The sequence below is a fragment of the Thermobia domestica genome, chromosome 10 (assembly GCF_964235325.1).
Source record: "Thermobia domestica chromosome 10, izTheDome1.hap1.1, whole genome shotgun sequence".
Classification (NCBI taxonomy): Eukaryota; Metazoa; Arthropoda; class Insecta; order Zygentoma; family Lepismatidae; genus Thermobia; species Thermobia domestica.
Genome location: NC_137463.1, coordinates 95088110 through 96241542, shown reverse-complemented (window position 1 = coordinate 96241542; position 1153433 = coordinate 95088110). Strand labels below are relative to the sequence as shown.

Sequence of the window (1153433 nt, the reverse complement as noted above, 5' to 3'; positions counted from 1 at the left end):
AGTAAGTGAAACGATTAACGCAGAAGAAGAACAAAAAAAGTAAAATCTACACGCTAATTGGAAAAATCTGACGAAAGAAACAAATACCGGAAATATGGGAATGAGAAGTTATCTTCCCTATTCATAAGAAAGGCAAAAAGCTTAACTGCCATAATTACAAAGGGATCACCTTACTCAAGACACCATATAAAATATTCCCTAATGTACTGTTCAATAAAATAAAGAGAGTAGCTGAACAATAAACTGGGGAGTATGAATCCGGATTCAGACCTGCAAGAGGTACAACAGACCACACATTTGCAGTGACACAGATCTTCGAAAAAATTCCACAAGTACAATATTGACTTACATCTACTCTTCATAGATTACAGAAAGGCATTCAATAGTCTTACGCCAAATAAAATTTGCGAAGCTCTGAGTGGGATTGGCATATCAAGAAAGATAGTAAGACTAATAAAACTCACACTGAATAGAACAGCAGCAAGGGTATTAATCCAAGGAGAAATGTCGACAAGATTTGGACTTAAAACAGGATAAGACAAAGAAATGCGTTGTCTGCATTAATTTTCAACCTAGTACTACAGGACGTTGTTGGAGAAATAACAGGACAGGATAATATTTTACATAAATCATTGCAACTACTAGCATATGCTGATGACATATTGATAATAGCTCGAACGTACGAAGTTTAAGAGAAACATTTGAGAAATTCGATCAACTATCCCGATTCAAGGGGCTCCAAATTAATGAAGGAGAAACGAAGTATATGAGAATTTCTCGTACAGAAAAATGCACCAATGAACAATAACTAAAAGATAAATCATTATAGTTTTAAGAGTGTCAAATAATTCAACAGTACTTTGCAGCTACTCGTATCTCAAAAACAAAACACTACAGAACAAAAAGTTTGAAAAAGGTGGAGATTAGCTGAAAGTCAGCAATTTTTAACTAATTTCCCACTTTTTTCAAATGCTTTTCCTTCTCCTGTAACGTTATGCTTTTCTAAGATACGAGATGGCTGCATAATATCGTCGAATTCAACTATTTAGGATATTTAATAATGAGTGACCATGATGTAATGACTATAAGACACAGGATACAGGCTGGCACAAATGTTATTACAAATACGAAAAGCTATTTACATCCAAGACTCTATCTAGGAAAACAATGGTGAGAATATATAAAACTCATATTTTAATAAGGCCGGTGGTGACTTATGGGTGCGAAGCGTGGAAATTCACATGCAATCTGCAGAACAATTGTTAATATTTAAAAGAAAGATTTTAAGGAGAATTTTCGGGCCAATTAAGAGCGATGATGTCACACATAGACAAAGATACAATCATGATATAGACCAGCTAATAAACAATGAAAACATAGTACGCATAGCAAAGTCTCACAGAATCAAGTGGATAGGACATGTCATACGAATGAACAATATGAGACTCCCAAGCCAGATGATCAGCCAAAATATAACCGGAAGGGAGCGAGAGAACGACCCAGAAGATGGGTAGATGTCGAAGACGGCCTGCGTGTAATGGGCATTCCGGGAAGGGAAGATAGAGCTAGGACAGAATCCAATGGCGAGGCGTTGTTATGGATGCCCTAGCCCACAATGGGCTGTAGCGCAAAAGATGGTGATGATTTCAAGTTATCTGCACTTAGTAATGAAATAATGAAAAAAAAAAAAAAAAAAACAGCTGGACCCAAATCTTCAAAAATTAATTTCAAATGGTGCAGCCATTATTGTTCACAAAAAATTTATCGTACTCATTTTAACCGAAGTATAAAATAATGAAAAAACACTCAGGTCGATCAAAGTGTTATGTCTAATCCATTTTAAACGGACCAATTACTTTTGGTGCTTGATTTATTTTCAATAAACAAAACGGACCAATTGTTTTGGTGCTCGATTTATTTTCAATAAAGAAGATATGCCGAGTTCCATCTCCCTAACATGATAGCAGTATTTTCGGCGTACCTGTTTAACTACGCTTTTCCCTTAGGATACACATTTTAATCAACAGGACATGAAAACACCTGACTCGACTCAGGTGATGTTTTCAAATATTTATTTAAACAGGTCAACTGTTTTCCCGTGATTACGAGAGAGAATGGCGATGTAATTTTAATGTATTAAGAAAAACATTATAGAAATTGCCTCCTTCCATTACTTAAGAAAAGCGGAATTTTCTGAAATATTAGGAGACGTGTCCACTTGCTTCTCATGAAGAAGTTTATAAGCGAAGTTTCAGCTTTCGAATGTGAAGAGCTCGTGAGATACTCTTATTTTTTTGCATACATTTTTAACATCTCTTATCACTTAGGATACACATTTATGAAAGTAGAATGACAAAATTCCGGCTCGAGCCAAGTGTTATGTCTAAAAATTCGGTTTAATGGTTCAGCCGTTTCCTCGTGACAACGAGACACAATGTCGATTTAAATGTGGATGGGAAAATATAGAGATTTCCCCCCTTCTCTCCTTAAAGGTGGCATTTTTAAAAGCGCTAGGACGTGTCAAATTACCTTTTATGTTGAATTTACATATCGAGTTTTCTTCTTTCCTAACTTGAGAGGCTCCTGAAAACAATATTTTTGGCATAAATTTAAAATTCCCTTTCCCTTTGGAATACTCATTTTTTGACACAAACCTAGCTTAAGGTATGTACTAATTATGTTCAAAAATTTATTTAAGCTTTCTGCTCAAGTCTCCTGTACAATATTTGTTTAAACGTACGGATTAAAAGGTTAGTTTTAGATACACATTCGATTAGAATGAACATAAATATTATGTTTAATTTAAGAAAGAAACAAAAGATATAATTTAAATCACTGACCGACTATTTTTAAAAAATCATCAGATTTAAATCAATCACCTCTGGTTTCCGCCCTTGATAGACATAAATTGTGACGGGTCGAGAATGTGGATTCTATTTTGACAAAATCAAGAGTTCACATTAGAAAGAATATTGTCACAGTGGGGAAGCCCGAAGGACGCACTCATCGACGTCAACATTCCAACAGGCATATCAGCACACAGACCAGGAAGACAAAGATCTTGTGTGCTATTCCAAGTCGTATAGCCATATCACGAACACACAAAAAATTCGGAACTGCTTCACAAGAACCAATATTCGCACGCAAGGTTCGACCTAGTCTGAAAAATCGGGGAAATTTTTCCAGCACCATTACAAAGGTTAGGGTTGGCTGATTTGATCTGATTTAATTTTGAGTTTAGCGTCCCTTTCAACAGTGAGACTATATGAGACATGGACTCACGACTTAACGTGGGATCCGAAACACATGAGCTCCCGCTGGGAATCGAATCTGTGTTTTCTACGCCAAAAGCACAACGTCAGCTACTAGAGAGCTCTAGCTGAGGGCTTAAATTTGTTGCGTCTCCACTTTTGTAATTCTTGTATGGGCCATTTTCCAGTAGAGTAACAGGCGACCGCCAGGAACGTAAATCTATACATTTAATTTTCTGCCTAGAATTCGTATCTTAAATTTCTGTTCTTCTTCAGTAATTATGACAGTCAAGGTATCAATGATATTATTCTAACTTTACTATCATTACCAACTACGGAAAAAGAACAACAAATTTAAGTTACGTTATTATGAAGAAGAAAATATTTTTATTTATGAGTGTAAACATTTAATTTCTATACATCCTATCTCTACTAAACCCTTTTACTTATGTAAATCTTGACGATGCTGATAGCTCTCAGCGAAAATTCGACATTAAATATGATATTTTACATAATTATAACAATTTGGAGGAATGTAATAATAATTTGAGTTTACTGACAATTTTGCTCTTCAAGTGGTTTACTTTTAACATTTTGCACGTATTTCGCAACTGATACACGTTTTAACACTATACACCATAATGAACAAGTAAAAGTTTTATACAAACCCATACTCCAATTGAAAGAACTACACCTAAAACCTGACCAGGACAATTATTTCAAAATTGCACAAAAGCGAGATAACTTTAATAAAATTTCCGTACCATAAGGGACGATTTTATTCTTTAAAGTAATAATGATAATAATTTATAACAATATATCTACAGAATTTAAGAACGCTACTTTTTTTTTTTTTTCTAATCTACTTAGGGAAAGGAACGAAGAAATTACATCTTCATTTGAAAGAAACTTTACAGTTCTTTATTTTCATATCTATTTACGATCAATATTCTTTGAAGTTACCATTACCTGGCAAAGACAGCCAGCTTTCCCATGAATGCATAAGCAGTTGCCCTTTCCTGCAGAAGGAGTTTACGAAATGATTGTAAGCGGAGGGAAAAATAGGGAGCCACTCACTCCGATATTAAAAAATTACAAAACTCACGGCTCTAATGCAGTCTACCACAATATAATTTGGCATGGACCCTGAATCAAACATATGGTCATACATACTAGAAATGAGAGTTCTATCGTAGAATTACTTTCTTCAGCGCACGAATTTATCCCGAACTATCGAACTTTTGAACTCATACTTTTTCATTTAGCACTGTACAATTTTTATACATTACCTCATTATGCAGGATGCAACATGTAACAAACGTCAGAAGCTGATTTCTGACACTGAGATAAACAAAATACGTTCTATGAACATACCGTCGCATGCGAGCCAGAGGAACGTAACTCCATTTACGTAGGTTTACAGTCGAGAGGATAAAAATACTTTTTCTTAGAAAGATGTGTTTTTAATAAGACGGTAACTGAGCTACATTACAACAGATGATCGACAAGGAGAACAGATGGCGTTACGTTCCTTTACACCAATCAGGGCTTTCAAAATCATGTCCAAACATGAAGAAACCGAAAACCCCATTTTTGGAGTTACGTTCCTCTGGTTCTCATGCGACGATATAGCATATTAGCCATATTGGCAGAGTTAGCAAGGGCAGAAAGCGTGGAAATAATAAGTTTGAAACGGTTGATATTGCCATGCACAGGCACACTAAGGTACATTCGTCGAGCACATCACAGGAGATGTTCCAAGTGTATGCTACCATGGGCAGCAATGCATGCAGGACAACGCTAGAGCATGGATTGACGAACCCGTTTGAAGATACCTGGGTCATGGCGAACAGTTGCATAGGCGTTCCAAGTCGCTGACAGGAGGATACACCACACTTTTAATATGACGCAACAGATAAAAAATCCAGTGGAATTAGGTCTGGAGACCGGGCAGGCCAATGCACTGGACTGCCACGCCCGATTCAACGTCTTGGAAAGTTGTCCAATCACCAGCGGACATTCACTTAAAGTGCGCGGGAGCACCATTATGTATGTACCACATGTTGCTCCGAACAACTAGGGAAACATTTTCCAGTAATTCGAGCAATGTATCCTAAAGGAAGATCAAATACCGTCCCTCCATTCCAATTTTTTTTAGTTTCACATCCCACAGTTATACCCGCTAGAGTGGCGATGATGAGAAATGAGTGCAATAGTAGAACGAGTAAAGTGGGAGGAAACGGGAGAGCCCCGAGAAAATCCACGCACACGGTGTTTGCCCACAACAACGTTCACTTGGCGCGAGATGGGATCGAACCAGGTGCCCCAAGCACCAGAGGTAAACGCTCTACCAATGAGCTACAGCGGCCTCTCTTCTCCATTCTGCCTTTGGGGTAGCATGTATGGGCCAATCAATTGATCATGGACAATACCACACCATACAAATTAATGTTGATGTTGTTGGTGTTAAGTCCAAATTGATGTTGATGATGAGTGACAATCGTAACATGGGGATGTGCACCTGCCCACGTGTGTGTGTGTTATACAAGTTGAAGATTTCATCCTTTCCAAACGAGCCTCGTCAATGAACAGTACCGACACCTGAAACAACATGACGGTAGTGGTTTATTGAATGAACCACTGGTAAAATGCTTCATGTAGTCGGAAATCCACTTCTGTTAGTCCTTGTACCCTTTGAAGGTGCTATGGATACAAGACATTTTCATGTAACGCATGCCACACAGTCATGTGACTAACATTCAATTCATGGCTAAGTATCCTCGTTCTCGTACCTAGCTCATTGTCCACAGCTTCTAACACACGTTTGTCCGTAACAGGTTTTCGTACACGACGAAGTCGACTAGCATCCACATGGGCAGGTAGCACAGTCTCTTTTTCACACAAAAGCCGACGCTCCTATGCGTGTCGTGCTGCTTCACGCCCATTGCCATCTGCACGACCGTACCTGATTTTATTCAACACTTCCAACACAATAACCGAACTCCTGTACTGTAGTGTATTGAACTCAAGTGCCACCTGTGTGAGAACCGAGCAACTACATATTGAATACCACCTTTAGACTTTCTAGACTGCTATATCTAAGCTTATTGGTTTTCGATATCTAGCGCTTGGAACTTACTGTTACCACGTTTTCGGCCCTCACTAACTTTGCCAATATGTCCAATATGTAATATGTTCATAGGATATTTTTTGATTATCTCGGTGTTAAGAATCACTTCCAGACGTTTGTTACATTAAGTTTCATCCTGTATACACCATACGTAATGTGTATGAGGGAAATAAACCTTCTGGAAGACATATGAATACAATTAAGCAAAGAGAAATAAAAACTGAAAATTAATTTCACGATCAATCACACCTGAGAATTCTTTTTATCCTAATATAGATTATAATATAACGATTACTAAAAAAAATACTTACGTATTACCAAATAGTAGTTCGGTCCTAGAATTAGTAAAATAAACAATGATGAAAGATACAACTAAAACAATCAGTCCTACAGAAAACGTCACAATCTCATGACTTCTGGATGGTTTAAGGAAAATTCGGACAGACATGGCACTCCATACTGATTCGCTCCATGATGAGTAATTTCCTGATTTCCAATCGTAACCTGCAATTGAAAGTAATTATATATAGGAAGGGAGAAAACAATCATGTTGACACCAAATTAAAATGTTACGAGCTGTTAATGAAGAAAAACCTAAGAAGCTAATTGCTCTTTTCCATTCAAATGGCTGGAACCATACCAGTCGAAAAGGTCTTCTCCTTATATTCCCTTTTCATAATCTCATTGCAAATGTATATCGACCCTTTCAATAATTCCTTTTGAGATATTTTAGAACTTCTAAAGACGCTAATAATACTAATAATTTCCATCAGTCTTACCTTCTTTCTTTTTGTTGTACACAATATATTTGCGGTGAAGAACATTATGACAGTTGAATTAAGTAACTGGAATAACCATTTTTTATTCTTCCACCATAAAAAAGGCAAATACACTACTAGTGTGAGTGGGCCGGGAATGGAAAACAAGTCGTCTCCGGCTTACCGTGCTGGTCTAATTATCAACACACTACCCCAAAACATTATCTTTTTAACCTTTATATCCCGGGCAGGAATTTGAACGAAATCTTACGACTCTTATCTTGGGGGCATTGGTGAACCCCCTAATTATCACAGGGTAATGATTGAAGCAGGTACCACTTGCGTAATTCCCACCCTACTCATAGAAGAAGAAACAAAAAAAAAAAAAAATCCTTTAAAAAATATGAAAAAATAGAATTTCGGGGGGCGTGGCAACCCTTACAGTCACCTACGCTGACAAAATGAAGCTAACGTGTAGCAATACATATGTGACAATAATATATTTTTAAAAAATGATAGACCCCAAAACCGCTACGGAACAGAAAAAAGAAATTTCGCTCTCTTTCAAGTACCTTATACTCTCATCACTAGACAAAAGATGGACAAAAGAATACAAGATGGACATCAGAATTAAAGAGGACAAAAGAATACCATCTTTGCCTCTTAGAATTTTTCATCACTGTAACCTTACATATCAATATATCATTCTTAGAGGGTAAGAGTTTGAATCTTTTTCAAACAATGGACAAGTTTCCTTAACATAATTGTGCATCAAAATATAAATCAATTTTAATACTCTCTTGCGACGATAGGAGAGAAGGAAGTATGGCGATCGCGAATATATGGATTTGATTTGAGTTTAGCGTCCTGTTTAGCAGCAAGGCTACATGAGACGTGGACCTACCAGCTTAACGTGGGACTCAAACCACATCAGCTTTCGCTGGAAATCGAACCCGGATCTCCCATGTTTCTTGACCTTTGTACACCTAAAAAATGACTTCTAAATGCCTGTACATTTGCCCCTACGTCCATACATTAGCCTACAGGCCATACCGTTCAACTTATCCGCACCAACTTTAATTTTTTTTTTTCAATAAGACACTCTAGGGGATTGTCGAATTTTCTTCCTTCGCTTAAAATAAGGATTAGAAGTTATATTTCTGGGCATTCAGCACCTGTGGTCTTAAGCCCGTCACATATGAGAAATGACATCCGTCGACGATCACACTACTCAAGAAAGTGCGCAAGGAAGGAAGCGATCTGGGAACAATGTGTTAGCTACCATCTCGGCATTTACCTGCTGTGAATAAGGCTGGTCTAAAAGGCCAGGGTGTCTACTAAAATTCCAAAATGAAATTTCATGACTTTTAAGTGACCTTTTCTTTACCATATCACACAATTTCCTAACATTCTCAAGAGCGAATTTGGGTGCAAATTAGGCCGAATTTTTATCCATGCGATAGAAACGTACTTTGCTAGCGATTTGGTAGCGTCTAAAGCCGACCATAGACATTTTTGGTGGTGAATTTTGACGTTTTATAAAACAAAATTTTCCAATCGGCACTTACATTAAAAAAATCGTGACTCAAAAGCTAAATTTCGTGACTATTTCGTGACTTTCGTGACCGATAGACGCCCTGAAGGCTTTTACATATTTCTGACTGAATATCCTGACCGGGAATCGAGCCAATATATATACAGTATATGAAATGGTATTTTTTAAGTTTCGAGACTAGTTCTGTTTACAAAAAAGGTACTTTATTTATCTACGTTTGCATAGTGTCGCCTTCAAATTAATCACCTTGTACAGCAATAGAGCGCACGTAGCGTTTCTACCACTGCTGGAATGTGCTCTGGAAGTCTTCTTTTCGAAGCGTATATCAAGCATCTTCAGCTTCGGAAAAATGGTGAAATACACAGGAGCCAAATTTGGCCAGAAGGTGGGTGCGGAAAGCGATCACCTTGTTTCTAGTGAGAAACTCACGAGTGAGGAGGGCACGGCGACAGGGTATATTGTCGTCGTGAAGCGTACAGATTTCGCGCGCCACAGATCCGTCGCTTTCGCCGTATGTCCTCCCTCAGATGCTTTAAACTTGGCAGTAAAACTCGCTATTGACGGTCTGGTCCCTGGGGACGAATTCGTGAAGCACAATGCTGCGAATCTCAAAAAAAGATGAGCATTAACTTGATCGAGCTGCGGACCTGCTTCGCCTTTTTCGGTCGTGGAGATGACGGGCTTTTCCACTGTGACAACTGTTGCTTTGATTAGGGTCGTACTTGTACACCAAAGTTTCGTCACCAGTAATGATTCTTGATATGAAGGACAAATAGTCCATGGCACGCTAACGAAGTTCTTGGCAGACCAGCCTAGGGATAAACTTGGCAGCAACACGTCGCATGTTCAAATCACGCGTGAGGACTACTAGCACTGCTCCGTATGACACACCGACAATGTTCTATATTGTTCGCCGATGATCCTCATGCACAATTTGCCGAATGGTTTCGATATTTTCGGGTGTTGTGCTCGTTGAACGTCATCCTGATTTCTCGTCATCTTCCAGTGATGTTCCGCTCTTAAAAGTGCGCGTCCCACTCAAAATACCTCGAACGACTCACTGCAGCATCGCCATACACTTGCCGAATCATGTCAAGCGTCTGTGTGGAGGATTTGTTCATTTTAACAGAGAATTCCACTTTTGTTCGTTGTTCTAACTTGCTATTTATGATGAAATTGCAGATAAGGCACGTGGTCAGAATAGCACCATCTGCACAGCACAGTTCCTGATGTACACAGGATGATGTCTCTTGGCACACTGACAAGTCGCTGCTTCCTGTGCCTGTGCGTACAGTCTAGTGTTGCCATCTCACACGTGTTGCGAAACTAGTCTCGGAAGTTTTTGATATCACCTAGTGTATATTATATATATATATATATATATATATATATATATATATATATATGGACAGTTTACTAAAAGGTGAAAATATTAAAAAAAAAAAAAAAAAAAAAAAAGATTTTTTCGAAAACGGTTCTAACATTTTTGTTTATATTTCATACATCAATATTTTATAAACAACTCTATACTGTGGTATAGGTTATTTCTCTTAAGTAAAATCTACAATGGGTAGTTTACTCATGGGGATGAGTTTTTTTCGGACTATCTTTTCAAAAACGACTCAAGCGATTTTTACCAGATTCTATAAATAAACGTTTCATTAATAACCTGAGAATGCCACAGCTTACTTGTCCTGAAAAAAGTTTACTTTTGGTAGCAAATTTCTTTTCGGACGATTTTCTCGAAGACGATTCACGCGATTTTGTTCAGACTTCATAATAAATACATATTTTATTAATAATCCTTTAATGTTTGTAAATCACTTCTCAATGAGAATATCCATTTTAGTAAAAAAATCCTCAAATACGATTCGTGGGATTCTTTTGATATTTCATAGATAAATATTTTATTAGTGACTTTAATACATGGAATTAACTCATTAATATATGGGATTAAGTCATTTCTTATGAAAAAATTCACAAGGAATGGTTTACTTTTCAGGGTGAGTCTTCTTCGGACGAAGTTTTCCAGAAACGCCTTGTAATTTTGTTCATATTTTACAAAATAATGTTTCAGTAATAACTGCAGGATAACATGATTTAGCTAAGAAACTGGAGCCAAAAAGTTTAATGTGGTGGCCAATACATTATATTTTTAGGCATTTATGTTCTGTCTGGATTTTTCAATTAGTTGTTTTCATCTATCATAAGAATATACATATCTAGGTTACGTCAAAATAATTCTTTAACATTACATGAGTACCACTAATGATGAAATACTTGAGGAAATATAGTTACATTAATAATTACCTTCAATGTCAAACGCTGGACTCACTGCAGTTGTATAGTTCATAGTAGTTTCAACACACACTCCAGTTGCATTCTCGGCACGTTCACAATCTTTTCTCCACAACTCATTAACATCGCTTGGTTCACAACCTTTCATCCATAAATAATGAGTCTCCTGCAAAATATTGCTTATCAGAAATAAAGGTAGAAACAAAAACCTTCTCTGCACAGGATTCTGTGAACTAGGCTAATAATAATGACAAATGTAAATGAAATACGGTAATATCATGATTAGGGTGAGAATACGCGGGTTTAAGGTTACAAACACACAAAGTGACAACTGCCGCGCTCGTCTACGCATTCTATCATAACATAATAGAAAATACACACGAAACCGAGGAGCAGAGCAGCACAAGATTTATTCGCGACATTTTAGAAACAAAAAGCCACATCGACATTCATTCCATAGTTTTTAATTTGGAACCAATGTTCGGGAAAGAAAACTTCGATCGAACACACAGCACAAGAGATAATTACGAAGATGGATCGTAAGTCTTGCAATATTCTGCTATACAACGTATCTGTAAATTTATTACCGTACAATGAAAGTAGATTAACATTCAAAGTATAGCCCCTTGTGTGGAACTCTCTGCAGTCATCTTCCTACCAGTTCTTACATTCTACGTCGATACTAAGTAGGCGCGTCTTAGTCTTAGAAGCAAAAAAGACAGTCACTGTTGTTTCCATCTTCTGCTGGTTGGTGAAGCATCACGATTTCAGGAAGTATACATGGACCGAAATGGGTAGTAATCCGAGGGTGAAAGGTCAGGACTATATGTAGGGTGTGGCATCAGTTGGATGCCATCGATTTCCTGCGGTTTTTGTTGCGTTTCTCGACCCAAGTGTAGTTTTGCGTTATTCAGTTGCAGCAGGGCACGCTTTCAGTGCACCAATGCAGGATATTTCTGGCGTAGTGTATAGCACGACGATACGACCGTTAGGAACGAACTCGAAGTGAATTATGCTCTCGTAGTTCTACCACATACACAGCATGACTTTATGCTTGAAATTGCCTTGTTTGACGACCGGATGACCCTTGTTCTATCACTACTTTTTAACATACTTTTCGTCGTATGTGACAATGTTTCAGGAAACAGAACAAGCGGATTTTGCAACAGCTGTCGGCATACATCCGCTTTCCTCATGGCCTGAGCTAGAGCCAACTCATGTCGCACAATGCCGCAGCTCCTGATCGTTTTCCCGAGTTCCTGAAGATGACGCATTACAGTGAACCGTGACATGCAGAGTTGGTTTGACAACCGTGTACTGGTGGATGGACTTTCCTCAATAGCATGTTGTATGATTTCAGAATCTTCGAAATCTGTTACCCTGGGGTGACTAGACCCTGGTTGATATCGGCATTTTTACAAAATGTACGAAATTTCTAGAACCAACGAGCTGCTATACTGTGGCTCACTGCACCTCCCTTTCTCGTATAATAAATGTTTTGGGTTGCTGCCACAGTGTTCAAACTCACACAGTAACAGTTCATGAATCAGATATTGTTGAGCAATCATCGTCAATATCACTAAAAACTGACTTGAAGATATTGACGGAGTGGCGCCCTCTACGATGAATAGTCCGCTTGCCAAACTATCTCTTAGGTCAATTTGACCTTGTACTTACAGTCGATCACAGTGTATCCACGCGCCTGCTGTTCGGATTGTGGAAATATTGCAAGACTTATGACTTACCCTTTTACTATCCAATGTCTTATTCATCTGTGATTATAATACCTCTAAGACGGAAATTCAAATAAATTAATAAATAACACTCCAAATATGTTAACTACAGTTGCTTTACTTCAGATGCCACAAGAAAAAATAAATAAATAATATATAAAATGAGTAAAATTAGTAACAAAATTGTTCTTTAAAATTTCAACTTTAGTTTTGCACGGATAGGTGGATCAAATATGAACGAGTCTTGATCGGTTAAGCTTCGGAAGGATAGCTGGATGTGATTGAGCAGGTGCGGTCGGTAGGTGGGCCTGCCGAGTCAGGAACCAGAACAGCCAGATTGTCGCATGCTTCGTTTAGTAACCTCCACGATGAATGAGAAGAGTGTGCCAATGTCAGTTGCGCAACGCATAATTATCGAGTTCCTCGCCCAGGAAAACTTTAAACAGACCGAAATTTACCGCAGACTGCAGGCCTGGCTCGGGAATGATACCCTTTCGTGGGCAAGAGTAAAGGTGTGGTGCAACAGAATTCAAGTAAGGCCGTGAACGTGTTGCAAATGAAGTTCACTCCCGTCGTCCTCGCACCAGTGCGACTAATGACAACATGGCACGTGTTCGTGAGCTTATAGAACGGGATCGATGTGTCACTATACGTCAAATTGCATCACAAAGGCGTTGGGCTTCTTCAAAATCACAGCTCGGTGAGATCCCAAGCTGCTGAATGATGATCAAAAAGCTGGACGAGTTCGCATTGTTCCATTGGACTTGAACAAATGAATAAATAAAGTTATTCAGGGCCGCAGGGTTGGCAAAAACCATGTTTTTTATTGAAAAAACAAACAAAAAACGGTTTTTTGGTTTAAACCCGGTTTTTATGATTTAAACCAGGTTTTTTCGGTTTAAATAATTTGCTCTATGTATTTATATCACATATGGACAGAAATAAGTTTGATTTGCCTTCGTGTTATTATGCAACAATCAGGTTATACTGGAAGGGGTCGCATAAGCTTAAATCGGAATCCAAACTGCTTTTCGGCTTACATCTTAGAGAAATTGTCCTCCATTTGAATTCGAAACCGGGACAAATTGGCCACAAATGCGATACGTTTGCCCACTCACTCACGAAGGACTCCTGATAAAAATACATTGTATTGATTTTTATATACTTGTTAACCCTTAACGAGTTTTCGTAACCATTTGGTTACACATTTTTTGATCTTGCATATTGCGTTTGAAGAGTATTATTTTCAGGAATTGTTTGTTGTGGTTATTTGTGTACATACTTTCCGCGATGGTAGGGCATCTATTGCCCTCTGGTGACAATTCTCATGAATTTTACGCCGGAAGTAGTCTGTGGATATGTTGTTTTGCAAGCAGTGCCGAAAGCAGACTGAAAAGTAGTGAACCGTTAAGGGTTAATATAATTGTCAAGAGTAATTTCAGAAGGACAAAAAGATAAAGTTTCACAAGTGAAACCATTATACAGAATTACATATGGACAATTTCAAAATACTGCAGAGTACAGAAGAACTAATTTAATCCAAGTTAGTTCACTACGACTTTTATTAGTCCAAGTTAAAGAAATACAACGACTTAATTTGCATATCAGTAAGAAAAGTGAATAAAGATACAAATTATTTGAGTCTACTTTGGGTCTGACACATTTATACATATATAGATACCAAAGATACTTCTGATTTCAATAAATGTCTATCGATTGGTTTGTATGACCCCTCCCCCAAAAAAGGGAGGACGGCATTTCGATGTATTTTATCAATAGTAAACATTATTAAAATGAAACAATATTTAGAATTTATCTTTGATTATAATTGCATAACAAGAATAACAAATTATTTAAAAAATCACAAAAGACACATTCATAAACTTATTTTTAAAAAAAGTTGCTTTTGTAGTATAATCTCTTTGAGTAATGAATGGGGAATTTAGATCTGAATATAATACGAACAATATAGGGAGTGAAACGTGATAACTCACAAACGTGTGTTCATCAAGATTTTACTAACACTTACACTTTTATGAAAATATTTCGTTTTTTGGTTTAAACCAGCCAAACCTGCAGGGCTGCCTAAAGTTCTTTGTTCAAGAACATAATACTGATTGGGAGAAATGGCTACCACATGTTATCTTTACGATCAACACTTCTATAAAGTGAAACTAATATTCCTCTAGTTTTCTATTATCCAGATGCAAAGCCCGTACACCATCAGAATGCACGTTTGGACGCAAGGATACTAAACAAGTAGACAAAAATAAGTTAATTGCATTCAGGAATAAAGTAATCAGCAGCGAACTAACTTGGAAAAGGCTTACATGAATCAGAGAAAAAAAAAATTATGATAAAAGACAAACATTTTTTCACCCAGCGGAGATCTTACATTGGTCTATTACCCTACAAGAAAACAAGGTCATCCAGAGACCTTCACTACTTCCTACCAGCGATCTCCAAAGATAATAGAAAAATTGAATCCAAATTTGTATCGCGTATAATTACCTCCTACATTCAAGAAAAGGATACAAAAAATATCCATAGATACAATTAAGCCATTTTACGCCGAGTGAACAACACCATTTTTGTCAACACAGACTTTACAAGGGCACAAATAAAGAAAACAACAAAACTAGAAGTACTCACTAGCTGCAGAAGTAAAGCGGAAGCAGAACAATAACAACAATAGAAGAATTGCACTACCACGGTTAAATCGTCTTTCTTTATTCACTTATACAATTCTTCTCATCCTATTATTTAACTTGGCTGAATCATTCTTTTTCCATTCAATTTATGAACTGCACGCTTTGCACTCTTCCTTCTCATATCCGTTTTTAAAGAGTCAATAATCAAGGTAAGGACGAAATACAATACTTTCTTGTTTCCAACATTACTCCTACACTGCGAATTACATGTTTGTCTATTACGTCATTTTTCTTTTTCCTTATAAAGAATTTTCATAAAATCAGGCTTTTGTTACTTTATACAGAGTGGCCAAAAATTCACCTTTTTTATTTCCTTCTTTTTAAGATGATGCTCCCGAATCTGGTTCGGATTCTCTTTTTTTCTTCATTTTAAAATCATAATTAAATATGTGCGCCTCGTATTTTGTAAGTCTCGATATAAAAGTAAAGATTCATCATTGCGTCCGGACATTTCGCTACCATTAAGAAAGGATAACGACATCGGCGCATACTATTAAGACTGATATTTCTCCGATATAAATAGATCCTCCCGGACATGATACTAAAATACACGCCGAACCTGTTCATCAGGAACCTCGGATTATACTCACAATCAGTGACTTAGTGTACTTATACTAAATACAGTGATAGCATTTTCTGACCACTTTAAGGGAGATGATAACAGCGTTTTCATCCTGCTTAGTTGGAACAGAACTAAAATATTATTACCATTTTCTTATTTTTAATATTTCAATACAAGTGTTTTTATGTAATTCATGTTGTTTTAGTGTCTTCACACTACAACAGTATTTTCTGTTACAACACGATAATGTGTCATATGTGTATGTTTTTTTTAAAAAATAATCTTATAGATTATTTTTTTTTTACAGTATGGGGGTGTAAGGATCCCACCTTTCAGTGAGTGCTATTTCATTGAGTACATGTTACATCTATAAAACACGTGCAATTGTTTATAATCACCAATTCAAGCAGACAATACACAGAATAAACAGGAAGACACGAAGCCTGCACGATGAAACCCAAGGAGGGACGAATTACCCACGAGTCACTTATAAAAGAAGACCAGAAGACGTCTAAATTATCAGTTGACCCTGATCGCATAACCCACAACACATGCTCCTGTGGTCGCCCTGGACGCAGGAGTATCACCTTACCTAAAATCCCTGGAGGCTGCCATTAGTTAAGGCGGTTACCAATAATACCATATCTTATAGTCACTAGACACCCTGGAGGCTGCCATGAGCTAAGGAGTTCCATTGCAGAAGTATTTCTTTCCTTCACCTTCACTTGTGATAGACACTGAATTCTATTTCCCGGACTATTATTGGCTCTAGCAACTAGACAATACAATATATAAACGGAAATCGGTGATTTTTTTTTTTTTTTTTTTAATCTTCACTGTGCTACAAATAAATATAATATTTAGATCTCATAACTTTATTTAAAGAAAACAGTTGCTTCAGTGTATGAGAGAATATTTTGTGATTTCAACAAACGTTTGTATATAGATCGGCGGAAGATTGCAGAAGGCATCCGAAATACAGTTTCAATAAGTAAACTGAGTGCATTTAGGTAAGAAATTTATGATTGCTAATTGAACGTAAGCAAAATATACTAGTATATGTCACACTACTAACCTTAAAGTACTGTGACTTTACAAGAAATTTATAGTTTTCATCACTAAAGTATGACTTATCAAAGTTTTTATTGCCTAACTTATGCTTATCCAATATAAACATAACTAAAATAAGCTAAATTTGGCTTACCAGAACTAATTACAGCTGCTTAAGCTAAACCTGCACATGCATTTAAATATAATCTCTTTCTATTTGCTGAAAAGATATTTTAACACAAGAAAATTGGCCACTTTTGAGTGATAAACGACTGTTGTTATATCTATAATAATTAATCTAAATAATACGCGGAGCATCACATTCTAAGTTTAAAAACAGCTGGTTCTTTAAAATAAGAACTCCTTTAAAGGTGTGTATTTTCTTTCACAACTGTAAGTGTTTACCGGTTTATTAAAAGTTCGGGGCCATATGCCAACTCCGTTGTAAGAATAATTGGAGAAGAACGAAGTTGTTGGGAATAGGTGGTTTTTAATCTAAAATTATCGATTTTTCCCAATCACACTAGCTGTTTGAGCTCCACATTGGTAAGATGCCTTATGCTAAATGAAAAACCACTGTTTCCAGTTCAACAGGTTGTTCCCTTGGGCCCTCACCATACGAACAATACAACATTGCTGAGAAATATATCTGAGGTGTGCTAAGTTTCCTCATAATAATTTGCACGTTCAACTTGTCATTCTTGTGTGTCCTGTTTCGTTCGAACAGCTTGATGAGCTAGAAAACATTACTTTTTCATTTACCATTTACTTTCTCATTTAGCTGTGGACCCCAAACTGCTGGTGTAATTGGTGCAATTGGAACTTTAGATCGAAATTTATAACTTCCTTTTTTTTTCATTTTTTCGCATCTTTACTCATAACGGAAATTGGCTTATGGCCCCCTGACTCTTGATACACCTGATATATACACTATGCTTACCTTCCAGGGTTCATTGCGACATTCCTCTTCTGTTTTATTTGCTTTCATAGTTCCAGTAAGTAATGCCAAAAGTTGTCCTGTTAAGTTAGTGATCCGATTACTTGCCTTATACACACCAACATAAAAATTAGGAGCTTCCGATGGTAGCTTAAGATTAAAACTGGCCGCTTGGAAAAGGCTACAATTTGTAGTTACCAAATAACAATACATGAGTTCATCAACCTGCAAGTAAACAAAGATATGAGTGACACATACATATACCAAACTGTAAAATAACAATAACTGAATGTGCTATTGCTATTGTCTGATCTGAAGCTCTGAAAATCAGTCAAATTACAAAAACTTCAAAGTACCTGGATAATTCTACTGAAACCAACATGAATTTCTATTGTGCACAAACTTTTGAGAACCTCTTACCATCATCGGGGTGGGGGGTAAAAATACTAACCAAAGATTATATTATCGGAGAAGGGAGAGGATAAAATGAATTCAAATACAGATAAAGACATAATAAACATTATAATAACACATAGAAAGAAACTAAGAATAATTTTTGAAACACCACACCACTGATCTGCTCAAGTAATTTCATTTCTTTTTCGAGAAATTTCTAGTGCATGAATCTAATGCTCATCTAACTTTTATCTGAAGTCCGAATATCTATATATATTAAAAAAAAAAAAAAAAAAAAAAAAAAAAAAAAAAAAAAAAAATGCAGATTTGTGAAGCAGTTGTTTGGAAAATTTGCTTCTCTGCATGTGAAGCAGATTTTTTTTTTTAAAAGCATGATTTTTCATTTCTTTTATGTTCTTTTAGTAAGGATTGATTGGGGAAGATCATTTAACCCTTTCTTACGTTCTTTAATTCTGATGCATACATACATCTGCAAGAAGAAAATTTATATCCTTATATATTCGTATTCAATTTACTCTTCCTGATTTAACTTTTGGGCCATTCCAAGTTCCAAGAGTTCCGGTTTTTACCAGAAGTACATTATGAACTGAAGACCATTTAGCGCAAGTTTCAGAATTTTTGCACTTCCTCTACCAGAAATATTCAAGTGCAAACATTGGCAAAATTCCATTTGTAGCCATGTTTGATACCTTATAAAATCACCATTGTTCATTTCTACGATCTCCTATTTTGTCCAGCTGTACATTGCGTAGAGACAAATACGAAGTCCATATAGGACATTTTTGGCTCAACTCCTTCCCAGAATTTTCAGAGCTTAAAAATGAACCTGACTGATGCTCACTTATGACTTTGTGGTATTATTTATTAAGGCATCTGAAACTGAAGTGATAAAAAGTTTCTAACAATGTATTAAAGGTCACTCCTTAACTTTTTCACCGGTGTCTATCTCATATGTGTACCCATTTTCATTTCTGAGATGTATTTTGCGTGCATCCTGATTTTCTCATGATTTGCCACACGTCACATTGGTAATATGGCCGCCGCACAGTGCTTCCGATCACAAATCTAGCGGTACAAAATTAAGAACAGCAACGCAGTGCAAGATATTGTCAGAAAACATCATTCATAAGCGACAACCAGCATTTCTCGTGAGACATAAATCCGGATATTGTTAGAATATCAGAAGCATGCTCTGGAGTGAACCAAAAATACAAACCCTGTTACCTGTAGAATATATTGACAAATAATTGTACATCGACTACACAACTTGCACAGTGGGTACTGATGTTTGCAGTCCGTGAACAACAGAGAGGAACCATAGTGTGTTGATAGTTGCATAGTGTGTTGAAATCGGTTACAAACAAGTGAAAGTCTATGATTGAACTGACTCTACGTCGATAACAACAGACATACAAATAACGGGAAAACCACACGAAAGACACAAACAAAGATACCAAATGGAAACAGACTAGTTGTTCCCTGTCCATTATCTTCATCAACAACAGTGTCAGCAGAAGTATTGGTGTCATCAATATCACATCATGTGTCTTGAAGTCGTTGCAGTACCGCAGAAGGTATATTGGTACGTCTCTTCACACGTTTCATTCACAACTGCTGACAATCGGGTCCGAAGAAATTAAGAGTGTGTGTATCACATCTGTTATTGTATCATACCTAGAAAATTTACGCGTATGATGCTCCCTGAAGTATTTATAGTCCTTATTCCGGGCTTCTTGCGCTCCCTCCGACATCATTCCAATAGGAAGTACGGCTTCTGTTATCAACTGTACACCATGAATAGATATCTTATGCACGCTTTGTGGCATATAATACCACGGATACTTCTGGACGTATAAGTCTGCTGTGTCGAAACAGTAACTTGCAAACGCATCAATGTTAATGCTATAGCTACAGGCAATTGCTTTCAGAATGGTTCCAAAGCGCCGAATCAGCTCTTTCTCTACGCCAGTAATAGCAGACGCTAAAGCTGGATCCGCGAAGATCCTCCGTGCACAATTTCCATCATTGGTCGTACCAAAATCTGGTTTTGGTACATCGACAACAAGTCCCATTTCGTTGCGGAAGCGCTATTGAATGCATCATTTTGTCGTCAACTTTCGATTTGTTTTCCTTCCGTATTTGCTACGATTGAATATCTAAGCGATATCCAATATGAAGGATGCACTCGAAGCACTTAATACACGTGTGAAGGCTGGATATCCCCAGAGTCAATCCTGTCGCATCTGGATATTTTGTCCGAATAAGGCCAGATTGTTCATCTGAGAAGGGGTTGCTCCACACATACAGTACATGATAATTTTGGGTTGCTTTATTGGAGAGCACGCTATATGTCTTTCCGTCTACCATTGTCAGAACGAGTTTGTGATTCACGAGAATTGCATGCCCGTCTATATATACCACCGTGGGAGAGAGGGCAATGATTTGTGCTTTGATGTTGTCGATTTCTCTTGTTATTAACTTTGGACTCTCCTTCTGCAGAGTCACTTTGATGGGCCGACAGAATTTTGTCGACAAAGGCAAAGGATTCTGCTATAATATTAATTTCATCTCTGGACTGGAACTACTCCCAACAGCAGAAGCTGTAGTCATCTGCGGTGGTAAAAGGGATACAACAAATACATTCGAGTCATCAATATCCTGATGCGCAGCCACACTGAATTGCTTATACTGACTTTGCCCAGAAGCACCATCACAGACCCATTTTACTACCAGAGTAACACCTGAAAGTATATCTAAACCTACACGTACTTGCTGAAACATCTGTTACACTGGCACTAAACGATGTACAGTATGCTCAAGCAGCTACCGTGACCTCTGCTAGCAGGTGTACCTCTGCAGAGTAGTCGGTGATCCTGATATTCTCTGGATAGCAACGCCTTTTTACTTTGAGAAGCAAATGATAATTGGGGAAGATATCAGCATTATGAGCGATACTTATTTGACGCATAGAGATATAATGGTCTTTTGTAAATTTTTTATCCACATAAAACGCTAATGTGTCGTCACATGTAATTTTACTTTGTTTGGTGGAGGCCAATACGCCTTTTTCATTTTCGTGGCTCTCTCTGGGGAACAACTTGATACTTGCTTCACAATTTGTGCAGCATCACGCCCACCTGTTGAGCGTAGACTCATTTCCGCGGCAAGAACAATCTCACCAACTGTATGTGTTTCCACCAAATGCTTTACTTTTCGTTTTCTATATTACTCTATATTCTCCTCGAACAATTTTCGTGGCCGACCTCGTATGCTTTTTGTTCTTCCATACTTTCACGTTCCACAAACGTCATCTGCACATTCAGCCACTTATTGTTTTGTCGCAGAAATGCTTTTCATACATAATGACACTTTACCCACTTTCCTTTCAGTTTCTAATAAAACTCAGTGCTTTTCTTCTGCACTTAAACACGAATGTGGCCCTCACAAGTTTGCATACCATACTTCGTATATACTCACACACACGGGCTAATCTCTTTGATGGGCCATCTTCATTCCGCCACACATCGAACAACTCTCATCTTGGAATTTCATCCGCCATCACTAACTTATTAATATAAACCGAAGCAGGTTATAAGTGGTTACAAAACTCTTTTACTTCTGTACCCAAAGGGTTCATGTCCACACTGAATATCATTTCACCGTAGTCTTTTACAGCCTTTGCTTTTGCCGGTCTGCAACTTTACTGCAATCGTCACCAATTTGCACTCACTACATCTCTTGCGACGAATGCACACGTTCATAAACGTTCACGGTACGACGAAGATGTGTGTAGTTTCCCTTTGGCAAAGACACAATTCGACTGGTGAGTGCCTTGCATGTTCACGGATCATGTTTAGTGAGCACCTGCTCAGCAATTATCACGTGCTCCAACTGACTGTGATCTACACATGACTTCTCAATGCTCTTACAAGCAGCCACGTGTTTGTTTCGGGAACTATATTGTGGATCGCAGCTACACAACTCTTAGGATTATACCAAGACAGTATTTCTGTGGTTTGGTTAATTATGTATTTCCACTTTTTGTCTTGCTAGATTTGTGATCGGAACCACTGTGCGCTGTGGCCATACAGAATGGAATCCGATATTTGTAATTATACCATTGTATTTACGAAATATGTACCAATCTATGTGCAAATTACCACAACTTTTAAAAATTGTCAGGGGTGGAATGACTCATTTTCTTAATGCCATCATATAGTAGAGTAAGCCCACGTGGTGCCAGCGTTTTGATGAATATAAGAGGTTGCCTTAGTTAAGAGACAGCGGACCACGGTTAAATCCAAAAATAATGGTGCTGAGTCCATCAGTTGATCACGTTATCATTCAGTTGAATCTGTATCATTTGACCAACCATAATCTTAATGAATGTTGCGCCAGGGAGTTTGATTTAGTTTTGGTACGTTTATCTCCCGATGATGATACTTCACTTTAGCTTACAGACAACAAAATTAATCGATCCAGTTAAAAAAAATCGGGTAAAACAAATACATTGCTTCAAGCTCCACACATAAATGATTTTAATGACTGGAGTATAATCCAATTCCGTGTGAAAAAAAAAGCAAAAATTTCATAGAACTTGGTGTTGTATTAGAAAAATGAAATCTAGTTTTACGTTCCATATTAAAACCCTTTACGGCTAAAGGAGTTAATGATCAATGAAAATTAGTGAATATGAAATAATTGACAGAATGACAATATATGAGGAAACGGGACAAACCCGAAAAAACACCCAGGGACACAATGCTATTACCACAAACTCTTATAATAGCCTAGAATCGAAAAAGAGAACCCTCGCAACACAGGTGGGCGTTCTAGCACTAATCCACTGTGCCCCCCTGTGCATTTTAGGTAAGTTCGTACCAGGAGCAAATTTCCAAATTTACCCAATTTTGTAGTTCCAATACATTTTGTAGTTTATATATCCCGATTACCTAGTACTGTAGACAACTTCTGATGACCTTACGCAAGAGGTTACAGCAACTTAACAGCGAAATGATCACCTCTAATGAGAGGCTGGAGGTGTGAGGTTGTGAGAAGTCTTTAGTATAAAGACATAACCATGGGAAGTTAAACTCAAAATTTCAAATTTGCTCAATCTCAATTACGCAATGTAATAATTAAAGAAACTATGAACACTTTAAGAAAATACGAACTCAACAACTCTTTTGCAGATTGATTTCAAGATTAAATAAAACATTCTACAGATATTTTTGGCAAAACAAATTCAAGTTTCAATAACAGGAACTTAATTTGCAATTTATATCGGTTTAGATTTGTATATTGAGTAAAATTACAACCATCACAAAATTTTGAATTTAATTTAATTTTCGTTTTGCTTACCAGAGAAACATTAACAGCCATATTCCTCGTGCTATTTGTATTAGTTATAAGGAAATACAATGTCCTAGCTAATGCTGTTGACAAATTGGCAATGAAAGCTTGAATAGAGTTCTTTTCCATGTTATCAATACTTCCATTCAGGTACGTGTAGTTTAACTGATCATGGTTATCATATACGCTGTGATAATACCTGCAAAAGAGAAAAATATATATTTTACACTATACACTTACGATCATTATTAGAAACCCTTTTTTTTTTTTTTTTTTTTTTTTTTTTTTTTTTTTTTTTTTTAAATCGAGCAATTCTGACCACCTTACTTAACTCTCATACTTAGCACAGATGGCCATTAATTTGCAAATTTATGCTAATCATGACGTCTAAGATAGCGGGACACATTGCTCATATGAAGAAGTGTAGAAAATCCTTAGCCAAAATCTTTGGGTCGCCTAAGATAGTGTAGGAACCACAGAAAGAAAGATTAGACGTCAACAAAAGGTTATACCCAAGTAAAAGGAAAAATCATACTGGATTTGCTAGGAACAAGAAAGAATCTATCCAGATTTTGTTTCGGTAATAAATATTCGAGTTTACTAAGACATTAGTCACGTACTTGAAGGGATAATACCTAAATATCACCTTTGCTACCGTACTGGCCCGAGAATGTCAAGAGTTCCTTCGTGTCTATGTGGATAGTGTACACGACTTTAACGTGGGAGATCCGAGTTCATTTCCGCGGGAGCTCACATCTGTAGGTTCATGTTTCATATAGTCTAGATGCTAAATGGGACGCTAAACTCTAATGCAATCCAATCCAATGCAAAAATCAGCCACACTAGAAAAACTAACTGTGAAAAGTTGAGATGCGGCTTAAACTCAGAATCAAACAATTAGCTTTTACGACATTTCGTCCTACTGTACGCTGCTGAAAATAATTTCTCATTTCGAATCTTCGCAACTCACACTTATCACATACCATACAGAATGAACCATTAATCTTAAAACGCCCTTGAAACGTTTCAACTAATAGATAAAAGACGCTGAAATTTTGTTCGATGCAAATATGGAAGGGGAAAATTGTTTGACATACTCTGCAACACCACAGATTTAAAGTATGTTCCCAACCCAACATGAAGTTATTTTTCTTTCAAACAGCAGTACGTCAGATTATTACATATTTCAAATCTAAATATTGAAGGGAAACTTACAATATTATATTCATTATTCGGCGTTACAAACTAAAGATGATACATTATCGCAAACATTCAAATTCTGGAGACTTCTACCTAGTCATCTCACAAGTTTTGCCGTAACATTACTTTGGTATAAACGGAAGAAAAACAGGAATATATGAAAAATTAACTCCCTACTTATTACCTAGGATGCTAAGAATACACTACACTGATTGTTATTCAAAGTGATCTCTGGTTTTCACACATGTTCTGAAATGGCATTGCCAGTTGCCATTCGCAGCACGTATGACACTCAAGTTACGAATCTTAGGCAAAGACACAAGTAAAATTGTTCACTGCACATCTTAGGCTTTTCGTATCTTGAAGAGCAGACTCACTCCATTCCATAGTTTATAATCTAGTGGATTGAAATTGGGACTTAATGGGTTTACACTTTAACATTTGTTTTGACACTTTTACAAGAAAAATGCATCTCTGTTGCACCACAATATGACACACCCAACCATGACAGACGAGAGAACGCGTACACCCTGATATTTTGTTTGTTTTGTTTCTCTTTAACTAACTTCGTTACCAATTTCTCTATTATTGGTATATCTATAAAAGAAAATATTCTTGGGAAGCTGCTTAGGTTTCCACCACACTAACTTACTGACAGACTACTCGCTATGACTACACACCCATTCTTGATATATGAACAAGAGCCCATTTGGCCCAACACTCCGTCGCGAACATTAACACCACAAAATATCAGTTAACTTTCTGATCTACTATTTTAGTTAATTTCATTTCACCATCTACCTACAATAATAAACAACTGAATAACGGAATTCCTCTTTTACAATACTATGCCCGATTATTTTCCCATCACTTTCTCATTTGTAAAGAGAATGTTCTTAGGTCCATAGTGCGCATCCTAACGTAGAAAATTATTCGCTCTTTCTAGTCTAATTGTCTTCAGACAGCTAATTGTGTAATAGTGTGAGCAGCTAACCAGTGCTCCGGCGCTAGACCCGCAGTCCCAGGTCTTCACTAAGAACCCGACACGCATTCCTTTTAGAGATTTTCATGTCATACGAAAACGTTCGTTGTTTCGGTATAGCAGTCCTGCGAATTCGTTCTCCCAGTCTTTTGACCACTACCGAGGTATGAATCATGAGTTGAGTTGAGTTTAACGTCCCTTTTCAGCAGCGAGGCTATAGGTGGAACAGATCTTTCTCTGTCAACAGTATCAAGTTCGTCATACCGCTCAATGGTTCGATAAATAAACCTCACGTTGATATCAAGCGGTTTCAGCAGCTTGAATATTGTGCTCGTTGAGTGAATGCATTTATGTAACGAATTAACTGGTACTCTATTCTCTTGTGAACCATTTCGTGACACTATCTCACAGTATACTAACACTTTTTTTTTATTATTTCACTTCGATATTCTCCCTTATCAGCAGCATTGGTTAGCCTCCGCGGTATTTTTTTGGTCAAGAGTCTGTTCTATACCGGCAAATGTGTGACACAACTTATGAGATGTAACATTAATAACGCAGATGAGACGGATGGGGAAGCAAATCCGAAGTACTTTAACGTGAAATATATTATTATAATATAAGCATTTCGAGTAAATACGAACAAAGACACAAGGGATTGAATTTTTTTTTTTTTTAAAGGCTTTATTTCGAAAGAGAGTTCAGATTTGTATCACATTGAATCACGTATACTATTTTTAATAGATGCATAGATCATAATTCCGTTTACAGTAGCTTGGTATCTCAAACTACTCTGGAGTCATGATAAACACTGGTAAGGTTTGTAACACTGCCTAAAGTTAAGTGAGTATGAAAATTAGTTGTTACACAACTACCACAATTAATTGTTCTAATGTTATAGAAGCAAATAAAATAACTAGTTACTTTTTAAACTGTAAATGACCACATTACTTGAAGCAGTACAGCCATCTCATCCATGTTAATGAGAAGAGTCTGCTATACTAGTGAATGTTGAAAAAATAAACGCTACTGGCCTTCTTTCCTTATGTATTATCATTCAAATAATTACAAGAATCAGCCGTAAGTCTTGCAATATTCTGGTACACAACATATCTGTATTTATTACAGTACAGTTAAAGTAGGAAAACATTCAAAGTATATCCCCTCATGCTGGACTGTCCTACCTGTTCCTACCTTCCTACCTGTTCCTCGATTTCATGTCGATACCACGTCTTATCCTTAGAGGCAAAGAAGTCAGCCGTTGTTTCCACAGCCTGCGGTTGGTGAAGTATCGTGATTTCAGGAATTGAACCATAGCCCGAAACAGGTAAATAATTCGAAGGGACAAGGTCAGAATTATATTCAGGATGTGGCATCAGTTGGATGCCATCAACTTCCTGAATTCTTGTTGCGTTTTTCGAGCCGAGTATGCCTTTGCATTATCTTGTTGCAGCAGGGCGCAACTTTAGTTCACCAATACTAGATATTTTTGGCGTAATACAGCATGCATCCACTCCAACTACTTGGAATAAAGGTCGGCATGGAGAGTACATCCGTTAGGAAAGAACTCAGAAGAGAATTATCCCCTCGCAGTTCCACCACTTATATAGCCTGACTTTATGCTCGAAACGGCCCTGTTTGACGGCCGGTTCTATGTGGAAGTTGGCCCTTATTCAACCACTGTTTTTGCATATTCAAAGTTCGGAAAAACACCCACTTTTCGTCGTATGTGACAACTGTTTCAGGAAATCCACATCACGTGTATTTATGTAGCAACTGTCAGCATACAACTACTTTCCCGTGCGCCTGAACTAGGATGAGCTCATATGGCACAACGCAGCAGCTTTTGATGGTTTTCCCGAGTTCATGAGGGTGATGCACAACAGTGGACTGAGATATGCCGAGTTGATTTAACAACCGTCGTGTTCTGGAAGACGGATTTCCCTCAATGGCGTGTCGTATGACCTCAGAATCTGTTGCCCTTAGGCGACCAGAGCTTGGCTGGCTTGGCATTTTTTACAATTTCTGGAACCAACGAGTTGCTTTCTGCGGTTCACTGCACTTTCCCCTTTCGTATTACAAATGTTTTGGATATCTGCTGCAGCGTTATGCCCGAGTTCAAATTCATATATTAACAGTTTACGTATCAGAAATTATTGAGCACTCGTCGTCATTGATACTAAAAATTAAAGATATTGACGGAGTGAAGATTTCCGTATTAAATAATTCGCCTGCTACCTCTTGGGCGAGGATCTTGTACTTACGGTCTATCACGGCGTATAAATGCGTTTGCTTTTTGAGTTGTGAAAATACTGCAAGACATGATATTCTTGTAAACCGCTTGATATTATAAATAATGCATACCTGTTACTATATCCTCTTTCATGGTCCGTTATAACTACACCAGGTATATTCTCATTAGTTTTCAGAAAGCTATGGAGGGAAGAAGGAGGTAGATGATATTGTCCATCACGAGCTTCAGTCATATTTATGCCAACGTTTTCCGCTTCCGCCTTCATTTGCTGTATGAAGTCAGTTAACTGAAATATATACGAGAAAAGAAGTATTATTTATAATAAAATATTTCTTGTGAAACACTTAATATTGTTCTCTCTCTCACATAAATATTATTTTCCCCAACGCCGACAAGAATAAACTAAAATCTTCACGCAGGTCTAGTGACTAGCCCGCGCGTCTTTGGTTTACTAGGTCCCGATGGGAGAGCACTGAATGCATTACGTGCTTTGGATTCCACTTTAAACTGTAAGTCCACGTCCCATAAAGCTTCAGTGCTGAAAGGAGACTCTAAACGTCAATAATAATAATAATAATAATAATAATAATAATAATAATAATAATAATAATAATAATAATAATAATAATAATAATAATAATAAAAGCAAAATTGAGAGAACATACAAACAATTCTTCTTACCCTATTTCGTATCAGAGCTTTTTCCCGGGTTCTCTCGTTTCCTTCCACATTCTTACAACTTTGTAGGTTTATTTATGTCAAGCCACGCGGACTTATACTTTTTTCTATGAATCTACTAATGCAGTTTGCTTGAACTATGTTATATTTGTAATGTTCATTACAGTGCTAAACATACTTCGAATGCAGTTTCGTATTACTCTTGGGAGTAAGAACGAAGTATGACGATGCAACTTTTGCTGTTTACCAATGATGAAAAGGTTCACTGACATAAAAACATTGTATTCATCTTGAACATGGGCGTCCAAAGAAAATTTTCTAGGTGGGAGATGGGCATCTCCCAGGTTGCTATATTGCGTTTGGTATTTTTTTTTTTATTTGTATTAAGAAAATCTTAAGAAATTTAATACATATTCATGAGCCAGGGGATGGCGGGTCCCTCCTGTCCCCCTTCGGGCGCCCATGATCTTGAAGTAAACGGAACGCAGAAAAGCAATGTCAAAAACGTATACGGATGTATGTCCTGCTTGATGCTTTCAAATTCGATAAAAAATGAAATATTTCCATTTTATGTCCCAGGATTATGCCCTTTAAGCTAAGAGAGACGGATTACTAAGGCAAGCGAATAATGATGAAAGAATATGGGAGGAAACAGGAGTACTCCGAGAAAACCCACGGATGAAAGTTTTGAAATTCATAACAAGTACACTAATAATGAACTTACTCTCAGGCATTATATTTAAAGCCCTATTCCTACTTAAAATAAAATGAACCAGTGAAGACCTATCCGTGTTTCGTGGGACACATTTTAATAATAATAATAATAATAATAATAATAATAAAAAGGTGGGTAATTCCATATAATATAAAACAGGAATAAACTCCCCTATTACACTCATGGCTCAAGAGTCAGCCGTCCTGACTGAAGATTTCTTTAACTTTCCTCAAAATATGCCACGTAAATACTACGATAGTACCTCACGTCAGGAGCCAGATATCAAAGAAAGCGCCTTTATTAGCCATTTTGGCACAAACGTTGTCACACACACATATAATCAATTATCATCTCCTACAACCTATATGCTTTTTTTTTCTTTCTTTTCTTCTTTCTCTTCTAATATCCAGAGGGTATAACATTACAACAAAATGCATTTTCCGCGGTTTGCGTTTGATAATATAGGGCGACGATGTCCCTTCAAGTTCGAGCTTGAAACGACGTCACATGTTTTGGGGTAGCGTACAAATATTTCTGCCTTTGCTTCGCAAAAATGGAAGAAGAAGAAAGTTTATTAGTACTATTTGTCGATACTTTAGGTTTACAGTTTATGCGCACATATAAAGAAATAAACATTTAGTATTGCCCATTTCCTCTCTCCCCATTCTCCTCCTTACATCCCCAAAATTTTATATGATTTACTCTGAGCCAAATAAGGGAAATGAATGTTGTTTTAGCTGCTATTTATGTAAGTTTGTTGCATTTTTATTCGTGAATGGTAATTAGGTGGTGTTACTTGAGTGAAGTGCTTGTATATTAGAAGGATAAGAGTGTTGTTACTGAATATGATTCTCCGAAAGTATCTCTTTGTGTTGTCATACAAGGTTGAAAAATATTTTTCCCTCCTAACTACTCCAGATATTGCAACAGAACTTAGCATACGCATTACATATAAGTCATAGTATTTTTCAAGGTAGATTATACTCGGATATCAGTATTCGGGACTGCTATAATGCCAAATTTCCTCAATAAATAAAGAAAATAAAATAAATTAAGAGGAAAATTTCGCTATTTTCCCCAATTCCCACATTATGAACAGACGAGCATGATGCCACTTGAAAGCTCGTTTCATTTTGAAGAGAATGACGTATTAACGATGGTACTTGGATAAACAATACTGCTGTTGGAAGCTTATTTTGTATATCTTACGTTTTATGCATTTATATATGAAAAAATGAAATATTTGAGTTTTACGTCCCACGATTATGACGGTTAGGCTAAAGGAGACGGTGATTATGAGTAATGAATGAAATGGTGGAATGAAGGAAGTGGGAGGAAACGGGAGAACCCCGAGAAAACCCACGCACACGGTGTTTGTCCACCACAAAGTTCACTTGGCGGGGACTGGGATCGAACCCGGGACCCCAAGCACCAGAGGTGAACGCTCTGCCACTGAGCCACTGCGGCCCCCTATTTATATATGAAATTTGGTAATATTTTTCAAAGCAGATTATGTTAGGGTACCTGTAGTCGAGGCCGCTTCAGAAGACCACCAAATTTCAAAGGGATTATTTGGAGGAAAGTTTCTGTTTTATCCCAAATTTCCCTTCTTATATGTCATCCACACATATGGATGATATTTGAAAGCCTGTTTCATTCTGAAAAGAATGATCTATCAGCCATGATACTCCGATAAATAGTATTGAAGCTAGCTACTTAACTGAAAGTCAACACTTTCCTCAAAAAATGCACGAATCCAGAAGGATTACTAGATCATAAAATAAATAAGTCTATTTTTTGGAAGAACTGAAATGTTGGATTTTTTTTTTCTGTATCTCATTTTCAGTTGCCAATTTGCTTTCTTACAGTATGTTTTAGGATCAATGGATCTTTGTAACCTGCGATAATTGTACTATACGTCACATATTCCATCAAATACTCAAAATGAATTCAGGAGTTTCCCGATCTCCTTTTCAATGCAAATATTCTCGTTTTTGTGTGCGTAATTATCCAGGCATAGTTTGAGAAAATAGAGGTAGATCTTTAGTAATTTCCTTTTTAAGTGAAGCATTTGTAGGTTTGATTCCAACTGTGGTATTAAAAATTTAGAGTCTGATTTGCGTATTTGTAATTATCATAAGAGAAGATTTAGTTTCATTTTTAGTGCAGTTCTTTTTCCATTCGTATGTGTGTAATTATCCAAACATAGTGTTGAAAAATCCTTATTATTTATTTGCACTAATGCGCGGGTATGTACTATAAAAACAAAGGATGGTAGTTGCATTGCTTTTTGCCCCAGATTACAGTTGAACATCGTTACAAAGAGTTTGATCGAATTCGAACTAAATGCCTTGTGCATCATTTCCAAACATATTTTTTCCCACATATTCTGTTCTAGCTGAAGATCTCCTTTTGATAAATTCATATTTAAAACAAATTCTGAAACTAGGCGTACACTCTGAAACACGATTGAAGAAACTAATTATGATCACATTAAGATTATCATTTCAATCCAAATTTTGAAGTATATTTTTGGAGGCGCTTTTCTTGGGGAAAGGGGTATTGTGGGTTTTAGGGAGAGGGAGGGGATCGGGAAAATTCCAACAACCTTATTTATCAGTGTAACAGTTCGTTGTGTTCCACATAGATATTTAGATTTTTATACGACTCATTTAAATTCTGACCAATTTCTTTAGATGACATCGATTTCTTGAATATTTTGCTGAACGAATGAACTTTCAGATTCTTTAAGAGATACTTACTCACATAAATATTATTACGAAAATAATGTGTACAGTATAACTCAAATACTTTACCTTATGACGAGATAGAACTTCGTTTTTGTGAGACTTCGGTACATGAAACACAAGTTGTTGATTATTCAAAAATGACACCTGATTCAACTCGATCATTAACTTTATATGGCTTAAGTTCAATGGAGGAATGTATTGTGATGCATTACTGTCACTTCTCACTGGAAACTCTCCTCTCTGCATATCATAAACAACACGACTTGATCCAATGTAATCATAAGATTCCCCATTTAAGATCAAGAATAACACATTTCGTCCATGTTTTTCCTCAGGGGAAATCATTTTAGATAGAAGATTCGCTGCCGCTAATAAGGTAATCACTCCTGTGACAGGGGAGTCAGCTCCGGGAAATATTACATCAAACATCGTAGTAGTATCCAATCTAGTTGTAACGACGATCACGGAACTGAAAGGAGATAAAGAATTCTTTATTATTATTTTTAAAGTACATTCAAAATTAAAATAATTTTCTTGTGTAAAATGTTGTAGGTCACATATTTCTAGTGTATATTTATTCTATTTCACTGCATTATTACGCTATAATGCTATCAACTAAAAATAATAATTTAAATTATTTCATACAACAGAAAGAAACTACAACCTTAGAGTTGAGTAGAGCTTTTGCGTACGAGAAAATTTGCTTGTGTCTTCCCCAGTACCATTTAGAAGTGTTTCTGAACTATCAAAGCCGGATTAACCTGTTAGATAATAAGCAACAAATTCAGTGCCTTTCATATATAACAAACTAATCTTGATAGCAATGTACAATGGAACAAACGGAATCATAAGCAAGCAGCAAATGTAGAAAGCTTACAAACTTGTTTTTTTCATCTAGTTCGAAAGACTTCTTGTCACTCACCCATAATAGATTTCTCTGAGAATGGGATGAATAAAACTTTAGCTCAGTACAACGTCTCATGTCTCTACACTATATCTTCATGGGAACAAGATGAAAATCATGCCATGAAGTAAATAATGAACCAAGGAAGCCAGGTACGAAATAACTCACATACAATGAATTCGTCTGTAAAAACTGAACTGGGATATCAGCTATGATCCTTACTTTAGGATTCAGAAAAACATAATGCCCTATAATTGTGTGACTACAATGTATCATCTTATGACACTACACAGTAACATCGAAATATTTACACCGCGTTTCTCTTTAGCACTAAATGACTGTAGCTTACAAAGTTTTTGAGATTATAGTTTTGAAACGAAGATCTGTTCAATAAAATGTAAGAATATTTTCAATATTATCAAGTAAACATGTTTTCTGTTAAGTCTATTGAATACCTGCGGGATACAACACCTTGTGTATCACATACTCAATGTACAGGCAAACTGTTCACGTTTGTGAACGAAATTCATCCCCATCAAGAAACTATCTTTTCGGATTTATCGGAACAAATGAATAATGACATTTTTTTAAAGTTCTTAATGCCACAGTAATTTAAACAATATAGCCATTGCCAGTTCAGAAACATTATTATTATTTATTTTAATCAGAAAACCACTGTTTAAGGCAAGGAGGCTAAAAATCTTAAACTACAAGAGAACTCCTCAATCAATGGTCTTTTTCAGAACCGCTGAATGATACTGCAAAAATCATCTGCACACGTACAAAAATCCAAAACTCACTTTTTTTCTACATATTACAAATCATGGAAGAAATAAAAATTCTGAAATATGTGTTAAATTCTTTTCGCCATACATGACTTTCCTTTGCGCTTACGAACCGCTACAAAATGAATAAACACCATGTTAACAAAATATTTCTTGTTTAGTTCTCCAACTTGACATACTGAAGTTGACATGTTATTAACTTCTCATGATTATAATATTTTACATAAATAATATATTTAGACATCGAATTACTGGCTATAAGCCTTAACAGAAGAAGCAATATTCGTCAAAAAGGATTCATTTCAACAAAGTGCGACGTTGGAATGAGACTCACGAAAAATATAAATGTAGTTCGTGTTCGTGCTTCGCAGTCGGAACGTTTCGGGCTCGAAATCATAACACCCACCGTCCTGATCGGGACCTTCTGTCTCACAAGGCGAACACTGGGTGGTTTCAATATATATATATATATATATATATATATATATATATATATATATATATATAGGCTAGTCGTGTACCTTCCAAATATTTTTCCCACTGTTGTGGACTTAATATTTCTAATAAAAATATGTCTTTCAACTCTATCTGGACTTTGCTATTATGTAAATAAATAATTTTTAAAAAATTATCTGATACAAATGTATTTTGTCACCAAAATACTTATTTAAACCATCTTGTTGTTTTGAGAAGAACATTATTTACTATCGTCATAACTAAATATGTAATTAACTCTAAATTTTATACAAACATACTCATTCTGTTCCTGTTGTGCTCCAGTCGTGTTTTCCTTGCTTCTTGGGAACGAAGTCATCCATATATTGTTATCGCCCAAAGGATCACACCATCTCGCTATTAAAATAAATATATTTGAAAAAGCTGCAATTAACAGTAAGAGTGATAAAAACATAGAACACATTAAATTTAATATATACAGTTAATAGCACAAACAGGGTGTCTACTATTTCAGGCAAATAAAATTATCTGATTTTTCCAGGTTTTCCAGACCAAAACAGAAAATTTTCCAGATTATATTTTAGTTCAGTTGAGTTTAATGTCCCGTTTAGCAGCGAGGCTATATGAGACGTGGACCTACTGATTAACGTAGATCCGAACCACATGAGCTCCCGCCGGAATTATATTTTAGTGAAGTTAAGTAACCGCTATTCTCTAAACACTTGTAATTTTATAATATCTGTTCTCTTAGTTGCGATAGCTGCTATAAAAATATGAACAACGGTCAAATAAGTACCTATTTATTCCTGCCAAGAACAATATTGTTAAATACAATTCTCTCCTTATAGCTATTCCTCTCCGCTCCTTGTTTCAATACAACAAATATATATATATATATATATATATATATATATATATATATATATATATATATATATATATATATATATATATATATATATATATATTCAAAAACAAAAAGTGTGAATAACAAAACATATATATATATAATACAAAAAAATACGTATAGATTTTACATTTCATACCATGTACTTGTGAGGTACACTCAGTTACACAAACTGGGCTATTAAAGTGATGTACTTCTGTTAATTTTTTATTATTCCAGGACATGAAGTAGGGCTAATACATACACACAGATATATGGATACTAAGAAGAATGTCGTTGTGAGATACAAATACTGACAAACATTGTGGATTTTAGTATTCTAGATTATAAAAGTATTCTATATTTAGTATTTCTATGTGGAATACTAAATGCAGAATATTTTTATAATCTAGAACACTAAAATCTACATGAGATTTCCAATTATGATCAAGATTTATCATGTGCTCATCAACTTCGTTTTTTTTTTTTCTGCCTTCAAGGACTTTTTTTTCCTTCTTTTTCTTCAATTCTTCCAACTCTGGAGCTGTTTTTTCTTTCTTTCTTTCGAACTATTTTCCTCCGCCTCATGTCAGTTGTCTGTTTCCTTCTGAGAGTCTCTTTCCAACTGGCATTTGCATTTCCTGCTGCATGAATTACTTGTTTTGAGATTGGCATTGCCTGAACAATTCCGTGGAACGTGACAGCGTCATGTACTATTCCACTATTCTCTACGAAACTAAAGATTCTTCGTGTAGATCATTAACAAGAAATTCCTTCTTCAACGAAAAACTGCGTTCAACGGAAGCGTTTCTGTTTGGTGACACTAGAATTTTCTTAACGAACGCTGAAAAGTTGTTGCTGGTGTTAGTGTTGTCAAGAATGAAGAACTACAAGTGGTCTAAGCTATCATTGGCCACGTCGAAATTCTTCACTCTTGTGATAACTGAATCTTGAGTACAAATTTCACTGTAGAGTCGTTTTACTTCATCAGCAGCAGGGCCAGACAAATTATGATTCTCTACAAGCACTTTTAATGCTACAGTTACTTATTCCTCCCCAAGCCTCTTGTTTAAAACTGAATGTGGAGAGAGGCATGAAGCACGTAAGTATTTCAATGGCAATTTACACAGGATCTTCTTACAAAAACCTGTTAAAATATGCAAACAATCCCTCCGACAACGAAGGATATCCAATTTAGATAACTTCTCTGATTTTAACGCTATATGTGTTGCAAATCCGACATCAACTTCCTAAACCGAACACTTACTACCATCTTCTAGGCAAACTTTTATCAGGTCTTCAGAACTTGCTGCTTTAATCACAAGGGACTTCAGAAGTTTAAGTATTTCACCATTTAAAAAAAAAAAAAAAAAAAAAAAGCGTTGGTGAGTGACTGAAATTTTGCAAGAAAAGGTTGAATGTCTGCAGCAACGGTTTGGAAGAAAGCTAATCTAGCTCCAAGCAAAGAATATTTCAGACATCATCAAACAATTTTAAAGCTGTTACAAGATGGTTCTCGATTACTACCTGAAACTGAATCGACAAACTTCTTCAAGTGTGCTAATAATCGCTGAGCTCTGTCTACTCTATTCACGTTTTCTATAAAAATATGAGCACTTGCTAGAAAAAATGACCTTATTAAAAAGTTTCAAGCATACCAAAAATATTCACAGAAACTATCTGTAAAATAATAATAATAATAATAATAATAATAATAATAATAACAATCACAAAGACACGAGGAACGCCAAACTGCACTGAAAATTGCATACGAGTTTTAAATCTAACTAATGTAGGTACGCATTATATTATGGATTAGAGTTAACCATACATAATTAGGCTCTCATTTGTCGCTACATTAAAATCAACAAGATTAGAACAAGTGTTATTTAGAACTTTATTGGAGGTCACCGGTTGCAATAGCCTAGCTACATCCTGGGCATGAGGATCACTTTTAAACATGGAGATCAAAAACTACAAGCTCTAGACGCAAGGGTTGCCAACAGCTTTCAGAAGTCCTTCACTGTATGATGACTTCTGCTATAGCGAAAAGTTGTTTTCCAAACACTGTGCAGGTAATGTAATGAAATAAACCTAACTTTACAAAAAAATTCAGAATATACAGAAAATTCCATGACCTTTCCAGAAATTATAAAATTCCCTGACTTTTCCGGGTTTTCCATGTTTTCCAGACTAGTAGACACTCTGACAAACCTGATTTTTGCTGACCTTCATTCTGAATTACGAATTCTTCAGTCAAATATAGTTATGAAGCTGGGTCAGTCATAGGTTTACTCCCGCCCAGAGTATGAGTCTCAACAACTATCACAACTATTACTGGTAGCTGAGGTGATGATTCGTGTCGTTCCAGGTAGTAAGGACGAACTCAACAGAACGTTCCTCTATATCTATTAGTTTTATTAATATTGTATTTCATTCTGAAGCTACTGATGAAAGAACATACAGGAAAGACAGCCGGGACCATACGAGTAGCACGATTAGTTTCAGAAATGAAACCTTTCAGTTTAACGTCCTACGATTATGTTCTTTAGGCTAAGGGACTCGATGATTAAAGCAAGTGAATGATAATGAAAAAACTGTTGGAATGATAAGGTGGGAGGAAACGGGAGTACCTCGAAAAAACCCACGGATACGATGTTGTTCACCACAAACTTACTTGCCTGGGGATTGAACCAGACACCCCACGCAACAAGACGTAATCGCTCTACCACTGACAATTCGTTTTAGAGTACAAAAATTTTGCTGCGGAGGTTACTGAACATACTGCATAACGAATTTTTATTTCTATTTCCCCAATCAATTTACTAAAAAGCACTTATGCAGTAGTTATAAATAGCTCTGGCTCCTTCCTCGCAAGAAATCAGAGATATTTAAGAATTGGACCGATATTTAATATAAGAATTGGAAGAGAAAAACAGAAAAATATAAATGACGAATTTACGTAATGACTAACATTTAACTATAACAAAAATAAACATAATATTGACAAAAATCAAGATACAAATTCTTACTTGGATTATTATCTATAGTTTACTATATCAGTGCTTCTTAAAAGACGGTCCGTCATGTTATTTTTCCGCACACCTTGTTAAAGCTGAAGTATTATCGGTACGTAACATCTTATTCTAATATGAACTAGTTTACGTTCTAGATAATTTAAGTAAATGCTAAAATAACTCTTAGAAACAGTTCTATTTTTTATTCTTTCTAAAAAAATACTTCTCCTTATACGAAGAGGGACTTCAAATTCAAAAACTGGGAACTGTTGCATTACATTATAAAACGGCACTTCAATATGAATGAGCGTTAACTTCATGAACAAAAATAATATACATTGCAGCTTCATATATTTTAAAGATTGTAAAGGGTGATGCAATATATTTCAATAAATAGCTCAGTGAGTTATTCACATTATGCTCATTAAAGTACTAACGTTGGCCAATCTTAATTCCCTGCATATTACTGTTCTATTTTGAGATAGATGACCAACAAAACTTATGACAAATACTTCTAAACCCTTATGTAAAAGTTCATTAAGAAACTCAACTACAAAGAAGAACAGAAGTACGTATAAACAACATACAACACATTCATATCTAACATATTTAGATTTTTACAAACATCATTTGGTAAATCCAGCTTACTTTGACCGAGGTTTGTCATCATCTGGTTCCTTCGCCAACAGGTTTCTGTGTTCACAGATGCATACATACTGGCCACTAATTCCACCGCACACAATGATCTTGTCAACTGTTTATCTTTATCTTCAGAATTATGTTGCTTGAAGCACTAGAATGAAAAAGAAAATGACATATTCTAATTCAGCTTGTCATGTTCAAACCGCTGCTTATATTAACCTATGTTACAAAAGACTAGGACTGTTAATATCTTTCTCACAGTTACAATGAAGTAGTTCTGGCTATTCGAACACAGGACACGTTTTCTACACACATTGTACTTGGAAATGGCTTCGCGATATCCTGCACTGGGAAATGGCACATAGTAGCATACTGTGTGTCTTAATGACGCTTACTGTTTGTTGACAATGGACACGGTTCCACGTGAAATTGAAACAGATATATGTAATATAGTAAATTACCACAAAATTTTGTATTACAACGCTCAAGGTGGTCGTGAAAAAGGAACAAGAGAACATGTTAAGAACTTTAAGAACTATAACAGGCGTCAAAACATAACTTGCCACTAGGTCCATTTTACATATCTGATTACACTTAAATAACAAAATTATTTTGAAAATACTATTAGATAGATATAAATTCAGACTTTTTTTTTTAACACAAAAGATATTTAGACAGAAATTGAACTACTTTTTGTGTAACTTCTCGAACAGCTTGAAATATGTCCCATTCTATTTACACTAGGGCACTCCAAAAACAGATTTTTGGAAATTTCGGCAGCAAATAATTAGGAAAGAAGGCATATTTTATGTAATGTTTATTGAAACTGACTCCTATCATTTAGTATGAGAAATCGCCTTCGGAACTTCGACGGTGGTGTTCTTCCACATCTTCATATTATTTACCTGCAGCAACACAAAACATGATCCCACCACACAAATAAGAAAGAACTTTTCGTAAAATTAATGAAATTCGAAGTTAAAAAGAAAGATTGGGCGGCAGGCAATGGAATCTAAGTAACCGACGCACTATTTTGGTACGGCAATCACTATTCTACCCAGTCTTTCATCATACCAGCTGTACACTTATTCTATATGTTCGTGTGCTCGTGTTCATCAGTAAATGTATGTGGCTGCTCTGTGGAACAATTATTTATTTATATATATTTATGAGCATCATCCGTATCTACGCCCTTAAACACGTCACGTGTGAGGAATGCCATCCCACGGCGAACACACTATTATGGGACGTGGAGAAGGAAGGAAGCGGCCACGGCCTGTATGTTAGGTATTATGCAGGGCTTGCTAACTTAACATAATGTGCGTTATTTTTAATTCGTTATTTGTTACCATACCTATATGATAACAAAAACTAAGACTAAATGAATAACGTTACTGCGTTAAATACCGTTTTAGCTGTTACCGACACAATTACGGTACTTATTAAAAATAACGTTATTGCCAGGCGAAGAGAGCATTTCGTTATTAAGATTGGGTTAGTACTGTAACAAAGTTAATATATGGTACCGTAATAGGTCTCATAAAAATGATAACGTTAAAGACATAACTGTTTAACTTAATATCATTGCATTTAATTGCAGTAAATGTATTCGTTATTTGTTACCGTTCCTATATCCTAACAAATAACGAAACCAATTCAGTAACGTTATTGCCACGAGTATTATTTCAAATGTTACTCTCACAATTACGGTACTTATTAAAAATAACGTTATTGGCAGGAGGAGAGAGCATTTCGTTATTAAGGTTGGGTTACTGCTGTAATCAAATTAATGTATGGTAACGTAATAGGTTTCATTAAAATGATAACGTTAAAGACATAACTGTTTAACTTAATATCATTGCATTTAATTGCAGTAAATATATTCGTTATTTGTTACCGTTCGTATATCGTAACAAATAACGAAACCAATTCAGTAACGTTATTGCTATGGGTATCATTTCAAATGTTACTCTCACAATCACGGTACTTATTACAACTAACGTTATTGGCAGGCGAAGAGAGCATTTCGTTACTAACGTTGAGTTATGCTGCAGTAACGTTAAAGTATGATAACGTAATAAGTTGCAACAAAATTATAATGTTAAAGACATAACTGTTTAACTTAATATCATTGTATTTAATTGCATCAAATATATTCGTTATTTGTTACACTTCCTGTATCGTAACGAAAAACGAAACCAATTTAGTAACGTTATTGTCATAGGCATAATTTCAAACGTTACTCTCACATTTACGGTACTTATTAAAAATAACGTTATTAGCAGGCGAAGAAAGCATTTCGTTGTTGAGGTTATCGTACCAACGGTGCCGACTTTCCAAAACTTATGTGGGTGCATATCAATGGCAGGACTTGTTATGCGTTTTCAGGGGAGTCTCGATATTTTTTCATTGATTTCCTTTTAGTTAAAAGATTTTCTGAACACTGTCATAAAGGGCTGTGGTGTGATAAAATAAAACATATCGGTACTATAAGGACAAGTTGGGGCTGCCTTAAAACGTCTGATTTAAACGCAAGAGAAACGGGTTCAAACCCGGGTCCAAGGTTAAGGATAAGTTACTGTAATGAATATCCTCAACATATGTAATCGTACCATTAAGTGTATACTTTAAAATAACTTATATGATGCACAATGATCGCAAGAGGCAATGATATTATCACCACCAGGGACGTACGGAAGGGGGGGGACACGGGGGTCCGGACCCCCCCCGAAATTTCGACTTTTTAAAAATTTAGCCTAATTTTAGGGGCAATTTTAGCAATTTTAATATAAAATAGCTTCATATTTAGTTTGAACCCCCCCCCGAAATAAATTCCTGGGTACGCTACTGATCACCACGTTACTAAAAGAAAACACCACATTCATACATATTAAAGTGAAAAAATCTTCATAAAAACAAATAATTTTAATGGTATTGCAGAAAGAACTGTATAAGGGTTTTGTTGTGAACATAAACTACAAAATAACTGACTTACAGTAAATGCATGCCGAAGATACCTTGCGATCGAAATCGAGGTCGCGATGATGAAGGGCGCACATAGCGAGGAGGTCGCACCTTTGCTGTTAAGTTCTCAGTTTAAGGGAAAATATTGCTGTGACGCATGTGAAATTATTCCGTCAGTGCACAAAAATCACTGCAAAACCAGAGTTTGAAATTGGAAACACCAAACAGTTTATAAATAGGGATGGACGCGAGACGGGATATGAGAAATACCAAAGTCTCGTCTCTTGTTTCGCAAAAATATTTGAGTCTCACCTCTTGTTCATCTCTATCAATATTCTAAATCAAAGACTTTTACATTTTATTCAATTTTCTGTGAAGAAAATGTCCTCTTTCAGCACTCAGGCGAGAAGTCGTTTCCCAGTAAAATTAAATAAATAAATAAATCAGGTATGTCTTCAGATTTTGGGGTGGAGGTGGTATTAACTGCAGCAAATGAAATTTCAGCACTGCAATTCCATTATTCGACATTTCCTCCCAATGGATACGTGCCCGTCTTTACAGGTATTTCTTTGCCTTACGTCAATAACGAATTTAGAAGAAACCCTTTTTATTCATCTCGGAATTGGGGGAGGGCGTGGAGTTTTTAAGCATAGATATTATTTACAATAGCTTCTTAGCAACTGAAATGGGAATGTCAGATAAGTTATTTATTTGAGAATTATACTGTAGGTTATTATTATATAAGGCACTATATACGTTTAATCCCTTCGGGATCCTATGGTACAATTTGTACCATATGCACTTTTCATGGTACATTGCGTTATTTCTCTTCTATTTGAGCTTTTTCGTCCGGGTTCTTTTTTTTCCAAGTTCAGAGGTCTTGCAGAAGACATTACGTATGGTTTCAGACCGTCTTGCGTCCAGACATAGGAGGTGATGACGTCATAAGTCAAAAATTTATTTTCTCATTTTCTAAGTGTATGTTCAATATTTTTTGGCGGGCTTATTTTTCTACGTAGAAGATTGAAATTTTGCACAAATATTCAGTCCACGGAGTAGTATGTACCAGATTTTTTGTTCCGATGTCAGTGCTAAAACAGGGGGGGAACCAGAGGGGCGAAGGGGTAAAAATAGGGATTTTTACCCCAAAAATCCCGTTTTTCGTCATTTTCCCGCCTTACATACATGATAGGACCACGTGAGTCATACCGTCTGAAAGGCAGTTCCATTCTGAAGAGAACGACGGTTGAATTATTATCCTAGGGTAATTAGGGATGTCTCAGGGAATTTTTAAAAAATATACTTCTATATAGGGTAATATGGGGCATTGTCGGTGTATATATTTTTTGGCGGACTTATTTTTGAACGTAGAAGACTGAAATTTTGCACAAGCATTCAGTCCACGGAGTAGTATTTACCAGATTTTTTGTTCCGATGTCCAGTGCTAAAACAGGGGGAAACCAGAGGGACAAAAAGGTAAAAATAGGGATTTTTTACCCAAAAAATCCCGTTTTTCATCATTTTCCCGCCTTACATACATGATAGGACCACGTGAGTCATACCGTCTGAAAGGCAGTTCCATTCTGAAGAGAACGACGGTCGAATTATTATTCTAGGGTAATTAGGGCCGTCTCAGTGAATTTTTATCCAAATATACGAGGGTCGTTCAGAAAGTAAGGAACGATTGCGTATTGGGCGCGGCTCCGACCCCCTACCACTGCGATCGCATGCGTGGCAGTAGCTCCTTCCTTTATCTCAGTGTGAGCCGAGTCTCAATGCTGTGCGGTCACGCTACTTGTTTTTACAGCGATTCAAAATGGCGGCGCCAATCGAAAATCCCGCCAAATGTGAAGTACGGAGTGTCATTCGTTTTCTGAAGGCGCAAAAAAGTTAAGCCTGTTGAAATTTATAGGCAAATAAAGAATGTTTATGGCGATAGTGCAATGAACGAGTCATCACTGAGGAAATGGTGCATTATGTTTAATCAAGAAAGAATCAGCGTGCATGATGAAAATTGGAGTGGCAGGCCATCGCTTGTTACAGAAGAACTGAAGGGAAAATCTTTTGTCATCCTTCTTATAGTCCTGACTTGGTACCAAGTGATTCTCACTTATTCCCGACAATTTTGGGTAGAAAACAGTTCGCAAACGATGAAGAACTCAAGCAAGCACTGACAGCCTGGTTGAAATCTTTGGCGGCAGATGAGTATAATATCGGCATTAAAAAACTGGTCCCACATTATAACAAGTATCTCTACAACTATGGCGATTATATAGAAAAGCAAAGTAGAGTCCTGTGGCTTTGTAAATGAAGTTTTGTGTTGATATCTTTTGTTTTTATTTAATAATGCTAAAACGTTCTTTACTTTCTGAACGACCCTCGTACTTCTGTATAGGGTAAAAGTGGGGCATGGTAGGGATCTTTTTTTTCTGGCGGGCCTATTTTTTCACATAGAAGATTGAAATTTTGCACAAACATTCAGTCCACCGAGTAGTATTTACCAGAAGTTTTTCCGATTTCTGCGTAAAAACAGGGGGGTCCAGAGGGGCAAAAGTTGAAAAAAGGGAAAATTTGCCCCCAAAAATCCCTTTTTTCAGGAATTTCCCGCCTTAGATACATGATGGAGACATATGAATGGTACCGCCTGAAAGACAGTTCTATTCTGAAGAGAATGATTGGCGGATTATAGTCCTAGGGTAATTAGGGATGTCTCAGGAATTTTTTCCCTGAGATCATAGTGTTTTATGGTACTTAGGGGCATTGTGGGAATTTTTGATAAAAATTCTCCCGCCCTTACTATTCAAGATAGAAACTTGAAATTTGGCACACACATTCAGTATACCAAGTACTATTTATCAGATTTTTTTGATGGCTACGATCACACAGGGGTCCAGGGGGGCCAAAGTTCAAGAAACAATTTTTCCCTCCGAAATTTTCACTTTGACATTTTCCCCCGTTTCTGGTATATGGTATGAGCATGCAAGTGGTACCATTCGAAAGCCAGCTCTATTCTGAAGAGAATGAGGTATGAACCATGATCCTAGGATAAATAGTGAGGATACAGTAGCTGCTTGACTGAAAGTCTAAAAAATAGCCCAAAAAGCCAGGATCCGGAAAGGGTTAATACTCGAAATGGGGGCGGCGTGGAGTTTTTAAGCATAGATATGATTAACAGTAGCTTCTTTTTTTCTTTAAAAATTCTACAATTTATGGACTTCAGTCCGAAAACCCCCTTCCTGTGACCGCCACTGCCTTATATAATAATAAGCTACAATATAATTCTCAAATAAATAACTTATCTGACATTCCCATTTCAGTTGCTATTTTCTTCCATTCTGTATTTAAAACGTGCCTATTATGAAGTTGTTTGTATTTCTTATTCCATATTGCTGGAACATTATTAGTTCTATTAATATATCTTTCATAGGGCCAATCCTACCATCTTCTGATATCTGTCTGATATAAATATCCTCCTGACATTTTTCCGATAAGTGTTCTACAATGTCCTGATAACAATCAGGTGGTTGATAAACCCTTTCGGCTGGTTGGTACTTTGACAGGAAGTTCAATTGCCTGTTAACAGCTATCAGCTACTTGTTAGTTGTCGTGTAGTGAATCATGGACGAAATCGAAGAATTGTTGATGTTGTCCGAGGACGATGAGGAGATTGTTCGATATATAGCGAGGCCTAGAAGACCATTTTAGCTCGAATATATGCCAATTTATAACGATAAGTAGTACCCGTTGGCTACAAGTGCCCGCACATAAGCGCCATGTAATTTGTATAGTTAGAAGATGAAGAAATATATTCTATATAAAATATAGAATTTAATTATTGAAATTGAATGATCTATAAAATAATATCTAATTTATAATTATATTAATTTATAATTAATAAAATAATAATACATTAATTTATAATTAATAAAATAATAATATAAAATGAATGATCTAATTTACATATTTTTAGAGGTGGAATATCAAATAAATGAATTAATTAAAAGCTCAGATTATGTTATTACGTGTAGTCAGTGGCGGCGATTGGATGTTAAAAGTGGGGGGGCAAGACATGATCTGAATATTTATATATCAATGTTAGTTTTCCTGGTTGATGCTAACCTTTTTTGACGAAAGGTTGCATAACTAATAGGATACTATCTTTTTCAGTTAAAATACCGTATATCGTACTTCACATTTTATTAAGGAAATTGACAAAAGCAACGCAAGTAGATACTAGTCTTTGTACAGTCACGAAAGACAGTATTCTTCAGGTGACTAAATTTCTTTTCCTAATAACTCACAATAAATTAACTTATTAGAGTACTGACTTTGGCAAGCTGTCAAGTTATAACTATTCTAAGGATAACAACAAAAAGATCCAAATTAATTCATTTGTTCCCGAGTTATTGGCAAAAGAAAATTTGTTAACTGTCAAATATTTTCTTTTCCGTGTGTACTCTTAAACAACGAAGGTGTAAGAAGAGATTTGATTTCTTGCTTATGAACACCTTAAAATTCTGTCTGGAAAATTGTGTGATCGGATTATTTAGTAACAAATTTGCAAAACAAATAAATAGAAAGGATAATATTAATCATAGTAATGAATAACGAGGTTTGTTTTGCAAAAGTTATATTGAACTTGGGATTAATGAACAGTTTATAATTTTAATTAAACACATGCTATTAAATGTATGTTATTACTCTTTGAAAGACAGTAAATATTACAAGCATATGACACGACATTTAAAGAAGTACTTTTGCAGCTTCCCGAAACATGTTAAAATGAAAATGAAATCTTTCAGTTTTACGTCCCACAGTTATACCGGCCAGGCTAAAGGAGACGGTGATGAAAAGAAATGAATGAAATGGTCGATTGAATAAAGTGGGAGGAAACGGAAGAGAAAACTCACGCAGGCGGTGTTTGTCCATCACAAAGTTCACTTGGCTTGAACGGAGATCGAAATAAGGATCCCACACACCGAAGATGAACGCTCTACTACTGAGCCACCGCGGCCCTTCCGAAACATATTCGTTGCTATTAGGTGCAGTTTTCACTTTCTTGGGATACATCAAAACTCAACAATACTTAAAATCACTCCATACTGCAGTTATACAAAATAATCCTAAAACCTAGAATTATGTTAAATTCACTTAATTTAATTGTATATGCACTCGTACACCCCTAAACACACCACTTCACTCGTATTTACACTGCAAAACAATGGAAAAGGTAGAAGTTGCTTCTTATGACTCTGTTTTTAATCCTTAGTATTAGAAAGAAGAAAAGACATTTTAGGTATTGTCAATTTTTGTTCATTTAAAGAATAAATTTATAAGAGATGTTTTTCTGTGTGTGCGCGTGTGTGTGTGAAATGTTATCTCAATTAGTTTCAAAGCGGCTGACTAACATATCGAGCCCTTGTAAGAAGAAACTAAAGTACACTGGAATTGCGCTCCAATACATTAATTTTTGTGCCATTATCCGTGGCAATCACAATGCAGTTCTTGTAGCTTCCTTAATTCCACGGGGAGACAATCAATACGTACTCACACAACAGCAGATATTATATGGCATCATTTTTTCCTATGAACCAGTAATACATACAATAACTTTACATTTCCAAATGAAACTAGATATATACATTAATGGGTCACTTCAAAAAAGTGGGGGGACAACTGCCCCCCTTTGCCCCCCTAATCGCCGCCCATGCGTGTAGTATTATAAAATGGAGTGTAATATATAACGAAAATGGAGTGTAATATATAACGAGTGTAATATATAACGTTATATATTTTAGTAATGCTTCTTAGGTTGTAAGGACGAACAGCAAAATTTCTATGTATATAATACCAATGCATATGTAAGTGTAGCCTAAAAAGTGTTTATTACTTAAGTCTGTGTTTGTCTTTACGATAGTGTACCCCTGGACAATAACGTGCATAAGAAAAAATACCGGTACTCATTTCTGTTTCCCATGTTTTCAATAGGATAATTTAAACAAGCATACTGAAAACGCACTTGACGTTTCAATTGTTTTCTGTATGAGCAACAGAAAACCAACCAATCAAATGGTCCGTTAAAACCTTGATTCGGGTTAACTATCTGACAGAGTATATATCAGGCACAGTATATTGTAGAACGAACCACGGGTTAAAGTAACTGACAACTTCCTGATATCTAATTCTGACTGATAGTAATCAGAAAGAATATCAGGATATTGTAGGACTGGCCCTAATCAAATATAATAGTGCAGCAAAACCTTGAGCATAGACACACTCAATCCGCTACAGACGAACTTCTAAACAAATGAAGACTTTATTCCGTGCAGCGCTTCAGGGAGAACCAATGAAAATACGAGCCACAGTAATGCTTCCGCTGAACATCGATGTCAAAACAAACTCAGTTGTTCATCATCGCGACCACTAATTCCCCCTCGCGGTCGACCTCTAGGTCGTCATGTAGCGTACGTCATCGGCATGCGCTTACCCATTTGAATCCATGTTTATGTGCTAGTATCGAGGGTGCGACCGCGACTTAAACCTCGACGTCGATCGCAAGGTTTCTTCGGCATGTCCTGCCCTTAAGTGTGCTGTTTGGTTGCCTTTGCACAAACACATTTGAAACAAACAATTATGTTTTAGAGGTTAGAAATTTAACTTCCATCTCAATGTTTTAATTGCTTATTATTTTTTGGTAATGGCAATCAAGTGAGAAATGTTTATTTTATTTTATTTCTATCAAATTAAAAATCTCGTGGCTGCGGCTCGCCCATAAGATTATTTGTGTGGGTGCTAGAGCCTCGGAGCACCCACGTAGTCGGCGCACATGTATCGTACAGTTGCAATAACTTATTGAATGCTAACTTAATAGATTGGATTATAATTTAAAAGACAGAACTTTTAAACGTAATATAATTTCATTAAAATATACGGTACGTTATTACCATTTCCATTTGTATAAAAAAATAATGTTATTGACAGAAAAAAAAAACAGCATTTCGTTACTACGATTAAGAATCAGTTGCGTACAGTTGCATTAATGTTATTGAATATTAGTGTGGTAAGTCGTAACGAAGAAGACTTGCTAAAAAGAAAATGAAAATAAAATATTTGAATTTTACGTCCCATACTTATGCCGGATAGGATAAAGTGCATGACGATGATAAGAATAAATGAAGTGATTGAAGAAAGTGGGAAGAGACGTGATAACCCTAAGAAAAACCACACACATTGTGTTTGTCCTCCATAAAGCCACTTGGCGCAAGCTGGCATCGAACCGGAAACCCCACGTTGCATTGGTGAACGCTCTACGACTGAACTACCGCGGCCTCATTCCTTTTTCATGCACGACTAATATCCTTTATGTAATTAAAGAAAAGTATATTAAAACTTAACCAATATCCAGTATTTGTTAAATTTACGAATACGTTCTCCCAAAGGGACAGAGTATTGGAATTCCATCCATAGACGCTTCAGAAAATGTTAAGCACGGAAATTGAAGAAATTTTGATGAATTATTATCCTAACTCGTAAATGTTACAGGAAAGTGAACTATTTCAATTTTGAATCCAAACGATTAAATTATAAACAGCGTTTTACTTCTTCTGGGCACTTACTTGTCTTTTGTGCGGGACGCCTGGGGTTGATTTCCGCCATGAGCTCATGTGATTTGGATCCTACGTAGGACACATCACACAAAGTTTTGACAGTAAAAATTACATTAAACTCCAGACATGTAAGCTTGTTTTAATCACTCTTCAATGTCATATTTTCCATTGTTTATGATTGGTTAATTGATTGGTCTGGAGTTTACCCGTATTAAGCACTGAAGCTTTGTGAGACGTGGTTCTATAGTTTACGTAGAATTATGAGGACTTGATTTTCTGCCAGGAATCAAATCCTGCTCTCCCACACCAAAGGTTTGTACAGTAATCATATAGCCACGAAAATATGAAGTGTAGTACTTTAAAATTTGTGCCTGCTTACGATGGAGGGCGTTTATTTTTAAACAATAGCATAAAAAATAATAGAAAAAAACAAAGCACTCGGACTTCAGATCCATCAATTGCAACAGCACTATGAAACCTTTCAAGTAAAGTTATCTTCCAGTGTAGTTTACCAACAACAGTTCATCCAATGAATTTACGTTTATGTGAAAAAATATGAAACATTTTGGTTCACTGCTATTTCAATTCTATAAATATAGATGTGAAGGTCTTTCAGGCAGGTGAAGTTTACGTAAGGATTACTCCAGTAACGCCTCATTTTCTTCTTCATAACTAACTGACTTGACGAATTCTGTGGCCTATGGAACCCGGAGATTCGAAGCCGTATTCAAAAAAGCTCTTCATTGAGTTCTGTCTTTAGCCAATTGTCCTTTGTAGTCCTATTTCTGTGAGATCCATCTTAATTTTGTCCTTCCACATACACCTAGGTCTTCCTAATGGTCTTTTCCTGATTTGCTTTCCAATTAATATCTTTAAAGTGATTCTACTTTCTTCCATTCTCGCTACATGACCTGCCCACCTGAACTTCCTAGCCTTAATGACTCTAACAATGTTAGGTAAATGGTATAAATTATGTTAATCGTTATGAAGTTTCCGCCATTCACCATTTTCATCCCTCTTGGTCCGAATATTCGCCACAGGATTTTATTTTGGAATATTTCAGTCTGCGTTCTTTCCTCACAGTAATTGAGCAAGTTTTGCAACCATACAGTCCAAGAGGCATAATAACTGTTTTATATATTTTAAGCTTCAACTTGTTTTTCTTTTTAGAGAATTCACGAAGACAAAAGAGTTTGGACTGAATTCAATGCTTTCAATCGACATTTAACTTCTTCACGGATATGATTCTGGTCTGATAATGTGGATCCTAGATATTTGAAAAGGTCTACTATGTCGAAAGTTTTGTTTGATATTTTAACGTATCCATTACTTGAGTATTGTGATCACGGTGCATTTTCATGTATTTAGTTTTATTCTGTATTTACTTCTAAGTCCATATCCCTGCAGGCATTTAATAAAACCTCTGCATGTCTTTCAATTGTCCTCACATTATCTCCTATCAGTTTGACATGATCAGCATAAGCCATAACCTGCTGAATGCCATTAAGCTCTAGCCCCCGCCAAGTGAACTTTGTGGTGGACAAACACCGTGTGTGTGGGTTTTCTCGGGGTTCTCCCGTTTCCTCCCACTTTCTTCATTCCACCATTTCATTCATTATTCATCATCACCGTCTCCTTTAGCCTAACTGGCATAACCGTGGGACGTAAAACTCAAAGATTTCATTTCATTTTTTCATTAAGCTCTAAGGCCTTGTTGCTATATTTAATTTTCCTTATAGCATATTCCAGAACAAATTTGAATAATAATTGTTTTAGTCCCTCTCTCATTATTTCCTCCCTCTCTCAGTGCATCTCATTGTTTTAGTCCCTTCTGTATGTGAAAGATCATGGCAAAATATTTCCTACCCGGACTTTTCTTTGAGTTTTATTTAAACATATCTATACTAATCTAATTAGCTATTTTGGTATATGCCGAGTTCGGTAAGAATATTGTACAGTATTTCCCAAGTAGTAGGCCTATCTAAAATCAATAAGCTGATGTACCCGAGTGTTGTATTCCCATTGCTTTTCGAACATAAAGAAATGGGAATTAATTCCTTTTCTTCTTTACAAAGTTATAAACTAACTATACGAAAGCAAATAGTTTCCTGTGAAATTCGATCTTGAATGCGTATCCATTAGGGATGGCCAGATCCGGATCCGAGATTTCGGATCTTGGATCCGGATCCGAAAATCCGAATCTTGGATCCGGATCCGAAAATCAGGATCTTGGATCCGGATCCGAAAAAACGGATCTTAGATCCGGATTCGAAAATCAGGATCTTAGATCCGGATCCGAAATTTCGGATCTTGGATCCGGATTCGGGAAACCGAATCTTGGTTCCGGATCCGAAAATCCGGATCCGAAATTTTGGATCTTGGATCCGGACCTGAAAAACCGGATCTTGGATTCGGATTCGAAACTCCGTGTCAGAAAATTCGGGTGTTCCGAATCAGCAAAATTTTCGAAATTATTGACAAAGTGATTTTCATTCCTATGCTTAAAATAAGATTTTAAGACACTTTTGGTATCTGATCGTGTGACAGCCTTGCGTTCTCTTCATTCTGTTGATATTTGGTTTTCGTGCCTTAATATGTCACAATTACTCCAAATTTGATTGAGTAAAACTGTCGAGTTAGGTGAGAGCAATCTCACTGTCAGATTCGATTCGAGTGGAAATACTTGACCGAAAAGGTAGTAAATCTTTTTTAAAGCGGTCGTCCTCATGGAAATTTGTCCTTTGTTTTCTGTAACACTAGTCAAATGCTGGGATGAAACCTTAGTCTCAAGTCCAAGCTTCTTCATTAGACTCAGGCTGCTTACTTTTCTAATTCTTTCTGAGTTATTGTGGTCACTGAATGAGGCCATTTCCTAGTCGTGATGGGCTAGGCCATTGCTAATAGAACAGCCCATAAAATATAGATCAAATCAAATTAAGGAGCAACTACCTTTTCTTGCTCTTGATGAGCTTTTTTTTCTTTCTTTAAAAATGCGTTTCTCTGTGACCGTACCACTCCAGTTAGAATTAAGAATTGTACTAGAGATGAAGTTCTAAATGGCAACTAATGTATCAAAATCAATGTATTAATGTACTGTATGTGTATACAAAATACCATATGGAGCCTCGAGCAGTAACATGTATCTTTGTAATTAGTAATCCACTACTATTAACTCTGCATAGGTTGTATAAGGAGCTATATCATTCATGTAAACACACAGGCGGATGCAGGGGGAGGGCGAAAAGTCGGAGGGTGGTGGCTCAGTGGTAGAGCGTTCACCTCCGGTGCTTGGGGTCCCTGGTTCTATCCCAGCTCGCGCCGTGTGGACTTTGTGGTGGACAAACACCGTGCTCGTGGGTTTTCTCGGGGTTTTCCGTTTCCTCCCACTTTCTTCATTTCATTTATTCCTCATAATCACCGTCTCCTTTAGCCTAACCGGCATAAGCGTAGGACATAGAACTCAAGGATTTCATTTCATATTGAATTTTTGTTCAAATAAGAAGTTTCATTTCTCTAACATTCCAGAATTCCGAGATATAAAAGTCTTTTCTCCCCGCCCCTTTTCTTCCCCTCTAAGACATACATAAAAAAACGCTTAAGTACATACCTAATTATTTCAAATGTAAAGTCCAAATACCAAATTCTATGCTCCTAACCTTCAGAGGTTCCCAGATATCGACATGTTATTATAAAAATTACAATCCCCACCCTCTTTCCTTTCCATCTCTTTTCTTTTCCTTTTTACTAAAATGTCAAAAAACACTGAAGCATATGTCAAATTATTTTCAATGAGAAATGCAAATACCAAATTTCAAGTCTCTAACCTTAAAAGATTGAACATATTAATACAATAATTGTAATCCATACTTAATTTTCTTCTTGCCCTTTTTCTTCCCTTCTGGGCCACATATATAAAAAAACGTTGAAACACGTATCTAATTATTTTAAGTGAGAAGTCCAAATACCAAATTCCATGTTTCTAATCCTTTAAGTTTCCGAGATATAGGCATATTATTATACTAATTGCAATAATTGCAATTACCACCCCTTCTTTTACTTTCTACATCTTCCCTGCCCCTTCTAATTTAAATATCAAAAAACACTTAAACAAGTATCAAATTATTTTCACAGAGAAACCCAAATACCAAATTTGAAGTATCTAACGTCAAGAATCATCAATATTTTCCACCCCATTTCCCCCCTTCCTCGTCGAATTTCCCAAAGTTTTTCCTTAGTGGTATCCTACGTCACAAAGCCTATAAACTGTCCAAATTTCAAGTTTGTAGCTTAAGCGATTTGGCCTGTACGGTGATCTATCACTCACTCACTCAGTCACTCAGGACTTTGCCCTTTATATAGAGAGAGATTTAAGATTTTATGGGAAAGCCATGGATTTTGTCCTAAGGCCGCCAGTGTCTTAGAAATGTAATAGCTTTGCTATAAACTTTAAGCAATCAACTGACTGATCCGCGTCTATATGTATTATGTAAAATACCGCTTATGATATTTATTTTGCTCGTAATAAAAAAAAAATAGAAATGATGGCGAATATTCAGACATCCATGATTTTAGCGTAATGCTGCAGGAGTTCAGATCATTGAATTAATCATAAGAGCCGACTGTATAAGATAGACTACATTAAATTCCAATGTGGCACAAAGAAAATATGCAACATTACTATGCAGTTTTTCAACGTTATAACTCAGTCTGAAAATATTATCATAGGTCTCACAAACAATCGAATTTTAATCCTAACTCGATTAATATAAGGCAGATCTATACAACTACTGACTTGAGATGAAAGTGGCATACTTGTAGTACGTTTAAAGATATAGGCCTACTAAAGGCTAAATGATGGGGTGTGCGCAACAGTGGTCTAATCCCGAAAAATGTGAAAATGAGATTTTGATGTAATCTTTTGTCATTTAAATTGAATTGTCTTCCCACAGAGTTAGATAAAATTCACCTAGTAAATTTTATACATATGGATATTTTAGTTCTGGTTCTCAATCTAAGGCCTAAAATATTCAAAACAGGAGTCGAAATCTGAACTTCGAAATTTCGGGTGTGGATCCAGGAACCGGATATCCGGATCCAAGATCCAAAACTTCGGATCCGGATCCAAGTTCCGAAATTCCTAATCCGGATCCAAGATCCGGATATCCTGATCCGGATCCAAGATCCGAAATTCTGGATCCTTATCCAAGATCCGGATATTCTGATCCGGATCCAAGATCCGAAATTCCGGATCCGGATCCAAGATCCGAAATTTCGGATCCGTATCCGAGATCCGGATCTTATAGAATCCGGATATTCGAGATCCGGATTCGTCTGGCCATCACTAGCTATCCATAGATTTGTTTCTGCTGCCAATAATGCCAACTGTCACTGCAATGCCTACACGACCTCGCATCAACAACACAGGACATAGTCGCGGATTGATCGTGCGACACTTATTGCCCGTGTTCATCGGGGCTACAGGTACGCGGTCAGTTCCGCATTTAAAACCTCGGCGACCCCTTCCCCCAACAAATATGCTGGCACCCACCCCCTTCCTTTGATTCCAAATTATTTGAAGGGGCGTGGAGACCATTCCTGGTATAGGAAAAGAAGCGTGTTGTATCGTTACTGAGGAGATGCGGGGTGCTTCTTTGTTAATGTAGATGACTGTTTTTGTATTTATTACAACATAGATTTGAAGGGCACTGGCTTCTATCTAACGTAAAAGATCCTTAATTTGCTCTTTTTAAGTTTGTAACTCAAAGTGTTTTGGAAAAGGTTATAACTACTAAATTTCACGCCCTTAAAAGAGTTTGCGCTCTAGGCACGAACTTATTTGGCCTAATGGGAATTGCGGCCCTGTATATAATGCTATATTTATTGATAAATTTTATTGCAGAACAATATCACGAAGTAAAACAAGGGAAAACGAAATACTGTAGACCTTAAAGTCATGAAGAATGCTATTCAAACAGTTTCATATCACCTGATACAAAACATACATATCTAAAAGATAGTCATGCAAAAAGTAATGCAAAATTTACAATAAGGTGTGTAATGTAAAATGTTTACAAAAAGCCGAATTTATTGTTTCTTTTCTTATAATTCCGCCTACATGAAGTGAGTGATCCAAGGTACATTATGTTGTGATCACTGGTACAGCCACTTCCTTAAGACCCTGGACCTAAGAAAGAAACATTTCTCCATTCTAACGGTAAGATGAATCTCTATTATTTTGAGCGTGTTGTTTAATATCATATATTAATGGCATTGGAACTCTTTGCGTCTTTAATGTATTATCTAAACACTTACTGGATGTGAGATTGGTTGGTTGGACTAGTGTCTTGCGTCCATTTCGTATCAGAAGCTACACTATGTGATCAAAAGTATCCGGACACCCCGAAAAACATACGTTTTTATATTAGGTGCATTGTGCTGCTACCTACTGCCATGTAGTCATTATCAGCGACCTCAGTAGTCATTAGACATCGTGAGAAAGCAGAATGGGCGCTCCGCGGAACTCACGGACTTCGAACGTGGTCAGGTGATTGGGTGTCACTTGTGTCAGAAGTCTGCATGCGAGATTTCCACACTCCTAAACATCCCTAGGTCCACTGTGTCTGATGTGATAGTGAAGCGGAAACGTGAAGGGACACGTACAGCACAAAAGCGTACAGGCGGACCTCGTCTGTTGACTGACACAGACCGCCGACAGTTGAAGAGGGTCGTAAAGTGTAATAGGCAGACATCTATCCAGACCATCACACAGGAATTCCAAACTGCATCAGGATCCACTCCAAGTACTATGACAGTTAGGCGTGAGGTGAAAAAACTTGTATTTCATGGTCGAGGGCTGCTCATAAGCCACACACATCACGCAGGTAAATGTCAAACGACGCCTTGTTTGGTGTAAGGGGCGTAAACATTGGACAATTGAACAGTGGAAAAACGTTGTGTGGAGTGACGAATCACGGTACACAATGTGGCGATCTGATGGCAGTATGTGGGTATGGTGAATGCCCGGTGAACGTCATCTGTCAGCGTGTGTAGTGCCAACAGTAAAATTCTGAGGTGGTGGTGTTATGGTGTGGTCGTGTTTTTCTTGGAGGAGGCTTGCACTCCTCGTTGTTTTGCGTGGCACTTTCACAGTGCAAGCCTACATTGATGTTTTAAGCACCTTCTTGCTTCCCACTGTTGAAGAGAAATTCTGGGATGGCGATTGCATCTTTCAACACTATCGAGCACCTGTTCATACTGCACGGCCTGTGGTGGAGTGGTTACACGGCCGTAACATTCTTGTAATGGACTGGCCTGCACAGAGTCCTGTCTTAAATCCTATAGAACACCTTTGGAATGTTTTGGAAGCCGACTTCGTGCCAGGCCTCACCGACCTACATCGATACCTCTCCTCAATTCAGCACTCCGTAAAGAATGGGCTGCCATTCCCCAAGAAATCTTCCAGCACCTGATTGAAAGTATGCCTGCGAGAGTGGAAGCCGTAATCAAGGCTAAGGGTGGGTCAACACCATATTGAATTCCAGCAGTACCGATGCAGAGCGCCACGAACTTTAAGTCATTTTCAGACAGGTGTTCGGGTACTTTTGATCACGGTGTATATTAAACGTGAATTCAACCTTGTAAGATATTATGACTAAAACGGAGCATTTGATTTCTTCGAAAAATATATTCAAACATTGCAAGAGATTTAGCTTCCAATCATTCGCCGTGACCTGAGTTGAATCTCGTTTGTGAAGCAAAGAATTAACACAAAAGTGAAAAAAAGAGTGAGCATGATGTTTGTGGGAAAAAAAAAATTATAATAAATGATTCAAGTTACTTATTATATGTAACGCTGAAATCCGTCAGACTGTGAGCTATAGCTATTCGTGTCTCTATCACAAAATTTTCGACAAACATTAAAAAATAAAATAGAATATAATAAATTATATTCAGACTCGTATCTTAAAACAAAATAAGCAATTTCTAGGGTAATTAACTTAATAAACAGGTTTATAACTCAGGATCTTATCTACATATGAAATCATAACACATGAGTTACCTCTATTAAAAGTTCATTTAGAAAAAGTTGATAATTCTATGAAATATCTATCTTTGAAAGCGCATGAGAAATACCTGTTGGGTATCCTCTTCTCTAATTCCTCTAGTTTTAGTACACTTTATAAAGCTAAGGTTTCTCTAATTATGTGCATGTGGCAGACAGAAGGGTTAGCCCTCACTAAAAGCGTCCTCTGTCAACCTTAACTTATAAAGGGCATTGACTCACTACATCAAAAGCCCTGGCCTACGACCCTATTTCGTGTACTCCCTTAAATAGGAGATGCACTAGAAGGATATCTATCTAAAAACTTATTATAGGGATAGGTAAGTAAGGAGAATGAGTTCGCCTTATAGTAGCGAAAGATCCTTAAATAGATCTGGCAGGTAAAGGTTAGATAAGAACCATACTCCCTGAATTAGGAGATGTGATTCAAAAAAAATCTAAAATCTCTATCAGTAGCCTCTTACGAGTCCACTTCGAGGGATCGAACCCAGGAATCTGTGTTCAGAGTATTCATAAAAACCTATTGTGTCCTGCAAGAGGAACAAATTACCCTACAACCGACCAAAACCGTATACAGCTTCAGTTTTGAACACGTACTCAAAAATTCTAGTATCAGGGAATTGTTAATCTAAATGCCATATCCACCTAAATATGGAATGTAGCATTTCAAGGATCAAATCCTGTCCCTATTTTACGGGGCCTAATTCCCTAGCAACATTCTGTTTCTTGAATTAGTATAAGAATTATTTTTCTATATCCCTTCTTCTCACAGAACCTCATTTTAGTCCAAGAAAGAAGTCCCTTAAAAATGAAAACCTACTAGAAGTTAGAACCTAATATAGCTCATGCCTTCTGCCCTATTTAAGACTCGGAGAACCTAACGAGTCTAAGCAAGACCTCCGTAATACTCCCCCTTCATTTACTTGAAGTATGATATTCTCTTACGGGTAGAAAAAAGCTCCCACTCGGCTCACCGAACCGAGTCCTTCCTATAGACTACATTTTTGAAAACTGTTCGAAGTCTCCCCCAAGACTGACGGTCAACTGACACCCTTCCCTGTAAAAATCTTCCGTTTATATAGGAATGCTATCATATCATAAGCTATGTAGAAAAAACGAGTGGTAGGGAGGAGGGTGTTCTACCAAAAAGAAGCTTTCTCTGAACACTTTAAATATGTTATTCTCTGAAACAGAGTTGCTATCTAACTATTCTTTTTACTAGAGGTATTCTTTGTAATAGCAGAAAATAGAAATAATATAAATATACATAGTAAATACAACAATTACATTTACATACAATTAATAATAACAATAATTAATCACCAATGACCAGATCTGGATTTCTTAACCTAATAATAATAATAACTTAAAATATATAAATCAATACCAATATACTGATATAAAACAATATATAAATTAAAAGCATTATTTAAACATAAAAACCAGCAAGTGACCCAAAAGTGTCACTTGCAATGAGGAAAAGTCAAGTGGTTTCGAGTAATACGCTAACACTAATTTATTTCTGAGCTGTGATTTGTGTCATGTTCTTTTAACTTCACCCCGAGACTGAGAACACTTTAATGTAACTATTTTTCATCTCATTTCCTTTCAAATTGTGTTTTACAAGTTGCAAATATAAAATACACTAGCTGAAAACAGATATAACTATTAGTTCAAAAGCTACAAGGAAAGCAAGGTTTTGGGCGAAATAACTTGTGAGCGTTTGCCAAAAGATGAAATAAAGGTAACAGAATGAAATGAAATATTTGAGTTTTAAATTCTATGGTTATGCCGGGTAGGCTAAAAGAAACGGTGATGATGAGAGAATGAATAAAATAGTGGAATGAAATTGTGGTATTATCCTTTGTTCAGTTCTCAAAACAGAAATTACTGGAAGTCCGAGTGGGTTTTTCGGAGCTCTTATGGTCAATGTCCTATTACTATCTATTTACAACACTGTCTCAAGTAAAATCAGATTCTTTGGAAAACCTGCCATGTTGTTCACATCACTTCAAAACAAATAAATTCACAACTTTACTACACGCACAAATTACTCAAATGAGTAATAGTTCAATTTAATATTTAGTAGACACTGAGTTCAATGCAATGGCGAAGCCAGCGGGAGGGTCATTGAGTCTGTTTACCACCTCCCGGAAATTGTAAAAAGCTGTTAAAATAAAGCCTTAAATTCCGTTTCCAGTGTAAATATTGCTGAAAGTTTCTAGGGGAGAACCCCCGGACCCCCGAAAGATTTAAGTCATTACAATAAAGCCGAAAATTGCGTTTCGAATCCACACACTGCCAAAAAAAAATTCCTGGAGGACTCCCGAACCCCCTCCGAAACCTGGCAACGCTGCTGGGTTCAATGACAATTTATGCATTAGGTTTCACGTCAGTTAAACTGTTGTCCTAGGATTTGAGTTATTCCTTTCACTGGGCATGAGTACAATCAAATGTGTTTACAACACGAAAACGCACACGAGTGACACTTTTTTTTTTTAATTTTGTGACACAAACAAATGTAAATCTGTCGACGCGACGGGTGTACTTCAGTATCGTTCTGCACATAACTTACATTAGCTCCCTCTTTCAATTATTTTTGTTGATTAGTAAGGTTAGCGAGGAAGCAAGAAATGTAGGGCGAAACCTAAATTTAAAACTCTCTATAACGTAAGTAATAGCAGCCCCGGATTCAATTTATTTATTTATATATTTATTTACTTATATATTTTTACATATAGTTTCAGTAATAAGCTTTAAAGCACTGACAACACATAGACTACAGTATCTACAAATTTCAAGTTTCAAAAATATGCAGAGATAAAACAACACAATCGTTACTAACTCACATATCCCGAAAACGAAAATGCAATCCGTTTTTTCGCACCGATATCACCCTCAGATTTTCTGCTATGATAATTATGATGATTAACTGCTGCCAGCAAGGACGCCCATGTTGTAGTTTCCAAGGGGGGGCACGTATATGGACATTTCAGATATAGTTTCAAATTTTGTTGTAACTATTTTAAAAATTCAATTAAGTTTTCGATATTCTGAAGTACGATTTCTTCTAGCGGGCGGGCGCCCCACGTTGCCCCCCTAATGTGCGCCCTTGGCTGACAGGAGTAAATGTAATTTGAGATTTAAAGTAAAAAGTTGTTAATAAGATAAATTCTAAGTTTTAATTAAAGAAATACATGTGTGTGATACTAAACATTCAAACACATAATTTACAAATGTATGTGTAAACGTATTCATATATGCAATAACGTATTCATATACAGGATGTTCCAGGAAAAACCTCAAAACTTCGCTTATGTTGAGTGAGTTGATTTTGAGTTTAACGTCCTGTTAAGCAGCGAGGCTATATGAGACATGGACCTACTGAGTAACGTGGAATCCGAACCACGTGAGCTCCCAACGGGAATGGAATCCGGGTCTCCCACGCCAAAGGTGCATACGCTAACCGCTTAGCCACGAAGGAGCTCTAACTTCGCATGTGTGTTAAGAACTTCAATGCTAGAAAAAATCAGCAACTTTGATCGAAAACGCTTAATTACGGAGATAGGGATAATAAAAGGGCAAGGAGGATGACTGATTCCAGTAATTACTTTTTAATTAGCTCTCTCCGTAATTAAGGGTTTACAACCAAAGTGGCAGAGAAACATTTTTTCTTGTAGAAACACTGCAGAATACTCCCTGGACGTAATATCTATTTTTACAACAAAAGTTGTAAGCGTAAAAAAATAAAGAAACTACTATAGCATTTAATTCAGAAAATTTTTGCTTATGCCCGGTAACTTAATACAAACTATTCATTTACTTGTTAGGGAGAGGCCATACCCTCCCTTGTGGAGTCCACGGATGTACATGTATTGCAATACGTATGTTGTGTACTTGAAAACCGAGAGTAGCAGTGCCGTCTTAACGGTACCATGACCACTTGGCCGGGGCCCCGCGAGCAAAATGCCATGTATTAAGTACATGTACTAGGAACAAAATTTAGTCATAGGGACCACAACACACTTGTTTACTCTGCGGCCCAATACGTTGTTAAAACGTTACTAGAGAGTAGGTTAGACTGGAGGGTAGAGTAGACGGCAATAGCACGGGGCACCCTTAGGCGCAGGGCCCGGTTAGGAGCAATCGGTCCAATCGGCTTAAAGCCGGCCCTGACTATTGTTAATAATAGATTTTTCTATTTTGCTTCGATTCACAGAAAATACTGTCTAGAAGTGAAACGTAAAATATTATTGTGCTATCATATGATTTTATACCCCGGTAATTGCACCGGAATAATTGCACCTGTCTCGCTACTGTTACTCAACTTTGCATGTTGCTGATAAGACGTAGCTTGAAACTTGGCAGCACCCAATCGTTCTAAGAGAGGTAGCCCTTGCTTGCTTGCTGCTCTGTGTTGTCTTGCCTTCAGGCGATCGAGCAGAATGTTTCGAGTGTTGTTTACCACTACCGAGAAAAAGGAAACGTTACACGAAGGGAACAAAAAAAAAACTATCTATCCTTTGGAGTTAGTATTGGACAGGGAGCTAGCACATGAAAAAATCACGTCATGAGGTACAAATTGTTTCACCCCTATATCTGGTGCAGGTCGGCGGGAACTTAAGAAAAAGTCTTGCGCGTCAAACCGGGTGCTTTTGGTTACAGTAAGACCCCGAAGGTTTGAAAAAGGGCCAAACTTTATGTCATGTAAGGTACAAGAAAATTTCTCTCGCCGTCTTGTTCCTTTCCATGTGTCAATCACCAAAAGACTTCGTAAGACGAAAAAATTATAGGCCAAATCCCCTTCAGACAAGAGTTTTGAGAAAAGGGCTAAAAATTACGTCATAAGATAAAAGAAAAAAACTTAACGGGGTTTGGTGTGGAAGGATATCGTAATGTAAATAAAAACTGATGACAAGTTGCGAAGTCATATTCATCATTTCTATTCGCGCCTTCCGTATTTCGCGTCATGTCTCATGGGCATGTATGCTTTCGCCCTATGTTAAAAAATGTCAGTTTACTCTTGCCCTTATCAACAATGTCCTTATAATAGTGCCACCTTATCAGTAAGTCACCCTTGATATCTTACAAAGAGAGTGTGTAGACAGAAGTTTGCTATGATTATATTTACTGAATGTTTGTAAGGACAAAACATATTATACTTTAAAATGATATGACTACTTAAAAATATTACATGTAAAAAACATGTATGTGTTCAGAAACACTCACAGAAGCCTTGGACCGGAACTGATAACTTTGCACGTCCCTAGCAAAAGAAAATGGACATGAGATTTCGAACATGGAATATTAGAAGTCTTTATAGGGCAGGCGCATTAAAATACGTAACGAATGAGCTAGAGGAATACAGGATGGACCTAGTAGGAGTTCATTAAGTTAGGTTGGAAGGAAATGGATCTGTGAATTCCGGAAATTTTATGTTCTTTTACGGGGAAGGAAATAAAATTCACCAATTAGGAACAGGGTTTTTCGTTCACAAACGAAGAGTATCAGCAACTAAGCGCGTTGAATTTATTACTAATAGACTTTCTTTTATTACTCTTAAGGGTCGCTGGTGTGATATTATTCTTTTAAATGTACAATCACCAGCAAAAGTATCTCCCTCCTAAGTGTTCTAATTCCATTCCTTGGGGTCCAGATAATTTGCACTTTGTAAAACGCCTGGACAGATGCAACCCAACTTACACGAAACTTTTCTGTACACTAACAGCAATTACTAGCGCTGATCCAGGTGTCTATGCAGGTATCCCCTGAAATGGACAACTAGGCCGTACCTTGGGTCTGGGAGAGAAGGCTGTGTGGTACCCTAACACGCTAAAAAAGAGTGGGTAGCTGATGTGTCCAAGAGTGTCGGCGGATCCAGCGCCCTACCGGGAGGATGATGTAGGTACTGCCCTCAAGGAGAGTGTAATGCGTTCTCTTGGGTCCGAGATGGGATACTTAGTATCCTAACTCATACTCGTACCTCAGGAGCGCTGAGGAAGTGAGCAATACACGGCCCTACTAGAGGATCCGCCGCTCTTAAATGGCCATTGTCTTTAAAGGTAGACAGTCTACATCAGACATTGGGTCTGGTAATATACGGTGTACCTCTACCGTAATTAGAGGTGGTTCCGTATTGTTCGAACGGCCCTAAGGAAGGAAGGGTGTGGGTGTCCCTTCTAATGGTGAGTTATACGTACCATTGGGATTCGGACAAGTAGCTTAGCTAAAACGTGTACGTGGTACCTAAACACGTAAAAGATAGGTAGCCCCGTATTGTTTGAGCGGGCCTACCAGGGGAGACACGGCTCCCAAATGACAATGTCTGCCTTTCAGCAAACGGTCTACATCAGTCATTGGTTCTGGTAATGTACGGTGTACCTCTATCGTAATTAGAGGAAGTCCAGTATTGCTTGCACGACCCTACCGGGGGGGGTTCGGATTCTTGCCTGCGGGGAGACCAAACGGAGGTGGGGAGGGCCCAATCCCAGGAATCTGGGTAACGGTTTTGATCCTGCTACAGGGAGGAAATTCTGTGGGTATGGGCTGGCACCAAACTCAAATGGTGACTTAACACGTACCATTTGGTCCGGGATGAGATACGGGAGTATCTCGACGTGTGCGTGATACCTCTACACGACAAGGCGGTTGCCAGTTGAACGAGGCAGGCAGGGCCGGCATTGAACAAGCCCCCTCGGGCATTGCCTGGGGCCCCGGATTTGGTTGGACTCTGTCGGGCTGTGGTCATACCGTGGGATTCGGTAGCTTGTGGGATCCAATCCCAGGAATCTGGGTAACGGTGAACACGGGCGGGAGGTGAGCTTGCCTTATAACGCTCGGGCGCCATGCCTGCAGAGCATACACGCTGTAAAGAAAAAATAGCGACACCTCAATTCTCAAGCTAACTTACACAGAAAACCATAGTTGCAGCCCGTTAGAAGAGGAATAGAAGGAAATGAAGAGTGGGATAGTTCATTTGCGTTATCTGTGACACCTGTGGTGTACGACATCGCTTGCCAATTGTTTGCGTATCAGTAATATTTTCGCTAGATGACACTGAGTGAGTCTCGTAAATTATTATAGTGAGAATTTTGCATTGCATTTGTGATGTATAGGCTGAGGTAAATAGCATTTTATGATTGTTCTTTGCTTTCTCATTGTTTGAACAGTGTCAAGTGGCAAATTTGTTGTGCAGCGTCGTTTGTGTGTGATATTGTTGCTACATGTGGACTGTAAACAAATAAGGTGAGAGAGAAATGTGACTTGTTGCCATGGGAACAAGACATAATTATTGCTTTGCGCAGCTAAGGCAAATTTCTAAGGGAATAGATGGAATACTGAAAATCCATTATTCTACGGCAGGAAGAGTAATCCACAAGTGGAAACAGCATAACAAATAGTCCCTTCGTCAACAGTGTGCAAGAAGAAAGAAAGCATCACCCAGAGCAGATTGCTAAATGAAATCAATAGCACTGCCGATTTCAGGAGTGATTTCCTCCAAAAATCGATTCTGTAGTTTGATATGACCTTGGAACTGCAGTTGCTCGTACAACTGTATTGTCTTGACTGTATGAAGAGGATATTACAAAGAAGAAACCGCGTAGAAAGTCCAAACTGACAAAACACAGAGGACTTCAACATGTAGTTTTGTGAGTTGATATGCAACTTGGACTTATGACAACTGGAAGCACGTCGTTTTCTTCGTTGAAAAGAAGTTTAGAATAGAGGAAACGATGGTGGTGTGAAGTTGTGGATACCAACAAGCAAGGAACTTGACAAGGATTTTGTTTAAGAGATGCAAATATTCAGTTACTGAGTGATGGTATGGGCTTGGTTCACCGTTAAAGACATCAGACCAACGGATATATGTAAAGGATCGTTTGATGCACTAAAATATCTTCAAATTCTGGTATGTAAAGTTCTTACAACAGCTAAAGACGACTTTTCTGAAGAAAATTTGGACTACTTCTTTTCCAGGACGATAATACTTCATGTTACCGAGCGAAAATCGTTAATACGTGGTTCAAGAATATGACTCATGTGGCCTACAAACTCACCTGACATGAACCCAGTTGAAAATTTGTGGATCAATATGAGTAGAAGATTCAATAGACAACTATCTCAAACAGAATGGAATTCAAGGAACAGATAATCCGGGTGTTATTCCGTGAAATCAAGGTTGCATTTTGCAATAACCTTGTTACCAAAGGGCTCCGATGATTCGCTGCACTGCAGAAAGCCCATGGTGCACATACAAAATACTAGTTTGGTGTATGGTACTTCCCGATGTTTGCAGATAATATGTCTTACCCTAAAGAAATTCAATTTCTTGTTTTCTGCTATTGTTGCTGATCTTTTTCAGTTTTATGTATAACTCTTCCTATAAACGATTTTGCTCAAAACACACATAGCTACTTATATATGTATGTAAATTCATTAAATTCGTGTCAAAAGCCTGAACCTCTGGCGCAAGTATTAAGAATGAACTGCTCATTAAAATATGCATTGTAATATTATCAAGAATTCATGTAAAAAATCATATTGATTAAAGTATGTTGCGAAAACCATATCCGAGCAAGTGTCGCTATTTTTTCTTTACAGAGTGTAGTAGAACTGATTCGCTAGCAGTCTGCCTCAACCAGTAGGTCAACTGGTAGGCACTCAGGACTTCGGTTTGGCCGCGCAGTGGGCGTATCCCACTCCCTCAGGGAATGGGGGTTACATCGTTTAGGCGAGTCAGAATTAGGGGACAAATTCTGACGGTGCAGCATGTGCACGAGCATTCAATAGCGTATTGAGGAACTACGGGCGGGGTGCGATACATTTGAGCGGTACCCGTCCATCAATTAGACCGAACGGTCGCGGGTATGCTCTCCATGCATGCAACTAAGCGTAGACCAGTAGACCGCTAGCATCAAAGTGTACTTTTCACCTTACATTTCATTGTAATCTTTCTCTTTCATAGTGATTCGGATCCCAGTTTACACTCCTATATAGATTCGAAGCTGACATAGAACATAAAAATGGTATCACTCAATTTCGTTTTTCAAATGCATCAATATTTTGTGACACTGCTGACATTTTGTTATGTTATACTATCTGTCTTATGCATTTAAACTAAATTCATACTACTTTATTACCATCTGTTGCCACATATCAAACTTCTCCATTGTACATTTTCAGCAGACGTAGGTGCAATAACGTGCAACACTGCACCACTACACTTCACTGTTATGTTTAGTGTTAAAAGCGCATTTTAAATCTGTGCACATTTGTATATGGTGCTATTTCAAATAAAATATTTTATGCTGAGTTGGCAACACTGCTTCACCTATGGCAACATTGCTTATGGTTTTCGATAGGGTATTTTGTTCTCATTATATTGTGCAATTTTTGTTTTGAATGCTTTAACGGTTTTCAAGATATTTACTTTAAACGTACGAAATTCTATAATACAATATTTTGGATATTCAAATTTTGAAGCCCCTAGCGCCTATCCTTCTGGTCCATAGCACCTTAAATTTTGCTAATGTTCATTTCTGATGATTCTCTATCAGATGTACTATGGGGCAATCAGATTTTAGTGACAACTTGTGGGACCCTCCCGTCTGAGTATGTATTGAAATTGAAATTGAAACATTTGAAAAAAAATGGACCTATCGGGGACTTGAGCGAGGGTTCACAGAATAGAAGTTCAATATGCTAACCACATACCTACCGCTTCACTTTCGCCATCCATCCACACTATTAGCCAGTTATAATCGTTGCATGTAAGACTATACACACGATCCTAATGCTCGTATAAAGAGACGTTCTTTATGTGAACGTCACAATCACTTACTCGAGATTTTCTTTAACTCAAAAACAAGTTATATAGATCTCCGTCAATGAGAAAAATATCACAAAACGTTCTTCAAGTTGACGCTACGTCATCGTTTTCAACGATGGTCTCGATTTATATTACATTTCATCACCTTAACTTCTGATTTCCAAAGAAGGAAACACGGCAGACATTAGTTTAGCACTCTTTTAATTGTATCAACTCGTGTGGAAATAGAAAGTTATATTTTTGTCTTCCGTAACTACTAGTTTATTTTATATTCGTATGATGAATTTGGTGAAGTGTAGCCGCTGGCAATAGCCGAGTAGCCCACAAAAATAATAAAAATTAAAAAAAAAAGCCTCGGGATTTCGGCTTCGGATCATGAGCCGCAATCCACTAGGTGTTCGAATCCCTCTGAAAAGCAAGGTCGGAATTTTAACTGTCCTCGATATTTCTGTGTTCGTGTCCCTGTCGTGTTTGGAATACATCGAAAGGACATGAGGTGCCCCTGGCGAACAATCATATTTAATGTAGAAATCGCCCTTCTCTTACCAATAACAATCACCATCAATAACACTAATACATTGGAACGAATTTTAAAAAAATAAAAGGTGTGAAAGCAGGGTACTATATGCAGCGATCTGGGTTCGAAATCCCGTCATGGCAACTATTTTTCTTTATTGGAAGGAATTGTTTTCGTAATTGGGATTGTATTTCTGTTATTCCTTTATTATTATTATTATTATTATTATTATTATTATTATTATTATTATTATTATTATTATGTAAATGAATGAATCCCAAAGTAAAGTCCGGATAGGATTTTTTTCCATGAGCTTTTATGTGGAGAATGGCCTGAAACAAGGAGATGCATTGTCTCCATTATTATTCAACTTTGTCCTGGAATACGCTATAAGAAAAATCAAAGAGAGCAACCAGGGCCCAGAGTTGAATGATATTCACTAGGTTACCAGGGTGCGCGGTCGGTGACTCTGAAGATATTTCAACAGTCCAAAGGCGCAACAATCTATTGGGCTGGCATCTGAGCTTTCCACAGGAATGTATTCAAAAAGAATAACACAAAATCTCAATTACTTTGCCATCACCTGATAAAACCGTAGCAATGTTCTGATGGTATTAGTCGAAGTCTTGTCTATATGGAACATCACCTGATTCGCGCTCATTCCATACAATTATGGGATCTATTTCCAATAGATAGGTGTTGAAATAGACCCTCGGAAGTATCTAGCATTCACATTCACGTTTTTGTCTATCTTGTGTATCATCAACTTATCCTCACATCTGAATCCCGCAACAACCATGATGCCACGAGAAAAACTGTCCCTACACTCACCAATAAAGTTGTTGTGTCTTTTACAGTCAATGTCACGGTATATGATTCCCGGAATGAGAGCACCAGCAGTGAGATGGACATATGGATAATCCACTGTGACAACTTTCTTCCATTTGGAATTTGCCAGGTACTTGGAACTTGCGTACGTACGAAAACTTAGCATGGAAAAGGACCATTACCTAATCTGCCCATACTGGTTGTTTTTCGACGACATTTGATAACACTCACGCACTTAGAAGGTCACACACAACACCGCTTCTGCCAACAGACCCATAGTTCCAGTATGATACACCAGGTAACAGCACCGAATCGAATATGGTCGGATATAAGCAAACGACCTAGTGTATAGTTTTTTCTTTTTTCATGGACGATGAGCTACTTTCCCAGCAAGTTTAGTACAGATCCGGCCAGTAGTTACCGAGAAATAAAACATCATACCTGGTAGTAACCTATACCCCATGCCGTAAACGTTGCCAACACCTAGTGGCCCACTTGCCAGTAAATGTCGATCATCGATATAGCGACGCGTCGAAGGATTGCCGCTAGTGTGCCACTGGCGGCAGGGTTTCGTCGGGTCGAAAGATATATCTATAGTCGGGGTATTGAAATTATCACCCGGTGAGGCTGAAGGAGACGGTAATAATGAGAGATGGGTGATATGGCGGAATGAAGAAAGTGGGAGGAAACGGGAGAACCCCGAGAAAACCCACGAACACAGTGCTTGTCCACCACAAAGACCACACGGCGTGAGCAATCTTGAGATGAGTGCGTATAATTATATGAATTTAAATGGCAACTGTCACCGATCATTTGAAAGTGAATATGGGAGAATCATGAGATAAAGTAAATAGACGCGCGTTATTTTGTTATAAAATTGGATGGCGAGCGAATTTTATCTGATCGCAAACGGTTATCGTCGAATATGCACGGTTACAGTAGCACACTGATTAGCAAAATTAAAAAGATCTCAAGTATTTATCCCTTTACACGCAACGTTTTCTTCATCGCCTCAGTGGCCAAGTCGGAAGCGCACGTGCCTAATAATAGAAAATTCGGTAGTTCGCGCCCATCTTGGGGTGATTTTTTAAAACTTTTAAAATTGATTTTTAGACTCACCTTAATGTAAATAAATTACGCATATAGACGATTTAACATATTTTTTTTGGGGGGGGAGTTGTTTTGTTGTTCATTGGCGTTTCGTCGCGTCTCTGGCACTAGTGGGTCGCTGGTGGTATAATTTTCAAAATGGAAGTGGAGTCACCGCGCATTGAAGCTGCGGGGCCGCCAATCTTTGGCGAGATGTCGCTAGTTCCCATCGGTGGTCCACCGACGCTTACGACATGTAGCAAGCTCATGCATACTTACACCTGCATTTGATAATACACACAAACGTACAGCGGGGGACACTTCTAAATGGTACAGCCATATGGAGATTTACGGCTAAGGTGTACCATTTAGAAGTGTCCCCCGCTGTACAATCATTATTGTATACATTTTATGCCCTTGCAGGGGTAAAAGTGTGGGGGAACGCGGGAGGACGACGTCCCTCCGCTTCCAGGAATTATCCGTGGCGTCCCCCCATTTTCTAATAATATTACAATGGGCAAAGATAGGCACAGGGGACGGCGTGACGTCATGTGTCCCCCTACCTTTTCAGATCCGCTTTTACCCCTGTGGCCTTGTATATACATGAAAAGCTACTTTTCTCTCTTTAGTTTATTGTTCTTGTTCGCAATATTTTACCATATGCCATAGTATCGATGTTTTTTTTACAGAAACAATATTCTAGGGGGGCATACTTAGTATTCCGGGGGGCACTGTTGGTAGTATTCTATTTATTATTGTATTATAGATGTATTATTTTGGTCTCCTCCAGGGGGGGCGGTGCTCCCCAAAAACATGTCTGGAACAAACACTGATAACGATATTACAAAATATTTAGCCAGTATTTTAATGATGCCTTTTTAGTAGTAACAACAATTTTATACAGTCGTCTCGTTTTTTTTTTTTTTTGGAGGGGGGGGATAATTTTAAGTTCTAGAGGAGAACTAATTAAAAATGTGGAAAGTATCCATGTACCTTATGCAACCCATACCTTCGTATACTGTGTGTAAAGAAACCGTCAGTATACTTTAAGAGAATTGTATCTTTCTTCTTTACTGCTATACATTAATTTTGAAGTATTGAAATATAAAGCTTCTCCATATACAAGAATTATTACTAATAATATTTTGATTAGATAAATATTCATATTTATTCAATTATTAAAATATTAGGATTAATCTAGAGGTTCTTACCTTTCCATGAACTAAATATTTAAAGACACACTTTTATTAAGCCAACGTAGTTTACATTTGAAGTTTTAGAAAAGGCAGTGCAATTCTTTGTGGGGATGGATTATATCAAATTTTGATACAATTTCTTACATGGAAAAGTTCCAGTTCACGAGAATTTTTCATGAATATTAACACAAGTGAACTTAATGAGCTGATTTTGAGTTTAACGTCCTGTTCAGCAGCGATGCTATATGAGACGTGGACCTACTGATCAACGTTGAATCCAACCCACATGAGCTCCCGCTGGAATCGAACCCGGGTCTCCCACGCCAAAAGCGCGTAAGCACAAGTGAACTTAAGCGACATGGTCTAAGCTGTCCTAATTTAGTACAAATTCGTTCCATACTTGAGAATTATCTTTCAAGTTTGCAATTACCTATAGGACACACACTTAATATGGCAGCTAGATGTCTTAGTGTAGGAAACCGTCCCCAATATTATCCGCTTGAAGTTTGCGTAACATTTCACTCAACTTCATATTCTTCTCTGCACACTTCTTTAAAATTTAATGAAAACACTTATATTCAGGTACACACTCCTCAAAATTCAAAGAAAGAAAATCACACAAAGATTTGAGTTCTTGTATTGCGTTATCCATAGGCATAATAGAAATGGATTTTAGGATTTAGATTTCTGTGCTTTCGGCATCAATGCATTTAGCTCGTCACGTTTGAGGGATTTCGTCCCTCGTCGAGCACACTATCCAACTAAAGGGAAGGAAGGAAGTGGCCTGAGTCATATAAGTTAGGTACCACCCTGGCATTTGCCTCATGTGAATGAGGAAAACCTCATTTTCGACCGAGTGTCCCCACCAGGAATCGAACCCGAGACCGCTCGCACCGAAGGCGAGAGTTAGCGACTACGCTACACGGGGCCACTCCATAAGCATAATGTCACCACAGTTGAACACTTGGGACGATAAAGAAACTTTTCGAACGGTATCCCCAAATCTATCAAAATTTTCTAACAATGTTATCACATATGGTCGCACAACTTCATTATGGAGCTTATCATAGTCTTCAAAATCTACCTTCAGGAATGCTTACAGACTTTCTTTCATCACTTTCTTGTGATACCTATGAAATGCTTCCAAATAACTCGATTAGTCACTCATATTTATCCTTCAAGCGAGAGGTTGCTACTGACACTTTCATCAGTAAACCACTAACAGTAAGTTTTTCGGATTATAATATTGAACACATAAAAATGGTACCATGAAAACATATGTGACTTTTTGGGGAATATGGAAAAGGACATTGACTGAAACCTCGCAAATTGGAAAAACATAAACTGAACGTTAAATTTGAAACTAGCTATATATACAAGGTGTTTCTAAAAAACACTGACAACTTTTGGGAGGTGATTCCTGACACCAAGATAAGACAAAAAGTATAGACCAACCTGAGTTCACAAATACATACTTTCGGAGCTAGAGGCTGTCAAAGGCATGAAAAATGAACTTTAAAGGTCCATAGCTCCAAAACTAGGGGCTTACCCTAGTCGGGTCAAGACTTCACTTAGGAAATGAAAAATGAAATCTTTGAGTTTTACGTCCCACGGTTATGCCGGTTAGGCTAAAGGAGACGGTAATGATGAGTAATGAGTGAAATGGTGGAATGAAGAAAGTGGGAGGAAACGAGAGAACCCCGAGATAACCCACGCACACGGTGTTTGTCCACCACAAAGTTCACTTGGCGGGGGCTGGGATCGAACCCGGAACCCCTAGCACCAGAGGTGAACGCTCTACCACTGAGCTACCGCGGCCCCAGACTTCACTTAGGAACTAATATGTGTCATATCCAAACATCAATGTTTCAAAATCCTAAAATACTCACGCAACATTTTTTATAGAGGGTGTTTGGCTATGGGCATATAATTTGAAGTACTTACCAACTATCTCTCTAAAAATTGTTGAGGTAGTACCGCAAATTATGAAACATCGATATTTGGATAGGGCAGATACTAGTTCATAAGTGAAGTCCTGACCCGACTAGGGTACTTCCCATTGTTTTGGAGGATTATTTTTTCATGTTTTCGGCAGCCTATAACTTCGAAAGGAATCATTTTTGGACACATTTTCGTCTATATTTTTTGTCTTATCTTGGTGTTAGGAATCACCTCCCAAACCTTGAAAGTGTTGTTTTAAAATACGCGGGGGGGGGGGAATTCTACAACTTTGGAGAGGACATTTTCCCCTTCTCACATGCCTCGATAAAACACTCATAACAAAAAACATTTTGTTCCGGTAATTATTAGTTATGATACCGTTAAGTTAGAAAGTCCTGGGAATAAGCTATACAATAATAACGTTATTGAAATGTACTATATTTCAGTTGATCTTTTCTTAACGTTATTTAGTGATAGCAAAAAGTATTTCATTTTTTCTAATTCGTCGCTATATAGTTATCTGAAAAGTATAGTAACATTATTGTTTCATAACAAATATAAAAGTTATAAATGGTACATAACGAAAAATTTAATAAATATATTGTTATATTTGGCTGGATTTATATCTTTTTCGTCATTTTAACGTTAAGTTAAATGAGCAAGCCTTGTGAATAACCTATAAAATAATAACGTTATTACAATATACTATATTCCTATCAAGCTTTTCATAAGGTTATTTAGTGGTAACAAAAAGCACAATGATCCTGCAATCCGTTACTCTATAGTTATCTGATAAGTATAGTAACACAATTGTTCCGAAGCAAATATATAAAGTTACAATTGGTACATAACAAAACATTTAACAAATATATTGCTATACTTGGCTGGATTTCCATCTTTTTCGTTATTTTAACGTTAAGTTAAATCAGCAAGCCTTGGGAATAACGTATAAAGTAATAACGTTATTACAATATACTATATTCCTATCAATCTTTTCATAAAGTTATTTAGTGGTAACAGAAAGTAGATTGATCATGTAATTCGTTACTCTATAGTTATCTGATAAGTATAGTAACATAATTGTTTCGAAGCAAATATATAAAGTTACAATTGGTACATAACAAAATATTTAACAAATATATTGCTATACTTGGCTGTACTTCCATCTTTTTCGTTACTTTAAAGTTAAGTTAAATCAGCAAGCCTTGGGATTAACGTATAAAGTAATAACGTTATTACAATATACTATATACCTATCAATCTCTTCATAAAGTTATTTAGTGATAAACAGAAAGTAGTTTGCTCCTTTAAGACGGTACCATTATAGTTATTTGATAAGTATAGTAACATTAGTGTTTCGTAACAAATATATGAATTTACAATTGGTACATAATATAATGTGTTAACAAATATATTACGTTACTTCCGTCTATTTCGTTATGTTATAGTTATGTTAAGTTAGCAAGCCCTGGTATTATGCCGCCATTTGCTTGGTGTGAATGAGGAAAACCCATGAAAAACCTCACTCAGGATAGCTGGCTGTGAAAGTGAGACATCTTTTCGGCCTAATGCTCTTACCGCGAATCGATGCTCTGTGGAAACCATAGGAAACAAAGCCCATACTCAAGGTTCAGTCACCCTTCTCCACTCGGAGTTCAATGGAATTGACACACTTCCAGAGTATTTGATATTAATATACTGTATATTCGCAAAATTGCGTTACCTAACATGGAAAAAAAATAGAAAAAATTACTGGTGTAGTAAAGACCAGACGAAATGCCCTTTCTTCGCACGGGAAGGATAAGTTTATGGAAAATATTTAAACTCTCTCCTTTCCTTAGATATATATATTTCAATCAAGTAAAACGATGAAAAGTCGAAGTAGACTGAAGTGTTCACTGTGTCCATTTAAACAGTTCAACCGCTTCCTCTTTGGCCATTTTATGAATACAAAATGAGGACCCTCCACCCTAAAACGACTAATTTTCCAAAACGCTGGGACATATGTTACTAATGAATTTATACACTGAATTTCATCAGCATTGAAGACCTCGTGAGATACTCTATTTTTGGCGTACCCCATATTAGGATACGTATTTTTGTAACATAATAAAACCCAGTTCGAGGCTGGTACTATGCTCAAAACTTAATTTCAAACGGTTCAGCCGCTGTGCTGATGATGAGACACAGAACATCGATTTCAATTTTTACTATGTATGTACATACAAACAGATAAAGAGGAGTTTTATAAGATTCCGTTAAACTCTTCATAAGACAGGTAGGAAAAGTAGGATAAAGTGAAACGTAAAACATACGAGTAGTAACTATTCACTGTGAGGAAATACTTATCAAAACAACGTTTTTTTTATAGTGTTCCACACACTGTGAGGAAATACTTATCAAAACAACGTTTTTTTTTATAGTGTTCCACAACTCTTTCGAAATTTGTTATATAAGGTGCGTATCAAACATTCGTTCCATTTTAATGTAGTTTAGTGAAATTGCAGAAGATTGAACTTTAGACTTTAAGGTGTGACTGTGCCAAATTGAAAATTTCTGTTCCCAGATTTACTTATTTATTTTTATTTATTTATTTATTTCAGGTGTGCTGTTGAAGAAAAGCACTTTTGGTTATTGGTGTGATACCATGGATTTCACTGTGGAGGAGCAACGAATAGTCAAAATTTTAGTCTGCACGAGATGACCAAGACTATGAATATTTATTAGCAGCTGAAGGATTGTCCGTGTAATGTGGGTTTCTGCCACCACGGCGCGTCCTCAGATTGCTGATTGAGGAGAAGGCCTCTGGATATAGAGGTTAGTTACGAATATACTGAATAAGTAGTCGCGGACAGATGACAAGGAATGATCCTTCAGCTTGGGGGTCTGGCGTAAGGCTAACAACCTCATATTGCAAAAAAAGTTAAGAAACATTCACAGAAGCCTCAGACCCAAGACTGATAACTTGGCACGATCTCAGCAAAAGAAAATGGACATGAGATATGGAAAATGGAATATTAGAAATCTTTATAGGGCAGGTGAAATACTTGATGGATCTAGTAGGAATTTAGGAAGTTAGGTGGAAAAGAAATGGAACCGTGAAGTCCGAAATTTTAAGTTCTTTTACGGGAAAGGAAATAAAAATCATCAACTAGGAACAGGGTTTTTCGTCCAGAAACTAATAATATCAGCAATTACGCGGGTTTAATGATAGACTTTCCTTTATTACTTTTAAGGGTCGGTGGTGTGATATTATTAATTTATATGGACATGCCCCAACAGAAGATATAAAAGGGTATAAGGATGACGATATAAAAGACAGTTTCTACAAAGAGGTAGAACGGGTATCTGACCACCTTCTGAGATACCAATCGAAATTCTACTAGGGGATTTCAATGCGAAGGTAGGACGAGAGGATATTTTCAAACCTATTATAGGGAATGCAAATATGCATAAGAAAAGTAGTGAAAACGGTGTTAGACTCGTGAACTCTGTAACTTCCAAAAACCTTATCGTGAAGAGTACCAAATTTCCACATCGTGACGTTCACAAATATACTTGAATCTCACCAGACGGAAAAACATAATCAAATTGATCACGTTTTAGTAGATAGAAGACAATCTAGCATAACTAATGTTCGCTCGTTTAGAGGAGCTGATTGTGACACCGATCACTAGCTAGTAGCAATGATAATAAGAGAGATTATTGTTGAATAAAGGAAATACTCAATGTTGATAAAAAATATGTTTTTTCTCGAAAAAAAAATCACAAATCTTGGATGTAGTCGCCAAATTGATAAAAATATTATTTTGCACAGTTACTTAAATTCAATGTTTCTCGCTTCTATGGAAATGGATCGTGGCTTGGATCGTCAAATTGATAGAAACACTATCGAGATGAACAAATCTTAGCTGCATTAAGCCAAATTTGGTAAAAACATACCGTTTTTCAAAAATTAAATAAACTCATCATCTCCATGGTAACGAATTTTGATTGGAGACGCCAAATTGATAAAAGGCTAGACTTTCAAAATTTATTTAAAATTAAAACAGTATCGGGATAAATAATATCTTAATGTCAACAAAATATAGTTGTTTTGCCCAGCCAATTATTCCAGAATTCAATATTTATTCTCATTTTTCCATTTTTTATTTTCAAGTTTGTATTCAACGCATTCTAACTCTTTTCCCAGAATTCTTACTAAAATAGTAACCGATTGTGAAGAATTTATAAGGCACCATTCCATTATATATACTAAACTTTTATAATATTGTAACTTCATTGATTCATAACACTGAATTAGACTGTTCTATTTTTATATTATTGATCTTATTTATTGTTTTTCAGGTAACAGCATATAAAAGAGTATTTAACATTATGAATAAGATAGATGACAGTAATATCATTTGAATGAAGAAAAAATATATAATATTTGACAATATTATTTATACGATCTGTTTATATATATATATATATATATATATATATATATATATATATAATTTTCATAACGAGAGTTCTGATGTACTTTTTCGTAGTGAAATAAAACATTGAACATTTTTACTTTGCTTGTTTGCATTGAAAAGAACAGAAGAAAGCGGAAAAAATCTTACTTCTCTGTTTAAAGTACCTCATTGCAGTAACACATGCAACACATCAACTATATTCCAGACTGATCTAGGGTTTATCTAGAATCTAAACATAAACAAAAATGGCACATTACAATCCTCCTCCTTTAACACAAAATTGCATTTCATGACTCCTCATGGCTCCAATTAACATTTAAGCTGTCTTGTTAACTACATTGGTTCAAATGAGCGATAATATCCTCTTTACTACATTCCACAAACACACACGCCTTCAAAATTTTCAGAATTAGAAGGAAATAGTGGCAGATATAAGGCATCGCTCTGTAGGGCCATAACATTGAATTGCTCAATTCAGCCACAAAACCAAATATGATGAAGTAATGAAATACGAAATATGTATAAATGGACATGCATCGGGTGTTGCAAAATAAGTGTTAAACTCTTGGGAGGTGACTCGTGTCACTGAGACCAGAAAGAAAGTTTTCTTAAACTTTCGGTTATCGGGCATTGTTTCAGATCTGCAAGGTGCTGAAAGCGTGGGAAAATGACTTTCAGACGCCAATAGTTCGGAAACTATCCAACGTAAACAGGCCGGGCAAAAAAAATTTACTGAAGAAGTCATACCTGCTGTATTGAATTTTGCATGTTTCACAATCCTACCATGTGTACCATAAGTGAATAAATTTAATATTAAAGAAATAAAAATCAAAATAAACTTTATTATATCGTAAATTGTGTTATATCAATTGCAAAAGGAACAGTAAATTCGTAACTAAAATTAAAAGAGTGAAATTAAACGAATGGTTGCAATCTCTTATTGTCATAAAATGACAATATTTTATTAATGAAACAACTGACTTACAATGGTAGTATAGTGGATATTTTTGTAAGAATATAAATTATTTAACAGTGAGCATCCAAGAGTACTGAATTTACAACCAGACATAGTATGTCAGATTAATTGTATAACATATTATTATAATTTTACTCAATGCTTAACCAAATGAAAATAAGCTAAATATTTAAACATTCAAATCTGCCTGTCACTTTCAAAGACCTCCCAATTTCATGTCACATGCAAAATAAACAGTTAAAGTTTTCTGTAGTCATACATTACCTTATTGCATATTTCGCTTGGTCTTAACCGGACAATGGTCTTTCTGGCGGCATTTGTAATTTCGTATAAACCATTCCATTGCGATTCTGGATACAGGACCCAGAATGCAAAATGCAAAATCCAAAATCCCAAATGCAAAATAATTTTTTAGTTGCAAACTTGGTCATTTTATATGGACTATTGTCCTTGTTTGCCTTAATTATTTTTTCTTTTAACTTTGCCAAAAACCAACATAAAAATTTACAAAATCTTAGGAAAGTCCTAATTACATTTCCTAACAAAATATTGTTGCTATCTAATAATGTAAAAATAAGTATTTTTGACCTAAAGTTTGCTTTCATCTTTTTCGTAATTTTATCCAAATTGTTAATTACTACTAACAAGCAATGTTATTTGACTACAGGTAATTCTTAACTATTTTGCTTCTGCTTCCAACGATTTCTTAATTACAAGTACTGTCCTTGTAAGTTTTAAAAATAATGTGATGCATGTGTCCAAAAGTTAAAATATTACAAAAAACTTAGTTTCATCTTCACCTACCAAATTGCCATTATAAGTTTTATGAAAAAATGATTTTTTAAATTCTCAGTTCATAATTTCATTACACATGCACGCGCAAGAGATTCCCCAAACGAACGTAGGGAATCCCGGATAATTTGCCAAATGAAAATTGGTCTAAATGGATATGAATTGATACGGTTTCTGCTACGTAACAATAATTCGTTTGTATTAAGTCGATATCTGGTACAAATACAAAATGGCGGACACCTTCATGCCCGTTGTGTGTGGTTGCATAATTGCCAGGTACGGATGCTGGCCAACAGTGAAGTATTCTATTCCTGTTACTTCCGCGACCGATAGATAGCCTGGAACGGTAGGTTGCCCACATTTTTATAGCCGAGAAACATGGGAAACACATGACAACAAATATTCTTTCTTACCTCTTCGATTAAAGAAGCATTTCTTCTGTCAGTCACATAAAATATCGGGAAGTTCCAATCTTCAAACATTAGACTTGTGCCATCTGGATTCCAAGGATATTCATCAGAACACGACTCTCCTGGAGCACCTAATGTAAAATAGTGATAAACTCTCGTTAAGTTACATCAATAGGAATAAAATTACTTTTTAATGTCCAGAGCTAAACTTTACTGCAACGTAAATTCTTGTGACTTTCAGATCAAGGTAACTTTACATTTCTGGCTATATTTTAAGTTTCTGTATAACAGCGAAGCCATGATTTATTGACTGATTAAGACTTGAGTTCCCTTTCAAGCACTAAGGCTATGTGAGATAGGATCTACTATTTCAAACGGATTCTGAACATCTAGTATAGTTTTATCCAAGCAAGTATCCTAATTAGGGATCAAACCTAAGACCATGCACAGAGAAAACACAAGCGAAATTAGGAAAAAGAATAACAGCTATAAAGATAAGTGTAAAACCTTGCCTGTCAATAACAGATGACAGCATATTTCCCCTACGTATTCATTGTACTTGTAGGGAGTGACAATATTCAAAATAACTGGATAAAATTCAGGAGATGACTCTTCAGGTTTCTCCCAAGATAAGATGAATATATACTCAGACGATAATTCGTGCATTTTTTAAAATTACTTTGGTCTGTTCATTATTGAAAGCATTTAATTTTACTCTTCAGAAACATGCTTCAAATAGTAAAATTCACTCAACAATGAAACAAACAAGAGATAACACTGTACGGATTATTCTCTCATTATTGATTGATTTTGTCTTGGGATGAAACTTCGAAATGTCTCTTGATTTTGACTTAACTGTTGTGAATATTCTCAACCCCTACAAAAATCGATAAATAAAATGGGGAAAACCTGGTGCCATCTACTGGTAATCAGAGCTCCTTTAAACGCACCTTAAAATAGACCCGAACCACCATTCTAGTTCTAAACATTAACAAAGGTAACACACCAATTTTGATTATTTACAATTTCAGAAATGTAATAATAGTAATCTTCATACAAATCGAAGTTTCTATATCTAGTTCTGCAACATCTGGCAACTTGTTTCTTAAAGTACTTTGAATTTTGTACGCTATTATTTGTGTTTGTTTTATAACAGCAAGGACTGTATACAGGTAAATATGGACGGTTCCGTTCTCTACTCCGTAAAACGCTGTTTCGGGGACATCCAATCAGAAAACCAAATTCTTACTGCAAACATTTATATTTTTAATTTCACCACTCACTCAGTCTAAAATCGCCTACAGTATACACACACACACACACATATATATATATATATATATATATATATATATATATATATATATATATATTAAAATTCTATAATTATACTCCGAGGCTACGTGATAATGTACGAAATGGTTGAATGAAGAAAGAGGGAAAAACTAGAGAACCCTCAGAAACCTATGCACATGGTTTATTATTATTTGGTGCGACTGAAATATTGAAGGATTGATGTCTGTCAGTCTGAAACCTCTCCAAAGTCCAATTTTTGATAAGTCACAGTTTCTGGTTACAGAGTTTCGTCATCGCTCAGCCGAAGATTAGATTCTATGATGAAAGCTGTCTGTAACGCGAAGGACTCTTTAACAGCACGCTGCACTGACAGGTTATCAAGGAAATTCTTTCCTGCCAAGAAATAAACGGAAGTAGAGGTAGTCGGTGGGAGAGAGAAATCAGAACATAATGGGTGAAGAAGGACTTCATACTACCTAGTAAAACTTTAAAAGTCTACACAATCTTTTAATCATCATGTAGACATGCATCATGAAACCATCACGTCTGTTGATACTTACGGATAAGTCTGTGGTGCTTTTCATGAGTTCAGCACTGTAACGTTCCGCAGTGATGGTTTCGCCTCGTAAAGTAAGACATGATGAATTACTCCCACCACACACCATTATACGAGCAGTAACACCTGCGAATGGTTTTGGAAACTTTCCTGGATGTTGATACGACCCACTCACTGTCCTAACCGTTTACGATTGAAGTAGAAGATACATATTTTTCATCGTGAGTAACCATCCGACGTAGTAAACCTTTCCAGGTATTTCATACATTTAGAGGACTTCATAACTGTAGACGAGGATCCTTGTTAGTGTTAACTTTTGTGTCATCCTTAAGTTTAACTTTTTAACCTTACCGACTGCAAGTAGCCGCCGAAATGCAGTAGTATTGTGTATTTCTAACTCGTCGGAATGTTTTCGGAGGGTCAGCTACCATGCTGTTCCTTGGGAGCTCTTTAAGAACATGCTGTTAGTCGCGAAAGGGCTTAATTTTCATCGTTCCATTCCGGCACGAAATTTCCGGCGATTGAGTATTCTCCTTGGCGTACTTTTGCACGACCCTGTTAATCAACAATACCACCTGACAGTCGGAACCTCAGTCTGTTTTCCGAACATGTACGGAGTTTGTAACATCGTATACATTACATCGGTCCGTCCATTGGTTGCGTTACAGATGGAGGTTCCCAGCAGACGAAAAACGGGCATTTCAGTAACACCAACCCAATAATAATACAACTTTAGTAAGAAAACCAAATCAGCAAGTAATCCAAGATGGTTTTCCACCACCTAAACCTGAGATAACACCTAACTACACTACTAAATGTTAAAACCTGCTACAACTTCAACATATAACGTTACTATTTATACACGACTTACGACGTACTAGTTACAATGTTTCACACAATTATCATAGATTGTTTTTATATTGTTAGGTTATGTTTGTGTGTGTAGTGGTATCGATATTTTAATACCTTAAGCTATTCTTTCTTTTTCTTTCTTTCTTCTATAAAAAAGGACTAAATGAACTAAAATATAAAAAATATTTGTGAAGTCAAAGCTTCTGACTGGTGAATAGCGCTCGACAGCAATAGGATTAATTCCCGCTATCATACAAGGAACATAATACTTCGATTAGAATTCCCAAGGCACATAATAGGCGAGTGTTAGTTAACCTTAACAAAATATGCCAGATTGTATCTTGGTTAAAATAAAAACAAAATTGTCTTTTTACCAACTGTTCCGGTTTAATACATTACTATTTTATTTTATATAAGTTCTTACCTGAATACCTATTAGGGCATGTATCATCATGAGTGAAACTCTCTGGCTGTGATTCATTGCAGGTTCCTAACAAAAGTACACCATTCACTTTTCCTGAGTCTCTCAGTTGGATCATAACGTCCCTGCAAGGAATGGAAGGAAAAAGCTCTGAATGTTGCAAACATTCAATCACCACTGAAATTCTCCGACTAGTATAATTCAACTACCAATGAAACTGTACCACGTTGGAAAGTGTATTTAATTTTCCTGACAAGAACTTTTGGTAACTATTGCCCAGTGTTTCGAGTAGCTTTGCTGAATCACTCTTGTGTAAGTTTAGCCAAAATAAACATGGTTGGTCTTTCTCATGATCAGTGTCTAAAATCATCAGCATCACTGGTTGGCCTCTTTCACACGTTATGCATTAACAATCTACCAAAACAAATCTTCAAGCATGAAAGGGAAGGTGAAACCTGACTTCTACGTATTTAACAATGATATAGAATGAACCTTCTGTAAGTATAATAACTTTCTCAATAGTAGTACTATATGATGCTAAACAAACGGTATACGATAATCACTACCATATTAAGAAACCTGAAATTATTGTGGGTCACCATAATTTACTGTTATTTATTCATAGTTAAAGGAAAACAAGAAGTCGCATTACTGACCTTGTAAAATTCTGTGGACACACAACAGCAGCATAGGGTACAGCCTCTCCTTGCTCTAGTAGCCATTCCAAATCTTCACGCTCGCGCAGAAGATGCAACACTCCAACATTGCCTAACCTATGGGCTGTAAATACAGTGCACAACAGATATCAACATTTCTTTCAATATATATAAGAAATAACATTTCTAATCTATAAAGCCTCAGTGAGGAATCGCTTATTAAACGAAATAGTACTCAAACTATTCTTTTATCGGTAATTTACTCTCAGTGCTATTTATGCAACGTAAAGTGTGACAATCTTCTTTATTTAGGAAAGTGAAAATAATACATGTAAATGAAAAACTGCTAATAAATTAGTGGAATGGGACACAAGAGCATTACATGAAAATTCATGATGGGTAGGACAAGATGTCGATCTACAACTAACCGCACGTAAACACAATGCAACATTCTCCTAAGTGGTATGTAGAAGAAAGATCGAAAAATAAGCTATAATGTTTTCCTCCTTCCAAAAGTCCTATACATAACAATAGAATTGAAAATAAGAATAGAGACATTTCTCCGAGTGTTACACCAATTTCGGTACACTTAATTCATGAAAATCTGTTTTTTGGGCATAAAACCAACCATCCACGGACGATGGATTAAACTTTATGCAGAATCGAACTGCTGACCACCTACGAATTATTTCAAATAACCAAGTTTTCTGCGAAGGGCAAAACCCAACTTCGGTAACGTGTTTGCGTGTATGGTGATTCTAGGTAGATGAAATTATACCAAATTAACACCTTCCATGTCCCAGAACTTTAGTATGACTTCTTGAGGAGAGTGGATTAATCTCAATTTCTTGAAAAGCGGGAATAAGAGCGTTTTCACGTTGAATTCCTTCTTTATGGAGTGTAGGGAAACTCTAGTACTCATTACTCGCCACTATCCAGATGATCATGTAAGTTATGTGCATACTTTTTTTTTTTTTTTCAAGTTCCGAGGATAAGGGGGATGATTATAATAATAAACAGTGAAATGAAGAATGTGGGAAACAAAAAAACGCGACAAGCCCAAGAAAAAACACGCACAAGTTGTTTGTTCACCATACACGCTACGTGGTTTAAGGATGATACTAGCATTCCTTCCTGCTTCCTTCAGATTCCCGCGCCTCCCATCACGGACTGACTTTGCAAAAGCCCAAGCTGACATGTACCATATCCAGGGTTAGAAAAAAACCGAGTATTTTTGAAAAAACCCAACCCATCTTGGCCCATGTGGGTTTTTTCGGGTTTAATTGTTTTTTTTTTTTTCGAAATATTTCAATCTCTTTGGGGTAAAAATGTTAAAATATGATTTACATTTCATGAGTGTCATTGTCACAACTTTCTATTCACTGCTGTTTTGAAAAAATTGCCGCCATTTTGAAATTTTATATTGAATCATCGCCGAAAAAATCTATACAGCAAATTTAGAATGTCTTGTGCTTCTACCCTCAAAATACCAACTTAAAATGTCCGAAAATTGCACCTTGTAGCATGGATACCCGCTATTTAGAAAAATGGCCGCCATTTTGAAATTTTATGCCGCCAAAATATATACAGCTAATTTAGTCTCTCGTACTTCTACTTTGAAAATTTCAACTTGAAAGGCCTAAAATTGCGCTTTGTAGTGTGGATATCAGCGGCGCAAATTTGTCTTCAACATTGGGGGGACGGGTAAGACGGTGTATATATATATATATATATATATATATATATAGATAGATATAGATATAGATATATATATATATGCGATGTACAAAATATTTATGAAGGCGAAAAACAATGCTGAGGAGGATTACCCTATTATTGCTTTATAACTTTAAAATCCTACTGGCAACATTGAAAACTGTTTACAAGGGATGATCCAAATATGATCATTCCCTGTGAACAGTTTTCAATGTTGCCAGTCTGATTTAAAGTTGTAAAGCAATAATAATACCGTCATATTTTATGTGCTCTGTGTGGGACTCCGGGACAACATGGGTAGGGGAGCAGAGTTGTCTTCAACATTGGGAGGCGGTCAGATTCAGGCTTATTCTGGGAGGTATCAATTTCATCTCACTTTCCTTTGTGACAGTTGGACACAAATCATCACATTTCTTCCTAAAAGACACATTTCCAATCGGATTATTGAAGGGGACAGTTCCAAGATTGTAGGGGATATGTCCCCATCATCCCCCCGGGATTTTCGCCAGTGGATATCAGCTATTTTTTTTAAAAAAAAGCGCGCCATTTTGTAATTTTACGTTGGTATGCGGCCAAAATCTAAACATAAAATTTAGAGTCTCTGGTTTGTATCTTGAAAATTTAAAAGACCGAAAGTTGAACACTGTGTGGTAAAGGCAAACAAACGAACAAATGTAGATCGAGTTATCCTAGGAGACTCAGTCACGTTCGCCAAATATGAATACCAAATAGCTATATTAATTTAAAACAAAGACATAATTCATCAAAATGTCTTATTATATCGCATATTGCTTCATACGACATGTTGAATTCCTCTGCCAGTATTCGCAGATGGATCCGCTGGTCATTTCAAATTCCCCCCTCAATGCCTGACACTCGCTGAACTTGTAGTGGTTACAGGTTGGGGAACAAGACGAATCGGTAAGGTCTCTTCCGTAATGTGACCTCTTGTCAGTAGAATCATGCAAAGAACATAACGGCTATATAAAACTTCAGCAACCCGAAACCAGGACTAGCAAAGCAGAGCTTAGAGCTGGAACACTGAATCGATTTTACAAATATCACCATAATAGTCAAGTGCAGCATTTTCTAGGAGAAACTAATACAGAAAGCTATAGCCACCTCACGTGAAAGGAACAATCTCAATAGTGACAATGGGTTTCTACTCAGTCCTGTTTGATCGGCCTTTTTCAGAAAGAAAGAAAGAAAAAAAAAATCATAGCCCCACCCCTAACTAGTCACCATATATATATATATATATGCCCATACATTTCCCTAACAATATACTCCCCCAATACAAACAACACAGATTTGCATTAACATATTCAGATAGGTTTTATAAATTAAAGATAATTTATTAACTTACTACAGACATGTTTACATGGGTTTTTTACCACCGTTCAAGTGTGGTTTTGCCCTGTAAATCGCCTATTGCATGCAGCATAACCGATTTAGGTTTACTTTTTTCCTGGTTCCCAGGTTTTTTATCCCTCTCTCAAATCAAGATAACTCTTCTCTCGCGCTTTCTTATCATCTACTTTACCCTTCTTTCTTCTACCTTACACATTAACAGATCCGCGTGTAAATGTTTCCATACAGATAGAAACTGCGACACACGCACCTCACAGACAAATGCTTTAGTGTACTAACTGCATGTGAGGAGAAGCATGTACATGGTTGATGCCTTACTCTCTGTCGGGACGCAGGATTTCCTGAGGGGGCGCCCTATTTTAATAACCTTTCTGTTTCTGTTCAGTCTCTTCATCACAATCCCTCAAGATGAATGCAATCTCTGCATTCGAAACGCCAGATGTCAATATCTTCACCTGGCTGAAAGCCCGAGAACACTTACTAGTAAAGCACTGTATAACTGGATTATAGAAATTATTAGAATGCATAGTTGGTTCTTTTTTATTCTCATTCGATTTCAGATAAACAGAATAGAAATTTTGTAGTAAGTCAAATAACTTTAAAACAAATTAAGTTTTGGGGTATTGAAAAAAAGTTTTTGTACAATGATTTCTGATCTGAAAAATCTTTCGTAATACAATCTCTATACTTACATGCACATCCAAACTGATGGGTACCATTTAATCGTCTGAAACATGCTACGGAGCCATCAATAACTTCATAAATTCTATCTTTTATTCTTCCTGAATGCACTGTGAAGGAAGAAAATACAGAATTACTTTAACATACGAAAGTATAATCAATACATAAATTCCAACCTGCTTATATCAAGTAATGAACAATTTGATACTGCTATATCATTGCTTTAGAAGTAATTCTGAAATCTCCATAATTTACCGAGATTGAATCCTGCAAACAGGTAACTCACAGGGGATTTTAACATTTTGGAAAGAAAATAAGATTGTAATGTAAACTCCGCTTGACGGCTACCTGCATGTAGATCAAAAACAAAAGGATGGAAGATTTATTTATACATAGTTCTGAGCATTACTGCCATCTATGCTCTTAAGTCCGGCATCATGTATGAGGGATGACGTCCTTCGGCGGGCACATATCCGGGGACGGAAAAAAGAGACCTGGGCCTGTATGTTAGTTACCATCTCGGTATGTCTAGTGTGAATGAGGAAAAATCACGAAAAACGTAACTCAGAATGGTAGACCTCAACGACTATTATGTCCTCAGCGGGAAGCAAACGCGGGACCGCTTGCACCAGAGGCAACCCTTAGAGGCAATGTGTTTATAAAGAATTTCCAGAACCTTATCTCTCATGGCTGAAGCAGGCAATCCAATCATTAAAATTACTACTTATAACTGGTAACATTTTATAAATATTTTAATGGTCAAAGAATAGGTTAATTTGTGTTACATCAATGATGACATTATTAAACGACATACACAAAAATGGGGCCTTTGTTTTTGTAGTACATTGAGTATTAGTACATTCAAAAATTATTAAAATGTCTTTCCCCATGTGTCAATTGATTAAAAACCGAAAATGCTTAATAAAATAAATAAATAAAAATCTCCACTACATTTGGATAACTATACATCACTTTAAAATGAAATTAGTAAAGATCTACCCTATATTTTCTCAAAAATAGTTGCATTAAAAGGGAGATCGGGGAACTCCCAATTTTTTCTTGCACATCTGATGGAATATGTGATAAGATTATCGCGTGTTACAAAGATCCTCTAATCGTAAAATATATTATAAGAAAGTGAACTGGAAAAGAGATCTAAAAACAAGAAAAAAGTAGGATATATACAATAGAAGTTTCCAAACACAGAACCATTAAGCTGAATATAATGGTTAATACGACATCATCTTCAGAATGGAATAAGCTTTAAAATGGTACCATGGACATGTTTCATAATGTGCAAAAGGACAAAAACAAATTGAAATTTGGAATAAACAGGGAAATTTTCCTCCGTTTTCTTCTAGTTTGGAAACACTGCGCCACTGGAGCAGTCCCGGTTACATGTACCCGAATATAATCTACCTTGAAAAATACTGTGGCTTATACGCAATTCACATGCCAAATTTCGTTGCAATATCTTGAATAGTTACAAGAGAAAATATATTCTCAATTCTGTTTGACAATGAAAATGAGACACTATCGGAGAATCGAGCTCAGTAACTACACATTTATTCTTCTAATATATCATGCATTACATTCACATTACACCATCAATTATCCTTTGCTAATAAATTAAAAAAAGAAAAAAAATCAAACCTACATCAATAGCAGCTAAAAGAGCATTCAACTCCCTTCCTTGAGTCAAAACTAAATCATATAAAATTTTCCGCATGTAAGGAGGGAATGGGGAAAATGCTATAATGGCCATTTTTTTAAAATATATGTGCATTAACTATGGGCCTAAAGTACATATGGTAAGTGATAAATTTTCTTTTCCTTCATATTTCTACGCTAGACCCCAAAAGACGTGGCTTCGTTTTAAGCCTAAATTTGAACAGACGTTATCACCCTACACTGTCAAATGCAGAGAACGAAGAATTAACATTGTTATAACATTATACACTATGGAGATCTCTCTCACACACAAACAAACAAATAAAATAAAATAAAATAAAACAAAACACACACACACACACACACACACACACACATATATATATATATATATATATATATATATATATATATATATATATATATATATGAATGAAATCTTTAAGTTTTATGCCGGTTAGGCTAAAGGAGACTGTGATTATGAGAAATGAATGAAATGGTGGAATGAAGAAAGTGGGAGAACCCCGAGAAAACCTACGAGCACGGTGTTTGTCCACCACAAAGTCCACACGACGTGAGCTGGGATCGAACCAGAGACCCAAAGCACCGGAGGTGAACGCTCTACCACTGATATACATATATATGTTTCAAGTAAGCATGCATATAGGTTCTAGAAGATGATAGGCTAATTGATTATATGTGTGGGTGCCACATGTTTGTCAAAGGCTTAGTAAAGCCACTTATGGATTCCCTATCTGCAACATTGGAATACCCTAGTTTCATTCCAAATATGTACAACGAAACATGCATGCTTAAGTAGTATTTTAAGTAGGAATATGACTATAAAAGTAAGTGTAATTTTTAAAATGCCCATTAAAATCAACTGAGCTGGGTTTTTCACCGCGGAGGTTAATGAGAAAACAACGAAGCGAAATGAATTGGGTTACTTTCTGATGCTCCGCAATGTCATGCCTAATGAAAATATTTTTACTTACAACATACTGAGTTTACTGATGGTTTTGAAATATCATTGTCTGAATATACGTTTGTTACTGTGGTTGTAGTAAGTTCTCCAGAACTATACTCAAACTGAGAAATTTCGTCGAGTGCTCCCTCTGATACGGCTGACAGCATGTTTAAATCATTGGGGCAAGTCTTTCCTTTACGCAATTGATTCATTATTTCGATTCATTCGGTTGTGATTTGGTCAGTTTGTTCTGGTCGTTTGAATGAATCTGTTTCAGTCGTTAGACTGACTCGCGTATAGCAAGGAATTGAGATGTCACGTGGTTTCTCTGTAAGCGTGTACCCTGTAGCAATCGTAGGTAGGACGGTTTGTAATGAGAGTGAAATGTGGCGCGCAGTTAAATGAGTGCTTGAGATTTAAAGAATACTTTCAGTGACGAATATTAGATTCGATAAGTTATTTTCTGAGAAATTCCACCACTCGGCGTGTGGCTACCTTGAAAAATACTGTGGCCTATACGCAATCCATATGCCAAATTTCGTTGCAATGTCTAGAATAATTAGAATAAATAGAATAGTCTGTAATTTAAACTTATTTAAATTGTCAATTGAAGTTTGCGACATAGAATTGTTGCAAATTTTGTATCAGCGTGGGGATAGTGAAATTAAGTAGGACTTGTATTTCGTTTAGGAAAGAGTGTACGTGTTGTGTGTGTGTATATTTTAGTTTTTACATACAGTAGTAGTTGTGTTGGAGAGGATCTTGCCTTCCCTCATGTATCTAAATAATAATTCATGCATTATTTCACTTGCTCCTGCTACAAGAATTCCGATATGAGTGATTCCATTTCAAATCGTCCAGGGTGGTCCACACGACTGTCTCAGATTTAGCTTATATTTTAAAATAAGAAATTACATACAAAATTATTAGATCCATATTTTTTCTTTTTGCTGAAAAAAATTTTTTCTTCGATATACAGCCTTCCAAAATGGCCGTCCTCATCTCGGATTGCCCGAAAAACTGAAAAACATGTCAAATTAAAAGTTTTGTTGTAGAGAAACGAGTGTACTTAGTAACATAATCGCAATACCAGGAAGAGTATAAAGTTTTATGTTTCAGTGGAGGGCCAAAATTCCTCTATTGGTCCAATACGAATCGCGCAATTCACTCGCAATGTTGCCAACTTTGATGAAATTTTTGCTAACTTCAAACATCTTTTTTCTGTCCTCACGAGCAATATCAACCATGTGCTTCTAGCATCAAAATTTACTCCATAAGGTCTCTTGAAAATGTAAAGGACTTACGTTTCTGATTATTACAACGTTATAGCATGATGAAAAGCTAAAAATTTCATTAAGACGCCATTTTTTCAAAAACCCCACCTTTTACAAATCTGAATTTTTTATATGTATTGGATAAGTACCTAAGTATTTAATATCCGTTAACCGTTCATGCGGCTGCAGCCCCTAACATTCGCAATTAATTATTGAAATTTCGATTTTTGTACTTGCAATGTAAATATTTCCTATGGGCACTTAGGTCCTATACACAAGGCGATTTGAAAGGGAGTATGAAAATTTTGAGAGATGAATCCTGACATCAAATCCAGTAGAAAAGTTCCTATAAACATTAGTCGAATTCCGCTTCGTTTTCGAGTTACAGCGTTTCCAACTCGGGAACGAAATCGGCTCGCGACAATGGAAAATAAGCTATAAATTTCGTGTTAAATCAGAAACTATGTGCTAAAGTTATGATGAAGTTCAGAAAGTTGATTTGTATGAATATGATAATTTTTACGTGCGTTGCAATTCGGTTGTCAGTGTTGCCAACTTGCTAGAACTTTCATTTGTTTCCAAATGACACTACGTGGTTTTTATTTGATATTTGGTATTTATTAATGATTGTAAACATCACATGAAGCACAATTTTCCCTCACATCATCACAGTTTTCGAAAACTTATATGTATTTCATTAAAAGGTTTTATCTCGTGCGTTATTGATAGTTTGTGTGATTCGGTGTCGTGAACATCGTCCTAGCGTTCTCTGGAACCATGAAAACTGTTTACACTGATAGCATGACATTGTAGTGCACTAGTTAAGCGTTTGTGTGAATAAGAATGGGGAAGTCCTATTACAGTAAGGACCGTATTAAATGTGTTGATTATGCTAAAAGCCGTAAGATGATTGTGCACAGAAAGAATTCTAGACAAAAAAAAAATTATCTTGCTATAAAATATATGGATTGCGTACAGCGTGTCTGCCCAAAACGTACTATTAGGGGAGGATGATTATTTGTGTCCTGTACACAAGGCGATTTGAAAGGCAGTATGAAAAATTTTGAGATGTGAATCCTTCACCGTAGTCTAGGTTTCACCGATAACGGCCGTTTTAATGGGAGCACATTCATGTTTAGCATGTTAAATGTCTGGTTAATTGTTTCCAAATCTACATTCAGAGGAACACATTCTTTAATCTTGCTGGTGCATAATTTCATATTTACATCTTCTTTCGTGATCACCAATATCACACACATTCACGTTATTCACAGTAAATATTCAAACCACCCTTTACACGAATAATCATCTTCTTTTAATACTATGTTTTGGCAGACGCGCTGTACGCAATACATATATTTTACCGCAAGATAAAATGTTTGTGAAGAATTCTTTCTGTACACAATTATCTTATGCCTTTTAGAGTCATCAACACATTTAATACGGTCCTTACTGTAATACACTGAGGAAAAATTGTAGGTGGCGCACTTAAAAAGATAGGTTATATGCGTAATTCCTGTAATTTTTGGACAACGTACAGCAGACTTATAACTGAAAATGCATGTTTTATAATACTTTCTGTATAAGTGTTCCATCTATACGTACTTTCTGTATGAAACAATAGAGGCGGTCAGGATCTCACATACAAATGGACGTACATAACATATAGCTGACGAAGGTAACATAAGTATATGCATGTGATATACGGAAAACTGTTAGATGTCAGACATCCTGCAACGGCATGATGTAACACGTAAGGGCAGTGCCTATGTAACATCCGGATAACGTATGTTCCGTACTGATTTCTATAGTAAGCAAGAGGATACCGTATATTTCTACAATATACCGCTGTACGGAGAACGGGATTTTCTCTGTGTAGGACTTCCCCATTGTTATTCACACAAACACTGTAACTAGTGCACTACAATGTCATGTTATCAGTGAAAACAATTTCCATGGTTCCAGAGAACACTAGGACGATGTTTACGACACCGAATCTCGTAATAAACTGCTTCGTGGTTGCAGCAGAACTTCTTGATTAAGTTCGAACTTGATGCGTGGAGTTTCAAGAGGTTTTGCAATAATAAAAAAATATTTCTTCTTCATATTATTATTATTATTACAACTTACACAGACGTAGTTTTTATTCGTCATTTTGGTTTTACTAATGATGGCAAGCATCAAATGAAATTCACTCGTAATGTTGCAAACTATCAATAACGCACGAGATAAAACCTTTTAATGAAATACATATAAGTTTTCGAAAACTGTGATGATGTGAGGGAAAATTGTGCTTCATGTGATGTTTACAATCATTAATAAATACCAAATATCAAATAAAAACCACGTCGTGTCATTTGGAAACAAATGAAAGTTCTAGCAAGTTGGCAACACTGACAACCGAATTGCAACGCACGTAAAAATTATCATATTCATACAAATCAACTTTCTGAACTTCATCATAACTTTAGCACATAGTTTCTGATTTAACACGAAATTTATAGCTTATTTTCCATTTTCGCGAGCCGATTTCGTTCTCGAGTTGGAAACCCTGTAACTCGAAAACGAAGCGGAATTCGACTAATGTTTATAGGAACTTTTCTACTGGATTTGATGTCAGGATTCATCACTCAAAATTTTCATACTCCCTTTCAAATCGCCTTGTGTATAGGACCTAAGTGCCCATAGGAAATATTTACATTGCAAGTACAAAAGTCGAAATTTCAATAATTAATTGCGAATGTTAGGGGCTGCAGCCGCATGAACGGTTAACGGATATTAAATACTTAGGTACTTATCCAATACATATAAAAAATTCAGATTTTTAAAAGGTGGGGTTTTTGAAAAAATGGCGTCCAAACATGGCGTCTTAATGAAATTTTTAGCTTTTCATCATGCTATAACGTTGTAATAATCAGAAACGTAAGTCCTTTACATTTTCAAGAGACCTTATGGAGTAAATTTTGATGCTAGAAGCACATGGTTGATATTGCTCGTGAGGACAGAAAAAAGATGTTTGAAGTTAGCAAAAATTTCATCAAAGTTGGCAACATTGCGAGTGAATTGCGCGATTCGTATTGGACCAATAGAGGAATTTTGGCCCTCCACTGAAACATACAGCTTTATACTCTTCGTGCTATTGCGATTACGTTACTAAGTACACTCGTTTCTCTACAACAAAACTTTTAATTTGACATGTTTTTCAGTTTTTCGAGCAATCCGAGAGGAGGGCAGCCATTTTGGAAGGCTGTATATCGAAGGAAAAATGTTTTTCAGCAAAAAGAAAAAATATGGGTCTAATAATATTGCATGTAGATCCCATATAAAAAAATAAATGAAATTTGAGACTATGATGGGGACCAATTGTGATTTGCCTGGACGATTTGAAATGGAATTGGTCATATAATGGTTAGTTTTAGAATTCTATGAACTGGTGGAGTTAGGAAATACGGTCCTTCCTGGTGATGTATATTCGTTAATTATTTTAAATACTGAATGTTTGAAATATCGATTAATTTAGGACTATTCCAAGAGTGGAAATTAAAATAGTAATAAAGTTTTCGTTACTTCAAAAAGCAATGTTTAAAATAATTAGTGAAAGAATGACAGCAGTGCGAGGAATCATTCATTTCGAATCGGAATCCTTGAACGAACCAAAAATGAATGAATTGTCGGATGGCATATCTCCTCCAACTCGTTTCATGGTTCCAGAACCAAGTACCTTGTTTTTTGTCTAAATTGTGATAAAGGTAGAAGGGCTAGAGTGAAGTTTATGCCGAACAAGTGATTTTGTCACTGAAAGTGGCATTGGAGGAACAGAACCACTGTCACCGTAACAGGTACGGAATCGGTGTTTTTGTTTCTCTTGATGAGAATGTTGTTTTGGTGTTTTAGCGGTTGATGACACTGAGGTCTTCTGTGCTGTGCTTGGTTGGTTGTGTTGAAGTGCTGATTGGTTGTTATGTATTCCTGACTGAACATGTTCTATGTTAAAATGTACGTTGAACATGTGTGTTGGATCGGTCAAGTGAGTTTTGGTGTTCGGATATTAATTAATTACTTTTTTTTTTTTTTTTTTTTTTTTGTTTAAATGTTTGTGATAATGAAGTGAATTCCTAACATTTCGCGATATTCTGTGGACTGATTAATATTGAGAACTGTAGTAATAGTTTAGGTGGACGAGAGTTTGTTCGGCACACGCAAATTTAATGTCGGTCCAATGTGCCGCAGTCAGAAGTGAATAGTCGGCTGTACGCAGTCTATCGAAAATACATGGTTGAATTTAAATTTAATTTATCGTTCTGATAATTTGATGCTTCATTTCGCTTATTTAAGAAAGAGAAGGTTTGCTGCTAGTTGTTCCACTGTCTCGGTGAGATGTAATTTATTTTTCTTCGTCATGCTGCACTGATTTATGTTTTTTTTTTTTTCCTTCTTACGTTAGCTTTATAGTAGTGGTTTGATTATTTATTTTTGTTTTGGATGTTTTTATAGTACTCGAGCGGGGGGTGGGGGGCGGTAGCCTCAAAATTTAAGTCTCCGTTACACCTGAATTGATTTCTCGGAAGACTTTAGCGTCAGTTCTCAAGGATATTGCCCTTGTACGTAGCAATTAAAGAGTAAATTCTTGGTGAGTGTGGTAGATCATTTGGTTAGCAATCGTAATCTTATTATCATTGTTATGACATATCTTAGTTTGCTGGTGCGAAGTTAGATTACGATTACTTCTTAGGTGGTCTGCAAAACTTGTCCAGAATTTACTTTTCGTTTGCTTCGATTCATGAGATTATTTTTGGGAACTGATCTCTGAACTGTTCCGAGGTATCAGTTCAGTTGAATCGGTTCCAATGAATGTTCGGCATAAAGCGCACTCTTACCGGTAGAAGTACAAGGGCCCTGGGGCTTCTAACTCCCTTCCATAGCTGTTCCTATCTCAGCTATATTTTGTAAAGTAACACACTGTAAATCTTATATGTGCAAGATTGGGGGAGATAATAAATATCAGCCGAATTGTCTAAAAGAAAAATTAGCCCTTATTGGTAGTACAAGGCCTTTGATAAAAGCTCCGTGCATTACAATTACGGCTAATCAAAATTGAATTTTTGTTTACATGCTACGATTAAGCCCTTCAGGTTAAAGAAAACAGTAATTAATAAACAGAATGATTAGGGAATAATTAGTGGTATAAGAATTTGTAGGAGACGAGAGAATCTCAAGTAAAGTCAATAGACACTATTACAACATCCACCACAGGTACTTGTTTACAACGCTGTTTAGATTAACTTCAAAATTGTAGATCTGCTTCTTTATCTCAGTGTTAGCTAAAGACAAAACGCAGAAATTCCTTCAAAAAAACTTCAGAGCACAATCACATTTGACAATAATAATGACAATAACTACAGTCCCCTTATGAGGTGTCAATTTGATAACATTACTCAGAGTTGATTGAATCAAATAATGCAATGAATCAACCTCGAAACAAGAAATAGAACTCTGAATATTTCACTCCATCTGGCCTAAACACACAACATACTTCTTCATACTTTATATAAAACTGTAATGCTTATAATATATACGAGATAAACAGAACTCACCTGCACTTATTATTACAAACAATACGCTTATCAGATATGTCACTCTCCCGCATAACGCCATATTCTCCAATTCCCTTCCCACACAACAGTGTTGCCAGGAGCAAAAATTACTTATGGCTAGAATAATTTGAAAAACACACATCCACTGAAACTCAAAAACACACTACATGTATTAGGAGCCCCATTCTATAATGATTTGCGTAAATGCAAAGCAAACCTGCTCTTCAGTTAGCAATTATAAAGTAGATTTCCACTATTTTTATTTGTTTTAATTTAAAGGCACACATACGGAAAAAAATAAATATATATATTTGTTATATTGCATTTTGAAAAGTTTTTAAGATTATAACCGTCCCCAAGTTATGTAAGTATTTTTTGTGCACGTTCTGTATATTTTGGAAAGACAGAAATCATTCTTCAATTTATACTTTATTTTTGCGACGCAAATAATGTCTTTACTTCGGTGGGAACTGCTAATAATTCAATTTCTTTCCCACGAATTAGAACAAAAGAGTCATTGATCGTTCACCCATACATATATGCGCAGCATTTTTTCACGGTGAGAAAATTTAAAATTTTAGTGAGTAACAAAGACAACATTCATTATCTGAACTTAAGGCTACCAGACGTCCCGATTTAGCCGGGACAGTCCTTTCTTTTCAACTCTTGTCCCGACTTTTTTGAGACTGCACTCGGGGCGCAAGAATGTCCCGATTTGTAAACATTCACTGAGACACGTTAAGTGCCCTTCGTATTGAAAAATTGTAAATAATTAGAAAATAATCCTTCAAAGGCTTTCTTTTTAAAAACTTCTTCGTTTATAGCTTACCAGAACAAAGAAATCGTACAACAATAACACAACCGCTTTTCAAAGTCAAACATATTGTTTGCATTTAAACAATCAAAAAACTGTGCCGTTGTGAAGTCTCCTTTGTTGATAAGCTGCTGTGTTGTTGATTGTTGTCGAGAAAAATATCAATAGAATAACTACGAACTACCACTGAAATTTATTGCTTAGTTTCATTGGGAGCTTTGTGCTGTGAACGCGCTACTTTTCGTTCGCTGTGTTTCTTCATCTCCAGCACTGTGATGGGCTTGTTGACAATATTATCTGGATCTTATAAGTGCCGAATTATTTGACGTGTCAGTGATGGCACTAAAACGTAAGTGTGTTTTTAACGATATACTTCAAAAAGAATATCCATTTCTGAAGAGAACCATTTCTGATTCTGACGTACGCTGTAACACATGTTCCTCTACATTTAATATTAGTCACGGAGGACGGTCAGACATTAAACATCAGGTGAATAGTATGAAACACAAAAGTGTTGTGAGTTCTAAAGCGTCCAGCTCTTCCGTTTTTTAGAAGTGAAAGTTTCGGTGAAAATGAGCTCAAATTAGCTGCCACAGAAGGGACGTTCGCGTATCACACTGTACAACATAACCATAGTTTCAAATCTATGGACTGCACTTCCAAAGTAATCCAGTGTATGTTTGAGCCAAAATTTAGTTGTGCTCGCACTAAAACCGAGGCAATTGTGTTGAACGTATTAACACCATATGCTACATCCGAACTTGAATCAGACATACGAAAGTCAAACTTCATCTCGGTCATGACCGATGAATCAAACCACAAAAACATTAAAATCTTCCCGGTGCTACTAAAATATTTTGACAGTGAAAAAGGTATACAGGTAAAAATATTAGAAGTGAAATCATTACCTGGGGAAACAGCTGAAATTGTGAGTACATATTTAATGAAGTGTTTGTAAAATGTCCACGCCGGTGAGAACTGTTGCTCTGTGTGCTGATAACACCAATTGTAATTTTGGAGGCGTCTATAGGAAAGGAGTTAACAACGTGTACAAGAAACTGCAAGAGAACTTGGGCCATAATATACTCGGGGTGGATGTTCAGCTCATATTATTCATAACACTATTCGAACTGCTGCTGACATGCTTCCAGTTGATATTGAGGGCATCGTTTCCAAAATATATTCTTATTTCTATTTATACACTGTGCGTGTAGAAAACTTAAAGGAATTCTGCCAATTTGTCGAACAGGAATACCAAAATATCCTAGGATACAGCGAAACAAGATGGCTCGCACTTCTTCCTGCTGTGGAGCGACTACTGAAAATGTTTGAGCCATTGAAGTCGTATTTTTAGTCTCAAGATAAATGTCCATTTATCTTGAAGTTATTTTTCGAAAACTCTTTGTCCGAGGCATGGCTATTTTTTGTTCACAACCAGGCATCTACTTTTCAGGCTGCAATTGAAAGAGTGGAAGGGCAGTGTGTCACTGTTTTTGAAGTTATTGAAGCAATACAAAATTTGAAAGTAAACTTCCTTTCTAAGTCTGAAGATTGTTTTCTCTCCTCGTCAGTAAGAAGAATACTTGATAAGTTAGAGAAGGAGGGACTTCATTCCGAAGTTCATAAATTTCGCCAATACGTCCATGTATTTTATCAAACTGCAGTAGATTATTTAAACAAGTGGACTGAACATTTAGAAAATTTGGAAAATTTTAAGTGGGTAACCCTCAGATCTGTTCTTACGTGGGAAGAAATAGAAAAGACTGTGAACTTCCTTCAAACTCTTCTGCACTCACACAAGATTGATGAATGTGCACTGTATGATGAATTTGTGCACATAAAAAAAATTGTCACACATGAGAAGTTAGACGAGTGGAAGTCAGGGAACACATCATCAGATGGGCGCTGGGTGGAAATTTTCTCTCTCTTTAAAAGTAACGAAATACCCTATTCAAATTTCATGAAGCTCGTCGAGTTTCTCCTGTGTTTGCCAGGAACCAACGCGCCGACAGGACGAGTGAACTCCATCATGAATAACATGTGGACAAGTGAGAAGTCTAATCTATCAGTCGAAACTTTAAGATCTGTCTTAATCTCAAGAATAAACTTCGATTACACTTGTGTGGACTTTTATAAAATGTTACGTACGAAGAAAGACCTGTTAAAGAGAATCCATGGCGCGCAGAAATATATGTAAACTGATTGTGTATTCTGGTTTTGTGTGTACCCATCTTGATGGTGCGAACTTCTCAGAAAGGATTATTGAATTGACTTCATCATTATGTAAGTAAATTTTCCATTATTAATTGCTATTTCAAATTACTTCCTAGTTTTATTTTAAATTAGTTACTTCAAACACAGAGAAAAAAGCCGAACGTAATTTGCAGTTTTATTAAAAATTTCAATGATTTTCTCTTTGTTTCTTTTATTAAATTCTTTAGAAATTCGCCAAAAATTCCGCACTGTTTTTTTTCTCTGTTTTCCGGAGACGGTTATGCTTATTCACTATCTACTGTAGTGATCTTATAGTTGAAAATTAAAAATGTTTTTCATGTTGCTTTGTACCTTCTTTCCGAAAGGACGGAGTGGCTCAAGCCTTGACGTAATAGTATTCGAGGGGTAGCAGGTTCGATCTCAGCTGCTGGCCATCCAGGATTTTCCAGGGTTTATCCAGTTTACTTGTTTACTAATGCATTGAGAGAAGGTAAATAAAAATATATACAAAATTTCGGTGCTGGGCTCACCAATGTGATTTTTAAAAATGTCCCGATTTCGTGCTGTGAAAATATGGTAGCCTTATCTGAACTATATGTATGAAAATCGTACTTCTATTACTTGGATCTTCAGTGTTTCTTCCTTACTCATTAATATGCAAAGACTACATTATATAGTTATTTGGAACTAAATTAAGTGCTTTATTTAATTATTTAGGGAAATACTGGTAGGCCAGAGCAGACCAGATGTTTGAGCGACTGACCTACACCAATCAAATCGCTCAGTTCGTTCTTATCTCCACGTTCTTACGTTCGAACTACTCCCCTCTCCTTATACATTGTGACTAGTGAACTGTGAATTAACGAAAATCCTTTCAACATCAAATTTGCATATCCATACAGGTGGCTTAACCTGATTACATTATAAAATGAACTGCAAACATTGACCAGTCGATCAAACTAGTTCGAACTTAGAACCCCTAAACTCTAGGGGCCTTATGCAGAGTCGTTTTGACAATGATTACCGACATACTAAAAGCCTGACTACTGCAGGAAACATATGTAAGTCGAATTTTTTTAGTATGGCACTAGTCACGTGTCTTGAAGGACTCTCCGCCTGTCGATGTACCCAACACTTTTGTTGAATTCGCTATAGAATTAAGTAAAGGGGGATACGTCTCATAGCCGACTAAGGATTTGTACAGTTGCTAGCCCCATTTAGTGAAGTCCCGGGTCCGCTGACTTAGTGCGTATAGGTAGTCAACGGGACTACCCATGTCCTAATTACACATTGTGGCTATCTGTGTTTGTTCTGCTGGCTACTACCGTCAACTTTTTACTGACTCTCCTCGCAGCAGCCAGGAACTGACGTCGTTGGATTATCTTTAGTGTTACGCCACAGTGTTAATCCCGCATGTGCACTAGTTAGTAATGCCAGAGAAACAATCTCCCGAAAATCTAAGTTAAGGCAGCGAGTACAGGAACAAACTCAACTGCATTTGGTTACGTATCATATTGTTTTGGTTTCCTGTGAACTACTTTTTAAATAATAGTTGTATTTAGTTTGTAATAAACAAAATAGTTTTAACATACAGTTATTAAAACTAAAAAATAATGTTAATTAAAAAGTAGTTCACAAGAAACCAAAACAAGATGATACGTAATCAAATGCAGTTGAGTTCATTCCTCTACTCGCTGTCTTAACTTAGATTTTAGGGAAATTGCTTTTCTGGCAACACTGTAATTTCTATGGATTGTAACACTGAATATTCTTCAAATTCATATTTTCTGTTGTAGAATAGCATTATCTATCATTGTGGTAACTTGCATTTCATTATCTCCTTTACTGATGAATAATCAGGCAAAAAAAAAAGGTGAATTTCGTATTATTTTTAGTAAGGCAGGCTCTTCAGTAAGTACATAAGTAGAGATATGCGTATATAATGACTCGATGTTTGCACCTGACTGAAGTGGGTGTATGGGACGTAAACAAAAGAGAACAATAGAGAATGGTGATGGTAGGGGGTTGTGTGGATGGTATGTAAACAAAAGGATAATAGAGGATAAAAGAGAAATCAAGCATACAATGCTATACAGTTGTATGTGTTTAAAAAGATTTTGGAGGGTGGTGTGGGAAAAGGTTTGTTGTTAATGTAGTACGTTGAATAGTAAACAAAAGGATAATAGAGGATAAAAGAGAAATCAAGCATACAATGCTATACAGTTGTATGTGTATTTTGGAGGGTGGTGTGGGAAAAGGTTTGTTGTTAATGTACGTATGTTGAATAGTAAACAAAAGGATAACAGAGGATAAAAGAGGAATCAAGGATACAACGCTATACAGCTGTATGTTTTAAAAAGAATAATTGGTGGGTGTGGGAAAAGGCTTGTTGCGAAAGATGAATTGTAAACAACAAGTAAGAAAGAATAGTACCAGATGTTGATAGCGTGGGAAGATAATATGTATACGATGGTTTTCCAGCTGGGATGTTTATGAAAAATAATTTTAAGAAAAATGTTAGAATCCTGCAGCCGATGGCGGAAACGCGGCGCGGGGCGGGCGCGGGAAGGTGTGCGGAGGCGTGTGCGACCGGAAAACACCCGAGTGTGCGGACGCGACAGCGACCAAAGATGAAATGAGAGTATATATGGTATATTGAAAAGAGAAAAATATTAGCCTTGAGTTTATTCATGTGAACATGTGAATAAAAGAAAATAAATGATGTTTACGAATGTTTAGCCAGACATTGAATTTTCCAAGAAAAGAAAACGTAATGGACATATGAAAAGAATTTTGGGGGGATAATTTCTTTTTGTAAAGATTTGTTTTGTTTCTTGTATATGGGTAGTATGATTTGTGGATAATTGATCTTAAGGTTAAAAGGATTACTGTGCTAACCATAATTCAGAATATAATTTGATTAATAGGATAGAACTGTAAGCCTCGTATTTTTCTAGTATGAAAAAATGGCATAATTATTAAAATGAGGATTGATATTACTAAGGCGATCACTCCTCCGAGCTTATTAGGAATGGAACGAAGAATGGCGTAAGCAAATAGGAAATATCATTCTGGTTGAATGTGTACTGGTGTAACTAAGGGGTTAGCAGGAGTGAAATTTTCGGGATCCCCTAGTATGTAAGGGTTTCAGAGGCTAAGTAATATTAGTCCTATTATTATTGTTAGGAAACCAATAGTGTCCTTAGTTGAAAAATAAGGATGAAAAGGAATTTTATCTTGATTACTGTTAAGACCAAGAGGATTGTTGGAACCTGTTTGGTGAAGGAATAGGAGGTGTACTATTGACATGGCAGCCACAATAAAAGGTAAGAGGAAATGGAAGGCAAAGAATCGATTTAAGGTAGCATTATCTACGGCGAATCCTCCCCAAATTCATTGTACTAATATTGTTCCTAAGTAGGGGATAGCTGATAATAAATTTGTAATGACTGTAGCACCTCAGAAAGATATTTGACCTCAAGGTAGAACATAACCTACAAAAGCGGTTGCCATTACTAGAAGTAGAATAGCGACTCCCACTCTTCAGGTGTGAAGGTAAAGATAAGAACCATAATATATTCCTCGGCCGACATGTAAATAAAGGCAAATGAAGAAAAATGATGCTCCGTTAGCATGTAGAGTGCGCAAAAGTCAGCCAAAATTTACATCTCGGCAAATGTGAATTACACTGTTGAAGGCTAATTCAATACTTGATACGTAATGTATTGCTAGAAATAAGCCTGTAGCAATTTGAATAACTAGACATAAGCCGAGAAGGGAGCCAAAATTTCATCAATATGAGATGTTAATAGGAGCTGGGAGGTCTACTAAGGCGTTATTAGCAATTTTAAAAAGAGGGTGATGTAAGCGAATTGGTGTTGACATATGATTTAGATGGTCGTAAAGGACCTTGATATAATGAAGTAATTTTCACTACTGCGATTAATGTAATGAATAAATATGTAGCTAATATAATAGTGTTCATTAAGATTGATGTTATGTAAAATTTTATACCAGGAATTTCTTGGTAATTAGTTGTACAGAGGTGTGGGTCTGGTAGTGAAGTCATGTTTGGCAGTAAGAGGGGATCAATAATTGTAATAAGAATTAATAGTAATGGCACTAGAAAAATTAATAGGAAAAGGCTGGGGGTTAAGTTAAATATTTCATTTGATGCTAGTCTTGTAACATAAATAAATAGAACTAATATACCCCCTAGAAAAACTAGGAAGAGAATATAAGAAAATCAAGGAGATTCTCTTATAGTTGAGATAGTTAAGCAGGTGGTAATAGTGTTGATGATAAGCATTAGTCCTATTGATAAGGGGTGAGATATTTGAATTAGAATAAATCTTAGAATTACTAAAATTATAAGTAATATTCAGGTTATTTTAATTTCAAGAGGTAGTTTATTAAAATATTAGTTTTGGGGACTAAAGATAAGTTTATACTTTCTCTTGATGCTTTTAGAATTTTGTTCATTAATGGTTTACAAGACCAACGTTTTAATTAAACTATAAAAGCTTATGAAAATATTATTTATTTTGTTTTCTTGTTTTCTAGTTATTTTAGGAATAGCTTGTTTTGTTATTCAGCGTAAACATTTATTGATGGTTCTATTAAGACTTGAATTTATTGTATTGATAAGTTTTTTACTTCTATCTTATTCTTTAGGTAGTTTGTATGTTGAGAACTATTTTTGTTTGTTATTTCTAACTTTTAGAGTTTGTGAAGGTAGCCTAGGCCTGTCAATTTTGGTGTCCATTGTTCGAACCCATGGTGGAGATTATTTGAATTCTTTAGTTGTATTACGATGCTAAAATATTTAATATTTATGTTGTTTTTAATACCTTTGGGTTTTAATTTTAAATTATGATGAGTTGTTCAGTTTTGTCTTATTAGAGTTTGTTTTTTATTTATAATAAGAAATAGTATAGGACTAGTTCCTTGACAAGTAGGTTATTATTTGTGAGGAGATTCTTTGAGATATTCGTTGATTTTATTAAGTATTTGAATTATTATTCTTATAATTATGGCTAGAGAAGGTGTATTGAGAAGTTCATTTTACAGTACGAGTTTTATGAGTTTAGTTTTAGTATTACTTGTGTTACTTTTTTTGAGATTTTCTTCTTCTAGATTATTTATGTTTTATTTTTTTTTTTTTTTTGAGGGTTCATTAATTCCTACATTGTTTTTAATTTTAGGATGAGGTTATCAACCTGAGCGAGTGCAGGCAGGGATATATTTGTTATTTTATACCTTGTTTGCTTCATTACCACTTTTGATTGGCATTTTTTATTTAGAATATGTTAGGGGTAGTTTATTAATAATTAATATGAGAAGTGTAATAGATTTAGGAATTATATATTATGTATGATACTTTGCTTTAGTTGTTGCTTTTTTAATTAAAATGCCTATATTTCTAGTTCATCTTTGATTACCTAGGGCACATGTTGAAGCACCCGTGAGTGGTTCGATAATTTTGGCAGGAGTTTTATTGAAGCTAGGAGGGTATGGACTATTACGTATTTTATATTTTATGGAAAATGTAGCAGTAAATATAAATTTAATTTGATTTGGTATTAGAGTTGTAGGTATTTGATCAGTTAGATTAGTATGTTTACGACAAGTTGATGTAAAGTCTTTAATTGCTTATTCTTCTGTTGCCCATATAGGCTTAGTGTTAATAGGCTTATTAACAATAGGATTATGAGGGTTTAGAGGTGCTCTTACACTGATGATTGCTCATGGTTTATGTTCTTCGGGATTATTTTGTCTTGCAAATATTTCTTATGAACGCCTAGGAAGTCGAAGACTGTTAATTAATCGGGGAATGTTATCTTTTATACCTAGTTTAGCATTATGATGATTTTTATTAAGAATTGCTAATATGGCTGCACCACCAACATTAAATTTATTAGGAGAAATTAGCCTATTAAATAGAATTGTTGGTTGATCTTGGCTGAGAATGTTAGGTCTAGCTTTACTTTCTTTTTTTAGAGCTGGTTATAGATTATATTTATATTCGTATACTCAACATGGGATGCCTTATTCTAATTTATATTCTTGCTGAGGAGGAAGTGTACGGGAGTATTTGTTATTAATATTACACTGATTGCCTTTAAATTTATTAATCTTTTTTGCGGGACCGAGATTCTTATGATTGTAGTTGCTTGAGTAGTTTAATATAAAATTTTAGTTTGTGGTACTAGAGAAGGTTTAAATTTACCCTTAAGCCATGGTTTGACCTTTTTCAATTTGTGTGATTAGATTTGTCTTTTTAAATAGAATAAGTATTTTTTTATTTATAATGGGCTTGAGTTTTTTAATTAATGGGTACAGTGTATTTATTGAGTGAGAGGTTATTTCTTTTAATAGAAATAAAATTATTATAACTCTTTTATTTGATTGAATATCGTTTATATTTATAAGATTTGTACTTTATATTTCTAGAATGGTAATTTATTATAGTGGACAATATATAGGATCTGAGCGATATCTCAATCGATTTATTATACTTGTATTAATATTTGTTCTTTCCATAGTTTTATTAATTGTTTCTCCTAACTTAATTAGAATTCTGCTCGGGTGAGACGGTCTAGGATTAGTATCATATTGTTTAGTAATTTATTATGAAAATGTACGGTCTTATAATGCTGGTATGTTAACTGCCCTTTCTAATCGCATTGGAGATGTAGCAATTTTATTAGCTATTGCTTGAATATTGAATTACGGGAGTTGAAATTATGTATTTTATTTACATAGAGTTTTGAATAATAATGAGATAGTAATTATTTCTAGTTTGATTATTTTGGCAGCAATAACAAAAAGTGCACAAATTCCTTTTTCTGCATGATTGCCAGCAGCGATAGCTGCTCCTACTCCAGTATCAGCATTGGTTCATTCTTCTACCCTTGTGACTGCTGGAGTTTATTTACTAATTCGTTTCAGAGATGTTTTATTAAGTGTTTATGCTGGAGATGTGTTACTCTTATTGTCAGGATTGACAATATTTATGGCGGGTATTGGTGCTAATTATGAATATGATTTGAAGAAGATTATTGCTTTATCTACTTTAAGTCAGCTTGGTCTTATAATAATAATTTTGTCTATAGGATTTCCTGTGTTAGCTTTTTTCATCTATTGACACATGCTTTATTTAAGGCGTTACTTTTTTATGTGCAGGAGCAATTATTCATGGTGTGGGGGATACTCAAGATATTCGTAGAATAGGAGCACTTGTAGGTCAGATACCCCTTACTTTGTCTTGTTTAAATGTAGCTAACTTGGCCTTATGTAGAATACCATTTTTAGCAGGGTTTTATTCTAAGGATTTGATTTTGGAAATTTCCTCTTTATCTTTAATTAATGTAATCAGCTTTTTCTTATTGTTTTTTTCTACAGGTTTAACTGTATGTTATTCAGTACGTTTAAGATTTTATTTAACAGGTAGGGGCTTTGGGGGTACTAATATTCATTCTATTAGTGATAATGAAGGTTGGACTATGTGTAAGGGGATATTAGGATTAGTGGTGATGGCAATTTTAGGAGGTGCAATATTAAGTTGGTTGATTTTTCCTACCGTTAATTGTGTTGTTTTACCTTTACACTTAAAAATAGGCGCATTACTTGTAAGTGTAGTAGGGTTGTGAGTTGGTATTTTATTATCAAGCTATTCTATTGGTCAATCTTTAATGTGTGTGAAGTTCTATTTTAGTTCTACAATAATAGGAAGTATATGATTTTTACCTTATTTATCAACAAATTATATTATTAAATTACCTTTACATATAGGAGGTGCATATTATAATAATATTGATCAAGGGTGGAGAGAATGTCTTGGTGCTCAAGGCATATACAGTAGTTTTAAGGATGGTTCAATATTAATTCAACAATCGCAAGACAATTTATTTAAAATGTATTTATTAATTTTTTTAATCTTCACAATTTTCCTTTGTTTATTTATATATGTATATTTAGGTAGCTTATACTTAAAGCATAGTATTGAAGATACTAAGAAGAAGTTTTATTCCTTAAATATACTCCCTGAGAAGTACTCTCTTTTTTACCTCGAAAAGGTAATGTAATGTTTATACTAAGGGGGTTATAATCATTTTTATTTAAGAGATGTTAACGGTCTAATCCGCTAAAGATAAAAGTTAGCAGCTTCTTCTTGATTATTCACATCTCCTTAGTTGGGGTCAGGATAACCCAATGGTATCATTAACAGTGAAATGCCTCTTTTTGGCTTCAACTAACAAGTAGAGGTCAAAGGGGACCAAAGGTTCAGGTCGAAACTGAGTGCAATTATTTGCTTTCTACTTTGAGATAAGTTGATAGCAACACCTTTTGGATGCAAACCAAATATTATACTTAACTATTATCCCGTTTTATTAGTCAGCTCATGTTAGGGATCCTTGATTTCATTCATGGTAAAGGCCTATTAGGAGAATTACTAAGAATGTTACTCTAATTAGGGATCAGGATAGTGTATTGGTGTTGTTAATAGTGATTGTTATTGGGAGTAGAAGGGCAATTTCTACGTCGAAAATAAGGAAAATTACGGCAATGAGGAAAAATCGTAGAGAGAAGGGGATTCGGGCTGATGATTTAGGGTCGAAGCCACATTCAAAGGGGGAGTTTTTTTCTCGATCATTAATAACTTTCTTGGAAAGAAGAGTTGAGATGGCTATAACAATTAAGCAAATAACAATAGTTAATAGACTGGCTGTTAGAATTGTGTTAATTACCTATTTCATTTAAATGATCTTTTTGATTGGAAGTCAAATATACTGTATATATTAAATAGGTTAGCCTCCCCATCAATAAATAGAAATATAAAGGAATAATCATACTACATCTACAAAGTGTCAGTATCAAGCAGCGGCTTCAAATCCGAAGTGGTGAGTAGGAGAAAAATGTGATAGAAGATGGCGCAGTAAACAGGTGGCTAGGAATGTGGAGCCAATAATAACGTGAAGACCATGGAAGCCTGTTGCTATGAAGAATGTTGAGCCATAGACAGCATCTGCAATGGTGAATGGGGCTTCATAATATTCGTATGCTTGTAAGGCAGTGAAGTATAAACCTAGGAGGATTGTTAATAGTAGACCTTGCGTAGCTTGAGTGTGATTACCTTCTATTAGTCTATGATGAGCTCATGTTACAGTAACTCCTGAAGCTAGTAGAATTGCTGTGTTAAGAAGGGGAATGTGCATAGGATTAAATGGCATGATGCCTGTTGGAGGTCAGAAAGATCCAATTTCTACTGTTGGTGCTAGTCTACTGTGAAAGAAGGCTCAAAAGAATGAAACAAAAAAGAATACTTCGGAAATAATGAATAAAATTATACCTCACCGAAGACCTAATGTAACTTGTATTGTGTGTAATCCTTGGTATGTTCCTTCTCGAGTTACATCTCGTCATCATTGAATTATAGTGAGTAATGTGATTAATATACCTAGGAAGAATAGGGAAGGATCATATTGGTGGAATCATTTAGTGAGTCCTGTGGTTGTAATTAAAGCTCCTAAGGCCCCAGTAAGTGGTCAAGGACTTTGGTCAACAAGGTGGTAAGGGTGGTTTTGTGGTGCTGACATAAGTAACTTCTCTTGAGTAAAGTGTAACTAGAACTGCAAATACATATGATTGAATTACTGCAACAGCGGATTCTAATATTAGAAGGGTAATTTGTCCAATTATTAGTAATGAGAGTATAGAGAGAGATAAGGAAGGACCTGTATTGCCTAATAAGGTTAAAAGGAGGTGGCCTGCAATTATGTTTGCTATTAATCGAACAGCTAAGGTTCCAGGTCGAATGATGTTGCTGATTATTTCAGTACATACTATGAATGGTATAAGAGGAGCTGGAGTCCCAGAAGGAACAAGATGAGCAAATATATGTTGGGTGTGATTGATTCAGCCATAAATTATAAAGCTTATTCAAAGGGGAAGAGCTAAAGTCAATGTAAAGGTTAGGTGACTAGATCTGGTAAATACGTAAGGAAATAGGCCTATAAAGTTATTAACTAGGATGAAAGAGAATAGGGAAATAAATAGGAAAGTTCTTTCTTGATGACTAGTAGGGCCGAGAATAGTTTTAAATTCTTTATGAAGAGTTAGAGTGATTTTATTTCATAAAATGTTTGGTCGTCCTGGTAAGAATCAGAATGGAATTGGAATAATTAGAAGACCAATTACTGTTCTGAGTCAATTAAATGATATATTTATAATTGAAGTAGAGGGGTCGAAGGTTGAGAAAAGGTTTGTTATCACTTTCAATTTATAGTTGTTTTCTTAATATTAGTACTACCTGAGGAAGGATCAGGTGTGTTTGAGTTAAAATATATAATAGATGCAAATAAGAGGTAGCATAAGGAGAATATAATGAATAATATAAGTCATTTTAGAGGAGATATTTGTGGAATAGAAAAATACTATTGAGTAGTAATTTAAGCTTGACATGCTTATGTTATAATTTAACTAATTTTTCCATTGGAAGTAATTGTTATTTTACTATCTTTTGGTTTAAGAGACCATTGCTTACTTTCAGCCATCCAATGAAAGTTCTTGTATTATCTTTGTTATTCATTTGATAAATACTGAATGAGGGCAAGCTTCAACAACAATTGGTATAAAACTGTGATTTGCACCACAGATTTCTGAACATTGACCAAAGAATAGTCCTGTACGTGTAATATTAGCTGCCACTTGATTTAAACGTCCTGGGGTAGCATCTGCTTTAATACCAAAAGCGGGTATGGCCCAAGAGTGGAGAACGTCAGCGGCGGTAATTAGGATACGGATGTCAATATTAATGGGCAGTAGAATACGATTATCTACATCTAGTAGACGAAATGAATTAGGGTTTATTTCATTGATAGGAATTATATAAGAGTCAAATTCTGTTAAGGAGAAGTCGGAGTATTCATAGCTTCAGTACCACTGATGTCCAATTGTTTTTAGAGTGATTGCTGGTTGATGAATTTCGTCTAGTAAATATAGGAGTCGTAAGGATGGTAGGGCAATGAAGATTAATGTGATAGCGGGTAGAATTGTTCAAATAGTTTCTAGAGCTTGCCCTTCTAACAAGTTGCGATTAATATATGTGTTTGGTAGAAGAGAGGCTAGTAAATAACCAACAAGAACTGTAATTATGGTTACAATTAGTATTGTATGATCATGAAAGAATACTATTTGTTCTATTACGGGAGATGCAGCATCTTGAAGACCTAGCTGATTTCAAATGGCCATTTCTAAGGAAGAATAATTATTCTTATATTTGGGGCTTAGGCCCAATGCACTTATCTGCCACCTTAGAAATTTGTTAATAAGGGAAGTTCCGCATAGCTGTGTTCTGCTGGAGGTAGATTTTGGAATCATTCTAAAGATGTTGTTTGTTGGTCTGAAAAGACTACTGGTCGAGCTCTTGCAAAGGCTTCTCATATAATAATTACAAGCACTAAAACTGCGATGAAGGAGAGGAATGAGCCAATACTTGATACTATATTTCATGTGGTGTAGGCATCAGGGTAATCTGAATATCGACGAGGTATTCCTCTTAAACCTAAGAAATGTTGAGGGAAGAATGTGATATTTACTCCTATAAATATTACTAAGAATTGAATTTTTAGTCATGTAGGATTTATCGTTGTTCCTCTAAATAAAGGGAATCAATGAATAAGTCCTGCTATGATAGCGAATACAGCACCCATAGATAATACGTAATGAAAGTGTGCTACTACATAATATGTGTCGTGGAGAACAATATCTAAGGATGAATTTGCTAATACGACTCCTGTGAGACCTCCTACAGTAAATAGGAAAATGAAACCTAAAGTTCATAAGATTGAGGGCGAATAAGTTATTTGTGCTCCGTGCAGCGTGGCAATTCATCTGAATACCTTAATCCCTGTAGGGACAGCAATGATTATTGTGGCTGCAGTGAAATAAGCGCGAGTATCAACATCCATACCAACGGTGAATATATGGTGGGCTCAGACAATAAATCCTAGGAATCCAATTGCTAGTATTGCGTAAATTATTCCTAAAACACCGAAAGTTTCCTTTTTACCACTTTCTTGGGTTACAATATGTGAAATTATACCGAATCCTGGAAGAATTAAAATGTAAACTTCAGGGTGGCCGAAGAATCAGAATAGATGTTGATATAAAATTGGATCTCCTCCTCCTGAAGGGTCAAAGAAGGAAGTATTAAGATTTCGATCAGTTAAAAGTATTGTAATAGCTCCTGCTAGAACGGGCAGAGATAGGAGAAGTAATACAGCAGTAATTACTACAGATCAAACAAATAATGGTATTCGTTCTAAGGTTATTCCAGGAGTTCGTATATTAATTACAGTTGTAATAAAATTTACTGCTCCAAGAATTGATGATACACCAGCTAAGTGGATGGAGAAGATAGAAAGATCGACTGAGGCCCCAGCGTAAGCAATGGCTCTGGATAAAGGGGGATATACAGTTCATCCAGTTCCCGCACCACTTTCTACAATTCTTCCCGTTAATAGTAGGGTTAATGAGGGTGGTAATAACCAGAATCTTATGTTGTTTAGGCGGGGGAATGCCATGTCAGGTGCTCCTAATATTAGAGGTACTAATCAATTGCCAAAGCCCCCAATTATAATTGGCATAACTATGAAGAAAATCATAATGAAAGCATGAGCAGTAACGATTACATTATAAATTTGGTCATCACCAATTAAGCTACCTGGCCGGCCAAGTTCTGCTCGAATGAGAAGACTTAGTGATGTTCCCACTATCCCTGCTCAAGCTCCAAAGATTAAGTATATTGTACCAATGTCTTTATGGTTTGTAGAAAATAGTCATCGTTGCAAGTGAAATAAATAGGGTGGCCGAAGAATTAGGTGATAGATTGTAAATCTATTTATGGTTAATAAACCTCCTATTAGGTTTTATAGTCAATATTCATGATATCGGACTGCAATTCCGAAGTAGTAGTTAATATACTAAGACCTAAAAGATTGCCTTTTATTTATAGCTTTGAAGGCCATTAGTTTTTTTTAACTTAAAGTCTTTATTTAAAGGATGTTGACAGTTAAAGGTAAAATAATTATGCCTCTTAATGAAATAATAATGAATATTGATCTAATTGAGGTTTCTTGATTTTTTTTATTAAGCATGTTCATGTTTGATTATGATGATTAATAATGAAGGCAGCATAAGCAATTCGTATATAATAGAAAAGGGTAATTAGTGCTGTTATTACTATCAAGGTGAGAATAATAAATGATATTTGTTCGGCAGTTTTTATAATGATGATCCATTTAGGCAGGAATTCTAAAAATGGCGGGAGGCCTCCTAAAGATAAGAGTCTAGTAAAGATAGCTAATTTTGTTGTTGCTACAATTTTGTTAGAAAAAGTTTGATTGATATGAAATATTTTGTTTATTGCGAAGAGAGTAACTGCTATTGCTGAGAGTAAGGCGTAAAATAGAAAGTAGAGAGATCATGCTATATCACTTAATAGTAGAGCTATGAGCATTCAGCCGGTGTGGTTAATGGATGAAAATGCTATAATTTTACGTAGTGATGTTTGGTTTAAACCCCCAATTGAGCCTACTATTAAAGATAAAATTAAAGTTAGGTGAATTAGGTTTGTGGGTTTTAAGGTATAGGAAAGTAGACCAAGGAGTGCTAGTTTTTGTCATGTTATTAAAATAATACAGTCTGTCCAAAGTATAGCTTCTATTACTTCGGGTATTCAGAAGTGGAGAGGAGCTGCACCTATTTTAAAGAGTAAGGAAATGGTGATTAAATAATGTACAGTTTGTAGTCCTATATAGAGTAGAATAATTGCTATTAGAAGTAAGGATCTTGCAATCGCTTGTACTAAAAAGTATTTTAAAGCAGATTCGGTATGACGTTGATTGTTGGTCTTTGAAATCAGGGGGATGAACGATAGGAGGTTAATTTCAAGACCAATTCAAGTACCAAATCGTGTTTCCTTAGTTTGTTCTACTTGTGACAGTGATTCATATAATTCATATTACGCATTATATGATATAGGGAAGTGCTAATCATGGCTGAACAATCGGGAGGAGACCCTACTCCTGCACATTCCATGGTCACGGACCCTCCCACAGACACTACATTTGCTGAATCTGCAATCCCTATAGCGTCAGAGGTCACCGTTGAAACTATACCACCGGTGAATCTGTACCAAAACCATCACTTTCCTCATTTCGTAGTGCACGTGACATCTGATCCTTCTTCTAATACCAATCCAAATATTGGGCGCAAACACCCCTTAAGTCTTGGTAGATTACTATTTCACAATAAGGTTCCAGGAATAAAATCTTTTCAACCTACGGGACGAAATCTAATTAAAGTGCTTTTTTATACCGGACAGCAAGCTAATGACTTTCTGACTAACCCGATTCTACGAGAAAACGGATGGAAAGCATACATACCAACCTACGCCACAAATTCCGTTGGCGTGATCACAGGGGTGGACACTGACATAACGGAAGCCGAACTCAAAACAGATATAAAAAGTAGGGCAGAAATAACGCATATTCGCCGCATTCATCGCCGGCGCGATAATGAGTTCGTCCCCACCACCACAGTGGTACTTACTTATGCTTCTCAAAATCTGCCAGAGGAATGCTCGCTCTACTATTCGAAATTCCGAGTAGCAACGTATATCCCCACAGTCAAACAGTGCTGGGGGGGGGTTCCGCCTGGGACACCGAAAAGTTGGGTGCCGCTCCAAACAAACAATATGCGCTAAATGTGGAGACTCACATGATACTAACACTTGCATCAAGCCACTTTGCTGCATCAATTGTCACGGACCGCATGCAGCCACTAAACGCACCTGCCCGGCCCAGAAACGACATGAGCGAATTAATCAACTCATGGTATTGGAAAAATTATCTTATAACGAAGCGCAAAAACGAGTGCCTCCTTTGCAGCGCTCATCTCCTAACCCTTCCTCGGGTGTAACTACCTCTAATTTCTACTCCCCACTCCTTGCACTACCTCAGCAGCTCACGCCCGAGCGCCAGCCAATTCCTTCCGCTTCCACGAAAGTTAACACCCTCTCTTACCACTATTCTCCCAAACCCCGACGACCTCCCTCTCGTAAAGAAATAGAACTCCACGATGAACATCGCCACGTTCTTTCTCCAAAACGACGATCTACTGGACATGATTCTATCCAATCGGCTTCACAGAAACAATCGTTTATTCCAACTTCGACCAATTACTCTTCCTCAGAAGAACGTGCCTTAATAGGTTCTCCAGGATCCTCTCCGGTTAGACGGACTCGCACGTTCAGAGGAGATACCTTGTACACCGGCTCTTCGAAGCCAGTTTGGAACCAAGAAAGTGATACTAGTCATGCCAAGAAACAGGAACTATTACAGGAATTGCATCAGTTAACTCCCAAACTTCAGTCCGACACCCAGCCACTTACCGCATTAGATTTGCAGGCGCTACTACTACGAATTATTCGCTTTCTGGAACATATCCAAGAATGACTCAGTTGCAGCAGTTAAGAATACTACAATGGAATCTCCAACAATTTCGTGGCAAGGAGGTGTTTTTTATCGCAAATATGCCGCTTTTTTACTCCGGCTATCATACTGTTACAAGAAACCTGGACCCGACTTGAAGACAACTTAAGAATTCCTGGATACCGAGTTTTTATCACCGTCCTCGGGATGACCACTACGGAGGGATCGTCTTGGGTATCCACACCTCCTTACCGGCTCGTGTTATATCAACACTTCCACCAACCGGCTCAACAAAAATACAAGTGCTCGGAGTGCTATGTGCTGGACTCACTTTTATCAACATCTACGCCCCACCAGACAGCCCTCCTACAACTCATTACTGGCAACAATTATTTACTTCAATCCAAGGTCCCTGTGTTATTGGGGGTGATCCGAACTGTAAGAGTGTAAAATGGGGCAATCGTTACACCAACGTAGCTGCTCGGAACCTTCTCGCTGCAATGGACCATACAACTCACCTCATTGCAAATGATGGGACTGCTACTCGCCTCCCGAACCTCAATGGTTATCCCAGTGCGCCTGACATCACCATCCTCAGTTCTGCTCTGTATGCAAACCATAATTGGAGCGTATATGGATATACAGGTGGCAGCGATCATTTTCCTATTATAACTACACTTGAAGGAGTTACTTTTCCGAGAACGCCCAAGGCTCACCTTTCGCCATATGCTCCAGCCGTTTCTCGCATTCCTCAATCATACAATCGTACAACATACCAGAATGCGACCGACGAACTTTTCCGGTATTTTTCAGTACAAGTCACTCCTATCAACACCTCTTCTTTCATACATATTATAGAAGCAGCAGCATCAGAAGCCTCCACATCTACTTCTCAAATTCCTGGCCAGACTCGAACCCAAACATCCCGTTCCCATTTTCCTTGGTGGAACAGACGTTCCCAACAACTCCTAAATGATAGTAAACAGAAGCAAAAGGCATTTTTTAAAGAAAAGAGTCAACAAACATATGTACTCTATCGCCAGTCCCAAGCGATGTATAAACGATACATCCAGCAATGTCGCAAACTACACTGGCAACAATTTTGTGCCACGCTCCACCCACAGGCTACTTCGTCTTCTATCTGGACGTTCATACGGAACCAAATTACAGGATCTCCTCCACGCGCAGTTCCTACTGACAGTCTACCGCCTTGGATTGATGAATTTCATCGCCTTCTCACGCCTCCAGAACCACTGAATGACAGACGAACTATACAACCTCTTCTTGCTCCGGAGTGTGATTCACCAATCTACAAGAATATCACCATCCAAGAATTGAATCTGGTGTTAACTGCTCGGCGATCCACAGCTCCTGGGAGAGATCAGATTAGATATCGACACTTGTACGACCTGAGTTGAGTTGATTTTGAGTTTAACGTCCCGTTCAGCAGCGAGGCTATATGAGACATGGACCTACTGATTAACGTGGAATCCGAACCACATGAGCTCCCGCCGGGAATCGAACCTGGGTCTCCCGCACCAAAGACGCGTACGCTAACCGCTTAGCCAGGGAGGAGCTCACTTGTACGACCTATCTCCATATGGTCGATCCTTACTTCTTCAAATCTACTCTCAGATATGGAGGACAGGACACATTCCATCTTTATGGAAAGATTTAGCGGTAGTCCCTATACTTAAACCACACAAACCTATCGGGTTGGCTCAGAGTTATCGTCCGATTACTCTTATTTCATGCGTCGTGAAAGTTTTTGAGAAGATCATCCTCTCTAAATTGAACTGGCTCTTGGAATATTTTTCAGTCTTCCCACCCACATTAACTGGTTACCGGAAAGGCATGTCATCTTTGGACTCGGTTGCTGCTCTTCTTCTCGATATCTGGAACACATTCCAGCATCGACAGTATTTGATTGCTGTTAAACTGGATCTGGAACATGCATATGACTCCATCATTCTCGATCGCCTCATCACTCACATGGCACAACTCCAGCTTCCTACACCTTTTCTCCGATATACTCATAATTGGTTGGTACAACGTCGCATCTGCATCAAATACCATAACAGATATTCTTCTTATCGTTCAACATCATTGGGTATTCCTCAAGGCTCTAGTCTCTGTCCCACTTTATCTAATATATACACAGCTCTCTCTCCATCAACGGCTTCGAAAACTGGTTCGTATTCAACAATACTGTGATGACATGTTGTTATATGTCAAAACTTCCAACATAGTGGACGGGATACGCATTTTGCACGACGCTGTCCTAGAACTTCACTCCTGGACCTCTGAAAACGGCATGTCAGTCAACTGGGCGAAATCTTCTTGCACTCTCTTCACCCGGAAACGTTTTCAACCCCCCACCCATCTCACGGTAAATAACACTTCTTTACCAGTTACACCTACTTTACAATATCTTGGTTTTCATCTCGATTCTAAACTAAATTGGAAGCATCATCTCAAAACAATAGCACTTAAAGCCCAACCTTATTTTAAGTTGCTGTCTTGCATCAGCCACAAGGGGTGGGGAACAGATATATCCTCCCTGCAACAAGTCAGTACTCAAAAAAATGTGTGGATGCAAAACTTCAATATGGCGGAATATTACTCTCTCCACTACCCAAACGGATCAGCGAACATCACATCCGTCTTGAAGCCACAACACAGCGAATTATATTCCGACAACCAAAGAGGCACCTTCCTCAGCACTTTTAGAAGAAGCTGGAATAATTCCTTTCCCAAAAACGTATTTTGTGGCTAAAAAATTCCTCCTTCAACGCATATGCTGCACCTCATCCCTACTATTACCGAAATTACAATTCCTATACAATAGCAACTTTCATACCCGACTTCCATATTATAAACAGCTACCTTGGATTTATCGAGCATTCGTTAGTATTCATAACTGGCTCAATCAATTGCATCGAGGACCGAAACTACCATGTTATACTGCACAATATAATACTCTTCTACATTCTCCCACACTTAAGCAACCGGTGGTCTCTTTCAAACGTCTTCGCTCCACTCAGCCTCAGATAGTGCGCCATCTCTGGGAACACCACATTCAATCTCATCACTCCAATACCATTTTAATTTACACGGATGCCTCTAAACAGCATACCGAACATGGATCTGTGGTTGGAGCAGGAATTTATATACCAGCGCTTAATTACGCAGAGACTCACAGACTTCCACCGAATACATCCATCTATTTAGCAGAAAGCTGGGCAATTCGCACGGCATTGAAAGTCGCCCTACAACGACAACTACCTATCGTGGGTATTTGTAGTGATAGCCTTAGTGCGTTACAAGGAATATGTAGAACACCATGGACATCTGCCAATACATGGTTACAAATCAATATTCGCCAACAGCTTCGAATATTACATAACAATCATCAAGTGGTTACGTTTATTCATACACCCTCACACTGCGACATCCCCGGGAACGAAGTTAGCGATATCCTGAGCAGATATGCAACACAACATGGCACACCGATTGATCTCCGGCTTCCAGCATCTTCTTTCGCCGAGATGCTGCTCCAGAAACGACAAACCGAATGGTGAACCTACCAACAACAACAACGATCAGGACCAGGGATTTATTATTGGCAACTAGAACCGATTCCCACCACGAGAAAATGGGAGGCCCCTCACAATTGGACAAGAAAACATCATTGTTTATATTCTCGCCTGCGTCTTAATACTGCTCAGACTCCCATCCAGCAATATAAACAGCAACAGCGCCCCTCACGGTTGTGTTATTGTAGCAAAAATGAAGGTTCTATTGACCACCTGACATTTCAGTGCTCTCTAACGCCTGGTTACCGTCCGATACTCAACACAGTCATTCATTCTGTTTATTTCACTAGCCCCGTAACAGTGTCTTTCTTATTAGCCAACAAAAACCACCTTGATCTTTATCATCTGCTTCAATATTACATAGTGAACAACTACGACTTGTAATGGTGTCAAAGTGATCAACTGTGCAGTGCTCTTGTTATTCATAGCAGCTTGTAATATATAGTATCTTCGACATATTTAGTGTTCCACATGAAGTGATTGTTTCGATTGTGTTTACTTATTTGTTCCCAAATTGATTCTGGACCAATCATCTCTACAAGTATAGATCCCCATCTAACCGTTAGTATTGCTCTACAGGGCTGTCAACCGTACCATAATTATGGTATACATACCATAATTTCAGGTCCTGTACCATGTACCATAGTACTTTCATTATGGTACGCAAAAGTACCGTAATCCAGGAGACGCGACAGTCCTTTTGCTTCACTTAAATATTGCAAAATCGGAAGAATATGGAGTTTTTTGTATTTTTTCCACTTAGAATATAATGTTATAAATATGACACTGGTTTCACTTTCTTTGTATTCTCTGTCTTCACCTCCTGAAGTAGGGTACCATAAACATATGCTATCCCTGAATGGTTTTATTGCCCTGTTTACCAAAAGGACAACTTTGTTCCACTTTAGAACGAAGTGACGGGTGGTTTTCTTTTCGGAAAACAGTTATTGGCAGATGAGGATTCTGTCTGTTCTTTAATATTTGCTTCTGCGCCGCATCAGAAACTGAGAAGGGAAAAAATGCAATTGCAAGGGGACCAATGTATTGTATCGATTAAAAAATATTGACTTTCTCATGTATTACAGACCTCAATAGTGATACGGAGGAGTTTTTAGGAAACTTCTTTAGAATGTAATTGTTGTAGTGCATATTTATCGATGTAAATATAGATTTATTTATACATACGAGTTCTGAGCATTACTGGCATCTAAGGCCTTAAGCCCATCGTGTATTAGAGATAACGAATCTCGGCGATCACACTATTCGGGTATGGGGAAGGAAGGAAGCGACCTGAGACCTATATGTTAGGTGCCATCCCGTCATTCGTGAGTTTGAATTAGGAGAAACCAGCAAAAGGACAATTGTTACGCATCTTTTCGACCGAGTGTCCCAACCAGAAATCGAACGCGGGCTGCTATCACCAAAGGCGAAGACTTTAGCAATTACGGTACACGGGGCCACGTAGTGAATAGAGCCATTCCATTTTGTGAGTGTCAGGGGCGGATCCAGGACGGACTTCTGGGTAGGCGGTGGGTTGTAATACAGCTACTTAGATCTTCTTTTAAGAGCGCCAAACTCTGGGATGGGTTTTATTTATATATAAAATAAGAAAGTTTCCTCTTCTGGGGTGGGGTGGGGCAATCGCCCCCCTCTGTACTCGCCCCTGGTGCGTGTTAATGTTATCCATTTAAAAAAAAAGTATAGTACATGCTTGTTTCATTGGAGTTTCATTCCTTACAGCACAGAGAGATGTAATGTTGAATCTGAGCAAGGTTTGGGGCTATCCTGTCTCTAAAAGGTGTAGTGAAAGAGTTGTCTCGTCTAGAAAAAAAGAATGCTGTTTTTACTGGAAGAGTTCTGTCCATCTCGTAATTCATCATGAAAATTCTGTCTTCCCTTGTCTCGTGGGCAATATTAGGTGCATAAATTTAATCGGGCCCGGATCACACGAAATCCCAACGGAAATCAGACTGAGGTTTCAAGCATCTAAGGTAGTAACAGAGATCCTCTGCATATATATCCCCGAACGAGCGTAGGTAAATGATAAGTGTGGGCTTTGCAATTGGGCGATCCTGGATTCAAATCTCGAGGCCGATCATGCTGACTGAGGTTTCCCATGGTTTCCTCACTCTCACCATGTGAATGCTGTAATGGTACCTTTAAATAGGGCTATATAGGCCCTGGCTGACTTGCTTTCAAATTTTCTTCCCCTAGTTATTCATAGTATTTGAGTGTAAAATATCCCTTCAGTTGCTTCCTCTGAAACCTTGGTTATAAATAAATATTAAATGGAAGAACAATCCTAAATGAGAGAGGTTAGTTTGCTCAAAACTACATATTATGTTATTCTGTACATGAAAAAAAAAATTGACGTGCTGAAATGCATTACAAATAAAGTTGTACAACTTTTAAATTTTATGAGGAGTTAACGTTTCTGTGAAGCCACAAAAATTCTGTGAGCATTTTAGCGTTTTCCTCTTAGGTTTCTCATAACGTAGCATGATAAAACTCATAGTCTTGTATGTAATGAATCTAGTGCTTCTTCCGTACAAGACGGTGTAACACTATATGTGAAACATTAGCTACTAATTTTCTTCCTTGCATTTGAACCTTCAATAAAGTGATTTGAACTATATCTCGAGTTCTGTCAGTGAGTATTTTAGTTATCCTAATTTTACTGCACAATGTAGTACATCATAGGCTTGAGACAATTCATTTCGTTCAGATCTTATTGTACCAATACGTAAGAGAAGCGATGTTCATGCATTGTCACATATTATTATTATTATTATTATTATTATTATTATTATTATTATTATTATTATTATTATTATTGTAATCATAATTTTATCACTAGTACTATATATTCATTGCTAAAATAATGTAGAATAAGACAAAGTGCAGTATTTTTGCTGTATTTTAGCTGTTCTCAGCACATAAAATAAAGTTTATTATTATTATTATTATTATTATTATTATTATTATTATTATTATTATTATTATTATTATTATTATTATTAGAGCTCGAAATAAGTAGCTCTCCAATTTACAAATAAACAAATGGGGGGCGCGATAATAATTACGATATATCACGCTTAATTTTTGGAGCGTACCATAATACCCTAGAAAATACCATAATTTTGACCATCATGCACAATAATTACCAGCTACCTAGTTGGCAGCCCTGATTGCTCAGCGGACGAGTTCCTGGAGCATCAAAACATTGAGAGAGAGAGAGAGAGAGAGAGAGAGAGATCTTAGTTTACTAAAATTGAACTAATTTGGAGTTTGGTAAAGAATGTTTAATGTTAGCTATGATTAATTGCTACTTCATTTCAAAACGATACATAATTTCAATTTTAATCACTGTATAGTTCGAATGTCTCTAAACTGTTAACGTTTGGTTGTTTTATATTCGGATTTGGGCATCACTCGAGCAGACAGTTCTACCAAATTTTCACACATTTATTGCAGTTTCTTTTGGCAGAACATACACTAAATGAGGAGGTAGTGCATAAACCACGAAATAACGTGTGCTAGGTGGCCACTAAAAGCACAAATGCTATAACCGAGCCAGGGCTGGAGCGCTGTCGGGGCCCGAGCGAATTGAAGTACGTCGGAATGCAGCAGGCGCGTCAGTGACGGGGGCATACGCATAAACGAGAATAGTGGAAAAATACATGAAAAAATTCCCCACTAATTTTTACATTGTAATTTTACTTGATTATGCACACCACCTCAGTTCCAAAATTATCCCCTTTTATCTAATAAAATCTAGTTCGTATGTATAAAATAGCTTCCAGCTAGAAAATTGTGATAATAAAATATGGCTTTACTCGAGTAGATGGTTCTACCAAATTTTCACACGTTTATTGCATTTAAAGATTTCATTTTGCAGAACATACACTAAATGAGGAGCTGGTGCATAATCCACGAACTGACTTGTGCTAGGTGGCCACTAAAAAGCACGAATGCTATCTAACCGAGTCAGGGCAGGAGCGCTGGAGGGAGAAAGCGGAGTGACGGGGTGCGTTTGTAGGGAGCAGGCGCGTTAGCGACGAGGGCATACGCATAAACTAGGATAGTGGAAAATACATAAACTATCCGGAATAATTTTAATCAAAAATAATTAAATAATCGTAATAACTCTTACCTTCAAGATGGTTTCACTGGTTTCCCGGGTACAAATGGCCCGCTGCGAGGAGAAATTCGTCTGGTCTGAATTTTTATTATTTTCCACACTTCGCACAGTTGATTTTAGGTTTCAACAGCGTGACACTGCAAAAACTTTATAATATGACGCTCTTTATCACGCAATTCTTTGTAATAAAATCGCATGTTTGCATTATATCCATCACAAACGTCCATTGCTAACATGAACAGAACATTCCCTCCGTTTATTTCCACCTTCTTCGCATTCTTGTATTCTTCCGCTTCAGTAAATAGTTACACTTGTAATACGTTCACCACCATTCAAAATGTATTTCAATATGATATCTAATGACAAAAATTACTTATAACTCTACTTCTTTTACTAAAAGTGTTTCACATCCTATTTTACCTACAAATTTTGTTTTCGGTAGAACCGTCTGCTTGAGTGAATTCCTTTAATTTTAATCACTGTATAGTTCGAATGTCTTTAAACTGTTAACGTTTGGTTGCTTTATATTCGGATTTGCAATTAAATTTGGTACAGGACAACTTAAGAGGAACAACAAAATTATGCCTTTATATACAGAGCAGAGAAAAGAAAGAAAAAGGAAAAAGTGATAAAGTTTACAATGCCTTGTCCAGTTGGAACTTTACGCAGATATTATAAATTATAGGGTCTTTCCGCTGTGGAGTATATCAAGCTTGTTAATTCTTAGGTAAAATAAGGGCTCAGCTTATATATACTATGCAGAAACACTGGGCCGTCATATCTAATACAGTTCTTTATATATATATATATATATATATATATATATATATATATATATATATTATATATGAAACTGGCGAAGGGAGGGAGGGGCAAAGAGGTCCGACAATGTACTTTGGTCCTTCATGGTTGTAATTTTTTATATATTTTTTGTTTGTAATTTTTCTATATGTACTCCCATGCGCAAAAAAAAATTGCGCGTATACTGTAACTCAAGATTTTTCGCATTTATTCCATTTTCTTTACGTTTATGGGTAAAATTCAGTTATTAGTATGTGGAGATAATAGAAAGCAATTCATCTAAGGAGATATTTCCAAAAAATATAATAAAATAATAAAAATATAAGCAAAAAACAAAATTATGCTCGGTTTTGTGTATACTGGCAACCATGATTTCTAGGGATTTTTCCAGTAGCAGATCACAATTGCGGAGGGAATTCAGTAGGGGAATCGAGAAATTGGATCAAGGAACTGGATAGTGGACTAAAATGTTGCATTTATTGGTTAAAACCTAGTGTGTAGATTGCCTGCCAAATATAAATTACCTTCTGTAACTAAGATGTCGTACGAAAATATAGAATTAAACAGAAAAACTCTTATCTTAAGGTTCGAGGCGATACGCACCATGGTTATGAAGATTATGTCTTTTAAAAAAGAGCCAACACAACGTAGCCTTCGTGGTTAGGTGGATAGAGTGGCGGAGTCGTAGTTATTTTATTATTTTGACACCACATCGAATCCCATCCCATCCCATCCTTTTTTTTTTTTTTTTTTCAAAACATTATAGGAAGTATATAATTTTCATGTTAATAAGAACCGAAACAATATAATAAGGAAATAATTTATTGGTAGTATCCTTTAATCGACGTATTTATTCAGTATTAGAATACGTGTACTATTGGAAACAGTTCTTTTCAGTTTATAGTCTTGCATGTTACTTCCCGTTCTTGAACAGCAGACAACTCACTTCGGGTTTGTGTGTCAGGAAGAACATACGCAATCTTGACAGTCTGTCCAGTCTTACCCCTTGTTACATCTACCTGATGTTAAATAATCGTTTATGTGTGTGTGTGTGTGTGTGTGCTTGTTTTTTGCTTTTTAGAGTATTGACTTTCTGTCTCTTTTTTTTTTTTTTTTTTTCATATCCACAAGTGCAAGAATGCTTTCGTTGAACGTAACTAAATTATACAGATCTATGTATACGGAACACGAATATTTCCAAATATAGAATGAATATGAACGATAATCATACCATATTTCTACATTATATAGTAGCGTGAAAAACTGATATTAAAATGATAGAACAAACAGGCATAAGCTTTTTTTTCTACCATGGCAACACATTAAACGTAACTCATTAAATTTTGGGAATTACAAATTATCACCTTACGTGTCGTTGTATTCCTATTCTTTTTCACGTTCAAGCGACTAAAGAAGAAATTGTAGTAATAGTGATAAAAATCGAATTCGAGATTTCAATGAATTCAAGTTTCACGCCCCCACATATCGAAAAAGTGATTTTGATGTCTGTCCATCTGTTCGTTTGTTGGTTCGTCACGCTTTTACATGCATTCAAATAGAGGCCATACTGTTCGACGTATCTGGACCTAAGTCTAGACATGAAGTTTTTATAACACTTTATCGTTTCGAATTCTATATTCTCCGACACATAAAAATAAGGGTAGTTTACTGAAGGATGAAAATTTAAAATAATTAAATTGTTTCAAAAATAGCTGTAAAGATTTTGCTTATTTTTTTTTTTTACAAATATAGTTTGAATCATTGCTCTGAAAAAATACGTAAGGTGTAATTTACTGTATGGGATGCGTTTTGTCGAACAATTTTCTCAATCACATTTTATAAATAAATGTATCATTAATAACCTAACAATATGACACAATTCGTTCGTCCTGTAAACATTCAGAAGGGTAGTTTAGCCTACTCTTCGACGATTTTCCCATTAGCGCCTGACCCAATTTTGTTCATATTTCATAAATAAATGTCACATAAATAACCTAACGATACGGCATAATTCCATCATCCTAAAAAGCTAGAAGTGGTATAATACTTTTCGGAGTAAGATTTACCCTACGATTTTGTGGAGAACGACTCAGGCAATTTTGTTCGTATTTTATAAACAGCATAACTCGTTTGTCCTGAAAAGATACACACGGGATATTTTATTCTTGGGGATGACTTTTTTTGACGATTTCTCAGAAAGTACTCAGACGCTTTTGCTCATAGTTCACATACAATTATTTCCTTAATAATTCTAATATATGGCATAAGTTATTTCTAACAGAAATATGACCAATGGGTACTTTACTTTTGGACATAAGTTGCTTCGAACAAAGGTTTCCAAAAACACATTATTTTATTCGCATTTCCCAAATAAATGTTTCAGTAATAGCTGCAGCCTAACACGAGTCAGTTTAAGAAATTCGAGCGAGAAAATTCAGTGCGTTTCATCCGTACCCATTCTTAAATATATTTTTAAATGTTACACCTAATCACAATTTTCCTAACAAAATCGATACTTCTATTTAAATGTGCCTTGTTGTTGCCAAATGGTTCAAGTCCATTGGTTCTGGATTTGATTCCCGGTGAGAGCTAGTGTATTTTTATCCAACGTTAAGGTATAGGTAATAAGTAGGTGCAAAGAGAAAAGTGTTGAAACAAGCCTAACCAACCTAATAAATAATACAAAGAAATAATACAATATTACGAAATTATAGAAGAAACGTTGTTAATATTAGATATTTGCGTGTGAAATTGTCCAACCGATGACTGTCAACTCCAAAGGCAAGAAAGTGAAACATCCAATACCAGGTTAATCAGTGGTCTCTAGGTAAACCTATCCTACTAGGAAGTGATTGAGATACCAAAAAATGTTGTAATCGCTGGGAGACATGTTAGGAGAATACATTGGGTGAGAGACTTTAATTCATGAATAGTCTGCACCTTTGTTGGTGTATTGAAGTGCGTAGGTGGTGTGTGTTTAGCACATCGGGTTCCTTTGTTGTTAGTCCCAGCTTTCTAGACCGGATGCAGTTATTCCCGGTAGAAAATACAAATATATATATACATTTCTATTACTATTAAAGTAAATAATTACACTCATTCCCTCAATGTGATACTTGTTTGTTTAATTGTATACAGAGAGCTGATCCGTGGAAAAATCGTTCATAATAATAAATAAAATAAACTCGACAAATATTCTTGTAAATAATAGGTAAAAGTTTGCGTCACACTGTTCATTTTGCTGGGCACGCCAGTGTGCCACGTTATCCGGTTGTGGCACACTGGAATATAGGGTATGGCTTTCTAATTTTTCCCAACTATTTTAACTGCTTCAATTGAAATGAATTTATAATAATAAGAGAGTGAATTTAGTCTTCTTACCCTTCGATTTAGAAATAAGGTCCGCTAGAACTGTATATATAAAAAATAATAATACTCAGAATTTTATAGAGTGGTTTGTTTTATTCGAAATGACATACTTCCTGCAACTGTTTGGGTTGGAATTATTTGAAATCAAATCTTTAAGTTTTACGACCCACGGTTATACTGGCTAGGCTAAAGGACACGGTGATGATGAGAAATGAATGCAATGGTGGGATGAAAAAAGTGGGAGAAAACGGAAGAACCCCGAGAAAACCCATGGACATGGTGTTTCTCCACCCCAAAATTCACTTGGTGCGAGCTGGGGTCGAACCAAGGATCCCATGCACCAAAGGTGAACGCTTTATCACTGAACCACCGCGGCCCCTCTGAAATTATTTATAGGAGAGAATGACTACTTTTATGAAAACTTGATATCGAACACATTTGTTTAAAAATACCAGCTTTTTGTGAAATATTGCTTAATATTCAGGAAAACCTAAGTCAATAAAATAATAATAATAATAATAATAATAACTATTATTATTATTATTATCTTAAATTAAAAACTCTCTGGACCTAGTGCATTGGCACAATTCCACGAATCAAAAAGAATGTGTTTACTTATCATATGATTGTAGAAGGACTTAATCCCTGTTGTTTTCAATATAAAAAGAAAGTGTCCAACTGTCAAATGATATGCTACATAAAATGCCCTATGCAACATAATGTAGTATAGAGTCATCATTCCAGGTTGTCTAAAGAACACTTTCGTTTTAGTAAGAAACGAAGAAAATAGAAAATACTGAGTTTTAACCTAGTAGAAAGTTTGCAGATTTAAGGGAAAATGCACAGAGTTGTTGGATATAAAATGTAGTTCAGATTAATGGAGTAAGACACCGTAAACATTTTATTGTGTGAAATATACTGGGAGTGACCAAGCCATTACATATGGAAATATCGAAAGAGATACGTTAATGGTGTTAGTTGCAAACTTTTTTAGAAATGAAAAAAATTAAGGAAATCTCTAAAACTCTGATATCACAGATCCAAATTGACTGACTGTTAAGTAAAACTGCTAAATCTGAGTAAAGCAAAAAAAAAAAAAAAAAGTATTAATGACCTGTGTTAGTTTCAGACATATCATTCTCATATCAAAACTACGATAGAAGTAAATTATGAATAAAGTTGAATTCACAGTTCTGGAATACCAACAAATGATTTTGCTAGATGTAACTTTTCAGAAAACTTTTTTATAAGGCTTTAGATTTTTTTTTTTTTTATTAGCTTCCCCATGCCGTAAACGTCGCCAACTCCTAGTGGCTCACTTGCCGGTAAATGGCGATCGTCGATATAGCGACGCGTCGAAGGATTGCCGCTAGCGTGCCACTAGTGGCAGGGATTCGTCGAGTCGAAGCAGATATCTAGAATCGGAGGTATTGAAGTTACCACAACGTAAGAACGAGGACTTCATTTTGGTCCGCGCTCGTTTGATTTGCCACGGAGAATCGTAAAGGGACCAACATGAACTATCGCCAGTCATGTGCATGCGGTTATTATTATATATTATTTTTCCCTGACGAATTGTTATTATAAGGACAATATTTGAGCTCCGGGGGTCAAGAGTAACTCCTGCCTTTACATCATGAAGTGAAAAATCTTGAGGTGGGTGCGTATAATTGTATGAATTTAGTTGGCAACTGTCGCCGATCACTAGCAAGTGAATATGGGAGAACTATGAAAAAAGTAAATAGACGCTTGCCATTTTGTTATAAAATTACATGACAAGTGCATTTGATTTGATTCCGAACAGTTGTCTTCAAATATACACGGTTAAAGAAGCACTTTGATTAGAAATATTAAAAAGACTTCAACGATTTATCACTCTACAAGCTGTGTCTTCATAATCGCCTCCGTGACGAATTCGGAAGAACACGCAATTAGTAACCCTAAGGTTGATGGTTCACGCCCAGCTCAGGGCACTTTCGTTTTATTTTTTTAAAAATGTTTTTTAGACTCATCTTGATGCAAAGAAATTACGCATATAGGCGATTTAACGTATTTTAGGGGAATAATTTTGTGGTTCGTTGGTGTTCCGTCGCTTCTCTGCCGGTGGTGGTATAATTTTCAAAACGGAAGTGGGACCAATTTTTGGCTGCGGGACCGCCAATTTTTGGGGACATGTCACTAGTTGCCTATCGGTGGCCACCGACGCTTACGGCATGGGATTGTCCCCTCACGAGTGAGGCAGATTGTAATCGACCAAGAGTGTTTTGGAAAAATGGGAAACATCTTCCGACTTCGACTTCTGAATAATCCGTTTAGGATCAAGTCGAATCAAGGCTGCGCCACGGGAAGGTAGAACAAGTGAGGCAATCGTTCCAAGCACTACGCTCGACAGCTTCCGTCTCATTCACGACTTAGACTCTTCAGGAAAAGTAACAAGTTTATTACTTGTAATTTATTCTTTGAGTCAAAGTATTTTGCAATAAACCATCGTTTTGTAAGATATTTTTACGATTGTATACTATTAATTTCGAAAATTCATAATATAATATAATTTCCCATCATGGATTTGAAAAAATCAAAGTTGGAACAAAGAAAGATTTCCGATCCACATGTTTGATATGGAAGTCTCATCTTCATTATTGACCCTTAATTTATTTTAGTCCTAGGCAACGCGAATCGACGGATGGCTCTAAGTGAAAACATTCATTTAGATGGTTAAGTAATCAGGAAATTCCTGCTGTTATTTCACGAAACAGAACAGATCTTGAGGAAAAAAAAAAAAAAAAAAAAAAAAACAATTTTGCTTACCAGGGGGAGGGAGTAAATCATCTGCTTACGTTTGCTTAACTAGGAAGAAGGCAAGGGCGCCGATCCTGGGGGGCCGGGCCCGCTCAAAGCTCATGTAGGCCTCCTTTGTATTTATGAATATACAATATTTGGCATTATTTGAGTGTAATTTGTCTTAAAATCCTCATATATATATCTTCTGCATTTGAATGCCCCCCCCCCCAAATTTAAAGAGAAATTGGCGTCCTTGGAAGATCTAGTGAAATGAATAAAAATGTGATAGCGTAATACTTGAACAACTCTATCTAATGGAGGAAAGTAAATTAGTATTTAACACTTCTTTCAGTTTTAAGCATTTCAAAGATTCTCGTAATTTAGTAGCGTCTCGGATTTGCATTTTTGAAGTACGGGAACTTTATCTATACCTTAACGTGGGAATCGGTTTCGGACCATGCACTTAAGCCGTTTTGCCATAAGAGGCACAAGGAGTTTTTCTTTCGATTTCCTCAGGAATATTGCGAATGGTATAACTTTTAAAACTATGTTTAAAAAAGAATACACATCGACATAATAAGATGATAATCTGATACCTAGGAAATATATTGAATTGTTTTTAATTTGTTCTCACGCTTCCAAATCAGTCTTATGCTTTTTTTTATTCCAGCCTTTTAATATAAGCATTTCAGACTATTGTCTGTTCTAGGACGATACAATTCTAGTTCATGTATATGCTAGCTTTGGAAATACAGTAGAGTTTCGCTTATCCGACATAAACAGGCAGTCAGAACGCTGGATAATATGGATGTGTTAAGAAAAGACCTAATAAAAGTAAAACTTATGATATAATTTTACATATTACGCATCTAATAATAATGTTTTATAACAAATAACTGCACTGCACTGAATCTGGGACGTATCCAGCGTGAGGGCCTGAGAGCTGTCTCTCTCCGAAACTCAAGCACTTTTTAATAAACTTGCCTTTACCTTTTTGAGGTTCTTTTATATCAGTTTACTAGTAGTCAGTGTCCAAACTTTGGGCAATGTGCTGTTGTCTTGTTATAATTCTAAGAACATACCATAATGCCATTATACCAGGTGCAGTGGCGTATTTAGGGGGTGGCTTCCGGGCTTAAGCCCCCCACGAAATCTTACTTAGTATAGTAAAGTAAATGAAATATCTTGCAGAATTTTCACATTTCCAGGCAAAGCCCCCCCCCCGAAAGTTAGCAAAGCCCCTCCCGAAACAAAATCGTAAATACGCCACTGACCAGGTGGAATTAAAGAACAGTTTTAAATAGGATTAACATTTCGTTTCCGTTCTGTTTTTAACTTTAATACATTAGAACGATACACTCCATGTCTTCTTGCTATTTTTGTTATGTGATATACGTAGCAGACAGTTTTCTTTAGTTACATTTCTCTCGAAAATATGTTTCATTTTGTTTGTGCTATAATGCAGTTTCCAAAATAAACCGGTTTATAAATGAAAAGTGGGAAAAAGTTTAAGAGAGGTACAGAACTGTTGCATTATTATTATTATTATTATTATTATTATTATTATTATTATTATTATTATTATTATTATTATTATTATTATTATTATTATTATTATTATTATTATTATTGATATTTAAAAACATTAGAATTACGTGCTTACAAGGATTCGTGTTGGGCCCCCTCCGAATAGAAAACCTAGATACGTGTCTACACTGAATGATAGACGTATGAGTCAAGGTGTAGACGGGCGCGCTAGGCGATAGACTCCACAGCATGAAAAATAGATTAAGACCACAACTTGCAGATCTTCTTGCCGATTGGTGCTATTTGCAATGATATATCGGATCATATGGTATGTGAAACAAAGGATGGTCGGATAAGCAAAACCATGGTGTATTGGTGTTTCACGCACCTAAATCTGTAAAATGTTTGTATAAACAATTATCTTTCACTTCCTAGCTAAATTTGTGGGTATGATCACACACCTTGCCTCATAAAGTATAGTCTTATAAAGAAAAACATATTTTTTTTAACTAAAACCTAAAGAAAAGCCAACTTCATTTTTTTTTTTTTTTTTTTTTTTTTTTAATAATGGCAAACTAGTCCACTACATCACGATAAATCACGTTTGGTGCTAAGATGTCTTTTTCTGTCCGTATATATCCTTAACACTTCGTTGGAGACAAAATTGTTTTTTCCCCAAGAAAACAGGATGAGAGAAACTATACAACAGCATAAACAGAAAACAATAGCTATTAACAATAGTTCTCTAATCCTGGATAAATACGTCATTACAGCAAAATATCAGTAAGTTGTCCTTATTATATTGCTTCGGTTCTTATAAACATGAAAATTATAATGTTTTGTAAAAAAAAAAAAAAAGGAAAAAAGAAAAGAAAAAGAAAAAGAAATGAGTTGGGATGGGATGGGATTCGATGTGGTGTCAAAATAATAAAAGAAACTATAAGTCCGCCACTCTATCCACCTAACCACTGAGGTTACGTTGTATTGGCTTTTTTTTTTTTTTTTTTTTTAAAGAAATAATCTTCATAGCCATGGTGCGTATTGCTTCGAACCTTAAGATAAGAGTTTTTCTGTTTAATTCTATATTTTCGTACGACATCTTAGTTACAGAAGGTAATTTATATTTGGCAGGCAATCTACACACTAGATTTTAACCAATAAATGCAACATTTTAGTCCACTATCCAGTTCCTTGATCCAACTTCTCGATTCCCCTACTGAATTCCCTCCGCAATTGTGATCTGCTACTGAAAAAATCCCTAGAAATCATCGTTGCCAGTACACACAAAACCGAGCATAATTTTGTTTTTTGCTTATATTTTTATTATTTTATTATATTTTTTGGAAATATCTCCTTAGATGAATTGCTTTCTATTATCTCCACATACTAATAACTGAATTTTACCCATAAACGTAAGGAAAATGGAATAAATGCGAAAAATCTTGAGTTACAGTATACGCGCAATTTTTTTTTTTTTTTTTTGCGCATGGGAGTACCTATAACATCATCCCCCCCACCCAAACAATCCTGGCTACGCTACTGATATGAAAGTACTTATTTTAGCCGTCGTATAGCACTTGAAATGAATTTGCACTACTATCCCCACATTTATATAAAATACAACTGTAATATTTGTTTTCCAATTCAGTCGCCTGTGGAAATTTGTTCCTTATAAAAATTTCTTTCCATGCAATGTTGATATTTAAATCTACCTGTAGATTTTGCAGAATGTGATTATGTGGTGTACTTATGCCGGTTAGAGTCGATATCGAAAACCTACTCTGCAGCACTTATCTTATCTACTATACTATACCGTTTTAAAGCTGGATCCATAGCTCGATCCATAGCTGGAACTTATAAAGTGGACCCTCACCCCCCCCCAAATAAAATACATTACAAACCATATCAACTTAAATTTTTATGAGATGTAGAGAGTAAGTCGGCACGCTGAGTTGGTATCTTTACCGAGACACGGAGAGTAGGACTAGTGTAGAAGTGTTTTGAGACAGATTGCGTTGTTGTATGTTTACGAATGAGGCGCACACGATGCATTTATGTGAAAAATACCCACTAACTTGTACTACGCGGTCTCTACAAGCTATAGTCCGCACCAGCGGAATTAACGTGTGGCATCAGTCAATAAGCTCACAGTGCGCTGTTACTAAACCGTAAGGGAGAAATCTAATCATTCATAATTGTCTACAAATACGAACAAAATCAATTATAAATGATTAGATTCCTCCCTGAAGGTTTAGTAACAGCACACTGCGAGCTTATTGGCTCTAATTCCATTATTTGTTTTCCCCATTCGTAGTCCCAATCATGTAAGTCATGTATGAATATAAATACAAGTTGTAAATTGCACTTCATAACCATGTAATGGTACTGATACTGAATTTAAAAATTAGCCACTGGAAAAATTGCTTTCGTTGCATATACCTAAGTTCCTGAAGTCTGCAGTACCATTGCCAGGTGGTATCTTTGTGTACGATAACACCAACATTACAAACAGATGCCCGTTTACGCTCCTACCCACCGTCGATACAACACATGCTTCCTTAGGACTTGTCTCTGCGTAATCCCACCAGTTTCACCCTGCTTGAATTGACCAAATGCAATTTTTTTTTCTTTTGCTTTTAGTATCTACCTATTTTTAGTACAGATTGGTACATGTTTTTGGCACGAATAATTATTTTAATTGTATATAGTTTGCAGGCATATTATAAATCTGTATAGGCAGGCATTCAGTTAGTACAGTACGGTAGTTTAGCAATATACTATGCATCGTATAATTCCATAAATAATAATAATAATAATCTTGCGTAATGCAGGGGTTGCCAAGATTCAAACTGCTGTTTATAAATTGGTTTCTTCTTTATCATGTTTATTATTTTTTGAAAGTTTCGGAGAATTTTTATGATTTCAATTGCCAAGTACTTAAGTGACTTCTCCCTCCACCTCAAAAGGCTGTTAGTTGATATTGGGGGGAAGGGGACAGTGAACTAATTGTTTGGAAATAGCATTGGTAATTATAGCAAATTTGTTTAGCCTGACTTTTTTTTTTTTTTTTTTAATCTTAACCCAGATACTGTTTCTGGAAAAACCTATTCTTATTTATTAGATGTTTCAGATCATAGGAAAAGTGTTTTCTTATTTTCAGTTGCAAATGAAGATGATCAATTAAATATTTTGATTTATTGTTAATTATTCAGACATTGATCATCACTTAAAAAAAAGGAAGGTTGAATGCTTGCCTCAACCCTGATATTAGGAGGGTAAAAATTGCGCGCTGCACTCCTCGAAGTAAACGTACGTGTGTGAAGTTTCATTAAAATTAACATGTAACCTTAAAAAAAAAAAAAGTGGTTAATTTTTTTTAAACTTTACAATTATCTAACATTAGAGTCAAAAGCAAATAATTTAAAGTGTATGTTAAGTCAAAAAATAAGATTTATATGAATTTTATTTTAAACCAGATATGTCGTTGAGAAGTGTATGTCTCATTGCTAGTTTACCACATATGTTACTGGGGATTATCACCTGTGTACTAACTAGTAAACGTGCTTTTGAATGCGATTTGTCTTGCTGCATCATTTAATTACATGAGAAAATGTTGATAGACTAGTATTTACAAGTTTACTCAAATACTCTTTGTTTTGGTAGATAACAGAGTAACAATATACAAAGACTTGGAGATTACTTAAAGATAAAACTACCTATTAAAAAATATGTTTCGTTTCACAGTGTGAAACTACAGTAGACTTCCATCTATGGAAATTCAATGCTCAAACTTCAAATAGTACATCTGTAACTACTGGTTGCAATAGAAATCTTTAAGTTTTACGTCCCACGCTTATGCCGGTTAGGCTAAAGGAGACGGTGATGATGAGAGATGAATGAAATGGTGGAATGAAGAAAGTGGGAGGAAACGGGAGAACCCGAGAAAACCCACTAGCACGGTGTTTGTCCACCACAAAGTCCACACGGCGCGAGCTGGGATCGAACCAGGGATCCCAAGCACCGGAGGTGAACGCTCTACCACTGAGCCACCGCGCCCCCTGGTTGCAATAGATTTATAAGATCAAAGATATAGGTGAGTCCATCTCAAAAAGCCATTGCTTGCTATACCTTACTGTTGTACTTCCATAGCAATAAAGGTTGATACCGGAAATCGTTAATTTGAATCACTTTCGAATTGAATAGATGGCTAAAGGAGGAGATTAAACCTACTCTTGGGAAGCTAAATTGATTGCAGAGAATTGCATCTCGATATCTTTTACCGTTCTTGCTCTACGAGAAATCAGTACCGATATCGAAATATGAAGTTACAGTAAATTCTAGTTTTGGTAGAATTGGAGATTGTGATGGTGTGTTCTCTCGAGAGACTGAATCGTTTGCAGAAAACCGCTTGTCTCTACCTAATACCATTTTTGTTCTATAGCGATAAATGTTGAAACCAGAAATATCTAATTTGAACCACTTCCGGTCTGAATAAAGGGTTAACGAGAAGATGGAACTTATTCTTGGAACGCTGAATCGCAAAAAATTGCATTTCGATATCTCGTACCGTTTTTGTTCTATGAAAATCAGTATTGAAATCGAAAGTAGTAATAAATCGAAATTTCAGCCTCTTCCAGTTTCTGTAGTGTGTTGCGAGTTCTGACAATATACACTCTTGAAACATTGAATTGATTATAGAAAACCGCTTGTCGCTATCTAATACCATTTTTGCTCTATGGCGATAAACGTCGAAACCGAAAATGACTAATTTGAACCACTTTCGGTTTGAATAGAGGGTTAATGGAGGAGAAGGAACCTATTCTTAGGTCGCTATTTTGATTGCAGAAAACCACATTTCGATATCTTACCGTTTGTGCGGACGGACGGACGAACAAAGCTGTTTGGAAGTCTAAAAAGGAACAGAAAAATTGCAGAAAATGTGACATAGTGAAATTAGTTTAGGTTTAATCTGTCATTTGGCTGATACCTCTTTTGCTGGGTAAGATACAGCTACTACTGTTTCAATAGCCATTGAGCATTATACTTGGTATATAAACTACATAACTCAAATTCTCTTTACAGCTCCGAAGCTTTCAACAAATGTCAGTTTTGTGTGCTACTCCTGAAGGATGGATTTTATCTCACCAGGAATACATGAAAAGTATTTATAGTGCAGTCTTTTGTGGGGAAACAACTAAAAGTTTGCAGTTAGTAGATACCTTGTTCCAGATACGCACGCCATATATGATGAATTTAGAAGCGCAGAAGATATATGAAAATGTTGTAGGAGCTGCCACCATGTGTGGAACGAACCGTAAGAAAAGAAAGAAGAAACTAGGTGAAACAAATTACGAGGTAATAGTTATTAATGTATTAACGGCAGGGTTTCTATATATATATATATCTCAGTTAATGCGCTTATCTTCAGTGTATTTGTTCATGGGTTCGATTCCTCCTAGACGCTTAACCTACTTAGCCACAAGATTCAAAGCTTAATAAACTAACAGTTTTGAACTACGATGTCATAGTGGAATGGAATTGGACCTCACTTTAAAAACTACGTTTCTTTTTATATAGCGTCGGTGCCAGGGCCGCATTAAATCATCTGGATGCCCGGGTGTAGAAAAAAATATGTGGCCTCTGCTGACTTCACCTAATACATTTCTGTGACAGTACAGTAAGGGAATATGTTTCATATTTTTGGTCTTATTTTATTTTATGATGATGATTGTATCTTCATGATTCTCTTTAGATAGCCACTTGACATTTTGATCAGAGTGTAGGCCCCTGTTCACCTGGAGACCCGGCACCATAGCCCCCCTAAGCTCCTCCCTTAATCCGTCCCTGGTCGGTGCTGAAAACGATTTTAAACTTCAATCTATCATGTTAAATGTATAATGATACTGTAAATTTTAGGTGAGTAATGGTGTTTAATAAAGAGATCCATATTGTGGAATACATTTGGAATTGTTGGAAGAATCAGTGTAGTTTATGTAAAGATGCAATCTTGTGGCATTCATTATCCAAGATATGGAATGACTAATGTTGAACTATAACTTAGCTGTTGGGAGTTGGTGTTGAAAACCAGTAGCATTATGAATCAGTGCAATAACCGACGTGTGTATGTGGCGCCGAATTTATTGTTAATTTGTGCGAATCATTTTGGTTTGCACTAGTTTTTTGTCAATACGTGCTGCGGTTGTAAAATGTTTTCTTTACTTTGTTGAAGTTCTTACTCCTGTTTGGAATCAGTTTCACTGAGATCAGCCACCATTTCTGAAAGCTCGTGTCAAAGTTACACATAGGAAACCAAAAGAAATATCAGATACTGTAAAAAGAAGTGAGCTTTTGGCACACGGTGTTATTCGTGTTCCAAATCTTAGATTTTATGTGTCTCAGCCGGTCAGGCGTAATGTCCTTCGACAGCTGACAGTCGAAACTAGTGGATGAGCAAAAACTATTGTAATTCTTGTAACCAGACGTAAGGTATTGCGCCTTGAAGATGAAGGCGCAGATACTGTGCAGGCCTGTGAAGAAATTTGTGCTGTTTATGGACAAGATAACTTATCAAGAGCAATAACCAAAAGATGATACAGTCACTTCGTTCTGGAAATTTCGGTATCCAAGGTGCTTCTCTCAATAGACAACCAATCACAGCAAAAGTGGATGATATTCTGGAAGAACTGGCAGTCATGACGTCACCAATGACCTGAACATGCATCGTCCAACAGTGTTAAACCATTTGGAAAAAGCTAGCTAGCTTAAGAAAAAACAGTTTGGTTGCCCACATGATCTAATCTAACTTAATCGAATTTCTATATGCGAATCTGTACTAAAACGCAACGAACTCAAGTCATTTCTGAAGTAGTTGATCACGAGTGATAAAAGAAGTGGGTAACTTGCGACAACAGTGTGCGAATCGAGGAGAAGCTCCATAATCTGTGGCAAAACCCACACTGACGGCCAGGAAGATTGTGCTGTGCGTTCGGTGGGGTTGAAAAGACAGATGATATTAAAGATTTAACAAATTGAAATAACAACACTTTATTTTATGTGCACAAGCAAGTAATTCCATTTCAAGTTTTATATCTAAAAAAGTGATATCTGCCATGTAAAACAAATATGTTTTGTGTGTTTTAAAGTGGAAAACTCTCAGTAATTTTCAATACGAAAAACATCAATTTTAAAAGCCCTTATAAAAGACTACCACGTTTTCCTAGCGGTTATGTAGGAGATAATGCTGACAACATTCATGAAAAATCCTTTAGGTGAAGGTGCAGGGGATTTACAAACAATAAGTACGCGAACCGAAATTATTCACACGAATTAATGATAAATGTGACTTGATAATAAAAGTTAGGTTATTTAATTTATTTAATATATTTCGTATAGCATTCATTAGCAAATAAGCATTATAAATAGTTTTGCGTTTCTTTTCTTTGTTTAGTGATTGTTTTGAGCATGATTCATAAAAGTTTTGAAATACAAGCATTTCATACTTAATTTTCCTACACTATAAATTATATTAGGCATATATGTCAGTTCCACTAAGCTACAAATTACGTTATTGTAATCCTGAAGTTGAACTGAGAACAAGGAAGTTAATGCTACATCCTTTACCGAGTGTACACACACACACACACACAAAAAAAAAGTAGTTATGTAAACAGGCGGACACCTTTCTAGCCTTCATGTGATGAAAGGGCTGATATGGAAGTTTTCACTTAGAAGTGTTTCCTTTTAATAGCGCCAGTGTTCAAGATGGCAACGTAGGAGCAGAAATTTTTTTGTTAATTGCAGTTTGTGAAAACGTCATTAAAGTTTAGCTATTGGTGTTTGAATTTCGAAGTCAGGGGCGTAAATAAGGGCCCCGCAGACCCCGCACTACGGGGGCCCCTAAATCGTGAAGTGGAATATAGAGAAGGGGTCCCACTGCACGCTGTCTGCGGGGGGGGGGGGGGAGGCAAGCCTTTAGTTACGCCACTGTTAAAAGTGATCTTCCTTCGAGAATATCATTAGAAAGTAATATAAATAGTTCCATACGATGAGATGCTTCACTAAAGCGAAAGTACAGAATGACCTCATGTGTTAGTCGACAGTCAAAAGAGTCAGAGCTCCTTTGCTCATAATCCCATTAAGACAGTTAGTACAAAAGCCAGTAATGAAGCAGCAATGCTGTCCATGATAATATAGATTGTACTAAAAAAGCTCCATCCAGCTCGTTCCATCTGCAGATGTTGCAGGCCCTGAAGCATCATATTGTGTTTATTACCAACTTTGCTAGCGAAATACAGAAACGAACAACATTTATAAATATTTCTTTAGTCATGTTAATTTTAATGATAAATCATATTTTCTTCTTATTGTTAAAGTAAACACTGTGACGTCTGTATTTGGAAGATAGAAAATCCACACGAAAGGAACACTGTAAAGTTAACCTTTTTTACTTCTCGATCGCGAAATTTATTATTATTTTATCACAATAGAAGGGGAAATTGTTACTGGATTCGTTTACGAAATTTTACTCTGCTTTACCGTACAAAATATCAAAATAGAACTCTCCTCGTAATAATAGTATAATTCTTTTCTCTAATATTTGTAGCATATTCTCATTTAGTTTGGTCATGGCATATATTTCACAGGCCTTATTGTTTTTTTCATATATATATATCGTAATTTTTGTAGACTCACTAATTAGTTTGCTCTTCTGAAGCTTCAGTTTACAATAGTATGCCTTATTTTTTACTTATATTCTTCCCTGCAGTGTATCACTCATTCTGTGTTGACTAAATTCAATGCCATGCCAAGATATCTTAAGCTATTCACAACCTTGAAGGTCGTATTTTTATCATTAATTCTATCACATTGTTTCTTCTCATTTGTAGATATTATCATATATTTAATTTTCCTTGTATTGACGTTTAATATCATTGTTTCTGCTTCTTACACCTGTTTTAGTGTTCTTTTAGTTTTGGCTATAATTGTAACGTCATCTGCATAGCCTAATAATGGCCGGTTCAGTTTTGTAAAGATACTACCTCGTTTGTCTACTTTATTTATGGAAAAGAACTTAATTTAAAAGCGTTGTCGAGAGCCTATCGCTTTTCTCAACTCCACTATTATATTCAAATTAATCAGTTATATTATCTTCTATTTTCATCCTATTTTCTATCTTCTATCTTCTATTTCCTATTTTCCTTTGTTCAATTGTCACTTCTATTAGTTTCACTGATTTCCGAGGTATACCAAATTCTTTCAGTGTCTCAATCAGTGACATTCTATCAACACTTTTGAAAACACCCATGAAATCTATTAATAGCTATGCAAGGTAACATTATGCTCATAGTGTTTCTCTATTATTTGTTTTGTTGTAAATAACTGATCTGCTGTGCTTCTGTTAGGTGTAAATTCGGCTTGGCATTATTGTTCCTCCCTCCACATTGTCTTGCGGTTCGTACAGTTAATGATCTCCATATTGTTGGGTGATATTTAGCTATTTTATGTTCAGCTCCTCCAGGAAATGTTCGACCCATCTTTGCATCACCTTATCCTCCTCCAACACTTTCCCGTTGTTATTTGTACAGCCCGTAGATCTAGGCGATATCCTTTCAGAATTTCATTAATTGCTACATAGAACTTTCTTGTCTCATTCTGTCCATTAAGTTACTCAGTCTAAGTCTGCTTTATCGTCCTTCTTTTTCCTCCTACAGATTTCATTAGCTTTATCTCGTAATTCCTTGTATTTTTTCAGTTTCCTTTTTGAATTGTTTTTACCTTGTTATTCTTTTGTCCTATTATCTATCTACATTCATTGTCAAGCCGTTTCTTATTCTGTTCGTTGTTTTGCCTTCTAATAACTCCTTTGCAGTCTCTTTTAATACCATTTCAATAGCATTCTATATTTGTTTCACGTCCGACTCTTGCATCCATGCCATTGCCGCATCTCTTATTCTCTCTCTTGTCAATGTTTTATATTTCTCCTTAATTTATTCCTCTTTTAGAGTATGTGTCCCATCTTTTCCCTTGAGCTCCCACGTGGCTAAGCGGTTAACGTACGCGCCTTTGGCGTGGAAACCCTCGTTCTTTTCCCGGCAGGAGCACATGTAGTTCGGTTCCCACTTTAAGCTGTAGGTCCACGTCTCATATAGCCTCGCTGGTGAGAGGGATTCTAAACTTAAAAAAAAAAAAAAAAAAAATAGAAAAAAAAAGTCCTTCCCCTTGTTCTCATTATTCCATGTCATTTGATTATTCTTTCAACGATGGTACAACCAGGTAAAATGTAAGAGATAGCTAATGAAATAGGAAGATTAAAGTAGTGAAAATACAAGACACTCGGTGAAGTGGTAGTCGAAGTGACGTGGTAACGCAAGTCAGATTGCGTTATGATATATTGCGGAACTGAGAAACGAACTGGACAGTATGTAGTGGAAATCGTGGTGAAGTAGAGACGACTAGTGAGAAGTATTTTACAATTTGAACTAGTAAGTGAACGAATATGAAAATTAATAATGAAAGGTAAATTTATAAATACAACACTTATTTCGGCTTATACTCCCATAGAGGAAGAATTTTATGATAAATTAGAGGAAGTTTGCGATGAAATACCTAAATATGATACATTAATCATTCTAAAAGACTTTAGTGCTGAGGTTGGGAAAGATGAATTCCAGGATAAAGTAGCTGGGATAGTCACTCTATACGAGGAAAGTACTGAAAATGGAATCAAACTAGGACAATTTGTTGTAAAAAAAAAAAAAAAAAAAAAAAAAAAAAAAAAAAAGCAAGCAAGCTTGTAATAGAAAATACTTGTTTCCCACATAAAGATTTCATATCGGAACATGGAAATCGCCGGATAGTAACACTACCAACCAAATAGATCAAGTTTTGGTAAATAGAAGATGTGCTTCCCCAATTATACATGTGAAAAGCTGCAGAGGCCCAAATTGTGAATTCTATATCGCTATAGAAATATCCCGTTCCGTCTTTCGTTTTAAATCTTTTCACACTATCTTTCTGGGGTTCATGTTGAGGTTTCTGAACTGCTCTCGTTTTCAAAAGGTGTTGTTAGCCCAACTCCCACCAATAATTTTCTGTCAAGGTCCTCTTCCCGTAGCTTTTGTAGACCTCTCTACTAACTGTAAGGCAGCAGTGCCTATTTTGGTCCACCTTTTCAGGCTCCTGCTCGGAATCCAGCAACTCCTTTAGAATAAATTAGTCTTAGAGCATTCATAATCTATATAAATGTAAATTTAACTAAATAGATTTTCAGTTAGGTAGACGGAATTATTACTCAATAAACTCATATTAGTATTTAAAATTTAGCAATAAATTATCATTATTGGAACTATTTAATCAAGTCATTGCTGAATATTAGGCGAAATTACTTTAACAAGTGATTCTGTAAGATCAAGCGAATAGTGAAGAACGTTTTTCCATCTATGTTAATTTCTGTGATGGAATTTTCACGTTTGAAGAATAAAGACATTTGATCTTTCTTCCAGGTAAAATTTGTGCAGGAGAATTTGAAGAAAATAATTCTGGAAGCAAAGCGTCAGGGACTGTTTTCATTTTCTCCCAAACTGCACGAGCTAAAGGAAAATAATAGAGAAGCAAAAGAGTTTGCTGAACATTTGTTCGAATCATTTCCAAAAACCCTATTGCGCTTAGATGGTCGCAATGATAACAGTGTTGCTTATATGATCAAAATAGAAAATGAGAATTATGTTTTTCCTCCTGAATGTTCTTTCTATGCATATGACATGCAAAAGCTTGAGCAACATTTGTTGCCAAAGGGCATAAAATTTGATCTGATACTTCTGGATCCTCCTTGGTGGAATAAATATATAAGAAGAAAAAAGGCAAAACGACAGACAGACGGGTATGTATATTGATTCTCGTTGTTATTGTTAAAACATCGATTTTAAGATATTTTTGATTGATTGTGGTACTTAATAGGGACGTCAGGGGCCAGACCACAACACGATTTAAAATATTTTAACTTTGGACTCAGTCCGAGTAGGTGTGGTGAACTTGTTACAAAAGTCTAGTTATGAATTATTGAAAATCTAACATCTTCTTTCAATCCCGACAGCTATTTACTTACAGTTAAATGTGGCTTACGCCTCCTCCAGCAGCAACAATAATGCTCAGTACTTTATAGAGCCCCAATATAGAAACATAAGTTTACATTAGTGGGATATGCAGAATTTCATCAAGGGGTTCAAGCATTCAGTCTCTATCCTTTCGTCACAGGCGTGATTTTTCTGTAAATATCTTAATATAGTAAATTTTTATTTTTCATATTGCTTAGGGGGAGTTGATTAATCCTCGATCCACCTCTTTCGTATGCCACTGGCTTACACTATTATATTAATATTAATAAAAATCAAACAACTGTGTCACGATGTTGTGGGGGTTTAATAAACTGTGTAATAAGTCAAAAATTGTTGGGAAGTTACTGATCTATAGTTATTTTTATTTGTTTAAAAACGTGTTGATATCGTCGAGTTTGTAATTCAAAGAAAGGTACGTTATATGGTTAAGTACAATATACATGATGCATGAAAAATGCAAGAAAAAGAAAAGAAAAGTGTATCTCCGTATCAAATATAATATTCATTCAATCTGTTACCATACTTTTTAATTCTCATTTTATAGTTTCTGTGAAAATCAATCGGAAATTCTAATTCACTCGCCATATTTTATATACGTTACCACGCTACCTTGCATAGCTTGAGGAAAGCCTGTGAAAAGAAACAGCAAAAAGGTCTCGTTACTGTTCTAAAGAGGAGTCTGCTACAGTGAAAATTCATGTACAGCGCAATAGTTCGTAGTAATGGTGGACGCATAGAATGCAACATATAATGTTATGTAACTCTACGTGAATACCTCGGGCTATTCGCTTCTGATTCAGTCTTCTGTAGAACAGTGTAATTTATTTGAAAGTATGATCTTTTTTTTATGTTGCTGATGACTTTGGAAGAAAACTGAACATTGTCTCTCATGGCTATATTATAGAAACCATGTCTTCCCAAAGACAGTCATAATGGCAGCTTTCCTCAGTCACACATGTGCTACGAGTGCAAACTTGGCTGTTTTTAACTCCTATTCATATTTCTTAATTTCGGATAGGAACTTAAAAATTAGAAAGACCGTTTGCTAGCGTGATCGCATCATATTGATTTTGCGTACAAGTACATTTTGAAATGTTAATGTTGAAATCTAAATATTGATGAGAGAAATGAAGTTCTAAAGTTATAATGTTATATTAGTTCATATTCTATAATAAGACGTACAGTTAAAACAAGCAGTGCATTCCTTTCCCAGAAATCTCATCACGGTCTGTAAAATATAGTAAGTAATTTTTTTTTATTACAATAAACATTACATGAACGATCTAATATCGCTAATACCTCATTCAAGAACCCGCGTTGGTATATTGAGACGATGAGATTTGCTCCTTAAATATACGTTTCTCTTTCTGCCTTTTCAAATTATAAGACAGCGAAAAGTCTATAAATTTTGCCAATAAACAGATACACGATATAAAGTTAATGGATTTGAGAATTCGAAAATCCACAAAATTAAAATAAAAATGGCATCCAGTGTATTAAAGAAAGAAAGCAGAAAGGATGGTATTGTATATTATAACATGAAATAAAGCTATATTTGAGCCATTATTCGTAAGTTTACTCTCCTAACAGAATTTGAACCTAGAAACTCATCATAGTAGTGCAAAGGGGAAGATAAGTTTCCAGCTCGGAATGAAAACATGACGCTAGCAAGATAGGCAGTTATAGCAATTTGTCCAACGTAATTCTCTTTCAGGTTGACACACTTGGTACCGGGATCCTGCAGCAATTCTATTCCAGATAAAACATTTATCTTGTGCTGCAAACCATGCCTCTACAGTTGGTACGATGTCATTTGTCTCTCTAAATTCAGTACCTTTCAGATACAAATTAAGTTTTAGGAATAGATAATAGTCTAAGGGAGGCAGATCTGGAGAATAACTGGGATAGTAAATGACATCAAACTTTGGTTTACATGGTTCCTGTATTGTGATGGCTCCTCTATATAACAAAGACCAATGTCTTGCAAGAAGACGATGCGTTTGGACAGTTTTCTCTCTCTCTCTCTCTCTCTCTCTCTCTCTCTCTCTCTCTCTCTCTGTTTCCCTTCAACACAGTATGCTTTGGTTCACATTTCATTCAGCATTCAGTGTTGTGCTTTTTTTTTTTTTCATATATTCGCCCAGTGTGAGGAGTTTGGCCGAACATAGCCGATAGTTTTTCATACCTAGTTCTTTACACGCGATGTATTAAATGAGAGATAAATTCACTTGCCTGGGAGGATCATGTCGTGCACACAACCCACAGTTTTTAGGGTCACCACTGGTTTGGGTCTTCCACACCTCTCATCATCTTTAATGCTCCTCCTCCTCCTCTTGAACTCTGCTACCCATAATTTCACTGTGCTATATGAAGGACAGTCATTAGCTATTGTTCGTGTCATTTCATCAAAAATTTACTTCGTTCTCATATTCTTTGCGAAGAGGTACTTGATGACTACTCTCTTCTCACATTTGGTAAAAGTCACACTGGGCTTCGCTGTGGTCACTTCAAATCTGAAACAAAGAGAGGTATTTGTAACCAACGCAACACAAACATTTATAATATTTTGCAGAACATCCTCTAAAACATGACTACATAACATGCTAAAAGGATTTTGAAATATGAGTTCACTTACTGTGTTAGACCAGAAACCTCCGTGATAGGTCCAGTCCTTAATGTTTGTGTTGCGTAAGAATATAGAGTTAAGTCAGAATAGCAATCAAATGGAGTATTCTGCATAATTTTCGTGATATATATATTTCCTTTACTTTCTTCTGTAATGTTAATTGACACAATTCTTTTACTCAAGTATCTCATTTTCTTAGTTCAAATGTAATCCGTTAATACTCTTTTAAGACTTAGATAAAGTATTCGTGATTATATCAGGAATCTCAGCGTGGTCATAATAAAACTAATAAAATAATAATAAAATGAGAGAGAGATTCGCACTGAACGAAGACATACCTATTGGAAACATTAAACTGAATCCCTGAGCTTTCGAGCCACAACCACTTATCATCGAAACATAAAGAAAAAAGAATTTTCAAAGTTTTTTCCCTACTCTTTTCCTTTTTATTCTACGCTCCGACTACCAGCCATTGTGGTTCGAAAATTCAGTATTGCCGTTTAATGCTCTAGCATCTCATAACGCTGTCAAAGTTATTCAAATAATTATTCATTTGTCCGATACTTTAATAATTACTTGAGGGATATTCAGTATTGGTACTATTGTTCGTTTGAAATAAAGTGTTCGAATATATGTATTTGAGGCATTTCGAATTTCAACAGCACTTGTTCTGTCCGGCTAAGTAATGTAATGTAGAGAAGTCACAACCGAGAAAAATTAACATCATATATTTATTTTTAGGTATCAAATGATGTATGATAAAGACTTAGAACAGATGCCGATTTCGTCGTTGATGAAACCAAATTGTCTTGTAGCTGTATGGTGTACTAATTCAGAATCTCATATGCACAGCTTAAAGACTGAGATATTTCCAGCGTGGAATGTGGAATTCGTAAGCACATGGTTTTGGGTTAAGGTGATTAATCAATTGAGTCTACGTTAATTTGAAAGGTATTAGTGCATGAAAAAGTATTTATGACATTTGTTTATTTTGATTATTGTTGATATTTTTTACAAATATGTTAAGATGTAAACTGAAGTCTATAAGTTCTGTATATAAAGTAGATATTACGAAGTCTGCTATAACAATGAAGGAATTTCAGGAGAGATTTCGTCAGGCGTTATGTCGTTTATATTTTAGTGAGGAACATTTATTTTACTTCCTTGTGATTTCCTTACAGTACATTGTTTATTAAAAACATGTAATTATTGAATTATTTTATATAGGACAGGTATACACGTACTATAACCTATGTATCGAAAGCACCTTGTCAAAATTTGAATTAGCAACTACAATAAAATCGCGACATAGTTGCTATTATGTATCAGATTATTTTACTATAAAACAATCTATTTATATGGTATAATGTCTTATCTCTCTAATCACATTAGTCTTACCCTGGAAAAATACTATATATATATATATATATATATATATAATATATGGGTGTGGGTGGGTGAGTAAGTTATTCATTATTCCTACTACAGCGTTTGATGGATGAATGTGTGCAAGAAAACAAACAAAAAAGTCTATGTGCACAAACTCCGAAAGCGGTGTTGTTTCAGAGTTATGAGCACCAGAAGTGCTGAAAAACTAAACTTGAAGCTCTATAACGGAAATATAGTAATGAGGGAAAAGTCGGTTTGAAATTTACACAGGAAGTCATACCAGTAGTTTTCATGCGCATGGGATTTAAAAAAACAAATTCCAGAAATTTTGTGAAAGGCAGGTAGGTTCAAATGAGCATGAATAGAGGGATTGGCAACAAAAGATATATGAGAAATGTAATTTGTGTAATGCATGTCCATATTTCGCACAGAGGAAAGGTGGAAGGGGATTGCTTTATATAGCACGCGCGTTGCATATCACCAATAGTACCTGTTGCAAGTAGAAGGCTTCAAGAAATATACCACATGGTTGTTAGAAATTGAAAGTAATGTGATATACAGTAGAACAGTAGTTAATTTTAGTGTAAACACTTGTAGTATTGGTGTAGTCACAGAAGGCTCAAAAGGTTCGAAATGCCTCCGAGCCAAATTATTGAAACTAAATATTGGTAAATGTAAAGGACGTTTTCTAGATTCTGTTTCAAATACATGCAAATCTTGTAGAAAGAAAAAGAGAAACTTACAGTTTCGCTTAAGTTCTTGTCCGATCTCATATTTTAATATGGATTTGTAAGAAAATTCTTGTTGACTTTTCCCTTAAATAACATGTTGTAACAAAAAGTACTATTAACGAATATTGAAATGTGACCCCGGATTCACGCTCTGAGTAATGCATCGGATATTACTCAGGAAATGATCATAAATACTGTGGTAAAATATTCGATGGAGGTTGATTTGGAGCTTAGTGGCTAGTGTCGTTGATTATCGAGATTACATAGATATTGGTCTACAGCTTAATGGGATTCGTGCCACATAAGCTTTCACCGGAGTCAAACGTCGTCCCGTCAAGTTAGCTACGCAACCATATGCCCAAGAGGATGTTCAGCAAAATATTCGAATACTGTATTTAAGAGAGAATAAGTGCGTAACTAACACACAGAATTTACTCATCTACGCTATTTTAAAAGTAACGTTAGATTTGATGGACAAATTTTTAGATTTCTTAATGTTTATGTGTTCATTCTTGGTCAAGTCTTTCTGGCGCGTAGTCCGGGTTACCAGGCAATTAAACTTGCCTCGAATACAAAACTAATTGACATCCACTTCAGAGAGAGAGTAAGCTCCACCTTAAATTTCTACATTTTCTGTAATACAATATTTATTTTACTACTTTACTTCTGTTTTTTCTTTATCTTGCAAGAATTTGAACACAAAAATTATTACATATATATATAGTTTCGACATTACTTACGACATTGTCTATTTAGATTGCGTGTTATTTAGTGTTATTTGAATTTAAAAGGCATAATAGTCAGTAGGTGTGGCATAAGGATGTAAATAAAGTAAGCATACAAAATGTAAGAACTTAGGTTCGTAAATTCTACCATGAATTATTGTTAATAACGCCGTCATGGATATAATAATGACAGTTCATTAGCTTTTTAAACTGTTATTAGCTTTCTAAATAGAGATTACTGTGTGAATGCCAAAATATCTTTATCGGTTGATGATAACGTTCCTATTCACCACAAAGGTTTCATGTGACAAAGCCTTCTGTTTAAAGTGAGATTCAAATAGCTTTGTATTCAAGACTCGGTCCACTTTCGGAATGAAATTCGAAATCACACACGAGAAAGAACGCGGATCAGCTACCTGACCACGAAGGGAAATTGAGCGTCCAAAAGTAATCTCAAATTTCTTCACCACTCTAAATTTGACTGTAAAATATATATATGTATATATATATTTGGAATAGGATGTGTAGAAAATGTCCTTTACATTTACCAATATTTAGTTTGAGGAACTAGGCTTCGAGGGGTTTGAAACTATGCACTTGGACTAACTAATACTTTAGTGAAGTAACCATTATTTTGGAGTTGTAACAACCATGTAATAGTATTTTTTTAAATAGGTTAATAGGTACTATTGGAAAAACGCAACACGCTTATTGCATAAAGTAATTCCTTACCATCTTTCGTCTGTGCAAAATGTCCACTTGCGTTACAATTCGCCTTTCCTATCGTTACTAGTTTCTTTTCTTTTCTTTTCTTTCTTCAGAGCTTCTAATTTTTCAAGATTTCTGGTGTTTATAACTCTTAAAGGTTGCAGCTTTCAGAGTTGTATACCGATACATAAACTCTTTTTCTTTCTTTCTTGTGTAAAGTCTCCCACCAAACGCTGTAAAATGAATAATGAGTCATTGTCTATATATTTAAGAAATTGAATTTTTTCAAAAATCATTTTTCCCATTTCATTTGTAGGTAACTCAGTACGGTGAACCAGTGTGTGAGTTCTCAACACCACCAAAAAAGCAGCCATTCGAGAAAATTATCTTTGGCCGAAACAAAGTGACAGATAATGCCTTGTCTTCTCCAGAAGATGGAAAATTGTTAGTAAGTGTGCCTAGCGCAATACATTCTCACAAACCACCATTAGCAGGTAAGATTTTATTCCCAATTGACAAATTAACAGTTCTCTGTCATTCTCTTACAATGGTCTTAATAGTAATAATTTCACCTTAAATCTTAATTTTCTAGAATTATTGTAGTAAAGAGTTAATTCTGGTATTGTTGTTAGTCCTTGTAAAGTATATTATATTATCCTCTGTTCTCACTTTTTACGTGTAAATTTGCCAGATATTCAACTTAGAATAAATAAATAAAATAACGTTGCTATCGTCAATGCTATTTAATCACGAACAAGGGATATTAAATTTTGTAAAAGTAGGGTGGCAACAAACTTAGAAAAGTCAGGAAATTTGAAAAGACGGAGAGAAGCCAGTGAATTCTGTTAAGAGTCAGATATGGTTGAGTGCTTGTTTTATCAATTGCTAACTTCAAACTTTGAAAGTTATCTGTGTTTTCCTCTAATGATGTGTAACAAATTTATGTTCTGTAGTTTTCTGTAATTATGCGCATTATCCTTTGCTTTAGCATATGCAGTCGAATGTCATATTGGCGAATCATCCACAAAATGCAGTTTGATCGACACTCTAATGGTAAATTCATTTGCGACATAATTCCAAACATTGTCAGTTTTTATTCCCACTAGTTTCGGGTTTATCGAAGTTTCTTGTCCTACTTTAAGAGAAGATAGCTAATTTCACAAATGACAGGATTTTGGAATACTGTTACTCGTATTTTAGCTTTTGTGTTTTCACTGTAATATATTTTAGTGTGCAAAGACATAAATTTTGGAAGTTCTTTTGAGTTTACGGAAACTGATGACTAAGTTACACATTAGCATATGCATTGGGTCAATACTTAAAGGTTTTTCCGTACTAATTTAATCGGTTTCTTGGTCTTTAAATATGGGATACGTCTATAGATACCAAAGTGTACTTTTTGATTTGTGCTTATAATGCAGTATTTATTAATTGTTATAGATATTTAATCATATTTGCCATCAACAGGTATACATTTGTAATGATACATTAAGGACATGTTTCATAAGTGTTTTAAAAAATATGATTTTAGTCTCATTTTAAAATTATTCTAACATTAAAAACAATGGTGCAATTTGCGAACAATAATTGTGATACATAAGTTCAAATAATATTTCAATGGACGACTTTTTTCGGAATTCCAAAGTCTCCACGACCGGTCCCGCGAGTGTGTGGCTCGGTGACTCGGGAAGAGATGTACCTATAAAATTAATGTGGTAATAAATTCTTTTGGCATCGTAGAGTATTTTATTTCGAGATAGTCTTGGAGCTTATGGAATATACTTAGTTTACAGAAACCCACTTACAAACTCATTTTTTCTATGTCTTCAACTTTAGTTAATATTCTTTGTATGAGTGCCCTTAAAGACTGTGTGTTTATTCATTTTTAGTGTTATGTGCACTAATGACAAATTTTGTTTCCTTGATTTAAAGTTTAAGAAGTTTAAACGTTTTGTACAAGTTAGAAAATTCAGAAAGAGAAAAAGTTGTTTGTTTCGTTTACACATTAATCTTTGACAAATAGTGAAGATGATGACAGAAAGTCATTGAAATCGTATGCAACTACTTTCTTAAACAGAACAGGTGCTACCAAATATGCATCCTATTGTGTCATTAAGCAATGTAACATACATCTTCGCTACGACGCGTCCACTAGTAACTGATAATGTAAAGGGGTGGGACATGCTGTCTTATAGTAGAGCATTTACCTGTATCAAGTTTCCCTGGTTCGATCTCAGGTCATACGAGATTGTAATAGGCAACGTTGTTTGACGTTCCGCGCCTTATTCCCGTTGTACTACTTTTCTTCTCTTTTTTTCTCTTTCATAATTCCATACTTGTGTCACCTCAAGTCACAACCGTGGCAATTAAATTAAATTAACTAAAAATTTAATTTAATTTAATTTGTAATAGAGTGTAATGTGAAGTATGTGAAACAGGTGGCTCAGTAAGTTATACAGAAAAGACAATTGTGGAAAAAATATCGTCAAAAATTGTAATTTGGAATAAGATTATAGTGCTTCAACTTCAGTATGTAAATAAATGAAATCCTTCCATTAATAGGTAGAGCAGATCGTGTAGTTTTACAAGTAAACTAAATCCTAACATCCTTTGTAAATTCTTATTATTAAATACAGTGGCGGCTCGTACTGTCATTAACAAAGCGTGCTACAATATATATATATATATATATATATATATATATATATATGTGTGTGTGTGTGTGTGTGTGTGTGTGTGTGTGTGTGTATTTACCTACTGAAGGCGGAAGTTGATATCCATCCTTCGATTCTTAATTTGGCAAACTTTTCCATCACCCTGGAGTTGAAATCTAGCATGTTGTTGATCAAACTTTTTTCTATCGAGAGCATGGTAAGGGCAGTTAACCTTCCTGACCTACGGAAATTTCTTACGAATGTTTTAATTCACTTTAGAGACGAAAAGCACCTCTTAGGCTCTGCTGTGGACATTGGTATGGTCACTGTTATTTGCAAAAGGGTTGTTATTTCGCTAAAATTGTTCTGTAAATTGTTTTTAAAGATAAGCTGACAGAACCAAAAGCTCAGTGCGAAGTCACTGCTTACTTAACATTGGGTAGCTTTCAAGCGCAGTGTCCAGAAATGTTCCGGAAAAATCACTAAAATTTGCAGAATCCAGAAGTTTGGCGGCATCCAAATGGCTTGTTTTCGCACATCTATTTCGCACATCCGCAGAAATGTGATCACATACTTCTTTGGCACTGGGTACTCTGCAAGACATAATCCGCCCATATTTGTTTTACCAATTGTTGGAAGAAAAATATCACGTGTCCTAATATTGTCTGTGTCATTCCGAATTTTCTCAATGGCTTCAATGAAATATTTAAGTACTGTTTGTACTTTAATGGTAGGCCTGCACTGAATTTGATTATAGAAAATATTCACATGCGGCATTATTTTGTGAAAGAATTCTAACCAAAACATGAATTCCCTGTGTTAGATTTCTCTAGTTCTGAAAAACACTCTTTCGAAACATTTTAATTTTCATAGATAGAATTGACGGTTCGTGACTTGAAATTCCATCGAGTAGCTGACCCACTCGGAATACGTCCTACAACCACTTTTTTCAAAACAGATACACGCTGTGGGGAGCAGGAGGAAAAATGTGGAAAATCCTGAAAGACTACAGGAAAAAAGCCCTTGTCGATTGATTTTGATATGCAGTTCTTCCCATTATCAAATTTAATTGGTTAACAATGGACGTAGTGTGCCAAAGGAAAGTGTTCTTTAATTTTAGATTGCACGCCATTAATTGATCCCTTATTACCAATGCCCCATTAAATGTGTGCGCTATAATTCTGCTACGATCTGAATCTGTGTAAAAAATGTTCAATTAATTTAATATACACTCCCGACAATTCTGGGCTCCCGGACCTTTAGGATTAAAGAAAATAAAAAAGAGGAGAAAAGACAGAACCGAGCGGCGAGCGCCGCCAGTAAGCAAAAGAAAACGAGAAAGAGGAATACTTGGCGCTTGCGCAGAATGTCTTCGGGCTCAACCTAACACAGCACGGTGGAAGCTATTCTGGGTGTAAAAAAAAGGAAAGTGGACAATGCATATTGAGATCTTTGCTCCATGCTAGAGATATAGGCTTGTATAGTTCAAGCGGGCTCCATTCAGTACAGCCCGCTCGGTTCGTTAGTACAACTTCCACACTGCTGAAGGCGCTGATAATCGCGCTCCACGCTCGAAAAAGATCGTCATGGGAAATTTCTGTATTTTGTTAATTGATGAACAGTTTAAACAAATGAATAGATGAAAATTTTTTGAACTAAAATAAGTCTAACACAAATACACAAACATAGGAAGCGTGCTGTAGCCCGGTAGCCCTACGTCAGAAACCGCTACTGATTAAATAACAATGTATAATAAGTAATCTTTAATTTCTTGTATTCTTTTCAGATGTATTAAAATCATATCTACCTCCGAATCCTCAGTGTTTAGAGATTTTCGCCCGTTATCTTTTGCCTTGTTGGACAAGTTGGGGCAATGAAGTATTAAAACTTCAGCATGAATCATTATTCGAGGAAGCTGACTCACAGCAAATTAAAGATAAATAATTCTATTGTATTTAGATTGTAAATAAATAAATATGTATATATATTTACAAATGTCAATAACAATATTTCTTTTGACTTTTAATTTTCCTTCCTGTCCTTTATTTTTTAAAATCGTTAAAAAAAAAAAAAAAAAAAGAGAGAGAGAGAGAACTGCCAATATTGTTGTGGAATCATTTTATTGTATAATGGCGTTCGTACAGAACAGAGTTAGCAGTTTGTGATTGTTGCGTACGCCTGGGCAAAGTCCCTTTGGGGTACGTAATTGCTAACAAAAAAAAAAAGAAAAGAAAAAAGAAAGAAAAGAAAAAGAAAAAAGAAAATCAGTAGATCAAAGTCAGTTTTTGGGAAACGCACAATCTTGGCCCAAGGTGCATAGATGTTGTTTGACCCCTCTAAATTTTGTTTGACCGCTTGAGAAATAAGAAAATAATTTACTAGGGTTTCTGATTTACATCGGAATACTCCCCACAAACTCTAGTGTACTTGAATGTAGAGAATGAGCTAAGCAGCACGATGTTTAGCAAAAGAAACAATAAAGCAACAAGCAATATTAAATTGTTAAACAATTCCACGCCAATCAATAATTCTAACTTCCAACAATGTTTTAAAGTGAATAATAGTTTTAGATTCGCAATAATGCCATTTAAACACACATTCATTTTCATTCTTTTCTGTAAAGCTTAATTACTTATAATTAGGAATTAATTTCTGTGAGTATTAGTGGGAACTTTTAAAGAAGATAATGATTTATTTATATATTTTCAATAAACATTTAATACTGTTTGCGTTTCAACCATTGTGTAAGATAACCTCATGTCTTGTGAACATTTTGAATAATGAAAATAATCAATGTTGGATCATTACTACCTCAATGTTTGTTTTCATTTATTAAATGTATGACTTGTGTAGCCTACTTAAATTTTTCTTTCTTCGGTTAAGATTATAGACTTTCAATGAGATTTAAATCAAATCTCTAAGACAGAATTTCGAATAATTTTGACCGGGGTGGATTGATTTAAATCAGTCTGATTTAAATCACTTGATTTTTTAAATAAAAATCGTTGATTTAAATCAAATTCCGAAATAAATTAACTTAAAGTGAAAATAAGTAAAATCCCGTTTCTGTTCTTTTATTTCAATTATGGAAGTTAATAATCATAATACATTGAGAATCAAATGTACAGTCTAGTATGAAAACAAGTGACATACAGAGGATGATTAGGGAAAATCCCGTTTTGAACAGGTAACGGAGCAATCCTGCTTTCTTCTCTTCGTAACACAGGGTTTCTAAATCGTTAACTATTGCAACGGGGAAATCACCATTGACATTTAAGATGAAATTGTTTCGCGTGCGCGTCTGCTTGTTTGTTCCCAGATAATAGGGCGTATTTAGAGGGGTCCTATCCCCTCTCCGATTTTTTTTAAGATTTATAACTTTAGGCGAAATTTGTGTATTTCGTGCCTCAAGCTAGTTCCATTTTTTAAAAACAATATGCCCCTACCAAATATCAGTAACTTTTGTGAAAAAAAAAGTGACATTTTGATAAACGTTGCTATACTTTTTCCTTAATGCTTATCCTTTTAAATTATATTACCTATTTTTATTCTATTAAAAATCGAATCTTCATTATTCGATTAAAAAAGTACCAATAAACCTTTTTACTTCGTTTTTTTTTCAAGACTGAAGGCATTGTAGAACATGTTACATATGCTTTCACGCCTTTCTGCGTCGAATCATAGTTTGTGATGACATTATAATTTAAAGATTTTTTTTGTTATGCCTATTATTCTTATTTTTTGGCAGGCTTACATTTTGCATTCAAAAGACTGAAATTTTGCACACTCGTTCACTGCACCCCTTAGTAGTTTTCAGATGTTTTCAGATCTCTGCGTGAAAACAGGGGGGTCCAGAGGGAAAAATGTAAAAAATATATATATATATTTTTAACAAAATAGTTTTCAGATGGAGACATATGAATGGTACCGTTTGAAAGGCTGTTCTATTCTGAAGAGAATGATGTACGTACTATGCTCCTAGAATACATAGGGATGTCTCAGGAAACTTTTACGTGAGATCCTGTTTTATACGGGAATCTGGGGTATTTGTGGAATATTATTTTTCACGGGCTTACTTTCCACCTAGAAGATTGAAATTTTGCACATTTATTCAATGCACCCTTAGTATTTTTCAGTGTTTCAGAGGGATAAAAAGTAAAAACGTATATTTTTAACAGAAAATCCCTTTTTTCGTGATTTTTCTGCCCCAGATACATGATGGAGATATTTGAATGGTACGATTGAAAATCTTTTTATTCTGAAGAGAATAATGTACAAATCACGACCCTAGGATAAATAGAGATACCTGAGGAAATTTTTATATTACAAGCGGGTTATCTAGGGCATTGTGAGCATGTTTTTAGCTCACTGTTAAATATTTTCCCCGCCCTTACTATTCAAGATAGCTTGACATTTTATACACATATTTAGTACACCCCTTAGTATTTCCCAGTTGATTTTGAGATATGTGCGTTAACACAAGGGAGTACAGAGGGGATCAAAATTATTTTAAAAAAATCAAAAAATCCCATTTTCTCTCGAAATTTCCCGCTTCAGGGACATGATAGGGAAATGTGAATGTTACCGTTTCAAAGGCGGTTCTATTTTGAAGAGAATGATGTATGAACCATGATCCTAGGATAAATAGGGATGATGATGTAGCTGCTTGACTGAAAGTCTATAATTTTCCTTTTAAAAAAGCCCATAATTTACATTGTTTGGGATTGATATAGGTTAACAATTGGGGATTAATTCAAAATTCAACCCTAATACTTTCACTTGAATGACATAATTAGCATTTAATACTAATTCCTAATGCTTTTTCTTCAGTTTGCGACTTGTAATTTACGAGGAGAAAGATTTGATGTAAATCAAAAAAATCGATTTAAATCAAAAAAATCAAAAATGATTTTTAAAAAATCATGATTTTTTCCACCCTGATTTTGACAGCTATTAACAAAGTATGTTGTATGAATTATTCTTAAGAATAATTATCTTCATGTTACTAAGGGTTTCTCCAATGATCAGAATTTTCCGCACGTGGGCTTAAATAACTGAGAATTTAGGTAGATGTATTGTTTTATATTTAAAAAAAAAAAAATAAGCTACTGGTATGGAAACTTTACATACCACGTCACATTACGGTAGACCCTCCGCCAAATTTCACAGCAGGTCACAAAATTTAGTTCTTATCCTGACATAGAAATAAGTTCTTTTATTTCTCAAGCTTTTTCCTTATATTCTTTTTTTGCAAACTAATATCAGTTTCCTTTAATTCTTACATAAGCCTATATAAATGGATTGTTTCTAGTTCAGTTACATTTCATTTTATTAGGGAATTAAAAAGAATTTTGGAGCTTTTAATATAGAGTTGGGTTTCAGCTTTCGTAATATTCAACTTTTCTTTCTCTCATGGATTATTTATTCTATGATATGCAATGTTTTCTCTCTGATAGCGTTTAAGAATCTCTTGCAGTAAGTTAATTTTATTTATTGCTTTCGTAATATCACTTGATGTGCTTTTTGTCTGTAACTGAACGTATTATTTCAGAAAGCTTGTGATAAATTAAAAGTGCTAAGTAAAACAATGAGTTCAAAAAGATTTCTTTTCAAATGGGTAACATTTTAAGTCATTTTAAGGATATTAAACGTTGAGGGTTTTCCTCAAATGAAATGATCTTTGCTTTATATTGTGAAACTTCGATGGACTTCTAAATTATAACGGTTCAATACTCTAACTAGAAGTATAATTTTTATCAGTTCTGATTTCAACAGGTGGATGGATGATAGGGGAGATGGAACCTACGCTGGGATGTTGAATCTATATGAAGAAATTATTTCTCTGATTCCACATATAATATCGCTGTCTATTACCCATGTTTGCTCTATGAAAATCTAATGGTAAAACTGGAAGTGAAAGATTTTTACAACTTATGATTTTAAAAGAGGAAGTGAAGGCGAGATTTAACCTGTTCTTGGGAGTAAATTAATTGATTGATTAAGGTTTAATGGGGACGTCGGCATCGGGGCTACTTGTTATCGTCCCAGTAAACTCGACGACTCAAAACACGGACTGTCGTAAATACACGTTAAATGAACTAAGCTAAAGATATATATTTAAAAAAAATGCTGCAGAATACCAAAAGATACAATAATAATTATAAGAGAATAACAATAACAATAAATAGGAAAACATAACAATAAATAGTACAAGTGGAACAAGAACAAGTAATAGTGAACAAGAACAACAAATAGTAAACATTGAACTATTACAATAAAGAAAAATGAGAACTAACAAGAAGTACTACTACTATTGACAATAGAGAACATAGATAATAATAAATAATGAAAAAAAAAAAAAAAAACAGAATGAAAGATAATGAGAATAATTATTTACTGTTGTTTAGTTTTGCTTCACATTTATTAGGTTTTAATGGGGATGCCAGCAGCGACGTCACTTGTCGTCGTCACGATAAACACAACGGCACAAGTACAGATTACCATTAAAAAAACGTACCCAAGAAACATCATTCACAACTAGAGATGCAAGGGCTCGGAAAAAAACCGGCTTTTTTGGAAAAAACTCGGTTTTTTCTGCTTCGCTTTTTTGCTTGGGAAATTTTGGGCTTTTTTCAAAATACTGCTTTAAATTGATAAAACAGACTTTGTATCGCTTCTCTATAACACAAAAAATCATTTAATTAGTGGTTGATGCTGATAATAATATAAAACATCGAAAATAAACTATGAATTTCGAAAAATATTTCAAACAATTTTTCTTCAACATATTTACATTATGAATTCCACAGGATTAACCAATGTATATAATAAGAATTTTTTAACCTCCTATATACAAAAGTAAGCAGAGTTGGCAAGAACCGTGGTTGTTTTTGAAAATGCCAAAAACCCGTTTTCTGGGGGATGTTTAAACCAGGCTTTTTTGGTTTAAACCAGGCTTTTTTGTGATGTTATTATGCAACAGCGGGATTATGCCGGAAGAACTCCCATAAGCTTAAAGAAGTGCGGTCAATAAATTTCTTAAGTTGAGAATCTCCCGCCCTAGCCATTGGGAAAATCCCGTCATTACTTGAAATATAAGACAATAACGAGAAAATCCTGTTATTGCTTTGCATGTAAAATTTAAAGGTCAACGTACCATAATCAGTACGCTAAAACTGAGGTATTAAATTACAAATTTAGTTCGTAGATATCATTGAAAGTCCAATCCAAGCTAATGTTGGAAGCTACGTAGGCAATCGATAAATTTTGCCAATTTCTATCAATATATTTAAGCAATATTGGCTTCTTTATAAAACAACACGCATTTAGGCATGCAGAAATATACAATTTGGTTTGTTTCGTATATTTAGGCTTAACATCCTTACGAAATACCGAGGTTATCAAGAAGAAGACTTTCGCTTAAACTGACATCCGAACCACTACTTGGGTTACGCATGAAAGAAGGTTTGTGGTTCGACCGAGAATTGAACATGGGACACCTTGATTAAAAGGTGAAAGGGAAATAAAACTATTGCAGGTGGTTTGATATCTGGAAACGTCACCATGAAGTTCACACGATTCGCATTTTTCATTCTTTTTATTTTTGTGGTTTAAACCAGTTATTAAAAAAAAAGTTGGTGTAAACCAGCCAACCCTAAAAGTAAACACTTCTTTTTAAAGAATATACAAATAACTAGCAAAATAGTATGTAGTATTTTTACTTCAAAATATTCCATACCCTCTTTTTGAAACAAAATAAAATTAAAATAAAACATAAGAGAAATACTTAGATTTATATGATACACTTAAAGGCTGCACATCTAGAGCTTTTGGTTCTGTATATTCTTGAAATTCTACAGTTTAGTTTTATAGAACCACCATCACAGTTTACCCAATTCTCAAGTTTTCTGATTTTTTAACAAGAGGGATTCAACATATCATTATGGAACTTTCCCCCCCCCCAAAAAAAGGCTACGGAATATATTTAAGTTAAGCTAAATACAACTGCACAACAAACATGACTGTGTGATTAGCTTTTGCGCTTCTATCGGGAAGTCCGGGATTCAACCAGCATTCGACCATTCTGACAAAGCTTTTCTTCATTTCATCTGTGAATGTAGAAATAATGCGTGTACTGTGAGTTGGGCGACTTCCTTTTTTATTGTTTTTAAATCGTTATTATTACTAATTACCAGCAGTGACGGTTTTGCGAAGGTTAGGGGGGCGGTCTTTCGGACTGAAGCCCGTTTCCCAAAGTTACGGAATGTCTGCAACAAACGAAATATCTATTATTTATGCCTTTACTCATAAACTTTAAGCCAGGGGCGGATCCAGGACGTACTTCTGGGGGGGGCGGTCGGCGGTAATACTGCTACTTTTAAGAGCTCCAAACTTGTTATGGATGGGTTTATTTATATATAAAATAAGAAAGTTTCCTCTTTGGGGGGGGGCGATCGCCCCGATCGCCCCCCTCTGGATCCGCCCCTGCTTTAAGCTCTCGTCAAATAAAAATTACGAATGTTTAAAAAAACTAAACATTAGTAAGAAACCCTTCCCAAAATACTTTTCTAAATCCGCCACTGATTCTCAGTATAAAATGATTTTTAAAGTTGTATCCGGAAGATTATTGCTAAACATATAAACGAAACGAAATATTAGTTATGCCTGTACTCATAAACTTCAAGCACTTCCCAAATAAAATTAGGACTTTTTAGGAAACGAAACAATCAGAAAAACCCCTCCTAAAGTACTTTTCTAAATCCGCTACTGATTACACAGGCCTACAGAAAAAAAATTTTTTCTTGGTGCCTAAAAGTTTAGAGCTGATTTTAACTATGTGTGGGGCGCTGAATCCAATAATGTAAGCAGTTTTTTTCTATCAGCTCTACTTTGGTAGATACAGGCTACTGTACCAGTAGTGTTATTTACGTTACAATGTATGTGGAAGAAATATTACAATCCAAAATAAATATGTAAATTATAAATGATGTAACCACTATTTCTGCATGCTTCTTGCAATAGTATACAAAATAAGCAAAAGAAATACAAATATTCTCGTAATAACAAGTTTGAATATGATCTTATAAACTCTGCAACTCAAATAAATCCTACTGTGCTCTATAGAGATTTCTATTTGGAAGAACGGCGCTCTTTTCTCATTAGTGCTGCTATCTGTCGGTACTAAACGGAAATTAGTCATATAGTAGTTCCAGGAACGTCCACTAGATTGCATTGGTATTCTACTTGGCTAGTGGATCGTAGTTGTTGTCTTGCAGGTGGAGTGACATGTTGGAACATGTGAGTTTTGTTCTGAAATCATAACTTGTATCGCGTATACTAAGGCTTTATATTTAACATCCGTGTTAGTGGCCTGAACATAAAATGAGTTCAAGTCGAAGAAGTTGTGTTAACCATCCTGATGTGTTTTGCTACATATGTGGTGAGTACACATTTAAAGACAATAGAAAACATATCAGTGACTTTGTAAAAAAAGCATATCATGCATATTTTGGTGTACGCCTAGGGGACCAAGATAAAACGTGGGCTCCACATATTGTGTGTAAAATGTGTACTGAATACTTGCGACAGTGGACAACTGGAAAAAGAAAAAGTCTTAAGTTTGGTGTTCCAATGGTTTGGAGGGAACCCACAAACCATGTTGATGACTGTTATTTCTGCCTGGTAAATGTTACGGGTATGAATAGAAATAACCGGAACAAGTGGACATATCCTGATCTGCCTTCAGCAAGACGTCCAGGTGTTCATTCCGATGAAATACCAATCCCAACGTTTCACCACTTGCCAGAGCTTTGTGAGACTGAAAACGAACGTAGTGAACATTCTTGTGACATGGATGATGGAAGTGACAGTGATTATGAGGGAATGTCAACAATTCCTCAACAGTTTAATCAAGATGAGCTAAATGATCTAGTTAGGGACCTTAATCTTTCAAAAGAATCGTCTGAATTACTTGCTTCCAGATTGAAGGAGAAAAACGTACTAGAACAAGGAACTAAAATCACATTCTACCGAACAAGGGAAAAGGAGTTTTTACCATTTTTCACTGAAGACACAAATCTCGTATTCTGTCACGATGTTAGAGGTCTCCTAGAACACATGGGTCTTCCAGAATACAATCCAGATGATTGGCGCCTGTTTATTGAAAGCTCCAAGCGAAGTTTAAAATGCGTCCTTCTACACAATGGCAATAAATATGGCTCAATTCCAATCGCTCATTCAACACGACTGAAAGAAGAATATGAAGCAATTGCTTTGGTTATGGAAAAAATTAAATATCAGGACCATCAGTGGGTGATTTGTGTGGATTTAAAGATGGTGAACTTTCTTCTTGGACAGCAAAGTGGCTACACAAAATATCCTTGTTTTCTATGTCTGTGGGATAGCAGAGACAAAGCAAACCATTGGTCAAAAAAAGAGTGGCCGCAGAGAGACGACATGGTTGTTGGTAAGAAAAATATTATTAACATGCCTATTGTTGAGTGTGACAAAATCATTTTGCCACCTCTACATCTCAAGCTCGGTTTGATGAAGCAGTTTGTAAAGGCGCTAAATAAGGACGGGCTGTGCTTTGCTTACATGGGAAACAAGCTACCTCAGATCAGCACAGAAAAATTAAAAGCTGGAATATTTGATGGTCCCCAAATAAGACAACTCATGAAAGATCCGGCTTTCGTGGAGTCCATGAATGAGACTGAACGTAGAGCTTGGACCTCATTTGTAGAAGTTATCAAGAATTTCCTTGGTAATAATAAAGCTGATAACTATGTTGAGCTAGTGAACCAGATGCTTAATGCATTCCAAAAACTTGGATGTAATATGAGTATCAAAATTCATTACCTGCACAGCCATTTGGACCGTCTCCCAGACAACGTAGGCAGTCTGAGTGAAGAACAAGGTGAAAGATTTCACCAAGATATTAAAACAATGGAGGACCGCTATCAAGGAAGATGGGATGCCCATATGATGGCAGATTACTGCTGGAACCTAAAAAGAGACTGTGCAAAGAAACATTCAAGGATGTCACGAAAACGAAGCTTCCGAAGTGTTGAATAGATCGTTTTGAACAAATTATTTGATTTTTTATTCATAAAAACTATTATAAAATGTAGTTACAGAGTTATTATGTACTTGATGTTTGTGTTTATATGGTTTTCATTATTTTCAAAGTGTTCCAAATAACAGATTTAAATGTCATAGTTTTCTTTTCACTTACAGTAAAACAGCACCTATGCAATTTTCAACGTTGTAGCAGGTCAGTCTTGCAATTCCTATATCTCAAAAACTAAAGCTGTTAGGGGAAAACTAACGCCATATTTGGATTCAGCGTCCCAATTCTACTTCAAATCAGCTAAGAAACACCCGGCACCAAAACCACTGTAAGCCAGTGTTATTTGTATAAATTGGTATTCAAGGTTGTGTCCTGAAAATTATTGCTAAATCACTTCACAGCTACAGTATAACAGAAATGTGGAAGTACGGTTTGACGGATATATTGAAGAACGTACGCTTTGACGGATAAATAGAAAAACGGGCAAGTTTAACTTTTGCGCTAGAAGCTAGAGTACTAAAAGCTCTTAGAAATGAAACACGGATGACAAACTAGAGAAGAAAAAAGATGTCGATAACTCAAAAGTTAAAATAAAGTTAAATAGCCTCTAAAATTACCCTCAAATACTACATTCTTCATGTTAGCTTTAATTCGTAAAACATGTGCTCCATCCATCTTGATGGTGAATTTCAGAGCAAAATATCAGATTCAGGTCATGGAATTCTTATCCAACTATAGAATATACTATAAGAAAGCTATTTAGATAGAAAAATCATGAAGTTGAAAAAAACCAAAATTTCCAAAATTCTCGTTTTTTCCCCAAAAAAGCCGGCTTTTTATGTGAAAAAAACCATCGATTCAAAAAAGCCGGCTTTTTTGCATCTCTATTCACAACCCATCTCATTATAACATATTCATCCTTGTGTCACCAGTCGCCAGAGCCTCGTTAGCCTGCATTACAATGAATTCAGTTTCCAGGGTGCACTACGAGGAAGTGAGGTTGGCATTTGGGCATTCACAATAGAACGTCCTTTACACCCCGGGGAGTAAATTAAAAAAAAAAAAAAAACACTATTCCAAGCTATCTATGACCGTTTGTGGTCTATGAGAATCAACATTGAAACCGGAAGTTGCAGTGACTTTTAATCCTTTTCGGTTTTATTAGAGTGATATACAGTATTTCCTGTGTGTTTTCACGTTTAATAGCAGAGCGATTCAAGAAGTTGTAATATATATATACGCTGTCTTTTACCGTTTTGGATCTATTTTGATTAAAACTAAAACTGATATTCGTAGATTTCGGAACGCTGAATCCTTATTAGAAAATCGTTTTTCACTACCATTTTCGCTCTGACATCTGTCGACAGACAGATGGACGGAGGAAATGATATAGCCATTCTATAAGACTTACCCTATTTATGCATAGCGTAGTTTGGAAGTCTGATGTGACGTATTTTATCAATCAGAACTGGATACTGAGAAAAATAGTGAACATTAGAGTCGTGATAGCGCAGTAGCTAAACCCCTACCTACCCACCGGATGGCTCACTTCCGATTTATTCGATGAGGATAAGTTTATTCTCATCAAATGTGGCTCAGAGGTGTCAAATTGGTGCAGTCTGGGGAAACTTGTTAGGTAAAGATGGCTGGGGCGTGGAGTTGATCATCTCCGCATATGATAACTGGGCTTACTTATATTTTGGAAATATATATAAGTTGTTAGTAGGTTGACCAAAAAGTATTTTCGCTTCCTACGTTTCATTTAACGTTTATAAACTCAAAACCAGCCCGCATTACTAACTTCCTAGAATATCAAGGTGCTTGTCAGCGGCGGCTTTAAGATTTAAATTTTTGGTAGGCCCGCTTCCTCGCTTATGGATACATATACATATTTGATTTATTGATGACAGTAGGAAATTACTTTTACAGTAGTGGTTGATGCTATTTGTTAAATAATTATATTTAACAAGCGCAAAATATATTAAATCTTTGTTGTATCTTTTAGCGTTGATATATTTTTCAAAATTTTTGGGCAGGCCCGTGCCTACCCGACCTTTCCGCTAAAACCGCCACTGGTGCTTGTTTGGTTAAAGTTAAATCACAGAAGATAGTGCCAACACCGCGATAACCTCAGATTACCCTACCCAAACGTACATGGGCCTTCAAAAATTATTATTATCAACAAAGTTTCGTAAACGCACGAATTATTTTGTCTATTATTCCATAAAAATGATTTAAATATTTCATGGATATTTATTCATTTTATTTTTGTTAAAAAAAATACTTTTGGCAGAAGGCCCAGCGGGAATCTGACCTGTTACACGAGAGCAGTCTACCCCTGGCTCTGATACCCTATCTTTTTCGTCATACGTTAGAATTCCCGGCACGATAGAGCTCGAAAACATGTTCTTGTCCATCTTTTGAGCAACTTATTTATTAGAGCAGGACTAGAAGTACAGGAACTAACTACCATTTTGAATTAACACTGCACATGTTTTTACAATCAGGTGCTAAACAAATCAACAGTTAGGAAGAAAATATACAAATTTTTCCATGAGAAATATTTATTTAGAATCATAGCAAACCCCTGAATAGGATAGTTATAATTGGAGCTATTAAGAACACAATTGTCTCCTAATATCAAGGTAGATTATCACAATAAGGCCCACCTAATAATTTTTATATATATCTTGAACAAAAAAAAAAATAGGTAATTCAATATTAACTTCTTCCGAAACTTTGGTAGATATATAATGCAAATTTGGAGAGTCTGACCCAATTTCACGTTGATCAGATTATCTATCTATTAAAATGCTACAATAGCAATTAAAAACTTTTTTAATACCAGTTAGCCTACGCTAGCTACTACCCGAAGAGGGTTACGCCCTCTGTAGGGGAAGAGATGTTTAGTATATTGTGCTGTTCAAGAAGCAGTGGTTGGGCTATAGATAGGTACAGAAAACTTTATTATTCAAACTATAACAGTCATTATGACCTTTAACCATCATGAGGAAAGGTAAATACATAAACTTCAGTGAGGGAAAACCATAACTGTAAGTGATATGATGTGAAATGATGAGACGAAGTGCGAAACTCACTAAAACACATAGGTTCTGTTAGTTGAACGAATGCTGGTTATCTTCTCGCCTAGGTGCGGCACTATGCATCAATGAAGACACAGGAGCCCTATTAGTACAGAAAGTGTTACTGGGCGTATGATGGCCATATGTGAGGTAGATGAGCGGTTGTAGTGTAGGGCTCATAGTAGATGGCGTCAGGGTGGTCTGGAGGTAGGGTGTAACGGTACAAAGTGAATAGTAATGAGAGCGGAGGGAACAGAGCAACAGCGGTGGAGGTACTTCGGGCGTGGTCGGCAAAAGTTTGCTGAAGAAGTGGATGATTGTTGTGCAGGCTCTGGGTGATATATTTAGTGCGTAGTGTTTCTAAATGATATAAGATGTGCGGAAATGTAAATCTATGATAAAGATCTTGAGTGGGACTTGGTAATTTGATACGAAAAGCAATTCGCAAGGCATGATGTTCCAGGATGCGTAATTTCTCATAGTATGAGATCGGAGCAGATATCCAAGCTGTAAATTTGTACGTGAGAATAGGGCGGAGGTGAACTTTGTGTGCGTTAAGAATTGTATGAGTATGGAGTCCCCACGTGGTTCCATCAAAACTTTTCAGAAGATTGAGGCGGAGGGCGAGAGGCTTCTTGGAGATATCTTTCAGATGTGTTGTCCAGGTTAGATGATGATCGAAGGTTACTCCTAGATATTTGACACTGCGAGTAGGTTTTAAAGGTACATCTTGTACAGATAGGTTTAAGAGTGTTGGGTTGCGGTGTACACGGGAACGATGCTTCGGGGCAAGAAATACAATACATTGAGTTTTTGCTGGGTTTATTATCAGTCTCCGGTGGGAGCACCAATCAACAAAGGCATTGATAGCATCCTGGAGAGCCAGATTAAGCTAATGAATTGCTTTTCCCATGGCAAAAAGTGCAGTATCATCGGCATACTGAAAGAGCTTAACAGTATCTGGGACTGCTGGGAAGTCGGAAACGAATAGAATATATAGTAAGGGCGACAAAACCGATCCTGGGGGAACTCCAGAATGAAGAAAAATAGGAAATGAAAAACGTGTTGATACAGACGTAAGCCAGTCGACAGCTAAGAAAATTAAAGATGAATCTAAGGCAAGCAATAGACAAGCGGAGCTGTTTGAGTTTATAGATGAGAGCGAGATGCCAGACCTTATCGAATGCCTTCTCGAGATCAAACAGGACCAAGCAAGACCAGGACCAGGCCTGTGTTAAAGTGATTATAGCTGGAATTTGAGTGGCGAAGCAATTGGTCATTAATGCTGAAAGAAAGTCTGAAACCAGCTTGCTCGAATGGAATAACGTCGTGATGTGCCAGGTATGAATGAAGACGTTTGACAATGATGCGTTCCAGTATTTTTCTTTGTTGAATAGAACGGTATGAGCTAGCAGAAGCAACAAGTTTATGTGGTTTGAGAAACATAAGAGTTTACGAAGTTTTCCAGTCAGCAGGTACAAAGCCAGTGCGAAGAATAAAGGTAAAGATGTGACAAAGCAGATATAATACTACGTACGGACTTTCTTTAATGTGTCTATATGTAATAGAATCCATGTCAGGGGCTGTGTTACCTCTGTGAGCTACAACTGAATTGATGTCAGATATAGAGATCGGTGCAGTAAGAGGATTGTTTTCGGGCAGAGTGTGATTAACATTAGGCTGGAGATGAGGAGAATCCAGACTGAGTTTGTCGACTGGATGAGAACGACGTGCATATTCAGGTGCGAGAGGCGTAAAGATGTCCTGGAGATACCTTGCAAATGCGTTGGCCTTGTCTGTATCAGTGTGCAGCGGAGTATTGTGGATAAGAGGATATATTGTGCGAGTATTTTGACCTGTAAGTTGTCGGAACCTTTTCCAATACTGAATAGGATGTGAAAGTGAGCCAAGATTGTTGCAAACTTTGACCCAACATCGCAATTTGTAAGCCTTAAGGTAGTTGTGCACCGTTCGTTGCAACTGCCTGTAATGATGATGAGAGTCAAGGTTGCCAGTGGCAGCAAAATCTCTATAAAACTGTCGGCATCGTTTGATCACTGGTAGAGAGGGTCGAAAAGTCGAAACGGTTGACTTGGATAGATTTGTCTGTGGCGTTATGCATAGCATTGACTAGAGAATCCAGAGTTTCAAAAAGTTCTGATTCTGTAGTGGTGGATGTAAATGATAAAGATGATCCTGAAGATACGATCTGTAGGCTGCCCAATTTGCTTTATCGTAACGATAGATAGTGTGGGGAGCAGGTTGAGAAGTGGTAGTTACACGAGTCTGAATGTCTCGTTTGATTGAAGCATGATCGTTACCAATGAGATCAAGAACGTTAACACAACTACGATGTGATATGTTGTTCGAAACAATAACTATATCTGGAGTAGTCTGACTCCTGGGACGAGTCGGTTTTGGAAGTGGCAGAGTCACTCCGGTAGTATGACTGGTGATGTGATTGAGGAAATGGACCCGTTGCGTGTGTGTCCGGCTATGTAAATTCACATCTGCCATAATTATGTAGGTGCGGAAGGTATTGGAGATATACTGAAAGAAGCTGAACGGAATATCATGCCCAGGACGGATGAATATGGCTGCTACAGTCACATACAATTCCTGATAATATAATGATGTGATAAGGTATACAGGAAGATTGTGCAGAGTCGGAGAATGACTACGAAATGGGATAAAAGGTAAAAACCCAATCGCTACTCCTCCGTTGGCTCGCCTAGCAGGTAAAGTACTATCTTGACATAACAGTTGGAAGCGAGGTATGCGGCATGACAATCTGGGTGTGAGATGTGTCTCATTAAGGAATAAAGGCATGGATTTTTTCTTCGAGTAAAAATGCTTCGAAAAGCGGATACTTAAGAAAAAGAAAGAGAACGCCATAATGAAGTGAATAGTAATATGGATGGCTAGAGGATAGCGGTTAAACCTCGGTTTCGAGTGCATTTGAGTGATAATAGACATGATTGCCGGAATATGTTCGATAGATGTTGGCGTGGAATATTGACTTAGCCGCGGTTTGAATTTGTTGGGCGGTGTGATCTTGAATGAATGGATGAATATTTTGTAGCGAGAAGGTAAGAAATATGAGAAGCTGATGGACAGTTACAGGTTGTTGTAAAGCTGGATTGGCGGGTGGTTGGATTTGTTTCGGTATTGCTTTCCGTGTCAAATTACCAAGTCCCACTCAAGATCTTTATCATTGATTTACATTTCCGCACATCTTATATCATTTAGAAACACTACGCACTAAATATATCACCCAGCGTCTGCACAATAATCATCCACTTCATCAGCAAACTTTTGCCGACCACGCCTGAAGTACCTCCACCGCTGTTGCTCTGTTCCCTCCGCTCTCATTACTATTCTTTTTGTAGCGTTACACTCTACCTCCAGACCACCCTGATGCCGTCTATTACGAGCCCTACACTACAACCGCTCATCTACCTCACATATGGCCATCATACGCCCAGTAACACTTTCTGTACTAATAGGGCTCCTGTGTCTTCATTGATGCATAGTGCCGCACCTAGGCGAGAAGATAACCAGCATTCGTTCAACTAACAGAACCTATGTGTTTTAGTGAGTTTCGCACTTCGTCTCATCATTTCACATCATATCACTTACAGTTATGGTTTTCCCTCACTGAAGTTTATGTATTTACCTTTCCTCATGATGGTTAAAGGCCATAATGACTGTTAAAGTTTGAATAATAAAGTTTTCTGTACCTATCTATAGCCCAACCACTGCTTCTTGAACAGCACAATATACTAAACATCTCTTCCCCTACAGAGGGCGTAACCCTCTTCGGGTAGTAGCTAGCGTAGGCTAACTGGTATTAAAAAAGTTTTTAATTGCTATTGTAGCATTTTAATAGATAGATAATCTGATCAACGTGAAATTGGGTCAGACTCTCCAAATTTGCATTATATATCTACCAAAGTTTCGGAAGAAGTTAATATTGAATTACCTATTTTTTTTTGTTCAAGATATATATAAAAATTATTAGGTGGGCCTTATTGTGATAATCTACCTTGATATTAGGAGACAATTGTGTTCTTAATAGCTCCAATTATAACTATCCTATTCAGGGGTTTGCTATGATTCTAAATAAATATTTCTCATTGAAAAATTTGTATATTTTCTTCCTAACTGTTGATTTGTTTAGCACCTGATTGTAAAAACATGTGCAGTGTTAATTCAAAATGGTAGTTAGTTCCTGTACTTCTAGTCCTGCTCTAATAAATAAGTTGCTCAAAAGATGGACAAGAACATGTTTTCGAGCTCTATCGTGCCGGGAATTCTAACGTATGACGAAAAAGATAGGGTATCAGAGCCAGGGGTAGACTGCTCTCGTGTAACAGGTCAGATTCCCGCTGGGCCTTCTGCCAAAAGTATTTTTTTAACAAAAATAAAATGAATAAATATCCATGAAATATTTAAATCATTTTTATGGAATAATAGACAAAATAATTCGTACATTTACGAAACTTTGTTGATAATAATAATTTTTGAAGGCGCATTTTGAGGAATAACAAGGAGATTCATGCTCATATGTGAATGATGTGCTGGGTAGAGAGCGCAGGTTCAGCTTGTCTACATATTAAAGTGATAGGTTTATATGTTTGTCTCCAATCCTTTCAGGAATGAGATCTCGAAAACCACAAGTGCTAGAAACGTGCCGTTTTCACTGGTCTATTCCGAATATTTTTGTAGATTGTCCAGTTCTTGTTGAAATTTTTAAAAAAGTGAAGCATAATATCCTACGTGTTATACCTTCCAACACAGCATACTTGTATACAGGGATTGTATATCTCAGGCGTTTGATTCATGGTCAAATAATAATGAAAAAGAAAGGATAACCATTTCTGCAGTCTAAGATGAGTCTTTATTATCTGAAGAGTTTTGCATAATGAACACCCTATATCACTAACTATAATTTTGTGTGTATTCGTAATATATTTGTTTATTATATACTGCATGCAAGAAGAAAGAAAGCACTGGTCATACATTAATTAGAAACTTCAACTGGAAGTAGGCTCAAAACCTTGCAAACGGTACGAGATATTGAAAAGATAATCGAAAAAATCTCCCTTTTATGTTACTTTTGCCGATTTTTATCAAGACGTCTTTCACTTGTATTTGTAAAGGGACATGTACAGATGTTGTGAGGAATGACAAGATTCATGCTCATATGTGACTGATGTGCTGTGTAAAGAGCACAGGTTCAACTAGTCTATATATTAAAATGCTAGAAAAGTTTTAATGTTTGTGCAAACCCTTTCGACAATGACAGTAGTAGAAAATGGATCGATCTGGGTCATATTAGAACATATGAGGACAACTCACAAGCCCCTGAGAAATTGAGCACCTTACACCGTGAGCCCACGGTCTTTTACGACCTTCATTTTAGGGGTGAATTTATTCCCTTTTATGAGCACTTTTTAGGGGGTGTTCTCGTTCTCTTTTATGAGCACATTTTTAGGGGGTGAACTCGTTCCCTTTTATGAGCATATTTTCCAACCCCTATTAACACATAGCATAACAAGGGTATACTCGTTCTCTTTTATGAGCATTTTTTCAACATAGCAAAGGGGTACGAACACACAACTATTTAGGGGTGTATTCATTCTCTTCCAACCCCTATTAATTACGAACACACAGCAGAGCAGATAATACATAAGAATACGGGGGTGTACTCGTTTTTCAACCCCTATTTTAACATAGCAGAAATTACACTGAGACTATGAACACACAGCAGAACATAAGACTACGTAACACACAAGGGTGTATTCATTCTCTTTTATGAGCATATTTTTAAGGGTGAACTCGTTTCCTTTTACGAGCATATTTTTCAACCCCTATTCGAACATAGCAGATAATACATGGAGACTATGAACACACAGCAGAACAGATATACATAGCACAGCTAATAAAAGAGCATGGCTTATTTTACAACCCCTATTTTAACATAGCAGAAATTACACTGAGACTATGAACACATAGAAGAGCATAAGACTACGTAACACACAACAACCTCCATTTTAGGGGTGTATTCATTCCCTTTTATGAGCATATTTTCCAACCTCCTATTATAACATAGCACAGATTACATAGCAGATCTAATACGGCTTATTTTCCAACCCTTATTTTACCATAACAGAGACTACGAAACATAGCGGACATAGCACAGGGGGTGTATTCATTTTCTCCACCCTTAATTGAACATAGCAGAAATTACACTGAGACTACGAACACACAGCAGACCAGAGAATACATAAGATTCATTCCCTTTTATGAGTACATTTTAAGGTGTGTACTCGTTCTCTTTTATGATTACTTTTTCAACCCCTATTTTACCATAGCAGAAATTACGGAATCACATATTGAGATGTTGTTTCCATATTTAGTAATTGGTTAGCAACTACTACAAGTTCCAAAAATAATGACTATCGAGGTCAAAGGTCAAAATACTTAAAACCTAATAACTCGAAAACGGAGCCACATATTGAGATGGTGTTTCCAAATTTAGTAATTGGTCATCAACCACTGCAAGTTCCAAAAATAATGACCATCGAGGTCAAAAATTTAAAAACGCGAATAACTCTTAAACAGAGCAACGTATTGAGGTGCTGTTTCCAAATCTAGTAATACGTCATCAACTATTACATGTTCCGAAAGTACTGACTATCGAGGTCAATGGTCAAATATTTAAGCCTTAATAACTTTAAACAAAACCTGTGTGACCTATTCAATTTTGTATCAAGCAGAGAAAAGTGAAGAATGAATAAATATGACTGGCTTACTTCGAGAAAGAAAGCAAAGATATTTCATTTTAACTAGCTGAGAATTTTAAATCATCTTGTATTATTTAAACAAACGAAAGGATAAATTTTATACCAACGAGAAATGCCATTTTATACCATTTTGTATTACTCCAATAAACGAAGGAATACCAGAAAAAATAAGCGAAGAATGAATAAAATTTAGGTGGATTATTTTCTTTTGTACCAACTGAAAAAGAGAATAAGAGCTACTTTAACTAGCTCATTATGTACTGTTTAAACAAACGAAAATTGACCATTATGTAACTTTGAACTACTGAAATGTTCTATTTTTGTATCAATCAGAAAAACCCGAAGAAGGATCATTTTAACAAGTTCATAATTTCGATGTTCTACTTTTATACCAACGAGAAAAAAAATGAACTAGCTGAATATACGAAATAATAAATTTAAGTGACCTATTCAATTTTGTACCAATGAGAAATAGCATTTTAACTGGCTCAGAATTTTACTACTGAAATAAACAATGAAGTATTTACTTTTGTACCACCGAGAAAAAAAAGAAATTGCACCATTTTGGAGTATTCAAATAAACAAAGGAATTATAACTTGTGTCAACTCTAAAATCAATTAAACGAAGTAATGCATTTGAGTGAGCTATTTAATTTGAAAAACCGAAGTTGAGTATTTTATACCATTTTGTATTATTTCAACAAACAAAGGAATAAGCAAAAAAAGTATCATTTTATATCATTTTAAACTAGTCTAATAAACGAAGGCATAAATATGGGTGAACTATTTAATTTTGTAGCAACCAAAGGATCATTTTAACTAGCTGAGTATTTTCATGAAAGAACAAAATTGTACTAATCAGAAAAAGCGAAGAAGACCCATTTTAACTAACTGAGAATTTCCATACCTTTTTGTACTATTTAAACAAACGATGAGATAAATTTGAGTGGCCTGTTTTTTGTACTAACCAGAAAAATCGAAGAATGTACCTTTGTACTAGCCCAATCAACGAAAGAGCAAATTTGAGTGTTGTACTTTTTATACCAAACAAAGAAGAACCATTTTGTACTACTCAAATAAACGAAAGAAAAAACGAAAAAAGACCAATTTAACTAGCTCAGAATTTATATACGTTTTGTTTAGGTGTCCTACTTTTAGTACCAGCGTGAAATGCCATTTTAACCAGCTCAGTAGTATTCAAATAAACAAAAAACCGAAGAAGGATCATTTTAACTAGCTCAGAATTTTTTGTACTTTTGTGCCATTCAAACAAATGAAAAAACTAAATTTGGATGGAGTATTATTTTTTTGTTCCAAGCAGAAAAAGGAAAGAATTTGTAGAAAAGGCGAAGAAGGATCATTTTATACCTTTATGTGCTATTGAAATAAACGAAGGAATAAATTTGAGTGATCTATTCAATTTTATACCAATCAGAAGAAAAGCAAAGAAGGGCCATTTTAACTAGCTGAGTATTTTTGTGCTACACAAATCAACAAAGGAATAAATTTAGATGGCCTATTTAGTTTTGTATCAACCACGAAAAAAAGCGAAGAAGTTCCATTTTAACTAACTCAAAGAAACGATAGAATAAATTTTGAGTGGCTTAAGCAAAGAAGGTCAATTTGTACCTTTTGTGCTATTAAAACTGAGTGACCTATTCAATTTTATACCAAGTAGAAAAAATTTTGTCTGCAATTAAAAAAACGGAGAAGGTCTATTTTATGTACATTTTGTACTACTCAAATTCTACTTTCTGTACCAACCAGAGAAAAGCAAAGAAATACCATATTCTGCTACTCAAACAAACGACGGAATAAGCTCAGAATTTCTATACCTTTTTGTGTTATTCAAATAAAGGAAGGAATAAATTTGTGTGACCTATTCACTTTTATAGCAAGCCCCTTTTAGTTTTATACCAACCATGAAGGTCCATTATAACAAGCTCGGTATTTTTATACCATTTTGTATTACTCTATTTCATTTTTGTAACAAGCAGAAGAAAAGAGCTCAGAATTTTATACCTTTGTGATGTTACACTGAAGTCTCAATTTTTCCGGTCATTAACTACATATTTGAACGTAAGATTTAACCAACCAGAGTTGCGTTATACATTGAATTTTAACTTAATTCTGTAGAACAGACTACATAGCAATTAGCGTTCTAAAGAAAACTGATGAATGACGACAAATCATAACAGCATACTTGTCCATTTTGAATCATAGCAGAAGAAGAGATTATATCAAAGTAAGAGAAGTTTTCAAAGTTCCATGTTCCATACCATCTATAAAGAGTGCTGCAGATATTTAAACAACGTTATGAGTGCGTTACCTAACAGTTGTATTGCTAGTATAGTGTGGGTCCTACGGTACTGCCTATTGCTCAACGATTCAATTTTTTTAGACTTTCCTTCCTCGTCTAAGTTCAAAAAGACAAATATATATTTTTGCATTTATCTATTTTATTTTAATGGTATATAAGTTTATGGAGTATATTTGGAAAATAATAGAAAATACATCATGATGTTATATTGCCTTGAAAACATTAAACACGGAGAACGCATAGAATGTTTTTATTGTAGATATATAAAATTATTTATTTGATTGGTTTTTGCTGAAGAGCAGAAAAATGACTAGCATAGAAATTGTTTATGCTTCACCTAGAGAAAAAGAAATTCAGCGTGAAAACGAAAAACCTATACTGTTAATTCACCCGTCTGACCCCGATTTGCCAGATGAATTACGTGATAAAGTGAGAATCATATATCCAACACAGGAAATAGAAGATGTGTATTATTTTAGACGCTATAATAGATATAATGATGAAATACTCCCGGAAAGTGGTGATGACAGTGTTTCAAATATTACCTGTTTTGAACTGGAAGCTAATGAGTGCGAGTGTACTAGTGAAAGTATTAGTGATGCATGTGTTATACAATTATTTAATGAGTATACACCAAATTCAGTATTATTATGTGAAGCATGTTCTAAACATAATGAAAATGAAAAAGATCACAACTGTTTGCTGCAGTATGATTACGAATTATTGCAAAAGGTGTGGACGATTTTAATTAAACGTGAAATGAGAGAGAAAATCTATAAACTTTATATAAAGAAGCATTTTAAAGGTTGTAATATTAAGAACACTTATACTTTGGAGAAAAAATTTAATCTGGTATATGAATACATTACAGAGTGTGATTATTATATCAACAAAATAGTAGAATTGTTTTTAGAGAAAGATAAACAATTATTTAATTCTGTAAATGAACACTGAGCCCACTGTAGCATATGCATTTGATTGTGTAAGAATAGAAGAACTTGAACTGTTAACTGGATCAATTTGTAGTACTGTAATATTAAGAATTTAATAGATAACTAACATTGGACTCTGGCAACTGAATTGTCAGGGAGAGTCAATTTAAATTGTTCTCTGGATGAAACAAAAATATACAAAATGTAACACCACAAAGGTATAAAATTCTGAGCTGTTTTCTTCTGCTTGTTACAAAAATGAAATAGAGTAATACAAAATGGTATAAAAATACCGAGCTTGTTATAATGGACCTTCATGGTTGGTATAAAACTAAAAGGGGCTTGCTATAAAAGTGAATAGGTCACACAAATTTATTCCTTCCTTTATTTGAATAACACAAAAAGGTATAGAAAATCTGAGCTTATTCCGTCGTTTGTTTGAGTAGCAGAATATGGTATTTCTTTGCTTTTCTCTGGTTGGTACAGAAAGTAGAATTTGAGTAGTACAAAATGTACATAAAATAGACCTTCTCCGTTTTTTTAATTGCAGACAAAATTTTTTCTACTTGGTATAAAATTGAATAGGTCACTCAGTTTTAATAGCACAAAAGGTACAAATTGACCTTCTTTGCTTAAGCCACTCAAAATTTATTCTATCGTTTCTTTGAGTTAGTTAAAATGGAACTTCTTCGCTTTTTTTCGTGGTTGATACAAAACTAAATAGGCCATCTAAATTTATTCCTTTGTTGATTTGTGTAGCACAAAAATACTCAGCTAGTTAAAATGGCCCTTCTTTGCTTTTCTTCTGATTGGTATAAAATTGAATAGATCACTCAAATTTATTCCTTCGTTTATTTCAATAGCACATAAAGGTATAAAATGATCCTTCTTCGCCTTTTCTACAAATTCTTTCCTTTTTCTGCTTGGAACAAAAAAATAATACTCCATCCAAATTTAGTTTTTTCATTTGTTTGAATGGCACAAAAGTACAAAAAATTCTGAGCTAGTTAAAATGATCCTTCTTCGGTTTTTTGTTTATTTGAATACTACTGAGCTGGTTAAAATGGCATTTCACGCTGGTACTAAAAGTAGGACGCCTAAACAAAACGTATATAAATTCTGAGCTAGTTAAATTGGTCTTTTTTCGTTTTTTCTTTCGTTTATTTGAGTAGTACAAAATGGTTCTTCTTTGTTTGGTATAAAAATTACAACACTCAAATTTGCTCTTTCGTTGATTGGGCTAGTACAAAGGTACCTTCTTCGATTTTTCTGATTAGCACAAAAAACAGGCCACTCAAATTTATCTCATCGTTTGTTTAAATAGTACAAAAAGGTATGGAAATTCTCAGTTAGTTAAAATGGGTCTTCTTCGCTTTTTCTGATTAGTACAATTTTGTTATTTCATGAAAATACTCAGCTAGTTAAAATGATCCTTTGGTTGCTACAAAATTAAATAGTTCACTCATATTTATGCCTTCGTTTATTAGACTAGTTTAAACTGATATAAAATGATCCTTTTTTAGCTTATTCTTCCTTTGTTTGTTGAAATAATACAAAATGGTATAAAATACTCAACTTCGGTTTTTCAAATTAAATAGCTCACTCAAATGCATTACTTCGTTTAATTGATTTTAGAGTTGACACAAGTTATAATTCCTTTGTTTATTTGAATACTCCAAAATGGTGCAATTTCTTTTTTTTTCTCGGTGGTACAAAAGTAAATACTTCATTGTTTATCTGAGTAGTAAAATCCTGAGCCAGTTAAAATGCTATTTCTCATTGGTACAAAATTGAATAGGTCACTTAAATTTATTATTTCGTATATTCAGCTAGTTCATTTTTTTTCTCGTTGGTATAAAAGTAGAACATCGAAATTATGAACTTGTTAAAATGATCCTTCTTCGGGTTTTTCTGATTGATACAAAAATAGAACATTTCAGTAGTTCAAAGTTACATAATGGTCAATTTTCGTTTGTTTAAACAGTACATAATGAGCTAGTTAAAGTAGCTCTTATTCTCTTTTTCAGTTGGTACAAAAGAAAATAATCCACCTAAATTTTATTCATTCTTCACTTATTTTTTCTGGTATTCCTTCGTTTATTGGAGTAATACAAAATGGTATAAAATGGCATTTCTCGTTGGTATAAAATTTATCCTTTCGTTTGTTTAAATAATACAAGATGATTTAAAATTCTCAGCTAGTTAAAATGAAATATCTTTGCTTTCTTTCTCGAAGTAAGCCAGTCATATTTATTCATTCTTCACTTTTCTCTGCTTGATACAAAATTGAATAGGTCACACAGGTTTTGTTTAAAGTTATTAAGGCTTAAATATTTGACCATTGACCTCGATAGTCAGTACTTTCGGAACATGTAATAGTTGATGACGTATTACTAGATTTGGAAACAGCACCTCAATACGTTGCTCTGTTTAAGAGTTATTCGCGTTTTTAAATTTTTGACCTCGATGGTCATTATTTTTGGAACTTGCAGTGGTTGATGACCAATTACTAAATTTGGAAACACCATCTCAATATGTGGCTCCGTTTTCGAGTTATTAGGTTTTAAGTATTTTGACCTTTGACCTCGATGGTCATTATTTTTGGAACTTGTAGTAGTTGCTAACCAATTACTAAATATGGAAACAACATCTCAATATGTGATTCCGTTTTCGAGTTATTAGGTTTTAAGTATTTTGACCTTTGACCCCGATGGTCATTATTTTGGAACTTGTAGTAGTTGCTAACCAATTACTAAATGTGGAAACAACACCTCAATATGTGGATCCATTTTCGAGTTATTAGGTTTTAAGTACTTTGACCTTTGACCTCGATGATCATTATTTTGAAACTTGTGGTATTTGATGACCAATTACTAAATGTGGAAACAGCACCTCAATATTTTGCTCAGTTTTCGAGTTATTAGGTTTTAAGTATGTTGACCTTTGACCTCGATGATCAGTATTTTGAAACTTGTAGTAGTTGGTGGCCGATTACTAAATGTGGAAACAGCACCTCAATATGTGGCTCAGTTTTCGTGTTATTAGGTTTTAAGTATGTTGACCTTTGACCTCGATGATCATTCTTTTGGAACTTGTAGTAGTTGATGACCAGTTACTAGATTTGGAAACACCACCTCAATATGTTGCTTCGTTTACGAGTTATTAGGTTTTAAGTATGTTGACCTTTGACCTCGATGATCATTATTTTGGAACTTGTAGTAGTTGATGACCAATTACTAGATTTGGAAACACGACCTCAATATGTGGCTCCGTTTACGAGTTATTAGGTTTTAAGTATGTTGACCTTTGACCTCGATGATTATTATTTTTGGAACTTGTAGTAGTTGATGACCTATTGCTAAATGTGGAAACACCATCTCAATATGTTGCTTCGTTTACGAGTGATTAGGTTTTAAGTGTCATACAAAGGGCGTATCCCACATAAACTATAAGACCCAGGTAAAAATAGGTATGATATTCGTAATCAGCATGTCCGAAAACCCCTATATACTGAGTTTCATCCAAATCGGTTAAAATTGTCATACAAAGGGCGTATCCCACATAAACTATAAGACCCAGGTAAAAATAAATATGATATTCGTAATCAGCATGTCCGAAAACCCCCATATGCCGAGTTTCATCCAAATCGGTTCAAAGAGCGTATCGAATCGCTATGTTACATAGGTATTCATTGTCTTAAAATAGGGGTTGAAAAAAATCTTATGTAATTTCTGCTATGGTAAAATAGGGGTTGAAAAAGTAATCATAAAAGAGAACGAGTACACACCTTAAAATGTACTCATAAAAGGGAATGAATCTTATGTATTCTCTGGTCTGCTGTGTGTTCGTAGTCTCAGTGTAATTTCTGCTATGTTCAATTAAGGGTGGAGAAAATGAATACACCCCCTGTGCTATGTCCGCTATGTTTCGTAGTCTCTGTTATGGTAAAATAAGGGTTGGAAAATAAGCCGTATTAGATCTGCTATGTAATCTGTGCTATGTTATAATAGGAGGTTGGAAAATATGCTCATAAAAGGGAATGAATACACCCCTAAAATGGAGGTTGTTGTGTGTTACGTAGTCTTATGCTCTTCTATGTGTTCATAGTCTCAGTGTAATTTCTGCTATGTTAAAATAGGGGTTGTAAAATAAGCCATGCTCTTTTATTAGCTGTGCTATGTATATCTGTTCTGCTGTGTGTTCATAGTCTCCATGTATTATCTGCTATGTTCGAATAGGGGTTGAAAAATATGCTCGTAAAAGGAAACGAGTTCACCCTTAAAAATATGCTCATAAAAGAGAATGAATACACCCTTGTGTGTTACGTAGTCTTATGTTCTGCTGTGTGTTCATAGTCTCAGTGTAATTTCTGCTATGTTAAAATAGGGGTTGAAAAACGAGTACACCCCCGTATTCTTATGTATTATCTGCTCTGCTGTGTGTTCGTAATTAATAGGGGTTGGAAGAGAATGAATACACCCCTAAATAGTTGTGTGTTCGTACCCCTTTGCTATGTTGAAAAAATGCTCATAAAAGAGAACGAGTATACCCTTGTTATGCTATGTGTTAATAGGGGTTGGAAAATATGCTCATAAAAGGGAACGAGTTCACCCCCTAAAAATGTGCTCATAAAAGAGAACGAGAACACCCCCTAAAAAGTGCTCATAAAAGGGAATAAATTCACCCCTAAAATGGAGGTCGTAAAAGACCGTGGGCTCACGGTGTAAGGTGCTCAATTTCTCAGGGGCTTGTGAATTGTCCTCATATGTTCTAATATGGCCCAGATCGATCCATTTTCTACTACTAATGACATCTCGGAAACCATAAGTGGTAGAGACGTGGCATTTTCGTTGATCGATTCCAAAAATTGTGTAGATTTGTCAGTTCTCATTCAAATTTTCAAAAAGGATTTATTCTTCTATTCCATATTTTAGGCGTCGTTTTAGCCCTATAATAAAGGTAACCAAGAAAGTTATGTCGCTTTTTCACCCATCACTTACGAACTTCAATATGTCGCCTAAGACGTACCTGCAAGATCAAAAATAGTCCCCATCAGCATCGACAGCGTAATTTCCACTGTAATAGGCTTCTCTGGAGAACTGAGAGGGGAATCTTGTCCCATTCCCTTTGCACTGCTTTCCAAAGTCCTTCCACAGTTGTCAAAAGCCGTTTTCCCAAAGCCCGCTTCAGCAATCCAAATCCACAATAGTTCATAGGACTTGCATCTGGAGATTTAACAGGTATCTCATTGAAAGGTATCACCTGTATACCACTTCCCTCCTCGATCTCCCTGTAGAAAGCGATGGACGATCGTGAGGTATGTGATGAGGCCTTGTCCATGTGAATGCGCACCAGATTGGCGTCATTTCCGTACATTGTTGGTTTCTCATGCTCGTAGATCGGCCGCGTGGTCTGCTCCTGAAAATACTGCGAATTTACTTTGCAGTTCTTCGCCACCCTACGAATCTTCAGTTTACCTCGGTAACAGTAGCCAGTAACGACCATGAACCCTTTTGGGAAGGATTCTTTACAGACACGGACTCACCTTCTGAAGTTCTTGGCGCCTTTCTCTCGGTACATGATGGCTCTCGGTTTGCCGCAGTAGGAAAGGTAAATCCATGCTTCATCGAGCGTTACGACGTACATCCACCTTTGTTTTGCCAGATGCCATTCGTACAGCTTCCGGGCGTTACACTTTCGTTCCTTTTGGTGGGCATCCGTCAGAAGATGGCCGCGAGCTTTCATGACTTTTTCCAGCTTGAGTTGATGGTGTAACGTCCAGCTCATAGTCCCCAAAGACACGTCAAGACGATTAGTCATACACCTTTGCGTTGGCGGATTTTCTTGCATTGCCATTTTGCGAAGTTTCCTCTGCATGATGGAGGTGGACTTTGTGGATTCCCGCTTCCTAGGCAACTTCGTTGGTGATCCAAATGGTGGAGCTTCGTTGCCCTTGTACTTTTTAGTAACATTATTTATTCCACTTAAACTGATGTTGCAACCATTCTTCTTGCACTGTTTTCCAATGACAGAAACACTAAAGTAGGCGTCATAAAGAGGCGCAACATAGCCTTCCCAAAACCGGCTTAGTTTGGGCGGCATTTTGCTCACAGAGCGGAAACCCACACACTTGGAAACAAATTTAACACAACACTCACAACAATGGTCCTGTTTTGTACGTTATTGTCGTCCGCGCGGAAAAACAACTCCGTTCCCAGGAAGCAAATGCACAACACTGCAGGACGCCACGATCCAGGTCGGGTGAGTCCATTCTGCCCGGGAGGGGGAAGGAACGAAATCGGCCAAACGTATGCTGAACAACCTCTGTATAGTGCTGATGATGGGTGGATTCCACCTGCTGATGATACTGTTAGGCATAATTGGTCGTAGGTTTGGAGCTGTTGGTTTAAAAGATCTAATTGTCAACAGTGGAATTGTAGTGGAAGGGTCAATTGACAATGCACTAAGTGGGAAAAGCTACAATCGAGCTATTCGAATGCATAAAGCAGTTTATGAGGCATTAGGTTCCTTGCTGATACAGGAATTTCAGGACTCAAAACTCCTCTCACAACAGCTCTTATTACAGGAACAATTTATGACACTTCTTGAATAATTTCAAACGAACATTTGCCAGACTACATACAAATCGCTGCAGCGTAACAGAATCACAGTAAATTGGATGAAAACCCTACTAGAGTTCATTAGGAAGTTAGAAATAGGCGATAGCGATTTAGCCAAGTTTTGGATGAGTTACCTCGGTCTTGTGGAGTTGGCATTTAACCTTATATTTATAAGTAGAACTGGAGATTGGGATTTATATTTGTCTTCTGTCCAGGAAGTCATTCCTTGGGTATCTGCCTATGACCGGCTGAATTATGCTAAGTACTTACTTCCTTACTGCAATGATATGCTTCAGCTCCCACACTCTCACCTTGCAGTATATGATGCCTTTAAGAGAAGGGAATTCAGCATTCAAATGAGTGAATCAAACACCTTTGGAAGTAATGAAGCCGACAAATGTATTGAATACACTATTAACAAAGATTGTAAGACTTCAAGAGGTGTTATCGGATTCAGTACAAATTTCTCAACAACTCAGAAATGGGTTTTAAATTCGTCACGTCGTGCAGCCTACAGAAAACCATTGTTCCAGCATGTAAAACAGCAACCTGTAGCACAGAAGTACAAGCACAAACAGCTTTCACTAGCATCTATACTGAAAGATATAGAAGCAGTAAATTCTGTAATCAACTCGGTGAATGACTGCGTTGCAAACCCTTGGTGTGGCACTGAGTTTGTTAACACTGCGACAGGAATGGCTCCGACTCCTCTTGTAAAAGATCATCTTATGAATGCTAAAACATATGGTATGGAAAAGTGAAACGCATTTACTAAAGAACGATGTACAACACCAGGAACAACTGGCTTCTATGATGAACAATTAAAGTTAAATGAAAACTTTTAGTGACCTCAAGGCAGTAGTGAAGGTGACATTAAAGGATAAAGAGATTCCTCTGAGAGTAGATCGTACTCTTTTTGCGAAATCGGCAATACTTATTCAATTTCGAAACATAGGCATGAAAATGGTTCTGTCATACCCTTTGGGTCCATTACCCTGGTCACTATGGAAAACCACGGAATACATCAAAACCATCTTTGTTAAAATTGTTAACAAAAGATGCGGCAGGAGAAAATGTGTACCCAAAAAACAATGTTCCCATATACGATGGCATGGCTTTACTTCAGAAGTGTAATGTGGTGAAGGGAATAACATTTACTGCATTGGCTCAGGCTGTTTTAAACACCATTATGTCCACAAGTAGCGAAAGAGTTGATGTTGTTTTTGGTGTATCTTGATACATCCATTAAGTTTGCAGAACGAGAAAAAAGATCTAGCTCTACATCTGGTCCAACATATAAAAACCTCATTGGATCTTATGCAGTACCTCAGTATCACTCCTTTTAACAAAGTTCTGAAAACAAAACAGAGGTAATTCAGTTTCTTGTTTCAGAGTGGAAGAAGGAAGTTTTCAGAGTTCAGTTAGGTAGTAGAAAGTTTTTCGTTACATGTGAAAGTGACTGTTGGAAAATTGAAAAAGACAATGTTTCATTAGTAGAAGAACTGCGCAGTACATAAGAAGAAGGTGACACCAGGATGTTTCTGCATGCCAGCTCCCTTCAAAAACCATTTGTTATTCATGCCAATGTCACAGATGTGCTTGTTCTGTTGTTCTACCACTCTATGTGTATTAAGAATTCTGGATATATCTGTATGGGGAAAAGTGGAAACAAACAAAAATTATTGTGTCAGAACATTGCCACTGCTATAACCAACTGACTACCTACTGATATCACACTTGCAGACTCTCTTCTGGCATTACCAGGATCTCATGCCATATCTGGTTGTGATACAGTGTCCTTCTTTTGTGGGAAAGGAAAGTTGTCTATATTAAAGATTGTCATTAAATCAAGTACATATTTAATAGCTCTACAACGGTTGGGTTCACTCGTTCACAGTGGGACGTAGATGAAGAAACTTTTTTTGTTGTTAGAACTTGTTTGCAAACTGAGGACAACAGCGCAAAAGATATAAACTTGTTACGGTATAATCTTCACTGTGTGAAAGAGTGGACTGTTCAACCAGAATGATTACCACCATGTCGTTCTTCACTTAGACTGCATATTAGGAGAGCAAATTTCCAGACTGCTCTATGAAAAAGAGCATTTCAACGAGAACCTGACACACCATCTCCAGATGGCCATGGGAGGGGGGCGGTGGCTCAGTGTTAGAGCGTTCACCTCCGGTGCTTGGGGTCCCTAGTTCGATCCCAGCTCGCGCCGTGTGGACTTTGTAGTGGACAAACACGGTGCTCGTGGGTTTTCTCGGGGTTCTCCCGTCTCCACTTTCTTCATTCCATCATTTGACCCATCTCTCATCATCACCGTCTCCTTTAGGCTAACCGGCATAACCGTGGGACGTAAAACTTAAATATTTCATTTCATTTTTTCAGATGGCTATGGGTGGAACATTAATGGCTCAACTATTACCATACAATGGATTGATGGCAAACCAGCTCCAGAAGAAATACTGCAGTTCGTGTCATGCAGCTGTAAGAGGAAATGCGAGGACAGCTGCTCTTGTGTCGACGCTGGTATTTCTTGCACTGATTTCTGCAAGATTCACTGTGAGAATATGATAAATGATGTAGATTCTAGCTGTGATGAATATACTGTTAGTGACAGTGAAGAAGATTAAGAGACATTTACATCAGATATAGCTTACCTCGTTAAAACTACCTTTAATATGTTATTTTGCATTGCTGATTATATTAAAATAAAGGTGCTACTAATGTGGTACACATATTTGTAAAATACTATATTCAGAGATTTCAGACAATATATACGTTAGGCACATTAGCTATGTTAATAAAGTTATCTAATTTACACACAGTCCCGCAATATGTAGGAGAATTAAATAAACGCAGAGTTTTGGAGTAAATTTATTGTTTTATCCATCGTGTTTTGGTAAATTTATGCACGTTACATACAATAAAGCCAGCTAATGCATTTTTAAATCAAAATTCGTATATCTTAAACCCGAAAACCATGTAATTTAAGCTCAAAACTTTTAAAACACATGTTATTTGAGAGAATTATGATGATTTTAACAATTGATACCACCATTTTGCTTTTGGCCGCCATATTGTGAAAGCTACTAATTCAGGGCGGGCAACATGCATTTTTTCACTGCTGGGACTATGTTGAACAATTTTATACTGGTTGCAGTTCCTCTCTCTTTGTGAAGTTATTTTCTCATTTTTGGTGGTCTAACTGACGAACTAATTGTAGCTCTATTAAAAATACAAAACCAGAGGACAAACTTTGCCCTCTCCTGCGAGAAAGCCCGGATTTTTTTTTAATCAAGTCAGGAAAACCGAATGTATCTGAATAGGTGGCTGCTTGTGAAGGTTTGTCTTCTAACTCGAATAGTACAGTACAATGGAAAATATCTCATCCATCTTCCGTCAGTTCCTTAAGGTTTATGATTGTCTCATCACCATTTCATTTTGTCTGCTGTGATAACGATTTCAAGCTGATTGTACCTTTCATAAGTAGCTACCTACGATGTTCTCATTAGCGTACTTTAGGTTTCCCTGACTTGAATTCTTTTCAAAAAGATACAGCTGTTAAGAAATCTTTGAACCAACTAATTCATATCAATGTGCATTTCATTATGTCTTACAAACATAAAGTTATGCAACCAGAGACTTCACCATTGTATTTCTTGTAAAATTCTAGCCCAATTTGATATATTACATGACCCCCTTCCTATTTAAAAAAAATCGAGCGAGATACAAGATTGCCGACTTCAAGATAGCGGCGATGATAATCATACCCTCAAATAGATGTCTACTTAGTCCCGGCGTTGGTTAATGTGTTTTTGTTTTTCATGTTTTTACCCGTTTTACAAATACAATGGAAATGTCAAACTTGAAACAATTATTATGACTTATTCTGATCAATCAGGTTTTTGGCCACTGCGGCCGTCTTTATGGACGAAAGCACTTTAAATTTTGCTTACGCTCGTTTCTTGATATACCACACTTCTCTGCCAAGTTTGGTCAGGAAACTAGATTTTGACATAGATAGATTTACTTGTATAAAAAAAAAAAAAAAAAAAACTATTAAATACTGGTACAGAACCTTCTTGAAAAATTGCGAGACGCAAGGGTGAAATATATATTTTAAAATTCATCTACTGTCTGCATTTCCATTTGAGTTATTTCTCTGAAAAATTAGCTGCTATAAGCAATGAACAAGGTAAGCGTTTCCACAAGAACAACATTTTGCAGATGGAAAAACCTTACAAAAGGAAATGGAACTCGTCCATGATGAGAAATTACTGTTAGTTTCTCCTGAAAGAGGATTCCACAACATAGAAATGGGAAAATGATTCGAAACTGTCTTTGTCGTTAATCATTTTAATTACTCAAGCTTATAAGTAAACATACAGGGTGTTCCGGGGATAAACTGACGCGGTGGCTCAATGGTAGAGAGTTCACCTCTGGTGTATTGGATCCCTGGTTCAATCCTAGCTCGCGCCAAGTGAACTTTGTGGTGGACAAACACCGCGTGCATAGGTTTTCTCGGGTTCACCCGTTTCCTCCCACTTTCTTCATTATACCATTTCATTCATTTCTCATCATCACCGTCTCCTTTAGCCTAGCCGGCATAGCCGTTTGAAGATTTCATTTCATTTTCTTATATTTTCCAAAATGTAAGGATTGTTGGTAGCTTTTGCTAATTTTTAAAAACAAGTCTTAAAGTATAATTATTATTGTATGCATGGCCGCCTGCAGGTTGAGACAAAGGGGTCAGTTACATCACCTTTATTTTCGAAAAATGTTCAATTCTTCGAAATACATGTCAAAACTTGTTAGATTGGCTTGCTGATACACTGTTGTATTTAATAGATTAGTATGAAATTCTATAGTACTATAGACATTTATTATAATTAATATAGGCACAGTGACGAAACCAGGATTTCATTTCGGGGTGGGTCCGGGGGTCCTCCCTCGGAAAATTTTCAGAAATGGGGAAACTAAATCGCAATCTTAGGGTTTCTTTTAACAACTTTAAAATTTTCGGGGGTCCGGTTCCCTCAGTGTTTGGTAATGTTGGGACTGAAAACGTAATTTTAGGTTTTATTTTAACAGCTTTTCAAAATTTCGGGGGTCACCAAAACAAGTAGCATTATGACTATGTTCTTTTCAGATATGATGTACCAATATTGCTAGTTGTAGATTTACATATATAATTTTATATTGAAATGTACCTTATAGACTATTGACCTTATGCAGAGTCGTTTTGAAGTATGATTAGAGTCATATTAAAGGCCTGACTACTGCAGGAAACATATGTTAATCAAAATCTTTAGTATGGCAGTAATCATGCGTCAGAACTACTCTGCATAAGGCCCTATATCTTTATTAACTTTCACACACTATTTAAGCGCACATTTTTATTGCCATGCATTCTTACTGCAAAATCTCTATTAAACTTTTGAAATTAAATCAAAATATTTTTTTATTTGACGTCCCAGAATTTGTTCCTAGAAGATGGATGATTAATGAAAGGGAACGATTATGAAATTAAATTTGGTAAATGTTTAGCAGACGGGATCCAAAAGTATGTAGAAAATGCCAAATTTACGGGAGAAATGGAAGCTGCAAGTACTTAGACCAAATATAACCTAACCAAATCTAAGCTAACCTAACCTAAACTAACTTAAACTAACCTAATATTAATAGAAATAAGCTAAATTCTATCATTTTTTCGAAAGTTATGCCGGACTCCTACGCTAATATAATCTAACATAAAGTAACCTAACCTAACCTAAACTAACCTGAACTAACCTAATGTGAACAAAAACTACCGAAAATTGTAACATTTTTAGAAAAAAATAGCAGGACCTCTTCTGCTAAATATTGTCCTTAGATTTTGAGTGCTCTTCCACCGGGAATCAGGTTCGAGACTATGTATACCACAGGCGCACGCCATGACCATATTGGTTCTACAGACCTTGATGCAAGTTAGTTGTAAACCTGGGGCTCCGCAAGATGTTCCCAATCGGGCCCCATACCACCTAAGGCCGGCCCTGCAACCATTAGTACAATTTATGTACTCTTATTCAAATAAGTGCTAGAGTAGAATAGAGGCTGGATAGACGGCCGAGTCAGCGAAATTTGATCTTGTTTTCCTAGAAATCGATATCATTTCCTGGAATTGTGAGGCAAGTTTCGACAAGCCTTTAGTTGCTATGTTCATAGCCTTTTACGGCTACCACAGAAGCCCGTGGGAAAATTTTGGTTTATTTGAACCCCCGTCACCCCCTACTCCTCTTTAGTTGCTATGTTCATAGCCTTTTACGGCTAGCACAGAACCCCGTGGGAAAATGTTGGTTTGCTGTTGCTATGCTCATAGTCTTGGACGCCTACCAGATGTAAAAAACAAGATAAAACATGCCTTTTTCGTGTTCTTGTCGTTTATTGGCTAATAATTTGAATCCCCAAACCCCCCACCCCTCCTGCGAAGAGCGTAAGCGGAACGTATGTGCTTTTATAGATCATTCTGTTAGCAGCTGTTGCAAAGGAAGAAACGTCAAAAATTTTAAAGATGTCATCGTCAATGAGTTTATTAGATAAGCTTAATAAGCCACCAATGGTACCCTTTACAAAAATGCGAGATTTGGAGATTGGAGTACCATTTCGTATTGTAAACTGTGAGATAATTACAACGGTATATGGCAGGAAGGCATGTGTGACATTTGAAGGAGGCGAAAAAGTGATTTTACCTGGACGTTGTACTGAAAAATTGGAAGCAGATAATGGTGCATTATTAACGTATTTAGAAAGTGGGAATGTCTGTTTAATATATAAAGGAATGAAGATTAATGTATCTGGACGTAACATGCACGATCTTGAATTTACTGAACTGGTTTACTCATCGTAAGTGTATGGTAGCATGTACAAACAAGATGAAACATGAATTTTCCTCTTCGCCCCTCCTCTTCATGCATGCGCAGTCATCTGTATGCATAGTGTCGTTATTCTGTACTGACCAGCGACTGGAGTAACATGTCTTTGAGTGCTTGTGCGTCAACTATGGATACCAAGAAAGAGTACTTGTTAAATGTTGAATATGGACTTAATTCAATGAAAACCAAATTAATTTGTATTGGACTGGATAGTGATACATTTGAACCAGTGATTCGTGTTGGCAAAGGACTTGTGTTTGGAGTGGAGTTAAATTTGGCAGAGTGGGAGAAACTTGTACATTTGACCCCATTTGTTACGGACTATTTAAATTCTCAAGTGGAAATTACATTTATAAAATCTCTTGGTCGAAAAAACGAACTGGTGGTGCGAAAACTAATGGGTGAAAAATTAGTGATGTTAGAGAAGAAAGGAACACTTCACGCTCCTCGAAACACTGTGTACTTAACTTCAAGTGATTGGCTTTATTTCTTGGAAATATTACCGTGTATTGAACATGCTGTGTAAAACAGTAAAGTTTGTAGTGTTGTGCTACGTGAATATTTTGACTTGTGTACAGATACTATTTGTAATCATGTACAATCGCAGTGTCTTACATGCAGAGGACTTGCTGGAATCCATACCTGTGTAGATGAACAGAGTATTATTAATGGTATGAACATCAGTTTTCCAAGTGTCTCTCTTGATAAGAACAGTGATGTGAACATTGATGGTGAACGATTAAAATTGGAAATGAAAGTATTTTGCAAACAAAAACTCATAGTTTCAATTATGGCTGATTTATTTGATAGTGTATCGACACAGCCATGGTGGGGGGAAACCGATACTCAACCTTCGGAGGGTATCAATGAAGTGAACGACTCTTCATAAAGAAGAAGAAGAAAATTGATTTGTTTTTTCATGTATGCTAAACATCGTAATATCAAATGTAATAAACATATATATAGTGAAAAGTGAAATGTTTTATTTGTGTGTGTTTTGTGTTCGTTTCATACACCTCAATATGATAGGATTTTTAAGTTTTTATAAGAAAAAAATCCTAACATATTTTTTTCCTCGTATATTATAAGTGATACGTATAATAATAATAATAATCATAATGAATTCAAATTCTTGAAATGAATGTTAAAATAAAAATTAGTATTTGAAATTATTATTATTATACAACTTTGTCTTAAGTATGATAGGACTTTTTTTATTTTTTAAAAAAGGAACTAAAATAATTAATATTAAAATTTTAAAACAAAAGTCCTATCATAATAATAATAATATTGAATTCACATACTTGATTTAATTTACGAAAGAATAACTGATTAAGTATTTGAATTCATTATTATTATGTAGTTATGTGATTACATCATTGAATTAAAAATCAGTTTTAGAATCTTTTTTTTAAAAAATCACTATGAAATTCTTTAATTCAATGATTTAAAAATATGTTTTATGATATGTGTATTTAATTACATAACTGATCATAAAACATATTTATTTATTAGGAAACGGAGAAAATAAGAAATAAAACATTTGTTTTCAAAGAGAAAAAAGAATACAAAGTGTTTATTGCTGATGAAACTATTTACACAATTAAAACGACAGTAAGTATAGTACATTTTAAAAGAACGTTAGATTTTTTTCATTGTTCATGTGATGATAACTTCACAACTGCCATATAGTGTTCACTGATGATGGCTATACACAGTTCAATTAATGATATTACTGCTGTTGATGATGGTGATGAAACGTAGACAGAAGTCAATCTGTACAATGATGATGATGTCCATACACACGGTGACGATCTTTTACTCTCTGAAATGAAAAAAATTGAAAAACAAACTTAAAATTTATTTTATCTATAATCATGAACAAATAAAACAACAAATAATAATACATACAAACACATTATAATAAAGAAGAAGAAATGACTATCTGCAATAATATGAAAAGAAAGTAATCAAAACAAACGAAGAAGAATGAAGACATGATTACCTGTAAAAGTAAATACAGCAAGCGACGATCATTTTTTCTGGAGTTGATGAGAAAGCGTAATGAAATTCATTTAAGGACTTTCCTTTAGCTTTGAAGCATAGGAAAAGATATGAATAATGCCCACATAGGGACGATTTCACACTTTGAATTTGTTTATTATTAAATGTATAAGAAGTGGAATTTCTACGTAGAAATTGAATATGTTACATTACATATGGAGGAAATCCAAATGTATCGAAGTAGTGGGCACGTCCGTCACTATGAATATATACGGAAATCCAGTGTGTGCCAAGTTTGTTCGAGGGGTCTGTATTTATGATGATAGCTGCAGGTAGTGGAACATGTGCTGGTAATTCATTGGCTGCATATACGCCAATGAAATGATTGTGAAATAAAGAATTTGTTTGCAAAGCATTCAATAAATCTAGTGTAGAGGACATCATGTATAAAAATGCAGACATGTACATATATGATATGATATTTAAATAACATACCTTTAAAAATCCATGATGATGTTCCTCTGATGATCCACTTCTAAGAGAGATTGGAATTCTCCATACACAATGCAGGAGATAGGTGCTGGTAGAGGCTTCGTAAAATCAACTTCCAGACGAACACAGCCATGACGTATACGGTTCCAATGCTGCACAGCGCTGGCTTCTCCATCTTGAGTAATGTCGAAAACAAAGATAGTGTATCCTTGAGGAAAGTCAAGGCGAGGAATATTGTTGCCATGATTGGAAAAGTGAATGCCTGATCCACAGAATAAGGTATGATATGAGGAAACATAGAGGTTGTTTTCGAAAATTGGTTGTAATGGTTTTGAAGGTACAGGTTTCCATCAATGTATAGAGAGAAGAAATTGATGTCAAAATGTTTGAAATGAAATGGATTTGAAGTTATTGTTCCTGTATAGGCATCATTTTGTGTAAACGCTACAATCACTCGAGTTGGTAATACTCCCATAAATAAATTATCAATTGTTTTTGATTGAAGATCCTTTGGAATGACGAATGACTTCATTTGCACTCTTGTGAGAGGATATTTGGCTGTTGTTGATTGTAGAAGCTTGTTATGTGCTAGTTTTATTGTAGGACTAACATTAATCTTTTTAATATGTAAAGCAGCGTCTAAAATATTCACTTTAGCCTCAACAGACGCATCACTAGCGATGAGACAAAAGTTTGGCTTTGCAGGAATTAACTTGAGACGTAATTCTACTCCTTGGATTAAAAATTTATCTTGATTAAAAATATCACAATGAAGATGTTCAAGCATGTCGAATTTTGCACTTTTTTTGTTAATTCATAACGTTGAAATCCTCTATTACCATTAGATGTTGCATCCATATGTCCAGCAGTATCTTGAAACCAGAATGCACATTGAAGATGAGTATTTTTAGCAGAATCATCATAATTTAACAGTTTTTCAATGTATGATCGATATGGATGATTATGAGATGGAAATGAAATCAGTTTGTTATTTAAATACACTTCCACTTCACTGAACATAGAATTTAAAAAGTCATTAATAGGAGCCACAGCTTTATCACTTTCATCAAATGCTGATCCATCAGGCTTAACGATTTGAGCTTCGATGTAAAGAAGAGTATGTGGTAGATCTATGTATTCATCACTTGTTCCTGGGATGACAAACTCTATAGGAGCATTATCAGCTAGTGAACTGATCGGTTTGTATGTAACAACATGATTATCCAATATACTGGTTTGCGTTGGTTTTGTAGAAAAAATATCTAGTTCACTTTTTACACACTCGCAGGATTGATGATGTAAGAAAGCCATAATGGTGATGATTTAATCAAAGATATCGTGTGATAACTTCCTCTTCTTATAAGACTGATTTTTCTTTGTTTTCTGTGTACCTTTCCTCTTGCCCTTCTTGCGCTTGATGATGTGTAATGATGAAGGGTTAAAGATGGAATGATGTGTAATTCTTTTTCTTCGTTGATATCCAGATCCTAGCATAGATTTCAGTTTATTTTTTGCTTTATCTTGCAAGACGGATCTCGCTTCACCCATTCGTTGATGAAAGGATTCGTTAATAGGTTGATTATCGATGATGACATCAGTAATAACGTTTGCTCCAGATTTTAATAATTCCTTTCCTACTGTTTTAGCTCCTTGTTTTACTAGTGGCATGACAGAACGAAATAATCCTCCAAGGAAACTTCCAATACCATGTCCAACTTGATAAGGGGAACCAACATAAACGTTTCCAGTTCCAGAAAGAGCTTGTTTTTGATAATATTGTAAATATGGATTATTCATATTTGTCGATGTTGACGCACTGTGTTGTCAGGAAAATATTCCATAGAACTATTACTGGGAAGCGTAACGTAAAAATCTCCATCAGGTTCCATTGTACTTCTCGATCTTCTTTACGGATGATGCAGGTATCCAGGAATCGAAAGAAGGATATCCTTTCCAATGAACAAGATATTCTTTTCTGCTGCCTTTTCTTCTTGTACGTATGATTTTATCTATGTAAAATGTCTTTGATAACGTCACAGGTTGTAATTCCTCTCTGTAAAACAATCCATCTAGTGGTTCCTTGTTTAAATCTTCAATTTCATAAACAGGTGGATCTCTTGGTATTATCTTCTTCACTTTAAATATTTCCCAAGTCCAATTTTGCATATATCCTTTATCAAATGTACGTTTAGTTTTACTAATTCGTACTGTATCACCAATCTTAAGATGATTTGAGAAATTTGGATTCTTCTTCTTCTTTATTTTATTATCATATTGATTATGCCATACTTGTAATAGGTTATTTTGAGAAACATTTGCAGGTGACATCTTTATGCTTGAATGATAACCTTCATTGTATGATTTCACAAGAAGAGGTAATACATTTAAATAATTATACGTTTGATACTTTGTAAAATACTTCCACATTTTTTTCTTTTAGAGTTCTGTTAAAACGTTCTACAATACTAGCTTTTATATCAGGATTTTTAGTTGTAATATGTTTTATTTTGTTGTCCTCTAAGTACTTCTGTATTGTTTTATTAGTAAACTCACTAACTTTATCTGTTCGGAATGTAATTGGTTTTCTGTCTTTGAACACAAGTTTCAATGCTTTTAAGACATCATTTGTACTTTTAGATTTTAATGGCACAGCCCATGCATATCGACTGAACACATCTATCACTGTAAGAATATAACGATATCCATCATTAAATTTATGAAGAGATTGAAGATCATTAATATCACTTTCCCATTCATCATCAATGTTATTCACTACATAGAAATCTCTTTTAAAACGACGACGTACAGGTTTGTGTAACGTATATGTTGTTTGTTGCAGTAACCATCTTCTTATACAATGTATAGGAATTTTCTTCTTTGTAGCTATCCACAATTTTTTAACAGTTGAAAACGAGGCAGGATGTGAAGGGTTGTAGTAAATCTTGCTTAACTGTTTGTTTACGGTTTCCACCTTGACCATACTGGACGTTTACAGGCACGTTTCCTTTTCCTTATAGGAGATACTACTTTTTCCTTTTCTTCTTCTTCTTCTTCTTCTTCTTCTTCTTCTGCTTCTTCGTCGTCTTCTGGAAACGATTTCAGAGGTATTTTTTCCCTTGACGATGATGCTGTTGCTAATGCTTTAGTTCGTCGTAAAATATATGACAAACGTTTTGGATTTCCAATAAGTTCTTGAGGTGTGTTATTAGAAGATAAATAATTACAAAATTTCTCCCATCCCGGTGGATTTGTGTGTTTCCGGGGTCGCGACACATCTGAAATTAAATCTACAATGTGAGATCCTTCTAGTTTATCACCTCTGATGTAAACAGTTCCTTCATTATCACACGTGATATTATCATCATGTTTCATTCTATGTAGTAGTAATTCAGCTCTTTTACGAAACATTTTGGGTATAGATAATAATATTTCTTCTTCTACTTCAGGCTTCTCTGATTTAGTTGACGTAATTGAAAGTGTCACAGGTTCTTCTTGTTTTCGTATTAAATGTAAATATTTTTGAAGAATATTATTATACTGATTCCACTTTTCTTCATCACTAAGCGATGATAACTGTAAAATCTCTTGCATTTCTTGATCCAAATTAGATTCACGTTTCTCCAGGGCTGATGATGATGATGATGATGGTGTTTGTATACGATTCAGAACTACAGGTGGAACTAAAATCATCTTCTTTGCGTGTTCCATTGTACTAACGGAATAGTAAACTTGATAATGCACCAGTTAAAACAGGAGCTAATAATGCCGATAGGAATCCACCCTGCTGCTGCACTAAAAAATGCTTCTTCTTCTTTTGGATGGAATTTCCTTTCTTCACAAGATATCGAAGCGTCCTCTTGTATCGCTTTAATCTTGCTTTCTGTGTCTTTGTAAGAGGTACATTCCCTTTTAATACATTATAACAACATTCGCAAATACTTCGAATCACTGAAGAGTCTGCATTGGCCAGTATAGCTTTACGTAATTTAGGATTTGCTTTGCTCAGCGTACAAAGAAGATCTCCGTGTTTTACTCTTGGAGACATATTGTCAGAATGAAGAAACACAGTTTAAAACAAACATTATAAACACATCTTCTTCTTCTATTTCGATGGAACATAAACGTAATGATAAATATCATCAGGAAAGATATTTGTTTGAAAACGAAGTTCATCTGGCGTGTCCTGTTTTAAATCAATAAAGAAATATCTATATGGTAACTTTGTTGCGTCGTTGAAACTTTCTTGAAGAAATTTTGGATTCTCAGGAGTAAGTTGATAACTCAAATGTTTAATTTGTGATTTATCTCTTGAATTTTTAAATAATACGAGATAAGAACAATTCAAGCTCATATCTCTGCTTCCTTTTCCCTGATGAAATATGTTTTGTGTAATAAATAGTACACTAAGATTTCTATGATGAGAACCCTTTGTAAAGAAATCAACTATATTGCGGTTCACTTCACACATTTGATCATCAATAATAATAAGATGTGGTCCAGTTTCAGGAAAAAAGTCTTTTGTTCGAGGTAGTCCTTCAATAAATTGTACTTTTGTCGAAATTTCTCTGTATGCATTTTGCCATTCTGCATAGTACCAGTAAATATGACGAAACGATGTATTAACCATACGTGATAAATTGGACAGGAATCGTATTACAAAGGAAGTTTTTCCACATCCACTTGGTCCGGCAACAATACATGAAAAGGGATGTTTCCACGTCGTGTCCATGTTAAAGAGTATGATCATTCTTTCTTCATACGTATATTTATAAAGGGCCTTATTACATTTCTCTTCTTCTTTTGTTGGAAGTAGTGTAGCCATATGGAAGAGTATCATATGAATTTGGTATTCTACGTCGTTTAATATAATTTATCTTATAAATTTTTGTTTCGGGCATGCTGACGATAGTATGGTCTTTCCTGCGGCAATTTTTTTCTCATTGGTAATTTTGACTTCAGTGGGACGAGATTCTTCTTCTTCTTCTTCCGCATCCTCTTCACTATCTACTATCATTTTCTTCATTACATCAAAATTTAGGTGTTTTGAAGATTCATAGTTTAATAAAAAGCCCCGTATCTTGCATACTTGAAACTCCTTCTTCGTGCTGGGATCAAAAATACGTAATCCATAGTTCTTGGGTCCAGCCGAGACGTATTCTGAAATATAGGCCTCTTTACCATACTCGAGTACTTCATTTGTTAAATCGCCTAAAAAGTCACCAGTTGGAATTGTAGTTTCACCAGGTTTTTGCGTATAAATGACTGAATCTGTATCAAAATACAATACTCTTTCTTGCAGTTGATCTAAATACTTGTACAATTCTAATCTTGCTTGTGCTGTTGTGTATGCGGCTATGACGACGTTTACTGTTGGTAGTGAAACAGGAACTTCACCTGTGTATTGCCAATATACATATATCATATCATCATTTACTGGAAATATTTGATGAACGTCTATATCATGAGATGTTAATTTCTCATATAATTCCTTTGGATCATTAATAATGCTTACATGACCCATGTTCTCACGTTGTCCAAATTTTCCCCAAAATGAATTTAACATTAATTTAGCTAAACTTCTAAGTGCTGGATTATGCTGAATTTTATTTTCATCGAGACGTATTCCTTCCTTTTCATAATATTGCCGAATGTACTTCTGCTTTAGATCATCTGTTTCACACCATGATGGCCATCCACTAGCTTCCGTTTTTGCTTTCAGGAAGGTGTTTATGTACTCTGCAAATAATCCGCCACTTTTTGTTTCTTCATCATATTGAACATCATATGCCCAAATTTCATGAATATCTATTATTTTGTATCCTTTTTCTAATGCTTTTCTTACTTCATCTGCTACCCATGTACCATGTAGAACTCGGTCTTCATCATTGTGATTACAAGATGACTGGTTTAAATCATCACAACATGTACGACAAAGTGGAAACATCAATCTATCATTTGACTTGTAAGGAAGAACTGGGTGTAAGAGATTTTTTGGAGGTAGAATACTTAGTTTAACTAATCCTTCAACTTCTTCAATGGTGGGAATATTTGAATCTCCAGGCAGATAGATAGTAGGATGACGAATTGGAAACTTCTTAGTCTTACAAATATGTGGGTACAAGGAAATAACATCTTTGTATTGTACGGTTTGTCCTTCAGATTCTTGTGCTTTATGATACAAACGTATGGCATTCACACGTCCTCCATAAAAAGCGTCACGAGGATTTAATGGTGTTTTCTTTGTATAAAGGATGACTAACATACTTCTTCATCTCTTCATTTCCTGCCAATTGTTTTTTAAATTCACAACCCCATACTTCACAGCCAAAATCTTTTAATTTTTGGATTTTCTTCTTTGTTGCTTCATATCGAAATTCCATGGTATCGGTATCATTGTTATAGATGGGTTTATCTCTGTCGTTAGGGTAGCAGTAGATACAGCTCTCATATTCCCACACGTGTATTCTTCCTGTATTGGGATCTGTCCATACACCATCTACTTTCATTGATGCAATTCGTTTTTCCTTACTACGAGCAGCATTGGTAATTTGGATGTTTCTTGTTTTTTCTTCCCAAGCTATCCATTGTACTGCTTCAATTGACTGGACATCTCTCCATCGATACCCGTTCTTTGGTATGATACCAATCGTATTTTCCTTTAAGAAATTTCTACGATATACCAAATTACATGCACTGGCGATTGTAATGCATTCCAGTAAGGGATTTACATTTGTTTCAGATTCAAATGTAATCATAAAGGAAATACATGCTTGACGTAATACTTCAACATCCTGTACACAATATTTGATGAGTTCTTTCATTTTAAAGATATCGTTTCGATGGTCAGTATACCATTGGAGAAACTTACGTCTTTCGTCTACTTTCATGCTATCTGCTCCATAGTATCTAATGTCTGGAAGTGTACCTTCATATGTTTGGTTCTCACGTCGATTGAAAAAGTGTGGGAAATATCCTTTGCACGATTGAAGACCAAATGCACCACTTAATTTACTTAAGGGCATAGGAAGAAAGCTTAGTGAATCAATGAATGTTACGTTCCCTATTTTAAGAGATAGAATTTTTGCCCCATTCATAATTACTTCTGGAGTCCAATTCATCTTCTCAACCATGGTCTTAATGATGAAATGTGCATCATAGCCCTTAGAATTATGGGCTACACATGTTATTGATTTAATGTTTGGACGTCGCTGTTGAAGATGTTTTAGAAAGTCTTCTATTACATTTTCTCCGTCAAATATATTTTCTCGTTTTCCACAAACGATACAATTATTTTTGATGTTTTTATCTTCATAACATCTGTAACATGTATGTTGACTAACCAAAACATTAGGTATATGCTCATATATGTTTGCGTCCTCCTCTTCTATTCAATATCATAAAAGACAATCATAGCTTTCTTCTCCACGATAATTTTTTCATTTGCTTTTTTGATTTTCTTCTTTCATTCACTTTCATGTAACATTCATGATTGGGTGGTACTATATCATAGCAAATGTTGCAATAAGTTTCTTCACATACGTGAGAACATTTTTCTTTCACTACATAAATTTTCAAACACTGGGCACAACATTTCACAATGGAACATAAAGGGTTTCCATTTTGATACGGCGCTGACTTGTGATAGTCATAGCGTGACTGGCTATAAAATTCTCGATTACAATCATTGCATGTAATATGGGTTTCTTTAAAGTCACATGGTGGTTTCTGATGACAACGAAAACATACAGCTGTACAATGTTTCAAATGTGCAAGCTTGTTTTCATATTTCTTATGACAGCTTTCGCAATAATAACTACAGCTAAAACATGCTGTCAAGCTTTCAATGACGTTGTAATGGTTATCTACGAAGAGTAAGTTTAAAGGTGTTCTTTCATTATCACTTGGTGGTACTTCAAACATAACATCACTTCCTGAAAAGCCCCTATACACTGTGATTTTATAATCCTTTAAATATTCCTGAAATTTACGAATTTCAGGAATTCCACCACCACGGCTGAGATCTACATCGGCAGCTTCACACAGATCTTCTGCTTCTTTTTCTATGATATATTTACTTTGATGTTTTACATATCTATTGTATTCAGTTTGATTTCTTCCCTTGTATTTTTTCAGTCCTATGGCAACGACGATTGCATGTGCTAAACATCTTGTGCCTTTATTCTTAATTGTGATAATACCACGTTTTGCCTTTACATATTCTTCAGTATTCATAACATGTTTTAATCCACCTTGTCCTCTTGGCATACGTACATGATGAAAATTCACGATGCAATCTTCATTTATAAGAAAAGCCGCATTACTTTGCAGTACTTTCTCATAACTTGTCCATAGAACTTCTGCTGAGAGATTTTTTGCTTCTCTGAACGATAACCAAAACGGGCGGTGTCCTTCTCTTTCATTTGTGATTGTTATTCCTACGAAATCATGCTGGTCTACATCACGTAGCAAATAATCTATTAAAGCACGTAGACTTGTTTCAATTGCAGTAAAAGGATTTTCACCTGCACGCACGGGGGCTAGACGGAATCTTAGCATTGTACCAGCCATATTGTATCTTCTGTATTGTCTTCTACGTTCTTCTATTATATGAAATCTATTGTTTTCATCATCATTACGGCTGTTATTTCCAAATTCTACTTGTACATTTGAGTTTCGTTCTGCTGCAAATACGGATAGCAACTCGTCCATTCTTTTTTCTATTTCGTCTAAATCGATCTGTATTTCTGTATGTTCTGTATTAGCCTCAGCTAATATTTCCATAATTGATGGATATATTACTTCTTGCTGATGTTCTTCTTCTTTTTCAGTATTGGGAAATAAATTGGTAATCCATTTTTCTAGTTCAGTTTCGTAGAACTCATCTTCTTCTGTCTTCTCTTCCTCATTGTAAGTTTCTCCTATTATTTGGGAGAACGTTAAATTTAGCAATTCTTCTTTTTCTTCTTCTTCTTTTGTTCTTTCTTCGACGTCTTCTTCTTCTTTTGTTCCTTCTTCTAACCATTTTTTAATTTGGGCAATACGTTCGGATGCTTCCTCTTCTTCTTCTGTTATCATTCTATTACCTGCACTTTCCAATATTTCTAATAGTTGTTCTTCTTCTTCTTCTCTTTCTTCTGCAAATTGAATTTCACTAGCTGAATCTCTTTCTTCTTTTTCTTCGGTATTAATGATAATCTCTTCTTCTTTTTCTTCTTCTTCTTCTTCTATGAGTTCTTCCTCCTTTTATGTACCTTTCTTCATTTCATCATCTTCTTCCTTCCTCCCCTGATGGTCTACTTCTTCTATTCCGATTACGGCATCTATTTCTTTTAGAAGAACTTGCGTCTCTTTATTTATTGCGATTTCCTCTTCTTCTTCTTCTATGTCATTAATAAATGCAGTAATCTCTTTTAATAACTTTTGCGTACACTTGTTTTCCATTTTACCCCCAGATGTATATACGTAATGCAAAAAAAATTCCAATATGTATATATAAATAATGAATAGAGAATATAAGTATTATTTAAAATGGAATATAAATAAAAGTGTTTAAGAGAATATACGAATAAATAAATAAAAAGGGTTATATATAAGTATTTAACGAAGGAATAATAATAATATCGGTAAGGATAAGGAAAGTCTGATACACTAATCTTTATTTATATTCAACCTAAAATAAAAAAAGAAATGAACTGGTTTCTTATAACCATATTCCAAATAAATATAAATAGTATATATACACATAAATTTCAATTCGTTATACGGAAAAAGCAGAAGTTTCAAGGGAAAAATAGCATACCTTTTAAGTAGTTAAAATGAATTGTAGCTTTTTTTCGTATTCTCTAGGAGTGAAACAAATGTATGTTCACAGTTTGCTTCAAGTGTATTATCTAATGTATAAACGATCTGTAATTGAATGTTATACTTATTTCCCTGGAGACCCCCAACTTTAACCCCTTCGATGATGTGTTATTGAGTTCAGAGTATCATCATTGAACACAGCGACCCCGAAAACTATGTATTTGACACTACTATCGTTCATTTTAAATTATTTTTACGTGTCTCGATATTAACCCTGGAGACGCTCCCAAACATCAACCCCTTAGATGATGTGTTATTAAGTTCAGAGTATCATCATTGAACACAGCGACCCCGAAAACTATGTATTTGACACTAGTATCGTACATTTTAAATTATTTTTACGTGTCTCGATATCACCCCTGAAGACCCCTAACATCAACCCCCTTAGATGATGTGTTATTGAGTTCAGAGTATCATTATTGAACACAGCGACCCCGAAAACTATGTATTTGACACTAGTATCGTTCATTTTAAATTATTTTTACGTGTCTCGATATCACCCCTGAAAACCCCAAACATCAACCCCTTAGATGATGTGTTATTCATTTCAGAGTATCATCATTGAACACAGCGACCCCGAAAACTATGTATTTGACACTAGTATCGTTCATTTTAAATTATTTTTACGTGTCTCGATATCACCCCTGAAGACCCCCAACATCAACCCCCTTAGATGATGTGTTATTGAGTTCAGAGTATCATCATTGAACACAGCGACCCCGAAAACTATGTATTTGACACTAGTATCGTTCATTTTAAATTATTTTTACGTGTCTCGATATCACCCCTGAAGACCCCCAACATCAACCCCCTTAGATGATGTGTTATTGAGTTCAGAGTATCATCATTGAACACAGCGACCCCGAAAACTATGTATTTGACACTAGTATCGTTCATTTTAAATTATTTTTACGTGTCTCGATATCACCCCTGAAGACCCCCAACATCAACCCCCTTAGATGATGTGTTATTGAGTTCAGAGTATCATCATTGAACACAGCGACCCCGAAAACTATGTATTTGACACTAGTATTGTTCATTTTAAATTATTTTTACGTGTCTCGATATCACCCCTGAAGACCCCCAACATCAACCCCCTTAGATGTTGTGCTATTGAGTTCAGAGTATCATCACTGAACACAGCGACCCCGAAAACTATGTATTTGATACTAGTATCGTTCATTTTAAATTATTTTTGCGTGTCTCGATATCAACCCTGGAGACGCCCCCAAACATCAACCCCCTTAGATGATGTGTTATTGAGTTCAGAGTATTATTATTATTCCTAATCGTCATAAGAGTGGGACGTAAAATTCAGATTTCATTTCATTGTTTCTCTCGTTAGATCTTAGCTCGGGGGGGATTTGGGGGTGACGGTGGTTCACTGGTAGATCGTTCACCTCTGGTGTATGGGGTCACAGGTTCAATATCCTGTTCCCATCAAGTGAACTTTGTGGTGGACAAACACCGTATACATGAAAGATCGTAGGTTCAAAATCCTGTTCCAATCAGAATGAACTTGTGGTGGACAAACACCGTGTACGTGAATTTAATCCAATTCTTTCCTTTCCAACATTTCATTCATTTCTCATCACCACCGTCCCGGCGGGAGCTCATGTGATTCGGATTCCACGTTAATCAGTAGGTCCACTTCTCATATAGCCTCGCTGCTGAAAGGAACGCTAAACTAAATTCAACTCAACTCTACACCACCGTCTGCATTAGCATAGCCGACATAACTGTAAGACGTAAAACTTAAAGATTTCCCATTAGCCTATTCATCATAAGAGTGGGACGTAAAACTCAGATTTCATTTCATTGTTTCTCTCGTTAGATCTTAGCTCGGGGGGGGATTTGGGGGTGACGGTGGTTCACTGGTAGAGCGTTCACCTCTGGTGTATGGGGTCACAGGTTCAATATCCTGTTCCCATCAAGTGAACTTTGTGGTGGACAAACACCGTATACATGAAAGATCATAGGTTCAAAATTCTGTTCCAATCAGAATGAACTTTGTGGTGGACAAACACCGTGTACGTGATTTTAATCCAGCATTTCATTCATTTCTCATCACCACCGTTCCGGCGGGGAGCTCATGTGGTTCGGATTCCACGTTAATCAGTAGGTCCACGTCTCATATAGCCTCGTTGCTGAAAGGAACGCTAAACTAAAATCAACTCAACTCATCACCACCGTTTCCATTAGCATAGCCGACATAGAAAGACAGACAGACCTTGTTGGCTTTATTGTTGGACGTAAAACTCTTCATTGTTCAAAAGATTTCATTTACAGACAGAAAGACAGACAGGTATACATCATATTATCAAAATTAAAACACCAAGTCTACAGACACTTCTTGCGTCAATTGCAATGCGAGCCAGGAAACATTCAAGAATTCCATCTTATCATTTTCTTAGAAATCAACGTACAGAATTTTCTTAGAAGCATCATACAAGCTCACTTATAGATATGTGTTTTTAACTAGGTCAGTCTTATCTCGTTGGAATACGAATCATCAAAACATTTGACAATGGCATCTTATCTGTTGCTCTTGAAACTAAACCATTTTAAGATGGAGTTCAATGTGCTAACAAACAGAGAAAGAAAGAGACTAGCAAACAGACATTCACATATGTGTCTGTGTTTGTTTTTTAATGTTAGAACATGAACGGAACTATGAATAAATACACTTGTTCTTTCAATTGCCTTTATAACTAAATGAAGAAAGAACATATATATATTTTACTTACCTATTTTAATAAGAACGACCGCTTTCACAAAACACATACCACAGTTTTTAGGTTGTAAACACAATCGTAATAACTGAAAGCACAAAACACACACTACATACAGTTTAAGCTGAAAACACAAACAATCAATTGGCAGGTTTCAATCGTGATAACTGAAAGGACTCTGATGAAGATTCGGTAGCCGTTCAAGAGTCTTTGCGGGAGGAGGGCGGGGCTTGGGAATTCAAATTAGCTAACCAATACAAAACGACTAGAAAAGGCATGTTTTTTCATGAACCTATAGCTGATGGTAACCCTAAAAGGCATGTTTTATCTTGTTTCTAGCAACAGGATGTTCTCACAAATCATCATTTTGGTATAGCCGTAAAAGGCTATGAACATATCAACTAAACAGGAAGTGATATCGATTTACTTGTCATAGCAGACATCATCATGTGAATATTCATATAACACATTTCACACCTACGTTTTAAACAATATTATATGCTATGAGAAGTTTCCGTTATTAAAATATGCTCAATCATTGGAATCCAATCGCAGGAGGTCTGGGGGAGGAGTGTATAGGTATGTGTTTCGTTATGGGACTCATATATGGTTTCTTGTCTCACGTCTTTAAAAAAATTTGTGAAATACAATATTTACCTTAGCAACTAAGTCAATTTCGTGAGAAGCTTTGATCATTTGAATATCACATCTTCTACAGACACTTTGTGAGAATAGGGCCAAGGGGCTAATCAACACGATTTTGCATGGGTATGTGTTTCGTTCTGAGACTCATATACTGTGTCTAATCACACGCTTTAAAAAAAAATCATGACATATAATATTTACCTTAGCAACTAATACCAATTTCATACAATCTGCTGAGAAGCTTCGATCATTTGAATCTCATCCTTTCAGTTCATAATCTACAGTCATCTCGTGGGAATAGGACCAATGGTTAAATCGCTTATGCTCTTTGGCTTTCCAGGAGGAGTAGGGGGTGACGTGGGTTCAAATAAACCAAAATTTTCCCACGGGCTTCTGTGGTAGCCGTAAAAGGCTATGACCATAGCAACTAAAGGCTTGTCGAAACTTGCCTCACAATTCCAGGAAATGATATCGATTTCTAGGAAAACAAGATCAAATTTCGCTGACTCGGCCGTCTATCCAACCTCTATTCTACTGCTAGGCATTTTTTACGATTCATATTCACAACCACTTTGCAATTAATTTTACAATTTACTACTGTATATTATCTTTGCACTTTTAATATAATTAAAATTTGTAAAAGCTATTCTTTCATGAGTCATGTCCTTACGACAATGACTAAGAACAAGCTTCAAACAAGTAAGGCTGTGTGTTGGTTAATAAAAATTTATTAAAATTATTTAAGTAATTAAAACTTTTAAAGTTTCATTTTAAAGCAGGGATGCAAATAAGCACTCGCTCGGGGCGAGTGCTTGATCGGTGCTGGCGAGTATTTAATATCATACCGAATGTAAGGAAATGAGGAGCGTCTTTTCAAAACTCAATAGAGCACAAGACATCATTTTTATAGGAATTCCTTTTTTGTTATTATTGTATATAGTCCTTCATTAAAGAAACGCGGTCTGTATTTGAATACTAAAAAACTAGTTGATTGCCAACCTCGGTAGTCGTGAATTCTAGGAGTCAAAGATATTGTTCACGAGCTTATGAATTTGGGTTGAGGGTTTAGGTTGAGTATTCGGGCTCAAGCCAAACATTGTTAAAAATTATAGGGCACTGGCCAAATATCTTCAAAACTGTTCGGCCCGAGTTTACAATTGTCAACAACTTGAGCAGCTCGGATCACAGGTCACTCACTATCGACCCGAACCGAGAAGTGAGCCGAGCCAACAGCTCACCGAATCGAGTAAGCTAGAGCCTTCGGCCCAGATGAGCCGAACCGAGCAAATGGCTCATCCCAACCAAGCCAGCTCGAGCCGATGGTTCACCCCAAGCGAGCCGGCTCGAGCTGCTCAGTTATTACTTCTCAACTGAGCTTCTTATTAAAAAATCTCTTGTGGTCTCGATATCGAGACGAGAAGACATGCGAGCTGTGTTTCCTCTCGTGAGCAACATTAAAAGTATTCCATAATCTTATTACTACTTAGCTTACATTTCTCATGGCTTTCGCTTTCCAGTGTAATCAGGCCATGATTTCAAAACGAGTTAAAACGTAATAATAATAATAATAATAATAATAATAATAATAATAATAATAAATATAAGTATTCCATACATATAGAAATGCTTTTGACCAAGCACACAAGAAATTACATTTTGTCCATTTAGCACTATCATTCTTATGTCACACAATTATTAATATTCATATAGTAAATATCTTAAAATTCTTATATTTTAAAATCAATTGACAGGGCTCTGATTGCTTTTATGAGAAATAAATCTTTGGTTTTATAGATCCTACGCAGTTCCGATGATCGTGCGTCGTTTCGGTCCTGCGTGTGTCGATCCTGTGACGTTTCGGTCCTATGCCGTGTCGATCCTGTGCCGTTTCGGCCCTATGCCGTTTCGATCGTACGTATTCTATGCATATAACTTGCACAGGCATAGAATCGACAGGAGTTTATAATTTGTAAGAGCAAAGATTAAACAGATAATAAAAATATTATTTTTTTAGGCACATGATTAAAAGTTAAATTATTTCAGAGCAGCGGCGTGAGAGCAAAACGGCACAGGACCGAAACGGCATAGGATCGACACGGCACAGGAGCGAAACAGGTTTCTGAGCTGAATTATATAGAGGTTAGCTGCGAACATACTTGAATAAGCAGTAGCGGACAGACGGCAAGGGATGATCCTCCAGCTTGGGGATTTGGTGTGGGGCTAACAACCTCATCCTGTAAAAAGAGGCTTGTTGAGATATATTCGCAGAACCCTCGGATCAGAACTGATAACTTGGCACGAACTCAGCAAAGTAAAATCGACATGAGATTTGGAACATGAAATATTTGAAGTCTCTATAGGAAAGGCGCGTTAAAATTGTAACGAATGTATTTAAAAATAGAGGATGGACCTAGTGGGATATCAGGAAGTTAGATGAAAAGGAAATGGAGAAATCAAATCGGGAAATTTTACGGGGTACGAATTAAAAATTACCAACTAGGAACAGGGCTTTTCGTTCACAAACGAATAATATCAGCAATTACATGGATTGAATTTGTTAATGATAGATTTTCTTTTACTTCTCTTAAGGGTCGGTGGTGTAATATTATTGTTTTAAATGAACATGTTCCAACAGAAAATATGGATGACGATATAACAGACAGTTTTTACGAAAGAATAGAACGGGTATTTCATCATTTCCCGCAATATCATATGAAAATTCTGTTAGAAGGTTTCAATGCGAAGGTAGGACGAGAGCATATTTTCAAATCGATTATAGGGAATAAATGTCTGCATAAGGAAGGTTGCGACAATGACGTTAGACCTGTGAACTTTCCAGCCTTCAGAAACCCTATCGTGAAGATTAAAAAATTTCCATATCGCGACATTCACAAATATACTTGGACTTCATCAGATGGAAAAACACACACTCAAACTGATCACGTTTTAGTAGACAAAGAAAACAGTCTAGCACAACTTATGTTCGGTCGTTTAGAGGAGCTGATTGTGATAATGATTACCACCTGGTAGCAGCGATAATAAGAGAGAGACTCGTTGAATAAAGGAAATATTCAACATCTGAAAATGATGCTGTTTAAAGAAATTAGAGGAGAGTCAAGTGACAGGGGAGCCAGATTGAAGTGTCGAATACATTCTCGGTTTTAGAAGGTTCGGAATGCACTAGTGTTCAGGATACTTGGTTGAAATTACAGTTATCATTAAAATTTCAGCAAAAGAAATATTGGGGCACGCAGAAATACGTAGGAACAAACCATAGTTCAACCAGCAATACACTAAAGTAGCAGAGAAGAGAAAACAGAAGAAACAGCGTTGGTTACAAAATCCGAACGAAATAACCACATAAAATTTCATTTCATCTGGCGGAAAACTTCCAAACTTCTAGAACAAAGAAACGCGAGTTTTGAAAGACTAAAACATTCGGGATATGTATAAATGCATCAACGAACTTAAGAAAGGCTATCAGCGTCGTGCTTATACATTAAAGAAAGCCAACGGAACAGTTCCCACTGATCAGGATAGCATCTTAAATAGATGGAAAAAAATCTTTGACGATTTAATTAACCCCTTACCGCATGCCGTACCATATATAGCACATACCCTTTTTCACTTTAGCTTTTTTTGTGATTTATCAAAGGCATTAAATGACTGTTTTGTCTGCTGTGTGAGATATTGACATGTATGAATAAGAGATTTTGGTGTCATCTTCCATATTCTTTGTGAGTTGTAAGTGTGTCATATATGGCACTTACTTATTTCTCGTCGGAATTAAGTGAAAAATCTAAAATTCAAGTTTTAATTCATTTTTCAAGTTCCCATATGAAGATTTCCAATACTGATTTTTTTTCGCTAAAAGAAACAAATCATGCAGAAAGGGGTTAACACATAACCAGAAACTAATGTTCGTGGAAGAAAGTGAAATGCATACTGCATAACCGTATATTCCAGAACCTAACCAGACAGAAACAGAAATCTCTATTTAAAAATTAAAGAAACATACATCTCCGGGTGTACACGAAATTCTGGCTGAGTTAATTTTAGCTGGAGGGGAGAAATTATAGAGCAAGATACACAATGAAATTGTAGAGCAAGACATGCGAGCAGTGTTTCCTCTCGTGAGCAACATTAAAAGTATTCCATATTACTACTTAGCTTACATTTCTCATGGCTTTCGCTTTCCAGTGTAATCAGGCCATGATTTCAAAACGAGTTAAAACGTAATAATAATAATAATAATAATAATAATAATAATAATAATAATAATAATAATAATAATAATAATAATAATAATAATAATAAATATAAGTATTCCATACATATAGAAATGCTTTTGACCAAGCACACAAGAAATTACATTTTGTCCATTTAGCACTATCATTCTTTTGGCACACAATTATTAATATTCATATAGTAAATATCTTATAATTCTTATATTTTAAAATCAATTGACAGGGCTCTGATTGCTTTTATGAGAAATAAATCTTTGGTTTTATAGATCCTACGCAGTGCCGATGATCGTGCGTCGTTTCGGTCCTGCGCGTGTCGATCCTGTGCCGTTTCGGTCCTATGCCGTGTCGATCCTGTGCCGTTTCGGTCCTATACTGTTCCGAAACTCATTCTCCTTATCTGCAACAAGGAGGAATTACCACAAGAGTAAAAAGAATCAATCATGTCCCAGTTCAGAAGAAAAGCAACAAAACTGATTGTACAGGGTGCGGCACGTAAAACCGGCCCGTAAAGTGAACACATAAAATGAAATGTAATGTATTGAATATGATTAACTACAACACATAAATGAAATGTAATGTATTGAATATGACTACTCACCTTCACAGCAGGTGCTGAAAGTGTCCTCCGCCCACTTCAACACACATGTGAGCACGATTGAGGAGATTCATATATACCCTTGTCAGTTCTTGTGTTGTAATGCTATTGGTGACATCCTGGATCCTGGTCTTGAGTTCTTCAATTGTGTGTGGATTTGTTTCGTATACTCTTCCCTTTAACAGTCCCCATAAGTAAAAGTCACACATGGACAAGTCTGGTGACCGAGGAGGCCACAAGCCTTTGCTGATTGTCCTCTCTGGTGTAAACATCTCATGCACAAGGGACAATGATGCAGCTGATGTGTGGCGTGTTGCACCATCCTGCTGAAAGTAACATAACTGACGCTCCTCTTCGGTCAAGTGTGTATAAAACTCCTCCAGGATTCCCATATACACGTCACTGTTCACTGTCGTCTCAAAGAATATGGGCCCAATAACGCGTGTGGCGGAAATGGCACACCAAACACCAATCTTCTCATCATGCAAGGGTACCTGGTGGATAGCGTGTGGATTTTCTGTCGACCAATACCAGTTGTTTTGGGAATTTACGTACCCAGAGAGGTGGAACCACGCCTCGTCACTCATGATGAGCATTAGTGGATCCAAGAAACCACTGGCAACATTGCTCAACAGCCATGAACAGAAATGCACCCTCTTCTGCAGGTCAGGCTCCTTCAGTTCTTGCACAACACTTATCCAGTACGGTTTTAACTTCACTCCCCTTAAAACATGTCTGCAACTTCTCTCACTCTCATGAACCTGTTGACTCAATCTCCTGGTTGACTTTCGAGGACTTCTTGTCATTATCTCCTCCACCTGCATCTTTAATTCAGGTGTGCAACAGATGGTCGTCTGTTCCTGGGAGCATTTTGAACCGATCCTGTACGCCGCCATTTTTCAATCAATTCCTGAATGGTGCTTTTTGCTGGCACAGAACGTCCTGGAAATTTCTCCCGAAACAAATTCTCTGTTTTCACAAAATATCCAGTGAGAATGAACCCTTCAACAATGGCAACACGCTCGGGTATCGAATACGGCATTATCACACACTGACACTCACCCGGCTTAACACAACGAGGCCTTTTTCTCAACTGGTTTCGACAAGTTTCACTGGCTGCGGCTGCACGTGACTGCTGCAGGTCACGTAAGTCGACCCGACCTCGACACGCCATCTCTTGGTAGGAAGGTAGATTATTTAAGTGTTGCCAAAAACACAATGTACCAGAATATTACGACGGGCCGGTTTTACGTGCCGCACCCTGTATAATTATTGAGACATTTCTCTTCTGTCAACATGCAATAAATCCTTTCAAACATTCTATTAGCAAGATTGACTCCATACACAGATGAAATTATTGGAGATTATCAGAGCGGATTTAGGTAAAATTAATCAACTATCGACCAGATATTTACCATTCGACTAATACTTGAAAATAAACGGGAATACAATATCCTGGCATAGACTATGGTAGGAGGGAAACATTGTACATGCTTACAGAATTTGGAATACCGATAAAGGTAGATTAATTAAGGTATGTTTAAATGAATCCCAAAGTAAAGTCCGGGTAGGAAAATTTTTGTCTACGAGCTTTCACGTCGAGAATGGCCTGAAACAGGGAGATGCGTTGTCGCCATTATTATTTAACTTTGTTCTGGAGAACACTATAAGGAAAATCAAAAACAGCAATCAGGTCCTAGAACTGAATTCAGGGCGTCATTTCAGACTTCGCTTGAGGATGGCAAGAGCACCACCGACATAGACTTTCACGTTTGTACTAGTATATTAGTAGATAATATATTAAAGTATATGTAATCCGCAAACTCTTGGGGGGGGGGGAATTGCCCTCTCCTGCCCTTCCTAAGTGACGCCCCTGGCTGAATTGTATTTACCAGGTTATAGCGTATGCTGATTATGTAAATTTAATAGGGGATGATAGAATAATAGAAAGGAATGCAGAAATCTTAATTAAAGCTTGCAGGGATATAGGGTTAGAAGTAAATGCAGAGAAGACTAAATACATGGAAATTTGTTGGGATCTTACAACTGTATTTTATGGATGCGTCAAAGTACCAAATAATATTTACTTTCGACAAAGTGGATACCATTACATATCTAGGATCATTATTAACAGACCAAAACTATAATCACTAAGAAATTTGATGTCAACTGAAAGCAGGGATTTCGTGTTATTATTCAGTTAAAAATCTTTTGTTGTCGCGAATTCTGTTGAGGAATTTGTAGCTTAAAATATAAAACGATAATCATGCCTGTTGTGCTGTATGGTTGCGAAAAATGATCACTGACTCTGAGGGAAAATCGTAGACTGAAAATATTTGAAAACAAGATTCTTAGACTAATATTCGGACTTCAAGAGGAACGGGAATGGGGAATGGGAGAAACTTCATAACGAGGAAGTGCATAATTTATATGTTTACCAAACATTGTTAGGGTCATTGAACATTGAAATTAGAAACGCTTTCGAAGTTCTAACTGGAAATCTAAATAGGAAAACAACAATTAGGAAGACCGAGGCGCAGATGGGATGACAATATTAAAATGGTTCTCGCAGAGATTGGTATATAAAGTAGAAACTGGGTACAATTGGCTAAGGACAGAAATCAATGGAGAACTTTTGTAAACGCGGCACTGAACCTCCTGTGCCCATAGGCCATAGAGCTATATGAAGTTGTTGGTATATTTAGCTTCTTTTTATTTGACAGAAATGTTATTACAGGAACTAAAAAGTTTTTCTCTAGTAAACAGGATTTCGATTCGAGGTTTCCACAAATTAGTTATTTACGTTAACACTAAAACAAATTTGGTGATGATTTTGATATAAAATGGCACCCATACTTTCTTTCAGTATCTCTCTCTCTTCATATTGTTTATATCACAAAAATTGGATTCACTAGTATTACAACTTAGAGATCTTTGAGTGATTGGTGAGCTCACTCGTGGCTAAGTGGTTAGCGCGCATGCCTTTGGCGTAGGAGACTCGGGGTCGATTTCCTGTTAGAACTCAACTGGATCGGATTCCACGTTAAGCTGTAGGTCAATGTCTCATAATATAGTCTCGCTGCTGAAAAGGACGCGAAACTCAATAATTAAGTGATTTGACTAACAAGTTTCAGATGATCTTACCTCTTTTGTTTTCAAGATATAAAATTTAATGCATTGATAAATTAACTTGCCTGTTTTTGTAATCAGTGTCGGGAGGAAGGTCAAAATGGCTAACAGTGAGGGTGGGTCAGAATGGTTCAGAGTGGATCACAGTCGGTGGTGGGTCAAAGTGAGTCACACTGTGCCGTGGGTCGAGGTGGGTGGTAGGCCATGGGTCCAGTTTTTGTCGACCCACGCCATCTCACTGTACATATCTAACCCAAGAGTCTCAAAATTGAATTTAACTTATTACAAGCTTCATGGTAATATACATAATTTTTCATATACAACCTAGACTTATCGGCCTCCTCTACGGGATAAAATTTATTTTTAGATTCTAAAATTTCGCGACACATACTTGTATGGAGTCACTGCCAAAGAGAAACCTCTTTTCTGTGATAAAAGAAGACAACATGCAAATAAGTAATTCTCATGATATCGATTCCGATCTGCATGATGTTTGTTTGTGTAGATATGATGGTAATTTTCACATCACAATATGTTGAAAGGTGTATTTTGTGACTGCAGAAAGCAAAGAATACGTTATATTTATGACTCATAAACTGTAAGCCACGCAGAAACTTGGATGTTAACTGAATATGCATGAGCTCGGAAAGGTAATGATCTAAACACGGAGAAAGCGTACCGTTTAAGACACCTATGGACTGAATAGGCGTTTCGTGAAATTGCGAATGGCACATACAGCTACAACATTTTCGCCAGTATATCTCTCTTCTTTTATGCGATCTAGGTGTTAATTGATGATGTAGCTGTTTGTTCTACACGAAATGATTTGAAAACAAACAAGAAAAAAAGCCAAAAGCAGACCACACAGAGAGAAAAGACGGCTATTTACGTAGCAAATCACCCATGAGTTTTACACACCTCACCCCCTATACATGTTGTTACTCAAGGTCACATGCTAGGAAACAAAGTAGAATGATTTTGTCATTACGTCCAACTGCATTTTCCGTTCAGTTGTTTTCGCTGCTGTAACTGAGAATGGTTCTCGTAATATTTTTTATGCTAAGTTTGTTCCTGGCGCTGACGGGCGCAGACTACAGGGATGAACAGTGTCCTCAGATAAAACTGCAGTTTCCTTTTGATGTCAACCAGGTGAGTTTATCGTAGTTAATAATATTTACTTAGCGACTTTAATAACCTCTGTCGGCCTTTCGCCAATCTTTTTCCGACACCCATGAGTACTAGCGTACGCATAATTTTATCAAAAGAAAATATATTCTTACTTTAATATCCCACGAATATGCCTTTTATGCTAAAGAAGACGGATGATTAACGAATGGTTCTCAAATTAAGATGTTGTGCTTTTCCACCGGGAATCGAATCTGGCACCATTGTGCACCAAGGGCACACGCGCTAACCACGAGTCCAGCAGGAAGGGCTAGAAGTACAAGGCGTCAAGCCCCAGATTCACATCATCATCACATCACTTTCTATACATGTATTAATATGGTAAAGGTAATATAACATCTTGTTGAAGGAGGGTTAAAATCCGGACCCCCTGTGTACGGCACTGTTGTTAAGTATCCATGAAATATCCATCCCAGCTTTGGCGATTTTGGCAAGATTAACCAGAAAACTACATCTTATCCCTTAGGAGTCGTCTTTGTTCAGTGGGACGGTTATAGTCCCAGAACTTTTCTTGAATATAAGGTACTTAAGCTTGCACTTAGACTCGGTTCAGACGTGCAGAAAAGTCTGTTGCGGGCCCGCAACAGACTCGCAGCAGACTCGTGCGGGCGTCATAGAGCAACCAGTTCAGACGTGCAGAAAAGTCTGCTGCGGGCCCGCAGCAGACTCGTGCGGGCGTCTCAGCCCAACCACTTCACATAGACATAGAAAACAGCTCATTTTATTTTCAGCTGCAGTTAAATGAAGATAAAAATTGAAAGAAGAAAACGTGCTGTTTCTGTACACTTAGCCAGTAAAATCCTAAGGAAGAAACAGAGACGATACTGGGTTCATCCGTACGTAAGCTCACGACTGCTTAAAGGTGAATTTTCTTCCATGTTTATTGACTTGCGCAATGACGAAGAAAAGTTCTTTAATTATTTTCGCATGAGCATCACTTCATTTGATGAACTCTTATCGAAAATAAGTGATAAAATTAAAGCATAAGATACTTTCATGAGTTGATTTTGAATTTAACGTTCCGTTCAGCAGCGAGGCTATATTAGACGTGGTCCTACTGATTAACGTGGATCCGAACCATATGAGGTCCCGACGGGAATTGAACCCGCGCCTCCCACGCCAAAGGCCTGTACGCTAACCGCTTAGCCACGGAGGAGCTCTGGCTGTTACATTAAGGTAAGTTGATTATGTTAACTAATTATCATTTGTAAGAGCACAGAAAGTTAAACATTCAGAGACCTATTCATAGACATTTTCAAATGTTATTAGCGGCCACTGGCATAGTTTAACAATTGCGTGACTAATTTCGATTGTTTGACATAGTTGGTGGCTTTAAATTAAAAATTAGACTTTTTTTAGACTTCCCGAATATCCCGCTCAAGAGGGGGCGTTTCAATAATAGTAAAATTTCCCTTTATTTATTAAAAAATTACCGAATGTGAGGATTCGCTTCAATTAGAGATATAAAATTCGCCATGTAAACTCATAATAAAAATAATGAAGCACAGGTTTCAGCGTCTTTGAAAATTTTCTCTTGAAGGGGAGATGGGGGATTTCTATAGTAGTGGGGTCCGGTGGCTCAGTGATAGAGTGTCCACCTCTGGTTCGATCCCAGCTTGCGTCATATTGGGCTTTGTGGTGCGAGAAGCGCCGTGTGCGTGAGTTTTCTCGAGGTTCTCCCATTTCCTTCCACTTTATTCATTGCACCATTTCATTCATTTATCATCATCATTTCCTTTAACCTACGCGGTATAAACGTGCGAGTAAAACTCAAGGATTTCATTTCATTCCTATAGTAGTGACATTTCCCGTTATATATTGAGAAAGCGTTGAATATGACGACTCGCTTAGATTGGAGATGTGAAATCCTTAATGTAAACTCTTAAATAAAAATAATGGATTTAGTGTTACCGAATAATCCATTTCTAAGGTGAGAAAAAGGAAACATTTTTATAATTTTGACATTTAACGATAGAAGGTTTTGAGAAAATCCCCAATACGTGTAGCACACCACAAGGAGGCAATGCAGCAAACGGAAGCAGAAACAGATGGGCTGATTATTTTGCAATCGACATAGGTAGAGTTCTATGGCAAGATAACTTTGTTTAAGTTGTTCTTTATGTAAGAAAACAGTCAGTTGTTATCTCTAGAATAGCAACGACGTGCACAATATTACGAATTGTACGAGAAACAAAAATATTTCTGTTACATATCGAGCATGCTTTTTATTTTTTAACCACATGAGTGCCCTGATGTTGAACAACTTTCGTGTTAACTCTATTTTTTTTTAATTAGTACATTAGCAAATAAAGACAACAATTGTCAGCCGAAAAACGATGTTTTTTCTTTCTTTTCTGTTCTGCTATTATGTTGATGGTTGTTTTGGCGTCCTTTTTCAGCACAGAGGCTATATAATACGTGACCTTGACCTAAAGTATAATGCAACGTACGTTATAAACAGTCGGTTCATTCCGGAGTGAGTGACAAGAAATCTTATCAAAGAAACTGTATTAACAATAAAGGCTTGTTCTCCAAGCGTATTTGTTTATTGTTATCACAAAAAAGTATTCATAGCCTCGCTGCTGGAAAGGGACACTCGACGAAAATTAAGTGTAAATACCACATGAATATTAGATTTTTACATTGAAAAGTAATAATCATACATACCAATGCTGTTTTTTTCTTCTTCTGTTTTTACATTAAATTTCTCACAAGGTTTCACACACCTTATTCCATGCATCTCTTTATTATTATTATTATTATTATTATTATTATTATTATTATTATTATTATTATTATTATTATTATTATTATTATTATTTCTATCTCTATACATTTCGCACCTTAAATTCCATATTTCGTGATATTTTTGTATTTCGTTAATGAATAGTTCTTCATTCAGTTCTTCGCTTTCCATTTCTGCGGGCGCGGGAAAGTCTGCACGTGTGGCTTGACTCATTGCCAGCAATGGTTTTCCGACCCGCTACAGCTGTGCGGACTCGCTGCGAGCCAGCAGTCCCCGCAACTCAATTTGCGCCCGCTGCGGGCCCGCAGCAGAGTCGTGCGGGCAAGTCTGCACGTGTGGCATGAATGATAAGAACCAATGTATTTTCGGCTCGCGCGGGTCCGCAACAGAGTTTTCTGTTGCGGGCCCGCAACAGACTTTTCTGCACGTCTGAACCGAGACTTACCGCTGGCTGGGCTGATTTATTACGGTCTTATCTATGGTAGACACCTGGCCGCCTGCTTTTCTCTTTCAAATGCTTCTTTACTTCTTCTCTCTCTCTCTCTCTTTTCTTTGGCTAGTTATATCAGATTGAGGCGAGGCACTTTTTTTTGAGCATGGTGTCTAAAAATTTATACCACACCGTTTCTTTCCTTTTTTAAATCTGTATTTATTTACTTATTTTGAATTTTACTTTTTAAAAAAGTGTTAAATAGAATTATATAGTAAGGTGAACAAAATTTAAGACAAGGACATAGAACTGATAATCAACAGGAGTGTTCATGTTAGAGCAAGAGCGCCGGTTTTCAAGATCAATAACGGTTATCTCACACTTCACGATCGGGAGATCTCGAGGTATCAAATAGCACTGAGAGTTGGCGAGAGGTACGGGGTTCCTGCCCCGGGAAAGTTTGAAATTGGCTCTCCTGGATATGCAGTTTTAGGTGTTTTTCAATGAGAATGAAATTTTCGTCATGTTTGTTTTCATTTCTTCTTATTTTATTACAATGGGAAATATGTATTCTTAAATAGGAGTAGACCTATGAAGAGTTCTAGGGAGGTTCCTAGGCCTCTAAAGTTCTAACCCCCTATATAAGTTCTCGACACGCCGTTCTGTAAGACCATTTATGATATAAGAAGTGTGGAAAAATTAGCTGAAAATGACAGAGAAACGTTCGTCAATTTGTTACTTTACCAAAAAATTCTTAGTGCCACAATTCCTGAACTTACGTGTTTACATCCCTGATAAGGTCTACTCAACCTTTATATTCCCCTTCTCACTTTTCCTCTTTATAAGAATATCGGGCCCTATTATTTAAGAAATGCGGTGAAATTATAATTTCTTTCTTTTTCTTGTTTCTTCCGCACTCACTCAAAAATTCTGGAGTTAGAACTTGTTCTGGGCTCTTGCTTTCTTTCTTCTGAGCGTAATTATCGAACTTAAAAAGTTCGTCACTGAATTATCTCTCTCTCTCTCTCTCTCTCTCTCTCTCTCTCTCTCTCTGTGTGTGTGTGTGTGTGTGTGTGTGTGTGTGAGAGAGAGAGAGAGAGAGAGAGAGAGGTCTGCATGGGCTCGGGCCGGGCTCGGACCTATAAAGCATATATCACTTCGGGCCGGGTCAGGCTTGGGCTAAAAATTCAGGCCCGTGCAGACCTCTAGTGTGTGTGTTTGTGTGTTATTTGCGATTTTTTTTCAATTTTGAGCCCTCCATTTCATAGAGCATTAAAAATTATTTGAAAGAAGTGATGGAATTTTTCCCGTCACGTCACTCTTACCGTTCCTGAAATATAGGCCAAAAGAGATCCGATTTCGAGAGATTTAAGGAGCCATATCTTGGAAACCGTAAGTCATAGAAAGATCATATTTGGTGTTGATCAATACCTAAGAGAATGACAAACATTTTGGTACCAAATAGTAACGGTGGCCACTGCCCAACTGACCACCGTTTCCAGGGCCGGATTTCCATGTTTTGCGCCCATGGGGCCTAGCGAAATTGCTGCACCACACCAATCACATTACTCTCCAAAAATTTCCATTATACTAGACCCACTTCTTAAAATATTATTTTTACGTTTGCTATTAAATTATAATTATTACTGTTACTAGATATTACTGTTCTTTTTTCTTATTACTCATTTTAAGTAGTATATTTTAATTTCTATATCTAGCCAGCATTTGAAGTAGTTTCATTAAAACTTACCTGGTTTCTGTCTATCGTATTCAACATTACAAGATGTAAAAGACGGCAAAATATAAAACAATCTTAAATGATATAAAGAGTTATATTATTGTACCTAAAAATTTACAAAATGACGTTTCTGAAATTTTCGTGTATCCAAACTGTTTACGTCTTGCTTTCACATCGGCAAAATCATTAATAACATCATCAAAATCAAGTTTAACAGTCAAGTCATTTTCGATTGCTTAAACAGTTACAGAAACAGTCTCATCTGAGAAAGAGTAGATCTCAAATAGTTTTTGATTCTTGAGTGTGGAAAATGATCTTTTCACCACACAGTTAGTTGCTGGTATACATAGTAACACTTTAAGGCAAATACTTAGTATGGTTAGGATATAAGTCCTGAAGATTTTTCGATATGAGAAATCGGTTAACTTGCGATAGTGACATTTCTTCAGCACTTCCCAACTTCTCTTGAGCTAGAAGTCCTTTTAAATGAAAGAACTCAACAACAAACGAAGATTCTTTGATGTCTGCTATAACTGACTTTTCTTTCCGAAGCAAAAATGGTGCTAATGTAGGCCATTCTGCTTCAAACCGAGCAAAATAGCTCTGTTGGTAGAGCGTTAGGTTCACATTCGGGAGGTCGTGGGTTCGATCGTCACCGCTGACCATCCTAACTGGGATTTTCCCTATTTCTTTCCCTTGTTGTTATAGGCCTATATCCAGTGTAAAAATGGCCTCTGGGCTATATCTATTATTTATTGAATAAATAAATACAGGCCAATTTGTGAAAGTACGAGTGTCGAGTTGCCTACTGCCACCCTTTCCAGCAGATCCACCGACAATTGATCAAACCACCATAACTACCAACCGACTTATGGCAATATTTGCTACGACTAATCTCCTACAATATTATCATAGTTACAGATATTTAAAAAAAATTGCTTTCACTTCTATTGTGTCGTTGGTGAAATATGTATTTTCAATAATTTTATCGTTTTTAAATATTTTTAAATAATTGCCGTCTCTCAGAATTTGCCGCCCTGGTCCCGAGCCCACGCCTAAATCTGGTCCTGACCGTTTCCCAGGTAGGCCTATTAGCCAAAAAAAAAAAAAAAAGTTAGGATTTTGGGAGATTTAAGGAGTCGTATCTCGGGAATCGTAAATCATAGAGAGATTGTATTTTGCGAATTTTTCAATTTTGAGCCCTCAATTTTAAGCTTCGTAAAACAACATATCGTAGAATGTTTCAACAGAATTCTTAAACAAAACATGTGGAATAAATTTAGTACTCAAGGAAATTATAAATGGATAGATATATTACAAGAATATATGAATATAATAATAAAGTACGTAGAACAATTAGTATAAAGCTTGAAGAAGTTAATAGGAAAAATTAATTCTTTTTAAGTTCGTTCTGGTAATGCTTTTGGAGCATTCTCTATTGGTTTTTGTTGTGTTTTGTTCAATTTTCCATTTTAGTTGCCGAATTACTTCTACAATCACACACACGTGAAAGAACACTAAAGTTTGGAACTATCACAAAATGAAATAAAATCTTTAAGTTTTACGTCCCACGATTATGCCGGATAGGCTAAAGGAGATGATGATAGATGAGTGAAATGGTGGAATGAAGAAAATGGGAGGAAACGGGAGAACCCCGAGAAAACCCACGAGCACGGTGTTTCTCCACCACAAAGTCCACACGGCGCGAATTGGGATCGAACCAGTGACCCCAAGCACCGGAGGTGAACGCTCTACCACTGAGCCACCGCTTCCAAAAGCACTGTGCCGTTGTGTAACACCGTAGACATTTTTTAGTATAATTTTCGTCATCGCATCCTTCCAGTATCAAATATGTTATTTCAAAAACAACTTTCTACTGCTCCTTTAACCTATCATTTGGAAGAGACAGTAGTTGATGGAATAATAAAAACAAAAATTTATGTGGAAAGAAAGTTCTGTTAACATTTGATTCAAGAGAGAAAGGAACGGAGATATTGTAAAATATTTTTCATGACATTATTGAGTACGTACTTTTTATAATAGTGAATATGTATTTTTTATAATAGTTGAGATCATAATGAAAGGAAAATTTATATTTGAATGAACAGATGAAGGACGTACACCCGCCGCAAAAACTCTTCGGACCTCATAGCAAAAGTACATTAAATACATAAAATTTATGCGAAAAGCTATTATTAATGTATCACATAGAACAGAAAATGCATGCATTAGTACGGAGTCATGTTGCCTTTACTTTTGAGAACAATTTGAATGCACTCGAGCATGGAGTCACTAAGATTTTGGAAATAATTTAAGTCCATGTCAGTACACCACATTTCCTTCAATTCTGTTTGAGGGTCTGTAAGTTCTGAAGCTTCTTCTGTCCCAAGAATTTTTTCATACGATGCAAACAATTTTCTATTAGAATTAGATCGGGGCTATTCCCAGGCCATTCTAAGATCTTGATATGTTGCTTCTCAAGAAAATTCGCTACCTTTTTAGCCTTGTGACAAGGAGTTTTATCATGTATGAAAATTCACAGTTGTTGTTATGGACCATATCCACTAAATGGTCCTGAAGAACTTTAATATACTAATCTGCGTTCATCGTCTCATTTTGTGGTAAGAAATATAAACCTCCTCTACCATTTTCACCTGAAAAACTTCCCAAACCATTACAGACTAGGAGTCCCTAACGGTCGAAGCCGTATACGGAGGGTCGTATCGACCTGAAGATGATGGACGTCGAACCTTAACAGCCCCCATTCGGAACAGTTGGAATATGCTTTCGTCGGAAAACATGACTTTCCCACTGTGCTGGTGTCCAGTGTGCATATTTCTTTGCGAAAGCAAAACGTTGTTTCTTCTTGCGGTCTACGGTGAGTAGAGGCTTCTTAGCAACAGTACGACACGGCAAATACGGATGTTCTTGCAAATGGTGCTGAACAGTGTTGCTAAATTGGGCTACAAGTAGCGGATTGGGCGATTTTTAAAGTGCTCCCGCTACTAAAATTTCAAATTGGGCGACACACTACTTTTTGGGCTACTTTTAATTTTCTGTGGGTTACAAATCTTCAAAATATGCTATTTTTTTAAAATTTTCATATATAAAATTACAAAACATTATATTTTGCATAGTTTTGTTTGTTGAATATTTCTATTCACCATAAAGGAAATATTACTAAAACGCAACATGTACGATATTCATTCAATTCTTGTCCTAGTACTTTTTAATCTTAAGATCTGGAAGCACCGAAGACTTGTTGAGTCTTGAGTTGGCACCACACATTCGGGAATTTCCCTGCAGAAAGATAGAGAGTTTGTCTGAACAGTCAAGTGTCGGGAGTGTTTATGTCGTGTGAATGATTTTTGAGTATTTATAAATTCTGTAAGTTCTTTTAGTATTTGAAATATCATAATTCAACGTTGAAATTAAGTAACATAACGTTTACAGTATAGGATCACTGTGTTCCGTGGTTACGTGTTACTGTCTGAGGTAGTTTATATGAGTAGTAGTTGAACGGTGTTGTGTGAGTGAACATCACGAATTTAAGTGTATTAGTGTAAATGTTTGTGAAAAGGGCTGTGTTTCAATATTAATTTACATAATGAGTAAGTGGAGTAAATACAATAAAAGCTTCCAGACTGCATGGCTTTCAGATAGGGAATTTAGTAAATGGATTGAAGAAGTGAAGAATGATAATGAAAAAGCGTACTGTAAAGTTTGTAAAGTATATCTCAGAGCTCACAAAACGGATTTAAGCAACCACGCATCAGCTACAAAGCATATTAAAAATGCTGCTTGCATCACTTCGCCATCTCAACAAAGGCTGACAACCGTATTTTCCCAAAAGTGTATGATTACCACTCTTGAACTCAAGTTAGCTGCGTTTGTTGCTTGCCATACAAGCATTCGAAATGTTGATCATTTAACTGAGTTGATGAAAAGGGAATTTCCTTCGTCCAGTTCATCATTGATAGCAATAAACACGGGCAACTTAAAAATGCATCGAACTAACGTAAGTGCTCTGCTATTATTTAAAATGTCATAGCTCCTGCACTACTGCAGGAACAAATTGAGGGTGTTAGGGATTATGTTTTTTCTCTTATTATTGATGAATCACACGATATTTCTTGTGTGAAACATTTATGCTTGTGTATTAGATACTATAACGCAAAGGATGATCAATTAGTATTAATTCATGTCAGTTACTACTGCAGAGGTACTGCATGATGCTGTTAATTTTTTTTTTTTTTTTTTTGTCGGTATAGGTATAAATATTCAGCAATGCTTTGTTATTGCAACTGATGGTGCATCTAATCTGTGCGGTAATAACAATTCTCTTTACACAAACATGAAAAAGAAAACCCAAATATAATATTAATAAAGTGCATCTGCCATTCTCTTCATTTATCCTGTTCACACGCATCAGAGGAATTGCCTGGAAATATTGATTATTTGCTAAGAGAAACATATAACTAGTTTCACAGATTTGCTTTGCGTAATGATTCCTATATGGAACTATATAAATTTTTAAACGATGGCGAGGAACTCTTGAAAATTATTCCTCTTTCTCTTACACGGTGGCTAGCAAGAAGCAACTGTGTAAATAGAGTCCTACATCAGTGGGATGCTTTGCAGTTGCATTTTAATATGATTTCTTCCAACTGTGATAGATATTATGCGAGGGAGTTATCTGCAATGTATTCTGATGCCGCGAATAAATTATATTTAACATTCATGATGCCGGTACTAAGTGAGTTTGAAAAAATAAATTTACTTTTCCAAAAGAATATGGGCGATATCTGTTTGTCTCACACGCGACCGCAATTTTCCGCTCTACCATTAGATTTATTATCTAAGGGAACTCAGGTTGGTGAGATAGAAAATCAGTGGCGTTCCCTGCTGATAATGGACTGGGAAAATATTTTCCCTGATGATATACTAACAAATGGAGCAGATTTCGGTCCAAAGCAATAACGATTAAAAATTCTGCTGGTGATCTCGTTTTGAAAGAATTGTCTCAATTTGCACTATGTACAGCTTACCAATTACAATGTAACAGTTGAAACTGTTTTCGAGAGTAACTGCAACAAAAACAAAACTCCGAAACAGAATGGGGCTAGAACTTCTTTCTTCGATTCTCCAAGTTAAAATGATCACAAAGAACCGGCCGAAAACGAATATCAGAAGACTACCAACATTTTTCTGCCATACAATTTTAAATAGACGGTGAGTAATAAAGGATTTTGTATTTGTTATATTATTAATTAATTTTACGATATATAAAATACTTAAAATATCACTGAGTTAGACAGAAAAAGAATTGAGTTGAGTTGATTTTAGTTTAGCGTCCCTTTCAGCAGCCAGGCTATATGAGACGTGGACCTACTGATTAACGTCCACGTCTCATATAGCATTACTAAGCAGTCATCAGCATGTGATATTTTTGCGAGTGAACTGATCGTTCATTAAATTTAATTATGCCTATTGATTGGAATTGTGCGATAGAAATAAGAGTGTGACGTAGTAAAAAAAATAAACAAAATATTTCTTTCGCTGATAATTAGTACTATTAAATTTTATGCTTACCCTACCTTTCCTATTCCAACCTAACTTGACAATAAAGCCAAATTACCTCACCTAGTGTAACAAGATCCAACCATACAAAATGTAATCTAACCTAGCCTAAATAAAAGTAAAATGATAAATATAAACTTACGTAAAAAAAACCTGTATAATTAAAAACCAAAGCTCAAGTCGCTACATCCCTAAGTTCAAAAATAATGAGTCGCCCCGCGCTGAAAAATGACTCATTTTGTCAAGAGAGAAAAAACTGCGTGTCGCCCCAATATATATATATATATATATATATATATATATATATATATATATATATATATATATATATATATATATATATATATAACATTAGTGCAAGCACATAGTTGCAATACAATTTATTTTTATGTTTGGGCTACAAGTAGTTCAAGTCTGCTACTTTTGAAGCATAGCTACGCTACTTTTTAATCTTCATATCTGGCTACACTGGTGCTGAGTTATATGAACACTGACGTTTTCCAACAGACTCGGGAGCATTTCTTTAAGTTCGGCCGCTGTAAGTCGAGAGTTCTTCTTTATTTCTCTCATTAGGAGAGTGTCTGAAGATTTCGTTGTTTTTCTTGGCCTCCCACTACCGAATTTGTTCTTTGGAACCCAGTCGGAGGCATTTCTTTGGCGGCAGCCAGAAACTTCATTATGGTTGATTTTGCACGACCTGTACGTTTGCGTATCTTCTTTATGGGGACGTTTTCATTTCAACATGCAATGATACTGGCTTTTTACGCACTGTTACATTACTTTCCTGGCATATCACATATGCTCAACACAAATACAGCGTGAGCACAGGTGAAAGTTACTTAGCATTGCTACGTAACTGGATGATTCCGCAACTTAGTAATGCAGAGATAGACGACTTCCTTCTACAAGATGGAGCGCTGCCACACTGGCATCGTGCTGTACGCAGGTTTCTAAACGAGAACCTCCCAAACCGATGGATAGGGCGCTCTGGAGTCAATGATCAAGTTCTTTGCAAGTGGCCTCCAAGATCACCTGACCTCACTGTTTGTGACTTCTTTCTGTGGATTTGTGAAGGACCTCCACTACCCGCAACTCTGAACGATCTCCAAAAAGGCATCAGTGATGCTGTCAACTCCATCACACCGGATACGCTTCACAACGTGTGGTTGGAGCTAGATTACAGCCTTGATATTTCCCGCGTTACGGGTGGCGCGCACATCAAGTGTTTGTGATTTCAATTATTGCTACAAAAACTTTTTGAGTTTATGTATCACTGTTCAAAATTTCAGCAAAATATTCCTTCGCATATTAAATTTACACTAATTTGAAACCTGGGACTGTTTCTGTGCTCACCCTGTACAGTATAATACTACATTATAAAACACAAAGTGTACAGCCCGCGGCTTAGAAATTGTTACAAAAATTCTAAATCCAAATTAATAACAAACTCTTGCCCCGTTTTCTTATACAATCCAGAAATACATGTCTCGATCGATTAGGTATTTCTTGTATTCAATCTAACTTCCTTCCTCCTCCACCTTTCCTTGTCTAAAGCAGTGTATGAGACGTAGTACACTTTTTCCATTCAGATGAAAAAAAACAACAACAGGAATCAAGTTTACAATGTTATAGCTCTAAAACAGTCTTTTTCATTCGTTTGTTCTGAAATATCTTTTAGGAGATTAAAAAAATAATCACACAATGTCCCATAGGTTCATAAACATCTTTATTTTCATTCTTTTTCTTCTTCAAAGACTGCAAGCTAGTAAGATGCTCCCTAAGAAATTCATGGAAATTGCCAATAACGGCAGTAGGTTTTCTGCTTCCTAAAATCTGTCATGCACACACAGTGCTCTAAGATATCTACTGACAGAAACGAGTGTTATTCAATGATTAACTTCAAATCTTTTCAGTAATTCCAAGCAAATGTTCCAGGGGCGTCATTTAGGCAGGACAGGAGGGTGTAATTCCCCCTCCCTTGACCTTCATAAATACATATTGTTTCATCAAATGTATAGTAATACAGTAATAAAAAAGCGAAAATCTTATGTCGGCGGAGAATCCCCCCCCTCCGCCGAATAAAATCTACAATGAAACTGCTTTCAACAACAGAGTTACAATAGCACATTGCTAGAGAGCTTACATTTGGTTTCAAGAGTCGAAAGTTTGATCTCAAGTCATATGAGCTCATACCGAACGACATTGAGAGAGAGAGATTGAAATATGGAGACAGAGAGGGATGAATTGCATGGAACGTTTAGAATTAGAGAAAAAAATTTCGGACAGCATCCATATTATGACGAAAATTGTGATTTTGTAAAACAGATTAAGGAAAGGTTCCGAAATGAGAGGATCACATTAGGCAGTTGTCGAATTAAGTTGGAGAACTCTTTGAGCATCAGATGATTGTGAAGGGAGAGAAAGATCTTAAGATTTGTAGAATTAAGAATTTTAAAAATCTTGAGCTTCCGAGATGGGTTTCGAACCACGAACCTTTTAACTATCAAACTATGACTTTATCCATTCCGCCACGGAGATCTCTACTCAGTATTTCATATAGCTTAGTTACAGGTTGCATAACGAACTTCGTCTTGTTCAGGAACACGTTTTAAGGCAATACAAGCTTGTTACTACTATGTTAATTTGTGTTGATGAAGTAATGCCAAATATTCGGACATAATTTACTTTGTGCGAAGCTCTGGTAGAAAATGAAAAAAAAAAATCTTCGCAAACATGTTAAAGTTTTGAAAAGTAAAAGTTGAAAAAAAAAACAATGGAAATGCGCATGAGTATGCCACTTGGGTGCAAACATATAATTTTAAAACGTAGAGGTGCTTGTTAGGTGAACGGTTAGTGTAAAGGACTCCTACGTGGATGGTCCTAGGTTCGAATCCCGCCTGTTGTTATTTTTTCTTTTAGCTATGCCCATACTGTGCATTCCAGAAGTTCAATTTTGATCGTAATGTAGTTGCAGCTAGTTTATGCCGGAATTTCAAATATGTGGTTTGTTATTACACGCTTTTCTTTAACTTGCTATGTTTCAATTTGATATGAAATCTCGCAACCTTACTTTAATGCATTCCTCTAAGTTATTTCATGATGACTTTTAGCACAACGACAATCGGGCGGTAATATAATATTCCATTGTTACTGTAATATATATATATATATATATATATATATATATATATATATATATATATATATATATATATATATATATATATATATATATATATAAGAAGGAAGTTTGACTCGCAAAAAAACGTACAGTGGACCGTATGATGCAACACGGACCCATGAAGAAATTTCAGATGAATTTAGTATACGAATAAATTTCCATCTGAGCATTATACCAGTGGTAGAGGGTAAGTAACCGAAACCTATCCTCTAATGCAGCGTTTCCCAACCTTTTTCAACTTGCGGCACACTACGAGCATAACTTGAGTTCTCGCGGCACACTCATATTATTATTATTATTATTATTATTATTATTATTATTATTATTATTATTATTATTTTATTCGTAAATATAAAATACCGTGGTATTTTTTTCTGTGATTGCTGATCTCCCTCCCAGTCGTAAATCATTATGCCTATTTTTCATTCTAATTTAAAAATAGAGAACAATTGCACTGAAATATAAGACTCAGATTTTTAAAAATACACTTTTTTTTTTTCGAAAACTGTATCCAATCTTTCACTAAGAAGGAAGATCCTAAATAACGAACGAACAAACTAATCTCTTGTACTTTAATGACATGAATGTAGGTAATTTGTATACATGTATGCTTTACCGAAAGAAATGAATGATATTTTAATATTTCAAGTTACAAAATAATCTGCAACTATAAAGGAGCAATAACGGTCATAACAATGGTAACAAATACTTTTTTCAACGTTAAAAATGTACAGAAAAGTAACACAGTATGAAACTTACAATTTATTAACATCGTTGATCTACGTTACAATTTTTAAATATTTTATGAAGGTTAGAATTGTTCAATAATATTAGTAATGTAACATTATTTCAATAATATCTATTGAAAGTTGCAATTGTTTAATAATAGTATAAAAATGTTATAGTTTTTCAAAAATAAGTTAAACAAGTTGGTGCACGAAGCAAAATTAATGTGCAACTTAAGCTTGATGTTCTTTCATAATCTTCAATTGTGGACTGATAGTTGTTCAACACACCCTCATGTCGTGTTCCGGAGTTAACAGTTGTGACCTGTTCTTACACTTGATTCTGTTCATTGCAGAAAATCCTGCTTTACTTAAGTAGAATGTAGAAAAGTGAATATGAAGAATGATGTCTTGTCTTCTTGTGAGTGCTGGAGCTTCAAACCTTGGTCATTCCTCACATCGATCAATTCACTTTTTTTTCCTGTACATTTAATTCTGCTGACTGTAGGACAGAAGGCGCAAAGGAAAAAGAAATTAAATTTTTGAGTTTTACGTCCCACGGTTATGCCGGTAAAGCTAAAGGAGACGGCGATGATGATAGATGAATCAAATGGTGGAATGATGAAAGTGGGAGGAAACGGGAGAACCCGGAGAAAACCCACGCACACGGTGTTTGTCCACCACAAAGTTCACTTGGCGGGAGCAGGGACCCCAAGCACCCGGGATGAACGCTCTACCACTGAGCTACCGCGGCCCCACAGAAGGCGCAAAGGAGTCCCTCACTCACTGAAGCGTAGGAAATTATTTCTCAACATTGGTACACAACAAAGATAATGTGTGTGAAGTTAGTAGAGGTCTGCGCGGATACGGATATCCGCATCAAAACGAATATCTGCGGATATATATTTCGTTTCTGTGCGGATAGCGGATAAGTTTGCGGATATGGTTTCCTACTTTTTTGCCCAACCTAAAAAAAAAAAGCTACGAAATTTGTGATGATGGTGGAAAGAGCACTAAGAAACGTTTGTTTGGATTAGAAGTTTTAAAACCGGTTGAAAAATAACTAAAATCAAAATAAGCATGTTTGAAGCTTGTGCCTCAGTAACGGCAAAAGGAGAAGAAGTGACAGGAGAGAGTTGTCCTTTTATTGTTCTTTTCAATAGCAATTTAAAATGTGTTTTAAAAGTTTCGAAATCATGACTATTATAGAATATGTAAGTTGTATATATTTGCTACCTCATTATCTGCGGATGCGGGTGCGAATAGAAGATTGCGGATAGAGATGCTGCGGATGTGGTACGAATGCGATAGTTTATCTTCGCGCAGACCTCTAGAAATGAGTGTTGAGAGGTTTGTGTCAATTTTACACCACTTTGTAATCTCAAATGTCACATTTGTTTTGTTTTCTAATTCTGACCTCCCAAAATTAGAGTTTCTCCCTAAATGAGAAAAATTTGTCACTTAAAGTTAGGATGTTTTCCTTTTTTCCTCTGCATATATTTGTTCAACGTATTCAATGTTTGAAATATGTCGGTAAGAATAGTAACTTTATTCCACCAAGATTCATCGCTAAGGAAATCTACATTTTCACTTTCTTCTGACAGAGAATAGAAGTTGTTCTTTAAGTGTATAAAATCTTGACAATACACGACTACGAAACAACCACCTCAATTTCGTCGCGGCACACCAGCGGCCCATTCGCGGCACACCAGTGTGCCGCGGCACACCGGTTGGGAAACGCTGCTCTAATGGGACGGGTGACATGTAAAAGTAATTGAATGCGAAAGATATTGATGTCAAATTCATAGTTTTCGGGTTCGAAGAGATGAAAAGTAGCACTCTAGATTAGCATTCCTCACTTCTTTTTAGCCAGGTATAAATGGAAAATGGTTTTAAAAGTATTTTTCCTTTCAAATATGATTATTTAAAAACATTTGTCTCTCAACTTTGTTTTAATTGTTTTCTACTTCTTAGTTATAAATACATATATTTTTTCTTTATATTATATTGTATGTTATAATTTAGTATTTACATTTTAAATCATACATTTAAAGAGAAAGTTAAGACAATTCAGAGCAGCAGAGACATACACATGATGTAGGCCTTGGCAATCCAGATCCCCCCGTTCTCCCTGAAATCATTTCTTTCCTGTACATTTTACCTAATTCTGGAGATGATTTTCGACATTTTAGTACAGTATATCCTTATATTGACCTTGAATGCTCCATTAGGTATTGCTCTTGAAACAGGAAAAGTGAAATATAGTTATAACAGAGTAGGAATGTAAACAAATACGCAGCACTACTAGCAATGACAGTTATCTAAGATTGAAACTTAAGTTAATTCATTCTAAGTTGAAATTTCATGCAATCTTTTCCTTCATTATTGTTCCGAAATTTAAGGTTATTGCAGAAAAGAGGTGATAAATAATTTGAGTAGACTTCACAGTCTATAGCGCGTTCCACTCTTTTTCATTTAAGGTTAAAGTAGTGTGTATTTTATAAATTGAGGAAAAAGTGTGAAATTATATGAAAATCCGCAAAGCGGAATTATGAAACTTAAATGGGCCCCTTTTGCCGTGAGCCTCCTGCACCGCGTGCCCATTAGTTACGCCACTGTTCAGGGTGCATGATTCAGTTTCCCCTTTTTATGAACATTTTCTATCAGTAAGGTTATATAGTGTTGTGCGAATTGAGTTGTATTTCGTAGAACTGTCTGATAAAGTAGACAATATACCCAGACACAAATCATCTTTTTAGAAAATGATTTGTGGAAAATGAAACGCATCGTCGTAAATATTGCATTTTGGAAGAAAAAAAGAGGAAAACAGTTATTACGCAAATCGTTCTTTCAGACAAAAATTGTTCCGGGGGCCGCGGCACTGCTGGTATGTTTCTATTTATTATTATATTATAGACGTGTTATTTTGGTCTCCTCCAGAGGGCACTCTCAGAGCTCCGATGGAAGATAGTGTCTTCCCAAAAACATGTCTGGAAGAAACACTGATTGCACATACACATAATGGTGTCACTTCGATGCAAATTAATAAATTACAAAAAGTTATGGTTACTTTATAGTTTCTTAGATGAAGAGTTAGTTAACAGAATTCCTACGTTTGTTGTCATGCGTTCGAATCTCGGCGTTCTTGTTATTTTTTTCTTTAAGCTACACTTAATTTGTGCATTCCAGACCTTCAACTTTGAATTAAATATAAAAGTAGCTAGTGAATTAAATGTAGCCGAAATTAGTTTCAAATATGAGACATTATTATTACATGTTTTTCTTTAATTTACAACGTTTCAAATTTGATATCAACTTTTGCAATCTTAATTGAACTCATCATAATCACTCCCTAAAATTGTCACTGCTTTGCAGGGGCATAGACAAGAATTAATTTCAGGGATCAAAAGCTTTTTGAGCGGTTCAAAAATCAATATGAGGACATACTGTACTAAACTGACTGACGCCATCTATAAAATTATGTAAAACTTACAAAAAAGTAGTGATTTCGGGGAAGGGATCGGGTGGCTCTGGATCGCCAAGGCCAACATCACATGTATGTGATGTCCCTGTTGCTCTAAATTGTTATATGCTTCTTTTCAAATGTGTAAGACTCAAAATGTAAATAATAAATGTATAGCATAGAATACAATATAAATAGCAAATATATATAACTAAGAAGTAGAAAGTAATTAAAATAGGGTTGAAAGACAAGTTCTTAAACAATCATACTTGAAAGAAAAAATACAATTTTAAAACCATTTTCCATTTGCGCGTGGCTAAAAAGAAGTGAGAAGTGCTTATCTGGAGTGCCACTTTTCATCTCTTCGAACCCGAAAACTGTCAATTCAATATCAATATCTTTTGCATTCAATTAGAAAATTACTTTCACACCCTGTCCCCTCCCCTCCGAAGAATGGTTTCAGTGTCTTACCAGGGCTGGATTATTTCATCTGGAGGCCCGGGGCTTGGAATAATATGTGGCCTCTGCTGACTTCACCTAATACATTTCTGTGAAAGTACAGTAGGAAAGTTAAGGAAATATGCTTCATATTCTTGATCATATTTTATTTTATGATGATGATTGTCTCTTCATGATTCCTTTTAGATAACAAGTTGAGATTTTGGTCAGAGTAGAGGCATCTGTCCACCTGGGGGCCAGGGGCTATAGCCCCCGTAAACCCTCTTCATCCCGCCCTGATTTATATATATATATATATATATATATATATATATATATATATATATATATATATATATATATATATATGTGTGTGTGTGTGTGTGTGTGTATGTGTGTATGTGGGTGTGTGGGTGTGTGTGGGGGTGTGTGGGTGTGTGTGGGTGTGTATATTACAGTAACAATGGAATATTGCTGTCCGAGTGTCGCCGTTGTGCAAAAAGTCATCATGACATAGCGTAGAGAAATGCATTAAAGTAAGGTTGTGAGATTTCATATCAAAGTTGAAACATGGCAAGTTAAAGAAAAGCGTGTAGTAACAAATCACATATTTGAAAATAATTCCGGCTCAAACTAGCAGCAACTACATTAAGGTCAAAATTGAACTTCTGGAATGCACAGTATGAGCATACCTAAAGGAAAAAACAACGGGCGGGATTCGAACATAGGACCATCAGCGTAGGAGTCCTTTACACTAACCGTTCACCTAACAAGCACCCCTACGTTTTAAAGTTATATGTTTGCACCCAAGTGGCATACTCATGCTCATTTCTATTGGTTTTTTTTTCAACTTTCACTTTTCAAAACTCTAACATGTTTGCGAAGATTTTTTTTTCATTTTCCACTAGAGCTTCTCACAGGGTGAATTATGTCCGAATATTTGACATTATTTCATCAACTCAATTAACATAGTAGTGACCAACTTTTATTGTCTTAAAACGTGTTCCTGAACAAGACGAAGTTCGTTGTGCAACCTGTAACTAAGCTATATGAAATACTGAGTAGAGATCTCCGTGGCGGAATGGATAAAGTCATGGTTTGATAGTTAAAAGGTTCGTGGTGCGAAACCCGTCTCGGATTTTAAAATTCTTTATTCTACAGATCTTAAGATCTTTCTCTCCCTTCACAATCATCTGATGCTCATAGAGTTCTCCAACTTAATTTGACAACTGCTTAATGTGATCCTCTCAGTTCGGAACCTTTCTTTAATCTGTTTAACAAAATCACAATTTTCGTCATAATATGGATGCTGTTCGATATTTTTTTCTCCAATTCTAAACTTTTATATGTAATTCATCCCCCTCTGTCTTCATATTTCAATCTCTCTCTCTCTCAATGTCGTCCGCTATGAACTTATATAACTTGGGATAATTTCGACTCTTGAAACCAAATATAAATGCTCCAGCAATGTGCTATTGTAGCTCTATAGGTTTGTTGTTAAGAGCAGTATCACTTTAGATTTTGCCCGGGGGGAGGTGCAAATTTTCCGCCGAGATGAGAGTTTCACTTTTTTAAAATTATTGCATTACTATACATTTGATTAACAATATGTATTTGTCAAGCTCAAGGGAGGGAGAATTATACTCTCCTGTCCTGCCCAAATGACGCCTCTGAAACATTTGCTTGAAATTGCTAACAAGAAATGAAATTAATCATAGAATAACATTAATTTCTGTTGGTAGTTTTTAGAGCTTTGCGCCCGCATTACAGACTTTGGAAAGCACAAAACCTACGACCGTGATTCACAATTTTCATAAATTTCACAAAGAACTTCTTCCTAACTTGCAGTGTTTGAAGAAAGGAACGAATGGAAATAAAGACGTTCATGCAGTTATTGGAACATTTTATGACTTTTTTTCAGGCTCTAGAAAGGCATTTCATGTCAAACGAATGGAAGAGAATAGTTTAGAGCTATAAACCTTGTAAACCTCGTTTCTCTTTTTCCGTGTGAATGGAAAGAGTGTATTACGTCACACACGCTGATTTAGACAAGGAGAGGTGGAGGAGGGAGGGAGTTGGATTGAATACAAGAAATAACTAATCGATCGAGACATCCCAGACAACACGTACGTGTACGACACATGCCCTATCCATGCATAAGCCGTACATGTGCATTTGTGTGGATGATGAACACATACATAACCCGTGAATAAGCCGTACACGTGAATTTGCGTGGATGAAGCACACATACCTGACTCGTGTATGTGCACATGTGCATTTGCGTGGGTTATGCACGCATACATAACCAGTGACTAAGTCGTGGATGTGCACATGCGCATTTTCACGGATAAAGCACACATATATATAACCCGTTACGTGCACAAGCCGTTACGTGCACATGTACATTTGCATGGATGAAGTACACGTACAAAACCCGTGCTTAAGCCGTTATGTGCACATGTGCATTGGCATGGATGAAGCACATATTTATATAACCCGTGATTAAGCCGTTATGTACATATGTGCATTTGCATGGATGCAGCGCACGTACGTAACCCGTGCTTAAGCCGTTATGTGCACATGTGCATTGGCATGGATGAAGCACACATTTATATAACCCGTGATTAAGCCGTTATGTACACATGTGCATTTGCATGGATGCAGCGCACGTGCGTAACCCATGCTTAAGTCGTTATGTGAACATGTGCATTTGCATGGATGCAGCGCACGTATGTAACCGGTGCTTAAGCCGTTATGTGCACATGTGCATTGGCATGGATGAAGCACACATTTATATAACCCGTGATTAAGCCGTTATGTACACATGTGCATTTGCATGGATGCAGCGCACGTGCGTAACCCGTGCTTAAGCCGTTATGTGAACATGTGCATTTGCATGGATGCAGCCCACGTATGTAACCCGTGCTTAAGCCGTTATGTGCACATGTGCATTGGCATGGATGAAGCACACATTTATATAACCCGTGATTAAGCCGTTATGTACGCATGTGCATTTGCATGGATGCAGCGCACGTGCGTAACCCGTGCTTAAGCCGTTATGTGAACATGTGCATTTGCATGGATGAAGCACACATTTATATAACCCGTGCCTAAGCCGTTATGTACACATGTGCATTTGAGTGGATGCAGCGCACGTACATAACCCATGCTTGAGCCGTGCATGCACATATGTGCATTTGCGTAGATGAAGCACATTTAAATTACCGGTGCTAAAGCCGTTGTGTGCACATGTGCATTTGCATGGCTACTGCACGTGTGTATGAGACGTCCACAATGCCGTGCAAGTGTATATTTTTACTTTCATTCATTTACTCTCATTCTAATCAATAATATAAATTAACCTCCATATCTATTAGGTGTCGTTTTTCCTTCAGGCGGTGTTATAGAGACTTTTCGAAGAATGACAGCTGAATGATTGTAGAAACTCCATAACGTCCTCTGGGCTAGGATACAAGACCAACAGGTGGCAGCACTGTACCGTTGTAACTACTGTCAGACAGTTCATACGTTTACAAAATTATTTTCGTGACCTATTACAGCAGAATATGTTACGTTATTTGTTACTTGGCAAACATGTGAAAGATACTACTTAAATTTTTTGCTCGTTGCAAATAATAAACTTCAAAAGTAAAATTCTCACTGACAATTATTAGTTAGTTGTGAAATACTTTGAAGGTGATGTCTTTGTTTTAGACGATCTTTCAAGTCGATAGTAATATCGACATCATCAGCTGTGACGTACCAAACGTCAGAACGGCTGTTTTTTGTATTCCTGTCCTCGATCCTGGGACTTGCTCGACAGATATTCGCTGAGCAACAGCTATCAGACTTATCTCAGCCAAGGGTAGCTCGTTGCGACACGTTTAGACTGGGGCATTTCCTCACCTAGACCACTATCCAAATGGGTGGTCTTTAACCTGATACCTGTAATTGTAGTATCATCTTTGTGTTCACTTGCTATGCCTTCTCCAGGACACTCTCACATCGATTCCGGCTCTTCCGTTAGACGGAAAGAACGCCGTAGTAAACATCAACCTAGTCCTGAACGGTCACGTTCGCCTCGTTCTACGGAGGATCCTCAGTCAAAATCACCACGAGCTAAACGTCCACATACTCTTAGTGAATCATCATCATCTTCTACTACTTCAGGTCATTTCGACATGGACAAAGACTTTCCATCTTTACCTCGTTCACAGGATCCGCCTATCGTCAGCAATCATCAGTCTCCAGTAATATCTTCGTTTCTACTTACCAACTACGACCCAAAATATCAGGATCTCAAACAACTCTACCTTCGACTCACCAAATACGTTCCACGTGCAAACATCAGTCAAATAGTCTCAACCCGTAAAGGCATCATCATCAAAAGTCCCGACTCCAACCTGGCTGCTACACTGTTAAATACATATTCCTATGAAATCTTTGGCAAGAACGCCCATCTTTCTAAACTACCTGCTTCTACTACGAAACAACCTCCACCACCTCGTCGATCACCAGCACTTTCAGTTATTCGAGGAGTACCACCTGACAATACTGATGAAGAGATTGCCGAGGAACTCAAACTTGACGGCCACACTATTCTTAAATGTATTCGAATCAAAAACGCCTCTGGAAACACGTACATGGTCCGTGTGCTTACAAATTCATCATCAACAATCGACAATCTTCTTTCACATGGCGCTTACATCTATCGTAAAAAGCACAGAGTAGAATCTTCTAAATCACCGGCACCCCTCCCCGTCCGTTGCGAGATCTGCCAAGTCTATAACTCTCATCACACTTCTCAATGCCCGAATACACCCAAATGTGGATTCTGCTGCGGACCTCACGCTACCAAAACATGCACAAATCTTACGCAACCTCCACTTTGCAGTACCTGTGGTTCTAATCACCCCACCTATAGCTACAAATGCAAAGCCCGACCAACCGCCGAACCTTTCAAACCAGAACTTGTTGTTCCTCTCCGTCCTCACGGGACCCAAGATACTACTGTTCCTCCGCCATCATCCGTATATCAGCCAATCACCATCAATCAATTCTTGTCTTTCATCACCGTAACTCTTCAGAATATCCATCCTTTCCTTCGTCATCACATCTTACAACAGGTTCAACAGACAGCAAAAGTCATCCTTCACGTCGACTTTCAAGCCACATATTCTGGTCCTACTGTTTATTTTCACTCCGATGTACTCCAAACTACAGTGTGTGTCTCTCTTCAATATCTCTCACATAAACTAACTTTCGCTGTCATTTTCATCATGGAACTGAACTTTCTGTTTTTGAACATTCGCTCCCTATCACAACATCAACCTCTTTTTGAGCAACTACTACGGGAAGAACATGTTATTACGTTTCTTTTAAACGAAACGTATCTGACCCCGCGCCTCCATCCACGTCTCTCTGGTTATCAGTTAGTTCGACATGATAATGCTCTTCCAGCACGTCGTGCTAATGGTGGAGTCGCCATCGGATTTCCACCCAGTATTCCTTATCGCCAGCATCTCTCTACTGTTCCTAATCTTCCTGAACATCTCATTCTTACGCTTTATTTTAAACATATTTCCGTCACTGTTGCTACTCTTTATGTTCGTCCCGGTCATCCCATCCCGCAAGATTTCTTTCACTACATCTCTTCTCATTTCCGCTCTTTCATTATTATGGCCGATCTGAACTTCCATAGCCGCTCCGCCCACCAGAAACTAGACTTTCAAACGTACATCACTACTCACACTACTGGGTTCATTCATACTCTTCCCAAACCAACTCGTCCCGAAAGTAACTCCACCCCGGACGTGGTAATAACATCCGCCAATCTCTCCGCACAATATGCGATCACGGTCTTGTACCCCCTTGGGAGCGACCATGTCCCGGTAAAACTTACCATTCCTCTCCGGCAATCCCGTTCTAATACCCAGTCTTTTCCAGTTCGAACCACTCCTCGTTTCGATAAAGCTGACTGGGTTCATTACCGCTCCTACATCTCTGAAAACCTGTCTGATGTTTCGCCTCCAACTACAGAAATAGAACTCTATACGACTCTTGACACTGTCACCAACACCATTCACTCAGCGTCGCAGAAATACATCCCACAATCTGTAATCAAACCACACCAACCGCCACTCCCACCCCACTATCTCTCGCTCATCACACGCTCCCGCCAACTATATCGAGACTTTACCCGTACAGGAAATCCTGAATCCCTTCGTCTCCACCGCCAGTACCAACGTACAGTACATAATTATCTCGTGGCTTACAAGCGCCGCAGCTGGATTAAAACGTGCAACACTCTTGCTGACACCTCTCATCCCACCAAGTTCTGGAAGCGTTTTCATCAACTCACTGGCAAAAGTACCCGTATCCCCTACCCACTTCTCGATGGCGATCATCCTCTTTCAGACGATACCACCAAAGCCAACGCCTTTGCAACACATCTTCAAGGTATTTTCACTCCAACTGCGCCTGATCCAACTATTCGCCACCATCCTACTGATAATCTAAACCTTTCCTCACCGAACTTACAACCTCACCCCGATCATGAGCTTTCTCTAAACAACCCACTTACTGTCCCCATCACTGTCCCGGAAATCTGTCAAACCGTCTCTCGAAAAAAGAACACTGCCCCCGGCATGGATAAAATCACATATCGTCATATCAAGGAAGGTCCTTATATCTTACATTACCTCCTTTCCGTTATTTTTACCTTCATCCTTCGCACTGGCTTTTATCCCATACCCTGGAAAACCTCTACCACATTAATGTTTCTGAAACCCAACAAACCAGCGCACTCAGTTTCCTCTTATCGCCCCATCCAACTCACAATAGTCTTTAGCAAAATTCTTGAACGTATCCTTGTCACCCGTCTCCACACCCATCTCACTGCTTATAATTTACTCCCTCTCCATCAAGCTGGTTTCCGCCCTTCCTTTAGTATCTCAGATCAACTTCTCCGCCTCACTACTTTCATCACCAACCAGTTCAACACTTCCAAACCATCCTGTCTTCTGTTATTTGATCTCGAAAAAGCTTTCGACAAGGTATGGCATCTGGGCCTTCTCTATAAACTCTTTCACTTCAAACTACCTTACTGTTACATTCGTCTTATTTATCACTTTCTAACCTGTCGCCTTACCTACGTATCCATTAACAATCATCTATCTCATCCCATTTTCCTTCACTCCGGTGTTCCACAAGGCTCGGCTCTCTCACCCCTTCTCTATCTTCTTTATGTTGCAGATTTTCCTACTCTACCCGCCAATGTCACCCTTTTTCAATATGCCGACGATACTGCCTTTCTTGCTACAGGAAATACGATGTCTCGCCTTAATCTCTTACTCCAACCCGCCATCGATTCCTTTCTTTCTTGGTGCAACACTTGGCGACTTACCATCAATGCCACAAAAACTCAGGCGATCATCTTCTTACCACCTGGTCAACGGTCCCTAGTCTATCGTAACCCCGCCAACCTCCATCTTCACATTTCACACACTCCTATTACTCTCAGTAAAACAGTCACCTATTTAGGCGTTATTTTTGATCAACACCTCAAATGGACTCCCTACCTCAAGTATATCTGTAAAAAGGCCTATTCTCGTCTTAATCATCTTCGTCGCCTGACCGGTACCACGTGGGGTCTTTCTGCTACCACACTTCTGAATACCTATAAAGCCTTCCTCCGACCAGTCCTCACTTATGGCTTTACAGCTTGGGTTGATGCTCCTCCCCCCTTCTACAAACGTCTTCAAATTCTGGAACGCCATGCACTCCGGCTTGCTTTCCGAATACGTCTTCCTAGCCCTACCCGTGATTTATACGCCCGTACACCATTTCCCCATATTCTCTATCATATTGAAACTCTCCGTTTACGATACATCTCTCAGCGCTTCCAGAACCACCACCCACTTCTCTTCGATACTATGCACTTCGACGCCACCTTCCGCAAAACAACCTTACTTCGCCATACTCCCTTATCTTTACTCTTTACTCTCTACTACTACTCCCTACCGCCAGATAGTTTTCACCTTCCTCTCGTAGCCGATTTCATCACGCATCTTGATTCATCTTTCATTTTTCCATCTACGGCACAGTAGTCCTACTGTTTCACTAGGCCTCCCACTGTCTACATCATGATCCAGAGTAGCCCTGGATCAGAAGATAACATGCATGTGTCTACTCTAACCATCTCCCTGTTGTTGTGATGTCTATTGCACCTCATTCTCATCTCATCCCATCCTAACTGAATGATTATGGTCAAAGTCCATAATGTCCTTGCAGCTCAAAGAAAGTCCCGCTGCTGCGAATTGATGCTTCCCTTCACATTGTTTTTGATTTTTTTATTCTATATGGAAATAAAGAAATAAATAAAAACTGGCTTCTAACCATCCACCTTTTACCAATCTCCATTGAGTTTTCCTTTTCTCCCTCATCCTGAATAAAGGGTGTGACCCTTTGGGTGGGTGCTAGCCGCAAGCGGCTAGCAAAAAAAAAAAAAAATCTTTGTTTTATAGATGGTGTTACTGCGTAAGGCACCAAGTATATAAACTCTTTTTTTCCGTTGCATCTCGAATATGCTTTTACATCACCTCTGCACTACATGTAAATCATATGGGTACTGCGTGTAAATCACCTCTGTCTACATGTAAATCAAGTGGGTACTGCGTGTAAATCACCTGTATGTTACGTGTAAATCATCTCTGTTTTACATGTAAATCACCTGTGTGCTACGTGTAAATCGAATATGTGCTACTTATAAATCACCTGCGCAGTAGATGTAAATCACTTGTGCAGGACGTGTACGTGTGCATTGCACATGTCCTGTGCACGTGAAGATGTTGAATAGGACTTGTGACGTATATGTGCATCACATGTACAGGCGTGCATTTATACAGATGATACACATGTTGCATCCGTGCAATTGTACATGTACTATGCAGGTACTGTACGTGCATTGTGCTGTCTGGGATGTATTTCTGGATTGCATAAGAAAACGGGGCAAAAGTTTGTTAATTATTTGGATTTAGAATTTTTGTGACAATTTCTAAGCCGTGGACTGTACCATACAAAAACAAATCAATTTATAAGACACACTCTAGCAGAAAACCATCCTTCATATATTAACCAACAATACAAAAGAACTGAACTCGCTTATCAGCAGTAATAGGTTGTTGCCAGATACATTCATGCAGATACAATTTGTGTTCGAAACAAAACAACACTAGATACAAGATTACCAAGTGATTGATCTCCTACTACGACAGCTTTCATATGAGGTCCGAAGAGTTTTTGCGGCTGGTGTAAATGTTGTAAAACCTTTTTCAATACATTTTTAAATTATTTTACTCGAGATTTCTTCATAGTTTATTAAAATACTTACCAACATATCCTCATTTTATTGTCCTAACAAACCAATATATGTTGATAGCAAAATAGTTTAGATTGATAGAGCTCCTGGTCCTCCAGAATTTCATGTCACGCCCCCCCCCCCCCCCCCGTTACGAAATCCTGGTTAAACGAACCAATATATGTTCCAGTAAAATAGTTTAGAATGATCGAGTCCCTTGTGTGATGACCACAGTATTTCATGTCTCGAATCCTACCCCCCCCCCCTTCACCAAATCCTGGCTACGTGCCTGATTAGTGTTAATGGCTTTTCCGTGTATGATCATGGAGTGTGTTCTTTTCTTCTTTGCACTGAAAATCCTTTAAAAACAAGACATTCTGAAAATAATAATAATTAACTTCATTTAGTATTTTTAGGAGTGCTAATTTTTTTTCTATCTAGTAAAAATTACCCTGGACATTTTTGAATGGAATATATCATTGCTAAAAGTATTCTCTCTCTCATTCTCTTTCTTTCTTTCTTTCTTTCTTTCTTTCTCTCTCTCTCTCTCTCTCTCTCTCTCTCTCTCTCTCTGTGTGTGTGTATGCGTGTATGTGTGTGTGATGATTATGATGATTATCTTGCGATATTATTAAAATATGTCTCTCATGCAGTTATGCGGTAAAAACGGAAATCACGCTCATATGAATATCAATAGCAATTACGTAAAGTTTAGAAACTTAGCTTTATAATTTAAGTTGTAAGTTATTTATTTAGTTATTACAAATTTGTCTGGTAATAAGTATTGTTAAGTCCCTTCAGATAAACGAGAATACATAAACCTATTGTCAAATACTTGTCCTGAAATGGGTCGACTCATATTTGGGTACTCTATCGTTAACTGAATGCGTAACTAGAAGTTTATAAAAGAAAAGCATTTGAATAGATTAAAACCGAACTAAGAAAAAATAATAGATTATCTGCTGTTCAAACGTTGCATATGAATGTATCTTCGAACAATGGTTTTGAAGTTCGAGGGAAATCTAAAGGTAAGAGTGCAAATTCAGACTTCGCTTGACTGCACATCGTTGTAAATGCAGCTATCAGTAAAATATTGCATTGAGTTATATAAGAGTGATTTGAAATACATACAAGCTCCGAAATTCTATAACAACAGGTCTCTAGTATTCCATCGAGTCTCCAAATAATAATAATAATAATAATAATAATAATAATAATAATAATAATAATAATAATAATAATAATAATAATAATAATAATAATAATAATAATAATAATAATAAAAACAATTTCAATAGTTGATCAAGAATGCTCTACTTAGGCGTGTGTTACGAAAGGCTTCGGTTTGATAATGTTTTCAAGATGTAAACGGGTCATATGAAGTGAGCCAATAGGACAGTGGCGTATTTAGGGAGTGGCTATCGGGCTCAAGTCCTCTTCCCCGAAATCAGTTTATTATATCAACAACTTCATTAAAAAGTATAGACACACAAAAGGAAAAATATGTGCTTATTCACGTCTTATGCATAGCCCTCTCCGAAACAAAATTCTAAATACGCCACTGCAATAGGAGTTGGTTAACTATTTTATAATCACATGATTTTTGTTTGTTTGTGAATTTCTACATTTTTACAGTGTCCAAAAATAATGATTTTCTATCGTTTCCCCATCTCCGATAGCAATAATTTTTATCTAACAATACGCGATAATTCTTCTATTTGTAGGGGACTATTTTACTCAGACCTGGCTAACCCTTGGTCGATGAAACAAAAGTCAGTTTATTCATTCAATTAAATTAGTTTGCAAAATACGGCAAATCCATGGTTGACATCGAAATTGACAAATTTGCAATGTTTGATGACATATCAGATAAAGAAGGAATGTAATCTCGAGTTTAATTGTTTAAAGGAGTGTAGCTATCTAAATGTACTATATGAAAAAGAAAAATGAGCGCTGAGCGTTCCTTCCTTTATAAGTTACAATGTTACAAAAATGAAAATTTTAAAAAATCAAAGTTTGGACACCTTGTGTCTTTGTTGGGACAAAATTTTAAAATCTGAAATTTTTACAGATAAACCATCTATCGTTCATTATACTGGTGTGTAAATATCATATTTGAGCTTTGTCCACAAGTCAAGCTACAAGACATTACAAATCACACACACACAAATTACGCTTATTAATAATGCATAGTAATAGATCTCAACTGGCATGCTGTACTACAGTTAAACGTACCTGTGTTACATGAAGTGGCTGATGTCAATGTTAAACGAACGCGAATAATTTGAAACTGTGGATATTTTTTTAAGTCGTGTTTCCTTTAGGTTTGAATTTAAAAAAGTTCTACAGTATAAACTACTCAGGCAGGTAAGATGACAGTATCTCGAAATGTCTTACGATTAGAGACATGAGAGATGCGGTCTGGGGCAGGCATGGGTTGGTCCACAGGGACACCGGGACATATCCCGGTGCTCACCCAGAAACATCACATTATAAATAAAAATACAGGCTTTTAATAATAAATTCCTAGAATTGTTATTGGTAAAGAACCAGCGTAAGGTACAGTGCACCGTTTACATAAGGCGCCCTTGTGAAACCACATCAAAGATGAACAATTTTATTTATTCTTCTGTATAGCAGAGCTATGTACAATAAATTACTTTGATATAGAGCACGTGAAAGATACAGTGCGTCATCTACATAAAACGCCCTGCTAAATATTACATTATAGATAAATGGTTTTAGTTGTTCTTCTGTATACCAGTTGTAAATTTATATAGTGGCTGTAAGTAAAGAAGCTGTGGAAGATGCAGTACGCCCATTATACAAGGCGTCCTGCGAAACATCACATAATAGATAAATTTATTATTATTATTATTATTATTATTATTAGTAGTAGTAGTAGTAGTAGTAGTAGTAGTAGTAGTACAAGGTGTCCAATAGACAATGAACCCGGAATTTGGGATAGTAGAACTTTTGAACCTGAAGCGATACACAATAATGGTTATACCAAAATGAAGCTTTATTCATGCATACATTTTTAAACTAGGAAGCGACTATTGAAGTACACTAGGAACCACACAGTTTTGCCAGATGTAACCGAAGGTGTAAATCAATTTTTGTACAAAACATGTAAATTGACTTATAACTTGTATATATGGATATACTGTCGTTAATTTTCAGTTTGTTTAGTTGGAGTAGCTTGGAAACTATGGAGCAGAGAAAATATTTTTCATTTCCACCGATAACTAATTGGATTAGGCCTCTGGAAAGGGGAATTAAGGAAATCGTAGTTTTCATAAATTAACCCTCTGAATTGGCAACCTTGTTGATGTTTCAGTGCATCAAAAGGTGTGTTAAGGATCTGTCTACATTATGCAGCTCCTGAAAACAACGAAAAAGAAACTTTGAAATTATCAGGTTAAAACTTGTACTTACATGCACCCGGACACTGCCTTTCATTTCTACGGGGCTACTTTAAGCAAAAGATATACAAGAACAATTCTGGAACTATACAAAAGCTGGAAGCGAACATTCGCTGTGCACTTAAGAACATTAACATTCTACTCTACTCTTCGTAAAATTGCTGCCAACCTAGTGAAATGTGTGAACCAGTGTTTGAATCAAAACAGGGGTCACTTCTAGCATCTACTGTAGAGCTGATAACTCATTGCATGGTAGTAGCGGTGTTGCCGGGTGCATGTGAGTACAAGTCTTATCATGATAATTTCAAAGTTTCTGTTTCTTTGTTTTCAGGAGCTGCATAATGTAGACAGACCCTTAACACGCCTTTTGATGCACTGAAACATCAGCAATGTTGCCAATTCAGAGTGTTAATTTATGAAAACTACGATTTCCCTAGTTCCCCTTACATTGGCCTCATCCAATTAGTTATTGGTGGAAATAAAAAATTCTTTTTCCTGCTCCATAGTTTCCAAGCTACTCTAACTAAACAAACTGAAAATTAATGACAGAATATCCATACGTATGAGTTATAAGTCAATTTACGTGTTTTGCACAAAAATTGATTTACACCTTCGGCTACATCTGGCAACACTGTGTGGTTCCTAGTGTATTTCAATAGTTGTTTCCTAGTTAAAAAAAATATATGCATGAATAAAGCTTGATTTTGGTATAACCATTATTTATGTATCGCTTCAAGTTCAAAAGTTCTACTATACCAAAATCCGGGTTGCATTGTATATTGGACACCCTGTAGTAGTAGTAGTATGTATGTATGTATGTATGTATGTATGCATGTATGTATGTATGTATACCAGTTTTGTATTAAATTCATACAGTTGCTATTAGCAGAGAAAGGTTACGTATGTATAAAACAAAACATTTATAGTACAGCCAGTAAAGCACTTAATGTGTAGGTTTATTTGGTAAGATAAAACAAGAATTATTTCCCTGCTACTTATTTATCGCCAAGAAACTTTCAGAAGCTAAGCGCAATTGATTATAACAATGTAAACAATTCAAGTTTTCTTTATTTTTTTTAAAAAAAAAGTTCTTTATTTAGAAATTTAATTGTCCCTGGTGTTTTAAGAACCGCGGCGATTTTAGCAGACTTTTGAATTCCTAAACTTTAAAAATGCAGGATTGTCAGTGCATAATATTTTATATGATGTAAAATAATCCAGGTACTTCTAATGCTAAGTCGAAACTTGAGAAACTTATTATTGCATATTGTTCCATGAAATTCCCTTCTTAATTTAAGGTACATACAAAAAGTAGGCTGTCTATTCCTTAAATATCATATGCAAGAGGATAACAGAGTAAGTTTTCCCAGAAATAGCAACACATTTTCCTGTATATAAAACTATATATCTCTGGTGTCATGTCAAAACATAAGAAAATATCATTTTATATTCTTCTATCGGGTTCCCTCTGTTATTTAAGATACATATAAACGTGGGCTGAATATTCTCTAAGTACGATATGTACGAGGATAGGACAGTAATTTTCCGAAAACTTATCAACCATTTTCCTTCAATAAAGCTATATCTCTGATGCCAAGTCAAAAACTTTTAAAAAATATCATTTTATATTCTTCTAGCTGGTCCCCTTTTTTAATTTAAGATACATATAAAAGTAGGCTGTCTATTCTCCAAGTATGCTATTTTAAATATTTATAGAATATTCTGCCAGGTTATAGAAATATTTTTTGTAGACGCTCTGTATATTTCGTAAAGACAGTGATTATTTTTCGATTTATATTTTATTCTGCGACGCAAATAAGTTCTTTCTTCGATGGGAACTGTTTTTTTTTATGCAACAGGACAAAGAAGTCTTTCATCGTTTATTCATATATATATATATATATATATATATATATATATATATATATATATATATATATATATATATATATATATATATATATATATATATATATATATCGAAAACGTTACTTTGTGGTGAGAACATTTTAGTGGGCGACGAAGTTTCTTCCTAACTTATTAATATGCAAAGAGTATGTTCTACGGTTATTTGGAACTGAATTAAGTGTATTCTTCACTCATTTATGGAAATACTAGCTGACCAGATGTTCGAACGCCAGAAAGACGGCAGCCACCTCGCTTTACCAGTTCGTTATCTAAACGTTCCCAGACCCAAGTTATCGCTATGTCTCGTGCGTCGTGGCCAGTGGACCAAAATTAACGTCAATTCTTTTTTATATTCTATTTGCATGTACACTCATGTCCAAAATTATTGTCGCATGTCTATAAATATGTTGTTGGAATATAATTTGATAATGAATTCGCCCGGTATTTCTTATAATGTTAGTATGTGCATAATCAGCAAAGACATGTATGTGGCAAAAGAGCTGTAAATAAGAGCAATAAAACGAAAATAAAACTTTCTTGTCCATTTAGCAACATTTTGTTTTATTCATTCTAATTTTCGTATTTATTTTTATAATTATTTCCTTATGAAATTTACCATAAATATACATTTCCCGATTATATACATAATATCAGTATTTAAAGTACCCTGCAAAATTCTTTCTATCAGTCTTGTCCAGTGATTATTTCATGAAGTGACCCAGGGGGAAAAAATCACCCTGCAGGTACGAAATTTCCTCATGGGGACACATCTCCGATCGTGCTCAATGTAGATTGTCAGACTTACGTCCCATGCATTGAATTCCCCCTCCCCCCGAGAGAAATATGACAAACACCGCAGGAGAAAACACTAAAATTAATTTGTGTAAATCGGTATTAAAGTTAGTGGTACCAAACAAATACCAATGCTTAAAGAACCAAATCAAATCAAACGTTTAATATATTTGCGTTCGAGATATTGTAGTATGAATTCGTTCGTTCACTCTTTCATAGGGTCAGCTACGTTTATTTATCTCTTATACTGATAGCTACCGGAAGATCGAAATTTTCTTGTTAAAACTAATTCAAGCTTAAACAAAGGGAACCGAAACAAACTCTTCGACAGGTAACGAACGCATAGTGAAAATAATAGTCAGTGAAGCGAAGAAAGCCATTTCATTCAAGCATAGCCATCGGATTTAAACAGGAAGTTTTGTTCCTGTAATTTACCAAAGGGGATATTGATGCTTTCGAGGCAGGTGTACTTTTTCTAAGCTTTTAACGAAGCCTATCAGTTCGCTAATTCACGCACAGGGGAATCAAATCAACAAATATATTTTAAATCGAACTTACTTCACTATGTTTCTCTGTTCAGAAATATTTGGAGGGAAACATTTGCACTTTGTTCAGAAATATTTGCACTTATTAACGAGAGACTTTTGTTTCAATATCATAAGTATTTTGCTACTATTGGAAGCAAAAACATATTGATTCATGCTTTTCAGATTTTAGGAGAGGTACATTGTCTCACCCCTCAAATTTGGGAATTGTCAAAAAACAAATTTTGATAAATGTTATGTAGGGGACACACACACACACACACACACACACACACACACACACATATATATATATATATATATATATATATATATATATATATATATATATATATATATATATCATTGTACATTTGGTTGGTCCATTTATCCCCTTCTATGGGCAAAAAGTTGTGGTCGGTTATTGACCTAATTTGTCCTCTTTGTTGAAGCTTCAACATATTATATGATAATATGGTTGAGTAGAGAGGTTTGTTGTCTTTCATAGAACATAGGTACATTGATACACTCCTTAAATTTTGGAAAGGGTAGGTTGATCCTTTTTTTTAATTTAGGAATTGTGAAAGAAAAAATGTAAATGTTTTCTAGAATTCCAGTATATATTTCAGTAAATTTGAATGGTCTAGCTTATCCCCTTGTATAGGTAAAAAATTGTCAAAAATTCGAAATTTGGAGTTTTTTCACTATTATATCATCTTTGGTAATTTTTTAGTGTATTATATGCTTATATAGAGAGTACAGGGATCAATTCTCTTTCATAAAACATGAGTACATTGATACTTTCTTTCAAAATTTGGAAGTGGTACATAGGACCACGCCTTACATTCGGGAACTGTCAAACAATAAAATTTGATAAATATTCTCTAAGTTCTATAAATTTGGGTAGTCCTCCTTATCCCGTTCTATGGGTTAAAAAATGTTAAAATTTTCATATTGCCACGTCGTCGGCTATTAATCTAATTTATTTTCTTAGATGACTTGAAACAAAGATTTAAACGTGATTATCCACTCACGCAATAATTTTTATAGAGTTTGGCTACGGGCATATAATTTGAAGTACTCACGAACTACCTCTAGGCCTATAAAAGTTGTTGCAGAATTCTGAAACATGGATATTTGAATAGGGCACATACTGGTTCCTAAGTGAAGTCTTGACGCGACTACGGTAGGTCTCATACTAAGGGAGCTATGGGCCTTTAAAGTTCATTTTTTCAAGTTTTCGGCAGCCTATAACTCCGAAAGGAAGTATTTGTGCACCCAGGTTGGTCTATACTTTTTGTCTTATCTTGGTGTCAGGAATCGCCTCCCAAACGTTGTCGGTGTTGTTTTGAAACACCCTGTATATTTTTGTCCTAGAGAATATTTAGCAATTTTTGTTTTTGACTGTTTTTTATATTTAAGAGATGGGCCAATGCACACTTCCCAACAATTTAAAGAGGAACCTATACCAATGTCTTATAAAAGGGAATGGACTCCTGTCCTCAATTATATAATCATATAACATAATAAACCATAATCAAAAAGGATAAATTAGGACAAAACCTACAAATTTTGAACTTTTGGCAATGTTATACCCATAGTAAATAAGATGGACACCTAAATTTACATTTTTATATATTAGAGCCCTAGGGAACATTTATTTCATGTTTCATTTTTAACAATTTCCAAAAATTACAGGTGGTTCTATGTACTCCTCCCAAAGTTTAATAGGGTGGCATCAATGTATTCATATTTTATGAAAGCGATTGTACCCCTATACTCACCCACATAACCATATAAGGTAATAAAACCTCATCAAAGGAAATAGGTCAAAAACGTCCGAAATTTACATTTTGGCAATTATTTATACATGAAAGGGAACGAGATGAAATACCATAACTTACAAAGTGCATACCCTGGTCCTATACTACTATACCAAATTTTTAAGTTTGGCAATTTCCAGATTTTAAGGGGATGGTCATATGTACACCTCCCGAATTATAGAGAGTGAGTCAAAATACCCCTGCCAAAATTAGGTGTGATCTTACGTCATTGACCCTGGTCATGGAGTCTGGGTTCTGAGCCAGGGGCTATTGAGGATATCGCTCCAATGTCTGTCCATACTACTAGTACTCTAAACTTCATTCGTTAGTCAGCAGCAAAGAAAAACAAGCCCGAGAGCACTGATACTATCCTCGTCTTCAGATAAAGCTCTTATTTGAACGAGAATTTCCCATTGCTATCGAGGCACAATTATGTCAAAAGGACGATAGACCTTAACCAAACCTCAGCTTCTGGGGCAGATACTCAACGGAAGGAAGACAAGTGGTGTTCCAAAAGAGGATAGGGATGCTCCTATTTGGTGTGCGAATGTCTTTGTGTAGTCTTTTGACTGAAGAATATGCTCAATGCCTTGAATATAGCAGTTAAGAGTCATGTGTCGTGTTCAGGTGCAGCTGAAGATAAGTAATTTTGTGCTCAGTGTGATTATTCGGAATAGGTAGAATATACGTACATCTTTGGACATGTCTTGTACAGTCCGCAGCAAAAAAAAAAAAAAAAAAAAACCTGCAACATTAGCATGTAAGTTTTTTGTGAAACTACGCCTAACAGCGCATGGAATCAACATAACGTCTAAGTGGCACGAATCACTCCAGAGAAACCTCGGCGTCCTCCCCTGCACATTTATTTTGAAGCAAAAGACTTCGTCGTTTCATAATAAACTTACATGCTCATGTTGCAGAGTTTTTGCTGCGGACCGTACCAACTTTAACAATCTACTTTCTAAGATAGAACAATGGTAAAGCTACTAAATATTAACATATTTTTGGTTATTATCGTGAGTAACTGCAATTTTATATTAGTGGGGAAGAATGTCCAAAGATTTCAGTGTATGCATTTTTTATTAACATCTTGTATTTCGTAAATAAATTTGCATTTGAAAAGTATCCCGACTTTGGCAACTCTCCCTCTACAATTATTTTTCTGCAGCCCGAGATGTATAAGGAGCGTTCAAAAAGAAACGAGCCAAAGGCTGTAATGTGAACACCGGTGATAGAATTGTAATATTGTTGCACGTGTAAACAAATAGGCGTTCCGACAAGAGTGCGGAAGTTCACAGCCCGCTGCTATAGGGTCACGTGTGCAAGCTACGTGACTTATAAACCCAGCAGAAGCAGACGCCAATCGTCCAGCGCGGTCAGTCGTATTGTGAGCACTGCAACAGTGAAATGGAGGCGTCAAATGAAGAGCAAACAGGTGTTGTTCGTTTTCTGACAGCGGAAGGAGTAGAGGGGACGAATATTCATCGAAGAATGTCACAAGTATACGGTGAACACTGTGTGTCCCTTGCAAGGGTCAAGGAGTGGCACAAACGCTTCAGGGAAGGACAGGTGTCGTTAGCCGAAAATGCAAGGTCTGGAACACCACACCGCATTACCGATGACATCGTCCAGCTGATTGATGCACCTGTTACCCAGGACCGCAGTATTACAGTAAAAGCCGTAGCCACCGAGGTCAACTTGAGCGTCGGAAGTGTGCACGCCATCATGATGGAAAGACTGGACTGCCCAAAGTATGTGCGCAGTGGGTGCCCCACAGTTTTTAACCACAACAGGAAGCATGTCGAATGGCTCACTGTCTTGATCATCTGCAGTGCTATGCCAGGGAAGGGAGTGAGTTCCTGGCACGAGTGATGGCTGGAGATGAGTCTTAGTATCATCATTTCGAACCAGAATAGAAACGACAAAGTCTCCAGTGGAGGCATCCACGGTCATCACCACTCACACACACACAAAAAATAATCCAAGGTCATCCACACAAGTGCAGGAAATGTTATGCTCACGTTCTTCTTTGAGCAAGACGGCCTGCTTCAAATAGACTTCCTGCAGCACGGGACAACAGTGAATGCCCAGCGTTACACGCAAACGTTGACCAACATTCGCCAAGCGATCAAATCAAAACGACCAGGCAAGCTCATCCGTGGGGTCATTTTGTTCCATAACAATGCCGGACCTCATACTTCCAACACAGTCAGGATAGTCATGAAGAAATTCAAGTGGGAGATTCTCGGTCACACTCCATACAGTCCAGACCTCTTTCCCTACGATTACGCTATTTTTGGTCCGCTTAAAAAGGCTCTGAGGGGCAAACGATTCACCTCAGACGACGATGTCCAGCAATACGTTCGGAACTGGTCTGGAACGCAGACCGGGGAATTCTACGAGACAGCCATTCACCGCCTTGTGTCGCAGTGGAGTAAATGCCTCAACAGCCAGGGCCAATAATTCTAACATACAGGTAAGAGTTTCTGTTCCCAGCTTTCTAGACGAGAGAACAATAATGTGGGGAAAATAGCTGTATAGAAAAAGGCAAATCCACAGTAATTAAGGTAGGAACATGAAATGGAGGTACAATGTTACAGTGAAGAATTTTCAAAATTGCTCTAACACTGTTCGTTTATTTTAAATGAAGAGTTTATATACTAATTTTCACGTCTACAACTTAAGCAAACTTTTACATTCGCCATTTTATGAATATAAAATCGGAAATATAAATCTAAAACGAATTGTTCCCTTTCCTGCAGAATTTTCGAAAACACTAAAAGACGTGTTCTCCTATTATTTTTAATAGAGAGTTTATATAGCGTACGGAATTTCACACCTACCAACTTAAACAAATAAATGTATTGAGCATTTGAGGACCTAATATCGGAAATTAGAATATTATAAAAAAATTCCATCTTTCCTGTTTTACGTCTAGAAGTACACTTTTCGAAAATGCCGAAACTCGTGTTCAGTCATGTTTAACCAAAGGATTATATACTAAATTTCACACCTATAACCTTCTCATATATCTCTCCTGTAAATCTTACATTCGGCATTTTTATGAATATAAAGTTGGAAATTAGAACATTATAGAATTGTTCGCTTTCACTTTTTAGGAGAGACGTTTCCGGAAAGGTTGAAATACATTCGTTCTTGTTTTTTTTCCCCCCTAATAAGAAGCTTTTTGCTTTGGTGTTAAAACTATACACACTGCGTTTCTAGCTATAGTTGTCATATATTTCTAGTTTGATCTGGGCGTTGATGAGTGAATCACTTTACTCTTTTCTATAAGGTGGCCAGAAAGTCCCTTTACACTCGAACTAAATGCGTGTAACGATGTAAGATTTTATGATATTTAAGATTTCATCCTCCCATCCTGATCATTAATATGACAATAGTGCTCCTTACGTTAATTTCCACGTGACTGCCCGGAGAGGGAGGAGAATAGCGTCTTTGCATCGACCAGTCCATAGTCTTGCCTTTCTGTTTTTGCTGACAAATATTGACAGATGCTAGTGACTTGGTGTCCCGTGAATTCACTTTAGTGACAAGTGATGGATCCATGAACGGAAGCATAACAACGAAAACATGCTACAGGACGCGGGTAGATTTCCTGAACGTTTTGGTAAAGAACCACTAAATCTTCAGACTTTGATCACATGGGAGAAGAAAGCTTTTCGACTGGGAAATGGTTAGGATGCCCCTCGTTCTAGTCGTCCCTCAATCCCAAAGGAAACGTGTACAAAAGTTAGTGCGTCAGTGATACATCCAGCCAGTAAGTCGACCAGAAAGCGTTCTGCAGAACTTGGAATTGAAGAGAGTACAATGCAACTCCATAATGAACTAACTGACGATGACTTAAACCGCCGGCAGGAAGCATGCAGTATCTTGTTGGAGGTCTTCCCCACCATTCCTGTTCGGAAATGCGTTTTTTTCTCTGATAAATGTGCAATGTATAGGAGTTCACGGGATAGGAACGTCTTCATATGAGCAAAGGAGAATCCATATTTTTATGAAGAAGTTGAGAACAATACTCTCGCATGGCATGCTTTGGATGGGAATGACTGAACAAAACATCTTTAGTCCATAATTCTTTGAGAGTTCCGTAACCCAGGATACTTAACTGCATATGTTGAAAGACTGGCTTCTTCCACAGCTGCAGAATCTGGGCGTCAACAACATGGTTGTCTACCAATACGATGAAGCTCCTGCCCACTTCGCACTTGCTGTTCGTGAACGCCTAAGCGCACTGTTTCCTGGCTGGTGGATAGGACTTGGGTTCTCAAATTCACTAACCTCATATCCTTGGCCACCTCGAAGTTCGGACCTCACAGCACCAGACAATGCCTTGTGGGGTATCATCAAATCACACGTCTAGAAGAAGCGGTACGTAGACAGTGATGCTCTTCGAACAAGTGTGACTGAAGTCTTCCAACACGTTGCAGCTGCTAAAGTGGATGAGTAGAAGGACATGGATCATATTAAGGTGTAAAGGAATAATAGAGGCGCACATACGGATGTTTTGGACACTTAACTGTAAATATTATTAAGTATTATTAATGTAGGGTTGAAATAAGTGCAAGTGACCACCCTATATTATATATAGAAGGGTTTTTCAACCTTGGGGTTGCGAAGATAAGAGGAAGAGATAAATATAATTGGAATCTAATACCGGAAAATATTTTTAAATATTATTTTGAATTTTGTTCTGATATGCATATTTTTATTTTTATACATACTGTTAAGAACAACAAAAATAACTCTACTAAACATTTTCATCAGGTGCAGAGTAGTTTAAAAATCAGTTCAAAGGAAAGGGGTACGATATGAAACTAATGAGAACTACATATTGAAATACCAGAAAATACAGATACCAGAAAATACAATTAAAATTGAAAGCTAATGAGATGCCTGAGCATGGTGTTACTTCACTAGTGCGGCAATGTCCGGTTCAATCTTCGTGATGCACATTATCAAGTCATTTTCAACTGTTAAGCGACTTCTTGTCTTTGTTTTAATGCTTACCATTGAAGAAAAATCACCTTCAAACAGGTACAATGTAGCAAATGGACTTATTCCACCTTATGCAAAGTCGTTTTGACGTATTATTAGCGTCATACTAAAGGCCTGACTACTGCAGGAAACAGATGTTAGTCGAACTCTTTAGTATGGCACTAATCACGCGTCAGAAGATTCTGCGTAAGGCCCATTATTTCTAAAGCAGCGGATATCAGGCCAAGATATTCTTGTTTCCTCTTCATCCAGAACTTGACCAAGTCTTCGTTACAGAAAACCAGTTGCAAGGACTTGTCGGTTTTAATCCATTCGCTTTTAAGGAAATTACTATATCCACTATATACAAGAAATGAATTCTACTATTATAAAAATAGATGGATATGGAGAGATCTCTACAATAGGTATTTTAAAAAATCCCACACAATATTATTACAAACCAGAAATTATAAGGCGGTCGCTGGCAAGGGGATGTGATAACATGGGGATCGTGATGGGAATTAGGTTGAGAACCACTGATACCTGTATATAGTACAGGTTTCAGTTATTGTCGTCACCGGTAGACGGGGCACCTTCTCAGTGTTTAGAACTAGTTTTTATTTACAAATAATTTCAATACATATAACTCAATATTTATATGTACATATTTACAAATTTATTTACATTCAAGTATATTACATATATTTACAATTAGTTCACATATTTGCAATGCTACTTATATACACTATTTACATGTTGCATATATACACTATTTACATATGTTACATATATACACTATTTATATATGCTACATATATACACTATCTACAAATGTTACAGGTCTGGTACTTTCTCCTCTTCTCTTCGGAATCAACTTCCCCCCTGTTTATATTCGGATGTTCTAAGGACTTCATTGTTGCTGAACTTCAAAATTATTTCTTGGGAAATATAAAGTTCGTTCATTGTTAGTTGTCTGGAGCATCTTCCTCCCTTCCCATGGTATCACTCCTCACCTGGGTATGTCCGGTGCCTAGCATCTTCCAGAAGCTTTTGAAGCCTTTAGTGCTTATAATGACGTGGTTACTTAACTTTGGAATTATTTATCTAGAAATGTAGTTTATTTGTTGGTGGTAGTCGGGGACATCCGACTCTCTTCCCCAGTACCACTCCTCACCTGGGTATGTCCGGTGTCCAGCATGTTCCAGAAGCTTCTGAAGTCTTTAATGCTTATGTGATGTGGTTACTTAACTTCAGAATTATCTCTCTAGAAATTTAAAGTTTGTTCGTTGGTGGTGGTCCGGGGCATTCTTCTCCCCTGCCCCGGTACCACCCCGCACCTGGGTGTGCCCAGTGTCTATAATGTTCCAGAAGCTTTTGAAGTCTTTTGTGCTTACAAATCTTGATTGCTTAACTTCAGAATTATCTCTCTAGAAATGAAAAGTTTGCTCGTTGTTGATTCGGTACTTCCTCCAGCTTTTCCGGTACCACACCTCATCTGGATGTGTCCAGCGTCCCGCATTATCCAGAGGCTTTTGAAGTTTTGAGGACTTACAATCTTGGTTGTTTACCTTTGGAAGCCTTTCTTTGGAAATGTGAAATAGTCTTTGACTTTAGTTATGTGTCATTGCTAATTGGAGTGAATCAACTGAAAAGAAATATTGTTTATTACAGTTACTTGTTATTTCCAATTAAGAGCACGAAATGCAATCATAAATATTATTTTTATTATTTATTTATTTATTTTGCAATCTTACAAGCAATATAAAGAACAAGGCAAGAACAGATCCGACTCAAACTTCGCTCAGAGAACACATAATAGAAAAGAAGAAAAAATACCAAATTGGAACTGCCCCCATCCAGAACCACCGGAGATATGCTCCGCAACATAACGCACCACGCAACAATATGATATAACGTAAACGTCGCAAGATACCATTTTATGTTGAAAACGGAAAGGATGGGCAGCACCAGGATATCAAGATATTTGATATGCTATAACATTGACTTGGTGGCCATCTTGAAAGCCGCGATCTTGGATATAGCGTAAGGTATTGAAATGAGAAGCGGGGTGTATGATGTATCAATGTAAGGTAAAATGCAAAAGAAAAACCAATGATGTAACCGCGAAAAACTTATGTGTAATGGTATGGATGGGATGAAGTGTGGAAGACGCGGCCAAAACAAACGTGTATTCGAAGGACAGAATAATAAGGCAATACCCCCGATAAATGGTACGCGACAAGTAACTGCAACAGTGTCTGTGCATGGAAGTGCATCCGCCTTGACAGATTATGCCTTTCGAGGATATTGGGATTCCGTTTGGAACAGTGAAAACCACAATTGCAACCCGCGATACGAGCACTCGTTTGGAGACTACATAAACTACAAAGGACTATCTCTTATGGAACAGCAATTCGGCAACTCGCTCCGGAGTGTAGGAGATATCATCTTGGATTGGTGATCAAAAGCACGATCTACCTGTGATTGAAGCCCACTTCTGGATACCATTTCCTACGTTTCTTGTTCAATTTTCTTGCTATTTCGTGTAAACAAAGGACATTTCGGCACACGTTTGTTTAAACAACAGTATCTGAAACAAAGTATGTACATATGAGAAAGACCAGCAATCTCTAGCTTACATTTCTTTACGAATGTTTCTTTTCCTTTGCGCGGTTTGCCTCACTGTTTCGCGACGGTCTCAAATATTCACAATATCAAGGAAAGGCAGCATTCTGCATTGACTCGATGAATTCCATGAGTTGTTGCAGTCTTTCACATTTCGTCCCATCCATACCATTACACATAAGTTTTTCGCGGTTACATCATTGGTTTTCCTTTCGCATTTTACCTTACATTGATACATCATACACCCCGCTTCTCATTTCAATACCTTACGCTATATCCAAGATCGCGGCTTTCAAGATGGCCATCAAGTCAGTGTTATAGCATATTAAATATCTTGATATCCTGGTGTTGCCCATCCTTTCCGTTTTCGACATAAAATGGTATCTTGCGACGTTTACCTTATATCATATTGTCGCTTGGTGCGTTATGTTGCGGAGCTTATCTCCGGTGTTTCTGGCTGGGGGCAGCTCCAATTTGGCATTTTTTTTCTTTTCTATTATGTGTTCCCTGGGCGAAGTTTGAGTCGGATCTGATCGTGCCTTGTTCTGTACATTGCTTGTTAAAGGACAATTTATCTTGATAGTCACGTTAGCAATACGCAATTGGAACTTGAGTGTTTTATTGTGTTCTCATATTCCATCAGCTTTGGTAGACAGTCGAGAATTCTTGTATCTAAAATATAATATAGTTTCAAGGATAAAATACATAAAATAGACTGTCCTAAGCAATTTTGAGAGAGCCAAGTGCATCTTTTAATAAAGTAGTTAATAGAAAAATATTTCTTTTTACTTTATTCCCATTGAAGTGTACTTCCTAAAAACGAAAGATAAGAAGTGCTCCTCGTCACATTATTACTTAAAAATGAAATTTTCCAATGTTTTTTTTTTTTTTTTTAATTATGTACAAATACAAGCGTCTTCGTGTCTGAAGCAGTAAACTGAAACTTGTAGTATATAGTGTAACAGATGAGAACATGAAGTTAATAATTAGCAGTTAAATATTTAAAAATAATATCACAGTGAATATTATTAGTAAATATCTATCACTAATAATAATTATTATAAGTGAATTATAAGTGAATATTATAATATTCACTAACATTATAATTATTAGTGAATATTTATCAAATCATATGATTAGCAGGTTACATCAAGTAGATAATGAAACATTTTTGATATGTCAATTGTTCATGCTATACATTTTCATAATAATATGCCTACTAAACTTAAATTCAGGCTTACAGTTTCACAGCTTCCTAGTGGTGAACTTCTCTATATTTTACTTTAGAATTTTAAATGGCAATATACTGTAGGTCATGTGACACACTGTTCAAAATGTCTTGCTTTCATCTTTACAAAGCCACTAATTTATTTTAAATGCTTTAAGAGCTGCAATTCATTTTATGTAGATCAAAGTGATTAACATTAACATTCTAGGAAATTAATATCCAGGGAATTAACGTATTTGTAGATACTGAAAATAAATTTCGGCATATTTCCACAAACTAAAACTATTTCTTAAATAAGTGGGCTGGAAACTTTGAGCTCTTATATGCAGTCAATTTTCAACCTGAAATCTTTAAATAACAATTTCTTGAGATAGCAGTTTTTTCATTTGAAGAAAGTATGTTTCAGAAAGACAATATTTTAAGATGCTGGAAATAGGCTTAGTTAGGACCTTTCATATGGTATGCACAAAGATATGTCCCACCCACCCTCTCATTGTAATATTCTTACACTACTGATTTTTGTAGATTTTTTTTAGATGTTTTACGTTTATCTTTTCAAATTGTGTTACAGTGCTTCTAGGGCAATTGCTGTAGTTGAAATAATGATTGGTCTTACTGTAACTTTCTGACATTTCCATAACTTTACGATTTCGTCAACCAGGTCTTTATATTTACTTATTTTCGTACTGAATGTTGTACCTATGTTATGAGTCAATTGTACTGCTACATCTATGAGGATTACTTCTTGGGCAGTTTTATGGATAAAGTGGTGTCGGGTCTGTTTGAAAATGCTGTTACATCTGTTCAGATTTCTCCATCCTAGTAGAGTTTATATTTATCATTTTGAAGTACTGAACTTGGCTGGTATTTGTAGTATACCGTGGTGTCGGTGATTAGTTCCATATTATGTGCCAAAAACTGGTGAATGCTTTTTGCGACATTGTTGTGACTTTTTAGTTGGTCTATGGGAACCATTATACGACATCAGCCTGTCAACTACCTGTCATGGTCTTTATGTATTGAAATACACCGAGAATAAGTGTAAAAACGTCGAAAATGGATGGCAACACTTCTAATAATGTAAATTTGTCAAAAAATTCATACTCTCACAAGATTAGTTACGTAATAGATTACAGCAAATATAATATTTTTTCACTACTTATGTCAGATATAGCCCTAAAGCTTTGCTCATAGCTAAAACTAAAAGCTAATACAAATCCTCAATGTCAGTTATTTAGATATTATAGTGGCGAATTTAGGCATCTACCGATCATAGGCAGTTTATGGCCGAAGGCCCCTCTCCAACATACATACGATATATACATAGGCGGTCCGTCATAAAGGACCCGATGGGAACGGCCCTCCCAACGTTTTTGTATTAACATAGAAAAATGTATATATCTTAAGTTATCGTGCTAATATTATTTATATAATTTCCCTCTGAACCAAAAAAAAAAAAAAAAAACAGTAGTTCTGACTCCTTCAAATCAGTTTTTCATTGTACTACTTACACTTATGGGCACGCTTTTCACGCGGTAAGTACAAAATAAATGAGAAAAGGGCCTAAGCTGTTTCAGTGTAAACTTAGTATCGTCTTGCACTGACTGGTGTGGCGAACAACGTGAAAACCCAGCTTGAATGTAGGTGCCATGGGCCAAGAATCGTAGGCCCTCATCACACGATTGCACCCGACCCCTTTCGAACGAAAAGGTTTGAAACTTGCTTGTTGCCAAAATTCGCTTTGTCTGTGGAGGTTGTTGATTCCGCACTTCACTTGTTTTGTCCCTTGACCTTGCTCTCTTACTTCAACCGCGTGTCCATCCCTGAGTTTAAATGTGCACATAGTGTCGTTTGTGCTATTTCCCCCCTCTGTTTTTGTGTAGTTGTTCAAAAATTAATATAGTAAGTGTGTTGTTAGAAGAGCCATTTTCAACGTTTTGTTTAAATGATAAACTCCAGCTGAAAGAACTAGGTCCACATCGATCCAAAATTTCAGTTACGCAGCAAGATGGAACAAAAGTTAGAAACTTTTCGTGCAATTGATATGATAAGTGCAATCGGTTGACCGCTTGTGAACCGATTATTTTGTTTTTACTGTTTGTTGTTTGGTAATGAAACGGTGTGGACAAAAGCGAGATATTTTGATTTGAAACACCTATCTGAAAAAAAAAAAAAGAAACACGAGTGTAGCGTTGTTCATATTAACAATTCTTCAGCCTTAAGCATAGAAGAGCAGAGCATATGTACAGATAATTAGGTGAGTACCATTTATTACAGAAAATATTTTATGTTACGTTGTCGCCCTATGATTATACTTAATGTCTTAGTATGATAAATTTTTCTGACTGCAATTTCGATTTTTAAGCAATTCACTTAATAATCAAATAATAATAATAATAATAATAATAATAATAATAATAATAATAATAATAATAATAATAATAATAATAATAATAACAACAACAACAACAATAATAATAATAATAATAATAATAATAATAATAATAATAATAATAATAATAATAATAATAATAATAATAATAATAACTATAAAGTATTTATCTTGAGGCTTGGCTCACATTTCCTTTTATTCCACGAGCCGCCACTGCATACATGAGAGGCTCCGCCGAACATAATGGTATTTATAACTCCCATAACTTACTGCAATTAATTCATTGGTCAAACAATATTTTTTAAAGGAAATTAATAAAAATATAAGAATAAAATAGGACACTGTTTTGTTATGGTACTTTGATTTAAGTGCGTATCCTAAGGGGATAGAGATGGTTCAAAATTTATCCCAAAAGTATACTGTCTCACGCGTTCGTTAGTTGGAACGTTTAATCCCGTTACTTTGTTTTCGCCCATCCTGGCTTTTGCACTAATGATTTTATATTTGTGCCTATTCCCTGAAATTTATTAATCCGAGTTTAAGGTTTAAGAACTCCTTGTCTTTATCTCAATCACGAACTGAACAAAAGCACATGCACAAACGACAAAATTTTTTAAATTGTTTTTTTTTTCTCCATAAACAACTGAAACAAAACGACATACCATACTTGAAATAAATGTGTGTCTGTATTATAAGGTAAAAAAAAAAGTTTTAAGGCTGCTGCTGATTACTCGTAGACCTATATGTAGTTAATTTCCTGTTGTTTGGATTGTATGGCTTCCTTATCTGTTTTGTTCATTTCTTTGAAAGATGAACCTTTTTCAAAAGTAAAGTGATGGACAAACACCGTGTGTGTGTGTGTTTCCTCGGGGTTCTCCCGTTTCCTCCCACTTTCTTCATTCCACCATTTCATTCATTTCTCATCATCACCGTCTCCTTTAGTCTAGCAGGCATAACCGTGGGACGTAAAACTTAAAACTTCTTAATTACAAGTATCTCAATTGCATACTAGCAAGGAAGAAAGAATGTTATGTTTCAACTTTGAGTAAATACAGGCATTAGTCATTGGAAAACTGTTAAGAAAACCAAATTTAAAGGGGAAAAGTTTTTACAAGTTCCCTTTAAATACCACAGACAGGCATTTGACCAATGAGAGATTAGGTGATAGTTGCCTCATATTCATTTATATTTAATTTTAAATAAATTCTTTTAATTCAATTATGCATATGATTAAAACAACTTTAGCGAATATCATTTTAAATTTTGTGTGTTTAAAAAGCAAAGGAAACTGAAATAGCATTCTTTATTTTCTTTCCCTATCCAAGAGTAAGATGTTTTCTGCTTATTCTGTATACCTATCATTGCGGAAGGACATTTAAACTACTCTTCTTTTGTCCCAGTAACAATACGCGCTGAACGTCTGAAGCTACACGAGATCACACATACCAGAGGGTCGTTCATGAACCCAAGGAAAGAAACATGAGATCTTTTAACATCTTTCTGTGAAAGACGAGTAAAATAGCAAAGCCTGCTTAAACTGAATAGAATCGTAGTACAAATTAATCTCTATGAATTTGTGAAACTCACATCTCCGTCAGGATGCCTCTATGTAGAACCTTGATAAAAATTTTGCACAGGTTTGTAAGTTGGTCCAAGAGCACGAACCAGACAAGAAGTCTCCAAATGAACTTCCATAAAAATTTTAGACACAACTTGCGAAATTTAAAGAACTCACGTACTTTGGAGAGACGACGCTAGAGTACCGTAAATGGGCGGATACGAATAAAATAGAATGAGGACGCAAAATAATCTGACGAATGAGAGAAAAAGAAGGAAATCAAAAACGCAGTTAGAGGCGTGTCCTAAAAGATCGGCGAGTTGAGAATTCAAATTCCAAGTTAGTAGTAGTTAGTTGGATACCGGGAACAAGTGCGTTACAAAAATTCGGTCATACACGAAAATTTCATATACTACACTAAAAAAATATACAAAACACAGCAACTACAACGATGAATAGCTAACTTAGAAAACAACCCAGTGCATGATTTTTTGGCAACACTAAGGCATAGACATTTATACGTAAATTTTCTTAATCCGGAACGCAAAAGTTCAAAATACCTTGAAGGATTCACATACATTTTGTGTGGGTGAGACATTTTCACGCATAAACATATATCTGCAAACACTCCAGACAACGGACAGGCTTAACGAAGATTAGTAGTCAGAAAAACAAACTTAAAAGTAAATTGCATCCTTCCGGAAAGCACTTAAACTAATCTTAATCATACACCATTAGTTAGCAATTATAATGAACAGTCCTTTAAAACACTTCAAAACAAAATAAAATCAATCCGCGTAACACTACACCCGAACTTGCAGCAGTGATGTTGGTGCAGTGTGATAATTGAAAGTGCTAGTGCAGAAAAGTGCATTGTTGAAGAGATGGATCGACGGAAGCCCTGTTTCGATGGGGATGAACAGACCAAAGCGCGTCACCCATGGCAGTTTAGGAGGAAGGCGCAGGAGAAGTCCGAGGAGAGAACTCAGGACCCAGGACATTCGTCGCCCAGGCACGAAACAAGGAAACGTAAGGACCTCTGTGTATGTGTGGTCAGCGCAGTGGCAACAACGAAAGGTAGGACCCACCTAAATTATTTTTTGACGTTTAGAGGCCGATTCTCAGCATTAAATAAAGAAGCAAGACGTTCTCTACAAAAATTAAAGCTGGAAATAGTTCATATTTCAAAACGTAATTTTATCGCACTGAGAATAGGTGGTGTAGTTCTAACTTTAGCTAACAAATATTCGAATGTTTACCTTAAAATAGGCTTACAGTGAACTATAGAGACACTTTAGTAATTTTATTTCTATATATTATGTGATATTAGTGACCACATCCTTCTCATTAAAGACAGATTAATTCCCATAATTTTTCCTCTTGTCAATTATGATTCATAATTGTGGATAAGTGGATAAAGAGAAACTAAATGTAAACAAAATGACATGTAGATTTTTAGTAGTTCGAATTGCAAATTTTTGATAAGAGAAGGCAATCTAAGTATTTAATTTACAATATTTAAACTTGCATGAAGTGAAATTGCGTCATCTACGCTATTGACAAGCACTCTTTGGATGTAAGATAATTAGAAACAAAGCTGGATATATACTAGAAGTGCGATTAGTGTTGTTTAAAAATTGTATAAAGTAACTATGTTTGTAAAGTTATTCACCTAGGAGTTGGTAACTTAATCAATTTGTTTCAATATGCTAATAGGAGTTTAATGAACGATCAGCTGTCATGTCTCAATAAAAGTATTTTACGTAGAGAACTCAAAGGTTAATTAGTGATTATCTCATAAATGATCTCATGATCAATCATTTTGTGTTAGAGATACGGAATCCGTCAATGAAACGGAACAGATATATTCTGTCATGAAGAATACGTATGGGCTAATAACTATAAAGTAGGCTAAGCAAAGCCGCATTTAATGTATCATTCGGAACCTCTAAACAAAAGAGCGATCGGAAGTCCATGCGCATAGATCCCACTAATGACGACACCCTACGGCTAGATGCATATGCTCCTGTTGCAACATAAGAAAAACCATGAAGAATAGACACATTTGTCTGAGAATCTCTTAAAAGACGTCTTTGCATTTAATATGAATATTTGAGTATTAATTGTATTCTGTGTATGTATGCATGCCTATATTTATGATTTATCTATATAAATTTGTGTCTTGATATTTTTCTATATTCGCCAATATGTGTGTGTATATGTTATGCATGGTTAAATAACAATACTACTCGCATTGATAATATGTATATATGGTGTATTCTTGTTATTTATGTAGATATCAATATCTTGTGTAGTTATCTCCTAATCTCAGTTATGATTAGAAATGATTAGAATCCAGGCATAGGCTTACTTAGTTTTCTTAGGTCATTCAATTTTTCTTTCAAAAATTTCTCACTAAATCTTAAATCGAAGTCATGACTTATTTCGACTTATTTTCCACTTATTTCGTCTTATTTCGACTTATTTCAACTTATTTCACCTTATCCACGGATTCTAGATTATTCCACTTATTTTTTTTACGCAACCTAAATCGTAAGTATTTAAATTCAGATCCCATCAAACTATATAAATCTTAAATTCATAATCTTGGGAACATCATTAGTCATAAAGTATCAGCTGATCAACGTTAATCGTATGTTTATTATCCAATGTCAAGTAACTAAGTATTTTCAAATGTAAGGTTGTAAATTAACCAGTTTTGTATTGTATATAATTATAAGAGCTCACCTCTCTCTCTCTCTCTCTCTTTCTTTCTTTCTTTCTTTCTTTCTTCTCATTATGTAAGGATAAACAATCATAAATTTCATGTAGGACTGGTTATGGATATCGGTTTCATTAGTTTGTTTATGTGTCAGGTTACTTATAATAATTCATTCAAGCTATAGGTCAATAAAGAAAACAGGAATGTAATTTACTTAAATTGATTTTGGTGCTAAGGCCTTATGCCTTATCCTTAGGATTTCTATTACCGTCTTCATTCTTAGGTCTTATTAGGGATCAGTCTTCATCGAGTCATAAACCATCTTATTTCGAAGAACGGAGACTTCAACGGTGGGGCACATGACAAATTGAGGCACCCGGAACACGAACCCAACACCCTACTCATTTTTCTTAAATTCTACTTAGTGGCCCGAACAGAAAAACCTCTCTTTATATATTTTTAAATTTTCACAAGATTGCTCACGTTTTTCAGTTTTGGCCAATCACAACCAAGCATTTGTTTACATCTTTCATGTGTGTCGGCTCACCTGATCAAGCTAAGTATATAAACTGCTTATTAAAAGTAAGGAAACGCTTTTCCACAGCGTTTTTCAGAGTTTATGTTTCAGAAAGTAGGAAGAAAAATACTTTTTGACACATTGAAATCGATGTAGTCCTTTTCTATGTATAACATCACAGAAAAATGGCTGAACCGTTTGAAATGAATCTTGGAAGATAGTTAATACCTATCTTAGACTGGGTTCATATGATTTCACTTTGATTCAAGGGTGCATCCTAAGGGAACACAAGAGTTCAAAATTTCTCCCTAAAATAGATATTTTGTTTTTTGTTATTAAACTTTCATTGAATACTGTCTAAAGGGGAAAGGGGATTCAAATATATTCCAAAACCTATTTTCCCCATGTGAAGAACTTGCATTTTATAGGAATATTTTATGGCTGCGTTTTTGGAGAAACATGAGAGGGATATATTGTTAATACAAAACTATGAGGATAATTTTAACCTAAGGCCAAAAAGCGGAGGCAACTATTCATAAACAAGGAAACTTTACAAGCCGGCTTTTCAAATAAAAACCAGGTTCCAAGATTCGAATAACACCTATTGTGCAATGTAGAGACGTTTGGTACGACTAATAGCCATGGGAACTCGGAAAATACCGTCTTAGCCTCCGTTGATCAAATCCACGTGATACCACAAGTGGCTCGCAAGAGATTTTTTTTTTTTTTTAATTTCCTTAGCACAAGGCTCTGAATTTTGATAGTGGATTTCGCCCAATGGTACGAAGACTTTACATTAACAAATTGTTGTCTACTATATTGATTTGACAATATCAAAATTAACCGGGTCGGGTCTGATGGGAAACAAAAGGAAAATGTTCTATTAAAGAGTAAAAATTACTAGAAATAAATTGTACTTTACTAGCAGTTCACAGTTTACACAAGCTGAAATTTGAATATGTTAGTTCATATCTACCTCATATTAAAGTAATCTACTTCTAATTTATATACTATACCTGCATTATACGTATGCAAAAACTAAAGTAATGTGTTACTATATCAACCATTGCCTTTTAAAACAAATGGAGTAATCTGTACAATGCATTTTCGAACAACAATAGACAAATCCCATTTCCTGAAGTGCATGTGAAGGAAATGTTAGATTTTTTCAGATAATTTAAAAGATTAAAAAAGAATTTTTAAAATACGTTGCTACGGAATGTTAAACTCAATTGAAGTACGTGATTATATTAATGTTCTTACGTTGCAGACATAAAGAAATATGAGAATGCTTGTAAATAAAGAAATACAGCCTCTAACAACGTAACTTGGTATTTTCTATAAATACAAGACATACAAAGAGCAAATGTTTAATAATGATTTTATTTTAGTAAAATTAAATTTTAGACCCATACTCGCTGAATAAGATTACTTTTTCTTTTACGTTTTTCTGTTTGAAAATGTATTATATGAAATTTACAAGTGGCAAATATAATTTAAGTAAATCCGAGGTGTGAATTATCGTGAGGACAGGGAGATATTCCCCCTCAATCACATGTTTATCCTTCCAAAGAAACTAACCAAAGCATCCCTACCGGGAATATTTGTTTTCCCCCACAAACCATGTTTAGTGGAAAGTTGGAGTATTTTGTTAATTTCCACTCCTTTTGTACTTTTATGTAATGTATCTGTATTTGGAGATAAAAGTTGTAAAGTGTTTAATTTTGGCTTATTTTAATTTTATACCCATAGCTACCACAATATACATATTCTTTTCCCCTCTTGTCCCTGTCAGTAACTATTTTATTGTACCAATAGTTGTCAGTTGCAAATTGTATTCTCATATCCTTCAGTTTGTCTTCTAAGGCGAATTAGAATGATAATGTTATACAAACTACGTATAACGATGTTATGAATGGATTTGCAAATGTCTTACGATGAACACCTACAATGTAAGATACTTTCAATCCATATTACAAATCTTTCGGAAAAGTTAGATGTGAATATTTCAGGCAATATGTGGATATCTCGTTGTTGTTGCTAAATTGATTGATTTCATAAATTTCTTGTGTGTTACTGTTGTCAGATAATTATATTTGTTTGTGTTTTGGGAGAGAGTATCATTGTCTCATTTTGAATTATTGCACCTTCAAACTTCTATGTCCTGTTGGGTTTTATTTTATCCCCTCCTCCCTCATATCAATAACCTAATTCACACACTGACTAAAACCATGTTCTGTAGACATGATTACAAATGAAAAAAGATTTTAAAAGGCTTGAGATAAAATTAAGTAATTTAAATGAAGATTTTAAATTATTACACATATTCATAAATTTTATGTTCGTCTTATAAACGAAAGCATACATGTTTAGCCTAAATGTCATATAGCAGGCACACTGGTGTCACTACAGCTATATAAAATAAAGAAACCTTAAGAAATTACATAGTTCTTACAAATAATACAATGAAACCTCCCTTAACGAATAGCCTGCCTCTCAATAGAATCTATAAGTATTCACATGAAGTCAGAGATGCAGAAAAGTGTTTTTTTTTTTTTTTTTTTTTTTGGGAAGGAAGATTTTTGCTATTTTTATTTATTTATTTATTTATTTATTGTTTTTGTGACTTTTCTCCCCGATAAACACCACATTTACGAAGACATTTATGTGTGTCGGGTGGGGAGGTTTGCGTGCTGCAGTGAAATTTGGACCTATGGCGGTGGTACTTCACTACCACAAGGGCCACCGCTGCCGAATTAGTCTACATGGAGTAGCCAGATAAGAATGTTCTGGGAGAAGGCAGCAGTTCTCCAGTAGCCTAGTTGGCGGAAATCATAGTGATTGGTACGGCAATTTGGACATTGGTCCCAGGCATAGTCAGAGTGACTATAACAGCTGAGATACTGCAGAGTGGAAGGTAACTGGAAACCACCACTCTATTTTGCCTAGTTTTTTGATAGCAGAAAGAGAGCATATGTACAATGGTCTTTCGCAGGTCAAAATATAGCTCCGGAGGTAAATGTCCCCCTGGATCTCCGGGAGGGGATGGCTTGGGAAGGACTATTGGACGAGAAAGTAACAATGTGGGGAAGATAGAGAAAGAAAAAAAAAAAACATGCAAGAGCAAAAGATTTAGGATAGGGACATGGAACGTACGTACCATGTTACAGGGAGGGAAATTAGAAAATCTTAAAGAAGAATTGAGATGAAACAATCTAGATTTGGTAGGAGTGTGTGAAGTTAGATGGGAAGGTAATGGGGTTGAACAGCGAAAGATATAGAATGTTTTACTCAGGTAATGAAAAAGGTGGTCATAAAAGATGTACGAATAATTCTTGGTAAGCGTTAAAAGAGAAGGTAGTGAAAGTAGAGTAGAATGTGTTGATGATAGAGTTATGATGTTAAGACTTAAAGGAGAAAAAGAGATCTAGTAGTAGTGATACAGACATATGCACCGACAACTTTGCATATAATTGAAGAAGTAGAGAAGAATTATGAGAAAATAGAAGAAATTATAGATAAGGAGAAGAGGGTTGCAAGTGTGATTGTAATGGGAGATTTCAATGCAGTTGTGGGAGAAAAACAGGAAGGCGGTGTCGTAGGAAAATATAGTTTAGGCGAAAGAAATGAAAGAGGAGAGGGACTAGTCAATATCTGTACACAGAATCTAACATTGTTTTTCTTACTCCTTCGAGGTAACATATTGCTCTAAAAATTTTGCAACACATTGAAATTTATAAACTCTCTTACCGAATTTATTTATTCATAGTCATATAGCAGAAAAGGGCAGACTAACATTCGATGCTACTTTATATCAATTTATCTTATAAACATTAACAAAACAAAATCTGATAGTTATATTGTATATACTAACTAATTACTGAATCGAGCATTTCTGTCTTAACAGTTTCTTGGTACATGGTACGAAATACAACGCTTGTGTCCTGACGAAGAAACTGACAAACTCGAATGTATTAACATTACTTATGGTCTGCAAGATGACGGGAATTTACGTATTGAAAAAACAGGTCTCACAAAGGATGGTGAAGAACAAACTGTAGTTGGTGAGGGAATAAAAAATGACATGGATAGAGCGTCCTTTGTGTATCAGTTTCCGAGTAAGTAGGAAGTTTATTTTATTTTGTTTTATTTAATTTATTTTTTATCTAGAGGTATAAGAAATGTATAATCATCTGTCAAGCAAAAGTTTAGTGTGTAGATTGCATAATCCTACGGTAAAATAAAGAGATATTAATTAAAACGAGAAAGTAACTATTAGTACAGATAATAAACCATGTTACTAATATGAGAAGAATTAAATAGATTCTACTTAACAAATATCCAGAATACAGTCCGATTACCAAATTTCCCGGTTATATTCTCCGTTCCAGCGGCTGTCTACTTATTGGTTAAGTTAATGCATTGCAAAATTGAAATTTTTAATTCTTTATTTTAGTACGTTTCGGCCAGAGCCGTAGCTAGGGAAGGGGTCGCCCAGGCGCTGATTGCAAGAGGGCGCCGAACGAGCAAGAAGAAAGAAAATGTGTTGGAAATAAGTAAATGACGTATCGTCCCGAAAACGTATTGGCGCCCTATTAAATCAATGTTGTTGCCAGTTTGCAAAGAAATAGATTTGTTAAAAATTTTCTTGCTCGTTTCGCTCACAACCCAAACGTTTCAATAACAGTCACAACAAGTTTTCACTTTAAAAGTTATTATATATCATTTGTTAAAGACGGTATGATACAAATAGTGCCGAGTAATGACTTACAGTCTACGCAGGAGCGTTTTCAAAATTAGAAACGGTCAGTCTGAAATACGTATTCGGCGTTTTGATGATCAATTTGCTTAGATAATCAAGCTTTTCTACTCAATTAGATTAATCACGACGGGGAAATGAAGGCTTTGAGAAATTCGCAAAGAAAACTCCTTCTGAATTTCCGTTACATTTCACAAAATATTTTTACCGTATGCTAATTTTGTGGTCACATAACAGAATAAAATTACAGAAATTTACAATTTTTACAGGAAATTAATGCTGTTACATAGTTTGAACATTTTAAAAGCGCACAGTTTCTAATGTTTTAAAATTTCATTTCTTATCGATAGTAGGCCCTAAGAAATGTAAATAGTTGCAAATTTCCATAACTATTCTTTAAGTGGATTTGTGTACAACCAAAGGTAGTCTTGTTAAGTTTAACAAAATTCCAAAATAAGCCTCTTGAAAACAGCTCTTATTTGTAGAAGAATACACAATTATCGCTTTTGGCTGTTGCAATGGTCTTTACAGCAGTTGGATAAAAATTCTGCGTAGCATAACAACAAAAACTGCTTCTCTTATATGCAAAAAAAAAAAAAAAAAAAAAAAAAAAAAAAAAAAAAAGCTTAAGGTGAGTGTAGGGAGTGCCGAATTCTACTTCGTCCCGGCCGCCGAAATCTCTAGCTACGGCTCAGGTCTCGACCATAGAATTACTATATTGACACTAGATATTGTATAAGCAGTACTTAGCCGACCTCAAATTAAACGAGATTTTGCCATCTTGTGAAGGTCGCACTAAAAGTTGTATGCTCTGTGTTACAAGGATTGGTTTATAATACATTTGCAAAATTTCTTATCACCCGAGGAGCGTTTTATGCAGCCATATTAATTTTGTTATGATGAAAATACTATTTTATAGAATCCAAAAACGTTTATCTGCATATCATGGATTTTGAAGATATTTCCTTAAACAGCAGGGAATGAAAAGGAGGAATTCTGGGAAGATGACCAACCACAAAGTTTTTTTACTCACATTTAATACACATGTTCTAGTAAAACATTTTTATTTTAGATCTTTTGCATTTTGATATAAATTTTAATACTATACCTTTTAAGTAAAACCATATGCCATCAGTCTCAAGTTCCTTTTATGTAACGATTCAAGTGTTGAATATTCCAATTTGATATTGCAATTTTGAATTTATGTTCGTGTCATCTTGGTTGCAGTTTGTACTGTAACTATAGATACTTTTTCTACAATTTGATATAATTGACTTTGATACAATTGATACTATTGACATGAATTTATATCCGCAGCATAAATACACTTTTATAGGTGTTTATAGATAAAATAGAGGATGAAAAATTAAATAGACGTTGATAACATATGAATTAAAAATAACTTTATCAGAATAAGAATGAAGAAACTATATATATATATATATATATATATATAACAACTATTAAGACAACACGACATATGTATATTGTTAAATACAAATCACTTATTAACATTCAAGAAGCTATATGACCCAGGAAGTTACAAACAACCATAAAATATATATTTAAAAAACAGACAAAGCTAACTTTGAAATATTCAGATTACTACAAAATAGTAAAAAATAGTTCACTGTATATAGCTTCAGAAAAACTTAACCAATAAAATAGATAGTGTAATACAGTAAATTACGAAATATTTAATAATAAACATTAGAAGCATAAATGAGTGAAAAAACCTGATGCACAAATCAACACTGATCATAGTGAAAAAGACAAGACAAGACAACTTTATCAGTAGGGTATGTAAGTTCTGCAGTCAACTTTACCCTCAAGTGATTTTCATATATAAAAACCTGCTTTTATCTTTGATTACTTACATGAAACGTCATTAATATTATTAGCATTTGTAAACGTAATTCTAAATTCTTTCCACATAATCTCTTTATAATCAATTTAAAATCCAATTATTGTTGAAGTTATTCCTGGTAGTTCAATCTTATCTATAACAACACTATACTTTCGAATTTCTATTTGTGAGGAAATGAATGGAAAGACATTATCTGTAAGGTTTATTGTGTCATTTGTGCCAAATGTTCCTCGTTTGAGTTCCTACAACTTCAAATTTCATATAATAATCTGCTCTGTGAAGGCGCATAAAACCATCTCCCACATCAAAATCAAACTCAATATCTTGGTTAGGTTTATTCAAATTAAAAGAGAATTTAATAGGGATTCTTATATAATAAATACATTTCGTAAAAGAGTATATACCACCTGTTAAAATAAGACTGTTTTATATTTTTTATTAACATATTGATTTACGGAACTGCCTTGAAAATGGATTACGATAAGAAAGTTGTGTTAGAAGAGTCAAATAGAATAATATTAACATTACCGTATGGTTAATAATCTGTCTCTCTTTCTACGTGTGTATGTGTGTAGTAAAATTTTAGATATAAATTCTTAATGATTTTAAATGTCAGAAAGTTCTATGTGATGTGTAGTAGGCTGTTTTCAAAGTGAGAATTTTATATATAGGATAAAGCCATTCATAATTAATAATACGAATTTAGTGTTGTTTTTATATATAAAATCACTTGATGACAGATAACTGCAGAACCTACATAACACATTCCACTTGTACAGGATGTTTCAGAACAACAACGACAACGTTTGAGAGGTGATTCCTGACACCAAGATAAGACAAAAAGTTTACACCATCCTGGGTGCACAAATGCTTCCTTTCGGAGTTATAGGCTACCGAAAACATGAAAAAAATGAATTTTAAGGGTCTATAGCTCCAAACTTACGAACTAACATGTGCCCTATCCAAATATCCAAGTTTCAGTATCCTGCGGTACTTCCGCAACAATTTTTATAGAGGCAGTTGAAGAGTACTTTAAATTGCATGCCCGTAGCCAAACTCTCTCTATAAAAATTATTTCGTGAGTACCTTAGGTTTCTAAACACGTATTTCTGGATAGCGCACATATTAGTTCGTAAGTGGTCTTGACCCGACTTCGGTAGTAAGTCCGATAGTTTTTGAGCTATGGCCCTTTAAAGTTCATTTTTTCATGTTTTCGGCAGCCTATAACTCCGAAAGGAAGCATTTGTACACCCAGGTTGGTCTATACTTTTTCTTATCTTGGTGTCAGGAATCACCTCCCAAACGTTGTCGGTGTTGTTTTGAAACACTCTTATATTATGCTTGACCTGCCACTTGACGGACTAAGTTGTCATTTCACAATTCATTTACTCTGCCGAAACCATACTCTTCCTTTATTTGTTTTCGATGTTGTTTTCGAACAATGAATTGCAATGCACCGATTCACGTTGCTGGATCTGTGAGACGTGGTTCCATGAATATCGGGATGAAATAATCTCCTCTGCCTCCCCCCCAACCCTCAAACCTCAACATCTGTGTTCAGTTTTCTAGAGTTCAGATTCGGAGGTATCTTCTTCCATCATTGTTGACGGGACTAAATGAGGAATGGTAGAATATTCCTCTGGAAATATTTCATGACTTATTTGCTTCCATTCCATATCGAATCAGAGCCGTTCTGCAAGCTAATGGTGGTCCCACGTCTTTTTAGTGAGGTAGTTTATATTTTCATAAGGTGTTTCCATTTCGCTAACCAAATATTATTGTATTTTCCTTTGAGTAAACTAAATTTTTTAATTATGTATTTTAACTTCATTTTTTAATAGACAAAACGGATATCCCGTTCGGTGTGGTAGAAACAGACTATTCTGAATATGCTCTTCTTTACTCTTGTGAGCTGATAGAGGATTCTGAAGAAGATGGTGAAACGGAGAAAAAAGAAGTAGCCTGGATTTTAAGGTACGCTGTGTATATTAATTAAGTTTCATGTTTTGGAATAAAGTTTAACCATTGAGAATCCAATTCTATGAAGATCTTTCTCAAAGTAAAGGATAAACTTGACAGATCAGCTTTAATGTTGCATTACATTAGAATTAGATGGATAATCTGAATTCTTTGATGGTGCAAGAGGGTTATTATTATTGTGTGTTTGCTTTGAACAGAGAAGTGCGTTCTTTATTCACCGCTGAATTTAGAGATTAATGCCTACCTAACCCTGATAGAAATGAATAAAAAAACACAGAATACTCTTGTTTGTGGTAAACCCGTAAAAATGACCGAAACCGCGAATTTATTACGAAATCTGACTGTAGGATCCGTTTCTCCATTTTTTCTGCTGTTTTATTGTGCATTAAATCAATTCACTGACTAAATTATATGTACTTTCATACTCAAAATAGTGTATTTATGATGGAAGCATGAGCAATTTTTGCTGACATAAAATAAGTGAGAATAACCTACAGAAATTTATCGGTTCATTCAGTCGGACGTTATTCATAATTGGAGAAAACTCATTTTGGTTGCAAACTCGAGCCACATTTTTACGAACACTCCGTATCAATTGACTGATCCGAATAAAATTCGTGACACAGAAAATAAATGAAATCTTTAAGTTTTACGTCCCACGGTTATGCCGGTTAGGCTAAAGGAGACAGTGATTATGAGAAATGAATGACATCGTGGAATGAAGAAAGTGGGAGGAAACGGCAGAGCCCCGAGAAAACCCACTAGCACGGTGTTTGTCCACCACAAAGTCCACACGGCGCGAGTTGGGATAAAACCAGGGATCCCAAGCACCGGAGGTGTCGTGCCACGAAGTGTGTGTAGAAGGTTGCTAGTAGTTTGAAGGTCGTCGGACAACGCGACGAATGTAGTTGTGAGTGTAAATCCGTCGCACACAGATCACCGTCTGTGTTTGCAATGCAGGAACATCACTTGTATTCTGCTGTTAAGTCACTTGGCCTTATAGGGTGGCTGTGTGAGGTGAGATACTGAATTGCCAATTGTGTGGCTAGGACATGTCTATGATCAATGAGAGGCAGAGGAGAGTTTCCACAGCGGTATAGCTCCAGTTTCCTCGGTGTCTGCAACTCATCAGGGAGCACTTGTTAGGAGGATGGTTCGGACCACCCTAACCGACAGGATGGCGACCGGAGGTGCAGAGCCACAATGGTCTCCCACGTGAATGCACGAACACTATTCGTTTCTTGGAGGCAGATCTACGCACTTAATTTCCTCTCGCATGATTACCCCTGACCTTGTTCATCACCGAGAACGTCTTTTTGTTGCAATAATTCCATGCCAGTTACAAGACGAAAAAGGGCGAGGTATTTAGCAATAGGGCTGGGAGTCGTTTCTGTCTTAAATGCAGTGAATGCGGTGTGCATGTCTGTAGACACACAGATAAATTCGAAAATCCAGCATCTATTCATATTCACCACACAGAATCCACACCTGACATTCTGGTATGGGTGCAATAGGTCCTATTTATTTAAAGGAGTATGAATCGTACGTCGTCAAACCTATTCTTCAACTTATTTAAACATTTTGCGGGACCCCATCTTCCAGCAGGATATTGAGCGAACCCATGACTAAGCCAACCCAGTGTGCTCTAATCCGTATAGGCCTTCTACTCAGGGTTCTAGATTTCAAGAGCTATCAAGTACGTGTGGAAAATGAGCCGGTGCTTAACAATTAGCCGGGCTACTGCAACGCCTATCGCCAAGCTACTAGAAAATCTACAGCGAGCGTGAGATACAGTTGATAGGTAGTTCCGCATTGTTTGGAAATGTTTTATACATGGAATTTACAAAGGTTATGTTTTCCGATGAACTATAAATATTAAACTTAAGAAAAAATATTTCCGAAGAACTAACCTTAAAAAGTAAGGCTGGAAACGTAAGTAGTACATGAAAATAAATATGAAACGTACACTGGCCTATGTTTTATTTACCTAATAGTCGTGGTGGTCGGAACCGAAAATTTAACTTTTGAAAATTTTCACTTTTGTTGACATTGAAAGTGACGAAATTACAGTATTTGATTTATCTACGCCTCGGACAAACATTTATATGTTGCCTGAACAAGTACGGAGGCCGATCTGTTTCCATCCGAACAATTTGCAGACAGCGACATCTGTCAAGCTAGGTTTCACACAGCAACAAAATTGTAAACTCATATGTATCAGTCTCTCAGCTGTTGGGTAACAAAATGGAGGTGTGGTAGTGGGCAAAATGGAGATGGAAAATTTTGCTTTTGGGAAAGGTCCGTCGTTATAGGACGAGTCACTGTTAGTGTTGTAAATAAAGGCTATGCACAATAGCCTCCACAACCCACATCACCAATGAAATCGCATTCAAAGAGGCCATCAAAGAAACTCTCAAGACCATAGTGGCAGCCTGTGACAATCCATTATCATAGCATGTTATAGTCGAAAATAATCATGTGTCCCAATCAACAGTGAATAGCGTAATTGATCACAAATTGAGCTCACAAACTGCCCGCAAGACCAGCATTCATATGTTAACACCACTGCATATCGCAGAGCAGAAGGCTGTACGAGCGCACCGACCACTAAAAATTTGTTCGAACAATGGATTCTTCGATGCAAAGAAAGTTTCTCGAAATTTTTTGTGATTGTTACTAGCTTTTACCACAGAGGAAAGCTAAAGATTCGTAAGGTCAAACTCAATACTGCTTATTGACTGCGAAGATCATGTCATATCCCTAGTTTACACTGATGACATACCTGTATTGAATGGCAATGACATCAATTATGTGGAACTACACCAGGATAAATCTGTAAGTTACACTGGCAAAACATCGCTGGTCCTCTACCAAGGGTGGGTTTGGTTAGATAATTAGAGTTATCATTCCGTTCAGCCGAAACTATATGAAACGTGGGCCTACAGCTTAACGTGGGATCCAAACTACATGAGTCCTACCGAGAATTGAACTTGGATCTCCCACGAGGAAGACACGTACTGTAACCGTATAGCCACGAAGGAGTTCTCTGTTCGAGGATATTCCCGTTAAGAGTCCAGATGCAGGTCCTTTAAACTTCTCAACCGTTGATTTTCACCATGTCGGGATCGAACAGTAGATGGCGTCTTGAAAGCTTGCAAATAGGAGTGAGACACTATACCCCTGGTACAGTTGCAGTGGAAATTGCGATGTCATGCAATGGTCCACATAGTAGCCACATCACATGTGGAATCGATGGTGTCGGACTGGAATATCTTCTGTAAGTAACAATTTTAATTTGTTCGAATGTAAACAAATCAGCCTATGTACGTATAGCCGCTCGGGTGATTACACGTTTGTTAAGGTAAGTACTGTATATCTTTGAATACTCTGTATAAAATGTTTGGAATATATCAGGGGCACCATGTTAGTATCACAATACCTTCTTGTTTACCAACCTTGGTCCAGATCCATGAATTCCTACTGTATGTTCTTAAATACGTTTCCACCGTGTATTTCGAAAGAAACATTACTTTGAATATTTGCTTTCTCTTTTCAGTCGCAACCACCAACTTGATAAAACAACAACAGAGATTCTGAAAGGTATGCTTTTAAGTCGTAGAGTTGATACCAGTCGATTCCAAAAAGTTAAACAAGACTGTTAATATTATTATTTTAAAAAAATAAAACAATGAGAAAACAAGGAACTCTCAGAGAGAAAATAACTAGATAAGTGGAAAATTATGTGAGTTATTGTAATTATACATTTTCTGCGTTATATATTTGCTGTCTTATAGAATATAGCAAATGCGTTTTAAATATTTAAAAATAATAAATAATAATTGCATAAATTCTTAATGTTTGTTTTTACTTACTGTATTTGTTAATTGGATTAGACATAATCTTCAAACTTTCAGACATTTTAACATATGTACGACACTTACTAGAAATTATTTCGACATGTGACACGAAAGTTTTGAAAAAACGTTCAATCAATTTCTATTCCAGAACTATGAATCTCACTTGCTAATAATAAATTACGGGGATCATTGAGAGCGCTGCGTGGCAAATGCTTAAATATTTGTACATGCCGCAATTATATGCAGAAGAAGATTTATAGTGGGATTCTACGTCCGGGGTATGAATTTCAAAGGTAACAAGATGTATTAAACACAGTTTGTAGAAAAAATACGATTCCTCATCATACGAAGTGATTTTGTGTGTTTTGATATTCATATTTATTTGTGCTATTGCATTTGTTACAGTACGAAAGATCAAAATTTATGCTCATCTAAAAACTGATGAACGAACTTAGATATACGCATAAATGCTCATATTTTCTAATATTATCAGATTCGAACATATTACAAATATTTTATTGCACTTCAATTTTCTTAATGTTCAATTTGTAAACATACCGGTACATAATAAATACTTTTAAGTTTTATGATACATAATTTGTTTCTGAAATTATAAACCTCATATTTCTGAATCCAAGGCGAGGCTTTTTGTCGCAGTTTCGTGCCCAAAAGTATTGAGTCGTCTCGCTTTCGCAACATATGACGTGGAATTTTTCTTTGCTGAATAGAATCACGAGCTTCCATTAACCTGTAACTTTACCCTCTTCCTCACCTATTGTTTTAGCCTTGAACATTCGCAGATTCAGTGGTCACTTTCAATGAAGAATCTGTATATGATCTGATTTTTAGTGTAGTAAGTTCTGAAAATACATCCAATATATGATTTGCATGTATTGTCTATAATCCATTGCTTAAAATGTGGGGAATCGTCTTGGATTCAGAAATATACGATAATAAGTTGAAGTATACTTATTATTGTGTATTTTATACAAAGATTAATGTATTGAATATTGTACATTTTTTACAGTAATAAATACTATATTACTAAATTTAATTATTGTTCCCGCATGAATAAATTTGTCCGTACCCTGTATGCTATTGAAGTTTTGAAACTTTACAGTTAAGGTCAGATTATTTTTAACTATAAAGTTTTACAAATTGTTACTAAGATAATGATCTTGGATACTTTTATCAAACTAAAGCATAATAAGGGTTTTTAATGTTCAATAACTAATAATTGATAAAGGCCCATACTTATTGGCATACAATCATCTTACTGTACAGGTTTTAATTAATTTATTTTAAGAGCTACGTTTCTACTCATAGCTGAATAGATAATGTATTCTGAACTATGACTTACGAAATAACAGCTTTTCATTTGTAACTTTATATATAATCTTCTATATATTATATCAACGAAGTACTGGGAATTGTATTAAACACAGTTTGTAGAAAAAATACGATTCCTCCACATACGAAGTTATTTTAGTTTGTGTGTTTTGATATTCATATTTATTTGTGCTATTGTATTTGTTACAGTGCGAAAGATCAAAACTTATACTTACACAATATGCATTATTCATCCAAATTTATTGTATCGCCTTCAAAGTAGGCCTCTTCCGAAATAATACACTTATGCCAACGAATAATCCAATCATCAAAACATTTTTGAAACGCATTTTCCGGAATCGACTTCAATACTCACTGCAAATTCTCTTTGATGTCTTCTATCGACTGAAAACGGGTGCCTCAAAGTGATAATTTGAGTTTTGGAAAAAGAAGAAAGTATGCCGGAGCCAGATAAGGGGAATACGATGGTTGTTCGATAAGATTTCGTGAGTTTTTGACCAGAAATTCGTTCACAATGATAGCTTTGTGAGATGGTGCGTGATCGTGGTGCAAAATCCATGAGTTTCTCTTCACAAATCTGGTTGTTTTTGACGAATTTGTGCTCTCAAACGCCGCATAACGCTTAGATAATATTCTTTATTTACTGTCCCACCTTCTGACAAGAATTCCGAGTGCACAACACCGCGATAATTAAAAAAAGTCAACATCACCTTCACTTTTGATCGACTTTGATGTGCTTTTTACGGTTTTGGCTCAGTTGGAAGGCGCCATTCCGAAGCTTGTTGACTGGTTTCATGTCAAAGTCGTACACCCATGTCTCATCACCAGTTACAATGCGTTTTATGAATGTGGAGTCGGAATTGACTCGTTCTAGCATGTCTTCAGCAACCCTTACGCGATTGAGTTTCTGCACAAAATTCATATCTTTCGACACTAGTCGAACGGCAACAAATTTCATGACCAAAAAATCGTTTAAAATGGTATGAATTGATTGGTGAGACACACAAATTTCAGCAGCTATTTCTCTCAGACTTAAACGACGATTTTCAGTCACCATTTCCTTTACTTTAGCGATGTTAAGTTCAATCGAAGACGTTGATGGTCGACCAGATCGAGGCAAATCTTCCACCACCTCTCGACTGCTTTTAAATGCACTGTACCACATATACGCACGTGTTTGTGATAAAGTCAATTCGCCGTAAGTCTTATGTAACATTTTCAGCGCTTCGAAATGAATTTGCAATGCAAAAGTTCAGACAGATTTTTTGTTCGATATTTTTGTCCATTGTAAAAATCGCCCACACACACTTGCAATGAACTGACAAATGGAGCACTGTAAACAAACTAACTGACAGATAGCGCTCAAACTCCGCGTGAGCATAGAGGGCAGTTGTGCTAACGTAGCGACAGGAATAATTTCGACGCTCCCTTTCATTGGGATTTGTAAATGTACAATTTCCGGTACTTTCTTGACATAATGTTCTTTACATGATGACATAATGTAAAAACGAATGTGAGTCTCTGTCTGATCGCATCGTGCTATGACTACTGGCGTGATTAAAATGAAACTTGGCATGATTATCAACCTTAGGCCTCCCAAATATCATAACTTAAGCTCTAATTTTACCTTCATTCTCACCTACCGCTTTAGTCTTAAACATTCGCAGATTAAATGAATTAAAATGTATATACTAAAGGGGCAGCGGAGAGATTATAATTTATACGGAAGATCGAATCACGCAATAACTACTGAATCAATTAAAATAATAGTTGGTATGTTTATCAATGTTAGCTCTCCCAAGGATCTTAAGATATTAAATTGATTAAAATTCGTCTTAAGAGGGAGCGGGGAGTCTCAATTTATATGATAAAATGAAATGGAGACGTAAAAATGACCGATGTTAGTGTCTATTGCTTTCGGGGTTGCTGAGATGAATAGTGATACATTCCAGATGTAGTTTAGGCCCGGATTCATCCCACATCGACCTAATCGATTTTTGTAATTACACTTTGATTGTAATGCTATCCTAAGGTAGGGAAAAGGTTCAAATAATTTCTATAAACATATTTCCAACGTTCGAAGAGGGGCGTTTCAGCTAGTTTAAGTATAATATTCACTTTTATCCATCAATCTGGGTTAAATTACCTTTCAGCTTCTACCTCCATCTTATCAAAATGTGCTCTACACTCCAGTTTTCTTTTTTCTTTGTTATTCTTTATTATTATTATTATTATTATTTATTATTGTTTAACTTTTATTTAAAATTTTATTTCTGAATTAATCAAATAGTTCTCCTCTCTACATCATTATTTTGCGAGGAAACGCTTTTTATTCAGTGTACTTTCTTTTTAAACCTAATCTACATGGATACCTTTTCTCTGTCATTCAGAATATCATGATTAATGACCAACGGCTTTTCTCCAAAACGGCCGCTCAGTGGTAGGACGCTGACCTCTGACGGGCAGAGTTCTAAGTTAGATCACTTATATCGTGAGTGATGCATTATCATCTCCAACTATACTATGCGTTGATCATGTCTATTAGCTAGTACAGCAAATTCGCAGGACGTAAGATTAAATATTTTTTCATCCTCCCTCCCTCTGATGATTGAGAAACTACTAACAGTTGAAAAAAATTGCACGTCCAACTTAGCATACTGAAAATTTATTACTTTTCCTGTGCTAAAAACGTTATTGTTTAAACAATTGTTATTGGCACTTTCCTAAAATATTCAATAATTATACTTTACTAATAAGTTAACGAAGTTTGAATTACCCGCAAGCAAAACCTCATGGCAACTGTAAAAACTCAAAAGCATGGGAGATAGTCACAGCTGTATAGCAATGTAATTCTTACGTAGCGAAGTAATCAGTGTTTGAAGCTCTTTATACCAATCACGGAGGAAATTGATTTATCAAATATTTGAATATCGATATATTAAAATGCTAGGTTTATATGTTTGTGGTCAAGAAAAGTTTATATGTTTGTCTCCAACTTTTTCGAACAATGAGATTTCGAAAACCACAAGTGCTAGAAACGTGCCGTTTTCACTGGTCGATTCCAACTTTTGTGCATATTGTCCAGTTCTAATTGAATATTTAAAAATCATGGCCGTTATTTCTTTATTACTTTTTTTAGGGGTACACTGGAAGTGTTGAAATTTTAATATATATATATATATATATATATATATATATATATATATATATATATATATATATATCCTACGAGTTATACATTCCAACACCACATATTTGTATACAGGGGTTGTATATTTCTCAGACGTTTGTTTCATGGCCAATGATAATGAAAAACGAAGAGTAATTATTTCTTCAGTCTAAGGTGAATCTTTATGGTACATCTTGACGATTTTTATCAAGACGACTTTCACTTGTGTCTGTAAAGAGACATGCATAAATGTGAGGAATGACAAGGAGATTCATGCTCATATGTGAATGATGCACTGTGTAAAGAGCACAGGTTCAGCTAGTCGGTGACTTAAAAATTCTGATCACCTATTGTATATTTAAAACACTGGATCGAGATCCAATCAAATATGAAGGTAAGTACCAGCGAGGTAACTAATACCTGCAAACTTTAGTAGGAACAATACAACTAGTAGGGGAAAATAAAAGAACAATGTTTAATTGGGAGAAATCTTTATTTTGGCTATAAACAGGAATTGAAGGAGATTACAACAATCTTTACTTTTTTCTTTCTTCTCAGTTCTGCATTCTTTATTTGTTTCGAATAAAAATGTTTTCTTGATTACAGTTATTCAATATACATTTTTTTTTTTAACTGTACGGTGAAATTTACATTCGAACTTCTAACTGGAAGAGATAAAAACAGCTCTTAGAAATAGTTGGAATTGGAAGATAAAATCATGTTTTTTACTGAGAACTACAAAATAAAGAAAATTTATACTCTCTTGGAAAACTGTAATATATATAATATATTTTTTCTTCAAAATTATTTAAATATATAATCTTCTCGTATATCTCTATTAGTATACTGATAATTGTTGTTTGGTAGGAAAAACAAATGAAGTAACTTTGATAACATTTCTTAGCTAATTACTGCTCCTAAAATAAATCTAATAAATGTACGCGGTACAAAAGGTAAAAGATACTCCAAGACATTTAAAATATCAAACACTTTTTCCTACAATATCTACAAGCTTATATACTTAATTATTGCAAACGAACTAGCGATTGTTCTCCCTAAACTGAATTAAACTCCATACACTTATCACAGACAGGTATGCATGAAAAATCGCTTTTTATTTATTTATAATATATATAATTATTTATATTTATATATATATATATATATTTAGAGTGTATGGCTTAGATATATCAGACATTAATACGTATACTGAAAGCACTGTTATGCATTTTTTATATATGGTGTTTGCCCACCACAGCAGTTGCAGCACATAGTCAAATATGCTATTTTAAGACGTTATGTATGGCATCGAAGATCTAGTTATAATATAGAATACTGACATTTCAGAAACAATTCGTATAACATGTATTCAGTACGTTTATACCGGTATAGCTCAGTATTACACTACTTCTGCATTACATTTTGTTCATTTTAAAAGAATTTTGAATTTCATACATGGCACACAATGGAAAATTTCAACACTATTCTTCCTATGCACAATTTAAAAAGAAAAAATAGTCGAGTTCGTGCGCACTTATTTTGAGATTTTAGCTAAGAAAATAAAAAATTGCAATTATTCAACTGATAATAAATCTCATTTAAGGAATTAAATATTGGTGCTGATCTACAACTAAACAACACAATCAGGTTGGATGATTAGTTCTAGTACGTAGCTACTTCATAGTGAGTAGGTTATACTTAAGTTCGATCACTGAATTATCCGAAACTATCCAGATAATGCTTTAGATCTCATTGTAGTAGTAGTCTTATCCCTTATGGGTGTTACATAAACGCAAAGCAAAGTCAATTATATTCAACTTACTTCATTAACTTGCATCCTTATATTATCAATTTACAGCACATTGAAGGAGAGTAGAAGATTAATCAGGAAACAGACATATTGCAAAACAAGCTTTTAGTTCTGGACTTGTTTCGCTTGGCAACACAATTGCTTAACAAGTCTCTCTCTCTCTCTCTCTCTCTCTTTTTTTTTTTTAACTGTTTCTTTGCTTCATTTTTATAGAAATTAAGAAACTTGCGAAAATGGCAGACAAGATTTGAAAAATACGTCTGTTTAGTAGCCGGGATGAGAAAGAATATACGTATTAAGAGTAAAATAGAAGAAAAGTATGTAGTATGAGGAGTTGAACATAAGGAGAAAGGTAGGAATTAATAGAAAGCGTATTGAAAGTAAATATTCTGCAAAGTGGAACGGAAAAAGAAATGAAATATATTAGAATAACACATAGGAAACAAGATAGGTATTAATGAACAACATAACAAAGTGAGAAACTGATATTCTGGAAATTATAATGGAAAGAAAGGCAATGTACTACAATAAGTGAAGTGGAAATGAGGATCGCAATTAAAAGGTAATGGTAAATGGGAAAATAGTTAAGCATGGAAGAAGTACATACCTTGGAGAGTGCAACTGAAAGAAAAGGAGTTATCAATTAAGAATGTAACGGAAGGAAAGAAAGAAAGAAAATGGAGAAAGCAACTGAAGAAGCAGATATCTTGCAAACGCAATTGAAAACAGAAAGAGGATATATTCAAACGTTCAACTGCAGTAAGGTACGTATCAGTGAAAACTGCAACCAAAGAAGAAAGATACCTGGAAAAGTGTGATTAAAAAGAAAGAAAAAAGCTACAACATGTACCTCTATTTGATGGGGATTGGTGAGTTTTGCATTGTCATTGTGAACATTCCCCTCCCTCATTTCGTATTTGCTTTATCTTAACACTTTAAACGTCAAATCTGACCCTCCATCCTCTCATAATCAGATGTTTTACTTTGGGGTCAGCAGAGTGTACAGAAGTACTGAATAATACGTGAAGTGTGCATAACATACGGGCACATGAACCCTAGTAATAGACCGAGTGCGCATAAAATATATGCATATGGCTTTTAACGTGTGAATTTCAATGCGTAATCTGAAAAAACTAAAGTAATTTGCCATACTTTCACTATAAGTTGCTGTATTTTAAAATACATCGTGAGAATTATTTTTTATGTATAGTTTTTCTTTTTCCTTTTATTTATTTATTTATTTATTTTATTTTATTTCTATTTTAGCTACTATCACGAATTATCCTTAGAGCGAATCAATGTAATAATATTTTCCATTAATTTTTCAGACACTTTTCTTGAACAGAAATTCCGATTTCAGTATTTATTTATACAGTAGCCATTAGTACAACGTGTGTTTGAAAGTACATTAGACGTTCCTTCTCAGGAACTTGCAGATTAGTGTAGTCGAAAATTTATTTATCGGTTGCTCTTACCGAAAAGACTTTCGAATAGTTTATGTAAGTTACATAAATAAAACACGTAGTAGAGATCTAATTTCCACCTATCGATATTTCCCTATCAAAAGAACTATTTACAATAGAGTTTACTACATGAAACTCAAGTGGTTTGTAAAAGCAATATAAAGACTAGACTTAAAAATACTTTAAACTTTTCCATTTTGTATAATGATATCAACACATCGTAACACACACAATATTTTATTTAAGTAATAAAAGTTTCAAAGAATACTAACCTTAATACTGTGTGTTTCAAAGTCGATTTTTAATTGGACAACTTGGCTATTATCTTGCTCTGAAGAATCGCTCTTTTTTGGTTGATTACTAAACCAACCAAACTTAATGATCAAGAAATAATAATAGTTTACAACGAAGAGAATTCTGTTTAATCAAATACTGATAAGAAGCAGGTATAGTAATCAACCGATATTCTTCACCATTTTCTCTAGAGGAAGACAATAGATTTGTTGTTGAAATAATAGTCAAAAATCAACTTTGAATCACATTATTATTAAAGATAGTATTAAATTTTATTTACAGACGTGCTTCTTACGTTTGCTTACAAATTTAAACGAAAACATTTGTACGTATACTAGGTAGTTACTTGTATTCAATCTAATTAATTATATTTGACTGTGTGCTGCATACTACTATACATATGACAATGCCCTATGGACATGTAAACGAGGCATTGTTTGTTCTTTGGGCTGGCATGAGTTAACACTGGTTCAACAGTGCTCCAAAATAACCAGTGTTCTCACATCTGGACGACATGCGCTTCTGTTTTATTAAACTAGTACAATTGTTCCGTTTAAAAAAATGAGCAAGTGTATGCATATTTTAAAAAAATAAAATAAAATAAAACGAAGTAGTCCAAGAGTAAGATTAAAAGAAATGGAGATACTTTTGCAAATACCTGAGAGCAAAACATAGTCCATATGTTGCAACAGTATGTATAGATTCATTTTAGAGGATTAGTTTCTTTAGCAAAGAAACGGTACAACATAATATACAGTACTATGTACATATGAACAGTTTGTATAAACAATAACACAAAACAGTTCATGGTATGTGTAATCAAGTTAATACATACAGCACTAAAATATGAACAAGTTAATACTTACATCACGAAAATTAAAAATCATTTACAGGGTATACTGATACACAATTTCTGGCAGTTTCCATAATACTGATGTTTTTCAAATACGTATTTATTTATTTTTAAAGCCTCGTTAGGTAAATGGCGTGAATTCAGTTTGTCCTACTGGGGCATTTACCATTGAAAATAAATTACCTGCTTAGCATTTTCTGAAAAGAAACGCTCGCACAATATTACATTACAAGCATTGAAATTTGGTAATAGTATGCACAAAGTAGATTATTCATAATGAGAGTTAACAGTTCTTTTCAAAATTTTAGTTACGGCTGACGATTTTGACAACTTATGTCGCTGTTTCCTACAGCGCTGTTGATAAAAAAACGGATTAGGAAATTTTAGATACCACAAATGATCTAATAAATAATTATCGACAGCTCTTACCTAAAAACATGTAACCTTCAACAACAAATCTTGTTATAATTTGATAGTTGTTATGTTTTTCTCTGTGGTAGTGTGTCAAACGTCCAGAAGATACGTTCATGTGATTTTTTCTTTTAAATAAAGATTTACGTCAAGGTAAAAACTGTTCATATTTTAGATCATGTAGAGTATTAATGCATTAAAGTTTGATATTAATTTTATTGAGTTCCATCACGAGCTACGTCATTTCAAAAACAAAAACTCGGTCGAATTTCACCCAAAAACCTTTAAGTACTGGGCTCAAACTCAGGCTTTTGTACTATATTTTCAAATAATTTGTTTTACTAGTAAATCTAGTTATTTGGAATTTTCAGACGTTTACTTCTGATTGTGTGCAGTGCATTTAGTGAGGGGGAAAAGATGAAGATAGCACTGCGAGTTTATAATGTTGGTTGGGCTTGAGTCCATCCCCAAAATTTGCTGCACATTACTATTATTATATTTACTATCGCGGTGAAATAAAAGAAATAAATACTTCAAATCAATAAATAAGAGAAAGAATAATAATATTTATGATATGAATGACGGACGAACAAGTAAAATTGAGTCAGCGAGTGGAAAAAGAAAAGTAGTCCAAAAATAAATGGAAAAAGTTGAGATAGTCAATTTCTTTATAAGAAATATCTAATCTCATTATATTTTTGGTATTTGGGGAAATGGTGTTAACGTACTCTATAAATGTCAAATACAAATATTTTAGTATACGCCACGGTATTTCCGGTAAGAATTTTTGTTTTTTGCTCTCCAAAAGTAAGGAACTGTGGAATGTTCTCCATTTTCCACTTACTCCAGCAAGTGAAGAACATATGGAATATGTATATATATTGATAAAAAAAACATTAAACAAATTTTAAGTTCAACTAATGATTTTTAAATCTGGCCAAAATACGATTTTGAAAGTTGACCGCTGGGTAGAAATACTGAAACAATGGCAAATGGTAGAAATCTGTCTCTCGAATGCGACTTTTTACCATTCTAACGAAGAGTTCTCGTGATTACCAATGATTTGATTACCGTAGTCAATATCATAAACTCAGCTAAGAATGATCCTACTTCTTTGTTTATTAAAGACAAAATTTTTCCTAAGCTGACCGTTGCTACACAGATAACAATCAATATATTGCAACAGTGAACACGATTTAATTCCGAGCTAGTCTCTTAGTAATACCCGTATTGTTTACGTAATTTCAGATCTTTCCCTTACATGTTTTGGACAGTCATTCAGATAACGAAGTAATTCTGGTGGAACTCCGCATAGGAAAACCCAAGACAGAAACGTAAATCCAACATCTAAACCTACACAACATTACAAGAAATATTTCAAATGCCTAATGTATTTTTTTTTTTTTTTTTTTTACTTAAGTTCTATAGAAAACAATAAAACAATACTTGAACTTATTGCTTAATGAATTCATTACAGAAATATGAAAAATAGCTATTTAAGAAAACAAATTTACATTCATCTATTAGTAACTATGCAACATATGAAGATTTTTTTGCTCTCAGTAATTAAGTGAAAGGTGACACTAAAATACTGTACAGCCAATATTAAACATACGGGGCTAAAAATTGTACGTAAAGACTAACATTTTTCCCTGGTTTCACAATTAACTATTATGGCACATGTAACAACATGCAATGTTTAATACAGTAAGTCACACGAATATTGTTTTCATTTAAAAAAAAGTTTTCCTCGAAAGGCAAGTTGATATCGTATCATTGAAATGCGTTTTTTACAAAGCCCCAAGATGACTTTTATCTAGAGGTAGAATTATAGATAACTCTTAATTAATGATGTTTCACCTCCGTCAACGAATAAATAAATAAATACAAAATGAAAATTATAATTATCTTACGTATGAAAATTGTTTGTGGTATTTACTAATTACACTTGCATATATAATTTTTCTCCAGGTTTCTTTGTGGCATATTTCCCGATAAACTCTCAAGGAATAGTTCAATGTATTCATTATTCAACCTATCTTCGTTCAAATAAAAGAGCTATAATTCACCCTATCCTCTGTATAATAAAGATTTTTTTTAAACTAAACTCTACGAAGTGTCTAATCCATCCCGATGAATGACATTCTATGAAACTGACAGTTATATTTTAAGTGTTTCCAACTACTGTGTTTGATGTAAGTTGTACTATCCAATTGATAAATCCATAAAAATTATTATTCTTTTGAACTGAAAATTTCCTTTTGTATGTTATTATCTGAAGAATATAGAATCCTAACTTGTGAAATAGTATGATTTATCATCCTTAACTGTTGTAGAAAGGTCCGACATATTGTCTGTTGTTTGGCGTAAGTAGTATGTTCATTGATCCAGAAAGCTCATTCGTCTTTGTGTCAAACTATTTCGTATCCTCCTCGTCAAGAAGATTCATCAGTGTAAAGGCAAATTATGGATTTTTAGTCGAAATAGTAAGAAACTACATTTACTCACATACAGAGGATAAAATGAAATAAGACCTCTTTTATTTTACTGATTATTATTTAGGAAACACTTCCTGCATATTTAAGAGAGTTTCTTACGTACATTTATACTCACTCGAAGAAATAGATGCACTCCAAAGAAACACTAGATTTGTCAACAGTCATCCTGCTAATAATATATACCTTGTGATGCATTAATTCAAAAAGTATAATTTAAAGAAACAATACAACACATGAAACAAAAGTACCTTAGTAGAGTCTTCTCAGATCGATTTCGTTGAATTAACAAGAAATAGCATATTAAAAATCTGGTAAAATGTTAGAATGCTACTAGGTACTAAGTTCGTAAGAAAATTACACACATATTAAGTCAATACTCAGGGAAAGAAAGAAAAAAAACAAAATCTGCTTGAAATCTCTGACTGCAATCTTTCAACACTTCAACATCTGACTAATTGATTCTGATTTATTTATTTTATTTTTTTATACGGTACACACTCATAATTACAATAATTTTATCAGAAAAAGAGTCTTATTTTATTCCTTTCCTAAGTTTTAAAATTAAAATTTATGAATGTTTTTTTCATGATATTACGATTTACTACAATACAATACGTTGTACACTAGAAACTCAAAACTAGATACATAAGAAATTACCATCCTTTGGCAAGAAATAGAAGCAAATAGTTGAATGTTAGCCACTATGTTATGGTTGCAAAACTAGAAGAAGCATAGTTTTCACGAAATTGTATTATTGGATAATTTTGGACTTTGTTACTTTACTAGTTAGAAGATAACTATTCGAATGAAATTTTAGGAATATTTTCATGGTTCAGCCTTAGAAACACAATGTTAAATATTTCGTCATATTTCCTTTTTTTTATGTCCCACAATGTGCTTTCATCGAAAGATTTATTTTCTATATATATATTTAACGTTCTTACTTATTTATAATTCGAGGTGTTAGATTTCTTGTTGATGTACATTATCAATTAACACTAAAAAAAAAAAAAAAAAAAAAACTTCAACATTTGAAAAAGACATCAATTAAATATACCAAAGAAAAATGGACTTACAAGGCAAATAAAAAATTTATATTTGAGAAACGCACACAACACCTGATTTTTTCAAACACGCAACTTCTATAAGGTGAAATTAATTTGTACTTTTGAAAATTCGCAATTTGTTGGGTCGGAGATTCAACTCAACGGTAATTTTCATACAACCCACGTGATCTAAGACACAGAGCACTACTTTGAAGTATAAAAATTTGTGGCTGGTCTGAAAGAAGGATTAGGTAGTGTAGTAGTTATCATAAAATTGTCACGGTAAATGACTGACCGAGATCGATGTCCTACTCAGGTGCACTGTGAATAAAGTGCACTTACACTAATTCAGAACTACTCTGAAAAGAAAAAAAAAAAAGAAAGAAAGAAAGAAAGAAAGAAGGAAAGAAACATTTAGCTGTCGAGCATCAAATGGTTTGTGATAGGAGTGACGAGAAAAGCGATAAAGAATATGAAAGAAAATTAACATGCTGAGTTTCGCTGTCAGGTTATTTTTAATGTTTTGACTGGAGAACCAGTAACTAGTTCAAAATTCCAGCAGAGAGAATCAAGACGCAGATATAGACTCCACAGAGGTAAAACGCTACAAAGAGGGGAATACGGCCTGCAGAAAGCCATTATAAAGTAATTTGTAGAAATAATGAATGCAGAGATAGTAAAAATAAAGATTAGTGAAAATAAATGTATATAAAAGTGTATAATGTAAAATATAAAATAACTACTGTATAATAAAACATAATAATAAATAGTGGGTCGCACGCTTCTACACTCCTTTAGTAGCTTCACTTTTTGCTGAACTGAATTGTGGCTTCTACGTAATTATTTATTTTGATATTTGTACGTTCTCGCTGCAATATCTATAAACATATCAAGAGAACACGACATGAACAGAATATTTGCTCTAAAAGCTTCAGAGTTAACGTTTGTACAACATAAAAGGAGACATACTAGGCAATATTTCTATGTTACGTATATGTAAAAATCAGTGTAGTGTCCAAATGTCAAATTAGCTCCATAGGGATATCGATGAGTGTACACTTGCGAGGAATCTTATCTATTATGAAATACTCAGTAAGAGACAGCAAATTTCGCCACAATTACAAGTGGTTTCCTAACGATAATAGATCAACAGCAAACCATATGCACCGCAGACAAGGCGAACGATTTGATTATTTAAGGTTATTACATGTAATTACTTTTTGATTGACTGATAGATTTCTGCGCAATTATTATTATTATTATTATTATTATTATTATAGTGCATATACTACACAGAAGAAAAATAAACTTAAAAGAGGCAACCAAGAGTATAGAAACTATATTATAACTTTTGCTGGTGAGAAACAAGTTTTGTTATTGACGATTTAAGATCCAATGTAAATCATTACTACGGAGAAGTAAGTTTTATTACTGATAGTTATGATCAGTTGTTAGTTCTGGCCTGCTGATATAAGTCAAATTCATTCACATCTGAAGTACCTGCTCAATAATCTGAATGTAAAACATTATTGAGCTATAAACAAAATAAAATCTTAATATGAGCCAAAGTTTTTTTTTTTTTTTTTTTTTAATAGTTCCAGATTTTACTTTGAACAACAGAAAAAACACTTTGAGCTATAATTGTACAATGTAAATCATAATAATTATGTTCTGAATGAATAGGCCGATAAGAGAACGGTGTTAGTTCCATGTCACATTGAGTTTCAGAACATTATTTACATTAGATAGTCCGTTTCAAAATTGTTAAGAAAGTATACTTATTAGAGCAGTTCTTCTGAACGTGACTTACAATACACTTTTTCTGTTCGTAGGTATATATATAAATATTTTATCTACTATGTTAAATTAAAATATTATATATATATACATTTTGAAACTAACAACTTAAAATAAGGAAAGCCTTAGACGAAGAGAAATCTTGCAAACAAAATTTATTCTTTGGTTCAATACAAGTTTTGTTATTAATAGCATTAAATTCAATTGTGTTCATATCAAATTTAAGGAAATACGAAGAGTTAGAAACAGATATGTTTCAGTAATTTCAGTAAGAGCCTACCCACTACACCTTCATCAGAAAAATTATCAAAGACAAAAAAGAAAAGAATTTGGGACTTGTCTTTGCAGTTTCGGTGATTTTGTCAGCATTCAGTTATGAAAGTTGAAAAACTGCAGTATTCGAGAAAATTATTTAAGACACATTTAAGTACCCAAATTCATGTAACCACGTCGACAAATTTCTATATAGTTGCTTTTATTTTATTTTTGTTCACTTTGTACAAGCTGTACTTCCTATACAACCACATCAATAATGAGCAAACACACACAGTAAAATTGAAAGCTTTTACTGTGAATACAAAAACACAGTCACACTCGCGCACTTACACCATAGTTACAAAAAAGGAATTGTTAAAAGTATGTTTCAGGTTTTTTTGGTAGAATTTTAACATTACTTTTCTCTGAGCATATTAGCGTATTTTATACTTATTAATAACACATAGCCAATATTCACATAGAATTTTTCAGAAACATGTACAAGGATTTTGAGCCACAATTACATAGCTTAAATGATTTACTAGCGTATGGGAGTACAACAGGCTAGGATGATAATGTATCTTTTATTGACTCAAAATACGCATGGCACATAGTTTGACAATATCTTATGACACTTTAATCTGATGAGCGGTAAGTATGCGATTCTTGACTGATAGAAGCTTATTTTTGTTCATGACTAATGAAATAGTTTTTATCCTAAGCAGTAAAGAACTGAATGTAAACAAAAGACTACTAACTTAACGAAAGAATTATAGAGATGAGCACGTCGTGAATTTTTCTCAGATAGTTTCTTCAGTTTTATTCGCCATTATCTGATCTACTTTCCTCTTCTTGAAACTGAATCACTGAGAGTCCCAGTTGATTATTTTATTCAGGAAATATAGCTTTCATCTAACATTACTATATTTAAGACCTTGCTAATGTTATTCTTTGGTAATAACATATACGATTACTGCATTTATTGTACATACATTTTTGTAACATTGTAGAATTTAAACGAACTTTAGTTTCCGTAATACAAATTTGAATATATACATATTCAAATTTTCGTATTATAATTACGTTAGACGTGAGTACATATTTGAATTATAATATTTGTGTTTGCTGACATAAGCTCTAGGGTGCATATTAAAAAAAAAGAAAAGAAAAAAAAAATACCTTGCACCTCTTACTCCAATTCTACTTAAGGTTCTATTTTAATGATATTTCAGTCTACTTTGAGGTCTTGGTCACGTGCCGTATGAGATGTAAAGAGAAACTATCACTTCTATTCTATTATATAGGCTAATCCTTAAAATAATAATAATAACAAAAAAAAAAAAACTCCTTGATCCTCATAGACAGTATGAGATCTTTTTTTGGAAGGTGTTTTAGAAACTGAACAGAAAAAAATCATACGAATTAGTGTAGTGTAAATAACGTACAATAGCATTAATTTGAGATAAATTTCCACAAAAGCGACAGTGTTAGCAATAATGATTGTAATTTTTATAGGAAGGGAAAGTGCATAAGTGGACATAAATGTTGTAGGAGAATTATTATCAGGAGGTAATAACCGCCATTAAATCTGCGCTATTTGTTCATAGTAAATTTTTAAGGTAATTGATATTGACATTGAAATATTTATTGAGGAACTCTCATTGAAAGGAATTTTAAGTTCCAGAAAATGATTTTTTTTTTCTGGAAGCGTTGTAATTTATTTACTAGTATGGTGTCTGCAATACTTAAGGTTGTTTTCTAATTTTCAGGACAAGGAACAATCTATATAATGCAACAAAAATGATAGTTTCTTCTTACATTGTATATTGCACATGACCACCTGGTTTCAGAGTAAACTGAAATATCGTGAAAATAGCGTCGGAGTAAGAGGTGCAAAGCAGTGGCGTAGGGAAGGGGGGGGCAGAGGGCCCCCCAAAGAGGTCCGACAATGTACTTCGGTACTTTGACGTTTGTAATTTTTTATATATTTTTATGTTTATATATTTCTTTGTTTGTAATGTTTTTATATGTACCTATAACAGCACTCCCCTCCCCCTCAAACACATCCTGGCTACGCTACTGGTGCAAGGTAAGATATTGTTGTTACGAGACTTGTAGGTTTTCATTCATTGAAGGATTAAATTCTTTAGAGAATAGGGGTTTACTGGTGATGAAACAATTGGTACAATAACAAAATTGGACAAAAAGTAAGCACCCCAAGAAAGCTAATACACACAGCAATGATGTACTACAAAGAGCAGATGATGGAACACGAAACTGAACTCATAGTCCAGAGCTCCAGGACTCAATATTCTATCACTGATTCACAGTGTTTCAAAATGTTTAATTTATCATATTACTTTCCAAATAAATTAGATACGTCATTGCATCTAACATTTAGCTATGATGCTACACACTGATTGTTCATCCAATAATTCTGACTAATTTTTGTTCATAGTTAAAAGCCACTTATAACTTTATTTGTAACTTGACTATCTATCATTTAAGATGAAAAAAAAAAAAAAAAAAAAAAAAAAAAAAAAAAAAACGATTAATTAATGATGAAACTATTATTTAAATGACATGCTCACTTCTATAATTCCAACACTAATACCACACATTTCATCATGAACATTAAATTAATTAAGCGACATTCCCTGACACAATTCAAGTTACTAGTCAAATATAGCTCACAACAGCTAGAGACCTAGGCCATTTGAAACTCCAATCACATTTTATTTTTTTTTCCCTAGTAAATTACAACAACACTACCTGTAACGATAACGGTCTTAAACTTCTTTACTTTCGTTTGAACTTACACGCTTCTCAGGAAACGAAGCCTACAAGACGGAGAGAAAGACGAGGAGGGTAAAATACTCATAAAGACAGCCACTTTACTGGATACTGGAAGGAATGTATGTATACATTTTTTTTTATTTATTTGAAAATTTTTAGCAATTTGGAATCAACATTCCGAATTGACTGAATTTTTACATAAATAAATAAAATAAGAGAATTGTAACTGGAAAATTGCACGAAATTCCATATTACAAAATATCAGAATAAACATTCAAATAAAAAAATATTAAGCAGGTTCGCCGAAACACGACAGCGTGCCAAGTACTACAAATAATATGGTAAAAACAATATCTTTAAGAACTTACTAATATAGATAAGTTTTCTTTCCTTTCCTTTCCTTTTTAATTTATTTCATTTTTTAAAAATTCTTTGTACGTTCTTAATTGGCGATTAAAAAAACATAAATTTCTGCAATTTACAAACTACCCGACGATTACTTCCAATAAAAATAAGTTCTTTTTTTTTCTTGCCTTCAAAATATCAAAGCACTTTGCTAGTAAAAGCAGCACCTTTAACTCGTATATTATGTCAACTGTTCCGTGCATATTTCATAAAGAAATAAAATTTTACATCGTCAATATTCTTCGGTGTGATATTTTTCAAAATTGATACAAAAATTAATCGGAAACTCAAAGTCGGAATTACGTTGATCCCAAATAACAAATAACTTCTGACAAACGATAAATCTGTAATCAACGGAGGAATAAGTTTTTACTCACACAAAATAAAAGAAAAAATAGTAATGCCATTTACTTATACATAACACTGCTCATTAGTATTTTTTCTTTAGTACGGTAAGATGGATCTGACACTTTTTGAAACCAAAAACATTGAAGTTTGAAACAATACTGATAATTACCCTATCAAATCACTCACAAAATAAAATTTTTATTCTGTTACAAACCATAATAAAAAAATCTATGACTCACACTAACAACATCTTTATATATACTGTATATAAAAAAAAAAACATAAATATTTTACTCGTAGATTAAAAAAAAGAAATTTATCTTCTATTTCTTCTTTGCTAACCTCAATAATAACACAAAAAAAGGTCACAAAAAATGGTATACATTTATTATCACTCATTCATCAGCGAGAACATGTACTTGAGAATATGAGACAGCCACTGATGACGTAGCCACGTATACTTGTTACAAGGAACTTGGTGCGTTGCCTGCTCCACCAAACACAGTTGCACTTCATTTATTTTCCAATTTTCTTGCGGATTTTGTGCAACAGAAGGCCATTGGTGGAGCTGGACATTCCGAGGAGAAAGCTTGAGGTAATGACGAGAGCAATCAATTACGTTTTCGGTTTTTCTTTCTTTTTTTTAAAAAAAAAAATCATATTCTTATCTACTCAAAAGAAGTTTTTTTCATTCATAGCTAAGACTCGCCTTTTTAAAATTCCTTCTATGTTCTTTTGTTTGTACAATATGAAGACACATGAAACAACGATCATAATAAATTATACAGTCTGCATGCTTTTTATTTTTTTTAAAAAAAGTCTTTACGACGTCAAATAGTACGTATACTGTGAAGACTAACATTAGTGTTATTATTATTAGTAGTAGTAATAGTACATTTCGTTTTGTTTAAAGGACAGATTAATGTCAGCAACAATGGAAGTTTTCCTTGTTAACAGGAGGCCATATTACCAGATGCGACCGTCGTATCTCTTATTCGTGTTTCTTCTTATCCATAATTTACGGAACACAAACGTAATGGGAATTTTCTTTTTTAAAGAAAAGCGCGAAGAGGGGCATCGTTTCAACCCACCATGGGGGGTAAACAAGTTAGATTCATTTCTGAATTGATTAGGAAGAACTTGAGACACTTTTCAGCTTTGACGGAAACACAAACAGCATGAAAATATCCCCTTCTTCATCACCATAATGAATACAGTGTCACTTGTACGTTGCACTTTCTATTTATATATATACACACACATACGAAACTGTTGCTTGACTATCAACCGCATGAAACATTGGCAGATTTGTTATACTGCCTATCAATAATAACAGTAATTAATGAATAATAATAGCAGCAGTAGTAGTAGTAGAAGTAAGAGTAATAATAAAGATGATATTTATCAGCCTTTTCGCCTCCTGCCTCCGGAAATCTGAAGAAAACAAGTCTCTTCTTTCTCGTAGTCACATATAACAAGGGAACTGTAACAATCCTGGATAGGTGTGTCATTGCTGTGAAGAGTCACTGCCTTCGAGTTTCAAGCTTTCCGTGTCACCTTGACTGCTATCGTCACTTTCGTCACTACTTAAAACCGTGGAACTGATGAGCGACGAATCTGAAAAGAAACAAATAAAGGCTAATAAAATCCAAACATGAAAGAGAATATTACCAAATGAAAAAGAAATATTTCAGATTAATGGCCGACGATTGTGTCCTTTAAGCTAAGGGAGACGATGATTCAGGCAAATGAATGATGATGAAAAAATGGTGTAATGAGAAAATGGAAGGAAATTGGAGTACCCCGAGAAAACTCACAGACAGATATTGTTCACCACACACTTACTTGGCCGGAGATCCAAATTAAAAAAAAAAAAAAAAAAAAAAAAAAAAAAAAAAAAAAAAAAAAAAAAAAACCTTGTTGATATGCAAATACACTGCACGTTAAAAAAATGAAAATTGTACATAGTGATTAGAGATAATTAAAAAAAAGTTAACGCATATTTTTTAAAATTATTTTAACGCATATTATATAACTCATATATAAATATAATGTTCCGGTATAACGCTGGAACGCCTGGAGCTATTTTAACCAAACTTGGTACACATATTACAAGCTACAAACGAGTACCACCGGGGTAAGACTCCAGAAACAGGAAGCGGGAGACATATAAAAATGATGGAAAATGACCGATATTAGTCTCAAATCTATAATTTTCGGGATCGTTTAGATAAAGAATGACTACAGATGTCATTTACGTTCAAGTTCAGCCCATTAACACTCTGTGACATGTAAAAATAATTGAAAATGGTCGATATTAGTGTCGAATCCATAGTTCTAGGGGTTGCTGAGATGAATAGTGACGTTCCCAACGCCGTTTAAGCCGAAGTTCATCTTCATTTGCAGAGGATTGGGTGGAGGTGGTGAAAAATAAAATGATAAAAAATTACTGAGATTTGTATCGAATTCACATTTTCCGGGTCGGGAAAACATCTGATCCGTTTGAAATGAGTTTTGGAAGATAATTAGTACTTACTTCAAGCTGTTTTTTTTAATCATATCAATTTGATTGGAGAATATTTTGTGGGATTAGCGTGTTTTTACATCAATGACAAAAGTACAGTGTCTTCCGTATTTTTATCATTACGTTTGAATTGAAATAAATGTTCTAAGGAGGAAGGAGATTCAAATATTTCCCATAAACTTATTCTCTCCGCTCGAAGAACGGGCATCTCAGCCAATGCCCCAGCCCAAGTTTTTATCACGTTAGTTTTTCCGAGAAAGAGAAAATACTCCTAAAAACAGCTTTCCAATGCTAACATATGGGTTAAAATTTAACGATAATGGGTTCATTTTATTTATTTGAATTACATAGCAAACCAGTTTTCTTCTTTATTTTAAACACATTTAAGGTTTATTCCTAAGACTTGAATGCCACTGATTATAATTCTCAATACTGCAGTTATAATTCTCCTTTAAATACGGAACTAAACTAAGGAATAATGGTTGGGGGTTTGTGCAGGGGAGCGGAAAATGTAAAAAGAATTACGTACGCATGTCTTAAGGGGGGCAGAGGGGGTTCAAAATTTGTGCCAAAATAGAATATCTTCTAGGGTTATATCAGTTGCTGCTTGAAGAAAGATATCAGTTCATACTTCTCTGGGGTCAAAATCTCTGCGAGAGCTTTGTCCTAGATTCCGGTGTCGAACTTCGGCTTGTCAATTGAGTTTCATGCCTCAGAGAAACTTGAAAGTTTTATGTTGGACCCATTGAAGACCCGAAAACCATTTCGAACACTCTCGCCACAATTAGTTCCATTATGCGATAGCTGCAAGGGACTCTGATCTAATCCTTCTGCATTTTCTGTTCCAGCAGGATACAAGCTCCATTTTATGACCCTGTACTAGATGCTGTTGTGTCAAAGCAAATGAAATGCATAAGTGATTCTCACATAGTCTTGTGTACGCAATACGCAGCACATTTAAGCATTTCTTTCACTTGATTTTTGTTGCAAAAATAATTGATGTGCCAATTGCAAATATAATTTAAAAAACACTGAAACATGGTTTTTGCATACTTACGAAGAAAACAGCGACCGGGGTCTGAATAGAATTACCTTCCCAGAGTATATTCATGATACCTAAAGTGTATTTCACATTTTATCTTGTTTGCTAGGTTTGAGAAGAAAATATCAGGTAAAAATGAGAAAGTCAAATGACGTCACAAGCGCCCAATGTAATATACTCGTCACGCACCCTACATATGAGACCTCTGAACATATCATCACCAAACTTTACAGTACGTCCTGAATACAACTGGAGGTCATATACTCTTAAGTGTAAAGCTGTACCTCAAAGAGAAAAAGTTAGGTTGATCCAAGTTAAGACACGCTAAGTTTCTTAATGCTTTATTATCGTAAACGTATCTATAAGTTTGAGTGCGTTGAGCGACCTTTAAATATTAAAATACTTTCATGATATTTTGCACGCATGCTTAAGTAACAAAAAGGAATAAATTTAGGGGGTGAGACTCTGTTAAAATAAATTTCTAAATTTTCCCATATAACTGATTGCCACCCTAATATTATATATATAATCTGTCAAGTATATATCCACTAATTGTGGACATATATTTCATTTCATAAATACAAGAATTTTAAAAACTGGCTAGAGAAATTGTATTTAAAAAATATCTTCAGGAAAGGTGTATATGAATTAAGTTTTGGTAAAAGAGCAGCAGTCCACAGAATAAAACCTTTAGAAAATTATGATCAAACGCCTCTTTAACAAGAGTAAATATTTTGCTTAATATAACCATTTTCATAACGTGTTTCAGTGGCCTACGAAAGTAGTTTTGAAAAGGTTAATAAATTGAATTGATGCGCTTTTAACCAAACTCCATTCATATATGGTAATCTCGAAGAGAAGCAAATCACACTAAATATTGGATCAAATATTGTAACACAGACACAATAAAAATAAACAGTAAGTGGTTTTGCTTGCGCATCTTCAGGCAGATAGGGGAAGAAGGAGAAAGAAAATTACAGTAACAGATAAAAAACAGATTCGGCACTATATTGCATCCAACAACCATCATGTAGGATACTGTAGAAGAAAAAAAAAAATCACAAAATTCGTTTTGAAAAGTTAAAGGTAACGAAGATGACGGAAATTTAAGTTTAAAGCTACACAGCTCAAAAACTGTGAGACCTATCACAAGCGATCTAAGGAATTATTTAGGAACCAGTATGGGCTGCATCTAATTATTTACCTTGAGAATGCTGCAGTTCTTGCGCAATAAATATAATGGGAAAATCAGGAATTAGAAAATACTTTGAAAGTGTAAAGCATAAATGACAGTTTTATTGAGAACATACTATTTAATCATAATTTCATTTCTCTGTTATTGCTCGCAAATAAACATTATAACTTTACACTTTCGTTTAACAGCTAATATATATTATTTTCGCATGTTATGTAACTACAAATAACATGCATACATAGCCAAACTTAGAGTGACAATGAAAAACCTAAGATGCTAATAGACGTTAAGTACGCAATGAAATTCCACACATGTCTGGGAGTGTACAATACGTAGAAGCAGAAACAGAACCGAATGTATGAAAGAGACACAAAGAAAAGCACGATATGGACCAAAGGGACAGATAAGATTCAGATATTCCTAGGGATCCTGTACAGCCACTAATAGGGAAGTGGTATTTCAAACTGCAATACATGTCGCACAACTGTTTCCTATGCTATTTATGAGGTTGTTGAGACGTTCTTGGAGTAAAGCATTCCATCAGCTCAGCAAAAGATTTCTGAAGTCTGGAAGGGTTTGGGGCAGATGGATAATGAGTTACAATCCTCTTTTCCAAGGCGTTTCATACTTGATCAATGGGTTGAGGTACAGAGAGTGTTTAGGCCACGGAATCTGTCAAGTATATTTCCCAACAAGAAATTATCCACTAATTGTGGATGATGGGGGCGGAAGTTATAGTTCATTTAGCCGAACTGTGGTCTGAGGGCTTTCCCCGGATTTTTCTTCTTCTCTTTGATGGGAGTCAATTTGTTATGGAATTGCAAATAAAATCAGAATACTGTTTTTATAATAATAAGAAAAATTATTTTCCTTTCCATGACTCACTGTGTTGATTTCCTCAAATTAAAGCATTTCCTTCCTAACTTTTCTTCTGACAATTAAAATTTCATACCAAGTTTTCAGGTGTAATCATCATCATTATCCCAGTTTTTGCAATTAAGAAGTTAACACATACACTATGGTCCCCAGTTAACTTCTTCGAAAAAATTATTCATTATAATAGTATTTTTTTTATTTCGCTCCTTTTTTCCTTCCATCATCTCTTAAATAATGTGCGTTACAGTACAATTTAAACAATTTTCCAGCCAGTTCTTTTTCTCTTTTTACTTATTTCCAATTTTCTTTTTTTCTTCCCTATAATATCTAACACTTCCCCATTGATTTTCCACTCGATCCAATTAAATGTTCTATAGTATTCTCTACAAAGATAGTGCAAATTGGAACAGGAGATGGGTCAATCACAGAGAACTTATTGGCGTCGAGGATCGTACGGGACAATGTGTAACACTTCCACAAGAATTAAATAACCATATTCAATGAAGAAACTCATTCATTGTATACTAACATCACAAAGCACAAAAACTGTTATCACAGTAACCAAAATTCATCTCTAAAAGCCATATCATCTGCTACACCGTGAACTGTATACACCTAATATTATCTCTGGCGAAATATGGATTTTTCTCTGTACACTTTTCTTCACAATTTCTTCACAGTAAGTAGATAATAAAGTTCCAGAGAGGCAATATTCCTAGCGAATTCATCTTCCAATTACATTTTCCTCTGCTTTTTTTTTTTTTTTTTTTTTTTTTTAAATTTTTACTTCTTACCTGCTGGCAAGGAGTAAGGCAAGAATGTGGACTATCACCTCTCCTGTTCAACTCTATATAGAAGAGGCTATGAAAGAATTCTGTGATGAAAACGAGAAAGAAGTAAAAGTAAATGTCCACGTTTGAGCACAATAAGGTTAGCACTGATAGCAGAGAATGAAAAGGACTTGCAGGAAGCACTTTCAAACTTGAACGACCAACTGGATAAAACATGCAAAATGATAATAAAAATAAGAAGAAAACCAAAGTGATAAAGTGCACAAGAGCAGGACAGAAAGGGGCAAGCGTATGGGTAGATGGAGAGAAAATCGAAGACGTTAAGACGTTCCCCTAGTTAGGAAGTGTAATATCCTCGGACAGAAAAAGTGAAAAAGACTTAAGTTCCAGAAATAGCGCAGGCTAAACAAGCATTCAATAGGAAAAGAGGACTGCTAACATCAAGAAATGTGCCATTGGACGTTTTATTAAGACTCTAGTATGGAGCTTGGCACCTTATGAATCAGAGACGAGGACATTGAGAAAAGCTAAAATATCCAACCTGGAAGCATTTGAAATGTGGTGTTGGCGCAAAATGCTACGCATATCATGGACCGAAAGGAAAAGGAATGAAGACATACTACAGGAAGCTAATTGAAGTTGGAGTATGCAAGTGGGCATGCCATAAGTACTGTGAAGAATATTATTTAGAGCATGGAGATAATAATTAGTAAAGTATATTTGAAGTTTGTGTGCATGTACCCGTATTCGTAAATAAAGAATAGCTTAGTTTGGAAGTAGTTATTTTTAATAGTAAGAGTTATAGCTGTATAGCACTAATGAAGGGCGACAGATCAAGAAAATAATAGGAAAGATTGAAACACCATGCTTGGCCATCTTATTCGGCACTCCGATTGGATCACCGTGCTGATAGAGGGAAGGACAGAAGAAAAACTAGGAAGAGGTAGACCAAGGATCGAATATCAGTTGGCACAGAATGCACTTACAAAGAAGAGACCTTATCAAAGTATAAAACAGCTCTTCCAACGAAGAGAAAAGCTTTAAAATTTCCATGTTGCCTACCAACCCATGGTTGAGGTTAACAAGAAGAGATCTGTTGGTTTACGTGTATGTGGGAAACTACTTGTGAATTAGCAAAGAAAAGCAATGTACTCACCTGTATTTGGTGCACCGTTGTGGTCGTCACTCCCAGAGAGCTGAGGTTGAAGGTTGGCTATATTGTCTGGCCAGAATCGTTGCGCTGCTTGCTTTGTACTTTGGGTTTTGGCTTTCTTCGCTTTATGGCTAGAGTCTGGATTCGAGGCATCTAACATTGGTTGAAGAATTCGTCGTCTGGCATTGATAAACCAGTTGTTGACTTGGAGAAGAGTTAGGTTTGTCTGAGCAGCTATTTGGCGCTTTTCGTCTTCTGTTGGATACGGATGCTACGAGGGAAAGAAAAATAATTTCTACTGAAGCTTTTTTAATTTTATTTATTTATTTTAGTTTGTTTCAGTATGTAACGAACTAATACTTTCGATAAAGTGGATACTTTCAAACATCTAGGATCAATATTAACAGACTAAAACCATATCCACAAAGAAATTAAATATCGTCTGAACGCGAGGAATTCGTGTTATTATTCAGTTCAAAATCTTTTGTCGTCGCGAATTCTGTCGAGGAATCTGAAGCTTAAAATATAAAAAGAGATAATCATGCCTGTTGTGCTATATGGTTGCGAAATATGGTAGCTTACTCTGAGGGAATAACGCAGACTGAAAGTATTTGAGAATAAAATCCTGAGACGAATATTCGGACCCAAGAAGAACGGAAATGAGGAAACTTCATAACAAGAAACTGCATAATTTACACCGTTTACCGAACATCGTTGGGATCATCAAATCTAGGAAGCTCAGGTGGGCACGACATATAGCAAGAATGGAAGAAAGTAGGAACGAGTTCAAAATTTAATTGGAAATCCAATCGGAAAACGACCATTGGAAAGACCTAGGCACCAATGGAAGGAAAATATTAAGGTAGATCTCGCACGAATAGGAATACAAAGTAGAAACTGGATCGAGTTAGTTAAGGATGGAAGTAATGAAGAGCTTTTGAGAACGCGGCATTGAACCTCAGGGTTCCATAGACCACAGCGGTAGTTAGTAAGTTTTTATGTAACGAACTAAACTCTGTGTCTGTTTTAATAGACACTAGGTTAGAAGTACGGAAAAAATATCATAACAACGTAGCCGGTAGCAAACAATGGTCAAAAAAGATGAGGAGTTATTTACCACTTTTGTATATGCATATAACACAGCATTTCTATAAAATGTGATTGTTAGCTATATTTGCAGAACAAGTGGAAGATGAATGGCACAAGTTACTTTGTGTAGTTATTTATAAACATATAGTATACCTTTACAAATAATAATTTGTATCTGCAATTTGTGTTGCATAATTCTGACTAGTCTTTAAGTTTCTCTTTGTATCTATCCTATCTTCTTAATTTATTTTTCAACTTCAACATTCTGAAGACTTGGGCAGCAATCCAATTAAAAATATTAAATATCATGTTAGATAATGCAACTACAAGAAGGTAAGTAAAGAAAGAAAAAAAAATCAGTCAGTCAGTCGGTGGGCAAACTCACTAACGATAGAAGTATGGGTCATTAACTCTCAACATAAAATCCAGAATAATCACTACAGTTCTACTTTCATCTGAAAGATAACTGTACGTCACTTTCAGCTCCATAACATTCAGTATAACTATTCTATCCAGCCTTGTTTTCATATTATCAAACTAAACATAACAACACACTGAGCAAGGCTAGGTGATAATATATATAAAACAGACAATCACGTAATAGTTTCAACTCAATAACTGTGTCTTCATCAGACTTCCACATGACGACACAGTTAGTGTGTTGAAACTGTTACGTGATTGTGTGTTTTATATATATTATCACATAGCCTTGCTCAATGGGTTATATTGTTTAACATTCAGTATCTGAATAATTCAATTAAGATACAACATGAAGAAAATAAATATGAGGAAACTGCATATTTAGGTACCTTAGTAAAATAAAAATTTTATAATAATTTTTGTTATTCATAAACAATATTATATGAGAGAAATGAAGGTTATAAATTAGCGGGAAGAAACACAATACAAATTATCGAAGAATTCGATGAAGCACGAATGTATTCTACGGTCGGAAAAATAATTAATATTTTCCAGATGGAAACCAGCTAAATTATGCATTACCATCTGAAATTCTTTATAAAAATGAAGGGAAAAATTAGGAAAATGAACTAATTTTTTTAGAAATAGCTACATACGTACCAACAACTATAAGAAAAGACGTGATTAAATTATTATCCTGTATAGATTATTAAGAAACTTACTTTCAAAAATAAACTATTTATTAAAACTAACTAACTAACTCTATGGCCTATGGAACCCGGAGGTTCAATGCCGCGTTCACAAAAACTCTCCACTGACTTCTATCCTTAGCTAACTGCATCCAGTTTCTACTTTGTATTCCAATCTCTGCGAGATCCATCTTAATATTGTTCTCCCATCTGCGCCTAGGTCTTCCTAATGGTCGTTTTCCGATTGGTCTTCCAGTAAAGACTTTGAAAGCGTTTCTACTTTCTTCCATTCTAGCTACATGACCTGCCCATCTAAGCCTCCTAGACTTGATGACCCTAACAATGTTGGGTAAACAGTATAAATTATGTAGTTCCTCGTCATGAAGTTTCCGCCATTCCCCATTCCCGTTCCTCTTGGGTCCGAATATTCGTCTCAGGACCTTGTTCTCAAATACTTTCAGTCTATGTTCTTCCCTCAGAGTAAGCGACCATGTTTCGCAACCATACAGAACAACAGGCATGATTATCGTTTTGTATATTTTAAGCTTCAAATTCCTCGAACAAGAGATTTTGAACCGAATACTAACACGAATTCCTGCTTTCAGTCGACATTTAATTTCTTCGTGAATATGATTTTCGTATGTTAACATTGATCCTAGATATCTGAAACTATTCACTTTATCAAAAGTATTATTTAATATTTTAACGCATCCATAATTTGCCGTATTACGGTCCCGACGCACTTCCATGTATTTAGTTTTCTCTGCATTTATTTCTAAACCCATGTCCCTGCATGCGTTTAATAAGATCTCTGCATTTCTTTCTATTGTTCTCCTATCATCCCCTATTAAATATACATCATCAGCATATGCCATAACCTGGTGAATACCGTTTGAACTATTTATAATAAATGCAAATACTAGAAAAAGAGGTATATCTTTTACATTGTCAAGCAGGTATTCATTCAGATATTAATGAAAACACCAGCATAAAAATGTTCAACGTATAACTCACTATAAAATAAACTCATACTTACATTGCATTTCTGGAGTTCAGTGAGATTACAAAACAATGGGGTGGTAAAAAGGTCTTCGCTTTGCTCCCTCTCATCCACATAAAACCTTATGTGTTGGTTTATATGAAAGCTTAATATGTAATGGTGCAAATATACATTTTTTCGATCCCTCCCCAAATTTGATGCATAAGGGTGGAGGCTTAGGCAAGTTTCATAGCTTTGAAATGTCAGATTATCATTATGTTTTTTTGTTTCTTTAGGGAAAGTATACAAAAGAACATTCACACCGATTTATGCCAAACATTGGGGGAGCAGTGTACTTCCCACAGTATCATCAAAACTTGTAAAAGTCGTTTAAAGACTGGCAATTTCACTGTTAAAGATCAGCCCTGCAGTGGGTGCCCTCCAACATTAACTTACTCGGCAACATGTAATGCTATTCATGAACTAATTCTTGAGAACAGGAAAATACTACCCAAAAACAGGGCAGATACTGAATATGCGCAAGCTTTCAGCAAAGGGGTACCGAAATGTCTGAAAAGCATTCGAAGAAGAAACGAGTTGTATCTAAGGCAGTTTTGGCCCATTTTGAGGCCAGTGCTCCTGGCTCTTTATATCTATGGTTCTGAGACCAAGGATCAGTCAACGGAGTGGCGCTACTTCGGGTCTTCGGAGCCAAAGAAGCTCAGCACCCAGAAATCGGCAAAGAAGGCATGACTTCAATTTTCTGGGACAAAGACGGTACTCCAATGATTACTGCAAAGATGGTCCAAATTGATGGACTACCTACCTCGAAACTCTACTATCACCGGCGCATATTAAGACAAAACGCCGAGGAAAGATGTCCAAAGGGATTCTCATTTTATACGACATTGCCTAGCTCACACCCTAACGGTAGCTGCCAAATGACGACCTTGGGATTTCAATTAGTTTGCCATCCCCTCTATACGCATGACCTAGCTTCCTCTCATTATCACTTGTGCCCAAATTCGAAGAAACACCTCATGAGGCATCATTCGGAGACTTGGTTTCAGGCCCAACAAGAGTTAGAAAAAGTGCAACTGCTTCCGTGTAGTTCTATTCTTTCTGGGCAAAACCAAGAACTTTCCAGCATCTCCTCTACTATACTTAAGAACAAAGTATGAATTAATAAATAGAATCGTATTTTAAAACGGATTTCACTGATGAAATTTTAATTTTCACCAGCATATGACTAGATGGATCGATATATCCAATTCTCTCTAATTTAATATCGATTTGATTTAATACATAAAAGAGTGAACTATGATTGGTCACCTCATAACTCTTAACAAGTCTTAATGATGAACTAATCTTTTTTTTCTTTCTTCTGATACAACAATCAATATAATCAAATATATTTAGCCTGGGAGTTTTGTACTGGTACACTTGGAAGTACTTTCATGTATTTGCTCAATATCTGAATTGAGGAACTCACCACCAAATGTTGAAACAGCCATGACCTCATAATACTAGTAGCGTGTTTTGGCAATACACCTCGTTTCTGCTTTTTTTTACTTAGATATTCGTCCTCATCTTCCACTGAGCCTGGAGTAGTTGGCGCCGGAGACAGGGAGCCTACAAACACAAAAGTGTCGACAATAAAAAAATTACACTGATAGATTAAATATTTAAGACAAAAAAAGAAAAAGAAAAAGAAAAGAAAAGAAAAAAGAAAAAGAAAAAAACCTATTCAAACTGTATTATGTCCATCATGAATATTCTTAAAATTAACACTAAATACATAAACTCCCCAACCTCTCGCGCGCAACGATATATAAAACTAGATTATCAGAATTCATGATTGATAGAACGAGCAAGTAATCCAAAATTCATTACGAACATTCTTTCTCTCCCTACTTAAACTAAGTTCAATTATATATTTAGGATTTCACCTGAGCAGTGGGAGTCTTTGGTAAGGAAAAGTGACGTTTCGACATAATTGCCTACTGATCTTGCCCTTATATCGTAACCCAACCAGAGTAATGTCATTCAAAAGAGATTTTACTGCCTTTTTCGTAATATATATACATAAAGATATAAACAGTAGCTTTTAAATGAAAGTATACATTTTTATCACAAAATCAAGAAATTTAAAAGGTACGCAAACTTTCAAGCTGAGTTTTACTTTACTTTACAGTATTTTCTTTTTTACTTGGATTTGATATGGTTGATCTGCAAATCAGATATCCAGGCGCGGATAATCGAGTTTTAGGTTTGATGCACTTCGATTTTGGAAAATGTGTCAAGCTGACACGCTACAGACAACATCTAAGATATGACATAGCAAGGATAGTATTCTTCACTATGACTAGTCCGGATACATTCAAATGATAAAGCAGAAATCAAATAAACATAACACGAAGATTAATTTCTGTAAAACAAACCGAATTTTAAGGATAACTGCTCTTAAATCAAATTATATTGTTTCGGTTTCATAAAGAATTATTACATATTTTTTCCCTTTCTAGAAATTCTAAATCATGACTGTCAACATGCTAAAAAAATTGATAAAAATCAGAGTTTACAATACGAACGTATCTGTCATTGCTCTCTGAATCAAGATCTTGACTCTTACAGATAGCAACATAAATCTTGCCCTTTGTTATTTTTCCTATTTGTCCAAAAGTTCCAGTATTTATTAATTATCTATTAAACTAAATAATATTCCTTTCAATTGTATTGTTTTGTTTTTTCCTCTGATGTTTCGAACAATGTGAAGACTCTACAGAAATAAACACTTAAGTCATGTGACCTTGAGAAAGAATGCCTGAACAGAGCTTTCGAAATATCGGAGAAAAGCAATACAATTGGGAGGAATATTATTCAGGTTAGTACATAATTAATATTACAATGTATTCCATACGCTCTATTGAAATTCCAATATTTATTTTATACTGTTCTCTTAGACATTGTTGTGTTGCAAATTCAGCAAAATTTTGTTGAACTGTGTCACAAGCTCAATACAGTGCTTTTAACAACGGAACAGAAATTTTGATGCCGATTGTAGCTACTGTCAGCTTGATCTGAATATGTTTTAATAGATATATAATTACTTCGTTAATTTTTGCACTGAATAATTTCGTATCGTTTCATTTACTCTCTTTCTCCTAATATATACAGTGTGGCGCAAAGCGTACCTATCAACTTTAAAAGTGATTTTCTCGGGAACTAAGATATAAAATTTGACGGACACATTGTATGTACCTGGCTGTTTGTCAATCAGTTTATCAGAAGAAACCTAAATCTTCGGAAGATCTAAAATCACCCATAGAATGTGAAACTTGTGCCATTTCAGCAGATATTCTTCACAAATACGAATCAAATTTTGAAATGAGATTCATAAAATCGTTGATGTTGAGGAAAAATATTTATTGAAAATGCTGTACAGTAAATGGTAGGGTATGTAGTCGTAACTAAAATTTAAATGAGAACTTCATACCTTTTCATTCAGTAGTTTTTACAATTTAAATTAATAGGTATATTTGCGCCACATTGTATATATACAAATGTTGTTCCTTTGAAACCGTTATTCAACGTCTGTACTTTTTCAAGCGACTCAGAAGTTTCTCCGCTCTAAAATAGCTCTTTACAAGCAGTAAAGAAACAAAAACACGATTTATTCTATTTAAAAATATACGAATACAGCAAAGTTCCTTTCTATGCAAATTATTGGGAATGCTGAAAGAGGGAACAAAAATTATTACAATTATTGAATTGCAAACATAGATTATTAAACAATTTTCGCTAAAAGAACTACACTTTTTGAGCCAACCAACTATGAAAGTTATCAAATTAGTATTAATCATAAAATCTTATTCCAAAAGAGAAATATTAATTGTATAAAGCTAGAAAGTGTCATTTCTCCATAATATTACTCTTGAAGTCTAACCGGAATTTGGAAGTAACAGAATCTTTTAACTGGAACAGCAAATTTCAGGCGAGGAAAGAATTAAATGTCCCTTGCTTTCATTAACGATCATATCAATGAAAAATTACTGTCAATAACTGATTTATCTAAATAATAAATTGAGTCTTATTAAACATTTAAATTCAGTATGAAAAAGCTTAGTGCTAGATTATTATTATTTTGATTTTTTTTCTTTGTTTTTCCGTTGCGAATTTCAAAGACTTCTGATTCTTAAACATTGTTACATATAATTACAGAACTTTAAAACCAAATAGAACAAATAAGGTAGTTAAATAGAACTTCACTGAGGAGCTCTTTAGATTTACTCAATTCCATTATATGTACAATGCCTTAGAAATCTGCATTCTTTCGTACACACATTTTCAAATTAGAATTAATTCTGTCTTTAAATTACTTACTATCAATGAATAATTACTTTTATATATAGTACTGAAAAATGATGCAAGCTTTATAATGTTGAAATATGTACTATATATATATATATGTTTAAACTGTTTCGCTAGAAATATTACGCTATAAGTAGATGTATAATTTTGTGGTATTGTGTGTAGTAAAAGCATTTTATTACTTTTAGCCGCAGTGAATAGAAATGATCACATAACAAAGAATTTCACAAATAATTAAACAACTGGAATGTCTTAAAATCAATAAAGTTGCTATTTTGTATAATGATAGTTATATGAAGGACTAAAGTATTGGCGACAAAAGAAAAAAAAAAGATAGTTATTGCAAAAATAATACTTACGTTTTCAACATAGAGCTTATTTACGTTGAAATTTTTATTAACACTCAATAATTTCTCAACTTAATTTGATCTAAGTAATTCCGAGAAATGTATCTGGACAATATAAAAATAAAAAATGCTCAATAACTGAAAAACATTTACTCATGTTTGATTCGGTTCAATAGACCATCAGTAATAGGAAAATATCACTCCCCATACTAATATGTTATATACAGTAAAATCAATTGGAATAAAATTAATTGCCATGTTATTAGCAGAAAAGAGGATTTAAAATAATACTTTGTTGAACTATTATTTTAATACAGAACTCAAGAGCCCCTTAAGTGTATGTATCTCGTAGTTGTTTTGTGTTGGCTACTACAGAGTTGAAACTCTTTAGCGCAACGAACAGTCATTAGCGTAATAGCTCTGATGAAAATATCAACAATTAATTCTGAAATCTTACCATAAATAATAATAATAAAAAAAAAAAAAAACAGAAAATATTTGTAAAAACATAATCACTTGTACAGTTTTGTTATTTTATTGTTTCGGCTTTTTTGTGACCGTTTTATGTAGATTCTTTTTATATTCTGTCTTACAAATTAATAAAACGCGAAATGATTTAGTATTATAATATTAATGGAACATCAACCTGCAAAGATTGCTGAATCTGTCACAGAATGACTCTATACATGGATACGAATATCAAAATTTAATAGCAAAAAGACATATTATGGAGAAACGACAACTAGGGAACCAACATTACTGAACCGCAACAGCCCCGACACTCACTCTGTAGCAAGGAGTTGTCCTGGGGGGGCGGGCAGGGGTTGGCCCCAATCTGAGAGAGGGGAGTACTACCGTGGATGATGCCAGGTGACGGGGGAACACTTGGAGGTCCTGACGGGACGGTCACATTAGGAGGACCCTGAATCTGGATAGGCTGTGCCATCAATCCCTGCGGTGTCTGCACCATCTGGTAGGCAATCTGCGTTGGTTGCTGGACTAGCACCTGTGCGCCTGTGGTGACCACCTAGAATCAGTCCACACATTCACTGCTCCACGTAACCCATCATCTAGTATTACAGTCAACTGAAACTACTTCTTGTTTCATTATTGTATGTAAAAACAGTAAACAAAAAATAAACAAAAAAGTAACTGATACGAACAAAAATAAGAATAGGATAATATTTATATCTTTGCTACTTGAAATTAGTCTGAGACGATAATTCACTCTTGCAGTGTGTGTCTCAAGATAAAACTGACACAAAACTATTAAGGAATATTTACTAATGAAGACATTTTTCTGCATTACAAGACAACTAATTTGAACTAAAGTTCTTAGTTAACAAATTTTAAATTTTACCAAGCTTGTTCAACTTCAAATTAATAAGTTCAACAGTATGTCTCTGAAACATTATCTTGTGAGTTCTAAATGTCAAAATCGCAAACAGCTAAACGCTTGTTATCGAGTAGGACATTTTCACATACAACTGATTTCAACTGTTAATACTACCCTAACATGCGTATTCTCTATTAAATTTTCAATTAATTTTTTGACGAATAAGCCAGAACAATATTTTACCTACTTTAAGACATATTTATGGAACATTTCTGTGAGATTTGGCTAGAAAATGCGATCGTACAATTTTTTAACTAGAAAACAAAAGACATTAGAAGTAATATTTCAAATAAACAGAAGAAACTCAACTACGTATTCAAATTATATTATTAGAACTGTAAGATGTAGGCGGAGGTGGATGGAGGAAGGTAGAGAGAAAAGATTCCAGCAAAATTATTTCACTGCATATGTACATTAAGCTATGAGAGTATGATAGGTCTCTTGTATATTCTAGATAATTAATCAATGTTTTCCAATATTTTGCAACTTGAAATTATCACATCTTATAGAATATGGAAAAGAATATTAATTTGTTTTACTCTCCATTACTACGATTTCATAAATTATGCATTTTATTTAAAATAATATTAATTACCTTGATTCAATTCTTGTATCTTGTTGAATGACCTAATATAATTCATTACTGCCCACATAACCGTAAACGAAATCAACACTGTTGCAAGCAAATGAATCCTGCTTTTGTTTTCTAATTAACTTTCAATGATGTAATGTATGATAATTTCTGATAGTGTAGAATACTATTAATGAATATTGTTACACTTACGATTCTTCAAAGCTAATTGTGCAACCCGATAATTTATGTTCACTTTGCAACAAGTGACAATATAATTGTATAGTCCTCAACCGTTATCTGCTTGAAAGAATTTGAGAATATTAAAACTTAATTTAAAGAAATGTATTTGTATTTTAGCTCATTATTCACTTAAAGTTTTGGCGCAGCGGACAATAGTTTGCTTTACACATTAACTATTATTTGAATCTAATGCAAATCTGTAGACATATTCTTCATAGCTTCCTTTAATACATAAAAAAATAACTGATAAAAGAAACAAATGATAGGTCTGCATGCGTGGGTATTTTGTGATCTATTAAGCTACACCTATCCACTTGAACAACACTTCAATCAGATTCTATGTCTTCCTACAAATATACTTCCATATAAAAACATAGCAGTTTTAACGAGAATATCGTCCGTTGATTTCAAACTCTCTCTTTCTAAATTAAATAACTAACTTACGAATTGTGCTTTATGAAATACTGTATTATATGCTTCATAATTTTAATATACATTATAATGACGTATACAAGCATATTGAAAAAAAAAAGAATAAATAGAAAATAAAGATCCTCAGTCTCATTTAGAACTAACATTTGCCCATTTCTATTGATATAAAGGTATTATACTGGTAACGCATGACTAAATGATTCGTCACCGCATAATTCTTGTATTGGTTATATAGAAACTACTCGTCAAGAGAGGTTGAAACAAAGATGTCACAGAATAGCAAATCGGGGTCATTACGTTTGTGTGCACCCATGGACACACAGTAAACGTAGTTGCTCGATTTGCTGATATATCAAGGTAGAATATCAAAGTTTTCACAAGGAATGATCCAACACTGGTCTAACAAGCGTCTAAACACAAAACAGCATCAGAAACCGTTTATACATACCGTATATATAGTTTGAGAAATTCAGTTGCCATGCTGCACCTGATCTTGCCCGCAAAGTCCTCATATTTAAATCCAATAGATCTGTGGGACTTTTTGGAGCAACTGGTAAAACACGGAAATAGGTATTCCTGCCGGTACTTTGCTGGAATCACGGGATCTACTGTTGGACTAGTAGATTCAAATCAATGTGGCATTCCTGCGACACCTCGTATACAGAATTCAGGCGTTTTTGGTCGATGTATTTATTTGCTATAAAAATAACGTTTGTGTGTTCGTTAGAGGTAAACTGCAGAATTTCACAACCGATTTGGATAATTCTTGTTTCATTTAACAGAAGGTTGTCTTCTCGATGTTATACGCTTGCACTTACTACTTTATATTTTTTTAATGGAGCGGTAAAGGTGACACAAATTGTGCGAAAAACACTATTACATGGGAAATTTTACTAATATTAAACATCGATTTTCAACCGTTGGGCGCGCAGAGCCCAAATTTTTCTTTATTGAGACTACGTGGGAAGTGTGATGAATTTAAAAAGGCGTTCACTTGAGGCAGGTGAGCCTTCTTTTTAAAGCACTGGATGAACATGCACAAAATTTGGTACACGAAGAGATTTAGTACACATCATATGAACATGCCATTCATCTGTATGAATTTTAGAATTTCCACTTTAGAGGTCAGAAAGAGAAGGATTTTTAAAATTTATTATTATTATTATTATTATTATTATTATTATTATTATTATTATTATTATTATTATTATTATTATTATTATTATTATTATTATTATTATTATTGTTGTTGTTAATATTATTATTATTTAAAGCTACACAAAGAAGCAGAATTTGAAATGTGGAAACTCTCTGTTCTTTGACAAACACAATCAGCTACGACCCAAATCAGCTACACGAATACCGGTAGTTCTACACCAAGGTGGGTGAAGGGGAAGAACCAAATACGATATTTGCACAGGGAATTGCAAGTTTTTAACTACAGAATGTACGCAAATGAAACTTCGTATATGAGTACTTTTAGATACACATAATTTCCACGAATTTTCAAAATTTCACCCGAAGGAAGGAGGAAAGAGGAACATCATCTATTATCACGCGTTGCTTTCAACGATTGAATGAAAACGCGAGAAATTTGATATATGAGGACTTCTTGATTCAAAAAATATGAATTAACATCTACGAACTAAACACAAAGGAACGCAAAATGAGATGGGTGAAAATATTGTATGCGGTAATATGAGGCGGAAAGAGAGGGGTGGTAATTGTTACTGTTTAAACATATAAATGAATTATTGTTGTTAAATTGGAAATAACAGCAATAATTCATTTATTAAGATCATGCTAGCAGGCATTTTACAATTGTAATGTTACTATGTTCATACGTTACTCCGCACAATAACTCTTGACCAAAAGCGAATTTTTTAAAGTTTTTATTTAAATTTTATGTATTTGTTTATTAGAGCGACGATCTCGGTCGAGTTCGTTAATATCTTCACGGTTAACGGCGACTTGGCTATCCATATCCCAATTTCTACTATTGAAACAAAGGCGTATATATGTAGAAATGCTAGAAGATACACATTGCGCCGTTAGATGACAACGAACATCCTCATCTTGCAGCGATTGATATTTACAAAAAGAAAAGAAACTTCTAGGCGTGATCCTTTTTACTAACTTTAGTAGAGTATATATATATATATATATATATATATATATATATATATATATATATATATATATATTATTTATTTATTTACACATTAATTTTGCTGCATGCAATTCATGCGTGAAGGATTAGTTTTTTTTAAAAACAAAATCATATATATATATATATATATATATATATATATATATATATATATATATATATATTGGCATATAATCACATATTGCCATACATACAATTATCAAAATAATGGAAATACTCGTGTACTACAAGACGTAACTTCGTGAGTTAGTAATACTGAATATTTTTGCAATGCGAATATCTTGTCTTAGTGATATGTTGGTTAATAGAAAGAAGTTCACGAAGTAGTGTAATATATATATTCGTATTTGCAATAGACCAGATTTGATAGTAGGGCTACAAAATTAGAGACACCGTCGCCAATACGATAGTGCGAAAATTATTGTGTCAAAAATATAAAACACAAACCGCCAATAATTTGAGAAAGTAATATGATTCAATAAGTCATTTATCTCCTGAAACAATAAAAAAGAGTTTATGTATGGCAGATGCCCAAATACTTCGAGCTACCTGCTTCCTACCGTTAAACCTGGCGGCGGATCTTTGCTGGTATATGTACCAATTTCATGATACGCCGTTTGTTCTATTCATATTCTCGAAGTATGAAGTACTGTCAGTGATAATGTGGACATTTTAGGTGACCAGGTATGCTATGGTACATACGTATGTTCCCTATAGCCGACAATAACGCCATGATCTTTCAAGACAATAATGTGCCAATACAACATTCATACCTGTTCCAGCTTAGTTTGAGGGACATACGGATGAATTTCAGCATATTCCCAGAAGTTTCAACCCCCATCTTAAACGTTATTGATCACACACATTATATATACACCCTCCATTCCAAAAGAAACCGAACGTTTTAAAAAAAAAACAAAAAAGTAATGTACATTTTGGAACAAATCATTTTTATTAATCAATGTATTCCCCTTCTGCATCGATACACATATTTGCACGCTCCAACAAGTTGTCAAACGACTTCTCCATGTCCTTTATTGGAATGGTCTTTAGGACGGCGGTCGTCGCCTTCTCAATGGCATCAATCGATGCGTGCCACTTTCCTGTCATCGCCAAATGCAGTTTCGGGAACAGATAGAAATCGCACGGAGCGAGATCTGGTGAATAGGGCGGATGATGCAACCGAATAATGTGATTTTTGACCAAAAATTCAGTTACAAGTCGCGAACGATGGTGTATTATCGTCCAAGAGTCCAACTGCCGATTTCGCGATATTCGGGCTGAATACGACGAATTCTTGCCAGCAAACGCTTCATGACGCCCAAGTAAAACTCTCCAGTGACTGTCTGGCCGGGCTGAACAAATTCTTTGTGGATAATTCCTTTTGAATCGTAAAAACAAATCAGCATCACTTTAACTTTTGACTTCACCAAGCGACTTTTTTTGGGTGTTCCTTCATCCGGCGCTCTCCATGCAGCACTTTGCCGATTTGTTTCGGGCTCATATCCAAACACCACGTCTCGTCACCAGTTACAATCGATTTCAAGAAGTTTCGATCCTGCCGAGCACTTTTAACGATGTCTTTGCAATGCGCAATTCGATCAACTTTTTGGTCTTCGGTGAGTTTGTGTGGTACAAACCGCGAATTAACCTTCTTAAGGCCCAAAACTTCGGTCAAAATGCGGTATGCGGTTGTTTGAGGAATGCCTAATTTCATTTCAATAACTTTCACCGACGATTTTTTGTTATGTTTGATGAATTCACGCACTTTTTCGATGTTTTCTTCCGATAATCCGGTTCTGGGACGGCCTGATCTTTCGTCATCATCCAGCGTCTCTCTACCCGATTTGAATCGCCTGAACCACTCGTAAACTTGCGTACGGGATAGACACTCATCACCATATGCATTTTGTAGCATTTGGTGCGTTTCACTAAAAGTTTTACCCAGTTTAACACAAAACTCAATTGCAGCTCGTTGTTTGAAACTCATTTTCCGACCGATGTACACAACACACTGACAGTTGAAACGCAATAACTTTGTTGCCGTGCATACAAATGTCATGACATTTATACCAGTTGTCAATGAGGGACTACGCCATCTACCGGTAAAATATTACAACAGATGGCACTAGTGGTACTATTTGTTTTCAAAAGTTCGGTTTCTTTTGGAATGGAGGGTGTATATATATATATATATATATATATATATATATATATATATATATATATATATATATATATATATATATATATATATATATAGTGAATATTTTCCTGGCAAGGAAGAAATTTTTCTTTGATGAATGGAGAAAATTCCCCCTAAGCCTAATTTGAACTAAGGATGGGCAAAATCGGTTTCTAGAAAACCGAAAAACCAATATTTCTGTTTTCTCCAAAACCAATTCGGTTTTTCACCGAAATTGATTAATTTTTCTCGAAACCGATTTCATTTATTCTTCAATTGTTTTGGGTTTCTGCTGTAGTCAGTATAATTTTTGCCGAAGCCGGTATTCTTTCTTGTTCTAATAATACTTCGAAACAAGTTAATGAAGAGGCAAGACGACTTGTGTTAGAAACCGAACTAGATTTAGAACTTAAACTAGTTTTTGATTTTTAAAGAAGAAATAGTTTTGTTTAAGTCTAAAAAAAAAGAAAAAAGAAAGAAAACTAATGTTTGTTCCTACCACTAATTCGAACCCTGCTGCTCAATACACAATACAAGCTGTACTATAGGACAAAATAATTGATCCAACGCTATATTAATCAAATAGGTTTCATTTCGTTAAGATATTTCCATTATCTTGATAAATCTATATGTATTTGAATTTTCGTTAAGACATTTCCAATATTTTGATACCTATCTACAAGTATATGTATTTGAATAACACACATTATGAAAGGAATAGTACTGTGTCCAACTCTTACTTCTCACCTGCAGATTCTGCGCCTGGTGCTGAGAATTGTAATTGTTATGATTACTTCCCGGACTATTGTTATTATTATTTTCGTACGCGTAATCGGACCGCAACAGATTCTCACTTTGCATTTTTCCTTTAAGACACGTAATATAACGATTACAAAAGTCTTTACACAGTTCTTGCACTTTTTCCAACTCCAGAAGATGAATTCGTAGCACCTGTATTGCTTTGATCATCTGAAAATTTAAATTTAAAAAAAAAGAGAGAATTATTACTGATTTAATTAATGCAACGTAATGAACATTGTGGTAATAATAACAAATGTAATACACTAGTCGTCATGACAAATAAGTGAAGATCAGATAGTACAATAAATAAATCAACAACTGTTGGGGCACATGTTACTTATACCTGAATAAATATCTACTATATGCTATACCAGGGCTGCCAACTGTACGGATTTCATCCGTATTGTACGGGTTTAGCAACTCAGATACGGCAGGCACGTAGCCAGGATTTCGTAACGGGGGGTGGGGGTGATATGAAATTCTGAAGACTCAGGAGCTTGATCAATGTAAGCTACTTTACTATCACATATATTGGCTTGTTAGGACAATAAAATGAGGATATGTTGGCAGTATTTTAATAACAAACTATGAAGAAATCTCGAGTAATAAAAGAAGTATTGAAAAAAGATTTAACAATATTTACGTTCCTTTCTTTGTTCATTCGAATATAACAATTTTCCTTTCATTATGATCTCAACTATTATGAAAAGTACATATTCACTATTATAAAAAGTACATACTCAATGTCGTCTTGTAAAATATTTTACAATATCTGCGTTTTTCTTTCCGTTGAATCAAATGCTAATAGAACTCCTTTTCCATATAATTTTTTTGTTTTTATTATTCCATTGGAGCAGTAGAAGGAGCAGTAGAAGGAGCAGTAGAAAATTGTTTTTGAAATAACATGTTTGATTCTGCAAGGATGCGATGACGAAAAATTATGTTAAAAAATGTCCACACTGTTAATCGACGGTACCATGCTTTCGGAAGCTTGAAATCTTCCTGTCTAGTAGCAGAAATTCTGAGAATTCTGTAACTTTTGTAGAAATTTCAAAATCCCTGACTCTTCCAGGATATCTCGCTCATCTCGCCACCATGTATTGCAAGTAATACAAATCTCCTCATAAGAAAGAGTAACCAAAAGCTTCCTGTAGTTTTTTTATTATTATTTTTAACGCTGATCCTTCTTTTCCTCATTTCATTTTATTTCATCCTTCCTTAATTTTTTTCGTTTCTGGTCTCGAAGGGGGTGGGATCCGGACCCTCCCTTGGCTACGTGCCTAGATACGGGAGTCCGAATTGCTATTCAAAATGTACGGGTGAACTAACAATTTTGACACTGGTTTGCGCTTTCTCCGTTAAGGCATTTTCGTACTTAAAGGAATGGTATGATTACGAAAATTCCATATACAAATACGGAACCATTGAATTTGGAAAAACTTTTCAATTGGTCTGATGTTACTGACGTTTTGGATCATGTTAAAGTTAACGTAAACATTGACAGGTTGTGTTCAGAATTCGCTACTTTAAAGAAAACGTGCAATGAGAAATTTATCAGCCTTCTTCTGCTAGGTGTAAATGGTTAAAAGTTTTTCAAGCTATACGTGACTCAACAGCAGTGGCGTAGCAGCTGCCCCCGCAACCCCCGCAGTGCGGGGGGCCCCGACGTATAGGGGGCCCCGAAGTCTTGCGATGAATAAAAATTTAAAGAAGTAGAACTTCAAACTTACTTCTGTCGGCTTTACAACTAGGGTCCCTTCTCTATACTTTGCGGGGGGGGGGCCCGCAAAAGTGTGCTATGCCACTGCTCAACAGAGTTGTTTAATTTAGCTCTTTTGTATTATCAATACTTGCAAGCAATACATTTTGTGAAAGGGTATTTAGTATGATGGGAAATGCTTAGACTGATGCAAGAGACTGTGTCTGAAAATTTACGAAATATGAACTAATGGTAAAAATTAACTTTCATATGATCTCTACAGAATTTTACTCTTATATATTTAAAAAAAAATCCTGCTGCTAAAAATGAAAACAAGTGTAAGTTTAAGTCTGTTCAGAAATAAATGTTAATTACAGTTTCAAATCAACCTTATTTTGTTCCTCTAACAAATATTGGTATACATAGATTTTTTTTAAAAAAATAAACATACATGGATGTGTTTAACTGAAATAAGGTTCTAATTTACCGAAATTGAATATGGAGGACTCAAGCAGTACATATACGGGTGAGCAGATTTGGAATGTTGGCAGCCCTGTGCTATACACTGAGAAAAGCTAACAATTCTAGTGACACTTGGAGTACTTTTGCAGAGGAAATAATGTTTCATTGACTTGAACCGTAAAGTGATTACTATCAGTCGTAAACATTCACCAAAAAAAAAAAAAAAAAAAAAAATCCATTATGCATCAGATAGGAAATACAATCAAAAAGCAATACATGTCTAAGAACGACGCTGATTACTGCTAATCAAGATATGAATCTGATCCAATGGTACTTGCTTGCATTGTTGTCAAGATTTTGCAGGTTTCATGGAGAGAAACAAGGGCAACTATGGATATGCCACGATCATCTGACATATGCTAATAGGATTAAGACTTGGGGACCACGCCAGCCACTCTATTCTTTGGATATGATGTTCTTCATGTACCGGTCAACTGTGAAGATGGGCGCATTATTATCTGGCGTATGCAAATCCTCATCTCTCTCGTGTGTACAAGTTCTAATATAACAGTCAAAGATATTATCCCTATATCAGCGAGCTATAATATTTCACGCAATAGAACAGGTTCCGCGCGTCCTCCAAAATAGATTTCATCTTCCATAACCTCACATGCATCTCTTTCAATTATGTTAGATGGATGGAAATGTGTTCCTGCTCATCACCAGATGAATCTTCATCGAAAATCTAAATCCAGAGAAAATTAGGACTCATTGGTGAAGAGCAGAGACTGTCACACCTAATAGGTCCAAATCACTTCTATGGTATTTTACCCTACCATAAATGCTTCTTTCCGTGATGGGTAAGTAGTGCACACACACACTAATGGTCTCCTATTATTGTGTAGTCATCTGCCAATGTACTTCTTGATATTGGTCGTCTGCTGGCAGCAATGACATCTACACGTAGCTGGGTTAATGTAGCAGACCTGTTTATCCGATCAAACAAGCTGATAAATGTCAGCACTGGGCGATGTGACAAATAGTTGGTTTCCTACTAATATATAAAGGCATAAGACTGTATGCAGATTTGGCCGAGCTGATTTATTAACACCAGGCTACTCATACGATCATGGAGATTCTAGCTAAACAGGGGGCGACCATATAAGTTTACGGTTTCTAGCTAAACAGAAAATAGTAATTTTCTCAAAAGCAATTTTTCAGTAGATACGGTCTTTTGCTTCTGCACGGAATCCAAAGCACAGTATCATATTCTAACTACCTACGGCGATTTGCCGACACTGAATATCAAAAGACAAGAAGGAACTAGGAAACGTTCTCATACAATGTGGTGCGACGAAATAGAAGCACTGAAGTGTAACTTAGAATATACTTTCCAAGATCTTTAGTTGTGGAAGAAAGTTTACGCCTTTCATCTAGTAGCGAATTGTCAACGGTTGATATATCTGAACAAGTATGGGTCAATAACATGTTCTTCTTTTCATGCGATTATAATGGATCTTTGAAAATATATTTATTGATACCTTTTCTTCAGAGAGATAAACTGATTTCTTTTCTCACTGATTTAAATCAGTAATTCTCAAACCATATGCTGCGAAATATTTTAGATCTATGGGTTATATTCGGATCGCCCCGAAAAACCTATTGACACAAAGTCTAAGAATCACTTATATAAACGATCAAGTATTTCATGTGCATTTAGTTTTTATAGGTAAAGTAGACTATATAATTTCTTTGAGAAATCCATGCTAATTACTTATATTTCAATTAAATCATTCAAAATATACTTCATACAGAATATATAAGTTGATAACATTATATTTCACACTTTCAAATGACATGTAGACAACATAACAAACAAATAAATTAATATTGGTTTTATATAGCTATTTCTGAATTCCACATATTTAAATAACTTTGGCTTTAGGGTCCCGTTTAGCATCGAGGTTATATGAGATATTTAAATGAAAATACATACCAAACCATCTACTTCCGGGTCGTTTACGAGGAAAGGCTTCCTATCCCGTTCTTGGTGTTGAACAAACGCTTGGATATCCATATTGAAGCTTTCTGAATTCGGACACTCCGCTGACTGCGTCGCTTGTTCACAACGTTCGAATAACAAAGCAAGTAACGGAAATAACGGATGCCTGTTCAAAAGAAATTTTACAACTATTAGTACTAGAATATTTCAGTTGACATATAACATTCTTAATTGCTTCTATGCATTACATTCAATTGCATCTTCCTAAGTAAGTAGCCTACATAGGTCCCGTAGCTATCTGTACATATCAGATTGTCTGGAGTTCAAACTTGAGAATATATCTATTGTTATATGTTATTAATTTATTGTTATTATTGTATCTCGACTCTGTATAGCGACTATGGCTTAACCCAATCCCGGTTATAATCTGCGACTCTAGTTACTACTCCACAGGGCTGGGTACTGCTTACTGTCTTATTACCAAATAGGGGCGATATTGACATTTGAATTCCAAAGATTTAATACTTTCTACATTTTATTTTCCTTCTTAAAAAAAAAAAAAAAAAAAAAAAAAACTCATAATGAATTGAAATAAACCCACTGGAGAAAGCAATTAAGTCACCACTGTGCAAACGCAAGGTTGTTTCCTGATGCTCCAAGATGTTGTTGCACTCACACATGCACAAGTTTGTGGACTTCCTTCCTCGGCGAATGGCGGCTATCGGGTTAGAAGTGGCGTTACTCGGTATTAGCGTGATCTCTCCAGGAGGTGACTAATTTTTTGTCCGGTGAGCTTAATTAACAGCCTTTGTTCCATTGACATCTGACATATTAACTAAGCATTCTGCAATTGAGACATTTGTCTGTTGAAAGTGGTGTAACTCAAACTAACTATAGATTATTTTCAGAGTTGTAACCGTTGTAGCAGCCTAGAGTTTTGTAATTTTATGCAGGTGACTGCAAGTGCAAAATTCCAGTTAGAGCTGCAATGCAAACTAAATCAGCGCTGCAAGTGAAGAATGCTCAAAGAATGAAATCATCGACAGTATCAAGCCAAACGCTATTGACTGATTTAATACCTCAATATTTGAAAAATTTATACAGGGTGTTTCAAAACAACACCGACAACGTTTGGGAGGTGATTCCTGACACCAAGATAAGACAAAAAGTATAGACCAACCTGGGTGCACAAATGCTTCCTTTCGGAGTTCTAGGTTGCCAAAATATTTTTAAAAATGAACTTTAAATGTCCATAGCTTCAAAACTACAAGGCCAACCGTGGTCGGGTCAAGACTTCACTTAGGAACTAGTATGTACTCTATCCAAATAGCCATGTTTCAGAATCCTGAGGTTCTTCCGCAACAGTTTTTATAGAGGTAGTTGGTGAGTACTTCAAATTAAATGCCCGTAGCCAAACTCCCTCTTTAAAAATTGTTTCATGAGTACCTTAGGATTCTGAAACATATTATTGGATAGCGCACATATTAGTTCCTAACTGAAGTCTTGATCCGACTACGGTAGGCCACATAGTTTTGAAGCTATGGGCCTTTAAATTTCATTTTTTCATGTTTATGGTAGCCTATAACTTCGAAAGGAAGCATTTGTGTACCCTACTATACTTTTTGTCTTATCTTGGTGTCGAATTACCTCCCAAACGTTGTCCGTGTTGTTTTGAAACATCCTGTATAAGATATGTGAAGCACTCACATCAGCAACATTCTATTAATGAAGTTGGCAAATCCAAAATTGAAGCGGTTTCTTAAGAAATACTAGAGGTCTGTATCGTTCAACTCAATTCTAAGGAAAACCTATGTGCAGAAGATTTATGACAAGGTGGAAATTATTTATTCTTACTTTGTTTCCCTGTTAAACGCGATTAAATTGTTTCCGTTGTAAATGCAATTTGATCAAATTATTATCACTAAGATCAATTTATAATCACTGAGACGCTAAAACGTTAATTTAACGTGTATCTATTCCTTATTTTTCACATTAAATTAATATTTAACGTATTAATTCTTAATAAAACATATATATATATATATATATATATATATATATATATATATATATATATATATAATTATCAAACTGCATTTACAACATTAAGATCTCTGTTTTACATTGCAGGTTAATTGACAGCTTTGACCGAGACTCAACCAAGTGTCTTGCAGGTACTAAAACTTTTTGCAGAGGTAAATTTTAGTAGTGAATTTGCTTACGTCCATGCCCATTTTAAGAAAAATGTTTCACAAACTCTGGAGAAACTGGAAGAAAGTCATCTACTCTTGCACATTTCTTTGCAGTATGTGGAGGAATTGAAACATTATCTCATTATAGTTCCTCGAAATGTGGGAAGCAGGGTTTTGCTAAAATGGAAAATGTTCCTCAAAGAACAGATCATATTCGATCTTACTTCAAGTGAGGGAGGAGGTACGTGCACACCTTTCGGCAACGGAAGTACCCGAGAAAACCCACGGACACGATGTTGTCCACCACAAACTTACTTGGCCGGAGATCGAATTAGGGACCCCGCGCACAAGAGGTATGCGCTCTATCAATAAATTGGATCCACTTTTTTTAAATTAAAAAAATAGTATAACAGCATTGCACGGAAAATGCTGAATTATGAGGTGTGGTTTAATCTCAGAAAGTTTGAGTTTAGGGTACTTGCTACATTTGGTGTAGACGATCTAACAAACAAAATGTGTTGTATTCAGTTTCAACAGTCGTTTACTGCAAATGATACAGTAAATAATTATGGTTATACATATAAACAAACATAAGTTTATGGTACGTCCATTAGAAGAGCAAGAGATCGTAAACAACTTCCCAGAATTATACTTTTCTATTCTTCTCTAGTCGTTGTATAGACTACTAAAAATACTTGATAACAATATTCTTTTGTAGTGGTAAAAGAGGAAAACATGGAAAAAGAACAAATTTCTGTAGAAACGACATCAAACTCTTTAGTATTGAGGTATTCCTCTTCCGGCGCAAGATAATGTTAAGAGTGCTTCTTTTTCGTTTCCATCCCCATCAAAGTTTCCGGTGATATTGAAAAGTTGTTTTTCGTTTGACAACAACAATCAGAGAGCGAGAGAGACAGGGGAAGGATATACTTTTGAAAGACAAGGAGCATCTCGAACTCGAAAAGCTTTTGCCAACATCAGCAGGAAAAGTTTATCTACAGCAATAATGCCTCTTTCATCGTCAGCTCGTTCCGTCGTGTCCGGAACGCGCTTTCCGTGCTTCTTTTGTTTCTTGGCCGCTCTAAAAAAGAAGAAAGGAGTACGGCACGAGTAGGTGGCAGCACTGCCAACTCGTACAATAATTATCGAATTGCTGTGATAATATTGATTCATATGATCAGAAAATACGTAATTTAATAATAATAATAATAATAATAATAATAATAATAATAATAATAATAATAATAATAATAATAATAATAATAATAATAATAATAATAATAATAAAACATGTCATAAATTATCAACGTACGCATAGTTCAGGGTTCGATGTCTAGAGAGAGTACATAAGTTTCGTCGTTGAACAGCAATTACAGAACGAAATCTTTAAGCGATTGAAATGCCAAATAAGGCAAATGCCATGTTCATACGCTGAACAGATGAAAATAGCAAGAAGGACCCATTTAACGCTTTCAATCCTAACTCCAAGTAGGACTCAGGGTAGGCCCTACCTTTTAAAACCTCAATATAGTTTGGGCGATAGTGGTCAGTTCTCTGTAGAAAACTTATTCGGGTCCGTGCCTTAAAATATACGTACATTCATGTCCAAAATTATTGTCGCATGTCTATAAATATGTTGTTGTAGAAATATAATTTGATAACGAATTCGCCCGGTATTTCTTATAATGTTAGTATGTATATAATCGGAAAACACATGTATGTGGCAAATTTCATGTCAAAAGAACAGTAAATAAGAACAATAAAACGAAAATAAAACTTTCTTGTCTATTTAGCAACGTTTTGTTTTACTCATTCTAATTTTCGTATTTATAATTCTTTTCCTATGAAATTTACCACAATTATACATTTCACGATTATGCACATAGTATCAGTATTAAAAGTATCCTGCAAAATCATTATCAAATTATATTCTTACAAGAAGACAGTTATAGATATGCGACAATCATTTTGGACATGAGTGTATATACAGTTGCTTGATATCTACCGATGACATTCTGAAGATCTTGTATGCTGAAAGCTGTTGCCAGTTTCCTTGTTTTGTGGTACATCGTTGAAGAACTTCGATGAATGTTTTGTGTTAAGGTCATTTTACTTGTTTTCTGTAGTAATGTGTAAAGAAACATTAACTGATGAAGAAAAAATAACAAACATGGTAGCAGTTTCATCCAATGATAATAATAAACAAGTGTTGAACCTTTGTCGCATTATATTTCTGTTGTAAAAATAAATAGGCTAAGTAAATATTTAAAAAAAAAAAAAAACGTAAGTAAAAGATAATTTGTTTGAAGTAATATTGCAGGAATAACCCAACAATACTAATAAATGTAGCATTCCCTTAAAATAGAACGTTTAAATATTTATTAACATGTATTTCACATGCCTATCTTTTTCTACTTGATATTTAAAAATGCACTAAACTGATATGAAGCTGAAATTTTCATCGGCAGTGTTTCCTTCAGAAAATATGTTCCAGGGGACCGGGCAAACTTAGTATTCGCAGGTGCACATATTATTTTTACACGGTACTATTCTATTTATTATTATATTATAGATGTGTTATTTTGGTCTCCTCCGGGGCTATAGTTTCCTGCTTCAAAAAAGAACACGTCTGGAAGAAACACTGTTCATAGTTATGTAAGTCCAGGAGCGAAAGTGTAAAAGCCATCTTTCTCGAAATCTATATATACTCGTGATTTTGCCATAGTTCTGGATCCCACAGCGAAAGGAGGTCGGACTGCTGTACTGCGATGAATATATCAACAGCATAATGAATTTGTAATTTTCTTTGCACAAAGAAAAGATTTAGAAAAAGTGGCAACAAGACAGAAATAATTCAGAGAACTATAAAAAAAATGCAGAAAAGATTCGTATTACAATCTGTAGCGTCATTTCAGATTTTGCAGAGGGAGGCCCAAAGATAGTCCATCAACTAAGACTTTCACGTTTTTTATTAGTATATTATTATTGTAAAGCATGTGTCTCAAACACAAGGGAATAATTGCCTCCTGCTCTTCCCAAATGACGCCCCTGACGATAATTCGTTGAGAATCTATAGCAATTACTTTCAACTCGCCGATGTATGTCGTGCGAGCAGGCTTTTACAATGAGAGCCAGGAAGGAGAGAACAGGTTGAGAAAAAAAAACATTAAGGGAAGGCAACAAGGTAGGTGGAATCGAATAAAACAAATATTGGCAGTGGACAATTAATCATGGATCAACGAGTAGTGTATCTGCAAAACCATCGACTATGCCTCATCTGTGTGTCAGTACTGTTTTCTATCAACGCTGAGTTTGTTGTCTTCCCTTTACTTTTTCTGTGGTTTACTGAGAACAAGAGCGTTAAACTGTGACGTCACAGATCATGGAGTTCGAATTGACTGATGTATATTCTTGTATATGATGTGAATTATGAATGTTGTATCTGTTGATCAGTGTCAGATGTTTGAGTGTAAACAAACAATTTACTTCCCGCACTCCAGCATTTATATATATATATATATATATATATATATATATATATATATATATATATATATATATAGATAGATAGATAGATAGATATAGATATATATGGTCTGGCCAATATTGGGCATAAGTGATAAGTACGAGAGTGATTCAGAAAGTAATGCCTCTAAGCCCACTACCTGGCCAATAGTACTGCAAACACTCTGAACTGTTTATCATTAATGCATTTGTGTTTAAGGTATAGAATGTCACTTGTGTCACCTTCCTATTTCTTCTCGTTCCAGAGTAATGGAGCAATCCATGGTATCCAGTGGAGACGTCTGGTTGAAACAGCGAGCTGTCATTAAATTTCTCACTGCGGGCATTCAGGCGACTGCCGGCCAGATTAAGAATCTCAACTTAAGGATCACCTTAAGGGTTAACAGTACAGTTGTAACGCGAAGGTGGAAGATTCAGTTTGGCAATTATGTCGTCACCAGCCACCACAATTCTTCGGCGATGGCATGAAAATCCTTGTTTCGCGTTGGCGCAAGTGTGTTGCCTGTAATGAGGACTATGTTGAAACATGATGCCGCCACTTGTAGCTGACATTGCAAACTTTCCACTGATACCTGTATCTGTGCTATCTTCGAACACAAAGGTATCATCTTGGAGGCATTACTTTCTGAATCATTCTCATAACTCCAGCTGTAGTCACCACACAAGCATCAAAATAATGTTTAATTTTCTTTTTCAGCGGTGTAGTCTTAGAAAAAGCCAGGACAACCGGCATTTCCTGCTCATATGAAAATAACATGATATGCGGTAGAGGAGTATATCATATAGTTCTGCATGTAAATTGTGTCTATTTTCACTTAACTGTCGCACTGCTCTGTGAAAAGTAAGGCCCTCTCATCTGCGAGGCAAGAAATAATACGCACATATATTGGTAAGATGCGTGTGGTCTCTCTTCGCTTGCTTTTTTCTCCTACGTCAGATTCTGCCAGCATCAAAAACGACAGCGAGCGTTGGGGCTCTTGCAAAAGTTTTCTGCTAAACGAGAATGAGCATATCTGCAACATGCTTGTTTCCCTTCCCTTTTAACAAACAAAATCATCTTATTCAACATAGGTCTCGTGGAGACCTTGATAATGGATGATATGATGACGACGACGACGACGACGACGACATCATACTACTACTACTACTACTTCTACTACTACTACGGCCTTCCACTTCAGAATTCAACTAGCATATAATCTTGTTAACTGTAGTGTATTGTAATTTTAAATAATATATACAATTATTTCAACGTTACGCTTTATTGCACAAACAAATGATCAGCCAGTTAATCTTTAGAATTTCTTCTGAGAAGAGACAACGTGTCTTGAAGTAGTGTTGTGGTGAATAAAGAGCACACATCAAAGCTTACTAACAAACTCCATTATTAATCGTCACAATATCAAACATCGTATCACAAATTACGTAAAAAATTCACAATGTTTTGTCTCCCTACTAATGGACTCAACAACTTCGTTAGCATACACGACTAGTTTATATCACTGGCAATTGGTCGGAGTAGAACTCACAAGTACAATTTATTAATTTTTGGTAGTCGTAAAATTGAGGAAGCACACTCTATTTCAATGATTCTTTTTCATATTCAGGGAAACGACTTAATTTTATAGCAGATACCATTCGAAGCTGAGTAACTTCGTGAGATCCTTAGTAAGACTATCTTCTCTGGTGCTTAGCAATCAATCTACTTTCTTCAAAAAATCGTAATAGAAATTTGTTGCAGTGCGTCATTCCTTCATTCCATAGTGATTAACGATGATCTTTTAATGTTGAGAACAAGCGTCTTTAAGAGGTAGTTTTTATTCGCCGAAGTACCTCTTAAAGACACACTATTTGCTCAGAGGAAGTTTTAAATGGGATGATATAAATCTGTTTGAATTGGTTCTTACGATTATATACCCTGTTTCAAAAAGAATATACGTATTACGAAGAATTATTTTGTCCAAACTATCGATCGCTGCGCCTCGGCTCGGCTATTGGAGAAACGAATATATAGTCTAGTTTATATTAATAGCCGCTAGATGTCAGTTGTCTTCTTTTTTGCTTGGTAACCGTCATATGTTTAAAATGGCTACTCCGCAGCAGAAATCATTTTGTGTTCTCGAGTTTGCGAAGTGCAATTCCGTGATTACAGTGCAAAGACTTAAAAGGTTGAGGAACCAAATTGATCCTCAGAACGGGTGGAACATTCTCAGGTGGTATCGACAATTTGTAGATACAGGATGTATATATAAAGGAAAGAGTCCTGGCCGCCCTCGTGTTCCTGAAGAAAATGTTGCACGAATTCAAACTGCTTTCCAACGTAGTCCTTCAAAATCAACTCGTCGTGCCAGTCATGAGTTACAAGTGCCGACAACAACAATTTGGCGTGTTTTGAGACGTTGGTTGGTTATGAAGCCGTACAAGTTACAGCTGTTACAAGCTCTGCGTACTGATGACAAACGCAAACGTGTGGCATTTTGTAACGAGATTCAGAATGCTATTGACAATGATAACACTTTTGCACAACGCATCGTGCTCAGTGATGAAGCGACTTTCCGTGTTAGTGGTCAGGTAAACAAACGAAAGTTCGAATTTGGGGCTTACAGGACCCACATGCAGTCATTGAACATGTACGAGATTCGACCGAAGTCAATGTGTTTTGTGCGATATCCCGATCATCTGTTTACGGCCCATTCTTCTTTAATGGAAACACGGTTAAAAGTCAGCAGTATCTCGCTATGTTACAAAACTGGTTGCTTCCGAGGCTGCACGAAGACAACTTCATTTTTTAACAAGACGGGGCACCCCCTCACTGAAGTCGCCAAGTGCGTGAATATCTGAATGAAACTCTACCGAACCGTTGGATTGGTCGTCAAGGAGCTGGCGACTTAGCATGTCTCAGCTGGCCTCCACGGTCACCGGATTTGCATCCTGTGACTTCTTCCTGTGAGGTTTCGTTAAAGACAACATTTATATACCACCACTTCCACAGAACCTGGAAGAGTTGAAGAACCGGATCCGTACTGCCATAACATCAGTGACGCAGGACATGTTTGCCCGAGTATGGGAGGAATTTGATTATCAATGTGATATGCTTCGTGTCGCTGATGGAGGACATATTGAACATCTGTAATTTGAACTTTTAACTGTAATTTGAACTTGAGAGGTTCGTAAATATGTGTGGAAAATTTCATATTCGTATGTCTTAAAGTTTAATAAATATATACATTCGAAATATATATATTCTTTTTGAAACAGGGTGTATATTTTTAAATATAGACATTATTATATCGCCATTGATATCAGCTATTGAAATTTCTATATGAAGTTTTGAGAAGATAAATCTTGAAAAGAACTAAACTTCCAATTTGTGGGTGACGCATTTGTTGTTTGCCCACACAGAAGAGATGCATTAGCTGCATGTCAACATATTAACAGTATATAGGGAATAACAATGGCGATTGAAAATGAAAGGAAAACACTTTTTGGATACCAATAAATCCAAGGGTAATGTTTGTCATACCAACTAAGAAAAATTATACACCTTATTACAGAGAAAAATCCATTCTCCGGACAGCGGTATATTGTACAAATATACGGAATCTTATTGCTTACTACAGAAATCAGTACGGAGCATGCGTTATTCGTATGCTACATAGGCACTGCCCTTAGATGTTACATCATGCCGTTGCCGTTGCCGATGTCTGATATCTACTACATATATATATATATGTATGCTACCTTCGTCAGCTATATGTTATATACGTCCATTTGTATGTAAGATCCTGACCGCCTATATTGTTTCATATGAAAAGTACGTACACATGGAACACCTATGCAGAAAGTATTATAAAACATGCGTTTTCACTTATACGTTTGTTGTACGTTCTCCAAAAAGTACAGGATTTACAAATGTGTACATTAAGGACGGGAAGACATTAAATAATGATGATCTCCAGCAATAAATGCGTCATTTAAAAAAATACAGTTTTCTGGAAGTCAAAAAGGAAAAACAGAAATAATGACCGAAATTCAAAAATAGTCTTAGCAAGAAAACAAAAACACTTCTAGCAAAGTAAGTTACATATTGAATAAATATGAAATAAGAATGATCCATGTGGCACCTAAAAATGTCAGATACGTGTTATGCTGCGTAAAAGATTAAGGACTTCTAGACACTCCAGGTGTTTATTCGATCCCATGTAAATATTGTGGTAGACATATTGGGCATTAAAAATGTACAGTTCGGACGAAATGTAGAGAACATAAGCCATATTCACTTAAATTAACGAAAAAGTCTGGATTAGTACAACATTCATTCGAACAAACCCATAGAATTCTACTGGAAAATACATAAGTTATCAGCAGATTTACTCATGTTGGTTAGTTGGGCGATTTTGAGTTTAGCACCCCTTTTTAGCACCGAGGCTCTATATGACGTGGAACTATACCAGTAACGTGGATTTATAACGATATTGTGTATTTTAATATCATTACTTGTATTTTAACCTCTTTATTTGTATTTACGGGCAATATGTGTTATTAAAATATGCCCAAGATAGCTAAAAGAAGAAGAAGAAATATAAAAAAGAAATAGAATTAATTTCTTTCTGATATTACAATTGATGTTCTGTTAATATAGTAATTTGACGATATGTGTTATTGGTCGTCATAGCAACGAGAGAGATAAGATATAAGAAGAGGATTCATCTTGTATAATCTACATGTACGTTATTTAAAGGGTGTAAATGTTTCCTTCATTACGTATTATAATAAAAGGTAATATCAAGATGGTGTGTTTATGTGGATTTTGGTAAAATAGTAGACTAAATGTTAGACATATTCGAGCTATGGGCTATAGTGTAACGCTAAAAATAGACAAAAATAAGTCATGTTATAAATTGGTTTTTCGCCACGAATTGTGTTACAGATTCTGAACTAGATGAGCTCCCATCGGGAACCAAATCTAGGTCCGCATGTCACGAGGGAGTTCAGATTCACTCATATATATAAAATACCATTACGCGAGGCAATAGAAATTTGAATGCAAACAACATTAATAAGGAGAGTTTAAAACACTGATATTTGAAATGTTGCTTATGTTACAACATATTTTAAATTAATGGAACTGTAAAGTTGAAGGGAATGGCTGTGAAACATCAACGTTTAAAATTTAAAAATAAATAAATAAATAATGGATGAAAAATTAGAAAACTTTCTTGCATTATAAATTACTCTACTTGAACTTGAAGAGTTAAGTACAAAATTCTTGGGTCCATAGTGAAAATTCTAGCGCAACATATTTTTAAATCCATGGCAAAATCTTACATTCTTCGCCTTTGATGTGTATAATAAATGTTGATTTTTTTTCATACGTGGTAAGACGTTACGCGCAACAATTTTGCCAAGAAGTATTACATTCTGCCAAGTACTTCAGATATCGTTCGGAGGGATGAGATAGATCTTTTCGTTTAGGATTGTTTTACAGACTCAGCAAATTAAATAAAATTAAAAGGTTGAAATGAACTTGAATATCAGAAAAAATCTTTAAAAAATTACATTAAGAGATTTTTTTTTTAAAAAAATATCTATGTATCAAAGTACATCTACTGAAATAATTTCTACAACAAATTTTGTTCAAACAACCCCCTCGTGATTCTATGGTTAGCATACTCGTCTTCGGTGCCTGAGACCCAGATTCAATTCCCAGTGAAGGCTCATGCGGTTCGCATCCCATACTGACCTGTAGGTCCACGTCTTCTATAGTCTCGCCATATACAGAGACTATGAACTCTAAATCAACAAAACAAATTATGTTCTACTGAAGTTAACGTTTGAAATACTGTTGCTTCAGTAAAAAGACGACTGCCATGCACAGTTTAGTTCTTCGTTTCCTGAAAATTGAAGATTTTGGACTTGTTTGATTTATGGTATCAATCTTTCAATTAAATTAGTGATTAATGTCACTGCTGGAATAAAAGCTCTTCATGAAGGATAGTTTGAGGAAAAAATCGATAAGTTTCTGTTAACTGCTAAAATAATTTCGGCTAAAGATGCTGGTAACACTGATGGAGTAGCAGAAGCAAGCGAAGAAGTTCTGAAGGAACGGGGGTAGTTCTTTTCTCCTTCCCCGAAAAGAAGGAGAAGAGTCAAGCTAAAGCCTTCCAAGCGAGTGTTTTTGCTTGTAATTGGAGAACTGGCAACTTCCCAAAAGAGCTACACCAAGAGGCTTCCGAAAGGCAGCGGTTGTTGAGAAATTGAGGGGACATTACGATGAAGAAGCCTGGATCAAGCTGCCGGTAGTTCTTGGAGAATATCAATAGAGAGGGAGGCAGTGGTTACATCAAAATGAAACTCCGAAAAGCAACGGGGGATTGGCAAAAAGAAAGATAAGGACACATAAAAAAAGGAACCAAAACACAAGGCTACAAAAAGCGCTTTCCAAAGTCGTGACTTTGCATAAAAACATAGCCATAGCATCCCAGCCAGCATGGTTAGAAATTTTGTATTAAAAACAGTTACATGTCTTTGTAATTAATTCGTCATTATGTTAAAAAATACTTTTTCGGGAACAAAATTTGCTTTTCAGTTTATCTAATCCAATTTTAAACATCGTTCGCTTAAGACTAACTCGTGATAAACATGAAATTTAGAGAGCTTTTGATAATCTAAATTCATGAAATTAAGAGGACTTTTGATAATCTAAACTCGTTAATCATCTTGGTCCTCCTTTTCTATGAAATCCGAATTTTGCGTCTCTTTCTTTTTTAAAAAACTTTTTATATCAAAGTATATGCATAATGCAGAAACATCTTAATTCACTCAAAATTAGCTTTTGCTTGTAATTACAGCGACAAGACAATATGTTCATTAAGTTATCACTGAATACTATTTTATTAATAAAAAAAGTGTTTCCGAACTGGAATAATGAAAATCCTTGGAAACTAATCATAGTTTGCATAACATACAGTAATTTGCGCTCTTGAATTAAACTTTTACATGGAATTTTATTACAACGTTACTAAAAAATAAAATAAAAAATCTTTTACATATCCAGAACTTATAGGCTATCAGGAATCACTTTACATTCATTTATAAAGTAAATGAGTTTTGAAAATTTGGAAATCTTTAATATGTGCTCTGCTTGTCATACAGCGTATTTGAAGCCGATATTCTAATTAACCAAAGCCCAATTTTATACATATATATCCTATCAATACTTGCCACATCTCTTGTATCATATCATCTAACAATCAGGAGTGGAGAAGCAAAAAAAAAATAATAATAATAATAATAATAATAATAATAATAATAATAATAATAATAATAATAATATTTTTTTTTGTGAATGTCCATAAACGGAAATCGCCCAATAACTATGACAATTGTTTTCACTAGCTTGAGTAAAGTATACAATCAGAATTTCTTCGCAGCATTGGCAACCATCTTTGCTATTACGCTTGCATGGCAATCAGCTTATCAAACTTCTATAGTTCTTCAACAGGAAAAAATGCACCGACATCACAGATAGTTCCTATTTTGTATATGTTTCGTGTTTTGCGTGCAAATGAATCAAATTACACTTCCTGAACTACAGAAATGTGTATATTTAAGTTTATAAGTTTCGTTAGGTTAGGAATGCATTATAAATAGTTTGCGAACTAATTTTCTTAGTGATAAGTGACGTCAGCAATATTGTCAAAATAAAGACAATGTAACAAGAATTATCAGAAAATATTGCTTTTACGTAAGATTAGTTTTATATACACAACTAGGTTTTAATACTGAGAGTACAGATGAAAGTATTCATTGTGAGTACCTTAAAATCCGAGATTTCACAAACGTTTCATGATGCTTACAATGATACTCTGTAGCGAGCAGAATAAAAGTAGTTACGGAAAATGATCCAAGTTAACAACGGTTAATAACAATGTGTAACAGAGTATTGCAAGTAATGTGTTCGTTTTGAAATTAAAAATCACTTGTCAAGCATGAGAAGTGGCTCTACAGATTATCGTGATATCCGAACCACTTGTTCCCGCTGGCAACTGAACCCGGGTCTTTCGCAACAATTTTACTGAATAACTTAAAAGGCACTGAAGAATAACAAAAATGTAAAAAGTGACTCAAGTACTACTTGCAAAATGTTATTAAGCAAACCATTAGTATTTCGTAATCTTTCCTTATAGACCAGAAATTTGGTTACTCCAGTTTATAACATGGGGGCGAGGTGGCTCAGTAGTAGAGCGTTCACAATCCGGTGCTTGCGGTTTCTGGTTCGATCCCAGCTCGCGCCGTGTAAACAGGGTGGACAAACACCGTGCTCGTGGGTTTTCTCGGGGTTCTCCCGTTTCCTCCCACTTTCTTCATTCTACCATTTCACTTATCTCTCATTGTCAGCGTCTCCTTTAGCCTAACCGGTATTACCGTGGGACGTAAAACTTAAAGATTTCATTTCATTTCATTTCTAGTTTATAACATAAAATGTATTGGATATCCAAATTAATACATAGGGCCGGCCCTAGGCAATTTGCTGCCCCGTGCGACGGCATCTTTGCGCCCCTGTTCTTTTTCCAGAAAGAACAAATCTTAAAAGCTACGATTCTAAGTATGATACCCCATCATGAATAACGAAGAGGAAGGAAAAGGCACTTGCACTAAGAAAGACTTAAACACTACAAATGCAATATTGTGTTTTTTCTTTAAATAATAACTTATTATATTAGTGACAGATAAAGCAAACACACCTGCAGAGGAAATATAGTAATCCTTTTTATAGAATTCAATATCGAGCTTCAACTTCAATATATCTGTTTGCAATTCCAGTGGAACTAGCTCTTTTATCTTTATTTCTTGAATTTCCTTCTACATCTCTCTCAAAATAAATAAATAAATAAATAAATAAATAAATAAATAAAAAAATAAAAATAAAAATAAAAATGTCTCCACCTTCAATGATATGGAACTTGTTTTGACAAAGACAAAGCTAGTTTTCATTTCAAAACTGTGATAACTAACTAAATGGAAAGGTATTCGCTACACTGTTTGAAAACTGAATTCTTGTATTTGACAACAATCAAGCAATCCATGCTGGGATTTGTTTGACCATTTGCTTTAGCACTGTCCATGTGGCTTAATCATGATTTATGAATGTAGTATTCAAATAGAATGTCAGCTTAGTAAATTTAACTACCATGATTATGAAATCTGTTTACAGTCTACTATACATGTAATTGACACTTCTTGAATTTAGTTATTTAGTTAATCTTAGATATGATTATCTACAAAGAAGTATTTGCAAGATAAAAATCATAAAATACACTAAGTAAAATTTGTAGCAGAGGCATAGACAACTTCGCGAGACGTATTTTGGTCAAACTTGTTAATGGGGCAGACTACCAAATATTTTTCAAAAGCTAACAATTTTTCTTTTGCCCGTGTTTCGTAAGTGAAAAGAGATAATTAAATGTAACTTACCACAATAATAGAATGTTATTCTACACCCGAAAATACGAATCGGAAGAATAATTAGTATTGCCATCCATAGAAATTACAGTGTGGCCAGAATTTGAATTACCCAAAAATCTAGGTTAAGGCAGCGACTAGAAAAATGAACTCAACGGTAACTGATGACTTATTACATTGTCTTTGTTCCTTGTTAACTACTTTTTAAATAATATTTGCATTTATTTTGTAATAACTTACATAAGTTAATACAAAATAATTAGTACAAAATAGCTTAGAGAATAGTTTAAATTAAATTTAAGTCATTAAGGAATCTTACTTTGTACATCTATACGTTCCTACAAGTAGCTACTCTGGAGTAATTTAAGTTGATGTGATCTCAGCAAACACATGGAAACCATTACTTACTTGTAGACGGCTCTTTTATCCGCTTCGAATTGCGCCTGATCCTGGCCGTACTGATTGTCATGGGCTGGCAGTTGCTGGGTTGTGGTCATGGCTAGCCCTGCGTCTTGTTGTTGTTGCGTCTGTTCGTAGCCCGGTGTCACCATTGTCACCTGCCCACTATCCTCTTGCATACTTCACGCTCCTCCTGCCAGCCGCTCCATCTGGTCACAGAAAGAAAAAGAAATCAATCCGTTACCTTACATCATCTTAAGATTGTAGTCTAATAAGTAGGATCAGTTATATTGAATATATATGGATCATCCAGAAAGAAAGTTTCAATCTGAATAAAAAATACACACACAAAGTGTAATAGAACAGAACGTTTTATAGATTACTCACGTACAGGCCTTGGACTATGATTAAGGATAATTGAAGACTCACTGTAGAAAACAATGTTAAGTACCACCATGAAATTGATTTACTTATTTTATTTTTTAAATACGTTTATGCCTTAGTTAGATTTTTCATACTTCGTTATATGGTAGGTTGTACTTCTAAACAATAGTATTTTCTATTTTGTGAGGCTTGGGCACAATATACTATCTTTTGTCTCTACTGTTACAGTAACTATTGTTTATGGCACTTACATTGTTTTCTACAGCAAGTCTTCAATTGTCCCTGTTAAAACACTTATCACAAAGAGACACTATATTTTGTATCCCCACATCGAAGAACGACGCTGCCTGCGATGATAATCAAGTGGTAATAGCTTGCTTAACAGCATCGTCAACACCGAAGCTCTAGCCAGAAAAGAAAGCTTTAAGATGAATTTTTTTTTTTTTTAAAAATGGATGGTAATCAAATAAGGCGCAGTTGAGATTATTCGGGGAAGAGGACATGTTTTCTAGTCAGAATTTTTAAGGAGTCGTTGCGTAGCAGTACGAGAACGAGAATTACCATGAATGAAAACATCATGCCTTAACATACCCTGTTGCTTGTTTGGATTGAGCAGCATAATTTTCGCAGAGTTTTTGCAATAAGTGTAGAAGTACATGTTTTTTTCTCGCGCTTCATACTCAGCGAATGTCTTGATTTTCTTCAACATAATCGGAACCGGCTACGAACCGTCTGCTCTTCTAACTTTTTTTTAAAAAAAAAAAAAAAAAAAAAAAACTACTCTGTCATTCTAAGAACAATTTGCAGATACACCGGAAGTTCTATAATTTCCTTTTCTACACGTTATGGTCGAACTACAATCAAGTAAACTGAAAGTGGAAAGTATGCTGATGTCCTTGTGAATGGTGCTGCCCAAGGGACAAGATCTGGGGTGCAAGTACAGTCTGTCTCGAAAGGTATATTTATTTCTATTGTTACTTTTTAATTTGGAAGCAAAGCGGCAGAATTCGACTACGGTGGACACGAGAAAGTATGAGAAACGATACTTGCCTATGCGTTATATCATTTACCGGGATGGGACAAAGTAAAAAAAAAAAAAAAAAAAAAAAAAAAGTAAATTAACAGTGTTGAAATCTGTTCCATTTTTGTTTTGATTTATATGAAGAATTATTTTCCTGTTTCCTTTGAAATAACTGCAATTCTAATGGTTACATTTTAATAGATTCTCCTTCAAATCTATTTTTTAAAAAAACCCTCACTTTGTGGAAATTAAATTTTGTTATATATAAATATCATATCTAATAATCACACATAATTTGAGCAATATTAAACCTATACACTGTATAGCGTAAATTGGTTTTCAAAAAGTAAGAGTCATTCAACCAGATTTAAAGAATCAGTAAAATCAGATCATTAAAATTCCAGTTCACTGCAAAGAAAACAAAAAATATGCTCCATGTAAATCAATGGGATAAAAAGGCGGTATAGACACTCAACACCATTAATTCTGATCTCCATTTTCGCATCCGGACTAAAATGAAGGGGGATTAGGGATTAGATTTCTGCGCTTTCGGCACCTATGGCCATATTAGCCCGTTACAATGAGGAGTGGCGTTCCTCGGCGATCACACTGCCTGGTAAACTAGAAAGGAAAAAAAGGAAGGAAGGAAACGGTCTGGGACTATTATGTTAGGTACCATCCCGGTATTTGCCTGGTATGAATGAGGAAAACCTCATTCAGGATGGCTGGCCTGAAAAAGGCATTACACATTTTCGACCGAGTGTCCCCACCGGGGATCGGACTCGGGACTGCTCGCAGGCTAAAATGAAAATGCAATTATAAATGAAACTACTTTTACAAAACGAATAGCAAAAGATAATAAATAATATTCAGAACTATTCTACCAAACTATTTATTTTTTCCGTAAGTAGAAGCTTTGCTTTCTATATAATTCAACACAAACAAACTATTTTCTGAGCAAAACAATATATTCACATTTAAAAACTATATACGTGAGACAGTTTCGCCAACTAACACTTTGGCTTCATCAGACACTATCTCTGATGAGATAGTGTCTGAGTGTCTGTGTCTAATGATGGTGTCTGATAGTGTCTGATGAAGCCAAAATGTTAGTTGGCGAAACTGTCTCACGTATATAGTTTTTAAATGTGAATATATTGTTTTGCTCAGAAAATAGTTTGTATTTATTTTTTTCTTCATGTTTTTGATTTTGAAATGCAATTCAAAGTAATACTTACTAATTTTTTTTTCAATTTTACAGATCTAATCAAGTGTAAAAAAATTAAATCCGAAATAACATATTTTAACAAAACTCTTCGAAATCTTTTTTTTCCCTCAAAATAAGATATTATTAATGCTGAGCAGCCACAATTTGTACGCGTGATCTCATGTTTTAGAATTCTCTGAGAAATGAGAAAATTACTTGAAATAAGATTTAGAACTTCGAAAACATAAATGTAGAAACAGGTCATAAGATAATAACAAACCAACAGCCATTCTGCGAGACACGACCGTGAATTAACACCGAATCAAATACAAAAACTAGTCAATAAATTGAAAATTTGTATTCCAATTTCTTGTTTCCTCGATCAAACATATATGCAACCCACCAATCAATGCTGTACATCACGGATGCATAACATCTAGGCGTTATTCGAATGCACGATGGAGAGAAACAAATGGACATTCCAATGGTCTGACACGTTTATATTTTCTACATATCGGAAAAAATGAGGTTTGAATGTCCGTCCTTCTCTTCATTTATATGTATGAGCATTAGGGTTACCGAAGAAACTTTGTTTTTCGGGATCATGTTACCCTTAGTGACAATTTCTGGCCGAATAGAGTTAATATATAGAAAAAAATCAAACCGATACATTAGTTTGTTGATGAGCCGATACTGTCTTGAAACTCGAAAAAAATACTACAATCGTATTTCTTGAAGAAAAAATAATGCATTCTAATATATACCGTGTTACCCTAAGTAACACAATTGTTCTCGAAATAGTCCAAATATAATGCAGAAAAAAATTCAGAATAATACCTTAAGTTTTGCTACCGCCATCCAATTGAAGTGAGGAAAAAACCGATAAGTTTATTTATTAGTAAAGATTCTGAGAAAATGTTTAAATGTGTTGAATATTTTCTTGTTAGGTATCATACACAATTGAATAAAATGTAAATAAAATGTACGCAAGTACGCAAGTAAAAACATATGAAAGTTTTTTTTATACATTTGAAAAGCGTAAAAAACTTAACATTTGCAGAAGATGACAGATATAGCATTGTAGTTTCTGCATCTCTTCGCTTATTTCCTAGGAAATTTATTACATTGGAAATAACCTAGAACTCACCACGAGGAGGCGACTCCAATTCCAGTTACACTCCTTTCCACTCCTATATTCATATCTATTTTAAACTGACAGATTACTAATTGATTTGGTACTGTACAATTAATCCAATGATAATGAGAAATCCATGGTTTAATTATCTCGATAATTTACTTTTGGCAATTATATCGAACGCAAATGCGGCCATAATAATACTTGGAAGAAGAATTTTAAAAGTAAGAACATCGTCTTCACCTGTTAATGTAAGCTAATTCAAAGTATTCCAAGTTCCTGAGGTCTAATTGGACACGAAAACATACATTTATATGAGAAAATTGTTTGACTGTCTTAACAGATACTACTGACGCAACAGCTAAGAAATGATACACTGCGCCATAATATAACCAATGCTGCAGTTGCAAACAAAGATATACAGTTTTCCTTGTCATATTCAAGCAGTAGAGTAAATGGTAATGTTGATGACAGAAGTGGTATTTTCTGTGTTGTGTTCACACGCTCATCATGGCTTTATCTTGGCAACTTTAAAATCACGGAAGCAGATACCTCAGTTCACAAAGTAATAAGACTGAAATTGAAAAGTTAGTAACTAAACGTAAACACTAAATAATACTTTAGAAATCAGTAATCTGCCAACACAAAGTTACATATGAGTGTAGGAGTGGTAGTGAAGTCGTAACTCAAACTGCAGCCACCTCCTCGTGGTGAGTTCAAAATCTACATTGTTGTATCTCAGTCAATTTTCTGCAACTGTTAAAATGTTACGCTTTTCAAGTGGATAGAAACTTGTATACGTTTCATTTTATTTACATTTTACTCCACTGCGTATGATACCTAACAATAAAATATCCGTTAATACATTTAAACATTTTTTCTGAAATCTTCAGAAATATACCGTTTATCGATTTTTCTCCACAATGCAAAGGGATAGAGGTACCTGAAAAACCTGAAGCATCATTCCGATTTTTTCAAGGTTATATTTGGACTATTTCGAGAACTGTTATTACTAAATGTAACATGGTTTAAAGTTATAAATTTTCAGAATTTCAAGCTAATTGTGGCACCTCAAAAAACTGAGGTATAAATTTTTTTTCGATATCTAATGAGAATTGTTAGTGTATAGGTCTTTAAAGCAGGAGGCACAAGTTCGATCCCAAGAAAGATCATGTGGTTCGGATTTCACACAAGCTGTAGATTCATGTCTAATATAGATTAGATGCTGAAAGGGACGTTAAACTCCGAGGCAACTAACTAATTAAAACTACACCTTTTACTACATATTAAAACTAATTTTGAAACTTGAGAATTTTATAGGAACACAAGGGAAATTCTCCATATACCATAAAATAAGTGTAATTTACTGAGAGGATATATATATATATATATATATATATATACAGTGGCGGATCCAGGATATAATCAAGGGAGGGGCTAAACCATAGTTTGCCGTTTTAACCAGTGTAAAGCAGGATTGAAGCCCATTTTATCCAGTGTAAACCTGAGCGTCAAGGGGGGGCTATAGCCCCTATAGCCCTCCCCTTGGATCCGCCACTGTATATATAATATTCTTTTCTTGAAAATGTGGTTCTAACGATTTTGTTACCATTTTATTAGCAAATATGTTATTGAAAACCACACAGTATGAACTATTCCTTTCTATTGGAAGAATCACTGCAATCTATAAGGAGGGAGATTTTCCGCGGTCGAATTTCTAGAAAGCAGATCCAAGATTCTGTTCATACTTAGTAAATAATTAGTTAATAAAGAATCCGACCATATAACAATCTACTTCTCTCGGAAAAATACAAAAAGGATAATTTGCTAACATTATATTAAGTTGTATATGATTCGAGATTAAAAAAAAAAAAAAAAAAAAAACGAAAAAATTAAGTTAGTACTTTTGCCTTTATCTTTTGTTTATTTATCTATAAATATTTATTTGTTACTTCTTACTTGCAATATTGCGAGAACAAATACAGAACAAACATTTTTACATTAAAAAAAGCCAAGAAAGTTATTTCCTCTACTTTTCTTTTTCAAAAACTATTAAATTTAACACATTATAAACCAAAATATTTTCCACTGTGAATAGTTCGTCGGATTCCAAGTTGGTAGTTTCCAAAAGTTTGTGTAAATCTAATAGTGTGTTCGGAGTTGTGTATACTGCAAAGTCAATCACAGACATTTTTGTTTTTGTATCTAGTAATGGTACACGACGTTTTGCTTAACTAATTTTAGTTTATATCTGAATAGGCTTCCAGATAGACAGAAACAGAGGGAAAATAATCCTATATTTTTCTTAGCTTGATTTACGGCCTTATTCTATTTTCATATCTTATATCTGTTGGTTGATGGTCTAGCTCTACTAAATATAAATATCTAGTTTAATACTGAGGAATATTTTTGTAAATGATTAGCCACGGAGATCGTACGTGGGGAGCTTATGAAGGGCTGTTGCGCCGCCCCATATTCAACAAAGAAGAAAAAGGAATAATAATATTTAAAAAAGAGTTTTATGTTTTAAGAGTGTATTTTTAAAACGAAATAACTGCAATTTTCCTCTTTTCATAACTTAGTAAAAATTTTGAAAATTAAGATTCTTCGGATACTATACAGGGTGATTCAAGAGGAATATCACATAATTTGTGAGGTGATTCTACTTGAGAAAATAAACCGAAAAAGTCCTATGAACATGTTTCCGATTTTCGATCGTTACGGAACTGGAGCAGGTTGAAAACCACACATTCATGAATGAATATAAAGACAAGTGTGAATATTACTTACCGAAATGCTGTGTAGGTGTTGTGGTGGACAGAATAATGTGGGACAGATGACTGATCCATCCTACAAGATGTGTTCAAAAAGTCCCCCACTCATCTCAATGCACATGTCAACGTGTTGGAGGGTGCGTTGTGTTGCCCATCGAACATAATCTCGGCGGGCTTTAATGTGGACAACAGCGTTGATGATGCGAGCGACAAATTGTTCATGTGTATCCACCTTCGTATCGTACACATCACCCTCTAATCAGCCCCATAAACAGAGGTCTAATGGAGTAGGAGGGTAATCTGGGAGGCCAGTTAATAGGTCCGCCACGGTCAATCCAGCGTTGAGGAAATGTGTTATTCAGATACTGGAATACTTGTCTGGTACAGCTAACCGGGAAACGTCTATGGTATTCTGTCACAGCCGCACAGGCCTCCCATTACAGTACCCGCACACAAACATGTCTGCGTATTCTTCATGGGTGAACGTATGCGGCATGTTGGCACTTACGGACACAATGGACTTGCTCAATTAGATAATACTCAAGCACGACACGCACACGGCCTCACGACTGCTCATTGATCAAACCCACGATTGCACACTGGGTACACTTGCAGCTGTTGCCTCGGTGCGACGTCACAGTGCTGCCATCTGTTGGAAAAAACCCACATCTCTTGTAGGATGGTTCAGTCATCTGTCTCACCATTATTCTGTCCACCACAGCACCTTTACAGCATTTGGTAAGTAATAATTATACTTGTCTTTATAATCATTTATGGATGTGTGTAGTCTTCTACCCGTTCCAGTTCCGTAACGGTCGAAAATCGGACACATGCTCATAGGAATTTTTCGGTTTACTTTCACATGTAGAATCACCTCACAAATTATGACATCCCTCCTGAATCACCCTGTATAAATAACAATAGTGCATATGCCTGTAATCACGTACAAAACTGAACGACAGTATCAAAAGTCTGTTTTACAATGCTTTCGGACAATGACAAACAACAGTTACGTGTTTGACTCAATAAGTAACACAACATGTAAGACGAACATTGGAGTTTTGTTTCAACAATTTAAGACTCCCTTGAGAATACCTGGACACGTGGACAAGCTCAGACTTACAGGTTCTGTATACTAACTATAGGGACAGCTCAATGTTTTCACGAGCCTTCATTATTATTCCCTTATGTTTTCCCAAAGTACCATTTGACAAAGGCAGCGGGAACTCCTGATAAAATGAAAAAAAAAAAAAAAATCCTACCCTTACCAGGAATAAGACATGGATCTTCTGGCGATGGACATGGATCTTACCGATTACGTCCCACCTTTCGGGGCAATTCGTCGTGTCTTATTCAATAAGGAGAGCTGCTGCACACATGGATAGGAACACTTTGGATATAGCAGAATGTTTTTTTTTTAAAAAAAAAAGAAGAAGAAATACACTCCTGACAAGAAATGAGTGATTAAATTGCTAGTGAAAATGGTTTGAAATTAGGTGTATGAAACGAACAGATAAAATAAACCAAATATTAAAATTGGCAACACCAATTAATTATTCCGAATATAGCTTGTAAAACTGAAATCAACAAATCTGGAAACTATATATTTTTTTTCTTTTCTTTTTAACTTACGAACATCTACATCTTCAATGTTTCAAGGCAAGTATACGTATACGTTTAGCCTTGCAAAAGTAATAAATCATAACACGCGGGCAATCGTGATGAATCAACATTAAAAAAGAAAACGAACACTTAAAAAAAAATCTGGGGCGGAAAGTGCTAAAAGAAACATGAAAAATATTTCATGTTCCTTGACAAGAACCGGAAGTACGGTAATGCAACTGAAGCCTGCATTGCTCTTCAAGTATAACACATAGTGTTCGTTTGCGCTTGTGTTTTTTTTTTTTTTTTTCCTCTACCTTCGAAATACTTAACACCAATGAATAATTTGAATAAATCCTTAGCACTTAAAACCAATTTCCTGGTTTCTTATATACGAATATGCAAAGTAACTGCAATTTTCTTTAGTTCCTATAAGAAACAAAAAGCACGCGAAATTTTAAAACAATATTTTGCATAAGTGGAATTCATACTTACACTGAATATTTAATATCAATTTATGATCGAAATAAAAATCAGTTGGAACATGACCGCAGTGTATTTAAAATCATACAACACATGAACTATGTCTGTGAGCCTCTAAGCTTAAAATAGAAAACTTTGGACTGAAAAAATGCCAAGATGAATACAAAATAAGGGTGGATGAAAGTACAAGGATGTTATGGATGGAAGTGCCTCCAACACCTTGGCAATATCACACTTTTCATTAGTATCTCACATAAAGAATACTTTCGTTTTTCTTTCTTAACAGCTACCTCCACCTGCACTGTAGGTTTCTAAAAGATAGACTGATTTATTGCTTAGGCCTGTGACTAAGAGAAATTCTATTCACATAGCTCCCGTCCGCTATTACGTAAACAGTGCTTGCCAGAAGAGTCCAAATTTATAGTCTGTAATATTTTCACAAAATGTTACTTATTTAAGAATGTTTTGTCATGGAACCATGCGAAAACGGCTGAATCGATTGAAATGAATTTTTGGATATAGTTATCACCTACCTCGAACTGGGTTTTTATCATGTTAGTTCATTAAAATGTATAAGGGGGGAGCGGGCTCATAATTCTTCAGAAAATAAAAAATGAGCATATCTCGAAGCCCTCAAACTACGAACATAAAAATCGGTATACAAACTCATTAAAATCAAACTGTGTGCCAGCGTTTTCGAAAATGTTCGTTTTAAGGGGGATTTGTATCATAGTATTATGTTCCAGCATAACTCTGGAACCTCTGCAACAATTTCCCGAACTTGTTACATATACACGTATGACTTGAAATATGGAAACAAATCTTGTAGGGGCAATACACCTCTGGCATCCCTATGACAGTGGGAAGGGGTGACATGTAAAATTAATTAAAAACGACCAATATTGGTGTCGAATCCATAGTTTTTTTGAGGGGGATCACTGAGATGAATAGTGACTTTCCTGATGCCGTTTAAGTCCAACTTCACCCCACATCGAATAGAGAATGGGTTAGGTGTAGAAAGTGCTTGATATGTAAAAACAATCGAAAACGACCAATGTTAGTATCCGATCCATAGTTTTCGGAATCGCTGAGATGAATAGTTTCACTCCAGATGCCATTTAAGTTCAAGTTCAGCCCATTTCGATATGGGATGAGAAGGGTGAGAGTTGAAGCTGTGAACCAAGACATTGCAGATTTTTATCGTAACGATTTCATTCAAATGAGTATCCTAACGGTAGAAGAGGGTGTAACTTCCCAAAAACATATTCTCCCCGTGTGAAGAACTGACATTTCAGCTAATGAACTGGAATTTTACTGTTTCTTTTTCAAATATATTTAAATGTCTCTTTGTTTTGTGAGGATTACATTTTTGTGATGTATAATTTTAATATTCATAAATCAAAGGAGATTTTTAAAAATGGCTTTTCCCACCTATGATAGTCATAAAAAGTAAGTCAGTATATCATATGAAAAATATTCTAGCTATTACATATATATATATATATATATATATATATATATATACGCAAACAAATATGGTCGTTGATATTCTGCCAGTTTAAACTTTTTTTTTTCGAAATTGCAACAATTTTAATATGAGGTCTTTCATGAACCATTATAAAAGACTAGTTATACAAAGGTAAGTTCATAAGTATTAATAATTCCACAATCCAAACAACAGTCGATGTATACGCCATGATCGACTGTAAGTACAAAGTCAAAATGTCCCAAGATGTAATACGGTAAGCCAACTATTTAACACGAAGGCCACCATTCCGTCCGTATTTTCAGTTATTTTTAGTGGTAGTGATGACGAGTGCTCAACAACATCTGATACGTAAACTGTTGCTGTACGAGTTCAAACTTAGGCATAACGCTGCAACAGCAACGCAAGCATTCATCATGCGAAAGAGGAAGATGCAGTGAATCAACGCAGTAACTCGTTGGTTCTAGAAATTTCATGTCGAAGAATAGCCAAGGTCCGGCTGCTCCAGGGTAAGAGATTTTGAGGTTATGATGATATGATACGCCATTCAGGAAAATTCATCTGGCAGCACACGATGGTTGTCAAATCAAATCGGCATGTCCTAGTCCTCTGTAGTGCGTCACCTTTACGAGAGAACTCCATACGAGCTGCCGCGTTCTGACACACGAGCTGACGACAGCTTAGGCTTAGGAGAGTGGATATGTGCCGACAACTGCTGCAAAATTCACGTGATGTCCGTTTGCTGAAATGGAATGTCACATGCGACGAGAAATGGGACATATTCTCAAATCCGAATATGTAAACACAGTGAATGAGCAAGGGCCAACTTCCAGAACCTGTCTGTTTCTTGCATCAAGTAATGCTCTCTGTGTGGTGAAATTATGAGGGGGTAATTCACTTCGAGTAATTCCTAACAGTCAGATGTATGGGACACTACGGCTAAACTATCCTGTTGGTGAAACAAAAGCGAGCCCTGCTGCAACAGAATAACGCAAACCCAAAACTGGTTCGAAAAACGCAACAAGAATTCAGGAACTTGATGGCATCGAACTGATGACCATCCCACCATATAGTCTTGACCTTGCTCCTTGAATTTCTACCCGTTTCGGTACTGGCGTACTTCCTGAAGTCACTATGCTTCATCAACCAGCAGGAAGTGTAAACAACAGTGATTAACGTCTTTGTCTACACGGACAAGATGTGGTATCTTGACGTGGAATCGAGGAACTGGCAGGAAGACGGCTGCCGACATTTCAATACAAGAGGTTAATCTGCTTTGACTGTACTGTAATAAGTTCAGATATGTTGTGTACCATAATATTGTAAGATTTATGACTCAACCTTGTAATAAGCTTATCAAGAAGCATTCATGTAGCGTGGTTTATAAAGTACGTCAGATTAAAATTATTGTTGCAAGTTCGAAAAAAAAAATCCGTCTAAACTGGGAGAATAATATTGAGGGACATACTATTAAATATTTTACAAAAGCTAACAATTTTTCTTTTGCCCGTTTTTCGTAAGTGAAAAGAGATAATGAAATGTAACTTACCACAATAATTGAATGTTATTCTACACCCGAAAATACGAATCGGAAGAATAATTAGTATTGCCATCTATAGAAATTACAGTGTGGCCAGAATATAAATTACCTAAAAATCTAGGTTAAGCAGCGACTAGAAAAATGATCTCAACAGTAATTAATGACTTATCATGCTGTCTTGGTTCCTTATTAACTACTTTTTAAATAATATTTGTATTTATTCTCTAATAACTTACATAAGCTACTACAAAATAAATAAGTTATTACTTGCATGAGAATAAATTTAGCAATGTTAAAATTGTACATAAAATTTTTCAGGAAGTATATGGGATATTTAAAGAAAATTTGAAGATGAAATCAATAAAATTACATAATTAAAATTCTAGTTCCATTAAAAGAAAACAGGAAAATGATTCCATATAAATTAATTGGCTAAAAAAAAAAAAGAAAAGAAAAGAAACAAAGATTAAACAGGTATTCAACGTCTGGTTGTGGGACAAGTAATGCTGATGTCTGTTGTAGCCACGGGAACCGTTTTTTATAGTATTTTCTTATTTCCCTTCCAAAATAGTGTGTTTTCTTGGCCCAAAGATGGCATTGGATTTTTTTTTTTTTTTTTTGTAAACAGTCCCAGTTTCCAACTTTCACCCCAAAGACAACCGTTAAGAAAGTGAGAAGGGGGAAGAAGTGTCCTCGCCGAGCGAAGAGGGTTCGTCGCGCGAGGAACAGAAGGGAGCAGAGATGGACAGTGCGCGGGTGGTTTTGTGTAGTGCATAAAATTAACATTCAATATTGACATAAACAATCAAATTTCTCATCATGCACATTGCAATACAACAATTGTGTATCAAGAACAATCAGCGTAAATGCTTATTTGGCAATCAAGAGCAGTAGTGCAAGACAATGCGTTTTTATCACGTCAATTTCGTGTTTCAATTGTAAGGAAAGAAACAAACAACGAGCAAGTGAAATAATAGATTCAAGTTATATATTTAGCTAACTTTATTAATTTACAATTAATATTCATATATTTCTTTAATTGACTTATATCTGTTATTCAACTTATTATATATGTGATAAATTAAATTACTATTGAATGCAAATGAGATTATTATTCAACTCGCGTATCCGTGGATGAACCTCCTAGGAAATACAGTTCTGTTTATAATTTAACACTGGTCCTCGAACTATTGCTCATCAATCACACATACCAATCATAACGAACAGGAACAAAGAACAATTTTAATCAAGATGGCTTGACTGCAATATTCTAATTACAGAATAAGAAAAAAAGCGAGTCAGCAGAATGCGTTCAGTACAATTGTTCCATATTCTTGTGTATTTTATGGATTTTAAATTCTTAACAAATAGAAATACAACGTTCCGAAGCACACATTAGGAAGTTATATATTCTCATGTAAGTTATACAAATTATGAAGATTACACGGGGAAAATGGAGGTAAGTCAGTTGTTTATGATTTTACACAATTGACCTGTTTTCCTGTAGGTGAAATCTTTAGCATTAAATTTCTTAGTGACTAACTTTCTTCTTACTATGGGATTTAGTCCATGCAAACTACATCTTTCAGGCTACATTATTCTGGTGTTAGCTCATTTTTGACAATTTTTTGACTTACCTCCTTTTCCTCCTGTATTCTTCATATTAATAATGTTAACAATATCTTTAATGAACAATGCTATATAAAAATATCAAAATTATAACATTATTTATTTCAAAGCAATTTAATTACGTGTCATGCATCATAAACTATTATTAACAATACATTTTTCAAATCCTCGTTTATTTTACTCGATATTAAAAATCTGATAATATCCCAGAAAGAACATAATAATTTAAGATATCAACACAAACTAACGTTAATTTGACTTCTAATAATACAAATCAAATGTACAGAATAACATTCTCAAACAACCATATTAAATAAATAAAGTATTATTTATGTTCACGCATAATATGATTTCTAAAAAACATATTAGCACGCGTTTCTAATCCCATTTACCTGTCGAACAATGTTACTGACAGCAACGTTGTGTTTTATTGTATATGGAAAAATCAATAAAAATACGCAGAAAGAGCGATTTATTTAAATAAATAACAATAAAAATTTTATTATTGTTATAATATTGAAAATTCTTATTTTTTATGATTAATTAAAGTCGCTCAGGCTTCTGCTTGCTTTACATTAACTCTTATTGCTGCTTACTGATAATATTTTGAATATAAATCAACAACGTAAGTGTTTCATGTTTCATTAATTTATTTTCCCAACAATTTCAATTCTCTATACGTCTTTTTCAAATACTGTATTTTTTACATGATTAATAGGAATTAACTTTTTAAAAAGAGAAAACTAGTTTAAGATTCAAAGTTTGCGTATAACAGTACAAAGAAGGAGAAAATTAAGAACAATGCTGTTTAGCACAAATTTACACAGCCTAGGTAGGATTCAACTAGTGCTAAGCCACTTAGAGCATAAAAATCACCATACAGGGTCCAGCACAATGCTTCTTGCGGGCCCTTTTTCAAATTGGTCACCGTGCGCACTGTATGTACAGGCGGCGCTCGAGTCGTTTATCCTAAACTAGAAAAAGTTAACGCCATTTTAGTTGCGAACATGACGTAGAGTAGGGAGCATTGAGCGTTTGTGTTAGTCCGAACGGGAAAGTTCCGAGGAAACCAAGGAAACCATATTGTTATGGGTATACAATTTCCAACAGCCTGATTCTGCAATGAAACAGAAATCTCCGAACAGAACACGTCTAGCAGTGAAACGATGTGACGGCCTGGTAAAAACTTGGTCCTACGTCAGAAGGGAAATCTCTAGGTAGACGTCGTAGCCCTTGGGCAGCCAAGAATATCGCATCAGAAAGACAGGTTATTATCGGATATTTATGGGGTTAACCAACCTTCGTCTAGCTCTGAATTTTGGCTCTGTGACCGGCCTAAGCTTGGTGTGACTAAAAGACAATCACCTCTGCTGCTTCACGGCGCTGTCGTGCTAATTAACTGTTTATCCTTTCATACTGTACATATTCTGCAAATTTGGACTCCCTACGATTCTCCTCGGAGTTACATTTTAAATGATATTTTTATATATACGAGGTGGTGGAATCATGGCGATTACAGAGATAGCCATCTTGTAGGAGACCTCGGAAGAAGAAAAAAATGTATATTAAACATAGGGCGGAAAATTCGTCCCTCCAAAAGTATAAGTTGCCGAAAACGACGGGAAATAAACCCTAAAGCTCCATAGTTCGGGAACTATGGCACCAGTCGTAATCGTATGTAGGAATTACCCAGAAACTAGTATACGCTCTATTTAAATATCTAGGTTTCAGAATTCTCAGTAAAGGTGCACCCAATTATAGGTGTTTCCAAACAACACCGATAACGTTTGGGAGGTGATTCCTGACACCAAGATAAGACAAAAAGTATAGAACAATCTGGGTGTAGAAGTTCTTCCTTTCGGCGCTATGACCAGTCAAAAATTTATCGGAAAAATGCAAAAACAGACATAACTCAAGAACAAAATATCGGATTAAAGACAGGTAAAAGGGAATGTCCATTGTTTTTAGTTGTAGATTCCATTAACGTACAACTGGACGTGGTGCAGGGGGTGGCTCAAGGATGACCCCTAAAGAAAATGGAGAATTCCTGAAGTATTTTATCGAAAGTTGAAACAGAATAATCAACAATAATGTGCGATATTTCAACGAATAAAAATCACTCTACATTGTTCAAGTTAGAACAGCACTGCTAAAATTCAAAAGAAGAAGAGATACATATATTTGACGCATCCACTTTATATCAGTACATACTAAATTCTCGAAGAAAGAACTGAAGTGAAACGAAGTCTTTAACGTCTTATGTTATGTCTTTCAGGCTAATGAAGACGGATGAAAAATGAAAACTAATTATTACAAAAGAATTCGTGGAATAGAAGAAAACAGGAAATGCCCGAAAAATCTTATGGGCATAGTGATGTTCACTACAAACTCTCATAGTCTGAGATTGAACAAGAAATCGCTCACACTAGAAATGAGTATTCTATTACTGAGCTACCGTGCCTTTCGCTTCGGAGGAAGAAATACAGGGTGTCCGAGAAGTCCTTCCCTGATTACAGAAATTGATAACTCAGGCTAGAAGTAAGATAGAAATATGAAACTGGTGTTGAATTGTTTACAAACTATAAAAGTTTTGGTCACATCAGTACACTTCCACATGAGCACCCTTGGTAGCACGTAGCACATCTAGGCGATATTCAATTTCCATCCACACATTAGCCAATATCACTGGAGGGATCGATGCAACGACCGTACTACAAACCTAAAACAAACAAAATTGAGACTTGGTAAAACAGAACAAATCTAATACAGACAAAAACTTTTATAGTTTGTAAACAATTCAACACCAGTTTCATATTTCTATCTTATTTCTAGCCTGAGTTATCAATTTCTGTAATCAGGGAAGGACTTCTCGGACACCCTGTATTATTCCGATAGATGTATCGGTCAAGTTTGATAAACCAATGTATAAAAAAGTAATGATGCTCAAAATGTCGAATTTGTAGCTTTATCGTTCGGAAATGGCAACTGCATTTTTTTAATCTTCTATTCTCAATTGGTGGGCCGCGTCCCTCCAGGGATCGTGAACAGATTGTCGATGGGTCGCCCATAAGTTCGTTTTCAGTACATTCCATTATTGTTATTATTTGCACAGAAGAAGTGGTCGTATGGGGCTAGCGAAAAGGCTGTTCTTGTGTTCAAAAGGCTCAGAATTCCTGTTCTAAGTTAATTCTAAGAAAATGCAAATTGAATGAATAGCGCATACAGACATTTAGGAGATTGAATTTATGAGTCTTAAGCATTACTAGTCATATAATGGATAACGAACTAATTCACACAGTTTGTTAATGGTGAAGGGATGGGGAAATAGTATTCTACAATGCCGAAATAAAGTAGTTCATAGCAAAAATGCAATAGTTTGTTTCACGCTTGTAGGAGTAAAAACGTGAAACGTACCGTGACGAAATACATCGCAGCACGCGTTATTTCGTGGAGTTGATGATTCCTAACACTTCTAGTTTACTGCCGAACCACTGTAGTCAAGGCTTACCTTCTGCGTCTACTTTGAACCCCTCTTGAAGCCAGAGCACATCTGAAAATTCTACTGAGAGCATGTCTGGGAATATATACTGTAGGCAATTCCTTGCACACCTACTGCACCATAAAATACGAATTTTTGGATTGCGTACGTATGACTTCCTTTACGCTGATATCGACCAGCACCCCAAAGTTTTTCGAATTTGAGACAGTGCGTGTTGAAATTTAGCTTTTCTACGATTTTGGACAGGCCTAGCTTTCAAACTAAGCAATTTCCCCCACTGGTCCATATGATATTTTTCTCTTATTTTGATGTGAGGAATCACCTCTTAGAATAGTGTATATATATAGTAATCGTACACTAATTAAAAAAGTTAAACTTTACTTTATCGGAGAAGAGATTTCTCCTCTCTTTCCCCAGCAAAAACTGAAGCGACCTACTGGTTCGATTTCCGGTGGGAAAGCATTAAACGAATTACGTGGTTCGGATTCGGATTCCACCTGAAACTGAGGTTCACGTCTTATAGTTTCGGTTCTGAAGAGGGACGGTAAACTTCAACACGCAAAATAATAATAATAATAATAATAATAATAATAATAATAATAATAATAATAATAATAATAATAATAATAATAATAAATGTACGTAAATGGTGATACTGAAACAAAGAGAGAAAGAAAAAGGAAAACATCGAGAAATCTCTCACACAAAATATTGTCGTCCTAAACTCACGTAGGCTAGGATCAAGCTCAGAAGCGTTCACACCTAAACGACTCGAATTCTATCATATCCCGGAAGTAGCGTGGTTTTGCCTTCTGCGCGTCGACTCGTTTAGTTATAAAGTAACAACTTGTGTGTACGTGTTCGACCGGGGAAATCGAAAAGGATAATTCTTATCTTACCCTGGTGTTTGCCGAGCGATCTGAGGCGTTAGGCTAACGATCGCGAGGCGAAACCCATCGGGGGTTCGAGCCCATCTGAAAAGCGTAAGCTTATTTTTAACTGTCGTCGAAGTTTCTGTGTTCGTAACCCTGTTGTATTGAATTAAGTAGTAAATTAAAGTACTTAGATGAACATGGAGACAAATATCTTTAAAGTTGGAGCGATTTTTTAAAAAGAAAAAAGTGGTTAGGGCGCGCCTTTTGTGCATACGGTCTCGAACTCGACTTCCGGTAAGAGAGCATTAACATTTTAACGCAATGTGTTGGGTCAAATTCCATCTTAAACTGTAGGTCCATGTCTCCTATAGCGTCGGTTCTGAAAGTGGATAAGAAAATGCAAAATTCCAATCTAACCAACTACAATCTTGGTCCTTCAAGAGCCGCTTCTATTTATAATAATGGCAGACACTGGCTATTGAATTCGAGACAAGCATACTAAAAGGATGAAGCTTCGATCTCTTTCTTTTATTCTGTTCCGGTGTTGATCACACTTCTTCTATGCGCTGCTAATTGAGTGAGGACCACGACTTGACGTCAGAGAGCGAGAGAGAGAGAGAGACATAAACAAAAAAGAAAGCAAAAGAAATACAGGAAGATATCACACTTTATTACTAATTCTGTTTTTGACTTCTAATTTGTTGTTTCCAGTTCAATTTATTCATAGCGGTCGAGAGAAATTAGCAGTTATTTCCGTTTATTTGCTGTTTATCTATCTTTTACACACATCGCGTCCACAACGATGTTTGCAGCTACTTTCTAAACAGCTATAAATCTCATTGTACAAACTCCAACATCACGTGTTTCTAGTAAACACTTAACTGACAGTTTCTCTCTCTCCTTTTTAAACAGCATCATATTCAATATGAGTCCTTAAGAAACAAATAAACATTGCTCACATCTGCTAGTACAAAATCATAATACAAGTAGCCAATAAACAAATAAATTAATAATATCAGTTACTAACTAATGCCAAAAGGTTCATTAATAATATAACCTTCCGACCGAAAATAAATCATACTAGGCTAAAGGGAATTAAAAAAAATATATATTATAAAGCAATTTGAGTTTATAACACCAATTAAGCTAAGTAATTAATCTAAACACAGATCTCGATTACCCAACTGGTTATTATGTGTCTGTGCTGTGTTGTTAAGGGCTCGATTTCCGGTAACATTATTTAAGATTCATCGTTAGACTTCTACGTCTAATGTAATCTAAAATGGTTCAGTGGTACAGTTCTCAACGATGATGCGAAAGCTCCCTGGTTCGATCCCAGACCATGTGAGAGTTTTCTCGAAGTTTTCCCTGTTCCTTCCACTTTCACTTTTCCTTTTTTCCATGCCCGTCTTGCCTTCTTTACCTTGAAATGCAAAATTTCGGATAAATACAGGTTTTCATTTTTTCCAGTACATACTTTCATCTAGTTTTACTACAGAAAAAAAAAACAGATTTCCTCTCGCCTAGCCTTTTCTTGCACTAGTTCAGCGTTTCCCAACCTTTTTCAACTTGTGGCACACAGTACAGGTGTAACTTGATTTCTTGCGGCACTCATATATTATTATTATTATTATTATTATTATTATTATTATTATTATTGGTAAATATAAAATACAGTGGTATTTTTTCTCTGTAATTATTGATCTCCTCACAGAGAAGAAAGCTCGATCGCTGGTTTTCCCCCGTGATAAATCATTATGCAAATTTTACATTCTAATTTAAAACTTGACAACAATTGCAATGAAATACAGGACTCAGGTTTCTAAAAATACAATTCCTTTTTCTAAAACTGTATCCAACCTTACACAAAGAAGATAAATCACTAGGCTAAATAATGAACGAACAAACAAATAAATCTCTTACTTTTAAAACACAAATGTAGGTAATTTGTGTGCACGTTTGCTTTGTCGAAAGGATTGAATAATATTTTAAAATTTCAAGTTACGAAATTGTCTGCAACAATAAACAAGCAATAATGGTCATAACAATGATAACAAATACTTTTTTCAACGTTAAAAATGTACAGAAAAGTAAGTCAGTATGAAACTTGACATTTTTTCCTATGTCTTGCAATTTGATTACTATAAAATTAATAATTTTGTTTCAATTTCTTCGCGGCACACCAGCGGCCCACTCGCCGCACACCGGTTGGGAAACGCTGCACTAGTTCTATTTCGTCTTCTACTTATCTCCTACGCTTAACGGGGCCGAAAGTTTTTCTGGTTCCGATCTCAGTACCTAAATAATTGTTTTAATTGGGTGTGCTTCGGGAAGAGAACTGAAATACATTGTTCATACCGGTTTTCTTCACAAAACCGAAAACTACAATTCCGTCCGAAATACATTTTGACATAATCTTTACAATCATGGTTACTTCAAGATCATTTCAAGCTGCAAACGATGTTGAACACCTGTGAAATGACAACTCGTGTGAACCACTTACAGCGGTTGTTTACAAATATATTTCTCTCTTCTCTCTAATTTCACTTCCAATTCAATATTGTTTCCGAACCGAAAACCAGAACTAATTTTCTGCTCAGAAAACTAATTTCGATACCGAGTTCAAAAATGTCATCATAAAATTTCATGGTTCCGCGCCCGAAATCATTTTATGAACAATCAGTTCCGGTTCCGGGACCGAAACCCAATAGAATCAATTTACGTCTATGGTTCCAGTCTATTCAATGCTAGTGCCATGTTGCTATTTCCATTCCCCCCCTCCTCAATTGTGAATTGTAAAGCGAAAGTTAAAAGTGACGGAAATATATTTATATCCCTTTGCTTCAGAACGTAATAATTTCCGAAAGAATCAGACAGCTCTTTTCCTATTCAGACCGTAATGTTCCCTTCATTAAGACGCATGTTCATGGTCTCAATTTTATTTTGAATCCTGCGTTCTTCCCAAATATAACGAGTCTTACATCTATAGGCATTTGTTACGGGTCGTCACTACGCTCCACATCACTTTTTTTTTTTTAATTATAGTAAATAACGTAAAGACAATTTTAATAAAATAAAAAATTCGTAAAATGAGCCAGATTGTGTTTACATACTTTTCAAAAAAATAATAATTGATTCCAGGTTTCTTCTTGCCGGCTAAAAATTTGGATGTGAATTTTATTGCGTCATAACTGTCAGTAAATTTCTACACTTTATAAGGTCTTCAAAGCAACAATCAATTCAACATGCTGATCACTTGCGTCTGTACGGGTTCAGGCTTATTATTTTCAATGTGGCTCGCGCTCACTCATCTCAATCAGGTTCACGCAATCTCAAGCTTGCAGTCGCTCAAGCTCGGGCTCGCTATTCGCAATGAACTCGCACTCGTGTTCACTAGCTTCGCAGCGGCTCAAGCTCGCTGGAACATGGACTCTGGCTCTCTCTATCCGCTTATGGGAATCGTGCTCACACGGACTGGAACTTATTTCTTGAGTCCGAGGGCATGAGATACAAGCTCGCTAACTTAACACCACTCAAGGAGTTCTGCCGAGACCCAAATAAATGATAGTCGGATATTGCCAGGTCCCGTTTATATAATAGATGCATTAGAACTTCCAGCCAAACTATCTCAATTTTTGACGGGTCATTAAAAATGTATGCGGTGTGATGTCAGCATAGTATACAAAACTCTGCCCTTTATGTTGATCAGTTCAAGCCATTTCTTTTTGACTTACTACGTGCACTCGCACTAATTGCCGATAATACCAAGTGTATCGTTCAGTCCGGGGCCAACAGCGCATGATGAACGATGCCCTTCCAATCGCACCAAACCCGCGTTATAATTTCCCTCTGCGTTAGTGTGGGTTTTGTCATATACTGTGGAATTTCTCCTCGTTTCGACCATGATCTTTCTCGCACATTGTTGTCGTCAGTACTTGTCCACTGCTTCACAAATGGCCCGAGTTCATTATGTTTCAGTACAGATTCGCTGATAGAAATTCGATCGAGAAATATTTTTTAGTCAGATTACGTAACATCCAAACATCGTGCTTATTTTTGAAGCCAGCTTTTTCTAAATAGTTTAACATTGCTTGCTGATTAATGTTTAGGTTATTGGCGACGTCATAACTGCTCACATGCTGGGAGTATGCTCGACTTTTGTCAGAATATCATCCAACTTTGCTGTGATTTGTCGCTTACTGCAAGAAGCATCTTGGATATCGAAATCTCCAGAACGAAAGTGACTGAATCATCTTTTAACTGTTGCTTTTGATAACGTATCTTGCTCATACCCAGCAAAAGTTTCTTCACAGGCTTGTGTAGCCTTGCGCTTTGATCGAGATAAAATTGTCAGATGCAGCGCAGGTTTGCGGAAAGTTCACTGATTTTCCCGTCGTAATACCTTACGTTTAATTATTGCAATTCCAAAACATTTTGTACATCTACTAGCTTCAACTGCCAGCTGTCAAATGACGTTAGGCCTGAGCCGCTGCTACTCATACCGTGATATTTGGGATACTAAGGCTATCTCGTGCGCAAAAGACTCAATACTTTTAGATTACCTGATTTAAGAGTAAACAACAGAAGATATAGGGGGAAAAGATTACAAAGCGATGAAAACTCTGGCTCAGGTTATGGAAGAATAGACAGTTATATCAAACCAATCATAATTACTGACCCAATAAAAGCAGAGAATAAAAACACACTGAGGAACACCCGTTATCCAGACAAAAGTATATTGTACAAATATACGGAATCCATATATTTACTACGGAAATCTCTATGGAACATACGTTATCCATTTGCTACATACTACTGTCTTTTTCCCGCTTAGATGTTATATTATACAGTTGCAGGATGTCTGATAACTAACAGTCTTGCGTACATTATACACGTATACGAATGTTACATACGTCAGCTGTATGTCCCATCTGAATATGAGATCTTTACCGCCTATATACAGCCATACGAAAAGTACGCACACATGGAACACTTATACCGATAATATTATAAAACATGCGTTTTCAGTTATACGTTTGCTGCAGGATGTTGTATATAGTCGTACTTTAAGTCTAAAAACTACAGGATTTACGCATGTAACCTACGTTTTTACGTACGCCACATACGTTTTTTTCTGTGCAAATTGTATTTTGTATTTTGGTATTCTATGCAAATTGTATTTTTTCTGTGCAAACGACATAGTTTTCAAAATTATCGTATTATTTATTGCTATTGAGTTATTTACAAAAGATAGGAAAGGAATAAGTGGGAACTGTAGTGATGTCTATGGACAATTGGTAAACCGTACTATTATATTCTTTCTTTTCAACATTTTAATTTATAATAATATTTGGGCGTTTTCAAATCGACAAGATAAATATTAATTTTACTTCCTTACATGAAAATAAAAATTATGTTCAAAAATGGAAACACTAATTACCGTACATCCTCTATACATTCAACTACCGAATTCTAAAAAAAAATAAACAAGTATTAATCTTCATGGAGAATGCATAGTGTTCCCTTTATTCATCTGCATACTGGTACAGGTTAAAGCAAGGAAGGCACTCCACGCTGGCTGTACCTCCGTCGGGAATCAAAACTGGGACCTGGCCCGCAGTCCGTGGGCAGGAAGATTGAATAATGGATCACTTCATAACTAGCACATTGATTTAGTGAGTTCTCCACGGATGGGAAAATCTCTGAATTGCATTGAACAATTCATCCCCGAAGTGCAATACGCATACCGTTTTGAATACTGAAAGAGGAAAATGAATGGAATACCAAACAGGGAATAAAGAATTATATAATTTTAGTCAAAATAATATTGAAGAGGAAGATCATAACCTAAACCATGTAGGTATGTTGAAACTTTTCCTATATTATATGTAATTCAAAATTATTTTTTCCATAATCATACTCACACACACACACACATATATTTTATATATATAATCTAGACATCAAGACACGTAAATCTAGACATCAAGAAATATTCAGAATCCTGTATGAACGTCATCTTCACTTCTCACACGACATTGTATATAGTACAATACCGATTATACGTTCCAGAAAAAACACTATATACACACAATGCATTTAAATCCTCATTTAAGGAAAGCCATATTAGTAAATTTCCCGTATTTACGAAAACAAGTATGGAAGAGATCATTCGCAGGAAAAATTCTTGCATATAATTTTTAAAAACAATAATTAACTAATTATAATAAGCACACAAACAATTCTTGCAATGCTTGATAATAAAAAAAAATCCTAAAATATCTAGCAAACAGAATCAGAAGATGGGTTGCATATAACTAAGGAGTTCAAAGCTTTTTGTAGCCAGCTTTCTCCAAATGGTTTATTGGTAACGGATGTTTAGGTCATTGGTCATCTCCTGCCTGCTTACATGCAGGTATTGAACAACTTTTGCAAGAATATCATCCACTTTTTTTGTGATTGGTCAAATATTGCAAGGAGCGTCTTGGACATCCAAATTTCCCAAATGAAAGCCAATGAACCATATTCTTTCTTTGGCTGTTGCTCTTGATGACGTATTTGGCTCATAAACAACACAAATTAATTACAGTACATTTTAAAAGAAAAATAATATCCTTCAAAACGCATTAAACAGAAAATAATAGTAAAGCAATTAAAAACAGAAATTTAGTATTATTATTATTATTATCCATAATCTGTTTTAAGTTGTACCAAGCCAGACATATTAATACCTCATAAAATTACTACCGAAATAATTATTAATTTGTTCGACTTAGCATGGCTTAAAAAAATTACACAATAGTAAAAAATTATTTTCTGGTGCTAACTGATTTGTTATTGTTCTTTTCTGCTTATAAATACTTCTATTACTTTCTGCCTTTTACTGCTTTTTTTTTTTTTTAAAGTCAGTTCATTTAAGAAGAAACAAGTATTTATTTTTGCTTTTAATTTCAGTACAGTATTTTTTTCAATCTTGGGAAGGCAAAAACCTTAATAGTGTAGATATTTTTAAAAACAATAGGTTAGATTCAGGGGTCTTCCAGGTGGCTCGGTGGCTCAGTGCTAGAGTGCTTACCTCTGGTGCATGGGGTCCTTGGTTCGATCGCCGGTCAAATAAGTTTGTGCTGAACGACATGTTCGTGAGTTTTCTCGATGTATTCCCGTTTCCTCCCACATTCTTATTCCACGAATTCTTCCATCATTATTCACTTGCCTTAATTATCGTCTCTCTTAGCTTCAACGGCGTCTCTCTTAGCCTCAATTGTGGAACGTTAAACTCAAAGATTTCATTTAATTTTTTTCAGTGGATTTCTATTTAACAACGTCTTTGAAGCAAGAAGTTTTCTACGTTTATTTAACTCTTTTAAATTAATAGTCCATAAAAGTGTAAATCACAACCATCCAAATATAATGTTTTAAAAACACACAATATGTTAAAACACTAAAACTAACATTATTTATTTTAGTGAACTTATTTCTTATAATGTGCACTTCTTTCATATTAGAACCTTATTTAGGGAAAATCATTTAAGAGGGGGGGAAATCCCCAAACAATTCGTTATATACTGATTATACAGTATACGACTGGTAACATTTGGCTGTGTTGTGTGCAGTGTGTCGTGTTCATATTACTTCAAAGAATATATTAATATTTTGGCTTTCCTTTTCCGTGAGTGTCCACCAGTAGGCTAGTTATCGTGACTTTCGTATATTTGCATACAACTGCACGTGTGGGAGTTGTGACATGTAAGATATTAGCGGAGATTTGTTCAAAGTGATCCGTGACTTTTCTCTTGAAGTCTTGATTCAGCATGCACGGGGAGTACAGACAGTGCAAAGTCCTGATGAAGACACAGAAGCTTCTCAACGCCATTTCAAACAGATATAAATGGTAATGAAAAAATCTACAATATGCTCAGCGTTGAACAGAAAAAAAAAAAAAAAAAAAAAAGAATTCGATAGAACTGCTGATGCCTGAAATTGAGCTGAAAAGAATTATATGGATTAGTGAAAATCCTCGTCAATAGGTTTCGAGAAAAAAGATGCTTTTGTAAACATGTAAAATGACCACGCCACCTATTAACATGGAACTGCCTAACAACCAAGCCTTTCACCGCATGACAATAGCAAAATGAAGGAGCATGTTAAGCTTAATGAAATATAGCCTATAATTATGATTGTATCCTTCTTAAACTTCAATTTTCGTTTGATTACATAGCTGTCCAAATATTACATTACTTTTTCACCTTAGTTACACTATTACATGCAATGTGTGTGCCACTATTAACATTATCGTTAACATTATACATCACCGTCCTTTCCTGCTACTATCATTCACATAATTGCATAACTAAAGAAAGTATAATCTATTCTAGCAAAATAAAAACATGAACAAACAAACTGTAATTTATTCTAGGAAAATAAAAAACAATCAACGACAAACAATCATCAAAGAACGACATGCTTTTTGAGGGCATAAAAATGAGTTTTTCTCGATTATTCGAAAACTGTGCATCAGAGTTTGCCCTCACGTACATTATTTTCATCAGCTTGATAAGATCTATTGATTGATATACGTCTTATCTTTAAAGAATATTACAGTTACACAAAAATTAAAATGCAGGTTTTGCGCTAAAAAAAAAAAAAAGTCTGGCCGACTGTTTAAGGTTGGTTTAAAGGGACAAGTTTTGCCAATAGATGTCACTACAGCCTTCGTATCTCTCTCATGTATGTTTTACCTTTCACGAAAATTCACGATTTCTCTTACAAATTTCAACATCGTGACTTCAAATTTTTAGAGAAGGAATTCCATACCCTATCGAAGGCAACAATCCGTGTCGATTTTTTTTTATTTAGACTTTTCTTCATTGTTGAAACAGTTATATTGTTAAAGGTTTGGAAATCCATTTCAACAATGGAAAAAATTCGAAGTAAAAAATTGGCACTGATTATGATAGGTTATGAAGTTCCTTCTCTAAAAATTTGAAGTCACTAGGCTGCAATTTGTAAGAGAAATCGTGAATTTTCGTGAAAGGTAAAAAATACATAAGAGACATACGAAGACTGTAGTGACATCTGCCGGCAAAGATTGTTACTTTACACTAAGTGCTGAATTCTTTGGAAATTGCTGGATAGACGCTCTCAGACGCGCCACATTTTCCGGCGTTGTTATGGTTCAGAAACACGTAACCCAAACTTGAATAGTTTTTCTATCCGGAACAGTATCATGTTGGCGAAGTCCGAACCGAATACGAATTCCCTTCTAAGCCATAACAGAACAACCATTACGACTATACTGTTCCACAACAAACGCACGATGCTCACCCTGTCACGCCACTGCGACTACTGAAAATGGCACGTATACCGCTATCGATTGATATCTCCTCCGCAGCCGTATCCCCACCACAACTCACACAGCGCCCTCTAAAAATACGGCAGGACTTTTTGCAGGACCCTGTATAATTGTAACATGGTTCAAGTTATACACCGTGCTGTTAGATGGCAGCAAAAATTCTTCGGCGGTTGACATCTTCCGAATGGATTTAAACTCAGCACCTACGCTAAATGAAACGGGGCCTTTTGTTTAAAGTAGGACACGAACCACTACCCGGTACTAGGACTTTCATTCGAGGCAAGTACCCTCATCAGGACCACGTGTCCAAAAAGTATGCGCGTTAACCACTCAGCCATGAAGAGGCATTTGTTCATTTTAGATTTGGTAGGTCGCAGCACTGATAATTCAGATAAATAATGACTACTTGTTAAGCAAACAAGCTTAAAATATTTTATAGAATAGATAGCATTACTGTAAAAGAAAAGCAGCCACGAACTGCAAAATATGTTTATTCTACAAAATTTAATTGTTCTGATGTTTTAAAAACACCCTTGCAAAACCTAAATTTATAGGGTATGGGCAAAAATATAGAAACACCTGAAAAACTGCACATTACCTGTATTAATAGTGTGTAGGACCATCTTTGGCACGCAGAGCGGGCTGCAGTTAACGGAGAATTGCGGAATACAGGTCGCGTATGGTTGTCAAACTCAAAATAGTTACCTACTCCTTGACAGTGACATGTCCATCCAGGGCGATGATGAGTCCGATAGAATACTAGCATAGAAATATGGCTGCTCAAATCATCACTGAACCACCGCCATGATTCACTCCTGGTAACAGTCAGTCTGCATCGTACGCTTGTGCTGGCGTTTTCCACATGTACTCTCGGCCAGCAGTTGGAGAACACGAACCATATAGATAGGGCCTTGGTCGTTTCGAATTCGTAGTACTTTCGTAATAGTATGGCCTTCTAGCTTGAGCTCCTCTTGGACCTCTTCATCTGTATAAGAGGGGTCAACCCCCCGAATAACAACAGATAACAATGGTGATCGTTCCGGAGGTGGAGGCTGCTTACGTGTGGAAGAGTTCAGTGAATGAATCTTCGCGTTGGGACCAAAAGTGTCAATAGGCACTTTGTTTTTTATTGTAGTGAGAAGAGTTGGATCCGGCGTTTTTAAAATGATACCATTCCTCGTATGGACGATTTGTGATATAGCTACCCGAGGGAGGTACTTGCGTAGTTGTATGGCGACAAACTTCGCATTGCTGAATTTTAAGTCGAAATCGTGAGCAACATTGAATGAACTGAAGGTAAAGTAGACCCGTCAGAATGATTCGAAGATGTAGCTATGTCCATTGGAACTTGGCTTACATCCGGATTTGAAGCGAGATGTTGCTTTTTTGTGGGCAGAGATTGTTGAAGGTGTTCGGCATAACTGTCTGTCTGTTCTGATGCATGTGATGCAGAGCCAGAAGAGATAACTGAAGTGGCAGAGGCAACTGAGGCTTGAGAACCTCGCCGCTGCTGCTGAGATTTACTAATAGTGGAAGAGGCGTGGCTTGGATCCCTGCGGGTCCTGACCTTCGTGTTGCTCTCGGTTGGTCCAGCTAAAACTTGCGGTAATCCTGTATGCTTGACTTTCATCGTTTTGCCTGATCCTAGCCGTGGGTCCGACATCGAAAAATTCGCCCCTGGGCTGACACCCAAATGAAAAGATGTGTTACGCCTGTACATGTGTATGAATGATTTGATGATAATACAGGGTGTAATAATGACGATAGGTTCACCCTCCAGCAATGAAAAGCGCTGTCAATCCCAGTGAGAGCGTATGCGTGCTGGTCTCGATTGTACGTGTGCTACACAATGTCCTCGAAGGCACGTTAACGTTTCCCAGCTAGGCTAGATTTTATACAAAAGACAGCTTATGACGTTTGGTACGTCTAGCTGATGAGAGAGTGTTAATGAAAATGCTTTTTTTTTTTTTTTTTTAGGGTATAGGAATAGGGTTAACGTTATAAATCTTTATTCATCATTTTATTTTATAGGAGCAAAGAGTCCTCTATTCCCAGCCATTAGAGGGTTACGCCCTCTCTTTGGCAATGAAAATGCATGAGATCCAACCTTTAACTTTTGATTTCAACCCTTTGATTTACGGTTATTTGTGATTTCACGTTTAACAAAGACGTGAATAAATTCAGTTTCACGTACTTTAAATAAATTATTTAAATACATCTTTTTCATACAGTTTATGTTTTAAAATTATTGTTCAAAGCCTTGGTATTTTAATAAGTTTTCTCCAAAGTCAATGCAAATAAATTGTGCTGCCATCTTTGGAGCTTTTTAAATTATATGTTTGTGGATGTTTATATGTTTGTGGCCAATCCTTTCGACAATGAGATCTCGGAAACCACAGGCTCTAGAAAGATGATGTTTTCACTGATCGATTGGAAATTTTGCGTAGATTCTTCAGTTCTAATTGAATATTTAAAAAGCATGGCCAGTATTTCTTTATTATATTTTTACGGGTACGCTGAAAGTGTTGAAATTAAAAAAAAAACTAAAGCATCATATCCTACGCATGGCCAAATGAGAAACGAAGGATAACCATTTCTCCAGTATAAGATGAATCTTTTATTGTTTTTAGTGTTTTGCCCAATGAACACAATATATCATTGACATTATAATTAATTATGTGTGCAATGTATTTGCTTATTACATACTGCATGCAAGAAGAAAGAAAACACTGATCATACATGAATTAGAAGCTCCAACCGAAAGTAGGATCAATCTTGCAAACGGTGCGAGATATTGAAAAAATAAACTAACTAACTAACTCTATGGCCTATGGAACCCGGAGGTTCAATGCCGCGTTCACAAAAGCTCTCCACTGACTTCTATCCTTAGCTAGTTGGATCCAGTTCCTACTTTGTATTCCTATCTCTGCGAGATCCATCTTAACATTGTCCTTCCATCTGCGCCTAGGTCTTCCTAATGGTCGTTTTCCGATTGGTCTTCCAGTCAAGACTTTGAAAGCGTTTTTACTTTCTTCCATTCTAGCTACATGACCCGCCCACCTTAGCCTCCTAGACTTGACGACCCTAACAATGTTGGGTAAACCATATAAATTATGTAGTTCCTCGTTATGAAGTTTCCGCCATTCCCCATTCCCGTTCCTCTTGGGTCCGAATATTCGTCTCAGGATCTTGTTCTCAAATATTGAAAAAATAATAGAAAAAAATCTCCCCGTTATGATACCTCCTTGCTGATTTTTTAAAATCAAGATGTCTTTCACTTGTCTCTGTAAAGGGACATGTACAGATGTTGTGAGGAATAACAAGGAGATTCATGCTCATATGTGAATGTGCGCTGTATAGAAAAGCGCAGGTCTATATATTAAAATGTTATAGACGATGAGATGCTTCCGATTGAGATCTCGAAAACCACACGTGCTAGAAACGTGCCGTTTTCACTGGTCGATTCCAAATATTGTGTATTGTCCAGTTCTCACTAATTTTTTTTTTTTAAAATAAAGTGTCGTCATTGTTCTATTCAGTATTCTAGGGGCCATTTTGAGCCCGTAAGATTTACATTATTGCAGGTCGAAACTACGGTGTTAGACAACCAGTAGAGGAGTTACGTATGGCGGGTTGCGGACATTGCAGGTGCTTTGCTTAAAACGGAATAATGACAAAACCTATTGCATGCTGCAACTTCAAAGGCCTCAAGAGACGCAATGAAGAGTACCCGGACGGATGGAGATTTATTAGAAAAAATATTTCCACTTGATATTGTGTTACTTCTACAAATTTGCTACAAACTCACTCCAACATCTATATATAGCAATTCACTTCCTTTGTGAGCCTCTTATCCTTTACTTGTGTGAGAAAGAAGATATGCACAGTGGGAAGGAAATTAATTCATAGTCGTAACAGAGCGATGCGCTGAATAGACAGCGCAGGTTCAGGTAGTGATAAATTATACATCTAACTAAATCAGTGGCGTACACAAAAGGGCTTACCGGGTTTCTGACCCACTTTTCCTGCAAGATATTATCGTAAAATTTACTATTTACAATACATATCAATAAATATACGTATACATATCATATAATTAGGGCAACCCAAAAGCATTAAAAGCATAACAACAAATTACACATATGGTTGGTACCTTGAACATGGTTGTGGTTGTCTAAGGGTCCAGAAGAAACTAATTTTAAAAGCATAATTTTAGAAAATAAAGCATAAAGTATAATTTAAAATATATAACACAATTCTTGGAAAATTCTATTAGAATAATTCTTGGAAAATTCTGTTTAACTGCAAGTTTAACATACTGTATTAATATTTTTTTAAAACCAATATTTATAATGCGAAATCTTTGAGAACATAACGATGCAACAATGAAAAGCTTATTTTTATTTCTGTGAAATTTTCGGTGTAATCTTTTGAAGTGGAGAAAGGAAAAAAAAAAAAAGAAAACTTTGTGCACAAGAACTCCACACTATTGTTATGTGTACCTCTTGAACTTGAGCGCTTTCCGTACTTTTTGGTGTCATCTTTTACTTTCCCTTTCTGTATATATGCACCTCTAAGGCGCACACAAGTGATAATAAAATTGACTCGAGCAAATCATATCTCTTTACAGTGCAATAAGTCGAAAGTTCATTAAATATGAAAGAAACTGGTTGCATAAAATATTAATAAATAGATCAAGATATTTAGACATTTTAATGTATAGTAAATATTATACATTATACACGACTAATGTAAAACAATGATTGAAATTAACAATAAAGCATAATGTGGGTTGCTCTACATATAATACATATAATATAATTCATAATAAATATACATATCAATAAATACAAAATACTGAAATAGTATCAATTTGAGTGCTTGAAACTTGCATCTCCCCTTTCCTGATGACACACTATGCATGCTACTAAATGAAGTAATATTTCAATTATTATTCTAGAGGTTACACATGGTACGTAAAGGCAGTTGAATCATATTTTTTAAAAATCACTGATAGCAATAAAACAATTATTTTTTAAAATTGTCAACATCTGTCACGTTCTTTACAAATGTTTCTTCTGGATAGTAAATCACTGCCGAACACAGCACCTACATTACAATCTCAAATCACCAGCTGTATCAGCCCAATAAATAAACAAGTAATTGTGTCACGTGTACAGCATGTGAAGGAATTTGGTTTGTACAGGTGTATGGTGTGATATTTTCTCAATTAATATTGGAATCGGAATCGGTAGTAGACATCTACCACTTTCAGTTCTAATAAAGACATTACACTGGAGATCGAACATATTCATGGGACATTTAATTGGAGAAAACAGCTTCTCGCTATCTATTACCGTTTTTACTCTATAACGATCAACGTTAAAACCGGAAATGGTTGATTTCTGCCACCTCCGGATCGAATAAAGGGTTAAGAGAGAAGACGGTACTTATTCTTAGAACGACAAATCGATTTTTTTAAAAAAAAAGCTATCTCTTACCCTTCTTGCTTCTTGTGGATTAATATTAAAACCGGAAATTGTTGTGAATTTCTATCACTTTCGGTTTTAGTAGATAGTTAAGGATGGAGATGACATGTTTTGTTGTGATGCTTAATCGATTGCAGAGAACTGTTCCTCTCTTTCCTTTAGGAATATCGATTTTGTTCTTTAGTGACGAACATAAAGCTAGAAATGGTTTATTTTGAAGATTTTCGGTTTGAACATCACATTGATCAAAGAACTCGATTCCTCTAACTTTTTTGCCTCTACATCCTGGCCAAAATTAATGGTAATCCAATAAGTAGTTCTTGAAATTTTCTCTCCCAGACAGATGAACAGACAGACAGAGTAAATAAATAAAGAAGCTTTGGTAAACAAACTTCTTTTAAACAACAACAACAAAAAAAATCAAATCTTATCGAAATTAATGAATTAAGCTTTAAGTTGTTAATGTTGCACGTTTCAGAAGCATGTAATATAGGTTTATAGAAATTCCTGTTGATGTCAGTGATAAATTTGATCATTATGATATATAGAAGCAATTTCTGCTTCAATGTGTAACTTTGCAACCCACTTTGTACTATGTTTAACTTTCTCGGCTTAATTCAGTTTTGTTGACCTTAACGTGGCAAGGTGTTCTTCAGTTCTTGAATTCACTTTTCATTTTTACTTATCGCTAATTTATCTCTTCTATTGTCGCCCTTCCATTTCTGACTGTTTCAAGTAAAGTTCTACTCGCGCGGAAAACCTGAAATTATTCTTGGAATGGTTCATATATGTAAGTGCTAATTCGAAATAACTTACATCATAAAAGCATGCATCTTTCGGATATTATTTTAGCATGAATTAAAAATACAGTAGGTATTTGTTTTATTGTATATTGAACAAAAGGGGTATACACCTATCGACAGTCTCCAGTAATATACATATAGGTTACAATTCTTCAATATGCTAAATTAGATACTCAAAATATTGCTTTACACTTGGATCAAATACACAGTATATACTTATTGTAGACTTTTATTTGGGCAGTATTATATACAGTCTACTTTCTTCTAATAGGTGATATACACAACGCATTCGTCGCTGTGATGGTCCATGAACAGTTAATAATGCGAACGCATACCTCTGCCCGGAAAATGATACAGATTTCCAAAAGTAATATTGGCGAATACAGGTTTTATATCGAGGATAGACTCTTGTATCCTTATAGATAAAGTAAATAACACGCACAATTTGGATTGAATTGTCTTTAATTGGTGTACGTATTTTCGTGCACTAGTGTTCCAACTTATCAACACGTGTTCCAATTTCGGATGCACCTAGCATAGTTACAATATTAGTGTATGGGAAACTTCGAACATCGAGTGGTAATTAAATACTTGAAGCAAAGGAATGAAGGTGACAGGAAATCATACGCCATATAAGAAATACTCTTGATGGTTCAACTCCGTCATTTTCAATTGTTTCCACGTAAACCTCAAGAGTTTCGCGAAAGTCAAATTCTCGAAGATGACCCGCAACAAGACAGTATTAGACAAGTGCATGACATGACATTGCTGAGAAAGAGTATTTTATATTTTGACAGAGAAACATGTATGAAGTAATTGTTCGCATGATGGGTACCACGACGTTGACCAATCAAAAATGAATCAGAATGAAATATCTGAGAAAAATGTACACCATTTCCAGAGACATGACTTTCTGCGTTGACTGGTAATCATTGATGAACCTATTACTGCTACTACATACCTATAAAAGAAACAATCAGAATAATGAGAATCCTATCTTCCTCCGCCAAAGAAAGCAAGAGGGAAAAAAACATGGTAACACATTTTCTGCTAAGCTATAAAAAAGTTTCTTATTGTCTATCTTCCAATTGCTATAGCCATTACAGAAAGACATTATGTTAACATTTTGAAACCAACTAAACAGTGGGGGGGGGGGAGGTTCTTGTTATTGGATTGGAGTTTAGCGTTCCTTTCCTACAGACCTACAGTTTTAAGAAGAATCCGTTCGAATTTTCCAAGACTCCCATCCGAGTCGAACCCAGAATACGCGCACCAAAGACGCGCGCGCTAGCAACTAAACGAGCAGAGAGAGCAATGTGTGCTTGTGTGTCAGAGAACTAACTGGGTTTATCAGAGAAGAAAGTTATCATCCATCAGGACAATGATTGACTCCATATATGTGTCATTGTAAGAGTAAAAAAATCACTAAATTGGGATATGTTTTTGCTACCACAGCCGCCTTATTGCTCTGACTTGGTTCCTAATCCCTTTTTATCTTTCTGATGCTGCAATAATTTCGTTGTTCACGTTCGATCCTACTATTTCATCAGATAAGTAGCGTAAAGCACTGGTACTTATTGTTGAATATCGTATGCCTGAGTGAATCAGACCTCCGCGATGGTATAAATATTTCAGAACTTCGTATGCAAATATGCACACAATTATTTCCTTTTTCCGTCACTTTCAAGCCATGAAAGAAAATAGCGAATCCACATTGTGATAAATGTACTCGTATCTTCTTTCAATGATATTTTCGGTGCCGAAACTAGCTTTTCGGTACTACTGTACAAAGATTTGGATTAAAAGATAATGATGAATAAATCATCATCAACAAGAAATTTTCATAGCCATAACACGATTTTTATTACAATATGATTGTGATCCTTGAAAAGAATTATAGTGTTCTTTACTATACGCATCTGAATAAAATGGCAATTATGTATAATTACCGGCAATTATAAATAATTACAGCGAAATTATCGTAGTTATTATAGCATGAAGAGAATCACAATTACCACGAACTATGAATAACTTAGTTAGCCTTCATAAATATAGTATATTCACTTGGTTTCTTATATAAATCGTTATAAATATATACAAAGTTAAGTTAAACCATATGTACTTAGTGTGTGTATATATATATATATATACACAGGATTTCGAAAGCAACAGCAAAACACTTTGGGAAATTAATCCTCATACGAAAACATGAAAAATTAGAGTTTAATATGGTTGCACAAATGCGTTATTTCGGAGCTATAGCGCGTCAGAAATAGGTCAGAACGATGAAATAGTCATGGCTCGAGAACGATCTGTCGGATCAAGATCGGGTAAAAGAACATACTGATCATTTCGAGCCTAGATTCCACTCATATCTGTAGATATGGAACAGGGGCGGCGCCAGTGTTAGTCTGGAAGTGAAGAAGAAAATTCATGATGTCTTCTTTTATGGTTAATGGATCAGAAACTTGAAATTGGTACACGTTTCATATCCACTGGTAAATTAAAGAAATCTAGGTTTGAAATAAACTTTAAGTTCTTTTATTGACCCTGATTTGACATGTCATTCTTAAGTTATGACCCCTTTTATATCGTTCCGACCAATTTTCAACGGCCTATAACAAGGGAATGACGCATTTTTTGCACTCGTGTTGGTCTATTTTTCATGTTTTCATGTAAGGATACATTTCTAGGTGCTTTTCCGAACACCCTGTATGGAACACAAAACATACAAAAATCTGAGCTATTACGAAATGCGCCATATGATGTTATGTTGCAGCGTAAAATGAACCATTTTTAAAAAAGGACAAGTATACTCTACATAAAAATTACCAAAGTGAAATAGGTCTAAATGAAATATCTTAATACAATCAAATAAAGCAATTCTAATTGACAAAACAAAATATTACTTTATCTCCACACAAAAAACATACGACGAATTTGTTAATGTTTTGGTCGTTATAACATCTTGTGTCCTGTTCCATTATGAAACGTTTTCAATATATAATTTCTGGACTTGACTCAGATTAACGTGTCACCAGAGCCAAAAATATATTTTGTGAGTTTACTGACCAGCGTCAATCACACTTAATATTGGCGCTGCTGAACTAACAGTTGGTTAGCAAAATTTAGAGGAAATGGAACTCTAAATGTACATCACAAAACACAATAAAATTATATACGTGATGAGTGAACTTGAAATATTATAATTTGTCATATTTTTCAACAATTTGTAATATTTGCATTTTGTAATATAAATATCCTACAAATATAAGTATACCTTTTCATATTCACTGTGAAGAAATTTGTGTTTTTTAAAAAATAACTACATTTTTCTCTTTTTCATTTGGTGAGAGGGGTCGACGTTTTAACATGTGCAGGTAAGTTTAGATTTAACTGAAAGGAATAAATTTGGAATTTGCTATATTTATAAAAACATACTTTAAGAATACAAGGTATTTAAAAAATAATTACGAGTGGCTCTAAAATTCCAAAATCTAAGAAAATGGTTTTATACTAATCACAGATGCGAACAGTTCCGAGTTTCAGCACCTTCTTGGGCATATAATCCCCTAGGATCAATATTAACAGACGAAAACCATATTCACGAGGAAATTAAATGTCAACTAAAAGCAGGGTATTCGTGTTATTATTCAGTTCAAAATCTTTTGTCGTCGCGAATTCTGTCGAGGAATTTGAAGCTTAAAATATATAAAAACGATAATCATACTTATTGTTCTGTATGACTGCAAGATATGGTCGCTTACTTTGAGGGAAGAACGTAGACTGAAAGTATTTGAGAACAAGATCTTAAGACGAATATTCGGACTCTAAGAGGAACGGGAATGGGGAATGGCGGAGACATCATAACGAGGAACTGTGCAATTTATACCGTTTACCAAACATTGTTAGGTCATCAAATCTAGGAGGCTCAGGTGGACAGGTCAGGATGGAAGAAAATAGGAATGCTTTCAAAGTCTTAACTGGAAGACCAATCGGAAAACCATTAGGAAGACCTAAGGATAGATGAGGAGACAATATTAAGAGGGATCTCGCAAAAATAGGAATACGAAGTAGAAACTGGATCCAGTTGGTTAAAGATATGTCAGCGGAGAGCTTTTGTGAACGCGGCATTGAACCTTCGGGTTCCATACGCCATAGAATTAGTTAGTTAGTTAGTTAGTTGGGTATATAATTTTCAGTTTTTATCCAGCATAAGAAGGGAATCAGAGAGCTACTTACGAAATAACAGATTGAGGATTCAAATAAGTAAATAAAATAAAATGAAGTAAAATAAATAAAAGAAAATGCCATTTGAAATGAGGTTTTATTTTGCGTCCTTATACAACATCGATGTTATGAAACAGGGGAACTATTATTAACGTGGGCTCCGAACCACGACCGGGACTTGAATTCGACAGGTGCATATACCATAATGTAATATCAAAGGCCGTTCCCAACCACACTATTTTGCCTCCAAGAGCGTTGAATTAAGAACCACGCCACCAGTCTCGGCAGTAGTGTTGGAAGTCTATGTGCTTAACATATACATAACCGATCTGAATGTGCGAATTCTTCCCAACCAAAGCACTTCCTAGGTTTAAAAAGATATTAGTGGGAATATTCATCCTTATGAGAATTTTGCCAAGCTTGGAAGGTCACTTGCAATAAATCGAGAAGCTTCCGTGCAATAACATTGCTTTGAGGCAGTAGTTATCCGTGATACTGGCCATTAATTAGTTTTCTATTGCCTTTTCCTGCTAGTCCTCTTCCCTCTACCATTTCTTTTATCAGTTACTCAGAATACAATCTTCTTAAACGATTTCGTAATGAGTTTCTTTTGAATTACCTTCAAGTATTTTTTCAACATTCTAATAGTATTATTTCTATTCTTCCTTACTGGTTTCCAGTTCAATCTCGTTAATTTTCTTCGTTATTCTCCATACAGACATTTCGAGCAAATCACATAGTCTTTTTTTAAAATTAATTTTGTTCTTCCAATATATTATTTTCATCGTATTTATTTGTCTTCCTCATTGGCTATCAGTTCGACCTAATTAATTTTCTTCATTTTTCTCTATGCACACCTTTCCAACAAAGCCTCTAGTTAATTTTCATCGTAGGGGCGTTGGCTTAGTGGTAGAGCGTTCACCTCCGGTGCTTGGGGTCCCTGGTTCGATCCCAGCTCGCGCCGTGTGGACTTTGTGGTGGGCAAAAACCGTGCTCGTGAGTTTTCTCGTTTCCTCCCACTTTCTTCATTCCACCATTTCATTCATTTCTTATAATCACAGTCACCTTTAGCCTAACAGGCATAACTGTGGGACGTAAAACTAGATTTCATTTAAATTCTCATAGTTTTGCACAGTGTATATATTTTCGTTCTGTAAGATATAGTATTCTTATGATGATTATTTTGAAGACGAAAAAAATACTCGTTTCTTTTTCCTAAAGGCTTCTTTCACGATTTCTGTTTTTGTTATACTTCTCGTAGCCGCTTTTTGTCTTCAGTAATAAAACCTTCTAACCACCTAAACAAATAATTAAATGCTTCACTTTACCCCTTCCTATTTTTGTAGTTTGACACAGACTGCTTTCCTCCAAGTGTGAAAGACATACCTAACGCTCTTCTTTACGACCCTTGCTTCTCCTCTCTCTTTCTTTCTTTTCAAATAGCGCAGCGACATAGGAAATGTAGAAAGTAAGCAGCTTATTGTTTACAAAATGATATTAAATAAACTAATAGATACTATGAGGTCTTCTCTCAATGTTAGAAATCTCTGATCGCAGTTTATGACATCATAATTGTAGTGTCCAAAAATTTTTGCTTTTTCCCCCAATATTTGAAATATTACAATAACAATACCAACAACACAATAACAAATCCTGTCTTCATTAGAGATACGAATTACTGTACCTCTGTGGTCGAGCGTTCATCTCTGGTACGCAAGGAGTTTCTGGGATCGATCCCGAGTTCTGTAACTTTGTGGGACAACATTGGCTTTGGGTTTTCTTCTGATTCTCCCGTTTCCTCCCAATTCTTTTCCACAATAATCCACTCTTATTAATCATCCGCCTTATTTAGCCCAAAGCAAATAACCACGAGACGTTAAACAAAGTTTCATTTATTTTCACTTCCGATGGAACACCAATATTTGTAAAAGCCAAAAGAGGAAGGTTACAACTAAGAACACGAAATCAATCATGGAAGTTGAAAGAAAGAAAAGATGAACAATGATTAACTTTCGGTAGCTAGGTAGTAATATACCTTTTGCATTCTATAAAAGAATTAAAGCAGTACCGGTACTTGTGCAAGACTCTTGATCTTGTATCGAGACTTTTGGTCTTGGTCTTGATGCAAGACTAAGATTCTTGCGCTCATCACTACTTACGAACCCTAATTCTTTCAAAACCACTTTTTTTAAAGGTTTTTAGACAGTTTTGACAGGAGATCAATGCAGAAACAAAAAAATACCTCAAAGAATTAACCCTTTGGAGTATGGGGATTTCAAGCAATTTTCGAGACCCTTATTTGAATAGCTCCCACTTGAACAGTATACATCCAAATTTCATGGTTAGTATGTCATTCTTTAAAGGTTACTTTCCAATTCCATCATACATATGCCGCCATGACATACGAGGAAATGGAAATTTTGCGAAAATCGGGAAATTTACCTGAAAAATCCCTCTTTGCAAATTTGGCGCTCCCTATAGTGGCCCTGGTTAGTGAGTATACGACGCAGTGGTAGTGACGGTACAGTGGTAATGAGAGTACGGAACACTAATGTTCCTTGAAAAGTACGTTCGGGTATTAGTAATGTTTGCCCCAAATACCATGCCAATTTCCCGATCAGTGACGTGGGAGAAATATTTCCCAATCCTGTTTGACTATACAAAATATCGTATACAAATTGAAAAAGAATATGATGTAAAGTAAAAATTTCTGGACAGCCATTCGAATTTCATTGTTAGAATATAATTCTTCTCATAATAAAGGATACTCTGCAATACCTCATGCCACCATGACGTACAACGAAGGAGAAATTCCGCGAAATTCGGGAAATTTCTCTTTTAAAAAAAACTCTTTGCAAGCTTTCGCCGCTAGAGCGTCCCCGGGTGAGAGTACGCAACTCTAATATACCCTGACAAACATGTTCGGATATTGGTAATGGTATAGCATAAACCCTCACAAATATTAATACGCATCCTGTTTATAACGTTTGGGTTATAATGTTAAAAAAAAAAAAAAAAACTGCATCACGTAAAAGTCACATAGAAGCAACATGTTTGTTTGCCCTTTACCTGTGAAGTCATAGCCCCCAGTCTTCATATTTGGGCTACGCAAAGGCTTGTGATATATTTCATTACGCCTTCCAAAAAGAAGTATATAAAAAAAAAGTGAATGAAATAGTTTCTATTGTCAATCAATATACTTTAAGACAAATGAAAGTAGGAGGGGAGGAGGTAGGAAACGGTTGGGGGAAGCCATATATTCATTTCCATATCGGACAATCCATCATGCAACCTTACAAACACGCATAAAGACACTTACGCTTCACTATAGAGAGTATGATATCACAAAGCAACAATAAAAATAGTGAGACAGTAGAAATGTCCCCTTCAATCTTATGTCATCGCCCTACCAGTGATTGTACCACGAAGAACCCATTACATTATATTCACTGGTCCTTTCAAGTACAGGTGGAACCAAAAAAAAAAAAAAAAAGTTTTGGCACTGGTGGATCTAGAAGGTAAAAACTGCGGGGGGAGGGGGGAGCAGCCAGTACCCAGACTATGATAGATATATATAAACTGTGAAAAATATATAAATAATAGCTTAAATTATTTTCATTCTAGGACAGCAACTGTCCCATCTTGCTCTGTCGTAGCGCACTATCAGATGGACAATCTGGAATTCGATGGATAGGGCAGTCTGTCATATATACAGAATAATTTATCAAATTAATATATTTTTCAAATGTCTTTATTAGTCTATTGCAATGTTACCAGTCAATTATCAAGACAGAAAGCAACATCATAATTCTTCCTTGGGGCAACAGTAAATCATCTCACTGTTAAGAGAGAAAGAATCACAGACTATTACATAACAAGGACACGTGAAGGAATATACAGTGTAAGAGGGAAGAAAATGGGCGTTACAGAAGTTGCCACCTTAATTAGCTGTTCGCGTGTTATTCCATTGCGTAAGTTTTGAACAATTAATATCGTTAACTTCACATATATTATTACTAGTGAAAACATAATATTTTACAGTCTAAGGGAAACAAAAAGTGTAAAACGAAATTTATGTTATATATGGAGAGTCCTTTTAAAAAAACACAGACACACACAAGAGATCTTTTTCTGAAAATACATTAATCAAACATTTCTTAAATGTTTTAATAGTGGAGACCATTTTTATTGATCAAACTATTCTACGGAACCACGTTATTCTTTCCCCTTCGAAAGCAAATTTATCAATTTTACTTTCGAGTGAGGGAAGGAGAGAAGAAAGTATGGTGGTCGTGAAAAAAATTCGAAATTTCAACCGATTTGTGCGTTTCATGGCTCATAGATGCCAAAAGTGATTTTTTGACATCTGGCCATTTGTTTGTCCTGATGTATACTCGCCTAGAGGCCATATCGTTCACTATGTCTTAACCAAATTTTAAACTTAAGGTTTTAATGTGATTCTGCAGTGGAGAAGGGTTGAATTTTCTTCCTACCCCTAACAATACAGACACTTTATTTAAAATTGCTATTTCCTCTAAAGGATCTAAGATTCTGTTTATACGGTATTTCATAGATCAGTTTTCCAAAAACAATCTTATCATGTAGTATGTCATTTCTCTGCGAAAAATCGAGAACGGATAGTTTATTTTTTAGGGTCTTTTTGGGGGGAAATTTTCTCAAAAACGACTCAAGCGATTGTGTTGATATTTCACAAATAGATATTTCATTAATAATCTGACATTACGGCATAACTCATTTGTCCTTAAAAAAAATCTACGAGAAGCAATTTATTCTTGGGGGATGAGTTTTTTGGACTATTTTCTCACAAACGAATCTGGTAATTTTGTTTATTGTTCACAAATTAATATTTAATCAATAACCTGACAATATGGCATAACTAATTTGACCTGAAAAGGTCTACGACGGGTACTTTACTCTTGGAGATAAGTTGTTTTTTTTTCCAGACGAGTTTCTCAAAAACGACTCATGCCATTTTTCTCATACATCATAAATAAATATTTCATCTATAACTCTATAATATTGTGTAAATTAATCCTTACAAAAAAAAAAAAAAAATCGTAAGAGATAGTGCGCTCTTCACGATTAGTTTCTTTTCAGACTACCTTCTCAAACACGACTAAGGAGATTTTAATCATATTTCCTAAACATATACTATTTAATTATTATTCTTACAATATTGTATAAATCATTTTCACGACAATATCCGTAAGAGATAGTTTACCCATGAGGTGTTTTTTTTTTTGACAATTTTGTAAAATACTACTCATGCAATCTTGCCAGTATTTTATAAGCAAATATTTTGTTAATAACCCTAACATATTTATAATAATAATAATAATAATAATAATAATAATAATAATAATAATAATAATAATAATAATAATAATAATAATAATAATTTATAACGAGTAGTTTACTTTTCAGGGTAAGTTTTCTTTCGCTGAAGTTTTTCGAAAATGACTTACAATATTGTTCGCATTTCACAAGAAAATGTTTTATCAATAATTGCAGCACAACATGATTTATTTAGTTTAAGGAATTGAAGCGAGAAAGTTTAGTGTGGTGGCCCGTTAAATGTATTCAGTATATACGCACGTATTAACACCAGTATACTTACATAATAAAAACACTATTTATTGAAATTTCCTTGGTTTAATGTTAGTATTAATAGGAAAAATATATATTCTTTTTTTAAATAAATGAAAGCTTTCAAGAAAATTGTATAATGCTATCTCTATAACTCTATGGACAACTGATCTTATGCAGTCGTTTTACTCGGACGTATTTGACCACCCACCGTACAGTTCGGATCTTGATCCGAGCGATTTTCACGTTTTCTTAGACCTCAATAACTTCCTGTCCGGTAATAATTTTGATAGTGATGAACAACTGCAGACAGCTCTAATAAACTAGTCTCACTCCCAGGCAGCTGACGTTTATCACATCGGCATACAAAAAGCTGATCCCACTATATGACACGTGTCTGAATTCTGGTGGTGGATATGTTGAAAAGCCAATGCCAGTTTACTGTATCTGTGGCAATAAATGTTTCAAGGTCGTGTCTTCACTGTGTTATCATCTTACGGAAACTTACTTTCTGGACGCACATTATACGTACAAGTGCTTTACCTGTCTTCTAAACATATATGCAAGTAACACATAATCATGCAATACCTTGTTGAAAGGATTATACATGAGCTCCCTCGTGGCTATCTGGTTACCGTTCGAGTCTCTAACACGAAAGACCTGGGTTCAATTACCGGTGGGAGCTCAACTGGTTCAGATTACACGTTAAGCTGTAGACTGATGTATCATAGAGCATTTGTGCTGAAAGGGGCGTTAAACTTGGAACCGAATAACCAACAGGATGATATGTGACGTGACCTATTTCAACCTACATCCACTCACATCGGGAGTCGAGCTGAAGTCTCCTACATACTTACATCACTCTGGAATGTTTTGTATTTAATTTGAATAGGCCATTTTTGTAGACCAGATTCAGGGTAACTGCAGGCAAAATCGGTAAATATATTTTGTTAACAGTTCAATAACACTAAAATAACATAGAAAGCAAGAACACCAGTAAAATCATAAGAAGGGTTTACTTTCACAGAACAAACAAAACGATTACACACATTCACGTGCGAAGAATCTAGTGTCAGGTGTGAATATTGTTCGGAAATTAATAGACAGTGAAGTATACTATTTACGTTCGCGCCACAGATTAAGATATTAAAGTGGCGTAACGGTACATCGAAGTTCGAGCGTGCAAATGGTCCTTGATTTGACTCCGGCCCGTGAGAATCCCTGGAAAACAACATTATGTCTACGAGTTACATTAAGGTTCTCTTGTCTCCTCGTACTTACATTCAGTTCAACTCTGTTATAATTTACTATGGAATAATTGCTGGGTGTTAGAGATTTCGTTTTATTACAACACAGACACAAGCCAACTAAAAAATACATATGTCAAAAAACTCATGTGTCCAGACATTTACTAGAGTTTCATTACTTTCATCTTTTGTACTATTGCATTACAGTAATTAACGTTACCAATGAGACGAAAAATTAGTTTTTTTGTCTCGTCTCGTAAATTTTGTAGAAATCTCGTCATATCTCGAAGATTTTTTTTCTTGACCGTCTCGATTTTCGAAAAGCTTTTCTCGGCTTGTTTTATAAATTTACGTATAAAATTTATGCCCCGATCTTCTAAATATAATTTCATCTAGAAGTTATCAGAATCCTCGTGCGTCACGAGAGGTCCATTAAACATATACATCATATTTATTATTGTGCAATGACTTGCGAATCTTTTAAATGTTGATGAAAACACTAACAATTACTTAATCAATTTATAGTTTTTATACTATCATGTAACACTAAAACATAGTTTGAAATCTAAGACTTGTCTTCAAATATACTGTATTATCAATTTGTCTTGTATATTATTTATAGGTCCTATATATTTAAAATAATGCAAATATCTAAAAAGATATTTAAATTTCACAACACTCAATTCCGTCGTTCAAAACTTTTCCACTTAGAAAATATTCCTTGACTGGGTTCTTTAAAATGACACCTGCACTATTCTCTTTCACTCCCAAAATTCACGTTGTTTTTTTCCTCACAGTTGGTGTCACGTACAATAGTGATCATAATTCTCAGTAATTTTTCAGGTTTCTCAAACTGTGAGTTGGCCAGTGTTTCAGAAAAAATCTTCCAGGGGGCACATATTTCCATATAATACTATTCTATTTATTATTATATTATAGACGAATTATTTTGGTTTCCTCCGGGGAGCACTCTCAGAGCCTGGGGGGGCAGTGCCCCCTCCCAAAAAATATTCTGGAAGAAACACTACTGTCTGCTCGCCGCAAACCATAAGTATAGAGACAATTGTTTGGATTTCGACCTTACAGGAACAGCTGATATGAAGACTTGTTCATAAATTTAAAACAAATTTTTATGTTATGTACAGTCTTGTTCAAAAACAATCTTGGCTATCCACTTTGCTTTAAAAGATAATATTCTGACAGCTGTATGTAGGAAATTATATTGCTTTGTGTTTACATAAAGATTTCAATTGGTTAAACAAAACCCATATTTGTTTAATTTAATTCAGACTGTGTGTAAAGACAGGAGTTTCAAAGAGAGATGGGTGACCAGGTTTTCTGAACAAGACTATAAGTAGTCCCGACTACATGAGTGTTCTGGTGTTGAAACCCTCATTGGAGGTTTTTAATGGAAGGTCAGCATCCACTGAATTATTTTTATTTCAAAACACATTTGAAGAACTAAAGAATCTCAATGTTTAGTTGAGTTCTGTCCAATACAAAGTTCAGGTAATTTTTGTAAATTAAAAAAAAAAAAAAAAAAAAACTGACGTCTTTATACATTTCACAATATTATTAGCGTTTAAATGGGAAAGAAAAATGTCCAAAGATAAGACATATGAGAGAACTTATTGAGCTAAAGAGCAAAATATATCTAAGTGTAAAATAAAAGCTCATGCGTAGTTTTCGAGAAAATGGAGACAAACTAATCAATCTGTGAACATAAAAATTGAAAGACTGGCGAGAACCATGACACTTATTAAGGTGAAACTAATATTGAAGAACATTCTCATTAAGATCTTTATTATGACACTAGCAACGTGATAGTACTTAGTTTGGTTCATGAGATATAAGCTAAAATCTCCACTAATTCTTACATTTAAATTTATGTTTACGTAAAATAATGTTATAGTCCAAATAAAAGATTTTATGTTAGTCGATAGATCACAGATCTGAAAAAAGATAATATGCTTGAGGATAAACTGTCGTGTAGCTTTCAGGAAAATCGAGAAAAAATGTCAATGGTGATAGAATATATCTCATTTGTCGCCAATAATACCTGACAATTTTTAATTTGCTGGAAGACATTTATTTATTTATGGAATTACTATGTAGCAAAATGTATTGTTAAGCAGTAAATTGTTTTTTTTTTTTTATCTCCTAGCGGTAACACACACACACATTCTTTATGAGCATACTACTTGTAATGTGTATTTTTTTTTTTTTATTTCAGTAGCCTGTCCTCCCCGCTAATGACCTTTCATGTCTCTTAGGGAGAGTGCCCCAGTTTGGGAAGCACTGGCCTATTTAGACCTGTTAAAAGACATTGTGATTTATAAGTACCGAAGCTCAAGCATCCGTTTAAAACATTAAAAGTCCATGCCTATTTCTATGTAGAGCATTTATGAAATGAAATGAAAAAAATCAGTTTTACGTCCTACGTTTATACCGGTTAGGCTTTAAAAAATTGTGATGATTAGAAATGAAGACAACGGTGGATTAAATAAAGTAGGAGGAAATGGAAGAACCTCGAGATAATCCATGCACACGGTGTTTGTCCACAACATAATCCATTTGACACGAACTGGAATAGAACCAGGAACCCTAGGCACCAGAGGTGAACGCTCTACCACTGAGTCACCGTGGCCCTATACTATTTATGTATTGATGTAGGCCTGTAAGTCTTCATTTTGCCTATGTTGTCACTTGGGGCGCCGTCGAAAGATTGTGACACACTAAGGGCACCGTGAAACAGAAAAAAAGTGTTGGAGCCACTACTGTTTAACTATTTATCAAATTTCGCCACTGCAAACATGAGCATTGCTACTGTAACTTTTTAGTACTTATTGTTTTAGTACTTTAGTACCACTTCCTTATTGTTAACCTTGGCTGAAATTTGCACAAGATGAGATGTAACTTTCGTAACGATCTTCGAAGCGATAGAAAGCTCTTTCCAAATAAAACACGCATTTCTTTTTTTCAGACATCACTTTTAGGATACGTTTTCGAAACCTAAACTCTTGTGTCGTGTGTCTCCCTAACTTTAGCATTCATACGCACGGGCATGATAGTGTCCAGCAACGAGAAATTTCTTAATAGTGACATTAAAGTCTGCTGTAAGTACTAAAATTATGCTGTTTTCTTCAGAAACTTTTTTAAAAATTATTTTTACAGAATAGAGTATAATAATAATACTAATAATAAATAATGAAAACTGTAAAACTGGACGAAAACCCTTAATGAAAGTCCACTGATTCTTTCGGATATTTTGTGCAGAAGAATATTTTTGCACAAATGATGGAGAAAGATAATTATTTTGCACTGCGCTGTGCTTGAGAAACAAAAGGATTCTGGAAGCAACACTTACCTCTTGGCATTACACAGGGGGCATCCCGACCGTCCACTTGACAACCTTGACAGGAGCAATCACTACGTCCTCCATCACGTGGAATGGAAGCCAACGGCCACAAAAAAATAATTAAACTTCAGAAAAAATGTAAAGGAGACAATAAGAAGGCCGACTCTGCTTGCGGCGATGCCAACTCTTTCTCTCTCTTTTTGTATTCTTTCGTTTCCCGCAGTCTGATCAGTAATCAATCCGTCATTCCACAGCGAGCACAAGAGAACGCGTGCCTCTACCTTAGAAACCGAAAAGCAACCGCCCTTTCAAGAACTACACTGGACGGACTATGAACGGGAGAAGCAGAACACCACGAGGAGCTAGCGCGGATTTCCCTCGATTTGCCCCCGTCCTCCCACCCAATCCAATAACACGAACTGACGTCACTGCAGCAGTGTTGCCAAGTAAGTCCAGTTTATAAAAGAAATTCAACAATGCTGTTGCCCTCCGTCTCCGTTCCTAGATTTGATATAAAAAGGAGGGGAATCATGAAAAATCGCGTTGCGCGGAACAAAATTATATGCCGTCGACAAAGAACTCAGGAAATTGACAACCTTGACTTAAAAAAAAAAAAAAAAAAAAAAAAAAAAACTGAGCGACAAGAACTTATAACGCAAAACAAAAAGAAAAAAAGTAATGGGTAATTTAAATATATCTTGCCACTCAATTGACAACATTTCGGAATTAATTTTCATTCAGTAGGCACCACCCACAGAGAAGTAAGGTACTCGTGATACTGAAGACAAACGCTCGTTCTTTGTAAGATTCAATCTAATTAAATTTCGACAATCACTGGGTGAACTTGGCGATTCTGCATGGGCGGGCGCTAATCCTGCGGAGACCGAAGAGGCTCATACCCACATAGTTTGCTCAGCATTCCCACGGATTTAACAACGAAACACACACAAAACGCACACATACACATATAGCCTACTTGAAACTGACTTTCCCAAAGTTACACATAGAAATCGGCGGCGTTACGGTTGCATATCTCAAGTTCGAAAGATTGCTTATTCAATTCCCGATTTCAGCAATCCTCACTTGTGTTCTTCTCGGATCTTTGATGTTAACAAGTATTGTTTTAAATTTGTGCTACTAAAATTATCAAATACTTTATCAAAATTCGTACGAAACATTCTGTTCCAATACATGAATAAAATATATAAATTTCAAATATTACAGTTATAATTGAATAGATAAAAATTGCGTTCGTGTCTGGTATTGCATTAGTCTTACAAACTGTTTTATCGACATTAGTAACAATAATAAAGGCACTGTAAATGTGGTTTCTTATTTAGAGAGGTCGGACATACGGCTATATTATACGAGATATACTCAAAAATTATCGAGCCTGTTTTTTTTTTTTTTTTTTTTTTCTCCTGTGTAAAGCAATGAAGCGCGAAAAACTTTCTTCAGTGTAGATGTGGAGGGAACACCCATGCGCAGTCGTGAATTGTTCGCGCCCGCTGAAAGTGTCAGTCGCTGGCAGTCGGCCAACGAATGAAGACGTGTAGTGTGTGACTGTCGGATTTCAGTTTTTTGTAAAATGACAGAAAAACTTGAGCAGCGATATTGCATCAAATTTTACAAAAAGCTGGCGATACCGAAGCGGAAACAATTCAATCGGATCGGTACATTCAATTTTCAACGAGAATTTGGGCATGACGAGAGTGTCCGCGAAATTTGATTCAGGTTTTCATCGCGAAACACAACATTCCTGCGTATCGTTAGGCTCCTACTCATCCGACATGGCTCCATATCACTTTTGGTTATTTTCCAAGCTGAAAATGCCGCTAAAAAGAACCCTATTTGAGTCAAGAAAAGATATCATGCAGAATGGGACAGCACGGTTGCTGACCATTCCAAAAACCGCGTTCCAGAAGTGTTATCAACAATGTAGGCAGCGCTTAGAGAGGCATATGCATTATCAAGGAGACTATTTTGAAGGGGATTAGTGTTTCAGATTTCGAAATCAATAAATAATATTTTTGCAACCAAAAAGGCTCGATACTTTTTGGACACACCTCGTATGTTCAAGAGAAAGATTTCGTGAAGTGAGTATGGATGTAAAAGAATGGAGCATCTGCACAATTTTAATTTTCTGTTCTCACTTTTCCTGAATAAGATGTTTCCAGCGATTGGTATCATGAATGCAAATCGGCAATCACAAAGCAAATAAAACAACAACAAATTATGTGGATTGCCTATTATTGCAAATTGAAAACTGTGTTCGCACAAACCATATTTTATAAAGGCCCTATCAAGTTGCCGAATTGGCTGGAGTACTCCGACATTACCTGCCCCGTTATCTTGGCCGCCCAGAAATCCCTATCTTCTTTACGATAAAGTGTCAAAGGACAAGGATACACTAGAAATGACTTCGCTTTTCTCTCTTACTTCTAAACTGCTATAAACAAAAGAACTATTTCTATCATTCCGCTATACAAAACGCTTATTGTGTAGTGATGCTTCACTTCCATGCTAACAGAGGGACAAATCGTATAGGAGCTTTTCGACGAATTTGGGTTATGTAGAGAAATGTAGTAGGATACTAGCATTGCTTTGCACGATTATGGTTTTATTTCTTAAAATGTCCTGAACAGCAAAGGATTACAGTAATGAATATCTTTAGCATAAGTGATTTTCATTAGTATGTAAATTTCTCTCTTCTTTTCGTTTCACCACAGCACTCGCGGAACCAGGAGTTAGTCATTGTCCCAACTTACAAAGGGAAAACGGATCTCCCAAAGTTGGAATGGCGCCACGAAACGCATGCTTATACAAAATACTCTTACTACTTCATTAAGTGTACTCGATTGCAATTTTATTACGTAATGTATATCTTATTATTATCTTTTATTATAGTGTCTTAGTTTTGTATGACTGCTTTATAGTAAAATTATACTTCTAGTGGTTAACTATTTTCCGTAAGAATAAACACGTCAATAGCTCAGCAGAAATTCAGTGTTTCAGCTACACGTAAATTTTTCTCAGAAGTTTAGAAGTAACATATGTAATAGTGCATGATGCTGCGAAAATATCCTTTTACACTGTTACACCAGAGATACTCCGTTTCCTGAGACGAAGGACGTGCAGGCTCCGTGCTTACTGTGAAGAATACAAGAACTCACTGGCAGCCAGGGATACAGTTACTTTTGACTTAACATATATGTACGTATTTCACAATCATTTTTAGAATAGTTGGATCGATTATGATGGAACCTTTACAGAAGTGTGCTGAATAATCTACTGTAGACTATGTATTGGGCATAATAGTTGGTATGTAGCTTGTCTTACACTGATCTACGATTGAAATTTTGTACCTTATGTTAATGAAGTTGTTTAACGAATAGCTTCCTGAAATATATGCAACTTATAATGCATCTCTCTGTTGTATAACTTCAAGTATGAAAACATTTATTTATTGATTTATGAGACCTGTTGGAAAAGTTTCCGACCATCACCTCGAGAAACCAATACACTCAGCTGGTGTTTTCGTCGACCTAATCTTCTTCAAACTAGTTCCCTCCTGCTTCCACACCCTAAGATTAGTGGACCTTGAACTCCTCATCGGGAAGTCTGTAAAAGTAGCGGTCGCGTTGCTCTAGATGTCATCTCGAGGGCGAAATATAATTTCTTACTGGACCTTTTCATTTTTCGGAGCAGCCAAAAGTCTCACGAGGTTATACCCGGAAAAGACGAAACTTGACGAATCACTGAAATGTTGTGTGTCGAAAAAGACAATTACATGAGCCACATGAATGGAATCATTATCCAGGTGCAGTCTTCCGAGCTTTGAGTTCCACAGATCTGGTAATTTCGGACAAAATGCGTCACGCAGACAATGACAAATGTCTAAAGGGTAGTCTTATGTACTTGTACGTCCTTCCTCTACGTAATATTGCCATGGCAATTACAGAATGCACTCAATATTGCTTTCATTTTGTTACGCACATGACGAACATTTCTGGGTTTTTGTGAGTCTTCTTAGGCCTTGACCTGAGGCCCGATATATCCACTGACAGTGAGTCAATTCTGACTTCGTTTTCGGAACTTATCCGTACACCCACGTTTTCAGCATTTTAGACCCGTGCCGAAACCACACAAAACCACCCAACATAATAATTCCTATACAACGCAAGTGACAGTAATCCCACCTGCAGGCGAAGGGCACCATGGCACCCTCTTTCTCGATGAAAGCGAAGTGTGGCCAAGCTGCGCCATGTAATTTTCCGAAAAACCATAGGTCGGAGAATACTTTTCCGACAGGCCTCGTATAGATATTTCTGAGCCTTACCGACATCTATGGCCTTAAGCCCATCACGTATGAGGGATGACGTTCCTCCGGGCGAGCACACTATCCGAGGAAGGGAGGCAGTGGCCTGGGATCGGGAGTCGAACCAGTACATGAAACGTCCTTAATGAATATTTTCGGAGTATCTAAAAGTTTAGCCTTTCATGTGTGTGAGGGTGGAACGTGATGTTATATATATATATTATGCATAATATTTTTAAATAGGAATTGGAGTCACAACTACAGTTTCCAACTTTGAAGTTAGTGGAGCTACATTGAAATGAAATGATTTTTTTTAGTTTTACGTCCCACGTTTATGCCGGTTAGGTTATGATGAGTAATGAATGAAATGGTGGAATGAAGAAAGTGGGAGGAAACGGGAGAACCCCGAGAAAACCCACCCACACGGTGCCTGTCCACCACAAAGTTCACTTGGTGGGAGCAGGGTTTGAACCCGGGACCCCAAGCACCAGAGGTGAACGCTCTACTACTGAGCCACCGCGGCTCCTGGAGCTACATTGAGTAAGCAACAGGGTGTATTGATTTAAATCAGTCGGATTTAAACCACGATTTATATCAAGATTTAAATCACTTGATTTTTAAAATAAAAATCGTTGAATTAAATAAAATTTCGTTTTTGTTCTGTTATTTCGATTGTGGAAGATATAATACAATGAGACGCAAATGTACAGTATGTATAGCGTAGTATGAAAACGAGTGTTGGACGGGTATCGAAGCAATCCTGCTTTCTTGTCTTCGTAACATAGGGTTTGTAAATCGTAAACTATTCCACCGGGGACATCACAATCGACATTTGGGACGAAAATTATTTTGTGTGCAAGGCTGTTTATTCCCAGATAATAGAAGCGTGTTTAGGGAGATCCAATCCCTTCTCCGAAACTTTTCTTTTTATTTTATAACTTTAGGCAAAATTTATGTATTCTATATATATTTCGTGCCGCAAGCTGGTTCCATTTTTTTTTTAAATATGACCCTGCCACACATCAGTAACTTTTGTGAAAAAAAGTGTCATGTCGATAAACCTTGCTGTATTTTTTTCTTTAATGTTTAATAAACATTGGGATTGAAATAGGTTAATGACTGCGGATTAATTCAAACTTCAACCCCAATACTTTCACTTAAATGGCATAACTAAAATTTAATACTAATTCCTAATGTTTTTTCTTCAGTTTGCGACTTGTATTATTAGAAGAGAAAGATGTGATTTAAATAAAAAAAATCGATTTAAATTTTAAAAAAACAATTTTTTTTTAAAGATTTTTTTCCACCCTGGTAAGCAACGAGATGAACTCAAAGTCGAATTAATACTGGATTCATTTTCAACCGAATTCAAAGTTTAAAGCGTAAGTGGTTGACCCATACATACATTCACCACAGCCATGAGCAGAACTATCATTTTCTTTTTTTGTAAAGTTATTACTAATGACGATTACTAAACAAAAGGGACACAATAAAATCTTTTTAGCAAACCAAAAGTACAAGATTTTTATTTCAGGAGAAACAACAATGCTTCTTTTCGACTCCACATCTTATACGCAGCAGGGGAAGTTCGTTTGTTCACTTAAGTTTAGCCCCCTTATCAGCAACGAAACTAGATGAGACGTAGCCTAAATAGTTTAAGATGGAATCCGAATAACCATAATGCGTTCAGTAGTGATGAGCGCAAGAGTCTTGGTCTTGCAGTTTTTGCAAGAGTCTTGCGCGCAAGACCAAGACCAAGACCAAGACCAAGACCAGGAATAGCAGTGCAAGACCAAGACCAAGACCAAGGGGTGCAAGACGAAGACCAAGACCATACCTGCAAGACCAAGACCAAGACCAAGACTCTTGCGCAAGAGTCTTGCACAAGTACTGGTAGTACTTGAATTTTTTTATACAATGTAAAAAAAAAGAAAATTCATTACATCTTTTACTTGAATTTTTTTACTTCAGTAAAAATGACACTGGAGTGAATGTGTTCCCAGTAGTGTTATGCAATCCGTGTGAGTCAATCTGCCCCTGTAGCATATAGCTACATTATATCGTTTCCTGAATTGGTTGTTCGCGTTTTCTGTAGATATTGCTCGTTTTGAAGCCACACAGGTGTCATCTTGCCCCATATAAGCTATTTTGGTGGACAAATATAGTGTGCGTGGGTTTTCTTAGTTTTTCCCGTTTCCTCCTACTTTCTTCATTCCACCATTTCAGTCGTTTTTCATCATCACCGTCTCCCTTAGTGTTGGTGCATTACTGTGGGACGTTAAACTAGATACTTCATTTCATTTCAAAGCATACTAGTGGTGTTCTTCTTCCAAAACTGAAGAGAAATGTAGTATTGAACATAGGTAATTCCGTACACCATAGGTGCTGACTACATGAGTATGGCATTGGTTATGAGACTCAAGCATCCGTTGTAAATTTTTAGTGTGCGCTCATAAAATTAATATCGAAATAGCATTTTCATGACATTGATAAAAACTAGTGCATGTGACCGCAAGTTTGATTTCATGGGCGGATGCTTATACGTTGAATAATTGTTTATCCATATAACTTTTGGCCTCCTTAGGCATACGGCACATCGGGGATTGAGCGATATAATATTATACTACAACAGTAAATCTATATTATAAAATTGAAAGTGACTATGTTTGTGACTCCTAATCTCTTGAACCACCCGCTCGAAATCCATCAAATTTTTAGTATAGATCAGGTTTGGGCCTAGAATGTTATTTGTCAGTTCACTTTGAAGGAGCAACGTATGGGAGGAGGAGGAGGGGGAGGTATACAAAAATCAAAAATAAATAAAAATAAAAGTGACTAAGTTTGTGACTTAATAATTCTTGAACCACCAGACCGACCTTAATCAAATTTTTAACATGTATGAGGTGCGGAACTGGGAAGTTCATTTATAGTTTCATTTTGATGGTAGAACCTAGGAGAGAAGGAGGGGAGGGGGATGTATATATAAAAATAAATAAAACTTAATAACTCTTGAAACACCCGGCCGATCTCGATCAAATTTTCAACATAGATGAAGCTCAGACCTTTCACGATTTTTATCATTTTACTTTGACGGTGCAATATAGAGGATGGTGAGGAGGGAGATATAGGTAAAAAAATAAAAGTATAAGTGACTGTCTTTGTGACTTCATCACTCTTGAACCAGCCAATCGATCTTAATGAAACTTTCAACATAGATGAAGTTCGGACTTAGGGTGTTTTATATTATATCACTTTGATCGTAGAACTAAGGGTAGGAGGAGGGGAGAGGAAGTGTACAAAAATAAATAAAACTTAATAACTCTTGAACCACCCAACCGAACTCGATCGTATTTTCAAGATAGATGAAGTTCGGACCTGAGATGGTTTCTGTCATGGTTTCTGTCACATCACTTTGACGATGGAGCTTAGGGGCCGGGGAGAGGAGAGATATTTAAAAATGATCGAAAATGACGGATATTAGAGTAGAGTCTATAGTTTTGAGGGTCGCTGAGATAAACAATGACACTTCCGATGCTGTTTAAATCCAAATTTAGACCCGTAGCTTGGCGGTGGGAGGGGAGATATCTAAAAATGATCGAAAATTAATACTAGTGTCGAATTCATAGTTTTTATGGTCACGAAAGTGAATAGTGATACTTCCGATTCCATTTAAATGCAAATTCAGCACAGCAACTTGGGAAGGGGGAAGAAGGAGATATAAAAAATTATTGAAAATGACCATTATTATCAATGTCAAATTCATGGTTTTCGATGTCATAGAGATGATCAGTGGCACTTCCAATCCCGTGCCTTGCAACATGGGGGAGGAAGAGATATATAAATTTATTGAAAATGACCGATATTAGCGCCGAATCCATAGTTCTCGGTGTCTCTAAGATGAACAGTGACGTTTCTGATGTCGTTTAAACCCAAATTCAGCCCCGCAACTTGGGGAGAAGAAGGAGAGAGAAATATAAAAATAATCGAAAATGACCGATATCAGTAAGCGCTTTAGTAATAATGAAAAGTGACTGATTAATGAAACATATTATTATTTTTGTTTTAAAATTTAATCCAACGAAGTGGGTAATTGATGCTAGTAATTCATATGCACAAGGGAGACTGATTTTATACAGTTATTTTAAATAACTTTAGTTTGATATCGTTATTTTGTATTTCTAATATAGGTCAAAAGTATTTATAGAAATTGAGTTTATAGAAAAGACATAGACAGACAGATGAGTCGTTTTTAGTTTTCCCTCAAATTATTCTAAAATATTAAGTTTCGATGATAATAATTATTTTAATTTTTTCTCTCTTTTTTGTCGATATGCTAAACATATCATCATAATCATCATCAAAGCTATTTTGCCATTATTGGCTGGTTGCTTGCAGCAATTGAGGAACCTCGATGTACGGTGGTCCTCAGCTAGTCTCTTCGTCTTAATGTAGCATTTTTCTTAATATCTTCCTTCAACTACAATTTCCTTTGCTTCCTCTCTCTCTTTCCTTTCACCATACCCTCTAGCACGTCCTCCACAGCCAATATCCCAACCAGTTCTTCTTTCTCCTCTTATCAATATCTAATATTCTTTTTTCTCCTACTGCTAATATTTCTAACACCTTCTCATTCGTTTTCCGTTCAACACAGCTAATTCGCTCCATTTTTCTCCATGCCCAGGTTTCGAAAGTCTGTATTTTTTCCATTGCTTTTGCGTAATGTCCATGTTTATGCCCCATTGGAATCAGTAAAACAAAATCTCAATATTTAATTATAAGTTTGTTTAATACAATGATTAGCTAATGTGGTTGAAAGGAAAAATCTGACGCCTTTAGAGTGTAAAAATAATTTTGCATTTCATGTTATTTCAATTATCTGTACCGTTTTGATTTTCTTTCATTCGTCTCCGGGGTAGCGTCCCCAGTTTCGGAACCTGTGGAGTGTTGGATCTGTTAAAAAATATAAAAAGATTACGAAGCGTCGTGATTTATCTTATAAGTAGCGGAGCGTGGGCAGCCAATAAAAAAATAAAGGTCACCACTTATGGTGTACACTATTATCATACTTACACGAAGATAAACTATGTTACATTTAAAAACATATATTGTGTTTCCGTTACTATTGGAGCATTGTAGAATTTATTATCCCTTATATCCAGAGTAAAATTTACGTATGAAAAACATAAGATTTCTTAAAAGTAAAACTTGCAAGACTCTTGCAAGCAAGACCAAGACTGGGTATGCAAGACCAAGACCAAGACCAAGACTGGGTGTGCAAGACCAAGACCAAGACCGAAGGTTCCAGTGCAAGACCAAGACCAAGACTCGGTGTGCAAGACCAAGACCAAGACCAAGACCAAGACCACCCCGGTCTTGGTCTTGGTCTTGCATTTGCTCATCACTAGCGTTCAGTGGTCTCCCATCATAAATAGAACCGGGGACCTCGTGTACCAACGACGCGCGCTAGCCACTAGACTAGCGAGGAATCCTAGCAAGGGAGATATGACAAAAATAAAGGAAACTACAGTTTGAAATTTTTTCGTACGTAGAAAAGCTGGAAGCTCGAGTAGGACATTCAAGAGAACTTGGACATTAAAAAGAGAAAGAAAAAGAGGCAGATGATGTAATTGCTTGGTTTTTCGTCCCTTATTTCAAGTTCTATTTTATAGGTTACTTACTTAAATGTAATGAATATAATGTTATGTTCATTTGGTGGACATGTTCTTTACTTCATTAGGATTACCTAAATAGTAATTATAAGATTATAATGTTAGTTCATATGCACCTACGTACGCCCGTTACTTCACACGATAACTCGAACGTAAGTTATTTTTTTTAAAGTAGATAGATATAGAGATTATCTTGTCTGAATTCACTGATGGAGACAACCATGTAACAATTTCACGGACAGTGCTATCTATCCATATCTAATTTGTTATTACTGAAAACAAAAGTGTATAATTAGGATTACTATATTCTGAAATGCCAAAATGCGGACATCAACATTAACTTTCAACATAGCAATGCTATCTCTACTTCCAAGTTTGATTTTAAAATATTATGAAAAATATACTGAAATATATGAAAAATGATTAAACAAGCGTACTTATACTGCATATCTTTACATGTGAAATGTTTGAAATTAATCGACAATTCACTTGAGCTAAGAAAATGCGGACACATGAGGGATTTTCGGAAAATCCGCATAAATGCTAACATATGGTAATCCTGTGTATAATTTTAGAATGCTAGAAGTTATATACAAGAGTATTAAAATAACACAGTCAAATGGTAACCTCAGGAAATCGTTTTAACACCACCACTTTCTATTATTTTTATTGTATAATAAGAAGAGTATAATTGGCCATCAAGATTGTAGGTCTATCTGAATTAAGGCTTGGCTCTTAACTGTGAAAGTATTTCTTTAACCTTTTGGTTACCAAACTCATTCTGCAACGTAAGGTAGTTGGTAACATGGTCGATTTTAAGAAAAATGTGAATTTCATAGTTACTTTCCAATGTTCGTAGCTCTGGCCCTAGTACACCTAGACACGTGAAACAAGAAGTAGGATATGCAGAATAGAACTAAAATTTAGAAAACGTATTATTTATTATGGACATTCCGCGAACCGGGTGGGGCCATGGCCTCCAACTATGGTTCCTAGTTTGTTCTGGATCGCACTACGTTATAAATTGGGAATAATTGATTTAACAGTTTAAGTTATAAAACCTTATAAATGAATTACTGATCCTTACCAAAACATTTTGTATAACAGAAATTTGTGCTTTAAGAAAAAACCTGGATTTTCTTCTTCTTCTAAATAGCTAGGGCTGGCTCAGATCTGGAACTACCTGTTCGTTAATTTAACCTGTAAAGGTTAGCATTTCTGACGCCAGTACTACATGGTTCCTTTCTAGATTTGTGATATTTTAAAAGTCTTTCTGTTATCCTCTAAATGGGATCATCGCGAAAACTCGTTCAGTTTATTCCTTACGCTTTCAATCGAACACTAAAAGCAAATAAAACATTTGATTTCCTATAAAAAAAAAAAAAAAAAAAAAAAAAAAAGTATTAATGGTTCAACAGGTTTTGGAATTTGAATGATTACCACATGGATTAGAACATCAAATGCAACACAAGTATAAACAAGGACACTTGCGGGGTATCAGGCATAATCCAAAGGAGATTATCCCGAAATTTTCCGCGCTGGCTGCTGAAATGGTGTAAATATCGCACCCGGTATTGATGTCAGATTAAGTAGGTTCTTTTGTGAGGAGGGCTTCGAGCGTTAAAGCAGTGCTTATCTTTTTTCTATTTTTTTTTATTTTGTTTCTTTATAAAAGAGAAGAAAACGAAAGGTTCCTCCAAGAGGCTTTCTGCACTTGTCTGAACGGAGATGAGATGAGGGCCCGCGTGTGAGGGGTTATTCTATCGATCCTCTTAAACCAGCGGAGGAGGAAAGAGGTGTAGTTGTAGTCGTATGGTAAGGGAGCAAATAAGAGCGAAAAGACAGGGGAGGGGGAGGAAATTATGGAACCGAGGGTGAGACGGAAAACTTCTTCATTGATCAAGCGGAGGAAGGCTTGGAAAACCGCTGAACTGGCGGGACGTGACTTTGGTCTGATTCTTGATATTACACCAACACGTGTTTCACGAAAGCAGGATTCAACAGAGGAAAATCTCCTCGTTGTCATCTGGAGTCAGTCGCCAACCACGATGCTCTTCTCTCTCATCTCTCGCCCAACACATACTCTAAATATGGGCTGTGCAACCACTGCTGCTGTTCTTTCCTTTTCGGCAAGAAGGCTTCACAAGTTCTTTTGCTATCTCAGCATCCTTAACAATTCGTCCTCGCATTGATGTATATCTTGAGTGTGTCTTTTATCCTTTCTCTCCATACATAATATATTACAAAAAATGTTAAAAAAGTTTTCGGTAGTAAACTAAATCCCTTCACTAAACGTGCACACACAAAACATGTCTTAATTCTACAATATCATGAGAATTTAACACACACATACACACAGAGTCCAAAATTGGTGCATATACCAATCGATAAACATGATTCAGATAAAGAAAATGATATAGATAAAGGGTATTTCCTCATCCGTAGTTTTCAAGAAATCAAGAAAACCATTTTTAGCTGTAATTTTATTATATTAATAATCAATTTCCATATGAAGTTTTCTACTGTATATACGTATTAAAATGCTTCCTTTATATGTTTGTGGCTAATTCCTACTGACTATGAGATCTCGGAAGCAACAAGCTCTTGAAACATTCCGTTTTCGTTAACAGATTCCGTATTTTGTGTAGATTTTACAGTTCTCATTGAAAGTAAAAAAGATTGTATTTTTCTATTCAATGTTTTAAGTGTCGTTTTGAGCCCATAAGGTTAATATTGTGGCTAGGATATTGCTAAAGTTGATATCCTTGTTTAGCAGCCAATAAAAGAGCTTATTGCAGGCGCTTTGCTTTAAGTTGAATGGCAAAATCTATTGCATGCTGGTAACTTCAAAGGTCTGTAAAGCCGCAATGAGGCGTGCTCGGATATGGATATATCTTCTCGAAGTTTCCCACAAACAAACTCAATATCTAGCCTATATATCAAAATGCTATGTTTATATCTATATGTTTGTCTATATCAATTCACTCTTTTTGTGAGTCCTCCCGTCTTTCACTTGTGTCTGTAAAATGACGCATACAGATATACTGATGAAGTGGAAACTAGATTCGTGCTCATAATCAGAGGTGGACTGGGCCGCCCGGATACCCGGAAATTTCCAGGTGGGCCCTGTTCTCTGCAAAATCACTTAAGATATTGCTCGATTAGTTATAACTATTTCAAAATTCCGTTCTCGTTCACAGTAACCAGTGGTGTAACTAACGGTTCCGCAGTGCTAGCGAAGGGAGGACACTAGTAAAAGGGAGCTCCTGCCCAACCCGTAACCTCGTTTGTTGAAAAATTAACAAGACAGTAAAAAGTCTCAAAAATACATGTAAGCATGCTTGAGGCCATTGAAAAGGAAGTTCTGCAAAAAAAAAAAAAAAAAAAATAAATAAAATAAAAAATAAAAAAATAAAAAAAATAAAAAAAATCTCTAATTATGAAATTATCAGATGAAATTGGGAAATCTTCTTCTGTCTTTAGAAAAGTGTTGCTGTTAAAGTTGGTTTGATAAATGAACTTCATTAGTCACGCATTTTATAAGAAACGCATCGAAGTCATGACTGACAAATGCGTTATCACCTCTATGTAGTCAATAAGTATGCGAATTTTTACACCAAAAGTTCGTGCTGTTCGTTCCGTATTTCTTTCTAAAGTTTGAGAGGGCGAGTCCTAACTGCCGTTAGTAGAAAAAAATTGGCTGTAATGTTAATATATGGTAGTAATGTTCCAATTTAATTAGGGTTTAAGAAGTCAACAAGAAGTTATTTACCAAACTCAGCGTACTTTATCAAAAATGTTTTAAAACCTTTTTCTAAACTTTCTGTTTTTTCAAAATGTTACTTACTTGTTTCTCACGTCCATAATTGAGTTGAGTTGATTTTAGTTTTTCGTCCCTTTCAGCAGCGAGGCTATATGAGACGTGGACCTACTGATTAACGTGGAATCCGAACCACATGAGCTCCCGCCGGGAATCGAACCCGGGTCTCCCACGCCAAAGGCGCGTACGCTAACTGCTTAGCCACGGAGGAGCTCCGTCCATAATTAGATAGTTACTCAATGTTCTTCATTATACGGTGTATATTATGTAAACAAATCTACAAAGATAGACTATTATTTTACGCCTAAAATTAAGTTTATTATAATTTATTTACTCATTTGCATGTACTGTACCATTCATGAAAATTAAATTCCTCATAATTTTGAAGATGGAGTCGTATCATATTCAGACTTCTTTCAATATGAACAGTCGCTGCTTTGAAGGGACATGCACGATTCATTGCAAAGATTTTCAGACTGTAGAAAATAAAGAAAGCGAAATAATACTTGGCTATAGATAGGCATACACAACTTTACATTTCGTGGGGCCGGGGTTTAGCCATCCAAATCTCCAGCTAAGGGTTCATTTCTAAAAGGGCAGTCCTGACTTCAGATCAACTCGGTATTCATTAAGGCCCTTAAGCATCATTCTCCGGGTGGGGCCTTTTACTCCCAGTCCGCCTCTGCTCATAACAAAATTATGTGCTGCGTAGACAGCGCAGGTCCAGTAAACTTTAATTTGCTTCCATTGGTGCAGCTTTATTAGCATATCTCTCGTTTACATTGAACGATTATGCCAGTTTTACCACGAAAAATTTAAGAGCCGAGGAATATAATGAAAAATGTTTCTGTTCCATGTTGAACTGAAGCTCCTGCTCCCTCTTGAGAGCTTTGTGTGGAGCGTAGTTTTGTATGGATCAGAAACATGGCCATTTTGAAAGTGAAAAAGGATGGAACTCGGGAGTAATTCAAAGTGTGATGTATAAGAAACAGTGGCGCACTCATAGGGAGGGAGTCCACCGGGTTCGCCCCCCACCCAAAACTTCGTAACTCAACATACATTTGTACAGCGGGCGACACTTCTAAATGGTACAACCATATGGAGATTTACGGCTAAGGTGTACCATTTAGAAGTGTCCCCCGCTGTACATTTTCTCAATAAAGCTATACTTTTTTTTATGTGCCGAGTAATACCCGTTCAATACTACATAGATATAGTCACTTGTGGCATTGGAGCCTCCTTCCATAAAGCTTGGACCCTTCCAACAAAAATTTCTGGGTGTGCGCCTGGTAAGAAGGTTGCATCATAGACAATAAGTAATAACAAAAACATACTAAAAACAAACGACAAGCAATGTATTGTGATCACGTACAGAAAAGAACCATTGGGTATCTAATACGCCATTGAGAAAGATTTAACTCTACTGAATGAAAACTCTGAAGAAAGGCATAAAAAGACATGCATCGAGAATATCAAGTCGGGATGCCTACGAGATAAGTTGAGGTTGTCTCGTCTGGAAAAGGTGATGCCTCATCTCGTCTCATGGGCATCGCCTATTCCAAGAGAAGATGAGCGAGAAAATCAACATGACAAACAACCAGATATAAAGAGAGTATTTGACCCTTACATATTCTCTATCAACTTGTGGCTAATACCCCCCCCCCATTTTTTAGCTTATTGATTTACACGAGAAACTATTTTTTCTATCTTCTTTGAAATTAACTGGCATTTAATGATTTGATTTTACTAGTTTCTTCTTCAAAGCTACTTAAATGTCCTTCACTTCGTGAAAATTAAATATTGTGTAATGCAGTTTTAATATTTAATAATAAAATCTAATTTAACTAATATTAAATTTCTATATGTATAATCCAATTTCACTTTCAAAAATGAAATCTTCCAGTTTAACGTTTCACAATTATCCCTTTAGGCTAAGGGAGATAGATGATTAAGGCAAGTGAACGATGATGGAAGAATTAGTGGAATGAGAATGTACAAGGAAACGGGAGTACACGAGGAAACCCACGAAATGGACCGGCTGAGGATGAAACGAGACCCCACACACAAGATAAGCTCTCTACCACTGAGCCACTAGCCCCCCCCCAATTTCACATTGAAAAAACAAGTCAACTAATTTGAATTGAATAAGAAATTAGTAAAATCACATTAATAAACTTTCAGTTAATTAAAAAGATATCAGCAAAATAATTCCCTATACAAATCAAAGATGCCGCTGATAATTAACATCGTTACGCGGAAAACGATAAGAAGCCATCAGTGTAAGAGAAAATTTTCCTCACATTTTCTTTCTATATTGTTAACTCGCATATTTACCAAACACTAGATATATTATTCGCGCCACAATAGTACAACTGAATATCCTAAACTATGCTCTTAAGAGGTACGCGATAAATTTCTTTTTTCAAGACAAGTTTTCAACGAAAATTTATTGTTTAAAGTAGGATCCGAACTAATACTGTATTTAGGCATGTACCCCTACCGGGAAACCAACTCAAGACCACGTACACAGAAAGCATGGATGTTAACCACTCAGTCATGTGGAAGCACCAGGAATTAAAACAATAAAAAATAGTCGTATACGACAATCTAGTTTCTCCAACTTGCAGAAATCAGTGAACACGTTGAGAACAATATTTAAAACAAAGGTAATACTTCACGGGTGATAATGTAAATTCTTGACTTCTTGGAACATCTAATCAGGATCGGGTGACGTTGTTACTTCATGCAAAATAGTGCCCGAATTACCTTGTTCCCCTTCTACCTTCTCTCCTGTTTTCTTTTATCATTCTGCATTGCACTTGCTACTAATTTCGTTTACGTTTCACTCAGTTGACACACGTTATCCTTAACTAACTGGAAGAACCTCTAACTTTTGCAATGTATCCTGATGAAATATATAAGAGCCAAAGCGAAATATGTATCTCAGCTATTACTAACAATACTATTGAAAGCAAGTTCAATTCTAGATGCATAATTTATGTAAATATAAAATATAATCCTAGCGTTATAGTTTACAAAAGGTTACGACATGGCCAGATAGTACTCTTTCCACCAGAAGAAGGGAGATAAGGGAGTCGATTGCCACTTATTAATTCAAAATTCTCCCCAATTGTCGCATGACGCTGAAGCAATGACGAAAAATCGGTGCCCTATTGGGATGGAATATGGGAGCACATATATACCTTTTGTGTACGTGGAAGCGCCCATGGAAATCAAAACGAATTAAAATTGTGCATTTCGTACTACGCTTCAAACTTTATGAATTTGATTTAGTATGGGCACAGTGGTTTTAGCCGCTGCCACAAATTGAGAACTTAAGTCCAAAGATATATAGTCAAATGGAAAAGAGTTACCTTGAAGCAGATATCAGCAAACATTACGGACGAGGAGAGGTTAAGGTAAAGGAACGCAGGTTATATATGTAATATTGTGTAAACGTATGAAAAACTTACTATATTACGCGGCAGCCGGAATTGACTTTTTACCTGAACAAATAAGCTTATGACATACTCCTGCCAAACCTCACAAATAACTACAACGTGTGAATCGAATCGGATACCCGCTAGAATACCGTTCACAATGTTACTGTAAGCGGATGGATTGGTTGGCATGAGAGCAGCCCTCAAGATTAAATTTGTTACTGCACGGTAACTTTAAACAATTTATTCTAAATTATTATCAATAAATCTCGATCCAATGATGTAGTTTATAATATGCAAATGTTTTGTAGCGAATTTTCCTGGTAGAATTTCTATGCTCAATTTGTCTTCTTACATTAAAAAAAAAAAAAAAAAGCGTCAGAATTCTATATAAATTATTATACTAGGCAACATGTGTTCTAATTCTTGAACGTGAAAAACGTATATCTAATTTGGTCCCTCCTCAGACAATGCTGACTTAAAATATTCAATGTTATGGAACAAAAAAGGCCCAGCCAAGGATAGTCTTTGTTTTATTCGGTATTTGTAGTTTGTATATCTACTTAATTTACAATAATCAAAGGAGACAACGAAAAGCCTGCATCTAAATTCAGCCAAACACACACATGCTTGAAAGTAATTTCTTACTGTTGTTCAAATACTCGTATGTTAAGTTATATAGCTTTGAACTTTTCAGAACTTGGTGATTACATAAAGTAAATCGTAATCTCAGTTTCTTTTTTATTATTTGTAGTATTATTTCAAGTTTACTCCTTTCTGAAATTTAGGAACACATACAAACGTATAATTTATTTTCTTTCTCTCTCCCTTTCTCGGACTCCTTGTGTCTGTGGTCAATTTTTGTCGGAAAACCGGAAACTTGTTCGTTGCGTTCCCTTCTGTTTGCAAAAGGAGTCGAGGTTTCAGAGTGAAAATTAGTAAGTCTTATATAACGAGAAGAACCTCGCGTGTATATATACGAATATATATGAAACGAAGCATAGTCTTGCTCTGAAACTCTCAAACAGAAGCAAAGTTAAGTCGGTGGGTGCCATTGATTACAGGCGAACTGTGTGCGACCATTTGCTGAAGAAGAGGTGTCTCTCCGCTCTCTCCGGATTAGAGGGAATCTGTACTTCCAACTTCTCGCTTGCTCTAGACACTAATTTACATACGCACGGTCATTTGATTTCAAGAGGAGAAACGTAGAAGTATACCTACGACGAAGTAGGTAGGGTGCTTTTTTTTTCCTTCCTTGCTTTTTCTATTTCGTTTCGAGCGAAAGGAAACGAAGCGTGGAGTAATCGGAGCGAAATAGAACTAAGACTAACTCTGGGTGGGTAACAGTTAGTTTTATTTTCTGACTTTATTTTTCATTCCAATCTCTCAAGGGAAGGATCTTCTTTAGAAAAAGAAAAAGAAAAAAACTGAACCGTCCCGCTGTGTCTGCAGGGAAGCTACTACACAGAGAATCCGAAAGAGGTGGAGAATACCGTTTCCGTGGCTCTCTCAGGTACATCAAGGAACATCTCTCTGAGAAAAGGGCGCACTGATTACGAGTAAAATTACACTGTTCTCAAATTAAAAGTGATAACCCACACAAGTAGCGTCTTCCGTTCTCTCCCCACTTTTTTCTCTCTCTCTACCTGGCGCTGTGTGTGCAAAGAATGAGTCATTCCCTTCATTTAATGATACTTTTAACTGAACATTTAACTAAGATATAATGGAGTAATTTTCTTTCCTTTTTTACTTATTTTTTATTTCTATTTTCTTAATATGCTCTTTAACACTGGAGTAAATTTTCTTCTTTCTTCTCTATTCAAAGTAAACGATTCAAATATGAATGAAAGACCATGAAAATTCTACAATTTCAAGCTTTATTTAATTTCTTATCTTAAATAAACTGGACAGTTAATAGCTTGTTTAGAGTTTAATGTTCCATTTCTAGATAAGCGACTCTATGACATGTGAAATGCAGCTTAACGTGGATTAGAATATCATTACTTATAACGGAAAATTGAAGATAAGATGTCGATTTCTTGAGAATATTACTATGTTAGTAGCTTTTGCAGTTGCTGTCACCACATGACTTGGCGGGACAGCCACCAACAGCTACTTCTTCTGTTTGGTATTTGTTATGAGTGTGAGGTTGCCCCTAGTTCGTTCATACATAAAGGCTTATATACATACATAAAGGCTATATGCAGTCAATAGTTCAAAGTAATAAATCCTAACAATTGAATTTACTATTCTTAAGTACACAAGGTGTTTTATCCCACCGAACTTGAAAGCATCAGGAATTACAAACGGAAATTGTACGAAACTTGAGATAAGTGGTAAAACCTTTCTACAAACTGTAAATGTTGACAATGATGTATATCTGTACAACACTAAATCTCAATCTGTACTCGAACAACGTTGCAAATACTCTTGTAGGTGTGCTCTTTCCAAGTATTCTGTTATCAACTCGTTTTACAAGTTATTTCACGTTAAATTTTCCACCCGAAATCTAGTATACTTGAAAATCCTGCGGATTTTTTAAATATCCTATATATATAATGTATATAGAACCACTGCCTTACTCTGGACAAAATTTACTCGAAGAGTTGCCTGACTGACATGGAGAAACACATGATTTTGCTTACTGGTACGCCCAATTGCCTACATGCCAAGATTAATAACTGAAGTAATGTCACTATTTATCGTTTTCTTTCGTTTCCATTCTTCGCGTTTGTTATGTTGAAATCATACGGGAAAAAGAAAGTCGCTATGTACTTGTATAGTTTCGTGACAGTAGTTTCACATAGAATATTGTTTATTTCTGATACTACAGAGATTATTATTTTTGATACCAAGACAATTACTTTCGATGCTAAGACAAGAGTCAAAAGGGAAGCCTACATTAAATTACTCTGGTGATGAGCGAAAGGCAATACATGATTACTATAAATGATTCATCGAGTTTGAAAAGGTTGTATTAAAAATGTATAACATACACAATAACGAATAATACATGAAAATATACAGAAGCTGTCCACGTTTCAGATATATTGTTACAAATGTTTGATGTGGCTTCTTTTTGTCACACAACACACATCTATGTTGTAGTCTAGTTAGCCTCACACATGCTTTAGCACATCCTTACTAATGGTCATGAATGTAACTGTAATGCAATCCTGGAGCTCACCAAAAGTTGTTGGTAGTGGAGGCCCATACAATGTGTCTTTCACAAGGCCTCAAAGGAAAACAAATCATACAATTTTTCAAATCGGGAGATCTAGGAGGCCATGGGAAAAGTGCTAAGTTATTTTCAGCACATCGCCCAATCTAATGGCGTGGGAGTTCTTCGCTCAGATAGCATATAGATATGCGTCATGTGACGAATGGAAGCTACATCGAAATTTTGTAATAGTATGTCCGAAACTCGGATAACTTCTATATATTTTCATGTATCATTCACTCGTCACTGCATGTTATTTGTACATTTTTAATGCAACCCATTCAAACCCGATGTGTAATTTACAATTACCCTGTAGATTAACTCATGTTTATGAATTTTCTGCTGAGGATGAATGCAAACTATGTACACCAACTTGCAGCGATATTTTCATTAGACTACTGCTTACTGTTGTAGCTTTAACAACTTAAGCATTTAAGAACGAAAAAAAAAAAACTATTTTTTGGGTCTTTGAATAAAGATCCCAAGAAAGAGACTCATAAAGTGTTTCACGTGGAATATTATCCTATGGCAAAGAAACATGAACATTACGCAAAAGCAATGTGGAGAAGGATGGAGAAAAGTCGAGTCGAACGGAAAACGAAAGAAAAGAACAATTTTAGATGTATTAAAAATAAGAAGAAAAACAGTGGGATATTCCCCCACTATGAAGAAACTATCATAAGAGACGTGTTAGAAGATAGAGAAAGAGGTTGCAGTTGATGGATGGTATTAAATAAAATTACTACGTAAAGACAAAAGTTAGCTGAAGACCATCTTGTATGGAAACTTCTCACTTGGCGGCAAGTGGCCTGCCAATAATGTCAGAATACTTAGAATGTGATCTAGCACTAAAATTCCAGATATACTGACTACATAAGTCAAAATTCATTTTTATATTATTTAGGGTTACGAATTTCTCTAAAAACGTTCTGAACACTTACAGAATATTGGATTATACATGAGCCGCTATACGTGAAATAAACTTGGTTGCATGCCTAGCATTTGTTTAGAGAAATCCGAAATAATACGCATTAAGGAGATATGTGAGGGAAAGAAACTCTGTAGCCACTGCAAAACTTAGATAAAAAATGTTAACACTAAAGCAATTAAAAGTGTGTAATGAAATTAACCAGAATTCTCTTCAGAATACAATTTGCTTACAGCTATTAAACCGGCGTGACAATAGCAGTATATAATTTGCACCCGTCTTTGTAGGCAATATTTCGTCGTTTGTTTCCCCGTATTTCTTCACCGAACGCATCATTCGTTCGCGTTTCGTCTGCTTGATCGCTCGAAATTTCCAATTCCCAGAGTCTCCTAGTTAAGTAGCAGCATCTCACCGACCGTCTGCTGTACCGTGTGAATAAAAGAGAGGGGGAAGACACAGAATGAAGATCGCTGGACAACCGCGAGGTGGCCGAAGGAAACAAACAACTTTAAGGGGGGGGGGAACTCAACTCATAACTAGCTTCCGCCAAACACCTCTAGGTGTCAGTTCAGTCGCGGTTGCCATGGTTACAAGCAGACAGTCATATGGTAGCAATAGCCACTACACTCTAGCTCTTTTGCTAATAAAACTGCATCTCTTTCGCTACTAAATCTCTCTCTCTCTCTCTCTCTCTCTCTCTCACACACACACACACACAGAAATGCCTAGCTACTCTTCGTCTAATAGAATGAAGGGGAAGTATTTATAAAAAAAATCCCCCTGATTCTCTTTCCTTCTTTCTTTCTGCGTCCTGCATAGTAATTTGTGATTACGGGATCATAACGTATACTGACAAAAACAACATAATTCAGAATGTCAAATTTGAGCATAAACTTGAATAGCTTATTGTCTATTGCTTTCATTAAAGCATACTATATATAACACATTGTATACGTAAGATAAAAAGACACAAAAATACAGTATGCATTGAATATTTTGCTTAGAGACGGATTTCAATTGAGTTATTTCTTGATCCTTACCAAATCAGCAGTATCACTAGAATTCGATGTATATAATGAATATCAGGTAGATTCGCACCGCAATTAGGGTTATGATTGGATCCTTTTCTTGTGACGTCACTTGGAGGAATTGCAACCACAGATATTAGAATATTGAAGATAAATTTAGTTACAAAATATTCTAGCCTGACACTTTTATCTTATCTACGAGGGTTAGTCATCACCTAAGCTTAATTATCACCTAAGAAAAAGTAATTACTGAACTCAGGCTTTGTTCCTTTGCAAGTATATGTGTGTAGTCCTGGCACACATTGAAATCCCCGCATCACGGTACCATCTTACGCTCCTAGAGGAGCTAAACCAAATTGGCGCAGCCCATTGATAAAGTGGAGTATCGTGCGGTAATTCGTTTTCTGCATTTGAAGGGAAGAACGCTGCAACAATCCGTGCTGATTTGGTGAAAGTGTATGACAGCAATGCACCATCATGACGCAGTGGTTAGGTCGCGCAGACCCTTCCAGTGTGCTCAGAGAAATCTGAATGACGAAGAACGAAGTGGCATATCATCTCTTTCTGTGAAGAATCAGGAATCACAAGGGAAGGTGAAGCTCTGGTGCTCGCAGACGGTGTATCACAATCAAGGCAGAATACCGTTGAAAGTATCATAAGTTACGTAAAAAAATATCGCAAGCATAGTTACGTCAAAGTAGTTTCACAAAATTTTGTAACCACTTTTGGATTTTACTGCAATTAAATTTGTAATGCTGCACTGTTTACAGCTTCTACCTTTCAAAGTATTATCTTAATCATCATTTTGCGCTATAAAAATAGTCTTCACAAATTGAACTATTGTAGAGCATAATGCACCAATTTGTAAAAAGTGTACATATAGTTTAGTATTATATTAGTATAGTCTATACTTAAATAAAACCAATTCTACAGTATTATTAGCCTTAAAAGAAAAAGAAAACATCCAAAGATGAAACAAATGCCGTTCGAAAGATTTCATTAGGGTAAACAAAATAATGTGAATAAATCCTCACGCGTGCTTTATAAGAAAATCTATTTTTGATTTATATACAAGATAGGAAGGATTAGAAACTACGCAATAATTTTAAGGCGGCAGACTACTAAATATTTTTGAAAAACTAATAATTTTTCTTTTGTCCATTTTTCGTAAGTGGAAAGAGGTAATAAAATGTAACTTACTACAATAATAGATAATGTTATTCTACACCCGAAAATACGAATCGGAAGAATTTTCAGTGTTGCCATCCATAGAAATTACAGTGTGACCAGAATTTGAATTACTCAAAAATCTAGGTAAAGGCAGCGACTAGAAAAATGAACTCAACGGTAATTGATGACTTATCATGCTGTCTACCTTTCTTGTTTACTACTTTTTAAATAACATTTCTATTTATTTTATAAAACTTACATAAATTATTACAAAATAAATAAGTTATTACAAAATAAGTAGAAACATTTTTTAAAAAGTAGTAAACAAGAAAGGTAGATAGCATGATAAGTCATAAACTACCGTTGAGTTCATTTTTCTAGTCGCTGCCTTTATCTAGATTTTTGAGTAATTCAAATTCTGGTCACACTGTAATTTCTATGGATGGCAACACTGAAAATTCTTTCGATTCGTATTTTCGGGTGTAGAATAACATTATCTATTATTGTAGTAAGTTACATTTTATTACCTCTTTCCACTTACGAAAAACGGGCAAAAGAAAAATTATTAGTTTTTCAAAAATATTTAGTAGTCTATCCCCTTAATAAATGGAGTTGGCAATTACGCAAAGTTCCAGCCACCCGCCACCTACGGCGCTAGTTGTAGGTAAACACAAATGGAGACTCGTTTAGAAAACAGGTTTCGTGAAGAAGTCCGCTCAGTTAGTCAATTTCTTTGTGCGAAACATATAATGCGTCTGAAATATACCGGCAGCTGGTACACTTTGACACGATTGCGCGAAGCAATCATGAAGTAACGGCCAGGATTTCTCACTGAGGGCGTCTCTTCCTTCACGATAATGTGCGCCCGCATTACAACCCAGAAGACCCCATGCTCTTGAAGCAGTTTCGCTGGGATATTATCGACCACCCTCCCTAAAAACAAGACTTCGCTCCAGGCGACTTTCACCTGTTCCTGCACTTGAAGGAGCACCTAGGAGGCTATCGCTTTGCTTCAGACGAGGAGGTGAAACACTTCGTGACAACATGGCTGAACACGCAATGAGAGGATTTTTACCAGGAGGGAATCTTCAAACTTATCCTACAATATGACAAGTGCCTTAACTGATATGGAGACTACGTCGAAAGATAACCTAATGTATGTACTATTAGTTGTATGAAATAATATGTACACGTTTCACTGCAGACTTTGTAACCTTACTTTCTGATCACCCGTGCTATAACCACGCCACCTAAGACACTGATCTAAAGCATACAATAATAAAACTTTTTATTATGACACTAAGAAGATGACGTTTAAGTATTCTGATTTGATTGGAGCTTAGCGTCCATTTCAGCAACGAGGCTATATGAAACAAGGATCTGCAGCTTAACATGGGATCCGAACCACATGAGCTCCAACGAGGAATCGAACTCGGGTCTCTTGCGTCAAAAGCGCGTACGCTAGTTACTTATCCACGAGAGAGCTCAGTATGGTTAACGATATATAGGTATTTAACTCTCAAACCTTAATTTCTGGTTAACTACGGTACATAGCCTACAATATTGTCCAAAGATAGGTCATATACCAATTGCTAGATCAAATCGAACTGAACAAAATGACTACCCTAAGGGTAAATACTCACGCACACTTTTCAAGACAATGGAGAAAAATATATTTTATGGCGCTGAAGTGTATATTCTTCGTTACTAATCTGATGTATTTGATTTTTATTCTTCAGGAACAGAACGCTTCTTTTACATTGAGGCGGCGATTTGCCGTCGCCGATCGCAGCAGTTCGCCGCGTGAGAAGTGTACCCTTTCATATTACGCAGCGTTTTGCCGCGAATGAAAAATATGCGAGCAGGGTTGCTGTGCAACTGAAGAAACAAAACCTTGTGACTCTTGTCATGTTGTGGTGGTTGCAATGGACAGATGCAAAAAGTGTCTTCTACTCGCCTTGTTAAGATAGAAAAAAAAAAAGTAAGAGACACATATGGGTTCACCCATTTTTAGAGAAGTGGTATGTTGAAAGAGATTTTTCTACACTGTTTCCACAATTGACAGACTTAAGCAAAATAGCGGCCAGGTTCTGGATATTTAAAATACCATCCCGATATTCATCTGTTGTGATGAGAAAACCAGGATAAAGTCCTTTCAGGACAGTCGGTAGTTGATATCTATCCCAGAATCCCAAGTCAACACTCAACCACTGAGCCCAAGGCTGGTCTGTAGGTATTATTATTATTATTATTATTATTATTATTATTATTATTATTATTATTATTAATAATAATAATAATAATAATAATAATAATAATAATAATAATAATAATAATAATAATAATAATAATAATAATAATATTTCGGATTTATTCATGTCTGTTTCGACTATGACTGAAATCTCTTTAAAACACTGTTCTAGACCCTGAATTCAATTTTCCATTGTTCAAGCTTTGCTTTTAGCATAGTACGTAAATTTGATTTCAACTACTCACTGAGCAAAACAATACGTTTATTGTAAAAGAAATTAACGTGTAATAGATACGCCAACTATTCATTTTGGCCTCATGGACACTATGAATACTATAAAGACTACCTGTCTATTCATAGTGTCTGCTCTGATGAAGCCAAGTGGATAGTTGATGAAATAGTTACAAGGTAATAATTTTTACAATAAACAATACAGACGAATATAAAGTACTTCTTTTGACATCTTGTATGAAAAATTCTGTCGGCGTCCATGACAACAAAGGCAGTGGTTAACCAAGTATTTATCCATAAATATAAAATAATATTAATATGTAGTAAATAGTTTTCATGTATATTCGCACTCTTTACCACCGTAAAAAAAAATATTGGAGACCGTAATTTAAACGCTCAGGTATAATGATGTAAGTAACGATGGAAGACTATATTATTGCTCTACCAAGCATATATATATATATATATATATATATATATATATATATATATATATATATATATATATACAAGAGTGTGTGTGTGTGTGAGAGAGAGAGAGAGAGTATGTAGAAACTAGAGAACGTTCCAACAGGATTGGTTGAATGAAAATCCACACATAAAAAGAGCACCAATAATAACAGTACGAGGCAGTTTCTTTCGGGTCGTATATTCACACACAATGCTTACCGCCATAATTTTTATGGAGATATTACCTCCCACAGTTTACGTGTGGATAAAAAGAAAAAGAGAGAGAGAGAGGTGGTAAAGGTACTTACTCACATACACTCACAAACGCACGCATATACATTCATATGGGAGAAAGAGAGAGGGGGAGGTATTGAATACTGTCCTTATCATTCACACATGAACTGGATGGTTGGTCGGTCACGCACTTTAAGTTTTCATTTTGCATTTCCTACGTTCGCGATTTCTATCCTAACAGAAGCACAAAATTCAGTCATGTACTTTATATATATGCAATTCAGCTTTTTAAATTATTTTTTTAAAGACTAGTTAAACACTTAAGATCTCTACAACTGAGAACTTTGTATTAGAGGGAAAACAATATTAAGGAAAGAACACATACACACAGAGTGAAAAAAATCTCCGCTCACCCTCCTTCGCACGTTACAAGATGCGTGTTAATGGGAATTTTTTATCTTAAAGAAAACACACATTACAATTTCATTGCTAAAACTCAATTGCTTCCTCCCTCTTACTTTTCTTTGTTGTAAGATTTCGCTATCTAGAAGTAGTAACTTTTATATCTTTTTTTCTCTTCTTTATCAATAAAGAGAGAGAAAAAAAAGAGGAAAATCATGCAGCACTTTGAGAGTCAAGAAGAAATTATCTGGGATCGAATACCGAGTAGCACATGCAGTGTTTGAAGTGGAAAAAAGGCAGAGGTGGTATGTTTTATTACGATTTTGTTGTAAATGTTGAAATACAGTGAGGGTACGTTGCCTAAAAGAATGTGTTTCTATTTGCATAATGACTGAAAACCATTGGAGAGCTTCTCTGTACTTACAGGGGAGGGGGCACGGAGAGAGACTTTGATCCCCTGCCAACGACTTTGTGAAAAAAAATCCCCTTTTATCATACAGAATTATACCAAAAACGTTCAAGGACCGAGTTTTTATATTAACAATTTCCTACGGGAAACTCCCGGAACCCCCACTTGACTGAGGGGTATTCCAATCCCCGGAAGATCCGCCCCCACAGCAGACAACCCCTAAATTCGCCCATGCTCCAAACACGACATTGATATGCATTAAGGCAAGGAGACACACACACAAGAAAGAAACAATTCAATATGGCATATCAAAATGTAAACTAGATGAACTTCTTTGAAAACACCACATTTTTAAAATAAAAGGTAGGAAAAAGATAACAAAAATGCCGGTGTTGTTAGCTTAGAAATTATTTCTACATACGTGCAAAGCTATTCGTTAATTACTGTGTATAAAAATGGATTTATTAAAGGTATTTTAGCATCTACTCTCCAGTGACGGTATGTCTTAATTAATGAAAAATCAGAGATTGTATGTCTTCATCACTGAAAAACCAGAGGCGGTATGGCATAACACCGCATACCGTCTCACTTCGACTGCTGAGCACATGTATTTCGATAATACTTTCACAAAAATCTTTTCTCCCAGAGGAATGATGTCTGTGTTACATCTTTGGTGAGAAACGTCCCTGATTCGATCATACTCCATGTAAGTCTTGTGGCTGGTTGTCTCGGAGTTCTTGTATTTCCTCTTCATTTTCTCATTGCATCTATTCTTTCATCACTTTCATCATCATTCACTTCTTTGTTCTTATCCTTTCTTGTACAGGACATGAAACGTAGCATGCTAAGAGGGAACATCAGGAGCGGATACAGCTTGTAAGATTAAGAGCTTCATTTACCATGCACTGTAAATATTTTTCATTATATACTGTACCTCGGATCTATGATATTTTATTTATTTTTACTTTTTTTTTTTTTTTGACACAACAGTTCAATGTAAAGGACAGATACATTAATGCAGCTACACCGATGAGCCTATTGAAGCTGCTATTTATTACATTAATAACTGATAAGTCTATGAAGAAATTTCTAAATTTCTAGGTGATAAAGAAGGAAATAACTTGGTTATGTACAAGATTTTTAGTATTGTTTTTAATTGAAAAAATTAAACGAACATCTTTATATTCGTTCTTGGCTTTTACTGCAGCTTAATTTTAGCATTTTTTTTTTTTTAAGTGAATTGTTATTGGCTTCGATAGAAGATTTCCACATAGCACATATCTAAGAGCATTCAGGTTCGAGTAGAAATTTTAAAGATCGTGGAAATTGCCATGAAATATTCCTTGGATTTCAATGGAATGTGCCTGTCACAAAACAATATTTGGATGTCCAACTGCTCTTGGGTTGTACAGGTTGTTATCAAAAAACAGAAACACTTAGAGTTATAAACGTTAGATATCTGGGTTGGTAACGGTCAGATGACGGCCACAGCGTTAGGCCGTTTGTGGTGGTTGTTAAAGCAAATTCCGTACTACGTAAGAAGCAGAGAACGGTAATGTGCAGTAAAACGAAGAAACGGTAATAGTATAAGATGGACGACCTATCTGATTTCCCCAGAGGGTAAATTGTTGAATCTCAGTTACTGCATGTAATGCTACCGTAGCGGAAGGGGCAAGCACGTTGAGTGTGTCATGAGAGATAGTGTTCAAGGTGGTGGCCTAAAAATTCACGGCAAAAGCAAATCGGCAAAGAGGAATAAAAGTTCCCGGAAGAAGCCCCTCAGTGACAGACCCGTTGAGCATTAAAGCGGATTGTGAGTCACAACCGTCGTGTGACTGCGGTGCAAGTGACGGAGGCATTCACACAACATTTCCCACAGTCTGTGTGGACAAAGACAGCCCGCCGCAAGTTACATGACATGAACATACGAGATCGGATTGCACGGGCGAAACCTCTCGTAAGGGACATAACGCTTTAGCACGATGCCAATGCTGCCACGAATATACGAACTGCTGATGGCTGGTAATATGTAATATGGTTGTATGAGTCACCTTTTACGATATTTCCACGCCCAACGAAGCGTATGATCCGCAGTGTCTCCGCCCAACTGTGAAACATGCTGTGGGTTGCAACATCCTGTTTTTCTGTGAGTCCTGTGCTGACGCTTACCGGTCGCGTTACTGCCCGTGATTATGTCGCCATTTCAGGGGACCATGTGCATCCTATGCTCCAGATATTATTTCTCGGTAATGACGCCATAATCCAAGATGAAATATGACCATTTACATAACTGGAGCTGTTGCGGCATAGTTTGAGAAACATAAGAATGAATTTGAACACCTTCCCTGGCCTTTCCAATCCCGATTACTTAAACATCTGTAGTCCGTTTTGGAGACACGAATTAGGTGCAGATTTTCGCCTTCATCCTCTCTCATGGAACTGAGTGATGCACTGCACGTGGGATCGTGTAAGATTTCAACTTGTTACAATTCACGACCTCTATCACCAGGGGTAAAAGTGGATCTGAAAAGGTAGGGGAACAGATGACGTCACGCCGTCCCTCGTGCCTATCTTTGCTAATTGTAACAGTTTAGGAAGTGGAGGGACGCCATGCATATTTTTTGGAAGTGGAGGAACGACGTTTTCTCACGTTTCCCCCTTACATTTACCCCTGTCTATGACTCATTCCATGTCCCAGTCGAGCTGTTGTGAGGATGGAAGATGATCCAACCTTTGGTAAATTGCTCCTTTTTTTTTTTTAAGGTGTTTCCACTGTTTTGATCACGATCGCTAGTTAAAGCTTCTCTGTCAAACATATTCTCTTCAACTTTGATATTTTTAACTTATCCATAATGATTCTAAATACCAACTTATCTGAATTTGAAATACGTATTTCATTTGAATATAATAAAATACAAAAATCAAAGCAGACAAAAGAAGCACAATTAAAACTGACCTCTCTCATGAGTATTTACTGCTATTATTATTACAGCATGTTCACATATTATCTTTCTTTGATATCATTCAGGTCTTCATGTTGACTGGTTTTCCCTACGGTCTTTACTTCATGTGTTCCTTCTAACAAGAATAGAAGTACAGAAACTTAACGAGAAAGCATTATATCAAACAAATAATACCGCTAATAAAATAAGAGTAATTACCACTGAAATTAGTAATGAGCACAATTTGTTATTAAGCAAACCAGCCAGCGTCCGAGCATCAAAGAAGAAAAGAATACCTACATCTATAAAATGTGTGTTCAGTAAGAACGATTTCATTGAAATATTGCTTCCTTTTTCTGAAATACTCTTAACCCATCTATGTATACGAGTGTTTTCACCACAAGAAAGGGAGTCTGTCATTGTCAGGTGGTATATAATAAAGTAGACAGATATGCCGTATCATGACCACCTCATTACGTGTCAACGAAATTTGTATATTATAAAAGACGTCAGACAGCATAAATAAAAGTAGTACCACTATTAAGTAAAAGATAAAGAAAAGAAAAAGGAAAGAAGAATGATTATAGCAATGTGAAAAAAAGTGTGGAGTCCGTAGGTATAACTGAATTCCCAAATGCAGGTGGTTATACTACTACATACTCGGAATGACTTGTCGTGGGGCCCTAATCATTGTGAGGCACGCAAGCCATAAAGACAGCTGCTGTGCTAAAAATTGCCCTTTCACGTTGCTGTGAAGTTCTTATAGAAGCGAGGTGAGGTAGCGACGGGAAACGGAAACTATTGCTTGTAAGCCAGGACACAAGGCGTTTATAGTCACTTTCAACTACCATAAGACATGTCTTGCGTGTCTATTACTTTTAACTGTCAAATGCACCGGACATTATATTCTTCCTTCTCCCAAGTTTTTTTCTTATCTTAATAAAATGATACAGAAACAATTAATTAAACTCGAATCAATTACGTCTTTCAGACCTTTTGACTGCTATACTTGAATTTGTTTTTTTCTCTCCAGCTCTAGGCGCGTAATGGAAAATCGACTCGATCCTGCTCTAGCTTCCTTAAGGAGCTGCAGAATACCTAGGGCCATTCTTTATAGAGTCCTTTTAAGATCTGAACCTATATGCAGTTTGACGGATGCCTTAAATCAGCAATTGAAATGAAATCGTCTGAAATCCTAAATACTGATTCTGACATTCGCTTACTGGAAAACTATTTGAGACTTTGATCTCCATCAAAAATTTATCCCAGAGTATAAAAAGTTAACGACAATGGTAAAAACAATATTTCATCTGACTAGAATGTCAATAAAAAAAATACCTTTCGATTTTTCTTAAATTCAAGCATTTACACATGTTCTTCTAAACATAAAGAACTTAATTTATTCGACGAAGAACTTAGTTTCTTCAGCTCACTGAGCTCTCTCACGTAGATGCTGCTGTAAGTAAAATTTTACTGAGTAGAATCACCTTCTAATAAACAAATATTTTTTTTTTCAGTTCCTCTTCTTTTGTGTTACAAGTTTCCATGTTCTGTTCATTGTCTGATTCTGATTAAGTGAGTTCTCTGATACTCATAAATAACTTTATAATCTCAGAAAAAAAAATCCTAAATGTTCTAAGTATAAGATGCAAATATAAAAGTAATATGTACTTAGACCACTAGATCCTCTCAACATAAAATACTGGGAACTGTGAAAAAGAGTTCTTCATGATAACCAAAATGAAAGGTACGAATACGAGAATTGTGGTTCCTTAATAATTTAGTATTATATATATATATATATATATATATATGTGTGTGTGTGAGTGTGTATGTAAACCAGTTTTCAATATTATTTATCCCATAGAAATTTAGTAATGAACTGAGAAGCTTAACAGAAATAATAATAATCATTTGACATATTATTATCGTATAACGGGGTAGAGGGCAGGAAGATTCCAAAAATGAATATACACATCAATAGATATCTTTGAGCTTAACAAAATATGGGTGAGTGTAAGATTGTACAATCTTATTTAATAAAAAAAAAGAGAAAAAAGAAACATTTTTTTTTTGTAAACCAAAATAATAATGCACTGCGACAACCAGGACATCTAATAAGATGAAACTGAAGTAAGCTGTCGATCATGACACTAACACGACGACAATACACAGTATGGTGAATGAGATATAGCCCAAAATTGTGGCTAAGTCGTAAATTTTAAGTTTTTGATATGGCGTTAATCAAAAAGACATGATTGAGAGTAAATTCTTATGCGTAGTTTTTGAGAAAATAGAGAAAAAACTAATATTTATAGGGCTAGAAAATATGTCGTTCGTTGTCAATAACTGATAATGTTTATTCTGCTGGAACAGATTACAGTACAACATCGTCTATGCGCCCCTCGTTGATCTGGATCAGATTTGTAGTCATTTTTTTAAATTTAATGTTTACAGGGCTAATAATTTTTAACTATGACAGTAAGAACGTAACTATAAGTACGCCAAATATTTGCTTTTTATTTTGATTGAATGTACAGTTCCTGCACATATTCTACAATAAATTATGGTAATACTGTGCACAAAATGCTTTTGCAGAGTTTAGACAGAGAAAAAAGTCACTGTTGTTCACTTTCCAGATGAACATGCCAAACGTATGGCTATGGCAACTGAACACATATAGTTAAATGTGTTATTCAATGTGCAGTAAGCAGTGTACCAGACCTTATACTGCCCATGTTACTGGACGCATATAGTCCACCAGTATAGCAGAAAGGTGCTTACCAATTAATCTGGCTCACGTACTGGATAAGTTTAGCTAAATACATTTAACAAAATATGTTCAGTTGCCATCGCCATATGTTTGACAGATCTCTCTCTTACACAGTTACACAGACAGTTCTCTGTGTAAGAAAGCACCTTAGTGTTTCAATCAAACGACCCACGTGTTTGAAACAGAAGATAGTGGACCAATTCTTGTTAAGAAATGATGTGAAAAGTTATCGTAATAAACGGCAAGTCTGCTTATTTAAGATTTTGTTTTGCTCATTACTCATATTACCTAGATTATCCGGATTGCCTTTGGTCCCAGTTAGGCCAGATAAATGAGGTTATACTGTATTTATTTATGTATTCGTAGGGCTATATGTAAAAAATCAGTACAGTCAGAAGCAATATTAAGTATAGGTTGGAGGTACAATAAATGATAGCTCAAACTTATATTTAATATTATTTCTGACCGTACAACAGATTTTGTATCTTTTGTTGTTTGTTCTATCCTATCAGTGACATATATACACCTAACAGTGACGCATTATATGTATTATCTGTAATAATAGTTTAAACATTAAATCGATGTAGAATCTAATCACGAATATTCCTTCTTTCTTCTAAAATCCGAAGAAATCAATCGAAAAAGAACATTATAATCATGATATCACCAAACTGTTTTCTAGCGAAATGGTAAAAATGTTGGTGTGAACGACCACAATGAATATATGTAAAATTGATGCCAGTTATCACGGTCTTTAACAGCAGAGTGAGTATCTCTCTCTCTCTCTCTCTCTGTTCCCTAGGTTGTGTGTGTTACAATGGGTGTCATGTCAAGTAGCAATATTTGCTTTGCTTGATTGCACAAACTGCTTCTCAAGGAAGTGGGAGTCAGTTACTCCAACCTCTTTCAAGCTCTCTGGATATATTTATCCCTTTGAAAACACGAAATCACAATTAACACTAAATATACTGATAGGATTGAGAAAGAGGCGGAGCGCACACAAAATTTATGTTCTTATACTTTAAATTCTTTCTTAATAACAGATAAAGAAGAGAAAGGTTCGACAACCTACAAGGGAGCTAAACATAATAATAATAATAATAATAATAAATTTTATTAGCCGTGTTCAGAACAGCTAAAAGCAAAAATACAGCACTTGGTCATGTACTTCAATGATACGAATATAAAACTATTACAACAGAATAAAATCAGAAAACGACAGAAAATATTATACCAATTAAATATGAAATGAGTGAATTAAAAAATACTTAAACAATAAAGTCAGCGTCTATTCTTAAAATTCATGGTTAAGTCAAGACAAATAAAATATAGTTTTAAGATATACAGTTATTATAATTTTTTACAAGTCATCTTCTTGTACCTTGTACCATATATAGGAACTTTTAACTCCCAAGTCTTTTTATTTATTTTTTATTTTTTTAAAGAAATACTATAGCTTGAATAACAGTTGTTGTCAAGTATCTTTTCCACTCCACAAACTTGGCATCAATCAATTTTCTTCTGTCTTCATGTAATTCAAGCTTAAAATATGTTCTTCAGTAATCTAATGTCGTACAATAGTAATCTAAACCTAAATCAAAACAAAGGATCCTAATAAAACACTTCTGCACCATTTTCAAGTCTATTTATGAATATCTGTTCTAGTTAAACTGTTCCAGATGATTGATGCGTATTTTAATTTGGATCTAACCAAAAGTTTGTATAAAAATATATATTCATCTGGTTGGCTAAAAAGCAGGTAATTGATTGACTGAAAGATAACCAAGCATTTTCTTCGCTTCGTTACATATATTCTGTATTGTACATTAAAACATAAGGAACTGTCGAATATTTCTCCTAGATCTCTAACAGTATCAACTTTTTGCAAAACTTTATATTCAATCTCATATTGATTAACATATTACTGACATTTATTTATGTATGTCATATTCTTAGTTTTTAAACAATTTATACTCATTCCACTATGTTTACACCATACATAAATTCTGTTTAGGTATTCTTGTAACTTATTATTATTCTATTATTTACAATTCTAAAAATCTTGATGTCGTCAGCATAGAGTAAAATATTACAATGGTGTAAAATTATTGGTAAATCATTAAAAACATTAAAAAAAAGTAATGGTCCCTGTAGAGAACCTTGAGGAATTCCATCACTACTAGTGGATGAGTCTGATAAGTGAATTCCAATTTTGATTTGTTGCGTTCTATCACTTAAATAACTTTCAAAAAAAAAAAAAAAAAAAGATACTCCCATATGTGATAGTTTCTTTAAAAGTTAGTCTGTAATCTACGGAGTCAAAGCCTTTACTCATATTAATGTATATAACATGTATCTGCGACCCTTGTTTCAATACGTAGTAGATACCTATTACTTTCCGAAGATTCGTTATGATGGATTATCTTTACAAAAACCATGCTGTGATTCATTCAAAGCACTTTTTACATTGAAAAATAATTTGTGAGTGATAATTTCAAAAATTTTGGGGAACACTTTGAATAAGATTATTGGCCTATCATTGTTCGGATCCAATTAGTCGTTATTTTTATAAATTGGTACCACTTATGCATATTTCCATAAAGATAAATGTTCCCGTTCTTAATGAAAATTTTATATCTTTTTTCAGAATTGGAGCTAACTCTCTTAAACACGCAAATATGAACAGTTTTTTAAAAACATTAAAAGTTTTAAAAACAATGTCTTCACAAAATGCACTAAAAAGGATTTTTTGTCGTGCAAAAATTAAGAGATGGTACGAAAACTAGAAACACAAAGCGCGAGGTCCGCAATACCCTTAAAACTTTAGTGAGTTCGCGGTGGCTCAGTGGTAGAACACTCATTTCTAGTCCCTGGTTTGATTTCAACTCCTGACGAGTAGGCTTTGTAGTGAACAAACACTGTGTGCGTATAGACTGTTAATGAAATTTGACGTATGAAATATAAACAAATTTGTTAGAGTCACTTTCTAGAAAATCAGATTCTTTTTCTTTTCACTCTTCCGTAAAGTAGTGTTATTTTGGGGATAAGAAGAAAATTAAAAAAAAAAAAAATCCTTTGGCGATCTTATAAAAAATTGTTTAAATTTTAATTTATGAACAAAATCACATAAGTCATTTTTGGGAAAATCATCCGAAAAGAACTCATCGCCCAGATAAATAAACTACTACTTCAGATTTTTCCAAGAAAAATGATTTACACCACAATACAGGGTATTAATGAAATATTGACACATGAAATACGTATATAAATAAAATTGGCATTTTTTAAATTTTCACCTTTTAGTAGACTACTCTTATTTGGCGAAGAAGGAAATTTTCAAAACAAAGAACAGAGAAACATATAACAACAACGTTAAGTTTAAAATTTGTTGCGGACACGTCGAACGGTATGATCTCTAGGAAAGTGTACGTACATCGAAATGAACCAACCGACGGGCATCAAATCCATTGTTTTCGACATGTAGAGGTCATGAAATGTGTAAATACATTGGAAATTCGAATTCGATTTGAATTCAATCACTATACTTTCTTCTTTCCTATCATCATTCAAAAAAAAAAAAAAAGAAAGAAAGAAAAGAAAAGAAAAGAAAAGAAAGAAAAAGAAAAGAAAATGATTGTTGGAAAACAGAATTACACACCGGTCTTCTCTTACAGGGTAGAAGCTACAAGAGGTAGGATCGATTTCACATAGACGATCGTAGATATGGAAGTTCTCGTCCTTTTCTTTTTTAAAGTCTCTTTCCACTAATTTGTGAGAAAAAATTGGAAGTGTTTTACGCTAAAAATTTATGTTCCCCTAGTTTCCCAACAGTTCCACTACCCACATTTTAAAGCTAACTACGAACTGACCTTAGCTAACAGCAGCTTTGAAAAGTATTCGTAGATGCAATTTATTATTCTTTCGACGTTTACGAGAAACTTTTCCTAGAACGAAAAATTATACACAACAGGCAACACATTCATTTAAGATGTTTGTATATTGTTATTGTACTGGGAAGATACGAGAAAAAGATAAACTCTGGTAATGACAGTAAAGAGGATCATGCGCTTATATTTTTAAATGAATTAATGTTGGTGGTTCAGTACTATATAACCTTTCAAACCTCAAGTATGTGAGATTTTACCCTCACCAGGTTTAACCAAGAAATCTTATATTTGAGATTAAACTAATGCCAAACCAGAACAATACTCTAGGCTTTGAATGCCCTCTTATACTCCAGGCATGTGAAGTATGTTCAGGCGAACCCTCTCAAAATGCGAAGTACGTGAGGTTTTGACCTCACCAATTTTTTTAAGGTATAGGCCTTACCTCAAAAATGTTACTTGAAAACCTAGTTTAACTTCAAAGAACTTTTATCTAAAAAATCTAACTCCAGCAAATATTTCCATGTATGGAACATGGGTGGTCACCGTTATTCTTCTTTATCCGAGAAAATGTTAAAAGAATGCAAGAGTAAATCCGGAAGACGCAACTTACATTTTGTAATTAATTATTAATATGCCGTTTATTTATTGAGTTTTGCACTCATAGTCCTGCCCGTTAGGCTAAGGGAGACAGTGAAGATGAGGACAATACACAGTATTCATGTTCTGAGAAGGATTCGAAGCTACGGTTACTAGCTTAATGGCTTAGAAAGCTCAACAATACTACCTGGCTACATATAGGTTACGTAGTGCTTCCCAACCTTGCAGGCGTTGACAGGTACAGTTTGCCTCAAAACTGATTATAACTTATTAAGATGAATGTAGAGATGCTTCACTTCCTAAGAGATGCCAGCATATTCTATCTTTTCAATGTAAGTAAAATCCCGATAATGAGTCATATTTAGGTGAACTTTACCCCTAGAAAGTCCGTGCTCGCATCTGATACGTGAAGGATCAAGGGGAGGGGGTCAAATTTGCTCGTGCTGGTTTTAAGTAACTTTCAAGGTATATGTGTTCAACTTGAGCTAACGTGTTTAACTAAATTTCAAAAAAAAAAAAAAAGAAACTTTTCATGGAATTGTGCTTTTTATTTGTAAAAAAAGGGCTAAATACAGTACATAAAACTGCTTATATATTATATCAAATTTCTTATATTGTACCAAATTATACTATGCAGAAAACCAGTATTATAAGTAACACTCGACAAGTTCTATGAAAGCCAAAAGTAACATTTTTAAAAAAATAATACAAGTTTTAGATATACAACACAAATAAAAAGAATTTTTGGGAAAACAAAGATAAATAGCATCTATGACCAAGGGGCGAGGGTGAAACTGGCCTGCACAACATGAATTATTATTTTACAAAGAAACAATGCAATATATTCCAGTTAAAAAAAACGAAAAGAACCTTTCATCCAAAGGAACTAGAATAAAAAAAGAGAATTCTGAATACATATTAATCCATATAAAATAAATCAAAAAGAATTTCCGGGCAAAAGTGATCTCCCCCTGGTCTTTCTACAGTTCCTCGAAGGCATGTGGAATCAATAATCAGAGGTTAACCCATGTATTTTTTAAACTATTTCCCTTTATTCGGTATGTATATATATATATATATATATATATATATATATATATATATATATACCGGGAGGCTATAGCCTTCTCCTTGACGCTCAGATATACACTGGATAAAATGGGCTTCAATCCTGCTTTACACTGGATAAAACGGCAAAATATGGTTTAGCCCCTCCCTTGATCATATCCTGGATCCACCCATATTTTATATATATATAAACTTGTTTCAAAAATGTCTGGCCTTGTGTAACAGGAATTGAAGAAACATTATATTGCGAGGAATCCAAAGTGGTTGACCTGGGTGAAGCATGCAAAAGTGGAAGGTAATGTGGAATACTATTCCACATTACCCTCCGCCTATTCCAAATAACATATTGATTTTACAATTCATATTTTCACGACTACAGCAATAAAAAATCGACAAAGAAAATATGGGACGTCAACAGGTACGTTTGTTCAACTTCAGAGTACATATGAATATACCACGTAAAAACCGAGCTTAAAAAAGAAGTAAACCATATCCAAAACAATAAACAAATTGTGAAGAAGAACACGTACAATACTGCACGGTGTGTGAAATTTGCAAGCAGTCATCACAAATGAAGTCCACTCCGTATCCTTCAGTGCACTCAGTATGACTCCATTGATAACACGAGAGACACCAAATCCATTGTTCACCTGAATTGTGTTTGGAAATTTTCCTATTGCAGTAGGTGCACTGAGCATTTGCCCTTTAGGTAGCATCACTGTCGGGTTGTTCATTCTGACATGTGAGTTGCAAATGAGACTTCTTGCTGTTTGGATGTAGATAACAGACGTTTGCCCCTCAACGGACGTTTGTAGGCTTAAGACTCGTCTGTAGTTTCTTCCTGAAAGGTGATTATGTTATCACTGCTGCTGCTGACTTGGGTCTCCCTCGATCTGAGCTGCGTCTCCTTAATGAGGATACGGTGAAACAACTTGTGGCGAAACTGAGAGAACTCGCTTGGATGTATCTCTGTGTGTGTTGACGCAGAGGAACTTATGAAATGGCAGTATGATTTGTTCGTGACGTAGATGGAATGGCAGAATAAGCTTCCAGAGGTAGATGGAATGGCCCCAGAAACTATTGTCAGAAGCTGGCTTGAATCTTCGACGGCTGTTTTGCCACACTTTCAAGGGTCATCTGAGTTATTTGTGAGGGTGCCGCCATTTATAAACTATCACCAGACAAATCACAAATTCATGGATTTTACTGTATTTACTTAAAGAACAATAAAACAAATCATGTACACAATGAAAATGCCAAAACATTCGCTCCCGGTGCTGAAAGGGATAATTAACGGGTAATGTGGAATAGTGTTCCACATTATCCTCCCTACAGGTATTCCACTATACCTGCCCGTCGCCATTTTGGTATTTTAACCCCTCACTTTCAACTGATTGGCAGAATCCGCATCAAACATTATTCGTTTCTTACGTCACACTTTCCTTACTAAGCACCATAATTTGACGTCCACTCACGCACAAGAAATTACATTACGTAAGTAAAATATGCATACCTTCAAAAGTTTATTTCTGACAAATTAGATTTTCTTCTCGTACTGTGACGCTTGCAACAACAGCAAGCTCATATTTTCATGGCAGCCTACATTGCCCTTGGGAGGGTAGTACAGGACATTTTCGCTAGACGTCACCCACTACCACCGCTGCAACACTGGTATTCCACAATACCCGACTTTCCTATATATATATATATATATATGTGTGTGTGTGTGTGTGTGTGTGTAAACAAATACATAAAAAAAAGAGAGAAAATACTATCAAATTATTAAATATCATGGTATATTTTAAATTATTCTTCGCGAAAACAATGTTCTTGAGGCAAAAGAATTTTATTATTATAACTAATAATTAAAATAAGATTGCATTTACAAATTTCTAGTAATTTTCTTACTACTAAACTGAAAGAATAGGTGGCTACGAATGAAAATGAAAATGGTTTGCAATGCTGATGTATCTAATGTTTGATTTATACATTAAATCTGTCGAAAGAAAATTAAAGGAGTAAGTGGAAGTGAGAAAAAAAAGACAATGTATGTACGTAAAATGAAAAAAAGAAAGAAAGAAAATAAAACTAAAGTGTTTAGAAAATTGTTTAAGTAGATATTGAATGAAGAAACGACATGTGATAGAAGGAAAATGAAGGAGGGAATTAAAAGAGTATTAAAAGCAGATAACTCCTACGTAAAGACTAAAGGATAGCTGAGGGCGAAATGTATGGTGATGATTATACATGTTTTTCTTTATATTCTGTCTAAATAAATAAACCTCAGCAAGAGCAGGTAGATAGTATACTCAGATTTTCAGTTCCATTTTAAAAGAAATAACACCGTTGAAAGTAACGTTACATAAATGAGAACGTTAATACTCTTTGAAACACGTTTTATCTGTAAAAAAGATTCCATAAATAAATTATAGGCTATATTTTATATTACTGTGAGTAATAGCAAAACTGATGGGAAGCTTCGTATTGGTATGACACGTCAGTACCGAAGACTATGTGCTTATCGAGTTTTCGTACATAATGGCAGATAGCTTTTCTTGATTGTTGTAAAGTTGCATTCTCGAAAGGAAGTCCTTGCTTCGATCCCAGCACGCACCAAGTGAACTTTGTGGTGGGTTCCTCGAAGTTCTCCTGTCTCCTCTCACTTTCTTCATTCCACCATTTCATCATTTCTCATCATCACCGTCTCCTTTAGCCTAGCCGGCATAACTGTGGGACGTAAAACTGAAAGATTTAATTTCGAAAGGAAGTAAAAAAAAAAAAAAAAAAGAATAGGGGTATCTTCTATTAGAGAAAAACTCTGCTACCGAATGTAAGTGTAAGGCATAAGTATTAGATAGGAAGAGTACACAGATAATAATATTTAATTTTTCTTATATCAAAAATAAACTTATATTGATATTTTTCTTATATCAAGAAATTTCCCAAACCGAGGGAAAACGAGATAGAACTCGAAAATTTTGTCCTTTTTTTTCAACAATTACTGGTTAATTCTTGTCAAATAGACGAGTACTTAATTAAGCATTCTGCACGAATCAAATAAATATTATACGTACAATTTTAATTTTTGAGTAAGATAACTAGGTAATAGCTATATTGCTTAAAAACATATTATTGTACACGAATAATATTTTTCTTCCTGCGTAGCGGTACCGCAATTAGAGAGGAGATTCGCTCAAAAGAAAAAACGCACGTTAATATAAATAGCATTTAACAAAAAGAACATTGTCCAAAGATGATCCAGATGTCAATCAAAAGATCCTTTGCTGAACCAACTGATATGCTCCTCAGTTGTAGTTTTTCCGTTGTCCGAGAAAATGCAGAAAAATAAATCTATCTGAAAACTTTAAAAAAACAATGCCATACAAAAAACGTGTCAATTATTGAGATCAAACTAATACTGAAGGATATCGTGAGTAACCTCTTCATTATGACACTAACAAGGCGGCAGGATATGGTTAATGAGATATTCACTAAAATCAGTCATCATTAACTCTTGAATTTCAATTTCTGTTTTACTAAAATGTTGTCCAAAGAAGAGACATATAACACTAAATAACCACATTAAACTAAACCAAATACTATATATTTACATGGTTTCGGAGAAAATCGGAAAAGGATACATTTTGTAGCACTTAAAAGTATGTCGTTCTTGGCCAATAATTGAGCTTTTATTTTGCTGTTAAGAACTGCTTATTTATTTATGAACTCTACATGGTATCAAAACACAATGTTATCTAGCAGATTCTATTTATTCTAATATGTCTTTGTCTAACAGTGATATGCGTTCTCCTTTACCCACACATTATTTATAAAGAACAATAAAGATTTCAGTCCATTAGAATAGTGGTTTCTAATTGATATGTGTCGTGAGCAATCCCGTAACATGTCACGAAATTTTAGAATTTAACACTCATGAAGCATGTAATAATTAGTTACAATAAATTTTGAGACAGATTGTACCAGTCAATGCCTCCAGCGACAGCAACAATGCTCCGTATAACATAGATTTTGAATGTAGCGTTTCCTTTCAGTAGCGAGGATATATAGTACTACATATAATCACTACACCATAAAAAAAAAAAAAAAAAAAAAAAAAAACTTAGGGCCTATAGTCTTATCCTACTATCAGTGGCGTATTTAAGGGGGCTTCCGGGCTTAAGCCCCCCTCTGAAATTTTATTACTATATTAAAGTAGATGAAATATCTTACTGAATTTTCACATTTCCAGGTATAAAGTTGAAAATACCCTCACGAAACAAAATCGTAAATACGCCAATGATTATTATAATTTATATTTTATTGTTGATACTAAAAATTGTGTCGCGAAGTCATGATTATTCGATTAAGTGTATCGTCAGTCAAAAAATATTGAAAACCATTGTATTAAAGGATGTTACTTTCACAGTCATTATTTCTGTTTTCTCTTTACCTAGAGGCAGTTACTTATTCACAAAGAAACCATTTTCTAAATTTAATCCTTATAAAGTACTAGATGGTTCAAAATAACTTTAAAAGAGTGTTTCTTTTTTAATATATATATATATATATATATATATATATATATATATATATATATATATATATATATATATATATATATATATATATATATATATATTGTTCATTATATGACCGTCTCTTTCTTCCATTGGAGCCAGGCTTTTCTCTAGTAAACTTTTTTAAATATCATATGAAGCAATATTTCAACAAACGGTATGAATACTTTTCTTACACTGAAATCAAACTAAAAAATAAAGGTCAGGGTTATAAGGAACACCCAACCAAAACATTAAGCATTATATACGTATATTGATAGCAACACGTTATTTCATATAAATGGCATTAGTAAAATCGTGTTCTCCTTTTCTCCGTCTTCTTCCTAGCTGTCGATAAATCGGCTAGAGCCAGAAACATTACATCACAGAGTGTGAGTGAGTGAAAGAGAGAGAGAGAGAAAGAGAGAGAGAGGGACTGGATGCCGATGCCCAGTCGTGGTGCGGTGCCGTGCAGGGCCTACGCTGTCTGTGTGTGACTTTCAACTGGAAACTAACCGCAGGCTGTCTGCGCGGTACCGTTCACTCATTTAATTCTCATTACTCGAGTCGTTTAGCTGTACGAATCAGCAGGCTCCTACTATAATGAGAAATAAATTAGTAAAGAAATTAAGATAAAAGTCTTGGAAAACAGCGGGACTTTGAGAAGTGAATTTTCCAAGGAAAAAAGAACATCAAATGAAAGAAGGACTCTAGAAAGGGTTTATAGATGTACACTCATGTCCAAAATGATTGTCGCATATCCATAACTGTCTTTTTGTAAGAATATAATTTGATAATGATTTTGCAGGGTACTTTTAATACTGATACTATATGTATAATCGGGAAATGTATATTTGTGGTAAATTTCATAGGAAAAGAATTACAAATACAAAAATTAGAATGAGTAAAACAAAATGTTGCTAAATGGACAAGAAAGTTTTATTTTCGTTTTATTGTTCTTATTTACTGCTCTTTTGACATGAAATTTGCCACATACATGTCTTTGCCGATTATACACATACTAACATTATAAGAAATAACGGGCGAATTCGTTATCAAATTATATTCCTACAACAACATATTTATAGACATGCGACAATAATTTTGGACATGAGTGTACATTATAAGTCATCGTATAGATACCTTAACTGTGCTGTATGGATTTCGATCTTTATTTTGCAACTAAAAAACAAGTACAAATTAACGCCCATTATCTACACACGAAAGCACTTTCGATATGTTATTTAACTCAAATCAAAATAGAAGTATTACTTATGCCTTAAAATATCATTTGCATTTGCTAAAATCGCGATTATTAAAATATATTTTAATATATAATTTATAATTAATGTTATTTTGGGCCGGCGTTTCACAGACTGCGATCCTCGAAGCCCATCCTTGTAGCATTCTTAGACTGAACATTAGTCCAGAACAAGAGAGAAATATAAAATCAAATCAATTGTATATCACATACGACAGTTGAGAATCTCAAATAGGTACAGATTACATAAATAATACATTATACAATTTAATAAGTTAACGATTATAGATGCATTATAAAATTTTCTTGTGAGCCTTCACTTATCTAAACAAATAAATACATAACTTCTTCGATTAATACAATATAAAATAAAGGGTATTTAAATTGATACAATTTTAAAACTATATGGGTACTGGTACATGCTCAAAACATAATATATATATATCGCCAGGGACGTACGCAGGAGGTGGGTCCTAGGGGTCCGAACCCTCTCCGAAATTTCTACTTTTGTGTAAATTTAGCCTAATTTTAGGGGCAATTTTAGGAATTATAAAATACCCTCATATTGAGTTTGAACCCCTCCCAAAATAAGTTCCTGCGTACGCTATTGTATATCGGGTCTTCTAAAAATGGTATCCACGGACCACAGAGCACTATTCCACAACTCAAAATAAACCTATATATACCTTGAAGTCCTCGCCTGGAGACGAGAATTGTACTATATGGCAACGTCGCAGATAAAGAACCATACATCAGATCTATCAATCCATCAAATAATTACATCGATTCTTGCCAGATGACAGTTAAAGTCAATAGATGTTGATACTAGCACCACTTATTACCTTAACAATTAATGTAACTGTTTGATGGATTTGTAGACCAACGCTAATAGTTCCAAGTTAAAATGCGATATTGCCACATAGTGAAATTTTGATTTCCCATAGCGGCTCAAGAAGGCCCCGGAGGCCATTCCATCATCTAACATTTTCTCTTTATTTTGACCTGTAGAATAGTGCTCTGTAGTCCGCGCGCGCCATTTTTAGAGCACCTGCTGTTTAGGTACTACCGTCTTCAGAGCTATATTAACGCAACGTTGTTTTTCTTTTAAATCTTTTAACAATTTATGAATTCAATTACATATGCATTTTCTAATGTTCGCGTCTTTGACGTGGGAGCCCCGGTTTCACGTTCAGATGGGAACTCATGTGGGGTGGATCCCGTGTCACTTTAGATCCATGTCTCGCATAGCTTCGGTACCGGAAAGGGACATTAAATTCATAACCATATCATAACATTTTATACTGTTAATATAATTGATTGCTTTATTTCAAAACTTACACGCCAGATATGCATCTAAACTTGGATTATACGAAGATACGTTTGCTGTAACAATATGCAGGGATACCCAAAATGACAACGTGCACTGGTCTTTTGTGTAGGAGGAAAGAGAAAAATAGCTAAAATACTTAAATCGACTCAAAATATGTATAACTATGCAATTAATACAAGAACAAATCACATTACCTATGATGCAAAACATAAAACAGATTACTTAAAGTTCGGAAGATGTATTAGTAATATCAATGACTCGGTATCTTTACAAAATGATATAAATGCGATTTTCAAATGGTGGATTTGTTTTCATATATTTGTAGTTATAATTCGTAGTGCATTACGAATGTATAATTATATGCAACCTCAATTATTCACAGATATTCTAAATTTACGTATTTCGTCTGGATACACACACACACACATTATATATATATATATATATATATATATTAACAGAAGCAAGGAAATTTTGTATAGAAACGTGAACTCGATGACAACTTAACATTTTTGCTGTACTCTATTTTTTAAATATAAAATTAATAAATTTATTACAATTCAAAATTATTCGACATTCAACTAAAATAACAACAGGCATAAATGAGGAATGGAACAATAATTGCTAACAGAATAACAGAAAAATATAATAATTTGAATAAACTTGTAACAATTGCATTAAATAAATTTACGAAACAATTAAGAAAAATTATTTAGAAATAATTACCACAGAAAACGACTAGATGTTCTGTATATACGAACCTTGGATGTTCTGTTGACTTCATATCAATAAGTTAAGTTGTTTGCTTTTCGTAATAAGAGATTATTGTCTTTCACAATATAATTAAGAATAATACATTTACATAAATAAAGATTAAAACATAATAATAATTTAAAGTATTGAAACAATTATAAGTTGAACTAAATTTTCCCAAACCCAAAATTATGTTGAAATATTTCCCTCAAAGGATTTTAACTGCTCCAACTTAAATTATGTGATAACCAGATTCAGTTATTTACATTACAGTCTAAAAAGTTGAACTAAAAATATTTTTCCGTCTTACTGTATTTTATTTAAAAAAAACAATACTTTCTTAATTTTTATACGGTTATAATTTTTGAATGAGCTTTTGTGTTTACGTTCCTGCGCAACACCAAATTCCTGTGTAGCCACTCTTAACGTGGACTCTGAACGACGACCAGGGTTTGAAGCCGGTGTAGTATTAGCAGATGCACGAACCACCATGTAAGATCAACTACAGTATATGTCGTACCTACCATACTACTACTTCTCCAAAAGTTGGATCACAGAACTACGCTATCGGTGCTTTGACGAATTTACATTACTATTAGCATTAAAGTGGATCATTAGGTGTTCTCGGTGCTATGCTAAACGCTGCAGGAATCTTGCGACGTTGCCAGATAATAAAGGAAGTAGTCATCAAATTCTGCTTGGGTACTTAGTGGAGAAACATTAATTTAATTTTTCATTAGCAATGTTTAAAATTCGTTGCGAAAAATCTTTCGATAAAAGCAAATATTGTAAGATATATATCAGGAGTAAGCAAAAATTTGCTATACGGTTCGCTTACCACCTGATTCCTTTTAGTAACAGTATTTTTCTGACGACTTAATACACTGTCCTTATTATTATTGTAAGTTATATATTACAGTCCTATGTTTTTCGCTCAAGTAAAGAATAATACTTATTGTGGGTGAAAGCTGAGGCATGTTTTTATTTTAGGAGTACACATTCCAAGTGTAATTAATTTCGAAGCCGTAGGAAGGGTGAAAATTATTATATTATTATTATCAAAACATTTATAGCAATATGATCAAGAGGAATGCTTAACTGACACTATTTTGGTACTCCCTGGTAGTCAATGGTCACTGATAGTATGCATAGAATCAGGCGCGCACCCAGAAATTTTTGACGGAGGAGGTCCAAGTTTTGTGGGGAGGGGGCGTGTCCAATACTACTAGATACTATGTCTATGTAGTACTGAACGGATATTATGCTGCACCCGAAACGACGATAAGTAATTGTAAAATATTTCCACCTATATTTTCAGAAAAAAATGATCGAACTAGATTGTTTCGATTATTTCTCTGTTAAACAGGAATAGTTTCATTAAGAAAGTGTACAAATGTATTTTTAGTTACAAAGTTTTTGGGAGGCGGACCCGATGGACCCCGTGGGTACGCTCCTGCATAGAATCTATTTTAATGACTTATCAAATCTGGTTTAATAGTTCTTGCGAAATAAAGGTTCACGGGCGGTTGAAATGATGATGATGATGAATTATTGCGACATGGCGTGTGAGTCATGTCAAAAATGGATGAGTAAGGGCGATTACTACAGGAAGGAAACTTGAAAATACCACGTCTAACAGTAAAACTAAATTGTTTGAATATTCGGTAAGGAAGATTACTTGATTTTTAACAGCACTATATACTGTAGTTGTAAGCTATCAAATTGCTTAAAATAAAACATAAAAACACTTTTCACAATCGTTTTATTACTTTGAATATTACAAAGTACGAGTTGTTATCTTAACAACTCCTGGCAAAACTGCCAGCCGATTGCAGTTACAGGTGATTACGAATACACATAAAATCCTTGGAAGTTAAGTACACTTCTATTAATCCTAACGTATCTGTTCCAATGTCACTATACTCGAAATCATATAAATCATGCATTTTAAGAGACAAGAGCAGCAAAAAACTAGAAACATTTGAGCTTTGTCTGTCCATCGAAAACTACAACCTACATTATATTAGTTTTAATATATATATATATATATATATATATATATATATATATATATATATATATATATATATATATATATATAAATTCACTTTACCTAAGAATACGTGCCAACATTCAAATTGCTTAAATCATGCACTGTGATAGCGCATAGCAGAACAGCTGTCACTCTGTCAGTTGTTCTGCCTATTAAAACTTTTTTGATCAGGTTCAACGATGAACTCTATTAATTTTACAGAACTTGTCCGAAATCTGTTTTGTACATGTATATATTGTACATGATGTGTAGTTGTACTCAAAAATCAAATAAATCCTACAATTTGACAACAAAAGCGAAAAAGTAAAAACAGGGCGGCTTTAGCAGGTAGGCCGGGTAGGCACGAGCCTACCCAAAATTTTGAAAAATATATAAACGCTAAAAGATACAATAAAGAGTAAATATGTTTTCCACTATTTATATTAATGGTACAGCGGTGGACACTTCTAAATGGTACAGCCATATGGAGATTTACGGCTAAGGTGTACCATTTAGAAGTGTCCCCCGCTGTACATAATTATCTTACTAATAGGTACTAAAATAGAAATAGACCAGTGCTGTAAAAGTAATTCTCTACTGTCATTAATCAATCAAATGTGAATATGTATCCATAAGCGAAGGAGCGAGCCTACCCAAAATTAAAATCCTAAAGTCGCCTCTGAGTAAAAGGCTAATTACTGATTGCGATTTTTCATCAGGATCTTAAATATTACATGCATTATTTTCAACTATCCCATTTTACAATAAGAAGGACTTTTACAATTATAATAATAATAATAATAATAATAATAATAATAATAATAATAATAATAATAATAATAATAATAATAATAATAATAATAATAAAGTATGTTAATATTTTGTGCTCTCGTATTTGTAGATGTATTCAAACCGTGGGAATTACTGCATTTCAAGTAAATTTTACAGTTACAATTATTTCTATTTCCAGTTTTAAAATCTATGCATTTTATTTTGTCTTCAATGAATCATCATTTTTGTGATGCAAATAATTTCATTCGAAACGAATATTTACTTACAAGCGTACACGTCAATCGAAGTTTAACATTTAAAAAGAAAACAGAAGAGTTAAATGTAAACGATATCACGCAAGAACTGTACGTACATGTAATAATGTATAACTCCCTACGGGTACATATGCATATTCTGGTTTAATAACAATAAAAAAGGAAAAGGAAAAAGGTCCTAAGTCAATTTCTAGTGTACTTTTAATATCTTTGCTTGGAGGTGAAAACTCATTTTCATGTCCAGAAAGGTGGTGTTCGAAGGCACACAAGTGATCAGCGACCACGGAGTTAACTTTTTATGTCAAAGAACGCTTCTCACAAGTAGGATGGAGAAAATAGCCATTCTGTATATTAACAAGCTATGTAGCAACTATAGTACATATTTAAGTCCGTAGTACGTAGCTACAAACTTTCTATCCCATTTCTATATTTATAATTCAATGGCTTAAATAAGGAACAATTATTAATTTGAAACCAGACGAAATACCCGTTCACCTCATGGAAATAATAATACTTATACAATACCTTGCAATACCTTTGGCACGACCCCTACCGATTCTTGGCAGGGTTTGTCCAAGTGGGCCCAGCCCGAAAAAACCCACCGGGTTTTTTCGGGTTGGACCCACCTAAAAGAACCCATCTTAAAACCCACCTGGGTTTTTGACTTTTTTTGTTAGTGTATTATTGGTACAACTAAGGTGATCACATTGAAAGTTATTTTTATTAGATTTTAAACTTTCTTTGGGCGAATTATATGCTTTCATGTTAAGATAGACAACAATATCCACCATAAGACCTTTATAAAGCTCTAAATGCACTGAATGAATGAATGAATAAATAAATAAATAAAACCTCACCTTAGCTTGAGATAATTGTAGAACAAATTAATGTGTGGATTATGCTTATAGCCTATTTGAAGTAAGGTAAGCGATTGTATATTTTAGAAAATACTTTCCGCGAATAGTGTGTTTCCTGACTCGGCGCCGCCGTGGGACGTTATCCCTCATACGTTGACGGGTTTAAGGTCATAGACGCCGGTACTAACAGTAAATATAGTACTAAAACTATTAGTATTATTTCTTACCTTTGATGGTAACAATAGTATTCAGTAAAATTTGGTTTTCCAACAACAACAGTTAAGTTCAGTCATTTGTTGCTACCCTTCAAATAAGCATTCTGTAGAATAAACACCAGCAATAACGTAAAAATTCTTGTCAGAATTAAGAAGCTTAATGCTTGAAGCTCCGAAGACTACGTAACGCTTACTATTTCAAGTGCTGCATTCAAACTTCACTATTAATGGAAGTTTCGATGTACAGTAAAGCAAGCTGCATTTTCAGGGAAAACCCGTCGTGAAAGAAGTGTTCAGGAAATTCCCGCAATTGAACCCACAAAGCATCGAAAGTGAAAACTTCAACAATAAAACTATTTATTTTACGCTGGAGGATATTTCATTTCATTTTAGACATTTTGAAACATTTACTTTATAAAATATATATTATAGGCCTATCTTTGTTAATTGTTTTAAATTGATTTTCGGAAAAGAACGGTCTTGCAACAAGTGCTCGGGTAATTCCCGTAATTGAATGCACAAAGCATCGAAAGTGAACTTCAACAATAAGACCATTTATTTTACGTTGAAAAATATTTAAGACATTTTGATGAATTATGTCTTTGTTTTAAATTAATATAGCTATTTGGTATTCATATTTGGTGAACGTCACTGAGGCTCCTGAGATGACTCGATCTACATTTGTTCGTTTGTCTGCCTTTACCACACAGTGTTCAACTTTCGGTCTTTTAAATTTTCAGAATACAACCCAGACACACTCTAAATTTTCTGTTTAGATTTCGGCAGCATACCAACGTAAAATTACAAAATGTCGCGTTTTTTTTTCCTTCAAAATATCTGATATCCACTGGCGAAAATCCCGGGGGGATGATGGGGACATATCCCCTTCCATCTTGGAACTTTCCCCATCAATAATCCGATTGGAAATGTGTCTTTTTAGGAAGAAATGTGATTATTTGTGTCCAACTGCTACAAAGGAAAGTGAGATGAAACTGATACATCCCAGAATAAGCCTCAAATCTGACCGCCTCCCAATGTTGAAGACAACTCTGTTCCCCTACCCATGTTGACCCGGAGTCCCACACAGGGGACATAAAATATCACGATATTATTATTGCTTTACAACTTTAAAATCCGACTGGCAACATTGAAAACTGTTTGCAGGGAATGACCATATTTGGATCATCCCTTGTAAACTGTTTTCAATGTTTCCAGTCGGATTTTAAAGTTGTAAAGCAATAATAATGTCGTCATATTTTATGTCCCCTGTGGAGGACGCCGGGACCGACATGGTTAATCCTCCTCAGCATTGTCTTTCGCCTTTATAAATATTTTGTTCATCGTATATATATGTATTGTGGGAACGGTTTTACCCATCCCCCCAATGTTGAAGACAAATTTGCACCGCTGCTGATATCCACGCTACAAAGCGCAATTTTAGGTCATTCAAGTTGAAATTTTCAAAGTAGAAGCACGAGAGACTAAATTAAGCTCTATATATTTTGCGGCATAAAATTTTAAAATGGCGGCCATTTTTCAAAATAGCAGGTATCCATGCTACAAGGTGCAATTTTCGGACTTTATAAGTTGATATTCTGAGGTTAGAAGCACGAGACATTCTAAATTTTCTGTATAGATTTTTTCGGTGATCCAATATAAAATTTCAAAATGGCGGCAATTTTTTCAAAGGAGCAGTGAATAGAAAGTTGTTGCAAGTTGTGACAATGACACTCATGAAATGTAAATCATATTTTAAAATTTTTACCCCAAAGAGATTGAAATATTTCGAAAAAACCCAATTAAGCTCGAAAATACCCGAAAAAACCCACATGGACCCAGGTGGGTTGGGCTTTTTCAAAAATACCCGGATTTTTTCAAACCCTGATTCTCGGGCCATGATATATACGTATAATCAGTAGTGATAAGCGCAAGAGTCTTGGTCTTGCAGTTTTTGCAAGAGTCTTGCAAGCAAGACCAAGACCAAGACCAACACCAAGACCAGGAATCTCGATGCAAGACCAAGACCAAGACCAAGGGTGCAAGACCAAGACCAAGACCAAGACCATACCTGCAAGACCAAGACCAAGACCAAGACTCTTGCGCAAGAGTCTTGCACAAGTACCGGCTCGGTGGTAGAGCAGTCACGTGTGGTTATATGTGTCCCTGGTTGGATTCTAGCTTGCGCCATGGGAACGTTTTGGTGGGCAAACACCGTGCGCGTGGGTTTTCTCGGGATATTGATGTTTCCTCCTACTTTCTTCATTCCATCATTTCATTCATTTCTCATCATTATCGTCTCCCTAAGCCTCGATGCATAATCGTGGGACGTTAAACTAGATATTTCGTTTCGTTTCAAAACATATTAGTGGTTTTTTTTTTTTTTTTTTCAAAGCTAAAGAGAAATGTAGTACTGAACACTGATAATTCCGTACACCATAGGTGTCGACTACATGGGTATGACTTTGGCTCTGAGACTCAAGCATCCGTTGGAAATTTTTAATGTCTGCTCATAAAATGAATATCAAAATAACATTTTCATGGCATTGACAAAAACTTAGTATATGTGACCGCAAGTTTGATTTCATGGGCGAATGCTTATATGTTGAATAATTGTTTATCAATATAACTTTTAGCCTCCTTAGGTATACGACACATCGAGGATTGAGCGATATAACACTATAGTACAACAATAAATCTATATTATAAAATTGAAAGTGATTTGTTTGTCACTCCTAATCTCTTGAACCACCCGACTGATTTCGATCAAATTTTTAACATAGATGGAGTTTGGGCCTGGGAGTGTTTTCATCATTTCACTTTGACGGTAAAACTTAAGGAAGTGGAGAAGGGGGAGTTATAAAATAATAAATAAAACTTAATAACTTGAACCAAACCAGCAATCTCGATCAAATTTTTAACATAGATGAGGTTCAAGCCTGGAATGTTATATGTCAGTTCACTTTGACGGAGCAACATAGGGGAGGGGAAGATGTACAAAAATCAATATGAATAAAAATAAAAGTGACTAAGTTTGTGACTCAATAACTCTTGAACCGATGTCAATCAAATTTTTAACATGTATGAGGTTCTTTCCTGGAAAGTTTTTTAGAGTTTGTTTCACTTTGATGGTAGAACCTAGGATGGGGTGCTGACTGCCACGAGTGCTGACTGCCACAGCCAATTATTGGTGCTGATTGCCAATAGCAAGGTGCTGACTGCCACGATGGCATGCTGACTGCCACGAGCCTGAGAGAAAGTTGCTAGACGTAACATTACCGGACGCCAAGAAGCATGAAAGAAACTAGATGATCCTTAGGATCCTGTTGTTCAGACCAACACCTAACAAAGGTAAACAGGTCTCTGTATGTACACTCATGTCCAAAATTGTCACATGATTATAAATAAGTTGTTCTAGTAATATAATTTGATAACGAATTCGCCCGGTATTTCTTATAACGTTAGTATGTGTATAATCGGCAAAGACAAGTATGTGGTAAATTTCATGTCAAAAGAGCAGTAAATAAGAACAATAAAACGAAAATAAAATTTTCTTGTCCATTTACTTACATTTTATTTTACTCATTATGATTTTCGTATTTATAATTCTTTTCCTATGAAATTTATCACAAATATAAATTTCCTGGTTATACACATAATATAAGTATTAAAAGTACTCTGCAAAATTATCAAATTATATTCTTACAAGAAGACAGTTATAGACATGCGACAATAATTTTGGACATGAGTGTACTTTCAGTTTTGTCAGGGAGTGCGTACAAAATTGGTACGATTTATATGTTCTCACTTGAACTCCCTATGTCAGCATGAACTATGTACAGCTGCGCAAATTGTTTCGAGCAGCTCTTGAAAGTTCCATCAAAAAAGCACTGCTGGCTGTACCTCGCAAGGGAAGTTCAGGAGAAAGCACTCGCCTGCAGAGAAACTAAGCATGCCATTTGAAGTCCCAATTCATGCTGATTATAACAAGCTAATAAAATTCCTGTACGGTTGAGAACGGTTCGAGATATTCAACTTGGAAATTTATATGAGAAAATGAGGATATACGCATTTATACGCGTTAAGTACAACATAATTAGTAACGAATATTGACATACGAATTGAAAGCTATCGGAGGTAACAGAAAAAAAAAGTGTTTCGCAATAACTAACGGGTTTGTTAGATACAATTAGTCATTACATTGTTAACAATAATCATAGGTTAGAGATTAAAATTGATCACTGTTGTTCTGTTTTATGAAGAAATTACGCAGGCAAAATACTCCCTTGCACCATGAACATTTTATATGTGCAATTGTGTTGCATCCGTCAAGAGAACAGTTCGCAGAACCAAAGCAAAAAGCAAATTCGACAAGTGATTCAAAAGTTATAGGCCTATAATTTGTTCGTAACCTGCCTTGCAGAACACAAACTGAAACAATCCGATGTATCGCGGTGATCGGAAGTGATTCGTATGGACACGAACTTTATTTGATTGTTTCGTTGGTACATTATAACGTCCTAATGAAGAAGATTCATACTATGTACAAATCTCCTGCCATAATCTTTGATTGATCGGAATCAAAACACATCAAATAGTTGCACAAATCGTATGCAATTCTTTGGTATCTTCTCAACCATTACCGGTACGTCTTTGCCATCCGTCATGCAACTTGTAATGGACAATTTGTCTGTGAATGGACCCCAGTGATCAAGCAATAGCAAGTTCAAACCATCAGGCTTCGCCATGGGTGAGAATACTTAACGCATTGAAACATGCATCCAATCATTTTTTCATATAAATTTCCAAGCTGAATATCTCGAACAGTTTTCAACGTACAGGAGTTTTGTTACCTGTTGTAATCAGCATGAATTGGTCCTTCAAATGACATGCTTATTTCTCTGCAGGCGAGTGCTTCTCCCAAACTTCCCTTGTCAGCTGGCTTCAAACCATCATATCCATTACCTAAGACAATAAAACAATTAACATAAACAATGAAATGTGCAAATTGTACATATAACAGAAAAGACAATCCCTTTATAAACATCCAAGTGTATGTCGTTCCACTTAGTGAGCAACTTCGTAACTTATAGGATGCCACATAGATTTGCTGTGATGATTACTAAATTAATCTCTACTAAATTAATTAATAATTATAAATTTAGTATGAGGGATTAATTCCTTTCTTTCGAAATACAGTTTCTCCCAGGCTCGTGGCAGTCAGCACGCCGTCGTGGCAGTCAGCACCTACATATTTGCAATCAGCGACAGTCGTGGCAGTCAGCACCAATAATTGGCTGTGGCAGTCAGCACCTATCCGAACCTAGGGATGGAGGAGGGGAAGGGAATATATATATATATATATATATATATATATATATATATATATATATATATATATATATATATATATATATATATATATATATATATATATATATATATAACTCTTGAACCATCGAACTGAGATGGTTTCTGCCATATCACTTTGACGGTGCAGTTTAGGGGAGAGTGAGAGGAAAGATATTTAAAAATGATTGAAAATTACCGACATTAAAATGGAATCTATAGTTTTGGGGATCGCTGAGATAAACAATGATAATTCCGGTGCTGTTTAAATCAAAATTCAGCCCCTTAGGTTGGCGGAGGGGAGGGGAGATATAAAAAATTATCGAAAATGACGAATATTAGTGTCGAATCCATAGTTTTCGAGGTCACTGAGTTGAATACTGAGACTTCCTATAACGTTTACGATCAAATTCAGCCTCGTAACTTGGGGGAGAGGGAGATACATACATCTCGATATGCAATAAAATGATCAAAAAGGACCAAATATTAGTGCCGAATCCATAGTTTTCGGGGTTTCTGACACGAACAGTGACACTTGTGATGCCGTTTAAATCCAAATTCAGCCCCGCAACTTGGGGAGGAGAGAGAATTATTATTATTATTATTATTATTATTATTATTATTATTATCATTATTATTATTATTATTATTATAGTTTAACCCAACGAAGTGGGTACTTGATGGTAGTAATCCATATTCACAAGTGAGACTTCAAATAACTTGGAGTTTGATGCCGTTATTTTGTATTTCTAATACAGGACAACAGTATTTATATAAATTGAGTTTACACAAAAGACATAGAAAATTGACTCGTTTTCAGTTTTCACTCAAATTATTCTAAAATATTAAGAGGTTCGATTATAATAATTATTATTTTAATTTTGTTTCCCTCTTGTTTTGGTCAATACTGCTAAACATGTCATCACCATCATTATAGTTATTCCGCCATTATTGGCAAGTTATTTGCTTCAACAGACAAGGTTAGACGTTCGGTGGTCCTCAGCTAGTCTCTTCGTCTTGACGTAGCAATTTTCTGTTTTAGTACCTTCCTTCAACTAGTCTGCTTCGCTCTCTCCCTCTCTTTCCTTCTACAATACTCTCTAGCACGTCCCTCATAATACAGTTCCTCCTCAGCTAATATCCTAACCAGTTCCTCTTCCTCCTCTTAACAATATCTAAAATACTTTTTTGCTCTTACTGCTAATATTTCTAACACCTTCTCATTTCTTTTTCGTTCAACACAGCTAATTCTGTCCTTTTTCTCCATGCCCATGTTTCGAAAGTCTGCAATTTTTTCATTGCTTTTGCGTAATATGAATGTTTCTGCCCCATAGAGCACATATTGGAATCAGTAAAACAAAGTTTCAATATTTAATTGGAAGTTTGTTTAATACAAAGATTAGCTAATCGTGGTTGAAAAGAAAAATCTGACGCCTTTAGAGTGTAAAAATAATTTTTCAATTCATAGTATTTCAATAATCTGTGCCGTCTGATTTTCTTTCATGCGTCCCAGGGTTCCCCTCCGCAGTTTGGGAACCAGTGGAGTATTGGATCGCTTAAAAATATAAACAGATTACAAAACGTTGTGATTTAGGTATAAGTAGTGAAGCTTGGGCACCCATTAAAAAAATAAAGATCATCAGCTATGTTGTACACTATCATCATACTTACACGACGGTAAATTATGTTACATTTAGAAACATATATGTAGAAACACCGTTACTACTGGTGCATTGTAGAGTTTATTATCCCTTATATCAATAGTAAAATTTACCTATGAAAAGCTTGAGATTTCTTAAATGCAAGACTTGCAAGACTCTTGCATGCAAGACCAAGACCAAGACCAAGACTGGGTGTGCAAGACCAAGACCAAGACCAAGACCAAGGGTTCCAGTGCAAGACCAAGACCAAGACTCGATATGCAAGACCAAGACTAAGACCAAGACCACCCCGGTCTTGGTCTTGGTCTTGCATTTGCTCATCACTAATAATCAGGAATACCTTCGGTATTGTCTTTGTCGATTCTCAAGCCAGCTGACACGTACACTCTTTGTACAGGAAAAATAAAGTTAGTGCAAATAAAATAAATCAGAGATCTGGAATGTATGCAACACGAACAACAAGAAAAAACGGTTGTGTTGTCTACCTTACAGGCAGTATGGTTCACTGTAATTTTTCTATAAAGAATGCTCACCTACTTATTTCAACGCCCGCTTTTTCAGTGGATACGAAATCCATTTTCTCCCCTTTACAATCATCAGCTTAACGCGTCAGACATTTTGACATCACATCACGTCTACTGGATCACAAGTTCTCCCACGAAGTCAAAACGTAGGCATTACGAAAGAGCAATGGAAAACGACCGGAGCATTCAAAATGTTGGTATGAAGAAAAATACATTAATTACCGGTACCTGAATTGCAGGGAAAACTAATAAGTACTGTGTGCTTTGCAACCAAAAGCTCACAGCTTAGTGTGGATAAGCTTGCAAAAAGAAATAACATCTTCTTTATACATCATATTTGTCCAATAAACTTAATCTCATATATTGATAGATTATGCAGTTCTTTTTCCGTGCCTAAGATAAATATTTTGTGATAAATAAAATAATTAAATACGAGGGTGATTCAGAAAGTAATGTCTCCAAGCCCACTACTTGGTCAATAGTACTGCAAACACTCTGAACGTCTGAACTATTTATCATTAATACACTGATGTTTAAGGTATAGAATGTCACTTGTGTCACCTTCCTATTTCTTCTCGTTCCAGAGTAATGGAGCAATCCATGATATCCAGTGGTGACGCCCGGTTGAAACAGCGAGCTGTCATTAAATTTCTGACTGCGGACATTCAGATGTCTAACCTGACATCCTAAAGCGACTGTAGGCCAGATTAAGGATCTAAACTTAAGGATCACCTTAAGGGACAACGGTACAGTTGTGACGCGAAGGTGGAAGCAGCAGTTTGGCAATGATGTTGCCACCAGCCACCACAATTCTTCGCCGATGGCATGAAAAATCTTGTTTCGCGTAAGCACAAGTATGTTGCCCGTAATGGGGACTATGTTAAAAAAAAAAAAAAAAACAACATTTGTAGCTGACATTGCAAGCTTTCCACTGATACCTGTATCGGTGCTATCTGTCAAGCACACATAAAGGTATCATCTTGGAGGCATTACTTTTTGAATCACCTTCGTATATGATGAACATTTTGAATATAAAATAATCAATGAGGTAGTTGTATTACATATAAAAGGTATGTTTATTTATTAATATATCCACTACTTTTATGATTGTGCACTTATCTTGAATTGTCTCTTAAGGAAGTAAGATTAGAAGAGGAAACAACATTGCCGGTAAGTAAAGAGATGAAAAGAATACTAATTACGTACATTGGTTGAGAAAAAATCGTTTTATTAGCGATGAGATAAGGGAAAAGACTACAATTGATGATACACACTCAAAAGGTTATTTAATCCTAGTGTAACTAATGTTTTCATAGTTTCTGAACTAAAGGATATTATTAAATAGAAATTTTAACAAGCATGGATAGATCAACTACCGGAAACTCTAAAACAATAATTAAATAAATAATAATAAGAAACGAGTTGAACATCAGTTGTAGGCCATTGAGGTTAGATGAACATATAATAAATTCTAATTAAACAAATGAAGAGAAAAAATTAAATTAGCCCATTAGAAACTAAACTACTCTGATTGGTAGTTAGGTAAACGATACACTTAGTAGTGTAAGGCAAACACACAAAGTATGGTTTAAAACATTTTCTTTTAAAGAATAACAACTTAACAAGCATCATGGCCTTTGTATGTATTAAATCATGTGCTTCAGTTTTCATGTAGAGAAAGGGTTCTTTGAAATAAATCGTTGGAAACCGGTTATAGATAGCGACAGAAAAAAGTTAACTCGTGCGGTAATAACAAAAGACAGGAGACGCAATGAGATTTCTCATTTGGAGGACAGTGGCGGAGTGAGAGACATTTCACGAACATGTCCTATAATGTTTAAGTCACTTAATTGAGTTGCTTCACGTATACTTTGAAGATCTTCCAGACAAAGCGTAGGAAGAGAAACGAAGGAACGGAGGGCTTGAGGAACCAAGGAAATGGCATGGGAAGAGGTTTGAATCTGGAAAGGTTCTCAGTGTTTCCAACTGAAGTATTTTTATCCTTTTTTTTTAAAAAAAAAAATAGTTGCAAATCATAATCTTTTTTTTCACACCGAGACTTAAGTATGCCGTTGGAAGAGCACGGTGGTTTAATGATAGAGCGCTTACCTCTGGCGCATGGAGTCCTTGGTTCGATTCCCGGCCAAGTGTGGTGGACACCGTCGTATCCGTGGGTTTTCTCGGGGTATTACAGTTTCCTTTCACATTATCATTACACCAATTTCGAAGCTTGCCTTAATCACCCGTCTCCTTTAGCCTTAAGGGCGTAATCGTGGGAAGTTAAACTAATAGATTTCACTTCATTTCATTAAGTATGCTGTTACTATTGGAGAAAAGTCAGTGAGCAACGTCAGTGAACTACGTCTAGCAAAGGAGGAAGAGGAGAAATAGGGGAATGTAATAAAACCAACTGCTGAAAGTACATTAGCAGTTATGAATCTCCGAATAGTGTATCTGCACAACAAACAATTACGCCATCGATTATCTTTGCCTGTCACCACTGTCTCTTATGAGTCCCAAGTTTCCTTTCTATTCCTTATTCTCCCCGTTTGGTTTACTGTGAATTAGGACAACATAGTCTGAAGTTACAGAGCATCTAATTGGGAATGACTAGCACACCCTACGATAAGCAGCTATTTCCATTCCCAAACTATCGACTAGTTGCCTGTTAAATTTTAATAATACAATTAGCGATGGACTTTATTTACCTTATGCAACGAGAAGTCATGAAGTTAAGGAAATACATAATGAAATTCGTATTTGTGTATACTCACAAGACGAGAAATTTCTCATCTTATCTCGAAAATCAGACAAGAGTCAAGACGAGAAGTACTTTTTTCAAATTCGAGACGAGACGAGACGAGATGTGGAACATGACAATTCTAGTCTCATTTTCGAGACGAAAAATTTCACGAGTCTCATGTGCAACACAAGTTTATCCAGGTCTTACATCTTAAACACAGGTTTAGTGTTACATCATTCATAGTATAAAAATATACATTGATTAAGTGAATATACGAACAGAATGAAGAGCATTTATCAACGTTTAAAGATACGCAAGTCATTTTATACAATCTACTCCATTATAAGTACGATTTAAATGTTGTTACAGACCTATCACACTCTTTTTGGATCTCTCGTGACGTGGAAGGCTTCTGATGAAATCTTACAGTTAGATGAGTTTCTTTTTTTTTAATGAAAGCATAAATTTTATACATACATTTCCAAAACGAGACGAGAGAATTCCTCGAGAATCGAAACGAGATTTCTACAAGACTTACAAGATGAGACTTACAAGATGAAGATTGCTCATCTCTCCTTTCATCTCGTGGGTTAAAATTTGAATTAATTAATTTTGTACTACGTCTAAGGAAATAGCTTATGTTTGAACTCATTTATATTATTCTCAAACATTTTCCTTGTTACTTTATTTGAAGCATCGACACAACACAATTTGTAAGTTTCCAGCAATCTGTTCTTTTTCTGATTTTGAAACTTCTGTTTTGTTATCATTTCCATGTTTTATTTTTAAGATTGCATAAATTTTTAAAATTATACTCATGTCATCTTGTTCTCCTGTTTTACTTCTCATATACTGAAATTGAAAGGTCGACCCAAAATATATTTTGATTATTCAATGAGAATAACAGATAAATTAATATTTTTAATTTTTTTTATTTACTACATAGTTCCTACTTCTCTTTGAAATACGAAATCACATTTGTTTATTTATTAAAAGGAAAAATTATTTAAACCTAAGATTAGAAGTAAGTGTCCATTGTTTGCTTATTCCAAATCCCATTCATAAATTTTAGCGATTTTAATGTAACGATTGATTTTACAGTGGCAGCAAGACTACGCACGTTTGACTTACATTAGAAAAAAAAAAGTTTCTCAATGCCTTTTACACATTCCTCCACCAGCATTATGAAACATTTCTTCTTTTCATTGTTCGGTCATTTATGATCATTTTCATTAACTAATTACCTCATTTCCTTTATACAAATCAGGCATTTTGTCATTCGAAGATTTAAATATACGAAAAATTACATTATTTTAAGCGATAAAGCGTTCAGGCTCGAATTTTATTAGCCCTATATTTGGCGTAAATACTAATTTTATACTTCAGTAAACGAACACGAACAATCCCTCGAAGTACTACTGCTTTCTTCCATTTTGTCTCTCTAGTAAGTGAAGACCCGGGGTGGACCAGTTTCTCTCTCTCCAGAAAAAAAAATATATATTGTGGATATATTAAGATATGAAAATCAGGGGCAAAGATGAACTTTATTGATTCTAAAGGTCCATTCTAGTTCATGATGCATCAATTGCCAGCTTTGTGTTTAGCATACATTATCACTTCATTTACTGTAAAGGGCACAACTGCGAAACATGAAACTTCAATTTCATTTCATTTGCAAATTGTTCTAGCCCTAGTTACAACTTGCATAATTGACACTTAGTGAGTTTGCAATGCTGAAAGTTAGTCAGTCAGTCGCGAGCGGGTGCTTATGTCGAAAAATTTTTGCAAGTCGACAGAACAGAAGAAAGAGAAAGAGGAACGAGAGACAGGAAGAGATGGAGTGGGGGGTATACAGCAAGACTGTCCCAGGATAGGTCATGAATAGAAATCACCTTCTCTTCTAACAAACCGAACGAAACCCCTGCCAATCTCCTGGATCCAAAAGCTTCGGAGAGAATCAAATCGACATTAGAACAGGGGGCCGAGGGAGTCCGACTCTAATCACACAGAATGATCGGTACTGGGGGAGCGCCGTGCATTTAAATTGCAGGTAAATGCTTTCCTCTGAGTCCCCAATGGGTATTCGCTCCTTCAGATCTCTCCGAAAATGAGAAGTGTACGGAGCTCAGAGCCTCCGCTGATCGGAAAGTGTGGTAATCTTTCAAGTTGCCAACTCACAACCACAAACAAGTTACCAGATATTTTTTTGAACCATGTTTGGAAAACTGCAAATTGGAACTTCAAATCAGTATTGGATCGATACTTTGAGTGTCAGGAAAGTAATGGCGCAATAACGTTCTACGAGCCCGCTGAGCATGTAATTTTTATTTTTATTTTCCTATTTTGACTCAAAGTAATGAAGGAAATAGACTGTTTACAAAATACAGTTTTAATAAGGGTTACACGATTGGTGTGAAAATTTTTAGTCTGCAATTTTTCTTCTGACAAGTTCTGTGCATTTTATGTAATAAAAAACAAAGATAAAAGTTTTTACTTTAACGTCCCATGATTATGATTTGAGGCTAAGGGAGACGGTGATAATGAACGAAATGGTGGAATGAAAATGACGGAACTCCAAGAAATCGACACACACCACAAAGTCCATTTGGCGCGAGCTAGAATCGAACCACGGATATCAGGCACTGAAGGTCAGCCACTAAGCCACCGTGCTCCAATTATACTATGTATACACATACACAAACATTAACAAGACATATCAGTGTGTGGGTAATGCCAATATGCAAAATTCAAAGCATTTAAGAGTTATATAGCCGAACATATTTCGATATTTTCATCCTCACTTTATAAACACGACAGCTCAGTCTTTCAATAACGCTAATTTCAATACTTGTCAGACTAATAAGTGTCGATAACTGCGCTAATTCTTACCTGACGTCAAGAGATGTCGCTAGTGTGCAGGTAATTTGCAAACAAGCAGAAGGCTGGGGAAAACAAAGTAGAACTATCACAGTAAATTGTCTCAACTACACGTAACACAGTAACACAAACACACTATATGGAGATGTTCTTATGCAATTTCAAGCTGATATAAACAGAGGATAACTTACTAGACTGTTCCTAATGAAGTTAAGATATACTGTATTCAGTGTATTGTATTACAGGAGTTCAATACTTATTAACATTCGTAATGAATACACTATTTCACAGTTTAGAATGTTTAGTTTAGTGTAAACTGTAAGAAAATATAGTCTCCATATTAATCTGCATACACAATCAGCTCAAAACTAGATTTATTTACTTATACAATAAACAACTCTTGGATTTTCAAAACCATTCTCCATCCGACTTACTGAATATCAAGGTATACACAAGTCATTCTGCTCTGAGACCTTCCAAGCCTAGGTTTCCTCCTTAGGCCCTATAAATGTTCGTTATAATTTTAACCATAGCACGCATTAAATTCAATGTTTGACCCTGAGAATTTTTTTTTTTTCACGTCAACTAATCCGCTTACCGCGACGTTGCTACTGCTGTAATGTAGGAGTGCACTTTGGTCGATATACTGTATGCTCTTGGTGAGGTGAAAATCTTGTCAACGTGTAAGAACATTCGCTCGCCAAAAGCTAATTTATTACCAGAAGTTTGACAGTAGAGTGTCGCGCTCTTACTAGTTCGAGGCAAACGTCAATTCGTCTGCCGCCTAGTATAATAGCCTGCGTATTTTCCACGTACTGTTTACTGTAGAGAAATGCGAATTTTTGATTATGACGTTACAATTAACGGAACAAAAATAGTTTATAGAAAAATAGTGTTTAAACCAGTATTTTGACGTAGTTATTTACATCTATGCGTTAGTGTTGCCCATGAGACGAGACGAGCTGAATTTTCGTGTTGATACGAGACAAGACCGAAGTCTTCCAATAGAAAGAGAAAGAATTTTCGAGACGAGAATGCATTTTTAGGACACTCTTTTCGAGATGAGAAAGATTCAAATCTTGTCTCTGAGCAATACTATTATGCATTTGCAGTGAGAGTTCTTTGTTAGATATACGAAAAAAAAAAAAAGTTGTCGATAATATCGTGTCAATGAGTTTTTAACCTTCTCAGACCCATGTAGCTCAGAATTTCCCGACAAATCTGCTCGATGTGAACCAAGTTTTTTCATGTGCATTAGGAGAATAACATATGTATTTGCATTATATATGGTGCAATGGAACATTCTTACTCGAAGAGAACTTATGTAGATATATGTGTGTATACGTATGTTCATCACGAGCTGGCAAAACTGAATTTGTGGGGTCAGGTTCTGCATTTATGAATCTGTGCTCCAGACGCTGAGCCACCACGGTGTCATTAAAATTTCTGGGGGTACCTCGTCGTGGCTAACACATGTTTTTTTCTGTTCGATTCCCGGTTGAAGTTCTTGCCTCCTCCCATTAATACTTCATAATTTAGAATGAATCATCTATCACCTTCAGAATAAATAGATCTATCATCTGATTCCATTTCATTTAGTCTTCAATTCAATCTACTACAAAAATTAAACAAAATTAAAACTAAGTTACAAAAGAAAAAAAAAATACAAAGTACATTAGCACGTCACAAACCAGCAAATGCGTTTGTTGATTTAGAAATGTTTTAAGAGTGAAGTATAAGCCAGAAATGGACTCAAAATATTGTTTACATTTCTTTTTCATAGAAATACGACCAAGAGTTGGGTGTTACAACTGCTGAGATGTTGCATTTGTTTCATTCGATTAGATTCACTCTATAGAATATTTTGTTTTTTGCAAATAATGCATTGGCTCATACGGAAAATAAAACGGTTAACAAAAGACGATTATTAATATTTTATATAAAAGTTAATTTTTATGTCAAAATTAAAATTAAAAAAACCTGCTTAATCACACCAAAGCTGCTTAATAAATCGACATTATTTCTGATATAATGTAAGTAACTCATTATGTGAAATACATTTTTACGATTCCGAATATTTTTAAAAAACTAACATATGTTGATATGCTGACAATAACATTTGTACAGATGAAGTTCTCTTCTAATAAGTACAGGAAGGGCTATAATTTTGAAGATTGATTTTCATCGCATTTGTAGAAAGGTTGCTCTTTATGACAGAAAGTCATTGAATGAAAAATCTAAATTAAGATTCCTTTTTTTTTTCTTTTTTCTCGTATTTTAATCCACTTTCTTTTACAAGTACCTTTTTTTAAAATCATTTTCGGAAAATTTAAACGTAACAGCTTAGCAATTAAATCCATGAAACAGTTTGCATAGTTTTTTTAATTTGAAAACATTATCACAATTAAACAAAATGATAAAAGAAAAAGATATGAAAAAAGAAAACTGATCGTCAGACTTCATACGTACTTTATACTTCACGTTTTGTTATTTGCATTATTGAATTCCTGATACAAACATTTTGTATTTGTTGATATAAAATAATTAAATGTGCCTGAAACAAAGTGACAAATCTATGACATCTATATCCTCTCAACATTCTTTAATCAAGTTGGATTCAAATGTCACTACAACTAAAGTTTGAAATGCCCTTATAATATTAATTAGAACGGTTAAAAAAATTGAAATAATTTAAGTTTGATATTTAAAGAGTAAAGTTGTACTCAGTCAAATTTGACTCGTAATTGCAAGGATGTTCTAGATTATACGAATACAAAGCACACAATCTCAAGTTCATTCTTGGAGACAGGCGCCACACACACACTGGCAAACAAAATCTAGGTTATTTATTTGGTAATGAACACTATGATTTGGAAACCCTGTTAATCTTCTGTAAAAAAGCTCTCGCGACGCCATTGGTAAAGAATCCTAGAGAAGTGGCTTCGTTATTAAAACACGGAAAGGGAATGAAAATGAGGAAAGGAGGAGCTGATGATGACGCTGAGACGTGCCGATTCGATGCCCTCCTTCACCTCTCTCTCTTTCTCTTTTGAGTGCTAAGAAAACAAGGAGAGAAGTGGAGGAGGCATAAGAAGTTTGTGCAAAAAGGATTTGAGACTGATCGGAGAGACAATTTCCAATTCCTTTGCGGGATTTCAATTGCTTTGTTTGTCTCTGAATACACTATAACCTTATGTTCGTTGTGCTCGACAATTACGTGCAGAAAAAATATCCTAAACAGACTAGAGCAAATAAAACCTTTGCTGTATTTATATAATATTTTCTAATTCAAATAAGCATAATTTTTAATAAAAATAACTAGAACGGTAGCATGGATGCCTAAAAAAAAGTAATATACATAAATTTATTTTCAAGGCGACCACCCAAAATGTTCAACCAAAATCAGTCGTCTAGAAGGGTGATCTTCGTGGAGTAATAAAGATTTTACTAAAATTTTAGGAAGTAAAATTCAAATAAACGTTCAATTCATCAATACTAGTGCTCCTCACGAGACGAGATATAACGTTTTCTCGTCTTGTGATCTAAATTTATAATGTTCTATATAACATTTTCTTAATTTTAACTAGAAATTATCACATTTCTTTCGTGTCACATGAATAATAAAGCCATGTAACATAAGTTCAAATCTTGTTCACGCCAAAGTTAATTTTTTTACAAAGTGATTGTGAAGAATCGACTTATCATACTGGACAAGCAATACATAAGAATGTGGAAGCAAACACCTGTATCACGGTAGAAACGATTTACGAATGTTGGTTGGGAAAGGGCAAGGGAATCACCAGGACATTCCAAAGACATCATTGATCTGCAGTATACACTTTTCATGTTATCGTTCTCAGAAAGAAACACTACATCATTTGTTAAACAAAGTTTGGCCACAGCAATCGGTGGTGTAGTGGTAGCATGCTAGACTTCCAAACGGAAAATCTTGGTTTGATTCCCCATCAGGTAGTATGATTTTTTCGCATAAAATAATGACTGCAAACAGAGATTCATCTTGTGACGGAGAACTTACAAAGCATCACTGACGATAATTCGAGTAAACAGTGTGTGCGTTCTACATCATACACTGCAATGATAAGTATGTTTCATATTTATATTCGCCCCCCTCTCTCTCTTTCTTAACGTTTCCTTATCCTGTCTTTGTATTTTTCACTTCTCCCCTTCTCTCACTCTCTCTCACACACGCACTTCATGTTCCAAAGTTAAAACGAAGCAAGAGCGCGATATACCTGGTCTGGAGAATCTAATTAACTGGGAACTTCGGCGACGTGTTTTTCGTGCTCTGGGGATAATATCCCCAGTGCTGGTCACCTCTGACAGAAATACTGTTTAATCTCTCTTTTTTATCCTCTGGGTTATCGAGTCTCAGTCGAATTACCGGGTCACTGCGGATTTGAATCCTCAACCCAGTGGTGGTCTACATCATCCGACTGACACGATGATCCGTTTGAGGTCTTAGCGTGTTCATTCTATCCGTGCAAATTACGTTATATCCGGAAGAGATGAAATCAATGCTGAGTGTTCAGAACAGATACATCTCCGGAAAAGACTAGAAAATGCTTACCTCTTTGGTTATTTGAAAACAAAATTTTATTTATAGTAGTTCGACACAAAATTTGTTCCGATTCTGTAATTCAATGTGTTTTATTCATGTTGAAATTTGAAACATGTTACATCTATGAGGAGCATAAACTTTTCCTTTCGAACATTTGTAACTTTTCCTTACGATACAGTTTGGACTTTTAATATAGGGTATTTCTGATAGAAATTTAGCAGTAAAATAGCACTCTTCATTTTTCTTTTTTTTTAACTTTTTTTTGTTCAGTTTGCATTAGTTGTCTGAAATGGAGGATATGACCAACGCTATCTACTGGGTATATTAGGATTTGTTTCGGATCAGTACGTACAATGAACACTACCGAATTTGCAATCGAACAACGCGGAAACAAAGCATGTGTGTTATACTTTTGACATTATCCTAGATGTGACTCGGAGATATACAGTTCTACTGGAATTGAGTGTGTTATCCATTATGAAAGTGACATAATGAATGTTTAAAGCATCCTCTATATATTCGAATAGTTCTGAAAAAATGTAAAAAGAAACATTATTTCTATATTACTGTTGGATTTCTGGAAACGGGACTTTATAATCTTAGGTTCTTTTGTTGCTACGTTTGAATTCCACAGTTTTATCTGTTCTCCCGTTTCTTTTTTCTTCTTTCTCTTCTTCTTCTTCTTCTCTCTTTCTCTCTCTCTACCTCATTTTTGAATCTCTGTGTAATAGATATTCATTGGTTTCAATTTTTCATTGTTGTGTTTCAGTTTTTCCCTACATCAACCTATGAATCTTGTTTGGTCTCGGTTTTGTTATTTCATTTTATCGAAGCTAATACATGTGTAGTTTGAAATTAGAATTGCGGTCATGTTGTTAACTAATTTTAGTATGGGAGGGGAAAAAGGGAGAGAGAGAGGGGGTCTCTTTACCTGGCACGATTATGGGATAAGAAGGTGTATGTTGGGTGGCCTAACTGCACGGCGTTAGCTGTCGCAATTTTTTTTATGCGGAATGTACAATCACTTTTTATCAACTTAAGGTTTTTATACTATGAATCCTGTAACAGTAAAACAGTTTCTGAGATTTGAGTGAACTAGTTTTCCCTACGAGACATGAAATTTCTCGTCTAGTCTCGAATTTGAAAATGTACTATACTCGTTAGACAAGAAATTTCTCGTCTCATGGTAACACTAATCAAAAGGTCTATAGTCATTTTTCTTGCTCACACTTAAAACTTCTCTATCATGCTATTACCCATACTATTTATAATGAATATCAGACTGCAACTAAGCTACAGTAACTCAACGACTTACGTACGTAACACCATACGTTCCGTAAACTTTTACCTTGACTTTAACAAACTTGGATTTTATGTAAGCCGAATTTTTAAACTGCTTAAGTGTATCTTCGTTTTAAAAAAACGCACTATTTGTTATTATTTTATGTATTATATACACAGGATTGGTTTATAAATGAAACATCATGCAGCAGTATTTACTCGGACGTAAACTATAAAAGTATGAAAAATAAACAGGCAATATAAAGGTTTTCATATATAGGTATGTATATATACTTTCATACAGAAAAGTATGTACGTATACGTATGACGTAGCACACTGAAATGGATGTCAAAGCTGTAAACATACGCATTATAGAGGAGTCCACAAGAGAAGGTCTCTGACAGCTCAGAGCTGTGTTTCCACTACTTACGTGTCAAGGCTTTTTCGGTGTATTTAAACTTTTCTTAATGGTGTAAAAGTGACTCTGGTTGGTAACATTAGTACCAAAGTAGGAGCTGGATTTTGCCTCTGCACCCGATAAGAAACTTCTGAGACTATCTCCTGATGGCTACTCTTTTATAGCAGTTGTAAGTTCTAAGTTATATATATATATATATATATATATATATATATATATATATATATATATATATATATATATATATATATATATATATATTAATTTAACCACAGAGTTTGGTTTCTAGAAATAGGAACATAAAAATGACACAAACGTTTGGGGCGAAGGGAGATTGAAGAATCTTAGCCCCAGATTCCGGCACTTATGCAGCAACCTACAGCATCAGCTCAGGTCATTAACATTACTGGTTCCTGTTTATTGACACTACAAGTATCTCAACTTACGAAATATTAAATGCGTGTTTGTATTAATTGATTGAATAGAGGGATTGATAGGACTCACCATTAGAGGCTATGTGTCTCCATCAGGATTACGAAAGATAAAAACATTAGGTAAAAATACAGAAAACAAGAGATAAAGTAAAGATTAAGAGAACAAATAGTAAAAGAAAAACTCACAACGATCACAATAGAAAGGAAAACATAACAGAAATGGTAAAATTAAGATTAACAGCAAATAATAACAAACGAAAAAAAAAAAACAAAGGGAAAAGATAAAAGGCTGAGAGAGCGTTCGGAGTTCTGCTGCATGTTAATAGTTCAAAATTCGATTAACGGAGTCGTGGTGATCTTCTAAACAATGACGAAGTATGGTAGGGAGTCCGAGACGTTCTCTGAGATCTGAGTATTCGGGACATTCGACAAATATGAGCCGAATAGTTGGCGGTACGACATGCTTCACAATACGAACAGCCAACAGCGCGTTAAAAGAAAAGATGTGAGACGACTGTGTCCGATATGCCACTTCATCTCGGCAACTCTACGCGAGGATGTTGGCTAACATCCCAGAAATATATATTTCTAGTAACACCTGTGTTCTATCGAGGTTGGATGGTCAATAGTCGGAGGAGTAGTCGGCATGAAGAGGATAGATACATGCGTTATCCACCTATTTCCAGATCATTAGATCATAAATGGATACCCTAATTTGTAATACTTTATCTAGCCTATCTCGTAAATCGTACCGTGGCTGTTTTAGAAGTAAACTCTATGTGTAGCAACTATTATATATATATATATATATATATATATATATATATATATATATATATATATATGTTTAACATCACACGTTTATGTTCTGAGGCTACGCGAAATGAAGAAGATGAGATGATAGTGATGTAATGGAGAAAGTGGAAGGAAACGGGAAAACCTAAAAAAACACATGAACACAGTGTTTTCCCACTTGGCACAAACTACCAGGGTGAGCACTCTACCTGGTTCAGTAGCTCTTTTAGAATTACAAATTATATTTCTGGACTTTCTACACCTATGGCTTTTTAGTCCGTCAGTTATGAGGAATGACGTTCCTCGACGATCATACTATCCGGGTAAGCGGAGAAGGAAGAAAGCAGCCTGGGACCTTCTTATGTAGGCACCATTCTAGCATTTGCCTAGCGTGAATGAGGAAAACCGAGGAAAAGCCACACTCAGGATGGCTGGCCTGAAAAGACTTTTACACTTGTCCAACCAAGTATCCCAACCCGAGATCGAACTCGAAACCGCTCGCACAAAAGGCGAAAGTGTTAGCGACTACGTTACTCGGGGCCACTATGACTCTTGTAGAAAAGAGAGGGTTTATAACAGATATTGAAATAACAGGGGGGGAAAGGTAAAGACGGAGTTGGGGAACAAATAAAATAACAGCGGTAACATCAGAAAAGAAATTAAGCAGCTGTAAAACATGAAAAAATAAAATAAAACAAGCTTGCTGATCCTGCTGATAACACTATTGTTCAACGGATACTGGGCATACACAAATTAAAAGAAGAAAAACAAACGTAAAACCAAGTCCAACAACTGTTCTACAAACAAGGATATTACGAAGATAACGAGGAAACAAATACAAGATTCCATCAATAATGAAAGCTCGTAAAGCACAACGGTTTATCACGCAAATAGTACGTAATTTATGTGTAATATCTTACTATTTTTTACAATTTTAACTAACATGGGAGTAGCAATAACTAGTACGTACTATAAGCATACATTGTGCGGCAAAAGCCACCATTTGACTAATTGGAGTTTAGTATCTTTTCTTCAGCATAGAGGCTATTTGAGACGTGAACCTAAGTGAAGAAGCCACAATTTGATTGGTTGGAGTATAGTGACCGTTTTCACCACCGCTATATGAGACGTGAACCTAAAGTTTCAGGTTGAATCTAAGCCTCCGTAATGCGTTCAAGTTTCAAAGCTCTTCCACCGGCAATTGAACCCGGGAGCCCTGAACCAAAAGCATGCGAAGCCGCGATTTGGATAACATCTCATTACTACAATTACAAACTAATTAAACAATTCCAAGTGCGGGATATTTTCTTTGTTTAACTGAAGTTTCACGTCTCTCTCCAGTGCCTAACGACGAACACGTGGTCAACACGTCGTGTCGTCTTGCCTCTAATAGAGAATCAGGAGCTTTCTACATCTAGTGGCCGTTGTGTATTTATTTACGTGACTCCCAGTGTTTGACTTATGACACTGAGTTACGCCGAAAATTAGCGTGTACCATTCGGGAATCGAACTCGGGACCACGTGGATATGAGTCTAACGCTCTCACTACTAGACTACGGAGACTCCGTTGACGTCACTTGTACACAACGAAAATACTTCGCAATCTTGCAGTTTGTACAGATATATCAGACACGTAATACATACCAGAGTTGGCGGGGTCAATGAAAACTTGACACACGACCCACTGACCCACCACCCACCATGACCCACCACCCACCATGAACCACTCACCAACTGTCGCCTACTCTAACAAACCAAAATCCATCGTGATCAACTCTCACACATGATCCACATCCACCTCCTCTCCACTGACTTCAGCGTTTATACTTGTAATAAAACCAAGTTGTGAAATTATCACTAATCGGAGTTTGAATTTCTACGGTCAATCGTTCAAGCAATGTTACAATAATGGTGGATCTGATCTTTACGATATAAAATGGTAAAGTGTTTGTCATGGATCAAATTACGATGAATTTCAATTACATTATCATAGTATAATTATTTCCTTGTTGAGTTATACATACATTTCAGTGGGAAAAAGGATGAAAGTATCAAATCAATGTAAATAAGTAGACCAACATAAAAGAAAAAAAGTGTAAAATTTTCCATATAATTATGCGTACAGCCCAACACAACTGTCTGTGTTGATTGCCCTAAGCGCTCCATATAATAATCATAAGCTTCAGCAATTATTATAGTAGCAAGCAATGGATATATGAAGGAAAGCACTGTATTTTTTTGTTTGTGAATTAATAATTGTTTCTGAATTTTTTCTCAACTAGGGATGCGCAAGAGTCGAGACATGTCTCGAATCTCGACTCGACTCGACTCGAATTCGAGTCGAGATTCGAGTCGAGACACACTTTGTAAAATTCGAGACGAGTCGAGACAAACGTGTTTCTCGACTCGAAAATTCGAGTCGAGACACGAGTCGAGTCGAGACAGCTCATAAAAATCTCGACTCGACTCGAATGTCTCGAAAATTTTTTTTTAAACTTTTAATATTATTATGAAGAAATTATTCACTCAGGAACAGCCTTGAAACCAATTCCAGCATTTATTACTTTAGAAAGATACAGAACGTATAAATTTAATAGTTAATCTTCCGAGATCAAGATTTAATTTTCAGCTCAATTCAGTTAATTGAAACTAGTAATTAATGTCGTGATATTTGATTGTATTTCAAATATAATAATAATAATAATAATAATAATAATAATAATAATAATAATAATAATAATAATAATTGATTATCTAGTTTGTATAAAACTATTATCCGTAGCCTATATCTAGTCTGTATAAGAACATTGCAATAAAGTGAACATCATAAATTCTCTGAATGAGCAATTGGCAGTCTATAGCAATTTAGCATAGTTATAACTATTGTGTTTTTATTTCCATGAACGCCATAGGGCTACATAACTTCTGGACAGGGCCAGATTTAGGGGGGTGCAAAGGTGCACTCTACCCCCCTTTGTTGTAAATATACCTATCTAAAATGAGGAGCTAGCAGGGAAAATACCGCGACACTGGTGTGTCGTGAATGGGCCACTGGTGTACCGCGAGGATATCAAAACAAAATTATTAATTCTATAGCAATCAAATTGCAAAACGTAGGGGTAAATGTATATTTGTATTGCACATTACTATGAACCTCTACTATGAATCTACAATTTTAAGTTTCATGCCGTGTTACTTTTCTGTACATTTCTAATGTTGAAAAAAGTATTTGTTATTGTTATGACCATTATTGCTTCTTTATCGTTACAGACTATTTCGTAACTTGAAAATTTAAAATATCATTCAACCCTTTCGATAAATTATTTACATTTGTGTTTTAAAAGTAAAATAGATTTATTTGTTCGTTCGTTATTTAATGATCTTCATTCTTAGTAAAAGGTTGGATACAGTTTTCGAAAGAGTAAGCGTATTTTTAATAACCTGAGTCCAACATTTCATTACAGTTGTTTTCTCCTTTTAAATTAGAATGAAAAATAAGCATAGTGATTTACGACGAGGAAAACCCAGTGATCGAGCTTTCTTCTCTGTGCGAAGATCAGTTATCAAAGAAAAAAAAATACCAGTGTGTTTTATATTTACAAATAATAATATCTATAAGTGTGCTGCGAGAATCCATGTTACACTCGTAGTGTGCTGCAAGTTGAAAAAGGTTGGGAAACGCTGGTTTAGAGGAAAGAATAATTGGTACACTCCCCCCTCCCTGCTCTCTCTCTGCCTAGTATATTTTCTTTATTTTATTGTCTCCGAAACACCATTCCAGACAAATGCTTTTCGGTAGAAAAGTTAGAAACAAACCATCCCGCTCTTGGACAAAGTGGTTAACATGCGGTAGTCAGGTCAATGAACCTGCTTTGGAAATTTTCGTGCAATTCAGGTTACTGAGAGGGTGTAGTTTCTTCAACTAAGCCGCCTTCTACTATGGCTCGTGCCATAAATAAGTCATCGTCTGATCGTATGGGAAACACCGCTAGTTGTCCTTGCCTGACATCTGTTTCATATTCATATTAGCCAGTGACAGCGATAAAGGGCGCGCATACCCTGGGATGCGGGGGAGCATACTTGAGGGGGCCTCTACAAGGTACGCTCAGCAAGGCACCTTTTACTTGTCATTTATAATTTTAATGCATTTTGAAAGCGTTTCTACACAGCTTATAATTAATTCTAAGAGTTTCACAGAATTAAACCAGTTGAGAATGCTCCATGAGAATTGCCAGAACGAACTTAAAAAGAATGGAGATATGGAGCGGGAAGGAAAACTGTCATTGTTCCTACCTCGCAAAAATTAGTAAAATATTATCTCTCTATGACTTACAGTTCTCGAGATATGCCTGCTTAAATATCTAGAAATTTGAACTTTTTGGCCAGTATTTGGGGAACGGTTGCCAGTTGGCCAGTAGACAGTTAATCAGTGGACACTGGTTATTATTTGGTATTAAAATGTTCACCACCCTCTTAGGTATTGATCAACACCAACATGATCTCTCTACAACTTACGGCTCCCAAGCTATGGCTCGTTAAATATCTAGAAATTGGCCATTTTTGGCCAACATCACGGGAACGGTAAGTCATAGAGAGATGATATTGGTGTTAATCAATACCTAAGAGAAAGATAAACAATTTGGTACCTATATTAATTAGTGGCCACTGGCCATTGGCCAAACCAGTGGCCAGTTGGACAGTGGCCACCGGTTAATATTTGGTGCCAAAAAGTTCACCATCTTCTTAGATATTGATCAACATCAATGTCATCTCTCTACAACTTATGGTCCCTGAGCTATGGCTCCTTAAATAGCTAGAAATTGGTCATTTTTGGCCAATATCACGGGAACGGTAAGTCATAGAGAGATGTTATGCATTTTAGTACCGATATTAATTGGTGACCACTATACAACTGGCCATTGGCCAAACTAGTGGCCAATTGGCCAGCGTTAATCGGTTACTATTTGGTACCAAAATGTTCACCATCCTCTTAGGTAATGAACAACATTAATGTGATCTCTCTGTGACTTATGGTTCCCGAGATATGGCTCCTTAAATCTCTGGAAGTCGGCTATTTTTTGGTCAATATCTTGGGAACGGTAAGAGTGACGCGAAAAATTTAATCACTTTTTCTGATAGTTTTTGAAGCTCTATCAAATACACGGTTCAAAATTGAAAAATCGCAAATAACAGACAGACGGACAGACAGACAGACACACTCACAGACATAGAGAATTCAGTATCGAACTTTTTAAGTTCGTTGATAGTGAAGTAATAATTAAAATCAAATAATGAGGAATGACTGTGAACATGAATGTCAGGTTCCTCTTTGCAATTTTCCAAAGATTTTATTTTCCAGTGTAACATTTGCATATTATTATGTTAGTCTATAATGCCATATTTTCGATATCGTGTATCTTAGACTAGAATTACAGTGTATTACAGTAAATTATCGTATTTACCAGAAATATCTTCCAAGAAAATAATTCGAGATATAACAACTTGTTATTTGAAGAAGACAGTTGCTTACTGACAAGAGATGGCTCCACTGACAAGGGAACCTTCCGAAAATGATAGTTGCAGTGAAAGATGTGACCTATGCCAATTGAAAGAGCTGTAACAGAGATGAGCATTCCCAAAAAATTAGCTGCCCATAGAAATAGGTTCAAGAAATATAAAGGGTGGAAGGAAGTTCGGGAAACAGCAAGGCTGGACAAGGGGTAAAAGTGCAAATTCCACAAAAAAAGGGGGGCACGGCAAAATACAATGCCGACAAGTGATGTATAGAAAGAGACTTGCCACAATATGGAACAAATGAAGGCCGCCAGTGGGGTTAACAATGTTGCCAACTGCAATGAAAAGTACATGTTTTGCAAAGAGCACTATATGAAGTGAGTGCAATATTCAGTGTCAATCTGTCATGTAGAACATAAGATATGACGTGTATAATCAGTGGTACAATCTAACAAAAGAAAATAGAAAAAACAGTAGTACAAAAAATATGGAAAAGACGAAGTTGGCCATAATGCGCCACATTTAATCACGAGCTGTGCATATTAGAATGAACAAAGCAAGAAAGCACCAACTATGCAGGAAACCGACGTACCTAGAGTCGAAAAGAAAAACGAGTTCCAAAGTTGGCAGCACTGGCCATGAAAATCCAGACAATTCTAATATAGTTAGGCCACTCGCTTCACAAAAAGGAAATTCCGCCAACAGGCATTAGCTTTCGCATCATTTGTACATGCTCGTCCACACTGTACGTGCAATTGTTCGATGAGACTATGGTCCAAACAGAAGATACATTTGCAGTGAGCACAGCGGAATACTGTCAATCCGTTACACATGGTACAATGATCGCCTGTGAATGTCTCGAAACAGTACTCTAGAGGTGTCGGAACCTTTGGTGGTCTTTCTATCACATATCCACACCTATAGAAAGCAAACATAATCAAAGGCTTGATCTGCTGTGTGTTGCTGTCTGCAGTACTATCACCGCCTATATGATATATCCAGAGTATCCCACCTAACTCTGCGACTGAAATAGTTTCAAAGCGAAAAAAATGTGACACATCGAGTTGTGCAGGAATGTACCCATGTCAGCGGGCGACAAACTTTTGTGAGACCCAAGTGCCCCCAAGTCCCCCATCATAGGGTCCCAGGGGCCAACTTAAAAATTTCAAGTAGCACCATCGGTAGAGTTATATTTCTTTCGATAAATCTTGCAATATGCAACAACGCATATCAGAAATATTTACTATATGGGATTTCAGAATGGCCGCAAAAAATATCTGCTGGGTGACAAGAACAACATGCATTTTTGGCGGCCATTTTGAAACCCGTGCTTCATATAGCAAATGTTTTTTTTATAGACGGTGTTGTATCTATCCAGAGAAATATCATCCGCCCCTGTTCCCATTTGAAATGTTGCGGTTGACCCCCTTGAGCCTTATGATGGGGGCCCTGGGGGACTTGCTTCTTACAAAGTTCTCTTGGCCCTCGACATGAGTACATTCCTGTGCAATTGGATTTGCAACATCTCTTTTCGCTTCGCAGCAATTTGAGATCACATTGTTCGATGCCATGTTAAGACAGCATATATTTGTGGCGGCCATTTTGAAAAACATGCTTCATATAGCAAATGTTTCCTATATATGTTGTTGCACATTCCATGATCAATCGAGAGAGGTAACACTTGGTCCCTGTTTCCATTTGAAAATTTGAAGTTGGCTCCTGGGGCCCTATGTTGGGGATCCTAGGGGCACTTGCTTCTCACAGACTTTTATCACCCCCTGACATTGGTACATTCCTGGACAACTGGATCCGTCACATTTTTGTTCGTTTCGCAAATCTTTCAGGTCACAAAGTTTGGTGGGACACCCTGCATATTCCCACATACGACCCAACCATGACATAATATTCACTACTTCTATTATCGGTTGTTGGCTCAACCCAACCATTTCATGTTCCCCGACTTGACATTGCCTCAATCACTCTAACATTGATGCATTCCGAGTGATGCCTGTTGCCGGAATTTTTTTTTTCTGAGGCGAGTGGCCTAACTATATTAGACTTGTCTGGATGTCCATGGCCAGTGCTGCCAACTTTGGAACTCGTTTTTCTTTTCGACTTTAGGTACGTCGGTTTCCTGCATATTCGGTGATTCTTGTTTTGTTCATTCTAATATGTACAGCCCCTGATCAAATGTGGAGCATTATGACCAACTCCGTTTTTTCCGTATTTTTCGTACTTCTGTTTTTTCTATTTTCTTTTGTTAGATTGTACCACTGATTAGACACGCCATATCTTATGTTCTACATGACAGGTTGACACTGAATATTGCACTCACTTCATATAGTGTTCTTTGCAAAACATGTACTTTTCATTGCAGTTGGCAACACTGTTAACCCCACTGGTGGTCTTCATTTGTTCCCTATTGTGGCAAGTCTCTTTCTATGCATCACTTGTCAGTATTGTATTTTGCCGTGCCCCCCTTTTTTTGTGGAATTTGCACTTTTACCCCTTGTCCAGCCTTGCTGTTTCCCGAACTTCTTCCACCCTTTATATTTCTTGAACCTATTTCTATGGGCAGCTAATTTTTTGGGAATGCTCATCTCTGTTACAGCTCTTTCAATTGGCATAGGCCACACCTTTCACTGCAGCTATCATTTTTGGAAGGTTCCCTTGTGAGATCCGAACGAGGCAATTGTGTTCGCATTGGATATGTTATAACTAGACGAATCCCGAAGTTATACGTGTCACCGGGCGGGATATCGTGAGTTACAACATATTCAACGAACTTAAAAAGTTCGTTACTGAATCCTCTATGTCTGTGTGTCTATCTGTCCGTCTGTCTGTTATTTGCAATTTTTTCAATTTTGTACACTGCATTGGATAGAGCATCAAAAACTATTAGACAAAATGATTAAATTTTTCGCGTCAATCTAACCGTTCGCAAGATAGTGGCCAAAAAATGACCGATTTACAGAAATTTAAGCAGTCATATCTCGGGAACCGTAAGTCATAGAGAGATCATATTGGTGTTGATCAATATCTAAAAGAATGGTAAACATTTTGGTACCAAATAGTAACCGGTAGTCACTGTCCAACTGGCCAGTGGTTTGGCCAATGGCCAGTTGGCCAGTGGCCACCAATTAATATCAGGACAAAAATGTTTAGCATTCTATTAGGGATTGATTACCACCAATATCATATCTCTATGGCTTACCGTTCCCGTGATATTGGTCAAAAACATGGCCAATTTCTAGATATTTAAAAAGTTATAGCTCGGAAATTACCTGCTAGAATAGTTTGAACCGAGTCATTTGTTCGGAAACGATTGGGTAAATGGAAAACTCGGTGAACATGTATCCCATCATTTTCAAGGCCACACATTTTTGGGGTAAAAAGTTTGCCTCAGGGTTCCCCGCAGGGCCCTAGACGGGATCCAACTAAAAGGTTTCAAATGGCAAGGGGGGTTAAGTAGCACCTCGTTTGAAATCTGTTGTAAAATGAAGGAAAATGGAGCAAGTCTCGACTCTCTACGACAACCCTGTGCAAAATGGCGGCGGGTCAAAATGAAAACAAAAACTTAATTGAAAAGTCCACGGCCACCCGTATAAATCGAAAATGGTGAGACAAATATAAAAACAAGAAAGGACGTGTGGCATTACGAGATCGAGCTAAAGAGAATTTCACAGTAAATATCAAGCTCAAGCTCGAATTAGTGAGAAACTTGACTAGTGTGATCCTCATTGAGATTAGCGAACGCGAGCTCCATTGAGGATAGAGAGCATGAGCCCGAGTGAGTCACGGTTGCAAAATTACCAATTTTACTTCTTTCTTTCTTTTCTTTTCTTTTCTTTTTTTTTTCCTACTCCAATGCGTAAGGTTTATGAACAGCAGAAGTGCTTGCTAGAAAGACCTTAATTAGCATTGCTTGAATTATCCATAGACTAGGAACTGCTTAGATATCTAATGCAACTTACGTTCGCATTTTAACAATTCAGGTTGTAATTAAAACCTTGAATACTGAGCAGATGAGCACGCAGAATGTTTTGTTGGGGTGTATTTCTAATACGCAATTAATTCTTCGTAAACAAATACAACTCTATAGTATCTGAAGCGGCTTGAGTTGGATTGAATGAAAACGTGAACATGTATTCGAACTGCGCAATGTATTGTTAATTATCATGAACTGGAACAATTAGAAAAAAATGGAAGCGCGACAGATGAGCACCAAACATCAAAATTTCACAAGGCATGGTCAAAGCTCACACCTCAAAGACCAGAAAAAAAGATTGCCCCATCAACTAACCGTTGTCTTGTCCAAGTCAGTTGCTTCTTTTCATTGTGAAATTTCCTGCAAGTTAATCAGAATGTTGAAAATTTCCTACATTTTAAATTTATTTAGTATGTACTGATCAGTCAGAACATTATGACTACCAACCAGTGGACAGATGACGAGAAGAACCCTAGCAGAAGTAGTATGACGTAGGTATGGGCTCGCGCACTTTTCGCACGGGGTTTCAAATGACACCACGGAATAACACACATATAACTTTACCCGGAGTAGCAGACGACATCTAAGTATAGACCACACCTCAAAAACCGAAAATGGACTTGACCGTGTCGTTGACCTTTCCCCGCTTCCCCTGTTTTAGGGTTCTTCTCGTCATCTGTCAGCCCAGCCCCCGCCAAGTGAACTTTGTGGTGGACAAACACCGTGCTCGTGGGTTTTCTCGGGGTTCTCCCGTTTCCTCCCACTTTCTTCATTCCACCATTTCACTCATCTCTCATAATCACCGTCTCCTTTAGCCTAACCGGCATAACCGTGGGACGTAAAACTTAAAGATTTCATTTTTTCGTCATCTGTCAGCAATACTATCGATATAATTTCCGTCCAGGCGATATCTGTGTCACCTGCCGACGAATACCTGCTAGTCAGTCACGCGTACGGTGCATGTAGTATCAGTGAGAATGCTGGCCGTGTGTAGAATGGGGAAGGCGCGCGATCTGAGTTTGACCGAGGGCAGGTTGTAATGGCCCGCAGACTCGGCAGGAGAATTTCGGAAACTGCAGGACTTGTCGGATGTTCGAGGAGTGCTGTGGTGAGTGTCTTCAACAAGTCGCGAAACCAAGGGAAAACGACGTCCAAACGTCGAGGGGTTGGGCGCCCCCACCTCATTACAGATGTCGGACGTCATAGGCTGGGCAGACTGGTAAAACAAGACAGGCAGCGAACTGTGGCAGAACTAACATCATACTTTATTACTGGGCAAAGTACAAGTGCGTTTGAACACACAGTGCACCGAACACCCCTAACGATGGGCCGCCAAAGCCCATGTCTCATCTATGTGCGAATGTTAACACCATGACATCGGTAACTACGACTGAAATGAACACATGAAAATCGTCATTAAGCCTTGGCACAGTATCAGAGCGTTGCATTGTCTGATGAATCCCGATACCTTCTTCATCATGACGATGGGAGGGTGCGAATCCGTCGTGTTTCAAGAGAACAGTTCTTTGACACCTGTACTGCGGGACGGAGACAAGCTGGCGGTGGCTTAATTATGCTCCGGAAAACATTCACGTGTTCATCTATGTGTCTAGTGAAGCTCGAGCAAGGCACCATGACGGACAAGGCGTATCACACACTGCTTGCAGACGACGACCATGTTTCCCAACGGTAGTGGCATTTTTCGAAAAGATAATGCACCATATCACAAGGCCAGGATTGTGATGGAGTGGTTCGAGGAACACAAGGGCCAGTTCCAAGTGATGTGCTGGCCGCCCAACTCGCCTGATCTGAACCTAATCGAACACAAATGGGATGTGATTGAACATGACTTCAGAACGCATCGCCCCTCTCCTCGGAATTTACGGGAATTAGATGACCTGTGTGCAAGGGCGCCGATCCTGGGGGGCCGAGGGGGCCCGGGCACCCCCAAAGCTCATGTAAGCTCCCGCATTGTATTTATGAATATACAATATTTGGCATAATTTGAATACAATTTGTCTTAAAATCCTCATATATATGCCTTTTGCATCTGAATGCCCCTCCACATTTACAGAAAAATCGGCGCCCTTGCCTATGTGTACCAATCAACTCTCTCCAGTGACCTTTCAAGGATCATTGCGTCCATGCCGAGACGCGTCGCCATTGTTATCCGTGCCAAAGTTGGACACACTGACAATAAGGTAGGTAGTCATAATATTCTGGCTGATGTGTGCGTATATTTTAACTCGTATATTTTGCCTCGACTCGAATTTCGAGACGTCTCGACTCGAATTCGAGTCGAGTCGAGACAGAGACTGTCGAGTCGAGACAGAAACATATTTTCGAGTCGAGACACGAGTCGAGACAACATTTTCTCGAGACGAGTCGAGACAGGCTTAAATCTCGACTCGACTCGACTCGAACGCATCCCTATTCTCAACTAACATCGACCGTTTTCGATTATTTTTACAACCCACTACCAATTCTTCCATATACAGAAAGTGCCACCCCCCCCCCAATAAAGGAGAATTTTTAAAAAATGCTAGGACACGTTCTGTTTATTTTCAATAAATAGTTAATATACTGAATTTCAGCTCTGTAAGTTTAACATCTTGCGAGATAGTCTTTTTTTCCCGCAAAAATTCGGATCCCACTATTCTCTTAGGATATGTATTATAATGAAAGCGATATGATAACATCCCAGTTTGGATTAAGGCCTAACTATATACTAAAAGTCATTTCATTTGACTTTGCTATTTGGTCGTGATGATCAAGTACGCATAGTTACATTCAATTTTTTATATAATAATTTATATATTATTAATTCAAAAATGTATTTTTTTCCAGTAGTTAGTTCCTCTAAAAACTCACAGGCTGTGTGCCTCGAAAGCCAAGTAGTAGTATAAGTCCTATTGCTATTACTACAATTACAAATATCAATATTTAAAAGTGCCTGAAGTTCTTTTTTCACTTAGATATCTCAGGTAAGTAGAAAGAAACAAATGGAAAAGGAAGAGAAATGGAGGGAGGCCGTGAAAGTAAAACGTAGACAAATTCACCAGTGTTCAGGAGATACTGTCTGTGGGTAAATGGTGGGTGGTGGGTCGCAGTGGGTCACATGCTGTTAATCCACAACCCACTGAACCACCGACCCACTCCATCTCTTATACATACATTATGTGCTGCTTTAAAGGACAAAAAATACTATTGTTTAAAAATATTACATACTAAGCATCTTCTATCCTGTAAACGTAGAACGTAGTTAAAGTAAAGAATTACAGACTTAATTTTCAGTGGCTGACACTGAAGTTACAGCATAACACACTACTTCATTCTTCACATAACCACGAATTGTTACACACTAATTTTCATGTTGTGAAAATATGCTGAAGAACAAGTAGCTGTAAGTTATGGTTAATTACGTTATTTTGTTACTGAAACTAATTTCCTGCACTTAACAATTTTTAAGAGTTTTCAACATTTAGCGAAGTAAATATGAAATATTTAGATGTTGTTCTAGCAGAAAAAATATCGGAGTGCAAACATGCTCAATTTTCGTTAAAAAAAAAAAAAAAAATACATCTGTCGAAATTAAAGTGTAGATGATAATTCTGCTCACATTACGTCATACAAATTGAAGAAAAGATAGGTAGGGGCAATCTTCTCCTACTGACGCTTGCATAAGCAAAGATGGAGGTAGTTTTCTACTTGGTAATACTACAATAAACCTTATTAATGCAAAATACACCATTCTCCAATAAACAGTGTATTTGCCTGTTTTGAACTGTCTTACCATAATAATGTTTCCAATTTATTCATACTTCCTACTTATCTAGATTTGTACTTACTATATACACGAGGGGTACTTTTAAATACTTTTAAAGTTAGGACGTTTGCAAAATATTTGAACAGAATGCGCACTGACTATTGTCACGTTTTGCATTCAAACATACGTGAATTTTAGCCAGGTTGGTAAAGCATACGCTTTTTGTCGAGTGACAAATATTTAAGAGGCTCGAGCGGACCGGTGCCTGTGAAATAAGGTATACACTTGTTTCTTGATTGCAAAACATGTGAAACCGGTAGATTCATTGCCAGATCTGCGAAATATATAGTCCTGAAGCCTTGTGCGATGGAAAAGTTCATAAGTAAGTTAAACTGTTAAAGAAAAGTCATACAAGGTGCACGATCAACCAAGTTATATTTTTAGATCCAGCTGTTCGTAATCAATGATGAACTTCTACGTGCGGCAGACATCATGCTTCGTGAAAACAAAGATCTACATATTCCACAAGTCATGTCCAGTTCTAAACACAATTGTATTAGAAAGGCTGGGCTTCAGTATGCTGGTTTACCAAGACGCTTACTGAGAAACTCAGAATAAGGAGAAATAAGCCAGTGCTTTGATATTTTTGATTCGATATCACGAGGAAGACTTATGAACTGTTGAGTCATATCGTCACGAGGAATAGGGCTGGTTGACTTCTGAATCGAAAGTAATATTTAAACAGGCCTTATAAACTTGTAAAATTATACAATTACGTTCTGAGGTAGATGCGGTATTCTGCTTGTTGGCTTAGCGCTGCTAGAGACAACAATCACCGCTAAAGTCGCCACATGATTTCTATCAGACTTATGTTGCTCCAAGACAATGAGAAGCCCCATACTGCTGCTCAAACTCAAGTTCTCATCGAAACTTTTGTTAATCAACATACTTTCATGTTTCTTTTCAATATCAAGGTTACATGAGGCACGGACTTCAATCCAACCGAAACACACATGCAACCTACCATGTTAAATCAGCTAGAAATGCAAGTACCGAGTATGTGGACCTGAAAAGAAATTACACTATAGTAATGTTTCAGATCAATAATATTTTTAACCATTGTCAAGGCTCACTTTAGTTGGACAAACTTTGACAGTTCTCCATGAAGATTTAGACGCTGGAAAACATCTCTGAAGGCTGCCTAATGCGGGCACCTGCATGCAACTCAACTAAGTGCAGTACTCTACTTGTAACCACCTGCAACTGAATTCATAATAATAATAATAATAACAGCAAAAAAATATTAGGAGAGTAGAAAGCGGCGTAGCGGCTTCATAAAGATCACGCCACAGGAGGGAGAAAATACACATATGTATGCCAAATTACCCTCAGTCTCTTTAGATTATATACGGAGGGTAATCTGGATAACACAATTGCTTTATTAAAAAACTACGTGTTTGTGTGTGTCTGTACATAACGACGAAAAACAGGAAACTTAGCCGCCAGGATGTTCGCGATCTGATGAGAATACACCCATGACGAATGCATAAAGAATAAAAACATAATATGCTGATGAAACGAACAGGAAACCCTTCACTTTAAACAAATTATTAACTCTCTTTTCAACCCAGTACCAGTTTATTAGCAGTACGGGTAATAACATACGAATGAGTGGCAAATACGAGATGGCACCTTATATCAGAGGCCTAAGTTCTAATATTTCAGTACTTTGCATATACATACATATATATAACAAAAGTTTGACCGATCAATACTTGATAAACCGACATACTCCAAATGCCCAATCTGATAATATTTTACGTATAGGTACATGGTCTATTCACTTGCCCTACTTCCATCACTTGGAATATACCTAGGAGAGAATAATGTCTCAAAAATATGAATTTCTCCCTCCTCATCGCTGATCTAGTGGCTAGCGCGGGCGTCTTTTTTGCATGATATGCACTCAGGAGCAGGAAAATTCGGTGTAGGAAAATTTGGTGCAAGAAAACTTGGTGTAAGAAAATTCGGTGGACGGAAAATTTGGTGTATGGAAAACTCGGTCAGGGGAATGCTAGGTGTAAAGAAAGATTCGTTGTAGTCTACCGTGGGATCCATCAGAAACTTAACTTGCAGAATAAAGAAGGGTATTAGTTCAAGTTCGAATTTTGTGTAGAATATACTTTTACAGTCTACTATAAGAAAGTTTAAAAAAAAAGTGAAATAATTTGAATTCGAGATTTCAACAGATTTTAACATTTCATGATCCTTACATGGCGAGAAATTAGCTTTCCGATGTCCATCCGTGTGTTCTAGCAAAGCGACCATCACCTACCAATCGACATTGTATTTGAAACTTAAGTTTTTCTGATGTTTTAGAGGGTGCCTTCTAGAATTTACTAGTTCCAAAAATAAATGTAGGCTGCTGGAGGAGTAAAGGTGAAAATTGCAGATTTTTCGAAAACAGTTCTAACGGTTTTATTTCTATTTTATAAATAAATGTTTAAATCATTTGGAATCAGTATGATTTTGCGATTCTGGTCTTCTGCAAAACAAACAAACAAAAAAAATTGTTGAGGCTTGACATCGGGGCTTCGACGCACACATTGGTGGGAGCCATGGAGATTGCTGGGTGTCCACCCAAAGGGAGCAGGCGTTAGCGACCTTCCTAATTGAACGGTTACATGCACGTCACTCCCATAATATTAAGAAGAAGTACAGAAGCACCACTTCCAGATTGCAGTCGCTGGCAACTAATTTTGAAAACGAGAATATTGTTAAGTATTTGAGAGGAGTAGTCTACAATTTGTCATACTGACAAATAATTATGAATCTCGCATATGTTATATATATATATATATATATTATTTATAGTTTATATTGTAGGTGTTTTTAGATGTAATAAATATATTTTATTGAACTTGTTATTTTTTTATTATTTTAGGCTTTAGTCCTATTATTATCTCAATACTATTTCTACAATTTTATCTGGTCCAACCAACCCACTTCATATTGCCCGTCCCTCTAAGACTTTTTGATTAACATATTTTTGCATCTTACATATGTATATATGTTCTATAGTGTACTATGATGTGTTCTATAGTGTTTATAATTGTTCTATACGCGGTAGCTCAGTGAAAGAGCGTTCACCTCTGGTGCATTGGGTCCCTGGTTCGATCCCAGCTCACGCCATGTTAAGTTTGTGGTGGACAAAGACCATGTTTGTGAGTTCCTCAGGCTTCTCCCGTTTCCTCCCACTTTCTTCCATTCATTCCACCATTTCATTCATTTCTCATCATCACCATCTCCTTTAGCCTAGCCGATATAACCATGGAACATAAAACTCAAAGATTTTATTTCATTTCATTTTAGTTGTTCTATAAACTCTTTTCTGTAACTATTCTCTCAACTTATAGTTGTGATTGTTACGTAATAACATTTTATTCGGGGCATTTTATGGTGTTCTCGTTTTCACAATATGAAATTTTATGTTATCGTAAGCCGTAATATGCAATATGTATTACACCGAATCCACCTTACATTAAACTTTCCCCCCACCGAATTTTCCGTACACCGAATTTTCTGTACACCAAATTTTCCTACACCGAAATTTCCTAGACCCCACTAGAGTTCGATTTTCGTTGGAAAAGTTTTAACATTTTAACGCATTACAGTGGTTCGAATTTCCACCTTGAAATGTAGATCCACGTCTCACATAGCCTTAGTGCTAAAAAAAAAAAAAAGGACGCTAAAACCCGGTCAATAACAACAATAAATTTACCCCAAAATCTCTAGAGCATTATTCTCCAATCATAAATTATGATGAAAGGACAAAGAACTGGATATAGTCTCAGGGATACTCAATAGGTTGGTGTCTTGTAGACTTTCACGTGATATTAGATAATAATTACATATCATTAATTTTATTCACCTTTTTTTGAAACTTGTGAATGCATGTTTTAAACTTAACTGGCTCATTTCACAATGTAAACCGATTTTAAATTTCCGTTACTTTTAAAAACTGAGTATTGAAATACCTGTAATAATGCTTTTATTATCAGTGCAAACTCAATATTCGCACCGCGCTGAGAGCTCATGTGATTCAAATACTACGCTAACTGTAAGTCCACGTCTCATTATAGCCTCAATGCTGACAAAGACGCAAAAATCCAAATCAACCAATCAACAATCAAAATTTGCAAACTATCGTGTCTGTGTACAGTTTTCACCTCTGGAAAGAAGGCTGAAATTCTAGGTGTGAGAGGGTAGTGTGTGTGAAGCGAGCATTTTCAAAGGACTTAAGAAGTTCGTTACTGAATTTTCTCTGAGTATGTGTGTCTGTTATTTGCGAATTTTTCAATTTTGAGCCCTCCATTCGATAGAGCATCAAAAACTATCTGAAAAACTGACAGAATTTTTCGCGTCACTCTTACCGTTCCCGAGATATTGGCGAAAAAAGTTCCGATTTCGGGAGATTTAAGGAGCCATGTCTTGGGACCCGTAAGTCTTAGAGAGTTCATATTGGTGTTAATCAATACCTAAGAAGATGGTGAACATTTTGGTTCCGAATGCCACTGGACAACTAACCACCGTTCCCCAGATATTGGCTAAAAAATTTAGGATTTCGGGAGATTTAAAGTGCCGTATTTCGGGAACTTATAAGTCATAGAGAGAGATCATATTTTTCGAATTTTTCAATTTTGAGCATGTCTTCGTAAAACAACATATCGTAGAACATTTTAAACAGAACTCTTAAAGAAAACACGTGGAAAAAATTAGTACTCAAGGAAATTATAAATTGATAGCTATATTGCAAAAATTGTTTAATGAGTACACAAATAAACTACATAGGATAATTGGTATAAAGCCTGTAGAAGTTAGTAAGAAACATTAATTCTTTTTAAGTTCGTTCTGGCAATGCTCCTGGAGCATTCTCAACTGGTTGCTTTATGATTTCACAATACTGTATCAGTTTCCTACAGCACAAAGCCCTTAGGACATAACCAGGGAATGTTTAGGTTCAATTTCATTATAAAAATTCACTAGATGAGTGAAGGCCGATTTAGAAAGGTTGCGTCCGAGTTAGTCCTACAAAATCTTGATACTTTTTGAAACGCATATTGCTTTTCAATAGATATTAATCTCTTTACCAATCCGCGATTCTAATGCACAAAGCTGTGATGAGAAATTTTAACCCCGTAGCTATAACAACTGGGAGGTATAAACTAAACATTACCTTTACCTACGTTGTAAAACATACAAGCAACTTCAACACACCAAGTCATGAATTATAATCATCTACAACACATACTGTACAGTAATCTTTCAACATTTTACGATATGTTTACGACTTACTGAGTGGTCATAAATATATTCACGCACATTGTTTATCACTAGCATTCATTTCATGTGGTTGCATTCTACAGGGCTTGCACAGAAGTGCACACGTAACAGTTTGATTTTCCTGATAGAAGATTAGCAACTTTAATGTAACGTATTTACATTCATGCATTTTCTGTTGTGAATTCATAATTGGCATTGAATTCCAAGCAAATCTTGAATCAATTCTCCCAAGTAAAACATTAACTTATAACTTTATTGTTCCCTAGAGAAATTTGGTAAAGAAAACTACTTACACATATACACTTATGAAATTACACATATACAATTTTTCGATGATCTACCATATTTCCGGCAACACCATAATTTCGTCGCTATACTACATCTGTGGCTTCTGTCCAAAAATTGTAACATATGCTTTTTACAGGTTTCATTTGAAACTAACATAAAATCAGTTTAGAAAGTTAGACCGAAACAGATGATAGTATGATGGTGCCAGGTCCGGTCTAAATGATGGATGTATTAAAACCTCCTAGCAAGTTCTCTCAATTTAAGATGTAGAAGTCTAGCGTTGTCAGCGTGGTATACGATACCCTTTCTGTTGACTGGTTTCTATTCAATTACTAGGTGCACTCGTGCAAACTTTCGACTACAGGTCCGAGTCTATTGTTCTGCTTTGCAACAGCAGCAACTCATAATGCACAATGTCCTTCCAATCTCCATAAACACAAAGAATGCCAGTAAGTCACTGTTGTAGTGTCCATCCGCGATGATTGGTGACAAATACACGCCGGAGTATCTGATGACTAGACTTCGGATCGATATGCACTAAAAAACGGCAAAATATGCATGCAAATATGCGCTAAAAAGCACGAAAATATGCACTAAAAATATGCAAATATGCACTAAAAATTGTAAATATGCACCAATAAAAAGCTAAAGTTAAATAAGGAATTTTATTATCTTTAGAGAAAAAAAAAGTTGTATTATTTGAACTACTTATACTTGGCGTATAACTATGATGCATCCATGCTACAATACACAACTATGTAGTTTTCGGTCTTATCTGGCAAAAACATGTATTTATCAGTCAAAACATTACTGTACATCGAAACTGTTTTTCCGTGTCACGGGTCGTTAAGAGAGAGAGATTTCAAACAAGCAATACTACTTGCCGATAAATCTGAAATTCGTGCGACGTTGTTCCCAGGAACACTTTATTTACATTAGACAAAAATTTTATGCCAGGATTTTTCGTGTCTATTGACTGTGCCTTTCGAAGAATTGCTTGTCTTTGTGGCGTCTGTTTCCTTATTGAATCAAAGAGCTAAAATGCACTTGAAAATCCTAATACCCGCTCTTCTAATCTCGTTATAATCTTTGAAATTGAACTGAAATGAGTATTGATAAACGTAAGGCGCTCTTAATGTTTCCAGCTCCGTAAGCGTCCATAGCTTCTTGAATACATTTGGTTTCTTCGGGTTCAAGCAGCTCATAGTCGGTAGGTGAAATTAAAATACATCTACTCATCAGGCCCTTTTCATGGGAGGTCTAGGGGGCCGCCCCCCTAAATTTTTACTGGCATCCTCTAAAAAATTTTCACGGTAGGCTTGCAAATGAACTGTAATTTGGAATGAACCAATATTTTTGGGTCGCCCCCCCCTACATTTTCGGGCTGGCTACTGGCCTGCTACTCATAAACATTTCTGGCATAAGCATATTGGGGAAAATGAACAGGACTCACAAAAATTTCGATTAAAGGTTTTAAAGTTAACGAAGATAGAGGTATGTTTAGAAAAATAAATAAGGTACATACATATAATGGACATAGTGAGATAAAATAAAATGTACATAGGCCTACCGTATTTACTTCTAGTATTAATTTATGCTACGAGTTAATACATAAAACTTCAAAACAAAAAAGTCTACATACGGTTTAAAAGACCAAGACAAAAAGTAAATGGAATGCCCTTTTCAGCGCTCCTCCCTATACCTTTGGTTCCCTTCTGATCTATTGTGTATATTGTGCTCCTTGTTCCATGTCTCTAGACCAGCTAGAGAACGAGTTATTGGTATTTGGAAATAACTAGGTAAATTGCACTTCGTTCAAAAACTCGCACGGTATCTAGGGCCTTATATGGCGGTGGACTAAGGTTAAGTGTGTAGGGTGACAAGTAAACGAAGACCTTTACAACAATATAGTTTACATAAGTAACTTCTCACAGAATGTCTAAAATTTTTCTAAACGCTGCATTCCGGAACTTGAAAATTTCCGTTAAAAAGTATATTTTAACATCCGTTGTTCGCAACGCAGGTTCCGCCTAATCAAGAGAATTTTTTAATACTTTTCTTTTTACCTTTAAATTTATGGATCCATGAAATATTTCTGTTTAAAATAAATTTCGGTTTAATAAGGGGCCTGTTGAAGGCAGTTTTTACTGTATTAAAAGCCAGTATGAAAAAAACCTGATCTTATTTAAAAGAAAATAAATCCATGTGAAATTACTTTTTGTATCCAATTATGTGTTAAATCCTAGAATATTTTCTTCTAACGTAACATTGTCCATTTCAAACTGCATAATTTACAATGTATAATGACACTTTAAACGGAATAAAGTGATTTGAGCGAGACATGGAACATGAATGGGAAGGTAAAGTTATCGAAAACATAACAGAAGACTTAGTAGGAAACTGCGTTTCGAGAAACCAAAGAGTTTATCAAAGCAACACAAGCTTATATTTAATACTCTCATAAACTCCTTAAAGGAAAACTTGAGAAATTATCTCTTTATCTCAGAAAGTAACTGGTGTGACAAGTTTTAGATTTTGTAAAGCAAATATTTTAATTAATTCAGAGCTCATTTTCAAAAGCGTTGTACATTTCTTCCCAAAATACATTCTTCAACGGGTTCTTTAGGATGAAATCTGTCGAGTGTGGAAAAAACTCATCTGGGTTGTTTAAACTCCTTCCCAGACTAGAAACTGCTATGAAAATATAAGAAGGACAAAAAAATAGAGCGCTGTTGAAGTTTGAGCTTTTGTTGTCGAACAAAATAGAAATGTCTTATACTGAAAACAAGCTTACTTACTTTGAAAATATTACTTGTTTAGCATACACTTTGAAAAATATATTTTCTTCTTGAATTGCTAACGTCTCTCGACTTCAATCCATTGGTTCACAAGATAACTCCTAGAAGATTTCTCGAGTCCATATAGTTGTAGTGCGACATCTTTGTCCAATTTTTGTCCATCCAAGAAAGAAATTTGTACCATTCAAATTAACAAAGGAGAGCCATTTCAAAATTTTGCAACTTCTATCACTCATAGTGCGACATCTTCAAATTCGAATTTTAACTAGCTCAGAATTTTGTCTAAATTTTTGTCCACCCACGATAAAATTTTGTACCATTCAAATAAACGAGGAAGAGACATTTCAAAATTTGGCCACTTCGATTATCTGTAGTGTGAGATCTTCAAATTCGAATTTTCATTATCTCAGAATTTTGTCCAATTTCCGTACATTTTTGTAACACCAAAAAATTGTACCATTCAAATTAACAAAGAAGGGCCATTTCAAAATTTTGGCCAATTCGATCACCAGTAGTATGACTTTTTCAAATTCAAATTCTAACTAGCTTAGAATTTTCCCAAATTTTTGTAGATTGTTGTACCTCCAAGATAGTTGAAATTCGAATTTGAAAATGTCTCACTTCAGTGATCCAGGTGCCCAAATTTTTAAATGACGGTCCCTGGTTTATTTCAATAGTACAGAATTTATTCTTGGTAGTACAAAGGTGTTCAAAAATTCGACACAATTCTGAGCTAATTAAAATTCGAATTTGAAGATGTAGCACTACAGGTGATCAAAGAGCCGAAATTTTAAAATGGCGCTCCCTTGTTTATTTGAATGGTACAAACTTTTCTCTTGGGTGGATAAAAATGGACAAACTTCTGAGCAAGTTAAAATTCAAGTTTGAAGATGTTTAAGTACTGGTGGTCGATGTGGCCAAATTTTGAAATGGCCCTCCCACGTATATTTGAATGGTGCAAATTTCTTTCTTGAGTGGACAAAATGTGCAAAAATTGAACAAAATTCTGAGCTAGTTAAAATTCGAATTTGAAAATGTCGCAATACTGGTGAAGTGGCCAAATTTTGAGATGGTCCTTCCTCGTTTTTTGAATGGTACATATTTTTTTCTTGAATGGACAAAAATTGACAAAATTCTGAGCTAGTTAAAATTCAAATTTGAAGATGTCGCACTACAGGTGATCAATGTGGCCGAAATTTTGAAATGGCACTCCCTAGTTTATTTGGATGGTACAAAACTTTTTCTGGAGTGGACAAAAATGGACAAAATTCTGAGCTAGTTAAAATTCGTATTTCAAGTCTCTCACTACAGATGGTCGAAGTAGCTAAATTTTGAAATCGCACTCCTTTGTTAATTTGAATAATACAATTTTTGGGGGTGGACAAAAATGGGCAAAAATTGGACAAAATTCTGAGCTAGTTAAAATTCAAATTTGAAGATGTCGCACTACAACTAAATGGACCCGAATTTTTCTTTTGGTATTCTTATACTGCCACAGTACCACACAATTTCAAATCCAAACACATGCACCCACAACAGTAGTAACTTCAACTTTCGAGATCGTGACCTGGAAATTTTGTTGTAGGTGATTTGACACCGTTATTTATATCTTCCTCCAAAAAGGTGACAGCCATACATCAATGCCTGGAGAATGAATTGCTCATCCCTTTCTTATTCTCCCTTCATATGACCTTGGAAGATAATCTAAGCCGACAACAATGAATCATTTAAAAGATCTCGAGTCTATTTATATTAGAAACTTGAAATTCCATTTATGAGGAAAATTGTTGGACGTTAAAATTTATTAATTTGATCGTTCCTTTAAATATGCATTTATATGCAGTAACGACATAAACATGCACTAACCTCCGAAATATGCAAATATATGCACTATAAAACACTGCTCTTTTACCCCAAAACACCCGAAACGAATTTCTGTATAAAGAGCATATTAATATCACATCAGGAAAAAAACATGCAAATATGCAAAAATCCGAAGTCTACTGATGACGCGGGGTTAGCAGTGGCACCCATGCAGGACGAGGGCTTGCATACACATGTTCTGACGGATTGTCCACTGGGAGATTTTCCTAGCGCGGTCAGTGTTGAATTAGGCCATAGTTTGTTGCGCTGTTGCTCTCTTGTCTCTCTTGACCATTTGTCTCCAGTGCTAGCGGTCTCGGTAACTGAGGGTGCCACAGGCGCGTACGCTATTCAAATATACACGAGAGAGCTCCTGAACCCGAAAAATCTGATAAGAGTAAATTTTATTCACTACATTTCGATTTTTGAGTGGCTTAAACTCGAACTCTTGAGGAATGATCGAAAAAAAAACGTCAAAACGCATAACATTTGTGTTATTTAGTGTAACTTAACGAAGATTTATTTGTAGATTGATAATATGATTGTCTTGTTGTAGATTTGACTACTTCGCATTCTGACTATGCATACAAGAGAAGTGGACATTCAAAATGGTGACTCGTCTGGAAAATTAGTCAAGAGTAGAAGTGAGGTCAGTGGTGCGGTTCCTGTGAGCCGAAAACACTACACTTGCTGACATTCACAGGCAGATTGTGAAGGTGAAAGGGGAAGGCTTAATTTCAAGGCAACATGTAGCGAAGTTGTGTTGTGCTTTCAAAGAAAGGTGGGTCAGTATTTTTAAAGACAATCCTGGACACAGCGGTAGGCCCAGTACCTCAACCGCTGACTTGAACTGTGCTCGTGCGGACAGAAGAAGATCATTAGATCAACATAAGCTGAGCTTGAATTACCATACTGTAGAGTACAGAACATTGTGGTTAATGTACTTACGTACAATAAAGTGTCCGCGAAATGGTTGCTACGAGCACTATTCGAGAACATTGTGGTTAATGTACTTACGTATAATAAAGTGTCCGCGAAATGTTTGCCACGGGCACTATTCGAGAACCATAAGGCAATCAGAACGGTGACGTCATTGAATATCCTGCAGCGTTACGCAGCAGAGGGGAACAATTCTCTTCAAAGGGTAGTGATTGGTGATGAAACAATATTGCATTTGTTGAATGGAAGTATGCATCTTCTCCACGAAAGAAGAAATTCAAAGTGGTTGCTTCTTCCAGGAAAGTTTCGTGTACAGTATGCTGGGACGTATCAAATGTATCTATTATTTGAAACAAGGAGAAACAGCGAGTGCTGAAAAGTATTGCAGGACACTTAGAAGTTGTGGGATGCCATCAGACGAAAACGTTCTGGTCTCTGGATGATAATGCAAGACCCTATTCTGCACAAAAAACTGTTGAGTGTATGCAGCGCTTACGCAGGAAACGACTAAAGCACTAAACTAGCCCACAGTCACATTCACTTTTGCCAGCTCTTCACCATTATTTGACATGTGATTATGTCAAAACTGCTGCCTCATGATGGCTACGATAACTTGGTGGGGAATTCTGCGAAACCGTTATGGAAATCCTCATCTACCGTTGCGACAAGTGCTTTAACATAGCAGGTGATTACATTGAGAACTAGTGTTAAGTGCCCTCCACCATCAGGTGTGTTAGTTAAATCTTCCAATCATATGTTTCACATAAGCCATAATAAGCTTTTTTTCCAATCATCCCTTCTATTTATTCAATTTCAAGTGTTATTTTCTGTATTTCAGGGTCCTTTTAAGGGCCGAGAATAAACGAGACTCGTGCCTACAATTTAATGGCGATTCGAACCTCAGGAATTTTCACCGGGAATCGAGCCTGGGTCTTCCCAGCACAGGCAAGAACATTAAGCACTAAGCCATGAGAAGTTGAGCTGCAATTGTGTATTCATGAATTTGATAGGTCTCTTTTTACCGAAAAACACAAGAAGATTGTAATAATATGAAGATGAAGCAGAAAGATAAAATTTTCACACCATACGGTATTCCCTACCATACAACATATGTGTACACATGACAGTAGGAATTACTTATTTAAGAAAGAAAAAAAAATCTTTACCTGCAGCCTTGAAAGTAAATTATAACTGTTAAGGATCAGAAAAAGATATAAACAAAACGTTTATTTTTCGGTCTAACTATCTCATTCATTAAGGTTTAGACAGAATATTTTGTGTGGTTGTTGGGAGCATAATCACATAAAATGCACATAAATTATATATATATATATATATATATATATATATATATATATATATATATATATATATATATATATATATATATATATATATATATATATATAATCAAATAACTGAAGTGCAGTATTCAACGTGTAAATGAAAAAAGCTTTTGTCGATTAGCTTCATTTAGGCAAGGCCAATGCCATAACAGTCCATTTGCAAATTACTTCTTAGTCCAGAAATGTTCTCTTACGTTCTCTAGGCAGACTAATGAATTGACAGCCAATCAAACTCGGTGAAGAAGAGTTCTTCGCTTTCAATTATGAAATTTCCAACTGCCCAATGTATGACGTAGTAGCATACATTTACGATTGGTGGAAGGAGAGAAAGAGAACCCAAAGCACAGAAGCAGATGATAGAAGGTTGGGGACAGGAAGAAACAAGTGTTCGCAGTGTACGCGTGGCCACCATAGATCTATGGAGTACCTATCACCACTGTTCCTTCTTAACATGCCAAGTTACTTGCCTTCTCCTCTCCGTGTTGTTTGCTGCGAATAGGAGCAAACAGTGACGTCAAAGAACACCTAGTAGGAAATGACTGCTCTAAAACCCACACCATTTTTAGTTCGAAATGAGCCCACATTGATTACTGATTACCGTACTTACTATGAAAATATTACTGAATACATTTATATTGTAAAGGATGATCTCGAGGAGGAAAAAATCGACATCAGTAACATGAAAAGACTAAAAATACATTGTTCAGTCACCGTGTTCCGTTCGAACGACTATACAAGTGAAGGAAGTCTTGTAGTAATGAAAAAGACGAAATTCGATATTTAAACATACTGTACTTGCATGTTTTAATGCCTGCCAGCAATGACCCTTCCAAATAGAGTTTTTCTTTTTATCTGCTTGCCTGCATATTGATACCCAAATCATCAATAAAATTGGACTGTTTTACATTTTTAGTGGATTCCTCTTGTTGTTGTCCTTTTCTTTTTTTTCTATCTTACACTCCTAAATAAGAGCTTTTATACTTATCTACTAATGACTAAAATTTGACAACTGATATTTTCTCCAAAACGATTCTAATAAGATCATTCATACTCCATAAGCCAATATTCATGACTACAATATAGTAATATGCATCTTTTAAAAGTTAGAAACATAACAAATAACTATCTTTAAAAAGATAAAAGAATGCACTCATCCGGCTAAGTTGTCGCTTACTGGTAATGCATTGTCTCGCTATCTGCTGATGACGTTTGGCTAAGGTGTGAAGTCTTTTAGTGTAACCATCGGCTCTTGGCTTCTTCTAGCAGCACTAATGAGAGTCCAGCAAGCGGCAATTTGAAACTACCCCGCACGCACGCCCATCTACCGTCATAATAATACAGCTCTAGCACGCAATCTAAGCATTCGAACTCTTCATCTCTTTGTGCGACATGTTTTCACGGTTGCCAGACAACTAGTCGCGAGTGTATTCGTATTTCGCATAACGTGAACACTTGACATGAGTTCCATACGGAACCAACCCCACCCATACGCATAAACTTTATGTTATTAAGATTTCAGAGTAGCTACAGCTTGAGTAGCCGGATATTACGAATAAGCCTCGTTTTCTCTACTCATAAAGAAATGACGAAAAGAAAGTGTTCACATATTAATTTAACGCGCCATGGCAGTATTTGCCTACTACTGATCTCATGAACACATTAGGTCAGAACTGATCCGAATTAAATCCTAATCTTCCTAGAAACAATAGTAATACGCTGCTCTGATTCATAAATTCTCAACTGTATTCTTTGATTTTCTGCGATGTTTATCGGAAACAAAAATAAACAAATAGATAGACAATATATCGACAGCATGGGCTATTAAACGAGTTATCGTGAGTGAAATTTATCTCTGTCCTTTGGTTACAAGTTATTAAGTATCCAAATGGTACTTTAATTAATTAAAACACTTTTAATCAGCACTTCTTCTCCACTTTTTTTTGGGGGGGGGTTGACGTCCCAGGATTATGCACCTAGATTAAGGGAGACGGTGATAATCATACATATAATAATGATGGAAATAAGAAAGTGGGAGGAAACGGAAGAACCCATAGAAAACCAACGCACATAGTGTTTCTCCACCACAAATCCCACTTGATGGAAGCAGAGATTGAACCAGGCACCACATGTGCCAGGGGTGAGTGCTCTACCACTGAGCCATCGCATCCACTTCTTTCCTCTTGGATAAAAAGAAAAGTTTAGTTTTATTCCATATTATGTGGTCCTTGTAGGCTAAAGCCATCGGATGATTAATTATGAAACTATTCGTAAAATGAAAAGCTGGTAATTTACATGACAACCTACATTATATTTCGTACATACAATTTTCGGGTTTTCCATTACATAGAACTTAAAACTTTTAAACAAATGAAATTTTTACTTAAACCCGCATTTATGCTCTATACGCTAAAGAAAAATGATAGGTAATCAAAGTGAATGATTATGAAATAATTTGTGGGATGAGAATGTGGAAGGATGTGGAAGAACCAGAGAAAATCCACGTTGTTCACTATAAATTCACATGGTCTGAGATCGAACCAGGGAATCCCAGCACAAGAGATGAGCACTCTGTCTTAGAAAAAACTTAACGTATTGAACCAGTTCTTTATATAACTTTAATTTCCCATCAAATTTGAGAGGAACAAGAACAATAAAAAGTCGAGAATAGTTAAAAGCACTCATGCTCTTCAGTGGGATTCGAACCCACCACAGGCTCGAACTAACAATCATCAAACTAACGCCTCAGGCAGCTCGACTACCCCACACGCCTCAAGGAAAATTTCAGACTTGCACATAAGCAAGATCTGAGAAGACAAACTGTGCACCCCTGTTTATCAATCCAACATTTTTTTTATTACGACAGGAATTCCGTTCGCAACTGGGAAACTTAGGAAAATTCTATGCTAAGCACTTGAAAATTAACATATCTATTAGACAATTTCTGTACAGGTCAGCTTGATCAAGGTTTTGACCACACTGGAATTGTTACTTTATGTAGCTTTTGTTCTCGCTCCAATGAGGTATACTACTTGGGATCCTAGCTCACTATCCACAATGGAGCTCAGGATAATTAATGTCAATAAGGCTCACGTTATCTCAGGCTGCCACTCGACCCAGCTCGGGCTCATTTTCCTCAACGAAATTCATGCTAAGGGCTCAGAATCATTATCTTCAATAAGGCTCGTACTCACTAACCTCATTGAGTCTTCGGGTCCGCTAATCATCAAAAAGAATCGCGGTCATTAATCTGAATGAGGGTCATGCTATCTAAAGTTCACACTCAATCGAGCTTAAGCTCACTATTTTCAATGAAGCTCGCGCTAAGGGATCAGGCTCACTATTCTCAACGAGTCTCATGCTTACTAATGGCTCGGGGCTACTAGCCTCAATGAAGCTCAGGATAATTAATGTTAATAAGGCTCTGTTATCTCAGGCTGCCACTCGATCGAGCTCGGGCTTACTAATCTCATTAGGCTCACGTTAAGGGCTCAGGCTCACTATCCTCAATAAGGCTCGAGCTCACTAACTTCATTGGGCTCGCGCTTACTAAGGGCCAGGTTCGCTATCCATCGACGGGATTCGCACTCGCTTGTACTCACGCTCATTACTTCATTTCGGGCCCGCGCTCTGGCTTGCTATCCACTTATAGAGCTCGCGCACATTTATTAACGTTCAGTCTACCTAAGCCTGAGAACCGAGTTCCCAAGTTTTTATTTCTTTGCTCGCGACAAGGTTTTAGAAACTGAGTGTACAAAAAACGTATCTACATAAACAAGCACCTGCTAGCAACCCTGACAATGCATTTGGGAACATGACTAACGAAAGACAACAACTCGAAAACAACAAAAAGCTCCCCCTTCGCCACTTCTTCAAAGATTTTATTTGATCTTTCTTCATTTATAGAATCGAATCGATTTTTCTTTTTTAAGCTGTAAAAGTGGTGGGGAAGGGAATGTGCTGAAGTAAAGAGAAGGGGTTAAAAAAGGAACGGAATAGTTCTAATAAAAAATACAAAACAGAAAAACACTTTAAAAAAAGGACGCCGAACATGATTCTATGTTAATGCTGTTAGTCAAGTTTGACGAGGAAATATTTATGATGGGAGGCCATAAACTTTGTTTTTCACCTAACAGGCTACAGACATGCACAAGGTGGAATTGAGGGGAAAAAATGTAATAAAAAATATGGACGCTTCTTTACGTTAGTTTCTGTCTGAAGAGGCAAAATGTTAGTAGGTAGGTTGTCCAGTGTGAACATGAAGTTCTCGCGATACATATATCATAACTGATTAAGTTATCAGTTATATTGAATTTGTACACCTTGATGACATCGAGACGAGAAAAGTACGTTATAAAATATGAACAAACTTGTTATGAGTAATTTTAAAGAAAAAAATATGAATATTAGATTCGACAAAACACTCGCATTTTGGGATATGAGGATAGGGTTAAGAGTTCACATGCAGCTGAATAGTTAGTAAATATACCTTTGGTGTGCGTGGTCTCGAAAATGAAATGAAATCTTTCAGTTTTACGTACATCCCACAGTTATGCCGGTTAGGCTAAAGGAGACGGTGAAGATGAGAAATGAATTAAATGGTGGAATGAAGAAAGTGGGAGGAAATGGGAGAACCTTGAGAAAACACACGCACCACACAGCCCACTTGGCGCCAGCTGGGATCGAATCACGGACCCCATGCACCAGAGGTGAATGCTCTACCACTGAGCCACCACGGCCCCTGTATGGTCTCGAGTTCGATTCTCAATAGGCAGAAATGTCCATAAGAGTGCACGCAAAACATGTTATTAAGAAATTAGGGGAAAAGCCGAAAAAGTTATTTAAAGCAGTTATAAAGTACAACTGTTTAAAAAGCACCTAATTGGTACAAGAACAAATCTTTTAATCAAGATTACACCATGATAGGGAAGAGTATCGGAAAAGCATGAAATGGTGTCTAAGTTTTAATGCCACGGATTATGCCCTGTATGCTAAAACAGTCGGATGATTAATTAAAGTGAATTTAAAATAATTAGTGGAATTAGAATGTAGAATGAAAACTAGAGAAAGTCCATAGACAGGATGTTGTCCTTCACGCACTCACATGGCCTGAGATCGCACAAAAAGATCGCTCGCACCAGAAGTGAATACTCTAGCACCGAGCCACCGTACTCCGATAGGGGAACTGGAAATCAGAAACATAAGAAACTATATAAGTAAATCTGTTTTTGTTAGAAGATATGCCAGAAGACTTTCGAGGGGGGAAGCAGTCATGGGCCTTCGGGGCTATGGAAATCCCTGCAAAGTGATCACACTTTTGTGTTCACCAAGCACTAAAAGGCAGTATGCAAGGTCTAGTAGATCCTACTTAAATTAAAAAGTGGAGAACTTAGAATTTGAAAGCTAGATAAAGTAGCAATAAGAGCTTATGTATTGGTTAGGTTGCCTTTGAGACAAGACAATTGGCTATCTCGTCTCAGGAAATGTATCTGTTTCTGATGAAAGAGCCCTGTCTCATCTCGTGGGCAAACCTAGTTCTGACCCACATCACGTAAATGCATTTGGTATATTGTAATCCTTTGTGGGCTCTGGTCCCAGAGAGCTCAGCTTGGACAAGAGAATAATAAGAATCCCATGAAAAAAATATATCTGTACAGAGGAGTGCGCCGAATGGCTCATAATGCATGATCAGGGTACAGCCAAAATCAGAGATTTTTCAGTATATAAGAATTATGAAACGATATCGAAATGACTGACAAAAATTCGAACTCGGATTTGTTCGCCACAATCTGACATTCTTCACTCATATAGTCAATCAAAAAAAAAAAAGGCAGATTTGTTTATCAAACGCCACTTGACAGAGAATGCTCAGAAGGTAGTGAGGAAAAAGGAAGTCCTACTAGATTAAAGGAAACCTTTTGAATATGTATAAAGGAATTTATTTTTCCGCCATCCATGTATTATATGTATATGGATTTTTTTCTTAACAGGTCTCATCATAGTCATAAAAACATTATTTCGTAAAAATATATTCCGGTAGTTTAAAAAAAATGCATGGCATTTTTCTCACTTTCCTCAATTTGATCAACCTAGTTTATCTATTCTTGAACGATAAATATCCTGTCGTAATTCTCGAGTAATATTCCCATCATAAAACACCTGCTAAGCACCGCCACCACTTGAATATTGTAAGAATGATATTCACTCATAATAACACTTTACTGTCAGAATACTGATGGCCGGAAAAGATACTACGAATAATAACAATAAAAAAGAACAAGATATAGTGCGATTGCACCGTCTTCTTTACCATTAAATTTTCACTACCAACGAAACTATCTGTATCTACTTAAAAGAAAAACTACGTGAAGAAAACAGCTCTTAAAAAAGTTACTATCAGCCTGGGAATGAATGAAAGACATGCTACGATTCAGAAGTTTTATTTTCTGTGGAGTCTTCCTCAAGCAGCTTGAATGAATCGTCTTCACATGATCTGCAGAAACCAATCCCAGCCACAGACGATCACGAGATTGTTGAATGTACTCTGTTTCAAATAGTTTTCTTTACAAATCAGAGAATTTTCCAATAAACTTCTGTGAGGTAAATGTATAAAGGAAAGGTGGATACAATTCAGGAGGGTTCTCATAAAAGTTTTATATATATTGTACTCTATGTAGTAAAATCCACTGTTAACTAGCAGATTGAAGCTCATTCGTGGCTAAGCGGTTAGCGTACGCGCCTTTTGCGTGGGAGACCCGGGTTCGATTCCCGGCGGGAGCTCATGTGGTTCGCATTTTACGTTAATCAATAGGTCCCATCTCATACAGCCTCGCTGCTGAAAGGGGCTTAAACTCAAATTCAACTTAACTAGCAAACTGTACCTAATGTTTGTCCTTTGCTACCAGGGTTGCCACTGTTACGAATTAGGCGTGACATCTCGAATTTAAAGATACCAGCCCGTGCCAAGTGACCTTTGTGCTGGACAAACACCGTGTGTAGGGTTTTCTCGGGATTCTCCGTTTCCTCTCACTTTCTTCATTCCGCCATTTCATTCATTTCTCATAATTACTGCCTCCTTTAGTCTAGCCGGTATAACCGTGGGATGTAAAACCTAAATATTTCAATTCATTTTTTTTTTTTCGAATTTAAAGAAAATTTTTAGCATCCCGAATTACGCCTATGAGGGATGCATTATATGGCAAGACGCCAAATTATTCAAAACACAAAATATGCGACGGGAATTCTTAAATGACATTTGTAAATTTGACCCATGGTGACTACCTATGACTATCGAGATATTGATGCTTCTATCGCTACAATTCTTCGTGTTGTAATCATAGGCGTAAACTAGAACGGAGTCAGAGACGCTTCTTAGAACACTGTTACCCCCACCTAGAATATTGTTAAACCACCGACTCAAACTGTGGTCGTTGCAAAATAAGATACCATAGCCCTCCCTACCAAAATATCCTCATTACGTCAATGATTGGTAGCAATGAAATCACTGTCACTGATGTTATTTCTTGGACCGGTTCAATGGTTCATAATTTCTATTCAACTAACCGCCAACCATCTCACGCTACAGTTCTCTGTTTCATGTGTTTTCGATGCAATTTTCATTCACAAATGTGTAAGTTCTTTCTATTTTCCTTAATAAATTGTACTGTATCATTTACAAATTTGGGTATAAGGAACCAGTGATCCGTATATGTTCATTGAGTATTTTCCGCTTTAGGGTTACAGAAAGGTGCCAATTCTCTTTGCTAACGGTGAACACATTCCTAACAGTGACGCAAAAACTACTTGTAAATAAAATTTAGAAACGTGTAACATTCACGGAATTTTACCAACAGCAATTAATTTCTTTGTTTTGAATTTAACACTCCTCCTCTGCAACAAAGCTATATAAGACAGAATTAAGACAAGAATGTTAGTTTTTAACCTTTAATGAGACATCAGAGTTGGATAAGCTAGCATTGGAAATCTTACAAAGGTGAGACCGTTAAATGTATAGCCGCGAGGATGTTTTGAAGAGGTTTGTGTATATTTACAATAATGTTATATTCAGTGTATTATATTTACCGCCAAAGTTAGACATATTTGTTGTGGTGAAGGCAATATGTAAGTACGTCATTTCATGTACCATACAAAATAAGCTTAGAAGAAGTCAGATCACGTGTTCGTGCGAGGGCCATTAGAGCCGCCATAAGCAACGACGTGCTCCAGGGACCGAGGCTTGATTACAGGGTCTCGTTGTCTTCGTTTGCGGCGGTGATCGTACCTTGGCAAAGCAACGATAGGTAATCAATGACTCAACCTTCAACACCCATCAATGGTCGGTAATCCTGACGATAAACGCCATTTCATTAACTAGGCAATGGGACAAACATAATTAAACATTCTACGTATATTTATTGACAGTAACAATGCATAAAACATCGGCTATCAAACGTCAACACGACAGTTCGATTCAATTATTGTATAAAAGAAATGAACAGTTAAACATTCACAAGATACGTGCTTCACTGATAATTTGAAGCCTCTGATCTTTATTCTTCTACCTGGGCTTTCCACAGACTATCTATTTAAGTGTTTGCAACATCGAAGGTCCAAAAGTCTGCCGATCAAAGTTAGATATCTACTTAATGATAAAATAGAGAACTAATTTAAAAAAATAGTTTTACGTCCCACAATTATGCCCTCTATGCTTATGGTAAATGAGATGAAAGACTTAATGAGATGATAGTGGAAAGAACTTTGAAGAGTCCTAGAATCCAATAAAGCAATCATCACAAGCTCAAATGCATTGGTATCAAACCAAAGACCTTTCACACGAGAGGCAAACGTTAATCTCCGAACCATCGTGCCCTCAAAAAGGGTATAACCATCAGATTTGTGATATGTAATTTGCACCCGCAAAGACAAGCAATGCTTTTAAACGTAACTAATTTAGTAATTTTGGATTTTCCTCTACCTGCAAGTCAATGGCCTTATTTTCTTCGAATTTTCGTAATAATGGGGAAAGTGCATTTCTTGGTAAGTGCAAAAGCACTTTTACCGTGTACCATCTTGTGAAGTACTAAGTGTTTATAACTCTTAAGGACATACGGATTGGATATCGGTGTTAATTTGATACAAATATTACAAAGTATAGCATGACAAATTTTGATAGCATGTAGAAATAATCTCTGCTGTACTCCGTATCACTTCTCAGATTCGATATAACACTTATTCATGTCTCTCGAAGATTCCAAATTCAGCAATTTAGTATCTTAGGACTTTTGACGTAAAAGCAAGTATAAACTAATTTATTTCACCGGCTTAAGTATAAGGCACTCCCTATTTTCCTTTTCTAAATAATAATAATAATAATAATAATAATAATAATAATAATAATAATAACTCTCAATACAAGAAAAATAATTTGTACCTTAAAAACTCGGAATGTGTTTTGCTACAGGCAGCTGTTTTCGTTTTCGTGTACTCAGCAAGCGGATTGAGCGTGTTTTCCGCCAAAATGACGGGGAAAGAAAAGTAGGTTAATTTTCAATAGTTTGTTGTATAAATACGGCATGTGTTTATTTCCTTGTTTATTTAACGATTTTCCAGGCACAGTCTGCGGACCAAACACGATAGCTCACCGGTCTGAGGTTAGGCTGATCATTGGGAGGCGAAACCCATTGGGGGTTTGAGTCCTTCTAAAGAGGATGAGCATTTTAATTGCCCTCGACGTTTCGTATTCGTGACCCTGTCGAGTGTAGTGATCATAAAAAGTGTTAGACAGTAATGACTATATAAGAAAATTAGTAGAGATGTTCTTGGTTCAATCCCAGGTCATGTAAATTTGTGGTGGACAACATGTCTTAGATTTTTCTCAAGATTATCCCTTTCCTTCCACATTCTCATCCCATCAATTCTTTCATAATCATTCACTTTTATTACCTATCTTTTTCTTTTAGTCTAAAGGGCATAAAAGTGGGAGATTAAATCAAAACTTTTATTTCTTTAAAATTTTAAAGTTCTATATGGAATGTAAGGACCGAAAATTGTACGCAATATACTGCAAATTGCCATGTAAACTGCTTGAGAAAATTATATTCCTAATAGTGTATTACAGTAATAAAAATATCAGGTTGTCTAAAAAGTATTGCCTTTACATATCAAAATTGAGAATACATTTACTGTGATTTGAAAATAACATTATAAAACCACATATGTACACTCATGTCCAAAATTATTGTCGCATGTTTACAAATACGTTGTTGTAATAATATAATTTGATAACGAATTCGCCCGGTATTTCTTATAATGTTAGTATGTGTATAATCGGCAAAGAGATGTATGTGGAAAATTTCATGTCAAAAGAGCAGTAAATAGGAACAATAAAACGAAAATACAACTTTCTTGTCCATTTAGCAACATTTTGTTTTACTCATTCTCATTTTCGTATTTATAATTCTGTTGCTATGAAATTTACCACAAATATATATTTTCCGATTATACACATAGTATCAGTATTAAAACTACCCTGCAAAATCATTATCAATTTATATTCTTACTACAAGACAGTTATAGATATGCGACAATCATTTTGGACATGACTGTACCATTTTGTTTGATGATGATCTTCCATTTTTCCGGCAAAACCATAATCCCGTCACTATAGAACTTCTGTGGTTTCTTCTGTTCAGAAAATTGTGACATGAGGTATTCACAAGCATCTTTTGAAGCCAACTTAACACCACGGAAGCAGAAACAAATAATAATCGAAAGGCGCAAGGTTCGGGCTATATGGTGGATGCATGGGAATCTCCCAGCCAAGTTCTCACAATTTCATACTTGTTATTAACGATGTGTGCAGTCTAGCGTTGTCAAAGTGGGATACGATGCGCTTTCTGTTGACCAGTTCCGGCTTTTTTTTTTTTTTTTTTTTTTTGAATGTAGATGCACTCGCGCTAGTTGTCGATTGTACAAATCCGAGTCTATCGCTCTGGCCGGTCGCAGCAGCTCGTAATATACGATGCCCTTCAAATTTCACCAAACCTACAGTATAACCTTCCTGGGAGTCAGTGTAGGCTTTGTCATATACTGTGGAACTTCTCCTTGCTTCGATTACGATCTCTCTCGCATAATGTTGTCATAGGCTATCCACTTTTCATCACTTGTCATGAACTGAATTGAATAACCCTTTGACCTGGGACGTTATTCTATTCAGCTGAAATTGTTTTGTATTGAAAATAAGATTGGACTGGATTCTGAGTTGGACTTAGATTATAACATTATCCATCTGGCACGTAGCTATCGAGAAACAAATTTAAAAAAGAAATTAAATTTCGAAAATGTGGACTTGGGACGCCAGTTTTGCGGAAAGTCAACTTATCTTCACTGCGAAATTCCTTAAGTTTGATTATGAGAATTGCGACACTTTTTGCACATCTACTAGCTTCAACTCTCAACTGTAAAATGACGTTAGGTCTGGCCTGCTGCGACTCATATACCTGATACTCGGGACACTAACGTCAGGTCATCTCGTGTGCAAAAGGATCGATACTTTTAGCGATCTGGTATAAACACAAAATTTGCCTTTCCTTGCCTACAGGAAAATTATTGCTATTATAAAATATAAAAATGTCTTTGAGGATAATATGTAACTCCAAAATTAACAATTCAAGGTACGTATATGATTATCTTTTAAATATCTAAATACTGTTAGCTCAAGCCGAAATATCAACAATTCTTTTATTTGGAGTACGTCAACTTATCCACACAGTAGACTACATAAACACATTACATTCTTATATCGGATATAGTACATTTATTCTTAATCTGTACGAGAACCACATATTCATAATATTATCATTAATAAGATCCGTTAACACACATATTCATACTTATTTGTTATAGTACTTACAACAACCTCAAAATCTCGTCATACCAACCATCAATTATTATTATGTTATATATCTCTATGTTTGCACATATTCATAACCATTTTCAGCTTCAAAACAGCTAGTGTCACATTTATAAAACACTTTGTGCCAATTTGTACCATTCCAACATTTCTCCCCGCTTTACAAAATTAAGCTTATATCTTGCCCCTGTTCCTACATAAAAATAAATCCAATCTAAGAATATGTTTTTTTTTTTTTTTTAAGTGTATTCCCACCTATCAGGCGGTTTCTTATTTCTCGATGATCTTCGGAGAGTTTGCTGTACTACATTATCCTGGGTTAAAAATGGCTGAACTAAAGGTGAATAGTATTGTCTCCATGGAGCCTGAGGTATCTGAGAACCATTCCCTGCGGGCTGATCTCTTCTACAATTCTCTTTGGATGTTTTGTTAAATGTATTTCCATTTTCTAGGACTCGGTCACAAAAATCCAATTTAACTTGATGCGCATGGTACATACGAGTAATCCCATCCACTTCTACTTTATAAGTATTTCTACCGACTTTCTTTAATAACGTCCCTTTTATGAACTTTGGAATTGACCCTCTGTGATTTTTGACCCACACAGATTTTCCAAGTAAATTATCCGTCTCGCTTAGTCTGGGGTCGGGTTTTCTTCGAGAAATACAGAACCAGGTACGAGGTTTAAAGGTTAGAATTGTTTCTGCCGGCGTCTTATTTGACCATTTTCCATTGGTATGTAAAAATAAGTAATTGATTTGTCTAATCCATGATTGAAACATATTTCGATTCACTCTATAGTCGGATTGTATAAATTTTAGTTTCAATAGTTTTTTAATTGATTGCACGGCCCTTTCAGCCGTTCCGTTACTTTGAGGGTGATACGGCGGTGTGTGCATTAACTCGATATTTCGTTGAACACAAAAATTCTTAAAATCAATCGATGTAAAGGGTGGTCCATTATCTGTTACCAACGTCTTGGGAAAACCCATAAGTTGAAATACTTCCTCTAATTTTTCCATCGTTTCCCTAAAATTAGTACTATTCACTACCCACACCTTAATCCACTTCGAAAAGACATCCGTTAAGAGTAGCACAACAAACCCAAAAATTGAAAAATGATCGAGATGGACTCTCTGCCATGGCTTGTTCGTTGATGGCCAACTACTATATTGTCGTTGTGCAGGAACATTGGTCATAGCCTGACAAAACTGACATTTCTGTACAAAATTGTGTATATCGGATAAGAAATCGGGCCACCAAACTTGCCTTTTAGCCATATTTATCATCTTATCTACTCCCAAATGCTGAGCGTGCAACCTAGTTAGATAAATGGATCTTAATTTACCCGGTACAATAACCTTTCCTTGCCAATATAATAAATTATTTTGTACTTCCAACTCATATCGATGTTTAAAAAACAATTTATGTTCTTTATCATCTAAAGAAAGTGGTAGTTTTTTCGGCCAACCCTTTTTAGTCCAATTTAATACCGTTTGCATCCATATATCTTGCTGCATATCCTGTCCAATTTCCTGTTCAGTTAGAATAAACGTTTGCAGCTGACTCATATAATTTTGCGTTTCTTCTTCATCTTGTGTTGATGTATTCATAGGAAATCTTGATAGAAAATCCGCCACTTTTACTTCCTTGTGATATACAATCTCAAAATTATAATTGGTTAATAACAAATACCATCTTAATAAGCGGGGCGTAATTGTCGATGGAGGTGCTTTCACTCCAAAAATCCATCTAATGGGTTGGGAGTCAGTTAGAATTTTGAACGATCGTCCGTATAGATATTTATGGAATTTCTTCACCGCAAATACCACAGCTAAAGCTTCCCTCTCAAATTGGGAATAATTTCGTTCAGCGTTTGAAAGCGTGGCCGATGCACATTCCACCGTCCTTAAGTTATTATTGTAACTATTAAATAATACGGCTCCCACCCCATAGGGAGAGGCGTCTGTCATGATAAGAATATCGGCCGTTTCATCAAAAGGGTGGAGAACTAGCGCCTGTGATAAAATTTCTTTAATGTTATCGAACTCCTGTTGATGTATCTTATCCCATTTCCATCGTACACCTTTATGCAACAAATGGTTTAGATTGGGAATTTTCAAGGACAATGCTGGCAAATGTCTATGATAAAAATTAACCATTCCCAGAAAGGATTGTAACTCTTGCACACATTTGGGAGGGGGCGCAGTTATTACAGGTTCTAATTTTGCCTTCGCAGGCATAATATTATCGCCCACTAAATCATATCCTAAATACGTTATTTCTTTACTAAAAAAGATACTCTTATCTTGTCTAACTTTCACATTGTAGGCTCTAAATTTTTCCAATACCTTTACTGTTCTCTCGTAACATTCTTCCAAAGACTGCCCCCATATTAAAATGTCATCTAGATAAGTTGCAATTCCAGGACAGCCGTGCAGAATCTGATCCATAAATCTTTGAAAAATTTGTGGAGAACAATTTAAACCAAAAGGCAACCTAGACTGTTGATAAAGCCCCCAAGGTGTATTGATGACTAAATATTTAGACGACATTTCATCCACCTCCAACTGTAAATACGCATTACTCAGGTCCAACACCACAAAATATTTAGCTCCCCCAAGTTTATTAAGAATGTCACTTATTTTAGGGATAGAATACGCACATTTTTCTGTATACTGATTTAGAGTCCGTTTAAAATCAAAGCATAGCCTTATATCACCATTTTTCTTACGAACCACTACCATGGGCGTAGCCCAGTCGGAAAACTCCACCTTCTTCCATACATTCAACATACACAACTTATCTACTTTTTTCTTCACTTCATCTAATAGAGCGTACGGAATATCGTATGCTTTTCTAAATATAGGAATGTGATCCACTTTCATCGGAATCGTCACTTTATATCCTTTAACCGGTTGATCAATATTCTCCGAAAAAAGCGCCTCAAACTGGGTTAATAGTTTATTTTGATAATAACGAGCATCTTTAGTATCAGACACCATCGAAGCCACCATTGGTAAGTTCCTAAAATTCTCTATATTTTGCTGCCTCCACATGGGAGTTAAGACGTCCAACCAATTTCTACCTAAAATGGGAGTGCTCATTTCCTTCTCAATAACCACCAGAGGTAAATTGTGAATCTTACTATGGTAATCCACTTTTACATTCACATAGCCTACCGTAGATATGAACGAAGAATCTGCATTTCTCAGTGAATTCTCAAACTTCATCATTTGGTTTCCTGGAAACCATTTCTTTTGTTGCTTCAGACTTATGGCCGATACTACAGCCCCTGTATCCAATATAAACTGCACCATTCTATTATCGCAACATAATGAGATAATTAAAGGTTTCGACATATTCGGCTTACTATATGCCATCCTACCGACTGCGCCAAAATTGTTAGCTCAAGCCGAAATATCAACAATTCTTTTATTTGGAGTACGTCAACTTATCCACACAGTAGACTACATAAACACATTACATTCTTATATCGGATATAGTACATTTATTCTTAATCTGTACGAGAACCACATATTCATAATATTATCATTAATAAGATCCGTTAACACACATATTCATACTTATTTGTTATAGTACTTACAACAACCTCAAAATCTCGTCATACCAACCATCAATTATTATTATGTTATATATCTCTATGTTTGCACATATTCATAACCATTTTCAGCTTCAAAACAGCTAGTGTCACATTTATAAAACACTTTGTGCCAATTTGTACCATTCCAACAAATACATGTACACTTATCTACCTGATCTTCTACATTATAATTAAGGAAATCGTTTATTTTTATTTTTGAACCTTTCCCCCTTTCACATATGAACAATTTATTTCTTCTTCTTTCTTTAAGCGTATCATCGCACTTTGTTACACAAGAGCATAGAAATGCGATGCAAATGAGAAATCGAATAGCAAAATGAGATGCACTTGTAACCAGTGGTCGAAGTGAGACGGTATGTGGTGGTATGCCATACTGCCTCTGTTTTTCAATACTTTGTGGTGTACAAACACCGTGTGCGTGGGTTTTCTCGGGGTTCTCCCGTTTCCTCCCACTTACTTCATTCCACCATTTCATTCATTACTCATCATCACCGTCTCCTTTAGCCTAACCGGCATAACCGTTGGACGTAAAACTCAAAGATTTCATTTCATTTTCTGTTTTTCAATAATGAGGACATACCGTCTCTGGTTTTTCAATGATCAAGACAATATTTAAATAGCCTGTATGTTGACTCAAAATCACAATAAAACATACCGCTTCTGCTATTTTTCCACTTCGAACACTGCTTGTAACTGAAGTAAAACACTTCTATGACAGAAATGTTAGTACAGCATTGTCTTTCCTTCATAAGAAAGTAGTTGTCCTTTGGTATCTCACATCTCAAGTCAATGTGAAATTCTCCCTCGAGCTGACTAATAAGATCCTGCAAGCGGTCTAGGCATTACGGCTGGTGATAGCAAGATCTACCACGTGTTTGATTCCCGCTCAGGACATGGACGTTGCGTATTCTTCTTTGATCATTGATTTCTCGTAATCTCCTTTAGCCTATCATAGCCTACTGAGTTTCAACTATTTAATTGAAGGGCTCCTGAGATACTCTAAATTTTGTCACGCTTTCGGGTCCGCATTCTTCAATGAGGCTTGAACTCACTAGCACTCTGGAGCTCGCACTCACCAATTTCTCTCGGGCAAGCGCTTACTTGGGTTTGGGCTCACATTCTTTATTGAGGCTCACACTCACTAGCCTCCTTGGAACTTGGTTCACTAATCTCTCTCGAGAACGCACTTACTTCGGCTCGGGGTCCACTACATTCAATGGCTGGGGGTCACTAATCTCAATTTGACTCGCGCTCAACCTCACTTCCTTCAACTGGGCTTGCACTCATTTGGACTAGCGCTCAATAATTTCGTTCGGGCATTGGATCATTACCTTCAATAAAGCTTAGGCTGATTACTGTAAGAACTATTAAAATACAGAACTGAAATCTTTTCTTAATCTGCACCTTGTCTATCTTATGTATCTCATAAATCAATATCATTCATAATTCCCAATCTTTACACATCTCAATCTTAATCGTATTTCTTACATTTGTAATCTTCCACATAATCATGAATCATAATATCAATCTACTTTCCAAACTGTATCTTCATAGTCTCTACTCTTACATAGTGTTGCCACGAGACGAGACATTTCTCGTGTCTCGTCTCTAAACAAAGACGAGACGAGACAGAACCCTTTTAGACGAGACAGACTACTTGTCCCGTCTCTAAAACAAGACGAGACGCGAGATGAGACGGGACGTCTCGTGAAATGTCTCGTCTCGTCTCGTGTCTCGAAAATGAAAACGCTGGCGGGAATGGCCAAGATTGAAATTGCCAATGGTCATATAGATTGCAAAGGGAAAATCCCATTTGTGAGAAAACATGTTGAAAAGCCTTCATACAAAAGTGTCCTCTGTGTGTTGAATGAAACAATCGTGAGACATGAGCTTCCAGGAATATCATCCTTAAATCTTGTCCCAAATTCCCCTTGCTGTAAACTGAGGAATTCTCATTTTTTTATTTCTGGCTGGAATGATGACAAACAAAATCAAAGACAGGGAAGATTTTTACAAGATCAAGAAACCGAACTACCACCACCATCTATTCAATTTGAAAACTGCGTAAGGTCTACACTCATTACAGGCTGTAGTTGAAAGTTCTGGCTGAGATGGCGGAAGAGAACAGAACAGACTACACTTGTCTTTATTCTCTGGTGGCGGAATTCTTCTTGCTATATGAACCGAAAACGGCAATTGAAGTATGTCATCTTGCAACTAAAATTCTGTCTTCTCTCTCTCTCCCTCTCTCATACACACACACACACACACGCACATACACATAAAAACATACTTTTACCATTTTACCAATCGCTCGCTTATTATACAGCAGTCATGTTATAAAATTCACCTCTTCGTTTGGAAGGCGGGCGAAGGACAAAGAAAGCAAAGATATTATCGACGAACCCTTCAAATTGTTTGCTTTCAGCAAATTTATGATACTAACAATAACACTTTAGGTGAAGAGGTTTTACAGGGGGACCTTCGTTTTGTTACGCGGAAATGTTTGATCTGATCAGCGTGCGAAATTGCCCTCTGCTTCCATGTTGAGAGGAGGGGAATACTTCCCTTTCCTAGTGAATAATATTCATAAGGACCTGAATTATCTTCAGAGATTGTTTCTTACATGCATATAAAACCTCTCGAACTTGATAAGTTTAAAGAACATTTGGTATAATATTCATGGAACTCCGTTGAAAGCAGAAAATATCATGAGAATGATCAAAATTCGAACATTGGAGAACATAATTAACAGAAAAGAAATAGGATACCAAACCATATTTTTAAACCTGCTATTAAACGTATATCCTATATTTTTTACTAATTCCTTACTGCCATGAAAGTATCCTGGGGAAGATATTCTCTCCAATTTTTTCAGACAAATCCTTTTATCCCGTACGATTTCGCCCCCTGACACAATACGAAAAAACAAATGCTGTTAAAATCCATACACATGATCCTTCCGGGACTCAACCCGGGGCCTTCAAGCCATGGTCTATCGCCGCAGACCGCTCGACTTGGTATGAAGATGTACGTTGTATGATTGCGAATAGATCACGACAATATAAGAAACTTTAATCCAAAATGCCCACCCAAAAATCAACTTTTTTTAAGCCACTAGCTAATCTGGCTGTACTGTCATGAGTTTGTTACACAAACGGGGCAACCACCACATAGTAGCACACACCCCGCCGTTATGGGAACAGATTTGAACCATGGAGGTGAAGACTGGCCCCAAGCATTCTTTCGTCCGATGTGTCGTTCAGCTCCCATTACTATGGCACTTTAAGTAGAGCTTACTGTGCAGTAACACATAAAATTTCAATTAAATACTTTCCATTACTCAATAAAATTATTTGGTTGCGAGCCTTAAAAAAAATAATTGTAACAAATCTAAAAATGCTAAAATGGAAAGTAGTTTTTGGATCGTTATGGGTTCACACTGTGAAACCTAAAGGCTGGAATATATGAAATCAAAGTGTACACACATATCTATCTCTCTATTTATCTATATATCTTTCCATCTCTCTCCCCCCCTCTCTCTCTCTCTCTCTCTCTCTATATATATATATATATATATATATATATATATATATATATATATATATATATATATATATATATATATATATATAAATGAAATGAAATCTTTGAGTTTTACGTCCCACGGTTATGCAGGTTAGGCTAAAGGAGACAGTGATGATAGTAATGAATAAAATGGTGGAATGAAGAAAGTGGGAGGAAACGGGAGAACCCGAGAAAACCCACGCACACGGTGTATGTCCACCACAAAGTTCACTTGGCGGGGCTGGAATCGAACCCGAGACCCCAAGCACCAGAGGTGAACGCTCTACCACTGAGCCACCGCGGTCCCCACACACATTCAATGTTCGTCCATCACAAAGCTCACATGGCACTAACCGAGATCGAACCGACTACCACATACACTAGAGGTGAAGGCTTCACGGTGTAGCTACCGTGGCATTTCTTGTCTTGTGTGTTCTGGGTAATACTTGTAACTTAGTTGTATCTTGATTAGCATGGTGCAGCCTGCTACATTTTACTTTCGTTCCCATAGTATGCTGCTATATTTTTACGAGACGAGACAAACGAGACGAGACGGGACAGAACCTCTCGAGACGAGACACGCGACGGGACAAGCACATTTTTTCGAAACGAGACGAGACATGCTTTGCACGAGACGAGACAGCCTAAAGTCTCGTCTCGTGGCAACACTACACTTACAATTTATATCTTCATAAACTATATCTTAATCATCATACTTATTTGCACAATTTACATCTAATCACAACGAAGCAGTTTGTGTCTTATTAGTGAGCACTTCTTACCAATTTCATATTCTAACAATTACTTTCATTGGGATTCGAGATGACTCGGGATCGCGTTCACTAATTTTATTTGTCCCCGCGTTCACTATGGCTTTGGCTTGAGAATCTCAAATGGGTTCGCGCTTTGAATCACTATCCTCAAAGGGATTCGTGCTTACTACCCTCTATGACGCCCGCCCACACACAACTGCCCGTACTGTTGAGACAATTCAAAAATTTCGATGGCAACTATTCAATTATCTCCTTTACAGCCCCGACCTCACTCCCAGGTATATCTTTCTTTTTTCTCATCTGAAAAACTGGCTTGCAACGACGCGTTTCAACGACAGTGAAGTGCTCAAGACATCAGTTATTTATTTTATTTTTTATTTATTTTATTTATTTAACAATCACCAGATACAGCTCAGAGGCCATTTTACACTGGATATCCAACAACAACAATAACAATGGAAAGGATTTGGGAAGGTATCGGCCAGGGCCTGTTTTAGTAGGTACCATCCCGGCATTTCCCTGGTAGGACTGAGGGAAACCCTGGAAAACCTCAGTCAGAATGGTCAGCAGCGGAATTCGAACCCACGACCTCCCGAATGCGAAGCCAACGCTCTACCACTTGAGCTACTTCGCTCGGTAGCTCTGGACTGGCAGCACTTTTAGGCGGCAGATTTTTACACAGAGCTTGTGCCACACTACCAGAAATATATGGAGGTTCATGGTAACTACGTTTAAAAAGTAGCACTTGTATATTAATCCACCCCATCATTTTCTTGTTTTTTAAATATCGGTCTTTTTTTTTTAGATGCGCCTCGTATATTCTTCGTCTTCCACACCCAAAAAACAACTGTAACAAAAAGGTAAAAAAGAAAAAGACAAGTGAATCAATATAAATGTAGTGGTAAGGACAGGGATAGGAAGCTAGAAGCACAATTTTCACGTTTGTCCTAAGCACTGTTCACGCTAGATACGCCACTGACACATACATAAGATTTATAATACATGCCTTTTTATATCCAACGTTTTAATGTGTTTGAGTTTGGAGTAGTTAGAGAATATTATATGTATAGACCTACGTACACAAGGAAGAGAAACGTAAATGAAAAGTTAAGAAGTTACTTTGGTTTTCCTTTGTCCACTGAGCATAGATGGTATTAAATGTGGGTGATACGAAGGGTGGAGCATCTTCTGAGAAGCAGAAGCACTAAATGTATTTTTGCAGCTCCTGTTGCAGAAAAAAGAATGCTGTTGTGTCGGATGGGTAAAAGTTCTTTTTCGTTAATTACATTTCCACACAGGGACATCAAGCAGGAGTACTTTTTCCAGCTTCTTTCGTTCTTTTTTTCCCACTTCTCTCTTGCTAACCCTCTGTACGTCATGAATAAGTAAGAAAGCACTGTGTCTGTGTGTGTGGATTGCGAGGGTTAGGGCGCTCGCCTCACATCCCCTCAAACACGACTTTAGGGGCCGGTAGTGAGGGGGCAATTAGGATCTTTTCTTCGTGAAAAATTCAATGGCAACCGACAGACCGCAGTCGCGAGTCTATCTCCCGTTGCTGCTTTCGTACAGAGATGCCAAACACACACACACGTACACGAATGTGAATGACGAAAGAAAACTCCCACTACGTACATCTTATGTCCTTATATACACACTAGAGAATCCTCCTTCCCCTTGCCATCTTGCGCAACCTATTGCTTGCATCTTGTTTTAATACACAATTAAGGTTTTTAGAATATGAATGAAGTAACTTTGTATTTTCTCGTCAAGGGATTCAAAGTATTTCTTAAGACAGCTTTTTAAATAAAAAAGGTACGTTGTTTGCTGCACTGTTCATACTCGGTAGGCCTATATATAGTGCAAAGCTCCAAAATACTTGCATTTAGTATAACCAATTATTTTATACGGTTGTACAGTAAGCAACAAATATTACGCCATCAAAATCATTATATTACAATGTACGAGGGACGTTAAGAAAGTAATAAGCATTGCCAAGAAGAAATATAGTGAACCAAGAATTCCTGTGAATAAATCAGTCTTCTTTATATATCCAACACCCAAAACTAACATATTTATTCCATTAATGTACCAAATGGCGGATGTCGTTGTTGTAACAGTTCTCTGTATGGGTGTACAGAAAGTCATTCACCGTAAAAATGACATAATCATCGTCATCGAAAAGCCTTCCACGATAGGGATTCTTTAACTTTTCAGAGAGGAAGAATTTGATATGTGCGAGGTTTAGGGAACATACAGAGTGAGGAAGAATGTCCAAATTCATAGTAGCTGATAAGTCATCATCTCCTAAGCATGAATAGGCGAAGACGTTATTATGTAGGCACCTTTTGTCAGCATTCTACAACACCCATTATTGATTGTTCACTGCAACGTATGAAGTTTAGAATAACGCACAGCTTAAGGATGGTTTACTTTCTGCGAACGTAATACGTAGGATTAAACTGTGACAGTTCCAGAAAACACTCAGAATCATTTTTCCTCGCGATGTCACGACTCTGGCTTTATGAGTAGTTGACTCGTATAGTAACTGTTTGCTTTGTGCCTTCGTCTCTGAATCGTAATGGCAAATCCATAGTGACCGATTTTAGGTAAGTGATCCTTCTGATCGGCAACACAGAGCTGAAGCACATTCACTGCGTTCTTCCTCTTGCAGATTTGTTGCACCACATGGAGCATTTCCTCCAAAGTGAGTTTCTTTATTATTTTTTTTTCCTTTCAAGAACCAAAAGAAAAGCACACCTCGAACAAGAGTTGGCTCCAGAGGCCACACCACTTTGGTTCTATAGCTCTCCAGTGGTTACTATTATGCGCAACGACGCTGACTTTACAAAATTTATGTGGGTGCATATCAAGGCGGGACGTGTCAGCCTATATGATTTCAGGGAAGTCTCGATATTTAATTGATTTATTTTTAGTTAAAATCTTTTATCAATGTTATCATAAAGGGTCGTGCTGTGATAAAATAAAATATACCGGTACCATACGGAGAAGTTGGACTGCCCTAGCTCAGTCGGTAACACGGTTGACTTAAACAAAAGAGAAACGGGTTCAAACTCGGGTCCAAACTAAAAATCTTGTGGGTGCCGGAGCCCCGGAGCACCCACGTAGTTGACGCGCATGATTATGCGCGGAATATGTGTGCCGATCTCATAGTTTATGGATCAGTCACACACTATGCAAAATTTTGATAGAAGCCTGCGAATAACAGAAATATTTATTAACTTATGAACGTTCTTCGTATTTTATTGTCCTTTTACAGTGACTAAGGCCTACAAAAATCTGGATATTCAAAGCCGCAAAAACAAAAGCAACAAGTAAATCCTCTTTTGTGCTAAGCCCATCAAGTTAGGATCCACTTTCCCAAGACCATCTTTTTTCATTTTCATGCCCCATCCAAACAACCCTTTTCTAAAGATTTTCCTACTAGTATCATATGCAATGACATCAATTGTGAAGTTCAATTTGCTCCAACTGACCATCACCTTTGTTTAGACCCTCGTTTGCATTAGTAAGTAATCTGTTCAGTTGCTTTGAAATATAAATAATTATATAAACTTTTAGTTAATATTTAGTATATCAAGAAGTGAGGAACAGCCAAACTGAACCACGAAACAGGGCAAGACAGCTGTTCTAATAGAAACAGATACATTTTATGAGACCCTTTTTGAGACGATAGATCCTCAACTGTTGTCTTAGTAGCAATATATAATAGAACCAGAGATAAATGTCCGTGCCTTAACTAAAGTTACATTCGGTTTCTTCTCCCTTCTTCTGGAGTCATAATCTTCATGGAACACGGTAAGTAGATGTAAAGCGTTTATAATAATAATAATAATAATAATAATAATAATAATAATAATAATAATAATAATAATAATAATTATTATTATTATTATTATTATTATTATTATTATTATTATTATTATTATTATTATTATACTCTGCAACATTTGTAAAAACAAAATAAAAATTGGATCAATTATTCCCTTTATCTTTATCGCCCTGCCCTCCCTTAGGCTACCATTATTACGGTATCCGGGCTCGATCCGTGTACCTTCCCGATTGGGATTTTTGTCCCTGTGAAGGGCTTAGCCATTCTATTACGGTCCTGGGTTCGATTCTTGTCTGTCCCTGTTCGGCAAAGCCATTCTATTACAGTACAGCATTGCGCTGCCCGGTACCCACCATCCTTAACCGGCCACCGTGGAGAACTCTCTACTCTTCGCCCTCAAATAATATAGCTTTGCACTATTTTATTTGTGGGTTCAGAAAGTTCGTTCCCACGACAATTGTTTAAGGAAGGCGTGATACACCTCACCGTAATGGTCCAGATTGGGACGGGATCACCTGGGCGAAGACCTAAGGCGTGTTATGAAAAATAGATGAGAACATCACCCACTTTCATAGATTTCTCACAAATGACATAACAATCATATTCTTACTTCGTCATGCGATCTAGAAAAGAGAAAACAAACAAATCTAAACATTAGAGTGCCATTTATTCAATAGTTAAACATACCTGTAACATATTGAGTGTTTTGGATATATTGCCCCAATTACGTAGCAAGTTCGTAGAAACGTTTTGAAATTATTTACAAGAACAGTTTTAGTTCGTCGTGGCGCCTGCTTTTGTGATCACGTTTTAAGATGACACATTAAGAATCCGAAATAATCTTGTAGAAATTGTCCTTTCTTCCAATCTCAAGAGTTTATGAAACAGTCTTTCCTGGCCGTCGTAATATCAGCATTATGTTGCAGCTACTGTTGGAGAAAATATGCTATTCAAACGATTTCACTTTAGTCGGTAATCATGAGTCCATTACCTTCAAGCGTACCTTGCGAAGTCCTTCGTTTCACTCATAATCTCGATCACGCCCCCCTGCCGTTATAAAATATTGCTTGGGGCTGATTTACTTTGACAACGACTTACGTAAAAATCATCAAAACGTCCATATCAACAACACTATTTTTACTGATTGTTTACACAATTTTGCGAATATTGATATTTCTTATAAAAGTATATTACAGTAAAACCTGTCTTCAACGGACCCTTTATTAAACGGAAAACTGTCTTAAACGGAAATATTTCACGGTCCCATGAATTTTGGAGAACACAACGTGTAAAAAGTCCCTTCATTAAGCGGAAACTGTGTTACGCGGACAACGGAAAGAAAAATAAACATTTAACGGAAAATTCTGAGTTCCGGACTACAGCGTTTAGAAGATGTTTAGACATTTTGTGAGACATATACATTGCACTGTCTGCGATAAAATGTTCGTTCTTTTGTTAAATATTATTGGACAGTGTTTACCTTCCCCAACCACTGCTCATATTCACCCCCCACAAATTGTCCTTAATCCCCGCAACTTTAATCAAATACCATACGGAATGTCGGAAAGAAGAAAACGACATAGAGGAAGAAGAGGAATACGATACCGAGTTCGAAGAAGAGTGTAGAATAAATACATGTCAAGATGCTCTAAGAAGTTTAAAGGAACTGAAAAATTTGTCTTACGGAAAAATTATTCTGATTCACTTAGTATAATTTCTCAGGCTAAAGTGTATGCGGAAAGTCAAGCAGCCAAGCAGCAATGTACACAGAAAACCCTGCTTGGCTATTAGAAAAATAAAGAAAACGTGTGCATAGAATATTTTGTATTCATTTTAATTTTTTTGTGTATTTATTCGTAGAAGAAAGAAGTACTGCAATCGAACAATGTACGTACAGCAATATATTTTCTCAATATGCCCCTTTATACGCATGTATTTTTTTTAAAAGGAAAGGTCTACCTCCACTAAGCGGAAACCTGACTTTAACGGAAATTTTTGCAAGTCCCGCTCGATTCCGCTAAAGACAGGTTTCACTGTAATATTCATATTTTTCAAAGTATATTGGGGTCTAGGCTCGACTTTGTTCTAGAATTTTCGTCGAGTCATCATTTACACACACACACACTTACATTGAAAACTAACTATTGCGTTTTTAAACTCTCATTTCTTTCCTTTTCCTTTTCTTCTACCCTGTCTTTTAGCACCACCAGGCGGCAGCACGATCAATGAGAAACATATACCACACAAAGTGTACAAATTCAGATGAACGTCACATAATGCACTAATGCAAAATTTGCGTTTATGCGAAAAATATTTTAAGCAAAAATTTAGTACAGGTACACCATATTCTACTTATTAATGATAATTCACTGTTGAAGGTGTGGATAGGGCTTCAGGTAGCTGGTCTGATCGGTTCTACACATCCTTGACTCTCTCACCGTAAAATTATTCCTTCCGGTTAATACCTTACACCATTTACACATAAAATAAAAAATCAAATTTCCACATTTTCAGAAAATGTAGTTACACTAAATCACTAGATATCTGAAGCTGCACGAACTTACCACACTGTCTTCGTAAAATTCACCTTATTGCAGTGACCAAAGCATATAAGCGCTAAATTTACCTAATTTTTAATTTCTCAATAAAGTGAATAGAAGGATTTATAAGTAACTTCCCTAGTTTGTAAGCTTAATGAAAGATCGTACCAGGTAACCAAAAGAGTTATATTGGATTTTGACTCTACAAAATCCTCTTTCATGATGATGTTTCGTGCTCTCTGGGTCATACTGAGTAATTGGTCTGTCTGGACCCTCAATCACGAAGTTAAGACCCGTTTCATCACTTTTCCCATTCCTAAATCAGTAAAAATTATTTCTCAAAATGTCTCACTTGTTCGGCCACATAATTTGCTGTCTAGACTAATATTCGAAGAACAGTGTTTGTTGTAACGATATGGGATCAAGAGTTCTATAGTTCTCGCATATCTTTGCATTCAAGATTTTAACCAATGACATCATTTACTTCCAGATTTTTTAGCCAAAGAACGACATTATTACTACTTCTAAGTTATTGTTGTTGTTTTGGTCAATCTCCCGCTTTCATTGTAGATCATTTCTATTTCATTGTAGATAATTTGCAGTATTTCTTTTTTCTCATTTTACACTATATTCTTAAATAAGCTAATTAGTATATTATCTCTTCATCAAAGAAACCCATGCTCACGTTAATTCATTCGTTCCGGAATTACTGAATACTGATATATATATATATATATATATATGTGTGTGTGTGTGTGTGTGTTTGTGTTTGTGTGTGTACAAGGTAAATATTCTACGCATTTTTGATGTCACAGTTAAGATATTGGCTGATAGGTTTGTGAGTTTAGAGGGTAAGATGGCAGGAATATTCAAATTACGGAAGAGATGAAATGAAATATTTTAATATAACGTCTCAGCTATACCCTTTAAGCTAAAGGAGATGGGGTAATTATTGAAAGTAAATAAGTATGAAAGAATTAGTGAAATGAGAACGTGGGAGGAAACGAGAAAACTTCAAGAAAGATTATGGACATGATGATGTCCATTACAAGCTCACATTGCTTGGGTTCGAATCGAACTACAAGCTCCTCGCACCAGAGATGAACGCTGTGTCATACAAGACGAGACGAGACGAGACAGAGGTCTTCCAATAGAAACCTACATTTTTCGAGACGAAACAGCTTTAATTTTGTCTCATGTGTATTCCTATCAACCGTGCCTCCAACAGAAGAGATGAGAATGCCTCTCAAGTAATAAATATTTTACGTAAGTTTGAGATACAATCATTTCACACTAAAAATACTTACAAGAGGAACTGAAGTCAGCCAAAATCCATGTTTAAGGATACCATCTCAGCATTCGATTGGTAAAAATAAAGAGAAAAGGAAAGTTGTCATGATGACCGGCAACAAGATTCAAACTGTGATCTGACGATTGGGAATTGAGGCTGTCTCATCTGGAAAAGGGTGTCGTGAGTGTGATGTCTGGTTTCGGAAATCTTATTTCTATTGGAAGAGTAAGCTGCCTCGTCTCTTATCTCGCCACGAAAATTCGTCTCGTGTGCAACCCTAATTAAGAAACAAGAATGTTTATAGTTCGTCTACATTTGCTTGATCAAGTTATCTGAAACAGAAAAATACCTTAGTATGGAGGAACCGAAATGTATGCTGTATTACTGAGGAAAATTCGTTAGACTGTTACAAGAGTAGTTCGTACGAGTCATTTTCGGGTCGAAATGTTCCCATTCATAGCTAAATTGAAGAATTGCTCTTCACAGATCACTACTGACTTCGAGGTATTCAAAGTTAAAATATGAGAAGCTTACCAATAACTACAACATTCAAACACAATATACCAAAGTTAACCTAACGAGTTGATACGTAAGATTGACGTCTGACATGTCGAACCTCAAAGGGATTCACAGTTACAAAAAGCAGTGGCATTTCATTTAACACAGATTTAAAGTCAATAATACGCAGTTGCCTATAGAGTCCTTAGTTCAGGATTTCTATTGATCTTGGGAAATCTATCTTCCTGACTTTCCCTGACCTTTGGCAGAAAATTCCCTGACTTTCATGACAGGTGTCGGTTGACGTTGACATATAATTAAGGAATATATAACTGTGAATATTTATATATGAAAACATTTATTCTATACGACAAATAGTAATTAACTGCTCATACGTACATTCCACTTACTTCACATAAAAATCTGAGCAACGTCCCATACTGTGATCATTAATATCTACTCACAAACGTCTGACAATCAATTACTCAGAAGATACGATACTTCTTATACATCCATTTATAAAATTTCCCTGACTTTCCCTGATTTCCAGTTATTTTTTTCTCTGAGCTTCTCTGACCTGCACCATTTTCCCTGAGTTTTCTCTGACTTCCCTAATTTCCCTGACCAGTAGGAACCCTGTAGTTCTATAATTTAAGAAAATTGCTCACGTGACTTTCTAGTTTTTCAATATGGTATTAGTAGTTCCTGTTAGCAGTAGTTATTTCAGAAGATTTCCGCCCGGGCGACGACACAAGGGCGAAAGTACTGCCAACCCACGTTTAACACGACCAGAGATATGCCCCAGGGGGGTTCTAAGCTCCAGGAAAATACCCCAGGCCACCATCTGAAATTATCAGTGGCTTTCAGTTCTTCTTCCTATTTATATGTCAACTACAGAATAAGGTACTTTAAAAGATCTAGGTTTATTTTCATTTCATATCGGAAGAACACCAAACTTGTTTTGGTCATATTCACAAAATGCTGACCTCATTTTAAACTCTGAAATGTTTTTTCTTTTTCTTTTTCTTTTCTTTTCTTTTTTTTTTCTTTTTTAAATATTTCAGCTTTTTGAACCTGGAAGATTCCGCTTCACTAACAAACACTGATTCAAACATTCTATAGAAGAACGAAAAAGCATCAATTCAACCTCTTGCATTTAAAAGTTTAAGCTATAACCCCTGCATATATTTCCACAAAAGAATCCTCGGAAAACTGCTTGGGTACAGGAGAAACACTTGATCTTCGAAACTCTTGCTATTTCAAGACAAGTTGACTTTCGTCTCTTGCGTGTTTATTTTAGCGGAAGAGCGCGAGAAAGATGCCGTGCTGGCTGCTTCGTATAATCCTCCTCAACCCCTTCCCCCAAACCAACTTCGCGCACAACAGAGAGGAACCAAACCCGGCTCTGTCGTAACGACTTCCTGTGTTGTATGTGATGGTGCGATTTGTATGCCGGTCTAGCATGCGTCCTGGGGAATCTAATAGGGTCCAAGCTTGGCATACAGAACGACCCCGCGCTTCCCCATAACTTATTTCCCTAATAAAGCCTGCGGCGGGATTTAAGAGCGAAGAGCACTGGCCCCGCCTACGGTTCCGCCTTCTCCCAGCCACGGACACGCCTCCAGCACGCGCTCGGAACAGAAACAGCCACTCCTCCGAGTGGGAATGTGCACAGTTTATGTCTGTCAAGTACTTCAAGTTTACGACATATTGTGAAGCAGTTGCTTCTTTCATACCGCTTTCCTTGCGTAGCATCCTTCCTTTATAACACACCAGAAAAAGTAGTACTGTGTCTCTCGTGGATAAATTGCTATGCGTTTCGTTGTATGGGAAAAACGCTTACAGGCTTCGCTTAACTGTAGACCGCAATGATTCCGCATGAAAACATACCTCATTTAGTCACATAGAAGAAAAGAAAGAAAGGAAGAAAAAAGTATTTTGTGTTGAATAAATTTGATTCATCCTTGGAAGCAAAATATTCCAAGGGTTCACAAAAGGAAAACAAAATTGTTTTCTTTTCCTGTATAGAACGAACGCATTTACAACAATTTCCTTTAAAGGTAGATAATTATATAATTTCTTAAGAATGACCATTCCTTCAATTTGAATGGTCAACAGTACGGATTTCCCTCTTCAATACTAATAAGAACACTCTACAGATCATGCCTAGATTTTCCAATAAGAAAAAATCTCCAACGTAAAATGTATTCTCTAACGACAGCATCCAAACAGAAGATTATCGGAAAAGGGAAAAGAAAGGGAAGCTAGTAATTGCAAGAAAGGAAAGAACAACAATCGATGAAACAGTCTATTTGTGTTTCCAATTTTTCTGTTTTGTATAAAATAGTGTGGCGCAATCCATGGAATACGTAGGTTCCCCCACCCCTGCTTTTTACGTGAACGAATACAGTGACTTAAACTGTTGTAACATGGTCTTCACATTGGAATCAGATCACAGATCAGCCTTCCCTGAGTTCTCTTCATAGGGATATATAAAGTGATAAGTATTCGTCAGAAAAGTAATTTTACCACTTTCTGTGGTTACGAAAATTAAGAGTTCCAAAAGTCAAATAGTTTTTGTTTGCAAATATTATAGCTACTGGGCGTTTTAAAAAAAAGTTGGTGAGACACACTTACTGCACCAAAGAGATCAAGTCAAGAATTGCCATAACCAAAGAAACATTCAACAAGAGAAGGCCACTCTTAACTAGGTCTACCAGTCTTAATATTGGACTAAGGAAGAAATTGATCAACTGCTATATATGAAATATTGGACTGTATGTTTCAGAGATTTGGACATTACGGAAGTTGGAGAAGAAATATTTAGAGAGTTTCGAAATGTGGTGTTGGAGGAAGATAAGATAAAATGAACAGAAAGAGTAACAAACGAAGATGTTTTAAAACGGATAGGAGAGAAGAGGACGTCCCTAACCAGCATCTTTAGTAGGAAGGCCAACTGGATTGGACACATCTTGCGATTGTCTTCTTCAACCGCGATAGAAGGAAAGATAAAAGGAAAGTGAAAAATAGGAAGAAGAACACAACTAATAGATAATTTAAAAAATAGAAAAAATATTGGGAGTTAAAAGAGGAAGATGAAGATCGAACATTTCCAGGACCAAACCTAAAATAATAATTTTTATATATTTAAAAAAAAACTCATTAGTCCCAGGACTTGCCAACAGGCAGAATACTCTAATAATAATAATAATAATAATAATAATAATAATAATAATAATAATAATAATAATAATAATAATAATAATAATAATAATAATAATAATAATAATAAAGTTTATTTTCAAGAAACACGTTTTCCTTACTTTTGATCTAGGTTTATTATGTATTGCGAATGAAATGTTCGAATCATGTGCATCATTTCGAAAGCCGATGAAAACGGAAACTACAATACCTGTTAATCAAAATAGTCCCCGTTTGTAACCCCATACTTATGCCATCGCTCAGCCAACGACTGAATTACGTGACGAAAGAAGTCTGCAGTCTGGGATGTATATTTCATTGCCCGAACATCAGGGAAGGACTTCCCATCCACGAAATTATCAAGTTGCCAGAAGAGATAGAAGTCGGTAGGAAAAATGCCACGAGGATACGGTGGGTAAGTAAAGTTTCATAGTGCAACTCATGGAGAGTCTGCTAAACGTCCTTTGAGCGGCATTTGTGCGTGCATTAACATGCAACATCAGGACACCATGTTTTTTGATCATTTCTGGATGACTGCGGGCAAAGTTGTGCTACATTTAATGGTACCACATTTAATGGTACCAGTTGTGGTGCATTTAACAATCTGCATTGATGGTTTGCCTCGAAGGAGGAAGACATAATGGATCTAACCCCACCATAGATCATACGTGATTGGAAACCGTCCTGAATTTTGATCACGTTTTGACCGTTTATGAATGCCATGGCAAATTCATTTTGTTTTAATTAAAAGTAACAACCGATGGAGGAAACTTTTCCAGTTACTCCTTACATTCAGAGAACTATACACTTACAAACTGTGATTCATGTGGCATTCGTAAGTCCAACATTTTCATCTTATCAATTACGCGAACACTTTTGCGAGGATCCGCTTAAACGGTATTCTTCAGGAACTCATCGGAACGAAACTTAGAAAACCAGTGGCAAATGGTACGTTCATTCGCTATTCCTACGCACTATTTTTTATTGGTTTGCTGTACAAAATGTCCCAGTTTGAAGTTGTATATAAAAGTCACTCTTAATTGTGTCTTTTCTATGATACATTTTCATACGGCCCTGTTCATTTGTTCAACAACGCATTTCCTTCTAATTGTCTGATCCCAGCCTGCTTGTTAGATGTGTACAGAGTTTTTCACGTTAGACGCATGATCTTAGTATATCCCTGTGTTGTGTTGCTGAGGTGAATTTCGCACCAGACGTCACGTGGACATTTCGTTCGCACCAACTTAATTAATATTTATTCATTAAAGATTCCTGTTTCGGAAATTTCGGTAAGAATTACAATAATGCTCATCATAAAACGTAACCACTGTGAATTCCATATACGTCACATTTCTTTGCAACCCTCTAGAAGCAGATGATGCCACAATTATTGGCGGAAATACGTCATGCTTAACCTATCCACTTCCCAATATGATTCGATGTGCATATACGTACTCATGTGGGTGAGTATATGCCCATTTTATTTATTTATTTATTTATTCGTGATTTATTGAACATCTTTTACAAAAAACTACCTACCACTGAAAAGAAGCTCGAATGACAAAAAAAAAAAAAAAAAGTATTCATTTACAACCTTTGTCAACGATTTAGCTTCTTTGAATTATAAGAATTCGATACCTTACATCATAGAAATATTAACTAATGTGTGCATGTGAATATCTATGTAACTAATTCATAACTCTCGAATTCTTGTAGGATATACTTGAATTCCTAATACCCTTTTAGTCCAGTCCATTGGTTTTCAATTTTCCATTCACATTTTACAATCAATAGACAATAAATCGAACGTCCTACACTCTATCCACTGACTTAGTACCCAGACCTAGCTATGCTACATAAAGAAACTAGAACCTTCCTATGCATAGGTCACTCCACAAATAAAAAGAGTTTCCTTATATATTTCTGGTCGTTTTCTTCCTATTATCTCTTCAGTTGGATGGATGTTTACTTATACGCAAAACTATGTCGGTCCACTGACAAAGTCTAAACTAGAATTCAAGGCTTCAAACCCCGAGTTTAGCAGTCTAACATCGAGGGAGCATAGCTTTGTAAACTGTATTTAAAATATTCATTATATACACATAGTATATACTTTTTTCTTTTCACAACGGTATACATTAATGGTATCTTTCTCTGAAGTTCAAAAAAATGCTATTTCTCTAGCTTATTATTAATGTATATATGGTATGAATTTTTAAATTTAAATTGATCCAAAAACCGAAGTAACGGTATATTGTTTTAAAAAGTAATGTTTAATATTTTATGGAACGTGGTGGCTCAGTGGTACAGCACCTACATCTGGTTCGATCCCAACTTGTGCCAAGTGGGCTTTGTGGTGGACAAACGGCCATATGCGTCAGTTTTCTCTGGGCTCTCGCGTTTCATCCCACTTTCATAATTCCACTATCAACATCTATCTCATCATCATCATAAACCACAGTCTCTCTTATCGCCGATGCATAATCATGGTAAGTTAAATTTTTAAAAAATCAATAGTTTGTCGCACATGCTAATTTCTTCTACTTTTTAAAATTTTGACAATGCTTTACCAGCCGCTAAAATTCCGTTTCAATAAAAGAGAAACAGTTTAGGTTTCTATGAGCATTTTCAAGAAATTTAAGTTCGTCCCAAACGTACTATTTCTAGACAGCCACAACTGCAATATCTTCCAGCGAATGTGGAAGGGAATTCTCTCAGATGGACTTTATAGTGAATTCATCTAGGTAATGTCTGCTTGTACGAATAATTTTTGCACTGATGTTCATCAGAAAGTTTAACCTTAAAAAATATGTGGATTCATGCTGCTCTGATGTTGTCATTCTGTGGTTAATACTAAAAGTAAGAAATAAGCTATAGACGGAGGGTATATCAGACATGTTAAAAGTGCAGAAGTTGATATCTAGTTTCCACACCAACAAAACGAACTTTTTTTTTCGATGAAAATTAAGACCTAAGGACGACGATATCCAAGGGAAGAGTAGGTCAATCTTCTTCTGGTTTCTGATGACAGAGCCAAGTGGCTAATCCTTTATAAAGGTGGAAACGTTGGACAGTTCACACTAGGAATGGCCACAAAGTTTCGGTTCCAGCGGAACCGGTTCCAGACCTGGATCTGAAAACCCGGTTCCAGACCTGGATCTGAAAACCCGGTTCCAGAACCAGATCTTAGGAACCGGTTCCAGATCTGGATCCAAAAAACCGGTTCCAGACTGGATGCGAAAACAGGCTCCGGAACCGGATCCGTTTACAGCCGAAAGCCGGTTCCACCAGGAACCGGTTCTGGCCATCCCTAGTCCACACGCGGACCTAATGTCCTTCTGATATCGCTATTCAAGTTTTTTTTTAGTTCATTCAACTATAATAAACATATTCTAGTGAATATTGACACCTTTCCTTCTTATGCCTTTTAAATCTGGTGCTGTAGCCACAATCGTAGGAGACACACTGAAACATACATCATGAATGGACAATGAGTACTTTCACATGACAAAAATTCACCAATACATGAAATCTATGAATATAAAGCAATAAGATACGTTAAAAGAAAGATTTTTCATTGAATCAGAGAGAATGCACTTTGACGTATGTTATATAACCTATTTTGAACAGTCCTTTCATGAAAGCACTGCTTCTACCTTTCAATAAAATGCTAGTGTCTGCGGAGAACTTACGGAAACTGTTCAGGTTATCCTTCCTTTCTCTTTACTACTATAGAGAACATGTATGTGTGCGTGTCACCAGATCTTCACGAAGTATTTTTTTTTTTTTTTCTATTTTCGATTTGAGGGGATCACACGCTCTGGAGGTTCAAAAAGTCGAAAAGTACACGGAACCTCAGAACCCCTTCGAGTTAGACAACCCAAATTACTGCGATGTGTTGCAAGTTGCATACTGTTTGGTATGTGATACAGAATAATCCGTGAAAAGATCTAACATTGCGAAAGCATGGTATATAATTGTATATCAATATACTGTATAGTTACGTATTGTATATTAATATATAGTTACGGCCTTGACACAATTTGTATGTGCTTAACTGTAATGTTTTATTAAGTAGGGCAATTACATTCTGTAACCTCGGTGTTATTACTTTAATTAACTTCCTTTTTCGATTAAAAATAAATCTCGTCTTGCCCTTAAAAGTAACTTACATATTTAGCGTTACGCACAAGACAATACGAGACAGTTTCAATTGTTATCTCCCGCACAGCTTTATAAGTAATTGTCTGAAGCACTTGAACTCAACAGCAAAGTGGAATTAATATCAGTAAAGATCAATGTTGAAAAATTCAATAAACATCTTACACGTAAAATTATACCATAAATAGAATAGCAACGACGACAAATTTTAAATAATTACGCATTACTTCTTTTCACTTGAAAAAGTGAAAAAGCAAAATATGTCCGTACTTACTAGACTCAAGACTACACGGTCTAATGTGACGGAAGGGTAGGCTGGGTAACAAGAAAGCCAGAGTTCTGTGATTACTAACTTCCTGCCCCACCCTCTTTTCATATCAAGTATACACTTTTCATACCAAAACCCACTCTTCGTTCATATTTGCTAACCTCTTAGTACAGGCCAGTACTTTAGAAATGTTATTTACTGTACTGTATTATTTAAAAAAATATTACTGGAAAAAGAAAGTCTAAGAATAAAAGTATTGTACACATTTAAAGATAAATTTTATAAGGTTTGACTTAATCTGAGGGGACCTAAAATGATATATACTGTACAGTGTGAATACACAGCATTTTAAAATACAGAAAATACTAATGTAAAACGTAGGCCTAATTGTTGGAAAAATAAATTAAAATTTATTTTACAGTTCATTAATAAATTAATACACAAATATGAAAAGGAGGCCTAAGATAAAAGTCGAATCTTGCAGTGACAGCATCTCCTCAGCAAAGTCGTGTTCTTATGAAGGCCCTAAAAATAGAACAGATCACTACAGGCAGGCGCGGATCCAAGGGGGGCTATAGCCCTCCCCCTTGACGCTCAGGTATACACCGGATAAAATGGACTTCAATCCTGCTTTACACTGGATAAAGCGGCAAACTATGGATTAGACCCTCCCTTGATCATATCTTGAATCCGCCACTGTATACAGGCGCGGATCCAAGGGGAGGGCTATAGGGGCTATAGCCCCCCTTCACACTCAAGTATACACTGGCTAAAATGGGCTTCAATCCTACTTTCTTTATATTGGATAAAGCTGTAAACTATGGTTTGGCCCCTCCCTTGATCATATCTTGGATCCGCGACTGTTCCTCATTTTATTATGGAGATAGTTTTAACTAAGCCGGATAGTTGTGAGTGTACTGTATTAATTATTTCTTAACAAATAGTTTTATTAAATAATTTAGAATTCACAAACTACATAGATTTTAGTTTAACACTTACCTTAGCAACGTCTAGAAGTCAAATTGAACAAACAATCCATGAAGAAAATATTTCACAACTTACCTGTAAGAAATAAAATAAACAATAATTATAAATAAGAAAATACGAGTATTAAAGATTTTAACAACATGCATTCCCTGCTTGAAATGAATCAGATTCTAAAATTGTGCTTTTCTTCGTTTAAAGCTTTTTTTTTAAATCTTCTTTTTAAAAAAGGAAACATAGTGTTGACCTCTAGGTGTTCGGAATGCAATTCCCTACTTTTTCAAAATTTAGATTCAAATAATTCATTGTCATATTTGTTTCTGAGATGGATGGTTTTATCTTGTCATTTTGTCAAACTTTCGAAGTATATTAGAACTTACCAATAGTGGGTTTCGTTAAGTAGGACGCGAAATCATCACAGCTGAAGTGTGTTGGGGGAAAGAGGGGGGTGCAGTGTGACACGGACCAAGTAACCTTTGACTCAGTGGTATCAGAGAGATTCATTGGCAAAATATGCAGGACTGCTTTCTTCCCTGAATGTGAACAATTAAACACATTCAAGTATGATTTCCATTTTAATATTACCATAAAGAAAAGCCATGACTAAAAATATTAATAATAATAAAAATGATCGAAACATGCTTTAATGTCAGTCCAATATAAATCGAGTTTCCAATACGCCTTCATGTTGCTGAGGCACAAGGGATCTCGATCTCTACACAATGTTCCTTTGTCTTTCCTCTGATCATCTCCTTTCATTCGTTCCGTCGCTGCAGAAACCATTTGAGGTGAAACTGCTTGGGTTCCTCATTGCTCGTGCTGGTTGAATGGCAAAAGGGAAAACACTTTCTGTTGTTGGTCTCATGTAAAATGGATGAATTGTTGGGATTCTCCGGTGTCCCTCGCCATTGCATTGTTGTTTCGTGTATCGTGTTTCTTCCGTCGTTGTCTTCTATATGGTTTCTCTTAGTTTAGTTACTTTCTTTTTGTGTCTTGTTTCTTCCCTTAATCTTTTCTCTCCACAGGTTCACATACACTCAAGAGGTCGTGGCCTGAATACAACGTGTTAGAAGAAAAGTATTTACCAGCTATCTTCAGTAAATAGAAATACAACGTCCACAACATAGCTTCCAATAGATTTAAGAAAAGATGCGTTATCCTTGTAGTTAAAGCCGCACTGGATATATTTTGGGCAAGCCCTCAGAAATACATACATATTGTTGTGTCGATCCATGGTTTATTATACAAATTCGGAACTATTTTAATAAATTGGTCGTGGCTATATGGTTAGAGTACTACTACGCATCTTCGGCCCGGTTTGATTCCCGTAGGAACTCGTACGGATCAGATCCTACGATGATTACCTGTAGGCTTACGTATAGCTTCGATGGTGAAACTTCAAACTAACCAATTAATAAATAAGTCAGTCCCCACGGAAACATAATAGTGTTACCAGTACGTAATTCTACGATATTCAACTCCGTCTGAAATTCTCACTGACGCTAATAAACAATATACACTTCAATACATAAAACCGTTCCTTATTTTTATCCACGCTAAATGTGTCAATGTAGTCAGAAATTGTGTGTTGTACATTGTATACGAGGTGGGTTCAAAGGGAGAAAAAAACGAAACTTATGCTGTTCTTGCTTTCTTACTCATCATACAAACTTTCAACCACTATCCCCTTCAAAGTAATTCTCTCTACTGTCAATACACCGTTGCTTCTGATTTTGAAATGACTCCTGGTAATAACGTTTTGTGATAGCGTACAACTACTTACTCTCTTCGCAATTTCCTCGATTTCTCTATGGACTGGAAACGCCGGCCTTTCAAAGTGGTTAAGTTTGGAAAATGAAAACAATCTGCGACCAAGTTCGGAGAATAAGGTGCGTGGGGTACAATGGAAGTGCGATGTTTTGAGAGATAATTTGCAAGTTTCTCAATTAGGATCCAATGGCAAGATTCTTCAGTTATGCCAACGTGTGTACGCTTTGAAGAGTAGTAACTCCTATCTTAATATTATAGGCATATAATGCATACATTATTTATAGTCAATAGTCTTTTTTTCTGCTATAATTATACCAACTAAAACTGCGATTTCCAAAGTTCAATTCAATTTTTTCAAACGAAATTTGACCTTTTGCCTTTCTTCCCTGTGGTCTTCAGTTTTTAAAAAAAACGTCAACATTGTAGGATTTTACTTCTCCACAGAATGTATTTTTTTCTTAAAAAACTGGAGAAAGAGTTATGAAAGAACGACAGAGAAAAGAGTTAACTTTATGAATGGTAATCTTATTATGAAAAAAGGAAGTCTTGTTTCCTCTTCATTCATAGTACAGACAACAACTGTTTACTAATTTTTTTTTTTTTTTTTTTTTTTAGTCTCCTCGTTCTTCCTACTGAATTGTTTCACATTTCTCACGTCTGCGACACACAGCTACACACAATACCATAAAATCCAGAAAGAAACATACAACAAGGTACAAATAATTTTATTCCTTCCTTGTGGTGATGCGGCCGACAAACGTGTCAGTTCTACAAAACAGTCAGTTCCGAACTTTTGAGAGCCATTCTGACAGAAATCCTCCTGTTAGGGGCTCCTTAAAGTCCAGCAACCGGATTATACAGGTAGTTACTTTCTAAATTAACAATACCTCAAAAGAAACCGTCAAAATATCTTCAAGGGTATACCTCAGGTAAGACCCTTCTTTGCAAACTGACACTCCTTATGCTGCGTTTCCATTTTACATGAATTTTGTAGCTGTCATAAAAGAATCTTGAAACCCTATAATATTTCTCCATGTAAACATAGCCTTGACAGGGACGAACATTTTTTTTTCATCTTGCAAGGATGAAAAAACCATGTGCAACTTTCTGAGTCGTCTTGCTTGCTACCTGCTATCGCCCTCCCGCTGACATAAAAAAAAAGAAGAAGTTTCGTCGCTTCCGAAATAACGAAATCTTTTGGATAGGGAGGGGAAAAGCGCCAAAATACTTGTTTTTAATGAGGTTTACTATTTATCCACTAGAGTGCAGTGCAGCATGTATGGAGATATCTTTCTTGCTTTCAGGAAATTCTAATGTGTAAACAGTAAATAGAAAGATATATCGGGTTGCAAGATTTTTTAAATGACAGTTACAAGATTCATGTAAAATGGAAACGTCGTCTTAGATACGTTTGTGCCTATACCACCGCCCGCTGCACTCACTAATAGTAGGTTTCCATTTTAAATGAATCTTGTAGCTGTCATAAAAAAAAACTTGCAACCCGATTTTTCTATTTATTGTTTACATACTACAACTTCTTGAAAGCAAGAAAGGTATCTCTACCCATGCAGCACTGCACTCTAGTGGACAAATAGTGAATCTCCTCATTAAAAGCATGTAATTTGGCGCACTTCCCCTCCCTGTCCAAAAGAATCCGTTGTCTCGGAAGTGGCGAAACTGTTTTTCCTTTATGTCAGCGGAAGGGCGATAACATGTAGCAAGCAAGACGACCCAGAAAGTTGCACATGGTTCAACTCCTTGCAAGATGGAAAAAAAAATATTGTATGACCCATTCAAGACTATGTTTACATGGAGAAATATGGTAGGGTTTCAAGATTATTTTTTATGAGAGCTACAAGATTCATGTAGCGTGGCAACATGCCTTAAGGCTGTGGGACCAGTCCTATCAACCCTACATTCAAAAGGAAAGAGCTCTGGCACCAAAACTAAGACCACATTGCCATTGAAACCACATTGGTATGGTTTCAAGATTTTTTAATGACAGCTACAAGATTCATTTAACGTGGCAACCAACCATAGGTCTCACCCCTAGCAAAAAATAGTCCAAAATGCAGTGATGCCAGCCTGTGGGGAAAAGTCCTATTTCGTGGGATTTTTTTGACAATTTTTCGGAAAAAGATATAGGGAGTTGTAGAAATTGGCAATATACCAGATTATCTCACATAATTGAAGTATTGCTGTTCAGAGGACTCTGGAAATGTAACCGGTGGAATATAAACATCAATTAAACGCGGTATAGAAGAAAAAACTGCACCATTGATGCGAAATGATAAGAAAGGCATTAGCTATTTCCTCTGTGCGTATCGTGACATTGATTAGTATCGTTTTTGATACTTCGTGGTCTACTGGCTACCACGCGTGTTATGAGTGGGAAATAAGAAAAAAGTAAGAAAACCAAATCGAAGACCAGGATTAAAAGTAAGCTCCTTACTGAACAAATACCGGCACAGCTGCGCATGTGAACATACACAAGGAAAATACTGTACTCACGATTTAATCTGTATGTGCATGATGAGATATGGGATACTGTTCAATGTGAGCTCAATCCTGATGTTCCATGAACAGAATCCGATCTACAACATGGTCAATTGTAGAACGTAGTTAGTTTGAAGTCTCATACACTGGACATGCTAAATAATGTTCTGACGCAAAATGTCCAGAGTTGGAGTGTGTCCTTGATACACTAGATCTTTCAGATTCCCCAACAACCAAATTCTATAGGTTTAAGTCGGGTGATCGGGATGGTCATGGAAAGACAAAGAAACGGCTAATACTTCTCTCATCTGTGTAATGTTGGAGAGGAATCTGCTGCATGTGGTTGATCTGAGACACAGCATTGCAGACACTGTAGAATAATAAATGTTATCAGCATATTTGCGCATATCTTTGAGAAGTGTCACCCTTTGTCACTGGTCCATGTAGACCGACATCCGAAAAGTACGATTTGATGATAAATTGGGCAGTAAACTCTCAACGCACAGTAACATTTTGTGGATATCATTGCACCTCGTGTATACTATACTGATTTTCAATCGACCATTTGCAGCAGTTGTAGGCGTTTACTCATTTAGGTAAAAATGGGAGGGGGGGAAAGATTGTTCACCGACATAAGAGTTTAAAGTTTTTTATTAGTATACAATTTATTAAAAGCAGGTACTTCTTAAACCGTAGCCCTCCTCAAATGACGTCCCTGGCGTCATCACTCTACAGAATATTTCATGGAAAAGCATTGTCTACTTTCATACGAGTACAAAATGAGTTAGTATTGTATTAATGTTAACTTGTATTCAAGGGCGCACCTATGGAGCTTCACAGAGTCCGGGCCACCCGAAACTTTCTTACTCAACATACTTTGTCCATTTTCTCAATAAAACTATAATTGTTTAACAGTGAAATGATTAATATAGCATGAAAATTTGATTTTCCACTTCACCTGTACTCTTTCCTTTATAAAACAATCTAGTTCTACCATTTTTTTCTGAAAATATAGGTGGAAGTAATTCACAATTACTTATCGTCTTTTCAGGTGGGGAATAATATCCGTTCAATACTGCATACACGTAGTGGCTTGTACTATTGGAACCCCTTTCAAAGCTTAACCCCTCACAACAAAAAAATCCTGGGTGCGTGCCTGACTCGTATGGATACTAGTGTAGCACTTTCTGGAAAATTTTCCACACAGTCGAATATCCAGATTTTTTTGAATACTGCATTCGCATTTGTCAGTACCATGAATGACATTGTTATTCACATATTTCTTCATGATGAAGTAACAATGTTTTCAATTTCTTGTTATATTACTGTCTGACGAAATCTTCCAGGTTTCATCCCTAACATATCGGTCTCCTCAGCTTTCTCACTATTCCTTCCAAATCATATGCAATGGGACCACGATGTTAACTCCATTTGGCAGTATTTACGACACCAATACTATAGTACAGGTTCACTAATAAGCTCTGTTCTGACTATGTTAGCACCCTGGTTCGTTGTAAAATTGTATCCCATTAGCAACTACTGGTCTTGATTGATGATTAGTGAGATTGGAGTTGAGCGTCCCTTCCAGCATCAAGGCTAAATGTGAGACCTGGGCCTATGACTTAACATGCGATCCAAACCACATAAGGTCCTCTTTTCCCGAAACGAACCGAACCTTCAACGCCAAAGGTGCGTACGATAATTATATAACCACAAAGGAGCTTGATTGGGCGACGAATTAGTGCTTGCGCATGCATGTGTTTCGGCAATACGAATTCCAAGCAATACTAATTAATGCCACAAGATCCGCAGGGGAGATAATTACGACTTTCCTTATAATTTCGAATCAATAGTGTCATTTATTTTTCATACCGCACATAATTGGCGTTGTCCTGCACCACAATTTCCCCTGATCGTAAGAATTGGAACCACTTTTGTTTACTACAACAATCCCTTCTGCATATCTCCAAATATGAAATGAAATCTTTGAGTTTTACGTCCCACGATTATGCCGGTTAGGCTAAAGGAGACGGCATCTCCAAATATATTTCTAACAAGTTTGAAATGAATATTTCAATTTAACTTCTCATATTCATGCCCTTTTAAGCAAAGGGAGACAATGATTAAGGCAAGGAATGATGATGGAATAATTGGTGGAATGAGAAAGTGGGAGGAAACGGGAATACTCCGAGAAAACCTACGATGTTGTCCACCACAGACTTACTTAGCCGAGGATCGAACCAGGGGACCCACGTACCAGAGGTAAGTACTCTACCACCTGCCTCCTCTACCAAGTTTGGTTGCATTTTGTCCATTGATTACGACTCCCAAGTCCTCTGAACAGCAATAGTTTAATTTTGACTACCTCGTATAAGGAAATTCTCATATGTACCTCATCAACCATGCCAACACAATTTTCTAGAAGTGGAAAGTAGGTATAATGAGCTATTAACAAGCGTGAAATCAGTATTAATTGTTAAATTTCGGATCGAAGTCTTTTCAAAACGTTTTACATGAAAAACATGAAGAAAGAAGTTTTTCTACTATCGTTACGCTTAGTAAATGATGGCACACACAAAGGCGTGATAGAGACACTCATTTCTAACAACAAAATACATTGTTTTCAATTATAGAAAACACTCATCAACTACCGTATTTTACAAACATGGAAGACCAAAATTTCTTAACTCAGATATTAAAGAAAAAAAATGAGCAACGTACTGTGAAAACTTAATGTAACAATTCTCATACTTCCAAGTTTAGTAACTCTCAAAACAAGAAAATATTATATATATATATATATATATATATATATATATATATATATATATATATATACACTATGTTTTGACACCAGCTACGACTAGAACTCTGAAAACCTTTACTTTATAGGTGCCTAGTTATACAAGCAATACATACTCCAGAATAAATGTCTCTAGCCCTGGTGGTTTAGGCAGAGAAAGATGAGTTAGCTAATCACCATTATGCCCCTTTCTGGGCTGTAAAAGTGAGTGGTTTCACTTTTCAGTTTGTTTACAGAGGAAACGCGTATAAAAATACTTTTGAGAACGCGAACCACACATGATGGCCTCGGGCCCAGGGTTGGGCATGCTTAGTCTACTTCCTAGCCAAAATTAAGAGCGACCCATCAAGCAATTCTTCAGATTTTGTGTCCTTTACGTTTTCTCTCTGTCTGTCAGGGACACACTCACAAACAGAATAAATATAAAGGAGGTCTGGTGAACCGAACCTCCTAAAAATTAACCGGTGGTAGGCCCTGGCATTTCATAAGGTTGTTGCGCATTCATGTGCAGTTTCTATAGTTCATATCTGCAAGCAAATGACGTTCACTTGCTACCCAAGGCACTCCGGATTACTTACTTCCCATTCCACACCATTTCGTCATGGATTCAGAATTCTTAAAACAGAATGTGCTAGCATGCTCTTGGAGCCCAACATTCCGAAAAATTAGCCTATTCAAAGGAAGCGCTTCATAGAAATAGGAACGCACAACAAGAACATGGGGGATGTGTAATGTTGACCAAATGTGCAGGGGAGGACGGTGAATGGGATTTTCATCAAGCAGAATTGCATTTCTTGCTCATAGAAAGGGAGGGATTGTCATTAAAGTTCTCAGAAAGATCTGGCTCATTTCTTTTTTTCTCTCCTCCCCTCCTTTCCATACATACTTTTGTTGGTTGTTGTAGATTGTTGGCTCTGACAGCAGAGACCTTTTCTCTAGATCTTTCTTTTCTTTCACCTTTCTTGATGAAGTTTCTTCTTTCATTTGTTATTTGAATTAAGCCGAAGTAAAACAATACCAAACAATGTGTAAAGTTATACAAGATTGGGATATCGACTTTAGAAAGCCAAATGGAAAGCTATTATATAAGTTTCCTACCTTTTGTATCTAGCGCTTTCTTTTGTAAATACTACAAAGTTCACGCTCCTAACTTTGGTCCAGTACTACAATCTTTAGTATAAATGAAATGAAATGTTTCAATTTAACGTCCCGCAATTATGCCCATTAGTCTAGAGGAGACGATGATTAAAGCAAGTGAATGATGATGGCACTGTGGATGGAAATGGAATGAGAAAGTGGAATTGAAACGGGAGCACCCTGAGAAAACCCACGGACGCAATGTTGTTCACCTCAAGTTTACTTGGCTGGGAATGGACCAGGGACGCCACGCGCCAGCGGTAAGCACTCTACCACTGCCACCGACCCCCTTTAGTGTGAATGATACTGGGTCCGATTTTTGATACTAATACAATATTTATCGCAAACTTCTTATACGGCAGAATACTATACTGTTATGCATTCCTATTGTTGGGCTTTTTACTCCTTAGGACGATAACTATCTTATTGTACGGTTAAGGAAAGCTGGAGTTCAATAGGTGGATAGAACATGTAGTGTGTTGGAGGCGCTGTTGCTAAAGGCTCCGTAACAAAGAAACAATAGTTTTGCCGACAGACTTAACCAGTTGTAATTCTATAGTCGTAATAATATGACAGAATGGTTTGTTACGTATGATTTGCAAGTAACAAAATAATAGTACTTCGACTTATTAACAGAAGTTTCAATATTCAACTAGTAGTAACAGAGGAATCAGTGAGTTTAATTGCCTAGAAAAGCAATAACTACAATAATTGGTGAACAATATTTTACTTAGTTTTGTTTACAGTGCTTGCAGATATGTCAAATGCGAGCTTTCCTTAACGGAGTTGAACACATACGCCATCCTTATTTTTCAAATCATTGATTTATATGGAGAAATATTTTTTCTATTTTTATTTAGAATGATCTGGAATTGTAACCTTTTGATTCTATTTATTTCTTCTTTAAAATCTATTTAAATGTCCTTTACTTTGCGATAACTAAATTTTGTTAGAAATAATTTTAAAATTTAATAATCAAAATTAATTTAAGTAATATTAAATTATATATACACAATGCAAATTCATTAAAAAAAAAAAAAAAAAAGAACATTTAGCAAGACCTGAAGAAAAATTCAGAGGAATTACATCATTAAAATTCTAATTCGTTTCAAAAGAAAATCAAACTATTTTCAATATTAATGGGCTAGAAAAGCGAAGATGATACAGGTTCTTAACATCGTTAAGCGCACAACAGTGTAACCAAACGCTACTGTCCAGTACGACAAAACGGGAAACATGAAAGTATGGCATACATGGAACTTCCTAAGTCAACATACATTTCTACACTTTCTCAATAAAACTATGTTTGTTTAACAGATAAATAATTGATGTAGCATGAAAATTCGATGTTACACTTCATCTGCACTCTCTCTCTCTCTCTAAAATAATAATAATAATAATAATAATAATAATAATAATAATAATAATAATAATAATAATAATAATAATAATAATAATAATAATAATAATAATAAAATTAAAATAAAAAATATGTTCTATCATTTTTTTCTGAAAATATAGGAAGTATTTTTTAATTACTTATCGTCTTTTCGGGTGCACAATAATACCCATTCAATACTACACAGACATAGTGGCTTGTAGCATTGGACCCTTCCCCCGAAACTTGGATCCCTCCAAACAAAACTTTGTGGCTACATGCTTGCATGGAATATGCGCACAGTTAAAAATGGCTGTGTTAATTCAACACAATGGCTCTATGTTATCCTAGATGTGTAAAAATTTTTACATATGCCTGGTGCTTCAACTCCATCAGATTTGGAGTAAATTCTTAAAATAATAGTGGTCAAAGGTTGAAATGCACCGAGAACAAGTGTAGGAATATTGAAAACAGATGAAAGCACTCTCGCTAACGTAAATTTTGTCGGAAAATTCAAATACTCAGAAACTATTTGCCTGAAATAGTACCCAAAAAATGCAATATCTTCTTTGTTATTTGGTATAAGTGTTAAGTATACCGTAAAAACATTACTCATACCAAAAAAAGAAAAACTAATACAAATTGTCAATGTCAATTACCTAGAAATTAATGACATTCATTTGCTTGATTACATTGCATAAGTCTCTACAAGCTGCCAGAATCTTCAAAGAAGACTTATTGCTACACATGAAAGTTCGCATAGAACCACTACAAAAGAAACATTACTTGCAATGTTTCAAATGCCAAAGATTTGGGCACTCGCAAGCAAGCTGCCAAGCTCTGCCTCAGTGCGTTAAGAGTGCCGGCTCTCATTGGACGTACTAATGCGAGAAGACCAGACACACCAGCGAAATGTGTCAACTGTAAAGACCTCGTGCTGCTAATTATTCCCGATATCCGCGAATACAACAAATTCTACAAGCAAAAAGGAAAACTAAACCAGCAAGCACAATCTCACATTGAGCACCTCTTCAAGACACCACTGCTACTTCAAGACCTGAGCCTACAATATCACGCACTATCGCAGCTTCAACATCGAAGACGTCTCCTGATGATGATTCATCCTCTGAAGTCATCATCCAAACTATTAAAAAACTTCTTTAGTACGCACCCTACGCACTTACATGCCAAAGCTGAACGCCGCCCCAGATCTGCTCAGCAAATTCACCATTCTCATGGATTTCTTCTCTGAATTACTACCATGTTCACTTCAGCACTTCACTGCTTGTTATAAGATGCATTTTTCTTGTTTTAAAAAAAATGAAATGAAATGAAATCTCTGAGTTTTACGTCCCACGGTTATGCCGGTTAGGCTAAAGGAGACGGTGATGATGAGTGATGAATGAAATGGTGGAATGAAGAAAGTGGGAGGAAACGGGAGAACCCCGAGAAAACCCACGCACACGGTGTTTGTCCACCACAAAGTTCACTTGGCAGGGGCTGGGATCGAACCCGGGACCCCAAGCACCAGAGGTGAACGCTCTACCACTGAGCCACCGCGGCCCCTTTTCTTGTTTTATTCTGTATTGTTATGTATATTTGTATTTTGTAAATTTTTGTAGCCAGCCAAACACATCAATAAATAAATAGATCCTCTTACCCATATCCAAATGATTCTACAAATAAATGAAAACTCATGGCCCAAGAGAAGGCGTTACTTTCTGTGGCCCGCTCATCTTCGCATCGAAATGAATTGCACCTAAAAAAACTAAAAACTACAGTATGGCTGTACCTATCTTATATGGAAGATTTTGAGGCGGAAGTGATAAGTCATTGTTTTTTGCAAATGAATGGTTTGGCTGATTGCTTATGAATAATACACTTATCAATGTAAGTACCTTAATGGCCTTGTTCACAATGGGAGCTGGGTATTACTAACAATACAGGGTATAAAAAATAGCATGTCACTGTTCCTATTCTAGCGTTCTTTCGTTCATTCACCTAGTTCTTTAACACCGGCTCCCTGTCAAACTAGGAACACCAGGTCTGTGTTAACGTAACACGGGATCCTTGATGTTGAAATAACACGTAAAAATGGTACTCATGCCGGGACCATTGGGCTGTGTTAAAGTTGAGCTGTATTAACATCATCTTTTGCGTGTACGGTTTATGAACAAAACCTTTGATTTTAAAACTCGGCTCTTAGACACATCAGTAAATTCTTTACCGCTGAGATTGCAGAAGTGCAAATGAAGAGCAACATGAAAGATCTTCCACCAGAGAAGCCAATGCAAAGAAATCTTCCTTTTGAAAACAAACATAAGAACATAATCATGTTTAAAAGACAGAAACGAAGTGCATATGCAGAGACATATGTATATATACAGGAAAACAGGACTTCGTTTGCAAACTGAATTAGCTTTGCCCTTGTGGAAAATTTGCCGTCCCGCTACTTACTTGACATCTTTTATAACGCTTTGATTTCAGTAACCTTTCATATATATATATATATATATATATATATAAAAACTGGGGAAAATGTCTTTTTGACTTAGCAATGTACTATCAAAGGCCTTCTAGTTATATTTATGAGAAAGAATGGAAAATATTTTGTACCAACAAGTCAACACTGCTTCTGCCCTTTTTATAAATTGGAATATTCCGCCCTTTTTCCAGCTTTTTTATTTGAACTTCTCTTTAACTAAGCGTTTGTATTCTTAGCAACATGCATCATATGAATTTTGCATTTACTATGAAAAATGTGTTTTGAATATAAGGTGCAGATTCGAGGCAAATAAAACATACGAAATATATAAAGCGACAATTCAAGATATTTAATAAAAAGTATTTCAAAATTCTATTCACATACAGAAGCAAAACGTCTTTCCCTATGGACTTTGTTAGAACGAAGTCCATATCGTTAACTTTTGCGCTCACATTTTATTTTATTTTAGTTTAGTTTAGTTTATTTTGGATTTCTAGGCTTTAACCAATGGTTTTCATGACACTGTCAAAAGTTCTGACAAGATATAGTTTTTACACATATTTTACCGTGTTGCTGAGGAATGGGAAATGAAAAACTGTATATTAAAACACTGGAATGTACTGTACGTAATCTTTGACGTCACGCCTAACAAGTAGCCCATATTTTGTCAAAAGAAAAGCACTCCCTGTGGTAATCTGTTTCCTTTAGTTTGCGAAAACAATTTTGAACCGTTCAGTCTTGTTTTTGCGTTTATATTTGGTTTTGAATAAAGTAAATAGTATTCCCATAATCGGTGTGAGCTCCTTCGTGGCTAAGCGGTTGGCATACGCGCCTTTGGTGTGGGTGACCCGGGTTTGATTCCCAGCGGGAGCTCATGTGGTTCGGATTTCACGTTAATCAGTAGGTCCACGTCTCATATAGCCTCGCTGCTGAAAGGGACACTAAACTGAAATCAACTCAACTCAATTCAGAATTCACGAATATTAAAAGCGACTTGAATTGATTTGATTTTGAATTTAGTGTCCCTTTCAGAAGCGAGGCTATATGAGATGTGGACCTACTGATTAATGAGGAATCCGAACTACATGAGCTCCCGCCGGGAATCAAACCAGGGTTTCCAAAGGCGCGTACGCTAACCGCTTAGCCAAGAATGAGATCTTCGAATATTAAAAGCGATACATTCGACGTAGCGTCAAACGTCCAAATTAAATACTTTATTAACTTGATAAAAATGCTCACCGTTAAAATTCCACAGCCCATTAGCCACATCCATCCACCCCTAGAACTATTACAAATTCTATCAACTCAAAGAAGACAGAAATTTTACCGTAAAACTTACGTATTTTTTAGTAGATCTTTGATTCCCTCTCTGCTTAAAAAAAAGTACAAAAGTAAAAAATAGAGTACATAACAAACTAAAATTGCTAGTGTTTCCTCTCGTACGGATAAGTGGTAGTGCTAGATGATATTTTTGAATTAAACATTATCTGGAAATATTATCATGTTTCCTTTATTCGGAAATGTTTAAATACAGAAAAATCTTATTTTAAACGTCTCAAACTTTATAGTAAAAAATTTACGTGCACATTTTGAATTGGTGGATTTAAAAAAAAAACAACAAAAAAACAGGGAGTATGCGGCTTAAATGCCTACAATCGAAAGAAAGAACTCATTCTCTTCCATCTCTTCCACATAACTTTTAGAGAGCGAAATATACAAAGATCTTTGCCCTTTTTGTTGTATCAGCATAGGCTAAACGGCCTGTCTATTTTAGTGTTTTTTTAAAAATCTTGTTTATAGCTTTTGATACACTTTGTTGTGCAGTATGGCCCATCTATAAAAATTTATTTATTTATTTTGGATAGCTAATGCCAAGTTACTTCGTATTTTTGATCATAAAGAAATATTACAGTGGGTAAAGGAAATGAAACTTAAGAATAGAAAATATTAATACAGAAAATGAAAATAATTATTTCGCAATGGGGATTTGCATCATTAATTAGTTTCAATGTTTCCCAGCACACCGTTTGAAAATGGCTGATCTATTTTCATTACAAGGGAAATGTACCTCACGTACTTTTTTTTTTTTCAAATCTTCCAATGTTATGTCCCACAGTTATGTCGTGAAGGCTAAAGGAAACGATGGTGATGAGAATGTATGAAATGGTGGGGTGAAGAATATTGGAAGAAACGTGAGAACCCCGAGAAAACTCACCACGCGCTCGGTGTTTGTCCACTACAAAATCTACTTGGCGGGAGCTGGGATCGAACCAGGGACCCTACGTACCACTGGCGAATGCTCTACCGCGAGCCCCCTCACTCACGTACTCCTCGAAATAAGACTACGATATTTAACGAGGTGTGTATATAGGATGTACATAGGTATTTAACGAGGTGTATATAGGGTGTAGTACATAAAAAATAATTGTATTAAACAGAGAATTGATTTCTGAGTTGACAGGATTTCAACTAAACTCCCCGTCGTAACAACCCACAAGGGCTATGACCAATCATATGGCTTCTAGTTGAGTGATAACTTGTGAGCACATCATTTCTCATAACCACTAGATATGGCCTTTTAGAGCACGAGTTTGCTACCTGTTAATTTAAATAGTTCTAAATTTGTCTTATGATGGGCCCCGCGGCGTACGTAAAACGTTCGTTGATTTAAGCTCCCACCCCCTCAACAAGGTATTATGAAAAAATAAATATTAACCACATTACAATATATTTTTAAAAATTTTGAAAAAATGTAACTTGAGAGCCTGAATCTTTCTTGACGAAATTCTGCGTAAGCCATTGGATGGGGCAATGTACAAAAAAAAAAAAAAAAAAAAAAAAACTGTGTTTTAACTGCAAATTGAACTCGGGTCATGTACATTCAAGTACGATCGCTAACCGTTCGACTACTTGTATTAAATAAGTAGATGAATAAAATCACAGAACTAAAAAAACATCGTCTTAGAATTATCAGCTATATGAGTTATTTTATCCTCAATAAAGGAGAAAAATAGCTGCTGTAAGTGAGTGTACAGAAGAGCATTAATCAACTGAACAAATGGGTAACACCTTATCTTTTTTCATTGTTGATTTCCTTTGTCGGTCGTAGTGCCACTAGTTGCTCTTAATCAACACATGGCAACACTGCGACACAGAAGCAAAAAAGATGAAAGAGTGAGGAAAGGAGGTGTAGCGGGAAGGGAGATCAACCGAATGACAAACGGCAGGGTTTCATGCTCGGTTACCACAGTCATCAGTCACCACGAGCAGGTGAGCGAAGCAAGCTTCTGTTGCTGCGATTCCACCACACACAAGACTGTTTCCTTTTCTCTTCTCTCTTCGACCGCACGGAACTTCCAATGTTCTAAACGATTTCTCACTCACACTTTACACACAAACTGTCCACTCACTTCTGCTTAACGTTTTATTCCTTTAGACAATAATTGCCCAGAAAGTGCAAAAATCTTCTACGATTGATATCACACACACTATAACTACACTACCTTCTTGATATGGTAGAGTTAAAGACCCTTGGTGAGAATCCGAAGGAACTTAATTGTCCCACTTCCTCAATGCCAAAGAATGGTATTTCAAAGTGGCTAAATGTTACATCACAATATTATAATTATTATAAAGTATTCTGCCTTTCGGCAGGTCCTGAGACTAGTGGGTTTTTCTTATTCTTTTTTCTTATTTCTTCTTAATTTTCAGTTTGGGCCTGAAAATATTTCTTCCATGTTTCTCGATTTGCAGCTTCCTCTTTTAACTTTCTTCTATTATATTTTCTTCTATTTTTCAAATCATTGATCACTTGTGTTCTTCTTCCTATTCCTCGCTTTCCTTCTATGGAGGAATGAAGAAGACAATTTCTTCGCAAGATGTGTCTAATCCAACCGTCCTCTTCACGGAACCATTTTAATGGCAATTTTGTGCATTTGGTTAAATTATATACGAAATTAGAAACTAAGCGCCCGAATTTTGAGGTCGGCTTAATATCAGAAACTGTATTTAATTATAGCTGCATATAAGTCTATATTGGTGGCTTAATGATGGAGAGATCACCTTTGGTGCAGTCTTTACTTCAATCCCAGTTCAGGAAAGTTTGTAGTAGTTCGTAGTGATATTCCTTTATCAAATCTTTTTGAAAAATAATAATTTCTTTCACATATTCAAAACGAAAAATTAACACATAATGTTAGGAGAATTAAGCAAGAGATATGAAACATACAGAAGTCACATAATTAGAAAACAACTGATTAGTTTAAGTGTCAAACTGACTTCCTGGCACGAAGCCCAAACGACTTAATTCAACCCAATACTACTAGTATCATGGGTAAACATACAAAATAAATGTGTAGGAAATATAGTAACAAATACAGAAATAGGGGAAGGAGCTTCCAGAAAGAAGAAAGGCGTGATTTGTGGATTTCTGAGCAAAGAAATAAGAAAGAAGACAAGGCCGCGATGGTAACAGTAAGGGAAAAAGGACAATATTGGATATACAGGGTTCCTACTGATCCGGAAAAATCTATTTCCATGACTTCTCGCTCACCTTTGGCAGGAAATTTCCTGACTTTTATAACCGGTGTCGGATGACGTTGATATATAAATAAGGAATAAATAACGGTGAATATTTACATATGAGAACATTTATTCTATAGAGACAAATGTAATCAACTGCTCATTCGTACATTCCATTTACCTCCCATAAAAATCTGAGCAACTCCCAGACTGTGGTCATTTACGGTTGGGTAAGCTGAAATTGGTGTACAATTAATGTTAGAGACAATATATTTTATAAAATTTCCCTGATTTCCAGTCTTTTTCCCTGAGCTTTCCTGACCTACACCATTTTCCCTGATTTCCCTGACCAGTAGGAACCCTGATATAACAAAGCAGAAAGTACTGATTAAAGCACTGTTTGAGATAAAATAGTTTTAAGGTTAACCTTTTTAAAAATCAACCGTCCAGCACGTGGTTGGAATAAGTGTTGCCATTCGACTACTATTTAACATCCCCTTAATTAGTGTGTGTGTGTGTTATGCAACACACTGTCAGTGTGTCACGGGTTGCATAATACTACATTGTCAGTGTATGTTATGCAACCCATTTTACACATAAGGTTAGTCTATCGCGTTTGCTCGCTGTTCTACCTCCGAAAAGTAATATTTACTATAAAAATCAATGTTTTTGGTTCGAAAACTTTTTATACGCTCATTAAATACTAATCGTATTTCTACAAAACTTCAGACATATATGATTAATACATTTTGTGCATGCCCTAGGATTCTGATAACATTCCCAAATTTTTAAAAAAATCTAAGAAAAATTTCGAGAAATTTATGGATCGTTACATACTTGTGTGCCATCTTTCAAAAGCACGTACCACTGTGAGGAGAATGACGCATGAACTATGAATCTAAGGTAATTATTTCTAGGATAGAAGCAGCAGCTTCTTAAGTGAGTGTATTTTTTTTTTTTTTAAGGGTTAATTTTCGATTGATTTTAAGTGTTAAGGGTAATAACACAAGATATGGAAGAAAAAAACGAGAGATAGGAAAATGTTGATTAATTGGAGTATAACATCCTTGCTCAGCGTCAAGCCTGTACGAGCTAACATCTACTGCTTAAAGTGGAATTGAAACTACCACTTGGGCTTTAATATCTTCCAAGAAAAGATGATGATAACTGATGGAAGGCGTAAAAAGGAATACTCACTACGTCTTAACACTAAGTAGATAAATGATAAAGTATTCAAAATTTGCACCGGCTTACCTTAGGGTCAGAACATTGATGGTGATGGCGAAGATAATAATCCTCAAAAAAAAAAAAAAAAAATAAAAATAAAAAAAAATAAAGAAGACAAAGTATCAAGGTATTGAAAGGAAAACACAGCTTGCAATACGATAATTTTTTAAAAGTATTTACGCCTACAAGTTATACAACCCAACAAAGTAAGATGTCTAATGGGTTGTATAGGTTTCAGGCATTTATTCATTAGGATAAGACGAACATAAGGTAGTGTGATGAATCGTACGATTTTACGTATATATTGTACGAGGGTGAATCAATAAGTCTCCGGCCTGATCCCCTTAGAAACAACATCCAGCCTCGGAAATTTAATATGTTGTGTTGTAGTCTTTAGTAGGCTTACATGTAAAATCTCAAGAACTTTTGGCCAGGATAAAGTGTAATCCAGAAAAGTTTTACAAGCAATTTCTAACCATGGATGAGACTTGGGTCCATCATTTCGATCCGGAGACGAAACGGCAATCTATGGAGTGAAAATACCATGGTTCCCCATGCACCCGTAAATTCCGCGTCGTACCCAGCGCCGGGAAGATAATGGCATCAGTCTTCTGGGATAATAAAGGAATTCTATTCATTAACTATTTGCCATGTGGACAGACCATCACAGGTGACTATTACGCCAACTTATTCCGAAGCTTGCGTGAAACCATCAAGCAGAAACGAAGAGGAAAGTTATCAAGCAAAGTGCCCTTCCATCAGGACAATGCTGCGGTCTACAAATGAACAGTTGCAATGGCAGCCATTCATGATGCTGGCTTCGAATTGATTAAGCACCCACCCTATTTACCAGTCCTTGTCCCAAGTGATTTTTACCTATTTCCGAATTTGAAGGAGCAACTGCGAGGAAAGAGATCTGACAGTGATAACGATGTCATATGTGCGGTAGAGGAGTATTTTGACAGTCTCGACGAAAGTTTCTTTTTGAAGGGTATGCAAATGTTGGGACATCGATTGGCCAAGCGTATTGAGGTCCAGGGAGACTACGTTGAGAAATAATAATAATAAAAAAAAAACAATGAAAATCTTATCACTTTTCTTTCTACTCTAGGCGAAAACTTAATTGATCCTCCCTCGTATGTCTATTTTACTGCTAATTAGTCTTTTTCAGTTCTAATACAATTTTTAAGAATGTTTCATCACATGTTGCAAGCAACACTAAAGAAGCGTCTAAGCAGCAAAATATTGTATCACCAACAATTTCTAGATTACATAGTAAATCGATAAAACATGTTAAGAATGGGATTGATCCTAAGGCCGTTCTTGCCGGTATAGTAAATTACTTCGACAACTTTCAATTTAGACACTTATTTTCTGTTGTTTAAGTAGCTACTAAACCAGGATAATGTTATACTTTTTATCCAACATTTCTCAAGTTCGCATACCAGAATATTGGGTAATATAGTGTCAGGCTTTGCTAGGCCTAAAGTACTCTACGGCTAGTTACATTTGTCGTTGTTATTATTATTCATGCTTTTACAAATAACTACTCTTAATTTATATAGCATGTATTTCTATCACTTTGCAGACCACACTAAATTACTTTTATTAAGTAATGAAATAGGCTTACAGTTATTTATTTGGTCTGAGCTTAGTTAATCGAGAATCTCAGTTCGAAGTTTGGACATAGCTGTTCCTGGTGGAAAGTTAAAATCAATATTCACTTCCTGTTTGGCTGTTTCCTTTTGTTCACATACACAGAAGAACGACACGCAAAATTTAGAGCACATCTTTGTAAGACATTGATTTTAATACGAGGAATGGTCTCAAAGTTTTGAAAAAATTTTGTCGTAATTTCCAAATTTCATTACATTTCTTCTATATTGTTAAATTGTAGATCTTCAGTATAACTTTCACTTGACTATTCTCTCAGCGCAAAACTGAATTATTCAGGCTAACTTCAAAGAATTTCATTGGAGATTAATAAGCACCAATCTATAGGAGATTTATGTCAAATTCTGAAACAGCACACCTTGTGCTAGGATAGCTTTTTGCATTTACGCCTACATGTTATACAACCCAACAAAGATGGATGTGTAATTGGTTGTATATGTTCCATGCATTTATTCATTAGGGTACGATTCATACTATGAGCATAACAGGAAAGAAATAATTAATGTTTGAGACTAATTAATCACATCTCCAAGTTAGCGGGCGCTAAATAAAACCGCTGGCAAAACATGTCACCGCTTATTTGTATAATATATTGACGTATTAGTTATCAGCCCGGTGATATGTAGGGAAAAGATATAATTTCCAGAACTGATATCCTACGTATGTTTATAACAACGCACTCATAGTCTGTTTATTTCCAATCACGTGCAAATATTCGGAAAAGCGATCTAAAGGATTTTTGAAGACATGAGCGCAGTCAAGATTAGGTTTCGGAAGGGATTATTGTTGATACGAAGATTGAGCTAATGCACTAGTATAGTTGATTACCCAAATCCGATATTTGAAGCATAAAATCCTTATAAGAGTTACAGGGTTATTCAAGGGCTCAAAATATCTGGACAATCACAGCCTTAATTTCTAGTATATTTTAATTTATATTGCAATAGTTTACGAAAAATACTGCATAAGAAAGGCAAATAGAATCTTGTGGAGCAGCCAAACATCTCACACAGAATGATACGAAAATAAAAGAAACAAAACAGAGAGTTGCGTCTTGTTCTTACGACAATTATTTCTTGTTTGTTTGTTTTGGAGTTTTTGTCTCATCTTGTCTCTGAGAGTCTCCAAACTTTGAGCGACTAATTTCAACTTTTATGGCGTCTACAAACTTAGCTTTTTATTTTTGTTGTTCCAGCAGGAGAGAATACACAGGGAAGGAAAGAAACGGTAGAAGCTTCACTTTCGTAATTTCAAATAACAAAACAATGCGAAAAATATAAAAAAGAACACGAAAGCCTATACATAGACATGACCATTTTTAACTTAACACCATAATTTGTCAAATTAAAAAGGTGCCACGATTTTTTAAAAAATGTTTTGAATATTTTCTTTACCTTGTGAGATACGTAAATATATGAAACAGGCAAGCTAATTCTCCGCGTAAAAAGCTCACAATTAATCAAAAGCTAGTTGGCTGTTAGTTATATTGAAACTCAGTGTGCTCCATTTCAGAACTGAAGCAATATGAGACGTAGACTTACAGCTTAAGGCGTGAAATCCAAAACACTGTAATGAGTTCAAATTTTAAGGCTCTCGACCGCGGACCCCGTGCACTAAAGGAGCGCGCGCCAGACTTAAGTTAACTGATTAATTGGACGTTTCCCAGCTACTTTATGTTGCTAATTACCATATTTTTCCTGATTTCAGTTTTTACCATTAATGTCACAGATACGAACATAAACACAGAAATGTACAGGACACGTAAAAATCCGATTATGCTCTTCAAAGGGGCTAGACCTCCAATGGATTGCGCCTTGTGATTTACAATCGCATTTCGAGAGAATACGGTTATACTATTAGCACCGGCAACCACTAGACCAGCTGTGACTGCAATTAATCAAAAGCACTGAATGATTAAATCAAGAACTTGTTTATTTGAGAATGCATGTTGCACACATAGCAATTTCTTTCTTACAGGGAAAAAAAAAAAACTCAGTAGTGCTACAACCCAAAGATTTAACTGTAAGATGTTACAGATCTTGAACCAGAGATAGAAAACTGATTATGCAAAACTGAACATCATAACTTGTAAAAGATTTGTCAAAAAGAGTAACCAGGTTTGAGTGAAAATTTGTGATTGTCTTCTTGAGTCTTTTTTCGCTATCATGCATTCATGACTATTATTGGATGAAATTATATCTCACGTACGTCCTTTTGTATTGTTTTAATGCTGGGTTTTTGTCGTAAAAATGCTTCTTTGCCCATCTTCTCAGATTATCCTAAAGCATTTCTTACTCTCTCCCCTCCCCCCCTTCAGGACAGACAACCAACTTTAAGCTCACAGAGGTACAAGGATTCATTCTTTCACTTGTGTCTCAACAACAAATATCTTGTTATCAGAATAAAGCATCTCTTGCTCGAAATGTCTTGGTCTTCCGATCAAAAGCAGTGTTGTCAAAGTCGTCTCGGACTTAGGGCTGTTCCGATAATCGTGTAATCGATAACAATTCGATAAAATTTCAAAACCGTTTCATCGATAAAGAATTTTAATTTTAGCAAATTATCGAACTTTCGAGACTCCCAAAATGTTTGAGACTCCCGAAACGTTCAAGACTCTCGAAATGATCGAGACTCCCGAAATGTTTGAGACTCCCGAAATGTTTGAGACTCCCGAAATGTTCGGGACTCTCGAGGTGTTTGAGGCACTCGAAATGTAAGAAACATTAGACAACTTTGAGACACTCGAACTGTTCGAGAGTCTCGAATTGTTTGAAAGCAGCAAATACAGAAATATATCAATATGATTGCATTTGTCGAGTCACTTGAATATTTTGAAAAGTTCGGGATTATCGGTATTCGGAAGAAACAATGCATTCGAGGTTATCATAGTTGTATATAATACGTATTACATATATGCAGTGTGTTTATATTAAAACTTCTCTCCTTAGCAATGAAGTGAAGTTTTTTCCTCACAGATCTGTACAAGATTTAAGCAGTCTGTCAGAAGAGAGAAAGAGGAAGAGAAAACTTGCATCACCCGAATTGAATTGGAGCCCAAGACACCATTAGTCTACTAATAGTCACTTTGCCGATTGCACCAATAACGGGGCAGGCAGAAAAATAATTTTACGTATGATTTCGATAAATACAACTTTGCAATAACTTATCAGATGAAAAAAGTTGTTTGACTAGTTTGGCTGCAAGAAGAAATCATTGGAGAGGTGAAGGAACCGAACTGTTCATCACTACTTCTGATAATACCCGAAACTTCGATAATACTCGAAATGTCGATAATACCCGAAACTTTGATAATACTCGAAATTTCGATAATACCCGAAACTTCGATAATACTCGAAATTTCGATAATACCCGAAACTTCGATAATACTCGAAATTTCGATAATACCCGAAACTTCGATAATACTCGAAATTTCGATAATACCCGAAACTTTGATAATTTCAAATACTCGAACGGTTTCGTGTAACCGATGACAACTCGATAAACTTTAACTCCCGAAGTTCGATAGGTCCTCAGCCTTATCGAATACCCCTACTCGGACTTTGTCACGATAATTCTCTCGTTTCGTCTCGATGGCAACACTAATCAAAAATATTAAAAGGTGTCATCGCGTCAATATCGTAATTCTTGTCAGTAAGAAGTTATAACAAGAAATGCTCAAAGACTGGGGCTTGAATCAATTGGTGTTTTTGAGTGCACAGATCGCCATAAAAGATCAACCCTCATAATACAGGTCGCAGTGTTCTATCCTTTAGCTGATTGGTTCGATTGGGAGTTCAGCGTCCCTTTCAAAGCCGATGCTATATGAAACGTGAATCTACAGTTTAAGTTGAAATCTGAACCTCCGTAATGCGTTCGAATTTCAAGTACTTCCATCGGGAATCGAATCCGGGTATACCCAACTACATTCATTCTTAACAATATCGTTTAATATTGATTATTTTAAGCAATGTTGCTTCAATATTGCCTATTTTATGCATTTTTAAAAAAATACTCGAACTATCCTTTATTTACTAATTCAAACTGCTTAAGTGCTTTTTTTTATTTTTTATTTTTTATTTATTTATTTATTTATTTATTTATTTATTTTTTGCTTAGCCTATGTCGGGATAAAGAATTGGAAAGAAAATGCCTGATTCTACAGTAAAACTGACTAAAGTAGCACATATAGCAAATCAGTATCACGGAATTAGAAGTATTAAATTCCATTAACAGAGGGAACATTCGGTGTGTAAAAGCGCTCAACCCAACTCTTTTGGGAGTTCTTTATTATTGATAATGTTAATAACGAAAGTTAATAGTTATACTGTTCACTAGTATTCATAAAAGTAAATACTATAGCTTACTGTTCTATCCTTTAGATAAGGGAGAGGTGGGTTTGATTTCCAGAGTGTATATTTCGTTCGGATTATAGTTAAAGTAGAAGGTCAAGGCGAACAATAATAATAAACTTCAATTACTTCCTGAAGTTGCCCAAATAAACAATAAAATGAGACATGTGCCAGACATTTAAAAAAACGAAAAAAAATTTTGCCACAAATATTCGCGCTATCCCCCCCCAAGAAAAAAAAGTCTCGGAGACATGACACCAACACTTTCATGATGTTCTCTTAGGATTTCGACGCTAAATCCCGTCGTCAGCTTGCGACAAGCGGACCAACCGTCGTCACCACTTTCGCGTGACCAGCCCGAAGTTTATAAAAAGAAAATCTTTGTATGATCACTGAAAAAAGAAGAAGAAAACACGCACACAATAGGGTAAGAAGTAAACTTTTAGCTCCAGAAGTTCATTCAACAACTACACAAGGAAGGGGCTTAGATGAAAGTAGAAAAATATTCCCTACACAAATGGAATAGTCTGTTATGGAATCCACAAGCAATATTAAATTTAATAATAGAACTATATAAGTACAGTACAAAGGGACAGAAAAGGATTTATGCCCTTTTCGTTGGTATAGTGCTAATTCGTGTGTTTTTGATACGTGAGGTCCTAGGTTCTATTCTAGGTGGGAGAACATCGAACTCAGCACAGTCGTCCAGATCTCACTTTAAACCAGCTATTTTGAAGTAGTGTGCCAGCAGAAACTTAGTTTAATTAAACTAATTAATAATGCAAATCCCAATCTGGAATAATTATTTTTCGTTTTCTGAAATAATACTTTCTGCTATTGAATTGCACTTCTTTTGTATGCTGTAATGTTTCCTTATGATCAAAAATTAAAAGTAATTAGGTATTAGTTATGCAAAAATAAAAGCTATACTTTTATATCTATGCTGCAATATTTTCAAATATAAGGAGTGTTCAAATGAAAAGGTACGAAACGTCGCACAAACCAAACAGGTTGAAATAGGAATCTGCCGTTTTGGAAGAACGCAGTATGACATCTAGGTAAGAAAATGTATTGTCCGACGTGGTTGTATGCATGCACGAGAGCCTCTCACATGACGCAGGAGAGAATCAGGCAATTGTGTGATCCGTCCAACTGACGCGGCAGTGCGTGTGAAGAAATCATGGCATTTACATCGAGATATTCGACAACGTCCGATACTCATCGAAAAAGCCATTTACAGTGACGTGTACTGTGAGACACTCCGTATCTTACTCAAGTCCATCAAGTGCAAAGGGCCTGGGCTGCTCACAGAGGGAGTGATTCTGCTCCACGATAACGCTCATCCATACGCCTCCCAAGTCTTACAAAGTGTACTGGACAAGTTCAAGTGGGAGCAGCTTCAGCACCCGTCCTATAGCCTGGACATGTCTCCTTGTGACTTCCATCTGTTTGGACCACTAAAAAAAACATCTCAAAGGGAATCTCTTTAGCTCGGACGACGAAATGAAGGATACAGTGGAGGACTGGCTGCTGTCACAGCCAAAGGAATTCTGGGAACAGGGAAACCTTCGGCTCGTAAAACAATGGGATAGTTGTGCTCAGGCCTCTGGTGATTACTTTTGAATACAGATTTCGATTATTCCCACGGTGTCGTTTCGTACCTTTTCATTTGATCATCCCTCGTATAGTTACTGTGCCAAAAACCGAAGGAAAAAAAATGCAAAACGATGCTTTTAACTATAGGTTTCGTCCTATTTAGTCTACGTTCAAGCAAGCTGACATTGACAGGGTATCGGAATTAGAACTTGCTGACACCCTTGGAATGCGCTTACATTTAAACAATGTAGAAGGTTGCAATATAATAACTATCTACCGGACTTCAAATGGTGATTAAAAAACATTTCTAGAATCGTTAAATGAAGATCATAAAAATTCATTGACTAACTTTGTTAGCAGATGTAAATCTAGATATATGAAAATGTAAATATTGCGAAATATTGTAAATACTGTAAAGGCTATGGATCCAACTCGCCCTGCGTTTGCATATCTTACTGAAAAACTTCCTTGTCTTTTCTGCCAAAATAAAGGGAGGTGTATTTGTGGACCTTAAGATTCGAGCACTACAAAAAGATCACAGTTTCGAAAAATGTCTAACAGAAAAAGAAAAGCGAGCATGGATATGTTTTCGCAAAGCAGTGAGCAATTTCCTTGGAAAAAAAAACAGAGCTTCCAACTACAAGGAACTAGTGATTGAAGCCTATAAAGAGTTAGGATGGAACATGTCTTTGAAAATTCATTTCATGGATTCTCATTTAGACTTCTTTCCGGAGAGATGTAGTGATGTATCGGACGAACACGAAGAAAGGCTTCATAAAGACATTCCCACTATGGAGAAACGATATGAAGGGAAGTGGATGCCTACTATGTTAGCGGACTATTGTTGAACAATTACTAGGGACAAGAAAGACGCGAAGTATAAAATAAAAAACTAGTCAATAGACCTGTAATTTTGTGCCAACCAATTAATACATATACGTTTTTTAGTATTCACTGTAAAGGTAATAAATGCATTTGAACCTACTGCATACCTGAATATTGTCTTTATTATGTCTAATATTGTAAAATATGAGGCTTTTTAATAGGTTACAGTTAGTACGAATATGTATTGTTAATCTGCTTCTGAAGTTCTACCAATCTGTTTAAAATTATATGTAACATAATAGAAACTTATGACATATTTTAAGAAAACTTGTAGGAGTGATTACTTTTAAATTATCCCTGACAGAGAAAAAACAACAACAGATTTGAATTCTGCGCTAAAATTCAAGCTAAGATCACAACTTTTTGTTCCAGAAATAAAAGAAAAAAAAAGTTAATTTTTGTAGAACAGTGTTATTAGATATTAATTGGGTAGTGCTATGCAACAACAATTCAACCCACACCGAGTCAGTTTTGGGGGAATCGCAGTTATAGGTTTCTCGATCCCATAAGATATTACCGCAGGTGGGTTGACTTTTGTCTTCATAGATAGCAGGCAGACCGATCGCAAACGCGTTACCAGGATTTTTAAGTATGTTTCTTACATATGTTTGAACCCTCCAATAGGATTAACTAATTTTTTAAAAATGTTGTGGGTTGACTGGTTGTTGCATAACATCGTCCAATTGTTCATTAATAAAAATAGCTTATTTGGAAATTCACGTTTGACTTCAGGCTCTAGAAAACACTTTCTCACCGAATTTCTATATATAATTGTCCCTAATTATCTTGGAACAGTACCGTGCCGTGGGGGGAGGGGGCGACGGTCCCGGCTGCCGAAGTAAAGGGATGCAACATTCGAGAAAGAAAAAAGGAAAAAAAGTGAGGAAAAATTACTTGCAATATATTTATAGGGACGCCGTTGTATACTCTCGCCCCGGGTGCTGATTTTCTCACGGCACGGCACTGTCTTGGAAGGAAGTTGCTATTAAGATTCTAAGCTTGTCTGTTCTTAATAGGGGTAGTCTATAGGATTTTTGTATATCTCTATCTTTTGTTATTATTTCAGATGCTCTGGCTCCCTCATCACCACATCATTGGTTTCCTCTTCATTTGTTTCGGGGATTCCAACTATTTCAATATATTATTGTAACGGCTTTCGTTCTAATTCGTTCACTTTGTTTTCCAATGTTCACACTGCTTGTTTCAGTTTTTCGGTTTTCCAAAGTTTCTAAATTTTTTGGTAGATCAATAACTGATTTCTTAAGTTCAGATATTTCCTTAGTAAAATCGTCGACTTTATCTCATAACTTGTGAATTTGTGATTAATAGCATATTCATTCTTAATCTTAAAACATGTAATGGCCAAGGAATAGATAGCTCTTGTCATAAAAATGTCATATCAATTTGGTCAAGCAAAATACAAAAATATCATATTTCAGAACTTCATAGAATCAACAATCAATGACTAAGCACGATTAATAATTAATGTAAATTCTTTTCCTTTTACTGATGTTCCTAAGTAAGAAAATCAATAAGATTTTGTTAGTCTATTCATATCGACAGTACCCCCCCCCCAAAAAAAATATATGAAAACTCTAACATACACTAAGTTACCAAGTTTTCCTACTGGCGAATGAAACCACAAATTAATGTACTGTGTGTCTACGAATACATAAACCTTTTATTTTCTATAGCTTCTCCAGCTAACCTTAGCACAAATTCCAATACTTTTCTTTTTATGTTGTTTTGTTTACCAAACCTCCTTTATACAGGGTAAGTCAAAAGTCCTTGGACACCTGCATAAGTTTGAAAATCGACGGGAAAAGTAAAAAGTGATGATGGGAACAGAGGTTTGATGAGGGGCCGCAACTTTTTGGAGTGTATGTCATTTTAGATCACCTGGAACAAAGAGAAAACTGGGTCAGTATCAAGGTAATTTCCCACCTTTGAACGTTAATAACTTCTAAACTGTACAAGATAGAAAAAAAAAAAAAAACAAATTTACACCACTAAATTCCTGAGCTCAAGCTAGTGTTATTTGATGTGTCATACATCTCCCTTCCCATTTAAAAAAAATTGACTTGAATCCAAAATGGCGGATTTCAAGATGGCGGCCATGAATGACATACATTCCAAAAGTTGCGGCCCCTCATCAAACCTCTGTTCCCATCATCACTTTTTACTTTTCCCCTCGATTTTCAAACTTATGCAGGTGTCCAAGGACTTTTGACTCACCCTGTATGTCCGTCCGGAAGACCAAAAATCTCTCAACAACTACTTAATGGATCATCATTAATTTTGGCCATGACATACAGGGTCAAAAGCTAGGAATAGAGTTCGTTGATAGGGCTGACATTCAAACCGGAAGTAGTAGAAATCAATCACTTCCGGTTTTTACGTTGATTACTATAGAACAAGTGGTTTCCTGCAATTGATTAAGCATCCTAAGCATACATTTATCTCCATCCTTAATTCTCTACTAAAACTGGAAGTGATACAAATTCGGTACAAGGGGTTTCTGCAATCAGTTCACCGTCCCAAGAATATATTTCTCTAGTACCGGAAGTGGTAAATCCATTTACGGTTATAATGTTGATCGTTATAGAGTAAAAAAAAAAAAAAAAAAGGAACAGCGAGAAGCAGTTTTCTCCAATCAATTGAGCGTCCCAAGACTATATTCCATGTCTACTGTAATTTCTCTATTAAAATCGGAAATTGTGCAAATCTACTACCTCTTCCGGTTTTCAATATTAATCGAGAAAATATCACAGCATACAAACGAAATTCCCTCATTTAGGTACACATGACAGTGCTACTTGTTCATATACAAAGAAGCCATAAATTAAGGTTATATAGTCCTTTCGGGCAAAATGACACTCTAAGGACATTAACAATGCTAGACGATAGTAAGAAATTATTAAAGAAATAAATTATAGTCGACAATTATGCGGTTGTGAATCCGCAATTGAAACGAACCATGGAGACGTACCCAACACCATGGGTAAGAAAAACCTAAAAGTTGTTGGAGCAATTTCGACATCAACATTAAAACCTTACGCACTCTGATAGGGTCACTAATAATTCCACAACATACATTACTGATTGTGAAGTAGTCCATATGGTTTAAATAATCCATAAGTTTAAGGGTGCAATATATATTTTCATATACAGCTACAGAAAATGCGAAAAAATGTCAGTTATAAATGAGGGAAGAAATAATCACAAAAAACTGTAGTTACAGGAAATTACTGGTGGTTACACAACTTTCAACTGTGAATACTGAAGAATACGAGCTTTACTTCCAAACAAGAGCTTAACAAAATAAACTCAAATTTTATAATGATCCTTGACTTTTCACATCTCTCTCACAACTGACCTCATAAATATAGGTCTTTCTCTTCAAATTATTTTACTTATGTTTAACATTTTACAGGTACACATTCTGCAAATCCTACAGTTTCACACTGTGCTGATTACGCCAACAATTTCACTTCCAAGAAGAATCGACATTGTTGTAAGCTTTAAAATGTCGGTATTCCCCAATAGTCAGTCTTTCCCTGAATGCCCCTAAACATATTTTATGTTATTAACTATGGATTAGTCCTCATAAGTGCTACACATTATCCGCAGAAATTTGAACAGAAATGTTTATAGATCAAATGTCAACGTTTTAACAGTATTGCAAAATATAAATTTTATTATAAATAATACATTACTGTTCATTATTTCCTTTTAGATAAAAGACTTCCTTTCTTTTTCTAACCATTTAGATATTCTTACCTTACGTTCTTATCTTCCTGTGACATCATTCAAATTGTGTGGTAAAGGATATGTTAACATAACTTTGCGAAACCAATCACGCCGCTGCAATTTTAAATCAATGTCTTATCATTGCACACGTTCAGCGAATAAACGCATAAAGATAATTGACGTTCAATTGTTATAGGCACTCTTTCGTTCGTGACTACAAATATGCGAAACGAGACAAGCAAGCCAAAGGGGCTTTCTTGCGGAATTCAGACGATGTATTAATGTTACGTGTATTACGTAGAATATAAAAGTTATTTTATTTATTTATTTATCCACAGCGATAGTGATACTCATTCTGTTTTTATGCCTTTAAGCAGAAGAAAATCGTATTTCGTAGGTTGCTGAATCATGAAATACGGACAAGGTTCAGAAAATATTTCGTATGAAGTAGCTATATACAAAGTAAAAATATAGTCAGCTGATGGCATTACGAAAAACGACGAAAAAAACATGTCCAAACTGATGGTATGGAGAAGAATGGACAAAACAGAAAAAAAGAGAATGTTAGCGAAAGCAGAAGAGAAAATAAAAATACCGAAGGTAATTATTAGGGGAAAACAAGCTGGTCAGTGTATTACTTGAAAAAGTATGTTGGCTTACAACAGATCTGATGTGAATTAACGGAGCATAATAAGGCAGTTATTGATGAACGATATGAAGAGCATAGTTCTTAATGGTACCAGTAACAATAGACGTAAACTGATTCTACTGTGTTTCGTTAGGACCGATCCTCTCTCTATCCAAAAGTCAAAAAGAACAAAAAAATGGAGGGGAATCTGTAGAGATTTTAGAAAAAAAGCTTTCGAGTTCGGTATGGAAACTAACTTCCCAGGTAAAAAGGACAATCGCATCTGATTCTGAAAGCGACAGTACAGAGAAAAGAGAAATTTTGTAACTCCTTTGAATTGTGCCTGCCATTTCACAGTTGATCAATATCACTTGCAGTTTGTAACGATCTTGAGCTAAAGAGGTCAACATTCATTTCGACACAGGAACATTTTCGTTTCCGTTACCTTTAACGACGCTAGTTAAAGGTGATTTAAATATATATACATATAGTGGACAGAATTATCTAAGTTTAAGATAAGAGACTTAGCAGTGATGGCAGAACATTTTTGAAAACTTCAAATACCATGTTCCTTACAAGTAGTATGGGTGTTACCGTTCAGAAAACACAAACACCAATAGATCAACTCTGCTCTAGTTAACATTATGTTTTGCTACATATGCAGTATATAAAAGCAATAATTGAGTTTATCCTCAAACATGCTATTTTGTTTAGCTTCATGCGAACTAACCCTTACGACGACAATATTTTAGTTAAACAGAAATTAAAATTTAAGAGTTAATAATAATTTTGAGCTATCTCATTAATCATACTATGTACTATCATCTTGCTAGTGTCATAATGAAGAGCTTAATGAAGTATACGAGAGGCAGTCAAAAAGTTCCGGGAATGCTGTTACAGTTTTGGCATTTATGATGCAATCACAATGAATCTTGTACAGTACAGCCCTTAAGTTGCCTAATTATGAAACTGACAAGTGTAAACAGATCATAACAGGTTATGTACGAGTAATGTAGCTGAATGAAGGAGTGTGTAGTGATCAGTCGGAGCGCAATTTCGCAGAGCGAGCAACGCGTAAACATCAAGTTAATGTGCAAATTGAAGAAAATCTGGTTCAGAGGGTTTGATAGCCTTAAAAACAGTTTAGCACCATTGGATGCTTGGTTCTTTCCAAAGCTAAAAATGGGCCTTTTCTGTTTCGCCAACGCAGAAGAGATCAAAACGAACGCAACGCCTGAACTTCGGAAGATACCAAAACCCTTCCTTCCAAAGCTAAAAATGGGCCTTTTCTGATTCGCCAACGCAGAAGAGATCAAAACGAACGCAACGACTGAACTTCGGAAGATATCAAAAGAGGCTTTTCGTCGGTGTTTTCACTAATCGCAAGAGCGGTGGAACACGTGTTTATGTGTGAGTTCCGAAGGTGATTAAGTAAATGTGTACTTATATTGTGGTATTAAACAGCTACAACAGAATTCCGGGAACTTTTTGACTGTCCCTTGTATTTCAATATCAGTTTCACCTCAGTAAGTGGTGTGGCTCCCGTATAACATTGATTTTTAGTTTTGCACATTAATTACTTTTATCCATTTCCTCGAAAAGGTGACATGAGAGTTTACACTCACGCTTATTCATTTCCTCAGTCGATCTTTGGATTTTTTATTTATTTTCTTTTGTTATAAATGCTAATAATATTGTTGGATTTATAGAGATTAAGAGTGTAGATAAAATGATTGAATCCATTTTTAAAAAAACTATTATGTCGCACGTAAATCTTCCCTAATTCTGTAGATAACATTGTCCTTGAAAAAAATGTATAGAGTTCACGAGATCGTTTACTTCACAATATTCTTCTTCCAGGTTACAAGAAATCATACTCGTTCCTCTCATACATGCTTGTTTCTAAAGGGACTTCACGAAAAAAAGAAAAAGAAAAGAAAGAATGGGTGGATCCATACAAAGTTACGCCTTCTCTCCAGTCAGTGATGTTTATCTGACTGAGAACTAATGAAGTAAATGTGCTAACCAAGTTAAGAAGTCTATTGGCGCCAAACCGAAAGTCGGCAGCGATTAATGTTAGCATGGGCTGCTCCCAGAAACAAATGTTGAAAACAGGGCATAAATTAACATTAATTATATACGTATATACCTACAACGTAGTCATCGGTTAAATTGTTTACGACACTGCTTAACTTCACACACACTGCTCCAGCACTTCACCTTATTATGAAGGGAAAGTATTGTCATTCAATTGTAGCTTCTGGTTAGTTGCCGCCACCTCTCGGCATCGATGTTTCTTACTTTAGATAAACAATCAACAAAACGAGGTGCTCAGAGCACAACGGAATCAAGTCCAGTTACCAAAGTTTCGAGAAAAAGAGAGAAAATTGTACGACACGCTTACGTACAGTACATGGTGAAGTTAATCACTATATTTTACAGCATAAAAGATATTTGTATTATCTGGACACGAATCGTTTATGCTCTGAAAGGAGCTTCATTTCGATACCTTAAAGACGACGTATGTCCAAAATAATCAAAAGTGATCTTAGGCGGCACGGTGGCTCAGTGGTAGAGCGCTTACCTCTAGTGCGTGGAGTTTCTGGTTCGATCCCTGGCTAAGTAAGTTTGTCGTGCACAATACCGTGTCCGTTGGTTTTCTCGGTTACTCCCATTTGCTCCCACTTTCTCATACCACCAATTCCTTCATCATCATTTTCACATGCTTCTGTCATCGTTTCCCTTAGTCTGAAGGACATAAACGTGGGACGTTAGACTGAAAGATTTCATTTCATTTTATTTGCAAAAGTGGTCTTGACTCTCTTGTGCACTGAACGCACCTTATGACGAACTCATTTGTATAGATTTGAAGTCAGAAACCTTCACATGTTTTCCCATATTAACAATAACTGTGATTTGGAATTTCTTTTATCTTTACGACATAATGAACTAGGATAACTGAAAGAACAAAAAAAGAGAGAGGACAATGGGAAGCAGTAAGTCAAGTCCAGCGAAATAAACCCAACAATAGATTTTCTTGGAACAACAATGCAAATGATCTAAGGTTTAAAAGGGACTCCAATCCTGCGGTAAATCGTTCACATTGGTGCACAAAGACGCATTACAGGCCCGTATTTACGCACGGAGCAAATTTATAGTGGCAAAGTAAAATTTAGACTGAGGTATGGTATGCGGAAAATAAAGGCTGACCATGAGAGAGGACTTTATTAAGATTAAACTGAAACCAATGTTACTACAAAACCGCAATCGACTTTTCTCGTTACGACGCTCTTGGCGCTAGAAGCTGAGGTTATTGCTTACTGGCTGCAAGCATAATATGAACAATTAGGCCTAAGGAGAGGAGGGCCGCAAAGTTCTCTCTGGCCCAGGGGAGTAAAATACCTAAATACGGGGGATGTATAGCAAAGCTAGAAACCTGAAATCAAGATTTGTGATGTAAGTTACACTAAGAACGGATTATTGGAAATTCGATGTGTAATGAGTGAAATGGGGGTTGCAATTACTATAGACTAATAAGATGTCCAGTCCATATCTTGGGATCCCTTAAGGTTATAGTGCGTCCAGTAAGAGAACGTCTCTGACAGCTCGGAGTGACATTGCCACTACTCGCGTGTCAAGGTTTTTTTCAGTGCAACTGTAGTGGCAATTTAATTAATGGTATAACACAGAGTGATCGTGGTTGGTAACACTGGTATCAAAGCAGGGGCTGCAATGTCTCACCACATGTGGTAAGAAACGTCAGAGACCATCTCTTCTTGGCCGTTTGGATTTTTTTCTTAAAATAATTAACACGTTTTAGCGATTATATATCCAACGTGTTCGAAAATGATTGTACCTATTTCTTTAATTATTTTTTCTAAGTACTGTTACGAGTTATCAGTTTGTTCTTTGTGCAATACCCGAGAGAATGTTGCGATATCTAGAGTTGGTCAAAATGTTACAGTTTGGGAAGTAATCGGACAAGGTGTTAAGATTTTGGAGGTACAGTTCAAGTACGTTGTTATGGGTTTCGTTTATTTCCAGGATAATAGGATAATGTTTAGGGGATTCTGGGATGATAGCTGACCACTAAGTAGCAAAGTTTTTCACTTATCTTTAATACAAGTTTTCTACTATAAAACATTTCTATTTGAAATATTTTTTATAGTATATATTTTAAGTAAAACAATTCGGCGTCAATCTCAAATTCCTTTTCGTAACAATTCAAGTATTTAACCGTATCAATTTGATACAGGTAATGTTGAACCTAAGTTCATTCCATCTTGGTTGCAGTTTGTACCGTAATTATTGAAACTTTTTACGACTTGCTACAATTTAAATAAAACTATTGGTTGTCTACATGCATTTATATTCGCGACATAAATACATCTTTTATTTATAGAATACAATATGATAGGTTTAAAGTTTAAAATATGGCCAAGTGTGGCTTATGTTGTTAGAATAATTTGGAACAGGTCATGATTCCTTTTCAAGATGAAGTCAAATGTGAAAAGGAAATCACTTGAGATAGCTGTTCAGTGTAAAAAGGCACAAGCTAAGGCTATTATTTGGAAAGCCTTAATGAACTTTAGTGGTTATAAGAGTGTCTGTTTATAAAATTAAGTACATAGATATATTAAAGTATTGAGATTGCCAGAAAAATGTTACGATATTTTATTCCTAGTATAACAAACTATAGGAAGGCTATAGGACATTTAAGGTATGAGAATTCATAGAAACATTTTAAGTTATCAACAGTAACCAGTATAAACAGACTTAGAAGATGCACAGAATGCAACTAGATCAACCAAGTTTTATTGCAATACCTTTCGTATGCAAACAGACGCATTTTCAAATGGCGCACATCAAATAACAAGGCAACAGAATACGCAAAATAACGTCTATTATCACCGTTCAACGCAATTTTCGGCGATAGTATGTGACTGATCCATCTGACGAACTTCATTAAGCGTTCACATATACAATTCACGGACACAGGTTGCCTCTGTACAGGGAAAAGGAACCGACCAATCATTACATTCGGAGAAGACAGTGCATTGAGTTCGGAAATCGTTCCTGTGCACCCCATGAAGTCAGTTCAACAGGCGACAGGTAAGCTGTGAATTTGAATTGCCCCTCTCGACAATATGAAGTATGTTCGTCATAAGTGTCTGAAATTCAAGGCTTGCAAGCTGCAACTTGTGCAGGCAGTCACTGAACAAGGCAACAACTTCGCACTGTTTTCAGTGTAGATAGATTAAAATTCCTTGACAATGATAGGTTTGGAGAAAGAATTGTCTTCAGTGAGGAAGCGGCAAGGTCAACAAACATAACGTTCAAATGTGGGGTTCCAAACTCTCTCATCAAATAATTGAGCATGTCACATATTCTCCGAAGGTGAACATCTTTGTTGCCATATGCAGGGTCATTATTCTTTGCAGAGAAAAATTTCACTGAACGCCCATATCTTGACATGCTTCAGATTTGAATGATGCCAAAACTTGAAAAGAACTTGCAAGATTACGTTTTCCAACAAAAAAAGCTCCACTGTATTTACATCAAGACGTGAGAAGATATCTCAATAAACACCTACCTCGTTGGATAGGTTGCACTGGTCCTGATGACGAAGCATTGACAAAATGGACTCCATGATCCCCTAAACATGTAGCCATGTGATTTGTTTTTACGAGGCTTCGTTGAAGACAGTCTTTGTCATACTATTGCCTCGAGATCTCATACAGCTGAGAAAGCGGATCACTGAAGTTTTTGCTGCTCTAACAAGAGACATGTTGGTTCGAGTATGAGAGGAAGTGTATCATCAACTTGACATCTGTTGTGTCACGTGAAGTGCCCATATTGAATCTTTACAAGGTAAGCAAACTATATCAGATCAGGGTGACCGAAAATATTTTACTCAAAAGCGTACAATCATTTTCGGACACCCTTCAGCATATACAAGGGAAAAAAAGAGATAGGTGTTGCAATTATTATAATAAGGTTTCTATCCTAGAATCTCTTGTAACTCGAGACGTGAATTTTGATATTGGGACTTTTCATTGAAAACAATTAAACACGTGTTTCAGTTTATATATATATATATAGTCTATAACAAAATACTACTTAACCTAACGCAAAGAAAAATGTGTTTTTTTATGATTTAACAACAAATAATACTGTTCATATTAAACATTACATCTATCCAAAGTCTTACTGGGTATGTATGTTAATAAATTACGAACTAATTATTCACATAATGCCATATTTATGCCTATATGATACAAATAATCTCGGTATGTTGCTTTTGAGTAAAGTAACACTATTAACATACTGCAGAATATTATATTACAATAATGATTATTATGAGCAAAATTTAATATATCTGTACAAATGGAAAGACATATTAAGATAAACAAAAAAGTTCATTTTTCTACCAATGTCTTTCAGTGTTGTCAATCTCCAAGGCATGCTGTACACCACTACTTGATACACATCAACCTGTATTTCGTGGTACCATACAAAACAATGGCTTAGATGAGCTCTGTCCCAGTCTTAAATGTTTTCTCTGAAGCCAACGGGACATGAGGTGCCACAAATTCTCAGTGGGGTTCATATCAGGGGAGTTCGGTGGCCACCACAACCGGTTAATACCAATCTCAGAACAACGCGTATTAACTATTCGTGCTTTGTAACAGGAAGCGTTATCGTCTTGAAAGATGAAGTGATCTAAATTTTAACATGAACAGTAATCTCTAGCAGTTGGCAATAACCTTTTTGATAGTATTGTGATGTATTGTTCGATAGAAACTGTTTCAGTTCAAATTTCCTGTCTGCTTACACATCTCGAGGTGAAACTACTTACATCTATCGAGGTAGCACCATAACATTTGCACTGAACTTTCGTGTTGCCAAAACGCAATCACTCTTCAGTTCCTCACCCTTCCTCATCCAGAGCCTGACACCGCTATCATTTCCAGTCAGCATAAATTTCTTTTCGTCAGAAAATATTACATGTTTCCGTTGGTCAACACCCCAGGTATTATACATTTCACAAGATTGTTTCCTCGCTTTGATGTGTTTTTCTTTAAAACAAGGCCTTTTGCGTGGCCGTGATTTGGAAATTCCTTCTTTCTTCAATGTCCTGACAATGGTCATGTAACACCAACAGTTATCATCAGAAACAGTTGGAGTTATTTTTCTTGTGATAGAAGATCGATCACTTAATGCTACTGTCTTTATTTTCCAGACAACATGAGGACTTATTTTTGGTTTCCTCCATATTTACTCTCCAAGGATGACGTGAAATAGTTAGTTTGCTTCCTAAGAACTCTTCCTACTGTGTTGTGATGCACACGAACTTTTGCAGCTATCTGCCGCTGCGAAAAATCTGCTGTTTCCAGAGCAAGTATCATCCCTTAGTTGCGTGGTGACGTATCGCTTATTATTTCACTAATGAAACTACCCAAATCACAGTTACTCCACAAAATTGCTACAATAATACGAAATATACCTTAAGAAAAAAAAAAAACGCTTCGAAGACTACTTAATAACAGAATAAGTCTGGAAGAACGATTTTCCACACAGTTTCCACCTCTAAACAGACTATAGCTAATTAACAGGCATCAACCATCTCCACAAAGATATCAGAGCCACCTGTTGGGAGAAAGCAGAATTTAAGGCAACGGTGAAAATAGTACAAAAAGCACGAAGTAGCACCAAACAACAATTTGAGACTCGATTCGATCGATATTGTAGGGTACATAATTATTAATATCAAATTAAAACATATTTCAATGTTTCTCTAATTTTCTTCAGTGGTGCAGTTATTTTATTACAGACTCTCTCTCTCTGTCTCTACACACACACACACATACAAGGTATTCGAGTTCAGACGAATTCTATACGAAAGATGAAGAAGGAAGAACGTACAGTATATGTATGTATTGGATTGCTTAAGTTGAACGATATTTCTACAAGTTTTCATTCTAGAAATTAATCAGTATTAAATCTATTTCTTTTTCTATTAGTATTTCGATTTTGCCCTCAATGTAGACATAAAATTTGTTTATTAAGACTATTTTAATATATTTTTGCTTCTAATTTTGCAAGTGGAAAGCTGAAAACAAATTGAAGATCTCATCTTCTTCATTTTCAGTTTTTTTTTTTCTCTCTTAACCTTTTCTACATCTATCAACGCAATCAGGAGAGTTTCTTATTTCATACTGTTGCTTCCACTGGCCCCTGGGGTTAAAGCTCCCTCTTTCTCTCTGTGTTTCTGTCTATTGGTTGAAGGAAGAAAATCACAAGCACAAAACTTGTGTGAAGATGTTTGTAAACGTCTTTTGAGCTCTCGTAACGACTTTCCTCTCCTTGTCTTTTCGAGAAGTTTTGCTTTTGCATTCGAATTGGATTGCTAAAAAAGGAAAGAAAGACAGACAGAGAAAGATTCTCTGCAAACGAATGAAAAATAGTACTAACTACTTCCTTCTACTACTAATACAGCCGCGCGCGGCCAAGAGTTCTTGGTGATTAAAACGAGCACCGTTCGATTTCTCTCAAGAGTTATATATACTTTTTTCCTGCCTTTCGAAGATGTGCATGACTTCTTGTTGTATCAAGTTAACTTGAGAGAAACAGTCAGCAGAAAGAGAAGGAAACGTTCTTTGTACAAAACAGCTCCCTCCAGCACCTAAATACTTAATTAAGTGGCTCAGAAGAAGTGTTTTCAATGAGCTCTGTTTACTTGATTCAGTGTTTGGCGACTGTGATGTTTTATCAACTCTCTCTCTCTCTCTCTTATGCCCCTACGAAGAAACTCTAGCAAAATCTCCTTCTTTTTATAATTCCTCTGCTGCTGAGGATCATTTGCTTTGATGAATGTTGAAAGAGGGAGAGTTCTCAATCAAGAGCTGTGTAATTCATTTTCAAATACCAAAATTATATTGCGAAGACAAAATAGTGGTACAAGAGAAGATATTCCAAAAGAACTTTTTTTATGCACGAAAATAATAAAATAGAATTGTCCACAAAACTAACTGTTATGGATGAAGATACTTCGCTCCGCTATATAAACATAACAAGTAAATGTAATAAGTTACCGACTCCTAAAATCTTTCTAACGGAAAGTCATAGTGCTTCACAAGATAGAACAGTCTGATTGAGGATTACAAGTATACTTTTGAGGTAAGTAATAATTCTACTAAAAGTATAAACTCAATAAAGAATATGCGAGGGATTGCTGAAAAGTTCGTAGCCTAATGCGGAAGAAGTGCACGTGGAGTTATAAAATTTTACAGTTATTCTACATATTCCCCCCAAGTTCAATACACTTTCTTGCACGATGCTCCAGTTTCTGCAGACCAATTAAAAAAAAAAAAAAAATCTGAAGCCTTTTTCTCGCATCACTCTCCCGTAGCAATAATCACTTCGTTATCAGATGCAAAGTAACGTCCTTTGAAATGCTGTCTGAGTTTCGGGAATAAGTAATAGTTTGACGAAATGAGATCTGCGGAATAAGGAGGATGCTCTAGACATTGAAACCCTAGATAATGCAATGCCATTTGTATTTGCAATGCTCGATGTAAAAGGAGCATTGTCCTGAAGGAATAGAATTCCCCCCCCTTTTTTTTTCTATTTTCCGCGGCGTTGCATCTTCAATTTGTTTTCAGTTTTGTAAGTAATGCAGAGTAATACTAATCCCAATTCCAAAAGAATGTTGCAAACAGTTTTCCAGCCGACTTCTCTCTCGAACTTTTTGGTGCGAGGGGAACCTGAGTGCCGAAACTCTATTTAGTTCTATCCTGCAGCTAAATAAGACATACTTGGCATTTAATTCGTAAGCTCGTAGCATAGGACAATTAAATTTTCAAAGATATCGTCGTTTTACAAAATAGAAAAATTAATGATCTTAAAATTATAAAACAACTTAAATGTAGCGATATACATTTGACATCACCCCATGAAGTATTTTATTCTTATCCCTAACCCCTGATCTTAACCTTATATTCTACAAGAATTAAAAACAATAAACGAGGACGTTTTCCACACCATTGAGTACCTAGCCTCCATGAAGTTTCCCAAACAATGAACAATCAATGAAAAGAAACTAGACCCTTTCATTACCACTGCCAGCGTATACTTCAACTTTATTATCTTGTGTATTAAAGCATCTTGGTGAATACTCACAAAGAATATCAAAGAGCACATTAAAATGTCATGACTAGTCACAGTGAAAGTTCAAGCAATAGCTGTGAATGATAGATGACTGAAGTGTATGAAATTTTTTTTTTAAAAAAAGATCATTATTAAACCAACATGATTACGTAATAAAACTATTTTTTTATATTTTCAGTTTGTATTACTACTATATTTAATTCTCAATTTTTCGATTATTTTATGGATACTAAAATCTCACGCTACGTTTTTCTAGGGAGAATACGCCTCGCTGATAACAGACTCTATGTTTGTTTCTTGAAGTTTAGCGTTCTTTTTCAACGCCGAGGCTATATAAAACATGAACCTACAATTTATAAGGTGAATTCCGAAACACCGAGATGCGTTCAAATTTTAGTGTTCCCAATGGGAATCAAGCACAGTGTTTTTAGATTCTACTCTACTGAAGCTAAAAGTAATATCGGTGTTCATGGATCTGGTAAAAATTAAAGAAGAGTCAAAAAAGAAAAAACTATCTGAATTCAATCTGACGTTCCCAGTTATACTAAAGAAAGATGTGGTATGATTGCTCATGGAATTTGTGTTTGGATATTCGGACAAAGAAAAAATTAGTACAAGAAGAACTATATATGTTATACATTCCACACATATTCAACTATTAACCATTCTTTTCTGGAAATAGGAAGATATACAGTTGTGCTTGATTACTTTGTACTTTGGCCACTGGTGTAAACTGGACACGATTTTTCACTAGCAGAACTGGCAAACTTAAACAGGGTCCACAGTCGTATCAATAAATCAATTTATTTATCTCCATTTCTTGTTTTTTTCCATCTCCTGACTACTTTCAATTCTTTCCGCCTTGCTTCAATCTTTATTTCTAAATTCGCTTTATAAAAGTCAATTTGACCAAAATTCTAGACTCTAGTTCATAATGTTTTCGAAAAGGACCACTGAAACTATAATATAAATTTTAGATAGTAGAATCCCAATAATAATACTAATAATAATAATAATAATAATAATAATAATAATAATAATAATAATAATAATAATAATAATAATAATAATAATTGTAATTCTACATTTTATAAACATGTTTATCAAATTGAAATACTGTATATTACTTTTTCCAAAATAAATACATTTTTCAGTTCAAAACCCCAAAAATGCAGGGGTGCGCATACACCTCTCAAGGGCAACGACACCCTTTCATAAATACTCTTGACACATTCTCCAACGAAAGAAATTTTTACTTTCAAATTTTCTTATGCCTCTCATATCCAATAACCCAATAACACCCTTCTCAAGATAAGCCCTTGATTAAAATGTATTGTTCTTGTATAAATTATTCACTTTACACATAAAATTTTAATTGTTACTTGGTTTAAATAGTAATAGTTTCGCCCTACTTCGTTGATGCTAATGGTCAAATGGTTACGCTTGGATGAGCTTCTAATTGTGCTTCTTTCTAATTTGAGAACAGAAATCCATTGGAAGTAACTTATTTTTAAACGGCAAGTGACCTGCCAATAATGGCAGCATATAATATGATGATGATGAAAAAAAAGAAGAGGTTCTCAATTTGACCCATTTGTTTTATATATATGTATGTATAGTGGTGGATCCAGGATATGATCAAGGGAGGGGCTAAACCATAGTTTGCCGCTTTATCCAGTGTAAAACAGGATTGAAGTCAATTTTATCCAGTGTATACCTGAGGGTCAACGGGGGGATATAGTCCCTATAGCCCCCCTTGGATCCGCCCTTGTGTATGTATGTATCTGTGTATGTTCTGAGTATGTTCACGCGTAACTTTGCACTGATTTTAATTATTCTTTTTTTTCTGTATGAAAGAGCATACATTTCCGATAATCTTGTATATTCTTTAACTCGTTCCCTGCCACTTGACGCCATATGGTGTCATTCATACCTATTGCTGTGTGTCATTGACGCCATTTGGCGTCAAGAGGTAGTTCTCATTGTAGACATTCTCTGTAAAGTAGGAAACGGGCATAGAGCTTTTATACTGTGGTGTAAAGGTTGGTACGGGCTCGAGCCCGGGCCTACAAAGCATAGATCACTTTGGGCTCGGGCCGGGCCCGGGCCGTAAACTTTTAAATATACAACCATATTTCTCGGGCTTTATCGGGCCTAACTTTGTAAGTATACTATACAACGATATTTATGGGGTCATTCTTCGTGGAGAACTTTTAAAGCACATCTAAATTTTTAACTTGAGACGCCCACATTAAAAATCTCATTATCATTTTGTAATTGAGAATAAACTAACTATGTAGTAATGGAAAGAAAAACTAAAAGTACCAGAAATAAGCATATTTACTTTATCTCTAAGTGAAAGTTTGAACCGCTAGAGTGTGGATTCCATTCTTTTTCTTCACAGCAATCGACAATGACTGGTTTGCGGACTATCAGAGTTAGTTCAGTACACATCCATAAGAATTTGGATAAGAATTTGTACACATTGACACTTTGCTTTAAATATTTGGATTATTCATTTCAAGTTGGACATTTTATGAGAATGTATATAAATGAAATATTTAGTTTGATGTCCCCCGTTTATGCATCGAGGCTAAGGGAGACGGAATTTATATAAATGACCATTTTCTGTAAAATTAAATCTCTAATTGCAGTAAATAAAAATTTTATTTTGCGTTATTTATTAAGTTTCTGTAATTCGGGCTTACTGCGGGCTCATTTGATTATCACACGAGCTCGGGCCTAAAGGATAAAGCATATTTCAGACTCGGGTCGGCCTCACAATCTAAATTAACGGGTCGGGCCGGGCCCGGACTAAAAATTCCGGGTCGAGCAGACTTCTACTCTGGTGGCACACAGTGTTGGCCTGTCATTTTCTGTAGTGTGCTTGATTCCGCTAGATGTAGCTAGTTTGTTGCAAAAGTGTGTAGGTGGCACATTGGGTTGGGATACTGACATCAAGGTGGCAGTGAAAGAGTTAAGAAATGATGGTAATCTTTGGAGCTAAACTATGAAACACCTCGACGGATGCTGGCTTAATTACGGTAAATTATCATGCTTGTAGGCAACCGTACACCCTTCAGCGTGTTGTGGTTGCATAACAGCCCAAGAGTTGTACTGCAAAGTTTCGGAACACTTTCATAACGCATTATACTGCCTTTGTTGTTTGTAACATTTTAAAGAAATGGGTTACGTGTGAAGTCGATCCATGAGTCACGAGAAAATGGCCTTAAATTGGGATACAAATATCTCATAGATAAGCGTGGGCAGTTTTACCATTTGAATGAGTAGTAGTTCTCAATGAAACACTTGAATCATGATCTCTGTCTTCTGAATATCCATACAAAATGGGTCTGTAGTAGTCATTCTGCAGTTATCTGATTAATTTGGAGTTTAGCATCACTTTCAACGCCGAGACTAAACGAGATGTAGCAATACAGCCTGATGTGAAATCAGAACGACATAAGCTCCCAAAAGGAATAGAATACAGGTCACCTGCACAAAGATGCGTGCGCTAATCATATAACTACAAGGGAATTCTATTCTACAGTTGGTATTACCTAACGTGACCCTCCCGAACAGTCTATATAATACTTGAAAGTTTGCTCGTCACTTTCTCAAATTACCAAAGTAATATTATCAACCAAACAATTGGTTTCGTATGTAAGAGTTGGAGTCTGAATTAGATTCAGCATCATAGATATTCTGATATTATCGGCAAGTTACTTGCCGCAACAAAAGTTTCCATGCTCCATGGTCCTCGGCTAACCTCTTCGTCTTTACGTACGATTTTTCTGTTTTAATATCGTCCATCAATTGTAGCCAGCTTCACTCCTTCCCTCTCTTTAAAGTCACCATACCCTCTAGCACATCCCTCATGATACAGTTTCTTCTCAGCCAATGTGCAAACCAGTTTCTTTTCCTATTCTCAAAAATATCGAACACTGTTCTTTCTTGCCCCACCATTTCTAACACTGTCTCATTCGTTTTCTTCTCGCCCCAGCTAATTCTCTCTATTCCTTTCCAAATCCACATTTCGAAAGTTTCCAGCCGTTTCACATCATTTTTGCTTAATGTTCATGTTTCTACTCCATATAGTACAATATTCCACACGAAGCATTTTATGAATCTCTTTCTCAACTTTTTATTTAAGATATCACAAAATAGACTTTTCTTCCTCTTAAATGATTCTTTCGTCACTCCTACCCTTGTTTTTATTTCACATTCGCATTTCATATCACAACTAATAATACTATCCAGGTATAGAAAGCTAGTCATGTCTTATTTTCTCCCCTCCTACTTCTATATTTTACATCGACCGCTTCGTTCCAATCACCATGGCTTTCGTCTTTCTAACATTTATTTTTGTCCCACGTTCTTCAAAGTAATTCCTTAAGTTTTCAAACATTTTATTGATTTTCTTTGTAGATCTAGCAACAAGCGCCTTATCACCTGCAAACCGTATATACCTATCATTCTACCTCTTATTGAAATGATGTCTTCATTATGAAGGTTCTTTTTCACTGTCTCTTCTAGATATATATTAAATTATATTGGCGAGAGACAGCGTCCCTCTCGAACTCCCCTTCCAATTGCACTCTCCTCTTTCATTTCCTCCCCTATTCCAACACTTAATTCTTGGTTTATATGTAAGTTTCTTATGAGTCTTCGATCTTTCCATTCTAATCCAACCTTCTTTAGAACTTCCAACAACAATTCCGAATTCACGCGGTCAAAAGCCCCTTCTAGATCAATAAAACCACATACATTTCATATTTTACAGAACACCCCTAATAATAATATTGCATCTGTTGTGCCCTTACCTCTTTTGAACCCGAACTGACCCTCCTTAACTTTTTCACTTGTTCTTCCATACAACTTTCTGTTGAGTATTCGAAGCAATTTTTTTTCCTGCATGCGATATGAGACTAATAGTTCTATAATCCTCTCACTTCTCTGGGTTCGATTTCTTAGCCATCGATAATTACCATGGTCATCTTCAGGAAGTCTTTTGGCCAATCTCCTGTTTCATATATTTTACAGACGTCGTAATAATTCTTTCTTGCCGTTGTATCCCATATTCTTAACAAATTCGATTGGATTATTATCTATCCAGGTTGCCTTTCCATTCCTAACCTCGGATATAGCTTTTTCAAACTCATCGCGAAGATCACTAAATCCTTATCATCCTCTCGTACTTCATTTTCTACTTCAACATCTAGGCCACATGGTCTATTCCTACTCTCACGTAAGTCTTCAACACATTCTTTCCATCTTCCTAAGACTTCACTTCTTTCGTTACCTTCCTATTCTTATTTTCTACTGCCACTGTAATACCCCCTTTGTTCCTCCGAAGTTCCATAGATTTTACCTCAATTTAGTAAGTGTTTCAGATAAAATACTGAATTAACAAATACTAATATTTGAATATAAATTTAATTTAATAAAATTTAAAATATAAAAACCTGTATTGACACTAAAATGGAATGATGATAACCAGTTACGTGTGCAAGAATTTATTGCAAGTCCAAAGCTTTTGGAGGTCTAAATTCAATATTAGGATACATTATATTAAGATTTGTAAAACCATCCCTGAAGACTAAATTTACAGAAAAGTCGACCACTTTCCATGACAACATCAATTAACTGTGTTTCGGGAAAATTGTACTCATAAACACATACGAACAAAGTGCTGAGTGTTCAGAAGTATATTTGCTCGAATGCGTTTCGTTTGGATTCTAAGTTGTTCGAGTTGTTCAGACTCCGGAGGCAATACCGTATTTTAACATGAAGCGTTCGTCGTAAAACAAGAACTACTTTCAGATTCCGTCGTATTTCTTCCAATGTGCAGTACACTCTTAACTTTTCTTTTTAGGAACTATTCTGTCTAGTTCCTAAAAAAGAAAAGAACAAACCTCCGTAATAAAATGAGATTTTTTGAACGATCTACTCGCCTCGTAACGCATTCCTATAAACGTCAATGAGAGGTCAATGAAAGGCAGTTATCTATCAAGTACTTTCTCAAAAACTTAAAACTGTAGGTCAAAGTTTTGACTCTTTTAGGCCTCCTTTTCACATTTGCGTATTACAATGAACTGTTAGGCCTATGTTTTCATGTTCTATTTATTTTAAAATGGTATGTCTATTCATGTTTCCTGCAAGTGAATTAGACATTATAAAATTTATCTTAAAATGTATACAATATTGTAATATGACAGAAATTAATTGGTGAAAGGGAAAAGACATTTAATTAACTATTATCTCAATTGGATATTCGACTCAAAATTGCCAATCTTTTCTTCCGTAAAAATTCATTTCTTAGTTTGAGTGGGTTTTATGCAGAGTCGTTCTGACGCGTGATTAGTGCCATACTAAAGAGTTCGACTAACATATGTTTCCTGCAGTAGTCAGACCTTTAGTATGACGTTAATCATACGTCAAAACGACTCTGCATAAGGCCCAGTATGTTTAGCCATTATGCATTAAATAGCAAAAGAGCCACAGCACCAGTTTTGAGTATTTAACACAATCTGATGTCTCGAGTTTTATTTAATAAATTAAGTCATTTCCAACTAAGTAATTTGTCTGCATTAATTTACAGTTAATGATCGAGGTTGTTATAAGTATAGGTATTAGATACGTTAATTATATACTAGATACGCTTATTATTTTCTAAGCTACGTATAAGCGAATGCATCCGGATTTCGATCCAAAAATTGAAATAAGATAATATTCTTATTCTTGGATTTAATTTTACTGTAGTACAAATTGTACTATTTTAAAATGTACGATTCATAACACATTTATGAAGAACTGACCTGTACTAAGAGTCCGGAAAATACGAATAAGGGCGAGTTTTGGTATAAAAAAGCATATTTATAATGGTATGGGTGAGGAAAGAAGTGAGTAATTATAGACCGCCGGCCTATCTGGCTTTTCTTGTTATTCGGCCTGCCCTTCTACCACATTAGGCTGAACATTCAGACAAAACGAATTACAAACTGGGAACTTTTTTTAAAAAAATAACTTATTTCCCTGTGAATATTGTACAATTATTCTTATTTTTAAATAACCTCAAAACCAAGTCGAGCTGCTGATCTCTACACTATAAATAATTCCGCACATGAAACACAGAAACATACAGAATCACATAAAATCATGTTGAGGCATAAAAACTTAATAACTAATACCATGTACACTTAATTAAAACAGTATTTTACAACGACGCTATTTTATCTTCTTAATGTGATTATGTATGACGTTCCTAAATGAGTAATAACATAACATTACATAAAAACAGCACCACTACATGAAATAACAAAAAAATAAATTCTACTGCTACATACATCACAATGGCGAGCAATTTAATTTTCACGCTTTACAACCTCTCCAGGGCCGACATGTTTTCTGTATCTTTTTTTTTTTAATATATATGTATATGTTTAAATAGTGACAAAAATAAATGTTTAAACAGAACCGCACAGGGACAAAGTCATCAAGCCATAAATTGTTGATTTGCATTCATTTCACGTGATAAAATGTTGTTGGTGGCAAGGCAAGAAGGGAGGCCGTGTGTCGAGCTTAGCTGCCATCCAATGAATACAGAAAACAATAGGAACATTCGTATTTACTAATTATTTCTGTGCACGGACGACTTTTCTTTCACGCATTAGCGTTGTATAAACACAGATATTTATGTTCTTATATTTTACTCTTTAACTACCACTTCTGCACTTCTTAACGTATTATTTTCTTCTGGATAATAATTTCAGGAAGTTAATAATAATAGTAATAAAATAAAAAATGCTACACGACATGAGAATATGCTGGATAAGAAATTCTTTTTATAGTCTGATTTCAAACTAAACAAAGTTTTATCAGCAATAAAATTGTGAGAAGACTGTCAATGAGTCAAATCTTGCAACCGTTAGAAAGGTTAACCACTTGCTATCAATAATGGTTCTAGATTTCCTCCGCGGTGGACTTTCAATAAACAGAGGTGAGCATGATGAATATGCGACAAAACGTACTAGCGAAAAAACGTACCACCGACAAAACGTACCATTTACCCTGAGGGCTGCTTGTGAAGGGTTTTCTAAAAACACTTTAAATAGTCAAAAGCGACAAAACGTACCACTTGCCTGGAGGGCTACTTCCGAAGAGTCTTCCAATCAGCCTTCAAACAATGACAGGCGTCAAAACTTATCACTTGATGGGACGGTATATAAGTATATATATACCGGCCAAAATAAGGTTAAAAGTTGAACAGATTGGTGATGAGAAAAGTACTGATGCAAGACCAAGACCATGCCTGCAAGATTCTCGGAACACCAACACCATACCTGCAAGATTCTCGCCAGACCAAGACCAGCACGAATCTTGCGCATACTCTATTTGAATATTTGCTTATTTCCGTTTTCACTTTATCCAGGGTTTGGACTGGCAAAGTAACTGTATAATGTACAAATATAGCTACTTTGGCATGTTTATAATCAGCTGTGGCTAAGTTATCGTTAACACTTTCCTCCGTTCTTTTTCTTTTTTTGGGCGTATTTTTGTTTTTCATTATATTTACATCAGCAGCGAGAATGTTTTGGTCTATTGTCATTTCAGAAGATTGTTGTAGTTTCTGTATGTAAGCTATTGCCTTTAAGCAAGATCATATACTTATATACTTCCACTTTCTTTATAATGACGCTTCACTGTCCTTTCAAGGTGTTCATCATACTTTATGTACTTCTTCCTTTTGGAACTTCGAATGTTTAACTCTGACCTCAAAAATGCACAGTGTGATCTCTCGGCTTCTTCTCTCAAACAAATAAATGACGTCTTTAACGCGCGGGTTTGGTCTTCCTAAGAGTGTGTTCAGCCAGTTGTTCCAACCCTCTACGGCATTTGTAGTTCGGTGTCGTTTATTATTACAGTTCCACATTGTTACTGGAATGTCCTCGTTTTCCAATCAATTATTTACAAAGTAATCGAAGAAAAGAGTTAGCTTCGTTGATTCTGGGACTTCCGAAGGTATTTCCAGCCAGCCGTCGTACACTTCCTCTGGTTTTAAAAAGGCCAGAGCCGCACACATGCGTATATGCAAACAGATTTCCTCATTCTGTCGATACTCCACCGAAAGTCCTATCTCCTGAACTTTCCTCCAAAGGCATTTCTTAAAATGGAAGAAGTATCCACTGATTTCTGTCGAAGGAAATACTTGGCAAAGCGCAGATATGGCCAACGATTCAAAATCCACGTTCACTTTTTCTGGTTTCCACTCCGGAACAGACTGAAGGATGAGTCGAAACAAACGAATATATGTCTCTTTATTCTTATTGGGTAATAAAGCAAACACTACCAGATTGATATTGGTTTCTTCATACGTACTGCCAAAATCTGCAAGGATACTACTCAAATAACACTCAAACATTCATCAACCTCATCCACAACAAACAATATTAATACGTAACCAATGTTTTTGAACTAAATACCATACGCTTCCTGCTTTGGCGCTCTCCTCGGATATCCACAACCAGAAGAAGACAGTCCGGACCAGTAGCTCAAGATTACCGCAGAAAGAAGACTTCACTCCCAAAGCCCGGTACAGAACCACGTACAGGACCATTTTCTGGATGGAAGTACATATACATCGGCAACACACGCAATAGAAGACTCCAGAACAGAAATCTGATGTGACTTGATTCGTCTAGTTGTTTTGTGCATCATCACATCTACTAATACGACACATCCATTCCTCAACGTTCAATTCTGGATGAAGTAGCTCAGGGTAGTATATCCTTCCATCTCATTCTGAGATGGTAAATAGACTATTACTCGACTCGACTCGACCCTGTTTACAATGTCAGATTTCTTCGAAGTATATGCCTGACATTTCAAGGTCAACTTTATCCTTGAAGTGGTACGCTTTGTCGTGGATTAAATATCTGAAATATTTCAATTAGTCCATGAAAGGTTGTCATTTATGACAGGTCGTCAAAGGTAGTCTCTTTAAGCATAGTGAGTCTGAGCCCGAGTGAACCCCATCGTGCGAAAATGGCCATCTTTTATCTGTATCTTATATGACTTCCTTAATACTCCTAATGGTAATTAATTTCTTGTTCAGATGTACTTTTACTAACTTATTTTCTTTCTTCCTTTTCAGAATGATATTCAATATTGTTTTAAAAGGTTGGCCAAAACATTTCGATTTAAAAAAAAAGAGAGGGGGGGGGAGGGAAACAAAGTTTCACATTCTATGCTTCTACTCTGCGAATGGAGCGTTTCTCATCACGAATTATGCAACACCAGGCGACCGAAACCAACCCTATAAGAAACTAAATTTCCAGCAATATACGCATGTCACTGCGGTATTCCTTGAAACATTATATATATTAAAACGGAAAAAATATTTTTAACCATGCTATAAAAAGTTTTTTTTTTTTTTTTTTTGTTAATTTCAGCGATTTGATTAATACCGTCGTTACGTTTATATTAATACGTATATATAATCACACAGGAACAGCATATAACCTACAGAACCAAAAGAAGCCTATGTAGACTGTATGGTTAGTTAAATTCTCGTAACGCACACAACAAAGCATGGTAAATGTACAGTATTGATTTTCCAAAAAATAAAATGAACCAAACACTGAAAAGGATAGTTTGATGTTGTCGAGGAAACAATTCTCAAAAGTATTGTCTACACAATTTAGGCGTTCTAAACAAATATGTTACAGATGAAAAGATTTATAGTAACCCAAACCATGTATTGTCTGTTATATTAACTCTGTACTAAGAAGGTACTATATTAAAATAAATAAATAAATAAAACAGTAAGAAACTGAGATAAATACATGTGGTTTCTTACCTCAAGACTCTTTGTGGCGCTTATTCATAGATGAGCATCTTTTAATACTGCTGTTTCTTCATTTATTTACAAAAAAGAACCCGTGAGAGACGATACAACTTACCTGAAAAAAAGAATTTAAACTTTTAGTGATTATATTGGAATATATACAATAAGGCTAGGCGCATTTTGATCAGAGAACAGGCCAACCAAGCTGAGGCAGAGGAACGTAAGAGAGGATTCGGAGAAAGAGAGAGAGATCTGAGCGCACTGAACGCATGTCTTAATCATATTGTTGGAAAGGCCTTTGTCTAGCACGTGTCCAGGTGAGTATGCTGTAGGAAGCTTTGTTCCATTGTTCACAGTTTCCTGCCTATGCTGTGTCTCGGCTTGGCTGTCGTCTCCTCTGCTCATATAAGGCTAGCCTAAATCGTGTGCGCTTCTAATTAATAGTATATTTTAGCATTTCTTTTGTAACTTTTTTTTTTATTTTTTTGTTTTATGTCTTTATGCAAGATTAAGGTTACGAAGGCTGGGACATATAAGTGGGGCTTACCCATTCATCTTAAAAAAAAAAAAATCGGATGAGCTTTACTACCAAATAAATTTGAAGCTGCAAATACGCGGATCGAAAGCAGGTGTGCTGTATACGTTAGATGTCCTAATTTCACCTTACATTTGAGTTAAGATTCATTAGTTCTTACAGAGTTCGTCCGGAAAGTAGTAGGACTGATTTTCTTCCACACCAAAACGTGATGTAGGAGGGGGTCTGTCTTAGCTACTAGCGCTCCAGTCGCCAGTCGTCTCCAAGCCTTCATGGAGTGTAGGTCGCGTTTAAGGTGATCCCCTTTCAAGGTGCTTTGTCATCTCCACAATGAATCGAGCTCGTTCGTGGCTAAGCAGTTAGCACGCGCCTTTGGCGTGGGAGATCCGGGTTCCGTTTCCCGATGGGAGCTCATGTGGTTCGGATTCCACGTTAATCAGTAGGTCCACATCTCATATAGCCTCGCTGCTGAAAGGAACGTTAAACTGAAAATTAAATCAATGAAATCCACAATGAATCGTTTGTTAGAGCAGCGTTACGCGGTGAAGTTCTGCGTCAAACAGGGTAAAGCTGGGGTGAGACCCATGACATGATCAAGACTGCTTAAAGGAGTGATGCCATGGATCGATCAAGTGTTTTTGAGTGGCACAAATTGTTTCGGAATGAAATTGATGTTGATCATCTATTCTGATTGCAAAGGAGTGGTTCACAGAGAGTCTATACCGCCTGATCAGGCTGTGAATGTTGCATTCTACGTAGAAGTACTTGAAAAACTCAGAAAACAAGTGGCCCGCATCCGTCCAGCAATCGCTGTATCACGGAAGCGTCATCACGACAATGCGCCGAGCCACACCACCTTTGCTGTCATGGACATCCTGACCAAACGTGGCATCACACAGCTTCTCCAGCCACCCTACAGCCCAGATGTCGCTGTTGCAGACTTCTTCCTCTTCCCCCGACTGAAAAGAGTCATGAAAGGACAGTACTACTGTTTGGTCCAGACCATTCAAGAGGCTGTAATGAGAGAGCTGAAGAGCATTCCAGTTTTTGAGTTCCAGGGAATCTTCAGTGATTGGCAGAGCCGTTGGAAACGCTGTGTTGATGCAGAAGGGACATATTTTTGGAAGCTATTAAGACGGTGTCAAAACATTTTTTAAAAAATTCAGTTTTACTACCTGCCGGACAAACCCTGTATTAAGCTGTTTTTTTATTTTATTTTATTTTTTATTTTTTAAATTTTTGCACGTAGCAAACGAAGACTTTAAGTAAATACGGATATGTATAAACTTTCCAACTTTCTAGAAAAGAAAGTTTTTGTTCCACTAAAAACACTATAAATCGATGTATTCTATTTCCCCACAAGGTTTGACGATTAAGTTTCAAAACTGATGCTGATATTCCGTAATTGCTAATGACAAAACATTATTTATGTGAAATTCGTGCTGTGGTATTCTTCTTTTGCAGGACATGTAAAGATTTGGTAAAACGAATATCTGTGCCCTTCTAAACATCGGTCATGACAAGACACTCTAGTTCCCATTGTCATGGATTCTTACATGTAACGAAGGGTGAACATTAAGTTTTACTGTAAATTAAGGAAATTACCAATAGAGACTTACGAGGTAATCAGAACTATTCACCATAAGAATGACCTATCTCATACCCGTGTGTTTTAATGGTACACCCGATCGTGTGAAGGCATGAAGACATTGTGCCACACATCTTCCATCATGCAGACGGTCATACCACAGCCTGACTGTCGTGAATACGCTCCACATTATCCTATGAACAATTAATTGATAGACATCCAGTTCTGGGGTCGTCAGAAACGTCTTCATGTCCTCTCAATAGGGCGAACATACCATTCAAACATACGATTGCTGATTTTGCAGACTCAACACCAAAACGTGATGTTCGCCCTTTGTTCCATGTAAGAATCCGCGACAACGGGAACACGGTATCTTCGATGATCGACCTTTGGTAGGAGAATAGATGCTCTTTTAACCAAACTTTCACATGTCTGCAAAATAATACAAGAGCATTAATCTCAAATAATAAACAATTTTCTGTTCATTAACAGTTACAGAGTACCTGGAGCAGTCCTAGAACTTTATTGTCAAACCTTGCATGCAAACCTATTGCGACAAAATGAGCGTATCTGGACTTTGATTCTCCTTTATGTTATTACGTCAAGGAATAACATGTTTGGCTTGTGTCATACAATAATACAATTTTCACTTATTTTATTTACTTCATTTTTTTCAAATGATTATGCAACACATATTTTCAGCAGCTTATATGGCGTGCCAGGATTGGAGCGAACAATAATTTGCCACTATAAAGGATGTATTGTGATCAAAGGCGCAGAAATGTTGGTCATCACGTATTATCTGCTTTGGTGTACTAGCCTTTAGGAAATACAGAAATCAGATCATAATTCAATTACATCTTTTTTATTTTTAAATAAACATGGTTTTACACCAATAAGTCATGGTTTTAATAGACTAGTTTACAGTATATGAATTCCTTTTCTTATGAAACATTCTATACCTTTATGTTAAACAATAATACAATTTTCATTTTAACTTTATTTATGATATTTTTCTATTAAGATAAGTATGTAAGAATTTATCTTTCTGGCTATCATTAATAGGTCATAGTACGGAGACAAAAAAATGGCGGGTCCACTGATCACTACCACTGAATGGAACAATAGATTGGGAAAGTGTCATTGACAGAAATGGCCATTTTCCAATCGGAGCTAACTTGAGCTCAGGCTTGCTATCCTCAAAGAGGCTCGCGCTCGATATCCTCAATGACGCTCGAGTACACTTACTTCACTGGACTCGTGCTCGCTAACCTCAATACGATTCGCATTCCCTCGGAGCCAGGTTCTAGCTTGATATCCACTCCTAGCGCTCGTGCGCGTACGTGGTTGCGAGTTCGGAATCTGATGTTGGTAACTACAGGTATATCCTGCTCCTTGCCATAATAATAATAATAATAATAATAATAATAATAATAATAATAATAATAATAATAATACAGGGTGTCCAATATACAATGCAACCCGGAGTTTGGGATAATACAACTTTTGAACATGAAGTGATACACAAATAATGGTTATACCAAAATGAAGCCTTGTTCATGCATATATTTTTAAACTAGGAAGCAACGATTGAAGTACACTAGGAACCACACAATGTTGCCAGATGTAACCGAAGTTTTTTTTTTTTTTTTTTTTTTTTTTTTGCAAAACATGTGAATTGACTCGTAACTCATACCTATGGATGTTCTGTCGTTAATTTTTAGTTTGTTTAGTTGGAGTGGCTTGGAAACTATGGACCAGAAAAAAGAATTTTTCATTTCCACCGATAACTAATCGGATGAGGCCTCTGTAAGGGAGAACTAGGGAAATCGTAGTTTTCATAAATTAACACTCTGAATTGGCTACTTTGCTGATGTTTCAGTGCATCAAAAGGTGTGTTCAGGATCTGTCTACATTGTGCAATTCCTGAAAACATTCAAAAACAAATTGAAATTATCTTGATAAAACGTTTACTTACCTGCACCCGGCAACACTGCTACTATCAGAAATGAGTTACCAGCTGTACGGCGGATGCTGGGAGTGTCCTCTGTTTTGATTCAAACACTGGTTCACACGTTTCATCAAGTTGGCAGCAAATTTACGAAGATTAGAAGTGTTAATGTTCTCAATGGCACTGCGAATGTTCGCTTCCAGGTCTTGAATAGTTCGAGAATTGTTCTTGTATACCTCTTGCTTTAAATAGCTCCATAGAAATGAATAGCAGTGTTGCCGGGTGCATGTAAGTAGAACTTTTATCATGATAATTTGAAAGTTTGTTTTTCATTGTTTTCAGGAATTGCATAATGTAGACAGATCCTTAACACACCTTTTGATGCACTGAAATATAAGCAAAGTTGCCAATTCAGAGTGTTAATTTATGAAAAGTACGATTTCCCTAGTTCTCCCTTACAGAGGCCTCATCCGATTAGTTATCGGTGGAAATGAAAAATTCTTTTTTCTGGTCCATAGTTTCCAAGCCACTCCAACTAAACAAACTGAAAATTAACGACAGAACACCCATAGGTATGAGTTACGAGTCAATTCACATGTTTTCAAAAAACACCTTCGGTTACATCTGGCAACACTGTGTGGTTCCTAGTGTACTTCAATCGTTGCTTTGTAGTTTAAAAATATATGCATGAACAAGGCTTCATTTTGGTATAATCATTATTTGTGTATCACTTCAGGTTCAAAACTTCTACTATCCCAAACTCCGGGTTGCATTGTATATTGGACAGACACCCTGTAATAATAATAATAATAATAATAATAATAATAATAATAATAATAATAATAATAATAATAATAATAATAATAATAATAATAATAATAAAGAATTTTATTGTCGTTAAGCTATACGTAGCAATAGACGTCAAAATGAGATATACAAGTAATATTGATACGTAAGTATGAATGAATAATAATCTATACTTAAATTATCTAACGATGAAATGACATTACAAAACAAATGATAATAACGATATGCATTTTGAATTACTAGCTCAACACGAGTTAGGAAATACGTTATATTTCTATTGAACAATTAAAATACTCCTGTAAGGAAGAAAAGGGCATTGCAACTAACTAACTGCATAGCTTACATTTAAATCAATCTATATGTTCACTTGTTTGTGTTGCAGGCAACTTGTTATACAGTTTTATTCCAAGTGTCCCATAACTATTTAACGATTTGGACAGTCGTTGATATGGGGCATTTATGAGTTCATTGCTTCTAATATTGTACGAATGATATCTTGGCTGAGTTGTAAATTTTGGTGATTACTTTTTATATAGAGGAGACTGTGTAAATGTATAGATTGATTATTATAATTTTAAAATTGATAAAGGTCTGCAATGAGCTAATTTGTCTGCGTTTGAAATAGTTCTGATGGCCTTTTTCTGTATTGGAAAAATGCTATTTACATGACAATTGTTACCTAAAAATAATATACCATACAAAAGGGTAAAAAGCAAAGTAAGCTGATCTGACATAGTTATCAGGAACAAGATTTTTTTAATTATTTTAACAGATATTACTCTTGAGAGTCTCCCAGAAATATGATTAACATACTGTTCCAACGATAACTTGCTGTCGATATAAATACCTAGAAACTTCTTGTTGAGTTATTCTCAACAGGCACTTCTTTTACATTAAAAGTGATATGTTGAGTTTTGTTCTCATTCAGGCTATTCTCATTAGCCTTAAACCATATCACTATCTGATCCCATGCATTTTCAGTTAAAGCGTTAAGTGCACTTGTAAGATCAGGACTAGTATTTAGGGAGGTGTTATCGTCAGCATACAGAATACAATAAGCAAATAAAAAAAATAAGATAGATCATTTATCATTAGTAAAAATAAAAGTGGCCCAAGTACTGAACCTTGGGGTACTCCGTACTTAACTGATGCAATACCGGATTTATTGTTATTTACAAAAATAATTTGCTTACGGTTTTCTAAGTAAGACTTGAATAATCTAAAACGTAAACTCCTGATACCGTAGTACGCTTTTTTTTATATATAGGAGAATTGTATGTTCAACATAATCAAAGGCTTTGCTTAAATCATAAAATGTTGCCTGAACAAAATCCTTATTTTCAAAGCTTCTAATAACTTTCCTTACTAACGAATCGATCGCTCCAACAGTAGGTCTACCCTTTACAAATCCAAACTATGAATCACTAATTACGTTATGCTTATCAAAGTAATCACATAACTGCAATGTATCACAGATTCAAGAATTTTTGAGAAGACTAGTACTAAAGAAATTGGTCGATAATTAGATGAGCATTTTTCGGGCCCCTTTTTATAGACAGGCACAACTCGTGATAATTTTAAAACTTTGGGGAAGATTCCCTGTGTTAGACATTGGTTGATGCAATGGGTAAGCGGGAGAACAATACAATCAATAACTTTTTTAATTACTCCATAATCCATAAACATCAACACTGAACACTTAAAGTTATTTACAATGTTCAGAACTACTTGGGAAGATATATTTTTCAATACAAAATTATCCTGTATAGGATTTATAGATTGTTTCATGGGAGTGACTGCCGTTACATCAGGTTTGTCAATATTATTGTGTACCTCTTTACAGAGTTTACGAAATAATTACTAAAACGAAAACGATGTTTTCACTTACTGAGGCTGATAATGAAGATAGTAGCGTTGCATGCAATGTTTTCTGTTCTGAAGCTTTAGAGAGAACATAAATAAATAAATACTCGCTAAACAAATGAATTCGTTGCAGTTTCTGCCAAAATTGATCCACATATATGATATATATCTGCTATTACATCTACATTTGTTGTATTTCATAATACACAGGATATGTTGCACCATGGAGCACTTTACATATATATATAACTGCATCGTATTTTTATTCTTAATATGTAGGACAAAAACAGAGAATTACATACAAAGTTTAAATCCCGAAATAAGGAGTCACCTTCTACCAAGTGCCAACGGCCTTCTCGGAGGGCGGATGAGCGGGTGGAGGTCAGGGCACCTTTTTGTCCTTAGGAGGGGAAACTGTCCTAAAAGGCGCATGAACCACTAGATGGTCAACGGCATGGAGATGTGGAAAGGTAATGGGAATACTATCACATTATCTTTTTCCCAGAAGGGACGAAGGAGAATAAATAAATATGATGGTTCTTCCTGAGGTAAAATAATCCCCCGTTCGGATCTCCGGGTGGGGACTACTCCGGGAAGAATCATCAGAGGAGAAAATAGTAACTTTCATTTCAGCATGGGAACCTGGAACGTACGAACTCTACGATGTGAGGGAAAACTTGAAAATTTAAAAATGAAAATGGACAAATGTAAAGTGGATATAGTGGGCTTGAGTGAAGTGAGATGGCCAGGGAAGATGAGACAGTATCGGGAAATTACAGAATATATTATTCGCGTGGCGATAAGGCCGAGAATGGTGTCGCGATAGCAATGAAGAACGAAGTAGCAAGAAGTGTAACCAAAGTGGAATACTGCAGTGACCGCTTGATGTCTGTAAAACTACATGCAAAACCAGTGGATATTGTGATAATACAAGAGTATATGCCAACAACCGACCATGATGATAATGAAGTAGAAGTAATGTATGATCAGATCAGTGACACACTGCATCAGGGAGGAAGAGGTACGGTCAACGCCATAGTAATGGGAGACTTCAACAGCTTAGTAGGAAAAGGAGCTGCGAATAAGGTGGTGGGACCATTTGGATTAGGTAGTAGAAACGAACGAGGTCAAATGCTTATCGATTTCTGTAGGCAACATGATCTGGTTGTGATGAACACGTGGTTTAAGAAAAGAAAAAAACTAAGCTGTACACATGGAAGAGTCCAGGAGATAAGAAACGCTACTAAATCGATTACATTCTTGTGAAGCAACGTTTCAGGAATAGTGTACGAGACGTAAAGACACTGCCAGGAGCGGACATTGATTCGGATTACAATCTATTGGTGGCGAAAGTGCAATCCTGGTTAAAGTGTTAAAGTCGATCAAGAAAAATGGGAGGAGGAATCGAAAATGGAACTTGGAGCGACTAAGAAATATCGACGATGATGTGAAAGAAGAGATTGAAGAAAAATTCTATGCAATGGGCGATGTGGTTGACAATATAGAGAATAGATGGGAAAAAGTTAAACAGATTCTACTTGACACACTCCACAATAACATTGATAGGATGGAAAGAGCACCGAGAAAACCATGGATAACTGAAGCAATGCTAAGGAAGATGGAGGAACGCAGAAGGGCAAAAAACACGGATTTCAATTAATACAGAAGGCTGAATAATGGAATTGAGAAGAGAAACGTACAAAGTCACAGAAATGTACATGCAGCAGATATGTGAAGAATTAATGGAACTTCAACGGCGCGGCAGATATGATCTGATGTACCAGAAAGCGCAAGAATTAGGAGGGAGAGCTAACAAAAGTATACGAACGTTCGGCATCGAAGATCAACAAGGTAATGTAATCTCTGATCATCAAAGAATCCTTAGAATTTGGGAGGAATACATAAAAGGTCTGTATGATCAGAAGGCCCGCCCCAAAGATATTGCGATCGAAGCTGAGGAAGAGGTGGATGATGAAAAAGGACCCAGTATATTGAAAAAAGACGTAGTACAAGCAATCAAAGACATGCGAAGGAGAAAGGCCACTGGGGAGGACGACATACTAGTAGATTTGCTCAAGGAATTAGGAGACAATGCAATGAAAGTACTGACTTCACTTATTAACAAGATCTACCTGAGTGGAGAATGGCCAAAGGATTTTCTTGATGTTACAATGATTGCATTGCCCAAGAAAAATCAAGCAAAGAAGTGGAGCGATGACAGAACTATTACTGGAAAGATCATTGCACGCATACTGAACAGGCGGCTGGAAAGCAAGATAGATGAGAGGTTAGAAGAAGATCAATTTGGATTCCGGGAAGGAAAAGGCACCAGAGATGCTATTGGATTGATGAGAATTATATTAGAAAGAATTCTTGAGGTAAAGGAAGAGTTGTGTTTGTGCTTCATCGACTGGCGAAAAGCTTTCGACCGAGTCAATTGGACGAAACTTCTAAAAATACTTAAAGAAATCGGAGTCAACTGGAGAGATCGAGAACTCATTCAAAACCTCTACATAGGACAACGAGTGAAGATGCGTTTGAATGAAGGAGAAACCAATAGTGTGGAGACTGGACGTGGAGTCAGACGAGGATGTAGTTTGTCGCCCCAATCATTCAACATTTACAGTGAATGTTTAATGAAGGAAGCATTAATAGAAACTGGAGACTTCAAGATTGGAGGGCAGATCATATACAAGATCAAGTATGCAGATGATACGGTTATAATAGCTAAAACCCAAGGAGGACTACAGAAGATGATTGACAAAATATTTGAAACTGGAAAACTGTATGGAATGGAAATTAACATCGAAAAGTCGAAAGTCATGAGAATATCCTGTGGAAACATGCCCTTACGGATCAGAGTAGAACAAAGAGAACTTGAAGAGGTCGATACTTTCAAGTGAAGTATTTTGACGAGAGACGCTTACTGCACCAACGAGATCAGGTAAAAAATTGCCATAGCTAAAGAATCATTCAACAAGAAAAGATCACTCTTAACTAGCAAGCTCAATATTGGACTTAAGAAGAAGTTGGTCAAGTGTTATATATGGAGCATTGGACTGTATGGTTCAGACTTGGACATTACGGAAGTTAGAGAAGAAATATTTGGAGAGCTTCGAAATGTGGTTTTGGAGGAAGATGGAGAAGATAAAATGGACAGAGAACAACAAACAAAGACGTTTTAAAACGGATAGGAGAGAAGAGGACACTTCTAGCACCATCCTTCGTAGAAAGGCCAATTGGATTGGACACATCTGGAGAAGAAATTGTCTTCTTCACACCGCCATAGAAAGAAAGATGGAAGGGAAGCGAGGGATTGGAAGAAGAACACAGCTGATCGATGATTTGAAAGATAAGATAAAATATTGGGAAGTAAAAGAGGAAACTGAAGCTCGACAAAAATGAAAGAAACATTTCCAGGCCCAAATCTGAAATTGAAAAAAAAAATCCTCATTAGTCCCGCGATCTGCCGAAAGGAATACCTAATAATAATAATAATAATAATAATAATAATAATAATAATAATAATAATAATAATAATAATAATAATAATAATACTGCTTTCTCGCTTCATTAACAGCTGGCTTCCTTTGCATTAAGTTTTGCTACCTTTGTGATAGACTGACCTAGTCACTTCATTTTTCTCTCGCTTATATGTACTTAAGTGTAATATCACCTCACACTTCATTGAGTAAAGTTGAGGGGTATACCAGCTGGAATTATTTTCTTTATGTGGTTTTTTAAGTAGACTCTTATTAACTTTACAAGTTCTTTGTGGAATGAAGATGTCAAAGTTATAGAGAAATAAATTTAAGAAGCGTTCAAAAAGTGCATCAGAGTCATTGTAATTCGATGGCAATGCAAACCAAATTATGTTGCAGAGTGAATTCTTAAATTCAGATATTTTACCATCAGTGATTGACCTAGAGACAACTATTTCACATTTTGTGGACAAGGCATCAATCAACCTCCTTACTTAATAGTGTGTTATCGAATTTTATCCATACACAGTCATGATCAGAAAATGGAAATATGGATACATCACAAAGAGTTTGGCTTAAATTGAAATTTATAAATATGTTATCAAGACAAGCTAGACCTCTTGTTGGTTTCATATTTGTAATACCATAATTGGATTATCTTAATATTTTTTAAAATTCATCTACACTGTTCTTTGTTGTTGTTACGTCAAAATCAGAATTTAAATTACCACCTATGACTACCAGTTCCTCGAGCCTATCTAGAAAGACTATTGGATTACCGCTCGGGGATCTGTATAATGATACGAAAACCAACTTAAAACAATTAATAACAACATCTGTGGCCTCGAAATCGATTTCAGTACATAGAAAATCAAGGTTTAATTTCTTACACTTAAGTAAGAGATTCTCTCTAACAAAAATACCTACCCCATCGTGAGCACGGTGATGCCTACAGAAACTATTAACAAGTACATAGCCATATAATATATTAAACACAATTTCATTCTCTTTGGACCAATGTGCACTTAAACCTAAGATATCTAAAAATAATATCATTCCCAAATTCATTTAAAACTACATGTTTATTGTTGATCCCTTGAACATTTAAGTAGCCCACTTGAGAATCAATACAGTGGCTTTGTTTGGCATTAACCTGTTGTGCAATAACCGCTTGCAGTTTTTTGGTTAGGTCTGGATCATTAAATTCTATTGATCTAAAAAAGACAATGTCGGTTCTAGCTAAACACACTTAGAGCATAACCTATAGTTATTTACACTCCTTTGTTGTCTCACTGTTGAACAACAGAAATAGTACAAATAAATTGTAGTAGCCTATAGATAAATTGGAATTGGAATCGTACAGTGCTGTCTATGCATAATGCACGATCTACATTTTTAAAAAAATGGCTCAAGAATCAAATAGTTTAAGGTCGAACTTAGGGAAGATAATGGAAAATCAAGTGAGTTAAGAAAAGGGAATGCTGTATTTTAATTGTGAATGAATGCAGAAAATAAAGGATTACCAGATAGAACTGACCAGGCTGAACAACATCATCACATCATCTCCATTAACCTATATTGTATTAACGTAGACAGTAATTTAGTAACTTTAAGAAAGAAAAAAAAAGTTTACATAACAGAAACATGAGACGGAACTTTTTCGTGTTAGAACACTACACTGGAGCTTAAAAAGTGGATTTCTTTGGTCTTACCAAACATCTCACTCATTCTGGATCTCTTTAATGCAATGTATGCATATGAGAAGAGGGGCTTAACAAGACAGAATCCCGCAGTCGTATGAAATGTAATGAAAAATGCAAACTGGAAGAGTTCGTTGCATGCAAAATCCCAGTTCCGCTACTTTGCGCGGAGACACAAATCGACAATAAGCAGGCTTGTTTTCACAACTATATTATAATTCTCAGGAGATTAAAATATGAGAATACAAAACATAAAAAAAAAAATTCAACCTTATGATAGTTGATCATGTTCTCACCCTTTATAAGAACAAACCAAAAGTATATTGAGAACATACCGAGAATCCTTCTGAAATACTCGAAAACACATATTCTCATACCTATGTAGTAATATGTAATGCGTAGAGTAAGCGGGGGCAAAAATCCGCAGTTTGGTGTTTGAATTGCGCTGGAGCCGAAAGATATAACGGCAAAATAACGAATTTCGCACAGAAGTGAACATTCCTCTATATTTTGAAGGTGCTAGAAAGCCTACCAATTTATTACTTAATAAGATACGCCAATTTAAAAAAGGATGAACAAATTCGGACTTTTGCCCCAGTATAGAGGGCAAAAGTTCTATCGCAATGGGGCAAAAGTCCGCTGAAATACACGAAGTAGGAAATCGACATACAGGCGTTTTAATTGAATTATTTTGTTTTCTACAATAATCTTAAGATAAACAAAGAGCATAAGAAGCATGAAGTGATTCTTCGTATTAACAAAAAAGTTAGACTAAGCAAAAAGATAAGTTTATCTCACTTGAGAAAAACTCAATAAACATACAAAATATGAAGTTATTCTTCGTATTGATAAAGTTAAACTAGGAAAAAAAAAAAGAAATTATCCCACTTATTTACTAATACCATAAGAACATACAAAGCATGGTTTTTTCCCCCTCGTATTGAAAAGTAACACTAAAAGAAGAAATTAGGCTACCCCAATTATTTATTTTTTAAAAAACATACGAAGCATGAAGTGTTTGTTCGTGTTACGTTATACTAAAAGAAACAAATAAGCCTTCCTTACTTAAGAAAAGCACAATAGACACACAACGCATAAAACTTTTCATCAACAAAGTTAGAGCAAAAGAAGAAATTATTCCACTTATTAAGAAAAAGCACATAAACTTATGAAGTGAAATAATTACAAAACCAGGCTTGGGTCTAGACATTTGTCACATACCCGAACTGGCCCCTTCATAAGCTGCGTAATCATGATGTCACCATTCTTCGCACGAATTACGCATTATCCAGTTCTCATCCGGTGGGTCGACATGTTTGCTTTTACACAATGGACATACATATTCTACTACTTTTGAAGTTGAACTTTCAGCGTATGCAAACAATTTCTTCCGTGAGGCTGACTTCTTGGGACCCTTCTTCTCTTTTTCTTCTCGAACAGTACGTAGCTCTTTACGTAGTGTTTCTAATAGCAAAGGACAAATCTCTCTCAGCACCGATGAACCAAATGATTCCAAGAGCACTTTTCATACCTCAACAGATGGATTCGGCAATACAAACAGGTATGTGTTAGCACTACTGACTATTAATCTTAGGCTCTGTTTACACCGCTGAAATGTGAGTAGTGCCCTTGGTGAAATCGGTGCACTAATCAGTATTAAGCGTGGCTTGCCCAAATTCAAAGATCAAACTCCATACAGGCCTACATAGCTTTAGTTAAGCTAAAGAAAGCCTACGTAGCAAACGAATTTAAATAGGTCTACTGTGAGAAACTGGAATTTAAATTTAACAATAAAATTATTTACAAATTTGAGAGCTGGGGCAAAAGTCCGCAGTCGGATTCTTGCCCCACAAAAAAAAAAAAAAAAAAAAAAAAAAAAACGGACTTTTGCCCCATTCGCACTTGTTTTAACTACAATGAAATACTGACGTAATAACTGATACCGGGAAAAGGGAAGATAGTGTATATTGCTACTCAAGAAGTGTTTTCATATGAAACAGCAATAAAATAAGTCGTGACTTCTCCCACAGACTGTAGTACTATTTCCCATAAAACAAAATATTACTTTAAAGTAAGACAAAATGTCATTTATCTCATTGTATTAACAAATTTCACCGCACACCTTTACTAACATGGACAGTAAACGCCGCCATTTAATCTTTCTGCAGCACAAGCAGTGTTGCATAACTCCAACAAAAAGTACCCAAAAACCCTAAAAAGGACTTTTGCCCCCGGACACTATGGTTTTTAGTGCGAAAATTTCCACGAAGAGGTATGTATAGAGATATTTTGGTGTTGACCCACGACCGAAAGACAACTGGAAAATTATTTGAATTAAGTAGACAGCCATGGTCTAGAAAGCCAGAAATAACGGAGGTGGAGCCGATCACTTTACTAGTCATCATCCAACTAAAGCCATCTGAGCAAAACAAGTTTAATTTCAATATTGGAAATAGTGATCGCGTCACTCTTAGAGGTGTCTCACCGTTACGAGAAGACAGTCAAGAACAGATACAATATGTTAGTTAATAATGCACTTTTTCATATAATACATAAATAAATATTATGTTCCAGCAGAATAAAAAACTATCTACTATTATTGGGAACGCACGACATACTTTTCAGCGCCATAAAAATTCCATTTTCTCGAGAACTACAACTTCTGTCCAGAAAGTTCGCCTGAATGGTGTCAGCTGCTTACGGTCATAAGAGTTCGTCACTGCAGCATCTCACCCCGGACAGGTCAAGACATGTCTGAACAAGTTCCCGAGTGACGGCACTGCGAATGTGCTTATCGTGTGTAAACAGCACATTGTGCTCGGTCGAAGCCAAAAATGGATACCAAAATGGAACAGCGAATGAACATGCTGTTCTGTTTCAAACTTGGGAAATCGGCGAAAGAGACTCATGAAATGCTGACAACAATTTACGAAGAACATGCTGTCACCTTAAAGTGTATTTATAAGTGGTTTAAACGTTTCCGAGAAGGGTGGAACACCGTGGAAGACGGCTGGTTCTAAAACTGGCTGGCCTGTAACTCCATGCACCTCTGACAATGCACAGGAAGTGAAGCAACTTTTTGAAGAGAATCATCGTGTGACAGTGCGAATGATAGCAGAGGAAGTGGGAACTGGTCGTGAATCGCCCATCTGATAGTGTTCTAGAATTTGGGTAAACGCAAGCTTTGCTCCCGACTCGTGTCCCATACTTTGACGCCGGAATAAATGCAACTTTGGCTTGACACCTGTGAAGACCTCATCGATATGATGGATCAAGATCCAATTTCCTGAAAACCATCGTCACGGGCGACGAGATCAAGTGCCTGAGGTACGACCTGGAAGGTAAGCGTCAAAATATACAGTGGTGGGGTCCAGGATCGCCGAAAAGCAAGAAGATGCAAAGTGAGAGATCTTGCATTAAGACAATGCTCGTAACGTTCTTCGATTCTGAGGATCACATCCATAAGCATTCCTCCCCGAGAGCACCACGTTAAATGTCGGTACGTACGTGGAAATACTGAAATGTCTGCTGCAATGGATCAAGCGGATATGACCTTAGTATGCCAAGCAAGGCGAATGAACTCTGCTTCAAGACAATACCCGGCCACACACTGCCTTTCTGGAGAACAGAGAAGCTGTGTGACTTAATCACCCACCATACTCCCTAGACTTGTCTACCCAAGATTTCTTCTTGTTCCCCAAACTGAAATCAGTCTTGAAGGGCCAGAGATTTTAGGACATTTAGGACATTCAACGTAATGTTAAGACCCAGCTGAACGTCATCTCTAAAGACGAGTGCGCCAGGAATTTCCCAAAAGTGCATTATCATCAAAGGGGATTACTTCGAAAGACAGTAACTGCTGTTTCTGGTAAGACAACAATTCACTCGAAATATCCGGGCAGAGGTTGTATGAACAAAAATTTACTCTCAGCTATGTCATTTCACTCAAATTTCTGTCATTTCTCGATTGAGCAAAGCTTGAGTTTCTCATAACTTTGGATTATATCTCCTTATATGTGTACTATCGTCTTGCTAGTGTCATAATGAGGAACTTGTTGAAAGTACAATTCAGTAGCACTTTCATCTTATTAGGTTGTGGCGTGATTGTCGTTTAGCATAAATATTTACGTTTACAAAACAACCGTTCTTCTCGATTATCTCGACAATTAAGCATGAGAGTTTACACTTACCCATATCATTTTGTTCAGCCTAATGAGCTCTATCAATGGTTATATGTTTCATCATTAGACTTTTCGTTTTACGCTAATAATATTGTAAATTACAAGTACTATGTGTTTAAAGAAGCGTGTCACCATTAGGAAAAGCCAAATAACAGTAGATATAATGTCAGTTAATAGTATACACTGAGAAAAATCCGTTCTCTAGACAGCGGTATATTGTACAATTATACGGAATCCTCTTGTTTACTACAGAAATCAGTACGGAGCATACGTTATCCGTATGCTACATAGGCACTGCCCTTAGGTATTACATCATGCCGTTGCAGAATGTCTGACATCTAACAGTATTCCTTATATTACATACATATATGTATGATACCTTCGTCAGCTATATATTAATACGTCCATTTGGATGTGAGATCCTGACCGCCTATATTGTTTCATACGGAAAGTACGTATAGATGGAACACTTATACAGAAAGTATTATAAAACATGCGTTTTAAGTTATAAATTTGCTGTACGTGAAGTCCAAAAACTACAGGAATTACAAATGTAACATACAATTTTACTTACGCCACATACATTTTCTTCTCAGTTTAATTTGGTACACTTATAGTGCACAAATAAAAATCTCTTCCAGTACAATAAAAACTGATTATTATTGGTAACGAATAACATGACATAGCTTTTAGCATCACAACCTTTTTTTTTTTTTATTTTGTCGAAAATATGCATAAAACTTTGCCCTCTAGCATGTTATTTTGATTACCTCGATGTGACCTATCAATTGATGTATATTTTATCTTTGGACAATATTTTAACTAGACAAAAATTAAAATGTAAGAACTAATGACAATTTTAGGTTATTTCTCATTAATCAAATTATGTACTCTATCAACTTGCTAGTATCATAATGGACAGCTTAATTAGGGTATATTAGTATTATAGTGATCGCGAGGAGTCGTGAAGTTTCACCTAGATGTACCAATTTCATCACCCAATAGAATGCTCCAATTGTCAACCTCCCCCCATAAAATTTTGCCAGTGTCCTCTTTTGCGCTGTACGAACATTTCCTGATGGTGTAGTGTTGTCGGATGCCGCTAAGTTTTGTTTTGTTGTTACTCTTGTTATATTTTTACTAATTATTATTGTTGCTGTTCATCGGCGAAAATCTGTCAACATTGGAGGTGGACGGATAAGATCGACATAATCTTTTTTTATTTTTTTTTTTATAAGCGATGTTCAAAATATTTATGAAACTGAAAAACAATACTGTGGAAGATCAGGGGAGCAGAGTTGTCTTCAACATTGGGAGGCGGACATATTTGAGGCTTATTCTGGGGGGGGGGGTAGACTCATTACGGTAGATGAATCTGATTTCTGGGGTGAACCTGTCGTATATTATACAGCAAGAGACATCAATTTCATCTTACTTTCCTTTGTGGCAATCGGACACAAATCATCACATTTCTCCCCAAACAACACATTTCAAATCAGATTATTGGAGGAGAGCCCCCCCAGTTCCAAAATTGAGGGGGACATGTCCCCAACATCCGCCCGGGTTTTGCGCCAGTGCTACTGTTTAATTCGATTATTGTTAATGTTTTATATATATATTAGCTCGTTTGCTATGCCTTCTTCGTTTGGCACCGTTTCGTGCACTTTTGTTGTTTTACTTTTTCTCAAGTGTGTGTTCGGAAGGTAGTTCCACGAATCATATCATTTTTTTCTGAAGCATCACACGTGACTGAAAGCAGTTCTATGATTCGTGTAGAGCAGAGGTTTCACGAGTCATCGCGGTTACTATAGTTTCACCTCAATAAGGGGCATGTCTTTCGTACAATATCAATTTTTAAGTTTACAAAGATATTAGTTTTCCTTCATTACTTCGAAAACTACGCATGAGTTTTACAACCACGCATATCATTTTGTTCACTTCAATAATTCTATTTTTATGTTACTTTTCACTGAATGCTAATAATATTGTAAAAATTTATTTGGAGTTTCATGTCCCTTTCCAGTACCGAATTTACATGAGACATGACCTTAAAGAAGTAAATATCTCATTCGGACCACATCCATTTACGGTCCCATCCAGAACGGAATCCGATTCCTTTGAGGCCGCAGTGGCTCAATTGTAGAGCGTTCACCTCTGCTGCGTGTGGTCCTTAATTCGATCTCAGCTCGCGTCAAGTAGACTTTGTGGTGAGCAAACACCGTATGTGTGGATTTTCTCGGGGTTCTCCTATTTCCTCCCACTTTCTTCATTCCATCATTTCATTCAATTCTCATCATCACCATCTCCTTTAGCCCACCCGGCATAACTGGGGGACGTAAAACTCAAAAGATTTAATTTCATTTTTCCAATCCGATCTCCGACCCAAACACTATTTAAACTGCTTTCCAAAAACAAAATGTGATTAAAATCTCGGTCTTAAGCATGTAAGTGGGAAAAAAAAAATCAATATTTTGATGGTTAGCAGTGAAGGCAGAAGTACTGTGGTCACGTGAAGCAAGACGAACGACGTATTGGCTAGCTTGGTCTGAACTGAAGAACTTGATTGCAGGCAGTAAATATATGCGAGACGAATTAAGATAGCACCATCTGCTGAAGTATGCAAAGTAAGCGGCGTAATACTCAAGAAAATAACGCCGAACCTAAATACTGTGTTACCGGAGGGAAGGAGTTTATTCATACCAAGAAAGAAAATATAAAACAAAAATTGCTTGGAGCAAATTAGTTGCATGGAAATATTTTATACATAAGAACAGAATATATAACATTAAGAATACAAAATAAAGAATGATAAAAGGAAAGAAATAGGGACATCTTTCTTGTCTTATAAGTAAATCAATGAAGGAGAGAAAATAAATTTTATTAGATTATTATTGTTTTATGTATAGTGCATGCATGATTCTTTCTGGCGTGATCAAAATGGTTAGTGTTTGTATTTGCATTAATTATTATGTGATCAATAAAAATAATAATAAGATAAGTCATAATTCCAGCAAACAACATACACTTTCATCATTAGGCTATAACAACACAGCAACTTTACCATTGGAGTTTAAGAGGCGAGAGGCCTTATCACTGCGAAATTAAAATACCTGCACACAGAGGCCTGCTAATAATTTTACAGTAATTTTGTGATATTTTCAAATCGATAAATGATAATCAAAATGCGGAACAAGATCACCCAGATAATATTATTTTTCATGAGGTACCGTTATCACGAGTCACCTAGTAGCTTTCCGTTACCAGCCATTTACAAACGCGAAAATAAATGCCGATTTTTTAAATGGCTGGAAATCGAAAGCAGATAAATGCGTAATGATAACGATATCTCATGTAAAATAATATTGTCTATGGACCTCTTGTTCCATTTTTCGATTAACTTTTATCTATTTGAAGATATCACAAAATTACTGTAAAATTAGCGATATATTAATTTCGCCATGATGAGGCCTCTTAATGGCTACTAGTGATCGTGCTATATAATTAAGGAAAATATCATGCATTACTACCAATAGTCTAGTATTTCTTAAATACATACCTCTGTACAATCATCTCCATGTAATTAATCTAGTAATTTCTCCATTAACAAATTATGGACATGCTAACTTTGCCTAATTTACTTCAAACCTAACTTATAAAGAGAACATTTCATCCTATCTCATATAACGCTACTACTCGTGAAACATTACCTACTCAAATCTCAGAACCTAATTTCATTGAATGTTAAATAGTAAATAGTTCTACAGGGTGCGTTCACAAAGTTTCAAGACTAAGTCTTATCTGAGTAGGGGCGCACACGCAGACCTGTTCTACCGACAGGGTACAGTAAAGGGGGGTGTCAGCTAAGCGCTGCACAAGCGTCAGTTGCCTGGTTGCCTCCGAGACGCGAGAGTGAGTAACCCCGTCGAAACCTGAGTGAGTGGAAAATGCAACGACATTTGGAGCAGCGTTATGCTGTCAAGTTCTGTGCGAAACTGAATAAAACAGCTACAGAGATTTTTCGTATGATTCAAGAAGCCTACAAAGTAGACGCCATTTCACATGCAATGCTTTGCATATGGCACAAGAGGTTCAAAGAGGACCACGAGGACGTTGAAGACAATGACCGCTCTGCGAGACCTGCAACAAGCTTAACTGAGGAAGATCTAGTGAAAGTGCGTGAACTCTTAATCATTGATCATCGTCTTAGTGTTAGATTAATTGCCGATGAACTGGGATTGGGTCCGACTACTGTGTTCAAGTTAGTGACAGAAGATTTGAAGATGAGTAAAGTGAAGTTTTGGCGCAGTTCAACGTGGCAACACTTCCGCATCCAGCCTACAGCCCCGACCAAGCTCCCAGCGACTGTTTTCTTCCCCAGAATCTAGAAAGAACTGAAAGGGAAGCGATTCGGCACGATTCCAGCGGTCCTGGTGGCTTCAACGGTGTTCCTTCATAGCCTAGTGCGCGAACACTTTCAGGGAGTCTATGAACAATGGAAAACCCGCTGGCACCTGGACGTTGATGCCCAAGGGTCATATTTTGAAGACTTTTAGTTCGTTGTACAAAAATGTGTAATGCATTTGTTATTTTGAGACCAGTCTTGAAACTTTGTGAACGCACTCTGTATGTAAAGTTTGGCTGGATTGAGCGGAATGTTCTACCCAGGTATATATATATCATTTACTATCAAACAATTTTATGCTGATATAGAATTGGATGTGATTGCAATGTCTCTGCATATGATTAGAAATGAAATGAAATCTTTGAGTTTTACGTCCCACGATTATGGCGAGTAGGCTAAAGGAGTTGAGTTGATTTTGAGTTTAACGTCCCTTTCAGCAGCGAGGCTATATGGGACGGGACCTACTGATTAACGTGGAATCCGAACCACATGAGCTCCCGCCGGGAATCGAACCCGGATCTCCCACACCAAAAGCGCTACGCTAACCGCTTAGAGGTAGGCTAAAGGAGACGGTGATGATGAGTAATGAATGAAATGGTGGAATGAAGAAAGTGGGAGGAAACGAGAGAACCCACGCATACGGCGTTCGTCCACCACAAAGTTCACTTGGCGGGGGCTGGGATAGAATCCGGGACCCCAAGCACCAGAGGTGAACACACTACCGCGGCCTCTGCATGATTAGAGAAATATAATATACTAGCACATGCCCCTATGTGTTACTGTGAGCAATATTTTACGTTTCTCTTCCTGCGTCTTTCATATACCCCTAGAATTCCTCTCAACTCGAAATCTCGCACGAACACCTTGTACGGCATCTATTGAACCACTCCCACCCATTTTACTTCCGGTTAAATGAGATATCAAAACACGCTGAAATGCATTTTTAATTATTCTTTTACCACGCTTCGCGCTCGATTTTAGTCTATAGAGATCAACGTTAAAAGCGGAAGTAGTTGAGTTGGACCACTTTCGGTGTGAATAGAGGGTTCAAAAATGATGGATGATCCCCATTCTTAGAACGCGAAATCGATTCCTAAAAACACAATTCTTGCTATCTCTTATCATTTTTTCTCTATATGTAGAAGCAAATATTGAAACCGGAAGGTTGTAGTGGATTTCCATCACTTCCGGTTTTAGTAGAGAGTTAAGAATTTGTATGAAATGTATATTTGAGACGTTTAATCGATTGTACAAAAAAATTCGAAGCCGCTTCCTGCTATCTATTAACCCTTTTCTGGTATAGTAATCAACGTTAAAACCGGAAAATGGATTATTTCTACCACTTCCGGTTTGAATATCACCTCCCGCTAGCGATCTTGATTCCTAACCTTTGACCATCTACCTCCCGGACAAAATTGATGGATCCTCCATCAAGTAGTTATTGAGTTTTTTGTCTCACGGACGGACACACACACACACACCAGGGGCGGATCCAGGGGGGCGATCGGGGCGATCGCCCCCCCCCCAGAAGAGAAAAATTTCTTATTTTTTATATATAAATAAAACCCATCCCAAAGTTTGGAGCCCTTAAAAGTAGCAGTATGACAACCCACCGCCCCCCCCAGAAGTCGGTCCTGGATCCGCCCCTGACACACACACACGCAGAGAGAGACATGGACAGACAAGGTGTATAAAAGAGTCTGGTAAAACTCCTTAATAAATTTATGGCTCCGCGTGGCATAATTGCTAACGCTCTCGCCTTTAGTGCTAGCTCTTCCGGGTTCGATTTCCGATGGGGACACTCGGTCAAAAAATGTAACAGTTTTTTCAGGCCAGCCATCTTGAGTGAGGTTTTTCGTGGGTTTCCTTCATCCACAGCAGGCAAATTTCGGGATGGTACCTAACATAATGATTCCAGGCCGCTTCCTTCCCTTTCATCGGATAGTGTGCTCGCCGAGGGACGTCATCCCTCATATGCGTGACGGGCTAAATGGCCTTAGATGCCGACAGCCCAGAGATCTAATCCTTAATAAATTACAGCTTTGATATACCCATGAAGCTTCCATCGGTACAAATGCATGAATTATCTGCCATTTAAACTGAAGTATTGTACTTCCAAAAAAACATACATCCGAAATATATTACGAAAAGTGTTCTTGATCCATGCTAAACCGAAACTTCTCATTCATACGAGCTATATTCACTCCTACTACCTCTTAATACTGAAAACTCTGTTCCCACCGGGAATCAAACCGATACTACGTATGTTTAACTTTCGGGTAGGACAGGCTCGAATTTTCTTTTGTCACACATACGATATACGCACGTGTACTATCAGAAGTTGTATCTGATAAGAAGCATTGAGCATTGTTAACCTATTACAAACTTTCACTACAATAGTTGGTTGCAATAACAATAAAGACAAGTCGGCATTCACAATCCTTAAAAATCAATGGTCTGTGTTGGTCTCAATTATTATCTCTGACAACGCAAAACCACAACGACAAATAGATCTAAAAGAGACAAAAACCAAGAAGAAAAGAATTTTAGAAGTTTTCTTTTGTAAAAAGATCTATAACACAGGCCATAAAATGTTTTCAGACTCATGAACAATATGACGGAATAGGAAGACTGGAACAGTCGAGAAGAATTATTATCTGAAACATTGAGTGAAAAGTTTCTTCACGAGAGGAAGCGAATACACACTGGAAATTTCCAAGAACCAATCTCATCACTACCATATTGGGCAGAAACGACAATAAGAAAAAAGATTGCTTGAAGTTTTTGACGACATGAATGGCTGTTACAAAACAAAACAAAGTTGTGATGTCCCAAAATTTCAAAGATCTGCTTGTGTGAGGAAAAAGATGAGTGTTCATAGGAGACTGCATTGCCAACAAACGATAACAGTTCACAGGCGAGTGGAGTATTTTGACATTACATACGCTATCAAAGGAAAGGAGTTACCTGATGAAATGGACCGAGCTTCCTTACTTCACACATTCAGTGGAATGCCAATCTGAACCCATTCCTCGCAAGTCAATGTTGCAATCTCTGTTCTTCCACTTATTCCTAACATACAAATGGGCTAGATCAAAATTTGCCTGTGGGCGTTTCGCTGTACCTACTACTACAGGGGAAGTCATGATACAATGTGCGTTGATTGGTCTCATAGTCAAGAGAACACGAGAGACTGTGAAACCTACACATCCATTAGATTCAATATACTTCAAACTCTCCACCGCATGCATCCATAGACCTGCAAAACAATTATGGAACGGGTAACGAATCGGAAGTTATTAGACCGATGACCCGCCAGTCCCGGAGACGATGAAACATTGGTACACATGGAGGCTCTTAATGTGATTCTAACAAAGACGATTCTCTCCTCTGTCCTTTCTTACTAATGCTATAATTTTCTTTCTCTCTTGCTGTTTGCACTTGTGTGATTGTAATTGTAACTATAGGGTTTATAATTGTAGCATAGAAAAGGAACGCTACATGTTTTTCTTATGAAGAATCGTCACAACTTAATTCTGCCAGCTTATACACTTGTCCTATAGAATATTAAATCCCGCTGAACTAAAACAGTGTTTCTTTTTGTATAGTCTGTGTTTAGAACCACTGCATTATTTTTCAGTCTGGCAAGACGAATAAACATGAAATTATATTAGGAATAGTTTAGACATGGTACTTGGGAATCAAACATACGAATATTTGAGCTCGAGTAATGGACATCGTTAATCAAGTAAACAATTCTGCAGTAATGATGTAGAGGTGGTGTTTCGGCTGCTTCGGGTTCCAGACTGGATAACCCGGACTAAAATCGTGACACAAGTGCCATCATAGCGTCGTGGTTGCAGGTCAGAGATAGCCGTTTTGCATCGGGATCGGGGTTGCTAGTCTCAATGGGGCTCTCGTCCAATCATTGAGCTTGAGGTCGGTTGAGCATGAGTCTCGCACTACTAAATACATCTCTGATGTTAAAATACTCAACATCAAGAGAATGCTCATACTAGTTGTTCTGAGGCTTGTTTCATGAAAGCAATATGAGGGTGACACAACAGGTTTTGCGCTCTAATAACAAGAAACCCCAATAATGCATAATCCGAAGGGTTGAGGTTAGAGTTACCAGCCGGCCATTTGCTCGATATGATAAATTCTCGTATGTGCTTCACCAATCACGTTTAAGCTGACTTTGGTTTATGCATAGGAGCAGAATCATAGCGGAAGACCCGGCCAGACTGTGTTGTTAAACACCACTGACCATAAAGAGATTTTTTGTCTAGATTGGGTACTTACACACAATAAGACTATAGATGAACCTCACAAACTACATTTTTTAAAATTACTTATTGGACCTGAGTTACTGTATTCTTGCTTACAGAATACTCTTTGCAGTGCAAATGATTATAGTACAAACTATGTTCGCTTTTAATTTAAACAACTAGAACTTGTGTAAGAGGAACACTACTATAAGTAAATACTCGAACTGAATTCCAAGAGAATATTGACTTACTGTAGTTTACCTCTAAGAACCAGTCATTATAATTCACTATCATGCACTTCAATAATGTCCGTATGGAACTGATAATAAAAGTTGAAAGAAAATCTTGCAAACTTCTGAGATTGCTATGTTACATGATACTTACCTCCAGAAACGTATCCACTAAAATTTGATGTATGCTGTTCCAGCGATGTATTCCCAAATGTTGAACTTATAGTTCATTGTATTTGGCTTTCAGTAGTTAAAAGAGAGAGAGAGAGAAGATGCAGCCTCTCTTACAAGTGGTGAGTAAGGGCAGAATAGCTCATGTTCGATAAAAGAGAGATGGTAAGGTTCAGCTATAGTCTTATTGTGTGACAGTGTCTAGACTAGACAGAAGTTCTGATTCACTTTGCCACTTTTATAATTAGTGATGTGTTAATATTATAGTGTGAGCTTCGTCTTCCACTATGGTTCTGCTCCTGCGCATAAAACAAAGCAAGTTGAAATGTGGTTGAGGAAGCAAGTATGAGAATGTATCATATCGAATAAATGGTCGGCTAATAGCTCAGACTGAACTACCTGGATTATGTATGCTTTGTGGTTTATTAATGTTAGAAGCCGCAACCTGACTTTTTTTATTATTATTATGTAGATACGAAACGATTTAAAACCTGAAAGGACGCGCAAAGGCTAAGGGTTTTCGAAAACAAAAGTTTTAACGAAAATATATGATGCATACAGAGACAAATAACCGGATGATTGGAGAAAGGAAGTTATACAATGTAGAACTTCGTAATAACCACAAGTCATCGTCTACCATATAAGAATAGATAGAAAGACGTAAAAAATTAGCATCGCCGACGGGAAATGTCGCTCGCATGGGTATTACACGCGAAAACCCTAGAAAACGAACAACTCGGAATGACTGGCCGCCAAATTCAAACCTTGGATTTCCCGAGTATCAAGTAAGAACGCCAACCACTGCCTACGGTCACTTCAATTCAGTTTTTTTTTTTTTTTTTTTTTTTAATGTATAAACAAAAGCATTCAATAAGATTAACCAGTTTTCAAGCATTAGGAGCTTAAAAATTAAGAAAATCTTCGGAACAGTTGGAGAGTATTTTTCTTCTTATTCTGTTTAACGACACCATAAGACAACGCATACAATTACTTGTCATTACTTCTTTCCTTTGATTTTTTTTCTTTAAAACTACGACAGTTGTGCCTTCTGCTCTAATTCAGTAACTCCTGTGGTCCAGATGGTGCTTCCATGAATTATAATGAGATCCAGATGTGTTCACTATAAAACCATTAGACGCTTCTAATTTCTTGTCTGTTTACATTTTTGGGTCAATACTTGAAGAAAAAAAGTACAATGAGTTTATGTAAGTTTGTGAATTTATTGGTAATGGTACCATGTCCCACTGGAGAAAAATCTTTCCAGTTGCTTTTGTTAGCTGTTTGTCAAACGTCTAGTTGTACAATCGATTCCAAGTTTATCTTCCAAAGTAAGAAAATACACGTTGTTTCACCAGTTGAATCAAAACGCTATAAAACACTTGTAACACTATTTGTCCTGATGTTAACTTCGATGTAAGTTTCCCGCTTATGCTTTGTTAGCCCTTCCATTGCTGTTAAATGTTGTAGTGGTTCTTACATTTCATGAATTAGCACAGACTACTATAGTTGAATCTGCGCAACATCTCAATCTCTCTGATGAATGATAAATCCAGTGGCGGATCTAGAAGATAAAAACTGGGGGGGGGGGCTCTGCCACAACCCAGACTATGATAGGTATATCATGAGTTTACTATAAAGGCCTCCTTCCCCCGGCCTAGATCCGCCACTGGATAAATCAGTGTCTTCGACAAGGAAGAGATTACCGATTGAGAACTGGCGTGGAATTCAGTTTTAGCAATTAATGAAAAGGTCAGAATAAAATTTATTCGACTTCATTTAATATACTCGCTAAATTTCTTATCACATATTATTATATTATGAGGGACGTGCTAGAGGGTATGGTGACAGGAAAGAGAGGGAGGGCGAAGGAGCCTACAATTAATGGGCGATATCATCAAGACAGAAAAATTGTACGTGAAAACGAAGAGGTTAGTGTAAGACTGTGGAGCATGCAAGCTTCTCAGCTGCACCAAGTGGTCTGCCAATAATGATGATGATGATGATATTAAAGGATGAAAATAACAAAGAAAAATGTCACTGTGAAGTAAATAAGATTCTGATTTGACTTTTAGTTTAGCGTTCCTTTCAGCATCAAAGCTATATGAGACCTGGACCTACAGCTTAACGTGAAATCCGAAACCAAATGAGTTTCCACTGGAAACAGAACCCGGGTCTCCCACACCAAAGGCGAGGAAGACAAAAAAGGAAACACATTTTAAAATAAGTTGGTCGTTTACTATTTGTTTATTTGTTCGTTGAAGTTTACCGTTTCTTTTCCCCTCTGAGACCATATGAGACGTGGGTCTACAGTTTAAGATTCGATTTAAACCACCGCAATGCGTTCAAATTTTAATGTTCTTCTACCGGGAATTGAACCCGAGACCATGTGCAACAAAGGCGCACGTATTAGGCATTAGGCCAGCGGGGAAGATTTTGTTTGTTTTTTGTTAATATATTAAGTTAAAAGGAGTTTTAGTTAGTGTGTAGCTTAAGTGATGGAATACGTAAATCTTGAATAAATAAATAAATGATCCGGAAGCGCAACTTGTACCGCATGCGATATCATAGGTATAAGAAACATGAATAAAGAAATATTCAGTTTCAGATACACTCATTAGGCCTAATAAGTTTATCAGCAGTTAATATTTTAGGCTTACGAGCTCTTGCCATTACAAAATTTTTGATACATTCTGGAACAACTAAGAGGACTCAGCAACTACACTGTACTAGTAATATGGAAAGAATGAATCACCAGTACCATTTCAGGTTTTCGAGTTCAGGGGCAATTGTCCCCCTTCTCTACTAAATGACGACCCTGGAATGAATGTGATCAAGCAATGTAAAAGAACAAAATGACGGAGAGGAGAGGGTAAGGAAAAAGTAGAGATTAAGAGGGTAAGAAGAAACCCACATGTGATTGCCACTCCTCCCCGTATGGTGCTGTTTTCAAACCAATATGTCAATACCAATAAAGGTACTAACGAGCATGTTTCATAAAAGAGAAGTGAAGTTATAGTATGTTCCATCTGTTATTATTTCACCAGCGTACGATCACGCTTGGTTGTCAGTTACTGTTAATCCAAGGTACGAAAACAAAACAAAAACATATATATATATATATATATATATATATATATATATATATATATATATATATATATATATATATATATATATATATATACAGTATTCCAGTCTTCTTATTTTCAGCAATTTCAAATCAGCTTGATTTCAAAATTTTATAATTCTGTTTCCGAATGAAACATTAAATATACTTATGTAGTCATTAGAAATCAATTGCTTGTTTTGTATTATTATTATTACTAGCTGAACCTGCGCTCTCTACACACGCATCATTAGCATATGAGCATAAATATCCTTCTCATTCCTCACAACATCTGTACATGTCCCTTTGCAGACACAAGTGAAAGACGTCTTGATAAAAGAAAAAAAAATCGGCAAGGCGTATCATAGAGGGGAGATTTTACCGATTATTTTTTTTCTCAATATCTCGCACCGTTTGCAAGATTTGAGTCTACTTCCGGTTGGAGTTTCTAATTCATGCATGACTAGTGTTTTCTTTCTTCTTGCATGCAGTATGTAATAAGCAAATACATTACATACACAATTAATTATAATGGCAGTTATGTATGGTGTTCATTGGGCAAAACACTCCAAAAATAAAGATTAATCTTACACTGGAGAAATTGTTATCCTTCCTTTTTAATTATTATTTGGCCATGACACAAACGCCTGGGACATAGGTAACCCCTATATACAACAGTGTGGTGTTGGAATATATAATGCGTAGGATACGATGCTTTAGTTTTTTTTATTTCAACGCTTCTAGTGTACCCTTAAAAATGTAATAAAGAAATAATAGCCATGTTTTTTCTTTAATATTCAATTAGAACTGGACAATCTATGTAAAATTCGCAATCGATCAGTGAAAACGTCATCTTTCTAGAGCATGTAGTTTCCGAGATCTCATTGTTGAAAGGATTTACCACAAACATATAAACGTCCACAGCATATAGTTTAAAAGAGCTCGGAAGATGGAAGCATAATTCACGTGCATTGATTTTAGAGAAGGCTTATTACAATACAAACGCTTTGAACAATAATTTTAAAACATAAACTTTATGAAAAAGATCTAGTTAACTAATTTATTTAAAGTACACATACTCAAAATATTTGCCTCTGTTAAACGTGAAATCACATATAACCGTAAATGAAAGATTTGAAAGCCAAAGTTATAGGTTGGAGTTCAGTCGCTTTTAATTGCTATTGTGGCATTTTAATAGATAGAAGATTACTTCATTTCGTAACGGCCATTTAGTTGTTAAGCACTTACACGAAAATATAACTGTTCGAATGTGCTTCAATGTTGTTTCGTTGATGCTGGTATTGTTCATAAATATCACATGCGTTGCTTTTCTCGGAATGCACCATTGTCTTTTCATCAATATAATCTCATTATTTTACCAGGAGCTGATATTTACGAATTGTCGCCTTAGATCCAAAAGATAGAACTACGTTACGTTTCAACTTTTATTTTAATTCTGGTAATATTTTAGAACCATTTTTTCGAAAAGTCACTAACTTTGAATAGAACCTATATGGACATCCATTTAGGAAAGAATGGTGAGTTTTGAGCACCTTCTGAAGCTCCAGCCTTTATATAATGTCGGTTTAAATAATATAGTATTTTGAGTTAAGAATATCATACAATTTCACATTATGACTCTCTGCTACTATTACTACCTACATAGTTTTCTGTCTTGAAAAGATGGGCTCCCGTGCTAATAGGAAACAACTGTTCACTCTGACTGTCCGTTGGATTTTAACACTTGATATCAGTGAGAGTGAGTAGTTGTTAGCAGAGGGCCAAAATCTCAATTTTCATTTTCTTTCTTTCACTTTATCATAATTTCACAAAATGTACTGTTATTAATTGCTTCTATTCATCATCATCACCGACTCATTTCATTTCGCCTATAGAACACAACACTGTCGGTCGTTAACTAGATAATTCATTTGTTGCCAATAGCTTCGTTGATCAGAAGTAACATTGGAACTTCCAATTTCGCTCCAACAACTACTATAAAAATTTTAGTATAGCACTTTCAGAAGATTTAATTGCCTCTTATGGTTTCTTTTCTCGTTACTGTGTTATGATTTTTATGATGCCTAACATTCCATTGTGACTCACCTGGATTTTATTGTTAAGAAACAGTGGACATGAAAAGTACAAATGGGTCAATTTGATGAGCATCCTCCTATCAGAAACTTGTTTCATTCCGCAATCATCTCTAACTTTATATAACATCAACAGAAACTGGTGAAGCGTGAGATGAGATGAGATAAAGAGAAAAAGAGGGAGAGATATCTCGTTGTAGGACTCTTGAACTGGAAGCTATCGTCACGTCGAGGAGTCCGTACAGAAGACATCTGCTACCGACCACCGCCTCTTCAGCACGCACCTCTTCTATCCTCTTCTCTTGGCTTGGCTATGGCTCGTCCAAAAGGATAAAGGATACGAAACCAACGAACACAGAGGGAAAGAAGGGAGAGAAGAGACACACACAAGAGAACCAGCCCCCAGGAGCAATTATTGCGTTTTTTGGCGCTGGGGAAACGGGGCGCCACTTGCGGATAATGGTCTGGTGTCTTCTCTTCCGTCAGGAATGTTGGTGGATGGCTGGCGACGTTGCCACACCAACCACCAACACTATAAGCTACCGAAAGCAAGTCGCAAAGAATGAACGAACGAACGGGTGGGTGTGCTGTGCTGTGCTCACGGATAGCTTAGCTACTTCTATTACTACTACTACTGGTATTATTAAAAGAAAAAAAGGTGACGGTTTCCATATAGACACACACACAGAGATACGAACAGAAGGAAATATTGGGACACAAGATGATAAAATACCATCCAGTGTCAAGATAGGAGTTTCCGTACACGTAGAAGACACGTTATTTTATATGCTTAATATTTTCTGGATTTCTAAATCATCTTGCCACTAGTTTTTTTTTTTTTTAACACTAACCTAAGGATACCGAGAAAGATATAAAATTCGCAGCATGGAGTAAATATATTAAAAAAGAAAAAAAGAAAAGTTGAGATAAACAGAAATATTTTTCTGGATTTTTTTAAAACTTATTGCCCATCTGCACAGCAAGCTAATGAAGAGCATAGGATAGTAATTGATGGAAAATAATAAAGTGCGTAAGGTTTATCTTGGTCTTTGAATAGATAATGCTTAATGAATGAACGAAAGAAAATCATTGTAACGAAATACAGTAAACTGGGTGCTTTACTTGAAGCTAGGAGACAACCTATAATTCAGAAAATGGGTAGTAAAACTAATTTTACAGTAGATGAAGTCTTGAGTATTGTAAGCATAATTTATGGACCATATCAGAAACTTTATTTTGTGCCATTTCTCGGATGGTAACAAAGTATTGTCAATGATAAACTGCAACGGTTTTTGGATATCAAAGGGACCGCCAGCAGCACCTTTGATGGAAATTAATTTAAAATCATTTAGACCAGTGATGGTAATGTGGACTGCAAATAAAAATGCCTTTCTTTCTTTTCTTTTTTCTTTATGCATAAAAGGGAGAATGTAGTGGGCCATAATAATGTAACTAAATTTAAACACTTTTAGCTGTAAATTATTTTCTTTTACCTTGGTTCCCAAGCCCATTCTGAACGTAAAACTGGGGCGCGGTGGCTCAGTGGCAGAGCGTTTACCTCCGGTGCTTGGGGTACCTGGTTCGATCCTAGCTCCCGCCGTGTGGACTTTGTGGTGGACAAACACTGTGATCGTGGGTTTTCTCTAGGTACTCCCGTTTCCTCCCACTTTCTTCATTCCACCATTTTCATTTATTTCTCATCATCACCTTCTCCTTTAGCCTAACCGGCATAACCGTGGGACGTAAAACTTGATTTTACATAGTTTTTTTTTCATTTTCTGAACGTAGGACTGTTGGTACGGTACCAGACCGGTTTTTAGAAAAAATGTAGATTACGTAGAGTTACTATAAAATATTCGAAGCTTAGGTTTTAATTGACACATGAAACAAAAAGCAAAATACAGAGTATCTCGGGAGGAAATTGCATCCCGTTGGGGGTGATAGCAGGTCATTTTAAGCAATATATATATATATATATATATATATATATATATATATATATATATATATATATATATATATATATATATATATATATATATATATATATATATATATATATATATATATATTACTATGTGTCCTCTTCTCAACAGTTTGAGAGCTACAGACTATTAACCATTTTTGATCTTAAGTTGAATGAAAATATTTATTGCTCGCTCTGTATTTATTTTTCAGAGGTGATATATAGTGTATTTGTACAGTGATAGAGTGCCCTATCCAACGGTATGCAGCATGTGGCAGTAGTTTCTTTGGAAGGGAAGTTTATTGGGGGAAATCCTCAGAGACAGTGCTGCCACTCAATTCCTTTAAATAATCTTAACAAAGGGAAATTGTTGAAGAAGGCCACCCAATTCCCCTCAATAACTTCCTCTCCAAAGACCACAGAGCAATGAATTATGAATTCAACGAACTATAGTTTGGTTCTAATGAGAATCACTTTAAAAAATCATGTTTATATGAACGTCGATAAATGCAAAATGGATAAAAGAAAGATAGCCCCCTCTCAGGATAGGCCATAAGGGCCCAAGGTGTGTGTGTGTGTGGATGTAAAAGTTCCAAACTCTCTTGATTCCGGCACTCATGGAGGTGATGAAGCACTATGCTCTGGCTCCTTTTACTTCCCCAGGCTGCTCGCAGGTACCCATTTGAACAGGCTGGATGAACCTCATAGTGAAATTAGGAAAGTACAACGAGAAATATTTCCTGTCGTCCTCAGGGATCGAACCCGCTACCCAGTTGGCAGGTAACAATTTACCGACTGCGATACTGCGACTCTTTGCGAATTTCAAAAATTTTCCCGGAAAGAAAAGAAATATAGATCAATCTCCATGTAAGTTCTGTCACATTCCAATTACGTAACTTTTACATGTTCACTGGACATGGGAATGTGTAATATTTTAACACTAGAAGGACGGCATGAGTCAAAATGACTCATTTCATTTTTCAAATGGAAAATATTTTAACTTTTTCACTCGGTTTATTCGACCTTTTCTGACTTTATCGCATATTTTCTCAGTATGTTATATCTCCATTTTAGAAATATTTGAATGATTAGTTCTCGAGATATTGCTATATATACCTACAAGGACGGTAAGAGTCATTTTGTCTCATTATAATTACAATATGAGGTTTTGATCAAAATTTTCTGTTATTCGAACAAAAAGGTTTACAAGCGTAAAGCTTTGATAGCAGCAACGTCTACCTATTATTATTATTATTGACAAAGAACGGAACATTTCGTGTTGTAATTTTTCAAGTTTGTCATATCTTGAACTTGGGTTTGCTGGTTTAAACCATGATTTAAACCTTGGTTTAAACCAGCTGTTAAAAAAAAAAAATGGTTTAAACCAAAAAAGAAAAAGAACGAAAAAATGCTTTAAATCTTGTGAATTTCATGGTGACGTTTCCACTTATCAAACCACCTGCATTACTTTTATCTTCTTTTCACCTTTTAATCAAGGCGTCCCATGTTCAATTCTCGGTCGAACCACAACCCTCCTTTCAACAAAGTAGCGGTTCGGATGTCATTTTAAGCGACTTGATAATCTCGGTATTACTTAAGGATGTTAAGCCTAAACATATGAAAGAAACCAAATTGTATATTTCTGCTTACCTGAATTCCTGTTTTATAAAGAAGCAAATGTTGCTTAAACATATTGATAGACATTTGTAAAATTTATCGACTGCCTACGTAGCTACCAACATTAGCTTGGGTTGGACTTTGTTTTAATTTTATTGAATGATATCTATATAATAAATTTGTAATTTAATACCTCGGTTTTAACGTACTGATTATTATACCTTGACCTTAAAATTTTACATGCAAAGCAATAACAGGATTTGCTTCGCATTTAAAGTAATAACAGGATTTTCCCAATGGCTAAGGCGGGAGTTCCCCGATTTATATGTAATTCTGTATAATGGTTTCACTTCTGCAACTGTATCTTATTGTCCTTCTGAAATGACTTGACAATCATATTAACAAGTATGTTAAGATCGGTACAACATATATTTATCAGGAGTCCTTCGTGTGTGAGTCGGCAGACTCATTACATTTGTGGTCAATTAGTCCCGGTTTCGGGTCCAAATAGAGAACATTTTTCTCGGATGTAAGCCGAGAAGCGGTTTGGATTCCGCTTTAAGCTTACGTGACCTCTTGCAGCATATCTCCGTTGTGTAATAACATTAAGGCGAAACAAACTTATTTCTGTCCATATGTAATATAAATACATAGAGCAACTTATTTAAACCAAAACGGTTTTTTCTTGTTTTTTTTTTTTCAAAAAAAAAAAATAGTTTTTACCAACCCTGTCTTGAACTTTCTATGCTACATGCATATCCAGGCACAAATACGCATATTTTTAGGGATGTATATGATATTTATGAATCCTGAGTGCTGACATAAGTAATAGTTTTATAAATGAGACATATATTTCAAAAAGTCGATTCCTTTATTTGCTTTTTGACTTCAAAGCACTTTCTTTGTTTTCCTCAAATTATTATTGTTATTGTGCAGTCCAAACCTCACAACAACAGAAAACTTATTCTTTAGAAAAGCTTTTTTTTTTTTTTTTCAAATCAAGGTCAGTGTTTCTGTTTCTGCATTAGTACAAATACTGCCTTTCGTGTGAGAAGTTGTGTCGAAATAATGGCTCAAGAACTGTTGCGTACTGAAGAAGATACATCACGAAAATTGCAGCGACTGTCTCCTAATGTGTCAGGTAGTGAAAAGGAAGGCTCTGAGAGTAGACATGTGCATAATGTACACTTCGAATCAGGCAAAGAGTTGCATGCTGTATCACATAGGAACGAATATTTGACGAAGAAAGTGAAGTATCAAGCAACGAAGATCAATATAATGATCAGATACAGTCAGCAGGCCCTGCGTCTAATTTGGAAATTGTTCCGGATGGGACTAAATGGGAAATCCTAGACTCATTTTCACCAGCACCAGGTAGACGAGTATCTCAGGTCAAATACTTTTACGAATAGCAGAATGTTCCATACAGCATGCTGTTCAAAATATTATTGAAAACTCATCCTTTAGTGACTTCAGTTTGATTGTAAATGATCAGTTCCTGTCTGTAATAAAACGGTGTACTGAGGCTAAAGCACGATAAGAAAGTAGCAATTGGACAGTTTCTAAACAAGAACTGTTATAATTTTTTTGCACTTTTAAATGCTAAAGTTGTTTTGGGCTTACGAAAGATGTCACTAAAAAGCTGCCGGTCTACAAAGTGGGGTCCAGGAATTTCTCTAAATACAATGTCCAGAGACAGAATGTTCGAAATTATGAAAATTTTGCGGTTTGACATTAGGCCGAAAGACGTGAAAGACTTCTAAAAGATAAATTTGCATTGGCATCCTCGAGAGAGACAGTAAATTCGAAGAAATGTTACAAACCTTCTGAAAGTGTCACATGTAACGAACAGTTAGGATATACCCTACAAAATGCAGGTGTCGTTTCATATAATACATGGCAGAAAAATTGAAAAATTTGAAATAAAGTACTGGCTACTTATCGATGTAAAGAGTAAGTATTTGTCCCAATGCTTTTTCTTACCTTGGGAAAGATGAGACATGGCCCCAAGGTCAATATGTATCTTGCGCCTCATTGAACCATACAAGAAAACGGATCTATATGTAACATGCGACAATTATTTTACGTCGGTGTATTTTGCCGAAAAAAATAAGGAAAGAAGACATTAGTATTGAGGGTACAATTTTAAAAAACATCACCGACATCTATCAAGGTCTCTAAACACAAACGTCCGAAAGTGGAGTTGTACAGTACGGTGGTGTACAAAAATCAATTTGTTGACATTCTTACAGACTACCAAGAAAAAGAAAAAAACATGTTACTGCTTAGTACTCTGCATTCAGATGATTTTCACTCATTTATGTACTAGTAGTAGTAGTAGTAGTAACTTATTCATATTACTATGACATTTAACCGCAAAAGTATTTTAGATTCGCGTTGCTTATAGTGATAGTAGTAATATTACTACTCCTACTACTAGTAGTAGTAATACACTTAACCGCTCTCACACTTAACCGCGGAACTAAGATTATGTCGCACGCACATTATAAGAATATGTTAAGAGAGCAGGATACTAGGGAGATGTGTAATATGAAGACTGGATTGCCTTGACACTTGAGTTGATTTGGAGTTTAATGTCTCAGCGAAGCTAAATGAGACGTGGACCTACTGATTAACATGGAATCCGAACCACTTAAGCTCCCTCCGGGAATCGAACCAGGGTTTGCCCAAGTGGGCCCAGCCCGAAAAAAGCCGGTGGATTTTTCGGGTTGGGCCCACCTGAAAAACCCATTATAAAACCCACCTGGGTTTTTGAGTTTTTGTTAGTATATTGTTGGCACACTCCGCATCAAAAAATTTGCAACAGCTAACGCCGTGCAGTTAGGCCACCCAATATACACTTTTTTATCTCATAATCGTGTCAAGTAAAGAAACCCCCTCTCTCTCCTCCTTTTTTCCCTCCCATACTAAAATTAACTAACAACATGAGCGCAATTCTGATTTCAAACTACACATGTATTAGTTTCGATAAAATGAAATAACAAAACCGAGACGAAACAAGATTCATAAGTTGATGTAGGGAGAAACTGAAACACACACAATTAAAAGTTGAAACCAATGGATATCTATTACACAGAGATTCAAAAATGAAGCAGAGAGAGAGAGAGAAAAAAAAGAAAAAAGAAAAGGGAGAAAAGATAAAACTTTAGAATTCTAACGTAGTAAGAAAAGAACCTGACATTACAAAGTTCCGTTTCCAGAAATCCAACAGTAATATACAAATAACGTTTGTTTTCACATATTTTTTCAGAACTATTCGAATATATAGACGGTGCTTTAAACATTCATTATGCCACTTTCATAATGGATAGCATATTCAATTTCCAGTAGAACTGTATATCTCCGAGTCACATTTAGAATACTGCCAAAAGTTTAATACACATGCTTTGTTTCCGCGCGGTTCGATTGCAAATTTGGTAGTGTTCATTTGACGTACTGATCCAAAACACATTCTAATATACCCAGTAGATAGCGTTAGTCATATCCTCTATTTCAGGCTACTAATGCAAACAACAACAACAAAAGAAAAAAGAAAAAGAAAGAAAGAAAAAGAAAAATTGAAGAGTGCTATTTTACTGCTAAATTTCTATCAGAAATACCCTATATTAAAAGTCCAAACTGTATCGTAAGGAAAAGTTACAAATGTTCGAAAGCAAAAGTTTATGTTCCTCATAGATGTAGCATGTTTCAAATTTCAACGTGAATACAAGACATTGAATTATAGGATGGAAACAAATTTTGTGTTGACCTAGCATAAATAAAATTATGTTTTCAAATAACCAAAGAGGTTACCATTTTCTAGCCTTTTCCGAAGATTTATCTGTTCCGAACATCCAGCATTGATTTAATCCTTTAAAAGATATAACGTAATTGGTACAGATAGAATGAACACGCTTAGAGCTCAAACGGATCATCGTGTCAGTCGGATGATGTAGACCACCATTGGGTCGAGGATTCAAACCCGTAGTGACCCGGTAATTCGACTGAGACTCGGTAACCCAGAGAATAAAAAAAAAGAGATTTTACTTATTTCCGTGTGTTTAAACATTCTGTCAGAGATGACCAGGACTGGAGATGTTATCCCCAGAGCACGAAAAACACGACACCGAAGTTCCCAGTTAGTTAGATTCTCCACAAGGTGTATATTGGGTGGCCTAACTGCACGGTGTTAGCTGTCGCAATTCTTTTGATGCGGAGTGTACAACTAAGGTGACCACATTGAAAGTGATTTTTATCAGATTTTTGGTCTTTCCTTGGGCGAATTACGTGCTTTCGCGTTGAAGTATACAACACCTTTCAACATAAGACCTTTATAAAGTTCTGAATGAATAAGAAACCTTACCTTAGCTTGAGATAATTATAGAACAAATTAATGTATGGACTATGCTTATAGCCTGTTTGAAGTAAAATATGGAATTTTATATTTTAGAAAATACTTTGCGTGAACAGTGTGCTCAGCGATGCCGAAGGACGTTATCCCTCATGTTTGACGGGTTTAAGGCCATAGGTGCCGATACTATCAATAAATATGCAGTGCATTAGTAAAACTACTAGTACTATTTTTATTACCTTTGATGTAACACAAGTATTCTTCAGTAAAATTTGGTTTTCCAACAACAAAAGTTTAGTTCACTTATTTGTTGCTACTCCTCAAATACTTCAACAATAAAACCTTGCAACAAGTGCTCAGGAAATTCCCATAATTCAACGCACAAAGTATCGGAAGTGAACTTCAACAAAACATTTGGTGAGTGTCGCTGAGGCTCTTGGAATGATTCCATCTACATTTGATCACTCGTCCTTTAGGTCATTAGACGAATATTTATCCTCCATCAGCTCTGACCCCCCCCTGGAGGTTATCCGCCCCCTTACAGGACTCCGTCCTATATCCGCCCCTGGTGTACCACACATAGGGCTGTTCTGATAATCGAGTAATCGATAACAATTCGATAAAATTTAAAAACCGTTTCATCCATAAAGAATTTTAATTTTATCGAATTATCGAACTTTCGAGACTCCCGAAATGTTCGAGACTCTCGAAATGTTCGGGACTCTCGAAATGATCGAGACTCCCGAAATGATCGAGACTCCCGAAATGATCGAGACTCTCGAAATGTTCGAGACTCCCGAAATGTTTGAGAATCTCGAAATGTTCGAGACTCCCGAAATGTTCGGGACTCTCGAAGTGTTCGAGGCACTCGAAATGTAAGAAACATTAGACAACTTCGAGACACTCGAACTGTTCGAGAGTCTCGAATTGTTTTAAAGCAGCAAATACAGAAATATATCAATATGATCGCATTTGTCGAGTCGCTTGAATATTTTGAAAAGTTCGGGATTATCGGAGTGTTGGGAAGAAACAATGTATTCGAAGTTATCATAGTTTTATATAATATGTATTACATATATGCAGGGTGTTCATTTTAAAACTTCTCTCCTTAGCAAGGAAGTGGAAGAAAACTTTTTCCCCCACAGATCTGTACGACGTTTAAGCAGTCTGTCAGAAGAGAGAAAAAGGAAGAGAAACCATGCATCACCTAAATGGAATTGGAATCCAAGACACCATTAGTCTACTAATACGATTATTCACTTTGCCGATTGCGCCAATAACGGGACAGGCAGAAAAATAATTTAACATATGATTTCGAAGAGTTTAATTTAAAGTTCTGTATAGAGACAGCTACTGATATAGGTAGAGGTAAGGAAATTCCATACGGCTGAAGACTTAAAAAACTCCCGTATCGAAAATTTACTATCCGGCGCTCGGATGCCTTCGAGCATTTGAGATTCTCGTGAAACAAACCTTGAGAATTTTGGGTACAAAGCTCCCTATTACATACAGGCCGTCCTGTCTGTCTGTTTGTATGTGGCATTCGACGATAACTTTGGGTTGCCATATTTTGAAATTAGAAGAGCAAGGGATTCTAAACCGTAAGTACTGATGTGAACTTGTGTATTACAAATACTGACGATCCTTCTGACATTTTTTTTTTTTTTTTTTAGTGATTTCTTTGTTAAGTGACACTTCCAATGTACTTTTCTAACAAAACTAAAGTAAAGCAAATTTAGTTTTTGCCTTTAATGTTTTATTAAGTACAACAAATGTGAGTCTCGAATTGTAAAGTATTACAGTAAGATATCTCTAATAAGGATATTTTTAAGACAAGTTGTTTAAAAAAAAAGCGATATATGGCAGATGCTCATACGGTTTTCTCTCTGAGAAATACAAAATAATTTCTAAACTTTTATCATAAGAAAGGTAAAACATATTTAGGAGTCTTGGTTCATCTCTTATAAAATTTCTAATCATTTTCAAAGATTGCTACTTGAAATCATACTAACATACGAAATTACCACAGTTTCACAATATATGAAATACAGTATAAACATTTTAAAAGAAAAAAATACTAATAATGAATCTAATCTAAACAAAATGCTAAGGATACCGTAGTTCAATTTGCAATCATTTCTGAATATATAAAGACTAGTTGAACATATAGATTACGTAACAACATAGACTTGTTCAGTTGAACTGGACAGAATGTTATCAAAGAAATACGCACCCATGAGATCATATATTAGTATTCATGGGTTGAAACGAAATGTGTCTGATTATGTCAAATGCTTTTATATTTTTCATTCCCTTTAACTTTTTTTTTAAAAATCTCGATTGCATAATATCTTATCATAAAATTCTACGCATGATAACGTCTTTCATATTGTACAAAACCAGTAGTAATAATTTGGCAGTTTCTACATTCATCTTGTTTCTGTCATCTATCCATTCGCGATTGAGATTGACAAAGAAATCTAGCGGTTTACGTTGAATATAACAACACTTTATCAACAAAGTCGTCTTAGATTTTTCTCCAATCCAAAAAAGCGGGTGGTTTTACGTGATTAAGAGATGATTAAGCGGGAGACGAATATACACGGAGGGCGAAAGTAGCAAAAATACTGGTAAGACACGGTAAACATGATCAGAGATATTCCTCCTGAACAACCCCCTGAAATCACTACTGATTTGACTAACATTTATTTTACTGAAAGGCTAAAGGGGGAGTTTGCGCCCAAAGCATCAACATATCTGATTGCGGCAATGTGTGAACTAGTGGCCATTAACCCTTTCAAGTTTTTTGGTCGTTTTCGACCGATATTGTAGTGTCTTAAAGATTCGATTAGAAGAGAACTAAGAATGCTATTTAGTTCCGTTTTTTTTTTATTTTTTTATTTTTTATTATTTTCCAAGAGAGGAGGCATTCAAGAAAGCCTTGGAAGGGTCTATACGCTTCCGAGCGTCAGAACGTAGGCGGGTATGACGTCATAAATTTACAAATTCCTTTTTTTTTTTTTTTTTTTTTTTACTGAGGTCTAACTTTAACATTTTTTGTTGAGCTTTTCTTTAAACCTAGAATCCTAACATTTTCCATAAACAATCAGTGGACCCATTAGTTTTTATGAGATTTTTTTCGGATCTCTTCGTCAACATAGAAGGGGGGTTCAGAGGGACAAAAGGGTAAAAAAGGGATATTTTTTTACCAAAAATCCCACTTTCGCGATTTTTGCTACGCTCGGCTACATGATAGGGACATTTGAGTGGTACTTTTTGAAAACCTACTCGATTCTGAAGAGAACAACATATGAGTCATCATCCTACGATAATTAGGGACGTGTCAGGAAATTTTTGAAGTTTGTATAGTATCCTTGGGAAATTTCGGAAATATTCGCAGAAGACGAAAATATTTTTCCCGCCCTTATTATTGAAGATAGGAGATTGATATTTGGCACAAGTAATTAGTTCCATAAGTAATATTTTTAAAGTGATTTCCAGATCTCTATGTTAAGGCAGAGCCGCGCCAGAGGGCATCAAAACGGAGAAAAAGGGATTTTTTTTAAAAAAAATCCCTATTTTCCTCACTTGTAACCTCCTAAGGAACATCCTAGGGACATGCGGGTGATAATCTAAACGCCTACTCTATTCTAAAGAAAACGATGTATGTATCATGATGCTACGATAATTAGGGACGTGTCAGGAAATTTTTGAAATTTGTATAGTATCCTTGGAAAATTTCGGAAATATTCGCAGAAAAGAAAAATATTCCCCCCCCCCTTAGTATTGAAGATAGGAGATTGGCATTTGGTACAAGTAATTACTACCATAAGTAATATTTTTTTGAAGTTATTTCCAGATCTCTATGTTAACCCAGGGCCGCGCCAGAGGGTCCCAAAACGGGGAAAAAGGGATTTTTCTGCAAAAATCACTATTTTCGTTACTTGTAACCTTCTTAGGAACGTCCTAGGGACATGAGGGTAATACAATCTGGACGCCTGCTCTATTCTGAAGAGAATGGCGTATGAATCGTGATCCTACGATAATTAGGGACGTGTCAAGAAATTTTTGAAATTTATATAGTATATTTGGGGAATTCCGGAAATATTCTCAGAAGAGGAAAATATTTTTCCCGTCCTTAGTATTAAAGATAGGAGATTGGTATTTGGCACAAGTAATTAGTACACTACGCAGTATTTTAGAAAGTGATTTTCAGATCTCTATGTTTACCCAGGGCCGCACCAGAGGCCCCAAAATGGAAAAAAAGGGATCTTTCAGCAAAAAATCCCTATTTTACTCAATTTTTTCCTCCTTAGGACGTCCGAGGGACATGAGGGCAATACAATCTGGACGCCCGCTCTATTCTGAAGACAATGATGTATGGATCGTGATCCTACGATAATTAAGGACGTGTCAAGAAATTTTTGAAATTCATATAGGGTATTCTGGGACATTCTGGAAATATTCGCGGAAGAGGAAAATATTTTTTCCCGTCCTTAGTGTTAAAGATAGGAGACTGGTATTTAGCACAATCAATTAGTACACTACGTAGTATTTTCGAAAGTTATTTCTGGATCTCTATGTTTACCCAGGGCCGCGCCAGAGGGCTCCAAACCGGGAAAAAAGGGATTTTTCAGCAAAAATCAGTATTTTCCTCAATTTTTCCCTCCTTAGTGATGTCCGAGAGACATTCGGGTGATACCATCCGAAAGGCTACTCCATTCTGAACAAAACGACGTATGAACCATAATTTTACGATCATTAGGGACGTGTCAGATTTTTTTTTTAATTTCTAGGGTGCATTTTAGGGAATTTTTGGACTTTTTTTTATGCTCTCTCAACATGGGTAAAAAAACTTCCCGCCCTTACTATTCAAGACAGGAAATTCGAATTTGTCACAAGTAATTAGTACACTACATAGTATTTTTCCAAATTTTTGGAGGTTTGTGCGCAGACCCGGTAGAGCCTCAGGGAGCCCCAAACTTTAAAGAAGTTTTTTTGAGCAAAAAATCCCGATTTTCCCTCAAATAATTTCCTTCTGGTACATCATAGGGACATGCAAGTGGTACCGTTTGAAAGGCTGTTCCATTCTGAGACAAACGAGGTATGAACCATGATCCTAGGGTAAATAGGGATGACTGTCGCTGCTTATCTGAGACTCAAGAAAAACGCCGAAAAAGGCAACAATTTACAAGGGTTAACAGAGAGCAAACACGACAGAAGATAACACATTTGGCTTAGCTACAACATTTTAGCAACACCGTACGTGATTAATATGGTTGAGGTGTTGGGTGTATACTATATCGTATAAAGAGCAAATTACCCTATTTGTACGTTTAAGACCGTATGTCTGACAGCAAATAACAAACAAGAGATAAAATTCAGGAAGAAATTGAACTTCCTGTGTGTGTGTGTGTGTGTGTGTGTGTGTGTGTGTGTGTGTGTGTGTGTGTCGGACGAAAAAGCAATCCCTTTCTGTACGCTTTCCTTTCTCCTCACAAATACAACTTTACAATAACTTATCAGATGAAAAAAAAAAAGTTGTTTGACTAGTTTGGCTGCAAGAAGGAATCATAGAAGAGGTGAAGAAACTGAATTGCCCATCACTACTTTTGATAATACCCGAAACCTCGATAATACTCGAAATTTCGATAATACTCGAACTTTCGATACTACCCGAAACTTTGATAATACTCGAAATGTCGATATTACCCGAAACTTCGATAATACTCGAAATGTCGATAATACCCGAACTTTCGATAATACCCGAAGCTTCGATAATACTCGAAATTTCGATAATACCCGAAACTTCGATAATACTCGAAATTTCGATAATACCCGAAACTTCGATAATTTCAAATACTCGAACGGTTTCGAGTAACCGATGACAATTCGATAAATTTTCACTCTCGAAGTTCGATAGGTCCTCAGCCTTATCGAACACCCCTAACCACACATACTACTTTCGGTCTTTTAAGTTTAAATTATCAGAGTACAAGCTCGAGACACTCTAAATTTCCTGTATAGAGTTTAGCGGCATACCAACGTAAAATTTCAAAATGGCGGCCATCTTTTTTCAAAACAGCTGTTATCCACGCTACAAAGCGCAATTTTCGGTCCTTCAAGTTGAAATTTTCAGAGTAGAAGCACGAGATACTCTAAATTACCTGTACATATATATTTTGGAGGCGATTAAACGTAAAATTTCAAAATTGTGGCCATTTAAAAAAAAAATAGCTGTTATCCACGCTACAAAGCGCAATTTTCGGTCTTTCAAGTTGAAATTTTCAGAGTAGAAGCACGAGATACTCTAAATTTGCTGTATAGATTTACTCGGCGAGCCAATGTAAAATTTCAAAATGGTGGCCATTTTTTCAAAACTGCAGTGAATAGAAAATTGTTGCAAGTTGTGGCAATGATAATTTTGAAATGTAAATCACATTTTAAGACTTTTACCCCAAAGACATTGAAATATTTAGAAAAAAAATTAAACCCGAAAAACCTATATGGGCCCAGTTGGGTTGGGCTTTTTTTAAAAAACGGGCTTTTTCAAACCCTGAATCGAACCTGGGTCTCCCGCGCCAAAGACGCGTACGCTAACCGCGAAGGAGCTCTGGATTGCCTTGACTCTTACGATACAATGGAGATATTTTGTTTTTATGGCGATAAATCTTCGAGCTCCGCAAGATTTGTTGTATTACTTCTATTTTCTTATATTTATTTACGTAAGTCGCTCTCTTATAATTGGAAAGTAACTAGCTATATTCTAAGATAATAATACGTCAATATATATATATATAATCCGACAGAGAGTTTGAAATATTTAACTTTCTTAAAATTTCAAAAGTGTTAATCTGGTTATTTATGAATTAGAAAGAATAATAATTCCAATTCTTGAAAAATGTACAGCTTTTTTTTTTTTTTTTTTTTTTTGAAAATTATAGCATTTCTTAAAACAACTAATATGAAATGCCTGCCTAGTTCGCGAACAAAGGCCATAACTTTATTGTAATCACTAATAAAGTTTATATCAAAAGGAAGAATGCAAATGTGTGCTTATCGAATCTAACAGTCACATTTAAACGAACTTAAAAACATTATTGTATGCGGTCACGAAGGGTAGCCAAGTTTACGATTACAATTTACATGCAACAAATTTGTACAGAGATAAAAAAATGGACATGGTACATTTATTTATCTAGCGAACACATAAAATATACGATGCTGTTCATGACCTGTTTATTTTCGTATTATCGTCTTCTTGTTCAATCGTAACAGTATTCATGGAAGAGATACGCGAGATATGGAAAGAAACGCACATTATGGCTTTTAACGCATTATCTATTCCCTCAGACAGAAATAAAGGCGGTACTAGTTGTTTATCATATTACTTCAAAATAATGGGAAAGCAAATAATAATATGGTACAATACTTACAAAATTCAATTAAAAAGTTATTGTTCACTGAAGCAACAAAATATAGTGCCATAATTAATGTATTAGCAACACTGATTCGCCTGAACAGATTTATATTACTGCAGGCAATAGTTTGCAATGTTCCTTGTAACTTGAAATCGCGCACGAAATTCTAACACTTCATATGGGCATATTAATCAACCACACCCACACCCTTAATCTTCCCCTCTAGGTCAAGTATTACAAAACGTAGAAAAACACGTGCTTAATTATTTTACAATAAATGAGAACTCCAAATACTGAAAATGAAATGAAATCTTTGAGTTTTACATCCCACGGTTATGCCGGTTAGGCTAAAGGAGACGCGGTGATGATGAGTAATGAATGAAATGGTGGAATGAAGAAAGTGGGAGGAAACGGAAGAATCCGAGAAAACCCACGCACACGGTGTTTGTCCACCACAAAGTTCACTTGGCGGGGGGTTGGGATCGAGCCCGGGACCCCAAGCACCAGAGGTGAACGCTCTACCACTGAGCCACCGCGGCCCTCCAAATACTGAATTTCATGTCTCTAACCGAGAATGAACCCGATACTATTGTGAAGATATAGTGTCCAACACGATGAATTATGTAGAATAATAATAATAATAATAATAATAATAATAATAATAATAATAATAATAATAATAATAATAATAATAATAATAATAATAATAATAACAATAATAATAATAATAAATTTGGACATAACATATTGGACTGAAATTCTCCAAAAACAACAACACATTTATTTGAAACCATAAACAGTGAATTCTCATTATCAGATTAATGTTAAAATTACATTTTAATTTCTATTTCCATTCAGCACAACTAGCAATTCGGTTAATATTCAGACACAAAAGGATTTCTATTTTGTGTTGACTCGTTTCCTTTTAAGTATTTTTTTTAAATCAACAAACATGCAGATTGATCCTTTGTCCACACTGCAACAATCATCTTAATTGATTTTCATCAGTCATATGGTGATTTCATTGAACTGGCGATTTCAATGACCGAAGCCTTCCAACAAAACTGGGGGAAGAGGAGGAGTGATTGGACGGGTTAACCTAGGACACGGATGCAAGAAGTAGAGCCACGATTATATCTTCGAATCCGAATATTATCCACATTTATTAAGGATAACACCTATAAGGCTTCTTGCATTAACAACACGATAGACATTGCTGTCAAGAGAATATCCGCTTACCGGATTGTTTATCGTCACTTATTAAATCGATTTACGATGCATCCGCGCCGAGCTTCATTTCAAGCTGTCTGGCCGATCATCGCCTGAACATCATGTACCCGAAGGAAGGCAACAATGCACGAAGAGAGACATCGTTGAACGATCGCCCAAAACATCAGGCAAGTGCTGTGTAGGTCTTCACCTATCTTAAATTCATCTCTTGCTTTTCAAACCTTTTTCATCAATTTACATCACAATCTGTTTCCAATTTAAAAAGTCTCCTATTTCACTTATAAAGCAACCCAGATCCCGAACTCATTATCTCTGCAATTTTACCTTCGTTTATTTGAGCTACAAGAATTGACGAGACAATACTACACACTTTTATAATTGGAACCTCCACATCTTTTTCTTCCCTTCTAGATCAAGGTTTCTAGCTTAACCAGCTTGGTCTAGGCATTGATGCGTCAGTCAGAACTTCTTTACATTTTACTAAGGAATGATGTACAGTATTAGAGAAGGAAGAAAGGAAGCAACACTTTAGTGATGACTGTTCAGAATTGGACCACATCTTGAAGAAAAAATACGATAGAGAATGGTAAATTCTTCTTAATATGGGAATTTAAGAAATCTACATTTAAGGCATTTCATTATCACTATACATATATTTAATATTCTTGTTGATTACGGACTATTCAAGGCTGTTCCAAATATTTTGTAATGTACACGGCCTTCCCAACAAGTGTTGGTTGTAACATACGTGCCAGACCATATGAATTTGTGATGGATAACATCATGCCTGTAGTTTCCTCGGAGATTCCCCGTTTCCATCCCGATTAGCACTACAATAATTATTCTGTATTCATTCACTTTCATTAATCATCTATCTCCCTTTTAGCCTAAAGGATATAATCATGAGACGCAAAACTTACGGAATTCACTTCATTCTTTTGTAACATTCTAGGTAACATACCTAATCATAGACACACGATCATAGGTTTCCATATACAAAATTAAAAGTCATTCGTTGGAGTACATCCAGTTGTTGTAATCTCGCATTTAGCTTGTATATCTACGTTTCATATGATTTTGGTGTTCAGAAGGAACATTAATCTCTAATGAACTAAATTATATTTCCTCGGAACACAACGCCTCGAAGAAAATAATACCTGTATTACACTTTTGAGAAGTGTTACCGCACTCAACATCGAAAATAGTTATATGACTATTTTAATACGAAACGAGTAGTTATCTGCAGCTAAGACAAAGTTTGTTCAAAACATGAATTTGATCTTTTTCTCTCCCATTCTTTGATTTGAGCAATCCCTCGAAGGCTTTCTGAAGTGAAAAAAAAAAAAAAAGAGAGAGAGAGAGACATTGTAGGAGGAAATCTGTCACACGCACGCAAAAGTGCTACGGCAGTTACCTGATATACCAATGTGTCTTATAAGTATTTTTACAGAAATCTCTGACACATTGTAACTAGTGAATTCCATGTAGTTTTAGTAGTTTAAAATCTATCAATAAGTTATGTTGATCAAGACAATAACCACTGTTAAACAATGACATTTGGTTAACTTTTCGTCCTAAACAGTCTAATTTCATGTGAGCAGACAATTCATAGTGCCTGTAATACAGAGAGTCTAAAAAGTTCATGTATCGCTGAGTTTGAGTAAGTAGCAGAGAGTGCAATGTTAGTGTAATTTTGCTAGTGGTTGTTTTACTTCTAGTGCTTCTTGCCAAAGCGATCTGTAAACACAGTCATTAACTTTATCATTGTTTGCTCCGTGTGTGGCCGTTCGTGCACTCACAGACATGCTAGTAACAGTACCTCAACTGTTCAGTGCGGGCCGTGGTGGCTCAGTGGTAGAACGTTCACCTCTGGTGCATGGGGTCCTTTGTTCGATTCCAGCTCGCGCTAAATGAGCTTTGTGGTGGACAAACACCATGTGCGTGGGTTTTTTTCGGGTTCTCCCGTTTCCTCTCACTTTCTTCATTGCACCTTTTCATTCGCCATTATCATCGTCTCCTTTACCCTCGCCAGCATAAACGTGGGACGTAAAACTTAGTGATTTCATTTCAACTGTTAAGTCCAACCACTCAAATCAGACATGACTTCACAACTGAAATGCTGCACGTGACCTTGAAGGCATGTATATCAGACAAAGCTTGAAAGCAGAGATAGCAGCGAGTATTGTTTGTGATCATGACAGGAATGTTACCAACACCTCAACTAAAATTACTCTAATATTATTCTCTGTGATAATGAAACTTAGGGAACTTCTCGGATACCCTGTACAAGTGGACTGTCATAGTAACGTATCAATGTGTTCTAGCGGATGAACTGAACATTGTAGACATATGTCCATTGTCTTGGGATCGACGATCAACAAGACCATTAGGTCCAAGTCAATTCATGATCATAAAGTAGATTATTGGACTCGGAAGTTTTGGGTAGCATTTCATATTTCTTAAGCTTTACCTCCACGAGAAAGATAGCGGAAAACTAATTACGTTTGATTTATCAACTAAACATGGTATACTCTCTAAAATAATCAAGCAACATCAGTCATATTTATCGTTTCACTGACACTTGCATGTTACTATGATTGTACCGCGGCATTAAGATCGAAATGTTTGATTCCTATCAAGAACCGAACCCTACACCGACGAAAACGTGTTCTATTTTATGTCTACTTGAACTCTATCGCCACCAGAACAAATTACATATTTCTTAATATTTCCTAAACCTTTATATGAACCAAGTTTCACGGATAGTTGTGTTATTATATTGCCTGTATCATTTTACCCCATCATAGTTATTTTCACCTGAAACTGCTAGCTTGAGAGACATGATAACCCAAGAGAACACGTGTCAATCTGAAGTGATCCTTTGTTAGTTAAGATGTTAAGAATGAAACTATCAAATCTTAAAGACAATTACAGTCTTTGTGGTCGTTTTTCGAGTCTTAAAAACGAAGAGAAAGAAGCAAATGTGTCACGACATCTTATCACAGTGTGTAAGTAGGAGGGGAAGTCTCTCATTCGCCCAACACTTCCGAAAGCTATCAAAAAGGCCGTGGTTTCGTTCGTTGACGATAATGCAGAATGAATGACCATACGGCACGTCACCTTCCTTCCTCCTACCTTCGATTTGGCACGGGAATTTGCTGCCAAGCACGTGAAGTCATTTCTACTGCAGTGATGCCAACTAACACAATATCTCATACGCAAGGTATCGAGCAACGTTGCAAAGGAAATGAACAGATGAAAAACAATTTCAAAATACTTTTTCCCATGATACACAATATAACATTGTAAGAAGAAGTCAGCAGTTGGAAAATAATTCAACAGGGCAATTGAGTTAACTACAGTGGTCTAGAGAAGTCAAGAGCCCCAACGAGTAATTTTGGTCCCTCTAGTAGCCCGACTGCATGATTTGAACAACAAGAGTTTTCCTCTAACGCGGTTTTTATTACACTCATTTACGAACTATCAATAGGACTGCCAATTCAATTAGTATATATTATACAGTGCGGCAATTTGATTTGATTTGATTTTAGTTTAGCGTCCCGCTCAGCAGCGAGGCTATACGAGATGTGGACCTACTGATTAACGTGGAATCCGAACCACATGAGCTCCCGCCGGGAATCGAACCCGGGTCTCCAACGCCAAAGACAGTGCGGCAATTTGAAATCGAGACTGATTTTTTCCTCAACATGTGACAACTGTGCAAGTGAGCTGTAGTGCACATAAAACAGGAATATTTCATGAATAGCTGATGCCAAGTGCATTATTCTTGACTGACAGTTACATGTGCGGGTGTTGCTAAGCTACATCGCAATTTCAACATGAAAACAAAGAGCAAACATCAAGTTTTGTGTGCGTCTGGGTAAGAATGCTACAGAAACTTAACAGATATTGCAACAACTGTATGGAGCCAAATGTTTATCCCGTGTGCGGGTATCTCAACGGCACAGGCGTTTCAGGAAAGGACGAGAGCCAACTGAAGATCATAAACATCAGGGTGTAGCAAAGACAGTGTCACAAGAATTGGTGGAGAAAGTGAGATCACTGATCATGGAAATGTGACACTGCGAATCTTTGCTGAGGAGTTGCACGTGAATAAAGAAACTGTGCGGCAAATAATAGCCACGATCTCAACAAGAGGAAGGATTGTGCTCGTTTTGTGCCTCATTCCTTACCCGCGGGCGGTTATTCGAAGCGTTCGGAAAGCGTTTTTATTGCTCATGCGTACGCTTGGAATACGCTAACAATGTATTTAAATGTGGATGTCTAATCACGACGCGCTGCAAACGCGAATGCAATAAAAACGCGTAGAAAACGTCGACTCGAGCGTAGTTGGTGCGTTTCGGAACAATAGACCGCCTGCTGTTTAAAAGATGTCTAAACAAAGAGGAAAAAGGAAAGACGTGTTGTCAGACAAAGATTTTAGCATGAAACATATGTTTGAAAGATGCTTTGTGCAAACTATTGGAACTCTGCTATTATAGACCTAGACTTGGCAAAAAGACCTGGAAACCCTGACTGGTTCACAGTATAATTTATAACTGTAGCAAAAGCAAAATCACCGAGTAGCCACCCAGGTCGCTTTCGCTGCGGTGTGTAACGCCCAGAAACGCATTCTTGAATAACCTAACCCTTGACAAATGACCAACAAAGCGATAGGATTGATCACTGCAAAGAACTAATTGCCACCGCCAATAGGGACCCTAACTACGTCCTGAACATCGTTACTGGAGATGAAACATGACCCGTCGACAGAACATCAGAGTGCCGAATGAAATTCTCATAACTCGTCACAAGTCAAAAAATTGCGCCAATCAAAATCCAAACTTAAGTTTTTGCTCTTTGCTTTCTTATGATAGTAAAGGCATTGTGAACAAGGAATTTGTGCCTACAGGACAAACATTTAATCCTTCATTTTCCTTTGAGTTATTGAAGCGGTTACTGCAATGTATCACACATGTGAGGCCCGAGAGTGATGTATCAGCGGCGTGTGCTCCATGACAATGCCACAAGTCACAAGGCAGTGATTATGCAAGAATTTGTGTCTCAAAATGGGATCTCTCTTGTTCCACCTTTCCTAGTCACTAGATCTGTCCATCCCCGTGCAATTATTTTCTATTTCCTAAATTCAAGTGTGTACTCAAAAGTTTGTGCTTCGATGACGTAATGGCCATTAACAGGGCTACGACAAGGGTTTTCAACAGCATTCTACAAAAGAACGGGAATTCGGTGGTAGTGCTCTCACCTCATCTCTAATAAGAGCGGCCCTTAGTGCGATCCCAGGCGATGTGAGTTTGCAGTGAACAAAGTAGTGTCGATAATAGATTTCCTCAGGGTTCTCCTGTTTTCTCCCATTTATCAACAACATTTATAATCATATTCACTTTCAATAATCTGTTTTAGCATGCCGGACATAATCGTGGAACACAAAACTGATAATTATATAATTTTGCAACTCTTACATGTCTGAAAGAACTTTTTTTAAGTATGATTTAGATTTATAATATATATTTTTCATGCTAAAAACCTGTTTATAATGATAAATGTATGTGATGAACAAACTCAATTGAAGTCCATTGTAAATAGACCTCAAACCTCAAATAATAATAATAATAATAATAATAATAATAATAATAATAATAATAATAATAATAGTTGTTGATGATGATGATATGCCGCTATTACGATTATTGTCTCATTTTAATGAGATAATGTTCAAGAGGAATAAACATACGAATATTATTGAAGTAGGGCCTACTATTCAATCTTTTGAAATTCTCGAAATAACCAAAAACTTGTTCGTATTTACAGTACTTCAAACATTAGGTCATTTGATAAAGTGGAAACAAATATCTAGAACAAATAAATGGAGATATGAGAGATAGAATTTCTTTGAATCTCAGATCTTCATGTTTTAAAATAAGACTTCATGCTTTAAATACATTTATCGAAAGTACTTTGTATATGGAGTGGAGCTGCGTAGAATTGAGAACACTTTCAATCCCATATAATCATCCGAGAGAGTGGACAGATCTGTAGTGAAAAGAAATCTAAAGAAATAAGTTAACATTTACAACTTGAAAAAATAGTTATGAACAAAAATAACCATTTCTATACATGAAAACAAATTATTAAAAAAAAAAAAAAAAAAACGAAAAATGTACAACCACGAGTCCTCGCTAACAATACACAGAACCAGTGTCGTACGCAAGAAAGGATTTGAGTTTTAACTTCCAATTGAGATACTATGGAAAAATAAACATTTAGTATATTAATAAATATATAAGAAAATAACGCGTGTTCTGAAAGAACACGATATTAAGTGTTTGAACTCTCACCCCTGATGAAATTCTGTATATTCCACTGCATCGAACAATTAAGAACATAAAAACATAAGTTTATTTCTGTATTGGATTAATTAAAATCGTAAACTCGTTCATCATAATTGTTTTATTTTTAAAGGTAATGAAAAAACAAATTCACAGAGTGATTTGGTATCCCAACAGACTGAATACAATAAATAAAAACTTATCACGTCGTAGACCTAAGCCCATGTAAACTGGAAGGGAATGCGGCGTAGGATCGAAACTGCGTAGCATCGAAACTGCGTACGATCGAAAAATTCAGCTCAAAACCTGTTTCGATCCTACGCAGTTTCGATCGTACGCAGTTTCGACGCTACGCAGTTTCGACGCTACGCAGTTTCGACCGTACGCAGTTTCGATCCTACGCAGTTGCCCTGAAATAATTTAAGTTTTAATCATGCGCTCAAAAAATATATTTTTTTTCTCTCTCTTTAATTTGTTTAACCTGTGCAGCTATAAATTAGGGTTATATTCATGGACTCCACACGACCTAAACTGCGTAGGATCGAAACTGCGTACGGTCGAAACTGCGTAGCGTCGAAACTGCGTAGGATCGAAACTGCGTACGGTCGAAACTGCGTAGCGTCGAAACTGCGTACGATCGAAACTGCGTACGGTCGAAACTGCGTAGCGTCGAAACTGCGTAGGATCGAAACTGCGTAGGATCCACACTGCAGGTAGGATGGACAAGTTACAGGCGTATGGATTGAGAATCAATTATGATTTGTAATGATGACTATGTCAGGAGTGTAATACTAACTTTGAAACAGCTTCGACGGAATATAATGTAAAATAGTTATGTAATATGAAGAATTTAAAGTAATGAAGAATATGATGTATAATGAATATTGAAGGATAATAATAATAATAATGTTTAACGAATATTTCGATTGTAAAGATATTATTTCTAAAGGCTATCAGAAAGTTAGAGAAACAAAAGTCAGATAAAGATTCATATGCTGTTCTGTGTGTACTTGTCTGCGTAATATGAATGAAAATTTATATGATTTTATGTACAGCTTAACGACCTAATCACCAGTTATTCATATGTATGTCAACAACGTTACAATATTGTACTTCGCTTTGGGAGTTTCTCATTTGTACGCTGAACCTCAAATCGATTTATAATTGGAACACGTACCCGTGGGGGTAGGAGCATTTCAATGTATTCCGTTACATTTCACAAAAATACTTTAACCGTAAAAGATTCGAAATTAAACTACTATTCAAATAGAGAATAAAATTACGAAAGTTTACAACTATTACTGGAAATCAATGCTGTCATCCATTTTGAACATTTTAAAAGAACATAGTTTCTAATGTATTGAAATTTCATTTCTTATGAATAGTTTGAAACGTTGTAAATAGTTGTAAAGAACCTGCAGAAAATTCGTCAAAATCCTCCTACAATGGGGAAGCCGTGTTAGACATGGAGTTAGTGGATGCAGATGGTGGCATTGGAAAAGTCCGGGTCTCCCGAGCACAGTGGTGATATCAGAAACCGGGCCCCAGCCATGAGGCTCCAGAAAAATGGGGTCCCGAAGTTTTGGGCGCGGGTTCTTTCTATACGCCTATTAAACATGGAATTGTATGTGGGTGGGTGGTGAAGTTTTTAAATGTTCGAGTCTTCTGAGCACAGTGTTAACGTCAGAAATTGGGCCCTTGTCTCAAAGGTCCAAAAATGGTGTCCCGAAATTTTGAGCTTGGCTTCATTATATTTTTCTTTTAAGCATGGAGTTATTGGATACATATTGTGGTGTTGGAAAGCTCCGGGACCTGAGACTCCAGAAATGAGATCCCAAAAGTTTGGGTTCAGGTCTCTTTTATTTGCCTATTTAACATGGTGTTGTACTATAGTGTTAGCGTTTGAAAGGTCGGGGTCGATTAACGAAAGCGGTAATGTCAGAAATTGGGCCCTGGCCTCGAAGCTCCAGAAAATGTGGTTCCGAAATGTTGGGCTTGAGTCCACTCTATTTCTCGTTTCAGCATGGAGTTGTTGCATACAGATGGTGACGTTGGAAAGATCCGATTCCCCTCAGCACAGTGGTGGTCAGGAACCGGGCCCCCAACATGGGGCCCCAGAAATGGAGTCCCAATGTTTTGGGCATGAGCCCCTTCTATACGCCTATTAAACATGAATTGTTGTACGAAGGTGAAAAACTTGTATCTTCGTAAAAAAAAAAAAAAAAATAAAATAAAAAAAAAAACTTGTATCTTCCTTATAATTATTAGATAATAATCTCAGCTCCTAAACACGTATAAAAGATACCGAAGTTATATTTCAGCAAAAAACAATTACCATAAAACATCTCTTTGCATGTGTAATGACTGAAATGTATTATACTTTGCTTCCCTCCCAAATAAATAAATAAATAAATAAATAAACGATTACAGTCGATAAGCGTAAATCTGGCAGAACCTATTTTCCGAAATCTAAAACAAATCACGCAGATTGTTTATTGCTTGTTCGCGATTGTCCACATCACATTTTCGGTTTTTCATTGTATGTAATTAACTATACCATAACAGAAATTCCCGCTACGAACAAATTACACGTTAGGTATACGCCTATGTGTCTCGTCTCGAGGACTTCCGGGCCGCAGTGGCTTAGTGGCAGAGGGTTCACACATGCTGCGGGGCCCTGGTTCTATACCAACTTGCGCAAAGTGGGGTTTGTGGTGAACAAACACCGTGTGTGAGGGTTTTCTTGGAGTTTCCCTTTCCCACAACTCTTTCATTTCACCATTCCATTTATTCTCATCATCTGCGTCTCCTTTAGTCTACCCAGGATGACAGTCGGACATAAAACTTAAAGATTGCATTTTCATTTTCACATTTGGAGACCCTGTATCTGTGTTCCTTGAGTGCCCCAAATGCTAAATAATAATGGGTTGGAAGGCCCATGAAGTTTAGTACCTGGTACACTCATTATCTCAACTTGCCCAAAAAGTTAACGCCCCAAAACTTTGATTTTCACACCTTATTAACTATATTGGCCCAAAAGATGAAATTTGTTAGCCCATCGATCTTTATCTCGACTAGCCCAGAAAGTTGGAAGGCTCTGGTGAAGTTAGCCCCTAAATTTTCGGCGCCTATATCACATTAACTATGGGAGAACGAAAGCTGAAATTTGGTAGCCTATCCAGCCCGTAGACAGTACTATGTAGGCCATTCATTCTCTGGACCAGCCCAGAAACTTTGGGGGGGGGGGGCTCACGTTAAATTAGAGCCCGAAATCTTTGGCGCGCATATCTCATTAACCCTTTCGGGACAAAATCGATTTTGGGGTTTTTGGTAGACTTTCAGTTAATGATTTATTGCCCAAACACTGTTATCCCGATTGATATCGTTTACGTCTTGTATTTTAGAAGAGGGACATGGCTATTTTTTGGTGTAAGTTAGATTGCAGTGTTGCTAACGGGAGGGATTATTGAAAAAATGTAGGAGTGAAATTTAAAAAAAAAAAATCCCTAGCCGAATTTCATGATTTTTTCTAGCTGGGAACACCGAAGCCACAGGGGTTCAAGTCACCTAAAAAGAATTTTCTGGTATGTTGACAAGGTACAGTAAAAACCTGAAGTCGCTGGCTGCCATACAAAGAGAGAAAGAAAAAAACTCTCTCATAATACACATCAAATTTTGGCACTTCTTACGCGTCAGAAGCAAAAATCAGCATACATGGTGGTTCACCGTCTTCCCTAATTATTCAATCGTGCTCCTCTATGGTGCGTTTTGTAGGCCAAGAATGATTCCAGACAGTTGTACGTTGGTTTGAATATAGCCAAGGACACTGAAATAATAGGGGGGAAAGGATAAACTTCCCAAATTTTTTACAAACAATTACAATTAACATTTTCTGTAGCTGGCAATGTTGCACTCAGAAGCAAACAATTTTAAAGTAATCTTTGGCCCACCAATAATATATTCAGCTAGTATCATGATGATATCTCTCAAATTAAGCATGTAATTTTAAAAGGTATATCATTTTTCCTAGAAAGTCACTATTATCCTTAAAATTATGTAATATGGTATACTGTAAGACCGGAATTGTAGTGTCCCCAATTATCCAAGTGAAACTTTTTATAGTGCGTTGTGTAAGTCAAGGACGAGGCTTCCAGAATCTGGTATGTTCGTTCCAATGTAGCCAATAGAAGAGAAGGAAATAAGAGGCAAATTTTAGAAGGGAAAAAAGGAAATTTTTACCAAAAAAAGTCTGGAAATAAATAGTTCTATGGCTGGAAATACTGCTAAGAGACAGATGCAACTATCTTCAAATAAACCTTAGCCCACCACTAATATATCCTGAAAGTATCATGTCGATATTGAATAAACGAAGCTAGTAATTAAAAATTAATAGATTATGGTAAATATAAAAGTGAGAAAAATCAAGGATTAGAACCTTAATACGAAAATGAAATGAAATGAAATCTTTTAGTTTCACGTCCTACGGTTATGCCGGTTAGGCTAAAGTAGACGCTGATGATGAGAAATGAATGAAATGGTGGAATGAAAAAAGTGGAAGGAAACGGGAGAACCCCGATAAAACCCACACACACGATGTTTAGAACCTAAATACGAATTTATGGTGCGCCTCCTAATTACGCAATTGCAACGATCTGTGCCCAAGTTTGTTCAGTAAGGACCGATGTTTGACTGACGTAGTTCACTTGCGCTCGGACGTATAGGTACGGAATTATAAACATAAACTTCGAAAATTGACAAATCTGAAAATACTTTATCTTCGCATTGAATTTGGACCCCTCCTCCAAAGTAAGTTCATGCGTATGGTACGTACCACCATACTATTAATACGATTTTTAATTTCAGTAAAAATCCCTTTGTTTTCTTGCCCCCAGGATAACTATATACTCTGCCAGTTAATATGTTTAAAACATTTGGAGTGATGTATCGTCATGTGTATAGATTAACCTCTTGCACACAGAGAATGTTTCTTTTCCAAGATTTAAATAAAACTGAAATGTTTTCCATTTCCATACAAAATTCAATTCACCTAAGATGTCCAAAGTTCACCTAAGATGTCCAAAATTCAATTCACCTAAGATGTCCACAACAATTTTTATGGAGGTAGTTGGAGAATACTTTATATCATAGGCCCGTAGTTAAACTCCCTCTATAAAAATTGTTGTGGAAGCACCTCAGGATTCTGACATACGCATTTTTGGATAGGGCACATACTAGTTCCTAAGTTAAGTCTTGACCCGACTGCGGTAGGTCCCATAGTTTTGGAGCTATGGACCTTTAAAATTCCTTTTTTCATGTTTTTGGCAGCCTATAACACGTAAACCGTCGCTTGTAGAGGGATAAATTCTTAAGGTCTTTTGAATTTGGCTAATCAGAGTGCTCCTTTAACCCGCGTATATTCGACGATAACCGTTCGGGATAAAATCTGCTCGCCATGTAGACCTAATTTTATTACAAAATGACGACTGTCTATTTACTTTATTTTGTAGTTCTTCCATATTCACTTTCAAATGATCGGCGCCAGTTGCCATCTAATAAAGTTGATGCGTTTGTTGCTTCTAGTACACAACCGCTTTGAAAAAGAAGCAATAAATGCATCAAATGTGGGAGATGAATTTAGAACACCAAAATGGTACATGCCTAGCACATCTTGTGCTGTTAGGGTTTCTTCAGAAACATTTTGTAAAACAATTGAAAACACATCGCGCGGTTTGTATTTTGAAATTTTGCGTATACTTGGATTTGTTTAAGTATTTCTTTCTACTGTGTTTGCCTGTAGCTTCAGTTCATAAGCCTTTATAATTAGATACCCAACATATATGGCAATCACGCAGAAAACAACACCGAAGATTCTACACTTGTGTTAACACACAGGCTGTGTGTCATTTCAACTAGCGGCATTTGACACACAACTCCAAACGGAGAGTGAGTTGTTCTAACCACTTGTTTGTGTTATATTTTAACACAATCGTGCTAACACATAGGCATGTCGTTGAAATAATACAACGATTTTTTACAGTATAGGCACTTCCAGTAGAACTACAAGGATTAAATTTGGCAAAGTTTTTAGCCTCCTGGGACTATATAGAAAATTTCCAAAAGTAATATTTTCCATTTTTAGCAGCTTTAAAGAGACAAAAAACTGTGTAATTTAAATAGACTTTTTGGATGTACAAAATCTCATATTTTAGGTACCGTAATTGAAATCGGAATAAAAACTAGGAATTTTGGTATGTTAGTAGGTTTATGAGGCGCGAGGCCGTAGGATGAGAAATTTTGTATCTGGCGACAAATTCCCACCTACTTAAAACTAAACTGATTATATAAACATTCAATTTTGCCAATTGCCAAGTTCATAAAGAAATTGAAAATCACAGCAACTGGGTAAGAAAGAAAATGCTAATCCAAATGTCAATTGAAAGAAACGGAAGTCTTTTAAGTAAATATTGGCAGCAACGCATTCTAATTTTCCAACTTGGTCAAAAGTTAGCAGGGTTGGAAAAAATACAGTTTTTTTTAAAAAAAAAGAACAAAACGCGTGTTTAAAACATGAAAAAAGAGTTTAAAATGTTTTAAAGATGTTTTAAAAAACACACAAAAAAGTAAAAGCACATGTTTTAAACATTTTGAACAGTTTAAAATATTATTTTAAACATATTTCAAAATCGTGTAATCACGTATTTATTAAGACTTTTTGCTCTTTCAACCGATCTTTTCATTTATTTTATTCTCTTTAAGACTACACAGTGTTGGGTACAGAACATTTCCGTATAGATTAGTAATTTTCAACTTATTTCATATAACGACCCCTTTTATTACACCCTCTTGCCAGTGACTCTCATACAGTAAGTATTTTCTTGGATATAGTAAGCTTTTAAGGTAGATTTTAAAATTTACCAACTATAGAGGTTTCACACAATCTATCAATATACATGGCAAAACAAAAGTCCTCACCATCCTTGTGCGTTGACAACGGGTTGAGGGAGAATGATGAATCTTGGAAGTGGTCTGACACATCAGATGGTGCTATCAAGCATCATGGCGAACATCTGTGCTTAGTATTCGAAATTTCAAATGCAAATGGTGTCATGTTACATGAGGGCTAGAATTTTACCAGAAATGCTGTTGTGCGGTTATTTTAACCATAAAGAAAATCATTTCGAGTTACCGCTTCTAAAAGTTTTGTAGTTATGCCTTTAGGGGCTAAGCTAGCGTTTCGTGGAGGCGGGTGAGATTTTTGTTGCAAAATTTGATTACTACTTCATAACACTGGTGCTAATAAAATTATTTTATAATAATAGGGCTACGTTTTCGAAAAGTAATGTTTGAAGCACACTTCATATTGTGCTAACTTTATATTTTCTGCAAGTCTATGTAATTGGTTGTTTTTTGAGTCAAAAATTTATTGACGAAAGGTAATATTTGGGGCGTTCAGAGTACAATAGATCCAAATCCATTTTCAATAAACTTCAGTTTTCCTCAGCAAATGAATTCTATTTCAAAAAATAATACTTCGCAGTCAAGAATCCAAAACAAATGTAACTAAAACCATGCGAAAAGGCGTGGGATAGTTTCATATGACAGCCGCTAGTAAGGGCGTCAGTGGAACAGGAGGGCAACCACCCTCATCCGCACCCTGCATTTCAGATTTTGGGGACGGTAAGACAGTTTTAGAAATCTTTTGATAAGCAAAGTCCAACAGAATAAGCCTGAGGTAATTACACCGAATAAATACGAAGAACATACAGATGATTAAAACTGGGAAGTTGCTTAGGTCCAATTTCCTGAATTTTAAGCAGGCCCGAAACTCGAAAGTAGAGCCACCTTTGAAATCCTTGGGTAAAAAAATTATACAAGAAAGCAATATAGGCCTATAGCTCCTTACGGCCAATGATCAAAATCCGTATTTATTCGGTGCAAGGACTTCAATTTTTAAATGTTGGACTTTGCTAAGCAAAATGTTTCTAAATCTGCATTACTGCCCCAAAAATCTGAAATTCAGGGTAGAAGACGGATGATTTCTAAACGAACGCCCCTATGTAGCGTCAATCATACAAAATTCTAGATTCCTTTTTTTCAGGTAGTTTTTCTTTCTTTCATCTCGGATTCGTGGTTGTGAAAATATGACATTTTACGTCGATGTATTCTTTTGGACACATTCTGCATTTATGTAACGTAATTATGCATCATTGACTATGACATTCGGAGCTTGACTTGTTAATCATTCCAACGCTGCAACATACACAATACAAGTATAATGTTAATATCTTAAATGTATGAGCAAGGAGGGGGAAGGGAAAATTAGCTCTCCTCCCCATTCCGTCAACGCCCTTGTCTAGCGGTTGTCCTATGAAACTCTAGTCCACACGCTTTCCCGTGGTTTTTGTTTCATTTATTTCATACCCTATGCTACGAAGATATTACGTTTGCTGAGCAAAAGTGAACCTTTCTGAAAATGAACTTGGGTCCCTTGTGCTCTAAATGTTGAGTTGAAGCCAAATTTATCCTGCAACCCAAGTTTGTTCGAAACATATAAAATTAGTTTGTTTAGTTTGATTGATTACATCTTGCATCAGTAGCAAGGCTATATTAGACAGGGCTTTTTGTTTAAAGTGGGATCTGACCCACTAATTTTGAAATTTTACGTGGGATCGCAGTCAAAATCTATACAGCAAATTCCGACGCCTCGTGTCTCTATCCTCAAAAATTAATGTTAAAAGACTGAATATTGCACCCTGTAGCGTGGTACATACATACAAACAAACAAATTGAGATCAAATTGTCCCAGACCTTGACGTTCAGCACTAACGTTATAATAAGTATCACACTTGGTTAGTTACGTGATCGACTGCCATACCTTGCGTTTCTCACCTGGTCTCTTCATACAAGCTATGCCAAGTTGTAAAGTTTCAAAGAAAATTTAGAACTGTGGTGGGGAAGAGGTACGAAATAAAATTTTCATAATATAATGAAAAAGATATTGTTGATACAAAATTAGTTGTTACCTGAAGTTTCCAGTTGCATCTCAGCCACACCACTGACGTTAGATTCATCAGAAGCAATTTTCGGATCAACATTTTTACCATTTGTTTGGGTTTCCATTTTTACCAAGCATTGCATTTTTTATAATGATTTTCGTTCTTGGAACTAAACCACCCATTTCTTTCTTACACGTTTTGTGACAAACTCGTTTGATCGTTTACTTACCTGATTGAGTTTGAGTTACTCTAATAAATTTGTATCAAATCATGTCCTTCTTTTCTTCACGCATAATCCATGTTAAACGATTCCATGTTGTACGGAGACAGAACTAACATGTACTGTACAAACGAATGCTTGCGATATTTTAATTTCAGAACCTCAACGTCGCAATGAATACAACACAACAGTTTGTTTCCGTGATAATTATTTTATTTATTTTTTAATATCAGTTCTATAAGTAGTCCAACCTTCGACTACGACACTTTCTCGCAAGTTAACTGAGAAGCATTTAAACAATACAATATACGTTAAAAATAATGGGGAAAAGAGACAAAATAAATTGTAGATCACCACATTGACCTGCTGTAGCCACGAGAAATCAAACCATTCACATGGGAAGAAAATAGTCTTCTGATTGGGGAGCACTTTTGGACAGTTCTCTTGCTCTGGAAGATTTCTTTTTTTACGAACATAAAATAAAATGCAAATAAACATATGTTTAAGACAAGTCTTCAAAATAAACGTGTTTAAAACAAAATGTTTAAAACATAAACAAAATTTGTTTTAAACAAAATCAATTGTTTAAAAAAAAGTTTTAATCATTTGTTTTAAATATTTTGTTTTAAACAAAACAACCCTGGAAGTTAGTAAATTTGGGACGAAGCCCAAACTAGCAAAAACTTGAACTAATTACATGAACCTTCGATTGTGCCACCTGCAAAGTCTATAAAAAAAGTGACAATTCACAGCAACTAGGTAACTAAGAAAATGTTAAGCTAAGTCAATTGAACTTAACGGCAATCTTCTGAACAAGGAATTTGCCAACTTGATCAGAAGTAGTGGCTTTTGGGGGGAGGATTCTCCTTTCTCCCTGCTGAGACAAGACTTAGCTTTTTTGGTCCTCCTGAATAAGTCATAGTCCCCCAAGAAAAACTTCCTGGGTACACCCCTGTATGATTATTTAATTATATTTGTCACTATTTTATTTCTCAGTTTCGTATCTATGCACTTTCGATCGTACGCAGTTTCGACCGTACGCAGTTTCGATCCTACGCAGTTTCGACGCTACGCAGTTTCGATCGTACGCAGTTTCGACGCTACGCAGTTTCGACCGTACGCAGTTTCGATCCTACGCAGTTTCGACGCTACGCAGTTTCGGTCGTATACAGTTTTGATCCTACTCCGATTTTTCCCTATATAACTTCAAAAAAATACTATTACTTAATATTCTGTGATTATAAAATAATTGTTTTCTTATTGTTCGATCATAAGACCTTATCTGTTTTCGATCCTACGCCGGTTTTAGTTTCGATCGTACGCAGTTTCGATCGTACGCAGTTTCGATCGTACGCAGTTTCGGTCGTACGCAGTTTCGGTCGTACGTAGTTTCGATCGTACGCAGTTTCGATGCTACGCAGTTTCGATCCTACGCATGTAACCCAACTGGAATGCAACCAAAGTGTTCCATATTTTGACAATATTTACGTGTGACTTATTTGTGCTATAACACGCATTTCTTCTTATTTACGAGATATGGTTAGTATTAGGTATAGATATATAGCGGCAAGGGAAGTTATATCAGCAATAGTGTTTATAACTAATAAAGGTTAAAATCCTCTTCCAGGTGGAAACTGTAGAAATACACCATGTTGATAGGCAATAAATTATGTATTATAATCCAGTCAAGCACAAGATAACTGAGTTGATCCAAATTAACGAACCAAAGTTCTCGTACATTTGTAGACATCCTCTAAGGGTACTCATGCGTCGATGAATCAGATGTCTGCGAAAGTTCAATTTGAATTTAAACTTCAGAATTTAAAATTTTCAAAATGTTGAACCTGAAAATTTCAATGAGTATGAAACTAGTATCGACAACGGGAAATATATTTTCATTTTGATTCTTTTTAAAGAACAAACCTACCAGCAAAATTTAAAAGACATGTTCTGAACAAAAAGCGAACGAAAGTAACAGAGAATTTCTACGCAATGAAAGCAAGTGATTACAAATCAGTTTGTAAGCATCTGATAAGTTTCTCATATTTATATTTCTTACAATTATGTGTATAAAACTGTGTGTGTATCATCAGATTTTCGCATAGAAGAGAGTGTCTAGAGCCATCAACTTAGGTACACACTAGATCTGATTCTATACGAAATCTTCGATTTTCGGCTCGAAGGGATCGGATTTGAGGACGTGAAAATGTATGCGTGCTTTTAGCGGTTTCTGAGAACTCCTCACATGTACGCAACCCCCGTTACATTACGGGTGTGCGGAATTGCATAAAATTACAGGATAAACACGGGAGAAAGTAAAAACATTTATTTTATTTTATTTCAATCGATGTTCTAAATTAAGACCCGACAATAAAGAGTGCTTACGTTAGTTAAGGAATAAAGAAACTTGAATTCTCTAAATTATTTGAACTACAGGCAAGTATGTTGCGTAGGCGTACTACTTTTAAAGAAAATGCATGCCGGTATCAGGAATGTCATTTAGTAGAGACCAGAACAACAAAACAGCTAGTCTTATCTCAAAAAACATATTCATATCCTTTTACAGCAATCAGATTCGATTCAGAACAATGTAAGTTGTTCGAAAAATGTGAAAGGCTTTTACAAAAAAAAAAAAAAAAAAAAAGCTATGTTGAAACAATTTGCTTCAATCTATACTATTTTACTATTTCTCTAACGATTAAAAAAATCAACTATCCGATTAAATACACCGACTTTGTAAATGCATATTTTCTCTTATCCCCCTTCTCCTCGCGCACGCAAGAATTTGGTGAAATGTGCTGATATTCAAAATTACCTAGTTTGCCCAAGGAAGTTTACGTTAGTCTCGATATAATAAGATTAAAGCTAAAGAAATATCAGAAGTAATTACTGTATTAGATTTTCTTTCAAATGCAAGTATTATCTATACTATATAATAAGAATTTACAATGAACATGATAAGAAACGTCTAGTGTCTCATACAACTAAGAAAAGAAAATAACTATTTAACAAAACATCTCTATTTACAGAATTATTGCTTTGTATAGTGTTATTTTAAATCTTTTAGGGAAGTTTACATTAAATACATGTGAATTGTATTTAACTCACATTAGTTTAAGCCCAGCACCGGCTGCAATGAGATTGCGCACACTTTTCCAGTTTTATCAGTTTTATCTGATAAGTCATTGACAAGCTGTCATTATGTACAGGATTGCGCACAGAAAAATTAAGCAATGTTGTCAGATGGAAAATATTTTCTCTTTTGTTATGTAAATATGTAAGAAAAGAGCAGCGGAATACCCGAACCAAGGATCGAATAAAATTACTAGGACTGAGCTAATTTAGAAAATACGGAGGAATTAACACATAACGATAGAGAAGCTATATACTGTATTCGAAAAAGAAAAAAAAGCAACTCACACCAGTTCTTCCGAGAAATATTACAGAGGCTGCTTCAGTAAGTGATTGAAAGAGAAGTTGAGTTCAGTTATGATGGAGAAAAGTTACTATTTATAAATGAAGAAGCTAAGATTATCGTCCTAGCTTCTGCGAGTAACATTAGATACGAACAATAATAGCATTTACTGTGTATAGTCGTAGTGTATGTAATAAAAGTAGCAGGTAGCAACATCATACTGTTTCTAATTATATATCCTAACTAGATTTAGGAAGGTTATTTAAGATATATATTGACAGACTCCATATTATTAAAACCCTTTCCAGCCCGAATTTTTTTTTGTGTTGGAAAAGCATATGTTCACAGTATTTCCTGTTGCAATGATGCCACGTCATAGATCCTCTGTTTTGCTTCACCAAGAGTAAGCAGAGGTACCAAATTATGAGATTGACCCAAAAGAAGAGTGTTATGATTACATGGGGAAACTGCATGAATTAATATTAGATTTATAATTATAAAAGTGATTCCAAATGTTATCATCGGGCTGGAAGTAAATTGTGTAATTTTGCAAGGATTATATTGGAATGCAGTGTAATTAGTATGAGGAAGTAGTTTACTCACATCGTTGTATTATACTAATAATATTGTAATTTAAGTTTATTGTATCGCACATATTATTGTAACAAGTATCTTATTATATAACCAGACGTTAACGACAGATCTCAACAAATTTACCAAAGCAAAACTTTACGACAATGGAGAAAATTATTCTTTTTCAATTTTCAATTTTTCCATAAAACTTGGCTAGTAGTGGGAAGTACATATACTATATTATTATTATTATTATTATTATTATTATTATTATTATTATTATTATTATTAGTAACATTAAGAATGTCATCATAAATGTTTGCTTTGTTTTATTTATATTTCCACCTAGAATATTGGCTTCAGAACCCTCAGTAGCTCCTCGAACGAAAATAGAGCGGAAACATTTCACAAACATTACAATTAATGATTCTATACACTGGGTCCAGATATTTATCAGGTGATCTCTTCTTTGTTGAAGATATAATCAGAAAGAAAATTGAAATTAAGATCAATTGCGAAAGGATATACCAATATCCAAAAAAACGGAAGATTTAAAGAAACATAACATTATATTGAAGCAGTATGATATGCTTAACCCTTATAGATTCCGGATTTTTAAGGTAAATTAGAGACTTTCAGTCAAGCGGCTACAGCATCATCCCTGTTTATCATAGGATCATGGTTCATACCTCGTTTTCTTTTTACAATAGAGCAACCTTTCAAATGGTACCATTCACTTCTCCTTATCATGTCCCTGAGGCGGGAAATTTTGAGAGAAATCGGGATTTTTCATTGAAAATATTTCTTTTTTTTTTAATTGAGCCCCTCTGGAGCCCCACTGTGTTAATGCAGAGACCTAAACATCAACTGGAAAACACTAAGGGGTGTACTAAATGCCTGTACAAAATTTCAAGCTTTTTTCTTGAACAGTCAGGGGGGAAAATATCAATAATCCCCACAATGCCCCAGATTACTGTAAAATACCTTGATCTCAGGCAGAACATTTTCTGAGACATCCCTATTTATCCTAGAATCATAGTTCGCCCTTTATTATCTTCAGAATAAAACTGCCTTTCAAACGGACCCTTCACATGTCTCCATCATGTATCTCAGGCGGGAAAATCGCGAAAAAAAGGGATTTTTTAAACCACAAAATCCCTTTTATTTACCTTTTTGCCCCTCTGGATCCACCTTGTGCTAACGCAGAGATCCGAAAAAATCTAATAAATAGTACTCGGTGGATTGAATGTTTGTACATAATTTCAATCTTCTAGGTGCGAAAGTAAGCCCGCCAAAAAATAATGAAAATAGGCCTAACAAAAATATTTTTTTAAAGTTATGATGTCATCACCTCCTATGTCTCGACACAGGAAGGCGTGAAACCATACGTAACGTGTTTTACAGTGCCTCTAGACTTGAAAAAAAGTAAAAAGCTTTATTGGTTCTTTTTTAATCGAATAATGAAGACGCTACATTAGTACCTAAAAATAGGTGCTAGAACTCCAAAGGGTTTCAGATTATGAGACAAGAAAATTTTAACATTTGGATTGTAAATTTGGACTATCATGACTTCTTGTATCTACTGACCAAATTATATTTAGTTAACCCTCAATATAATATGAATTTTATTTCTAATTTCTGTTTCTATCCTAGTCTGAAGGAAAACCTTCTTTGCGCACAGATTTTAAATCTACCATTGTGGCAACGTTGGACAAAAATCTGTGTTCAGAAAGACCAAGAGATTTGTGCGCAATTCGGGATCTATAGTGTGCGCAATCCTGTTGCTCCCCCAGCACCTCGTGGTACGTGGGCATTTCAAGTTGCGACCATGCTGTAACATACATGTTACGTAATGGATTTCGGAAAAACTCGCTTGAATATGTCCTTATTCTCACAATTATTATTGATAATTAAATTTTAAAAGTGTCAACCAAACGAATTCTACTTTAGTAAGAAAATAACACATCCGAAGTTTTTATTTATTTTATTTTTTTTTCTAGTATGGCAGTCTAGAGTTTCAAAACCATCACTAGATCAAGAGCTTTGACACGTCTAAACGTTAGTAGTATATAAAACGTGTCTTGTAACGTAGGTTACCCACAAGAGCTGGCAACACTGTATATATTAGTTGTTCATAATTTCTTTTGCTGAAAGAAGGAACGAAACGCTTGAAGAATAATGGCGGATATTATAAGGAGATACGCGGCCGGATGAAAGAAAATTTGAAGAGAAATGCATAATGAAGAAGAAAAACAAGAAGAGAAAGAAGTCATTAACACCTATTAAGCATGTTTTATAAAAAAAAGGAAAGAAAAAGAAAAACTTGCTGGCTATGTAAAGGAGAGGCAAGAGTACAAATTTGAATTTGTATTGCACAAACTGAAAAATTTAAGACTAAAAACTCGTATAATATTAACACTACGATAAACTAAAAGCATATTCACCGAACTGCATGTTAAAGTAAAATTGATATGATATGAAATTTTTAGTTTAACATCTGACACTTGTGACCTGAAGCATATAAAAGACTGGTAATAAGTGCAAGCAAATGATAACATAAAAAAAAATAGTGAAAGCAACAAGGCGAAATAAAACAAACACGAAAAGAAAAAACAAGGATATGTTATTCAAGAGCAGTGGTTCCCACCCTTATCTGGCGCTCCCCTTCACAAACCCTGCATACTTCACGCCTCTTCCCCGTCCTTTTGCTCGTTGATCATAGGTGGGTTTTGGCTAACTTCTTCTGCAACTTCCGATACAGCTCTGAATTTTCAAATCTTTAGTAATAATAATAATAATAATAATAATAATAATAATAATAATAATAATAATAATAATGTATTCTTACGAGTTTATATTTGTTTCTAGCAAGATTTATTATTACTAATCTGTCAGATTAATTATAGAATGGTAAAGTGTTGCAGGTGTTAGAGATTATTTTCTTTGTGGAATTCTAATTTTTATGCATTTCTTTAAAAAATCTTAAATACATATAGAATCTAACCAAAGCAAACATTTATTATTACTAATCTGTTTTATAGCGTCGGCAGTATATCATTACCTTCACTAGAGACGTTATCTAATATACCGCCGAAACTGTAACACAGACTAGTTATAATAAGTGTTTGCTTGGTCAGACTGTTAGTTTCAGAGGTAGAATGAGCATTTTTTTTTTTTTTTTAATTGTATAATGTAAGTCCAAATTGGAGCAATTTCACTTCTCTTTCGCCAATATTTCTGTGTTAGTGTTTCGGCAACACTGGTTTTTGTAGACATAGATTTCTATCATAATTTTCAACCTATACCCTCCATTCCCGTTTCTTATTTATTTATTTATTTATTTTAATTTCAATTCCCAGTACGAACACATGGTCGGAAAGGTTAGCCAGTCAGGGTGAGGTTTCACTGGGATTTCCTCATTCACATAGGCACTAGGCAACGCCTCAGATTTTCTACACGCACTCAGGAGTTGGTTCGTGAGAACGCATATTTTCTTGTCAATTTGATTATGAGTGATGAAGCATATTTCCACCTCCATGGGTACCTAACAAACAAAATTATAGGTTTTGGGGTACAGAGAATCCACAGGTTATACCTCAACATCCACCACACCTTGTGAAATGTTCGATATGGTACGTCCCAGAGAATCAATGGATTTTACTTCTTCGAAGATGGGCCTTACTTCGATAATGCAGTGAAAGTCACCGGTGCTCAATACCGAGCAATGATTTAAGAAGCTTTGAGTGCTGCAGTGGAGAATATGTCAAACGTCTGGTTCTAGGAAGATGGCGCCACAGCACACACATGCAGGGACAAAATTGCACTTCTGGGAAACATTTCACGAAATGCACACATTCCTTGGCCACCACGATTGCCAGAATTGACGGCACCCGACTTTCACTTTTGGGACTACGTCCAACAACGGGTATGTGCCAATGAACCTTAAACAATAGATCGGCTCAATGAGAACATCCAAACGAAAATCCAAGCGATAACTCCATCAACTTTGAAATCTTTGAGTTTAACGTTCCACAATTATGCCCTTGAGGCTAAGAGAGACGATAATTAAGGCAAGAGAATAATTATGGAAGAATTCGTGGAATAAGAATGTGGGAGGAAACGGGAATACACCGAGAAAACCCTCGGACATGATGTTGCCCACAAGCTCAGTAGTATAGCACGTACTTCTCACGAACTTGTTCCGAAAATCTCACGAAAAACGCCCTAAAATCCGCCATTTTGTACCAAAATTTACCCATGTTCCGAAAATCTCACGAAAATCGCCCTAAAATCCGCCATTTTCTACCAAAATTTATCCATGTTCCCAAAATCTCACGAAAATGAGGGTAAAATCCGCCATTTTGTACCAAAAAATTTACCCATGTTCCCAAAATCTCACGAAAATGGATGCAAATTTCCTCTTGAGTGTTTTATCATATATTTTAATACAATTTTATATTAATTTATACAATTTATCTTGATTACTTACTGTTTTTCCCCCAAGCCTTTAAGAAACGTGTTTTTCCTTCCTTATTCCTTGGTCAAGTGGCGAGAAATAGCTAAAGGAACTTCACAACATGTCCACACAAGTCTTTTTTCTTAATCTTGAACGCAGTTGGTCTTGCTATTCAAGAAACTAATTCTAAAGAAAGAAGGCACCTATAATGAAATAATGGCATGTTGTAAGATGAGGTAACCAGTGGGGGAAGAGCACAGGAAGAGGGGGGAGGCAGTAGGCTTGGTGGTATATGTAACCTTCGTGTGAGGTGATTGTTCATTGGATTGCCGACAATTAGCTTTTGTAAACGTATGAGAAGCTCTTATGCAGCTGTCACGTATTTTCATCATTGTGTCAATTAAGGAAGTAAGAAAATTGTCAATTTAATGTGACATATGGATGTTGCACAATACTTGAACCGTAGGAGGTGAGACAGACATGTGAAATGAGTTTTAGAAAAACATGGGAAACTCTGGATAAAGCATAGCTATATGTTAGGTAAGAATGGTGTATGAGGGAGGGAGCCCTTTGATGTCTACTAAAGAACGAAAGAAACATATACACAGGTGTGCTATATTTTTGGGTGGTCCAGGGTTTTTGGAGGTGGAGGGAGCGAACTGTGTTCTGGACATTGCTTAATGGGGGGCCTGTGATTTCTAATGCATGGAAACTCAAAAATATGTGAAAAAAGAAAGAAATAAGAATCATTATTCTAACGACAGAGAATTTAAGAATGAGATAGGTACGTGTCATTTTTTAAAAGTTAATGTATTGCCCCATATTGAGGAAACCGCATATAAGATGGAGGGTTGAAGTGTGTTTTTTGTTTTGTGAGCAAAGGATCACTTTAAACCGGCGTTTGACTTGTTACGCATTTTGTTAAGACCTTGCCACATACGTAGAGGGGAAAAAAAGAGGGAGCGTTCCTACCTGAGTTTGAAAGAGGAAAAAAAGAGTGAATGAATGTGTACGCAAGACAACTTTCCCTTTTGTGCTTTTGGAAGAAGTTTTGAAGGAAGATTTCTGTAGGTATTTTTGCATAAATAATTTTATCCTTTTAAAAAACTAGAGTAATGAATTAATTATTTATGAATATTAATGAGATGATAATGAATATTAATGAGATGCTAAAGAAAAGGAATACAAAGAATGGATTTTACTGTTTTTTCGTATATTTAGAGGCATTTTGCGGATATATGTAATATACGGCACTGCGTATTGTACGTAAATGTATGAGATAATGTGGAAGGAAATGCGCGCAACTCTAAGAAACATATTTTATGTAATGATATTGTATTTTCAGTAGTTGATATGGGATTTTAGCATAGAATATCATCTTTTGGATATTGTATGGGTCTAATGTTGTACGAAGCTTAGACGAATGACAAATTGCATGTATATGTGATTAGTTTGTAAGGGGGCTACATCTATGTGTAGCTGATAGAGGATTTTAGCATAGAATATTGTCTTTTGGATACTATATGGGTCTAAGGGTGTACGAAGCTTAGACGAATGACAAATTACATGTATATGTGATTAGTTTGTAAGTGGGTACATCTATGTGTGACTGATATGGGATTTTAACATAGAATATCATGTTTTGGATACTGTATGGGTCTAATGTTGTACGAAGCTTAGACGAATGACAAATTGCATGTGTATATGATTAGTTTGTAAGCGGGTACATGTATGTGTAGCTGATAGAGGATTTTAACATAGAATATCATCTTTTGGATACTATATGGGTCTAACGGTGTACGAAGCTTAGACGAATGACAAATTGCATGTATATGTGATTAGTTTGTAAGTAGGGTATATCTATGTGTAGCTGATATGGGATTTTAGCATAGAATATTGTGTTTTTGGATACTGTATGGGTCTAATGTTGTACGAAGCTTAGACGAATAAGAAATTGCATGAATATATGATTAGTTTGTAAGTGGGTTTATGTATGTATGTATGTATATTGGTTTTTGATATTGGACAGGAATATATGTATCATATTGTAGACATATTATCTTTCGTTTACATGTAAGTGTTTTAAGCATGTGTTGTTGGTTGCGTAGCTTTAGGGGCTATACTATGGGGGATGCAAACACCTAAAGTGTTTCTATTTTATTAATATTGGATTGTAGCCTTATTTTATCGTATTGTAGAGCTGTATATGTTGTTGTGGTGATATGATATGTGAATGCAAACACATGAACTGATTCCTTATGTATATAGATTACCTTGAATACCATGTTAGAATGTATATATTGTGATTTTACGTATTTAACCTCTCGTAATATTCATTGGATTGTTTGTTACTCAAACTGTGAGGCTGAACACATCATGTTACCTCAAAATGTGAGCATACCACAGATGTTGTACGGATATTTGAAGCACAAAGGATATCACTATGTTATAACCCATTTACATATAGATATCTTTTCAGTATAGTATCCTAATGTCTTATATTGATACCTTTACTTACTTCTAAGATGCTTGTTCACCTTATAGAAGACATTATGACAACAATATGGTTTTCAACTTAGAGTCATTTATTGTAGGAGCATAAAATATGATAAATAACCTTATATGAAACATACGTATTCTGTCTTTATCTTATATAGAATACAGATACTTTGTATTATATGAATATTTGTTTGGAGAAATAAAACATATTATTATAAATTGTAACGCTTTATTGTATTTTCCAATATTGGCATATTGGTATACATATATAGATATATTTAAATAAGATATTTACATGATATATACGTACAAGTACCAACAGATAGGAAAACTTATGAACATATTTGATGATATTATGACATCATGCTACCTTTAGACAGTTTACTATTTACATATATACAGAATACCATTCATTTCACGCACTTAATACTTTGATAACCATATGGCAATGTTCTATAGTCAGTAATACTGTTATGATTTAATCGTCGTCTTTTATTTTGAACTTTTTGATGTGTTTTAGTTTCAGACTTGGATACGATGACAAACCCAGGCTTACGAACAATTCTTCCTGGATTGTGTAACTGTTTTTTGTCAGCTTTATCCCGAACTAGTTGATAAAAATGATCAAAGTTAATTTCTTGTCGTGTACGATGATTTAAAGTAATTCCTCTAATTTTAAATACATAATCTACCTTCCCTGTTTGAACTTCTTTCATTCTATAGGCATAATTTTTTGGCCCTAAGCCTATAAATGCATCAATTTCCCAGCCATCAGGAACTTCATTAGTTAACTGACCTAAATAGGAACCCAAAGAAAGTGGAGGCTTTTCATTACGTGGTTGCACAAACATAATACTATCAGTGTCGCAGTACAATACACGCTCAGGATCAATAGCTGTCAATAATTCATAAAGTTTTAGACGTGCCCAAGAGGTGATAAAGGCTGCAAGGACAACATTGGAAAATTTCCATGGCTTGTTTTTGTTTTCAATGTTTTTATATGATACAATGAGATGCCGCTCTCCAATAGGCAATACAGTTTGTACCTCATATTGGGGTGCCCATAGATAACTTAAAAATTTTTCTGGAGTATCTACAATTACAGATTGAGATAAATCTGTTCTTTGTCCCCATTTCCCATACAAGGAATTGAGAAATATTTTGGAAATATATCTTAGACCAGGATTTGATTGAATGTTATTTTCCGTTAACTGAATGCATTCATGTTCATAATAGTCTGTAATATATTTTTCTTGATCTTGTTTAGTTTTGCACCAGTTAGGAAATCCTGAAGACTCCTGCTTCATTTTTAAGAAGGAATTGACATAATCTTTAAACAGATTATTTTCTGATCCAGATAATTTGAATTCCCAAATTTCAATAATTTGTAGAATTTTGTATCCGAGATCTAAAGCCACATGAAGTTCAGGAGTACAGTATGTACCAGTAAGGACACGCTCGGCATCATTATGGATGCAAATGTTGTCACTTTGTTCCATACACGTACGACATAACCCAAACAAAAGGCGATCATTACATGTATATGGTAAAATTGGAAAATATAAGTCTTTGGGAGGCAAGATACTACATTTCACTAATCCATGAATACTTTGCACTTGTGGAAAGTCAGGCCCCTTGTATATTATAGGTTTTCCTATAGGCAATGGCTTACGTGCCATTACCCACGGATAAAGACTGGTAATATCATAATATGCCACAAACTCTTCGCTGGTACATTCGTACAAGGCATTAAAACATTCTGTACGCCCACCATGAAAACTATCTTTAGGTACCAGATGATCAACAAGATCATGACACTGTGTTTGAATAAACTGTTGTAATTTCTTATCGTTTTTTACCATGTGGTCCCATTCACATTCCCACATTTCAATGACATTAAGATTTAATTTTTTAAGAAATGCTATTTTTGTGACGGTGTTTTCATACCGATCTTGTACTGATGTACCTTGCTTAGAGGATGAATCTAGGGATACGTGTCGTAGTGTAGGATAACAGTTTAAACATCCGTGATAGTAACATCCATGAAATTCGTAAACTGTATTTGTTTTAGTTTCAAATCCATCAACCTTATACCTTCCAAATCGTTTTTCCAAACCATTTCCAGAATGAAGAATTTTATTACCAGTAGTACGTTCTAAGTATCGTAACCAATACATTGCCTTCAGACTTTGACGATCACGATGGTCAAACCCATAAGGTGGAATAATTGGAATAATTTCTTTGGGTAAATATAAGGTACGATATGTTAGTATTGCCAAACTAGCAATAGTTGGTGCAGCGATAAAACATTGGATACCATTTGTTTTGTCTTCAATTAAGTTTGAAAATTTAATGACAGCCTCTGCTAAAATTTTAACATCATTCCGACAATATTCAATCATTTCCTTTTGGAGATTATACTCCTCATTACTTGCAACACGTTCTTTGTGCCATATGATAAGTTGCTCTCGATCTTCAGTGCTCCTTGAATCAGCATCAAAATATTTTAGATCAGGAATTTGGCCTATATAATTTTGGTTTTCTAATGTATTAAACAAGTACGGAAAATCTCCCTTTCGTAAATTTGCAGAAAGCCCTAACGTCTTAGGTAATTTAGATAATTTAACTCCCATATACAAATATGTGTCACGAAAGTAAATCTTTTGTCCTAAACGCATTTCAATAATTTTTTGCCCTGACATTATTACTTCAGGTGTAAAATGATGGTTTATGATCAAAGTTTTAGCACAGAATTGCATATCATAATTACTGCCATTATGGGAAAGCACAATGATTTTTTTAAACATTGGTCGAGTTATTAATACATGATTAACAAATTCTTCAATGTTGTGAAAATCAAAGGAACGGAATCCATTTTTATCGCCGCATACAAAGCATGTATCATCAAGCTTCATGTCCTTACACTTGTAACAAGCATGAATACAATTTACAAAATTTACATGATGTTCTTGTTCTCCTTGTTCATTTTTAGGAAGCAACATTGTTTCTACATCAAATATAATGTACAAAAAGGTATCTATATGTTGCATCATAGCCGTTTGAACAAAACAAATATGATCATCGCTTACATATGAGTAACATGTTTTACAATAACGTTCACCACATTCATGTTCAGACTTGCGTGAACGCATGTCAATCATAGTACCACAATGGACACAAATTTTCTTTGTTTCGCATAAACTCTTTCCGGAAACATTTATTGTTTTATGATTAGCAAAACATTCTTCTGAAGAAAACAGTCTATGACAATTAATGCATTCGCGTTTAATATTATTATCATTATTACAAACATTGTGATACTTTTCACACATTGGGCATTTGAAGTTACACTTATGATTTTCTGTACGATGATAACCTTCCAAACAATACTGACAATAATTTTTCTTGTTTAATAGTGTTGTAATACTAGTAATTAATTCATAGTGTCCGTCCGTATACAAAATTAAAATTTTCTTTAATGCATATATTCCAGGATAAATTACATTGTAGTTTCGAGTTAAACGATTTTTTTCGTAAACAACAATTTGATAATGAGGTGCTAACTTATTTTGAAACTTTTTTACATCATCAATAGTACATCCATCATGGATTTCAATGTCAACTTTAGCACTGACACACAAATCCTTTGCTTGTTTCATCAATCGTTCAGAATGATTTTTTAATTCATATACGTAATTATAACGATGATCAGCCCTACCCATTCCAAGAATAATACTCTTGGGAAGACAATACACATTCTTTTGTACAGGAATAGTACATTGATGCATATGTGTTACAAGATCAACATATTTTGATGAACCCATAGTTCGTCCCCTACCTTTACGTGAATCAACAATATGAATTTTGAAATTTACTTTATCACCTAATAAATAATTTTCATTACTATTTAAAACATTTTCAATTTTACGAAATAAAATGTCGGAGCTTAAATTTGACTTTTGACGCCACGAAATGTATATTGGTTTATTAATTGTGGAAGCAGAACTTTCTATTGTTATACCAACATACATATCATCATCAGCATCATTTAAAACATGATCCTTTACAAATTCAAATAACAACTGAATATATTTTTCAGGATCATCTATTCCACTAGTGTGCATACGTTCAATTGTAACTTCCTTTCCCGTAAGTCCAAAATAAGTATAATGTTTGGTTCTATTATTAACAATACGAAAATATTCATTTGTTTTACCACTCCCATACATGGTAGGTTGTGATACATTATTAGTATTAGGACTTGGAAAGTTTATAAAATTTTCCATGAAAACGCTAAAATCATTTGTAGTTAAACTATTAGCTTTTCCTTCAGACACAAGTTCCATAAACTTCTCACGAGCTAAATTCTTTATATTATCTTGACGAAAGAAGCCTACATGATATAAATCAATAATATCTTTTGCAGACTTACATTTTTTCAAAACAACATGAGAATCACAACCAAAATGCATAAACAATGCCTGCAATAACTTGGAATAAGCTTCATTGCTTACCCTTGCACCCGTAGCATGACATTGTGTTATCACTTCCCATGTAAATAAAACTTCGTTTGGATTTTCATATCCACGTGCTTCTTGTGCCGACAACATGGTACAGATGACAGATTGTCCTTCCATTGTGTGATTGACACACTAAATATGTAATTGCAATATGAATTTTTTGTCTTATACAGTAAATATTTTACACAATAATGTACACAGAACTTTGATATTTCTTTTCACAGTTTTTAAATGATAAGGTTTCGTAAGTAGACTTTTATGATATGATTCACAATGTGTTGACCAAAGATACACTTTTTAAAAATTTTACACTTACCAGTAAGTATAATAATAAAACTTTCCTGAACTTGTTTTAGTTCACAACAGATTTAGTTGTAAGTTTACCGACAGCACACTTGAAAGCTTGTCGGGAATTGCACTAGCACTGGCCGTTAACTACAATGATAAAACTTCCCGTAACTTTTTTCAGTTTAGTATCGATGCACTACCACTTGTCACTCACTAAGTATATTTTAGTTTACCGAAGATATACTTTTAAGTTTATCGGTTAATCCTTTAGCACTTTCCGATAATTGTAATTTACAAATTGCCGTAATGAGATTGTTTTACATTAATTACAGCACGCAAAGTACAAACAGGAAGTGTGTTTACTTTTTATTGATTGTTTATTATCAACACTAATAAATGGAAATTCCAAGAACTCCACACGAAGATTCCCGAAGATTGCCGAAGGTTCCCGAACTTTCCCGAAGTTTTCCGAACAATGCCGAACCTAACCGAAGATAAACATGAGATTTTATCCACAATTCATGTACATGTTGGTTAATGTACCACACGAATGGTTCCGAAAATTGCCGAACTTAACCGAAGATGGACATAAGAATGTATGAACAATTCCTGTACACGTTTAGTAAATGTAAATTGCAAAAGTCTTGTAACTTTAAGATATATTTCAAAGTTTATTATTAGATGTAACTTTGTAACAAAATTGGTATTTAAAATAAATGATTTAAGAACAAAGAGTATACCAATGATTGGCTTTACTTTAAGAGTAGTAATTCTATAGTGCGCGGCGCGGCTTGCTGCGCGGGATTTATAGTTTAAAATTTAATCTCGTACCCAAATGCATTTCGTTTTGTAGTCTTGTACCCAAAAGCATTTCGTTTTCTAATCTCGTACGCAGGTGCTTTAACATATTTTAAATTAGTAACAGTAATATTACACAATATGATGTAATTTGTAAATGCACTATTAAAGTTTGCAACACTTCAAATAATTATAACTACTTGTTTTGTATGCTTTTCCACTGTGTTATCGGTCTAAAAAATTCCTTTGTTAGTAGTGCTAGGAATTTGTTTTGTTTGCTTTGCTACAGGTGTTTAAACCGGTTTAAACTAGTTATTGTTTTTTTGTTATACAATTATTCAGTTCTGCAAGAACTTCGGTGTTAAAATAGAATGTGATCGTATTTAAATTGCTAAGCAATCTCCTTATTTATTTAACCTCTCGTAATAAATTACTCGAACACTTCGTGTGAGCATACAAAATATGTTCCGAAAAATACTAAAATGCGTCAGCATACGAAAGATAATTTGAAAATATTAAAAAAAATGAAGTAAACTTAGAATTAATTCCAATAGAAACACAAAGTAACATAATTACAAATATTTTATTCGTTCGCTTCATTAGCAGCTCAGAGGAATTACATTCCGAAAATATTAAAATTAACAAAACATAAATATAAGAAAGTTATTTTAGCATAACACAAGATGATTAAACTTAAAATTTAATACATGAAGCTCTTTGATTGTTAAATGGAGAAGTAAAATTTAAGTCAGTGTTGCAATTGAATACAGAAACTATCAGTAAAAGTACAAGTTTTCAAAGTAAAGTGTAGAAACAAAACTTAAAACACAATGTTGCAATCTAAATTGCAAAAGAAAATTAAAAATACAACTTACAAACAAAATATAGAAACCGAAAATAAAAAGTGCAGAAACAAAATTTAAAAAAAAACAATGTTGCAATCTAACATACAAAACGGAAAATAAAAATATAAAAGCAAAACTTAAAACACAATGTTGCAATTAAAAATGCAAAGCTAAAAAAATACAGAACCAAAACTTAAAACAGTGTTGCAATCAAAAATACAAGAGCAAAAGTTTAAAATACAATGTTGCAATCCAAATTGCAAAAGAAAAAATTAAAAGTACAAGTTTAAAAATTGAAACATTCAAAACTAAAAAATACAAAATCAAAACATAATGTTGCAATCCAAATTGCAAAAGAAAATTAAAAGTACAACTTTAAAACACAATGTTACATTACAAATTCCAAAACAAAATAAAAATTACAAGTGAAGAATTAAAAAATGCAGGAATAAAAAATTTTAAAGTACACAATGTTGCAATCGAAAATACAGAAAGAAAATAAAAATACAAACATAAAACATATACGAAACATTATGTAGTAGTATAGCACGTCATTATTTTAATAACATGAGTTTGCACCAGCTTTGGTGAGATTTGCGGACAAAGTTGGTGAGATCTACGTGCTATACTACTACATAATGTTTCGTATATGTTTTATGTTTGTATTTTTATTTTCTTTCTGTATTTTCGATTGCAACATTGTGTACTTTAAAATTTTTTATTCCTGCATTTTTTAATTCTTCACTTGTAATTTTTATTTTGTTTTGGAATTTGTAATGTAACATTGTGTTTTAAAGTTGTACTTTTAATTTTCTTTTGCAATTTGGATTGCAACATTATGTTTTGATTTTGTATTTTTTAGTTTTGAATGTTTCAATTTTTAAACTTGTACTTTTAATTTTTTCTTTTGCAATTTGGATTGCAACATTGTATTTTAAACTTTTGCTCTTGTATTTTTGATTGCAACACTGTTTTAAGTTTTGGTTCTGTATTTTTTTAGCTTTGCATTTTTAATTGCAACATTGTGTTTTAAGTTTTGCTTTTATATTTTTATTTTCCGTTTTGTATGTTAGATTGCAACATTGTTTTTTTTTTAAATTTTGTTTCTGCACTTTTTATTTTCGGTTTCTATATTTTGTTTGTAAGTTGTATTTTTAATTTTCTTTTGCAATTTAGATTGCAACATTGTGTTTTAAGTTTTGTTTCTACACTTTACTTTGAAAACTTGTACTTTTACTGATAGTTTCTGTATTCAATTGCAACACTGACTTAAATTTTACTTCTCCATTTAACAATCAAAGAGCTTCATGTATTAAATTTTAAGTTTAATCATCTTGTGTTATGCTAAAATAACTTTCTTATATTTATGTTTTGTTAATTTTAATATTTTCGGAATGTAATTCCTCTGAGCTGCTAATGAAGCGAACGAATAAAATATTTGTAATTATGTTACTTTGTGTTTCTATTGGAATTAATTCTAAGTTTACTTCATTTTTTTAATATTTTCAAATTATCTTTCGTATGCTGACGCATTTTAGTATTTTTCGGAACATATTTTGTATGCTCACACGAAGTGTTCGAGTAATTTATTACGAGAGGTTAAATAAATAACGAGGTTGCTTAGCAATTTAAATACGATCACATTCTATTTTAACACCGAAGTTCTTGCAGAACTGAATAATTGTATAACAAAAAAACAATAACTAGTTTAAACCGGTTTAAACACCTGTAGCAAAGCAAACAAAACAAATTCCTAGCACTACTAACAAAGGAATTTTTTAGACCGATAACACAGTGGAAAAGCATACAAAACAAGTAGTTATAATTATTTGAAGTGTTGCAAACTTTAATAGTGCATTTACAAATTACATCATATTGTGTAATATTACTGTTACTAATTTAAAATATGTTAAAGCACCTGCGTACGAGATTAGAAAACGAAATGCTTTTGGGTACAAGACTACAAAACGAAATGCATTTGGGTACGAGATTAAATTTTAAACTATAAATCCCGCGCAGCAAGCCGCGCCGCGCACTATAGAATTACTACTCTTAAAGTAAAGCCAATCATTGGTATACTCTTTGTTCTTAAATCATTTATTTTAAATACCAATTTTGTTACAAAGTTACATCTAATAATAAACTTTGAAATATATCTTAAAGTTACAAGACTTTTGCAATTTACATTTACTAAACGTGTACAGGAATTGTTCATACATTCTTATGTCCATCTTCGGTTAAGTTCGGCAATTTTCGGAACCATTCGTGTGGTACATTAACCAACATGTACATGAATTGTGGATAAAATCTCATGTTTATCTTCGGTTAGGTTCGGCATTGTTCGGAAAACTTCGGGAAAGTTCGGGAACCTTCGGCAATCTTCGGGAATCTTCGTGTGGAGTTCTTGGAATTTCCATTTATTAGTGTTGATAATAAACAATCAATAAAAAGTAAACACACTTCCTGTTTGTACTTTGCGTGCTGTAATTAATGTAAAACAATCTCATTACGGCAATTTGTAAATTACAATTATCGGAAAGTGCTAAAGGATTAACCGATAAACTTAAAAGTATATCTTCGGTAAACTAAAATATACTTAGTGAGTGACAAGTGGTAGTGCATCGATACTAAACTGAAAAAAGTTACGGGAAGTTTTATCATTGTAGTTAACGGCCAGTGCTAGTGCAATTCCCGACAAGCTTTCAAGTGTGCTGTCGGTAAACTTACAACTAAATCTGTTGTGAACTAAAACAAGTTCAGGAAAGTTTTATTATTATACTTACTGGTAAGTGTAAAATTTTTAAAAAGTGTATCTTTGGTCAACACATTGTGAATCATATCATAAAAGTCTACTTACGAAACCTTATCATTTAAAAACTGTGAAAAGAAATATCAAAGTTCTGTGTACATTATTGTGTAAAATATTTACTGTATAAGACAAAAAATTCATATTGCAATTACATATTTAGTGTGTCAATCACACAATGGAAGGACAATCTGTCATCTGTACCATGTTGTCGGCACAAGAAGCACGTGGATATGAAAATCCAAACGAAGTTTTATTTACATGGGAAGTGATAACACAATGTCATGCTACGGGTGCAAGGGTAAGCAATGAAGCTTATTCCAAGTTATTGCAGGCATTGTTTATGCATTTTGGTTGTGATTCTCATGTTGTTTTGAAAAAATGTAAGTCTGCAAAAGATATTATTGATTTATATCATGTAGGCTTCTTTCGTCAAGATAATATAAAGAATTTAGCTCGTGAGAAGTTTATGGAACTTGTGTCTGAAGGAAAAGCTAATAGTTTAACTACAAATGATTTTAGCGTTTTCATGGAAAATTTTATAAACTTTCCAAGTCCTAATACTAATAATGTATCACAACCTACCATGTATGGGAGTGGTAAAACAAATGAATATTTTCGTATTGTTAATAATAGAACCAAACATTATACTTATTTTGGACTTACGGGAAAGGAAGTTACAATTGAACGTATGCACACTAGTGGAATAGATGATCCTGAAAAATATATTCAGTTGTTATTTGAATTTGTAAAGGATCATGTTTTAAATGATGCTGATGATGATATGTATGTTGGTATAACAATAGAAAGTTCTGCTTCCACAATTAATAAACCAATATACATTTCGTGGCGTCAAAAGTCAAATTTAAGCTCCGACATTTTATTTCGTAAAATTGAAAATGTTTTAAATAGTAATGAAAATTATTTATTAGGTGATAAAGTAAATTTCAAAATTCATATTGTTGATTCACGTAAAGGTAGGGGACGAACTATGGGTTCATCAAAATATGTTGATCTTGTAACACATATGCATCAATGTACTATTCCTGTACAAAAGAATGTGTATTGTCTTCCCAAGAGTATTATTCTTGGAATGGGTAGGGCTGATCATCGTTATAATTACGTATATGAATTAAAAAATCATTCTGAACGATTGATGAAACAAGCAAAGGATTTGTGTGTCAGTGCTAAAGTTGACATTGAAATCCATGATGGATGTACTATTGATGATGTAAAAAAGTTTCAAAATAAGTTAGCACCTCATTATCAAATTGTTGTTTACGAAAAAAATCGTTTAACTCGAAACTACAATGTAATTTATCCTGGAATATATGCATCAAAGAAAATTTTAATTTTGTATACGGACGGACACTATGAATTAATTACTAGTATTACAACACTATTAAACAAGAAAAATTATTGTCAGTATTGTTTGGAAGGTTATCATCGTACAGAAAATCATAAGTGTAACTTCAAATGCCCAATGTGTGAAAAGTATCACAATGTTTGTAATAATGATAATAATATTAAACGCGAATGCATTAATTGTCATAGACTGTTTTCTTCAGAAGAATGTTTTGCTAATCATAAAACAATAAATGTTTCCGGAAAGAGTTTATGCGAAACAAAGAAAATTTGTGTCCATTGTGGTACTATGATTGACATGCGTTCACGCAAGTCTGAACATGAATGTGGTGAACGTTATTGTAAAACATGTTACTCATATGTAAGCGATGATCATATTTGTTTTGTTCAAACGGCTATGATGCAACATATAGATACCTTTTTGTACATTATATTTGATGTAGAAACAATGTTGCTTCCTAAAAATGAACAAGGAGAACAAGAACATCATGTAAATTTTGTAAATTGTATTCATGCTTGTTACAAGTGTAAGGACATGAAGCTTGATGATACATGCTTTGTATGCGGCGATAAAAATGGATTCCGTTCGTTTGATTTTCACAACATTGAAGAATTTGTTAATCATGTATTAATAACTCGACCAATGTTTAAAAAAATCATTGTGCTTTCCCATAATGGCAGTAATTATGATATGCAATTCTGTGCTAAAACTTTGATCATAAACCATCATTTTACACCTGAAGTAATAATGTCAGGGCAAAAAATTATTGAAATGCGTTTAGGACAAAAGATTTACTTTCGTGACACATATTTGTATATGGGAGTTAAATTATCTAAATTACCTAAGACGTTAGGGCTTTCTGCAAATTTACGAAAGGGAGATTTTCCGTACTTGTTTAATACATTAGAAAACCAAAATTATATAGGCCAAATTCCTGATCTAAAATATTTTGATGCTGATTCAAGGAGCACTGAAGATCGAGAGCAACTTATCATATGGCACAAAGAACGTGTTGCAAGTAATGAGGAGTATAATCTCCAAAAGGAAATGATTGAATATTGTCGGAATGATGTTAAAATTTTAGCAGAGGCTGTCATTAAATTTTCAAACTTAATTGAAGACAAAACAAATGGTATCCAATGTTTTATCGCTGCACCAACTATTGCTAGTTTGGCAATACTAACATATCGTACCTTATATTTACCCAAAGAAATTATTCCAATTATTCCACCTTATGGGTTTGACCATCGTGATCGTCAAAGTCTGAAGGCAATGTATTGGTTACGATACTTAGAACGTACTACTGGTAATAAAATTCTTCATTCTGGAAATGGTTTGGAAAAACGATTTGGAAGGTATAAGGTTGATGGATTTGAAACTAAAACAAATACAGTTTACGAATTTCATGGATGTTACTATCACAGATGTTTAAACTGTTATCCTACACTACGACACGTATCCCTAGATTCATCCTCTAAGCAAGGTACATCAGTACAAGATCGGTATGAAAACACCGTCACAAAAATAGCATTTCTTAAAAAATTAAATCTTAATGTCATTGAAATGTGGGAATGTGAATGGGACCACATGGTAAAAAACGATAAGAAATTACAACAGTTTATTCAAACACAGTGTCATGATCTTGTTGATCATCTGGTACCTAAAGATAGTTTTCATGGTGGGCGTACAGAATGTTTTAATGCCTTGTACGAATGTACCAGCGAAGAGTTTGTGGCATATTATGATATTACCAGTCTTTATCCGTGGGTAATGGCACGTAAGCCATTGCCTATAGGAAAACCTATAATATACAAGGGGCCTGACTTTCCACAAGTGCAAAGTATTCATGGATTAGTGAAATGTAGTATCTTGCCTCCCAAAGACTTATATTTTCCAATTTTACCATATACATGTAATGATCGCCTTTTGTTTGGGTTATGTCGTACGTGTATGGAACAAAGTGACAACATTTGCATCCATAATGATGCCGAGCGTGTCCTTACTGGTACATACTGTACTCCTGAACTTCATGTGGCTTTAGATCTCGGATACAAAATTCTACAAATTATTGAAATTTGGGAATTCAAATTATCTGGATCAGAAAATAATCTGTTTAAAGATTATGTCAATTCCTTCTTAAAAATGAAGCAGGAGTCTTCAGGATTTCCTAGCTGGTGCAAAACTAAACAAGATCAAGAAAAATATATTACAGACTATTATGAACATGAATGCATTCAGTTAACGGAAAATAACATTCAATCAAATCCTGGTCTAAGATATATTTCCAAAATATTTCTCAATTCCTTGTATGGGAAATGGGGACAAAGAACAGATTTATCTCAATCTGTAATTGTAGATACTCCAGAAAAATTTTTAAGTTATCTATGGGCACCCCAATATGAGGTACAAACTGTATTGCCTATTGGAGAGCGGCATCTCATTGTATCATATAAAAACATTGAAAACAAAAACAAGCCATGGAAATTTTCCAATGTTGTCCTTGCAGCCTTTATCACCTCTTGGGCACGTCTAAAACTTTATGAATTATTGACAGCTATTGATCCTGAGCGTGTATTGTACTGCGACACTGATAGTATTATGTTTGTGCAACCACGTAATGAAAAGCCTCCACTTTCTTTGGGTTCCTATTTAGGTCAGTTAACTAATGAAGTTCCTGATGGCTGGGAAATTGATGCATTTATAGGCTTAGGGCCAAAAAATTATGCCTATAGAATGAAAGAAGTTCAAACAGGGAAGGTAGATTATGTATTTAAAATTAGAGGAATTACTTTAAATCATCGTACACGACAAGAAATTAACTTTGATCATTTTTATCAACTAGTTCGGGATAAAGCTGACAAAAAACAGTTACACAATCCAGGAAGAATTGTTCGTAAGCCTGGGTTTGTCATCGTATCCAAGTCTGAAACTAAAACACATCAAAAAGTTCAAAATAAAAGACGACGATTAAATCATAACAGTATTACTGACTATAGAACATTGCCATATGGTTATCAAAGTATTAAGTGCGTGAAATGAATGGTATTCTGTATATATGTAAATAGTAAACTGTCTAAAGGTAGCATGATGTCATAATATCATCAAATATGTTCATAAGTTTTCCTATCTGTTGGTACTTGTACGTATATATCATGTAAATATCTTATTTAAATATATCTATATATGTATACCAATATGCCAATATTGGAAAATACAATAAAGCGTTACAATTTATAATAATATGTTTTATTTCTCCAAACAAATATTCATATAATACAAAGTATCTGTATTCTATATAAGATAAAGACAGAATACGTATGTTTCATATAAGGTTATGTATCATATTTTATGCTCCTACAATAAATGACTCTAAGTTGAAAACCATATTGTTGTCATAATGTCTTCTATAAGGTGAACAAGCATCTTAGAAGTAAGTAAAGGTATCAATATAAGACATTAGAATACTATACTGAAAAGATATCTATATGTAAATGGGTTATAACATAGTGATATCCTTTGTGCTTCAAATATCCGTACAACATCTGTGGTATGCTCACATTTTGAGGTAACATGATGTGTTCAGCCTCACAGTTTGAGTAACAAACAATCTAATGAATATTACGAGAGGTTAAATACGTAAAATCACAATATATACATTCTAACATGGTATTCAAGGTAATCTATATACATAAGGAATCAGTTCATGTGTTTGCATTCACATATCATATCACCACAACAACATATACAGCTCTACAATACGATAAAATAAGGCTACAATCCAATATTAATAAAATAGAAACACTTTAGGTGTTTGCATCCCCCATAGTATAGCCCCTAAAGCTACGCAACCAACAACACATGCTTAAAACACTTACATGTAAACGAAAGATAATATGTCTACAATATGATACATATATTCCTGTCCAATATCAAAAACCAATATACATACATACATACATAAACCCACTTACAAACTAATCATATATTCATGCAATTTCTTATTCGTCTAAGCTTCGTACAACATTAGACCCATACAGTATCCAAAAACACAATATTCTATGCTAAAATCCCATATCAGCTACACATAGATATACCCTACTTACAAACTAATCACATATACATGCAATTTGTCATTCGTCTAAGCTTCGTACACCGTTAGACCCATATAGTATCCAAAAGATGATATTCTATGTTAAAATCCTCTATCAGCTACACATACATGTACCCGCTTACAAACTAATCATATACACATGCAATTTGTCATTCGTCTAAGCTTCGTACAACATTAGACCCATACAGTATCCAAAACATGATATTCTATGTTAAAATCCCATATCAGTCACACATAGATGTACCCACTTACAAACTAATCACATATACATGTAATTTGTCATTCGTCTAAGCTTCGTACACCCTTAGACCCATATAGTATCCAAAAGACAATATTCTATGCTAAAATCCTCTATCAGCTACACATAGATGTAGCCCCCTTACAAACTAATCACATATACATGCAATTTGTCATTCGTCTAAGCTTCGTACAACATTAGACCCATACAATATCCAAAAGATGATATTCTATGCTAAAATCCCATATCAACTACTGAAAATACAATATCATTACATAAAATATGTTTCTTAGAGTTGCGCGCATTTCCTTCCACATTATCTCATACATTTACGTACAATACGCAGTGCCGTATATTACATATATCCGCAAAATGCCTCTAAATATACGAAAAAACAGTAAAATCCATTCTTTGTAATCCTTTTCTTTAGCATCTCATTAATATTCATTATCATCTCATTAATATTCATAAATAATTAATTCATTACTCTAGTTTTTTAAAAGGATAAAATTATTTATGCAAAAATACCTACAGAAATCTTCCTTCAAAACTTCTTCCAAAAGCACAAAAGGGAAAGTTGTCTTGCGTACACATTCATTCACTATTTTTTTCCTCTTTCAAACTCAGGTAGGAACGCTCCCTCTTTTTTTCCCCTCTACGTATGTGGCAAGGTCTTAACAAAATGCGTAACAAGTCAAACGCCGGTTTAAAGTGATCCTTTGCTCACAAAACAAAAAACACACTTCAACCCTCCATCTTATATGCGGTTTCCTCAATATGGGGCAATACATTAACTTTTAAAAAATGACACGTACCTATCTCATTCTTAAATTCTCTGTCGTTAGAGTAATGAATTAATTATTTATGAATATTAATGAGATGATAATGAATATTAATGAGATGCTAAAGAAAAGGAATACAAAGAATGGATTTTACTGTTTTTTCGTATATTTAGAGGCATTTTGCGGATATATGTAATATACGGCACTGCGTATTGTACGTAAATGTATGAGATAATGTGGAAGGAAATGCGCGCAACTCTAAGAAACATATTTTATGTAATGATATTGTATTTTCAGTAGTTGATATGGGATTTTAGCATAGAATATCATCTTTTGGATATTGTATGGGTCTAATGTTGTACGAAGCTTAGACGAATGACAAATTGCATGTATATGTGATTAGTTTGTAAGGGGGCTACATCTATGTGTAGCTGATAGAGGATTTTAGCATAGAATATTGTCTTTTGGATACTATATGGGTCTAAGGGTGTACGAAGCTTAGACGAATGACAAATTACATGTATATGTGATTAGTTTGTAAGTGGGTACATCTATGTGTGACTGATATGGGATTTTAACATAGAATATCATGTTTTGGATACTGTATGGGTCTAATGTTGTACGAAGCTTAGACGAATGACAAATTGCATGTGTATATGATTAGTTTGTAAGCGGGTACATGTATGTGTAGCTGATAGAGGATTTTAACATAGAATATCATCTTTTGGATACTATATGGGTCTAACGTTGTACGAAGCTTAGACGAATGACAAATTGCATGTATATGTGATTAGTTTGTAAGTAGGGTATATCTATGTGTAGCTGATATGGGATTTTAGCATAGAATATTGTGTTTTTGGATACTGTATGGGTCTAATGTTGTACGAAGCTTAGACGAATAAGAAATTGCATGAATATATGATTAGTTTGTAAGTGGGTTTATGTATGTATGTATGTATATTGGTTTTTGATATTGGACAGGAATATATGTATCATATTGTAGACATATTATCTTTCGTTTACATGTAAGTGTTTTAAGCATGTGTTGTTGGTTGCGTAGCTTTAGGGGCTATACTATGGGGGATGCAAACACCTAAAGTGTTTCTATTTTATTAATATTGGATTGTAGCCTTATTTTATCGTATTGTAGAGCTGTATATGTTGTTGTGGTGATATGATATGTGAATGCAAACACATGAACTGATTCCTTATGTATATAGATTACCTTGAATACCATGTTAGAATGTATATATTGTGATTTTACGTATTTAACCTCTCGTAATATTCATTGGATTGTTTGTTACTCAAACTGTGAGGCTGAACACATCATGTTACCTCAAAATGTGAGCATACCACAGATGTTGTACGGATATTTGAAGCACAAAGGATATCACTATGTTATAACCCATTTACATATAGATATCTTTTCAGTATAGTATCCTAATGTCTTATATTGATACCTTTACTTACTTCTAAGATGCTTGTTCACCTTATAGAAGACATTATGACAACAATATGGTTTTCAACTTAGAGTCATTTATTGTAGGAGCATAAAATATGATAAATAACCTTATATGAAACATACGTATTCTGTCTTTATCTTATATAGAATACAGATACTTTGTATTATATGAATATTTGTTTGGAGAAATAAAACATATTATTATAAATTGTAACGCTTTATTGTATTTTCCAATATTGGCATATTGGTATACATATATAGATATATTTAAATAAGATATTTACATGATATATACGTACAAGTACCAACAGATAGGAAAACTTATGAACATATTTGATGATATTATGACATCATGCTACCTTTAGACAGTTTACTATTTACATATATACAGAATACCATTCATTTCACGCACTTAATACTTTGATAACCATATGGCAATGTTCTATAGTCAGTAATACTGTTATGATTTAATCGTCGTCTTTTATTTTGAACTTTTTGATGTGTTTTAGTTTCAGACTTGGATACGATGACAAACCCAGGCTTACGAACAATTCTTCCTGGATTGTGTAACTGTTTTTTGTCAGCTTTATCCCGAACTAGTTGATAAAAATGATCAAAGTTAATTTCTTGTCGTGTACGATGATTTAAAGTAATTCCTCTAATTTTAAATACATAATCTACCTTCCCTGTTTGAACTTCTTTCATTCTATAGGCATAATTTTTTGGCCCTAAGCCTATAAATGCATCAATTTCCCAGCCATCAGGAACTTCATTAGTTAACTGACCTAAATAGGAACCCAAAGAAAGTGGAGGCTTTTCATTACGTGGTTGCACAAACATAATACTATCAGTGTCGCAGTACAATACACGCTCAGGATCAATAGCTGTCAATAATTCATAAAGTTTTAGACGTGCCCAAGAGGTGATAAAGGCTGCAAGGACAACATTGGAAAATTTCCATGGCTTGTTTTTGTTTTCAATGTTTTTATATGATACAATGAGATGCCGCTCTCCAATAGGCAATACAGTTTGTACCTCATATTGGGGTGCCCATAGATAACTTAAAAATTTTTCTGGAGTATCTACAATTACAGATTGAGATAAATCTGTTCTTTGTCCCCATTTCCCATACAAGGAATTGAGAAATATTTTGGAAATATATCTTAGACCAGGATTTGATTGAATGTTATTTTCCGTTAACTGAATGCATTCATGTTCATAATAGTCTGTAATATATTTTTCTTGATCTTGTTTAGTTTTGCACCAGCTAGGAAATCCTGAAGACTCCTGCTTCATTTTTAAGAAGGAATTGACATAATCTTTAAACAGATTATTTTCTGATCCAGATAATTTGAATTCCCAAATTTCAATAATTTGTAGAATTTTGTATCCGAGATCTAAAGCCACATGAAGTTCAGGAGTACAGTATGTACCAGTAAGGACACGCTCGGCATCATTATGGATGCAAATGTTGTCACTTTGTTCCATACACGTACGACATAACCCAAACAAAAGGCGATCATTACATGTATATGGTAAAATTGGAAAATATAAGTCTTTGGGAGGCAAGATACTACATTTCACTAATCCATGAATACTTTGCACTTGTGGAAAGTCAGGCCCCTTGTATATTATAGGTTTTCCTATAGGCAATGGCTTACGTGCCATTACCCACGGATAAAGACTGGTAATATCATAATATGCCACAAACTCTTCGCTGGTACATTCGTACAAGGCATTAAAACATTCTGTACGCCCACCATGAAAACTATCTTTAGGTACCAGATGATCAACAAGATCATGACACTGTGTTTGAATAAACTGTTGTAATTTCTTATCGTTTTTTACCATGTGGTCCCATTCACATTCCCACATTTCAATGACATTAAGATTTAATTTTTTAAGAAATGCTATTTTTGTGACGGTGTTTTCATACCGATCTTGTACTGATGTACCTTGCTTAGAGGATGAATCTAGGGATACGTGTCGTAGTGTAGGATAACAGTTTAAACATCCGTGATAGTAACATCCATGAAATTCGTAAACTGTATTTGTTTTAGTTTCAAATCCATCAACCTTATACCTTCCAAATCGTTTTTCCAAACCATTTCCAGAATGAAGAATTTTATTACCAGTAGTACGTTCTAAGTATCGTAACCAATACATTGCCTTCAGACTTTGACGATCACGATGGTCAAACCCATAAGGTGGAATAATTGGAATAATTTCTTTGGGTAAATATAAGGTACGATATGTTAGTATTGCCAAACTAGCAATAGTTGGTGCAGCGATAAAACATTGGATACCATTTGTTTTGTCTTCAATTAAGTTTGAAAATTTAATGACAGCCTCTGCTAAAATTTTAACATCATTCCGACAATATTCAATCATTTCCTTTTGGAGATTATACTCCTCATTACTTGCAACACGTTCTTTGTGCCATATGATAAGTTGCTCTCGATCTTCAGTGCTCCTTGAATCAGCATCAAAATATTTTAGATCAGGAATTTGGCCTATATAATTTTGGTTTTCTAATGTATTAAACAAGTACGGAAAATCTCCCTTTCGTAAATTTGCAGAAAGCCCTAACGTCTTAGGTAATTTAGATAATTTAACTCCCATATACAAATATGTGTCACGAAAGTAAATCTTTTGTCCTAAACGCATTTCAATAATTTTTTGCCCTGACATTATTACTTCAGGTGTAAAATGATGGTTTATGATCAAAGTTTTAGCACAGAATTGCATATCATAATTACTGCCATTATGGGAAAGCACAATGATTTTTTTAAACATTGGTCGAGTTATTAATACATGATTAACAAATTCTTCAATGTTGTGAAAATCAAAGGAACGGAATCCATTTTTATCGCCGCATACAAAGCATGTATCATCAAGCTTCATGTCCTTACACTTGTAACAAGCATGAATACAATTTACAAAATTTACATGATGTTCTTGTTCTCCTTGTTCATTTTTAGGAAGCAACATTGTTTCTACATCAAATATAATGTACAAAAAGGTATCTATATGTTGCATCATAGCCGTTTGAACAAAACAAATATGATCATCGCTTACATATGAGTAACATGTTTTACAATAACGTTCACCACATTCATGTTCAGACTTGCGTGAACGCATGTCAATCATAGTACCACAATGGACACAAATTTTCTTTGTTTCGCATAAACTCTTTCCGGAAACATTTATTGTTTTATGATTAGCAAAACATTCTTCTGAAGAAAACAGTCTATGACAATTAATGCATTCGCGTTTAATATTATTATCATTATTACAAACATTGTGATACTTTTCACACATTGGGCATTTGAAGTTACACTTATGATTTTCTGTACGATGATAACCTTCCAAACAATACTGACAATAATTTTTCTTGTTTAATAGTGTTGTAATACTAGTAATTAATTCATAGTGTCCGTCCGTATACAAAATTAAAATTTTCTTTGATGCATATATTCCAGGATAAATTACATTGTAGTTTCGAGTTAAACGATTTTTTTCGTAAACAACAATTTGATAATGAGGTGCTAACTTATTTTGAAACTTTTTTACATCATCAATAGTACATCCATCATGGATTTCAATGTCAACTTTAGCACTGACACACAAATCCTTTGCTTGTTTCATCAATCGTTCAGAATGATTTTTTAATTCATATACGTAATTATAACGATGATCAGCCCTACCCATTCCAAGAATAATACTCTTGGGAAGACAATACACATTCTTTTGTACAGGAATAGTACATTGATGCATATGTGTTACAAGATCAACATATTTTGATGAACCCATAGTTCGTCCCCTACCTTTACGTGAATCAACAATATGAATTTTGAAATTTACTTTATCACCTAATAAATAATTTTCATTACTATTTAAAACATTTTCAATTTTACGAAATAAAATGTCGGAGCTTAAATTTGACTTTTGACGCCACGAAATGTATATTGGTTTATTAATTGTGGAAGCAGAACTTTCTATTGTTATACCAACATACATATCATCATCAGCATCATTTAAAACATGATCCTTTACAAATTCAAATAACAACTGAATATATTTTTCAGGATCATCTATTCCACTAGTGTGCATACGTTCAATTGTAACTTCCTTTCCCGTAAGTCCAAAATAAGTATAATGTTTGGTTCTATTATTAACAATACGAAAATATTCATTTGTTTTACCACTCCCATACATGGTAGGTTGTGATACATTATTAGTATTAGGACTTGGAAAGTTTATAAAATTTTCCATGAAAACGCTAAAATCATTTGTAGTTAAACTATTAGCTTTTCCTTCAGACACAAGTTCCATAAACTTCTCACGAGCTAAATTCTTTATATTATCTTGACGAAAGAAGCCTACATGATATAAATCAATAATATCTTTTGCAGACTTACATTTTTTCAAAACAACATGAGAATCACAACCAAAATGCATAAACAATGCCTGCAATAACTTGGAATAAGCTTCATTGCTTACCCTTGCACCCGTAGCATGACATTGTGTTATCACTTCCCATGTAAATAAAACTTCGTTTGGATTTTCATATCCACGTGCTTCTTGTGCCGACAACATGGTACAGATGACAGATTGTCCTTCCATTGTGTGATTGACACACTAAATATGTAATTGCAATATGAATTTTTTGTCTTATACAGTAAATATTTTACACAATAATGTACACAGAACTTTGATATTTCTTTTCACAGTTTTTAAATGATAAGGTTTCGTAAGTAGACTTTTATGATATGATTCACAATGTGTTGACCAAAGATACACTTTTTAAAAATTTTACACTTACCAGTAAGTATAATAATAAAACTTTCCTGAACTTGTTTTAGTTCACAACAGATTTAGTTGTAAGTTTACCGACAGCACACTTGAAAGCTTGTCGGGAATTGCACTAGCACTGGCCGTTAACTACAATGATAAAACTTCCCGTAACTTTTTTCAGTTTAGTATCGATGCACTACCACTTGTCACTCACTAAGTATATTTTAGTTTACCGAAGATATACTTTTAAGTTTATCGGTTAATCCTTTAGCACTTTCCGATAATTGTAATTTACAAATTGCCGTAATGAGATTGTTTTACATTAATTACAGCACGCAAAGTACAAACAGGAAGTGTGTTTACTTTTTATTGATTGTTTATTATCAACACTAATAAATGGAAATTCCAAGAACTCCACACGAAGATTCCCGAAGATTGCCGAAGGTTCCCGAACTTTCCCGAAGTTTTCCGAACAATGCCGAACCTAACCGAAGATAAACATGAGATTTTATCCACAATTCATGTACATGTTGGTTAATGTACCACACGAATGGTTCCGAAAATTGCCGAACTTAACCGAAGATGGACATAAGAATGTATGAACAATTCCTGTACACGTTTAGTAAATGTAAATTGCAAAAGTCTTGTAACTTTAAGATATATTTCAAAGTTTATTATTAGATGTAACTTTGTAACAAAATTGGTATTTAAAATAAATGATTTAAGAACAAAGAGTATACCAATGATTGGCTTTACTTTAAGAGTAGTAATTCTATAGTGCGCGGCGCGGCTTGCTGCGCGGGATTTATAGTTTAAAATTTAATCTCGTACCCAAATGCATTTCGTTTTGTAGTCTTGTACCCAAAAGCATTTCGTTTTCTAATCTCGTACGCAGGTGCTTTAACATATTTTAAATTAGTAACAGTAATATTACACAATATGATGTAATTTGTAAATGCACTATTAAAGTTTGCAACACTTCAAATAATTATAACTACTTGTTTTGTATGCTTTTCCACTGTGTTATCGGTCTAAAAAATTCCTTTGTTAGTAGTGCTAGGAATTTGTTTTGTTTGCTTTGCTACAGGTGTTTAAACCGGTTTAAACTAGTTATTGTTTTTTTGTTATACAATTATTCAGTTCTGCAAGAACTTCGGTGTTAAAATAGAATGTGATCGTATTTAAATTGCTAAGCAATCTCCTTATTTATTTAACCTCTCGTAATAAATTACTCGAACACTTCGTGTGAGCATACAAAATATGTTCCGAAAAATACTAAAATGCGTCAGCATACGAAAGATAATTTGAAAATATTAAAAAAAATGAAGTAAACTTAGAATTAATTCCAATAGAAACACAAAGTAACATAATTACAAATATTTTATTCGTTCGCTTCATTAGCAGCTCAGAGGAATTACATTCCGAAAATATTAAAATTAACAAAACATAAATATAAGAAAGTTATTTTAGCATAACACAAGATGATTAAACTTAAAATTTAATACATGAAGCTCTTTGATTGTTAAATGGAGAAGTAAAATTTAAGTCAGTGTTGCAATTGAATACAGAAACTATCAGTAAAAGTACAAGTTTTCAAAGTAAAGTGTAGAAACAAAACTTAAAACACAATGTTGCAATCTAAATTGCAAAAGAAAATTAAAAATACAACTTACAAACAAAATATAGAAACCGAAAATAAAAAGTGCAGAAACAAAATTTAAAAAAAAAACAATGTTGCAATCTAACATACAAAACGGAAAATAAAAATATAAAAGCAAAACTTAAAACACAATGTTGCAATTAAAAATGCAAAGCTAAAAAAATACAGAACCAAAACTTAAAACAGTGTTGCAATCAAAAATACAAGAGCAAAAGTTTAAAATACAATGTTGCAATCCAAATTGCAAAAGAAAAAATTAAAAGTACAAGTTTAAAAATTGAAACATTCAAAACTAAAAAATACAAAATCAAAACATAATGTTGCAATCCAAATTGCAAAAGAAAATTAAAAGTACAACTTTAAAACACAATGTTACATTACAAATTCCAAAACAAAATAAAAATTACAAGTGAAGAATTAAAAAATGCAGGAATAAAAAATTTTAAAGTACACAATGTTGCAATCGAAAATACAGAAAGAAAATAAAAATACAAACATAAAACATATACGAAACATTATGTAGTAGTATAGCACGTCATTATTTTAATAACATGAGTTTGCACCAGCTTTGGTGAGATTTGCGGACAAAGTTGGTGAGATCTACGTGCTATACTACTACATAATGTTTCGTATATGTTTTATGTTTGTATTTTTATTTTCTTTCTGTATTTTCGATTGCAACATTGTGTACTTTAAAATTTTTTATTCCTGCATTTTTTAATTCTTCACTTGTAATTTTTATTTTGTTTTGGAATTTGTAATGTAACATTGTGTTTTAAAGTTGTACTTTTAATTTTCTTTTGCAATTTGGATTGCAACATTATGTTTTGATTTTGTATTTTTTAGTTTTGAATGTTTCAATTTTTAAACTTGTACTTTTAATTTTTTCTTTTGCAATTTGGATTGCAACATTGTATTTTAAACTTTTGCTCTTGTATTTTTGATTGCAACACTGTTTTAAGTTTTGGTTCTGTATTTTTTTAGCTTTGCATTTTTAATTGCAACATTGTGTTTTAAGTTTTGCTTTTATATTTTTATTTTCCGTTTTGTATGTTAGATTGCAACATTGTTTTTTTTTTAAATTTTGTTTCTGCACTTTTTATTTTCGGTTTCTATATTTTGTTTGTAAGTTGTATTTTTAATTTTCTTTTGCAATTTAGATTGCAACATTGTGTTTTAAGTTTTGTTTCTACACTTTACTTTGAAAACTTGTACTTTTACTGATAGTTTCTGTATTCAATTGCAACACTGACTTAAATTTTACTTCTCCATTTAACAATCAAAGAGCTTCATGTATTAAATTTTAAGTTTAATCATCTTGTGTTATGCTAAAATAACTTTCTTATATTTATGTTTTGTTAATTTTAATATTTTCGGAATGTAATTCCTCTGAGCTGCTAATGAAGCGAACGAATAAAATATTTGTAATTATGTTACTTTGTGTTTCTATTGGAATTAATTCTAAGTTTACTTCATTTTTTTTAATATTTTCAAATTATCTTTCGTATGCTGACGCATTTTAGTATTTTTCGGAACATATTTTGTATGCTCACACGAAGTGTTCGAGTAATTTATTACGAGAGGTTAAATAAATAAGGAGATTGCTTAGCAATTTAAATACGATCACATTCTATTTTAACACCGAAGTTCTTGCAGAACTGAATAATTGTATAACAAAAAAACAATAACTAGTTTAAACCGGTTTAAACACCTGTAGCAAAGCAAACAAAACAAATTCCTAGCACTACTAACAAAGGAATTTTTTAGACCGATAACACAGTGGAAAAGCATACAAAACAAGTAGTTATAATTATTTGAAGTGTTGCAAACTTTAATAGTGCATTTACAAATTACATCATATTGTGTAATATTACTGTTACTAATTTAAAATATGTTAAAGCACCTGCGTACGAGATTAGAAAACGAAATGCTTTTGGGTACAAGACTACAAAACGAAATGCATTTGGGTACGAGATTAAATTTTAAACTATAAATCCCGCGCAGCAAGCCGCGCCGCGCACTATAGAATTACTACTCTTAAAGTAAAGCCAATCATTGGTATACTCTTTGTTCTTAAATCATTTATTTTAAATACCAATTTTGTTACAAAGTTACATCTAATAATAAACTTTGAAATATATCTTAAAGTTACAAGACTTTTGCAATTTACATTTACTAAACGTGTACAGGAATTGTTCATACATTCTTATGTCCATCTTCGGTTAAGTTCGGCAATTTTCGGAACCATTCGTGTGGTACATTAACCAACATGTACATGAATTGTGGATAAAATCTCATGTTTATCTTCGGTTAGGTTCGGCATTGTTCGGAAAACTTCGGGAAAGTTCGGGAACCTTCGGCAATCTTCGGGAATCTTCGTGTGGAGTTCTTGGAATTTCCATTTATTAGTGTTGATAATAAACAATCAATAAAAAGTAAACACACTTCCTGTTTGTACTTTGCGTGCTGTAATTAATGTAAAACAATCTCATTACGGCAATTTGTAAATTACAATTATCGGAAAGTGCTAAAGGATTAACCGATAAACTTAAAAGTATATCTTCGGTAAACTAAAATATACTTAGTGAGTGACAAGTGGTAGTGCATCGATACTAAACTGAAAAAAGTTACGGGAAGTTTTATCATTGTAGTTAACGGCCAGTGCTAGTGCAATTCCCGACAAGCTTTCAAGTGTGCTGTCGGTAAACTTACAACTAAATCTGTTGTGAACTAAAACAAGTTCAGGAAAGTTTTATTATTATACTTACTGGTAAGTGTAAAATTTTTAAAAAGTGTATCTTTGGTCAACACATTGTGAATCATATCATAAAAGTCTACTTACGAAACCTTATCATTTAAAAACTGTGAAAAGAAATATCAAAGTTCTGTGTACATTATTGTGTAAAATATTTACTGTATAAGACAAAAAATTCATATTGCAATTACATATTTAGTGTGTCAATCACACAATGGAAGGACAATCTGTCATCTGTACCATGTTGTCGGCACAAGAAGCACGTGGATATGAAAATCCAAACGAAGTTTTATTTACATGGGAAGTGATAACACAATGTCATGCTACGGGTGCAAGGGTAAGCAATGAAGCTTATTCCAAGTTATTGCAGGCATTGTTTATGCATTTTGGTTGTGATTCTCATGTTGTTTTGAAAAAATGTAAGTCTGCAAAAGATATTATTGATTTATATCATGTAGGCTTCTTTCGTCAAGATAATATAAAGAATTTAGCTCGTGAGAAGTTTATGGAACTTGTGTCTGAAGGAAAAGCTAATAGTTTAACTACAAATGATTTTAGCGTTTTCATGGAAAATTTTATAAACTTTCCAAGTCCTAATACTAATAATGTATCACAACCTACCATGTATGGGAGTGGTAAAACAAATGAATATTTTCGTATTGTTAATAATAGAACCAAACATTATACTTATTTTGGACTTACGGGAAAGGAAGTTACAATTGAACGTATGCACACTAGTGGAATAGATGATCCTGAAAAATATATTCAGTTGTTATTTGAATTTGTAAAGGATCATGTTTTAAATGATGCTGATGATGATATGTATGTTGGTATAACAATAGAAAGTTCTGCTTCCACAATTAATAAACCAATATACATTTCGTGGCGTCAAAAGTCAAATTTAAGCTCCGACATTTTATTTCGTAAAATTGAAAATGTTTTAAATAGTAATGAAAATTATTTATTAGGTGATAAAGTAAATTTCAAAATTCATATTGTTGATTCACGTAAAGGTAGGGGACGAACTATGGGTTCATCAAAATATGTTGATCTTGTAACACATATGCATCAATGTACTATTCCTGTACAAAAGAATGTGTATTGTCTTCCCAAGAGTATTATTCTTGGAATGGGTAGGGCTGATCATCGTTATAATTACGTATATGAATTAAAAAATCATTCTGAACGATTGATGAAACAAGCAAAGGATTTGTGTGTCAGTGCTAAAGTTGACATTGAAATCCATGATGGATGTACTATTGATGATGTAAAAAAGTTTCAAAATAAGTTAGCACCTCATTATCAAATTGTTGTTTACGAAAAAAATCGTTTAACTCGAAACTACAATGTAATTTATCCTGGAATATATGCATCAAAGAAAATTTTAATTTTGTATACGGACGGACACTATGAATTAATTACTAGTATTACAACACTATTAAACAAGAAAAATTATTGTCAGTATTGTTTGGAAGGTTATCATCGTACAGAAAATCATAAGTGTAACTTCAAATGCCCAATGTGTGAAAAGTATCACAATGTTTGTAATAATGATAATAATATTAAACGCGAATGCATTAATTGTCATAGACTGTTTTCTTCAGAAGAATGTTTTGCTAATCATAAAACAATAAATGTTTCCGGAAAGAGTTTATGCGAAACAAAGAAAATTTGTGTCCATTGTGGTACTATGATTGACATGCGTTCACGCAAGTCTGAACATGAATGTGGTGAACGTTATTGTAAAACATGTTACTCATATGTAAGCGATGATCATATTTGTTTTGTTCAAACGGCTATGATGCAACATATAGATACCTTTTTGTACATTATATTTGATGTAGAAACAATGTTGCTTCCTAAAAATGAACAAGGAGAACAAGAACATCATGTAAATTTTGTAAATTGTATTCATGCTTGTTACAAGTGTAAGGACATGAAGCTTGATGATACATGCTTTGTATGCGGCGATAAAAATGGATTCCGTTCGTTTGATTTTCACAACACTGAAGAATTTGTTAATCATGTATTAATAACTCGACCAATGTTTAAAAAAATCATTGTGCTTTCCCATAATGGCAGTAATTATGATATGCAATTCTGTGCTAAAACTTTGATCATAAACCATCATTTTACACCTGAAGTAATAATGTCAGGGCAAAAAATTATTGAAATGCGTTTAGGACAAAAGATTTACTTTCGTGACACATATTTGTATATGGGAGTTAAATTATCTAAATTACCTAAGACGTTAGGGCTTTCTGCAAATTTACGAAAGGGAGATTTTCCGTACTTGTTTAATACATTAGAAAACCAAAATTATATAGGCCAAATTCCTGATCTAAAATATTTTGATGCTGATTCAAGGAGCACTGAAGATCGAGAGCAACTTATCATATGGCACAAAGAACGTGTTGCAAGTAATGAGGAGTATAATCTCCAAAAGGAAATGATTGAATATTGTCGGAATGATGTTAAAATTTTAGCAGAGGCTGTCATTAAATTTTCAAACTTAATTGAAGACAAAACAAATGGTATCCAATGTTTTATCGCTGCACCAACTATTGCTAGTTTGGCAATACTAACATATCGTACCTTATATTTACCCAAAGAAATTATTCCAATTATTCCACCTTATGGGTTTGACCATCGTGATCGTCAAAGTCTGAAGGCAATGTATTGGTTACGATACTTAGAACGTACTACTGGTAATAAAATTCTTCATTCTGGAAATGGTTTGGAAAAACGATTTGGAAGGTATAAGGTTGATGGATTTGAAACTAAAACAAATACAGTTTACGAATTTCATGGATGTTACTATCACAGATGTTTAAACTGTTATCCTACACTACGACACGTATCCCTAGATTCATCCTCTAAGCAAGGTACATCAGTACAAGATCGGTATGAAAACACCGTCACAAAAATAGCATTTCTTAAAAAATTAAATCTTAATGTCATTGAAATGTGGGAATGTGAATGGGACCACATGGTAAAAAACGATAAGAAATTACAACAGTTTATTCAAACACAGTGTCATGATCTTGTTGATCATCTGGTACCTAAAGATAGTTTTCATGGTGGGCGTACAGAATGTTTTAATGCCTTGTACGAATGTACCAGCGAAGAGTTTGTGGCATATTATGATATTACCAGTCTTTATCCGTGGGTAATGGCACGTAAGCCATTGCCTATAGGAAAACCTATAATATACAAGGGGCCTGACTTTCCACAAGTGCAAAGTATTCATGGATTAGTGAAATGTAGTATCTTGCCTCCCAAAGACTTATATTTTCCAATTTTACCATATACATGTAATGATCGCCTTTTGTTTGGGTTATGTCGTACGTGTATGGAACAAAGTGACAACATTTGCATCCATAATGATGCCGAGCGTGTCCTTACTGGTACATACTGTACTCCTGAACTTCATGTGGCTTTAGATCTCGGATACAAAATTCTACAAATTATTGAAATTTGGGAATTCAAATTATCTGGATCAGAAAATAATCTGTTTAAAGATTATGTCAATTCCTTCTTAAAAATGAAGCAGGAGTCTTCAGGATTTCCTAGCTGGTGCAAAACTAAACAAGATCAAGAAAAATATATTACAGACTATTATGAACATGAATGCATTCAGTTAACGGAAAATAACATTCAATCAAATCCTGGTCTAAGATATATTTCCAAAATATTTCTCAATTCCTTGTATGGGAAATGGGGACAAAGAACAGATTTATCTCAATCTGTAATTGTAGATACTCCAGAAAAATTTTTAAGTTATCTATGGGCACCCCAATATGAGGTACAAACTGTATTGCCTATTGGAGAGCGGCATCTCATTGTATCATATAAAAACATTGAAAACAAAAACAAGCCATGGAAATTTTCCAATGTTGTCCTTGCAGCCTTTATCACCTCTTGGGCACGTCTAAAACTTTATGAATTATTGACAGCTATTGATCCTGAGCGTGTATTGTACTGCGACACTGATAGTATTATGTTTGTGCAACCACGTAATGAAAAGCCTCCACTTTCTTTGGGTTCCTATTTAGGTCAGTTAACTAATGAAGTTCCTGATGGCTGGGAAATTGATGCATTTATAGGCTTAGGGCCAAAAAATTATGCCTATAGAATGAAAGAAGTTCAAACAGGGAAGGTAGATTATGTATTTAAAATTAGAGGAATTACTTTAAATCATCGTACACGACAAGAAATTAACTTTGATCATTTTTATCAACTAGTTCGGGATAAAGCTGACAAAAAACAGTTACACAATCCAGGAAGAATTGTTCGTAAGCCTGGGTTTGTCATCGTATCCAAGTCTGAAACTAAAACACATCAAAAAGTTCAAAATAAAAGACGACGATTAAATCATAACAGTATTACTGACTATAGAACATTGCCATATGGTTATCAAAGTATTAAGTGCGTGAAATGAATGGTATTCTGTATATATGTAAATAGTAAACTGTCTAAAGGTAGCATGATGTCATAATATCATCAAATATGTTCATAAGTTTTCCTATCTGTTGGTACTTGTACGTATATATCATGTAAATATCTTATTTAAATATATCTATATATGTATACCAATATGCCAATATTGGAAAATACAATAAAGCGTTACAATTTATAATAATATGTTTTATTTCTCCAAACAAATATTCATATAATACAAAGTATCTGTATTCTATATAAGATAAAGACAGAATACGTATGTTTCATATAAGGTTATGTATCATATTTTATGCTCCTACAATAAATGACTCTAAGTTGAAAACCATATTGTTGTCATAATGTCTTCTATAAGGTGAACAAGCATCTTAGAAGTAAGTAAAGGTATCAATATAAGACATTAGAATACTATACTGAAAAGATATCTATATGTAAATGGGTTATAACATAGTGATATCCTTTGTGCTTCAAATATCCGTACAACATCTGTGGTATGCTCACATTTTGAGGTAACATGATGTGTTCAGCCTCACAGTTTGAGTAACAAACAATCTAATGAATATTACGAGAGGTTAAATACGTAAAATCACAATATATACATTCTAACATGGTATTCAAGGTAATCTATATACATAAGGAATCAGTTCATGTGTTTGCATTCACATATCATATCACCACAACAACATATACAGCTCTACAATACGATAAAATAAGGCTACAATCCAATATTAATAAAATAGAAACACTTTAGGTGTTTGCATCCCCCATAGTATAGCCCCTAAAGCTACGCAACCAACAACACATGCTTAAAACACTTACATGTAAACGAAAGATAATATGTCTACAATATGATACATATATTCCTGTCCAATATCAAAAACCAATATACATACATACATACATAAACCCACTTACAAACTAATCATATATTCATGCAATTTCTTATTCGTCTAAGCTTCGTACAACATTAGACCCATACAGTATCCAAAAACACAATATTCTATGCTAAAATCCCATATCAGCTACACATAGATATACCCTACTTACAAACTAATCACATATACATGCAATTTGTCATTCGTCTAAGCTTCGTACACCGTTAGACCCATATAGTATCCAAAAGATGATATTCTATGTTAAAATCCTCTATCAGCTACACATACATGTACCCGCTTACAAACTAATCATATACACATGCAATTTGTCATTCGTCTAAGCTTCGTACAACATTAGACCCATACAGTATCCAAAACATGATATTCTATGTTAAAATCCCATATCAGTCACACATAGATGTACCCACTTACAAACTAATCACATATACATGTAATTTGTCATTCGTCTAAGCTTCGTACACCCTTAGACCCATATAGTATCCAAAAGACAATATTCTATGCTAAAATCCTCTATCAGCTACACATAGATGTAGCCCCCTTACAAACTAATCACATATACATGCAATTTGTCATTCGTCTAAGCTTCGTACAACATTAGACCCATACAATATCCAAAAGATGATATTCTATGCTAAAATCCCATATCAACTACTGAAAATACAATATCATTACATAAAATATGTTTCTTAGAGTTGCGCGCATTTCCTTCCACATTATCTCATACATTTACGTACAATACGCAGTGCCGTATATTACATATATCCGCAAAATGCCTCTAAATATACGAAAAAACAGTAAAATCCATTCTTTGTAATCCTTTTCTTTAGCATCTCATTAATATTCATTATCATCTCATTAATATTCATAAATAATTAATTCATTACTCTAGTTTTTTAAAAGGATAAAATTATTTATGCAAAAATACCTACAGAAATCTTCCTTCAAAACTTCTTCCAAAAGCACAAAAGGGAAAGTTGTCTTGCGTACACATTCATTCACTCTTTTTTTCCTCTTTCAAACTCAGGTAGGAACGCTCCCTCTTTTTTTCCCCTCTACGTATGTGGCAAGGTCTTAACAAAATGCGTAACAAGTCAAACGCCGGTTTAAAGTGATCCTTTGCTCACAAAACAAAAAACACACTTCAACCCTCCATCTTATATGCGGTTTCCTCAATATGGGGCAATACATTAACTTTTAAAAAATGACACGTACCTATCTCATTCTTAAATTCTCTGTCGTTAGAATAATGATTCTTATTTCTTTCTTTTTTCACATATTTTTGAGTTTCCATGCATTAGAAATCACAGGCCCCCCATTAAGCAATGTCCAGAACACAGTTCGCTCCCTCCACCTCCAAAAACCCTGGACCACCCAAAAATATAGCACACCTGTGTATATGTTTCTTTCGTTCTTTAGTAGACATCAAAGGGCTCCCTCCCTCATACACCATTCTTACCTAACATATAGCTATGCTTTATCCAGAGTTTCCCATGTTTTTCTAAAACTCATTTCACATGTCTGTCTCACCTCCTACGGTTCAAGTATTGTGCAACATCCATATGTCACATTAAATTGACAATTTTCTTACTTCCTTAATTGACACAATGATGAAAATACGTGACAGCTGCATAAGAGCTTCTCATACGTTTACAAAAGCTAATTGTCGGCAATCCAATGAACAATCACCTCACACGAAGGTTACATATACCACCAAGCCTACTGCCTCCCCCCTCTTCCTGTGCTCTTCCCCCACTGGTTACCTCATCTTACAACATGCCATTATTTCATTATAGGTGCCTTCTTTCTTTAGAATTAGTTTCTTGAATAGCAAGACCAACTGCGTTCAAGATTAAGAAAAAAGACTTGTGTGGACATGTTGTGAAGTTCCTTTAGCTATTTCTCGCCACTTGACCAAGGAATAAGGAAGGAAAAACACGTTTCTTAAAGGCTTGGGGGAAAAACAGTAAGTAATCAAGATAAATTGTATAAATTAATATAAAATTGTATTAAAATATATGATAAAACACTCAAGAGGAAATTTGCATCCATTTTCGTGAGATTTTGGGAACATGGGTAAATTTTTTGGTACAAAATGGCGGATTTTACCCTCATTTTCGTGAGATTTTGGGAACATGGATAAATTTTGGTAGAAAATGGCGGATTTTAGGGCGATTTTCGTGAGATTTTCGGAACATGGGTAAATTTTGGTACAAAATGGCGGATTTTAGGGCGTTTTTCGTGAGATTTTCGGAACAAGTTCGTGAGAAGTACGTGCTATACTACTAAGCTCACTTGGCCGGGATCGAACCAGGGACTCCACGCACCAGAAGTAAGCACTCTATCATTAAGCCACCGTACTCCCCCCTCCAGCAGTTTTGAAAAGGTAATGGATATTGTGGCAAGAGCTTATACGTGCGAAATAAATAATTGTGAGTATTTACGTGAAATTATTTTTCACACATAGATGACAAAAGTCTCCCATATGCAATGTACGTTATATCAGCATTTCAGTACATATTGCTAACATAAGCGAGGAGTTAGACCCTATGTTGTTTTGAAGACTCTTCGTAACTTATGGCCTACCCTGTATTTTTCATTATTCGATAGCCAGGCAGTTGCAGTTGCATAGGCGATGTTCATTTATGATCAAAAAATACACAGTAATTTGGCTTTAGCTATGCAAATATTAATAGTAATAATTTTTTTTTGTAGAAGTCTCGTAGGATTTTAAATTTCACTGTGTGTCAAAAACTGAAAAAGAGATTTTAAAATGATGAAATAAACTAACACCTGCTTTTCGGCAGAACACTCGGGCAAGATAATGTTCAGTAATCCGCTGTATTTGTTTGTTTGTTTTGTTCTTAACAAACCTAAAGTCTCTTCAGGATGCATAACAACTCAATGCCTATATCCAAATTACAGCCTCTGAAATTTAAATTCGTTTGATTCCAACCATTTTGTTTAAAGAATATTACAACGTACTTTCTTTTTCTTTTTTCTTTTTTTTCTTTTTTTTTTTTTTTTAATAATTTGAAAAATACGTATTAGTCAAACTACCGAAGATCGCTACTGTTACTCCTTACTGTGACTTATACAAAAAGGAATTAATGAAACTTGAAAGACGAAATTCTACATCTGCAACGCAACCTTTCTATTTTATTACTCTGACTACAGTTACCAGATGACAAGTGCAGAAAGGAAAAGACAACAATGCAAAATGCAAGTGAATTTTGACTAATGTGGAATACAAACAACTTTATAAAAGCTCTTTAAATAAGAGATAACGAAAGAAAAAAGAGCAGGAAAGGGCGGAGATAGTGGGGCGGAATAAATCAGTTAACTGAAAGCACGAAATTAATCCTAAGCAATGTTCAAGAAAACAAATAACCTCATCAGACCAATAAAGTCTTGTTTCCTTGGCAGGCGGAGACTGGTTAAAGAAAAAAGTTTCCGCTTTACACACATTTCGACAAACAAAACAACGAGATAAATGAAATAAAAAACAAAGATTTTTTTTTCTATTCAAACTGACATTGATGGTGAAAAGATTTATATGCTCGTACCTTCTGGGTTGTTGGTCGTAATAAATCACTTTATATTTTCAAGTACAAGTAAGCATATTAAATTAAGAGCCCATTAAGACACCAAACATACAGTTTTCTTTCTTTTTCGCTTCAAGAGAAAAACTAAGAATAAAAACCGAACAGTTGTTGACTGCCTGCAATGGCTGGCACAACTGGTGTTACAGTGGGGCAGTTAACAATAACCATGTAGTTATGTTCTTTGAGTTAGAACAGGTAGCAGAAAATAAAAGGTACGCCATTTGTTGACTTCCAACACATCAAAATAAGTCTACAACTACAAAATAAAATTGAAAAGAAACAAGACACTTCTTGAGGGAATAGATTGTATAGTTCATGTAGTGTTTCAAATGCGCAACGAGGGAAGGAGGTGCAAATTCGCATTTTTAAATATTCTTTCTTTCATGTTTCAATCCATACATGAACTTCAGATAATATCAAGCCCGCACATACATACGGTTCTCTCACGCATTGTTTAATATAGCTTCAATAAAAGGGGATGTAATGAAATAATAGTACCTCAAACACAGGCATTATATGATACAATTCACACCATTTTCTTTTCCTTTCATTCAATAAAGGTAAGAAAATAACAGACATGCGAATGAAGTATCAGAGAACAGAACATATCAAACGTTGCACACGCAGCCTTTTTTATATATATATACCTAACAGAGGGTTGTTAATCATATTCCCGTTTCAAAAGGATGTGATATAATAAAAATATACTATATATATACGATAGCTTATTTAACAACTGGAACAACAATAATTCGTTGTTAGAAACATTTTCAGAGATCTAGTACGAAGATGTCACAATAAGTTATAATAAACTCTACAACAAATCCTCCAAGATATTATTTATTAGACAGTGGACAATAAACTCCACAATAAATCCTCGAAGATATTATTTATTAGACAATGTTGTTATAATTGTATCTTTGTCTTGTAATTAGAAGATGAGCATTCGATTTCCACAATGATATCGGTTGTCCAGTCCTTTTGTGATTCTTTCCATTAACATATTACAATGTGAACCGAACCGAATAATAAGCTCGACAACAATCCACCGACTTTGAATGGCACGTCGCAAATTATTCTGTGTTTGGCAACACATATCTGGTGTGATTGTTCGTCCTGGTTCCAAGAATTCCACGAGAATCAAAACCTTTTGGTTCCAAAACACGGTTGGCATGATTTTCTGGGATTGATAGTGTTTGTTTGAATTTCTTCGTTTTAAGAGAACCTGAGTGCTGCTTCGACTCCGCAGTGGCGTACGATATTCAGGTTTCATCCCCCGTCACTATTTGAGAAAAGAGGTTATCACCATCCTCCCCCCAGAGGGCCAAAAGCACGTGCAGCTGTCATTCTTTGCTCTTTATGAGCGTCTGGCACTTTGATGGGGGCATTTTTGGCACACACTTTGTGATAACCTACTTGTCAGCCACAATTCGATACACTGTTTTCACAGGCACTTCTGGAAACTTTTTGACGAGTTCAGTTATTGCGAACTGGCGATTCGATCGCACTTTCTCGTTAACGCGTTCCACCAAACCGTCCATCTGAATAGTAGACCTTCCGCTACACTCACCGTCATGAACATTTGAACGCTTTCCCTAAACTCTCTGCACCATTGCCTGACTTTCCCTTCACACATTACCGTCGGTCCCTAAATGGCACACAATTCTCGATGGATGTCAGCTGCATACTGTCCTTTGGCATTCAGAAATTATATGACAGATCTTACTTCACATTTTGTGGGATTTTCTATTGAGGCAGCCATTTCACCTTACTGCTACTAGAAAAATACATTTGTTTTATCTTGGCACGCTTCCCGCCAGTGCACGTGGTTGGCTTTTAAAGTACTTTCTGCTAGCATGTGTGAAAGTTTTAATCCAGTAGCCGTCTTATTGGCTTTGTCGTGTAGGTGACGTTAGTTGTCAGCCAGCCCATCAAATGAGGTCATTACTACTTGGCGGGTATTTGAAGTGCTTAGTTGCCACACGTAAACAAGTGTGTTACAGTGACTTGTGAGTGGTGTAGCGTTTTGCTGAGTTTCCTAGCGTATTGTAACTCGTAAATTAACTGCGGTGTGGCAAGAACGCGTTGCAGACAGCGCAACTCCACGATTCTATCTCTATAGCCACATTGTCATGTTAGAAGAACTTGTAGCTGTCATAAAAAAAAAATGTTGAAACCCTACCATATTTCACCGTGTACACATAGTCTTGAAAGGGCCATAAAACATTTTTTCCATCTTGCAAGGAGTTGAACGATGCGCAACTTTCTGGGACGTCTTGCTTGCTACCTGCTATCGCCCTCCCGCTGACATAAAAATAAAAAAACAGTTTCGCCGCTTCCAAAACAACGGATTCTTTTGGACAGGGAGGGGAAGTGCGCCAAAATACACGTTTTTTATGAGGAGGTTCACTGTTTGTCCACTAGAGTGCAGTGCTGCATGTGTGGAGAAACCTTTCTTGCCTTCAAGAAGTTGTAACATGTAAAGAGTAAACAGAAAGATCTGGTTGAAAGGTTTTTTAAATGACAGCTACAAGATTCATTTAACGTGGCAATGTGGCTAATTGCAAGCGTAGAATACTCGCACTAGGGCATATTCAATTTTATCAGTGTTGCCTACCCTGCGTAAAATATCAACCTCTTTATTTTACTTTATTATTATTATTATTATTATTATTATTATTATTATTATTATTATTATTATTATTATTATTATTATTATTTGGACATGTGCCTTGTAGTTTGCAAGGCATTGGAGTAGTATTATTCCTATACTATTTTTTTTAAAATTAATACGTTCATTGACGTGTTCTGTATTGCTTTAAACGACACATTGACAAATACTTATAGCCAGTGTCGTGCCGTGGAGAATCAGCGCCCGGGGCGAGAGTATACAACGGCGCCCAATACATATACTCCAATTAATTTTTCCTCTCTTTTTTCTTCCAATTTTTCGCCCCCCTTACTTTGGCACCATGGCACGGCCCTGCTTATAGCACCAACTGAAAATCAGAAACTAAGAATACCATTAAATTAGTGTATAGTTGATATAATTTGCACGAGTTCTGGTCATCTCAACTTACAGGTATGGGGAAGAGTATGTTTCATTTGAAAGTTGATTTATCGATCTGTTGTAAATATTAAAGCTTTTCATTTAGAAATAAACAGATATGAACATTAACTTGATATACCCTTAGATGTTACGCAGCTTGCTATTCATAATTTTCTTTTGAGTTGCATAAGCTCGTAATCACAGAAAAAACATACAATTCTGAAATGACATGAAATGAAATTTAAAATTTTATGCCCTTTAGGCTCTAACGGAGAGGGGGTGATTAATGAAAGTGAATGATTATTATGAAAGAACTTGTGAAATGGAACATGAAACTAGAAAACCTACGAAAGTTACTTGACTAGGACAAACTCATAATCTGGCATCGAACCAAGGGTCCCTCACATGCTCAGGTGAGTGCTTTACTCCCGAGCCACTGTGTACTCCAAAATGGAGAATGTTGTACTATATGGATACGGACTACTGCTTACTTGACTCTACCTCAGCTTATTTCTGAAACGATGCTCAACGTCTTGAAATTTCAAAATAAGGAGTTAGGACAAATACGTTGAAAAAAAAAAGTTTTAATTTTCATATGCCACACTTTTGCGCACGAACTGCAATTTAAACTTGTGTTGAAATTCAAGGCAATTCTTCCTGCTAGAAAAAAAAAAATCTTGAGTTTCGGATCAATGGAGAATAAAACTGCTACATACGTTAATTACGTATTATCGCAACACTCTGTGATCAGCCTGAGGAATACCTAGAAAAACTTGGGCTTCAGTAAGAGTCGAATCTTACAGACTTTGCTGTCAAAACTAAAGTTCTCAGTTTCATTTCTCATTCAAACAGGCCGTAATCGATCACATGAAGTGATAGCACTTCTAAATTAAGATTATTGGCTATAACAGTTGCGAAAAGTTGCTATAATAGTTGGGTACTCTGATTTTTAAAATTTATAACAGAAGAAGTTGTAACTTGAAAACAATAAAAATCGACTACCTTCTAAGTAGTTATTTTCTTTTACATTGCGACGTAACATATAGGCTAGCAGTGTTCTGAATTAAAGTAATGTACAGAAAGAAAGAAAAAAAAAAGTTCACGGACCATGACTTGTGATATAGATTGATGGAAAGCTTCATGAAATGGAAAATAACAGGTCAAGGAAAATGGAAGCCCAAAATATGCTATATCTTGGTACGATTCTGTGTACTTTATATATAGTGTAGTTGTCAAGGAAGACTTGATCTCTTTGAACTACACAGATTTATGTATTGAAACCAAGTGATGCCGATTTCCCGAATATATTTTATTGAGGTGGAAGAGTTACGAAGAGAAAATTAGCATATGCGTGATCCACTGACATTCTTACGACCACGGTTGTCCAAAGTTTAAAAAAAATGTGATTGGACGAGAGGGGAGAAGTTGGTCCTCATCTTCTGATGAGTATTATAATCACTTCTTTATCGAAAGGGCACGTTACAGAAGAGCAACAATTTTTATTAACCAAAGGAGCGGAACACTTCTTCCACTGTTTCAGTCAGTTTAGAACTTGTCTGTCCACTCTGCGGTTAAGCAAAGCTGGTTTCGTACAGATTGCTGCACGTGCTATAAACAAAACGGAAGGACAAATAATTCTCCAATCGTAGCGCTCTTCCTTCATGTTGTTTCTAGATAGCCAAGATACTAACCGCGCTGCAGCATGTAGTTAACTATTTAATCTTCTGTCAAACATTCCTAGTACCATTCTATTAATTAGTCTGCAACCAGAGTTGCTGGCTCACTGTTGCAGAGTCTTTGGCAACCGCGTCTCCAATGCCCCATGTGTTCTGTCCAACTGTTAGACGTTCTTTCTTATTCGCACAGTACATATAGTCTCTCCCGCAATTTTGCCATATTTCCATGGTATAGATGGTTTCGCATTTTATTACACATCTTGAAATCTATCTTGCTTATAGTTGTGGCACAGATAACCGATCACCTTAAATCACATTGAAAAAAAGAAGAAAAATTATGTACATAGATCTTATGTTGTTCGGTACGTTTCATATTTTCTGGCACGTTTTATATTGAATATCGTTAAAAAATACGGCAAACTCACTTCGTAGTGGCAATTGAAGTTTTAATAATACGTGAAATAAAACGAAGCCCTAATTTCTCCCGCAAATAGGATGTTTCACAATTCTTGTTACGCTTGGGAAATGATCACAGGAAAACAAACATGGAAAACTTTTTTGTTTTTTTCTTTTCTTTTCTTTTCTTCTTCTTTTTTTTTTTTTTTACATCAGAGAAGTATACAATGTTCAAATGCATGGTGCTCAACATACATACTAATCGGCCAAGCAATGAGAAGTTGTCACTGTCGACTCCGATGGAAGCAACATTTTACAGTTGCGTCACACAGTGTTTGACAGATCTTTTTAGAGAAAACAAAAGGAATATTTACGGTTTTTAGGAAGAGAAAAAGGAAGAAGTGTAATATTCAGAATTTACATATAATAAACACATATATGATTTCACATTGTAACGTAGAATAACGTTAACTAGAACTAAGACAGTTCCATTAAAAGTAATTCCAATACACAAAACTTTTTTTTTTTTTTTTTTTTTTTTACAATTCCCGGAGGGAGCTCATGTGGTTGGAATTCCACATTAACATGTACAGTAGATCTTCGTCTCACATGACCTCAGTACTGAAAAGGATCCTAAATCAACCAATTCAGTGTATTACATTCAGGGCGCAAAATTTCCGGTCACCAGAGCGCTATTGGCGACTTGAAACTTAGAGCTGGCGACCAGCGTGCAGTAGGAATGGTTTCTACCTAAACTCAGAGGACTGCACAGTTTCTGTTTCGCACGAAAATAATTGTCACTGAGCGAGAAAAAACACACGGAATGTGAAGTCTTCACAATGGACATGGAAAGTGAAGTCTTTACAACCTTGTAAGTCGCCCCCTCCTTTCCCGCCCTCAATCGAAATGGTTTGCCTCCTGGAGCGTCAACGAGAGAGATGTAATCTCTTCCTTTGTCAAACCAAAAGCCGTGGAGAGAGGGGGCCTCTCATAATTTGTACGTGAGAGATACTGGCGACCATCATTTTTGGATTGGCGAGTGCGTTTGAATTTGAAATTTTGCGCCCTGTTACATTAATTTTGTTGTCTTTTAAAGTTATTTCGATGAAAACTTTCCAACTCTTAACAGATCCATATCCTTTTGTATACGTCCAAAAAATCATTTCATTCATAATGACTTTGAGTTCTTCTCTTATTATTTCACAGTAGCTTCTTCTCCTGATATCATGATCAATCGAAACTGCGATATAATCGAGATAGTGTTGCTAGATGAAGGCTAAGATGCTACAACCAAATTATTCTTAAATGTAAGGATGGAGTGCCGGTAAGATATAGAAAATAATAATAAAAACGTAACCTACAGCATTTTCTGTTTCTGTCTGGACAGTAATACAGTTGGCTTGCGTTGTTAACAGTGAGCAACACATGAGTTCCTCTAATTAATTTTATTCGAACTAAATTATAAAAACGTTTTAAAAGTATCAGGACTATAATTTCTTCCTTGCTATATATATATAGGGAAGAAACCGTTTTGCGAGGAAAATAATCATGTATAACGTAAATCGTGTCAGAAAAACGTAAAATTTACAGAAAAACACGCGAGATCGGGTAATCCTACACTTGTCGCTGCTGTCGTTAATAAATATAAATAGTGCATAGTTACGGTTCCCTTTTTATTCTCACAGTGGTGTTAGCGACCTCAGTTGAGATCTGAGTTGCTTTATTTCATGAAAAGTAAGTAGTCGCGAAATTTAGTACTAAATTTAAAAACAGCTCAATCAAAAGTATATAGTTAAGTTAGTATTGATACCTACATGTAAGATTTGTAACCTTGTATTTGTTGGAGGATGGGATTTTTAGAGAATCGAGGCTTTACTGGTATCATGTAATTGAAAGTGCTGAGAATGGTGGCCTAGGAATATCTGCTCATGAGATTATTCGAGATTCTCTTCTTTTTATGGAAGTCTCCTTTCTCTACTTTCTATGAATAAATGGATAATTCTCCTTGTGGATATTACTAGTTAGTTCAAATATGAATTTTTCTTTAGTGTCTATCGCTCATCAGAAACCAAACTGCTATTAAAAGATGCAATTTATATCCTAACCTCAATGGATAGTTATTTTAGAGAGACATTTTTACTCACTTCTTGAACTGTGGTATTTTAATTTCGCATTCTTTAAAGGATTGAATTCTTTAGAGAATCGAGGCCTTTACTGTTATAGAAATTCAAAACGCTGAGGATTCTCCTAAGTATTCCTATTTCTGCGAAATTCATCTCAATATTGTATTCCCATTTGCGCCTAGGTCTTCCTAATGGTCGTTTTCCGATTGAACTTCCAGTTAAAACTGCGAAAACATTAGTACTTTTTTCCATTCTGGCTAACATGACCTATCAATCTGAGCTTCCTAGACTTGACCCTAACAATGTTTCGTAAACGGTATAAATTATGTATTTCCTCGTTATGAAGTTTCCGCCATTAACCATTCCCGTTTCTCTTGGGTCCGAATATTCGTCTCAGGATTTTGTTCTCAAATATTTTGTCTACATTCTTCCCTCAGAGTAAGCGACCATGTTTCACAACCATACAGAACAACATGCATGATTGTCTTTTATGTATTTTAAGCTTCCAATTCCTTGACAGAATTCACGATGACAAAAAAAAATTTGAACTGAATGATAACACAAATTCCCTGCTTTTAATCGATATTGAACTTCTTCGTGAGTGTGGTTTTGGTCTGTGAACAAGGAATATTTACTGAGAAGAACTTAACCCTAAGAATTTTCCCAAATGAAATTTAAACAAAGAGAAATGTTTTCGCAATTTTATCATCCTCCAGTAAACTATCCTTGGTGTGGCCTCTTAGCGAGTGTACATATATCATGACGGACACATATTTATTTAATTTGTAGAGGCTATGTTTAAATGTCAAATTCAATTTTTGTTTTCATGATTCCATCATCTTCGGTCAAAAGTAATAAATGATGGAATAAAATACAGCGAAGGAAAACGGATGAAATCCAAAGGAAAATAATAATAATAATAATAAACAGGGACAGATATTCTCCATCATAAGAACCTCACATGACCTGGAATACGACAAAGGACCTCTCGCACGAAAAATAAGAGCTCTGTCAGAGCCAACGCGCCCGGTATTATTGTATTTTTTAGTACGATGTGCTTCACCAATGGATGACTGTATCACAAACCGGATGACAAGTTGTTTTGTGGAAAAATTACGAAATGAAAATTAAACATGACTATTACGGTATATATATATGAAATATAATTTTAATTTATTTTGTATCATAATAAAGAGAGAAAAAAGTCATCCTCGCTAGAATATACATAGTATATCTTTTTATTATTGTTAGTTTTTTTTTTTAATTCTGTACTATTACGAAGGAAAAACTGTTTATAAAAGTTAATAATGTACACATAGGGAGCATCAGTAGAGGGGAAAGTGACACAAATCTGAAAGAACAACAAAAAATGAGGATGACGACAGCGATAAAAGCTCATCTTCTCACAAAGTAACAGAATGACATACGCCGATGCGCAAGTCAACTTGCTACGTATGTATTATGTACACACACACATATATATATATATACATATACACACACACGCGCGTATACGTAGAAGCGCCAGTAACATTAGAGAAAAAACGAGGGAAGAGAGAGGGCCAAAAACCGACTGACTGTAAATGGTCGAGCGCAGCTGGCGGCCGGAACTGCTTCCCAAATGAATAGCCTGATTCCAGGGAGGAACGAGCGCTACTTATGACGCACTTGGGGTCGATATTACAGGATCAACTAGTCGAAATAGACTCCTGTCTGTTGAATTGTGCATGCCAAACTCGGCCCTTGGGACCACTACACATTACATATCCTGATAACTAATCCTGTATGATCCCTGTCAAAATATAACACAAACCGCGTGGCTATGCTCATATAACATACACATACATATATATACATACAAACAGTATTTCCTAAAACAATGCCTGCCAGCACAAACCCTCCTCTCCCTTTCCCACTTCACGGACGATTTCGCAACTGAAGAATGATAGCCGAAAGCGTACTGCAAAGCCACTTTCGTTCTGAGTTTCGTTGTTCCGAATGAGAATTCCATCATTTGCCCACGTAGCATTTCGTGAAAACTAAATGAATAAATGCAATACTACACAATTATTTTTTTTTAAATACTTCAAAAAGAGTAAGATGTGTTTCCCGTATGTTCAGTGGAATATAAACTACTTTTATACATATTATTTATTAATCTTCACAAGTACGTATCCTTCCGTCTTGTAACAGGTACGATTCAAGTATTAAAAAGTAAGTTTAAATAAGCAATTAAATATATTGAATGCCGTTCGTTCTAGTTTTGCCTTAATTAAAAAAATAAAATCTGATTTTATTTTTAATTAAATATATTCATATAGAATTTTCAATTTTTCATTTTTCATCCATAATGTGTTCACCGTCAGAAAATTCATAGTAAAAAAAAAAAAAAAAGACTATTACCAACTCGCTTTCCTTCCATTTTTTCTTTTATGGTGGTACGAAGACAATTTCTTCGCAAGATGTGTCCAATCCAATTGGCCTTTCTACGAAGAATGGAGGCTAGAAGCGTCCTCTTCTCTCCTATCCGTTTCAAAAATGTCTTTGTTTGTTATTACCGAATTACATCTTACTTATTCACCTGACTTAAGTCCCTCGCAAGTTTCGACTTTTTCTAAAATCAAAGACTGCGTTGATTTTCGTAATCGAAGGTTTTGTGTGAGGTAATATCTAGCAATTTGAAATAAAGGAACTTACGAAATAGCCTGTTTTCAGATTTAGGTCTAAATCATAGGAACCACTATAATAATAATAATAATAATAATAATAATAATAATAATAATAATAATAATAATAATAATAATAATAATAATAATAATAATAATAATAATAATATACGTATTGATGTTAGTATGTGACAAAACGAATGACATTTTTTCTTTTCTGTTTTTGCGTCACAACCACTATATACTTTGTTCTCTTTTATCGTGATTTCTAAAGAGAAAAACACATTTTTAAAATTTTCTTTCTTAACATGAATTAAAAATATATATATAATGTTTTTCAAAAGATTTTTAAAATGTCATTAACCTAATTAAAATAAAAATTTATTATTGTTATTAAGCAAAAAAAAAAGTCTCAGTACCGCTAGTATGCAACTACGAAACATTTAAGAGTTACAGGTTGCATAAACATCTAGGCAAAATACTCACAAGGAACGGACATGAACCTGTCATCCGGACATCCGGATCAAACCTAGTCCATTCGATAAACATAACAAAGATATGTTCATGCACAAATAATTAGGTGCCATGGACATCGGACTAACTCTGTTAGTACAGTAAAACCTGTTTCCAACGAACCTTTTATTAAACGGAAACTTGTGTTAAACGGAAATATTTCACAGTCCCATGAATTTACAGGCGAAAATCGTACTAAATATCCTTCATTAAACGAAAACTGTATTACGCGGACAACGGAAATCAAAATAATAATAATAATAATAATAATAATAATAATAATAATAATAATAATAATAATAATAATAATAATAATAATAAATAAGCCTTTTAACGGAAAATTTCAAGTTTCGAAGTCCAGCATTTAGAAAGTGTTTAGACATCCTATGAAAGGTTAAATATGCATTTTTAGCAAAACAGGCAGTGATGTGCGAACCAAAGCAGACATGACGGATACACATGCTGTAATTGAGAATTATATGGGAAGTCTTAACGAGGAGGTGGAGGAAGAAAAGAAATAAGGCATTAAGTTGGAAGGAGAATGTAAACTAAAGACTTATCAAGATTCTGTCACAAGTTTAAAGGAACTGCAACATTTGCCTTACGTCGAAATGACACTGATATGCTTAGTGTGGTTAGACTAAAGTCTTTGTGTAAAGTTGAGCAGACAAGCAGCGATGTGTGCAGAAAACCCTCCTTAGCTATTGGGAAAATTAACGTATAAACAATATTTTTTCTGTTCATTGTAAGTTTTGAGTGTATTAATTCGTAGTAGAAATACATACTGTAAATTGACTAAGATATGTGCAGCATCTTACTTCATCTCAATATGTCCATTATATGCATGCACCTTTTTCTTTCTTTCTTTTCTTTTTTTTCTTTTTTGCATAGGTCTACCTTTGTTAAGCGAAAACTTATCTTCAACGCAAATTTTGTGCGAGTCCCGTTCGATTTCGATTAAGGCAGGTTTTACTGTATAAAGAAAATCGTACACTCGCAGTGAGATAGCTATTGCATCAACGCTGTTCATTGGAAAGTCATGGTTTGTAGTTCATTCTCTTCAGCATGAAACGGGCTTTCCAGAGGTGCTATGTATTGGGGCCCATAACTTACTTGAACAGGGAAAATTGGGAGAATGTCGAGAAAATTCCCTACAGAAATCCCTCCCATCAACTTTGGACCTCTCTGGAATGGCTCCGGGTAAAAGCACACAATCCAAATGAATCTAGAGAAATACTATAGGAGTTAGGAAATGAGTGTACCAAGTTTTATTTTGATAGACGGAATAGATATGAGGGAAAGCTTGTATGCCAATACACGGTTTTTCCTCATATCTATTCCGTCTATCAAAACAAAACTAACGGCTTTGCGGCTTTGCTGGTTAATATCAGAACGGACTTGTGTAAATGAGAAATGTTAATTCTGAATTATCCATGTTTACGGAAATTTTTCAGAAATATTATCCAAAAAAAATTTTTTTTTTTTGGAAAATAATACTTTTATACAATGTCCTACACAGCTTTTTTTTTGGGGGGGGGGAGAGGTTAAAAAGAAGAAATGGGAGCAAGATTGAAAGCATGGAGCGCAGTTGGTGTAATGTGTTATGAACCATTTCCCTGTTAAAGCCTTCAATGATTTTAGTCTTACTATAAATACCATTTCTTCATTTTAACCCAAATTATTTCCTGTTTATTTTTTTAGGGCATTTTATAAAAGCACTGCTTTCAAATTTTTATTTTACGGACATTATTTTTTACTTTTTATTATACAATGTATTCAAATTCAGTCAGTTTTTGATGGAATGTTAGGAAGGGGAAGTTGTAGTAGGTACCCTACTATATAATTAATTAATAAATCCTGGCTATCTGTTTTACGATCTTAATGATTTGTAAAAAGAAAACTTTTCTTTCATCGCATTGTGGAAGACACTAGTTTCTAATATTTTCGTTAGAGGCGCAACATAAAAGTCTCGAATCAGCACTGCTGTAATGTTTGATATTAATAAACTTATTTGGTTGTGATTGCTCAAATTTATCTATACTTATATATAAAATTATGTGTGTGTCATCAGATTTCGCATAGAAAAGTCACCTAAAACCATCAAATTTGATACATAGATCTTCACTAAATCTAATCCCATACGAAGCCCTTTTCTCGAATTGCGGCTTGTGGGAGGGGCAGAATCACGGGAGTCAAAATGTATGCATAAAAGATTACAAATACCCAGGACGCCGGATATGACTGTCAAATTCATAGTTTTAAGGGTTGCTGAGATGAATAGGAACACTCCTGACGGCGCACAGTGGAGTAATACGCCCATAAACCTGGCCAAAAAGGCAAATTTTAAAATCCGTCACATAGGTGTGAAAAGCACTCCCGCGCCAAGGGGACATATGTGTGAGTCACACAATGACCACTTCCGGTGCCTGAGTCACTCCTGGTGGGTCACAACCCTAGTTGATGTTTGGGTATCAGTCTGCGCGGGTGTGTGTTTCACAAGTTCATACGTTTCGTATTCGATCAGTTTATAGTTTTCTGTGAGACTGTATATACAAGGATCAACTTCATACTTTTCTTGGATGTAACGGAATGTGAGAGATTTTGATTTATGTACGTATATTTGCATTACTATTATTCCTTTTATTTTTTCTATTCGTCTAAACATAGAATACTTGTTTTACTATAAATTTTTGCAGAACATTTATTACCACAGTGATTCTAACACTGTGTCAAGCTCTGTCAAGCTTTATCCCATTGATATTCTGAATCAGTGGTATACTACTTACTTGATTCAAAAATAAAATTTCCCGCAACCAGTTGCTTTTTCCTTATATATATACTTTTCTCACATTATGCAGATATATTTTCAGTAAATCGAAGTGATAATTACTGCCCATAATGAGGTTGAAACACAAAAATCAAATTATTATACTGTATGTACGTGCGTAAAAGGGGTGAATATAAATAACAGAATTGTTAAACTTTGATTTTGTAAATATATACACACGTATTTATATACAAAATATATACATGTGAGCCAGAAATGCACAGAAACGAAACCCTTTAGCCGTCATTTTAATTTACTTTCACATAAAATATATTTAATAAGTATAAAACATTATTATCGTTATATACTCAGTTTTTATTTTTTTATTTTTTAGGATTCTGAAGATGGAGAAAGAGTTTAAAAGGCGAGAACTCAACGAGTTAGTTAAGGAATGCGAAATCAGAGCTATTGAAGAAAAGTTACTATACATGGAAAACAGAGTAGCAGAAATGACAAAATGTCCCGAAGCTCAAAGAAGTGCCTTGAAACGGTCTCTCCGATATTTTAAAACATAATTTAAACAAAGATGGTCACAGTCACACAACAAGGAGGAAAGATTTTTGCAGCAGAATGAAGATTGGTTGGCGGGTGGTATAAAGGTGCAAACATTTTCATCTAGAGTTCCAGGCCGCCCTGAAAAGGAATTTCAAGAGTCCAGCGAAAGGAGTAAACGGAGGAAAACTGAAGAGTTGAGACAACAGACTACCATTGAAGAATTAACATTCGCTGCTTCCATGAGCCTGAGGGCTGCAGGTAATCCTGATGCAGCACATTTGTTTAAACAAATCACGGAAACCCCAACTAGGGCTTCTAAATTCAAAAAGATATTAGGAAGTTCCGAGCATATTGAAATAAAGAAACATACACCTACTGAGGCATTAGACATTTTGATAGATGCAGAATTAACCAAACATCAGTATGAAGTCACGCGGGATGCAAATAAAAAGATATATCCCTGCTATGCATTGGTAAAGGAGGCTAAAAAGCAGTACTATCCACCCGAGGATTCAATTACCGTTACCGAATCACTCTCTGAAGTTAAACTGCAGGGATTGCTAGACCACACAACCTCCCGATTATGTAAGTATCTGGAGGAAGTATTGGAGCATGTCTCTGTTGAAGGGAAACAAAACTTAGAATTGGTCTCAAAATGGGGATGTGATGGGTCACAGCAGTCACAATTTAAGCAAAAGTTCCAGAATTTGAGTGAAAGTGATGCAAACATTTTCCAGAGTTCGTTTGTTGCCCTTAAACTGATGGCAAACGTAAAGGATAAGAAAAAAAGTTATTTGGCAAAACCCAACCCCTTCTTCCACTAGGTTGTGCAGACCGATACGTATACGATTTGTACATGAAAGTACAGACATAACAGTGGAAGAGATCAAGTATGTTGAAGACCAAATAAAAGCGTTAAAGAACACTGAAGTTCAGTTAGGTGACAACCCAGCTATCATCAAACACACGCTTTTACTTACAATGGTTGACGGAAAAGTGTGTAACGCGGCATCAGAAACAACGTCAACTGCAAGGTGTTATATCTGTGGGTTGACGTCAAAAGATTTTAATAACCTTGAAAAACGTGGTGCTGTAAACTCTGAAAATTTGAAATTTGGTCTTTCAACCCTCCACACCAGGATTAGATTCCTCGAGTCAGTTCTCCATTTGTAATTAAAACTGAACATCAAGAAATGGAAAGCGAGAAGTCCGGAAGAGAAGAAGAATGTTAATGAAAGAAAAAGGAAATCCAGATGAAATGTAAGGAAGAATTAGAACTCCTAGTTGATATACCTATTCAGGGATTTGGTAGCACCAATGACGGAAACACGGCCAGACGTTTTTTTCTGATCCAGCTACAACCTCACAAATCACAAGAATACACTTAGATTTGATCACCAGACTGAAAGTCATCCTGGAAACAATAACAAGTGGACACACATTGATGAGAAAAGTTTGAAGAATATACATATGCAACAGCCAAATTATACGTAGAGCATTATGGATTGCACCCCATGACACCGACATTGCATAAGGTCTTAGTGCACAGAGCAACTGTAATAAGACATGCAATAGTACCGATAGGACAACTCTCCGAGGAAGCCGCTGAGGCCAGAAACAAATATTTCCGGATGTATAGAAGTAAATTTTCAAGGAAATTTAACAGAACAGTATGCAACCGAGATGTCCTCAATCGGCTTTTATTAACTATTGACCCCTTCATAAGCTGCTCCAGGAAGAAGAGTAAACCATTCAGCAGTGAGACACTTGCACTTCTTCTACCAGAACCAGCTGAAGGGAGCTCCTCTCGGAGTTTAGAAGAAGAAAGTGATGAGGAAGTTGAAAGTGATGAGGACATCTAAACTTCAGCCCCAAAGAACTGTATGTATATGTAAATATTGACATCTCTACACTCTTTATGGTTATAGGTACAGGTACATGTTTGTTTGTTTGCCGTTTTTGTTTACAAACTATTTCTCAAGTTCTTCAAGCCAATTAAGTTTACTAGGTTTCATATCGTTAATTTCCAGTTCCGATTTGCAAAATTTATTCAAATGTCATTTCGTACAACACAATATGTCTTTCAAACACATTTTGCATGTATTTAATTAATCATGTGTACGTTATTAGAACTCCTAATTCTAACCCTTTCTTCTGCGTTAGTGTTTTAATAGTGAAATACTCATCAGTTTTCTACTAGCTTCTAGTCGCTATGATTCTTCCTTATCCTTATCATAGCGAATGGGAGGAGATAGTGAAACGTAAGTGTGCCTTATTCGTAACTCAAGTGCTGTTCTTTTTTTTTTCTTTTTTTTAAATGACCAATGTAGAAAGACATTTCTGAACTGTTTACCAGAAATTCCCTATTGAATTCTGTATGGTAATGAACTATGTTATTGTGAATAAGAAGCCCAGAAATGGTAACTGAAGCTGTTCTTTGTGATATCATCCGAAAAGCTAAATGAAGTAATTGTTAGCTTGCAATTCAAAATGTATATCTGATAAAGTCATGAATGTGATTTTAAGAACTTCAGTTGCATTACAGATAAGTGTTGGGATAAAGCAACAATCTCCGACTCACACACAGTTTCACAAATTATAAAAATAAAAAAAAAATAATTAAAAAACTAAAAAATCTCGTTGTTACATGAACGCTCCTATTTTCGATAATAATAATAATAATAATAATAATAATAATAATAATAATAATAATAATAATCTATATATATAAAAGAGAACGTACAAAATTTTGTCCGCTCATCACGCTAATACGGCTGAACCAATTTCTTTGATTTTTGGGGGGTTATTAGGATTTGGACCCTAGATGGTTTTTATCATATCACTTTAATTTTTAATTACCAGTGTCTTGAGATAATTGACCATTCAAGTGTCCATAACGTACAAATCCTTTGTTATTAGTTCATCATAGGTAAAAATAAACGTATTTATATGCAACCCGCATGACCGTGTCACTCGGCGGGTTAACATAAATGACAGGCGATATACAGCGGAAAATAGCTTGAATCTTCTGTTTAAAATTTTTTAATTGATTTGCTTATTTTTACAGACACTTTTACAATATGCCAGCACCGGGATGACCGCAGCGAAGCGGGGCGGGTTAACATAAATGACAGGCGATATAATGTTAAGATTTACTGCAATCTTCTATGGTTTTTATCATATCACTTGAAAGCGAAAAAGTAAAAATTATCTAAGTAACAAAGTTTATTGCGTTCCGGGGTGACCGCAGCGAAGCGGGGTGAACGCTGCTAGTAATAATAATAATAATAATAATAATAATATGAAACATTCTCGATTACATAGATTCTTCTTTCGATTAAAAGTAATGGCATGCAATTAATCATAGCGTATTACCATTTGGTTTTTATCAATATAATCTTACGGTGAAAATTATTGAAATAAGATCAATATTACGAGACAAAGATCGCGTAATGTCGACTTTGCGTGCGGTACAGAATAACAGAAAATAAAAAAGGAAATATGCTTCCTTGCTTTTCAACAACAATAAATATAGAGCTATAGCTTTCAACAGGAAAACATGGTATATTTCAAAACAGCGAATACTATCAAATATCCCTTCTATATGACAATAGCATTTCATAGTCTAGATCAGCGTTTCTCAAACCTTTTTACAAATGAGGGTCAGGCTGGAGTGCATTCGGCAATAACAGCTTCATATCGAAAAGCCAAATGGTAATAGGTCTTATGCAGAGTCCTTCTAACGCATGATTAGTGCAATTCTAAAGAGTTCGACTAACATATGTTTCCTGCAGTAGTCAGCTCTTTAGTATGATGCTAATCATAAGTCAAAACGACTCTGCATAAGGACTAATATGTCTAAAGTATAAAATTTCCAGTAAGTGTATTCTGCAGATCGGAGACTAATAAAATCAGTTACCGTGTGCAGACTACACAACGAAGCATATGGAGATGTGTGTTAGGAATCACCCGCAAACATAGGTGACCGTGATATTGTAGCCAGCTCGCCATGACATTTCAGATAGTATGCAGCATTGGCCAGCAGCACATCGACTATTCATCTTGGAGAAGTTAAAAAAAAAAAAAGTCAGCGATTCATACTCGGTGTGTATTTCACCGACAACTCAACATTCATCATAATGTTCCAACACGCAATACCATTGTGTTGTGGGCTAGGAAATTTCGCGGATCAGCCTAAAGAAGAGATCTTCAGAAAAACTGCGTACCATTCGAACTCCAGAGAATACTGAACGTGTGCATCGCTCTGTTCTGCAAAGTCCACGGCGATCTGCAGTAAAACATAGTAGTCACTTTGGAATTTCTGATCGCTTCGTACTCATGTACCTTAGCTTCAATCCATACAAACTTGTTGTTGTGCAACAATTAATTGCCGTGAAAAGAGAGTTTGAAGTCTTCGTTGCAATGACAATTTGAATATTTTTAATGGTGAAATCATTTGATAAATGTAATTTTCAAAGAGTAGGAGCGGTATGTTTCGTACCATTTCAATTCGGAAATAAAATATCATTCGTGAAATAATTGGTCTAGTCACAACTTCAATATATTATTTTCTGTCAGACTATAATAAATTACAATACAATACAATAGATACAATGTAGATATAAAAAATAACAACTTTAGTATAGCTCATGTAGCTTCCATCGCTACAGCTGCTTTAGTGTATCTTACGTTTTCATTGCACTGTTGCTTTTTTTTTTTTTTTTTTTTTTTTTTTTTTTTTTAAGAAAACTTATATACCCAAGATATATGTATAACGAGAAGTGTTTGTCCCCTGTTGCTGCTCTATCTCAAGTAAGAAAGATTCCCTTCCGAAGCCCGGTAAAGTAACTGAGAGGGACCTAGGAATATTTAGTGAGAACGACTATCATAAAAACAACTTCCCTGGCGTTACCCATCTCTAGACATAGGCTATACATATGAATATTAATAAAGTCAAAATGTCAAACGTAGCTAACATAGAAAATCTGTTCATGAACGAATGAAGCACCTTTTAAATACTTTTATGTAAGTATAGTGATAACTTTCACTGGGCGGCCAGGAAAAAAAAAAATCAACTATTATTTACATCGTTATTACGAAGATTACTTTTAAATTCGCTTTTTCTTTTAAACATGCTTGTCACGCATGTCAATGATGAGGTACAAATATTTTCATTCTTTTTTTTTTTTAAATCTCTTCAAAAAATGATGGTCCAACAAAATATTTTTTTCCCCTTAAGAAACTGAGATCAATTGTGATAGCAGAAGTCACGTTCATGCTACTTCCTGCCATGATCAGTTATTAAACAGCGTGTTGGAAGATTTTTCCTTTTATCTACGGTTAATCCTTGGATGCAGTGTTGCCAGACACAGGGAGTATATTTTTCTTCGTCAATTCTTGAAATCACCCACCAATTTGGCTCGTTATTCAGCACTCAAATTAGAACCACACCATGTATTACATAGATATAACGTTTCCGAAGCTAAACGTGTATGAAATTACTAGTATTATGTACCTCATTATTAGGACTGTGTTTCACACATGAATCACAGCTAGTAGACCCAAAACAATAGATACAATGTACTACTTAACAGTGTATTTTTAAATAAACAATCTGTTCCAATAAAATAAAAAAAACTACTAATTATTATTGGCAAAAAGCGACCTACATTGTTAGCACTATAAAAATCATCTTTTTGTCTATTTTCTCGAAAACTACACATGAGAAATTAACGCTATTTATCTCATTTTGGTCAGATCGGTGTGATCTACTCATTTTTAGACAATGTTATAGTTAAACAAAAATTAAAGTAGATAAGAATATTCAAAATTTTGCACTAAGCTCAATAACCATAATATGTTCTATCACCTTGCAATAAAGGCACGCTGGTTTAGAGGTACAGCACTTATCTCTGGTGCGTGGAGTCCCTGGTTCGATCTCTGCAGTACTCCCGCTTTCTCCCACATTCTCATTCCACCTACTTTTCCATCCAAATTCATTTGCCTTAATCATCCGTCTCTTGAGGCCGCGGTAGCTCAGTGGTAGAGTATTCACCTCTGGTGCATGAGGTCCTTGGTTCGATCTCAGCTCACTTGGCGTAGAGCTTTGTGGTGGTGAAACACCGTGTGTGTGTTTTCTTGGGGTTTTCCAGTTTCCTCCCACTTTCTTCATTCCACTATTTTACTCATTTTTCATCATCACCGTCTCCTTCAGTTTAGCCGGCATAATCGTGTGACGTAAAACTTAAAAGATTTCGTTTTTTTAAATAAACGATCTGTTCGAACAGAAAAAAATATTTATTGTTGGGAACGAACGACCTATATTTTTAGTGCCATAAAAATTCGATTTGTCTCCATTTTCTCGTAAACTACGCATGAGAAATTAACGTCACGCATCTCATTTTGGTCAGATCGATATGGTCCACTCATTTTTAGACAATGTTGTATTTAAACAAACATTAAAGTTAAGAATATTCAAAATTTTGCACTATAGTTCATTAATCAGCCACAAGCTTCAATTAACTATTCCTGGAAGAAGTAAAAGGCATTGGTTTTTATTTCCCTTTGCAGGCACACAAATTCGTTTCATAAGCTTCCAGCCTTCTGACATGAGATGCTGACAATACATTCGGCGCAATGATGTATTTCGCCCTCGCTACGTGGAACATGCCATTTTTAATCATTTTGACTTTACATTAAATGCTGACTATGGGAATACTAATTACTTAAGCAAATATTAACGCAAAAACGGAACATAATGTTTGGAAATCTTTTAGATATTATCAACGGTGACATGGTATCTAAAGGATGCCCGAAAAAGATTGTACCCGTTTCTTTTTTCCCTTTTTTTTTCTAGGTGCTCAGTATGTGGAGAGAGATTGCTATTAGATATTCCAAGATTTGATTTAAAAAAAAAAAAAACGCTGTTCCCTAGACCACATTTTTTAAAGATCACTCCCACAGAAGAACAGAAGGTTTTTCGTGCTGTGGAATACCCACTTTCGACGACAGTTTAGGGTCGATCCACGTGACAAGATGTCCATTACGCGTTGTCATACACAACTCATCGGGACAAGTTGCCTATGCAAAGGAAAAAGCACCGACCACCCTTCGTATTCAGAGGCCAGATGTGGTTGATACCACATCTTGAAGAGGACTCCAAAGATTTCATTTTCCAACAGGATGGAGCTTCACTCCACTTCCATAATGATGTGAGGGGGTACCTGAATGAACATCTCCCACAACATTGGATAGATCGAACTGGTCCTAATGATAAAGCGTTGTTGAGATGTCTCCGAGGTCTCCAGACATGACACCATACTTCTTTTTATGGGGCTTTGTCGATAACCGCGTCTTTGCCTCACCAATGCCTCGAAATCTGACGAAGCTGCTAGACGGATCACAGAAGCCTCTGCTGCCGTTACAAAGGACATGCTGATTCGAGTATGGGAGGAAGTGCCGTGTCACGAAGAGCGCCCATATTAAATATTGAATCTGTAAGTTAAAAAAAAAAAAAAAAAACTTATATGTTACCTTGGTTTTGGTATACGATTCTAATATCACATTACGGGGCCTGAGAATATATATATATATATATATATATATAGTTTTTTTTTACATGACTATCTTTGCTAATGAATTTTTCAATCTGTAAGATTCAAGCTTACGAATCTTTCACCTGGTGACCTTAACATAACATTTGCTGAAGATAACTCCGAAAGTCAAGAAGGAGTATTATCTCAAAACACGCGCCATTGTATCATGAAGAAATTTACTCTCTCACTTAAAATAGTCAATTAGGTTGATATGATAATCCACTGCTAAGATTGTATGCATGCACATTCTGTATGGGCTTTCATTTTGGAGAACAGCCTTATTCAGAACCATCAGCCTTCGAAATCGAGTCCAGTATCCTTTGTAAAAACCCAGACACATTTCACTCCGTTTTAATCGTACAATTCAAATTCATAAGGCTACGTTTAAAAAGAGGTCCAGTTCATATTACATGATGGGCGAAGTTTTCTTAATCCTATGGATCAACAACCACTCATGAAAAATATTACAAAATAACATAGTTAGCAAACTATTCCATAAAAGATACGAGTAGAAGCATTGCAGATGTTCGATATCTTCGCAAATCGATCAAGACATTCATATATTTGTCATCAACTGATGAACATGAAGGATTCTGAAAGACCCAGCAACTTCATATCTAGTTAAACAGTTCCCGTCACACACACACACACACACACACACACACACATTATATTATATATTCGATACAGATATTTCCTAGAGAAGATACGACTAACTAACCAACCCAACTTCCACTGTAATATCAAAAGTAGAATTATGGAAGTATAGATACTAGTGGCGACTTTTGAAAAAGTCACATCGGTAAAAAAATTAAACTCTTATCGCTTTAACTGAGCAGAAAACATAATGTATTAATTTTCGTATACAAGAATTAGAATATTGGATAAGATTTCCTCCCTTATTAAGATATAAGTTTAATTGGAAATGGTTTAATTTTTACCGATATGACTTCCATCACGAGCCACTATTGATGAAGTGCACGTTTTGTACTAAAGTAATGAAATGCTGTCCATCTGTTATTCGATTGCTGTATATTTTTATGATCACCCTGTATTCCAATATGTTGATAGTCATTCTGGTTACTGCGTCTTGTAATCATAATGGCCTTTAATAATTTCTGTGTATAGCTATACGCAGGTAGAATCTGGGATCATCAAAAATTTTAGTTTAGCAATGAAATTTTTAAAAAGGCCGTCAACCATGTTATCATACCTCCAATGCTTCTCCAATTAGCTCCAAACCTCTCATCTTTCTCCCTCTTTGGCTAATAGCCTCTATGGCCGAGGCCGCTTCTCGGATGGAAAGATACGATGACGTCACTTTGATGGAAGAAAAAAAGAGAAAGAGAAGAACATAATTGACGAGGAATTGAAAGGAAAGTGATACAGGTGTCCATCAGAACATGACCACCAGCGATCGAACGTAGCTCTTTTCAAGAAAACCACAACCCATCACCTGTCTTAACAGACATTGTTTCCTTTCCCTCAATGTCAGGTGCTTCAAATGGCCAGATATATCAACTATGATAGTTTCTTGCTGGGTGTCTTTTGATTGATTGATATGACATGACAAACTAAAAGTGATACAGAACTAGAGATTCCTTTTTCAGAAAGTAAAATAATAGTTTCTTCTACAATACAAGAATTAATACAGACCTTAGGTGGTCATTGCCAATCAAACGATTTCAAAAAAATCGTGCCAAACTCACTAAACCTGACATCAGCGTTGCCAAATAACTTCAAATTTTGCAAAATCTTGATGGTATTGAGACAACGGCGTTTATAAGTCCAGCAAAGAGGAAATCAAATGAATGAAGTCCTACTTAGACGCGTAACATTACTCAAGTTCTCTAGGTATACTCATGTGAAGTGGAAGCGAGGATGATACGAGGTGTGATCAAAAAATACAGTGAATAATTTTATTAGAAACAAAGTAATAAGCTTACATTGAATTTGATTTAATCTCTTTTAAAGTACTGCCCTTGGCTAGTTATGCACTTATTCCAACGTTGAATCCACGACTGGAAACATTTCTGGAAAGCTTCTTTTGGAAGGGCATTCAGTTGCTCAGTCGGGTCTCTCAATGTCAAGAATAGTGTCAAAACGTTTTCCTTCAAGCAAGGTTTTAATTTTTGGGAAGAGCCAGAAGTCGCATGATGTTATATACCTGGACAGCACAGCGAATGTGGACAGACAGGAATATATTTTTCGGCCAAAAACTTGCGGATCAAAAGCAAGGCGTGGCACGGCACGTTTCCGTGGTGAAGAAGGAAGCTATTTGCCCATTTAATCGGCAGTTAAAATGCTTTTCACGGACCCATACGAGATGTTTAGTTCTTCGGAAAACTCTCGAATAGTCATTCGCCTGTTTGAACAAATCATTTGTGCCGCTTTTTGCACGTTTTCATCTGTTTTTGAGATTGAAGGATGTTTCGATCGTTGCTCGTTTTCAACCGACTCCTTGCCATTTTTGAAATACTCATACCACTTGTAAACACTCTTCAATGCCACCACTTCATAGCTATACACTGATTTTGGTATTTTGTGAGCTTATTTGGCACTTTTTTGCAGCTTAGGACAAAACTTAATGTTGACCCGCGACAGACACTCTTAAGAGGCTTCATCCCGGCGAAATCAAAATTCCGCTAATTTTACAGTAATTATGTGATATCTTCAAATAGATAAGAGATAATTGAAATGTGGAGAAAGAGCGCCCTAGATAATATTATTTTGCCCTAGATAATATTAAGGTACCGTTATCACAAGTCACCTAGTGGTTTTCCGTTTTCAGCCGTTTAGAAACGCGAAAATAAATAGCGATTTTTAAAATGGCTCGAAATCGAAAGCAGATAAGTGAGTCGTGATATCGGTATCTCATGTAAAATGATATTGTCTAGGGCGCTCTTGTTTCACATTTCGATTATCTTTTATCTATTTGAAAATATCACATAATTACTGTAAAATTAGCGGTATTTTAATTTCGCCGGGATGAGGCCTCTTAACACGCCTTCACTCTTCTCCCCATTGGCGGATATAGCCCAGGACCGGGGAGCCTAGGCCCCCCAGTTTTCTGACCGACAAAAATAATTTAAGCTATTATTTATATATTTTTGAAAGTTTATAGTAACCATGATACACCTATCATAGTCTACGTTCTGACTGATCCCCCCTCCCCCAGTTTTTACCATCTAGATCCGCCTCTGCTTCTCCCTCTGGAAGCCAACTCGTCACAACATGTTCACAGCTCGTTCAAACTCGACATTGATTGTACGAAGGTTTAGGTTACCGGGCTTATTAGTTGAAATGGATACAACATTGATAGCATGGCAGTGCGCAACCACATCACCGTACTTTTTGATCACATTTTGTATCGCGTTTCTTTCCAATGTATTTTGTAGGGAGCGACAATATTCACAATAAATTCAGGAGATGGATATTCAAACTTTATACAAAGAAAACTTAAATCAGTATTTAGAGAATAATTTGTGCACTTCTCTGAAGAATCAAATTAAGTACTCTGTAAAATAAATAAATACCCATCGCATTTAATCGACATATCTCATTACCAGGTCCAGAATAGTGCCTAGGCTGAGCGTATGGGAGCCTGGAGCGGTGTATTTACCTCTTCGCTCTTTATATCTTACAGAATAGGTTAATTTTTTGTACTATAAATTTCCCATGTCAACTTTTCTCCATTATGGCATTTCTTTTTTCGAGTGATCTTGCCATATAATGTATATTCAATAATTGGCCGCGACTCAATGCTTGATTCATTATCAATGACAATTTGGTCGTTATTAGCTTACTATCAAGCAGGGTTGGCAAAAACCATGGTTTTTATTAAAAAACCAAAAAACCCGGTTTTTTGGTTTAAACCAGGTTTTTTTGGTTTAAACCAGGTTTTTATGGTTTAAATGATTTGCTCTATATATTCATATCATATATGGACAGAAATAAGTTTGTTTCGCCTTGATGTTATTATGCAACAACCGGGTTATGCTGGAAGGGGTCACATAAGCTTAAAGCGGAATAAAAACCGCTTCTCGAGTTACATCCGAGAGAAATTGTCCTCCATTTGAACTCAGAACCAGGACTAATTGGCCACAAATGCGATACGTCTGCCGACTCACTCACGAAGGAATCCTGATAAAAATGCGTTGGACTGATCTTTACATGTTTGTTAATATAACTGTCAAGAGTCATTTCAGAAGGACAAAAAGATAAACAGTTGCACAAGTGAAACCATTACACAGAATTACATATGAACAATTTCAAAGTACTACGGAGTACTGAAGAACTAATTTAGTTCAAGTTAGTTAACAACGACTTTTATTGGTTCAAATTAAAGAAATACACCGACTTAATCTGCATATCAATAAGAAAAGTGAATAAAGATACGAATTATTTGAGTCCACTTTGACTCAAACTCATTTATACATAAATAGATACCAAAGATACTTATTTCACTAAATGCCTCTCGTGGGGTCTGTATGACCCACACACACACACAAAAAAAAAATTTTCGATGTATTTTATCAATGGTAAACATTGAAACGAAACAATATTTAGAATTTTTCTTCGATTGCAATTACATAACAATAATAACAACTACAAAAAAATCACAAAATAAACATTTATAAACTTGTAAAAAAAAAAGTTGCTTTTGTAGTATAATCTTTTTGAGTAATGAATGGGGAATTTAGGTCTGAATATTATACGAATAATATACGGGAGTGAAACGAGATAACCCACAAATGTGTGCTCATCAAGATTTTGCAAACACTTACACTTTTACGAACATTTTTTTGTTCTTTGGTTTAAACCACTTGGTTTTTTTGAAAAAAAACAGCTGGTTTAAACCTTGGTTTAAACCATGGTTTAAACCACCTTGGTTTAAACCAGCCAACCCTGCTGTCAAGTCTAAAACTTGGATCAAAATATCATATTTTCTTCATACACTAAAACAGAATTGGCAAAAGCGTAATACCAACTTCAAATTTGGTAAGCAGAAATATATTTGAAACTATGATTTTTCTTAAGCCAAAGGACTAGGAAGAATAGCCTAGGACGGTACAGTTTGTTTATCCGGCTCTTCCTATTTGGAAAGGTTATGTAGTGCATGAGCAATCTTGAATGAAATGAACTATTGCTAGTCCTTGGAATCTAAGCCATGATAAAACGGTAAAGAACAAGCCTATAAAGTACTGTAAGAACACAAATACTAGTCGCATACCATTGATGGCATCCGAGTAACACAGGTCATAACCTTTTTCCGGGTCCGGGTCTTGCTTCTCAGAGCCGGTGACCCAGACAGACTCGGTCATTTATTTTCATTCAAAGCTGAACTATTAGGTTCCTGCAAATGAAATGTCCGCCTTGACGTCTGGTGGAAAACTCACCTTCGGAAATAATGCATTTGGGTTGGACATTTCATTCACGCCAATCTAATAAAAAGGCCATCTAATTTGACACTAATGATGACCGCTGACGAAGATTACAATGAGACATCTCTTCAATTACATACTGATTTTAAAATGTTTCAGATTTAAAACAAGATTTTTAGTGTGCATCTTCTTCACTTCTGGGCAAAAACCTTTGCCTTTGTGTCCAAAAGCAATTCTGATGGAGCACCTCGCGGTTCTACAGTACTAGAGTCCAAACACTGAAACTCTCTTTCCGAGTGTTACGAGAGAAGAGAGCGAGAAAATGTCAAAATCCCATGATAACATAGAATCCCTTCCGTTCTCACTCCCTACAACACATGGAAAACTCCACAGGCATGGATGAAGAGACCAGCAACTAGGGAAATCTTTCGCCGAGAGGATGAGTAACAGAGGATCCAATGTAAGCTACCTTACTACCTCTCTTGTTTCGCTCACTTCAGAGAATCTGAGCCGAGAGTGGATGTAGAGGGAATTGAAATTACCTGAGGTAATGGAGGTAAGATGGGACACAACCATGCGGCGGGAGGATTTCCTTAATTGCTCTCAATGACCACGGTTAATGGTCGTAATAACGTTAGAACCAGACGCATGCTGAGATTTAGAAAGGCTACGCTTGAAAAGGGCTGAGAACTCCCGTGACCAGAGATAGGAAGGAGGACTGGGATTTTCCTCTGGGATACCACACGCAAAGTGTATCTATGAATGTGTCTGTGATCTATTAACTAGTTGAGTTGAAAGCATGAAATTCACGCGGAATTATTCACAAACTGAGTTTAAAACGTAGGTTAAATAACAGAGATAAAACTCGTCAAAAATATTTCTCAATTGATATACAATTTGAGGAAATGAAGGGTTTGAATTGAAATTTGGATTTTAGGAAAAAGTGTGATTTGAAAGCTCTGAATATATGAAAGTCTAAAATACAGGCCTCAATCCTTCTTAAATGTGTCTGTAAAGTATTATATTATTCCATACATTCTTTACTTATTTAAAAAAAAAAAAAAAAAACTAATAATCTGTTTTGAGTTTCATCAGATAACAAAAACATCAGCATAAAGTTAACATTCTGCGATAAGTTCTTTACAAATAGGGAAAAGTGCAATATAATACAAATGAGCAAATGAAATTTTATTATGATATTTGGACTTAACGTTAGGTATAAGAATTCGAAATCGGCACAGAAGCCATATTAGACGTGGACCTACAGTTTAACATGGGATCTAAGCCACATGAGATCCACCAAGAATCGAACTGGGGTCTTCCCCGCTGAAGGAACGTACGCTAATCATACAGTTACGAGCGAGATCAATTTGACATTCATAATGTGATAAATTATATATATTATACTAACAACAGTAGTCCTAAACGTTGGCTGGACTAATGGGAATTCGAATTCTAGTGTATAATTTAACGGGGGAATGTTTAATCTCTGATACAGCACAGAAAGATACAAGTTTGGTGTAAAAACAAGGAAAGAAAGGATTGGAGAAGGAAGGAAGCGGCCTGTGACCTGTAAGTTAGGTACCATCCCGGCATTTGCCTGATGTGAATGAGGAAAACCCAGGAAAATCTCACTCAGGATGGCCGGGATGAAAAAGCTTTTAGACTTTTTCCGACCGAGTCGCCACCGGGAATCGAAGCCGGAACCACTGATACAAATAATAAAATTTATCTCAGTTCTTATTCTTACTGATACCGGAAGTATCGCACTACATTTTCAGCTTCAATATTGTTTAGTACATAGTAATAGTTGTACGAAATAGCCAGAAACTATTTTTGATCGGGACTCAATGTCTGAAAAATAAACTTCTATTTCTGACCTTATTACTCAATTAAAACTGGAAGCTAAAGATGTACTATTTTCAGTTTCAGTACTGAATTTGTATAATTTAGAAGTACAATGTGAAGCGAAGTTCATTTGTTAAAAACAGCTGCTTTCACTACTTAATGAGCAAGTTTCTGCGTTGGTGAAATGTGCCTGACCAAAAGAACAAAAGGATCAAATTTAATTCAAAGTTACTTAGTATTTTATGGTTGTCAAGTAAATGTACTGCTACTCCAAAACAAACGATAGCACTTCTATAAACGACACAGTGATACAAGGGTTTTAGTTCTATAGACAAGAAGATCAATTGCTTCCATTGGAATGCAAAACAAAAGAAAGGGTAGAAAAAAAAAAGAAGATTCGGGGTTTGAAACCACGAACAGTTGACAACGGATTTCTTTTTCCCCCTGTGACGACATTACGAAACCCAATTGCAGATCACACTTCACAGTTACACACACACACATACACTTTCTCTCTTTTCCCCTACTAAAATCTCGGCTGATGTAAAATTCATGTTCGGGAGAGCCTTCCAGCTGTGTGTTGACTGGGCCTTCTCTTACGGAATAAATGCATCGTAGATCCCGAGGCCAGAAGAAAATCCAGGGAAATGAAGACAAGAGTCGTTTCCATACCTAGAAGTGAACGACGAGCGAACAAACCCTTTCCTTTCTTTACGGGGACAAGAGAACGAAAAGCCCTAGAAATGAGCCGAAACCTCCACACACCTTAAAAACAACCAAAAAACAATGTTGCCAGATGTACGACTATTGTTCTCGTTAATGAAAGGAAAATTAAAATTATTTTTTTAAGGACCAAGATAAAAGAATATATTTTTTCTGGTTGTTATTAATAACAAGAATTTTAACTACTATCACCTCAAACTCGTTCGATTCCTTCTCAGCGAACACCATTATCATTTGTACAATCAGAACTGTAACCAACTCTTTTTGGCTTCAGAGAATTTTTTTCATCTTTTGAATATACGATTCTCGAGTCATTATAAACGTTGAATCAATAATAATGATGTTTCCTATTAAGTTAAGGGAAGCAGCTACAAGTGCTAATATTTATTTTGTGATTACTTCCACAAACATTTTGATAATTTACAAGCAAGAAAAAAAAAATTATCTCTGCTTCAACACGGATAATTGAGATGCAAAGGAATTATGCAAATGAAATTTTAAGAATGACTATGATTCTTGTAATGCATTTTTGAGGCTTGAAATGTTACCTACTGATTTAATAGTATGTTAAATAGGATGCAATTCTATAAATATGTGTACACTGTACATCTATTACAGAAAATCATGTAAACGTATTGCCTCACGCAACACAGAAACGCAGTCCCAGAATAACGGGTCATCTCAACTCTGCCCTGGACGTCCGTAGAAATCTAGATGTCCAGTTTTTTTTTTTTTTTTTTTTTTTTTTTTTTTTTTTTTTTTTTTTAAGCTCTTTGCAAGATGATCACACAACAAATTCCCGATAGCCAAATAGTCTTGTTACAAGCATATCCCAGTCAAGTCCAAGGTAAACCCTATGGATATTTCCATTAGTCTCAACGCTTCTAATCTGATCCTGAGTGTCTAGGGACATATCGTCACTGAAGTAACAAACAGGAGTATCTCAGATTTCATTACTTTCATTATCTCAATTTACGCCTCTTGGTGAAGTGGGACATATTATCGCTGAAATAACCAACAGGAAGGAGTACTTGAAATTTCATTACTTTTATTATCACAATTTACACCTTTTGATGAAACGGGACATATCGTCGCTGAAGTATCTCAGATTTCATTACTTTCATTATCTCAATTTACACTTCTTGGTGAAGAGCCAAATACGCTTTCCCCTTTAGATCTGCCTTCTTATCAACTTGATATCTCAGGAATGAAGCCTCTTTCTCCTTAAGACTGTTACAGTGATCGGTAGATCTCGTAAAATCACATAAAGTACCGATATTAACTCAAAATCGCAAATTTTGGAAAATGCCTATTGGTTATTATATGGAACATGTAGGACATCCAAAAAAATGTCACATGGGCATGTTGTGGTATGTGAGAAAATCAGTAATACTATGATATTAGTCAAATTATGAAGGTATACTAATGAATTCATACATCTTATTTAGAAACATTGCTTTGTACATATTTTAAATTCAAACTCCTGCCAGAGAATGCATAATATAATTCGACTGTATCATAAAATTACAAGCCTTTTTTTTTTTAATAAACAAGTTTTACATTTCATACTAATATATTAGTTTGTTGGTAACACAGCAACTGAAAACAGTTTTGAAAAGTACATAACTTTTTACTCATAAAATACTAGAAATAAACCAAATTCGCTTCTCTCTTTGTCTCTCTCTTCTTTCTTATTTCGAACGTTGCTTATTAATGATAGTTGCATTTAAGAGGTTAAGAAATTCCACCATTGAAAAAAGAGAGGGAGAGAAAGAAAGAAAGACAAATTAGATAGCATTATTTATTTATCACAACAATTTGTTAACAGACAGTGGACTCATTTACATCGACATTTATAAAGCTATGCGGAATGTTGTCGAGAGTCCTATCACATTAACTCAAACGTGTGCTTTAGAAAGTTCTAAAATAGTACGAAAAACTACCAATATTTACTAGTTACTAACTACATGACTTCCAAATTTGCTATGCATAAATTTTATCCCATATAAAGTAGAATGGCTATAGCTGTCCGTGTCTGTCAACATGCATCAGAACAAAAACGGTAAGAGATAGTGTGAAACAGTTTTCTAATATGTATTCGGCGCCCCAAGAAAAGGTGTCACCTTCGTTATTCTCTCTCTATTTCAACCAGAAATAGAAGTAATCAGCAATTTTCTATTTTTTAGTATATATTCAGCTTCTTAAGAATAGGTATGTTTTCTGCCCTTATAACTCTACCAAAACCAGTAGTGGTTGAACTCCACTACAAGTTCTCGTTTCAATATTGATTCTCATAGGCCAAAAGCGATAGGGTAAACAGCAGGGAACGGTTTCTTTGATATGAATTTAGTATCCAAGAATAGATTCAATCTCAATTTTAATCCATCTATTCAAGCCAAAAGTTGAACAAATTTGTAGCTTCCGGTTTTAATAACGGATTTTCATAGACTAAAAACGGAGAGGTCAAGAAATTGCTTTACTTCTCGGCATAAGCATATGGCAGTTTACAGTTTCGCTCCAGGTGTATGTGTACGTGACAGTGTGTATACATGGTAATTTAGTTCTCAGTAACTACTGGCCGGATATGAACGAAATTTGATGAGCATGTAACCTATTGTCTAAGGAATAAAGATCGCGATTTGGTGGCCGACGTCGGACTGGGACCGGCTCGGCTCAGCCTGCATGTGGTACTTTCTTGCTCCGTAACTATTGGCAGATCTGAAGCAAATTTAGTGGGCAAGTAGCCCATCATCAAAAGAATAATGATCGCTATATTTGGTACCAAGCTCGCAGGGACAGATTCGACTCGGCAACATAGGTTGTGTTCCTCAGCTTTGCTTCAGTGATCGAACGAGTCATGGATCACCAGGATCAACTCTTGTCCGGGTCATCCGGGTATGAGAATCGTTTCTTAGGCTTGGTCTAACAGGGTGACCAGAAGACATACAGACAGACCCTGTAACCACGACTCGCAAGCAGCCGAAATATCAACTTCGCACCATTACTACAGAATCTTGTAGTTGATTAACGCTATTCATTACTCGAGCTCCAACATTTATTTGTTTGATTCCTGGTGTGACATTTCTTAATCAAGATATCATGTTCTGAAAATTTAAAATATAATTTCACGTTTACTCTCCTCCCCAGACTGAAAATATAGTGGTTATATATATATATATATATATATATATATATATATATATATATATATATATATATATATATATATATATATAAAGATGTAACAAAACACTTTTTAAGCTCAGTGGCATCTTTTATATTATAAACGACGAGTTTTGCAGGTTCATTCAATTAAATTTTGATGGTCCATCACAAGAGAAACACGTAGCTTATCTTTTCCGTGATTCTCACGCATTGATACTTTGATAATCCTTCTAGTTATATTTCAGTGCAATGGTTTCACATACAGAAAGGAGATACCGTGTTCGTTAGAATTACATTAGCAGCATCTCACATACTTCCCCTGTGAATGACGATGTTCCATGATCTCCGGATTATATCGAGTCTTTCCGGGTCACTATGTCTGGTGGGTCATCCGGGTCTCTTCTGAGTCCCCCGGATCAACAACTGCTGTGCACACCAGAAACCTCTGAGAGTTGGGTTCACCGACTGTGTTCCGCTTGTTTCATGTAGATTCATCACACCAAGAGTAGGTTCCACCTTCTCCCGATGTCAGGGCCGGATTAATAGGGGATTGGGGAGGCTGTAGATCCGGGCCTCCACTTTGATTGCGAATTGTTAAGCTGAGAGAGGATTCTTCAAACTAGCTCTTATTAAGAACAAATTACGCGCTACAATGCAACAAGAACGGAATTCCCTGTCGCCTTGTTATCATTGAACATGAAGTGATTAGTTTTCTTGACTTCCAGGGTGTAATGGAGATTTTCACTACTAGGTAGAACTATGTATATTCCCTCAATTTTCCTCGAGTACTTTCACAGAAATGTATTAGGCGAAGTCAGCAGGGGCCACACAATTTTCCAGTCCTGGGGCTCCAAACGGGTTAATCCGGCCCTGCCTGATGCGCCTACTGAAACTGGACTTATAAAATCATTATTACTGATTAGAATATCCGACTATTATAGCTTGGAAGCCTGTCGTAGTTTTATAATGATACAAAACTTTTTGTAAATAGAAAGTTACAAGACACTGTGAAGCAACTACCTCACTCAATTGGAGCTTTGCGCTGTTAGGATTCTATGTGATTTTTTTCTTGTAAAGTTTATGTCATTCAAGCTAAGTTTATTAATGGGGTATCGTGATACTGTAAATAAAGTATCATTCACTGGAATTAAATTATGTCCAGTGCTGTATTTCGAACAGAATCCTCGACTGCAAACACAATATAGTTTATAATGAACTGTACGTTTGTTATTCGGACTAATTCTATCCAATTTCAAAACGCGGCTGTAAATTACCTTGTAATTACGATTCATGACTCCCTGTCGCACAGTCCCAGATTCGATTCTCAGTGAGAACTTCAAACGTCATTTCAAGCTAACGAGAAGCTGTTATGTGGATTCGAATCCCTACGCAGACCAATATAATTTGTTTACAAGAATTTTCTTGACTGAGCGACAGGAATATCCTTAAACAACTGCTCGGATAAAAAAATTAATAGGCATAAATCTTAGAAACATATCAGTTTTACTTTTACACATTTTCTTTTCGGAGAAGTGTAATCATTGATATTTCTTAGTCCTCGAACAAGAAGCAGACTTAAGCCCAGAGGTGTAGCCACGGGGGGAGGGGCATCTCTGTGTAAACAGTACTCAAAAGGTGTAAAGTGAGGCATGGTGGCTGAGTTACGGGACCCTGACTTCGGATACGAGTGGGACCCCGATTCGATTCACAGCCATGTAATATTATGGTGGTCAAAATCGTGTTCCTAATTTTCTCGGGATTCTCCGTTTCCCCCCGCATCCTCATTTTACCATTATTTCATAATAATTCACGTTAATTAATCACCTGTCTCCTTTAGCCTAAAGAACGTAACTGTGGCACGTTAAATTAGAAATTTCATTTTACAGTGTGAAAGTGAGAATTTTCAGTGTTTTAAACATCAATTTAGTGTAATCAACATTGTTACTCATCAAAAATACAAGAATTGAACTTCTAATGCAACAAGGTACCTAAACTAAACTTCTGGGCCACAACCGGCTAGCTCTCTAGACTGGAGCTCTTATCTCTTAATTAAAAGTTTTCCAAGTTGTTTCCAGTTTTTTAGACTAAAGTTCGCTTCCTGTTAATTCAAAAGATTTCCGAATGAATTCAAGGAATATGTACTCCCAGAGAGATTCCAATCCAAAAGTACACGCACTATAAGCATGAATGCTACCACTCAGCTGTAAGTTTAAAAAATTAGAAAAGAAGAAAATTTACTGCAAAATATTTAAATAAAACTCTTGGATATTTTCCTACTATACTATGCTGAATTCCATAAAGAACGCGATAAGAAAGTTCATAACTCTTCTTTAATTTCTTCATTTGTCCTCAGTAAAAGCAAAGAGTGGATAAAAACAAAAAAAATCGTGTTATATACACTAATATTACACTAGACCTACAGCAACGGAGTTTCTTTAGTCTCTTAAGAGACTTCGCCATAAACAACTACAGCGTAGTTATGATAAATATTTAAATGGTCTGGCAACGCTGATGAAAAAACGAAAAAAGTCGGAATCCCTGTAAAACACGTGGTGTGATGCTGGCGATCTGAATGATCCCAGTCGTCGGAAACAACACAATGACAACGATGGCGACAGGATTTTCTAGGATTCTCCCGGCAACTAGAAATCCTGCAGTTCTTCCTCTTTCTCTGTAAGTCTCTGTTTCTCTCTTTATATGCCTTCCCCTTCTCACTCCCTGATGCGTATTCACACACAGAGAGAAAGCGTCGACGAGAAAACATAACAAGGCAGATTCTGTTGAATATCATCAGCATGTTTATCGCAGAGGGAGAGGAAGAGGGGAATGAAAATATCCAACTATTTTCAGAACGATGGTAAAATGGCGCTATCACCATATAAGAGCCTTATACAAATATTCTGACTAAAAAGACTATAGAACACTCCACTATAAGAATTGTCATTTTTATCCTTCTGTTTTCATCCAGACAGCAAAAATTGTTCAGACATTTGGAGTCACAATGTCAATCGTTCTGAAAACATTACGCATAATATGCCGAAATGTTCTTTCAGGGTAGTCTTTTGAGTTCCTTTTGTTTATTTTATTTCCACACGTGATTTTCTTTTCTTTACTTTAGGCTAACTAGCATAAATGGAACCATCGAAAATCATGTATAACAGACTTATTTTTCTTCGGGTAATAAAGATTGGAAGAAGAAAAATGCACTTAAAACAACCACCAAAGTCTTCAGTTTAACGTCAAACGATTATGGCCTTTAGTTTAAAGGAAATGGATGAATAAGGCAAATGAATGATGATGAAAGAACTAGTGGAATCAGAATGTGGGAGGACAAAACCCAAGGACATGAAAATTAACCGAATCAATTTAGAGTTTATCTTGAAATAATACAGGCCCTTGATTTCTTGACTGTTTGCTTATTCGGTCTATGGCCTATCCCATACATCTTTCCATACTAGACTCTGTTCTCAACTTCTTTTTATCTATTGATCGTCATAGAATTTTTGGGTTACGTAAATTAAGTAATAAAACTATCATGAAAACATTGAATATACGTAGCATATTTTAACAGTTGACGTCACAAGAAAACTAATATTTTGTTTCTTCATAAAATAGTAAATGCTAAATTAAACTGTCCATTTCTACTTTCCGCATTTAATTTTCGAGTACTTATTCCCATAACAGAAGAAGTGTCTATTCTATGTTTCGAAATCTATCAAAAAGATCGCCCATGTACTGGCTTCCTGTAAGCTCGACTTCCGCCTACCATAGATAATTTTACTCCTGAAAGAATTTTCCAATCTACATTGTGCAAAATTAAACTGTAAATATTATAATGCAAAATTTTGTTTACATTTCTTGATATTTTGTTATTTTACTTTTTGTTTTTTCCTGATGTTGCAGTGTAAAATGGATAACGTATTTTATCTGGAACTATGTATTTTTAATTTACATCGAAAGTGTAAAAGAAAATAAAAACACGCATATGCCACCTTCATCAACGGAAATTAATTTGTTGTTTACTTGACTTGCTGGTACTACAGTAGCAGAAGAACTACATACATCCAGCTCGAAGGCAAGAAGTCCAACTAATGTTACATGCTCAAAGCAGTTGCCTTAATACCATTATTTCTAACATCTTGACTTAAATAGCTAGTTAGTTTTGCCGTTCTATAGCTTCAAGATTTAATGGCAAAAATGAGAAAATTTCCTTTAACGTTACAGATTAACTGCAATCTAACCTACGCTCATGTAATAAAACGCAATCATTTTAGAATTTTTGCGAAACCAACATGAAAGTTTTACAAAAGAAGACACTCTAAATTGGCCTTTCAGATTAACCTTATATGGAAAATTTAAGAAATTACGTACGTTTCATTGCATTTTGTTAGAAACGAAAAGCTAGTGCAGCTTGAACTTTAGACATATTGATTTCATTTCGAGGAGTTATTCGTTCCGTTCGTGCCATTGAATTAACTGCGAAACCAATACGAACTGATTTCAATACATGTCACCCTTGATGTTATGCAACCCAACAAATTATAGTGTATAATGGGTTGCCTATATTTCAGAACTACTCAAGATTTGTGGTAAAGCTCGGAGCTCCGTGACGTTTTGGATTAAAGGTTTAAACATTTATATTCACATAACTATTTCGTTAATTAAATGTTTTATGTAAAAAATGTTAGTTTAAGAAAAAAAAATTGAGGATTAAACTTTTAATACTTTTGTGATTTTACTTTACCACATTGTTTTAGCGTGCCAGTAGGCTCTTTAAAGGTATGTACTTTTTTTTTTTTTAATTCTTACATCGACTGCGATACTAATCGTACCACACATCCTTCCCAATTATTAAGATTGTTTGTTTGGAGGTGAAGACGCCTTATCCCGGCGAAATTACAATACCGCTAATTTTGCAGTAATTATGTGATATCTTCAATTAGATAAAAAAAAAATGAAATGTGGAACAAGAGCGCCCTAGACAATCTTATTTTGCTTTGGCTTTCCGTTTTCAATCGTTTAGAAACGCGAAAATAAATGTCGATTTTCAAAATGGCTCGAAATCGAAAGCAGATAAGAGAGTCGTGATAACGGTATCTCATGTAAAATGATATCGTCTAGGGCGCTCTTGTTCCATATTTCGATTATCTTTTATTTATTTGAAGATATCACATAATTACTGTAAAATTAGCGGTATTTTAATTTCGCCGGGATGAGGCCTCTTAAACATTCTTTTCAGCATCGAGACTATATGAGACGGTACCCATTATTTCACTGTAGGTAAACATAAGTGGTATACTAATTACATAAAAGTATTAAAAGTTAATACAAAATACGTACTTTTTAAAGTAAAACGTTTAATTAATTAAATATTTATGTGACTGCAAACGTTTAAGATTTACCAAAACATTTAACCCAAAAAAGTCACGGAGCTCCGAGTTTAACAATAAAACGAGGCCGCGGTGGCTCAGTGGTATAGCGTTCACCACTGGTGCATGGAATCCCTGGTTCGAACCCAACTCGCGCCAAGTGAACTTTGTGGTGGACGAACACCGTGTGCGAGGGGTTTCCTTGGGGTTTTCCCATTTCCTCCCACTTTCCTCATTCCATCATTTCATTCATTTCGCATTATCACCGTCTCCTAGTCTAGCCGGCATAACCGTAGCTCGTAAGTGCGTTTGCACACGGCAACGATAATATCGGTGGAAGCCCCGATAATATCGGTGTCGGTGTCGGCGTACTTTGCACACGTCGCCGACAATATCGGTGGAAGCCCCGACAATATCGGTGTCGGCGATAGTTTGCACACGTGGCCGATAATGTCGGCGCTGAGACTAGTATTGGACAGGACGTGAAAGAGAGAAGATGAGTCCAGCTATCAACAAGAGATATCTTCTTGCCTTGTTGTACTTAAGACGTAGAAACAGGAAATGTAGATCGCGAAAGCTTTGGGTTCATTCATTATTGACTGTGCGTTATGTAGAAGGTGCTTTTTATACACTATATGAGAAATTACGCGAAGACGATGCAACATTTTTAAATTACTATCGCATGTCCACACAAACTTTTGATTTTTTAATAGAAAGAATTGGAAACCATATTCAGCGCCAGCATACAGAAATGAGACCCTGTATTCCACCCATAGAAATGTTGGCAGTTGCAATAAGTCTATTATTATTATTATTATTATTATTATTATTATTATTATTATTATTATTATTATTATTATAAAGATTTTAAAATATTCGAGAGTGGGTATACGTTATGGCAATAATTTCTAGAATATCACTTTCAATGGAAAAGAACGTTTTTTCCCGTCGACAGGCTTTAACTCTGACGAACAATTATACAAACAAGCGTTTTATCCAGTCAGGGATTCCGCCAGCCCCTCCCCCCCCCCCCGATAGGGGGTGTCACCCCTAAACTTCGAGTAACACCCTCCAAACTTCTGCCTTGATCCGAGCCTGAATAGGCGATTTTTCACAATTATTTCATGTTTTGTGCGAAGAAGTGCTATTTGAATATAGAACTCTCAAACGATTGAAAGAATAACTTTCTTCAAGGGATTTCTAATGAAGCTTTCCTGTGAAGAATGTAAACGCATTATATTTAATAATTTGTCAGCTCTAGCAACAAAACCTGTGCTTCTTCCAATCGGTACCGTTTCAGTGGAGAGATCATCTTCAACAATGAATAGAATTTTAACTTCAGAACGGTGCCGTCTCACTCCAGAACACGTTAATAATTTGAAGGTGTCCTGGGAAGAACCTTGTTTACTGATGTTTGAAGTGAAAATAAAAGTGTTGAGGCTGATTTTGAAAATTTTATAGGTTGTGCACAGGCCCATCCGCCCGTATCCAAGGGGGTCTAGGGGGGCGGCCCCCCTAAATTTTTGCTGCCCCCTCCTAAAATTTTCACGGTAGGGTTGCAAATGACCTATAATATGGTGATGAACTATAATATGGTTGGATCGGGCCATCCCTAACTTCTGTCTCTTCCCCCCTACATTTTTGGGTTGGCTACCGGCCTGGTTGTGCATACGGGAAATGGTTCAAAAGTCCTATACGAGTGACATCGGTTAAGTTGGACCATGAGTGAATCAAAATAAATGAACTTGCGTTTCAAAGAACATTAAAGAACTTGGAACAGTGATTTTCAATCTTTATAAGACTGCGCCGCGGTCCACAAATATGCTTGTAAATATACTTCCAATACTTTTTTTTTTCATTCATTAGGAACACAAAGAGCATTTAACTTAATGATAAATTTAGAACATCCGACGTGTATTTGTCCATGCATACATTAAACAAACAAACCCGCATAAGGCATGTATAAGTTATAAAGTGGTGTTACAATGTGTGAAAATGTGAAGAAGCGTAATAATGACGGTTCAGAGGAGAGTTTGTCAAAATATGCATACGGTAGTCATCAAGACTATTAATACATTCGTGAATATATGAGTCATATTGGTAAAAAATTACAAAATTACAAAATACAAAATTACATTGGCTATAAATTTAAACGAATTTAGTTACCTACAATGTTGCGATAAAGGTACACTCATGTCCAAAATTCTTGTCGCATGTCTATAAATATGTTGATGTAGGAATATAATTTGATAACGATTTCTACAGGTATTTATTATAATGTTAGTATGTGTATAATTTGCAAAGACATGTATGTGGAAGATTTCATGTCAAAAGAGCAGTAATAAGGACAATAAAACGAAAATAAAACTTTCTTGTCCATTTAGCAACATTTTGTTTTACTCATTCTAATTTTCGTATTTATAATTCTTTTCCTACGAAATTTACCACAAATATACATTACCCGATTATACACATAGTATCGGTATTAAAAGTACCCTGCATACTCATTACCAAATTATATTCGTACAAGAAGACAGTTATAGATATACGGCAATCATTTTGGACATGAGTGTACAATATCTGCAATTAGCAATAAACGTTCTAGTATATCATGTTGTAGTTTTAGCACTTCAGATATCAGATCGAGTTCATCTAACCTAACCTAACCACTGACGGATCTCAGTCGCGAAAACGTTTCCATTTTAGGCAGAGCAAACAGAAAAAGAACGAGAAGAGAAATGATAAATTTAGAACATCCGACGTGTATTTGTCCATGCATACATTAATCGAGAAACCTACGGCGGATTTTAGTTCAACATCGCATCAGTCAAGTGAATTAATTCGTTAATACTATAACTTACCTTGATTGTAATTTGTATTCACACAAAATAAAAACAAATAAATAACAAGGATTTTAGGAATGATCCAAAAAATGGATCAAAATATTGCGATCTTGGCCAAGAATTTTAGGAATGATAAAAAAAAGAAAGAAAGTAAAAAAAAGAAACGCATCAAAAGATTGCGACCTTGGCCACTAATTAGCTTTTGGATCAGATGCCACAAAATTTTTAAACGGTCCCTAAATCGAGTTTACGTATTTTTTACGTAATAAGCACATCATATTGAGTTAATGATACTTTTGGTTTCACTACACTATACGTAGTTCTCCAAATATGGGGCGTACATGAAAATGTTTGATTGAATGAAATATATTGGATATTTTGGATCAAGGGACACAAAATTTTTGAACTGCCCCTATATCGAGTTTTTGTATTTTTTTACGGAGTAAGTACATCATAGTGAGTTAAGTGATAGTTGGGTTTGGTTACACTATATGTAGTTCTCCAGATATAAGGCCTACAATTTTTTTTTTTTTTTTTTTGGCTTAAATATATTGGATCTTTTGATACAAAACACGAAATGAAGGTCAATGCAACATTTTCTACTTTGTTGAAATTAGGATTGCAGTGGAAAGGTGTCATTTTTTGTGCTATTGCAGAATTTTAGGATAATACGAGAAAGGTCTATAAGTTTTCTAAAAGTCAAGCACAAACACCCCCTTAAATTTTTGAACACTCTCCTCATTTTGAAATCCTGGCGGAAATCCTGTATCCAGTCCAGTCAGGGGCGGATCCAGGACGGACTTATGGGGGGGCAGTGGGTTGTAATGCTGCTATTTAGACCTACTTTTAAGAGTTCCAAACTCTGGGATTAGTTTTTTTGTTTATATATAAAATAAGAAAGTTTCCCCTTACTGGGGGGGGCGATCACACCGATCGCCCCCCCCCCCGGATCCGCCCCTGAGTCCAGTGGGTGTAGAGTGAAATCTTTGCAGGTGTAAAGTGAAGTCAAATGTTATGGAGAACTTCTAAAGCACAACTGCAAAATTAAACCTCTAATTGCTGTAAATAAAAACATAACTTTGCAATAATTATTAAGTTTCTGTAATTCGGGCTCATTTGATTTTCACACGAGCTTGGGCCTAAATGCTAAGACATATTTCGTACTCGAGTCGGGCCTCACATTGTAAAAGAGATTTGCTTTTTGTTTATAGTTCTGAATTTATTGTATATGTTTTTCTTTTTGCTAAATTTGTATTTATTTTAGAATAGTGTTTCTGACTCAGGTGAAAGAAAAGTACCTCCTCAATCATAAATGGAAGAGTGTCGTAATTCGCGCAATATTTAGGACCTGTTATACAGAACAAATTGGAGATCGGAATAAGGGACACCAGGCAGCTCTTATGTTACCCTCCAAGCAAAAAAAAAAAAAAAAAAAAAACTTTAATTAAAAGTGATCCAGGGATCCGCGTGAATGGATTTTGATTTTTTTTTTTAAGTATTCGATCACATTCTACTCATTAAGTCACGAAACATTCCTGACGTTTTAGCTCCCTCTTTTTCTTGCCAGAAGTTTGGGGGAGAAGTCCCTGCTGGTCATTAACGACAATAATAATATTATGTTAGTATTAATTTATAGCGTTTTTCGAAAGTCTAACATTGTGATAAAACTTACCACCCGTTTAAAATCCACATTGAGCATACTCGTATTTCCCTCATCTTGCAACAAACTGCTCTTGAAATCATCTCTCTACAATAATTTTCCCTTGATTAACCGAGTTTAATTAATAAATAACCCAACCCAAAAAAAGAAAGAGATATTTCGAAAGGGTCTAGCATAGTAGGTTAGGTCTTAAGAAGGGACGTACTTGAATTTAGGACATAATGGCAGGAGGACAAAATGGCAGGGGACATAATGGCAGGAAATAAAGGCAGGAGGACAAAATGGCAGCGGACGAAATGGCAGGAGGACGAAATGGCAGCGGACAAAATGGCAGGAGGACGAAATGGCAGCGGACGAAATGGCAGAAGGACAGAATGGCAGGAAGTTAATTTGGCAAAAATTATAAGTTCTAGGGCTCATATTTTTAGGGTTCACCTATTGTGTTTGTTAGTAGGTAACGGTTCTCGATTTATTCATTTCTACCTCAAATGTCCAAAGCATATAAATACAGCTAAATTGAACCAAGAGCGTAAAAAGGGTAAATATCAGTTATCCATGTCTTAACTTTTTTCTTAAATTTATTTCTTTTTAACCATATTCCAATTGATATCTTGGTTTTATATTAATTCTAAGTAGTACAACTTTTATTTATGACGAAAGAATTTTCCCGTGGACTCCCTCTGAATTTCTCTCAGGGTCTAGCTACCATGTGACAAAGAATTAAATCTACTAGCTTAAAGCGAATAAACACTTTAGCCCTAATTCGCAGATATATCAAGTTATTACAATAAACCTATCAACTTCAGATTAATATGTCATAACATTATACATACCAACTAACATCGATTTATTCCTTTTATTTACACAAACATATTCCATCTATATTCGTCCATTTCGTGTATACGTCCATAATAATCTTTTCCATGACAACATGTCATGTCAATAACAATGTTCTTTCTTTTAATTATATCTAAGCTATATGCTTAATTATTGCGCCTCTGATCAATGTTGATAATATAGGTACAGATTAATTATAATAGGGATATATAGGGATATATCGCTGTAAATGTCGCCCAGAACGGGAATTCCGTAACAGTATTACAGTGAAGGAAAGAACCCTGGATATTTTCAAAACATTCACTTTTTGAATAGCCCTCGTACTAATTATTATTAAATCAACTCTCGTATTAATTATTATTATTACATCAATATAAATATTTTTCTTTTCTCTTCTTTCTCCATATATATATATATCAATTCATTTATAATAACATTTTTCTTTTATTACTAATTACATATCATAAAACGTCGATTCATTACAAATATCATTTATGGATCTATTCAAAATTATAACTAATTGATGACTTACGCAGAGTTACTAGTTAATTGTTCCTCTTTTACATTGAGCGATAACATCCATATACAAACAACATTATTTATAATTAAGATCGTCATCTTATCAAAACAACAACAAGATCAGAAGGCAATAATTACATTTAGAAGCTTCAATTTAAGATCAATGTCATAGATTTCAAGTTAACATAATCAAATCTCTTTTGAACATGTAAAGTAAAATAAAGATAAACATAACACTGAAAGTTAGTACAAAGATAAAATAAATTAATCACATCATAACATGTTGCAGAAATATAAAGTCCAAATGAAGTACTCATAACACAACTCGTAACATCCAAGAGAATAGATCAAGAATTGTTAGCCAAGTTTAGTTTAGTTAACACATCAGGGTTGACTAAAGTTTGAACTAGCTTTAGCCATTTCCAACTTTAATCTGATACTTATTTTCCTGTTCTTGTTCAACCTTTTCATTACGTTGCTGAAACTTCTGATGAAGCCCAACTCTAGGTGAATCTACAATAACAAGTATCTTCTTTCCAGCTACTTTCTCCACTACGGTGGGCAAAATATCTTCAGTCCGTCCGACAAAATATTCGCTGTTTGTGATGACATTCTTTACAGCATTGGCTCTTGTATCTTCAATTGCCTGGTTGGACATTTCTATGCCAAGAATTTGAGTACATTTCTTAGCAAGAGTAAATCCAATTCCTCCAGTGGCATAACACACATCTATCAAGGAAGTTTCTTCGTCAACTTCAATCATTCCCCCAATGGAAGTATAAAGCTGCTCGGCTCCCGAAGTATTCACTTGAAAATCAGAATCTGGAGATAATCGGAAACTCATGTCACAGATAGTTTCTTTCACATATTCTAACAGCTGCAGAGGTGGAGGTTTCTCACCTTCTTCCTTTTCAGTGAAGATCTGGAAATAGAGCGATGTTACATTCAAGCTGTTTCCTTCTCTGTTTTGGAGATAATAATCTTTCAAATCATCCTTAATTTTTCCTATAGGCAAACGCCTCAGAAAATCTGCAAGTCCTTTATTCTTCTCTTTTCTTTCTTCTGTCCAACCTGCTAAATCCAGATTTCTTCTCAGCAGCAAATCCGTCACTCGCGTGAGTGAAGATTTTATTTCTTCAGTCTTCTTCTTCAACTGTTCTCCATAAGTAACATCCCACAAAGGTATTGTAGCCTGTTTTATTCTATCTTCTACAAGTAACTCAACTTTCGCCTTTTTAGAATCCTTATCATCAGACTTTTCCAATTTTCGCTTACGTTGATCAGTTCCGGCAACTTCGGCTGAAAGAACTCGCTTCTTCCAACTGTATCCATTCAAGGTCTTTACTGCCTTCTGTTGGTCTTCTTCAGTTTTGAAGATCAAATAAATCCAAGAACTCGCTCTTTTCGGTGACCTAATAGTATGGCTTCCCAACTTCAAATCGTCTGTCAACAATTTCTTCAATTCCCCTAACCTGTATAATCTCGGCAGACCTTTCACTTCAATTTTGAATACGCCTGTATTCACTTCAATTTTGAATACGTCTGTAGTAGTAGTGGTGGTGGTCTCCTTGGCCGGAGATGATGGTTCTTCTTTAATTGCAGCATCTTCCGCATCCCAATTCACCACAGGTTCAGTTGTTTCGTTTACATCCTGTTCTTCAATATTTTCATTTCGTCCATCGACCTTCTTCTGACCTTCTTCCGGTTCTACTTTCATATTCACACCAGTACCATTCACTTTTTCAATCAACACTTGCAAGTCCTCTTTCAAATTATGCTGTAACCGATCGAAATTTTCATGGATACCCTGAACTCTATCTGCAAGAGATTTGTGTTGGGTCAATATTTGCTCGAACTTCTCATCATTTGATTTCTTCATATGCTCCAGCTTCTCATCATTCGATTTCTTCATATGCTCCAGCTTCTCATCATTCCATTTCTGTATCTGTTCTAGCTTTTTATTGTATTGTTCGGATTTAGCATCTAGTAGTTGACTAATCATATCAATAAGATTAGAATGGGAACGTTCGGACACAGTTACGGCAGTTCCAGACATGGTTTCATCTAAAGTACTGGGTACTTCTTCAATCTCCGAATCCTGCATATTGCCAATTCTTTGGATTTTCTTCCCACTTCTCAAAGTAGTGAAACTCATAAAAGGTAAAATATGCACATAAACTCCGTTCTTACTATCCTTCGGAACTAAAGGTTTTCGGTATAGTCCCGGGTCTACGGCACCAGATAAAGCGAATAAACACTTTAGCCCTAATTCGCAGATATATCAAGTTATTACAATAAACCTATCAACTTCAGATTAATATGTCATAACATTATACATACCAACTAACATCGATTTATTCCTTTTATTTACACAAACATATTCCATCTATATTCGTCCATTTCGTGTATACGTCCATAATAATCTTTTCCATGACAACATGTCATGTCAATAACAATGTTCTTTCTTTTAATTATATCTAAGCTATATGCTTAATTATTGCGCCTCTGATCAATGTTGATAATATAGGTACAGATTAATTATAATAGGGATATATAGGGATATATCGCTGTAAGCTGCTTTCACACACAATATAATTTTGAAACTTGGGAGCCTAGTGGTATCTTTGTGTCTGTAGTATGTAATAATGCTGATATGTTATTCTCTTGAACATCTTAATGGTATTTGACGTTTGACTTCAGAAGACTGCGTTTAGCCTCCAAGTACAAGTTGCCTATAGTTAAAACATATCAGATGTACGATCTTGTTTAATAAAACCTGCCCCTTCCCCTCCTCTATCTGAAAAGCCCTATATTGTTATTCACATATGAAATTCAAAGACAAAGGCAATCGTCTTTATCCAGTCATATTTTTATTTCAAGTGTAAGTATTAAAATGTGCTACGCATGGTTGCAAGAGGCTTTTTTTTTTTTTTTTTTTTTTTTTTTTTTGTTAATACTGAACTTAGGTACCTAATATTGGAACTAATTTTCTTCATGAATTGATGTAAGAAGCGGCCGCGTGATTTTCGACTAATTATTTCATCTATTATATTCCCAAAATCATTAAACGATGAAAAGTTTAAAATTATTATACACTCATATACTTTGTAATGTCTCCTTGTAAAAGTTCTATTAAAGAACAAGATTAACAACACGATCCAACCACGGAAAAGAAAAAAAACAACACGTCCTATGAAAAACTAGTGCGCAAACGGATTTTCCAGTGGCATCAAAATATATTAGATAAAATCTTTCAAAGTGATGGTATCAAAGTATATTCAAGGCGATGGTGTCAAAATATATCAGATAAAAACTTTCAAGGTGTCTATTTTGAAAGAAATTGAAAAAAAAAAAAACATATTTTCCACATAATAAAAAGAAACCAGCATAAACAGTGCCTTTCTAAAACCAAAATAGTTTTTTGTGATAATATAAAACCTGGCGTTTTAAAACAATTATGATCATTCGACCTACACCTGCTAATAGTGTAGTTTAGTATATTCAATCTGCATCCAGGATGAACCAACCAGGACTGACAGTCGTGAAGGGAGGCCTGAGTTTGTGAGTATATGCACTGTGCTGATGAACTTTTGCATGACATATTGTCGTGAAAGGAGGACTACGTAACATTTAAAAACACACGAGAGTATCAGGGATTTCTCCTTGATAGACCCCAACCACTGTACTTCTTATGTTTTATATCATGATTTTATAAATATTGTTTGTTTCTATATTGTTATTATCCAAGGTGACGGTTTTAATAAATACCCCAAATGAATGACACTTGTCCTTTTATTAGCATGCTAATTACTTAACGTGACAATTGATTGTTGCTATATTCAGTAAGAGATTAGTATCATATTACATCACTGGTATCTATGAGCAACGAGATAACAACAGTGGAAGACAAACTTCGTTCTTCTCAAACTTGATACTTTGAAAAAACTTATGAAAGTAGTTTCGTTATCCAAATACATATTCAATCAAATCAGTTTCAGAAGTAGCATTAATCTTATAATAACATAATGGCTGTAAGAGTTACCATGAAAATGTATTTTGTATGTTTTCTTTTTTTCGTAATTCAGAGATTTTTTTCTGAATTTCACTGGAGTTATGAGGAACATTAAATTATCAGGCATTCCACTTTAATCGCTCCCCTTTCATCCCCAATAGATATTGGGTATATTTACAGCTTAGTGCAGCTTAAAGGAACCATGATCGTGCATATTTGATTTCTAACTTCCTTGCTCATAGCGTTGCTCTCGAGACGAGATGAGAATTCAGGTTTTGTCGTCTCGTGTCGTATATGTTTGTAAAAGTCTCGTCTCTTTTTGTAAATTTATGTACAAAATGTGTCCTGATTTCCGTCTTAGTTTCATGTAGAATTTATCAGAATTCTTCCAGGTTACGACGAGTCCAAGAAAAGAGTGATATAACCACACTTAAATCATATTTATTAATGAAGTAAATTGTATAATGACTTGCGTATCTTTAAACTTTGATAAATGCTCTTTCTTGTGTTCATACTATTACCTTATCAAAGGATTTATATATACAATTAATCATATGACATATATACAATTAATCGGGTCTAGGAAAATTCGGTGTACAGAAAATACGATGTACGGAAAACTCGGTGTGGGGAAATTCAGGTGTAAGGTAGATTCGGTGTAATACATATTGAATATTACCACTTACGATAATTTACGACACTTCATATTGTGAAAACGAAAACCATAAAATGTAACGAATAAAATGTTATTACCTATTTCAAGAAAAGCTTTTTTTTTTTTTTTTTTTTTTTGCCTTGAGTCCAATATCTGTTTCATGTCTTTTGCGGGGTATTACTATGAACTACTTTTCATCACACAATGAATCTGACACTTTTTGTCAGAAATAAAACAATTACAACTATAAGTTCAGAGAATAGTTATAGGAACAACTAAAAGCACCACTTTGCCTCACGTTCTGCCCCAGACAGAAACATAATATGGTTGTTAGTGAATAAATTGCAGGAAACAGGATCGCTTCTGAGGAAGACAGGGAAGGATCGGACCTCGCTGGCGGATGTTGTGGAAGATGTCAGTTACCGACTCTAAGCCACCCAAGAAATCTATTTAACATGTGATTTGTGTGTGTTACCACTAACACTTAATTTGTATTCTCCAATTTCGCTTCAAATATCCAATAGCTCATTCGAACTGTAACGTACAATGGCGAATATTTGCTGTTTTTCTTGCGGCCTGCTCTATATTGCCCCGGATGAATCTAAACCAGTAAACATAGTCCCATAAATCTTCCATCCTTCCTTGATGATTTGCAGTAAACCGCATGTAAATCGGACTTCAGTTAGAAATTCTAGAGCCAAATGAAATCCGTGAGTTTTGAAAGAATTACTCTGTATATAGATATGTAAGATGCAAAAATATATTGATCCAAAAAGTCTTAGTGGAAAGGGCAATATAAAGCAGGATGGTTTTATCAGATAATAGTTGTACAAATAGTTGCCTTCTCCTCCAATCAGACACTTTAGTTTGTTTGCCTTAAGTTAAGGTAAACAAGAACTGCAACCCTATTGACTCCTTATTGACTTCTTCTCCAATCAGCCGTAGATACTTTAGTTGAGGCATTTATGTTTACACCTTTGAGTAACATAAACAAACAATGCCATTTTTGAAGAATTTAGATTTAAATATTTATTTATAAAATAGACATAAAATCGTCAGAACATTTTTGAAAAATCTACAATTTTCAACTTTACCCATCCAGTAACCTACATTTTTTTGGAAGTAGAAAATTCTAGGAGGCATCCTCCAAAACAGCATAAGAACTTAAGTTTTAAATTAAATGTCGATTGATAGCGATGGTCGCTTCGCTAAATCACACGAACGGACTTCGAAAAACAAATTTCTCGTCATTTAAGGGCCATAAAATGTTAAAATCCGTCGAAATCTAGAAATCAAATTATTTCAGGAACAAAATTCAATATAAAGCAATATAAAGTAGACAGTAAAGAGTAAAAATGATAGTAGACAGTACAAGAACTTCTACACAAAATTTGAACTTCAAACAAATACGCTCATTTATCCTCAAAGTTGAGTTTTTAATAAATGCTACGCCTACTTCAGTTTGAACTTAAAACTAATACGCTCATTTATCCTCAAAGTTTTTTTTTAATAAATCCTACGGCCTACTACAACGAATCTTTTTTTACACCTGGGCCGCGATGGCTCAGTGGTAGAGCGTTCACCTCCGGTGCTTGGGGTCCCGGGTTCGATCTCTCCCCCTCCAAGTGAACTTTGTGGTGGACAAACAACGTGTGCGTGGGTTTTCTCGGGGTACTCCCTTTTCCTCCCACTTTCTTCATTCCACCATTTCATTCATTACTCATCATCACCGTCACCTTTAGCCTAACCGGCATAATCATTGGACGTAAAACTCAAAGATTTCATTTCATTTTTTTTTCTTTCTTTACACCTAACATTCCCCACACCGAGTTTTCCGTACACCGAATTTTCTTACACTGAATTTTCCTACACCGAATTTTGCTGCTCCCCAATTAATCATGTCGTATATTTTGAAAACTGGAGATCCTATGTCTACCGAAAGTTCTAGTGTTTCTTGTGAGTACTCTACAATTTGTTTCCTCCGATGATTTTTGCCCCGAGCTTCCCTTGAATTTGCCCCTATGCATATTTTATAGTCTTAAAAATACTAGAGACAGTCACCAGAAAATAATGAGTACACATCCTACATATCGTCTCGTCAAAAACTTCGGAACTAGTCGAATCAACCAATGTTAATTCGTTTTCTTTGCCACAGAAAGTATCTGATCCTTTGTACAGTACCGAGGTTAGTTTATTCGCAAGTTAATATGGAGGATTATGTATTTTCTTTTTTCCTTTTTTTTTTCTTGTTACTTAAAATGTTTTGCAAATAGCTTCAATAACTTTTTAAACTGTTTGTCTTCACTTGAGCATATACAGATCACAGTGAGAAATAAGGATAAAAGCTGCTTCCTTCTATTAATACTCGAAAAAATCTTAAATAATATATATAAAAAAGAAAACGACTAAAACTAATTTCTTTCATTAAGACACTGCTGGTATGAATAGAAAACTTGCAATAGTAAGGTGTTTGTAGATGACTGTCAATTAGAATTGAAATATTATCAGCAGTTCAAATTTTGGAGCATAATGAATAAATCGAAAATTTATGTTGAAATCTTCATTTATCAAGCAAGAAACAAAATAGTTTAAAACCCGACAATTCAAATTAACTTCCTGCCATTCTGTCCTCCTGCCATTTCGTCCTCTGCCATTTCGTCCGCCTGCCATTTTGTCCCCTGCCATTTCGTCCGCCTGCCATTTCGTCCTCTGCCATTATGTCCTCCTGCCATTATTTCCTGCCATTATGTCCCCTGCCATTTTGTCCTCCTGCCATTATGTCCGTTCCCCACGTACTTACGAGGGTACATCGGATCCGGACCACCCTAAACTTTCTAACTCAACATATATTTGTATACTTTCTCAATAAAACTATACTTGTTTAACAGGGAAGTGATTGATCTAGCATGAAAATTTGATCCTACACTTCATCTGTATTCCTTTTTTAATAAAAACCATCTGGTTCTACTTTTTTTTTTTTAAATATAGGTGGAAGTCAGAGATGGTGTAGATCAATGAAAATTTGACCCATGACCCACTGTAACCCACGCGACTCTCCACCCACCATGCCTCCACTGACCTGGGTCCCACTCCGAACCTCCACTGACCTGGGACCAACTTCTCGCCATGCTTTTTGCTTTTCAATTTTGTCCTTAAAAGAGTCTGTTGTCTTATCCCATATGCAAGGTCTGCATTCCACAAGTTCGATAAGGGTTAAAATATCATACGGAAAAATTTTTGCCATCTCTAAAATTGTAAGCAAAACTAGAAAGGTAAGAACACAAGAATACACAACCTTTTCACCCACTAATTATAGCTAAACTGGAGAACTCTATCAGGTGGTCGATCCCGGTACAAAGGGGAGAGGGAAAACTTGCATACATAGCTCTGGTCTTTGTTTCCATTTGCCATTCCACAAATTCTTTTAAAAAATGAGGGTAGCGTTGGAAGTTAGAGAAAAGATGTGCGACAAGTGAAGCGTGGAGTCACATCCCTGTTTTTGAGATCACAATCAATAGAATGCCAAATGAGTCACTTGTCCTCGGGAGCTTTGAAAAGAACGTTTGATTATCCTAGGTTCGTTTCAAAATAATAATAATAATAATTCTACTTGTCAATAAATATTCTATTCAATCATTGCTTATCGAGTGAGACCGAGAAAATTGTGTGCACACAATTCTGATGTAAATAAAAGAAAGTAATAATAATCAGGATTTTTCCATATGCTTATGTTCACAGAGTATCAAACTTTGAAAATTACGCTTGAATTAATTTCCAGAATATAATAAAACTTAAATGCATTAGTAGATTTAAAAAGATACAATCAAAGAGAGAGAGAGAGAGAGAAAGAAAACAAAAGGGAGTAGAAAATAATCAACGGAAATTGGTTATGTAAATTTCCTATATTCTATTTGATAGCTATTTAGAGGGAAATCAGTACTCTTCAGACTTCCCACATTTTATATTTATTTAATAAAGGGAATTAGCTACTCCAAAACAGAGACTGTAAAAAAATAATAAGCTGTTCCAAAGTTGTTTATAGGACAAGATAATAATAATATTATACAATTGTAATAGAAAAAATGGAAACAACAAAATTCCAAAGAAAAGAAAAAAAACAAAAATACACAGCGCCTTGTCACTCTCTTCATCTAACCCGCTGGCCGGCCGACATTATCGGTGGCGTGTGCATCCAATCATAAGAAAACATTGCCCCCGACAAAATCTGTGTCTGCGGTGCCGCCGACAGTATCGGGGGCTTGGCCGACAGCATCTGCGTGTCGGAGGAACGGCCGATAATATCGGTGGCGTGTGCAAGCTACGATTTGAATACATTGAAGTCGATTTCACCGCCGACATTATCGGTGGGACCACCGATATTATCGTTGTCGTGTGCAAACGCACTAAGGACGTTTGCACACGGCAACGATAATATCGGTGGAAGCCCCGATAATATCGGTGTCGGTGTCGGCGTACTTTGCACACGTCGCCGACAATATCGGTGGAAGCCCCGACAATATCGGTGTCGGCGATAGTTTGCACACGTGGCCGATAATGTCGGCGCTGAGACTAGTATTGGACAAGACGTGAAACATAACTCAAGTAATTTTCACATATTAGAATATTTGAATAATTATCTTAATATAATTATTCGAATAATTTTAGCTTTTTATTCAAACAACTATTTAAATGAAATGTATTTTCACATACAACTTTTGAACGCATATTAAATTTTACAACATACAGATATAAACTAGGAGCACAACCGGAATATATTATTATTATTATATCTGGAAATTATTAATTTTGTACTGCTTACAATCCACACATAATCCATTTCACATCCCAAGGAAGTAATGCCTCACAGCTATTTTGATTTCTTCACCTGCATTGAGTTAGCTTTTTACAATAAATAATGTATTATTTATGCAATCTTCCGCCCTTTCCCCTTTCTATTATCTACCATTGCTTGTCGAGTGGGACCGAGCGAAGTAATCGACACACACAATATATTCTGCACTGTGTTTCTAAAAATCTTCTCCATATATGAAACCAAAAGTTCTAATAATCGGGAAAATTATTTTTTAAAACAAGGACTACAAAAACTGTTCTGAAGAGGTGTGAAGGGCGGTACAAAAACTTATATAAAATATGCCTAAACATGTTTAGATTTCACAGTGCCGTTTAAATACGTAGATTTCGTAAACATAATATTTTCGTTTCGATGAGAATTATTGCTGTGAGACATTGCAAACTATATTAGGTTAATTTCTGTTGAAAGACTGTTACATATCGTATGTACCTGTATGTACATTATTTTGTTTTCCATGCAATTAACACTAATGTTATAGCAGATTAAATGATAAGATTTGAATTAGTTATTTTGTTTTACTTGGTCCATACTAGGGATGGCCAATTCCGGAATTTTTACTTTCCGGAATCCGGAAAGTAAAATCGGAAAATTCCGGATTTCGGAAAAATTCCGGATTTCGGAAAAATTCCGGATTTCGGAAAAAATCCGGAATTCGGATAAATTCCGGATTTCGGAAAAATTCCGGAATTCAGAAAAATTCCGGATTTCGGAAAAATTCCGGAATTCGGAAAAATTCCGGATTTCGGAAAAATTCCGGATTTCGGAAAAAATCCGGAATTCGGAAAAATTCCGGATTTCGGAAAAATTCCGGAATTCAGAAAAATTCCGGATTTCGGAAAAATTCCGGAATTTGAAAAAAAATCCGGATTTCGGAAAAATTCCGGAATTCGGAAAAATTCCGGAATTCGGAAAAAATCCGAAATTCGGAAAAATTCCGGAATTCGGAAAAAATCCGAAATTCGGAAAAATTCCGGAATTCGGAAAAAATATTTTTTTCTTTTTGTAATCCTAAGAATTTTGTTCAAATGCAAACGAACAAATTTCCTTTTTGTAATCCTAAGAATGTATGATGCAAGTTAAGCTGAAACTTACATCCTAAAGTATACACTACTCAATCTTCCCATGGTTAATGAGATGTAGTCCAAAAGTACGATGTACTCCTAATATTTAATTTTTGTTTTACTATGATATTGTCCAGAGGTAAGACATATATCACACTGAGATAAACAACTTGACATAATGAAGATGTTATCATATGTAGTTCTCCAGAAAACCGTGAGAAACGAATTTTTATGAAGTTAAAATATGCGTCGCTTGTTGCCAGTGTGATGCAATTGATAACTTTTATGCTGGAATAGTCTTATTATTATTATTATTATTATTATTATTATTATTATTATTATTATTATTATTATTATTATTATTATTATTATTATTATTATTATCAATCGTTGATGTACTGTAAAAGAAAAATATGAACCGTTAAGTGGTAGATTTTATCTGTTGTTTTTTGATATCTTCTAACAGTGATAACAAACTGCTTGTAAATACTGTACGCAATGATTATCAAGGACAATGGCATATTAATGTAAGGACTACTCTGCAGACTAGCAATAAATAACATATAAACAATAGTTGCAAAAAAAAAAGTAACTAACTTGGGCACGTCAGGGGACATCCACATTGCGCATTATGTTCGCGTGGTGTTATCATGTTCATTTGGCTAATTTTAATAAGGTGAGCCAGATGTATAAAGTTGTTAAAGTCATATTATTACTCCAAGGGCCGTACGATGGAGGTATTAACGTTAATATTAATGGCACTAATGAGCACTTACTTACTCTAATGGTTAACCTTATTTTTGAGATGATTCTTAGAAGTGGGCGTGTTGGCATGCAGTTAGAAGACCTATATCCATGATTTAAAAAGCACACTTTATCTGTGGAGTACTAACAATTTGCGTCACTATCGAACACTAACGTAGCACTAGCGACGTTTAAAGTCGAAATTGGGTCTGACATAAGTGGCTTGTCAACTTCACGGACATTATATTTTCCTTGAATGCGAGAATTTTGCGCCCGGGAAATTTGCGCCCTACCACAAAAATAGGGAAAAATGCGCCCGCAATATATTTGCTCTGGGATGTTTGCGTCCTACCCCAAAAAGAGGGGGAAATGCGCCGGCTATATATTTGCACTGGGATGTTTGCGCCCTACAATTCAACTTATTTCTGTATTGTGAAAAGTAACTTCCACTCACACTTGAATTAGGCTTGTCTCTCATCGTCTCAGTGAATTACTCCATCCGTTATAATATTCCGAACAAATCAAAAAAATACAATTTTAGTTCACTAAAGGGCAATCCATACAAATACAATTTTTCATTATACTACAAAATTTACAATAAAAGTATAAATGACTGATATATAATTATTTATTAATATAATCAAAGAGTATAATTTAATCTACAAAAGGCTGTTTGGCTCTACCCAGATATTTCTGTTCACAATTCTTGCGAGTTGTTTGGCTTTTCAGGACACAAAATATAGAAAAGAAAATGTAAAGTGAATGTAAAATCAGTTCAGTAATATTATCAAGAAAATTATGTACAATGTGTTTACTTGCTGGAATTACACTTCAAACACACAATTGCGTTCAGTCGTTCTTTCAGAAAAAATGTTCCGGGGGGCACACTTAGTATTCCGGAGGGGGGTCAGTGCTGGTACTATTCTATTTATTATTATATTATAAACGTATTATTTTGGTCTCTGAGGGGGCACTCTGAGAGCTCTGGGGAGGCCAGGGTTCCCCCAAAATCATCTCTGGAAGAAGCAGTGATTGCGTTGATCCGTTGTGTTATTTTGGCTTATATTGAAGTTTATTCTCCCCTTATATAGCCACAATGAAAATAAATCACAAATGGCATGGCTGTGGGGGGGGAGGATTGTTTATGCTGTAATGTCAGCCCCTCCGAGCAAATGCGTAAGCTCGAATAGGTTCTTTTATTTCGCAGGGCTCAAACTTCCCGGTGGAGGTACATCGCAGGCGCAATTTTCCCTGTTCTTGAGGTAGGGCGCAAATTTCCCAGGCGCAAAATTCTCGACACCGTTCGAATGACCTCGGAAGACTATATCTTTTTCAATACTTTTTTATATTCTTTTGCTCGAGATTTCTTCATAGCTTCTTATTAAAATACTTACTAACATATCCTCATTTTATTGTCCTAACCAATCAATATGGGCATGTTGTCAGTAAATATTTAGATTGATCGAGCCCCTGGTGTGTAACCACAGTATTTCATATCATCCCCTCATTAGAAATCTTCTCTAAACGAACCAATATATGTTGTCAATAAAATATTTTAGAATGATTGAGCCCCAGGTAATTAACCACAGTATTTCGTGACAGACCCCCCTTCGTATTACCATATTCTAGCTACGTGCCTGACTCAGCTAATTCTCTACATTCTTTACCAAGCACGCATTTTCTAAAGCGGAAAGTGTTCTGTAAATACCTAACATAAGCTCATTATTTTCAGCAGATGCACAAATTGGGTAACATTCTATCTACATGAATGTTATATATGTCGATTACTGGAAACCGCTTCTCGCTATCTATTACCATACTATATAATGATTAACGTTAAAACAGGAAATGGTTGATTTGTACCGCTTCCGGTTTGAATATTACATTCTTCAGGGAACTCGATTCTTAACTATTGACTCTGTACATCGTGGGCAAAATTGATGGTAATCCATCAGATAGTTCTTGAGACTGTTTGTTTCACTGACGGACAGAATGAATATATGGCTATAGAGTTTCGATAAACTAAATTCTTTAATGAGTGATGATGGAACAAATACAAGAAAGGGAACCAAGAGTACCACCGGGAAAATTTTCGAACACAAAATTAGCCATCCAAAACCCACATGTCCTGGGTTAGAATACCATAGATGAAAACTCTACCACTGAGTCATCAATCACCCGCTTATTAGTTTTATTAATTATTATATTAATATAAATTAATGAATGTCTACTTATGTTAATTATTGAACAGTTACATTGTATACTTCGTAAAGTGAAAAATTATAAATTTGTATTTACTGTACATAGGTATGTTGACAATAAGCGAATGTTATTACAATATTTGTTGATATTTCTTTTCCTTCACTGCCTTTCGTCTGGTTAAAAAGTAGTTTGCAGTGCTTTGGAGCAGCTGCAGGTGGGAACGCGATAATGTTTCAGACATACCGGCGACTTTTTTGTGTGTGAAAATAAGACCTTCCTCATAAAGCAGTAAATAACTGCAGCAGCAATTGTCTACGTAAGTGATAAAGACATATCCAACTACAAGAAACTAATACAGTATATATATTCATTATTGTGTTTCTCTTTTAACAGCTACTAGCTAGGGATGGCCAATTCCAGAATTTTTATCCAGTAAAATCGGAAAAATTCCGGATTTTTTCCGAATGTCGGAATTTTTCCAAAATCCGGATATTTTCCGAAATCCGGAATTTTTCCGAAATCCGGATTTTTTCCGAAATCCGGAATTTTTCCGAATTCCGGAATTTTTCTGAATTCCGGAATTTTTCCGAAATCCGGAATTTTTCCGAAATCCGGATTTTTTCCGAATTCCGGATTTTTTCCGAATTCCGGATTTTTTCCGAATTCCGGAATTTTTCCGAATTCCGGAATTTTTCTGAATTCCGGAATTTTTCCGAATTCCGGAATTTTTCCGAAATCCGGAATTTTTCCGAATTCCGGATTTTTTCCGAATTCCGGAAAGTAAATTTTCCGATTCCGGAAAACAAAATTTCCGGATTCCGGATTCCGGAAAATTTTGGCCATCCCTAGTCCATACATACCTGTCGTTTCTCGTTTCTTTTTGTCTATGAATTCAAAATCCTCGGCAAGGCTTGCATAAACTTCTCGCCATGCCTTTTGCTTTTCAATTTTGTCCTTAAAAGAGTCTGTTGTCTTATCCCATATGCAAGGTCTGCATTCCACAAGTTCGATAAGGGCTAAAATATCATACGGAAAAATTTTTGCCATCTCTTAAAATTGTAAGCAAAACTAGAAAGGTAAGAACACACAACCTTTTCACCCACTCACTATAGCTAAACTGGAGAACTCTATCAGGTGGTCGATCCCGGTACAAAGGGGAGAAAGGAAACTTGCATACATAGCTCTGGTCTTTGTTTCCATTTGCCATTCCACAAATTCTTTTAAAAAATGGGGGTAGCGTTGGAAGTTAGAGAAAAGATGTGCGACAAGTGAAGCGTGGAGTCACATCCCTGTTTTTGAGATCACAATCAAGAGAATGCCAAATGAGTCACTTGTCCTCGGGAGCTTTGAAAAGAACGTTTGATTATCCTAGGTTCGTTTCAAAATAATAATAATAATAATTCTACTTGTCAATAAATATTCTATTCAATCATTGCTTATCTAGTGAGACCGGGAAAATTGTGTGCATACAATTCTGATGTAAATAAAAGAAAGTAATAATAATCAGGATTTTTCCATATGCTTATGTTCACTGAGTATCAAACTTTGAAAATTACGCTTGAATTAATTTCCAGAATATAATAAAACTTAAATGCATTAGTAGATTTAAAAAGATACAATCAAAGAGAGAGAGAGAGAAAGAAAAAAAAGGGAGTAGAAAATAATCAACGGAAATTGGTTATGTAAATTTCCTATATTCTATTTGATAACTATTTAGAGGGAAATCAGTACTCTTCAGACTTCCCACATTTTATATTTATTTAATAAAGGGAATTAGCTACTCCAAAACAGAGACTGTAAAAAAATAATAAGCTGTTCCAAAGTTGTTTATAGGACAAGATAATAATAATATTATACAATTGTAATAGAAAAAATGAAAAAATGAAAAAAATAGAAAAAATTCCAAAGAAAAGAGAAAAACAAAAATACACAGCGCCTTGTCACTCTCTTCATCTAACCCGCTGGCCGGCCGACATTATCGGTGGCGTGTGCATCCAATCATAAGAAAACATTGCCCCCGACAAAATCGGTGTCGGCGGTACCGCCGACAGTATCGGGGGCTTGGCCGACAGCATCTGCGTGTCGGAGGAACGGCCGATAATATCGGTGACGTGTGCAAGCTACGATTTGAATACATTGAAGTCGATTTCACCGCCGACATTATCGGTGGGACCACCGATATTATCGTTGTCGTGTGCAAACGCACTAAGACTCACGGATTTCATTTCATTTCAATTTAACAATAAAACCTTGAAAGCATATTTTTCTGAAACATATGCAACACATTATACTCTAAACTTATTGGATTATATAAAATCAAGGATGACAAACCACGTTCTTTAAGGGGTGCAAACAAATGACAATCACTGGGGCATTACCTTCGGCTCGAAGCCGATCCAGAAGCTGTTCATAGACTGTCATGCGTGTCCACTTCTGATCAAATGTCAGCTCGCGGGGAACCCACCTTGCACAGATTTTGCGGAAGCGTAAGTGGTCGTGAATGATTGTCTCAACACTTCCGACACTGATATTCACCTCGGCGGCAATATGCCGCACTGTTACTCGCCAGTTCTCAAGAATCATTTGCTCAACACGTGCGATATTCACTGGTGTGACTGCAGTCCGGCGAATGTGTCCATACGGTTCATGTGTCACCAGCTCCCGTCCTTCGCGAAACTCCGTCCGAAGCTTCCGTCCGTTCACACCATTCGTACACTCTTGTCCATGACATCGTTTGCTCACCATACTGTGCTTGCAATCTTCTGAAAGTCTCAGTTGGTTTAATTAACTTTCTCCTTCACAAGAAATTTGATTACACACGCTGCTCCACAGACACACTGCTTGCTGCCATGTTCACTGCAACTGCTGCGCATGCGCCAAATACGTCATGCCGGGAGCTAGTTATTCGAGAAGGAATACATTACGTCACCCGCAAATTTCGTCATGATCCGGTTATTCATCGATTATTTACGTACGAAAATCCCAATCAACTTTGAACAACCCTTTTATTTTGTATTTTTCCTTTTTTAGATTTTTTCCTTTTTTTAGATTTTTTCATTCCGCTACATTTACGTTCTTTTTGTTCGCAGCGACGCTACTCGTGACGAGACCTGCAGTTTAAAGTGAGATTTCAACAGCAATAGCTCATTTGATGTTCTTCCACAGGCAATCAAACCCAAGACTTTGTGCACCAAACGCGTGGGCCCTACTCACTAGATCAGGCTTGTTCCGCTGAAGCGCAAAGAAAAAAAATCAAGACGAAAAAATCTTTCAGTTTTACGTCCCATGATTATGCCACCTAGGTTAAAGGAGACGATGATGATGAGAAATGAATGCAATGATGGAATGAATGAAGTATGAGGAAACGGAAGAACTCCGAGAAAATCCACGCACATGGTATTTGTCCACAACAAAGTCGCCTTGCTGTGGGATGGGATCGAACCAGGGACCCCGCGCACGAGAGATGAACGCTCTACTACTGAGCCACCGTGGCCCTACAAAATCAAGACGAGTTTACGAAGTCATGGTAAAATGAGGAGAAGAAGAAGTGCGGAGAAATTTTGATATTCTTATTAAACACAGTTTTTTTTAATACACATACCATTCAAAAAGACAGAATACTCCATTTTTCATTCGGCTTCATCACTCTTTGCATTCCATACAATAATACACTCCTTTCCCCACATACAGATGCACACACAAAAACACAGCAAAAAGGGAAAGGTGTACAATGATTTCATGTTTCTCGGCTGAATGGAAAAATTCTGAAGCGTGACCAATTGTGACCACTAACACAGGAGTTTTATTATAATATAACGATTTGTAGTTGACTACGTACTTTGTATTGGAAGATTTCCTCTCACGAGACTGCAGACAGCTGAAGTCAAGGGAGGGGACAGCGGAATAAAGAGGCTGGGGAAGGAGTGGGGAAATCAGCGGCGAACAAGTCTCGTCCGATGGTTCAGAGGCAGAAAGCGAGCGAGAGAGAGAGAGAGAGACAGCCATTGATCAGCAATGCTGTTAGATAAAAAAAAAAAAAGAAAAAAGAAAAAGAAAGAAAACCATGAATAGAAAAAACTGCTCTAGTCAAGTGTATCGTGAATGACGTTGATTTGTCTTCATAAACACTATTAAGTAGGCATATAAATTTCAGTTTATAACCTTGAAGTTGTATGAATTGCAAATTATATTAATGTAAAGAACTTATAAGGCATCATTATGACAAAATAATGAAGAACCAACACAATTTAACCTTCGCGATACACCAACAAAATTCTCACTCTAAATAATTCTGTCACTTTTTATAACAGTTATGTTATTGATTTATTTCATTATGCAAACGCTGGAAAAATGGAGCACGTATCTGTGTATTCTACCATTATAACGACATTATATCGATCAAACAATATTACTTCCAGTAACGTAGGAAAAGGGACGGGGTTATCGGGTTTTAACTCCCTCCTCTTCAACAAGATAGCAGGGAAAATAATAATTTACCATGTTAAAACGTGAATAAAAAAACTCGCGCATATCCTAACGCAACATAAACTTCAATATTTGAAAGGGTATCTATCTTTTTCTCTGGAAAAGTAGGCGATATGTGGCATATCGTTTTGAGTTAGTGTTTGTTTTTCTTTCTTTCTTTAAATCACAAATGCACATTTGACGTTATTTATAACTCATCTCTTAATCATTTAGTAGCAACCGATTTAATAATCTGTTTATTAACCTATAATATTTATTTTCTTTTACAGTTTTCACACGTAATTAGGCACGTAGTAAACAACAGAAAGCTAGAATGTTACTGTAAATTAATCACTATTAAATGACTAGAGATACGTCATAATAACGTCAGATGTGCAGTTATGGTAAAACACTACCCCAAAACGATGTCACATGACCCCTTTACTTTCAAAAAAAAAAAAAAAAAAAAAGATACAAGATGGTGGACTTTATAAGATAGACGGTGTGATAGTAAATCAATACAATAGTATACAATAGTAAATCTGTACTGTTCCTATCTAAGATACGGTTTTACTCCGTCTGGCCATTCCCAGCTTCCAAGGGTCTATTACACACCTTTGCCTCATACTGTATATTATAAATGTATTCAAAACTTTAGGTCGCTTGGAGCACCACGTAATATTATTCAATTTAGTTACCAGGGAAGCAAGAAAGTTCGTGCGCTTTTATACTATGAAAGAAAACTCTCAATTACAGGATTTTAACGGTTTATTTATTCGGCAAAATAGCCTCCATTTGCTTCTACAATCTTCTCCCAGCGCTCAACAAGCTTGTAAATGCCAGTTTTGTAGAATATTTGTTCCCGAGACTCGAAAAACTCAGCAACTGCATTTTTGACGTCTTGTTCAGTCTTGAACTGCCTTCCACGCATAAAAAAGTCCATGGCCAAGAATAAATGGTAATCCGAAGGGGCGACATCTGGGGAGTAGGAAGGATGAGGTAGAAGCTCCCAACCAAGTTCTGAGATTATCTCCAGCGTCTGTTTTGTGGTGTGAGGGCGCGCGTTGTCCTTGTGATAGAGCACACCTCTTCTGTTCACTAGTGCTGGCTGTTTCTGGGTCAGTTTGGTGGCTACCGTTCTCAGTTGTGATGAGTACACATCTTTGGCAATTGTCTGACCACGTTCCAAGAATTCGTAGTGCACGATACCGTTTGTAGTCCACCAAACACAGAGCAAAACATTGCGTTGATGGGTGTTCAGTTTTGCAGTCAAAGGTTTCGGACCATTCGGTGATAGAAACTGGTATGACCGTTTTTTATTGTCATACATGACCCACTAGTTAATATACAATCCAAAATTGGACAGATATTGTGTCCCGTCAACAAAGATTAACAGATATTCAGTCTTAGAAATTGGCTCGTAGCGGTCAGCTGGTGAGGGACCCACTGACCCAGTTTCCAGGTCTTCTTCAACTGATGCAGACTTACCCGAATGGTTTCTCTGCTTACCTCGAATCGGTGAGCAAGTTCCTCACATGTTTGACTCGAATCATCTTTAATAGCGGCCTTCAGGTGGTCCATATCCACTGATTTAGGCCTCCCAGAGCGAGGCTTATCTTGCAAGGTCTCGTCACCAGTTGGAAAGGTCTGGAACCATTTTTGTGCTGTACATTTATTTATTACACCCTCTCCGAACGCAACACATATTTTTCTAGCTGCTTCTGCACCATTTGTCCCCAATTTAAACTCGTAAAGCAAACAAGCTCTAAAAACTTCATTTGACACTGACATGATCACGAGCGATTTTTACACACCACACTAACAAATGCGTTGTTATATTCACCGTGGCTGATGCGTCAATGAATAAGCTTTCCCAAACAGTCAAAACTTTCATGCTACGGTGACAGATGTCGCCACAGCAGCCAAATGGAATTGGGAGTGGTTCAAAAGCGCACGAACTTTCTTGTTTCCCTGGTAATTTTGCTAATGGGCTACTTTGGAATGATATGGAATCATTTTAAGTGGTGAGTCTCAAAACGTCTCGAATGTCCAAGATCATTCTAATATATACAGGATGTTATTGAACTACACCGACAAACAATAAGAACTAATTTTTCACATCACAATAAGAGAACAAGTTTATATGGATTTGTGGGATATATAATATTATATATATATATATAATATCGATTTTAACACGTGCTATTTTGAATTCGAAAAACCGTGGAGTGGTGGTCCATACCAGCGTAAAGAAAGTCATAATACACAATCCAAAAATGCATATTATCAATACACAATGGGTGTTCAACAGATTCCCCACACATCACATAAAAAGAATTTTCAGATATAGTATGATTTCAAGATGGGTTCAAAGTAGGCAAAAAGTAAACCTTCACAACAGTGGACACGGAATGCATCGACTGGAAATCGGAAGTGATAGGAATCTCCAACTCATGGTTCCTTGTGTTCGGAATAACGCGCGCTGCAATGTGTTTTGTTACGGTATATTTCACACATTTTCACGTATAAGCATGAAACAAAACATCACAGCACGCGATATTCCGAAAATGAGGGAAGGACTATCCTATGAGGCGGTACAAGACCAGTTTGTCTAGAAATTCCACAAGCCAGCTCCAACCCAAGCCAACATTAGATTCCGCGTTAATGAATTCGATCGGACAAGAAGTATTACTGAGAAAGATCGTCCACGCAATCCTATATTTGAAGAGATGGTTGATACGGTGAGAAATGCATTACTCCGCAGACTTGGGAAGCCTAGTCACTACGAAATTAAAATACCGCTAATTTTACAGTAATTATGTGATATCTTCAAATAGATAAAAGATAATCGAAATGTGGAACAAGAGCGCGCTAGACAAAAATAATTTGCATGAGATACCGTTATCACAAGTCACCTAGTAGCTTTCAGTTTGCAGCCATTTAAAAACGCGAAAATAAATGCCGATTTTCTAAATGACTGGAAATCGAAAGCAGATAAGTGAGTCGTGATAACGGTATCTCATGTAAAATAATATTGTCTAGTGCGCTCTTGTTCCACTTTTCGATTATCTTTTATCTATTTGAAGCTATCACATAATTAGTCTACTGTAAAATTATCGGTATTTTAATTTGGCCATGATGAGGCCTCTTAAATATTCTTTTCAGCACCGAGACTATATGATACAGGGCCTACTGGTTGAGGTGAGATTCGAACCAGGTATAGATAATACGCAAAGAAAGCGCGGCGCGCTAGCTACTTCGCCACAAATGAGGACTATAGAAAGGAAAAGAAACTGATCATTGCATTACTTACAAGAAACGAAATACGAATATGTTTCCATTATACAATACAAGTATGTATGCGCGAACATGTCCATTTTTACTTTTTGTATGTGTGTTTATCAGCATATTCTATGAACCTTCGTAAATAATCACTGAGAGTGTCTTTGTTAATACATCGCAGATACAAGAGAAATTTCAATTCGAATACAAGCAGCACTGAGCATTTTGTACTGCTGAAGTCTTAATTTATCGATTACAAACTAATGTAATTACAATAACTAATGGGATTACAATTTCGGTCAACTAATACGTTAATACACCAGTAATAAATAATTTATATACTAATTTTACAATTACTTATTTTATTTAAAAAAAGAGAGAAAAACAAAGATAATTTAAATCTACTGCTCAATTCTTAATTTATCGATTTCAAGAGTTTATAACATGGAATTACAATTTCGGTCAACTAATACGTTAACACACGTATAATAAAGAATTTACACTAGTTTTATAATTACTTTTTTTTTTTTTAGAAATAAAAGAGAAACAGAAAGATAATTTTAAATATGGTACTAACATAGCGTCAGTACTTTATGCGAAAATTTTGCAAAACTTTGATTGCATTTACCTCGAAACTAACACTTGGCGCTTATGTCCTATGTCAATTATTAGTTTCGAGGTAAAGCCTGCTATTCTAAAGCCTCATATGAGGGAAGCGTCATTAATGTATAACTGAAAAATAAATAAACAAACAAACGAGAGAGAGGGAAAATATTACAACTGATAAACTACGTATATTAAAAAGGGGAAAAATGTTCGCAGCGGACTGTAGTACATCACAATTCGAACTCTTGACCTCCTAATAATAGTAGAATACCTCAGATGATGAATCAAAATTAAGATATGATGTATTAAACAGAACACACCAATGTTAAAAGCAAAATACTACGAATAACTATCTACATTTGAAGAAAGAAAGAAAATGACAGGAAAGGAGAACCTAGTTAAAAAAAAAAAATCCTCATTCCACTGAAAGAATCTCTAGAATCTTTTCCGTCCATAATAACTTTTAAATTCAACCAATAAAATTCAAATCCAATTTCACTCTCACGAATAACAGATAAACGAACGAATTGAAATCTCTATTTGACGACACGAGGGAGCTCTCTAGGTTCTAAAAAAGAAAGAAAGAAAGTAAGAAGAAAGACTATATTTACCTGCTCCGTTACCTGAAAGCCCAATATCACACTTCCCATAAAAGTTAAGAAGAAAGCTCCGTCAAAAGTATGCAGAAAAAGGAAGTTTTTACCAAAAAAAAAGAAGTTGAAAGAAAGAGAAAGAATTTTATTGATTTTTTTCCCCCCAATGTGTGTGCTAAGTTAGAAAGGACTATCCCCCCTCCCTTTCCATACACGAAGCTGAGAAAACTTCCCGAACAGTAGACAATATGACCTATTTTACAAATCAAGAGGTAGTAAAAATATCCGACACGACAAATGGATTATAAAATATTGCCAATATATAATAAGAAGGCCCAAACAGCTAAAAATGCTAAGAAACTGAGAGAGTAATGATAGTTAAAGGGTTAATATATATATATATATATATATATATATATATATATATATATATATATATATATATATATATATATATATATATACTAGCAGCGTTCACCCCGCTTCGCTGCGGTCACCCCGGAACGCAATAAACTTTGTTACTTAGATAATTTTTACTTTTTCGCTTTCAAGTGATATGATAAAAACCATAGAAGATTGCAGTAAATGTTAACATTATATCGCCTGTCATTTATGTTAACCCGCCCCGCTTCGCTGCGGTCACCCCCGAACGCAATAAACTTTGTTACTTAGATAATTTTTACTTTTTCGCTTTCAAGTGATATGATAAAAACCATTATAACGCCTGTCATTTATGTTAACCCGCCGAGTGACACGGTCATGCGGGTTGCATATAAATACGTTTATTTTTATACCTATGATGAACTAACAAAGGATTTGTACGTAATGGACACCTGAATGGTCAATTATCTCAAGACACTGGTAATTGAAAATTAAAGTGATATGATAAAAACCATCTAGGGTCCAAATCCTAATAACCCCCCAAAAATAAAAGAAATTGGTTCAGCCGTATTAGCGTGATGAGCGGACAAAGGATTTGTACGTTCTCTTTTATATATATATATATATATATATATATATATATATATATATATATATATATATATATATATATATATATATATATATATATATATATATATATATATTCATTACAGTGTATGTGCCTAAGTGTATCTAATTTGATTTGATTTATTGTCTTGTAAGTGATACAGTAGAATTGCATACAGTTTAGTAAAATTAATTAACTAATTAGAAGTAACTTAGAACAAAAATATAACTTACTAAATATAACTTCACATACATTATACAGAAGGCTGCAATGGATCAATGGTAGAGCGCTTACATCTGGTGCAGAGTCCATAATTCGATTTCATGTCGTTAGAATTTGTGGTGGACAACATCGTGTATGTTTGTTCTCTTGTTTCCATTCTGATTTAGCAATTACTAGCGTTAATTACCCGCTTCGCTGGCTTAAAATAAGACAAATTAGTAATATGTTCCATCCATATTAGTCACTTTCTACTATTACTAAGTGCTCTCTGATATCGGTCATTTTCGATCATATTTATATACCTTCTCCTCCCCCAAGTTGCGGGACTGAATTTGGTTTTAAACGGCATCGAAGGTGTCACTTTTCACCTCAGCGACCCCATAAACTATGGATTCCACACTAATATCGGTCATTTTTGATCATTTTTATATATATCTTCCCCCTTCCCCAAGTTGATGTGCTGAATTTGGATTTAAGCGGCATAGGAAGAGTCACTGTTCATCTCAGTGACCCCGAAAACTATGGATTCGACACTAATATCGATAATTTTTAAATATCTCCCCTCCCATACGTTGCACTGTCAAAGCGAAACGATAAAAACCATCCCAGGCCCGAACCTCATCTATGTTGAGTATTTAATTGAGATCGGTAGGATGGTTCAAGAGTTATTAAGTCACAAATATAGTCACTTTCATCTTTATTTATAGATATATTTCCTACTCGTTTTCTTGTATTAATCATCCAACTAAAGATCGTGGTCATGAGATGTTAAACTAGAAATTTCATTGTCAAGATTTAAGTCAATATGGTTCCAACATAATAATTACACACCGCACTTATTAATCCAGGTAGACACTATTTACTGAACGTTATATTCTCACAATATGAATATACATATACAGGGTGGTAGGTAACTCCACCGACAAACTTTGGGAGGTGATTCCTTATATGAAATGAAAGAAAAAAGTTCTGATAAACATAGGTCAAAAAACGTCTCCTTTCAGTTATGAACCGCCGAAAATTCGAAAAATCATGTTTCGAAACGCCCTGCCTTAGAAACTATAGGACCTATCCCAAGCGGTTTAAGGAATTACACAGGAACTAGTATGCGATCTACCTAAATATCCATCCTCCGTTATCGGCGAAACGAACGCGCCATTAGTACTTAAAGGAGTATCCCTATACCTCAACTTCCTTTTTACAGTTCGTTTCGCCGATAACGGACCACGGTAGAACATGGATATTTAGATAGAGCGCATACTAGTTCCTTTGTAATTCCTTAAACCGCTTGGGATCGGTCCTGTAGTTTCTAAGGCAGAGCGTTTCGAAACGTGAATTTCGAAACGTTCTCATAACTCTGAAAGAAGACGTTTTTCGTCCAATGTTTATTAGAACTTTTTTTCTTTCATTTCATATAAGGAATCACCTCCCAAAGTTTGTCGGTGGAGTTACCTACCACCCTGTATATGTTGACTTCAATTTTTACAAGAGATACATCTTAAAAGTCAATAAAAGGGACGGGAAAAAGGAGGCAATCATAAACTCCACATTATATAATAAAGATATCGACGCTAAATAGCATTTAAAATAATATATTAATTAAGATTTAAAAAAAGATGTAGAAACAGAGCAAGCTGTCATATTTGAAGTAGCCGTTCTTTTGTCATCATGTTCTTCCTTTTTAGTTTTTATTTTCTTTAGTTTATACAAAGCACTCGTTAGTACAAAAAAGGAAGAAAAAACACAGGGTTCCTAAGCGGTTGAAGGTAATTAGAACATGAAAAAGCAGACGCTTAGAAATTTTCTCGGCGATTTATGGGATTAATAAACGCAAACCGCTCGCTCACGAAGCTCCACCACGAGAAAACAGACACTCTTCATTGCAGCGAAGAAGGGAGAGCTAAGAGAGAGAGAAAAAAAATAGAATTTAGAGGGGAGGGGGAAAAGGAAATAAAGGGAGGTAGAGCATTGTATATAATCTCAGAGGCCTCTCCAAACTCCATTTAAAAGCCATATAGTGACTCCTGCATGAAATGGCAACCACTGAAGTCGTAAAACTTACACCTAATGTCTGCGGAACCAAATGAAATAAAATCAAGGTTAAGACACATTATAAATAATCTCTTACAACAAAGTGGCTGTTGTCTTGGTACTCTGGCATGTAAATTAAGAGAAGCCAAGTCTGTGGAAGGAAAAAGGAAAAGAAAAGAAATACTCTCAGGTCATTAAAATTATGGACGACAAACTTTTTTTTTCGCTCTCTGTAAGTGTGTGTCACTTCTCTTCAAAAAGATTAATTTAGAAAAATAACTCGTTCGTTGTTACAGCCGAAAAGAAAGAGAAAGAAAACTGTTAGCACATAACATTTTCTCACAAGGTTATGCACTGCGGCAATTATGACAAGGGGCCTAATTATTAGAACAGATAATTTCACTAGGGTTGTTAAGTCTAACGACATTTAGTGTTACGCATGGAGTAATATTAACTTGTAAGCTTGTGTTCCAAACTAAGATCTACTCCAGTTTCTGCGAGAGATAATCATATCCATTCTCAAGCTTAGGAATATTATGCACACCGACGTTCTAGTCGAATTGACATGGATTGTACTGCTGTTCATAACACTAATTAAGGGCTACGAGTAATGCTATAACTATCACGGGGTAATTTTCATTTGGTGCACCTCAGTAATATATTTATTAGTAAGAACTTTGTCGAGTTTTCAAGACTCACGAAAGGCTATGAGCGGACAGACAGCTGTCTGGATGTCTAGACCGAAATTCTCTGCTTCTTAATTCAAGCACCTTCACAATTGATTCACAAAAGTAAGTTAACACAGAAAGTTCTGTACCTAAACCAGAAATCGAAACCGGTACCTCAAGTACTAACCACAAGACTAATAGCAATACGAATGCATAATACAACGAATTACCACAATATCTGGTGCTTCATCCGTTTCCCTTTATTTAATGTCCCTGGTTCCAATTATGCATGTGTATATTCAATTTAGGATATACACTATCTAAAATGAGAAGGTAGCAGAGAAAATAACAACTTTTCGTAACTTTCTGCCATTATTTTTCCATTTGGAACTTAAGAGAAAGCAGAGCTTTGCAAAAAAAAAAAAAAAAAAGAGCAATAGTTTAAGTCGTTTTCTGAAGATTGAAAGAAGAGGATTCATCAAGCAAACAATATTAAATTTGTCAAGTAGGGAAGAAAACAGAAGCCAGGAGGAGAGAAGTACATTTTTTCTTGCATATCACTTGCGACCCTCTTTAAAATACCCCCCACTCCCGTTCTATGCATCAGCATTGCCAGAGATAAAGCATATTGCCGTATGTCACTTTGAAGCGTTTCAGTGTGATTATTTTGGTGGTTATTGGTGCAACCCCCTCCTCAGAAAATTCTAGATCCGACCCTGTTACCTTATATCATTTACTGTGTTCCAGCTTCTAACAGTTGGTTCATTTGCAGCTCAAATTTCTTTCCGGTCTGATCTTTTATTTCATCCTAAGCATCTTTCAGATTACACAGATAAAAGTCTTTCTGATAAACGACTACTGGACCCCTACATACTTTCTTCCCTTTGTCTGGAAAGCTTTTATCTACTCTAGTCGATGGAAACTAATTGTATCTTTGTGCTATGCCTCTTCCAACTATTCAACGTCCTTATTTCTTCTTCCCAGTGGCGTATTTAGGATTTTTTTTTCGGGAGGGGCTTTGCACAACACATGAATAAGCACTTACATTTTTTCCTTTTATATGCCGACAAATTTAAATGAAGTTGTGTATATAACAAATTGATTTCGAGGGGGGATTAGGCCCGATATCCACCCCTAAATACGCCACTGCTTCTTCCATATACTATTCTTCACATCTTTGCTGCGTGCGATGTAAAACTAAGACGCTAGCGCTAAACCATTTTAAATGTCAATATAAAGTATATCGCCCGATTCGAACGAAATTCTCACTGCAGAATCTATGTCTGTAGAGTATGAAGGCTGTCGGACAAGATAGAATTAGTTAAGAACAGATCGTTTTGAGGAGATGCCAGTGAACGTCATCTGTACAACTAATTGCACGGCTACTCAATGCGTTCTAACGCGTTTTTATGGTTCATGCGTACGCTTGGAATACGCTGACAACATAGTTAAATGCGGATGGCTAATCACAATGCGCTGGAAACGCGAAAGCGATAAAAACGCGCAGAATACGTTGGCTCTAGCTATTTGGTGCGTTTCGAAACAATAGACTGCCTGCTGTTTCCAGTAGAAGATTTCTAAAGGAAGGGGAAAAGAGGAAAGACGTGTTGCTAGGCAATGGGATTTTAGCAAGAAACAGCTATTTGGAAAATGCTTTGTGTAGAGCATTGAAACTCTACTATTATAAAGTATGTGCGTGTATAACAAAAGAAAATTCACAAAGATACAAGGAAATTTCGAAAAATTAGCTAATCACACAAAAATCTAACACAATAAGTTTATTTCTCGTGATTCGCATGAATGAGAATAAGAATGTGGCAGTAAAACCCTGACTAGCTCACAGCATGATTTTTAACTCTGGCGAAAGTAAAATAACCGATAGCCACCTAGGTCGCGTTCGCTGCAGGGGGGTAACGCATCGAAAACGCATCCTCGGATAGCCATACACTGTCTTCAAGCGTACCTATATACCGAGGCAGCGAAAGGTTGGACGGTCGTTCTGTTGAATTTCTGCCCGCAAGTCATGTGTTAAGTGGTCCATCAGTGGTGTACACAATGGAAGACAAAGAGTTCCCATACCGAACATGCCCGTTTCAATGTCTCTGTAACTTGACGAAATGCTCCTGGAAAGAAGGATCATTTAGATTGCTCTGATTGGCAGAACAAGAACCGCTAATGAAATCAGTCAGTATGGATCCGTGTGAACACTAAACTCAGTAATAGAACGAACACTAATCAGTCGATTGTAGATTATTGATCTGTCATCCTATGTTACTTTCACACGACTACTTCTGACACCTGATCATCTTCAAGAACATTCTCCGTGACTGCAGTAGCAAGGTGATCGGTATGTGGTGGTTTTCAGATATGAAAGGAGTATTTATCTTAGACATAAAGATGATTCTTTGCGCGAATGTAATTTACAGGTGAGAGGAAAATCCAGTGCTCTCATTCGTCATATTGAACCTTCTGATATTTGATAGAGAGGAAATTAAGCTACTTATCCCACTTGTATCTGGTACTTATTCAGGGCTGTATTATTACAGTAATACGTCGTGCATTCGTTATGAAACTGTCCTCCAAAATTACCTGAAACTTTAATGAGACTATCTTCCAGTAGCATATTGCGCTCTCCATACCTTCAAATTAACCCAGTGTGCTCGCTCGGGATACACCTGCTCTACCCTGCTACCATTTCAGCCTTTTATTTCCAGGGATGGCCATAAATTCCGGTTCCGGAACCGGTTCTTGGAGATCTGGTTTTCAGAGCCGGTTCCAGACCTGGATCCGTTCTGAGCCGAAAACCGGTTTTGGCCATCCCTATTTATTTCGCTATATATTCTTGAACTTGTCTCTTAATACCCCAATTTCTCTGTGATTCTGGTTTACTTCGTTTCCTAATTCAATGTCCAAAATATACAGTTTGCTCTTTTTGCCATACAACTCATACATTTAACCATTTCATCATCGTAGCTGCTTTTTCACATTATAGGTTCATTTTCACGATTAGTTTATGTGTTATTGTAATAAATTTTCCTTGCTACCTTCCTATAAAGGTAAACAAGAAGATTCTGTCGCTTTTTCACCCGCCACCTTCGACCATCGAAATGTCACCTAAGACGTACCTGGAAGATTAAAAATAGCAATGACGACCTTCTGTCAACGTTCTGGAAGGGCATGGATTCCATCTCGGTAAAACTTGGTGGGCCGTAAAGCGAAGGAGGTATCAAGTGTATTTTGCACTAGGGATTTGAACTGGTGTCCTCTAAGGTGACTGTCCAAGGAATGGAGCAGGTGATAATCGGACAGTGCAATGTCCGGGGAGATGCCGGATGAAATAGAGTTTCCAATTCAAGGCGTAGAATGGTGTCCTGAGTCATCCTAGCCACGAAGGGATTAGCGTTGTCCTGTAACAGGAGGACCCCTTTGCGATTCAGATATGGTGGTACATACTTTTGAATTTTTCTTGAACACGACTCAACTGCTGACACCACACAGTTGCATTGATACTCTGAGCAACTGGTAGCAGTTTCCGATGTACGATGCCGCGAGCAGTCCACCAAATACACAGGAGGACATTCTTCTGGTGCAGTGCTGGTTTCGGCTGTTTTGGAACCGGTTTATGGTTTGGAACCAAAGAAGACGGCGCCATGGAGCTTCGTACAGGACCCACTTCTCATCACATGTCAATGCCCTGTCCAGAAATGGCTTCTTCCTCAGACGAGACAGCAGACACTCAGAAGTCTGCTGGCGCTGCCCTCTGGTCCCGAGTCAAATCACGTGGGACCCACCGATCCAACTTGTAGTGCTTCCCAAGTTGATGGAGGTACTGCTGAATGGTTTCTCCACTCATACTGAATTGTAGTCCCAGTTCCTCACATGTCTGGCTACTGTTCGCCTCATTTGCTGACTGAAGATCTTCATTTTGTACATGTGTTGGTCTTCCGCCACGTGGTGCGTCTTCGAGTGTTTCGTCGCCGTCCTTAAACTCATAAACCACCGCTGCACTGTCTGTGCAGTCACGACACCCTCACCAAAGACCTGGCATATCTTCCGCCACGCTGCAGGCGTTTGACCCCAGTTTGAACTCGTATAGCATACACGCACATATGGCGTTCTGCGCAGGTCCCATGTTCCCTCTGTCGTTGTCCTTACGCAAGTTCACGGTGTAACTGAACTACTAAAACCAGGTAGTATGTTCGATATACCCGCATCAACAACTGACCTTCGCCTTATCTTCATTCGCATTCAACTCACGATGTGAGGGCCAATTGAACACAAATCTCCACAAAAAGCGACAGAACTTTCTTGGTTACTTTTATATGTCAAGTACTACCTCAATATACAAATTCAAATTTATCTATTCTTGCTCTTGTCACATTTACTTTCATTGTATATTTCCCAATTGTTGTTAATTTCCCTTCTTAATTAACAAGTTCAACTTTCTACGTGTTATTTTACATTCTTCAGTGCAACTTTGTTTCCACACTTTGCTTTCTATAGTTTTCCAAAATTTCTTGTATAACCTATGCTTCTTAGCCGTACTACCTTCATGATACCGTACCTAGCTTTGCTTGCAAAGTTCAAAATGCTGCCACAAATAGTTGGTTCATGTAGCTACTTTGTTTCAACTTATATACTTTTCTTCGAAATTGGAAACAAATCTGTTTTTACTTTCCCACCTTTAAACTCTTCAGTGATAAACTTGTTGTCTCCAAGTTCTCTTGCCAGATATATATTTTTTTCCAGTGGGATTCCACCTCAATCAGTACAAGATTGGAATTTGAGAATTTGCGTTTTTTTTTCTTTCTTTCTAACCATTAGTGTCCAACATTTGTGTCTTCACATATCAATTATATGCTTTAATACTACCCATTAATTGTAATCGTTATCTTCGTCTATTGTTTTCCTTTCATCATACCACGCCACTCACAAGACAAGTCTCATGTAAGTACGTAATACACAATGTAATACTACTACTTAGAGCAACTACTACTTAGAGCAATTTGTTTCTCCTATTTCTTTACTTCTTCCACATAAGTACTTTCAGCCTTCATCCATTTCCTCTTCTAAATTTTCGGGAGACACCATTATAAGCAGTCATGACATCGCCAAGGATCTATCTACCACCAAACAGTTTATACCCTTTGGAGAAAGTTGGCTACAAAACGAAACTCGACGTTTGGGTTGGGCTACATGATCTGACTCAAGAATATTTACTCAAACCATTTCTGAAGTGGGTGATCAAGAGTGATGAAAAGTGGATAATTTACGACAACACTGTGCGAAAGCGTTCGTGGCTGAAGCGGAAGAGAGGCTCCACAGTCATTGGAAAATCAACATTGTATGTAGTTAAGCTGTGCGTTTGGTGGTATCGGAAGGTATCGTGTATCACGAGTCATGCTGCCAAGCAGAAAGATAGACTCAGACCTGTATTGTCGACTGTTAGCACGAGTGCACCTACCAATTTAAAAGAAATGACTAGGACTGCTAATAGAAAGGGTCTCCGATGTCACGCTGACAACGCGCCAGAACATATACATCTTTAACGACCCGTCAGAAATCAAGAGAACTCCAATGGAAGGTTTTAATGTATCCACGTATAGCCTAGATCTGGCACCGACAGACTATCATATGTTTCGGGCTCCTCAGGGCCCCCTGAATGGTGATAAATTAGTTTCAAAAGAAGTCTGTAAAAACGACGTGCCACAAGGTTCTGAACAAAAATTACGAAACTTCTGGGAAAGTTTGTGCAGCTGAATCGCACGTGCAGTTACATTTAACAGTTTCCAGATCCACATAATTTTTTTTAAAGAAAAATTAAGATTAAAAAAAATATATTAACCTTTATATACATACATACACACACCGTGTGTCCGAAAAGTCATGTAATGATACATAGACTGAATTGGAATTAAATTCAAATAAAATCAAAGACTGACCAAAGATGCGCAAATATTCATGCATGCCGAATAATAGAAAAAGGAAGCTCTTGAAGAAAGATGTGTTGTTGATTCAGAAGTTTAGGGATCTGGCCCGTATCATTTATTTAATGATATTCGAGAAACGAAGCTAGTTAACTTTTCACTACTACTTAGTATATTGGATTCGTTTCATATTACACTCTTAATAATTAACATATGTTAATGGCTATGTAGCCGAATGAATTTTACAGAATTGATTAAGACATTGAAATCGACGAATTAGCTTCACCAGTGTTGGCAACATCAATTGTTTATAACTTCTTGAAACGCTTGAATTCTTTGTGCTGATTAAAATATTCAATTTTGAATAATTCTGTACGTAAGGCATATTGGCTAACCAGAACATAATAGCCACTTATCTAATATCTAGTATGTCTATCTTTTGCTTGCTGGACAGCAGCACTGCGGTTTCGCATGGAAATAATGAGACTTTGGTAAGTGGCTGGAGAAATGGCTCACAACATCTGCATATACAAGTCACTTAATTACCCCAAATTCTGCAGAGGAGGTCGATGAGCCCGGAAATGAAATCTTTAAGTTTTACGTCCCACGGTTATGCCGGTTAGGCTAAATGAGACGGTGATGATGAAGAGATGAGTGAAATGGTGGAATGAAGAAAGTGGGAGGAAACGGGAGAACCCCGAGAAAACCCACGTGCACGGTGTTTGTCCACCACAAAGTTCACTTGGCGGGGGCTGGGATCGAACCCGGGACCCCAAGCACCAGAGGTGAAAGCTCTACCACTGAGCCACCGCGCCCCCTCGATGAGCCCGGATCTCACGTTCAATGACATACCAAAGGCGTTCAATTCACTGGGGTTGAAGCGGAGTGGGTCTAGGCAATCATTGCAGCAATTGATATTCATCACTCCGTTTCCCGTATGATTGTAGCACAACGTTCGCCTTGTAATAACTAGCGTTATCCTGCTGAAACACCCTATTCTCAGTTGGAAATGTGTGCGACATGAATGGGTGTATGTGATGAGCAATGACCAACCGCTAGCTAGAAGCCCATCATGGTGCTCTCTATACACACTACTGAGCAATATTAAGATTCCCCAAACCATAATGAAGTCACTAACAGCCTGTCGTCATCCTACTGTCCACGAGACGAGCAGCTGTTTCCCTGAAAGATAACGAATTCTGACTTGACCATTGATGTGATGAAGGTAGTACTGAGATTCATCGGACCATGTAACGCTGTGTCATTGCTCTGCGGCGTAACGACAATGGGCACGTGCCCATTCCAGTCGTTATCGATGAAGCCGTGCGGTTAACATCGGTACACGTGTGGCCCATCGGCTGAGAAGCCGCATCTAACAATGTACGGTGAACTTCGACAGTCTATGATGTCCGACATCTTGAATAAAATGTGACCGCCTCATGTCTTGTAATTTGGTGCTGGTTTCGCCGTCTATTTCCCACTTTTGCAAGTCACTAACCACGCAGCTCGCGAACATCCGACAAGCATTGTTATTTCCAAGATGTTCAATCCGAGCCATGTTATAATCACAATCTGACTCCTTCAAACTCTTATATATCGCCACTCTTTCTCATTTCATGTACAACTTTCACCTTGACTGGTCAGTGAAATTCCTGTTACAGTCTAGAAAGCCGCTCTGCTGTGCCCCGTACTCTTACGTCATCACAACAATTTCGTTCAAAAACTAGCGGGTGGTCATGTTTTGGCTGGTCTGTGTATATACTGGATATGTGATTTCCAATGGTAAATTCGTTATTTATTCGTAATATTTGTCCCTAATATCAGGATTTAACGAGTGCATTCAAGGTGAAAAATCACTACATGGCCTGAAGCCAAGTGATCGTTGGTGGGACGAAAATACTTTTGCCGCCACTGCCGCTACGACCTCCCTATTTTGGAACACTGGAGCCGCCGCTAGTTGGAAGTTAATTAGCTGCCGTAGGCAACAGATCTTTACATGAAAAGGTGCTTATATTCATAAGACCGGAATATTTGGTGTAATTGACATAGTTGGCTATATGAGTAAGCCTTGTAGAATTGTATTTGTCATTTTCAGTATTAAGGATTACATGCAATGTTTCTTCCAGGCATACTCCCAGGGAACTTTGCCCTCCTCCTCCAAAATCAATTAACCATCCACCTGGAGTGAAGATAGACTAAATTGCAATTACATGTTACTCTTGTGCAGAGCACATTTTTCAGCGTACAAGTGCAGCCCCCCTTCCCCGTACAAGTGCAGCCAATATATATATCAATCGAGCATTACAAGAGTAGCGATTCCTAAATACAGAAAAAAAATATAATATACAATATAAATCAATAAATAAAATAAAACATCTACAAAAAGAGAAAATTCAAGTATTCTTATTTCCATTTTTGGTATAAATAACGTTAACCTATCGAATAATTACAATGTTGTTTGGACTCTTAAGAAAACCAGAGCTCCCTCATGGCAATTCGGATAGCGTACGCGGCTCTGGTGTGAGAGACCTGAATTCGATTCCTAGCAGGAGCTCATATGCGCCAGATCTGACGTTAAGCTGAAGGTTCACGTCTCATATAGCCTCGCTCCTGAACACAACGCTAAACTCAAATCCAATGCCATACAATCACAGCTAATTAGTTGCTTTCCTTAACAATTTTCTGAGAACCTTTTTGCAATTTGCAACACTGTGACAATCAAAAATCAGCACGCGATGTATCATAGATATCTCTAAGAGATGACATGAAAAAACTAAAAACTGTCACAATGACATCACATAGCATGAGTAATAATTAAGAAAACATGGCATTCTTCTTGTTGATAACACCCACACATGTGAAATAGTGGCCTGTGAACTCCATCATTGTTAGATGGATAAAAATCTTCATTCAAACAAAATAAACGTGTCCTAAGCAATGTCAAGGAAATGTATTATCGAAAACGTTTCCTTCCACGATACTATGTGTACATTGAGGGTTATTATTATTATTATTATTATTATTATTATTATTATTATTATTATTATTATTATTATTATTATTATTATTATTACGCTTTCAACTTTTCTTCATTTCAGCGAAAGAACGAACAAGTTGCAGCGTCACGCGTACAGCACGTTAAGTAATTTGGTTTCATTTGTATGGAGTGATATTTTTTCAATTAATATTGAAACCGCAAGTGGTAGGCCTAGTACATTTCTACCAGTTCCGGTTTTAGTAGAGTTGGAGTATTTTATTGGAACATTCTACTGGTGAAGAAACGAGATTGCGCTTTATTACATTTTTGCCCTATAATGACCAGTGGTGTAATGCTGGAATTTTTTGTAGGTATACGCTTGATCGCTTTCAAAAGTATAGCGTATACGTAAGACTACTTGCCGTATGCATTTTTGCCGATCCCAAACGTTTCAGCATTCTTGCCAATTTGATGTCGAGAACATAATCCAAACCACCTCTGCGGGGCTTCTAACCCGTTCCTACTACTACAACTACTACTACATTAGCTGTGGATCTATATAGTACAAGGGCAAACGTACTACTATTACTACTACATTTGCTGTGGATCTATATAGTACAAAGGCAAACTTATTTTAATGATTTTTTTTAAGAAATGATCGTTAAATCACTTTTTGAATATTATTTTTAATCTTATTTTAACGAAAGAAGTGTTATAAACATTTTTAAAAGTAGTAAAAAAAACTGTCCGTAGGCAGGATTCGAACCCTCGCCAAAAACATTTTCGAGACTAGCATGTTACGCTAGACCACTCGGCTATCAGAGCCGACAACAATTCTCGTTTATTTTGTGCTATATGTAGATCATGTCTTGTGATATCGCATCTGTATCGACCAATCAGATCAGAGGATATGCTGAAACGTTTGGGATCCGCAAATATGCTTGCCGTATACGCACCTAATATATGCTTATTCTTTCGTATATTTAAGGTGAGTATACGCTGGACTATAAAAGTTTTAGGTGGGCATACGCCGTATACTCCCGTATACGCCCCATTACATCCCTGATAATGACCAATGTTAAAACCGGAAGTAGCTGATGAATGCCACTTCTGGTTTAAATATAGAATAAAGAGAGAGAAGACGGTATCTATTCTTTGACAAATCAATCCTAAGAAAACACTTCTCCAACGTTTTTGCTCTAGTAGATCAATACTGAAACCGAAAGCTGTACTGGATTTCAATTACCAATGGTTTCAGCAGAGAGTTAAGGATGGAGACAAAATTATTTTTGGGACGTTTAATCGAATGTTGATAACCGCTTGCCGTTTTCTATTACTGTTTTCGCTTTACAGTGATCAACATTAAAACCACAAATGGATTATTTCTACCACTTCCAGTCAGCGGATCTTCTCCAAACAACGAACTCTACACCTACTTTCTGAACGTTTATATCCTGGCCAAAATTGATGATGTTCATCAAGCAGTTATTGATTTTTTCTTTCTTCCCAGAGACAAAAGGATAAATATACAAAGAAGTTTTGGTACGCTGAATTCCTTAAAAACTTAGTATCCGCAATATCTTATTAAATAAAATAATAACTCCTTTGAGATCTCTCGTAGGCCATAAATCTTTTTACATGAATAATGACGTCATAAATTGCGATTACTCAAAATTTTACACTGTATGAAAGATCTTGAAAACAACTATTAGTTAATTTAATCTTACTTCACAGATACCCAAGGGCGCCGTCCTGGGGGTCCCGGATCCTCCACCCATGCTCATATGGCTCCATGTATTATTTATTTTTTATTGCTATATGCATTTTTATGAATATACAATATTTGGCATAATTTGAATTATATTCGTCATAAAATCCTACATACACGGGCGTCGAGGGGGAGGAGCGAGGGAGACGCGTTCTCCCAATAATTTGAAGTACAAAATATTCAATATTTTATTCTAATTTAATTTATTTACTAACAACAAAATAACATATAAATAATAATTATTATATTTATTTGGAATATAATATTCAGGCTGTGAAACGATTATAACAGAAAATGAAATGAAATGAAATCTTTGAGTTTTACGTCCCACGATTATGCCGGTTAGACTAAAGGAGACGGTGATAATGAGAGATGAGTGAAATGGTGGAATGAAGAAAGTGGGAGGAAACGGGAGAACCCCGAGAAAACCCACGAGCACGGTGTACGATTATAACAGAGTTCTTGATATAAGCTACCTCAGGAGGTCCGTGAAGGTAAGCAGAAAGGTAAATTGAATCGAAGATAGGGCTAGGTAGTACCATTTAAATCACTTTCTTTGACGCCCCCCCCCAAAAAAAAAATTTACATGCCAGAGATGCCAGTGCCCATATATGTCTTCTTAGACCCTTGTCTGCAACCAAACACACATCTAAACGCTCCCCAAAAATACAGAGAAATCGGTGCCCTTGCATATACCATTAAGCACAGACACAAATATTTAATTTTCACACATACTGTCTCATTGTCTTTAAATTACTTCTTTAATTTAAAAAAAAAAAAAAAAGACGAGGAAAGTACCGAAAAGACTGTTAACCAGACGCGGCTTCTAAAGTTCTATTGCTCGAAACAAAAGAGATAAATGGTATCCCATGCATAAATTGTTATATATAACAATTATTACGTTAAAAAAGTTTTCTTGTTTTATAGTGACCGTGACGACTCGTGAAGTCTGGGCTCTACACCAATCACAGAATTGCTTTGTCTCACGCGAAACATCGGAAGAATTCGGTACAATTCGTGCAGCTGCCTTCCGAACGCACACTTGAGAAAACGTGAAACAACGGAAGTTCCCCGACAATGTTGCCAAATTTAGAGACATTGCATGCAAAGACATTGAAGTGGCAGTGGAAGGATTGAGGAAAGAAAACATTACCGCTGGAAAAAGCAATTCTTCACTGGATACTTAGAGACAAAAAGGTACTTATGAAGTCCTCACGAAAGGTGTGAAGATATTAGGAAGCACTGAGAAGTAAAATGGAAAAGTTGCCAAAGAAACATGGTTAATATGGTCGTAAATGTCTCGGTTTTTCACATAATCGCACGTGTCACTGGTAATAACTGTTACATATTTTCCATAAACAGTTAAATATCATTATAGATTCAAGAAGTTCGATTTCTTTCTGAACAGACCTCGTATATGTGGAATAAAAACATGACACTATTTGCTTGCATTCCCTATTTAATTGGCACGTATTACACACAACTATTACCAATGCAAGTGACGGGACAATAACGTCTCGAAAATATAATTAATTTTTAAGTCAGTGCCGCGCTTCGTTGTTGCTATGTGGTTTGCATGCACATCTCTGGTACTGGATTAAAAGATTTGATTCCCGCGACAGCTCATGTAGTTATGTTACAGGTTCACGGCATACAGTCTGGGTGATAATAATGGGTATAAAAAGTATAAATCAATCAAACCATTGATCCAAGGCACATACTCAAAGGAGTATTTTCGGGAAAGTGGGTAAAAAAAAAAATGACTTTACACACGATAAAATGGCATTTTAAGCTATTTTCAGACCTTTTCGTTATTTTCTAACTAACGATTTCTTTTATTTTTTATTTATTTTATTTTATTTTATTAAATTTATTTTTTATTTTTTTTATTATTATTTTGTTTGCAGGATACGATCTTCGTTCAATTTTCAAGATTAATATTTACGCCTTTGCGTAGATCTGGAGCCGGTAATACACATTGCAGGGGAAACCAATATGAAGATTATTAGGTGGGAACTTGTGTCCCTTTTCAGATTTGGTGAAAAATATAACGTCTATGGAAATAATTTTACTAATGTCAGGATATCGTTTCAGGGTGTACATATACACATTTGATTTTCGTAACCTCCCAAAATATGAAAAAAAAAAACTATATTAAAATTACTTGGCACCTAAATTAAAACAATAGATACCTTTTTGTATAAATTAAATAATTGCATCCAACCGAATACATTTATAATAAACGTTTGTAAACAATACAATCGTATAGTGGAAACTTGCGCGTCTTTGGCTTATTTTATGAATGAATGTTTGAGATGTATATGACTTTATTAATCATAAACAATACATTTGTTAAAATTCCAATACACACGCACACAAACACATACATTCGTCTAGACCACACGCACACATTGACATGCATCTCTCAAAACGAATAAAAAAAACTCAAACAATAAAATAAATGCTTCCTAACCTCAAACATAATAAATGAGTTACATTCCACGATGCTGATGTATCCTCTCGCACGCTGCGGTAGGCTGGTCTTTTGATTGACAAGCGACAAGATCCACACACACATACGCACCAAAAGCACGTTCCTTATTCTCTCCGGCTAAAAAACTAAAAGTCAGTGATGCTCACTTCAAAGATGTAGCATGCAAGCTATGCTGTAAAAACAAACGTGCTTTCCCTGTTAATTTTTCAGTCAGCACAAAGTGTAAATTGCATAAGCACACACGGCATAGCACTCATGCATTGTTGAAGTCAAAGCTCGTATATTGAAAATTGCTCTCTGCACTAAACAACACAAACGACAGTTGACTGGCAGCTTACCTAGGTGTCACTCTTCGTCATTAATGGCGGGCGTCCCCTCCCAATCTCCTCGGCTGTGCAGTTGCGGGTTTGAAGGGGCTTAGGAAACGACAACGTGAAGATCTGGTAGAGTCTATTTAAAAGATTTATAAGCCATAACGACATCATAATATTAATAATTTTCATAGTTCTTTGGAAATCATGATTTTCAGCTTTCGTATGAACTATACAATAGAGAAATTTAGTGAATTTGTGATTCATGAAATGTTTCGTCTCCCATTTTCTCCTTCGACACCAATTTATTCTCTCTCGAAGGTCGTCCCCTCTTCAATAAGCGATGGTACCGTCTTTAGGGCCATTCCAGGTACGATTGTCTTGTAATGAAATTTGGGATAGACAACTCATTTCGGCCTAATTCTATTCTTGAATTACTTTATATTCAACCCGTGCACTTGGTCCTGGCTGGGCGTAAACAGAATATGTTACTGAAAATATCTAATTAATAAAGCTGCAATTTTAGGAAGCGCCCCCTTCTCATCCTGCTAGTTCATGTCTTCGTTCCTTATATAACATTTCAATTCCGTTCCTATTATACTATAAACATTAGGAACACTTGGTCTAGCATCATAGCAAGGAGCATATGGCATGTCAATGTCTGAGTTTGGCATGTAATTTGTTAAAAATACGTTTTATAAATAGAGTTTTGATATTTAGTTAGTTCGTTATGAATCCTGCAGCTGTTCCTACACCCATGGAAGATGTCCAAGGGGACGGAAGATGGATGAGTATGGTACGATTTAAACTATAAAGAACAGTCGGTATTTGGTTCCGGTATATTTGTACTTAATAATTTATGTTAGACTCTTGTATTTTACATAGTTATCGGTTGTTTTTATGAATTAATATGCTGTAGCCTAGGTAATTAGGTTTATCGAACTCTTATAGCTGGTCAGTAAAGTTCGTGAAGTGCGCAAGGTTTGTTACTTTGAATAAACGGATTCCACTTTTACCCTGGGCATTGTCAATCTACACCTAAATTTATTATTATTTTCGTAGTAGTAGTAATGCATTTAAGGAAGGTCTTCGTGTGTATACGAAACAGTATAAATGAAAATGTGTTAATTCTCCATGTTTAATTTTTAAACATGTACAGTATATTAAAAAAGGCTGATGAGAATGTTGTTAAAGAAACCTTTCCATTTCAGTTATGTACTTCGTCGGTTGAACTAGTTGTAATCCTATTTCACTGTTTCAGTTCTTTAATCATATTTCATTTATATAACTGGAAGATTTCTCATAATGAGCACGAGCTAGCATATTATGGAAAATCTGCCTTGCACTTATTTGCCACACTATTATACCGTACTATAACTACTTATAATTACTAATTTCTGTTCAAACTTATTTTCAAGTACAAACTATTACGTGAACCGTATTGACTCTACGTATAATACAAAGTCATTCAGTCTATGAATAATGGTAATTCATCAGTCCAGTGATTTCGTCATTTCCGTCATCAAGCTAAGTGTAAGATTCCAAAACTCACAATTTCGGTTACAAACAATGCGTCTGCTAGGTAAGGAAAGCATAGGGCGTTATGTGTTTCGCTTCATTTTTATGTTAGTTACTTGCTTTCATTTATCTTTGATCTGTTTGCTCTTTAAAGGACGCAGATTTGCAATACAGTCATAAAAATGGCAATTTTACTGTTAAAAAAAGTTGCATATGAAAGAAGACTGTGTAAGATATTTAAGGCATTATTCGGGTAGGCGTTTCTACCAAATTTTTATCAGATTTTTTACATTTTTAGGTTAGGTTAGAGCTGCTAAAATACTGGTAATAGTTACGCATACAAAACTTTCACTACCATTCAGAGTTCATTTCGGAGCTCATCCGTGGCTAAGCGGTTAGCGTACGCGCCTTAGGCGTGAGAGACCCGGGTTCAATTCCTGGGGGGAGCTCATGTAATTCGGATTCCACGTTTATCAGTAGGTCCACGTCTCATATAGCCTTCCTGCTGAACAGGACGTTAAACTCAACACCAACTCAAACTTCATTTCGATATGCTATGCACTGACAGAAATTACGTACATTCATACTCTCATTCCTTCACGAAAAATGTTTCACGTCGTGTTTTAGCTATAAAACTATTTGGTAGAACCGTCTGTTCGAGTGAACCCGTATTCTAGAACCTTCCCGTGAACCCCATTACCGGTGCTATACTATGGTTAAAATGAGTGAAAGGCGACTTTGTAGCATATTATTCTCCGCCGGCGGAGTATTCTGTAAAATGTGGGGAAAATGTATTTTATGTTTACAGACATAAAGTTGCTAGTGTCAAACCATAACAAGTTGTCTAATCTATACAACTGCAATATTTTATGTGGTTTTGATGCAGCTTTGGCGTACCACATTTCGGAATATTTACAGGTGAAATTGAACACTTTGTTTGAAAAGATATTTTCATAAGGAACATATTTCTGCAGGCGAAAAAATTTTTATACAAAGTAATAAACTGTATTTCAAGTTTACAAGTGTAGGGTTACTAGTGTAAAATCATTACAAGTGCTTTACGGTGGATAAAACAAATGAGTGCATATAATGACTCAATTAGATATTATTTTCCGCCGGCGGTGTATTTCTGCACAGTATACAGAAGCTGTATTTTATGTTTACAATTCGAACGTTACTAGCTTAAAGGCATGGCATGTGCTATTGAAAATCCGCATATATGCCAAAATCCACTTCATTTTCACTATCCACGTTTACGTGCTCCGATACCCGTCATCACAGACCAGCCTGCTCCGCGCGGGGCCACCAGGTTCGCCCTACCTTAACTCGGTTAGATGGCGTTCGTGCTTTTTAGTGGCACGTTGGTTTGTACTTTTGCACAGTAGTTTTTATGCTGTACATCCGGAAACAGTATTTATACGCATATCGGAAAAAACATCTAATTTTTCAATTCTTACTACCTCTGGTGGCCCCCTTGAATTTTATCTATGCCAAGTGAGAGATTTTCATGTCGCCTAGCGCAAATCTTTTAGGAGACAATAAGGATGAAATTAGTGAAAGAATTACAAGTTTCCAACTATTATTTCTAGAAGTGCGCCAAAGTTACACCTGCACGCTGGTTTGTGCACATTGCCTCCGTTGCTAACGCGTCTGCTTCCTACGGACTACCCCACGGACCCCGCCCCCTGCTGCGCTCCTGCTTCTGACTCGGTTAGATAGGATTCATGTTTTTTTTTAATGGCAACCTAGCAGAGGTTGGTTAGTTTTTTGACAATAGTTTTTTTGACATCGTACCCGTAAGAACAGAAGGGTTGAGAGGGAAAACAGAAGTGTGATACAGATGTAGAAAGAAGCTCAATGGATTAAGAAACATGGGAAGGAGGTGTTGATGATTTGGATGTATGATTCATAAGTTATGGCATGCAATGCTGGACAGAGTAAACTGAAAATAGTTGAAAGGAAAATTTCTAAAAGAGTAAATAATATTGTCATATGGGCAAGTGCCCAAATTCAGAACAGGTGGGCAAAAACCAACTAAATAAAAGTTTACATTTTGCAAATAATATAGAAAAGTTGAAATAATATTAAAAATTGAGATTTTGTACAAATGGATGTAAAAGAAAGGGTTAAGCGAAAACTTGATTAGCTCTGGGAAGAATGGGCGTGACCACCTTGCTTCTATTTATATTTAAGCCATTATTTTCGAATTGATCTTTCATGACGTATTTGGGGACACGGTGATAGAGCGGTTACTTCTGATGCGTGGGACTCCTGATTCGATCCCCGGACAAGTAAGTTTGTGATGGACAAATGGTGTCCGTTGGTTTTCTCAGGATATTTTAGTTTCCTCTCAAATTCTCATTCCACCAATTCCTCCATCATCACTCACTTGCCGTAGTCATCTATCTCCCTTAGCCTAAAGGGCATAACCGTGGGACGTTAAACTCATATTTCATAACGTATCTGATAAAGAGAATGGTGCATTGCCAAAAGTGTATACTCGTACTCTTTAGGAAGGGTCCTAAAAGCCTTAGTGGGTGGTATAGAAAATTGACCTATTAGACTTCTCCTCCCACTACATGGTAGTGTAACAAATATTTTCTCCGAAATTCGGTGTTGCCAACAAAATTCGAACTGGACGACAGCTCTCGGCGAGAATAAGGGGAGAGCAAAAGCTGATATTCTCCGTTACATGAATAAGGAATGGAATGTCTCAAATGTTTTGGCGAAGAAAAAAGTAGTCTGGAAACTCCGAGTGCTTGATGTTACTTTGTTATTTGACACTTTCAACAGAATATTTCTTCTTCCATTGAAAAGGAATGATCTATATATGCAGGGAAGTTGGTCAGTGTTTGTTCATTCCCCCCCCCCCCCCTTCTCTATATAGAAAGAACCCACACGTGTAAGTCATTAATCACAGTGTAATGGGGACCAAAGCTATGGCAACGTCGTTGAACATAAGTTAAGTTACAATGTAACTATGACTGTTCGGACAGTTCCGATTACCACCCACTAAGGTTTTTAAGATTTTGCTAGTACTGTATGTGTGGTAATTTGGTTATTTATTAATACTGTCAAATATTTTCAAAGCAATAATGAACGATATTCAGGAGCTATACGTATGTTGACAGGTATAAGGGTGAATTGCATGAGTGAGCCACAATTAGTTTAAAGTGTTTGTTTTCGTTAACATCAATAGAGAAATGAATGTTTCATTCCAAACCAATCTCAGCATAATGATTTACAGGCCAGTGGAAATTATATTACCAAATAAAACTGCAGAAAACGTGGCAACAAATGCGCAAGTCTAGTGACCTACCACTGCCTCTCGAACAAAACTATGGTGACCCACCGGTGGGTCACGCGATAATCAACATATTAAAGAGGGTGGAAAAAATCATTATTTTTAAGTCTTTTTTTTTAATATATATATATATATATATATATATATATATATATATATATATATATATACTTAAATCGACTTGAAGTTTGAATTAATCTCCAATCGTTAACCTATTTTAATCGGAAACAATGTTTCTTAAGCATTATAGTCCAGGAAATCTATAGAAATTTTACCCTCAACCTGGGCAAAATTGCAACACAAGCTTTTTAATCAGTTTTCGATTCAGGAATTACTACTGAATAACATATTCAAAATCCGACAAAATCGGACCAGGGGAACACCCCAAAAACGGTTTCAAAATGGCGGACTATGGTTTTTCGAAAAAATCGTAGACCTTTACGTTGGCGGCTCTAGTAGCCCTCCTAATTGACACAGATACATGAATGATACCTCGTTGGAACGCTCATATACCACAAATTCCAACAAAGTGACCTTTTTACCTATCATGCCCAACCCGTAGAAGAAGAAAAGAAGAAAGTCGATTTTTTTTTTAAATTGATATTTTTTGGACGCTGGCAACACTGTACGTCTTTATACGCCGGCAGAAAAATTCCCACGCGTAGACCAGACATTGGTAACAATAATATAAAAAAATGAAGTACGTAGGTTCAACAGTAAGGGAGATAAATTTCGGAACCGCGGACCAAGGAGGGTCACTCTGTATATTTTTACTGTGGTCTAACTTCTGTTTCTTAGATCTAACATCCTCCCTAATTGTCACAGAGACATGAAGAATACCGCATTTTAAAGCTTATGGAACCCCCTTGACAACGACGTATCGTTTGTGCCCCCTGTGCCCAACCTGTAGAAAAAGAAGAAGAAGAAACCTTGAAAAAATTGGGAAAATCTACACTTTTACCTTTCTTGGGCTCTGGCAACCTTGATAATCGTTGGGTACAGGGGGCACAAACGATACGTCGTTGGAAAGGGGGTTCCATAAGCTTTTCTACATATCATAGTCTTGCATGAACATAGGCACTGCAGAACCATGCTTGATTCCCTTACACATTTTTGTATCATCTGCAGAAGCTTAGATCCTGACGATAACCCCATCACACTTCAAGAAAAGGGAGCTGAAGGAGTGAACAATGCCAGTAAGGCTCGCGGTAGTAACATTCTCGCCGCTGCAGATATGGTGGTTCATGTCTCTTGTCGCAAACGTTACATTGATAAATATATATATATATATATATATATATATATATATATATTGCGATTGCCCTAAAAAGAAAAACGTAATCGCCGATTCAAAAACCAGTTACTCGCTCGTCGGATGGGTCCTTCAACAGCAACAGTGACTGTCTGTTTTGCGGCACGCCTGTCTTATTTGATGACCGTCACGTGTTGAAATCAGAAAATGTGCTAGTGAAAACACAAGCATTACCACACAGCATTTTAAAGTGTTGCAATGAACGAACCGATACCTGGTCACAAACTGTCCGAGGTCGAATTGAGTATTTCTTATCTGATCTTCATGCAGCAGATTGTGTCTATCACAGATCATGTAGTATCAACTTTCGAACTGGTAAAGCAATTCCTCAACAATACTGAACCAATAATCAATCAGTGTCAAAAAATTTCCGGGTTGGCCGACCTACAAATGATGAGAGAATCCGAGCATTTCAGCGCATCTGTAGTTATTTGGAAGAGCACGATGATGAGCAACTAACTGTGGGAGAACTTGTTACAAAAATGGGCACATTTCTTGAAGGGACTGATCACATTGCATATGACAGACGCATGAAGTGTCAACGAATGGAGTACGTCGGTGAAAAAATTATAATTTCTAGTGACAGTGGAAAAAACAACTTCATTACAGAAACTGCCGAGAAACTGCCAATCACATTCTACCGGCATATCGTGATTTACCACGGGAATATGATGAAGAAAAGGAAAAAATAGAATAATAGAAACCGTAGCTCGACTGATCAAAAGCGACATAAAATCCAAACTACAAACTGGAAGCGATACACATCCTTCACCCAGCGACTTGATCATTCAGGAATCCTTTCAGTACATTCCACCTAGCCTTCAACTATTCTGTGCCACACTTTTTGCCGAAAAGGACAATGAAACCAAAATAGCATCGATTGGCCAGTGTTTGATGCAAGCAGCCAGACCAAGAGCTATATTAGCTCCTCTGCAGTTAGGTGTTGCTGTGCAGCTGCACCACCACTATCGATTGAAACACCTGGTTGACACGCTGCATCACCTGGGATTTTGCTCTTCATACGCGGAAGTGCAGTGGTTTGAACGCTGTGCTACAAGTACATTTGGTAATCGTGTGGTCGAAATGTCAGCAGACCAGACTCTCCTCTTTGCAGCGGATAATGTAGACCATGATCTCCAAACGCTGAGTGGTTTAGGCACATTCCATGGTATGGGAATATTGGCGGCCATTACTCCATCCACTACCACCAGTCTAACCATTCTTCGGAAGCCCGTATCTGATGCTGATGTGAAGTCCCTTGCCAGTGTTTCCATTCATGCATACACTGAAGCCAGGGCTATTCTTGAAAAGGTCAACTGTGAACTGGTAACAGCATCATCACCGAACGAAAGCTCCCTGGATATTTTGTGGAAACTTTTCTGGCATTTTCCGTCACGCACACCAAACTGGTCAGGAATGATGCAGGCCATTCACGCAGATCCATCTCTTCATCATCCAGGGAAATTCACTGTTCTCTGCTTACCGATTATTGACCTCCATCCATCTAATATGTCATGCATCTTTTCCATTTTAGTGTACCTGAATAATCTTGCGAGAAAATATAAAGTCACACCAATCATCACCTTAGACCAACCACTGTTTCGGAAAACTTCACGTATCCTGCATGACAGAGCACATAACACCAGTATTAAGGACATGGTTGTCCTGTTGGGCTCATTTCATACTCTAATGAACCTTCTAGGAGCAATTGGTTCCCTGATGGAAGGTTCAGGCTTACGTGAAATCTTGCATGAGGTTTATGGAGAAAATTCGATTGTACATATATTAAGTGGCAAGTCCGTAGCAAGAGCCTTCCGTGCGCACATGATGGTTGACCTGGCATTAAGTGCATTGCTTGTGGAGAATGTTTTTCTGGAGACCGATAACGGAACACACAAAACTATCAACGATGCGTACTCTCTCTACCAGAGTCTGATGTCGAGTGAGATTACTGTAACGAGCTAGTGCTCCACCTCTTCTTCAAGTAGCCCGAGAAAAAATAGAAGAACGAAAGTCAGAACTTATTAACACATCAAAAACAAGTCAGTTGTGGCTTGCATACCAGCGCATGTTGGCTACAGCAAGGAAACTTCTGGCAGCAGACCGAACAGGAAGCTGGGAGGATCACCTTGATGCTGTAGCAGAGTACATTCCCATGTTCGCTGCAGCAGGACACTTCAATTATCTGAAGTCGACGTGCTTGTACCTGCAAACAATGTTAACGCTGCCATCGGTTAATCCAACAGTTCACGAAAGCTTTCAAAATGGGTTCGGAGTTATTAGAAGAAGCAACCGTTATTGGGCTGGGTTGTCCTCTGATCTAGTCATAGAGCAGGTTCTGATGAGATCGCTAAAATCCACTGGAGGTCTAACCCATGGGAGTGGAATGTCGGAGATGCAACGATCTTTGTGGGTGCTCTCAATGCCAGCATGCTCCGAGTACAATCTGGCGATGCAAACTCTTACTCACACAGCATATGTCACTAGCGAACAACATAAAGAAGCCGAAACGTCAAGAATGTCACGTGATATCAGCGACACACGTCGCATTCCTGCACGACTGCAGCCCATCTCACCATTTGACGGAGACAAATTGTTGAGAAACATTGCCACTGACATCACAGCGGATTCCTCGGTCAACGTCCATAATTTATTTTCAGTTGGGGAAGAGCTTGCGAAGAAACTATCTGGCAAAGACCTGTTCACTGTGAAGTGGAAACGTGCAGATAGTCAAAACTCTAGCATCCCCGAGTAGTGTTAAAATCAGCAGCGATCTCCGTCAATTCAAATCTTTTGTTTCAAAGACGGTTAGTTGTCGCTAATGCAGGCAGCACATCTTTAGAGGAGACCTTAGCGCATGAATTATGTGCCTACCCACCAGCTTTATTTGAGTCACCCAGCATGATGCGTAAGGCAGACAAAGCCCCACTGGCCCATGCGATACTAGAGTTCAGCAAGCAGCAGACCGCACAGTTTGAGGAAACGGAGCCAGACAATATTATGTATGCCTTAGACGGAGGATCTCTGTTACATAGACTACCATGATGTAAAGGCAGTTCGTACAACAATATCGCTGCATCATTTGCTTGAGTATACGGTTCGTAAATATGGCACATCAACCATCGTGTTTGATGGGTATGGAATTTGCTCACCATTGTTCATTGCAACTGTGCTACCGGGTGTGAAAGAACGTATTGTACTTGCAGAAAGCATGGCCTTCCATGTGCTATTGCTTGTGGTGTGTGCAAAGAAATTGAATGTTTTAACTATTTAAATGAATATGGTGAGGACAGTGTTACCGTAGGCGATGACGATGTAGATTTGTAATTTGCCTCCCAAAGTTTTTCGTCTTCCCATTCTTTTGCTTTAGAATATTTTTGCTTTACATATAGGTGTTATGTTTTTATAAAACGAATTGTCTTGTACACTGTATTATGGTATGACCTTCTATTTGCTATTGCTTATGGTGTGTGCCAGGAAACCGAATGTTTCAACTGTTTAAATGAATATGGTGAGGACAGTGGTAGTGTAGGCAATGACGATGTAGATGTGTAATTTGCCTTCCAAAGTCTTTCGTTATTCCCATTCTTTTGATCAAGAATATTTTTGTTTTATGTATAGTACGTATATTAAAGCGACCTTTGATTTAAAGAAAGAAACAAGATTTTTTCATGCGTAGAACGACTATCAGGGTTGCCAGAGCCCAAGAAAGGTAAAAGTGTAAGTTTTCCCAATTTTTTCAAGGTTTCTTCTTTTTCTACAGGTTGGGCACAGAGGGCACAAACGATACGTCGTTGTCAAGGGGGTTCCATAAGCTTTAAAACGCGGTATTCTTCATGTCTCTGTGACAATTAGGGAGGATGCTAGATCTAAGAAACAGAAGTTAGACCACAGTAAAAATATACAGAGTGACCCTCCTTGGTCCGCGGTTCCGAATTTTTATCTCCCTTACTGTTGAACCTACGTACTTCATTTTTTTATATTATTGTTACCAATGTCTGGTCTACGCGTGGGAATTTTTCTGCCGGCGTATAAAGACGCACAGTGTTGCCAGCGTCCAAAAAATATCAATTTAAAAAAAAAATCGACTTTCTTCTTTTCTTCTTCTTCTTCTTCTACAGGTTGGGCATCATGGGTAAAAAAGTCACTTCGTTGGAATTTGTGGTATATGAGCGTTTCAACGAGGTATCATTCATGTATCTGTGTCAATTAGGAGGGCTACTAGAGCCGCCAACGTAAAGGTCTACGATTTTTTCGAAAAACCATAGTCCGCCATTTTGAAACCGTTTTTGGGGGTGTTCCCGTGGTCCGATTTTGTCGGATTTTGGATATTTTCATCAGGTGAAGTACCTAAACAAAATACATGTGTAAAACTAAAGGTTGCAATTTTGCCGAGGTCAAACCGTATTTTGACTCGACTATTAAGGAAGAAGTACAGCAACATGTATCAAGAGAGACTTTTTTTTTTCACAAAAGTTACTGATATTTGGCAGGGATATATTTAAAAATATCAAAACTAGCTTCCGGCACGAAATACATATAAAATGCATAAATTTCACCTAAATCTAAACTTAAAAAAAAAACAAAAAAAAAAAAGATTCGGAAAGGGAATCGGATCTTTCGAAATACGCTCCTATTATCTGGGAACAAAAGAATTTTCGTCTTAAATATCCATGGTATTTTGCCGATCGAATAGTTAACGATTTACAAACCCTGTGTTACGAAGAGAGGCAAGCAGGATTTCCAAATTACCCGTTCAAAACTGAATTTTCCCTAATCATCCTCTGCATGACACAGGTTTTCATGCTGTGCTGTACATACATTTGAGTCTCATTGTATTATGATCATTATCTTCCATAATCGAAATAACAGAACAGAAACGGGATTTTACTTATTTTCACTTTATATAAATTTATTTCGGAGTTTGATTTAAATCAACGACTTATATTTTAAACAATCAAGAGATTTAAAATCAATTCACAATGATGTTAAATCAATTGAAGACATATTTTGAAACAGATATTACATATAATAAGTAAATTCAAACTTGATGAAAGTTAAATTTTTCAATAAAACTCTTCAGTCTCAATTCTTGTCAGAGTTACCTTCTTCAAAATTTACCTTGGGTTTCTTCGTTCGTATATAGTAAACTTGAAGCACATTTCACCTTCCAATATGTGATGTAGTTTTTCTACCTAAAACCGCATAATCCTGATATTTAGCGTCTCTTAATGTTAATTGCTGTCTAATACAAATGAGAGCTCATCATATTCCTTAATTTTGTACTTCAAGTGGGGTGTAAGAGTACAAACATGTAAGGGGAGTAGCTGCTCTCGAAATGATCTTGCTGGGATAAACAGATTGTAAGGTTAGACATATCATTTTAATTAAGAAAAATGTCCTGAATATTTTAAATACTTCAATCCCTCCTGCAAAATTACAAGATTCAGATTTTCCGACGATTTTTTTTAACTATCACTGGCACTGAAGAGGCAAAGAATATAATTTATATGGATCACAAAGTATCCTTCCTAATTCCTTAAAATTAGCTTAGCTTTGTGTGAGTAATTAAAAAGACGCGAAGTTAAGTTATAACACCCTTCTTAATCACTTAATGTTTGTAGATTTGTGATTTTGAAAGTGTTATTTAAACACGTTGAATACGTAACCAAATTAATTATTTGGTCTAGGAATTAATTCATGCGGGTGGACAAGAGATGGCGCAACGAACGGAGCGTCCCACAGTTCCGTGTATCCACACATGTGTTGCAAACCCCTGTCATCGCGTATCGTTCGTAGTATAGGGCAGTGGATTAAAGCGTCAACAACACCAGTTTGTAGTTAAGTGAACATGGCGCAATTTGTGCCTGATAAAGTGTTTTTGCGGGGTGTCCTGCTGCATTACTTTAACATGCAGAAAAGTGCGACTGAAAGTCATCGTATTTTGGTGGAAGTGTATGGTGACCATGCTCTAGCTGAGCGAACGTGTCAGAAGTGGTTTGCACGGTTTAGAAGTGGTGATTTCGGCTTGGCAGACCAAGAGCGACCTGGACAGCCAAAAAAATTTCAAGACGAAGAATTGACAGCATTGCTCGAGCAGGATTCGTGTCAAACGCAGGAACAACTTGCAGCAGCATTAGGCGTTGATCAAACAACAGTCTCCAAACGCTTGAAAGCCATGGGAATGATTCAAAAGATGTCACATTGGGTTCCACATGAATTGAAAGACAGAGACGTTGAAAGACGAAAAACCATTTGCGAATTGCTGCTTCAACGACAAAGCAGAAAGGGGTTTCTGCATCGAATTATTACGGGTGATGAGAAGTGGATCCATTACGAGAACCCTAAACGAAAAAAGGCCTGGGTGAAACCAGGTGAACCAGGTCCATCACAACCAAAACGAGATATTCACTGTGCAAAGGTTATGCTGTGCATATGGTGGGATATGAAAGGTGTGGTGTACTATGAGCTGCTGCAACCGGGTGAAACTATGAATGGAGAACGTTATCGACGACAATTAATGCGTTTGAAGCAAGCTCTGGCCAGAACACGACCAGAATGGGAGAACAGACATGATAAACTTATTGTTCAACATGATAACGCTCGCCCACATGTCGCAAAACCGGTCAAAACCTATTTAGAAAATGTCGGATGGGAAGTTTTACCCCACCCGCCGTATTCACCAGACGTTGCTCCTTCGGACTACTACTTGTTCGATTGCATGAACAACGATTTGATTCTCCAGCGGTTTACTTCTTCAGAAGATATCGAAACATGGGTCTCTGAGTGGATCGCTTCCAAGGATGAGGACTTCTTTCGCCACGGAATCCGTACATTGCCTGACAGATGGGCGAAAGTGGTGGCTAGCGATGGACAATATTTTTCTTAAGGTATTTATGTATTTTGTGTTTGTACTACAGCTTCAATGTGTGCGTACCAACCGCACGAATTAATTCCTAGACCAAATAGTTCTTGTTTCCGAGCGAGAGATTAGAAGTAAAAGCTGAGTAACTATAAAAGTTTGTAATAATAATAATAATAATAATAATAATAATAATAATAATAATAATAATAATAATGTTTGAAACAAAATAGAAAACAATCGATTCCCTTTTGTCAACATTTCTATGCTTCCTCTAACACGGTTATTTCTGTGGAAAATTACCAAATCTTGAAACTCACTATGGCCAGCTTTTTCTTAATACATACAGAATAACAACTAATAATCAATGTGGTGACGCATTCAGTTCTAATAAATTATATATTTTTCCATGAGATATTTTCAGTTTAATGTCCTACCAGGATTGGCTGGTTTAAACCAGCTGGCTTTTCAAAAAGGAAAAAAGTTTAAACTGAAAAAAGAACGAAAAATGTTTTAAATCGTGTGAACTTCATGATGACGTTTTCTCATATCAAACCATCTGCATTAGTTTTATCTCCTTTTCACCTTTGAATCAAGGCGTCCCATACTCAATTCTTGGTCGAACCACTACCCTTCTTTCAAATGTAAACCAGTAAGCTGTTGGCGTGGGAGACCCGGGTTCGATTCCCGGTGGGAGTTCATGTGGTTCGGATTCCACGTCTCATATAGCCCTGCTGCTGAAAGGGACGCTAAACTAAAATCAACTCAACTCAAATGTAAACCAAGTAGCGGTTCGGATGTTACTTTTAACGAGTTTTCTTCTTAATAACCTCGATATTACATAAGGATGTTAAGCCTAAACATACAAAACGAAACCAAACTGTATATTTCTGCTTGCCTGAATGTCTGTTATAAAGAAGCCGAGGTTGCTTAAATATATTGATAGAAATTGAGAAAATTTATCGACTGCCTACATATCCAACATTAGCTTCGATTAGACTTTGTTTTAATTTTATTGAATGATATCTACACACTAAATTTGTAATTTAATAGTTCAGTTGTAGCGTACTGATTATGATAACTTGACCTTAAAATTTTACATGCAAAGCAATAACAGCATTTTCCCAATGGCAAAGGCGGGAGTTTCCCGATTTATATATAATTGTATATAATGGTTTCACTTGTGCATCTGTTTATCATTTTGTCCTTCTGAAGTGACTTTTGATAATTGTTAACAAATATGTAAAGATCAGTATAACGTATTTTTATCAGGGGTTCTTCGCGAGTCAATCGGTAGACTCATCGCATTTGTGGTCAATTAGTCCCAATTTCGAGTCCAAATGGAGGACAATTTCTCTCAGATGTAAGCCGAGAAACGGCGTGGATTCTGAGATCTACGCTTATATGATCCCTTATATGAGATTTAAGCTTATATGATCCCTTCTAGCATAACCCCGTTGTTGCATAATAATACCAAGGTGAAACAAACTTATTTCTGTCCATATGTAATATAAATACATAGGGCAAATTAATTTAAAAAACGGTTGTTTTTTCGAAAGAAAAAAAAACATGGTTTTTGCCAACCCTGTGTCCTACAAATATGCCCTTTAGGCTTGAGACAAGTGATTAATGAAAGTGAATGGTAATGAAAGAATTGTGGAATGAGAATGTGGGCGGAAATGGGAGAACCCTGAAAAAACTCCGGGACAGGAACTCACTTAAACTAAGATCGAACCTGGAGCCTCCAGCATCAGAGGTAAGTGCTCTACCACTGAGCCACCGTGGTCCATATGACATTCTTCAATTAGATTATTAATGCATAAAGTGTTTTAGTCACATTAGATAGATATGCGCTTGAAAAACCTCGAATTTGAAATAAACATTGAGAAGGCACACTCAGACGTGACTAACTACCATGTCTACACGGTACGATAACCGAATTCAACCTTCTCCCCTTCGCAGTTATCAAAGTACTCCATACCAGCTCCCATTCCTTTGCCCTCAACATATGCTGGCAGTGCTAATGGTCCTCTCATCCAGATAGATCTCCTGACCTCAAATGAAAGTTTACCCTAGCTTTCAGAATTTCATCCTACCTTCCTCTCAGAAACCCCTCCCTTCGTAGTGCCATCCCCAGGAAATGTACATATCTTTTTTTTTTTTTCAAATAAGTTGCTAATCCTTATTTTTCGAGTACACCATAATATCAAATCTAACGGACGCAAGGCGATCACTGATGTCATCATCATTCGCCTCGCAAATAAAGGTTCCGCCACGATGGTCGCGAATTATTCAGACCATCAGTTTACACTATAGTTTTCCAATAGCATCACTTAAGACACCTGTGGAGAACTCCACCAATGATTTTCTCACTATGATTCAGTCCTATCTAGCCAACAATCGTTTACTTGAGATCCTATCTCAAATCACCATCTTACTTTCCAGAATTAAATTCAGTATTGCATTTAAAATCGACAAATCTGGCAACCTTAGAAGGTATGTATACAGTATTGATTGCATCTCCATTTTTCTCGACTGCCTACTCCCGTACCCACATCTAGACTCTCCCGTCACTCCTCAGAGAGACAAACTACTTTATATCCTGACTACTAGAGCAAATGAAATACATATTACAAATAAAATTAACACTACCATTTTTGTATTCCGAAGGAAATAATATTCCAATAATTCGAATGCGCTTGAAGCCATTCATTTTCAAGATGGCTTCCATCTTCAAGATGACCATCCATTTTCAAATATTGCACAGCGAAATGCGGTGCACTTATGATTTTTTTAAATACTGAATTGAGCTACTTTTGCAACAATATATATATGTATAGTTGTTTCTCCGTCAAGACAGAACGGTTCTCTTTGGATGTCATGTGTATTAGTAAACTTTCAGTATTAAACAGATCTCTTGAATGCCAAGCGGCATTACTCCAAAATTGAAATTTTACATGAGTGAAATTTGAAAATCAATATCTCATGAATAGACATCAGATTTTTATGCAAATATGCATAATATTGCATAAAAAATATATGCAAACATATGCATATATTTTGTTTGCATATATGCATCTGTTAGACTTGGTAGGTGTTTGTAACAACAATAATACAGCTCGAATTTGAGACTTAATAGCATATAAACACATACTTCAAAAGTTAAAGTATATATTAGTGTTTAAAAGCATATTCTATAAGTTTTATTTCAGACATATGCTTATACCATACAATAAATCCAGTTTTGGTTTGTATTTTCAATGTATTTACATGTCAGTGCAGCAGAATGGCTTTCTGTGTGGGACGATGGAAGAATGCCCAGTTTACGAATGATCAGTATTGTTAGCAATCGATCAGCAGAGCAAAGACACAATTGCTAATACTTTAAGACAAATCTGATAAATAGACCTATAGTAATTGGGACATTCCATGTCAAATCAACAAGTCATCAGACTTGACCATCTCAATTTTTTGTAAATATTGGTGCACAGGTTTGTTACATTGGGAAATGAAAAAATCCCAAATATTACTCCTCCCCTCCTAAAAATGTCGCCATACAGGGTGTTCAAAAATGTCATAAATGGGCATTTTTCCCTTACAGTGATTATCAAAAATTGTCATAAAATGGTTAATATGTGCACTAGAGACATGGAACAAACACAATTGAGAAGCTAAAAGATTGCTTTACAAGTTCTACTATATTGGCAAAACCTGTACAATAAAAAATAATACTTCAAAAATTCAAGGTAAAATTTGAATTTTGAATTTCGCACAGAAATGTCCCTGTGAATTTGTTCAAAATTGTCTAGATTGTAGTCTCATATGTGTACTAAAACACCACAAAGTTGCATTTTGGGTACTCAATGGGATCTGATTCAAAATTCAACATAAACCAAACATTGCACGATACTGACCATGTAAATATCTGGGTTCAGATGGATAACCATTTCCTTGTAGCTATTTACCTGCAGCAACGAAGGAATTTATATTCAACTTCATTTGTTTCTTGATGTATTCATTTGAATTTACACAATTATCCACCTTTCGAGTTATTTAGACAGGTATTACGTTTCCGAACATTATTCAATACAGGTCATCATTCTTGTTAATAAATATGGATATTTCTAAATTTATATTGGCAACATTGATACATGCTATTTTTATTTCTTTGTTTCAAGATTGCTGTTACAAACATGTGGAAAAGCATCACTGAAATGCGGAAAAAAAATTATTGACTAATTGTTTGTGCTAAAAGTGTGTGAAGTGATCGTGAATAGTGCCACAGTGTTTCATAAGACATTTGATACAAATAATGTGAAAGGGAGGGACACATTTCTTCCTTTCATAATAAATTCTTTTTCCTATTTCAATGAAGCACTTCCACATGTTTGTAACAGCAATCCTGAAACAAAGGAATGAAAATTGCATGTATCGATGTTGGCAATATAAAATTAGAAACATCCTTACTGACTAACAAGAATGACCTGTATTGAATACTGTTCGGAAAAGTAATACCTGTCTAAATAACTCGAAAGGTGGATAATTGTGTAAATTCAAATGAATACATCAAGAAACAAATGAAGTTGAATATAAATTCCTTCGTTGCTGCAGGTAAATAGCTACAAGGAAATGGTTATCCATCTGAACCCAGATATTTACATGGTCAGTATCGTGCAATGTTTGGTTTATGTTGAATTTTGAATCAGATCCCATTGAGTACCCAAAATGCAACTTTGTGGTGTTTTAGTACACATATGAGACTACAATCTAGACAATTTTGAACAAATTCACAGGGACATTTCTGTGCGAAATTCAAAATTCAAATTTTACCTTGAATTTTTGAAGTATTATTTTTTATTGTACAGGTTTTGCCAATATAGTAGAACTTGTAAAGCAATCTTTTAGCTTCTCAGTTGTGTTTGTTCCATGTCTCTAGTGCACATATTAACCATTTGATGACAATTTTTGATAATCACTGTAACGGAAAAATTCTTTGAAATTTTTTAACACCCTGTATGGGAACACTTTCAGAAGGAGAGGGGTAGGTACACCAATTTGTGCAAAACTCTAAGATGATCAGGTCAGATTTTGCCATTTCATTGGTTGATTTCACATGAAATGCCCCAATATCGTGTCAACATCAATTCAGGAACAAGAGATGCAAGGAATGCTGCTCAGTGAAAGCTTAGCTCTAGTTGATGAAGTGCAGCAGGAGCTCCAGTCAGTTCCTGGTAAATTCGGGTGCTCTGTGGAAAAGAAATTGATGGGTATTTTTGCCAGAAACTCCGACTACAAAACAACTGAAGCAATGGAAAAATACCTTCAAAGGTTGGATTTTAATTTGCCAGAAAATATAGATACTACACTTGCTTCTGTCTATAGATATTATCCAGTAACATCTGTTGATATTCAAGAGATGCTACAGTCACAAATTGACACAAAAAATATAGAGAAGCTTCTCCTGATACACTGTAAGGGTAATTACGAGAAGGAGTAAATCCTTAAAAACCTTTTTTTTTATTTTATATTGTTTATTATTGGTTTTTGTAGAGTGGAAATATGTAGAAAAATGAATCTGGTATTGTTTCGTGTAAAGTAAATGCACTCTAAAATACAATTATGAAGAAAAACGAGTTCATGTTCTCATAAACTGTAAATACTATAAAAATAAATTCTGAGGAGAAGTTCCTGCAAGCAAAGTACACTTTCGATGTTTTCGACAGCATTTCACCTACAAAACTTTGTCACAACTTTGCTGCATGTTTTAAAATTTTCTCTTTCGTTGCACTCTTAGTGCATATTTTAACATATTTGACAACATAGTTGCATGTATTTCATGAATTTTAAGTGCACAAAAAGTGAATTTTAAGACAATTTTAAATGTCTACTCATGAACAATTCATATTTCTGTTATGTATGCAACCGAAACAATAACTGTCGTTTATGATTTTATAATTTACTGTTTATAAAAATCTTTTTATAAAGGTATCCATCTATAGAAATGAATGAAAGCATTAGTTCATTTTTTGGAATTAGGCCACTTGGCATCCAAGCACTCTAAATATCCCATCGTTCGAAAATCCAGCCTTTTCCGTTTAGGTGTAGTTCAGGTTCTTAATAGCACAACCTAATCCACTATAGACTAGAGACAGAACACACAGTTGACGACAAGTGTACCTTGCATTTTGACATATTGCACCTCTGAGACGCAATACCCCATCGTGCGTTTCGGGAACAAGATCGCTAGCAAAAAACACGTATTTTACTAGTACTGTACTCTCTTTTCTGTCTTTTCATACTTGTTTCAAGCACTTAAGGAGATCATAAATAACGCATCTAGTTGTTACATAGCTTAGTCCAGAAATATTATGTTTGCTAAGCCCTCTTATTTTTCAATAGAAAATGGGAGGAAGAAAAATATTGTTTGGTTTACAATTTTTAGAAAAATGAGCAAGGAAACTGGACTCGAGTACCATTTGGCTATAATAGCAATTAGGAAATAAATATTTGTGTGAAACCAACTTATTATAGTGTGTCTTTATCGTAAAATTGAAGGTTCACTTCGTAGACTGCATAACTCAAACTCTCCTCCTTTTCATTATCATTATTGTTTTTGATGTACAAAAAGTGTTTAATTTTCCTATCCATATAAAACTATAAAATGTAATAAATTCCCTACACTGCTGAAATGCGATACACAAAAGTTACAAATTGCTACGGAAATGTAAATTTGTTTATCAATTTGCGACTCAAAAACCAACATTAAAATAAAATAAAATAAAATAAAACACTGATAGGTATGTATACTCTTTTTCAGTGCATTTTTAAAAAAATATTCTTTAATTCTTTTTACGATTATTATTCAACTCTTTTTTTTTAATTAATCCTTTTCTATTGTTTTACATATAAAGTTTCTCTTTATTTATTATTATTCTTATTCCTACACTCGTATGATCAAACTATCCCATTAGTTTTAGTTTCTATCAGGGTTGGCAAAAACCGTGGTTTTTATTGAAAAGAACCAAAAGATCTTTTTTGGGGGTTTAAACCAGGTCTTTTTTGGTTTAAATAATTTGCACCATGCATTTACATCATGTATGGATAGAAATAAGTTTCTTTCGCCTTGGTGTTATTATGCAGCAACCGGGTTATGCTGGAAGGGGTCACATAAGCTGAAAGCGGAAACCAAACCGCTTCTCGGCTTACATCCGAGAGAAATTGTCCTCAATTTAAACTCGAAACCGGGATTATTTGCCACAAATGCGATACGTCTACCGACTTACTCACGATGGCCTCCTGATTGAAAATATGTTGTGCTGATCTTTACATACTCGTTAATATAATTGTCAAGAGTCATTTCAGAAGGACAAAAAGATAAACAGTTGCACAAGTGAAACCATTGTATAGAATTACATATGGACAATTTCAAAATACTGCAGAGTACAGAACTAATTTAGTCCAAGTTAGTTCACTACGACTTTTATTAGTCCAAGTTAAAAAAAATACAAGGACTTAATTTGCATATCAGTAAGAAAAGTGAATAAAAATACGAATTATTTGAGTCCACTTTGTTTCTGACCCATTTATACATAAATAGATTCACAAGATGCTTCAGATTTCAATAAGTGTCTCTCGTGTTTCACCCCCCAACCCCACCCCCAAAAAAAGTACTGCATTTCGGTGTATTTTATTAATAGTAAACATTATTAAAACGAAAAAAAAAATAGAATTTTTCTTTGATTGTATTTGCATAACAAATAATAACGAACTATAAAGAAATCACAAAAGAAAAATTCATAAACTGATAAAAAAAAGTTGCTTTTGTAGTATAATCTTTTTGAGTAATGAATGGGGAATTTAGATCTGAATATAATACGAAGAATAATATACGGCAGTGAAACGTGGTAACCCACAAATGTGTGTTTTGGTTTAAACCAGTCAACCCTGGTTTCTATACACTCGGCCTAGTAACACTATCACGTAACTATACTCCAACTGGGTGTTTCATTATTTTTCTTTGATGCTGTTCTCTTCTACGTTTTTCCTTCCTTATATGATGAATCGTTTACCGAAAGAACTTCTTTAATGCTGTATGATATCATATATGTATAATTATAATTTTTATATTTTCCAGCATAATCGCTTTGTAGCAGAAACTAAAGAGAAAGAACCTGATGTCCTGTTTATCGGAGACTCCTTGGTTATGCATCTTGCTCATACAGATATGTGGATAAAATTTTTTGCTCCAATGCACGCGCTTAGCTTTGGAATTGGTGGTGACCAAACTCAGCATGTGTTATGGAGGGTTCAAAATGGTGAACTGGAACATATAAATCCAAAGGTAGGTTTTCGTTTTCATTTTTTACTTCTTTCGTTCGGTAGATTGTGATAAGTTTCTATGTGATGAAGGTAAAAGAAAGTATTGATAGCTAGAATACTTTGTTCAGTTTTAAAATTGAGTTCTTTCTGGTGATTTTTTTTCCCCCTTCGTCTTCTCTTCTCTTGTGAAACACAGGGTACGAAAGGCTCCAAGTTGTTTTCATTATTTCTAGAAAGGACATGAACATAAACATGAATTATATGTGATAGATCGCGAAAATAACCTATCTCGTATCATACCAACCCTTCTGTACTTGTGAATTCATGATAATCAAGAGTGATAAATATACGACTGGACCGGAAGTCGAAACCGAGGGTCGATGCGTTTATCACTACACTACTCGGCTCTTTTCCTTCCCTTAACGGCTTTACAATGTCAGTCGTGAGTCGATACTTAGCCATTTAAATTACACGAACTGTGCCACAGCTCTTCTAGAACTTGGAAACCCAGTATCTATATTACTGACACGTCTGATGGTTGAACTATATATAATATGAAGGAAATATCAGATTTTATATATATAATATTAATTAATTTATCATATTTATTAACCATACAGAAGTGTTCTGTAATGTAGACAGTGAGTTATCCTAGCATAACATGAATCATGTATAGTTTATGCGGATCTGAAGAGTTGAGCACCGATTTCAAGAGTGATAGACTATATAACTGTTCAGGGAACGGACTGGTTCGACTCTCGGTCGAGTCATGCGTTTTTACTCTGTATATCAGGAATATATGAACTTTGTTGATTAGTGAAAATTTGACACTGCTGAAAATAGATTTCCAGCAGAGAGATAAATTTCCAAGTTTCAACTCAACCTCTGATCACAATCATTCAAACATACTCTTTTTGCCAAGTATCGCATTGTAATCTCAGCCAACTATGCCGTAGCTTCAAGTTAGTGCAGAATAGGTACGGGATTCAACGAGTAGTTAAGAAACTATATATTCTTCTGGAATAAGAGAACTCAAAGAGCAGTATTGTAAACCCAGCTAGCAACGTTTAACGGTCAGTCGTGTTTCGCTTGGCGCAACAGTGAAAAGACATTGTGAAATAAACCCCAACGAAATCTGTATCAAGTCATAATAGAAGCAGATGTTCCTTTCGCATAGTTTCACGGCAGTAATGTAATCAAAAAGGCGTTTTCATTATTATAGAAGAATACTTCCACCATAGTGTTGCTGTAGTAAAGCGCGTCTAGTTGAAAATATACCAATAGGAAATGAAAATAACTCATTGCTTATAGTATCCGCGAGGTACTAATAGGATCGTTCAGTTTCGTTTTCTTGGGAGAGGAAATCAGCGAGTTTTATTAGCAATAGGCGGAAGATCATATCACTAGAGCACATGCTTTCCGAATTTGTTTACAATTTATGAAAATGGCGTAGATCAGAAAGTGAGTGCGGTTTTAAGTTTGTTCCATTCAAGTTCCCTGTAGCCGTACAGAGAAATTTTAGACAACAGTATGGACAGCAATCAGTAGGCCGTCATTATCTTATTTTGTGACGTAAACATTTGCTGGAAACTGGTTCTGTGTTGAGGAAGAAAGGCAGTTGTACGTAACCAATGAGTGAGAAAAAAGTGAAGTAGGCCTTTCAGAAAGCTTTTTAGCAAAGCCCACGCAAATCAGTGAGATGTATGAGTACATAACGTCAAATCCCACGATAATGTATCATATGGATACATATTCCAACTAGACAAGGCCCCACAGCTTTATGCCCTTAATGTGAGATTTAGTAGCTAACCATTTCTAAAACAATTGCATGGCCATGTGTAGCGTAGCGTACATATCTTGTCTCTGCGTCTATTCTTTAATTTGCTACATACATCGTCTGGTCCTTGTGTATCTGTAATATTCCTATCAAATACCGGTAAATTAATAACGTAAGAGCCATTTGTTGGTTTCTATGCTAGCACAACTCGTTCTTGCCAGTGTGGATTGAGTTAAATTCACACCTATAGAGGAACTGATATGTTAAAAATCGCTTGTTTCTTCCATATATTGATATAGTTGAGTAAGTACTTTAAGAGTGCAGAATAGTTTACTGGTTATCGAACCGCAGGTCTTGTTGCCCTGTTTTAAACAACTTTATTGTGTAACCTATTTCCTCGTCTCTCTTCATTCCCGAATTCGACTTTGGTTTAAGATATTCTCGTGCTAGTTAAGTGGAGGCGATGACTGCCGAGAGACGAAATTGCAGGTAGAAATAACGACTACCAACCGATCCTTAAAGAGAGTGGATGGTGTCATGTTTCAGTTTTTGAAATGCACTTCACGATGTTGCTAACTGATTTCACTTCTACATGAATGTAAGACACATTACATGGATTTAGGTAATAAAAACTGCGTTGACTAATTAAAGAGGTTTGTGAGTTGTTACTATTAACGAGTATACGAGGTGTGGCAATTAAATAATGAGACTGCCCAACTCCTGTTGCGCAGGATCGTGGAGGGGGGGAAGGGGGGTAGCTAATGATGTGTTGATCTTGAACCTTCATGAGCAGCCACTGTTTCATGATTCTGAAAGCTTTTCTTTTCTTTGCAGACTTGCATGAAGAGGACAGTGTTCTTTAGTAGTGCCGGAATCATGGTGAACAGTAAAGTTGAGCAGCGCATTAACATCAAATTTCTGGTAAAATTAAACAAAACACCGACGGAATGTTGTGCAATGTTAAAAGAGGTGTATGGTGATAATGCTATATCACGTGCGAGTGTTTTCGAATGGCACAAACGATTTTGAGAAGGTAGGGAGGTGGTTGAAGATGATGAACGACCCTTCGAGTTCAAGAATGGACGAAAATGTTCAAAAAAATTAATGAACTTATGCAGAAATATAAACGTCTGAGCATTCGGATGATCGCAGACATGACGAACATTAACAAAGAGACAGTAAGACAAATTTTGCACGACAATTTAAACATGATAAAAGTTTGTGCAAAAATTGTCCCGAAAAACCTCTCTCAGGAACAAAAAGACATTCGAGAGACCATTTGCTGTGACGTCATGGAACGACTCAAAGCAGATTTGCTAACTCATGTCATCACCTATGATGAAACATGGATTTTCCAGTATGACCCCGAGACTAAGCGTCAATCCATGCACTGGAAGACTCCCACATTGCCAAGAATGAAAAAATCACGAATGAGCAAGTCGAAAGTGAAGGCAATGCTCTTTTTTTTTTCTCGTTATCAGGGATATCATCATGATTGAATGGGTGCCTCAGGGTCAAACGGTGAATCAGACCTACTACAAAGAAGTCCTAATCAAGCTGAGGGAAAGAATAAGGAAGAAAAGACCGGGTTTGTGGAAGAACGATGCATGGATCCTCCACCAAGACAATGCGTCTGCCCATAATGCCCTTTCTGTGAAACAGTTTTTAGCAGCCAAGCGGATTCCTGTGCTCGACCATCCTCCGTATTCCCCAGACCTGGCTCCCTATGACTTTTATCTATTCTCAAAAGTGAAAAGTACATTGAAGGAAACACATTTTCAGTCTGTGGAAGAGGTGAAACGAAAAACGGCAGAGTTGTTGAACAGGGTGACATCTGATGACTTAAAGCATTGCTTTGAACAATGGGAAGCACGTATGCAGCGGTGCATAGATAGGGGAAGGGAGTATGTTGAAGGGGATAACAGTCAATTGTAACTTTCTGTGCAATACATCACATTTATGACACAGTCTCGTTATTTAATTGCCACATCTCGTATGACAAATACACTAAAACTTGTTATATTGAATTAAAATTCTGCTTGTTATCAGATTCTGTCAGGTGTTATTAATAGTGGAAAATAATCAAAACGACAAAAATAATTTTTATTTCTTGTTTGACGCGCTAGTTAGTGAAGTCAAGATTTGGTCATTCTTAAAAGTTTCTGCACTTTTGAACCAATAATTACTAATTAATGTATCTCCACTACAAATGTTTAATATTAGTATTCGAAAAATAACTATGCACAACAAAGCTGTCAGAGGAAGCTTCGATGGAAATTTTCTTTAGTTTACGGAAAGTTTTTTTTTTAGAATTCTAACCTAAAATATTTCTTTCAAAGAAACTAACTGATTATTTCTAAGTTCGTGTAATCAGCTGCATTTCTGTCAGTTTTGTAGTCTTGTCTTGTTTGTATATCGAATGTACTTAGTACTCAAACTAGTCCCAGCTGCATCCTCATTATCGTAAACTTGCATCCGCTTATGAGTTCAGTACTTTTGACGCTCTACTACTCGTGCACTATTCGTTTTGCATAAGTCTATGTATTTCGTGAATTAATAAATTGTAAAAGGCAGATTTTTTTAAAAAAATTTTGTTGAAAGCTCCTCTGGTGGAAGAATGACCTGTTTCACTCCTCCATATAAATTTATGCATTATATGAACGCTTGTTTCATCGATTATCTATGGTTTGAACTTCTTTTCTATAAAGTATGCCAAACCTTGCCTAATTTGCTGTTTAAAATTTGTAGAATCATACATTGTTACTTCTTTTTGGAAACTGCGTTATTCTGAGAAATTTATAAATGTGAAATGCGCCCTTATTCCATCAGCCTTTCAGTTAGGTATAGGCGTAAAATGTGTATATATTGGTGTAAGAACATAGAAGTTTTTGTATCTAAACACTGAAGGATATGACTTCAGTCGTCTTATATTGATTTTTCTTTCAGGTTGTAGTTCTCTTTGTGGGTACTAATAACTATGGCCACACTCCAGAACAGATTGCTGATGGTATCCACGAGATAATTAAAGTAATACGAGAAAAACAGCCGCAGGCATATATTGTTGTCCCCGTAAGTACTTATATTAAGATTGTTTTGAATTAATTGGAGAAACCGGATTTTGATTAATGATACATTATATTAGCCCTTCCCGCAAAATTTCTGTAGTATTTTTATCGTACGAAATAAAAGGCGAGAACATAAAGGAAGACGTACCTTGGAAATCAGAAGTAGTCTGCATCAGCAGCATTAACCTGTTTTATATCCTTATATTCTTGGAGAGCATCGCATTGTAATAGAACTCAGTGATAGTGAATGAAAGCATTAAACATGTGGAATTTTGACAAGCAAATAGGCGCTTAAAAAACTAGGTGTTAATATGTAACTCCAAATAGTAAACATCTAATGTATAACAAAACTGATCCAATGGTTTTAAGTCACGTACAATGTTCAAATAATCTGGTAACATACCTGATCGGTTTCTGTAGAGAGTATCTTCTACAGATATATATAAAGGAAGAAGAATGAAATGATTTACAAGTGTATCTAATTAGTGCATTATTTATAGCATGTTATCATTTCTTATAGCAGTACAAAGTTTTTCAGCGATTGAATCATCTCACCAAGGATTCGGAACTCTCGTCTTAACAGAGGGTTATCTAGTGAATGGAACTAATGGTAATCTGACGATCAATGTTCGGGTAAGAGGGGTGTATTAGCATTTCCATATCACGGATGACCGTAACAGGAAGTGGCTTCATGTTGTCTTGAAGCAGAAACTATGATTCGATTCCTAATTTGTAATGCACATGTTTCAATTGCTGCGAGTGATGAATTGTATCGATCGTAGGTGATAGCAGTTCGCACTCCAGATATAAACTAATTATAATCTGCTATTGATGGAGTAGTGGTTTAGTTTGTTCAGGGGTGCCTGCAGATGAATTTTAGGGCGTAGATTCCGCCCATGAGAATATTTAGAGGAAAGTCATTTTTAATTGAAAATAGTACAATCAGATTGGAGGACGGTAAATTTGGGGGTTGCGCTCAAGCCCTTGGAGGGAAGTGCAGTCTTGAGTTTGGGAGTGGGTTCATGTGGTACAAACCATCGTGGAGTATCTTAAAAATAATAATAATAATAATAATAATGATAATAATAATAATAAATACCTAGATTACACTATCTGGAACGGATTCTTTCGCAGGCATATGCTTGTGTCGCTTTCTAAGCCGCGCTTAAAATGTGTGTCACTTATCGTTTTATTGTGTATCGTTTTCCAAGCCAGCAAAGGTGTTGGCAAATGATTTTTGCACTGCAATTGAACACTTCTCCAGTTTCTCATGTGTTTAGCCATTATGGGCTTTACTGGCTGCCTAAAATGTCTCGATTGCCTTGTGAACATTTCATGTCTGTTGCGCCCTGAAAGATTTCATCGGTAGGCACTTAATGAAATGAAACAGAACTACTTAAATTTTTGATGTAAATCATTTATTATAAGCATAGTAGGGTGTGATTACATGGTCACGCTAATCTTGTATGAGTACAAGTGCAAGTATAAAAATTAATTTTATTGAGTGTTTAAATCCTGCTGTATTCTTTTCACTAATGCAAAATGTACGGACAAAGTTTGAGACATATGTTCATACTTCACAAGTGGAAACTGTTATTAAGAAAGAACCCTTCATTTATTTACATTATATCTAATGTATTTCTTAGCTTCAGATGCTTTATGCAGTATGATAGGGAAGGAAACACGGAACACACAAACAACTTTACGTTTTTTGCATTGTGTACGGCCAACTCTGTTACAAGTCTCGATTACACATAATCTTTTTCCACTTTTCCACAAGAGGAAAATGTGCATGATTATTAAGGGACAAACTTATCGGGGAAGAGCAGTACGAAGAACACCTTGTCTTAGGTGCCACTGGCTCTGCTTTACCCCAGTAAATCCGTTCCGTATTTATCCAGATGTTTTATGTTTATCTTGTTTTTATCCTTTATAAACAAAGCTCTAGGGGAGATGCGAAAGCTAGGTATAGGAAGTACAAAGTATTTTCAGGAATCACATTTAAAAGTACTGTAAAACCTGTTAATTTGGTTTCCTCTGTGTAAAACTTGTATTTCTCGTAAGACATCCATTACTTGTCATCCTGTAATTAGTCTGCCTGTCCATCGTAAACTTGGCCATGTTGAAACAACGTTATTCCTCTGCTGCTAAATGTTAACTTTGACCCTGTGTTGGACACTTGAACATTCAGCAGTATACGCGATCTTCATTTCTCATAAACCCTGGTAGAATAACTTTTACTGTTCTTATTATGTCTCGGAGGGTCAATGAACACAAAGGAGGAAGAAAATTTGTCTATCAAAAGTAAGTTAAAAAAAAAAAAAAAAAAAGCAATCGATTGGGCCATTTATTTCTTTTTGGCTGTTGTTGGCGTGTGTGTGAACAGAAAGTCCCCCGCCATGTAGCGGGCCATCATCATCGGGAGGAAGTGGAGCTGAGAGGGCGGCTCTATTTTTCATTCATTTATCATCCTTCATTCGCATATTTTAGCATGCCCTCTCAACCGGAAACACTGACACCAGACTCATGGGTGGTTGGTGGAGTCTGGGAAGAGGATGGTCTGTGGACATCTTCCTCAATTTCTGGTGGACGTTCACCCGCCCGGACTGCTATTGTGTGCGGTTTGGGTACAAAACCTCGCGGGACAAAATCTTGCAGGCCAAAACCTCGCGGTCCTGATCTCTGGACACAGAATCTCGCCTGGTCTAAACTACGCCGGATGTAATCTTACCTGGGAGGAAATTTCGTCAGTATAAAATCTCGTCACGACAATTTCGTAGATGTAGAATGCTCTATATATTGCTATGTGTATATACTTTGTAATAATACATAATTGCATTAAAATAATGATAAGAAAATATTCTAACACGTGCTTTGAAAATCTGTATATAAAAATGAAAATGACTGTGTTTGTGATATCATACTTCTTGAGCCACCCGACCGATCTCGATCAAATTTTCAACATAGATGAGGTTCGGGCCTGGGATGTCTTTTGTAATTTCACTTTGACGGCATAATGAAGTGGAGGGGAAGATATAAAAATAAATAAAACTTAACAACTCTTGAACCACGAGACCAATCTCGATCGAATTTGCCAGACAGATCAGGTTACCGCCTGGGATGGATTTTATCATTTCACTTTGACGAGAAGGCGGAGGGGAAGGGGGAAACATATAGAAATACATAGAAATGAAAGTGGCTGAATTTGACTTAACTCTTGAACCACCCGACCAGTCTCGATCAAATTTTCAACATAGATGGGTTTTGAGCCTAGAATGGTTTTTATTTCACTTTGACGGTGACCTTAGGAAATTCTAACAAAATTGAATAATATTTATGAAAGTATGAAATAATATCGTGAGTTTTTACGTCCCTCGATTATGTCCTGTAGGTTAAAGGAGACGTAGATGATCAGGATGAAGGAAATGATGGAATGAAGAAAGTGGGAGGAACCGGGAATTCTCCGAGAAAGCCCACACACACGATGTTTTGTATCATATTATTATTATTATTATTATTATTTGTAATATGTAATTGCATAATAAACTAATTGAGTAAATTTTAAGGAAAGGTTTCATTCCGCAAGTGTTTGGCCAAGCGAGGTTTTGGGCGGCGAAGTTTTGATAACGCGAGATTTTGGGCGGCGATGATTCGGCCACAAGATTTTGCCCGTGTCCCATTGTGTGCGTCCAGTGTTTGTATTGTCCAGTGTGCTGAGTCTTTAAAAATATTTTAAAAAATACAAAAAAAAAAAAAAAAAATAAATAAAAATAAAAATAAAAATAAAATAAAATAAAAAAGCACAAAAAGATCTGCCCCTTTTTGTTTTCTTTTAGGCTGGTAGAGATCTATTTTTTGGTTCAGCAGTTTGTTTGTTTTTTTTTTCACTTCTTTTTTCTATCTACGAGAAAGGTTTTGTTGCAGACCCATTCCCCTTGAACACGTCGGACCCACACTGATCCTACAGTGCGGGCGTGCTAATGGGGTGGCCAGGAAAGTAGCATAAGTTCTCGAAAGCTCACCGGTGTGTTGCGGCGTTCACACAAATTTTTCTTTTTAATTGTTTAATATAACCCCTTTTGTATGGGTACCAAAACATTAAAAACGTGTCCAGGCTCACCCTCACAAAAATAGCCCAAACCGAGCGAGAGTGAGACAAACACTTCAATTATAGATAATGTGTAAAAGACAAGTATCGCGACACCTGTAGTCCGATATCTTGTGGTTAAAGATAAAGACTCTGATAGGGACAATGTTGAAGCGAACCGTCCGAGTGCTATTAAGGGCTTGCCCTTTTCGTTATTCATAAAACTATTACCTATAATGCTGGACAGGTTAAAGATATTTAAAAATTGTGGAAACTTAGTGGTGGAAACAGTCGACGAGAAGCAAACAGCGAAGCTACTTAAATTAGTTACAATTGGAACAGTGAGCGTGTCAATAGAACTCGATCGTCTGCTGAACGTTTCTCCTGGGGTGATATCGTGTTGAGACCATCTCAAGGCCACCGACGGGGAAATTAAATCTAAATTAACTGGCTAGTAGCTCGCATCAAAAGTAAGAAATCAGATGAACTCGTTGCTACCCAGTCACTGATTTTGACTTTTAGTTTGCCCACTCTTACAGAATACGTCAAGGATGGTTACTAGCTACTACCGTTTAAACGTTCACCCTAGTCCGCTGCGCTTTTTCAAATGTCAGCATTTCGACATTTTGTTGCAGTCCGTGTAGCAGCAGTCGTTTCATCGTGACAGGAACATATAGCCGCAATGCTGACGTACCAGTTTATTTCGTGTGAATAGAAAGCCCCTCTCTCCCATTCATATTTTATTTTACACCAGACCTGACGAATTTTTTGATCTGTAAGTGTCTTTCGTTTTCGTCATTGTTCGAAGCCTCCTGGGAACCATTCAGATTAACAAGTGATAAGTCAGATTCATTTTGTAGTGTAGAAAAGGAAGAAGAGAATAACCATAACTCTTCCCAGGTGGTCAAAGCAAATAGCATGTAAATCTCTTCATAAATCCAGAACTAAAGCCGGTAAGTATGAGAGGATATGAACCAGATTTTCCTGGAACTGACGATCTGCATCTTTTGTCACAAATGGAAAGGAGAGAAGAATGTAAATGGCAAATTCAGATAAATATTTATTACGTTTAACATATTTATATTACAACGATAATTTACTATGTAGTATTTGGTTGGTTAATGCGATGCATAATGTCCCTTTCAGTAGCAAGGCTATATGAGACGTGGGCAGAATTATATGAACTCCTACTGGGATTGAAGCTCGGATCTGTGGCCCAAAAGCTGTGCATGCCAATTATATAGCGAAAAGGAAGCTCTGATACATATTTATAATGTATACTTTTTTTCTTTCTTCTGTAAGTTGGCTACTTTTCAATGGAACCAATGGGTTTCACTGTTGGCAAAACTCGTTAGTTCTTCAGACTCGTATCTTAACGCTTAATGTTTTACTTGGACTGTGCATTGTAGAAATTTTTGATCAATTTAAAACATTTCCGCGATAGTTTTTTGAAGTAGGATGCACATTATTACAGCTATCTGTCCATTATACTGTATAAAGCTTTCCCACACAACACGATGTTGAAGAAACAGTTGCTGTTTCAAGTTACTGAAACATTTAAATAGATTGTTAGTAAAACTGATAGTATTACGTATGTATATTTAACCAATGATATAATTTCAAGAATTCTACTGTTCCCTTTATCACGATGTACTCTAAAGAATATTATACCGAGAATTCAAATATCTAACAAGTCAATGTTAAATGCACAGAAATTGTAACATCTTCACAAGGAAACGAAATATAATCCTTCCACGTAATTCTATCCAAAACAGGAACACAAGATATTTATTATAAGTAACAAGACAAACAACTTTGGGCATTCACTGTCCAGCAAGCACTCATAGAATATAAATCAAGTCAGTGTGGTATTTTATGTTTCCCCAAGCCCAGTTGCTCCTGAGAGGACACCTTTCAACATTTGCATTCTTAGAAAAACAAGGTGAGATTAACGTTATCATATTTAACAAACTAATGCAAGAGAAAATTCTGAGAAGAGAGATGGATTGCCATTGAGTTGCTCAATGTGCTTAGCAAGATGTCACGGAACACCGAAACAGTATAATTAGTAAATATTAGATGCAGTAAGTAAAAGTGTATGTTTACATAATAGTAACTTCATTTTGAGTAAAACTATTGCTAATACTATCAAATTCCCTTCAGAATATATGTATATATACAGGGTGTTTCGAAACGACACCTACAACATTTGGGAGGCGATTCCTGACACCAAGACAAGACAAAAAGTATAGACTAACCTGGGCGCACAAATGCTTCCTTTAGGAGTTATAGGTTGCCGAAAACATGAAAAAATGAACTTTAAAGCTTCATAGCTCCAAAACTATGGGACCTACCGTAGTTGACTCAAGACTTGACTTAGGAACTACTATGTGCCCTATCCATTTATCCAAGTTTCAGAATCGTACGGTACTTCCGCAACAATTTTTATGTAGGTAGTGGGTGAGTATTTCAGTTTATATGCCCGTAGCCAAACTCCCTATAAAAATTGTTGCGTGAGTACCGCAGGATTCTATAACATGTATTTTTGGATAGCACACATATTAGTTCCTAAGTGAAGTCTTGACCCGACATTCTTGAAACATTCTGTATATATATATATATATATATATATATATATATAATATGCGAATTTTGCTTTTTCGCGATTTTGGACAGCCCTAGCTCTGAAACTATGCACTTTTCCCCATAGGTCCATACGAACTTTTTCTCTTATTTTGATATAAGGAATCATCTCTTACAGTTTGTCGATATAGTTCATTAACACCCTGTCTATATATATATATATATATATATATATATATATATATATATATATATATATATATATATATATATATATATATATATATATATATATAATATGTATGTATGTATGTATGTATGTATGTGTGTGTGTGTGTGTGTGTGTGCGTGCGTACGTACGTACGTACTATTATACACACGAGTAGAAGTGAATGGCTTTTCGTTGCGCAACCCATATGAGTGTAGGTATTAACGTAAAATTTGTTGAGAATATTTCTTTTGTCACGAATTCAAAGGATTAGGAAGGATTTTTAAAAACACGTATCCAAGGAGGTTCAAAATTTCCCCGAGAATAGAATATCTCACGAATCCCTGCCGTTAAAGAAATGAAACTCGGCATGTGAACTCCTCAGTGAAAATAAGGGATCAGTATTTTCGAAAATTACTCTCCAAAGGGTGGAAAAAAGGAAATTTATAAAATTTTCCAATTTACCTTTGTTTAATCAGAAAATGTCGAATATGAGGATTCAATTAAGTTGGAGATCTGAACTTCAGTATATACTTCTTTTTTAAAAATATGGAAACATATATTTCAGCGTTTCAGATAATTTCGTTCGAAAATGGAAAGAAAATACTGTGTGATCATCTTCAAAATACTTTCCCCCTTGGAAAGTTAGTGTCTACTTTGCCCTTTGAAGCATTTTTGTAACAAAAACAGAGTTTGAAATGGTCTTCAGAGCTACCGTCGTATTAGCCTTAATGTTACCAAATTCCTTCCTTTCAACACTGTTTTGATCCTTGGGTAAAGAAAAGAGTCGTTGGGGGCGAGATCAGGTGAGTACGGAGATGGTTTACAAAATTATTTGTTTTTTGGTCAGAACTCTTGTATGAACAGTGACGTGTGGGCAGATACATTGTCATGATGTAGAAGCCACGAGCTTTTCGCGAAAAGCTATGGTTATTTGAGTCTCACAAGTCAGCTTCTCACCTAATCCTTGCAGCACTCCCAAATAGTACACTTGGTTGACTGTTTGACCTCATGGTACAAACTCATAGTATACGATCCTATGGATATCAAGAAATGTTGTCAACATCTTTTGTATTTGTGATTTTAATTGTTGGAACATTTTCGGTTGTGGTGAGTCAACTGTTTTTCATTGGGCGCTTTGTCGCTTTATTTAAGGATAATACTCGAAGATCCAGGCTTCATCACATGTAATTTTTCGATCTAAAACTTCGTCCCTCTCTCGTCCTGTGCATACTTCCACCCTTCTTTGCTTTTGTTTGTCGGTGTGTGCTTTTGTTACCATTTTGGCACACACATTTGCGCTTGCCAAGGTCTTCAGTTAATATTTTCCACACAGTTGTTCCATCAATGTTCACTTCGTCTGCTATGAATCGCAGTCAGTCGCCGATTTGAAAGCACAGTTTGACAAATTTAGCAATGTTTTCGTCTGTTCGACTCATTACAGGCCGCCCTACCCTCTTGGCATCAATCAGTTGTTCCCTCCTCTTCAAAAATCGTTTAATTCATTTGTACGCTGCTGTTTTCTTCAAGACATAACATTTCCTTTATTTCACTGCCCTTCTCTTCCAGCTTCGCCAAGAATTTCGCGTTTGGTTATTGCTTCAATTCCAGCTTAAGACATTTTTATGACAGAGCACAACAATCCAACCGTGAACAGCAATGGAATGCACTACACGAAACGGTCAACACAAACATTATAGGTCTGAAATTACAGGTTTCTTCAAAAAATACAGAACTACTAGTATAGTGCTGCTCCAGTCTCACACGGTGGCGAGTTCGCGAACTTAATTGTCAGACCTGGAATACGTGTCTGTGTATGTTCATTTGGATATCTGCAAGGTAATCTGACAAGAGAACTATTATCCTCAAAAGAAATATAAAATCTTTTGGGGACAGGTGGAAGTTTTGCCCAAAGTTTGGGGGATTTACTGGATTACTGTCAGACCCAAACTCGTACTGAATTCTCATTCGAGACGTTGTACTCCAGTAAGGTCTCATCATAGCGAAAAAAATAAATAATCATTTTAGTTTTTGCACAAGCTTCCAATGCCCTTTGAGTCTTTTGATTTGCAAATCACGTGAAGTGTATGTTTCCCATTACTTTTCTTGCTGTAGGAAATAACCATAAGTGATTAGAACTTTAGGATGTTCTGCTTTTGTTCTTTTCATATAGTTATGTATTATTTGATTTTTAAAGCGAAAATCATACTCAGATCTTCGTGTCAATTTTTCCTATAGTTATCCGTAAGTACAGGAATTATTTCTTTTTTAACTATTTGAATATTGAATAACAATAGTTCTATGATTATTATTATAATCCAGTTCAGAAGACTTTAACATTTTATTGGAGTTACCAGTTTTGATTAACTAGTTCTGGTTTACGACTAATTTCAGACTCTTCTTCCAAGAGGACAGCAGCCGAATCCCTTACGAGAGAGAAATTCTCAAGTAAATGAACTGTTGCGAAAATTAACAGCGTCTATAGAAAAGTGTCAGTTGGTGAACGTGGATTCTGGTTTTGTGCAACCCGATGGTACTATCTCCCACCATGATATGTATGACTATCTTCACTTAACTAGAAGTGGATACCATAAAGCATTTGAACCAATATATGAACTGCTTCATCAGCTGCTCTCCGAGGGTGAAGGGGAAGCAGAAGAACATTTACAAGAATGAGAGCAAAATCACCTTTAGTATGTTTACAATGGATTTAGGTGTACTTAATTTTGCCTTACAACACAAGAGGATTCGCATTTTGCACATGTGTATTATGAGATCCTGGCAGCCTCAAAGATGGAAACATTCCTGGTAGCAGTTTACATTTGGTTGTTTCTTTTTCTTTTTCTTTTTTTTCTTTCTTCAGAGAAGAACCAGTTGCATACACGTCTCCGTTCCATGATAAAAGTACCTTTCTCTTTATGTCCTGAAATGATTTCGAAGTATTTATTGTGACGATCATGTTGTTATATCTTCAGTGTTTCTTTTGTAAAGCTTTAGGAGAGTAATATATATATATATATATATATATGCTATATTATTTCTGTATGTTGTCACAGTAGTTACTTGTTGTGCATTATAATACATTCTAAAGAAAATGTGATAATTTCTTTTTGTTTGATGTTTCTTTCATATCGTTACGAATGAATTTCATAATAGTAGAAGCTTAAATGATCTGAATCTTACGTCCATACGTGCGTTTACTTATTTTTTCTTTATTAATAAACGTATTTGTTCCTAAGAAGTTTTGAATAACTGTCAATGCAGAAAAATTTCAACAAGAGATAATTAACAACTAGAAATACAATCAACATTTTTTTTTTTTTTTCATTATGACTTAATATTTGGGAGCGCTAATTAGTAAATATATTTTGTAATTTTGATGTTATTGGATTTTTCAAAGTCGAAGGTAAAGTTCTCTTAAACATAGGTTGAATTAGGATCGAATAATTTAGATAGCCATGGTTTGATGAGGTTAAACGAGAAAAATATTTTCTCAGGTATTTCGTATTTGCATTGAGACTTTTTTTTTATATATACATAATCATCGTGAAAAGTTTCATTTAGATTTTTTTTTTCCTTCGAAATATCACCGTGCTTATTAAGTTTCGATATTTTATTAGAGTTACCAGTTTATACAATGACAGCAAGACATTCAGCACTTTCCGAATCTTTTATGTTTTGTAACTTTACAGGTATATAGAACATGCAGTGTGTCACTAAATGTAAACACATATATATCAATCAATAGATAATCTAAAAGGTAGTGCAATACAATGCAATACCAAAAACAGGAATACGAATAGGTCATCCGTACTTTAGAGAAGAACGGATTATAGTATTGTATACTTGTATTTACTAGGGCCATGTAGGTAAACAGCACAAGAACGTCTCATGCAGCGGAAATATTTGCAGCGTTTTCTTGGTTATTACGTGGTGCCAAGCTCTATTTATACTTTGGATTTATTTGCCTTTTATTATGTAGATTCTTTATGTGTACAGTTGAAAAGTGTTTGAATACAGAAAATAATGTGTGGACAATGTTCCTCAAACAGTGCTACAAATTTTCAGTTGGACTGATCCCAGTCCTTTCCAGACCAGAGTAACAGTGTGATTTGGTTTCTACATATATCCTTCTTCTGTATGCCAAATAGCTGAATCTTGCCGGAAAATAAATTCCTGAGAATTAGATCCTTGATGAACAATAATAGTTTCAATCGTAGGATAATATTGGCGTACTGTTTGGCATTCAACATGATTGATAACATGAAGGTGACCAACGTAATGATAAAATCAAAAACTCGTTCGGTCTTTATAGTTTCTGAATGTGGTGAGGATATACCTCTGGTGTAAGTGTTCATCCAGTTTAAGGCTTCCTGTTCGCATCCAGACTGTATGAAACGATTTGTTGTTTGTTAAGATTTCTGTAAACTAAATTTTCTTACTCTATAAATTTCATCACTATTCCATCTAATTCGCTTGTAGTTTCAGCACAACTATGTTCTGTTTCACGTAATGTAATAATCCTGTTTTGTGTAATCATCATCTACATTTTTTCTTTTTCTCTAACAGTTGCAGTTTGCGTAGAAACACACAAACACAACACAACATACACATATATATATATATTCAGTATATATTCATACACAATCAACCTTTTTGTTCTACAGGACAAACTTTTTTTTTTCCCTCAAACTTGCAGTATGATCTCTCACAACTTCTTTACTTGATTGCATATCGAAACAGTATCTGCGAAAGCTTTTGGGAAGATCATTAATTCGCTCCGCTTCGTAGCTGAATGATATCTTTTGTGCTAGACGTCAGCACAATATGTTATTTATTGCAGGTTTTTCATATCTGATTTTTGTCTTGAATATATAATGTAATTCTCAGTCTATTGATCTATATGTGTTTGCACTTGGCAACGAATTAGGTTTTTTTTTTTTATGTATAGGCAAATTTCGAAATATTTCACAAAATATCCACAGTTTTAGTCACCACTTCATAAACTGTGTTCTGATGCATTATTGATTGTATAATAAGCCAAGCTCCGAACTTCCGAAGAACTACAAACATTTAGTGCTGCTCGTTGCAGAAAATTATTTAATGACAGATCTATATTATATTGTTTGATTATGAAAAATGTGTAATTACATTTCTTAGTGAAAAAAAAAAAAAAAAAATACACGTATAATCTCAGATTACTCTTTCTTTGTCCAGTATTGCGTTATATTCGTCAGTACTACCACACATTGAAAATTTAATAATCTGGCATTAGTTTATAAGCTCAGCACTGAGGATGTCGCTCTGCATTCTAGCGGAGCCAAAAAGGTTTACAGCTGTTGTGTATGGTTTCACTGTTATCGGTAGTAAACGTAAATGATCCATAGTTCTCAGTTAAAATCTGAATTATTACCTTTCCTTATCCTAAAAACAGTGGATAGTTAATGTACGACGTACAGTAATTTAAACACACTTGTTTCAAAAGTTTCGTATTATAATTAGATTCGAATTGAGTCATATTTGAACTGTGGAATTTGTAACTTCACATTCTTTGAAAAATTGGGTTCTTTAGAGAACCCATTAGTTACTGATGCGAGCCGCCGTAGGCAGCGATAACTAGGGATTCGAACGCCGCCAGAGACCCACCCGGGGTTAGGTTATGAAAACAAAAAGAGCATTAAACAGAAAAACGAATTATTGTGTCTGAGTTTCTGGAGGGAAATTCTGATTTCTACTGACTAGATATGCTTGAAGGTAAAAACACTGAAGTTAAGTGCAATCAAGAATATTTTTCCATATATATATTCTTTGCGACAGTACTATTTATATGTATCATACAATAGTGATCAATATCTTCGGTGCATATATTTTTGTGATGTGAGCAGAAAAAAAATAACATGTTACAAATTGGATAATATTTGTAATAGTAGTTGTAAATTCGGTTTTTTTTTTTTTTTTTTTTTTTTTCCGTAAAATCTTCGGAAGAAGCTGGAATACCTTACAGAAGCATAGCTAGTAGTATGAAATAGTAATTTAGTTATCAATGATATATGACTGTACTGTACTTTTGTGGCCTAATAAGATATTTACCATTATGAGCAGCTTTGTGTTTTCATTGTAAATTGAGTTATATCAGCAAGAAATGGTTTAGAGTAAAAGTTAAAGAAGCCTTCAAATATTTGTTCATCAGTGTGAAATTAGCGGTTATAATTGAATATTAATTTGTACTAAGAGTTAAATTATTTTCACACAAGATAAATTTACCGTATTTGGTGAGTTTATGTTCTTGCTATTCGTGTTTGTGTATTAATTGTATAAATTGTAATACCTTTACTTACCGAATTATGTAAGATGTTAGTAAGACATAAAATTCAATCGGAAGTTGTTGATCTTATTTGTGTTCATAAAGATTGTGGAAAATAGATTAAAATATATATATATGATAAAATTTTCAAGTCTTACAGTGTAAATTTGTCGCAGACTGATAATGATCATATACTACGCTTATAGCTATCTAACTATGAGAAAGATCTCCAAAAATAGCTCATTTTCCAGCTTTTTTTTTTTTTTTTTTTTTTTTACAAATAACAAGACGCTATCTTCAAAGAACAGTTCTGTAAGTTGGTTTTGCGTTTCTTAATATTTCGAAATAGGTGATATGAAAAAAAACAATGATAAGTTTCGTGAGTTTATTTAACATTATAAAATAAGTAAAAGTTCTGTAAGATATAGAAGAATATTAACTTTGTGAACGTAATAGAAACTTGTATAAATGAATGATTCCCATTAGTAGGGAGTTGTTTAAAATAAAAAGAAATTAAACGGTAGGAAGTTGCAGTAGCTTTTGGAAAACTGATCTTACTAAATCAGAGAGAAAAATCGTAGAAAATACCTTTGTGATACTATATGAATTCTGTATACTTCGCATTATACGGCACTTGACAATGTTTCTTGTCTGAAAGTTCACCATGTTTTCCTCTCAGGTGCTACGCAAGTTATATACCATATATAAAACATTCAGTGTTTATTTATTTATAGTTCATGTTATCACAACTAAAGTATCAAAATAGTGTTAAGTTATATCGCTTTAAGGAAATTTGCGTTTACTTTAAGAGCTAGTATGCCTCTAAATTTCCGTATTTGATATTATAAACGATAAGTTAAATTGTGTTAGGAACTTCGGACTTGTATGAAAGTACTTACGAAGAAACTAAGTTTTTCGCTTAGAATCATTAAAATTTTCAAATTTTCTATGTAATTTACGAAATGATATAATAGTTTTATATACTTTAAAAAACATACTGTATCGAAACTTCCGTTTTGTTAATTGTCCAACCAATCGAATTTGTTCTACTTTTTTTCCCATAGGTTCTTTCGGCATATCCCTCATTAAATGTACAATGCACTTAATGGGTTGTAATAGCACAGATGCCAAAAATTGTAGTTTGGGTATTTGGTTCATTTACAAAGGGAAAAACCAAAGAGAGGGTTATATTTAGCTTGCGACTTACTGAAGCTTTTTTTTTTTTTTTTTCAATTAAATTAATTACATATGGATTCTTGTTAGGAATAAAACTTTTTGTAGTAATTTACCTGTTAATGTTTTATGAGTTGTTAAAAAAAATAGTTGAAAACTTATGTTAAAATACTAAGTGTTTCTGTATATGATGTGAATGAAAATAACACTTGTGTTACTTTTTTTTCTGTAATTGTTCATAATATAATGACCAATGGTAAAACCGAATTATCGCATGTAGTGAGCGGTTTGGCGAGTTTTTTACACTTCTTGTGTAACATTCTGTGATATTTATACATAAACTAATTCATATATTGGAACTACTGATAATCATGTTTATTGTCGAAAAATTAACGTTTCATAAATTGAAAAAGCTATTAATTTTGCGCACTTGTTAAACGAAATGTAATGAATCAAGAAATTTCATACATGATTTTATTTTTTAAGTAGTGTATGTCTTCATTCACCACACCAATATAAGGTACTTCTCGCAGTATTAATCGATTTGCCTTAAAATTTTGTGAATGATTTCTTCGTATCTTCATATATGACCAAAGGGGTTTTGTAGTAAATAAAAATTTAAAAAAAAATATATGTAATACTGGAGAGCTGAAACTTAAAGAAATGTTTATAGTGTTTTAAGACTGACTGCTGTTTGAAATTATCATAAAAATAAAGACAAAAGTATAAAATTAAAATTACACTAAGGCAGGACTAACAGGTTATTTTAAGTAAACTTGCACGTTTGTTTTCTTACATATCATGTGACAGTTTCACATTCATAACATATGCATCAATGCCTATGTGACCGGACAGGTATTACAATAAAGACATATCTGTATCCGTACATAGTATTAAGCTCAGAAAGTTATAAAACTATGTCAATATACTTTACTATTTGTACTTCTGACGCTTTAATGCCTTAAACATGATGGGACAAGTTTGTAATATATATATATATACTATTATTAAAAAAAGCCATCACATGCTAAGAACACAGACAAATAAATTACACTTGTCAATCAATGATGAGTATAGTTATTCAAATTAAAGTCGAAATCCTGTACGAATAATGTGTTCAACATGGTCATATGAACGTTCATCTGATTAGAAATAATAAGCATATTTTGAAACAATAATCGTGTTCTTTGAGTGAACATTACATTGAATATATTCTTGCTTCCATATTTGATTTTTTTTCCGAGGATAGGCTGGAAAAATTTAACCTAGAAGTGAGTGATGTTGACACATGTAGTTGGTATATGTTAGAAATCACCTTTCACATATATGCCTGTAACGTCGTGTCATAGTTTGAATGTTGTACTGGTTTTATTGCAGATGAAACTACGAAACAGAGTGACTGTAAGAAAATAAATAGCCCATCGTCGATTATGCGATGATTCGTTACGTGTTCCGGAATGGTTTGACCGCAAAGCAAGCTCATGAAGACATGCGAAACACCTTGTAGGACTCAGACCCGTCGTGTTCGAATGCAAAATGGTGGCGGGTAAATAAATTTAAAGATGGAAAATAATCCCTTAGTAACGAACTGCGTGAAGAGTCCTTTCACATACAAGAATATTACATCGTAGGTAGTGACACAGCAAACCATTACAACATATTTAACTTTTTGCATGGAAAGTATGTATGATATGAATCACGAGTATTTGGTCATACATTAGGAGGCTGCCCATTAGATTTCCAGAAACTTGATAATGAATTCCATCGTCAGAGAGTTATTCTGTTTGAGACAAACTAACTTGTGACACAGAATGGAATTTGGTGCCCCAATTTGAACCCTGAAACACATTCCCTCCTATTGTAAAGAAGTTTCGTTTTGAACCTTCGGTATGGAAGTCATGGGATCAGTTTTCTAGGATTACCAACTGAATTTTTGTTGATTGCTTGCCTAGAATTAATGTCAGGTAGCACGTACAACTATTCTAGTCCATGCGACAATAGTTCCAGTTGAAACGCGTAGGAAAATTGGGCAGAAGTGTTACCTTGCTTTAAAATAATACTCAATACCGTGCTGTAGCAACTTCGTGCCCATGGCTTTAAGCTTTTTAACATCTGTCATATTACCCGTCTTCGCATCATCAGATTATATAATCTCTTTTCCGCCATAAAGAAATACCTAAACGATAAACATATTTTCAGTGCCAATGCTGCCATTGATTCTGTATTCCAATGGCTGACACCTACAATAATTTTCTATAATGTGTCAGAGAAGCTAGGCTGCGACGGGATAAAATATGTTCAGGTGCAGGGACTTTAAAAAAAAATAAATAAAAAATAAAAATATCTGGGAAGAAACATACAGCCTAACCTCGTAGTTCTATGCTACCCTATAGGTAAACAAAACTGTTGAATTTTAATAAACATGGAAATTTTCCTTTGGGATGTTCTTGTAGAAGTAGTAACACGCTTGTATGCTACGTTCAAAGTTATGTTCTTCTTAATTATATATTGAAAGAAAGTCTTATTTCATTTCTTTAATTCATCTGTACATTCTTTAATCAAGACTCTCGGTTCGCTACTATAGGTATTCTAACATTACACTAGACTCTCGTTAATCCGGCCATTCGTGGCACATAATGGTGCCGGATTAGCGAACGTGCCGGATTTGAGTGACATTTATTTGATATATTTATTTATCTTGTTTTTTATTTTGAAAACATAGGGGATATAGTGTACGTACTGTACTTCATTAAATCGAAGGATATATTTTTAAAACATAGAGGGTATACTTTATTAAATCCAAATATACATTAATTTTCAAAGAAAACTTAGTCCTTGAGTAGTATCACTCACTATGAAACATATCCCTAATTTTTAACTGTTGCAGTGATGATGCGCGACGGTGGCATGCTTTATCACGCAACCGAACTGTAAAGAATGCTATAATTTCGAATACGTACAGTATATAAAGCATTATGTAACTAAGCATTGTTGCGCATGCGCACGATAATTCATTGTACACGTGTTTTTAGTTGGATGTGCGCCGGATTACTGAGAGGCCGGATTAGCGAGAGTCTGGTGTATTTTGCGTACAAATATATGTATATGTCGGAATTTTCGGTAATAATTAGAAAGTAAGCATGCCAAACTAGTGAAAATGAGACATTATAGAAGAAGAAAATTAAGTAGCCCTGATTTTATGCAAAATCAATGCTTGTAAGGAAGAAGACCATTGAAAGAAGAACACTTTGAATGAGAATGTAATGGCATAGAAATCATATGTTTTCTTCCTCTCTCAGTAGAAGTACGATATATCAGGGTATACTAGATATGTGTAAAATCCGCAGCGAGCAGTCTGAAGTAAAGTGATCATTTCCCATGAGTAAGACCTACAATAACTGTTAGAGCTCCATAGTATCTGCGATGATGGAGAGTATCTGCGATTTTTAATTTGAACTTATACCAGTAAATAAGAAAAATGACAACTGTCATTTTGTAACACTGGGGTTCCTCTATCGGAAGCCAAGTTTTGTAATGATAATGTTATTGTCTCGGGCGCTAAGTTTTGCAACGATTGAAAATAACTAATAATTAAAGGAAAATTTCTGCTCGGGCTGCCAAATAGAATTACTGCGTGATATTACCAATAAGCAGATCTTACGTATTCGGGCGACGAGGAATATGAAACGTATTGTTTTCGGAATTCGATTCCTTATCTCTAATTTGCATATTTAATCTGCACTAGAATGAATAATTAAGGCACTCACGGATGAGCCTAATATGCATCAGAAAAATGAATACCTGACCTTGTACTTGAAAAGTGAATGGTATTGATGAGTGGCAACTCATCTGTCTATTACACAAATAACATTAAAAAAAATGAATGAGAGTTTGGAGAATTGAAGTTGACTCCACGGGGCTCGAACTTCAGTTCTCCAAGGTAAAGATACAGTTTTGCTAAGATGGTTAGGAATTAAAAAAAAATGATATATATATAACGAAAGATGACCTAATGTCTAATCGATCCTGTTTTCCCCATAACGGTGTCTCCAAGGCGATAGGAAAACAGGTGCGTAGTTAATAGTTAAATGATTTAAATATGCGGAACAAAGATCTCACAAGCTGCAAAGCTGAAAGAAAGATTTTTCGCTAATGGCTTGTTCAGTTGGCTACACTGACTATCACTCTGTCACCGAAGTGTGTGGAGATAGCAAAAATAGTTAAAAAGCAACAAACAAGGAAAGTTTAATTTAAAGTTTTTTAAAAAAAAAATGAGTTAATTCAGATAAAAATTTCTGATGGTCAATGTAACCGTATTTCAACTTTTTCAGTTCTTCTAGGTATGCTAATACCGGTTAAAGAAATAGGCATATCTTTGAAATGATAACCACATAAATGCTTTGGTTCTAACGTCAAATAGACTTTTAATAAATTTAACGAGAAATAAGGTGATATCTACAAAAATCAACAAGAAAGTTAATTTGGATTTACAAAAAAAATGAATTAATTGACTTTACTGAAAATGAATCAGACTTTTGACTGTTTTGACCAAATAATATGATTTCTCTTAACACATTCTTTACTGTACAACGTAATATTCAAATTATTCAATCTTGACTGTAAAATTTAGCAACAATCTATTTCTACTCAACTAAACTGACAATATTCGATTCTTTATAATTACCATGACGTAGTTATACAAACAAAAATTTCTATTAAACTGAATATTAATTAACAAAATGATTTATTGTTTTTCCCCTAGGCATAAACGACTATTAAGTAACTCGCCCACAGTTACTACCTTTTTTTATTAATAAAAGAAATGGAAATAAGTTTAAGAATCGGATTGCGGAATGAAAGAATTAATGGTTTAGGTTGCTTGCAAGACTCACTGGAGAGATAGTTTAGAAGCGATAGTATGCTTTTGAGAAAATTTAGTGCACTGTTTCTAATGAACTCTAATGAATTTTCAATATTAAAAGATTTGCATAAACAAAACATAGCTTTGTACACATACTATATCAGTTGGAAAATAATACCATTCACAGTAAAAATCGTTACACAACACTAACTACACAAATATTTCATATTCAAATACACTACACAGAAATATATATATAGTACTACTATTATTATCATTTGGCCAATTGATCAAAATAATTATATTGTCGACGCTTGCTGATTTTCTCACTGATTCCTTATTTTGCGAATACACGTTTCTCCATAGCTATGGACCCTATCTGCGTTCGTTGCTCAGATAGGTACCTCCGAAGGGATTTACTCGAGTATCTTAAATTTGTTTACCTTATTTACGAGACTCTAACGATATTACGGGATAAGAATGTTTACACTTATTTGTCTGAAACTTACTCAACATAGCACGTCTTTGGAAGCTTTATATTGATTGTTTCTTTTAAGAATGAGTATAATAAAAATTGACAAGTTACAATAAAATCATATTAAGCCTGTTTACCGCTCTGACACATATTTCCCTAACACAACCTATACAACTGTTAAAATTTGAAAAACTAGACTTTGACGCTAAATCATAGTTTACTCAAAACAGAAATTACATTACATTCACACATCTTAAACGCGATTTATGTTTAAAAGAGAAATAATTCATACTTGATATAAATAAATACTGGATTGCATATAAATGATTATAATGACGGCTTCAAGGATCTAAATATTGACACATTACGATTACAAATAAATGCATGATTGAAGATCAAATCAATGTATACAAATTTCACTAGTAAAATAATCAAAAATTTTATGGTACTTATTCAAGAATGAAATTAACAGTTCCTATATCAGTGAATTAATTTTGGAAATGCAACCAAGGCATTAGGCTATATGTTTACTTCTTTTAAAAAGAATAAAAAAAAAATGCTCTAAATGTTTACGGACAGTTCCGTATGAATAAACAATGTCCCGAAGTTTCTAGAAAAAGGTGAGTATGGAGATCACGAATCACGGAAATATTGGCCATAGTCCTTCTTCAATAACGAAAATAACAGAATACTTTGTCCTACCTTAATAAGTCCTTCCGCTTATATTTCCACACTTCAGAAGAAAACTGCATTGTACTTAACTGACCGTCACAATGCTTCCTAATGTCCCTTCTCAGACCCCGCTTTCCTCTGGATTCAACTCCCGGAGAAGAGGTCCTCGTTTGTCTGAAGCGTCTGGGTCTTCCTGTGGCAAGGCATCTGTCTCGAGTATCGGGGATCGAACCCGTGTCTCCGTCCTTCATCTCCATGTTGTTGAAATGCAACGATGCGTCACTTATCAAATCCATCTGCACTTAAATTTCACTCGCACAGTTTATATATATATCCGCCATACATCGCACTACTTTTCCTGTCTTTGCACTTTATGCGGGAAATCAACGTATGTAGAATCACAGACTCACTTCAACATCACCATTTATGTAGCGTTACCGTAAGATGATAAGAATTATGTCTATCTGTCGATGTTTTAAATATTTGTATAAATAATCTTGTAACGACGAAGTTGCTGTGGATAACGCGTGGTTTAAGTAACTGGCTGCTAACGGGTGTCTAGCTAGCCATTTTTCTGAAATTTAAACACTTAAATATATATATATATATATGTACATATGAGTTGACGTACGCTTATGAATCGCGTGTTGGTGATGTTTTCACGATGAAGTGTCGACTTAGAGTAACCTCTCTTCCGTGTAGGCGTTCTCCCAGCTTTCCTTATTCTTTTTTTTAAATAGACGCTTCATTCTTCTCTTTGTGAATTTTGAATTTCGGATTCTGATTCGCCGCTTTAAGTTCGTGACACCATTTCCCAAAAATCGGTTGATAATTTGGCTTGGGTTTCTAGCGTCTGTTCTGGGCTCGTACGTGATGTTAAAGAGTTTCATAAGCACTTGCGAAGATTGTAGATAAAAAATTTTGGTTCCTGTGTGTCTGTGACGTGATATTTGCGATATCGAGGTACTTAGGTAGTGCGACAGTATGGCTGGAGTAACAATAGCAAATTCCATTACCGTTTACTGGCGAGGTAGAAAAGTGGGTGGTCAATTAGTGCGGTTACCGTCTTATGTTTTTTTTTTCTTTCTGAAAAGCAGAGAAACTTTTTTACCTGGGACAAATGAAAGAGGTTCGCTTGGCTGCTAAATGAAACAAAATAAAATTTTCCTTGACTTTTTAAAATAAATTGAATTTACATATAAATATGTTTTAATTTGAATATATGAACGATTAATTGAGTGTGTGAGCGTAATTGTCACAATACCCCCCTCCCAAGATGTAGCAAGTGCTGCAACAGAGTGAGGCACGGCTGCATCTAAGGAGAAGTAACATTTGCTAAATATAAAAGTTCAAATTCTAACAAAAAGTACAAATACATGAAAATCCTAACCCTAATCTATGTTGAAGAAAATTTATAAATTCACCAAAAATCCGAACCCTAATGTTAGAATTTCGTGCATGCTGAGAGAGATAATCTCAATCTAGATGAGAGGTCTCAGGTATTGAGTTGGTGGTCAGTTCAAGCTGCTGGACACAAGCTTATGAGGCATGTTTTAAATAATATGACCTTATTCTTAATTGTCTCTTGGAGTTCTTCTTTATTTTCTCTGCGCGGTATACGACTTCTTATATTTCTTCCAAAGTGCTGGCTGCCCTAGGTAATAAAACAACAAAACAACAGTATTATATAATCTTCAGCGTCTTGTATCATCGGGAAAGAGAGCATTGGTTACAGAGGGTGGCATGGAGCTTCAATTCCTCCATGTGCGAGGGCAAAGCCACTGCTCGCACTTTTGCTTTTATTCTTCGGCCATGATTCATCTTCAGTACCATAACTTTAAAATATAAGGAGAATAAAATGATTAAGGCAAAATTCCATGTCGCGAACATCCAATTGTTGGAACTTGCAAACATCTTGGTGGATTTGTCATCTGCTCGCAGCTCGTAGCTCACTATTCTTAGGCTCGGCGCGTTTTCGCAGGTATCATCACCAAGGCGAAGGGGTGCGTTGAGTCTGTGCTCTAAACGCAAAACTCCACTTCAGAGAGCTCAAATCGGGAATCCATCTCTACCGATTGCTCCGTATACAGGCACTTCTTCGTGCATAACAAAAATTATATCTCCTGGGCCGGTTTCAATGCTGGGTTGCGCACATTGGTGAACATCTTTTTCCAATCTTCCTCTGTAATTTTGATTGCCTCACATCCGATATCTGAAATAAAGTTAAAACAAATGCTGGTAAACAATTTCATTTCTGGGCATTATGCTTCCATATAGTTCATCTTCTTATTATTTGTATTTATCTTCTAGGGTTAGCCGCTTGGATAAGAGATGCAGTACATTCAACTGAGCTATGCCATAAACAAACTTCTCTTATATTTCTTTCATCAGTTTCCTGCTAAGTTTTCTTTCTTCGCGCTAGTACTTTATTCTTGACTTATACTTTTCTTGCAATATCTTCTTGCAATTTTTCTTTACTTCTTGCCTACAATCATTGTATTTCTGTGCTTCCATTAGTTTTCATGCCATTGTGTATCTTAGTCTGTTTTCCAGCAAGCTGTCACGTAACCTCGACTCGACCCTGGACCGTTGGAGTCAATTTTTAGTATGCAACTGTCATGGCCGGGTGAATGGTGACAATGCCGATACCATTCTTGTCATTTTCCAGGCTTTCCTTGGTACATTGTGAGTAATGCCAATTGTCATTGCTCATTTCCTGAGTGCTCACCACCTTCCTATTGGCAATCAATGTATCCTGTTGGCCATTTTTACATTCTGCTTCTGACTTGCGGTCTTCTCTGGTGCCTTCATCATGAAAATTGCTTCTTGGCGGATTTGCTTCGTTCTGCCAGTTATCGTCACTTATCTCCTGTGTCTCTACTGCTCTAGCCTGACTGTGTATATCTTGCCGGTCACATGGACTTCTCTGGCCGTTGTAAGTTCTCCATGAATCTGGGTCCTCGAACTCAAGTACTCCTTTTCCTTCTGCATTTCTGGAGTCTTCTGCCCATTTTCTCCGTGTCTTCGGGTGATTATTCCTCCTGACATAGTTATGGCTGCGTTGCCATCCAGCACGTTTGTCGTGGAAACCTTTCATTCTTGTATTTTTGTTTCGTCTTGGTTGTATTCTTGTCCTCCCAGGGATCATTCTTCCACGCAGTTTACGTTTGCTCTTGAATTTTGGAGCGTTTACAGCGTTGGAAACACTTGTGCTTATCTCTACAGGTGTGGGGGTCTGTTTGGCCTCCTGGTGTGTATCCTGCACAATTTCTTCTGATGGAAGTTCCTCCAGTACTTCCGTGTTTGACTTCTCGTGTTCGTCCAGCCTCCTGGCTTGCTCCTGTCGTTTCCTCGAGAGGTATTCTGCCAAATGGTCTTGTTTTTCCATGAACTTGTCAAGTTTTCTATCTAGTTCTTCTATTTTCTTCCTCTGTGCTTCTCGAAATTCTTCGTTTTTCTTCCTCTGTTCTTCTCTAAATTCTTCGTTTTTCTTGTTTTCTTCTTTTTGTTGTCTCATGAACTCATGTAACGCTGATAGAAGAGATTCCTGAAAATCGCCATTAGTGCTGTTCGGCCTGTGATGCTGTTGAATGTTGTCTCTACTTCCTTGAGTGACATCATTTTCCATAACTGGACTTGTATTCCTCTGGTCACCACATTCAGGACAATTTCGAGCCTCATCCGTGGGATCCAAATCCTGTTCCCATAGGTCACGTCCACACGTGCGACAACGTTGTGCTTCTTCCATAGCAGACATCCTGTTTCTTGGTCGTTGCCTCAAGGTAGATGGCCTCAACTGTGGCATCTGCAAGTAGACTTAAATAACTGGATTGTCAGAATGATTCTTATTAAAATTTGTCTAAAATTAATTCTAATTATCTGACCTATGCTGTCAATCACTCTAAATTTCGTACTCTAAGTTCACCTTAATACGCAAAAATATTACTATTTCATCAATGTAGCATGCCAAGCTACTTTATCACCACACGTTTTCCACAACAACTTAGTTCATTCTTTTTTTTTTTTTTTTTTGTTCACATGTATATTTATGTGTGTGTACAAATAGTGTATTAATTAACAGATAACATGTCTAAAACACAATAATATGTAAGTAATAAAATGCATGTGTAAATAAAAGTATTATATCTAACCTATTCTAAACATATATCTATATATGACTATATAATTATATTAATACTAATGTTATTCACTAGAAACAAACTTAGCTAAATTTATGCATCAATATGCCAAAAATTTGCATGTTCACTTATATTAATCGCTTACCTGGTGCATTACCTTTTTGTTTTCTTCTTTCCTTCTTTTCTTCTTTTTTTTTTTAAACAAACAAAATGGTGTATCTCCTGTCTCTTCCAATCACACAAACCAACAAACAAACATGAGGTAAGAACAATTATTATTATTATTATTATTATTATTATTATTATTATTTTTTTTTTTTTTTTTTTTTTTTTTTACGCATGTGCTGAAATGAAATAAAATTGGTTGCGAGGGGGAGTAGAACGCTTAATCGTTCCCTACGGGTAATCTCGAAATAATGATTCTTTGAATACAAAGTTACCTAATTTCCTATCACGCTTCCCATTCTTAATTTTAGTATTACGTAATAGACTTGATTACTGTTTTCGTTCGCTGTTCGAAATTTACTATGTATGCTTCTCCAAACTAGATTTCCTACTTTTTTTTTTTTAAGCTTACTACGCTTTTCGGTCCTGAAATAAAATTAACTACGCATGTTGGTCCTTCAAATAAGATTAACTACGCATTCGGGTCCCTGTTCGGGAAGCCATTTCTTGTAACACTGGGGTTCCTCTATCGGAAGCCAAGTTTTGTAATGATAATGTTATTGTCTCGGGCGCTAAGTTTTGCAACGATTGAAAATAACTAATAATTAAAGGAAAATTTCTGCTCGGGCTGCCAAATAGAATTACTGCGTGATATTACCAATAAGCAGATCTTACGTATTCGGGCGACGAGGAATATGAAACGTATTGTTTTCGGAATTCGATTCCTTATCTCTAATTTGCATATTTAATCTGCACTAGAATGAATAATTAAGGCACTCACGGATGAGCCTAATATGCATCAGAAAAATGAATACCTGACCTTGTACTTGAAAAGTGAATGGTATTGATGAGTGGCAACTCATCTGTCTATTACACAAATAACATTAAAAAAAATGAATGAGAGTTTGGAGAATTGAAGTTGACTCCACGGGGCTCGAACTTCAGTTCTCCAAGGTAAAGATACAGTTTTGCTAAGATGGTTAGGAATTAAAAAAAAATGATATATATATAACGAAAGATGACCTAATGTCTAATCGATCCTGTTTTCCCCATAACGGTGTCTCCAAGGCGATAGGAAAACAGGTGCGTAGTTAATAGTTAAATGATTTAAATATGCGGAACAAAGATCTCACAAGCTGCAAAGCTGAAAGAAAGATTTTTCGCTAATGGCTTGTTCAGTTGGCTACACTGACTATCACTCTGTCACCGAAGTGTGTGGAGATAGCAAAAATAGTTAAAAAGCAACAAACAAGGAAAGTTTAATTTAAAGTTTTTTTTAAAAAAATGAGTTAATTCAGATAAAAATTTCTGATGGTCAATGTAACCGTATTTCAACTTTTTCAGTTCTTCTAGGTATGCTAATACCGGTTAAAGAAATAGGCATATCTTTGAAATGATAACCACATAAATGCTTTGGTTCTAACGTCAAATAGACTTTTAATAAATTTAACGAGAAATAAGGTGATATCTACAAAAATCAACAAGAAAGTTAATTTGGATTTACAAAAAAAATGAATTAATTGACTTTACTGAAAATGAATCAGACTTTTGACTGTTTTGACCAAATAATATGATTTCTCTTAACACATTCTTTACTGTACAACGTAATATTCAAATTATTCAATCTTGACTGTAAAATTTAGCAACAATCTATTTCTACTCAACTAAACTGACAATATTCGATTCTTTATAATTACCATGACGTAGTTATACAAACAAAAATTTCTATTAAACTGAATATTAATTAACAAAATGATTTATTGTTTTTCCCCTAGGCATAAACGACTATTAAGTAACTCGCCCACAGTTACTACCTTTTTTTTATTAATAAAAGAAATGGAAATAAGTTTAAGAATCGGATTGCGGAATGAAAGAATTAATGGTTTAGGTTGCTTGCAAGACTCACTGGAGAGATAGTTTAGAAGCGATAGTATGCTTTTGAGAAAATTTAGTGCACTGTTTCTAATGAACTCTAATGAATTTTCAATATTAAAAGATTTGCATAAACAAAACATAGCTTTGTACACATACTATATCAGTTGGAAAATAATACCATTCACAGTAAAAATCGTTACACAACACTAACTACACAAATATTTCATATTCAAATACACTACACAGAAATATATATATAGTACTACTATTATTATTTGGTCTAGGAATTAATTCGTGCGGTTTGTACGCACACATTGAAGCTGTAGTACAAACACAAAATACATAAATACCTTAAGAAAAATATTGTCCATCGCTAGCCACCACTTTCGCCCATCTGTCAGGCAATGTACGGATTCCGTGGCGAAAGAAGTCCTCATCCTTGGAAGCGATCCAGTCAGAGACCCATGTTTCGATATCTTCTGAAGAAGTAAACCGCTGTCCAATCAAATCGTTGTTCATGCAATCGAACAAGTAGTAGTCCGAAGGAGCAACGTCTGGTGAATACGGCGGGTGGGGTAAAACTTCCCATCCGACATTTTCTAAATAGGTTTTGACCAGTTTTGCGACATGTGGGCGAGCGTTATCATGTTGAACAATAAGTTTATCATGTCTGTTCTCCCATTCTGGTCGTGTTCTGGCCAGAGCTTGCTTCAAACGCATTAATTGTCGTCGATAACGTTCTCCATTCATAGTTTCACCCGGTTGCAGCAGCTCATAGTACACCACACCTTTCATATCCCACCATATGCACAGCATAACCTTTGCACAGTGAATATCTCGTTTTGGTTGTGATGGACCTGGTTCACCTGGTTTCACCCAGGCCTTTTATCGTTTAGGGTTCTCGTAATGGATCCACTTCTCATCACCCGTAATAATTCGATGCAGAAACCCCTTTCTGCTCTGTCGTTGAAGCAGCAATTCGCAAATGGTTTTTCGTCTTTCAACGTCTCTGTCTTTCAATTCATGTGGAACCCAATGTGACATCTTTTGAATCATTCCCATGGCTTTCAAGCGTTTGGAGACTGTTGTTTGATCAACGCCTAATGCTGCTGCAAGTTGTTCCTGCGTTTGACACGAATCCTGCTCGAGCAATACTGTCAATTCTTCGTCTTGAATTTTTTTTGGCTGTCCAGCTCGCTCTTGGTCTGCCAAGCCGAAATCACCACTTCTAAACCGTGCAAACCACTTCTGACACGTTCGCTCAGCTAGAGCATGGTCACCATACACTTCCACCAAAATACGATGACTTTCAGTCGCACTTTTCTGCATGTTAAAGTAATGCAGCAGGACACCCCGCAAAAACACTTTATCAGGCACAAATTGCGCCATGTTCACTTAACTACAAACTGGTGTTGTTGACGCTTTAATCCACTGCCCTATACTACGAACGATACGCGATGACAGGGGTTAGCAACACATGTGTGGATACACGGAACTGTGGGACGCTCCGTTCGTTGCGCCATCTCTTGTCCACCCGCACGAATTAATTCCTAGACCAAATATCATTTGGCCAATTGATCAAAATAATTATATTGTCGACGCTTGCTGATTTTCTCACTGATTCCTTATTTTGCGAATACACGTTTCTCCATAGCTATGGACCCTATCTGCGTTCGTTGCTCAGATAGGTACCTCCGAAGGGATTTACTCGAGTATCTTAAATTTGTTTACCTTATTTACGAGACTCTAACGATATTACGGGATAAGAATGTTTACACTTATTTGTCTGAAACTTACTCAACATAGCACGTCTTTGGAAGCTTTATATTGATTGTTTCTTTTAAGAATGAGTATAATAAAAATTGACAAGTTACAATAAAATCATATTAAGCCTGTTTACCGCTCTGACACATATTTCCCTAACACAACCTATACAACTGTTAAAATTTGAAAAACTAGACTTTGACGCTAAATCATAGTTTACTCAAAACAGAAATTACATTACATTCACACATCTTAAACGCGATTTATGTTTAAAAGAGAAATAATTCATACTTGATATAAATAAATACTGGATTGCATATAAATGATTATAATGACGGCTTCAAGGATCTAAATATTGACACATTACGATTACAAATAAATGCATGATTGAAGATCAAATCAATGTATACAAATTTCACTAGTAAAATAATCAAAAATTTTATGGTACTTATTCAAGAATGAAATTAACAGTTCCTATATCAGTGAATTAATTTTGGAAATGCAACCAAGGCATTAGGCTATATGTTTACTTCTTTTAAAAAGAATTAAAAAAATGCTCTAAATGTTTACGGACAGTTCCGTATGAATAAACAATGTCCCGAAGTTTCTAGAAAAAGGTGAGTATGGAGATCACGAATCACGGAAATATTGGCCATAGTCCTTCTTCAATAACGAAAATAACAGAATACTTTGTCCTACCTTAATAAGTCCTTCCGCTTATATTTCCACACTTCAGAAGAAAACTGCATTGTACTTAACTGACCGTCACAATGCTTCCTAATGTCCCTTCTCAGACCCCGCTTTCCTCTGGATTCAACTCCCGGAGAAGAGGTCCTCGTTTGTCTGAAGCGTCTGGGTCTTCCTGTGGCAAGGCATCTGTCTCGAGTATCGGGGATCGAACCCGTGTCTCCGTCCTTCATCTCCATGTTGTTGAAATGCAACGATGCGTCACTTATCAAATCCATCTGCACTTAAATTTCACTCGCACAGTTTATATATATATCCGCCATACATCGCACTACTTTTCCTGTCTTTGCACTTTATGCGGGAAATCAACGTATGTAGAATCACAGACTCACTTCAACATCACCATTTATGTAGCGTTACCGTAAGATGATAAGAATTATGTCTATCTGTCGATGTTTTAAATATTTGTATAAATAATCTTGTAACGACGAAGTTGCTGTGGATAACGCGTGGTTTAAGTAACTGGCTGCTAACGGGTGTCTAGCTAGCCATTTTTCTGAAATTTAAACACTTAAATATATATATATATATATATGTACATATGAGTTGACGTACGCTTATGAATCGCGTGTTGGTGATGTTTTCACGATGAAGTGTCGACTTAGAGTAACCTCTCTTCCGTGTAGGCGTTCTCCCAGCTTTCCTTATTTTTTTTTTTTAAATAGACGCTTCATTCTTCTCTTTGTGAATTTTGAATTTCGGATTCTGATTCGCCGCTTTAAGTTCGTGACACCATTTCCCAAAAATCGGTTGATAATTTGGCTTGGGTTTCTAGCGTCTGTTCTGGGCTCGTACGTGATGTTAAAGAGTTTCATAAGCACTTGCGAAGATTGTAGATAAAAAATTTTGGTTCCTGTGTGTCTGTGACGTGATATTTGCGATATCGAGGTACTTAGGTAGTGCGACAGTATGGCTGGAGTAACAATAGCAAATTCCATTACCGTTTACTGGCGAGGTAGAAAAGTGGGTGGTCAATTAGTGCGGTTACCGTCTTATGTTTTTTTTTCTTTCTGAAAAGCAGAGAAACTTCTTTACCTGGGACAAATGAAAGAGGTTCGCTTGGCTGCTAAATGAAACAAAATAAAATTTTCCTTGACTTTTTAAAATAAATTGAATTTACATATAACTATGTTTTAATTTGAATATATGAACGATTAATTGAGTGTGTGAGCGTAATTGTCACAATTTCACTGCAGGATGAATGTCTCTTCAACTTTTCTCCACAGTCATTTATATTGGACAATTCTTTTCCATTTTAATCTGTTTTCCTTCTTGATTTTGTCACACTCCTTACATGGGACAGGTAGCCTTTTGTCTTTTGGTATCTAGTCAAGAGTTGGTTTTATCCATGATTTTGCCCATATTCAATTTATTGCCTTCATTTTTACGAAAATATCCGTTATGTTTTTGATCCATATGATTCTTTGCGAGTGATCCGTAACACATCTCTCATATATAAGGTGAACCATTTATTATTATAGCCCTTGTAACTCTTAAACTAATGGATTAAAAAAAAATGTACACTTCCAGTCACAAAAATCTAAACTTCCTTCCAGAGACTAAATCCGAAAAAAACATCTAGATCCTTATGAATAGAGCAACCCCTATTTGCTTTATTTTTTGTTTAATTACGCTTTATTTTTTCCAAATTATGCTTTATTGTTAATTTCAATCATTGTTTTACATTAATCGTGTATAATGTATAATATTTACTACACATTAAATATTCTAAATATCTTGATCTATTTATTAATATTTTATGCAACCAGTTTATTTCATATTTAATGAACTTTCTACTTAATGCACTTTAAAGATATATGCTTTACTCGAGTTAGTTTTTTTTCTATCACTTGTGTGCGCCTTAGAGGTGCATACACAAAGGGAAAGTAAAAGATGTCACCAAAAAGTACAGAAAGCGCTCAAGTTCAAAAGGTACACATAACAATATAGTTTGGAGTTCTTGTGTACTATTCATTATTGGCGGAAAGTTTTCTTCTTCTTTTCCTTTTTTTCTTTTCTCCACATCAAAGGATTGCATCGAAAAGTTTACAGAAATAAAAATAAGCTTTTTATTGTTGCATTGTTATGTTCTCAATGATTTTGTATTGTAAATATTGTTTTTAAAAAATATTAATACAGTGTGTTAAACTTGCAGTTAAGCAGAAGTTTCCAAGAATTGTGCTATATATTCGAAATTATGCTTTATTTTTTAAAAATTGTGCTTTATTATGCTTTTAAAATTAAGTTTCTTCTGGACCCTTAGACGACCACAATCATGTTCAAGGTACCAACCATACGTGTAAATTGCTGTTATGCTTTTGGGTTGCCCTACTTATGAATTTCCTTAGGTCTGACTCATTTTCCCTGCATTTTTATCATATACAAGGCTGGAAATTTAACAATAATATTACTGTATTACTGTATACCTACCTTAGTGTGGTTGACTGTACGGTGTACGATCAAAACGTAGCTACTATAAAGAAAAGTACTGTAATTTTTGAGTCGCAAATTTGCCACATGATCTGTATTTCAAATCTAGAACGATTAAAAAAATCGAAGCAGTGGCAATGTCATCTATAACAAATAGATTGCGACAATTGTTTTGCGCGCTTTGTTCTTTCACTGCCAATTCTAGTGTCCTCACAACATGTCCTTGTCCAGTGAGCTTCGTTGGAACCAAAACCCAAGGAGTACTTTATTAAAACCCTATCGAAATCAGCACGGTGCAAGCAGTAATATTTAAATATTCTGCTCTTTCCTGGAAACATGAGATGCGTAGGAGATAGAGAGGAAAGCCTGTCTTTGTTTCCATAAGAGTTGATCTCAAGAAGCAGAAGTAAAATGACGTTTACATGCACTGTCAGTATTACAACTTTCATGACACTGTAAAGTTATATGTTAGAAGATAATAAAGCATGAAGTACATCAAGGTTTGAAGAATCGATATAGGCCTACGTTAATACATTTTGCTGCACGTACTGCGATATTATTTTTTCCCTTCCCGGACTCAAAACAATCATTCTTTCAGCCAAACAGTTAGTCATTTATTTTCTGTTATATTCTATTTTTTTGTAAGCAACATCAACAAATTCTTGAAAAGTTATATTGCAAGTTAACTCAGTAATTAGTAATGAAAGTAAAAGTACAAATACTGATGTAAAGAAATACTTAAAACGAACAATCTATTTTAAAGTAATTTGTTATATCTATTTTTAAATTAGAACCCAATTTTCTATTTTAAGGAGACCCAGTGTTAGGGTGCTTATCTCAGGTGCGGACCCCTGGTTCCAGTGGTTTCAGGAAGTTGCTCGTGGGGAAATTCTTCCCGGTGTAAATCTCCGATCGTGCTCAATAAGAGTAGCCAGTATTTTCACAGTACTACTTCAACCCTTTGCGAAGGAAAATTCCCCGTTCCCCCAAGATAAATTGTTTGAAATAATCACTAGTTCGATTCCAGCTTGCGCCAGATGGGCTTTATGATGAACAAATACCATGTGCTTAGGTTTACTCGGGGTTCTCCCGCCTTCTTCATTCCACCTTTCATTCGTTGTGATCACTGACTTAGCCTTGGATTATTTCGTGCGACGTTAAACAAGCAAAGTTAAATTTTGTAACACCATCATTTTCTGGCAGGAAAAGCTATTTCATTGTGTGAAATGCAAGAGTAATACTGATGTTTCATAATATTCGAATATCCCTTACACATTTTAAATCAACAGTATTCCGGGAACTCTGAGAAAGATTTTAATACCGACTCTTCTAAAAGCATACATTAAAATTTCAGTAGACTATATTCACTTTGAATCAAATTCTTGAAATTAATTGTTGTTGCAAAAGTATATAGAGAAGGAAGTTACAGGGTATCGCTATTTTCTTTCCTGTAATACGTTTAGGCAGGACGTATATTGTTCGGAAGGTGAAATAACAGAACATCCCAATGTGTACCGTTTATATCATTATTATTATTAAATATACTGTGTTCGATAATTCTATGTAAAACATGTTAATTCTTATTCTGTTTTATGTATCTTTGATGTAAATAATTTCAGCGCATGGCCACAGAGCGAGTACAAATTAACATTTTTACATTTTATCCCTTTTTTTCTGTCACGAAACTGCGATAGATATTTACTGCAGCATTCTAATAGATGTATAATAAATATTGATTTACATAAATGAAAAGTATGGAAAGTAGTATCGGAATGCATGAGTTGCAAACTTCCTTTACTGTTTCTAGATAACGCAAGATACGGCTACCAACTTATGGGAAAATAGAGTAATAGGTAAAATAGCTGGTCAACGAATAATGCAAAAACCTAAGGTCGGCGGTTCAAACCCTAGTCAGACCATATCACTTTTTTTCTTAAACGAAGTTATGGAATAAGAAAAGAATGAAATGTGAATACCAATAACCAGACAAATCAAAATAATAATAATAATAATAATAAAATAAAACAACACTGATAACGCAAGAACGAGAAACACTCTAAGACAAACGAGGAGTCGCGCGATTTAAACCACATAACTCGTCAGAAACGGCTGAAGCAATTTTAAAAATTCTTTCACAATTGGAAATCGTATTTAATGCAGATGGTGATAAATTACATTTTATCCCGACAAACAGGATAGCGAGAACTTTGGGGCCATGTTTTATTTACGTATTTAAGAAAGCAATCGGAATGCGGATCTAATTTTAAACATTCTTTTATTGTTGGAAAACTTATTTATGCAGATGGTGTTACACTATATTTTATTCCGGAATAGGAGGCCGGGAGAGCTTGAGGCCTATATTTTTCTTATATTCAAGAAAGCAATGTAACAAACTAGACTGAAAGCAGATTAAAATTTGTTCTTCACTAAAAACCATGGGCACCTGCAGCGGGGAGCAAGGGAGCAATTACCCTCCCTCGAATTTCCTAAAGAGGTTCACTTCTACAAAATACATGTCGAAACAAATCAGATTTCCTTACTGACTCACTACGGTATGTAATATGTTTAAGTAGTAGAAAATGGATCGATCTGGCTCAGTTTTAGCCAACTCACAAGCCCCTGGGAAAATGACCACCATGCACCGTGAGCCCACGGTCTTTTACGACCTCCATTTTAGGGGTGAATTTGTTCCCTTTTATGACCACTTTTTAGGGGGTGTATTCGTTCTCTTTTACGAGCACATTTTAGGGGGTGAACTCATTCCCTTTTATGAGCATATTTTCCAACCCCTACGAACACATAACAGAACAAGGGTATACTCGTTCTCTTTTATGAGCACTTTTTCAACATAGCAGACAATGAACATAGCAAAGGTGTACGAACACATAACATAACAAGGGTGTACTCGTTTTCAACCCCTATTTTAACATAGGAGATAACACATAAGATTACGAACACATAGAAGAGAAGATAACACATAACACTACGTAACATACAGCAGAGGAGATAACACATAAGAGTACGTAACATAACAAGGGTGTATTCATTCCCTTTTATGAGCATATTTTCCAACCCCTATTTTAACATAGGAGATAACACATAAGATTACGAACACATAGAAGAGAAGATAACACATAACACTATGTAACACACAGCAGAACAGATAACACAAAAGAGTACGTAACATAACAAGGGTGTATTCATTCCCTTTTATGAGCATATTTTTCAACCCCTATTTTAACATAGGAGATAACACATAAGATTACGAACACATAGAAGAGAAGATAACACATAACACTATTTTAACATAGCAGATAACATATAAGATTACGAACACATAACATAGCAAGGGTGTACTCGTTTCCAACCCCTATTCTGAACATAGCAGATAACACATAGAAGAGCAGATAACACATAGCACTATTTTAACATAGTAGGTAACATAAGATTACGAACACATATAAGAGCAGAAGACTACATAACATAGCAGGCCTCAATTTTAGGGGTGAACTCGTTCTCTTTTATGAGCATATTTTTCAACCCCTATTTTAACATAACAGAAATGACATAAGAATACTTAACTCATTCCAACCCTTATTTTAACATAACGAGCAAAGATTACAATCGAACACCCACGGTCTACAGATAATCATTTTAGAGGGTGTATTCATTCATTCTCTTTGATGACCATTTTTTCCACCCCTAATGAAATTACATAGGAGAGCAGATAATACATAAGATTCGTTCTCTTTTACGACCTCCATTTTAGAGGGTGAACTCGTTCCCTTTTATGATTACTTTTTCAACCCCTATTTGACCATTTTAACAGCAGAAATGACATAAGCATGTCCTCAAACTACTGACCATCGTGAACAAAGGTCAAACTCGAAAACGAAACAACATATCGAGGTGCTGTTTCCACATTTAGCAATTGGTCATCAAAAAAGTACTGACCATCAAGGTCAAAGGTCAAAACTCGAAAACGGAGCCACATACTCAGGTGCTGTTTCCACATTGAGTAATAGGTCATCAGGTACCACAAGTTCCAAAATAGTGGCCATCGAGGTCAAAGGTCAACATACTTAAAACCTAATTACTCGAAAATGGATCCACATATTGAGGTGGTGTTTCCACATTGAGTAATAGGTCATCAGGTACCACAAGTTCCAAAATAGTGGTCATCGAGGTCAAAGGTCAAAATACTTAAAACCCAATAACTCGAAAACGAAGCAACGTATTGAGGTGCTGTTTCCAAATCTAGTAATAGGTCATCAACTAGTGCAAGTTCCAAAATAGTGACCATCGAGGTCAAAGGTCAAAATACTTAAAACCTAATAACTCAGAAACGGATCCTCATATTGAGGTGCTGTTTCCAAATCTAGTAACTGGTCATCAACTACTACAAGTTTCAAAATAATGATCATCGAGGTCAAAGGTCAACATACTTAAAACCTAATAACACGAAAACTGAGCCACATATTGAGATGCTGTTTTCAAATCTAGTAACTGGTCATCATCTACTACAAGTTCCAAAATAATGACCATCGAGGTCAAAGGTCAACATACTTAAAACCTAATAACACGAAAACTGAGCCACATATTGAGGTGCTGTTTCCACATTTAGTAATCGGCCACCAACTACTACAAGTTCCAAAATAGTGGCCATCGAGGTCAAAGGTCAACATACTTAAAACCTAATAAAACGAAAACTGAGCCACATATTGAGGTGCTGTTTCCAAATCTGGTAACTGGTCATCAACTACTACAAGTTCCAAAATAATGACCATCGAGGTCAAAGGTCAACATACTTAAAACCTAATTACTCGACAACTGAGACACATATTGAAGTGCTGTTTCCAAATCTAGTAACTGGTCATCAACTACTACAAGTTCCAAAATAATGATCGTCGGGGTCAAAGGTCAACATACTTAAAACCTAATAACTCGACAACTGAGCCATATATTGAGGTGCTGTTTCCAAATCTAGTAATTGGTCATCAGGTACCACATGTCCCAAAATAATGTCCACCGAGGTCAAAGGTTAAAATACTTAAAACCTAATAACTCGAAAATGGATCCACATATTGAGGTGCTGTTTCCAAATCTAGTAACTGGTCATCAACTACTACAATTTCCAAAATAATGATCATCGAGGTCAAAGGTCAACATACTTAAAACCTAATAACACGAAAACTGAGCCACATATTGAGATGCTCGGTCATCAACTAGTACAAGTTCCAAAATAGTGACTATCGAGGCCAAAGGTCAAAATACTTAAAACCAAATAACTCTTAAATGGATCCACATATTGAGGTGCTGTTTCCAAATCTAGTAATTGGTTATCAACTAGTACATGTTAAAAAATCATGACCATCGAGGTCAAAGGTCAACATACTTAAAACCTAATAACACGAAAACTGAGCCACATATTGAGATGCTCGGTCACCAACTACTACAAGTTCCAAAATACTGATCATCAAGGTCAAAGGTCAACATACTTAAAAACTAATGACTCGAAAACTGAGCAAAATATTGAGCTGCTGTTTCCACATTTAGTAATCGGTCACCAAAGACCACATGTCTCAAAAGTGTCAACCATCGAGGTCAAACTCGAAAACGGAGCCAAATATTGAGGTGGTGTTTCCACATTTAGTAATAGTTCATCAATCACTGCAAGTTCCAAAATAATGACCATCGAGAGCTTGTAAACGGAGCAACGGATAAATTTTGTACAAAGCAGAAAAAGTGAAGGAGGAATAAATTTGAGTGGTCTATTGAATTTTGGACCAACGAGAAATGTCATTTTTTCTAGACCATGTTCTAATATTTAAACAAACGAAGGGGTGAATTTGAGTGATCTATTCAATTTTGCATCAACGAGAAATAATTGCGTATTTTAAACAAACAATCGGATAAATTTAACCGGCTCAGAAGTTCAATACTATTTTGTACTCTTGAGTGAGCTTTCCAATTTTGTAGCAAGAAGGACCATTTTTTTAAACTAACTCAGAATTTCATTTCATTTTTGCAATACTCAAATTTGGATGGAGTGTTTAGTTTTGTACGAACCAGAAAAATTTGATTGGATTATTTCCTTAGGTACCAACTGGAAAAAGTGAAGAAGAGCTACTTTAACTAGCTCATTATGTACTGTTTAAAGAAACGAAAATTGACCATTATGTAACTTTTGAACTACTGAAATGTTCTATTTTTGTATCAATCAGAAAAAAACGAAGAAGAGCCATTTTAACAAGTTCATAATTTCGATGTTCTACTTTTTATACCAACGAGAAAAAATGAACTAGCTGAATATTTAAATATACGAAAGAATAAATTTCGGTGACCTAATCAGTTTTGTACTAAGCAGAAAAAAGCGAAGAAAGTAAAATTTAAATAGCTCAGTATTTATAACGAAGGAATAAATTTGGGTGTTCTACAGAAGAAAACGGGAAAGGGCCATTTTATTTAATTTTGTAGTACTCAAAATATACAAAAATATAAATTTGTGACCCATTCAGTTTTGTACTAAGCAGAAAATTTGTTGGTTTTTGTGCTCTACAAATAAACAGAGGAAAAGCAAAGAGAGACCATTTTATGTGTCTTTTGTAACGAAGAAACAAATTTGAAGGAGGTTCATTTTAACTAACTGAGAATTTCTGTACCTTTTTGTACTATTTAAACAAACGATGGGATAAATTTGAGTGACCTGTTTTTTGTACTAACCAGAAAAATCGAAGAAGGTACCTTTTGTACTAGCCCAATGAACGAAAGAAAAGCAAAAAAAAGTCCTTTTTAACTAGCGCAGAATTTATGTAAGAATAATTTCGATTTTCTACTTTTTATACCAACGAGAAAAATGAACTAGCTGAATATACGAAAGAATAAATTTAAGTGATCAATTCCATTTTGTACCAAGGAGAAATGCCATTTTTATCTAGCTTAGAATTTCTAGTGCATGTTGTATTATTTAAACAAAACGAAGGGCTAAATTTGAGAAAGCGAACATGAACCATTTTACTCAAATTTGACCATTATGTAACTTTTGAAATACTGAAATGTTCTATTTTTGTATCAATCAGAAAAACCCGAAGAAGGATCATTTTAACAACTTCATAATTTCGATGTTCTACTTTTTATACCAACGAGAAAAAAATGAACTAGCTGAATATACGAAAGAATAAATTTAAGTGACCTATTCAATTTTGTACCAATGAGAAATGTCATTTTTAACTGGTTCAGAATTTTACTACTCAAATAAACAACGGAATATTGTACCATTTTGGAGTTTTATAATTTGTGTCAACTTCAACAAACAAAAGGAAAAAGCAAAAAAAAGGATCATTTTAACTAGTCTAATAAACGAAGGCATAAATATGAGTGAGCTATTTAATTTTGTAGCTGAGTATTTTAACGAAAGAACAAAATTGTACTAATCAGAAAAAGCGAAGAAGACCCATTTTAACTAACTGAGAATTTCTGTACCTTTTTGTACTATTTAAACAAACGATGGGATAAATTTGAGTGACCTGTTTTTTGTACTAACCAGTAAAATCGAAGAAGGTACCTTTGTACTAGCCCAATGAACGAAAGAGCAAATTTGGGTGTTCTATTTCTTTTTTTACCAACGAGAATCATTTTTAACTGACTTAGAATTTTATGCCTTTTTGAAAAATTTGTATCAAATCGAAAAAAGCAAGGAAATACCATTTTAAATAGCTCAGCATGTTATAGCTTTTTGTGTTTTTGGTCTACCCAATTTAAACAAACAAAGGAATAAATTTGTGTGACCTATTCACTTTTATAGCAAGCAGAAAAAGGAAAGAATAAATTTGAGTGGCTTAAGCAAAGAAGGTCAATGGTAACTAATCTTTTTGTGCTATTAAATTTGAGTGACCTGTTGAAGAATGAATAAATTTTGTTTGCAATTAAAAAAGCGGAGAAGGTCTACTTTCTGTACCAACCATAGAAAAACAAATTTGTTTGAGCTATTCACTTTTATAGCAAGCAGAAAAAGCACGAAAAAAAAGGGAAGAAGGTTCATTATAACAAGCTAGGTATTTTTATACCACTTTGTATTACGGGTGGTCTATTTCATTTGTGTAACAATCAGAAGAAAAGCTCAGAATGTTATACCTTTGTGATGCTACATTTTGTATTATTTTGTGTCATCCAGAGAACAATTTAAATTGCCTCTCCCTGATAAATCAGTTGCCAGAGTCCAATGTTTGTAATATTACAATACTACAAATTGATCCAGTTAACAGTTCAAGTTCTTCTATTCTTACACAATCAAATGCATATGCTACAGTGGGCTCAGTGTTCATTTACAGAATTAAATAATTGTTTATCTTTCTCTAAAAACATTTCTACTATTTTGTTGATATAATAATCACACTCTGTAATGTATTCATATACCAGATTAAATTTTTTCTCCAAAGTATAAGTGTTCTTAATATTACAACTTTTAAAATGCTTCTCTCATTTCACGTTTAATTAAGATCGTCCACACCTTTTGCAATAATTCGTAATCATACTGCAGCAAACAGTTGTGATCTTTTTCATTCTCATTATGTTTAGAACATGCTTCACATAATAATACTGAATTTGGTGTATACTCATTAAATAATTGTATAACACATGTATCACTAATAGTTTCACTAGTACAGTCACACTCATTAGCTTCCAGTTCAAAACAGGTAATATTTGAAACACTGTCATCATCACTTTCCGGGAGTATTTCATCATAATATCTATTATAGCGTCTAAAATAATACACTTCTTCTATTTCTTGTGTTGGATATATGATTCTCACTTTATCACGTAATTCATCTGGCAAATCGGGGTCAGACGGCTGGATTAACAGTATAGGTTTCTCGTTTTCACGCTGAATTTCTTTTCTCTAGGTGAAACATAAACAATCTCCGTGCTAGTCATTTTTCTGCTCTTCAGCAAAAAAAACAAATCAAATAAATAATTTTATATATCTACAATACAAGCATTCTATGCATTCTCCGTGTTTAATAACATGTTTCAAAACAATACAACATCATGATGTATATTCTATGATTTTCCAAATATACTCCATAAACTTATATTCCATTATAATAAAATACATAAATGCAAAAAATATATATTTGACTTTTTGACTTAGACGAGGAAAAAAGTTTTAAAAAATAATTGAATCGTTGAGCAATACGCAGTACCTTAGGACCCTACCTGCAGCAACATGGAACTTTGAAAACTTCTGCTGTGATTCAAAATGGTCAAGTATGCTGTTACGCAAATTGCTATGTAGTCTGTTCTACACAATTATGACTCAACTCTGGTTTGTTAAATCTCACGTTCAATATTTTATGAGCCTTTCTTAGTGACGGGAGAGGCAATTTAAATTGTTCTCTGGATGACACAAAAATAATACAAAATGTAGCATCACAAAGGTATAACATTCTGAGCTTTTCTTCTGATTGTTACACAAATGAAATAGACCACCCGTAATACAAAGTGGTATAAAAATACCTAGCTTGTTATAATGAACCTTCTTCCCTTTTTTTCGTGCTTTTTCTGCTTGCTATAAAAGTGAATAGCTCAAACAAATTTGTTTTTCTATGGTTGGTACAGAAAGTAGACCTTCTCCGCTTTTTTAATTGCAAACAAAATTTATTCATTCTTCAACAGGTCACTCAAATTTAATAGCACAAAAAGATTAGTTACCATTGACCTTCTTTGCTTAAGCCACTCAAATTTATTCTTTCCTTTTTCTGCTTGCTATAAAAGTGAATAGGTCACACAAATTTATTCCTTTGTTTGTTTAAATTGGGTAGACCAAAAACACAAAAAGCTATAACATGCTGAGCTATTTAAAATGGTATTTCCTTGCTTTTTTCGATTTGATACAAATTTTTCAAAAAGGCATAAAATTCTAAGTCAGTTAAAAATGATTCTCGTTGGTAAAAAAAGAAATAGAACACCCAAATTTGCTCTTTCGTTCATTGGGCTAGTACAAAGGTACCTTCTTCGATTTTACTGGTTAGTACAAAAAACAGGTCACTCAAATTTATCCCATCGTTTGTTTAAATAGTACAAAAAGGTACAGAAATTCTCAGTTAGTTAAAATGGGTCTTCTTCGCTTTTTCTGATTAGTACAATTTTGTTCTTTCGTTAAAATACTCAGCTACAAAATTAAATAGCTCACTCATATTTATGCCTTCGTTTATTAGACTAGTTAAAATGATCCTTTTTTTTTTTGCTTTTTCCTTTTGTTTGTTGAAGTTGACACAAATTATAAAACTCCAAAATGGTACAATATTCCGTTGTTTATTTGAGTAGTAAAATTCTGAACCAGTTAAAAATGACATTTCTCATTGGTACAAAATTGAATAGGTCACTTAAATTTATTCTTTCGTATATTCAGCTAGTTCATTTTTTTCTCGTTGGTATAAAAAGTAGAACATCGAAATTATGAAGTTGTTAAAATGATCCTTCTTCGGGTTTTTCTGATTGATACAAAAATAGAACATTTCAGTATTTCAAAAGTTACATAATGGTCAAATTTGAGTAAAATGGTTCATGTTCGCTTTCTCAAATTTAGCCCTTCGTTTTGTTTAAATAATACAACATGCACTAGAAATTCTAAGCTAGATAAAAATGGCATTTCTCCTTGGTACAAAATGGAATTGATCACTTAAATTTATTCTTTCGTATATTCAGCTAGTTCATTTTTCTCGTTGGTATAAAAAGTAGAAAATCGAAATTATTCTTACATAAATTCTGCGCTAGTTAAAAAGGACTTTTTTTTGCTTTTCTTTCGTTCATTGGGCTAGTACAAAAGGTACCTTCTTCGATTTTTCTGGTTAGTACAAAAAACAGGTCACTCAAATTTATCCCATCGTTTGTTTAAATAGTACAAAAAGGTACAGAAATTCTCAGTTAGTTAAAATGAACCTCCTTCAAATTTGTTTCTTCGTTACAAAAGACACATAAAATGGTCTCTCTTTGCTTTTCCTCTGTTTATTTGTAGAGCACAAAAACCAACAAATTTTCTGCTTAGTACAAAACTGAATGGGTCACAAATTTATATTTTTGTATATTTTGAGTACTACAAAATTAAATAAAATGGCCCTTTCCCGTTTTCTTCTGTAGAACACCCAAATTTATTCCTTCGTTATAAATACTGAGCTATTTAAATTTTACTTTCTTCGCTTTTTTCTGCTTAGTACAAAACTGATTAGGTCACCGAAATTTATTCTTTCGTATATTTAAATATTCAGCTAGTTCATTTTTTCTCGTTGGTATAAAAAGTAGAACATCGAAATTATGAACTTGTTAAAATGGCTCTTCTTCGTTTTTTTCTGATTGATACAAAAATAGAACATTTCAGTAGTTCAAAAGTTACATAATGGTCAATTTTCGTTTCTTTAAACAGTACATAATGAGCTAGTTAAAGTAGCTCTTCTTCACTTTTTCCAGTTGGTACCTAAGGAAATAATCCAATCAAATTTTTCTGGTTCGTACAAAACTAAACACTCCATCCAAATTTGAGTATTGCAAAAATGAAATGAAATTCTGAGTTAGTTTAAAAAAATGGTCCTTCTTGCTACAAAATTGGAAAGCTCACTCAAGAGTACAAAATAGTATTGAACTTCTGAGCCGGTTAAATTTATCCGATTGTTTGTTTAAAATACGCAATTATTTCTCGTTGATGCAAAATTGAATAGATCACTCAAATTCACCCCTTCGTTTGTTTAAATATTAGAACATGGTCTAGAAAAAATGACATTTCTCGTTGGTCCAAAATTCAATAGACCACTCAAATTTATTCCTCCTTCACTTTTTCTGCTTTGTACAAAATTTATCCGTTGCTCCGTTTACAAGCTCTCGATGGTCATTATTTTGGAACTTGCAGTGATTGATGAACTATTACTAAATGTGGAAACACCACCTCAATATTTGGCTCCGTTTTCGAGTTTGACCTCGATGGTTGACACTTTTGAGACATGTGGTCTTTGGTGACCGATTACTAAATGTGGAAACAGCAGCTCAATATTTTGCTCAGTTTTCGAGTCATTAGTTTTTAAGTATGTTGACCTTTGACCTTGATGATCAGTATTTTGGAACTTGTAGTAGTTGGTGACCGAGCATCTCAATATGTGGCTCAGTTTTCGTGTTATTAGGTTTTAAGTATTTTGACCTTTGACCTCGATGGTCATGATTTTTTAACATGTACTAGTTGATAACCAATTACTAGATTTGGAAACAGCACCTCAATATGTGGATCCATTTAAGAGTTATTTGGTTTTAAGTATTTTGACCTTTGGCCTCGATAGTCACTATTTTGGAACTTGTACTAGTTGATGACCGAGCATCTCAATATGTGGCTCAGTTTTCGTGTTATTAGGTTTTAAGTATGTTGACCTTTGACCTCGATGATCATTATTTTGGAAATTGTAGTAGTTGATGACCAGTTACTAGATTTGGAAACAGCACCTCAATATGTGGATCCATTTTCGAGTTATTAGGTTTTAAGTATTTTAACCTTTGACCTCGGTGGACATTATTTTGGGACATGTGGTACCTGATGACCAATTACTAGATTTGGAAACAGCACCTCAATATATGGCTCAGTTGTCGAGTTATTAGGTTTTAAGTATGTTGACCTTTGACCCCGACGATCATTATTTTGGAACTTGTAGTAGTTGATGACCAGTTACTAGATTTGGAAACAGCACTTCAATATGTGTCTCAGTTGTCGAGTAATTAGGTTTTAAGTATGTTGACCTTTGACCTCGATGGTCATTATTTTGGAACTTGTAGTAGTTGATGACCAGTTACCAGATTTGGAAACAGCACCTCAATATGTGGCTCAGTTTTCGTTTTATTAGGTTTTAAGTATGTTGACCTTTGACCTCGATGGCCACTATTTTGGAACTTGTAGTAGTTGGTGGCCGATTACTAAATGTGGAAACAGCACCTCAATATGTGGCTCAGTTTTCGTGTTATTAGGTTTTAAGTATGTTGACCTTTGACCTCGATGGTCATTATTTTGGAACTTGTAGTAGATGATGACCAGTTACTAGATTTGAAAACAGCATCTCAATATGTGGCTCAGTTTTCGTGTTATTAGGTTTTAAGTATGTTGACCTTTGACCTCGATGATCATTATTTTGAAACTTGTAGTAGTTGATGACCAGTTACTAGATTTGGAAACAGCACCTCAATATGAGGATCCGTTTCTGAGTTATTAGGTTTTAAGTATTTTGACCTTTGACCTCGATGGTCACTATTTTGGAACTTGCACTAGTTGATGACCTATTACTAGATTTGGAAACAGCACCTCAATACGTTGCTTCGTTTTCGAGTTATTGGGTTTTAAGTATTTTGACCTTTGACCTCGATGACCACTATTTTGGAACTTGTGGTACCTGATGACCTATTACTCAATGTGGAAACACCACCTCAATATGTGGATCCATTTTCGAGTAATTAGGTTTTAAGTATGTTGACCTTTGACCTCGATGGCCACTATTTTGGAACTTGTGGTACCTGATGACCTATTACTCAATGTGGAAACAGCACCTGAGTATGTGGCTCCGTTTTCGAGTTTTGACCTTTGACCTTGATGGTCAGTACTTTTTTGATGACCAATTGCTAAATGTGGAAACAGCACCTCGATATGTTGTTTCGTTTTCGAGTTTGACCTTTGTTCACGATGGTCAGTAGTTTGAGGACATGCTTATGTCATTTCTGCTATGTTAAAATGGTCAAATAGGGGTTGAAAAAGTAATCATAAAAGGGAACGAGTTCACCCTCTAAAATGGAGGTCGTAAAAGAGAACGAATCTTATGTATTATCTGCTCTCCTATGTAATTTCATTAGGGGTGGAAAAAATGGTCATCAAAGAGAATGAATGAATACACCCTCTAAAATGATTATCTGTAGACCGTGGGTGTTCGATTGTAATCTTTGCTCGTTATGTTAAAATAAGGGTTGGAATGAGTTAAGTATTCTTATGTCATTTCTGTTATGTTAAAATAGGGGTTGAAAAATATGCTCATAAAAGAGAACGAGTTCACCCCTAAAATTGAGGCCTGCTATGTTATGTAGTCTTCTGCTCTTATATGTGTTCGTAATCTTATGTTACCTACTATGTTAAAATAGTGCTATGTGTTATCTGCTCTTCTATGTGTTATCTGCTATGTTCAGAATAGGGGTTGGAAACGAGTACACCCTTGCTATGTTATGTGTTCGTAATCTTATATGTTATCTGCTATGTTAAAATAGTGTTATGTGTTATCTTCTCTTCTATGTGTTCGTAATCTTATGTGTTATCTCCTATGTTAAAATAGGGGTTGAAAAATATGCTCATAAAAGGGAATGAATACACCCTTGTTATGTTACGTACTCTTTTGTGTTATCTGTTCTGCTGTGTGTTACGTAGTGTTATGTGTTATCTTCTCTTCTATGTGTTCGTAATCTTATGTGTTATCTCCTATGTTAAAATAGGGGTTGGAAAATATGCTCATAAAAGGGAATGAATACACCCTTGTTATGTTACGTACTCTTATGTGTTATCTCCTCTGCTGTATGTTACGTAGTGTTATGTGTTATCTTCTCTTCTATGTGTTCGTAATCTTATGTGTTATCTCCTATGTTAAAATAGGGGTTGAAAACGAGTACACCCTTGTTATGTTATGTGTTCGTACCCCTTTGCTATGTTCATTGTCTGCTATGTTGAAAAAGTGCTCATAAAAGAGAACGAGTATACCCTTGTTCTGTTATGTGTTCGTAGGGGTTGGAAAATATGCTCATAAAAGGGAATGAGTTCACCCCCTAAAATGTGCTCGTAAAAGAGAACGAATACACCCCCTAAAAAGTGGTCATAAAAGGGAACAAATTCACCCCTAAAATGGAGGTCGTAAAAGACCGTGGGCTCACGGTGCATGGTGGTCATTTTCCCAGGGGCTTGTGAGTTGGCTAAAACTGAGCCAGATCGATCCATTTTCTACTACTTGTTTACTGTAGTAAATAAATTTATGGGATGTGCATTAATTGTTTTACATGAAGTATTGTGTGTATCAAGGTGTATACATTCATGACTTTGCTTGTGTCTTGGGCTCGCGCCAAGTGGGCTTTGTGGTGGACAAACATCATGTGTGTGTGTGATTTTCTCGGTGTTCTTACGTTTCCTTCCCACTTCCTTCATTTCACCATTTCATTCATTCTCATCATTGCCGTCTCGTGCATTTCATAATCATGGAACGTAAAACAGAAATATTTCATTTCATTTTTATATGTGTATGTCGTTCTTTTACCCTCAACCCCTCGGAGAAATCCTGCGCTGTTGAAATGCTAAGATAATGCATATGGTAATAGGCTATATTTCATCCGAGAATATTACGCTGGGGGCGCCTGAGCCGCCATTTTTTTATATATGTAATAAGCAATCTAATGAAGTACTGGATCGATTTTTAAAAATCTTTGAGAAAATGCTAATTTAATGCAGATGATGATTGCATGCATTTTTCCTGAAATATGGTCAGGGACTTACTGGGACATTGCTATTTTATTTGTATGATTAATCGGCCCCTGATATTTACCCGATGTGCTGATTCCCTGTTCGTAAATTTCGTGGTTCTAGCCCTAAAGAAAAATGTTGTGGTTTTGCCCGAAAAGAATTGATCTTGGCCAAGATAAATCACAGGAACTGAATCACTTTACAAATAAATAACAGGAGAATGAGGTAATTACATTTTCCAATACATATTAATCTTTACTTCATTTACATCTTGCGCTATTAATAGAGACCTGAAGTCACGGTTTGAAGTTAAAACTACTGCGGTAAGGTATGTAAAAGTAAATTCTGAATATAAACTACTATTTAGTGCTAAGGAGCTTCTTTGGTATTTTTAACAGTTTTCCGATAACAAATTGTCAATAGTATTCTTACTTATTCACTTGCTTGCTCATTGAAATAATTGTAATTAAGGATTATGGAATTAACCATCGAGTGACTTTCTAGTGTCAGAATTTCACATTGTAATCACAATTGTGCATTGTTATGAGCAATTTTAGGGAATGTCATTCCTGTTTAGGTATTTTGGGCACTTGGTCAGATGTGAACCGTTTTTTTTTTTTTTAATTTAGATTTTTCATATTTTTATGTCCATATTAATATTATGCAATCATACATATTAAAAGGAGAACTTGGATCGAACCAAGGACCTCGTACACTGTAGGTGCACGCTTATTATATTTTTGATCTTCCCGACTCTTTATTTTATCCTTCGTCAACTGTTCAGGACTACCGGACACAACAGGAAACAAACATAGAAATATTGAGGACAGTTAAAGTTCCAAAGGCTCTCCCACGGGGAATTCAACCCGGGACCATGTGCACCAAAGCCACTGAGCGACCGCTGTGCGTCGCAAATTGCTGCCATAGGTACATTACATATATAACGCATTCATTGGAGTACTTATCACTTAGTAATAGGATTTTAATATATTTTTAGAACTGTAGTATAAATTTTTAGCATTTTAACACTTTCTTAAAAATTACGTCTTCGACGACTTGAATGAAAAAGAAGACGGTGAGAACAGAACGGTATGATTAGAGGTGCTCACTTGGATTCGCATGGGCTTAGACTATATTTTTGGGCTTGTGCTCATGCTAGCTCATTCTCACTCGAGCTCGGGCTCGCTGTCCTCAATAAGGCTCACGATAGCCAGATATAACACCTATTTACCGCACTGTACTCTCATTCGCTAAGGACTCAGGCTCCTATGAATCGGGATCGTAGTCACTCATGCTCACGCTCACAATCCTCATTGGAGCTTACGTTTGGTAGTACTTTACTGGCTCACTCGTACTCACACTCAACTGAGCTCGAGGCCGATTGACTCAGAGAGCCTGACTTGCGAGTTTGGACATTTTATAATCAATATATCACCATCTGCAAACTCATTATATATGATCTCATCATTATATAGCTAGAAGTCACAATATAGTTATCGTAGTGTTTTCCAACTGTCTCAGATATTTCTGCAAAGTTAACTATTGTTCGAAGTGTTCGACTAGAATAAATGTTATAAATACGTCTTATATTACTGGAATACTGGTTTTAGAGTTAGCACTTCCTGGATAAGCACAGACTACTTTCCAAACACTTTTTGACCATTTTTTCTCCTCAAAATCCGTTGCAAAGAAGCTTAGATGCTGTTTTGCTTTTTACAGTGCGATTGCAGAAATATAGATTTCTTTACCTATAACACACACACACACACACACACACACACACACACACACACACATATATATATATATATATATATATATATATATATATATATATATATATATATATATATATATATATATATAATCTAATAATTGAACCGTTCCGGACATATAGGGGAATAAGGGGAAGGCTGGTGCTCCGATATCTTGCGAAGTTTTGAATACGTAGCGTTAGTACAAGTAAAAGAGTCTTTTAAAACTAAATAATTCTTTCATCCAGGAAACTGTGGTAATACGTCGCCTTAGACATGAGGGTTACAAAACCGAAGAGTCCATAAAAACTTCTAGGGGAAGAATGTTTTGGAGAGGGAAGGCGAAAATACCAGAATTCCATTGTTGCCTGAAATAGGCGTGTCAGGTATCTATGTTCAGGTTTCTTGGTACGCTGAATCGAATAAAAGTATTATCAGTCAAATAGGACGAAAAATGTAAAAAAAATGGTGGCGTCCGAACTTTCCAAACATTTATAATTTCTACAATTATTAACCGATCGGAACTGTATGTGATATACAGTATATACGGCGTACCGGTTTTCGTTTTTTAAGTTGAAGATACTATTTTTGCTTATTGATCCATACATTGCATTTTAATATATATCACGCAACTACACACTATCGTACTTACGTTTGCAACAATATGTGTTTATGATTCATATTTAATTTGTTTTTCTATAGCACTTTTGTACAGAATATAACATTGTATTTTTGTTCACACAATAACGTCTCCGTTCCTTTGGCAATACATTTTTATATAACATTTTCTACGAACTAACGACATGATATATTAGCATGTAATACCATACAATTTTTTTCTTCGTGTCAATGGCGTTTCCTATTCCTTAAGCCCCTGCTTTTTCCGGCCCCGGGTAAAAGCTACGCCACTCACCTCAATATTCAACACCACTTTTATTCCACCCTGGTGCATCTTTCTTAACGTTTCAATGCAATTTTCAAACATATTCACCCGCAACATAGCCGAGAATTCGCAAAATATCGGAGCACCAACATTCCCCTTGCTAATCTATATCTCCGGAACGGTTGAGATCGATGGTTTTTCCCTCTAATGGGATTAATTGTATACAAAAACACTTCGTTTACTCGTCCACAATTTCGTGTCTCACTTGAATCGGTTTTCTCGTTAGTTGTAAGTTTTTTTCGGATAAAGTTTTAGGAAAATGCTTCACATTTCATAAATAAATGTTTCCGTAGTAACTGCCCCATGACAGAATTCAACTTAAGAAATGGGAGATTTAGTAGGGTGGCCCGTGCCTTTGATTTTGCTTATAGAAACCATGAAGCATGTATATCTTTTGAAATATCGAACTCATTTATTTACTATCTCTATAGTTTCTTTTCTATTTACAGAAAGTAAAAAAAAAATAAATAAATAATAAATAAAAAATAAAAAAAGGAAAAAATCATCAAGCTATTACGTTCTTTCACCACTTAAATAAAAATAAATGGTTCATATTAAATGCCTATGTTAGTTGTTCCGTGCATCAGGGGATCCACATTTCACTACCTGAATTTTTGTCTTTTTATTTCAGTGAAGTGAACGAAGTAGGATTTTACAAAAATAAATTTAGGAACAGGTTCATCATTACAGTTGGTCTGCCATTATTGGCAAGTTACTTTCCCAAACTGAGAATCTCTGTGCACCACTGTGTTCAGCTAACCTCTTCGTCTTGACCTACGATTTTTCTGGTTTAATGCTGTCCATCAATTGTAGACTTGTCGTTTCTTCCTTCTTTTTTCTCTACCGCGTTCTTCATGCCACAGTTTCTCCTCAGTCAATGGACCAATCATATTTTCTTTCTCTCAAATTAAATCTAAAATAGTTCTTTTCTCACCTATTATTTCTGATGTTTCCTCATTCATTTTCCGTTTGGCCTTGTTAATTCTCTCCATTCTTGTCCAAACAACTATTTTGAAAGCCTTCAGTCTTTTGACATCGCTTTTGTGTAGTGTCAATCTTTATTCAAAATAGACTTTACTTCTTCCTGAATGTTCCTCTATCCACTCATATATTTGTTTTTATTTCACATACGCACTTCACGCCATCACTAATAATCCTGCCGAGGTATCGAAAACTAGTCACTTGTTCTATTTTCTGTCCACCTATTTCTTTATTTAATACCAATCGTTTCGTTCCAATCACGACATCGTCATTCCCTTTGGCTTTCTAATGTTTATTTTCGTCCCATAAGCTTCGCAGCTTTTCCTCAAGTTTTTAACATCTTATTACTGTTCTTTTCAGGTTTCACAATACATCTGCAAATCGTATACAGCTAATCATTCTACCTTCTATGCAAATACCATCTTTATTATGCTGGCCCTTCTTTACTATATTTTTTAGATATTAAATAACGTCAGCGAAAGACAACATCCCTGTGGAATTCCCATTTCAACTGTACTTTCCTCTGTTATTTCATGGTTTATATATAAGCTTTATATGAGCCTTCGATCCTTCCAATCTAACTTTCTTTAGAGCTCTCATCAACAAATCCCAGTTTACCCAGTCAAAAGCTTCATTGCTGAATACTAAATACAGTTCTCTGCCGTTAAAGTCTACGGACAGCTATAGTCGATCACATTTAGTTATTTCATGTTTGTTTTTGTGTTTATTAGAGTTAAATTATTTGATCAGTGGTCAGCTTAGTTTCCATCATATTTATTTCTCGAACTAAATATAATTAAAAAAATATTATCAGTTTTTATATTGATAAAAACTTTTTATAAAAAAGTAGACATGCAAAAAAAGGCCGGTTTTTTTGAATCGATGGTTTTTTGCACATAAGAAGCCGGCTTTTTTGGGAAACAAACGAGAATTTTGGAAATTTTGGCTTTTTTCATTTTCATGATTTTTCTGATTAAATAGCTTTCTTATAGTATACTCTAAAGTTAAATACGATTTCATGACCTGAATGCCATATTTCGCTCTGGAATTCACCACCATGATGGATGGAGCACATGGCTTATGAATTAAAGTAAACATAAAGTACGTAGTATTTGAGGGCTATTTTAGAAGCTATTTAACTTGATTTTAACTTCTGAATTATCGACATTTTTTCTTCTCTAGATCATTTCTTTTTAGTCATCCGTGTTTCACATATTAGAGTTTAGTACTCTAGCTTCTAGCACATAATTAAACTTATGTTTTTTAATATATCTATCAGAGCGTGCGTTTTTCAATATATCTGCCAGAGTGTACTTCCACATTTCCGTTATATTGTAGCTGTGCAATGATTTAATAATAATCTTCCGGACACAACCTTGAATACCGTTTGAGCGAAATAATCAGTATCGGATTTAGAAAAATATTTGGGAGGTTTTTTTTCTGAATAATGTTTGTTTTTTCTAAAAATTTCTAACTTTTATTTAAGAGGAGCTTAAGTTTATGAGTACAGGCATAACAAATATTTCGTTTCGTTTGTATATTCAACTATAATCTTCCAGATACAACCTTGAAGACCATTTTATACTGATAATCAGTGTCGGATTTAGAAAAGTATTTTGGTAGGGTTTCTTATTAATGCTTAGTTTTTCTAAAAATTCCTAATTTTTTATTGGAGGACAGCTTGAAGCTTATGAGTAAAGGCAAAACAAATATTTAGTTTGTTTTAGAAATTCCGTAATTTCGGGGTAGAGGCTTCAATCCGAAAGACATCCCCACCCTAACCCTCTTCGCAAATCCATCACTGCTGATAATTAATAATAATAAAGATTTAAAAACGATTAGAAAGTAAGTCGGCCAGGACTCACAGTACACACACTATTTCTACATTCACAGATGGAATTAAGAAAAACTTTTGTCAAAATGATCGAATACGGGGTTGAATCCCGGACTTCACGATAGAAGCGCGAAAGATAACCACTCACTCATGTTTGTTGTTCAGTTGTGCTTAACTTAAATGTATTCTCTCTCTCTCTCTCTCTTTCTCTATGGCCACAAAAGCTCTCCATTGACTTCTGTCCTTATCCAATTCAATCCAGTTTCTACTCTGTATTCCTATTTCTGCTAGGGCCTAGATTTTCCTAATGGACGTTTCCCGATTGGGTTTCCAGTGAAAACTTTGAAAGCGTTCCTACTTTCTTCCATTCTGGCTACATGACCTGCTCACCTGAGCCTCCTAGACTTGATGACTTTAACAATGTTTGGTAAACGGTATAAATTATGTAGTTCCTCCTTATGAAGTTTCCGCCATTCCCCATTCCCGTTCCTCTTGGGTCCAAATATTCGTCTCAGAATTTTATTCTCAAATAATTACAGTCTGCGTTCTTCCTTCAGCGTAAGCGACCATGTTTCACAACCATAAAGCATAACAGGCATGATTATATATTTTAAGCTTTAAATTCCTTGACAGAATTCGCGACGACAAAATATTTTGAACTGAATAATAACAAGAATTTCCTGATTTTAGTCGACATTTAATTTCTTTGTGGGTATGATTTTGGTCTGGTAATACTGATCCAAGATATTTGAAAGTATCCACTGTGTCGAAAGTATTAATTGACATTTTAACGCATTCATAATTTGCCGTAACTTCCTTGTGAACTTCCTTCTATTTAGATTTCTCTTTATTTACTCAAGTCCCTTCAAGCGTTTAATAAGGCCTCTGCATTTCTTTCGATTGTTCTTTTATCAGATTTACATCATCAGCATACACCATAACCTGGTGAATACCATTCAACTCTAGGCCCTGGTTCCTATCTTTGATTTTTCTTATAGCGTACTCCGGAACAAAGCTGAATAATAACGGCGATAACGCATATCCTTGTTTCAGGCCAATTTCGACGTGGAAGCTCGCATTTTTCTACTCGGACTTTACTCTGGAAATCATTTAAACACTTAATAAAACTAGCTCTTTCGGTATTCCAAATTCTGTAAGAATGTTGTACAATGTTTCCCTCCTTACCGAGATGTAAACTTTTCTAAAATCAATAAACAGTTGATGTACTGGGTAATATATTCCCATTTCTTTTCCAGTATTTGTCGAATGGTAAATATCTGGTCGATTTCGACTAAATTCACACTGATAATCCAATAATTTCATCTGAGTATGGGGTCAGTCTTATTAATAGAATGTTAAGAGAAACGCCTCGATAATTATTACAATCAATTTTGTCGTCTTTCTTGTGAATTGGAACAGTGATTGATTCTACCACTCTTTTTAAATGTATTCCATAGTTTTTCTTTTTTTGTAAAAAAAAAAAAAAAAAAGTTTCGTAACGATATGTTGAATTTTCTTGTTAAAAATTCAGAAACTTCAGGACTGGGTAAACCGTGATGGTGGTTATATATTCTACAGCCTAGGAAACCATACGCTCAGATGAACCGTCTATTACGTATATGATCCATGAAGAGAAAATTCGATATTTCCCGATTTTGAACAAGCTTAAGGAGTATTACAGGATTTGGAGCTTCTGGAAAAAAAAATTCAAGAATGTACAGAACCACCCGAAACGAAGCTCTTGATGTGCAAATTTCTCTCATGTTTTTCTTTATTTTGCTTCAAAAAGAGGGTGTGTGATATTTTGAAGTAAAAATACTACATACAATTTTGCTAGTTATTTGTGTATCATTTTTTAAAGTACTTATTGTATATAAGAGGTTAAAATATTATTACATATATTGGTTAATCCCTTGGAATTTATAATGTAAATATGTTAAGAATTTTAAAAAATCTTTTTGAAATTCATGGTTTATTTTCGAGGTTTCATATTATTATCTGCATTAGCCACTATTTAAATGAGTTTTTTGTTGTAGAGAAGCGAAACAAAGTCTGCTTTATCAGTTTAAAGCAAAATTTTCAAAAAAGCCGAAAATTTCCCAAGCAAAAAACCGAAGCAGAAAAAACCGAGTTTTTTTCCAAAAAAAACGTTTTTTTTTTCCGAGCCCTTGCATCTCTATAAAAGAGTATTAATCTACTTTGAAAAAGCACTGCAAAGTAGAAAATAATTTAAAATATGCTAGAAACGGGAACTAATTTTGAAAGATGCTAAAACGTTACTATTATCAATACAAAAATTTGAAGTCTGTGCCAAGACAAACAAGTTAATGCCTAATATAAAATATTTTCAACGGTGATTTTATTAGGCATTAGTTAATTGACTTCACATAGATTTCAAATTTTTTAATTAATAATTGTAATGTTTTAGCAGATTTTAGAATTATTTTATATTTTAGCACTATTTTAAAACTTGATTATTCATTTTTATAAATAAAGCTTTTATTTTCTATTTTTAGTGATTTTTTAGAAGTTAGTATATACGTTTTTTGAAGTGTTTGTTTTATTTTTTCACTACTCCAGTATTATCTGCCACATAAAGAATGTAGTTTTTCTGCGAGTTAGCATCCACTGTTCCTTGTAGCAATGGAGATACGACAAAATCAATCCACACAACGTAAGTTCACTCCGTCACTTAATTGACCGCATGAAAACTTTTAAAGCTATTAATCTTGGTAAATAAGAAATATTACATTTGCAGATGCAGCTTACAAATCACAGAACATTCTTATAGGAAAATCCGAGGTCCACAACTACTAAACTTATTTATAGCTGTAAAAAACCGTCCTTCGTTTGAATTTTATTTTGCGTCACTTAGGAACCGAAGGTCTACAAACCGTAATATTTCAGAAGATTGTAGGAGCTATAGCACTTCAAAGTCAACCACCGAAACATCATCTAAAGTTTGATCCAGATCGGACGAGTGTGGTTGAATTTGCGTGATATATAATGTCCTTGTCATTGAATTTTAGGGGAAAAGTCAAAAAGAGAACGGGAAAGAGTCCAAGTTAAAAGATTTACATGTAATTTTACTATCGCCATTTTGCCACAATGCATTAGTAAGGGTGGCGACAAACCGGGAAAAGTTAGGGAATTTGACAAGACCGAGAAAAGTCAGGGAATTCTGTTAAGAGTCAGGGAATTACATTATATAAACACTTAAAATGAAAATTCTGTGATTTCAGATACGGTTGAGTGCTTGTATTTCTAATTGCTAACTTCAAACTTTGAAACATTTATTTTCCTCAAATGATGTATAACTAACTTATGTTCTGTAGTTGTGCTCATCCACTTGTGCAGTGGAATATCATATTAGTGAATCGTCCACAAAATGCAGTAGGATCAACGATCCAATGGTAAATTCTTTTTCAATGCACACATAATTCCAACCTTTTTCCGTTTTCGTTCCACTAGTTTCTATTTTATTAGAAGTTCCTGTCCTGCATTAAGTGAAAGTAGCTAATCGCTCAAATGAAAGGATTTTGGAATACGGTTACTCTTATCAATTTACGAAAACTGCTGATAAAACTGCACATCAACGTATGCATTGAGTCAATACTCAATGCATAGTCGGACATTTCATCGGACTCTTGATCTTTAAATATAGGATATGTCTATAGATATCAAAGTGTACTTCTTTCTTCTTTGTGCTTATAATGAAATATTTTGACGGACATAGCTGTTATTAAATGCTTCCTTCTTATAACATAGTTTGGAAGTTAATGTACGATAGTTATCAACTGTACTGTTATAAATTGTTTATTTATGTTTAAAAAAAAAGCACTGTTGACAACAAGATGTATGTATTTTATTTCTATTTTAACAGTGATATACATAATACTCCTAACAGTGACGCAAATACAACTTGTTACGTCATTCTGAATTATATAATTCTAAAATTAAAATACAGTTATTAATGTACCAAGAAGCTATTCATACTTACATTAACTTTCACATGCATTTTTCAGCAAGAAACCACAATTCGCTACATTTCAGCAAAATCGTTTATGCCGTAACAATCCTCTTGTGTAGGAATGTAATGCTAGAATTTTTGATGGGTATACGGTAGAAAGCGAAAATATAGCGTATACTCACCTTGTATATACTCTCATTCTTTTGTAAATTTAAGTGAATGTACGCTGGACTATAAAAGTAATATTAGGTAGGTATACGCCCCATTACATCTCTGCTTTTGTGTAGGGAGTACAACCAATCACCATCTTTAGGTTTTTACTTTCCTGTATGTATGTTTAAATGATATTATCTTGAACCATTATCTGTACAAAGCATAATGAATAAAAACTTAAAGAATAATACTAAAGTGGACAGAACGATACTACCGTGAAATTAAATCTAGTAAACTCAGCCCGTTATTATAGCAACCCAGAAACAGTCCTCTGAATTACGATTCCCAAGTCATCCTAAAAGATTATATTCCAATCAAATATTTACACCATATAAAGAATTGGGAATTACTATGGACAATAAACTCGCTTAGAAACTTAGCATATGACACTAGGATCACGTCTCATATATTCGTATTGTAAAGGAATGCTAAACTTCACCGAATAACAACGTATACTGGTTTTATTCTGTATTATAGCCGTAACCTTTGCACCCTCACGAATTTTAATGATTACCACCACCAAAAAGTGTAGTATTCACGACTGCCGTTTGAATTTTTGTGGTTTCAAAGTTTAAATCATACCATATACGAATAGTTTGTAGAAAATACGTGAATTAACCTATAAGACTACTGTTTTCTACCACTGTTGCAGCCAATAATTATTTTTATAATTCAGATTCAATTGTTATTGTCACCTGTAAACGGAGCTCAACCACAAAGTGTTAAACTAATTTTTGTTTACCAATAATTTAATTTTAATAAATATAATAATATCTATATTTACAATTTTATTTACATATAATACAATATTTACAATCACTACATGTATTTACATAATTACAAAGGTATATACATTATTTACAAATGTTACAGGTAATTACATTATTTACAAATATTACAAGTCCAGTGGTCCCCTTCTCTACTCCGAGACTACTACTCACACAGGCATATGAGGTATGTTTCAGATGCTCTTCAGGTCTCCCTATGTTATGCTACTGTTTGCTCTTCGAAATTACAATTTTTTGCAATTCAAATTTGGTTTGCTGTTGGTGGCTCAGGGCGTCCTCCTCCCCTCCCCCGGGATCACTCCTCACCTGAAGTTAACAGGCATCTTCTAAATGATTTTGAGTCTTTTAGTTGTTATATCTTCTGGTTCTTGTCCTACAGCTAATTCATGAGGCGCCTAAATTTTGTTCATTGCTGGTGGTCCGGGGTATTCTCACATGGAACTACTCATTTGAACGTTTCAGGTATATTCTACAGGATTTTGATTGTTTTAGTTGTCACGTCTTCTGGTTGCTGTGCTGGAACTAATTTTGTGAGGAATCTGAGCTATAATTATTGTTGGTAGTCTGAGGTGACCTCCCCTCCGTCGTGACCATTCCTAACCTAAGACTTTGAAACACGTCTTAATGGAGTGTTTTAGTTACCATGTCTTCTGGTTGATATTCTGGAAATTGTTACTCGAGCAATCTACATTATCTTCTTTTTGGTGGACGAGAGCGTACTCCCAACTTCTGCAGAACCACTCCTTATCTGGTCATTTGAGGCATGTTCTAAAGAAATTTTTGTATTTTATTTTTCAGATCTTCAGTTGCTGCTCTGGAACTAATTTCGTGAGAAACTTAAACTTTTGGTGGTCTGGGAGATCCTTCTCTTCTCTCCCGGAACCATTCATTACCTTGTAGTCTGAAGCACGTTCTTGGGGAGTGTTTTAGTTGTCATATCTTCTGGTTGCTGTCTTGGAAATTGCTTCTTGAGAAATATAACTTCGTTTAGTATTTGTGGCAGAGGCTTCATCCTTCCCTTACCTAAGTGTTTCCAGCATATTCCAACTTAAGGTTTTGCTGCTCTCACTAGGTTTTTGGAGACAATACTTTGTATAGCGATAAATGTAGATTTAGCTCACAGACGGTGACCCGGGGCGTTCTACTTTCCTTCCCAGGAGCAGACTTCATCTAGGAGAATGTCGATGTTGATTTAATAAATTTTGTTGGCTGTTCGAGTGGATTAAACTGAAAAAAAAAAAAAGACATTTTATACTGTCTTAACAAATAAGAACATGAAATGTGATGACAAAGATATATATACTCGTAGATTATATTTCAATTCTAGGTCATCTAGGGATGAATCAAAGTACATCGCTTGATGAAATAAAGATAGAAAAAATATTTCGTTCTTCTTTCTTTGTTCTCATGGAAGTGAAATTTTCAAATGAAAATATGAAGTTTTGTATTGTTAATTTGTTATGACAACACATCGTTACAATATCATCACATTGTTACGTAAAAATACGTATTTATCAAACAATTTCCATCATTATTGACTGTCTTGTCTGCTAATGGAAGAGAACGTGTACTTAATAATTAACAGTTAACTAATTATTTAAACTGTGCTAAAGAACAGCGTTTGAAAGCGGCGCTCCGAATTTCTTTCAAACGCTGTTAGCAAATGAGAAGGCTGCAAAGTTGCCAGAGAACGAGATGCATTTGTCACCTTTTTGTGTTGTAGTAAGTCTGCTCAGCCACAGCTTTACCACATGGCAACGCCCCGTCACAACCTTTGTTTCGTTCAACCAGTCCACACACCATTGGTTGTCCCACACTTTAGTTGATCTCCTCAAGGTTTAGGATCGTCCACCGACATCTCTTGTCGTCAAGTAGAAGGCACCGTAGCAAGCGAAAACTATTAGTTAGGCTGTGAACTATTAGAAGTGTGACTGACATATTAAGCTTTTACAATAAGGATTATTCAATTATTACGTTATACAGGGTGGGTCACGAAAAGCATCCCCGCCAAAAATTTGAAATATTGAACAGATATTGAAAATTGGAACAAAGGAAGAGGACGTACATTCTTACTTAAGAACTTTCCTCCCGGGAGTCACGTGATCGTTCCTCCCTTCCCTGTTCGGACCGTCAGTTGTCTGCTTAGATGAAGGTGGTGAGTAGGGTGTATCGAAAAAAAAACTTTTTTTCGAAATGTTAAAGTGGGTAGTGCGGAAAAGTGACAATTTCTGACCAAACAAATGTCTGATTTTTTTTTCAGATTTTTTGGAGGTCATTTAGGTGGCGCGCATCGACCTTGAAATTTTGATAGTGTTTTGGATATGCAACACGCACAATTTCACAAAAATGTCATTATTTGGCTATTTTATGTACTTTCTTCTGTATTATGGGCGTTTATCGTTTTGTTTATAACAAATATGTTAAATTCCTGCTTCAGGAGTGGTTTCCTATCCTGTTTACTTACGCTATTGGCCAAAAATTGTGAATTTTAGGCTAAAAATGCTTTTTTTCTATTGATGTTTTCCAATTGGTTTGACTATGAGTTTTATTCGAAAGTCTAAATAAAAGGTTTGGCTTCTAATTGCTAACAGTTCTTCAGTTACTATCCAGCGTTTCACTTGTTTTCATAGCTTATTATGCTTTGAAAATAACCAAGAAGTACGAGGAGGTGGCTGGATTGTGAGGTCCATCCACCACAAATTATGTTGGTAACCTGATTTTACTACGGGACAGGCCAAGATTTTGTTCTAGTTTTCTTCTTAGACTTTATAGTCACTTTTTGTTCTCAATATCGACATTTCAAGAGCGACATAACTCAAAAATCGCCCTTAATGACTTATGGGCAGAAAATGAAAGCTAATCTTGATGTCTATCTCTGGTAAAAATTTCACAGATGTGCTTCCAAAACTGGACGCTAGAAAGCACTTTGTGTCATTCTTGCACCCATTTGTTTTCATTGCGTTCCGAAACTGTGCTTCTGAAAAGTTAAGAATTTTGAGGTATGAGACGATATAAACAGGCGATTGATCTCTAGATTACAATTTTGCTTTGATGGAGCCATTACGTACCCTAACGCCGAAAACGGAAAAAAGCAGTCTCTGTGATGATTTTCACAAGTTCTTCCCCTTATTGGATGTAGGGGAAAGTCTTGAATTTCCACTATTTTTTCGTGTTTTCCTTTCTACTTTTTTAAAAAGTTGTTTTTAATATAGTCATCCACTTCATTCGTAATATTATTGGTCAAGGGAGGTTTGGGGAGGGAGTATGAAGTCCAATCATTCATGTCATTGTATTATTCTGTATTAAAACTGATGGTTGGTAAAACAAAAGTAAAGTCTTTGGGCTTTTTTTCAATTCTCTTGCTTTCTTAACTCCTCAACAACCAAGATTTCTTATGTCTAAGTTTTGGTCATTAAAGCCAGTAGGAGATTTTCAGGATGGACGAAGAATGTGTTTTGTTAAATGACCTTATCAATCAGATCTCTCCAGTGGTGTGGGAGAAATCGGGACAAGTAGATCATATTCCAGAAGTGTCGTGCTCGGTCAGTTATCGAAGTTTCCTTCTTGATTCACCTTCATTATGTATGTTAGAATAACCTGCAATTATTCCGAGGGCTAGGGCGTGCTTATATACAGCCGCAGCACGTATCTTGCCATCGTTAACCACTGCGATTGGGCAAGTGGTCCGGGCTTATTCCTCACTAGGCTGCTCAAATACCGCTCGAAACAACTGAATTGATATCCAAAGGATGTTATTAGTCTGTGCTTAAATCTATTATAAGAAATCCAGTCGCGATGGTTATCAACGGTATGCTGATTGCGTCGGCTGTATGAAGCACACCCAGGGCCGGATTTCCCAATAGGTCCAGTAGGCCCGGGCCTATGGGCGCAAGCTCCCAGGGGGCGCACGGCGGAGAGAAAAAATTAAAAAATATCTAGAAATAAAAATAAATAGCCATAACTTAACATATTTTTTGAATTGATTAAAAAAAATCAGGCTAATAAAGCATTCTGATTTTGAAGTTCATTGGAACAAATAATTGTCGGTAAAGTTAAACTATTTTTCAAAATTATGCATCAACTTCGTTACAACATTGATCTCAAACACGGGAGAACTGGCTGTTTTTTTTTTTTTTACTTATTTACTTACTTTTTACTACAGTTTTTTTTATTTATTTGCCCAAATGGCTAAATTGAACGAAACCAAAGTTATTCACCAATCTTTTGTTAATACATTAACGGTATTTTGTTAAGCCCAGAACCAAGTAAATTCCTCAAAAAGCTTGCAATGATAAAATTGCATCGTGGAGTGGTGTTTAAGCAATTAACATATAGGCCTGATATAATTATTTAATAAAGGTTTTTAGGAAAGTAACTTTAACCAGACTAGGGGGCGGAAAAAATTATTGGGCCTAGGGGCGCCAAAATGCTAAGTCCGGCCCTGAGCACACCGCACTCCTATGAACAATGACAGCTTATTGCAACGTGCATAATGAAGATGTACACATCGGTCTGGTTTGGGATCAAGAAAGTACCATCGATAACTGACGGAGCATGACACTTCTGGAATATGATCCACTTGTCCCGATTTCTTCCACACCACTTGAGAGATCTGATTGATAGGGTTATTCAACAAAACACATTCTTTGCCTATCTTGAAAATATCTTGCTGGCATAAATAATCATCCAAAACTCAGACATTAGAAATCTTGGTTGTAGAGGAATATAAGAAGCAAGAGGATTGAGAAAAGGCCAAAGACTTCGCACTTTTATTTTACCATTATCAATTTTAATGAAGAACAACATTATGACATGAATGATTTGGTTTCATACCTCCTCCACGAACCTCCATTGACCCAAAATATTACACATAAAGAAGCACATGACTATATTGTAAACAAAAAATTATTGGAAATTCAGGACTTTTTCGTACACCCAATGAGTGGGACAACTTGTGAAAATCATCACAGAGGCTACTTTTTCCGTTTTCGGCGTCAGCGTACCTGCTGGCTACATCGATGCGAAATCGGAATCTAGAGGTCATATGCCGACATTGCGAACAAAAAGTGACTATATAGTCTAAGGAAAAAAAAACTGGGACAGAATCTTGGCCTAGCTCTTAGTAAAATCATGTTTGGCAATATAATTTGTGGTGGGTGGACCTCACAATCCAGCCACCTCGCCCTCGTACTTCTTGGTTATTTTCAAAGCATCATAATCTATGAAAATAATTGAAACGGTGGACAGTAATTGCAATTAGACTGTTAGCAATTAGAAAGCCAAACATTTTATTTAGTTTTTTTGTATCGGAAAACTTTCGAATAAAGCTCAAAGTCAAAATCTATTGGAAAATATCAACAGAAAAATAGCATTTTTAGCCTAAAGTTGACAATGTTTGACCAAAAGCGTAAGTAAACGGAATAGGAAACCACTCCTGAAGCACGAATTTAACGTATTTATCATAAACAAAACAATAAACGACCACAATACAGAAAAAAGTACATAACATAGAAAAATAATTACATTTTTTGTGAAATTGTTGTGCGTGTTGCATACCCAAATCACTATCAAAATTTCAAGGTCGATGTGCGCCCCCCCTAAACGACCTCTAAACAAATCAGGCTCTGTTTGGTCACAACTGGCCACTACCCACTTTAACATATCGAAAAAAGTTTTTTTTTTTTTTTTTTTTTTCGATACAGCCTAGTGGTGAGATTTTTGTGTTGTGCGTGTGTTAGCGATCTATTCGATGTTAGAGGAAGTGAAATTGTGGAATCGTACATGAGAGCCGATTCTGTGGAGGAAACAGAAGAGTTATTCCGTGCAACGTTTCGTAATCATGCCTCCCCAGCTAAACGCAGTATTCAACAATTTGTGAAGAAATGGCGCCATATGTGTTCTCCTGTATGTGTAACAAAGAACAGGGCGCCGTCTGTCCACGCTCTTAGTGCACGCATTTCTGAAGTGATGCTTTGTAGTCCTAGGAAATCTATAAGAAAACTATCACAATAAATCGGAGCGAGTAGAACGACCTGCAAACATGTCCTGAAGAGTTTAAATTTGAAATCTACCGGATCACAGTTGTGCAACAATTGATGGAACCGGAGCACAGAAAACGTGACTTTTTCTCGCTAATTGTTGAGTGTGGTTGCAGATGATCGATTGGACCCTTTATATTTTCATGTCATACAAAGCATAGTTTCATCAAGATACATAAATGCCCAGAACAGCAGAGCAGGTATTTGGCATAAGAAAATTCGGACCTAGTACACGAGGTATCCTTATATGACCAGAGAATAGGTGTCCGGTGTCTTATGCTTGCCACGCATGTTATTGGCCCAACATTTTTTGACACCACAGATTCAGATGTCTACCTGACTACATTTTATGATTTTGCTCAACAGCTTACAGAAGAAGAACAAGCGTACTGCTTTTTCTATCAGGATGAGCCGGCAAATCACATGTCTGATGTGAGAGATCGTTTGCTTGTGTTCATGAACTATTTACTATTGAGCGAACGAAACGGTCACCATACTTTTCTACATGTGACATTTGTTTATGGGAAATGTTAAAAAAAATGAGTGTACCAAAGCAATTTACCCACAATCGATGAACTTAAGAATATCAAGATGTGCATCAGAAGTATTATTCCGGCGGAATTGACGCAGGATACTTGCATTTGTTAAACTGTGCACACAAGTGTTTTACTGTTGATAAAGACAATTCTCAACATTTAATCTGAAGATTAGTACAGGCATGTTCCTAATATCTATCTTACATAGGTTACTGTACACGTTGGCGAGTACCCTGTACTTACCAAATGATTTTAACAAATTACATCAGGTAGACAATAAAACCTTTTATTCAAGTTTAAAGTATTCGCATACATTCAGAAATCGGCTCCACTGTTGATAATCCTATTCCACCCTTTTATTTCCGAATCAGCTGATTTTGTAAATGGAAAGATCCAAGGTGTGAAATCTGAATATGTAAATAAAATGAAATTTAAATATGTTAATTTGAAATGCAAAGCAAATGATCTTAATTATATGCAAATTTACTAGCAGAGTCGGTAGAGCTGATTTAAATGTCGGTAGAGCAAAAAATTTAATTTTAACTGATAAATAGATTATGCTGAACAAAGTGAATTTAAATTATATAAGAATTTCCAGCAAAGATGAGACTCAAATTTTCAAGTCTACGTGTTTTACTCCGGGTATAGAGAGTCAATACTATCTCCCACTGACGCAACAGCATATGGATGTAGGTCAACCGTGTTGTACAGGACTCGGACAACTCCAGGACAGCTGAAAAGAATACATAATAATGGCACACCTTTTTACATACCTTAGTGAACTTCCTGTGGAGAATGATGAGCACGGATTCATTGGATGAACAAATTTAATAAGGTGTAATCACACTGTTATATATCACTATACACTGAATTTACAACGAGAAAAAAATACTTTTAGATTTAGAATTTTTAGATTGTTTCGCCGAACTGTTTGTATTACTTTTTAGGCCTAATTTATTTTTATACAGAGTTTTATGCACGTTACAATCCATGTCCTGGTCCTAGTCCTGAGTGTCTCCTATGGGTCCCATGTCCTCTTCTAAAGTTGGCCCCACTATCTTCCCTTTTAGTGGGACGTCGATCCAACGATGGCCTTGTCCCTCTTCCCAATGGAACAAGACATTTCTGCTGCACTCCTGCCTCGCCTACACCTTGTCAGCTCAGGGAACAATTGACAATTCCCAGTGATTGGTGCCAGCAGTGAAGTCAGTTCTGGACACCGCTCGTTTCGCCTAACTAGCGCGATCCAGCCTGTTAAGTGGCTATGGTGCAACTATCTAATTTCATCACGCTAATAGCAAAGGGAAGATGACACTGACTCTAAAATAACTTCCGCAACAATAGCTTGAAGTTTTCTGCTCATTTCACAACGTAACGAAAATCACTTTTCTGTACCTACGTACACAGTTGTTATGATCAACTAACGACGAAAGTTTATATTGTTCAAATGGTGAACATTCTAAAACATGATAATTATTTCATGTCTCTAGCATTGTTTATATCATTGCCGCTAGCACACCTCACTAATATAAGCGAAAAAGCACCAAAATTTAAGTTCGTTAATAAAGCTGACGATGCATTCTAAATATGCTATACGCACGTGGAAACTAATGTTTCTTCACCGAAGACAAGATACGAATTCTCGAAGAGTATGCTTCCTCTTCCGACGACAAGACATCAATTCTCCCAAGAGCGCGAAGAGTGAGAGACACCAATTATATCATTCCTCACGCCTATTCTCTTTTAACAAAACCCTTCTTCTTGTCAAAAGTCTGGGCTCACTTTCTACCTACTGCAAATCTTATGGCGGGGAAGAGTGCGGTACCAGAGGGTTTCCTCCACAGGTCATTGTACCTTCTGACCTCAATTCACACTTTGCCATGTTCTCATGTTAATTACACGAAACTGATTAACACTTTAAAATCCGACGCTTGCACTGTCTAGTGGAAATGTCAAGCTTTCGTTCAGTATATATCACTACACTAAAATTATCATTATTAAATATATAAATTAGTTTTGAAACAAAATGTGCATGCATTGCACTCGAGTTAACCTCTTCGTCTCACTCACTTTCACCAGTGCTGCCTCCTGGCGGGATTACTCTTAGTCGGTTCACCTGCATGAGGGGTTGCTATAGCTGAGGTTTGCACTTATTTAATTGTTTTTCGGTTATAGAAATGTTAGTCACCACACAACACATTAAAATAAATATTTACATACATTAATACACCTGATATAAACATATGACATGCTGTCATATCGAATAAACACAATAATTCATCATTTTGTTCGACGTGGGTGCTGTTTTTCTCCCCAGGACGTCTGCTTCACGACCACAACATTGTCGCTCTTACGTTTATTATGCATTTATTTATTATGTTGGACTTGCCGTCCTGAACCGAAATAAGCCTTTCTTTAATTGTTTACTAAATCATACTATTAAGCGACTAACCTATCCTACATACTACGATATCGAAACTTTAAGAAAATTTTTACAACACTTAAAGAACTACTTGTGGAAGTATAATTATCTACAGGGGTGAAGGCTTCTACAGGGAATGCTCGTTTTCTTGATTTTGCTCCGGTGAGGTGAGGGGAGCTTCAAATTGCTAGGCCTGTCTTGGGCTGGCGGAAATTTCGTTGGAGATGATGCTTCCAAGGAAAAAGGTGTGAAAACTAGTCAGATAGACAAAAGTTCACATTTCTTTATATATGAAAATTTCGCATATACCTCTCAACTCCAGCAAGCGTTTTTGACAATGGCTGCTCTCGGTTCGGTGTCTTCAGCTGTCACCGTATCCGACCGGATTAAACTTGTCGTCGGTATCTTTTATATACCCTTAGATACTTGAATTTCAGCCATATTCACCTACTCTATGAACAATAGAGTTAGCAACTATGTACCAGTTGCTTTAAACTCATTCGTGTTCTCTTCTTGCAGACAGAGAAACTTGTCTTCAAACTTTTCTCCTTTTTTTCTCTCTGTGCTGGGTTTCATGCGAGCTGAGTTCCAACTTCCTACGTTTTCCAGAGCATCGCCTTACAATTACATATAATTTGAAATCAATGTTAATTAAAATTCCAGCTTATTTTCAATCCTTCACATATGAAATGATATCAAACACAAATAATAATAATAATAATAATAATAATAATAATAATAATAATAATAATAATAATAATAATAATAATAATAATAATAATAATACACATAAAAATGAAATTAACTCTACACTATTACTTCCACAATTAATCCTTTACTTACTATCTAAATCTACGACAACAACATATTTTATACGCAAATTAGATAAAACAAATAAAGATATGCATAAATGAGATAAAAATGATTTACATAGGGTACTGTATGTATATTACAATATATACTAAAAATTGACTGGCCTCGGCACTTAATATATTAAATGTCGAGACCAGTCAATTTTCTTTTTCAATGAGACGAACTAAACTGTTAAATTCAACCTTTTTCCACAAACATCAGTTGTTTCAAGTAAATGAAACTAAAACATTTCAGTCCTTATATAAAGTTAATTCCCACTTTAAATCTGGACGATTTCCTTTAGAAAATGCTTGTTGAATATCAAAGAAATTAATAGTTTCAGAAAGCGAAGAGAACGTAATATTTTAAGTTACTGAGGCTACTTCGCCAATGCTTAAAATATAGTTAAAAGTAATTACACGTTTAAACGTAAATATTGCTTTAAAAATATTAAGAACAGATAACTTAGAAATTTTAAATTACGTTAGAGATTTTAAATTAATTTTGCATTCAGTCTAACCCTTCAAATTCTTATCTTTTCTATCTGTCTTTTGTAACTTTAGAATGGGAAATATATTTTGTAGTTATGTGAACCATGTTAATTGTGCATGTGTAGATTATCCGCAGTTCTGATTTTATCTACATTCCTTTATATATACGTATATACTAGCTGAAATACTGGTGTTGCAAGGGAAGAATAATGTTTATGCACAATATTTTTAAAATAAAGAACTAACAAGGGACCATTCCAATTTGGTGAATTCAATTGCTGAAAATGATTGCTAACATTGGATTCAGCACCAAAAGAAACAGAGAAAAAGAGGGTGTTTAGTGGTAGACCATATACAGGGTGGGAGATAAATGATAGCCAAGCGCGAAGATAGAACGTAGAAAATGTCTAGAAATGCCGAGTTAATTTTGAAACGAGTAGAAGGATTGAAGTCAAACGTTGGAAATGTTGATTTTAGAAATGAATTTACATATTGAGTATCGTCTTTCTAACATGAGAAATTCGAAAGACATTCTATTTCTTTACATAATTTAAACCACCTCTTCGTCTTTGAAGCCTTCGCCTTCCCCTTAGGATAGGAACCAAAGTTTTATATACAGTCTACAGTCTCTTCCAAGCTATGATCTCTTCGATAAAATTACTTTGAACTATGCCAAGTCATGCAACTCTATCCATCACGACTCTGGAACTCACTAAAGAAATAATAAACACTTCTGACCAGAGTATATACACTTGTTTATTAAAACTAAATTCCAGTGTAACAGTTTCAACAACGTAACGTTGTCTTCATCAGACACTAACTTCATCAGGAGTTAGTGTCTGATGAAGACAACGTTACGTTGTTGAAACTGTTACACTGGAATTTAGTTTTTAATAAACAAGTGTATATACTCTGGTCAGAAGTGTTTATTATTTCTTTATGCCAAGTCAACAGTGTAGATTTGGATATCGGATAAAGAAACACACAAACATTAAGTTTTATATATAAAGAGGATATACCTATCAGCCAGAGTGCAAAATCCTGGAGGGATGAGGGGGAATTTCCCTAACTTATTGGTTTTGGAAGAAAATTCCCCCTCATTAAAAATATTCTGGAGATGAATAAAATGATACTGTTGTCAGAAGCTTTCATATTAATTACAATAATTCATACATAGGACTAATTAATATATAGTTATTTCACATGTAGGTCTAATTAACGGGTAAACTAACATTTAAAGATATCCCTAATCTTCCATAAGATAGTTCAGTAATTATGAATATTCAAATATGTGAACTTTCCATGTCGAAACATTAAAGTGCAAAGAGGTGCTTTCTTCTTCTTCTACTTCTTTTACACTTCTTTCCCCCGATACACTTCAACTGTTAAGATTTCGCACCCTGCTGTAAGCCCATTTATTTCTTGGAACCTGATGGTCAACTTGACGGCGCCAGGTGCGGGGGGAGGGATTGACTATTTTTTCTTATTTTTTTTAAATCACACAATTAGTTTTCAAGATATAAGACTGAAACTTTGCATACGGATAGTGTGTACTTTTGGGCATTTCTCAAAATTTTTTGAGATCCCTACGTGAAACTGGGGCCGGGCCCAAGGGGCGCAAGTGTTCCGAGGGAGTGATTTTTTTAAGAAAAAAATTCGGTTTTTCCCCAATTTTTCTGGTTCAAGTATACGATACGGACATGTGAGTGGCACCGTTGGAAAGGACTCGTTATATTGAAGAAAATGACGTTTCAACCATGACTCTAGTCTAAATAGTAATGACGCAGTAAATTTTTATAATATGTATGTATATGTGTGTATATATATAGAGAGAGAGTGGCCCACTCATGTCCGTATCATACACCTGAACCGGAAAATTCGGTAAAAAATTGAATTTATTTTTGATAGCCCAGCCAAAACAGGCTGGGTTCACGTAGGGATCTGATTTTTTAAACAAAATATTTATACAGTCATGTGCTGATCAACTCATTGCTTTTTATATCATTTCTTATTGTTATCCATCAGGTAGACTTAGTTTCATTATTTCTTCTTAATGTATTTTTACTTATATATCTTAAGCTCGGAGCAGCCGAACCAAATAAACCTATAAGTTAGAATTTTATACTTCATCAATGTAGGGGTGTATACCTACTTTTAGGCCCTGTATATATGTAGGCCCTAAATTCAGACTTTCAACAATTTTTCCGCCCTTTAGTTTCAAGATACAAGATTGAAATATTGCACACGTACTATGTATATAACAACGTATTTTGTTTTAAAAAAAGGAGATCCCTACGTGAACCCAGCTTGGGCCAGAGGGGCAAAATGTTTTGGTGGATCGTCAAAAATAAATTCCGTTTTTTCCGTAGTTTCCGGTTCAGGTGTATGATACGGACATATGAGTGGTATCGTTGGAAAGGGCTCCTTATACTGAAGAAAATGACATTTTGATCAAATAGTAATGACTCAGTACATTTTGAAGTACTTATATATATATATATATATATATATATATATATATATATATATATGGCGAGGTAGTACACAGTGGATCAATTCTTAAAACTTTCAGCATAAATCCGTTTAATGTAAGTGTTACTGGAATTTTTTAGTGTAGAACATGAACACATGCATCCACTAAATTCATAAGTAATTTATTAATTTGTAGCGCTGTTCTGTATCTTAGTTACAGTTAACGCTAATGCTTGTAAAGTGGTTTACTATGTAAGACCATCGTACACAGTGGATCATATATGCGTACACAGTGGATCAAAGGAACAATGTATTGAAAGTAATGAATAGAAATATGATAAAGGGACCCATGATCTGAAAATTTCCAAATCTACATAAAATTGTTAAATATTATTGTCAAAACCTATATACTATTACTCAAATACAAAATACATTATAAAATTCTAAATAAAAGTTAGAATTGAAGTATTACAAGCGTCTTAATAGCATACTATTAATTTCAGGAATTGATTACCAAAATGAATAATACAAATCGACAATTAAACTGATATCTTGTACAGAGAATTGGCTCTGGGTTAGTAAATTTAGTAATTTAAGTAATTATGCATAATAGCATAATCAATTTTTTTTATAAAAATGAAGAATATAACTTCCAATCTCTGCATTGAATTCAACTAGTCTGATTATGTAAATTATTGGTTTCACTATGACGAGAGAAAATATAGGTCCATGTCGACATTATCATCCTTTGAAACCTTAAAAGATTACTTCATTTCCCTGAAACTCTACCGGCAACCTGATGTTACCAGACAGTATTTTATTTTTCACAAGAGGTTTTGGAAGCCCTCTTACTATGCAAATATTGTGTATGGGTGAAATATCTGGATTATTTGGTTGGATGAAACTTTCATATATCTTCCCACTTCTTAGAAACGAAATCTAAAAATCTTCATTGTCTTTCCTAGTCGTGATTTGACCAAAGTAATGTATCCGTGAAAGAAATCTTACAAGAACGTAATCAACAGATTCAAGTTTTTTTGATTCTGTTCCAAATCATCATAAGTAGTAGTTTCTGTCTCTAAAGTAACATCATCCGTCTCCCTTAGCCTGAGAGACATAACTGTGAGACGTTAAACTGGAAGATCTCGTTTTCTAAACACATTGTAGTAGACCAGTCGCTACAAGTCGTCAAAATAGCCCAGCAGGTGGTCTAATTCAACTGGTACTTGACTACTTTTTCGTCTGTGGGACCGGACCGGGGGAGGTAGGTGGGTAGGTCCCCGGGGAAGGAAGATTTATTACCTGGGCAATAGAAGGGGTTGAGGTGGTCCTAGAAAGTTGAATGACCTTTTTGCTGTTTGAAACATGATCCCACACGATTTTTTAATCGAAATTTTAAAAATTATAATTAAATTAAAATTAAAATGTGTTTCAGATCATTAGAACTTCAGTATAAGCTTAGAAATGCGATCTCTAGCTCCCACAAGCTTTCTTCCCTTAATTTAATTATGATCCTACTTAAATATTTAATTATGATCCGTCATTCATTTTAATTTAATTCGTTTTCATTGTAATTATTTTTCATAACAAATTACTCGAGCAGTTGTGTGAGCGTGTTAAAATTTTTCTGAAAATATTTAAAAAGTACGATTTTTAATGGATTGCTTCTATAGCAATTTTTTGGTTTGATTGTTACACAAAGTTACTGTTAAAATGTTGGAAACTTATAAGAAGAGCTACGCAATGATTCTACAAATAATTTAACTGTTAAAATGTTGCGAACTTTGAAAAAAATTCTGAAAGATGAACACTACGTGTATGCGTGCTAAAATGTATGAAAAAAAGATATGTAGGAACTGGAAAAGAAAGGAACGGAGTAGGGAAGGTATTTATTTATTTATTTTTATTTTTTTCGCTGCGAAGCGAACTTCGTTTTGGTGCGTCTTCCTTCCAGCTTTGCTATCTCTTAACTGAAATGGTCTCTTTCCAAGTCATCTACTGCCTCCGCTACAGAAACCAGCTATCCTTTCTGATTGGTAAGACAAATGCAGTATAGCCACACCCCTACCAAGGTATACACTTGTCAATCACTTCCCCCTCAATGCTCAGTTTCCTCTTGTCGACAGGAAAACCACTCCCTTCCCCGCGATGATTGACCAGCTATATCGCTCCCCCTTTCTCCCCTTTTCCACTGGGTGAGCACACATTTCTTGTTGCGAATGGATGAATGCATTTTTCCCCACTCTTTGACCACGTTACTGTCTGCTGAAAGGGGATTCTGTGAGTTAAAGTTTCTCTCCTCCCTCCCTCTTTTCTCGCTGGCTGACGAACTGCATTTGTAGGTGAACGACCGGCTGGAAGCATTATCTCACTCCCCATCCTCTCCCTGCTGAGTGACTAGCTTTGTCTCTGCACACAACTGAAAAAGGATGCGGAATTGGGTTCTTTGCACCTGCCCTTGGACGCCCAGTTGGCGCTCATAAACACTATGTGGGGCAGCATTGACCCTTGTTGAATGGCTTTATTGGCCAAAGGTTATTGGTCTTTGTGTATTCAGATGCAGGATTTTCTTTTCGTCAAAAATACAAGATGGTTTGGTTCCATTAATAAATTTAAAGATTATAAAACTAACAAAGGTTTTCATTTTCCATTGAAATGTATGGGTTATTAAATTTTAATTAGTAACTATATACTGAAAGAAAATTGGTAATTGCCTCTGCCTTAACATTGTTCGCTACCTTTGTAGCTATCAGCTTGAATATCTGGTAACCCGACATGCGTCATTAAAACCCGTCAACTTGTCTTCTGTTGGTAGGAATGCGTGCCACGAATTTAGACATACTGAGGACTACGAAATAAAATTTGGCGACCACAGTTTTAAGCCCACTGTAAAACTGTCTAATAAATGGTTAATACTTTGAAGAAATTGATATTTAATAGCTATGTAGCTTCATAGAAAAGAAAGAAATTGCTTATTTCTGAATGTATTCTTTGAACTGGTAATTATAAATCCGACAAGATGTCTGGAAACGAAATATCCCTTCCTTTTCCTCTTTGTACAATGAGATTTATTACTACCCAAGCGGCATTTACACAAGGACAAACGAAAATTCATTTACCTTGTTTCTCTTTTATCCCCCCCTATAACCTTAATAAATATGCTATATATTTAAATCCAGTGCGCCAATTTCTAAACTAACTTTACTCTTGCAACGTGATTAACTAGTGGTTATCGCGAAGTCTAAAAACAAGCAAACTGTTTTGAAGTGTGTTTCGTATCGTCTCGTGGGTAACTTAACCAAGGAAGATTGAAGGATAAAACTATTATTATTATTATTATTATTATTATTATTATTATTATAACTAGGAATATGTGAGGATCTAAAACTATATATTTTTTGAACAATGTCCAAATAGTTACGAAAATAAGTTAGTCAACCTTTTTAGAAAATGCATGATGATGTTACTTAAGAGCCACCACAGATGAAAGAATTATTTAGTAGCGTTCATAGTTCATAGTTTACTGCAGAAGCAAATGTGGAATTTCTTGTGATTTTTTATAACTGAAAGCGAGATTAACCAGAATTGCGTACTCACGATTTTTTAAATTTTTATTTGATTCGATTGGTAACATTGTTACTCTGGTTGATAATTACTTGGTTCGATTTTTTCGTAATTACTCAATGACCAATTTTTAAATTATGATTGTACTAAAAGTGTTCCTATACTGAAAAATGTAGATATAAAGAGGATTCACCTTGCAGTGGGGCAGTTTCCCGAGATAGATTTGGTTTTCGCGAAAATTGTGTTCGTTTATTTTAACATTGGTTGGAAGAAACAAATAAAGAAAAGAGGTTTTAGTGTGTAGTGGAGTTTCCCGAGATATATTGCATATCGGAAAAATTGTATTCAATTATTTTAACGTAGGTAGGAAGGAACAAATAAAGCGGTTTCAGTGTGTGCAGGACAGTTTCCCGAGATAGATTTGATTATCATAAAAATTGCGTTTCATATTTCCTACGTAGATGTGCAGGTTTTCCTGTAGATGTGTGGCACTTTTCCACAGTTAGACTCGAAAGAAACACGATCGTTTATTTTTTGATCATGGAAGTGCGCGCTAGACTCCTCCTTTGGATTGCGTTGGAATAGTATAGCCGTCACAAGTTTTGCGAAAAGGGATTGAACGCTGAGCTGTTCCATAACGCACACAATATTCGAGTGTAATTTGGTGACAAAAATTGTTGTTCGATGTTCTTTGTCTTTGGACAAGCATTGGCGAGAAACCCTAGCTGTTGATAGTGGTGTATTAGGGCAAATTTTGTACTACGTGAGGACCAGTAGAAGATAATGTGTAGTGAACTGAGTAGATGTTGATAGTGTAAAATGGATGACCTCTAATTTTCAAAGGGGCAAATTGTTAGCGTTCGGTTATCTGGTGCAAGCGTGATGAAAATGTTAATTGTGTTGGGTGTGTCATAAGGGGCAATGTTCAAGGTTATGATAGCCTACAAAACTCAAGGCGAAACCACGTCGCTGAAGAGGAGCACAGCTTTCTTTGAAAAACCCTCAGTGACAGTTTCTGCTGAGCATTAAAGCAGATTGTCAGTCACAACTGTCGTGCGACTGCGGTGCAAGTGATGAAGGAATTCAAACAGCATCTTCCACAGCCTGTGTCGACAATTACAAGACAATCGCGAGTTACATGACATAAACATAATGTATGGGTTACACGGGAGAAACCGCTGATAATGGATCATAACACTTTAGCACAACGCCAATGCAGTGGTGCTGCGGACTTGCAATATGGACCATTGATGACTGGAAATATGTGATATGGTGGGATGAGTCATCGTTTATCTTACTTCAAACCGCGGGTTATGTTTGTGTGTGGAGGAATCCTAAGAAGGCTAATGATCCGGAGTGTTTCCCCAACCATGAAATATAGTAGTGACTTTGTGAAGGAGAGGACCACAATATCCTAGTTTCCGGTGAGTTCTCTGCTGATGCTTACTAGTCCCCTACCCTGCTTAATCTCTGCACCTGAACGTAATTGATCGTACCTCCGACACCGATTTCCCCGCCCCGATTTTTTTCTTAAGAAAAGTTGGCAACCTTGGTGTCAACCCTGTAACAGACAGAGTGTCAAACGCCGTTTCAGGGGTTCTGCATAGCCAGTGTTTCACCTTCATTTCGCACGCAGCTGGTATTCTACGCTTGAATACGTCGATACAAGAAATATGGGTCCAACACAAGGATAGTGTTCAAGACTCCAGTAGACGCTGAGCGATCTGTCTAATTATATGGAAGCAGGTTCCAGGAAAGTATCTAGTTTCAACATGAAAATAAAAACGGAGAACAAACTATAGATAATTTGAAGTTAGGAAAAGACCTAAACTTAATGAAAAACACATTTTAAAGAGTAAATAAACGCTGTCTATCGTGTCTCGCCTCACTACCGCATACATGTGTGTGCAACAGGACGGAGCCACTTGTCATACAGCATAATTGCGCATGACAACTCTTCGCCAAGAAGTTTTAGGGCGTATGCTTTCACCAACATTCAATGGCCATCAAGTTCACCGGATGTAATATTAGTAGACTACTTCCTTTGGGGGTTATCTGAAGTAAAGAGTGAAAGCCGAAAAGCGATGAAAAAAACCACCAGCAGGGAAATTGCATCCATTCCAGATTTCTTGTGCACCGCACCAAGCTGTGAGCTGTCAAGAATGTTGTCGCAACAGCATCACTTCAAGAACATGCTAATTCAAAATTTAATATAACATGAAAAATTCCTGTATCCCAGCCACGTATTAAGCACAGTTTGTTATAAATTGGATTTATACAATCGAAAATATTTGTATTTAAAATATGGCACCCTATAAATTACCAAATTATGACACTAAATACAACCATAATATTTTATATAGAGAAATAATTTTAAAGACCTTTATAAATAGTAGTTCATTTCGTTGCATTTGAAACTCAAAGTAATTACATAAGTAAATACACAGTGTCATATCTCAGTTTATCTCCTCAATTATGAAATATATTCATATAATTTTTACTCTGTCGAACATTTTTCTTTGATTGAAACAAAAGAAGTAGCAAAGTATTACCTTCAATCAGTACTTGCTAATCTCTAAATCTGATTATAACAATTTATGAGTGGTTTCTGCATCACTGTTACATTATGTGTGTAACTGTTTGAAGTATATGTATGTGTGTCACTGTTCTGGATCAGTGTTGGGTAAGTTACTTGTAAAAATGTAACGCGTTACAAGCTACTTTACTTTCTCTTGAAATGTAACGAGTTAGTAACGCGTAGTTAGTAGTTAGTTATGTGAAAAAATATGACTTCAATTTTCCGTACTACTATTACTACCGCTATTATTATTATTATTATTATTATTATTATTATTATTATTATAACATTGTATATAAAAAGAAAGATAGGCGGTTTGTATTTGAATACTAAAAAAACTAGTTGATTGCCAATCTCGGTAGTCGTCAAGTCTAGGAGTCAAGGACATTGTTCACAGGTTTCTGAATTTGGATTGAGGGTCTAGGTTGAGTATTCGGGCTCGAGCCAAACACTGTTAAAAGTTAGAGGGCACTGGCCAAATATCTTCAAAACTGCTCGGCCCGGGTTTAGAATTGTCAACGACTCGAGCAGCTCGGCTCACAGCTCATTTACTATCGACCCGAACCGAGAAGTGAGCCGATCCAACAGCTCACCCCTACCGACTCGGCTAGAGCCCTCAGCTCAGTTGAGCCGAACCGAGCAAATGGCTCATTCCTACCAAGCCAGCTCAAGCCGATGGTTCATCCCAAGTGAGCCGGCTCGAGCCATCTTCTCAGCTGAGACGAGCCGAGCTGAGCTTGTTATAAAAATCCCTTGTGGTCTCGCTATCCAGACGAGATGAGATGCGAGCCGTGTCCCCTTTCGTGAGCAACACTAAAGAGTATTCCATATTACTGTTTAGCTTACATTTCTCATGGCTTTCGTTTTCCAGTGTAATCAGGCCATGATTTCAAGACGACTTAAAACAAACGAGCCATTTATCAAACTCGACTGGACTCGAAACTTGACGCGAAAAACTGAATCGGCTCGGAACTCTACTCGAGGATATTACCCTTGACTTGACTCGAAACTCGACTTGAATTCGAGTCGAGTCTCATACTCATCCCTATATGTTAGAAAAAATGGTTGCTTATTATTATTCTGTTAAACTAATTATATAATAATAACAATGTTATGTAAAATTAAAAATAAAAAAAGAGAAACATTACACTACTTTATAATCAACGGGACTCTAGGATAAGCAAACTGATCTGAAAGAACTCCAATATTACGAGTACATACCATCAGCAAAGTATTTTCTAGTAATAAAGTAGGCCTGCTCATAAGAACACAGTTTATTCATATTAACACCTTACTGTAAGTCGTTAATTATGGAACCCTAGTTGCAGGCCCATAACCAGCCCAAAAATATAGAGCGGGCCCGATAGAAGTTAGGGAAGTCCCGAGGCAACCATATTATAGTTCATCTAATAGTAACATCAACAATTCATCATATATGCTCTTCAATGTTTAAGTATTTTGCATCTACTTAATTCTATTATCCCCCTATACACAGACATATTAAGTTAACATTCTGTAATCTACATGAAAAAAGGCGAATTTTATTAAATGGGTATTAAATGGGTATTACACGAATTAGAATTAAAATATAAATGTTTTAATAGTCCCAAATGTAATACTTACATTAAGATCAAGAACGAGAGATGATCTACTGTGAAATAAGGAAATTCAACTTCATTTATGCTCTCGTTTAGGGTTAACTTGCGAAGTTGCCCTTCCGTTTTTATCAAAATTTTGAAAATTTACCTAGAAGAGATTGATAATTTGATTGCTTGTGTACTTGATAACATGTAAGTGAAGCGTAATTTATATGTAATATCTTTTGATAAGCAGTTATAAAGACGGGAAAAATTTACAAATAGAGGGAATTACTTGTATCTAGGTTCAGGATGGTTGGATTGTAGATAATATTCGATTAAACATGCATGCAAGTGTACAGGGTCTTTGCGTTGGATGTGAATTAACAGTACTAACATTTGTAAAACATGATGTTGATAATGAGGTTAATCTTTTGAATATTAATGGTTTAATGAATGAAAGAACAAAGACTACCAACAATCGTTCACGAGTTTCTGCTTGAGATAGGAGAGCTCTACAAACCTAAGTACGTACTAAGGTAAGTGTGAAGTAGACATAACCTAACCTAAGTAACCTAGTAGTGCGTTATCCCACCTTACTTCGGCTTATCGCTTCGGTCATTCTTCCCTCTCAACTCCGCACTCCCAATTAACTACCCACAAACGTGTTCCGCGCGGCCCGCCAGTCTCCCCTTTAAGTTAATAATGGATTTCCATATGTAATTGTGGTTCCTCCCCCGTACTCACACCCTTGAGGTAACGTAACAGAACATAAAATGAGTAAAGTTTAAGTAGAAATTGATGATTGAAGATTTTATTATGGTTTTTGTTGACAATTAGGTGGATGCGTAACTTTGAAGTAATTCCCTTGTTTACAATTACAGTTGTATTTTTTTAAATATTTATACTAAGTTCTTGTTTAAAATCTTAAATTAAACTTGTTTTATATAAATGAACCACCTGCACACTATACCAAGAAGAAACATACCAAAACAGCTAAAAAATACTATAATGTTATTCAAAGCTACACTGAGAAAGAAATGTATGCGGCATACATAATATCGTATGTTACATTTGTAAATCCTGAAGTTTTTGGACAACGTACAGCAGACGTATAACTGAAAACGCATGTTTTATAATACTTTCTGTATAAGTGTTCCATCTATACATACTTTCCGTATGAAACAATATAGGCGGTCAAGATCTCACATACAAATGGAAGTACGAGGGGCATTCAATAAGTAAAGAGACAAATTGCTATAGCTCAATAAAGATTTACTTGAATCTTTCAAAACTATGGCTATTTTGAATAATGAAAGGAGGAATAATAATAGTAGAAATAACAACAATAGCCAAAATCATAACAATAGGAACAATTCAAACCGGTCAAACCGACGTAATGAATGGAATTCTGGGCACTCGGAAAAAAATAGAAGGCGGTACTGAGGACCGGGTACTGGCCAACACATACTATCCCACTGTAGGTCCAACTAAGCATTTTCTGGTACCGCATACTCACATTTGTAGTGTAAATAATCCTGATTTAGCTAGAAGTGACTGTGAATCGGACACAGACTGTCTAGACCATTATATTAATGCGCAACCCAACCCTATCTCTGCTAAACTTAAAGTTTTAGTTTCTAATACTGAAGTTGAATGTCTTGCGGACACACGCTCCGATACGTGCCTCATGTCTTTAGCGCTTTGGAAACGCATTAGTGCAGATGTGACGTCACCCAAACTCACTCCAGCTAATGATGTACTTTTAGTGGATTTCAGTGGGTCAACCAGAAGAAAAGTAAGAGGTTACACATTAGTCACTATTCAAATTGATAACATTTCTGCTTATGTAAAAGTTTGTTACAGAATCTCTTAATCAAGATCTTATTTTAGGACTTGATGCACTTACTGCTTTGAGAAGCCAAATTAATCTTTCAGATGGTACGATTTCCATGGAATATAATAATTTGAAAACCATTATTAATCTTTTACCAGAAAATTTTGACTTTTAGGAAATCTCCGAAGATGGAGAGAGAGATACGATAGATAACAATTTTTCTATTCCAGCTGCCACTTTTGTAAAACAATGTGCTACAGACGAACAGATTAGAGATGCTGTTAACCGCACTTTTAATTTAAACAACCAACAGAAAAAGCAATTATACTCTCTTTTGTCACAATATAGGGATATTTTTACAAATTATCTAGGCCTCTGTAAAGACTTCGTTTACGAGATGGAGGTGAAAACTGACAAGCCATTGGTACGTAAACAATATCCCATCCCTCATAAGTATCTCCAAGATGTACGTGATTTGATTCATAAGTTATTAGAATTAGGTTTAATTTGTCATTCGAATTCTGTTCACAGCAATCCTATCCTTGTAGTTCCCAAGAAAAACGGGAAACCAAGGGTATGTGTTGATCTTCGTTTGCCGAACCAGTTTGTGGAACTTCGCCAAACAAAATTTGAGGGCATACAGGACTTATTATTGAAAGTAAAATGCAAACCTTTCCTTAGCTCTTTGGATCTTGTAAGTAGTTATAATCAAGCCTTGCTTACTCCTAAGTCCCAGGAATATACAGCATTCAATTTCGAACGCCAGCATTACCAATATCGAGTCACATGTTTTGGTTACAAAAATGGTAGCAGTGTTTTAAACAGTATGCTCTAAAAAGTATTGGGACCAGAGTTACATGCTAAAATCTTACGATATATCGACGATTTGGCTTGCTTTACAGATAGCTTCGAAGAACATCTTGCATTGCTGAGACAAATCTTTGAAAAGTTTAGAGAACACAACCTTACCCTTAACATTGAAAAATGTTCATTTTGCACTAATTCAATATCTTTTCTAGGTTTCTTGATTACTCCCGAAGGCATCAAAAAAGATCCAAAAACCATAGAAGCGGTTCGTAACTTACCCAGACCCGCCAATATTAAATCTTTACAATCTGTAATTGGTCTCTTTAATTGGTCACGAAATTTTATTCCTCATTTCTTAGAAAAAATGCAACCTCTTTTTCAGCTTCTCAAAAAAAGGAAAACGGTGGCAATGGCTTAAAGAACACGAACAATCTTTTCAACAAATTAAAGACGATATTTGTGAAGATGTTTTCTTGTCTCACCCTGATTTGAATTTACCTTATTATTTAGAATCGGATGCGTCCCACTTGGGAGTCAGTGCAGTCCTATATCAGTACAGTGATGGACAGAAAAGGGTCATCCAGTTCGCTAGTCGGACTTTAACACCTGCTAAGTCTCGCTATAGTGTGAGTGAGCTGGAATGCCTTGCAATCGTATTTGCGGTCCGAAAATGGCGCCAATTACTAATTGGTCACCATGTTATTTTTATTACATATCATAAAAATCTTAATTGGTTGGATAAGGCCAAGCCTTGGAACACTCGTCTTCTTAGATGATCCCTGGAATTACAACAGCTGGACTACGAAATACGTTTCCAGAAGGGTTCCGAGAACCTTTGTGCAGACGCGCTTTCACGTCTCTTCCCTTCCAAAGAATTACCAACAAAACGTGTTCATCTTTTAGGGGCTATTCAAGACAAAATCAAAAATATTTCAGTTGAAGAGTTACAGAACGCACAAAAGGAAGATCCTGATTATTTCCCTATTATTTCTTTTTTAGTAGGCGAGGAAATAGAAGAGCTTCCAAGGAATTCACGCAATTGGGAAAAATTTTTCAAACTCGATAATGGTATTCTTTTGTACAGAGATTTTCATTTCTCAGACTCATATAAAATTTGCATTCCAAGGTCATTAGTGAATAACGTTCTCACAGCTTACCATGACGATTTAGATCACCCGGGAGTAGACAAAACGCTTCGGATCATCTCAAAATCATTTTATTGGAGCAAAATGAGATCAGATGTGAAGAAACATTTAAAGGATTGTGTGAAATGTATGATATTTAAATCCGATCACCACCCACCAGCTCGTTTCTTGTCCACTAATCCTTATTCGGCACCTAGAGCTTTATTAGCCCTTGATTTTTTAGGTCCATACCCATCAGGCAAAAATGGTACGCGCTTCGCACTGGTTACTGTTGATGTGTTTACTCAATATTGTACGGCTTACCCCTTGAAGAACGCCACTGCTACTTCAGTTATCAAGTGTTTATTTTATATATATATATGCTACATTTAGGTATCGTTGAGGCAGTGCTGACAGACAATGCTGCAGTGTTTCATAGCAAAAAGTTTCTATCTAAAATGCAAGAGTACAATATTAAGGTCCAATATACAACATCTTATCACCCCATGAGTAACATCACAGAACACTCTAATAAGATTCTTGTATCTACCCTTAGGTTATTATGTTGTCAGTCACATAATAAATGGGACGAGAACCTGACGCAAGCAGTTCTGTTACCTAACTACTCCAGCATTGAAAGTCTTGGTGTTTCACCAGCAAGTTTATATCTTAATATTCATTTTTCTCGTCCTATTTTTAAGCATTTTGGCTTACAGGTTTCTGAAGATTTTGATAAGGAAGACGGGATTAGTTGGTCGAATAAATTACTTATGGTAGACCACCGACGAAAAGCCATCATTGAAAAAAGGAACGCACGATGGAACGACAGTCAGCAAAGCGACGACGTTTAAAACAAGGAAGTTTGATTTTTCTCAAGCAGCGTAACATCAGTAGTCTATTGAAAGGTGAAATATCAAATTTTTTTGATTTGTACCGAGGACCCCTTTTATGTGTTAAGGTCATTAATGACCGTGTTGTTGAACTTGCTGACCCTTCCACAGGTGAATATTTAGGACTTCATTCGATAGACAGGACCAAGTTATTGGCATCTACCCCTGAAACCCGTGAAATTTGGATGGCCTTGGCACGTCGCCAACTACCAGAAAATCTTTTGCATGACCTTAATTTATCACCTGTTAATGAAACTCAAGAACCAATCTCTTTCCCCTAGTGGAGAAGTCAACTTGTCAAAATCCGAAAACGACAAGTCCGATGAGAATAATCCAAATCCCTTACAGATTAATAACTTATCAACCACCCGTTTGTTATCTCTTTATTTAGGAGATCCTTGGTTACATTATTACTTCAATTCAACATATTGGGAGCCTACCTGTATTCCATTAATCGCACCTAACCTTACCGGTGGACTACAATTACGTAGAAGTTATACAAGGGCAGAAATTAAAACAGATGTTAAGTGAGGTTCATTTCATTAAAAAAAAACTCCCCTTCTCCCCTCATCAACTCATCGTTGGAGAACCATGGAGGATACTCAACACAGGAAGACAGCATGGTTTCAACATGTGAAGAAACGGAAGATAAGGAAACTCAACTACAGCAAACGTTTTAAAGAATCGTATTACTTTATGGAACATTTGGATTGGATATTGTTCATGCAGGAACCTCATCATGTTGTAGTGAGTTAACAAGTTTTTAACTATTTTAAATAGCCCTTTTTCAGGTGAAAAACCATTCAACGTTTATGCACGTAAGTCTCACACCATATCACAGTGTTGCCAACTAACTGATTTTAAACTTTTGGTGAAAAACCTAATTTTATTCATATTTCATTATACGGCCAAGGGTTCTCAACCTGTCTACGTGTGCACTTGACAGGTCGTTTTCTTGACGAGCCGCAAATCTATAACCGCTACCAGGTTATAGAAATATTTTTTGTGGACGCCCTGTATATTTCGTAAAGACAGTGATTATTATTTTCGATTTGTACTTTATTCTGCGACGCATATAAGTTCTTTCTTCGGTGGGAATTGCTTCTTTCCCACACAATTGGACAAAGAAGTCTTTCATCGCTTTTTCATATATATATATATATATATATATATATATATATATATATATATATATATATATATATATATATATATATATATATATATATATATATATATATATATTTAAAACATTGCTTTTGGTGAGAACATTTCAGTTAGTGACAAGCCACTTCAGTGTTTCTTCCTGACTTATTATATGCACAGTATATATTCTATAGTTATTGGGAACTGAATTAAGTGTTTTCTTTAATCGCTTATGAAACATTGCAATAGATTAGAGCAGACGAGACCAGAACAGGTATTCAAGTGACCATAGTGGCACCAATTGCGTTGCTTTGCAGTTCCTTATCTGTACTTTCTCACGCCAGAGTTATCGCCGTGTCTTGTGCATTGTAGGCAGTTGACTATAATTAACATAAATTATTTTCCGTATTCTGTTTGTATGTGCCTACAGGTGAGTTAACTGAGTGATTTTTGGAATGAACTGTCAACCTTTCAGTCGACCATTGCAACCCGTACCTTGAGCTTTGGTGCTCGGGGAGTTTGACTCCGATATTGTATGCAGCCACCACGCACGTTGCGTCGGGAATTAAGTCTGACTTTTTGTTAAGGGGCACATGCTATTAGCCGGCGAAGGACGTTTTCTTACGGCTAGCCCCAACTAGTGAAGTCCCAGGTTCACAAATCTTGTGCATTTAAAAAGTTATACGCCCGCCCTCCAACATCAGCATTCTACTTTTTTCTTTTATTCGCTGAAGACTCATCTTTACGCTTCAGGATTGTTTGGCGCAGCAACTGTATTTCCCTTGAGATTGTCCCGACAACTTTTCCCCAGTGTTAATACCCCAAGTAATGGTGCGTCAATGGTGTGAGAGAAGCATTTGCAGTAAAATGTCATATATTTAAAGGGCTATCGTGCAATAAAAAGACAAAGTGTGATTTCAGTGATGAAAATTATCATACATATTCTGTGTCCAGTGTTGTGTTCATTCCTCTTCGCTATTTTTTTTATATATCATAATATTCTAATAAATAAGTATAGTGTTATTTAATCCAATGTGTTTTCGTTGTTTGTATGAGTGATGTTTGTGTGCGTTATGGTCTGGATGACCGTCTGATCGTCCGTGAGTCTTCGAGACGAGACACCCGAACATCTCGGCGCCCAATGATCATCTCATCATTGAGACCGACGAGCGATTTGGGAACAATTTGTAACTCTTCTTGGAGAGATCCTTCATCGTCCTGTCCAGGTAAGTTCCAGCCTCATGAGGATACTTATTGGTAGGACCACGAACCACGAACAGCGACCAGATTACACGAGTTGGTTACAAATAAATGTTCACCCAAACAGAGACCTCGAATCGAATTGGTTACAACGTTAAATTATATGTTCACTTGCTCAGTTACAGCTTAACTTTATTCTTCTACGAGAAGAAACATATGGAAGTCTTTGCAACCATTACTTTTTCGGTGAATGTTCCACCACAGTTCTTGTTTTACATATCACTCCACAATAATTTGGACCCTACTAGAATTAATCGCCTTTAACGGAACTCGGAACTCTTAATTCAATTCACAACTAGTTGTCCCACAGTTAATCTAAGGTTTGCTGTTGACGAGGATTTTGCAATGCATGTGTGTTCTACAACCAAGGGCGCCGATTTCTCCGTACTTTTGGGTGGAGGCATTCAGACGAAGAAGGAAGATATTAGACAAATTGCATTCAAATTATGCCAAATATTATATATTCATAAATACAATAGGGGCCCACATCAGCTTTGGGGGGACCAGGGCCCCCAGGACCGGCGCTCTTGACTACAACTACACAATAGAATAATAATAACCTACAGTTGTTACTGCAATCGACACAGGGGCGTCAGTTAGGGATGGCAGGAGGGGGCAATTGCCCCCCCCAAGAGTTTGAGGAATACATATATTTTAATAGATTCTCTACTAATATTCTAGTGCAAAACTTATGTTAGTGGTGCTATTGCCCCCCTCAAGCGAAGTCTGAAATGACACCCCTGAATCGAGAAAAGATAAACGCTTTGTTCCTGTTCTTATGATTTGGCAGCAAGCACTTTACACTTCGTCTGCTACCTCCCAAATCGCTATTACAACTGTGGCATGAAGTATTATGAACATATTCCTTCTTTTTGTAAAAACTTGCTTCAATATGTATTGTGTCATTTCATATCGAGATTCGAGAAGACTGCTAAACTTTACTTTAACTCCTTTAAAATATGTTTAGAAGTGTTCGTCAAATAGTTAAAATGAAAAAAAAATTCTTGGAATAATCTCTTTTATATTGCATTTTATTCTTAGTGTTTACACATTGAATTAATCGAGATTTTTGCAAGCCTTCCATGAAAATTTTAGGGGGGGCAAGAAAAATTTAGGGGGGCTCGGCCCCTCTTGCTCCCCGTGGATACGGGCCTGCCTAGTTGTTGATAAATATTTTCCGCCGGGGCACTTCAGACACTTTATTTTTAAATTCTGTCCACCATCATCCTCAGCTCTTAAGAAAAAAGTATTCTTTCAAATGTTCGAACAGTAAAATATTTTCGTTCTCCATCTTTGTAAAAACAACACCAATCAAATAAAAACAACACCAATCAAATAAAAACAACACCAATCAAATAAAAACAACACCAATCAAATAAAAACAACACCAATCAAAGTAAGATAGACTACCAGTGTCATTGCACTCCTAGTTCATTCACTGAATGTATTGATTTGGAGCTGCCAAAATCTACGACAAAATCTTCTAGGTGCTTGTAATCAGTACACGTGATTTCCCTAAGGCTGTCCTCATCTTCAAAAAACAGCAAATAGCACTACGAACTTATCTGTTTCTCTGTGTGTCGGCGACTGTCGGTCACTGATATACGTAGTTCATGCTCGATTGTTTCATTCTGAGAAATTCACTTACAGGAAAGAAATATTTGTTTCCGAAAAAAAAAATACATATATTGTAGTTACTCATCCGAAATGTAACGCGAGAAAATAACTCAAACTAGGTACGTTACTTAAAAATTTGTAACGCGTTACCGTTACAGTTACTTTGAAAAAAATGTAACGCGTTACTAGGAAACGTTACTTAAAAGTAATGCGTTACTTCCGTTACGTTACTTCCCAACACTGTTCTGGATGATGTGTGTAACTATTAGAAGACAAACAATAGAAACACTCAGCAAGAGCATCATTTTTTTTACATACATATACAGTAGTTTGTTGTAGCAGGCAAAACACTAATTATTACTAGCACCTAACGATACACTTTTTAACGCCCAAACAGGGCCGGTGCGACGGGGGGTCGAGCCGTGCCATCGCCCAGGACGGCAATTCTAATGGACGGCAAAATTTGAAAAAGTAAAAGTATACTATCAAAATACAGATGGTGATCAGAAAAATGGAAACACCTGTAGTTGGCAACACGTCAGATGTATGGGTTGGCAGTGGTGTAGTGGCGCCCGCAGCGCCGGACCGCTGGTGGTGGTGTGTTAGGTCGGTCTCCATACTACGTCAGGCGCAGTGGAACAGCAGTGTCCAGTGGCTGCAGCAGACGGAGGTAGTGTAAAATGGGAGACCTCTCAGATTTTCAAAGAGGGCAAATTGTTGGTGCGCGGTTATGTGGAGTGAGTGTGACGGCAGTGGCTACTGTGTTAAGTGTGTCGCGTGGGACAGTGTCGAAGGTGATGACGGCCTACACAACACACGGAAAAACCACATTGGGGAAGCGGAACAGTGGGCGGAAGAAAATCATGAGTGACAGGTCACGCCGGGTATTAAAGCGCATTGTCACGCAGAACCGTCGTGTCACTGCGGAGCAAGTGACGGAGGAACTCAATCACCACCTCCCCACCCTGTTTCGACAATCACAGTCCGCCGCGAATTACATGACATGAACTTACGGGGTCGTGTTGCACGGGCCAAACCGCTCATCAGGGACCATAACGCTTTCGCACGCCGCAAATGGTGCCGCGACCATGCCACTTGGACCGTTGAGGGCTAGAAACGTGTGATATGGTCGGATGAGTCATCCTTCACCCTATTCCCAAACACGGGCCGTGTTTATGTGTGGAGAACGCCCAAAGGAGCTTATGATCTGCAGTGTCTCCGCCCAACTGTGAAATATGGCGGCGGCTCGGTGATGCTGTGGGCCGCCATATCATGGTTTTCATTGGGTCCTGTGGTCACACTTAGCGGACGAATCACTGCCAACGATTATATCGCAATTTTAGGAGACCACTTGCATCCTATGGTCCGGATGTTGTTCCCGGACAATGACGCCATCTTCCAGGATGATAATGCACCCATTCACACAGCTGGCGTTGTTGCAGCGTGGTTTGAGGAACATCGGGATGAAGTTCAACACCTCTCCTGGCCCACCAAATCCCCAGATCTCAACATAATTGAACATCTGTGGTCCGTCTTGGAAACACGACTCCGGCGACGATTTCCACCTCCATCCTCTCTCACAGAACTGTCCGATGCCCTGTACGAGGAATGGTGTAAAATTCCACTTGCTACCATTCACGACCTCTATGCCTCCATCCGACGTCGCATCAAGGCTGTTCTGAAGGCGAAAGGTGGCCCGACACCATATTAATATGGTAAGTTGCAATTTCGTTCAGGTGTTTCCATTTTTCTGATCACCATCTGTATAATGCTTCCTAATAGGTCCACATGGAGAAATAAAATTGTGTTCACATGAGAATGTAATTGAACTTATTTCACTAACATTCAGGAAAATAATCAGGAAATTCGGAGCATTATCCTTCACTTTCAATTATCAAACTACTAGCCACAGATATCTCGTTCAATTTTTTCCCTTGGAGTGGCGTAGATAAGATTTTCAGCTAGGGTTAATAAGACTATCAAAGTTTCTTTTATATGTTTTCTATTCAGCAATGTTCTAACGCTCCACTCTAAGTATACAAAAGGTATATTCCCACTTGAGACAGGCCGTTTTAGCCTACAGCATCTTGACACATTTAGGTTCTAGCTGCGAGTTGTTAACAAATTTACTGAGCAAATGACAATAATCGTTCGTTTTGTATATACAAATTACACACAGTAATGGAGAATGCCTTGTAAAAATTTGCGAACACTTTCTTGGTTTCCTACCGGTAACAGACATCACTAGTCTAGGACTCATAGAAGTAATAATTAAACAGCTAAAGGCAATGAACATTCTTATCGAAGACATGAGAAGCCAAGGATACGACAATGGTTCTAATATGAAAGGCAAACATTCAGGTATTCAAAAGAGAATTTAAGAAATAAATTTCCGAATCTTCTACTCCTTGCAATAGTAATTCACTAAATTTTGTCTCAACGATACAGCCACAGCATCTCAGTACGTTGTTTCATTATTTGTTAGGTAAAATTTTGACTTTTTTTCTGCGTCAGTTCAACGTTGCGCCTTACTAAAGGTGCATATTAGCAGTCTCACTTTAAAACCATTAAGCACCACAAGGTGAGAGAGGCGAAATGATGCTCTGACTCCACTTGGATATCAAATAGGGGAGGTTTATGAGGCCTTGCTTCAAATAAGTAACGACAATAGAAGAGATAGAATGGTCGCCTACGATGCTCTGTGTATAGCAAACCAGCTGCGAGGCTACTTTCCTTTCCTCACTCGTTACCTGGTATGACTTTTTACTCCACATAAACACAATAAGCAAAAATCTCCAAAGCATTGATTCTCATGTGTTGGATGCAGTCGGGTTTCTTGAAAATATATCTGAGTACTTTGAGAGAAGAATAAATGATGCAAAGTTTCAATTTTATGTGGTTGATGCGATGGAGTTGGCATCAACATTAGATATGGATTATTCACGGATAGGTAATAAAGTGCAAGCTCAAAGTAGAAAGAAGAGACAGAATCAGCCCGAGGCAGAGATTGAAGCTATTGAAGATCCACAAATAAGATACAAGATCGATTTTTATTACAAAGTTCTAGACGTGATTGTGTTAGCTTTAAGAGAAAGGTTTGAGCAACTTAAACATCACAGCGAGTATTTCGATTTTCTTTACGATATAAGTAATCTTAAAGACATGCCATCTGAACTTTTGTTTAAAAAGTGGACTAAACTTGCCAGCATTTTAACACACAGCATTTTAACACACGAAGAACCTATAGATATTAACCCGTTATTTGAAAGACGAACTGAAAGAAGTGTTATCTGCTATAATTAAGCCTAAATGTTCACCAAAAGAGACTTTAAAATTAATTAAGGAACATGACTTTGCTCCCAATGTTAGTGTTCCACTTAGGATTTTGTTAACCGTACCGGTAACAGTGGCAAGTAGAGAAAGAAGTTTTTCGAAACTTAAGCTTATTAAAAACTATCTACGTTCTTCCATGTCTGAAACACACTTGAGTAATCTAGCAATGATATCAATAGAACATGAATTGGCTGAAACACTGGACTACATGGTGTGATAAAGGAATTTTCTCATAACAAAGCAAGAAAAGTTTCTTTTAATTAAGTTGTGTTAAATTTATGTCTGTCTATTGTGTTCTAGTACATTATAAGGCTTAGGCTAATCACTTAGTTTTGCTATAATATCTTATTCATTATATTATCTTGATACTCCATACTCTATTGGAAACACCTTTTGATATAAAATAAGTTTAAATATTAAAATTCTTAGTCGGGACTAAAGGATACTTCTTTTGTTTTATTTTCTGTATGCACTGCTGTACACCACAGATATACAGCGAAATCGGGCATTCTGAATATTGTGTCTTGTATAGAGTCGTTTAAATATTATGTAAGCATTCGAGAGAAGTAGTTCAATTTTTTGTTTACTTTTCCATTTCATACATGTTTTTAAATGGGGCATATTACTTTTTCGTGACACTTGAACGCCTTCTGTCAATATAAGGTTTGCGGATTAAAAAGGCGGCATGTGAAAGTACCGCCCAGGGCGGCAAAACTGCTAGCGCCGGCCCTGCGCCCAAAAAGTTACATTTCCCGAATTTCTCGAAAACTACGCATGAAAATTTACCTTCAAACACCTCATTTTGTCTAATTTGATGTCATTTATCGATTGGTATATAATTTATCTTTGGATAACATTATTTGTAGCAAGTGCGGATCCAAGGGGAGGTCTATAGGGGCAATAGCCCCCCTTGACGTTCAGATATACACTGGATAAAATGGTCTTGAATACTACTTTCTTTACCCTGGATAAAGCGACAAACTATGGTTTATCCCATCCCTTGATCATGTCCTGGACCCGCGGCTGTTTGTACGTTCTCATTAACCATACAATGAACTGTCGTTTCAGCTAGTGTTATAATGGAAAAAGTGTAAATGCCCGTGCAAATTAGAGTACTTCAGTATCAGCTTCATCTTAAGAGATGGTGCGGTTATCATACAGCATCAATTCTTTGGTTTACAAAAAGTGCATTTTCTCTATTTTCTCAAAAACTACGCATAAGGGTTTATGTGTACCCATATTATTTTGTTCAGGTCAATGAGATCTATTAGTCGCTATTTTATTTGTCTCATCTTTGGACATTTTTTAAAAATAAATGCTAATAATAGGGTTGTCATATTTCAAAAATAAAAATCCGGGACGCTACTAAATTACGAGAATTTTTCAAATGCTTAAAATGAAAAGAAGTATTATATACTAATTTACTTTCTTCCATTAGATGTATTTCGTAATCACATGTTTTAGTCATTTTACTAGACCTTCTCCACCCTAATGAAGTAAACGTTAGCAGATGATTAACCCGTAAGCAGAGAATAATTATATACCTAATTTAGTGGAAAAAAGCAAACTGTAATATTCCCTTCCTTTCTTCTTCGATGAAATCCGAACATTTAAGCGTTCCGAGAAATATTTTCGGGACCCCGGGATCCAGATCTCGATTCCGTAACGATCCCGGATTTTCCGGGACGAATGGTAACCCTAGATAAATATACTGTTCAATATAATCCTAAAACCTTAAACCAAAGATTAAAACAAACTACGCAAATATAGCAAACATTAAAACTGAACAATATACTGTAATTACAATAGTTTGAAATTTAAAGAATACGTATATTTTATACAATATCTTCGTATAATGAACATACACATATTTTGAAAATACAAGATTTCGTAATCATCGTAATCACCTACAGCTTACACAAGTAGTGTTTCAAAATAATCAATCGATGTGCCTCTGTATCAACTTCCAACTCACCATTTCATTCCAAAAGGATAACTCTGCAAAAATTAGATCACTTCATTGAAGTAGCCAGGTTCCTATTAGAATGACATTGGTATAATATTGTTAAACTTAAGAGAACAATCCATTTCAAATAAATTCAATTTCTATCTATAACTCATTGCTGACCGATTCTCCAGACAATAGACGACTTCATGCTCCAACAGTTTTATTCCCCATGTTCAATTTCGCCAAATATATTATTGGAGAATAAGGCTATCCACACACAAACCTACATATATACATTTATCTTGAATATACAATATTGTTTAACTTCGTGGAATGCTCTTGAGAAATGACTACCTTCCTCTCAGCACATTAACATAATTCTGAGTCCTTCATGTATGATTCTCATCTAATGAGATCAAGTTATTTACAAGTGAGCTATTATGAATAATAACATCGTGGAAAGAACCAAGGCGCCTCCATTTCCCCTCGTCCTTGGACCGATCCTCTCCTGGGTGATGATTCTCTTCACACGACTTCAGTTTATTTACAAATCACATATGTTAAAAATTAACATAAGTTTCAATGCTTCATGTATGATTCTCATGTAATGAGATCAAGTTATTTACAAGTGAGCTATTATGAATAATAACATCGTGGAAAGAACCAAGGCGCCTCCATTTCCCCTCATCCTTGGACCAATCCTCTCCTGGTTGATGATTCTCTTCACACGAGATCAGTTTATTTACAAATCACATATGTTATAAATTAACATAAGTTTCAATGCTTCATGTATGATTCTCATCTAATGAGATCAAGTTATTTACAAGTGAGCTATTATGAATAATAACATCGTGGAAAGAACCAAGGCGCCTCCATTTCCCCTCATCCTTGGACCGATCCTCTCCTGGTTGATGATTCTCTTCACACGAGATCAGTTTATTTACAAATCACATATGTTATAAATTAACATAAGTTTCAATGGTTCATGTATGATTCTCGTCTAATGAGATCAAGTTATTTACAAGTGAGCTATTATTAATAATAACATCGTGGAAAGAACCAAGGCGCCTCCATTTCCCCTCATCCTTGGACCGATCCTCTCCTGGTTGATGATTCTCTTCACACGAGATCAGTTTATTTACAAATCACATATGTTATAAATTAACATAAGTTTCAATGGTTCATGTATGATTCTCATCTAATGAGATCAAGTTATTTACAAGTGAGCTATTATGAATAATAACATCGTGGAAAGAACCAAGGCGCCTCCATTTCCCCTCATCCTTGGACCGATCCTCTCCTGGTTGATGATTCTCTTCACACGAGATCAGTTTATTTACAAATCACATATGTTATAAATTAACATAAGTTTCAATGCTTCATGTATGATTCTCATCTAATGAGATCAAGTTATTTACAAGTGAGCTATTATGAATAATAACATCGTGGAAAGAACCAAGGCGCCTCCATTTCCCCTCATCCTTGGACCGATCCTCTCCTGGTTGATGATTCTCTTCACACGAGATAAGTTTATTTACAAATCACATATGTTATAAATTAACATAAGTTTCAATGGTTCATGTATGATTCTCGTCTAATGAGATCAAGTTATTTACAAGTGAGCTATTATTAATAATAACATCGTGGAAAAACCAAGGCGCCTCCATTTCCCCTCATCCTTGGACCGATCCTCTCCTGGTTGATGATTCTCTTCACACGAGATCAGTTTATTTACAAATCACATATGTTATAAATTAACATAAGTTTCAATGCTTCATGTATGATTCTCATCTAATGAGATCAAGTTATTTACAAGTGAGCTATTATGAATAATAACATCGTGGAAAGAACCAAGGCGCTTCCATTTCCCCTCATCCTTGGACCGATCCTCTCCTGGTTGATGATTCTCTTCACAAGAGATCAGTTTATTTACAAATCACATATGTTATAAATTAACAGTAAGTTTCAATGCTTCATGTATGATTCTCATCTAATGAGATCAAGTTATTTACAAGTGAGCTATTATGAATAATAACATCGTGGAAAGAACCAAGGCGCCTCCATTTCCCCTCATCCTTGGACCGATCCTCTCCTGGTTGATGATTCTCTTCACACGAGATCAGTTTATTTACAAATCACATATGTTATAAATTAACATAAGTTTCAATGCTTCATGTATGATTCTCGTCTAATGAGATCAAGTTATTTACAAGTGAGCTATTATTAATAATAACATCGTGGAAAAACCAAGGCGCCTCCATTTCCCCTCATCCTTGGACCAATCCTCTCCTGGTTGATGATTCTCTTCACACGAGATCAGTTTATTTACAAATCACATATGTTATAAATTAAGATAAGTTTCAATGCTTCATGTATGATTCTCATCTAATGAGATCAAGTTATTTACAAGTGAGCTATTATGAATAATAACATCGTGGAAAGAACCAAGGCGCCTCCATTTCCCCTCATCCTTGGACCGATCCTCTCCTGGTTGATGATTCTCTTCACACGAGATCAGTTTATTTACAAATCACATATGTTATAAATTAACATAAGTTTCAATGGTTCATGTATGATTCTCGTCTAATGAGATCAAGTTATTTACAAGTGATCTATTATGCATAATAACATCATGGAAAGAACCAAGGCGCCTCCATTTCCCCTCATCCTTGGACCGATCCTCTCCTGGTTGATGATTCTCTTCACACGAGATCAGTTTATTTACAAATCACATATGTTATAAATTAACATAAGTTTCAATGCTTCATGTATGATTCTCGTCTAATGAGATCAAGTTATTTACAAGTGAGCTATTATTAATAATAACATCGTGGAAAAACCAAGGCGCCTCCATTTCCCCTCATCCTTGGACCAATCCTCTCCTGGTTGATGATTCTCTTCACACGAGATCAGTTTATTTACAAATCACATATGTTATAAATTAAGATAAGTTTCAATGCTTCATGTATGATTCTCATCTAATGAGATCAAGTTATTTACAAGTGAGCTATTATGAATAATAACATCGTGGAAAGAACCAAGGCGCCTCCATTTCCCCTCATCCTTGGACCGATCCTCTCCTGGTTGATGATTCTCTTCACACGAGATCAGTTTATTTACAAATCACATATGTTATAAATTAACATAAGTTTCAATGGTTCATGTATGATTCTCGTCTAATGAGATCAAGTTATTTACAAGTGATCTATTATGCATAATAACATCATGGAAAGAACCAAGGCGCCTCCATTTCCCCTCATCCTTGGACCGATCCTCTCCTGGTTGATGATTCTCTTCACACGAGATCAGTTTATTTACAAATCACATATGTTATAAATTAACATAAGTTTCAATGGTTCATGTATGATTCTCATCTAATGAGATCAAGTTATTTACAAGTGAGCTATTATGAATAATAACATCGTGGAAAGAACCAAGGCCTTTCCATTTCCTCTCGTCCTGGGAGTGATCCTATCCTGGGTGATGATTCTCGGATGGCGAGATCAATAACTGTAGAGTTTCTATTTTTGTGTTCAATGTTGTATCAGCTGGTTTTGAAAGGTAGTGGTTGGCTTCTTTATATATCTCTACTTTAATTACCAATATACAATAGAAGAACTGTAATGAGACATTATTTATTAATAATATGTTTAGTTTATGCTGATATATTTGATCAATAAGAATTTTCCCAGTTGACGAAAGATGAAATGTTAAATTCACTGGGAAGACAAAGAATTTGCAAGTTTTTAACAAAATTCGTTTTAATTTATAGTTTATTTGATTCTGAGTAAGTAAATACTTATTAGATTAACCTAATAGGAGAATTTGAAAAAAACGAATAAGTGCGAGGAGGAGTGATTGAGTGAATGCTAATTCAGCGAATAGAGAAAAACAATTAGCCCAGGCCAAATTGCTTAACCCTTTGTTTCCCAAAGAATGAATTTATAAAGAGAAAGAAAACAACGAACTTTCAACGTCAATTGGCTATACAATTTCAGCGCGAATGAAAGTCCTGGAAATAATTTGAACTCCTGTCCTTAGATGGCTTGCAAAGTTCATATTAAAAGATGGTTTCCTTCTAAGTCCACTAGACTGCACGGAGAAAAGTTTGGCATACTGTAATCTATCCTTAGAACTTTTAATCGATTACAGAGAACAGCTTCTCGCTATCTATTTACTGCTTTTGCTCAACAATAATTATCATAGAAACCGGAAATTGTTGATTTCTACCACTTTAGGTGTGAACATTGAATTCAGAAACTAAATCGGTACCTAACTTTTAACCTCTACGCTGAGAAAAATTTGTTCTCCGGACAGCGGTATATTTTACAAATACGGAATCCTATTGCTTACTACAGAAATCAGTACGGAGCAGTTATCCATATGCTACATACGCACTGCCCTTGGTTATTACATCATGCGTTGCAGGATATCTGATATCTAACAGTCTTCCTTATATTACATACATATATTATATGCATGTAATATAAGGAAGACTGTTACCTTCGTCGACTGGTAATATATGTATGTTGTCTTCGTCAGCTATACGTTATATACGTCCATTTATCACATAATCAATCACATAAGTACCTGGACCCCTGACAGTTATAATTCCACTAGCAGCGTTCACCCCGCTTCGCTGGGGTCACCCCGGAACGCAATAAACTTTGTTACTTAGATAATTTTTACTTTTTCGCTTTCAAGTGATATGATAAAAACCATAGAAGATTGCAGTAAATGTTAACATTATATCGCCTGTCATTTATGTTAACCCGCCGAGTGACACGGTCATGTGGGTTGCATATAAATACGGTTAGATTTAGCTATGATGAGCTAACAAAGGATTTCTACGTTATGGACACTTGAATGGTCAATTATCTCAAGACACTGGTAATTGAAAATTAAAGTGATATGATAAAAACCATCTAGGGTCCAAATCTTAATAACCCCCCAAAAATGAAAGAAATTGGTTCAGCCGTATTAGCGTGATGAGCTAACAAAGGATTTGTACGTTCTCTTTTATATATATAGATTACTTGGGGTCCAGGTCATTTGCAGTTGTGAGAACGCCTATACAGATGCAACCCAACTTACACGTAACTTTTCTCGGCAGTGACAGCAGTTGGTAGCACTGAGTCAAGTCTGTATGCAAGTAAAATTGTGAGTAGATGACGCACGAAACATTTCTCCATTCTGAGATGAATTTCTCTGGTTCAGAGCATGTTGTCAAATGAACATCATATTTTAATCTGAATATTGCTGTGTATGTAAAGAATTATTTCATTAAATACTGTATATTCAAAGAAATAAAAATACTGATTACACATGAATCAGAAAATGCTTGAAAGTAGACGAAAATATCAAATCTAGAACAACTGCTGGAAATAAGTTTGTAAAATCACTGTCTATATTTAGAGACCTCCAATTCTCCCTATTCCAACATCTTTTTCTTGCTAGGGAAGAGAAGATCTTGCTTGTCACACTGAGTATGCATTGAAATTGAAATTGAAACAGTTTGAAAAGTTTAAGCCTGGCAGGGATTCGAACCCGAGTCTACCGAATAGAAGTTCAATGCGCTAACCACTCACCTACTGCGCTACTTAAATAGCCACCCAAACTAACACCTAGTTAAAATCGTTTCATCGAAAAATATAAGTAAGATACTAATCCTTGTGTGAATGTTTTAATCTATAATAGATTACCTTGTTTAACTCAAAAACAAATTACATAGACGTTCCTCAATGAGAAAAATATCACAAAACGTTCTTCAAGTTGAGGTTAAGTCGTCGGTTTCAGAAATAGTCCCGATTTACATTACATTTCTTCTTTACCATAACTTCTAATTTCCAAAGAAAAGACGACAGAAATTATTTTCACATTCTTTCAATTGTATCAACACGTGTAGAAATAGACAGTTCTATGTTTATGTTCCATAACTACTAGTTTATTTTCTTATATTCATATGCTGAATTTGTGGCAAATTGAACCGGTGGCACTAGCCGAGTGATCTCGGGCGTTCGGCTTCTGATCATAGGGCGCAATCCACTAGGGGTTCGATTTCAAGGTCGCAAGGTCGGAATTTTAACTCTACTCAGTATTTCTGTGTTCGTGTCCCTGTAGTGTTTAGAATACGTCGAAAGGACATGAGGTGCCAGTGGCGAACAATAGTCCGGTTGGGGCGATTTGTTTAAAAAAATTGTGAAAGCAGGAAACTCCCATTGCAGTTACCTGGGTTCAAATCCCGTCGTGGCAATTATTACTTTTTCTGTATGGGAAGTAACGTTCATGTAATTGGTATTGTAATTAAGTTATTCCTTTATTATTATTATTATTATTATTATTATTATTATTACAGGAGGAAATAAAAAGTAACAGTCGAAGGTATTCATAGGAACAGAAAAGATATACAGTATGTCAGATGTTTCTTAGGCTTACACGTGAACGCAATAATATTACGTTTATGGATTTACAGGTAGAATTATCATTTTATGACAACAAGAAATATTATATATATATATACATATATATATATATATATATATATATATATATATATATATATATATATATATATATATATATATATATATATATATATATATATTTGGTCTAGGAATTAATTCGTGCGGTTGGTACGCACACATTGAAGCTGTAGTACAAACACAAAATACATAAATACCTTAAGAAAAATATTGTCCATCGCTAGCCACCACTTTCGCCCATCTGTCAGGCGAAAGAAGTCCTCATCCTTGGAAGCGATCCAGTCAGAGACCCATGTTTCGATATCTTCTGAAGAAGTAAACCGCTGTCCAATCAAATCGTTGTTCATGCAATCGAACAAGTAGTAGTCCGAAGGAGCAACGTCTGGTGAATACGGCGGGTGGGGTAAAACTTCCCATCCGACATTTTTTAAATAGGTTTTGACCGGTTTTGCGACATGTGGGCGAGCGTTATCATGTTGAACAATAAGTTTATCATGTCTGTTCTCCCATTCTGGTCGTGTTCTGGCCAGAGCTTGCTTCAAACGCATTAATTGTCGTCGATAACGTTCTCCATTCATAGTTTCACCCGGTTGCAGCAGCTCATAGTACATCACACCTTTCATATCCCACCATATGCACAGCATAACCTTTGCACAGTGAATATCTCGTTTTGGTTGTGATGGACCTGGTTCACCTGGTTTCACCCAGGCCTTTTTTCGTTTAGGGTTCTCGTAATGGATCCACTTCTCATCACCCGTAATAATTCGATGCAGAAACCCCTTTCTGCTCTGTCGTTGAAGCAGCAATTCGCAAATGGTTTTTCGTCTTTCAACGTCTCTGTCTTTCAATTCATGTGGAACCCAATGTGACATCTTTTGAATCATTCCCATGGCTTTCAAGCGTTTGGAGACTGTTGTTTGATCAACGCCTAATGCTGCTGCAAGTTGTTCCTGCGTTTGACACGAATCCTGCTCGAGCAATGCTGTCAATTCTTCGTCTTGAAATTTTTTTGGCTGTCCAGCTCGCTCTTGGTCTGCCAAGCCGAAATCACCACTTCTAAACCGTGCAAACCACTTCTGACACGTTCGCTCAGCTAGAGCATGGTCACCATACACTTCCACCAAAATACGATGACTTTCAGTCGCACTTTTCTGCATGTTAAAGTAATGCAGCAGGACACCCCGCAAAAACACTTTATCAGGCACAAATTGCGCCATGTTCACTTAACTACAAACTGGTGTTGTTGACGCTTTAATCCACTGCCCTATACTACGAACGATACGCGATGACAGGGGTTTGCAACACATGTGTGGATACACGGAACTGTGGGACGCTCCGTTCGTTGCGCCATCTCTTGTCCACCCGCACGAATTAATTCCTAGACCAAATATAAAACGGAAATCTGTCCAAAACGGAAACAAAATTTAGGGTTTATATATATAGCTGATAACAGTAATGCATTTTGTTTCGCACTTCTAGGTAGAAAGGTGAGATGGCATCTTAAATAGGATCATTCTTGTGGCTAGAGTTATAAGTTCAATTACTGTTTGCAATTTGTGCACAGCTACGAACAATTCCTTGGAGCTCATTTTTGGCCCATACTACAACAGTAAGGACATATTTAGCCCTTATGTATTCATTAATTCTTGTCCAAACACGTTACTTCCCAGACAGTTACGAATGAAGTTGATATGAATGACGTAATTGTGTGTTATTGGCATTTCACCTGTGAAGAAACTCGTTTTAACTCTTAGACCAGACAAATTGAATAGTTTTCATGTTAGTATATATCAGAAGTATCAGTATTGCAAATTATAAAAATTTGCTAAATTGCCACAGCTGGTATCGAACTCGTGCCCCAACATTATAAAACTAACGCTTAAGCGACTACTTTAAGACATCACTGTTCTGGGAGAAGGAAAAATGTAGCTGAAGTGAATTCAGTAATTACACACTTTTACGATTCCAGTGTAATAATGCTGAAACTTTCTGATTTTAGTCATGATAAAATAGTAAAGTGTTATGCAGAAAGAATAGCCCAGAGAAGTCAACTTTAAATTGAAACTCATACGTACGGAGGCGCTGCCGTATGCTCACGCCTCGGGCCCTGATTTTTCACGCACAGCATTGGACAGATACTCATACTGATTGGAATCTGGTGTTTCAGGGCACGGGAATTTTTTTAGTTAACTAATTTAACGAACCTTCCTCAGTGCCTTGCTTCCTATTTTTACGCGTTTTACTCACTTTTACAGTTTTTCTACTAGCTCTTTAAGAACAGGGACAAAAACAGAAATATTGAGGACAGTAAAAATCACAAACACTATTGGCGCGGTCTTCCCTTGCCTGAAGTAAAACAATAAAATATGGTGAACATTCAATTTTTGGTCTTTCATCTTGTATGTAGTGTCAAATCCAGAGTTGGAGTGGGGATCATCTTTTGAACAGCATATTTTTTTCACCCTCGATCCTAACCATAGAAACTAAAAACATGTTTCTGATTGGTTGCAGCTTGCGATTGTCTAAACCTTCTGGTATATTTATTGTGTACTATAGTAGCAATAAAGACATTGTCACTTGGAATTGAAGAAGAAATTTGAAGAAGCATTTCAGGTTAAATTTACATCATGGCAGTCAAAGTGGAACAAAACGAGCCCTGAGGGGCTTCTAACCCGCTCCTCCTACTACTATTATTAATACTACTACTACTTATACTGTGGATTCATACAGCAAAACTGCACACGTAACGTAATTATTTTTTGAGTATTATTTTCATCTTATTTTAATGAAAAAAGTGTTATGAAAATTTTAAAAATAAAAAACTTTCCTTGGCCCGGGTTTGAGCCCACACCAAAAACAATTATAATTACTAGCCCATTGCGCTAGTACTTTTCGCCACGAAGACTGCCAGTTAGCCATATTTGTGCTACGTGGCGAGAAACGGATAATTGTAAGTTACCAGAATCACATATTTAGCTCCTATGAGTAGAGTCGAGCGTGATTTAAAAATATGCTTCTGAACACTGGTCAATTTGTCTATGTTTTACTTTCAAGGCCTCCAGTACCCGTTTCCAGTTGTTTCTGTTTATTTATCTGAGATGAGTATCTACGTGAAAAAAGAACTTGAGGCATTTTTGGATATTGATTTTTGTAATTGTAATAATAACAATAGGACATATTACTACTTGGCTTTCAAGACACGCACCCTGTGAGTTTTAGAGGAGCTAGCTACTGGAAAAAGTAAATTTTTGTAACACTGTAATATATAAATTATATTAAAAAATTGAATGTAACTATGTGTGCCTAATCATCACGTCCAAATTGCAGTCGAACAAAATGGCTTTAGGTATATAGTTAAACCTTAATCCAAACTGTGATGTTATCATATTGCGTTCATTATAATAATATCCTAAGGGATAGTGGGGATCCGAATATTTGCGAAAAAATTAAGTATCTCACAAGCCGTTAAACTTACGGAGCTGAAATTCAGTATATTAACCCATTATTGAAAATGAACAGAACGCCTCCTATCATTTCTTTAACATTCTCCTTTATGGAGAGGGGTGCACTTTCTGCATATGGTAAATAGATAGTGGGTTAGTTTGTAAAAAATATCAAAAACGATCGATATTAGTTGAGAAACAAGTTGGGAAAGAACAAATACAGTCGAGTTCGATTCCCGGCGGGAGTTCGTGATTCCGATTCACATTAAACCTTACTTCATGCGGTAAGCGTCTGTGGAGCACCAATGGGCAACTAGCGACATCTCGCCAAAAATTGGCGGGCACGCAGCGACGATCCGCGGTAGCCCCTCTTCCGTTTTGAAAATTATACCACTAGCAGCTCACCAGTGGCAGATACGCGACAAAACGCCAATGAACCACAAAATTACTCTCCCGAAATACGTTACATCGCCTATATGTGTGATTTGTTTACATTAAGGTGAGTCTTAAAAACACTTTAAAAAAGTACCCCGGAGGTCGCTCGAACCACCAGCCTTATGATTACTGAGCGCGTGTTCTTCCGACTTCGCCACGGACGCGATGAATGAATGGTTGCTTGTAAAGCGATAAATCGTTGAAATCTTTTTAATTTGGTCACTCAGAGTGTTCCTTTAACCGTGTATATAAGACGATAACTGAGATAAGATAAAATGCGTTCGTCATGTAATTTTATAACAAAATGACACGTGTCTATTTACTTAACTTCATAGTTCTCCCATACTCACTTTCTAATGATCGACGACAGTTGCAATCTAAATTCATATAATTATCGAACTTATCTCAAGATTTTTCACTTCATGATGTTGATTCAATGGTTATTCTTGACCCCCGGAGCTCACTTTAGGAACAATTCGTCAGGAAAAAATAATATATAATAATAATCGCATGCACGTGACTGGCGATACTTCGTATTGGTCCCTTCGCGATTCTCCGCGTAGAATGGAAGGGGCGCGGACCAAAACGAAGTCCTCGCTGCCACGCGGTGGTAACTTCAACATCCCGATTCGAGATATCTGTTTCGACTCGACGAAACCCTGCCGCCAGTGGGACACTAGCGGCAATCCTTCGTCTCGTCGCTATATTGATGATCGGCGTTTACCCGAAAATGGGCCACCAAGTGTTGGCGAGGTTTACGGCATAGGGTAGGTCCACGTCTCATATAGCCTCGCTGCTGAAAGGGACGTTAAACTCAAAATCAACTCAACTGAACAATAAATACAGTGCTTCGCATCATATATCCATATATACTACCATGCGGTTTATAATAATTGCTGAACCTTGTTTATTATTGGAGCGCTTAGAGCACAGTGCAATCAACCCATAAAGTTGTGAGAAAATAGGCATAAAATTTGTAATGTAAGCTTCTGTATGTTGGTGTTATCTTGATTTGGGACTTTCAAATTTCATCCGTTTTCCCACTGAAAAGTATCGATAATTCAACAAGGAAAAAATTAGATCATGATAATTTAATTGAAATTCATCGTAATTTTGCCCATGACAAACATTTTACCATTTTATATCGTAAAGGTCAGATCCATCGTTATTGTAACAGAGCGGTGCTTGAGCGATTGACGGTAGAAATTCAAACTCGATTAGTTAGAATTTCACAACCTGGTTTTATTACAAGTGTAAACTCTTTAGTCGGTAGAGAAGAGGCCGTGGATCATGTGTCAGAGTTGATGACGATGTGTTTTGGTGGGTCAGTGGTTCATGGTGGGTGGTGGGTCAGAGTGGGTCATGGTGGGTAGTGGGTCAGGGGTTGTGGATCATGGGTCAGAGGGGGCACGGTGGGTGGGGGTCAGTGGGTCGTGGGTCAAGTTTTCATTCACCCACGCCATCTCTGATTAAATCTGTAAAACCAAAACAAACAAAGAGCAATATTAATACACAAAACGCTCAACATCTTAGCTATTCATGACATAACTATTGCATGATCCGAATAACTCTAGTATATCCACAAATCATCATGCGTCATATTTTACCGAAATACGTAATGACTTTCCGACAACCTGATACACTAGAGCGTCGATTATCCGAACGTCGGTCAACCGAACGACCGCTTAACCGAACTGTATACTCGCTCGCACCTGTTACTCTCCCACCCTACCGTCCATCATCCCCCTCACTCCCAAACCAAGTTTCCCACAGTAGTCGCCGAGTATGTGTATGTAATATGTATATATTTTTGTTTAATAAACTGTACCACATACTATATATTCCTACTATTGCCTTTGTACGTTACTTTGTAATACTTAAAGAGATGCCTGTTTTTATGAATAAATTTACTGTACAGCACGTACTTCTTTTTGGCAAATAAACATGTACAGTTCGATTATCCGAACAAACCAGTTTTCCGAACACCCATGTCCCCCAATTACTTCGGATAATCGACGCTCTACTGTACTTTAAATGTTGTTAATACGCGAAGTTCATTAATCTCATCACTTATTCACTTACTCTCTTATGATAATCAAAACCTTTAGATATAGATGTACTTCCCATAGATATAGAAAGGTGAAATATAGTATCCAGGCTTGGTGTAGCGTGCAACTAAACAAATGAAAAGCAACAGGATAATATTTCCCTCCCCCAAACCCCACAAAGTGGAGTGTGTTGATTATTCAACAAAAATACTTGAAATCCAATCAGAAAATTCATAAAATATTAAATATGTAGCCAAGTCTCGACTAATAATAATAATAATAATAATAATAATAATAATAATAATAATAATAATAATAATAATAATAATAATAATAATAATAATAATAATAATAATAGTAATAAATGAATGACAGAATTACAAAATCAATTACGTAGACAATACCTTCCAATTAAGAGAAGAATGATTGCCACGACGCAGGACCGTAACTTGTGGGGGCAGGGGGCCACTGCCCCCAGGGAAGCTCCCCGCCGTTCGAGGGGAGCCCATGTTAAGACGAAATTGTCTTACTCGATATAGGATACGAACATGAAATTATAAGTGAAGCATCAAACAGGTTCACTACATTATATAAACAGAACAGCACACAAAAGGTAAATAAAACAAAAATAGTCGTGGACCCATTTGAGTAAAAAAATGTCTATTATTAGGGGCCCGAGAAATAATATATATTATTGCCAGATTTGTCAATATTGTCCCCTTAATTAATTTGTCGTGTATGGAACGGGCGCAGAGGGGTAACTAACGACCCCGCAGATCTTGCTGTGCGGGAGGGCCCACAGGCTCCGGGGGCCCATAAAGAGTAAGAGAAGGGTAGAAAGAGGGGGCCCAAGAATTTGGAAAGCGACTTTTTCTAGGGGGCGCAAATACGCGTATTAATGCTTGCCCCCTCCCAAAAAAATCTGTTACGGCGCTGCCACGACGGGATTCGAACCCGTGTTTCTGCCATACGAGTTTCATAATTTGCCAATTTACCACAAATTCCTCATACAAAGATAAAACAATAAACTAGTAGTTACGGAAGATAAAAATAGAATTTTCTTTTTCTACATGTGTTGATGCAATTCAAAGAATGCGAAAATAATGTCTGCCGCAGGCACGTAGCCAAAGGGTGGGTCCGGGGGTCCGGACTCCCCTTTGAGGCCAGAAATGAAAAAAAATAAGGAAAGATGAAAAAAGAAACTAGAAAAAGAAGAATCAGTGTTAAAAATATAAAGCTACAGCAAGCGTTTAGTTACTCTTTCTTATGAGGAGCTTTGTGTGGGTGAAACAGGGGGAGTCAACTTAAAAATGGATATTATTGTAACGGAGCATTCTAAATTCCATCTGGCTCCATGTTAATCCTATGGACTACAAATGACGATCAGATAGACTCTCAGGTAGAACTTAAGAAATACCAATAATCCCCAATAATATGCGCCTGGCAACAAGGTTCCAGTGACACTTGTAAAGAAATTTTCAATTTCGCGGCAGGATGTTTTCACTTCCGAAAGAGATATTTTTGCTATTCTTAACGACATTAAACGAAGACAAGAAAAAGAAGAAAAGACAAGAAGAACAGTTCGAAAGACCTCGGAAGACTATCTTTTTCGATTTTTTAAATATCCTTTTACTTGAGATTTCTTCATAGTTTGTTACTAAAATACTTACTAACATATCCTCATTTTATTGTCCTAACAAACCAAAATAGTTTAGATTGATCGAGCCTCTTGTGGGTGACCACAATATTTCATGTCACGCCCCCCATTACAAAATCCTGACTAAACGAACCAAAATATTTTACAAGTAAAATAGTTTAGAATGACTCAGCCCCTGGTGTGATAACCTCAATATTTCGTCACGGTCCCCGCTATTACGAAATCCTGGCTAGGTCCCTGTCCGCCGGCTTGCATTTTCGCAAATTCCAAGAATTTCAGATATTCTCTGATCTTATTGGCCGATACAGATAGAACATCAAGAGTCATAACCTACATATAGCGGAAATTAAGGCCAACTGCTGTCGGCCCTCGTGGGATTGAAAATAATGCTAAAAAAAGTGATTTACCGATTATTATTTTAAATTTTCATAACACTTTTTCATTAAAATAAACTTGCAGTTTTCCTATACGGATCCATAATAATAATAATAATAGCAGTAGTAGTAGTAGTAGCAGTAGGAACGGGTTAGAAGAACCGCAGGGGTGGGTTCGGTTCTGTTCTCTTGCTCAATTTTTTCAGTACATTTTACATGACCAACTTCAAACAGCTGGCTAGGGTAGCGCGCGAATACTAAAACTCTTGGGATCGGCGTAAATACTGCCGGCTTTTGTTTGGAAATAAGAAGTTACGATGAGGGAGAATAGCAGTAATGTAAATTGGGAGCAGTTAGAAACGATGAGGTAGCCTCAACTTAAAGAACGTTTCGTGATGTTTTCCTCATTGACGAAGGTCTATATAACTTGATTTTGAGTTAAAGAAGGAAATCTCGAGTAAGTCATTGTGACACTCATAAGGAACGTCTTCTTATACAAGCAGTAGTATTTTGTATAATCTTACATGCAACAATTTTAACTAGCTGTTTAAAATTTTAGATAAAAGATTAAGTGGTTAGCGTATTGAACTTTTGTTCGGCGGATCCTGGTTCGAATCCCGGCCAGGTTGAAACTTTTTCAAATGTTTCAATTTCAATTTTAATACATACTCAGGTGTGACAAGAAAGATCTTCTCTCCTCCAGAAAGAAAATGATGATGGAATGAGGAGAATTGGAGAAGGTGTCTGAATGGAGGCAATCATTTACAAACTTATTTCCAGCAGTTGTTCTAGATTTGATAGTTTCAGCTACTTTCAAGCATTTCCTTATAAATGCGTTGTCAGTATTTGTATTTCTCTAAACATACAGTATACAAAAAAATAATACATTACATACACAGCAATATTGAGATTAATATATGGTTTTCTTTGGAAAACACGATCCGAACCAGAGAGATTCGCCTTAGAATGGAGAACTGTTTCGTTAGTCATCTACTTTACAATTTTACCTACATTAATATCTGGATCAGGTCTACCAACTGCTGTCAGTGACGAGAAAAGTAATGTGTAAGTTGGGTTGCATATGTCTAGGCGTTTTCACAATTGCAAATGACCTGGACCCCAAGCAATGGAATTAGAGCGCTTGGGGGGGGAGCTACTTTTGTAAGCGGCTGTACTTATTAGTGTCAATTCAAACAGTTTCCTACGACAAGTAGGGATGCGTACGGGACAAGATTTGTGACTGTCTCGTCTCGAAAATGAGCTGTAAAAGTGATGTCTCGACTCGAAAAATGTATATTTCTCTATTGGAAGAGCCGTGTCCCAACTCGAATTTTGTCAGAAAAATCCTGTCTCGACTCGTCTCGTGCGCATCCATAACGATAAGGAACTATTAAAATAGAAGAACAAAATAAACAATGCAATATTACAAATACATTCTCACCTACTTCCCATGTCCGTGATATTCCAAATTACAAGATAAATCACAGCATCATAGCATTCGCTTCTATTACTTCATTTTTTACTTCACCACAAGTGAGAAGCATCCATTGTTATTGACATTTCATTAATAAGTGTGTAATGTGAAAACATAACAACTGACATGCGCTAGATGAATTTGTGCAATAAATAAAAGAAAAATGTCTTCTGATCCACTGTGTACCACCTTTCTCTATATATATATGAAAAATGGATCACCTTCTTCAGACTTTCAAAAATTTCTCCCGACCTCAGTTTTCAAAATAGAAGATTGAATTTTTGCACACGTATTATGTACATAACAACGTTTTTTTTAAAAAAATTCAGATCCCTACGTGAATCCAGGTCCGGGCCAGAATGGCGCAAATATTTCGAAAACTTTTCTTTTTGGAAAATCTCCCAGTTTTTCCCGATTTTCCCGCTTCTGGTGTATAATACGGACAAGCGAGTGGTACCTTTGGAAAGTACGCTCTATCCTTTAAAAAAAAACGAGGTATGAACCATGATCCTACGATAAATATTAAGGAAGCAGTAGCTGTTTGAGTGGAAGTCTAAAATTTACATCAAAAAGTGGAAATCCTAAAAGGGTTAAACGAACCTTTTTTTTGTATGCCCTTACTTCTCTTTAATAAAAATAATTTATTTATTTTTAAAGGATGTAAAACTAACACTTTTATGTTTAAAACAAAATCTTTAGTTCTTGAATCTTTAAAGGAAATTTTAAACTTGATAAAACACAACTTTACACTGTAGTATTTTAAATTGCTATTATTTTAAAGATATGGGGAAGATCGAATGATTCCTCTTGAGATTGGAGTTGAGATCGTCAATCACCCAAAACGTCTGATAGCAGAATGTATGTTGTAAAAATAGTAGTTGATATATAATATAGACATATGTACACTCATGTGCAAAATGATTGTAGCATATCTATAACTGGCTTCTTGTAAAAATATAATTTAATAATGATTTTGCAGGGTACTTTTAATACTGACACTATGTGTATAATCGGGAAGTGTATATTTGTGGTAAATTTCATAGGAAAAGAATTATAAATACGAAAATTATAATGAGTAAAACAAAATGTTGCTAAATTGACGAGAATTTTTTTTTTCGTTTTATTGGTCTTATTTACTGCTCTTTTGACCTGAAATTTGCCACATACATGTCTTTGCCGGTTATACACATCCTAGCATTATAAGAAATACCGGGAGAATTCGTTATGAAATTATATTCCTACAACAACATATTTATAGACATGCGACAATAATTTTTGACATGAGTATACACAAATAAGTAAGATAACAATATATACCCTTATCTACTAATTCTAGACACTTGTCATATGATCAGGAAGTTCTTTGGAGAAGAATTCTTCCAGCAATCTGCACTTGCTAAAGACGGCTATCAAACTAAGTTAAAACTAGTTTAACTTGGAAATAAAGAGTAATATTATTATTATTAATAATAATAATAATAATAATAATAATAATAATAATAATAATAATAATAATAATAATAATAATAATAATAATAATAATAATAATGTATGATGCTAGTTCATATAAGGCATTCTGGGCATTAAGGCCGAATTCAATAGCAGGTCATTCTTTTAGGTACCCAAAATAGTAATAATAATAACCGAAATTTAACAAAATTAATAATAGATAGAACAACATTTTGTTGAGTTAACCTTTAGGAAAACAGAATCATTTTTCCCAAAACAAGCCTTTTTGAGTTCGCACTTACTACCCGAAATGCTTGATATATGCTTTATACGAAGGTAATTTAAAATTTCCATATTTACCTGCTTTGTACAAATGTCAAGTCCTAGAAAAATATGTTACTACATCAACAAATTTATTGTTTAACAAATGGAGTGGTCATAACAATTAACTTTCGAACAATAGTCAAATTTCATTTAGTAAAGTACAAATAAAGAGAAAATGAAGATAATTTATGATTTTTTTAAGAGGTTCATTTAACTCGAAGTGGCAACACAGTTGTGAAATGGAATGTAGTAAATCACTCACCTCAAGAAGGTTACAGTTCTTCGATGTAGTCTCCGCCAGCCTGTTGAACTCTTCGCCAGATGTCTGGTAACCGTTGAATACCTGTCAAAGCCTCACTTTGTGAGAGGGTGTTGACAGTGCGCCCTAAGGCACGAACAATGCTGGGAATGTCTCTGAAATGTTCACCCCTGAGAGGTTCTTTCATTTTTGGGAAAAGATCAAAATCGCAGGCGTTCATATCCGGGGAGTATGGCGGGTGCTCCAGTACCTCCCAGCCCTATCGTCGTAACAGAGTCTGTACTGGATTGGCTGTATGGCATCTGGCATTGTCGTGTAGGAGAATTGGTCCAGACTCCAGGAAGTGTGGACGTTTGCGCCGCAATGCTGGTCGCAAATGGTGACCTAGGAATGAAGCATTGATGGTAACGCCCGGTGGAACTTGATGTGACGGGACAATGCCTTCGTGGTGGTATGACATTATCATCATCACCTTCATGTTTGTTGGCTCTTTCCTAAGCTTTTTCGGTGGTGGAGATTCTGGGTGTCGCCATTCACTCGACTGACGTTTCAATTCCGGCTTGTAGGATTTTCCCGACGTTTCGTCACTTGCAATAATGCGGTGCAAGAAGTCATCACCTTCCTCATTGTAACGTTGAAGGTATAGGCACGCACATTCCTACCTATGCCACTTTTGAACCTTGGGGTACCCCTCTGGCTGCAACTTTCCGCATGCCAAGATCTTGTGTTAGCATGCGGAACACTGATCTGGAAGAAATGTTCAGCTCATGCGCCAATTCACTACAAGTCCAGCGCCGTTTACCGTCAAGCAGTGTCCGTAGTCTTGCAAGATGAATTTCGTCCGTAGCCGTTCACATATGCCCTCCACCGTGCATTTTGGCTGTTGGCTATCATCCTGCCTGAAATGCTGCAACCCATCTCGCCACAGTCGACACGGTAGAGCAGCTTCACCACAGGCCTCTACTAATCCTCTGTGAATCATCCTAGCATTTCGCCCTCGTGCCACCTGGAATTTCATAAACACACGCTGTTCTGCACGCGTGAACATTGTGTTAGGGCGGTATTTCACATAACAATCACTTTATCAATGTCTACTCGCCACACACACCATAACATGGGACCGCAGCAGCGTTGAACTGACTCGTACACATCCACGGAACATACTACGTTCGTCATTTGTCTCCTGCCCACACGACACTCCAATCGTAGCAGTGTTGCCAGTTCGAGTTAAATGAGCCTCATAAATATCAAAATACATTCGGAATGTTAAATTCGATGGGAGCAGTTGATTGTGTAAATTAATATTTTAATTATATTACAGACACAACGAAATACAAGGCATTTGTATAAAGTCCTTCTCTGATTATGAATGCTTGGTCAATCATTCTGCAGAACTTTTGAAATCTCACCAAGAGGTTCATCATCTCATGAACAAGAGAATGTCGTTCAATCTTATTGTGCTTCAAACCATTGTAGTTCGTTCTTGCGAAATCCTGTCACCCTAAAATTCATTTTTTTTTATCATTCCATTTTCTCTAGATCTACTCAGAGGTATCTTACCCCCCCCCAAAAAAAATCCAACTGAACTATACACCCCGTGATGTAACCACACCTATAATATCAGGTAACGCGTAATTGTATGAAGTTCCGCATTATGTATAGTTTTCTCCATTCAATTCGTTTGTTAGTCCATTTGACTCCATTTTTTCTCCCTCTAAAGACTGCGAAGATCCTCAGTTTGTATTCGTACCCTTGTGTTAATGACCATCTTCTGCATCTTTAGAGTACCAGAGAACAAGCCTATATACTCTTTTAGACTTTAATTTCCTCAATGTTTGTCACGATAAGAGTTTTTGTAAGGAGTAATATGATATGTATCTCCCATCATGAATCTACCTACTTTTAATTTTGGCATCTATATATTGATGAATTTGTCACACTTTGTTACCAACGTTTCTGCCTTCTCGATTACACCTGTTTCAACCTATCACCACCACATATTGTGTCCTTTTTATCTTAACTTCCAGGTCTGTTTCTTTGTTTAGTGTTTCCTAGAAAACTCCTATTTTTCAGTATTGATCTTACGTTATCTACAATTAAGTCTACACCATCCATTCAAGTATCAAGTAATTCAATGTTAGTAATCTGATGCTTTAATTTTTCTCATCACATATACTAAAACAAACTTAAATGGTTTGGTAACGCATTCGTCTCTTCCTAATTTAGGCCATTATGAACTCCGAACGGGTTCGAAAAATTCCCTATTCATTACTGCTCTTTTCGTTATGACATACCCTCACTATTACTATCTTCTTGGGTATTTCAAATTCAAAATACTATGAAACCGTTTATCAGTTAACAGAGTTATACGTTTTCCTGGGGTCTATGAAGAACTGGTGAACTGAAATATCACTAATTTCCCATTTCTTTTCTAATATTCTTCTGATATAGAATATTTGGCCCAGTTTTAAGTTCTTATGTCTGGCGCCTATCTCCGTTTACTTCATTAACACAGGAACTAACCACTCTGAAGGAATATCTGCCAATTGGAAGTATTGGCATTTTAAAACGGTTATTCCAATCCGTTTTTTTAAGTACTGAAAGTAGCACCATTGTGAAATGTTCTGTATAAAACATTAAAAACGGAAATCCTCGAACTACAACTATTTCTGCATACATTTCTGCACATTAATGTAGCGAATATCTTTCCTAGGGTATGTGCAATTTGGTTTACATGTGATGCATTAATATTGCACAGTAAGTTTACGGACACCCTGTATAAGCAATATGATAAACTGTATAGAAGTTACTTTTTTGTAATATTAGGTAGATTAGTATAGTGTAATATTGTTTAATTAGAGATATAATTGCACCTTAAGAGACTAGTTGAAATGAAATTCGTTCACCGTAATTTACTATGTTCGGCTTTCTACCACAAAGAAGTGTCATAAGTCTTGCAATATTTCCACAATCCAAACAGCAGGGGTGTATACGCTGTGATCGACCGTAAGTAAAAAGTCAAACTGGCCCAAGATGTAGCGTATCTTCAGTCAGTTTTTAGTGGTAGTGACGATGAGTGCTTAACAACATCTGATACGTGGACTATTACTGTATGAGTTCAAACTCGACACTGCGGCAGCAAACCAGAACGTCATCCGAAAGTGAAGGTGCATTGAGCTACAACACAACTTGTGTGATTGAAAATCAACGAAGTAGTACGGGAAATTCGAACAGAATTACGACAGCACAATATTTGTTGTGTGTTTTGCTTAAGATGTTTGTTGTATGTGAATCCCCAGACTTCAATGCGAACTTCGAAGTAGCCACCATATTAACATTAAGAGAAGCGTTTCGATTAATACATGTGAATGGTTGCATTTCTCATGTGAAGAAGTGCTTATGGAGGAAGGTGCGGAATTTAGGCCTCGTCTGTGAATATAGTCCGAATAGTGATGATGAAATACGGTTAACAGTTCAAATGTGTGCAGCTCTAATCTTTTTATTTTTGAAACCACAGGACGTGAAAGAAGAAAATACGTATAAAGGTAAAGACGGTGAATGAAGTCTAGTTATTCATCTGTGGTAAAGCTTTTACTAATGAGAAGTTATTTTAAAGAAGAATCAATGTATTTTCTACATCAGTGTCTTGAAAATGAAGTTACTTCCCTGGATATGTGGATTTACTCAGGGGTAAAAGTGGATCTGAAAAGGTAGGGGGACGCATGACATCAAGGCGTCACCCGTGCCTTTAGAAAGTGGGAGACGCCATGGATATTTTCATGAAGCGGGAGGACATCGTCCCCTTGCGTTTCCCCTCACTTTTATCCCTGATTTACTACCAGCGGAGATACAGGACTAACAATGCTGTAGAAGGATGGAATAATATAACAAATGCATTGCTCGCTGGATCCCATGCGAGTCTTGATTTCTTGTCTCAAGTCAGAAGCAGAAAGCACGAATGTGATATGATCACAATGGAGCTTAAGCAAAATGGGAGCAAAAGAAAGAAGCAACAGGCCTACATTCAGTTGGATGAGACGATTGAGAAAATAGTTCAGAAATACGAAGTTAGTATGATTTCAGAAAATGTCTGAGAGTTTTGGCCCATGTTCAAAAGCTAGATTCATGGCCACTCACAGCGGAGGACAAGGGAAGGGGGCAATTGTTCTCCTGGATTTTCGAAGGTTGTTCAGTTCTTGGAAGTACATATCAGGACATACTAATTTGTCCACTCATATATTGTAATACTTAAAATATTTATATTAAATACAATAGTACAGGGTGACCCAACAATACACCCCACATTTTAAAGGTTAATAAACAAAGCATATTGGAGATAGAACCTACAAAATGGTATTGAAAACAATTTACAATTATTTTGGTATATGTTGGTGTATGTTCAAATTACACAACAATTTCAATATTTTTTGTAAATAATACCAAATAAAACGATCCTTTTTTGATTGGCTGTAGCGCTTTCAGTGGAAGAGCTAGAGGAGTAGAGGTTATCGCTTCCTCTCACCTCTCTACCACTTTCAGTCGTCGCTACGATTTTGCGATGAGTTCATCTCCCGTACGCAGTCGAAAAGTTAAAAAAAAAAAAAAAAAAAAAAAAAAGCAGTTCTGTGATTACAGTGCTAAGATCTTTTCGCTTTAAGTTTTCTATTCCACATAGCGCAAATGTTTCTGATCGGAAAACTATCATGCACTGAATGGAGAACTTCCAAACAACAGGTTCACGTTGGAATATTGAGGCTGTGAGATAGTCTATTTAGCAGTCCCCAGAACGTTCTGTAAGGAAGCATGCTGCTGCTGTTGGGCTTCCTAGGAAAAGTGTAAGAACAGAACAAAGCCGAACAAAATAATTGCAAACTGGTTTTCAATAACATTTTATATTTTTCAGTAAACAACTTTCTATCTCCAAAACTTTTTTTGATTCGTCTTTTCAATTGTAGGAGGTTGTTTTGGGTCACCCTGTACTATAGTTTATTTACTTGAGTTAATAAGGATACATGCTTCGTTGTTGTATATATTATGAGTACGTGTGTATCAAAGTGCGTGTGTGTATATTTGCGACTGCGCTTGTGTGTCGGTCATTTGCCCCTCCTTCTTCCCCACTCTCCTTGGAAAAAACCTTCGAGCGTTCCTGGTTGGAGGTAATCCACAATCTGCAGTAAAACTGACGATGCATGTGATGCTAATACCTTATTGTTCATGTATGGTATATAAAAGTAGTATTTTATAAATGTGTTTTTAAAAAAAATACCAAGAAGTGAAAATTAATATTCATTTTGAACACACCAAATTAACTGCGTATAAACTCAGGGTTCCAACTAAACTATTTTGCCAGTGTCAATCCTAGAAAAAGTGTGAGAAATAGTATTTTATCATTAATGTGCTATGTCTATATAATAATACAGTATATAAATATATTTTAAATTATGGAATCTTAATAATAAATATTTTCACACTTTTAGTTGATCGCAATTATCAATGGAATCATCAGGATAGACTACTTCCTTGTTGATTGTCGCAGGTCGCCACTGTCGCGGCACCTGGAAATCTGGGATGGTAATCTTAAAGACGTTTTGCTGTGGTAGGATTCGTTTATAGTGGAACCTGTGGAGTGCTTCTGTAATTCAACTGTCATGAAGGCTAGATCCCTAACAGCACAAGATGTGCTAGGCATGTTTCATTTAGGTGTCCCAGCTACTTTTTAGGTACCCGACATTTGGCACATATGACATTCATGTGCTAAGTATGTGCTTCAACTACCTACAGTTTTAGGTACTTGTTACACCTAATTGATATTTGCAACTATGTACCACAAATATTGCATTTATATACCTGGCTCAGTTTCGCACACTAACAGTAATTTGTTTTTATGTCGTCACTTGGAATATATATCTGTCATGTTCTAGGTACGTCCTTTAGGTACACTCATGTCCAAAATTATTATCGTATGTCTATAAATATGTTGTTGTAGGAATATAATTTGATAACGAATTTGCCCGGTATTTCTCATAATGTTAGGATGTGTATAATCGACAAAGGCATGTATGTGGCAAATTTCATGTCAAAAGAGCAGTAAATAAGACCAATAAAACGAAAATAAAACTTTCTTGTCCATTTAGCAACATTTTGTTTTACTCATTATAATTTTCGTATTTATAATTCTTTTCCTATGAACTTTACCACGTATACACACTTCCCGATAATACACTTAATGTTAGTATTAAAAGTACCTGCAAAATCATTATCAAATTATATTCGTATAAGAAGACAGTTATAGATATGCGACAATCATTTTGGACATGAGTGTACACACTGTTTCAGAAACCCTAACAGCATAAGATGTGCTAGGCATGCACCATTTAGGTGTTCTAAATTCATTTCCCACATTTGATACATTTGTTGCTTTTTTTTCTAAGCGATTGTATACTAGAAGCAACAAACGTATCAACTTTATTAGATGGCAACTATCGTCGATCATTTAAAAGTGAATATAGAAGAACCATGAAATAAAGTAAACACTCGTAATTTTGTTATAAAATTACATGGCGAGCAGATTTTATCTGATCCCAAACGGTTATCGTCGAATATACGGAACAGTCTGATTAGCCAAATTCAGGAGACTCAAGAATTTATTCTTCTACAAGCGACGTTCTCTTCATCTCCTCCGTGGCCAAGTCCAGAGAGCACGCGGCTAGTAATCTAAAGGTTGGTGGTTCAAGTACATCCTCGGATACCGGTACACTTTTTTTTTTACTTGCTTAACGTGTTTTTTAGACTCACTTTAATGTAAACACATTACGCATATAGGCGATTTAACATATTTTGGGGGAGTAATTTTATGGTTCATTAACGCTTACGGCATGGGGAACGTACCTAGAACATACTAGGCACGTTTCCCAGGTACATGTCAGGCATGTGCCTAGGGGCGGACATAGACTGTGACTATCACTTGCCATCCATGTGATTTCTCTATCAGTCACATAAAGCACATACTGGACACATTCCCATGTACCTGAGGGAACATGATAGGCATCTATGCCTGCTATGTAATTGTACTGTTAGGGATCATGTGGTGAGAAATGGCTCATTACTGCGAAGTTTGATCCTATATAATAATATGTGTATTTGTCAAACTCCACCGGATTAAAACCCCGGTTGGGGAGTACGGTGGCTCAGTGACAAAGTGCTTATCTCTGGTGCGTAGTCCCCGGTTCGATCTCCGGTCAAGTAAGATAGTGGTGGACACATTGTGTCCGTGGGTTTTCTCAGGGTACTCCCGTTTCTTCCCACTTTCTAATTTCATTAATTCTTGCATTATCTTGCTTTAATCACCGTCTTCCTTATCCTAATGGACATAATCGTAGGACGTTAAACCGAAAGATTGCATTTCATTTTCAAACCCCGGTCGTGGCTTACACTCATGTTAATAGTACTTTCTCGTTCTTCATACCTCTGTGTTGCAAAAGAACGCAAAACAGAACTTAAGCTCGATTTTAGTGAAAATATCATTACCGTACGTTTAGAAGGATTCAATTTGTCTCCGTATTGTGCTATCTTTTTTTTTTCTTCTGCCTTTTTCCATGACCTAACAACGTAATAGCTAATACCCCTCAGGCGCCTTGAACTTCACTTTCAAGTGCCGGCCTTGGCGCACGTGTTCCTATTGGATTGACTACAGTAACTCATGCGGCACAAAACAACTTTCAGGAAAAAGTAGGATTCTCATTTGTTGATTCTTGAGCGCTTGCTACACGTTCTGACATAATCACAAATGGATTAATGAAACAATGACCAAGTTAGTTGTCGTTAGAAATCAAGCAAAGCTCTACAAGATACGTAACATTCCTCTTTTTTTGGGGTCAATGTTTCTCAATGACTATGCTTCTTGAATAATTCAAATAGCTGTATTGAAAAATATCAGAGAAAAATAGTTGCGACAAACTATATTCTTTCTCTTTGCGATTCCTTTCTCCAACATTGAACTGAAATCACGTTTCTTTCATATTATAACAATTTCTTTCATCTCATAACACAAACATCCAAGAATGTTCATTCTAAATATTCATCCAAGAATAATCTAAATGTGCACGTTGTGTTTTAAATATTGTATTAATGATATGATTCTACTTCAATTAAAACATCAGTATGAACATGTATTTTCGCATTGAATATCACGACTAGGGTCAAGTCGCATTGACCCAATACTACTCAGCACGTATATGAACTTTTTAACTGGTTTTTCAACTTCAAGAAAAATCCACTAGCGGCATCATTAAACACAACGCGAAATTTACGTTTGTGGTACTCGATATTACGTACTGATTTTTGCGATATGACGCCAGTGATGGAAATTTCCATTTTGTAGTCATCTATCCTGTGCATTTTTTTTTTCACGGACTTATCACCATATTCTGCGTTGCGTTGTGGTCCAAAAATTTTGCGTATACCGATACGGAATGAGGTTACAGGTAGCAGAAAAGTATCCCAAAATGCAATCCAGGAATGTTTATTGTTTCCGGCTTTCCTAGTGTTTTTTTTTTTTTTTTTAATTCCATATAATCATTTTTGTTTCAACTTCTTTATCTCATGCTGGCATTGCGCTAATGTCTTCTCTATGTTTTGCGTCCCAATCTGTTATAAATAACGCTAAATATTTTTCTAGTTTCAGTCGCAATTCTTCAGCATATCTTGCGTTTCCCTTCCTCCCCAAACTCCTAGTAAAGCTTTCACTTCACTACTACTATTATTTTTACAAATTAGACAAATACTTCCCAAAACTAAGCTACTCTTTATCTACGAGTACAGGTACATCCACACAACACTTCCAATTACTTTATAAATGCTAATTATTATCTTCGTGCTGCGGAATATTAATCCTTGCTTTTCTTTGCAATTCTTATAGCATGCACACTATTTGTATTCTCCAACTTCTACTGACAAAAACTGTTCGACTTATACCGAACGTCAACTACAATACCATTGACATGCCATGATAGATTTGATTTTTAGAAAAAAAAAAAAAAAACTTTGCTGTCCGCTTTATCAGTATAATGAAAGAAAAGTACATGTTAAAACAAACCGCCACAACAGCAGCAAATCGATTCTCCAACATGAAATACATAAAATTCAATATGGCATTGTTGAGATATTTAAGGTACAGATCAGCAAACGAACATGTCTGGGCCAAATACGGTTCGACTCGCTACGCATCTGTCTGATTAGGCACGATTCAGGGACGGCGCCAGGAACGCTTGATGGGGTGGGCGGAAAGAGGCGGACCTAGTTGCTGGGTGGGCGGCCTATGAAAATGAGAACTGGGCAATGTAGACATTTTTTGACAATAATTAAATTTCAATTTTTATACTCTTTAGTTAGCTAAGGCTCAGACCGAAATAGGGGAGAAACAAGGATGTGGAAAACAGCTGTGTTGGCCTTATAGAAGGTGCCATTCCAGCATTCACCTGGTAAGACTGAAGAAATGCAGGACTTAGGATGGGCGGCGGGAGTTCGTGGCAATATGCTCGACCTACCGAATTCCGCGTGGCACACACACTACCTCTACTTTCAGCTTTTTAAATAATAATAACGGTGTGTTCTGTGTAGTCGAAGAAGTTCAAGACTGCTTTAACTCCTCTCCCTCCAAGAATGCACATGAATGCATAGAAATAAAAGAAGGTTCAAACAACGCAGACTAACAGATAATACTCTACTTTTCGTTAATAACATAAAATACACAATAAGTAGGTAAAGTAAAACAAGGATAAAATAGGCTGCTGCAAACATTTTTATCTTTGAAGTATTTATTACAAGAAAGCAAGAGGCAAAAAATATAAATGAGTAACTTCAGAAGCAATGCTGTCGTCTTCGCTCTCTCCAACATCTAGTTCATTTTCACTTTCCTCGAAATCGAACACTTCAAATTGCGAATCCTGGTTGTCACATGTATTTGTATTTTTTGTCTTTTTCCCCATTGAAGAAGAAGGATTATCACTAACATCAACGAATTGAAAATCGCGCTTCTTTGAACACGAGAAAGACACCGAGCCTGAGAAGAAATCGCTAAATTTTTTCGACATATTAGCTGAACAAGCACCGACCGCCAAGACTTCTGAACGCAAAAGAGATCAACTCAACAATGCTATAATAAGGGTTTTTACAAATCTGTTTAATGCCACACGGGTAAGACATGTGGTACATTGCTGTAAACAATTGCAAGTTGGAACCCTCTTATAAGAAGCTATCGCGCCAACACAAAGCAAGGGCGCCGATTTCTCTGTAAATTTGGGGGGGGGGGCATTCAGATGCAGAAGGCATGCATGAGGATTTTAAGACAAATTGAATTCAAATTATGCCAAATATTGTATATTCATAAATAAAATGCGGGGGCGCACATGGGCTTTGGGGGAGCCCGGGCCCCTTGGGCCCCCAGGATCGGCGCCCTTGACACAAAGCACTACTCTCTTCCCTCTCTTTCTCAAAATGAGACAATAGATAATACTGGCCAGCTCTGTCCATTATTTAGTTGGCTTTTTAGAAAGCACTTTTTTTTTTTTTTTCAGTGCAGCACATACAAACACTGGCGTTTCAATAGCACGATTGTGCGTGTGTGTTAAACTTCAATTCATTAATCACGACTTTTGGCATCATTATATTACTACAAGTATCTGTCTTAAAATCATTGTCCATTTGCAGAGTTAAACAGAGTCATAGAACCTATTACATTAATATCGAAAGTAATACCTATTGCTTGTGAAGTACAGGATGTCACCTTCAGTGCCGGATTTGCGTATAAGCTAAACAAGCTATAGCTCTCTTGGGGGCCCCAAAAATTTTAAAGAAAAAGTGGCTGTAATGTCATTTTTAAATAATAAGAAAAAGCAAATAAGATAAAACGCACATACAACAACGGTGTTCTGTACTGTTATGTATTAAGCTCTCATGAAGCAAGTAATAGGGTCCTGTTTTCCAACGCGCCTACAATGGGATTTCTGTTGCCCAGTCCCGCTTATAATGGAACCCTCGTTTCCCAGCTCCGCTTGTAATGGGGATTTTGTTTCAGAGCCCCATTTGTAATCGGGACCCTGTTTTCCAGCCATTACACTTAGCTACTTTAATAAGATTTCACAGCATAAGTGATACAGTATCTTGTATGCGGATAGAACTCTAGTGCTACCCTTTCTTGTACTATTTGGAATTCGACAAGAAATTGAATCTGGTAACAGTGAATGCTTAAGAAGAAGGCATGAAACGACAAGCTCGCGAAATAATAGTAAAATATAAAGGAATTACAGCCCTAAGCGGCAATAATCTTTACATTGCGAAATTATAGCCTAGCTATTTTATTTCGCTGTACGTAAGTATGAAAAGTAGTTTGCAGAAGTATTTTCATAACTTTCAGAACTTGGCACTGATTTTCATAGTGATCTATAGAGTTGAGTTGATTTTGAGTTTAACGTCCTTTCAGCAGCGAGGCTACATGAGACGGGACCTACTGATTAACGTGGAATCCAAACCACATGAGCTCCCACCGGGAATCGAACCCGGGTCTCCCACGCCAAAGGTGCGTACGCTAACCGGATAGGTGCTGATTGCCACGGGTGCTGACTGCCACAGCCAATTATTGGTGCTGACTGCCACGACTGTCGCTGATTGCAAATATGAAGGTGCTGACTGCCACGACGGCGTGCTGACTGCCACGAGCCTGGGAGAAACTGTATTTGGAAAGAGAGGAATTAATCCCTCATACTAAATTTATGATTATTAATTAATTTAGTAGGGATTAATTTAGTAATCATCACAGCAAATCTAGGGGAGACTTGCCCAAGATGGGACAGGTCATAAGACGGGACAGTGGCAACACTGCTTCAGAGAAAGCATGGGCTCACGTGATTGTGGCGTCAATTTGATGAGTACTCAAGAAGGGATAACATACTGTGACAAAGGACCAGCAGCTGGACAAAACGAAAGAAAGAGAAGCAACATGTAAGAATATACCATATTTTCTAAAATATATCTGAAACATTCAAAACGTGTTTTCTACTACTCAGGCACACTTTTTTAAAAATGTTTGTCTGCACAGACATGTGTCATTTTTTAAAGAAAATGGACAAAGCATTGTAGTGCCACGTTGGCCAAGGTGATTTGTAAAAGGTGATGAAAACTGGAACGGAAGTGTATTTCCTAAGACGGGACAAGCGCGAAATCCTAAGACGGGACAATGTCCCGTCTTAGGAGAAAAGAGAAACTGAATAGGATCTCAAGTTGTGTCCCTACCCGTGCATAAACTTTCAAACGTACTTACTAAGAAAGGTAAGAAGCAGGTTGGTGCCCTAACGTCCGCTGAACGCGGTAGAAATGTTACAATTGTGTGTGCTGTGAACGCCTGTGGAAACTATGTCCCTCCAGCTTTCATATTTGCACGAAAGAAGGAAAATCTTGAGTTGACAGACGAAGATCGAGAAGGTTGTGTTCAATTTGTTAGTTCCAATGGATGGATCACAGTTGAAGTATTTCTCGTGTATCTCAAGCATTTTGCCTCTTACGTTAGACCAAGCAAACAAAACCCGGTACTATTGATTGTTGACGGCCACAACTCGCATACAAAGAACCTTTCCACTTTGGATTGTGCGTCAGAAAACGGTATAGTGCTTTTCAGCTTACCACCACACTGTACCCACAAACTCCAACCGCTAGATGTGAGCGTGTTTGGTCCTTTGGAACTTTATTATGATCAAGCGGTGGAACACTGGCTTCGGCATCATCCTGAAAGGTCTTTTACTGAGTATCACGTTGAGTATCAGTAAGCGTTTACAACAGCTTATGGTAAAGCAGCTACTGTGGCAAATGCTTCAAGTGGTTTTCGTAAAACAGGAATCTGGCCGTTCAACCGCCATATTTTTTAAGACCATGAATTTGTAGTTCAATCTGTGGTTAGAAGGCTTGATACATCTGATGTTCGAGATATCAGCGACGGTGCAGAACCTCCCGTTCCTACAAATACCCAGCCTACGCATTCTGTTGACCTGGTACCTAGGGCTATAACCCTTTCCACACTTGCTAATCAGTCAGTAGTCAACCAAGATAATGCCCTTCCATCTACATCCAAAACACCATCTTCTAGCACGTCTGCACCTCAGACATCGCATGTAAGCCTAGAAGACATCAACCCAGTTCCTACATTACGCCTATATTCTCAAGAAAGCAGTCCAGGAAAGAAACTTAGAGCATCAATAGGAGCGACTATACTAACCTTTACTACATATAAAACTCTTCTTCGATCAAAAGTGTCATATGTTCGCCCTACCCAGGCTGCAAAAGCGTCTCACAGTGGTGCAAAAAATAAACTCCAGCTGGGACCTACTCAAACTTTAACTTTTGGAGTAACCAAGAAGGGAAAGGTAGTCAAGAACAAAAAGGAATGGTATTGTTTGGTGTGCGGAAATCCATATTCCACTTCAACTGTAGGCTGGATTCAGTGTATTTGTTGTAAGAGGTGGGCTCATGAATCGTGTTCAGCTGCAACTAATGGTGTGTATTATTGTGCGGAGTGCAATGATTAGGAGTGAACATTGTTGACGATTGTGATCATAATTCAGGGATTAAGGCGTATCTAAGGTACATTAGTGAAATATACCGGTTAATGTAGTGCCTAACTATGAATCGTTCCTTGCTAATAATAATCACAATAAACTAGTTATGACGAAGTGTGTCGCACAGTAGCTACACTTTTGTGTTCTGTAGTTATGTCTTCATGTCTAGCCTAATTTTCTTTGTGTGTTTCTCTTTGCGTCATTTTCTTTGTATTCCAGATTTTGATATTACTATTATAATTATCTAATTGCTCAAAATCTTGTTTATTTGCAACTGAATTTGAGTTTATATCAAATTTACAGTAATCTATGGTAGTGACTTGTGCTTGTGATAAACAGTTTATAAGTTCATAACAAAACCTACGTTATCATTTTTATAACCTACAGGATGTCCCATCTTTGGAACTGTCTTGTCCCAACTTATGCGCACTATTTCTTAAGACGGGACAATCACAAGCCTTTTTCTTTCTTTACGAAAATAATGTTTAGTATTGTGGCATGCCACTTGGACTTTGCATTTGTGGAGCAGAAGGACCATACATTTGAATGCATGTGTTACCTTTCTTATTATTACATTTGTGTCTTTTAAATAAATTCTTATTTGAAAAGTGTCCCATCTTGGGCAAGTCTCCCCTATGTGGCATCCTATAAGTTACTCACTAAGTTGCTCACTAAGTGGAATTACATACACTTGGATGTTCATAAAGGGATTGTCTTTTCTGTTATATGTACAATTTGCACATTTCATTGTTTATATTAATTGTTTTATTGTATTATTTAACGGATATGATGGTCTGAAGCCAGCTGACAAGGGAAGTTTGGGAGAAGCACTCGCCTGCAGAGAAATAAGCATGTCGTTTGAAGGACCAATTCATGCTGATTACAACAGGTAATAAAACTCCTGTACGTTGAGAACTGTTCGAGATATTCAGCTTGGAAATTTATATGAGAAAATGAGTGGATGCACGTTTCAATGCGTTAAGTATTCTCACCCATGGCGAAGCCTGATGGTTTGAACTTGCTATTGCTTGATCATTGAGGTCCATTCACAGACAAATTGTCCATTACAAGTTGCATGACGGATGGCAAAGACCTAATGGTTGAGAAGATACCAAAGAATTGCACACGATTTGTGCAACCATTTGATGTGTTTTGATTCCGATCAATCAAAGATTATGGCAGGAGATTTGTATATATATATAGTATGAATCTTCTTCATCTGGACGTTATAATGCACAAACGAAACAATCAAATAAAGTTCGTGTCCATACGAATCACTTCCGATCACCGCGATACATTGGATTCTTTCAGTTTGCGTTCTGCAAGGCAGGTTACGAACAAATTATAGGCCTATAACTTTTGAACCACTTGTCGAATTTGCTTTTTGCTTTGGTTCTGCGAACTGTTCTCTTGATGGATGCAACACAATTGCACATATAAAATGTTCATGGTGCAAGGGAGTATTTTGCTTGCGTCATTTCTTCATAAAACAGAAGAACAACAGTGATCAATTTTCATCTCTAACCTATGATTATTGTGAACAATGTAATGACTAATTGTATCTAACAAACCCGTTAGTTATTGCGAAACACTTTTTTTCTGTTACTTCCGATAGCTTTCAATTCGTATGTCAATATTCGTTACTAATTATGTTGTACTTAACGCGTATAAATGCGTATATCCTCATTTTCTCATATAAACTTCCAAGTTGAATATCTCGAACCGTTCTCAACCGTACAGGAATTTTATTATCTTGTTATAATCAGCATGAATTGGGACTTCAAATAGCATGCTTAGTTTCTCTGCAGGCGAGTGCTTTCTCCTGAACTTCTCTTGTGAGGGACAGCCAGCAGTGCTTTTTTGATAGAACTTTCAAGAGCTGCTAGAAACAATTTGCACAGCTGTACACAGTTCATGCTGACATAAGGAGTTCAAGTGAGAATACATAAATCGTACCAATTTTGTACGCACCGCTCCCTGACAAAACTGAAAGTACACTCATGTCCAAAATTATTGTCGCATATCTATAACTGTCCTCTTGTAAGAATATAATTTGATAATTTTGCAGAATACTTTTAATACTTATATCATGTGTATAATCAGGAAATTTATATTTGTGATAAATTTCATAGGAAAAGAATTATAAATACGAAAATCATAATGAGTAAAATAAAATGTAACTAAATGCACAAAAAAAAAAAAAAATATTTTCGTTTTATTGTTCTTATTTACTGCTCTTTTGACATGAAATTTACCACATACTTGTCTTGGCCGATTATACACATACTAACATTATAAGAAATACCGGGCGAATTCGTTATCAAATTATATTACTAGAACAACATATTTATAATCATGTGACAATAATTTTGGACATGAGTGTACATACAGAGACCTGTTTATCTTTGTTAGGTGTTGGTCTGAACAACACGATCCTAAGGATCATCTAGTTTCTTTCATGCTTCTTGGCGTTCGGAAATATTACGTCTAGCAACTTTCTCTCAGGCTCGTGGCAGTCAGCACGCCATCGTGGCAGTGAGCACCTTGATATTGGCAATCAGCGCCAGTCGTGGCAATCAGCACCAATAATTGGCTGTGGCAGTCAGCACCCCACCCGCTAACCGCTTAGCCACGGAGGAGCTCATATAGTGATCTATAGAGTGCGATAATGGATCACTAAAGGCAGGGGCGGATCCAGGGGCGGAGAGGTCTACGATCCCAGTTTTTTGAGTGACAAAAATAATTGAAGCCATTACTTACATATTTTTGAAAGTTTAGAGTAAACTCACGATATATCTATCATAATCTGGGTTTTAGTTGCCCCTTCTCCAGTTTAAACCTTCTAAGTTCGCCTCTGGTTCCAGCGAATTTGTGTCGTATTACACCTTGTGTAATCTTCGAGGGTTGCATTCCATTTTGAGTTACTCCAGTAACCTGACCTGGAAAAAGCTCACACGATTAGTTGAGCTTCAGGCAGTAATTACCAACCCTGGATGATATTTAGACTGTATTTACTTACACGGATACCTGGAAACGTTTCAAACTTTACCAAACTGAATAGAAACAACTTGAAATGAGAAATGATGCGGTCTCCACATACTGTAGAAGCATGGCGTGGAGCGTGGATCATAGTTGGTGCAAAAAGATCGGCAAGGGACTTTATTGGTACCAAATTAAACTACCGCTAATTTTACAAATTTTACAGTTTTTCTGTAATGTATTCAAAACAGTAAGTTAAGTTAACGAAATATACACGAAAACGTATTTACTTAATAGATATGTATTAGGTCCATAAATTACCATATAGCATATATTCATACAGAAAAGGCGAAATTTTTTCGCTGAAAAAGAATGCTAGAAATAAATTGGCCCCATTATCTTCAATAGCTTAGGGCCCCATCAAACCAAAATCCGGCACTGGACACCTTTATTATTATTCTTCTGCTGCAGGGGTGTCATTTCAGACTTCGCTTGAGGGGGCAAGAACACCAACAACATAAGACTTTCACAGTTTGCACTAGTATATTAGTAGACAATCGATAAAGTATATGTATTCCTCAAAATCTTGCGGGGGGCAATTGCCCCCTCCTGTCCCCCTTTAATGACACCACTGTTCTGTTGGGGTGGGCGGATGGGTGGGCGAGGCCATCCATCGGGTGGGCAGTTGCCCACCCCCGCCCGCCCTTAGCGCCGTCCCTGGCACGATTCAACGGTGGTGATTTCGCACTGATGAAAGTGTGCACCACTCTGATTTTTTGTGATTATTTTTTGTTTGAAAGAGTATTGTTTTTCAGTGGCCCGACATAGACTTTAACTCACCTGAGCTAGACCATGAAACCTCTCAGCTGCTGACAATTGTACGTATGATCTCTCATAACTTCAACATCGATGCTCCCTTCCAATTTTGTTCATTTAATTTTTGTTTGAAAGAAAATGAATTTTTTCAGCTTAACGTCCCACAATTATGCCTTTTAGGCTAAGAGAGATGAATGATTAAGGCAAGTTAATGATGATGGAAGAATTGGTGGAATGAGAGGGTGAGAGGAAACGGGAGTACCCCCCAAAAAAACATTGTCACGATGAAGTCCAGCACAAACTTACTTGGTCGAGAATCGAACCAGATATCTCACGCACCAGAGGTAAACGCTCTACCACTGATCAGAGATGGAGTGGGTCAGTGGGTCAAGTGGGCCAAGTTTTTTGGGTGGGTCAGTGGGTCGTGAGTCAACAGCATGTGACTCATTGTGACCCACCACCCACCGTGACCCACTGCGACCCACCACCCACCATGACCCACTGTGACCCACCACCCACCGTGACCCACTGCGATCCACCGCCCACCATGACCCACTGTGACCCACCACCCACCGTGACCCACTGCGACCCACCGACTCAGTATGATCTACCGACCCTCTCTGCTCACTGCATTGTAGACAGTATCTTCTGAAGACTAGTAAATTTGTCTCCGTTTTATTTTTAAGACCTTCATTTCCCTTTCTTTTCCACTTGTTTCTGCCTACTTACCTGAGGTGAGTAAATCTAATCAAGTGAAAAAAGAACTTCAGGCACTTTTGGATATTGATATTTTTAATAATAATAATAACGATAGGACTTATACTACTACTTGGCTTTCGAGACCTGTAAGTTTTTAGAGTTAACTACTGGAAAAAATACATTTTTGAATCACTGTAATATATAAATTATTATATAAAAAAAATTGAATGTAACTATGTGTGCCTGCTCATCACGGTCCAATTGCAAAGTGAAATGAAATTACTTTTGGTATATAGTTAGGCCTTAATCCAAATTGGGATGTTATATTGCTTTTATTACAATGCATAATATCCTAAGGAGGTAGTGAGGATCCGAATTTTTGCGGGGAAAAAATGAGTACCGGTATCTCGCAAACCGTTAAACTTACGGAGCTGAAATTCAGTGTATTAACTCTTTATTGAAAATAAACAGAGTGTGTCGTAGCATTTTTAAAATTCTCCTTTATGTGGGGGGTGGGCACTTTCTATATATGGAAAATTGGTAGTGAGTTGGTTTGTAAAAATGATCGAAAACGATCGATGTTATTTAAGAAAAAAAATTAGAAACAAAAAATACAGTGCTTGGCTTCATATATCCATTACTTTCTGCTATAATAATTGTTGAAGCTTATGTTTATTATATGGAGCGCTTACAGCATAGGGCAATCAACCCATAAAGTTGTGAGAAAAATAGGCATAAAATTTGTACTGTAAGCTTAATTACACGGAAATTTGAAGTTTGGATTGTACGCATAATTGTATGGAAAATTTTACACTTTTTTTCCCTTTACGTTGGTCTACTTACTTTGATTTGGAACTTTGAAATTTCATCCTTTTTTCCACTGAAAAGTATTGATAATTCAACAAGAAAATAATTATACTATGATAATTTAATCGAAATTCATCGTAATTTGGCACATGGCAAACAGCAGTGTGATAATTGAAGTGAAGAAGGAGGGAAATTCCCATTCACCTCTGAACACTTTCCAGGAACCTCGTTCCCTTTCGCTTTTTAGACGGGGGAGGGAACTTGGTAATGGTATCAAACCTTCATGTGTAATTACAAAAATTAAATTTATGAACAAATAAGAAATCATCAGTTTATCAGGCTTTAATTGATAATTTATTCACAAGATTCCCTATCAAAGGCGTGGTAGATTAAGTTTCTGTTCTACATGGGTCGACATTGCCAACTGACATGGTCGATATGAAAAAGATGTTATATGGTAATAGAGTGATGATATTTCTTGCTGAGTATTTCAAAACTGACCAAGAAAAATCGTTATCAGACTTAAGTCTAACAAGCAGATTGTCGATGAGAAGTTGCAGAAATCGTGTAGCAATATTATCAATTTCCACGACAGAGTGCGAACGGGGATTTCTCCTTATGAATTTACAGATGACTGATATTAGAAATACACTAAGTGCTCAAACATTGTCTAACTTGTTGCTCATCAATGTTAATGGCCCACCGCTAGACAAGCTCAAAGTAGACGAGCTAGTTATTTCTTGGCTGAAGGATGGACATCATTCCACTGCGGATGATTTACCGCCAAAAAGTTACCAACAGGAAATAAATCCGATTTCAGATTTGTTTTAAGGTGGAATATTACCAGTTACGGAAAATGTATACTTGTATTACTAATGGCTTATTTGTGTTATTCAACTTTATACCTAATTTTTAGTAAGTGTCTTCTTTGCTTTAGGTAAACTACTTTGAATAAATATTCATAATAATTGCAATTATGCATATTTGTAACTTGAATTTAACGTGGTGTTTTAGTGATTACCCTATGAACAACTGATTTTTCAAGTCTTTTGTGGGAAAAATACTGTGAACTGAGAAACCATAACCTTTTCCATATTGTACAGGAGTATTTTCCTGCGAATAGAAGTTTCTTTTGGAATGCGTTCAGAAATTAACACTTGCAAGAATACTCTCTTAGTACAAGTATATTTTAGGCACACACTAATTTCCCCCCACCTCGAACTGTTTCAATTTCCTCACTGACAAACACTTTACCAGTTTATATCGTAAAGGTCAGATCCACTGTTATTGTAACAGAGTGGTGCTTGAGCGATTGACTAGAAATTTAAACTCCGATTATTGACAATTTCACAGTCTTGTTTTATTACAGCTGTAAACTCTTTAGTCAGTTCAGAAGAGGCCGTGGATCGTGTTCAGAGTTGATGACGATGGATTTTGGTGAGTCAGAGTAGGTCAAAGTGGATGAGAGTGGTTCATGGTGGGTGGTGGGTCAGAGTGGGTCACCGTGAGTAGTGGGTCATGGTGGGTCACAGTGGGTCATGGTGGGTGGTGGGTCAGAGTGGGTCACCGTGAGTGGTGGGTCGTGGGTCAGAGTGGGTCACGGTGGGTGGTGGGTCAGTGGGTCGTGGGTCAACTTTTCATTGACCCACGCCAACTCTGCCACTGATACACCGCACATTCTCCCTGTTTAAAACGGATCAGTCACATAGGGTGTATAATAATTTCGGGCATTGAATAAGGCTTAAGTCGGGGGAATCACCACTTACTTTCCAACAGAAAAGGAGTTTATCCCATCGTCCCCGGAGAAAAAAGTTGAATACAGAGAGTAGCTGACATGAAAATGCGAGCTGCTCGACAGCCTCCATAATGGACCTCGATTCATCTGCACACTCATTTGCACAAGGTCTAGAACTACTTCTACCCAGGTAGAAATAATGTGGACGAAAATGAAAAGAAAAATATTTTTAATAGGGAAAAATGAAAAATATTAAGGAATTTGCCCAACTATTACAAGATAACATTTAAACGTTAATTGATACCATCGGCTAAAGGCAGGCAACTTTCAAAAGATTCTTAATACATAATATGTTAAAATGGAGGAACGATTTTACAACTTATGTTGCATCTAGTTCAACCTTAAGCATTAAGCTAAGTTGGAAATTTAAAAGTAAATAAATACAAAAAAAGCAAGTGTCATATTTCATAAAAATTAGGTGTATCAAAAAATATTTTTTTCAGCACTTCTTAAGAGTCAGAACAAACACGCAATCAAAATCCGATAATTTTACGAAGTTTATTGTGGAACATATTTTTCAAAATGGAGTAAATCGATTTTTATCCATGCCCGACAAATTCCAAGCGAAGAAAATCATCAGGAATCCCCAAAGAAATGATACATTAGAATACCAAAAGAACAGCTTTTGTTTCGAAGTACATTGCAATACGATCCATTTCCAGCAGATTCATCCAAAGAATACGAAAGGCTGCGTTGTGGAAGAATGAAAGCCGTAGCCCAATAATATGAATTTATAAATGCAAAAGAGATTTTTAAAAAATACACTTGCGTTTATCTGTAAATTTTAAAAAAATAAACAAAAAGAGACAAAGAGAGAGTTGGTTTTTACTTTTTGCATAAAATAAAAAGATAACTGTTTCAATCGTAAAAGAAATCTATCAATATGAACAGTCATATACTTTACTAAAATGAATTTATATTTTAAATTTGATTAAATACTATAGTTTTGTTGCCTTTTTAATTTTCTTCAGTTTTCGAAAGGAAATCAATTTCTTGTTATCATATCGTCGTATGAGATTCAAAGGAATGTAACTTCTTTTTGTAGATTTACAGGACAGAGGGTTAAAAAAAATTTTTTTAATGCTGTTTTAGTAAGATGATAAACACATTATTGTATAACAGACAAGCCAATGACAAAGTCAACTTCAATAACACTGAAATAACACCAAGTGTGGCTTTCAGAATAAATCTCCAAGCAAACAAAAATTCTATTCTTGAAGTTACGTTTCTTTGGTTCTCATACGAGGATATATACCGATAGAGTTGTTCGGTATTAAGATTTACATATTGATTTTCGATATGTTTAAAGTACCAAACAGTATCAATATATAGAACAAGAATTTTAAGAATGATCAAAAAAAAAAAAAAAAAAAATGATCAAAAGATTGCGATCTTGGCCAAGAATTTTAGGAATGATAAAAAAAAATGGATCAGAAGATTGCGATCTTGGCCAAGAATGTTAGGAATGATCAAAAAAATTGATCAAAAGATTGCGATCTTGGCCAAGAATTTTAGGAATGATCAAAAAAATGGATCAAAAGATTGCGATCTTGGCTAAGAATTTTAAGAATGATCAAAAAAATGGATCAAAAGATTGCGATCTTGGCCAAGAATTTTAGGAATGATCAAAAAATGGATCAGAAGATTGCGATCTTGGCCAAGAATTCTAAGAAGGATCAAAAAAATTGATCAAAAGATTGCGATCTTGGGTGATAGTTTGAGTTTGGCTACACTATATGTAGTTTTCCAGATATAAGGCCTACAACAAAATTTTTGATTGAAATATCTATATTGGATCTTTTGATCCAAAAACATAAATACTTAAGAGTTCCCTTGTTGCTATATGGTTAGCCTACGCACCTTTGGCGTGGAAGGCATGGCTTAGTTCCTGATAGAAGCTCATTTGGTTTGGATCCTACGTTAGACTATAGCTCCACGTTTCATATAATCTTGGTGCTAAAAGATGCGCTGAACACCAATTAAAATAAACAAACAACAAAGAAATACCATAACTTACCAGGAAATCGAGAAATGGAACAATATCATAAAGGTATTGAAAAACTGCAAATACTGAAAGAAGGCAAGACCAGGAACTTAAAGTAGGCAAGAATGACGACAAAATAACCGTGACTAGAAACTATCAGCGTTACATATGTTTAAGTAAAGACAAAAATATATATGGAAAGAATAATTAAATTAGTCTAAAGTATTGTGATATATCTTGTGAATTTTTATCCATTTCATATGGAAAAATTCATATGGAATCGGTTTTTATAATTTATTTAAGTGTATATATATATATATATATATATATATATATACGGTGTATATATATATATATATATATATATATATATATATATATATATATATATATCAGGCACGTAGCCAGGATTTCGTGATGGGGGGGGGAATATGATATGAAATATTGTGGTTATCACACCAGGGGCCTGATCAATTTAAATATTTTACTAGCAACATATATTGGTATGTTAAGACTTTAAAATTATGACATGTTAGTAAGGGCGCCGATTTCTCCGTAAATTTGGGGGGATCCATTCAGATGCAGAAGGCATATATGAGGATTTTAAGACAAATTGCATTCAAATTATGTCAATATACTATACATTCATAAATACAACAAGGGGGCCCACATGACCTTTGGGAGGACGGGCCCCCTCGGCTCCCCAGGATCGGCGCCCATGCATGTTAGTAAGTATTTTACTAACAAACTATGAAGAAATCTCGAATAAAAGAATATTTTAAAAAATATTTTTTTTAAATTACAATATCTACGTTCCTTCTTTTGTTCATCCAAATAAAACAATTTTCCTTTCATTATGATCTCAACTATTAAAAAAAGTACGTATCCAATATGTCTTGTAAAATATTTTATAATATCTGCGTTCCTTTCTCTGTTGAATCAAATATTAACAGGACTTGCTTTCCACATAACTTTTTTGTTTTATTATTCCGTCAATTACTATCTGTTCCAAATGACAACTTAAAGGAGCAGTAGAAAACCTTTTCTGAAATAACATGTTTGATACTGCAAGGATGCGATGACGAAAAATTATTTTTATTTTTAGCTTTTTTATCTTTATATTTTATCTTTATATTTTTATCTTTATATTTTATATTTATTTTTAACGCTGATTCTTCCTATTTCTTGTTTCTTTTTGTTTCGTTCTTCCTCAATTTTTTATTTCTGGTCTTGAAGGGGGGGGGGGGTCCGGACCCCCCGGATCCACCCCTTGGCTACGTGCCTGTATATATATATATATATATATATATACACATGGGCGGCGATTAGGGGGGCAAAGGGGGCAGTTGCCCCCCCCCACTTTTTTGAAGTAACCAATTAATGTATATAGTGTCATTTGGAAATGTAAGTTTTTTGTATGTATTACTGGTTCATAGAAAAAAATGGTGCCATATAACATTCGCCGTTGCGTGAGTACGTGATGGTTGTCCTCCCGTGGAGTTAAGAAACCTGCAGAAATTGCGTTTTAATTGCCAAAAATTAACCTATTGGAACACAAGAATTCCAGCATACTTTCACTTCTTACAAGGATTCAATATATTAATCAGCCGCTTTGAATTTTAAGATGTTCGTGAGCAAGGAATCAAATCTCTTCTTACACCTTTGTTGTTTAAGAGTAAAAGGGCTAGTATCTACTTGCGTTGCTCTTGTCAATTTACTTAATAAAATATGAAATATGATATACTGTATTTTAACCAAAAAAGATAGTATCCTATTAGTTATACAACCTTCCGTCAAGTCTTGCCCCTCCACTTTTAACGTCCAATCGCCGCCACTGTATATATATATATATATATATATATATATATATATATATATATATATATATATATATATTAATAGAGCAGAAGAAATTCTACGTAGAATGTTATTTAAAAAGAAAAAGAAAAATAAACAGAAATACGAGTCGTACCTGATAAACTATATTTTTCATACAAGGAACGTAATGTACTTTCCCTTGTTTGTAAAGTAGAAAAGAAAGATAGATTATAAAATTCCCGGTTAACAAGAAAGAAAATGAAGAAAAATCATTAAAAACATCATTAATAAATTGCTCAGCATTTCGGTGTATCGATATTTAGGTTTTCGGCATTTCGATATGTCGATATTTTATTATTTCGATATATCGATATTTCTGTAGTTTTCGTATATCATATCTAGGCTTTTCAGTATATCAATATTTCGGTTTAAGTAAAACTGAAATTACGGTATTCAGAAATACCAATACGGTCTGGCCTCAGGGGCCCATGCATCAGAACTGAACGCACTATACCTAAGCCCCTTCAGTCAATATGTAGGCGCAATTCACGCACTGATGCGAAAGAGAAACAAGGTCAATGTTTTAAAATGAACTATTTATCTGAGTACAAAGAACAACGGTTTGAAAAGCGAGGAAAAACGAAAGAGAGTGCTTTAAGATGTATTTTTACTGTTTTTCTTCATTAGCTAAACCAAATGCGCTGTAAGGTTTGAGTAGAAGGACAAACGTTAATAACTGAAAAAGCCTGTGCTAAGGAAATAAAAAGAAAGAAAGAAAGAACGACCATTATGTAATTAGTATAAGAGGCTGTTGTTTGGTTTTTGGACACAAATTTGAGGGAGACTGGTTATGAGCTAGTCGTGGACATTGAAGGAGGAGTCGGCTTTGAGAAATGGCAGTGAAAGTGGTATAACAGTGTACCGATACGTAACCACTATACAACAGTTATTGAAAGAATCTTCATTATAATACACGTCCAGAATGCTACTAACTTGTTTCGTGGTTGTTTTGAAGTGGTAGCAAAACAAACAGTGCTTACTCTTGTGACAGAATACGTGAATAACAACAGCCTACATAGGTTTATTTACGAGGTAAGCTCGTATTTTTTTTTATCTATCATGTTTATTTAAATCTTGTGCTTATCTTTGTTTCTTTGATGTGTTAGTTATTCAACTACCAAAATTAACTTTTCTTTCTTATTATTATGATTGTTTTAGGGATGGGCACGAGACGAGTCGAGTCGAAATTTAAACCTGTCTCGAATCGTCTCGAGAAAAGTCTCGACTCGTGTCTCGACTCAAAAATATGTTTCTGTCTCGACTTGATAGTTTCTGTCTCGACTCGACTCGAATTCGAGACGAAACGTCTCGGAATTCGAGTCGAGACTAAATATACGAGTTAAAATATACTCACCATCAGCCAGGAATGAAAATTGAAGTTCAATATCTCATGAACAATTGATATTTCTTTTATGTTGGGAACCAAAACCATAACTACTCTATGTAGTAAATTGTTTTATAATTTAGTGTTTACAAAATCCTTTTAAAAAATACCTATCTATAGAAATGAAAGGTTTTGATTTGATTTCATAATTTATGAGAATCAATATTCAAACTTTATGTTGTGAACCTTTGATTGGGACATGATAACTAACATAAAGAGTTCGTTACTGAATTCTCTATGTCTGTGTGTGTGTGTGTGTGTGTGTGTGTGTGTGTGTGTGTCTGTTATTTGCGAAATGAAAGGTACCTATCTGTACTAGTTCTTGGCATCCAAGTAGTCCATTTATTGTAATATACTATGTAAAATAGTCTCGTATCATAATATGTGAGGTACAACAAATGTTACATTATATATTATCCGTAACTCGTGATATGCTGCAACACATTAAAGTCTCAAAATAGCTGGGGAAATGAATAATTCAGAAGTTATGTAGCTCTCATGGGAGCGAAAACACAATAAATATAACTATGCTAAATTACTATAGACTGCCAATTGCTCATTCAGAGAATTTATGAAGTTCACTTTATCGCAATAGTTTTATACAAACTAGATAATTTATTATTATTATTATTATTATTATTATTATTATTATTATTATTATTATTATTATTATTATTATTATTATTATTATTATTATTATTATTATTATTATTATTATTATTATTATATTTGAAGTACAATCAAATATTACGATATTAATTATTAGCTTTAACTAACTGAATTGAGTTGAAGATTAAATTGTAATCTCGAAAGATTAACTATTAAGTTTATGCGTTCTGTACCTTTCTAAAGTAATAAATGCTGGAATTGGTTTCAAAGCTGTTTCTGAGTGAATACTTTCTTCAAAATAATATTAAAATTTATAGAAAGATTTTCGAGAAATTCGAGTCTAGTCGAGATTTTTATGGTAGTCTTAAATTGACTCGTGTCTCGATTCGCCTCGAATTTTACAGTGTTTATCGACTCGAATTCGAGTCGAGTCAAGATTCGAGACATGCCTCGACCCGTGCACATCCCTAATTGTTTTTCTTTTTAGTCTAAAATAAAGTTTTGATTTCATAATTTATGAGAATCAATATTCAAACTTTATGTTGTGAACCTTTGATTGGGACATGATAACTAACTTAAAGAGTTCGTTACTGAATTCTCTATGTCTGTCTGTGTGTGTGTGTGTCTGTTATTTGCGATTTTTTTTTTCAATTTTCAGCCCTCATTTGATAGAGTATCAAAAACTATCTGAAAGAAGAGGTGAGATTTTTCGTGTCACCCTCACTGTTCCCGAGATATTGACTAAAAAGTTCCGGTTTCGGGAAATTTAAGGAACCATATCTCGTGAACTGTAAATTATAAAGATATGATATTGGTGTTGATGATTTAATTTTCAGCGCTCTATTCTATAGAGCATTAAAAACTATGTGAAAGAAATGATAGAATTTTTCGCATCACTCCTACCGTTCCTGAAATATTGGCCAAAATATTTCCGATTTCGGGAGATTTAAGGAGCCGTATCTCAGGAACCGTAAACCATAGAGAGATGATATTGGTGTTGATCAATACCAATTATCTATTATCAATTTCGTTCTGGTAATGCTCTTCGAGCATTCTCAACTGGTTTTCTACTGAAGTTCCCGTCTCCTTTAGCCAAACGGCCATAATCATAGAATGTTAAACTGAAAGATTTCAGTTTTCTACTGACTCTTCCAATTTTCGGCCGTAGACTTGGGGTAAACAACTAGTTATTTAAAATCAAAATTGGTTTAAATTAACTACCTAGGATCCTTAAATCCGCTCCTTAAATCTCCCGAAATCGGAAATTTTTTGGCCAATATTTCGGGAACGGTAAGGGTGACGCGAAAAATTCTATCACTTCTTTCACATAGTTTTTGATGCTCTATAGTTATTTCGGAAGGAGTTCAATGCTTTTGCAGGGGTCTGAATTCAATACGATTATACATTATATTAAAATTTGTAAAATCACGCCTAAAATTAGACTAAATTTGCAGAAAGGTCGGTATTTCAGGGAGGGGATCCGGACCCCTACGATCAATTTCCTACGTACATCTCTGAAACCTTCGGCCCATTGTACACTGCAGGTTAAAATCGTCCGTAATTAAAAGCTCTAATTGTTTAGTAACTTTTTAGTAAATATATATATATATATATATATATATATATATATATATATATATATATATATATATATATATATATAGCTTCCCACCTACCACCCGGAAACTTTACAATACTTATGCAATTATCCAAGGACTCGCTTACCGGTATACACTATATTGTGTTGATTTCAATCATTGAGTAGCACACAATATCGTAGACAGGATATCTATTAACGTGAGGTAGCACAGATATCGACATTTATTAGCGTGACTGTTTATTATTAAGAATTAGCATGACGCATGGACAGACAGATTCACATACAAATTGATAGCCTTTTGTTATTAGGATAAATAAATAAATAAAATAACAAAAGCTGCAAGGATACTATATTTAATTAAACATTAACGTTTTTAAAATTAAGAAAATTTCTAAATTGATGCGACTTTAGAAAATTTCGAATGCTCTAAGTATTCTTGTTCACACCAACACAGAAATTAATTAAAAGACAAAGGAAACAAAGACGAGAAAATAATATTACATTTGTAATTATTGTAATTAGGCTATATAACAAAAGACATACCGGTAGATAGGAATCTGGGCAAACTCTGATACAACCATGGTTACCTACGTCATATAGTTTTCTTTCTACGGATAGCTACGTATATTTTTATTTTCTCTGTAAATAACGAATAAAATTGAGAATGTAAATAAAAAGAGAAGAAATGAAATTAAAAGGAAATATTTCGGTTTTGCGTCCCACGAGTATGTCGGCTAGGTTCAAGGAGATGATGATGATGAGAAATGAATGCAGTGGTGAAATGAATGAAGTGGGAGGAAACGGAAGAACTCTAAGAAAACCCCATGAATTCGGTGTTTGTCTACCACAAAGCTAGGAATGTACCGATATATTGGTATCGGTATCGGTGATATCGGCTACTTTTTGGAAGTATCGGCATCGGCAAATGGTCACCGACATTTATCGATACATTTTCCAAACTATTTTCAATTTGTTTAATATTAAAAGTGACATTTATATTTCATCGGCTTCTTTTACACTTAAAGTTGATCTAAATTATTATCAACTGTGCAATTGATTTCTTTATGGCTTTCATTTGCACTATTCGTACTCAACTAATATTTTTAGTCCCTCGATGCCAAAATAGTGGTGAAGAAACGGCAAAGGTCCTCAGTCAGGATCATGAGCGCTCGAAGAAAATTTTCTAGGGGGGCGGGGCAATTCCATGGTAGCTATATTACGTCTGGTATTTAATATACGTGGTTTGCTATATTACATGTACACTTATGTCCAAAATTATTGTTGCATGTCTATAACTGTCTTCTTGTAACAATATAATTTGACATTGATTTTGCAGGGTACTTTTAATACAGATAGTACGTGTGTAATCGGGAAATGTATATTTGTGGTAAATTTCATAGGAAAAAATTATAAATACGAAAATTATAATGAGTAAAATAAAGTGTTGCTAAATAGACAAGAAAATTTTATTTTCGTTTTATTGTTCTTATTTGCTGCTCTTTTGACTTGAAATTTTCCACATAGAGTACATGCTTTTGCCGATTATACACATACAAACATTATGAGAAATACCGGGCGAATTTGTTATCAAATTATATTCCTAGAATAACATGTTTATAGACATGCGACAATAATTTTGGACATGAGTGTACATTTTTGTGAGCCAGGGGGGTCCCACCCTCTTTTCCTCCTTCGGGCGCCCATGGTCAGGATAGCAGACTCGTAATTTGAATTTCAAATGAGACAGAGGTTTCGATTCAGAAGAAAATGCTATGGAAGAAACCCAAAAGACGCTCACTTCGTCATTATTTTCTCCTACTTGTTAAAAATATTATAATTAATTCTAAAGTTATTAAATAGTTTTATCGTTTTCGACTTCCCTTAAATAACCCTCTTATTTTTTTTATGGTATACACAGCAACACCTGGTTCACCACGCATATTTTTGTAAACAATAAAAAATTGTAACGGTAGTATCTGTTTGCATTATATACATGCGCGCCGACAACGTGGGTGCTCGAGGGATCCAGCACCCACAAAAATTTTTAGTTTAATAGAAACAAAATAAAATAAATATTTCTCACTTGTCATTATCAAAAAAATAATAAGCAATTAAAACATGGAGATAGAAGTTAAAATTTATAAGCTCTGAAACAACTGTTTCTTTCAAATGTGTTTGTGCAAAGCCAACCAACCAACACGCTTAAGTTAGTCATTTTGTAGTTTATTTTCACAATAAAATTTTTGCACAGCTCTTTGTGCAATACCATTAAAATTATTTGCTTTTATGTAGATTTTTTTTCATTTTAATTTGTATGAATGTGTTATTTTCTTTTGGTAACGTGTTCGTAATATGATGCCTCTTGTAATCATTGTACATCATTTAAGTTGTTTAAAGTATACACCTAATGTTACTATTACGCATGTTGAGAATATTCATTACAATAACTTATCCCTAAAACTGGACCCGGGTTTGAACTCGTTTCTCTTGTGTTTATGTCAGCCGTGTTAATGACTGAGCTAGGGCAGTCCCATATTATCTTTATAGTACCGATGTATTTTACTTTATCACAGCACAGTTCTTTATGACAGTGTTCATAAAATATTTTAACTAAAAGGAAATCAATCAAAAAATATCGAGATTCCCCTGAAAACATATAACATATCCCGCCATTTATATGCACCCACATAAATTTTGGAAAGTCAGCGCCGTTGATTATATGTATGTAATAGATACATAGTAAATGCAATTTAACTATCAAAGTACATTATCACTCTAAATATCAATCACTGCCGTGTAACGTGGGTTCCTGTCACCACGGCATGGCGCGTCCTCAGGTTGCGGATCGAGGAGAAGGCCTCTAGATATAGAGGTTAGCTGCGAATATACTGAATAAGCAGTCGCGGACAGACGACTAGGAGTGGTCCTCCAGCTTGGGGGTTTGGGTAAGGCTAACACCCTCATCCTGTAAAAAAAGGTACTTGTTCAGAAACATTCACAAAAGCCTCGGACAAGGACTGATAACTTGGCACGACATCAGCAAAAGAAAATGGACATGAGATTTGGAACATGGAATATTAGAAGTCTCTATAGGGCAGGCGCGTTAAAATCTGTAACGAGTGAGTTAGAGAAATACAGGATGGACTTAGTAGGAGTTCAGGAAGTTAGGTGGGAAGGAAATGGATCTGAGAATTCCGGAAATTTTACGTTCTTTTACGGGGAAGGAAATAAAAATCACCAGTTAGGAACAGGGTTTTTCGTTCACAAACGAATATTACCAGCAATTAAACGGGTTGAATTTGTTACTGACAGACTTTCTTTTATTACTCTTAAGGGACGGTGGTGTGATATTATTGTTTTAAATGTACATGCTCCAACTGAAGATAAGGGTGACGATATAAAAGATAGTTTTTACGAAGAAGTGGAACGGATATTTGACCAACTCCCGCGATACCATATGAAGATTCTATTAGGGGATTTCAATGCGAAGGTAGGACGAGAGGATATTTTCAAACCGATTATAGGGAACGAAAGTTTGCATAAGGAAAGTAATGACAACGGTGTTAGACTCGTGAACTTTGCAACATCCAAAAACCTAATCGTGAAGAGTACAAAATTCCCACATCGCGACGTTCATAAATACACTTGGACATCACCAGACGGAAAAACACATAATCAAATTGATCACGTTTTAGTAGATAAAAGAAGACAATCTAGCATAATTGACGTCCGGTCGTTTAGAGGGGCTGATTGTGACACTGATCACTACCTGGTAGTAGCGATAATACGGGAGAGATTATCGTTGAATAAAGGTAATATTCAACGTCCGAAAACGGAGAGATTTAATTTAAAGAAATTAGAAGAGAGCCAGGTAAGAGAGGAATACCAGATTGAGGTTTCGAATAGATTCTCGGTCTTAGAAGACTCGGAGTGCACTAGTGTCGAGGATACTTGGATTGAAATTAGAGATAGCATTAAAAGTTCAGCAATAGAAAAATTGGGACACGCGGAAATACGTAGGAACAAACCATGGTTCGACCAAGAATGCATTAAACTAGCAGAGAAGAGAAAACAGGCAAAATTACGGTGGCTACAAAATCCGAATGAAATAACTACACAAAATTTCGCAGATATCAGGCGGGAAACTTCCAAAACTTTTAGAACAAAGAAACGGGATTTTTTGAAAGCTAAAATTAAGGAACTTGAAGATAATAGTAAAAATAAAAATATTCGGGACATGTATAAGGGGATCAGCGAATTTAAGAAAGGCTATCAACCTCGTGCTTATATATTAAAGAAATCTGACGTAACAGTTCTCACTGATACGGATAGCCTCTTAAATAGATGGAAAGATTTCTTTGACTCTTTGCTGAACACGCAGCCAAAAACTAATGTGCGTGGAGAAAAGGAGATACACACCGCAGAACCGTATATTCCAGAACCTAATCGAATAGAAGTGGAAGCCGCTATAAAGAAATTAAAGAAACACAAATCTCCGGGTGTAGATGAAATTCCGGCTGAGTTAATTTTAGCTGGAGGCGAAAAATTGTGGAACAAGATACACAAACTCATTCTCCTTATCTGGAACAAGGAAGAATTGCCACAAGAGTGGAAAGAGTCAATCATTGTTCCAATTCACAAGAAAGGCGACAAAACTGACTGTAATAATTATCGAGGCATTTCTCTTCTGTCAACATCCTATAAAATCCTTTCAAATATTCTGTTAGCAAGATTGACCCCATACGCAGATGAAATTATTGGAGATTATCAGTGCGGATTTAGACGAAATCGATCAACTATCGACCAAATATTTACCATTCGCCAAATACTCGAAAAGAAGTGGGAATACAATACCCCGGTACATCAACTATTTATTGATTTTAGAAAGGCTTACGACTCGGTTAGGAGAGAAACATTATACAACGTTCTTACAGAACTTGGAATACCGAGAAAGTTAATTAGATTAATTAAGATATGTTTAAGTGAATCCCAAAGTAAAGTCCGGGTAGGAAAATTTTTGTCCACGAGCTTCCACGTCGAAAATGGCCTGAAACAAGGAGATGCGTTGTCGCCATTATTATTTAACTTTGTGCTGGAATACGCCATAAGGAAAATCAAAGATAGCAACCAGGGCCTAGAGTTGAACGGCATTCACCAGGTTATGGCATATGCTGATGATGTAAATTTAATAGGGGATGATAGGAGAACAGTAGAAATAAATGCAGAGATCTTATTAAACGCTTGCAGGGACATGGGTTTAGAAGTAAATGCAGAGAAAACTAAATACATGGAAGTGCGTCGGGACCTTAATACGGCAAATTGTGGAGGCGTTAAAATATTAAATAATGCTTTTGATAAAGTGGATACTTTCAAATATTTAGGATCAATATTAACAGACGAAAATCATATTCACGAAGAAATTAAATGTCGACTAAAAGCAGGGAACTCGTGTTACTACTCGGTTCAAAATCTCTTGTCGTCGCGAATTCTGTCGAGGAATTTGAAGCTTAAAATATATAAAACGATAATCATGCCTGTTGTTCTGTATGGTTGCGAAACATGGTCGCTTACTCTGAGGGAAGAACATAGACTGAAAGTATTTGAGAACAGGATCCTGAGAAGAATATTCGGACCCAAGAGGAACGAGAATGGGGAATGGCGGAAGCTTCATAACGAGGAACTACATAGTTTATACGGTTTACCCAACATTGTTAGGGTCGTCAAGTCTAGGAGGCTTAGGTGGGCAGGTCATGTAGCTAGAATGGAAGAAAGTAGAAACGCTTTCAAAGTCTTAACTGGTAGACCCATAGGAAAACGACCATTAGGAAGACCTAGGCGCAGATGGGAGGATAATATTAAGATGGATCTCGCAGAGATAGGAATACAAAGTAGAAACTGGATGCAATTAGCTAAGGATAGAAGTCAGTGGAGAGCTTTTGTGAACGCGGCACTGAACCTCCGGGTTCCATAGGCCATAGAGTTAGTTAGTTAGTTAGTTAGTTAGTTAGTTAGTTATATCAATCACTGACTATTAGAATTAAGATTACACTATATAAGTATTTCCTGCTTTGTAGTTTATTTTATGTGAGCTGGATTAAATTTAGAGGATATATATATATATATATATATATATATATATATATATATATATATATATATATATATATATATATATATATATATATATATTGTAATTCTGTTTTTTGCTTTCCTATATCAAATTTTGGCCTTATATCTAATATACCCTACCACAATGTTGATCATTTCATTATTCTAAAAATTCCTGATAATATAAGTGTCCAAAAAGCATCGGTATCGGCAGTATCGGCCCAGGCCGGTAGCCAGCCCAAAAATGTAGGGGGGCCGGCCGAAGTTAGGGGGAGCCCGACCCAATCATATTATAGTTCATCACCATATTATGGTTCATTTGGAAGCCTACTGTGAAAATTTTAGGGGGGACAGCGAAAATTTAGGGGGAACCCGTTCCCCTTAGACCCCCTGGATACGGGCCTGTATTGGCCTCTTCAGTATCGGTATCGGTATAGGGTACCAATGAAAAAGTGGTATCGGTACATTCCTACACAAAGTCCACTTGGCGCGAGCTGGGATCGAACCATGGATCCCATGCACCAGAAGTGAACGCCTTACCAGTGAACCACAGTGGTAAAAATATTTTTGTGGCGCTAAAAGAGTAGTATTTGCTCGTTGCCAATACTAATTGATAGTTTTTATTCTGCTAGAAGATATTGCTTAATTATTTAATCCTATGTTGTATATATATATATATATATATATATATATATATATATATATATATATATATATATATATATATATATATATATATATACTGTTATATAGATATTAAATTTGTTTTTATCTTTACCTAATGGTGATACGCATACTCCTAACGTAACTCACACGCTACTTATAAACTATATGTACATGATTTAATTTGTACTCTGTTATCACGAATCATACATTGAATTTTCTTTTCTTTTGCTTTCTCTGTTAACAAAAGTTTATCCCATAATTGCCCATTCGTGTTTATTTGATTATTTCTAAAGACTGAATAAAGGACATTATAAGGATAAAGGAGTGACATTATTATCTATTATAGTACTATATATTTTAGATTTACAGTTTCCTAAGTTTTTGGCGATCTTTAGCTGCTTGAATCACTAGATTTCACGAATATGGGTTCAGCCTGGCAAGCAGGCCCGCAACCAGAGGGGGGTTAGGAGGGGCTGGCCCCCCTAAACTTTTCATGGCCCCTCAAGACCTCAATACAAAAATTCTATTATTAATTAAAAAAACACAATTTAGATATTTGTATCAACATAATTTTTGATGACTTGCTCCCTCTAACATATTCATGGCCCTCCAAACCTCTGTGGCTGGTTGCCGGCCTGCTGGCAAGAAAAATTAAATCTTTCAAAACTTCATGTGTGTTACATTTAAGGAAAGGTCTTGTATATTTCAATGAGTTAAAGAGCAAATCGACTTCATATTTATAAGTAAATAATTTATTTTAATTGTAGTCTACCATGATCCACATTATTTTAACTAAATAGAAATTTCGTGAGAATTACAATCTAAAAGAGTCCATAAATTAATAAAGGCAATGCATTTCTTCTAGAGCTTCAATATAACTAACTGTATATAGCACCAATATAATTTTATTTCACATACGTTTTCAAATTTCAGTAATTTGAAAGAAAACATTGCCCCTCTCTTTTGCGTTTTACTAGGTTTGCCACACTCAACCATGAAAATTAGGACATTTTTACTTGATAATTTCTTGACTACCTAAAGATATATGAATAGGATTTGCCTTACATAATTCGTAGACCTGTGCACATCCATAATCTCTGAGAGTGAAATTTAAGATTTTCGTACATATAGTTGTCCTTCAAGGGTTTCGCCATAATTGAAGATACAATAAAGAAAACTGTTAATGTTTGATAATACAAAACTTTCCTTGATGCTTATTACCTTGTTTAAACGTTTAGGTAACACCAACGTTGGTCAATACTGAAATGGGTGCCAAAGTTTCAAAGGAGAGAAAGAAACTTTGACAGCCTTTTAAATCCATGAGATTAGAGATGAGATTAGAATACATGTGCGCTATTTTTGTGCTACTTTCAAAAGATAATTGACAACTAATTTCGACTAATTATACCTGAATCGTTTGCGTTTTTTCAAAAATTTATTTTTCTTCTACCATTTTATATTTGACTTTAAGGATTTCACAATCAACTTGATTTACAACTAAAGATAATGATTGACTTTTGACAAGTTCTATTTCGACACATCATTACTATTTTCTAACTCACAGTTTACTTTTATTACTCCATCTTACACTGTTTCAGAATTTTCTATTGATACAATTTCTGTTACGCTTTCGTTGTCTACTTTCTCAAATAGTCTACGGTTTCAGATTGGTTTTCGGTTCCCTGAAATACTTGCACTGCTGTTTCGATAGTAAAGACCGGATCTTATTATTTTCCTCGGAATTCACTACGTATTTTCTTAGCTTTAGTGTCTCATATATCTGTGATTTAGTTGTTTCTAACCAAATTTAAGCAGATTTATCTTCAGGCCCGCAACCAGCCACAGAGGTTTGGGGGAGGGGCATGAATATGTTAGGAGGGCCAAGTCATTAAAAATTCTCTTACAAATAGCTAAATTGTGTTTTTTGTATTAATAATAGCATTTTGTGTTAAGGTCTGGAGTGGTCACGAAAAGTTTTTTTTGGGGGGAGCAGGCTCCCTAGCCCCCTATGGTTGAGGGCCTGTTTATCTTTATCTCTTCTTTGTTTATTAATCGCAATTGTTTCTTCCTCTTTTCACTGATATGTGGATCAGTCAAACGCAACGAACGCAACAGATGCTTGCATGAAAATCTGTCCTTATTTTTATATTCTAAGATTTCGTAGCACACTCCATGAGACTACGCGACACACAAGTTCGGAAAGGCTGCATTAAAGTGAATTTTACTCTAGAAAGAATTCGAGAGTACGTACTACAATGTGATAACTATGAATTTAACAAATCGTTGAATTTATCTTGAATACACAGACTAAAATACTTATGCGCAACAAATGAAAATGCTAAATTTTTACAAATATTTTTCTGAACTTATATTATTAAAAGTGAGGAAAGTTACAATTGTAAAATGCAGAGAGGCAATCGTCCTGAGGACGTCCCTGGACCTTCATCCATGGAATATGGAGCTATTGAAGAGAACGAACAACAGGGAGATTAAGGTAATACAAACGGTCCACGTTTCGAACAAATACCAAATGAGGAAGAGGTGTCGAGCTTTGACTATGAATCAATTACGTCGTCAATTCCACGGAGTATGCAAAAGTTCCTCCTGTTACACCTTCTGATGTTAACGTGCTGGGGACAGTGACAACTTTAACAGGAACAGACGCAGCCAGAGCTGTTGCTGCCATCCAAGATGGATTAGCAGGTCCATTGGCCGTTATCTCGACTGTTGGTATGCTTGTTTTATCTAGTATCATTAACTTAGTGGAACCCCAATTCCCAGGAACCAACAGGTGCCACTACCGATTACAGTGTTCCCCTTTATGTAGGAATGGAGATTTAAATGCGACCTTCAGATCAGCTGGACGTGTATTGGTCAGTGATAAGTGAAACATGTGAGGTGCGTCTTGTACGTCAATCCTCCGGTTCCTAGAAATCTTCTTCTTCAGATAATATTCACTGGAGAACTTATGTAGCACTCGGTATCAGTTCTCTGTCTTGTAGTTTTGCCAGTGGACGAAGTGTTTTTCTTGGAGTGTGCAGTTTATTAACATCTTTGGCCTGTAGTAACCATTTTAAAGACACTTGTGAAGCCCTCGAGAATTACACTGTGACGGACACTTCATTGGACAGAGAAATCGATATAGATAGCGAATTGGTTATAACAGTGAGTACTATATTGTTGGGTTCTTTCTACTTCGCCAAAAGACACTGGCTACAAGCACTTCATAGTTAGAAAGGACTAACGTTTGTGGAGTGTTTAAAGGTTATTCCGCTAGAAGCATTTTGAATGAATAAAACTTCATTCTGTGTGAAGCACATCCGTAAGGAAACTCCTGCTTTTCTTAATTTAGTTAATAGTCAATTAACTTTCATTAATTTCTTCGGAAAAACTAATACACTGATGGAAATAAAAAAGTTTCATACGGATTCATTCATATGTTTTCAAGTAACTTTTTAAACACTTTTTATATGTTTATTCATAGATAAAGAGTACAAATGTTATTAAGCAGAATTCATTTGTTGATTATGTGTAAAGCATAATCAAATAATATGGTCCCAAAATAACTCATAGGCATATATAAGAAGAATATTTTCAACAATACCATTATATTATAAGACACCAACAAACAAAACTGTTTTGAAATGATTTTTTTTAGTTTAATGTCCCACGATTATGCCCTTTAGGTTAAATGAGACGGATAATTAATAAAGTGAATGATTGTCGAATTATTTTTCTACTCTCATTGAGAATCGATCCCGGGACCACATACACTGTAAAAAAATTCATAGATAAATTTACAAAAAAAAAAAGTGAGAATCTGTTTGCCAAGCCTCTATGTAAATCAATTTACAGCTAGAAAGTAAAATTACTAATATAAGATGGTGTAAAATTATATTTTTATCTATAAAAATATTATATTTTCTCATAAATTTACTGTAAATTTGTCAAAAGAAAAGCAAATTTTCTAATTTAATTTAAGGAAATGTATATCAACTTGCAAAATGAAGAGTAAAAGATTTTACATTGATATTTGGCAATTAAGCTCCAAAATTTTTTTCCAGTGTATAGCAAAGGGGAACGCACTAGTCACTTTTTTTTTTTTTTTTTTTTTTGAAAACTGATTTACGAAACGTCCTTGAATAACTTATGTACCTAATTATCATCATGTTTTTACTGCATTTTACTCGGTTTTTTAGTAACTGATAACGACAGGGACACAAACACAGAAACATCGAGGACAATTAAAATTCCAAATGCTTTCCTACCGGGAACCGAACCTGGGACCCCGTACTCCAAAGGTTCATGTGCTAGCCACTAGACCAGCGGGGAGGTCTCCACTAGACTAACTAGGAGGACAAATAACTATTTTCTTTTTGATACCGTACTTATTGTGCATAGATTTCTACGCGAATTGAAGTACTTCAAATTACTATCAGATTTACTTCGAACTGAATTAAAGTTTGTGGAAAATTATTATAAGGACCTACTTTGCTATAAAAAAAAAAGTCCAGAAAAGCACTCTAACCTTTAAATATCATGAATTTTCTCATTCGATTTTGGTGTCGATTTCAGCTTTTCTGCTGTAATATCTAGCATTTGCTGTGTTAACTTTAAATTAAATTTTCAATTACTTTTTTTTTTTTTTTTCAAATGATGACCTCCAGAATTGAGGCTTTATTTTATTTTCGGCAAGATAAAGTCAAAATGTCGAAAATCACCCTGATTTGGCCGCCATTCATGAAGACCTATCACTCTATTCCTAACTGTGCGATACCATATTAGTATGTGACAACATTCTCCATCAGTTGTCGTTGCCTAACAGAGACAACGAGCTCCCTGATAACAATATGGTTGTCATACGCGTCTTCGAGGCGGGAGACTAGTGTTCGATTCCCCGGGGAGCCCATGTGATTGTAGTACCAAGTTAGACTGCACATCCACGTCATATATAGCCTCAGTGCCGGTCATTAATTCCAAACAATCCGGTCAGTCAAGAGACTAGTATTTCTTCCTGGCGTATTCTGTGATTGTACTCCTAGTGGAGCCTTGCTTTGGATATAGATCCGAGTAATGTTTCGGAACCCGCATTGAGCAGAAGGTAAATCCGGAACCAAATAGCCTCGGTGTTGAAAAGGAAGTTACATTTTATTCGAATCGAAATAGACTAGTACTCCTTAACGATCCAGTGAATAATGGGCATGCTTTCTATGATCGAGTCCCGGGTTTGATCTTTAGTGGAGGCGACTGCTTCAAGTAAAAAGCCGAGTAATGGTTTTGATTCTACTTTAATAGTTAGCCTTCCCGATAAACACCACCTTTACGAAGATACTCTTATGTGGGATGGGAAGGATTGTGTGCTACAGTGAAATTTAGAGTTATGTCGGTGCTAGTTTACTAACAGATCTATCCCTACCGAATTGGTCTAAATGGACTAGCCAGGCGAAGGGCATTCCTGGGAGAAGGCAACAGTTCTCCAGCAGCCAAGTTGGCTGAAATCATAGTCATTGGTATGGCAACTTGGACGTTAGTCCCAGGTGTGGTCAGAGTGACTTTAACGGCTGGGATACTGGGAGTTGAAGGCAACAGGAAACCACCACTCTATTTTTCCCGAATTTGCTGACAGCAGAAAGAAAACATGTACAATGATCTTTCATAGGGAAAATATTGTCCCGGAGGTAAAATATTGCCCTCTCCATTCGGATCCCCGGGAATAAGGTGGCTTAGGAAAGACTATTGGACGAGAAAGTAACAATGTGGAGAAAATAAACAGGGAAAGAAAGACATTCAAGAGCAGGACATGAAATGTATGTATCATGTTACAGGGAGCGAAATTAGAAAACTTTAAAGTTGATATGAAAAGAAACAACAACAACAAACAAACTAGATTTGGTAGGATTTGTGAAGTTAGATGGAAAGATAATGGGATAGTGAAAAATGAATGATATAGAATGTTTTACCCAGGTAATGAAAAGAGTGGTCATAATGGTGTAGGAATAATTCTCCAAGCGCTTCAAAGAGAAGCTAGTGAAAGTAAAGTTTGTTGATGCTAGAGTTATGATGTTAAGACTTAAAGAAAAAAATAAGGATCTAGTGGTGATACAGACATACGCACAGACGACTTCGCATATAACTGAAGAAGTAGAGTAAAATTATGAGAAAATAGAAGTAATTATAGATTGGGAGAAGAGGATGCGCATGTAATTGTAATGGGAGATTTTAATGCAGTTATGGGAGAAAAACAGGAAGGTAGTGTTGTTGGGAAATATGGTTTAGGCGAAAGAAATGAAAGGGGTGAGGGACTGGTCAATTTATGTAGACAAACTTCACTAGTGATTGGGAACACTTGTTTCAATCTGCACAAGAGAAGACGATATACATGGAAATCCTCAATAGATGGCCGAAGATATCAGATAGACTATGTTATGATTTAGGACAGGTATCGGAATAGATTAAAGAACGCGAAGACCCTTCCCGGAGGAGATGTTTTCTCTGATCGTAACTTTATGCAGAATCTTTTAGCTGAAAAATTCGAAGAAAAATGCTCAAACGAGGAAAGGGTAGGTGCAGGTAGTAACAGACGGTGAAAGCATATTAAGCTTTGCATAAAGCAGGCTGCAGAAGAAGTAGTAGGTTACCGCGAACATAAAGCGGTTAAGAAACCATGGGCAACAGAACATATATTACAGAAAATGAGGGAAAGGAAGGTGTGGAAACATGTTGATTCAGAAGAAGAGAAAAACAAGTACAGGAGCTTAAACAACGAGTTACGAAAAAAAACAAACTGAGCAAGGGAAGAGTTTTACAAAAGAAAATGCGAGGACATAGAATAATTAGAAAGAGTTGGGAAATATGAGGAAACGTACACGAAGGTGAAATCCATGGATCTTCGGAGGAAACAAGGGGGTATTACGATGACAGTAGATAATAAGAATTGGAAGATTGTCAGCGAGGGAAGTGAGGTCTTAGGAAGATGGAAAGAATATGTTGGGGACTTAAATGAGAGTAGGGGTGGACCGTGAAACCTAGATGTTGAAGTAGAAAATGAAGTACGAGAGGATGATAACGGATTTAGTATTCTTCGGCATGAGTCTGAAAAAGCTATTGGAATAAATAATATGCCAATTGAATTCATTAGAAATATGGGAGCCAAGGGCAAGAATTAATTGTTCCTACTTTGAAATGAAATATATGAAGCAGGAGAGTGGCCAAAAGACTTTCTGAAAACGATTATAATACCGATGGTTAAGAAATCGAACCAAAGATATGTGAAAACTATAGAAGTCTCATATCACATGCAGCAAAAATTTTGCTTCGAATTCTGAACAGAAGGTTGTATAGAAGAACAAATGAAAAATTAAGGAAGAACAGTTCGTGTTCAGGAGAGGTAACGGGACAAGAGATGAATTGGATTATTAAGAGTAATTAGTGAAAGGTTTATAGAAAAAGGGAAAGAGATATATATTGTATGTATTGATCTAGAAAAGGTTTGAATTTGGAATTGTTATTGGGAGTTCTAAGGAAGGTTGGGTTGGAATGAAAAGATCGAAGACTCATGAGGAACTTGTGTTGCCCGTATCTGAAACGTCTCTTGTCCATTTTCCACACCTTCCGGGAAATCTTATTTTAATTTGTTATCATTTTAATTAGTATATCTGACAACGAGTAAAATAAGTTTTGTAAACTTAAAAATAAATACCTGAATCATTAAATGGGATAAAACAGTTGAAATTAGGCAGTAGCAAAGCAAAACTCACGAAAAAAAGTACATTCCAGAAAAGTGGACAAGAGACGTTTTGGAATTGGACGACTCAACCAACTCAACGACGATGAACCAACAAGTAAGTGTTAGAACAGGGGAGGAAATGATAGAGGAGAGTGCAATTAAAAGGGAAGTTCGACAGGGATGCTGTCTCTCGCCTACATTATTTAATATCTGTCTACAAAAAATTGTTAAAAAGGGTCTACATAATGAAGGTAGCATTTCCGTAGGAGGTAGAATGATTAGGTGTATACGATTTGCAGATGATGTGACGCTTGTTGTGGAATCTAAAAATAAAATCAATAAGATGCTAGTAAACTTGAGGAAGGGCTATGCCTGTGAGCATTATGGGAAGAAAATACCTGTAAATGTTAGAAAGATATAGTCATGGTGATTCGAACGAAGCGGTCGGTGTCAAATATAGAAGTTGGAATGAAGAAAATAGAATGCGTGACTAGTTTTCGATACCTGGGTAATGTTATTAGTTATAATATGAAGTGTGAACGTGAAATAAAAGCAAGGATAGGAATGGAGAAAGAATCTTTTAGGAGGAAGAAAAGTCTATTTTGTGGGACATTGAATAAAGAATTGAGAAAAAGACTCATAAAATGCTTCGTGTGGAGGAAGTATTGTACTGTATGGGGAGAAAACGTGAACATTACGCAAAAATTATGAAAAACAAATGGAAGCTTTCGAGATATGGGCGTGGAAAAGACTGGAGAGAATTATCTGGGTCGAGTGGAAAATGAATGAGAGGATATTAAAAATGATGGAAGAGAAAAGAACAACTTTAGATATTATTAAGAAAAGGAGGAGAAATTGGCTGGGGCATTCGCTAAGAAGAAACTGTATCATGAGAGACGTGGCTAAAGAGTATGGTGGCAGGAAAGAGAGGAAAGGAGTGAAGGAGACTACAATTGATGGGCGATATCAAAACAGAAAAATCATACGTGAAGTCGAAGAAGTAAGCGGAAGACCGCAGGGCATGGAAGCTTCTCACTTGCGGCAAGTGACCCGCCAATAATGGCAGAATACTCATGATGATAATGATATGAATTATCACTGAAATTCAATTGCTTTTCTCTGATAAAGAGATACTAAAGATTTTTCAAGAAAAAAAGCAAGGAAACTGTCACAGATATTACATCTTTTTAATATTAATGCCAGCATCAATCTATTAGTTGTAAAACTTGATAGGGTGGATATGTGTTTGATGGACAATATTAGTGGCACATGAATTTTTCATAGAAACTTGAATTAGTGGAAAATCACCCTATAGACAAGTTTGAAAAGGGGAAGTCTATCTTCCTTGTTATCTCAATGGAAGTGGATTCGATCGTAGTTAACACAGATCAGATCAGTTGCAAATCGCACAGTCGCTTCTAACACCTCTTCCACATTTCCAGAAAACTCAATAATACGAACAGTGATTTTATTTCATATTTTAATCCCTTTTCTTTTTAGGTCTTTTTTTAAACTTATTTTAAGATAATTGCTACAATTATCAATATTGTTGACGCAGCACAGAGCAGTTTAACAAGAGCTTACTGAAAGAGGTTAGAAATTGCTTAAAAAGAAACCGAGAACTTGAAGCAAAAAATTTGGTTATTAGGTAGGTTAAATGAGACGCATTATACCTAGGTAAGTGTTAAGTAATGAGGTATGCAGTTGAAGAGTGTTCAGAAGAAACGTGTGGCTTGGATTTTTAACAGGAACAATACCATGGATCACAATCTTTTCTTTTCTGATGGAATGAAGTAGCATTTTTTGATTATTTCTTAAAGAAACATGCAAAAATATTGGCGTTCCTTTTCATTCCTTGATATTTTCTCCGTTTCATTCTATTCCTTTAATTCCATTCATTCTTCTCATAAGTATTCCAGATTTTGTGTTGTTTGATGTCTTCCTTGTTTCTTTGCAATGTGCAACAGCATTCCAGCTACGTACAGTTCAGTGACTCAGTAAATGTAGTTCAGACACAATCACTACATTTATCATGCTTTTCACAGAACGTATATGCGCTATAGATATTCCCAAATGCGCTACGATTCTACATTTAGTTAAACACTATACACTTATCCAGTGATTCTTAACCTTTCTTGGCTGACGGCACACTTTAGTGAACTTCGAGGACGTCGTAGCACACTTGATTAATATTATTATTATTAATATAAATAGTAATACTAATAGTATTAGTATAAATAGTATAAATAGTACTTTTATATTTGTTTAAATGTTTTTATTTTCTTATCCACTCCTTTACAAGTTTGACATAAATTAATAATATTTTAGTTTCTATAATGATTCTATGTAGCACTGAGCACTATTGCTGCCGCTGGAGATGTTGACTGTTATAGTCTGTCTCGATTTTAATTAATTAATTATTATTAAATTCTTCATGGTTTTTAAATTCTAAAATTTCGAAACGCACCTTTGCGTGACACCAGTGTCTCTCGACACGTCGGTTGAGAACCACTGCACTTACCGTACGTTTCTTGCTAAATTCTTTGTATTCATTTTTAAAATAGTCTATATAATATGCAGTAAAAATATTTCCTTGAAAATTGAGTGCAGAAAATGGGATAGGTCTTGTATAGTGACAGAAATAAGAACAAAAGACGACGTAGTACTGACCACACATAACACAATTAAAGCTGTCCGGCCGCTTTACTTTCAGGCATATTTTATAATGATATTTAAGTAACAAAAATTGTATATTAACTGGCACTGTTTTCGCCATTGGAGTGAAATAACAAACAACAAAAATATGGAACACACATTTTGCTGATAGTACATCACCGGCTACGGCTGGTATATCACGCAGAAAGAATGTCAGGGTCTGTCCACTTTCTTCCGCATATCACGGCATGTAACGAGCCTTACCTGACCAATCCGGTTTTAAGAATTTAGAAGACGAGTTTTTCCACCTCGTGGTGTCTCTGCTCTGTCGTAATGAACTGGCTGTTGAACGTGTAACATAAGCTGCATATCAAGTACTGGCTCTGAATCAGTGACGAACACACAATTATACCGGCATCTTTCTTCTCTAAAAGGCGAATGATCAAATCCAAAGCGAATTTTAATCAGAAAACAAGATATTTGTGTTTCTTCTACACGGTGAATTCTGCTTGCATAACTGACAAACATGTGCTATATGACACACGAACTTTGTTTCTTATTTATGGTCTTGTAGGTATTTGAGTTTAATTACATAACACAATTTCCTAACAAGACAAACTTTTATATTTGTTTAAATGTTTTTATTTTCTTATCCACTCCTTTACAAGTTTGACATAAATTAAGCAATATAAAATGGGAATGCGTGTGCAATTTGCAAATAGGAAAAAAAAATATAGTTTGCACATATTATTATCTAATAATCTGGTCAGCTGTCCTTGGTCAACTACCCTGCTTGAAGTTCCAAATACATAACAATGTTTATTTACGTGTATTTGATACCCCTTAAACCAATTCCATAATTCTTGAAGCGTTTTCAATGTAAATTTATTAGTAAGTTTCGAAAGACTGGTTGATTTAAAACGAATACAAAAATCATAATGGATAATAAATCTGTCTTTCTCCCTGTATATAAAAAGAAGACCTGGCTGGCTGACTGATAAACGCGTAGGCTAAATTGCGTAAGATAGAAACTTGACAAGGTACCACTACGGAAGGATTTTTGAAATGAAAATGAAATGAAATCTTCCAAGTTTTGCGTCCCACGATTATGCCGGCTAGGCTAAAGGAGACAGTGATGATGAGAAATGAATGAAATAGTGGTATGAAGAAAGTAGGAGGAAACGGCAGAGACTCGAGAAAACCAACGTACACGGTGTTTGTCCACCACAAGACTCACATGGCGCGAGCTGGACATCTTGCACCAGAGGTGAACGCTCTACCACTGAGCCACCGCGGTTCCGGGAAGGATTTTTGGAAACTCGATGTAAAAGAGGCTGAAATGGAGATTGCAATTATTATAATAAAATGTTCAAAGCATAGAAACATGACAGATTTTTTAAAAATAACTAAACCGATATTTAAGAGCTTTTTCTTGATGTATATTGGCTAACTCCTCCTAGATTGTTTCACTGATTTGATTATTTTTGGGACATGAGTCTATCGTGGTCTAACTTTAAAGGTCCATAGCTCCAAAACTATGGGACCTACCGTAGTCGGGTCAAGACTTCAATTAGGAACTAATACGTGACCTATCCAATATTAGCATATAACTCGGTAAGAAAGTATTTGTGCACCCAAGTTGGTCTATACTTTTCGTCTTATCTTGGTGTCAGGAATCACCTTCCAAACGTTGTCGGTATTGTTTTGAAACACCCTATATATAGGGGAAATCAGTTTAATATGAGCAGTCCGAAAATATGAGCAGCACGAAGCTTAAACTTACACAGCACAAGAGAAAAACAACGAAATTGGTAGCATTGTTTGGAGTTTCATGAATTTACAGAGAGTAGCCCAAGTTCGTTCGCTGCAGTTGTTGCGAAATAAAAGATAAGTTTAGAGGTACATAGAATTAAAAAAAAATGTAGCTTTTTGGAGCTATAGTTAAATCAGGGTAATAGATAATAAGCTAAAACTTGGTATCTACGCGTTGGATTTATAGTCAACTCTGTCTAGGAACACAACGCCAGTCTTTCGTTCACTTCTTTTCTATAAATAGAGTTGCCAACTAACAACACGTTAAAATATCATTAGCAGTCGGTGAAATATGAGCTTTTGAATTCAGTTTAATATGGACACATATATTTTTTGAAAGTAATGAGAGAAATGGACATGAGGAGATGTTAAATAAAGTAGACATTTCATAATAATGTAATTTATAATAGTATGGATGATCAAGTTCATACTCTTCAATTACATCTACGCAGGCCCGTAGCCAGCCTCCAAATTTAGGGGGGGTTAAATCTAAATTAGAGTGGGCACACAGACAGAGACAGACATTATATATATATATATATATATATATATATATATATATATATATATATATATATATATATATATATATATATATATATATATATATATATAATGTCTGTCTCTGTGTGTGATGGTGAATAATTTCTTATGCTCTTAAAACTAAAACTACAGCATGAAGGAATTATTATTAAAATTTTTCCCTATAGCGTTAGTACAACTGTACGTGAAAGCTAGAATACTGTGTTTCCTTTTTATTTATTTGTTATGGCAACAAAATATTTCTTCCGTTTTCTCATCTTCAAAGAAAAAAAAATATTTAAAAAAAAATAGTTGGCCGAACGAACCCATCATTAAAATTTCCAAAGAATTAGCACAGGAAATACGTTTTTTAATTTTTGATCGACTGAAAAAATATTTGTGAAAGTTGAAAACATCTAGAGAGTAATGAGATTTAATACTATCTTCAAAGAGATTCTACAGAGAAGGGTCTCAAAATCTTAAATCAATATTTTGAAATACATGTAGCTTAAACAAATATATGCATATTAGAAAAATGAAATTAACATCTTACCTGTATTATATTTACATCTCCTTAGATATGAAACTTGATATTTCTTCAAATATCACGCGCTTTATTTTACACTTGTACTTCTAAACACTTTTGATCAGTGTTTTTATGGCGATGTTCGAAAGAAATAATGTGTTTATGGGTTTTTGCTATCTACAAATTTATAAATTTCATAAAATTAAGAAACACAAACACAACACGCATATATACACTCCTCATGTTGGAACACTATAGTAGAAACAAGTTGAAACATTTGAACAATCGCTAACAACACAATCACAGTATAAGTCTCCTTGTTTTGGATGCTGCCAATCTTAGTAGAACAATTGTGTCCAGATCAAGGTTTCTGGTGATGTGCAGTTAATGTACAACTCCTTTTGAAAAAATGCCCTAACAAAGAAGGATTTCCTCTCACCTGAAGTATTCCTATATAACGATTGACCGGCTTCAGAGCAGACATTTAGTAAAGAAAATATTCAAATTTACAAATGTAGGTATAATTTCTAATTGCTTTCTTTTTAGTAACTGAAAAAATACTTTTTACATAACAGCTATGAGTTCCATTTTATCACAACACAATTCAATTTTTAGACGTCGTGGACCCCGTAGCCAGATCACGCGGACCCCCGGGGTCCGCGGACTCCAGTTTCAGAACTACTACTCTAGACTTTTTGGAACATACTATCCAGTAGCGTAGCCAGGATGTGTGTTGGGGGGGAAGTGCTGTTATAGGTACATATAGAGTAATTACAAACAAAAAATATATAAAAAATTACAAACATCAAAGTACCAAAGTACATTGTCGAACCTCTTTGGGGGGGCCGGCCCATCTGCCCCCTTCCCTACGCCACTGATACTATCAACAATCATGTAGGACGATTGCTACTAAAGCCATGTTTAACCCATTTGAACCCGTTGTTCCAAAATTGGAACATTTTTTACTTTACTTTTATTTTCCATATTACATGAATAAAGGTAACAATTTTTGTATGGACCTCTTCATTTGGCACCAATGATTTAGCAAATGACGTACCTTTGTCTTGATGTGTACTGTCGATATTAGTTGCGTTGAATAAGAACAAATTATGGCGTCTCAAAGGAGGTAAGTGAATTTTATGTTCGTTTATGAATTTGCTACCTATATAATACTATTTGGGTAGGAGAAGTATTAAGTTTTCAGTGCATGTGAAATGCAACAATTGGTTATGATTGTTATTAATAAAAACGGGTTATAATTTTGAATGTTCCAATATTGGAACAACGGACTCGAACGGGTACATGAAGTTTGCATTTTGTTTGTTCCATTATCGGAACAACGGGCGTAAATGTGCCCATAAAGCTATGGAATACGGTAACTTTATTGCATGAATTAGTAATTGTTTTGTACATTTTATGAGTGTATTTTTATTTGATGCTATTTGTGCCGCTTTTGAGGGCATTTTGCGCTTGCATTCGGAATTTATTGGTCTCATGGAGGAGGGGAAATTTATACACAAAAAATTTATTTGTTACACCCACGCAGTACGCTTTTCAGTTGAGTTGAATTGAGTTGATTGTGAATTTAACGTTCCTTTCAGCAGCGAGGCTATATGAGAATTGGCCTACTCATTAAAGTAGAATCCGAACCACATGAACTCCCGCCGGGATCGAACCCAGTTTCTCATGGAAAAGATCATTATGTTGATCACTGCAGTGTAAAATGGCCTTTGAGCTGTATCTGGTAGCTTGTAAATAAATAAATATTTTGTTGTTTTATGTTTTAAATGTGTATTTCACAACTTCATATAGATGTTATTTATTTCTAGAAATACTGTTTTATTTCAGATAGAGTGCGAGTGGTCCCGGGTTCGATTCACGGTGCGGGCTCTCGGTCGAAAAAGTGTAAGAAGCTTTTCAGACCAGCCATCCTGAATGACGTTTTCCTGGGTTTTCCTCGTTCACACCAAGCAAATGCCGGGGTGGTACCTGACATATGTCCCAGGCCGCTTCCTTCCCTCCCCAACACTTGCTTCCTTCCCTTTCCCTGGAGAGTGTTCTCGCCGAGTGTCAAACGTGACGGGCTAACATGGCCACAGATGCCCAGAAATCTAAATCCTCCCTCTCTATTTCAGATTGACTGTTGACGAAATGATAAATATACTTGCTAACGGAAAGATATTCTTGCTGCAGATATTGTCATTACACCACCAGAAATGAAGAGTTCTCGGAAGAAGAAAAACAGATATAGAGAGGCTATCTAGAAATCAGTTGCTCGCTAAGGGAGAAGCTTCTTTTACACTAATGCAAAGCGGCCAGCTGAGAAATGAATTTATAGGTAAGAGATTGTTGGATGATGAAGCTCCGAAAACTAGTACATGTAATGAAAGTCAGCCTTCTGCAAAGTCGCATAAGAAATGTAATCCTAACAACGTGCAATTGTTGGGAGACCTATTGCGACCAGTCAACACACAAGCAATAAATGAAGTGGGGTATGACAAAGAAGAACATTTCATTGTAAAATCATAAAGACAATCAAGATGTGAACAGTGAAAGCAACACAGCATGGAAGTGCTTCTTTTACTTCCATCAGTAGTAACAATGTGATGTATTGGAAAATAAGTATAATGAAAAAATCTGTTATTATGTGGATATGCATAATATTAAAATCTTTCTATACTTGTATACTTTGTATCTAATGAATATTGCAAATTATTGTAAAATCTGTATCCTAAAATTTTATCAAAATAGTACTTTAGCCTGGCTAAATTGAAATATTTTCTTTCAAAAACCTGTACCCTTTCAGGCCCGTTGTTCCAAAAATGGAACATTACCAAATTATGGATCCATGACATTTTCGTGAACCTTAATGTATTTAAATATGTTATTTACCTTTATTTCTACCAATCTGGCAGGAACTAACATTAAATTCGACAAAAAAATAATTTGGGTTTAAATGGGTTAAGTAAAAACAATCTGTTATGTTTTGGTACTCGAGCATTCAAATAAGAAATAACTCCAAAAAATTCCCTGTTCTAGCGCAGTTACCTTCTTTCTCGAAACGAAATTGATAATAGAAATAACAGTTCATTAAATTTTCTTTGTATAGTACAATTCATATCAAAATATACATGAAATTCTTCTTTACATTATACAAATAAGAATTCAAGATCAGTTGCTTTCGTAGGTACGCTAAACTCCCCAACGCTGAAGAGGGACGTTAAACTCCCCAACGCACCCCGTTTTAAGTCAAAGGTCAAATTTCAAATTTATAAAGCATTATACATATTATCATCCAATAAGGTTCAATTTTTAATTGAAAATTCTGTTTTTCCTATTGGACAACCACTACCTCCGTTTAGTCCGCTGCATTTTATGTTTACATACCAGAAGATTGCAAGGTATTCTTTTACAAAATAGTAACTTTGGATGATTAGGCTTACGTCTGATGATCTGCATGAACATTTTATTCTGGCACCAAAGATTGGACAATTATTAAATTATTTTAATATAAGTATCTAATAATTCATCCCGATAAAGATTAAGTGAATCGAACTTATCTTTAGTTTAAAGATATATTAAAAATATCATTTACCTATTCCAAGTTATTTAACAAATAGTCAAGTTGCTGCTATACTATAATTCTCATTTTTCAAGTCAACTTTGGTGCATCTTCAGAAACCAGCATCGATCAACTTTCAATTATAACCATGGTCAACTCACAACACAACAAGAGTAAATACAATTCGGAAAAGGAAACTTTTCTTACTCCGTTATCACGTGACATAAAACGTAGTCAAAATTCCCCCTCTCTCTCTCCATGTCCAATATACACAAAACAAACCCATACACCTGTGTGATTATTAGAGCGAAGCAGTTGGGACCCCTGTTGAGGGATGCTGTCTTCAATCTCTCGCATATTGACCGAAAGCCAATGACTCACAGCAAAAGGATGTTTTCAGTTGCAAATTCCAAAAAGGACAGGAAGAAGTAAACTCTTCGTCTGCAGATTAAGATAAAATTATGTTGTTTCTGAACAGAAATGCATGTTTGCCGATAGAATAACCATAAATTATTTTTCTCCTGCAGCGAGGGTCGTTTGCACATGAAGCTATAAAAAAAATAAATAAAAAGTCTAACGCTCAAAGAAATATTAGCAATTCAAAGAAGCGTAGCGCATAAGTAGGCCAATACTTTAAATGAGGATAATAAAAGTAAATTTTAATTTAGCACTCTAAAGTACATTTGGAAATAGAATTTCTTCCAACATTTCAGTCAGTAAGATTTGAAGCTTTCCTGGCGGCGTATATTATAAAGTTCTTCTCGGGCAATCAGCCAGGTGAAAACTGGTGGATAGGCCAACGTTTCGAGAGCTGCCATCATTCTCGTCATCAGGGCAATTATGTAGAGATCAGCGGATATAAGTAATATATACTCTGGGCTGGAGAAAATGCTGGTTCCTGATTGGCTGAAAATGCTGGTTCCTGATTGGCTGGTTCAATCTGAAAAACTGGAGCTGTGATTGGCTGGCTAAGTTCCGTAGTCCGTGCTATTGATTGGCTGAGGGTTATCTGAATGTTTGTGTGTCGTTTTCTTTGCTGTGGTACTGATGACCGGGTTCCACAGGGGGCTGAGTTGAAATCCAGTGTCTCTATTAACGTTGTTCGGTTCATGAACTATGGCGAGAGATTCGGCTACTATCCTGGTCCAGTAACTGGTGCTCTTGGTAATGATGGATGTATCCTTAAATAAAACTTTATGGCCTTCTGATAAAGTATCCACCAGTTTTCACCTGGCTGATTGCCCGAGAAGAACTTTATAATTTCAGTCAGTGTTCGAATTAAACTTTCGAACGAGAGGGGGATGCTTTTATGTATTGTTGCTGTAAATGTACGTAGAAGGCGAAAATTTATCCCAGATAGGAATGTTATGTTACTTCTGTGATACGAGCCGGACATAAATTTTTACCGAAGAGGAATTTCCCCAGCATCCCCCGTTAATTCGAACTGATTTTAGTAAGAGGGGCTGCAAAAAATTTAGGGGGGGCTGAGCCCGCCCTAGCCCCCCCTGACTACGGGCCTGCATCTACAATCTTCAATTGAAGCCACAATCTTCAAGTTCATAATCAACTTGGATACATTTCGTCCATTTCCAGTCTATCACCCCAGCTCTGTGTAGGAAGGGGTGTTGTCACAGTCTATGTGTGCGGAGGTGAACAAGCAGATATCCATAAATAAATCTAAAGCACAAGTAGTTAATAATAGTTTCATTGAAGAAAACGCCAGAAATGATACGGCAAGAAAGAAGACAGGCTCATCCACACAGTGTGAGGAGAATGGTCGTATTTACCATATTTGTGAAGGAAAATTTAGTGAAGACTCCAAAGGGGAAAAATGGATCAAGTGCGATATGTGACAATACTGGTATCATGTCCTTTGTGGAACGTTCAGTGCCCTGAGTTCTTTATTGGTGATTATTGTAGCAGATTTAATGCCCAGTTATTTATGCCACACCAATAGACAGGACTCTTGAAATGAACTTGTTTTACGTGTACGTGCAACTATCTTTTGCTCGTTATTGTAATCACTTACGTTTTATTTCTTCTTTTGTATATATTTTTTGTATCTGCTTTGTATTTTACACGAAAATATTAAAACAGTAACGCTGCTCATATTTGCTCTATGAAGTGCTCATATTACCTTTGTACTACGGGAAATATGAGCACTGCACACCTACCTTACTAACTTGTTTATTACTCAAGAACAAAAATATGTATAACCTTGTACTTTTTAGCATTTGTAGACGAAATATCAGGTTTTCTTTTGGTGAGACTTTTTGCTTTCTGTAATACATCGTTTTTCAGATATAGAATACTAGTATTTTCATTAACTATGCTCATATTCAACTGACGTCCCTATATATATATTACTAATATAGCCTATATTACTAGTTGAACCTGCGCTATTTACACAGCGCACAGTTCTAGTATAAGCGTGAATCTTCCTCCCACTTCTCACTATATCTGTGGATTCCCTTTACGAATACAAGTAAAGGACAGGAAGACTCTTAAAGGAAGTGAATTGCTATAGACAAACATATAAATGTGGTATTTTAATATATAGAATGTTTGGGGGGGGGAGAGTTTGTGGCAAACTTAGATAAGTAATAGATGATACTAAATCCATATAATATATATAATTCCATATTCGAGTACGCCTCATTGTGAGTCCACAAATCTTCGAAGTTGCCAGCTTACAATAGGTTTTCTTTTAGATTAAAGCGAAGCACGTGAGATGTCCATCAACCCGTTATGCGTAACTCCTCTTTGGTTACCTTTCACAAGGGTATCAACTTAGTCGCGATATTAAACTAATATGGCCAAAACGACGCCTAAAATGTGGAATAGAAAAACAGAGGTAAGTTTTTTTCTTTTTTTTTTTTAATGAATAACTGGCAAATCTACACAAAATTTGGAATCGACTAGCGGAAACGGCATGTTTCTAGCACTTGTGATTTTCGAGATCTCGTTCTCGAAAGGATTAACCACAAACATATAAACTTTTCTAGCATTTTAATATTGTCGAAAGGAAAGTTCAAACTCCTTCCGCTGGCAAAGTCATGGCCAATGTGTTTTGGGATCGTAAGGGGATACTACTGATCGATTTCATGGAACCTGGGAAACAATCAACTCAGACAGTTATTGTGCAACACTAAGAAAACTCAGGCGAGTTATCCAGAATCGCCGTCGAGGATGACTGACAGCCGGTGTAACGCTACTTCACGACCTCACGTCTCCCGTCAAACCCAGGACCTTTTGACAAACTTTGGGTGGACTGTCATGCCCCACCCACCGTAGAGTCCGGACCTCGAGCCTAGCGATTATCATTTGTTACCGAAGTTAAAGGAACACATGGGTGGCCAACTCTTCCGGAGCGATAATGAAGTCAAGGACGAGGTGAAACGCTTCCTTAACGGGTTGGCGGCGGAGTTCTACGACATTAGGATACAGAAATTGGAGCACCGTCTACAAAAATGCGTAGAAAAAGATGGCGATTATGTTGACATATAGAGCAAAGTATCTTCTTTCCATGCTATGAAAATAAACAATGTTGTTTATTTGTAAAATTGATGGGAACCTTATTTTTGGATCAACCCTTGTACAATACGTGTGCCACGTTCTACACGTGGGCCACAAAAACAGAATCGGTGTGTCCACGTGTCGTATTAGCGGCAGCGAGTGTTAAACTAAGCTATTAACAGTTTACTCGTTAACAAAGAATGAATTCAAGTTTTTGCTCATGAGTTTATTGCTTACATAATCACTTGTTGACCTATATTTCCCTTTCTACGGAAAAGGAAAATATTTTATAAGTGGAAAATATAAAAGATGAAACATTGTTTTGTATACTATTAAGGAAAAAAGAGAAGGAAGAAGAAAAACAAGTAATTTATATCACTTTGAATCTTGAAAACGGAAAATATATAATGTTTATGCCTCACTTCTGAATTTAAGAATGGGTTCAACATTAAAAACAAAAAATAAATAAATAAATAAATAAATAAATAAATAAATAAATAAATAAATAAAAACACTGGAGGCTCCAAAGCCAGAATGAAGATTCTGCCAAAGATCTCAAAGCAAGGGGGGATTGTATGCAAGGGGAAGGACACGCTTTGCCGTCACTGATGAGTACACTTAACACAGATTAAAATTCAATATTTCTTATTACGACTTAAATTCTCTTACTATAGGTTTTAAAATCAAAGATAAAACTGGATTATCGGATGATTCCATAAAGGAATGAGCATTGTAAACAACCTTCAACATGCCAGCACAAGCAGTGTGATCTTACGGGAACATGTCATTAATAAGAGTAAAAGAGAGACTTTAAGGATAATCAGAAACTGGTACACCTTTCAGTGGCGGTTATAACCGGGGCTGGGGGACCTAGGCTCCCAGTTTTTTGAGTGACAGAAACAATTTAAGCTATTATTTACTAGAGATGCAAGGGCTCGGAAAAAAACAGCTTTTTTGAAAAAAATCTTTTTTTTTCTGCTTCGCTTTTTTGCTTGGGAAATTTTGGGCTTTTTTCAAAATTTTGCTTTAAATTGATAAAGCAGACTTTGTTTCGCTTTTCTACAGCATAAGAACTCATTTGATTAGTGGTTGATGTAGATGATAATATAGAACCTCTAGAATAAACCATGAATTTCGAAAAGATTTTTTTAAAATTCTTAACATATTTACATTATGAATTCCAAAGGATTAACCAATATATATATAATAATTTTTAACTTCTTATACACAAAAATATACTTTTTTTAAAAAAAAAATACACAAATAACCAGCAAAATTGTATATAGCATTTTTACTTCAAAATATCACACACCCTCTTTTTGAAACAAAAAATAAAACATATGAGAAATACATTTATATGATAATCTTAAAAGCTGCACATCAAGAGCTTGGTTTTAGGTGGTTCTGTACATTCTTGAAATTTTTAAGTTTTAACTTTCATATACATTGTATGAATATTTCGAACAAATTTTTCATTTATTGACCACATACGTAATAATGTTACCACCTATCAGATGCTTGAAATCTGCAAAATCGGTAAAATTCCGAATTCTATAATGCACTGACTGTTCCTTAAGCTTGTTCAGAATCGGGAAAATACCAAATTTTCTGTTAATGGATCATATGCGTAAATGACTATTTCATCTGATCGTGCGGTTTCCTAGACTTATAAAGACCAACACGGTTTACCCAGTCCTGAAGGTTTCTGAATTTTTAACGACAGGAATTCAACATCATATTACGAAACTTAAAAAAAAAAAAAAAAAGAAAAAAAAGAAAAAAAAAGAAAAAGAAAGAAACTATGGAATACATTTAAGGAGAGTGGAAAGAATCAATCTGTTCCAATTCACAAGAAAGGTGACAAAACTGAGTGTAATAATTATCGAGGCATTTCTCTTAACATTCTATTAACAAGATTGATTCCATACGCAGATGAAATTATTGGAGATTATCAGTGTGGATTTAGGGAAATCGATCAATTATCGACCAAATATTTACTATTCGATAAATACTCGAAAAGAAATGGGAATATATTACCCAGTACATCAGCTGTTTATTGGTTTTAAAAAGGCTTACGACTCGGATATAAGGGAAACATTGTACATTCTTACAGAATTCGGAATACCGAAAAAACTAGTTAGATTAATTAAAATGTGTTTAAATGAATCCCGGAGTAAAGTCCGAGCAGATAAATTCTTGTCTTTGAGCTTCCACGTCGAGAATGGCCTGAAACAAGGAGATGCGTTATCGCCATTATTGTTCAGCTTTGTTCCTGAGTACGCTATAAGGAAAATTAAAGATAGCAACCAGGCCCTAGAGCTGAATTGTATTCACCAGGTTATGGCGTATGCTGATGATGTAAATTTAATAGGGGATGATAAGAGAACAATAGAAAGAAATGCAGTCCTTATTAAACGCTTGCAGCGACATTGGTTTAGAAGTAAATGCAGAGAAAACTAAATACAAGGAAGTTCACCGGGATCGTAATATGGCAAATTATGGATGCGTTAAAATATCAAATAATACTTTCGACAAAGTGGATACTTTCAAATATCTGGGATCAATATCACCAGACCAAAATCATATCCACAAAGAAATTAAATGTCGACTGAAATCAGGAAATTCGTGTTATTATTCAGTTCAAAGTATTTTGTTGTCAGGAATTCTGTCGAGGAATTAAAAGCTTAAAATATATAAAACGATAATCATGCCTGTTGTGTTTTATGGTTGTGAAACATGGTCGCTTGAGCGAAGAACGCAAACTGAAAGTATTTGAAAATAAAATCCTGAGACGAATATTCGGACCCAAGAGGAACAGGAATGAAGGAAACTTCATAACGAAGAACTGCATAATTTATACTGTTTACCAAACATCGTTACAGTCATCAAGTCTAGGAGGCTCAGGTGAGCAGGTCATGTAGCCAGAATGGAAGAAAGTAGGAACGCTTTCAAAGTTTTAACTGGAATCCAATCGGAAAACGTCCATTAGGAAGACTTAGGCGTAGATGGGAGGACAATATTAAAATGGATCTCGCAGAAATAGGAATACAAAGTAAAAACTGGATCCAGTTGGGTAAGGACTGAAGTCAGTGGAGAGCTTTTGTGAACGCGGCACTGAACCTTTGGATTCCATAGGACATAGAGAGAGAGAATATATTTAAGTTAGGCACAACAACACAACAACCATGAGTGAGTGGTTAGCTTTTGCGCTTCTATCCGGAAGTCCGGGATTCAAGCCCGCATTCGACCATTTTGACATGTTTTTCTTAATTGTATCTGTGAATGTAGAGATAATGCGTGTACTGTGAGTTATGGGCGATTTCCTTTCTTATCGTTTTTAAATCGTTGTTATTACTAATTACCAGCAGTGACGGATTTGCGAACGGGGTTAGGGTGGGGATATTTTATGGGTGAAGCTTGTACCCCGAAATTACAGAATATCTAAAACGAAATATTTGTTATGCCTTTACTAATAAACTTCAAGCTCTTCTCAAATAAAAATTAGGTACTTTTAGGAAAAACATTAATAAGAAAAACCCCTCCCAAAATACTTTTCTAAATCCGCCACTGATTATCAGTATAAAATGGTCTTCAAGGTTGTATCCGGAAGGTTATTGCTGAATATACAAACAAAACGAAATATTAGTTATGCTTGTACTTATAAACTCCCAAATAAAAATTAGGAAATTTAGAAAAACTAAACATTAAGCACCTCCCAAAATACTTTTCTGAATCCGCTACTGATTATTTGTATAAAATGGTATTCAAGTTTGTATTCGGAAGATTATTGCTAAATCATTGCACAGCTACAGTATAACAAGACTGTGGAAGTACGCTTTGACAGATATACTGACAAACTTACGCTCTGACGGACATATTGAACAACAAAAGTTTAACTTATGTGCTAGAAGCTAGAGTAGGCCTACTAATCTCTAAGAAATGAAACACGAATGACTAAAAAGAAATGATGTAGAAAAGAAAAAAATCTCGATAGCTCAGAGTTAAAATAAAGTTAAATATCTTCTACAGTTGCCCTCAAATACTACGCACTTTATGTTTACTTTAATTCATAAAACATGTGTTCCATCCATCATTCCAGAGCGAAATATAGCATTTAGGTCGTGAAATCTTATTTAACTTTAGAGTATACTATAAGAAAGCTATTTAAATACAAAAATCATGAAAATGAAAAAAAGCCAAAATTTCCAAAATTCTCGTTTTTTTCAAAAAGCCGGCTTTTTATGTGCAAAAAACCATCGATTCAAAAAAGCCGGCTTTTTTTTGCATCTCTATTATTTACATATTTTTGAAAGTTTATAGTAAACTCATGATATACCTATCATAATCTGGGTTCTGGTAGCTTCCCTCAGTTTTTACCTTCTAGATCCGCCACTGGCACCTCTTTGGGCGTCCATATTGCTCAAAGAAAAAGGTAGAAAGAGAAAGAGAGTACTGCAAAGTAGTGGAAAAACAAAACTAGCGAACTGCTTATTTCTCAGCACGTTATTAAAAATTATGAGTGATATATGACTTATTTTTTGGTTTTCCTATTAATTTACTAAGTGCTAATTCCATAATTAACGAACAAGTTTTTATTGCAAAGACATGCGTGACAATTTTATTCACGATTGAAACCTAAAGTTTAAAACATGGTGAATTATTTTTATTCATGAACTAAAGAAGGCAATTTACTTAAGTACTTTACGCTGAGAATACCGTAATGTAGGTTAAGGTGACTATGTTTATTTGTACCATCTAATGTTCTGTCCTTAAAAGACTGAGACTAGTAGCATTACAGAGAACGAAGCAAGTCTTTTCTTAAAATTCTTTTAAAAAGCTTCACGAATAACTTGATATGTTTTGCAGGATTGCAGTCACAGGGAGGTGTCATTTGGTGGTTGAGTTTTCAAAACCAACTAAGTATTTTTAACCATTACATTAGAAGACTAATTCGTATTGATAATACTAACTAGTTTTAGTAAATGGTACCTGTGAAAAACAATTCTTACAGGCAGTGTTCGAAGTGGAAAAAAAGCAGAAGTCGTATGTTTTATTATGATTTTGACTCAACATACCGTCTATTTAAATATTGTCTTGATCACTGAAAAACCAGAGACGGTATGTCCTCATTATTGAAAAACCAGAGACGGTATGGCATACTACCGAATACCGTCTCACTTCGACCACTAATTAGAGGTATTCATTTTTGATTATGTTAAAGTTGCTACGAGAGTATGCCAGGAAATTCTTACTCTTACAAACGATAGAGATGAGCTAGGGATATGCAATTTGGTTTTCCTTACGTATTTACCTCGTATTGCCTAATCTTTTTCATATCTGTGGATCAGTCTGTTAATACTATCTGCATAGAAGTTTGCAGAATTACCGGTACAGGTAAAACTGGTTTCCACCGCAATAGCGACTTTCTTATCATTTGCAAAATGCTTACTCTGTAAATGTTTCTTCATATTTCGTAAGAAAGAATAATCGGACGGAGAATAATTGGGTGAATACGGCGGGTGGGGCAAAGGTTCGTAACCATATTGGCGCATAAAGATGAGTGTTTCCTCTGCTCAATGTGCCAGTGCATTGTCCGTTAGCAGCAACACACCTTCTAAGAGCAAGCCCTATCACTTTGCTTTGATAGTATTCTGTAACTTCTGCACAGGTTCCTGTAATACGCACTGTGATTTACTCCCTATTTGTAAGAAATCAGTCAATATTATGCCTTTATGATCCCAAAACACGGACATTATAATGCTAGATGAATGCTGTACTTTAGACATTTTGGAGTGAAGGGGAGGGGGAGAGACGAGGCATGTCTTGATGGTTTACTTGTTTCTTTGGTTTCGGGATCAAATAAAAACATCTAATACACTTCCATAGTCACTAATATGTTTACAAAAGAATCTTTACCCTTGTGGAGTGGGTCCAAAATGCTTTGTGACATTGCACATGTTACTGTTCTTGAAAGTAAGTTACCAATCGGGAACCACAAGTCTAGGAAGGGAAAGTAGGAATATAAGGAAAATAAACGACTATTAAGAAATATTCACAGTAAAAGGGAATAATACGTTATTCACATGTTTGTACGTTGGAATTTCAAACCATTCCGAATGATTTTCTTATCGTCCTGCAGAAGTCAGAAAATTAGGATTGGTGTTCAACCTAAACTATTCTCTCAAATGAAAACTTGCAGACTATAGTCCTGGTAGCAACGTACTAATTATTTTTATAACTATTCATGCTACTGAAAGAGTTATAAGCGTTTTCGGGTTAAGAAAGTTTTGTAGTCTAGTAAACTCGTTTGCCGTTCCTTTTGTTACGAAACAACATTAGATAAATGAACATATCATGGGAACTGAATAGTGTAATGAATAAACAGAGGGAGTTGTTTCCTTATGGGTGCTACTTGATGACATGTATTCCAGAAACTGGACTAGGAGAAGCAAGCACGTGAAATAAACTCCAGCGTCAACTAATCTCAATCATATGTATATACCTTGCCATACGGAGAGTTTTGAAATCTAAGCTATGAAAAATCAGATCTTAAGTATCTCTGGGAGAGAACAATCACTCAACTGATATTTTATATTCTGATATGTTAGGAGAGATCAAAGAGACACTAGAAGTACTAGAGCCGTTAATCCATCGTTTATCCATCCAAGATCAATAAGTCCGTATAAAATTTCACGACAAGGCAAAAAAAAAAAAAAAACCTTGTTCAAAATAGAGATCTTATTCTCATTTATTTGATTTTCCAGTGTACTTGTTCTTTTTTGGAGGAGGGAAGATAATACCATCCAGCAGGACTTATATTTTGACCTAAGTGCTAATACTATCCAGCGGTGTGCAATTCTCAACATGCGTCAACTGTATAAAGTGTAGGTATACACTGCAACACGCTTTCTAGGCTTATCGGATAGGATTTTTAGATTTCTGAGCTTTCAGCATCTATGGCCATGTTAGCTCGTCACGTACGAGGAATGACGTCCCTCGGTGGTCACACTGTCCGAGCAAAGAGAAGGAAGGAAGTAGTGTAATAATAATAATAATAATAATAATAATAATAATAATAATAATAATAATAATAATAATAATAATAATAATAATAATAATAATAATAATAAGCTAAAACTGCTTTTAGTTTTCCGGAAGGAAACCAAAATTTTCCGGTTTTTCAGGCCTCAAAAACACTAGCTGCAACACTTTTTTTTGGGGGGGTTGTACATTGTAGCTGTCCCCCTTCAAAAAAGACGGGCCCCTCCTACTTAAATCTGCTGGCTACACCCCTGAATATACCTATTATCAAAAGTAATTCAAACTTGACTTTGTTACTTAATAATATTAACATACGATTCAAAGCAGTATAAACTTATGTACCTTGTTCTGGTTTGTTGAGTTTCTTTTCTGATATCGATAAATACTACAAACTACTTTATCATGTATCTTTTTGTGCAGATTTCGAAGGATTAAAGTTTTCTAAATACATAACGAAAGCTTATATTCAAGAACAACATAATCGTAAAGTTTAGTTCGAATCTTTGTGAATATACATCAGAGTATAAAATTATAACTAGATTTTCGTATATCCTGTAATTACTTTGCTATTACTTTGTTTTTACAGCTTCAAAGTCAAGGCCTAGTTTGTGGAAGGTATATTTCCTCATTATACTCTGCAAGTCTTTCTTACGTAACTTATGTTGTAACTACATATAATATTTCTTTTTTTTTTCATAGAGTTAGGATATATAAATAATCAAAACTATCAGCTTAGTATTTAGAGAACATTAACCTAATTATTAGAAAACATCTTAAAAATAAATCAATAGTGAAATGAGTACAATCGTAAAAAAAATCGACCTTCATTTGGTTTTGACTTTTATCCTTCCAAGACTGAGTTTTAATTGCCATTTAAACAGTATTTATTACTCTTTTATTAATCCCAGTGAATTGACATGAAACTTTGATTGTGCTTATCTTAGACACTGAAAGCCTGTGCAACGGAATATTTCACATACTTATATAGCAGATCAAGATCTACCACCGTTCCAGGTTCAATCGCGGTCGGATGAGTTTGGCATATGGATTTCGTTATTGAAAATATGACACAAAAATTGACCTCCATAACTCGAGAACAGAAATTCTGCACAATACAATATTTCACATGCTTATATAGCAGGTCATGATCTACCATCATTTCAGATTCGATCTCTATCGAATGGGTTTGGTATATGGATTTTGTTATCGAAAATATGACGCAAACATTGACCCCCATAACTCCTGAACAGAAATCCTGTACAATACAATATTTCACATGCTTATATAGCAGGTTAAGATATACCACCACCATTCCAGGTTTGATCTCAATGGGATGAGATCGGAACATGAATGTTGTAATTGAAAATATGATGCAAAAATTGATCCCCATAACTCGGGAAAGAAATCCTGCACAACACAGTTTCACACACTTACATAGCAGGTCAAAGTTTACCACCACCCCAAGTTCGATTCCGTTCGAATGGGTTGGATACATACGTTTTTATTTCTGGCGCAAAATTTGAACGGGTGTTACTCGGAAACCAAAGCCTGCATAATATAATGTTAGACAGGCTTCTATAACAGGTCAAGGTCTATCACTAACCAACTTTGACCCTGCTCGGATAAGTTGGATTGAACTCTACGATATATATAAAAGACGAAAACATATTGAGATGCTGAATATTGATATTGAAATTGAATAAGCAAATGATTCAGATTAATCTATCTTAAACCATTCCATTATTTCAGTTTTATTTTCACATTTACATATCGGTACTTTTCTTTACCGAGGGGCTTGTCTGTCGTTCGGATGTTAAGTTCGGAATCTAATTTTTTTTCATTTCCCCGTTAATGAAATCGTCTTAAGGGGACGTCTACCCATCATTAGAGGCTTCGGAATCTCCATAAGGTAACATGTAAAATTTAATTCATTAATATTTTAAAAAATACTGCACTTAGAAACTTGCAATTTTCCATATAAATGCCAAAGAGCAATACAAAGGAGATGGTTATCTCCATTTTAAACTTAATGACTTGGGTTAATTGTAATAATTACTTCCGTAATAAGGTAATCAGTACTCCAGTTAAAGGATCAAAAGACTACTTTCATACCTCATAAATTACTACGGGTGACATTCTTTGAAGAGCACATGCTGGGTAGGGATGCATTGTGGTAATTTGAGAATCGAAACTCATGTCTACCACCTCCATTTTCATAAACTTTTACGCCTTGCGAATTCTCCCTTCCCACCTCCACCCCCACTTCCCTACTGAGATCCTACAACTTTACGACGGCAACTATCTGAATTTGCCTTTTCGGTGGAAGCTGGTATGACTCACGTGTCAACAAAATATTTAGTAGAAAAAATATAATGATCTTTGAAACTGCACACGGGAGGGTCCCACAAGTTGTCGCTAAAACCTGAATGCCGCATAGCACATCTGATAGAGCATCTTGAGAAATGAACATGAGTAAAATTTAAGGTGCTATGGACCAGAAGAACAGGAGCTAGGGGGCTTCAAAATTTGAAAATCCAAAAAATTATATCATGGAATTATGCACGTTTAAAGTAAATATCTTCAAAACCGTGGAAGCAATCAAAACAAAAGTCGCACAATATAATGAGAACAAAATGTCCTATAGAAACTACAAACAGTATTGCCATAGATCAAGCAGTGTTGCCAACTCAGCATGAAATATTTTGTTCTATAGCAGCTCCATTGTACATTTTCAGCACACGTAGCTCCAATTGTGTGCAACATTGTACCATTACACTTCATTGTTATGTTTAGTGATAATAGTGCATTTTAAATCTGTGCACATTTGTATATGGTGCTATTTCAAACAAAATATTTTTATGTTGAGTTGGCAATACTGCTACACCTATGGCAACACTGTTTATGGTTTTCACTAGGGCATTTTGTTCTCATTATATTGTGCAACTTTTTGTTTTGATTGCTTTAATTGTTTTCAAGATATTTATTTTAAACATACATAATTCCATGATATAATTTTTTGGATTTTCAAATTTTGAAGCCCCCTAGCTCCTATTTTTCTGGTCAATAGCACCTTACATTTTACTCATGTTCATTTCTCATGATGCTCTATGAGATGTGCTATGCAGCATTCAGATTTTAGCGACAACTTGTGGGACCCTTCCGTGTGCGGTTTCAAAGATCATTTCTTTGTTCTACTAAATATTTTGTTGACACGTGAGTCACACCAGCTTCCACCGAAAAGGCAAATTCAGATAGTTGCCGTCGTAAAGTTGTAGGAACTCAGTAGTGGGGGTGAAGGCGGGAAGGGAGATTGCTCAAGGCGTAAAAGATTATGAAAATAGAGGTGGTAGACTTGAGTTTCGATTCTCAAATTGCCACAATGCATCCCTACCCAGACTTTAGTGTATTATATGCTTTTATATATATATATATATATATATATATATATATATATATATATATATATATATATATATATATATATATATATATGTTCAGGACTCAATTCTCTTTCCTAAGAAGCTTTTCAAAATGTGTAAGGGGGTACATAGGACCACTCTTTACATTTGAGAATTTCCAAATAAATAAATAAAATCTGATGAATGTTCTCTTGAACTCGCATATATCACTTCGTAAACGGGTGGTCCTGCTATTTATATCCAAGTGTTATGTATATCAATAGGCTACAATAATTACTTATCAGGATTTAAGTCCAAATTTTGAAGTTTGAAGTAGGGATTAAATAATCAAATTTCACTAATTATAACTTTCCACCAAAAGACTTTAGACCTTAATATCAACTAAAGTTCCAAGTGTGAAATTGTTATTGTTTTATATCTGCCAGTTTTAATAATTACCTATCAGGTTTCAAGTCCAAAATTTATACACTAATGACCCTGGACCTAGTTGGCCCTAAGTTTCAAAGTGTTAAGATGATTAGTAGGCCAATCCTCAAATTTGAATTTTAGCAATTTTTTCCCATGATAGCACACAATTTAAATCATCCAAATTTATCCAAGTCTTACAAGGTACTTTGCGAAGTGTCCCCTCGGAATTCGTGTAAAATTGATTCAAAGTTCTCCACGGCCTAATGTGTATTGTACTAATTTTAGCGGCCCATACTGTTAAATTCCATATTTCTGGGCTTTCATATATACGGAATTCAATCATACACTGCTATAACGCTCGGACACAAAATTGCTTTTAGTTTCTTTAGATGTAACTGGGCATGAATGTAGGCATATGCAAAACAAATTAGATTAAACACTGCTGTTCTGACACATGTTTCCCACCCCGGCCGCCATATTGGATTCAACTTTCTTCTTTTCAAATGGGAATATGTGCATGTGATACATCAAATTCATGTACGATTTTCTCGGAAATTCACTGGGTAGTGAAATTTACCGTAACTTGTACAGTTTGCAAAGTTTTGCACGTTAAATGTCAGGCACTTCACGAATATTGAACCAAATGGAAAGTTGTACAGGGCCCGGTGCGTATATGCAATCTTTTACGTTATTTATCATGGACGAAATATTTTCTGAACGTACATACATACAGACACACCGATATCAATACGGAAATGGTAGGTCTTTACCAAAATATGGTCGTATCTGAATTTACATTTGGCATTTTGACCTAATACAATTCTTCCTTGTTATAGTATAACATGGAAGTAATATCGATCACTCACAGAAATGTAATAACATTATGACACCAATATTGTAAAGAGTTTGTTTATATCTACGGTATTTTTCCAGTTAGAAATTGTTTTGATTTGTCAACATCAAAAACATACGAGTAATTGATATAACTCTCCAATGTCCATTCGCTATAGGAATGATATTGAGACGAGACTTTGTACTGTCTCGCTCTCGTCTCGGTTGATAAATAGTGGTCTCGGTCTCGATCTTGTCTCGAGTCAAAAATCGTCCTCTCGGACTCGGTCTCGTCTCGGTCAACAGATGCTTGTCTCGGTCTCAGTCTCCAGGGCCAAGTCTCGGCCTCGGTTCCATCCCTAATTCGCAAAGTGTCTGGAGGATTTAACATGCCATATCTTACAAACGGTACAAGCTACAGTAAAATTCACTACACCAATGCATTTCCAAGAAAATTGAACATGACTTTGATATATCACTTGCACCTACTTCCATTTGCAAAGAAGAAAGTTGAATCCAATATGGCGGATCCAAGATGGCGGCCGGGGTGGGTAACATGTGTCAGAGAAGAAGTGCTTAATCCAATTTGTTTTACATATACCCACATTCATATCCAGTTACATCTAAAGAAACTAAAAGCAATTTTGTGTCTGAGCGTTATAGCAGTGTATGATTGAATTCCGGATATCTGAAGACCCATAAATGTGGAGATTAGCGGTATGGGCCGCTAAAATCAGTACAATACACATTTGGCCTCGGAGAACTTCGCCTTTGCATCAATTTTACACGAATCCCGAGGGTAAACTTCGCGAATGTTCCTTGTTAGAGCGGAATTACGAATTTGTATCTTTTTGAAAGTCCCAAAATTTAAGGGTGGGCTAGATGTACCCCTCCCAAAATTTAAAAATTTTGTCTTAGGTTACTCATGTTCAATGAAAAACAATGAGACCTTATTCATCCACATTATTATATGTTACAATTTATTTTAGAACAATAAACATAACATTCAAATTTCGCACTTCATGTTAATTCAATTTTCCCGCCAGATATAAGGCGTTACTTTTGACTATGTTATTGAGAATTTTATAGATGTAAAAGGGGATACGCAGGACCAACCAAATTTTAACAATGTATATATTCAAGTGCTAGAAACATATACATTTTTATTTCTTAAGGATTCTCAAATTTAAGAGGCGAATCCATGTACCCCTCCCAAATTTTGAAAGGAAAGCATCGATAAGGCACCCATATTCTATGAAATAAAACTAACTCTTGTACTCATCTATATACTCATATAATACACTAAAGCTTCATCAAAGAGGGCATAATTGGTAAAAAAAAAAAAAAAAAAAAAAAACTTCTAAATTTTAAATTAACAATTTTTTACCCATAAAAGGGAACAAGCAGTGCAAATCAAATTTACAGAAATATGTACTTGGATCCTAGAGAACATTAACGAAATTTTGTGTTTGGCAATTTTTAAATTTAAATGGTGGTTAAATGTACCCCTCCCAAAGTTTAAGAGGAGTGCATCAATGTGCGTATGTTGAACGGACAATAAACCCATGTATTCAACCATGTCACCATATGTTGTAGTAGTCTCATCAAAGAAGATAAATAAGGTTAATAACCGACCACATGGTGACCACGTAGTAATACTAATATTTGGCAATTTTCTACCCATAGAAGGGTTAAGCAGGATCACCCAAATTTACAGAAGTTCGATTCCCGGCGGGAGCTCATGTGGTTCGGATTCCACGTTAATCAGTAGGTCCACGTCTCATATAGCCTCGCTGCTGAACGGATCGTTAAGCTCAAACTCACCTCACCTAACCAAATTTACAGAATTATAAATTCATCTCCTAGAGAACATTTACATTTTTTTTTTGATAATCCCAAATTCAAGCGATGGGGCAATGTACTAACTCCCAAATTTTGAAAGGATGGGTATCAACATACTCATGTCTTATGAAAGGAATTGGCCTTTTTTTACTCATTCATACAAAAACGTCCGTAGGGAACGAGAAAGACAACTCAAACCTACTGAGATACATACTTCGGTCCTATACCATCTTACCCCGGTCCTATACTATCATACTAAATTTTTAAATTTGACGATTTCCTAAATTTAAGGAGTGGGCAAAAGCGATCTTTCCAAATTACAGAGGGGGTGGTGGTCCTATACACCTCTGGACCATTTAACTTGAGGCAGGGACCCAGGGCACAAACGTGCAATCAAGTTACGCACACATATTTCTTTCTCGCTTGTTATTTGTACCTATTTGTGTCAATGCACTGTACTGAAAGATAACAAGGTTTAACAGAATATAAATGCTTGAGGATCACAGAAAAGATAAACTACATGTTTTTCTTATGAAGGATCGTCAAAATGTAATTGGGTGAACCTGCAAAACTTGTCGTTTAGAATATAAAAGATGCCACTGAGCTCAAACAGTGTTTTTTTTTTTTTTTTTTTTTTTTTTAATCTTGGTGTGAAATCTTTGTATTATCTTTAAGTATGAAGAGACGAATGAACATGAAACCATGTTTGAAATATTCAAAACATGGTACCTTGATTAGGAAATGTTACACTGGAAATCAAATACAAATGAATATTCGAGCTCGAGTAGTGGACATCAAATAAATTAAGTAAAAAATTCTTTAGTAGTGCTGCACAGCAGATACTTCTGCTGTTTCCGGTGCTCTTCCGTTTACCGAGTCTCTTTGAGTCTGAAGAACGGGATCCAAACTCGGATGACAAGGACAAAAGTAGTGACCAAGTGACTCATAATCTATGACTTGTTCCACCTTTGATCTACAAGAGGTAGTTTACTTTTAAAGATGTTTTCTTCGGACGAATTTCACCGTAAACGCCTTATAATTTTCTTCATGTTTCACAAATAAATGTTTTAAACTAACTGCAGCATAATATGATTTAGTTTTAAAAATTGGACCAAGAAAGGTTAGTAGGTTTTAATTGATATTCATTTTGGCAATACTACTTTTCATCTCGTACTTTATTTCTCTGTTCAACTGGAAGACTACATTTACTCCCATAGAGCGAAATGATAATAGAAGACTTTCTTTTTTTTTACATGAATTTAGGATCTAAAGAACAGATATTATGTCAGCTACATTCTTGTACTCAAACCAAAAGTAGTAAGAAAACTATAATAGAAAACCAGAAACTGTTTTTGATATGGATTCAGAATCCTAAGATCAAGTTTCGCCTCGACCTTGTCTCTTTGTTGCAACTGAAGTTATGAATCTCTTAGTCCCTTTGTTGCAACGAACGTTATGAATCTCTCAGTCAATTGTTGCAACTGAAACTGTGAATCTCTTAGTCCCTTTGTTGCAACTGAAATTATGAATCTCTTAGTCCGTTTGTTGCAAATGAAGCTATAAACCTCTCAGTCAATTTGTTGCAACTGAAGTTATGAATCTCTTAGTTCCTTTGATGCAACTGAAGTTACGAATCTCTTACTCCCTTTGTTGTAACTAAAACTATGAATCTCTTAGTCCCTTTGTTGCAAATGAAGCTATGAATCACTTAGTCCCTTCGTTGCAAATGAACCTATGAATCTCTTAGTCCGTTTGTTGCAACTACGTTATGAATCTCTCGATCAATTTGTTCCAACTAAAGCTATGAATCTCTTAGTCCCTTTGTTGCAACTGAAATTATGAATCTCTTAGTCCTTTGTTGCAAATGAAGCTATGAATCTCTCAGTCAATTTGTTGCAACTGAAGCTATGAATCTCTCAGTCAATTTGTTGCAACTGAAGCTATGAATCTCTTACTTTCTTTGTTGCAACTATAGCTATGAATCTCTTAGCCTCTTTGTTGCAAGTGAAGCTATGAATCTCTTAGCCTCTTTGTTGCAACTGAAGTTATGAATCTATTAGTCCCTTTGTTGCAACTGAAGCTATGAATCTCTTAGTCAATTTGTTGCAACTGAAGCTATGAATCTCTTAGTATCTTTGTTGCAACTAACGTTATGAATCTCTTAGTCCCTTTGTTGCAAATAAACCTATAAATCTCTTAGTTCTTTGTTGCAACTGATGCTATGAATCTCTTAGTCCCTTCGTTGCAACTTAAGCTACGAATCTCTTAGTCTCTTTGTTGCATCTGAAGTAATGAATCCCTTAGTCCCTTTGTTGCAACTGATGCTATGAATCTCAGCTCCTTCGTTGCAATTGAAGCTGAAATATAATTTGGTAATTTACCGTATGTGAAATGGAACTCACTTGTTTTCCTATTGTTATTTAGATAAATGTATAATTGAAATATTAAATAAAAACTGAAATAAAAAGTAAACATGTCATAGAAAAGTATGTCATATGACGCATATAGATGTTTCGAAACAGTATTCGATGCCTCTTGTGTGTTTGGCGTTTCTTACCATCAACATTTTCGTAATAACACTGTGCTTAAGTTGAACATGAGGATGAAAAAGAAAGCTGTTTCGCTTCTGAATAAAAGTAAATATTAAAAGAAGCAATGATTTCTTTTGAAATCGTAAACACATCAACGTTGTAAACGATTTCGCAAACAGTAATAAGTGGAAATCAAGATGACGTTCAACCATTCTCTTTTTACATGAATCAGAAATTCCAGGAAATCTTACAATAAATTCTTCGTTGTTTACAGAGAGAACAAATACATTATTGAATACGTCAGAACATTAAAGGAAGACGGAGGTAATGCACATTACCTAAGGAAAATCTTATATCAAAGGGAAATAAATTTTTCCAATATAATGCCAAATATTGCATACTGTTCTAGGAAACTTATACTCTCTTGTATGATTTACCGAGATTATGAAAAAGAAAAAAAAAAAACGACTTGTAATAGGAATTTACACTTTAGCTGTGACAAACTTCAAAACGCTACAATGATATTTTGTCTTCCCTGTTTCTATTCAAGATTCAGGGGCGGATCCAGGGGGAGCGATCGGGGCGATTGCCCCCCCCAGAAGGGGAAACTTTCTTATTTTATATATATAAATAAAACCCATCCCAACGTTTGGAGCCCTTAAAAGTAGCAGTATGACAACCCATTGCCTCCCCCCAGAAGTCGGTCCTGGATCCGCCCCTGTCAAGATTTCTACTTTATTAAAAACTAAATAATAATAATGCAAATTATTATTATTTACAAATTAATAAAACATGAATACAAAATGATATTTGAGTGTATAAGATGAAGTCAAAAACTTATCAAATAAGGGCAAAGGAAAAAAAAAACAACAACGCGATTATTGACATTGATTTTCCTTCACAAGTTTCTTGATATTCGGTGATAAGTTCGACAAAGATAAGTAAGTATGCTCGTATTTCTATTTTCGAGTTCGAGATTAACCTTTTAATTGGCAAGCATTGATAGCATTACCATTAAAATATTTAGTTTGCTCTTATGGTTGAACCATATCTTCCTCGTCATAATTTCGTAATTTTTAAAGTATTTTTGTACTTTGGTTACAAAATACAGGCTGTTTATTTCAAAGCAACATTGCCATAAAATAAGTCTTATGTGTGGTGACTGAGCAGCATTGCCCTATTATGGTAAAATATCATAGTACTCTCAATAATTACCAACAGTTTCGTTGAAATATTTTCCTACAGAGCAAGAAACCACAAATAAAAAAAAATGGATAAAGAACTTTCGCGGAAAGTAGGAGATAAAGCTTCTACAATACTAAAATTGACTGTCCCCTGCTGACGAAGATTAGAAGTATCTAAAGAAGCGACCCGCAAATCATGTATATGAATATTGCATGAAAGCAATAATGCCAATGAAATGATCACTGAAGTTATAATTCGTGCGTATAACGCAATAGAATGCGATGTTGCTTGAGAGCAACACTGCCCAATAAAGGGTTAAGATTATTTAATATTTCAGAAAAGTCAGCAAAATATGAAAGAGAAAATACAAATACGATATCAGTAAAAGAATTATAAAGCTCATCTTTATCTATATTTAGCAGAAAAATTTCCCATCTGACTTAAGATCGTACAGCCTACTTAACATAATACCTTTCGGCAACCAACAAACTTTGGTATGGAAAAGTAAAGGTTTATGTTGAGCACTGAGGTCGTCACACAAAGTCTCAAAGAGAGTGGTATTCAGAGCACTTGACTTTACAAAATTAACAACTTCAATATCCAATGATCATTCCTGCTTCAGGTTTTCTGGTCAAGTTTGTGCAGCTATGGCTTCTCTGGGAATTAAGCAGTGCGAACCAATAATTGAATCGTTGAGTTCGAAAACCGGTCATCTCCATCGAAGCTAATTTGAGACGAGTGACAAACAGAACTAAAGTAATCAATATGTAACTGACATATTGGGTTATTTCCATTTTTGGAAAGTAGAAAAATGTCAGTTCTACGGTCCGAAAATGAAAACAGCCCTATATGTCAGACGCATATTGACTAATTTAGTTTTGTTTGTCACTCCTCTCAAATTAGCTTCGATGGAGATGACCGGTTTTCGAACTGAACGATTCAATTGTAGGATTTCTTTCCTTTGCCAGCTTTATAAATCCAGACTGCGAACCTAACATTCTTGGAACTCTATCAATACCAAAAAAAAAAAAAAAAAAAAAAAAAAAAAAAAAAAAATACTAACGCGGAAAAAAATCAGAGTAGCAGTAAAACAATAGTCTAAACTCTTACCACTCTTAATTTCATAATAGCTTATATATTTTTCAATGATATTCTCCAAACTTTAACGTTATCTTTTGTGTTATATTTATTTACCAAATGTAGTAGCCTATCACCTATAAATTACACTTTTTTTAAAGCTTCATACATCTAAAACCTAGCTTAAGTCGCAGAGAATAAAAGACTTTATTCACATCCACAATTGTTCTAACATTCGACTCGATTGGCATTTTTTAGTGTCTGTCCGTCCGTCTGTTCCAAGATAACTCTTGTAAAATTTCTCTCTTTTTAATGAAACTTCACTGAGAAAAAATATATTCACATAGAAAACTACATATGTGTTACAATTTCGCTAACTAACACGTACATAGTTTTTTATGTGAATATATTGTTTTGCTCAGCAAATAGTTTGTTTGCGTTTAAGTGTATACAAAGCAAAGCTTCTACTTATGGAAAATATGAGAAAAAAATGTGTGAGGCGTACGCAAAATCGTATGTTACATTTGTAAGTCCTGTAGTTTTTGGACTTAACGTACAACAAACGTATAACTGAAAACGCATATTTTACAATACTTTATATATAAGTGTTCCATCTATACGTACTTTCAGTATGAAACAATATATGCGGTCAGGATCTCACATACAAATGAACGTATATAACATATGGCTGACGAAGGTAACACATACATGTATGTAATATAAGACTGTTAGATATCAGACATCCTGCAACGGCATGAGGTAACATCTAAGGGCAGTGTCTATGGAGCATACGGATAACGTATGCTCCGTACTGATTTCTGTAGTAAGCAAGAGGATTCCGTATATTTGTATAATATACCGCTGTCTGAAGAACGGACTTTTCTGTGTTGTTATATGGCTTCCTTCAACTTCCAGAAATAACCACAAGTGTAACTAGAGACGGAACAAGTGACTAGAACACTATTGCCTGGAACACTATTGCCTGTTGGACCTTTTAAAAAGCTTCTTTCAAAATTAGTAAGAGGCCTCCCTAGCAAAATATGCTAGTTACGGCAATTGAAATATCTCTATTGTTTGAAGTTTCAATATATCAAAATTAAGAGAATAAAATCAACCCCATGATATAAGTTTAAACATATAGGCTCTATGTCAATTTTTGAATATAAATCACGTAAAAAAATACTCGATTATGGCAAAACATACTGTAGTTTCTTTAGAGTATTCTGATTAGCTCAACAGCTTGGAGTATAAAACTATGAAGAATGAATGGGCAAATTTATCACTTTTCCTCATATAGTACAAAACATTTTATTTTATAATTTTAATTAAATAAAGGATTTGATTTTGGTGTAACATATTGTTCATTTTCTTTCAGGATTTCCAATAATCCTCTCTGCATGGAGTTAAATCATTAAAGAGTAAGGTAGTGAATTTACAACTCCCCCCCCCCCCCGATCTTTTTTCACTTTAACTACCGTAACTTTCTTTTCTTCAACTTTGATAAAATATTTTATATATATTATTTGACTCTTTTCCATAATTCCTAGTGCTTGGAATTAAAACCAGTGAAGAATGATCGATGAATTTAGCTCCTAATATGGTATGGATATCATGATATATATTTCTTTAAAATGTTTTCATGGAATATGTCACATACGTTTTGAGACTTCACAGTCATTTCCACTACTTGGAGCGAGAACAAGAGAGTGAATCTATCTTTTCCTCCCTCTATTGGGTTTTAAAAATCATGTTCTGTGATCAGGGACGTAGCTAAGGGGGGCCCGGGGGGGGGGGCACCGGCCTCCCCAAATCTTGGCTTGGCCCCCCAAATATTTATTTAAAATTATATGTTACAAATTGTTTTTATCCGACAATAAATGAAAAAAATATCCATAGTAAACTGAAATTATTCATATTTCTAAGAATTTTTTAAAAATCCATTTATAGGTATTTCTTAAACATTAAAAGTGAACGGTAATAACTTTTACACCGTCACCTTCGTTAACATTGCGAGGTTCTTCCAGCCCTTAGAGTGATTCCAGCCTTATAGTCGCCTTGAAGTACTAAGGCTAAAAAGCTATACGAATGCACTTTTATATAACCGACTAAGAAAAAAATTAAAAGTTGATTCGACTCAAAGGCTAGGAGAATACTTCTCCCACATTGCTGGGTTTTGCAACATAGTATCTTATAGTATCTTTTAATTGTTTTACGAGAAGGTACTGAGTGTAGGTTTACTCTGGCGCTGGCAACTGTGGCTGAGCGGGAAAGAGTCTATTTTCTTACTGAACGTGGAATCCACACTGTTAAGTTTGCTATGCATGTGTTCTTGAAATTAAGTTAAATATGGAGAGATTTATAAAATCTGGATATTTTATTTCACACGAAAAAAGTGATAAGCAATTGGTGAGTACCTTCAGTGAAACTGATAAGGTGCGTGTTGTTACTTAGGAAAATATTCATTCGGACAGTGTTGATAAGGAAGGTGCTAGCATCTCACAGCAAAACATTCATGTGAATGACTGCTTTCAGAGGTCCAAAGAAACTGGAGATGTCCTGAATCTGCAAAACGATACATCTGGAAAAGAAATAAGAATCCGTCGAGAGTGCTTAAAGCATATAGAAAAAATAGTGGTGATTGTGACCCATTTGGGTCGATAGGGATTGGCTTTCCGAGGCAACGATGAAGATGACAGCAGTTTAAATAAAGGGAATTTCTTGCAAACATTTGAGTTGTTACGACGTTTTGATTCTTTTTTATAGAATTATACAGCGCCAGGGAATATCACTTATGTATCCCCAGAAATTCCAAATGAAGTTATCTTGTGCTGCGGTGAGGAAATCATCAACGTCATTGTAAGTGCCGCTAGAAAATTCAGCGTTATAGCTATGAAACGCGAGATGTTAATGTTTCTGAACAACTTAGTGTTTATGTGAGATATGTGAAAAATTCTAAACCGATAGAGCACTTTTTTGAAATTTGTCAAACTTCGTGAGGTAAATGCTGAATACATATCGAAAACAATTATCGAAACTTTGGCTTCTGTACCGGTAGGTGTTAATAAGGACTCAAAATGCATTGGGCAAGCTTACGATGGGGCGAGCTTTATGAGAGGCCACATAGGTGGTGTGCAAAAGTAATTTCGAAAGTCTTATCCCCTCGCACTGAATATCCATTGCAATGCACATAAATTAAATTTATTGTAGAAGTGTGTTCGTTCGAACAAGTAAATACATTTTTTGATTTATTGCAGACTTTGATAATTATTTCTACGTCGTAAAAGCTCATAGACGAATACAGCAGGCTCAGACAGTGTTAGGTTTGGAGCAGTCCAGTATATCTGATTTTAGACATTCGTTGCGCTTCACATGTTCATTCATTGAATGCTATAAAAAAGAATGATGGAGCTATAATCTTTGCATTAGAGGGAAAGGATGCTAAGAAGACTACTGAAGCTGAGGGTATTGCGAACAAACTGAAATCATTTGTCACTGTTTCATGCTTGATTGTTTTTAGTAAGATCTTGGGAATTACTAGTGGCCTGAATAATTTTCTACAAGGAGAAGATATTACCCTAGCAAACGCCCAGCTACTTATTTGTTCGGTTGTTGAAGCCATAAAAGAACTTAGAACAAAGGAACATTCATTGCGTCTCTACACTGAAGCATAGGAGTTTGTCAAACAAAATGGTATAGAAAGTTTTAATCAACCAAAGGGCAGAGAAAAGCGAAATGATAGTAGTATAAAAGATTTTCTGGTTCCGGGTAGTATTCCGAAGAAAAGAACACAGGTTTATACTGAAGCGAATTTTCGTACAGAACTCCTATATCCAGTTGTTGAAAACATTGCGAACGAGTTTGACAGATGATTCTGTAAGGAAAATAAATCTGTAATTCGTGGCATTCAAGCGTGTCATCCTAAATCAAAACTGTTCTTGATGAAGGAGGCAACGGAAGAGTCTGCTACGCAATTCGAAATAGATTTTCCTGAACATGAATTCATTGTTATGAAAAATTATGTAGAATTTCTTATGAAGGAGAAAGAAATTACAAATATCTCGGACCTGTATGCTGCTATGTCCAAGCCAATTTTCCGCCAACTACGAATTTGGTGAAAATAGCCTTGACGCTACCTGTGTCGTCAGCTTCTTGTGAGTGTTCTTTGAGCGTGCATAAAAGTTCAAATCATATCTTAGTTGTAAGTCTGGTTAGGATAGAACATCAGCGTTAGTCGCACTTGAAATAGAACAATAGATAGCCTCTAAGCATGAAGAAGATAAAATTATTGATATATTCGCAAAGTTGTTGCATAGGCGTCACAGTTTGTGTTCAGCAAGTAATTTGTAAATACAACGTGGCAAAACGTTCTCAGATGATGCAAGAACAGCATTAAAGAAAATGGTGTTGTAATATTAGGACAATATTTTACCAATTATTATTTTATTATACATGTACTTCGCTGATTAGATTTTTTTATGTTCACGGAAGTTCAAAAAATTGTAGTAACCTCTTGGATTGATCTATGTTTGAGACGCACGGAAGACAACGATTTTGTAAACAATAAAATGTACTACACTGTAAACAATTACGGTCACATTTATTGACCGATTACCATCAATTCTGGCTGCCAACAGAGTACCCTAAAATTTACGGTAATAGTATTTAAGTAATAGGGCATACATACGACCTTTTTGTGGCCTAACTTATAACCATAAATTTTACGGTAATACTGTAAATTTTAGGGTAACCGGTAGGCAGCCAGAATTGTCGGTAATCGGTCAGTAAATGTGACCGTAATTGTTTACAGTATAATATATGAAGGAAGTCAGGATCTTTGAAAAGTTACAGTAAAATATACGTCTCGATAGCCTGTCTATTCAGTTTAGGTAGCCTCATAGAACTCATCGCATTTTTTGGGTAGTGAACGTCTGTTACTATATTATTTCTATTTTCTCAAGCTACAAAGTATATAAAGACACAAAGCAAAAAGGTATGTATAAATGTACCAAAAAGTATTTGTATGAAGTAATGCGTTTTATAATGTCCTTCCATAAGTAAGCATTATTAATACATAATTTTTAAATTATTGTTTCATTATCGCATTTCGCAAGAGAGGTTCACATTTCTAACCTCCGAAAGAGTAGTTAAAGTTTAATTTAGGGCAATCTATTGGTGAGTATTCCAAACGATATTTTCCGCGAATTATCCTGAGTACACTACAGTATATATATATAATATGGGTTATTCCATTTGTAAATATGGCCCCCCCAAACTCAGAACTCTGACTACGTCCCTGTCTGTGATTACGTTCGTAAAAAATACGAGATTTTTACATAATATGTATAGTACATATTTATTAAGGGTTTCACGTAATCCTCATTGCTTGAGTTTGACGTCAGTCAGATAGAGCTCCCTCTAGTCCTTTTGTCATGATTTAAAATATGTTCTGTAATATATTTCTTTAAAAAGTTGGTCGAACAAGGCGTATTTTTTTTTTCCTGACTGAGCATTTCCAATTGTCTCAATTGCTTGGAGTTGAAATGGGTCAGTAAGGAATGCGTGTATTCGCCTCGATTTTACCTAATATTTTCAGTGATGAAATGATACTTAGCTTTTAATAGACCCATATGATATTTATTAAAATCAATCCTATATTTTGTTGGAGATTAGAAACTTACTTCTGTAGTTTTCAGTGGCGTATTTAGGGAGAGCTTCCGGCTTAAGCCTCCACGAAATTTTATTTACAATATTAAATGAGATCTTTAAGGTTTACGTGCCACGGTTATGTCGGTTAGGTTAAAGAAGACGGTGATGATGAGAAATGAATGACATGGTGGAATGAAGAAAGTGGAAGGAAACGGGAGAACCCACGAGCACGGTGTTTGTCCACCACAAGGTCCACACGGCGCGAGCTGGGATTGAACCAGGAACCCCAAGCACCGGAGGTGAACTCTCTACCACTGAGCCACCGCTTCCCCTTACTATATTAAAGTAAATGAAATATTTTGCAGAATTTTCACATTTCCAGGACTAAAGTTAGCAAAGCCCCCCCAAAAGAAAATCGTAAATACTCCACTTGTAGTTTGTAAAAATGAATAAAAGGGAAGGGAGATGATCGCTCATTTGAACAATGCACACCACCATTAGTTAACAGTTTATGTTATTAACGTGAACAAGCAAATCAAGTATACTGAATACTGTAAGGATTAAGATTAGACTGCCTGTGTTATCGCAGATTTTTTCTTCTATTTTAAACCTACTGATGTATCTGTTTGTCTCACAGACGATTTTAAACAAAACAAAACACAAAACTTAAATCAACACCAGTGCGCCAAAGATGAACCAAGATTGAATAAAGAAATAAAGTTTGGTTAAAACAGTAAAAGGGATCGCGCAAAGTATTTGTATGTATGAGATATAGATACCCACGCTAAAGACACCGTTACAATAGGTCGCCTGCATTGACGAACTCGGTCGAAATAATTGCTCTAGTTGTCTATTGCAAAACATCGCTTTCGTTCAAGAGTTATATTGTGGAGTAACGGACGGACGAATGAACACATGCTTGCAATACAATCTTATAAGGGCAACTTAATGTAATCATAATAAATGGGAAAACCCACTTGTGTGTACGTGTGTATTTTCGCCAAATTAAATTAATATCGGATTAGTAGGGTGTTTTGATCGTTTGATTTATCAGGCACGAAAACTGGTTGATCTAGCCATCCGCTAACCACTATTTCTATATCTGCTGTTGAATGACGTTAGATCGTTAAGCGCGTACACTAAAGTATTGAATAACATTTACGGTACAAGGGGGTAATTACGCAGAAAACTTTTTAAAAATTTATATTTTGCATTTCAGTATATTTTTATGGAATTTAATTACACCAAAATTTTGGGTAGGTAGATGTTGATCAGAAAAAAAGAGCTTAGATGAGTTTTGAGAGGAAGTAATAATGACAGAAAAAACAAAAACTGATTTAGTTTAGAAATGACATATTTGAAACCGAGTTTCAGGTTTGTGTGTGTCTTGGTTTGAGTCTTAATAAAGCACTCATCTGTTAATATTTTGGGCCAGATTTTCTACTGCTGCTTAAAAACATCATAAGGATGGTGCCGTGGAGAGCAACAATCTTGAATCCTCACTATGAAGCAGTTAAAATTTGGGGTAATTGGGCCCATGATACAGGGGTAAATGGGTGGAATGCTTTAAGTAACATTTTTTGCTTATAATTCATTTAAATGCTGTGCTATCTTTGTCTTTTGTGGTATACACTGTTGTTTCACAGTGCATCGTGCGTATTAAGCTATTTTTAGGATTTAGGATTTAGATTTCTGGGCTTTCGGCATCTAAGATAATTTAATCCGCTATGTATAAGGGGTGACGTCCCTCGGCGAGAACACTATCCGGGGAAAGGGAAGGAAGGAAGACCAGGAAATGCTGGGATCCAAGGGCGCCGATTTCTCTGTAAATTTGGGGGGACATTCAGATGCAGAAGGTAATATGAGGATTTTAAGACAAAGTGCATTCAAATTATGCCAAATATTGCATATTCATAAATATAATAGGGGGGCGCACATAAGCTTTGGGGGAGCCCGGGCCTCCCTTCCCCCCAGGATCGGCGCCCTTGCTGGGACCTATATGTAAGATACCACCCCAGCATTTCCTGGTGCGAATGAGGAAAACCCAGGAAAACCTTGTTCAGGAGCGCTAACCTGAAAAGTTGTTTACACTTTTTCGACCGAGTGCTCCCACCAGGAATCGAACCCGGGACCGCTCGCACCAAAGGCGAGAGTTAAGCTATTTTGTTCAACTTAGGCCTCTAGTGGCCGTTGCATGTTAATAGTGCTGATGCTGTAAATAGAACCTGTGTATCAATCCTGAGTTCCAACACATGTTCTATTGTAATAGTTTATAGTTATTTATTATGGACTTATTACTTTCTCCTATGTTCGTTTGAATACCAGGACCTGTTCTCTTGGTTTTTCTGTTCTTTCTTTTCTTTTTACGTTTTCGGCCAAAGTTTTGACCGCTTTTTTTTTTTTTTTTTTTTTTTTTTTTTTTTTTTGTATGTGATACATTTTGCATTAAGTTCACAGGACAATGTACTGTACTATAAACAATAACTGGAACGGTTGAAAAGGCATTCACATATCTTTGAAATTTAGAAATAAGTTACTCCTTATTTCGCGTAAACAAAGGTATATTTTTTTTCTAGTTCACATAAAACTATTAGTTTTTAAGTGGAATACAAGTTATATACACCAAATGAAAGCTTCAGTTTTCTTCATTTACACGCAATCACTCCCACGGGTTTATGTGCACTGGCATTGGGTGGAAATCAGACCACAAAAATAAAAATGTTGCAGCATCAAAAGTAAAGATGCCGAAAGCTTCCCACTACCACAGTAGGTGCAGAAGAACCTGCGACATACGATCAGTTATTATAAACTAAAAAAAAACACCTATAACCTGTGAGGGAAAAAAGGTTAAAAAAAACATACCTCCCAATTCTACCCTTCTACCCTATTCGTTTTTAATTGGATTTTTTTTTTAAATCAGAAAACGTTCCACTATACATAACATTTATTTATCTTTAAATACGAGTACAAAACGCCATCAGATTCATTATTAAGGGAATATTTCCTCCTTGATAAGGTCGTTAGGAGGAACAGAAGTGACAGCAAATACGAATTCATATTTCGCCTAAAATTGCGAATGCGATGTTTATCTGTGAATGACAGTTAATAGGCGAAAATAGGCGAATGACGCATAGATTGCTCAGTGATATAATTACATAAACTCATACTCTTCTGTTCTATTCAGTTGGAATGTTCGTGAAATGTGAAGGAAAATGGACATAGCATTTTTCTCATATGTATTTGCAATACCTTGAATTATTCGAGAAATATACTGCTAAAATTAACGTTGGAAAAAAATATTCTGAAAGCGACTCAAACAAAACATTAACAATTTTTATAGGTATAAAACATTCTCGAAAGTAATTTTCCAATTAGAAAGTTAGTGTTAACTTGAACTTCAACATTTTTTTTTTTTTTAAATGTCGCAAGAGAGGATTCTTTTTAGTTATCACACGCAATCAAACATGATAGAGATTAATCGTCTTCGAAGCATGGGACAGAGACTTCGTATTTATTTTATTTTAATTTAATTTTCATTAAGAAATCTTGTTCTAAAGCAGTCATTTTCAACTGGCAAGAATGTATGACGTAGAAGCACGGTTTTGCAATCTGAGAAATAGTAAAGCAAAAGAGGGGAGAAAATGGAATAAACATATGTTGGCAGTGTACATCTAGTCATAGGTAGCGTGTTTGCAAAACCTCTGGCTACGCTATGCATGTTCTTGTTTGTTTGCCATCATTATCTTTTATCAACTTTGGTTTTTCTGCCTGTTCCTCCTTCTCCTCTTCATATGGATTACTAAGAAGAAGAGCTGTAAACTCTGATGTCACTGAATATGCAATTAGAAATGTCTTCTCTGAAACTAGATGAAGACGCTGTAAATACTTTTATGCTGCGAAGTCCGCAACAACTGAAAATGAAATGAAATGAAATTTTAAGTTTTACGTCCCATGATAAGGGCAGCTAGGGCAAAGGAGACGGTGATGATGAGAAATGATTGACATGGTGGGATGAAGAAAGTGGGAGGAAACAGGAGAACCCCGAGAAAACCCATGCATACGGTGTTTCCACCACAAAGCTCACTTGGTGCGTGCTGGGATCGAATCAACGACCACGTGCATCAGAGATAAACGCTGTACCGAGGCCCCGCAACAACTGAAGGAAAGGGAACCTTCCTGAAAAATTAGTTTGCACCATTGATACCTGGTAGAATACACCTTGTCTACCGAACGAGAAACCGCATGCACCCTCAAATGATTCGTGAAACCAATCTTTTTGCCAGGTATAAGATTATTTAATATTGTCACATTTTTATTTCTGTTTATCGACTTATTTTTATGTAGGCCTATCTACAGTGCCTACCTAAAACGTATATAGCTATATGCAGGCACGTATCCAAGAGACTTGGGGCTATACCCCTCCTCCTTATGGTACAAATTTATGTTTAACCATGTAGCAATTGATCCTATTTTACATTAGGTAAAATGACATATGTGCATGTTTTGTTCCCTTGAGCAAATCCTGAATCATGGTGCGTTGGGTCTCTGGTTTGATCTTCGCTCATGCCACGTGAACTTTGTGGTGGACAAAGTGCTTGGGCTTTCTCAGGGTTCTCCCGTTTCTTCCCACTTTCTTCATCCCACTATTTCATTCATTTCTCATCTTCACCGTCTCTTTTAGCCTAGCCGGCATAATCGTGGGACGTAAAACTGAAGGATTTCATTGTGTATATATGTAATTTCAGAGGACTATAATCCTTCGCTCCCACCAGCTACGGATCTTCTAAACATAGAAGCAATTGACCTCTTATTATAAATGTTTCAACACTTTGACGTGATATATGGAACAACAATAGAATGTTTTGACAATACCTATCGACTCAATATTAGTCTATAGACTTGCTTTCTAACTTGTTCTACTACGCTTCACCTGCTATTGTTTAATTTAGTACTGTGTTTATTATGATGTTTGCTTACAACGCACATGTTTACAACATGTATTCATACAGATATTTTTCTTGTTTTTACACAGCAGGACGTGCTTGAAGAATGTGACAGATTCAATCAAAACAATATGGATGCACTGAAAAGGAATTATGGTGTTTGCCAGTAGGTGAAAAGAAAAAAAAAAATAGAGATATGAATTTTAGCAAAGTATGACAGTGAAGATTTTCAGAAAATAAATAAAAATACTCAGGTATCTTGTTACATACGAAGGTGACGCAAGACAGTTAAAAGACAAAATATGTGTACAAGAAGAAAAAGTAAGATATGATGCAAACACAACAATAGTGCCGTGCTTTCAAGGCCGATTCTTTCTCACCCTTGGTGAAATTTCCCAGTGTAGCATCGCTCATGTCCATTGTGTTCGATTACCCACAATATATGTGATAATATCTCTGTCAGAACGACAAATGTGAGTGATCTTGCAGTGACGTTTCAAGCTCTTTCTAATAGAAGTGCGTGTGTCTGTCTCTGGGTAACAGTGTTAGCAGTACATGCTTGTTTGCTACGATATTAACTATAGTTTACCTAGATAGATTTTCTTACTGGTAAGTCAAACGAACTTGTTTTTTTTTTTATTCTTTCTTTTGCCACTGTTGATCTCTCTTTTAAGAAATTCATCAAACCCTTTTATTTTGCTTAAGTAGATATTATGTTTACATAGCGTGAAAGCATTTTAAGACTAAAAACTATTTACTTTGCGTGAGTGCTAATACGTTGTGTTACGTCACTTTTGTTAGCGTTCGGAGTTTGGTCATGTTAGTGCTCAGTGGTGGACGTATTATGAGAGAAATAACGAAAACTGTTACAGATAAATGTGCTATGCTATTTTTAATCGTTTAAGATTGTGTGCCTTGACGTCTTCTAAAGGTAAGTTTGCAATTACTATTTACTATTACAAATGTATGTTAGGCGCGTAGCCAGTTCAGTTTCTTGGGGGAACAAAAATTAATACTGAGACATAAAAAAAAAATACAATGAAATTATTTAGTTATTTATTATTTATGGAATCAACAGATCTGTAGATCTTACTCATCTTTCATTATTGACTGCTTTATTTTTTGATCAAAAGATTCAATATATTTCAATGAAAAATTTTCTTGTACGCCTTATATCTGGAGAACTACGATATAGTGTAGCCAAACCCAAAATATCAGTTAACTCAGTATAATGTGCTTATTCCGTAGAAAATACCAAAATTCGATTTAGGGGCCGTTCAAAAATTCTGTGGCCCCCGATCAATGATCCAGTATATTTCATTTAACCAAAAATATTCTTGTACGCCTTATATCTGGAAAACTAAGTGTAGCCAAACCCAAAATATCAGTTAACTCAGTATGATGTGGTTATTTCGTAGAAAATACGAAAACTCAATTTAGGGGCCGTTCAAAAATTTTGTGGACCCTGATCCAAAAACTAATTATTGGCCAAGATCGCAATCTTTTAATTCATTTTTTCTGGTTTTCCTAAAATTTTTGATCGAGCTTATATTTATTTAAACAAACAATTAAAACTTTAGACCACTCCCTAACTGCGGGCGTGCTCTAGAGTCTGTTGATGTTTGCAGTTTGAAAAGAAGGAAAGAATATTAACTCTCCTTATGCACGACAAAACTTATTCAGGTTTTGGTTTATTTTCTGCATGGTTGTAATACTAACATTACAAGAAAATGCTATTTTACTTTATTTCTTGAAATTTCCAACCCTTTTAGAAACAAAGACCAGTTTCCTTTTAACCTCCTGTGCAAAGGACGGGTCAAATGAATTGGGTCATACACGTTACACCAGAAAGCAGCAGAATGTTTTCAAATGTTCTTATTTTTACCCTGCTGATTACGATTTATATATAAATTAATCCTTAGGGTTCGCTTCAAGGAAGGTGACAAGAGAATGGTATGTTTTTGGAGACACTCGAATTGGCAGAGAAACAATTAGCAAACCGCGTGAAGCAGATGGTTGATCATTGTAGTTTATTTTAGTTATGATGGGCCTTATGCAGAGTCGTAATGACGGCGATTAGTGCCATACTAAAGAGTTCGACTAACATATGTTTCGTGCAAGTAGTCAGGAGTTTAGTATGATGCTAATCATACATCAAAATGACTCTGCATAAGGCGGAATATTTCCTCTATTTCCATTGCTTCCTTAACCGTATACAAAATAAGCCCGTATCCATGGGGGGGGGCATCAGGGGGCCGGACTCCCTTAAATGTTTACTGTCCCCCCCAAAAATTTTCATGGTAGGCTTGCAAATGAGCTATAATATGGCGATGAATTATAATATGGTTGGATCAGGTCCCCTCTAACTTCTACCTGCCCCCAATCTACATTTTTGGGCTGGCTACGGGCCTGATACAAAATATAAATAATGTATCGAATTTGCGACTTAAAATTACCGTAATTTTCTGTATTGTAACTATGTTGTTTATCGACAACGAAATTTTCATATACATACTGTAATATTATCGTTCAATTTCCACTCCTGATTATGACAAAAAGCAGGGAAAATGGTCGAAACCTACTACCATATCAAACACTGGATTCTTCGTCCGGAAACTGAATATTTTTTGTGCTTTTTTGTAGTAAATCATTTGGATATGATTCTCGTTTCATTGTATTTAACACTTTCGATCCTAAGCCTGAGTACAGTATGGGATATCTTTCTAATGAGGCTGGAGGAAGCCCGGGGTGATACGTATGCGTCTTTCCAGAAAACTTTCGCGGGTGATGGACAGGTTGCCGATTGTGTAAAAAACTTACTCGAGCTCGAACCTAAAAGAAAACATCATAATTGCTTGACATCTAGCACTGAAATTGTAAACATGTTCGTCATGTTGTAAGCTGAAAGCTGTTGATTTGTTTTGCGTACTTTACTGTTAAACATAGAATGCTTCTCTGATTGTTTTGTGCTAGAATCGTTGTACTTTCTTTATGAATGAATCAAAATGGATGAAGAAATAGCGAATATTCTGGATGATCTAATGTTTGATTCTGGTTTTGATGACGAGGTTGATAATTCTTAGATATTATGATTTACGATTCTCGTAATCATCATGTAGGTATTTTCAAAAGACGATCGAGGGTCGCGGTGGTTCAGCAAGCGCTCATCTCTGGTGCATGGAATCACTGGTTCGAGCCTAGTTTGCGCCAAGTAGGCTTAATGGTAAACAAACACTGTATGCGTAGGTTTTTTCGGGATTCCCCTATTTCCTCTTATTTTTCGTTCCACCATTTCACTCATTTTCAGCCTCAGTCTCCTTGAGCCTGTACGCAGGCACGTAGCCAGAATTTCGTAAAGGGGGGGGGGGTCCGTGACATGAAGTACTGTAGTCATCACACCAGGGGCTCGATTATTCTAAACTAGTTTACTGGAACTATATTGGTTCGTTTAGCCAGGATTTCGTAATGCGGAGGGGGCGGGCGGTAACATGAAATACTGAAGGCCCAGAAGCTCCGTCAATCTAAACTACTTTACTGGCAACGTATATTGGTTTGTTAGGACAATAAAATTAGTGTATGTTAGTAAGTATTTTAATAAGAAATTATGAAGAAATCTCGAGTAAGTAAAGGATTAAAAAAAAAAAAAAAACATTTTACGATATTTACGATATTTATGTTCCTTCCTTTGTTGATTCAAATATAAATGTTCCTTTCATTATGACCTTAACTATTATAAAAAGTACATATTCACAATTATAAAGATTACATGCAAAATATGTTTTACAAAATATTTTACAATATTTGTGTTCATTTTTCTGTTGAATCAAATGCCAACAGAACTTATTTTCCACATTTTTTTTTTTTTTTTGTTGTTGTTTGTTTTCATTATTCCGTCAACTACGATCTACTCCAAATGACAAGTCAAAGGAGCAGTAGAGAACTATTTCTGAAATAACATGTTTGATACTGCAGAGACATAATGACGAAAAATTATGATTAAAACATTTCTAAGCTGTTACAGAATGGCACTATGCTTTTGAAAGCTTGAAATTTCCCTTACTGGTAGTGGAAATTCTGAAAATTCCGTAACTTTTCCAGAAATTTCAAATCCCCTGCCTTTTACAGGATATCCCGTTCATTAGCCACCATGTATTTCAAGTAATACAAATCTCTTCATAAGAAAGAGTAACCAAATGCTTGGTCTATCTTTTTATTTTTAACGTTGATTCTTCTTTTCATCGTTTCTTTTTGTTTCACCCTTCCTTAATTTTTTTTTCATTTCTGGTCTCGAAGGGGGGTCCGGACCCCCCGGATCCCCCTTGGCTACGTGCCTGCTGTACGGTATAACCATGGAACATAAAACTGAAGGATTTCATTTCATCAAAGTTACTTAAGCCTAATATGTTTTGGCATGTATTTCGAAGAATCCGAACCCCTTTCGAAAATCCAGGAAGGAGAAATTTCTCCCTCTTGCTTCCCTCTACGAGCGCCCATGCTTAGGACTATACTATAAAACTACAATAATACATAACCATGCGCCTTTTAATCAGAAATGGACAGAGTCTGCGGGAACCTTTGTAGAACGGGCAGGGATTCGAAATATATTTTGATCTACCCTGACGTTGGCAGCCCTAGCGACGCCCCTAATTGTCACAGAGATATAAGCCATACCTCAATTGGAAATCTTATGGGACACAGATTCCAACGAGCTAACTTTTGTGCCCTCGTGCCCAAATCGTGCCCAACCGATAAAAGAAGAAAAAAAATCAGAACATTTGAAAAAAAAAAACACATTCTTCCGAAGTTTCTGGGACTATGGCAACACTGTTATTTGTCGCACACAAGAAAAGAAAGTTCTCACATATACGCCACGCCAGACATTGGTGACCATTGTAAATATGTATATATATATATATATATATATATATATATATATATATATATATATATATATATATATATATATATATATATTTATATATAATACCTCGTTAAAAAGCTCAAGGGACACAGATTTCAACAAGGTATTTTTTGTGTTCCTTGCGTACGACAAATAACAGTGTTGCCATAGCCCCACAAACTTCTAAAACGTGTATTTTTCCCGATTCTTTTGACTTTCTTCTCTTTCTTTCAGAGGTTGGGCAAGAGGGCACTAAAGTTACCTTGTTGGAATCTGTGTCCCGTAAGCTTTCCATCGAAGTATGGTTTATATATCTCTGACAATTAGGGACAAGTTCCCTCCCAAATGCTGAGGGGCAGGGGAAACTAAAATTATCCAAAATTTCCCCTACCATTCGGCTGCAGCACCTTCGAAGTGGATGAAATGCACCCCGTTGGAAAATTTCATCCTTTCTGAAGAGACAGACACTTAAATCATATCTCTAGGTTAATTAGAAGCGAAGCTACGAAGGTTTAAACTGCTGGCTCAACCCCTGAGCTGTTAGTCCTAAAAAGGTTAAAACATGACGAGCCGTTGCATTGTTGGCCCTAAAGTTACGTCGCTGTTAAAATTCATTTGTTTCCACGACCATCCATTTGTCCGAAAGGCAGAACCAAAATATCAGGGGATTGGACTGGAGAGCAGTTTAACTGTTCTTAGCCCCGGAGGGTGGTTGTCCAGCTCTGGAAGGGCAAAGCTCGCCAAAATTATGCCCAGTAGAAACGCTTCCATCACCAGACGTATATTATTCTGTGAGAGTTTGTTGTGTGAATGTCTCCTTTTCACGTAGCTCCGTGGTAGAGTGCTTACCGTCACTGCACGGGTCCCTGGTTCGATCGCCATCCAAATAAGTTTTTGGTGCACAACATCGTGCTGTGGGTTTTCTAGAGGTACTCCCATCTCCTCCCACGTTATCACTCCATCAATTCTTCCATCATCATTCACTTGTCTTAGTCATCCGTTTCTCGAAGCCTGAGAAGGATAATCATGGTACGTTAAACTGAAAAATTTCATTTCATTTTTCCACCCAACAAGATTAATAAATGTTGTATTCATCTTAAAGTCGAATGCTTATAGATGGATTTGTCATCGTATTTTGCATGTTTAGCATTTTTTTTTTCCTACCAGATATACGTCAATTAAAATGAACTAAACTGCCAGGAATAAGGAATTTGCACACCCGTACAAATACAGGAGAGAAAGTGTAAACCAAGTTGTAATCTTGTTACTGGATTAAGTTTTCGTCTACAAGATTAAGTTTTTAGTCCACAAATGTCCTCGAAAGTGACATTTTCCGAAGTCTAAAACATACCTCACAAAAAGACTTTTCAGACGATTCTCATAGTGGGATACAAAAATTGCAAGGGTGTAAAGAAGAGGATGGGAATTGTGTTGAAAACTTACAGAAATATACATCTCGAAAATTGAAAACTATGAGAGTTATGGGAAAACAGCACGTATTTTAGGTTGTGCACACCATATTAGTAGGCTTTTTGTAACTCAATGGATAGACAATATCTCTTCTAATCATAGTAACCACAAACCCTTTGGAAATCAGTAGTTATTTACACATATATGGATAATAATATAGCACTTGTTCAGCTGAATAGTTACCATGCGTTTTCGGTGTATTTCGTCTGTGTTTGGTTCTATTCTTGGTGATGGAACAATATTTTCGACTTTGAGCCAATTTCTTTGGGTTCTCTCATTAAATAGCTCCTTAAATTAAGAATCAACAAACTGCGATCTGGAAAGACAGAAATAAAGACGATGCGAGCAAACGAGTTGATCATACAACTTTCAGATCGTATAGTGGCTTAGAACTCCTCGTGTAATGTAGACAAGCGGAGTTGATACTGAACGAAAGGTATATCGGTTCTTAACATCAGCTATAGCTTGTGGACTTTTTAATTATACCCTTTGTTTATTAAAGTTTGACGGCCTTTTTCAGCACCGAGGTCATATCAGACATGGCCCTAGAGTAACCCTCCGTAACCACCATTATTTGTTAAATGCTTTCCTATCGGGAATCGAATTCGGGACCACGTACACAATAGGCGCACGCGCTAGCCATTAGACCAGTGGATGGATATTTATAGTCTTAATGCCACTACTTTTGCATTAGACAAATGCTAACATGCTCCATAAGATATAAAAATGAAATGAAATGAATTTCTGAGTTTTACGTCCCACGGTTATTCCGGTTAGGCTAAAGGAGACAGTGATGATAACAAATGAGTGAAATGGTGGAATAAAGAAAGTGAGAGGAAACGGGAGAACTCCGAGGAAACCCATGCACACTGCGTTTGTCCACAACAATGTTCACTTAGTGCGAGCTGGGATCGAACCAGGGAACCTACGCGCCAGAAGTGAACGCTCTACCACTGAGCCACCGCGGCTCCATAAGATATAAAGTTAGCTTCTTCGTGACAAATTGAGATTCATGTGTGGTATGATGGGTACGATTTCAATGAGAATTTCAATCCCATTCCAAACTGTAGTTTCGAGTTTCATATTTCTTCTGTACTAAAAGGGACGTTAAATTGCATAGCAACATCTAAATCCTAAGAAAGATGTTTTTAAACAATTTTATATCATATTCAACTTTGAATTAACAGAATGTAAACTCATGAAGTTGAACTCGGTGAACTATCAGTATAGGTGATTCATTATGAGGGTCATTCACAACCACTAAGAAAAACATTTTATAAAAAATATTTTAGCTTTTGTAACCTTGGGTTTGGTAGGGCCTTGAAGCTTTTGGAATACTTATACATACTATGGACTTACTGGTGAAAACCTTTCATGCGTCATTGTGCAATTCTTTTTCCAAAACAATAAGTGTAAGTAAGCAACTGGCTCTGATGTCATCCATGATTTTCACTCAAATCATCAAAAATAAAGGAAACTGGTTCTGAACTTGGCTATGGGAACCTTTTCTAATGACGTTTTGTCACATTCCTAACAGACACACGGAAACGCATTGATCCAGATCTTTCTTTAGCTGGGGGGGGGGGGCGCAAATAGATAAAAGTTCATATGGACCTGTGGTGAGGTGCATAGTTTCAGAGCTAGAGCTGCCCAAAAGCGTGGAAAAAAATAAATTGCAACATGCTATTTCGAATACGAGGAACCATGGAATAGCAGTTCATATCAGCATAAAGGAATACGCCATCTAAAAATGCATATTTCAGCAATGTGTAATGGTGTGCAAGGGATTCCCCACAGGATGTAATTCCCAGACATACTTCCAACAGAATCCCCAGAATCAAAGTGGCCAACCTCAGAGAACAAACTTATCGATTTCCGTACATAAAGTTGTCGTAGACCACAAAAAATATCGTATATTCATTCTGCACGTGATAATTGTAGAAACATTATACTACTACTAATAATAACAATAATATATAATAAACTTATCTAGTAATCTTCAGTTTCGAACTCCAAATCGGCTTCACTATCCTCACCAGTTTTAAAGTCCTTATTAACACTAGTCTGAACAACAACAATATTTCCATCCCCTTATAAACGTGATTTGCACCAAGGAAGACCTATATGCACCAAAATAAACATAGCCTAATCCTTTCTAAAATGGAAGGTGATATCTATTAAACAGGCGGCTTCATGTTGAATTATACGGAAGTCTTAAACAAGCTGTATAACTGGAGTTATAATAGAGTGTTACGATTGTTATGAATGCAATTTTCCCCAGTAACCTCTTTTCAACATTTCTGGCGTTGCTCCTGTTTCAGCACGAGCACGTAGCTAGAGGTATTCTCTGCATGCAGTTGAACAGGCTTTCTTCCAGAATATTTTGTTTACAGGAATAAAATCAAAGTGAGGGGACTGCACTGGGACAGTATTTCGTCGTCGGCAATTTAAAACCTGCTATGTGCATTTTTATAAATTTTTCAGGAGAAACGAAAAACAGTATCCTGGTTAGATTTTTCGCTTTATAAAAGTGATGTTATAAGTAATATTTGATGCTGAACGTATCTTGATACCTTCTCAAGCAATAATAAATTAGAGAGTCTAAAAGAGTCTAAAAGCTGCACCAGATAGTATTTTATCTCAACATGGCCAAAAATGTCACATAGCAGGTTTTGAATTGCCGACGACGATGCTAAAGTACGTACCCTGTGCAATAGTGACACGTAATCGCAATCGAATTTACCTTAGCTCTAGAGGGAGTAGTTCGTGAATTCCGGGAGACCTCTAAGTTGTATGCCTGGAACAATTTTGCCACCGTGGCTGAACAATTTTATGTTTTACCCGTTCTTTTTAAAGAAGTTTGGTTTATATATATATATATATATATATATATAATATATATATATATATATATATATATATATATATATATATATATATATATATATATATATATATATAATGTTTACCCTGTTCGCATGTTCGTTCCTCCGTCTGCAAGACAAGAAATGCTTGACGAATCACCACCAAGTTTGGTTAGAATGTAGAGAGGCTCGATGGCAACAACGCAACTATACTGCAATTGATACTACTTGTCCTTTCTGACAGTTCGCTGCGCGTACGTGGTGCTCAATGCTGTGTTGCCAGGTTTTGCGTCGGATATTGAAACACAAAATTATTCATTGCAAGTAAATCTCAGTTTTATGAAATTAAATGACACAAAAGAGAACTAAAAAGAATACTCTCAATAACTAGCAGGTCAACTACTCAAGTTGACATTCGACTAAAACAATGTATATTTGTTTATATTCAAATTGGCAACGTGTCGAATGGGTGGAATGTTTACCATTACAGAACGAGAGAAATGAGGCACTATAAATGGCTGAACGAGCTATTGCTATAGAAACAGTTCTTCTTGCCTGATTGTTATGACCATGTGTGGGAAAAAAAACAGAGGAAATCAACTGTCAGAGAGGACAAGTCGTATCAAATGGAGTGTAAGCTAGTTGTCACCCAGAGCAAGAACTCGCCTTAGCGCCCTCCCCCTCACTAACCAAACCAAAACGTTCCACAACTACTCCTGATATTGGAATCACACAGCAATTCTCCTATCCCATTTTTTTCTTCAAGTGGTAAAGTTTGATTTCGTAATTGCAGCATAGTTTAACTTTTAGTACAAGATGAAACACCAAACTAATTAGTATTTTATTACCAAATAATCTGAGAGTAGCATGCTTGACATATTCTTATAGTCTTATCATAGTAACTGCAAATCACAATGTTTTTGGAATTATATCGGGATGTGCAAATGTGTAGAATGAATTAACAGTCTGTTGCTTTAAAATAGAATATTTAATTATGACAAACAGTCAAACTGTTGTCTCGAGTATTATATTCGGACATTTTGCAAATCTCTTAAATCGACGGAAGTTTAATGAAAACACAAAAAAGCTGGAACTTAAATTTAACTTTGCGGGTTGTTTTAGTTGCAAAGGCTTTTATAATTTGAAGCAAACTTATGGTCTAAGGATATGATTCTAAGATTGGTGAGTCGTTATTGTCCTGATAAGTTTCTGAGATAATTTTTTATGATATTTAGTTTGCTAAAACTCCTTTGCCTTATAGTGAAAATAAATATTTGCCTAGTACTGTATTGCGTCCCTCAATCCGGTGCCCTGAGCACAAGCTCCGTTTGCTCCCCCCTTTGTTACGTCACTTGTTGATGGAGGAGATATTCAAACAGGAAGTGTTAGAAATGAACCATTTCCGATTTTCACGTTCATCACTATAGAGTACAACCGTAATGGATGGGGAGAAGTGGTTGTCTGTAATCAATTAAGCGTCCCAACAATATATATTTCATCTTCAGTATAATCTCTCTATTAAAATCGGGAGTGACAGAAATGAAGCATTTCCAGTTGTAACGTTGATTGTTATAGAGTGAAAACAGTAACGGATAGTGAGAAGCAGATTTCTGCAATCAATTGAACATCCCAAGAATATAATAGTCCATCTCCACTCTAATTTCTCTACTGGAACCGGAAATGGTAGGAATCTGGTATTTCTGGTTTCAATATTAATTAAGAAAATATCACGACACTCAAACCGAACTTTTTTTCACGTGGTGTACACGTGACACTATTACTTATTTATTTATAAAGCAGAAGATATGAGGGAACCAGGAACAAAATCCGTAACAAATGCACATATACTCTTTTGATTCTGAAGTCGTATTAAAATACATATTAATATTTTCAATCCATTCCTTAACTTCAATTTTGAAATGTTGAAAAACTATAATAAAACGTATGTGTAATATATGCAAAATATTTCTTTCCTTTCAGAGTATAACTCAACTGTACGTGCATATTAGTAAACGATAAATAAATTATGAACAAGAAGGTTCAAACAAATTGATTTATTATTATATAGAAATTAGTGGAAAATGACGGAATATCAAAAATGTAGTAAATACCAAAACTTGGAAGTTGATGTCCTAACTCTAACTTAGCAATACATCGCTGTTCTTTAATGAACTATGACGATAAAATTTAAGGGACGATCCTTCACATCAAAATAAAAAAACCAGTTCATAGGTTTATGGGAAAAAGTACATAGTTTTGGATCTAGGGCTATCCAAAGTGCGAAAAAGTACATCACAATCAACACGGGTTATTTCGAACATGTGGATCGGCGGAACTGGCTGCTCCTAACACTTCCGACTTCCTTCTGATGCATTCCGTGTTTACCACTGCAACGCTTACTTTGGAGTTTAACCCAGCCTTAAAGTCCGTGTATTCTGGGCAGGCTTGCCAACCACACAATAATTTATTGAGATATAGGATAATTTAAACCTTAATTATATATACGATAATACCCTTGCGATAATAGGTGAATATATTATTTTAGAACGCACACTTTTCTTTGCAGATTGTGAATGTGCAAATAAATTGTAGATGTATATACATTAAATAATTATAAAATACATACACTGAGGTTTCTAACAGTCATTCCCACTAAAATAAATCAATAACAGTTTAAAAATTGGCAAATAGTAACCGTATATCCATTCTTTAAATTTTGAGGTGGTGAGGGATGCAAAATACTTCCCGCTGTAACATTTAGATTTAGAGATGTTGTCTACTTTGAACTAACAATAGATTGAGAACACATGATTGGTCTAATATACAGTATTTATAGAAAAAAATTGTCGTCGTCTCCTCTCGTTGAAATAACACAAAAAGTCCTATTTTCCCTTCTGGATCTGCAAGTGTTTTATTTACCATTTATTTCTATATCAAGTGAGTGTTACGGTTGCGTGTACTCTCTGTACAGGGCCTCACTCCGTAGTTAATTGCGTTGACGCAATTCAAAATGTGTTTTAGTTTGCAGTAATTGGCATAGCAGTTATAACTTGCCTTTTGATTATTTTGTGTGTGTATGTGTGTGTGTGTGTGTGTGTGTGTGTGTGTGTGTGTGTGTGTGTGTGTGTGTGTGTGTGTGTGTGTGTGTGTGTTTCCGCGCAATCTGTGAATTTTGGAAAGACAAATTAAACATAACTTTCTTACAAGGCTGTCTATATTCTTTATTATAAATTAACAAGAAATGTTACAGTTTCGGAAGTATATTACTTCCTTCTTCAGACTACTACTCCAACTGAAATCATAGATAACATAACATAATTTGTTATCTCTACCAATCAAGAATAATTTTTTTAAAATTTTTTTCTCTTAAATTAAATCTTAATCTTTAATTAAAGAGTTATGTTTAATTTGTGTTTAAGATGGACACAAGGCCTTTTTATAAAAATATCTATTTTGGAAAGGCTGATACGGAATGAGGCTCCCGGATGTGATTGCCTATGAGAACGTGTGTTTAGATTTCTTAAAACTACGTGTTCACATTTCATATATTCCTAGTCGTGGTATTAAAATATTAATCAATAATTAATCAATAATTAGCTGTAATCAATATTAATAGAAATTAATGTAGGGCCTAATCTTGTTTCTGATAGCCTCACGGCCAACGGCTGAAACGAATTACACAAATTTTTAAACATATGAATCTACTTCGAACTAAGTTTTTATTGTCACTTTCATTAAAATGTGTATAGGAAGGAGATATCGGAAGCTCAAAATTCATGCCAAAAGCAGAATACATAGGCGTATATCATACCGCAACAATTAATTTATTAATATTACATTTAAATATCTTTTTTCATTGTTACAAATAATTTTTCATTGTTTTTAACGTGAATTTCCAACATAAATCAGAAGACCAGCGAGGAAATGAACAAACTTCGGAAGGAAAACTAGAGGTAGTTATGTCCAACAACAGAACAGCAGAGGAAGAGGGTATCACCTAGAAGCGGGTAGACAACGAAGAAAACGCGTAGTACTTAGCATTTGAGTCCAGCTGAATTCTCATCACTCTATTGAAATACGCATCCAAAGGGGGAAGGGTATTCATACACACTTCTCAGATATTTCTCATAAACGTATTTCCCTGTGCGAAGAAGGGCATCCAGATAGTTGCGTAATATAAGCAGAAATATGAATATTCTGGGGCTACCTTGTAAAACTAATAATAAAAGATAAGATAAGATGCGAAATGTGCCAATTAGTAATAAGAAATGAACATTATTAAAGGTGCAATTCAGGAAAAAAAGAAAGAACATTATGAAATTGCAAGAGGAAGTAATAACGATTATCTGGGAACGCTGATTACTCCTTTATGCCTTTCCTGACACAGAGAAGTCAAGTTCAACAATGTATCTTTTGTAAGGAAGATACTACAGTGTTGTCGGATCACTTGATAGAAGAAGTTAACTTGATAGAAGTTAAAGAAAGAGTTTTAATTTTTTTTAAAAATAATATATCTTAAAAACACTAAAAAGCATAAAATAAAACAATAATTATTTATAATATTATTTATTATAAAATAATAATTCTTTATTATAAAGTAATGGTTTTACGACCCTACTTACCTGATTTATACATATATTATTATTTACCTAATGTAAGATTAATTTCTGTACTAACAAGGGAAGAGAGGGAGATTATATATCGAAGTGGAAGATGATTCATACACCAATCGAAAACACTAATGACGCCATTACGAAACTGTAATATTTTTTTTCCAAATCCATATAGGTACTATGCAAGTTGTATGAATATACAGAGTATCCAAAAAATCCGTTTCCACCTCTAGAAATCGCAAACGATGAGGCAGATGCCAAAACAGGGAAACACGTGTTTGATCATTTTAAAAGTTCAACGTATCAAAGCAAAAAGTGTTGTCCCAGGACCACTCACAGGGTCCCAAGCGAGGTCCAACTCAAAATCGCAAATGTAAAAACTGGCTTATGGGGCCGTTGCCACAGCAACCACTGTTGCCATAACAACGAATCCTGTCGCTGCGCGTCAATCTACAACTGATTGAGAAAAAAAAAAAAAATCTGCAACAAAGGTGATGCACAGAAATAAGTCGTGAGTGGGAACCCTTCACCCCTGGTGGGGATGTTCATGAAGCTATCAGCTTATGCCTAATTACATTGGAATATAATTTCCATTTCTTAATTTCGAACATACTAGGTTCGATCGAAACGAGAAAACTTTTTTTCGGACTTCTAAAGAAAATAAAGTAAAATAAATAAATACATGACCGTGTTTATTACATATAGAATTCCCAGTCACGACCCCCCTTCCAGTTTTATTAAAAAAAAATAGAAGAAGAAGATGAAGAAAAGAAAGAAGATAGAAGAGGAAAGATGTAAAGTAAGAAGGTGATAAAGGGAAAACTGTTACTAGATATTTTAAGGAATATGGTAAAGGAAAGCGAATAATTATCTAATTGTGATCATTTCCAATAGCTATTAGTTGAATATCTGGTATTAACGTGATCAACGGTAGACACATGTTAACCCATACATCCCCGATCTAGATCCATTTAACCCTAACTACCAAATTATCCCGATCTAGATCTGAGATAGATGAGAAAGTTTAATTCTACAGTTTATTCAATATTTCCACTAATATCCAATATTTGAAGAATAAACGACGAAGTTGATGGCATGTTAGAATCGACCACAAAGAAAAAAAAAAGTCAGAGTATTACATATTCGTAGAAAATTTTGACTCTCACAGTTCTCCCATGCTGATCATTCGTTCAGGCTACTTCAGTCCTTTTTACTTCCTTCATAGAGCCAACTTAAGTTAGTATTAACATTCAATGAGTTCAATTGATAACTACCAATAATTATAATAAGTCACATATGTATGACAAGATAATTGGTACACTTAATACTAAACCTACATTTCACTCACACACACATTCATACAGGACAATGTATACTTCGGGTTGTATTTGGTTGAATTAAACTAACCTAACTACAATGCTATAGACATTTATTACATTTCAATAGAAGGAGATGTAGTTTGACATAACAGCGAAAAAAAAATTTAATACATGAAAAGAATGTTTCATAAACATGCACAGAAATTCGCTACTTTCAACAAGATCAAATAACACATTTCTCTTTATATATATATTTTAAAAGTTGGATTACATGAAAAAGAATTAAACCAAAGACGAGACAAGAAAAAAATTCAAGGGTCAATATATATTTAAAACTCAGTGCAATGAATACATATCATTGCAGGAAAAGAAAAAAAAATAATTGGTTAATCATTAAAAAAAAAACTTTAGTAATATTTTATTGAGTCTTTGTCTCAATAGGAGACGTATCGACTGTTTTATGAGTCTTTGTTCTCACGTCGATAATAGCTCCTTTTTTTTTTTCTTTCTTTTCAACTCTCTTTATGCACTGTGGTTTGTGTCCGTGAGAGTATTCAATTGTTTTTGTCTTAACTATAGACAACTAATTGCTTCATATCACATATATGTATATCTATATTTCTCATTTCGTCACTCGACGCACTTTATCTAAAATTTCAAAGTTTGTCAATATTAAGGAAAACTTATCAAATCCAGTCACAGATATTGGGAACATATTTCCATATTCCGGTATTCGCATTAACTTATTAAACAGATTTTAGTTCGTTGAATTTAAGATCACTAAATTTTTCCCTAGTATAGATCTTGTAGTCAAAAATTCTAGATACTGAATAGTTTGGTGTCCGATCGTAGGGGAAGGATTTGTTCCATGTTTTACTGATGGAAAAAGTCGTTGGAGGGGCGCACTGTTTCGTAGGTTGCTAATTTCACTCGCAAAGTAAATTTGGGTAAGGATTAGGGTTATTCTTATTTATCTTACGACCCGCTACTTGTTTTATTCACATGCGGTATTTAACATTATATTCAACTTTAATAGTTACAGACATCAGTAACCACTCAACAAAATGTAATTTATTACAATATACGCGGTAACACTATATGTCACAAATAGTTGGTAAAGGTCGGGTGTCAAAAACCTATGGCAACCTAAACAAAACCAGGGTAAATACCGAGCCCATTACATACATACTCGCATATATATACATATATGTATTCATATTAATCAATACAATAAATTTCACTTTAATATCTATCTTAATATTTCGTCGACGTTTAACTTCTACATAACCGTTCATATTCGACAAGTATTCATATTTTATAAATATTTATATTTATTTGGCTCAAAGACAAAACAAAACCCTGACTATCAAAATTCACCTTTTTCCTTCATAAGGTTGCATCATTGTATTTTACATATATAAACCCGATAATCAATAATCATTTTCAATTTACTAAAGATCCGCGTATATGAAAAAAAAAATGTTGGTGTTATTTAATAAGTTGACATAAGAAGTGGAAAATGCAACAAATAGAGCAGGCACGTAACTTTTAAAACTATGTAAGTACATATATATAGATGTATATACAAAAAAAAATCAATGTTATTCGAAACTAGTGGGCCCAAACTATTAATACATACACACTATATGACCAATCAATAGAAATAAAAACCAGAAATCAGTAATCCATTTGATATAAGTTGTATGATCAATGAATAACAAAGGTCTCTAGGAATCTAAAAGCATAGTGTACCTTCCCGTCAATTTCTCCCGTGGTGGATTGAATATCGCGGAAATGGTCCCGAGATGTGCTGCAATACCTCCACGAATTGCATCCCTCGATGTCTCAGTTAGTACATACGATCGAAATAAGTTATATGAATATTGTACGTTTTCATGAGTTTCAGAAATCAGGGGGGGGGGCAAGGTTGAAAAATTAAAAAAAAAATCTCGAAGTAATGAAGACAGAGAGAGATAGAGAAGAAGGAAGACGAAGAATAGTGGCGCCAAAGACTTAAGTGAGAAATAACTAACGCTACAAAGACAAAAGTCGAATTTCTATCTCAACAAATCCATAGCCAAAATATTCTTAACATGCCAAAAGGGTGGTCTACTCAAATACGTAGACTCAAGGAACGCCCTGCTGCCAAGGATGCAAGTTCTGTGTCCATCAGATCCCAATCCCACAAGAATTTGGTTGTAAGATTGAAATCCGATCCCCGTATCCGGCCCAAACCAGCAGGTTCCCGGAAATCGTCCGGAAGGTTAGAGAAGGCGCTAATTTAGAATTTCAAGAAAAAAAAAAAATCATCCGACCTCTTGGAAACTAGAAGATTCCAGAATAGGGATGAAATTAGAGTAATAGCTAAGGTATCCCTAATTAGTAATTCGCCAAAATTAAAAAAAAAAAATTAAATAAATAAACTGAATTTTGGATCGGTGATTTCAATTACCGAAACATCACCGATGGCTACCCAGCGCAGACATGCCACCGTCTGGGACGTCGTTAATTTCCCTCATCTAATTAAACTAAGAAAAGACATGAAAAATACTTAAAGGGGACTAGGGGTCGACGTCCGGGTACGCTAAATTTAGTAGCAGTTAATTTAATCGGATAGTCCGAACTGAGTTATATGAACACTGCACCATAAATAAATAAGGTAAGCAACAAAAAAAAATCTCGGAGAGGCTATGAATGCTAAAGATACAAATGACCGAAACCTGTACGTTTCGATGATCACAGGATATAGCAGTTGGTTTTCTTAATTATCATTTCTGTCATCCTTTAGAAGTAATTCCCATATGATACTACTCTATCTATTGAAAGGCTTAAGATCTGGGGCTGTTATTATGAGGTACATAAATGCAAAGTAACACACAATTCCCAACTATAATTTACATTCAAGTAGCAAACTCGGTTGGATGAATGCACTGGTGTAGAAGTCTAAACGCGAGAGATATTTTCTTTTCTTCGTAAACATATACCTATTTTCACTATATAAAATTTACTAGGCCTATCCATTTAACTATAGGGGTCATCATCTTATTCATATTATATATCATATTATTAACATTTCATTACATTCATTCATTATCTACTAATTTCCGCACGAAGTAATATTTTATAAACACCCTATTTCGTACATTTTACATGCAGGCCATACACATATCTACATTACGCAGTAATAAATATATATATATATAACTATCACAATCTATCACGCTCAAACCACCACACGATCACATTCATCGAACCACGTACTCTTTATTTCGAAGCACCCAAATTGTATTTACTTTGCAGGTTTAAAAAAAAAAATCATACATGTATTTACGGAAAGTTAAATTGTCAATGATTAATCTATTTCTGATTTGTTGATAAAACTGAAGCAACAATGGAATTTTCTACAGCCACGGGAGAGAAAAAGAATTTAATACTACATTTTCAAACAAACAGTAACAGCATATGGGTTTTACTTCTATTAAGAAAATAGGTGTTCTTTATTTCAACGGATTATTCATTAACTACTGGACCTAGCAAGCTGAAATTTTCAGTACAGTAAGATCTCATGCTATTTTATGCGAAGGTATACTCATCCGAACCGAAAACCATGTCCACGGGAAGTAATTTGAGAATAAATGGCCAAAATCAAACAATCTAGATCACTAAGTTATGCGATGTCGTAATGTCAACAAACAATTGACTACCGAAAACTGACGCTATGGCGCTGTAGTGGAGGCATAATTTACCGTGTACTGAAATATATACTTGTACTCATTAATCGGAAATTTAATATTTACTCTGGTTTATTTATGTTAGAAAAATGGTACTAAATTAAAGCATATTTATACACTGTCCAAATCGAAAATTCACACACTCACACAAAACTACTAACTACATACACCACTGTTAGTACTATACATAAAGACAACTAACTAAACTAAACATGCACCATTTAGTTACATGCATGTTGACGAAAATAACCTAACACATTAAATTTAAAATACATTACTCCCTCGTCGATATATATACAGTCGGCTCTATTTAATTTAAAGGGGCAAAATGAGAAAGGTAAACACTAGGTCTAATTGACCTGACCAATTGTTTACATAATGATTGCCAAAAATTGATGCCCGGGGGGCACCTTAACGAGGTTTATGGAGGGACCCTTCCCCTGAAAGGGGAAAAGGCCCTAAAACGAACAATAACTAACCCATTCCCCCGCTAGAAACTGGTTCAATTTGGAAAAGGGGATAGGAGCCCTTTTGAACTAACTTAAGCTGCCATTATTATTATTCACTTTACAACTATCAAACCTACGTACATGCGATTACTGAATAAATAATAGAAAGTCACATTTACTTAATACACGAACAACATGCACCAAACAGGTCGTAATTTCCCTAATCCCTACTTGAGTTTGAAATAAAAAAAAAGTAAAGTCACTCTTTCACTGTTGTCTATTCTCGATAGGCAGCAAACATGGCTTCCTAGTAAACAGAACTGGAATTTGTTATTTCACTGAATTGCAGCTTCTTTACCAAAATTTGCGGATTTTTCGGGCTCCTATTCTGTTGTAAATCTTTAACTATTGGATTACATTATATGTTACCTTAGTTGTCCTTGTAAATTGGAATTCTTCCCGAAAAATATGTAGCACAAAATTCACAAGCTGCTCCTTGTAGGGTGTCGTCGATTGTTCTGATAACATTGCGCCGAAAAAGCCAGAGGTAAGAGAATTCCTCCAATCAGAAAGAAAACTTTAGCCGCGGAAATTACAAAGCGAATGGAAATTTGGCAAATCCAGATATAACCGGATCTGAAAGTGACTATGGACTAGTGAGAGGGGGTGAGGGAAAGATTAGGTACCTGGCCAAAATCTACATTGGTCTGAAATTAAGGAAATTTATATCCAATAACGGAACTATGTTCCGGTATGACGTCAGAATGGTAAACCTTGTAACTATTCAAGTTATATATCCGTAAATGGGATTTACACTCAATCAAAATATAAATAAATATATTATACAGTGGGAATATGGTTACTAACAAAACCTTTGGGTTTATTATATTTAATTCGAAGTAAAGAGAGTAAATAAATTGTGTAACTAAACCGAAATTGAATTTAAAAAAAAAATTACTAGGTACAGGGTGCGTAAAAAAAATTGCCATTACTTTCAACTGTAATGGTACATTACAGTTTTCCCCGGCCCATTAACAAAATTTTGTTAGAATAACAAAATTTTGCTAATTGGGAATACTAACTAATGATGCTTGTTAAGTTAACACACTCATTCATCCCATTCAAAGGTTACCAGTCACTCTAGGACAGTGTATTATATCTACTTGGGGTATTGCGCAAGCAATTCACTACGTTTATCTTCTGTACAATTGAAAATCTTTAAATTTCGAAAATTGTGAGTTCCGATACTTTTTTTTTTTTTTTTCAGTAGTGTTCATATAGCAATAGAGCGGACAGAAGTTCTAACTGTGACATCAACAGAGACAACTCGTGAGGCTTCACTCGCCGACTAGCATATCAGATGACATTAGGATCTAGTTTCCCGACTATCACTCCCATTTAATATTGTTCTAGGCTCACCGTTACCACGCACTTGCGAAGGGACTGAATTCTGGGGTCGATTTACATTATTGTTACTATTATTGTTATTATTCTGACTATTACCGTTCTCCCTTCTTCCGTGCGCCCTGTTAAAATTCCTCCTGGTGACATCGCCCCTATCCGGGTTCGATGCCATGTTGGTACGGTCATAGGGACGATAACTCCGGCGATTGTTGAACATGGGCCGATTCCTAAATAGTCGCCGGCCATTATTGTTGTTTTCTGAGCCATACCCACTAGGATAACGAGATCCAGCTTGGGTATAACTCAGGAAATCTGTCTGGCAACTTGCCGTTACCTTCGTCTTCGTCGGTTTTAGAATTTTTGCCTGTCGGGCGAAGTATCGTTTTGGTGGACCACCAACTTCCTTGCCGCACAAGGCAGCTAAACGTGAGGTGACTTCTCGCACCGTTTGGCACAAGTGGGACGCTATGGCCCGGGACTCATCGGGTGGAAGAGCGTTAACTATAATATCTACCAGTTCGGCCTGAGAGGGATGTTCAGCTATCTGATAATATAGTTCGATAATTTTCCAAGCATAGTCCAAGAGGGATCCATACTTGGAGCGATCATACCGGAGTGATTGTAAGTTTCTCTTTTGGAGCCGTTCGATGTGCTCATTACAATATTCTTCTTTAAAAAGAATCAAAAAATCACTAAACGTCCGGATTTGGTATTTAACCGAAGCAAACCATGCGCCCGAAGCGGCGATCAAACATTTTTCAACTATCTGCAGGCGTTCCCCATCAGTAAGTTTATACATGTCTAAATATTGCTGCAATCTTCGCAGAAAAACTCTAGGTAACCCGTTAGTAATGTTCCCATCGAAAGTGGGAAAACGTTCAATATCCCGGAGGGAAACTTTAGAGCTCATACTATACGGGGCAGGAAAATAATCCAGTGGAATCAACGCGTTATCCTGAGCAGTTGGGGTTGTCACCGGATTTGCCACCGACGGAGTGGTCACTGAACTGAACGCTCCCATATGACCAAGAGAGGTTTTGTAATTTGTGTTGACCATGTAAGGTTCAAACTTAGGACCCACCACGGTAGTAACCGACGGTCCGGCACATCTCCCTTCCCCTCCTGGCAGCACGCTGTACGATTGTACCATTCCAAAGGTAGAGTGAGCATTTACGCTAGTGACTGTTGTAGTCACAACACTCGACTGCATCGGTACATCAAAATTACTCAACCATGATTTCGAGGTTGGCTGATGCGGGGGACAAGACATGGTTGTGTCCCGTGCATCAGGCAACACTTGACTCTTTCCCGGGAGGACGTTACTCGTTTCTGGGAAATTTTTCCCTGGAGAATCGCCATCAGGAAAAGGATAGGAGATATCAGACTTGGCGATTTGCAATTTAGTAATATTCCCCTTAATACTGTCTACTTCGGTTTGAATTCGACTAATTCTTTGGTCAACCGACTCTAGTTTAGATTCTATTGATAGGTCGGATACTACAACATTCAATCTACTTATTTCAGCCTGCTGCTGTTCAACTTTTTGTTCGATGTCACCAAATCTTTTGTTTGTACTCTCAAACCTTATATCTATTTCGTTGAATTTCTCATTTGTTTCGTCTCTGAGCTGCTCGGTGGACTGTTGGGCCCGGTATCTAACCTGCTCCAGTTCAGTAGATGTTTGCTCTTTCAATTTGCTCATCGAAGAAGCAAAGTCCAAACAGATCTGGTCAATTTTATTGTTTAATACCTCGAATCGAGCGTCGGTCTCTCGTTTCGAGGTATCAAACTTCTCATTTATTTCACGTCTCATTTCTGTATTATTTTGTTCCATGTTAGTGAATCTTTCGTTCATATTAGAAAATTTTTCATGCATCATTTCCATCATCTGGCGAATTAATGCAGACGTGTCAGACCCTCCAGATGACATTCCTTCCTTCGGGTTTGCCGTCTGATCCCGAGAATCACTTTGATTTCCACTCTTTTCCTCATCGTCGAGGTCAGATATCTCCGCTGGAGATATTTGGCCTCGGTCCTTTTCACAGTCCTCACAATATTTTTCTATTTCGCCGGTTTGAACTTTTTCTGCATTTTCAGCAGTATCGTCCAAATTGGAACAAGCAAAGTGGATCCATTTTAGTCCACAACCGGTACATCTTATAAGTCTCCGCGGGGCGCGAGATCTTTTCTCTTTTTCGTTTAATATGCATTGAGTGCACGTGACATCACACTCGTCCTGTGACACAACAACCTTTTTTGTTGCCATAGTTTTGAGACACTTTACACTTTACAAAAGACAAGATATATATATCAGAAATACACATATACTATAAAATACTTATTCGCTATCCAGACAAGTATTATTCATAAATTAAAGGACTCCCATTCTCTTTCCTTCCTTGACACCCTTCTAGCGTTTAGTTCTATTTTAGAAAAATTTTGACACTCCTTCTCTTTTTCCCCCTTAGAAAAGGAAACAAAAATGACAAAGTAGCCAACGACTCTACTTGTTTCACTATAAAATTTCTCGTATTAATTTCAATGTTGTAATCAATTCAACATGCCTTCAACCTCACTCTTTAACATTCTTAAAAAAATTTCAAATCTATCGGTCGCCATTTAAACGGAGATCCGTTGCCATGGGAACAAGCGTTGCCATGACAACCATTCTTGTCGCGGTTCACCAATTCAAACTGATTGGCATGATAACTGGTATTATTCAATAAGCATTTTCAGATCCGTTACCACAGTAAACATGCGTTACCATGGCAACAGTCTTGTCACGTGTCGCCATTCTAAAACTGGCTTATGGGGCCGTTGCCACAGCAACCACTGTTGCCATAACAACGAATCCTGTCGCTGCGCGTCAATCTACAACTGATTGAGAAAAAAAAAATCTGCAACAAAGGTGATGCACAGAAATAAGTCGTGAGTGGGAACCCTTCACCCCTGGTGGGGATGTTCATGAAGCTATCAGCTTATGCCTAATTACATTGGAATATAATTTCCATTTCTTAATTTCGAACATACTAGGTTCGATCGAAACGAGAAAACTTTTTTTCGGACTTCTAAAGAAAATAAAGTAAAATAAATAAATACATGACCGTGTTTATTACATATAGAATTCCCAGTCACGACCCCCCTTCCAGTTTTATTAAAAAAAAATAGAAGAAGAAGATGAAGAAAAGAAAGAAGATAGAAGAGGAAAGATGTAAAGTAAGAAGGTGATAAAGGGAAAACTGTTACTAGATATTTTAAGGAATATGGTAAAGGAAAGCGAATAATTATCTAATTGTGATCATTTCCAATAGCTATTAGTTGAATATCTGGTATTAACGTGATCAACGGTAGACACATGTTAACCCATACATCCCCGATCTAGATCCATTTAACCCTAACTACCAAATTATCCCGATCTAGATCTGAGATAGATGAGAAAGTTTAATTCTACAGTTTATTCAATATTTCCACTAATATCCAATATTTGAAGAATAAACGACGAAGTTGATGGCATGTTAGAATCGACCACAAAGAAAAAAAAAAGTCAGAGTATTACATATTCGTAGAAAATTTTGACTCTCACAGTTCTCCCATGCTGATCATTCGTTCAGGCTACTTCAGTCCTTTTTACTTCCTTCATAGAGCCAACTTAAGTTAGTATTAACATTCAATGAGTTCAATTGATAACTACCAATAATTATAATAAGTCACATATGTATGACAAGATAATTGGTACACTTAATACTAAACCTACATTTCACTCACACACACATTCATACAGGACAATGTATACTTCGGGTTGTATTTGGTTGAATTAAACTAACCTAACTACAATGCTATAGACATTTATTACATTTCAATAGAAGGAGATGTAGTTTGACATAACAGCGAAAAAAAAATTTAATACATGAAAAGAATGTTTCATAAACATGCACAGAAATTCGCTACTTTCAACAAGATCAAATAACACATTTCTCTTTATATATATATTTTAAAAGTTGGATTACATGAAAAAGAATTAAACCAAAGACGAGACAAGAAAAAAATTCAAGGGTCAATATATATTTAAAACTCAGTGCAATGAATACATATCATTGCAGGAAAAGAAAAAAAAATAATTGGTTAATCATTAAAAAAAAAACTTTAGTAATATTTTATTGAGTCTTTGTCTCAATAGGAGACGTATCGACTGTTTTATGAGTCTTTGTTCTCACGTCGATAATAGCTCCTTTTTTTTTTTTCTTTCTTTCTTTTCAACTCTCTTTATGCACTGTGGTTTGTGTCCGTGAGAGTATTCAATTGTTTTTGTCTTAACTATAGACAACTAATTGCTTCATATCACATATATGTATATCTATATTTCTCATTTCGTCACTCGACGCACTTTATCTAAAATTTCAAAGTTTGTCAATATTAAGGAAAACTTATCAAATCCAGTCACAGATATTGGGAACATATTTCCATATTCCGGTATTCGCATTAACTTATTAAACAGATTTTAGTTCGTTGAATTTAAGATCACTAAATTTTTCCCTAGTATAGATCTTGTAGTCAAAAATTCTAGATACTGAATAGTTTGGTGTCCGATCGTAGGGGAAGGATTTGTTCCATGTTTTACTGATGGAAAAAGTCGTTGGAGGGGCGCACTGTTTCGTAGGTTGCTAATTTCACTCGCAAAGTAAATTTGGGTAAGGATTAGGGTTATTCTTATTTATCTTACGACCCGCTACTTGTTTTATTCACATGCGGTATTTAACATTATATTCAACTTTAATAGTTACAGACATCAGTAACCACTCAACAAAATGTAATTTATTACAATATACGCGGTAACACTATATGTCACAAATAGTTGGTAAAGGTCGGGTGTCAAAAACCTATGGCAACCTAAACAAAACCAGGGTAAATACCGAGCCCATTACATACATACTCGCATATATATACATATATGTATTCATATTAATCAATACAATAAATTTCACTTTAATATCTATCTTAATATTTCGTCGACGTTTAACTTCTACATAACCGTTCATATTCGACAAGTATTCATATTTTATAAATATTTATATTTATTTGGCTCAAAGACAAAACAAAACCCTGACTATCAAAATTCACCTTTTTCCTTCATAAGGTTGCATCATTGTATTTTACATATATAAACCCGATAATCAATAATCATTTTCAATTTACTAAAGATCCGCGTATATGAAAAAAAAAAAATGTTGGTGTTATTTAATAAGTTGACATAAGAAGTGGAAAATGCAACAAATAGAGCAGGCACGTAACTTTTAAAACTATGTAAGTACATATATATAGATGTATATACAACAAAAAAAAATCAATGTTATTCGAAACTAGTGGGCCCAAACTATTAATACATACACACTATATGACCAATCAATAGAAATAAAAACCAGAAATCAGTAATCCATTTGATATAAGTTGTATGATCAATGAATAACAAAGGTCTCTAGGAATCTAAAAGCATAGTGTACCTTCCCGTCAATTTCTCCCGTGGTGGATTGAATATCGCGGAAATGGTCCCGAGATGTGCTGCAATACCTCCACGAATTGCATCCCTCGATGTCTCAGTTAGTACATACGATCGAAATAAGTTATATGAATATTGTACGTTTTCATGAGTTTCAGAAATCAGGGGGGGGGCAAGGTTGAAAAATTAAAAAAAAAAATCTCGAAGTAATGAAGACAGAGAGAGATAGAGAAGAAGGAAGACGAAGAATAGTGGCGCCAAAGACTTAAGTGAGAAATAACTAACGCTACAAAGACAAAAGTCGAATTTCTATCTCAACAAATCCATAGCCAAAATATTCTTAACATGCCAAAAGGGTGGTCTACTCAAATACGTAGACTCAAGGAACGCCCTGCTGCCAAGGATGCAAGTTCTGTGTCCATCAGATCCCAATCCCACAAGAATTTGGTTGTAAGATTGAAATCCGATCCCCGTATCCGGCCCAAACCAGCAGGTTCCCGGAAATCGTCCGGAAGGTTAGAGAAGGCGCTAATTTAGAATTTCAAGAAAAAAAAAAATCATCCGACCTCTTGGAAACTAGAAGATTCCAGAATAGGGATGAAATTAGAGTAATAGCTAAGGTATCCCTAATTAGTAATTCGCCAAAATTAAAAAAAAAAATTAAATAAATAAACTGAATTTTGGATCGGTGATTTCAATTACCGAAACATCACCGATGGCTACCCAGCGCAGACATGCCACCGTCTGGGACGTCGTTAATTTCCCTCATCTAATTAAACTAAGAAAAGACATGAAAAATACTTAAAGGGGACTAGGGGTCGACGTCCGGGTACGCTAAATTTAGTAGCAGTTAATTTAATCGGATAGTCCGAACTGAGTTATATGAACACTGCACCATAAATAAATAAGGTAAGCAACAAAAAAAAATCTCGGAGAGGCTATGAATGCTAAAGATACAAATGACCGAAACCTGTACGTTTCGATGATCACAGGATATAGCAGTTGGTTTTCTTAATTATCATTTCTGTCATCCTTTAGAAGTAATTCCCATATGATACTACTCTATCTATTGAAAGGCTTAAGATCTGGGGCTGTTATTATGAGGTACATAAATGCAAAGTAACACACAATTCCCAACTATAATTTACATTCAAGTAGCAAACTCGGTTGGATGAATGCACTGGTGTAGAAGTCTAAACGCGAGAGATATTTTCTTTTCTTCGTAAACATATACCTATTTTCACTATATAAAATTTACTAGGCCTATCCATTTAACTATAGGGGTCATCATCTTATTCATATTATATATCATATTATTAACATTTCATTACATTCATTCATTATCTACTAATTTCCGCACGAAGTAATATTTTATAAACACCCTATTTCGTACATTTTACATGCAGGCCATACACATATCTACATTACGCAGTAATAAATATATATATATATATAACTATCACAATCTATCACGCTCAAACCACCACACGATCACATTCATCGAACCACGTACTCTTTATTTCGAAGCACCCAAATTGTATTTACTTTGCAGGTTTAAAAAAAAAAATCATACATGTATTTACGGAAAGTTAAATTGTCAATGATTAATCTATTTCTGATTTGTTGATAAAACTGAAGCAACAATGGAATTTTCTACAGCCACGGGAGAGAAAAAGAATTTAATACTACATTTTCAAACAAACAGTAACAGCATATGGGTTTTACTTCTATTAAGAAAATAGGTGTTCTTTATTTCAACGGATTATTCATTAACTACTGGACCTAGCAAGCTGAAATTTTCAGTACAGTAAGATCTCATGCTATTTTATGCGAAGGTATACTCATCCGAACCGAAAACCATGTCCACGGGAAAGTAATTTGAGAATAAATGGCCAAAATCAAACAATCTAGATCACTAAGTTATGCGATGTCGTAATGTCAACAAACAATTGACTACCGAAAACTGACGCTATGGCGCTGTAGTGGAGGCATAATTTACCGTGTACTGAAATATATACTTGTACTCATTAATCGGAAATTTAATATTTACTCTGGTTTATTTATGTTAGAAAAATGGTACTAAATTAAAGCATATTTATACACTGTCCAAATCGAAAATTCACACACTCACACAAAACTACTAACTACATACACCACTGTTAGTACTATACATAAAGACAACTAACTAAACTAAACATGCACCATTTAGTTACATGCATGTTGACGAAAATAACCTAACACATTAAATTTAAAATACATTACTCCCTCGTCGATATATATACAGTCGGCTCTATTTAATTTAAAGGGGCAAAATGAGAAAGGTAAACACTAGGTCTAATTGACCTGACCAATTGTTTACATAATGATTGCCAAAAATTGATGCCCGGGGGGCACCTTAACGAGGTTTATGGAGGGACCCTTCCCCTGAAAGGGGAAAAGGCCCTAAAACGAACAATAACTAACCCATTCCCCCGCTAGAAACTGGTTCAATTTGGAAAAGGGGATAGGAGCCCTTTTGAACTAACTTAAGCTGCCATTATTATTATTCACTTTACAACTATCAAACCTACGTACATGCGATTACTGAATAAATAATAGAAAGTCACATTTACTTAATACACGAACAACATGCACCAAACAGGTCGTAATTTCCCTAATCCCTACTTGAGTTTGAAATAAAAAAAAAGTAAAGTCACTCTTTCACTGTTGTCTATTCTCGATAGGCAGCAAACATGGCTTCCTAGTAAACAGAACTGGAATTTGTTATTTCACTGAATTGCAGCTTCTTTACCAAAATTTGCGGATTTTTCGGGCTCCTATTCTGTTGTAAATCTTTAACTATTGGATTACATTATATGTTACCTTAGTTGTCCTTGTAAATTGGAATTCTTCCCGAAAAATATGTAGCACAAAATTCACAAGCTGCTCCTTGTAGGGTGTCGTCGATTGTTCTGATAACATTGCGCCGAAAAAGCCAGAGGTAAGAGAATTCCTCCAATCAGAAAGAAAACTTTAGCCGCGGAAATTACAAAGCGAATGGAAATTTGGCAAATCCAGATATAACCGGATCTGAAAGTGACTATGGACTAGTGAGAGGGGGTGAGGGAAAGATTAGGTACCTGGCCAAAATCTACATTGGTCTGAAATTAAGGAAATTTATATCCAATAACGGAACTATGTTCCGGTATGACGTCAGAATGGTAAACCTTGTAACTATTCAAGTTATATATCCGTAAATGGGATTTACACTCAATCAAAATATAAATAAATATATTATACAGTGGGAATATGGTTACTAACAAAACCTTTGGGTTTATTATATTTAATTCGAAGTAAAGAGAGTAAATAAATTGTGTAACTAAACCGAAATTGAATTTAAAAAAAAATTACTAGGTACAGGGTGCGTAAAAAAAATTGCCATTACTTTCAACTGTAATGGTACATTACAAATGGTAAGGGGTCAAGCAGCATATTATTGGAAACCTGTTGGGAAATGAAAGAAGGCAAAACAAGTCTCGACTCTCTAAAATTACCCTGTGCAAAATGGCGGCAGGTCAAAATGTCAGCAGAAACGTCATTGTAAAGTCTGTGGCCACCCCATCAAAAGCTGAAACGGTGAGACAAATGTCAAAACAGGAAAACGCGTGTGTCATCGTTTCAAAAGCACAATGATTGAAAGTAAAAATATATGTCCCAGGATCCTCCACAAGGTCACAGACGGGGTACTACTTAAAATATTCAAATGACAAGGGGGGTTAAGTAGCATATCATTTGAAAACTGTTGGGAAATACAAGTAGATGGAATAAGTCTGGATACTCTATGATAACACTGCGCAAACATCTGGCGTTTTAGTTCTTCTTTCTGTAATCGGGTTTTATTTTGTTTTCACTTCAATTTTTGTACTCAACGGAAGGAAAGGAAATGCTCCTACTGTGAAATTCTGCTCTTTGGGCTCAGTAATGTCTAAATAAATAAATAAATATAATAAAAGAAAAGAAAATTAAGAAATAAAGAAAGGAAAAAAATAACATTTGACATCTTTGAGTATAGAACTGACTAGTTAAATTTAATGTATATACAATTGTGATACTAATACTCGTTGTCTGAATTATCAAGTATAAAATGATTCAAGCAAAAAATTTCTTGCACGAGGAACAGCTAATACGTACAAGTGTCTCACAATGACAAGTGCCGATTGCAAAATGGAAAGGGAATGCGCTCGGAGAATCGAAATGAGGATGTAAATTTTGACTGGCCGCCATTTTGCACAGGGTAATTTTGGAGAGTCGAGACTTGTTCCATCTTATTTCATTTCACAACAGCTGTCCAATTATATGCTACTTGGCCCCCATTGCCATTTGAAAATTTTGAGTAGGACTCCGCCTGGGACCCTCTGGAGGACCCTGGGACAAGTATTTTTACTTTCAATCATTGTACTTTTGATATGATAACACATGTGCTTTTCTGTTTTGATATCTGTTTCGTTGTTTCAGATATATGGGGGTGGTCATAGACTTTACAATGACGTTTTTGCTGACATTTTGACCGGCCGCCATTTTGCACAAGGTAATTTTAGTGAGTCGAGAATTGTTCCGTCTTCTTTCATTTTCCAACAGGTTTCCAAGGTATACTTGACCCCCTTACCATTTGCAGTTTTTGAGTTGGATCCCGCTTGGGACCCTGTGGGTGGCCCTGGGACAACACCTTTTGCTTTGATACGTTGTACTTTTAAAATGATCAAACACGTGTTTTCCTGTTTTGACATATCTCTCACCGTTTGCTATTTCTAGGGGTGGAAACGGATTTTCTGGACACCCTGTATATTCATATAACTCGCACAGTATATGCATTGGGAAAATTTTTGTTACAGTTTCGTCATAGACGTCATTAGTGCTTTCGATTGGCGTATAAAACATCTTCCACCACGATATATAATCTCCCTCTCTTCCCTTGTAAGCCAAACAAATTAACGTCTAATATAAAATTATAGTTTAAATTTTACTATCTTTTTCATGTTTCTCTCTCTGCTTAAAAGCTACCAATAATTGAGGCACATGTATTGTATGGTTGAATTCTATACGCAATATTAATACAATGCTGCAGTTAGTTTAATGCATCTAAGTAGACTCTTTCATGATAAGGACGGAAACTTACTGACCTGCATCCATAATTGACAAAATTCAGGACAATAACATATTTAACATATAAACAAAACAATGAACTTTCAAAACTAAATATATACGAAGGTTTATGATTCATTTTATTTATTTATTTATTTTTGCGAAACTTCCTCTAAAACATGGCTGCATAACATATTAAAAGGATTTTTAAATAAGAGTTCATTTAATGTATTAGGCCAATTCCTTTGCTATCCTCGTTTACTTGATTTTTCACTTCAATATCCAAAATATCTAACAGTTTTTTCTTACTGTCATCTGACTCCTCAGTGTAGTGACAACACCAGCTTTCATTTCTTAAGGGGGCGTGTAAGCGGAGGAGCAGAAAATTTTTTTGGAGGGTTGCTATTTTGTGTGTGTGTACCGAAAATAATAGTTTTATATTACTTAAACTACATTACAATACAACATGTTTGGGGCAGACCCATAGCTAAGAGGGGCACGCAGTTGCCGGGGTCCCTAAAATTTAGTAGTGCTTCCCAAATTAAAGATCAACACAAATTGGTTGATAGTTTTATATCTGGCTTATTACTTTAGCAATATTATTCATCGGTCGGTGCTAGTTTTCGTCATTTCAGGGCTCAAATAGGACAAAGATTGAAGTAACGGAGAGCGTGGGGGCCACAAAGGACCAAAACCTAAATAAGAAGGGATTTTACAGTAATCTCAACATTATTAATATCAGTGATATTTACACTATGTGTGGTTTGACTGACGAAAGCTTTTAGAATAAATTATAAAAGTATTACATCAGAAAAGTACATATTCTGAATTAAATAATTATATATTTTATTCAACTATCCTTTCGAATCTCACTAGGTTACACTCAACATGTAAAACATATTTTTAGTGAGAGCGATCATACTAATAAATAAAATTCGACGTTTCACAACCACTCTTAAAACTATACTAGGATTCATTTTTAGACTAGTGAATGTTTTCTTTCATTTTTAAATCGACACCCCACAGTTGTTTCTGCTTAAAAGTAATGTGACATTAACCAACTTACTTTCGAATTTGTTTTCTACACTGGTTGATTGATTTGTAATTTGAGCTTTTTGCCAACAATGAAGATATACAGAACAAGACCTACAGTTAGTTTAAAGTGACGTCTGAACCAGTATTGTGTTTGATCCTCTCCCACCGGGAATCGAATTCGGGACCTCAGATACCAAAAATTCATGCGCTAACCACTAGACCAGCGACCAAGGCATATTCTTCCGTGGTGGAGAACATAATGAGGACCCTTAAGATTAATTACGACTGAAAAAGATTTACCACTTCATTCTTCTGCCTTTTGAATATATAATAGGGTGACCCAAAAGTAGGTATACACCCCTGCACTAATCAAGTATAACATTCTAGCTTATAGGTTTATTTGCTTCGGCTGTTCCAAGAAGATATAAGTAAAAAGACATTAAGAGCAAATAATAAAGAAACTAAGTCTACCTGGTGCATAACAATAAGAAATGATATAAAAAGCAATGAGTTGATCAGTACGGGACTGTATAGCTACTTTTGGGCCACCCTATGCACATATAAGAATAACTCATATCAGGCACGTATACAGAAATTTATCTTGGAAGGGGCCCAAAGATTTTAGAGGTACAGATTACATTAAAATTTATAAAATCGCCCGTAAAATTAGACTAAATTTACAGAAATCGGGATTTTGTGTGTTGGGTGATCCGGGCCCTCAGGATCCACGTCTTGCGTACGTCCCTGGCTTATATGGAAACAAATCTGTCATTTTATGTTTTCATAACTTTTTCCAAGGATATGACAATTAATTATTGTATACGTCTATTAAGTCGTGATTATATTCGATCCGATGTCACGTTTATTGCTGAAAACACTAACTTGGGTTAAGTAAGATAATAATCAATATTTTGTCTTCATACTAGAGCCTTAGAGTAAGTATACACAATTTTCCTCAATGACAATTTTACGACCTTTTGTTCTTTTAAGTTTTATAAACATTATTAGAGTGGTTGAGAAACTGAACTATCTATTCTGTGATACATGATATATCGAGAGAAATAGTAAGTTTTTTGGTAGGAGGTAGTATATACTATCTACACTAATATGTAGGGTCTATAGTAGAGACCTGCACGGGCCGAATTTTTCGGCCCGAGCCCAATCCAGCCCGAGCGTACCTAGGCCCGGCCCAGCCCGGACCCGAAAAGTTTTGGAGATTTTCGGCCCGAGCCCGGCCCGGCCCGATAAGTTTTTCAAAATTCTTGGCCCAAGCCCGGCCCGGGCCCGATAAATTTTAAAAGTTTTTGGCCCGACCCCGGCCCGATATATATTTTTTAAATTAGCTCGAGCCCGAATCTTTCTCAAAATTTGGTACTAAATTTGACGTAACCCTCAGAAACATTTTCTAAACTTTGGTTCACAACATGATACTTGCCACCCGAATGGTACCATTGCCTCCTAGAACTTTGCCTGTCATCGAGAGAACAAAAACTCCATTTCCTGTAACAAAAATCTAACTTAATTGATTTTTAGCATAAAGTGTAGATGGCAATATTGTTTAGCGACAGGCAAAACAATCCCACCCCTTCTTGTCATATTTCGGGTTCAGTGAATGTCAAGGTCAGAGCTCAATTTACCGCATAATGCCTGCAATCCTCTATAGTGAAAGTGGAGCCGCTAAGCAACACAAAGTGTAAATAGCTATTGCATTCTTTGTAACATTTTTCAGGGACACACTTCTTCAACGTTTGGCTTTATTCCAATTATCGTTTAACGAAAGTTAATAATTATTAAAAAATTGCAATTGATCGGCCCCAGCCCGGCCCGACCTGAAAAGAAATCGGTGTCGGCCAGCCCAAGCCCGGCCCGGCCCAAAGAAATAACAGTGTCGGCCCGCCCAAGCCCGGCCCGGCCCAAAGAAATAACAGAGTCGGCCCGCCCAAGCCCGGCCCGCGGGCCGGGCCGGGCTTCGGGCCTCGGGCTGAGCCCGGCTCATGCAGGTCTCTAGTCTATAGCTCAGTGCCTCTTGAAACAGTGCCGGTTGCAGTCTGTAGAAGCAGTGGTGGCAAACGTTAGCGCACTCCCTATTCCTGAGTATTACTTAAATATTTAAAAATACAAACAAGAAACGGCCTTCTTTCTCTGTTTTTACACATATTAAGTATACATGTATTATTATTGCTTTAATATTCATTTACTATTTACTGCCAAACATAGTGAGGAATTACTGATTAACTGTTTTCCATACTAAATTTCTATAAGCATCTTACGGTTTCTTGAGATGCCATTCAGTCTTCTATCTTCCTTTTTTGCAAAAGGACAGGGCGAACGCACCATTTCCTCTGACAATGATCTAATGCAACTGTGTTCGGAATAAAATGAAGGCAGTTATATTACTTTACGTTAGGTAAGACTTTCCCAATCCCTCTTCTGCCAGTTTGGTTCAGTCAGCTGGAGTTCAACTTAGTATACGATACCTGTACACTGATTTTGTTGAATATGAATCAACTGAAAGATATTTGTATACTCTAAGGCATGAAGCATATTTTTAATAGTTACGTTTGTTCCGTTCCAGTTACAACAATTGGTTCTTCACTTATTTATTATTTTTATTTTTGTGCAGCATTAAAGAAAAACTCTATCATTACTACATTCTAATAACTCTCCCTCTCTTCTGACTCTCCCTCTCCCTCTCTCTCTCATTCTAATATCTCTGAAAATAACCCAAATTCAATTCTAAGGGCTCACCTGCCCCTCACTTGCATCAAGGTTTCAAAGGGTTGCATGAAATCCAATATGCTGCTTGGAGGAACTCCTACGATTACGAAAGTAGACGAACGCCTGTCATGTTGCTACAATCAGAGATGTATGGAGTTGGTTGGTTATGGGGATTCAAACTCCCGGGGAATCGCAGCTTTCTGTAAACTTAGGCTAATTTTAAGGGTGATTTTGGAAATTTTAATATAATTTATCTTCACATCGAATTTGGACTTCCCTTAAAGCTTTGCACCCCCGAAATAAATTCCTGAGTACGTACCTGGCTTCAATCTTTCTTTATAGTACGAATATATAGCAGCGATGTACAGATATTTATAAATTTAATGGTCACAGCTGAAAGAAGTACAACTTACGAAATTAGTATGGCGTTCAGTCACTTTTCGTCCTCGAAACAGGACCACACCGCCGATGCCGTCTCGTCAGGATTATGGTTGATATTAAAATAAAGTAGAAAGTATTTATTTATTATAGTTTTAATATCAATTATTATTATCGTATTGTCAACGATATTTCTTGTGTTAAAAACAAATTAACCGGCGCAATACTTTAGCAAACACTGGCAAGAAGTGGCATTTTTGGTTGGTTATCGCAAGATTTGCCAAACACCAAAGATGGTCAATGAAGGGAGAAATGGGATGTCGTAATATTTCTTCACGGTAAATGGGAATATTTTTGCCGTTTCAAATTTTAAAGCTGAGTACAATACCACTAGTGGGCACGAACGAGTTCGAGCGAGTTTTCTTTGAAACTCGAATCGACTCGAAACAGACATCTTTGAGCTCGACTCAAAAAATTTCCTACAACTCGACTCGAGCCGGAGCTAAATCCTGTGTGTAGTTCGAAGTACTCTCTTAAGTATTCTACATAGACAATATAATTATCAATGATACTACTACTACTACTACTACAAATTATTATTATTATTATTATTATTATTATTATTATTATTATTATTATTATTATTATTATTATTATTATTATTATTATTATTATTATTATTATTATTAACACCGTGTATAATCATGAAAGATAGACGGTTTATATTTGAATACTAAAAACTAGTTGACTGTCAATCTCGGTCGTCTAGAAGTCTTCAGAAGGCAAGGACATCCGATACGAAGTTCTGGGTTTGAGTTCCGGAAGAGCAGGTATTCAAGCTCGAACCAAAAATTGTTAAACCGTATAGGGCGCCGGCCAAACATGTTCAAAACTGCTTGGCCCTGATTTAGAGTGTCTACGTCTCGAGCGACATGGCTCATAGCTCATTCACTATCGAGCCGAACCGAGAAGTGAGCCGTGCCAACAGCTCACCCAACCGAGCCGGCTTGAGCCGATGACTCACCCGAGCCGAATCGAATTGAGCTGATTGCTCACTCCAACCGAGCCGGTTCGAGCCATTGGCTCAGTTGAGCTGAATCGAACCAAGCCGATGGACTCGTTTCAACGGAGCTGGCTCGATCCGATGACTCATATGAGCCGAGTCGGTAGCTCATCCCAACTAAGCTGGCTCGAGCTGTTTGCTCATTTGAACCGAGCCGAGCCGGTTGACACCACCACCGATTTGAGCTTCTGCTTGGGCACAAAAATTCAACTGTCCAGGTCTCAGCCTTGATAGTAAGAACTACAGCATATACTTTTATATTGGTGCTCACGACATTTGAGTCTTTCTCGTTATCAGGGTTGCCAACTTTTCTTAAGGAAAAATTGGGACGGGATACCGGTACTCGGTGTTGGAGCCCCCCTACCCCCGGAGATGACTACACGTATGGCGAGTCGTTGAAAACAATGTAAATAATCAACTGAATAACAGAAACCTGAATGAAGGCAATACCTTATTTTTTTATTTTCCTGCATGGAATGTACTATCATTATAATCGGCTAGATTATCAACTCAAAACATTTAGGGAATAACTGTAAATTAAAGATGAGTTGCTAATAATTTTTTTCTGAATCAAAACACAAATTTGTTAAATTAATTTTATATATAAAACTGTGCATGTAAAATAATAAGTTATTCTTTTGTAAAAATGGCACAGTAAAATATTTATTAACTTTGAAAATCGATAAATCGGGACAATATGAGGTGAGTGTCAGGTCGGAATGCGGGACAAATAAGTCAGAAATTGGTACAGTCCCGACAGAATTGGGACAGTTGGCAATCCTGCTCGTTATAGAAATATATTCGTCTCGTTATCGAGACGAGATGAAATACACTAAACGTAGAATATACTCACAAGATGCACTAAAAGTACCCGACGAGATGCATTCCTGTCGTGAACAACACTAAAAGTATTCCACATTATTACTTACATTTCTAATGGCTTTCGCTTTCCAGTCTAATGGGACCATGATTTCAAAAAGAGTTAAAACGAGCTGAACGAGCGAGCTATTTATCAAACTCGACTCGACTCGAAACTGGACCTCAAAAACAGTGACTCGGCTTGGAGAGGTGGGTAAAATGATCCCCTTAAAACAAATTGTCCTCCATATCTTAGTTCTAATGATCTATATTGCGTAATTGTGTCGGTAGGATAAGGTGTTATCTCACACGGGAGGGTCTCACAAGTTGTAGCTAAAATCTGATTGCCACATACATCTGATAGAGCATCATGAGAAATGAACATTAGCAAAATTTAAAATGCTATGGACCAGAAGGATAGGAGCTAGGGGGCTTCAAAATTTGATTATCCAAAATCTTATATCATGGAATTATGTACGTTTAAAGTAAATATATTGAAAACCATTAAAGCAATCAAAACAAAAATTGCACAATATAATGAGAACAAAATACCCTATCGCAAACCATAAACAGCGTTGCTATAGGTGAAGCATTGTTGCCAACTCAGCATAAAATATTTTATTTGAAATAGCACCATATACAAATGTCCACAGATTTAAAATGCACTATTATCACTCAACATAAGAGTGAAGTATAGTGGTACAGTGTTGTACACTATTGGAGCTACATGTGTTGAAAATGTACAACAGAGAAGTCTGATATGTGGCAGCAAAGAGTAATAAAGGAATGCACTAGAAACAAGTGAGGATTTTGCATTTTACTTCTGTAGCCCCGATGAATATGCAGACAACTCGCGAAAACAAAATGATACACGAGAGGAAAGAAACACATGTTTTTTTTTTTATTTCTGTAAACTGGTTCTCGATTATTTTATCAGTATTTGGAGGAATAGTTTCTTGGTTTGTGTCTTTCATTTTAAGTGACATTCTTTTACTTCCTCTCCTACATACCATAGGATTATGTTTGTACACTGTAATATTACCATATTCACATTGGAAATATAATTATTTTATTACTCGTTCATTTCGTTTTTCGTCGGCCAGAATAGCTGTGTGGTCTAGAAGGCTAGACAACCGACATATTAAGCATCGCGGGTTCCAATCCCACCTCGGGCATGTTTTTGTTGTAGTTTTAACCTTGCATTTCATTGTAATCTTTCTCTTTCATAGTGATTCGGATCCCACTTTACACTCTTATATAGATTCGAAGCTGACACAGGACTTAAAAATGGCATCACTCAATTTTGTTTTTCAAATGCATCAATATTTTATGACACTGCTGACATTTTGTTATGTTATACTATCTGTGTTATGCATTTAAACTACATTCATAGTATGAGACCCAGATTCCTTTATTACCCTTTGCTGCCACATATCAGACTTTTCAGCACATGTAGCTCCAATAGTGTACAACACTGTACCACTACACTTCACTCTTATGTTTAGTGATAATAGTGCATTTTAAATCTGAGCACATTTGTATATGGTGCTATTTCAAATAAAATATTTTTATGCTGACTTGGCAACACTGCTTCACCTATGGCAACGCTGCTTATGGTTTTCGATAGGGCATTTTGTTCTCATTATATTGTGAAATTTTTGTTGTGATTGTTTTAATGGTTTTCAAGATATTTACTTTAACCCTTAAAGGATCCTGGCTTTTTGGGCTATTTTTTAGACTTTCAGTCAAGCAGCTACTGTATCGTCACTATTTATCCTAGGATCATGGTTCATACCTCATTCTCTTCAGAATAGAGCGAGCTTTCAAATGGTATCACTTGCATGCTCATACCATATACCAGAAGCGGGAAAAATGTCAAAATGAAAATTTCGGAGGGAAAAAGTTTTTTCTCGAACTTTGGCCCCCCTGGACCCCCCTGTGAGATCGTAGTCATCTAAAAAAATCTGATAAATAGTACTTGGTATACTGAATGTGTGTGCTAAATTTCAAGTTTCTATCTTGAATAGTAAGGGCGGGAGAATTTTTATCAAAAATCCCCACAATGCCCCAAATTACCATAAAACACTATGATCTCAGGGGGAAAATTCCTGAGACATCCCTAATTACCCTAGGACTATAATCCGCCAATCATTCTCTTCAGAATAGAACTGTCTTTCAGGCGGTACCATTCACATGTCTCCATCATGTATCTAAGGCGGGAAATTCCTGAAAAAAGGATTTTTGGGGGCAAAATTTCCCTTTTTTCAACTTTTGCCCCTCTGGACTCCCCCTGTTTTTACGCAGAAATCGGAAAAAACTTCTGGTAAATACTACTCGGTGGACTGAATGTGTGTGCAAAATTTCAATCTTCTACGTGAAAAAATAGGCCCGCCAGAAAAAATTTCCTTACCATGCCCCACTTTTACCCTATACAGAAGTATATTTGGATAAAAATTCACTGAGACGGCCCTAATTACCCTAGAATAATAATTCGACCGTCGTTCTCTTCAGAATGGAACTGCCTTTCAGACGGTATGACTCACGTGGTCCTATCATCTATGTGAGGCGGGAAAATGACGAAAAACGGGATTTTTGGGGTAAAAAATCCTTTTTTTTACCCCTTTGCCCCTCTGGTTCCCCCCTGTTTTAGTACTGACATCGGAACAAAAAATCTGGTAAATACTACTCGGTGGACTAAATGTTTGTGCAAAATTTCAATCTTCTACGTAGAAAAATAAGCCCGCCAAAAAATATTGAACATAGGCTTAGAAAATGAGAAAAGAAATTTTTGACTTATGACGTCATCACCTCCTATGTCTGGACGCAGGACGGTCTGAAACCATACGTAATGTCTTCTACAAGGCCTCTGGACTTGGAAAAAAAAACCGGACGAAAAAGCTCAAATAGAAGAGAAATAACGCAATGTACCATGAAAAACGCGTATCCCCAAAGGGTTAAACGTACATAATTCCATGATATAATATTTTGGATAATCAAATTTTGAAGCCCCCTAGCTCCTGTCCTGGTCCATAGCATCTTAAATTTTGCTAATGTTCATTTCTCATGATGCTCTATCAGATGTACTATGTGGCAATCAGATTTTAGCGACAACTTGTGGGAGCCTCCCGTGTCAGGTTTCTAACGTGCAATTTTGAACATTGTTAATAAACATCTTTGATATTATTTTGACAAATATATTGCGAAAGGATCATTTTCCTTTAGTGGGTGGGTAAAATGATACCTCCATTGAAAATAATAGAAAAATCTTATGAACTTACAACAATGATTATATTTTTAAAAAATGGAGTGTAGGGTGTAGTAATATTGTGTTAAAGTATGTTAGTAATAATAGTATTTATATTTTGTTAAAGTAGGCTAATATATTATTCAATATAGAAAAAGTTTTTTGAACACCTAGTTCTGTTGTTTTATTTTTTTTTGGGGGGGGGGGGTAGCTTTCTTTTAACCTAAGTGGCAGAACACATGCCACACACAAAGAAATCTTCATCTTCATCAACACCAGCACTCTGATTGTGGGCCCATTCTTGGAACTGCTGACACATATCCAACCCTCACTTCCAGCAGATTTTGAATATAAGGCATGACAATAAATACACTCACTGTCATGGATTTGTCGTCAAAAGCAGATAATACTTGATATTTATTTTTTGCGTCTTACAACTTTTTCGTTTTAAAACTCATTGCCTTCTTCTTTAATTTTGGAATAGCAACTTCCAGAACAGCAGACCTAAAATGGTTCGATGGGTTTTGCTGGACATCAATTAAAGTGAGCCTATCTCCACATCAATTAAAATGGGCCTATTTCCAAGGATTTCATTATCATGCTAATCTGGATTGCCTTGAGTGATCTTAGAGGCAAAATGATCTCTAAGAAAATGGAATAATCCTAGGGTAAAATTATCCCGGGATCGTTTTGCCTTTTCATATGGCTTCCATTAAATACATTCTTGTGTGGCAAAACATGGAGAAGACTTTCATGTACATTACTAAATGTATAGAGATAAGCACTGGCTTTTCATCAAATAGAGTCTCTTTATATTCTAATTCATGCATTAGTACAAATAGAGCAAAAAGAAGCACCTATCTTATAAACAATGTTATGAAAATATTTATCATCCAAAGAGAACTGATGAACAAGGACAGCTTATTTTATGTGACGTAGCAACCATGTGATACGACAGGCAGTGCCATCAGTTTCCGCTGTACGGGTAGGAAATCATTTTACCCACCTCTTCTCTATATATTAAGCTTTTCATAATCTCTTATCAATGTCATTTGTTTCCATAAAAATCAAAGAATTCTTACGATTTCACGGAACATATTTTGTTTAATGCAGAGGGTAATTTACTTCCTAATTAGTGACTGACTTCAATCCCAGGCAGTAAGGATTGTGTGAAAGCCTCTTATGAACATATAGACCACATTCTATGAAAAACTAACGAGTTTTGCGAAAGCTATCACGGAACATATAAAGCGCTCCTGTTAGTAAGGCTGAACGCAATAATGGTTTGTTTTCTCAAATATACTCTGCATTATCAAAATAATCGTCAATTTATTTTGAAACTGTGTTTCCTAAGGGAAAGAGCAATGACTTCACAAACCATAACTATTGGCAGGCACGAGAACTGGCTGCCATAGAGTAGTTTGGTATTACTACTCGAATACCTCAAGTGTATGTTAATTTCCAAGCTTTCCAATTGCACATAACTTTTGTTGAGTTCGCCCTCAGTATTCATATTTTTAGAGCTCGAACTTTTGAAATTGTGATATAGCGTGTATTAGAATGTACCAATTGTATTTAAGATTTCCATTCCCAATTCATTTCATTTGATCCCGATGTGTGAAATCAATAGTAGCTTGTCAAATACATGATTCTGATCAGATTTAGTCGTTTCTCAGGACACCTATTTCTCTAGTTATTACATAAACGAAATACTCAATATAATTTCACAATTCGACCACAAAAACATCAAACATAATCTGACAAATATCTAGGTGCTGTATAATATATAGGGAATGCTTATGAAACAAAATGCAATCTGTTTGTGACAAAGGGGGATAATATCGTTTCAAATCATCACAAACAGAATTTTCTCAACAGAATTAACATACAATTAACGATACTATTCATTACAAAGAAAATAGGATGCTTTGAGAAACAATAAAACAATATATTTCTCTTCCACACATTAATTCAATCGTTTAAGCTTTCATTCATTGTAATTGTGTACGGATTATTAGATGCCGTAATTTATACTTCTGCTGGTTTGTTGAATTGGATTTTAGCCTCCCATTTAGCAGCGACGCTTTATCAGAAATTGACTTTCAGCTTAATCTGGGATCCGGACCACATGAGCTTCCGTCGGGAATCGAACCTAATCTCTCACGCCGAAGATGCATACTACTTAAAGTTTGAAAACGTGAGGAAAAACTGTAAAGAACAAGGGACGCATGCTTTTGTGAATGTACCAAGAAAATTTGATGAATGGAAAGAAAGAATGATAGGAATTTATTGGGAAAACATGGACGATAGAGGAAGAATGTTAGAGATTTTAAAAAGAGGTGGGTGGGTTATGTTATGGGTAGAAGAAATGAAATTACGTGAGACATAATGGAGAGCATGGTAGCTGTAGGGTGCCCACAGCGAGCAGGAGAAGAGGCAATTGCCTCCCCATGGATTTTCGAAAGGGGTTCGTTTAGTTCTTCGAAATTATGTCAAAACATTGCTTTTGCTTTCTCACACACTTTATCATTTAATATTTTCCTGTAGTTTGTCAATAGCGTGAAGTTTCAAGTTGAGTAAGAAATATATATATATATATATATATATATACAGGGTGGGCCATTTTAATCAATCCACGGAAATATCTGAAAAATGATAAAACATAGAAGGAATTTTTGATGAGCACGTTATATAGGCCTATTGCTAAGGGGGAAAACCAATTCCGCCAAAAGTACCCCTCTCCGCCCCCCATAAATGGGGGTAACAAGGGGTAACTTTAAAATGTCAAATGAGAACATGGGTCGAGTAATACCTCGTTCGAAAGGTCTTGGAAAACTAAGTAACGCTGTACCAAAAGATGTTTCATATTGTGCACCAGTTTCAAAATGGCCGCCATGATATAGTTCGGAAACTCCAGTACCCGTAGTATGAAAACCATGGAAGGTAAATGAATGGAACAAAATTGAAATACGTAAATATCATAGGGCATATCGAATGGTGTGGTCCCTGTGATCCCAGCGGCCTCCCTGAAGGGGTCTTGGGGGCTAACTTCAAAATTTCAATGTCCGACCGGACAACGGTTCGGGCGTACGCTTGACCTACCCAATGCTGTTTGGAAGGCAGACTTCATGGATAGAGAATTGGTGCACTGAGTTAATACGGATGGCCACATTTACATTTTGATTAACTATTAGCACTCATGTCATATTGTGAGCTTCAGGGATGAAACGGTGCGTACGTATATCCCCGAAATGCTTTCCGAATAACCAGCACGTATTCCATAAAAGTTTATGTGGCGACGGAGATTAGCAAATTCACACGTTTGTTAGTTCCAGCTACTGTATTATTCGACAACTTCTTTCGTATAACGTTCCTTCTGTTTTCGCATCAAATCATACTCAGCCATACAGATATGCGTTACCATTCAAATAAAAATTCACCTTTTTTTAGTCACTACAGCGTCATCCTTACAAACAAATGTTTCAACCACACCATACCTATTTGTAAGGTAGCCTTAATTTGCGAATTAAAGTAGAGTTCTCATTTGAACTTTCACTGTTACTTTCCACCCAACTCACATACAGAGCGCAGAAAGAGATTATTTTGCAGGACTTGGATTTCTCTCTATACATTATGGCAATTTTACTCTAATATTTTTATCTCTGTTGTATTATTCTCGAGCCTTGAAACGCTTTCGTGGTTTTCTTATTTAATTTTTGTTATTTTCATTTATGTCTAACCGTATTCATACTATGGGCACTAGACGTTTTCGTAGACACAGTCACCATGTCTTGGCGATCATTTTGAAAACGATGTCTCATGTCGAAAATATTCTTACAGAAGCTGTTTGATATTAATTTGTCTATGTAACATGATGTTACTCGCTTTAAGTTGCTATTTGAAATTTTCAAGTTGGCCCCGGATACCTTTCAGTTGGCCCTTGGAGTCACCCCAACAACACCTCTCGATGTGCCTTACGTCAGTTAGCTACTCCAGTTTTTCTTCTGTTGATTTATCTCCAATCGCTTCCATACTACGGGCCTACTAAACCTTTTCTCTGACATGGATACTATGTTTCGGCGGCCTTTTGAGAACACTGACATTTCACCTCAATCGTTTTCTCCTGCAAGATGTTTGATTTTGCAAGATTTATCGAATGAGGTACCACTCGACTCATGTTATTATTTGAAATTTTGAAGTTAGCCCCCAAGAGCCATTCAGGGAGGCCACTGGGATCACAGGAACCACACCATTCAATATGCCCTATGATACTTACGTATTTCAATTTTGTTCTATTCATTTACCTTCCATGGTTTTCATACTACGGGTACTGGAGTTTCCGAACCATATCATGGCGACCATTTTGAAACTGGTGCACAATATGAAACATCTTTTGGTAAAGCGTTACTTAGTTTTCCGAGACCTTTCGAACGAGGTATTACTCGACCCATGTTCCCATTTGACATTTCAAAGTTACTCCCCGTTACCCCCATTTATGGGGGGCGGAGAGGGGTACTTTTGGCGGAATTGGTTTTCCCCCTTAGCAATATATAACGTGCTCATCAAAAATTTCTTCTATGTTTTATCATTTTTCAGATATTTCCGTGGTTTAATTAAAATGGCCCACCCTGTATATATATATATAACAATGTTTTGTTTCATATGGAGTACTAATGCTTCAAATACTGATTTGTATTAACTGTTCACCATTTCACTCACCATTTCAACAACATAAGTTAATACAAAACTTTAGTATTGCTGAAAAGCGCTCGTACTATTACCGGTAGAAGTGCCCGTTTTCGGCATGGGAAGAATAGTATTTAATGAATTCAAAACCAGAATTTTGAATATTGTACAAATGCATGTTTTTCTTTTAGAAGCGGAATTTACAAAAACAGTGAAACGTTTGTTCTCTTATTATTAATGAAGCGTTTAAATAGTGAATCCAAAAAAGGGAAATTTTAATTTTATGAAGTATTACATAAGTACATGAGCTACATGAAGTATTACATCCATCACGGTGTGTGTAATCTAGAATTTGTTTGTGTGTCGGTTATCTTCCCATAGGAAAAATCTTACAGGCATTTCTAGTAGGAGGAGAAATTATAATTACAGTGGGAAAGTAAATTATGATGTGTTAATAGAATGAAAGAGGATAATTCTTTTGCTGAAGCGATTAAGTTTGCGGCCCATCACAGTGCACGCAAACTTCTTAATTTGATGTAAAAGTGATTTGGCAGCAATGGGAAAATTCTTCTTTTAACCCTCGGACTACCAATGGGGGGTACTTTTTAATCTTTTAATCGTTTCTTTCAAATTGTAAGAAAATATATTATTGCTCAACATGTTTTGCTAAAGCGAATACCTTATGGTGGTTCAAACTGAGCGTTAGGGTGTCTCATAAAATTTGCTATTTTAAGTTGATGGGCACAAAGTACCCTCCCCCCCGTTGGTGGGAGATGTGACTGACACTTAGTAGTGTCACTCCTAGATGGCAGTATAATAAATAGCAATATCCCGCCTTTTCTGAATTTGGCGGTTAGTCTTACCCCATGTACTGTTAATTTTGAGAGTTTCACGTCAGTGTGTCTCATAAATTTACTATTTTAAGTTGGTGAGCACAAAGTACCCCCCTCCCACCCAAAGTACCCAAAGGACGTTAGTAAGAGATGTGACTAACATTTAGAAGTGTCACTTCTAGATGACAGCATAAGTCTTATGCCGTGTACTGTTCACTTCAGTCTCTGTAGATTTTTGTTAGAGTTTCTAATTTGTTTATTTTGCGAGATATATTTAATTTTAGCAGGTGGGTACAAAATGACCACCCTTGGTAATCCGCGTTACTAAAAATACCTAGGTAGTGCGAGGGTTAAATATTGTATACGGTTATCTTGTAGCATGGAAAGATCTGATAGCAGGTTCTGATCAAATGATCCATCTACCCATAGTGGGAGGAGTTCCTCGTTCAATCTTAGGCCATGAGAGTTTGTTGTGCACAACTTCACATCCATGGGTTTTCTCAAGGTTCTCCCATTTCCTCCTACATTTTTAATCCACCATTTTTCCATAACCGCTCACGTTCATTAACCACCTGTTTTATTTAACCTAAGAGGCATAACCATGAAACGTTAAATTAATAATTATATATATATATATATATATATATATATATATATATATATATATATATATATATATATATATATATATATATATATATATATATATATATATATATATATATATAGCACGTCCAGAAAGTAAGTTCCGTTTCAATTTATCTCCGCTGCAGCGCTGCGATCGCAGTTCCGCACATGCGCGGTAGACGCTCTGTATCAAGGAGAAGAAACGTGCACCATTCGGAGATCGCTGTCAGTCACGTACGCTTTGTTGTGCTTGTTTACAATGTCGGTGTTGATTGAAAATCCCGCCGCTTGTGACATCAGAGCGGTGATTCGTTTTCTGAATGCGAGGAAAGTGAAACCAAGTGAAATTTATCGGCAAATTTGCGATGTTTACGGACAAAATGCGATGAGTGATTCAATGGTGAGAAGATGGGTCCGACAATTCAATGAAGGACGTAGTGACGTGCACGATGAAGAACGAAGTGGGCGTCCATCTTTGGTTACAGAAGAACTGGTTCACGCGACGCCCTGACCTCGCTCCTAGCGACTTTCATCTGTTCTTACATCTCAAGTCTTTCCTTGGCGGTCAACACTTCAACAATGACGATGAGCTGAAAGAAACTGTTTCCAACTAGTTGAAGACAGGCGGCAAACTTCTATGAAGAAGGTATACAAAACCTTGTGCCACGCTATGACAAATGCCTGCAAAATTTCGGCAGTTATGAAGAAAAGTAGTTTAAGAGTTGTAGAATTTTGTGCAATAAATAATTTTTCTGTATCTGTACACAATTTAATTTTATTACCAAACGGAACTTACTTTCTGGACGTGCCTCGTATATATTAGTATTATGCACATTCAAATCATTTAACAACCTGTTATGCAGTCAGTATAGTAAGTTGACTTAGTATTAATATTATAAAGGGCTTAAAAAATACTTTGATGAATAATGTGCATACCTCGATTTCAGTGTTTATCTTGTTTGCGGTCAGAGAAGGGTTACCAACTCTGAAAAATAAAAATAAAAACCGGCATCCCATCAAAATTTCCTATGACATACGTCTAAGTGTGAAGTATCTCTGTTGGGACCCATTCATGGGAAGGAAATGTACTATCGTAAATAAAAGTGCATTAGCACCTGTATTCTGCATATCTTCAGAACATTCACTAACAAGCTTAATAGATAACATTGTGCTATAAATGAGAAAATGAAATCGGCATTGATCATTTTATTGTATTTACTAGTAACTGCCACTTCTTTAAAATTATCAAAACAGATGAACAGAAGTATATTAATCTTTACGTAACAATTTTGGATTTGAAAAATGGAATTTATTCTTTAAACTTATACTGCAACTACAGGAAATCGCTTTAAGAAATCCTTTTTCACTCTCAATAAATATATAAAATTCCTTACAAGTAAATTTCAAATTTTCCCTGATGCAGTCCCTGTCATATCTTTAAAATTATGTAAACAGATTAACAAAATACTGTATATTAATCGTTGATAGATGGTAAAAGGTGACAGTTTTAGATTTACAGAATGAAAGTTACATTTTTAATATATACTTCGAACTAAAGGCTGTGACAAACATCTTGGCATTTCAGATAAACGAATAAAACGCAAGCTCTGGTGCGACGTTGCCAAGTGGTAAAGGGCTGTGGCTAGGCTAAGCAGACAGACTACAGCGCGATCAGGTGGCAGGGGATAGACGTGGATGTGTACAAAATAAACTTGGCAATACCGCTGGCCTCTCATTTGCTAGCAGCATTTAAAGGGAACTTGCAGCGCCGCTTAGAGAAGTTTGTACCGGTCACCGGCACAGCAATATTTCTTCCGGCTATGAAGATGAAAAACCGGACAGTTGGCAACCCTAGGTCAGAGCTATTGTAATTTCATTTCTTTTGTTTGATATGTACTCCTACATTCTTTGTCGATTACGGTTACATTTCTATTCTCTTAGTTGCTCTTTGTCTTTACAGCATCATGAATTATTTCCAATATTTCTTCTGTTGATCTTATTATCACTCATTTTTGTAACCAACTAAGCCGTGCAAAATTTACGAACCTAGCCTGATAATGTCTCTTGACATGCAGATTCTTGGCCTTTTACTATTAAAATTTTGCTGGTTTAATTTCTGGTTCTTTATTTTATTACTAAAGGATTTAACACACCTTTGCAACCTGAGATCAAATCTTCTCCTTTTATACGAACCCACGACAATGTAAAATAATTTGTCGCAATCGTATTAACATATAAGTACGGAAATGTTACGACTATTGTTTTATATATATCAAGGCAACGTCTACTTTTCTACATAACCATAATTTATTTAAACTTTTTTTTTCCTAATATGGCAGGATTAACATCCAACATAATCATTTTCTAGCGATAATACGATACACCTTTCTTGAGAAATACCGTCACAGGAGTGATGTCTTCCACTGTGATTTGCCAGTCTCGAAACTTACTTCGTGATCTGGTTCAATTTTACTATCTATTGTCGAAGTTGATGGTCTCCGCTTTCAGCGATCGTAATCGGCATTCTGAAACAACGAGTAATACTTAACGATTGCCTGGCGCAAAATTACTTTGTCGCGATGCATGTACGTAATTGTGATGAATAGAGACCGGTTGATAGGCAAAATACCTATTTATTAATGTTACAAGTATGTTAAAAACAAGCCATTTCTGCTGGTCTTTAGCTATCGCATGCACGTTTGGTATACCGTACGTAGTCCTGAGTTCGATTCCCATTGGGAAAGCACTAAAAGTTTGAACACATTACAGTGACTTGGATATCATCTTATACTGTAGGTCCACGTCTCATATAACCCTGATAGAGACAAGGAACGCTGAACTTCAGTAAACAATGATGAAAATGAGCACGCTGAAGTTCGTCTAGGGGGCCAATGCTTCAATTTTAGCAAAATTTACTTTTGTCTATTTCTATATTGCCTATATTATTAATACCGAGAATTTCCTATCCCTTCCATTTTATTCAAAATGTGAACTTCATTGGACTAGCTACATAGAGCTCTCGTTTAATAAAGATTTCTTTTGCTTTTTAGAAATTTAAAAATAACAGAAAAGTACTTCGACGATGTCAGGGCCAATCACACCATACGTGAAAAGAATGTTTTCGCAACAAATGTGGCGAGTTATTGCGGCTATTAAGGACTTCCACATATTAAATAGCATTGGGCAAGTGCTCAACGATGAAATGTAAATACCATTCCACCTGCTGTTGCGTGCTTTAGATGTACCCGAGTTACGTCCGTGAATATATATAAAGAAATCGTTTTACATTTTAAAATCGTATTGCATTATCATAGACATAATTATTAATTGAAAAAAAAAAAAAAGAAGGAAACCAAAACAATAAAAACTCGCTAACATCTGGAATCACATTAAATAATACCTTCTGACGGACTATGAAAATATACTTAATAAATTAATCTACTCATTTTAAAAGTGACCAATAATTTCTTTTTTCGAACTACTGTATATACCATGCTCAGGGCCGGATTTAGGGGGTGCAAAGGTGCACGTGCACTCCCCCCTCCCTTCGTTGTAAATATACACTTTCTAAAATGAGAAACTAGCAGTGAAAATAGAAACACATTTCGAAACTTTCTGCTATTATGTTTCTGTTTGGAGCTTAAAAGAAAGCAGAGCTTTGCAAAAGCAATAGTTTAAGTTGATTTTCTGAAGGTTGAAGCAAAAGGCTTCACCAAGCAAAACAATATAACTTTTTAAAGTAGGAAAGAAAATAGAACCCAGGAGGAGAGGATATTTTTGTCCTCCATTCCACTTGCGACATTCTTTAAAATACTTTCCTCCGTTCTATGCATCAGTGTTGTCAGGGGTAAAGAATACTGTCACATGTCACTTTGAAGAGTTTCACTATGATTGGTTATTTTGGTAGTTATTGGTGCACCCCATTCAGACAATCTTGGATCTGGCCCTGATCATGCTGTAAAACCTTGGATGGTAGTCCGAAGAAAGAAATCATTGGTCATTTTCGAATAAGTAGATAGTTCATGTGAAGTGATAAAATTCAATAATTACGTGTACACAAAGTGATTTCCTAGTCCTTTCTGTAGAAATTGTTATATACAAACAACGGCCAGTATGTTTTTAGATTATTTGAAGATTACGTGTATTTCAGTTTCTTGTATGTCATTAGATGTTCATCTTCATTACTTCGAGTAGATTTTAGTACCTATTTTACTCCGTACTATTGTATTATAACTGCCTATTTTTCATGCTTTTAATGCCGGGACATCCTATCTCTAGTGATGTATTTCAATGGAGTTAGACATTTTTGTCCAGAGAAAACAAGGCATTGCACAAACCTTCATTGCAGATGCTATTTGCAGTGGTTAACGATATTGACGAATGAATCACGTCGAATATGTTTGTGCAACTGTAGAACGAATCTATAGCAAGGATTGACAACTTTCATCGTCTTCCCGTATAAATGTGCTAGTGTGCTGGGCAAATACAACCTTTTGAATTTTTCTCATATATTTACGATCAAAAGCCCACAAGAAGATGTTATTTTAAAATAAGTTTCTAGTAGAAAGCGGTGAGGTGATTTTGAGTTTAACGTCTCTTTCAGCGGCGAGACTATATGAGACGAGACCTATTGATTAACGTGGAATCCGAACCACATAACCTCCTGCTGGGAATCGAACCTGGGTCTCCTACGCAATAGAAAGCACTTCATAACTTATATTACTACTATAATAGAAATTGGCTTTAAGAGCACTTTCCACAAATTCTAAAATTCTCATGATAAGAATATTATATCCATGTGTGCAAAACTCATTCAACGCCTTTCGTAGTATGAGCGTAAAAAAGAGTTTGTATATTATTATTAGGGAAGACAAAGAGCAATAAATAAAATCTGCTTCAGCAAAATAAGAACTAAATTATTATTGGCAACGAATATCAAGTTTTTAACGTCACAAAAGTTAGTTTGTTAGTTTTTGAAAATTGCGTCTAAGAATTTATTTTCAAGAATGTTATTTTATTCAGTTAGATGTGATGTAACGAGTGACGAGTCTGATCTTTCGCCAATATTTTGGTTCAGCAGAAGTTAAAATTTAAGCGTTAATAATAGTTTTAGGCTGTATTCCTTTAACCACACGTCTTGTTAATGTCTACTGAAGAGCTTAATAAGAGTAGACTCTATTTATATTTCAGTATTACTTTCGTAGAACATTAATCAATAAGTGGCATAGTTTTCGTAGAACATTAATTTTTAATTTTTAGGTTCACAAGTATTTTTTTAAGCTCTATTTTCTTGAACTACGCGTGAGCTTTTGTACTCACTCATAGGAATCTATAACTTTGTTCAGCACAACAAAAGTGAAATCTTCCAGTTTTACGGGCCACGATTACACCGGCGAGGCTAAAAGAGATGGTGATGATGAGAAATGAATGGAATGATGGGATGAATAAAGTGGGAGGAAACTGGAGATTCCCGAGGAAACCCATGAACACGGTGTTTATCCACCTCAGTACAAGACCTATCGATTGGCGTATGTCTGATCTTTAGACATTATTAACGTGTGATACAAATTTTTAATTGGAATGATTTAGTATTTTAGAAATATTTATAATTGATGGCAGAGCGTAGCTCATTTCAGATTTGTAATGCCGTGTATTTAGATAACTCAAGGATGGATTTAACTAATCTTTTTAGGATAAGAAATGAAATAATTATATATATATATATATATATATATATATATATATATATATATATATATATATATATATATATATATATATATATATTTGATATTACTTTACAAGCTCTTAGGACTTGAAATGGTTTTAATTATAAAAATTTATTAAATTGTAACGGTACAGAAACTTAACCATTATGACTATTTAATATTGTAAATAGATGTAATACTCACAGGTAGTTTAGCTTTGATAATTTTCAATCCATGTTTTTTCACTATGCGATCTTAATTACAACTCCCTAGTTTACTTTTCGTTTTCAACCAGCACAACCCCTTTTTGGGATTTAGGTGCTTCCTGGTTGTAGCGTAGTGCTTAGCTCAGGTTTAATTATGAAATGCCTTACTTTGTTATTTCCGTATAAGAAATTTTTTTATAATTGTGGTGTGATTCTTACGTTATCTGTTTTTATTTTCCTAAACAGTTTGAATATCCCTTTTTTGTTTTACAATAAATTATGATACATTGTAAATTAGGTTACGCTTAGGTTTGTGAACTAACCAATGAGTTTTTGAGCATAGCAAAGAGAATAGTGTTCAAAATTTATGCCGAAACTTAATCCCTTTCTGCATGATTTTTTCTTTTAGCGAAAAAAATAATCAGTATTGAATATCCTCATATGGGAACTTGAAAAATGAATTAAAACTTGAATTTTAGATTTTTCACTTAATTCCGACGAGAAATAAGTAAGTGGCATATATGACACACTTACAACTCACAAAGAACATGCCAGATGACACTAAAATCTCTTATTCATACATGTCAATATCTCACACAACAGACAAAACAGTCATTTGTTGCCTTTGATAAATCACACAAAAGCTAAAGTGAAAAAAGGGTATATGGCATGGCATGCGGTAAGGGGTTAAGTACATACCGAGCCCCTCAAGTTAGGTAGACGAAACTCAGTATATAAACTTCTGATTGAAAACAAGTTGACATGTTTTCTAGCATTTTCAAAAATTCTGTTTTAAAAGAAGACAATCCCATTTTGTATACGTAAAACGGCGAATGTGAGGAAACAGTTTAAGTATTTAACACACACACACACACACACACACACACACACATATATATATATATATATATATATATATATATATATATATATATATATATATATATATATATATATATATATATATATATATTTAATATATTGCACATAGTCGTTGGGTTGACCTGGGTTTTCATCATAATACTTTGATTAAAATGCGTAACCTAAGAGGAGGAGGAATTTAAATTTTTGGCAAAGAATAACAGTTGTCCCGTTTAAATGAATTTTGAACATAATTAGCACTTGGGTCGAGCTAGATTTTTATAATTTGATTCCGATTCGAATACACATGCTAAGAGGAGAAAAAAAAGAGTTCAAATATACCTTTCAAATACTTTCTATAAACCTGTTACTCCTGTGTGAGGAAATGACATTTCATTTAGTATTCGTTAAATATGCTTATATAAAATAGCAAGTAATTACTTTTTCTTTTTACTTTCAACATAGCACCAAGTTTTTCTATAACGGAAAAGATTCAATTATTGTATGAATAAAGAATTGAATATCTAAGTGAGTTTCCCCACACGGCTAACTAAAGGCACCCAACTTGTAAGTTCTATAAGGCGTAATTTATCGTAACGAGCAGTGGAAAAATTGAATGGTGTTTTCAACCCAGACTACTGTACAATGAATCAGTTCGTACGTTGACGCCCATGCCGTTGTCTATGATATTGCTAGAAAAATTCTACAACGGGAAAACAAGTTTATGGAAAAAGTAATTTCTAACACCTCCGCTCAGACAGACAAATACTTGCGAAAGAGATTGATTAATCTATGCAATATTTCGGACAAAATTTTATTAGCAAAATATAAATTTCTAAATGAAGATTAACTATGTTTTGTTCTTACAGTAGTACAATGAAACAAAGAATATTTCCTACAAATTGTCAGAATGGATATACCTAGGTATACAGATTGTTATAATGGAAACACCTAAAGAAAATGCAAGTTACCAGATTAACACTGCTTGGAACCAACGTTAGTGTGAAGAACAGCTCTGATTTCTCATGGAATGGAGGCAAATAAGGAGTATGGTTCCTATAAGAATATTGTACCATTCCCCATGCAGTACAGAACTCAATTCCGTCAGCGAGGACGCAAGAGGTTATCTGCTCTGGAGTGTGAACTCCAGAACTGATCACAAGTATTCAATAACATTGAGCTCTCGAAACTGGGCAGTCAACGATTATGTTGAAATTAATCCCTATGTTCATGAAATCACACATAAACAGCTTCAGCAGAATGAATTGACTCATTATGATCTTATAAAATTGTGTCATTGGCTGGAATCAACATCTATACCATAGAATGCAAGTGGTTCACATAACTTAATCACTGGCAGTATTGGGTCCTGTGATCGTAACCACAGGACTCAACGGAATACCAGAAAACAGAATCACAGAGCCGCCGACATGTTTCACTATAGAGATGAGATATAATAGTCCGGATCATAAATTTGTTTGAACGACCACATGCATAAACACGGTCTAATGTTGGAAGTAAAACGAAAGATAACTCATCAAACAGAATCACGCGTCTTCAATAATCGGAAATCCACTTTGCATGTTCTCGACACCATTTTCTTCGTGTTAAATCTTTGCTGGTGGTGATCAGCGGTTTGGAATTACAACTCGACCGCTGGTGTTCAGGTTATGCAACTCGATCCGACTGTGATCGTCACAATAGACTATTTCAGAAGTTGATTTGGAATCCACAGTAACTTTCGCAGTACAGTCATTGATGATAATCCTCTTCAGTGATCGGTGAGCCGTGACACTGAGGCTGCTTCTCTTCCGACAACTGTTGCTCTTCATCGATACTCTTTTGTCTTGAGTTGTATAGGCCATTATCATCTGTCCATGACACATCTAACCACCTTAGATACATTTGCATCAACTAGCCGCGCAACCAAAATTTGGACTCTCAAATTCAGAGGGGTCTTTTACTTTGCTCTATCTGCTTCAACATAAGCCTTCGTTCTACCCCACTTGGCACTACAAACAATTGGCCAACAAACCATACCATCGACCAGACGCTGTACATATAACCTCAGTGTTACCAGATCATACATCTTCAGTGTTGTATATTACAAGTGTTACCATTACTTTGATAACCATCTGTACATATCCAACAAATTTTACCCGATGATACTTAATATATAAATATGCAGATTTTATTTCACATTATGGAAATTTTTGAATATATTCTTATTGGGCTTTAACAAGATTGTTCTGGTTATTTCTGTATTTACATTTTTTCACGAGAAAGTTCCTTAACCCTGGATTGGTATACGTCTCTGATGTTTTCTCTGTATCAAGAATTAGATATATTTATATATACACGGTCAATATCTAAGTAATACTACCAATAATACTAATAATACTGCTTTGTTGCTATGTAGAAGAAAACATAACAATTACTCACTAAGGCACAATTACATATAGAAATCTTAGTTTAAATACAGTACCGTTTAAATACTCGTTGAAAATGATACATTGTACTTCACAGTCATTCACGAAGATTGTAACATCTCTGGCATATTGTAACAATATGTCCATCACAAATAGCAGCGCAACACTTCACACATCTTGCTTGTTTTACGATTTTTTTCTTCTGAGGCAAAATCCACTCTATTTGCATTTAGCGCAAGCACTAGAGGAGGCTGTTGAAGTTCAATTTGAAGATATTTCTAAATCTGAATCTTCAAATCAGCGTGCAGTCCGAAAGTAGAATTAATCATAAGAGGCCATGTTAGATCAAAAGCCAATTGTTTCAAAAAATACTCTTCCTTATATTTTCTGGCCAGTATTATCTTGCAGAATAATTTGAGTATTTATTCCATCAATGTCAAGACGACTGAAAAACAAGAAAAGTGTCTCCCCTGTTACAAACCTTTGAAACTGTGTGTTATGCTTTAAGCTGGTCCACGGTACCGGTATCTACTCCGCCTTTGGTTTCGTTGTAGAAAGTGACAACTGATGGTTTCGTCAAGTCTCCTGATGCTAGATCAATTTCATTGGAGTCATGCTTGAAATTAATGTCACATTTCTGTACCGTTTTGGAACGTGGGAAACAACCATACAACTTTCACCGAAAGCAAACAAACTTCAGAGAAAGCAGATCGTAGTCTTGTGTTCAATAATTCTGATGGAAGTTCACGTTTATTTGAGAGCAGAGTTCCGACAACCGTTACGTTATGATTTCTTGGTAAATCATTGACTAAGTCAACTGAAGAAAACCAATTATCAATTGTAATATTTCTTCCAGATCAAAGGACTGGCTCGGCCAGCTTTTTGACTATTGCCTGTGGTTTGTTGTCTTCAACGAATGGACCAGGTGTTTGTACACCAATATACACTTCTATTTTAGAGGTATAATACATTCTTGCGTCTGCTATAGAAAAGAGTTACTAGCCATATTTTTCAGGCTTTTTAGGCGTAAACTGTTTCTACGAACACTTCCGACTAAACGACTCAAACATTTCATATATCGTCACATATTCTCCCACACTATAATATTTACTACAGCGATTGCTGCATCATCAAATCACAGTGCTCTCAGGACCAAATAAAAACGATTTGCAGACATCCAAAGGAAGAAATATTCAGATGCTGTACAGTCCTGAGTCCAAAGATCGTCTATGTTTTGGTGAGATGATTTCATCGTACCCGCAAAATACAATAATTTCAAAAGAACCCTAATTTCACTACAGTATGTTTCTAATACAGAATTACTACATGAATACTTTTTACGCATTTTAAGTGAATTTGTGTGACGCGTAATTTCATCAATAATACGGTCTGAGAAAAAAGACACATGATTCATATATAGTGTTTGCATGATTGGCTTCAGCTTTTACACCGGTAGGATGAATCATGATATTTCTTTTACTTCTACGAACTTATTGACGTGGAGGATGTATATTCTACTGCGTAGTATCATCACGTCCCACATACACAGATCTTGCAGTGGTACTTCGGTTCAATTTCTTCAGCAGATTGCTTTGTGAATTCAATGGTACATCCATATCGCTATCTTTTGAGTCTTGAAACTTGTTCACATGATCTTTATCGTCGTCACTGACTTCATCTACCCATACTAAGATTTCCTTTTGATTACTCGTATCACACGAAAATACAAAATTACACAAGTGTAGAAAGGATAACAAATTGTGAGTCCAGAAAAAAATATTCTCCTCGTTGGTATACATGTGAGCACCACGCTCACATTCACGTCATGCGATTTTAACAGTGTTTGACCTTCAACTGACCTGATTGCGTCACCAGAGCAGCTACATCCAGTGTTCGAAGTGGAAAAAAGCAGAGGCGGTTTGTTTTATTACGATTTTGACTCGACATAGCGGTTATCTAAATATTGAAATATTGTGAGGGTATGTTGCCTAAAATATTCCATTTCTATTTACATAATGATTGAAAACCTTTGGAGAGCTTCTCTGTAGTTACGGGGGATCACATGGAGAGACTTTGATCCCCCGCCAACAACTTTCTGAAAAAAATATCCCATATGTTGTACTATAGAGAATTTACACGAAAATGCTCAAAAACCGTGCTTTTATATTAACAATTTCCTGCGTTAAAACTCTCAGATCCCTCACTCGACTGAACCGGTATTCCAAACCCTGGAAGATCTGCCCTCACAGCAGACAATCCCTAAATCCGTACATGCTCAAAACACAACATTTATATGCTTTAAGGCAAGAAGACACACACATACATAAGAAAGAAACAATTCAGTATGGCACATCGAAATATAAATTAAATTAAGAATACACCTCATTTTAAAAACAAAAGGCAGGGAAAAGATAACAAAAATGTCGGTGTTGTCAACTTAGAAATTATTTCTACATAAATATATATATTTTTTTACATGCAAGGGTATTCGTCAATTACTGTGTATTAAAATGGATTTATTAAAGGTATTGAGCATCTACTCTACAGTGACAGTATGTTTTGCTCACTGAAAAAACAAAGGCCTTGATTACTGAAAAACCAGAGGTGGTATGGTGTACCACCGCATACCGTCTCACTTCGACTACTGGCTACATCCCTTGACTACAGAAAGCCCAAAAGACAGGTAGAAACAATTTCACAATGCTGCTGTTAGTAACGTAATAAGAAATGAACGAATTTTCCCGCTAGCGCCACGCTCAAGTGTATATCAACCCGGGGTTAATAGCTTCCTCATGGATGTGCATCTATATTTACTTTCAAGCGAGGATAGGAGAGAAGAAACTATGGCGATTCTGAAAAAGAAGAAAAAAGCCTTGAATCCAAGATTTCAGTACATTTACACGTTTCATGGTCCCTAAATACTGAGGAAAGGATTTTTGAATGCTCTTCTTTTGTCCATTCGTTCCGATAAATTGTTCACTTGCCTAAAATCCATGTCGTTCAATGTATCGCGACCAAATTTTAAACTTAAGATTTTTATAAGATTCTCTATGGAGGTTTCGAATTTTTTCCTACTTCAAAATTAGGATGTTCATTTAAGGGTGAAACTCAAAATTATCGTTTTTTTTTCTTGAAAACGGCTATACGATTTTGTCCCATACATCATTCTGTACTCCATATATAACTCATTTTCTAGGAAAAATCCAGAAGGCCTTAATTTACTCTTGGGATGAGTTGTTTTCGGAGAATTGTTACAAAAACTACTTCAGGTTATTATATGTTCATATTTCATAAATAAATATTTCATTTTAATCTAACAATATGGCATAGCTCATTAGTCCTGAAAAAATGACAAGAAGCAGCTTACTCTTGGGGTGAAATATTTCCAAACGATTTTCTCAAAAACGAGCTTAAGTGATTTTGTTCATATTCCATAAGTTAATATTTCATTAATAACATTACAATACAGAATAAGTAATTTCTTGGGAGTGAATTCCTTCTAGAAGATTTTGTCAAAGACGACTTCGGGCGATTTTCTTCATATTTTATAAATAAATATCTGCAATACGAGGTAAGTCATGTCTGAAGAAAAATCCACTTGGGAAGTGGTTTTCTTCGGACAAAATTTTCAGAAAGCTTTGTAATTTTGTTCATTATTTCACAATTAAATGTTTCAGTTGTAGAAATCTCATTTTTAATTTTTCTTATGTGGTTAATTATTTTTTAAATAATATTATCATATTTTGTTGTCAGTTCCGTATGTTGATTATATTTACTTAATTTTTCCAAGTTTTCGTTTACGCCAATTAGTTGGTCATGTCGTTATTTAACTAACTTAAATATGGGCGTAGTAATACTAATAAGTAAGTTTGTTTTTCATCGAAATGTATATATTTAGGAAAACGTTTCTAAGTTCCGTGAATTTATATTATTTTAATATTGCCTCATTCTAAATACTCGATTTCGTTATTTGTGATAAATATTTTCAAAATTACTCACTCAGAAGATTGGATGATTATTAAATGTAGGCGGATTATATTTATAGTCTTGTATATGTTTACATTTCTACATGTTTTAATGTAACGTTGCCGTGGAAGCGGGTGTGTGAACCCCTGATTTGCTGAATGCCTGGAGTCGAGACTAGGTAGTTGGTGGTGATTTTAAATGGAAGTCAGTCATACGTAATTTCCGTTCCTGAAGACATTTTGCAATTTTACTTATTTTAGCAGAAGTAGGGCTAAGACATGTTAGACATGAAATTTAATTATTGAATTCAAAAGAAACTATTGAACTGAAAATTTGAAAGAAAAATCCACTAAATAAAATAACTGGAAGAATATCTCAAGTGCAAAAGTACTTCTAAATTCTTGGGACCACACAGACTAAGATTTCATCAGTGGCATAATTTGTTTCTTATGCTTGCTGATTCGTAAATCTTAAACAGTACCGATACCGTAAGCTGAAACATTGTTTTGGTTGAAAGATTCTTCAAAATTAAGATAAAACTAGATATAAGTTTTAGAGCTTTTAATAGTGCAGTTCAGATTACTTTTACTAGACAGAATTTGAATTTTGAGAGCATGGAAAAGGCAACGAACATGAATCGTGGCTAGTTTTATTTTAGTCCCTCCTTCCACAGAGTGAAATGGCGATATTTCCGAGCATTGCACAATGTTTTACTATATCTAAATTATTAATATTTTGGCTGAATGAAAGTCTTGATGAATAAAAATGTAATTTTATGTTTTAATTTCATAACCTTAAATTTATAGTATTGACAAAATTCCTCAAACCAGTTTTAATCCGCACAATAATACTCATTATTCCACATGTATTCACAGTAGGTAAATATCAATGAAACAAATACATTTTAATGGATACTTTTATTATATTAGAATTGTTTTTTGCTGGTGTTTACAAAACAAATTCCAAGAAATATTTAGATCTGATTGCCTTTCTATTTTGATTCTGATACAGATGCATGTTTAGTGGTTCAAAAAAGATGGTTAGATTGTTGTTTGATAAGATCTGTTTAATTATAAGTAGTGAAATGTGAATTATAGAATGAATAGTACACGAGATCTCTGTTTATGTATGGGCCAATATTAGAGTAAAGTAGTGATGTATGTTATAATATGTGTAGAAAACATGCAAGGATACTATCTTATTTTTATTTGATATGTATATTAACTTGTATGTACCGAAAATAACAATTTCATAAATCATGCGTGTAAACACCTAATCACAACCTTATATGAAAATTATTGTATTTAAAATTTGAGAATTATGGAACATTGCCTAAGAAGAAATTGTATCATGAGGGTGTTCTAGAGGGTATGGTGATGGGAAAGAGAGGGAGGGGGCGAAGGAGACTACAATTAATGGATGATATAAAAACAGAAAGATCATACATGAAAACGAAGAGGTTAGTGGCGGACCGTGGATCATGGAAACTTCTCAGCTGCGGCAAGTGACCTGCCAATACGGGCAGAATACCTATGATGATGATGATGATGACATAACTATTGAATATCGATCATAACGACAACTATTAACAAAACTGTTAGTTAATTCATATCAGTTGTCACTAGAAGTTTATTGCACATTTCATTTTTCTTTTAAAATATCCATATACAGAATAATTCGCTGTGAATAAATATTAACCTAATTAGTACACAATTTTATTTCCATACTTAGCAAAATAATTTCTCTGAATTTTAGGAGTTATTCCATAAGAATTATTCGCCGTATTTTCTATGATGAGAAATTATTACTTTTTAACTAGTAGCAATAGAATTCATGTGCACAAAGACGAACGTAGTACATAATTTTCTGAATTATAAGTTGGCATATTTACAATAAATCAGATTTGCAGTTGCGAAAAAATAATAAATATTAATTTTTCTTTTAAGTAGTTGTTTGTTTTTAGCATTTGTAGGGATATATTTCCTAACAACTTCTAAAATGCCGGCCCCATATTAAATATCCAATTTACATAAATTACTAGATAGTTATTATTATTATCAGGACATGTACAGACTAAGTGGGTTACAGAGAAATAACTGCAGCACAACATGATATTAGTTCAAAAAATTGAAAAAAAAATCGCGTATTGGGATGATCTTTTGTTATAAATTGTAGCAATGAGTTAGAAAGATAATTTTTCAAGCAGTTTATAAACACTTCTGACCAGAGTATATACACTTGTTTATTAAAAACTAAATTCCAGTGTAACAGTTTCAACAACGTAACGTTGTCTTCATCAGACACTAACTGAAAGAGATATCTTAGAGCGCAGTTATTTATACTCCAACTTAGAGTATAAATAACTGGGCTCTAAGATATCTCTTTCAGTTAGTGTCTGATGAAGACAACGTTACGTTGTTGAAACTGTTACACTGGAATTTAGTTTTTAATAAACAAGTGTATATACTCTGGTCAGAAGTGTTTATTATTTCTTTAGTGAGTTCCAGAGTCGTGATGGATAGAGAAGCAGTTTATTATTTATTATTTTTCTTGTTCAATCTCAATTTGGAAAACAGTTTAATCATTATCATTATTAGGTCATATTTGAGTCATTTAAATTTTCAAGGGTTTCCATAGGATTTTTGAGAGGGTAAATTGCCCTTATCTCATTCCTTCTGAATTATCGCCTCCAGCAATAGTTCTACCTTTATTTATCATGCTATACTGATTGGAATACATTACCTTTCCTGTCACTTTACGCTAGACCAGTGGTTCTCAACCTTTTTTTGACTGACACATTTCCATGACATCGCGAAACCTTTGTTTGATATTTTTATTATAAATAATAATAATAATAATAATAATAATAATAATAATAATAATAATAATAATAATAATAATAATAATAATAATAATAATAATAATAATAATAATATCTATTATAATAGTGAAACCAATTAGTTTTTATAATGACTCTATATAGCACTGAACATTAATGCTACCGTTGCAACGCGTTGGAGGTGTTGACTGGTACAGTCTCTCTCGATTTCAACTAATTGTTATTAAATCCTTAATGAATTTTAAATTCAAAAATTTCTCGACACACTAATGGGACTGCTTGACATACCAGTGTGTTGCGACACATCGGTTGAGAACCACTGCGCTCGACCATTGTTTCTTAAACTGTTTTCAATTGCGAAACATTTTTATTAGTTACAATGTTCTATGGGCTATCCTAAAGCAAATTTATAAGTCTATATTTTTTCTACCTAATGATAAGTATAACGTAATTTTAGTGTTGTTGCAACCTTGGCAAAATTAGTAAAATCTGCTGGTAGACGTGTGCTAAAATCTCCCTGGTATTCTTTATGCTTAGAGAATATAATTGTATGCTGTACTTATATTTTAAAAATAATTTAAAAAAATAAAATTCTCTGAATTTTTCATTGGTATTAAGGGGACAGACTACTAAATATTTTTCAAAAACTAACAGCTTTTCTTTTGCCACTTTTTCGTAAGTGAAAAGAGATAATGAAATGTAACTTACCTCAGTAATACACAATGTTATTCTACACCCGAAAATACAAATCGGAAGAATTTTCAGTGTTGCCATCCATAGTGTGACAGTGTTTTACTGTGTAACCAGAATTTGAATTATCTAAAATCTAGGTTATAGCAGCGACTAGAAAAATGAACTCAACGGCAATTGATGACTCATTATGCAGTCTGTGTTCCTTGTTAATTACTTTTTAAATAATATTTGTATTTTAATTCTACTGATAATTAAAAAATATTCATTTCATACTCTTTATTACAAAATAAATACAAATATTATTTAAAAGATAATTAACAAGATACACAGACAGTATAATAAGTCATCAATTGCCGTTGAGTTCATTTTTCTAGTCGCTGCCTTAACTTAAATTTTTCTGTAATTGAAATTCTGGTGACTCTGTAATTTATATGGATGGCAACACTGAAAATTCTTCCGATTTGTATTTTCGGGTGTAGAATAACATTATCTATTACTGAGGTAAGTTACATTTCATTATCTCTTTTCACTTACGAAAAACTGGCAAAAGAAAAATTGTTAGCTTTTGAAAAGTATTTAGTAGTCTGCCCCCTTAAAGAATAAAATACTTATTAGTTTTTGTTTTACATAATTGAAGGGTATCGAGAATATTTTATGAAAAGAAATGAAATCTTTAAGTGTTACGTCCCATGGTTATGCCGGTTAGGCTAAAAGAAGCGGCGATGATGAGAAATGAATGAAATGGGGGAATGAAGAAAGTGGAAGGAAACAGAACCCCCCAAAAAACCATGCACACGATGTTTGTCCAAAAAGATCACTTGGCACGAACTGGGATCGAACCAAGGACCCCATGCACCTGAGGTGAATGCTATAACACTGAGCCACCGTGGTCCCGAGAATGTTTTATAATAATCCACATATATAAGCTATTCAAGGTTGTTTAAGCTTTATTAAATTGTATAATCTCTTATTTATATAATATACGTCTGGTTAAGATCCTTAGCTATAATATGTGATACGCAATTAAGCCGAATTTCATTTTTTTCTTCTTTTTTTTTGTACTAACGTTTAACTTACGGAATGACAAGAGCACATCTTAAGGCCCATTTATAGTTCACGAACTATAGTTTGAGAAACGTTGCGCTAGACTATTCAGCATAATCCCAGAAAAGGAGAGAAATATCTGATTAACTTCCATTCAATTAAATCCAACTATGTTCATAAATTGAGGATTGTTTCTGTAAGACTTGCTTTTAGAAAATAAAGAAAAAACAGGAGAGAAAAATTCAAGAGAACATTAGAAGGTAAATCCCAAATTTCAGCATATGGTACGCTGAAACAAGGGTGATTCTTAAGCATCTCACCAAAAATATTCACATCTCCGAATAACAAAACAAGTTTAGTTTTTTTTTTTTTTTAATTATCATTTTTGCAGAAAGCAAGTTTCGCAAAAGCGGTCCTCAATTGTCAATTGAATCGTAAGTAAGAAAGTAAAAACAATATATGCTTCCGAGATTTTTATACGTAAGTTTTTTTTTTTTTAAAAAGAAAGAAACCTGTTTCACTCTGATCATACAAAGATTACTTCGTTCTTATACATAGAACGAACATACAATCATTTATTTCTGTGTCTGCAACTTTCACATAAACTAACTACTTACTTCATTAGTTGATTTCAATGTTTATTCAGTACTTAATAAGTTGTTTGGTGTGATCCGTTTATTCAGTAGGGAAATGCTACAGCGTCAATTGTTTGAACAGAAAGAGAAAAAGCAAATAATTGAAACAACAGTATTTTTTTGTGATGATGAGTTTGTAAGTATTACGTCAGAGCAATGTATTAGCATGTCGTTCCATCTACATATTTCTTCCTCATTACATAATTTAAATAATTAACTAAATAGAAATCAACAATATAAATAACATGTAATGATTAAAGTATTAACAGCGTTGAATACCTGCGCCATCTTTAATTTCTAGCCCATTCATTTATACGGGGAATTATCTTTATATGTTTATTTTTAAAGTGAACTGGAATTTTATTTATGTGATCTTACTGATTTAATCTTCAAGTTTATTTAAATATTTCTTTTTTAAAAAATGAATTTACATTATACGCTAAGACATGGAAATAGGTTTGAAGAAGAAATAGTGAAATGCCATTTTATCTCAAGAAAACAAATCGATCTATACTAGGGATAGCCAAAATGTTTCGGAATTCGCATTCCGGATTCGGAAGTAAAAATTCCGGAATTGGCTATCCCTAATCTATACAGAAATATAAAATAGCATGTTTGTCTGTATGTGTGTCTGTCTGTCTCTCATCAGATTCTCGCATAAAAGGAGTCACCTAGAGCTACCAAATTTTGAACATAGAATTTCACCAGATCTAATAGCGTACGAAGCTGTATTTCGATATTCGACTCGAGGAGAGAATTGGGGTAACCAAAATTTATGCAAATATAATGAACCATAACGCCTGTGAGGTAGGCAACCCAATAGTTTCTCTCTCTCATCCATGTAGCATGGCTTTCATATTTTTGAATTATTTTGCATTAATCTTATTCTTCCCATGCAAAGAACGGGTATGTAAACTGGCCCTAGAATCGATAATGGTAATGTCGAAGACATTGACAGTCGTTATATACTTCACACATCTCTTTACATTCAAAGATTTTGCATAAATATTCTTTCCGTGCGTATAGCCTATAGCTTAATAATTTTTTAAGTATACGCGTATAGCATAGGCCCTATAGTATAAGCATGGTTCTTTCCGTGCGTATAGCCTACTGCCTTTCTGCTAGAAGACTATAAAACAAAGATGGCTCCTTATTCAACATCATTAAGAAACTTATAAACAATCTATTGCTGCACCAAACTGATGACACGGCATATTATATCCAATTCATCTATAACTTAAACAATTTTATCCCATATTTGGCTGCATTATACACAATTAAACTAAAGCAGAGACGAATGTAGAAGTGTCCGTAGAGGAAATCCGCTAGAAAAATACATTACTTTTTTTTTTTAATCTTGTTATGAGTTTTGGTGTATACATTTTTGTAAAATACTTTCTGAGAGAATAACGTAAAAGACTTTCTGGATTAGATACAACTTGACAGGTATGATTCGTATTTGTTTATTTGTTTTTTTTTTTAATATATAAATAAATTGCTAAAATGTTTAATGCACACTTTTTCTTTGCGAAACAAAATCTTATTTTGAAACAGGCATGTACTTCTGAGTGAAAGTGTAAATTATCCGGTCTCTCAATCAACGATGTCAACAAGTTGACAGGGAATACGGAAACATTTTTGTGTCTCGAAAGCAGTGATGTAAATTTTCCGGATTCCTGAAAATTTTCTGAAAATTTTCCGATTCATAAAAACATACTCCATTTATTCTTAGATCGTTGTTTAGCCGTAAAATTTATTTGTAATAAATATTATCTGAAAAAAGTTTCATGAAGTGAAAATCTAATGATTCTTCATTTCTGCAAAAATGTTTAAAATATTTCAATGTATTCTTCCCTCAAAATTCACCTCTGATCTCATAAAATCATATTTCGTCAGTTTAATATGAGTAAGACGAAATTTTCCAGAAACACAATAAAATCAAAGCATTTCTTATCTTCATAAGGAACTGGAACTTTTATGTTTTATCTAGTTATTTCGTTACATAAGCAGGCCTATATGTGAAGAAATAGTGGATTTTTTTTTTTTTTTTTTGAAATAGTTGATAAATTCACAAAGGTTTTCTTTTCGCTTTCTTGTTACATTTTAAACAATGGAATGGGATATTTGTACTCTACGAACTCTATTTGCGTTCCTTACACTTTACACACACACACACACACACACATATATATATATATATATATATATATATATATATATATATATATATATATATATATATAGAGAGAGAGAGAGAGAGAGAGAGAGAGATAGATATAGATATATGCATACATACATACATACATACATACACAGAAAGAGAGAAACACTATGTAAGTTTTTACTTGCCAACTCGAAATATTAAAAAATTTTCCGGGTCCCGAAAGCTAATTGGAAATTTATAATTTCTTGCTGTCTAACTTTTCTCTACAGAAATTCAATTTTATAGCTCAATGTGCAGCTAAATAGAGTGGAAAATTTTCCATTTAACATTACTATACATAATATTCAAAATTTTCCGAATTATGAAAAGTTTTTCCACTTGTTTCTACATCAGAACAAAAATTTTCCGATCCATGAATATTCCTTTCAGTTGTTTCTACAGAGAAATAAAACTTTCCGATTCATGAAAAGTTGTTTCACTTTTTGCTTCAAAATGATGAAAATTTTCCTACTTATAAAAAGCTTTTCAGTTTTCCATACACGACATTTTTTTTTTTTTTTTCGATTCATGAAAAATTGTTTCACTTCTTCCTACATAGTACCGGAAATTTTCTGAGCCAAGAAAATGTTCAGATTCCTTAAACGATCTTCCACTTTTTAACATTTCTATACATGAAGTCAATCAATTTTATGGTTATGGAGGAATTGTTACTTGATCACTGATATTTGTTTAGAACGGAAAAATTTCCGGGAAAATATAGGGGAACTTTTCCGGGAAATTTTCTGAAATGAAAAATTTTCCGCGGAAAATTCTTCACCTCACACCACTACTCGAAAGATACTAAACTCTTAATATGTGTATATGTATAAAAGAGTTTATCCACTGATTCAGTCATCAGTCATGACCAGATCTCCGAAAGTATTAGGCGGAGAACCTTAACATTTTGTATAAATATTATCGTTGTACTGTAGGCTGTAGATAAGATAGGATTTTTCGAGATAGTTTCCCAAGAGAGGAAACGCATCTTGAAGAAGATACGATCCCCCAAAAATTGGCGCGGCGATAAACCACTTTAGGACACACTCGTATGGGTTGTAAATGGACAACGGCTATCGAAGCCGATAATGGTGAAACATTGATAAAATCTTTCGCCAATACTTCCGCCAACCTAGGAAAAAATATAGAGAATAGAATAATTAACTGGGGCTCAGAAAGCGACAGCAACAAATGACTTCGTTTCCTTGTTGTGTCCTCTGGGAAAGGATCCATTTCTCGGCAGACGTGTCTTAGGATGGGTTGCACAGAGGCGTCATCACTGGTTGTTGTCACATGAATATACTCCTAATCAACTAAAACCATTATTGCAATGGAAGATTATGCTCTGTATTTGTTGGACTTCTTGGAGTATCGTGCATTGCGAATTGTCACCTGATCAAGTAGCAAAAACTTGAACATTTGCATAGAAAATTGAAAACGAGGAGTGAATCGCATGTGCATCAGAATATCGTGAAGCCACATGTTTCTAAAAAGTCGCCCTTGATCATGGACGTCTCTGGCGGGGGGACGAGGGGGACGCGTCCCCCCAATATTTTGAAGTACAAAATATTCCATATTTTATTCTAATTTAATTTATTTACTAACGACCGTATTTGGAATATAATATTCAGGCTGTGAAACGATTATAACAGAATTCGGAGTTCTCAGGGGGTCCGGGAAAGTAACAAATGGAATCAAAGGTAGTACATAGCTTGGGTTAGGTGGTAATATTTAAATAGCTTTTTTATGTCCCCCCCAAAAAAAAAAATTACATGCCAGAGACGCCAGTGCCCTTGATGCCATTATCCGACTTAAACTGCAAACGACAATGTATTTTTTTGCGTATTCCTCGGACATTGCACTGTCAAATTACCATTTAATCCATCAGTTAGACAACCATCTGTTGGGACGGTGGTTCCTAACCCTCAATGAAGTGATTCATATACTGGAAGGCACTTTTCGTTCACATTCCGCTGAATTCTACTAGCGTGAGATTCACAGCCTGAACGAAATTAAGGATTAGGTTATTAGAATGATGAAGTGGGCCTCATAAGAGTGTAATGTTGATTCGTCCATTCGGTCATTACTCCACTTGATAAACCTTGAATTAAAGTGTGTGTGTGTGTGTGTGTTTAGCAAAGAATAACTAGAGCAATTATCTTTGCCCAATTCATTAATAGAATCAATCCGTTAAAACCTTCACAGGGACGGTGACGTTAACAGTGACTATTCATATCCCATTTTCTACTATTGAGACAAACGTGTATAATTGTAGAATGCAAGAAATTACACCTTGCGCTGTTAGATGGCAGCACATATCCTTGGACGAAATTGAAACTTTGTGAGATCCTCTTGACTGTCTTTAGCAAGAGTTTATTTCTTTTAATTTCAACTCTTTCTTGTTTTCAAGCTACGTGTTATTATATGTTATGCCTTTCTCTTTGTAGGGTCAAAGTCCGATACAACATTGAGGTAAATAATAATAATAATAATAATAATAAGTCCAACATGGAAACTGTAAACTCAAATGTGTTCGGGAGACTTATTCTGCGATAATCTATTTTGTATAGGCCTACCTTTACTTATTTTTGAATTTAGTCTTCTGTGTTTGCATGTAGGAATGCAAGTGAATAATTATGGAAAATAGGTTTTAAAATATCTCTATAGGCAAAAATGTTTCCATTCATAGATTTACAAGCAGCAGCGCCTCTTGATGGAAATTACATTGATAAAACATTTAATTTTATCGCTAAAAGCTAAAAGAAGAAAGCTTCACGCAGCCTCAGAATGTTGTAAAGAAGAATTAGCATAATAGGTGGGCTTTCAGCTTTTGTAGCGATAACATTTTAATTATTGCCGATGTATCCTTCGACAAAAGTGTCACCATTCTTTGCAAAGATTTCATAATAACGAAGAGTGTATGTCCCTGTTTGCTGCAACCCTACTATCGATAGAGTTCCTCTAATCGAGGGTAAAAGTGAGTGGAACGAGGAAGTGTGCCGTTCTCCCACTTCCAAAAAAATATCAATGGCGCCCCTCCAGTTCCTAAATATACTATGGTCAAAAATAGGCACGGGGGGCAGCGTGACGTCATCCGTCCCATACCTTTCCAGATCCACATTTATCCCCGCCTCTGATATAAAATTGAGAGTTCAGCCTTTTATGAACGAAGCTGTAATTTAGAGAGCTGCACGGGCCGGGCTTGGGCGGGCCGACACTGATTTCTCTTCAGGTCGGGCCGGGCTGGGGCCGATTAATTGCAATTCTTTAAACGATAATTAGAATAAATGCAAACGTTAAAGAAGTGTGCCCGTGAAAAATGTTACAAAAATGAAACTTTTAAAATTTGTCGGGTCCGGGCCGGGCTTGGGCCAAGAATTTTTAAAAACTTATCGGGCCGGGCTGGGCTCGGGCCGCTAATCTCCAAAACTTTTTGGACTCGGGCTGGGCCGGGCCTGGGTACATTCGGGCTGGATTGGGCTCGGGCCGAAAAATTCGGCCCGTGCAGGTCTCTACTCAATTCCATTGTCTTGGATACATTTGAACTCGTGCGTAGAGCGCCGTGGTAGACTCAATTTTACCATATTGGCCTCTGGTTGTGCGTAATCCCAGCTTCGGTTATAACGATACTGGTTCTTAATCACATTAATATTGAGCCATTAAAATACATCAGTTTATCTTTTTGCACACTTAGTTTAATAAATATATAAGAGAAGTGTACATTTTATTTATACACACTTTTCCAAGATGTCTACATACTTAACTCATTAATTCTATTTATTTTTGTTGTCATGACGAAGACATAGAGATTTGTGATTACATAAAAACATTTGAATAATCTTTTTATATATTAACCTTATAACTATATTATTTCTTTTTCTTTCTCTTCTTCTAATAGCCGATTCAGCCTAGTACCTATTTAAAATGCATAATGGCCCAAATTTACAAGTAAATAATAATTTACAAGTAAAAAATATACAACATACTGTTGTACGGTTGTCATCAAGTCCTCTACGTTAGTATAAATAACATAAACGTAGGGTGTCAAGTAAAAACCCAGTTTGGATATATATTTAAGAAAAATAATAATAATAACCTAATATATTCAACTTTTAATGCATTTCGGTGCATTTTCATCCAATTTCTCGCACATTTTTGGTAATCTTTACGGTTTATAAATATTTAATATGTTTTATTGAATATAGAATATTTTTTTTTTTTTTTTTTTTTTTTTTTTTTTTTTTTTTTACCCTCTCCACAGAATATTGAATATGGATTCGTCAGCAAAGCGCAATGTGACAATTCCGGAGTTCTTCCGTGGAACGAACGTCCTTGTAACTGGCGCCACAGGTTTCATGGGGAAAGTTCTTGTAGAGAAGCTCCTAAGGTCATGTCCGGACATCGAAAATATTTACATTTTAGCAAGAAACAAAGAAGGTGTCAAGGCCACTTCACGACTGCAAGAAATTACGAACGTGCCGGTAAGTACATTAAAGATGTATATTTATCCTCTTGTGTCCTGTTAAGGAATAAACATTTCGTTAAGGTATTTTTACAGGGCCATTGTATATCTCTTAATTATCACATCCAGTGTTCGAAGTGGAAAAAAAGCAGAGGCGGTATGTTTCATTACGATTTTGACTCGACATACCGCTTACCTAAACGCTGAAATACAGTGAGGGTATGTTGCCTAAAAGATTGCATTTCTATTTACATAATGACTGAAAATCAATGGACAGCTTCTCTTTAGTTACGGGAGGAGGGGCATGAAGAGACTTTAATCCATAGCCAATAACTTCCTGAAAAAAAAATAAAAAATATTATATTACAGTTGAGCGTCGGTTATCCGAAGTAATAGGGGGACATGGGTGTTCGGAAAACTGGTTTGTTCGGATAATCGAACTGTACATGTTCATTTGCCAAAAAGAAGTACTGTACGGTAAATTTATTCATAAAAAGAAGTGTGCTGATTGTTGAAACACAGCGACTGGCGGCTTGGCCGGTCAGCAGCGCCTTATGAAGGCCCCATTAGAAGCAATGTTCCGCCAGCGGTGGCTCAGTGCGGCGACTACTGTGGGAAACTTGGTTTGGGAGTGAGGGGGATGATGGACGGTAGGGTGGGAGAGTAACAGGTGCGAGCGAGTACACAGTTCGGTTAAGCGGTCGTTCGGTTGACCGACGTTCGGATAATCGACGCTCTACTGTATGTAGTATTATAGAGAATTATACACGAAAATGAACAAAAACCGAGTTTTAATATTTACAATTTCCTGCGGGAAATCTCCCGGAACCAACTCGAATGTAGGGGTAGGTCCTATATCAAACCCCCGTAAGATCCGCCCCCACAGCAGACAACCCCTAAATCCACCCATGCTCAAAACACGACAATTATATGTATTGAGACAAGAAGACACACACATAGCACACTATACTTGAATACAAATGAAGAAATTTGTTAGTGTGGTTATATAGTTAGCGTCGCGCCTTTGGCACGGGAGACCGTGTTCAATTCCCGGTGATAGTTCATGTGGTTTGGATTCCATGTTAAGCAGTGGGTCCGCGTCTCATATAGCTTCGGTGCTGAACAAGACGCTAAACTACTAATCAAACAACATATCCATTATATATTAAGTCGTTATAACAGTGATTTGATGTCCCAAAATCTATTCTCCAACTGTAAATCTTTAGCGTAAGCTAGTATATTCACGTATATTTCCTAATTCACAAGTTCTAAGAAGTATAAAGGCTAGCCGCCATCAAATAACAAACCTTATCTTTCCATTGTGTTTATATGGAGTGACAATATTCACAATAATTGAATCAGCTTCAAGATATTAATACCCAAACTTTGCCCAAAGATAAATTGAATCAATAATTAGAGAATGATTCGTGCACTTTTTGAGTATTTTGTTCTATTCATTGTATATACAAAGCACCTAATTTAACTCCTCACAAGCATGCTTCCACCAACGATGAAAGAAACAAAATACCACCAAAGTGCACGGAATGTTGTCTAATTATTGATTCAATTTGTCTTTGGATAGTCGGAATGGAATATTCAGCGGCTGTCAGCACACAGCAATCCACGATGACTCGCGTGACGCACAACAAAGTGACTATTTTCCTTGAGGTTTCAAGAACTTAATTTTCTGATGAGAACTGCATAATTAATAGGATATTGCCGTTTCCTACTGAGTTGACTTGAACAAATTTAATGTTCGGATACTTTCACTTTGACACAACCAGTGGCGGATCTAGAAGGTGAGAACAGGGAGACCAACCAGAACCCAGACTATGACAGGTATGGCGATCATGAGTTTATATAAACTTTCAAAAATATTTAAATAATAGCTAAAATTATTTTTGTCACTCAGAAAACAGGCCCAGGCTAGATCCGCCACTGGTATAGCTATAAAACATATCTAGATATCTTGTTAGTACCATTAGAAAGCTTAGGTTCTGTACACTACCTGTCATAGTCTGTATTAATAGGAAGTATCTCGTGCTTTCGTTTAAAATTACTTTAACGTATTTAAACTCGTCTGCAAGGGAACCCAAACAGTTCGACATATTAATGAATGCGCGGGGTAAATTAAGACAGTCTAAACAACGAGTCGTTGTTAAGATATGGGAACGGGGAACGTAGTGCTTACAAATATGACATAGACCAGGGGTAAAAGTGAATTGGAAAAGATAGCGGGACGATAGGTAGCGGCATGACGTCACGCCGTCCCCCTGCCTATTTTTGCTCATTGTAATTTTTTAGGAAACTGGGGGGACGCCGTACATATTTTTGAAGGTGAGCGGACGACGTCCCCCTGCGTTCCTCCTCACTTTCACTCCTGGCATAGACTGTTCTGTAGTTAAGAGAGATAGCATATGCAAATAAAGTTAGAATATAATGGAAGCTAGCTTATAATGGTAGGGATTATGAAGATTTAGATGGAAGATTGATTGAAGATAAAGATTGATTGTGTATACCAAGATTATTGTAATTGTGGAGTAAGATTGGTATAGAGAACTGTGTTATAGATAAAGGCACAGATTAAGAATAAAGATATAGGCATAATTCAAGTATGTGCATCTTTTGTGTTTAGTTTTTTTATTTTAGTTTTTTTAACAGTTGTTCCGGAAGTTCTTTGGTGAAATCTTATGCTTGGAAGATAAGGAAAGTGACGGGCCTCGTTCAGTTGTTGGTGACTATGAATTGAAGGTGATTTCGAAGCAGATTCGTAGAAAATGACACAAGAAGTTACAAAGGAACTCAGCGGTAATCATTTAACCAGTTGGAGAAACTAGAAAAGGTGCATAAACTGAATGAGCACCAAATAAATAAGAGTTTTGAATTTTGCTCTAATCCTGCTCCCACGATATAAAAGCGATCTGTTTCACATAGATATACATCCAAGGAAAACTTAATTTTGTTTGGCAACTGACATTCTATCAGCTGCTGAATCGCGCTTCTGTTCCTAAAATGTTTCTAGCGTCGATGTTGCATTCGAAGAAGTATAGTGATTATGAAGTGCTTCGTGGCTGCACTAACCCACAACAACTTACTCAATCCAGGCGAATTCAATGATTTAGGAAACTGACGAAATGTACCAAAAACTACAATGTCTATGTCAACCATTGGCCAACAGCAAAAGACTAATCAACGTATACGACAGTGATATGAATAACCAAACAGCACTGCAAAAGTTACATGTGATGTGAAGGGGAACAATGCCCTATCCACCACTCGTCAGACCTTGCCCACTGGATTCCTTTTCCAAAGTCTGGAGGTGTTCTTCTGAAGTCACGTCTTCAACAACCAAGACAGTGATCATGACGCCTTCAAGGACTTTATCAGCCCAGCACAACGAAGTTTTATATTACTGGGATTCTATAGTAGACAGACTTGCGCTGAATATGATATTTTGTTCATCTAATTCTTCCCAGCTTCTAGCAACTTATGGCAGTTTGGACTCATGGTTCAAAATCCTTCATTAATTTCACAATAACCTGAAATATCAGGATTTCTCAACCATTCACAATCTAAGACTAACGGTATAACTTTCTATAACTGAGTGAGGTGGGGGCTTCGGGTGTTCGTCATATATTCAAGCAAAGATCAAAACAAATATATATTTAGATTATGAGGAGTCCTAGCAAACTTTGCAAAGGGTCGGGCCCCCTTTGGCCTCCAAACATTGGTTCCCATATATATACTAAGTTCGTTTTCACTTGAATCCAAGAACATAATTTTGTTTCACCTAATCACATAATAAAGAGTGACATGTATACTTAACGCTTTATCTGAAATTTCAGAATATCTGTTTCTTACACCTTTAGTAATTGTTAAACTATATGAAGTAGTTCAGTCTGATACGAAATTTCGTAGGCTTTTAGTTTACTCATTACTTACTGGTGAATCGCGAACCATAGGTTGAGGGTCGGTGCGATATATATTAACTAACTAACTCTATGGTCTATGGAACCTGGAAGTTCAATACCGCGTTCACAAAAGCTCTCCACTGACTTCTGTCCTTAGCCAATTGGATCCAGTTTCTACTTTGTATTCCTATTTCTGAGAGATCCATCTTGTCCTTTCATCTGCGCCTAGGTCTTCTAATGGTCGTTTTCCGGTTGGTCTTCCAGTTAAGATTTTGAAAGCGTTCCTGCTTTCTTCCATCCTGGTTACATGACCTGCCCAATTGAGCCTCCTAGATTTGATGACCCTAACATCGTTGGGTAAACCTTATAAATTACACAGTTCCTCGTTATGAAGTTTCTGCCATTCCCCATTCCCGTTTCTCTTGGGTACGAATATTCGTCTCAGGGTTTTGTTCTCAAATACTTTTAATCTATGTTCTTCCTTCCGAGTAAGCGACCGTGTTTCGCAACCATACAGAACAACAGGCATGATTGTCGTTTTTTTATATTTTAAGCTTCAAATTCCTCGACAGAATTCGCGACGACAAGAGATTTTGAACTAAATAATAACACGAATTTCCTGCTTTAGTCGACATGTAATTTCTTCGTGAATATGATTTTCGTTTGAATGTATCCATTTTCTAACAAGTATTATTCGATATTTTATCGCACACATAATTTGCCGTATTACGATCCCGACGAACTTCCATGCATTTAGTTTTCTCTGCATGTACTTCTAAACCCACGTCCCTGCAAGCATTTAATAAGACCTCTGCATTTCTTTCTGTTGTTCTCCTATCATCCTCTATTAAATTTACATCATTAGCATATGCCATAATCTGGTAAATCCCATTCAACTCGAGACCATGATTGCTATCTTTGATTTTCCTTATAGCGTATTCCAGGACAAAGTTGAATAATAATGGCGACAATGCATCTCCTTGTTTCAGGCCATTCTCGACGTGAAAGATCGCGGATAAAAATTTTTCCTACCCGGACTTTACTTTGGGATTCATTTAAACATATCTTAATTAATCTAATTAGCTTTCTCGGTATTCCAAATTCTGTAAGAATGTTGTACAATGCTTCTGTCCTAAACGAATCGTAAGCCTTTCTAAAATCAATAAATAGTTGATGTGCCGGGGTATTGTATTCCCACTTCTCTTCGAGTATTTGTCGAATGGTAAATATTTGGTCGTTAGTTGATCGATTTCGTCTAAATACGCAGTGATAATCTCCAATAATTTCATCTGCATATAGGGTCAATCATATATTAATTCATCGTTTAAATGTACAAGTATTGCAAATAAACACGTGAACTACACCCAGAACAACAGCAAAATTCAACTTCAAAATTACACATACTTATTTGCCTTCCACTCATATCAAATGATTTCGCTAGCACGTATCTAATCAATTAATCCAGCTTTTTGGGTATTCTTTAAAGAGCTTTAAACGATACGAATGTGAAGAGAATAAAATTCTGTAAGATCTATATATAAGAATATCTATTATATAAAATATAATGATTGACAAATGACAAAATAGCCAGCAGAGCCGTAGCTAGAGATTTCAGCGCCCGGGACGAAGTAGAATTTGGCGCCCCCTATACTCACCATACCAAACCTTTGCCTCTCTCTCTTTTTTTTTTTCTTTTTTGTTTGTTTGAATATAACAGGAGCAGCTTTTGTTGTTACGCTCTGCTGAATTTTTAAAAAGCTGCTTGCAACATCCAAAAACGATCATTACAAATAAGAACTGTTTTCAAGAGGCTTTTTGGACTAAAACTTCACAAAACTACCTTGGTTGTATACAAATCTACTTGGAGAGCAGTTATGAAAATTTACAGCTATTTACGTTTCATACTATCGACAAGAAGTGGAATTTCAATACATTAGAAACTATGTCCTTTAAAAATGTTGAAATAGGTTACAGCATTAATTTCTAGTAATAATTGTAAACTTTTGTAATTTTATTTTGTATATGGCCGCACAAATAGCATTTTAATTTCGATTCGTTTGACCAGCAATTAAACGGGTTGAATTTGTTGATGATAGACTTTCTTTTATTACTCTTAAGGGTTGGTGGTGTGATATTATTGCTTTAAGTGTGTATGCCCCAACAGAAGATAAGGATGATGATATAAAAGAGTATTTACGAAGAAGTAGTAGAACAAGTATTTGTCCAACTACCGCGATACCATATGAAAATTCTATTAGGGGATTTCAATGCAAAAGGGAAAGAAAGTTTGCATAACGAAAGTAATGACAATGGCCTTGGAATCGTGTCCTTTGCAATATACAAAACCTTATCGTGAAGAGCACAAAATTCCCACATCGCGATGTCCATAAATACACATGGACCCCGCCAGATGGAAGAACACACAATCAAATTGATCACGTATTAGCAGATAGAAAAAGACAGTCTAGCATAATTGATGTTCGGTCATTCAGAGGACCTGACTGTGACACTGATCACTATCTGGTAGCAGCGATAATGAGAGAGGTTATCGTTGAATTTCTTTGACGATTTGCTTAACACGGAGCCAAAAACTAATGTTCGCGGGGAAAGGGAAATGCATACAAAAGAACCATCCCTATAACGAAATTAAAGAAACACAAATCTCCTGGTATAGATGGAATTCCGACTGAGTTAATTTTAACTGGATTGGGAAATTTTGGAACAAGATACACAAACTTTTTCTCCTTATCTGGAACAGGGAGGAATTACCACAAGAGTGGAAAGAATGAATGATTGTTCCAATTCAAAAGAAAGGCGACAAAGCTGATTGTAATAATTTTCGATGCATTTCTCTTGTGTGAACATCCTATAAAATCCTCTCAAACATTCTGTTAGCAAGATTGGTCCCATACGCAGATGAAATTATTGGAGGTTATCAGTGTGGATTTAAGAGAAATCAATCATCTATCGATAAGATACCTACCATTTAACAAATACTTGAAATGAAATAGGAATACCATACTCCGGTACATCAATTACATATTGATTTTAGGAAGGCTTACGAGTATTTTAGGAAAGAAACATTGTACAACATTTTTTCAGAATTTGCAATATCGAAAAAAGCTAGTTAGATACGGTATGTTTAAATGAATTCCAAAGTAAAGTTCGAGTAGGAAAATTCTTGTCTACGAGCTTCCTTGTCGAGAATGGCCTGAAACAACGAGAGCGTTGTCGACATTATTATTCAACTTTATTCTGGAGTATGCTATAACGAAAACCAAAGATAGCAATAAGAGCCTAGAGCTAAATGGTATTCACCGGGTTATGGCGTATCCTGATGATGTAAATCTGATAGGAGGTGATAGGAGAACATAGAAATAAATTCAGAGGCCTTTTTAAACGCTTGCAGGTTTAGTAAATGCAGAAAAAACTAAATACATGGAAGTTCGCTGGGATCGTAATACTGCAAATTATGGATGCGTCAAAGTATCAAATAATACTTTCGATAAAGTGGATACTTTCAAGTATCTAGAATCAAAATCATATCAACGAAGAAATTAAATGTCAACTGAAAGCAGGGAATTCGTGTTATTATTCAGTTCAAAAGCTTTTGTCGTCGCAAATTCTGTCGAGGAATTTGAAGCTTATATAAATCGATAATCATGCCTGTTGTTCTGTATGGTTGCGAAGCATGGCCACTTACTTTAAGGTAAGAATGTAGACTGAAAGTATTTGAGAATAAAATCCTGAGACAAATATTCCGACCCAAAAGAAGGGCAATATGTTGTGGCGGAAACTTCATAACGAGGAATTGCATAATTTATACCCTCTACCAAACATTGTTCGAGTCATCAAATCTAGGATACTCAGAGGGGCACGTCATGTAGAGAGAGTGGAAGAAAGTAAGAAATCTTTCAAAGTTTTAACTGAAAATCCAATAGGAAAACGTCCAGTAGGAAGGCCTACGCCCAGATGGGAAGACATTATTAAGATGAATCTCACGACTGGATCCAACTGGGTAAGAATAGAAGTCATTTAGAGGCTTTATTTACGCGACATTAAACTTCCGGTTTTCATAGGCCATTGAGTTATTTAGTAAGATTTTTACGGTTAAGGATATGTTTAATGTTTGTATTTAAAATCCAAAGTATAGTTTGTCTACTACATGTTTAAAATTATAGTAATTACTTAATTTCTTAATGAATAGAAATTCTGAATTTAAGATTACTTATTATTAATTAGCATATTAAAAGTACGTACGTACACACACACACACACACACACACATATATATATATATATATATATATATATATATATATATATATATATATATATATATATATATATATATATATATATATATATCGTATGTATGTAGATAGATAAAACAAATATATGGATATGCACAGAAAAATATCCTGGCGATACATGTACCATAGTTGATAGAGAAATGATCCCAATAAATTTCTTCAAATTGGAAGCATTTTATATAGGATAGGTGGGGGAAATCGGATCAGTCAAAAACAACCCCATGTGATTGGACGTTAAAAGAATACTCTTTGTGTCGATGTGGGGCACATTGTAGTGCCACCTCTCAGAAGAAATTGGTACTAACGGAAGACGCTGTTGACTTGACGTCCCCCCACTGTTGATTGGACGTCCCAAGCACTAACGATGCACTAACGATTGCACTAGAAGAGGTCAATAGTGCTTTTGAATTTGGCGGTAATTTGACGCAATGAAAAATTCCCCATGCATTTCTTATGGGAGTTTCGTGACTTTTAACTCCCATACATTCCACATTTGTTTACATTCCACCGTTAGTTATTTTCAAGGGCAAGGTACTGAAAGTTGAATATCGTGATGGTATGCCACCAGGATTCGGCGTGTGCATGACAGGATCAGGATGGGTGAACAAGGAAGCTTTCATGGTGTGGGTGGAACATCTTCACAAACATCGAAGTTATTTTAATTATGGATGGACATTGTTCACACACATTTCTGTCTGTAATAGACGTGTGAGAAAAATATGATATAGAAGTGTTGTTGTTGCCACTTCACACAACACATGTTCTGCAACCGCTTGATGTTCGTGTTTTTAAGCCATTCAAGATTTATTTCAATCAGCAGGCAAAAAAAAGCGGCATTTGCATATCACAATCATGTGAGGTGCAGGTAACCAGAGCCGAAACTACTGTTACCTAAGAACACCAACACAAATAATAAAAAAAAATCAATAAAGTGGAGTGGCTGGGAATATTCAAATTAACAGAGATATTTACATAAAATGCAAATAACTTACTTCTGAAATCATTTCTTCCCTCTTGGAGATAATGGTACTCTCCTGCAAGAGCCGCCACTGCCACAAAGTTTAAAGTCGGTAGAGCATAAAGTTTTAGTAAATGAGAACAGCAGATCTCAGGGTTATCTGCATAACAGCCATGGTCAAGATGCTACTATAGTGAGTTGTTTATGAATTACCAAAAAGGTTAAAAGAAAAAAAATCTATACGTTTTAAATTAACAGGTAGCAGCCTGTTTTGAACTCACTATACTCATGACTGTTATTACGGTTCCTTGGGCATTAATATTCTCTCTGGGCCCCATTCAGAGAGCCGGTCAGACATACCAAAAACACGGGAAAATGCTTCCTTGTATCATACTCCTGAAAAACAAACATTCTCATTAGCAGTAGACACTCACCCTGCAGCAAAATTGAGTTGAACACAAATTATGGATAGAGATGTTGTTTTATTTCCAATATAAGACACATTTAGATGGGAGCTGTCGAGGTATATTCACTCCAATACACTCACACATTATTTTTCCTGTGGTTGTGCACTACTATACCACATACACAATTTATATATATATATATATATATATATATATATATATATATATATATATATATATATATATTTATATATATACAACACTTCTTTACGAAATTGAAAATAACACTGAAAGAGGGGAGGACAAAAACTTGATAAATAAGGTCTGGTTGACCTTTGTAATTAAAAAAATATATATACAGATTCTTAACTCCTCATTTTTGATGAGTTTATGGTCTCTGACTGTCTCAGAGAGGAGTTATCAATATTACACAAAAATTTTTTATCTTGTAATAACAAGTTAATTGACGAAACACAAATGTAACTGGTTAACTAGCATAGTTTCTCGTGGAACAGTTCCTGTAGTTGAAACAGACGGTTAAACACGCACACAGTTCTAGTTCCACGTCACTATGTCCTTCCACATTTCTATTCCACCACTGGAGGTTAAGAGTCCTTCACAATGTTAAAAGACTGGATAATGAAGTTTCTTGGCGCGGACATATGATATGTCCATGAATGCCAGCAAATACAAATGCTGGTAACCTTGTACAAAAGTCCAAGGAAGGCTCTGTGTTAAAAGACGATACAGGCCTTTTTAACTATCTCTACTAGAGATGTTTCACGTTACTTGTTCCAATAACATACTTAAAATGAAAATGCTTCCCCATATTTACTAGTGGGGTTTTTAAATAAGATATCCACTTATCTATACGTGACGGTTAGCACTTTAAAAAAATAAAAGTTACAAATGATTTCAATAGTTAAGTTCCATGATCACTTGCAGTTAGTTGTATGTCTTAGTCGCAAACACTGCAGATATGTGCTCTGGTTAACACATACTTAGTACACTCGAAAGTGATATGTAAAAGTTAAATTCACTACACACACGAGTTTCTGGTATGTCACGGGAATATCCACGGGGACTATGTCCACACGTCTTCCCGGGTTAGCCGCCACTGATATGTAAGAGACGATATTTTACATGTTATCACCACTGAATACAAGAACGAACTCCCTTGTTTTCCCCAGAAAACAAGTATATCTATCGCACAAAACCAGGAAAGGACGAAACTCGCCTCCTTTAGAGTCTCTGACAAAGGTTTTTGTGCCTTCTGGCTATCTTCTGGGTGGTCCTTTCTGCAGAAACACCAGTTCAGCCGCTTCTGGTTGCAAATTCAACCCTTCACCCCTTTGACAGGTGCTGCTCTTTGTAAATGACGGAGAATTTGGAACCTTCTGCTCCCAGCAGAAGTCTATGAGAGTTTTTAAACAATATGTTTATCTTCACTTATTACACACTTATTGAATAGAAAAATACATGTTAAAATACACAGAAATAAAGAACAATATTCATACAATACATTGTTAAGCTATACAGAAACTGTCATCTCTCCCAGAAGCAGAAGTAAGCCCAATTTCCTGCGGCTGTCCTTCAAGCTGTCTGCTACTAATGGCAACCATGTTTGTATGGAGAGGGATAGAGGAAAACATCTTTGTTTATTTTTATTTTTGATAATTACAAGATCCAAATGTCTTGTACGAATAAGGATCACGCTAATAAAATAAAACAGGAATTTTGTACGGTATTTCCAAGAACGATTTGAGCGTAATACGTTAATATTAATATTATACATAGAAAATAAGTCAAAATAGAGTAAAACATTGTAAATTGGTGTTGCATCTTGGGAAAAAACTAAAGGTCCGCTCGCTGACTTTACCGGTCCTGGGTGAAGAGGGGGGCGGAAGAGACGCTAGAGCTAGCTACATAGAAACTCACACCTATAGAAATCTAAAAACTCACATGTAGAAGCTAAAATTTTTATGACTTTTGAAACAATAGAAGTGGTGTGTCTCTACCCACTGTTACCAAGTCAGTGTGATTCCACTAAGGAAGTTTGTAGGATACTTCCTGTGTATAATGAGTCTTATTTTAGTTCCTCTTCTGGTGATTTCTTTACATGGTGAGTTTGTGAGGACCTCACATATCGAAGTCTAGGCGACAAGAAGTCGGGAAAGAAAAAAAACTTCTCTCAGCGCTCGCTCTGTCTTCCAGCGTTCAAAAATCCATGCATGATTCCCATAGAATCTGCCTATTTCTTCTTTAATTAATCCTTCGTAGAGGATTTTAATATAATTCTTCCTTCATCCCCATTTATGATATATATTATACAATGACTCGGTAATTAGATGCAACCCGTAAATACAATATAACTAGCCTATAAAGGAAATAAACACAATTGAATAAATACAATATTATACAATATTGTATTAATATTTCCGTACTACGCTCGGTGTTTTTCACATCTTTACTCATAATATCTAATTAATATGCAATAAGTATGCTAAATATTAAGCAATTAATTATCTCACAAAATCATATATTTACATATTGATATGTAAATGTGCCCCTCATCTGCATTTCGATATGCAGATGATGGAGAAGGACATTGGCCTTCTACAGTATTTTCCCCCCTATGATTCTAGGTGCTGTACTTTCTAGTACAGGACGTAGATCATAAAGAGGGCACATTTTTGTTCCTGAAAATATAAGTACACAAAATATCTAAGGTTAAAAAAAACAAAGTAAAACACACAGTAAACATAATAAATGAAATACCAATTCACAAAAGCTAAATATAGAGAATTCAGTATTCCCTAACTTTACATAAACATGAATGACATAAGTTCCCATACATACACTAATACACTAGTTCACTGAATACACACTAACACTAACACTATTTACACAGGTGTCACATCCGGGTTTTGATGCATCAATGTGTGACCTGTTGCATCTCTATTTCTGCTTCTTCTTCTTCTTCTTCTTCGGTAGGTGGAACAACGGATGGAGAACTTCCGAGTGTTTCATACTAAAACATCTATAGTACTGGCAGTAGCCAATGAAGGAACGCAGTTCCTTTACGTTCCGGGGTGTTCTAAAGTCCAACACCGACTTCACTTTCTCCGGATCTTTACCGATACCGGATTGCGAAAGATGGAAACCAAGTATGTTTAGGCTTTTCCTTGCGAAATTGCACTTTTAGGCCGCCCGCAGTGAGTAAACCCAACACTCTGTCGAGGTGTACTATATGATCATTAAAGTCCTGTCGGCTAAAATCAGGTCGTCAACATAAGCGCCGCAGTACTCTCTAGCTTCAGATCCAATCAGCATATCTAATGCTCTGACGCAAGAAGCAAGGCTTTGTTTTGTCCCAAACGGAAGTTTCTGGAAGACATAAGAAATGCCTTCATGTAGGAATCCTAAGTATTTCTGGTCGCTTTCCTTTACTTTAATTTGCAAGAACATTTCAGTCGCATCGACACAGCTAAACCACGAATTGTCACAAATGTCCTGGAGAACAGATAGGGGTGGCATTGGTCTGTCAGAAAGATCCCCAGATATTTTGGCCAGAGCTCGACCATCAATACAGACCCGAATACGTCCGTCACTCTTCGGTGTCACTACCAGAGGGTTAATATACGCCGTAGGCTGTTTCTTTATCACCCCCCAGGCCAACCAACGCGAAATTTCATTAGATACTAAATTTCTAAATCTCTTCGGGTAAGGATATAATTTTGTCTTGATTGGACGTTCGTCCGTTACTACAATCTCATGCACGTAGTTAGCTATGCAACCTGGCTTGACATCAAAAAGTGCTTGATGCTTGAGAAGCACAGCTTTCAAACTTTCTCTTTGGGAGGCTGAGAGATCTGAGTAGTTCGAAACAAACTCCTCTATCTCTGAATGGGAGGCGCGTGTTTTCACTTTCATCCACTCTTCTGGTGGGAATACGTGAACTGCGATTTCCTGGGCACTTGGGAATCTTCCATCGTCCAAGTTTGGGGCACGAGCTGCATTTTCTCTGCAGGTCTTAGGCTCATTCTGTGCACTAACCCTTATGGCCTTCCGTCTTGCGTCTGACGGGGAAAAAATAACACTCAAAATTATCTACTTCATCCATAATACTAAATGGTTTCTGGCACTCTCCATTCAACTCCAAACAACGAACTACTAGATCCTCAGTCTCGTAATCTACTGATCTAAACGGCACTTCTACATCATAAGGATGTTTGAGATGTAGAAGGCCGGTGTCATAGTCTAACACGGCACGAGATTCGGTAAAGAAGTTGGATCCTAAAATCAAAGATCTGTTCAGACCTGAAATTATAATGCCTAAGGTATGAAATTCCTTCCCATTTATCTCAATGACTAACAGCGTTTGGCCAATGATCGTCGCTGATTTACTTCCAAAAGCAGACGTAACCCGTATATTCTTCGCACTCAAAAATGCGGGTGGGGGGTGGCTATTTGAGACAGTATCCCAAATTTCTTTCGAAATTGCAGAGCAAGTTGCCCCTGTGTCCAATAAACACTTAACCTCTTTTCCAAACAAAACCACTTTTATCTCTGGCAGTGAGATGACGTTATTGGTAGGTAATTCATCATTACAAGAATCAAACAAATTCTTAAATATGCCATTTGCCTCTTCATAGATTGCCCTATCTAGATCAATGTTTTCTCCGTTCCTACTAAGTAATGTTAATTTATTTTCAAACATGCCTTCACTAAAATGCTTCTTTGATTTTATCGCTAAACATAAATTACAATTTTCTTCTTCTTTTTCTTCTTCAGTTACGAAAATTTCTTTCACTGCGGTTTCGCAAGTGTTTTCTTCATTATGTTTATTTTCTAAGTTATCTTCAAAATGTCGCACATACTTGGAGTTTAATTTTGACAACTCGGGTGTACTCGTTTTCTCCGTGACCATCCTACCGTTGTTCCAAGCATATGCGGACAATCCTCATTCCCTTGAAGAAGGAGATGAGGATTGATTACTCCTGGTATTGTTTGTATTTTGACTGCGAGGAGGGGGCGCACGGTCATAACGTTCGAGAAGTTGTATTTCCTCGTCTTCCCGACGGGAGGAATTACCTCGTTGTCCATCCGTACTGCGCATTCCGCCCCTCCTACCGCGGGCTACACGACCGTTGTTGTGGGTGGAGTGGGAGTTCCCCCCACGTGACCAGCCAGACGACCCACTTCCGCTGCTCTGGTTTCGAGGCGGGGAGCGCTGGTGGTTGTTTTGGTTCGTGTTGTTTTGTCTCCGTCTCTGATAAGGACGCTGGTTCTCTCGTGTTCTGTTTTTCTTTCGAACCACGTGCTTACCGCTATGGCCAGAGGGGTTATTTTCCTCACTTTCTATGCTCACCTGGAGCATGTTGACCCCTTTTCTCTGGTTTGTTTGGTAGAACTGGTCGCGATTAGTCATCGACGACTGCAGCTCTTGGACCAAATTCAACAGTTCAGCTATGGATTTAGGGCGAGACGAGACTATTGCCCTAAATAGCCAATTGGGAAAGTGCCGTGGGAGTACCTTTAGTAATGTCGCATCTGACATGCGGGGCTCCAAAATACTGTTTTTGTGCAGCAAATCCAACAGATACTCTGCGGGGGATTTGTGCACTCTACTGTCAAAGTGAGATGTCACAATATTTGCCCTTAAGTTAGCCAACCGCTCTTCGCTTAGATAGCAATTCCGAAATTCATACACGAAATCATCATAGCTTTTAATTTTGCTTCGGTTCACCTGGAACCATTGGTAACAGGTGTTCCGGACCGCTCGAGGGATGAAGCTAAGTCTCATCTCATCCGGTACCCCAGTGACCTCGAAGTACCGGTCGAGATCTTGAAGAAAATTATAGGTCTCGGTTTCCGTCTCGTTTCCTGTATACACAGGGAGGGTGACATCTCTGTGTATGAGACCTAACGCAGTTGCTAGATTTTGTCTCGTCTCATGGGTACATGGGCGAGACGTCGACGTAACAGGGTCTGTCTCGTGGGCAGTAGCGAGGTTCCCAGGTTGAGAACCGGGCAAGTCGCGACTCGAGGTGTTGTTTGGTGATGTAGGACGTTCTTGGGTGGCGGAGACAGAGATGTTTGCGAGTCTCCCCTCAATCACCCCACTTGTCTCCTTCTGTATGGAGTTCTTCCACTCCTCCATCTTCTTCTCCAATTGAGTGCATATATCCTGCACGGTATCTTGCATCTGCTGGATGCTACCGTTGCACTCTGAACGAATCTCCTCGAGTGGCGTTTCCTGCTCGATTTCCCCCCTGAGCCTGGCTAGTTGGGAAGCGAAACTCACTTCCACTCTCCTGACCTGATTATTAAGTTGGATCGTGGTCTGTTCAACACGAGACGAGACCTGTTGAATACTTTCAGTGAGATCAGAGTAATTTTCCTCTAGTTGTCTGGCTACGCTTGTTGCATTTTCCTGTACCTCGTCTAACCTACTTGAAGTTTCTGCTACACGAGTAGACAGTTCTTCACGGGTACTATTTATCTCCCCCCTAAGCTCTGCAGTAGTGAGCTCCAGACGCTCCGTCAGCTGACGCTCACTTTGCTCAAGTCTTGAACTCACGGACTCCAGCTGGAGTTCAAGACGAGCGTTGCTAGACTCTATGGCCTGTTCTAGCCTATGACAACTTGTTTCTAGAGTGCAGTTACTTTCATCTATTTTCCTCTCTAATTTCTCCAAACCCTTTGAACTTTCTGCTAATTTGCTTTCTAACTGGGTTGCATTTTCTTTAAGCTTTACGTCTAACTTTTTCTCTAAATTCTTAGCATTCTCCTCTAGTCTCCTATTACTTTCTTCAAGTTTCCTTTGTCCCTGCAATATCTCACTAAGCATGGCTGCTATATTTAAATTATTCCTACTATCCATAGCGCTACAAATATTACTGGCTGGGCTAACTTCGCTTCGATTTACTATTGTTTCTTCCCTTTCCTCCCGCAACGGCACTTCCGGTTCCCTACCGGTGACTGGTGGAAACGTTTCTACCACGTCAGCGTCTCCCACTACGCTGATTGTGCGCTCATTAGCGCTCTGCGCTTCTACGACACTACTCTCTTCTGAGAGCTCGTCAGCTCTCTGACCGAAATCTTCATTCACGAACTCGTTGTCCATGATTTCAACTTTTCGAGCCTGTGCTCGTGTTAAGACCATTTACCAAAATAAAAAGGTTACACAGGTTACTTCCCCCCTAAGTATAAAAACCTGAATTCTCTAACACAATACGAAATATTCCAAACACAATAATAAATTCAAAACACAAGACACCGTCGTTCTTGGAAATTTCGGGGAATAACAAAAACATATACCGAAAATTTTACATAAACTGTATGTTGACCAGTGAGTATATAAAGTATACTCTGTGCCCTTAACGCTGCTGGCGCCACAATTCATTGTGAGGTGCAGGTAACCAGAGCCGAAACTACTGTTACCTAAGAACACCAACACAAATAATAATAAAAAAATCAATAAAGTGGAGTGGCTGGGAATATTCAAATTAACAGAGATATTTACATAAAATGCAAATAACTTACTTCTGAAATCATTTCTTCCCTCTTGGAGATAATGGTACTCTCCTGCAAGAGCCGCCACTGCCACAAAGTTTAAAGTCGGTAGAGCATAAAGTTTTAGTAAATGAGAACAGCAGATCTCAGGGTTATCTGCATAACAGCCATGGTCAAGATGCTACTGTAGTGAGTTGTTTATGAATTACCAAAAAGGTTAAAAGAAAAAAATCTATACGTTTTAAATTAACAGGTAGCAGCCTGTTTTGAACTCACTATACTCATGACTGTTATTACGGTTCCTTGGGCATTAATATTCTCTCTGGGCCCCATTCAGAGAGCCGGTCAGACATACCAAAAACAAGGGAAAATGCTTCCTTGTATCACACTCCTGAAAAACAAACATTCTCATTAGCAGTAGGTACTCACCCTGCAGCAAAATTGAGTTGAACACAAATTCTGGATAGAGATGTTGTTTTATTTCCAATATAAGACACATTTAGATGGGAGCTGTCGAGGTATATTCACTCCAATACACTCACACATTATTTTTCCTGTGGTAGTGCACTACTATACCACATACACAATTTATATATATATATATATATTTATATATATACAACACTTCTTTACGAAATTGAAAATAACACTGAAAGAGGGGAGGACAAAAACTTGATAAATAACGTCTGGTTGACCTTTGTAATTAAAAAAATATATATACAGATTCTTAACTCCTCATTTTTGATGAGTTTATGGTCTCTGATTGTCTCAGAGAGGAGTTATCAATATTACACAAAAATTTTTTATCTTGTAATAACAAGTTAATTGACGAAACACAAATGTAACTGGTTAACTAGCATAGTTTCTCGTGGAACAGTTCCTGTAGTTGAAACAGACGGTTAAACACGCACACAGTTCTAGTTCCACGTCACTAAGTCCTTCCACATTTCTATTCCACCACTGGAGGTTAAGAGTCCTTCACAATGTTAAAAGACTGGATAATGAAGTTTCTTGGCGCGGACATATGATATGTCCATGAATGCCAGCAAATACAAATGCTGGTAACCTTGTACAAAAGTCCAAGGAAGGCTCTGTGTTAAAAGACGATACAGGCCTTTTAACTATCTCTACTAGAGATGTTTCACGTTACTTGTTCCAATAGCATACTTAAAATGAAAATGCTTCCCCATATTTACTAGTGGGGTTTTTAAATAAGATATCCACTTATCTATACGTGACGGTTAGCACTTTAAAAAAATAAAAGTTACAAATGATTTCAATAGTTAAGTTCCATGATCACTTGCAGTTAGTTGTATGTCTTAGTCGCAAACACTGCAGATATGTGCTCTGGTTAACACATACTTAGTACACTCGAAAGTGATATGTAAAAGTTAAATTCACTACACACACGAGTTTCTGGTATGTCACGGGAATATCCACGGGGACTATGTCCACACGTCTTCCCGGGTTAGCCGCCACTGATATGTAAGAGACGATATTTTACATGTTATCACCACTGAATACAAGAACGAACTCCCTTGTTTTCCCCAGAAAACAAGTATATCTATCGCACAAAACCAGGAAAGGACAAAACTCGCCTCCTTTAGAGTCTCTGACAAAGGTTTTTGTGCCTTCTGGCTATCTTCTGGGTGGTCCTTTCTGCAGAAACACCAGTTCAGCCGCTTCTGGTTGCAAATTCAACCCTTCACCCCTTTGACAAGTGCTGCTCTTTGTAAATGACGGAGAATTTGGAACCTTCTGCTCCCAGCAGAAGTCTATGAGAGTTTTTAAACAATATGTTTATCTTCACTTATTACACACTTATGGAATAGAAAAATACATGTTAAAATACACAGAAATAAAGAACAATATTCATACAATACATTGTTAAGCTATACAGAAGCTATCATCTCTCCCAGAAGCAGAAGTAAGCCCAATTTCCTGCGGCTGTCCTTCAAGCTGTCTGCTACTAATGGCAACCATGTTTGTATGGAGAGGGATAGAGGAAAACATCTTTGTTTATTTTTATTTTTGATAATTACAAGATCCAAATGTCTTGTACGAATAAGGATCACGCTAATAAAATAAAACAGGAATTTTGTACGGTATTTCCAAGAACGATTTGAGCGTAATACGTTAATATTAATATTATACATAGAAAATAAGTCAAAATAGAGTAAAACATTGTAAATTGGTGTTGCATCTTGGGAAAAAACTAAAGGTCCGCTCGCTGACTTTACCGGTCCTGGGTGAAGAGGGGGGCGGAAGAGACGCTAGAGCTAGCTACATAGAAACTCACACCTATAGAAATCTAAAAACTCACATGTAGAAGCTAAAATTTTTATGACTTTTGAAACAATAGAAGTGGTGTGTCTCTACCCACTGTTACCAAGTCAGTGTGGTTCCACTAAGGAAGTTTGTAGGATACTTCCTGTGTATAATGAGTCTTATTTTAGTTCCTCTTCTGGTGATTTCTTTACATGGTGAGTTTGTGAGGACCTCACATATCGAAGTCTAGGCGACAAGAAGTCGGAAAAGAAAAAAAACTTCTCTCAGCGCTCGCTCTGTCTTCCAGCGTTCAAAAATCCATGCATGATTCCCATAGAATCTGCCTATTTCTTCTTTAATTAATCCTTCGTAGAGGATTTTAATATAATTCTTCCTTCATCCCCATTTATGATATATATTATACAATGACTCGGTAATTAGATGCAACCCGTAAATACAATATAACTAGCCTATAAAGGAAATAAACACAATTGAATAAATACAATATTATACAATATTGTATTAATATTTCCGTACTACGCTCGGTGTTTTTCACATCTTTACTCATAATATCTAATTAATATGCAATAAGTATGCTAAATATTAAGCAATTAATTATCTCACAAAATCATATATTTACATATTGATATGTAAATGTGCCCCTCATCTGCATTTCGATATGCAGATGATGGAGAAGGACATTGGCCTTCTACAATCATTGTGATCCGATTTACCCAACACTGATCCGATTTATCCCATAACGTGGGGGTGAATCCGATCGATCTATCATCGGTTACAAAGTGAAATTTTTGGGGTAAGAACTATAACATTTATAAGCACTATAACTTTTCATTACAGTCTATTAGATGAAGGTTCACTTATTATTATACATGTACTTTTCGTTTAAATAAAAGCATATTAAACTTCCAATTTGACGTTTCTTGCAAAGGTGGTCCGATTTCCCCGTACCTACCCTATATGCCAATAGAATAAAGAAAAATCACTCGTAGTTATCAGTCTTTGAAAAAGACGAAATTCATTGGGTCTATTCTACAAGTTCAATAATGTTGTTATTACTCTTGTTTATGTTCAGTTTTAATATTCCGGCGCAAACAGCGGCTTTCGTGTCTCTAAACTCTCCTCATTTTCATACCTTCATTTTCACCATCGTGATTAATCCGATTGGGTAGAAAAGCGTGGATAACTAATGAAGCTCATCACCATCACAACGCCGAACACGAATTTCAGATTTTCACCATTTCCGATTTTGAAACCGCTTCTGCGTACACTATAAGTCATTACTCGGCACTTTGTAGATCACATTGTCATTAACAAATCAAAGTAATAATTAAAAACTTGTTGTGACTCTTATTGAAACGTGTGAATTGTGAGCGGAACGAACAAGAAAATTTTTAACAAATTTATTTCTTTGAACCCGACAACAATATTGATTTAATAGGGCGCCAATACTCATACGGCGCGCCGTGTCATTTGCTCTTTTCCAACACTTTTTCTTTCTTCTTGCTCGTTCGGCGCCCTCTTGCTATCAGCGCCCGGGACAACCGCCCCGCTCGCCCCCTAGCTAAGGCTCTGATAACTAGAAGGGCTGAATTTATATCAGGGGCGGATCCAGGACCGACTTCTGGGGGGAGCGGTGAGTTGTCATACTGCTACTTTTAAGGGCTCCAAACTTTGGGATGGGTTTTATTTATATATATAAAATAAGAAAGTTTCCTCTTCTGGGGGAAGGGGGGCGATCACAGATCGCCTCCCTCTGGATCCGCCCCTGATTTATATATATAATATATAAACGACAATTTTACTGGTAAAGTGAGAATTGAACTTGCAACACTGATTATTCGTAATAGTTTCCAAACTGCAGAATTACCAAACCTACAGTCAAATTACGGCCTGCATTGTTGTAGATACAATGACATTCAGTTCTAAACTTTCTACTTCCGAGCTTCGTTTGTCTGAGTTGAATCGCTTATCGTGTGTGGTGAAAGGTGCCTCAGTGGTAGAGTGATTACCTCTGGTGCGGTGGGATCTCTGGTTCGACCCCGCCTCCCGGCCAAGTAAGTTTGTGTTGGACAACATCGTGCTCGTGGGTTTTCTAGGGATATTCCCGTTTCCTTCCACTTTCTCATTCCACCAATTCTTCCGATCATCATACATTTGCTTTAATCATCGTCTCCCTTAAGCTAGCAGACAGAATCGTGGGACGTTAAACTCAAAGATTTCATTTGCTTATCGTGTGCTTGGAAAGACCCAAGTTGTCGTTTGCAAGTACATCAGTGGTGTCAGTATTTAAGGTTTTAAGGTGATGGTTGAGTTTATGTATCGAGTATTCGATAGCAAAAGAATGACTGAAAATAAACGTTAAAAATACCTTGTTTTAAAGTTAATTACATTTCACAATTTAAAAACCATATTGTATTAGGCCTATTCCGCATATGGCTTTAATTAAAAAAAAAGTTCCTATGTATAATTTAGCTCTACCTATGCTCTACCTATTTTTGTATAAGCAAAACTTTACAATATAGAAACAAATTCATTCTTTCCATAAACTGTGTGACTCGCCGAGTCAGTTGCCTCAATATAAGACCATCATTGGGAATATGGAATATGTATACCTTGGGTTTGATTGAACTTTCTGAATACTGTCCTTCTCTATAATATACATTGGAAAGATAGTGACAAGTGCTGCCGTCTGTTGGTGATTAGTGAAGTTGTAAACTAAATGAAATGAAAATGAACAAGATAATAAAAACTTTTCTTATGAGTATCGCTTTTCGACGTCCGAAAATTACACTGTATTGAAAGCATGGGCGCCCGCAGAAAAATTTTCAGGGGAGGGCAAAGGTTTGTATCATGTTTCACAGTACTCTCATATTTGCAAGAGTGGATGCCTTGTACGGAACTAAAATCCAACCATTCCTGTAAGCTTTACTGCAAACATAGTATTAGTCTATATAATATTAATTTGAGCTGTTAGTAGTGTATTTGGGATCTCACAGGTGAGTATTAGGTAAACGTGCGTGGTCTCCAGAGGACAGTAAAGTCAGGAAATCAAACTCAGAGGGGGACAAATGCCCTCGCTTGCCCTCCCCTGCGGGCGCCCATGATTGAAAGCATTTATTCCTTGTGTTCCAGAACTTCAAGTATACAAATTTAAGTCCTTAATATTGCTTGTGAAATTATCACCTACCCAAATTCTCATTCTACACTCATACAAAATTCTAGATAAACTGCCTTTTGTGAATTTTTCACTTTTAAGTCACACTGTATACGGATAAATGCACGTTTCAATGGATTATTTTATTGAGCTATAAAAAATACTTTAGATCTAGCTGATTACGAAAAAATACTACCTTTCACTCATGCGTTAATTTCTAACTAGACAAAATGTGCAACTGTGCAACTGTATTGAATTTCGGTGTTATTCGTGCCAGGGGCGGATCCAGGATCGACTTCTGGGGGGGGGCGATGGGTTGTCATACTGCTACTTTTAAGGGCTCCAAACTTTGGGATGGATTTTATTTATATATATAAAATAAGAAAGTTTCTTCTGCTGGGGGGGCAATCGCCCCGATCGCCCCCCCTTGAATCCGCCCCTGATTCGTGCGCTTAAAGAAACAGCCGCCATATTTGTAGGTCATCTGTCGGTTCAGGGGAAACTGCACCTCTCAGTGGGGAAACGGCTCAAAGAAAGATACGAGGTATGTTTTTCAAGTCTCTCTGACATTGCTAATGCTAATAAAACGAAGAATAGAAAAGTAACAGAGCTTTAAGCTTTCTTTGAAAAGTAAACTGTCTATTTGTTTATAATCAATTATTTGAATATACTCGAATATCTAAGGATAGTGTTGTAGTGCATTAATTTGCAAGATTATACAACAAAGTATCTAACACATATACTGAAGTATTACAAGTAATACATCCAATGCATTAAATTTTCTGAATCTTTTAAATATATAATTAATCTTACTTTCCTTAGCAGTGTAACACAATCAGTGCCTACGAACATAGGTACTCATCCCAGTTTTGCAGCTCTTTGCACCTTTATGTAAATGAGCATTGTTTTCAATTTCGGTTAATACAGTTTGAGTCATCATCACCAGCTGCTCTTACAAAGCGAAACTTATTCATACTTAAGAAAAAACACGATATTAAGACTCAGTGATTTGATAGAATGCTAATTTCTGATATGTAAGTTCATTGTAGATTGGATAACGAATAATAAGAGGCCTAATCACTGCCATATTAAAATACCACTAATTTTACATTAATTATGTGATATCTTCAAATAGATAAAATATAATCAAAATGTGGAACAAGAGCGCCCTAGACAATATTATTTTACATGAGGTACCGTTATCACGAGTCACCTAGTAGCTTTCCGTTTGCAGCCATTTAGAAACGCGAAAATAAAGGCCGATTTTCTAAATGGCTGGAAATCGAAAGCAGAAAAGCGACTCGTGATAATGGTATCTCATGTAAAATAATATTGTCTAGGAAGCTCTTGTTCCACTTTTCGATTATCTTTTATCTGCTTGAAGATATCACATAATCACTATAAAATTAGCGGTATTTTAATTTCGCCGTAATGAGACATCTTAAAGGGAGGTCGAAGAGGTTTGCTCAGGAGAAAACATTTCCCAAAGTAAAAATAATATAAAATTTTCTACTAAATTCAACACTAGGACCCACAAACTTAAGATGACAATCATGTCCATGAGTTTTCTGATAATTCTCCGGTACTTTTACCTAACTACTTTACATATTAACAATATCATTTCACCGTTGTTTTCTTTTAGCCAATGGAACATACTCGTAAATTGTTTATATTATTAATAGTTCATAAAATGTATATAACTGATATCATTGGCAGAGTTTGATAAACAGAGTCCATGTGAAAAGTTCCAGATCGACTAAAGTGCTCTGAACACATGAGTTAACATTTAAATCAACAAATAAACATTTTTAATAACACGGTTATGATAACCAACTTGTTCCTATTGGCTGAATAATGAATGAAATTTCTAATTTTATGTCCGACATTCATGCTTTGTAGTCAAAGAGACGGATGATTGATGGAAGTGAATGATTATAAATTAATTATTAGGATTGTCGTGCTCGTGTAGAAGGAAACGCTAGAACCGCGAGGAAACCCGCGACACGTTGTTCATTTGGGATCGGACCAGGGACCTGTCGCACCAGAGATAAGCATTCCACCACTGATCCACTATGTCCTCTGACTACTGAAAAAGTACAAGCGTTTATGATATGTCATTACGAGTAACATACGTAATATTCTGTTCCTGTGAGTGAAACAACTATTATTACTTATTAACCAATAGTTTCAACAAATATAACACAATATCTATATGTACATATTTACAACTTTATTTACATATAATGCATATATTTACATTTCATATATTTACATATTTACAACTTTATTTACATATAATACAAATCTTTACGTTTATATACATTATTTACAAATGCTTCAAGTCTAGTGAAGTCCCCTCCTCTACTCCGAGACCATTCCTCACCTGAGTATATGGAACATATTCTAGAGGATCTTAAAATCTTTGCTTCTTAGCTCTACTTAGGACTATCTCTTTTGGAATGTAAAGTTGGCTTGTTGTTGGTCGCCTGGGGCGTCCTCCTCCTCTCCCTCGAGGACCAAACCTCACCTGAGTGTATCAGGCATATTCTAGCTGCTCTTGACATCTTTGCTTCTTAGCTCTACTTAGAACTCATTTCTTTTGGAATATAAAATCGGTGTGCCGTTGGTGGCCCGGAGCGTCCTCCTCCCCTCCCCAGGGGACTACTTCTCACCTGAGGGTATCAGGTTCTTCTATGCCTCTTGACATCTTTGCTTCTTAGTTTTACTTAGAATGTTTCCCTTTTAGAATGTAAGGTTGGCTAGCTGTCCCCTCTCCCGGGGACCACTCCTCACCTGAGGGTATCAGGCATGTTCTAGCTGCTCTTGACATCTTTGCTTCTTAGCTCTACTTAAGACGTATCTCTTTTGCAATGTAAAGTTGGCTTGCTGTTGGTGGCCCGGGGCGTCCTCCTCCCCTCCCCCGGGGACCACTCCTCACCTGAGGGTATCAGGCATGTTCTAGCTGCTCTTGACATCTTTGCTTCTTAGCTCTACTTAAGATGTATCTCTTTTGCAATGTAAAGTTGGCTTGCTGTTGGTGGCCCGGGGCGTCCTCCTCCCCTCCCCCGGGGACCACTCCTCACCTGAGGGAATCAGGCATGTTGAAGAGGTTCTTAATGTCTTCACTTGTTGGCTGTTTTTCGATCTTATCTCTTTTGCAATGTAAAGTTGGCTTGCTGTTGGTGGCCCGGGGCGTCCTCCTCCCCTCCCCCGGGGACCACTCCTCACCTGAGGGTATCAGGCATGTTCTAACGGCTCTTGACATCTTTGCTTCTTAGCTCTACTTAAGTCGTATCTCTTTTGCAATGTAAAGTTGGCTTGCTGTTGGTGGCCCGGGGCGTCCTCCTCCCCTCCCCCGGGGACCACTCCTCACCTGAGGGTATCAGGCATGTTCTAGCGGCTCTTGACATCTTTGCTTCTTAGCTCTACTTAAGACGTATCTCTTTTGCAATGTAAATTTGGCTTGCTGTTGGTGGCCCGGGGCGTCCTCCTCCCCTCCCCCGGGGACCACTCCTCACCTGAGGGAATCAGGCATGTTCTAGCGGCTCTTGACATCTTTGCTTCTTAGCTCTACTTAAGACGTATTTCTTTTGCAATGTAAATTTGGCATGTTGTTGGTGGCCCGGGGCGTCCTCCTCCCCTCCCCCGGGGACCACTCCTCACCTGAGGGAATCAGGCATGTTCTAGCGGCTCTTGACATCTTTGCTTCTTTGCTCTACTTAAGACGTATTTCTTTTGCAATGTAAATTTGGCATGTTGTTGGTGGCCCGGGGCGTCCTCCTCCCCTCCCCCGGGGACCACTCCTCACCTGAGGGAATCAGGCATGTTCTAGCGGCTCTTGGCATCTTTGCTTCTTAGCTCTACTTAAGACGTATCTCTTGCAATGAAAATTTGGCTTGCTGATGGTGGCCCGGGGCATTCTCTTTCCCTGACCCGGTTCCACTCCTCACCTGAGGGTACCAGGCATGTTGTAGAGGTTCTTAATGTCTTCAATCGTTGGCTCTTTTCGGACTTATCTCTCTTGGAACGTGATTTTAGGTAGTTGTTAGTGGCGCGGGGCTTCCTTCTGCACTTCCCTGACACCACTCTTCATCCTTGCGCATGTTCTCGAGAATTTCAAATGTTTAGTAGTCCTATTTTCTGGTTGCTGCATTGAAACTGGAATCTTGAGGATTATAAACCTTAGTTTGTGTTGTCTGTGTTCGGAGCATCTTCTTCTCCTCCCACGGAACCACTAATCACTTAGGTGTATTCGGCATGTTACAGAGGCTCTTGGAGTCATTTGTGCGTATAACCTCAGAATTATCTCCAGAAAAGCACAAGCTTTGTGCAACGCTTGTCTTTAGAGGCGTTCTTCTCCTGCACTTTGTGTGTATCCAACATATTGAAATTAGAGATTTTGATCTTAGAACCATTTTCATCTCTTAGTTGTTGGGTTTATGTTAACAATAAATCCATGTAGATAGATCGTGGCGCAGAACGTCCTTCTTTCCTTCACCGGGGGCAGGCTTCACCTTAGAGATGTCGATGTTATAGTCCATGTTTTGTAAATCTCGTTGTTGATTAAAGTACTTTAAACTGGAAAGAGATATTTACACGATATTTAGTTGTTAAAATCAATTGTGAGCGCTAAATGTTTTTTTTTTTTTTCAATGAAATAAATGTCTTGGAAGAAAATTTCTGGAGTCACGCGATCAACAACATTTTTTTTTTTTTTTAAATTTGAGGTATTTAGTTTGCACATTCTATCAGCGTTGCTCGACATTCGGGAATTCTTGTATAGATATAGTGTCAATGAAGGGTATAATACAGAGAATAGAGCCATCTGTGAATGAAGATGAGTACATTGTTCCATAGAATAAATTATAGAAAAAGAAATGGATTTTTTGTCCATTAATACCCGTTGATTCATGTGATGATTATCTTCGTTTTCTTTGAAATAAACAAGAATAAAATAATTTTATTTTTACTTAATTCTTTTTTAAGCTTATTTAAATGCCCTTTAGTTGGTAAAATTACATTTTGTGATACGGTGAAACTTTTCTATGTTGGCCACTATCGGCTCCGTTCAAATTGGCCAACTTAGGCAGGTGGCCAACTTACAGAAAATAAATAATTGTTGAAACAAAAACTATTGTAGATCGTAATAAGCAATTCTAATCCAATTACTAATTATTATATGTGTATCAGTTTAAATTTATAAATAATATCTACATAATAAATTTTATGTCTGCAAAATAAAAATAAAAATATCATGAAATAAATCTACGTTAGTTAGTCATTCGAACACTGTTTTATACGTACTTTTAAAGTCCTAATTAGCCATCTAAGCTAGGATGCATTGTTTCTTTTCTCCTCTAACTATGAGGGTAGATAGATAAGGTAACGTGTCAGTTCCAGGAAATACTCTATACATCCACACTCTTGCCCGCCACTTTCAGCAGAGAAACACCAAAAGCGTCCGACTGTACATTTAGAAAATGGTTGTTGACCAGCAAGCAACAAAGAAAAAGACTTATTCTATTATTTTATGTTTCTTTCTTTTTAACACTATGCAACATGTATCCGATCAGCGACGCAACTACCCTAGTTCTCACTCCTAGCAAGAACTCGCCTTAGCTCCCCCCTAACCAACCAAACCAAAATGCTCCCCCAAATATTTGCCCAATTTAGCGCCCTCCCATTCCGGAGTCCAGAGCACAAGCCCCGTTTGCCCCTTCCTAGTTATGTCAGTGATCCGATCGCCATTTGTTCTAAATTTCCTGCAAGCTCCTCAAGGGGAAATAGGATTCGAAGACGTGACGAAAACCAAACTGAACTATTAAATGGTCTTGTAGTAAAGAATACGAATGCGAAGCTTTAACGACACTAATCTTTTGGATATGTTTGCCGAACAATAGTCATAAAAATTGCCCCAAGTAGACTTTGTGGTGAACACGTACTGTTGTGTGTTGGCTTTCTCGGTGTTCTCCCGTTTCCTCCCACTTTCTTCCAGGCCCGTAGTCAAGGGGGGGCTAGGGCGGGCTCAGCCCCCCCTAAATTTTTGCAGCCCCCTACTAAAATCATAGTTCGAATTAACGGGGGATGCCGGGGAAATTCCCCTTCGGTAAAAATGTATGTCCGGCTCGTATCACAGAAGTAACATAACATCCATTTCTGGGATAAATTTTCGCCTTCTACATTTACAGCAAAAATACATAAGCATCCCCCTCTCGTTCGAAAGTTTAATTCGAACACTGACTGAAATGTTGGAAGAAATTGTATTTCCAAATGTACTTTAGAGAGCTAAATTAAAATCTACTTTTATTATCCTCATTTAAAGTATTGACCTATTTATGCGCTACGCTTCTTTGAATTGCTAATATTTCTTTTTGAGCGTAATACTTTTTTTTTTTTTTTTAATGCTTCATGTGCAAACGACCCTCGCTGCAGGAGAGAAATAATTTATGGTTATTCTATCGGCAAACATGCATTTGTGTTCAGAAACAACATAGTTTTACCTTAATCTGCGGACGAAGAGTTTAGTTCTTCCTGTCCTTGGAATTTGCAACAGAAAACATCCTTTTACTGTGAGTCATTGGCTTTCGGTCAATATGCGAGAGATTGAAAAGACAGCATCCCTCTACAGAGGGTTGCAACTGCTTCGCTCTAATCATCACATAGGTATATGGGTTTATTTTGTGTATATTGGACATGGAGAGAGAGGGGGAATTTTGACTACGTTTTATGTCACGTGATAACGGAGTAAGAAAAGTTTCCTTTTCTGAATTGTGTAATTGAAAGTTGATCGATGCTGGTTTCTGAAGATGCACCGAAGTTGACTTGAAGAATAAGAAGTGTAGTGTATCAGCAACTTGACTATTTGTTAAATAACTTGGAATAGATAACTAATACTTTTAATATATCTTTAAACTAAAAATAAGTTCGATTCACTTAATCTTTCTCGGGGATGAATTATTAGATACTTTATTCAAATAATTTAATAATTGTTGCCAATCTTTGGTGCCAGAATGAAATGAAGGGTAAGCGGAAAAAACCAGGAATGTCCATGTGTGTGCTTTATCGGGTACTTTGTCCTATCTGTTGGTGACTCTTGGTACTATTTGATTGTATATGTAAGCATCCGTAGATGTAAAAATATCCATGTATAAAGGGGCAAAAGTTTTGACTAATCCTTTTCTTTTTTACGCGGCTTTCAATATTAAAACGCCATTTTCTCGAAAATACAGTTTTGTGACATTCCTTCTTTTTTCCCCTTACCCTTTAATGTTCATGCAGATCATCAGACGTAAGCCTAATCATCCAAAGTTACTATTTTGTAAAAGAATACCTTGCAATCTTCTGGTATGTAAACAAAAAATGTAGCGAACTAAACGGAGGTAGTAGTTGCACTTATAGGAAAAACAGAATTTTCAATTAAAAATTGAACCTTATTGGATGATAATATGTATAATGCTTTATAAATTTGAAATTTGACCTTTGACTTAAAACAGGGTGCGTTGGGGAGTTTAGCGTCCCTCTTCAGCAGGGAGGCTATGCAGACGCGGGACCTATAGCTTAAAGTAGCATCCAAATCACTATCGGTTTGAATCCGAGGACTCTCAGTACGGTTTAAACCCGAAACCAGACGCGCCAAAGGCGAGCGCTGTACCCATGAGGCTACGGGGTAGTCCACAAAAGTAACAATTTGTTAATGTAGTTTCATTTTGAAGAAGAGATATCTTCAATAGAAATAAGTAAATAGCTGTTTAAATCATTAGTTCTTAACTTAAACTTTTTTAGTACCTACGAAAGCAACTGATCTCGAATTCTTATTTGTACAATGTAAAGAAGAATTTCATGTATACTTTGATATGAATTGTACTATACAAAGAAAATTTAATGAATTGTTACTTCTCTTGTCAATTTCGTTTCGAGAAAGAAGGTAACTGCGCTAGAACAGAGAACTTTTTTTTTTTTTTTTTTTTTTTTGAGATTTCTTATTTGAATGCTCGAGTACCAAAACAGAACATATTATTTTTACTTAAACATGACTTTAGTAGCAATCGTGCTAAATGATTGTTGATAGTATGTTCCAAAGAGTCTAGAGCAGTGGTTTTTAAACTGGAGTCCGCGGACCCCGGGGGTCCGGATGACCTTGCTACGGGGTCCGCGACGTCTAAAAATTGAAACGTTTAGTGATAAAATGGAACTCACAGCTGTTATGCAAAATGTATTTTTCAGTTACTAAAAAGAAAGCAATTAGAAATTATACCTACGTTTGTAAATTTGAATATTTTCTTTACTAAATTTCTGCCCTGAAGCCTGTCAACCGTTATGTAGGACTACTTCAGGTGAGAGGAATTCCTTCTTTGTTAGGGCATTTTTCTCAAAAGGAGTTGTACATTAACTGCGCCGTGCCGATCTTGTTTTGTTGAGTTATAACAATGACATCACCAGAAATCTCGATCTGGACACAATTGTTCTAAGATTGGCAGCATCCAAAACAAGGAGACTTATACTGTGATTGTGTTGTTAGTGATTGTTCAAATGTACAACTTGTTTCTACTATACTGTGCCAACATGAGGAGTGTATATATGCGTGTTGTGTTTGTGTTTCTTAATCTTATAAAATTTATAAATTTGTAGATAGCAAAAACCCATAAACATATCATTATTTCTTTCGAACATCACCATAAAAAACTGATCAAAAAATGTTTAGAAGTACAAGTGTAAAATAAAGCCCGTAATATTTGAAGGAATACAAAGTTTCGTATCTAAGGACATGTAAATAATAATACATGTAAGATGTTAATTTAATTTTTCCAATATGCATATATTTGTTTACGCCACATGTATTTCAAAATATTGATTTAAGATTTTGAGACCCTTCTCTGTAGAATCTCTTTGAAGATAGTATTAAATCTCATTACTCTCTAGATGTTTTCGAGTTTCACAAATATTTTTTCAGTCCATCAAAAATTTAAAAACGTATTTCCTGTACTAATTCTTTGGAAATTTTAATGATTGGTTCGTTCGGCCAACTATTTTTTTAAAATATTTTTTTTATTTCCTTGAAGATGAGAAAACGGAAGAAATATTTTGTTGCCATAACAAATAAATAAAAAGGAAACACATAGTATTCTAGCTTTCAGGTACAATTGTACTAACGCTATAGAGGAAAATTTTAATAATAATTCCTTCACGCTGTAGTTTTGGTTTTAAGAGCATAAGAAATTATCCATAATTATTCATCATCACACACAGAGACAGACATTATATATATATATATATATATATATATATATATATATATATATATATATATATATATATATATATATGTGTGTGTGTGTGTGTGTGTGTGTGTGCCCACCCTAATTTACATTTAGCCCCCCCTAAATTTCGAGGCTGGCTACGGGCCTGCTTTCTTCATTTCACCATTTCATCCATTGCTCATAATCACTCACCTTTAGCCTACACGGCATAATCGTGGGACGTAAAACGGAAATATTTAATTTCATTTTATTTTCATTCTGTCATAAAAACAATAAAGAGCACCACCGCTTTCATTACTTTTGAAGAAGTTACTTTCAATTGAATTTGCTAGTTCATATCTACTTTGTATAAATGAAATCTATTTGTAATATGTACTGTACCTGCTTGCATTGTACGAATCAAACTTTGAAAAGAATACAAATGTTACCATACCAACCAATTTATTTTTTTAACAAATGGAATAATCTGGACAGTTCCTTTTTCCACAACAATAGTTAAATTTCATTTTCTTAAGAGCCTGCCTTACTAAAAATAATACGAAATTTACCATTTTTCTTTTGCTTGTTTATTCATCAATGAACGGAGATAATGAAATGCAAGTCACCGCAATCTTAGATAATGCTATTCTACAACAGAAAATATGAACCTGAAGAATGTTCAGTGTTGCCATCCATAGAAATTACAGTGTTGCCAGAAAAACAATTTCCCTAAAATCTAAGTTAAGGCAGCGAGTAGAGGAACAAACTCAACTGCATTTGGTTACGTATCATATTGTTTTGGTTTCCTGTGAACTACTTTTTAAATAATAGTTGTATTTAGTTTGTAATAAACAAAATAGTTTTAACATACAGTTATTAAAACTAAATAATAATGTTAATTAAAAAGTAGTTCACAAGAAACCAAAACAACATGATACGTAATCAAATGCAGTTGAGTTTGTTCCTCTACTCACTGCCTTAACTTAGATTTTAGGGAAATTGTTTTTCTGGCAACACTGTAATTTCTATGGATGGCAACACTGAACATTCTTCAGGTTCATATTTTCTGTTGTAGAATAGCATTATCTATGATTGTGGTAACTTGCATTTCATTATCTCCTTTCACTGATGAATAATCAGGCAAAAGAAAAATGGTAAATTTCGTATTATTTTTAGTAAGGCAGGCTCTTAAGAACAAATGAAGAAAGTACTTGGTTATTTTATATCAACTACGAGATTAATTTCCCCCGTAACTTCATTCTTATTTGTTACATTAAATTTGGTCACTTCTTCTAGTTACTACTGCGTGATTAGTGCCATACTAAACAGAACAATTAACATGTTTCCTGCAGTATTCAGGTCTTTAGTATGACGCTAATCATTCGTCAAAACAATTCTGCTTAAAGCCCAATGTTTCTACCATCTTGATTAGCGCGACTCCAACTTGCCACCACTCATGTACTATGCTTTACATCCTTAATAACTTTGCGAACGAACTTTAAATACCGTGCTTCTTTCCAGCAGACGAAGTTTTTTTCTCTTTTTTTTTTTTCGTTTTTCAAAAATTCATACAAAACTATTTGTCTAAGTTGTTTCAATTGTAAACGAATTTCTGAAAACAGCAAAGCTTGCTCATTCAAAAGATATACAGGAAATAGACAAAAATATGGAAACATGAGAAAAATTGCACATTACCTGTATTAATAACGAGTAGGATCACCTTTGGCACACAGAACGGCCTGCAGTCGACGAAAAATGGAGAAATTCAGGTCCGGCATGGTTATGAAAGCGATATTATTCTATTCTTCCGCGAAAGCAGCTTGAAGTTGTTGTAGAGACGACGGTGGTAGGTAGCAGGCTCGCACCTTGGTCTTCAAAACTGGCCACAAGAGCTCAATGATATTGAGGTCTGGCGTTTGTGGAGACCATGACAGATGTGACACTTCATATTTGTGCTCATCAAACCAGTCCTGAACGTTATGAGCCTTATAAACAGGGGCCCCTGTCATCTTGAAACACGGCATTACCATCTGGGAACAAAGTTTGCACCATGGGATGTAGCTGGTCATTCAAAATGGTTACGTAGTTCTTGGCAGTGACATGTCCATGCGGGGTGATGATGGGTCCGGCAGAATACCATGATATGTCTGCCCAAATCATCGTTGAACCACCGCTATGCTTCACTCTTGGTAACAGACAGTCTGTATCGTATGCTGGTACTGGCGTTCTCCACATGTAAACTCGGCCAGCAATTGAAAACAATGTAAGGGAAGACCAGATGACAGTCTTCAACTGCTCCGTTGTTCAGCTTTTATGGAAGTTGCATCTCTCTCTCAGAACAGCAGCATGGTCAACAGTCAAGAGTGGTTTGGGAATTGCAGATCTGTCATAAATACCCTGTTTGTACAGTTCTCTTCTGACTGTTTTCACGCTAATAGGGTTTGTAAGCACTGTATGATGCAGCTCAGCTGTGACTTTCACACTGTGGTGATCTTCCGCTTGGTCACAATTCTACCAAATGTGTATCTATCTCTGTCACGCAACACACACTTGCGTCCATGCTGGTGTTTCGCTGATGCGGTCTTTCGGGGACACTCGTGGACAGTCATGATCTTCGAGATTGTCTCTTGATACACCAAACATTTCCGCTACTTTCGTCACGGAAGCCACCATACGGACACCCACAATTTGCTCTTTTTGAAATTCTGTCAGCTCAGATATGATTCACGATAATTTGCACGGACCAGTCGCTGAACTGTAACTGGCCCATCTGTGTGATTGGACAGGTGTATATCTCATAGGATGCGCCGGTGACCACATGCCAGCGACACCTACCATTCAGACGCAAATCGTGTTTGAAATGGTAACATCTTTTGTACCAGGTGTTTCCATATTTTGTCTATTTTCTATATAACTTGTTATAATAATTGTTCTTACAACTGGAAACGCTTTTCGTTAACTCTTTTGAGGAAGAAAAGTACGACATTGTGTTAGAACTAGTTGACAATACTAATACAGAAAAAAATTGACGCAAAATATCTTTAAAAACTGAATGTCGTATATTTTACAGAATATTAGAAAACATAATACTTTTACATAAAAGTAAACAAGAAAAGTTTACTTGCACAAGCTGAAATGAACAATTATTTTACTACTACCATAATATCAGCATGCGTTGTGAGGGCAGCCTAAGAACAGAAACTAAACATGTATGCTAGTGAACTTATTGCGAAGAAATAATAAGTTACATCTATATATATAGAAGAGAACGCACAAATCCTTTGTGAACTCATCACGCTAATACGGCTGAACCAATTTCTTTCATTTTTGGGGGGTTATTAGGATTTGGACCCTAGATGGTTTTTATCATATCACTTTAATTTTTAATTACCAGTGTCTTGAGATAATTGACCATTCAAGTGTCCATACGTACAAATCCTTTGTTATTAGTTCATCATAGGTAAAAATAAACGTATTTATATGCAACCCGCATGACCATGTGACTCGGCGGGTTAACATAAATGACAGGCGTTATAATTTTAACATTTACTGCAATTTGAAAGCGAAAAAGTAAAAATTATCTAAGTAACAAAGTTTATTGCGTTCCGGGGTGACCGCAGCGAAGCGGGGTGAACGCTGCTAGTGTTATATATAGAGTATCTGAAATGATTGTATCAATTTCTATGTTTGCCATCTAAGTGACCAGTATATACCAGTGTGTAAGTAGGACTCATTACAACTAGATCATCAAAGTTTAACTTGAAATGCCTGATGTACTCATACAGATACGCACAGATTTCACAAGATGCCGTGGAACAAATTACGTAAGTCATTTTGTTCAGTAGAATATCAGAGGTCAACACTGCTTTCAGCAACAATATGGACTTGATACACTCGAGAAGAATTTCATTAAGCATTGGCACACACAACTCATATAAACAGCTTGCTTATGTAAAGGAAAAAGCACTGGTTGGTTGTCGCGTTCCAAGGAGACAGTAGGTGGAATTTCTAATCCTTCCAGTGCAGCTCCCATAAAATCAGTTCGACAGACGACCAAATATCACATCAGAGGGCCCGATTTCTTAGGCAAAATAAATTTTAGATATTACCTTACTTTTGATATTAACACGAACCTCATATCATATCGCGGGGCCCGATAATACTTTTTTGAAAAGAATACAATCAGCTTGGAGTCCTGAATATAACTCCTAGCTGTTTTCAAGAAAAAACGTCATACTTTCACACATGTTTCCCGATACAGAGAGAAATGATATTGATAATTTTTGCAAGGAGTTTGGTTTGCCAACTAAAACTCCTTTATCTATATTTACCCTGTATGTCCGTGTGTATGTCCTGTTTCAACGTTCATCACTGTAGAGTGAAAACTGTAATAGCGAGAAGCAGTTTTCTTCAATTGATTAAACGTCCTAAGAATATGTTTCATCTCCATCCTTAACTCTCTATTAAATCCGAATGTGATAGAAATCCAATACAAATCCCGGTTTGAATATATAAAGCAAAAGCGATTAGTTTTTTTTTAATTGAGTTAAGAGTTCTAATAATAGTTACCATGTTATCTCTTATCCGTTTGCTCAAACCAAAAGAGGCAGAAATTAACCACTTCCTGTTTTAATGTTGATCGCTATAGAGTAAGCACGGTAATAGACATCGAGAAGCAGTTTTCTCTATCAGTTAGGTATCCCAAGGATCTCTCCCTTACATCTCCACTCCAATCTCTTTACTAAAATCGGAAGTGGTAGTAGGTTTCTACCATTTCCGGTTTCAATATTAATTGAGAAAATATCACTCCATATAAACCAAACTTCTTCACGTGGTGTAGCCTACCTGTTACTCTGCTACTTGTTATTTTCGACATGTACGGAATAAAAGAATCAAACAAAACATATCGTGTACACAGTGACGTATGTATCTGGAAATTTTTGAGCGTGTTTACCGCAGATTATATAGGATAAAGTATTTACAATGCAACAGCATATCTCGATAGGCTACGTATTATTAATTTTGATATTTTATAACGCATGTATAAATATTATCTTCGTAATAATAATGTATCTACTCTACTCTAAGTTGTAAATTCATACGTGCCTTATCTTTGGAAAGTATTGTATCCGAACAAAAATTAAAGTTTGAAGGATTGTTCGTAATTTTGGTTTGTATTTCATTAACCATCTGTATATTGTTCTCTTTCTAGTATCATAATGAAGCAGGGGCGGATCCAGGGGGGCGATCAGGGCAATCGCCCCCCCAGAAGAGAAAACTTTCTTATTTTATATATATAAATAAAACCCATCTCAAAGTTTGGGGCCCTTAAAAATAGCAGTATGACAACCCACCGCCCCCCCAGAAGTCGATCCTGGATCTGCCCCCTGTAATGAAGAGCTTGGTTATTTTATCCTTCGGAGTCAGTTTCATCTTAATAGGTGGCATAGTTATTGTACAGCAGCGATTTTCATATTTTCGAAAAAAAATCGTGATTTTTCTTGAAAACTACGCATGAGAACTTGCATTTACACATATAATTTCGTTCAGCTCAATGAGATCATCAATTGGTATACTTCATTTTGGACATATTTTTTTAATTTTTATTAAACGCTAATAATATTGAAAAAATTAAAGTGAATTTAAACAAAGAGATTCTCAAGTGAAACATTTCAGCCTTAGCACTTTTATCAATTCTTTTGTAAATGAGAGCTCCTTTGTGGCTAAGCGGTTAGCGTACACGCCTTTGGTGTGGGAGATCCGGATTCGATTCCAGGCGGAAGCTCATGTGGTTCGGATTCCACGTTAACCAGTAGGTCCCGTCTCATATAGCTTCGCTGCTGAAAGGGACGTTAAACTCAAAATCAGCTAACTTTTGTAAATGAATGTACACTAGACTCTCGCTAATTCGGCCATTTCTTGCAAAGACAAATTCCGAATTAACGAAAGTGCCGAATTATTGAGAGTGTCTGAAATTGAATTTAACAGAGGAACTTAATGTTTGAGGTTGTACGTAGATTTATCAATCACTATGAAGCATATCCCAAATGTTCAGTTGAGGCAATGAAGATGCTCAATGGCGACATTCATGATCACGCAACCACTTTACAAGCAACAATTAACTTAAGTCACAATAGTACTGTATGTATTTTTCCACTACTACAGTATAAACAAATACAATCGTTGATAGATTGATGCAACGTTATGCTGCAGACACCGGATGTTGAGACCGGAGTACTGAAAGGACGGACTACTGAGGGCCGGATTAATAGAAGTCTACTGTATTCAAACATAGAGATTTGTAACACAGAATCCTTAATTTGTTATAATGAGTAGTATTGTGTCCCAAAGTACAACTAAATCATTGTTTCTTTAGAAATGAGATATAACCTGTAGCATAAATTTTACCAATTTCTCATGATATAAATACTACTGCAAGAATAAACTCTATCCCCAAGACATGGCCTAGCACTTACAGGACTCCAAACGTGACACTTTGCACATACTATATATACACACATATATTTGTGCTAATAGATAAACTGTAATAGATCTTTTAGGCAAAACAATTAATATAAAATCCGAACCCGAATCCCTAACAGCACAAGCATGTTACTATCATGTTTCCTAAGGTACATGGGAATGTGCCCAGTATGTGCCTTATGTATCTATGAAAGAGAAATCACATGGAAGAAAGTGATTCATCTGTAATTAGCTTATGGAAGATTACATACATTTGAGGTTCGACTTTAATTTCTATCTTTCCACGTAAATACGCATCTCAGAGGTAAGTGCATATTATGTTTCCATTACTTATATACTACTCTATTAAAATATTATTAGAAATTTCTTCTGTAAATTTTGTAAATATATGAATCCGCATAGTAAAATTGCACCTAATTTTAATTGTACACCGTCCACTTTATAGTACCTTAATAGGCTTATTAATTTTACTTCACAATAACACGCAGATACCTATTATCGCTTGCCGTTTGGGACAGGAACAGGAAGTGGAGCAGAAAGTGTGAGAAACCGTTGCACGTTACTGCGCATGAGCAAATGCAAACAGTTGACTGTCATTCGTGCGTCGCTGCAGATATCAATTATGTGTCAGAAGTATCTGAAAAAGTATGCACCTAAAGGACGTATCTAGAACATGAAAGATACATGTCCAAAGTGATGACATAAAAAACAAATGACTGTCACACTGCGAAACTGAGCCAAGTATATAAATGCTACATTTGTGGTACATATTCGCAAATGTCAATTAGGTGTAACAAGTATCTAAAATTTTAGGTAGCTGAAATGCATACTTAGTACATGAATACCATATGTGCCAAATGTCAGGTACCTAAAAAGTAGCTGGGACACCTAAATGGCATATGCCTAGCACATCTTGTACTGTTAAAAATCTTATTTTCGGAGTAACAATATATATATATATATATATATATATATATATATATATATATATATATATATATATATATATATATATATATATATATATATATATAGACCTATATTTGGAGAGAGAGAGAGAAAGATTTTATGATATTTATTACTTATCGGAAAGAGGTAGAACAGGATACGTATCTTAATAGAGCTATCTGGTTGAAACTGTTTACATTCTTTTCTCTATATCCTGTTTTCTCCTAAGATTTCCTTACTGGAACTGTAGTAAAATGTAATTTTCTAAACATGTTTTCCCGTAGAGGAATGTGTTTCAATACGTATATCATGATTTGAAAAAAGAAGTTTTGTGAAATGTAATGTAGTATACAGTATACGAGGAAGCAAACCTCCAGGGTTTTACAATACAGATGTTTTATGAAGTATATAATTCACAATATGCTTTAAAATGGTTACGAAGCGAATAGCATAAATTAAATTCCAACTCAAATTAAATTTTGTTTAAAATAATGTTAAGTATTTATGTCGAATCATTATAAGTTCTACATTTGTCACTCTCCTCGCCATGCGCACCGTTGCTATGACTACCATTGTCCTTGAGCAATAGTTCAATTATCTTTCATATAAATTAGCAACGAAACACATTTCGAGCAGTGGTAGAAAATATCGTGTCCATTTTTTTCCCGGGGTACTCCCATTTCCTCCACATTCTCATTCCATCAATTCTTTCATCATAATTCATTTGCCTTAATCATCCGTCTCCCTTAGCCTACAAGGAATAATCGTGGGACGTTAAACTGAAAGATTTTAATTTCATTTCAAATTTCGAGCAAACACATTATCAAAATTTTCAATCAACATAAGACACGAGACCAAGATTTTCGAGACTGGACTCGATCTCGTCTCAATTACAAATGTCAGTCTCATTTTCGTCTCACATGATGTCGTTTCAATTTACCGTACAAACGCCAGTCTCGGTCTTCCTTACATCCCTATATAAACAAATAATAAAAATAGTCAATAACAATATCCATATTTTATATTCTATATTCATTTTTAATTCTAACATTTTGTAACCAACGTTATTAACTTGTTAAAACAAAACACAAGTTTGCAGAGCTGACTTCTCTATAAACAACCTGTCTACATAATGAAGAAGAAGCCTTTAGGTAAATATTAGTCTATCCAGATCTTCATAAAGATGTTTATAATACGATTACAATTAAAATAACCTTTATATGAGTTAGGAAGTTATTTTGAATACAATAACTTGAGCATCTGAAACAACATTGGGGTTCATTGGTTGGTTGGAGTTTCATGTCCCTCTCAGCACAAAGACTATAAAGTGATCAAGGTTATATGGAACAATATTTACTTTTTTTTTTTTTTTTTTTTGAAGTGAGACTCGAACAACTAATCTGGTTTCTATAATACTCCCACCGGAAGTCAAAGTGCCTCTGAGCAATGGCATATATGTAAAAGAAGTGTTCATATTTTTTTCATAGAAGCATTAAACATTATTAATCCAAATTTCTGACCTCATATTAATTTATATACTTAGGGTCATAGTACATTGGATTGGTGCAACTAAAATGTCCAACTTTTTGCGTTTGGAGGAATCCAAAGTCTGTAATGCAACGAACAGTTGGACAGAGTCACGTGTACGTAACATAACTCCGTAAATATTTAGAAATAGGCAAGGATGCTCAGTTGATCAGGAGCCATTGTTGTGTTAAAGAGGATCGTATGAAAGTGCAGCATGGAGAATACACAATTGGGATTGATTTTCCTTTACGAGTTTAAACTGAGGCATTCTGCAAATCTGGAAGGAAGGGACATCTACAGTGCACTTTGGCTAGGGGTAATGAGTGAAAGCAATATACCGCTAGTTTGTAAACTTTCGTGTCGTTGACAAAACATTGGAAAATAAGCCCCGCAGCCACCGATCAACAGCTTGTTCTTATGTGTCCCTTACGAACTCCGTGGAAGCGGAGTCTTGGAAAAGTGTTCGTGCAATTTCAGATGGGTTCAGGAGACACTATACCACAATCGTTCGGCTCCTCCCCGCAGGCGGTAAGGTGTAAAATTTGGACTCACGACACGGGTGCTATATGAGTTGACATCGTCCAGCAAGGAAAGATATATCTGGGGAGATACAGTTCCGTCAGCGTACGGAATAACTGGAAAAAAATTCCTGCTTCGAGTTATCACTTATGAGTAAAATGAATCTGTTATGATAACCTTAAATTACCAACAATGGTTGGATAGTAATCAAAATCCCTTCACCCGCAGAATGTGTTGTTGCTAGTATGTGGGGTGGGGGTGGGGGGCGGCATGATCCATTATATTTTTGTCAGTCGAAGCAAAACGATCACTACGGATAGTTACAATATCGAATTCCATGAACTGCACCGCAAACTTATCCGCAAGCACCCAAAAATGTCGACAGACACAGTATTTTCATGTTGAACGACAATACTGCCCACATGTCACTCAACGGTGGCTCAATGGTAGACGCTTAACTGTGGTACGTGGAGTCCCTGTTTCGTTTCCCGAGCAAGTAAGTTTGTGGTGGACAACACCGTGTCCGTGGGTTTTCTCGGAGTACTCCCGTTTCCTCCCACATTGTCATTTCACCAATTATTCCATCATTATTCACTTGCCTTAAATATCCGTCTCTCTTAATCTAACAGTTATAATCGTGGGACGTTCAACTGAATGATTCAGATTTAAGGAAAAGTAACATATGACAATTAAGATCAAAAGCTACCATAGTATGTGAAATTTATAAACAGGAAAATAAGTGGTGATTGTACTTCACGAATTTCAATGTTGTTCAGTGGCATCGTACATAATCTTACTGAACGACTTACAATTTTAAACATCGCCATTTTGTGTGCATTGGCTTAATTGAATTATAGGGAATTTGCAACTAATGTGTATGCATATAGTTTTGTGAATTTGCCTTCTTTATTTATTATTGACCGTAATTTTTTGAAAATTCTTAGCCTGTTATCTTCAAATGAAATATAATGGATTTTCTAGTTGAATGTCCTACGATTATGTACCGAGACTAAGGGAAATGATGGTGATGGTAATGATTGAAATGGTGGAATGAAGAAAGTACGGGAAGACGTGAAAACCCCCGATAAAGATAAGCACGGTGTTGTTCACTACGAAGACTGCTTGGTGCAAGCTGGGATCGAACTAGGGATCGCACTATCAGAATTGAGCGCTCTACCACTGAACCACCGCTGCCCGCCTATGATCTTCAGTGTGAGTTAAAACACGTCCAGCTCTTTCACATGTTTAAAGGTGTTGACTGCGCCATCTTTGATTTTTAGAACATTGATTTATATGGAAAATTCTTTTCTGTTTTCTTTGAATTGGAAATTTAGTGATCTGATTTTGGATTTGCATTATGTATAGGCTCTATATATAAATTCAATATTTCCTAAATAAAATTTGTTTGTTAAATATTTATTATAATATATGTTAATTTTCTCAAAGCAAAGGACATTTAAATAAATTTGAGGAAATGAGTAAAATGAAACCAGTCCATTTCAAAGAAAACACAGAAATAATTCCTCACGTAAATAAATGGGTATTAAAACAAAAAGTGGCGCAGATTTGGAGGACACAGTTAAGCTGAAGCAAGCAAACTTCTAACTTGTACATTTCCACTTTCAATTTCTTACTTTAAAACACCTACAACAGAGATTTTTGCAGTACAAATTCATACAACTGAAACCAAAATCTAATAACGATTAAACACACATTCAGAGGGACACTTTGAACAAATTGCTTCCGTAAACATTTACTGATATTACGAATATTGTAAACTCAGATATTTAGCAAAAGTCAATTATATCAAATTTAAATTGCAAGTTAATTTTTAGACTTTCCACTAAATCTCTTTTAACGCACAACATTGTATTTCAGCTTCATCCAGGAAAATTATGAATAAATTTCTGAATAATAATAAAAAAAAAAACTCCTAAAACAACGTGAATTACCAAGTGTATTCAAGATGGAAAGAAGGAAATGACTTTCACCAGCCATGTATAAAAGTTTAAATCATGTTTTCCCTACGCGAGTTGAGATTTCGGGAAAGGAGATGGAGGTCGCCCTGGCCTCTCAACAATGCTGGAAATAATATTGAATTCAGATTTACACGAGATGGAAAGAAGAAGCTGGCTTTCAACAGCCACGTATTAGTTTGCACGATGTTTTCCTTAGCTCAGGTGAGGTTCAGGGGAAGAGGATGGACGACGTTCCTGTCTCCCAACAATTCCTAAAAAATCAAAATTTCAAAATGAGAATTCTATTAAACTGTACATCTGATGGAGCGTTGAAGCGTGGTCTCAACAAACCACATTACTTCATGAGATATTGTCGTTAGGTGACAAGTGGTTGCGTGGGAGGCAAGGAAAACGTTTCGGACCCCGACAACGAATAGATTGTATATTTACAACCTGGTGCCAGTTACGAAGCGGATTCTAAATGTACTAAGAAGGAAAAGAAACAGTTTACACCAACAATGTCCAATATAATTCTTTACACATGTCGAGAATGCCCTAGTGGAAAGTGGAGTCAGTTGGAAGAAGAGACACTTCAAACGTGTAATATTTGTAAATAGTTGTATATATATATATATATATATATATATATATATATATATATATATATATATATATATATATATATATATATATATATATATGTAAATAGTTAATAATAGTAGTTTGTAAATAATTATATTGTATATTTGTAAATACTTGTAAATATATGTAAATTTATATATAAATAATTGTAAATACTTGTAATATATGTAAATTTGTATATAAATAATTGTAAATACAAGTAGATGTAGATATATACATAGTATGTGTTTTGAATATCAGTTCTTCAAATTACTTGTAAATAAGATCTTATGCAATGTGGCTGTGAGTCGTCTACAGGTGATAATCATTGAAATTGAATGATGAAATAATGAGTAATTTTAAAACTGGCAAGAAAAAAAAAAAAGAGGAAACGTTTTTGATGGATTATTTTAGTAGCTACAATTTATATATAATAGATTGAACATAAGATTTGAATTGGAAACACTCAGTGGATGTAATTTGTCCGTAATTTTGATGGACAAATTAGAAGAGTGTATATTCTTTACACCCTGTATACATAAAGGTATATACAATAAGCACATGTTATCGATAACCTCTAATGAACAGGAAGTGAAAAGCTAATACAGTGAAACCTCCCTTAACGGACACCTCTATAATACGGAGAGATTTTTTTGTCCCGGCAAAAATATATGTTCTCTTACGGAACAAAACTCTCCCTTTTACGGACACCCTCAGATACGGACACCCTCTTTATAACGGACAGGAATTATTCTCGGTTCTGCGAAATACTCATATTACAGTAGACAGAAAAGTCTTTTCCCCACAAGTGTATCAATTATGAGTCTAGACCTGGCGAACCATCAAACAAAACAGTTTCAAGCTGAACATGAAATTATTTTTTTTCTGCCCACAATAAACTGCTTTCTGCTGGAAATCCTAGAAAACCTTCAATAAGCAGTAACACTCATGTAGGGTTATTCGTATTGCCAAGAATTCTATGTGAAAGATCTTCCCTTACCTAACAAATTTAGTCCTTTTCCCTCTGGGCATTGCATCTTTCCCGACAGTTTCATAGATAATACAAACATTGTTTTACAACAACATTTTCAACGAAAAGTGTTTCGTCTCTTACTTTTCTGGAAAAGCAACATTTTTCTTTTACTTATGATACTGGAACAAGTCTAGGTTGGAATTTTTCCGCCTTCGTTTTTCACTTTCTCTAGGATATTCTTTGTGATTGGGGCTGGGTCAATAAACATATGCACTCCCAATAACTTGCCTTTTCATCCATTCCGCCAACGGAGATACCGCGTCAGTACACGAACATACGCAGACACCCCCCCTCCCTACACACATGTTTATTCCGTAACCGTACTGAGGATTCTGCGACTACACTTGCTAATGAGTTTACTACCCTTGTATACGTATATATTAACACATCCACCCTAGCAATAATATTATTTAGCAGAAATGAATTTCTCCTTTATCCCTCCCAGTAATTCAAATAGGTACTAAATAGAATATTTCCATGTTGAATTTTACGTATTTACGCTCATACATAATGAATTTACTGTATATTACTGGATACAATCACCGTTGTGAGAAATTAAATTTCTGTAACCTCTCTGTAATGGACACCTCTCAGTAACGGACAAAAATTCATGTCCCATGGTGTCCGTTATTCCGAGGTTTCACTGTATTCCTTAAAACACGTTTTCCTACCTCTTTACCACTTCCATTTTATTTATTTTGCATGAATTTTGCTTAAATATGTTCAAAAATCCACTAGCGGGTCCAGAAGAGTCATTTGGAGGGTTGAAATACGAAATTTTACATCCAATTAGAATAAAATAATGCAATATTTTATATATAGACATTTAAAATGAAATGAATGAAATATTTCAGTTTAACATCTCACGATTATGCTCTTTAGACTCAGAGAGACGGATGATTAAGGAAAGGAAATTGTGATGGAAGAATTGGTAGAATGAGAATGTGGGAGTAGTCCGAGAAAATCCACAAACACAATGTTGTCCATCACAAACTTACTTGCCCGAAGATCGAACCAGGGACTCCATACGCCAGAGGCACGTGCTTTACCACTGAGTCACCGTGTCCCCATATAGACGTCCCGCGTCCGTCACCTTACCTCTGGATCCGCCAGTTATCTCTTCCAGTTATGAAATATACAGGATAGCTGACATTAGGACTTTGTAATCGGACTATGATAATTTGAGCGGCCAGTGGTGCAATGACTTACTTGTCGTAGTGTAGTATATAACACTAATTTGTATATTTCGTTCATTTGCCGTGTAGTCTTTTTCAGCACCAAGACTATATGAGACGTCGACCTACAGCTTAACGTGAAATTTGAACCATATGAGCTTCCTCTGGGAACCCCGCACAAATGTAGTATTAATGAATGACTATTAGATTTTTTCGTCTCTTTGAAATTTAACTTCCCCTTTAAACAACGAGGTATATGTATAGTTGGAAACCAGACTGAGCCGTCTCAAATTATATTAGAATCAGTGACGGCTCTTGAGGGAAGTCACATTAGTAAAATTTAAAATTCAGCGTTACAAGCTAAGGGACGAAAGAATCGTACACCTTTAGAAAGCTGCATGCAGGAATTAGTACATTAACTGAGTTTGCTTCTCTTAAGTAGTAATGATAAAAATACCGACGCACAGTGGTCCTAATTCCCAATAACGCGACCAAAAGATCGAAAACGTAATTTATACTTTCTAAAACTCAGTGCATACGAGTTTTTGAGACTGCTAATGGCAAAATTTAATATTCAAAACAAAAACTAAAAGAGCAAAAGCAAAAATGGCGGATCCAATTCGGTGGACTAACAATGAAAATAATTTGATTTAATATATATATATATATAGGCCTCGAGAGTTACCTAGGTTGCTGATTTCGAATATTCGATTCAAGAAAGAGCTGTATTGAGGGGTTTCCCAGGCCGCTGATTTTCAATTTTAGATAAATTATTGACAAAACAATTAATTACTATAGGGTCTATTTTATTGAATATTTTTTATTAATTTTACATCAAATAGAAAGAAAACTTGCAATGCATGCCTAAAATCAAGTTTATGTGTCCCAACAGAAACACTCGGATGAAACAAATGGGGGCAATTGTGGCAGCTACTTTGTATTTTATATAAATGAAGAATGATTTTAGAGCCCGGGAAAATGTTGGAGGGTGAGATTTCGTGGGACTTTTTACTCCTGCTGTTCTGCATACAAACACAAGAAAATGAAGCACAATTGAAAACTGCGTTTCTTGCATTCTGAGCGAGATTCGATGTGACTACCTCGGAACAGTTTAAAATAGATTCCGACAGCCACGGATGTGTATCTCGCCCTCAAGAACGGTCGTTTCTAAAGATAAAAATGCCAACCTGACTGTTTAGAGCCTTAGAAAATATCCAAATCAAAACTTCGATGAGCCACGTTTCTGTGCGTGGCGTAAGTTCCCTTAAGAGCCGCCACTAATGTGAACGAAGATATCAAGGGCAAAAAATTATGCATTGCGCTTACATATTTATAATTTGAAATGTCCCTGGAGATGTGACTTACAGGTGACAATTATATCAGAACTAAGAATGTATCCAAGGAGACGTTTGGCTTTAGAACTCAAAATTATGAAGTTGATACTGAATGGAATATTATTTAAGAAATTTCCAAGTATCTTTGATAAAACATTTTTTCAATGGTAAATTCTTCCTTTAACGGACTTTTTCCTTTGTATGAAAAATAAAAGAGACAGTATAGGCTAATTTAGTCGGGAATGAAGGTAGTTTAACATGATTTATCAATCCTTTATGCGAGGCAGGACCAGTGGGGTTACGCGTAGCTACGGTGTATGTCTAGTAATTTTCCTTTGCGATCGTTCATTCCTGAATTACATGGCCTCTTCGTGATTCCCTTAGATGGGCTAATTACGTTTTGTGACAGCTGTGAAGAAAGCACCTTTCGAACTCATAGTCCTGTTCTGATGTATTGGAGTCTTTGAAGTATCCATCGCCACAGTGGTTCAATTGCCACATCTAGCTGGACAAAATGTAAAAAAGTGAGTTCTGAGAAATAGTGAGAAAACGATGGGAATTCCTGAGGCAAGGTCCCAAGTGGTGGGAAAAGACCAGTAAGGTGCCCAATTACACACGGGGAAGTATGTCGGGTCCGACGAACAAGATGAATTGTATGCAATGTAGAATCAGCTGATCGACAGTTTCCGTGCTAGACCTTACGTCTGCAGCATATAACACAGACAGCTGTTGGTCAATGCCAGGAATATAGCGCGACAACTATAGATGAAGGTATGACGTGCATGTGACATGAATGAGGAGTGCCGTGAGTTTATGGGTGAGCTATGGCGTGATGGGAAACACTAGCGAATAAGAACGTACACTATACTTAGGAATAGGTATAATGAATTGACGCGTAGAAACAATTCTCCACCAGTCTCCAGCTTCTAATGACTATAGATGTGTAGAGTAATGATTGTAGTGTATGCATAATAACTATGACGTGCATATGTTTGCATAATTGTTGCTTCTTGTACTTTTAAAAATGAAGGGTACGCTGACACAACGAGTCTTCTTCGACGCCTGGAGAGGTGAACCTAATAGCTGCAAGAGAACCAATAGTATTTACACCTGTGTAATAGACAAATTAAGGTTACAAAACTGTGATGATGATGTAGCAGAGTGCGTCAGAAAGGTTACAGATTGTTTTTGTATTCATGTCAAAGAGAAATGGCAAAAATGTCATCCTGCAATGAATAACTTTGTAACCAAATATGGTAAGTGGCTCGACAGTACAGTGGAGTTTCCTGCAAACGTATAGAATGCAGCGGCATTACGACTACCAGGATCATTTAGTATACCTGTGACACCGAGAACACCTGTTGGGCGTCCAAGAAAACTATTTGAAGAAGCAAGTGAGAAAACAAAGAGAAGACGGTTGCAGTCGTTAGTACAACATCTAGGGCTGAAGAGTTGGTGTATGCAGCGCACATGGGCTTACGTGCAAAAGAAAAACGCGATCCTTCTTATATTGTGAAAGAGATTGATGTGTCACCCAGGAGGGGATCGCGAATCAAAAAGGCGTACAAGAATCCAGAGACAACAGTACCAATTAACATTACAAACGATGAGGCATTAGCATTATATGTTGACGCGAAATTGACAAAGAAACAATACCAGTTAGTTCGTAACCAGGCAAAAGTTCACAATGCAAATGTCTATCCGTCATACCATAAACTGTTAGAGGCAAAGAAAGCGTGTTACCCAGCCGATATTATCACAGACGTATATGCGGAAGTACAGCTGCAAGCGTTACTTGATCATACTATCGAGCGGTTGATCATCAGCAACAGTACTATACTGCGAGAGATCAATCAGGGAGTAGAAATGATCATGAACTTCAAATGGGGTTTGTGATGGTGCGTCAGGTCAGAGCGCATACAAACAATGGTATAGTTCAGATACAGAAGAAGATATACATGACGATACATATTTGTTTGTTATTTCGTTAGTGTCTCTAAAATTACAATATGGTTAAGAGACCCTCTGGCAGAATCCACGGCCATTGCCAATACGCTATTGTCGGCCAATCAAGGTACTGTTCATGAAAGAAACAGCAGAATTAACACGTTCAGAAGTTACAAAGATACAGCAGCAAATACAAGCTCTTTCACCAACAACTATCACTTATAACGATCAGCAAATAGTAGTGAAACACAGATTAATGCTATCAATGGTAGATGAGAAGGTCTGTAGTGATATCACAAAACAATCATATGGACGCTGTTACATCTGTGGTGCATCTTCAAAGCAAATGAATGATCTAGACAAAACTACAGCACTACTACCTGACACAACAACATTTGAATTCGGGTTGTCAAGTCTGCATTCCTGGATAAGTTGCTTTGAGTGAGAGCAATGTGCAACAGATTGCATATAGACTGGACATCAAAACCTGGTGAGTGAGGGATCAACCAAATGTTGATCAACAAAAGAAATTACTTCAGAAGCGATTTCGTGAGGAAATGGGTCTCCTGGTGGATGTGGCGAAACCAGGTTACGGAAGAAGCAATGAGGTAATACTGCCCGTAAGTTTTTCTTGAATCCATCGTTATCAGCGTCCACTACTGTAACCAATGAAGAGTTGATTAAACAATTTGCAGTTCTCTTACGTACCATTGCTAGTGGTTATGCAATTAACTGTGACGCATTTGGTATGTATTCTCTGCAAACTTCACGATTATATGTGGACCTGTATAACTGGTATTACGTGCCGGCATCTGGGCATATATTATTGATACATGGTAAGGACATCGTCGAATCTGCGCTGGTTCCTATTGGACAGCTTTCCGAAGATTGTCGAAGGTTCCGTGAACATCATGCCAGGAAAAGTTCTCATCACAACAACATAGAAGATTTAATGCAATTGTTAATCACGTCGGATCCCTGCATAACAAACCTTAGCAAATTCACACTCAAACATAGTGAACACCTTCCCGAAGAAATACGTCTATTGTTACAAGCTCCTCCCACGTGTCAAGCATACATTTCAGCTAATCATACTACTGAACACAATAATAGTTCTTCCAGTGAGGATATGTGACTGCTTACCGCTTCTTGACGCTCTGTGCATGGTTTTGTACGTGCTCTGCCTTGTTTTCTTTGGTTATGAATTTTGTCCAGCTAGATGTGGCAATTGAACCACTGTCGTCAGAAGTGATATCAATTCAGATTTGTTCTTAGTGATAGAAATTCCTGTCGAGATAAACGAAAAACGTGGATGTTAACCTTAACGATTACGCGTATTCATGGCTTATTTGTTCATGTCCAGTGTTTTGTATCCTTTATGCTAAGTCCACCATCATAACCATTAAACATAATACATTATTTAATATAGTGTTTTGTGATAAACCTCACATATCGTTCACATAATTGGCAGTAAAAATTATGGAAAACCAACAACTAGAGTTTTGGGACTGTTTTAGTAAAATATCAACACATACAACATATTCTAACAGGCTTAGTCTTTTTTTAAAAAAAAAAATCTGTAAGTTTGATCGATTTTTGACGTAATTGCACTAGACTGGGGCTATTTATTCAACAAGGCGGAAAACTCACAACTGATTTTTCTTTTGCTGGATAACACCAGTAAAACATATTTCAATAGATTTCATCTTTTTAAAACGTTTATCTCAAACACTAATTTCAAAGGACACATAGACCTACAGAAAGTTGGTGCGAAAGTCTACTTTCAGGGTTCTTGCGTACCCCCGCCGACGCCACTGTTTACGAACTATTTATTAAACTAGCCGAAATTCCAAATCCGTTAATATTTACCATAAATTGCAATGAAAAGCCAATCTCAAATCACTAAACACCTTTTTTTTTATGTTAAAGGATTCATTCATATGTTTCTACAGAAATTGTGCGCAGTCCGATGACGTTTGAAGCTTCATTGTGCATCTCTGACATTGTATATAGTGATAATATATACATCGTTTTAAAGCTTATGAAATTTCCAACAACTTTTATTCGAGCATGTTTTTCATATTTCTACTCTGTTAAGTTGTATGAGGCAATGAAAGGAATATGTCCGCTAATACAGATCCCAATTTTTTACTTTATCCTAAAGTATGCAACAATGGTTACTCGGAGAAAAGTGATAATAACTTGATACATTGCCTATAATATTAGAATTATAATAAAGAAAGAATTATCGTTCTACGTTAACTAGTTTAGAAGTTATATGGCATAAACTAAGTGCATGTGAGAAATCCAAGATGTCAGACTATTTATTCAAAATGGCGGAAAACCCGCAATTGGATTTTTTGGAGATTAATGAGGAAGAAATCACGAACAAATTCCAGAAGGTCCCATCTTATTATTCTAAATGTCTACCTCAAACCTTATTTTGACTGCACTATAAATGATACAACATAGCCCGTAAACTGTTGTGAACCCAGCTGACGATGCTCCTGTTGAGGGTGGAACTGGAATTCCAATGTTGAAGCTTTTGTAGTAAGCTAGCCACTCAATTTAAAACAGTAAAATCGACATGGCTATGGTAAGTAATAATAATGTGAATATAAAAGGAAAGATAGACGGGGATAATAATAATAATAATAATAATAATAATAATAATAATAATAATAATAATAATAATAATAATAATGTAAAGGAAAGATGACCAGAAATTCAGCACTTTTGATTTTTCTACAATGAGAAAAATGGAAAACTATTGATTTAGAACGTCGAACTATTGTTTTATTTCAACTATAAACACCTAACTAGTATTAAACACTTGACCAGAATTAATTAATTCTCCTCTCGTGTTTCAACTATGACCAAATGAATTTTAGAATGGGTAAATTGTCAAATTAAGTATATCTAATGTCTTATAGAACAATTAGGGCTACCAATTTTTATTTTTGACAATTGCAAAATTTAAGATTGGGTCACTGCACCCCTGCCAAAATCTGAGATGAGTGTACTATGGTATCCTACCATATGAAAGTAAAATGAACTCATGCACCCATTCATAGAACCATATGTCATGATAAAACATCTTAGAGGATAAATAAAGACAAAGCCCTTTAAATTATAATTTCTCGCAATTTTTACCCATACGGATATAAGGGTATAAGATGGATATCTCAAATTTACAAAGGTATGTACCTTATTCCCAGAGAACAATAACCAAATTTTATTTTTTTAAATTTCAAAATTTATAGGTGGGCCAATGTGATCCTTGCTAAATTTAAGAAGACTGCATGATGGTACTCATATTGTATGAAAGAAAATCAACTACAACATTGACTAATTTGTATTTTTTGATAATTTCCAAATTTAGGGTTTGTCAACGTACGTATTTTCTGCCAAAATTTAAGAAGGAATAGTTAAGTACTCATTTGTTACGGAAGAGATGAGCCCTCAACATTTACCAGTATATTTTTTTTGACAATTCCCGAATTTAGGATTGGCCAATATACGTATTCCTGTCAAATTTGAAGGGGTGCATCAGAGTACCTATGTTATATGGAAAGAAATGCGTCCCAACTCTTACCATTTTTTATTTGCTGACAATTCCCAAATTTAATGTGGCCGATGAAATTTAAGGATATTGTTTACGTAGTATGAGAGAAAATCTGACATTAATAATTATTGTACCACTCTCAAATTACAACTATGGTTTAAATGAATTCGGAATGGTAAGCACCAATAAATTAGAAACATCAACTAATTGTTGGGACCGTAAACCGTAATTTAAGCCTATTATTTCGTACAAGAACAAACCTGCCAAATTTAGTTAATTTATCCTTCTGAAATTTCAACAAATGGAATCGTTAACATCAAATAAATCTCGAGTTTATAGACTAATTTAAGTCTAGTATTTAGTATGAGAGCAAACCTACCGAAAACAGTTATGCCCCTCTCAAATTTCAATTGAGGGACAAACACCTATTCTCTCACCGAATTCAAGGATTTATGCATCGAAAATACACGTAATAGTCACTTAAAAATTACTTCCTAGATTTCAACAATCTAACGTACAAAAAGCCCAGAGAGGCTCCAAAAAGCTCCTACCAGGAATCGAACCCAAGACAATGTGCACCAAAGGCACGCTAGCAACTAGATGAGCAAGAATGGTTAATTTTAAAAGTTATATTTAATTAATCCTCTAAGCTGTACTTTTTAATGCACACAAAGTAATATTTACGTGATCAAAACAATATATTAGTATTGTATCATTGATAGAATGTATTTTCAAGTTTCAAAAAAACACTTACATTTGAAAGATTAACTCGAACTAAACACACAGAAACAAAACAGTATGCAAATATTTTAGGAAATCAGAACTCTTAAAACTCGAAACAAACACACATTATTCAACATGCATTTTTGAAAGTAAAAATTTATTGCGAAAATTTCGGATTATATTTAATATCGTCAAATGACGTCATAACATTGAAACATCTGTGATTGGATCAAAATTTTGTCATAGTTCTAAAAATAGTATCATGACTTTATCCTCTTTAATTTTCCATGACATCATAACATTCAAACATCTGTGACTGGCTAAAGTTTTTCGTCATAGTTCGAAAAATGATATCATGACATTATCCTGTTCAATTATAGGCTACAAGTTTTGGTAGCAAAAAATATACAGATCATCAATTAAGTACACGCGGGTATCACAGGGGTGAGGTTGAGGTTATAAGAGGTGACGTCATAAATACCATGAAATTATAAATAATTCCAATTATATGTAATAAGTACATTCCATTGTCATGATTTGTCTAAAAGTATGCCTGTATTTCGTAATATAAGTTTTGTATAGTTTTGATTTAGTTATAAATTGTGAAAGTAATGACATATTTTCTTTCTCATAATCAATTCGCCTACCGTGACGTCATAAACAGATAAATTGTTTTTGCTTTCGATTACGATTAATAATAATGTGTGTCTCAAAATAGCCTCATCGATCAAGAATCCTTAACTCCTTACAGCATGCCGTGCCATATATGGCACATCCCCTTCTTTTTTCACTTTAACTTTTGTGTAATTTATCAAAGGCGCCAAATGACTGTTTCGTCTGCTGTGTGAGATATTGACGTGTATAAATAAGAGATTTTGGTGTCATCTGGCATGTTCTTTGTGAGTTGTATTAGACGGGGGAAAGTTGACATGTGGTTTTTACGAAGCAGTGGATTTTTATCAGTGAAAATAATATTTTTTGGCAAAATAATATTTTTTGTAAGCACTTTTCCAAACAAAAAAATATTACATTCAAGATAAGTACTTTGACGTGTATTTCCAACAATACGATCGTCATTTTGTATGTTTGTATTGGAGGAATGTGGAAAAAAACGTATGTGCCGTATGTGTCACTCCATGCGTTTACAGGTACTTTTATGTTCTTGAAGTGCGGAAGTGACAACTACGATAGTCGTTTTGCAATTCTGTTACAGCAATTGATCCAGGGCTTTTTTTTATGACGGACGTTCATCAGTAGCTGTTAGACCACTTCCAAATGGTGCAGACAGTGAAGTATCAGATTTACCCGAAGATGAATCAGCACTAGATCCAAGAAATACCAACATTTTGTTATCGGACTTGGATGAAGATTCTGTTGCTCCTTCCCCTGAGAGGATCGTCAGGGTCAGACCCAATTCTGATGATGCAATGAATTCAGATGTTGATGATGTTCCTCTCTTTCTCATAAATAATTCTCAGGATAGGAGGTCTACGTTATCGAGCGATTTGAAGAACATCAAGCGGAGACCTAGAAACATGGAAAAGTCCCAAGAAGATGTAAAATTTCAAGGACCTCAGGACTTACGTGAAGAAATAAAACAGCTATAAACGCCTATTGAATATTTCAAGTACTTTTTCATTGATGAGATTCTTCATTATACGCAGTTGAACGGTCAAAGCTGTGTTCAACTCAAGTTCGGCCAACAACTGACTACAAATAAACTTGAACAGCTTATTGTGTGGTTTTCTATGTGTCAATTGTTCAACTTGCAGCTACTAGACATTACTGGCTAGACATTACTGGAACGGAAGGCTTGGTCATGATGCGGTAAATCAGGTGATGAGTTGTGATCGGTTTGAAGAGATCAAACAATTTATTCACTTCAATGCCAATTCAACTTTTATTATTGCAGGAGAACTTGCTCATGGGATACTTCATAAGATTATGTCTTTTCTTGAACAGATACGAGAACGTCTGAGAGAAGTTTCCAAAGAAGAATTCTTGGCAGTGGATGAGAAATCACCCCATAAAGTGTAGATCATCGATAAAACAATATAACGCAAAGAAACCTCATAAATAGGGTTATAAAGCATTTGTTCTGAGTGGAATTTCAGGTTTCAGTTATGATTACGGAATATTTACTGGGGCTCAAAGTAATGTTGCAGCTCCAGACTTGGGCGATAGTAGTAACATTAATGTTTGCTTGATTCAGTCTGTACCTCGAAATATAATCCACAAAATATTCTTAGAAATTGATTTACAAGTGTACCCTTAGAATTGTATCCCTGCGCGCTTCTAGGAAAGTTTACCTTACTGCAGAGTGTGCTATATAAGGCACGTACTTATTTCTCGTCGGAATTAAGTAAAAAATCTAAAATTCAAGTTTTAATTCGTTTTTCAAGTTCCCATATGAGGATTTTCAATACTGATTTTTTTCGCTAAAAGAAAAAATCATGCGGAAAGAGTTTAATTGCAAGAAATGTTAACTGATAGCTTTTAAAATATGTTCACTCATTTTGTGAAATAAAGTTTACCATATTTTTATAAATGACTCAAGTTGTAAATGAGCAATGTGTAATAGGAGACAGAGAATTGAAAAATTGCACTATGATGTAATACATTCTGATCTCTAATAAACAGTATAATGACATATATACATGTAACTTAAGAATATATATTAGTAATTGATTCGTTTTAAAATACGCATACGTGTTTTAAAATTGACGACTATTTGATTATAAACACTCTTTAACTTAGAAAAAAAATCTTCTTAATTCGTTTGACATTTTTTATTCATTAAAAAATTATATAAACCACCAAAACATTCAGAGATACTACTCTGGTCCTGGATCCAGATAACACCCTCCTTGAAGGCTAATGTATGTATCAGGGCGGGGAATGTACCTTGCCGAATTTATTTTGGCAATTACCAAAATCAGGGTGCGTATCGATGATCCTGGGCCAAGAACCTCCTACCAAAGTTGACCTTTTGATCTTCCAAAAATTACCAAAATTACGAATTCTTCCCAAATTTTGGCCCTGGTAGAGGTACACTGATCCTGAGACATGGTACATTTAAATTTTTGCTCACTTGGTCGTGGGAAGTGGGGCAGAAATTTGATTGTCTAAAACTTTAAAAAAGTTTTCGGAATCAATCACAAAAATATATTACTGTGCATTCTTCCATCCATACCTTTTATATGGAACAGAAGCTTAGTATGAAAACTGAAGTTCTCAACTTAAATGAATCGCTGATTTGAGAAATGTTATAAGTCAATAATGTCAATAATGCCATAAGTCAATGATTTATGAGTTTCTCAACTCAGAGACACTTGCTGCTGCTCGATATTGCACGAACTATTAGCATGACTTCTGACATATCACAACCCAACGGTGTAACTATCCTTCAAGAATCAAAGCTGCATGTAAACTCATTTTCGGCATATGGCTGACTTATGACGTTTCTCAAATCAGCGATTCAAGTGTAAGTTTCTAGTCCTTAAGAAAAAGGTAATAATAATAATAATAATAATAATAATAATAATAATAATAATAATAATAATAATAATAATAATAATAATAATAATAATAATAATAATAATAATAATAAAACATTTCTTTGTATGTACAGAATCACTTTTTAAGAACTGAGCAGAGTTCCCTCGTGGGTATATGGTTAGCATACATGTGTTTGGTGTAAGGGGCCAGAGTTCAGTTCCTAGTAGAAGCTCATGTGGTTCGGATCCACTTTAAGCTGTAGTTCCACATCTCATATAACCTCGCTGCTGAAAGGGATGCAAAATAATAATCAACCAACCAAAAACTGAACATATTAACATTAAATCAATTTTATTTTTATAGGATAAACTGCCTAATGTACAGAATGCTCAAGAAAGATGCAATTATATTTTCACCTCAATTTGTTTAAATAAAACACTCAGGACTTTAGAACAAGTGCAATGACAAATGAAAAACCTAAAAATAAGACCACTGATTAAATTAAACCTAAAGTATTAGGTAACAATTTATTAAAACCTAGAATGCTCTACCACCAAGCGCTAGAGAACTATATACTTTTAATAAATTAAAAAAAGAACTGGACATTGAGACACTATCGTGTTAGTATATCGTTAATACTGTTATCTAGGACTTCTTAGTAGGTTTTATAACCCCAGTAATTTTCTGTTAACAATATGGATATACGTATATTTAGCCTTTGACTGCTATCTAATAACTGTGAAACTTTCTGAAAAAGAGAATCATAAGCAACAGAAACTCGACTTCTACCTGAATCATCGTATAAATATTGTTAGTTAACTGTTTTTCAATCATATAGATAATAAATTCTATTCTATTCTATTAGCTTATCTTCTTTATAATCTGCGTTAGTATTATACACATATAGTAGTGGTTAGTATATACACCAATATGCCTCAATTTTAAGTATTATGCACCACAGTTTTACAGAATGTCCAAGTTTCAGTTCAAAGAGAAAATGTCTTAAAGTTCTCAACTTTTCTTCATAAAACTTAGACTTGATATTATTTTATGTGAAATACTGTGAAAATGTATTGATTCACATATGACTTTATCGGTTAGACATATTACTTTTGTGTATTTTTACTAATACAAGTATTATGTAATGGCTCTTATTTTAGAAGTACACCTCTAAGACTAGTCCGGAACTCTTATTTCTCGATCAGCATATGAGGGAGAGAAATTAGTTTTTTTATCATTTGGTTTCTATAAATTGTCTTATTATTAACACTCTTGTATTGAATGATTTGTTTTGTTTCCAATTTCAGTTATTCGATCGCCTACGAAAGGAGCGACCGAAAGCTTTCGAGAAGTTAGTTCTTGTGGAAGGAGATGTGTCAAAAGATAGATTGGGACTTAATGATGAGATTTGGGAATCTTTAGCTGAAAATGTGGATGTAATATTTCACAGTGCAGCCACAGTAAAATTCACAAGTCCATTGAAACAGGCAATACTCATCAACACCAAAGGAACAAAAGAAACTTTGGATTTAGCTCTAGCAATGAAGAAACTTAAGGTATTGTTGTTCTTTCTCTTTCTTGTACTAATACGTGGTCATTCATAAAAATCTCATAATTTGATAACTTGTAGAAGGATGTCAGAAGAATACTGCAAATGTGAACAATATTATCTTCCTTTTTACTATAATTGTTATCAAAGGTCTGAGCAAAGTTCTGGCAAAGTACTACAGTATCTAAAAGTGCTACACATCTCTTATCTATATGATATAAACTTAGAAATTAAATTTCTGTTAACAAGAAACTATAAATATATATGTATGTGACTATATCTATTATTTATCTATATATTTTCAAATGTTTTAGCATTTTTTGTCGCCACGTCATTTGCAATCATGGAGAAAATTCCGGTTTAAATGCGTCATATGCGACCATTGATGAGGTTATCATTTTAACAGCAAAAATATTTTAAGATAGTTGCTCTATTTGTAGCCGTATGAAACTGTTGTTCTATTCGATTTGATTCGACTCGTTATGAACCCATCTGAATTTTGTTGCTAGATAGATATACAATATATACCACACTCTGGCTTCGGTAATCTAGGCTTATTCTCAACAAGCATGAAAATACCCTGTGCTAATATTTATTTAAACCCTAACTAAAAGTACCATAGAAATTTAACTCAAATAATTCAATTCATCAATGCTTTATTCAGGGACATATGTTACCCACAAATTACCAAAGCAGCAGTAGTCTAGTTTTTCCTTTTTACTAATTATATTTGATAAATCTTATAATATTTAAAACTTTAAAAAATACGTTGGTAGCAGTACTTTAACAAAACCTTCTGTTTCGTTCTCTTAAGAGTTCAATACCGGAAAATTTTTCTTCATATACTTCCTGAAAAAGATTTTAAGATGTTTCACAGTATTTTGCGTTTCTGTTATATTTCTTCTCCAGTAAACAATATTTAATGAACAATTTTGTAGAACACTGAGCAAAACATCAATACACAAAATATACTGTGAAAAGTTGCAAAGTTTTCTAAATTTGATAAATGTCCTTAAATAAGAGAAAGAGTATCATGTTCCACTTCTGACTTATATTTTAACATGGTGAAAAGCACTATGCAAAGCTCACCTTCTTTTTCATAAACAGTATTGAAAAATCTTGGCTAGTAATTCCAGCTTGTTGGGCAAACATGTGGTAGTTGTCGACCTAGAAATTCATTTAAAAATTTTGCTAGCTTTGTTGATTTGAAAAAATGCTGCAAGATCACTAAGAGTAGTAAAAAAGATACGGCATTCAGGAATACTTGAAGCTCTTTGATACAATGTTAAATTTAAACAGTATGCATAGCAATGAACAAAGAGAGCTTGTCAAAAATACGCATTAATATTAACTTGTACTCGTACACCGTGTAATAAAGAGGTCATCACTGCATTTCAATCGTAACTCTCTGCGACAAGTTTTTAACCACAATTTGAAAAGTCTTAAATATACCTTAAAATAAGATAAGAGAGCGATGTCGCCGGTTTGTCCTCAGTCACATCTCAGAAGTACAAAAATCTATTAATTTTCTTTCAGTCATATATCAGTAAAATAGATAAAATTGCGATTGTTTGAAATGTTTGTTATCTCATAAACTAATATAGAAAAAAATCCTAATGTTAATTGGTGATTAATTTCGTTTAAAAAAAAATACATTGTCAACAGATTCAATTAAATAATTTTGAAAACCACTTGATACCTTTTGGATACTGTTGAAGTCTCCAAACGATTTTTTCAAACAGGGTCATACTGGGCAGTGTAGTCCAAAAGCTCTACACAATTACGTCAGTTATTGGACATTTTGACTCATCTTCCCCTCTAAACTGAAGTTCCGGTTTCGCAAGTAAACAAAAGGCATTTATAAGTATTTTCAAAATGCCTTTATTCCGCTTTAGTTTTTCATTATGTAGAATAATGCTTTGTCGTGCTTGGCCACTTAACTCACATTCAATAGGAACAGTGCTAAAAGTCCCGAGTGCAAGAAAAGCACGAATATGTGCAATAGCGACATGATGATCCTATTGCATTAGTTACATTATTTAACTTGCTGTATCCTGTAGTTGCCTCAGCGGAGTTTCTGTCACAGCTAAACAGCAAATAATTCCAACAAATCAACCTGTTATATTTAATACTTCCAGTAAGCCAATCACATCTTTTCTAATTGATATTCTGAAAATGGCGAGAAATATTCTTTTGTTTTTGAATTAAATTTAGCAGTTCTGGCACTGATTTTTCCTTAGAAATATTTTTTTCTTTCTTTGAAATGTTTTTCGGGAAAACGGTATTTGTAACAAATCACATACAGAACATTAGAGAAAGAGGCAAAATACGAAATTTTATATTTTAAACTCATAGGACAATGGGAACAAAAATATTAATGTTTTATATTAAGTTGAATTGCAATAACGTATTTAAAATTTTCAGTTTTATAATATTTTTATTAAAAAATCACATTTAGTAAAAAGCTTCATATGTCTTCATTTACCGTACGTATAGCATGCGTCGAATCCAGTGGCCTTGCATCAATTTCAAGGATAAGCACACTTTCTCTTCCTATTTGTTTGCTCGGTCTCTTCAACACTGAGCCTATATGAGATATGGACTTACAATTTGAGGTAGAATCTGAACCACCGTAATGCATTTAAAGCTCTCCCGCCGAAAATCGAACCGTGATCTTGTGCACCAAAGACTCGCGCTCTAACCCCTAGACCAGATAGCAGGTTCCTCTCCCCCACGTAGAAGATATTCCTTACTTAAAGTATAAGATCAATAGCGATGGACCATTCAACTCCCAATTATATCTACTTGTGGACAAAATTCCCTTATCGACAGAGAAGGCTACCAGCATATCCAGTGTTGACGTCGGAGCGTTTTAAGGCAGGCTTACCACCCATCCCCTTTTTGTGCCAGAATATGTCCTGAGATTGCAAAGTATCGAACTCCACGGTATGGCCAGAACCTGTCAGATTCCAAGTAATGATCTAGGAATCTCTTTGAAACCAGGGAGAGCCACAATCCCAACCCTGTGTATCTGAAACTAGAATTGATCAGTGAGATGTCTTCACTTCGGCTTACCTTACTTTATAAGACAGATAGACAATACCAGTGTAGGGTTTACTTATACCCCAATATACATTTAACTTTAAAACAAAGAAAAAAAAAAGAGAGTACTCCATTGTGTCCCATGAGGGACGGACCTTTGTAAAATAACACAAAATTAGGGAAACTGAAATGGTGATAATTGATTATCACCAAAATTGATATTTCCATACTTACATGCCTTTCTTTTATCTTTGTTGTATATTACTGGAATTAAATGAAACCCCGAAACTTTTAGTTTTTCGTCCCACGCTTATGGTTAAAGGCGATGAATGATTAATAAAACTGAATGATTGTAAAAGATTAGTGGAATGAGCAAATTATGGAACGACATGGCTTAGGATCGAAGCAGGCACTCCTCCCATTAGCGGTCAGCGCTCTACTGTTTTTTAAAAATCACTCCAACTGGAACATTTGTCTCTATGGTCTTCTAAATCAATTTTCTACTTAATCCACATGGCACTGATACAAACACAGGAGCTTATGGAACAGTTAAATATATGCCCATACTTTTCAAAGGGACTCAGTTCTATAGACTACACCAATCTTGTATCACTAATCCACAGTGCTCTTTTGTATGTTAGCGTATCTTTTGGTATTCTCTTATTTTTTCTTCTTACTTTGCCTCTCTTTAATCATCACACATATTGAAAATTTTCTGCACACTACACTATATCACACACACACACACACACATTTATTTATTTATGCTTTCAAAAGAGTAAACAATTCCACATACACACACATATATACATACAGCATGGTGAGCGAGAGAGTAAAAAAAAAGGATTGCCAAAGCACACTTCACAAATTAGGGATTCACTTCACCTAAAACAACATATATATAATAAAATATAATTAGTAGGTTCAGGAAAAACAAAACAAAACAAAAATAATATAGAAAGAAGAGATTAAAGAGTAATTCTTTATTCGTAAATATAAATTAGCTTTAATTCTGGATTCTGGCAACATTGATAAAGTCTGGCTACCTACCTCTGATGTGTATTTTGGTTCAGGTAACAGCGACGTAACATGCACACTACGCTTCTTTCAAACTTAGTTCTTTTTTTCTTTCTTCCATTATGCTCTACTCGTTCTTTTCAGTTCCTATTTTTTACGTTACGTTCATTTGGTGGTATGTGTTCCTTTTCCCATACCATATTTCTCTTAACTATTTTTATTCTTGTTATCTTACCACTGAAAACGGAACTAGCTTGTTGTTCCGAAACGTCTGGAGAATAGTCAGTTTTCCCACGGGAGAACATATTGGTAAGTAACCATTTTTGTGTTAAACTTTCCTAATCTTCTTATTCTTATATACGAGAATAAAAGTGCCTTAGGAAAGTTTTATTACCTTAGTTTGAAGCGATGAAAGTTTTGCTTTTACTGATGTGGCTTCCCTCAAGAGCCGCCACTGGATACGTGAAAGGACAATAGTAATTTCAATGCTCTGAATGTGGTTGGAATCCGCAATATGGAAATGTAGTGATCGCTGGCCTTAGACCGCTTTACCATGCTGGTCGGCTCAAACAAATGTAATGTTACTTAATAGATGATTCCTGCACTTTTTCAGTCCAATTACTCCACATGAATGTGCGCATAATATATTATTGTGTGTTTAATTAGAATTATACAATACTTTTTTTTCATCTGTAGATGTAATATTACAGATTTAAAGAATTTCTTATTTTTAATATTATCAATGATTTGAAAGAAAATGCGTTGAGTAATATGTTATATGCTCCTTTCTCTTGCTTGTAGAGGCGGGAATATCGCAATAAATAAATAAATAAATAAATAATTAGAATGACGAAGAATTCATAGAGGAATGATTGTTTGGTTTCTTTTTCATTTGTAGCTATTTACAAGAAGTTCAAAAGTGACGAGTAAAATGAATAGAAGTCATACACAGAAATAGAAAACTACATTCGTGTTCCTAAGGAGATAAAGGTAGAATAATGTAATGTTCCACAATTATGCATTTCTCCGTCATACGTGACTAAAGAAGATTACACCTCGAAAAAATAAGATTATAATAACCTCAGTATCAATTCGTACTATCTCAATTTGAGATGACTTATTGTTTTATGCAGCTCAGCCTTAGTTCCACTTTTTGATTTTAAAACTCTCACCTCTGAACTGAAAATTGTAAGTTAATTACATATAGAATTCGTATTATGTAAATTATATACAGAACAAACACAGTTTCATTGTCTTATGTCATATCGTGTAATTGTGGTTTCTATTTCTACTCATTTGAATTTGTCATCTGTCTGTTCTTACAAACACAAACTTGAGACGGTAAAATGTCAATTCTATTTCATTTCGCACTTGGTGTATTTTTATTCAATTTTATGCAGTAGCAGTATTATTATTATTGCGATCATTAATAGGTGGTAAGATAATATGTCAGTTAAGTCGTTAACTTCTAGAGCCACAATGGAAAATATCCCGTTTACAAAAACTCAGTTTTACTGGAGACCTTTGAAAGCAGTTAATAACTTAATTATAGTTTCTTCTAATTTTTAGCATTTCATTTCTCCGTTTTTATGAAAGTGGAAATGGTTCACTCTATCTGTCAGTCCATAAGCCCATCATTTATTCCTAAATATTTCATCTTGTGTGTCATTGGACAATCCATTAAAGAGATTATTTCGAATCAAAAGATTTTATTATTATGGACAAAAATTACACATTCATTACTGATATTCAGTTGACTTCCCAAAGTTAGTTATAATTTGGCACCGCTGTGCTATCTTCAATTAATCTAATGAATTAATTGACGTGTTTTTATAAAACTTTCCTAGATTATATGTTGAAACTTGGCTGCTTCTCTCAGAAGTATTGTTTAATATTTATATAATCATTAGAATTATGCATTTAATCTAAATTAAGTCTATATAAAATAATAAAATGTACTACTGTTCAATCACCAAATAGGCATTTGTGTATGTGGGAACAGCCTTCTGTTATTTGGAGAATTCTCTCATCGAGGAGAAGGTTTATCCAATGCCTTTCGACTACGAAGATATTATTCATAGTGCAGAATGGATGTCAGATAGCATGATGGAAGCTCTTACGCCTCAGTGAGTACAATCCTCTTCTTTAACTTTTGTAGAATTTAGATACAGAACATTAGATATAAACTATGTTAAAAAATATATATTTCCTGTTCTTTGAAATATCACATCTAGTTTCGTCAGAAACGTTTTTATTTATATTAAATCCTTAGTTTACCATCTAGCGATAATGTCTTGTAGCTTAAAGGTGGCGAATGATAAATGAAGTGAATGATGATCAAAGAATTATTGAAATGAACAAAATAGGAAGAAACGAAAGAACGTCGAGAAAGCACGAAAGGGATATTGCCTATATAGAAGTTCGCATGGGTTGAAATCGAACTAACCACCTCTTTTTGGACGAAAACATATTTTCATGTATCACCCGCAGAATAAAGTTTTTTAAAAAAATATAAATTTAATTTGCCTCAAGACTTGAGTTTTGTGACATTTCGGATTCTCAACCATGCCTTTTTCTGACTACCTTCTCTCAGGAAAGTAGTGTTAGGGTACACGAACGTTACAAGAATTCAAAAGCGCAGGAATGATCTAATTTGAGGGAGAGGGTACAGTCATTTTTTATTGAAAGTTTAGCAGGAAATAAGAAGTATATTCACGATAGGTATGCGAAATTCAATGCTTATTACACGTCGCACTGTCCGTTAGATATACCCTTTAATAGATATTGAATATATATAAGACTGTACATATATATAAACGTATAAACTAGATCATTCAGTGGGAGACCCGGGTTCGATTCCCGGCGGGAGCTCATGTGGTTCGGATTCCACGTTAATCAGTAGGTCCACGTCTCATATAGCCTCGCTGCTGAACGGGACGTTAAACTCAAAATCAACTCAACTCATTAGATCATTCAGACACGTATACAATCATAATACACAGATAGTTCATTCTCTGCTTCGTCATCGTATTGCGAAGTTAAGACTTTACTCTTCTTTGCTCGTAATGTTTTCGTGTATCCCATTTTAACCCAACGTTTTAACGACCCGATTAGAAACGTTATTCGAGAATCTAGGGAAGTAAATATTTTAAAAATACTTAATATGATACCATTGGGACGTAGTATTATTGAGTAGCATAGTAATATGTAGTACAAAGTTCATTAGACGAACAATCATAAGTAATACATTAATGATATAGATTTGAAAGTATTCAAAGTTTTTTTCATCTTTGTATAAATAAGTCGTATCTGTTCCTCATAGTTGGAAATAAGTAATGCACAAAGAATAAATTAATATAATACACAGATCAAGGGAGTACCTCTCCATAATAATTTAGTGGGCACAATGTAATTATCTAGTACACTGGATCAAATCTATTACATGTAAAAACGTATGATAAATAGTGTAAGTCAACATGATTTGCTGACAGCTTATTTTAAAAAAAATTGAAATGAGGATGTTATGAGAATCTACTACACTATTCAACTCTACATCTGTTATAGAGAGGAGAACTTCAAGTTGCATGATGGGATATAAATCTTAAACTTTTTGTAAATATCTACCAATATTTAAATCCCTTGAAATATTCATGTTTCCCTGGCTATATATGTATGAACTCAAAACATTTGAAAGGAGAGATATACGTACAAATAGATGCAAATAACTACCAGGTAAATTAACATATTACTTGTGTAATAACGAAGATCTTCAGGAATCTTCACATTTGGAAATACACAAAAATAACACATTTCCTCGTAGCAGTAAACATTTATAACAAACATATGCCTCTATAAAAAAACAGAAATCAGGTTTCATTAAGGCAATTAAGTACTAATTTCTCGAGTGCAATTTCTATTCAGTAGAAGCAAATCTTTCAGTTGGTTACAAAAACTAAATTGTAGTTAATATTTCTTAAAAAAAAGTTAATCTTCAAAAGAAATATGCACTGTTTCTAAGTTAATATCCTCAAAAATTAAATTACAATAAAAAAATTGAATTTTTAATTATTAAGGTACATACCTAATACTGTATGCTATATTAACTGTATAAACTTGAATATGTGTCCTGATACGTCAAATTCTTTCTTTCTGTTTATAAACAATATGTCTAATCCCTGTAGACAAGCTTGATTAAGTGTAATTTACACAGAAAGTGAAAGGAAACCAGATATTGCACACGAAGAATAAATAATTTGACAAGAGCTTGAAATAAAACTTCTAGTTTAAGTCCCACAGTTACTCCTTTTAGTGAAAGTGAAAGGAAACGAGATATTGCACACGAAGAATAAATAATTTGACAAGAGCTTGAAATAAAACTTCTAGTTTAAGTCCCACAGTTACTCCTTTTAGACTAAAGGAGGCAGATGATAAATGAAAATGAATGACTGGAAATAATTGGTTGAATGAAAATATGGGAGGAAACGGGAGAGCCTCGAGAAAACTGATGGACATGATGTTGTTCACCACTACTCGTGTGGTCTGGGATATCAAACTAGGAACCTTTTCGGACGAGAATTTGTTATGCTCAATCTTGCAATGTCACACATATCCAGAAGAGATGAAAATGTCAGAGGAACAAACTTTATATTCAGAGTGTAACTACTCATATTATAGATAAATAAGAACATAAATGAGTCCATATTCAGTGACATCCATATGATTCCAAGAGAATTCAAATATTAGTGCTTCAAGTTTATAAGACAACATCCATATTTCAGTCTCAAGCTTTTTTTCTGTTCCCGTAGAGTAGAAAATCTTGTCTCGCGTAATTATATGATTTAATGTTTTTATGGTCTGGTATTGAATTATCCTATTTAAATAATTCCAACGTAAATACATTTCCCAATAAAAAGAAAACATAAGTTTATTGTGATACTTTTTCTATTTTTATTTTATTGTATTATTACTTTTGTATCTAGCATCTATTTTGTATTTCTGATTAGTCTATTATTATCATTAACATAGTTTCTAAGAAATTAGTCAGTTTGCTTTCAAGTGGGGAAATATATATTCACAATATTATAAGATAATAAACGAGAATTAACATTTGTTAAATAAGTATTTGCTTACTTAATTCAACTAGTTAGTTAATTTTTAAGTTTATTTTTCCCTCTTTTTTTGTGTATTTCTTAAGAAATCATTTTCCAATTTAGCAATAGAAGTTAAGTGAACTTACTACTTTTTCTTGTTTTTCTTTAACTGAGAAATTAATGTTTATCTTTACGTCGTCTCCGGTAAATATGTCTTAAATATATATAATTAGTAATTTTTTTTCTCTCCTGAAGAAAATAACAATGTCAAAGTATCGTTTACAGAATTCGGTTCAACGACACATTTTATTCTGTTTGGAGAAGCCTTGAAATTTTTGTCGTGAGATTAATGTGGATTTCTTCTTGAATTACAGGATTATAGGAAAACTTCCCACGCCATATCCTTATACCAAAAGTCTAGCGGAACAGATTGTTCACAAATCCAAAGGAAAGATTCCTATTGTCATATTTCGCCCACCTGTTGGTATGTGAAAATTAACATCAGAAACATTGTTATTTATAAGTTTTTTTTTAACTAGTTAATGTTAGCATGAGCATGACCAAGCTTATATGCATGAGTATATTTAATTGGGTATTCATTGTAAACTTTGTCATTCATATATGAATTTCACAAAACAATATTTAAGTTTTTAATATTAGTACTGTATGTAGAAACTTTAAGTTAATTGTCTTATCATTTAGTTTTTGTGGGAAAATTGAATCAAAAGTGTCTAGAGTAGCTTTTACTACTATTTTCTAGCATTAGTAGTCAAAGGCGTTGAAACTTGGGATCTTGCGTCGTTTTATATTGTTTGGTATTTTTGTTTACTAATGCAACAATACTTTTGTCAATGTGTTTTATTACGTAATAATACATAAAATATTTAAGGTTGTTTTATTCGCATAATTAACTAGAACGTTACTTGGTGTTTGAAAAATTTAAGGCAACTCTAAAGCTTTCGAAAATGTTCTATATTTATGATTTTTGTTTTAAAAAGTATAACTTCGATATGTTGTAGCAAGAACTAAATTTATGCTGCATTAACTTGTATTGGATACTGTATTGATTCTTCAATCGTACCTTTTTCTGGCAGTAAGAGAATGGCTTGAGTAAAATCCGATTAATAGTTTGGATCCTATTTTAAACATTAGATTCTATCTCATATGGAGTGCCAGATAAGGATGTTAAGCTCCAATTAAATTTTCAGGTTTGATTAAACTACCCTATAAAGTATTTCTATATGTCAACGCTTTTGCTTGAAGTATTGGTACAGTTAACATTTTAGAAACACTAATCAGTTAAGCTGATTGATTTTGCAGACATTATGAATTTTATCTATATTATAGAATCAACGGTAATAGAAAGTAAAAAAAATGCCAATAAAAACACTCAAAACTCTATTAAAATATTATTCCTTTTCCTTAGTGCATTGTAATTGAAGACTTACATTTATGTGTAAGTATTGAACACCTTTCAAATTAGATTTACGACAAGAAATATATTATACTAATTTCCTCAAAAAAATATGTTTCTAGAATAATGGCTTAAACATACTATTGGACGCATGTTAAATACTTATTAGGAAAAAAACCTATAAGCTTCCTAACATTTGTAAAAAGCCATTAGCAGATTCATCAAATCACTGTTGATTTCTTCAGTATACTTGAAAAAGTAAAACTTTTTAGTCCGTTACAGTGCGTAGTTTCTTCAACTATAAGATGATGAAAACAGCAATAATAATAATAATAATAATAATAATAATAATAATAATAATAATAATAATAATAATAATAATAATAATAATAATAATAATAATAATAAAATTGATAAATACTTGATATACTGTATCAAAGACTTATTTATTCCATTTGTGCATTTTTTTCATCATCTCATAGTTAGAGTAACTACGCACTGTAATGGATTATGGAGTTTTAGTTTTCAAGTACACTGTGTATACTGGAGAAATCAACAGTGGTTTGACGAAACCGTTTATAGATTTCTTCAAATTTTAGAGGACTTATAGACGAGTTTTTAACTAAATGTTTCTAAAAATTTCTAGAGTAAGTTTACTGTTTGTCACTTATCGAAAGTGTTAAGACGTTTTGAAAATAAATTCTATGCTTTTGCTTTTGGAACCAATGACATGATCTTTCTACTCGATACCATTTAATGTATTAATAAATTAATTTTTTAACGATATTTATTTACGATCTAACATGAAAATATCCGTACAATGTAATTATTGATAATTATGTATAAAATATTTCCATTTACTGACAATCTGGCGTTCAAGCCTATTCTACAATAATGTACGTAATTTTACCTTACCCTTATGAAAGAATATTTGACAAAACAATTTGAACATGAATGATTCTGTGGGTTATTTTGATATAATGACCAATCATTTGGTACTTCAAAGTGTGAAACATAACTAGAGACTGAATTAACTAAGTCTTCGTTATACGCACTAAGGATGAAAAAAAGAAAACAATCTTATTTCATTTAATAATGCCCTTATTTGTATTCGAGTTATTTATAAAATCCACAATAATTTTAACTACACGTGCTGTAGTTTTCCTCTGGTGTTGATGCTAACATGGGTTAAAGAATTGTATGCACTTACTTTCCTAATTTAATATAAAATATAAAACTCCTAATATAAAACTCTTGCCCTTCTTTTAAAATCCAGAACCCAAACTTATTATTATTATTATTATTATTTCTCTTTCTTCTTGGAAGTGTTAGTTCTACATTTTTCTCCATTGAATAATTTAAAATTACTTAAAATTTATTCACGACAGAACCGAAAATAAGCATCTCGAAGTTGCTTCTTTTGCTTACAGATTCTTCAGTGTTGGCAAATCTTAGGAGTAAATAATCTGGTATTGTCATATAAATTATACACATTTCTTTGAATGAAAAAAATCATGTTTTTAAAATTCACAAATTGTAAAAAAAATATTTTTGGTTTTGTAAATAAAATTAAGTATTAATTTAAATCCTTATACAAATTTCTCCAGTCAGTATGAAGTTTCAAACTTTTCGTGCGGATGTAGAATGATGTATATATATTTTTCTAGTTGTGAAGTTGAATTACGTAAAATATAGATACGTATGTCTAAATTGTATTTCTACCTAACTAAAAATTTCACTAAACCTGAAATGACTGCGCCCCTTTCTCTTAAATCGCCAATATATTCTTCAATTCTGGTCTTTATATTACGCTTCGTCATGTCAGTATAAGTGTAATCATCTTACCATTTTATTTCATGTATATAGTATTTACTGAGATACTACTACATATATCTGTATTATTGATATTCATGTGAGATACTACTATTAACAAGCTTATTTATAAAATCAAAAATTAATCTTTACAATTTGTGAATTTTATAAACTTTTTCTTTCATCCATTCAAAGACATACATGTGATATGTATGGTATAACAGTAACGGGTAACGGGTATAACAGTCATAAGGTTTGCCAACACTGAAAGATTTGAGACAAGAAGGTGCAACTACAATGTGTCCATTTTATTTTCTGTTGTATCTATCTATCTATATAGTAATTGTGAATAAGTTACTGCAGAAAAACATAGAATTAAAATTTTGATGAAATTACGAAAAATTTTGGAGTTTGCTTTTCAGAAGGAGAGGGTATCCATTTTATGCTTAGATTAATGAATACTTACATTACTAGAAAAGTAAGTACAATTCTTAATACGTGTCACCCTCACCACCTGAAGAAGATAGCGGAAACAATTGTTAAAACGGTTGGGGTTTTAAATAACTAGAACACAAATAAGGTCAGTGTAAAATTGTATTTTAATAATATACTTTTGTGCACTATTTCAAAAATCCTTGTAAAATTAAATTTTAATATTGTATTCCTTGCGCACTATTTTAAAATCTTAGTAAAATTATATTTTAATAATGTATTCCTTGCGCACTATTTCAAAATTTTTGTAAAATTATATTTTAATAACGTATTTCCTGCGCACTATTTCAAAATGTTATCGCACTTTATCCTCTGCTTGTGTATAAATGTAATTTTGTTTTTCAATTTCATTTTGATACGAAGAAAGGATGAGGCAATTTTGATCGTTTTGAAGGTAGAAATGGACAACATAAATTTTAAAACTTCGCTGTGAAAATAATAGAATCCAGATGAGCGATTAGTTTATAATTTTTGGTGGTTAGAAATCCAGTGTTTGTAGCTATTATTATTATTATTTCTACTAATTTTTATATTGTAAATTATAGTAATCCAACATGAAAAATCCATATTTTATCTAAATTTCCATGTATACAGAGTTTAATTTTAAGTGAAAACTGACAATAAATTTCCTTTCCATGTTTTTTTTTTTGTTTGTTTTTAATAATAACTTATATTATGATTATTTATTTAACAAGACAATCTGATTTTTCGTAATTAAGGTGGTCGATTTTCGGCCAAAGTGCTAAAGAAATGACATTGACTTAAATACAAAGGGTAAAGCGATTTAACATAATGAGTGTTTATATATATATATATATATATATATATATATATATATATATATATAAATAGAGGAATATGCTAACACTTCTTTCTATGAACGACATAATGATCAGGGCGCCCGAAGAAAATTTTCTAGAGGGGAGCCCATTTGCATGGTTGCTATATTACATCTGCTATTTCTGGTATCTAATGTGCGTGGTTTGCTATATTACGTACACATTTTCATAAGCCAGAGGGAGGCCCGGGCCCCTTCCTGCCCTCCCTTTTGGGCGCCCATGATAATGATATATAGCAATACCTTCTGCTCAGTATTTCTTTTCTTTTCTTGACTTTTTTCTACACTCAGACGAGCTATTCACTTAAAAACTCAGTCTCTTGCAAACTCAGTCTCTTAATGTAGTGTTTTTCTAATGTGTTTTTATTCATAGGTAACTTGTAAGTACTTTCAATGCCTATGCCTATATCTGTAACTATACTTTATATATATATATATGTATATGTATATGTATATCTATATCTATATCTATATCTATATCTATATCTATATCTATATCTATATATAGGTAGATAAATTATATTCCTTACAGAAAGATAGTAGAAATGTAATCACAACATTAAAAAATATTTATACTATCAACTTTTCGCTAAGACGCTAAATCGCTTCACCATATACTTGGACACTTCGGGGCTTATTCTTCTATTTTATTTTATTTTATTTTATTTTATTTATTTTTGCGTGGGAGTAGGGAGAAGTGACTGTGGGTTAACGGTAAAGCACTCATCTATGGTGAGAGGGTTTCCAAGTTCGACCCCAAATCTTGTGAGTTTGTAGTGGAATGTTCTTGGGTTTTCCGGAAAATTTTCTTCCCACATTCTCATTCCATTTATTATTTCATAATCATTTACTTTCAATAATCACCTGTCTCCCTTAGCCTAAAGGGCAAAATAATAGGACGTAAAACTAAGATTTCCTTTAACTTAATATTCCTTTTTCTTTTATTGCTATGTCTTCTTCTTATCTGACAAATAATTTAAGCAAAAATACCAATAGTGTACTTTCTAGTGTTATGATTATATTATTATTATTATTATTATTATTATTATTATTATTATTATTATTATTATTATTATTATTATTATTATTATTATTATTGCTTTGCTCAGTGGTTGTCACCTATGTTTGAATGTCCAATATTTATATCCGCCATAAAATATGTAGATCTTGGAATATGTAATTAAATATGCCTTTTTAATATTTCCAGTGACACCATCTTTGGCCGAACCTTGCAAGGGTTGGGTTGATAATTTTAATGGAACTACAGGTATTATGGTATTAATGGGCAAAGGTCTCACACGAACCATGTATGGAGAATCAGGAATTGACGATTACATTCCTGTCGATCTTGCAATCAACGCCATGATTGCGTCAGCTTGGAAAATTGGAACAAGCAAACAGTAAGCATAATCAATAATTTTTATTTACAATTTTATCTTACTTTTATGCAAATGAAACGGTAGCTCAATAATTGTGTTAACTTCTGATGCGCAGGATCACAGATGATGACCATGGATTTTCCCAGGATTCTCTATTTTTTTTTTTTAATTCTTACGAAAATATCCATAAGGGATAGTTTACTTTCCTTTATTTTTTTATTTACTTAATAACTTTATGAACAATTTTCGTAAAACTGATTCATCGATTTTGTTGATGTTTCATAAACAAATATATCATTAATAACCCTAATAATGGCATAGGTCATTTTTCATAAGAAAGTCTACAAAAAATAGTTTACCTTTGGGGCGAGTTTTCTTCTAATGAAGTTTCCCTAAACCATAATTTTATTCGTATTTTGCAAATAAATATTTCAATAACAACTACATCACAAATTGATTCAGTTTAACAAATTGGAACTAGAAAATTTAGTGTGATAACTCATTACCTTTATTAGTGTGTGTGATTATGTTTACACTATTCTCTGGTAAGTAATTTAGTTTCTATTCCTGCTTTGAGATGCCTTTGTTCTAACTATATATGTAATTCAGAGTAGACAGTTAAAAGTACAGTATGTTTGTTTCGTCAGTTTTTCTCCTCATCAATTTCTCAGTAAACATATAGTAACTTTAAAGTTGTATATATATAAAAAAAAGCATTTTGCACTCCAGTTAGAAGTTATCGGATCGTGACCTCACAAAATGCATATCATCATCTTGTAAATATCAACATATCTCACGCAAAATTAGTAGTAATTTTACTTGCCATCGTGTTTCTTTAAACTTTCAAACAATCGATTTCCTCTAAATATTTCAAATAGCATTATGGTCATTCATATTGTTTGTTTTGTGAAGTTCTTCAGTGAAAAATTCGTCCAATATTGAAATATTGAGAACAAAATGACACTTCCTGTGGACCTAGAACAAAAATTTAGTAAGATAGGGCATGAGTTTTTTTAAGTGCATCTTGTTAACTTTTACGTTAACTTTATCTCCGTTTTGACAAGTAATTACGGTTACAATATTGGAGAAACGTAAATCGCAGAGCTTTTGATCTTTTTTTTATTTATTTTATTTTTTTTTATATAAAATCAAACAAAATTCACCTGAAGTTGAAACAACAAAAATGTAACATATTTCTTCCTTATTATGGAATAAAATAACCTTGTCCTACTGCAGATGAATAACTGGTGTTATTCGAAATACTTTAGAGGAAACTAATTGTTTGGAATTTGAAATGAACATAAACATAATTATTATGATAATACACATAATTATAAACATATAGAAAAACATAAACATTATAATTTTAATAATTTTTCTTACGTTCTGTTAGTAATTATATCTTTCGTATTTGTAGGAATGAAAAAAAAAGATGACTGATTAATGGAAATTTTTCTTTCTTTCCAGACCTAATGAATTTCTGGTTGTGAACTCATGTCCAAAGACAATGCCAAAGTTTACTTTCGAGAGGATGCGAGATGTGATGGAGGAAAGCGTAAAAACAATTCCATTTAATAACATCGTCTGGTACCCTAGAGTAATCCTCACAAAAAATATTTTTGTCTATCATATTCTATTGTTCCTGCTACATTTTATACCAGGAATTGCCATGGACGCATACCTTATTCTTGCAGGACATAAACCTGTGTAAGTATTATTATATATTTTTTCACTAAAAGCGATTGAGTTTATATTTCCTTATTTTATTAATGTTGATACTTGATAGTATTGTAAACTTGTTTTATGAAAGTTTAAATAGCATCAGTGGCATATTTAGGAGGGCTACCGGGTTTAATTCCCCCGAAATAAATTTGTTAATACAAATATTAAAGGAAGGAAAATGAACTTCATTAAAATTTGTCGGTACTCAAAAGGAAAAATATTAGTGATTATTCACGTTTTGTGCATAGCGCCCCCCGAAACAAAATCCTAAATACGCCACTGAATAGGATGAAAAGAAATATTTATCATATATGAAATCAGTGTTTACAACCAAACTTAGTATATACCGTTCTTTATTTCTTCTCACGCCGCGACGTAATCCATTAGCTAATACCCTCAGCTACCGGATGCGATATTGACATGTTTCCAAAGACGGATTTGTCTCAACATCTATCACTGCTTGAAGTTCCAATAATAATGTCATTTCACATGACAATGTATACACTGTTGTACTAGGCATTGGCTAGTTGTAAATGTCACTCTGAGAAGAAGAAAGAAAAATAGAAGAAGAAAGACAAGAAGCAAAATAATCGAGAGAAAGGTGGTAATGCGAGAGCAGTTTCTATTGATCATAAATCAAATTTAATAAGAATAATGATATAAATTGTGAACAAAGGTGTTACTTTCAACTTTTAGTTTTCTGTACCCCAAGTGCCGTTTTCTTTTATGCAGTGAACAGAAAGAAAATGTAAAGAAATTCAGAAATGCAAAAAACATCATGGTAATATCGAAAAAGCACATATATGTGTGTTAAATACTAATAATGATATATCATGTTTCATTCTGCCTTTTCTATCTATCTTTCTTTCTCTCTTTCTTGGGGAATGGACCTATGTTCCGTCCTGATCGTATTTGAGAAAGATAACCTTAATGGTTTGAATACCAAGGCATACCTCATAAAAGAAAGAAGGAAGAAAAAAAAATAATAAATTGTAAAAATATAATTCAATCTTGAAAGTGACTTAAAATGCATTTTATTTTGTGTGCTCCGTAGATCCCGCAGTGATGGGTCTCAAACTTAAAGGACCTTCTTAAGTTATAAAACTTGATTCGCATTTGGCTTGCTTTCTAGTTGTGCGACGGTAGCGGAAGAGAGGAAAGAAGAGCCGGTTTCGTGACCACTGCTTGAGACTAATGAGTGTTCTGATCCTCATATTCTTGTAATATATAAAATATCATTTTAGGATTTTATATATTACCTTTTTCCATGTTTGATGATAATTTTAACCATGTAGCAAGGATTCTGATAGAATTGAACTTTTTGTTCTGAATTGTCCAAATTTATATTAAACAAACGTGCATATAGTACTTTCTGCAGAAACAGAGAGACGATTACAATAAACATGTGACCTGTTTAGTAGAACGAGTATTCAAACTTTCGAAGTGGTTACTGTAGGAATATTTTAGATACTGAACTTTTCATGTATACTTTCTGATGCACTCATAGAGTACGAGACATTTTTTTAGCTATCTTATTGGTCAATCCTTCAGTCATGCCCATAACGTTTCATTGTTAATACAGAATGAAATATTCCCCCCTTCGGTATTATCCACCTCACAGATGAGATTTCGATTGTAGAGATCAAATTCTGTGAGGCTGCGAACTGGTACTCTGAGGTCCAAAGCCATACAGCAATTTCTAATCGCGTTTTATAGGCATCTGAAGAAAGCCCTCACTCGTGATATCCTCACTAAAATCGGGTCGTACCTATCTAACCACAATACAATTAAGAGACTAACAGAGAATCATGTTCCACCTTACTCCTAAACACCAAACATTAAGTTCTATCTACAAACCTAAAATTCACAAATCCGAGAAGTTCCATTCTTTTCAGTACAATCCTGTTAAATGCCTTCCGAATTCTCTGCACTACCATTTTCGACCTCAAGTACAGGTTCTCCTATCAAACTGCTTCTACGTCATATATTAGCCATTGGAAATGACTGTGGTAGAGGAAAAATCTTTTTTTCTTTCCTTCTTTCTGTACACAATTGCCTCTATATTTGTGAAATCAATGAATTTCAAAGAATGTTTAAAAAAATTACTGATTGAGAGTCGGAACCCAAATCTTCGGCTTATTGTGTCAGTGCCCTAATGATTATACTGCTTACTTGTTTGTTCGGTTTCTGACTAGTCGAAAGTGAAAGTGAGTGACTGTTGGCGAAGTAGACGAGGTAGCGTAATGGTTAACGCACTGACATGGTAAACCGCACACCAGGTTTGATTCTTCTTTTAGTGGCATATTTCTTACACTTGCACAACTCAGTTTTTTTTTTTTTTCCTTTACAAAATTTAACTTTACATCTGAAAATAACCAACAGCTTCTAATGGAGGTACTCCATAGGAACTCGCCTGGTTTCATGTGTCATCAGCTTATTCATGGGACATTTGAAACAACAAAGTCTCCACTACTCTAGTCAACCAGCACTGGAACCATTACTGCAACCTTTAAGCAAGTGCTCAGACATATTAATTTAGTCCTAGAACCTTTCCATCATTTTTCTTGGTATGGATGTCAGAATTGAAAATGGACGCCTCGCAGTTGACTATACATCGAACCTATGAAAAATATTCAATCCCTTCACTTCACAAGTTCCTACACGTATCAAAGTTTTCTATGCTCTGACCATTCGAAGACGTGTGTTTGCTCTATCACATCGTCTGTTAATAATTGTTTTAAGCTCCTCTCATCCGCATTCTTCAACTAAGGATCTCTCACCAATGTCATTCGCAAAAATTCAATTTTGGAGGAAAAAATCTGTTCCAAATTTCATAACTATTGTAGTCTCTGTTGCCTACGGAATCTTATGAAGTCTGCTTGTTCTTTATTCATCACTTCACTTGAAATCAGAAAGCTTTCCGAAAGCTCTTCCGAAAAGACTTTTCAATTTCAGTCTTCATATTCTTATTAAGAGAATTTGTATGTTGAAACATCTTACACTTCAACCAAAGATATGTCAGAAACCGAACAAAAAGCTGGTCCTACTATATTTACATAAGTCTGACTTTTCAACATTCTACCACAAAAATAACACACATTTTTCTATTCCAGTAATCACAATTCTTCTAATCTCATTTGCGTCTTTAAATGTAGTCACTCTATAGCCTTCTATGTCAAAGAAGCTCTAATAGCTCGTTCAATTAGCATCAACAACCACTGATGATCCTACAGTGCTCAAACACTTGTTTAACAACACGCAATAAAATACATCTCTTGGAAAGAGACGGGAAGACACATTATCTAGCTGTCCATCAAGCATTTTCTGATCTTATCTGTCGTTAACCACCCTACTGTACATTACTTACTCCGTTTTTCTATCACGTATTTTTATTTCATCGTAATTTTTCTACATAATTTTCTTATAATTTTATTACTTAATCTTCACAAAACTGTCCAAAGCACATTAATAACTTATTGCTGAAACTGTTACACAAGTATTAGGCTTTGATCAATTTGTTTTATTAATACTGTCAATTATTTCTGAAGCTATTATGAACTAGATACTACTTAATCTTATATATAAAAATGTTCGTTTGTTTGTTTGTTTGTCCAGTATAACTAATTCACACTGTTGGCTTGGCATACTTCTAAGAAACCTTATCGAAGAGAGAGAAGTCTGGAAGAGACTGTAGTCTACCTAAAATTTTTTGATGCGTATCCTAAGGGGAAGAAAGGGGATTCAAAGCAGGAAAGATTATTTTAAAATTAATTCAAAAACAAAATATTTCAAGAGCTTCTCGTGTTAGGAATGTGAAATTTGGCATGTAAATTCATTTTTAAAAACAAGTTGACACATATATGACTTACAATATGGAAAAAAATACTGTAAGAATAAGGCACTCTTAAAGAGTGCGAAGGGGAATGACGTATAAAAATAATGGAAAATTACCGATATTATTGCCGAATGCATAGCTCTCGGAGTAGCTGAGATAAATAGTGACACACCCAATTCTGTCTAAATCCAAGTTCAGGCCCATCAGCATGGAGGGTGAGAATAGGTGAAGAAAAATGTCCCAAATAACCGAGATTAGTATCGAATTCATAGCTTTCAGAGTCATTAAACTGATTGGTTACAGAACCGATGCCATTTAAGCATAAGTTTAGTCAAGAACGTGCATGTCTGCTTGTCCGGTAATTGAGAGGGGCAAATTAAAGAGGTCGTAATTTATATTTTAATTTGTTTTTTATTCCTGGTCTATTATTTTGTATGATCACATATATACATTTTTTTTCATTACTCTTACCTAGCAACCCTATCTATCAGTTTTATCTTGCTCCATTTTTAACGTAATAATACAATGGATTTTTTTGGATTCTAATATGACATCCATTTGGACGCTATACAACTACAGTAAAAACTCGTTAATCCACACGCACGGTACTCCGAACGCCGCGCTACTCCGAACGGCCTTCAGTCCTTGTACATACGTACTGCATTTTTAGATAAAAAAAAAGTAGGTCGGAAAACAATTAAAGACTTTTCAAATGACTTTTGTTTACATAAAGTTACTGTACTGTAGTATTTAAAGAACAGTAATATACAAAGTTTCATTTTGTAGTAGGACTTTATTGTGTATTTTTTTTTCAATTTATTATACGTGCGTACATATTGTCAGTAAATGTAGGTACTATTTTAAGCTTGTTTCGGGCGATTTTTAAGCATGCCTTAGTAATCTGAACTTTTTGATAACCCGAACAGCTCAGCAAACAAATATTCTGATTAACAAGGTCAAACTGTACTTCTGTTTTTTAGTGCTTTTTATTTTACTCTTTCCTACTTAATGAGATATTTAGCGAAAGCCCTTTCAGTGTACTTCCTTAAGTGTTGCGTAATAGTGGTTTTACTATTAAAAATTCTACAAAACTAAAAGTTAAGCTCTGTTGTGCAAAACTCCGAAAAAGGGTATAACACAATTTACTATGACGTGATGTAAATGTGTGTCTTTACTGGTTATTTAACACGAAATTCCATTCTGCTTCTTTCTTTCCTTAGGAGTTCTCGGAGCTGGGAAGGCTCAGTGGTAGAGCGTTCATCTCTCGTGTATGGGGTTCCTGGTTCGATCCCAGCTCGCGCAAAGTGAACTTTGTGATGGAAAAACACCATGTGCTTGGGTTTTCCTGGGGTTCTCCCGTTTCCTCTCACTTTCTTCATTCTACCATTTCATTCATTTCTCACCCTCACAACTAAATTAATTTATGTATTAAAGAGTTATTTTTTATCCTCAGACCGAACATAAAAAGATTTCTCAAAGAAGTTTTACATTACATCTTTTCTCTCTGTAATTATTTATGAACAAATACTGAAGACTAATGGTAAGGTTTCGAAACACTTAAATTTATGCCTGCTGTTCTCTTTGAACAAGCTGAACCTGAAACTTGGATTCAATGTACGAAACATTTTCCCTGGCTCAGAGAGAGCTCTTTTGCCTGATTAAGAGCATATTTTATTAGTTCACGTCAGTATGGCTTTCTTTTTTCTTTTCTAATTTCTAACAGATGATTACCGCCCAAAATTATAAGATAAAGAATACTGTGTTTAGTTTTGAATTAGCATGCATCAGTGACTTTTTTTTTTTTTAGCCTTTTACTCAGTAGTGCATTAATTTCAGATAGTAGCGCCACTAAAAAAAGAAAAGAAAGAAATAAAGAAAAAGCTAAACTACAAATCTTTCGGAATTTGTGTGGGAACTTGGTTGAAATATAGGCATTATTTTCTTTCCTGGTAAATAATAAAAGGAAAAGGAGTGTTAGAATCTAAACATCACTTAGTTTTAGGTGAATAATACTTTGTGACAATTGTGTCCTTGTTAGTCTAAGTATTATGAGCGTTATCCGTCAGAATTCGTAGTATTGGGCAGGTAAACTTGATTAGATATATGTAACTGGCATATCAGACAGGCAAAACTTTCCCAATCAAATCTATAAATTACTTTCCTCGTTTAGTCCAACAACATATAATAGAAGTTATCTTTGTTCTATGGAATTACGAAGAGATAATGTTAAATATATGCCTTTCGTAAATGCTTATTTATACTACAATTTAGAATATGAAGTTATTGACATAAATGTTATGTAATTTTTAAAATTTGATATTCATGTTTCATTTCAGAGTTTTGAGATATCATAAAGTAGTGTACAAAGCTTGTCAAAAAGTCGACTTTTACGGCAAAGGGAATTGGGATTTTGAAAATGAAAACTTTAAAAAATTAGAACAAGAGGTTCTGCCTGAAGATAGAGAAACATTCAACTTCTCGATGAAAAATGTGGATGAGAATCAATATTGGAGAAGCAGTGTGCTGGGAATGAAGAGGTACATGATGAACGACAAGGATGAAGAGCTTCCTCGAGCAAGACTACATGCAATGTTGTAAGTATATAAGTTGGTTTCATTAAACTTGGAAGCTGTCCCACGTTCCTGAAAATTATGGTTTCCATACATCACTTCAGACATGTAATCAAACGTTTAGGCACTTGTGACATAAGCGCTTATAATTATTTAAAAACCTAACTCGAAATAATGAAAATAAACATTCAATGATATTAAACAATCTAGAGAGACATCTGATTGTATTTGTAGAGAACACTTTCTGTTTTTTTAAACGAAACAAAAGAAAAATAAATAAAGAAAGAAAGAAACGTAAAATTCTTTTCATATATATCTAATAAATTACTTACAACTACTTACCACTTCACTTAATAGTGCAAAGTTTTCCAAACCTTGACACACAATTAGCATTTGTGGTAACTTCCAAGTGCTTAAATAAAATATTAAACATATTTTAATTTAATTAATTGTAGCAGTTCGAATTAGTAAATAAAATATTAAAATTTAATGCATTTGATAGTCCATCCCAAGCAATCATTAATTATGAAAGTACGATATACATTTTCAAGTTGTAACTTATTATATTATGTCTTACATCGTAAAACACATTTTCTTTTATTGATTTCTCTCTCTCTCTTCTTTCTTTCTTCCTTTCCTTTTAGTTTCAAAGAAATCGAAAATAATCTTATAGCTTTCACGGACGTAATCCAGGTATATTTGAAGAACACAAGAATATGTGGGACTAATTCTTTTGGTACATTTTCACCTTTGAGAGCTCGTCCTGTTGTCCTTAATTTGTCCAAGCCGTAATGACAAGCTTACATTTCTTGCAGCATCTTTCCATGTACTGGAGTTGACTTTGATCTGGACATACGTTAATTTCTGTTATATTAAAACTTCGAAGAAGCAACAAAAATCTTTCTCGAAAGAGGAGACCTATGTAGTTATTTTAATGAAGTCGTGGTTTTAAAGAAAGTGCAAAAGTAGACAATATTTGATATTAAACAATATTACAGGCAATATAGATTGAAATAGTAATAAACGTTGCTGGAAACTTCAGCACGTTAAATTTTCTTACATGTAACATTAAGAAATGGGCATTTATCTAACATCCGGTTTCTACATATTATATATCATCACAATTACTATCATTTTAATTTTATCCTCTAGAATCAATTTGATCAATTTCCTGATACAATTGTAGATAATTATACTAAACATATTTAATTAATTATATTAATATTAAGTTAATAAAATTACGTTAGTAATTAAGTTAGCGGTTTTAATTACTTATTCATTACTTGCTGTTGATTTAATTAGTTAAATCTCTTATGAAATATATTTTATATAGATATCATCATCCTTTTACTGTGCTGACTCGTTTCTTAAGTGATGTGTACTTATACTGTTATATGTATAATTACTTAAGTTTAATATGATATTTTTACAGAAATCTTTGTTGCAAGATTTTAAATCAAATTATTTAGTATACAAGTTACTGTAACTTTCCCAGGAAATAGAAAAATATTGCAAACCATTTGAACGTGTCTTGCTTAATTTGGTAATAATATCCATGGAATGTGTTGCTGGATGCCATTCTATTCAGAATTCGAACGGATAAGGTGTCGTATCCGTAGAAAAGTGATATATCTTCTAGGAAAATGGGATCATAACATTGATTTGGAAGTATTCTGCATTTTCTATGAGATTTTACAACTATACAATCTTCAAATTAGTATATTAACCGAATCCTCCAAAAATCTTGAATCCATCTGTGAATATTTCCTACAGTGGTGGACAAAAATTCGCTACATCCATCTTCATTGATATTGCAGTAGATAAGTTTTTTTTTCTTTTTTTGCTAGTCAGATAGATATTATGTGTGCTTCATCCAATGTCATTGCGTAAATTTATTTTTTGTCACTCCCCAAGTGGTGCTTATACATTTTACGATAATTGATCTTTTGTTCCTTAATGTGCCACTATTGAAGATTCTTACATGCATTTTTACGACTGCGTTTTGCCTGCATATTTGAAAATGACTGAGTTGACAGTCGATTGATTCACTTTGATATCTTCATTGTAGTTGGACAGCCACCTAATATATATCATCCAGTAAAGAATTCGCCTGTTTGAACGAGGACATCCGGAATTTGTTTTTGATGAATCACTGGTTTTTAATAGATGTAATGGATTATGATGACACGCACAATCTTTCTGTAGGATTTTCGTTGTTCAGATATTGTTTTATTGTTCTTTCATTGCGGAACTCTGTATGAAGAAAGATAGTTATACTCTTTCCACTATTAATAGAGTTTTCCACAATTTCCAAACAATACTAAACAAACTCCACTCCTAATCTCACTAGACTTTACTGCAGATCCTGGAGATCATTGTAGCTTGCGCATTGCGTTTAAGTACCTGATCAAAATCATTCTCATACAAATTTATCAGTTATATAAAATGTCCCATCAAAATTCAAATTAATGAAATCTTGTACTTTTTTATAGTCATGAATCCTTATAAGTGAGCAAAGGACTATGGCTTAGAAAGAAATCACTCAGTAAAGGTTATATACCTTTTATTATGTAATTCCTTTAAACAAGAGATTAAAAATGGCATGTTTAAAACGTATTCCATTGTGTATGAAAGCACTGTAGTATTAACTACGTATTTTTATCGTTACAGGCTATACTGTGTCGATTTATTGCTTAGAGTGGCAGTCATTGCAATCATCTGTGTCCTGTTGTTATGGATATTTGGCATATGGAGTCCTCTATCACTGTTGGAATAAAGAAACAATAAAAACAAAGAAACAAAAGTTATTTAGTTGTTAAAAACACTTTTCGTGGCAACTAATAGAAAGTGTTTGAAGCTGAACATTGAAGTGCAAACAAATAACAGAGCAAACCTATAGCGATGTGTTTGAAGCAAACAAAGATATAGTCATTATGTGGTGTATTTGATTTATTTGAGACCTCCAAAAAATATGCACAAAAGTAACACATTAACGAAATGAACTTAAATAAACGATTTGGAGGTTTCCGCATGCAACGGCAGATGGAAACTGTAGTGATGTATTCTCTATAGAATATTGTTTTTGAGATCTCCGAAATATATATATATACAAATAATACAGTAACAATATAAACTCTGAACATAACATGTATACTTGTACACAGATTTTAGATTAACACATTACTGACCGGATTTAAATACCATGGATCCTGGGCCATTTAATTAGGTCTTTTCAAGTTATGTATGCATTTGTGAAAAAACATGTCATTCATATCTTTACTCATCATTGTTTAAGTCTCATGAAACTTTCAAGAGATGACTGGTTTTCTATTATGTTTCAAAATATGGTATTTCAGGAAGAGAGATTCCCGAAAAAATCATGACAACTGTTGCGATCGGTCGGAAATGTATTAAGCTTAAACACATGCTATTTAGTGAGAATTATGACCTTGAGATACTTTAGAAACATCATAATTATAAATATTTCATTATAATTATAATTATGTCCAAATTGGGTCCAGTTTCAAAATTTTTATATGAATTCAGCTAATAATATCTTTATATATATATATATATATATATATATATATATATATATATATATATATATATATATATATATATATATATATATATATATATATATATATACATATATATATGTATGTATACATAGAAAATCTTAATTAGTCGAAAAATAAGTTAAAATAAATTTCCTTGCGCATTGTAGTTTTATAATGTTGAATCTCGATTTGTATTTGTACCCAGGACATTAACGAAGTACTTCTATATCTTTAAACTTGCTAGTGCATAGTTCACCATTTTTTTTTTTTGTCGCAACTTAAAATGAAGAAAATAAGAGGCCTATCCTATATAATTCTCAACTATCTATTGTATTGCATTACAACATTCAAACTATTCAACAAAATACTATTTCTTTTACATAACTACAACAAAAAGACCACAAAGTAGAATTGAAGCTTTAATTACAGTGTTTTCGAACATGGCTTGTATCACATCATCTTGCAGTTTAAAGCAAGTCTTTAAATGTAATGATGATAATAAAACATAAATTAACTGTTACAAACTGAGCAAAAATATGATGAGTTATTTTATTTTTAAAATTTGGAAAATAAATTGTTTTCTACTTTCCAGAATACTTCATAATATTTCTTTCCAAGAACAAGATATGAAAGTAAAGATTTTGACACATTAATTTTAATATTTTATTATACTCAGGAATGTATTTGTGAAACTATTTGTGAACCGAAAAGTCAATAAACAGTAATTGTGAAAGTCTGTTTAGCTGTTAATTTTCAAGCACCTTAATAATTCCAAGTTACAAGATGGTATTAGTAAAAGCGTAGATTATGTAGTTTAGGGCACCATTCTATTGGATTTCATTGGACATACAGTTTAGTACAAAAGTACTGATATTATAAAATATGCCAATATAATTTTAAATTTTATATTTGACATGTTCAACGAACTTTCGAAAAACGAACTGTTCGACATGTTTGTGTGGGTGTATGTTTGTTATTTGCGATTTTTTTCTATTTTGAGCCTTCCATTCGATAGAGAATCAAAAACTATCTAAAGACATGATGGAACTTTTCGCGTCACTCTTGCCTTTCCGAGATATTGGCCAAAGAAGTTCTGATTTGGAGAGATTTAAGGAGCCATATCTCGGAAACAGTAAGTCATAGAGATGATATTTTATAATGTTTCAATTTTGAACCCTCAAGTTTGTGTCTTCGTAAAACAACATATCGTAGAACATTTTAACAGAACTCTTAAACAAAACACGTGGAAAAAAATTAGTACTCAAGGAAATAATAAATAGATAGATATATTACAAGAATTCTTTAATGAGTATAATAATAAAATAGATAGCAAAATTGATATAAAGCCTATAGAAGTTAATAAGAAAAATCAATTCTTTTAAAGTTCGTTCTGGCAATGCTCTTGGAGCATTCTCAACTGGTTCACAGGCCACTTTTCCGCTTAGGCACGCAAGGCACGTGCCTAGGATGCAAAAGATTTGGGGGCGAAAAAAATTGGAGGGCGAAAAAAGAGAAAAATTAAAACACACTGGTGCAGAAAACGTCATTTCCGTTCCGGTTGAGCTACCTGGTTAGAAACAAACTAGGTCTCGGCGGCTAATGTAAATGTGATTCGTATAATTTTACTTTTGTTAATTTAAAATAGAGATTTATATTATTTGATAAATAAGAATACTTAAGGACAATTGTCTGAGGATAACTGGAGGGTGAAAACAAACTATTAACTGCATTAATATCAAGAAAAATAGTGTTTTCTGCTATTAACAGACAAAAGCCGAGACTGTGGAAATGACTTTTTATGCACCTTTTAATTATAATAATTTACGGGAAACCTATAAATGCAACCTCTGTCCATTTAAAACTACTAGCTTGTCACTTAATATGATAAACTGAACATCAACATGATGAATATATATATATATATATATATATATATACACATCTTGATGAGTTCAATGTATTGTTATTAAAAGCAAGCCCAATAAATTTTAATCTCTTGTACATGCATGGAATTATTTTGTCACTTGCTTATTTAGGCGTAACAATTTGAAGCGCTTAGGGCGCCGGGATGGTTAAAAACGGCCCTGCTGGTTCATATTGTTTCAGACGTTTATTAAATAGTTTAAGAAAACTCACCTAAAAACACTATATAATACTTTAGAGACAACTGTTTCAAGGTAATGAACTGTTTCAAGGAACTACTCGTCGTAGGCAGTGTAGGTTGAACACACACACACACACACACAAATTGAAAACAAAACATTTTAAAAAATATTCAGTTTATACTGACAAAGGTTTTTGTTATAGTAGTTTGCCACTGCTTACATTATTATTGGATGATTAAGTTTAGTTTTTATCAGTAAAAAATATTGTAAGTTTAAAAACAAATAGACTTTAGTGACAGCAGAAGGTTTTACTCTATACTTATTCAGTTGATTTCTATAATATTTTGCTATAAGCGTTGTCTAACTAAGAAAAAATATTTATGTTCCAAATTCTGTGAATTCAACTTTATAATTTCTTATTTAACATAGTTCCAAAATGACCTCAAAATGTAAAGCCGAAAGATTAAGTGTTTCGTGATTGATCTTAGTTGGTTTCGAACACTGATGTCTGATTTTGCCCATAACTGTTACGAAAGTGAAGTTTTGCTTTTCTAGATAATTCTATCCACACTATTATTCACTTTTACTGTAAATTTAATTTCCATGACAATCTCTTTTAAAGCATTTTATCTCTGCTTTAATATTCTGAAGGTCCTCTGTAGACCTTAAACCCAGTGTTCCATCACGGAGAAGATACGCAATTCTTATTTGTAAGCTATTTGTAAAATTTGTATTCGTTTAGAATATTATACTAATTAAATATTTCTGAAATGTCTTAATTAATACTGAATCAAAATTAGCACAAAGGATTACCTGAAGAACTCCTTTACACTCAGAAAGCTATAGCTCTTTTAGAAAAGAGTTACACACTCCTCCAGTGGCGTACGCAGAAATTCATCAAAGAAGGGTTTAAGTATTGAATCTCATATCCTTTCAGAACACGCGTGATTTATATATATATATATATATATATATATATATATATATATATATATATATATATATATCAGTGGCGTGCCGTGACTTTTCTCACAGGGGACTAGGTTCGAAGAGAATGTGTGCTGTAGAGTGGAGGTCCTGAGTAGTATTGTTGACACCAAATAACACAATTTATATGTTTCTGTAAACGCTTCTTCTACCAAGCCTCTTTCTTTCAAGAAATGGATAATTTCAGTCACAGTTTTATTTGAAAAATCTAAGAGTCTGTAAACCTATATTAATTCACTTCGCAAATTGTTAAAATAAAAAAAAAAAAAAAAAACTCCCATAAATTGATTTAAGGGTCAAAAACAAGCAATCAGGAAATCGAGATTTCAAGCACTGAAAATTCTTTAAATCTAACAGCTCAAGAAATTGTAATTCACTGAGATCTTGAAATCACAGTATCAATAATGTCATTGAAGAGACGCACATATTTAATTTCTGAATCTGTTGAGTCATCTACTTTACGTCTTTTATTAGAAGGTTCCCGTTGTCATCCAATTCTACTTTTCTATAAGTCTTCAAAATCGTTTCTTGCATTTCTAAGTTGAGATACCATCTTTTGTACTTTTTGGATGCAATATTTCACATCCAAGGTTTTACTTTAAAGAATGTTGAATAGTATATCCGTGCGCGGAAAAAAAAAATGACTGAAAACTTTTAGTAGAAATGCAAAATCGAAATCCTTCAATGATAACTCACACATTTTTTCTTTTTTTCTTTTTTGTAGTCATGAAAGCTTCGGTGTCGCAATTATCTGAATCTTCTACAATGTTCTCAGAACACAGTAAGAGTTCTATTTGATTTTCATTTACTGCATTCACAATTTTGGAATTGTAATTCCATCTTATAGTGGCAACCGTTGGAAATCGCTTAGTTACTTCTGATTCAGCAAGCACGTTATAGCGTTTCGATGAATATGAAAAGAAATTTGGAATGCCACTTATTCTAAAAAATATTTTACATTCCTTGATGTAATTAACGGATTGAGTCTGTGATGATAGCAGTGTATGGTGAGTGCACTCAAACACCTTTTCACAAAAAATTGTAAACCGTTCAAATTTCCAGAAAATGTGGCAGCTCCATCCATAGCCTAGTGCTACAAGCTTTTGCTTACAATTAAAATGAGAGAGAATTTGGAAACCATGCTCACTTAGAGCAGTCGCAGTGCAATCACTAGTAACATCTGCAAAACAAATAAATCTTTCATGAATTGCCGTCTTTCACGTACCGATTGAATGTTGAGAGATCTTTGCAAAGTCCGTAGTTTTGTCCAACATTATTGCTGTAAGAAGTGTATTGTTTATTTGTGACTTAATTTTATCCAGAATTACTCACCAACACATTTAATAATATAATTCTGAATTCTGTTTGATGTTCCTTTAAACACTCCCATGCTGTGAAGATGACAAGTCAACATGGGCGCCCGAACGAGAGGGCAGGGTGGGTCCCGGACCTTCCTCTGGCTCACGAAAATGTATACGTAATATAGCAAACCACGTATATTAAATATAGAAATACCAGACGCAACATAGCAACCATGGAGATGGGCCCCTCCCTAGAAAATTTTCTTCAGACGACCCTGCAAGTCCATTTAGTGTCGTACTTGAAAGTAACTGAATTACTCCAATATAATTTCCCTAATTGACAGAATCTTCCTGTTTCTTATGACTTCTAAATGATAGCTCTTGTTTAGCCATAAAACAAGAGGAACAAATCAATCGGTTCATTAGTTCTCGGTTTGAATCAACTTCTGCATTGCTTGCTCAATTGAAAATCAATTCTGGTTTCCCGAAAGTTTTCAATTTAGTTATTGTGGACAGGTGTAAATAACATTTTTCTTGGCGCAACTTGGGTTTGTGAAAATTGTTCATGTCACAAAAGCCATCATTATTCCACACGTCCTTTTCTATGTGGAACAGAATACAAGGCCAGCAATACAGTTTGTTTCTTGTCTTACATGCAGTTAACTATTTTGAAGAAGCAAAATAATCCGTTTTGATATTATGTATATAATCTTTCATTTTTGTCTAAATGGAAATGCTTGGAGTTGTTCTACGACTGGTTATTATTTGTTGCATTTCTTGAAAATTAAGGAATCCAATGGTCCAGAGTACAAGACTGAAACGGCCGATCCCCACCCGTACTGTCCCCTATACCAATTAAAGTAATGTCACTGCTTGCGCCATCGCTTTGCTGCAAGGGACTAGATTTCTCAGACGAGTCCCCTTCCATACTTTATTCTTCGAGTCATTTGCAAAATATATTGATAATCTAAAAAGTTCACACTTCACTAGATTTCTTAAAGTGTCAAGATTAATACTGTAAATTTAATAGCGTTAAAACTATTAACTGTAAAAAGCAAACGAGCATTAAATTCGCTTACGACAGAACGCCCGTGCTTAGAGCTTAGACAACATAATATGAGGACTAGCTGGCTGGATCCTGTTCCCTTCCCCGAGAAAAGCCGATTAAAACCCGAGCGTTTCCGATCTCCACTTAGCTGTCGCACCCAGCATACGGGCGCTGAGTATAGTTGTGTCAGAATAATTGAAATAGTGTTATTTTACGAAAATAGAGAAATACAATGTTTTCGTTTTCTTTGGTATATATTTATCACAAAATACTTTAATTAAAATGCCAGGGGACTAGCCTAGTCCCCTAGTCCCCTTGACGGCACGCCGCTGATATATATATATATTAATATAGTAAATATTTTTTCCATAATGTCTTGCTAAAGAGGAAGGGGGGAGTAAATCCCAACCCTCTTACGTATGCCACTGTATTCTTATATGCTGAAAGTAGGGAGACCTGGAAGTAAATTTAATGCACTTGCTTAAAGAGAAGTCAAAAATTGGATGGAGTTTACTGCTTATATCTGTCATAAACAAATGATATATACCGCTGAAATATATAATCGGATTACTGAGATGAAAATATAGGTTTCGTGCGACTTTACGTCAACACTAATTTATTATGAGACAGACAAGTAATAGACTTATCTATTACCTTTGCTTTTTTCTTAAGTTTTATTTGAATTATCGTATTTCTTTTATATCTGTAACGTCATCGGCATACATTACAGTATTTTTGATTAGGTTATTTTTCTGTTTGTTGGCTTCTTATGAGTCAAATCTTGCAACCTAAATGTCATGTACTTCCATGCTACGTAGAGCTCTGAAAGTTTGTACAGATACTAAAACCGATGGCAACACAATGGTTTTTACATAATTTTCATTCCAGTTTATTATTTTAGAATAAAATTAATTAAATTATTACAAAGGTATTTAGATTGTGTATATGGATAGGCAACTTCAGTTAATTAAGCATTACTTCAAAGTAGTTCAGTGCTGATGCGGAACCTTTGAAGTGACGCCTTTAACGGAAAATTTAAGAATTATTGTCTTCCACAAGTGGTCTTTCACATATTTGAACAGATTAAAAAATAAATAGTAACAGTAAAACAATGGTAACAGTAAAAACAGTGATTTTGTAAATTCATTATAAAATACACCGAAAAGGATTTTTTTTTTTTTTAGAAAAAATGAACTTCATTTTTAATTGTTACAACTTTTATCAAGTGTTGTGGATAAACTCAATACAATTCAATTTGATTCAATTTGAACTTTACTACAAGCAGCTTGAAATTATGTCCTTGTCATTATGGTTATACCTTGTCATATAACTAATAAATAAAAATAACTTGAATATCTGTTATAGTTCTAAAAGATGAAATTGGACTTGTGGATTCTCTTTGGCTTGATTCAATGCATGATCGATCAACTCAGAACTTAGTTACAATATTGTGGAGTCTTTTGTAAGAAGACAATGGTATAATAACAGTTGTTTACCCTAACAAAGCTATGGTTATGAATATGGTAATTTACAGATATTGCGACTCTGTTTCTTAATCGGAATTATAATTGTTTTCCAGTTAGTCAGATTAAAGATAATTCAATATCTATAGATAGATATAGATAAATAATAAGAAGGAAAAAAAAACAGATTCTAAAAAAACAAATTAAATACCAGAAATCAGATGGAAACATTATGATTGTTACACTATATTGACTTCGAGAGCCACGTGCTTCATTTGGCGTTCCTCAGTTAGCCGTATTTTCTTCTATCCTTTCCCCGCCCAAGAGCGCAACAATAATATAAAACTAGCGGCATCACTTACAATGTTCCAAAGAGGAACTATCTTTCAGAGAACTGAAGCAAGTTTGGAACTTTCTAATTCATTCGTTTATCGGCTGTAGTGCATTACCGTACTGTATTTTTTATTCTTCGAACTTAGGAGGGTTTGACCTCTTAATCGAGAAACAAATAACAGAACACTTCTCTATGATATATGTTATCACTTTCACTTCTCTTATGCCCTACCATTTTAATTTCTGCTCCAACTTTGTGCTGTCACTGATCGGGCACTCTTTAAATGCCAGTCATTAATAAGTACAGTGAAACCTCCCTTATTGGATACCTAAATAATACGGGTAGTTTTTTTGACCGGTGAAAATGTATGTATTATATGTGACAGAACCATCCCTTTTACGGACACCCTCAGGTCAGACACGGACAGTCTTCTTTGCCCCCAGCGTTTAAGTAATTTCTTCATAACGGACAGGAATTATTCTTAGTTCATATGTATTTAGGCTAGAAAATATTTTCTGTAATTTTAAAATATATTTGCAACACATTACAATAAACAGAAAATACCCTTCCCCACAAAATGTCCTTGTTATAAGTCAATGACCTCGCGAACAATTACACAGAACAATTGCAGATTGAACTTGAAAGTATTCTTTTCTCTGTTCAAAATAATTTGCATTCTGATATGAATTGTAGAAATTTTTCTATGAACAAAAACAATCATGAAAAGCTAGTCACATGGTCAAGAATTTTATGATGAACTTGTCTTCTCTGATAAATTCATCTCTATTTCCCTTGTAGGCTTGCTTAGTTGGTTGGATTTGAGTTTAGCATCCTTTTCAGCAGCGAGACTATTCGAGACATGGACCAACAACTTAACGTGGGATCTGAACTACATGAGTTTCCACCGAGAATCGAATCCGGGTCTCCGCGCCAGAGTCACGTACGAAAACCACATGGCTACAAGGGAGCTCCCCATAAACCTTGCATCTTCCCTGTAACTTCAAAGATAAAAGAACAAATGTAATCTATTTTATGATAACATTTCAACGAAGAATATTTGTGCTCACTCTATTTCTAAAATTCGCCTATTAATTCGAACACTGAGTAATTTTGAAATTAACCAATAATTACGGTTGTGACCAATGTATTTACTGTATACTAAATTCAATTATAATCTCTTTGAAGCGAACTCCTCACAGTTACGGACTAATAACCATGTTTCATCGGTGTCCATTATTCAGAGATTTCACTGTAATTTGTTTCCATGTCCTTTTTTCCGTTCCTTTATTTCAACTATGTGTATATTGATGATGACTAATTGACAGTTAACAATGCTTATAACAATCAAAAACAAACATTTATTGTTCATACATTTTTAATGCATAACTATATTAATGGTCGATGTAACAATGTACTTATAATCGGTTGTCATGAAATACCAGCAAGGTTAAATCTCTTACTTTATGTACGCTGTTCTACTGAGACCAACGGAGTGGAAGTCAATTCTCTTCATAATAATAATAAA

The 1153433-nt window shown here is 35.6% G+C and overlaps 7 protein-coding genes and 3 pseudogenes across 20 annotated transcripts in view; 6 read left to right on the top strand and 4 right to left on the bottom strand.

Moving 5' to 3' along the window:
• Nct (Nicastrin) overlaps nucleotides 1-96877 on the bottom strand; it is a 133322-nt gene extending 36445 nt beyond the window's left edge. For all 3 annotated transcript variants that reach the window (XM_081728290.1, XM_081728291.1, XM_081728292.1), the window contains exons 1-13: nucleotides 96756-96877; nucleotides 87261-87359; nucleotides 83482-83605; nucleotides 82829-82950; nucleotides 79704-79831; nucleotides 39030-39174; nucleotides 34778-34874; nucleotides 32400-32802; nucleotides 28301-28476; nucleotides 23764-23953; nucleotides 17989-18210; nucleotides 11005-11158; nucleotides 6693-6885 (exon numbers count right to left, since the gene is read on the bottom strand). In XM_081728290.1, coding sequence (XP_081584416.1) covers nucleotides 6693-6885; nucleotides 11005-11158; nucleotides 17989-18210; nucleotides 23764-23953; nucleotides 28301-28476; nucleotides 32400-32802; nucleotides 34778-34874; nucleotides 39030-39174; nucleotides 79704-79831; nucleotides 82829-82950; nucleotides 83482-83605; nucleotides 87261-87359; nucleotides 96756-96816 — 2114 coding nt within the window. In that variant the 5' untranslated portion in view covers nucleotides 96817-96877. The remainder of the gene's footprint in view (nucleotides 1-6692; nucleotides 6886-11004; nucleotides 11159-17988; nucleotides 18211-23763; nucleotides 23954-28300; nucleotides 28477-32399; nucleotides 32803-34777; nucleotides 34875-39029; nucleotides 39175-79703; nucleotides 79832-82828; nucleotides 82951-83481; nucleotides 83606-87260; nucleotides 87360-96755) is intronic.
• A 7719-nt stretch (nucleotides 96878-104596) lies between these two features.
• LOC145661556 (NADH-ubiquinone oxidoreductase chain 4 pseudogene) lies at nucleotides 104597-109074 on the top strand (annotated as a pseudogene).
• Nucleotides 109075-110331: 1257 nt separating this feature from the next.
• LOC145661555 (cytochrome c oxidase subunit 2 pseudogene) lies at nucleotides 110332-111036 on the bottom strand (annotated as a pseudogene).
• A 10420-nt stretch (nucleotides 111037-121456) lies between these two features.
• On the top strand, nucleotides 121457-154442 carry Mettl4 (Methyltransferase like 4). Of its 3 annotated transcripts, none has more exons than XM_081728289.1 (6): nucleotides 121457-121526; nucleotides 136578-136850; nucleotides 142997-143373; nucleotides 146976-147150; nucleotides 150104-150281; nucleotides 154228-154442. In XM_081728289.1, the coding sequence occupies exons 2-6, from the start codon at nucleotides 136596-136598 to the stop codon at nucleotides 154383-154385; spliced, it is 1143 nt and encodes a 380-aa protein (XP_081584415.1). In that variant the 5' UTR covers nucleotides 121457-121526; nucleotides 136578-136595; the 3' UTR covers nucleotides 154386-154442. The 3 variants fall into 3 exon arrangements, with proteins under 3 accessions (XP_081584415.1, XP_081584414.1, XP_081584413.1); XM_081728288.1 differs by lacking the exon at nucleotides 121457-121526 and adding an exon at nucleotides 122033-122167; XM_081728287.1 differs by lacking the exon at nucleotides 121457-121526 and adding an exon at nucleotides 122088-122183.
• A 60431-nt stretch (nucleotides 154443-214873) lies between these two features.
• On the top strand, nucleotides 214874-280222 carry LOC145662580 (apolipoprotein D-like). 2 transcript variants are annotated; one of them, XM_081728286.1, is made up of 5 exons: nucleotides 214874-215044; nucleotides 271156-271366; nucleotides 275716-275848; nucleotides 279411-279454; nucleotides 279860-280222. In XM_081728286.1, exons 1-5 carry the CDS (start codon nucleotides 214931-214933, stop codon nucleotides 279865-279867), a joined length of 510 nt encoding a protein of 169 aa, XP_081584412.1. In that variant the 5' UTR covers nucleotides 214874-214930; the 3' UTR covers nucleotides 279868-280222. The 2 variants fall into 2 exon arrangements, with proteins under 2 accessions (XP_081584412.1, XP_081584411.1); XM_081728285.1 differs by having other exon boundaries at nucleotides 279411-280222.
• Nucleotides 280223-281773: 1551 nt separating this feature from the next.
• Nucleotides 281774-282277, bottom strand: LOC145661554 (protein GVQW3-like). Its single transcript, XM_081726875.1, has one exon. It carries the CDS (start codon nucleotides 282275-282277, stop codon nucleotides 281774-281776), a length of 504 nt encoding a protein of 167 aa, XP_081583001.1.
• A 2427-nt stretch (nucleotides 282278-284704) lies between these two features.
• LOC145662578 (homeobox protein PKNOX2-like) lies at nucleotides 284705-767224 on the bottom strand. Of its 4 annotated transcripts, none has more exons than XM_081728277.1 (8): nucleotides 766807-767224; nucleotides 341234-341433; nucleotides 325638-325809; nucleotides 321427-321648; nucleotides 314469-314709; nucleotides 310457-310596; nucleotides 305791-306058; nucleotides 284705-299823 (listed from the first exon to the last, which is right to left on the bottom strand). In XM_081728277.1, exons 2-8 carry the CDS (start codon nucleotides 341401-341403, stop codon nucleotides 299714-299716), a joined length of 1323 nt encoding a protein of 440 aa, XP_081584403.1. In that variant the 5' UTR covers nucleotides 341404-341433; nucleotides 766807-767224; the 3' UTR covers nucleotides 284705-299713. The 4 variants fall into 4 exon arrangements, with proteins under 4 accessions (XP_081584403.1, XP_081584406.1, XP_081584404.1 ...); XM_081728280.1 differs by having other exon boundaries at nucleotides 314538-314709; nucleotides 766807-767220; XM_081728278.1 differs by lacking the exon at nucleotides 766807-767224 and adding an exon at nucleotides 574730-574832.
• On the top strand, nucleotides 594769-595209 carry LOC145661553 (protein GVQW3 pseudogene; annotated as a pseudogene).
• Paf-AHalpha (Platelet-activating factor acetylhydrolase alpha) lies at nucleotides 767178-808135 on the top strand. 3 transcript variants are annotated; one of them, XM_081728283.1, is made up of 4 exons: nucleotides 767178-767270; nucleotides 788269-788475; nucleotides 793177-793299; nucleotides 802568-808135. In XM_081728283.1, the coding sequence occupies exons 2-4, from the start codon at nucleotides 788338-788340 to the stop codon at nucleotides 802847-802849; spliced, it is 543 nt and encodes a 180-aa protein (XP_081584409.1). In that variant the 5' UTR covers nucleotides 767178-767270; nucleotides 788269-788337; the 3' UTR covers nucleotides 802850-808135. The 3 variants fall into 3 exon arrangements, with proteins under 3 accessions (XP_081584409.1, XP_081584408.1, XP_081584407.1); XM_081728282.1 differs by lacking the exon at nucleotides 767178-767270 and adding an exon at nucleotides 767368-767508; XM_081728281.1 differs by lacking the exon at nucleotides 767178-767270 and adding an exon at nucleotides 767548-767934.
• Nucleotides 808136-928554: 120419 nt separating this feature from the next.
• On the top strand, nucleotides 928555-1145403 carry LOC145662577 (putative fatty acyl-CoA reductase CG5065). Of its 4 annotated transcripts, none has more exons than XM_081728273.1 (10): nucleotides 928555-928803; nucleotides 987473-987989; nucleotides 1059030-1059249; nucleotides 1117655-1117903; nucleotides 1123936-1124081; nucleotides 1127420-1127529; nucleotides 1132809-1133001; nucleotides 1134448-1134687; nucleotides 1140874-1141131; nucleotides 1143778-1145403. In XM_081728273.1, exons 3-10 carry the CDS (start codon nucleotides 1059040-1059042, stop codon nucleotides 1143881-1143883), a joined length of 1512 nt encoding a protein of 503 aa, XP_081584399.1. In that variant the 5' UTR covers nucleotides 928555-928803; nucleotides 987473-987989; nucleotides 1059030-1059039; the 3' UTR covers nucleotides 1143884-1145403. The 4 variants fall into 4 exon arrangements, with proteins under 4 accessions (XP_081584399.1, XP_081584398.1, XP_081584402.1 ...); XM_081728272.1 differs by having other exon boundaries at nucleotides 987470-987989; XM_081728276.1 differs by lacking the exon at nucleotides 987473-987989.
• Nucleotides 1145404-1153433: the final 8030 nt, after the last annotated feature.

Excerpts from the sequence above, each read along its gene's own strand:
- LOC145662580 (XM_081728285.1), top strand. The coding sequence starts at position 214,931 with ATGGTTCTCGTAATATTTTTTATGCTAAGTTTGTTCCTGGCGCTGACG. Across the intron at positions 215,045-271,155 it reads TTCCTTTTGATGTCAACCAG|TTTCTTGGTACATGGTACGA; the intron begins GTGAGTTTATCG and ends CTGTCTTAACAG. Across the intron at positions 271,367-275,715 it reads CTTTGTGTATCAGTTTCCGA|ACAAAACGGATATCCCGTTC; the intron begins GTAAGTAGGAAG and ends ATTTTTTAATAG.
- LOC145662578 (XM_081728277.1), bottom strand. The coding sequence starts at position 341,403 with ATGCAAGAGGATAGTGGGCAGGTGACAATGGTGACACCGGGCTACGAA. Across the intron at positions 321,649-325,637 it reads ACCCGGAAGTAGATGGTTTG|ATGATCAAAGCAATACAGGT; the intron begins GTATGTATTTTC and ends TTAAATTTTCAG. Across the intron at positions 310,597-314,468 it reads GGACAACTCCTTGCTACAGA|GCTCCCTGTCTCCGGCGCCA; the intron begins GTGAGTGTCGGG and ends TTGTGTTTGTAG.
- LOC145662577 (XM_081728276.1), top strand. The coding sequence starts at position 1,059,040 with ATGGATTCGTCAGCAAAGCGCAATGTGACAATTCCGGAGTTCTTCCGT. Across the intron at positions 1,117,904-1,123,935 it reads TAGCAATGAAGAAACTTAAG|GCATTTGTGTATGTGGGAAC; the intron begins GTATTGTTGTTC and ends ATCACCAAATAG. Across the intron at positions 1,134,688-1,140,873 it reads CTTGCAGGACATAAACCTGT|AGTTTTGAGATATCATAAAG; the intron begins GTAAGTATTATT and ends GTTTCATTTCAG.
- Paf-AHalpha (XM_081728281.1), top strand. The coding sequence starts at position 767,869 with ATGAATCCTGCAGCTGTTCCTACACCCATGGAAGATGTCCAAGGGGAC. Across the intron at positions 767,935-788,268 it reads ACGGAAGATGGATGAGTATG|CATAATCGCTTTGTAGCAGA; the intron begins GTACGATTTAAA and ends TATATTTTCCAG. Across the intron at positions 793,300-802,567 it reads AGGCATATATTGTTGTCCCC|ACTCTTCTTCCAAGAGGACA; the intron begins GTAAGTACTTAT and ends GACTAATTTCAG.
- Mettl4 (XM_081728287.1), top strand. Across the intron at positions 143,374-146,975 it reads GCAAAACGACAGACAGACGG|GTATCAAATGATGTATGATA; the intron begins GTATGTATATTG and ends ATTTATTTTTAG. Across the intron at positions 147,151-150,103 it reads GCACATGGTTTTGGGTTAAG|GTAACTCAGTACGGTGAACC; the intron begins GTGATTAATCAA and ends TTTCATTTGTAG.
- LOC145661554 (XM_081726875.1), bottom strand. The coding sequence starts at position 282,277 with ATGTTACATAAGACTTACGGCGAATTGACTTTATCACAAACACGTGCG.